The sequence below is a fragment of the Oryctolagus cuniculus genome, chromosome 7 (assembly GCF_051225735.1).
Source record: "Oryctolagus cuniculus isolate XC-2025 breed Fujian yellow rabbit chromosome 7, ASM5122573v1, whole genome shotgun sequence".
NCBI lineage: Eukaryota > Metazoa > Chordata > Mammalia > Lagomorpha > Leporidae > Oryctolagus > Oryctolagus cuniculus.
Window position 1 is genome coordinate 102,602,142 of NC_142873.1, and position 1,153,433 is coordinate 103,755,574.

At 37.4% G+C, this 1,153,433-nt stretch overlaps 4 protein-coding genes and 3 pseudogenes across 34 annotated transcripts; 3 read left to right on the forward strand and 4 right to left on the reverse strand.

Annotated features, from left to right (window-relative positions):
• The first annotated feature begins 939 nt into the window (after window positions 1-939).
• On the forward strand, window positions 940-133,184 carry ANKRD13C (ankyrin repeat domain 13C). Of its 7 annotated transcripts, XR_016237282.1 has the most exons (14): window positions 977-2,015; window positions 35,582-35,623; window positions 47,190-47,294; window positions 58,145-58,230; window positions 60,303-60,348; window positions 65,097-65,163; window positions 69,936-70,080; window positions 81,931-82,062; window positions 84,622-84,741; window positions 85,665-85,826; window positions 113,561-113,640; window positions 115,598-115,696; window positions 122,080-122,180; window positions 131,522-133,184. XR_016237282.1 is itself a non-coding variant. In XM_002715925.6 (13 exons), exons 1-13 carry the CDS (start codon window positions 1,565-1,567, stop codon window positions 131,650-131,652), a joined length of 1,647 nt encoding a protein of 548 aa, XP_002715971.2. In that variant the 5' UTR covers window positions 940-1,564; the 3' UTR covers window positions 131,653-132,939. The 7 variants fall into 7 exon arrangements, 5 of the variants coding, with proteins under 5 accessions (XP_002715971.2, XP_008263290.2, XP_069934382.1 ...); XM_002715925.6 differs by lacking the exon at window positions 84,622-84,741 and having other exon boundaries at window positions 940-2,015; window positions 131,522-132,939; XR_016237283.1 differs by lacking the exon at window positions 47,190-47,294.
• LOC149125665 (large ribosomal subunit protein eL38 pseudogene) lies at window positions 13,856-14,346 on the reverse strand (annotated as a pseudogene).
• A 7,111-nt stretch (window positions 133,185-140,295) lies between the features above and the next one.
• Window positions 140,296-188,442, reverse strand: SRSF11 (serine and arginine rich splicing factor 11). Of its 14 annotated transcripts, none has more exons than XM_070078285.2 (14): window positions 188,276-188,415; window positions 185,382-185,525; window positions 173,664-173,891; window positions 166,489-166,622; window positions 162,587-162,696; window positions 160,115-160,207; window positions 158,946-158,995; window positions 157,880-158,007; window positions 155,148-155,229; window positions 150,209-150,340; window positions 146,538-146,627; window positions 142,226-142,321; window positions 141,773-141,911; window positions 140,296-141,664 (listed from the first exon to the last, which is right to left on the reverse strand). In XM_070078285.2, exons 3-14 carry the CDS (start codon window positions 173,867-173,869, stop codon window positions 141,470-141,472), a joined length of 1,455 nt encoding a protein of 484 aa, XP_069934386.1. In that variant the 5' UTR covers window positions 173,870-173,891; window positions 185,382-185,525; window positions 188,276-188,415; the 3' UTR covers window positions 140,296-141,469. The 14 variants fall into 14 exon arrangements, with proteins under 14 accessions (XP_069934386.1, XP_051713591.1, XP_089193334.1 ...); XM_051857631.3 differs by having other exon boundaries at window positions 140,296-141,667; XM_089337208.1 differs by having other exon boundaries at window positions 140,296-141,667; window positions 173,664-173,894.
• A 73-nt stretch (window positions 188,443-188,515) lies between these two features.
• LRRC40 (leucine rich repeat containing 40) lies at window positions 188,516-243,801 on the forward strand. 6 transcript variants are annotated; one of them, XM_089337202.1, is made up of 14 exons: window positions 188,516-188,666; window positions 200,274-200,455; window positions 202,502-202,575; window positions 204,680-204,809; window positions 206,983-207,106; window positions 213,854-213,996; window positions 216,377-216,549; window positions 221,507-221,742; window positions 228,928-229,036; window positions 231,990-232,097; window positions 234,445-234,555; window positions 237,071-237,148; window positions 239,466-239,651; window positions 241,992-243,801. In XM_089337202.1, exons 1-14 carry the CDS (start codon window positions 188,516-188,518, stop codon window positions 242,095-242,097), a joined length of 1,911 nt encoding a protein of 636 aa, XP_089193328.1. In that variant the 3' UTR covers window positions 242,098-243,801. The 6 variants fall into 6 exon arrangements, with proteins under 6 accessions (XP_089193328.1, XP_089193329.1, XP_089193330.1 ...); XM_089337203.1 differs by lacking the exon at window positions 241,992-243,801 and adding an exon at window positions 240,327-240,934; XM_089337205.1 differs by lacking the exon at window positions 204,680-204,809 and having other exon boundaries at window positions 188,525-188,666.
• A 20,228-nt stretch (window positions 243,802-264,029) lies between these two features.
• Window positions 264,030-853,127, reverse strand: LRRC7 (leucine rich repeat containing 7). 7 transcript variants are annotated; one of them, XM_051857612.3, is made up of 28 exons: window positions 852,989-853,127; window positions 731,179-731,276; window positions 698,018-698,092; window positions 647,106-647,308; window positions 614,265-614,382; window positions 593,204-593,282; window positions 567,856-567,945; window positions 562,545-562,601; window positions 485,853-485,916; window positions 428,579-428,653; window positions 422,353-422,497; window positions 416,453-416,525; window positions 388,253-388,382; window positions 387,151-387,266; window positions 381,214-381,283; window positions 379,124-379,223; window positions 376,390-376,514; window positions 374,088-374,336; window positions 369,138-369,338; window positions 359,954-360,065; window positions 359,557-359,737; window positions 355,706-357,389; window positions 351,697-351,837; window positions 343,287-343,406; window positions 318,742-318,963; window positions 304,791-304,883; window positions 283,725-283,799; window positions 264,030-264,728 (listed from the first exon to the last, which is right to left on the reverse strand). In XM_051857612.3, coding segments are annotated over exons 3-28 (4,632 nt in total). In that variant the 5' UTR covers window positions 698,019-698,092; window positions 731,179-731,276; window positions 852,989-853,127; the 3' UTR covers window positions 264,030-264,620. The 7 variants fall into 7 exon arrangements, with proteins under 7 accessions (XP_051713572.2, XP_089193323.1, XP_089193324.1 ...); XM_089337197.1 differs by lacking the exon at window positions 698,018-698,092 and adding an exon at window positions 732,505-732,628 and having other exon boundaries at window positions 852,989-853,114; XM_089337198.1 differs by lacking the exon at window positions 852,989-853,127 and adding an exon at window positions 732,505-732,530.
• Window positions 853,128-869,338: 16,211 nt separating this feature from the next.
• LOC100348909 (eukaryotic translation initiation factor 3 subunit E pseudogene) lies at window positions 869,339-882,444 on the reverse strand (annotated as a pseudogene).
• Window positions 882,445-901,175: 18,731 nt separating this feature from the next.
• On the forward strand, window positions 901,176-1,035,034 carry LOC103350272 (cyclin-dependent kinase 17 pseudogene; annotated as a pseudogene).
• Window positions 1,035,035-1,153,433: the final 118,399 nt, after the last annotated feature.

Genomic DNA, 1,153,433 nt, shown 5'->3' on the forward strand with positions numbered 1-1,153,433 from the left:
AGTCCTACATCTAGTTCTCCAGGTTCCAGTTTCACCCTGGAAGGCAGCAGGTGACAGCTCAAGTAGTTGAATCCCTGTCGCCTATGGAGGAGATCCAACGTGAGTTCCTGGCTCAGCCCCGGCTGTTGCAGGCATTCGGAAGTTGAGCTAGCAGATAGGAGTTCTCTTTCTGTTTCTCTCCATGTCCACGCTCTGCTCCCTTCAAATACACAACATTTAAACCAACAAATCCCAGGGACCTGGGAGGATAAAGACAGGCCAGGCTTTCTTTGGTTTTGTCAGGGGTGGGAATAGATAGGGGTGATAATCAAATTTAACAAAGGAGAGATATAAGAGAAACAGCTGTCAGAGTAAAGGGGATTTGGAGAGGTAAATAGGTGATTGTTATACCCCCACCCCGTGCTCTGCAACTTTACTTACTTAGTCAAAACTTCGTGGTTATCAGGTTGACATTTCTTTAGAATTTGACATTGGCTTAAGGTTGGCCATGAACCAGTCCAGTAATCTTTCAGTTACACAATTATTCTTTGCTATGCGCCAAAGTCCGCAGTCCATACTTCAACTGACATCTGCCCCAAATTCATCCATCTCCAGGACATATCTTTGTAGCCTTCTCTCTTCCTGTCTGCTGAATGGGCCATTAATTTTTCAAAGTCAGCCCTAGACTCTTCCAGGATGAAGTTTTTTGACACCTCAACACTAGCCTTCTTCCCTTCCTTGTCTCTCTCTCTCTCTGTGTGTGTGTGTCGGCTTCAATTGCTGCACCAAACAAGGCACAATATATTGTACCCAGTGAACTTTTCCCTCCTCTACAGTGCTCCTGGGAGTCAGGCGTGGCGTCTTATAAATCTAAGGCGCTCAGGGCATGGCACGACGTAGATGCCCAGTCCATGTTTATTGAATGAGTGTCCTGTGCATCCCAGTGACATCACATCCTGCGAGCACCGGCGTCATCCTGCACTCCTCTGCGGGAGGCTCCGAGGTCGCAGGGTGGAAGTCATTGTTTATAACGTGCGCGGAAACATTGCCAGCGTAGGCCGAGGTTTCCGACTGCCCACAAAGAAGCGCGGCCCGCGAGGCAGCAAGGCCCGGGCCTCCTGGCTCTGGAACTCCAGCCACGGGGGCGGAAGCGCCGGGAAGCGCCGGCGCCCAGAGGCTGCCTGGGAATAGAAGGTGCGAGGGAGGGAGCGGGACAGCTCACTTATCGCGGTGTTTCCGCCCTCTTCCGGGGAGCTCTCACGAGAGAAGCCAGGGGAAGATGGCCGTGCCCTGTTCTTCGGTGTGAGGCAGCGGCGGCGACTGCGGCGGCGGGGACTGGGATTCCAGGGTCCAGGCCGGCTGAGCTCTAGCTCCCCCAAGCGAGCGCGGGTCCCGCGGTGCCTAGGCGGGAGCCGGCGCTGCTTTCTCCGGGAGATGCGTTTGTCCCGGGCTCGGGCGCGCTCTGGGAGTTCATGCTGCGCTGGAGGCTCCCGGCCGCCGCTCTAATCGCCTCGTGCCGCCGCTGCGCCAGCTCCGTCGCCCGCGGTGAGCCTCCCGGATCCCCGCCCTGCGCCTGGCGGCGGCGATGACCGGGGAGAAGATCCGCTCACTGCGGAGGGACCACAAGCCCAGCAAAGAAGAGGGGGACCTGCTGGAGCCCGGGGATGAGGAAGCGGCGGCTGCCCTCGGCGGCACCTTCACCGGAGGCAGGCTTGGCACGGGCGGCGGCGGCGGCGGCAAGGGCGGCAAAGGCTGTCATAAGATTTTCAGTAACCATCACCACCGGCTGCAGCTGAAGGCAGCCCCGGCCTCCTGCAATCCCCCCGGCGCCCCGACTCTGCCGTCGCACAATTCCTCCGTGACTACCACCTCCCAGTCCCCGGCCCTTGTGGCCGGCACCAACCCGGTCGCTGTCGTCGCTGACGGAGGCGCTTGCCCCGCGCACTACCCGGTGCACGAGTGCGTCTTCAAGGGGGACGTGAGGAGACTGTCCTCGCTCATCCGCACACACAATATCGGGCAGAAAGATAATCACGGTGAGGAGCCTCTCCTTCCCCGAGCCCAGGGTGCGCCTGCCCCGGGCCTGTGAAATCCCAGGCCCCCCTTCGGGAGTGCCTTCCTTCTCCCCCTTGCCCATCGCCCGGGCCAGATGCCCGTAAATCATGGCCATTCAGGAATAGCATGCCAGTGGTCAGGGGCTCGGTTCCTGTGGGTGCAAAGGAATGTTTCCTTCTTGTCCACTTCAAAGTTTCCTGTGAGAAGCAGTTTTGTTTATCTTTGAGACAGGCCTTCGATGTGCTCATTTTTGACTGAGAAATCTTAGATTGCCTCTGGTCCGGGCTGTTCTTCTTCCTGTGTTTATGGAACGATTTTTTTTTTTTTCCTTTAAACTTCTCCCTGCTCCACCTTGGGATCTTTACTTTTGAACACATAAATTGCCCATCCACCTCCCTGCATGACCCAGGTACCGATCCCAACTTGGTTACAACTGGCTGTGATTTCCACCTGCCATTAGATTTTCTGTTTCTTTTTTGTCTGCTCTCGGGTTTGTGAAAACCACACAGTAGGAATTCGTTCGCATTTGATACCTGCAGCAATTAAAGTGACTTCTCAGGAGCTAATTAAAAAAATTATTTTCCTTATTTTACCTATATAATTGCTAGTAGTAATAGCTCATCTTGATGGCTGTGACTAAAAATAGTACTGTGGTTCTTAATAGTAACTTCATCATACCCTATGTGAGAAATTACAGTATATTTGTTAATGAAAGGCTATATTTTTATTCCTTATCTTGGCTGAATTTTTTGTTTGTTTAGTTGTGAAAACTAATGCGATTGAGTTGGCCTTTAAGCAATATTATCTTTATTCATGAGCCCTGATGTAAAATACTGGTACTTTTTCAACATTTGACAGGCCATTTGAAAGTGGGTAATTGGCAAATATTGTTGCTAGGTCTGCTTTTAACTTAACATGGCTGTTATTGTATACATTTAGTTAGGACACACTCAACCTTGGGCTAAAATGATGTGGCACATTAATGAAATACTTGCCTGTGGAAAAAACTCCCTTAATTCTGTTGGAGTCTAGGCTTCTTATCTAAAATTAGGACAAAAAAGTGAGCCTTTGAAAGTGTGAGGTTTCTATTTGCGGTATAATTCTCTGCACTTATTTTCTGAATTTACAATATTGTAGTTGAAACTAATGTCTGTGCCTATCATTTAGTGTAAATCAAACTTTAAGTTACAAGGTCCTTAAAACAGTGCCCAGCTTTTATTCCTACATTTGATTTATTTCATTATTTTGCTGTTGTGACAAACTTAATGTTGTTTGTTGATGGTAATATATTCTAATCCTGTGGGGAAGAGTTAGCTGTTCATAGGAGGTGGATTGTAGCCTTGGTTTATTAGTCGGTTACTAGGAAGCTTTTCAAATTTGGTCTGCGTAGTAGCTGCATGTCTTACCTTGTGACGGTTGTTTCTAACGTAGAGTTACACTACCTGAAAATATCTCTGAAAACAGATAAAAGGATCCTTTTGGGAGTTAATTCCCTTTAAAAGAAGACATGGTTGAATATCACAGAAGGCACGGAATTGCAGGATTTTTGGACTCCCATATTCTTTCAGCCAACATTTACAAATACAGTTGTTAAAGTTCAAATTCTGTTCAAAGTAATTAGAATCCCATATACCCTTACACTCTGGTCCTTAGTCCACTAAAAATCACTTTTTATGTGAAATATTTATGTTGCTTTTATCTGACCCTTATTTGTTACTGTATGTAACCAGTGGTTTACATACCTGTGGAAAATGTAATTGTTTTTTCCCCCTGTAATATACATTCTTATCTCCTGCAAGTGAAGTCTTTTGGGAAGACTAGCTTCTTTTTTAATGTGCTCCTGTTTTAGTTCTTTTTTCCCCCTTTAGCTTCATAATTTCCTCATTACAGTATTACATTATTATTTTTGATATTTTACTTACTTGGATGCTTTATTCAGATTTTAGGATATTTTCCCTTACAAATTACAAATAATAAATGATTCTTAAAATGATCCAAATGAAAACAAGCTGTAGATTATATTTGGATTGTTACAGCATGATGGGTACATAGCAGAACCATCCACTCATAGATGCTTAATGATTGTGTAATTATACCACATATCACCTTGTTTTATATTCACCATAGGGATTCCATCCAGCACTTGATGGTGATGAAGATAATGATGATAATTATTATAGATATAATTTTTTGAACATGTCAGATTATGCTAAGTATTTACCTACAAAGAATCCTCACAACAGCTTTGCAGAGCAGATAGTTTTATCCTCATTTTAAAGATGAGAAAAGTGAAGTCTAGAGAGGGAAGGGAACGGTACTTATGTATAAGTTGCAAAGTTAGGAATGGAACTAATAGTTTGTTGATGCGGACCTACTGTATTGCATGGAACTAAATTCTTACACTGTGTATGTTGTGAGTAATAGCAAAGTTCGTCAGTATGTATTTTTCTCATTTAGTACTTAGTGAAGCCTTGTAGAGAGATTCTGCCTTTGGACAGCTCTCATGGTTTTTCTGTAGAACTCAAATCTTTTACTCTTGTTTGTTAATTTCTTAGTTATGTAATGGCAAAAATAAATGAGCTACTTTGTCCACATGATAGCCCTCTTTAGAAATTTGACAAGAACTACCACATTCTGTTTCTATTTATGTTAAATATTCCTAATTTCTATATCCAATCCTCATGTGATGTGATTATATGGGTGTGTTAAATAAGTATAAAATCATCATCATCTTCTTTTAGTATGGCTCTAGTTTGTTAATTCTTCACTTTGAGGACGGTACCTGGAACCAGCCTTAGTAATGGAGCTATAGTAGCCTCATAAGCAATGACAACATGACTGTATTACTCTAAAGCATCATACAGTTATACAATCATGAGAATGTGAATTTTTAAATTTTTTTGGTAAGAGATCTGCTTGCCTACTCTATCCCCTCTTACATTTATTTTTTCACCTCAACACAGGACCTTTTTTTTTTTTTTTAAAGTATTAATTTATTTACTTGAAAGTCAGAGTTACACAGAGAGAGAAAGAGAGGCAGAGAGAGAGGTCTTCCATCTGCTGGTTCACTCCCCAATTGACTGCAATGGCTGGAGCTGCAGATCCAAAGCCAGGAGTCAGGAGGTTCCTCTGGGTCTCCCATGTGGGTGCAGGGGCCCAGGGACTTGAACCATCTTCTACTGCTTTCCCAGGCCACAGCAGAGAGCTGGATCAGAAGTGGAGCAGCCGGGACTTGAATCAGCGCCCATATGGGATGCCAGCATTTCAGGTGGCGGCTTTACCCGCTACACCACAGCGCTGGCCCCAGGACCTTACATTCATTAGATTTTCTTTTGTTAGTTTTGATCCTTTGTTTTAGCTGGAGAGATTGTTAAATTCTAATTTGGTTGTTAGTTCATTATTAGCTCTTTCAGTTTTCACTAATCTCTGATAAACTTGATTTGGGGTATGTGTGTATGTTTGTAAATTATTGACTTACATGGAATAGGAGTAAAAATAGAGATTTTTCTTTTTGATAAAATGTTGAGTAGAAATTGCTTTTTTTGAGCTATGAACTATCATTTATTTTGAGAAATATGTATTCTGATTCCAACCTAGTCTCTTGAAAGATAAGTTAAATATAGTTATAGCTATAATATCATGCATATACAGTGTTCAGATATGCCAAATGATTGTTTAGTAACAGCTTTGTGGCTCAGGGAGGTAGAGAAAAGAAGTACTACATTAAAAGTACATAGAATTATTAAACTTTATATCTCTAGTATAGCATTAGTTGTATACTACTTTTTCTTGAGTGTAAAAGTATTGAGTCTAAGTCATTTTTCACATTCAGAATATGATGATTTTTCTTAATCACTTTTTATCATTGATAATTTGGCAGAGCACCCTGGTGATATGCCATTTTTTTTAAAATAAATGATAATGATTTTCTTCAATACTTGTAGAATTGAGAATGATATGAAACCCGTAGAAGACTTTCTTGGATTTGACTGCATTTCCTGTTAAACTTATAATTTTATTTTTTCCTTTAAGTTAAATATCCTTGAGAAGTTAAGCAGCTTCTCTTGGACATTAGAAGCTTTTAAGTGCCAGAGTGATGAAAGCTGTGGATATATGAATTGCTGAAACCAATATTTGCTAAATGTGAAAAATTTCTGATCTATTCTGAGAAATTTGGCTGTTTCTACTGCCTTTAATTACATTGCTTGGCACGTGACAAGCCATCTTCTCTATATACAGCTAATTTTTATTTTACTGAGTTGTAGTGTCTTCGTGGAACTGTTTCACACAATGATTAGAGATTTCAAATTTGTTAAAATTTAATTGGCAGCATTACTGGCAAATGCAACTAAATGAAGTAATAATGAAATGGTTAATATATGTAATATCTCTGCCTGGTGGCTGGCAGATTTCTTTATACTGAGATTTTAAAAAATCTTAATTTCAGAAAAATTAAAAATGTTCATTTGAGGATTGAGAAAATAGGATCATCTTTTTAGTGGTCATGTGGTTTGTTTATTTCATACAAATCCTTTTTCTTCCCTTTGATGTTTTCTCTGTGTCACTAAAATTTTCATGATGGGCAATGCAAAAGAATGATACAAGTGAAAAAAAATGGTGCTGGCATCTCAAGATAATCCAGTAAAGTGTGTTATACACCTTCTGTGGATGTGGTTGTGATTTGGTGGTAAAATCTGTGACTCCATTGGTTTATGAGGAGATTCACTTGGTCTTGATGATTAGATGAATATAACTTCCCTTCTTCGGCATGTGCATCTCCAACAGAGAAGGACTGTGTTTGGGTTAACTGGCTGTATTTCCTGATGCTGCTGTTAGTACTATAGAATTTGACCCTCCACTTAAATATTGTGATGTGAACACATCTGCAGAGCAACCTCATAGAAGGAGAGATGATCCTTTTTTCCCCTCTCTAACTCTGAGCTGCATTAGCAGTGGAAATTTTGACCTAATTTTGATACTAAAAGGCAACAGAAGTGCTCACTTTTTGGCAATATTTGATTCTGTTCACCTTTTTTTTTTTAAGATTTATTTATTTATTTGGAAGAGTTATAGACAGAGAGGGAGAGACTGAAGGTGGTCCTCTATTTGCTGGTTCATTCCCTGAGTGGCTGCAATGACCAGGACTGAACCAGGCCAGAGCCAGGAGCCAAGAGTTTCATCTGGTTCTCTCACTTGGTATCATAAGTACTTGGACTATCTTCTGCTGCTTTTCCTAGGCCGTTAGCAGGAAGCTATCAGAAGTGGAGCATCTGGGCCATAAATCAGTAGGTAAATGGGACGCTAGCATTGCAGGTGGTGGCTTTACCCGCTGTTCCACAATGATGGCCCTGATCCTGTTCATTTTTTAGGAGAGGAGAATTCATTGAAGAACTGAGTTCTAGGTAGTATGAGTTAATGTCATTCTTAAGTCATAGAAATCTATTTTGATGTAGAGTAAAATCTAATTGTCCTGTTGCTTGGGGTTCTAGAAAATATGTGCTTGTTCCTGTATCATGTATTGCCTTGAGGGAGAGATCAGAGATCAGTTTTTATTTATTTATTTTTTAAAGTTTTTTTATATATTTGAAAGAGTTACACAGAGAGAGAAGGAGAGACAGAGAGAGAGAGGTCTTCCATCTGATGGCTCACTCCCCAATTGGCTGCAACGGCCGGAGCTGCGCCAATCTGAAGCCAGGAGCCAGGAGCTTCTTTCAGGTCTCTTATGCAGGTGCAGGGGCCCAAGGGCTTGGGCCATCTTCTACTGCTTTCCCAGGCCATAGCAGAGAGCTAGATGGGAAGTGGAGCAGCCGGGACTAGAACTGGAGCCCATATGGGATGCCAGTGCTTCAGGCCATGGCGTTAACCTGCTGTGCCACAGCGCCGGCCCCCAGAGATCAGTTTTAGAGCAAGACTTAAATATAGAAAATGGGAGTGGGCAAAAATAAAACATTATTTTTTAAAAATTAATTAATTTGAGAAGCAGAAAGATAGCAAGATAGGGCCCGGCACTGTGGCATAGAAGGTTAAGCCTCCCCCTGCAGTGCCTTCATCCCATATAGGTGCCAGTTCAAGTCCCAGCTGCTCCACTTCTGATTCAGCTCCCTGCTAATGTACCTGGGACAGCAGGAGATGACCCAAGTGTTTGGGCTCCTGTGCCTACCCAGAAGAAGCTCCTGGCTCTTGGCTTCAGCCTGTCCTCTCCCTGCCATTTTGGCCATTTGGGGAGTGAACCAGCAGATGGAAGCTCTCTCACTCTCTTTCTCCTTTCTGTGTACCTCTGCCTTTCAAATAAATAAATAAATAAACTTTAAAAAATAAAAATAGGGGCCGGCGCTGTAGTGCTCTAGGTTAATCCTCCGTCTGTGGCGCCTGCATCCCATGTGGGCACTGGTTCTGGTCCTGGTTGCTCCTCTTCTGGTCCGGCTCTCTGCTATGGCCTGGGAGGACAGTGGAGGATGGCCTGGGTGTTTGGGCCCCTGCATCTGTGTGGGAGACCAGGAGGAGGCTCCTGGCTCCTGGCTTCGGATTGGCACAGCTCCGGTCTTTGCGGCCATTTGGGGAGTGAGCCAACGGATAGAAGACCTTTCTCTCTGTCTCTGTCTCTCACTGTCTGTAGCTCTGCCTGTCAAATAAATAAATAAAATCTTAAAAAAAAAAATGGCATGATAGAGCTCCCATTCTCTGATTCACTCCTTGGATGTGTACATTGACTGGTGATGGGGAGAGGTGCTGAAGCTGGGAGTTGGGAACATCAGTCCAGGTCTCCCATACAGGTAGCAGGAATCCAACCATTTGAGACATCATCACTGCCTCTCAAGATCTGCATTGGCAGGAAGCTGGAGTCAGGAACCAGAATCTGGCATTGAACCCAGATACTTGGAGGTGGGATGTGGCTGGTATAACCAATAGGCTGCTCACTTACCCCGCGTATGTGTTAAGTTTTAACTGTGTAACAGTCCAATTTCATCTATTCTAGAGCTTTTTTGTTTGTTTGTTACTGTTGTTGAAATCTCAGAGATTATCTGCAAAACTAGAATGCCATCTGTATGTTTGAATCAGACCCAAGTTTGAGACCATGCTTCCCTACTAACTTTTTTTTTTTTTTTTTAGAGATTTATTTATTTATTTGAAAGTCAGAGTTACAGAGAGGGGGAGAAAGAGAAAGGTCTTCCATCTGCTGATTTACTCCCCAGATGGCCGCAGCTGTCAGGACTGGGCCAAACTGAAGCCAGGAACTGGAAGCTTCATATGGGTCTCCCACATGGGTGTCAGGGCCTCAGACACTCAGGCTGTCCTCTGCTGCTTTACCCAGGCAATTAAAAGAGAGCTGAATAGGAAGTGGTGCATCCTGAATACAAACCAGCACCCATATAGGATGCTGGTGTGCAGGTAGTGGCTTTACCAGGTCTGCCACAATGCTGCCTCTCCCATCTCCCCTACTAACTACTAACTTTTTAATGATGCTATTTATTTAACTTACTAAGTAAGTGGATATAACACTGCCTCTTAGGGCATTACATTCTTAGGTGGGAGAAGGGACTTCAAAATATTTTAATCTGAAGGCTCATATAATAGACCAATTGATATCCATATCTCTTCTCACATTTGGTGTTAAGTATCTTCCAACAGAAGCCTCTCTCGTGTTTACATTTTAGATAGCCCTTTATTTGATGTTTTTGTCTTATGCTTGGATTCATATCCCTGTCAGTCTATTAAAGATTTAGGTTCAACTAAATCTCCAGTAAGTCACCTCTAGTGTTATACTGGTGTAGCTCAGATCAGTTTATTTGGATTCTTGGCTACAAATATCTGTCAGGTGGTTAGTGTCTGCTTTCTCTTTCTCAGCATTGTACTGAACTCTATAAAACCACCTGTGCTGTATACATTCTCTTATGCATGCATGTCCTTGGTTGGTTTTCATGGAGTCATGTGGAGACCTACATTGTCCTGGTATGAAATATTTTTTGGAAGCTAAAACAGATTTTGTTAGTGTCTTTTGGTTCTTTATTATTTCTTTTTTCTGTGTCCATTCATTCTATAGATGTAGACGGAGCTTCTGATATGTGATAGACATATCAGAATATAAGCTCCAGGAAGGAGAAACAGACATCAGATAAACTACTAGATATATGGTATGCCTGAAAATAAGTATAGTAGAGTAAAATAAGGAATGGTGAAGAGGACAGCACTGGGAGTATGCGGCATAGTAATTATTTCATTGAAGTCATGGGCAGGAAAGATATTAATGAAGTAAAAGAATTCCAAGCACTTACCTAACTGCTTGGCAGTAGAAAATTAGGGAGTTTCCAGCAGAAAATAACCAATGCAAAGATACTGCCAAAGCATAGGAAGAAGACCAGTGTGATTGGAACCAAGTGAGCAAAGGGAGATGGTAGAAGATGGGAGCTTTGAGAGTAGCTGGGGGTGTAAACACATACCCTTGTGTGACCATTGTTAAGGATTTTGGCTTTTACTGTGAGCAACGTGGCAAGTGGTTGTAGAGTTTTGGGCAGAGGAGTGACACCATCACTTTTTAAAGGCTCACTCTGACTATATATATGAAGCAGAATGGTCAAAGATCAGTGAAACAAGTTATTATAGTGAGTAGGAGTAACTGGAAGTGATGAGATGAAATGAGATGACAGAACTGATAAGAATTGATAGATTGGATGTAAGAGTGTGTGTGTGTAAGTTTTAGTAGTATAGTGCTATTTTTAGGGAAAATATAGTAATTTTCCTTTTCTATTGCTTGGTTGGATGGAACCTGAAGGTGTTTGTAGACTATACCTGCAGATATATTAGGTTTGGTACTAGTAATTTCCTGCTTTGCTGTATAATTAAAGCATGTGAAGTCAAAACTATTTTTATAGTCATAGCAAACCACTCTTTGCTTTTTTTCATTACACTGATATTTTCACTGCTGATCCAAAAGCAGTGGTGTGTAATTGTCAACACTAGCAGGAGGGCATCAAACCGTGTCAGCACTTAATGGTTTTGGTGAAGCTAATCGTAATAAGTGGTGAATTTTATTAAGTCTTTAATCTTGAGTGCTTTTTTTGGTAAACATGATGGGGGTTGTACATGATACTCCTCTGGTACCGAAGGACAAATAAACCAAAAATGTTAGAATTGTAAATCGAGTAGACACTTTTTTCATGGAACACAGTTTTTATTTGAAAGAACAGCTTAGAGACAAAGTAGTTATTACAGTTTGAATATTTGGCAGACATTTTCTGGAAAATGAATGAAATGAACCTGTGACCTCAAGAAAAACAACTGACAGTACTTGTTGATTTGAAAAAATTCAGGATTTCAGGTGAAAATTAGAATTTTTGAGAACTTGTCTCTACCACTCTGTTTGACAAGTTCCCAGTATGACTGTTATAATCAGATTGAAAGTGATATTACCAAATTTAATTTTTTATATTGTGTGGTGAAATGTATCAGTATTTGGAAGATTTTAATAACGTAGTCAACTGAAAATTTTCAGTTGTTCATTGCATGTTATATAATCATGCATCAGTAAAAGATCCATTCAAAGCCCAGGAGAGACAAATGTATTTCAGAGTAGCACAGTGCAAAAAACTTCTTAGTATGATTTTAGAATTCATATTGTAACTAACTTTTAAGAAGTGACCACTTAACTGAGTTTTGGTGTAATACCAAACAGTACCCTTAACTATCTGAAAAGGCTATTAAAATGTTCATATTTCTGTAAACTGTGAATCTGGGTGAGCTTGGATTTTCTTCTTATATTTCAAACAAAAACATTTTATGCCTCACGAAATTCAGAAATGTAAAAATTCAGCTGAATTCTATTAAGCCAGATATTAGGGAAATATTTTTATTTTTAATTAAGGAATTAAAAATAGTCCTACTCTTGTCATTTGGAAAAAGTACTTAATATTTTAATCCAAATTTTTATATTAATACATAATGGACTGATTGTATTTTAAATTAAATAAAAATTTTAGTTTCTAATATGACCATTATCAATAGATACATCCATATAAAAGGTTCTGGTATCTCAAAGAATTCTTTGGCATATAAAGGGATCCTAAATCCAAAAAATTTGAAAACTATTGGTATAAAAAGAATATTATTTTATTTTTAAAATTTATTAATTTTCATTTATTGAAAGGCAGCGTGGCAATGAGAGAGAGAGATAGAGAGATGTTTTCCATCTATCAGTTCAGTCCCCAAATACTCACAACAGCTGGGGCTGTAGCCCAAAGTCAGGAGCTTTTAATTCCATCTAGTCTCCCATGTGGACGGCAGGGTCCCAAGCACTTGAGCCATTATCTGCTGTTTCCCAGATGTATTGACAGAGTAATGGGGACTCAAATTGGCATCCCAGTTGGTGGCTTAACCCAGTATACCATATCCCTTCTCTCCAGAATATGGATTTTAAAGTCATGACTCTTCCACTCTCCAAATACGCAACTTTGGAAAATAACAAATATTGGTTTTAATTTTTAAAAATTTTTTTGTATCAAAATAAATTTTTTTTAAGATTTTATTTATTTATATTTGAGAGGTAGAGTTACAGAGAGAGGGAGAGACAAAGAGAAAGGTCTTCCATCTGTTGGTTCACTCTCCAGATGGTTGCAACGGCTGGAGCTGGACTGATCCAAAACCAGGAGCCAGGAGATTCTTCCAGATCTCCTACTCAGGTGCAGGGGCCCAAGGACTTGGGCTGTCCTGTACTGCTTTCCCAGGCCATGGCTGAGAGCTGGATCAGAAGTGGAGCAACCAAGACTCCAGTCGGCGTCCATATGGAATTCTGCACCACAGGCAGAGGCTTAGTTAGCCCACGACACCACAGCACCAGCCCGGCTTTAATTTTCTTACCTGTGAAATAGGAATTATATTTGTTTCAGGGTTATTGAGTGACTTAAATTAGATAAAACATGTGAAGTACATAGTGCCTGGCACATTTAATACACATCAAGCCAGCCATTCAGTTGAGTTTTTGCTTAGTTTAAGCTAGGTGGTCTTAATGTTGCTAAAATGTTATTCACTCATTTTGCAAAACAATTGTTTTGTTTACCTCCTTAGAACAAAGGCATTTGATTTCAAACTTGAAAACATACTGTGAAAAATTGAAAGCAAAGGCTACTTTAGGGTTTTGGTGTCTTTTGTGTAATAAGGGAGCCTATGAAGTAGATTGACAAGATAGAAAATGCAAATTAGCTAAGGCAACAGCAGGTTGAAGACGCTCACTTGGTTAATCTTCCACCTGCGGTGCCGGCATCCCATATGGGCACCGGGTTCTAGTCCCAGTTGCTCCTCTTCCAGTCCAGCTCTCTGCTGTGGCCTGGGAAAGCAGTGGAGGATGGCCCAAGTGCTTGGGTGTCTACACCCGCGTCGCGTCAGAGACCAGGAAGAAGTACCTGGCTCCTGGCTTTGTATCAGCGTAGCTCCAGCCATAGCGGCCATTTGTGGGGGTAAACCAATGGAAGGAAGACCTTTCTCTCTGTCTCTCTCTCTCACTAACTCTGTCAAAATTAAAATAAAGTAAAATAAAATAAAAAAGGGTGCTTCAGAAAGTTCATGGTTGAAGTCTGATTAGCATGGAGTTGGTCCTCTGTATGTATATAAAGTCATACTAAAAATGAATCATAATGAGGAAGCAGATGGGAGAGGGAGAGAGTGGTGGGATGGGAGCTGAGGGAGGGGGTGGGGGAAAAGAACCACTATGTTCCTAAAGTTGTATCTATGTAAAAATGCATTCATTAAATAAAAAAACAAAAAAGAAAGTTCTTGGAAAATGGAATTGAAAGATGTTTATTTTGATGCAAAACATTTTGAAACCCATTCATAGTTTTTCCATAATGTTCATTTTCCAGGAACTTCTTGAAGACACTCCTATGATTGGATTTAAATTTTTTTGCACCATAATAAACATTTACATTTAATTAGAATTTTTAAAAATATAGTTCAGATTGGTATATCTTGTTCATTTTAGCTCATCCACTGTCAGACCTGAGGGCAGTGACTGCTTCAGTTTCTTTGCCTTCTGTTTGTGTTGACCAGCGTATAAAGGTATCTACTGCGTTGAACTTTAAACTTCACATTATCCTTATTTTTTTTTGATTTTTGATAGATGTAGTATCCTTTTGCCTGGCTGTGAACAGAAAGTCCTCGATATTCTCTTATTTCCAAGGCATGGTGATGAGGCCATGAACTGGCACCTTCAGGACCAGTCTTTAGTGTTAGTAAGATGCAGAGGCTTGGAGACCCTGTTTTTTCTCCCTTGAGATCAATACATGTATAGTTTGATTCCATTTTCTAATAGCTTTTTAAGTACCCTCATAGAAAATTGAAGGGTTACTGGATGAAGGTAACTAGCACACTAGAGTACATAGTTTTCTGATATGCTTGTTTGATGAAGTAAATTTAGCTAGGTGATGATAATGACATTGATGATTTTTATTTTGCATTTAAAATATGGTCTTTGAGCATAGATTTTGGTATCTTTGTAGTAGATATTTCTGATTTTATTACCTGTAAAATAAGTGGTCTTGGATTGTTGAATTTATTAATTTCTGGTTCATAAATCTTTTGATAATGAGATTAATAATTTGAACTTGTAATGGAAAATTAACATGTAACTTGAATAGGTGCTTACACTTTTATGTCTGTGTCTATCTATCTTTATTTTTAATGTTCCTGAAGGATTTAAGAAACCGACGAGTAATTATCTAAGAGCCATAAGCACTGTATTTTATTGACCTATGTACCTGGTCTAGCCTCTGGTAGGCTATCAATTTAATTTTTGAATAGGTATTATGGTCATATGCTTTAAAATGCTTAAAAGGTACGGTAGTCCCCTCAAGTCCCTTCTTTACTGTTGGGGATGAAATTGGATATGACCCCTTAAAATTTACACTAAAATGTGGCCCCTTGAAGTTCCCCAGAAGTGCTTTCTGGGGTGCCACATATGCTACCGGAATTTGGGGTACCATACAATTTCTCCATGTGCTTACTAATAAATCCCCAATATTAGTAAGCCCAAGAGTGTTCTTGCCTAATATTTAGAGAAGAATTCTAAATACCGGCACAGATAAACAAGGCAGCACAGTACGTTTTAAGCTTTTGTTTAGTGAGAAAGATGCATAGGAGAGTGAGAGCTTTATTAAGAGAGAGAGGTGAATAGGGGTTCATACTGAGCACCAGGAACCAGCCACGTGGATGAGCATCTAGGCCAGGGAGCCTAGAGCACATGGCCTGGAGGTGCTGGGCTACAGCCAGGCCCTCCTGGCAAGAAGCCAGGGAAGAAGAGAAGGGGCCGGACACTCTGTGTCCTAGGCTTTTAACCCACTTCCAAAGGGGACTGGTTAATTACCCTGATTGGCTGGTTGGCATCCAGGTGTGGCCAGGTAGGGGGATGAGGTCACACAGGGGTGTGGCAAAGGTATGGGCATGAGGTCACACAGGGGCGTGGGGAAGGTGTGGTCTTCCAGCTCACTAAGCTAATCAATTTTAACCTGTATGCCTGCCTACTTCAGGGATACTTTCAAAGACTTGTCAGTGGATGCCTGAAACCAAAGATAGTATCAAACCCTATTTATACAATTAAAAAAAAAAAAGAAAGAAAAAAAAATTTCCCTTTCTTCCCTGGTTCTCCCTACTTTCCTTGGCATCAAGTGATGTTGGCCCTTCCTTTATGTTCTCATTTTCTTTGCCATTCAGGGCAAAGTACGTCTCTCTCTCTCTCTCTCTCTCTCTCTCTTTTTTCCCTCTTGAAAGAGAAGTAAGGAACAAGAACAATTATTACTACTTCTACTGTTCAGTACAAATGAGGAAATTCAGAAATTTATATTCTTGGTTGTCTATCTGTCTCTACTGTCAAATGTATATCTCTAGCCTAGACTTTTCTTTTGAGTTCCAGATTTTGTATTTATCTCCAGTTGGAAATTTCAAGATACTTCAACATTAAGTTGTCCAACATGGAGTTATTTTTTTCTAGCTCCTCCCCTTGCTCCTGGCTACCCACTCTTTTAAATGACTTAAGGATCCAATAGCTTAATCCCCAGTCATTGGGATCATTCTTTGTCTACTTCCTCCTCCTCCTCTTCCTCATGTACATCTAATTATCAAGTTATTTTGAATCAGTCAGTTCTGTCAGTATTGCCACCACTTTGGGGCCAACTAATTTTATTATCTTTTTCCTGAGTACTGCACCAGATTTGTAGCCATTTCCCTTTTTTGTCACCTTCTAATTCATTCTGTATGTGGTAACAAGAGGATCTTAAGTGTAATTTGTGTCAGGCTACTTCCCTACTGAAAACTCTTGAATGCCTTTCTCACTTAAAAAGAAGTTTGTATTTCTTTCTAGAGTTACAGAGCTCTGCGTGATCCAGATCTTGCCTACTTCTCCAGTTTAATCTTGGACAAATCTCTCCCTTTTTCTGTGTTCTGACCATTCTTGTTTTCTTTCAGTTCCTTGAATATGCCAAGTTCTTTGTGGCCTCTCTACAATGCTTTTCTTCTTGCTTTTTATTTCTCAACTTAGATTTTAGATCTCATCTGAAAAATTATCTCTTTAGAAAGATTCTCCAGACTAAAGTATCAAAAAATTGTGTTTCCCTCTATTATTTTCTAATTTAGCCTTTTATTAGTTTTCTTAACACTTAACACACTGTATTTTTGTCTCCTTTTATTTTACATGATTTTATTTTTCTCTTACATGCCTTGTTGAATTTAAGTTCCATAAGGGAAGGGATTATTTTTAACCGGAGTGTCTAGCACTATGCCTAGCACATGGTGATCCTCTGGAAATATTTATTGAATTAAAATTAATGGATTTATATCTAGGTAAGATGGAAGAGAATAACAGAACCCACAAACTCCTCACCTGACTTTGCATTAAAATACATTAATGATTCTAGAATCAAATAAACTAGATTATGAGAGAAATTTTTAATAATAATAATGTGATGTGATTATATTTAGAAATCATTTCAATGACTGACAGGTGTTTTGCCCTTACAACAAGACAGTATGAAGTAAAACTCCTACTGATTATGGGGTGCAAACATGTAATTAAAGAGAAAAGTAGTAAATATTTTAAGCTTACAGGCTATAACATCTGTTACATAAGAACAGCCATAAACAGTTCGCAGATGATCAGCATGTGGCTGTATTCCAATAAAACTTTATTTATGTTATGGGTTGACCCCTGATTTAGAGGAGGAGAAAGTTTCTAATGTGGCGAACAGATGGCAGGAATGACTTTGTGCCTTACATCAAACCTGCTCCCTCTTTTTCCCTTCATTTATTGGCATCATTGGGACTCATAAAAGTGAAAAGAATAAAGCTATTTTTAGTCCTTTATTTCAAGTAGAGATGTTAACACCAAAGAAACATGTGGACAAGAAAGCTTGTTATATAATTCAGAGCTAGACTAACCTGGGGGACAGTTATTGAGGCAAAATAAGAGGCCCAAGTAAAAAGGCCTTTGCATAGAACACAATACTTTTTAAATTGTCATGAGCATCGAAGAAATTTTGTTTTTTTGACAAGCGTAGTTAGACAGTGAGAAAGAGAGAGACAGAGAGAAAGGTCTTCCTTCCGTTGGTTCACCCCCCAAATGGCCACTGCAGCTGGCACGCTGCACCAATCCAAAGCCAGGAGCCAGGTGCTTCCTCCTGGTCTCCCATGCGGTACAGGGGACAAGCACTTGGGCTATCCTCCACTGCCTTCCTGGGTCACAGCAGAGAGCTGGACTGGAAGAGGAGCAACCGGGACAGAATCCGGCGCCCCAACCGGTACTAGAACCTGGGGTGCCGGTGCCACAGGCAGAGGATTAGCCAAGTGAGCCGCAGTGCCGGCCTGAAGAAATTTTTTTATATAGTTCTAGCAATCTTACCTACCCCTATTTTCTCTTACCTTTTATTTTTTAACAGTGTTATTGAGATATAATTTATACATCGTAAATTAATTATTTATGATAATATTAAATATTTTAATTAAGATTTACCAATTAATTGATAAAATTAAACTATTTAAGGTACAAAATTTGACAGTTTTAAAATATATTCACAGTCATACAACTATCAGTGCAATCAGTTTGAGAGTACAGTTGACCCTCCTCCTTATCTATGGATTGAAAATAAGTTCTGTCTTTATTGAACATGCAGATACTTCTTTTTTCTTGTCATTATTCCCTAAACAATACAATGTAACAACTATTTGCATAATATTTATATTGTATAAGGTAATTTTTAGGTGATTTGAAGTATTCAAGAGAATGTATGTGCATTACATGCAAATACTGTACCATTTTATATTAGGGACTTGAGCTTCATGGATTTCAGTACTGCAAGGGCTGCTGGAATCCATCCCTCACAGATACCAAATGGTGACTGTATTTTCATTATCCCCCAAAGAACTCCATACACTTTACTTGCACTTCCAGTCCTCCCATTTTCTCCAGCCCTAAACACCAATAATCTATTCTTTACCTCTATAGATTTGCCTATTCTGGACATTTCATATAATTGGAATCACACAATATGTGATCTTTTGTGACTGGCTTCTCTCACCTAGCACAGTGTTTTTAAGATTCAACCATGCTGTAGCATGTATCAGTACTTTTTTTTTTCCTTTTATGGCTGAATAACAATCCATTGCATGGACATACATTTTATTTATGCATTCATCAATTAATGGACATCTGGGTTGTTCCCACCTTTTGGCTATTATGAATAATACTGCTATAAACATTTGTATATAAGTTTTTGTGTGGCTGTGTTTTCATTCTTTTGGGTATATACCTATAGCTGGGTCATAAGGTGTTGGGGTCTTAAGCCTGAGGCTGACCCCTGACCAGCAGGGGACAGTGCAGACACTCCCCGACAAGGCGAATGGGAGAGAGAGGTAAGGTCTACGGGTCAAACAGACCGCAAGCACCCATGAATTCTGTCGAAGCAGGAACTACTTTATTGAGGAAGTGTACAGGCTTATAAAGCTTACAAAAGACATGCGCAGAAGGGAAGCCAATCAGCAAAAAGGTCATGCAGGTGTGGGTGGACGCACAGGGGCATCTTAAGCAAAGTATAGGGATCTTGCACTGTCCACGTTTCCAGAACTAAATCGGACCTATCCTTGCCGGTGGTCTGATCTTACGTAGCTTAACCGAAGCAGCCGCAGACATGCCCCTCGAACATCCGCCAGGCGCCATATTGTGATGGAGGTTTTAGGCAATGCCCAACAATAAGGTAACTCTGTGGTTAACCTTTTGAGGAATTGCCAAACCATTTTCTAAAATGGCTGCACTATTTTAGTTTCTCAACAAAGTGTGTGAGAGTTCCAATTTATCTTTCTTGCCAAGATGTGTTATTGTCTGTCTTTTAGGTTATACCCTTCATAGTGGTATAAAGTTGTAACTCAACTGTATTTATTTATTTAAGAGAGAGACAGTGACAGAGAGCTCCCATTTTCCTAGTTTCCCCGCCAGATGGCTTCCAAGCTGGTAGTGGTGGGGTGCTGAAGCTGGAGCTGGAAACTCAGTCCAAGCCTCCCATGTAGGGGACAAGTACCCAACTACTTGAATCACAACTACAGCCTTCCAGGGTCTGCTTTAGCAGGAGGCTGGAGCCAGGGATCAAATGTAGGCACTCTGATGTGGAATATGGGTGACTTACATCAGTGTTTTAACTGCTAGGCCAAAACATTGGCTCCTTAATGTGTTTTTTTCCCCCCTTATTGTTCATTATTTTGAGTATCTTTTTGTGTTTTTTTAAATTTCTTTTTTTTTTTTTTTTTGTATATCTTCTTTGGAAAAATGGCTTTTCAGATCCCTTCTCATTTATAAATTGGGTTATCTTTTTGTTATTGAGTTGTAAGAGTTCTTTAGATATAAGACTTAGGAAATAAAGGATTTGCAAAATAGTTTCTTCCAGACTGTCTTTTCACTTTTGTTGTGGTGTCCTTGCAGAACAAAACATTTGAATTCTTTTGAAGATTTATTTTATTTATTTAAAAGGCTGAGTAATACAGAAAGAGACAATGAGAGTAGGAGAAAGGGAGAGAGAGAGAGATCTTTCATCTGCTGGTTCACTCCCCAAATAGCTACAACAGCTCAGTCTGGGCCAGACTGGAGCAGGATCCCAGAACTCCAACCAAGTTTACATGGGTGGCAGAAACCCAAGTACTTGGGCCATCCTCTACTGCCTCTCACATTAGCAAGGCATTGGATCAGATGCAGAGCAGCTGGACATGAATTGGCACTCAAATATGGGATGGCGGCATGCTCTAACATTTCAATTTTGATAAAATCAAATTTGCTGTTTCTTACATTTCTATGCTTTTGGTGTCATAGCTAAGAAACCATTGCCTAATGCATGATCATGAAGATTTATTCCTTTATTTCTTTCTAGTTTTAATTCTTATATTTGAGCTTTTATCTGTTTTGAATTAATGTTTGTATATGCTGTAATTAATCCATTGATATGTCTCTTCTTATGCCTCTGCATACTGTATTGACTACTGTAAGTATTGAAATTGGGAAATGTAAGTCTTCCAACTTTGTTCTTGCTCTTCATGATTGTTTTGGACATTCTGGGTCTCTTGAATTTTAATATGAATTTTAGGATCAGTATGTCAGTTAATTTCTACAAAAATGCTAGTTTGCATTTTCATGGAGATTGCTGTGAATTTTTAGAGCAATTTGGGAACTATTATCATTTTTACAGTATTTAATCTGATCCATGAACTTGGGCTGTCTTTTATTTAGATATTTTTAAATTCTTTCAATAATGTTTTTTACAGTTTTCAGAATACAAGTTTTATACCATTGTGTTTTCTTTGATTTCTATGCAACAACTCTTCACTCTCTCAGTTGTGTGATTCTCTTTGTTTTGTCTGAAGCATTAAAATAAAGTTGCATGGCAAAGTGCTATAAAGATGAGCTTGTCCTCTTAGGTTCAGAATTTAAAGGAGTTTTTGCTATTCATCCTCTTGAATCAATTGAGAAGAAACTGAGGACAGTCTGCTGGTCATTTTCCTGTACTAGTCCTGGATAAATCTTCATTCCAGGATAGATAAGCAGACAGGAAAAAGTCTATTTGGGGATTTGTGAAAAATATTTATTGTAAGAGAAGGAACATAACTACCAAAGATAGTTATGAAGATAACGACTAAGAATAGTACAGAAAATAGAAGGAAAGTTCAGGAAATAATTGCTCTATTTTTTTTTCAGTGACTTGTAAAAGAAATTTGCTTCTCTAAAACTGTGATGTGTGATGATGTGAAAAAAATAGGCCTAAATAAAAGTTTATAGAATTTTTTTAAGTGTAGTTACTTCATTTAAAAGATCCAAATTAAATGCACTGTCTTCACAATATAGAAAAATCTATGAGTGATATAGAAAATGCGTTTGAAAGCAACACTGTAAAGGAAAAATGAAAAGAATGAAGAACAAATTTTAAATATAGAGTATTCTATAAATTTTATTTTATGGATAATATATATTTCTAGAGACTAAGAGCAAGTGGATCAGAGAAAATATCCAAAGACATAGAGGAAGAAGTTTTCTTTATCTAAAATTCAATATTATTCCAAAGATAGAGCTCATAATGTGTTCTGGGAAAAATTTAAAAAAGGAGATTATCAATAGTTGATATTTTAAAATTACTGACATGGGTGGGGCTGGTGCTGTGGTGCAATGGGCTAAAGCCCCTGCCTGCAGTGCCAGCATCCTTTTGGGCGTCCTGGCTGTTCCTCATCCTATCCAGCTCCCTGCTAATGCACCTGGGAAAGCAGTGGAAGATGTCTTAAGTCTTTGGGCCTCTGCACCCACATGGGAGACCCGGAAGAAGCTCCTGGTTCTTGGCTTCAGATCAGCTCGCTCTGGCTGTTGTGGCCATTTGGAAAGTGAACCAATGGATGTAAGACCTCTGTAACTCTTTCAAATAAATAAAATTAATCTTTAAAAATAAATAAAATTAATGAAAAATCCTACATACATAGAAGTAAAAAACACAGATTACTACTGAACAAAATGTTTTTTAAAGATTTATTTTTTATTTGAAAGAGTTACACAGAGAAAGGAGAGAGAGAGAGAGAGAGAGATCGAGAGATCGAGAGATCTTGCATCTACTGGTTCACTCCCCAGTTGGCCACAATAGCCAGAGCTGTGTCCATCTGAAGCCAGGAGCTAGGAGCTTCTGGGTCTCCCACATGGGTGCAGGGGCCCAAGGACTCGGGCCATCTTCTACTGCCTTCCCAGGCTACAGCAGAGAGCTTGATTGGAAGTAGAGCAGCTGGGACTTGAACCGGTGCCCATATGAGATGCCAGCACTGCAGGCGGAAGCTTTACCCGCTAAGCCACAATGCCAGCCCTATACTGAACAAATTAATATCAATTTGACCTCTGATCTCTCTGATGTTAGAACATACATGCTACAGCATCTTCTAACTGTAGAATTCATTATAGCCAGGAATTCATTTGTGAAAGCAATAGTAACATTCTAGAATTTGCGAAGTCTCTGAAATAGATTAAGCTTCATAATACTAACCCTGAAAAATGTTATTCAAAGAACTATCTCAGACCATAAGAAATGAATTCATGTATTTATTTTTAAAGATTTATTTATTTAAAAAGAAGAGTTAGAGATCTTCCATCCACTGGATTCGCTTCCCAAATGACCACAAATGCTGGAGCTGGGCAAATCTGAAGCCAGGAGCCAGGAGCTTCTGCATCTCCTGCATGGGTGCAGCCACCTAAGGACCTGGGCCATCCTCCACTGCTTTCTCAGGCACATTAGTAGGGAGCTGGATTGGACATGGAGCACCCATGTGGGATGACAGCACCACAAGCAGCAGCTTTATCCATTACACCACAGTGCTGGCCTCAAAAAATGCATTTAAATCATTTTGTGAAGAAAGGAAACATTGAGAGAAGGGCTAATAATGAGCACTGAATCAGTTAAATATACCAGAAATAAATCTAATATCTATAATGAGACATATTCTAAAAGTTTGTGGAAAATATAAACTACAAAAAAAAACACTTTGCATGGATTAAAAAAAAATTTAATTTACTTGAAAGGTGTATACACACACACACACACGGAGATCCTATCTTTTATGTGAAGTTTTACTCTTTACTGCTACAGTTGAGCTTTACTAATATGAGTTTTTCAGCCTATTTAGTTGGTGTTTTGTGCTTTATAATTTTTTGTTGTAGGAAGCATTCCATATTTACTTTGTATGGTGTTTAGCAGCATGTCTGGCTCTACCATCTAGTTGCTATTAATATTCCTACTCCCTGGATTTGACAAACAGAAATGTTCCAAACTTTGCCTAATATCTATTGGGGGCAAAATTATCTCACCTGGACAAACCACTAATTCTGGGTAGTGGAGAATATGCAGTCCTATACTCAAATTCTTACTATGAATTCCAGTGGCAAGAGATAGTCTTCTTCACAGGCTTAAATACCTTTTAAAAATGCAGAAAATGACTGTGGCAGGTAAAAAATTTTAGAAGTAATTTTCTGCCCAGGTATCAGACTGATTGGATTTGAGTAATATACTCTCCCTGGGTCAAAGTACTTGAGATAGGAGATTTGCTAATAAAGGAAAAAAGTAGGATGCATGGGACCAAAAATAATAACTATGACATTTATTGGAAAGGAAGAAAAGGACTTTTGCAGACATACTGAAGGAGAATGGTAAGAAATGAAATTTTTTTCTTGGGTCAAGTGTAGAGAAAAGTATATAAATGGCAAGATTATTGCTGATAAACTTGAATTTGAAGCAAAGATTATTTTAAAAAACACTGAGTAGAATTATAATTTGATAGAAGATATAGTCATTAGTGGTTTTTTATATCTTTATGCACTAACAATGTCAAAGAATAGAAAGCAGAGCTGTATAAATATTGAGAAAAATTTACAAAGTTGAATAGGATTTCTGCTCCTCATAGTGGTGGACTAGATAATTAAGACCAGTTTTCGTAGCAAATGAGAATAAGATACCCTGTTTGAAGGGCTTTGGAGAGCTGATGGGGTAGAATGGAATTCTTGGGCCAACATCTGGTAGAAAATGGAAGTCCAAAGATGCGAGCCTAGCGTTTTTAGTTACTTTTCTTTAATGGCTTTTGCAAATTCAATAGAAACACAGTGCCGTTTGGATTGGGAACTTGAGGAGCTGCTCCTGAGGAATAGGGCAAACTGAAGGTAAATCAGCTCTGGCACAGAGTAAAGCATAGCTTTGAATCATTTATGAGACCCAGAAGAACATGTCAGCCCCAGATTAGGTAATCCCAGCATTCAGTACCCTCAGTCACATGTTAGAAGCTAATGAAAATCTCACAGTATTTCTTAGGCTTCAAATTGTTTAATTTAAAACATATCCAGAATGTAATTAAAGGTGACCAGCATTATGAGGAAACTAGACAACATGCATGAGACTCAGAAACAATGAAAGAGCCTTTGGGGACTCCATTTATTGTAATTATTATTAGGAGCTATAAATAGCAATGTTTACTATATTTGAAGAATATAAGCTTGGTTGAATATTTTGGTTAAGAATTGTAAACTATTGCAATTATAGATGTGAAAAAGAACCAAATAGAAATTCTCAAATGACAAAATTTAATAACTGAAATTAAGAACCAAATAAATGGTTTTAGCAGCAATTTAAACTCTGCAAAAGATGGAATTCATGAGATAGGAGATATGTCATAAGAAAATATCCACTGTATAATGAAAAATGGAAAAGTAAAGGAATTTTTAAAAAATAGAGTAAGAGACTTTTTATATTAATTAAACCCCAGGAAAGAAGAGGAAATGGGGGTAAATAATATTTGGAAAGAGAATTGGTAAGGATTTCCTAAAATTCACGACATATCCAATAATTTTAAAAATTCAATCCAAGTAGAATAAGAAATGAAATCCATATCATTTAAGAGTGATAAGGCTGAAAATTAAAATCTTAAAAGCAGCCCCCAAATTGTATTATTTTCTAAGGAGTGGTGGAAGAACCTATCATTGACTTTTCAACAACAAAAGGTCTCCTCAAACCACACAGAATGTTTAAGAAAATACCTGCCAAGTAAAAATTGTATATTCAATGCACTTTCCTTTAAAATTAAAAGTTGAATAGATATTTACAAACAAAAGTCTGAGAATTTTAGAAAGGGTGAAGGATGTGTTTTGAGTAGAAAGAAAATGATTCTGATAGAAGGTAAGAGATTTAGGAAGAAATAAATAAAAGCAAAAATAATAAAGGAGTATCAATTCAATAAGGGTACTTGGAAAATAGAATGAAAGATAAGTTTATTTTGGTATAAAAATCTTGAAATGTATATGGAAGGTCATAAAATGTTCATGGTAAATGCATATTATGAAAAAACTATGCATGGGTTTCAATATTTTCTTCACTAAAATAAACCTTTTAATTCTATTTTTCAACAAACTTTTGAAGTTTAAAGCAAAAGCAAAAATTTATGGGACTAGGTACCAGTAACATTAAGTCTGGATAAAGGAAATGATTTTAGTATTCTAAAGCCATTGCATTGCTCTCAATAAGGATAGCAGACCACTGAATGTTAGACTTATATGTTGTAAACTCTAAGGTATCATGTCTAATAGAAATACAGTGTAAGCCATACATGTAATTGTTAATTCACTAGTAACCATATACAGAAGAAAAAAGTGAGTGGAAATAGCTTTAATAATACATATTATTTAATATATCTAAAATTTCATTTTAGCATTAAGATCAATGTTAAATATTGAGATATTTTGTTTTTGTTTTCCAAACGAAACAAAACAAAAGTTTTCAAAATCATAGCACATCTCAGTTTGAACTAAATAACTTTCAAATACTCAAAAACCATGTTGGATAGTGCAGCTTTAGTATAACTACTAGAAGAATGGTAACATAAAAAATGTATATCCTCCATCCATATGAAAAATGGTGTGGAGTAACAAAAATACTCTAGAATAAAGTAAGAAAGATGAGGAAAAGAAATAGAGAACCCATAGGACAAATAGAAAACAAAAGCAGGGTGATGAATTTAAACCGTTATATTAGTAGGTATAATACATGAAACTAGGTTGAATGCTTCATTTAAAAGATTTTGGGAGCCCGTGCTGTGGCATAGTGGGTGGGGCCCGCGTCTGCAGTGCCGGCATCCCATATGAGCACTGGTTTGAGACCCGGCTGCTCTGCTTCTGATCCAGCTCTCTGCTATGGCCTGGGAAACCAGTGGAGGATGGCCCAGATCCTTGGACCCCTGCATCCACATGGGAGCCCTGGAGGAGTTCCTGGCTCCTGGCTTCAGAGTGGCGCAGCTCCGGCCTTTGCACCCAGTTTGGGAGTGAATCAGCAGATGGAAGACCTCTCTCTGTCTCTCTCCCTCTCTCTCTTTCTTTCTGCTTCTCCTTTTCTCTCTGTATAACTCTTTCAAAATAAATAAATAAATCTTTTTTAAAAAAGATATTTTGTTAATTTGTAAAAAACACATACAATTGGAGACATTTTCTAAAACAATGTAGAAAACTTGAAAATAAGATGATTGAAAGTACATCCCATGCAAATACTAATAAAAATGGATATAATTGTATTAATATACATATTTTCAAAAATTTTATTATTAAATTTATTTGCAAAAATGAATATAAAAATGAATTAGAATATGTAAGTATTATTATATGGATGCCTCCTAAAATCCACTAAAAGAAAGCAACAAATAGACCAAACAAGGATATGTAAATGTGCTATAATTATTAGACGGTGAATACATAAAGGAAACTGGGTCCAGATGGTTTTACAAGTGTAATCTAAACATTAAGGAAAATATAATACCAAGAGTTTTCCAAATGTTTTTTTTTAACAGGCAGAGTGGATAGAGAGAGAGAGAGAGAGAGACAGAGAGAAAGGTCTTCCTTCTGCCGTTGGTTCACCCCCCAATGGCTGCCACGGCTGGCGCGCTGCAGCCAGTGCACCGTGCTGATCCAAAGGCAGGAGCCAGGTGCTTCTCCTGGTCTCCCATGAGGTGCAGGGCCCAAACACTTGGGCCATCCTCCACTGCCTTCCCGGGCCACAGCAGAGAGCTGGCCTGGAAGAGGGGCAACCAGGACAGACTCCGGCGCCCCAACCGGGACTAGAACCCGGTGTGCTGGTGCCGCTAGGTGGAGGATTAGCCTATTGAGCCGCGGTGCCGGCGAGTTTTCCAAATATTTTACCAAGTTATCGAAACATTTGAGCTCGCAACTCTTGCCTAAGGTGATAATCATTATATTTGAATGATCAGGATTCTGTAATAATTGATATCATTAAGGTTGGTTGCTGTGTGGTTTTTCCATATTCCTACACTCTCAAAATGCTTATTGACAGTCTAATGAATATCAGTGGCAGTTTGTGAGGCATTTGGTTTACATAGATGAAGGAAATATGTATCTGGTCATCCTGAGATTCACATCTGATGAAGGAGGTGCATGTTTGCCTATTAACGTACAAGTACAGTTCAATGAAAAGTGCTGCAGTAAGTAGATAGGACTAGATGGCTTTGGGAGCAGAGTAGAGGGACATTTATGTGATTGCTTAGGAAAGGCCAAGAACTGCTTCACCTATGAGGTGACGGTTGGAGCTGAACTGTGAGAGGTATTAATACATCAGGCAGATGGAGAAGGAACATTTAGGAAGAGTTAATAAAATGTGTAAAGGCAAGAGAACCTGGTTGTTAGAGAATTTATGGTATGTAGTTTAGATGAGAAAATGAGAAAGAGAATGGCAGGTAAGGGTTTATGATCAAAAACCTTTTTGATCTTTAACATGATATAAAAGGAGCATTTCTAATTTCTTAAGTGAAACTATAACATAGTCAGGTTTTTCTATTAAAATTATTCCAGTATATCTTTAGAGAGCTGATTAAAATGGAGCAATATTGGAGGCAGGGAGTCAACCAGAAGTTTGTTGCTATAGATATTTAGATAAGATTATAAGAACTTAAATTTGTAAGGAAGTATTAAAAGTGATAGCCTAAAATTAGGCATTGGTTTTGGCATAGTTGATTTTGAGTTTTTGTTTCTGGTAGTAATTTGTAAAGAAATTTGTTTACTTTTAAAGGTTATTTTTTTTTTTTATTTGAAAGGTAACAGAAAGAAAGAGAGCAAGAGAATGACAGAGAGATCTTTCATCTGTTAATTGACTCCCCAAATGGTTGTAATGGCTGAGGCTGGTCTGAGCTGAAGCCAGGAGCCAGGAACTCCTTCTGGGTCTCCCATGTGGGTGGCAGGGGTTCACACAGTTAGGCCATCATCTGTTGTCTTCCCAGGCATATTAGCAGGAAGCTGAATCGCAGAGCAGTCAAGAATTGAACTGTCACTTTGATAGGGGATGCTGGTGTCATATGTGGTAGCTTAACCTGGTGCACCACAACACTGACCCCTTGTTTACCTTTTAATGTTACATTTTGGTCTTACTAAATTGTCATAGACTAATTGCAAAAATGGGAATTTTAGTTCAATATTTGAAAAGGAGGAGGAAGACAGCTTTATTCTAATCTATCAAAATGAAAAATTGTACTTATTTTGATTTTTTTCTTACACTGTATTATGCTGAAGGCTTTGAATGAAACTGTTTATTAGAATGATCTACAGATGGTTCCTAATCTGCTACTAGTGGGTGGCTGGTTACAGATGTTCTAAAGCATTTCATTTAGTGTGTGAACTGACTATATCACTCAGTAGTAGAAAACTTTTGCTTTACTGAGTTCTTTTTCTTTCCCCAGAAACCTTTTATTTAAGGAATACAAACTTTGTACATTTCATAATTAGAGCATTAGGAACATGGTGATTCTTCCCACCATACCCTCCCTCCCACCCGCACTCCTAGCCCTCTTCCTCCTCCCTCTCTTAGTCCCATTCTTGTTTTTCACTAAGATCTATTTTCAGTTAACTTTATACACATGTGATTAACTCTATGTTAAGTAAAGTGTTCAACAAATAGTATCAAATGAAAAAAAACTTCCTCAGCAGTCAAGACAAGAGCTGTTCAGAGTCATTGCTTCTCAAAGTGTCAATTTCACTTCTATAGATTACATTTTAAGTGCTCTCTCTATTAGTTATCACAGGTCAGGGAGAACATATGATATCTGTCCTTTGGAGACTGGCTTATTCCCTCCATTTCAATTGTTTTGAAAAGCTTGAGAAGTATTGGAGTTAGTTCTTTAAATATCTGGTAGAATTCAGCAGTGAAGCCATCCGTTTCTGGGATTTTCTTTGTTGGATGGCTCTTTATTGCTGATTTAATTTCGATCTTGCTTATTGGTCTTTTTAGGTTTTGTATGCTTTCATGGCTCAATTTAGGAAGGTTGTATGTGTCCAGGAATCTATCCATTTTTTCTAGGTTTCCTGATTTGTTGGCATGCAGATCTTTGTAGTAATTTTTGATGATTCTTTTTATTTCTGTGGTATCTCTTCTTACACTTTCTTTTTAATCTCTAATTTCATTAATTTGGGTCTTCTCTTTTTTAAAAATTTTTTTTAGTTAGTTGGGCTAATGGTGTGTCAATTCTGTTTTTTCATAAAAGCCAGATCTTTGTTTTGCTGATATTTTGTTTTCTTTTTACAATTTTGTTTGTTTCTTTTCTAATTGTAACTATTTCTTTAATCCTACTAGTTTTTGGTTTATTTTGCTGTTGTTTCTCTAGGTCCTTGAGATGCAGTGATAGCTCATTTATTTCATGCCTTTACAATTTCTTGATGTAGGCATCAATTGCTATAAACTTTCTCTTAACAATGCTTTTGCTGATTCCCCTAAGTTTTGATATGTTGTATTCTTGTCTTCATTTGTTTCCATTAATTGTTTGATTTCTTTTTTTATTTCTTCTATGACCCACTGTTCATTCAGGACCGTGTTGTTCAGTCTCCATGTATTTGCATATGTTCTAGAGATTCCTGAGTTGCTGATTTCCAGTTTCATTCCTTTGTGGTCTGAGAAGACGCATGGTATGATTTTGACTTTTTTGAATTTGCTGAGATTTGCTTTGTGGCCTAGAATATGGTCTGTACTAGAGAAAATTCCATGCACTGCTGAGAAGAATGTGTATTCTTCAAGTGTAGGATGAAAAGTTCTGTAGATATCTGTTAGGTCCATTTGGTCTATAGTGTCAATTACATCTGTTGTTTTCTTCCTAATTTTCTGTCTGGTTGACACTGAATGTGGGGTACTGAAGTCCCACATTACTATTGTATTGGAGTCTATGTCTCCCTTTAGATGCATTAACATTTCTTTTAAATAGTCAGGTGCCCTGTAATTAGGTGCATATACATTTATAATAGTTACGTCTTTATGCTGAATTGATTTCTTGATCATTACACAGTGCCCTTCTTTGTCTCTTTTAACAGTTTTTTGTGTTGAAGTCTATTTTGTCTGATATTAGGATGGCTACACCAGCTCTTTTTTGTTAGCATGGAATATCTTTTTCCATTCTTTCACTTTCAGTCTGCATGTGTCTTTGTTGGTGAGATGTGTTTCTTGTAGGCAGCAAATAGATGGGTTTTCTTTTTCAATCCGTTCAGCCAGTCTGTGTCTTTTAACTGGAGAGTTGAGGCTATTTACACTCAAGGTGACTGTTGATTAGAAATGACTGTCTCTGCCATTTTTCCATAAGTGTTTCTATTGTTTACTTTGGATTTCCTTTTTACTTTTACTGATACATTTTTTGCTTTCATCTTCTTTTCATACTGATGATCATATTTCTGTGTGTAGCACATCCTTAAGCATCTTTTGTTAGGCTGGATTTGTGACAAATTCTTTCAATTTCCATTTGATATAGAAGGCCTTTATTTCACGTTCATTGATAAATGAGTGCTTTACAGGGTACAGTATTCTGAGTTGGTAGTTTTTTTTTTTTTCTCTTTAGACTTGGAATGTATCTCATCATTGTCTCCTAGCCTGTAAGGCTTTTGATGAGAAGTCAGCTGTGAGTCTAATTGGAGATCCTCTGAAAGTAAGATGGTGTTTCTCTCATGCACATTTTAGAATCTTTTCTTTATGTTTCACTGTGGAGAGTTTTACTGCCAATGTGTTTTTGTGAATATCTTTTCTGGTCATGTCTGTTAGGAGTTATATTTGCTTTCTGTACTTAGACGTCCCTTTTTTGGCTCCAAATTAGTGAACTTTTCTGTAATTATTTCACTAAAAGTGCCTTCTAATCCGTTCTCTCTTTCCACACCTTTGGGAACTCCTAAGGCTCATATGTTAGGTTGTTTGATAGTATCCTATAGATCTGTAACACTGTTTTTTAGCTTTCTAATTTCTTCTTCTTCTTCTTCTTCTTCTTCTTCTTCTTCTTCCTCTGCTTCTTCTTCTTCTTCTTCTTCTTCTTCTTCTTCTTCTTCTTCCTCTGCTTCTTCTTCTTCTTCTTCTTCTTCTTTTTTTGTCTGACTAAAATTTTCAGAGATCTGTCTTCTAACTTAGATATTCTTTATTCTGTTTCACAAAGTCTGTTGTTAAGCCTTTCAACCATGTTTTTTAAATTTGTTCTATTGAATTCTTTTTACCAGTATTTCATTTTGATTTCTCTTTAAGATCTCAACTTCATGGGAGTAATTTTCTGTCATGTCATGTATAGATTTTATTAGTTCATGGATTTGCTTCTAATTAGTTCTAGTAATCCTACAATCAATTTTTTGAATTCCATTTCTAGAGTTTCGGTAGTCCTTTCTTCTTCACATTCTAGTATTGAAGTGTTGTGTTCTTTTGGGAGCATCATGTTATCTCCTTTATTCTTTTTTCTTGAATTGCTGCATTTATTATTAGGTATTTTTGAAGATACTTGTTGGTTTCTTTGTTGTTTTGTTTTGTTTGGTGGCTTTTATCTTTGGACTATGCTTCTGTGGCCTAGTGGAGTGTCTTGTTTTTCACTGAATACCCCCAGGCGTGTGCTGGGTGTGGCTAGGGAGCTTTGCTCAGTGCTCCAGGGTAACAGGAGTGTCCAAGGCAACACCCAGGTTGGGCATGGTAAATCTCTCTCTCTTTTTTTAGTCAGAGGAAAGGTTTGTTCTGCTCTGTTGGTGTAGTCTCATGCTTACTTCCTCTCCTCAAAGGAGACCAGTGCCTGGGCATCAGCCCCAATGGGTACAGTATTTATCTGTGTTTCCACAAGAACCACACAAGGGATCTGTGCAGTCCTCCATATAAGCATGGATCCTGCAACAATGACCCTCACCAGGGAGTCAGGGAGCTCTGAGCATGTGTAGCCGCCTACAGTGTCTGCTCTCTCTCAGTCACACCCCATACCCTCCCATGCTGCTACAGTGTTTTCAAGTCCCAGCACACAAGCCTCCCACAGTCAAGAGCACCCAGCCCTCTAGCAAGTCCTCAGCCAGACTCAGGTGTCTCTGCTTAGCTGATTGCTGAGCTCGTACTCACGAACTGGCGCAGTTGTTACATATGCCCAAAATGGCACCCACCTTCTCTTGGCTTGTTTTAGGACACTAATGCAGGGTGGTTGTATACTCCCTGTTTTTCTCCTCTAGGTTGGCTGTTACACTATCCCCCACAGGGTTCCAAGCCAGACTAATGCCAGGCTCTTCCTGCAGCTTTATTGCCAGTGGCTTGGGCTGCTGCAGTCTGGTCTCACTTCACTCTCCAAAGCTGATTGCTGAAGCTCTTAGCTGCTGGGGTCCTGAGTTGTGGGTGTCCACACCCTCCACGTAGGTCCACAGTGTCCTTCTGATTTGCGTGGATTTTCCTCTGCAGTTTTCTCCCTAACTCTTTCCTGATACTGCCCTCTCTCTACTGTTTTTAAAACTAGACTAGAGCAGTAAGCTTCCTCCCCATTCTGCCATCTTTGATCTTACTTTACTGAGTGCCAAAAATTAAACTGATAGTACTAGCCTTAAAACCTTTGGGGGGGGGGGCAGGTATAGAAAAATTGCAGACATAGAGGTGTTTGGTTTTTTTCTTTTTAGAGTTGTGTTTCTTTAGTGTCTTTTTGGGATAAATAAGATATACATACCGATAGTTTCAACTTGGGAATAGATGGATATCACTTTACCAACTTTGTATATAAAAATATCTTCATTGAAAAATGTCTTTTTCATAGCATATTCCATATTAGCTAAAAATCAACAATGTTGTTTTAAAAAAATTTTTTTTTAATTTAGAAAGAGACAAAGAGAGCTCTCAAGAATTGGTTCCTTCCCAAATGCCTTCAGGGGCTGGGGCTGGGCCTAAGTGCTGGGGATATAATCCAGGTCTCCCACATGAGTGACAGGAATCCAATTACTTAAATCCTTGCTGCTGCCTTCTATGCTTTGGCAAGAAACTGGAGTCAGGAGCTGGAGCCAAAAACTGAACCCATCCCTACTGCTCAGCTAATTACTCACTTCAACAATACTCTTCTAAAATAAAAAATCTGTTTTTTATTTACCTTTCTGTTTTTATTCCTACTTGTGTAATTTTGTTAATGTTATATATTGGAATTTTTAGGAGATAGCTGGTTCACTAAAGGACTTGAAATTTGGGGAGGATTGAAATTTGTCTTTTTAGGAAGTAGCTTATGCCAATTGCTAGGAAGAGTTGCAGATTGGTGCCTCCTTACATGGGGCACCAAAATGTTAGGAAAAGAGTCGCAGAATAGAGAGGAGGCAGTGCACGAATTTACAGCCAGACCAAATTTATTCAGAGAAAATAAATCTGCAGAGTTGGATGATCAACTGCCTGCATGTACAAGATGGAGCATGTGCAGAAGGCCCTGACCCCCAGGTGCTGGTCCTTTTTAAGGAGGGCTAGGGCTGGGGGTGGGGCTAGGGAGCAGCAGCAGTGGAGGGGAATTCCAGGAACTGGGCGGGAGCCTTGGGAACCTGGAAAATAACGCAGGGTGTGGTATGAAGGCAGTCAGGTGTGAGACCCTATTGAGTTTCAAGGGCAAGGAATACATTCCAAATTTTATCTCCTTTGGACAATGAGGGAGAATGGCTAAGGCTTATGTCTTTGTTCCATCACCAATAATTTGGCCATTTTTGAGACTCACTTAAATATTATGAGAAAAACATTTTTAGGAGTTGTTTTTTAACTTCCTATGATTAGCAATGTGTGTTATAGTGGTGTCTTATCTCAACAAAGAAGAATTCTAAGGTATAAAATATAAGTCCCATAGAAGCAGGAGGTGTCATTTCCCAAGTCACTCATGAAATTTCAGCATGTGTGTCAAGCTTAACAATTGGAATAAATCATAGAGACGTTTCTTAGAAAACGTAATTAGGTATATTGCATCCTGCTGTGATCTCTTAATAATGTTTAGTTAATCTTATTTGTCAGAATTGTTGATGTGTTGACTTCTGTAAAATTACTAATATCTGGAAAATAGTGTACACAAAGTTTACTTACTAACTTTATTTTCAGATATAACTATTGATTTGCCTTTTTTCAAAGATTATTTGTTTGAAAGGTAGAGTTACAGAGAGAAAGAGACAGAGACCTTCTATCTGCTGATTTACTCCCCAAATGGCCACAATGACTGGGGCTGGGCCACGCTGAAGCCAGGACAGGCGCTTCTAGGTCTCCCATATGGGTGTGGGACGAAGCACTTGGGGTATCCTCCGCTCCTTCCCAAGGCACTTTAGGAGGGAACTAGATTGGAAGTGGCCAGGACTCGAACTGGTGACCAAATGGGATGCTGCAGACCATGGTTTAAACTTGCTGTGCCACAGTGTCAGCCTGATTTGCTTTCTTTCATAACCAAGAGATTTTTCAGTTGTGTGTCTTGGGGTATACTTTTGAAATTAATTAGTCATTTTATAATATCAACTTTAGGGTATAATCCAAATTCCATAAACAACGATTCAAGTCATGTTTGTTTTTCTAATCTTTCCAATTTAATTATTATTTTTTGCAAGCTTTTTACTCCTACTAGTCATAACAGTTTTCTCCCCAGTTTGTTTCCCAAATATAAACTGTTCTTGCACTTGAATGCGTTTTTCTTTTTCTTTTCTTCTCTTTTTAACCTAGACCCTAGTTAGAGTTGCTTTTGTTTGCCTTTACGATTTATGGCACTGGGGGCCATTTATATTTAATTCTGCACAGGCAAAATTAGGAGCTCTGCCTTTTGTTCTGTTGTCATACTATATCCCCATCTATTTTAATAAAAAATAATAATCATTTTCATGTTTTTCTCTAACAGAAGACTTGTGATCAACTTGACAACTAGTATTGGGTCTTAATGATTTCTACCCCTATTGAAGAATAGGTGTATAAATTATTTTCTAAGTGAGCAAAGAATAATATGCTAGAAAAATTAGTCACAAATGGAATCTGAAATCATTTTGGAAAAGAAATTTTCAAGAGCAAAATTGATATTCTTTTCTTTCCAGGGCAGAAAGCAAGTAGGGTACATTGTTCTTAGAAACCTCAGCATCCTTTGACTTTCAGTTTTCTATGTAAGCTTTATTAATTTGTAGTCACATTATTTTTGCTTAAAATCTGTCAGTGAAATTTCTGAAGGAACTTAAACCACTTTTAAGTAAAATTTCATGTGTTTTTATACCTTCTAATTTAATTTTTTGTTTTTATTTTAGGAAATACTCCTTTACATCTTGCTGTGATGTTAGGAAACAAAGGTTAGTAAATAATGTCTTCTTTATGTTTAACTTCACTCATGTGCAAGCATAATCAGCTTAAACATGTTAAGATCAATTTTGTCTTTTGAGTGTTTAAAAATTAGCCTTATTATATGATGCTGATCAAACAGGATTCAATATATTAAAATTAATAAAGATTATTTCATTTTCCATAGCCCTTTTTAAGAAGTTAGAGGAAATGCTGTATATTGTGTTTTTTGAAACCATATTTTTCCCCTTGATTATTTTATCAAGCTGATATTTATAATTTCAGAAAACTCTTCCATATATTAAGGTTTAATAATTATTGTGTACTTTTAATATTAAAACAGTTATATAAGATTTTTAATATGGAATATTTTATATCTGAACTCACAAGTCAAGCCTTTTTTTAAAAAAGATTTATTTATTTATTTATTTGGAAATCAGAGTTACACAGAGAGAGAAGGAGAGGCAGAGAGAGAGAGGTCTTCCATCTGCTGGTTCACTCCCCAATCAGCCACAACAGCCAGAGCTGCACCAATCCGAAGCCAGGAGCCAGAAGCCAGGAGCTTTGGATGCAGGGGCCCAAAGACTTGGCCCATCTTCTACTCTTTCCCAGACCATAGCAGAGAGCTGGATCAGAAGTGGAGCAGTCAAGACTCGAACTGGTGGTGCACATATGGGATGCTGGCACTGCATGCGGTGGCTCACCCCACAAATGGCCGCTACGGCTGGCCGTGCTGAGCTGATCCGAAGCGAGGAGCCAGGTGCCTTGTCCCAGTCTCCCATGCAGGTGCAGGGCCCAAGCACTTGGGCCATCCTCCACTGCCCTCCCAGACCACAGCAAAGAGCTGGACTGGAAGAGGAGCAACGGGGACAGAATCCGGTGCCCCAACCGGGACCAGAACCCGGGGCTCCGGCACCCCAACCGGGATCAGAATCCGGGGCGCTGGCCCCGAAGGCGGAGGATTAGCCTAGTGAGCCGCGGTGCCGGCCAAGTCAAGCCTTTTGTAATGGTAGATAGTTGTAAAATCTTGGTCTTGTTTATTCATTTAATTAAAAAAAAACACGCATAGGCAACTGATTTTAAACAAATCGATTTTTGTAGATTATTCCTAAATGTAATACAGTTTTGGTTGTCTGAATTCCCAGTTATTCTGAAAAGTAGATTTCAGATAGCTGATTTGCAACTCTTCGAGTACTGGATTTTTAAATTTTAAATCTGCTTGATAAAAATCTTTCCAAAATATATACTCTTATACTCTTTTTTTTAAAGATTGATTTTTAAATTTATTTGAAAGGCAGAGTTACAGAGAGAGGAGGATAGACAGATCTTCTATCTGCTGGCCCACTCCCCAAAATGGGCCCCATTGGCCAGAGCTAGGCCAGGCCAAAAACAGAAGCCCAGAGCTTTCTCTGGGTCTCCCACCTGAATACAGGGGCCTAAGAACTTGGGCCATCCTCCGCTGTTTTCCCAGGCACATTAGCAGGGAGCTGGAAGGAAAATGGAGCAGCCAGGTCTTAAACAAGAGCCCATATGGGATGCTGTCGTTTCAGGTGGAGGCTTAACTTGCTATGCCACAATGCCTACCCCTCATGTACTTTATGTTAAACAGGCTAGGCATTTCTGTTAACTTAACTCTTTCCTTCCCTTCCCTCCCCTCCCCTCCCCTCTTCTCCCCTGTCCTCCCCTTCCCTTCCCTTCTTCCTCTTTCTTTTTCTCCCTCTCCCTCCCCCTCTCTTTCTCTCTCTCTCTTTCTCTTTCTTTCTTTCTCTCTCTTTCTTTCTTTTCCTTCCTTCCTTCCTTCCTTCCTTCCTTCCTTCCTTCCTTCCTTCCTTCCTTCCTTCCTTCCTTCCTTCCTTCCTTCCTTCCTTCCTTCCTTCCTCCTTTTCTCCCTTAATCCCTTCTTCCCTCTTTCTTTCCCTCCCTTCCTTCCTTCCTCCCTTCCTTCCTTCCTTCCTTCCTTCCTCTTCTCCTTTCCTCTCCTCCCCTCTCCCCTCCTCTCCTCTCCTCTCCTCCCCTCTCTCCTCCCCTTTCCTCTCCCCTCCCCTCCTCCCCTTTCCTCTCCCCTCCCCTCCTCTCCTCCCCTTTCCTCTCCCCTCCTCCCCTCTCCCCTCCTCTCCTCCCCTCTCCCCTCCCCTCCCCTCCCCTCTCGTCTCCTCTCCTCTCTTCTCCTCTCCCCTCCTCTCCTCTCGTCTCCTCTCCTCTCCCCTCCCCTCCCCTCTCGTCTCCTCTCCTCTCCTCTCTTCTCCTCTCCCCTCCTCTCCTCCCCTCTCGTCTCCTCTCCTCTCCCCTCCCCTCCCTTCTCCTCCCCTATCCCCTCCTCTCTTCTCCCCTATCCTCCCCTCTCCTCCCCTCTCCCCTCCCCTCCCTTCTCCTCCCCTCTCCCCTCCTCTCCTCCCCCTCCCCTCCCCTCCCCTCTCGTCTCCTCTCCTCTCTTCTCCTCTCCCCTCCTCTCCTCCCCTCTCCTCTCCCCTCCCCTCCTCTCCTCCCCCTCCCCTCCCCTCCCCTCTCGTCTCCTCTCCTCTCTTCTCCTCTCCCCTCCTCTCCTCCCCTCTTCTCTCCCCTCCCCTCCTCTCCTCCCCTCTCCCCTCATCTCCTCCCCTCCCCTCTCCGCTCCCCTCCTCTCCTCCCCTCTCCCCTCCTCTCCCCTCCCCTCCTTTCCTCCCCTCTCCTCCCCCTCCCCTCCCCTCTCCTCCCCTCCCCTCTCCTCCCCTCTCCCCTCCCCTCCTCTCCTCTCCTCTCCTTTCTCTCTCTCTTTCTTTCTTTCTTCCTTTTTCTCTATTTCTTCTTTTCTCTCTCTCTCTTTCTTATTTTTCTTTTTCTTTCGTATTCAAGCCTCCTTTACCAGAATAGTTGTCTTTCTTTTTTCCTTAAGATTTATTTGCTTATTTGAAGTGCAAAGTTACTGAGAATGAGAGAGATAGAGATGTACAGAGATCTTCCATCCTCTGGTTCACTCCCCAAATGGTTTCAACCACCAGCACTGGGCCAGGGTGAAAGCAGGTGCCAGTATCTCCATCAAGGTCTCCCATGTGAATGGGCCCAAGCACTTGGGCCATCTTCTACTGCTTTCCCAGGTGCATTAGCAAGGAGCTAGATCCAAAGTGGAACAGCCAGGACTCAAACCGGAACCTCTATGGGATGTTGGCATTGCAAGAGGTGGCTTAACCTGCTGTGTCACAATGCCAGCCCCTCTGTTAATGTTTCTTTCCAATGATTTAGAAATATCACTATGTACAACTCTTATTGTATATAGTGTAGCAGAGTTGTCAGTTTAAACATTTTATCTGAATGTGTGATGACCCAGGGATGTTACTTAAACTTGTTTTGTTGTTCTGCTGTTTCAGTTTTTAAGTTTACACGCTTGAGTGACACATTTGCTCTGCAGGATACTTTGGTTTATATTTTAATTTTGTGTGACTAGTGACTCCAATCTTTATAGTTATGATTTTTTTACTCTTACAAGGTATAGACTTAATTTAGAGATTCTCAGAAAAGAGGAATTCATTAAGAGACTTCATATTGTAGAAACTTAAGAAATAATGACAACCAGCTCAGGAAGAGCAGAAATCCAAGATATTAGGCAGATAAGTTTTTTTCCTGTTTACCTATTAGTTGTCTTTTATGGTGTGTCTACTATCCTGTACATATCGTCCTTTTCTTTGTTGTCTTTTTCTGTTTGCTAAAGGTGAATATGACCTAAAATAACTCTTCTGATTCCATAAGCCTGACTTTCTTGTTTTAGTGTTCACCATCAATTGGCTCAGTTTCTTTCCTCTTCTCCTTTTCTTTCTCCTTCTCTTCCTCCTTCTTCTTTTTTTTAAGATTTATTTATTATTTTAAAGCAGTGCGACAGTGACAGAGAAAAGGAGAGACAGAGAAATCTTCCATCCACTGATTCATTTCCTAAATGACCAAAACAGCCAGGGCTGGGCCAAGTTAAGCCAGGAGTCTAGAACTCCATTCTGGTCTCCCATATAGGGACCAAGAGCATTAACAAGAAACTGGATTAGAAATTTAGAGTAGCCAGGACTGGTACCAGCATTCTGATATGGGATTCAGGCTTCCCAAATGGTGGCTTAACCTACTGTGTCACAGTCTCCTCATTCAGTTTCTTAAGTTTCCAAATTTCTGAACAAAGTGATTTATTGGCCCAGTTCATCTCTAAGAAAGCCACAAGTGTGAAGTGTTGGTAAGCCTATGAATTATATGATTTTGACAGATATTTGCCTCTGTGAAATTAACTTTGGCTAAGCTGATTTGGGGGTGAGAATTTGGGGTTGTAAAGGACTCAGGAGTGCAGAGAAAGTATGCTTAATTCAGCAGGAAGATGGGCAGGAAAGGCCATATACATCTCTAGTAAATCTACCTTATGCTTGGGTCTGCTTTTTTGCCTACTAGTTGAGATGACTGTGCCCCATATTGGAGTATGTTAGTTTGATTTCTGGCTCTGTTCCCAATTCCAGCTTCTTGAATTGCAGACCGTGGAGGGCAAGTGGTGGTGATGCAAGCAGTTGATTTCCTGCCCACTGATATGAGAGACCAAGAGTGTGATCCTGGCCCTGGCCTTAGCTGTTACAGACATCTGGGGACTGATCCCATTGTGAAAGCTCCCTTTCTGTCTATATCTCCTTCTCTGTCTCTCTGCCTCTCAAAAACAAAAACAAACAAACAAAAAACACAAACTTTTTTTTTTCATTTTTTTCAAAGAATACTGAATCAAAACTTTAGAAAATAATTAAAACATGATGATTATTTACAATGTGCTGGGCATCTTTCCTACTACTATATTTATATTTCTTCATTTAATCATTACAGTTACCATGTGAAGAAAATGCCATTTTTATTCTTCATTTAATGGGCCAAAAACATTACACTAAGAGATTATACAATTTATCCAGAGTAAAGTAGCACAGTTTTGACTTCATTTTGGAGTGTCTGGTTCCAGAACCTAGGTTTGTAGTGCATTACCTCACCACCTTTTCATGGAGAACCATTCAGAAGCCATGTTGAGGGGGACTGGCATTTCACCCAGCGGTTAAGATGTCACATAAAATGCTTGTGTCCCATATCAAGTGCTTGGGTTCCAGTCTCAGCTCCTCTTCTAATTCCAGGTTCAAGCTAATGCATACCCAGGGAGACTGCAGGTGATGACCCAAGCAGTTGGATCCTTGCCACTTGTGTGGGAGACCTGGATTATGTTCTTATCCCTGCCACTTGCTTAGGAGACTTGGATTATGTTTCTCCAGTTGTGTGCACTTTTTCCTTTTTATAGTTTTGATACTTAGTTGCACAAGAGTAAAATTTTAATACATAACAAAAGGTAAAACATCCTATACTTGGTTCTATAAATTGCTTTAACATTGTACCATTGTTGAATCTGCAACACTCTATTCTCTTTTATCTTCTCCTTTTGAGATGTTTTCATTGTTAAGGGACTTTGTGCTTCTCTATTGTTTGTAAACATGGTAAAAATTTCCCAGAGCATTCAAGTAATATTTGTTGATTGAGGAAATGAGAGATGCCTTAACACTTTTGCAGTTGATATCCCTTCTCTGTTCATTTTTGTTTAAAAGTTTTATTCATTTATTAATTTGAAAGGCAAGTGACAGATCAGGAGAGAGAGAAAAAAAGAGAGGGAAATGGAGATATCTTTTATTTATTCCATCCACCAAAGCCCACAACAGGCAGGGTTGGACCAGGCTGAAGTCAGAAGCTAGGAATTCCAGCTGGGTCTCCTACTTGGGTAGCAGGAACCAAGTACTTCAGCCATCATTGGTGGCCTCCCAGGTGCATTGGTGCATTAGCAGGAAGCTGGATCAGAAGTGGAGGTGGGACAGAATCGCAGGCACTCCAGTGTGGGTTGCAGTTGTACCAAGTCTGGCTTAATCTACTGCACCACAATGCAGAGAGAGAGAGAGAGAGGGGAAGAGAGATAGAGAGGTCCTCCATCCACTGGTTCACCCCCCAGATGGCCACAAGGGCCGGAATTGTGCTGATAAGAAGCCAGGAGCCAAGAGCTTCCTTCAGGTCTCCCACACGGGTGCAGGGGCCCAGGCTCTTTGCCCTTCTTCTGCTGCTTTCCAAGGCCATAGCAGAGAACTGGATCAGAAGTGGAGCAGCTGGAGCTTGAACCTGCACCCACGTGGGATGCCAGCACTGTAGGCAGCGGGTTTACCCGCTACGCCAAAGTGGCGGCCCCAGTGTGTGTGTGTTTTCTATTCTTCATATTTCAGTTTTTCTACACTTCTCAAGGCCTGACTTCTTCCTGGCACATTTATGAATTCTTTGGGCCTTAGTACCCAGGTGTTAACTACCTTTTCTTCTTCTTATTCATTGTTAACATTTCTGAGAGAAGACATGTGATTGAACCAGTTCTGTTTTTAAAAAGCTTTATTTATTTATTTGAAACACAAAGGGATAGGCAGTCAGAGCTGCTATTTGCTAGTTAATTTCCTAACTGCCTCCACAACAGCAATGTCTAGGCCAAGTCAAAGCTGGGGGTTGGGAACTCAGTCCAAGTCTCCCACATGGGTGTCAGGAGCCTCATTATTTGAGAAATGACTGCTGCCACCACAGGGTCTTCATTAGCAGGAAGTAGAGTCAGAAGCTAAAGCCAAGGGTCCAATCTAGGCATTCCCCTGTGGGATACTAAGGGGGACTAGGCCTGACCTTTCCATTTTTCTAACATAGATGAATATGACATAGTTCATTGAAGTATCTATGGTCACCTGTTTTTTGTTGTTGTTGTTGTTAGGTGCTCATCTCTACCTCATTTGAGTTGTGCCTAATGAGCAAAGGATATCCATTTTTCAGTGCTTAGGTATATCAGAAAACATTGGTGACAAGTCTAGCATAATATATGAATCTTCTATTTATCATATATCTTAGTATAATCATATACCTTAGTTTATATAGTTGCAATAGTGGTTTAGGTATTATGCATACCACTTTTTAATTAACTTTTAAATTAAGATGTTATTTCTTATTTTTTTATTATTAATGCTGACACAAATGTTGACAATTGAAATAATACAGTAAAAAGATGTATAAAAATTTCATCTCTTCTTTTTATGATGCAACTAACGTTTACAGTCTAGTGTGTATCCTTTCACACCTTATTTCTTATATAACACTTCTTATTCACCCCTTACTTCTTATAACACACAGGGGATTAGTTTGCATTCACTGAAGTAGAATCACTACATACGTACTTCACTATATTTTTCTCAAAAGAATTCATGAAGTAGCCCTTGAAGTCTGTATATATCTCCCATGTTTGCATTCATATAAAATTTGTATTTATATATATTACTAACATATTTACATAAAATGCATGGTAGATTTTTAGGGAGGAGGATCTGTTTGTTTTTTTTCTTTTTTCCTTAGTTATTTTCAAAGTAGCTATCATCCCTTCTACTTACTTTTTTTTTAAACTTTTATTTAATAAATATAAATTTCCAAAGTACAGCTTTGGATTACAGTGGCTCCCCCCCCCCCATAATCTCCCTCCCACCCACAACCCTCCCATCTCCCACTCCCTCTCCCATCCCTTTCACATCAAGATTCATTTTCAATTATCTTTATATACAGAAGATCAATTTAGTATATACTAAGTAAAGATTTCAACAGTTTGCACCCACACAGAAACACAAAGTAAAGTACTGTTTGGGTACTAGTTATACCATTAATTCCCATAGTACAGCACATTAAGGACAGAGATCCTACATGAGGAATAAGTGCACAGTGACTCCTGTTGTTGACTTAACAATTGACACTCTTGTTTATGGTGTCATTAATCACCCTAGGGCTCTTGTCATGAGTTGCCAAGGCTATGAAAGCCTTTTGAGTTCGCCGACTCTGATCAAATTTAGACAAGATCATAGTAAAAGTGGAAATTCTCTCCTCCCTTCAGAGAAAGGTACCTCCTTCTTTGATGGCCTGTTCTTTCTGCTGGGATCTCACTCACAGAGATCTTTCATTTAGGTGTTTTTTTTTTTTTTTTTTTTTTTTTTTTTTTGCCACAGTGTCTTGGCTTTCCATGCCTGAAATACTCTCATGGGCTTTTTATCTAGATTCAAATGCCTTAAGGGCTGATTCTGAGGCCAGAGTGCTGTTTAGGAGATCTGCCATTCTATGAGTCTGCTGTGTATCCCACTTCCCATGTTGGATCATTCTCTCCTTTTTAGTTCTGTCAGTTAGTATTAGCAGACACTAGTCTTGTTTGTGTGATCCCTTTGACTCTTAGTCCTATCATTATGATCAATTATAAACCGAAACTGATCACTTTGACTAGTGAGATGGCATTGGTACATGACACCTTGATGCATCCCTCTACTTACTAACCCCCTCTCCCAATAAATGTGGTAACTAATGCTATAAAATATGCTGGGTGTTCTTCCATATTTTTCTCCATGCTTATTATTATATATATAAATACTTATATATATGTATGTTTCAAACAAACCCATTTATATCGTTTTGTAGTCATTCCCTTAAAAAAAAAAAGGTGGGGGCTTTTAATATACCTCTGTGTTTAGTAGATAAATTGTATTAGAAATACTTTGTGAAAATTTCTTTAAGTCTGTTGGCTCTAAGTGGAATAGCCCTAATTCTTTTTCTTGAACATTTACAAATTTTTTTCTTCCCTTTTCAACATTTTATTATGAAAAATATTAAATATACAGAAAAACTGAAAGATTATTATAGTGAATACTTATAACTTCAAAGTTATTAACATTCTATGATATTTGTATTTCATATACTATTTTTTTATCTATCTTTGAAAATTAAATGTAGACATCATGACATTTAATCCTAAATCCTGTAGCACATAGCTCTATGAATAAGGAGATTCCTCTTTATATCCACATTATCATTATGACACTGAAGAAAGTATTACTGTTATGTCATCTCATACTCAGTGGATTATTCAACTTTGTTGATTCAAAAGCATCCTTTATAATTGTTTTATTTTGAAATAAGACCAAATTGAAGTTACTCCTTGCAAATACTTCTTTTTATGATAATTGGCAGCAGTTTGCCTACCCTTTTTATCTCTTTTGATCTGACTTCTTGAAAACTGTTGCCCATTAATTTGTAAAATGTCTTCCATCTAGGATTTGCCTGAGTTTCTTCTCATGATGTTATTTAACTTGTTCTTGTCCTCCACCTTTTCTGTGCATCAAAAATTAGCTATAGATCGTTGATTAGATTCAGATAAAACATTTCTGGAAAGAATATAGGAGATGCTATGAACTTTATATTGCATCACATCAGGAAACATAATGTTAAATTTTTCCACTATTCATGCAGCTAAGTTTGACCACTTCTTCCAGATCATGATTTCCAGGTATGTTCTCTATAAAGGAACATTCTTCTGCTTTTAATAGTAAATAATCTTGGGGTGATAACTTGGTATGATGTGAATATCTTATTTTCCAACACATAGCCTTGTACCCCATGAATTTAACATTCCTTACACACTTTTATATATGTCTTTTATTACTTTATGTGTTGTGATTTGCATATCTGCTAATTTTATTATGTTTTTTATATTTGTCATCTGGCATAACATTATTCTCTAGTGAAGAACTTTCACTTTTATCTTTTGAAATTTCAGAGTTTTCAATTACTTTTCATTGTGTTAATACCAACTAGTTATTATTCTTTTTTGATGCAGAGTTTCCAAGTTTGGCCAGTGGCTGACTAGTCAAGCTCTCTTCTCTGTTCTTTTGATGTGATTCTATTCTTTACACAATGGCTGTACATTAACCCAGTAATGAGCAACATGACTATTCTTACCCCATCATGGACATTTACTTTGTTTCCAGTATATTTACCACCACAAATAATACTAAACAAAACATCCATTCTTTTAAATAAACTTGTCCTTTAACTCCATTTTCCATGAAAAAATTTAATTTATTAATTTGAAAGGCAGTGTGACAGAGAGAGGAAGAAAGATCTTCCATTTGCTGGTTCATTTACCAAATGCTTGCAGTATCCTTGGCTGGGAGAGGCTAAAGGTAGAACCCAGGAAATCCACTTGGGTCTCCCACAAGGGTGTCAGGAACCCACACACTTAGGTCATCATCTGCTGCCTCCCAGGTACGTTATCAGGAAGCTGGATGAGAAGGAGTGGTAGAACTCAATCCTAGGCATTACCATATGGGATGCTGGTGTTCTAAGTCGTTGCTTAATATGCCGTAACACCCACCCCAAAATTCTTGTATATATATATTCTTATATGCAATTAGCAGACTTTTAAAAACATAATTATGATATAGCTGTGCTCATTTTACTTTTCTAATTAAGTTCCCTGCTCCTATAGGTTATCCTTTTTTTAAAATACTTATTTATTTCAAAAGCAGAGGAGAGACAGAGAATTAAAGAAATTTTCCATTCAGTGATTTACTCCCCAAAATGTCTGTAATGGCCAGGGCTGGGCCAGGCTGAAGCCAGGAGCCTGGAACTTCATCTGGGTTCCATGTGGGTGTCACTTGGGCCATTTTCCATTGCTTTCTCAGGCACATTAGCAGGGAGCTGGATGAGAAATCAAGTAGCCAGGACTTGAACTGGCACTCTGATATGGGGTGCCAGTGGTCAAAGGCAGCAGTTTAACCTGCTGAGCCACAATGCTGACTGATTTTCCTTCTAAAACTAGGAATAGTGCTGAAATAATGCCATTCTTACTTCACCTTAGTCTAGCCACATTACACTGCCATAATACCTTTGTTTCAAGAGCTTATTTTTCCTTTTTGCTTATTGGTTTACTTGTTGTCTCCCAACATACAATGTAAGTTAATAGCAAGACCATTGATTTATTTTTCATTGGTTGTATCTGGTACCTCATAGTCAGAAATTGTATATAGGTAAATATTTGCTGAATGATTGATTGATTGAATGGATGAATGGATAACTATCTAATTATATTTCTTGAGTCTCAGTTTAATTTTTGTTGCCTATTGTGCTTTGTATTTTTAATTTTTAAAAAAGTTAGCTTACAGAAGGGTCTGTGCTAAAAACATTTTTTGATAATTGGAGAAATAATCCCTTGTAATTGTAAGGAGGGTTTTGTCCTTTTTTTGGTGTTTTTCTGGGTTAAATGAATTCTAAAATTTGAAAAATAAAGGTTTACACAAACATTACTGATTGTTTTTGAAAACACTTTTTTTTTTTTTCCTGAAGGTTTTCTGCTTGACATTACTGGCATATAAAATTCTTATGGATCTTATTAGATGTTAGATGTTTGGAAGTAAATTACCCTTGAGGATCCTGGGTTGTCTTTAGACAACAGAAATGTTCTCAAAATACTCTTGGGAATAATTATTATGAAACATAATACATTCTTTGCAAAGAGATCTGGTTTATTTTAAGTAGTAGAATGGCTACTTCTTGAATCTGGGATCTGATATAGCCTGGTTAAATACATAGTAATTTGTTTAATAATATATAGTGCAGCATTTATTTTGCAGGTTTATTTATATTAATTCAATTTATTAAACTTTTACATGTATTTATACTTGGAGATTATAAAAATTGCATGATGTCTGAAATAATTACTACTTTGTATTGCAGAATGTGCCCATTTACTTTTGGCTCACAATGCTCCAGTAAAGGTGAAAAATGCTCAGGGATGGAGCCCTCTGGCGGAAGCCATCAGCTATGGAGATAGACAGATGAGTAAGCAATGTGAATTACTGTCATTGATATATGTTCTAAAAATATGAAGTGATGCATTTGAAATATTTTAATTTAGTTTTACTTTCTATACTATGAAACTTCACAGTTACCTATAAACTTGTTTATGAATTATTTATGGTTTAGGAATTTAAACATTGAATAGTACACAAAAAGAATTGAGGAATCTTGTTTAAAAGAATATGTTTTTTTTAAGTATTCTTTTTTTTTTAAAGATTTATTTATTTATTTGAAAGGCAGAGTTACAGAGAGACAGAGGCAGAGAGAGAGAGATAGAGAGAGGTCTTCCATCCACTAGTTCACTCCCCAAATGGCCACAATGGCCAGAGGTGCGCTATCTGAAGCCAGGAGCCAGGAGCTTCTTCCTTGCACACCAGTGCAGGGGCCCAAGGACTTGGGCCATCTTCTACTGCTTTTCCAAGCCATAGCAGAGAGCTGGATCAGAAGTGGAGAAGCTGAGACTTGAACCAACGCCCATATGAGATGCCAGCACTGTAGGCGGCGGCCTTTCCACCCTATACCGCAGTGCAGGTCCCCCGAACCATTCTATCTTACTGATATTCTTTGATTTTTTTTTTTAATTCATCCGAACTAAATGACTTTTTTAAATGTTGAGACCTAACTGTCCTTTCTGGCAACTGCTTAATTATTTGGATCATTAATTGGAACTAAAAATGATCATAGTGTTAGAACAGTTATCTGCTCTGGTTCCTGCATGTAGGCCTTGCTGGAAGTGAGCAGCAAGACTCCTCTATTTTGTTAGAATCTTTAAGCAAGTATTCTAAAACTTGTTCATGTATGTTTTTATAATATATGGAGTGTTCATTTATTACTCATCTCCGATAATTTTATTTTTCAGCTTTACATGAAAGGTCTTATTTTTGTCAAGTACATCTCAATCACTGAAATATTTCTACAACTTGAATCTAGATGAGTGGTGATTTTTATCTTCTTAGGACTATCTGTTTATGGTTTGATGTTAAAATTATCAATTAAATCTGGCTTTATAGAAGGAAATAGAAAATATTGGCAGTTTTATTAAAGAAATACGTAACATTGAGCACTTAGGAAATTGCATGGATTTAGTCTAATCTGATGCTAAGTTTTAGGCTCATCAGGATACTTTCTTATGGATTATCTTTATATATATTCCACATACTACATTTTTGTGGACGTTTGTACTCCTTGGACAACTTTTTTTTTTTTTTTTGACAGGCAGAGTGGACAGTGAGAGAGAGACAGAGAGAAAGGTCTTCCTTTGCCATTGGTTCACCCTCCAATGGCCGCCGCGGCCGGTGCGCTGCAGCCGGTGCACCGCGCTGATCCGATGGCAGGAGCCAGGTGCTTCTCCTGGTCTCCCATGGGGTGCAGGGCACAAGCACTTGGGCCATCCTCCACTGCCTTCCCGGGCCACAGCAGAGAGCTGGCCTGGAAGAGGGGCAACCGGGACAGAATCCGGCGCCCCGACCAGGACTAGAACCCCGTGTGCCAGCGCCGCAAGGCGGAGGATTAGCCTAGTGAGCCGCGGCGCCGGCTTCCTTGGCCAACTTTTAATGGTGAATTGTATTTAGGCCTAAGTATAATATGAAATAAAATTTTAATATTTTAACAACTAAAAATCTATGCTTTTTTTTATGTCCTTCCTAGAAAAACATCAAAAGACCCTTAGGAGAGTAAGAAATAATACTAATTGGAGAATTACTTCAGAGAAAAGATAAAAATGTACAAATCCAAAAGACACTGGGAATTAATTAAAAGTTGCAACAACTATCTTAAGAAACTTTCTTTGCTCTTTTCACTCAGTAGCAAGATGGAGAAGAAGGTAGATGGACTCCTGACTTTCTGAGCCTCAGTGAGATTTTTGTGACTTGTAAGGATTCTTTTATTCAAAATCAATGAATACCACTGAGGCCTTAGTATGAAGGCATGTGTGCTGTACTGTGTGTATTATGTGGAGATCAAAGTCATGATCTCTGCTGTTTAGGAATTTATAATGTACTGGGAAGGTAAAATAAAATTTCATGGAAATTTAGTTATAGGATACTTAGAAATAGATTTTAATGACAAAGACTAAAGCTCATATAGTTGAGTTCTAGTCTTAAAGTGATTTTTTTTTTTTTTTTTTTTTGGACAGGCAGAGTGGATAGTGAGAGAGAGAGAGACAGAGAGAAAGGTCTTCCTTTTGGTTCACCCTGCAGTGGCCGCCACGGCTGGCGCGCTGCACTGATCTGAAGGCAGGAGCCAGGTGCTTCTCCTGGTCTCCCATGGGGTGCAGAGCCCAAGCACTTGGGCCATCCTCCACTGCCTTCCCCGGGCCACAGCAGAGAGCTGGCCTGGAAGAGGGGCAACCGGGACAGAATCCGGCGCCACGACCGGGACTAGAACCCGATGTGCTGGCGCCGCTAGGTAAGGATTAGCCTATTGAGCTGCGGCGCTGGCCTTAAAGTGATTTTTTTAATAGAGATCTTGAATATCCATTCTGAATAGTATCACATTGTATATAATTATGTAATTAGATGCCCATAATTTTACTCAGTGCTTATATTTTTATAATTTCCTATCACATGAAATAGATATTCAATTGAACAACTTATATGCATATTTAGAAATATTAATGCAAATATATTTATAATGTTAAACATATGTCTATACTTTGAAGTTATTTTTAGTACTATGATTTGAGTTTTTGATCAATGTTACATTGAGATTTTCTGGGAAGAGAAAATTAGTTTTTTTGTTTGTTTGTTTGTTTTTTTTTTTAATCAATGATATTCGGGCTGGCACCGTGGCTCACTTGGCTAATCCTCTACCTGCGGCACTGGCATCCCATATGGTGCCAGGTTCTAGTCACGGTTGCTTCTCTTCCAGTCCAGCTCTCTGCTGTGACCCAGGAGGGCAGTGGAGGATGGCCCAAGTACTTGGGCCCCTGCACCTGCATGGGAGACCAGGAAGAAACACCTGGCTCCTGGCTTCGGATCCGTGCAGTGCCGGCTGTAGCGGCCATTTGGGGGAGTGAACCAATGGAAGGAAGACCTTTCTCTCTGTCTTTCTCTCTCACTGTCTATAACTCTACCTGTCAAAAAAAAAAAAAAAAAAGTCAATGATATTGTAATATTACTAGCAAGAACTTTTTGAGCTGTTTGGTTTTTTGTTCTGATGTCTGTTATTTTGGTGATATTCATGTGCTACAGAAACATCATACAATGTTAAACTTCTTGTCACAAATTTTAGTAGAATTTCAAGATTTTCTGCCTTATGAGGGTTTCTTGGTGAACAATCATCGGCCCGTGCCAGTATCAGGGAAAGAAGGCTACAACTTAAGTCTTTTCCCAATTTATCCCCATCTATGGTCCCCAGCATTCCTCTGAACTAGACAGCTCTGGTTTCTTGTGCTCACTGAGACCTACTTGTGTTTGTCTCTCCTGGAGTTGCTCATAGTTTGCACAGATTCATGTTACAATAGTTTTGGAAATTTTATCAGCCTCTGTATTTTTTTTTTGTGTGTGGCCTATCAGCAGTTAATGTAGAGGGAAAGAGACAGCTAGGTGTCCATGGTGGTTTGCAGTCTTGAAGTAGCAGTCTTCCTCATTTAGTTGGTGCTTTGTTTCTTTTCTAGAGAAGCCTTTCCCAGCTTCCGGACTAGATAAAGTTCTCCTTGTCATGCATTTACACAGTGGTATAGTAATTTCCTTTGCAGTAATCCACATGCTTCTGATTAATTGTGCAATGTCTGTTCCCTACCCTGTATCTGGATGATATAAGCTCTGTGAGAATCATGCATATGTTGCCTTACTCACTGCTTTATCTCTGACACAATATTTTTTGGAAGAGTTATTTTATTTATTTGAAAGGCAAAGTTAGAGAGAGGGAGAGAGTGTCGTGTGCCTACTGTCGCGTAGCTTAACAGTAGCAAGTGCAACGTACGACTTATCAGTCACGGGGAAGAAAGGAACACACGGACACAGACTGTTTTTTCCAATTTTATTGTTCACACACCGGGGACACACCAGGGGTTTTATATCACACTACTCATCAGCATGCTCACTGGGGTCAATACACTTATCAGTATCAATATATTTATCAATCTATACTATTTAATACACTTATCAATAAACTTAACAGTACTATTTAATGTGACTTAACTACTTAACTATTTAACCACTTAACTACTTAACCACTTAACTATTTAACTTAACTACTTAATTACTTAACTTAACCACTTAACTTAATACATCTACCCAATCTTAACAATATCACTTATCTGCCAGGAAATCAGTATTATTATACCACAAGTCACAACAAACACTGTCAAAATAGTCTTAGGTATATCACAATGAACAATACAAGCACTGCAAAAAGATTCAATACATAACATTGGTTTGCTATGTATCTAGGCTTGCATCACTGTCACGAATGTGTTTCTCCTGCGGGGAGTGTCCAGTGTCCAGAGTTCAATGTCCTAACAGGGACGGAACTCGGACCAGTCACTTACAGGCAGGAAGTCATGGGAAGGTTAGCACTCAGGGCAGTAGGCTCAAAGTTCCCAGGCGGATGGCCAGGCGAGAAGTTGGAGAGGTCCTTTGCTGAGAAGCCTGGTCCAGCTTTGTGGTCAGGTCTGGCAGTAAGCTGATAAGGACTCCAGGCAGGGCGGTGAGACGGCATCTTGGCTGGTCAGACATGGCGGCAGGATAGCAAGGCAGCAGCTCCAGATGGCCTCTTGATCCCGTAGTCGCTTTGTTCCACGTAGCAAAACCTAGCGGGCTGGCTCTTTGACTCCAAGTGCGAGGAGATCCAGAGGTTCGCTCGCACTGGGCCACACACACACACACACACAGACAGTGGGGTAGTATAGCTCAGGGACAGCTCTGCAGGTCGGCTTGTGCCGTTACCTGCTCCATGCAGAGTAGCGGGCTGCCTCTTCAGCTCCGGATGTGTGGAGATCCGGAGGTTCACACACACCGGGCCCTTTACTCGGCTGCAAGGCTGAAAGTGTTACAGCAACTTTTATTAGACAGGAACAAGACTGGAACGGGACAGCTCATGCGGCTAAGGCCACCCAGGAACAGCAGCTAAGGCCGCTCAGGAACAGGTGCAGCTCCGAGAGCTGTGGCTGGAACAGGTCAGGAACGGGTCAGGATCTCTTCAGTGACAGCTCGGTGACAGCTCAGTTCAGCTCCGCTCTTCTTTCTTCCACTCCCAGTGGTTTAAATGCACCAGGGCATGATCCTTGAAAGGATGGAGAGCGGCATTAGGGCTCCCTTTTTATCCTCATTTTTTGGCAGTCCTCCAATTTGCCATCATACAACTTGTGCAGTTTTTATTGGTTCTTACTTATGTTCGAATGGTCCAGTCAATACTGTTCCCGCCTTACTTATGTTGAATGGTCCAGTCAATACTGTTCCCGCCTTACTTATGTTTGAATGGTCCAGTCAATACTGTTCCCGCCTTACTTATGTTTGAATGGTCCAGTCAGCGTAGGTAGGAGGGTATTGCCCATAGCGCACTGTTATCTGACTGACTAGGGATGTCTGCTTGGTATGATTAGGAGCATCTCCCTAAAAGCCATTAGGTATTGCCTCAGCTCCTGACTTATAACAACTCACTTTACTTTTATTTTTGTGGCTAGTGGTAATTTCTTAACTCAATGTTTTACTGTGTTTCCACAGTTCATCTCCTTTTCAGGTAAGCAGTGATCCGTGACTGTTTCTGAGACTCCTGTGGGATTCTCCACGGAGAGACATTGATTTTTCCATCTACTGTTTTATACCCAAATGGCCTGTGCTGGGTCAAGCCAAAGCTAGGAGCCTGGAACTCTATCTGGGCTTCCTACATGGGTGGCAGAGGCACTTGGGCCCAGGTGCATTAGTGGGGAGCTGGCTGGGAAGTGGAACAGCTGGACCTAAAACCTGTGCACATATGGTGATACCAGCATCACAGATTGCAAGGCCTCTGTCTTTCCAATGAATTAATGAAGAAGTGATTAAAAACTACAAAGAAAATTTGAGACTACTTATCAAGAATCAAATTTTTTCTTAAAAGTATTGGACTTTAATTTTCCATAACTCTCTTGAGTGTTTAAAACTGTTTAATTTTTTGTATTATGTGAAAGTAATGATGTTTGTTGTAGAAAATTAGGAAATTATAGGGGAAAAAAGAAGAAAATAATTTAATACAAAGGTAGCCACTTAACAATTTGTTATATTTTGTTTTTTTTTTTTTTTTTTCTGGTCATATTACTCTCCTTTTTGTTTATTTATGAGAAAGAATGAGAGAGAGCAAGGGAGCGGGAAGAGAGAGTGAGCAGGCATTCCCACCTGCCAATTTACTCCTAGTTGCCTGCAATGTCTGGAGCTTGGCCAAGCTGAAGATGTGAGCTAGAAATTCAATCTGGGTATTCCATGTGAGTAGCAGGCATTCATACTCTACCTATCACCACTGTGTCCCAGGATCCACCCTTGCAGGAAGCTGGAGTCAGGAGCTAGAGCCAGGTTTTCCAGTGAGGAATGTGGGCACCTTTGTTGACATCTTTTTTTTTTTTTTAAGATTTATTTATTTATTTGAAAGGCAGAGTTACAGAAAGACAGAGAGAGACATAGAGACCATATGTTGGTTCACTTCCCAAAATGGCTGCAAAGGCTGAAATTTGGCCAATCTGAAGCTAGGAGCCAGGAACTTCTTCTAGGTCTCCCACATGGGTTCAAGGACCCAAGGACTTGGGCCATTTTCCACTGCTTTCCCAGGCACATTGGCAGAGAGCTGGATCAGAAGTGGAGCAGCTGGGACTCGAACTGATAGCCGTATTGTAGGCGGTGACTAAGCCATAGTGCCAGCCCCTTTAGTGACATCTTAACTGATGGGCTAAATGCCTGCCGCTACTCTCCAACTTTAAACTCCCTGTTCTTAGAATGAAGACCAAAATCTTTAACTTGGCTTGTATAAGGTCCAGTGTGATAGTGTCACTTTTTCGTCTCTTTTTTTTCCAACTGACTTTCTGTATCTTAGCTCAGCTGGCTTTTCAGTTTCCCCTACTCTTTATACCCCTGTATCCTCCCCTTGCTGTCCCAGTTCCTTGTAATTCTTCAGATCAAATACAAAAGTATAGGTAGTGACAAAAGGATTCAGAGTAACTCCAAAGTGTCTAGCATAGATTGATGGTGATCTCCTTTATTAATCGACACACAGAATATAGAAGGAAGTACAGTGTGGATTTAATGATTATGTTAGAATTGTTGAGTTTGAGTTCTCATGGTACATGCAGGAACAATTGCTTAACTAGGAAGTGGGGAATGGGAGTGCAGCCTTAGAAGGAAGTGCAAGATGAAAGACATAAATTTAAATACTACTTAGAGTAGTAGGCCAATTTCAAAACCTTTAGGTTAAACAAATTGAAAACTCAAGTGGGAGAAGGATGAGAGAAATAGGTAAGTTAGTTACAGTTTGTTGGAATTCTGCATTTGAATCTTCGAATTCTAATACCTCCTAAATCCTCTAAAGTGAATTTTATCCTCAGTATAAACAGTGTTAATAAGATTTTTACACTATAGGAGTACCAATACTGATTACTAAAAAGCATACTGGTTATTTTATGTAACAGCTTTCTGAATGTGCACCCATGAAAAATTTTTGAGTTGGTATTATTTTTAAATGTGAATTCTCATAGAACAGGTTATGTCTTTACATATACAAGGATGCTTCAGAGGGTTTGTGGAAAATAGAATTTGAAGTTGTTTATTTTGGTACAAAGAATAAAATCCATATATAATTTTTCATAGTATGCATTTTTATGAACTTTTTGAAGATCCTACTTAGGCACAAATTTTAAAAATGTGTGTGCATTAAAATAAACTTATTTTTTCCACAAATGTTTTAAGGCCCTCATATTACTATATTATATATAGTTGTTGCTACTACCTTTGTAATATTTTCTCATATTTTTCTGACACTTAACTAATTGCCTTCAAGTCAGATACAATTATGTTTAGTTGATGAAATCATATTAGGTTGATGGAATTTTTTGGCTTTTGTTTTATATTGAGATTCTCTCCCCTGTCCTCCTCCCCCAAATAGAATTCTTTCTGTTCTGCATAGTTCCATTTCAATTTGAAGGTAGATCATCACAAAGGCTGGATTTGTACAAATTTGAAACTGTAAAAGAGTATCTAGGTTATTGGCTTCTGCAGTTTCACAGATCAAAGATTTTATTTGAAGATTGATGTAGAGAACCAACCTTTTAATTTTAGCTTATAAGACCATCAACCAAAATAAAACAGAAAACTACTTTTCTTTTCTATGACCAACATTCATTTAAAAATAGATAATTTGTGAAGAAGAAAACATATTCCAGTTCCCAGTTTTTCTTATTTAGTTGCATATCAGTGGAAACTTGAATAATTGAACACTGAAAATGTAGATTAGTGTTTGGGAACTGCTTACTGATGTAGGTCACAAAGCTAGTTAATGGTATAACTGAAATTGGGGCTCGTGTTTCTTTGCTTTTATGTCTCAGCTTCTACTGTTTCCGGAGACCAGCAGTAATTTAAATACTGCTTTTTTATTCTGGGTTTTGAAAATATACTGGAGTTATAGTTAGACCTGTGGTTAAAAATAAGAATAGGTCCTACTATTTTTCATGTCCTTCCTGGAGTTTTTCCTAATTAGACCTATGTGGACAAAACAAATCTGATCTAAACTTTTACTTCCTTCTTCTTCTTTTTTTTTTTTAAATTTACCTTTTGCCTCTGTATTTTGTATTCCACATACAAAAATGATTTACAAGAATGCATATTGTAAAATAGTAAAAACAACAGCAAAAAGAAACCCTCAATATATGCGTGTGTGTGTATGTGTGTGTGGGTGTGGGTGTGTGTGTATACAAGGAAAAAAATATGTCAGGACCAGGAGGAAGTCAACATCCATGTCCTTACTTTTTGCTAGGTTTATTTCATTCAAATCTTATATTTTTTCCCTTACTTTGATAATGTTAAGGATGAATTGATTTTTGTCAGCTAATTTTAGATCTTCATTCTAACATAAAAATTATGTTTAATTTCAGGCACAATAGTAAACAATTTATATTCCATGTATATAATAACATTCATAGTAGCTTTTACATTTATTCTGATGTAACAAATGAAAAAGAAACTGACATTTAAGGAAATAAGTAACTTGTTCAAATTTACCCATAACTGATAAGTAGTAAAATTTGTAGTAAACTAGTAATGTGTCAGATGTCAGTCTCCTGACAGTTCAGAAAACACTTGCTAAGAAAAGCTGTATTTTTAGCTTTTTTAGATTCAGTTATTTTCACAGCTAAAATAGAGTTTATTTATAGATTTTTTTTAAAAAAGATTTATTTATTTATTTGAAAGTGAGAGTTACACAGAGAGGGGAGAGGTAGAGAGAGAGAGAGGTCTCCCATCCGATGGTTCACTCCCCAGTTGGCTGCAACGGCCAGAGTTGCACTGATCTGAAGCCAGGAGCCAGGAGCCTTTTCCAGGTCTCCTATGTGGGTGCAGGAGTCCAAATACTTGGGCCATCTTCTACTGTTTTCCCAGGCCATAGCAGAGAGCTGGATCGGAAGTGGAGCTTGGTCTCGAACCAGCTCCCATTTGGGATGCCGGTGCTTCAGGCCAGGGCATTAACCCACTGCGCCACAGTGTGGGCCTCTATTTATAAATTTTTATACTGTGTTGGTGGCTTACCCAGTGGGATATCCAATGAGATTCTTTTTTGCACCTTTAGATTTATTTGAAAGGCACAATGACAAAGAGTGCAGGAAAGACACAGAGAGAAAGAGACAGAGATTTTTCATTCACTGGTTCATTACCCAAAAGGCCACAATAGGTGAGGTTTGTCCAGCATGAATCTAGGAGCCAGGCCATGTCTCCCACATGGGTGACAGGTTGATGTTGAGTTCTCTCTTCTCATTATTCCTGGGGTTTAATATCAGTCATATTAACCTTAGTTACCATCCTATTCTGCAAATGTAACTCTGATGTACCCTGAATTCTATGTCTTGGCTTCTACAACTCCAGGAGACCTTCAGTTATTAAGACATTGCTTTTTTATTCTGGACTTTTAAAAATATATGGAGAGGGACTGGCGCTGTGGTATAGCAAGCAGGTAAAGCCGCCACCTGCAGTGCTGGCATCCCTCGTGGACACCGGTTCAAGTCCCAGCTGCTCAACTTCTGATCCAGTTCTCTGCTATGGCCTGGGAAAGCAGCAGAAGATGGCCCAGGTCCTTGAGCCCTTGCACCCACGTGGGAGACCTGGAAGAATCTCCTGGCTCCAGGCTTTGGGTTGGTTCAGCTCTAGCCATTGTGGCCATTTGGGGAGTGAACCAGCGGATGGAAGACCTCTCTCTCTTTCTCTTTCTCTCTCTCTCTGCCTCTCTGTAACTCTGCTTTTCAAATAAATAAATAAATAAATCTCAAAAAAAAAAAAAAAAACCACAAAAGTGCAGGTATTTGGTTTTGTGGTAAGATGCCAAGTTGGGATGTTTGAGTCTCAGTTCTGGCTCCCAATTCTGACTTCCTGCTATATAGATATTGGCTGGAAACAAGTGATGGCTCAAGTAGTTGGATTTCTGTCACCCAGGTAGGAGACCTGGATTGAGTTCTTGGTTCCTGGCTTTGGCCTTGCCAGTCTTGGAGATCGTGAGCATTCAGGGAGTGAACCAAAAGAAGGGGGCTTTCTCTGTCTTTCAAAAAAAATAAAATAGAATAAAACATATTGAGACATGTACATGTGTTTTATCTTTATATGTAGTAAGCTGTTTTCTAGCATGGAAAATTACATTAAATTGTTGTTTTTTTTTCTTTTAAACTTTAGTTACAGCTCTACTAAGGAAACTTAAGCAGCAGTCCAGGGAAAGTGTTGAAGAAAAACGACCTCGATTATTAAAAGCCCTGAAAGAGGTAGGCTATATTTCTTTGCTGATTTTACATCTAAGGGGTAATTGTAAAGGTAATTTTAGCAATGTCAAAAAATATACTCAAAATTCTCATGATTACTAAGGAGGGTCAGTAAGTGGTAAAAAATCATACTTAGGTTAAACAGTAATTGAAATCACAAAAATACTGTTGTTATAATATACAAGTGTAATCTTAGTAGAGCACCATTTACCTTGAACTAGGAAAATAATTTTTGACTTTGAGTATATTAGATAAGAGCTCTTGAGAAAAAGGAGCTAAGTCTTAGATTGTTTTCTGTTGTTCTCTTTCTTTGTATTTTTGACATCTGAAAGAACTGTGGGAGAAAGATCTGTGTTAGTGATATTTTCTTAGGGTTGCTGTTGCTTTTTCTGAGATATAAAGAGATATAAAAAGAGCTTAAAAATGCTTTACTTAGGTTGCAATAATATCTACATTTAAGTTCGCTTTTTTCATTGTTTAAAATAGGAAAAACTAACTTGTTGATGTTAGTATATTTGCAGGGCTTTACTTACATTCAAAATATATACAATTTTTTGAGAACATTTGATTGTTAATAGTATACGAAAGACTTAGTATTTTGTATCTAATTTACAAAATAAAAATTTTCTTCATGGATCTCATAGGATGACATGTTTCAGATTTATTGAACTTGTGTTTCACTACCCACAGAAAACTTTCTATCACAGTGGGCCATTTTTTTTAAAGATTTATTTTATTTATTTGAAAGACAGAGTGACAAAGAGAGGTAGAGACAGAAAGAGAGGTCTTCCATCTGCTGGTTCACTCCCCAGATGGCTGCAACGGCTGGAGCTGCGCCGATCCAAAGCCAGGAGCCAGGAGCTTCCTCCGGGTCTCCCACGTGGGTGCGGGGGCCCAAGTCCTTGGGCCATCCTCTACTGCTTTCCCAGGCCATAGCAGAGAGCTGGATCAGAGGAGGAGCAGCTGGGACTGGAACCAGTGCCCAAATAGGATGCTGACGCTTCAGGCCAGGGTTTTAACCTGCTGTGTCACAGTGCTGCCCCCATGGGCCATTTTTTGAAGACTTCTATGATCTATACAAGTAATCATTTTGCTGGTCATTTTAATTTTTATTTTTTTAAAGATTTATTTATTTATTGGAAAGGCAAAGTTACATAGAAGCAGAAGTAGAGAGAGAGATGTCTTCCATCCAATGGTTCACTCCCCAAATGGCTGCCAACAACCTGAGCTGAGTAATCCGAAGCCAGAAGCCAGGAGCTTCTTCCGGGTCTCCCACATGGATGCAGGAGCCCAAATACTTGGGCCGTCTTCTACTGCTTTCCCAGGCCATAACAGAGAGCTGGATTGCAAGTGGAGCAGCCTTCTAAAGTTAACTGTTTTTTAAAAATAATGCCTATTATTATCATCATTTTAATTATACTCAGAAATGGAGTATTTGCTATCATCTTAAATGTTTAACAGGTTCAGATATGTTCTTATTTGATGAATATGTTCTTGTAAAAAATTTTTTTTAGCTATTTGAAAGGCGTAATGAGACACAGAGAGAGAAATCTTCCATCTTCTGATTCACTCCTCAAATGGCTACAACAGCCAGGTCCAGATCAGTCTGCAGCCAGGAGCCTGGAAAATCCTTCCTGGTCTTCCATGTAGATTTCAGTGGCCCAAGTACTGGGGACATCTTCTGCTGCCTTTCTAGGCATGTTAGCAGAGAGCTAGACTGAAAGCAGAGTAGCCAGGGCTTAAATTGGTACTCTGCTATGGGATGCCCATGTTGCAAATGGTAGCTTATCCATGCTAGCTACAACACTGGCCTCTGTTCTTGTAAAAATTTTTAGTGATGCTTATTTTCCTTTGTAGTTAAGTATGATAATGTGCGCTATTATATTTTATTGTAAGCAATGACCATGTCTTTTTTAAAAATTTCTTCCTCAAACTCCAAATACTTAAATTAATTTTTTAACTTCTTTCTATAGAATTTGAGTGATACAATGGTTTTTAAAGCAAAATATTAAGCAGATATAAGAGCTGTTACTAAACAAGATATATTTAGTAATTACTTACATTTTATTTCTTAGCTAGGTGACTTTTATCTAGAACTTCACTGGGATTTTCAAAGCTGGGGTAAGCATATGCTATATTTTACTGTAATATATGTATTCATGCAGAAATGCAAATACAGAATTAACTTATATAGAATTGTTAGCATAACAAATTTTATACTTTAAGGAAAATTAAATGTTTTCATGATATTGAATATAACGGTTTTAAAGTCTTGTAGTGATAATAATTATCCTGTAGTTCCCTTGTTAGTAGTCTTTGACTAATACAATTCACAAGTTAGTACTAATGTTATTATCAGATATTACTGAAACTTTAATCTACTTTTTAATAGAGTAGTAACTGTAAAAGTTTTAGAACATCATGGAAAATTACCAAATATTTTTAAGTTTCCCATTACTGCAATCACTGTTATCATTTCATATGAATTCTTTAAAATACTTCTTAATGCTTTCAAATTTATGTATGTATACACACACACACATATATATATATTAGATATATTAATGTGTATTCACACACATACGTACATGTGCATATATTCACATTCCCTTAGATTAGATTTTATCCCCATGGGATCACAAAGATATTATACAGATTGACATTTTTACTCAATATTTTGTGGATATCTTACCATGTTAGTTCCTGTGGAAATACTTAACAAATGTGTAGTACTTTATGGCATGGATGGTTAAGGTTTCCCAATGTACTTAATCTTTAAACGTAGAATTTTTTTTTAAAGATTTATATTTATTTGAAAGACAGAATTACAGAGAGAGGGAGAGACAGAGAGAGAGGACTTCCATCTGCTGGTTCACTCCCTAAATGGCTGTAACAGCCAGAGTGGGACCGATCTGAAGCCAGGAGCCAGGAGCCAGGAGCCAGGAGCTTCTTATGGGTCTTCCACGTAGGTGTAGGGGCCCAAGGACCTGGGCCATCTTCTGCTGCTTTCCCAGGCCATAGCAGAGAGCTGGATCAGAAGAGGAGCAGCCGGGACACTGAACCAGTGCATATATTGGTTGCCGGCACTGCAGGCCGGGGCTTTAACCCACTGTGCCACAGCACCGGCCCCTAATTGTAGAGTTGTAAACTCCATGTGTAATTATTCTTTTCCTGCACTGTTACTCATCACTGTTATTTGAGCTCATCAGGCTAGTTTTGGCTTTGTTGATATAAAACGTGTTACTATGATAGTATATCTTGCCTTTGTGTCTTTTATGTCACCCAGAGTCCTGGTGTTCCAGAACACAGAAAGAAAAGATTTATAGGAGGCTTGTATAATAAAAGAGCCTGAAGTTAGATGACTGTAAAGCCTGGATACTATTTTTCATCCCATTTTTTCCCCCATGTGTAGAGACCCCAGTCCTTCTTCATGATCCTAAACTGGGTTGTCCCTTGAGTATGTTGGCTCTTTAACTGACTGTCTTAGTAATTTTTAGTGATCTGAATTATAAAATAATGAATTTATCTTCTTGAACAAAATGTTATAAAATATTTTTAATAACATTTCAGTTATGTGAAGGGATACAAGTACTTCTGAATTATATATAGATCTGCAGTTATAAATGCTACATTATAAATGTTACATAATCAAATTTTGATATAACTGGATAGAAGTATTCCTTTTTTGAGAATTTACCTTTGGTACAAAAACATAGCACATTTTTCTCACTGTTGATAAAGGCATTTAGTGACTTAAAGTCAAAACTGTTAGCATATGGACTACTGAGATTTTGATGTGGTAGACTGTATCTTTTCTGAGCAGTAGATTCTTCAAAAATTATGGCAAATTGTAACTGCCTCATATATTACAGTCCTATTCTCTGTGTATATGAAATGAAATCACTTTTTTAAGGAAGCCTTTTAACTTTAACATTACGATGTTAATTTATAATATTATGATAACTATTTCAAATTTAGCATTGTGTATTTAACACATATCAATGGAAAAGCCCATAGTTTTTTAAAATACTTTTTATCTTTTTGTCCACCGAATCTATCCATCTCGTATTTGGCAGTTATTCACATATTGTAGATGAAAAATGTTAGATTTAGAAACTTTTTGAAATCAAAGAATAAATGGTAACAAAATCAACCTTAAAATTTAAAAAGCTCTTCATTTTCAGTTTAGTGAATTATGCTACCTTTGAAGTACTGTGCTAGAGTCTCAGATTATACTAGATAACTTCAGATATAGAGAGGTTAATTGTTCAGTTTACTTGAGGGAGAAAAAGATCACTATAGAATGGGAAAATATAAGTTGCTCCATTTGTGGAATACATTAAAATCTAGCAATAATCTTTGCTTGATGAGTTTCCTTCTTTACTTTTTTTCTTAGCCTTTTCTCTCCATACCCAACTTGTTTTCTCATTGCATTCCCATCTTATTCTGACTTTTGACAAGTAGGTATTGGTATGATACTAAATTTTGTTTTGTAGATGATCATACTTCAAAATATGTAATAAATGAAATTAAGTTTTAGTGCTGTCTACTTCTAAGCATCTCTGGATCATGCTAGGCCATTACTTATGGATAAGAGCTCAGTTGGTGAGCATGAAGGTAGAGTTTTGATCCTTCATAGATTTATAAATATGTTACTGCTTTTCCCAACTTTTGTTTAAGAACAGTAGAAATTTTGTCAAAGAATGATGTCTTTCTTTGTTTCTTTCTTTCTTAAAAAAAAAAAAAAAGCTTTCTTACTTTCATTTAATTTAAAAGATTGAGACAAACAGAAAGACAGATGGAGAGCAATCTTCCATCTGGGGTTCACTCTCCAAATGCCCAAACAGCCAGGACTGGGCTAGACCAAGGCCAGGAACCTAGAACTCCATTCAGGTCTCCCATGTGGGTGGTAGGGACCAAATACTTGCAGCCTCATCTGCCACTGCCAAGGTTGCACGTGCGCAGGAAGGTGGATCCATGAGCAGAGTAAATGGGACTTGAGCTGGGCATTCTGACATGTGATACAGGCATCCCAAGCTGAGACTTATTTGATGCCCCAAATGTGTACCCCATGATAATGATTCTTATATTCTTTAACTTGGGTAACTATTAGAGCTATTCCCTTCAGACAGTAAACTTTCTTATCTATATAATAATAAAAAGTTCAAAAATCTGTCTTTCATACTGGAAATCATTTTGGATTAAATGACTTTTTAGGGTCTAGAAGAGACATTGATATATTAGGTATACCTTTAATGTTAATTAGAAAATACTCATTGATTATTTGAGAAAAATTTACTGAAAAGCTACTTCTAGTTTTTAAATCTTTTAAAAAATTAATTTATTGATCTGAAAGCCAGAGTTACAGGGAGAAAGAAATCTTCCATCTGCTGGTTCATCCCCCAGATGGCCACGACGGCCAGGGCTGGGCCAGGCTGAATCCAGGAGCTGGGAGCTTCAGCTGGGTATCCCACAAGGATGATAGGGGCCCAAACACTTGTTAGCGTCTTTGCTGCTTTTTCTGGGGCCATTAGCAGGGAACTGGATGGGAAGTGGAGCAGCTGGGACATGAACCAATCCTCATGTGCATTGATGACATCACAGGAGATGACTTTACGTGGTATGCCACAACTCTAGCCCCTAAATTTTTTATTTATTTATTTTTATTTATTTGAAAGGAAGACACACACACACACACACACACACACACACAGATTTTTTATTTACTGGTTTGCCCCCAAAATGCCAAATGTCTGCAAACGCTAAAGATAGGTAGGCTAAACTTAGGCCAGAAACTCAATCCAAATCTCCTACATGAGTGGCAGGGACCCATGTACTTGAGCCATCACCTGCTGCCTCCCAGGGTGTGCATTAGTAGGAACTGGAATTGGAAGCATAGCTGGTACTTGAATTTAGACACTCTGTTCAATATGGAATGCAGGTATCCCAAGTGATGTCTTAACTACTGTACCTAACACCTGGCCTTCTAGTCCTATTATTTTCTCTAAAATCTTTGCTTCCTTCTAACTTAGGTTAATTTATCTCCCAGTTTTAAAACACTGAATTTTGTACAATGTACATGTAATAGATGTTACACATATATATGTATACACATAGGCTCATACACATGTATATGCAATATGATCTTAATTTCAAGAATTTTGAACTTCACATTTTTCATTTTTTTTGTTTGATAGTTTATTACAGCTTGTTAGACACATTTATTTATACATGGGATAACTTCTATTTCTCAAAACAGAGCAGATAGTGAATAATAAAAAGCTGTCAGAATATAGTTTGTGATATGGATATGACATACAGATGGCAACATTGGAATGTAGAAATATATATGTGAACAGTATGATTCTCATTTTTCAGATTTTGAAACTGAAGTACAGTGAGCATATATTTGGTATTCAAACTCAAATTCAACTGTCTCCCTTCAGTGATGTCTCTTTTTATTATCTATATTATTATCCTTCTATTTTTCCAAATTATATTTACAGGATCTGATAGAATCCAGGTCTGTTTGGTTACCCATTTGAGTATTTTTAACTCTTCTGTAATCTTAGGCAATTTGTACCCAAGAGTGGTATTATATTGACTCTGCTACTCCTACATATGTTTGTGGGTGGAATAGGGGTTTAGTAAAGTGTACAGCGATTAAAATTAAAAGTCAAATGGTTGAAGTTTCTCAGAATCACTTTATGTATTTATTCATTTTTAAAATAGAAATGCTGTTTTACAGGAAAGTATTATAATTTGGTGAATTAGTGAAATGTTTACATTTAAATTTAAATCTTCTAATTTAAAAATTTGTAAATGTTTCATAATTTAATTAGTTTTATCTTTTGTTTTTAAAAATATAGTGCCTTTACTTTCCCGAATACTGCCTTCTGATGCATGTAAAATATACAAACAAGGTATCAATATCAGGTAAGGTGACTTGATTTTTTTATTCTGAGTGAAAAGCATTTGAGACTTAAAGGAAGCTTTTCTTCATGTAATCATAGCTTATTTGTGTTTTATAACTTAAAATGTTGCAATAGATTCACAATATTTTCATCTCATTTGAGTCATATTACAGATAAGGAACCAAAGATACAAGACCCTGACTAAAGGAAAAATCCATTTTTTCAACTACAGACTAACTAGAAGGCAAACAGAATAAAGGTTCTGATACAATACTCAAGATATGATATAGTCATCTCCCAGATCCTAGGTTGATTAAGGAAGAAGGGACACAAAAGGAAGACCCAGTTCTTGCCTTTTTCTCCATCTCCTACACATCCTTTTCTCCCTTGTTTACCTATCCTTATGTCCATCCATTCATCAGTTCTGCCAGCTGTCTGGTGGTGAACACTTTGTGGCTAATTCTAATTTTCTTCTGTTCCATTCCTTTTTTTTAAAAAAAAGATTATTTTTATTTAAAAAATAGATTTAGAGATAGAGGTAGAGCCAGGGAAAGAGTGAGTCTTCCATCCATTGTTTCATTCCCCAAATAGCCGAAACAGCCAGAGCTGAGCTGATCCGAAGCCGGGAGACAGGAGCTTCTTCCTGGTCTCCCATGTGGATGCAGTGCAGGGGCCCAAGCAATGGGCCGTCTTCTGCTTTTGCAAGCCACAGCAGAGAGCTGCATTGAAAGTAGAGCAGCTGGGATTTGAACCAGCGCCCATATGGCATGCTGGCGCTGCAGGCTGGGGCTTTGACCCACTGTGCCACAGTACCGACCCCTGTTCCTTTCTTTTTATAATGAAGATTGACATTTGGATCAAGATTGATATTTGGATTTATTGGAAATAAATCTACTTATTTTATTCAGTTCATAATTGTACTTTATTTAAGATTTGTTTGAAAGGTAGAATCACAGAGAGAGAGAGGGAAGGAGACAGAGAGAGAGATCTTCCATATGCTGGTTCACTCCCCAAATGGCCACAACAGCTGAGGCTGGCCAAGATGAAGCTAGGAGCTAGGAGCTTCCTCTGGGTCTCCCAAGTCGGTGCAAGGGCCTCAGGAGTTGGACTATCTTCCACTGCTCTCCCAGGCATTCCAGCAGGGAACTGGATCTAAAGTGGAGTAGCCAAGACTGGAATGAGTGCCCATATGGGATGCCGGCACTGCAGACTGTGGCTTAACCTACTGTGCCACCGTGTCAGTCCTTCAGAATTGCACTTTCGTCATTCTTTGTATCTTTAGCTTTATAATACTATGGACACACTTATAAATCATATAATACTAGTAAATAAGACAACTTGTATATTTATGCAAATATAGGTACATTTATAAATGATGTGTGTGTGTATATATATATAAATACAAATAATTTTGTCTATCTGTATCTCTATACATGTCCATAATACTAATTTGGATATGTAAGAGTCTAAACTAGAAATAACCTAAGGATTATCTCATAAACTCTCCATTTATAGATAAGAAACCTCAGAGAAGTTGTGTTTTTTAATAAGAACGTTTACAAATAATGGCTAAAATATGTCTTCTGACTTACTGCCATTGTTCTTCTTTCAAAAAATTTATTTTTTTTTATTTGAAAGGCAGAGAAAGAGATAAAGAGAGGTCTTCCATTCTTTGGTTTACTCCCCAGGTGCCCTCAATAGCCATGCCAGGGCCAGACTGAAGCAGGGAGCTTGGAACTCAACCCTAATTACCTGTGCATGTGGCATGGGGTGGGCAAACTTTTTTCTGCCAGGAGTCATTTGGATATTTATGACATCATTTGTGGGCCATACAAAATTATACTAGCTTGCTATAGATGTATTGAATTTCTAGTCCCACCTATGGTTGCCTTGGCAAGGCCAAACCACATGACTTTGTGGGCCTTATATGGCTTGTGGTCCAACATTCCCCACCCCTGTACCTGCTGCCTCTTGGAGAGCACATTAGCAGGAAGCTGGAATTTGGAATGGCAGCAGGGATTTGAACCCTGGCACTCTGATATGGGATGCAGATCTCCCAAGTGGCCTTAACCTTAACTCCAAGTCTTAGCCCCTGAACTAAACACATGCCCAAAGATTTATTTATTTACTTGAGAGTCAAAGTTACAGAGATGGAAAGAGAGACAGAGAGATCTTCTATCTGCTGATTTACTCCCCAGATCTCTGCAACAGCAGGAGCCAAGCTGATCTGAAGCCAGGAACCAGGGGCTTCCTCCAGGTCTCCCATCTGGGTACAGAGATCCAGGCACCAGGGCCATCCTTCACTGCCTTCCCAGGCCATCAGCAGGTAGCTGGATCGAAAGTGGAGCAGCTGGGACTCAAACCAGCACCCATGTGGGATGCTAGCACTGCTGGCAGCAGCTTTACCTGCTACTCCATAGTGCTGGCCCCAGTCTCCCTCTTTTGACATTTCCCCATGAGAGAGGGAGAAGGAAGCTGCAAGAATTTGTGTTTTGATGTTTAACCTAGTACGCCACTGCACCGATTGGAAGAAATTTTTAAAAATCAACAATCTATGAGAAAATTTATGTGTAACATTTTGACTGTTGATGAGATGACCTTTAATTGGAATAAATTCCAGTTACTTTTAAATTACTTTTAACTCAGAACAATTTTATAATAACTTGAAATATCCTAGATAAGTTTGGTGCTTAAGTAGCAATAGGAAATGTGAACAGCATTATCTTTGAGAATACTAATAAGCATCAACATTTTCACCATTAATGACAGGTAATCTGTAACCACTGAGTGAAAGGATAATTGGAATTACCTCATTTCAGGCTTTTCTTGTCTTAATGGGAGGCTTATTTCTTTTTTTTTTTTTTTTCAGTGTTATTTGTCATTTCTCAAGCTTTCATCTCAAAATCAATATTTTTTGTTCAAATCTTTGTATTTATTTGAAGATCTTTTTGTTCTTCATGCTAATTACATAGTAAACTTTAAATATTTAGGCTCATAGGCTTAATGTAGAAAACTAGTTAACACATTAAAGTAACTTTGTGATAAATTTATCGTTTGTAAAGCATATGTGGTACAGCTTGCTGGGCTGTCTAATATGTCAGGTATATTGTGGAGGATACATTAGTCGTCTTTCAGTTCTAAATTATAGAAATATAAAAATTGAGTGTATTTATATAATTGGGAAATTTTATGACTTCATTTAAATATTGCTACATCTAAGATCTCAAATGTCACCATGTCAGTCTGTCTGTGTCTTTCTGCTTCTGAATCTCCTCCCTTAACATTTATCATCCACACCTGGTCGCGCACTACCACCCTGACCTTGGATGAGCAAGATGGGATTGGAAGCAGAAGACTTCTGGTTCATATTTCTTGTATGTGGAACATAGAATTCCCTGGTAGCTAAAGGTTTTCACTCAAATAGTCCAGTTATATATAAAATGATTTGTTCCTTTTGCTATTGTTAGGAGCTCATATGTCAAAGAGTAGGGGATGAGCCCTATTTTAATAGCAGTGTTATCTCTTGGGCCATATACATAGGCAGTGACAGGACTTGTTTAACTGTATAAGTAGCAGACCTTTGGGAAAGGACCAGGAGGGAGAATTCAGCTATAAAGCAGTAGTCAGGGTTCACACCTAGAGGAGCTGGTGAACTGCTTATTTTAGGCTGTCTTCATTTCATCTGAGGGATGCATATATTGTATATGGCTCATGTGATATGTATATTTTATACATAGGGTAATCCCTGTTCTCATAATATTCTCAATAGTATCACCTTCATTCTTTTTTTTTTTTTAAGATTTATTTATTTACTTGAAAGTCAGAGTTACATAGAGAGAGAAGGAGAGACGGAGAAAGAGAGAAAGAGAGATTCTTCCATTGACTGGTTCACTCCCCAGTTGGCTGCAATGGCCAGAGCTGTTCCTATCCAAAGCCAGGAGCCAGGACTCCCATGCAGGTGCAGGGGCCCAAGGACTTAGGCCATCCTCCACTGCTTTCCCAGGCCATAGCAGAGAGCTGGATTCAAAGTAGAGCTGCCAGGACTGGAACTGGCACCCATGTGGGATGCCGGCATTGCAGGCGGTGGCTTTACCAACTACACCTTGGTGCCAGCCCTTCAACTTCATTCTTAAAAATTACTGGTTTTGATGATAAATTATATATAATCCTAGTTATTCTGTTTATGCAGCATCTGAGGTATATTTTATTTTTTAGCTTTTCCTGTGTAGAACAAAAAAGAATGCCAACTCACTTTGCTTTGTCCTTCAAAATTTAAAAAACAAACAAACCGTGAAGTGATAATTCTTATAATTGCCCTATAAGTTAGGTAGCCATGCTAGATCTTTCAAAATGACTTAAAGGAACTTCTTGGGTGAGTGTGATTAGCATATGTTAACAGCTAAACCAACCAGTTTCTTAAGCAACGTTTGATCCTGGATAGTTCCACATAAGTCATGGATGTAGATCAGAAGGGGAGTTCTGAATCCAAAAGTGTACTCCATTCACTGTTGTGCTCATCTTAAAAATTCTGCTGGACAAACAACATGGTCTTAAAGGGGTGAGACATATTAGAAACAGGTCTGCTTTCCTTTTCTGGCATCCATGTTGAAGCAATTTTTGTTGAGTATCTATAATGAGGAATGAGGGAACTACTTCAACAATGTGGAGTTTTTTTTTTTTTTCTGGATTGATGATGTATATATTCAGAAAAGCAAAATGTAAATAAAATGGAATGTATATTTAAATATTCTTTATTTTATTTATTAGAATTTCTTATCTACTCATCTTTTACAGGCTTGACACAACTCTCATAGACTTTACTGACATGAAGTGCCAACGAGGGGATTTAAGCTTCATTTTCAATGGGGATGCAGCACCCTCTGAATCTTTTGTAGTATTAGACAATGAACAAAAAGTTTATCAGAGAATACACCATGAGGTGAGCATATTATCTTATAACTAACTATTCTTCTAGATGGTTAAAAATGCTTATGTGTTTAGCTAGACCATAGTGTAATGGAGTTAAAAGCATAAGGTATAATTGAAGTAGTTTATTCCGTAAGATTTCATTTGTCTGTTTGCCATTAGCTTTTTTTTTTTTTTTTTTTTTCATTTCTCTTATCTAGAACCCATGGTGACCAATTCATTGAGTCTGTTTGTTTAGAATTCACTGGTTATCTCCAGTTATCTCCGGATCAATGCACTTTACCTTTTCTTATTTGTCACATGGTGCTGGCCATTTCACTATTTTTTATTACCTTAGTTTCTTTCAGTGTTGCTGACCTTCTTTGTTATGAAAGTGCTGTGTCTGCACACTTTTACTGTTCCTAATTCTTTGGCTTCCTTTTCTTTCTCTATTCTCTCTCATATTATACAATATTAGCTTCCTTTTGTCACATTTTTTCAGGTTGGTATTGCCTATCAAGGACCATTGGAAAACCTTTTGCACCATTATCTTTATCTTTTATTCTCTTTTCCTGATAAAACAAGGAAAAATCTATTCCAGCATCTATGGCAGTGCTGAACCCAGTTGTTTTAAGTGACTTTTTATTTATTTATTTTGCCACAGTTTGTGGGGAGCAACTGAGACTAGACTAAATTACTGGAACTAGGACTAATTCTATGCATCTGATCTCCCACAATATGGCGCAGAGAGAGCAAACAACTTCTACACAGCTGCCTCGCCAATTTGACTAACAAGTGGCAGGAGCTGATCCTGCTCCTGATTGGAGGAGAGCAGCATGCTCGGTGTGTGGGCAGCAGAGTTGGGATTGGTGGAAGAGGACTATAAAGGAGGAGAGAGACAACATGCACCAGGAACATCTGAGGAACATCTGAGCGGCCCCCGAGAGAGCCGGCCGGTGGTGTGCCGCTCCTCCGCAGAGGCAGGGGGGCCGGCAGCAAACCCGGGAAGGGCTGGCAGCAAACCCGGGAAGGGCCGGCAGCTAAGCCGGGACAGCGTCGTTCCTCCACGAGTGAGGGAATGGCAGCAAACCCGGGAAGAGCCAGGCAGAGAGAACAGTGCAGGGTCCGGTGTCGTTCCTCCACAAGAGGGGGAGCGACATAATGGTGCCGTGACTTGGATATGAAACCTAGGAGGGAAAAAGCAGGAAAATACCAGAGAGAGAGACTAGGGAAGAGCCTAGGGAAAAGCCGGACGGAAAAAGTGCCGGAAGAAGCTAATGAAAGCCTAGGCATAGACTCGGATATGGACTGCGGGGAGAAACTAGGAGAAATTTAAGATTGAAAGTGAAAGTGAAAGCTAGAAGAAACATAAACTCGGATACGGAATGCGGGGAGAAGCTAGGAGAAATCTAAGATTGAAAGCGAAAGTGAAAGCTAGAAAAAACTCAGATACAGACTGCGGGGAGAAGCTAGGAGAAATCAAAGATTAAAAGCAAAATTGAAAGCTAGAAGAAACTTAGACTCGGATACGGACTGTGGGGAGAAGCTAGGAGAAATGAGAGAGAAATATTGTTGGAAGAAAGCTAGGAAAAGTACCGGGGAGAGAAAAATATAAGCTAGGGAAAGTGAAGCCACGGGGGTAGGCCGAAGCTAGGTTGGGATTCGTCAAGTTAGCCCGGGGAGCAAAAGGCGAAAAACTAAACTGGAAGCGGAGACGTAAGCTAGGTTGGTATTTGTCAGATTAGCCCTGGGGAGCAAAAGACTGGAAGCCAAACCGGAAGCGGAGACGTAAGCTAGGTTGGAATTCGTCAGGTTAGCCCAGGGAACTTAGACTGAAAACTAAACCAGTAGCAGAAATGTGAGCTAGGCCATGATTCGCGGAAGCCGCCGAGCGCAGAGAGAGCGCGCGGGGGCACGATCAGATAGGAGAGCGCGGGGCAAGCACAAAAGGCGCATAGACCGCAGGGTGTGCGCGGAGCCAGGAAGCCACGCAGATAAGAGAAGCGCGGGCTGAAGCCGCACGGAACCGGGAGGCTGCTGCGGGGCGGGGCGCCAGCAACCTGCGGGGATAAGAGAAATAAGAATGCCCGGAGGTAGAAGTAAAATGAGAGGAATAAGAATGCTGGGAGATAGAAGTAAAATAAGAAAAGAATGCCCGGAGATAGAAATAGAGAAAAATAAAGGCCTCCCCACAACACGGCAATGAGAGGGCTCAGATTTGGTCTGCCTGATTAGTAAGGCCATAAGCACCTGCGGGCAGCTCGAGCAGAGTATGCGCCGCAGGTCACCGAAGATAGGCATGTATCAACACCAATAAAAGTCTCCCCACAACACGGCAATGAGAGGGCTCGGATTCAGTCTGCCTGATTAGTAAGGCGGTAAGCACCTGTGGGCAGCTCTAGCAGAGCAGAGCAGAGCATGCGCCGCAGGGCACCGAACACAGGCACGCATCAGCGCCTAAAAACCTCCCCATAACATGGTGATGAGAGGACCCGGATTCGGTTTGCCTGATTGGTAGGGCTATAAGCACCTGTGGGCAACTCGAGCAGAGCGGAGCAGAGTGTGCGCCACGGGGCACCGAAGACAGGTGCATATCAACGCCAAAGAATAAAAAGAAAGGGGGAACTGTGGGGAGCAACTGAGACTAGACTAAATTACTGGAACTAGGACTAATTCTATGCATCTGATCTCCCACAATATGGCGCTGAGAGAGAGCAAACAACTTCTACACAGCTGCCTCGCCAATTTGACTAACAAGTGGCAGGAGCTGATCCTGCTCCTGATTGGAGGAGAGCAGCGTGCTCGGCGTGTGGGCAGCAGAGTTGGGATTGGTGGAAGAGGACTATAAAGGAGGAGAGAGACAACATGCACCGGGGAAACATCTGAGGAACATCTGAGCGGCCCCCGAGAGAGCCGGCCGGCGGTGTGCCGCTCCTCCGCAGAAGCGGGGAAAGCGGCGGGGGTGCCGCCCCTCTGCAGAGGCAGGGGGGCCGGCAGCAAACCCGGGAAGGGCCGGCAGCTAAGCCGGGACAGCGTCGTTCCTCTGCAAGTGAGGGAATGGCAGCAAACCCGGGAAGAGCCGGGCAGAGAGAACAGTGCAGGGTCCGGTGTCGTTCCTCCGCGAGAGGGGGAGCGACAACAGTTGTTTTTACTTTCTTTATTTTTTATTGCTTCATTTTTTCATTTTGTCATTCACCGCATCTGTGGCTTCTTTCCTGTCCTAGATTAGACTTTTCTACTGCCATATCTGTTGAAAAGACCTTATTTACCTTACTATTAAAATACTTTCTTGGTGCTGGTGCTGTGGCTTAGCGGGTAAAGCCGCTACCTGCAGTGCTGGCATCCCACGTGGGTCCTGTTCGATTCCTAGCTGTTCCACTTCCAATCCAGCTCTCTGCTATGGCCTAGGAAAGCAATAGAAGATGGCCCAAGTGCTTGGGCCCCTGCACCTGTGTGGGAGACCTGGAAGAAGCTCCTGGCTTCGGATCAGCGCAGCTCTCCAGCCATTGTGGCCAATTAGGGAGTGAGCCAGCAGATGGAAGACCTCTCTCTCTCTCTCTCTCTCTCTCTCTGTTTTTGCTGCTCTGTAACTTTGCCTTTCAAATAAATGAATAAATCTTTTAAAAAATACTTTCTTAACTTTCACTGAGCCATAATGGTTTAGAATAGAAGAGAAAAGAAAAAAGAAACAACTATTCCCTGCAGGTGAATCAGGCTGAGTAAAGTCAGGGAGGGTGGAAGAGGAATGATCTGTTTTTGGAAACAGAAAGGATCCAAACAATAGTTTATGGAAGGCCTTCTTTTAATTAATTAATTAATGATTTATGTTATTTGAAAGGCAGAAAGAGAGAGAAAGGGATACAGATAGATAGAGAGTCCCCATTTTACTGGTTCACTCCTCAAATGCCTGTGATGGCCAGGGGTAGGCCAGACCAAAAGTAGGAGCCAGAAACTCAATCCAGGTCTCTAACTTGAATGGCAGGGATCCAAATATTTGAGCTATTACTTGCTGCTTCCCAGGCTTGTGTTAATAGGAGACTAGAATCAGCAGCAGAGCCAGGACTTGAACCCAGGTAATCTGATATGGGATTTGGGAGTCTTACTAGGATCTGAATCATTGGGTATGGAAGGCCATAAAAGCCAAATAGGAAAACTGAGGATCTATTGCAGTTGGCAATAGATACTCATGGATTCTTTTTTTTTTTTTTTAAGATTTTATTTATTTATTTGAGAGATAAGAGTTCAGACAGAGAGAGGGAGAGACAGAGAGAGAGAGATCTTCCATCTGCTGGCCCACTCCCCAAACGGCCACAACGGCTGGAGCTGGGCCAATCCAAAGCTAGGAGTCAGGAGCTTCCTCTGGGTCTCCCACACATGTGCAGGAACCAAAGCACTTGGGCCGTCTTCTACTGCTTTCCCAGGCCAGAGCAGAGAGCTGGATTGGAAGTGGAGCAGACAGAACTCAAGCCAGCCCCACACGGCACCCAGCAGGCACTGTAGGTGGCAGCTTTACCTGCCATGCCACAGTGCTGAGCCCCTCACGGATTCTTTCTTTCTTTCTTTTTTTTTTCATGTTAAGGGAAAGAAAGAGTTTATTGAGGGAAACCTGACAGATTGGAGGAAAGGGGCGAGGAAGGAAAAGAGGGAGAAGGAGAGCGTAAGAGAGAGATATAGGGAGAGACAGAGATCAGGAGATGGAGAGAAAGAGAACGAGATCCATGTGTTTAGGAACAGGTTCTCTCTCTCTCTTTTTTTTTTTTTTTTTTTTTTTTTTTTTTTTTTTTGACAGGCAGAGTGGACAGTGAGAGAGAGAGAGACAGAGAGAAAGGTCTTTCTTTGCTGTTGGTTCACCCTCCAATGGCCGCCGTGGCTGGCACGCTGCGGCCGGCGCACTGCACTGATCCGATGGCAAGAGCCAGGTACTTATCCTGGTCTCCCATGGGGTGCAGGGCCCAAGTACTTGGGCCATCCTCACTGCACTCCCTGGCCACAGCAGAGAGCTGGCCTGGAAGAGGGGCAACCGGGACAGAATCCGGCACCCCAACTGGGACTAGAACCCGGTGTGCCGGCGCCGCAAGGCGGAGGATTAGCCTAGTGAGCCGCGGCGCTGGCTAGGAACAGGTTCTTTTAAAACTTTTTCCAGGGGCAGGCAGGGAAGTAGGAGCAGGGAATCCCATTAGGATTGTTTGTGGCTGACACCAGTGGCTGGGCTGTGTGGCTACCTGGCTCTCAGCAATGGCGGCGGGGGCTAGAGCCTAGGATGGTGTCAGGACTGCGCCATTTTACTAAAATTCCCCCCTTTTGTTTTTATAAAGCAGGAGTTGTATGGGAATTCATTAGTCCCAAAAGTCCAGGAGGGGTAAAGGGACAATGATCTGTTTTTAGAGCTACTTCCTGCTGACACGGGGCGATGTCTCCCTTAGCAGCATTTGGTTGACCACCTGCTTACTGAAGGCCTTGGTTCATTCCACTATCAACTCCTGTAAACACTTAAACAGACATGGTAGTATAAAAGACAGGGTGAGAATAGCAACCAATGATCCTAAGAGTGGCATTAGCCAGGTAATGAGAGGATTTCATAGAGGAGAGGAAATCAGGGGGGGTCTTTGTACCCTTGTGAGGACTGTTTGATGGACGTGGTTTAAAGCTGAGCCCAACCAAGACTAGGAGAAAGGCCACTCAACTTTTGCCAGTAGAGGGGTTTGTCTGTAGAGAAATTCTGCATAATCATACAACATTAAGTGGGGGAGAGGATCATCAATACACACAGGTTGGGAGTGCAGCCATTGTTGTAAAAGTAGAGGGTATGATTACAAAGGAATGAGGCTCCAGGTGGGCTAGACAGGGTCTAACATAAAGGACAGTCATTAGAGGAGCTAAGAAAGGTGGTGTCTAAGCCACGAATAAGTTCTCCGATTGAGAGGCAAATAGAAACTAACAGAAGGGGCTTCATAATAATCTCGTGTGTTTTAAGGCCTTGTAAGTTATGAGGCCAAGACCTATCTATCTCTTCACATAGGGTGTATCTTAAGGGAGGTGTGAACTTCCTTGGGAAGGCACCCTGTTGACTTCCATTACCTAGCTGGCCTGGGAGGAGAGCTGGCCAGGTAAAGGCAGGTGGCATCTCTAACAGGAAATTTACAGCTCTGCCTGCGATGTCACTGACCCTACTTGGCCATCCCCTCAGCAGCGGTGGTCACTTTGAAAGCTGGGCTGAGTGAAGGGTTTTTCAGCTTAGGGTCAGCAAGGTCTGTGGCTCTTACCTGGGCGTCCTTCGACTCCAGGGCAATTCCATTTTCAGTGATCCAACTCTTGGCTGGCAGAGCTGCCAGGGCTCCTCATAAGCTAACTTCTGCTGAAGCCCAGGCTTACCACATCAAAAGCCACTGCAGTGGACTGGCCTGTTGGGTCTTTTTGAGGGCAGATCATGTACAGAGCAGCCCTTAATAGGCCTGCCACCTATCTTTACATTGCTTCTGATGCCTAGCTTTCTTTTCCTCCTGGTTTTGTTAAAGCAGACCAGAGGAGGCAAATGAAGGGGGTGCGTAAGTCCCATCTCTAATCTTTGTGGCTTAAACTAGAAGTCTGTAGTCACAGCTATGTTCTGATAGTGGCAGACAATGCCCATGTGGAAGGCTATGTCCTCACTTTAAAACTTTCCCTGTTTGGTCTGAAAGGGAGGTTTTGCCTGTTTACTGTGCCCATGGTGAAGGAAATCCAGCTGTGAAATTATAATTTAAGCTTTCATTTTGGCTATGCTATTACAGAAAAATGTTAGCCATCTCTTTTATAAGGTCTAAAGATTAAATTGTGCATCCTAGAGTCCTTCTGTACAGTCAGTTTCCTACCTCTAAGAGAATAGAGAAACCTCATGGATTCTTACGGTAATCACTTGATCAAAAAATAATTTGAGTTAATGTTAAATATTTCCCTTATTTTTTAATGGATTTATTTATTTAAAAGACAAAGTTGCAGAGAGAGAGGGAGAGAGAGAGAGAGATGTTCAATCCACTGGTTCAGTTCTCAAATGGCCACAATGGTGAGGGCTGGGCCATTCTAAAGCCAGAAGCCAGGAGCTTCATCTGGATCTCCCACATGGGTGGCAGAGACCTAAGTACTTAGGACATCTGCACTTATTTTCCTAGGTGCATTAGCAGAGAGCTGGATCGGAAGTAGCGCAGCCAGGACTGATCAGACACTTACATCAGATGCTGGCCGTCACAGATGGTGACGACTGTGCCCCTGTGCCAGCCCCTTCTCACTGTCCTATAATTTCCCTTTTTTATTCATGTTGCTGCTCTAATGTAGATATTCATTCTCTCCATTAGATTCTTGTAAAATCTCATGAAGGACCTTCTTGATTCATGTCTTGTCTGCTTTTAAGATATTCCATATATTGGTGATATATTAAACTTTAAAAACAAATTTATGAGCTTTTTTATTTAAAGACACCTTAAATTTCCCCCTGGCTTAGATAGTGAAATCCAAACTCCTTGCTACAGCATCGTTCTTGTATAACCTAGCCTATCTAACTTTGCCAGCCTTTTCCTTACCTTGCTATTTTAGATATACTCATACTCTGGAGGTTTCAGATGTGCCAGGCTATTTATATCCTTTTTTCATGTTGTTTCTACTTCCCAGAATGCCCTTTTAGAATTCTTGTACCCTGACACCTGAGGGCACCCACTTCCTTTTAATTCCTCCCTTAGCAGGCGACCATTATTTTCTTGGCCCACCAACTAAATCTGGAGTCATACATCTTCTAAAGCTGTATTTCTTTTTATGGCTTTCTCCTTCTGTTGGACTATGTGTCAGAGATGTGAGGTTCTTTTAGCTGCATTCTCTGGTACTAATACAACATCAGTGTATTCTACACTATAGATTGACAAATCCTTTTTATAAGGAAGAGATAGTAAATATTTTAGATATTTAGATATGTTTGTGAGTCAATAAAATCTCCATCACAGCTGCCTAACACTGCATTTACATAGATAATATGTAAGTAAATGAACAGGGTTATATTCTGATACCATTTTATTTATAAAAACAGGCAGTGAACTAGCTTTGACTTATTGCTTGTGGCTTGCTGATCTCTGTTCTAGACTCTCAGATGTTATTAAGTAGTTCAGCCTCTTGTGCATTAAATGACAACAGGAAAACCAACCAAACATCAGATGTACTGGAAATATAGTGCTAAAAGAGAAACCAGAGATTAAGGCTTATAGTCTATTAGTGATACTATTAGTGATATTAACAGTATTGATGAGATCACCAAAAGGATGGTAAAGTAGAGAATATGTCAGCCTTATGTGTCTGTGGTTTCTCATTCTTATATTGGGCCAGTTGAATATTGAAAGTATTCCCCCCAAAATTTTGTCTCCACTGAACATGTACCAATTTTTTTCTTGTGATTTTTGGTAAACAGTACAGTGTAACAACTGTGTACATAACATTTACCTATTGTATTGGATACTATAATCTAGAGATTAAAGTATATGGATGTAGATTATATAAAGTATATGTGTGTAGATTATATGTAATTACTATGCTGTTGTTTAGAAAGTTTATTTATTTACTTTTATTTTTTGAAAAGCATAATAGAGAGAGAGAGAATATCTTCCATCCACTGGTTTTCTCTGCAAATACCTGCAACATCTGGGGCCAAGACAGTAGTGCAGAACTCAAGGATCTGTCATATGGGTGACAGGGACTCAAGTACTTAAGCAATCACCTGCTGCCTCCTAAGGTGTGCGTAGCAGGAAGCTGAGCCGCAAGTAGAGGCTTGAACCCAGGCACTCCAATCTGGGATGTGAGTGTCCCAAGTAGCATTTCTAATGCCACTAAAATAGAGTATTTGAAATATAAAGCAGACTGGCACCACGGCTTACCAGGCTAATTCTCTGCCTTGTGGCACTGGCACACCGGGTTCTAGTCCCGGTCGGGGCGCCGGATTCTGTCCCGGTTGCCCCTTTTCCAGGCCAGCTCTCTGCTGTGGCCAGGGAGTGCAGTGGAGGATGGCCCAAGTACTTGGGCCCTGCACCCATGGGAGACCAGGATAAGTACCTGGCTCTTGCCATTGGATCAGCACGGTGCGCCAGCCGCAGCGCGCCGGCCTGCATTAACAGGAAGCTAGATTGGACACTGAGTTGGGACTTGAACCCAGACATTCTAGTAGGGAATGTAGACTTCCCAAGGACATCTTAACGGTTACACCAAATGCCTTTCCTTATTTTTTATTTTACAATTGGCTATATGGGGACTAGTGTTTCTTTCAGCAGGTAAGATGCCACTTGGATTACCTGCAGCCCATATTGGAGTTCCTGCTTCAAATCTTGGCCTCTTTGTTTCCAATCCAGCTTCCTGTTAATGTGCGCCTTGGGAAGCAGTGCTAGATAGTTCAGTACTTGTGTCCCTGTCACCCACATGGGAGACCTGAATTGAATTATAGACTCTTGGCTCTGGCTTGGTTCAGCTCTGGTTGTTATTGGCATTTGAAGAATGAACTACCAGCCGGCACCGCGGCTCACTAGGCTAATCCTCCGCCTTGCGGCGCCGGCACACCGGGTTCTAGTCCCGGTCAGGGCACCGGATTCTGTCCCGGTTGCCCCTCTTCCAGGCCAGCCCTCTGCTGTGGCCAGGGAATGCAGTGGAGGATGGCCCAGGTGCTTGGGCCCTGCACCCCATGGGAGACCAGGAAAAGCACCTGGCTCCTGGCTTCTGCCATTGGATCAGCGCGGTGCGCCGGCTGCAGCGCGGCGGCCATTGGAGGGTGAACCAACGGCAAAGGAAGACCTTTCTCTCTGTCTCTCTCTCTCACTGTCCACTCTGCCTGTCAAAAAAAAAAAAAAAAAAAAAAAAAAGAAAGAAATGTAAAGCAAATTTCTTTATAGACAACATGAGATAGGGAGTTCAGCTACTAAGCTAATATATAAAATTCTTCTTGACTCATAATACATTTGAAGTATAGTATTTAATAATTCTTTTCAAACCAACTAGATATTTTTATTTAAGGAAATTATGTCTGGAATACATTTTCACCTATTCTAGCCTTCGAAATGATGTCAAGATTTTTCATCCCTCATTTGTGAAGGTGGAAGGAATGATTCCAGCCTTGTCCCAAGTTATTGCTATTGTTTTTTTTTTTTTTTTAAGATTTATTTATTTACTTGAAAGTCAGAGTTATACAGAGAGAGAGAGGAGAGGCAGAGAGAAAGATCTTCCATCCAATGTTTCACTCCCCAGTTGGCCGCAATGGCGCTTCTTCCAGGTCTCTCACGCGGGTGCAGGGGCCCAAGGACTTGGGCCATCTTCTACTGCTTTCTCAGACCATAGCAGAGAGCTGGATTGGAAGTGGAGCAGCCAGGTCTTGAATTGGTGCTTATATGGGATGCCGGTGCTTCAGGCCAGGGCGTTAACCCCGCTGTGCTTCAACACCGTCCCCCCCCGCCCTTTTTTTTTTTTAGAGATTTTATTGTTTTCTATAGATGCAGTGATTCAGAAGAGGACAGTATCTAAGTGAAAGTTAAGTGGTAAAGAAAAGCAAATGGGCCTGTTGTGTATAAAGAGGTATGGGGAATAGCACTTTTAGCCATTGTAAACCCTGAGAACAGTTCTCATTCCCCAGAAAACTCACTAGTTTTTGCCTTTTTTCTCTGTTAAGGGAGTCTACATAGTAATTAGAATATCTTATGGGTATAGTAATTAGAATATCTTGGCCTGTTATGGACTAGAACCTCAACTATATATCTGGTCACTTACTCTCCTATACCAATCACCATTCCTTTTGTCCCTGAAGCAAGCACAAATCTTTCCTTTTTTTCTCATTTAAAAGGTTATTGATCAAATGTTATATACCAGTACTAAAGAATATGTGAAGGATAAAACTTGAAGCTCTGCTTATTATGTTTAGTTTCCATTTATTTAGTTTGTTTATATAGTTTAGATTGAGGATTGATATTTGTAGGTTCTTTTACTTTCTATAAGGAATATAAAAAATACCTCTTGCAATCTGCTATTCTTCTCTTCATCTCACTCTTTCTTCCTTCCTTTCACTTAGAATGTATCAGAATGAAAGGCTCAAATGATAGTAATGGGTTTTGAGATTAAAAAGAACTATGGGCCAGTGCTGTGACATAGCAGGTAACGCTGCTGCCTTCAGTGCCGGCATCCCATATGGACACTGGTTCGAGTCCTGTCTGCTCCACTTCTAATCCAGGTCTCTGCTATGGCCTGGGAAAGCAGTAGAAGAAGATGGCCCAAGCCCTTGGGCCCCTGTACCCACATGGGAGACCCAGAGGAAGCTGCTGGCTCCTGGCTTTGGATGGGCCCAGCTCCAGCCATTGTGGCCTTTTGGGGAATGAACCAGTGGATGAAAGATTCTCTCTCTCTCTCTCTCTCTCCTTTGCTCCCTCCCTCCCTCTGCCTCTCTGTAACTCTGCCTTTCAGATAAAAAAATCTTAAAAAAAAAAACTAAAGTAAGATTTAAAAGCAAAGCACATTATGTGCATTTTGTTCTCAGTCTGTTAACTTAATTCATAAATAATTTAAAAAATTTGTTTTATAGACTTTATTGTTTTAGTTCTAGACTTTATGAGTAATCTAGTTCTATGTCCATTACATATTTCTAACAGTATTAGAGTACTATGCTTTGTGTGCCTTGCTCCTAAAAACTGATAATTAGACATTATAACTTATTAGAGAAGATATAAGATAGTTGAGACTTACACATCTAATTGTTTTTTCAGAATAAGTAGAACTATTTAGAAACTGTCCTTTTTGTCTTCTGAAATGTATATTTTTAATTGTTGATATTTTTATATGTAACATTAGTAACTTTTGAAAAAAAAACTTAGATTTTTATATTTATCTTTGGCCTTTATTCCAGGAATCAGAAATGGAAACAGAAGAAGAGGTTGACATTTTAATGAGCAGCGATATTTACTCTGCAACTTTATCAACCAAATCAATTTCTTTCACGCGTGCCCAAACTGGATGGCTTTTTCGGGAAGATAAAACAGTATGTGTAAATCTAGATATTTAAACTTTTAAAATTAATATTACTTAGGTAATGTGATAATATTACTAAGTAATGTGATAGAAATGCAGGAAGAAGTAGCTTACTGAATTGTCTTCAAGTAGTTTATTTTCATTACCTTGAACCCAGATAGGTAATTACAATGGTTGGTTACAAAGTCAAAATATATCTTGGAAGAGCCAAGAGATCAAAGTTTAGCTTATTTGAATTCCATGCTGGGAAGTATTCCTGTTGTAAGCTCCCTTATTATTACTCAGGAAATAATATTTCCACTGGATTGCATTCTATTTCTAATGCTTCATTCCATTAGAAGGCCACATAGAGTGTTACAGTTGAATTTGTTTTGCTGGGTCTTTTTTTTTTTTTACCCACTTTAACATCTCTTAATAATTTACATACTCTACCTGTTTCTCAGTATTCTATCAATATTACTTAAATCAAATAAGCTTACATTTGTACAACACTGCCATGTATGAATTCTTTCCATAATTCCCATTGCATCTGTCAGCAGGAAGTTGTCTATTAAATATAGTCAGAAAATGTTGAAGAGGTGTATGAAGTAACATTTTTATAAAACTTAAATTCAAGAATGAGTAACCACATCAAGATTTACTGTGTTTGGGCCAGCGCTGTGGCGTAGTAGGTCAAACATCTTCCTGTGGTGCTGGCATCCTATATGGGTGCCAGTTCAAATCCCAGCTGTTCCACTTCAAATCCAGCTCCCTGCTGATGGTCTGGTAAAACAGTAGAAGATGGCCCAAGTCCTTGTGCCCTTGCACCTGTATGGGAGACCCAGAAGAAGCTCCTGGCTTTAGATTGGCCCAGCTCCAGCCATTATGGCCATTTAGGAAGTGAACCAGCAGATGGAAGACCTTTCTCTCTTTCTCTTCCTCTCTCTGTCTGTAACTGTGCCTCTCAAGTAAATAATTAAATCTTAAAGAAAAAAAAAAGATTTACTGCATCGAGGGAGAAGGCAAGGGTGAAGGAGAAGGAGAAAGAAGATAGGGAGGGAGAAATGGATTTCTTTTAAAGAACTGGCTCATAAGATTGTAGGAACTGGCAAGTCTGATATCTGTAGATCAGTGCAGCAGGATTCAAATTAACTGAAGAGCTGATATTGTAGTCTTGAGTCAGAAGTATGCAGGCCAGAAACTGAGGCAGGGTTTCTATGTTGCATGGTAGATGCATAAATTGCAATTTCTTCTGAAAATATTAGTCTTTGTTCCAAAGGTCTTTGACTGATTGGATGAGGTCCACCTATGTTATGGTGGGTAGTACATGCTTTATTCAGTCTACTGATGATCATTAATCTCATTAGAAAAATACCTGCACAGCAACATCGTGACCAACTATCTGTTACCACAGCCTACCCAAGCTTACATATAAGTAAGCATCATACAACTTTATACATAAAGCTAAAAGTCCCACTTGACCACTACCCACAATACCAGAGCCCTGTCTGCTTAACTGTGTCCTTCAGACATATTGTATGTCCTTCAGACCTTTTTTAACTGTCATAACATAAATACATACGCCCATAGTAATAAATAGCTTTTTGTTACTGATGTTTGCTTTATATAGAGTGTCATATTTTATCTATTATTTTGTAAGTTGGGTTTTTCAGTCTTTAGTGTGTCTTAGAAACCTTTTCTTACCAGTATTTACAGTGCTTCTTCATTCTTCTTAGCAACTGCATAGTATAACATACTATGAATATACTGAAACTTAATAACCCATTCTTATTTTTGGATATTTAGATGAATGGACACATTTGTATCCATTTTTGTGGAATTATAAATGTTATTGTATTTACCATCCTTTTACATCTTTTTGCATTGTCTATTATAAGTAGCAAAAGATGGAATGGTTGAATTATGGGGAGTAAACTTAAATTTTTTAATTGCTATGATAATTTATATTTTTTAGCCTTTAAAATGTGATAATAAATAATTTACATTTAATAAATGCTTTCTGATTGTAATTTCAAAAGCTGATAATTACCATATGAATATTTCTCAGCCACAGATAATCTGTGACTATAAGATCTAGACTGAGGCCAGCGCTGCGGCTCAACAGGCTAATCCTTCACCTGCGGCACCAGTACACCGGGTTCTAGTCCCAGTCAGGACACCGGATTCTGTCCCGGTTGCCCCTCTTCCAGGCCAGCTCTCTGCTGTGGCCCAGGAGTGCAGTGGAGGATGACCCAAGTCCTTGGGCCCTGCACCCGCATGGGAGACCAGGAGAAGCACTTGGCTCCTGGCTTCGGATCAGTGCCGTGCGCCGGCCGCAGTGTGCCAGCCACAGCGGCTATTGGAGGGTGAACCAACAGAAAAGGAAGACCTTTCTCTCTGTCTCTCTCTCTCTCTCTCACTGTCCACTCTGCCTGTCAAAAAAAAAAAAAAGATCTAGACTGATCAGTTTTTTTCTGTAAGTGTATTGGCAACAAATGGCATTATAGGATTCCAGGTTGTGAGATCCTACCTCGTAACCCATTTGTTGACTTTGAAGTCTTAATTGTTTGTACTCTATTCTTCTGGACAGCATTAGACGGATCACTTCAAGAGAAGATAAAAATTGAAACTGCTTATTCATCTAGTGCTACTGCTAAGCAGCTCAAAGCTCTTGAACAGCGTCTAGGTGATCTTCTTAAATCTTTGACAGGTAAGGAGGGAGTCAGTAATGCTTATGGTTCCCATTTTGTAGGTAGAAACCACCAGTATAGAATGTTTCACTTTCTGGTGATTGGAAAGGAGGCTGCCTGAAATAAGGTAGACCTGGCAATAACCTGAACACGTACTTTTGGAATGCTAGAAAACAGTAGTAAGGTCGACCAGTGATTTGCATGCAGGTAGAAATGGGAAGCTTGTTTTTAATAATTTAGGTTTTATTTATTTATTGAAGCAAAGTATTTTCAGCTATGACCACCTATTGGTCTGACAAAAGTGAAGGTTAATGTAACTTCATTGAAAGGAGTAACTGTTTTTCTGCTGTCCTTATGCCACTAGGGTTTCCCATCTCCAACCCATGATTTAACACTTAATTGTATTGGTGAGCAAGGCTACTCTGTTATTCTTTCTGCTTCACTGAAAGCAGCAATCAGCTGTAACTTGGAATTTGGTCCTGTTAGAGAATAGAGGATTATAACAGGTCATTAATTGTAGTTGTACTAGAGATTCTTCGTGTCTTAGACTATGTATTTCCTTTTATTCCACTTTTTTCTATCTATAAAATGGGAACAGTGTTATCCCTGACCCCTCCTTGTTACTCATGATATTTATCTGTTGGTTTAATAAAATTTTCAGATAGCTTTGTGCTACTTGGGAGTAGATCTAAAGGAATATTTCATGGCATTTTTATTTGGACTTGACTGCCATACGTTTTCGTGTGTTGTACATTTTCCTTTAGTAATTCAAAATGCATAATTTTATGAAGTTTTACCTTAACAGAATATATAAGATAGTTTGTTAATTTGCATATTTATCACCTTCATGTTTATTGAAATATATTAACTTGAAACATTTTTTTTAATCTAAGGCAAATTTACTTTAAATTTTATTATTTTGAAAAATTTGATTTTGTTTTAGGAAAGAGTGGGAAAATTTTTGGCAGACTTTTACCTGGTGAATGGACTTGTTTTAGAATCAAGGAAAAGAAGAGAACATCTCAGTGAAGAGGATATTCTTCGAAATAAGGCCATCATGGAGAGTTTGAGTAAAGGTGGAAACATAATGGAACAGAATTTTGAGGTATAGTTTTTACTTCTCCTAACAGTTTTTTCAGGGAAGAAGGAATGGACGTTATTCCTGACATTCAGTAAGTTTATATAAATGTACTCACAGGTTTTATTTACCATGTATTGCCTTTCATTTTTGTGACTCTCCACTTGGTTTTGAAGACTTCATTAATAAATGGATTAAAGTCATTTTATATGCATGAAATCCAATGTTAATTTTAATCCATCTCCCTGTGCCGTGTATTCTTCCTGCTGCACCAACCGTGATCTGCTGCTGTGAGGGATCCAGCTAATGATCCACTTACTTTATGAAGTCATCTCTAGCCTGTACTCCAGTTTTTTATTCATCATGTGTGTATTGCTAGTATGTTAGGCAAAAATTGTGTGATAGTAAGGAAAGGGGAGAGAAAATTAGGAAAATAAAGATACGTGAGACCCGGAAACTGCTCCTACTATCTAATTTGCTAATAGGATGAATCGGATGGATTCTTAAATTTATGTTTTTATTCTGGTAATTTTAGATTTATAAAAAAGTGCTACAATAGTACAGAGAATTCCTAGATACCCTTCATCAAGATCCCTCAAATGTTAACATTTTACTCCATTTACATTTGGATAGCACTCCTTAGTAGAATGTGAAATCAGTGTAGTGGGCTGAGGCTGTCTTTTTCTTTTTAATTTATAGCAAAATAAAAATGATAGAGAAGAAAACAGCACATTACACATAATAAAGGCATTACTACTTCATGTAACAAGGGTGTGTGTATTCTATAAATATGGATAAATGGAGTGGCAGATTGTAGGTTAAACTGTGAGTCTAGGTCAGAAAAAGATTAAAGGGTACTAAAAGGATAACCTCCTTTTAGTTTAATCATTATATTGTGCCAGACTATAAGTTTTAGAGATGAACAAACTTTCTAGACTAATATGTCAGATTCCAACTAATTCATGGTAAAACTATGTGTGCTGGAAGGTTTCAGACAGTTTATGTATTAAATGAGTCAGTCATAATTTAGTTAAGTTAAACTTGTGATCATGCCCGTTTAGTGTGGTACCACCCCTTTCCTGCCAGATTCTATTTATATTCTCTGTTTTTCTTCTAGCCATGGGATAGAACCTTACTAGACTTCATTTTCCAGAAACTTCCTTATATTTACTGATCTTTTACTCGGTGGGAGATGGAGGCCATGATGTGCTCAGGAAATAGCAATGGAGATAAATTGATAGAGGGTGTGGGAAGCAAACCGGACTAGACTGAGTTACTGGAATTAAGACTTATTCTATGCATCTGCTCTCCCACAATATGGCGCTGGGAGAGAAGTAAACAGCTTCCGCACAGCTGCCTCCAGTTCAACTAATAAACTGTAGGACTTGCTATTGATTGGAGGAGAGCAGCGTACTCGGCGTGTGGGCAGCTGAGTTAGGATTGGCGGAGGAGGACTATAAAGGAGGAGAGAGACGGCATGCACCAGGAACATCTATGGGGAACATCTAGCTGAAGGAACACCCGTGCAGCCCCCGAGAAGAGCCGGCCGGCGGTGTGCCGCTCCCCTGCGGAAGTGGGGAATGTGGCCAGGGGGAACTGCCCTTCCACGGAGGTGGAAGGGATAGTAGCCAACCCGGGAAGAACCAGCAGCAAACCCGGGGAGGGCCAAGCAGACGAAAGAACAGCGCAGGGTCCTGTGTCGTTCCTCCACGAAGAGGGGGAGCGACATAATGGTGCCGTGACTCGGATAAGGAAACTTAGGAGGGAAGAAATGACTCGGATAGGAAACCTAGGACGGATAGGAAACCTAGAACGGATAGCAAACTTAGGAGGGAAGAAACGGGAAGAACTGGGAAAATACCGGAGAGAGAGACTAGCAAACAGCCTAGGGAAAAGCCGGACGAAAAGGGTGCCGGAAGAAGCTATTGAAAGCCTAGGCATAGACTCAGATACGGACTACGGGGGGAAGCTGGGAGAAATCTCTAAGGTCGAAAGCGAAAGTGAAAGCTAGAACAAACAGACTCGGACGCGGACTGTGGGGAGAGGCCAGGAGAAATGAGGGAGGAATATCGTTGGAGGAAAGTTTGGGGAAACATACCGGGTAGAGAAAAATGTTAGGGAAATTGAAGCCGTGGGGGGCAGGCCAAGGCGGACACGAAAGCCACTTTGGGGTTCTCAAGTTAGCCCGGGAATAGGGGGCGAAAAGTTGAAACCAGAAGCTGAAACGTAAGCCAGATTGGGATCCGTCTGATTAGCCCGGGGAGCAAAGGACGGGAAGCCAAACCGTGGGGCGGAGACGTATGCTGGGTTGAATTCGCCAGGCTAGCCCGGGGATCTTAGATTGAATGCTAGTGGCGGACACGTAAGCTACGCTGTGTTACTCGCGGAAGCCGCCGCGTGCAGAGAGAGCACGGGGCGTGAATAGATAGGGAGCGGGGCTGGCGCGAGGCCGTGGTGCAGACGCGAAGGCGTGGAGACCGCGGAGCGCGCGAAGCCAAGCCGCGCAAAGCCGGGAAGCTGCGCAGATGAAAGAGGCGCGGGCTGAAGCGGCTCAGCCGGGAAGCCGCCGAGAAGTAGCCTCGGGGCGGGCAGCGGGAAGCTGCGGGGATAAGAGAAACAGAAGTTTGGAAGTGGAGTGAGAGAAATGGGAATGTTGGCAGACAGAAGTAAAATGGGAGAAATAGGAATGCCCGGAGATAGAGAAATAGAGAAATAGAAAGGCCTCCCTACAATACAACAATTAGAAGGCTTGGATTCGGTCTGCCCGATTAGTGAGGCGATGAGCACCTGGGCGGCTAGCAGCTTATGCGCCGCAGGTCACCGAAGACAGGCACGGATTAACATCAGTAAGGCCTCCCCACAAAAAGGCAATGAGAAGGCTTGGATTCGGTTTGCCTGATAGGGCTTGTAAGCCCCTGCAGGCTCGACCAGAGCATGCGCTGCAGGGCACCGAACACAGGCACGCATCAGCGCCTAAAAACCTCCTCACAACATGGCGAAGAGAGGACCCGGATTCGGTTTGCCTGATTGATAGGACTTGTAAGAGCCTGTGGCAACTCTAGCAAGTAGAGCAGAGTGTGTGCCGCGGGACACCGAAGACAGGCGCGTATCAACGCCAAAAATAAAAAGAAAGGGGGATCTGTGGGGAGCAAACCGGACTAGACTGAGTTACTGGAATTAAGACTTATTCTATGTATCTGCTCTCCCACAATATGGCGCTGGGAGAGAAGTAAACAGCTTCCGCACAGCTGCCTCCAGTTCAACTAATAAACTGTAGGACTTGCTATTGATTGGAGGAGAGCAGCGTACTCGGCGTGTGGGCAGCCGAGTTGGGATTGGCGGAGGAGGACTATAAAGGAGGAGAGAGACGGCATGCACCAGGAACATCTATGGGGAACATCTAGCTGAAGGAACACCCGTGCAGCCCCCGAGAAGAGCCGGCCGGCGGTGTGCCGCTCCCCTGCGGAAGTGGGGAATGTGGCCAGGGGGAACTGCCCTTCCACGGAGATGGAAGGGATAGTAGCCAACCCGGGAAGAACCAGCAGCAAACCCGGGGAGGGCCGAGCAGACGAAAGAACAGCGCAGGGTCCTGTGTCGTTCCTCCACGAAGAGGGGGAGCGACAGAGGGAACGCTGAGCTCAGTCTTTTGACAAAGTTACCTTTTCCTATTTTTGATCTAATAAAAGGCCATCTCTTTGCACTTGTGTTGTGACTTCAATTTTATTAGAGTTCTTTTGTTTTTCTTAAGATTTATTATTTGCTTGAAAGGCAGAGTTACACAGAGAGAGGAAGAGAGAGAGAGCAAGAGAGCGTGCACTTTCATCTGCTGGTTCACTCTCCAAATGGCTACAACTTCTGGGGCAGGGCCAGGCCAAAGCCAGGAGTCAGGAGTTCCTTTTAAAAACTAATTTTTGTTGTGGTTGTGATTATTGATACCTTTGTTTATTGTGGCAGCAAACCTTTTTGTGATAAGTACATGAAAACAAGATGTTACTGCTGCTCCTCCGCACGCGGAGGAGCCGCACCGGACCGGGCGCTTGTTGTTCCCCTTTTTTACAAGTCCTTTCTATAGTAAAGTAAGAATAAGTAAACAGCAAACTCCCAAAGCAAGAATGAGTAGAGAGAAATGAGAAAGAACGAAGTAACGAACTTCCCCGCGAACTCTCCAACGCACTCTCCAACCAACCCACACCACTATGCCGTCTCTCTCCTCCTATATAGTCCTCCTCCGCCAATCCCAACTCGGCTGCCCACACGCCGAGCACGCCGCTCTCCTCCAATCAGGAGCAGCTCCTGCAGCTTGTCAAGTTGGTGAGAGGCAGCTGGGTAGAAGCTGTTTACTCCTCTCCCAGCGCCATATTGTGGGAGAGCAGATGCATAGAATAAGTCTTAATTCCAGTAACAGTCTAGTCCGAGTTGCTCCCCACAGTTACAAAATAGCATTTTATGGACTATTTGCCAGATGATTTTGGTGGTCTGATTTATGCATATTGAAACTTAGCAATAGACAACTTGATTGACCCAAGAGCAGAAACAGTAACTGGATTTACTTGGATTGTTAAAAGGATCTCTAGCATTTTAAACAGCTATAGTTTTGCAAATTGAAATTAAATAGGTTAATGCCAAGTAGTTATATAAACAGAAAAACTAATATGAATTAAATAATTTATTTTTGAACTTCTAATCAGAAGTTAAAGGAACTGCTCCTGTGTGAAACATCCCTTAAGCTTTATAATTTCTAACAGATATTTAACTTCAATTTGTGGATATCCTCAAAAGACAACTTGGTTGGATTTTGATTAGGATTGTGTTGAATCTATAGATAAATCAATTTCTACTAAAAGCCTGCTTGGATTTTTTAAGATAAACTTTATATTTCGAGATAATTGTGAATTCATATGTAGTTATAAGAAATAATAGAGACATTGATTCTATGTGTGCCTCACTCAGATTTTCCCAATGGCAACATTTAGTAAAACTGTAGTACAAGATCACAACTAGGGTATTAGCATTTCTGTCAAGACACAGAACATTTTGGTAATCACAGGATTCCTCATGTTTTTCTTTTTTTAAAAAAGATTTATTTGAAAATCAGAGTTACAAAGAGAGGGGAGAGGCAGAGAGAGAGAGAGAGAGAGAGAAAGAGAGGGGTCTTCCATCCAATGGTCACTCCTCAATTGGCCGCAATGGCCAGAACTATGCTGATCCGAAGCCAGGAGCTAGGAGCTTCATCCTGGTCTCCCACGTGGGTGCAGGAGCCCAAGGACTTGGCCATCTTCTGCTGCTTTCTCAGGCCATAGCAGAGAGCTGGATTGGAAGTAGAGCAGCCAGGTCTTGAACCGGCGCCCATATGGGATGCCGGCACTGCAGGCCAGGGCATTAACCTGCTGTACCATGGCACTAGCCCCACATACTGCCCTTCCACCCTCTCTGTTCCTTATACCTGGCAACCATTCATCTCTTCCCCCATTATTTTAAATGCTGTTATTTTAATCAATGATACTATGTAAATAGAATCATATAGTATGTAACGTTTTCTTTCTTTTCTTTCCTTTTCTTTCTTTTCTTTTTTCTTTTTTTTTTTGGACAGGCAGAGTTAGTGAGAGAGAGGTTGGTTCACCCCCTAAATGGCTGCTAAGGCCTGCACTGCACCCATCCAAAGCCAGGAGCCAGGTGCTTCCTCCTGGTCTCCCATGCAGGTGCAGGGCCCAAGCACTCGGGCCATCCTCCACTGCCTTCCCGGGCCACAGCAGAGAGCTGGACTGGAAGAGGAGCAACCGGGACAGAATTCGGCGCTCCAACCGGGACTAGAACCCGGTGTGCCTGCGCCGTAGGCGGAGGATTAGCCTAGTGAGCCGCGGAGCCAGCCAGTATGTAACCTTTTGAAATTGGCTTCCATCACATATAAACATACTCAGCATAGTTCCTTGCTGATTCATCCAAGTTGTGTGTATCAATAGTTTGTTCCTGAGTGGTGTTTGTTGAGTAGTATTCTGTGGTACTAATATGAAACCAAGCCCCCAGCCCTATGCCTTTGATGTAGAATTTGTCAGGCCTTGATCTTTCTCCTTAGCTTGAAGTTTCTTCCTTTGTCTTCCCTGTGGTGATTACAAGTGAGTTCCTTATTAAAGATTCACTCACTAAATTAAGGAAGTGGTACAAAGGTCAAGCTAGCCCCGCAGGACTCTGGATTACAAGACTCAAATTCATTTATCATCTCTGTGGCTAACATCCTACCACTAGGCTCTATTTTGAGGTGTTTTGCAGGAACTTCAAGCTCTGACTAAACAAAGTAATAGCCAGTCTACCTGTAGATCCCAGATGGGCGGGAGCCTACTTTGCCATCACAGCATCTTGAGAAGATCATGCCAGTTTCCTGTTGCTGACCAATCCAAGGAAGATCACAAGCACTGTGGACTAACCAAAGGCTGATGGACTAACACATGAGCTGGTCACACACTGCTCAACCCCTAATTTAATCTATAAAGTTTACCACCCTTCATCTCTTGGGGAGTCCAGGAATTGAGTGATAATTGCCTGACTCCTTACTGTGTGCATTGCAAATAAACTTTCTTCTGACACCCCATGTCAGTAACTGGCTTGGTGTGCATCAGGCGAGTGGACCCAGTTTTGGTGTCCATGGCAATTCCTCCATCCATTTTGTGGGTGTTCTCTAACAGATGCACACAGTTTGCTCAACCATTCACCCGGTGAAGAATATCTCTGTTTTCAGTTTGGAGCCATTATGAATTAAACTGGCATAAATATTCATGTATAGTTTCTTTTTTGTGAACCTAAGTCTTAATTTCTCTGGAATAAATGTTGAATAATGCAGTTGTTATTTTATTTTATTATAAACATTTATTTATTTATTTATTTGGAAGGCAGAGTTATAGAGAGGCAGAGGCAGAGAGAGGGAAGGAGGGAGAGGGAGAGGGAGAAGAAGAGGGAGAGAGAGACAGAGAGAGTGAGAGAGAGAGAGAGAGAGAGAGAGAGAGAATGTCTTTCCTTTGCTAGTTCACTCCCCAAATGGCCAGAGCTGGGCTGATCTGAAGCCAGGAGTCAGGAACTTCTTCCAGGTTGCCCAGGCAGGTACAGGGTCCCAAGGACTTGGGTCATCTGCTGCTGCTTTCCCAGGCCATAGAAGAGAGCTGGAATGGAAGTAGAGCAGCAGGACTCCAACTGGTGCCCATATGGGATGCTGGCACTGCAGGTGGTGGCTTTACCCACTATACCACAGTGCCAGCCCCGCAGTTGTTATTTTATATGTAGTTGACTGTTTGCTTTTAGAAGAAAGCATCAGGCTAGTGTTGTGGTGTAATGGGGTAAACCTCCGCTTGTGGGGCCAGCATTGCATATGGGCATCGGTTTATGTCCTGGCTGCTCCTCTTTCTATCTGGCTCTCTGTTACGGCCTCCTGTGAGGTACAAGAGACCCGGATCGGCTTAGCTCCTGCAGTTGTGGCCATTTGGGGAGTGAACCAGCAAATGGAAGATCTCTCTCTCTCTCTCTGTCTCTCCCTTTTTCTGACTGTAACTCTTCCTCTCAAATAAATAAATAAGAATTTTTTTCAAAAAGAAAGAATGCATCAAAATGTTTTCCATTCTACATTGCCACCAGCAGTGTTTCAAGACCCAATTTTTCTGCATCCTTCCTAGCTGTTGGCATTATCAACATTCTTTCTTTCTTCCTCTCCCTCCCTCCCCACCCTTTCTCTCTCTCTCTCTCTTGAAGATTTTATTTATTTACTTGAGAGGTAGAGTTACAGACAATGAGAAGGAGAAACAGAGAGAAAGGTCTTCCATCCGCTGGTTCACTCCCCAAATGCCCACAACAGCTGGAGCTGTGCAGATCCAAAGCCAGGAGCCAGGAGCTTCCTCCTGGTCTCCCATGTGGGTGCAGGGGCCCAAGGACTTGGGCCATCTTCTGTTGCTTTCCCAGGCCATGGCAGAGAGCTGGATCAGAAGAGGAGCATCTGGGACTCGAACCGGCGCCTATATGGGATGTTGGCTCCACAGACAGAGGATTAACCTACTGTGCCACTGCGCTGGCTCTTTCTCTCTTTTGAAAGACTTATTTATTTTATTTGAAAGGCAGTGGCTGGAGGGGCTGACGCCGTGGCTCACTTGGTTAATCCTCTGCCTGCAGCGCTGGCATCCCATATGGGCCCGGGTTCTAGTCCCGGTTGCTCCTGTTCCAGTCCAGCTCTCTGCTTTGGCCCAGGAGGGCAGTGGAGAATGGCCCATGTACTTGGGTGCCTGCACCTGCATGAGAGACCAGGAAGAAGCACCTGGCTCCTGGCTTCGGATTGGCGCAGCTCCAGCCGTACCGGCCATTTGGGGAGTGAACCAATGGAAGGAAGACCTTTCTTTCTGTCTCTCTGTCTCTCTCTATCACTGTCTGTAATTCTACCTGTCAAAATAAATAAATTAAAAAAAAAAAAAAAGGAAAGAAAGGCAGAGGCGGGTAACAGACAGATCCTCCACCTGCTGGTTTACTCCCCAAATACCCACAACAGCTGAGGCTGGGCAGGCCAAAACCAGGAAGCTAGAACTCCATCCGGGTCTCCCACATGAGTGGCAGGAATGCAAGTACTTGGCCATCATTTGCTGCCTTCTCAGGTACATTAAATGGGAGCTGGATTGGAAGCAGAGCAACTGGGCTGGAACCAGTACTCCAATATAGGATGCAGGTGTACCAACTGGTGGCCTAAGTCTTCTCTTACCCATTATTATACTATTTCATTGTGATTTTAATTTTCCTAATAGCTAATGTTTGTCTTTCCTGTGCTTTTTTGTCATATTTCTCAGATTTCCTCCCGTTTTGTAGCTGTTATTTCATTGTCTCATACATGTTTTTCACAGATGAAACTCCTGTATTAGTCAGCTTTTCATTGCTTTAACTAAAATACTTGAGATGAGCTTCTTTGGAAAGGAAAGATTTATTTCAGCTCACAGTTTGAAGTTTCAGAATCAAGTGGCCATGTCATCTGGCATCTGATGGAGGCTTGCTAATGGCAGGTGTGGAGGCAGGATCACGTCATGAGGCAGGAGGCAGAGAGAGAGCCCAGGCTGAACTTGAACTTAAACAATCAAAGCTATTCCAAGAACCACCCTTCTAGGGCACACCCCCCATGATCCAAAGACCTCTCATCAGCCCCACCTCAACCATTAATGTTAAGACATTGGAGTTTAAGCAGCTACCTTAGTTTTGGGAACACAAATTCTACTTGATTCATAATAGGTCCAATTTATCATTCTTTTCTGTGTACTGTGTCAAGTCTAAGAACTCTTCACCTTGGAGCTGACTCTGTGGCACAGAGGGTAAAGCCACTGCCTGCAGTGCTGACATCCCATACAGGCACAGGTTTGAGTCCTGGCTGCTCCACTTCCGATCCAGCTCTCTGCTATGGCCCAGGAAAGCAGTAGAAGATGGAGCAAGTCCTTGGGCCCCTGCACCCACGTGGGAGATCTGGAAGAAGCTCCTGGCTCCTGGCTTCGGATTTGCCCAGTTCCGACCATTGTGGCCATTTGGGCAGTGAACCGGTAGATGCAAGACCTATCTCTGCTTTTCTGAAATCCTGCTTTTCAAATAAATATTTAAAAAACAAAACAAAACAAAACAACAACAACAAAAAAAACCTCTTCACCTAGCTTCAGGACCCTACAATTTTTTCCAATGGCTTTTCTAAGTTTTATATCATTTTTTAAAAAGATTTATTTATTTATTTGAAAGGCAGAGTTATAGAGAGAGAGGGAGAGACAGAGAGAGAGATCTTCCACTGCTGGTTCATTCCCCACATGTCCAAAAAGGGTGGAGCTGGGCTGATCTGAAGCCAGAAGCCAGAAGCTTCTTCTGGGTCTACCACATGAGTACTGGGACCAAGGACTTAGGCCATCTTCTTCTGCTTTCCCAGATGCATTAGCAGGGAGCTGGATTGGAAGTGCAGTAGCTGGGATTTGAATTGGTGCCCATATGGGATGCCGACACTGCAGGTGGTGGCTTTACTGGCTACACTACAGCACCACCAGCCCCAGGTTTTTTTGTTTGTTTGTTTGTTTTTGTTGTTGTTGTTTTTAAAGATTTATTATTTGAAAGGTAGAGGAAGAGAGAGAAAGAGAGGTCTTCCCTCTGCTGGTTCATTCCCCAGATGGTTGTAATGTCCAGAGCTGGGTCTATCCAAAGCCAGGAGGCAGGAGCCACATGAGTGCAGGGGCCCAAGCACTTGGGCTATCTTCTACTGCTTTCCCAAGCCTTAGAAGGAAACTGTATCCAAAGTAGAGCAACAGGACTTGAACTGGCACCCACAGCCAGCACCGCAGGTGGCGGCTTTACCCAGCACACCACAGGGCTGGCCCCACATGAAATATTTTTTAAAAGGTTTGTTTGGAAGGCAGTGACAGACAAAGAGGGAGAGACAGAGAGAGATCTTCCATCCACTGGTATACTTCTGAGATGGCCAGAACAGCCAGGGCTGGGCTATGCAGAAGCCAGTAGCCAGAACTCCATCCTGGTCTCCCACATGGGTGGCAGGAACCCAAGTACTTGGGCCATCATCTGCTGCCTTTCCTAGCACATTATCAAGAAGCTGAACTGGGAGCAGAGGAGCTAGGACTCAAAATAGCACTATGATATTGGATGCCAGTGTCCCAAAAGGCAGCTTAAACCACTGTGCAACAATGCCCACCCCATTACATGAACCATTTTGAGTCAATTTTTGTAGAATATGTGAGTTTTAAACAAGATTTTCTTTTTTTATAAAGATTTTTTAAAGTTTTATATTTTACTATTTTTTAAAGATTTATTTATTTATTTGAAAGTCAGAGTTAACACACAGAGGGAAGGAGAAGCAAAGAGAGAGGTCTTCCATCCACTGGTTTACTCCCCAATTGGCCGCAACAGCTGGAGCTGCACTGATCCAAAGCCAGGAGCCAGGAGTTTCTTCCTGGTCTTCCACATGGGTGCAGGGGCCCAAGGACTTGGGCCATCTTCTGCTGCTTTCCCAGGCCATAGCAGAGAGCTAGATCGGAAGTGGAGCAGCCAAAACTAGAACTGGTGCCCATATGGGATGCCGGCACTACAGGTGGCGGCTTTACCCATTATGTCACAGTGCCGGCCCCAAATCAGGATTTTATTTTTGCATTGGATGCCCAGTTGCTGCAACATCATTGTTTGAGGCTGTCTTTCCTTCATTGTATTACCTGCTAGGATTTTGAGGTGGTGTTGAATATGTAGGTAAGTTGGGAAGAATTGAGAATTATTGAATCTTTTGTTTCATGAAGGTGGTATATCTCTAGATTTTTAAATAACTTCTTTCACAAGTACCGTTCTTATATATATGTATAGTTCGTTCATACATGTGTTTTATTAAATTTATGTTTGCATTTAATTTTTAAATACTATCATAGAAGATATTTTAAAATTTCATTTCCCATTCGTTCATTCCTAATATACAAAGATACAGCAAAAAATTATAGATAATAGAATTAAAATATTTTATTTTGTTGTAAAAAATTTGGAATCCATACTAAGTCATAAAAATACATATATTTTGAAAAAACTGCCTGATTTCAAATGTTTTTAAAATGAAATGATCTTTTAAATCTATTTTCTCTTTGAAGTACCCTCATGTGTATCTATATATGATTTTTTATATTGTTGCATTTTTGTTCTATAGGATTATGTAGATTTCTTAGGATTTTCTATAAATGATCATGTAGTCAGTTAATAGTGCTACTTTTTTCTTTATACTCCCTAATCCTTTAATTTTATTTATTTTATTGCAGTGGGAAATAACTATGTTATAATGGCGAATAAAAATTGTAAGAGCAGGACATGCCTTTTTTGATCTTTGGGAGGTTTTTAAAAATATATATGAGTGTTAATTTTTGAAAAATTACATATTTTGGTGGGCTGGTGTTTTGGTGCCATAGGTTAAGCCTCCGTGTGCAGTACTGGCATCCCATATGAGCACTGGTTTCAGTTCTGGCTGCTCCACTTCCCATCCTTCCTAATGCACCTGGGAAGGCAGCAGAAGATGGCCCAAATGTTTGGGCCCCTGTCATCCACCTGGGAGACCTAGATGGAGTTTCAGGGTCCTGGCTTTGGCCTGTGCAGCCCTTTGAGGAAGTGAACCAGTAGATGGAAGATTTCTCGCTTTAAATGTCTCTCTCTCTCTCTCTCTCTAACCCTGCTTTTCAAATAAATAAATGATTTTTTTAAAAAAAGGAAAGTGTTATTAAAAAGTAAATAAAACATTATTTTAGCCTGACATAGTAATTTAAGAATTACTGAGAGCCATGATTTTGTTATTTGTCAGCTCTGTTAACCTTTTAAGATATTTTCATTGCTTTAGAATATAGGAAATATATGTCTCACTATGTATTGTTTGGACTTTTGATAGGGAAGAATTGAAGAATTACATTTGAGAGTCTTTTTGGAGTTCAATTAGTAAGTATTTAGAAGAAATTTAAAGGAAATAGTAATTCTATCAGAAATATATCAATTTGTTTTGGTGAATCAGAGAAGTTAAAAAATACAACAGCAGCAAAACAAATTGATAGTCTGGTTGTAATAAAAAGGATACCAATAAATGTATATTTTTTTTATCTTAGGCACATGGAAAGTAGCATGGAACAGATACAAGTTTACATATATTTAATGGCATTAAAAAGAAAAATATTTGCAATTTGTTGGTAATTTTAAGAATAGTTTTTTGAAACCTATATAATAAGCTTTTTAAGGAAAGATTTATACAAATTTAACATAAAAATTAGTAAGAGGTCAAAAAGAGTAGAATTCAAGAGACATTCCTGTTTTAATGTTGGGTTGGATTTAAAATCTTAACACTGTTAAGAGACATATATGTAAGAAAAGTAGCAGCTTCTGTGTCACAGTAGATAATATAGAAAAAAATAAGTAAATAGACATGTTCTGTTATCTCCCAAGTAGGTGTATAGTGGAAGATAGTTACTCAGATGTATGCATTTAATCAGTGACCATTGTTTGCAGAGCATTATATTTTACTGGTGAAGGGAAGGATTCCCCAATGGCATAATCTAATTTGAGTGACATTAACACAAATCCAAGCCGCTCCAGGTTAAATATTGAGTCCATATTCATCTTAACAAATTTTTCTTTCTTATTTTTGCTGGCTTAAGACATTGGAGTTGTTAGCTTCACCATTGTATCAAGTATCTTTCATATATTATCTTGTTTAATTTTTATCATGACCTGAAGAAATGAATGTCATTGCCCCATTTCATATGTAATTGAATGTAATTTGAGGTATAAATAAATTAATTTGTATGAGTTTACAAAGGTAGAGTAGGGAAAATGGATTTTGATATTGGGATCCTTGCTACAAGCCTGTTCTTGCTCTTAAGTATTTTTCTTCCCAGTCTTTATGATAGTCTCTCTTTCTGTATACACAGATTTTTAACATACCTTGGCAATTTTTTTGAAATATTGGAAAGGGGAAGTTGGGAAGGGTAAAAGAGGGACCTGAAGGAATAATCCTGGGAAGATGCTGTTGGTAAATATAGTAAAAACTAGTAGATCATATAGCAGTAAAAAACATTTTTTTTTATTTTGAAGCATAGCTAAAAGTTTCAAAACCTGAAAAATAATATGATTTCTTATTCTATCCTTGTTTTTTTTTTTTGTTTGTTTGTTTGTCTTTTGCCAGGCAGAGTTAGACAGTGAGAGAGAGAGAGAGACAGAGATAGAGTTATAGACAGTGAGAGAGAGACAGAGAGAAAGGTCTTCTTTCCATTGGTTCCTCCCCTAATGGCCACTACGGCCGGCATGCTGTGCCGATCCGAAGCTAGGAGCCTGGTCTTCCATGCAGGTGCAAGGACCCAAGCACTTGGGCCATCCTCTGCTGCCCTCCCGGGTCACAGCAGAGAGCTGGACTGGAAGAGGAGCAACTGGGACTAGTACCTGGCGCCCCAACCGGGACTAGAACCCAGGGTGCTGACACCACAGGCAGAGGATTAGCCATGTGAGCCATGGCGCCAGCCGATTTCTTATTCTTTTCAAAAACCATGGAAATACTACATTTTAAAACTATGTTTTAATACAATTTCAGCTTTTAACAATGAATGTCTAATCCATTGTAGAATGAATTTATATTCTTATAAATGAATAGCTTTTGTGTTTTTGCTTTTTTTTTTTCCCAGCCAAATATTTGTGTTAATTTCTATGAGATGGCTTGTAGATAGATTTTGGGAGGGAATAGTGCCCCATTTATACCTCAGAGTTATTGACAGAAGCATTTATTGTGTGCCAATTATATGTTCAGAGTATTGAATTAAGCCATATTAGCGATTATGGATGTTTTCCCTTTATATATAAAATCCAAATAGGAATACATATATATAAAATACAGTTGTCTCCTAGGGTCTGTGAGGAATTGATTCTAGAACTCTTGCAGGTACTAAAATCTGCTGCTGCTCAAGTTCCTTATACAAAATAGCATAATATTTACATATAATCTACACACATCCTCTCATATGCTTTTTTTAAAAATTTTATTTATTGGGGTTGATGCTGTGGCGTAGTGGGTAAAGTCACCTTTACGTGGTGCTGGCATTCATCACCTATGGGCGCTGGTTAGAGTCCCAGCTGCACTACCTCCGATCCAGCTCTCTGCTATGGCCTGGGAAAGAAGTAGAAGATGGTCCAAGTCCTTGGGTTCCTGTACCCGTGTGGGAGACCCAGAGGAAGCTCCTGGCTCCTGGCTTCAGATTGGCACAGCTCTGGCCATTGCAGCCTTCTGGGGAGTGAACCAGCAGATGGAAGACCTCTCTCTCTCTCTCTCTCTCTCTCTCTCTCTCTCTCTCTGCCTCTCTATAACTCTCTATAACTTTTTTTTAAAAAGATTTACTTTATTTATTTGAAAGGCAGAATGACAGATACAAAAGGAGACATGGAGAGAGCGAAATCTTTCATTTGTTCACTCATCAAGTGGCTGTAACATCCAGGACTGGGCCAGGCTGAAGCCAGGAGCTAGGAACTTCATCCAAGTCTTAGGCGTCAAAGGCTGAAGTACTTGGCCCATCTTCCTGTGTCTTCCCAGATGCATTACTAGGCAGCTGGATCAGCAGCAGAGAAGTCAAAATTGGCACTGTGGTATAGGATGTCAATGTTGCAAGTGGCAACCTAACTCACTGTTCTGCAATGCCAACCCCTCTCTCATATACTTTAAATCATTTCTAGGTTACTTATAATACTTAATGCAATGTAAAAAACTCTGTGGGGCTGACACTGTGGCGCAGCAGGTTAATGCCCTGGCTGGAAGTGCTGGCATCCCATATGTGCACCGGTTCAAGACCTGGCAGCTCCACTTCCCATCCAGCTCTCTGCTATGGCCTGGGAAAGCAGTAGAGGATGGCACAAATCCTTGGGCCCTTGCACCCAAGTGGGAGACCAGGAAGAAGCTCCTGGCTCCTGGCTTTGAATTGGCACAGCTCTGGCTGTTGCAGCCAATTGGGGAGTGAACCATCAGATGGAAGAACTCTCTCTCTCTCTCCTCTCTCTCTCTCTCTCTCTGCCTCTCCTCTCTCTATATAACTTTGAATTTCAAATAAATAAATAAATCTTTTAAAAAAAGCTAAATAGTGGCTATAATATATTGTTTAGGAAATAATGACAGGAAATAAAGGTCTATACATATTCAATAGATTCATTTTTTTTTCTGGATATTTTCTAAACATGGTCGATTGAGAGCAGAAGGACCTGAATATTTCAAACTTCCAGAAACCTTGAGCATAAAAGGTGTTACAGCAAACCTAGAAATAAGGCATGTGCTATATGCTTCAAGAACAATAGTCATCTGAATTTTTACATAAAATTATGTAGGAAAGACTTGAAGGCATTTCAGTTACAGAATTGATTGGCTTAGTGGAATAGCATTAGAAAGCTGTCTCTTGTCCTGTGGTAGCATTCATGTCCCTGTGTTTCATTAGACAGCCATGGCATCTGTATAGAGAGGACATTGAAGGATTCAGCTAGAAGTGTCATATAAAAAAGGATCAATTAGAATAAACATAAACTAGAAATTATTAGAATGTAATTGATGTTTACATTGATAAGGTAAACTACTTAAATGTTAAATTTTATTTATTACCATCTCTACTAAAATGGAGATTGTATAACATACCATTTAGATTCTATTGGAAATAACAGAAACTTATTTAAAGAAGTTTATTTCTTGAAATTATTCAATTATGTAGCAAATGTATCTGCATCATGAAGTGTAAATGTATAAACATAAATCATACATATTAACAGAGATTTGGGCTAGTGGTGGGATTAGTCTAGTTCTGGGTTTGAGCACTAACCTTAAATTTCTTCAGCTGTATTCCCTAAAATTGTAGGTTCTCTTGACGTGTATCATTTCATAGTGTGTCATTGGACACTATTTTGCCTAATGCACTTATGAGGTCACTAATTAGTTGTTCAGCCTGTTTGTCATTCTGATATGACATTTCCACATGCCATAGTATTGTGTGTACTATTCCACTGTATGTATTAGCTTCAGTATTGTTTGTGATATAAATCTATTTACAAATAAGAGATCCCAAAATAATAATAATAATTTATATAAATTGTCTCTCATGTAAAAAATCTGAATTTGTGTGTATTGTGGATGTTTGTGTGTCTTCCTTTTTGGGTTAATCTCAGACCTAGCTGTTTTGTTTTGTTTTGTCTTATTTCTCTGCCATGTCTAGAATAATGGTCCTTAGCCATGTTGTATAAGATAACGTTTCACTGGTTTCATTTTCCAGCCAGTAGAAATAGTAATTCCTAATAGTAATTAGGAAGGAGAAATCAGGCCTATGCTCTTTGCAAACCCAATCAGAAGTTGCATCAATTAGTCTGCTCTCTTACCATTGATTAGAATTTAGTCACATCTAACACCTATCTACAAGGATGGCTAGAAAATAAGTCTTTTTATTCTGGGAAGTCATGTGCTTATCTGAAAATTTGGAAGGGAAGTTCTTTTATCAAGAAGCCCGGGAGAAAGATACTGGGAGACAACTAGCTATTCGTGGTATCTCATCAGAAGATACACACTTGACACACATCACTTCATCTGATGACTCTGACCCAAACACATACCTTCCACTCTGAACTTTCTCCTGATTGCCAGACCTGTTGTGCTTTCGCCTACCTCTACTTGGATAAACACAGATGTCTAAAATTTAGTATGACTAAAACTGATTAAATGATCTTTCCTTCTTCTTCTTTTCCCTGCCTTGAGTAGTGGCACTGTTGTTTCCTGCATTACCCATGCTATCAACCTGAAATTTGTCCTTAAATTTATGAGATTTTTTCTGACTTGTACATCTGATCAACATGAAGTCCTAATATACACACTGCTGTCAGATTGATCACACTGAAATGCTCAATAATTAAAGTGTATAGAGTGATTACGATAAAAATTTTAAGTCGTTCAGGCACTTTTTAATTTTTTTTAATTTATTTGAGAGGTAGTACAGGCACTGTTTAAGCAGTTTACAATTAACAACCCATTCTTAACCTCATAATAATTTTATAAGGTTACATGGTTGACTAAAATGTCCAAGGTCAGCTAGTAATTGGTGATGCTGGTTCCAAAGTTTGTTTTTTAAATACTATATCACTCAAAATAGTTTTCATTGCTTCCTGAGTAATGTGCAATCTACTTAATACACAAAACCCTTTCAAACTACCTTTTTCTTTTCTGTCTTGCTGCTTAACCTTATATTTTTACTAAACGTCGTGTATGCCACCCACACTAAGTAGATACACCACACTGAGTGATTCCCAGTACAGTATGCTTTGTCTCACCATTAGGCTTTCCCTGATTTCTTTCAGCTGGTTATTTTGTTGTCTTTTTTTTTTTTAATAGGCTCCTCAGCCCAGAAATCCATAGGTCAGGTCTTTTTTCTACCTCAGTCTGAGTCAGAAATGCTTTTATGTGCTTTTATGTCATCCTCTGGATCCTTCTATCATAGCGCTTATCTCCCTGAATTAGGATGATCTACATTCTGTGTATCACCTTATAAGTTTCAATGATGTTCTTCATATTTTCTGATAATGAAAACCTGTTAGTTTCTTTCCTTCTTATATCCTTCTGCTGCAATGCAAAGATCGTCAAAGACTTAAACAGCAAAAAAATCTGTGGTCTTTTTTCAGGGTTCTTTCTCTTTAGTATGACACTGAAACAGTCTTGCTTTAACCTCCATGATACTGCAGAGGAGGGCAACCTTAGCTATTTATTGGATGGACTCCTGTAACAAAAGAAAGATTAATAAGAGAGGCAAAGCAGGTGTATGAATGTATGTAATGCACATCACAAAGGAGAAGCCAGAGTGAAAAAGTAAATCAAAATGGTGGCTTAAGTGTCCTGTGCTACTTAGATAGCATGAAGTTTAACCCTTTCTTAACCTTAGACAAGCAAAATCCACAGATCCCACCAATTCAGTGCCCCCGTGCACATGCACAGGGAGACCAAGTCATCCTGACTCTCCAAGGAGTTGCAGAGGAACTATTGTATCTGCTGCATGCCACCCACAAGGAGTGTGAGGTCCTGGTGGTTCTAGGGCATCACGAAAGTCAGCAGATTGGCAAGGTGGTCCAGGTGTGCAGAAAGAAAAGGGCGGCATGAGAAGGCAAACGGCAAAGCTGTCTGAGCGTTCACCGCCTGAGCAAGATAGACATCACTAGGCTCAAACTAGATGAAGATCAGAAAAGAAATTCAGAGCAGTTTTAAATTTGTAAAACAAAAATTGTAAAGTAGTGCCCAGAGTTCCCACATACCCTACTCCCAGCTTCTATTGCTAATATATTAGTATCTTTGTCACAATCTATAAATCACACTCAACTTCCCTTACTGTTTTTTTTTTAGATTTATTTATCTCTAATTTTATTTGAGGTTTTTTTTTGTTAATCTGGCTAAGGGTTTGTCTTTTCAAAACCAAACAGCTCTTTTGTTTTGTTTGTCTTGTCTATTTTTAAAGTTTCAATTTAATTTATTTCCGTTCTGATTTTTTTTTAATTTCTGATGTCTTGTTGATCTTGAGTTTGGTTTGTTCTTGGTTATCTAAGTCCTTGAGATGAATCATTAGATACTTGAGATCTTTCTATTTTTTTTTTAAGACAAGCACTTATTGACATAAACTTCCCTATTAATTTTGATTTTTGTGTAGCCCACAGGTTTTTTTTAAAGATTTATTTATATATTCGGGGGCCGGTGTTGTGGCACAATGGGTTAACACCCTGGCCTGAAGCTCCGGCATCCCATATGGGTGCCGGTTTGAGACCCGGCTGCTCCACTTCCAATCCAGCTCTCTGCTATGGCCTGGGAAAGCAGCAACAGATGGCCCCTGTACCCATGTGGGAGACCTGGAGGAAGCTCCTGGCTCCTGGCTTCGGGTTGGCACAGCTCCAGCTGTTGTGGCCATCTGTGGAGTGAACCATTAGATGGAAGACCTCTCTCTCTCTCTGCCTCTCTTTCTCTCTCTGGGTAACTCTGACTTTCAAATAAATAAATAAATAAATCTTTTAAAAAAATTTATTTATATATTCAAAAGTCTGTGTTACACAGAGAGAGAAAGAAAGGCAGAGAGAGAGAGAGAGGTCTTCCATCTCCAACTGGCTGCAATGGTCAGAGCTAGGCCAATCCAAAGCCAGGAGCCTGGGGCCTTTTCCAGGTCTCCCACATTGGTGCAGGGGGGCCCAAGCACTTGGGCCATCTTCTACTACTTTTCCAGGCTGTAGCAGAGTTGGACCGGAAGTAGAGTAGCCAGGACTCAAACCGGCACCCATATGGGATGCCAGCACTTCAGGCGGCAGCTTTACCTGCTATGCCACAGCACCAGCCCCAGCCCACAGGTTTTTTTTGTCTTTAATGTCCTGTTTTAATTTACATTTATTTCAAAAATTTTTTTATTTCCTTCAGTGATCCATTGGTCATTCAGTATGTAGTTGTTCAATTTCCATGTATTTGTAAATTTTCTATTCTTGTTGATTTCTGATTTTATTCCTGGTTGTCTGAAAAGATACCTGGTATGATTTCAGTTATAAAAAAGTTCTAGGGGTTGGCATTGTGGCATAGCAGCTAAAGCTGCCTGCAACACCAGCAACCCATATGGGTTGTTCCATTTCTTTTGTTGTTGTTTTGTTTGTTTGTTTTTGTTTTTAAAGATTTATCTATTTGCAAGGAAGATTTACAGAGAGGCAGAGGCAGAGAGAAAGAGGTCTTCCATCCACTGGTTCACTCCACAAATGGCTGCAACTGGGCCCAAAACCAGAAGACTGGAGCTTTTTCCAGGTCTCCCACATGGGTGCAGGCCCTTGGGCCATCATCTGCTGCTTTCCCAGGCACATTAGCAGGGAGCTAGATAGGAAGTGGGGGAGCTGAGACTCAATCTCGCACCCAAATGGGATGCTGCCACTGCAGGCTATGCTACAGCACCAGTCCCTGGGTACTCCACTTCTGATCCAACTCCCTGCTAAGGGGCCTGGGAAAGCAATGGAGGATGGTCTGAGTCCTTAGGCCCCTGCATCCATGTGGGAGGCTCAGAAGAAGCTCCTGGCTTCTGGCTTCAGTGTGGTCCAGTCCTGGCTGTTGCGGTCATTTGGGGAGTGAAACAATGGATAGAAAATATCTTTCTCTATGTCTCTCACTCTCTCTCTGTAACTCTGACCTTCAAATAAATAAATAATCTCAAAAGAATTTTTTTCTGAGATGTAATTGATGACCCAAATGGTCTATCCTTGAAAATTTTCCATGTGCTGATGAGAAAAATGTGTATTCTATAGCTGTTTAAACCATAAATGTTTCTCAGGTGCATTTGCTCTATCACATGGTTCAACTATAATCTTTCTTTATTTTCTGTCCATTGATGACAGTAGGGTGTTGAAGTCCCCCCCCCCATTATTGTATTGGAATATATCTCTTCCTTTAGGCCTAGTAATATTTGTTTTATATATCTGGGTGATCTTGTGCTGCATATATATTTATGATTGTTATATTTTTATCCTGAATAGATCCTTTAGTTACCATATAATGCGCTTGTCTCTTTTTATAGTTTTTGATTTAAAGTCTATCTTATTTGATATGAGTAGAGCTACTCCTGATTTTTGGTTTCCATTTGCATGGTATATCTTTTGTAACCCTTCACTTTCAGTCAATATATTTATCTTTATCTATTAAGTGAGTTTCTTGTAGGCAGTATATTGTTGGATCTTTTTTTTAATTAATTAATTTATTTGAAAGGCACAGTCACAGAGAGACAGAGGCTGAGGGAGAGAAAGAGGGGTCTTCCATCTGCTGATTTACTCCTCAAATGGCCACATTTCACTCCCCAAATTGGCTGGAGCTGTGCCAATCTGAAGCCAGGAGCCTGAAGCTTCTTCCAGATCTCCAACGTGGGTACAGGGGCCCAAAGACTTGGACCATCTTCTACTGCTTTTCCCGGCTATAACAGGGAGCTGGATCAGAAGTGGAGTAGCTGGGACTCGAACCAGCACCCATATGTGATGCCCACACTTCAGGCAGCAGCTTTACCAGCTATGCCACAGCACTGGCCACTGGGTCTTTTTTAAATCCACTCAGCTGACCTATATCTTTTGACTGGGGAATTTAGTCTATTGACATTCACAGTTAATATTGATAGAACTCCTGTTATTTTGTTAATTGGTATTATATTGGCTCTGTTACTAGATTTTTATACTGGCATGTATTTTCATGATAGTTACTTTTTGGGAAAAATAATCTAATATTTTTATTTATTTATTTGAGAGGTAGAGTTATAGACACAGAGAGAATGAGACAGAGAAAAAGTTCTTCCATCTCCTAGTTCACTCCCCAAAGGCTACAATGGCCAGAGCTGAGCCATTAAGGCAGGCCGTAAGTAGAGAGCTGGATCAGAAGAGGAGCAGCTGGGACATGAACCAACCTCCATGTGGGATGCCAGCACTGCAGATGGAGGCTTAGCCTACAGTGCTATAGCCCCAGCCCCATGTTGGGTAATTCTAATGTAGGATTCCCTTCCAAATTTTGTGAAAGGCTGATCTAGGGGTGATTAATTCTCTGGTTTTGCTTGTCTGGGAAGTACTTTATTTGTCCTTCACTTTTTTTTTTTTTTTTTTTGACAGGTAGAGTTAGACAGTGAGACAGAGAGAGAGAGAGAGAGAGAGAGAGAGAGAAAGGTTTTCCTTTTTCCATTGGTTCACCCCCCAATTGGCTGCTATGGCTGGCATGCTGCGGCCGGTGCACTGCGCCGATCCAAAGCCAGGAGCCAGGTACTTCCTCCTGGTCTCCCATGTGGGTGCAGGGCCCAAGGACCTAGGCCATCCTCCACTGCCTTCCTGGGCCACAGCAGAATGCTGGACTGGAAGAGCAGCAACCGGGACAGAATCCAGCGCCCCACCTGGGACTAGAACTCGGAGTGCTGGCGCCGCAGGCAGAGGATTAGCCTAGTGAGCCACGGCGCTGGCCTGTCCTTCACTTCTTTTTTTTTTTTTTTTTTTTTTTTTTTTTTTTTTTTTTTTGACAGGCAGAGTGGACAGTGAGAGAGAGAGACAGAGAGAAAGGTCTTCCTTTGCCGTTGGTTCACCCTCCAATGGCCGCCGCGGCCGGCGCGCTGCGGCCGGCGCACCGCGCTGATCCGATGGCAGGAGCCAGGAGCCAGGTGCTTTTCCTGGTCTCCCATGGGGTGCAGGGCCCAAGCACCTGGGCCATCCTCCACTGCACTCCCTGGCCACAGCAGAGGGCTGGCCTGGAAGAGGGGCAACCGGGACAGAATCCGGCGCCCCGACCGGGACTAGAACCCGGTGTGCCGGCGCCGCTAGGCGGAGGATTAGCCTAGTGAGCCGCGGCGCCGGCCTGGCCTGTCCTTCACTTCTAAAGGATAGCATAACTGGATATAATATCCTTAGGAGAAAGTCTTTTTCTTTCAAGACATTGAATATAGCATCCCACTCTCTTCTGTCCTGTAGGATTTCTACTGAGAAGTCTGCTATTAGTCTAAGGGAATATCCTTTATGTAACTTGACATTTTTCTTTGACAGTCTTTGGCATTATCTCCTTGTCCTTAATTTTTGACAATTTTGACTATTATATTCCTTAGAGAAGGTCATTTTTGGTTGAGTCTGGTTGGGGTCCTTTGGGATTCCTGTAAATGGATATCCATATCTCTTTTCGAGACTTGGGAAGTTTTCAACTGTTGAATTTAGTAGTTTCTCAATTCCTTTTTCCTTCTCTTCTCTTTCAGGTATCCCTATAATGCAAGTATTTGGTTGCTTAATGGTATCCCATATATCTCATGGGCTTTCTCCATTCTTTTCTCTTTATTTTTGTCTAAGTAGGTTATTTCAAAATCTTTGTTTCAAGGTCAGAAATTCTTTGTTCTTCTTGATCTGTGCTGTTGCTGCATTGCAGGCAGTGGCTTTACATGCTATGTCACAATGCTGGTCCCTTCCTCATTTCTTTGAACTGTGTGCATTTTCTTGCATCTTATTGAATTTCCTTAGGATCATTATTTTGAATTACTTTTTTAGGCATTTCATAGATTTTCCTCAAATCAGGATCTATTTTCTAGTGAACTGTTGTGTTCTTTTGGAGGTGTCATGCCTGCTTGTTTCTTTGTGTTCCCTGTGTCCCTGTGTTGATGTCTGCACATGTGATTTAACAGTTCATTTTTGCACAACTGATTTAATAGTTTGTTCTTTGTGGAATTAGGTTTTGTTTGAAAAGACTTGGTTTAGATGGAGTACAAGCTATCACTTGATTTGTTGTTTTGCCTTTGGATCTAGCTGAGCCCAGAAGTGTAACATCTGAGTGATTTCTTCAGCCATAGTCAATGTCAGTAGTGTCTATGAGTGTCAGAGTTGTCTAGTGTACAGCAGTTCATGGAAGTAGTGTAATGACTTTGAAGTGGATGTGGATTTCTTAAGGTATGTATCTTCAGTTCCGGAGAAATGTGTCAGTTAGAGTAGGCTTTGTGATCATTGTAATCACATTCTTGGTGCTATGAGACATAAAGGCAGTTGTCCTCTTGTCCTCTCAGGCAAACCTGAGTTATATTGGAGCTTGTGGTACCAGTGACTGTGATTTTGAGACTGTGATGTGGATGGAACATTCCCCAGATCTTGCTGAGTAGGTGTGACTGATGTTGGGACTTATGCACCAAAAGCTCTAGTCTCATCACTGGGAGAAAGGAAGGGGATTTGCCCCAGTCCAATAGGGTTGGGGTTATGCTGTGGTTTATGCACTGGCAGGAGTGGGTCTAGAGTGGTGGAAGCAGGTAGGTTCTTCCCTAGGCCCCACAGGGTAGATTCTAGTGACCCTGAGGAATCTAGTACTAATATTCACCCTGGAGCTGCCAGATGCAATGGGGTACTTACTCATGTCTCACAGAGAAAGGGAAAAGACACAGAAGAGATATCTTTCACCTATTGGCTCACTCTCCAGATGGTTGCAACAGCCAGGGCTGGGCTGGGCACAAGCTGGGAACCAGAAACTTTATCCAGTTCTCCCAAGTATGTGAGCCATCATCTGCTGCCTTCCCAGGCACATTGACAGGAAGCTGAATGAAAAGTGGAGAAGCTGGGACGTGACTGATGCTCTGATATGAAATGCCAGGGTCAGAACTCTCACAGGGTGAGTACCAGTTTTGCCAGGGATTGTGGAATTGTTGGCTAAACCAAGTCTTTTCAAACAAAACCTAATTCCACCAGCCTGAAGCAGAGGAGAACTTCATAGATCACATGGAGCCAGTGAGAATAGCTTCAGGACTTTTCTCAGAGCTCCTACAGCTACAGAATGGGAGGAGTCTGCTCCCTACCCTGGAAAGCACCTGTCTGTGACTCTGGGGGCTTCTAGTGGGAACAGAGCTTCTTCCTGTCTGGTAAGTCAGAACAGATTTTAGCAGTGACTGGATCTCAGCTCAGATCAGATGCTTTGGGGCTTGAGGGAGGCAGTAGGGATTCTTTTTTTGGAGCAAAGGAGCTACCTAAACTGATTGTAAAGTGGAGTTCTGTAGTTAGGGTTTCAGTCTGCAGCAATGGCATGGGTAGCAGTGCTGCCAGCTTACCTTCTTCTGGCAATATGGCTTCCCCCTGGCCGGGGTGTGACAGAGCAGGAACTGCTTTGTTTTTCTCTCGGCTTTAGAGTCTCTGTGCTGTTTGCAGTTTTGCCATTTCTTTACTGACATTTTCCCTCAGTTAGTCTCCTGGAAGCATAGTTCTTCCTTTGTTGTTCTGGTAATTTTCTGTGGCTAGGGTGAGTGAAGTTCCTGTCTATGCAGCCATCTTAATCCCTCACAGACTTTTCCAGAAAAAAAAAATGTTTTTCAAACGTAAAGCCAAGTCTCAACAAGTTGGAAAGGAGAAAGGCAAATATAAGGAAGAACTTATTGAGAAAGTACAGGAGTGAATATAATCTGTGTGCAGTCAGGGTTTAACTGTCAATTTCTAGCCTAGTATATGTTTCATTGTCACTTTTCAGGATGTTCCTGGAATATTTCATTTCCCTCTTGTGACGCTATGAATATATTTTTTAAGTTGTGGTTAATGTATGTTTAAAAATTGGAAATATTTCCTAATTCCATAGGGTATTTTTATTGTGTTATGAATAAAACCCATTTTATTATCTTTCAAAAATGGTTTAGAGCTCCACTTTTATAGTATCTTCAGCAAAAACCAATGAATTTATGGCGAAAGAACAAAAGAAATTGGTTTTAGGCTTTCAAGAGCTGGAAACTTTGGGAAGGTAAATATATGGGAGGAAACAGAGTAAGCTTTGTTTGCAGACTCTCTGATGTCATTTCTAGGCTGAGAATTTGGAGTTGTTTTCAGCACAGGTGCATGTATATGCTGTCTTTTGTCAGAAAATAGGAAGAGGATCATTATTGTGATGCAGTATGTTTAGCCACCACTTATGACCCTGGCATTTCATATCAGAGCACCAGTTACAGTCCCAGCTGCTCCACTTCTGATTCAGCTCCCTGTAAATGTGCCTGGCAGCAGATGATGGCTCATGTAGTTGGGTCCCTACCCATCCATTTAGGAGAACTGGATGAAGTTTCTGGTTCCTGGCTTGTGCCTGGCCCAGCCCTGGCTGTGTAGCCATTTGGAGAGTGAACCAGTAGACAGAAGATCTCTCTCTCTTTCTCTCTCTCTCTCTGTCACTTTCTTCTAAATAAATAAATAAATCTATCTTTAAAAATGGCAAGAGGAAGCTAGAGAAAGCTTGCCCTTTACTTGCTATTTTTATATGTCTTCATGTAAAAAATAATTTTTATATCAAAGAGGCATATTTTGGGGTGACATGTTCTATTTTCTTCAATGTCGTAATGCTTTCTCTTTTTTTCCTTTACTTATTTGTCTCCTTTCTTTTTTTCCCCTAACCCTGATGTTTTGGACTCAGTTATCAGGTCTCTGTTTTACTTATTTTTCTTCTATTCAGAGAATTCTTTTGCTTTCTGTGACTGTACTCTAGAAACTTCCCAATGTATAGTTAACTACTGTTTTCTGTGAGAGGCACTAAGCTTTTTATATGTGTTTTTCCTTTCATTTTAAATTAATATTTAAATGAAATGAAGTTTATACTTTACATTTAATATTAAATTAAAGAAGATCCGGAGACTGTTGTCCATACCCCCCTTCTGCAGGTGAGTTAAACTGACAGAGCCATTCAATTACGAAGTGTTGCAACTAGGATTCTAACTCAATTTTGTGCTTTAAAAATCTTTGATTTTAACATCTCTGACAGATTACCTATTAGAATCTTAACATTCATATCCCAAACTGCACTCCTGAGATCTTGTAATTTATATGACTCTTTCATTTATTGCCCTTTGTCAGTTTTCCCTTAGCGATTTTCAATTTCCACTACCACTTCCTAGATTAGTTCCTTACTACCTTTAAAATAGTTGTTAATTGTTTCTTTGTGTAAATATAAAGTCCAATCACATGGCTTGATTTATTATCCATAGGAAACTTATCTTCTCTGAACTCCTGTATTATTCTTCCTGGTCTGAGGCTTTTATTTTTGAAGTCTGAGGGATGTTGACTGGTGTAGTCCTGAAGCTCATCATTGTCATTTGTGATTGACATTTATTTGAGAGTTGCTATACCTTTGGACTCTCTGCACATGTGGTTTGGCTGAGCTCCCATTTTATTAGGACACTTTAATCATAAGGTTAGCCACAAAGTGGATGATCTTGGGTGAGCCCCCAGGAAAACAAGATCCTTGTGGCATTGTGGCCCCTCCCCTGTCACTCGTGTTTAATCATCTTCCTGATGAGACTATTTGGCTGGCATTTCTGGCTAATGTTTATTCTGGTTTTTTTTTTTTTTTTTTTTTAACTTATAACTGAATTGTAAGTTCCTTGAAGTCAGAGTTCATGCTTACACTTCTCTGCAGCTCCTGTATTCAGCATCTAGCATAATGCTGAGAACATTGTAGATGACTGAAACATTCAATGAATGGAGAGTATTACTTTGATGCTTGTCTTCTTATTAGGGTTTAGAAAAAATGATAATTGTGTTCTTATTAGGATTTAGAAAAAATAATTGATTTGGAGATTAAATCACATGTAACTGTCTTGGAAGGAACCTCTTCAACTATTATATTGAAGAGATTAGGCAGTTTGGAAGTTTAAACCATTTACTGTGTTTTTTAATTTTATATTTTAAAGAATGTGACATTTTCTTTCTTCCCAACCTTCTTTCTTTCTTTGTTTTTTGTTTTTTTTTTTTGGCAGCCGGTTCGAAGACAATCCCTTACCCCTCCTCCTCAGAACACTATTACGTGGGAAGAATATATATCTGCTGAAAATGGAAAGTAGGTGTTTTGATTTCTTTTCTTTTTTCTTTCTTTTTTTCTTTTTTGGGTTTATGTACTCTTTGGTTTTTAGGAAGAACGATTTAAAAAAAATGTGATATTTAAGTATAATAAGTACTTATGAGACAGAATTATTAGTATATTTTTGTCCAAAGTAATTCTTTTACCTTTTAAAAATATCAGTTAAGCATAATGATGGCGAAGTATCCCAAATTATATATACTCTTCGAATAGGGACATGGAGCCTTCTTTCTATATCCCTCCCTGCCAATTTACACACATACACCAAAACAAAGCAAACAAAACTACAGGACTTGTTCTAAGGAAATGTAATTTAGGGAATTGCCCAACACAAATGCATATTTGAGATTTTCTGTTGTATGATGAATTTTCTTATTTTCTGATTATCTTGATTCTTTAACATGACATGGCAGGTCATTCACTGTCTCCTCTTTGCTTTTCCAAGTTCATCTCTTGTCATCTTTTTGTTTCACCTATGCTAGATTACTTCTCATCATTCTTTCATAGAACCTTTTCTCGTTGTGATTTTACTAACAGTAAAGTAGCTAGCACATAGGTCATATTAAGTAGGTAGTTATTGACTAAAAGAATGATGAATAGATTTTAAAAATGTTGTATTTTGAATGAATGAATGAATGAATAAAATATTTAGTCTGTCCAAATACTATTTCCTTTTGGTATAGAATAAAATATTAGTTACTCATATATTTGAAAAGTTGTCATCATTTTCTTCTTATTGAAAGGCTTGTTATATTTTTTTATCTCCTTCACAATATTTCCACATTAATCTTCTATAGTGCTAAACAAATTCTATGGGAGGCCATTGTTTTGCTGTAGGCTCCAGCAAACCAGATCAAACCAGAATGTAATAATTTATGCTGGGTACCACAATTAATACTTTGTAACAGGGCAGTTTTGAAAACCCACATGTGATACCAGTCATACCCTGAGTTTGCATAGTAAGGAAATCCCCCTCCGTTTTACCCTATAAGGAAAATAGCTTTGAAGGGACTAGATGAGTCTGCTTTTTGTTTCTTCTTTATTTTTTCAGCCCTTTTCTTTGTATTAAAGCCAACCTCCTCTGCTCAGCTCATTGGAATACTAGTTCTATTTTATAGAATGAGAATTACAAATAAAAGCCAATTAAATCTTTAAACTAAATTTGCTAAAATTCTTTATTTTGACATAACATAGAATTCTGTATTCTTCATGATGCTCTTTATTGATCAATGCTGACATTATGGTAAACATTAAAAGAAACTAAATTGAGTAATTTTCAAGATATGCAGTGATACTTTTGCAGTGTTTTTCTAGTGATTTTCTTTGTTCTCTAGAGTAGTAATTATTAAAATTATATTCAAATTGGAATTAATTACGGTCTGATAATTATTTTCTAAACTTTTGCCGTCAGCTATTTTATTTTGTTACCCTCATTTCTTTTTTTATGGTTTTTAAAATTTTATTTAAGTTACACATGTTTAATGTATTTCATATGTACAGATTTAGGAACATAGTGATACTTCCCACCCCACTTTCCCTCCTGCCCACAATCCAACCCTTCTTCCTCCTCCCTCTCCTATTCTCACACATAATTTTTACAAAGATTTGCTTTCAGTTTATTTAAGGATCATGAAGTTAAACCTACACTAAGTAAAAGAGTTCAACACATAGGATGAAGAAAGAAAACACTGTTCCTCAACAGAAGAGACAAGGGCTGTAAACAATCATCGAATCTTAAAATGTCCATTTTACTCCACTAGATTACATTTCTTATATACTTAGTCTCTTTTAGCATAAGTATAATTTACTTCTATAGCAAGCTTAGGAAAATTGAAACATTAATTAATGCCATTAGAAGATGACAAATTATTCTTCTCAGGAAAGTGATAGCCTGTGGAAATTTTCTTAATAGTCTCTCTTTTTTTTTCCATTTCAGAGCTCCTCATCTGGGTAGAGAACTGGTGTGCAAAGAGAGTAAGAAAACCTTTAAAGCCACGATAGCAATGAGCCAGGAATTTCCCTTAGGGATTGAGTTGTAAGTTTTTTACTAACTATACATGTTTATGAAAAGCTCTTAAACCCCATATGCTATAATTATATTTGCATTTGAGGACTTTGAAATGTAAAAGCGTATGCCTGATAGTATGTGCACCCTGCTTCTAAAATTGTTTAGTTCACAAAAGTATTCATGTTTTTATAATTTTACCAGACATGTTTTTGAAGTTTTTTTTTTTTTTAATATAAAAGGAGTACATGAATACATGTCGTTGCTGAACAAAGTAGTTGGAGGCATTGCTGTAGAACCCCCAAACTGGATCCTCTTGCCAGATGCTCAGAAAGCCAATCACTGACATCAGGGTAGTAGGAGACAGTAGGCATTTATTGCAAAGTGCAGAGCAAGAAGCCAGGCAGCTGATGCTTAATTTCCAGATAGAAGTGAAGGCTCCTAAAGATGGAAATTGGGGCTGAGAGATGTTCATCAGCTCATGTCCAAGTTCGAGATACTCATTGGTGCTCCTGACCTTCCTTTGATTGATTAGTGATGCTGTGATCTTTAGAGAATTCATGATGGTCAGGTGGTCTCCAGTTGGTCTGGGGGTTACATGTAGGTGGGTTATCTTTTGCCCCAGACCTGGAATCTCCCAGCCTGGACCTGGAATTCCCCTAAACAGATCCCTCCAGACCATACTGACCATTGAGGTTTTATCTGTTAGAGAACCAGATGACTTCTTGAGTCCAGTTATTAGAACCTTGTGGGTGGTGGGCCAGCATTGTAGCGTAACAGGTAAATCTGCCTCCTGTGACACTGGCATCCCATGTAGACACTGGTTCTTTTTTTTTTTAATTTTTATTTATTTTAATAAAAAACTTATTTAATAAATACAAATTTTGAAAGTACATCTTTTGGATAAAAGCAGTTCTTCCCCCCATAATCACCCTCCACCTGCAAACCATCCCATCTCCTACTCCCTCTTCCATCCCATTCTTCATTAAAATTCATTTTTAATTATTTTTATATACAGAAGGTCAACTCTGTACTAAGTAAAGATTACAATAGTTTGCACCCACACAGACAAACCCTGACTGCTCCACTTCTGATCCAGCTCCCTGCTAATGGCCTGGGAAAAGCAGCAAAAATGGCCCAAGTACTTGGGCCCCTGCCACCCAAGTAGGTAATCTGGATGAAGCTTCTGGCTCCTGGCTTTGGCCTAGCCCAGCACTGGCTATTGCAGCCATCTGGGGAATGAACCAGCAGATGGAAGATCTCTCTCTGTATCCATCCCTCTCTCTGTAACTCTTTCAAAATAAATAAATAAATTTTAAAAAAAAAAAAAGAACATTGTTGGGCCAGCTATATCATTCTCTCAATTCAGTGAATTCCTTTTTTATTTTTTTTATTTTTGGACAGGCAGAGTGGACAGTGAGAGAGAGAAAGAGAGAAAGGTCTTCCTTTTGCTGTTGGTTCACCCTCCAATGGCCGCCGTGGCTGGCGCACCGCGGCTGGCGCACCGCGCTGATCCTAAGCCAGGAGCCAGGTGCTTCCTCCTGGTCTCTCATGGGGTGTAGGACTCAAGCACTTGGGCCATCCTCCACTGCACTCCTGGGCCACACAGCAGAGAGCTGGCCTGGAAGAGGGGCAACCAGGACAGAATCCGGCGCCCCGACCGGGACTAGAACCCGATGTGCCGGCGCCGCAAGGCAGAGGATTAGCCTAGTGAGCCGCGGCACCAGCAGTGAATTCCTTCTGATAAAGGGCGAATAAGGACACCTTGGGCTAAGCGAGACAGATGAGAGACTGGATGCCGCTTTTATATTTTAGAGGTTTGGTTTCAGTGCTTGCTGTAAAGTGTAAAAATAGGGAAGTTTATTGAGTAAAAAGTGATAGTTTTCTTTTACCACAATTTTGTGATCTTTTTGTGTTTTTGCATTTTTTATAAAAATGGGAACTATTTTATGTTTTGTTCTGTGACTTTCTTTTTTTTCTTTGTAAATCTTCCAAACCATAGAATTCTTACAGTAATTATATTTTTGTCTATATTTTTCCCTCAGTATATTGTAGTACTGTCATTTGTTTTATCATTTCCTTACTGGTAAACATTTTGATTGTTTGTAGTTTATTATCATTGTAAACAATGTTGCAGTGAACAACTTGCATGCAAAGTTTCAAATCTGTATTCACCAGATGTCCCTTCCCTCCCCCTCCCCCTCCCCATCCCTTCCCTTCTCTCTTTCCCGCTCTCTTTCTTCATTTGGCAGAGTGACAGAAAGTGAGAGAGACAGAGAATAAGAGAGAGATCTTCTCTCTGTTGGTTCACTCCCCAAATAGCTGCAACAGCCTGGGTTTGGTCAGGCTCAAGGCAGGAGCCAGGAACTCCATCTTAGTCTCCCATGTGGGTGGCAAGGACCCAAACACTGAGCCATCATTTGCTGCCTTCCACAGATGCATCAGTAGGAAGCTAGATCAGAAGGAGAGCAGCTGGGACTAAAACCGGCACTCTGATATGGGTTGCTGTGCAACAATGCTGGCCCCAGATGTTCCCTTTTTAAAAAAAATCCACTTTGGAGAGATGGATGAGAAGTGGGTAGCTAGAGCTGATTCAGAACTGCGGCTTTAGGTTCCTCCCTAAAGTAGTGGAGGGGTGAGTTGAAGTTCCAGACTATTTTCCCTTTGTCATTCTTTCTTCTTCCAATCTGGTGAAATAAATACATAGAAAAGTTCAAAGTCCAATTATGTATAGCACAATCCTTGACCTTGCCCTATACTCATACTTCAGACAATGGGATAGAATTTTATACCACCATCAAACTATAGGTCAGAGAAATGTCTCAGAAATGTGAGGAGTTAACCACACTTATAAATCTGCCATACTTCCTTTTATCTAGGAGCTGTTGATCCCAAGAAGCACCAATTTTAAATTTTATTTACTAATCAAGAAGAATATTGAGGCTAATTTAAGATACAATCAATTTTGGGAGTTATTCCAATTTTAGATATGTCATTATGTGAAAAAAAAAGATGTTAGAACTTATAGAATGTGACAGTTGTAACTAAGATTCTTGAAAAAAGGTAAAATAAGGAACAAAGCATGGAAAAGCCAAACAAAAAAGTCATTATAGAGCAAAAAATAGATAAAAGGAGAGAAAAAATTGCCTGTGATTGGTGTAGAAAAGCATAAAGAGAATATGAAAGCAACAAACTAGATCTCTTTAGGATGAGCTGGGATGATAGTAGAATAAAATGAAAAGGAGATTTAAGCCAAAGGAGATAAATTGAACATTAAACAATAGTATTATAAAACAAATAATAACAAAAACAAAAAGAGACGATGTTGCTGAAAATTAAATTATTTAAAAAATTTCTCTAGTTCTTACACTTTGCTTTTTTTTTTTTTTTAATTTCACAGATAGAGTTAAAACAGTGAGAGAGAGAGACAGAGAGAAAGGTCTTTCTTCCGTTGGTTCACTCCCAAATAGCCACTATAGCCAGAGCTACGCCCATCTGAAGCCAGGAGCCAGGTGCTTCCTCCTGGTCTCCCATGTGGGTGCAAGGGCCCAAGCACCTGGGTCATCCTCCACTGCACTCCCAGGCCACAGCAGAGAGCTGGACTGGAAGAGGAGCAACCGGGACTAGAACCCAGTGCCCATATGGGATGCCGGCGCCACTGGAAGAGGATTAACCAAGTGAGCCACGGTGCCGGCCCCACAATTTACTTTTGTTTTTAAATATTTCATTATTTACTTTGAAGAGATGGAGAGACACAGAGAGGGAGAGAGCACTGCCATCTACTGATTCAGTCCTAAATGTCCTCGGTGGTCCTGGGCCAGGCATGGGGCCAAAACTGTAAGCCAGGAACCCAACCCAGGTCTCCCACATGAATAACTGGAACCCAACTATTTGAGCCATCACCACTATCTCCCAGGGTCTGCATTAGCAGGAAACTGGAGTCAGAAGTAGTGCCAAGTGTCAAACTCAGGAGTTGAGGTGAGTGTCAAACTCAGGAACTCTAATATGGGGTGCTGGCATCTCAACTGGTTTCTTAACTGCTAGGCCAGATGCCTGTCTTTGAAAATTAAATTCTGACAGCTCAAAGTAAATACAGTGGACGAAGAGATTAAAGGAATTAAATAAACTGTAGGTATGGAGGATAAGTGTGATTCAACATAGGGATTTTGGTGTTTCATGTAAACAATGTCTCCAAATTATTACTGTAACAGAATTCAAAATATGATAGGGTCTGGTGCTGTAGCATAACACGTTAAGCTGCCACCTGCAATGCCAGCATCCCATATGGGCACCTGGGAAAGCAGCGGAAGATGGCCCAAGTCCTTGGGCTCTCGCACCCATGTGCAGGAGACCTGGAAGTAGCTCCTGGCTTCTGGATTTGGCTTGACCTGGCCCAGCCCCAACCATTGTAGCCTTCTGGGGAGTGAACCGGTGAATGGAAGATTTCTTTTTATCTCTTTATTTCTCCCTCTGTCTCTCTGTAACTCTGCCTTTCAAATAAATAAAATAAATCTTTAAACAAAAAAAGAAGAAAAATTCTCTCTAAAGCAGAACTGAATCTATAGAAGAAGAGTAGATTATAAGAAAAATTGATATAGAACAATCATTAACAAAAATCCTGATGAAACTTTTCAGCTTCAGTTTTTACTACATTTGAAGGCATCTGGGCAGAAAAGGGATGAAGTCAGCCTGGCTTTACATTATTTTCATGTATCTTGATATTTCTGAAGCAAAGAAAGCATGGGCTGATAATATGTCAGCATAGTAGTCATTCAGATACGAAGGCAGCTGAGGATATTCTCAGACATAAAAGAACTCAAGAAATATGACAGCAGTAGCATTTTTTTTTAAAGATTTATTTATTTTACTTGAAAGTCATAGTTACACACAGAGAGAGAGGGAGAAGCAGAGAGAGAGAGAGAGAGAAAATCTTCCATCTGCTGGTTCAGTCCCCAAATGGCCGCAAAGGCCGGAGCTGCACTGATCTGGAGCCAGGAGCCAGGAGCTTCTTCCAGGTCTCCCACATGGGTGCAGGGGCCCAAGGACTTGGGCCATCTCCCACTGCTTTCCCAGGCCATAGCAGAGAGCTGGATCAGAAGTGGAGCAGCTGGGTCTCGAACCGGCGCCCATATGGGATGCCGGCACTGCAGGCGGCAGCTTTACCTGCTACACCACAGCGCCGGCCCCAGTAGCATGTTTTTTTAAAAGATTTATTTATTTTTATTTCAAAGTCAGAGTTATACAGAAAGAGAAGGAGAGAGAGAGAGAGAGAGAGGTCTTCTATCTGCTGGTTCACTCCCAAGGTGGCTACAATGGCCGGAGCTGTGTCAATCTGAAGCCAGGAGCCAGGAGCTTCTTCTGGGTCTCCCATGTGGGTGCAGGGGCCCAAGGACTTGGGCCATCTTCCACTGCTTTCCCAGGCCACAGCAGAGAGCTGGATCAGAAGTGGAGCAGCCAGGACTCGAACCAGCACCCATATGGGATGCCAGCACTGCAGGCGGTGGCTTTACCAACTATGCCATAGCACCAGCCCCTAGCATCTTTTTGGAAGAAAAATATTACTTGAAAGTGAAATCCATTCAACAAAAGGATGAAAGGATAAATTGTACTATAATGACTAGTGTGTTACAGAATGCCAGGAAAAATTATGAATTTGTAGTTCAAATGGAAAAATAGTATATTCTGAAAGTTTATGCAAGCCAAATTTTCTTTTAAGAATAAAGACAAGTGGCAGGTATTGTTGTGTAGCATTTTAATCCACTACTTGGGATGCCTACATCCCACGCTGAAGTGCTGCTTCTGTTTCTCATCCACCTTCCTGATAATCATCCTGGAAGATAGCACAGGGCTCAAGTGCTTGGGCTCCTGCCACCCATGTGGGAGATCTGAATGAAGTTCTGGGCTTCAGCCTCACCCAGCCCTTGCTATTGCTGGCATTTGGGAAGTAAACCACTATGAGGGAAGAAATCTTTCTCTCCTGCTCTGCCTTTCAAATAAATGAAAATATAGGAGCATTAACTAAAAAGAATAAAGACAAGCAATGCTTACTTATCATATATTCATGGAGTGTTAAACACATAAGAACTCTTCAAACACATGATACATTGACAGTGAAATTCAGCCACCCAAATAGTAAGTATGCAGACTTCAGATAGAAGACAGGTGTAAGCCTTCCATCCGTTTAAATATATACCTAATATCAAACACCTAGGAAAATTGTGACAGCACAATTGAAAGTTATTAATCATAACAGAAAAAATAATAAACCAGGAGGCAGAAGGTATGTAATTTTTTTATCTAATATCTGGAAATCAGTACTACTATCTAAATTTAAAGCATATAGTTAAACAGCATACAGACACAAAGAAATCAACTTGAAAAAGTGAAATCTTTTTTCTTCTTTCATTTTTCAGATTATTGAATGTTTTAGAAGTAATAGCTCCCTTCAAGCACTTTAACAAGCTTAGAGAGTTTGTTCAGATGAAGCTGCCTCCAGGCTTTCCTGTAAAATTAGGTAAGAGAAAAAGAGAAAAATGTAAACTCATGTTTGTGTATATTATAAATATGTAGCTGTTTATTAACATTTAATAAGTCATATTTTAAGGGAAAATAGATTTCCTAGTTGCTTATATATTTGTAAAGTATTTCTAAAATTATATGCATTGATATTCATATTTTGTCAGATGTACAAAATGCCTGTTGAGGGTTCAAATTCCACTTGATCTAAAGTAAATATAAAGAGGGCTGCGCGCTGTGGCATGGTAGGTAAGCCTCCTCCTGCAGCACTAGCATCACATATGGGTGCTGGTTTATGTCTTATCTGCTCCTCTTCTGATCCAGCTCTCTGCTGATGGCCTGGGAAAGCAGTGGAAGAAGGCCCAAGTGCTTGGGCCCCTGCACCTGCATGGGTGACCTGGAAGAAGTTCTTGGTTCCTGGCTTTGGATTGGCCCAGCTCCAGCCATTATGGCCATTTGGGTTGTGAGCCAGTAGATGGAAGACCTCTGTCTCTCCTTTGCTCTCTCTGTAACTCTGCTTCTCAAATAAATAAATAAATAAATAAATCTTTAAAAAAATAAATGTAATAGATATGAAAATATTTCATAGATAAAGGTAAACCAATGATGTAATGTAATAATATTTTTAATAGGAAATAGGGAGACTGTAGTTTAGCCCAAATCTGTAGCATCCTGTGAGTTTCTGCATAGTGGGAATATTTCAAAATAGTAGTCATATTTTTTATTTGTTAGTCTTAAAGATTTTAACTTAATTTCATCTGAAGTCAAGAACTTTAGAAACAGTAAGATATCATTTTTTGCATATACTTATCTTTTTAACTTAGAAAACTGGTTACCGGAGACTAATAAAAGGTGCTTAATAGTTTAGGACTTTAGGCTTAGATTTGGTATGAATTTTAGGTTTAGGAGTGCCTTCAGTACCATGCACCGATCTAGCCAAGCAATATTTAATTAGTGGTTGTGCTGTGGTCGATATCCTTCTAGAGATGAGAGACAACAAAAGTTTCTGCTCCCTTGGTGTTCACATTCTAGTGGGAGAGAAAACTCAATAGAGCAACTATAATCTTTATATTATTCTTGGATATATTTCAATATTTTCAAAACTACGTCTCAGGATAAGTAGGCAAACATGTTTACTATCAGAAATAACATTTTCATTGTTAAAAATTAAGCCAGATGGTCTCAATTTTCCAAACTTGGGAGTAAGCATTAAAATGGATGATAAAATGATTTTGAAATGTCATTCTAGTTCCTCTTTACCATACAAAAAGCACGGGGAGCCCAGTGTCTACTTAAAGAAATGAAGCAGTGGAAAATGGTCCTTGGCCCTTGCCACTCACTTGGGAGACCTGGAAGAAGTGCTTGACTCCTGGCTTAGGCCTGGCCTAGCATTGACTGTTGTGGCCATTTAGGGAGGGAACCAGTGGATGGAAGACCTTTTTCTTTCTTTCCCTCTCTCTGTAACTCAGCCTTTCAAATTAATTAATAAAATTCTTAAAAAATTTCAAACCCAAATCAACATCATGGTACAGTATAGATTTTTATGCAAAATAGATATTTTTATTATATGGGAAGAAAAAATAATCTACAGTACTTTTTTGCAGAAATTTCTCTGATGAAAAGTTACATTCTTCTTCTTGTTGTTGTTATTATTATTATCTTGAGAGGCAGAAAGAGAAAATGCCAGTGAACTCTGGTCTATTGGTTCATTCTCCAAATGCCTGCAATGAGTGACTGGGGTTCGGTTGGAGCTAGAACTAGGAGCTCTGAACTCAGTCCAGGTCTCCTAAGTAGGGAGCAGGAAGCCAATTTCTTTAGCCATCAACTACTGCCTCCTAGTGCCTACACTGACGAGAAGTTGGAGTCTGGAACTGGGAATCAAACCCTGGAACTCCGATTTAGGATGAAGATGTCTTAACTGCTGGGCCAAACACCTACCACAGAACTACAGTCTTTTTCTTTCTTTTTTTTTTTTTTTTTAAGATTTATTTATTTTGTTTGAAAGACAGACTTACAGAGAGAGGTAGAGCTAGAGAGAGAGAGGTCTTCCATCCACTGGTTCACTCCCCAAATGACTGCAACAGCCAGAGCCGAGCTGCTCTGAAGTCAGGAGCTGGGAGCTTCTTCTGAGTCTCCCATGCGGGTACAGGGGCCCAAAGGCTTAGGCCATCTTCTACTGCTTTTCCAAGCCATAGCAGAGAGCTGGATTGGAAGTGGAGCAGCCGAGACTTGAACCAGCACCCATATGGGATGCCAGCACTGTAGGTGGCGGCTTTACCTGTTACACCACAGAGCTGGCCCCAGAACTACATTCTTAAAAAGGGGTGGATAATCTTGCTTGTATACTTAAAGTTATGAGGAATTTGTTCAGCTATTCTCTTATTTTCTTTTTGAACCAATCCTGTAAAATACCATTCCTGGGTTGGTTTAATTTTCCATCATTTCTGTTTCTATATTTAGGATAAGAATCATAATTAGGAGAAAATTATAAAAATTTGAAAATTGTCATTAACATAAGTTTTTAAAATCAACCAGAGCTTTAAATATTGATTAGATATGATCGTTTTCTGATTTGATTTTCTCATTCTTCTCAAAGGCTAAATTTGAACCTCTTTTATCAACTCTCCATACTCTCTTACTATTTCCTCTTACAGTCTAATCAGATCATTTTACTTCCTTCATTACAAAAACAGCAATCAGAAATGGGACCTCTCTCACTGTTCCCAAACATCCTATGTGGAATTTCCTGCACGAGGCCTTTCTTCTCCTCCATCTGTTCTCAGTAGAAGTGACGCCAGTCTTCATAGCTTGAATGATCTCTTCATTTGTACTATTAATCTATTGTCTTCCCAGCTATTTTAAAAGTTTGCTGGGGGTGGGAAGTGTTGTGGTACAGCAGGTTAAGCCATCATTTGGGATATCCACATTCTGTATCAGAGTTCCTTCAATTGAAACCCATCTGTGCTTCTGACCCTGCTTTCCAACCGGGCTTCCAGCTATTGTGCCTTGGAGGCAGCAGATGACCCAAGTATCGGATGCCTACCACCCATGTGGAAGACCCAAATGGAGCTCCCAGCCCCTGGCTTCAGCCTGGCCCAGTCCCTGCTGTTGCAGGAATTTAGGGAGTAAATCAGTGGATAGAAGATCTCTCTCTCCTCCTTTCAAATAAATAAAAAAATAAGCATTTAAAAATTAAAGCTTGCTGTGTCAGTTATGCCATATTCCTTTACATTTTACCTCCCTTTTCTACTATTGATGTTTCCTTCTTAATTGCTAGACTTTCTCATTTTAGATTCAACCAACTGAAAAAAAAATCTCAGTAATTTACCATATCCAAAACCTACTTTAATCTTTGCTTTCCAAAGCCAAGGTATTTTAAAGTTTACTAATCTCTCCAATCTTGCTTCCTATTTACAATTATATTTTAAATGGGTGAGGGATAAAGGGATATAAAGGGAAGCAAGATTTCTCTATTTCACTTGAATTGGTATTTCTGTATTTCACTTGAATTGGTAAAATGATGACACTATACCTAGGTAAACAGTAATGAAGCTGTACAAAGAGGTACACTCAGAAACACTATAAATAAAAATGAAGTTATAGGAGCTGGCTTGGGCAATCTTCTTCTACTGCTTTCCTGGGCCACAGCAGAGAACAGTGGAAGTGGAGCAGCCAAGATAAGAACCGCTGCCCATATGGGATGCCAGCACTGTAGGCAGCGGCATTACCCACTACCCCACAGCACCAGCCACATCATGGATTGATGATTTCATTATTACATAATATTCTTCCTTGTCTCTGATAATTTTTTTATCTGAAATCTTTATTTAATTTTATTATAATCAGTCCTGCTTTCCTTTGGTTAAATTTGCATTATATATTCTTTCATCCTTTTATTTTAATCTGCTTGTATCATTATAATTGATATGAGTTTCTTGCTGACAGAATTGAATCATAATTTTAAATCTTCTCATCAAAAACCCTTCAGGCTAGGAAAGAATGAGAGATATAGTCCATGTCTTAAACAAACAAAAAAAAAAACTGTCAACCCACAATAGTGTACCCTGAAAAGGTCTAATTTCTGAATGAAGGTGAAATAAAGACCTTTCATAACAAACAGAAATTGAAAGAACTTGTTACCACTTGTCCAGCCTTATAAATGATGCTTACAGATCTGCTACAGAGTTACTAACTTTTATACCAAAATCACAGTCCATAAAAGGAAAAATCAATAAATTGGATTTCATCAAAAGTTAAAAACATGGTTTGCTCTCAGAAAGAAAGACTTGGGTAAAAGTAACAAAACACAAGCTATGGAGGGGGAGAAGATATTTTCAAACCATATATCTTAACAAAAGTCCAATACCTAGAATAAACAAATAACTCTCATAAGTCATCAAAAGCCAATTAGAAAAGGGTAAAAGACACAAAGAAATATTTCATTAAGGCATATATAGATATGGAAAATAAGTACATGAAAATTATTCAGTATTATTAGCCTTTGGGGGTATGCAAGTTAAAACTATGAGGAGATACCATTATATATCTAATAGAATGGGTGAAATAAAGTATTGTGACAACAACATCTTAGTGAGTGAAGATGTGGAGAAACTTGATCACTTGTAGTATTATGATGGTTTACATTGGTACAGCCACTCTGGTAAGTGTTTTGGTTTCTTTTTTTTTTTTTTTTTTTTTTTTTTTAAGAAATTCTGGTGTTTTATTGCACATTAAAGTGACTATAGATAATGATAATGAACTTAAATTTTTTTTTATTTTTTTTTTTTATCAGTGTTTTGGTTTCTTAAAAACTAAAGGTACAACAACTACCATGTAACCAAGTAGTTGCACTCCTAAGCGTTTATTCCAGAAAATTAAAGATTATGTTCACACAAAGACCTGTACACAAATGTTCATTTCATAGCAGCTTTATTTGTAATAGCTGAAGAATTACAATTTTCAATAGATAAACTACAGTATATCTATAGCATGGACTACTCTTAAGCAATAAAAAAAGAATAAATTGTTGATACATGAGAAGCAGCCTAGATGAATAACCAGAAAATTATGATGGGAAAAGAAAGCCAGTCCCAGTGGTGACATCCTATATGATTCCATCTATGTAAAGCGCTTGAAGTAAAAAATATAACAAAACAAAAACTAGAGAAATGACGAGTTAACTGGGGTCCAGGAATTAAGGAATGGATGAGGCACAGGCATAATGGATGTAAATGTGAGGGATTTGACACGAGGCAGTGTGTGGTTCTGGGAATACTCTGAAACTTTTCTGTTTATTTTTTTAATTTGAATTCTTAGCAGATTCTTTGTGATTTATAGATACAGATCTATGAATGTAATGGTATTTTCTTCCTCCTCCTCTCTCCTGCTCACCCTTTTTCTCCCCCACCCTTTTTGTATTTTTGTTGTTGTTTTTAAAATGGAAAGATGGGGAATGTTGAACCAGTGGATGTGATCTCTTCCCTGTCTCGCCCTTCTGCCAATAAATAAACCAACAATTTTTAAAAATTAATACTGACTTTTGTTTTAAGCTTTCATTTTTGAAGCCCGGCCTCCAGGTGATCTGCAGGAAGGGTAGGGGGCGGGGTGAGAAAGGAGATGGCAGCTAGGGCAGTAGTGGTGAGGATGGCAAAGGCAGGAACCAGGAAGAGACTGGCAGAAGCAGCAACTCCAATGCAGCAATGGCCCCAGCAGCACAGGCCATCGTCAATACGAAGGACAAAATCTTAGAACCAATAAGAGTGCTTTAAGTTGGCTAGAAGAAAGAATGAGTTCTCAGAATTAGTATCTTTCGCTTGGGGCCAGTGCCGTGGCACAGTAGGTTAATCCTCCGCCTGCAGCACCAGCATCCTATATGGGCGCCGGTTCTAGTCCCGGCTGCTCCTCTTCCAATCCAGCTCTCTGCTGTGGCCTGGGAAAGCAGTAGAAGATGGCCCAAGTGCTTGGGCCCCTGTACCCCCATGGGAGACCAGGAGGAAGCTCCTGGCTTCTGGTTCCTGGCTTCGGATTGGCGCAGCTCTGGCTGTTGTGGCCATTTGGGGAGTGAACCAACGGAAGGAAGACATTTCTCTCTGTTTCTCCCTCTCACTGTCTGTAACTCTACCTCTCAAATAAATAAATAAAATCTTAAAAAAATTAGTATCTTTTCTGTAAGTCGTTAAGAAGTGCATTAAAGATTTATATATGTATTGGAAAGTCAGAGTTACACAGAAAGAGAAGAGGCAGAGAGAGGTCTTCCATCCGCTGGTTCACTCCCCAGTTGGCCTCAATGGCCAGGACTGCGCAGATCCAAAGCCAGAGCCAGGAACTTCCTCCAGGTCTCCCATGTGGGTGCAGGGGCCCAGGGACTTGGGCCATCCTCCACTGCTTTCCCAGGCCAATGCAGAGAGCAGGATTGGAAGTGGAACAGCTGGGATATGAACCTGTGCCTGTATGGATGCCGGCACTGCAGGTGGTGGCTTTACCCGCTATGCCACAGCGCTGGCCCCGAGATAACATATTTTAAAATTATATTACAGTAAAGTATGCTTAATACTTCATCAAATAATTAGTTTAACCAGTAAAAAGCAAAAAGACCCTAGTTTAATGAGAATATTGACAACAGCTATAAACAATAATTGAATGGAAAAATGGACATTTCACCCATATATAGTAAATTTTGAAGTAATCGCAGATCATTAAAACTATAGTAGTATAACATTCTTTTTTATTATTTAAAAAAATTTTTTTTTGACAGGCAGAGTGGACAGTGAGAGAGAGAGGCAGAGAGAAAGGTCTTCCTTTTGCCATTGGTTCACCCTCCAATGGCCGCGGCGGCCAGCGCATTGCGCTGATCTGAAGCCAGGAGCCAGGTGCTTCTCCTGGTATCCCATGCGGGTGCAGGGCCCAAGCACCTGGGCCATCCTTCACTGCACTCCCGGGCCACAGCAGAGAGCTGGCCTGGAAGAGGGGCAACTGGGACAGAATCTGGTGCCTCTACCGGGACTAGAACCCGGTGTGCTGGTGCCGGTGGAGGATTAGCCTACTGAGCCGCAGTGCCGGCAGTAGTATAACATTCTTAACATTGGTTTAACAAAGGCATAAAATTTTACAAAACTATATTTGCAACAGTACTGACAGACATAGACGTTTGTTTTTTGTTTGGTTTTTAAATTTTAGTTCCCACTTATAAGGGAGACCATGTGGTATTTGCCTTTTTGGTAATATTCTTAATCTTTTCCTGTATTGCCAATGTTCAGATTTTGATATTGTTTTGTTTATAAGAAGCTACTGTTGGGGGGAAATTGGATAAAATATTCAAGGGATCTTTCTGTATTATTTCTTACAGTGGCCTGTAAATCAATTATTATCTCAAAGTAAAAGGTTATCTCAAAGTAAAAAGTTTACTCACTCCTTTCTTAGTCCATTGTAGATTTTCTTTCTCTTCCACTCTTACATGCTTATTATTGATATTCGTATGGTTAAATCTAATGGAAACTTTCTGTTTTTCTCTTAACTTTTGGCAAGATTTGACTCTCTTGAGGGGTCGTCTTTCAATGAGTGATTCCTGGAGCATGTCTCCTTTTTTGCTTTTGTCAGTCTAGGAGACTTTCTCAGTACTTCTGCTAAAACTTGTTACATTCCTACTCCTGTCTCATCCCCAGTAGTTTTACATCTTCTCTATAGTAAAAGGCAAAGTCTTTTCATTGGCCTAAACCCCACCTTTAACTGCCTGTTTCCTGTTTGACCTCATCTCCTGCCAATTTCTCCCTCCTTCCCTTGGTTTCAGTGACACTGGCTTCCTTGCTGTTCCTAGAATAAACCAGGCATTTTCCTTTGGGGCCTTTTGTACTTGTTCCTTCTGTTTAGAATTTTCATCCTCTAGGCAACATCATGGTTGTTATCTCAGCTCATTGCTGGAAGATCATCTCACTGAGTTTTCTTTGGACCAGCAACTCTTACCCTATTCTCTATCATGCTTTACTTTTCTGTAGATGCTAATCACTGTTACTTTTTATGTATTTGTTAGCTGTCTCTCCCAACTAGACTTTAATCTCCATAAATATGTGAATTTCATTTTTTGTTTACTGACTTGTAGCCAATGCCCTTAACAGGGGTCAGCAGACTTTTTCAGGAAGTTAGTAAATGTTTTAGGCTTTGTAGTCCATGATTTCTGTAACAACCATTCAGCTCTTTTTGGAGAATGAAATTAACTATAAGCAGTAAGTAAATGAATGGATATGTTGTATTCCAAAACTATTTATGCACACTGAATTTTGACTTTCATGTAATTTCACTTCATGAATATTATTCATTTTTTTCTTCAACAACATGAAAATGTAAAAATTTTTCTTTGCTCACAGGCCAGGCTGTGGGCCTTGGTTTGTTGAATCCTGGATTAGAATCACACCTACATATAGAAGGCACAAATGAATGATTTTTTTTCTCCCAAGAAATAACTGGAAACCTATTAATTCTTATATTTATTTTTGTGTTTAATGTAGCTTTGTTCTTATACAAGAACATTATTTTCTGTAATAAGCAGTTGGCCTGTAGTAAACTGAATTTAAAATGTCCTTTCCCTACAAAGACACCTGAGACAGCATTCATACATTCCTTTCATAGTGTTTGGAGACTTTGAGAGTTCATTTTATAAATTAAATTCCTGAGGCTCTTAAGTAAAATGATTTGCAGAAAGCAGAACCCAGGTTTTATGATTTATGCTCTAATAATTCATATTAGCAATAAGACTAACCAGAAAGATTACTGTATCTGCTTATTTTTAATGTCAGATTTTAGTCAGAAATGTGTTTCACTTAGAACACTGTTTGGCTAGGGTGGTGTGGTATTGTTCCAACTCTGATGAGTCCATTTTTACCCCCACATATTTATGATAGATTGCTTTTAGTGTTTTAAAACAAAAATGATTAATTATTTCACTTGGATTACTAAAAATGAAAAATGAGCTCAAAGAGTCAGAGTAATATGTATACCATAATCTGAAGAAATATGTCAGGATGCAAAACTATAAAATATAGCTGTTCTTTTGTCCCAAGGGAAAAAAAATAGAGTGATGGAATTGGCATTACATTCTTAAGACTGGTGGAAGGGATTTGCTCTTGAATGTAATTCACATGACTCAGTGTCTGTACCTCCTCACTAGAACCCAAACCCTTCCCAAGAGCACATAAATACTTGATATGAGCCATAAGTTTGAATTTGTCTGGTCTCTGAGTAATTTTTTTTTTGAAATTTTAAAGCATATGTCGGACATATGATGCTTTTTAGTCTACAAATCGATTAACAATTGATTTTACAGTATTATCATTGTTCTCTCTGTAGATATACCTGTGTTTCCCACGATCACAGCCACTGTGACTTTTCAGGAGTTTCGATATGATGAATTTGATGGCTCCATCTTCACTATACCTGATGACTACAAGGAAGACCCCAGCCGTTTTCCTGATCTTTGACTGACTGGAAGATGATGCCACCTAACCCAGGAAGGAGAATGCAGGGACCCCAGAAGTGAATCCAAATAGAAGGGACAAGTGCTTTCCATGAAGAAAAGGGAATTACACATTGAATTGACACATCAGTAACATGATAATGAAATGGGCATCTAATAAGAATTTCAGCAAGTTTTCTGATGTGCCACTTTCAGTCTTTTTAAAAATATACTTACTATAAGTGTAATAGTTTGACACCTTAATGACCCTAAGACCTTCATATGTAAAGCAGCTATGAGTGCTGTGATTTGTTTTTAAAAATTTTTACACTTCTTTCTTGTTGAAATATATATGCATATAAATATATCTATATCTATATCTATATCTAAAACACTCCTGGACCATTAACATAAATTAAATGTCTTAAGAGATATGAAGCCCTTTTAAAGTTGTCATCTTATATTCAAGGTGACATTTATAAATAGTCCTTCAAACTTTGTTTTCATAAAATGTAAACTATGTAACATTATGTATAGTTCAGTAATTTGAATGTTTGTTCAGTATAATGAACTAGAAGGAATGCAATTTTCTGTAGACGAATGAACCAAATGGTAACCATTAAACAATTGCATTTATATGTTGCAATACATTTCAGAAGGAGCGTTCACTCTGCAGGGAATAAGGTACCTCCTTTAGCACCTTAGTGCAATTCATTGTGGTGCTATTTGTTTTTACCTGAATTCTTTCTTCAATGGAAAACGTTTGTTACTAATCTTCCTTTCATAGAACCTCTATTTTTTTCCTAAACTTGAGTTTCAGAGTCCTTGTTTTGTTCATGATAAGGTACGGTTAGCATGCTTAAACATAGTCCTCTTCCAAATCTCAGCACTTTAAAACAAAATCCAAATTTTTAAACTTGCTTCCTAGTAAGTGCACATCAGTCTGATTATTTTGTTTGTTTTTAGTGGAATATGGATGCACTGATGTCAGTTTTAAAAAACAGTCTACATGTTTTAGACAACCCTACACAACATATTTAAAGCTTTCAAAATATGATAGTAACATTTTATATGCTAACAGACTATATTTGTTACAAGTAAAAGTCCAAAAGCATATACAAGAATGGTGATTCCTATTGTTTATTTTTTTTTAAATCACAGGAAAATATTTATGGATTTTAATTGTCTCCAAAATGTCAAAATCATGTATTACTCACTTTTGCAACTTAAAATTTTTCATATTTATTCCAAGATGGTTGGACGGTCCAAGAATGAAAATAAATTAGGGAGAATAATGTGTAACAGTCATAAAGTGTCATGTTGTATTAAAGAGCTAAGCTAAATGTTTTTAAAATGTATCTTGATGAATGTGTCAAGAATGCATCTGTCAAGTTTTTTTTTTTTTAGAATGATCAGCAGTTTCAACTTTTTCCAGGGTTTTAGATAATTTCAAATGAATTTAGAGACCTTTATTGAAGAGATGATTTATTAAAAAAATCCAAACAATCAACCATAAGAAAATTTTTATAATAAACATCTTTAAAGCTGCATCACCCATACTGATACATACATTGCATTTGTTGACATTTGATTAAATATATTTTGTAAGGAAGAAAAAAGTCATAGTTAAAAATTCAAAGACTTCATTATTACCATATGTGGGCCTGTTGAATTTTGAGGAAAGAATTGGTAAACTCAGACTTGCCTTTCTGAATAGAAGTAGATCCCTATTATTTACAAAATGGTTAGATCAAGAGAGAGAATTTGAATCATTGTGTCGATCAGTGATTTTAGGAAGTTTGAGAATCTGAAAGACAGTGATGACAAATGTCTTTAGCTCCCATTATTTTGTTGGAATGTGGTATACTTTCAGGACTATGTTGCAGATTTTTTTCATAAGTGCAGACAACTTAGGGAGGAAAAGTAGTAAGTTGTAGCTTGGGATTTATCAATTTCCTAAAAGCTGTGACTATTTTACTGGAGTACAGTGGTGATAGGAAGACTTCTGAAAACTTTGCACTTAAGTTTTGTTTTTAAGACGTGTCTTTTTCTTTAAAGAGTAGTTGAAACAGATTATCCATTTCAAAATGTCTTTAATCACAAAGAACAAACAAGTGTCAGTATCTTGTAAGAATAATGATGGAGGGGTTGGTGCTGTGGAGTAGTGGGTAAAGCCGCCGCCTGCAGTGCCAGCATCCCATATGGGCACCAGTCCAAGTCCTGGCTGCTCCACTTCTGATCCAGCTCTCTGCTGTGGCCTGGGAAAGCAGTGTGGTGCTGTGGTGCAGTGGGTAAAGCTGCCGCCTGCAGTGCCAGCATCCCATATGGGCACCAGTCCAAGTCCTGGCTGCTCCACTTCCTATCCAGCTCTCTGCTATGGCCTGGGAAAGCAGTAGAAGATGGCTCCAGTTCTTGGGTGCCTGCACCCATGTGGGAGACCCAGAAGATGCTCCTGGCTCCTGGCTTCGTATTGGTGCAGCTCAAGCCATTGTGGCCAACTGGGGAGTGAACCAGCGGATGGAAGACCTCTTTCTCTCTGCCTCTCCTTTTCTCTCTGTGTATCGCTTTCAAATAAATAAATAAATTTTTTTTAAAAATGGTGGAAAAAGTCAATGCAAATAAACTTTTCACAATATCAGATTTTTCAAAATTACCTTTTAATCCAATTAATGAAGCTACATACAGTTATAAGTGAATAGATCACAATATGATATATTTCATATCAAGATTTGTGATATACGTACATAAAATTTTATAGGCCTTGCATTTGTGATTTTAGAACGTTTTCAAATTGGGGGAGGGTGATGACAGTAATTTTTCTTAAAAAAAAAAAAGGTTTTACTTATGTTGATTTGAAAGGCAGAATGAGAGAGAGAGGAGAGTGGAGAAAGAGCGAGGTCGCGCTCTTTCCATCCACTGGTTCATACCTCAAATGCCTGCAACAGCCAAGACTGAGCCAGGCTGAAGCCAGAAGACGAATTCTGTCTCCTATATGGGTGGCAGGAACTTTAGTACTTGCTATCACTCTGCCTCCCAGGGTGTGTTATTAGCTGGAAGCTGGATTGGTTGAGAAGGTGGGACTTGATCCTAGGCACTCCAGTATGGGATGCAGCATTTCCATTGTTTAACCACTGCACCAAATGCCTGCCCCAAGTTAGCCAGCCATCTTAAATGGCCGTTTAGAAATTTTCACTATTCCTGCCACTATTGTATTTCAAGAAAGTATGACTCTTGTCTAAGAAATTTTCTCTGACGAGACAATTTGTTCTCCATAGACATTCAAATACAGAGTTGTCAAGTTTTATAAAAAGGCAAGATTAAGCAGATGCACTGATTATTCTGAGTGTAAGTATGTAAGATGGATTGAAAATTGATACAGTCCATTGCTGATAAAAGCTGAAAATCTAGTTTCTTTCTCCTAGTGAGAACTGGTATTAAGCCCCACTTGTGCTAATAAAAATGGGTTTCTAGTGTTATTCACATAGAGTTTATTCACATCTTGTGGTAGAGTGGTGAATAATGACTGTTCCGTGAGGCCTTTCCCCACGCTTCACCAAGTATACAGCCAACAAAGGTCCTATTAGGAAAAGATGGAGTAGAAAACTTAGGTGAATTTTAAGTCCCGCATTTGGTATGCTAAATTTTAAAACTGAGTGAAAAAATTAATCAGCTTAGTATGGGATACAATATATTGTTAACTGCTGTTAACTCCAGCAAAAGGCTTCTTAGTCACATTTTCTAAGATTAACGAAACATACGTGTGCCAAAGTTGCTATATTTTGAAATTCTGGAAGCTTTCCAACAACTGGCAGTGAAACTTACCCTAGAGATAAAGGAATGGGAGATAATAAATCACCTGTAAGGACTACAAAACAATATTTTGGTGAAAGCCCTTGGTTTGTGCAATATAAATTAAAACCCATTTTTGTATGTATGTCAGAAGTTTGGGACAATAATATCTTTGCCATCTAAAAATCTGATACCATGTCAAGTATTATCCATTTTTTAAGTTGATGCCACTGTATTTTCAATGACTGCTTTGTGGTGAACTTTGTAACTGTTATAGCTCATTTTAGAACAGTAGTACTTTTAATAGTTTTAGTTATAATGGCACATGTGGTATAAAGAATTAAAATTTCACTTTGCCATAAACACACTTAAAAATTTTGAAGCAAAATTTCCTAAGTATATCCCAGAAAGTTACTAATCATTCCTCATTGTGATCATGTTTGGCAAGTGAAAAGAACTTTAATTAGTTTAGTTATACCATATGACATCACAAAACAAAAATATAAAACCCACCACTTATTTAGCTGTACTTCCCATAAATAGAGTTTTTCGTCACTAAAGAGGGCTGACAGTACTGGCTGGGATGTTTCTGGAACATAGAAAAGCGAATTTCGTAGTGCATACACATTGAGGTACATCTGCTGCTCCTTTGGCATTATGCAATATCTGGGCCACCTCCTTGGATTCTCCTTCAGCTTCTCAGACTTCTGGGCCAGATGTATGTTTAGGTCCATGATGAAGAGTCCTTGCTTTTGCAGAATGCTCACACCACCAAGGCCAGAAGCAATAATACCTGACTAGACTTTGAGTCCATCTTGTGGCTTCTCACGTGCACTTATGGTTGGTTCTAATGTATTCATATTGCCCCAACCACAATCATCCATCTTTCTGTCCCAATTGCTTGTGAGACATCAAACTTCAGCATTTGGCAGAAAGACAAAAGCCTTAAAAAGACTACTTAATCAGCTTGGATCCTGACCAATATATATTAATTTTGCATAAAGACATTCTTAATCTGATGCATGTCTCCCAAAGCTTGACATTTTAACCTTGTCAACTTAGTGAATGAAAAAGTCACTCTTAATATTTAATATGTTATATTCAGTGTATGAAACTAACATTCAGGAAGCTAAACCAATTCATATGTAGTATAGGAAAAAGATTCTTTAAAAATACATCTTGGGATAACTGGTAATTTTTGTTTAAGATTTATTTGAAAGGGAGAATTACAGAGAAAGGGAAGGACTAAAGGAGGGAGCGAGAGAGAGAGAGAGAGCGAAAGAGAATGAGAGAGATCCATTTGCTGGTTCACTCCCCAAATGGCCACAAGGCCAGGACTGGGCCAGACCAAAACCAGGAGCCAGGAGCTTCATGCATCGAGTCTCCCATGTAGGTGCAGGGGCCCAAGGACTTGGGCTGTCTTCGGCTGCTTTCCCAGGTGCATTAACAGAAAGTTGGATCGGAAGTGGATTCTTGATATGGGAACCCGGCTTTACCTGCTATACCACTGCGCCAACCTGCCCCCCGAATGGTAATCTATATCATTTGAAACATTCCATTTATGACCTTTGTCCTTCAATCTCTCAAGCTCTAAAACATTTTAGCTACTTTTTTCTTTTAACGGAAAATATTTTAAATTTTTTTTACTTATTTTCATTTTCTTTGAAATGCAGGGAATAATTGATCCTCCATCTGCGTGTACACTCCCCAAATGTCCACAACAGCACTAAGCCAGGCCAAAGCCAGGAGCAGATACTTCATCTGAGTCTCTCACATGGTATCAGGGAACCAAGTACTTGAGCTATCTGCGGCTGCTTTCCCAGGGTGCATATTAGCAGGAAGCTGGACTGGAAACAGAGCCAGACTTGAATCAAATAGGCAGGCACTCTGATACAAGGATGCAGGGGTCCCAAGCTGTGGGTAGCTCAACCACTGTACCAAACACCCTTCCTGACTAGCTTTCTTAAAAAACAAAACAAACAAACAAAAAAAAAACAGCTAAAGCCACCGCCTGCAGTGCCGCCAGCATCCCGTATGGGCAACAGTTCAAGACCTGGCTGCTCCACTTCCAATCCAGCTCTCTGCTATGGTCTGGGATAGCAGAAGATGGCCCAAGTCTTTGGGCCTTGCACTCGCATGGAGACCTGGAAGAAGCTTCTGGCTCCGGATAGGCACAGCTCCAGCTGTTGAGGCCAATTGGGGTGCGAACCAGCAGATGGAAGACCGACTTCTCTCTGCCTCTCCTCTGTGTAACTCTTTGAAATAAATAATTTTTTTTTTTGACAGAGTGGACAGTGAAAGAGATAAAGGTCTTTTTTGATTGGTTCACCCCGCAATGGCCGCTGCGGCCGGTGCACCGCGCTGATCCGAAGCCAGGAGCCAGGTGCTTCTCCTGGTCTCCCATGGGGTGCAGGGCCCCTCCACTGCACTCCCGGGCCATGCCGGAGAGCTGGACTGGAAGAGGAGCAACCGGGACAGAATCTGGCACCCTGACCGGGACTAGAACCCGGTGTGCAGGCACGGCAGGCAGAGGATTAGCCTATTGAGCCAAGGCGCCGGCAAAATAATCTTAAAAAAGTCTAACTGAATTTGATATACTTGGACATAAAAGTGAACAAAAATAAAGCCAAGTAGAATAGATCCAAATATCTGTAAATCCCAAAGTCTTATTTAGAAAAGTTTAATTACCACTTTTGCTAATAAAGTCTTAGTAGCAAGAGACTACGGATACTTTTAGTACAAAGTACTGGTAGCAATTACATCTATTTTGTCCCATTGTCCTACATACAGGCTGTTTGTAAAAACTTAAATTTTGTAAACATATCACTTTTACAGTAACCCTGAAATAGTTCCAGAATTGAAAACTTCCAACTTAATGGGCTAACTAGAACACAGGAACACATGTATTGGATTAGAAAAAAATTTTATACAGCAAAGATATGAAATGCATTTGCTTGTTTTGAAATGCACTAAATTTAAATCATGCTAATTTTATCAGTCTTCAACAGCATGGACTCTAAACCCTTCCCTTGGTACCCAACTGGAAGATAGTTTTGCCAGAGATGAAGATGGCTTAACACACAACAGAGCCTGTTTTAAGATGCTGCTCCAAGGTTAGCTTTTGTTACAAAGGCCTATTTTTGTTTTCTTAGTCCTAAATACTTACTTTTTTAAGGTTCCATATAGAGAATATAAGGAAATTAACCAAAACTCATTTTCACAAAATTGTAAATGGCAATTCATCTTAGTGGTCTTACCATTACCCTTACAAAAATTAAAAATCCCACAAATACTAACCATTCACTGACCTAAGCACATATTTACGTTTTTGAGAGGTAGAGGGTATAGTTAGAGATAGAAGTTTGTATTTGCTGGTACACTCCCCAAATACCTGCACTAGCTGGGTTGGGCCATGCTAAAGCACACAATGAGTATTAATCCATGTCTCTCATGTGGGTGGCAGAGACCCAACCACTTTGAGTCAATACTATGGCCTCCCAGGATCCATATTATATGCAGCTAGAATCAAAACAGGGGAACTAACACTTGAATCCAGGCAGTAGTGTGGTCTGTGGATATCTCAACTGCTAGGTCTAAGGCCTGCTCCTACACTTATCTAACCAATTTTGAAGGCAGTGATCACTTCGTTATGCATGGGGAAAAACAAACAAAAAGAACCCCACAGGGTTCCCTACCTTTAAGTAAAACCCAAACTCATGACTGGACTTTTAAAGCTTTTAATTTCATGATACATCCTCTACCTCTCATTCACTCCTTAATGATTTAAGTAAATAAATAAGGACAAACGTTTTTCTAACAAAACCGCTTTTATTTTAATAATTTTTACTGCTAAATACAGAACAAAACAGTGTGGAGGCAGTGTTCACTTGATTTCATCTAGTTATCTCTTAAAAGGCTTGTGGCTTAGTGCAACACTACCTTTGTATAGAAAATGTCTGCAGAAATACTACGGATTCCTGTCACCACACTATCTTAAGTCAGTGGCACTGTTTTAAAACCAAAAATGTTTCTTATCCTCGAGAAAAGTTAGCATATTTGTATTCAAAGATTAAAAGTGAGGAAACAGATTCTGAATATTAGAATTACCATGTGAGACTGTCAATGCTGTTTTTTTCTCCTCAAAAATGGCTAACCATCTATTAAAGGTTCAACTTTCATTTAGTAAAAAAAAAAAGTCTCTAAGTTCAAGTGTCATCTGTGTTTCACTTTTGTTTTTAAAAATGTAATGATTATTAGGGTCATCCCTAGAACTTCTTAGATACTCACTATAGACAAAATTCCTTATGATAAAATCTTTTAAAAGTTACTACAAACTGTAAAAACAATGCTGCTTTTCTATATGGCATTTCAATTTTAAAAGTTTTTTTTAAAAAAACAATTTTTACACAAAACTTGGATAAAAGCTACGAAGCTACAATTCCAAGTCTCATTTTTCCTTATTCCCAGTCACCCAAACACTACTCATTAATAAATGAATAAATATGCTATTTAGTACTATACAGTAGATACATATCATTGACAGCTTCTATACTATTCCAGAAAAGGCAAATATTTATATTTCACTGAAAATATAAATTTACTACATAAGGGTGGGATTACTATATAACCTAAACTTCACTGCATTATCCAACCCAAGTCTCACACCCCAAATGAGAAATTAAGATTACACTAAGCTAAGGACATTTCAGATAAAAATTATTTTTTACAATTCTAATGGCAACTATCAACTATGTGATGGATTTCATCTTCTTACTGTATTTAAACAGACAGAAAGAACTTAATTTGTAAAATGAATGAGGTAACTGTCATACATTCAATTGCATAAATAAATACAAATAGTTTTACAGAAACATGAACATAAGTTTAAGGGTTTTATTATCAAAGTCTTGTAAAACAATTTCAGAAACTGTACATCAACATGGCACAGACTGTAGCCTACTTTTGTATTTGCTGCACAAAAGTGAAGCTTGAAACTCCTGTAACTAGGAACAGTTGCCTAACTACTTTGCATATAACATGGAATCACTGTGTGCATATGATTACTACTGCAGTAATAGTTAACACAAATTTATTGGTTTTATACATCTTGAGATCAAATAAAAAGTACATTATCAAGTAGATTTGTCTTATTTTAAAAGCATATGAAGGTCAATTTAAAATGCACTACCCTCTTTTTCATCAATGAGTTTAAAACTTTGAAAATCAGAACAAGAGAGAACTTTATTTTACAGATGAACTCCGAATAGTTGGAGAGCTTTCACTGATGTAGACGTGGAATAAATTATTTCAGAAAAAAAAAAAAAATCCCCAAACACCTTATGAAAAAGTATACAACTCTACTTCAAAATAAGCTATTTACTCACTGCCAAAGACAGTTTTATTTGAAATCTTATTTCTGTAATTAAAGCCTAATTAGCCATCAAAAAAGGTTAGTGCATATACAGACAACCTTTCAAAGTTAAACGAAAGCCACAAAAATTTAGCCATAAGGCTCAAAGGATTATCTATCTCAAATGCTCATTTCCAGATGTAATCTAACAATGTTAATTTGTCATGTCAACAAACAAGACCATAAGTAGATCCATCATGTTGGAAGATTTTAATGACATTTAGGATATTCTTGCCACAGTAACATGCAATCAGTGCATTCCCTACATGGCTCTATTATGGCAATGAATCAAATTCTAGAAATACTCTAAGAGAACTTACTTAAGAAAGGAGATCATACAACATAAACAATCCATGCCTGCTGTAGATGCATGCAGCTTTTCATTTGTATTTAAGAAGCAGCACTAGAATAGTAAAACTGCTTACTCAGTCAGATTTCACCATGACAAGAATTGTTTACCCATGTACCATTTTTCTAAAAGCTTTTTGATGTAAATAACTAATATCAATGTCAGAAGCTTTATAACCATTTATAACTCAGCTGTATACATCTAGGTTTGAGATGAACAAATACAGCATTAAGAAATCACACAAAGGAATGACACTGATGCATGTACACAGTTGGAGTCCCAAAGAGGCAGCATTCAGTCACTCATATCCATGTCTTCTTCATGATGGTCATCCCCATTCACTTTGGATTCTCTTAGCGAATCACCAGCTCCCTTTTCCACAGAACATTCCTTAGTTTTAGGTGAACCAGCTTCAACTGGTTTCTTCTCCTCTTTTTTCTCTTTCTCGCTGTCATATCCCTGTTCCTCTTCATCATAATCCCGTGTAACCTGCTTTGCCAAGGAGAATAATAAAAGTAAACTTCTTCAAAGAAGAAACACTTCTTGTAAGTACCAACACCGCCCCAAATACCTAAATAAGTTAGTTTGTAAACATACTTTTACATCTTTATCACTCTCTGATTTTCTTTCCCGTTCCTTTTCCTTATCTTTACTTTTCTTCTTCTTGCTTGTTGATCGTTCCCTTTCGTCTCTGCTTCTTTCTTTGTCTTTATCTTTCTTCTTCTCCTTTTTATGTCTAAAATGACATTAAAATAAAATGTGCTCAAAATGATTCAAAGGAACTGCTCAAGGTTTCACCCTGAAGTATAGAAACATAACTTGTATAGATGGCGAGTCTGATCCAGCATTCTCAAGATGAATATAGGAAAGCAAAGGTCCAATTTCAAAACACTAAAATTCCCAATCCTACAGAGTGTGCATTCCTCCAAGACTCAAGTAAAAGACATTTTAAGCATTTTAATCCTAGAAAAGAAAAACTATGAGACAATTTAAAAAACTGAAAATTCCTGAAAAATACAAGGCTAGAGCTAAATGATAAGACATTTTTACCTCCTAGGGGATGGTGAGCGAGACAATTTTCGTTTAGGAGACCTGGGTTTTTTAGGAGATCTTGTTCCACTCCTGCTTCGTCGTCGTCGTCTATCTCTAAAATCACAAATGAACACACTATGCTTTAAAATACAGTATGATCTCAGCTTCACTAAGAATCCCTACAACATGCTTCTAATGAAACAACTGTTGTAAAATAGACACTTGCAAACTGAGCACTTTTCCATCTTTACTGCTCAAGAGCACCTATAATTTCTGGCAATTGTTCTTAAAGAAATTCTGACAAAATATTAAACTTGAAAAAAGACTTATTAACAAATATCCTAAACCAAAGAGGAAAAAGTCAGAAGTAACCCATTATTGAAGAAATCAGTTTCAGATTTAAACATTCAGTGGACAGAACAGGTATAACAGAGTAATTCAATAATGCTGTGATATAGAAAGTAGTCAGACAGCCTTAGTCTAACAAATGACACAAATCAGAATTTGCATTGTCAGGGGCCAGCGCTGTAGCATAGCGGATAAAGCTGCTGCCTGCAATGCTGGCATCCCCTATGGGTGCTGGTTTGAGTCCTGGCTGCTCCATTTCCAATTCAGCTCTCTGCTATGGCCTGGGAGAGCAGTGGAAGATGGCTCAAGTCCTGGGGCCCCTGCAGCTCCAGGCTTTGGATTGGCACAGCTCCAGCCATTGAGGTCAACTGCGGAGTGGACCAGTGGATGGAAGATTTCTCTCTCTCTCTGCCTCTCCTTTTCTGTGTAACTCTGACTTTCCAATAAATATTTTAAAAAAAGAATTTGCATTGTCTTCCAATTTATCAATGTAATTTAATGTAACAGTTCACTATCCTTTAATCATTAAAACTTAACTGGGTAAGATTAAAAAAAACTGACCTCTGTTGAACTCCATGTTATTTCAAATACACTCTACACATTGATATAAGGTAAAAACAAAGATGAACTTTAGGTTTTTCTTCATAAACTGACCTAGAAAAACTTCCAATAGAGACAGAGTCAAAGTATTTTCAACACTGAAATATTTAAGGTCTGGAAAACAGTTCACATTCACAGACTGATAATCTAATGAGCAAAGCTTAAAAAAAAAAGGGGGGGGGGAGGAATCTCAAAGAATGAATATATCCCCATTAACATAACACACAACCTACCAAGATTAAATCAAGACACAGAAACTGTAAGCGGACATGTAACAGATAAGGAGGTTGAAAAAGTAGTTAAAACTCTTCCATCAAAGAAAAATTCAGGACCTGATGGCTTTAAAGTTGAATTCTACAAAACTCCAATACCCTTCAAACCACAAAATATTGAAAATGATGGAACTCTGTTAATGAGGCCAGCATTACTCTGATATCAAATCCAAAGGTAAAATAAAATGACATAGCTGCTGAATACAGATGAAAAAATTCTTAACAAAATATTAGCAAACAAAATACAACACCACAGCAAAAAGATCATACATTATAGTCACACAGGATTTCTCAGAGACACAGTCATGTAACATTTCCAAATCATTAAATGCCCTAAATCATGTTAACACAAAAAACAAAAACCATTTGATCACCTGAACAGATGCAAAGAAACTATCTGATAAGATCGAACATCTCTTCATGATAAACAATCCTCAAAAAATTAGGTACAGAAGGAATTTACTTCAAAACGATAAAGGCAATCAATAAATGACAAACCAACAGCCAGTATCATACTGAATAGGAAAAGCTGAAAGCATTTTCCCCCTGAAATCTGGAACAAGATAAGGATATCCACTTTCACCAGCCTTATTCAATGTAGTATTGGGAATACTAACATCAAGAATTAGGCAAGGGAAAGAAATAAAGGGCATCAAAATTAGAAAAGAGACAATCAAAATATCCATTTTTCTTTTAAACATGGGATAACTTAAAAGACTCCACCAAAAAGCTGCTAGAAGAGATAAACTAATTCATTTAAGTCACAGGATACAAAATAAACATAAAAAACAGTAGCATTTTTACACACCATTTGCTAAAAAGAGAAGTCAAAAAAGAAATCACATTCACAATAACTAAAAAAAATTTAAACATAAAGAATAAACTTAACCAAAGAAGTAAAATCTCTACAATTAAAATTACAAAACATTGATAAAAGAAATCAACAAGGACACAGAGAAAATGGAAAGATATTCTCTACTCATGGATTGAAAGAATTTCATTAAAATGTACATCTTACTAAAAATTCCAGGCAATTCCTATAAAAATACCATTGATATTCTTTATAGAACTATAAAATAACAATGCCAAAATTGATATGGAACCATGAAAGACTCAGAATAGCAAGAGCAATCCTACTTACACACACACAAAAATCAAGCTGAAGGCATCAAATTATCTGATTTCTAAGGACACTATAAAATTGCAATAACACAGAGAGATCAATGGAATACACCGCTCTAAAGCTAACACATGTAAATAGAACCAAATGCTTTTTGACAAGAGTGCCAAGAACATACAATGGAAAAAAAGGCAGTTTTTTCAATAAATGTTGGCAACACTGGAAATACATATGTTGAAGAATCAAACTGGAACCCTACCTCTCAACACATACATAACTCAAGATGGTCAAAAACCTAATTATAAGACCTGAAACTACAAAAATATTAGAAGAAAACATAGGGGAAACAGTTCAAGACACTGGTGTAACTAATGATTTCTTGAGTAAGATACCAAAAGTGCAGGCAACAAAGCAAACCTAGATAAACAGGATTATATTAAATTCAGAAGCTTCTAAACATGGAAAAAATCAATAGTGAACAGGTATCCGGGAGAACATATTTTTGTGCTACTTATCTGACAAAAGGTTAATGTCCAGAATATACCAGGAACTCACAAACTGTACAACAAAACCACCAATCCAGCCAAGAAATGAGAAAAGGACCTGAACAGTTGCCGAAAGAAATATAAATAGCCAACAAATAGAAGAAATAGGCTCAATATCACTTGTCATCAGGGAAATGCAAATCCAAATCATGATGAGGTACCATCTCACCCCTGCTGGTGAGGATGTGGAGAAAGAAGAATTCTTAAAAAAATTTTATTATTTATTTGAAAATCAGAAAGATAGAGACAGATATCTTGCATCAGCTAGTTCACTCCCCAGATGGCCACAATGGCCAGGGCAGTGCTACACCAAAGCAGGAGCTTCATAAGGGTTTCCCATGTGGGTGATAGGGGCTCAAACACTGAGGACATTTTCTGCTACTTTTTCCCAGGCCTTTAGCCTGGAGCAGGATCAGAAGTGGAGCAGCTGGGACATGAGGCAATGACCATGTGGGATGCTGGCATTGCAGGTGGCAGCTTTACCCATTAAATCACGATGCCAGCCTGAAACAGGAACTCTCATTCACTGTTAGTGGGAATGTAAATTGGTTCAGTCATCTATTAACGGTATTTCTTTAGGGGCCGGTGCCATGGTATAGCAGGTTAAGCTGCCGCCTGCATCCCATATGGGCACCAGATCAATTCCTGGATGCTCCACTTCCAATCCTGCTCCCTGCTGATGGCCAGGGAAAGCAGTGAATATGGCCCAAGTGTTTGGGCCCTTGCACCCACATTGGAGACCCAGATTAAGCTCCTGGCTCCAGGCTTCGATCTGGCCCAGCTTCAGCTGATGTGGCCATTTGGGGAGTCAACCAGCAGATGGAAAATCTCTAACTCTGCTTTTCAGATAAAATAAATAACCTTAAAACTGTCATATGATCTAGCATTACAGGGTATATATCCAAAAGATATAAATCAGTGCATCAAAGAAATGCCTAATTCATCATTCATTCATCACAAGTCAATTTATGGAATTAACCAAGGTGTCTGTCATCACATGAATGGATAAAAAAAAGTAGTACATATAATGGAATATAATTTAGCCATAAAAATAGTGAAATTGTGATTTTTTTGTAAGTAGATGGATGAACAGGAGGGCATCATGTGAGTAAAATTAGCCAGACATAAAAGACATACATATTCTCCCTTATACTTAAAAGTTAAAACTGAGTAACAAAAAACTCAATTCAACCTGAACAGAGAATGTTGGCTAGGAAGGTTAAGAAGGATAGATGCAGTTTAGATAAAAACAAAACAGGGGAAGCTGTATGTGTGGGCTCATTAATTATGACAAACATGCTAATATGGAAAGTAAATAATAAGGGAAGTTTGGTTAGGGATATTTCAGAACCATTTACATTATTACTTCACAATTTTTATAAATTTAAAATTATTCTGAAATAAAACATTTTTCAAAAAGTGAAGAATGCATAATTCTGTCTTACCTGCTTGCACTTCTAGAACGTCTGGCTGTACTGTAACTTTTTGGTGGTGTTTTGGAACGTTTTTTTTCTTTGTCTTCTTTCTTTTTGTCTCTAATAAATCAACAAGCACAATTCAAGAAGGCATTACAAAGTTCTGTTAACTGCAATTTAAATAGTGCTACAAATCAAAACAAAAGCAAAATTATGTCTAATAACACCTGTAAAAGCATGATTTACAATTCTGATAGAAAGTATTTTTAGAGATACTAGTTCATGTGGCAAAGGTGGGGTTCAAAAAGTTATGAAAAAATTGAATTAAAGTTTTAGTTATTTTGGTGTAAAACTGTGAATCCATGCAGACAGATCTTCTAAGAGTTCATGGAAAATGTGCATTATGAAACAACTATGGAATTCAGCTTTTTGTTTATTTTAGAGGCAGAGAGAGAGAGAGAGAGAGAGCGAGCGAGCTTTAATCTGCTGGCTCACTTAACAAATGCTTGCATGTATTCAGGGCTGGGCCTGGAGCCAGAAAGTGAATCCAGAGTTACCTGAGCCATCACAGCTACCTCCCAGGGTATGCATTATCAGGAAATTGTAATCAGGAATGGAGCCAGGATATAAATCCAAGCACTCCAACACAGGGTATGTTTATCACAAGAAATGTATTCACTGCTAGGGCATCCATCCTTTAATTTTTTGCACCAAACAATCCTGTATTTCCTTTTGGCACCGGTTCAACCCGGCTGCTTCGCTTCTGATCCAGCTCTCTGCTGTGGCCTGGGAAAGCAGTAGAAGATGACCCAAGTCCTTGGGCCCCTGCACACACGTGGGAGACATGGAGGAGGCTCCTGGCTCCATATCGACACAGCTCTGGCCACTGTGGCAAACTGAGGAGTGAACCAGTGAATGGAAGACCTCTCCCTCTCTTTGCCTCTCCTCTTTCTGTGTAACTCTTTCAAAGAAATAAATAAATATTTTTTTTTAATTGACAGGCAGGCAGAGTGGACAGTGAGAGAGAGAGACAGAGAGAAAGGTCTTCCTTTTTCTGTTGGTTCACCCCGCAATGGCCGCTGTGGCCGGTGCACCGCACTGATCTGAAGATAGGAGCCAGGTGCTTCTCCTGGTCTCCCATGTGGGTGCAGGGCCCAAGGACTTGGGCCATCCTCCACTGCACTCCCAGGCCACAGCAGAGAGCTGGCCTGGAAGAGGGGCAACCGGGACACAACCTGGCGCCCTGACCGGGACTAGAACCCGGTGTGCTGGTGCCACAGGTGGAGGATTAGCCTATTAAGTCGCAGTGCCTGCCTATAAATAAATCTTAAAAAAATAAAATAAATAAAATTCCGTTTTCCTGGTGTTTTACTCAAGACATCTTTCCAATGTACAAATATACTGTATGTCTTGAGAAAGAAACTAGGATTTTGCCTAATTTCTTTGTGTTTTGATGCTAAACATCAACAGTTTTAATAATTGTCTTGAGGCTCTTTAACAGTCTCTTATTTTCTCAGATGACTTTACCATTTTCTCTAACCACCTCCACTATCAGTCCAAAACCCATAATGTATTACCAAAATCACTCACATCATCAATATTCTTGTAAAACATACAGCCCAAGTTAACTTCTGTCACAGATGAAGCCATTCTATCTTTGTGTTAGTTTTTTAAAGATCAATTTATTGGGGGCTGGCGCTGTGGCACAGTGGGTTAACGCCCTCGCCTAAAGTGGCGGCATCCCTCATGGGTGCCAATTCGAGTCCTGACTGCTCCTCTTTTGATGCAGCTCTCTGCTGTGGCCTGGGATAGCAGCAGAAGATGGCCCAAGTCCTTGGGCCCCTGCACGCACGTGGGAGACCCGGAGGAAGTTCCTGGCTCCTGGCTTCAGATCGGCACAGCTCTGGTGGTTGCGCCCATCTGGGGAGTGAACCTGCGGATGGAAGACACCTCTCTGTTTCTACCTCTCTCTGTAACTGTCTTTCAAATAAATAAAAATAAATCTTAAAAAACAAAACAAAACAAAACAAAACAAAACAAAACAGACCCTTGGCCGCTGTCCTAGCCCAATAGGCTAATCCTCCGCCTGCGGCGCCGGCACGCCAGGTTATAGTCCCGGTGGGAGCGCCAGATTCTGTCCCAGTTGCCCCTCTTTCAGGCCAGCTCTCTGCTGTGGCCAGGGAGGGCAGTGGAGGATGGCCCAAGTCCTTGGGCCCTGCACCTGCATGGCAGACCAGGAGAAGCTCCTGGCTCCTGGCTTCGGAGCAGCGCGGTGCGCAGGCGGCTGCGCGCCGCTGGAGCGTCCACTGGGGGGTGACCCATTGGGAAAAAAAAAAAAAAAGAACTGCTCAAAAGAAATAAACAGGTATTTCATAAAACAAGAAACATAATCACCCCCCAAAAAAGATAAATTTATTTATTTGAAAGGCAAAATGAGAAAGAAAAATCTCTTCCATCATCTAGTTCACTCCCCAAATGCCTTCAACAGATAGGGCTGAAACAGGTTGAGGCCAGAGCTGGGAATTTCATACAGGTTTCCCACATGGATCACAGGAACCCAAATACTTGGCCATAATCTGCTGCCTTCCCAGTGCACTGGCACGATGCTGGAGTGGAAGCAGAGTATCTGGAACTCAAATTGGCACATGATATTATTCCTTCTGTTACTTCACGCCATTCTTCCCACCCTATGTTCTCTGTTTCATTGCTTCCTCTACTGGCCATCCTGTTCAATGATCATTTCTGTTTTTCCAAGTACTTATCGCCTAATTTCAAGATACTCTGTTTATTCCCATTCCAGTTTCCTCCAGGATCACGTGCAAACACAGTCTGAAAACAACCCTTTCTATGATCTGTCTCCTTACACTGAATTTATTTACTGGTTCTCCTATATAGAAATATTCACCATTTCAAAAACTCATGCTAACATTGCAAACACCATTCTCTACCTGAAACTATGCACCCCACAGAATCTTTTTAAATGGATGCAAACTGAATACTCAGGAGTCACTTCTCAATTAAGCCCCTTCCAACAACATTAGCCAAGTGGCAACCATCACCTAACAGTGGTTCCTTTTTAATTTTATCACACTCTCCAAATAAACAATAAACAGAATATTCTTAAGGGAAAGAATGTTGAATTCTTTTTTTATGATAATCATTTCTTTAAGCAACTTCGTTTTGATTAGCCTAATGAGATTGACTAATATACAACGAAAAGCCTATTATAGGCTGAACATTCAGTAGTCATACTAATTAAAAACAACTGACTTTGTATAAAAGACTGGTTACTGGAAGTATGTTTTAAGTAAAAATCAAACATTAATGTGGGGGACCTGCTTTAATGAATCCTCATTTTAACCTTCTACTGGTCCCAAATTATGGGATAAGAGATATTCTAGTATGGTTCAGTTTCTGGCAAACAAAGATACTTAATAAATGCTTTGAACTCATTGATTACTGGGATATACAAGGACAAATATATTACATATGGTCATATAGAGTTTTTCTTCTGAGTATAATACAAGAAATGCATGGCAGCAATAAATCCTTTGCAGTAGTTGAATGGAATGGAAGAAATTCTTGTCTAGTTTTAACTTCCCAAAATTCCTTGCCTCTTTTGTAATTTAAGTAGCACAGTATTTGGGTTCTTGGCAATTCTAAAAGTTCTCTTCTTATCCAATGTCAAGAGTCTGTTATACCTGGTTTTTGATGTGCTCCTTGACCTTCTACCTCTCTCTCTGGAATGAGATCTTCTCCGTCTTGGACTTTTGGATCGTCGTCTACTCCTTGACTTAGAATGTGATCGCCTCCTTGATCTGCTTCTTGATCGCCTAAATGTGTAAAAGGAAGCCAACAGATATATTAAGTTATAAACATTTCACTTAGTCCCAGACATATGAATTAACTGCCAATTAAGTGGGAATATTCCCTTCCATATAAAAAACATGTTGGTGCTGGCATCCTATATGAACACTGGTTCGTGACCTGTATACTCTGCTTCCAATCCAGCTCCCTGCTGATGGCCTGGGAGAGCAGTGGACAATGGCTCAAGTGCTTGGATCCCTGCATACACATGGGAGACGCAGAAGAACCTTCTGGCTCTGGACTGGTTCAGCTCCAGCTGTTGCAGCCATTTAGGGATAGAAGCAGATGGAAGACCTGTCTCTCCCTCTGTCTGTAAATCTGCTTCTCAAATAAATAAATCTTAAACAACAACAACAACAACAACAAAAAACCTTGCAATCTCAATACTTTTTTTTTTAGAGATTTATTTATTTCAAAGTCAGAGTTAGAAACAGAGAGAGATTTTCCATCTGATGGTTCACTCTCCAGATGGTTGCAACAGCCAGGGCTGCACCAGGCCAAAACCAGGAGCCTGACCTGCTTCTGGGTCTCCTACGTGGATGGCAGGGGCCCAAGTACTTGGGTCATCCTCTGCTGCTTTTCCATTATCAGGAAGCTGGATGAGAAGTGCAGCAGCCAGGACACGATGTCTATGTGGGATGCTGGACTAGAAGGTGGTGGCTTTACCTGCTACACCACAATGCTAGCAGCAACAATACCTTTAAATACTTAGAATTTCTCCTCTTTTTTACTGTACTGGTCAACTTGTCAGACCAGTCCTCTCATACCCAATGAACCAAGAACTCCAAAGTTAAAACTACTACTATATGACACACACACACACACACAAAAGAAAGATATTGCACCATTTTCTATAACCGTACAATACTGAAAAACATCTTTTATTTATTATTACTGCAAGTTAAACCTTATTATTATTATTTTTTTTTGACAGGCAGAGTGGATAGTGAGAGATACAGAGAGAAAGGTCTTCCTTTGCCGTTGGTTCATCCTCCAATGGCCGCCGTGGCTGGCGCGCTGCAGCCGGCGCACCACGCTGATCCGAAGCTAGGAGCCAGGTGCTTCTCCTGGTCTCCCATGCGGGTGCAGGGCCCAAGCACTTGGGCCATCCTCCACTACCCTCCTGGGCCACAGCAGAGAGCTGGCCTGGAAGAGGGGCAACCGGGACAGATTCCGGTGCCCTGACCGGGACTAGAACCCGGTGTGCCGGCGCCGGCTCAAGTTAAACCTTATTTATCAAGTATCAAACGCTTACGCTTACTATGTGCTTGACAAATAGGCAATCATGAAGTCTAAAAAAAGTAAGTCCCATTATTATTCCTGTTTTATAGATGCAAACTACTTAGTATGTTATCATTTACTATTTCTAACTGTTGTTCTTTGAAATTCCACTTTTTATATCCATAGTCTAAAAAACTCTAATCATGTACAAATTGCCTCATTTACTCTCATTTTCTCATCAACATTACAGTCTCTATACCATCCTCTTTTCCATTACATCAAAGAAAGGAAATGTTTTTTTTAATCATCCTCATCCCCGGGGAACCATCCAATAAACACTTCTTGGTTTTCCAAGAACTTCAGTAGCACATTTAACCTATAGATGCTGTCACTGTTCTTCCCTACCCCCCACCTCCACCCCCTTTTAAAAGGTTTTATTTATTTGAAAGTCAAGAGTTACAGAGAGATTTTCCATCTACTGGTTCACTCCCCAAATGGCCTAAGAGCTGGGGCTGGGCAAGGCAAAAGTCACGAGCCAGAAACTTCTCTCTGGTCTCCTATGAAGGTACAGGGGCCAAAGCACTTGAAGGGAGCTAAATCAGAACTGGAGCAACTGAGATTCCAACCGGCACCCGTATGTGGTGCCAGTGCCACAACACCGGCCCTCCTCCTTCAAGTCTTTGTTATTCTCAATCTTTTGCTTAGTCTTGATATCTTAATTTTTAGTGACCATTCAAGTCCTTTCTGTGGAATATTTCAAATATACCTAAACTTTCTACATGTTTTCATTTTCAGGGTACTAGAGTCGAGAAGTTCTAGAAATGGAATTGTGTTCAACTTTTATTTATAAACCAAGTTACTTGGAGTATTATCTAATCTCTCTGATCCCGTTACTTCATTTATCTCTATTACATAAAAATAGCACCTTTCACTTGTACAGAGTACAACTCAGTGCCTTCATGCAGAAATGTATGACATTCAACACTCTCTTCCTCTTACTAATGCAGTAAAAGGCTTCAATTGCTGTAACTCTCTAAAACAACTGGCTCAAAGCCCATTGTACTGAACTAAATAAACTTTTTTTATCATCTCTTATTTTAGGGTATATTTGGAACTACTTATGACAAATTGTTAAGAAGAACCAAGATAGTAAAAGAAGTTATGAGAAAGCAGACAACTGATAGAAATATGTTTCAGATGAGATCAGCTAGGAGATGAAGAATACCCCAAAAAAAAAAAAAAAAAAAAAAAGTTTAAGAGTCAAATGGTGGGGGCTGCTGGCCTGCAGTGCCGGCATCCCTTCTGGGCGCTGGTTCGAGTCCCAACTACTCTCCTCTTCCAATCCAGCTCTCTGCTATGGCCTGGGAAAGCAGAAGATGGCCCAAGTCCTTGGGCCCCTGTACCCGTGTGGAAGACCCAGAAGAAGCTCCTGGATCCTGGCTTCAGATCAGCATAGCTCTGGCGTTGTGGCCATCTAGGGAGTGAATCAGCAGATGGAAGACCTCTCTCTCCTCCTCTCCCTCCATCCCTCTCCCTCTAATTCTGCCTTTCAAATAAATAAATCTTAAAAAGAAAAGTCAAATGGTGGAAATATGGAAAATGAATCTAAAACTAGTTGAAGTAACTGAGGTCAGCTGGAGTATTCTAGTTCTGAATGCCACTCTACAACTATAATGCAATTACAAGCAACCTGGATTGAGTTTAGAAATCAAGTAAAACAAGAAACCACTGCAACAGTTGGTGATGAATAACAGAGTAACGGTTATCAAATTGTGGCTAAGGAACTCTGACTACTCCAAGATTTTATGGGGTCTGTAAAGTCAAAATTATTTTAAAAATAGTGTATTATATGCTTTTGTCAGTGTGTTGACATCATTTTCACTAGTGATGCAAAAGAATGGTAGTTAAAAATGATGGCATCACCTCATCACAAATTAAGACTGTGGCAACAAAACTGTGCTAGTAGTCATCTGTGTTTCTGAATGCATTTGAGCTAGGAAAAAATCACTTTCACTAAAGGAGTGTTATGTATAAGATTTTGTCTATTTATTTAAAAGTCACAGTTGACAGAGAGAGAGAGAACTTCCATCTGCTTGTTTACTTCCCAGATGTCCACAATGGCCAGGGCTGGGCCAGGTGCTTCATGGAGGTCTTCCACATGGGTGGCAGGGCCCAAATACCATTTTTTTTTTTTCTCTAAGGTTTACTTATTTATTTGAGCGGCAAGGAAGAGACAGAAAGAGGTCTTCCACCTGCTGGTTCACTCCCCAAATGGCTTCAATGGCTGGAGGTGGGCCTATCCAAAGCCAGGAGCCAGGAGCTTTTTCTGGGTCTCCCATGTGGGTACAGGGGCCTAAACACTGGGCCATCTTCCACTGCTTTCCCAGGCGCATTAGCAGGGAGCTGGACTGGAAGTGGAGCAGCTGGGACACAAACTGGTGCTCATATGGGATGCTGGCATTCCTGCTATGCCACATCACCAGACCCTAAAGGTGGCTTTGATGAGGCAGTTAATTTCATTAAATCTAGTTCTTTGCATACTATTAAAGTAGTAGCAACATTAATGTTAGCCTTTTGAGTAACATCTCCAATAAAATGGAAATTATAGATCACTTTAGATGGCTCTATCAAGAAAGATATTTGTGTGATTAAGTTGTGAGTTGAATTAGTTGCTTTTTCATGAATACCACTTTCAAGAAACAACAAACTGGTTACTTAAACTTGGCTACTTAGCAGACATTTTCCTGAAAAATGAATGAGGTAAATTATATCAAGGAAAACAACCAAATTTGCTGCCAGTAATAAAAACTTGTGCTTTTATGACAAATTTATATTTAAAGTTTCCCAACACTTCAGTTTTTCTGAGATATGCAGTGCTATTATCAAGTACCATATTTTTTGCTACTGAGGAACAGATAAATGTAAGTATTTGGCAACTTTTATAATGCAATGAATCTCTTGTTTTCCAAATGACCAATGCTTGCTTTCAGAAATCCTGCCTGGGGAAAAAATACATTAAAATTTTTGCTTCAAAGCCCTATTATTTCAAATGAGTTCTAATTTCTATATGATCAACACGGACCGATGTGACTCACTGCTTGACACAGTTCTCATATATCTTTTTTACAACTCTAAAGAGCCTGTTGGCCAGAGAACCTTATTCACAAAGGGATGCCAATCTACTTCTACTCCAGATAAGTAAAAGAATGATACTGTAAGCTTGTCTGGTAATACTAAGTATAATCTTAAGAATTATTTGCAAATATTCTAAATTTGAACAAATCTCAATTTAACAGACTTAGATTGTCTAGAATTCAAGTCAAAATTCTTTTCATAGCACCAACTCATCATACCACCTATTTTTTTGGATTTAATTTATTTATTTAGTCTGCATCTTTTCCCCTTTTATGCCAACATAAATTCACACTGTTAACATCAACTGTTACTGAAGCATACTTTAACCAGGAAGTAGTGGCTTTACAGCAATTAAAGAAGGTGCATACAGAAATTATCTTTGTCTAAATTACAAGTGATTGTAAGAAACAATCTAACCTGTGCCTAGAAGATGAAGGAGTCCTCCTCCTCCTGGAACGTGATCTTGATCTTGAATGCCTTCTTTTTTCTTCTTTCTTATCTACATTTGAAAGAAAAGGAATCTGCACTTAAAAATCATCAAATAGGAACATTATTCCCTTCAGGAGTTATTCTAACAATTTCTTTACTATTTTAATTTATTTTCTAGATATGTCCTTGTATCTTAAAGTGATCACTTATAATCACAATGTTGAAGTCTACTGAAGTTATTAGGTTCTTTTGAGTTATCTCACTTTCCAGGTGTAGAAGCCTATGAAGTGTTTCTCGTAAAACAAGCTATGAAAAGGGTGTTGTTCTTATTCTTTTGCTTTTTTATTTACTTGTTAGATTTTTAAATGAGTCTCCTTTCCTTTCTTAGATTCTTCACAAATATAGTTATAATTCAGCCAAGTTAAAGCTTAATTTTCATGTATTTATAAAAAAAAATCTTACTAACCAGGACTTAAATATATTTAATAAAAACAATTATTGTAAATAAATAAAAATATTAGGCCGGCGCCACGGCTCACTAGGCTAATCCTCCGCCTAGCGGCGCCGGCACACCGGGTTCTAGTCCCGGTCGGGGTGCTGGATTCTGTCCCGGTTGCCCCTCTTGCAGGCCAGCTCTCTGCTGTGGCCAGGGAGTGCAGTGGAGGATGGCCCAGGTGCTTGGGCCCTGCACCCCATGGGAGACCAGGAAAAGCACCTGGCTCCTGCCATCGGATCAGCGCGGTGCGCTGGCCGCGGTGCGCTGGCCGCAGTGCGCCGGCCGCGGCAGCCATTGGAGGGTGAACCAACGGCAAAAAGGAAGACCTTTCTCTCTGTCTCTCTCTCTCACTGTCCACTCTGCCTGTCAAAAAAAAAAAAAAAAATTAACATACGGCAGTTCACACTCTAGTAACATGTTCCTTACCATTTATGCACCACAGGTTTGGCGTGTAGAGAACTTTCTCCACCAAATAACTTTATATTCCTTTGTTAACAAGCATGGTATGTATATTTAGGTCAAAGTGGATAACAGATTTCCTATTTGGCCCCCAAATCCAGAAAATCACAAATGATTTACTTTAATTTCACTGTACTACTGAATTAGATCTCAGCAACCCAGCTCTCTTCCTGAAACCTATTTAATCACTTGCCATCAATGTTCCATTGTGTACATGCAGGAAAAACTGATCTACAGTTGTTTTATTACCTAGATTTTAAATAACAAAAAAGTTCCTTTAACTTAGCACCTTAAGAAAATACAAAGCCATTTCATTTTTCATATATGAGCTACCATTCATGATCAATAAATATATAGTCTCAGGAAAAAACCTCAAACAAGCCCATAAATTTTCAATGAAAATAGAAGCAGTTAAGAGTATGGTGTGTAAGCTAGCTTTGGAATTGCACAGAATCAACTGTGTCTCATAAGCTTCCAACTTGGGCCTGTGGTGTGGTGTGTAAAGCCACTATGTACAATGCTGGAATCCTATACAGGCACTGGTTCAAGACCTGGTTGCTCCACTTCTAATCCAGCTCCCTGTTACAGCCTAGGAAAGCAGTAGAAGATGGTCCAACTATTTGGGCCACTGCCACCCATGTGGGAAACCTGAAAGAAGCTCCTGGTTTCAGCCTGTACCAGTGCTGGCCAGAGTGAATCAACAGATGAAGATCTCTATCTCTTCCTCTCTATGTAACTCTTCCTAAACAAAGAAAGCTTTAAAATAAATAAATAAATAAAGCTCCTATTTTCCATTTGACTACGGCCAATTATCTGACATTTTACTAATTAAATTATATAATACATGTAAAGTATTTGGTAACAGTTTATACAGTATTAGTCTTTAAAAATAAAATCATTTTCCTAATACTAAGAACATACCCATGATACTTTGAAGTAAACAGTAAAACCTGAATCAATGTGGAAGAACAAATCTAGGATCATGGACAAAAATACACAGCTGGACAATGGGAATACCATTTACTTTCAACTCAAAAAGGCAACCTGCAAAGAATGTTTAGTTTTCTTTAAATAAATGAGACTGGCATTTTTACCAGGTTCTTTCAATCAAAGTCTTAAAAACTAGCCTATCTCAACCGAGACATTTGACTAAAAACACCCAAATCTTACACCAAATATTACATAACACTGACATTTTGTACTATTTCAATCACTGCTGTGGTGGTTGCCCTGGACAACCAGCAACATTTCAGGTCCTCTCCTAAGATGTAGTTATTACTAGTGTAATAATCAGAAGTATCTCCAATTATTTACACATGTCTAGGTGGTATGTCACTAAATAATCCTTTTAAATATTTATTTGTTTCAAAGGCAGAGAGGCAGAGAGAGACAGAGTGCTTCTCTATCCAATGGTTCATTCTCCAAATGGCTGCAAAAGAGAGGAACAAGGAACATCATCAGGGTATTTCACATGGGTGGCAGGGACCTAGTTATTTGGGTCTTCTTCTGTTGCCTTCTCAGGCACATCAGCAGGAAGCTGGATGGGAACACAGCAGCCAGGACTAAAGCGGCACTCTGATAAGGGATGTTGGCATCATAAGCAGAAGCATAACCTGCTGTAACACAACAATGTCTCACACATAATCTTTTCAGAATTTGGGAAATTAGGAAAAAAACCATATTTAACATATTTCCAGATTTATATACTTACTTTGGACAATAATATAGAATTTAATGTTTCACAAAACTCTACAAACATATTCACCTGGTTCTATAGCAGCAGAAATCAGGGACTGTGCTTCTCGTACTCTTTTCATAGCCTCCTCTATTTCTTTACTAGAGGTATCAGATTTCAGACTTGGTGAAACAAGACCAGCAGCTACATGATTCAACCTGAAACAGACAAGAATTGAGATCTGAAATATTTTAAGTGTATCCCTGCATTTCAAATGCGTATGTTCCACATAACATTTTTGAAAAACACTCCTTATAAAAAAGGGTGAGGATTCCACAATTTAGGTTAACAATACATTGTAAAGTGTCATTTTGAATATTTACAGTGTGCACCTGCATTTTAATAACTCAGAGATATCTGGAATAAGGAAAATATTCATTTAATTTTGCCGACCATCTATTACCATAGACCTTTTAAGAAATGTTAGTACAAGGCAATGTATTGACACAAAAATTTAACTGACCTTTCCCTTACATGATTAACAACATCCTACTTTTGTTGGGTAGAAAGCACTACTTTTTATTTTGAAGTTGGGAAGAAACTGAGGCAGAGGAAAAATGTCCCAAAGTTACACATGAAATACTGACTGGAAACACTAAAATGTCCCTTAAGAGGTTTTACACATGAAAGAAAAATTATACATATTCAAATTGAGCATGCTAGTTATTTGTGGGAGAGTGGTAATGTAACTAAGAATGGATACACTGGGAGCTTCAACTGTGCTGGTGATATTTTGTCAGCTGGATGGTGGGATTATACTTGAATTTTAACTTTAAGGTAATTTTTAAGAAAACAGCCACTAACTAGTAAAGACATCTGTGGTCTGCAACTTATTGACAGTGACATTTACCAAATTTACCACTTAGCAAATTTTAACATACCAACAAATTACCAATTTAAAAAGTTCCATAAACTTGTTAAATGTCAAGCAGTTAACAATTTTAATTACAACATGAAGTGAGCTTACTAGCGTGTCAAAGTTATTGGCTAAAATTATTTACCTAACATGTTTTACTTCTTTGCTCTGGGACAGTTTTTCCCAAACCCTAGATAGTGAAATGCCAAATCACTAATGGAAACAGAGAAAAACCCTTACTTGGGATCAACAGTACTCATGAGCTTCAGCAACTGATCTGCGGCAAGAGACTGCAAAAACAAAAATATAAGAAAAATGAAAATACAAATAACAGTACATAACTGCTATTTTCTCAGTATGTTTATGTCTCAGTATGTCCTGGAACAATCTGCCAAACCTACAAAAAGCAACATGCTCTGGGCACAACACTAACCAACAGAAATATAAGGCAAGCTATATATCATAGAAAATCTTTTAGTAGCCAAAAGAAAATACCAAAAGAAAACAGGCAACCTTAATGGCCACAATACTGACAGAGGAGCTTTAGCAAGTTATCTAAGATAATGAGGCTGAATAGTCCAGATTTCACAGAATTATCTTTTGATAATTTAAGGCTCTGCCAGTAAAATAGTACTTTCAAGAAACACATAAAGCGAAATCCAAACTAAACTATTTAGCCAGTGTATCAGAAGATCTCCACAAAGTAAGGATTTCAGAAAAAAGTTTAGGCAATTATAATAAAAGAAAAAAAATTCCCATGATAGAAAAACAAATTATGAGCTCATGTTCCCATTCTTTCATGACTATTTACTCTTTTTTCCACAACACTGATGGTGTCCTGGCTTCCTGTGAACCTATTTTCCATTTTGAATTATATGAAAAAAAAAAAAAAAAAAATTTTTATGGGTAACAGGCTAATAATTTAGTGAGCATTAAAATAACTTTTTAACACATTTGACAACAACAACAAATCATTTTTATAATATGGCAGTTAACTCCTGATCTTCAACTGCAAACTATAAATTAATGAAATGAATTTTCGGGGCTGGCACTGCGGCGCAGCGGGTTAATGCCCTGGCCTTAAGCGCCGGCATTCCAAATGGGCGCCGGTTCTAGTCCTGGCTGCTCCTCTTCCAATCCAGCTCTCTGCTATGGCCTGGGAGAGCAACAGAAGATGGTCCAAGGCCTTGGGCCCCTACACCCAAATGGGAGACCTGGAGGAGGCTCCTGGTTCCTGATCGGTGCAGCTCCGACCGTTGCGGCCATATGGGGAGTGTACCTCTCTCTCTCTCTGCCTCTCCTCTCTGTAACTCTTTAAAATAAATAAATAAATCTAAAAAAAAAATAAATAAAAAAGAAATTTTCTATACAAAGTGACTCCAAATCTGAAGGGTAATAGTAAGTTGTACCTGAGAGTTCAAGTTTGCTCCAGGAAGCCCTAGTGCAGCAAGGGCAGGATCAAGAGTAGGAGCTCCCAAAGCAGCCAAAGGAACAGCGCCAATCTGAAAAACCAAATTTCATTTATTTAAAACTTCATTTCTGTGCCTTATGCTTCAGGTGAACTTTTTTCCCCTAAAAACAGAGTCTGTAGGCTCAAACTACTCAATTGTACACAAATCCATACAACTATTACCACTGTAGCTGAAAAAGGAACCAAAGACAATACACAAACCAACAGGCAGGCTGAATAAAAAGTATTAACAAAAACAGGCCTGATGCTGACACTGTGGCAAAGGCTGCTGCTTGTGACACTGGAATCCCAGCAGTGCCAACCAATTCAATACCTACCTGGCTCTGCTTCTAATTCAGCTCCCTGCTAATATACCTGGGAAGGCAGGAAGGATAGTCCAACTACTTAGGCCCCTGCCACCCACAAGGGAGACACTTTGTCTTGGCACAGCCCAGGCCATTGCTGCCACATACGAGTGAAATGGCAGATGGAAGACATCTGTCTCTCTGTAACTCTGTCAAACCACCCTACTTTGCCAACTCCTCTTTGTCTGAAGCCTTCCCTCCCATCATCTTTTAAGGATAACTGATTTAAAGGCAGAGTAACAGAAAGGGAGGGAGACAGGTAAAAAGGCAGATGAATCTTATATTTGATGGTTCACTCCCCAAATTCCTGCAATAGCTGGGGCTGGGTCAAGCCAAAGACAGGAAATTGGTTTTCCCTACAAGTAGCAGGAACTCAACTACTTGGGCCATCACCTGCTATCTCCCAGATGTATTAGCAGGATGCTGGATCAGAAATAATGGAAGATCTGGACTTGAACCAGAAACTCCAATATAGGATGAGTGTGTAAAAGGTAGCATCTAATCTACTGTACCATAAGGCCAATCCCATAATTTTTTTTATTCATTACAGAACATTCCTCCTTTAAAATCATGACTTGGAGAAGAAAAAACAAAAAACTAATTCACAATGTTAATATATTCTTGTGTGTGCAAATTATAAATATTTCTTAACTCCAAATCCACATTCTTTGTCCTACTTTGTAATACTTGAGGCCTGGCCCTTATAAAACACTTTGCCTTGATAGCTTCCATGATCGTAATAAGCTTCATCTGTGGAGTGCTGGCAGGACACTGAATAAGGAAACAGATTCTTCTCCTGGTCTTTGCATCTGCTGACTTTTCCCGTAAAACCATAAGGGACACCTAGGGGCCCTCACCTCTCACTGGTTTCCCAGGCACATTAGCAGGGAGCTGGATCGGAAGTGAAGCAGCCAGTACTCAAACTGGCCCCAACATGGGATGCCAGCTCTGCAGGTAGAGGCCCCACATATTCAGTCTTTTCCTCCAAAAATTTTTTTTGAGAGACAGAGTGACAAACAGAGAGATACATCTGCTGGTTCACTTCTACAACAGACACAGCCTGGCCCGGCAGAAGTCAAGAACCTGGAATTCCACACAGGCCTCCCACGTGGGTGGCAGGGGCCCAAGCAATCGGGCCATCTTCCAGTGCCTTTCTCCCAGATGCATTAGCAGGGCACTGGGTCAGAAGTGGAGCAGCTGAGACTTGAATGTATGCTCTGATATAGAATGCCAGCATCCACTGCAATCAGTGGCTTAATAACATTGTACCACAATGACAGCCCTTGCATGCTTCGGGTAACATTTAGTAAATAAAAAGTACAAAACTTTCTCAAAGTAACTTAACTGAGTACAGGTAAACCACTGTGTTAATGCTACTTTGAATTTCTGGTTAATATACTTAATACATAATCTTATGAGTCAAAAGGATCTAGAAATTGCCAGGATTTCATAGGTAAAGAACTAGAAGTTGAGTTTGATAAACTCATATCCCAAAAGCTTGGAAACTCCTGATTTTCCCACAATTCTGCATGCTGCAGTTCACTTCATAGTTATCAAACCAATTACTAAAACAGGCAAAATGATAAGAGAAAAAAGAAAGTTTTTATAGATTTCTAGTTGAGGCTCATCATTAACTACTATCTACAAAACCACTGACCATTTACAATCCTGAAATTCAGAATGGTACTGAAACTGCCTTTTAGTTCTAAAATAATGTTTCTTAAAAAAATGTTTCTCACAGTGTTATCAGTGTTACACTCTTTTAGCTTGCTATATTTCACCTTCTCCATTTCAAACACCCCCATGAAGAATCCATGTTTATTTTCAAGCAAATCCTTAGGTAACAGAAGACCAATATGCTTTGAAAAAGAAATCCTTAATGCAAATCTTTAAGAGATGATCAGTACTATTTAGGATTATAATATAGTTTTTTACAAGACTATGCACACATGTGACATTATTCTATGTGCTAGACTTTCAACAGCATTTAAAAAATTCAAATGCTTTCAATTTTATTCACAATTCTGAGTTCCTTCCCACCCTTCAAAAATTCAATCAAATATTACCTGGGTAAGAGGGTTAGGGGTAGGCAGGAGTCCACCACCAGGCAGAAGACCTGCCACTGCATTAGCTGGTGCCAACAGAGACAAAGCCTTAGTCTCATCAGGAATAACTCCTGCAGAGAAATATCTTAGCATTAGAACACATTCTTTTCTAAGACAGAAAACACACAAAAACACCCAGAAAATGTCTCCCTGAAACACCACCTGAGTTTGTTGAAAGTACTTATGTTCGCTAAAATATAAAGCTTGATTTCTATGATTATTTATCATTAATTTTATGTCAGAATGAAACTTCAATGTGTGAAAATTTGTTTCCTTTTTCTCTACAAATGGTTAAGTTTCTAGAGTAAAAAAAAAATAGCACAATACACACTACTTTTTTGTTAACACTGCCAAGATTTCATCACCTGTACTCGATTTTTAAGTCATGAACCAAACGTAAGCAAGCACAGTCGGTTCTCCAGGGGTGTGCTCTCAACTTTCAAAAGCTGTTTTATGAACAACGACTCGTGTCGGCTGCTTCACTATAAAGCACACAGAAAAATCAAGATACACAAGACAAAAAAAGTTTGATTTAGGGGTTAATAATATGGTACAGTTACTATGATTTTCTTTTACACCTACCACACAAATTTTGTAAAAATTAAGAGAAGAAAAGTATGTAAAGGAAATATTCTGTTGGAATCAAGAGTAGGGCTTTTGCTGGCTCATGAAAATGAGTATGAATGTTTCTGAAGGTCTCTGAATACACACAGGATGTGTGTGTGTGAGAGAGAGAAAGAGAGAATAGGTAAAACAACATGGCACATTCCTTACCTGTACAGTAAAATGCTTTATGGTCCAACATGTGCCATGCTAACCATACCAAAAGTGCTGCTATATAATGTCAGTTCAAAAGCTAACTTGGCCAAACTCCTTAAGAAAAAATTGACATGTATGTCTGTTTTTAAAGCCTAATCTGTGTATTCAGATAAAATCTAAGGGTCCTAAGACAAATATTTATGTAGACAATTTAAATTCTATCCAACAGCAAAAGCCCTATACAGATGGATTAATCTGTTAATGTGCCCAAGCCCCCAAAATGAGAGTTCAATAATACAATTAAACTACATATTTGCAAATACCAGTAGTATTTCTGTCATACATATTAAGAAACTGCATCTCATCATAAAACATACAATATGTACAGGGCACTTAAGAGAAACTGGATAAGCTGCAGAAGAAAACTGTTGGGTGGTATTTTCAGCAGGGCCTGGTATATAGTTCAGGCTGAACCAGGGAAAAGAACTGTAAAACACAACAACAAAAAAGAAAAACCACTGTTAAATAAAGGTAATGGTTCCTTCCACCTAAACTGAGAAGTGCCGATAATATAAACAAATGTATACTACACAGCACTGTTATCTTGCTTGTGTCAGAGCTGTCATCAATTTAGATACCAAGAGTCATGGAGGGGAGGGGAAAAGATCACTTAGATATAGGGCATTAATGCATCAATATTAACAAACCTATAAAGATTATGGGATAATTTTGCATGCAAAATTATGTCTCAAGAGGATATATTAAGTATCAACATCTTACTAAAATCAGTGCATTTGCAACATTTCTGGAAAACTAAAATCCTCTTGAATTTATTGTGAGACACCTGATAGAAGATCTGCATCCATTAAAAAAAAAGTCATGCATCTGATCCTCTGATTAAAAAAGGACTATTTAAAAAATAAAACTACAATTTAAAAATAGCAATGAGGCCCCTCACCAGTTAATTTTCATGCGTCAAGAGTATTTTTTTTACTGCTGCTTTGATAGAACCATGAAATACTGCATGAATGTGTAGAAATGAAAGAAAAAGAAACAGACAAAAGAAACAAACATTAACCAAGGAACCTAAATAACCCCCAAATCCATTACTATTAAGAGTTCCTTCCAAATCCGGCTCAGTTTTACTACTTAAAAACTATTCCTTACCGTACACTTTGTGTCTATTGCTCTAAAACACTGACCAAGAGCCAACCATTAAAGTGCAAGAGATACAACCGGAGTGAATGGCAACAAAGGGATCAATACATCAAGTTACTTACTGGAGGTAACATTAATACAGCATATCATACCAGAAAATTAAATACACCAAAATAGATTACTGAGCCAAACATTTCTATAATTCTCTACATATTTCTAAACACTTCCCTTTCAGAACTTATATATAAAAGAATTACTATGGTCTAAAAACATTAACAAAAGCTAGTTATATGATATACTGTATTATGTTCAGGGATTGGGAATGATAATACTTAGCCAATAAAAATTTTTTAAACTTAAAGGCTAACTAAAATATTTTGCACATTACTCACATGATTTGACCTTTGTTCCAAGAACTATCATCTATATTTTCTCATTCTGAATTTTAAATCTGTAAGTTTTCTGTTAGTGGTTAAGTCTTATCCTACAATAGGCACACTGAGATAAACGAAACTAACTCAAGGTCTATCAATCAATCAATCAAAACCTTAAAACTGGGCTTAAACACTTCAATATCATGGACACAGATGCACTGTTATTATATAGCATGCCTTAACCCATCTATGAATGCAAGTTCATTTCTTTAGAAAACCAGAGGTAATTTCTATGTTTTCAGGACTAGACATTTCACATCTTTTGTAAGGTATGGTGTAAATGTTCACACTTGCATTCTAAGATACAAGACAGCGTCTAAAATCAACAATATAAAGGTTCTGCTTCCAATGACCAGTTTATTAAAGAAAGGGCATTGAAGTCTTGGTCAGGATAGTTAATAAACTGTTAGCTTAAAATCAAGAATTTTTATATTCCAGTGATTTCTTTGATCAAAATTTAGTTACCAAAAACCAAATCAAGTAACAGTACACTGGGAACAACCTAGTTATAAAATATGCCTTAGAAAATTTTACAAAATGGCATTAAAATAGTGTTGTCTTGTCACAGTGGCTTTTTTTAGATCCAAAAATCTGCTCATTTTTTTCTGTCAAATTACTTTAACAGCCTAAAATGTAAAAAGAGAGAAAATGTAGTTAACAAATGGTTACACCAGGATAACACTTGGGGCACTTGAGCGCTTGCTGGCCTTTAGTTAATGTCTAGAATCCCCTGTAGCTGCAGAGGACCCACTGTTTTTCAGTCATCTGGAAGGGTTTTGCATTTGCCTTCTCCACTACAAAAATCACACACACAAATAACAGAGAGAAGAATTTATTATTTAGAGATATTCTAGAAAATATAGCAAGAATGAACAAGATAATCTGGCATAAAATCAAAACACCCAGTGCCCATCTGGCACCTAAGCTATAGGAAATCTTGCACTTTCACAAAATAAATAAATAAATAAAATAAAATAAATAAATAAATAAATACCAAACCAAAACAAAAAAATCAAAAACCATTGCAACCCTTGGTATACTGGAACTCAACGAGGGATTTTTCATTTCAAGTTATAAGTGCAAGAAGCACTAAGGAAATAAAAACTAAGCTAGTCATTTATTTTACACAGAAATAACATCATGCATTTATTTGAAGGTTTATGTGTAAATGTACACAGAGAGAATCATTCACCTTCAGAACTCTTCATAAAGCTTAACATCAAATTAACCCAATAGCTGTATCTCTGAGGGTTACAAATAGGGACATGGTTTTAATGAACTTAAAAAGATTTTAAAAGAAAGCAAAAAGTAAAATATCTTACAAAAACAGACCTGATTGCTTATTTTTAGAATTAAAAAAAGTTTCAACTAAAAATTATGACTGCAGTATAACAAGGGTTTCAAAACGTTAATAACTTCAATTTTATCATGCTCTAGTGCTCACTCTACAGCTACACTGAGGTAGATGGTCATCTTAGGATGCCCAGAGACATAGTTAAACAAAGCACAAACCTTCTGCATATGGTACGACTATCAAAGCTCTGTCAACGAATACAGTGTTTGTCAGATGCTGTGCCACAACTGCTGAGTCTGGATCATGGAATTTAACAAAGCACACACGAGATGAGACTGGCAGAGGTGAATCACTAAAAAATAAACAAATAACATAAAAGAAGAGAAGAAGAATATCAGCCAAACACAAATGTACAATTCAAAAATAACTGCACTCAAAAAGTAAAATATGCAGATAAAAATGATCACATAATTTATGCAGATCAAAGGAAAATACTTCCAGTAATGTATTATCTATTGAACTATTAGTAAATTGCAGTATAGATAAAAACTTAAGATCTCTATGTATGTAAATATATACTGTAGCAGGTTAAAAAGTTTGAAGGTACTCTCCCAGAGTAGGAGACCCCAAAATGTCAACATGATTTTTCTAATACCAGTACTATTTTGAAAAACAGGTATAAAGTTGGCTTACAAACTCTTCATTATGGCTAATTTCTCCAAGTGAAAACGATGAATCTCTATTTCAGGCATAATAGAATCACGGAAAAGTATACCTCTCTGATCATTGAGTTTTCCTGACCTGCACAATTAATTTTTTCCATGCCCTGCTCTCTTTCATCTACAGTAGTAAACAAGGCTGTAAACAAGGCACTGTAAACAAGGCTTTCTGGTTTAAAACATTTTCAAAGTAAAATTTTGAGCATACACAGGAACAGTACCCACCCAAGTACTATTACACATTTCAGTAAGTAAAATGAGCTACTTCATGGGGCCGACGTTGTGGCGCAGCAGGTGAAAGCCCTGGCCTGAGGTGCCGGCATCCCATATGGGCACAGGTTTGAGTCCTGGCTGCTCCACTTCCTATGCAACTCCCTGCTAATGTGCCTGGGAAAGCAGTGAAAGATGACCCAAATGCTTGGGCTCCTGCACCCACGTGGGAGACTCAGAAGAAGCTCCTGGCTTCAGATCAGCTCAGCTCTGGCCGTTGCAGCCATTTGGGAAGTGAATCAGTGGATAGAAGACCTCTCCCTTTGTCTTTCAAATAAATAAAATAAATCTTTAAAAATATTAATAAATACATAAAATGAGCTATTTCCTTCAGCAAATTATTTCTTTAGGGATGGGACAAACAAGTACTTAACTGCAAGTTATGTGTAATGGTAACATAGCTAACACAAAGAAAAGTTTTGCTTATTTGGAATACAAAGTAGTTTAAATTTCTGCCTTCCAACTCAGAAAGGGAAGGATTAAAGGTTATACCTTAAAATCATCTGTGAGGAAAAATATACCTAGACTCCAGACTTCGAATCACACTAAATAAGATCTTTATGAAGTACTGATCTCTTCTTCCTTTTTTAGTTTAACCCTGATAACTTTAATATGCATCTGCGACAAGAACTACGGCTTTATCATAATGACAATTATATCCTAAGATGTAATAATGAAAAGAGAAATTCTCTAATATACCATAATGCTTTTAAAACAAAGCTTCACTGTTAACTTTTCAAATGAATAACATTCTCAGGTGCAAGTAAAAATGTAATTACATCAGATGTGGTTACATTAGGTATGTGAGGAATGTTCATTAAGGAAAAGTTTCTCAGTTTGTGTATTAATCATAACTTGAAGTCTACACACTATATATATGTGACCCGAGGGCTCAAACCCATTAGCATTTCTGATGTTTCCCTACAGAGATCTCATAAGCACAGGCTAAACCAGATTCAAAGCAACACTGAGATATATACACAAGGAATTTAGAGACTTAATGTTAATTCTTGAAGGGATACAGTAGTTTCTTCTAAACGTGAAGCACTACTGATCTTCCTCCAAATTTTAAATAATTTAAAAGGCATAAAGATATCTCCCATTTCCTGGTTCACTCTTGAAATGCCAGCAACAGCCAGGGCTGAAGACAGGAACTCAATATGGGTCTCTCCCATGGGAGGCAAAGACCTAATTGCTTCCGCCATAACCTGCTACCTCCCAGGGTATTCATTAGCAGAAAGCTGGAATGAGGAACAGTACCAGTGTATATAAACCAAAGCACTCAGATATGGAATGCAGGCATCCAGACCACCTGCCTCCCAAACAAAATTTAACAAAGTTGCCCAGAAGTAGAAAAAAGAATGTTTTACCAAAGACACCTCTGACATTCATGTTTTACCAGCTAAATCAGAAAGCTCTTTTAATACTACCATGTTATGTTTCCTAATACAGTGCCTTAGGAACTAGCAGTCACTTACTTTTTGAAGTCCTTTCTTTTATAATGCATAGTTATTCTAGAACAAAAAAAGCACTGTGCACACTCTATTATAAAATGATCCCTATTTTCTCTAATCACTCACATCAGAGGAATGATACAAATATTATTTTAGTTATAATAAAGTTTAGTTATAATAAAACCTACCATAATAAGCACTAGTAAGGTAAAGCTCAAATAGTAATGTGACTACCGTCAAAAAACCAGTATAATCTTTTCCACTTCAAACTATCTTTTTCCCCCCCAGGATTTATTTATTTGAAAGGCAGTTACAGAGAAGCACAAGCAGAGAGCTCTTCCATTCAGTTGTACACTCCCCAGATGGCCAAACGGCCAGAGCTGTGCCAATCAGAAGCCAGGAGCCAGGAACAACTTCTGGGTCTTCCATGTGGGTGCAGTGACCCAAGGACTTGGGCCATCATCTACTGCCTTCCTAGGCCATAGCAGAGAGCTGCATTGGAAGTGAAGCAGCCACTTTAAGCAGTGCCCATATGGGATGCTAAGCCACAGCACTGGCATTGCTATGTTACACCACAATAACACTCTGTTAAAATTTTTGAGACACCTTTCAATATTAAAAGACTGATGCCTCAAATCAACCTTCATATCCTAGAATTGTTCACAAGTACTACCTCTAAAGATCTAAGTATCTTTAGTTTCTAAAAACTATTATAGATAAAGAAGAACTGTTGAAACAGGACAAGATGAGTGGTATATGATGCTCCTCCACTGAAGAGTGGTAGTACTGTTTCCAATGGTCCTCTGGCTGGGAAGTAGGAACACAATCCAGGTTTCCCACGGGGGTGGCAGTTACTCAATCACTTAAGCCATCACCACCATCTCCTAGGTCTGTAGCAGTAGGAAGCTGCAGAGAGGAGCCAGAGCAAGGAATCAAGTGACCCAGCTATTCAATGGGGATGTGGCAGTCTTAACCATTAGGGTAAATGGCCACCTTTAGGTCTATAATTCTTAACAATACTCTCAGTTGACACTCATGACCACTTATATTTAAGAGCCTGAGGTTCAGGACACTGCTACCAGTCTTAACTCCCATCTTAACACCGCACTAACCATTTCTAAGTGAGAATATTCAAATCATAAACAATCATATTTTAAATCCAAAAAAGTAGCTTGTGTGTGACAAAGGTGAGGTTTACCTGAAACCTTGATACTATTGGCCTCACAGAATCCCTCAGTAACATGTTACATTAGACAATTTTTTCTTAAAAGGTGAACTAGCTGGCACTGTTGAGTAGCAGGTTAAGCCTTCGCCTGCTACGCTGGCATCCCAAATGGGTGCCAGTTCGAGTCCCAGCTGTTTCACTTCTGATCCAGCTTCCTGCTAATGCACCTGGGAAAGCAACGGAAGATCACCCAGTTGCTTGGGCTCCTGCATCCACGTGGGAGACCTGAAAGCTCCTGTTCCAGATCGGCCCAGCTCCATCCACTGCAGCCATTTGGGGATTGAAATACAGATGGAAAGATCTGATCTGATCTCTCTTCTCTCCCTCCAAATCTGCCTTTCAAATAAATAAATCTTTTTTAAAAAAGTGAACTAAATTCTTTTCCTTACCTAACTACACAGTTATTTATACTTGTATGATCCTTATTTTTCCCGCTGAAATGTTACTAATGAACTTAGTGTTACAGTAGCTTTCAGTTATTACATAATTTTCACATGTTTCAGTGGGATGATTACCTGGTAAGTACTCCAGTTAGAATCTCCACTGTCAAACTCTACTAAAACATTTGAATACTTACTTAATGTAAAGCATGACAAAAGCCACCAACTGCCAGGCTAAATCAACCAATTCTGGATCAAATGATAAAGGAGAGTGATAAATTGGAATTCTACCAGCACTTCTGACATTCGCGGTGTGGTTTAGGCATACAAAACTATCTATGTGAATTTCAGTTTTCTCCTCTAAGACTGAAGAATATTGAAAGCATGTAACTTACAATGCACAGACTATGTTTAATTTCCATATGTATTTTAGGAATGACTATAATCAAGTCTTTAAAAAATATGGGGTCAGTGATCAATACTTTCAAATAATTGAAGGCTATCGTACTGAAAAGAAAGGTCAAAATATTATCTATTGTGAATACAGACATTCACATCTTGGTGAAAATATATGCCAGTAGTTTTTTGCTTAAAAAAAAGCCAAGAAGCAGACTGAAACAGACCAGGACACCTAGAGCAGGTGGTTACTGAAACCCTGGAAAATTTCCCCCAAACAAGCAGTTAGAATTGTGTGCATGGGGCTCAGCAACATTCTGGTTCATACTCTTAAAAAACGCCTTTCAGATGATGTTGTTGATGAACTCAAGAACTTTATATTCTATGAAGAAGTTAAACTCAACCTGTCTGGGACAGAGAAAAAACAAAAAGCAGGGTGCCATGTTTTCACATATAGTGGTAGGAGAAGGATTCTCTGATTAAATTGACATATGAAAAACAAAGGCAAGCACACCAAGGGCCTCTCAAGGGGAAAAAAGAGTTCCGGGGGTGTGAATGCCTGTTGGAGGAAATTAAAAACACAGGCACACACATATAATGCTCACCAAAGAATTTTACATAATCTCATTCAATTTTAACCTCCAAATTACAGAATACATATTTTTTTGAATGACGAATGACTTTGGATTGCTAGGAGTCCACGGTACATTACTCAGGGCAAGATACGAGGGACACAGCCAGCACTGTAGCATAGTGGGTAAAGCCGCTGCCTACAATGCCAGCATCTCAGATGGGTGCTGGTCCAAGAACTGGCTGCTCCATTTTCAATCTAGCTCTCTGCTAATGTCACTGGGAAAGCAGAAGATGGCCCAAGCACCTGGGGCCCTATACCCATGTGGGAGACCTGGAGGAAGCTCCAGGCTCCTGGCTTCAGCCTGGCCCAGCCCCAGCCTTTGTGGCCATTTGGGGAGTGAACCAGCAGATGGAAATCCTCTTTCTCTCTCTGTGGCTCTGCCTTTTAAATAAATAAATCTTTAAGCAAAAAAAAAAAAAAAAAAAAAAGTATTAGTGACAACTGCAGTGAGTTTACAGAAACTATCAAGAAAGTACAGCCAAGTTATGGTCTTATTAGCTATTCAGATAAATCAGTTAAAAACAACAATAAATAAAAATATACATTCACAGAGCTATTCAAATCTGGGAGATCACTAAAAGTAATGGAACATTCACTATATTGTAATCCTGTACATTTCCAAAAGAAAATGATCTCTATGTGGGAACATAAAGCAAAGAGCCAAAGAGCAAACATCTATCACTATCTTCTTGTAAAACAGGTAAAAGTGCCCACTCAATGCACTTACAGATTATGAAGATGGATAAAAAAATTCCCAAGCAAGTATCAGCTATGCACTTTATGATGGAACAAGTCATTGGACTACAAAGCCAAAAGCCAGACTCTGGTCCATCAGGACTTCCTCTAAATACTGTCCTCTCATTATGTAAAAAAATGAACCAGTAAAACGATTACATCTGTCTTTTCCTTTTTTAAATGCATAACAAAAATGTCTTTAGAGCATGAATACACCATTTCAGAGTTGGAATTTTTAATTTATGAGTCTGAGCATTTCAAATATCCTAGTAGTAAAATAGTACAATCACCAAATATAACACTTTAATTTTCTGCCATTTTACTGTTTTTACCAACAAGTTATAAACCATGTTGTGAGAAAACAGCAAAATACCTATTTCTGTAATTCACAGTATGCAAGTTATCTGTCCTTCATTACCAAAACAAACCAAGCTTGTTTAAAATCCTCTCCATGTAAAATTAATACCAATCTGAACTTAAATGAAACACACCGACTTGAAAATATCAGTAATGTGAAAATATTCCAAGCAGAAGTGAATATGCTAATATTTAACAGAATCAATTTTATCTATTATTTTATTGAGCAGAAATGTACAAAAATTAATGATGTATTAATGCAACAAAACAGATTTCTTGAGGATTCCAATCTCCTGTTTAGTATTTAAGTGACATCATAAAACTCTGGATATTAAGTGTTTACTGGCATTAGCATTTGAATTTTCACTTTCCATGAATAAATATTCCCAAAGAGCACAGGACTATTTTATTTCAAATGTTTGTTCTGATACTTACTATCTTTTCTTATTTTACGGGTTCTTTACATTACCTTTCTTTACAATTAATCCATTTACTTAATAACATCAAAGAATTTTCTTAATGACAATAGGTTAAAAACAAGTCATACACTCTAATTCAAAATTTCAACATTATATGAAATTCCTGCCCCCCAAAAATTGTTAAATAGCACAAATCTGTACATTTAAACAAAAGGAAAACCTCGAGTTTTAAACAAGTTCTCCTGAAAAAAATTAATCGTTCAAGCTCAGTGGATTTTCTGTTACAAAGGGTATACGATCTTTGAATTCTACTGGCTGGCCCAGAATAATTCAACAGCAATAATTAGCACTAAGTGAACAATAAGCCTACAAAGTTTAACATCAAATTAACTCGGTCATAAACAATTCTGTTACCTTTCTTCCAAGGGAAGCAAAGAAAAAAAAAATGCTTGATTTTTTAAAAGGACGTTTAACCTATGATAGAAATAGACTAATGTGTCTTGCTTCAAGCGCCCAAGGCAAAACGACCACGTTGGCACAACCGGAGAGAGGAGGAAAAATCCCGAGATTAAGAGGCTGCGTCTCTTCATCCCCGAATGCCCGGGCCTTGCCTCTCTGCCTAAAGCAGAAGTCTTCCCTTTCCCTGGGCCTGAAACGCACGATCTTTCCTAACTAAATGCAAGAGCCACCCCGAGCTGCAGCAGCCTAGCCCGAGGAAGCAGCGACAGGGCCTAAGGAAATGGTGTGGGGTAGGCCCACGCTGGGGCGGCGTTAGCAAGAACGGCGATGGTGGACGATACTCACTCTGGCGGGAAGAGGCGCAGTTCGTCGATCTTGCCTAGGAAACCGAAGAGAGTCCGCATCTGCTCAGAGCTAGCGCTCGGGGAGACATTAGTCACCTGGATTACCTCGGTGCCGCCGCCTCCGCCGCCGCCACCACCACCTCCGCCACCGGGCCCGCCGCTGGGGCCTGGGCCCGCAGTGCTGGGGACGACGGTAGTGTTGCTCATGGCGCTGCTCGCGTTCTCGCCCCTGCTTTAACACATCAAACACACAACAAACAGTGAGAGGGAGGGGGAAGAGGAACCGGTTCGCGGGAGAGGAGAGGGTATCCGCTGCTTCAGCCACTGCCGCCGCCGCCGCCGCCGTTTCTCCGCCCCGTCGCACGCCGGGGGGAGGGGAAGAGAGCGCGCGGGTTGGAGACCACGAGAAAACAAACGGCCGCCCCCACCTCGCCTCCAACCACCTCACTCCCAGCCCCCGCTCCCCACAATGCCTTGCGGCGCCCGGGCGCGTCACCGCTGGCTCCGCCCCGCGCAGGCCCAGCAGGCCGCACCCGCAGCCGAAACTACGAACTAGTGAGAAGGCAAAGCTCTAGTTTTTGATTTGTAAAGAGGCTCGCATTAACTTTTTTATTTTTTAGAGCAAGCATTCACTGTCCTGCAAAAAAACTGCACATTTTAGCAACTATTTTCATTAAACAGAGCCTGATGTTTCTTTCTGCACTGAGAATCATTTGTAGATCTGTCCAGTTCCGAACACTTCCTTCCATCCTAGCTACCAAGATTTTTATCCCTACCACTATAAATTTTCCTAGGATCTTCTTTTTAAAAGCATATCACACAGTAATTAAATATATCCAAGTATCTGATCCACATTTTCTAGAGAAAAACTTGTTCACCTGCGCATTCCTACTTAGTTTTGGAACTTTAGACAACCATCCCCTTCCCCCTTTTTAAAAAGACTGATTTCAAAGCCAGTGATCTTCCATTCACTGGTTCACTCCCCAAATGCCTATACAGCCAGGGCCAGACCAGGCCACAACCAGGAGCCAGAACTCCATCGGGGTTTCCGCTGTAGATGGCAGGGACTAAAGTACTTGAGCCACCCTCATCTTCCTACGTGTGTTATTAGCAGAGCTGAATCAGAAGCAGAGCAGCTAGACTCCAACCTGCATTCTGATTCTGGCTGTGGGCTCCCAAACAGTAGCCGCAATGCCTGCCTGCCTGCCTTTTTCAGCCTCATCTGAACCACTCTCTGAACTGCATCTAGTGTTATCCAGTGACTTGCTATTCTCCAAACCTGACAAAAACTCCATTGCTCTGGGCCTTTATGTAAGTTAGTAATGACCTCTCTCATTATATCTAATAGCTATCTTCTGTAGAGCCTTCCTCCCATTGCTGCTACAGTTTCTACTTAGGGTTTCCTTTTCTCTGCTTAGTAACAAGACATAGCTATATTTATTGTAGACATGTCGTCTACCAAAGTTGTGAGCTTTCTGAGCCATTCCAAACCTAGCACAGTATACGTGACAGTGCCCAACAGATGTGTTGAATACACTCACAAATATATATCTTTATGACATCCATTTATTCCAGGACAACTTGCTAAATAATGACTTGACTGAATATTTTGGAAGCTAAATAATGTACTTGACTATTTCTGAAAGCTAAAATAATGTATTTAACTGATGCTTTACAGAATATCTACATTAGTAAGTACCTCTTGGCATAAGGCAGTCAAAAGTGTAATTTGTGAGAGATCAGAGCACAAGCACAGTTATAGAGCCAACTGGCTAGGTTTACTTACTACCTTAGTATTGCTTAGCTCTTATAAAGGAAGGGAAGAGGATGACTGAACGTGAGCCTCAGCAAAATTACAAATTACAACAAACTGCTTGTCGCTTATAAATTTGTATCTTTGAATATAAATAATGCCAAGTAAGTTCTCATTTTGAATCAGCCATATACATGTATACACATATATATGTATATGAATTGCCAATTACAGATTATTGACAGTTCAATGAATATTAAAAGTGTCTGTTATATGCCAAGCATGCTAACAGTGTTCAATAATAAAAGGACGGGCACCATGTCTATAATATTTTTTTCCCTTAAACTTCAATTTTATATTCTCTCTGGTGAGTATACAGAATCTTTTATATCATTCTGTATCTCACTTTTTATTTGTTATGGTAAGCATAATAATTTGGGTGTCCCTCAAATGCCTGTATGTTATGGGCTTGATCCCCAAGTTCTATGTTAGTAATTAATAAATTAAGGGTTGAAAGTTAATCCAGTGTTGTTGGAAGTGATTAAATTGAACTAAGTCACTAGGGTAGAGCCCTCCAGGAATGAATTGTGATGGCTTTACAAGGAGACACACATGGACTGGAGGGTGAGCATGCTCTCTGTCCATCTGCTTCCAGCATTACCATCTGAACTTCCCTCCATTCTCTGGCCTCACCAGATGTCTGAATCAATGGGGTTGTGTGATCTTGAACTGTGAACCTCTAAAAACTGTGACCCATGGGGCCAGTAGCCTGGTGTGGTGAATAAAGCTGCAACCTGCAATGCTGGCATCCCATACAGGCACCAGTTCAAGTCCTGGCTGCTTCACTTCCGATCCAGCTCTCTGCTAGGGCCTGGGAAAGCAGTGGAAGATGGCCCAAGTCCTTGGGCCCCTGCACCCACGTGGGAGACCCAGAAGACGCTCCTGGCTTCTGAGAGGTGTAGCTCCAGCCCAAGTTGTGGCCACCTGGGGAGTAAACCAGCAGATGGAAGGCCCTCCCTTTGCCCCCACTTCTGCCTTTCTGTAACTCTGCCTTTCAAATAAACAAACAAATCTTTAAGACAAAAAACAAAAAACTGTGACCCAAAAGAAACTTTCTTCCTTCCTAAGTAGCTCCTCTCAGATATTTGAGTTACAGTGATAAAAAGCTATTACTGTATGTATTCATTTTTATTTATGTTAGACATATTTCATAAATAAAATGGCAAATTCAAACCAAAGAAAAGATTGCTCTAAGATAAACCCTAAACCACCAGAAGCTTATTGAACATACAAAAATGGGTGGTACTTTGATATGGAAAAAGAAACTGGCAAGAAATAATTTTATTCAAATAAAGAAGTTTTTAAAATATTTTAGTTTCAAATCATTTAGTAGCTAGAAAAATGTATATATACAGAACTTAAAGCCAGAAGACTGGCTTAATATCTAGCCTTCTCATTATGCATATGATGTGAGGAATTTTCACTTCACTTCTAAGTACTTACCTCAGCCTCCTTATGATCAAATGAGGAACAGAATAATAATTTTGAAGATTCTTGTAGGTCTAATCACAGATCAGATAATTAACATTGTGTTATTGTCTGCTTAATACAGAGATAAATATATACTAAAGGCAAATAAATATATTGAATTATACTAGTTTTAAATCACCGCCATTTTATTTTGCCTCCAATTATACAAGTCAATAAGAGGACAGAATCTGAATTAGACATCACACCTGTCTTATTCACTATTATCTACAATATCATAAGAGGCAGTCAAAAAACAGATTTCTTCAAATATTGTGTACATATATGTTCTGGGGGATTTTCCTAGCCATTAGAAATACAACAGGGAAAAGATACTCAATGTTCCTTATCTCACAGCACTTCTGATCTAGAATGAAACACTATAATAAACATAAAGATATAAAGAGTAACATGTTGTGATAAAATAAAACAGGACAGGACAGGAGATGAGAGAGAGGGCCTTTTCCCCTAAGACCTCATAAAGGAGGAGGCAAGCCATTTGAATTTCTAGGGGAAGAACATTCTACGCGGAGGAAAAATAACAAATTAGATAGTAAGAACTGGTTTGAAGCTTTCAAGAAGACTGCTCTTTGACAATGAATGATTTCCATAACATACACTATGTTTCAGGGACTTAGAAAGAGATCCTGCCACATGTAAAGTGAAGTGAAAAAGTATGGACTAAGTGACACTTATTTCATCTGTGGGGATAGGTTAGAGAAGGCTTCTGGTTCCATTTGAGTAATGAATATTATCAGTTTTACTAAAAGTTAATGCTATTTTGAATCCAAAGCAAAAAACAACTTGTCATACTGGCCTATAAAGTCATGTTACAGGAATGTGCATATGATTTCTGTAGGATTTTTAAACGTGGAAAACAACCTAGAAGTTCCCCATAATACACAGGGCCCTCCTGTTCATAGTTAGGGAAGCACTATTACCACAGTGCTAAGAAAATTACCAGGTTGTTGATACTGGCAGAAAAGTATGTCAAATATAAGAAAAATGCTTTACCTAAATACTCAAAATAGTAACAATCCAGTTAGCCATAATGATTAAGCTTCTGTACTTTCTAGTCTCAAGTTTCTAAAAAGATCTTGTATATTTAGATGGAATCCCATCAGGTAAGAGAGAATAGACACATGTATACACAATTTCTCTCTACCTGCCAGATAGCATGTTCACGCTGAACAGGTATGTCACTTTTGCTTTTGTTAGCCACCTTTGTTCACACTAGAAAAGATGGTAGAATCCTCTCAATTGACACAATTTTGCAAATCTGTACAAGCAACAGGTCTTTTATCAAATCAGTTGATAAGCAATTCTTCCCTCTAGCAAATGAACATTTTTGAGGGCAAGAAAAGCAATGTATCCTTGTGTTTATAATGTCCAATAATCCTAGACAAAGCCAGTATTTGACAAAAACTTTTTTTTAGTATCACATATACACTATAAACTTTAGAAATGTCTCATATAATCTCAATTTTTTTTTTCAAGATTCTATTTGTTTATTTGAGAGGCAGAGTTATACACGGAGAAAGAGGGAGACACAGGGAAAAAAGACTTGAATCCACTGGTTCATTCCCCAAACGGCTGCAATGGCCAGAGCTCAGCTGATCCAAAGCCAGGAGCCAGTAACTTCTTACGGGTCTCCCAAGCAGGTGCAGGGGCCCAAGCATTTGGGCCATCTTCTACTCCTTTCCCAGGTCATAGCAGAGAGCTGGATTGGAAGAGGAGCAGCTGGGACACGAACTGTTGCCCACATGGGATGTCAGCACTGCAGGTGGATGCTTAACCTACTATGTTACAGAGCGGCCCCATAATCTCAATTCTTCAAAAAAGGTAGTTTATCACTAAGGTACACATAAAGGTATGCATGTCACAGATAGGCTGAATGAAAATAGCAATGTACTTATTAGATTTTTTGTAGTACACTCAAAGTATTTGACTAAAGTTTTTTTCCTTATAAGTATAGAGAACAGTAAGAAACTTGCTGTTTGCAAATCTTAAGTTTTATATTTAAAGGAAACTTTTTTTGAAAGGCAGAGACACAGAGATCTTCCATCTGTTCATTTGCTCCTCAAATGTGCACAACAGCCAGGGCTGGCCCACGCCAAATTAGAAGCCCAGAACTCAATATGGATTTCTCATGCAAGTGGGGCAGGAACCCAAGTATCTAAGCCATCATCTGCTGCCTCTTAAGGTGCACATTATTAGCAGGGCATTTGAATTGGAAGTAGAGCTGAGACATGAATCCAGGCATTCTGATATGTGACGTGGCATCTTAACTGCTGCATAAAATGCCCACTCCATACATCTATACATTTAAAAAACAAGTCTCTACAGATCTATTTTAATTCTACATATTAGATAATTATACTTCTAATTCTGTAGATTTTCTTAATTTTTTTTTTAAGATTTATTTATTTATTTGAAAGTCAGAGTTACACAGAGAGAGGAGAGGTAGAGAAAGAGAGAGGTCTTCCATCCACTGGTTCATTCCCCAGTTGGCTGCAATGGCTGGAGCTGCGCCGATCTGAAGCCAGGAGCCAGGAGCTTCTTCCAGGTCTCCCACGTGGGTGCAGGGGCTCAAAGACTTAGGCCATCTTCTACTGCCTTCCCAGGCCGTAGCAGAGAGCTGGACTGGAAGTGGAGCAGCCTGGCCTTGAACTGGCGCGTCAGACCAGGGTGCTAACAGGCTGCGCCACAGCACCAGCCCCATATTTTTAATAGTGTCGAACATTTACATATTAGTTTCCCTAATCAAGGAATTAAAACATTTGTACAATTTGATCTTTATTTTTTCTATGTTGTAAAATTAACTCTTCATGAAGGACAGTTAAAGACCTATAAAACTAGAAAAAAATGAAAGTGTACTCAATTAAATAAGGTTGAATTGCATTAAAAACTGGTTTTTAATGCTCTGAATACATCGAAGTTGCCACAGTGATTAATAATGTAGGCACAGGATTGGCACTGTGGCGTAGCAAGTTGAGCCACTGCCTGCAGTGCCAGCATCCCATATGGGTGCCAGTTTGAGACCCAGCTGCTGCACTTCCAAGCCAACTCTCTGCTATGGTGTGAGAAAGCAAGTCCTTGGGCCCCTCCACCCACATGGGAGACCCAGAAGATGCTCCTGGTTCCTGGCTTCGGATCGGCGTAGCTCTGGCTATTGAAGCCAATTGGGGAGTGAACCAGCGGATGGAAGACCCCTCTCTCTCTCTCTCTGCCTCTCCTTCTCTCTCTGTGTTAACTCTTTCAAATTAATTTAAAAAAAAAAATAATGTAGGCCCTAGAGTCAAACTGAAGGGTCTCTACTACCCGTTAAGATAATCGGGTGACCTTTGGCTCATTACTTTGTGCTTTAATTTCCTTATCTGAATTAAAGAAATAATAATAATGTCCACCTCACTGGGGTGGTTGAGGAAAGGTGAGAATCCACAAATGCTTAGAAAAGACTAACCATTATAATCATGCTTATTGTACAAATAAAGAAATTAAGAATTAGGAAAGTCAGGTAAGTGATTTAAAGAAGTAATAATGAAGCAGGCTCAGATTAGAAAACAAACCCAATCAGGTTATCTCACATCCAAGCCTTCATTTCACTATGTTGTCTCCTACTATCTCTTATATGAAAAAAATGAAACTTGTAAAATTGGAATGGTAATGTTTAGTCTCAGGTTCTCTACTATTAACAAAAAACCTTTCATTTAAAAAAAAAAAAAAAGGTTGCCTTCAAGTGGGCTCCATTGTATTCTATCATTCTCTTTCAGCCTAGAACCCTCACTCACATGAAAGATATGAATCAGAAGAGTTAATTTTACATAGTGAGACTAGTTTCTAATTTTAGATTTCACACTTTAACACATTTTTATGGAATATTTAAAAACTATTATAAACTAAAAACAAATGCATGTTGAATATTCAAACTATATGAATGAAAACAAAGCAGAATCTTCCATTCTGTCCTTCATTCTACACCCATGCATGTTCTCAACTAATATACTAGGTACTGCCTCTGAATTAGCCTCATGAGTCCCTGTATTCTTATTGGAAAAAAAATTGGACTAATGATAGTGTCTGAGGTTTCTAAAATTATAAGTATTATGAATATGAAACATAGTTATCAGAGTGGCCAACATAAAGGCACCCAACAAATGTTTTATACCATTGTAGCAAAGTCAGTTTCCAACTCTCCATTTCTTCATCTTTTCATTTCTGTCCCACCAGCATTATTGTTAAAATGAATGCCTAAGAAATTATTTTGTACAGTTAAACACTAAAGATGTGAATAACACTATTAGATCCCTTTCTTCTTTATGAGCTTGTTACAATGTAAATATGAAATGAAAATAAACAAATTTCAAGTTTTCATTATCATTTTAAGCTTAAAGCAGCATACCACTAGATTATGGCTAATTAAAAAAATTCCTTTTTTGATAAACCACAATGTTTCCATTGAAAATTCTAGGATGGTTTCAATTACTTTTCCACATTTTAGAGCAAGAGTTCTATTATTGGCAAAAGATACAAACTGCACATAGCCCTGATTAATATTAAATTAAAAGTACTGCGACACAGGTCAGAACAACAATCAAATAACCAAAGAACAAATAAAAAAGGCAAAATATTACTCACTAAACACATGAAACAATCAAAATTCCTGACAAATAGTAAAGCATAGTAAGTAGTTTTTTAAAGGTCATAATGCTGTTTCCCCTCAGTTGCCACTGCAGTCACTTGAAACTATGATCTGCAATTACTTTCAAGCCACATTAGCTCAGGTTGGAGTCTAAAGCACTTGGAGACATGATCAAATAATTATTTTGAGGGAGAAAACAGATAACATTTCTGGGAAATGAGGAGTCAAAAAGGTCAGTATCTATAAGATGGAAAATAAACAAAGCTGTTCTAATGGTAAATTTAATGTTGAATGAAAAACATGTTCCTCTAGATAAAGAGCAATACTAGGTTCACATATTTACATTGTGGGTACCATGTATTTAAATGTTCTCTAGTATGTAATTCAACACCCAGTGATAGATACTTTTCAATTATTTTTTTTATCTTGACAGGCAGAGTTAGACAGTGAGAGAAAGAAAGGTCTTCCTTCCATTGGTTCACCCCCTAGATGGCTGCTGCAGCCGGCGCACAGCGCCAATCTGAAGCCAGGAGCCAGGAGCTTCTCCTGGTCTCCCATGCGGGTACAGGGCCCAAGCACTTAGGCCATCCTCCACTGCACTCCCTGGCCACAGCAGAGAGCTGGCCTGGAAGAGGGGCAACTAGGACAGAACCCGGTGCCCCAACCGGGACTAGAACCCGGGATGCCGGCGAGATACTTTTCAATTATTTAAGTATATATAATTTGCCATGTTAAAGAAGGGGGAAAAAAAGTCTAGCGGAAAAAATTTATGTGTAATCTTGAAGGCACCCAGGAAGTTAAAATAGAATTTACCACATTGCAATTTCTAGTATAAATATGCCACCTAAAAATCTGAGCATCAAATTTTAAACTAGGGCTGAGTGTATGGTGGTTTGGTGAAGTGGTGAGGAGCTGCTTGGAATATGGGAGTAACTGGGTTTGAGTCCTGGCTTCACTTGTACTTTCAGCTTCCTGCTAATGAGCACTCTGAGAGGCAGCAGATAATGCACAGTTCACGTAAGTGGGTCCCTGGCATCCACATAGGAGATCTGAGTTGAGTTTGGGCTCCTGGCTTTGGGTAAGCCCTGACCCAGCTATGCTATTGCATGCACCTGAGGAGTAAACCAGCAGATGAAAGATCTCTCTCAGTCTTTCTCTTTCAAAGAAAAAAAAATTTAAAAAATTTTAAATACTGTACTGATTGTGATCATCACATATCAAATTATTCAGATTTTCCCCCTTGTCAACATAGTTGACACTAAGGATAAACTCACAGGGACTATATTAGGTCTTACTCAAACTGCAGGGGAGCTTTGCCCTATAATGGCCATTTACAAAAATGTATGGCCTCTTTTTAAAATAAATGAAGTTGCAAGCAGAATCCAACTGAAAAAAAATTTTTATAGAGTGTGATAAACAAATTTTAAAATAATGGATTTTGACTAAAACTAACTTTTACATAAACTTATTCAGTTGTAGTTTTTTATCCGTTACCACAAGACAAAAGAATATTACAAGGGGCATTCTAGGATTTGGTGCCCAAATTTTACCTCTGTATTAGTTTATTAACACTAACTTAAAGTTAAAAAAGAAATTATAAAGCCCATATAAATAATATTAAAGTTGAGACCTTAAATTACAAAATATATTAATCTTAGAAAAAATAGCAAGAATATTACACTACCTATTAAAAGTTAAGAGTAATAATCACTGGAAATAATAAACATTTTCAACGATTTTAGAACAATCAATCAATAAATTTCAATAGCACAGTGGCTTTTTTAATGTGGTAAGGTTGATTTTCCACTGCCCTTCAGTTTCTTTTAATAGAATGACCATAAGTAAAAAAAAAAAAGCTAAAAGCAATCAATTTTTTCACTAGTTTCTCCATTTTCAAGTGAAAAATATAAACAGGTAAAAAGCCCTTTAACTATGATTTTTTTAAAGATTTTATTTATTTGACAGGTAGAGTTACAGACAGTGAGAGAGAGAGAGAGACAGAGAGAAAGGTCTTCCTTCCATTGGTTCACTCCCCGAATGGCCACTACGGCCGGAGCTGCGCCGATCCGAAGCCAGGAGCCAGGAGCTTCTTCCTGGTCTCCTACGTGGGTGCAGGGGCCCAAGCACTTGGGTCATCTTCCACTGCCCTCCCAGGCCAAAGCAGAGAGCTGGACTGGAGGAGGAGCAACCGGGACTAGAACCCAGCGTCCATATGGGATGCAGGCACCGCAGGTGGAGGATTAACCTAGTGCGCCACAACGTTGGCCCCATTAACTATGATTTTTTTTTTAAAAAAAGATCTTATTTATTTATTTGAGAGGCAGTTCCAGACAGAGAGAGGTCTTCCATCTGCTGGTTCACTTCCCAAATGGCTGCAAAGACCAGAGCTGGGCCAATCAGAAGCCAGGAGCTTCTTCTGGGTATCCCATGTAGGTACAGGGGCCCAAATACTTGGGCCATCTTTTACTGCTTTCCCAGGCCATCAGAGGGAGTTGGATTGGAAATGGAGCAGCCAGGACTCCAACCAGCACCCATATGGGATGCTGGCACCGCAGACAAAGGTTTAATCTACCATGCCACAGTGCCGGACCCAGCAATGAATTCTTTAAAAACTAATTTTCATTTACTTGAAAGGCAGAGCAACACACACAGCTATCTTCCATCCATTGGTTTACTCCCCAAATGTCTGCAACAGCCAAGGGCTGGGTCAGGCTGAAACCAAAGCCTGGAACTCAATCTGGGTTCCTGTGTGTGCATCAAGGGCCCAAGCATGTGAGCCATCATCTGCTGTCTTCCAGGGTGCATTAGCAGGAGGATGGATTGGAAGCAGAGGAGACCACACATCTGGCACTGATACGGGATGCTGACATTACAAGTCACAGCTATCACACTGTGTCAAACACCTGCCCCAAAAAGCGTTTTTAAAAATAAAAGGAAAACAAAACTATTTTCATTTTTAAGCATTTTGGGGGATGCTTGATAATGTAGCAGTCATCTGTTGATTGCAGATTATGTGGTTGTTCTATATGCAGTTATATCAAAGGTTTTTAAAAAATTGAGAGGCAGAGAGACAGAGATAGAGACAGACAGCATATGTATTGGTTCACTTCCCAAATGCCTGCAACAGCATGAACTGGCCAAAGCCAAGCTGATGCAACTCCATTCAAGTTTCCCACATGGGTGGCAGGAATTTAATTACTGGAACCCCACTGCTCTTCCCAGGATCTGCATTAGCAGGAAGCTGAAGCCAAGAGCTGGGGCCAGGTATTGAACCCAGTTACTTCAATGTGAAAAGTAGGTCTCTTCACTGCTAGGCTAAACGCCCACCTGGAACGTGACATTTTCTTAAAGCGGGGGCACTAAAAAAAATTCCGTTCAACTGACAATAGAGAGAAATTTAAGACCTAAAATTATAATCAAATAGTAAAAACTCATAGAGCACACTAAATGCTTCATGATTCAAATGTATGAAGAAAAGCAAAGGAACACAGAAAATAAAAAATGTATAATCCAGAGGAAAATACTCTAACAGAAAAAGTTACCACACACAGTTTCAATAAAAACAACAAATACAACATAAACCACATCTGAAATTATGAATAAAAAATGTAAAAAATATGTACTACCTTTAATGATAAAGTACAGTGGCCAATGTTGGGGTACAGAAGGTTATGTTGCCACCTGCAACACTGGTAACTCAGGTGAGTGCCGGCCACTCTACTTTTGACCCAGTTCTCTACTATGTGCTTGGGTAAGCAGTAGAAGATGCCCCAAGTGCTTGGGCCCCTGCCACCTACCTGGGAAGCTCAGATGCAGTTCCAGGCTCCTGGCTTTGCCCTGGCCCAGCTTAGCCCATTGCTACCATTTGGAGAGGGAGTCAGCAGATGGAAGATGTCTTTCTGTCTCTCCCTCTCTCTAAACTCTGCCTTTGAAATAAGCAACTACATTAAAAAAAGAAAAAAAAAAAAAAAAAACAGTGTCCATTACTACTTTTAAGCCTGAAAGGAATATAAATCTGAAACTGCAAACTGAAATTTTCAAAGAAAATCGAATTGTCCTCTTAGTAAGTAACTTTTACCATAGATAGCAGCTTTCAAAGATAAGGCAATATTCTGCAAGATCCAAGTTATAATGCCTCAAAATAGGGTGAGTCTATAACTTACACAAAAAGAAACTTCCTACGAATATCTGCAAAGTAAGTTCACTTTGTAAATAAATGTACTTGAAAAATCTACACAAATTAATCTCATTTTCCCTAATTACAATTCCAGACTTGCTTCAATAAATTCATCTTACCAACAGTACCTTTTGCCTTTGGGGGAAAAATATAACTTGAAGCAGTGTTGGTAAGAGAAATACAGATACATAAAGAACTATGTCATTAAATTTTAATGGCAGAGAGCAAGCTGTCTAACTTTGATAATAGTCTTACTTTCCATTATGAAACAGAACAGGATTCTTTGTCTGATATGTAATTCTTAGGCCTAAGATAGTTTTGGTTTTCTTATTTTCTTTTTTATTTAGCAAAGGAACCTGAAGAGGAAAACCTTCCATTACTTAAAGAAAATGAATATAATAAATTGTAGTTAGGCAATTCTGTTACAAAAGGTTATAGTGCAGTAGTCTCCAGCTTAAACATTGGACATTTCCATTCCATATTATTTTAATAATGTACATGAAGTCCATCAAAAAAAAGCAAATACTGTGACTTAAATGCCAGTGTTAAAAAAGGGTTTTTGTTTTTAATGCAGTTTCTTAAAGTAATAAAAGATATAAAAGCTAATTCCCACTAGTATAACTAACTAGTCTTTCATAAACAAACAGTTCAAATTGCCTTATTTTCAGTTTCCGTAATTTTGAGATAAAATACGTAATTTTTCCAAATGCACGAAGTGATAATTTTCACTGTTACTTGTTCAATCTGCACGTGCTACATTATTATAATACATTTTGATGAGTACTACCAATATATATTGGTAAAATTCTTACATATGTTAGTTTACATAGCTATTGAAGTATACCACAAATATGTGGACATTTGGACTTTTCAAAATTACTTTGCCATTAAACAGGACACGCTTATCTTATACAACATAACTAACATCAATAATTCAATAATGAAATATTTCAAGTAGAAGCACAATGAGTGAATGAGTGAAAAACTAAACCTCCTTTTTTTAGAAAAAAAAACTGAACTAAAGACAATCATTGCACTGGAAGGGATGCCAACTGTAAAATTTTATACTTGAGCAATTCATTCTCCAAATGTAGGCTGCTACTTCTGACAAAAAAGAAAAAGTTGTCTTCCATGTAACAAAGTTGTTTTGAAACAACTGAAATTTATTCCAGGATAAAAGCAAAATGGAAATTATCAAATGTCACAAGACCACATCATGGTGATTAACAAAGTTTTTGGAGACAGATCTAGGATCACACCCCTGGCCATGCCAATTTTAGTAACCTGTAACCTTGGGCAAATTTCATAACCCCTTTTAGTCTCAATTTCTGGCACTTAGGGCTCTAAATGATATCCATTATCATTTTTTTTTTCTTAAGACAAGCTCAACAGGGGGCTCATTAATGCAAAAGCAGCTAATGGTCCTTTTGCTTCACAAGCTATTGCTTTTTGCTTAGTAGGGTAACTACTAGTACCTTTCTGCTGTTTGCTTTTAGTGCGAGAAAGACTCTCCAGAACTAAGAAGAAAAAAGAGGTTTTAAAACCGAATGTCACAGGTAGCAAGAATTTGGATTCAGGTAAAACTGTGTGCTATGCATTTATAACTTAAGAAAGCCATCATCCTGGTTTTCAACTATCCTATCAACTCCCAAACTTGAGGGGGATATTTCAGGGCATATGCTTTTGAGACAAAAATCACTCCTGGCCAAAGAGAAACGTAGGAGAGTGCCACGCAGGATGAGTTCTTAATAATTACTTGCTGGATCAATCAATAAACTGCATGTTTCTGATGAAACAGTAACTTCTCATGAAACATCAGTTATTGAACAGTTTTTGTCTTCTATTCTCACATCTAGTCCCATCCTTCACACTCAAGATACACACTTTCTTCTTCACTTACATCCAACACCTTTAGGCAGGAATCAGTGTCCCTAAATAAATGAACAGAGAATAAGCTTTAAAAGTGTTACATAGTTTGTGAGCAGGTGAGATTCGAACTCGTTTTTCTCGGGCTCCAAAGTCCAATCTGCGCTACACTGAAGCTCCTAACACTACGTGTCTCCGCAAACCGTCCGGTACACAAAACGTTTACTATATTCCAAGCTTTTTTTTTCTTTCTTTCTTTTTTTCTACATTGCCAACTCTACCATTGCCCATTATTGCCATCGCTGGGCTACAAACTCAAAACACATCCGCAAGAATGATACACTAATTCCAGGAGTCGGGGTACAGGCCCGAGGAGTACGAAATCTGTTATTCCGTAAGCCGGGGGTCTGGCGCCACCAGCGCAGGCGACCAACACAGGCTGGGGTCCAGAGAAGCTGCAGACCGCGCCCAGGTCTCAAGTTTTAGTCCAGGCCCACGTTCAGACCAGGACAGGGGAGAGAGAGGAGAGGGTTGCCCTTTCCCTACACCTCGCAGCGGCAGAAGCACAGAGAAAGCTGGAGTCGCACGCAGTTAACAGTGCAAACAAAAAATCCGAACCCCCTTCTTAAACCCGTTAAACGCACTTACTTGAGCGAGGTAATTCCAGGACGCTAGGCCCGCACTGGCAACGGAAAAGACTCCTCTGTCCTCCAGCCCCAGGGGCTGACGGTGACGACATCTAGGCCGCGCCGTGGAAAGCCTAGGCCCAGCGCGAGGCCACGAGCTCGACACACAGAGCGCGCGCTCGCGAAAGGGGCGGGGCGGCCCGGCGGCGCCACCTTTAAGCGTCACGGGCGGGGCCGCGGTTTCTAGACCCGGGTTTTGAACATGTCGCGCCTGAAAGGAGCTGCCGGGCGAGATCCCCGGGCGGGTTTCAGAACCGAGACGAGAGACTGCAGTACCTCCGTACCCCAGGGGCTGTTAAAGGCGGCGAGGAAGAGCGGTCAGTTAAACTTATCGGGTAGGAACCTCAGTGAAGGTAAGACCTAGGGTTTCCCCCGATTGCTTGTTGTCTGGAAGGTGGTGGTCCTGGGCGCTTCCTCTCCCTCTGCCTGGCGTTAGCTCCCTTTGCCTCAGGTTCTTAGGATCCTTATTCTGTAATCTGGCACTTAATACATTTCCACTGGCTTGTCCTACTCATTTCGGTTCCTCCCCTAGCTCCCGGCAGTCTGTCATCAAAGAACTCTTGATGGGGATGTGGCCAAAATAGCAATGTGGCGTTTTCTAGAATCTCATGTTCTATGGCAGAAGTAACTTCGTGTGTGACAGAATTAGCTGTAAGATGATGGGTAAATATATATATATATATATATATTTGCTGTCGTTCCTTCCCCCTCTTTAGTTTGTTTTCTAAGGGCACTTGCCAAAGGTAGAATTCTGTCATATTTCATCTGGCCCTTTGTGAGCTTAGAGTGAATGCCACTGTTCCCTACCGTGACCTTGTCTGTACGCATTTGGGTAGAGTCCTGTTTACGAGTAGTAATGAAGGCGCAAATGTTCTAAGTTGAAGATGAGGTTCGGTCCCGCACAGGGTTTGAATTTGGGGCCATCCTGAGAAGCATGTTAAAGATCAGCAAGCACAATGAATAGCCAGGTGCTCTTTCATTATCTTGGTAAATGTGTGCAAGAGGGACAGAGGGAAATACAGCATTCTTCCTGTTACGTTTTCTCTCCTTTATGTATTCTAAGGCTGTGATGGAAAGCCTTCCATTTTCTTTTCAGTGGTTGTTTTCTTGTACCATATTTAGACTGGGCAAACAAATATTTGATGAATGAATGAAATTTCTGCCCTTCCTAGAAGAGTAGTTGATCAATGGAAACCTAAATATTTTCAAACTTAAGATTTTTCTATTTAGATTCCTTCTTCCTAAAACCTGGAACATTTTCCTTTATAACTGCAAAGGACTCACTCTTTGGCTTCCTTTAATACTGTGCTCAAAGGTTATCATTCAGAAAGTGACTTCCTAACTACCATTGCTAACCCTCTGTCCTGTTTGGTTTATTAATAGCATTTATCACTATCAGAATTTATATAATTTATTTGTTTACCATCGTTCCTACCCTACAACTAGAATGTTAATTTGATAAGGTCAGGGAGCTTCGTTATATCCCTAGCCTCCAGAATAATGCTTGGTTCTTAGTTTATTTTCATTAAGTATTGTGGAAGCAGTGAGTAAATGAACAAATATTCTCAAATGCTAAGTGAAGTACTGGAATGTTACTTATTGACTGGACCCAGATGGTTTAGTATATTAAACATTCAGGAAAAAGATTAATTTTGACAATTAGTTGTATGATGATATAGATCAGGACTGTTTAGGTTTTCATGGTATGAATAAAGCCTAACACAATACCTGCACATACAATGATGTTAAATGTGTGAATATGTCGTATTTCTTAGCAGGGAAAAGACGTAAATGGGAGAGTTGTGATACCTGTGGCTTACATGTCTAAAAAGAATCCTGGTTACCATTATGATATAGAAGGTCTTTCCCTATCTGTCTGTAGCCAGCTCCATCTCTTGTCACTCAACCTTTGATACCCAAGTGGCTATATTTCGAAAATCCCTTACGGGGCCATGCTCCCATTCTCAGTATCTTTGCTCTTATAACACTGAGTTCTTAATTGCTCTATGCTTTAATTTTTCATTTAAATGTGGAAGTAATAATAAGACCTATTAAGGTTTCAATGAGATAGGTAAAATGTCTGATATATAAAAAGTACAGGGTGGGGCTGGTGTTGTGAAGCTGTCATCTGGTATTGGAGTGCAGTTGCTTTGTTTCCTATCCAGCTTCCTGCTAATGTACCTTGGAAGGCAGTGGAGGATGGTCCTTGTACTTGGAACCCTGCCACCCATGTGGGAAGCCTGGATTAAGTTTGATGGCTCTGGCTTTGGCTTCACCTAGTCTAGGCCGTTGGCAGCCATTTGGGGAGTGAACCAGCAGATGGAATATCTCTCTGAATGTCTCTCTCTCTCTCTCTCTCTCCCAATAAATCCTTAAAAAAAAAAAGATAGTAAAAATTGACCATTGTTGTTAGGCAATAGCTTCCTAACTGGATTTCTTGTTCTAAATTTCACTCTCTGAATCTTAATGTCATTACCAAGAGTTATTTTTTCAAATCACATATTTTATTATAGCAATCAAAACATTAAAGGATGTCCCATAGCCTACAACATACAGTGTAAAGTCCATAGCACAACATGCAAAAGTTTTTAATGACTTGATAGCTCATTTCTTTTTATCGCTGAGTAATACTCCATTGGATAGCTGTAGCATTTTGTTTTTTCCATTCAGCTTTGGAAGGACATGTTGGTTGCTTCTACTCTTTGGCAGTTATAAATAAAGTAGCTGTAAACATGAATGTTCAGGTTTTTTTTTTTTTTTTGGCAGAAACCTTTTATTTAAGGTATACAAACTTAATGCATTTCATAAATACAACATTAGAAAGATGGTGATTCTCCCCACCATACTTGCTCTCCCACCTATACTTCCACTCTTACTACTCTTCCCTCTCCTATTCCAATTATTATTTTTTTACTAAGACCTATTTTCAATCAATTTTATACACATACGATTAACTCTGTACCAAGTAAAAAGTTCAACAAATAGTATGGATAAAAAAAAACCTGTTCCTGAATAGTGGAGATAAGGGCTGTTCAAAGTCATGGCATCTCAAAGTGTCAATTTCATTTCTGTAGATTACCTTTTAGGTATTCTGTTAGTTACCACAGATCAGGGAGAAGGTGTTTTATTTGTCCTTTTGGGACTGGCTTATTTTGCTAAGTATGATGTTTTCCAGTTTCATCTATTTTGTTGCAAACAACAGGATTTCTTTTTTTTTTTACTACTGTGTAGTATTCCATGATATACAAATCCCATAATTTCTTTATCCAATCTTCAATTGATGGACATTTGGGTTGATTCCATATCTTAGGTATTGTGAGTTGAGCTGCAATAAAATAAATACAGATAACTCTTTCATATGCTGATTTCAGTTCTCTTGGGTAAATTCCAAGGACTGGGATGGCTGGGTCATATGGTAGGTCTATATTCAGATTTCTGAGGTGTCCATACTGTCTTCTGCAGTGGCTGTACCAGGTTACATTCCCAACAACAGTGGATTCCCAGCATTTGTTGTTTGTTGATTTCTGTATCAAATCCATTCTAACTGGGGTGAGGTGAAACCACATTGTGGTTTTAATTTGCATTTTCCTGACAGCTAGTGATCCTGAGCATTTTTTCATGTGTCTGTTGGCCATTTGGATTTTCTCTTTTTTTATTTTTATTTTTATTTATTTATTTTTTGACAGGTAGAGTTAGTTGGTTCATCCCCCCAAATGTCTGCTTCTGCCGGCGCGCTGCGCTGATCCGAAGCCAGGAGCCAGGTACTTCCTCCTGGTATCCCATGCGAGTGCAGGACCCAAGCACTTGGGCCATCCTCCACTGCCTTCCCGGGCCACAGCAGAGAGCTGGGCTGGAAGAGGAGCAACCGGGACAGAATCTGGCACCCCAACCAGGACTAGAAACCGGGGTGCAAGTGCCGCAGGCGGAGGATTAGCCAAGTGAGCTGCGGCGCCGGCCTGGATTTCCTCTTTTGAAAAATGTTCAAGTCTTTTGCCCATTTCTTAACTGGGTTGTTCATTTTGTTGTTGAGTTTCTTGAACTTGTAATATATTCTGATTATTAATCCTTTATCAGTTGCATAGTTTGCACATAATTTCTCTCATTTCTGCTGGGCTTGAGAAAGCAGTAGAGGATGGCCCACGTCCTTGGGCCCCTGCACTCGCATGGGAGACATGGAAGAAGCTCCTGGCTCCTGGCTTCAGATTAGCTCAGATCTGGCCATTGCGGCCATTTGGGTATCAACCAGCAAATGGAAGACCTCTCTTTCTGGCTCTACTTCTCTCTGTAACTCTGTCTTTCAAATAAATAAATCTTAAAAAAAAAAAGTCTGGTAGAATTCAGCAGAGAAGCCATCAGTTCTGGGCTTTTCTTTGTTGGAAGGGTCTTTATTACTGATTCAATTTCGATCTTGGTTTATTGGTCTTTTTTAGGTTTTCTGTGCCTTAATGGCTCAATTAAGGTAGGTTGTATGCATCCAGGAATCTATCCATTTTTATAGGTTTCCTGAGTTGTTGGCATACAGCTCTTTGTAATAATTTCTGATGATTCTTTTTATTTTGTGGTATCTGTTGTTACATTTCCCCTTTTTCATCTCTAATTTTTTTTAGTTGGGCTTATGATGTGTCAATTTTGTTTATTTTTTAAAAAATAACAGCGCTTCATTACACTGAACTTTTGTATTTCTATGGTTTCAATTTTGATGATTTCTTATATCATTTTAATTATTCTACTAATTCTGGGTTTGGTATGTTCTTGTTTTTCTAGGTCCATGAGATGCATTGATATCTCATTTATTTGGTGCCTTCACAATTTCTTGATGTAGGCACCAATTGCTATAAGCTTCCCTCTTAACACTGCTTTTGCTGTATCCCATACATTTTGATATGTTGTTGTCTTCATTTGTTCTTAGCGATTTTTTGATTTCTCCTTGACCCACTGTTCATTCAGACACGTGTTGTTCAGTCTCCATGTGTTATCATGTTCTACAGATTCTTGAGTTGTTGACTTCCAGCTTCATTGTATTGTGGTCAGAAAGGATGCATGGTATGATTTTAATTTTTTTTGAATTTGCTGATACTTGCTTTATGGTCTAGCATGTGGTCTATCATACAGAAAGTTCCATGAACTGGTGAGAAGAATGTGTATTCTACAACTGTAGGAAGAAAAGTTCTGTAGATATCTGTTAGGGCCATTTTGTCTACAGTGTCGATTAATTTTGTTGTTTCCTTGCTGATTTTCTGTCTGGTTGATCTGTCCATTCCAGAAAGTGTGGTATTGAAATCCCCAGTTACTATTGTATGTGAGTGTATATCTCTCTTTACATCCCTGTATTTTCTTTTAAATAGCCAGGTGCCTTGTAATTAGGAGCATATACATTTATAATTGTTACATTTTCCTGTTGAATTGATCCCTTGATCATTACATAGTGCCCTTCTTTGTCACTTAACCACTTTTGTGTTAAAGTCTATTTTGTCTGATATTAGGATGGCTGCACCAGCTCTTTTTTGGTTTCTGTTGGCATGGAATATCTTTTCCCATCCTTTCGCTTTCAGTCTGTGTGTATCTCTGTTGGTGAGATGTGTTTCTTGTAGGCAGCAAATAGATGGGTTTTGTTTTTAATCCATTCAGCTAATTTGTATCTTTAACTGGAGAGTTGAGGCAATTTACATTGAAGGTGACTTTTTTTTTTTAGATTTATTTATTTTACTTGAAATAATTTATTTATTTATTTTACTTGAAAGTCACAGTTACACAGATAGGAGAGGCAGAGAGAGAGAGAGAGAGAGAGAGAGAGAGAGGTCTTCCATCCACTGATGCACTCCTCAGATGGCCACAACGACTGGAGCTGTGCTGATCTGAAGCCAGGAGCCAGGAGCTTCTTCCAGATCTCCCACGTGGATACAGGGGGCCAAGGACTTGGGCCATCTTTTACTGCTTCCCCAGGTCATAGCAGAGAGCTGGATTGGAAGAGGAGCAGCCACGACTAGAACTGGTGCCCATAGGGAATGCTAGTGCTGCAGGCAGAGGGTTAACCTACTGTGCCGCGGTGACAGCCCTGGGCCACCTTCTACTACTATCCCAGGCCATAGCAGAGAGCTGGATTGTAAGAGGAGCAGCCGGGACTAGAACTGGCGCCCGTATGGGATGCTGGTGCTTCAGGCCAGGGCTTTGACCCACTGCACCACAATGCCAGCCAGCCCCTCCAGGATGTTTTAAGTAACAAATTCAATTCTTTAATAGACACCCAGCTACTCAGTTTTTTTCTTGCTGTTGTGCTTCTTTTTCCTTTCAAGGAATTTGTCTATTTTTTAAGATGTTGGATATATTGGCCTAAATTTATTCATAATAATGTATACCCTAAATATGTAGTAGTGTTCCCTTTGTTTCTAGATTATGGTAATTTGTTTCTGCTCTTCTTCTTCTATCTAAAGATTTATCAATTTTACTGACCTTTTGAAGCAATTAAGTCTTAGTTTTTATTGCTTTTCCTTTGTTTTCTGTTTCATCCAATTCCACTTTTTATTTCCTTGATTCTGCTTCTTCAGATTTAATTTGTTTTTTTTCTACTCTAGATTATTTTTAATTGCTTATAAATTCTATTTAAGTTATACAAGTTTCATGTATTTCATTTATACAAATTTAAGCACATAGTGATACTTTCCACCCTAATGCCCCTCCCACCCATGCTTCCATCCTTCTTCCTCCTCCCTCTCCTATTCCCACTCTTAATTTTTTACATAAATCTATTTTCCATTTACTTTGTAAGATTTTCAGTTTATAAGATTCAGCGTACTTAATAAGATTGATCCTATACTAATTTGAGTTCAACAAATAGTATGTAGGAAAAAGTACTGTCCCTCACCAGTAGAAACAGAGAGCTAGATTGAAGGACAGCCAAAACATGAACCAGTGCCCAAATGGGATGCAGGCACCACAAGTGGAGATTCAGCGTACTATGTGACAGTGCTGGCCCGTCTGTAAACTATCATTGAACCTCGAAATGTCAACTTCACTACAATATATTACCTTTTAGGTACTCTGTTAGTTATCACAGATCAGGGAAGATATATGGTATTTGTCTTTATGGGACTGGCGTATTCACCAAGTATAATGGTTTCCAGTTGCATCCATTTTGTTGCAAAAGACAAGGTTTCTTTTTTTTTTTTTTTAAACCCCTGAGTAGTATTCCATAGTATATATTTTTCTTTATCCAGTCTTCAGCTGATGGACATCAGGGTTGATTCCATATCTTAGCTATTGTGAAATGAGCTGCAATATTATCATGGGGTTACAGAAAACTCTTTTATAAGCTGATTTCAGTTCCCTTGGGTGAATTCCCAAGAGTGGGATTGCTGGGTCATATGGTCCTTTTTTTTTTTTTTTTTTTTAAGATTTATTTATTTATTTGAAAGTCAGAGTTACACAGAGAGCGAAGGAGAGGAAGAGAGCGAGGTCTTCCATCCACTGGTTCACTCCCCAGTTGGCCACAATGGCTGGAGGTGCACCAATCTGAAGCCAGGAGCCAGGAGCTTCTTCCAGGTCTCCCACGTGGGTGTAGGGGCCCAAGGACTTGGGCTGTCTTCTACTGCTTTCCCAGGCCACAAGCGGAGAGCTGGATCAGAAGTGGAGCAGCCGGGTCTCGAACTGGTGCCCATATGGGATGCAGCACTGCAGGCTGCGGCCTTACCCACTGTTCCACAGTGCTGGCCCTGGTCTGTATTTCTGAAGTATCTCCATACTGTCTTCCACAGTGGCTGCACCAATTTACATTCCACCAACATTTCCCCACCTTCCTGCCAGCATTTATTAACTGCTCATTTCTTATCTGGATTGTTTGTTGTTGTTAAGTTTCTTGAGCTCTTCATAGATTCTGGATATTAATCCTTTATCAGTTGCATAATTTTCTAGGTGGTGGGTACATCAAGTTTTATTCATTATACTGTTTTTAAAATTTGTGTATTTGATGGTGAGGGGCCAGCGCTGTTACATAGTAGGCTGAACCTCCACTTGTGGTACCTGCATCCCATTTGGGCACTGGTTCATGTTCTGGTTGTCCTTCTTCAATCCAGCTCTCTGTTAATGGCATTGGAAAGCAGTGGAAGATGGCCCAAGTGCTTGGGCCCTCGCACCTTTGTCAGGGACCCAGAAGAAGCTCCTGGCTTCTGGTTTCGGATTGACCCAGTTCTGGCCATTTTGGCCATTTTGGGAGCAAACCAGCGGATGGAAGACCTTTCTTTCTGTCTATCCCTCTGTCTGACTAACTCTACCTTTCAAATAAATAAAAATAATCTTTTAAAAAATTTTGTGTGTTTGAAATTTACACAGTAGTTAGTCATATAAAATAACACACTTTTTAAATAATTTTTATTTAATGAATGCATTTTTACATAGATACAACTTTAGGAATATAGTGGTTCTTTTCCCCATTACCCCTCCCCCCAGCTCCCATCCCATCTCCCTCTCTCTCATCTCCTTGTTCTTTATGATTCATTTTTAGTATGACTTTATATACAGAGGACCAACTCTATGCTAATCATAGATGTCAACAATTTACACCCACACCCACACATAACATGTAGAGTACAGTTTAGGAAGAGAATTTGCAGTCAATTCTTATATTACAATTCAATAGGGACAGAGGTCCTACCTGGGGAGCAAGTGAACAGTGACTACTGTTGTTCCTTTAACAATTAACACTTGTTTTATGACGTCAGTGATCATCCGAGTCTCTTGCCATGGGCTGCCAAGGCTGTGGAAGCCTTTTGTGACCTTGGACTCCGTCAGTATTTGAACATGGCCATAAGCAAAGTGGATGTTCTCTTCTCTCTTCAGAGATGAGTGTCTCCTTCTTTGATGACCCTTTTCTTTCCTCTGAGGTCTCACAGAGAGCCTCTGAACAACATACACTTTTACACAACCAATTCCATAGTAATTTTTTTTTTACATCTGTGTTTTGTGTTTTGTTAATAAGGCAGAGGTACAGAGAGAAGGAGAGAGGGAGAGAGACAGAGAGAGAGATTGAGAGAAATCAGGATCTTATATCGCTGGTTCACTCCTCAGATGGCCGCAAGGCCTGGGCCTGGGCCAAAGACCAGGAACAGGAGCTTCTTCCAGATTGCTCATGTGGGTGCAGGGGCTCAAGCATTTGAGCCATCTTCCTCTGCTTTTCCAGGTGCATTATCAGGGAGATGAATTGGAAGTGGAACAACTGAGACTTGAACTGACGCCCATATGGGATGCTTACGCTGCAGGCAGAGGCTTAACCTTCTGTGTCACAGTGCTGGCTCCTACATCTGTGTTTTTAACCCTGATAATTTCTATTTTATACGTTGGTAAACTACCTTTTTTTTTTTTTTTTTTTTTTGACAGGCAGAGTTAGACAATGAGAGAGACAGAGAGAAAGGTCTTCCTTTCTTTGGTTCACTCCCGCGCCACTACGGCCGGCGCGCTGCCGATCCAAAGCCAGGAGCCAGGTGCTTTCTCCTGGTCTCCCATATGGGTGCAGGGCCCAAGCACTTGGGCCATCCTCCACTGCCTTCCCAGGCTACAGCAGAGAGCTTGACTGGAAGAAGAGCAACCAGGACAGAATCCGGTGCCCCAACCGGGACTAGAACCTGGAGTGCTGGCGCCGCAGGTGGAGTATTAGCCTAGTGACCCACTGCGCCGGCCGGTAAACTACTTTTAGCATAGCTCTACAGAATTCCTCAATAATAAGTATTATTTATATATACCTTTTAGTGGTAGTTCACATTTGGTCAGGGAGCAATAGTGACATGAGTTTTTGATGCTATAAGCCCTGGAAGAAATTGGAATATGTCATAAATAATTAATGGGGAAAAGAATTAACAATAATTGATACATGTTCAGTAACAATATGATATTAATAATTATATTTTCTTTCATAATTCCTGTGAGACAAGTTTTGTTAGTAAAGATGTCTGAAATAGACATGATAAAATGTGGGTTCTCATTTAGTGTAACAGGTACCTTTATTGTATACAAATTTCTTGTGCTTTCCACATGCCTCCATCCCAAAATATCAGCTTGTTATTACACTGATCTTTATGTATAATTGTTTTAATATACTTATGTATAGGTATTAGGAATAGAATTGTACATATCATGCAAATCATATAGCTTCTAAAATCTATCTTCTTTTTTAATGTTTTGTATTATTTTATCTTGCTTTTTTTATGTTTTCATTTTATTCTGGAGCTTTTTCGTTGGTGACCAACCCAAAATAGAATAATGTAGCTTTTTTTAATAAGTAATATTTATTTATTTTTAATCTAATATTTGTGTTCCTATTTCATTTGGCTCCTTGGAATAGATCAATTATCATTCTAGTTGCTGGCTGATGTGTGGTTCTTGTTCCTATTTGAACACCTATACCAACATATCAAAATAATAATAAAAGTAATAAGGATAAAATTTACAGTGATTTTACTCTCAATTGGGAAAAGTGATTTGTTTTTTACTTTTTTTAAACAATTTATTTATTTAAGAGGCAGAGTTAGAAAGAAAGGGAGAGACAGAGAGGTCTTCCATCTGCTGGTTCACTCCCCAAATGGCTGCAATGGTCAAGGCTGGCCTGATTTGAAGCCAGGAGCCAGGAGCTTCTTCTGGGTCTCCCACATGGGTGCAGGGGCGCAAGCACTTGAGCCATCTTGCACTGCTTTCCCAGGCCAATAGCTGGAAGCTGGATCGAAAGTGGAGCAGCCAGGTCTCAAACCGGTGCCCACAGGTATGCCAGCGCTGCAGGTGGAGGCTTAACCTACTATACCACAGCACTGGCCCCTTGTACTATGTTTTAAAAAGAAATGTCCAGCCACAAACAGAAACATATATGTTATTCACCTTTGCTGGAGAAGACCAGAGAAGCAGAGTATCAATTAGAAAAAAGGGAAAGAGGGAATTTGATAATTTATTTTAATATTAAATCATTATTTTGTTTGTTTGGAATGAGTACAAGTCTGGATTTCTGAGGCTTTGCTTGCTTCTATGATACCATTGTATCCCATTAATCATCCTGAATTGTGTTTCAGTGTCCTTAATGTAAACCTTTGACTATGCCTTTCCATTTAATTCTGTGATTTTAAAATGATAGTGACAGCAGGGCATAAACAGTATTTGCTTTAATCAATATCAGGTCTCTATATATAGTCTTACTTTTTTCAAGAATTGAAAGTCTGTACTTAAAATAGTTTGCCTATGACACTAATGTGATCTACCTTCTGGAGCTTTGTAATGAAAAAATGGACAGTCTTGTTATCTGCTTTAATAGAATAACACAATTTTGTGTGGCAGAGTAAGAAATAAAATAATATGTTAGGTAAAATAGGGAGTAGCTACCAGAGCTAGATATTCCTCTGAGATATTAATGGAATTCAAGACAACATAACTCTACAGGGGTTTGAATCACATCTGTGGTACTTATTAACTGTGGAATCCATGGTAAATTTTATATTCTCTTTGTGCCCCATTTCTCTCATGTATAAAACGGGAATAGAATAGCTCCTATGTCATAGAACTATGAAGTTTAAATGAGTTTATATGTAAAGAGATTGCCTAATAGCTGTAAGTGTTAGCTATTATTCTTACCAGCCTTTTCAGAGCTGTGGTGTATACCTTTGTTATAAAACTTACAATAGTCCATATAAATGTTGATTTCTGTGCCTTCACTGTTACTCTGTTGGGATAATGGTAGAGTCCATTCTTTGTCTTAGATATCTGCCAAAATATGGCAGTCATATACAATGACTAGTAAATATAGTGAATGACATTAAAGGGAGATCTAATATGTAAAATGTATATTACATAGTCAATTTTTGAATAAAATCATCTTTCATTCTGGTGATTTATTGTTCTAGAAATCATTTTCAGTAATTGAGCTAACTAGGTATTATAAGTCACTTACCTTTTTTTTTTTTTTTTTTTTGGTGTGGTGGTGGTGGAAATAGTGCCTCAATGTGTCTGGAGAATAAATGTGGATGTCCCCGAGGAAGCTAATCAGAATCTCTCATTCAGCACTTCTGAACGATGGTGGGAGCAGACAGATTTGACCAAATTAATTATATCGAACAACAAGCTTCAGTCACTTGCGGATGACCTCCGACTTCTACCTGCATTGACTGTTCTTGATGTAAGTTGACAGACTATAAATATGGGTTATTAGTTGAAGAGATATTCAAGCTTTGAGAAGCAGCAAACCTTTCAAGTTGAGTTGATAGAATACAGTTATAAATAACAAATTATTATGTTAGACACAGCATAATAGTTAAGAGCACAGCATTAGATCACTGGATTCTAATTCTGGCTGCCAATTATTATCTGTGTGTCTCCGGGAATGTTACATCTCTATGCCTTACTTCCACATTTATAAACAAGGATTAATTCTACCTATTTTTAAAAATTATTACTAGAATTAAATGAACTAATGCATACAAGCAGAATTACTATTTAACAAGTGGTTGCTTTTGCTCATCTTTATTTACTTTTTTGCAAACATCATTATTATTATGGATAGTAAAGCACATACAATATTTAGGACAGTTTTTTTTTTTATTTTTATAACTTGCCTGCAATGTCATTAGCTTAAATTATTGAATTTAGGGGCCAGCGCTGTAGCACAGCAGATTAACGCCCTGGCCTGAAGCGCTGGCATCCTTTATGGGTGCCGGTTCGAGACCTGGCTGCTCCACTTCTGATCCAGCTCTCTGCTGTGGCCTGGGAAAGCAGTAGAAAATGGCCCAAGTCCTTGGGCCCCTGCACCTGCGTGGGAGACCTGGAAGAAGCTCTTGGCTCCTGGCTCCTGGCTTTGCATCTGCATGGCCAATTGGGGAGTGAACCATCAGATGGAAGACCTCTCTCTCAAAGACCTCTCTCTCTCTCTGCCTCTCCTCTCTCTGTGTAACTCTTTTGACTTTCAAATAAACTTAAATTTCAGTGTTTTTATTGAGGGATTTTTTTTTTAAGATTTATGTATTTGTTTGAGAGGTCTTCCATCTGCTGGGTCACTCCTGAGATGGCCGCATCGGCTGGGGCTGCACTGATCTGAAGCCAGGAGCCAGGAGCTTCCTCCGGGCCTCCCACATGGGTGCAGGGGTCCAAGGACTTGGGCCTTCTTCTACTGCTTTCCCAGGCCACAGCAGAGAGCTGGATCAGAAGTGGAGCAGCCAGGACTCAAACCATTGCCCCTGTGAATGCCGGCACTGCAGGTGGCAGTCTTACCCATTATGCCACAGTCCAGTCCTGAGGGACTGTGTTTTTAATGTCTGGTTACTGTGTGTTGTGGTGAAGTGAATGAGTAGTAGTTCATTTCAGGATTTGCAGACTTTAAAAAATAATATTAAAAACCCTTCAACTCATGTATGAAAGGTTAGTTCTAAATAGTCGCATTTCTGGAGAAGTTTTTCTTTTCTTTATTTATAAAATGAATAGATTGGTTTTCTCAGAGGTTTTTTTTTTTTTTACCTTAAAGAACAGGAAGATTCTGTAAGCACATGCAAAAAGTCCCCCTTTCCCTTCTTGTGTCATTTTTTCATATGTTGACATACATCATATCATCAGAGGGCTGTTAGTTCCAGACTCCATGTCTCATTTAAATTCAAACTCTACTCATTGAGATAACATTTCTTTTTCTTTTTTTGTAATCTTTAAAATGTATGTTCTATCATTTTATAATTTCTGAAGAGCAATTTGGTTGATTTCAAACCATGTTTCTTTTTAAAATTTTCTTTAAAAATCTATTTTCATTTTATTTGAAAGACACACACACAGAGAAAGTTCATTTACTGGTTCACTCCCCAAATACCTGCAACACGCAGGGCTGAGCCAGGCCAGAGCCAGTCTCCCACATGGGTGGCAGGGACCCAAGTACTTGAACCAACATTCACCACTTCCCAGGATGTGCATTATCAGGAAGCTGGATCAGAAGCAGAGGTGGGACTCAGAATAGATGCCCCAATGTTACATGTAAGCATCTCAAGCAGTATTTTAACTACTACACCAAATGCCTGCCCCCACCCTTTCTTCTTTTAAACATTGAGCAAATTACTAACAGCCTAAATCATTGCTATTGAGTTAGAAGAATAGAGATTACTGGTGAATATTTTTGTATAATGGCAAAACAAATATATTGTTAATTATAAGCCTAAGAATATTGACTTCATTTTTTAAATAATTTTAGATACATGATAATCAGCTGACAACTCTTCCTTCTGCTATAAGAGAGTTAGAAAACCTTCAGAAACTTAATGTCAGGTAAGATGTAAACTTTTATTTTTAATGTTATTATGATATACATCTAATATTAAATTTTTTTCCAAAACATAAGAAATTATGTTTTCTCAAAACATAGTTATAGCAAAAGATTGTTTGTGTTATTTTATTACATTTTATTTTATTTGAAAGGCAGAGAGACCAAGAAAGAGACTGCTGATTCATCTATGCAATAGCCAGGGCTAGGCTGGGTGGAAGCCAATAGCTCAAAACTCAATGCTGTCTCTCATGAGAGTTGCAGTGACTCATTACCACTACTACCTCCCAGTTTCTGCATTAACAGGAAGCTAGATTGGACACTGAGTTGGGACTTGAACCCAGACATTCTAGTAGGGAATGTAGACTTCCCAAGGACATCTTAACGGTTACACCAAATGCCTTTCCTTATTTTTTATTTTACAATTGGCTATATGGGGACTAGTGTTTCTTTCAGCAGGTAAGATGCCACTTGGATTACCTGCAGCCCATATTGGAGTTCCTGCTTCAAATCTTGGCTTCTTTGTTTCCAATCCAGCTTCCTGTTAATGTGCGCCTTGGGAAGCAGTGCTAGATAGTTCAGTACTTGTGTCCCTGTCACCCACATGGGAGACCTGAATTGAATTATAGACTCTTGGCTCTGGCTTGGTTCAGCTCTGGTTGTTATTGGCATTTGAGGAATGAACTACCAGCCGGCACCGCGGCTCACTAGGCTAATCCTCCGCCTTGCGGCGCCGGCACACCGGGTTCTAGTCCCGGTCGGGGCACCGGATTCTGTCCCGGTTGCCCCTCTTCCAGGCCAGCCCTCTGCTGTGGCCAGGGAATGCAGTGTAGGATGGCCCAGGTGCTTGGGCCCTGCACCCCATGGGAGACCAGGAAAAGCACCTGGCTCCTGGCTCCTGCCATCGGATCAGCGCGGTGCGCCGGCCGCGGCGGCCATTGGAGGGTGAACCAACGGCAAAGGAAGACCTTTCTCTCTGTCTCTCTCTCTCACTGTCTACTCTGCCTGTCAAAAAAAAAAAAAAAAAAAAAAAGAATGAACTAGCAGTTGAAGCATCTCTCTGTCTGCTTTAAAAATAATAGGAAAATAAAAATTAAATTATGTTTTTCTGGTTTTATGAATTTAATGCCAGTTGATTTTTTAAAAATGCTTTCTGTTGTATGAAATAATTTTTAATGGTCCTAAATTTAGAAAATACCACCTTTTATGTTACCCAGATAATCTAAAAAGTACCTAGATTTTGAACAGTAAAGAAGAAATGGAAAATAATTCTTTGACTATTGATGAAATATTTCATAAATTTTAATATTAGTAATTTTTAAAGTTTTAAAGACTCCTGGAGTTCCATAGGTGTGTTTTTGGCATTACTATGGATAGGTATCTGTGAGGCTAGGTGGCTAAGGCAACACCTTTTGCCCCCTAGTACACGCCCAGACTTTTGAGCTAGAATAACTTTGTCTTGTTTGTGTTATGTAGACGCTGATTAGAAGAAAGGAGATTAGAGAAGGTTTCATTGAGAAGAAGAAATAAAAGATACTTAAAACATAGCTCGAAAAACTATTTTATAAAATAGATGTAGTTACAAAAATCTCTCTAACGTAATATATTTGTTTGTTTTCTGGAGGAAAGTTAGTTGGTTGTAGGGAATACAGTCCTTAAAAATAGCAGTCCTCATTTAGTGAATCAGCAAAAATAATAGCACAAAAAGAAATGCTAATTGTTTAGGACCACATTGGAGCTTCTTCTACACATATTTCTGAAAATTCTAAAACCTAGATGTAGTATAAAAAAAAAATGAGGGTCTGTTAAGTCCTTTTTTACATTACAAAGTAAAATCAAGAATTGATTATCAACACGCAATCAAAAACTCACAAATTACTTAAATTTAGTTGTTTCATTGTTGTTTTGCTTTGGAACTTCAATTTGCTTACTTTAGATTACTGTTATTTTAATGAAAGTATATTTTGGGATTTTAATTTTGAAATATACTTAAAATTAGTAACCATATTTCATTTTGTAGTGATTCTATGTATTTGGTTATCAAAAAAGTCTTTGAGGAATATTTATGTTGTCACCAACTTATTCAAAATTTATTTTTTCAATCAATAGCCATAACAAACTGAAAATACTTCCTGAAGAAATTACAAATCTAAGAAATCTGAAGAGTTTGTATCTTCAGCATAATGAACTAGCTGTCATACCAGAGGGATTTGAACAACTTTCCAGTCTAGAAGATTTAGTAAGCTGTCATTTCTTGTGTGTATTTTTGTACAATTTGTTGCTGGTAGGATTTTTCATCATGTTGAGGAATTGTATAGATAATGGAAACAGTGAGGATATGGACAACTTATTTTGTGACTAGATCAAGTCATTGTAGACTTGTTTCTCCTACATTAGTTAATCTACTTTATGTTTTAATTTCAGAGTAGAGGTTCGGAAAGGGTTAGTGAGGAAGACTTTGTTAGTCCAAGTTTCTTTATTTCTTGTCTTTAGTACTTTGACACCCATTCTAGTTTTCTCCTTCATATGTCACATATGGCCCTACTGTCCAGTTGAGTGTCCAGATAATCCTTTCAGTGCCTGCATTGTCTTCCCTATTTTTCAAATGGCCTCACTTCTTGGAAAATTTTTCATTCCATTTTTTTCAGTTATCCTAGAGATAACCATGCTGCAACACAAGTACTATTTTAATCATGCAATTAGGAACAAACAAAAAATCTGTAGGCACTTTGCTTTATTCTTTACATATGGCAAAGTGGGTAGTTTTATTCTCTAATACACAAATAAATTAAGGTTTACTTGAAAAAAAGGAAATTTGACAAAAATCATACAACTAATTATAGCAAAATCAGTGTTTGGATGTAAGTCAATCTGCCTACAAAGTACATCTCTCTCTTTTATTTTTTTTCCCACTTTGCCATCAGGGGATTAAGATTCCATTATAAGGTATACTTTTTTCTATAGTTACAAAATAAGGTTTGGAAAATATATTTACAAATATTTCTATTTTTTAAAATAAGGTTTGGCAAAGATAGATAAAATGAACCATGGAGGGAGGAGACATCATCTTTTTGTTCAAACATTCATTAAATTTTATAAAAATTAGAAAGCAGTGATTTATTTAAAAATAAAAAAGGTAGTCTAGTTAGTTGAAAACTGAAAGGAATCCTTGTAATAAACAGTTTCCTGTTTCCCCTGTAAGAGTTCCCAGAAAATTATTTGCATAATAAAAGGATGATTCATTTGAATTGTGTTCATAAAGGCACAGTATGACTTTTAAAAATCAGCTAATACAACATTTTTACATTTTTTATCTTTTCAATTACTTCAGAGTTTAATGTGTTTAATGTTAGACTAATTGAAAGTTTTCAGAGAACAATTCCTTAAAGCCACTTTTCTTTGTCATTATTGCCACTGCCTCTATCTAGCACTTTCTGATAGTAGAGCATTTTTTAAAAAAAGTTCTCTTATCACTGTTTAAGGGAAAAAAGGAAAGAACTGAAGATCAAAAGAAATGATGTATAAAGATTCATTAAGTAAGCTTGAATGAGTAAAAACAGCACACTTCTGATCTTAGTTAAAACAATCTTGCTGAGATTAGCAGAATCAGAGTATTTTTTTCTTCAAAAATTGAAATGGCCATTTTTTAGCTCTATTTTTATTCCAAGATTTTTTTTAGGATTTATTTATTTATTTGAAAGGTAGGGTGACATACAGAGAGAGGAAGAGATAAGGATTTTTCCATCCACTGGTCCAATCATCACATGCCTGTAACAGCCAGGGCTGAGCTAGGTGAAAGCCAAGAGCATGGAATTGCATACAGATCCTGGGTGTCAGGGGCTGAAGTATTTGGCCTATGTTCTGTGGCCTATGTTCTATGTTCCTCAGTGTAGGGAGTACCTGGAACTCAAACCAGCATTCTGATGCAGACTGTGGGTGCCACCAGTGGTGGCTTAATCTGCTACGCCACAGCTCCAGCCCCAGAAATTTTTCTTACAGATATTTTTCAACTCACATTATGGTTGCTCCTGTAATGTGCTTAATTTTATAGTAGGTGCTCAATAAGTATTAGATGAACAAATTATTTTATGCATTAAAAACATCATATATAATATTTCATGACTTAGTTTTAAAAGAAACTTTTAATTAAAACCATTTGAAGTTAGAATTCATTCCAATGCCTATGTATTACATTGGTGGACAATAGTAGGGCTTAAGATAATGAAAAATAATATTGACATGACTGATGCTCTGTGAAAATTTTGGTGTATGAAGGTTGCAAAGCTTCTCACCTGTGAAGTAATCTCTTTTATGTAAAATTTATTCAAAATTCTGAAATCCCCTTTAGTAATTATTTATTTCTTTTTCTATTCACTCATATACTTATTTATTCTGTCTTTCTCTTTTTGAAGGATCTTTCAAACAATCGTCTTACAACGATTTCCGCTGGATTTTCTTCTCTGTCCGGTCTGGTGCGAATCAATCTTTCCAGCAATCATTTGAAGAGTTTGCCAGCAGAAATCAGTAGAATGAAAAGTAAATCTCTATTTTGTTAACAACATAAAGTTGAATGTGGTGCAAATTGCATTTAGAATAATAGTTTTGAATATGGTTACATAAAAATAAAGGAATAAATAATTTTCGTGATAGTAAGTGCAGACAGTAGCAAGTAGTCATTGTTGTCTAACAATTCCCTAAAGAATTACCACTGAAGAAATGTTTAGGAATACAAAAAAGAGGAAAAGAAAATACAATTATGAATTGTAGTAAAATGATATACTTGAGAAATTAAGGTTTTGAGCTATGCTATATTTTTATTCATCCCTTAAATATTTACCAAGAGTTTATTTCCTTCTCAGGGGTGAATCTACCTGTAATATGTGGTTATATTATAGCTATACCCTCCTCATGGTCCCAAAGTAATAATGTTGAGAAATAATCTTGTTTTATCTGAGAGCTAAGATTGTTAATCCTTTTCCAAAAAACAAAGTGTCAAAAATTTATTTGTTCTTTTAAAATTTACCATTAAATAATCATATTTAAAGTATTGTAGAGCAACTATTAAGGGATAAAAATTAAGGTATATTTTTAAAAAGATTTATTAACTTTTTGAAAGGCAGAGAGAAAGAGGGAGACAGCACGTGAGCAAGCGAGCTTCCATCTGCTGGTTCACCCCAAAGATGACTGCAACAGCTGGACTGGGCCAGGCTAATGTCAGGAGCCAAGAGCTCCATCTAGTTTTCTACATGGGTGGCAGGAACTCCAGTACGTGGGCTATCACCCACTGCTTCTCAGGCACATGGGCAGGGAGCTGGATCAGAAGTGGAGTAGGCAGAACTCAGCCAACACTTTGATGTGGGATCTAGGGATCCCAAGAAGAGGCTTAATGCACTGCACCATAACATCTGCTCCCTTAAGGCACATTTTCATACCTTTTATTTACTTACTTAATTTTAATATAAATATTATCCCCTTTTACTATGCATTGATGCAACATTTACTTGAGTAATTGTGCTATATCAACAGATTTTAAAAATATTCATTTATTTATTTTGAAAGAGTTACAGAGAGAGAGAGAGAGAGAGTAAGAGCGAACATCCATCTGCTGGTTCACTCCCCAGTTGACTGAAATGACCAGCACTGGGCCAGGCCAAAGTTAGGAGCCAGAAGCTTCATCCAGGTCTCCCAAGTGGGTGGAGGGGCTGAAACACCTGGGCCATCTTCTGCTTTTCCTAGGCCATTAGCAGGAGCTGGAGTGGAATCAGAACAGCTGGGACTCAAACCAGCGCTATATGGGATGCAGGTGTCACAGGAGGCAGCTTTACCCACTATGCCACAATGCTGGCAGTACCTTTTAAATAAGCATATTTTGTCATCTCTCATCTTAGAATTCAGAGATTAAAATCTTACAGTTTTATGGCCGGCACCATGGCTCACTTGGTTAATCCTCCGCTTGCGGTGCCGGCATCCCATATGGGCACTGGGTTCTAGTCCCGGTTGCTCCTCTTCCATTCCAGCTCTCTGCTGTGGCCTGGGAAGGCAATGGAGGATGACCCAAGTACTTGGGCTGCTGCACCCGCATGGGAGACCAGGAAGAAGCACCTGGCTCCTGGCTTCAGATCAGTGCAGCTCCGGCCGTAGTGGCCATTTAGGGGTAAACCAACGCAAGGAAGACCTTTCTGTCTCTCTCTCACACTGTCTATAACTCTACCTGTCAAATAAATTTAAAAAAAAACTTATAGTTTTTTTTGTTGTTGTCGTTTGTTTTGGTTTGCCTTTTTTTTTTTATTTAAAGGTGAGCTATTACTATTTCTTGGTTGATGGCTGCACTGTGTTTCAGCTGTAGACTTATCTGGTCCTTTTTTCATAATTGTATGTAAGCTTTCTTCATTGTTTTAAACCTTTGTAACAGAAGCCATAGAAGTGATTTTCTACTGTTGTTCCAGATAATTTTGAGGTGAATTTGTAAAACTGTTTTACTTTAATGAATGTCATTTATAAAATGAATATACAAATTAAATCTGTAATAAATCAGTTTGGTACTTTAGGGGAACCTTTATACAGGATACAAGTATAAGGGGTCTTGAAAACGGTCACAGGGCTGCAAGCATTTGGTGCAGTGGTTAAGCTGCTGCTTGAGATAGCCACATCCTGCATTTTAGAATGCCTGCATTTGAGTACAGGCTCTGCTCTCCATCCCAGTTTCTTGCTAATGGAAATCCTGGGAAGCAGCAGGTAATGGCTGAAGTAACTGGGTACCTGCCACTCATGCACTCATATGAGACACAGATTGAGTTCCTGACTCCTGGGTTCAGCCTACCTAGCTTTGGCTGTTGTGGGCATTTGGGGAGTGAACCTATAGTGTGTGTGTGTGTCTTTCAAAGAAAAAGTTCTTTTTTTTTTTTTTTTTAAGATTTATTTTTTATTTATTTGAAAGAATTACAGAGAAAGGTAGAGACAGAGAAAGAGGTCTTTCATCTGCTGGTTCACTCTCCAGATGGCTGCAACAGCCAGAGCTCAGCTGATCCGAAGCCAGGAGCCAGGAGCTTCTTCCAAGTCTCCCATGTGGGTGCGGGGGCCCAAGGACTTGGGCCATCTTCTACTGCTATCCCAGGCCATAGCAGAGAGCTATGGAAGAGGAGCAGGGACTAGAACTGTTCCCCCTTTGGGATGCGGGCACTTCAGGCCAGGGCTTTTATGTTATGAAAATACTATTCAGATATCTCAAAAATATCTTTTTAAATTCATTTTTTATACAGTTTTTGAAGATTTATTTATTTGAGAGGCAGAGTTACAGACAGAGAAAGGGAGAGACAGAGAGAAAGGTCTTCCATCCACTGGTTCACTCCCCAAATGTCCACAATGGCCAGAGCTGGGCCAATCCTAAGCCAAGGAACCAGGAGCTTCTTCCAGATCTCCCATGTGGGTGCAGGGGCCCAGACTTGGGCCATCTTCCACTGCTTTCCCAGGCCATAGTAGAGAGCTGGATCAGAAGAGGAGCAGCCAGGATTAGAACTGGTTCCCTTTTTTTTTTTTTTTTTTTTTTGTAAAGATTTATTTATTTATTGAAAGTCAGTTACACTGAGAGAGGAGAGGCAGAGGCAGAAAGAGAGAGAGAGAGAGGTCTTCCATCACTGGTCACTCCCCAACTGGCCGCAACAGTTGCAGCTGTGCCAATCCGGAGCCAGGAGCTTCTTCAGGGGCCCCATGTGGGTGCAGGGGCCCAAGGACTTGGGTCATCTTCTACTGCTTTCCCAGGCCGTAGCAGAGAGCTGGATTGGAAGTGGAGCAGCTGGGATTAGAACCTGTGCCCATATGGGATGCTAGCACCATAGGCAGAGGCTTAGCCCACTATACCACAGCGCTGGCCCCCTACAATTCATTTAAGTGTAAGATTCTGCTTGTCAATGTCATTTTTCCATAAAGCTGTTATAATGAAGAACTAAACATAAAATATATCTGGAATGAGGATATAAGAAACATGGGTTCTTTTTCATTAATGTGGGTAGAAATACCTTGAGACGTTGGAACAAGCAGAGAAATTGATAGAAAAATACTGTTTATAGCCATTTTTCTAACACCCTGTATAATAAATGATCAGATGTCTTCTATTTCTTAGGAATGATAATGATGCTTTTAATCTATCATTAGAAGAATATATATAGATATTTGACTATTAATGATCATATCCCAAAACAATATTTTAGATTTATATGGTCCTGTGTAACCCAAAATACATTTGTGAACATCGAGTTAGAGCATTGGGAGTGAGTTTATAAATGGAAGAATCTATGATACAGATTAGGATAAAAATTGCTTATTAGTTTTAGGGAGGGAAAACCTTTATTTTTTTCCATTTTTGTTTTCTGTTCTGCCTTTTAAGAAAGAAGGAAAGGAATAAGAGAGATTCTATAATAAGCCATGCTTTGGGAGGCTGGTGTTGTGGCTTAGCACGTAAAGCTGCCTGCATCTCATATGGGCATTCATGTTCATGTCTCAGCTTCTCAACTTCAGATCCGGCTCCCTGCTAATGGCATGGGAAAAGCTGTGGAGGGTGGCCCAACTGTTTGGGCCTCTACCACCCACATGGGAGACTTGGATGAAGCTCCTGGCTCCTGGGCCTAGACCTGGCTGTTGGGGTCATTTGGCGACTGAGCCATAAGATGGAAGATCTCTCTGTCTCTCCCTCTTTTTCTTTGACTTTGACTCTCAAAATAAATAAATCTTTTTTTTTTTAAAGACATTCTTCTTGAGCTATAGTATACTTTCTTATTAGGAATGTTAGCTTAGGTGTTAGGAAAAGCGTTTAAGTCAAAAAGTAGAAAGGGAGGAAAGAATACAGGGAAAATGAAGAGGAGGCTATATGGATGAATGGAAGAATGGGAAGGAATATATAGAACTCCAAAACTTTTTCTCAAAAAATTAACTCACCTAAAATAGATGTGTCAAAGCTACCAGTAGCCAGTTACTTGGCATCATTTATACAACTAGAATGCAAGGGTTTTGTATGTGTTAAATTACATTAGGTATCTCTTTTTTTCTTTAAAAAAATTATTTATACCAGGGGATTCCAATTTAATCCCATCAAGGTGGCATGTACCAATGCCATCTCACTAGTCCAAGTGATCAATTTCAGTTCGCAATTGATCATAATGAAAGGACTAAGAGTCAAAGGGAGCACATAAGCAAGTCTAGTACCTGCTAACACTAACCGATAGAATAAATAAAGGGGAGAGTGATCCAACATGGGAAGTGAGATACTCAGCAGACTCATAGAATGGCAGATGCCCTAAATAGCACTCTGGCCTCAGAATCAGCCCTAAAGGCACTCGGATCTGGCTGAAAAGCCCATGAGAGTATTTCAGGCATGGAAAGCCAAGACACTCTGGCAAAAGATCTCTGTGAGTGAGATCTCAGTGGAAAGAACAGGTCTTCAAAGAAGGAGGTACCTTTCTCTGAAGGGAGGAGAGAACCTCCACTCTGACTATGACCTTGTCTAAACAAGATAAGAGTCGGAGAACTCAAGGGGCTTCCATAGCCTTGGAAACTCATGACTGGTGCATAGGGAGATTACTGATGCCATAGACAGGAGTGTCAATTGGTAAAGTCAACAACAGGAGTCACTGTGCACTTACTCCTCATGTAGGATCTCTGTCCTTAATGTGCTGTGCATTGAGATTTAATGCTATAATGAGTACTCAAATAATATATTTCACTTTGTGTTTCTATGGGGGTGCAAACTGTTGAAATCTTTACTTAATGCATACTAAACTGATCCTCTGTAAAAAAAAAAAAAAAAAAAAAAAAAAAAAGAAAAGAAAAGAAAAGAAACTATCAACTCCCAACTTGACTCTCACTGGGATTAAACATGACAATAGGTCTGATCTGATTTCATCATCATTAAAAAAAATCATCTATTATTTTTCACTTTATGTTTCTGTGTGGGAGCAAACTGTTGAAAGCCTTACTTAATGTATACTAAGCTGATCTTCTGTATATTAAGATAATCGAAAATGAATCTTGATGTGAATGGAAGGGGAGAGGGAGTGGGAAAGGGGAGGGTTGTGGGTGGGAGGGACGGTATGGGGGGTAAGCCATTGTAATCCATAAATCGTACTTTGGAAATTTATATTCATTATATAAAAGTTAAAAATAAATAAAAAATAAATAAAAAATTAAAAAAAAAAATTATTTATTTATTTATTTGAGTGGTAGAGTTACAGAGAGAGAGAGAGAGAGAGAGAGAGAGACAAAGAGAAAAAGATCTTCCATCCTTTAGTTCGCTCCCCAGGTGGAGGATAGCCTATTGAGCCACGGCGCTGGCTGAAAACTTTTTTTTTTTTTTAATCTATTACAAAGATAATCTGGGAAAGCAGATCTGGAGAAGCAGGTTAAGCTACCATTTTGCTATGCCTGCATCCCATGTGATCACTGGTTCAAGTCTCAGCTGTTCCACTTTCGATCCACCTCCCTGCTAATGCACCTGGAAAAGCAGCTTGAAGATGTCCGAGTGGTTGGGCCTCTGCTACCCATATCCACATGGGCAATTCGTATGGAGTTCCAGGCTCTTGGTTTCAAGCTGTTGTGTCCATTTGGGGATGAACCAGTGGATGGAAGATCTCTTTCTCTGTCTTTCCCCTTCTCTCTCTGTAACTCTTACCTTTCAAATAAGTAAATAACTCTTTTTTTGTTTGTTTTTGTTTTTGTTTTTTGACAAGCAGAGTGGACAGTGAGAGAGAGAGACAGAGAGAAAAGTCTTCCTTTGCCGTTGGTTCACCCTCCAATGGCTGCCACGGCCGGCGGACCGCGCTGATCCGATGGCAGGAGCCAGGTACTTACTTAGCCTGGTCTCCCATGGGGTGCAGGGCCCAAGCACTTGGGCCATCCTCCACTGCACTCCCCGGCCACAGCAGAGAGCTGGCCTGGAAGAGGGGCAACCGGGACAGAATCCGGCACCCCGACCGGGACTAGAACCCGGTGTGCTGGCGCTGCAAGGTGGAGGATTAGCCTAGTGAGCCGTGGCTCCAGCCAGTAAATAACTCTTTAAAAAAATAAAAATAATCTAGACTGTTTTTAAGTATTAACTTTGATATCATTATTTGTCTTTATAATTAAATGTAAAATACTAACTTTATTTGGTTCAACGATATTCAAGTATTCTTTATTGTATTGGTTTACAATGGCACAGATAATCATGTTGACTTCTTACACCTTCTTTATACTTGCATACAGTAATACAGTAATATTTTTTGTATTTTTGTTTTCATTGAATGTATATTACAGAATTAAGACATCTGGATTGTAGTTCTAATCTCTTGGAAAGTATACCTCCTGAATTGGCTGGCATGGAATCACTAGAATTGCTTTATTTGCGGAGGAATAAACTACGTTTTCTACCAGAATTTCCTTCTTGTAAACTATTAAAGGTATTATTTAGTTGAGTATTAAGTAATTGTATATTTTTCAAAACTTAATTTAAAAATGAACGTTTTAAAAAGGTATTAGCCTTGTTTTATATGGGCAACATATTCCTAATTGTTCTATGTACTGTGTTTTTCCTATGTTAATATTTTCAACAATTTTAATTTAGCTCCTAACACGTGGTAGTTAGTAGTGGTACTGTTAGTAATAGATTTTTTTACTTTTTTTTTTTAAGGTTTATTCATTTATTTGAAAGGTAGAGTTACATAGAAAAAGGAGAGGCAGAGAGAGGTCTTACATCTGCTGGTTCACTCCCCATTTTGCTGCAATGGCTGGAGCTGCACCGATCTGAAGCCAGGAGCCAGGAGCTTCTTCTGGGTCTCCCACATGGGTGCAGGGGCCCAAAGACTTCTACTGATTTCCCAGGCCATAGCAGAGAGCTGGATCAGAAGTGGAACAGCCAGGTCTCGAACCAACATCCATATGGGATGCCAGCACTTCAGGCCAGGGTGTTAACCCACTGTGCCACAGTGCTGGCCCCATATAATAGATTTTTTTTTAAAAAGAAATGATTAATTTGAAAAAATATTTGTCTAGGCCAGCGCCACGGCTCAATAGGCTAATCCTCCGCCATGTGGCGCCAGCACACCGGGTTCTAGTCCCAGTTGGGGCGCCGGATTCTGTCCCGGTTGCCCCTCTTCCAGGCCAGCTCTCTGCTGTGGCCCGGGAGTGCAGTGGAGGATGGCCCAAGTGCTTGAGCCCTGCACCTCATGGGAGACCAGGAGAAGCACCTGGCTCCTGCCTTCGGAACAGTGCGGTGCGCCGGCCGCAGTGCGCCGGCTGCGGCGGCCACTGGAGGGTGAACCAACGGTAAAGGAAGACCTTTCTCTCTGTCTCTCTCTCTCACTGTCCACTCTGCCTGTCAAAAAAATAAATAAAAAATTAAAAAAAAATTGTCTAATAGACAAATCTGTTAAGTAGTTTATAACTGGAGAACTAGTAGGTGGTGAGACCAAAATGGTAAATTGGGACCATACTGTAGGAGATCTAGAATACCAGTAAAGAATATGTAACTAATTCTGTAAACTGCCACCTCTCACATTTCCTGATCAATTAGGTCTATTTAAAATTAATTATTTTCTTTGAATTTTAACTATGTAACATTAATAATGTGTTTTAAATTTGACATGTATTACTGTTTGTCATATATACTTTTATGTGCTGGTGTTAAAAGATTTTCTTTTAGGCCGGCGCCATGGCTCACTTGGCTAATCCTCCCCCTGCGGTGCTGGCATCCCGGGTTCTAGTCTCGGTTGGGGCGCCGGATTCTGTCCCAGTTGCTCCTCTTCCAGGCCAGCTCTCTGCTGTGGCCTGGGAGTGCAGTAGAGGATGGCCCAAGTGCTTAGGCCCTGCACCCGCATGGGAGACCAGGAGGAAGCACCTGTCTCCTGGCTTCGGATCGGTGTAGTCGCCGGCCGCAGTGTACCAGCCATAGCGGCCATTTGTGGGGTGAACCAATGGAAAAGGAAGACCTTTCTCTCTGTCTCTCTCTCACTAACTCTGCCTGTCAAAAAAAAAGATTTTCTTTTAAACAGAATGGTGACTGATAACGAAAGAGTTTTCATTTAGTAAAATTAATTTTCTGATAATTATTGGTTCTCTTAATGAGAAATCAATATTTATAACAATCACTAATAAAAATATTAAATGAACTGATTATGATACAAGTAATGTTTTTAAACTGATATTGATTTGAAACTAATTTTTCATCAGTACAATTTTTGGATCTGTATTTTTATTAATTTTATAAATGCAACTACTAAAGCAATTTTTCTGGTTTTTTTTAAGATTTATTTTTATGTTATTCAAAATGCAAAGTGACAGAGTGAGAGAGAGAGAAAGAGAAAGAGATCTTCCATCTTCTGGTTCATTCTTCAAATGGCTACAACAGCCAGGGCTGGGCAAGGCTAATGCTAGTAACCAGGAATTCTCTCTGGGTCTCCCACATGGGTGTCAGGAGCCCAAGTACTTGGGCCATCTTCCATTGCCTTCCCATGTGCATTAGCAGGGAGCTAAATTGGAAGGAGAGCAGCCAGAACATGAATTGTTGGATACTGGTATCACAGGCAGCAGTTAATTCACTGTGCCACAATGCTGACCCCTCTGCCTTGGCTTTGTAAACTTAATATTTAAATTTCCTGAAGATTCTTGAGCATTTTTATTTTTCACATTTTTCTTTAGATGTAAGCCAGCTATAATGTAATTGAAATTTATGTTTTTTTTCTATGTGTTTTTCAATTATTTGAAATTACCAGACCCACAATTTTAGCTTCATTATCTAGTATATGAATATAGAAACACACATATATGACTTTGGTTTTTTAGGAACTGCATGTAGGTGAAAACCAGATTGAAATGTTAGCAGCAGACCATCTTAAACACCTGAGTTCTATCCTTGTGCTAGAACTGAGGGATAACAAGTTGAAATCTGTTCCAGATGAAATTTCACTGCTACAGTCTTTGGAAAGGCTTGACCTAAGCAACAATGATATTAGTAGGTAAGTTCAAAAACTAATGAATAGGAAGTGTGTCTGTGTTTGGTTATAATTCATAAGTTAGAATATTTGTAAGTCATAAGAAGTCAATATTTAAAAATTGAATTCACTCAGTATTTATGAGCAGCTATTATACACAAAGAAAAATGAGTTAAAATTTGTCCATGGCACAACTTAATAGAAGCTAATGCTAATAGAAGCAAATGAATTTCTAATTAATCTACTAGAATTGAACTCTAGGAGTGCTGAATTTTTATCTGTTTTGTTCACTGCTTTATTTTCAATTCCTAGATTGGTGCCTTGTCATATAGCAGGTCCCTGATAACTATTTGTTGAATTTGTTAAATGAATGTAAATCTGTAAGAGAGATATAACATGCTTTAGGGGCTTAAAACATTTACAGGAATCACAACTTATTGAGCGAAATAGGGCAGGCTTCTTAAAAGTCACTTTTTTAGATGATTGCCAGCATTGGGATTAGGGTGAATTGCTTAGAGCAAAAAATTTAAGACAACACTTACTTTCAGGTTCTTACCTTACCCTAGACCCACCATGTAATTTTAAAAGAAAGATTAGGATTTTTAACTTTATATGGAAGGTGGTAAAAATGATCTACTTGGCAGGTGGAAACAGCATCAATAAAGATAGGGAAATTCTAAGTGTACAGAGACTTTGTGAGGATTTAGGGCTTGCAAAGTAAGTTGAATCTATGATAATGAGTCATTTTCTGTGGGTGAGAGATAGGAAGCTATTATAAGATTTTAAACAGAACCAACTTAATCATAATACTATTAAAAACAATAAATTGTTCATAATAGAAGTGGCTTAAAGGTAGACAGTCTAAAGCTTTATTAGATAAGCTGTCTTTATAACTAAGGAGTACTTGCTATTTTCAATTTATTGTACTAAGAGCTGTGCAGAGTTCTCTTTTATGTAATGAGAATTTGAACTGGGGTGGCAATGGGAATAGGAAGAAGAGGACAGATAGTCTGGTTTTTTGTTTTTTTTTTGTTTGTTTGTTTTTGTTTTTGTTTTGTTTTTTTGACAGGCAGAGTGGACAGTGAGAGAGAGAGACAGAGCGAAAGGTCTTCCTTTGCCGTTGGTTCACCCTCCAATTCCTAGAAGACTTATGCATCTAGTCTTCCAATTAACAATTTGGAACCCCTGTTTTATAAGATAAAACCTAGACATTTTAGCAAAACACTCAGGGGTGTCTCACATCAGACTTCATTCATTTTCTATCATCTTCCACTCTTACAGGTATCCTGCTCTGACTACATTGAACTATAAGTATACCAAAGCTTTATTTTTTCCTTTACCCTAGAATGTCATTTTCCTGCTTCACTGCCTAATAGAATCTCATTATTGCTAAACCTAATCCAGGTTTTGTTATTCCCTCTCTCCCTACCCCAGCTAGTTTCTCTTTCTCTACTATCACAGCAACTTTACTTGTTTAGCATTTCTCTTATTATATCTGTAATGTTTTTTACTGTTTGAGACTCAGAGAAATAGCTCTCATTGGCTGGGGCTGGTTCACTCCCCAGACGTCCACAATGACTGGGGCTTGGCCAAGACCAGAGCTAGGAGGCAAGAATGCAATCCAAATCTCCCATGTCAGTGGCAGGAACCCAAATACTTGATGTATCACTGCTGCCTTTAAAGATCTGCATGAGCAGGAAGCTGGAATCAGGAACTAGAGTCTGAAACCAAAAACCAGGCACTCCCATGTGGGATGTGGGTGTCTTAATCACTAGACCAAAGGCCTTGCTTTTCCATCCCCCACCTTACCTCTGCCTTTTAAATTTATTTTTGGTAAATTTCATATCTTTTAATTTGAGAAGCAGGAAGATAATTTTTAAAAATATCTTTTTTTTTTTTTTTAATTTGAAAGGCAGAGTTAAGGAGAAAGGAGGAGGAGGAGGAGGAAGAGGAGGAGATAGAGATATCTTTCATCCAGTGATTCACTCCCTAAATGGTCACAATGGCTGATGCTGGGCCAGGCCAAAGCCAGGAGTCAGGAGCTTCTTCCAAGTCTCCCACATGAGTGCAGGGGCTCAAACACTTGGGCCGTCTTCTACTGCCTTCCCAGGTCATAGTAGAGAGCTTGATTGGAAGAGGAGCAGCTAGGACTAGACTCTGCTTCCATATGGGATGCCAACACTGCAGACGGCGGCTTAGCCCACTTCGCCACAGCGCCAGCCCTGCCATGTTTACTTCTTGACATCTAACTTATGCACAATAAAATTCACCAATTCAAACAGAACATTTGATGGCTCTTGGCAAATATGTATGTATTTGTGTAACCACTGTCACCATCATGTGAAACATTCCTGTCCTCTAAAACATTTCCTCATACCTTTTGCAGCAAATTCCCTTTCCATATCCTCCACACATGGCAATTTCTGAAGTGCTCTTACTGTAGTTTTGCCATTTTTAGAATATCATATAATGGAATACACAGTATATAGTTTTTCTTTCTAACTTCTTTCATATAGCATAGTGCTTTTGCAATTCATTTATGTGATTCTGTGTGTCATAGTTCATTCATTTTTATTTCTGAGTGTTCATCTATTGTATAGATACAAATACCACAATTTATTAGTCTCTGAACTAATTAAGTGATGGATGTTTGGGTTGTTTTTGGTTTTTGGCTCCTGTGAACATTTGTGTGCATCTCTGTGTATACATTGTTTTTTTTTTCCTTGGGTAAATATGAAGGAATGGTATTGCTTAGCTAACAATAAAGTGTATATTTAACTTTAAAAGACTGTTTTCCAAAGTTGCTGTACTATGTATGATGGCTTCTTACTAGCAAAGTAAGATAAGTCTTCATTATATTTTGCTTAGTTGTATATACTTGTATGTGGTGTTTTTTTTTTTTTTCTTTCTTCCACTGAGAACTTACTAGCAAGAATCTTGATATGTTTACAAGGACTTTGTGTTTTTTTTTTTTTTTTTGTGGGTAACAGAAAATGTTTATTTATATACAAGTACATGGGAAAGAAATTCCATTCAGCTTTTTTAAAAAATTGTTACAAATAAAAAGTTCTTTTTAATACATTCATCCTTTGCACACAAAATACATTCTTTTTACTTTTGCTCAGTGTGAATTATTTCTTAATAAAACTTAAGCTACAATGGACAGTCAGGCGGTTTGGCAATTTGACAATCTTTGTTCAAGAAAGAAAATTCAAACTTTAGAATATAGTCAATATATAAAAGAAACTGTATATTAAAAATGCTCCTTCATTGAATCCTAAGAGATTAGATATGAGATATGAGTAGACCTCTCTAGAATGATGTATAGCTGTCCCTAAAATAATGCAGAGGACTTAAGAAATGCTCTATGTGATGATAACTCAACTTCTACAAGACTGAAGCAATCTTCATGAAATTGATTATTTAAATGACAGGCTCATAGAAAAATTCTTATGAATATATTGGAGTGTTAGCCATTATTCAGGAGTCTCTTAATTGATCAGTTGAACTAAGATCAAAAATTACATTCTCCAAATAGGATTTTAAGAGGCTCTACATAAATCAACACAAATGACATGGTTGGTTAGACTAATTGCTTTTAGAGGGATGTGAAAACATATGCCCCCAGAAAAACTTTTTACATAAATGTTCATAGCAGCATTACTTATTACTTATCATAACCAAAAGCAGAAATAACCCAAATGCCCATCAACTGATGGACAAATGAAATGTGGTATACACATACAATGAGATATATTATTTGACCATGAAAAGAATGTACTGATTCATGCTACCACATAGATGAGTCTTGAAGACATTATATACTTAAGAGAAGCCAGACACAAAAGGCCACATATTGTCATATTAGATGACTTTATTTGGGTGACACAGCCAGGATAGGCAATAATAAATAAATAAATAATAAAAAATAATAAAAATAAATATAAAATAATATAAAAATAAAAATAATAATAAATAATTCACATACAATTTACCCTTTTAATGTGTAAAATTCATCTTTTTCATATATTCACTACATTGTTCAGTATCACCGATATCTATTTTCAGAACATTTCCTCACCTCCAGAAGAAACATATATCCATTAGCATTCACTCCTCCCTGTCCTTCCCAGCATCTGGCAACAACTAATATACTTTCTATCTCTATGGATTTGCCTATCCTGGCTGTGTTTTTTTTTTTTTTTTAACATATGTACTTATTTATTTGAAAGAGTTAGAGAGAGAGAGACTGAGAAAAAGATCTTCCATCTGCTGATTCACTCCGTAGATGGTCACAATGGCCAGTGGTAGGCCAGGTAGAAGTCAGGAGCCAGACAGTTCATCTGAATCTCCCAAGTAGGTGGCAGGGACCCACACACTTGGGCCATCTTCTGCTGCTTTTCCCAGGCCATTAGCAGCGAGCTGGAATGAAAGTGGAGCATCCATAACATGAACTTGTACCCATATGGGATGCTTGCATCACACGTGGTGGCTTTACTTTCTGCACCATGATGCTGGTACCTACAAGGACTTTTGCTTGCTGGGTGAAGTGCAAAATCAAAACACTTAGTATCAGGATAGCTATCATGTGCCATTAAAGTTTATATTTTTGACATTTTCTTTTTAGCACTGGATACAATTTAGCAAATGCTTTATAGCTCACATTCTTTTTTATCAATATGACTATTTTAGGAATAGATCTGGTTTTTCTTTTACACGTTCAGTATTCATTATGAGAAGAAATATTGTAGGCCTACATTACCTGAACCTTCTTTTTTAAATTTTTAATTAGTTTTTAATAGATTCAATGTGATTTGTAGATACAATTCTAATAAGAACATAATGATATTCCCTTCCTCCCTCCCTTCCTCTACTTGGACCTACTTGATAATATTATTTGATGATTGTTTGTCATTCTTTGTTTTATATTTATTGGATTATAGTTATGTTTAATGTTTTCCCTGAAATTAATCTTTTGTAGTCTTCCCTATTCATTGGGAAACCTTCATCTGAAATTCCTGGCCCTAGAAGGAAATCCTTTGAGAACGATTCGAAGAGAAATTATAAATGCAAGTATATTTAGAATTCAACTGTTTGTTCAAATATACATGTTGATTTGTAAAACTGTAAGGAGTGCCTCGGTGAATATGTCTTTGTCTCTGTCATTTCAGAAAGGAACCCAAGAAGTCCTAAAATATCTGCGGAGCAAGATCAAAGGTACTCCATTTTTTCCTATATTTCGAAGGGTTATAATGAAAGGGAGTGACGTATTAACTGTACGTAAGTTTAAGTGTACTTTGGATATAAGTACTTACAAGACATAATACCTGGCAGAATTAGTTCTTTTTTTTTTTTTTTAAGATTTATTTATTTATTTGAAAGTCATAGTTACACAGAGTGAGAAAGAGAAGCAGAGAGAGAGAGAGGTCTTCCATTCGGTGGTTTACTCTCCAATTGGCTGCAATGGCCGGAGCTGTGCCAAGCCAAAGCCAGGAGCCAGGAGATTCCTCCAGGTCATCCCACATGGGAACAGGGACCCAAGGACTTCGACTGTCTTTTATTGCTTTCCCAGGCCATAGCAGAGAGCTGGATTAGAGTCCTGGAGCTGCCAGGACTCGAACCGGCACCCATATGGGATACCGGCACTGCAGGCAGCGGCTTTAACCCACTACACTACAGCGCCAGCCCCCAGGATTAGTTCTAATTTTGACGCCTATAGGCTATAAATATGCTGAGGTTATGAAAACATGCTTAAACTCACAATAATAATCTGTCTTTAATATCTTTGTTCTATATAATGTTCTGTATTAATGTATATCAATTGGCAAATATTGTAACAAAGATTTAGTAAGCAGCTAGTACTGGAATTTTGAAAAAAAGTGCCACTTGATTGTCAGGAAATAATAAATGGATTCTGCTGACTGCTACGTATATTTACAGATATTTCAGTACCTATTTCCATGTATAGTATTGCTAAATTCTGACAAAACATAAGACAAAAGTAAAAATAATACAATAAATTTACTTTACAGCTCAGTTTTTATTTCATTTCTGTCATTATAGAATAAACTAGTACACTAAGAAAAAAATTAGTTGTACCAGCGTATTGCTGTGTAAGAAGCTACTCCACACTTTAATGACTAATTACAGCAGCTGTTAATTTAGCTTGCAACTGCATGAGTTAGCATGGTCTAGCCTAGCACTGCATTGCCAGGCAGCATTTCTTAAATCAATAAGATAATTGCATATTCCACATTGTTTTCTACTTTATCTGTCAAATAGATTATTGTTTTCTAAGATTCTTATTTTCTATAAGGTAAAGTTTTCTTTCTTTTCCAGAAATGCTCTCTTCTCCAGAAAAAAAAAATTTCATTTGTTCTGACATGAATCAGTTAATAGTCATGTCAGAATAATCAAGTTTTTATGGACAAAAAACTCAAGGTTAACCCCATACACGTTTCATTTCTGTACAAACATTTCTTTTTAACACTTCTATCTAAAGATGAGAGGGGAATCCATGCGTACAATTTGATTCTCTCCAGAAACCTGAAAAAAAAAATTGGTAATGGAAGTGTCTTTAAGATATATTTGTATATCCGGAGAAGGAAAATGGAGGCAAAAGTGATTGGAAAAAATTGAAAGTTGACTAGTCTGTTGGTTGATCTAAGAAAACACCTTAGACTAGATAATTTATAAACAACAAAATTCATTGCTCACAGTCCTGGAGGCTGATAAGTGCAACATCAGTGTGCCAGCACATTTGGTGTTTGTTGAGGAACTATTCCTCAAATATAGTGCCTTCTTTTGAGCTCCCTTTTGTTGAAGGGCAGCAAGAGGCTGACAGGCCTCTTTTATAAGGGCACTTATCCCACCTCGCAGAAGTTCCACTTCTTAACATCTTCACCTTGGGGACCAGTGAATTTTGGGAGGGGCACATACATTTAGACCATAGCATAAATGGACAAGTGGTGATTGAGTTGATAGACAAGGAAAAATCTCTGGGCTGTTATGGATAATAGTGTGATAAACATTCATGTACAGTTTCAACATGAGCATAGTTTTCATTTTTCTTCAGTATATACCTAGGAGTGAAATTTCTAGATCACATGATAATTATATATTTAAACATATATATTGAGTTGGCAGACTATTTTTCAAAATGCTGCACCAATTTATATTGTTCTGCTTCTTCCATGTCCTCAGCAAACACTAATTATATAACTGATTCTAGTCATCCTGGTAGTGTGAAGTGATGTCTCATGGTAGCTTTTTAAAGTTTTTATTTTGAAAGAGAGAAAAAGATCTTCCATCTACTGGTTCACTCCTAAATGTCCACAACAGCTGGGGCTGCTCTAGGCTGAAGTCAGGAGCTGGGAATTCAAGCTTGGTCTCCCATTTTGGTGGCAGGGATTCAACTACCTGAGTCATCACCTGTTACCTGTGAGGGTGCACATTGGCAGAAAGTTGGCATTGAGAGTGGAGCCAGGACTCAAACCTAGGCATTCTGGTATTGGACATGGGCATCCCAAGTATCATCTTGACCGCTTCACCCCTCACTTAAGCTTTGATTTGCATTTGCCAAATGAGTGATGATATCTAGCATCTTCATGCACTTATTAGCCATTTGTACACATTTGGAGAAACATCTGTAACAAAGTTATTTGTAAAAGCAGAGAGAGAAAGAATCTTCCATCACTGCTTCACTCCACAAATGGCCTCCAACAGCCAGGCCTGGGCCATGATGAAGCCAGGAGCCAGAAACTCCATCTAGGTCTCTTACATAGGTGGCATGGACTCAACTACTTGAGCTATCTTTTGCTGCTTTCCCAGGATGCAATAACAAAATGCTAAACTGGAAGTAGAGCAGCTGGGACTCAAACTGGCACTCTGATGCAGGATGCTGGCATCTCAAGCAGCAGCTTAAATCTCTGTACCACAATATTGGCCCTGGTTTGCTACTATTCTGTTGAGGATATTTATGTCCATATACAAAAGAGTTGTTGATCTGTTGTCTTCTTGTGATATTTTTGTGCTGTTTAGGTATCAGGGTAATACTGCCCTTGTAAAATGAATTGGGAAATCTTTCTACCTCTTCTGTTTTTTGGATGAGTTTTTAAAGAATTGGTATTAATTCTTTATTTTCTAGAATTCAGCAGTGAAGTCATCAATACCTGTGATTTTCCTTTGTGACTAGTTTTGAAAGGCAAAATGACAGAGAAAGAGGGAGTGAGAGAGAAAGAGTTCTGTCTGCTGGTTTATTCCCCGAATGGCTGCAGCAGCCCAGGCTGGGCCAGGCCAAAGGCAGGAGCCAGGAAATCCATCTTGAGTAGCCAGGACTCAAATACTTCAAACTATCATCTGCTGATTCCCAGGAACATTAACAGAGCTGGATTAGAAACAGAGCATCTGGGACTTGTACCGGCACTCTGATATGGCATATGGGCATCCCAAGTGGCCACTTATTCTGCTGTGCCACAACGCCCACCCCTGTGGCTAGTTGTTTGATTACTAATAAAATTTCCTCTTGTCATAGATATACTCAGATTATCTGTATAGATATACTCAGATGGTTTGTTTCTTCCTGATCACTTCTGATATCTTCTGTTTTTCTAGCAATTTATCCATTTCTTCTAAGTTATATATTTTACTGGCATTCAGTTGTTCAGAGTTCATCATTTTCATTATTATAAGATTAGTAATAATGTCACCTGTCTCATTTCTATTTCTAGTACTGTAGGTCTTCTCATTTTACCTTAGTCATCAAGGTTTGTACATTTTGTTGAGATTTCCAAAACATCAGCTTTTGGTTTCATTCTTTCTATTATTTTTCTATGCTCTGTCATTAGTTTTCATTATAATTATTACTTATTCTCTTTGCTTTAGAGTTAGTTTGCTCTTCTTTTTCCCTTATAGTGAGAGATTAATGATTTTAGATCTTTCTTGTTTCTTGATATAGGCTTAATTACTTTATTTGATTGCAAAATCTGCCATTGCGCAAGCTCTATCACCTGACTTTAGTATCTGTGTTCCAAGTTTAGTTTCTTGTGTTACTGGTACAATCCTGCTGTTCTACCTATGGTAGACAGAATAATGACTCCTCAGTGTTGTCCATATCTTAATCTATGTAGTTTGTGAATGTGTTACTTACATGGCAGAGGGTAATTAAGGTTGCTAATCAGTTGTCTTTAAGGATATTATTACTAATTAAATGGATGGGCCCAGTGTAATCACAAAGTTACATAGAGAAGCACAAGAGGAGGTCAGCGAGATAGGATATGTGATTCACCTATTATTGCTGGCTTGAAGATGAAGAAAGCCATGAACCAAGGAATGTGGGTAGCTTCTAGAAGGCAAAGAAAGAGATTGTTCCCTAGAAAAAGGAATGTAGACCTGCCAGTATTAGCACCCATATTGTTATTAGCCCAGGGAGACTCACTGCAGACTTCTGAACTACAAAACCGCCATATATTAAGTTTGTATGTTTTCAGAAATTTTGTTTATGGTGATTTGTTAAATCAACTATGGAAGATTGCCCAAACCTTCTGCATAAATTTCATAATTTAGGGCCATAAATTATATAGTGTCTTTTCAATCTTGTATTAATGAACAATCTTTGGACAATTATTTTCTGTGTTCTCAGGTTTAGGATGGACTATGCACAGCAGACCTGGCCAGTTTTTCACGCAGAATTATTTTTCATTTTTAAATCCCTAACACCAGTACAGGGACTATCACAGAGTGGAACCCCATTATAATTTGTGGAGTAAATGAATCAATTTGTTGTAATTAGATTTAGACCCAAGAATTGCTGCTAGTTATTTATAATCAATTTATGTTCAGTCATCTTCTGTGTGATAAAAGTAGTATGCTTGATTAGAGAAACAGGTTAAGACAGTGATTCTAAAATTTTTGTGTCCATTCTCTCTTGAACAACCTGGTAAAAACAGACTGCTGAGCCGCACTCAAAATGTCCAATTCAGTAGGTTTGGGGTGCATTCTGAAAATTTACATTCCTTATAATTTTCAAGTAAAGCTGATTTTGCTGTTCTGGGGATAACGTTTTGGGACATCCTCAGCCCAACATCGTGATCGAACTAGTGACACATGTTCTTTAAGAAATGTGCCTACTTTTCTCCTGTAGCTACCATTTCTGTCTTCAGGATTGAGAATAGGCAGTCCAAGTTTGGATAATACAGTTAAGTAGTTTCTCCAAGGTTTGTTCTTTTCTCCCAGCCCCAGCCTTGTTGCCTCAGAAAATAAACATTCATTTATTTTTATTCATTCATTCCTTTCATTTTAAGATTCATACTGTTTAATAAAATCAGTTTTTTTAAAATCTGGAAACTGATAAGGACTAGTTAAAACAAGCAACAGATTCTTTTAAATTTTTATCTTATTAATGCACCCTATATTTTCTTACTCCCTTCTGAAATTTACCTGGGCACTCCTCAGTTATACGGACCTTCTCACCCATCCTCAACATACATTGCTCCCATAAAAATACATTCATCATACTTCTTTCATTGCACTCATCGTATTGTTTTGTTATTTCTTGTTTATCTTGTCCACTAGACTGAGTTTGCATGTCTTTACTCCTTCTCAATGGGATTCATCTGATTTTCTAATAAAACTACTGGCAAGGCAGTGTGATTGGTGCCTGTTTGCCTCAAAGAGATAAATTGAATCTCTAAATTGGGTGCCTGATTGGGTGACACTCATTCAACTGAGTCACCCACAATGCGGCCTTAACTCACCAAATGAAAACATTTGAGAATCCTTTAAAAGCGTTTTTTTCTTCCTGCTTTATGTGACTGACTTCTTATTTGGTGTTTCTGTCAGTCACTTGTGCAATTAATAAGCAGCTTTTCTCTGGAAATTTACAGGGTATTCTCCTTGTTGCTTATTCTTTTGAAATTTCATGATAATGTACATCAGTATTGTCCCATTTTTATTCATTGTATTTGATGCTTAGTGGGTCCTGTTCAAATTGAAATTTTTAAAAATTATTTATGTATTTAAGTTAAAAAGGCAATAAATGCATATGCTAAAACAAAAATAAATCAATACACAAAGATATACAATGAGAAGTAAATTTTTCTTTCATACCAATACCTTCCCCAGAGAGAACAGTTCCTTCTGTACAGGCTCCTTGATGCTGATTATTATAGGTACGTCTTTGGAAATTGTTGATCATGGTAGTGTACATATAAATTTTTTTTAAAATTCAGGGTTTTTTGCTTGTTTAATGTTGTCTTGCTGGTTATGTAATTTTGGCAATATGTTATTTTTTCAAGTAACATAACCAAACTGCTTAGAAATGTCTATACTAAAGGATATACTTGATATTAATGTTTCCTTTAATATCTTTTATTTTGGTTTGATATTTCTATAACTTGTCCTGTGCTTCTTCTATGAATAAAGTATTACATGATGTATACATGGAAAAAAAATAGTTGAATCACTTTTTCAAGTTAGTTTTGAGATACAATAATTGTGCATATTATTTTCATCATTATTGATTAATGAATAGTGAGTTCAATTCAAGACAAATGATCTGGGTAATATTCAGCAAATGTTAATTGGATGCCTACTGGACTAAAGCAAGATCAGTGATACTACTAATTCCTAAGTATGATTTCTAGGATTATTTCACCTTTTGCCCCTGATTGAAAATTAAAAATTTTATTTTACTTCTCTATAGATTCAAGTCTTTCTTGCAAAAAAGGTCATAAAGCCATTTCTTTTAAATGTGAATATTTTATACCATATGATGGCAGTATTAAGCAGGTTCTGGAGATTAGCAAGGTGGTTAATGATAGTGATTGTGTGAGTATACATACCTGTTAGGATAATGTCTAGCAAAAATAAAATCTTGCTTTACTAAGAAAATATCTTAACAACAATGATAATGTACCAGAAGCTTACTTAATTATGCAGATTGCCATATTTTAAGTGACTGGAGACAATCAACTTCATTGTATACTAAACTGAAAAGATAGATATATGATTATTTGGGGGACATTTGAGGGAAATAATACTGGTATTTTCCCTTTGCTAAGAAATTCTTCCTAATGGACCATGTTATTTTGCTTAAAAGACTACTTGTCTTTGTTTTTTCTTAGACATCGTACTTTTTCTGTGAAAATTCTTTCTTACTCCTAAATGTCCTTACAGTAGGTTAATTAAAAGATTTTGAAGCCATACTATAGAACTTACCTATTTCCTAATAATTACATTTTATGTGCAGATTGATATTTATGTTATTAAGAATACATACATGCCACTAAATGTTTTCTCACTGATATATGTAGAAATAATATATACTCTTTTATGTATTATCAAGGATTTTAAAAATGACTTTGAAGTATAAATATGGGTTTTATGTAATGTTTCTTTTGCCAGATGATGGACCTAGCCAAAGTGACTCTGTTACTGAGACTGCTATGACACTACCCAGTGAATCCAAAGTCAATGTACATGCTATCGTCACATTAAAATTATTAGACTATAGGTATGTAATTATTTTTAAAAGCATACTACAAAACACATAAGAGATTTCTGAAGGAAAAAAACCTTCAGAAAAGGAAAATTTGTGAGAAAAAAACTCAGAGTACTTAGAATAATAACAATTGCAGAAAAAAGAAATATATTAAAAGTATAATGAACATTCCATTCCTTATGTGATTTGTGTTTATTATATTTGACAGGTGGCTTTATTAATAGTAATATTTTTACAATAAGAACATTGTATTATTATAAAGATGGAGTGATGGTATTGGTAATAAAGTTCTGTGTCTCAGAACCTGTATCTAGAGAGAATGTTATACTGGTGGAGGGGACAGGGGCGGGTGTTGCATAGTCTATGGGAGTCAATAAGAAACTATCTAGAATCTTTTGTTAATGAGAACCTTGTCTAACAGGCAGTTTGAGAAGCTGTACCCTGCTAATATATATTAAAAATAAGACAAATAATATATCATAGTTTTAATGTGCAGTGGCAGCATTTTTGTTAAAACTAAAAAAATTATAGTATTAACTATATAAGTTGAGATAAAAGCCTAAACATTTTTATATGTTATGGAAGTATATTAAGTTGAGAAAAGAAGATTCCTATGCATAGATTGAAGGTAGATGTCAAGTATGGTTTTTGTACTGTATAAAGCAACAATAATAAAAAATAAGTGATACTATCAAAGCTTTTGGTGACTGGGTCACATTTAGATATTGTAGTGAAAATACAAAAGAATACAGACTCAAGTCAGATAGTTACCTAGATTTATTCATGAATGTATACATCTAGCATCAGTGTTACTCTCTTATCCTTAATGTATCAGTAGGAACCAATTTCCCAGCGGTCAGGGTACAGTTCTAGTTTACATTTACTGTATTTCATTCACATTGTTCTTACCTCTTCTTATCACTCTTTGATAGATGTGGAAATCACTACTCTAAACCAAGTTCCTCTTACCACACTAGTACAGATAATGCTTCTCTCTGCTTATATTTATGTTCTTCTACTCAGATAATATACCTACTTATTCAGTAGCTTTTCTTGTGGTCTGCTAAGAATCAACTTCTATGCTGGGTACCATAAATACAGTGATGAGACAGATTTCATTCCTGCTTTAGAATTTCTTTTCTTAGGCCGGCGCCGCGGCTCACTAGGCTAATCCTCCGCCTTGCGGCGCCGGCACACCGGGTTCTAGTCCCGGTCGGGGCGCCGGATTCTGTCCCGGTTGCCCCTCTTCCAGGCCAGCCCTCTGCTGTGGCCAGGGAGTGCAGTGGAGGATGGCCCAGGTGCTTGGGCCCTGCACCCCATGGGAGACCAGGAAAAGCACCTGGCTCCTGGCTCCTGCCATCGGATCAGCGAGTTGCGCCGGCCGCAGCGCGCCGGCCGCGGCGGCCATTGGAGGGTGAACCAACGGCAAAAGGAAGACCTTTCTCTCTGTCTCTCTCTCTCACTGTCCACTCTGCCTGTCAAAAAAAAAATTATAAAAAAAAAAAAAATTTCTTTTCTTAGAATTTTTTTTTTAATCTCTGGTTCCTATTCCGTTCACCCTAAATGGATACCACTTATTGACTCCCTCTTCTATGAAGGCATAGTATCAAATATTTTACATATGCTGTTGCTTTTAATGATTCAGGCAATCCATAAAATTGTATTGGTCTTAGTTGTTTGGGATAACCATTCTTACTTTATAAAGGCATAGATATCACAAAAGCACAATGAAGATACATCTTTGTTGCCTTGTTTCTAAATTTATTGTAATTTGGCTTAGAGATTTTTAACCAGAAAGGAGTATCCTGTTTAAAATATTAATTTTCAATCTCAAGCATAAATATTATCAACTAAATTTTAAAATAGCATTAATCTTCAAGTTTTATTTGAATAAGTTCCCCAAGATTTTAGCATTTCTGATGAAACAAGGAAATGTCATTGTGCAAGCATTAATAATTGTAAAAAAATAATGTAAGGATAATGACTAGTTTAATTTCCACAAATTGATAAATCTACAAATGTCAGAGTTCTATCCTTTCACTTAAGATTAAATTTATATTTTATTGAAAATTTGAATAATATAGCAGCTATTTATATTTGCAAACGATGTAGCATTAGTAACAATGAATAGTTCTTCATATTGTAATTTCACAAAATGAAGTTCAAGGAAAGTAAATTACAAAGCTCATTTATGGTAGATCCAGGAATAGTTTATTCTCAATCTACTATTTTATTTATCTTGTCCATACCAAAAGAGGGAAATTAGTCAAGGATACTAGCCTAACTAGTTTAGTAAAATGGTGAATTTTTTTTAAAGATTTATTTATTATATTTGAAAGTCAGAACTAGAGAAAGAAGGAGAGAGAGAGAGAGAGAGAGAGGGAGAGAGAGAGAGAGAGATCTTCCATCCATGGGTTCACTCCTCAGATGGCCACAGGCTGGGCCAGGCTGAAGCCAGGAGCCAGGAGCTTCTTTCAGTTCTCCCACATGGGTGCAGGGGCTCAAGTACTTGTGCCATCATCTGCTGCTTTTAAATGTGATTAGCTTGCAGTAAATTATATGCCCAATGAGACTTGACAAATAACACCTCTTACAGACTCTTTTAAAAAGGTAAAGCAATTAGCTTTTAAATTTGCTTCTAGCTTTATAGAGTTATTTATGGTCAAAGGTAGAGGAATGGTATATGACTTTCAGGTTTCCTAGATTATGAAGATCTATCTCTGATTTGATTCAATTAAGTATGTGCATGCCTATTTATGCTACAATGTTTGTAACACAGTATGTTGTCTGAATTCCTGACAATGAGCATTTAATGTTTGGTAAATTTTTTTGGTATTCTTTACCAATAGCTGTCATAATCAGCTGCCTTGAAAAATTTCATAAGTCCCTGTAAAAATGAAGAGTAATAATCATTTCTTTCTGGACTGCTAAGAATGATTCATTTCTCAAAAAATTTTTCATTCAGTGATAAGCAAACAACTTTGATTCCTGATGAAGTGTTTGATGCAATAAAAAACAACATCATAATTTCTGTTAACTTCAGTAAGAATCAACTATCTGAGATTCCAAAAAGGTAAGAAGTGTTTATGATGCCATTTCTAGTAAAGTGTGACAGTTGTATTCACATCTTAGTTGCAAGAAAAACTATTTCTTGTGGTATTTTTTTTAAAGATTTATTTTATTTGAAAGAGAGAGAAGAGAGGCAGAGAGAGAGAGAATGTCTTCCATTCGATGGTTCACTCCCTAATTGGCTGCAATGGCTGGAGCTGTGCCATTCCGAAGCCAGGAGCCAGGAGCTTCTTCTAGGTCTCCCATGTGGATGCAGGGGCACAAGGACTTGGGCCATCTTCTACTGCTATCCCGGGCCATAGCAGAGAGCTGGATCAGAAGTGGAGCAGCCGGGTCTCGAACCGGCACCCATCTGGGATGCTGACGCTGCAGGCCAGTGCATTAACCCGCTGCACCACAGCGCTGGCCCCTCTCATGGATTTTTTAATTTGAAAGTATATGTAAAATTTATTTCATTATTAACATTAGAGGGATTAGCAAAATGAAATACTTTCATTTGTTGGCAGAGATACAGATTCTGTAAAACTGTTTCTTTTTCTTTTACATTTTATACTCTTAAACTAGGTATCAGAATTATTAAAAGTATTAAATTCTTTTACATGTATAATGAAATGTAGAAGAAAAGTGTTATGAGGTCATCATCCAATGCTGGGAGCCAGGAGCGAGGAGCCAGGAGCCTCTTTTGGGTCTCCCACGTGGGTGCAGGGGCCCAAGAACTCGGGCCATCCACTACTGCCCTCCCAGGCCATAGCAGAGAGCTGGATCAGAGGAGGAGCAGCTGGGACTGGAACCAGTGCCCAAATAGGATGCAATGGCCAGAGTTGTGCCAATCCAAAGCCAGGAGCCAGGAGCATCCTTTGGGTCTCCCACACAGGTGCAGGAGCCCAAGGACTCAGGCCATCTTCTACTGCTTTCACAGGCCACAGCAGAGAGTTGGATTGAAAGTGGAGCAGCTGGGACTCGAACCAGCACCCATATGGGATGCTGCTGGCACTGCAGGCAGCAGCTTTACACGCTATGCCACAGCACCAACCCCCCTCTCTAAGTCTTTAACTTCAGCTACTCAGTGGTGACACTTGCAAAACCTATAATTGCCTTAATAGTTTCTTGTAATCTTGATTGAATGTAATATTGATTTAAATAACAAGGATTATGAAAAAAGTTGACATACTACATTTAAAAACATCTTGTCCGGCGCCGCGGCTCAATAGGCTAATCCTCTGCCTGCGGCGCAGGCACATCGGGTTCTAGTCCCGGTCAGGGCACCGGAATCTGTCCTGGTTGCCCCTCTTCCAGGCCAGCTCTCTGCTGTGGCCCGGGAGTGCAGTGGAGGATGGCCCAAGTGCTTGGGTCCTGCACCCGCATGGCAGACCAGGAGAAGCACCTGGCTCCTGCCTTCGGATCAGCGCAGTGCGCCAGCTGCAGCATGCTGGCCACAGTGGCCATTGGAGGATGAACCAATGGCAAAAGGAAGACCTTTCTCTCTGCCTCTCTCTCTGTCTCACTGTCCACTCTGCCTGTCAAAAAAAAAAAAATCTTGAAGTATGTTTTTAATGTGCCAGAGGATTCCAATACAATCCCATCAAGGTGGCATGTACTAATGCCATCTCACTAGTCCAAGTGATCAATTTCAGTTCACAATTGATCACACTGATAGGTCTAAGAGTCAAAGGGATCACACAAACAAGACTAGTGTCTGCTAATACTGATAGGATCAAAAAGGGAGAGAACAATCCAACATGGGAAGTGGATACACAGCAGACTCATAGAATGGCAGATGTCTTAAACAGCACTCTGGCCTCAGAATCAGCCCTTAAGGCATTCGGATCTGGCTGAAGAGCCCATGAGAGTATTTTAGGCATGGAAAGCCAAGACACTCTGGAAAAAAAAAAGAGGACCTAAATGAAAGATCTCTGCGAGTGACATCCCAGTATTAAAAACGGCCCATCAAAGAAGGAGGTACCTTTCTCTGAAGGGAGGAGGGAACTTCCACTTTGACTATGACCCTGTCTAAATAAGATCAAAGTCGGCAAACTCAAAAGGCTTCCATAGCCTTGGCAACTCATGACTATAGCCTAGGGAGATTACTGACTCCATAAACAAGAGTGTCACATTGTTAAGTCAACAACAGGGTCACTGTGTACTTATTCCTCATGTGGGATCTCTGTCTTTCAGAAATTTATTTGTATTATTAATCCATCCATAGTCGAACATTTTATGAAAAACTGAAAGCTACAAAAAAATCCTAATTAACAGAAATAATATGGAACTTTTCCTTCTTCAGGATTTGTTTGTAGTTTTGAAGTTCTGGCTATAAATAAAAGTGCTAACGCTTAACATTTTTGTTTCAGGATAACAGAACTAAAGGAAATGGTTACTGAAGTCAACCTCAGTTTTAATAAGCTTTCCTGTATATCCTTGGAGTTATGTATGCTTCAAAAATTGACTTTTTTAGATCTCAGGTACTTATTGATACTACTGCTTGACTTATAACTTCTCTTACTTTCACCTAACTTTTGCCCTAAACATCATATTTTTGTGGGTAAGTATGGAAAATGCTCTTTAGTTCATTAATAGGAGTTTAGGAGATATCTAAGTATTCAGGAAATATGTTAATCAGACATCTATCATTTATAAGTAGTGTTTAAAGTAAGTGATAAGAGGCATGTATTCCTTTCACATCGGTCCTTTCCTGAAAGTAACTAAAATAAAACTGGCACAGCACTGTGCTGGCACAGGAGCTTGCATGCTTCTCTTCAAAGAACCGCTTTGGTTTTAAAGTACTATATTAAACAGATAAGGCCAGAAATAAAGTAGAAGATCATTATGAGTGGCAACACAAAGAAACTGTGTTTAAGGTTCTGCAGAGGTAATAGGAAATGTAATCTCAGTGTGTACAATTTGAAGTGGCAGAATCAGAAGTATGTCACAGTTCCTGAAGGATAATAATATATATGTCTCAACAACCTAAGCATTTCTTTGCTTGTGGTTTAAAATTTTATTTTTAAACTCTATTCCTACTACATGGTGCTCCTTGTACTTTTATATTGTTAACAGATATGTTTTTAGCTTGTTTAAAATTTGATAACGTAGTTAAAATTGTAAAACTTGATTAGGCTTACTTAGAAATATTTAATTTTTTCTGTTTCAGTCTTTACATTAATTAAGCTGTCATTTGAGACACCTTCCAAACCTAGGAATTGACTTAATGTTTCTTGTATTCATGATTAAATGTAATGAAAATTTAAATAACAAAACATATGATAAAAGGTAATATATTATGTTTTAAAACATTATAAAATGTCTAGAAGCAGTTATATTATGTAATTAAAGCAAAAAACTGCTTTTGTTACAGGATATAGGAGTAACAATTGATTTTATGGATTCAAGTCATTAATGAATGAAGTATAAAATTTGCCCAGATTTGATTTTTTCTTGATTGCTCAAGCAACAATCAAATAACAATAAGTTATTTCTCTGAGGATTTTTTTTCTTCAGGTAGATACAAATGTTTTTGCTTATTGGATTAAAGCCAATCTACTAATATCCTGCTCCTAGTAGATATGGAATTGCTTCTTTTTCCTGGTGGCATTACATTGCCAAAACTGTAAAACCACATTTTAGTTCATTATTCATGGAGCAGGGGAAGTGAATCCTTATCTCCATTCCTGCCACGCATTTCATTTTGTCCCAATCTTCCATATATATGCTTCCATAAATATGCTTCTGTCTGTAAGCATATTTGAAAGCTTTTAAATTAAGTGATCAACATGTGCTTTCATCTCATAGTCAGTAAGTTAAAATCTCTCTAGGAAAAAAAAATCAAACAACACAACAGACAATAACTGAAGAAAAGCGTAGAAGGGGAAAGAAAAAGGATGTAGATTACATTATAGAAAGTGTGACACTTGCATGTTAGGCTTGACTTCTGAATCCAAAGAATAGGTTAGAAGAAGATTATTCAGTTGTAATAGGTGTTTATCTAGTTGGAAATCATTTTTGCACACATACTTTCTGTTAGTAGTTCTACTGCCTTTGGAATCTTTGTATTCATTTGCAAGAGTTAGAGAGAAGGATTGGGGGGAGATCTCCCATGTTCTGGTTCACTCCCCAGATGGCCACAATGAACCAGGGCTGGGTCAAGCCTAAGGCAGGAAGGAGCCTGGAAATTCATCTGAGTCCTCCATGTGGGTGCAGGGGCCAAAGCACTTGGTCATCCTCTGCTGCCCTTCCAGGCACACTAGCAGGAAGCTAGATCAGAAGTGGAGCAGCCAGGACCCAAAACAGAATTCATATGGAATGCTGGTGTCATAGGAAGTGTCCTATCCTTCCACAATGCCAGCCCTAGAATATTTCTACTTTCTTGTTTACTTGTAATATACTCCTAGACCCTTTCAACACCAAATGAGATTCTGTTTACTGAATGTTTAATTATAAGATCTAAAATCATATGCATTCTAAATTTATATTCTAAACTTAAAATAGAAATGCAATTGCTTAATATCAAGTAGAAAGCTCCAAATTTCTAAACATGTTGAGTCTCTTTCCTATTTCATTCTTTTCATATTTCAACATTCTTCTTGGAGTTTCATGTCTGTGTGCAGGACATATGTAATACACGAATAGAAAATTTATTTCATGTGGCATTACAGATGTAATACAAAGGACCCTAACCGTGAGAAATACTGCTAAACTCAATTTAAAGGAGTTAGGGGATTAGTTGACACTGTTTACCTTCAAGGGTGTATAGTTATTTGCATTATTAATTGGTTGCATATTGGTATTGGGATTTGGTATGCTAACAAAATATTTAAGATAATTGACTGATTCAGAATTCTTAGGACTCAGCCAGAATGAGATTAGATCAAGGACTGACAAGCTGATCTATGTATCTTTTTTTTTCCTGCTCAACATTTTAAGTATAAATTATAAAAATATTCAGACTTTATTATTCATATATTTTGGTTTCCAATTTAGGAACAATTTTTTAAATTCTCTACCTGAAGAAATGAAATCATTGATAAGACTACAAGTGATCAATCTTTCCTTTAATAGGTAAGAAACTGAACAAACATTTTTAACAACTATCCTATGGGGGGAAAATGGTCTTTGTTACTAGAGAAAACTATCAAAAGCTAAATAAACAAAAAGGCTCCTAATTTTACTTTAATTTGATCTCCAGATTTTGTTTTTACTTAGTTTTACTTTGAATTGAAAATGATGCTGCTTGCTTTGAGTTCTTACTGTTGCTATCTAATAGTTTTTTTTTGTTGTTCTTTTTTGCAATTTTGAAAATCCTGTAGCCTGATAGACAGTTATGCACATGAGCAGTTTTGCTGTAATTGAAGAATAGGGCATAGGAAAACATGTCTTCTGTGATTACCTGAAAGTAGCATTGAAGACTAGTCTTGAAAAATACAGGCATTTTCTAGGCACAGGGAGAAGGCATCCCAGTTAGAGCAAACAGCATGTGCTAAGGCAGAAAGATGGGAGAACATGGTGTATTTGGTAAACTTCAGGAAGTTCAGTACTCCTTGGGCTGTAAAATGAGGAAGTAGAGGTATAAAAGTAATAGATGAAGCTGACTTATAAGCAGTTAGCCCTGTTAAATGAAACTTAGTTGTTTTTTTTTTTTTTCCCAACAACACTATCAATGTACTGCAGATAATTAAGAATTAACCAATATTTATGGAAGCTTATTATCTGCTGGTGCTGTGCTAAGTACCATACATGCATTATCTCATCCTTTTAAATCTCTATTTTGTAGATTTTGCTATTATGTTCATTTAAAAATAATCAAGGATTAGATATTAAATAATTCCCCTAAGCTATACCATAGTAAATTACAGAGTTGGGATTTAAATCCAGGTGGTTTGACTCTAAAAATTGAGCTCTTACCAGCTATGTTATATTGTTTCCTATAATGAAAATTTAATCTTGTGGATGCACTTTAATAAATGTCTTAAGGTCTTCAAATATATTGTCTTTATAAAAAGTTTATATGTGTGGTACTATACTATTCTTATATACAGTTGAAAAACTAATGCATGGTGACATTAAAATAAGTACTGTTTATTTTAATATTTGTTCTGTCTGTTCCATTATTTGTGCTCTCTCTTGAATTGATTATACCATCATCATTATTTTAAAATGTATATATTTCTCAGTCTCTCCTAATTTCTACTTGTGATTTGAACTATCAGTTACATTGTAATTTCTTTATGTGATTTGAGCTATCCGTTACATTGCAAGTAATGTCTTTGAGGAAGGAAGTGGCAAAAGCTACTCCTAACTTCTCTATTAATAGGTAGGCTACATCTTTAATAATACTCTTGTTCATGGATTGGGGAGAGGGAATAAGAGAAGTGGCTACCATTTGTATGCCTGCTTATTGGCTTTCCTGTTCCAGTGGAACATCAGAGTTGCTTCAAGTTTCTACTTTACTATTGCTTTTTTTGTATCAAGGTAGCAAAGAGAGGGTAGTATGACAAGTAAAAAGGTCATAGTTATAAAGCTCTTTTTTAGCCCATCCATGTCTTTTCTAGTCAAACTACAGTTTACCTCACACTAAAACTTTTCCAGCTTTTGTCCCCTAGGGTATCTTCAATAGTTTTTTATTAAGAGGTATCAGTCTTTCCAGCTCTCAGAGAGGAGCTGTGCTAGAAGGCCATTGAGAGAGAGAACAAGAGAGAGAGTGCTCTTCCATCTGTTAGGTCATTCCAAAATACCTACAACAGCTGGAGATGGGCCCCCTGAAGCTGGGAGCCCAGATCTCTATCCAAGTCTCCTGTATGGTGGCAGGGCTCCATGTACTTGATTCATCATCTGCTATCTCCCATGGTGCACATTAGCAGGAGACGAATTGGAAGCAGAGCTGGGACTCAAATCTAGACATTCTGACATAGAATGTGAGCATGCTAAGCCATGACTGAACCACTGTGCTAAATGACTGCACCAGATGCCATCTTTTTAAGCACCTGAAGTGCATTCATTTTAGAAACTCCTCATCAAAGCAAAATATGTCTCAAATTTACTTCAATATATTGCCAGTGATTCTATTTTATAAGGAATAAAGTGAACTAAAGAATACCAGCATAGCTACATGAATACAGAAGAACGTAGGCAAATAAATTCTGAACTTTTGTTTGACTATGTAAATAGTATCAGTTACAAGTCTGTTTAATATATATTTTAAGGTTTCTAAAATTAGTCTATTTTAATTATTTCCTGGAAAATTTAAATATAGCTCTTACACTAAATATAAAGAAATATATAATAAAAATATTATTTCATGATATCAAATGTAGATCATTTCTTTTAAGGAAAGATTTTGATCTTGAGTACATTTAGGTTTTCTGTTCATGTATTACAGGTTCAAAATATTGCCTGAAGTTCTGTATCATATCCCCACACTTGAAACAATTCTGATTAGTAACAATCAGGTTGGATCTGTGGATCCTCAGAAAATGAAGACAATGGAAAATCTGACTACGTTAGACCTTCAAAATAATGACCTTCTTCAAATTCCACCAGAGCTTGGTAATTGTGTCAACTTAAGGTAACCACTATTCTACTGAGTTCATCATTTATTTGATAGATTTGTTGAATCTTACAAGGAGTGAAGTAACAAATTTAGTATCCAGTTAAAATAAGTTAATAAAAGTTAGAATCTTAATTCTGTTTGTAAAATTTTATCAAATATATTTTAGCTTTGTTTATATGGTATTATATTACATATATATGGTGTTACATTACACACACACACACATATATATATACACACATATATATATAGGATGTGGGCATCCTAAGCCACGACTGAACCACTGTGCTAAATGACTGCACCAGATGCCATCTTTTTAAGAACCTGCAGTGCATTCATTTTAGAAACCTCACATCAAAGCAAAATATGTTAGATTGCTTCCAGAGATACCTTTTTTAACTACTACATAAAAATATCATTTAAATATAAATTCCTTGCTTTGCAAAAATGGTTTTTCAAGATCTGTTTATAGACAACCACCATTCCACTTCATGCTGGCATGGTCTTTCTCTTTACATTTACTATTGCCTCAGCGTTGGATGCCTTTGACCTGCATTCATTAATAATCAACCCAGACACTACATTTGAAAACCTTTCTCATTCTCCAGGCAGATTTAGTCTCTATTCTGATTTTCTATCATGCTTTGTTTGAGCTCATTTATCCATTTTTTGGTCTTTTTTTTTTTTAAGAAAACAGCTGTCTCAGTGCCTAGCACATGGTAAGCCCCCAATAAGTGCTTGTTATGTGAATATAAAAGGTGTTTGAAGTCAACAGAAAACCAGGTAGCTATCAGAATATGTCAAAATAATTTAATTATTGAAAACTGCATATTAGTGATTTGACATATTTTGCTTAATAGAGACAGCACCACCCTCTGTTCTGGTACTTCCTATTAGTAATTTATAGGAGATAACTATAGTTGAGTCTCATTATTTGTGATAGTTTTGTTCTATAAAGTCACTGTGAATACCAAATTATTAAATACTGAATCATTGCTCCAAGGAGAAGTACAATCTGATCACATTTTCATCAATCAAACAATACAGAATTTTGGTTTGAGTTTCTGGAATTTTAAAAATTATTTTATTATTGTTGATTTATTAATATTGAAATCATGGTGAAAGTCACTATAATTCATGCCTGAATGAAGCTTACCTAACACATGTATTTTCTCCATAAGGTCTATTTGTGCTTAGGAGACGTAGGCAGCCCCTCAGCACTACTCCCGGGGACCATTTTAGATAGAGAAATTGCCAATAAAAGTATGAAAATTCAAACAAAACAAAACAAAACAAAACAAAACAAAAAACAACGTGGTGCTCAATGTACCACAAAAAAGGACACTCATTTATGGTACGAGAGCTGAAATAAGAAGGCAAAGTATCACTGTGTTCGACCTTAGCTGGAAAGGTGGCCTCTGGGCATTTCAAAGTTTTTGCTGCTCTACATATCTGCAAATGACCTGGGAAGTACCACACATAATGTTTTGGGGGTTAAAAAATAAATTTTAATGAGTAGGCAAATTTGCAAATATGGTATGCACAAATAATGAGGTTTCACTGTAATTAATTCCATTTTCTAGAACTTACAAGTTTTTAGAAGAATTCCAAGAAACATAACTATTTGAACATGTAGTTTAGATTAACTATGTAATGTATGAGTCCTTTGAGTTTTGTTTATGTAAATACATTTTAGAATTAATATAGAAATCTCTTCTGATTCAGTACTTCACTAGGTAAAAAACTAAAGAATATACCCTTAAATATTAAATTGAACCTTATTTTGTAACATGAAAATAGCCTTATAAATGTGCATCTAGTCTAGGCGGGGAGGAAGGCTGACATGTATTAATGTTTTGGTGAAGATGGAGAGGGTGATATGAATTACATTATGATCCTTGGCGTGGATGCTTATCAGTCTGCTCATTTTGATATTTGTCAAAATATAATTCAACCATTTAGTGTATATGTTCATTATAAGATTGATGAGACTAAATAGAAGGCTTTCAAATCACAGCTCCACCATTTAGTAGCTGTTTTGTCTTAAACAAGTCTTAACTTGTCTAAATTTGTGTCTCCTCATTGATAAAATATGAGTATTAATGGTTTCTAAATCATTGAATTGTTAAGAAAATTGAATCAAGAATGTTAATTACTTCATGTAGTACCTTTCACATAATAAGTAATGTTTTGTTTATTATTATAGTTGTAAGTTCAATTGTTTAAATGCTCAGATTTGGAAAGGGACAAATAAGATAAAAACCACATTTTTATATACAAAATTAGAAATGAAATTAGAAAAAAAACCCTACTTAGGAAAGATGTTTACATTTTCAATTTCTCATATTTCTTTAGAACATTACTTCTAGATGGAAATCCATTCCGGGTTCCTCGAGCTGCCATATTAATGAAGGGAACAGCGGCTATACTGGAATATTTGAGAGACCGAATTCCTACTTAAATTAGAGTTGTTTTATAATCCTGGTCATGTTAACTGTTAAAAGGATATAACATTTTGTTTTAGTATCATCTGAAAGATGATTGCTGTACTTGATCTTAGAATTCCCTAATCTCAGCTAGGTATTGGGATAATTGACCTGAGCCATAATCACTGCCACTAACTATTTTTATACTAACAAAACAACAATTTAACATTTTGAAGATGTTGTTTACATTGCTAAAGGTGATAACCACATGTGTAGTGTTCATGCCTTGATTGAATGTTTTGCACATGAATTATCCTAATCACTTTCATTCCTCTATAATGTAGTAGGTACTTTCTTTAAAAATGAACTTTCATTTAATGTGGTTGAATATTTTTATAACAAAGATTTTTGTGGATCTGTTTTTTCTCTGCATTTTTTTTTTGTATTCCATATAACGTGACTAACTGACCTGAACGTGATTACCCAATTGTTACCTTTTTATTAACTATAAATTGAACTGAATTTTATTGAATATTGTTCTTTATCATTTAAAAAACTAAGACTTTTCCTACTTATACTAAGACTTTTGTGACGTGGACATTCTCAGTGTAAGTGTAAAGTTAACATTCACTGCCTTGTTCTTTAATTGAAATTTTTCTTTTCTACCTATTGGGTATATCTTTTTCCTCTGTTTTATGAAATCATTTTCCTAGGATCATTAATGTCACAGAACTGATACTGAAGATACAGTCTGGAGAAAATACTGAAAGTGTTGTTACAACTGCTGTCACAATTTTGAATTTAAAACTTACTGTTTTTTTTTTTCAGTGACATTATTTTCATAAGATAATTAAAGAGATTGGATCTACATATTTTCTCTTCAATGAGAATATTGAGCATTTAAAAGTACCTTTTGTTATTTTAAAAAAGCACTTAAGAGTGTAACTTATTAATTTTATATACAATAGCAACAGAAAACTACTAATAAGGTATACCACAAGAAATCTTAAAATGGAGCCAGGCGTGGTGCAGTGGGAAGCCTGCATCCTCTATCAGCCTGGAATCAATTCCACCTCTGCTTCTGCTTCTAGTCCCATTTCCTGCTCATGTCTTCATTCCTGCCACCCACCCATGTGGGAAACCAGGATGGAGTTCCTGGCTCCTGACTTTGGTCTGTTTCACTTTTTCTGTCTCTGTCTCTTCTTCCCCTCTCCCTGTCACTGTCTTTCAAATAAATAAACATATCTTGTTTTTAAAAGGCAAAAGGAAAAAGCTTCATATTAAAAAAATAAAGAAATAAAAATGTACTTTATTCAAACACTTAGTAGGCAGGTACTTGTATATTTAATCTACTCTTTGAATGTGTTTTAATCCAGCCTTGTGCATCTTGCCCATCTTTTCATTTCCAGCACTGTAATTTTAAAATTTGCATGCACCCTTGATAAGACTAAACTTGTAGTCATGCAGTAATGTTCTAAAAGGGAATTTGATATAGTTAAATTTGATTTAATAAAAAACAAATATAAACATTTTTGTTTACACCAAAATCATTGGAAATAGGTTGATCAGTCATTATAACACTTACCATATGATTCTATTAAGTAGCCAGTTCAATAGCATGTATATCCACTAATATAGATCAATAGTTAGCTTTTGGATGTTTGAGGCATGCTTATATGATGAAAAAAATCATTTGTAATAAACACTACATGTTCATAATAAAAGTTACATTTCTCAAATATTGATTGCAATGTCTTTGTTTTAAAAGAAACATGCCCTTCTCATATTACAACTCTATCACTGACTTGGAACTTTGCTTTGATAGTAAACAAAAGACACTTACAATAAGGTGACATTTTATTATTTATACAATAAAGAGACTTTTATGTTATTCAAAACACTTTTTTAAATACTGAAAAAGTTGAGTACACCAAAGCCGAAAAATGGCTCTGCTATACACTGCACAGCATTATTTTAGTCCCTGTATTTTTTATCTGTACAGAAAGCATCCTCAAAATGCATTCTAATCACATTGTACACCTTTACTGATTAGTGTCAATACATAAAATAAAACTGGAGAATACAGCTTGCATTTGCAAATTAACTGACATAGTAATTAATTTCACTGATTCAGTAAATTTAAAATATAGATTCATAGAACTTCTTTGCACATAAAATGAAGCAGCTTTCAAGGTCATTATGGTCTCATACTGCAAAAAAAACCATTAAGTACATTCACAATCTATGTTAATAAAGTAGTAAATATGTCTTCATTCAGTTTTATTTACATCAATATGTAATCCAACTAAAAAGTACTGTTAATCGTGATACAGTAGTCTTTTTAACACATACAAAAATGACAGTTTATATATAAGCTCAAAATCACAATTATCTCAAAATATTAATTACAATACAGCCATTTCAATTAAACATGTTGTGATTTAATTTCTTTATAAAATGGTAAAATTCTTTTTATTAAAGTAAGCAATTTGTTTTGAATTGGCTAGAGTATACCCAAGTAGAAAACCTTAAATGTTAAGAGGTGTTTCCTGCCCCCTCCCACCCAAATTTGTATACAGCCACCTAGGCTAGCAAAGAGACAGAAAAGGCCCCAATTTATAAAGATTAAGCCTCTTTTGCTATACTGCTGTGGCTTGTTGGTTCTTCCATAAAAGCTTTACAAGGGGAGTATCAATAAACTATTCAGTGAAATGCATGCATTAATATACAATATGTCTATGTAAAATGTGTTTACTAATGTACATTAAAATGTTCACAAAGACTGCAAAAGAAGTCATAAATAAAGAAGCACTTGATCTACCAATCGCATATTGTAAACTTGAAAACGATTTGATAATACAATGAAATTTCTTTGAAATCAAATCTCAAGTTCTTTCTCTGACTAAAGGAGCTCTGGTTACTTGGCCTTAAGATGTCACTGTTGTGCTGCACATATGGTAGTGAAGTAAGATGTCACAAAAGCATAGGAGACTAGAACCTGTCTTCATTTTATTAAAATAATGACCCAATATTGCATCATTGCTTAGAACTTTTTCTTAAACTTATAGAAGAGTGAAATATTTCACCAAGTAAATTATATGACCTCAAATGAAAATGGAAAATTTGTGTGTGTTTGGCATATTAAAAATGTTTTTATATGCAGAATTTCTTTATGCAGTAAGAAGAGGATTAAGCCCCCAGAAGAGGTCAAACATAATCAATTATCTAATAGTTCTGGAAACAAGAACATTTTCATGGATGTATTTTCAAAATACCTAAAAATATAACCTTTCTACTTATAATTGTTAACTACTACTGTCTTCCTTTAGAATGCTTCTATGTAATACTCATAATTCTTCTCTGAACAGAAAGAGCCTATAGTTCATCTTATCATTTACTTATATACTTCTGGGTAGGGGGTGCCCTTGAATAGTTATAAAATGGGAAAAATAAACTACAGTATTAGCAATAACCGAGAATAATCTTGAAATAACCTTTCTTTGGCACATTCACTTGTGGTGGTTGTTGAAATTCACAAATTCAGTAGGTTTACCTCTGGTCTCCCAATCAACCTGGAAAAAATCCTTCATATGAAGACAGTGTTGTAATCCTTAAGCTTCCTTTAGTCCTTTCTATATGCTAAGTACAAAGAAACTTGATTGGCTCTTCAAACAAAAAGTATTGGTTTATCTATCAGCTATCTTTTAATTCCAAACAAAAAATAATAAGGCTTGCATTTTTCAAGGAGGAAAATGTAGTTGAGGATGTTGAAGAAAAATGCCTAAATGTCATAAAGCAGAAATATTAAACACTTATTGCATTCCGTTGACACTAGGTGTCATCAAAGCTAAAACCAAATTTCCTAGAGTAAAACTGAACATAGAGTAGTCCTTTCTGACCTGAACTCTTGTGCCTTTTCCACATTCAAGACTAGTAAGAGTCCCCTGAGTGGAAAGATGCTACAAGTATTGGACATAAAATTTATTCCAACAATACATTCTGGAAATGAATCACCTTTATAGCAGATATGGGAACTGCTTTATGTTCTGTCTGCCTGAGAGTTCCATCTTATTTTTCCTACAGACTTTCCAAAAAATAACATAATATTCCCTGACTAAATAAGAGATATTCTTTAGTAGAGGGCTGGGAACATGTAAGAGGGATGGAGAGATACAAAGAAATACAATGTGATTTCTTTTGTCTATTTGTCAAATGCTTTCTTTAATCTACCTATCATCAAGGGCAGTTGACCTGCACACCTGGGCATTTAAACCTCATAACTTTAGCTGTGCAAAACAAATGTGCAAAGAAAAACACCTCCTATGTATATGTGTCTATACATAGACACAAAACCTGAGTCACAATGAAAGTTTTTAATACAAGAAAACTTTTCTTAATATAGGAAAATAACCTTTAAAGAGCCAAAAATACCTTTGTACAATATAAGCAGCTAACTTTAAAACTTCAGTGTGCTTAAGTATCACATATTTTATAAGACTCCGCAAAAAAGGGATAATTTACATTTGATAATTTTTGTAACCACATTTTTATTTCTAACATCTATTTTCATTCCCCTGAATTCAATTTTTCTAAAAAAAAAAAAAACACACATTCAAATAAGTCCTGTTTAATTTCAGAAAACATTTCCTGTGTTTTCTGAATATTGAGGACATAGGAGATTTGATGATGCTAGGCATACAACTAAGTACCAAGCTACGATGGAATTTTAAAATTCAAACAAATAAATCAAGAAAAATATTACTTGCAATAATATTTTGTAGACAGAGTTGGGTCAAAGTCCACATGAAGCTATTCTCTCATTTGCAGTCTCCTGATCTGCAGATTGTTAACTCAAAAACTCCTTGTTCCACACTGCATTGCCATAGCTTTTGGTAGGTTTGTTACCTTTTTCATTCGTGAATCCTGTCTTAACGTAAGGTTCCTTGCTCACATGCAGCCATCAGTTACAATGTTCTTTCTCTTCCTTTCTCTACCATTTTGCTCTGTCTTCCTTTTTAAAGAGCTCAGAACTTTGGGATGAGCCACCCTACTTCCTCCCCACCCCCCAATGCCACTTATCCACCCTCTGGGAGAAAATCTGCTGGAAAGTCCCCACTATCTTCATTTGACACTGAGTTAAGGTTCAGTTAAGGACATACTTAATCCCTGGGCTATACTGAAGAAATTTTTTACAGGTATAAGTGGAAATTGTTTTTCTTTGTTGTCCCAATTACTCATTAATGATGCATGTATGTCAGTTAAGTCAGTGACACATAGGGAAGGGGAAAGCCATCTAAACCAGAAGGCTCAGTCCTTGCACGTGTGGTTGGATAGGAGGGCCTTGGAATACTTTCATCAATAGTTGAAGTAATTCTGCGCAGGGTTCAGATGCTATTTTTTCTCTTTGCCTGTGAGCCTGGTTTGGGGCTAGGGTAGGAAATGCATGCAAGAAGGAAAGGAATTAGAGGCATTAGCCAAGGGAACTGTATTCTCTTCCTGCCTGTTTATATGACACTTGCCTGAGGATCACCAGAAGGAATTTGCATTGTACAGAAGGCCGAAAACAGAGGCATACATTGTCTGCTGGCAAGTTGTTGCCATGGGAACCATTGCAGAGAAATGAAAATATGACATGACGCTAAGGATTAAATTTGGAGAAAACTGATAGAGAGTAGGTTTCTACATGGTAATTTGAGCATTTGGGATTTTAAAAAACAGGACATTCTTCATGTGACCAGATTAATAAAGATGGGAAGGAAAATGCCTTCCCCTTAGTTGGTCTCAAGGGGCAGTGATGTGTGGAACGCAGGGAGAGAGTAGTACTCGGGTAAGGGGAACAAGTTCCCTCCCTTACATGTTTAAGCTCTTTAGCCCAAAGGTTAAATTAACTGTATGGTCAATTATGCCCTTTGGTAAAGGCATATCCATGCTTAGCTTAATCAACAAAAGCAGGCTGCTGTATCAATTCTCTTCTCACTTTCACAAAGCCAGCATGCTCTACCCGACAAGATTATTGCATGCCTAGTACATTATTGCTTGAAGCATGTTTCCAAACACACACACATACACACAACTCACACAAATACAAATCTATTGTTCTTCTCACCCAACGTGGCAGCTATTCTTAGTATCCCAAAACAAGTTCTCACCCAGGAAATAATTGTTTTACCTCACCCCATACAAAGCCTCCCTGCGGATCCACCTCTTTCCTTCTGTACTTGGTAATAAATGGATTAAATCAGCCTTCAGGATTCCAGGAAATCTTTAACTAGGACTCGGATTTTCAGCCTAATCTGAAAAAGACATCCACATGTGGTACTTCCATAGGCTCCACAGAGAATTTACCTGCGCTGTCCTTCAAGCTAAACAGAAGGCTAATTTCTGAAATCCTCCAATTAGTGCCCCATTCCTAAACTCCAGCTTCGGCCTGTACTGAAATGCAGTTGCCTTGCAGGGATGGGAAAAAGTCACAGGAGATGATTGATGCTTCCTGGAGAGCTGGTTTTCAGGGAGTAGTGACATTTTGACCTGATGTCATCCTCTTCCCTCAAACACAAAGAAGACGACTAGACATATGACATCCACCTGGCTGATGAGTAGGAATGGAGGCAGGGAGTAGGAGACAATCCATTATTGGACAGATGTCTGTAGGGACAATCCACTATTGGACAGATGTCTGTAGGATACATCTAACTGCAGATGGTTTGAATATAGTATGTTCTGTGCAGTAATACATTGGACTTTCTGATTTCACTAGGAATACTTTCAGAATGGCATTCTGATCTATTGGTTAGAGTTCCTTACTGATGCTTTTGACAGTTTCAACAATGAATCTTTGAAATATCAAAAAAACCCACTAGTTTCTCTTTTCCCAAGAATACTTAAAAGAATTCCAAAATTCAGTAAAACAGCTGAATTTTCTCCCACTGCTCTTTGGAGGCAAATTTGATAATATATGCAGGACCCTAAACAGAGGTTTGGGAACAGTGACTTACTTGTGCTAACAGAATTTCTTAAATCAATATTCCAGTAAATTTCAGGACTGAATACTTCAAATGCTTGGTTTTTGCAGGTAGGAAGTATTAGAATAACCTGATGCAGCGTTCATCTTTAAAGCCACATAAATCACTACTTTTTACTAAGGTCAAACAAGCAGATCTTCCTGAGATAGGCAAATAGAACATCATAGGGTCTTCACGGCAGCCATGCCTTTGAATTTGACATATAACAAATAAGAGACTGCTGCTTTTCTGATACAGTCTCCTCAAAATCAGGAAGATGGGGGCTGGTGGTGTGGCATAATGAGTTAAGCCACTGCCTGTAATGCCAGCATCCCATAGGGTGCTGGTTCTAGTCCCAACTGCCCACTTCCAATCCCGCTCCCTGCTAATGTTCCTAAGAAAGCAGCAGAAGGTGGCTCATGTAATTGGGCCCTTGCACCTATGTGGGAGACCTGGATGAAGCTCTGGCCAGGCTCAGCTATTGTGGCCATTTGAGGAGTGAACCAGCGGATAGAAGATCTTGTGCCCCCCGCCCCGCTCCCCGTCTCCCACTCTTTTCCTCTCCCTCTCTCCCACTCCTTCTCAGTAACTTTGGCTTTCAAATAAATAAAATAAAAAAAATTTTAATCACTCAGATCCTCCTCAGTTGATCAGGATTACACTGAAGAGTGACTTCGCACTGATCCTCTTGCTGGTAGATCCTATCTTGGACAAAGCAGATGGAGCTCCTGCACACTGACACCATCTGACACTACTATCACGGTTTAACAGTTTTACTACACTTGCTCATTCCTCAGTCTGGAACTTAAAACTTATTTAAAATTTTTATAAGGTACTGAAAATTTAAATTTGGTCTCTTTCAAAGTTTTTAAGCAATTGAATTCATCCTGGCAACTTTCTATGAGTTTGCATGAGTGATTCTCTATGCTACCATATACTTAGAGAGTTACAGACTTTCTTATACATAGTTTCTTCAGTTTATCATGTAGTTTAGTATACAGTTCATAAAAGGACCAATCTCTGTAAACTCAGTATATTTATTGCTTTTACTACAAGTATTTGGAAATTAGAAAAGCTGATTTATGAATGGAATGATGTCTATGTAGTAGGCATTATGCTTTACAGGTGGATTTATTGTATGATGTCTTTTCCATATATATACTGAATATACATATATTCAAGTTTTTTCCTCAATCAGAATCTCCAGCAATATGTCCAAAGTGGTACTGAAGGTCAAAAGTCCTTGGGCTAAGTATTTTAAAAGTAATGTTTTTCATAAATTCATATTTTCTAGGTTGATGCACAAAGACACAGAGTTGCTACAAAGTAAAACTCACTACTTCATAACCAAATGGCAGCTGATTTTCCAGATGATGGCTGAACCGGGACACTTTTTGAACCCATCTTCCTTACACAGTTGCTGTTATTACAACTCTAGCCTAATCTAAGCCAAGTAACATAATCATTGATTTAATCCTGAAAAAGCAAACAAAAGAAATTCTGGGGTTTTCTTAGCAATAAAACTGAACCAGAGGATAGAAGATTCTCTCTCTCTCCCTCCCCCTCTCTCTCTCTCCTTCTCCCTCTCACTCTGCCTCTTAAATTTTTTTTAAAAAGTTAATGGAAAGCATTATGAAAAGAAAAATAGTATTTTTTTAAAAAAAATTTCATCAAAATCATCATCTTTTAATTCATTTTTTCTGCATTTTTTGAAGTATCCTCATACATATCTAGCTTTATATCTTTATCAGGCTCTTTTTTTTTTTTTTTTTTACATTTCCACTTAATTCCCCAAAGTGGTAATTACTGTCCTTGTGAGCAAGGGACCCAGACAAGTACACACTATGTCTTCTTTGAAAAATTTTCCATAAATATCTCTAGCATATTCATCTATATCCTCACAATATAAGGGTATTTTAAAAAGTTTGTGGAAGATGGAAATAAAGCATACATTTATTTTGGTACAAAAACTGGAAATCCATGCCTAGTTTTTCATAATACACATTTTCAATGAACTTTGCAGACCTGTGTGTGTGAAGCCAGAGAGATGAATTCCTAACTTCAATTTCTTTTAGAAGTGGTCACATACATAGATCTGCAACGTTGTTATCAACATTCACGGTTTTATAAAGAACCTGTCAAAGTGACAGACTGCCTGGGACTCTGTCTTGACCATAATGAGGCTATGCAATCCTATCAAATGCAAAATACTTATTGCTAAGTTCAGTAATCTCACAAAGGATAGCCCAAGAATTATGTTCAAAAACTGGCTATCAACCACAGCTGGTTTAAAACAGGGCAGTCAGTAAAGATAAGTGTTACAAGTCTGCATACTGATAACATAGAGGACAAATCAAATTTGGAGTGTGAGGCTTGGCTACTACCTAGCTAGCTTTTTTTCTTCAGAATTTTGGCATAATGAACACCAATAAAAAACAAAGTCTTGAGTGTGTTGATCACTCACTTATTACTCAGCGATGCAACACTAAGTGACTATCAGCATCTTGGAGATGGGTCTGGGAGGGGTGCCAGGACTGTTTTAAAGGCTTCAAATGCATTTTAAGTAACAACTTTCCTCCTCTCTCCTCTTCTTGTGGCAACCAAGTGCCCTACACTCCAACCAATGTGATAGTCCCATTTGTTGTGCCTGAAAGAAGAGCTTCTTGACCTCTTGACTTTATGGCACAGATGAAAAATAATAATGCTTGTTATGCATTTTCAGGTACAGGCAGGCTCAAAGGGGACGGAATAAGCCAGAAGCCTGTTTGCTGTGAGGGGATCAGTGTCTCAGCACAACAGGGATTGTGTTGTTGAACAGGAAGCCCTGACCTACCAGCGCTTGCAGGAGTAAAATAAGATTAAGATTATCCATCTGTGACAGACAAAGCAAAGGCAAAAAATACTTCAGATCATAGCTGACACCAAAATTCGAAAGGCAATGCAGTACCAGCATTAACAAAGAACAAAAAATGAACAAAGCATACTATTGACATACAGAAATAGCAACTAGTTTTCTCATCAATCTCAATAAGATCCTTAATTTTCATTCTAGTATTTAGTTCTAGATTCTACAACTAAGTCTATTTTAAAGCTTATGGATTTCTGAGAGCAGATTAAAAAGCTGATGGAATAGTAAAAAGCCAAACCTGTATCCACAACAATAAAATAATGCTGTATTTGCCTTAAAATGAATTGTGGTGTGTTGTGTATAATTTAAACGTGGTCAGGTGTTCAACTTCCCTGAAGAGTGGAAGTATGCTTAGCAAGCAAGCCCCAGAGGCTGGGGGTCCTACAGAGGTTACAGAACACCAACTACATTTGCTAAGAAAGAGCTACTACTGTAGTAGCTGGCGATCACGTGGCAGGAAGAAAACTGCATCCTCTGGAGGAAAACACTAGAGGATTTACGTAGTTTTACCCAATGGAGAAAGGACACCTCGATTTCCATCTACTTCTGCTCTGAGTTGGAAGAAAAAAAAGACTAAATGGTTGACAGAGACACAGCAGGACTGCACACATGAGTAGGGCTTTGAAGGAATGAGCAAAGGTGGTGCCCAGGCAAGGGTGCTGGCTCAGCTGTGAGGTGGAGGCTATAATTAGCTTAGACGTAAACAGAAACATTTGGCTTTTTCAGCAATGATCCAGCCACCAGAGGCCCTGAAATTCCAGATATCTAACACCCAAAATAGCTTGAGGACACAAGTCTCCCAGGCTGCCAGGGTGTGCCTTTAACCCCAGGGGAGGGGTGGGCCGCCTGACAGAAGAGAGGCTGAGAGGGAGATTGTCAATTACCCCTGGACTCCAGTTATCACATTGTGAGACACATTTTGAAATACTTCCCTTGTTCACTTCACAGTCTGATAAACTCTTAGCAGAACATCATGCCAGTTACTTGTACACATAGTTTACAGCAGATGCCTTCTCACTACCAGATGCTAGCTAGAAATAAGAGCTATACACAGTTGCACGCATATTCAGATCGTTTAAGTTTTACCGAGGTCATTTAAAAATGCATTTTGGATAGTCTGTAGCAATTGTATTCCTACATACTTGGATGAAACATACCTAGATGAAAGGTGGTTCACATAACAGTACATAGGACAAAAAAATATAAGTAAGTTAGAGAAGAAGTATTAAACTGGTGGATATAATAATTGTACTAAACAATTAAGGACCATCAAAACCTTAAAGCACACACTCACAGCCTAGAGATGGAGACAGTCTCTGTCTCTGGGTTCTGCATGGTTGATCAAACCTGAGTCAAAAACATAGAAACTGCTGACAATGAGCTCAAAGCTAATTTCTTATATTGTTTACATTTTGGTCATTGTTTCCAATGAATTTTCTCAAAAGAATATTGTGGAATGGGGCATTTTTAACAATTGATCTGAGTTAGACAATTGCCAAGCTGCAGATATAAATATACTCGTAAATATAAGGTCGCCATCTAGTGGAAGCTTTTTTTAACTGCAGACACTTGTTCATTAAAAAGTATGAATGGGCCTGAGAATTCTATGTCATACTTGAATCCCAGTCATTTAAGCAGAGTGTTTCATTTTAATGAAAACCATAATTTATTGCTACTTCATGCTTATACAGGAAAGTGGTATCCCCTCCCCAGGAGGAATATTAAAATAGCATTAATTCTTCCTGCAAGTAGACAAATGAACCAGATCCTCTTAAGGTCCCTTTCTGTATGATAGAACAGTGATTTTCTTCATTTATTCACAGTACTTTTACCTACACCTACATTATTCAATATTGACCTTTATTTCAGAAAAGTACTCTAGTAAGTTTTTTTTAAATGAAATATCTTATTTTCCTTGTTCTGAGAAGTTTCTTGACTGAAAAAGTATCTACCAGTACTACACTGCAAAAACAGTTTCTGGAAATGAGTGGCAACTAAATTATTACACTTCTAATAGTATATGACTTTCTTTTCATTTTAATTACTTTTCAACATCTGAAAGAGCAAGAGGGAGTCCTGGCCTGAAGAGACAGCAGGGTTAGGAAGGGCATTCTGGGCTATCTAAAAAAGGGCCCAAGTCACCAGGGCCAGAGAATGGAGGGTATGCCTGATCTGATTTCTTCTGTACATTTTTTCTCTGGTGCTCCTTTTTTAAGAATTATTTATTTATTTATTTATTTACCTACCTACCTACTTACCTATCTATCTGAGTGGTAGAGTTACAGATAGAGAGAGGTAGAGACAGAGAATGGTCTTCCATCCACTGGTTCACTCCCCAAATGGCCTCAATGGCTGGAGCTGGGCCGATTCAAAGCCAGGATTGAGGAGTTTCTTCTGGGTCTTCCACATGGGTGCAGGGGCCCAAAAACACTTGGGCCATCTTCTACTGCTTTGCCAGAACATAGGAGAGAGCTGGATGGGAAGAGGAGCAGCCAGGACGAGAACCGGCGCCCATATAGGATGCCAGCACTTCAGGCCAGGGCTTTAACCCAAATGGGATTCCGGCACCACAAACAGAGGTTTAGCCCACTATTCCACAGCTGCGGCCCCCTCTGGTACTCTTTATCAGTCCTTTATCTCTCTTCTTTTCCCTTTATCATTCTTACTCCCTTAATAATTTAATTTCTCTCCTTCATCCAGCCCTACATTGCTATAGTTGTCACATACTAGTCTAAAATGCTATTGCCAGGGCAGGTGTTTGGCCCAGCAGTAAAGGTGCTGGTTAGGATGCCCACTACTCATATCGGAGTACCTGAGTTTGAGTCCCAGCCCTGTTTTGCGATGCAGCTTCCTGCTAATGCAGGCTGACCCTGGGAGGCAGCAGGTGATGGCTCAAGTAGTTGGGGCCAGGACTAAATTCCCAGTTCTGGTTTTGGCCTGATCCAGTTCCAGTGCAGGCCACTGTAGGCATTTGGGGAATGAACCAGTGGATGGAAGCTCTATCTCCCTGTTTTTGTGCCTCTTAATTAAAATAAATGAAATGCTCTTAATTAAAATACTTAAACAATTCTTACCATTCTTAAAGTATTTGTACCCACTCACTAAAATAATGTCACTCTCTTGAGTATTTCACATTTAAATTTCTGGTTTCATTTTTTTTCAGACATTTGCATTCTTTTCATGATATAAATCTACAGACACTGGGTTGTCAGATTGAACAGTTTGAGACACCATACTGTCAAAGAAAACAATGATGGAAGCTTCCTTCAAGGTACTCACTCATGAGCTATAAATCTTTATATATAAAATTTCATGAAGACATAATTCAACAAAATAGAGAGTTAACAATTCCTCCTGATGCAAAGAAATTAAAAAACAGAGTCAGAATGAGGGTAATTCGCATTGGTAGTATAAGCAAAATAGTTAATGACAAACGGTTTAAAATTGGGAATATTTCACTCAATTCTGGAGTCAACTTTCTATGAAAACTAAATAGGAAAATATGGCAAATATTTTTGAGATAAAGCTAAGACAGAAATGGCTTCCTGGCAAGGAAACCAAGATCTTATGGGTTAGTATAGGGAGTTGGGTAAGAGTTTATGAACCTTGAAGTCTATCCACATTGGTGTCATTTTTCTTGTAAAGGGGTAGGAATCCACTTTCTCTCCCTACAAGGGAAGGATCTAATGAAGTCAATACTCATCCAGTACAAATGGCATGTTCCCTCTCTACTTCTAGATCAAGAGGTCAGATTCTGACCTCTGTAACAATTTAGAAATGGGAAAATGATTATATATCACTGTTGACTTTGATTTTCTGTGGTCTATCTAAGTTCTTAATAATATCAATTCTTTAGCTTTTGCAGTAGCCTGAGCATTTTGGCTAGACTACATGACATGTTCACTTCAGGGAGATATGGGATGGGATCTATCCTCAAAATGAAGTCAAAATACAACTTGTCCACATTGTCATGCTGAACTGTGGCCAAAGGCCAGAGGTCAGACAATTCTATATGCACCAACAGGCAGCATGAAGCAGCAATTAATTACATTTTAGAGCTAAAATGAGGATTTTCCCCTACCAACTACCCAACCCTAGCCTCAATGCTCTCATGTCACCCTTCTCTTTCTCCCATAGCTTAGGCAGCATAAATATACCAAGTTACAATATACAGGTAGAAGAATCTATTAACTAAAGCCAGTCTCAACCATGACTATCATCTCCTTTGTCCAGTCATTACACCTCTGCCGGCCTTGGGGACCTCTGATACAATGAGGCTATCTCTAAGAAATCAAGACCCTGCCTGGATGGTATCAACTGTGTGATTGTGCTTCTCAGGCATTTCTGAGAACTGTAGGCATCACTTCTTCCCAGGAGAGAAATAAAATCCAAACAAATCAAAAGGATAATGTACTCCAATTAAAGGAACAAAAAGGCATTTCTTAAACTTTTTGGACAGTGTTAAGGCCCTTAGAACACATAAAAGGGAAATTAAACATAAGTGCTGAAACAGCACATGAGACCTAGGAGGTCTCAGGAGAAATGCTGAAGAGGGAAGGAAGATCATGTTAAAACATAGAATTTTTTTTTAAACTAGAATTGGTGAATGAACTGTCAAAAGATTAGCATTTTAAGATTACACAAATAGAACATCAACTTCCTATTTAATTCAGTATTAGGGGCCTTCATGTGCCAGGCCTGTCATTCATTTAATCATTACCGGATATTTAGTGAGTATCTACTGTGCTTCTGACATCAATACTAACAGGATATATGGTAAATAAACCTGTATGTGCCCTCTTGAAGATCATTTGTCCTGAAGACCTCTATTAAATAGTATCTGATGCTCTGTCTCAAGGAGCTTACAATTGAGAGCTGAGAAAGCACATATCAAATAGCCATGATTAGTCAGAATGTGAAAGACACTACAAAATATGCACAAATGTATTAAGATGGTACTGAGGAAATTCTTCCCCTAAGACTGGAGAAGAGTTCATGGTTGTAGTGTTTTTTTAAACTGGATCCTGAAGGCTGCATATGGTTTCTGGTAATTTAGAAAGGGAATGGGAAGAGAAAGGTATTCCAGTAGAAGGACTGGTGTGGGCAAAAGCTGAAATAGAGGCTGGAGTTGTGGCCAGCAGGTTGAGCCTGTGATGCCAGCATCCCATGTGGTGCCAGTTCAAGTCCCAGCTGCTCTACTTACCATCCAGCTCTCTGCTAATGTGCCTGAGAAAGCAGTGGAAGACAGCCCAACTGTTCAGGCCTCTGCCACCCATGTGGGAAACCTGGAAGAAGCTCCTTGTTCCTGGCTTTGGCCTGACCTAACCCTGGCTGTTGCAGCCATTTAAGGAGTGAACCAGTGGATGGAAGAGCTCTCTCTCTGTCTCTCCCTCTCTCTGTAACTTACCTTTCAAATAAATAAACCTTTTTTAAAAAAAAAAGTTTAAGTATAAAAGCACAAGGAGTATTCAGGGAAAGGCAAGGATTCCTACATATCTAAAACAGTATGAATGGGATGAGAAAAAAACTCAACAATTCCTAAATTCAGAAGCTTTAAACTTTCCTTGGAAGAATAAGTAAATAGGTGTTTATGTATGTGGATATGTATGATTCAACTTTATAAAGCAGAATTTTCATGGGATTGATTAATTGAATAGTATGCAGTAAAAATGTTCATCCCACAAGTGAAGTAAATATGAAATGAGCCAACTGAATGACTGCTCAACTCATTGCATTCTAATACTGGACTACATGAATTCCCAATCCCATGTTTCCTGATAGTCCCTGACAGGCAATGGTTATAGGAGCAACCTTTTGGGAGCACTCAACATAGAAGAATCTTTTAAATCAAACACCTCATAACTTTTATAAAGTACTGCCTTCCATCTTTTTCTTTCATCATGTCAGGGGCTCATAGATACAGTGCAGAACTAGGTTGAGGGGTACTGATCTTCATTTTATGACCTTTACTCTTTAGAACAAATAAACTGGACAAATTCTGACCTCTCATCCAGAGATCCAAGTGATTCTCATTACTAAATATATTGTCCAGTAACACATCAACTCTTACCAGTCTGGACTATCAAAGAGTGCCCTAAATCCAAGCAAACAATCATAATGACCTCCAAAGGGCCATAGATACAATAGAGAGACCTATCTACAGCTCCAAATGAACATCCCTTTTCAAATCCAAACAGATTTGCAAAGATAAAGATGCAATTTCCTTTGGCAACAGGATAGGTTGAGGGCAGGCACAAAATGACTCACCACATTGCCCTGTACTGTCTTTAATCTAGAATTTCTCTTATCTTTCCACTTGAGTGTGAAACTCCATGTACAGGAGAGCTTATTTTATCCCTTGCACTATCTGACATATACCTGATGCCTAACAAATATTTAATATTTATAACCATTGTATTTCATGTTTTAGTTACATTCTTTAATGAAATGTCTCTAAAATTTAGAATTTATGAATGAATACCCTAGCATCTGAGATTCAGCTACAGTAAATATTTTCCTATGGAGGAGGAAATATAGAAATTTGCTAATGAGAAGAAAAAGAATCTGTACTAAGATATTTTAGTTTCAGGATAGAAATACCTGCTATTTGTTAGGGTTTACTCATCACAGTATTTTAAAGAAGGAAAAAAACAGGCACAAACAATACAACATTTGTGCAACAGTTATAGAAAATAATATACTTTCACAACTAAAGAAAGATTGGATGATCCATTTAACGTTTTTCTCAACACCAAATCCTACACTTATTGATAATTATTAAAGAATGAAAAAAAGAACCTTTTTTTTTTTTAAGGAAGAAAGGGAAAGGAAAAAAAACAAGAGAGAGAAGAAAATAAAAGAAAAAGAAAGAAAGGAAGTTATGCTGGTTTTGAAAATCTCAGCTGTGAAAATTTGACTCATGACTTTTTTTTGGTCAGTCCTATACTGGTTCCAAAACCTGACTAGTGAGAGTCACACAATTTCAGTACTTCCCTCATGAATGCTGTCTGAATTTCACAGTCAGTCTTCTACTCCTTGAGGTTCTGCCATGAACAAAATTAAGTTTGTGTGTGTGTGTGTGTTTAAAGAGCATATTGGGAGCCAGCGCTGTGGTATAGCGGGTAAAGCCGCTGTCTGCAGTGCCAGCATCTCATATGGGCGCCTGCTTGAGTCCCAGCTGCTCTGCTGCTGATCCAGCTCCCTGCTAGTGGCCTGGGAAAGCAGTGGAAGATGGCCCAAGTGCTTGGGCCTCTGCACCCATGTGGGAGACCCAGAAGAAGCCCCTGGCTCCTGGTTTCAGCTGGGCCCAACCCTGGCATGTTTTGGCTTTTGGGAGTGAACCAATCGATGGACGATCTCTCTGTCTCTCCCTCTCTGTAGCTCTGACTTTCAAGCAAATAAATATTTTTTTAGAGAGTATACTGCAGAAAGTTTGGGCATAGGCTAACACAGCTGCAGTGACAGCCTTCTCATCTGTGCAGTCCTTACCTCTGGGCCCACTTCTTATCCTGATTGGTGCTTAATGTATTGTTACAAACAGCACGAACTGACTCCTGACTTCAGTTCAGCTAGGGAAATGCTTCCAGCTGAAGAAATGCCTCTCAAATTGGAACTAATGAACTATTTCCCTTCGCTTACTCTTTTCCTCTTGCTCTCAGGGAAGATTAAGAGAATCATGTAGCTAAAACCCCAGAGGATTCAATATCATATATGTTCAGTACATGTTTTTTAAAATATTTATTTATTTTATTTGAAAGGCAGAGTTACAGAGAGGCAGAGGCAGAGAGAGAGAGAGCGTGAGTGAGCGAGCGAGAGAGAGGTCCTCCATCCGCTTGATTACTCCCCAAATAGCCACAATGGCCAGAGTTGGGCCGATTTGAAGCCAGAAGCGTTCTCTGGGTCTCCCACACGGGTACAGGGCCCAAGGACTTGGGCCATATTCCACTGCTCTCCCAGGCCACAGCAGAGAGCTGGATAGGAAGTGGAGTAGCCGGAACTAGAACGGCCGCCCACATAGGATGCCAAAACTGCAGGTGGCAGCCCCACCCACTACGCCATAGTGCCGGCCCCTACTATATGTTTTTTAATTAAAAAAAAAAAAAAAAAAAGAGTGATTTTCCTCTCAGTTGTTCAAACATCTCAGAATTCTCCAAAGTAGAAATGGTGGTCATGGGAGAATGTTTCCAAAGCATTCTCTTGCAGACAGTGGAAAGATGAAGAAGATTAGAGCCTATCCCAACCATAAGCAGCAGAAGACTGAGAGAAAGTCCCTCGATAGGGCAAAATTCAACATTTAAAACACAGAATTGGAAACACGGTTCTATTAAGGCATTGCCACCCTCACCCTCACACATAAGCTTGGTTTGCTGTGGTTAGCAATGTGCAAGTGCCTCACCTCTGGGCCTTGCTTATGCTACTGCTGTAAGTTCCATGATTATCCAAGAAAGTCACTTCCAACCTGGAAGCTGGAACGGCTTGGTTCACAAGGGTCTCTGAAAAGCTAGAACTCTCAGGGGGTCTCTTATCCGTCTTCCATCAGGATGAGACCAGACATCCACTGCCTTTGGAATAGCATGAGGAGTTGGAGGGATGAATCTAAAGCAGTGGTAGCAGCAATGAAGGAACAGAAATGGCCCTAAAAAGTTTAGGAGCTAAAGTAATGCATATGGGAGAACTGACACCCAGGATCTCCTATACTATTAATGCACTTGCTTTCCAGTGTACACCCATTCCCCTACTGCCCACTTTCTATTTTCTTATACATGTATTCTTGAGACCCACTGGGTAGTGGGAAATATTCCGAGCCAAGTCAGGATGCTTTTCTTAATGGAAATCAGTTGTTTTCTAAGGAGAAAAGTTCATGCAAGTAATCTCAAATCCGGAGATTTCCCTTCAATTCCCAGATCAGGTAGCTGATCATAAGAGAGGGCACATCACTAGCCAGTGTTTGACATTTTATTAAGCCTCAAAAAGAATTAGCATTTCTGTGAAAGGAAGTTTATTGGAATCTTATTCCTGCTTTTCTTTTCTTAACTCACTGGACTTCATTATTTGCATAACTTTTTACTAACCAGCCTAGTGTTGCAAAACTTGCTGTTTGGTTAGTAAATCAGGAATCAATGAAAACATTGATCCTCTGATTGAATTTTTTTATCGGATTTAGTTAGTATGTCAGGAAACAATAAAACAAATTGTTTGAATTATCTGACAATTATCTAATTGGATTTACCAAAAACTTAAAGCATAGTTTCATACCACTGTGGCTTCTTGTCTGGCTTTATCATATTCTTGCTTTTTGATAAAAGTGTATTCAACAGAATAGATATTTTTGTTTTGTGTACCAAAAAGGGTAGAAATTAAGGAAAGCCTAAGAACCAGTGGAAAACCAAATTCACAGTACAGTTGTGTTCTCCAAAGCTTTAAGAAGATTTTATGATTAAAAATAAAGTGTTTTTCTGGTTTTCTTCATCTAATGATTTTGGCAAGATCAAATATTTTTCACTTAACATTTGAACATATAAATAGTTTTTTCAATATTTACTTCCCTCGAATCTTCCCTTTTGTTAGCATACTTGATAAGTTATAAGCAATTATATCAGTGATTATGTGTATAATCATCTTTAAGATGAAAGGTTGTTAATTTGTGATAGTATCCTCTATTTTAAACTGTTTTCCAACTTAAAGCTAGTAAACCAAGGCCCAGAAACAACCAAGATTACTTGATGTTTTGCAATTACAAATCTAACTGGGACACATGTCTTCTTTAGGTTTCAATGAGCAATTAGCATGATGTTAATATCTGTATGCTATACTGACTTTGACTATTCCTTACCAAAAACGCACTTATATTTGGACATTATTATGTGTGTTTAGGTGACCTGTGTTGTCTGGGAGGGTGGGAACTAACTTAAGAGAGATTTTACAATAAAGGCCTATAGGCCCTGTAAATAGTTTTGTAATTGTCCACTGAAGTCGATTTGTCTTGTTAAATCCATAGCCATTCTACTAATACTTTTCAGCTATTTTTCCTTCCATCTTTAATCTTTCTTAATGCCATCCATTACATCTTACTGGTCCATCACATTTCAATAGCTTCCTCAGCAGAAAGATTACAATAAAACTTAAAAGACCAAGAGGTAGAGTCTGTTGGAATCAGCATGAATTCCACCTTGTTTGTTGTTGTTAAAGGCATGCCCTTGACTTTTTGTTGCTGTTAACATGAACCAGATTCTAACTTCAGGCAGCTAAATCAGTTACTCAAAAGAAGTCAAAACTTAAAGATCAGTGGGTTTGGCTAGCTGAGAAACAATTAGATCCTCACCCTTGGCCTGGCCTCAAGTGGTTAGTGATTCTCTCTAGTCATGCTAAAAAAAAAAAAAAAGCATCTTTTCACTGTTGCCTGGTTCTCAGGTCTGTCCTGTTGACAATGAACGAGGTGCTTTGGCTTATCACATTTCTTTTCCTGCTGATCCTGGAACCTTTTTCTCTTCGCTTCACTTCTGAACTGCAGACTAGGAAGTTTTACAGCATTGGCCTAAGACCCTGTTGTCACTTCAGGAGTGCTAGCTCTGTTCACTAGGATTATGTTTCTCTCACCCATGTGCCATGGAAGCATCTCCTGAGGCACTGGGCTTTGTGTGCAAAGCAGGCATGAGAAACAGACAGGGAAATCCTCCATCTTGCCTTTTTCCCACCTCTCCCATACAAGACTTCACAAAACTAATGGAACTGTTCAAGATGTTTCATTGTCCCTAAACTACACTCATGAGTTTGTTTTGCCTTTTGAGTGATATTGTGAGACCAAAATGATGATCATTCTACAATATCTGTATACAGTGGTTGGAGTGAGTTTTTGACAATGACTCTGAAATTAGACTCTGAAAGACATTTGTCATCAGAAACTTTCAATGTATTAAAATGCATTTAAAAGTTACTTCTGGGAAACATACTAAATAGGCTAATCATTTAGTCATTAGCTAATTGCCAAACTCTATAAAATCATGGATGTCACCTTGACTTAAAGCAACATCAGAATTAGTGCATTATTTATAAAGAGAAGCATCATTTACCTTCAAGTGACAAGTTTCTATTGCCAAAAAATACTACTGTACTTCTAATAAGTGACACTCATTTTAATAGATCCTACAAAAATACAATATCTTCAATGTCCCCATAAAACAATTAACTTACAAATATTATTCTCAGAGCTTTGGTGACATCAATATTTGAAAATCCCATTAGAATACTTGAAAGAGTAGCACATAACATAAATTCATTATATAAAGAAGCTATGTGGAAATAAAAAGAAAATGCATGCAATGACTGAAAAATTATTATGGAATGTCAAATTAATATATTTTGATCAAACTTGTGACTAAAATAAAAAAATAGTTTAAATGTTTCAAAATGAATTTTCATCACTTAGAGAATAGTTTCAATGTCAGGTAAATAATCCTAAATTAACTAGATTTGTCTTTTTCTTCAAAATGATTGTATTCAGAATTTTATATACCTTGAAACTTTTCTGAGGAATAATATATTTTAATAATGCAGATAGACCACAGCTCTGAGAAATTATATTTGAAGTTTCATATTTAAATACCAAAGGTTTTTAATCACCGACCATAACTTTCTAGCAAGGCTTTCTTAATGATAAATTTTATCAATTCCCCAAACTCATTTTAAGTGATTTAAAAGTAGCAAATTAAATTAAGCCACACACAAAAAAATTCCACATTTACAAGTAAAGAAATCACTGGGGCTACAGTTTATAATCAACATAAATTTGAAAGAAATAAAGCAATATCTTTCATGCCACCCATCATTCACTGCTTGAGTTTGTGGTGAAAAATAGTTATCTACAATGGCCTTTAGTCTGTTTGTTAGCTCTGCATGTACTATAATTATCTAAAGGCATTGAACAAATTAGTTTGTCCTATTTTTATTCAGGTCCCAGAGATAAATGGCTAATTTATGAAATATTTCACTCTGTGTTATGAGAATTTAGCAAATGAATATGGAACCAAATATAAACACTTTATACCATATGTACAGTTACTTTCATAAGGCATTATCATGTAATTTTTATTGAAAAAGATTCAATATAGTAAAGTCTTATTTTAAGATATATTTTCTTTCTCAATCCGAGATGTTTAGTTTATGAAAATATTGTTTTTCTCTATATTCTTTTTGTATATATGCCAACATATACCTTGTGCTAGAAATATTTTATGGGAATTACAATTCTTCATATTTGTATTTTCTATATAAAGGCATATACAACTTTGAGGCAGTGTTTCTGATGGAGAGCAGAATTTGTTAAGAGCTTGTATGTGCTTCCGTGCTCCGAAATTATATGAAATCCACTTTGAGAAGAAACTTATTTGATTAAAAAACAAAACCAAAATAAAAACAAAACTGCACCAATGCACAGCCAGAGGCTGACAATTAAAACTAATACATAACCACATGAACATCATATTTATAGAGTTAACATTTTTAAGGATGATCAGTGCTAACATATAGCATTATACATTTGGCACTAATGTTTGCCATTGGTCCAGCAATTGGCAAAATTTGTTTCTATGTATAAATTTATTTTTGAACATTAGGTCTGGCTAGACGTATTTTTACTATTTATAAAAAATATTTAGACAGTAAGCTCACGTTGAATAACTAGGTCTACTGTGTTCTGGAAACTCTTCAGTAATAATACAGCTTTTTCATGTTCCATATGTACAAAACTGTGTCCATTTGCCTGTAAATACACAAAGAAAACAGGGAAATTATTGCAAACTGTTTACCATTGTATTAATCTTTTTTCTAATAATTAGATTCAAGGGAGCACTGAGCAACAAATTATCCATTTTTAAAATTCATAATAGAATCGCCACTACAAAAGCAACCAATTTCATCCTGATTCAACCCAATTTATTAATTCAACAAAAAATACCCATAACTACGTCCTTGTCACTGTTCTAATCGCAAAGGAACAGGGGTGAATAATAGATATACTTTGGAATAGTAGTTGTTCAGTTCTGTTGTTTTGAATCAATTTTGCAGGAGCTTATTTGAGATAGTTTGGAAGTGTGCACGTGGGCATTGATTTTGTGTTACACAATCACGGATACAATTAGCATGGTAAAAAGTTTATTCATGTCAAATATAACTATATACCAGTAGTACAATTTAATTCTGACTCACAGAAAAATTATATATGCATTTTTATGTTGAAGACTTTTTTATTTCTCTTATTGTTGAATGAAATTATATTCATTATCTGTATTGAAAGTTCTCAACACAACCCAATATACTTAAAGTTTCCATTCATTGCTCAGGGATAAAATAAACTGATAGCAATAAAAGAATATGACTTTTGTCTTCTTATTAAAAATCATTAATATAAGTAATCAAATTTCATTGTCAACATAATTAGCCTAAATTCACAATCTCAGGATTCCAGCTGGCTGTTATTTGACACTGATGTCACAAAACATACATTTTCTGTATTTGGCACTCACATTTCTATGGTTTGTCTACATCAAATTGCATACTATCTTGATTGGAATGATTTGTGTTAGTAATATAGAAAGAAGAGGATCTCTGAAGCCTTCACTGTTGTGAAGGCCAAAATAAAACAATCGTACTGAAAGTCGGTAGGAATAACTCTGCAACCCAGTGACTGACAGTTACATAACTGCTTCCATTGCAGCCTGAAACTCAGCTGATTGAGGAAAGAAGTCAAATTGGCTGATTGGCAAAGTACAGATAACAGATCCTGTTTTGTTTTTTTTTTTTTAATTTTTAATGAACTAGTACTTATTTTGGATAAACATTGCCTTTGTTATGTACTTTAAAATATGGTTTCTTAAAATGTGATTAACATTTCAAATAACCAATCATGCAAAAAATAAAATATTTCATTTGCCTTTAGCTTTTTCAAATTTAAAACAGCATTAAGTCTCTAGCAATACCATACAATCTTTATAACTTGGATAAAAATTATCTGCTACATCACATTTTAGCACTAGTTCATTAAAATTGGTTGGTTAATAATGTGATAAAGAAGGTTTTAAAATATTGTATTTTTAAACCACAGTACACATGCCTTTAAGAAAAAAATGTGGAAAACAAAATATAATCCCTTGAAAATCTATATATAACTATAAATTTCTTTTGAATTAGAGAAACTATGTATTTTTAATAATATTTAACTAATGAAAATTCCTGTCAAAGTTGGCATTGGCCATTTCAGTGATAGGGAAGAATAGCTGAGTAGAACTTCGCATGTGTTACATAGTCAAATTTCTCATCTGAAATTACAGTAAAAATCAGACAATGAATTTTCCATTTGATGTTACATCTGTTCAGATGACAATGGGGAGCAGAGAACACAGCACATGGTACATTCTTCTTTCTATCCTGATCTTGTTTCTGACATTAGTAAAATAGTAAACTTCCATTAAACATATATTTATTTCACTGTTATTCTAAGCGATATACCAACTTTAATGACTTCAATTTGACAAAAAGATATAGCTTAATTGTGAAAATAAGATTTAATTTTAATAATGGAAGTCTTCAATGTTAAAATTTATTGATGGCATTGTGAGTGCTCAGATTTCTCTATATGCAGATGTAAATCTAAGGTTGTAAGGAACCCAAAACTCACTGGGAATTTTCAGGGAATTGTTCAAAATCTTTCATCTTCAAGCTTAAGGGCTGAGGAATTCACTATGATTTGGAAACCAAGAATGGTATGTTGTCTATCATCAGACTTGACATAATATTAATATTAAAAAGATAGTAATGTCAGTGTTAAGGACATAAATGGTATAAAACTTACATAGCAAATTAATCAAAAACTGTTAGTTTAGAATGACACTTTTTTTTAAAGATTTATTTATTTCTTTGAAAGTCGGAGTTACACAGAGAGAGGAGAGGCAGAGAGAGAGAGAGGAAGAGAGAGGGAGAGAGAGAGTCTTCCATCTGATGGTTCACTCCCCAATTGACCACAATGGGCGGAGCTGTGCCAATTCGAAGCCAGAAGCCAGGAGCTTCTTCCGGGTCTCCCACGCAGGTGCAGGGGCCATCTTCTACTACTTTCTCAGGCCATAGCAGAGAGATGGATGGGAAGTGGAGCAGCTGGGTCTCGACCAGCACCCATACGGGATGCCAGTGCTTCAGGCCAGGGCGTTAACCCACTGCTGCACCACAGCACCGGCCCTCATAGAATGACACTTTTATCAAAGAATCTTCAAAGAAGCTTGGTCTACTACCACTATGACTACTTCTGCTTTGTTTCAATAAAAAGTATCTGTTGTGTGCTGACTGCCCAAGGTGTTTTGCTAGGCACTGGGGATAGAAAGTTAGAAAGAGATGAAGCAGAGAAGCTCCTATCAGATAAGTGGTCATCTAGATGGGGAAGCAAGGCAAGGACATAACTAGAAATAATGTGGAATATGTCTTTCATGAGTAAGCACTTACCAAATGCATGTTCATTGAGTTAACACCTGAAGAGATAAAATGCTAAGGTAGCTCAGAAGAGGGCAGAGTGAGGATGGGAAATTTCCAAGTGAGCTATTTCTCAGAACCACATAATGAAGTTTTCTCTTGCTCATATCTGGCAAAAATGTGATTAGTGAGGACAAGTCCTTCTCTTGTCTCATCCCCAAAGTCTCCTCCAGCCCGCAAATGAACAATCAGCTATTTTGTGGAAATTCTGCAATAGTATATGCAGGGGGAAGAGTTTTCACATGATTCACATATACAATCTTTTTTTGTGAGAATTAGAACAAATAGGGCAGCATTGTGGCATAGTGGGTAAAGCATCCACCTGCGACTCTGACATCCCATATGGGCTCTGGTTCAAATCCCAACTATTCCACTTCCTATCCAGCTCCATACTAATGCACCTGGGGAAGCAGCACTAGATGGCCCAAATATTTAGGCCCCTGCACCCATGTGAGATACCCTGATGAAGCTCCTGACCCCTGGCTTTGGCTTTGCTCAGCACTGGCTATTGTGGCTATCTGGGGAATAAACCAGAGGATGAAAGACTCATTCATTCGTTCATTCTCTCTCTCTCTAGCTCTTTCAAATAAATAAATAAATAAATAAATAAATAAATAAATAAATAAATAGCTAAATAACATAAATAGATGAATAAACAGAATTAAAACAAATAAATCTGTCAATTTAGACCCCAGACATTAGCATAGGAAACAATTGCAAAACTAGGCTAATGAGGAAGGGTTGTTTTTGTTTCGGTTTTTAGAAGGAGAGTTATTTCAAATAATCTTTTCTTCAAAAGGAGGAGAGATAGCCCAATATGGAAAACATTTAAACAGAACTTTCCTGGAGAGACAGAGACAGAGGTAGAGGTAGAGACAGAGCTAGAGCTAGAGATGAAAGAGCTAGAGCTAGAGCTAGAGCTAGAGATGGATTGCATTCAGAGACCAGCTTGCTTACTAATATCTTTCAATCTCAGAGTGCAAAAACACAGTGTGAAAACTGCTGGGCCAGGCTAATCCTGCTATTTGTAAGCAAAAAATCTACACCTCATACAGGTGACTTGTCTTACATCACATAGCCAGGAGAAGGATTGGGCTGAATCATATGATGCCATAATATTCTTTCTTATTATTTTTCTCATTATTTTATGGAAATAGTAAGACCACACTCTAAGTGCTTTAACTAACATTTCACTGACCATGATAAAAGAACAAGCATTTTAGCCGGCGCCGTGGCTCAATAGGCTAATCCTCCACCTTGCGGCGCCGGCACACCGGGTTCTAGTCCCGGTTGGGGCACCGGATTCTGTCCCGGTCGCCCCTCTTCCAGGCCAGCTCTCTGCTATGGCCAGGGAGTGCAGTGGAGGATGGCCCAGGTGCTTGGGCCCTGCACCCCATGGGAGACCAGGAAAAGCACCTGGATCCTGGCTCCTGCCAGGATCAGCGCGGTGCGCCGGCTGCAGCGGCGGCCATTGGAGGGTGAACCAACGGCAAAGGAAGACCTTTCTCTCTCTGTCTCTCTCTCACTGTCCACTCTGCCTGTCAAAAAAAAAAAAAAAAAAGAACACGCATTTTTTTCCCTTAAAGATTGTTGCTGTATCACCTATTTTACCTTCTAACATGATTATGCTCTTTCCAGTGGTTGTAGGACCATGATTCCCATTCAGAATGTTATCAAGTTTAATTGGACTCACTCTAAAAATACTAATGGAGATAGCACCTAGTCCCAAGTTAAAAGCTACACAAGTGCTGAATCTCTCATTCTTATTATAGTTTCAACTCTGGCTTAATTGGGTTGTTATGGCCATATGTGAGCCTTCTCTCCTAAAAGTAGACAGACAGACTATCTGCTACAGCAATTCTAGAAGACTTAATAGGAACTAGATTAAAAAGAAGGAAACTTTCTATAGGTAGATCTTATAAATTTGGCACCTGATTAGACAAAAGTACAAGAAATAAACAAGGATCAAATTGTAATGCCATTAACTGAAAATAGAGACCCTTGCAGAAATAGCAAACTAAGGTGACAAGACAATAATGGTGTATGTGGAATAGGCAACACATTCAAAGGAACTGTTGATCATATATTTTGGAATAAAAGAGTAGAATTCAGGAAGGAAGTCAGGTTGGCAGCATTAGCAACAGAGGTTAGGTTTTACTGCAGCCTGGTATTACCTTCAGGGAACGCTGAGAGATCTGTCAGAAAATATGCTTAAAGGGGAGCATTGTGGGGAAAAAAAAAAAAGGAAATCTAATCAAAGGAAGAGGATGGGAGTGTAGCTTTTTTTTTTTTTTTTAAAGATTTATTTCATTTATTTGAAAGACAGAGTTACAGAGAGAGGTCAAGACAGAGAGAGAGGTCTTCCATCTGCTGGTTCACTCCCCAGATGGCCGCAACAGCTGGAGCTGCGCCCATATGAAGCCAGGAGCCAGGTGCTTCTTCCCAGTCTCCCACATGGGTGTAGGGGCCCAAGGACGTGGGCCATCTTCTACTGCCTTCCCAGGCCATAGCAGAGAGCTGGATTGGAAGAGGAGCAGCAGGGACTAGAATTGGTGCCCAAATAGGATGCCAGCGCTTCAGGCCAGGGCTTTAACCCGTTGTGCCACAGTGCCGGCCCCAGGGGATTGTAGCTTTGGAAGTGCAGAGCAGAACTGAAAGATCGTGTTTGCCATGGACCAGAACATTCAGGAAAATCTTCTTGAAGTGAGCTGGGGAAAGGTGAAACAGTTTAATCCTTCCTACCAGAGGTGGTGGAAAGCTGGTTCCAGTGTGATAGCAGAGAGGGGTGAGGAAAGAAAGTTCTGGGTTCCTTAGAGGCCCAGGCAGGAGGATATCTGGGAAGGGTAATCTCCAAAAAGGACCAACAGAGAGTGCTCAGGAAGGTAACAAAATCCAAGACAATCAAATCTTTGCTAGTGGCCTCACTTAATGCTATTTTTCTGTAGCACAGAGGAAATAGCTGGGAAAAGGGGAGCTGTATTATTCTGGGCTCATCTGGATCTGTGTCTAATAAAGTAGGCTTCTAGATTGGTCAGAGCCACAGTCCAGGTGCTGATTCAGGGCCAGCAAGATGCTTTTAGAACTTGTCTTTGAACATAGCTTTGAAGCTCCAGCTTTTAGTTTTTAATGCTTGTAAGTACAAATGAGCGTTAGATCAGTGAAGAGACATAAATAGAGCTAACCTCCCAAAAGGAGCTAAGTAGATTGATAAATGAGATCATTCAGTCCAATGGACATTAGGACTTCACCTGTAATTCTAGTCACCAGAAATGTTTGGCTGTAAGTCAGAGCTTTGGCCAACCTCAAGAGGACTATTTAAAAGATCTTAACCGGTACCTGGGGATAGCTTGAAGATACCAGGAGGACTTGGGATGTTACTTTAGGAAGTTTATTAAAGATTATATGAGTCAATATATGTCAGGTCTTATGACAGGGCCTGGCATACTATAGACAATCAATAGCTCTCTAAGTGTTAGTTACCACTGCTAATATTACTTCGCTACTTTCTCGAGTTTAAGAAATAGAATTTTCATTCAGCTACAGGAATAGAAGAAAAATGTCAGAGGAAGGAACATTTTTCCTCACTTAGTTACCCCTGAGTTTTTGAAAGATGAAAATGTGAGGATCAGAGAGAGTACGTGAAACATCCAAGACCACACACTTAGTGGGAAGATGGGAATTTATGTCAGTTTTCAGCTCTCTGTATCTTGACACGGTATGTTCCTTTGGATGTTGTGAAGCTGTTATGAGTGTTTTGCACTCATAAAATGAATGTACTGTTTAGTTGTAATTGAGCCATTTCTTGATATGGAGCATTAATGTAGACCTGTTGCCAGAGGAAGTAATGACAGGGAATTAGAAATGGGGTTTGAATGGAAAGAGAAGATAGAATCTCAGTCCTAGAGAAACTTCTCCTTTCATCTTTGAGATAGAAGAGCAGCACAAATTTAAACTGCATTTGTTAACATGATAAATATGAGTATCTGCTTATATCTTGTATAGTTCAGACAGGGAATCAAAGTATTATGTTACTGGATTTTGTAAGTTTTTTTTCAGCAAAACTAAATACCAAAAGAATCACAGTACTAGCATAGTATTCCAACTAGTGGCATTTTGTGGTTGTTTTGTGTGTATGAATGGAGGAAGCTGAGGAAATAAAAACTGGTACTATACACTATTAATTACAGAGTGTTAATCCAATGATAATTTGAAAAACAAAGGCATATTAATATATTTATGAATATGATATTTCAAATGTGTATAATATAAATGCAAAAGGTGGTTTGAAGAATAATCCAATGAAAATTTAAAATACAACTATGCTGCCACATTTGGTACATATAGGCTCTACATAAAACACTATCATCAATCTGAATAAGATGTGTACAATTTTGAGAAAATTGCACCTAAATAAAAGTGAGAAATAAATGAGTGCTTATTAAGTTGAAAAGAGGTTAATAAGAAAACAATCTGGGAAAAGAAAAGATATTATAAAATTGTTATGCTTCAAGAATGTGTATTTGGTGCCGACACTGTGGGACAGCAGGTAAAACCATCATCTGTAGTGCCGGTATCCCATATGGGCAGCTGTTCAAGTCCTGGTTGCTCCACTTCTGATCCAGCTGCCTGTTAATGTGCTTGGGAAAGCAGCAGAAGCTTAGGTACTTGGGCCCCTGAACCCATGTGGGCGACCCAAATGAACCTCCTGGTTCCTGGTTTTGGATTGGCCCAACTCTGGATGTTGCAACATTTGGGAAGTGAACCAGTAGATGGAAGATTTCTCTCTCTTTGCCTCTGCTTCTTCCTCTCTGTAACTCTGCCTTTCAAACAAATAAATAAATCTTAAAGAAAGAATATATAATTGATGAGTTTCTAGTTTTAGTTGACTTGAAAGTATGCAGGAACATTTTACTGTAATCTGTTATTTCTAGAAGATAGCTCTCATTATTTCAATTCCATTTGACATGTGTCACAAAATGTTTTTAAACACCCTTTCTCATGATTTAGAACAAAAAACTGAGGGTTAATGAAAATAATAACAAAAAGTGGAGTTTTGCAAATATAGTTCAACAATTTACTGTAAAACACACTTTGTTTCTGGATTTCCTCCTCTTGTTCTTTTGGGATTTATCTTTCATTTCCTTCTGGCAAATGTTTTATTAAACAGATAAATTACGAATGTTTATACTACAGAAATTTTCCAGATGATGCTGTGATACTCCTAGGAATTCTGTTATATTCTTCTTATCCAAGGCTCTAAACTTAAAAATTGGCCATGGAGAAAGCTTGGCCACGGGTTGGTAGAATAATCCATTAAGAAGAACAGCATGGATCTTTACAGATTCCAAAAGGGAAATAAGACTATAGACACAGTTGTGTTAAAACATTTAAAGGGCCAACACACATATATTTTGTATTTGAATATACCATTTTGAATAACCACAACTCCTGGGATGAGAGAAAATAAAAAACATAGCAACTGAATTAGAGCTATAAGGGTAAACCTTCATGGCCTTATGAGAAACAGTAGGAATTTTATATAATCATCATTATGCTTCACATTAAATACCTGGAATTAGTTCCTACTTCAGAATTTTAATCTGATAGAGTACTCTAATTAGATATTGGGTTATATATATATAGTTCAGCATACTGCACAATCAATACTGCAATGACTATGCCAAGTCCTTTGAAACACTTTCCTATCAACAATCTGTAGACCTTCAACATTTGGATATAATATCTTGTTAAATGGGTAAATTACAGGTGTTTATACTGCAGAAATTTTCCAGACAATGCTGTAATTCCAAATTTCTTATTATATAAAACTCCAAACTTAAAAATTGGCCTTGGAGAAGCCTTGGACATAGGACTGGTGGAATAATTTATGTTGCTATTTATAAATGTGAGAAAGTTGTTTTTTAAAGATTTATTTATTTATTTATTTGACAGGTAGAGTTACAGACAGTGAGAGAGAGAGAGACAAAGGTCTTCCTTCCGTTGGTTCACTCCCCAAATGGCCACAATGGCCGGAACTACACCGATCTGAAGCCAGGAGCCAGGTGCCCCATCCCAGTCTCCCATGTGGGTGCAGGGGCCCAAGCACTTGGGCCATCCTCCACTGCCTCCTGGGCCACAGCAGAGAGCTGGACTGGAAGAGGGGCAAACAGGTCTTGAACCCGGCGCCCATATGGGATGCCGGTGCCACAGGTGGAGGATTAACCTAGTGTGCCACAGCGCTGGCCCCCTGTGAGAAAGTTTTAATTATTATTATTATTTTTTTTTTTTTGGACAGGCAGAGTTAGTGAGAGAGAGAGAGAGAGAAAGGTCTTCCTTCTGTTGGTTCACCCCCCAAATGGCCGCTACAGCCGGTGCACTGTGCCGATCCCAAGCCAGGAGCCAGGTGCTTCCTCCTGGTCTTCCATGCGGGTGCAGGGCCCAAGCACTTGGGCCATCCTCCACTGCACTCCCGGGCCACAGCAGAGAGCTGGACTGGAAGAGGGGCAACCGGGACAGAATCCGGCACCCCAACTGGGACTAGAACCTGGGATGCCTGCGCTGCAGGTGGAGGATTAGCTTAGTGAACTGCAGCACTGGCCAAGTTTTAAATCTTAATTGCTTTTAATGTAATATTAAAAAAATCTTTCACAAAATGAAATCCTTCACAAAATAAAACATAAGAATTTCTCTTCTGTCTTAAGTATACACATGTACTTTAGCTTGAATGCCTTATGAATTCAGGCGCAAAAGGGACATGGTGAAATAAGCATAGACTCAACTGAGGACTTTGGAAATTATTTGTATAGAAACTTAGGAACTTTCAAATATCAATTCTGAAGGAATTTACTTATCTGCTCTGATTTTATTTTGTTTAAATTATTTATGTTTCTTTTCATTTTATTTAAAGGTCACAAAGAGACAGAGACACATGCAGCGAGATCTTCCCTCTGCTGATTAACTCTCTAAATACCAGTAACAGCAGAGGCAGGACCAGGCTGAAGCTAATAGCCTAGACTCAATCTGGGCATCCCACATAGGTGTCAGGGACCCAGCTACTTGAGCTATCATCTATTGCAATCCCAGGGTACACATTAGCAGGAAACTAGAATCTGAAGCAGAGCTAGGATTTGAACCCAGGCGCTATGATATGGAATATCAGCATCCCAAGTAGAATCCTAACTGCTATGCCAAATGCCAATTTTCTTTCTATTAAACATGTCAAATGAACATCAACAAATGAATTTGCTACCTAAATCTGCAAGGCATTTTCCCAACAAGCCAAACTCTATTCCTTTTCCTTTATCTATGAAAGAAAAAAACTCTGCAAATCACCCCTTATTTGTAAGCAGCTTGGTCTCTGTTTTGGTGGACAGCATGCTCTTAAAAGGCAGACTGGAGTTCATTTTACTGAATGTTTGACAGTTAGCTATTTGGTTCTCCTTCATTTTCTGCTCTGTGTAATTCTGGGCATGTCTACTTCCTGGACTAGATTATATAAAGACAGGAACTTAGTTATATTCCTTATTATACTGTTCAGTTGTTTGATACAATACCTTGTACACAGTGGAGATTTGCTGCATGTTTTCCAAATAAATCACCAAAAAATAAATAAGAAAATGTAATATCCATGATGTTATCAGTAAAATTTGCTCTAGAGAATCAATATTGTATAATGAGAAGAGCTCAAAAAGGTTATATGATATCTGTTAACAACAGAAACCTTGCAGGGTTGTTATGTGATTTAAGTGACACAATAAAGAAGCTTAATGTTATTTTCATATTAGCCAAACTATGAAGGACACAGCCAGGCTAATAACTTTGTTTTCATGGGTTCTTATGTTGTACTTAACACTTAAAATACAATTTTTTGATTTGCAGCAAACAGTATTTTCAAAAATTTTAAATTAATTGTTCTAGTTTATATACTATGAGCAAAACAATTCATAATGATATGCAGTGGAACTCTGGCATATAAAACCACACATATTATATAAATCTATTTTTAACTGCATTCTAATCAAGGTGCATTTTTTAAAAAAATCTTATCCTACAAAATATTATATCATTCTAGGCAATAATTACTTTGAACATGTAGAATTCCATGATTACCATTTCCCTCCACCCACAAATCTCTGGTGTTTTTAATTTTCAACCAGCAAATAAGATATAAAAATACATTAAGTTCTTGGCATTCATGGAATTTGCTTTAGTGAAATTCCAAATACCTTACGTTTATTTTTTAAGGTTCCAACAGTTAACTTAAAAAAATTACTTACTTTTTTGGGGGGTAGAGAGAGAGAGAGAGAGAGAGAGATTTAGAGAGCTCCCACCCACTGGTTCACGGCTCAAATGCCTTCAAGGTTGAGTAGAAGTCAGGAGCCAGGAACTCGATCCAAGTGTCCTATGTGAATGACAGGAATCTAACTGGCCCATCACTTCTGCTTCCTAAGGTATGCACTGGCAGGAAGCTGGAGTCAGGAGCTGAAGCCAGGAATCAAACTCAAGTAATCCAATATAGAATGCAAGCATTTTCACCACTAGGCTAAATGCTTGCTCCCTCAACACTTAATTTTAATTGCGAAAAAAAATTTTCATTCTACTTTTTTACAGTTTTTTTTTAGGTAAAATTTCTAAAAATTCAGAAAAATAAACATAGTCTAACCTTTTTTTTTTTTTTTAATTCATTCTGGTCAGCTCTTTGGCACAGTGGGTTAAAGCCCTGGCCTGCAGCGTTGGTATCCCATATGGGTGGGGGTTCTAGTCCCATCTGCTCCACTTCCCATCCAGCTCTCTGCTATGGCCTGGGAAAGCAATGGAAGATGGTCCAAGTCCTCAGGCCCCTGCACCTACGTGGAAGACCTGGAAGAAAGCTCTTGGCTTCAGATCGGTGCAACTCCGGCCATTGCAGCCAACTGGGGAGTGAACCAGTGGATGGAAAAAAAATTATTTATTTATTTAAAAAGCAGAGCAACAGAAAGAGAGGAGGGTGAGGGCGAGGGCTCTTCCATTTGCTGGTTGACTCCCCAAATGGACTCAACTGTCAGCGCTGGGCCAGGCCGAAGCCAGGAGTAGGAGTTTCCTCCAGGTCTCTCACATGGGTCCAGGGGCCCAAACACTTGGGCTATCTTTGGCTGCTTTCCCAGGCCATTTGTAGGGATCTGGATTGGAAATTGAGTAGGCAGTACTCTAATCAGAGCCCGTATAGGATGCCGGTGCTGTAGAAAGCAGCTTAACTTGCTGGCCTCTGTCTTTTAAAGAGTGTTTTTCTCTCCCTTCCAGCCCAAATGAAGCTGTAGGCTATGACTTCTTGCTTCTGACAATGTACATGGATCAAAAGGTTGTCCCCTTGAGGGTCAAGAAACATAAGTAAAAGATCCAGTTGTGAAATACATCTTATGAGGAAAAGGCGTGACTTTATAGAATGGATTTTGTGGTTTCTTGGGATGGACCTCTAATGTCAACTATTACATTAGTAATGCCTGGGACACCCATACCCTATGTCACAGTGCCTGGTTTGAGTCCCAGCTCCTCTGCTGCAGATCCAGCTTCCTGCTAATTCACATCCTGGGAGGTGTGCTTGGGTCACTGACACCCATGTTGAAGACCTGGATTGAGTTCCCAGCTCCTGCTGTGGGCTGGTCTGAGCTTGGCTGTGGCAGACATCTGGGGAGTGAAGCAGTGGATGGGGACTTTTCTCTATCTCTCTGCCTTTCAAATGGAATGAAAATTAAAAAACAAATTATGATTTCTCAGAAGCATTTTGTTTGTTTCCTAGTTTATGGTTTTCTTTCTGATAGCTGAGGCTGTGGGGTAAATGAGCTCTACCTAAGTCAGATAATTCTGCTAGCAGCTAAACATACACCTACTGGCCATTAAAGGAGCCATGAAACTTCATTCAGACAAGGATGTCGGGAGCCACTGATTCAGTGATTGAATACTTGTGCAGCAGAACGAGCCATCCACGATGTATCATTTAGATGGCTGGGAATGTAGTCTTACCTCTCACAGTCTGAGCCTTGGAAGCTGTATCCCATCACCTCCTCTCACCCCCATGTTCCTCCTCTCTCCAAACCATCTCTGTATTCGAATTCAAGTCCTTGAGAAGCTTTTTTAAATCTTCAGTTTTCTTTCTTTTTTTTTTTTTACTTTTATTTAATGAATATAAATTTCCAAAGTACGGCTTATGGATTACAATGGCTTCCCCCCCATAACGTCCCTCCCACCCACAACCCTCCCCTTTCCCACTCCCTCTCCCCTTCCATTCACATGAGGCTTCATTTTCGATTCTCTTTATATACAGAAGATCAGTTTAGCATACATTAAGTAAAGATTTCAATAGTTTGCTCCCACACAGAAACATAAAGTGAAAATAATAGATGATTTTTTAAATGATGATGAAATCAGATCAGACAACCCGGGCTCTTCCTCTCCTATATAGGGCAGTCCCTCTCACAGGTGTTCTTTCTACCTGTTTACCGATTTACCCTCCTCTCTTCTCTGCTAAAGGAACTCCTGCCCCACTAGAGACCCACTCCCTTTTCTCTATTCCCTGTATCCTCAATCTCCATACTCCTTAGTGTTCCCTGCCACTCAAGATCTCCCCTTCCCCACTCACTTGCTGACTTGCTGGATGGGCTAAGAACAGAAGGGGCCAGCACCTTGCATTTTTTTTTTTTCTGGTGAATGACCACCTCCTCTGATGCCCAAGAAAAATCCTCTTATATCAACCATTTCATTCTCTTAACATCATCATAACACCCATTAATTGCATAACAAATCTGTTACTTTATTTGTTCTCTAATGGGTCTGGATAATTCATCTGTCTTCCAAAGCTATGAGCTTCCTGAGAGCACACGACTTCTGTCTCATCTATTATGAGGCTTCTGACACTAATGACACTATGACTCTAATCAAGATGTGCATGGAGTTGCCAGCAGGAATCAAACCTCATGATTCTGGTGGAAATAATGGTATTGGAGCCAAATAACAATTAACTAAACAAAAAAAGGCATGATAATAAGTCTGCTAACAGTTCATGTATTCTTTGATAGACTTATTTGTTGAGAGTGGTTTCTTGAACTTTCTGTATGAATTTCAAGATTCAGGTGAAAAAAAATCTGGCTTGTTGAATTATTTAATCTTATTGATTTTTCTAGTTTGCTGTTTTAGAGATACAGCCAGAGACCAGGAGTATGTTTTGAATTACAAATTTCTAAATACTTAAAATGATGGTACAGTAGAAGTGACTGTAAAAGTATCTTCAATTATTTTTATATCTACATGTCTCATATTAGAGAAACTCCATTTTGATAATTTATAAAATTTGGATATCATGAACTAATTCTCTATATGTGATTTAGTTATTCTTTTCCTGCCAAAGTTAGGCTTGTGCTTGAGGAAGGAAGTGGGTTAAAAAGGGAGGCAGGGCTGACTACCCTAACATAATGGAACACAATATACTTAGAAGTGAGCATTAGGCTATAACTATCAATCATGTTGTTATATTTCAAGTACAATATATTATTTTTGCCTGGTCTATTCATGTTTTCAGATGCATAACTATAATGAATAGCTTTTCTGTATTCAGATATATTTTGAATTATATGAAGTATAAGCAATTAGGATAGATTAAAAAGAAAAAAAAAAAAGAAACAGGACATAGCCAGCACTGCAGGTAAAGCTGCTGCCTGCAGTGGCTGCATCCCATATGGGTGCTAGTTCTAGTCCCGGCTGCTCCACTTCTGATCCAGCTTCCTGTTATGGCCTGGAAGAGCAATAAGAGATGGCCCAAGTCCCGGGGCCCCTGCACCAACATGGGAGACCTGGAAGAAGCTCAATGCTCCTGGCTTTGGATCAGCCCAACTGATCCAAAGTTGTGGCCATTTGGGGGAATGAAACAGTGGATGGAAGACCTCTCTCTCTCTCTCTGCCTCTGCCTCTCTGTAACTCTGCCTCTTAAATAAATAAATAAATAAATAAATCTTAAAAAAAAGCAGGACATAACATAAAAATGCAACTAATTGTTGTTAAACTAACTAAACAGCCATCTCAAAAATAGTTCAATATTGGCAAATTCAATCTAATATTAAAAATTATCCATGTGCTTTCAATTTTTTTCTTTCTATCATTCTACATAATGTAACATTAAAGAATCTGGTGAGGCCATGAAAGATCAGTTCTCCCAGCATCATGCTCTTTCCATGTGTCACACTGTCTTAAAACAAATTGGCACAGTAAGTCACTTGAATATGTTTATTAATTATAGTGTGTCCTGGGAAAATGAATAGTGAAATAACAGAAAAATCATGCGAGTGGGTTTTTTTTTTTTTTTTTTTTTGACAGGCAGAGTGGACAGTAAGAGAGAGACAGAGAGAAAGGTTTTCCTTTGCCGTTGGTTCACCCTCCAATGGCCGCCACGGCTGGCGCGCTGCGGCCGGTGCACCGCGTTGATCCGATGGCAGGAGCCAGGTGCTTCTCCTGGTCTCCCATGGGTGCAGGGCCCAAGCACTTGGGCCATCCTCCACTGCACTCCCTGGCCACAGCAGAGAGCTGGCCTGGAAGAGGGGCAACCGGGACAGAATCCGGCGCCCTGACCAGGACTAGAACCCGGTGTGCCGGTGCCACAAGGCGGAGGATTAGCCTAGTGAGCCACGGCGCCGGCCTGCGAGTGTGTTTTAATTATCATCATCCTAACTCAATGCACACATCTTCATGTAATTCAAATACCATTCTAATAACCAAAACAGAATAGAGAATAGTGGGTAAAAAGAGTTAGAGAAAAAACCATAGAACACTGGGGCCAGTGCTGTGGCATAGCAGGTAAAGCTGCCACCTGCAGTGCTGGCATCCCATACCCATTTTTTTTTCTTCCCTTTTCCTTTATTTTCCAGGTTGTACATTGCCATTAAGCTTTGTAAGTAAACATAGTCTAGTGAGAACACATAATACAGATCTATTAAATAATAGATCACTCAATGTAATTAACCCATTTTCCCCAGTGTTCTTTAAACTAAGAGCCTCAAGTGTTATAGAAAAAGTAAAAATGCATCCTGCTCTTTTAATATCTGACATTGCAAAAATTTCAGTTCAGAATTAGTCATTCTTATTTCTTTCAGGAAGTATAATTGCCCACCTGTATTTTTTTAACTAGTATGAATGATACCATAAATATAATATGTTACTTATGATCTTTGTGCTTTCCTGCTTTCCCCCTCTTTTTATCAAAAAATGGATGTTGACTTCATTGTACTAGATAAACATGAGTCTACAGCAAAAAAATAATATTCATTCTTGATGGCCATTCCTGGAGAGGAGAGACAACTGGGTGCAGCTCTTCTTTGGTATATTTGTTTTTTAACTGACTAGGCTTTAATTCCTTCCTCTTTTTGCATTAAGAATCCATTCCTCTGTATACTTTGCTATTGTAATCCCAGGGATAAGAAATCTAAACTCTTTTGACTCTATCCACAATGGTTTTAGAATTTCACAGCCAGAAAATAGCACTCTATTTTGTATCCAGTAAATAGACACTATTTCCTTATTTTCCCATTTTTAAGATATAGATTATATATATGTGTAATATATATATATATCGTTTTGTTATGTTGCTGATGTATATATTTCTTTTCTGCATCTGAGTAGTATGAAGGCAACCCCCAATCTTGTCTCAAGCTATGGGATACTTCTCTACCCAGGTTAGCATTCTAATCGGTGATTTGAGATTCCCTTACTATATATTTTTTCAGACTCTGAGATTCAAAATCATTTCTTTGCAATCCAGTACAGAAAAATTTAACTACCAGTTTCCTTTGCTAATGAGCAAAGGAATTATATTGTTATTAATTAATTATATGGAAATTATAATATTCCTGGCTATCTTTCATGACAATCCAAGAATTATCAAACAGTTGGAATTTTGAGCAGATATAATATAATATAAACTATATAATATAAACATAAATTTTACACATAATGAATTAGAGGCCCAAAGGCATGATGTAAAGGCTCAAGATTAAAGGGCTAGTTAGACTATCCAAAAATGTAGCTTTCATAATAAAGTGGTAAAGAATTTAATCTTGTTTCATTGTTCTGATTCAAAATACTAATTGCGGTCTTTGTCTCCTGTCTGCATGGAAAAACCTCAGGCCTGTCCTGCTGGATGATTTTTCTACTGTGATAGTGCCAGGGGTGGAGCAGAATTTTTTTTTTTTTTTTTTGGTAATAAACTGTTTGAAAACTTGAGTAGCTGACCATGATTTTTTTTTTTTTTTTTTGACAGGCAGAGTTAGACAGTGAGATAGAGAGACAGACAGACAGAAAGGTCTTCCTTCTGGTGGTTCACCTCCCAAATGGCCGCCACAGCTGGCGCACTGTGCCGATCTGAAGCCAGGAACCAGGCGCTTCCTCCTGGTCTCCCATGCGGGTGCAGGGCCCAAGCACTTGGGCCATCCTCCACTGCCTTCCCGGGCCACAGCAGAGAGCTGGACTGGAAGAGGAGCAACTGGGACAGAATGACAGAATCCGGCTTCCCAACCAGGACTAGAACCCGGGATGCCGGCGCTGCAGGTGGAGGATTAGCCTAGTGAGCCGCGGTGCCAGCCTACCATGATCTTAACAGTTACTTTACAACACTTCTGAGAAGAGAATGTGAAAGTGATTCTGTTAAATATGTATTTTGGGCTACACAGGATTTCTACTTTTTTAGGACTTTCTGAGAGTTCAGTAAATAGCAGATAGAAGCTCTCTCAGAGGGGCCTTTAGATTCTTAGAACTGCATTTGTATAGATGAACTAAGGTTTCTTTCCCAATGTTCTGCTTTCCCAGGGCCTCTAAATCTTCAATATATTATGTGAAGCCACTTATAACTACTAGAAATGGCCATATATTGGAAATTCCAGGTAGTCTTACCTTTTCATATAGTGGGACATTTCTAGGATCATTGATCCATAGAGCCATAGAAATTTCTAGGATCACAGGTCAAAATATTGAATCTTGACTATAATAACAATGGTGAAGAACCTTTCCCTGTAATGTAAGGAATGATCAAGGACCTCTTACTAGTAAATGGGAAGTGAATTTAAAGAGAGGAAGGACAAAGAAAGCAAAATGGATAAAGTTATGCTTAGCACTTTGGCGGGGGGGGAAGGAAGGGAGGAGAGGTGAGGGAACAGGGTAACAGGGATAAGGAGGGGGACTGGAGGGGTTTAGGGATGGGGCTGGGAGGGGTGAAGGAGTGTGGGGAGCTCCCAAGATTCTGCCGCGCACTTGCTTAACTGTTTACTGGAGTGATCCTTATGTGATATGCATAGCTTTAAGGTACAAAAGTCTTTTTTTTTTTCACCAGAAAATACATTTTGAAAAGTCTCCTTATATACAGCTCAACTTTTTCTTATCTGGGCAAAGTGAGAAGAAAGACATAACACATGTTTCACAGCATTCAAATGTATTGTTGAGAAATTAACTATGGATCCGCCTTTCTTTTTTTTTTTTTTTTTTTTTTTTTTTTTTTTTTTTTTTTGACAGGCAGAGTGGACAGTGAGAGAGAGAGACAGAGAGAGAAAGGTCTTCCTTTTTGCCGTTGGTTCACCCTCCAATGGCCGCCGCTGCAGCCGGCGCACCGCGCTGATCCTGGCAGGAGCCAGGAGCCAGGTGCTTTTCCTGGTCTCCCATGGGGTGCAGGGCCCAAGCACCTGGGCCATCCTCCACTGCACTCCCTGGCCATAGCAGAGAGCTGGCCTGGAAGAGGGGCAACCGGGACAGAATCCGGCGCCCCAACCGGGACTAGAACCCGGTGTGCCGGCGCCGCAAGGTGGAGGATTAGCCTATTGAGCCACGGCGCCGGCTCGCCTTTCTTCCTCATCTAAAGTTATGCAAATACTTTCTTGGGTACATTTTAATTATTACTTTTACTTGATAACTATGCACAGATACATACATACATACATATAAACACATATATAATCTCAGTTCTTCTTATATTATCAAGTTATTCCATGTAATTGAATAAAAGTATGCAGAACACGTATCATGTATCAAATACTGTGTCAGGTACTAGATATGGGATTCTATCAGAATGTATTGTTTCTAAGTTGCTTGTCAAACCCAGTACAATGAAGGCAAATAAACAAAATGTAAGAAGGGCTCATTTTCAATCACACAATTCAAGTCATTTAATATGATACCATGGTTACTGGTTCATGTCAGCGTTGGCAGTTGCATGCATTGCTTTTATCGGTCTTACCTGAAGGATCTTATCACCAGGCTGTAGCAGGTTGGATGCTGGCCCATCAGGCTGAACCCTAGTAACAAAGATACCCTATAGGTCAGAAGTAACAGAGGTTAGGATTCTATTACCAACAACTAGGTCTATTAATACAAAATTTCATTCATATTAAAATAATAAAAGATAGATTAAAAACAGTTTATACATGTAAGCTTCAAGATTACCATTATATTTTAAACAAGGCACCATTCTTCTAGACAGGTTTAAGAAAAGCAATGTGTTCTATTGTAAAAAAAAGAGCCCATTTTGTTTTTAAAGTGTTATGATTTACAAATGGATCTTGCAGCATAGTCAATTTTTTATAAATAATTTGAAATATGATATCGAATAATCTTCTGTATGAGTTCTAAATTTGTCCGAAGTTACTCTACATTAAAAATGTCTCCCATGGGACCAGCACCATGGTGTAGAGGGTAAAAGGTACTGCCTGTGATGCCAGCATCCTATACAGGCACCAGTTCTAGTCCTGCTGGTCTACTTCTGATCCAGTTCCCTCTAAGGCACCTGGGGAAGCAGAGATGGCCTAAGTGCTTGGGCCCTCCACCCATGATGAATCTCCTGGCTTCTGACTTTGGTCTGGCCCAACATTGCTGCTGCAACCATCTGGGGAGTTAACCAGTAGATGGAAGGTCTGTGACTTTGACTGTTAAATAAATAAGTAAATCTTTAAAAAGACTCTTATTTGAGGAGTTATAAATTCAATCTATACTTTAAAACCTTAACTAGAAATATATATATGTATTACTGAGATTTTTAATATTAAATATGTAAGAGAAAATTAAACATAAGAAAACTGCAACATATTTAAATAAAATTTATGTCTACATAGTTACAAAATCGCTGGGCAAATTAATCTAATTTATTAAAAAGTCATTAATTTTGTTAGTGATATATAAAATAGCAAACATTAATTGATTGCCAACCACATGTTGAGCCTGGATTTTATGATATACAGAGATATATAGAATATAGTTTTTGGTTTCAGTGAGCTCACAATCTAATGGAATAGAACTAAAGACAAACATTATAAAACAGTATGACAAATTTATGATCGATAGCAACTTGTAAAGAATTCGTACCAGTTTAAACTTGGTAAGAATGGAAAATATTTGGCAATAAAATATACTGAATCACTGATACTTGCTACAGCATGGATGAACCTTGAAAACATTATACTAAATGAAAGAAGCCAGTCACAAAAGGCTTCATATTCTATGAATCCATATATATGAAATGTCAAGAATAGGCAAATGCATAGAAGCAGTAAATAGATTAGTTTGCCTGAGGCTGGGGTATAACCATGTATATAAAGCTTCTTTTTGAAGTAATAAAAGTATTATGAAATTAGAGTAGCACAACTCTGTGAATATACAAAAACCACTCGATTGTACTCTTATGCTTTGAAAGGATGAATTTTAAAGTATGTGAATTAATGTCAACATAGCTGTTATTTTTTAAATTCCAAATAATTATTCATAAAATATAATATTTTAATATCCTTGCCTGATATTTAGAAAATCATGTTATTTTCTAATCTGTAAACTTAATGACTTTTACTTAAACCCATAGCTTTATGTATGTGTGCACATATGTATGTAAATGCCTTAGCAAACTGACCCAAATTAAACTACTTCTGCTCACATTTTTCTTCAGCATGTCAGATCTTTACGAAATTTATACACTTAGGATTTTTGAATTATTTTTATTCTGATTTTAATATTTTCTCTCCCATTTAAAATGAAGCCATGGATAGGCATTAGGATTTCTAAGTCATTGCCAACTTTTAACCTAGTAATTAGGTTTATAGAACTTAAGGAAATTATTGGACAGATTTGCAATGCACATGTACTAATGCCTTCATCATAGTATTTGTAATAACAAAAATTTAAAAGCTATACTTAAATGTTTAATAACAAGGCAGTGACTAAAGAAATTATGGTAAGGGGCCAGCACCGTAGCATGGTAAGTTAAGCCTCTGCCTCTAGCGCCAGCATCCCATGTAAATGCCAATTTGAGCCCTGGCTGCTCCACTTCTAATCCAGTTCCCTGCTGATGGCCTGGGAAAGCAGTGGAAGATGGCTTGGGTCCCTGCACCCTCATGGAAGACCCAGAAGAAGCTCCTGTCTCCTGGCTTTGGGTTGGCCCAGCTCCAGCCTTTGCGGCCATTTGGGGAGTGAACCAGTGATTGGAAGACCTCTCTCCGTGTCTCTCCCTCTGTCTCTCTGTAACTCTGCCTCTCAAATAAATAAATAAATCTTAATAAAAAAGAAATTGAGGTAAATCCATATAATATAATGATGTGCTGTTATTAAAGATGAAGTCCTAGATGATTGATATAGAAGTACATGAATGTTTAGTGACATGAGTGGGTTGTACATTACATGTGGTCTGATAATATTTTTGCTGAAATACATTTATATGTATATTTATGTGGGCAAATATATGGAAAGATATCATTTATACATTAACAGTGTAATACTAGGTAATGAGACATCAGATGTTTTTGGCTTATATGTGTTTTTATTATTTTCTACTATAATTATGCACTATCTTTAGCATTAAGAAAATTATTCAAACTTAAACAATTTTAGGTTAATGAAGGTAATGTTAGAAGTGGTGCTTTAATAGCTTGGGCCAATTCAGTTATACAGATGGTCAATTCAGAAAAAAAAAAAAAAGAAAATTGGTTTGGAAAAGGACTGATAAACAAGGCACAATTAATAATGTACCAGATCACTGAATGACACTGGTTGTGACAAAAAATAGAGCCTCCACAGTACTTTTCACACTGGACACATAGTTCTCAAACCACAGTAATTCAGGAGGCTCTGTATGTGACTAGTCCCTTGAGTAGTCCCCCTCTTTGCTATTATGGTTCTCTGTGCAGTAGGCAAATGATGCTATTACCCAACATAGGTGACTACATCTCTGGTTGCTGGAGGGGAACTTGTTTTGATTATATTATTTTGTCATAATGCTACTCAGTTAATTTTGCTTTCCCTTCTTCAATTCATTGTTAAGGAACACTTTTAATAATGTTTGTATGAACTCAGACCACAGGAGCTTAATTATGACCATCATATCTGCAATGCAGGGAAGAACTAGCAATACTCTACAACCTGACCACTGAAAGTATACACACGTGATATCTTGTGGCAGGTGTGTAATTTCATCCATTACATGGCTCTGCAGGATTCAACTGCTGTTCGGAAGACCTGTTCTGAAATTTACTCTTATGATAATCTGAGTCTCCCATAAACACTTCTTTTTTATTATTATATATTTTTATTATACATTTTCAATCAATACATTTCATTAACTAAGAAATTGCTACTGCCCATTCTGTAGATACCCTATCAGCCAGCATACTGCACATTCATGGAAGGAAACAGCAATGTTACATTTGATAATAGTCTGTGGCATTCATTCTGTGAAGGTAGAATGTTTCCCTAAGGAGTACCTACAAAGGAGAGTGCCCTATTTTTTTTTAATCATATCTTTGTACAAAACCACTGCTGTATGAAAGAAGCCAAACAAATCTGAATTCATTTTGGGGTCTTTGTTATGATGAATATCGATGAGAAATATGAAAACTTTAACACTGTTTTGAAAAAGTTCATTGTAGTCATGTGTTTCCCTTTCAGCAATTTATTTTATTCTTATTTTATTTTTTAAATTTTTTAAAATTTTTTGACAGGCAGAGTTAGACAGTGAGAGAGAAAGAGACAGAGAGAAAGGTCTTCCTTTTTCCGTTGGTTCACCCCCCAAGTGGCCACTACAGCCGGCGTGTTGTGGCCGGCGCGCTGCACTGATCCAAAGCCAGGAGCCAAGTGCTTCCTCCTGGTTTCCCAAGGGGTGCAGGGTCCAAACACTTGGGCCATCTTCCACTGCACTCCGGGGCCAGAGCAGAGAGCTGGATTGGAAGAGGAGCAACCAGGACAGAACTGGCGCCCCAACTGGGATTAGAACCCGGGGTGCTGGCGCCACAGGTGGAGGATTAGCCTAGTGAGCCACAGCACCGGCTTATTTTATTCTGAGAAGTAAAAGAGTACTTTGTCACTGATGATGGAATTTGGTAGGGATTCATCAGACTATTTTGCTCTGAAAATTAGAGCAGTAACTCCCTACTGTTTAGATAAAAGTTATCTCCAAACTTCCAGACAACAAGAAGGCATTTTCTGTGTATTAAAGATCCAAGTAATGACATTTTATCAATCTTAGAACTTTGCTGGGAAGATTTAAAATAGGTTCAGTTTCTTACAAGGTTTGGTAGAATTCTAAAAGTGGGACATGCTATTATGCAGTACATTCAAAACTAACGAAACAGCCTGTAGACCTCAGGTTGTAAATTATCTTGCTCAAGGATGGGCAACATATGAGTAACTCTTCTTCAGTGAGGCAGTATATATTAGTTTTCTACTGCTGTAACAAGTTATCACAGACTTGGCGTACTGACACATCACAAATGTATTATCCTATAATTTTGTAGGTTAGAAGTCCAGTGTAGGTCTCACTGGGCTAAAACAAATGTGTTGGCAGGGCTGCATTCTAGTGTGAAATCTCTAGGAGAGAATTGATTTCCCTCCTTTCCTACTTTCAAAGAAATATCCATATTCCTTGGTTCATGTTTCTCTTCTTCCACCTTCAAAGCCAGCAATGGTGCATCTCCCTGATCAGTTTTCTGTTGTTGTGTCTCCCCCTGACTATAGCTGGAAAAGTGTCTCCATTTATCAAGAAAAAATGATTTGAGAGGCAGAAAGACTGGAAAGGAGACCGAGAGAAGAAGAGCAAGCAAGCGCTCATCAGCTGGCCCACTCTCTTAAATGCCAGCAATAGCTAGGAAGTTGAAGCCAGGAGTTGGCAACTCAATCCTGTTCTCCCAGATCGGGGGCAGGGACACAATTTGAACTCTCATTAGTGTCTCCTAGGATCTGTATTAGCAGGAAGCTGGAATCAGGATCTGGATCAGGGAATTGAACCCAGGTTCTTTGATGTGAAATGTGGGTGTCACAACTGGTAATTTAATCTCTAGGCCAAATGCCTGCCTTGGATTCTCTGTTTTTAGGATTATGTGATTACTTTGGACCCACAGGATGATCTCCTTACAACAAGGTCTTTAAGTTCTTCATACTGCAAGGTCCCTTCTGCTGTGAAACGTGACAATCACAGATTCTGGGAATGAGGTATGGCCGTATTCAAGGAACCATTTTTCTTTTTTTTTTTTTTTTCTTTTCCTTTTTTTTTTTTTTTGACAGGCAGAGTGGACAGTGAGAGAGAGAGACAGAGAGAAAGGTCTTCCTTTGCCGTTGGTTCACCCTCCAATGATCCGAAGCCAGGAACCAGGTGCTTCTCCTGGTCTCCCATGGGGTGCAGGGCCTAAGCACTTGGGCCATCCTGCACTGCACTCCCGGGCCATAGCAGAGAGCTGGCCTGGAAGAGGGGCAACTGGGACAGAATCCAGCACCCCGACCGGGACTAGAATCCGGTGTGCTGGCGCTGCAAGGCAGAGGATTAGCCTAGTGAGCTGCAGTGCCAGCGGAACCATTTTTCTATCTACCACACCGTATAAGCAGTGGTTAAGAGCATAGCTCTAGAGTTAGTCTGTGTTTACCATTTATGAATTGATGACTGTACAAATTAATTTTTGTGTACTTAACTTTTCCTTATTCTTAAAATGGGTATAAAAATCAGACATACCAAACATGTTGGTTTAAGTCAGTAAATATCAGATACTTAGAATCATGAATAGCATTCAATATAGTGTCAATAAATGTTAATTTATTCATTGAAAGTCTGAAAGTTAAGTTACAATTCATGGTCTTTCACCCAGCGAGAGTTTTTGAGTCTCTAGCTGTCCCAGCTTTATTGTCAGGAAAGTATTCCTTCCTCTCAGTTTGGAGTATATGGAAAGGCCAACCCTGACCATCTTTCTCTTAAATTCCAAACAGCATCTCTTGTTGAGGGAAGGGGATGGATAGATGACTGGTAATCCCCTCCTGCCTCTTCTGTGATTTCCTGGTGGCCTGTTGCCATTTAATCTTTATGCTCAATTTTTTTTCTTTTTTTTAATTTAGTAAATATAAATTTTCAAAGTACAGTTTATGGATTACAATGGCTCCCCCCCCCCATAATTTTCCTCCCACTTGTAACCCTCCCATCTCCTGCTCCCTCTCCCATTCCATTCACATCAAGATTCATTTTTCAATTATCTTTATATACAGAAGATCAATTTAGTATATATTAAGTAAAGATTTCATCAGTTTGCACCCACACAGAAACACAAAGTGTAAAATACTGTTTCAGTACTAGTTACAGCATTACTTCACATTGGACAACACATTAAGGACAGATCCCACATGAGAAGTAAGTACACAGTGACTCCTGTTGTTGACTTAACAATTTGATGCTCTTGTTTATGGTGTCAGTAATCTCCCTAGGCTCTAGTCATGAGTTGCCAAGGCTATGGAAGCCTTTTGAGTTTGCCAACTTTGATCTTATTTAGACAGGGTCATAGTCAAAGTGGAAGCTCCCTCCTCCCTTCAGAGAAAGGTACCTCCTTCTTTGATGGCCCCATTCTTTCCACTGGGATCTCACTCGCAGAGATTTTTCATTTAGGTCGTCTTCTTTTTTTTTTCTCCAGAATGTCTTGGCTTTCCATGACTAAAATACTCTCATGGGCTCTTCAGCCATATCCGAATGCCTTAAGGGCTGATTCTGAGGCCAGAGTGCTATTTAGGACATCTGCCTTTCTATGAGTCTGCTGTGTATCCCGCTTCCCATGATGGATCATTCTCTCCCTTTTTGATCCTATCAGTTAGTATTAGCAGACACTAGTCTTGTTTGTGTGATCCCTTTGACTCTTAGACCTATCAGTGTGAACAATTGTGAACTGAAATTGATCACTTGGACTAGTGAGATGGCATTAATACATGCCACCTTGATGGGATTGTATTGGGATCCCCTGGCACGATTCTAACGCCACCATTTGGGGAAGTCCGATGAGCATGTCCCAAATTGTATACCTCCTCCCTCTCTTATTCCCACTCTTATATTTAACAGGGATCACTTTTCAGTTAAAATTTAAACACCTAAGAATAATTTTGTGTTCATTACAGAGTTCAACCAATAGTACTAGAACAAAAAAAATACTAAAAGGGATAAAGTATTACATTGTACATCAACAGTCAGGACAAGAGCTGATCAAGTCACTGTTTCTCATAGTGTCCATTTCACTTCAACAGGTTTCCCCTTTGGTGCTCAGTTAGTTGTCACCGATCAGAGAGAACATATGATATTTGTCCCTTTGAGACTGGCTTAATTCACTCAGCATAATGTTTTCCAGATTCCTCCATCTTGTTGCAAATGACCGGATTTCATTGTTTTTGACTGCTGTATAGTATTCTATAGAGTACATGTCCCATAATTTCTTTATCCAGTCTACTGTTGATGGGCATTTGGGTTGGTTCCAGGTCTTATATGCTCAATTTTAAAACCGGTGTTACGTAAACCATAGATGTTTACTCCAGGGGCTAATGTTGTGTTGCAGCAGGTTAAGCTGCTGCCTATGAAGCCAGCATCCCATATGGGCATTTGTTCAAGTCCTGGCTTCTCTACTTCCAATCCAATTCCCTGATAATATGCCTGGTAAAGCAGCAAAAGATGGCCCAAGTAGCTGGGCCCCTGTCACCTATATGGTAGATCAGGATGAGTTCTAGGCTCCTGGCTTTGGCCTGGCCAAGCCCCGACCATTGTGGTCATTTCGGGGAGTGAACCAGGTGACGGAAGATCTTCTCTCTTCCCCTACCTCTCTTCCTCTGTGTGTGTCTCCTTCTCTTTGTAATTCTGCCTTTTGAATAAATCAATAAATCTTTTAAAAAGATAATGTAAATGGATATTCTAAAAATATCCATAATGGGCTCAGAAAAAGTTTTGATTTTCTCAAGAATTTGAAAAAGGTTGAGTTTGGGAGGTTTCTCAAAGTATTAAGACCTGACCTGGCCCCACTGGCAGCCTAGCCTCTACACCTCCGGACATAAACCATGAGGGATTCAGAAAGTTCGTTTATGAGTCCAACATTTAACATTCTAACTTTACAGGAGAAACAAACTTTATATGGCTTTTTAATGATGAAGGTGAACAACTGTGACAGTCTCAGCTATTGTAAATGTATTCACAAAAATAGAACTTGTCTTAAGGGACCTGCAACTTCAATTTTGAAATACTCTTTTCTTTAAAATTCTGAGAAGTCTTGGCTCTAGCTGATGCTGAGAAATTGGTTTCTAGGGAGACTGCATCTCAAATAAAAATTGTATGCTCTTGCAATGACAATTCCAAATACATTGGTTAAATATTATGGAATACAGTATTTAATGCTTTCATATGATGACAAAGAAGGCCTCTAGAGGGGAAAACAACTCATGAAAACAACAAACAGAGCCATAGATTCAAAAGCTCTTGAGGGGAAATTCTTTTTCCCAGAAAATGTGCAAATATTAATTTTTTTAATAAAGTGGGCAAAATGAATATGAATCTGTACTATAGCTTATAGAAACACCATTAAATTTACCTAACAGACTGTGTTTACTTAGAGCCCATGAGTATTAGAAGATTTGACACATTGAGGATAAAGGTATTATCAATAGTGTTACTCTATGAATCAAGTGTGATGATAAAATATTTTAAGGCTACTTGCTATCCATCAAATAATAGCCTTTGAGTAATTTGCTATCCTAGCAACTGAAGAATTTACGAGCCGTAAGGCGAGATTTATTCTATGGTCATTAGAATCATCAAGAAGGGAAGGCTGTGAGAAAGGAGATAAAGGAGGGACACTGGCAGCTGAATGTGCTACTTCAATCTGCGACTGAATTTTTATTTATGAAACAGTATAATGTAAAAAAAATGAATAGAATGGAGAATTGATTTAGAAATGTAGAAAATCTGAGACATCAATATAAATTAAAATTTACAACTGACCAAGTCTTCTAAAGCTTTCAGCAAAATCTTACACTTTTAGGAATTTCAGGGTAGGCGTTTTGGCTCAGTGGATGAAGCTGCTCCTAGGGACGCCCATATCCCATATCAGAGTGCCTCGGTTTGAGTCATGCCTCTACTTTTACCATATTAGCTTCCTGCTAATGTGCACGCTGCGGTGCAGCAGGTCATGGCTCAAGTAGTTGGGTCCCTGCTACCCACAGGAGATGGAATTCCTAGCTCCTGGTTATGTCTTTGGTTTGGTTCAGGCCATACCATTGTTGGTGTTCGGGGGGTGAGCCAGTGGACAGCATCCAGATTCATATTCTCTCTCTCTCTCTCTCAAGGGCTTTCAAATAAATAAATATATTTTAAAAACCTTGAAACATTTATCTTTTAATAAAGTAAACACTAAAGTGGAAATCATTGCATTTGGAAAAGAAACTATTCACAATGCATTGGAACAACAAGGAGACTAATGAAATCTATAGAAATGGTTAAAAGATTACAAATATCTTAGTGGTAATACAATAGAATGCAATATCCCAGCCAAAGAAATACACATTGTTTAGTCTTGGGATTTACATAATTTTTTAAGTCACTATAAAAAGTTTTATAATTACCCTCAAATAGTTTTCAAGATACTGCTCCTACATGGTTTGTTAAAAATATCCCCACGTTAAGAAATTTATTCCCTTTTGTCTGAGATTGCTTTCAGAAATGATAGACTGACTACTAGAATATTTTTTTATAGTTTGATGCTGATCATTGTGGTTGTTCTTTTTGGAGAATTTGAATGTAAGTGCTAAAATTCTGTTTAGTTTAGATTACTTTGTAATTATATTTTAAATTTTACTAATTATTCCTGTGTCCCCATGATTATCTAACAATTGTTTAATCAGACATCTGTGAGAGTGACTGAAAGGACATTTGCATCCTGTTTTTTCTGAGTGAAATTCTTGAGCTTAAAAAGACTTTTCTTTTGCTTAATTACATTTTCTTTTAAAAGTCAATGATTGAGGCCAGAGTTGTGGCATAGCGAGTAAAGCTGCCGCCTGCAGTGCCAGCATCCCATATGGGCGCTGGTTCAAGTTCCGGCTGTTCCACTTCTGATCCAGCTTTATGCAATGGCCTGAGAAAGCAGTAGAAGATGGCCCAAGTCCTTGGGCCCCTGTACCTGCACGGGAGACCTGGAAGAAGCTCCTGGCTCCTGGCTTCAGATCAGCTCAGCTCTGGCCATTGTGGTCATTTGGGGAGTGAACAAGTGGATAGAAGACCTCTGTCTCTCTCTTTCTCTCTCTCTGCCTCTCCTTCTCTCTCTGTATAACTCTGACCTTCAAATAATTGAATAAATCTTTTAAAAAAAGTCAATAATCATACTTGTTCACTGACTGTCTTTCTGGTCTATTAGGGAAAAAGAAAAGAAATGTCTTCCAAGTATTTATTTTATGAATTATTTAAACTCTGTACTTAATTTGAGATCCAACTGGTGGTGAATATTTGGGTTGCTGAATCTTCTTTAGTTTACTGACTCTGTCAGAGCCCTAATGGTTTTCCCCTCAGCTTCAGAAATACCATAAAACGGTAGAAAGTATGAAAAACAGGAATAGGTAACTGTAGGTGGGCTGTGGATTCTCTTTCCTAGCTATTCCTAAAATAGTACTTGTAATCAAGTTTCTGATTATCATCCCTGCAGGCTCCCTCAAATTCCTTTAAAATGTATACATTTTGACATGATTTGCACGATTACAAAATTATTAATTGAAAAGTGAAGAATTTAAACTGTTTTTTGTCACTTTTGCTAACAATGATTCTGAAGTGAAATTGTTTTGTTGTAAACTATGCTCTAACTATGATTCTTACAGGTTCAGTAAGTTTTATTTGACAGTTAATACATTTTGGTCCAGGCAGACCATGTTGGAAATGTTTCTTAGATATGGTGGTAGAAGGTCAAAAAGTATGGGGACAAATGCCTAGGAGCCAGAATTCTTGTAAACACCTGATACACTGCCAAGAGTGACTCCTGGATCAAAGCTTTACATAGGCATTGTGGGGTAGAGTGAGGGAAGGAAGAGTTTAGTGTCTACATTTATTTGTAATTTTACAGTAATAGTTTTTTTAAAATTTATTTGTTACCAGTCTAATTTTTAGAAAAGATATAAAGTAATCACAGATCATTAAAATTATAGTAGTAGTACATAGGTGAAATGATCATCTTTCCACTGAATTATTGTTTACAGCCATTGTCCATATTCCCACTAAACTAAGGCCTTTCTGCTTTTCATTAAACCTCTAATTTGGTGAAGCAGTAATTCTTTTTTACAATAATAAAACTTTAAAATACGTATCTCAAAAACTAAAAAAAGAAAGAAAAGGAGAAGAAAGGAGGTGGAAGAGAGGGGAGAGGGAGGGAGGAAGGGAATATCATATTTTTAGGTTTTTACCTACAAACTATATTGGATATGTAAAAAATTAACAATTTTAAAAAATCTTAAACAAAAAAAGATGTATTTATTTATTTATTTGAAAGAAAGAATGACAGAGAAAGAGAAGGAGAGACTGAGAAGAGAGAGAGTCTATCTGCTGTTTCACTCCCTATATGCCCACAAAAGCTGGGGCTGAGCCAGGAATGTCACCTATGTCACTCATGTGGGTGGCAGGTACTTAGCGCATCATCTGCTGCCTCTCGGGTGCACTAACAGGAAGTTGGATCAGAAAAGGAGTAGCTGGGACTTGAACTAGCATTCTGATATGGGATGGAATCAATAAAAGTGTAGGCTTAAATTGCTGCATAACTTTTAAGAGTATAGGTTAAAAATGAAAGGATATTGCAGTTGTGAACATTTAAAACTAAGAACATATTTAAAGGATGGAGGATTATGTTGTTCAGGGTAAATGCATTGAGATTGCCATGTGGCTGATGAGTGAAGGGAAGCAGTTCACATCCAACGGAACCAGCAGAAGGAAAAGTGGTTCTTGATTCTCTCATTGTCTCTCTGACCACCCTCACTTTACAGCTCAAAGACACTTTCCTGGAACTGAAAGTACTTTAGATGGCGTTTGTAAGTCATACAAAACTGAACAGATCTTTCTGTGTCTCTTTTCCTGATTGTGATACATAGACTATACAAGATTATACTGTATATTTTGCTTTTTAGTGATTCTTGGGAAGCCGGTATCAAGAGCCCATCCTCTCTAGCCTAGGACAACTTTGGGGATAGAATGGGGAAAAAGTGGATAATGTTGACATTTTATATGCTTGTCTCAAATGTTATTATATAAATGAAAGCTAAATAATACTGCCATAGGCAAGGAGAGCTTTTAATTTATCTTTTTTTTTTTTTTTTTTTTTTTTTTTGACAGGCAGAGTGGACAGTGAGAGAGAGAGACAGAGAGAAAGGTCTTCCTTTGCCGTTGGTTCACCCTCCAATGGCCGCCGCGGCCGGCGTGCTGCGGCCAGCGCACCGCGCTGATCTGATAGCAGGAGCCAGGAGCCAGGTGCTTTTCCTGGTCTCCCATGGGGTGCAGGGCCCAAGCACCTGGGCCATCCTCCACTGCACTCCCTGGCCACAGCAGAGAGCTGGCCTGGAAGAGGGGCAACCGGGACAGAATCCGGCGCCCCGACCGGGACTAGAACCCGGTGTGCCGGCGCCGCTAGGCGGAGGATTAGCCTAGTGAGCCGCGGCGCCGGCCTAATTTATCTTTTTGTTTTAGGTTGGTTCTATTAATTTGATTTCATAAGATTTCCAAAAATTCTAACTCGTTATAAACTTTTCAAACAAGAACCTAGAATATTAGGTTTCTGGAATAACCTCAAACATGGTGGTAGTAACTTACAAATGGAATGTGAAAGATTATATTTACTTCCCAAAGGTCTAATTGGCCCTCTAATTCACTTTTTTGTTGATGGACCTGTCAATTCTTTTTAGTAATTACCTGTTATTTGTGACTTTCATTGCTTTTATATTTGAATTGAGAAGTATTCCCAATGAATACAAACAAATCTGAGAAATGTCCTTAAATCCTTTCCACATCAGTTTTTCCCTGCTTATTTTAAAAATGACACAGTAACAAGCAGAAATTACATATAACTAATCACTAATCTAGCTGGATATCTACCTGGGATTTAATTGTATTGAAAAAATATTTTATTGAATTTTACAAAATATCAAACATGATGCTCAATTTTAGGGATTTTCTAGATATATTTTTGAATTAAAATGTCCCAATTTCTATGCTTTAAAAATGGCACTTGTTAATCACCTTATTTTTTTCCCATTGTATGACTTAGTGTTATTTTCCTGAAATAATAAACCTGTGCTGAACAATACTTGACTATTTGATTTTGTAGGTCAAAATCCATGTTTGTCTTTATGTTATGAGGTCGAGATACTGACATTTTCCACTTTGCTAAAGCACATTACCATGTCTTTTAAAAAAGCTTTGTGTAAGTGGTCATACCTGTAGGAACCTTACTACTAGGAGGCTGTAAATACTTTCTACCAGTGTTTCTCAATAGATTGAGGATTTGTTGCCCCAATGTTGAGACAATGAACAGAACAAAAAACATTCACTTTTTTTTTTTGGTGAAAAACTTTTCCACTTGATTATTGTTTATTGCCCTTGCCTATATTCCCACTAAACTAGAATCATTTTGCTTTGTATTTGTTAACCTTAATATCTGGTGAAGCATTAAGTCTTGACTGTAATGTAAATCACAAATGTTATCTCAAAACCTTAAAAAAAAAAAAAAAGGAAGAGAGACAGCAAGCGAGAGAGAGAAAGAGGGAGGGTGGAAGAGAGAGTAGGAAAAGACGAGGGAATTTTATTATAGTCTTAGAATTGTATCTATAAACTATATTGAATCTGTTAAAAACTAACTAAAAATAAAGGAAGTAGAGAACAAAAAAAGGGACTGCTACTGTGGCATAGCAGGTAAAGCCACTGCCTGCAGTGCTGGCATCCCATTTGGGCGCCGGTTCAAGACCTGGCTGCTCCACTTCCCATCCAGCTCTCTGCTATGGCCTGGGAAAGCAGTAGAAAATGGCCCAAGTCCTTGGGCCCCTGCACCTGCATGGGAGACCCATAAGAAGCTCCTGGCTCTTGGCTTTGGATGGGTGCAGCTCCTGCTGTTGTGGCCAGTTGCAGGGTGAACCAGTGGATGGAAGACCTCTCTCTCTGCCTCTCCTTCTCTCTCTGTGTAACTCTGACTTTCCAATGAATAAATACATTTTTAAAAAAAAAAACAGAGAAATCCTCATATCTCATTTTTAACATCCTCAAACAACCAAGTGGCATTCTATACATCACACTGCAGAGTGTAGCTGAAGTAATCAGTTGTGCTCTAAAATAAATTGTGCTTGAAATTTATGTTTTAAAATTCAATTTTATATGTGAAATAAGATCTTTTTCAACCTCTTCCTACATTTAGTCAATAGTATAGTCTATAAACAATGTAATAGCAATCCCTTGCTCCTGAATACTATTTTCAAATAATTAATAGATTCTCCAAACTTCATTGTGTTATACTATTAAGATTGGACAAATATAGACATGTTATTACTTATAAAATGAATTAAAACCTATAAAGAAAATCATATTTGTCTAGCAGTTGTATAAAGTGACTGAAAGGTGCTACATGTATTTCAATATTTACATAGCAAATATAAATCATACGCTATGTGGAGTTCCAGACAAATGGGCTTGCCATTTTTGTTTCTAATATCTGTGGAGAATTCTTGACAGGAAATAGACATAGGATATGTGCCTTCTGCATAAGTCAAAATGCAGCCATTTGTTTATGAATCACCCAAGGTCATGAGACTGACAAAATTGTAAAATTATTCTTGAGCATTTTTGAACTTGCCATTACCATATATACCTATGGGAATTGTTATCCCTGGGGCAAGTTATCAAATAAAGGGCTTTGATTTTGCAAGTCTAACAATCCTTCTCTTCTTAATATTAATAATATAAAAGCTTTTATTGGGTGCAATGCTCATATTCACATAAAGCAAAAATGTCCTGCTGTTTCCTAGGGCTTTAAGGTGAGGTTAAAAGATTTAAGTCTTGTTGTAGGTCATTTGGTCTTCTGAAGGCGATAATTAAAAAGAAGGTAAAGAAGTTTTAATAATCTATTCTGAAATTCTAGGATTTTTATGTTTATTTTATTTATGTTTATTATGTTTTATGTAGCCATGCTTCCAATATTCTTTCTATGGCTTGGAATTTTGCCTGTATCATAGGCGAATTAAAGCATTTTAAAAAGAACATGAAAAAAGGAAGCTACCATTTTGGTGGCTCATTCAGATTTCTTAGGGGTGAGCTCTGTAGCATCAGCTGAGCTTAGGTGTTTAGGATAACACTGTAGAAAATAAACGTTTTTTTTAGCCCCAAGGCCCTGGTATGTATGCTTCCTGCTGTCAAGTCCCTTGAGGATACATTGGCTCCACAATACAATTTTCATCATGATTCTATGATTGCATAATTATTTGTGGGATGTTCTATGCAAAATTCTTTAGAGTATATAGAGAAAGGAATTATATGTCTTTTTCAAATGATTTTAAAATCCAGTTGCTTAGTTCTTTTTCCTCAAATGGTGCAAGCAAAGTGACTAGTGTCTCAATGAGGAGCTTTGTGAATGCATCATTAAAAATTCTTTCATTTGCAGAGTGCTGGGTTGCTTTTCTAAATATTGCAACAGCATTGTGTCAGTCATCTATTAATCTAGTTTTTTCTTTCTAAAACATCCTGTGAAGATTGTACTGGTAAATTCTTTGAATTTTACAGTCATGTATTTTATTTTATATTTAAATAGAGACAAAGAATATTGTGGCTTTCTCCCTTGGCTGAAACACTAGTGTAATGATACCTTAGTGCACAAGTTGTATAACTGCTTAGGAATCTGCTTTGTACAGTGTGCTACTAATTATCTAGGTTCAATAGAGAATACATGCTGACTTCCAAAGTCTTGTTCAAGCAAAAATCTGGACTATTACTAATTAGAGGACTGTGTAATACTTTAAATATTAGAATATCATATTACTCTCAACTCTACAGGGTATAAATTTGTCATGTGGCTCTTCTGCTAAGTGACATTTGCAGAGAGAGGCATGTATTATAGTGCTTATTAGGAGAGAAGGATTTGGAGTCAGATCAATTTGGTTTCAAATCTTCTCTGCCACAGATCTTCTATGTGACCTTGGGCAAGTTAATTAACACCTATGGGACTCAGTAAAATGGGGGAATAATAGCACTACTCAAGTAACAGAAGTTATGACAATCATATAAGTTTCTATAAAAAGCCTTATACATTTCCCAACACATTGTAGATACTCAACAAAAGGCTATTATTTTATTGCTTTATTATCAGATTCCTTGCATTAAAATCTTTGATTTCTCTGTGCCATTTTTCTATCTTGACAGCAATGTTTCTTTATCATAATAAGCCAGACGATGGCATTCATCCATTTCATTGAGAAAACAAAGGAAATCATTACATAGGGAAAGTTCCATCCAGTGTTCTACTGGTTTCTCTTTCCAAGTACATAAAAAATGGTTTTCACTTCGCAATGAACTCCAAGATAATTTCCTGCATGGTGAAGGAACTGTTTTTTCAACTATAGAATACTGTTCTGACAATATCAACTGCAGGGCTAATTACACTTTATTTGTTTAGCCCAAGGAAACCAAATATGATTAGCCTTCCTTGGGTCTGAGAAGGGAGTTAAGTTTGCTACCAGTTGCTCTTTTAAACTCTCCTAGTCTGTTACAAAATAGTCTTTCATATTCAAATCCTGAATCCTTCTCAATGCCTCAGTTAATTCTTCAGCTGTTATTGCAGTGTTTTTCTGCGAAACCCTCATACTACCACAGAATTTACATGGGAAATTCTCCCAGATTTAAAAACACAACTCACTTTTGCCAATGACCCTACGCTTAGCCTTTTGGGATGATGACCTCAGGCTTTCTCCGCCTGGCTATAATCACTTTGAATGCTGTTTCTACTGTGGTCTATGGCATTTGGCTGAAATAGTGTTGCCCATCAACAATAATGAAGAGAAGGAAACAAATTTATCGGTTACTTTAGTACAGAAAAAACTCAGTCTATGGCCATACCACCCTGAATGCGCCCGATCTCGTCTGATCTCGGAAGGTAAGCAGTGTTGGGCCTAGTTTGTACTTGGGTGGGAGAAAAAACTCAGTTTCTCTAAGGAGTTCCCATGTTTGTGGATACTTAGAATTTCAAGTGGCAAAACATTCAAACATCCATGAACAGTAAGAAAGATAATGAGAACATTTCTAATCTATGAGACTTGTTTACTGGAACAGACTATATATTATGTCGTATTACAGTTTAAACTTCTGCATGACTAAACTCTGTATAAAGCATCTGCCTCACATCAGGTAGTACCTGTTGAGTTTAACCATTTAATTCTGTAGGTTGTTATCACCTGAAGCTGTAAATTAGCCAAGTCATGAAAAATCAATCTCTTTTTCAGCATTGGAGAGAGGAGTGTTTTAGTTCATTTTCACTGTTTTACTGTTTTGTATTTTAGCATAGGTATAGGTCCTGAATTTTCCTCTAAATTTTATGCAACAACTGAAAGAATAGGGTACAAATGCTCAAGAAATGCAACTGAACTCACAAGAGATTAATCCCTTTCCGTGTGATGAATTAAATTCTTGTGTGAGTTGTCAAAGCCAATGTCTTTAGAGCCTCTGAACACTGTTAACCAAGTTTTTACCATGTTTGTTATATCACTAAAAGTGGTCGATAAATTAAGAGCAGTATCAACATTCTTCTGTAGAAACTTCTGTTTAATATCATCAATTTTGCAACAATAGGGACTCAGTTTTCAGAATGTGAAATGTTTTAGAGTATAATCAGCTAAGGAAAAGTGCTTTTGAGGGGATATTTCTCAATGAACACATTATACAATTCAATTCAAGCTCTGTATCTTTTACATTCAACCACAAAAGCAAATTATAAATTGATAGGCATAATTGGGTCTCACTGGTGTCATAAAAATGTTACAAATGAGAAATCAAATTAAGTTATAATATTAAGTATTCATCATAGTGGAAGAATTACAAATGTTTGAAAGCCTCAGATCTAGTCCCCAGCAGTTAAAACTAATAGAAATGCAACAGTATTCTGACATCTTGAATTTAGCAATCTGTTCATCCTTAATTTAAAAATATTTACTATCCTACACCTTCCAAAAATATAATGAAAAGATCTGTATACTAATGAGAAAGGAAGAGAAAGCATCTTGTTTCAGTTTCAACTATCTTAAAAGAGATAGTTATTAACTTTTAAATGAAAGGACTTGTAGAGGAGACATAAAACCAGAGACAAAAAGAGGTCAATATGAATAAGACATAAAAATTTGGAGTTAAAAAATTACTGTTGTCTATTTCTGAAAATTTGAACATTTAGATTCTTTAAGATTTATTTATTTATTTATTTTAATTTATGAAAATTAAGCAAATAGTTGGTCTGGCTACACCATCATTTTTAAAAAAAATTTTTTTTGAAAGGGAAGGAGAGAGAGATCTTCTATCTACAGGTTCCCTCTCTAAATGACCGCAATGCCAGGGCTGTGACAGGGCAGAGCCAGGAGGCAGGAATACCATCCTAGCCTCCCATGTGTGTAGCAGGGACCCAAGTACTTGGGCCATTATGTGCTGCCTTCTTAGGTGCATTAGCAGGAACTTGGATTGGAAGTGGAGAAGCTAGGACTCAAACCAGCACTGTGATATGGAATGCAAACATTCCAAGTGGCAACTTAACTCTATGCCACAATGCTGACACCCAAACATTTTAATTCTACTAAATTAGTAGTTACTCAATCATTTCAAAATGGAAGTAGTCATTGATACACAGATGTTTCTAACTGGCTTTTATTTATTTAGGGCTACTTCAAACCCATTCCTTATATATGAATAGTTGCTCCAGACTTGACCAAAGGAGTTCCCATCTGTGATTACTGGAGATTTTTATCTAGTCCCCACCTAATGTGTATGAGGGTACTTTGGGAAGTTCGGGTAAAATGGGGTTAAAAGATAAGTTTATACCAAAATTTTAAATCTGTGTATACTTTTTTTTTTTTAAATAATACATGTTTTCCGTGAACTTTTTGAAGACCTCTCATGAAATAGTGTGAAGAGTTTTTCCTTTTGGTCCAGTCTCTTCTACCTTCCAGAAAGGAAAGGGAAGAGTTTAAGAAAAATATTACTGGGAAGATGAAGAGGAAAATATGGGATTAAAGGTTGTGTTTCAGGCCACAGAAATCTCCAGGGGATACATTCAAGTTCAATCAGAAACAGATCTTATAATCAGACATTGATTTATGAACTTTTAAAAAATATAATACTGATGAGTTGAAAGGTTTATTTATTTATTTTTTTATAATAGTGGTTAGTTGAAAGGATTTAGTCCAGGTTGTGACTCAAAAGTATACTGAGAGGGGCCGGCGCTGTGATGTAGTGGGTAAAGCTGCTGCCTGCAATGCAGGCATCCCATATGGGCGCTGGTTCGAGTCCCAGCTGCTCCACTTCTGATCCATCTCTCTGCTATCACTTGGGAGATGAGTAGAAGATGGCCCAAGTCCTTGGGACCATGAACCCGTGTGGGAGACCCAGAAGTGGATCCTGGCTCCTGGTTCGGACTGGTGCAGCTGCAGCCATTGTGGCCAATTAGTGAGTGAACCAGTGGATGGAAGACCTCTCTCTCTCTCTGCCTCACCTTCTCTCTCTGTGTAGCTCTGACTTTCCAATAAATAAATAAATCTTTTTTTAAAAAAAGTATACTGAGAAGCTGGTCCGAGGTGCAGCAGGTTATGCCACTCTGCAGCACTGGCATTCCATATGGACACCAGTTTGAGTCCTGATGCTCCACTTCCAATCTAGCTCCTTGCTTAGCACCTGGGAAAGCAGCATAATACTGCTCAAGTGCTTGGGCCCCTGCACCCACATGAGAGATCCAGATGAAGCTCCTGACTCCTTACTGCAGCCTGGCCCTGCCCCAGTCATTGCAGCCATTTGGAGAGTAAACCAGCAGATGGAAGATCTCTCTCCTCTCTTCTCTGTCTTTCCCTCTCATGCTGTAAATCTGATTTTCAAACAAACAAATAAATATTTTTTAAGAAAGTACAATGGGAGATTTTGGAGGTTTTATCCACCAACATTTTCATATGTGATTTATTCATCATCATAAAATTTTATGGTAACATTGCAGTTAAACTTGATGAGATCAAAACTAGACAGTTTCAGTTATCATCAAATTATAATTGCTAATTGATTAAAAACTGAGAGTATTAAAAACTGATGATGGTAGGGAAAGTTTTATAGCTCTGATAAATCTTTAAAATCAAAAGGTCATATGGTCTACACCAGGAATCAGGCAGGCCTTAGATGGGTATGGTGAGCAAGTTGGATGTCCAGGCAATGGTTGAGCAACATTAGGGTTGAGGGGGTTGTGTACCTATTATCCTAATGTTTGACAAGCAAGACTAAGTGTGAGACAAGGACCTGATTTGCCTGCTGATTTTCTGACAGAAAATTTAGGTTTTTCATTTCTACCATTATATTAGTGAAATTCTTTACAACTCTGATGAGTTGAAGAGACATTAGTCAGTTTGACCCGGCATTGAGTCTGTTACTGTGAGGAAGCATTTTATTAAATAATAAATAGAGGATTTTCATGTAAATCTTTGAAAACAACTTGTTAGAAATGTCTTATGTCTTTCTTTAAAAATGTGTGTAACTGTGAAGCCAAAAACAAACAAAACCAAACTTGTTACAAAAATTTTTGAAATAAAGTTTTCCTTTCATATGAAATGCTTAAATATATGTTGTTTTTACTTGTAAAATTTGTTAATAATTTCAGTGAATTTTTTTATTCTGTGCTCAAAAAGTTTCTAACTGGTTTTAAAATTAACCAGCTCATTAAAGCATAGTAAAAATACTTATTTTCTTCTAGCAATTTTTATTGCAGAAGACAGTATTTTTCTAATTAAAATTGTTAATAAGCAATTCATTTCTTACCTTGTCAGAAGGTTTGAATGGATTTCCTTGTCCACTAATTCCACCACTGATACTAAATCCAAGGCCAGGATTCTTTTCTATTCTCACGCAAAACTATGTAGAAAACATATTAAAAGATAATGAAATAGCCATCAAAGGTAAATATGTATTTTCAAATAACTTCTCAGTAGAAAGGATATACATTCTCTCAAGTTCTTAGGGTTAGCCTATGTTGCCTTGGTACACAAATGATGGTATAAACTTTGAAAAAGTTTTTATAGGGGTCAGTTATAGTGACAACTAGCTTGAAATTACCTGAGCAAGCACACCTTAGTAAATACTTATTTGTTCTATGTACATGATTAGCAATTTTTTTAAAAAAAATTAAAAATCTTCTATGAGAAGAGAGAGATAGGGAAAGTTTGGGAACAGGTACTACTTACAGTTGGCTAGGAGAAAGAAGTTTTGGTCTATTGCACCAAATATTGTGACTATGACTACACACAGTGATAATGAACTGTGGTTGAAAAAGTTAAAGGAAATATTTTGAATGTTTTCATCATGAAGAAATGATAAATATTTTAGGCGTTGATAAGTTTATCTCAATTTGAATACTACACAATGTAAACATGTGGAAACATCCCACATTACCCTATATATATGTTCAATTTTTGTATGCCAACCAAAGAAAGTTTGTCTTATAAACATTTAAAAATTGTGCATTATCTTATCTATCGACTGTAAATATACATTTATTCAGACTGATTAGAACAGACTGTAAGAAAAAGTGAAAGAAAGCTTTTAAATGTAGAGAGAAAATAGGTCTATTTAAATAAGGAACTTCTGCTTTCTAGTAGAGTAATAAAACTGTCTGCTCAGTAAATCATTCTATTGTTTACAAATATCTAGCATTTTATTTGAGAAAGGGGCCTTAGCTCCAAAGAGGGTAAAAACAGGAAAAATAAAATATTCAGTGAAAAGAGTTTCAGGTCTGCAGTGGCTTCTAGAACAAGAGGTAGGAGTCTCATAAGAGTGAATACTGTGAAGAGGTCTAGTTAAAGAAAGAGGTCATGAATATGGAGAAACATTGTGACATGGAATGGCCAATAAATGTTCAGAACTGTGAGGGTTGACAGTTTGGTTCTAACATTCTGTGTTGTATTGTCTTCTCAATATCTCAAACTACCAATAAAAGCCACGGTTAATACAGAATACAGTTGCCAGCGCTGCGGCTCAATAGGCTAATCCTCTGCCTTGCGGCACCGGCACACCGGGTTCTAGTCCCAGTCGGGGAGCCAGATTCTGTCCCGGTTGCCCCTCTTCCAGGCCAGCTCTCTGCTGTGGCCAGGGAGTGCAGTGGAGGATGGCCCAAGTGCTTGGGCCCTGCACCCCATGGGAGACCAGGAAAAGCACCTGGCTCCTGCCTTCGGATCAGCGCGGTGCGCCGGTTGCAGCGCACTGGCCGCGGCGGCCATTGGAGGGTGAACCAACGGCAAAGGAAAACCTTTCTCTCTGTCTCTCTCTCTCACTGTCCACTCTGCCTGTCCAAAAAAAAAAAAAAAAAAAAAAACAGAATACAAAAAATGTATAGGAATGAAATGGACATTATGTGATATGACTGTCATTTTAGCTCTTGTTTATACTTCTGTGGAATTGTGGTCTTCTTACTTTTTACCTGTTGAATATTATGGCTAGTGGTGAATTAAGCCTGTGAATATAGAGTGGATTAAAATGCTGTCTTTGAAAAAACTGATGAAAGGAAGAGAGGATGAGGGGGAAGGAAGGGAAGTTTGGTTGTTTTCTTGGAGCTGTACCTATGTAATACATGAAATTTTTATATTAATAAAATAATTTAAAAGTCCATTAAACATAAGAGCTGTGCTTTATAGTACTAATAGGTAATGATTGCATTGGGAGTACAGTCCACTTTGGGTTAAGTCTGTTGTAAAGATTATAACAGGTATAAAACAAGGGGTATAAATTAAGGATTCATTAAGAGGGAAATCAGTGCTAGGGGTGACCTACTGAAATGATAACAAACCCAAGAATTCCTGGTGATCCTGAACTAGGGATGTGTGCAGAGCTGTGCTGCAAATGCTAATAATACATGTGAAGTGTGACAAGTTGCCCGCCAGGTGACTGAAAGACTTGGGAGCAATAGGCAGCATACTTTGGTTATATTAAGAAAAAACATTTTATAATTTTTAACCACAAAGCAAGTGCTGGAGCTAAGTGAATACAGTGTTAACACAGGTTAGTAGATAAACTATTAATAGAGTTATAAAAAAATCAAAAGGAAAACATGAGTATATCTTCTGTATTTATATAAATATATACTAGAAAAATTCTTAAAAATGATTGGAAACATTTTCTTTCTTAAATAGCTTAATATTTTTCTCCATAATTCTTGCTTAGCCCAGTAATTTGTACATGAAAAATGTAAATTACCAAAATACTCTCTACAATTTTATTTTCAAGGTGCTTTTAATTTCTACCTCTTAGAGAGTTCAAGACAAACTTAAATCTTATTCTTTACTTCCTCAGTTCATACTGTGAGTCACTGGAACTTAGATCACTGAGGTTTGTATCTTTAATGGGACGATCTTTAATTCACGGTCATATTTCATAGTAGTAAATACAATGTTTATTACCTGACTCAATTGCAATGCAAGAGCAAAAAATTATCCACTAATGTTATTTTTATGGTAGAGTCATTAATGGGTAGTTTCTAAATTATGGGTAAATGCAATTACCAATGTAGTTAGTCTACCATAATTCTATTTTAAAGATGCATTTAATTACAACTTCTTCAATTGAGCTAGATGTCTTAAAGCTAGTTTTTATTGGGTGGTAGAAATCCTGGTTTATGGCCGGTGCCGCGGCTCACTAGGCTAATCCTCCGCCTTGCGGCACCGGCACACCGGGTTCTAGTCCCAGTTGGGGCGCCGGATTCTGTCCCGGTTGCCCCTCTTCCAGGCCAGCCCTCTGCTGTGGCCAGGGAGTGCAGTGGAGGATGGCCCAAGTGCTTGGGCCCTGCACCCCATGGGAGACCAGGAGAAGCACCTGGCTCCTGTCATCGGATCAGCGTGGTGCGCCGGCCGTAGCACGCCGGCCGCAGCGGCCATTGGAGGGTGAACCAACAGCAAAGGAAAACCTTTCTCTCTTTCTCTCTCATTGTCCACTCTGCCTGTCAAAAAAAAAAAAAAAAAAAAAAAAAAAGAAAGAAATCCTGGTTTATAGTAGATTATATGTCACACAATCTATGGCTATGACCTTATAATAGCTTATGGAGCTGAAAGGAATATTTCAGCTTTTTTGAATATAATGTTATCATTTTGTTATTAATTAGAAAATAAGAGTAGTCAAGATGATTAAAATATTTTCTTTTGTGTATTCCCATTTATTTATACAATTCTGATTAAATTATTTAATGTCTGGGTTATATCTTTCTAAGTGTGAATGTCATATAGCACAATTCAATGTGTGGAAGACATATGCACTCCTGCCTCTCTCTAGACCAATATGAAACCTGAAAGGAAACAAATGTGACATATTTCATTTACAAAGAAAATTGCCAAGAGTAGTTTCTAGTTATTCTTTTTCAAGGTAGTGACTACATGAATTTTATGTTATTATCAATTTGGAGAGCACTAAAAATCTAAGGGAAATAAATTTCATATATGCCAAGTATATGAAGAACTCTCTCTCTCTCTCTCTCTCTCTCTCTATATATATATATTTGACAGGCAGAGTGGATAGTGAGAGAGAGGAACAGAGAGGAAGGTCTTCCTTTGCCGTTGGTTCACCCTCCAATGGCCGCCATGGTTGGTGCGCTGCCGCCGGCACACCACGCTGATCCGAAGGCAGGAGCCAGGTGCTTCTCCTGGTCTCCCATGAGGTGCAGGGCCCGAGCACTTGGGCCATCCTCCACTGCACTCCCTGGCCACAGCAGAGAGCTGGCCTGGAAGAGGGGCAACCAGGACAGAATCCGGCGCCCTGACCGGGACTAGAACCCGGTGTGCCGGCGCCGCTAGGTGGAGGATTAGCCTATTGAGCCGCGGCGCCGGCCAGAACTCTATATTTTTAATAGTTGAAATAATAAAGATAACATTGTGGCTTTATAAATATGACAAAAAAAATTAAAAAAAAATAAATATGACAAACAAATTCTGATCTGAAGCTAGATGATTCTCAGGCATGATAAGAAAGGGCTAATAGGCTGTGTTGTGACTATTGTGTCTCATAAAGCAAGTCAGAGTACTCATCTTACATATAAAGAGGTTCACCTGCCAAAGAAGCCATAACATGTAAGATGGGAGAACACTTCACCTTCAAGAAAATACCTATTTAGTCTGAAACTAACGAGGATTAGCAGAGAAATCACCTGTTCTAGCAAAAGGTCATGTTTAGGAGACTAATAAGTAGCTTATATAATGAGAATTAGCATTTTAATTTTCTTTTAAGGGAGTAATTGCAAACCATAACAATTTTGGCTGAAAACATAAGCAACAGTCTCACCAACGGTGCCTTTGCTTCTTTAGAGTCTGCTTCCATCATTTGACTCTACTTGATATTTCTTGTCTGTGTTAATCTTGCTCATTAAAGTACTGAGCCTCAAGAGAGACCTTTGTAAGAAAATGGATTGTTAAGCTGCAGCAAGACTCCTGGAGTTCATAATCTAAAATCTGCAGAAGGTGGTATTTTGACTTGTACCTACAATACTCTAAATTCTATAGCAGAAACAAAGGAAATGGCTGCCTATGTGTGTTGTGTGATGCTGTAATTCAGGATTTAGAAGTAGTATTACAGATAGATACCTAGTGTTGCTATAATGAATTGACTTCCTAGTGACCATTTGCTTTCCTAGCAGTATGTTATATAAAGCTTTTAGAGGGAACCTATTGTTTCCATTATCCAAGATCCATTTATTTATTTGGTAGTTACATGAGGAGGTCTTCAAAAATTTTATGGAGAGAAAATGCATTTTATTGAAAAACTATGTATGAATATAAAAATGTTTTTATACTAAAATAGACATCTTTAACTTTTTCCACAAACTTTTTGAAGTACCCTTTACCTTTAGTGTTCTTTGAAGAACCACCCTTAACCCTATCATAAACTTGTATGCTTCATTAAGTCATTTTGTGTGCACCTAAAACTAAGAGCAATACCTTCTAAAAAAACATGATTGTTTATAGGCTGGACAAGTAACTCAATCAAAAAGAAGTAATGAAATGTCTACTAGTATATCCAGGAAGGAAAATCTTGCTGTTCCTTCTTAGCTTTTTATCGAAGAAGATCTGGAGCTCATGTAACATCTTTCTGCCATAAGGAGAAAGCAATCCATGCAGAAACAAAGTCACAGTTTTCACTGTGCCTGCTATTGTTTTCTCTGAAGTCTTTACCATCCCTGGAGTTTAAACTTTATGAGTCAACACTTTTTCTTTTTTTTGCTTATATTCTACTAGACCGAATTGCTTATATTCAACTGTCTTGGTCAATAAAAAACTCTAGGAAAATATGGCTTATTTGAAAATATAAAGACTTTTCTTATTATCCTAATTTTAAAACAGAAAAAAAATATACATGTTTCAAAATACACTTGAAAAATGAATCTTCAAATATTCTATATTGTATATAATTCAAGGTAAAGTTTTGACCCATTGGAAGGTTGTTAGTTTCTGAAACATTTAGAAGGAAGCCTGCAACTAAGAATGTTTCACTTCTGAGACCATTTTCAGGCCTGGGCTCTGGGAGCATTATCAAAGAGGAGGTCTGTGAAGACATATTCATATCCACATGTAGTTTTATACAAGTAGGACATCTGAATCATCTCCTCATATCCATGTATTATCTCTTCATTTATTATGTAGAACAATGGCATGTAATTACCATTCAATTCACTTTTGATTAAATACATACAGAAATGGGAGAATATGCATGTGCAATCAAGGATACTTTGAAATATACATTGTCAAAACTATATGATAGGTACTTGTTAAAACACAGTTTGACTCTTTACAAGCAATGCTAGCTATTCAGTGTTTAAGTAATCAAGTATTTTGAAAAAAATTATAGCTTTGAAAATGAAAATTGTTACATATCATAATTCATGCTTAATTCCATAAATATTTACTGATTTTTCTACTAAGTTCCAGGCAGATGAAAAAATTGTTGGCCTCATATAACAGCTAATGTGGCTAGATAACATTAAAACACAAACAAAAAAAGTTTTAGATAGTGACATGAGCTATGAAAAAATGAAGCAGGAAAGGTATTGGAAGGGGAGTAAGGAGTGACTTTAGATAGCACAGACAAGACAGGCCTCCCTGAAGATCTTCCATCCACTGGTTCACTCTCCAGGTGCTCACGGCAGCCAGGGCTGAACAGTGCTGAAGCCGGGAGGTAGAAACCCAATCCAAGTCTACTATGTATGTGGTGGGGACCCAAGTGCCTGAGCCGTCACCACTCCCTCCTAGGTTGGGCATCAGCAGGAAGCTGGAATTACAAGCAGAGTGGGGACTTGAACCAGAAAACTCCTATATGAGATGAGGGTTTCCCAAGCAGTGTCTTAACCACTGGGACAACTGCTCACCTAAATGGTTATTTTTTTAAGCAAAGCACTTCTCTTAGGCTTATTTTAATCTTGATTAATAAAGTTATCCAAAAGTAACATATGTATGCAGTTTTTCCCCAAAAAAGACATAAATTCCTTTTATTGAGAATTGTTTCTGAGAATTTCTGTCCTAACTTAGACACTTTGGAAAATATGATTCTTTCATTCTCGTCCAATGTCTCTCATGACATTTGAGTCTCATTGAAGGAGACAGGTATTAAAGTTGGGGTTCAACAGAGACAGTGGTGGAAGGCAAGGTTCATGTGAAAGATGCAGAGTCACATGGACTTTGGGAGTCATGGGGAAGCAGGACCCAAAATAAAAGAAGCCTCAGAGTAGCAGGAGAAAGGCAATGGCTTCCAATAACCACTGGACTCTTTGCAAGGCTATACAACCCAGAGACACCAAGTAAAGACACTACCTTACAATGTTGGGGGGAAATGGAATTAAACCATACCAAAGTGCTTGATTTTGAGTCTGGGCTCTGCTTCTGATTCCAGCTCTCTGCTGTTGTGCACCTTGGGAGGCAACAAGTGATGGCTTGAGTCCCTGCTACCCGCATGGATGACCCAGCTGGGCTTTGGCCTGGCCCAGCCCTGGCTGTTGTGGGCATTTCAAATGTGATCTAGTGGGTGGAATATTGCTGTCTGTCTCTCTCTGTCTCTCTTTCAAAAAAGTAAAAATAAATACATTTTTTATAAAGACAGACCTCTCTGAGTATGTGACATTTGAGCAGAAACGTGCGTGTTGTAAAGAAGGATAAAGTGTTGGAAAATAAGAAAACAAAAGAATGACTCCAAGGAAAAAGAAAAGCCACTGTAAATCCTCTAAAAATGAATGGTTCTTTATGAAGTCAAAAAAGCAAGATGTCTTAGGGATATAAAAACATAGGGAGTAGAATGGAGAGTTCACAAATAAACCCTAACATTCATGTTCAAATAATTTTGATAAAGGGTTCAAGGTAACTCAATGGGAGAAAGAATAATTCTTCAATAAATGGTTCTGGAACAATGGGATAACCATATGCAAAGGAATTAATTTGTACCCATATCTCATATCACACATAAAAATGAACTCTAAGCAGATAAAAAAACTGAAACACAAGACCTAAAAACTATAAGCTTCTTAGAAGAAAATGCAGGATCAGTCAAACTTATGAATTATAAATTTAGAGTTGTACCATTTTCACGACTGGGTAACAAAATTCATGTAGAAAATATTTATAAATAGCAACACTTTAAGTGGGAATGACAAAGTTTGTGATGCCCCGAAATCATATGAGTAAAAAACATGTATTTAAAACCATTTTGCTTAAGTCCATTCTCTAACATGTCCGTTAAGTTATTTCCTTTTAATGTAAATACCTATAATTTAAGTAAAACAAAAATTCCCAAGTTTTTCTTCTTGTACCACTCAGCATAATGTAGTTTTCTTTATCTGCTCTAAGTAAACAAAGACCTTATCTGGAACTCTTGTATGCTCTCTGGGCTGCTGATCAAAGTATCTGAGCTAAAGCAATGTCTGAAATAATGTCTTTGAGCCAACTTTTTTTTTTTCATGTACTCCATGTATCATTAAGTTGATTAAATTATTAAAATTTTTTTCAGGGTAGACAGCAACATCTGCTGGGAAGGTTTAGGAGTTTTTGTTTTTTCCTTGAATATGATGGGTGTGTGTCAGTTTGTATAAAGCACTGAGGCTTATTCCAATGTGATCTTGCAAGTTCTCTTTCAGACACAAACTTTAGTTCACATATATCCTTGTAAGCTCAGCTATTCCTATTGGTTTATTCGTCCAATAGGAATTTACTTTTGATCTATATATGTGGGTAAAGTGTACCATGTAATGTGGTAGACTTGAAAGCGGGTTCCAGAAAGTTAATGGAAATGTGAAATTAAAAGTTAAGTTTATTTTAGCAAAAATTTTGTTGAAATCCCTGTATCTTTTTATTCTTTATCATACTTGTTTTCCATAAACTTGTTGATGAGCCTGTGTCAGACAAGGTTCTAACTTTAGCTCAGCTTCTAAATAGTCATGTAACCTAACAGTCTTAATTTTCTAATCAATAGAATGGAAATGCTCCACCTGTATCATACTATTACCAACTAAATTAAATCAGTTAATATATAAAAGGGCTTTCAGAGGTTTGAATCATCATGCTGATGTTTTTCTCCATTTCTGCTTTGGTATCCATATGTTCCTTATATGTAAACATACTCTGTCTTGGATCACACGTTTATAAAAAGGATAAAATGAGCTAATATTAGTGTCTTTTAAAAGTATTCAATGAGTCATGGAAAATTTATGCATGCTCATATTATGACAATATCAGCAAATTATTCAGCTGGTAAATTGTAAGTTGTTGAGCTACAAAATAATCTAGAGCAGAGGTTATCAACCTTAGTTACATAATAGAAGTTATGAAAATAACTTCTATTATATATTATATAACTTCTATTATATTACATATTATCAATAGTATTATATAATAACTATATATTATATAATAATATAATATTATTATATAATAATAGAGTTATGAAAATTCTCATTACCCAGGTTACATGCAAATTCATAAAATCAGTTTATTTGAGGAAAAGACCAAGGTATCAGTAGGATCTTTTAAGTGTCTTCACTTGGGCTGGGAAACATAGGGGATAGAAAATAGGATGGATATGATTGCTAAGAAGTTTTCATGTGGAATGGGAGTCAAGCCTTCTCTTTCTAATGAAATAAGATCCCATCAACTCTAATCCTCTGTTTGTCAATAATCTAAATGGCTTACGCATGAAAGCCCTCTTTCAAGAAAAATCCTCTGATAAAGAATGTCAGGTGACAAGCACATACATGGTTTTTGTGGCAGATTTCTTTGTTAAGAACATCTATAGAAAGGAGGAGAGAGGATGGGAAGTATCATTATGTTCTTAAAACTGTATATTTGACATACATAAAACCTGTTCCTTTTATAAGAAAAAGTAGCATCTATTAAAAGAAACTAGATTTACAGTATTCAGAAATTAATACCTCGAATCCCAAGAGCACTTATGGTTTAAAAGTTACTTCCAAAATTTTATTTTATTTAATCTTATCATTAAAAATAAGGTCAATACTCATTGTCATTAAACTCTTGTATTTGGAATTCTTGGATATTTTGCCCTGTTTTGTTGTGATGGGTGGTTTGAGTATTTAGATGGTTTTATTTCTGAGGAAGAACATCAAAGTTTACTAAGTGATTCTTTCTGTCTAAACAAAGTTAAATTCTTTGCCTAGGTCACAAATGATGTTTCTTCCTATTCTTTCAATGTTATCAGTGGTAGCATTGCTTTTATAGGGTCATAATTAAAAATACACTAGTTATTTAAGTCACAGTAAAGTATACAGAGATATGTTTTTGTTAATAATATAGCCTGGGAAAGCAGTAGAGGATGGACCAAGTGCTTGGGGCCATGCAGCCTTATAGGAGACCTGGAAGAAGCTCTTGGCTCCTGGCTTTAGATTGGCCCAGTTCTGGCCATTGCAGCCAATTGGGGAGTGAACCAGTGGATGGAAGACCTTTCTCTCTGTCTCTGCCTCTCTGTTTGTAACTCTGCCTCTCAAATAAATAAATGAATAAACATTAAAAAAAATTTCAGCTTGACCAATTTTACCTTCTAGAAACAACTTTTCTCTGTGCCTTCATTTCTTCATTTGTAAAAAAGGAGGTAAGATATTGTGAGGATTAAATGAAATCAAATGATTAAGCAGGACCAGTTATATATTTAATGGGGTCTGATGTAGCACAAAAATGTAAGGCTCCTCAATCAACAGCTATTAAGAATTGCAAAGCTGGGGGCAGTAGAGCATTAACACAGTGGGGGACCCTTTGAAACACAGAATCTTGTACAACTGCACAGGTGACTGGAAGCCAGGCCTGTGTGTGAGATACATAGTGCAAAACACACAGCAGGTACTCAATGAAACTGCTGTTTCTTCCTGTCCTATTCTCATTTGGACTTCCTTTCCTAAATCAACAAATGTTTTTTCATTGTACTTGGATTTTTTTTTTTTTTACCTTAAAGAGTCCAGCAAGTGATCATTTTTTTAAGCAAAATTTCCAAGCTTTACTGAAATAGAATAGAGGAGTTTCATTGTACTCAATAGACTTTGTTTGCACTGTTCATGGCATCTGCTTGCTCTTAAAAATGTTGAACAACTTAGGTTTTTTTTTTTTTTTTTGTATTATACTTGACTAAATCTAACATTGGTGCTAGGATCATTTCAGCAGAACTTTTTCTCTTTAATGCATCAATAGGAATGTCTTATTAAAATGGTGTGTTTGTTAAAACAAAATCCATGTCCAAAATCCACATTAGAAATTTATGTTACCTTTGCAGTTAAATCTCCACAGTTTTCATATAAAACTCTACATAGTTTTAAAATGTTTTTGAGTTTTTTTCTCCATTTTTTATGCCTTTCTAAATTTAGAGAAGTCTTGCTTTAACACACACACACATTAGTTTTCAAAAGAAATATAACTTAGGAAAGTAAAAAAAATACATAAAATATTTCCATTATGAAAATGAATTACATGACCTCTCTTGGCCTTTTATTTATTTATTTATTTTATTTTTGTTTTGTTTTTCTCCCTATACACTAAGAAAGTTGGAGCTGATAATCATTAAATTCCTTCCATTATTTGAATTCTCAAACTCTTATATTTCTATTCTTTTTTTTTCTATTTCTGCCTTCACATTGCCAGTATTTCTCACCTCTCTCTCCCTCTCCCTCTCCCTCTCCCTCTATCTCTCTGTATGTATGTATGTGTAACGAACGTTTTGGATGTTACTGGTTGTAATGCTCTCATGTTACAAGGAGTGAAACAGAACTTCAGAGAGTTAATGCCTTGATCAGGGTCACATGGCTAATAACAATAAAATGAAACTAGAGCTCCTAATTCTGTAGATCTAGTCCTAGTATTCTTGAACGTCACAGAGCTCAGTGAAGAAGTGGGGAGGTTACGAAAAGCAAAGGCAATGAAAGAAACCAGCACTGCAAAAAGTGGTGCACTGAAAGAGTTGAACATCTGGTGGCGATGGAACAGTGGCCTGATCTGAGGTGTTTGCAGATGTTCATGGTGCTCTTATTCCCATAAATTCAACCTATTCATGTGAAGTCAGTGAGAGTGGGGTCAGGAAGAGATGTGCATGATGATGAGTCAGCATGAGCAGACTCCAGCATGACACTGCTGTGGACAATGTTATCCTGAATCGTGAAAAATGCTTAAAGCAACTATCTTAAGATTTGTAGCTGGCAGGAGAGGATGTACTTTTGGGATTAGTGCTAGTTGCTAAAATGTTTTTTAGGTTTTCTCACAGTCACCCTGAAGTTTTTATTTCTGCATTTCCAGGCAGCAAAAACCATGAAGGCAATAGGAATTGTATTTAAGTTCTTAATATAACCATGGAATGCTTATAATATTCTCTCAGTTTGAGTGCCCCCTGGTGTTATCATAGCTGTGCATCAAAAACATTTGAAAGCTACTAAAATAGATTATTTGAGAGAATCATAACATTTTGCACTTAATAGGAATGGAAACTTTAAGTAATCTTTTCATTTGTCAAATTTCATAAAATTATGTATTATTTTGAGAAAGAGTATTCAGGTGGCCTTTAAATTTAGGATATTCAGACTAATCGCATGCTAATACTAAATCAACTGTTCAAAGTCAGTGAAAACAGAGGGCTTTGATTTCATTATATTTTTAAACACATCAATTCTGGTAAGAAAAAAAGAACACATAGTAGCCTAATAGAAATAACTAAATCAGAGAAGTGGGTTTGAGGTTTTATATCTGTGGTGTGGTGGATACGAATGATTTTCTAATCTCACAAAATTCCTTGGGAAAGCACAATTTAAAACTTTATTAACTTTTTAGAACCTCTTGGGGGAATTATAAACCTCACATCATTATCTGATTAAAGGCACCTGTCTAGTTCATTATCTTTTGAAATCCAACACTTGGCCTAGATCAAGGCAGGAAAGGAAGAAAATTATCTCAAAAAGTATATTATGGGCCGGCGCCGCAGCTCAATAGGTTATTCCTCTGCCCAGTGGTGCCGGCACACCGGGTTCTAGTCCCGGTCGGGGCGCTGGATTCTGTCCCGGTTGCCCCTCTTCCAGGCCAGCTCTCTGCTGTGGCCCAGGAGTGCAGTGGAGGATGGCCCAAGTGCTTGGGCCCTGCACCCCATGGGAGACCAGGAGAAGCACCTGGCTCCTGGCTCCTGCCTTTGGATAGGCGTGGTGCGCCGGCTGCAGCGGCGGCCATTGGAGGGTGAACCAACGGCAAAAGGAAGACCTTTCTCTCTCTCTCTCTCTTTCTCACTGTCCACTCTGCCTGTTAAAAAAAAAAAGTATACTATGATTTTGAAAATGATTAACACATAATTGCAGCTTTAAGAAGGGTACTGAGACATAGAGACAATGCTTAGAGCAGCTGGCGTCCAAATGATAAATGGCTTTTAATATGAAGCAAAAACTGGAGACTGAAATTAATCTTGTTCCATATGTTTACAAAATAAGGTGGGGTGACATATAAAGCTTTGAATAAGCAATAATAAAGTGGAACCTGCATAAACCATATTAAGGAGTTAAGAAGTCAGTGGGAGCCTTGCCTAATTATCTGAAGAATGAAATAATAATTTTGTGAGATGCTTAAGGTCTTAACATCTTCTTTTCTAAGCTTAACGTAATTCAATAGATGAGATCCCATTTAATTTTCTCATCCTAAGGGAGAAAAATAGATTCTACCATGGAGAAGCAAATCCTAATTTTAGGCAGGGTAAGAAGTACAGCAATTTGTTTATGCTACAAGGCTTTTATCAGTAACTTCTGGAGCATTTCAGAAATATTTCCCTTCTAACTGTTGGTAATTTTCCTCCTGGCAAAGCTTTATCTCTGTATACCATTCAATAACCAGAGGACAGAACTTTTAGAAAACGTCTTCCCACAAAAACAGGGGAATAATACCCTTTCCTTTTCACGCTGTTAGTTTCATCCGAGGCTTTGGTGAATATACTGAATCCATCTGAGCTCTTTCTAAGCACTCAAATTCTGTTCTATAGAGCCATCTTTAAGAGAAGGGTATAGAACAGTATCCGAAAAACTTCTGACTTGCTATTTTCTTTTATGTGAAATAGGCATTTACCAACCTGTAAATTCCTATATGTTAGTCCTTAACCAGTGAACATAATGATTTAATACCTACAAAGCATGTTCCACCCCAGCAGCATGTCTGTGGTACCGCATTAATGGGGGAAGGCAAACTAGATTCTTTGGATTTTCCTGAAAACTCATCAGTGATTACACAGCACTTCTCACCTGCTCTGGATAACCATCCATACTCCTTTGCCCTTTAGTTTGAATTAAGCACCGTCCAGGCTGAGGTCCCCGGGTGGCCTGTGAAGAGGGGATCTGAATAGGCAATGGTGACTGAAATTGCTGGATGGTCACTTTGTTTATATTTCCCTCATAAGGCTGCTGCTCCCGGCTGCGATGCTGAAGGCTTTGGGACCCCATCAAAGTCTGGATGTGGCTGCCTGCCTGTGGAGAAGATAATCTGTCAGGCAAAGACTCACGGTGCTGAAAGGTTGTGATCAAAGTAGCAAACATGTACAGAACACCTCTTGGGTAAAGTGGCATCATTTGGGCTTTCAGCCACAGCTGGAAAGGATAATGAAGAAACAGTAAGAGGCTGCCTACTGGGGTTTGTGAAAATGTTAATACTGGAGCAAGGTCACATTAAATACATTCATGGTTAGCTGGTGGCTTGCCAAAGATTATCTTAACCCCCATTTTAAAGGAACAAAATTCAGTAGGATAAAACTCAAGAAAAAGAATTAACAATTTAAAAGTAAAGTAAAGTGGAGCTCTATGCAAAATGCCAGAGGTGTAGAGGTGGAGAGGGGAGAGAGAGATTGAGAGATTGAGAGATTGAGAGATTGAGAGATTGAAATTGAGAAAGAGAGAGAGAGAGAGAGAGAGAGAGAGAGACACTAATCAACTTCACTTTGGGGAGAAAATGATAGAACCATTTCCAAATTTTGAAGCAAAAGAATTGGATCACTACTTTCCTTTTATGACATAGGTGCATGGTAAGCTTGTTCTGGTGAGTTTAACAAACATTTATTAGTTTTTTACACTAATAAATCAAGAGTATGCGTTTTGGGGCTGGAGCTGTGGTATAGTAGGTGAAGGCACATTCCATGTGCACACTGGTTCAAGTCCCAGCTGCTCCACTTTCATCCAACTCCCTGCTAATGTGCCTGGGAAAGCAGCAGAAGGTGGTCCAAGTCCTTGGGCCCCTGCACCCATATGAGAGACCCAGAAGAAGCTCCTGACTCCTGGCTTTGGATTGGCCCAGCTCTGGCCATTGCAGCTACTTGGGGAATGAACCAGCAGTTGGAAGATTCTCTCTCCCCTCCCCTCCCCTCCCCTCCCCTCCCCTCCCCTCCCCTCCCCTCCCCTCCCCTCCCCTCCCCTCCCCTCCTCTCCTCTCCTCTCCTCTCCTCTCCTCTCCTCTCCTCTCCTCTCCTCTTCTCTTCTCTTCTCTTCTCTTCTCTTCTCTTCTCTTCTCTTCTCTTCTCTTCTCTTCTCTCTCTCCTTTCTCTCTCTTACTCACTGCCTTTCAAATAAATAAATAAATCTTTTTTTTTAAAGTATGTCTTTTGGAATGTCAAAGTTACAAATTAATCATGTGGTAAGTGCTTGTGAGTATCTGTAGCCTGTGAAGGCAGTAGATACAGAATGTTTTTCAAAATGAATTTTGCAGAGAACACCATCTCATCATGAATTTTCAGAGAGATTTATCAGCACCTCCTATTGAAATGATGATGATCACCTGTTAATCCATAAAGTCAAAGGAGAGAGGGCAGGCTCACTGGAGTCTCCCATCTTCAATGATATGGCCACAGCTCTGCTTCATTATTCACTATTTTCTCACTTTCATGCTAGCATTAACTCCTTGAGTCATTTAATATGATGTCTTTTCTACTAAGCAAGCAGTACTCTTTGTGAGTTGGTAGCACAGAATATGCCTATTTAAGTTGAGAATTATTAGACCACCATGGGAATAAATATTAACAATTATACACATTTTTCTAGTACTGTACTTGGTACTTCACCCATTAGTACTGAAAGAGCTGAGGATTTACTTCTTGCATCCATTTCCTTTCTTGTCGATTTTTAAAAAGCATTTATTTATTTGAAAGGTAGAGTTTCAGAAAGAGACAACAGTGAGTAACCATGAGTGCGCTCATCTTCTGGTTCACTCTCCAAATCCCCTGGCTGAATGTTGGAGCTTGGAACTCCATCTGACCCAAGCATTTGGGTCATTTTCTGTTGTTTTCATGGGTGAATTAGCAGGGAGCTGGATAAGAAGTAGAGCATCGAGACTTGATTTGATGACTGTATGGGATGCTGATGTCACAGGCAGTAGCTTAATCCACTGCTCCACAAAATCAGCCCCATCTTGGGATTCTTTTAAGGACAGGTAATTTTGGAACTCAAAAATGAAGTTCATCTTAGAATTCATTAACTAGGAAAACTTCAAAATTTTCCTGATTAAGGTTTTTGATTATTATGAGAAAGGCTAGAGGAATAAAGGGATAATTATTAAATATTCAATAGAGTGATTATAATTATCTTTAAGTTCATAAAGTAGAGCAACATAACAAAGAAAATGTATTGACAATGGAAGATCACTTAAAGAAGAGAGACATTGTTGGATTACAAACCAGGTAATTTCAAAAGAAATTATTATTTGGTAATATAAAGCACAAAATAAACAAGCATTTGATGTTAGTTCATACGTCTAGCTGTCTGTTCTGGTATCATGTACAAAATATTACATTCAAAAACAGTAAAGATATTTCAGTCATGAGAAATTGGAGGAAAACATGCAGAAAAAGAATTTCAGTTATACTAGCACAAAGTAAAACTGATGACCAATCTAACACTGTCCAACACATTTCACCATTAATCACAGAGCTATAACATCATCAACACCACTCAGATAATCTCACAAATGAGTATCCTGGGTTGTATCCACTCCCTCCTCACAAATCTTAGTGAAAGGTGTCATTGCAACCTTTTCAGCCAGCCATACCAGAAGATTGTATGTCCTCTCTGGTCAAGTTTTTCCTTACTGCAAGTTCTGTCCTTCTATGGAATTTTGTGTCCCTTTTTTGGTAGGAGAGGGAAGCCATGATAAATAGGATCATATGTTGGTTACTGTATTTTGAATGAAATTGCTGTCATGCTCAGTTATATTGAAGAGAAAATAATTTTTTAGAGTTAGAGGAGGTGGGGATGGAGGCCTTCTGAGGTTGACTGACATGCCTATAAGCAAATAGATTCTTACATTTATAACTTTTTCTTCTCCACTGGTATAATAAACAAGAGGAAGACTGACAGTTTAATTGAAAGCAGTCACATAGATAAGCAAAGAATTTTTGAACTCAAACTTAGAAGGTTCCAGAACAAAGTTTTGTTTCCATGATGCATAATCTACATGAGAAAATCAGTAACAACTCCTTAACAATTATGCTGTTGATTAGGCTATTCTGGTTATAATTTATCCAAGGATAAAAACCTAATTCTACATATTACAGAAGTGTCATAGCATTTAGGCTTATTTTTCTGGTTTATATTTTTCTTCCAATGGAACAATTTGAGCTCAGAATTATGCTGATATTGAACTCTTTAAGCAGGGAGGGGAAACTTTTTTCTGCCGAGGGCCATTTAGTATTTATAACATCACTTGTGGGCAATATAAAATTATCAATTTAAAGATTAGCCTCTATAGACTTATTGAATTTTAAGTCCCATCTGTGTTTGCCTTAGCAGGGCCAGACCAATGATTTCATGGGCCTTGTAGGGCCTGCAGGGCCCACATTCCCCACCCCCGCTTTAAGGCAGTCATCATATCCTACTTACTGTTTTTAATGGCTGGCATAGTAAATGGCTTTAAATAAATAATAGGTACCATCCTAACACTTAGTGCCATAGAATGGGTTAAAACACCTTACACATTTAAAGAAGTTTAATCTTGAAAATAGCACAAGAGGTAATTATTATTACCCAATTTTCTAGGTCAGAAACTTCACTTGGGAGAAGTTAAGTAACTTTTCCAAGTACTTTCTACAACCGGTAGACTGGCAGGATTAGCAGTTGAACCAAAGCTGGCTGACTACGTAAGATCATGCCATTTAATATTACATTATATTGTAATTTTATTCCCCTTAAATTGTCAACATCTCCCTAATAATGTAACCATGTTTTGAATAGCAATGATGAAAAGGAGTGAAAAGATCAGGTTGTTGAGGGAGGACATATTCAATTTCTTTAGCAGCTCCTCAATTTGCCAAAAAGGAAGAGCCATTCCTTTGTTAGTGAATTAGATGTATCATCTACAGATACTATGCAAGTGTTTTGAATTTTATAGTTATGCAAATATGATGATACTTTTGCTTTTGATAATTTTTCCATTACTATGAAGCAATGAGGCTCATGTTCTCAGCGGGGTGGCTATAAGGGTACATGGAAAGATCATGTCATAAAGTGATCATAAAGATCATGCCATAGTCACAGCAGTTCTTTCACTCTTGTGCTACAGGTTGTGCTGATTGGCAATGAGGAATGATAGCTACAGAAAGCCAAGAATTAACACAAATTTTTAAAACTGTTAAACAAACATAAATGATGTAAGACATCTAGAGGGATAGTAGTACAGGAAGATTATAAAGAGGAAGTGTTTTGTTTCTATTTTTCTGCTTGGCACAAAGGCTTCAGAAAGGTAATAAAGACACTCATGATATAGTACAAAGGAGTGATGAAAACTCAGAAATGTCAAAGACTGGATTTGTCCAAGCAGAGGGTTAGCTATGAGAACACTGACTCATACCGAAAGGAAATTTGAACACGATGAATTTTGCAAAGTCTGTGCTACACATTTTGAATCATAAAAAGAAATAGAGTTGACATTTGTTAGGAACTTTCAAGGGGAGGTTGGAGAAAATAATATGTATTTGAGGAGGATAGTGATGGAAATGATATTTTCAAGTTATCCCAAAAACAAACTGTCTAAATTATAGGGGAAAATTCCAGCATCCATAGGACCCAAGGAAACATTTATTTCAAAATCACAGAAAAGAAATGCTGATTTGAAACCAAATGACACTGCTCATGCAAAACTCATCCCACAGATAATCAATCTTATTATGTGGGAATTGAAAAGGTTTGGAAGATTTTGTTTGAATAAAAGAAAGGACTTTATTACTCTGAAAATGCTTTAGTTAACACTGTTCTTTATAAAGGTGTTGAATAAAAAGTGTATTATTTTACCCGGTTTGGTCATCTGTTTTACAACTCATCTGGCTCTTGAATCATTTGGGCTTGCTTCCAAATACTGAGCACAACCTCAAAGATGACAACGTGTGCCACTGAGAAAGTTCAAGAGGATACGAGTCTTCTCTAAAATGAAATAATCTAAAAAAAAATCTAAAAATAAAATAATCTAAAAAAATAATTCAAATAATGTCTTGTGGCAGGGTCTATAATATAGAATCATCTCCTCAGGATAGCTAATTAACTGATTTAGAGAAATCAACTGTCATTTAAATGAATCAGTTTGAATAGTTTTGTAAAATAGCAATAACAAAACCCCAGCCCTATCACTTTTCTATTCGCAGCATTTATTCTGCAGTGTTCTTTTTTAAAAAAAGACTTTTTAAGATTTACTCATTTCTTTGAATGGCGGAGTGGCACTAAATGGGAAGAGAGAGATCTTCCATCACCTGGTTCACTCCCTGAATGGCCTCAACAGCCAGGCCTGGACCAGGACAAAGCCAGGAACCAGGAAATCCATACTGGTCTCCCACCTGGATTGCAGAGGCACAAACTCCTAGGTGCAGTAGCAGGGAGCTAGGTTGGAAGTGGAGCAGCCAGGACTTGAACCAATGCTCCAACATGGGATGCCACCTTGCAAGAGATGGCTTAACTGTGCCAAAATGCCAGATCATTATTTTGTTTTATGTTATAAACTGACAGTTTCTCTGAATTTATGTCTAATTTTCAGTGAGAACTAAAAAATAGTTGAGATAATTCTTTTTGTATTACAATTTAATACATTTTTTTTATCTATTAGTATAATTATCATTTTGCTGGATTTGTCCCTGAAAGCAGTTTCATCACTTTCACAAGTGGGTTTGCTGATAGGACTGAGGTTATTTTGTGGAAATGGAGAAAGCACTGAACAGGAAGAAATGATAGTAATCTTAGATGATAGGATTAGGAAGATCGATGTGCTAAATCATTGGGAAACAAAGTTAACAAACAGAACTAAATTCAATATACTGGAAGGATCTCTGCCATGTTTTGGTTGTGCTTAGGGCTCCTGATTCCACTTGTTTGAGATTCACAAAGATAAATAACTCAGAACTTTCAGATGAAAGAAAATGAAGGCTTCGGAAAATATGCATTTTAAAATCTCTAGTAATTTTTATTTGTGTTGGGTCAAGAACAACAAATTGAAGAGATCCAAAATATATTTCTAAATATATATCTGGTACAGGGTTTAATTCTCTTTTATGAAAATGGAATGGAAGAAATAATACTAAATTTGCCCAATGTACTAGCTAAATAAATGTCAAATATATTCCCAATATTGAGGGTCATTACATATTGTAACAGGAATATAATTTTATGAGATTTTCTTGGGTGAGGTGGATGGGATATAATACATAGGTAGCATAATATACTTGTTAAGAGGATGTTGTAGGATCTGAGCACTGAATTCCAATCCTGTATTTCTCAATTCCATGGCCTTAGCTCCCTGTCTCATAAAATTGTGAAGATGATATGAGTATTTATGTTAATTGTCAAACTGATTTGTCCCCCCTTCCTTTCTTTGTATTTTGATAGGCTAGTTTGATGCCAAAATCTATGTTGTCTCATTTGGGCATCAGATGATGAATTTGCAGAATGAAATTTAGAAGAGAGGAGGCGAGAAGATTTTTTTTTGTCCTGCCATGGACTTTTGATGACACTGGATTCTGCTGGCAAAAAGCAGTGTTTTGTAGGGGCATTCAAAATATGTGCTATTTTTGAGAAATTAAGAGTTAGCTACTGGAGATGTGGTGAAGCCATAGGGCCTTTTGTTTCAGCTCATGTGTGGAGGTAATATGTAAAGGCAGTCATATCCGACTTATTGAATAGCTATGAGTACATTCTTCCACGACTAATGAAACATAGTCTACCTACAAAACACAGCCATGGAATTGAAAACTATTAAGCAAAATGAAAAACAATGGAGCATAAATAATAACAGAATGATGAAGCTAGGACTAACTACACATTTTAACCTAGTCTTTGTTGATGATACTGGCATACATTCCCAAAATAAAATGAAAAATATTAGCAATAATGACAATAATTTAATAGTGATTTCTTTTATTATTAAGATTTCTGAGAGGATATGGGTAGTGAAGTAAAGTGGAGTAAAGTGGCAAGATGTACAATCTTATTTTGGCCTCTTTGATTTGATAACAATCCTTGATCATCTGTCTCCTGTTATCTAGATCTTCAAATTACACACTGAGTCATGGACATTTTTATTGCTTTGAATTAATTTTGCATTTTTTATATTTCTTACAAAACAAACATAGTATAAATATTCTAGGGTTATCTCAATTTTCTGAAAAAGAGTCATTAGTTTAAAAACACCTATGTCAAATATTGATGAAATAAGTATTTTAATCTGCCACTCTTAATTTTGCTTTAATCTGTGGCAAGTTTATTTACTACTTCTGATTTAGTAGCTATTTGATAGACATTCTTTTGGCTGCACTTTTTTTTTTTTTTTTTTTTTTTGACAGGCAGAGTGGACAGTGAGAGAGACAGAGAGAAAGGTCTTCCTTTGCCGTTGGTTCACCCTCCAATGGCCGCCGCGGCCGGCGTGCTGTGGCCGGCGCACCGCGCTGATCCGATGGCAGGAGCCAGGAGCCAGGTGCTTTTCCTGGTCTCCCATGGGGTGCAGGGCCCAAGCACCTGGGCCATCCTCCACTGCACTCCCGGGCCACAGCAGAGAGCTGGCCTGGAAGAGGGGCAACCGGGACAGAATCCGGCGCCCCGACCGGGGCTAGGCGGAGGATTAGCCTAGTGAGCTGCAGCACCGGCCCTTGGCTGCACTTTTTTAAAGGAGTAATTTAGAGTCAGTGTGGATGTGAAGAATCCCCCGATTTTGTGACAGCGATGGCCTTCACTACTAGAAGATAGTTGTATTGTTGCTCTGGTGTGAGAAGATAAAAGGGTGTGCTTTTAGAGTTACAGAATGACTTTGCATCAAGGAAGAAAAACCAACAGTGACTGTCAAACTAAAGAATATTTTATTCAGCTGTCATTTTTGCTTTAAGTTAGAGAATTTTTCCATTTATATTTCTACAAACTTTTATCCACACTATTTTTAAAAATATGTGAATAAAGGATGCCAAATCAATTGATTTAAAGAATACCATTGAGGTGCTGGTGCTGTGGTATAGTGGGTTAACACCCTGGCCTGAAGCACCAGCATCCCATATGGGTGCTGGTTCGAGACATGGCTGCTCCACTTCCTATCCAGCTCTCTGCTATGGCCTGGGAAAGCAGTAGAAAATGGGCCAAGTCCTTGGGCCCCTGCACCCATGTGGGAGATGCAGAAGAATCTCCTGGCTCCTGGCTTTGGATTGGCACAGCTCTGGCCATTGTGGCCAACTGGGGACTGAACCAGCAGATGGAAGACCTCTCTCTCTCCCTCTCTTTTTCCCTCTCCCTCTCCCTCTCCTCTCTCTGTGTTACTCTGACTTTCAAATAAATAAATAAATCTCAAAAAACATGAAGTATACCATGGAACAAAAACAAAAAAAAAACTTGGGGGGAGGGTTCCCATATGGCAGTATAGCAACAGGATGATCCAAGTCATGTGGGAAAAATAGATAGTTAAAAAGGAGAGAATACACTCAGGAGATAGAGCCATGGGAAATTCATGACAGGAAGCCCAGGAGACCAAGAGATACTGGGCAGATCCACACTGAAAGGGCAAGTAAGAATGGGAAACAGGGGAGGCATGGCAGAGGCACAGATGAGGGAGGCTGGCACCAGCCCCCAGCAGACCAGGTTAGACAGGAAATTTTGGGTCCATGGAGCTGCAAATAGCAGGGAGGGGGAGCTGGGTGAACTACTTTGAAGTTCCATGTGGAGAGGGGGAAGAGAAGGTATAGAAGAGCAAAGAGAGAGCTCAGGCAGCCCCCTGCCTATCTCCATTCTTCCCCCTCCCCACCTGGACCTGCAGCTGGCTGAGAGAAGCCATCCTGTTTGTTTACATTTTTAAACATAAGCAGGGAACTGATGCCTTTGCCTCCTGTGCACACACCCATCAATTGCAGGGGCTACCTCACCACACCTCCCACCCAGGAATGAGGACCATGACATTTCAGAAGAACCTCTTCCCCACTACACAAGCTGTACAACAAGGAGAAGTTCTGAGTATCGAAAACTTGAGCCCGTTCCATCTACCATTGAGATGCAGGCCAAGCCTCAGTAGAGGGGACTTTGCACATTGGAGCTCAAACATGCCTTTGCCGGTGCTGCGGCTCAATAGGTTAATCCTCTGCCTGTGGCGCCAGCACCCCGGGTTCTAGTCCCGGTCGGGGCGCCAGATTCTGTCCCGGTTGCTCCTCTTCCAGTCCAGCTCTCTGCTCTGGCCCGGGAGTGCAGTGGAGGATGGCCCAGGTCCTTGGGCCCTGCACCCCATGGGAGACCAGGAGGAAGGACCTGGCTCCTGGCTTCAGATCAGCGTGGTGCACCGGCCACAGCGCACTGGCCACATTGGCCATTGGAGGGTGAACCAATGGAAAAGGAAGACTTTTGTCTCTGTCTCTCTCTCTCACTGTCCACTCTGCCTGTCAAAAAAAAAATTAATTAAAAAAAAACCCACAGCACAATTGAAAAGTGAGCTGGGTTGCAGTAGGTGGGGCTCTGTGCTTCCTTTTGCAACACAGACACATAGCAGCTCATAACAGAGGGAAACTTCACCACGAGAGAATCTCCAAAGACAAAAAGAAAAAATGCACAAATGCTGACAAAGGAAGACCTAGAAAAGAATAAGGAAGACACTATGAGTCTCCTAAAGGAACACACAACTCTTCAATAATAGAAGGTGAAGATGAAGAGATCGAGGATATGCCAAAAAAGGAATTCAGAAAATTAATCATCCGATTACTTAGAAACAATCAGAAGCAAATTCTAAATCTAAATGAAAAGCACTCCCAAGAAATTGAGATATTAAAGAGAAGTTAGAATAAAATACTAGAAATGAAGAATTCAATAGATCAAATAAAAAATGCAGTAGAAAGCCTTAACAACAGAATAGGTGAGATAGAAGAATGAATATCAGAACTAGAAGACAAATTTCTAGAAATATTATAGTCAAACCAAAAAGAAAAAAAAAGAAGACAAAATTAGAAAACTAAAAAACACAGTTGGAGATCTACAAAATTCTATCAAATGACCCAACATAGGGATCCAAGGAGTTCCAGAAGGCATGGAAAGAGAGAAAGGATTAGAAGGCCTTCTTAATGAAATAACAGAAAACTTCCCCAGTCTGGAGAAAACAAGAGACATCCAAGTATAGGAAGCACACAGAACTCCCAATAGACATGACTAGAAAAGATCTTCACTACAACACATTGTAGTAAAACTCTCCACAGTAAACATAAAGAAAAGATTCTAAAATGTGCATGAGAAATGCCAAATCACATTCAGAGGTAATCCAATTAGACTCACTATAGACTTCTCATCAAAAACCCTACAGGCAAGGAGAGAATGGCAAGATATATCCCAAGTTTTAGAGGAAAAACTATCAATCTAGAATACTGCACCCTGCAAAGATTTCATTTACGAATGAAGGAAAAATAAAGATCCTCCATAACAAACAGAAATTCAAAGAATTTGTAACTACTCGCTCAGCCGTACAAAAGATGCTCAAGGGTGTGCTACACACAGAAACAGAAACATCACTATGAAAGAAGATGAATGCAGAAAATGATCCTTAAAAGTACAAAGGAAACCAAAATACAAATTTAGGAATATTTACAGAAACATGGCAGTGCAAAAAATCGGTACTTAACAATAGTCATCCTGAATGTAAATGGTCTCAGCTCTCCAGTTACAAGACAAAGACTGGCTGAAAGGATTGATTAAAAAAGAAAACCCATGCATTTGCTGCCTACAAGAAACAAATCTTACCAAAAAGATGCATGAAGACTGATAGTGAAAGGATGGAAAAAGATATTCCATGCCAAGAGAAACCAAAAAAAGAGCTGTTGTAGTCATCCTAATATCAGACAAAATAGACTATAACACAAAAACTATTAAAAGAGACAAAGAAGAGCATTATGTAATGATTAAAGGACCAATTCAACAGGAAGGTGTGACTATTAGAAATGATATGCACCTAATTACAGGGCATCTGGTTGTCTAAAAGAAATGTTTATGGATTCAAAGGGAGAGATAGACTCAACTAAATAGTAATGTGGGACTTCAAAACTCATTTTCAGCAATGGACAGACCAACCAGAGAGAAAATCAACAAGAAAACAACAGAGTTAATCAACACTATAGGCCAAATACACCTAGCAGATATCTACAGAACCTTCCACCCTACAGCCACAGAATACACATTTTTCTCACAAGTGCATGGAACTTTCTCTAAGATTGACCACATTCTAGGCCATAAAGCAACTCTCAGCAAATTCAAAAGAATTAAATTCATACCATGCATCTTTTCAGACCACAATGCAATGAAACTGGAAATAATTAAATCAGGAATCTCTAGAACATGTAGATACATGGAGACTGAACAACATGCATATATATATTATATTATATTATATTATATTATATTATATTATAATAACAATGAAATATGGTCATTTGCAACAAAATGGATGAATCTGGAAAATATCATACTTAGTGAAATAAGCCAGTTCCAAAGGGACAAATGCCATATGTTCTACCTGATTTATGATAACTAACAGAGAACTTAAAAGGAATCCGGTCTTGTGAAATTCACACTTTGAGAAGCAATGACTTGAGCAGCCCTTGTCTTGACTGTTGAGGAACAGTTTTTCTTTGTTTGTTTGTTTTTCCTTTTTAATGCCATTGGTTGAACTCTTTACCTAACATAGAATTAATTGTATGTGTATAAAGTCAATTGAAAATAAAAATAAGAGTAAAAAATAAGAGTGGGAATAAGACAGGGAAGAAGAAGTTTGTAACTGTAAAGCTTTATAGTTCTGCAAACATTCCTACAGACTTACTTCTAAAGGATACAGCTAAAAACTTGCCATGGGACTCCAAATACCATTAAGCTGAGTGGTAAAAATGCCATCTTATGTGCTAAAGTGATCATATTAAGTGTTAAATTGATCATATAGATAAGATTAAGTGTTAAAGGGATCATATAAATAAGATCAAGTGTCTGATAAAAACAGTAAATAGAATTAAAAAGGAGAGAATGTTCCAACATGGGAAGCAGCCCACAAAGTAGACTTATAGAACGACAATCACTCTAAATAGCATGTTGACCACAGAATCAGAACTTAAGGCATTCTGGACTGGCTGAAAAGCCCACTAGAGTATTTCAGGGATGGAAAGCCAAGACACTGTGGCAAAAAATGACCTACATGAAAGATCTCTGTGAGTAAGATCCTGGTGGAAAGAAGGGGCCATCAAAGAAGGAGGTATCTTTCTCTGAAGGGAAGAGAGAACTTCCACTTTGTTCACGGCTTGTCTAAACACTTCAGACACTGTGGATTCAAAAGGCTTCCATAGCCTTGGTGGCTCATGTTAACAGCCTCGGATGATCACTGGCATCATACATAAGAGTGTTAATTGTTAAATTAACAACAGGAGTCACTGTGCACTTACTCCCCATGCATGACCTCTGTCCTCAATGAGTTTTACTATGAGAATTAACTGTAAAACTTGTTCTCAAATCGTTTTTTATATTTTTTTGTGTGAATTGTTGCAATATTTATTTAGTATGGAGTTGGTCTTCCGTGTATAAAGTTAACTGAAAACAAATCTTAATGGAGAATGGGACTGGAAATGGGACAGGGAGGCAGAAGTAGGGTGGGAGTGGTGATAGGAGAACTGGTATGGTGGGAAGAATCACTATATTCTTCATGGTGTAATTATGAAATTTGTACTCATTAAATAAAAGGTTTCTAAAAAAATAAAGTATACCATCCTAGCTCTTGAGATTAATAAAATAAATGTTTGAAATGGCTCATTAAATAGAGGTAGTTATTTTATTGATTTCTTTATATGGTTCTCCCTGATTCAATTATTATTACCAAAGATATGGATTTGCCTCTTACCCATCTTTTCATAGAATTTTTTACTTCCTCAAGGTCACACACCCTTGTTTTAGCAAATAATTTTTGTCTAACAACTGAGTCATCATATTTGTAGATACAAGTCATCACAGGTGTCTATCAATTATTTTTCTTTTCTTTTTTTTTTTTTTGTGTTTTTTTTTTTATTTTTTTATTTTTTTTAAACTTTTATTTAATGAATATAAATTTCCAAAGTACGACTTATGGATTACAATGGCTTTCCCCCCATACCGTCCCTCCCACCCACAACCCTCCCCTTTCCCACTCCCCCTCTCCTTCCATTCACATCAAGATTCATTTTCGATTATCTTAATATACAGAAGATCAGCTTAGTATACATTAAGTATGGATTTCAACAGTTTGCTCCCACACAGAAACATAAAGTGAAAAATAATAGATGATTTTTTAAAATGATGATGAAATCAGAGCAGACCTATTGTCATGTTTAATCCCAGTGAGAGTCAAGTTGGGAATTGATAATTTCTTTTTTTTTTTTTTTTTTTTTACAGAGGATCAGTTTAGTATGCATTAAGTAAGGATTTCAACAGTTTGCACCCCCATAGAAACACAAAGTGAAATATATTGTTTGAGTACTCGTTATAGCATTAAATCTCAATGTACAGCACATTAAGGATAGAGATCCTACATGAGGAGTAAGTGCACAGTGACTCCTGTTGTTGACTTTACCAATTGACACTCCTGTCTATGGCATCAGTAATCTCCCTATGCTCCAGTCATGAGTTTCCAAGGCTATGGAAGCCCTCTGAGTTCTCCGATTCTTATCTTGTTTAGACAAGGTCATAGTCAAAGTGGAGGTTCTCTCCTCCCTTCAGAGAAAGGTACCTCCTTCTTTGATGACCTGTTCTTTCCACTGGGATCTCACTCGCAGAGATCTTTTGCCAGAGTGTCTTGGCTTTCCATGCCTGAAATACTCTCATGAACTTTTCAGCCAGCTCCGAATGCCTTTAGGGCTGATTCTGAGGCCAGAGTGCTATTTAGGACATCTGCTATTCTATGAGTCTGCTGAGATTCTCACTTCCCATGTTGGATCACTCTCCCCTTTATTTACTCCATCAGTTAGCGTTAGCAGGTACTAGACTTGTCTATGTGCTCCCTTTGACTCCCAGTCCCTTCACCATGACCAACTGTGAACTGAAACTGATCACCTGGAACAGTGAGATGGCATTGGTACATGCCACCTCGATGGGATTGAATTGGAATCCCCTGGTATGCTTCCAACTCCACCACTTGGGGCAAGTCAGCCTGAGCATGTCCCAAATTATACATCTCTTCCCTCTCCCATTCCCACCACCATGTTCAACAGGGATCACATTTCAGTTAATTTTCAACACTTAAGAATAACTGAGAAACTCCACAAAAACAAAACCAACAACCCACTTAAGAGATGGGCCAAGGACCTCAATAGACATTTTTCAAAAGAGGAAATCCAAATGGCCAACAGGCACATGAAAAATGTTCAAGGTCATTAGCAATCAGGGAAATGCAAATCAAAACCACAATGAGGTTTCACCTCACCCCGGTTAGAATGGCTCACATGCAGAAATCTACCAACAACAGATGCTGGCGAGGATGTGGGGAAAAAGGGACACTAACCCACTGTTGGTGGGAATGCAAGCTGGTCAAGCCACTATGGAAGTCAGTCTGGAGATTCCTCAGAAACCTGAAGATAACCCTACCGTTCGACCCAGCCATCCCACTCCTTGGAATTTACCCAAAGGAATTTAAATTGGCAAACAAAAAAGAGGTCTGCACCCTAATGTTTATTGCAGCTCAATTCACAATAGGTAAGACCTGGAACCAACCTAAATGCCCATCAACGATAGACTGGATAAAGAAATTATGGGATATGTACTCTTTAGAATACTATACCGCAGTAAGAAACAACGAAATCCAGTCATTTGCAACAAAATGGAGGAATCTGGAACACATCATGCTGAGTGAAATAAGCCAGTCCCAAAGGGACAAATACCATATGTTCTCCCTGATCGGTGACGACTGACTGAACACCAAGAGGGAAACCTGTTGGAGTGAGGTGGACACTATGGGAAATGGTGGCTTGATCAGCATAGCCCTGACTGTTAATGAACAACTAAATACATTATCCCTCTTAGTAGTTTTTTTTGTCTGTTCTACTTAATATGACTGGTTTAGATCTATCAATTATTTTTCTGTTATGGGGGACAGTGAATCTAATTAAATGTATTCATCCTTATTTCCCTAGTGCAGAAAATGACATAGCTCTATTTGTTTTCTGGGCAAGACAACAAGATGACCAATCAATTAAATTATGTTTTAAAAGAATAAATTTAAGTCATCTAAATCTTACTGAGTATAAAGGAGAAGAACTTGAACTCCTAGCTATTCATATAATTTTTCTGCATATTACACTTTATACAACCTCAAAGCATACATTTTATTATATTCCAGACAATAACTAATAATGCTGCCATAAAAACCATGGTGAGACAAGTTCTGTAGGAACTGAGGCATACATTTGTTAGGGAGCATGGAGTATCTTAATGTATCACTGATAGTTTGCTACACATAGTCATCAGAGTTCTCAAAGAGCCTCCTGTTGGCTTTTGATGGGTGCCTAACAATGTTATCAATAAGTGATCACTAGCCACCAAAGTCACATAAGAGATTCAGTTCTCTCCCTTTCCTGTCTCTACCCCACTCCCCTCTTAGTTAGGAGGGATATTTGTGTGAGAGGGGATAACAGTCACATCTGGGCAACTGTTAATGACTGAAACTACTGCTTGTAAGTTCCTTTCAACCAGGAGGTGAAACTCAGAAGTGGGTAATCATTAGTTGCACAAATATTCAGTTGTAGATTCCAAAACTGCAAGGAGAGTAAGGTTGAATTACTGCAGACCAATAGTTATTTTCCTAATCTGCCTACGATGAAAATTCCTTTCTATACAGACCCATTTCGGTATTTTCCCAGTATTCTACTGCCTTTTTATATTCTCGGAAAAATGTGGCTCTGGGTCAAGAGAAAAATTGTCTATATTTGGAAAAGAAATCTCTCTCTAGAGGTTATGAATCGGGTAAATTTTTTTAATTAAACCATATAATTGCATGATTTCATCAATGTTCAGTTTCACTGACTCATTTCTTGTTTCAGTCCAGCATTTAGAGATGTCAAAAACATTTAGCTGTTTCTTCCATCAGCAGCCTCAGGAGGGGATGTCACTTCTTCAGATATCAATGCAGTCTTCATGTTGTTCAATATACAGTTCTGTGTAGCACTACCGTGAGTAGGGCAGAAGGAAAAAATGAGGGAATCTTTTGATTTAAAAGGTTTCTTAATGTTTAAAAAAATGTTTGGATTTCAAAATGACTTGCTAAGGAATTCCGAACTGTTTTTGAGTTTTAGTGACTTTCTGGTAACCAGAAAGAAAATCTACTCTGATCCATGAAAAATTTGCTACTATCAGAGGAGAGAAAAAAAAAAAAAAAAAAAAAAAAACACAACTGGAAAAGAGGGATCTAGGACTGAGGCTGGCATTCCAGTGATAGAGCAGATTGCTCTCATTGGCTTGTGGACTGACAAAGCAAAGGCATCACTCCTGGGGGGTTTTCACAGTTAATAATGTATGTTTCTTTGAGAGAGAAAAATATACAAAGTCTAAAGCAAAACCTGTTCTACCTGACACATTTGCTTCTGAAGATAAGGAAAGTTTAGCTACAGTATTAACAGTCACTCAGGTTTTAGAACCATTTTTTCCAATTTCAATTTTACAGTATAGATACTTTTGAATTTAATGGAAATAAAAATATTTCTATTTCCCTGTGTCTTATCAGCTATAATTACTGGGTTGATGCTCATTTTTGTTCTTCTACATCTTGACTTGCTCTCTTAGACCCTCAAGATCTACTCTACTTGCTGCCATCCTTACTTTCTCACTATTTAAATCTTTATCTTTCTTATCTATTGTAGACTTTCCTCTATTTCCATGTAAATGAGCAACATTCCTTTCCACGCTTTCACAAGAGAGATTTCAGAAACACTAAGCCCAGTCTCAATAAAATTAGAAAAAGCAAGAACTACAGTTACTTTTATTCTATATCTACATAGAGTACTAATAGAAATATTTCTTTTTAGTGGAAAATAGTGTCTTAAAAAATAGTGGCACCAAAAAAAAAAAAAATCACTCTTTTGGTGCTGAAATCTCTCTCTGTTTCTCCCTCTTTCTCTATCACTCTACTTTCCAAAGAAATAAATATATTAAAAAATTACTTTTCAATGACTATAATCATTCTGTATTTTGCATAACATTTATAAAATAATAAAATGCTTTTATTTCAATTCCTAAATGCATAGATTAAGATGATTTTTCTTAAAATTTTAAATACCTACTTATTTTACATGAGAAGTTCTATAATAGACTGACTATTACAAAGTGAAAAGAAAAATCAAGCCCAGGAGAAATTTAATCTAGTTTTTAAAAACACAAATGATAAGTTGGTTATAGGTTCAGCAAAACAATTTATGATTTTCAAAATATATTTTAGTTCTTCCTTTTCCAAACTTAAGTACAAAGAAACACTGAAATTCATTCTGTCAAAAAACTCAACAAATGGAAAAATTTAAATAAGAAATGAATATTTTTCCCAGAAACTTAATTTAATAACTCTTTAAAAATATATTTCATATGGCTCTGACAAAGCAACAATTACAATTTTGGGATGGATGGGATGGAGAAAGGAAGGATGATAATATGAAGAAGACCATATACGCATAATTTCTTCTCGTTCTTCCTGACACCTCAGAGGTGGACAGTCCTGAAAATCCTCAAACCCTTAATGGGTGTGCTGAGCTTGTACATCTAAGAGGTAGCTTGATGAGCAAATGCTAACTTAGCAAAATTGTTACATCTTTTGCTTCATCTGTGTTGGTCCTGATATTGACTCCTGATATTCACAGTTTTTATTCCAACTGCCACCACAATGTGCACTTTGACAAGAACTCTCAGGGAAGAAACAGGTACTGATGGAAGAAAGAGACACTATTTTGAAAGGGGCCTTTGAATGCCTAGTTTTTACAGATTGAAGTGTTTTCAGATTTCATACTGCTAGAATGTGATAATCCTTTCTTTGGTTACCCACTGCAGAAGAGATATGTCTGAAACTGCATTTGCCTGCCACTGTATCTTTCTTATAGCTATGTTTTTTTGCTGCAACATTTTAACATATCCTCATAGGTCTTATGCTGTAATTTTAAATCTCTTCAGGGGTATTGAAACTATTTAAGATTTCTCATACTTTTAAAAGAGTCTGTCATTTTAGAATCAAGCAAATCAGTCTTGCCATTCCTATGGATTATACAACCAAATCAGAATATAACGTCTGAATATAAAATAACCTGTTTTTGCATTTATCTCTGACATTATGACCTCCAAATTACTGTAACATATTGTAGGGTAATCTAAAATATTTAGTTATATATGTGAGACTGGCAAGTAACATAAACTCTAAGCCTGAGTTTCTTATTTCCTAAAATGAATAAAACAGTAGTGCTTGCAACAGATGATTGAGGTGAAGATTAGATAAAGAAATACATTAAAGCATTCAGCATAGTACCTGTCATGGATTTATACATGGCACCTACTATTTTTATCACAATGACTACAGCATAATCCAACAGATTGCAAGAGTCAGAGAAGTGATATGATTGGACTTGTAAATACTTCTGAAATCACAGAGATTTTCAGAAATTGCAGAAGTTTAATGGTAATTCTTAAACAGCTCATATAGAACTGCCCGGAATTTAGGGGCAGGGAAGATCTACATTGCTGTGACACGTGTTTTAGCAGTGACTAAACTTTTGAATTAATAGACATCAGAATTAGGGATTTTGGTGGCTAACAACAACCAGAAGGAGTTTAAAAACTACCATCTCCTATTATACTATTAAAAATAATAATACAAGAATTAATACCCTCAGCATTTTGTTACCACTTAGCTACTCTAAGGTTTATTGGCCAGTGATACAGGAGCAAAATTCAAGGGAGGAGCTCTTTGTTTACTTATTTTATATATGCATGCCTTCAAGTCTACATCTTGTTCCCCCACAGTGCTTGGAGTACTGTGAGACAAGGTCATAAGGATTACCAGTGTTAATTCAACCAATTAGCTATAATAGTACTAAGAGCCACAAGTTCAAAGCCTTTCCCCCAAACTGATTTCTCACTAAATCTCCAAATCATCACAGTAGTTTCTGATGACTCATGCACAGAGGTAATTTAAAAAAAAAAAAAATGTCTTCAACAGAAGCTTTTAGAAATAGCCTTGGATGCCTTGAATAAGCTCTGGCTAAGATTTTTTTTTTTTTTTTTGTAATCACTGATTGTCTTTTGTTTCTCCAATCCATGGGTAGCTCAATTTCTAGTTTACCATTTTCATTGTCTGGCATAATAACAATCCATTGCATGACAACTGCAAAATTAACATTAAGAAATATTCATTGTAGAATAAAATGCAAACTAGAAAAACAGTATAATTATCATATTTATTTCAGTAAACCCTGTAGTCCAGGCTAATATTTTACCGTTTCCTTAGGTTGATTCTCGCTGCATATTAACTTGGCATACTCAGGTAATATATAATAAAAAAGTAAATTTGAATACCTAAAGCATTCTTTATTCTCTCTACTCTGTGGAGTAACAGGTAGGTATATAAATTTATAAATTAAAATTGCTGTAACATGGGATACTTTATGATAGTAGAAGGATAATACAAATGAATTTAAACTTTAAAGATGTGATAAAAATATAGATATTTCACATATGATAAGAAATATAAAAGTATAGTAAAATTTTCAAATAGATTAAATAATTATTTTGGAATTAATAATATTAACCAGTCCACAAATGTTCAAGCAATTTTAGGATTCTATGAAGTTCCTAAAGCAAGTAGCAAGGAAAGCAAATGGTTATCAAGATGTGTATTGGAGGTATGATTACATGTAAAATTATGGACTTTGAAAATAGACTTCATAGGAAATAGAGGTATGCATGATTAATATAATACCTGTTAGTTCCACTTAGAGTAATAAATAATAAGGCTTTTCCTTGTAAGGTACAATGATAGTAACCCCTTGCAAATAGTAAGTGAATATGTTTCCTTCCTTTGGTCAGGTAACCTACCTGTGGGTGTGGTAGGTACTCCCTCAATATCCTGGCAACACATTCCCTCTCTCTTCTTTCTTGATAAAGAAGCAGATTTTTAACATTTTCCTGTTCGAGATTTCCTATTTCTCTTCACTGATGGCTTTTTCCGTTCAGCCTTTAAATATGTTCAGGTGTCTACCAACTTAAGTAAGCTCTCTGATTTCCTTAAATTCCCTTTTAGAGCCCTCTATAATTCACTGTTTCCTTTCAAAATGAAACTCCTTTCCTGAATTTTCTAGTTTCTAAATTCAGGATTCTTTAGTCTTATTTATCTTGTATGATTTTGGGGGTAATCATTTGACATGATCACATCTTCCTTAAAACTCTTCCCATTGATTTCTAAGGTGCCACTTTTTTTTCCTTCTACATTTTTAGTAAATATTGGAGTCGAAAATCCTATATATTTTACTCTAACAGGTTGGTTAAGCAAATTTTTCCTCTTTCTAAGGATGGGAAATCCTTAGCTATTTTGGGTTAATGAGCTATAAGAAGAGAATTGTTGAGAAATTGGAGGAAAAAAAAGTTTTCCTTGTGAGAGACAGCTTCTGGAAGTCTAGTTCTCTCTCCTGTTGGATTTGAAAGAGGAAGTTTATCTCACCAAATGTCATTGATAGTCATCATTATGAGAGGAATCAGTTTTAGGATAAAGCCAACATTGTGGTAGCAAAGAGGAGAGGGAAAAAGAACATCTCTAATAATATAGAACTGAAGCCCAAATCTGAGATGTACCTTAGATCTTGACTAATCTTATATTACCTAAATATTTCCTTAATGTTCAAGGATTTTTCCCTTTAATTTTCTACAATTTGCAGTGGAAATCACCATGTTGAGAAAATCTTTGATTGTTCCTTCTCTGTCTCTTCTTCCTTTGGTACATTCCTTAAATGTTGGCATCCCATGGGCTTCTATGTCATCCCTTTGCTCACTGATGGCACAATTATGACACGTTCTGATGATTCTCAAATTTGTGGCCATATCTAAGATTTCTCTACTGAACTTCAGATAAATACAATCAAACACCCACTGTATCTTTCAACTCAGATGCCCTAAAGATACTTAAAATCAACATACTAAAATCTTCCTTCATTTCTACTATTACTTTGTTATTTCCCATTTTAGCAAATGAATTATCATCACACACTTGACAAAATTGGAAACGTTGATACCTACTTCAGAAATTTTAATCTGTCCCTTATGTCCAATCACAAGATCTTTTTGGCTCTGTTGCTTAAGACTATATTAGACCTATGTGTTTCTCTCCACCATTCATTGTTTCCATTTACTCTGCCCTGGAATACTATAAAAGCTTCTTGACTGGATCCATCGCCCCCAATTCTCTCCAGCTGAAGCTGTCAGAATGTTTTTAAAATGAAAATTTGATCATTTCTGTTCCCAGCTTAAACCACTTCAATGGGCCCTCTTCCATTTCTTACAGAATAAATACCAGCATGATCTGGCTTCTGCCTATCTTCTAGCATTGGAAAACTGCTAGTATTTCAAAAATAGTTTTTGTGTCCTATCCTCCAGAAATCCCACTAGTAAAATATATACCCAACAGAAGTATTTATTTATGCTCAGCTGAAGACCTATAAGAATGCAAGAATGCTTATGGAAACACTATCCAAAACTGAAGACAACCAAAACCCCCTTAACATGTGAATGGATAGCTAAATGGTGAAATTCAATATTTTCAGGAGGAATACTACTTAGCAATGAAAATATACCAACTGCTACACATATACAGTATGAGTGAACTACACAAAAACAACATTGAATGAATAAAATCAGGCATAAGATAATATATACGGCTGGGTCCCCATCTTCATAACATATATCATATTATATTATAATTACCTGCAATGCTAGTAATTACCCAACATACAAATTAATAATATACATCATGCCTGCAAATCAATAGCATTATTAATTCTTATGGATCATTAATTTGATATTTAATATATTTTAACAAAATGCTATAATCTATAAAATCATGTAATATAGATATGAAGCACAATTATAAAATGGATACTCATGAGGTTAAAAGCTAATGTATGAGAACCACAATTCAACTGAAGAATTAAAACAGAACCCATAATAACATCAGTCCCATTCATCTTATACCTTATACAAAAATCTATTCAAAATGGATCAAAGACTTAAATCTATGACCCAATACCATCAAATCATTAGAAAACATGAGGGAAACTCTCAAGACATTGGCATAGGCAAAGACTTCTTGGAAAAGACCCCAGAAGCACAGGCAATCAAAGCCAAAATTGACAGATGGGATTACATCAAGCTGAGAAGCTTCTGCACTGCAAAAGAAACACTCAGCAAAGTGAAAAGACAACTGACAGAATTGGAGAATATATTGCAAACTACACAACTGATAAAGGGTTAACATCCAGAATATATAAGAGCTCAAGAAATGCAACAACAACAAACCAAACAACCTAGTTAGAAACGGGCAAAGGACTTGAACAGGCATTTTTCAAAAGAGGAAACCCAATTGGCCAACAGACACTTGAGAAAATGCTCAGGATCACTAGGCATCAGGAAAACACAAATCAAAACCATGGTGAGGTTTTACCTCACTCCAGTTAGAACGGCTCATCTTCAGAAATCAACAAACTCTTTTGAGGATATAGGGAAAAATATACCCTGGTCCACTCTTGGTGGGAATGTAAACTGATACAACCATTGTGGAAGATAGTATAAAGATACCTCATATATCTGATCTGAGTATAGATCTACCATATAATTCAGCTATTCCACTCCTGTGAATTTTTCCAAACCCAAATCAATCAGTATATGAAAGAGTTATCTGCACCCCCATGTTCACTGCAACACAATTCACAATAGCAAAGATATAGAATTAACCCAGATGTCCTTCAACTAAAGACTGGATAAGGAAGTTATGGTATATATACAGTATGGAGTACTACTCAGCCATAAAAAATGAAATCCTGTGTTTTACAACAAGATGGTCACAACTGGAAGCCATTAACTTAGTGAAATAAGGCAGTCCCCAAAAGACAGATATCAAATGTTTTCTCTTATCTGAAATAACTAATAGAATACCTGAAATGTAATATATTAGAGTGAAGTAGACATTTTGAGAATTGATGAATTTTTTATAGCCCTTCCTCTTCCATTGAGGAAGAGTGCTTTGTTTTGCTTTTTCTCTCTTCATACTATTTGTTGAACTCCTTTATTTAGAGTTAAGTATACTGATAATAAATAATTGTAAAAATTAAGAATGAGAATCCAAGAGTGAGGAGGAGGAAAGGTTATAGCATGGGCAGAAGGAAGAGTTGGGGGGGAAGTCCCACTAAGTTCCTAAATCTGTATATATGAAATATATGAAACTTGTGTAACTTAAATAAAATTTAAAAAATTGAGCTAAATGTCATTTTTATAGATTTGTATGCATTTCAAAAGTATATTCTCAAATATAAGCAAACTTCAAAAAGTTCATGGAAAAATGGACTTCAAATATAAGCTTATTTTGGTACAAAAATTTAAAAATACATGCAAATTTTTTATACATTTTTTCATGATCTTTTTAAAGATACCTCAGACAAATACCTTGTTCTTCATATATGTTTCTAATATCTTCCCCCAGTTGTGGCTGTTACTTTTATGGTAACCTACCACATGGTGTTTTAATTACCTATTTATTACTCAATTTACTTCAATGGATTAGAAGATACTAGAGATAAGAAACCATATTATATTCATTTTTGTTTCCCTGGCCACTAGCAATTTTCAACACACAGTAGTGTATGAAGAGTTGCTTGTTAAATGCTGAATGAATTGTTATGAATTCAGGAATAATGAATCAATTCTTTTTTGCATTTTATGCACACTGGCTACAACACACTGCTGAAGCCAAGAGAGTCAGACATATATGTTACACACCTTTCTTAATGCACTTTAAAGGGGGGTAGTAAGTAAGAGTGCAAGACTATCTTCAGATTCTTTTCAGAGTGGTGGTATCAGTGGATAGGTGGCAGGATATTATTTATAAACATTAATTACCAACTCTTAACACTCGGTAGTGTTCAGTTTCCATTCTTTTCAATGTACTTACAGTTAGCCAAACTCCCTACAGTGGGGTAATATTTAGCTTAAAGTTAACACAGAATTAGAAATGATGTTAAGACACAGATATGGATTACATATCACAATGGATGTGTATGTTTCATGGTTTGTGTCATCAAATTGAAATTGGTTACCTTTTTAGTAATGGTGTCCGGAGGTACATCCCGCCTCCCAAGTGGATAAGGATTCCATTGGCCACTAGGAGATACATCTTCTTGTCCATTGTCTAAAATGTTGCTTTGCTGGGACGGGGTCTATTGCGAAAATGGCATGGCATTCTTTAGTGATGTAATAGAAGTTTACCATAGTTTTCTGAAAAGATTCCCTAATGATTATGTAAAATTAATATTGTTTAATTTCAGAAAAACATATATACTGACCTGAAAATATTATTATACACTATTTACTGGATAAGAATTTTAAAGTCACAGCTTTTTGGAAGGAGCGAGAAACACTGTTAAAATAACCATCCTGGAGTTATTTACTGAATTTTAAAGAAAAGTTTAGATCAGTTACAGTACCTGAATAAAAATAATCAGAATATAATTAACCAACTGTTAAAACCCATAACATTTAAAATTTGCTTAATTTGTAACTTTAGTATTATCTTACCATTTAAAATATAAATTAAAAACATATAATCCATAGTATATAATGTTTAATATTCCAAACCATAACCTAACCTAAATTTTATAAGGGTATATTAATTCTGGAAGAATATGCCTTGCACTGATCCAAACCAATGTTAACACTGGAATAGTGCAAGATATATGGTACTCTACCATCCTCTATACAGAGTTTTCAGAGGAAGATTAAAGCAATATAAAAATATTATGCTATTAGAATCACCATGTAAGTAAATAATGACTGTTTTGTCAAATTTATTTACTCCTATATATAATTTATATATTAACATAAAAACACTTCATGAGTATTTTATTTTTCTTGACTTTCCTGATCATTATTTTTAACAGATAATGATACCCCATCTTAATTATTACTAATATTAGGGTTTTTTTTGCAAGAGGGAGCCTCCATATTCTGACCCAAGTAATAGCAAGCAATCACACACCATCAGAAAGCTTCTAGCAGCAGGATATATGGTGGTGTACTTATATGTGAGTATATATATGTATATGTATATATAAATTTTTTTTCAGGTGGTCTCTTTTTTTCTTTACCTACAGGACATACACAAGTACTGCTTGGCTTCCTGACAAATTCATATGTGGTTGAGATCTTATGTCCTGATAATCTTTCATGTCATTTTCTGCACATATTCTGAAGGATGTCTACTGATAAATCCTGGTTGGAGGATGTATATACACCTGATACTTGTAAAGAATTGCCCTCCAAACCTAGAAAGGGCCTTCCTCTTCATAATATGTCACGGATATGTTGTTTTTTGGGCTTCATCCAACTCAGTTATACTGAGTTGTCCTAGTTTTTTCTCCTTTAAAAACAATTATCTAACCATCCTAACTGCATTATGACCACAGGCATGCTAAAAATATTGCTTGGAAATATTTTAAAGTTGGATTTATTATGACATTTGGTGAAATCTTCCTAGGGTCTAGTGGATATAGTGAAAAGGACATGACCCACATAACAGCAGTACTTTTACATTGACCTTGTAAATTACTCTTCTTGTTCTTTGGCCATGTGAATTATTTTTCCATAGACCTGTCAAAAAGTTTTAAAAACCAGGAAAAAGTTATTGAATTTGAGCTCTTAGTTGAGAATAAATGTATCTGTTTGAAAAAAATCAAACATAACATCAATAAGCTGGTAGCTATCCAGAGTCTGTCTCTCTGCAAGCACTGATTTTCTAGTCTTTACTTATTCCAAATTAATATGTTTTCAGATACCACAAATAATACTAGGTACTAAGATATGTTAAAAATATTAAAGTTAAGCAATTAAAATAGAATTATGCAGGTTAAGCACTACTAGGCAGTCACTTCTTTTTAAATTTTTAGTGCTCATGTTTTTTCTGGCTTGGTTTCTTTGTCAGTGAAGTAGGATAGCACAGGATAGTGGGGTCTGTGTAATGCATATTTTTGAAAAGTGTCCATAATTCAACATATTTTTCCCCTCTATACAACTCCCATCTCCATCTCTATTTCCTTTACCACACTTGCATCAGCTGCCCAGATATGGCTGCTAGTTGCTGTTAGAAAGCAATTGAAAACAATAAAATTATTTTTTAGCACTGACATAAAGGGACAAAATCTTGTTAGCCAAAAAATACTAATAACATCATGGTTTAGGCATTTTAGTAGTTAATAAACTAAGCTCTCTTTCTAGTTATTGTTAATGATCCTACCAATTCTTCCATATTACAGGGGCCAAAGGAAACACATATGCAGACACCTTACTAAGACTCTTTTCCTAGATAGCAAACATTAAAGGAACATCCTGAAAGTAATTTCCTTTGTTCATTTTAAGAATACTCTGGCCTTTTTCTTTTCTTAAATGAGGCATCCTAGGAGTGATTTAAGTATGCAGAAATAGGATGACTATGAAAACAATTTTCTGATGTGTTGTGACGGTGGGGGCGGTGGTGGAAGTGGTGGAGACTCAAGAGATTGATGCAGCACACTCACGTTCTTTCCCAAAGGATAACAGCTATTGTGTGTAAGTTCAGTCAGTTAGCTATTAAAACTCATACGTATTTAAAAGGAGCAACTGAAACTTATAAAAAGTGCTATTACTTTTGCGATTTATGATTTCAGAGAAAATAATGAAACTAAAGTTATTATTCATTCCATTTCTTCTCATACTAAATCCTTGATATTTTCTTTAATATTTTAAAGAGTAGGAATGACTATTTTAAAATACTAGAGAATGGCCAGTGTGATTTAGTGAAAAATCAGAAATTATTGTATTTCATAAGAAATATAGTAATTCTGAAAACACTTGCTGAACAAATAGATGTTATTCCCAAAGACTAGTAAGGACACTTGTAGATTGATCATTTGTCATTTTGACTACTATGAATGATCACAGGTATCTAATTGAAGAAGTATTTTCTAAGGCATATATGTACATGAGCATGTGTGTTATCTGTACATGCTAGAACATGTAAATGGTGGGTTTGTGCAGGTGTGTTTATATGTATATATGTATATGAACCTATCTGTGTATGAACAAGAATCACATAAATGGGTAAATGAGCTAAGCTGGGCCAGAAGCTCTGCTTTGTTTTTCTAACTGATGGGTTCACAGTATACTTGTGCAATTTTACTTACTGTATTTTACTGGAATATTGTATGCAAGTGGCATTAGAGGTTGGCATTCTGCAGAAGTTTTGGAATGTATCTTTTAAGAATACAAGGATATATTTTGTTTTTATTCTTTGGCATATAGTTCATAAAGGGTACCATAGATGTAAAAAGATGCGAAAAAAAACACAATTTTTTCTCAAAGTTTTTCCAGTGGAATCACCTCCTTTTTCAGCACACCATTTTAAATGAATAGGTATTACAATGGCAAATATATGCTGGGCTTGGGTCTAAATGACTGTGATCCTAAGGGGTTCAACCCGAAGGGGGAATGTGATGATCAAGTGATTCTTAAAGCAGCATTTCATTGTATGGGCAATGAAACATCCAAGTAAGCATCGATATTATTACATTGATAATATTAGCCATGGTTTATGAGGATTTATAGGCTTTTTCATAATTAGAAAGGTGAATGAATCTTTCCGGAGGGACAGGGAGCCAGTGACAATGCAACCAAATTGATGGAAATTATAGGCATGAGTTGCCCCTGGGTGCACATAAATCTTTCTTTCCTTTCAGCAGAAAAAAAAATAGAATGAAGTAAGTAACCCTTGGCACTAAAGTGAATAAATGCACATCAAATGTTGATACTATTGGGTCCTGAATCATTTGCATAGATCCAGTATGAAAGGCCATTAGAAATGTAAAACTGGTTTAGGTGCAAACATGCCTATATACATTTTTCTAACTGAAAAGTTGATGGGACAAGTATCAACTAATTGAACAACTAAGAAAACTAACAGTGAGGCCATTGTCTTCTAGGCAAAATTCTAGGAAAGATTATTTAATACATGGATTTCCATGATTTCATTTTCCCCTTCCCTGATATAATTATTTTAATTTGTGATTCAAAAGTCAAAAAGCAATAAATGATATGGTATGATATTGTGGCAGTAGAAGTTTTTAAAAAAGAACAAGAAGAGAAAATTATCAATTTCTGCAGCACAGAAGAGACCACACTATGTATATTTGCAGCCAGACACGAAGTCAGGAAAGGCCAATGATTTCTTCCCCAGATCTGCTTGGCTCTGGGGCTGTAGTAGCCTGAATAATTAATGTGTGATTTTCCTGGGTTCATAACCTTTAGTCTTTCAGTGCTACCAAATATATTTCTTGATGATATTGAGTGTTCAGGAAATTCAAGGGGATCTGAAAAAGCAAAGGCAATTACTAGCAGTCATTTAACTCAGCTAACTAAGAGAGCACTATACCCGAAGAACACAGGGAATTATACTTGGAGTCACTGTTTGGCATTAGTTAATATATCCTCTTTGTATATTCTTTTCTCCATCCCATAAGGTCCACTTTTCTAGATTGTTTAAATATAACAGGAGATAAGAATGCATAGAAAGGAGGTTTGTGAACTATTATGAGTCCTGCTCTACGAAAATGTCAGCATTACAAACATTCAAAATAGTATCATCAAATAGTACAAAGAACATATGCTAGGTCCAGAGAATACAATGGGAAAACAATAAAAATACAGGTGAGTTGTTTTGTGTGTCACGTGAACCTCAGCTTCCTCATTTATATAATGGAGATAAATACATCCTTTGAGGACTTTCTGAGTTATGAGAAAAAATATATTTAAGGTACCCCATGGCACCCAGGTACATATCAGATTTTCAGTAAGTCTGTATTTTTTCCTCAATGGAAATATTTATTCATTCCACTGTTCATTTAGACAATAAATGGTAGTTTGAACTGACATTTTACAATGTTATATCTCTCCCAGACAACATAAAATTTCAAGACAATAGGTAAACTTAATTACAATAAAACACATCTGAAGAAGCACATGGAGCCAGTAATAATGTTGTAGAAAGTTGCCTTAAATGCTTTTTGGAAAGGCAGTAAACAAATAAATGATGAATGAATGAATGAATGAATAAATAAATAAACAGAAAATACTAATAATTTAATAGCTCATTTATGTGACATACATATTGAAGCTCATAATTACTATAGTTTTTTTAGAAAATCAGCATAAGTATCAATACATGAAAATTTTAAAGAAAACTAAATTTATTAAAAAAGGATTGTTGTATTTGTTGGCATTTACTTAATATCTTTAAAGCTTCATTAAATTATCACAGGAAATATAATTTACTATTTAGAGCATGGAAAGACTATATTTAGTTTGTAACCCATAAAAATATATAACACTTGACATGGCATTTCAGACAAATGAAAAATTAGAAATAGTCAAAGTACAATAGCAAAATTTGGGAGGTCTCTGTTTTAATTCACACAAATATTCACCATGTAAATATTTTTGTCAAATGCAGAGTTTTTGATCCTCATCAATAAGCAGTTATATCTTTTAAATTGTTAACTACAAATTTGTTTAAAGATAGTCTTGGAAATACATAAAGGCGCTCCTTCCTCCTGGTTGCAAGAGACTAGACTTAGCAAGCAGAGAGTGTGGGATATGGTCAGGGGTTAAGCCATTGCATGGTCCCTGGGGAGGTCCCCACATGCATGTATGCTGCAGCTCCATTTTTACTGCTTAACTTGCATTAGGTGAAATGGTATTTTAGATTGTTAGGAAACCTCATTCATTCTTTCCAGGACATCTCAGAGTAATTTGCCACAGCACCTAAGTGGTGATGCCCAGGACTTCTAAGAATAAAAAACACAGTTTCTGAATTTCCCCAGGAGAATGAACAGTTTTGTCAATCTTAGTTACTGAAAATATGTATTTATACGTTGATCTCACTCCACGTTTTAGTGTGATTCTCATGACTAATGAGCATGTAGGAGTTGTAAATATATTTTAAGTACATTTAGTAAATACTAATTTTATTATGTTAAGTAGCATGACATAAGTGTTGAAATGATTTTGCCTACTTCCACTTCTGTCAAAAAGGATTCAGGGAAAGTTAGCCCCAGTCATGGGATCAATTAGCAATGGCTAGTGGAGCCAAGTAGGGATAATCTGAGAGACTGTGTTTTAAAAGAGGTTGGCTATAGCTTGGTAGAAAAATCAAGTAAATTTTCAAATCAAAGCTCTCTCTGGGCACAATGGGGAAGAGACAGAGACTCAGATTGGAAACCATGGGACCTGGTAGAACCTGGAACTATTTGTGAAGCTAATAAAGCACTCAGTGCCCGATATATTCCTGCCCTGCCTTGGTGATTGGTTGGGAAAGCTGTCTCAGATACCAAAATAAAATTTTGGAATATATATATATTAGGAAAGGGGAATATTTTTCTAGCCCATGTGTGCATTTTTCATCCATTGGCTTCTCTCTCTCTCTCTCTTTGGTGTGGATAATAAATTATTAGTGGTAATTTATTTTGACATGAAGTCTTTCAGCACTTGAACTATTTTTGATTTGAAATTTATTGTAATATTCAAAGAGAATTCTATAAAGTCATCTGAGTTCCCAAATGAGGATGGTTGAAAAGACCCTTAACATAGCTCTGCTTTATTTCTACTATGGATCATCTTAGAGCTATTAAAATAGATTATGAATTCATTCTCTAGGGTACTCTAAATGACATCAGAAAATTAACATGGCAATAGAGAGGTACTTAGTTTACATCTGGAGAATAATAAAAACATTGATAAATGCTATTTCAATGTATTATCATTTTTCAGGTTGTGTATCTATATTATTATAGATTGGTGAGTAAATAAGTCCAAAAATTAGAAGGAGTTTCCATTTGATAAAACTTCAGGGAATTCAGGAAACAGTTTTAATTTAAAGGTTTGATTTCAATTTAACCTACAAGTCTTCTAGAAGAGATGCTTATCTGAGTTGTCATATTTCATCTATTTCTTAGGGCAGAAAAGTGTCAAGAGCTTTCTGAAAACTGGCTTTCTTAGGGAGGAGGATGAGAGCCTTGTACATCTGAGAGGACATATTCAAACCCATTAAATAAGTGACTCAGGTAGGAGTGGTATGCTAACGGTATGCTGGAGTCAAATGTACACAAGTCTTTCTGATCTGGAGTCTAGGAACATTAAGTTGCTACCTTGAAATTGCCTAGAGCAGTGGGTATTTGTATGACTGACAATGGCAAATACTACAAACCACAGCCTTGTGTTTCTCTTTGAAAAGAAAGTTACTAGCATAATCTTGGTCCTACCACAAGAGATTGAGGACAAGAAAAGCCGCTTTCAAAAGTTCTTAATTTAGTTACCTTCTTTTTTAAGTGATAGTGAATCTAAATGTATGGAACCCTTTTTGATTTGTTTCCCTAATCACAGTGGGACAGACTATCCAGAATTAGAGAATGTTGCTAAAGGCTAATTTGACAATAAATTATGACTTTGAGATCTTCTGATCCTCATTTTGCTGGGGTGGGAGTTTGTTCCATATGTTCATTAATTTTATTAGGAAATAAAATGTTTAGAGGCCATTGTTATTCTGTTTTTTATCACTGTTTTGTTTTGCTTTTTCCATAAAAAACTAGTAGGCTAATGAATATATTAGTATACAACCCTAATGACATAGTGTATGAAAATGACTCCTTAGCTTCCACTGACATGTAACCAAGAAGGCATTGATCAATTTAAACAGATAAAATGTGCATTCTTGTCTGAATAAAACAAGAAGAAATATTCCTTTAACTATGCAAGTATTTCCTCTTAGAGTATAGTCAAAAAATTTTCTCTTACAGTATACTTCAAGTATGCCTTCATTTTCATGTAAAATGATGTGAACTGGTTACTTTTCCACAGACCTAAGAAGCGTTAACCATTGCTAGTTTAACTACAAACCTGTTTGTCATTTTATTTCTGTATTTTATTTCTCACAAAGAAAATGGCCTGCAGAGCATCAGAGGTGCCAACCACACACTTCCATGCTAATTTATGATTCTCATCTTTTCCAAAGAATCAACTGAAATTTGGTAATAATTTCCAATTCTGTTCTCAGAATGCATCATCAAATGGGGATAGGCCTATCTCCAAAAAAGTAAAAAATAAATATAAATAAAAACAAAGAAAAACAAAAGAAAGGCAAAAATGATTATGAAAAATGAGCCTAAAGCAACACAAAAAGCCATGTACCTGCCCAATCCAAAAAGCAAAGCTCAATCCAAAGAAAGCAGGAACTTGATAATCAGTCTAGCTACAAATACTCATTTAGCAGCTAAGAGTTCAGGCTCTACATTCTTTTCCCTTGTGCTTTTGGGACTCCTGAGAGTCTATAATAAGCAGGGTTGTATGTACAGCCTAAACACATTAAGTGAACAAACAAACATTAATTGGCTTTGGTATGCTGACACATGTAGGGCAGTCCATACTTACTTTCTGAAGAGGTAGTTCTTGATGATCAAATTTAGACTTAGTCTGCAAGTTTAAAGTCATGCTTCTGCCTGCATGCATTGCTGAAATACCTCCATAGGGCAGCATGCCAAGGTTAACTGTGTTGTGTTTGTAAGCAGCATTCTGAGTAGAGGAAATAATCATGTGACAGGGTGTGAACACATGCTCAACAAACTGATTATTACATGAACATGTTTAAATTTATAACATTTAACTTTAAGCAGGCAAACAGTAACTTTCTTTTTTAAACATGCACTTGTTCAGACAAAAGCATACAGTAAACAGTGTTAGTTATGCACGTAATGAATACCATCCAAAACTACAGAAAAGACACAAAGCAAAGATACATTCTGTTTCACATTTGGTGCTAACTCAAAGGCATAAAATCTATCTCTCCTATACACAAGAGTAGTGACTTTGGACAAATACTGTTTATCTGTGGTAGGGTATTAACTTTGAAAATTAAAACTGAAATCTTAATCAAATTTTACCAGTTGTAAATCACATGGCCTCTCATATCATGAGATCAATATCCATGAAAGACAAATATTAACTTCTAATTCTGTTTTAAACTAATGTGCTATTAGCACCAAAATTGGTCTCCTTTATTGCTAGCACAATCTATAGGTATAACGACAGCAATTCCCAAAAAAAAAAAAAAAAAAAGGAAAGAAAGAAATAGAAAAGTCTGTCCCAAATAAATTATTTAATCTAACAACTGGCTTAAATGGACTTACTTATAGGTTTAGCTAAGCAAATAAAATAAATTGTATGTAAATCCAAATATTTCTATTTTTTTAAATTACATTTTAAATGAGAAATTTCATAATGATATTAAAGAAATATGTGTGAATTATTAATGCTATTTATCTGATATACCTAAATGCCTCTGGAATACCTAAAGAACACTCTAGTTATATTTGCATTGTGACTAACTTTCAACAGGTATAACTAAAATTATTCTAGGTGGTTGATACGTAATTTTTCTATAGAATTTCATTTAGAAATTAAACATTTTATCAAATTGTTTCTGCCAAGACAATTTTCTTCTTTTACCTACACTGGAAAAGTAATTATTGATAGTATTTGTCTTCTTTAAGTAGTTTTATTATTTTGGAAAACAATCCACAGAAATTAACTTAGTACATGTTTTTTGTCTAGATATTGTTGAAATTAACAGCAGACAGCTATTATATTCTAAAGGTATTATTTGCAAGGTAATGATTGCTCACCTCCAGGTTTCATTGTGCTACACTGAATGATTATTTAATTATATACTCATTATTATTACACTGATGTTGTGCTTGTCTACCAGTCATATTTTTATGGATTCACGATTATTTTATATAGAGATTTTTTTTTTCATTGTTACCATGCCAAAACTGCAAAGGACACAGAACACCTTGATCTATCATTTGATCCTCCCAGAGGGTTAAATTACGCTTGTCTAGTGATATTCCAGCTCCCATTGAAAGTAGCAGTCTCGGAAATATGGGCTCATGTGTTAACTTCTCTGTCACAGCAGGGTTCTCTAGTAGAAACATGAGCGCTGCGGTTACACTAAGGGATTAAACAAACATCTTTTATCTGGGAGAGTATTCAGAGCTGCTGCTACAAGGTCAACACCAAGATCTCCACCAACAATATGTAAGACTGGTAAGATTATCCAACGTCCAGGCCTTAGGCAGTTGTCTTTAATGTGGAACTTGTCATTGCCTAGTATAACTATTTGATTTGCAGGGTTCAAAAAGCTCCACAAAATTTCCCTGGGAAAGAAGCATACCGTGTCTCTGGTGCAGTCTGACTTCGGACAGAATGTTAAGCAGCACAGCTATGTCAAAGTCAGTTTTACATAATAAGTCTGTGCTTCAGTACTCTGAATTCACCTTACTGAGCAGCTGGGAAGTTTTCAGTAAGCTATAGGCTGAATAGCTCAATAACTCAATTAAAGGAGGGAAAGAAACTTACTTGGAGAAAACAAAAGGAAGAGATTTCCAGCATAGGATGACTTGAGGCAATATGGTAAGGTAATTTAATTTCTAGGACTTAAATGAGAAGCTATTGAATATACATTGAAACTGCCCTGAAAAATGAAAGACAGACCTAGGAAGTTATAAACAAACCAGGGATACGTGGAGACTAAAAAGGGAAGTGTTATTACAGCCATGGAGAATATAAAGATTCACTTTTAGTTATCTGGGATAGAGTGCCTCAGGCTTCTGCTGATTCAAATCCTCCTCCCCCAGTCTTAAATGCCCTCGGGAAACTGCTTTATTTAAAGGATTCACCTACTTCCCAGTAGTCCAGATAAAAGGTGAGTAGCCAATTCATCTGGGACAAGAGTAAATAAATAAAGGAACCACGTGCTTGGAATTTTATCGTTTCCTTTTCATGCTTTTGTTTCTGCTCACGCCTCTGTGGCCTCAAATCATTAGTCATTGTACATATGCTTCAAAAAAGTTCTTACAACCTTTCTTGACTAGTTCATCTTACCCTGTATGTATGGTCGTGTCTACACGAGGCCAGAGTTCCCAAACTGTACTGTATTATTTGGCCCCAAATATTTTCGCCCTCCAAGAAATCTGTCTACATGGAGGGTGTAAGTTGAGGTAAGGCATGGTGACAACCGACCAGGTGTCTCCCACTTACAGCCAGTCATGAGGCTTTGATGAGGCTCCCCTCAGCGGGACTGAGCATACCTATTCGAGACAGACATTCTCATGAAATAATTTTGCAAGACAGAACCAATCTCCACAATGAGAAACTAACAGCCACCCCGCACATTTATCAGTTCATTCCTTTCCTAAAATGCCATTCTCTTGTCATGTAGACACGACCTACAAACAATATAATTATTTAAAAAGAGCAAACCTGAAAGCACAAAATTCAATATTAATGAAATAATCAATGTCGTGACCTGTGCTTTTAGCAGGACACCAAATAAAATAGTAAAGTGATTAGTGAAACATCCTGATAGTATGTTATTACCCAGATCTCCGATTTACACTGAACATTCAAACCTAGAAAATGAGGATAAAGGTTCCATTTTCACACAAAGGATCTTTAAGATTCTAATGTGAATGCAGATCACACAGAGCCCTCTACACCAAAGCCACAAAGTATACTGAATGATGATGGTCAATTGATAATAATTCTAGAAAATGAAATACTACATTTCTCTTAGAATTTTCTTAGATTTGAACAGGCAACAAAAACATTTTTTTAAACTCTCTCCAATTACTGTGCTTTTCATTCTGTGATTCAATTTTCGACTGAATCAGGATTTCTTGCCTTTTTTTCTTGCAATATACACACTAATTTGTACATTTGCACTCTTCATAAAGAGGTCCTGTTTTTGTTGTCTGTAGTATGATTTAAATTTAAACATTTGCTTCTATATAATAGCCAATATTCTAAATGGCAGGATTTTTATTAAATAAAATAATGTGTAGGAGGGCATTCAATCTCTGCTTATTTTATTTTTCTGTTCTTGCGGGGAAGATTATTGCTCATTAGAAGTAATAACTTCAGTAGTCCCACAGCAGTAACTATGTGCAAATTTTATAAACAAATTAGACCTGACTTTAATATGAGGGAATCTGAGCAGAAAAGGGTGAAATACTCACTTTTTATAGATTCAATTAAAATCGTATTCTCTAGGTCACTAGAGAACAATTTTGTGTCCTAGGAGAAGCATTTTGTCTTAATGGCTAGAAAGTGATTGAAGCAACATCCCATATCAATAGTCACATTTTTTTTTCTTTCTACCAATATTTAGGCTAGATTTGATAAATAACTCCCCTACAGGGTGCGGACTCTGCATAAGTAACACCCACAAAAAGCTCTTAGGATCAGTTTCCCCCACAACATAAATAAAATGCTGATCATCTATCCATTCATGTAGTTCATGCTTCACTACATGTGCTTAGAAATGCCAGGAAAGAAAACTAAAGGCAGGAGGGATATTCTTACAGAGAAATGCCAAACATACCCTGTCTAACCTTCTAGCTTCTATATGTCTAAGCAGCTGTTGTCTCCAGTCTGCAGGCATTTTACCACAGCTCTCCTCTCCCTTCACAGGAGTGGGCCTCGTCTTTATATCACTGTTATCTGATGGCTTGTCACCATAGTTACCCAAGTTATAGTCAGATGGTATTTTTTCCAAAAGAGCTGCCATAGTAGGCCTAGCTGAAACTGGCCTGGTTTGGGAGGCCCCGTAACTCTCTGTACTGTAGCTTCTTGCCGACAGTGGCCTCCTCTGGGTAAGGTTTTTAACTGGAAAACTTCCCGCCTGAGCTTTCACTTCTTGATATGAAGGGTGTTCATCTTCATACCTGCCATTCCTCTTCAGGAACTGGGATTCAGTCACTGAAACGCTGCTTTGGCGATCCAGGCCGCCCCTATACGGGGGCCGGCCGTACCTATCGCTCGGGGGCAGCTCGTGAGGCTCACTGACCCTCCGAAACATGGCCATTTCCGTAGAGCTGGCCAGGGAGTCGGCCCTCCTCAAGAAGCCCGCCCGGGCTCCCTGGCTGGCAAACTGGGCATTCACCACAGCATCCTCGTTCACAGACGGCTGCGAAAAGGAAAACATTTGCTCCACCGGTGGGTAGCCTCTGTAAGCCCTGGGACTAACCAGATCCTTGGCCAGGTTTTTGCCGGGCTGTTGCACATACTCGGAATTGTGTTGGAAAGGGGGTGGGATCCTCTTCTCGGCTTTCACTTCCACTGATCCTTGAGGGTTGAAGCTTTGGTCAAACTGATAGACTTTTTTGGTCATGGAAGCTTTTTGCTGTTGTGGTCCTTTGCTGCTGCCGTAAGTGAGCATCTCGTCATCCAGCATGGGGACTGACTGGCTTCGCGACATGCTGGACATGCCGTGCTCTGGTCCCAACATCTTATCGGGGCGTTCGTGGCTTCCCAAGTGATCACTCCCAGTGGCATAGTTTTCTAATGGTATATTATAAACCTTGTATGTGCCGATGTCAATCTCATCAATACTCTGTGACTTTTTGAATTTATTGGACTTGATATCTTTCATGAGTGGGGAGAGCCTCTCTGTGCTTTTGCTAATCCAAACAACACCTTTAGAAGATTCTGGGCGGCAGTGGATTTGAGAAAAGACATTACTAAGACTCCTGTTGGGATTGGAATCGTGGTACTCCCACGGCACTCCAGGAGAAAAAGGACTAGGTATTTCAGCAGGTTCTTTTATATGGTCTTTCCTTTCAGGCAATGGGCTGGTGGTGGGGGTTGACTCTAATTTGGAAGGAAAAGCGGTCCTGTCTTCAAAAGGACTAGGGGTTCTGGTCCAATTCTGCCAGGGATTGGAAGGAGGCACTTCTGATTCTGGGGTGTGTCTGTGTGTAGACTGCTCAAGTTCCAGGGGAACGCCAACAATCCTGTCCTGCCTGATCAAAGGCCGGCGTCCGTGCGAAGGTGCCGCGCTCCTGGATTTGGACCCTAGGAGAGGGTTATTATTGGCATTCTCCGCCGTGGTCTCCTCAGCAACAAACCCCGTGTTATCATAATGCGAGCCATCAGTCCAGTTGTCAGGGAAAGCATCACTCATGGGCAGCCGGTCAGGACGCTGCGGGAGATTCCCAGGGGGAACAGCCTCCCGCTGGCTGAGCAATGGCTTTGAATCAAGAGGCTGTGGGAAAGATTGTGCAATCCTGCAACACAATGAGAAGGAGAAATATGAAGATAAGGAAGATGTGGGTCTTTGCCAGAAAGAGAACAAGTAGCAAGGAAGATCACCATCCTTTGCTGAACTGATCATTCTTACCTCCCTTAGGATTAACATGGTGTCACTGTCTTGTGTCCAGAGACATAAAAAAACCCACCCCTTCTCCCTGCCTTTAGGTGTATTTCTTCCTAGAAACAATCACCTTCTAACACAACACATAATTTACTTACCTGTTATAGTTATCGTATGTTGTCTAGGGTTCTCTACTGGAATGTAAACTCACAAGGGCTAGAATAGTGCCTAGCACAAGGCAGAAATGACATATATATTTGTTGCAGGAGTGAATGAATGAACTATATATATATTATATATATATATATAGAAATGCAATAATGGCCCTGAAACCTGACTGATAACTATAATCACTTGATTGCTGTCACCCAACCATGCAGATTCTGACTCAGGACATTTCTGAGCTATTGGTTGAGAGTACCTTCTTCAGAAATGTATGCTATATCTAATTAATCCAAATTATTTTCAAGTTACGTTTAGTTGAATGCCAGGTCCTGACTACGCAAAATGCCTTTGTATGGAGAACACATTTCAGGTATCATTTTCTGGAATGTAAATTACATTAAGACTTTAGGATGTTAGCCTGTTTCAGTGCGTGACTGGGGTATCTCTAGCAGGTATTCATTTTTCTTAGTTTATTTGAAACCACATGCAGTGTATGGATTGTTCAGAACTTGGCTCCATACAGACATTTAAACCCCAAAATCTTAGGTTATAGCTAATGGATTAGTGTTAATGGTTGATGGAGTAGGGTGGAAACTGGATTTAATTATGGCAGCTGGGAGGGGCCAGTGGAAGGCCTTTAGGTTACTTGCCTCGAGAGGTAGTTCTTGCTAGAGGGTTGGTTATATAAGCCACAAGAACTTGCTCTGATTCTGCTTCCAGGCTCCCCATGAAGTCAGTTCTCCGTGTATGCTCTACCACTGCTAGCCTCCACCAGATGCCACACTCATGGGGACACTCAATTTTGAAAAGTGAGCTGCCAAACTACAAGTGAAAATAAATGTTTCCTTTTCCTCTCAGGTATTTTACTTGAAGTGATGAAATGGTGAGTAATACACATACTAATAATATTGAACTACATGTATTTTATCTGTGAGATAGACTTTTATATGCTTTTGCTAATTGGTAAGAAATGCGTTTTGAAGACATCTTCTCAAATTACCTAAATTATACTCAGCTCAAGTAACAAATAATGAATTTCTAAACTTAAGGAGCTGAGAATTTCAAAGTGGGTATCAATGAACAGATATAATTACTTGTGAACCAATAAAGTCCTTGCCAATAGTGGCAATATTTACCAGTAAAATATGAGTAAAAGTTACTAACTCCCAGTACCATGGAACAATTTTTATTTGCTGTTTTTAGGGTAAAACATAGCAATAAATTACAAAACAGGGAAATCAGAACTGGGGAAATACTACTTTAGTGAATCACTTTATTGTGCTTTTGTTTTATCATCTGTAAAAAGAGAGTAGTAAAAAGCAGGAGGCATTTTGGAATGATTAAGTATTTGAAATACATTCTAACTTTCCAGGTGGTAGTGAAATGATGATGATGATGATAACAATGAAAATTTATTGAATGTTTATTCTGTGCCAGGTACATATGTGCTGAACACCACCTTATTTTAATCCATAATACCATTTTGGATGTCAAATATCCAGAGGCCTTAGAAATAAATGTTGGGCAAACACTCAGGCATCTTCAAAAAGTTTGGAAAGTGCAGGTTTATGAAAAATTATGCATGCATTTCAATTTTTTGAATAAAAATTAACTTAATTACATTACCACAAACTTTTTGAAGTTCTCTTGTATGATTGATCTTTAAAATTATTTATCTTAATTATTGTCTCATTCTGTTTAACTCCTGCCGTCTCTCCCTAATCAATGGCCTCAGCCTGTCAGACAGATTCATTTGCCCTTGGAAGTCCCAGGTGAACTCCATTTTGCTTACCTGCCCCTTTTGTCTTCTGTGCCACTCATGTGTTGATTATAATTCCCAAATAAGGAGACTTTATTTTTTAACAGTTGCTGAAAATAAGCATTTGGCAACAGAAAAGAGGGCATTCTAAACACACCTGTTACCCCACAAAGAATTATGTACTGCATCTTTAGCTGTTGTCTGCAAGGACCCCACTTTAACCCGGGTGTTAGAGGATGCTGAGGAAGCCTGGGACGGCGAGTAGTCTGAGTAAGTGCCTGAGGAAACACTGTTATTCAGACAGTGAGTTTTGTCAACTTCAGACTCATCAGTTGATTCTGAAATTTAAAAGGGAAACATGTTATGCTACGAACACTGACAGTTGCAAAGCACAGAAAAGTAAATATGAAAAAACAGATTCCATACCGATTAATGTTAGAAAAGCATACTGGTAAACTATTTTTATGGGCTATGGCGTATCATAATTTACACGTGGTGATTCGTCATGCACATGCATTCACGGCACATGTTCCACATCAGGTGCACAGTGTTACCTTTTTTGTCCTTCCCTAGCAGAACAAGTTTGGGTGGGTACAGAGGGGTCTCAGCTAATGAAGGGTGAAGTTCCCCAATCCTCATTTCATTAGCTGGATGAACAAAAGAATCCTGAGAGATATAATAATACAGGACAGGAAAGTAAACATTTCGACAGTAGGTATCCAACGTGGCAATATCTCTATTTGGCTCAGATGCAAAGATGTGGCTTGAGAATTATTTCACTGTGAGGCATTGTGAGACATGAACCATAGATACATTGAGTTAAGCAGTATTTTCTTTTCTAATTTAAGTGAGTCCATTTATTTGTCAGACATATTTTGAATGCTATTTATATGCCTGGCACTGTGCAAAGAACTGTGGAGGTTCCAAAGAAAAACCAAATGTGGCCTGTGCCCTCTGAGAGTTTATAGTCTAGTTGGCAAGATGTGATATTAACTCATTATAAAACACAGGGTTGAGTTATGACCAACCATATATGATTAGCATGATCACACACAAACACACACATATATATGTACACACATACATATAAGAGTTCCAAAGAGTAAACTCTAAGGCAACAGTATATATTGACCAACTAGAGACTTGTTGTTTTGCATCCCTAGCCACGTTAATGCCACTGTTGGGGACTCTAAGTCCTGGTCTTTCTGTCACTCATCTTAATTCATACTTTTCTCAAATGATCACCTCCTCAATTTCTCTAGCTCTACTATGCCTTCTTCCTAAAGTTTCTAATTTTCTCATGACCAATTTATCTTACTAAATCTTCCTCTTACAGCCATTCACTGAGTGTCATGAGCAATGCTGCCACATGACTATAACTTCACAATGACAAACGAACATGTTAAAAAAAAAAAAAAACCAAATCCTCTTGAATGTTAAACTTCTGTTATTTATAGTAGTATTCCTAGTTGACTAGATAGTGAGAAAACATTAGGAAAGGCAAAATACCAAATTCTCACTGTCTGCCTTTTATATGACCATACATAGGTAATGATGTAAATTCATGCTTGGCAGCCACCATTATATCTTTTTTCCCATAAACTTTACATTAACTTGAATTCAAAGAAGAATTTTGTTTATTCATTTGTTTAAAATCTTATTAATTTGGAACATTTAATGTAACACATTTAGAAATACTTTAACTGAGAAATGATATACTTGAGGACAAAAACATAATAGATTTAAAAATTCCTGACTTAAAATTAATTGGTTGATGTACTGAACAGACAGAAACTCTTATTATAAATTTCATATATTGTCAAGGACCGCCCACAGAGACAGGCTTGCTCAGGCAGTGAAACATCAATTTCTTTGACTGTTGGCTTAAGTTCTATCTGTTTGCCTTTTTTTTTTTTTTTTTGGTTAGGCTTGCAAGGGTATATCTGATACTTGCTAATTTTTTTAGAAGAATACTTCTATAGAAGAAGATTCACTGTGTAGAAGAGATTCTGAGACTCAGCTCTGGCCTGGCTTCACACAGATAATTAGACAAAAATTGAGCCTTGATGCAGAATTCTCCTGGGTTCCAGTTCTGTGATATTCTTTCTGCTGAACTCAAATATGAGCTTATTAGGGGTTTAAAATGCAGAATCAGGTTTGAAGAAGATAGGAAAGTGAGTGAGATTGAAGAAAATTCTGGAGCTGAAGAGGGAAATTTCTATTTTAATGGATTTTGAAAATCATTTTGAATTTTAGCATAATAAACATGATAACATTTTAAAGTGACATCCTAGAGAATCAAAACCTTCTACATGTTTGGAGAAATTTATAAACAGAAGATGTAAGATTGAGAAACAGTATATAAAAGGCACAAAAATGTTTACTTGTCAAAAAATGTCAGTTACAAGATATTGTATTTTCATGTTATTTTTGCTTTATCATTTATTACTCAGGTTACCTTGGGTAAGTTAAAGTATCTTTCTGGGCCTTATTCAGTTGAAATGATATTATAAAGAGGAAATAGTCTTGTGAAACCTAATAAAATTATAGGAATCTTAGTGAAATATGAAGCAAAATGAAATAGAATTTAAAAAATAGTTGCATAAGCACAAAATGTAAATATAATTATGGGACTCACTTTTTGTTTTTCTCATTCCCTGTGCATTCCATACTAAAGTCACCTTATTTGTACAGATCAAGCTTTCAAACTTGTGACTGGAACTCTGCATAACAGCTATGGTCTACCTCAAGTACAAGTCTAATCCTGCTCAATAATTTCTATCGTGAATCAAAAGGAGCCTTAGTGACTGGAGAAGGACACCATTAAAGCCAGAACAATGAATCTGCACAGACCCAGGTAGACTCTCATCATCATGAGCAAAGTGATGCTGATGATAAAGATGGTGATGATGATGATGACCATCAGGAATGGAGCATTGATTATATGCTTGCTACTGTGCAACTATGCTAAACACTATGTTATTTCTGTTAATTGTGTAAAAGTTATACTTGGATATACTTGTTTTTTTTACTGTTTCATAAAAAATTTATTTACTTGTTTTTATTTTATTTGCGAGATAGAGAAGGGGGGGAGGAAGAAGAGAGAGATTGTTTCACAAATACTCATAATATCCGGGGCTGGGCTAGGCTAACGCCAGTATCCTAGAACTCAGTCCAGGTCTCCGATTTGGCTGGCAGGTATCCAACTACTTGAGCCATCACTGATGCCTCCCAAGGGAGAGCGTTAGTAGAAAATTGGGATGGAAGTGGAGCTGGCACTCCAACCAAGGTTCTTTGATATGGGATGTAGGCATACACAAGCCGTGTCTTAATTTCTGTGCCAAATGTCCACCTCTCATCTTCATTTTACAGGTAAGAAAATGGAGTTATGAGAGGTAAAGTAATAATTCCAAATCAGAAATTTAATAAGTAGCAAAGCCAGAATTCGAACTGGTGTCTGTTCTACTTGAAGGTCTTCTGCGTGATACTGTGTACACCATATTATCTGCCCTAAGAAAAGCTCATTTCTCAAAAGGGCTTCACAGAACAAAGTTAACTACCCAGTAAGTGAATTTAACCATTGACTTTGTCTTTATAAATTCTTTTTGGTAAAGATTTATGTATTTATTTGAAAGGCCGAGGGACAGTAGAAAGGGAGAGACAAAGATCTTCCATCCATTGGCTTTCTTGCCAAATGACCCCAAGAGCCAGAGCTCCGTCATTCCAAAGCTAGGAGCAAGGAATTTCAACTGGGTCTCCCACATGGGTGGTAGGGGCCCAAATACTTGGCTATCATCTGCTGCCTTCCCAGGTACATTAGCAGGAAGCTGGATCCAAAGCAGAGTAGCTGCTTGAAGTGTCACTCTGATGTGGGATTCTGGTGTCCCAAACGGCGGCTTAACCCACTGTGCCACAATACTTGTTCCTCTATAAATTCTGTTATGGAGGCTGGAGGAATTAAGTTCATGTTGAAAAGGTGGGCAAAAATTTGAGAATTACTGGTGAAAATGATTGTTAGGGAATGAAATTTGGTGAGAGTCCCATTATAGCACATTGAACCATATTTCATTCTGGTACAGCAGACAGAAATGGAAGGGACAGAAAAAGTAAGTTCTCTTTTTAGTCCATTGCCCTTCCACTTCCACTATTCAAGCTAAATCTTGGCTGGTACTGCCATAGAGAAAGAAACCTAAGTTTGAAGTTAAAATGAAAAAAAAAAAAAAAAAGTTTAGTCCAGATCTAGTATCACTAGAGGCACTTTAAAGAAATGTTTAGAGATAATTGATTATCCTCTATTATTGGACGATAGATGTGTTTCCTCTACAGAGAATTTGGAGTTCCTCAACAAAAGGAAAAGTTCAGAGCATGTTTGAACATGGTCAGCAGTATCCAGTTAGCCATCTGCACAGGCTTATAGGAGGATGTGGCTGTAGTTGGCATACCATCGTCTTGAAGAAAAGGAGGTAATTATTTACTACAGCTTTTTCTGTGCTAAAAGCTTGGAGATGTATATAAATATCTGTTACCATCTGATTTTATCTCCACAATATTCTGAAAATTATTATCTGTATTCTAAGAGATACAGAAACTATGTCTCAGAAAGATTTAATGATTTGTTTCTCAAGGTCATCCAGTTGGTAACAAGGTAGAGCTAAGATTTCAATTCATATCTGGTCCCTTGGTTCCCAAATTGCATGGGTGCTGTTGCTAATTCACAGAGACACCATGGCTCATATTAAATGTTCAAGGGAATCAAAGCAATATTTGACATCAGTCAGACACTGTAAAAAGTGCTAGTTCGAGGTAGTTCTCCATTTCAACATTGCATTGCATATTCTTTTGGATGACAGTTCTTGTGAAGCTGGGTTGGGTGGTTTCTCTGATCAAAATTTAGCAAGTGCTTCTTGAAAATCAGTGTGGAAGAGACAGTAGAGTTGTGGTGCCCTCTATACTTTGGTTTAAGAAGGGAGGCAGTGTCTAACAAGTGTAAATATCTCAACCTTTTTTGGCTTTGCTATTTAAGAATGAAATACAAATATTTTCTCTTTCAACTGACATGTATTATTTTTCAAATGGCCACTAGGTAGGGCATCAATATTTACCGAGCTGTGTCTAACTATCTAAAGGGAACTATTAGGTATTTCTTTGAACAAAATTACTTATATACTAAGCATTTGTATACAAAGAGGTTATTCAACTTAACAGATAATAAAGTGTGGATAGGTAAGGCAGCCAACAATCAATTGATAACTAGTATAACAATAACTCATGTGGTCTTTGACTTCAATAAATTTCCAATTGGATGGAGAGACACACAAGTTTACCAGAGTTACAATACTAGATTTTCAATCATTTCTTTATCTAGCACAACAGATTTTATTGTGTTTCTACTGTGCATAAGGAATTGTGCTAGACACTGGGGTTACAATGATGGACAAGAAAAGGACCTTGCTCCCTTGAAACTCAATGTGTAGGGTTGGTGCTGTGGTGTAGCGGGTAAAGCTGGCACCTGCAGTGCCAGCATCCCCTGTGGGCACTGGTCGAGTCCCGCTGCTCCACTTCCAATCCAGCTCTCTGCTATGGCCTGGGAAAGAAATAGAAGATGGCCCAAGTCTTTGGGCCCCTGCACCCACGTGGGAGACCTGGAAGAGGCTCCTGGCTCCTGGCTTTGGATTGGAGCAGCTCCACCATTGTGGCCAACTGAAGAGTGAACCACCAGATGGAAGACACCTCTCTCTCTCTCTCTGCCCTCCTTCTCTCTCTAACTCTTTCAAATAAATAAATAAATCTTAAAAAAAAAAAAGAAACTCACAATGCAAAGTCAATAAAAAATGTTTCCACTGTATTTACTGCAAAGAAACAGGATGATGTGATGGAGAAAATCAGAGGGTCTGACTGATGAGAGTAATCGGGGAAGACTTTTCTTTTGAGGTGACTTTAAACTGAAAGTCGAAGAATGAGGAAGTGCTAGCCCTATACAGAGCTATGGGAAAGGCAAATGCAAATATCATAAGGCATGACAAGGAAAATGGGAGGAGAGAGAGGATCGTCATATCTCTTTCTTGTTCTTATGGCTCTCTCAGCCTTACTCTTTGTCTAGCATAACACATGTTAAAACTCTTGGCAAAGAACTGGCAACTAGAAAGTAAAAAATAAATGTTGATTTACCTTTCTTTTTACATTTTACTTGGCTACATTTGTAATCTATTTTTTAAAATTTGTCCATTCATTTGAGAGAGAGAGAGAACTCCCATCTGCTGGTTCACTCCCAAAGTGCCTCCTTCAACAGTCAGGTCTGAGCCAGGCTGAAGCCAGGTACTGAGAAATCAGTCCTGGTCTCTCATGTGGTTGGCACAAACCCAATTACTTGAGCCATCATCTGCCATCACCTGGGGTATGTATTAACAAGAAGTTGGAATTGGGAGTAGAGCTGAGATTCCAACCCAGGCACTCTGATGTGGATGTGAGTACCTAACTAGAATATTAACTGCTATGCCAAATGCCTGACCCTGTACTCTGTTCACCTTGATTTTTTTTCTGCTTTCTTTTTATGATTTGGTTTGGCTCTGTTTTTTGTTGTTGTTGTTGTTGTTGCTTTCCATATGTAATCACATCAGTGATAAATATCCCATGCAATGTATCAAACTTTCTCTTATACTGCAGTGTGATCTAAATAATGACGACTAAGACATGGCACACATGTCCAAAATAGATAATGCTTACCATACATTGATCAGCAGAATCCTTGGGTTTCTGCATTTGTTAAATCTGGACTTTGGAATAATGGAGTGGGACCTTTTAATTTGGCTTCGGTAATTTGAGAAGAGAGGATTATAGTGAAAGCAACATCTTGATCTAGGGTGGCTAAGGTGTGGGAAAGAAGATCTAGAATCTCAATTTTAAAGTACTGAAATTACCAGTGAAATTTCAAGAAGAAAAAGAAGAAAAGCAAGAAAGGGGTGGGAAAAAATCACACAAATAAATATAAAGCCTAAAGTTGTCCTTTGATCGTATCCCTTTATAGCATAGCTACTCCAGCTAATTAAAACGTTCAGAATTTATGTGGATGAAAGGAAGCCATTGTAGCATTTTTTCAAAAGGGCAAGTATATGATTAGATACGTATTTCAGAAAGACCTTTGGCAAGGCAACAAGGAAGCTGCAAGCAAGACAGCCAAGAGACTGCCAGTTACTACAGTACTGCAGGACAGAGTTGAAGGCCCGAGAGAGAGGAGATGCACCAAGGTGAAAATGCACAGGTTTTGAAAATTATTTGAAAAGAACAGGGAGTGGACACAAAGAAGGAGAAAGAAATCAGGATACCGCCCAAATTTGGGGAATGAGTGAGCTAGTAGATAATGGTTCCAGCTGAGATCAAATTCAAGAATATAGAAGCAGGGGTTGCATTTGCATTGTTGTGTAGCATGTTAAACTGGCATCCTAAATGGGTGTTGGTTCGTGTCCCGGCTGCTCCACTTCTGATTCAGCTCCCTGCTAATGCACCTGGGAAAGCAGCGAAGGATGGCCCAGTGCTTGGGCACCTGTGACCCATGAAGAAGACCCTGATGGAGCTCTTGGCTTGTGGCTTTGACCTGGCCCAGCTCTGGCTGTTGTAGCCATTTAGGGAGTGTACCAGTGGATAGATCTCTCTCTCCATCTCCCTCTTTCTCTGTGACTCTATCTTTCAGATATAAAATTAATAAATCTTAAAAAAAAAAGAATATGGAGCAGGGGCTAGAATTGTGGTGTCCTGGGTGCAGGGGCCCAAGGACATGGGCCATCTTCTACTGCTTTCCCAGGCCATAGCAGAGAGCTGGATCAGAAGTGGAGCAGTCGGGTTTCGAACCAGCACCCATATGGGATGCCAGCGCTTCATGCCAGGGCGTTAACCTGCTGCACCACGGCGTTGGCCCTTGATTTTGGATTTGTTAAGCTTGAAGGACTATTTGAAAATTTATTGTTTCTACTATTGGATACTAGTAATTAATATAATAATAATTAAATTAATGACCAAAGTCATCTTCTCTGCCTTACCTATCCCATTCCTGAATTAAGCAATTTTAGGATTTTCTTAGTTTTACAGTAAAATGACTCAGTTTATAGGTTTTTATGTCTACACTGTTATTTTGATGATATACTATGATTACAGGAGATTTAAATATAAAATATATGTGTAGTCACACATATATTATATGTATTTGCTTTCCTTTTTATATTGTTATAATATCTTAATGACAAAAGTCTGGTGTTTTTGCCATTGTATATGTGTAATCTTTTGGAAAAGAGAAAGTATGACAACACTGATTTTATAAGAACAAGCAATGAAAATGAATATTTCAGAGATTTTCTTAGATACCCTGTTGTAATTCCTTTTCCTGGAGCTGACTGGCACCCTTTGCTGTCAGATGTGCACACTACATGTATCTTTGCTTAAAATCTTTCCCTTGCCTGGCACACACTCCTCCCTTTTTCACTTTAAAAGAATTACCCAGGGGCTTATGCAGTGAGTTAAGCTGCTTTCTGGTTTGCTGGCATTCCATGTGAGCATCTGTTTGAGTCCTGTCTGCAATGCTTGCAATACAGCTCTCTGCTAATACTCCTGGGAAAGCAGCAGTGGATGGGTCCAAGTGTTTGGGCTCCTAACACCCATGTGGGAAACCCAATTGGAGTTCCAGGCTTTGGCCTGGCAGAGCCCTGGCTGTTATAGCCATTTGGGCAGTGTACCAGCAGATGGAAGGTCTCTCTCTGCCTTTCAAATAATAAATCAATCTTTAAAGAAAAGAATCACTCAGGCAGTTAACCCTTCACCTAACGGTATTATATTCTCTGCTACACAAACAACCACATGATCATATTTTATGTGATACGTTCTCTAATCACTGCATATGTGTTAAATTTATCTGGTTAGGCTTTAAATTATTTGAAACTAAGGACACATTTATATTTCTTTTCTCTCACAGTGTTTAGCATAGTGCTACATATATAGTTGGTGTCTAATGCAACAAATTGATGGTTTGAAATGCAGATTTATAAGAGTTTCACTGAACTAGATTTTTGAGAAGATTTTTAAGAACTTCTAGACTTACTCATAGCAATTATGCTTTCAGTGAAGATAAAAGGATGATAAATAAGAGTTGATGAGATAATAGAGGTGGCATAAATGTAGTTGAATTCTTTTCAGACTGCACAAATAAACACATTCCTAACTCATTCAAAAATACACTTTTAATTGTCATATGAATAATTTCATAAGCTTAAATTTCAAAGTTATCTTCCTCTTTTGTTGTTAATAGCAGTGTTTCCTATAATTCTTGCAACCCCAAAACAAAAACATTTTAAAAAACTCAAAGACTGATTAGGGATTTTACTGTGAATTTCAGAACAAATAATCTTTGGTCAGTACTTCCTCATGACTGATACAATAAAAGTTTGGAGTAGCCTAAATAATAACTCTAATATAATGCACTCACTGAGCAGGTGTAGTTGGGTGACATAGGTCTAGTTGAGTGACAAATTATTTATTATGTGTGTATTGGAACTTTTGGAGCTGTTTTAGTGAGTATAAGCTATGAGGGTATCATTTGTGATTTTTAAAAGGCAACCCTCATACCTTGAAAGAATAGACATTATATTTTAGGGAAAATGCACATATCAAGGAAGGTCTATTCAGTAAAAAATGATCACTTATAATTCTAAAAAATCCAAACCACACTGTCAGTTACCAATAACCTTCAAATACCTCCACTGTAATTTCCTTTGGGGCTACCGGCCACTTGTGTTCATATTTTTCTTTCACAGTTTGCTCCGTGTTAGCAGTTGGATTTGAATTCTCAACACGCACTCCATGGCTTGGCTTACCCACCAGATTTTGAACAGATTTTACCATATTCTTTAAATCCTCTGGGTAAGGAGTTGGGTATCGTTTTAGGTTTATTTCAACCTAGAAGTTTATAAAAAGACATTTAACATAAAAATAACTTCAGCAAGCAGGTTCACAAAACTAGTCCATTTTATGTGCAGAAGTATAACCAAATGCAATACAGTGAGTGTTGAGTGGGCTGAGAAACTGTGCTATGGAGTAGAACAAAAAGTGTTCTTCTCACATACAGCCTCGTGGGACTTTATCCTATTCCTTCCCATCCTTCTAGATTATAAATAACTTTTGTATTATATTGTATCTTGAGACCTACCCTGAAATAACAGTAGGTCAAATAGTTAAGTGATTGGTAATCTCCAAAAAACTTAATTGTTATTATCAGAGGCTTTCATACTTCCCTATTTTAATATATTTGTAAGTAATAATTTTATATTAAGACTATCTTTGTAGTATCAATGAAAATAATGGGAATAGACCCCAAAAGATTTATTAGTAGGGTTGTGTATTAGAAATGGACAATCAACAATATCTGCTGCATAAATTGTACTAGCTCAAATATATAATTATCTTATTATATCAAAAATTAGAGTAGCTAATTTTTATTAATGACTTAAGAAAAAAAATGCTTCAGCATCATTTTTATATTTAGGTTTTTATCCTAGTCAAATAACATCCATTTTGAATAATCTTATACTAGTGGGAAATAAAAATTACAGATCATATTCTAAGATATTTTAGGTAAATGTGTAAATTTCAAATTGTATTATCCAGATATTTATTTCCATTCTTGAATTCATATTTGGGATGTCACTGTGACAGGTAAGAACACATATTAATGACTATTATTAGCACTGAACTTTGAGAGAGAAAGTATAAGACATTCCAAATAGAATATCTACTATCAGAGTACTTACTTTTATCTCAGATAGAATAAATACAAGTTGTCCATGTTGACTGAAAAGGAGTGGGAGGAAAAACAAGGGGTATATGTACTTGGCCTGGCTTGCTCCTATCATGCCATTTTACATCTGAGTAGAACCAACTTGACAAAATGGAATGATTTATGTGATTGTAGTGAGCATGTATTTGTGGGAAGTATGTGTGTGTGTATTGTGGGGGTCGGAGGTGGGAGGAGAAAAAGGAGAAGAAAAGCTGAAGGAGCAAGAGGAAGAGTGGGAAAAAGAAAGAAAGAGAGAAACAGGCAGACATGCACATATCCACCCATACACACCCGTGTAATTCATGGAAGGTAAGAAACTATGATCGTGGAATTGATCTGAAGATTATGAAGAGGAACTCAAGCACTTTTGCTCATCTGCAGTTTTAGCAAATCCACCAACTGCATTATTCTTCTTAGCATTTTGTCTTCCTTGTGGCTTATTGTCCTAATCAAATACTAGGATTAGACTTCATGGATGATTGCTAATATTTCTTTCGATTTACTAAAAATATAAAATTCAATTATTTTTCTAATACATATTAGGAAAGAGGATGAAGAGCCAGATAATTTTGTTGGTGTGTTGTTTTACTGTAGTTTAACCTCTTTAACACTCACAAATAAATAAGGATGCAGTTGATAATGTATAGAAATAAAATTATAAAAATATAACCAAAGTTAGACTTACAGAAAAAGTATAAATTGTTACAGTATCATAGAAATAGATTCCAGTGCATTTATAATGCATTCTTAAATAAATTTAAGAAAATGACATGCATGCTAGACAAAATGCACTGGAACTCATACATTCTTGCATCTGATGTATAAATTGGCATTAGAAGTGTAAATGACAAATTAAACCCAATTTAAGAAGGGTATTTTTGAAGTTGTTTAAGAATACTTGACACCAAAGGGCTAAATTAAAAAGCTTCATTTAAAAATGTAAATTGCAGAGTGTTATGAGTATCATGCCAGTTAAGAACATCTTTTTATTTTGAATAACCAGTGGTATATGAATGAAAAAAATCATTGGAAGCATGGCATGAAATTCAAATTCTAGGCAACACAATATCCTCAACCCTGAATTACATTTATTAAATGAATAGAAGGCCAAAGAAATGTGCAGTGTTCTTCCTGAATTGAATTAAATACTTCTTTTTGTAGCTGCTTTGTCCCATCTCACACAATTAGATGACTATGAACAACCACAGCACTAACCGTTTCTGATTACTTTTTAAGCAAGTCATTGTGATACTTGGGTTAATCACCAGAATATCTTTGGGAATTTATTTCTGTGAAAATAGTTTCATCTAGAAACAGGCTTGCTGTGAATCTAGTGAAGCCTAGGCTACAGGGCCTCTCACTTTTACATGCCTCCTTCCAGAACCTTGTGAGGGTTCCCATGTCTGTCTTTACATGATCACTTTGGATTTTATTTCTTCAAACAGATCCCTCTCCAAGTTGTGGAATCTGTAGGTCTCATAAAACTTGGATTTGTTTCACCTAGAAAAATCAGCATTTTGTTTCCCATTTATAAGTCTCCTAAAAGAATTTACTGGACTTAGAGTCAGATGTAAATTTAAGCCACATTTACCCCCAGTTAGCTACCAAACACTATTTTTGTCATTTCTACTCCCGTAAAATGAGAATGAGACTATCTTTCCCAGGTATTTGGGTTAACTTACAGCTAAATAAGGTAAATTGAAGGTACTTTAGAAATGTCTGAATTCTATATAGCGATTACTTTTTCAATTATCATAATTTATATGATATTTTTAAAGTCTGAGCTCCTTTGACAATCTGGATTCCATATGTCTACCCATACTACCTGTAACTGTGTGGGTTGTTTTTTCAGACTGTATGCCTGAAAAATGATAATTTATTACTAACTACCACATGTCAGGCACTATACTAAATGTTTTATGGAAATATTTAATTTATTATTAATTATTTATATAATAAACTTAGAATATTTATTATCAGTCCCAAAGGTTAAATATAAATTAATATTTATAAGTTAAAAATGCTATTAATTATAGAATTAATCATTATTTAAAATGTGATTTAAATTACATAGCCCATTACAGCAGTTATTCTCACTTAGCAAACAGAAAACTGAGACTCAGTGTAAATAAATTGCCTCAGGTCATATAGCAATGAACAGATTGAAACTCAACGCTTTTCGGACTTCAAGGCTTGTGTTATACTCATGTTACCTAGCTCAGAGTTAGTCCTTGTATGCTGCACATATTTGCATAATCTTTTGGAAGAAATTTGACAAGTCAAATATGTGAATTTTACTGAGTCAAAAAACAAGACAATTTCAGTTTTATAAAAAATAAAGCTAAATAATACTATTTTATGTATTTTTAAAAAATAGACCTGTGCTATTTTATCATTCTACTCCAAGTTCTATACAAGCACATTTATGGCTTTTATAAATTGTTTTGCCTTCCTTTTTTTTTGTCTTATGCATACAGTACTTCTGAAATAAATAGACATAATCATAAACTAGTTATATTAATAGTTTTGTAAAACCCAATACAAAATATTTTTATATTTCTAAATATATAGGCTAGAAATAATCCCTTGTAATAGTATGGGATTAAAAAAGATATAAATTTATTTATTATACAGATAGGTGGGAAGATCTGTCAATTATATTCTTACAAAAGTGTCTCATTTATCACTCACTATAAAGTATTTGCTCATGTCACATATACATTTAAAATGCAGGATTTTTATTGAAATATTACTTTAATTTTGGAAAATAGAAATATTTCACAACATTGTATGCATCTCAGATCTAAACAAAGTGCAGTAAATGCAAATAGTAGCTGCAAGATGTTGGAGACCCCCAAAATTTAGTATAATGAGGAAAGAATTAATGTTAATAGCTAGGGCATTTAGAAATGATATCTTGAATTCATGCAGAACTTTGTTTTTCATATATTATATTCATATAATATATTTCATATCATGATTGAATTCTAATTTGCTTTGATTGTGAATTCCAGTAAGAGAAACAATAATTCATGATTTGATCATTGGTTGCTAAGTGTTTTGTATGTTAGGAATTAATTGGAAAGCTTTACACACAAAGAAACCCTAGGGCAGTTTTAGCTAGGAAAATGCATTCTCAGTTTGCCTTATATTGTAGAAAGAATATAAGACACATATTGAGAATCTAGTACATTACATATAGACAGGATAGTTTATAAAACACAGTGTTATTTCATTTTCCATTATGACATGTTTTTCCCTCGTTAACCTCTTAAGTGATGAAGCAGCCCTATTTACCACAAATCCCAACTCAATCTTCTCTTATAGGAATTCATACCATCTGTATCTTCAAATGAAAGGAATTGATGCTTCTCAACAAATGTTTATCTTTGTGCTCAAAGTTCACTCTCAGTGAATCTCAATTTACATCTCATCTTATTTGAAGAATCAAATTTTAGCTACTTAATCTTCCCCAGAATTGACATTTTAAGAAATGTGCGTATGTGTGGAGGACAGAATTTAGATTGTATCAATAGAGTGTGTCATCAACATTCTGCCCGACTATTGGTATTCCCACACTTTAATAAAAAAAATCCTTAAAAATGAAAATGAAACACCCAACTCAAAAACCATGCCAGAAATCCCACCAATAAGCACCTCACATTGATGAACCCAATCCCCTGACTCAGTCCTCCCCAGCCCATTGCCAATGTGAATAAGGAACACAAATTAAATTGCATCAAACACTGGCAAATTCAGATCTCTGAGATCAGCATTTCTCATCCCAAATCATGCAGAACATACCCCATAAACCACTGTTCCAAGGTTGCCTCTACATGGGGGATTCTCCTACCCCAAACACCTAGGCCTACCTGTCTGCCACTTAGAGAGGGAAGAGTGGTGGACTGTGCTGCAACTGGCAATTGAGTACACATGCTCCTTTCCTGCTGGAGGCCACTTATACAACCCCATGCCAGCTGTGGGTCATTCTGGGGGACGGGCATATCTTGGATCTGCTGATCACACCTGGCCCATGGTGTGCAGCAATCGCCAGACAGTCTGGCAGGTTGGAGAGTAATCCCACGCTGGCCCCTTTCCCATGGGGCTTGGCAGGAGAGATCCTGTGGGAGAAGGAATCTCCATTTTCTGGGAGAAAGAGGAGCACTGTAGCAATACTACTTTCACTTTATCATTTTTCTACACTAGATTTTTTTTTTCTCTCTCTCACTCTGGGTAATGCATTTAAAACAACCATCCTAGATTTAATTTTAAATTCATGTAACAAAACAGTACCAATTTCTTCATACAATGTAGCTTTATACTACACTACACACACTATGAATAAGCACAGCATTATACTATAGTCCATTTGAAAGCTGATAGTATAAGGTCAATGATTTACTTTTACATTTTGTATAAATTAAAGGTAAAATGGTGCTAAACTTAATGTCCACATAAAGAACCAGAAATGATTCAATATAGAATTTCAGTATATTCCATTATTCATACTCTCCTTATGGTTTATTTAGAAGTTTGTTTGTGTTCTAATTTGTGCAATTCAATGGCATTGAAGGTTTCAGAAACACACATTTCACCAACTTATAAATAAATCAAATGCAAATAAGATTTAGAGAAAACTAAAGTATAACGAACCTAGTCTGTTTATAAGTAAACCTAATAATATAACACAAACAGGGCTTCTAAATAATTATATTTGCTATATTTTACATTTTCATTGACACATATACTACCATGTATTAAAGACACCTTTCTTTTAGTATCCTGTGAGTATAGCTTTTTAGAAAAAAATGTATGTAGTTTTGACAATTCACTGGAATATAATAAAGAATAAGAGTTCCAATACAGAATGCATCATCCATCAGTTCTACATTTAACATGAAATCCTTAGAAGAATAGACATTCTAAAGGTTTCTTTTTAGTTTAGTAATGTTTTTTTTCTAGGAATTCACAAGTTAAAAAAAATGTCTCTTTGGTTGTTAGATATCACTAATTAACAATCCAGAAACATTTTTTTAAAACCCAAATCTTTAACAAAACTACCATTTGGGATTTGGGAATCCATTTTGGGTTTTCCATGATATAGATAAGTTTTGTCAGTAAATGCCCAATTAGCTTACTGTGTGATTCTAGTAAGATTCGTTAATGTGTTGTTTTAAGAAATGAAGTTTAGAAAATGTGGGAAGGAGATACAGAGAAGAACATATCACAAATCTAGATTTATTAATAAGATGCACATACATTTACTTTGGTAATTAGTTACTAAGAGTGACAGCTGTTAGTATCCATGATGGAAAACATGCACAAATAATATTATAAAATATTATGGGAGATTCAAGATGTTGCTATGATGATATCATCAAAAGCTGTAACTGATAAAATCTACATAAGTTTTGATAATATTTGAAATTAGAGATGAAGGGAATATATGTTATTAGAATTGTGTCTATAAATCACATTGAATCTTAAAAACTAATTAAAAATTAAAATTAAAAATTATATAAAAATTAAAATAATGGAAAAATATAGATTTTTCAGATTCAAACTTCTTCTTTAAATTAATCCCAAAATGTTTTTATAAACATGCCCTTTGGTAAAAAAAATATGAATTTATTTTTCCTAAGCAACATCACCCACCATTAGGCATGGAGTCTCCTTTAAATTTTGTCATGCTTATGGAAATTCATAAATTCTTCTCAAATACTCTAGGGACATTAAACTTTTCAGAAATTTTAATGTTACTATAATGTGCTAGATAGCCAGCCATTCTATAAATGTGTGTTTTGGGCTCATATAGTTCACATGATGTTTTGCTCAGAAAACCATTACAGGATGTCAGAAATAAAATTCTTAGGTAATGTGTGATGTAGTGATGTAAACCACCAGGCCTTTTATTTTTTAATTTTCTCACAGCTTGAATCTCCCATTATTCTGGAGGATGGGTAGCATCTCAAATTTCTCAGGAGAAGGGTGGCACTTGTCTCATTCTGAACCATATCAGTACTTCAGGAACAACCAGCTGCAGTAATGAAAGGTATTGCCACAAGTCTTGCTATATCTGACTTTCTAGCAGAGATTACACAATTTGTTCCCAAATCTACAGTGGGACAGCAAAAGGAATAAGAAGAAAGAAGGAACAAAAGCTGAAAGGTTCACCTTAACTTTTCCAGCATTTTCATCGTCTTCTTTTTTTTCTTCGAATTCAAAGGCAACCGTCATACGTTGTTGTCTCTGCTCTTCCCATAGTGTAGGGTTAAAGCTGTCACTGTCTGACTGGAAATCTAGAGTCCAAAGTATTATTGCTTTTTTTTCACATAGAGTGTTATTAATGGAACTTAAAACAATATGCAAAAAATGGTGATAGGTACTACAAATGAATCCAAAAATAAGAAAGGGGAGAAAAAAGAGAAAGAGGGAAGAAAGAATAGTAGAAAAAAGAAGGAATAAAATTCCCTTGCTACTTATTACATGCTGTCTTCACATCTTAACTCAAATTCAGCCTTCCTAAGTATGTATTCATGTCATATAGGGATTGGGAAAAGTGTAGGGAATGGACTTTCCATGGATCGATAAAAGTAGTCCATAGAGCTAGACTAAGCACTTCGAAACAGTATCTCTTTTTAATCCTCACAACAGCATAATGGTAGTACTAATAGCTTCCTTATTATACCAATGAGTATACTACAGATGAGTTTTAAGACATTTGCTCATTCATGCATCTTCTCTGTGACTAACGTAGAATTGGTTCTATTCCATGTCTGTGTGAATTCAGAGTCCATGTTTGTAACTACTACATCCTATAGGATCTCTGATTAAAAAAAAGAACATAGCAATGATTTTGCTTTAAATTTACTAAAATAGCAACATTTTGTGAGTGTGGGGGAATCTAGGGGAGCTTGTTTTTATGGTAATCATGTAGGAAATTTAATCCTTAATGATAAGATCTCAATTAGTTTAAGTATGTCTCAAGTCAACAGGGGAATGTCTTATAAATATTTACTTTGCAACCAAATAGTGGTGGCTAATGGTAGTATCTTCTTTAAAATATTATTGTGAAGATCACATGAAAATGCAATAAAAGTACTTAGTTTTAGGATAAATTCTTTTCCAAAAGATAGCCTTTATTGTATATTTCTTTGTTATGTGGAATTCCTAAAATTCATTTATAACACTCCTGCCTAAAAAAAAAAAAAGGGATTTGCTTGAAACTTTTAAATAACCAACTCTTCTTTCCTCAAAGGAAACAAAACAAAACAAAACACCCAGTGACCAAGTAGACTAATTCTTTGGTGTCACACCTTGCCATCCCAGTTTCTCCTCAGGCTCTGGAACATGGTAGGGATTCAGTCTGTGAGACTGAATCTCAGAAAGAACTAGCAATTATGAGACACTTTTTATTTTTCTTCTAGATCCTTTTGAAATGAAATACTTTGATAATCTATGGATATTAAAAGGAAAACATAAGTAAAGCCTCCTGAATAAAACCATCTTTATTTAAGACTTTCCTTCTTTTATTTATTTATTTATTTATTTATTTATTTTATTTTTGACAGGCAGAGTGGACAGTGAGAGAGAGAGACAGAGAGAGAAAGGTCTTCCTTTGCCGTTGGTTCACCCTCCAATGGCCGCCGCTGCAGCCGGCACACCGCGCTGATCCGATGGCAGGAGCCAGGATCCAGGTGCTTTTCCTGGTCTCCCATGGGGTGCAGGGCCCAAGCACCTGGGCCATCCTCCACTGAACTCCCTGGCCATAGCAGAGAGCTGGCCTGGAAGAGGGGCAACCGGGACAGAATCCGGCGCCCCAACCGGGACTAGAACCCGGTGTGCCGGTGCCGCAAGGTGGAGGATTAGCCTATTGAGCCACGGCGCCGGCCAAGACTTTCCTTCTATGGTATGTAAACATGGTGACTTTTCTTTCATAAACTCAAAAGATCCATTTTATTGAAGTTTGGAAAATACACATCAGAGCAATTTTTCCTTTTCCTATTTTTGAAACTTGCAGTTTGAATAAAAACATTCCCAACTAATTCATTTACATTTAGAAGTCAAAGATTAAGACTATTTATTATAATTATCTCTGAAAATAAATACAGAAGCAAATAGTCTTCTTTACAAATTGACCTCAATTAAGTATATTGGGTGGATTTAATCCATGGCTGGATTAAAGTGGGTTTACTCTTCCAAGAATTTATGTTACTTGGAGAATGTAGAAAATATGAACATGCCAACTTGGGCTAAGGAGCCTCAGTGAAGTTTTAAATAGCAAAGACAGACCTGTGTTAATGTTTTGATGAATCATGTGATCATCTGATAAAAGATTTCGTTATTGGACAAGGTCAAGATTAAAAACACTTTTTCCATCATAGTGGCTGACATGGTTTACAGAAACTCAACTTGAAAAAGAAATTATGGTCATTATCTGTATGTCAATTCTTTATGGTTAACTCATAAAATGAAATAATTTGGGACCCCAAATCACTGGACTAAATGTTTAAATTGTGTTCACGGAAAAAGTGGACACACGAAATAAAATAGCTCACTGAATATTTTTTAGGATCTGACTGCTGTTACCACCTTTGAATTGATTGGTACCATGTTTGGTTAACTAGTCCTATGTCTTGTATCCATAAAAAGAAGTTCCTCCTAAAAGTCAACCTTATTTTCACATAAGATATACAGAAAAAGAGTTTTGTATGGGGAATTTTAATTAAAATATAGCACAAAATGTAAGACTCATGCTTAGTAAAATTCCAAATGATAGATGAATGTCATGGGATTTTCTTTATAGGCTTGTGCATGATCTAGTACTTTTGACAGAGATCAGAATAAAATCATACCTTTTAAATCCTAATCACTTTAAGTACAGAGGAAATTTCTACTGATAATTTACCTTCATCACCACGGGGCTGCTGGGGAAACATGTAGTTAGTTAAAACCCTTTGCTTTGTTTCTGGATGGGCTTCAGTTTGTAAAGGGATAAGTGCTTTGGACTGGAAGCAAAGAAAATATAAATTAGTTTAATAAACTTACTAATATAAATAATATTTATTTCATATGAGTTAGCAGTTTAATCTCACAGAAAAACATCAACCATTAAAGCAAAAGTGAGGGGAAAATGGAATAAGAAAGCATAATATAAAATTATTTCTAGGGAATGCTTTAAAGTTTCAAAATATTTATAATGAGGTTTTCCTCTTTTTTAACACCAGGTTACAAAATTTACCAAAAACTATGCAACTGAGCAATACCATTTTTTAATCTTGAAGAGATCAATTGTGAAAATGTTTGAATAAATAAACTTTTGGTACAATTCTATGTGCCTATTCATTTTCATGGACTATTGCCCTAGACAAATGGAATTTGCTATCCAATTCATATAATGAAACATCATCTATGAATTTAGTTATGTTAAAACATAAGCATTAATTTATTTTTAACCCAAGACAGAATCCACATACAGAGAAGCATCTATACTTGTATCTGATATATCCCTGTATATTTACTTAGGTTATATTTTATTCTCTGTTCTTAACTTGATTTCAGAAATATTTTGTAGCACATTGCCAATAAAATACCATGTTTTTCACTTTATTTCTCTGGAGTGTTTTATTTTTCTTGTTTAGAAGTTATGTATTGAAAATGCAATAATATTCTATTTTTAAAAAAGAAATACTATTTTTAATGTTTTTTAAAGAATTCTGATAGTATGTGTAAGAAATATACTGGGAATGATAATATTTAATGTATCAGAAATCTGCTTATTTCATGACACTTATTAATAAGAGTGAAGCACAAAGAGGATTTGAGATACCAGCTTGTGTCATGAAACAGTCTGAAACACATTAAACCAATTTCTAAATAAAAGTTAAATGATGCAGTCACTATTCTGTTCATTCTCCTGAAAGAATAATAAATCACGATAGGAAGGGATGTTTTCACAATGCGACATTATAGGATAGACTGACTGCTCTACTGGCACGGTTCACACTTATTCAAGAAATGATGCATTTAAAATGGAAATATTGATGGCTTGAAAATCTATAGTTTATTCATAAGAGTCAAGTTTGAATAGCAACCTAATTTTTCACTCAGCAGAAGGAAGCAAGCATGTGCTGTAGTGATTGTAGGAACACAAACATTCTTACATTTACATTTTCTAGAGAATATTTTTATTTTTTCACACAATTAACTCAATAACTAGAAATATAAACAACTCATTTACCAATTATACAACTTTTGTGTTCTGAAAATAATGTTAAACTAGATTCTAGATGCATTATTTTCATTTGACTATTTATACTTTGGGATAAGTATTTCATAATTTTAGGATCAAAAGAAAAAAGAGCAAGCTATGTCAAAATGTTCATCACGAGTTCTAGTGGAAAATCACATGTCTTCAACTGCTTCATACTTTTCCCAGTTAATGAAATTATTCATTAACACTCAATTATGTTAATGACTATACAGAATAATATAAAATAATTTCATAGAAAATATTATTACTACATACCAAAGGAAATTTGGAAATTTTTTGAATAAAGTTTTAGAATTATAATGGTTATAATTAAAAGCATGGAAATAAAAATGAACATAGAGGATAGTGATTCCCCTCTTGTGGGGATTGTGGTAATGATTTTCTATCCTTTACCTTAGAGATATAATTAAAGGGCATCTTCTAAGGACATATATGTACCACCTAAAGGTAAAAAGCTATAAAAATGATTATTTCATGTATTAGATCTTTGAGATTGAAGTAGATGTTAAATAGAAGCATTTGAAGAGAATGGTGATTACAGTATTGTTTTGTCCATGGCAATGTTTGAAATGTTACATTTATGAAAGTCTCTCCTCCAGGGAATAAAGAATCTATATCTGGTAGTAGCATTTTAAAGGTATCTATTAGGAAAAAGTTAGCAACTGAATGTTTCAATTACAGATAGCATTAATAAACAAAATAAATCTGGTAATAAAAGTTTTTACCTGATTGTCAGAAAGCCACAATGCAGCAAGCTCTTTAAGTTTGGTAAATGAGAATGGCAAATTCTTCAATCTGAAAAAAAAAAAAAAGAAAGAAAAAGAAAATTCTAATGGCATAGATGAAAACAGATAAAGTGAATTTCTAAGAAGAATTATTTAAAGTACTCTAATTGATTTTCATTCTTATCTCCAATCCTTTCTCCACTGAAAAGTCTGAATAACCTTAAAAAACAGACATATCTTACATTCTAAATGTTTCCCATTAGATGTGTATAAAATAAAAATATTAACATTCATTATTAGAATTTAAAAGATTCAGCCCCTAAAGTGCCTCAGGAAGCTTCTGCTATTTTTTTCCTGACTCAGAGTCATTATACCATAAGGCATCTCTGAGCCTACAACAAGATTAGCCACGCTCTTTCCTCTGTTTGGAACAGTCTTTCTCCCATACTTCACTTGACTGGATCCCAGTTTAAATACCATTTTTTCCAAGACACTTATCCTGACTCATTTAAACTGCTGTTCTTAATCTTCAAGCACCTGTATTTTCCTGTATGGTACACATTGCTATTTTTTTCTTTTTCTTTTTTTTTATTTAGTAAATATAAATTTCCAAAGTACAGTTTATGGATTACAATGGCTCCCCCTCCCCATAATTTCCCTCCCACTCGCACCCCTCCCATCTCCCTCTCCCTCTCCCATTCCATTCACATCAAGATTCATTTTCAGTTATCTTTATATACAGAAGATCTATTTAGTATATATTAAGTAAAGATTTCATCAGTTTCACATTGCTATTTTTTTAAAAGACTTAATTTCATTTATTTTGAAAGAGAAAGAAAGAGATAGATACAGAAATAGATACAGAGATAGAGATACAGATAGAGATAGGGAGATAGGGAGAGGGGGAGAGGGAGGGAGGGAGGGAGGGAGGGAGGGAGAGAGGGGGAGAGAGAGGGAGAGAGAGAGAGAGCGAGCGAGCTTCCATCTGCTGGTTCATTCCTCAAATGGCTACAACAGCTGGGACTGGGCCATGCGAAAGCCAGGAGCCTAGAACTCCATCTGGGTCTCCCACATGAGAGCAGGGGTCCAAGAACTTGGGCTATCATCTGCTGCTTTCCCAGGTGCATTAGCAGGAAGTCATTGGAACTGGAGCCACCAGGACACGAACCATGGCTTATATGGGATGATGGTGTAGCAGGTGGTGGCTTAACCCAGTGCCCCACAACACTGGTCCCACACTGTTGTGACTATCGCTGTTATACTGTTACCCCCACAAAACTGTGGCTTCTATGAAGGCAAGGTGTCATGTCACCATTAAATTAATGTACGGTTCCCACTGTTATATTGACCTTCAGAAAGCATTTCATTTTGTTCCCTCTCTTTCATATACTATATAGTAGATATTCCTAGAGGAGATCTTTCAAAATAACATTGTTGAGATATGTGAAGTTTGGGATCAGTCCCTTAGTTTTCAATCAAAATTTTATATTTAGCTTTGGCTCCAGCCTTTTGAGGGACAACTTGCCAAACGATTATTTCAGTGCAGTGTCTGTATGCTTGTAACTGTGCATGATCAACAAATTGTAATCAGACAGGTTAATATCATAGCTGCCCAGTAAAGCGAGCAGTACACATTGAATGCCAATGAAATTTATTGCTAATGTCTGTGTGTTCACTTTTGAATGCACATAAACATTTCAGGTATAACTTAGGTTGAAAATTTTCTTAAGTATTCAATATGTTGGAACTTTATCAGCTTGTTCATGAATAAATATTTTGATAATAGAAGTGAAAAATTCTTTAATAGTTAATAAACACTGTAGATGCAGTTAATTTCATGTGAAAAAGCAGTTAAATACTTTCAAATAATTTAGTAAATATGAAAAGTGATTGACAGCTAATACAAATATTAAGAGTGTGCTTTAGCTAGGTAATTCTTATGAAGAAAATACAAAAAAGAAAATAATACTTTCTGAACTACTAAATATTTGTAAAATGAAAATATAAAGAACATAATAAATTATATCACAATTCTCCTTTTATAGAATGATAGCTTTAAATAAAATTACTCATAAAAGTTTTTTATAACTTATAGCTATTCAAGTTCATTTATGCAAGAAATTATGAAGTAAGGTTTTTTGGAGGAATTTAGGGATAAATTATAAAGAGAATGCCAATTCTAATGTATCAACATTCCACGAGGGGAAACGTCTCTGAAATCATGTACAACAATGTCCAGGATATATTGTCATCAGTCCCATCATAAATGTAAAGTATGAAAGACAAGGCATCATTATTTTCCCTTGCTGTTCCAGTGACTTTTTTGAGGACAAGTCTGTATGAAATATCATAAATGTGCAGTAAACTGACCACAGGCACAATGCTGTGGCTGACAGGGCAGATGAATCAATTTTCCTAATGATAACAGCCAACTTTAAAGATCCATTATAATTTAAATATGCATTTGTAATAGTTATTATTCTGGGCTAACATTTATTTAATCTTTATTCAAACAATTCATTCTCTGATGATACTGTTTATCTTTGGCCTCAGCTTTAGCTCAATATTGAATTTTTACTCCTGATTATGATTCATTGATTAATTCATTAATTTAAAACATTAATTTGGCTTTGTACTGTGTTCCAGTCCCTATTACTAGGATTAATTATGCCTGCATTTCTAGCCTGATAAAGGTTTTTAAGCTTCTGATATTGTGAGTATCTCAATGCCTTATTTGTATATTTTACCATAGCACCATGTAGTCTGTCTGGATAATGTTAGGTACACATATCTGTTGTATTTGCTAATAACTCTAAAGTATTAATTTAAAATAGTCTATCTACATGTCATTTGTAGCATATAATTTAATCATACAGATTCTTAATGAAAAACTTCAAGCAAACCAAAAATTTAGGAGAGACATCTTGTATAATATGAAACCCATTTCTAGGTTGACAAATGGTTTCAGTAGGTATTGTAATAGAATCCAATAGGAGAAAGGGGTTCCAAGATGGCAGAAAAGTGATAGGAGAGTCTGAACCACAGAGGGAAAGATTAATATTTAAAAAGGGGAGAAACCACTGCCTAGATAAAGCCATGGGAAATTTGCAGCGGGAAACCCAGTGAAAACAACAGAGATGGTCCAGGTCTGCACCAAAGAGCAAAAACAACAACAACAACAACAAAAATACATGGGAGTTTTGGAGCCAGGGGAGATTCATGATAACTAATAGAGCCCCTAAAAGGCAACCTGTAGAAATGAAATTGACACTTTGAGAAGCAATGATTTTGAACAGCACTTCACTTGACTTTTGAGGAATAGCTTTTTATTTTATATTTTTGTTTATCTTTTCTTTTCCTTTATAATATTTTCCTTATCTTTTTTCTTTCATATGAATCATTGAACTCTTTACTTAACATAGAGTTAACCATATATGTATAAAGTTAATTGAAAACAGGTCTTTAATAAAGGATAAGAGTGAGAATAAGGAAAGGAAGAAGAAGGTGGGGTGGGAGTGTGGGTGGGAGGGAGGGCACAGTGGGAAGAATTACCAAGATCCTGAAGTTGTAATTGTGAAATATAGGAAGTTCATAACTGCAAAGCAGTATATTCCTGCATACATTCCCACAGACTTACTTCTAAGAGTACAGCTTAACAGCTTGCCATAGGACCCCAAATTCCCTTAAGCTGGCTGGTAGAAATAGCAGCTTAAGTGTTATAAAGATAAATGAATGGGATTAAGTGGTAAGTGACCATATAGATAGACTTAAGTGTTAAAGTGATAATATAAATAGGACCAAGTGTTTGGAAACAATAATAGACAGAATCAAAAAGGAGTAAAGGCTCCAGCATGGAAAGCAGTCCATACAGCAGACTCATAGAATGATAATCACTTTAACTAGCACTCCAACCTCAGACCTAGCCCTTAAGGCATTCCAGTCCAGGTTAAAAAGCTCAGGGGAAGCATTTCAGGCGTGGAAAGCCAAGATACTCTGGCAGAAAATGCCCTACACAAAGGACCCCTGTGAATGAGACCCCAGTGAAAAGACGTGGCCACCAAAGAAGGATACACTTTTCTCTGAAGGTAGGAGAGAACTTCCACTGTGCTTATAGCCTCCTCAAGCTAGTGGATACAAAAGACTTCCATAGCCAAGGCAGCTTATGTCAAGAGCCTTTGGTGATCACTGATGTCATATATAAGAGTGTTATTTATTAAGTAAACAACAAGAGTCACTGCGCACTAACTTCTCATGCAGTACTTCTGTCCCTAAATAGTTGTATCATGAGACTTAATATTAAAACTTATTCTCAAGAATCACCTCCTTTTAGTGTATTAATTGGAGGATATTATTATGTCTCATAAGTTATAGTTATGTCTAAGAGTTTGAAAAAGATGTATCATCCTTGGGTTCTTTAATTTCAATTAAGCTTCTAAAAAGAAAGAAGAGGGAGGAAGGAAGGAAAAAGAGAAGAGGGAAAAAAAAAAAGCGAAATCACTTCCTAGAAGCAATAACATTGTGAAACATTCTAGTTTTTTTTATTCCATTGTTTCTTGTTCTTTCTAGGACTAAACAGGAGAGGGAGAAGGAAGAAGATGGGGAGAGTAGGTGGGAGAGTGGTGGGAAGAATTATTATGTTCCTAATGTTGAATTTATGAGGTACATACAAATAAAAAGAAAAGAAAAGAAAAGAAAAAAATAAAGAGGATAAAGGAATTAAGGAAAAAAAAATAACTACCTAAAGGTTGCAAAAAAAAAAAAAAAGAATCCAATAGGATACACTTTTTAAGATATTACCATAAATTACCATATTTTGTGCTTAATTCCTAATAATATAATTAGAGATTTAAAAACAATGTCTCACTAAAAGTTAGATACAGTTCTCTGTGTGGTCTTCAACTTCTAGTCTGGTAATCCAGGTGGAAGAGGAAATGATGTTGATTTGACAGGACTTCCTTTTGAAGCACAAGTTTTGGTACTTCCTTGTTTCATAAATAGAATCTTCAATCTATTAATAAGATGTTTGATTCTCCTTTTTTGGAAATATTATAGAACTCTTAAGATAATAGTTTTTGACATTTACAATGTTTTCTAAATAAACTAGAAAACAAATGAGAACACCCAGGCTTATCCTGAAACTTTCAGAATCTGAGCATTCTTCAAGATTTCATAAAGCTCATCTCTGACAGTTTTATTATCTGACCTCTTATTCAGACTATCATTTGCCTAACTGAAAGTTATTAAAACATAAAGTTCATGCATTCAATTGTGTAATCACTTTATTGACTTAGTGTTTACCTCTAGTCAATATCTATTTTATTGTTTCCTATTTGAGGACAATTACTGTCTATTAACGAGGTAGAAACAAAGATTCATCAAAGTTTACCTTTTATTTTTCCCCATCCACCAATATAGTCCACTCTTGTTAAAAGAAGAGGACCCTTTTATGCTCCCCTTGCTCTGAACATAACTAGTTAATTGATTGTCTTTACTGCACTGTGTAAAACTTATGATTTTTGAAAATTAGCTATGGCAATATTCTTACCAGCACTCTGATGGAGTTTACATAAATACATGTCCAATTAATTAATTGAAGATGTGAATGTATACATGAAAACACACATATATTTGTTAATATGTTTTATAGCTATAAATTATAATTGCATTTCCACATCTTCATATTATGTGTTCTGCATATGAGTTGCTGGCACAGAACTTTGAGTTATAGATTTTATGTAACTCTAATATGTAAAAATGATTTTAATATATTCAAATAATGAAAGGTAGAGTTACTTGATTTAAAAATAATGTAGCTTCTGCTGTGTATATTTATATTTCAATTATGAAACAAGACATTGATGTTCCCAAAATTATAGACAAAGACATAATTTACTTTTAGAAAACAACCAATGTGATTTTGAAATGTTGCAAAAATACCTGTTGTCACTCAAATTTAAAACTCTTAGTTTCTGCATCTGTCCAATTTCTTCAGGAAGAAATTCTAGCTTATTGGAGCGTAGAGACATAACTGTTACATTTTTACAGCTTCCAATCTGTAGATAACAAAAGAATATAAGAAAGAAATCATAGTGTAATGTTACTTTTATTTTAATTTCTCCAATATATAAAACAATTTAACTCACAGATTTCATCATTTTAAACTTTCTACCAATAAATGTATTATCTTACTTTTTATAGACTTGCTCTTAAAAGTATGTGCATGTTATATACTTTTAGATATTAAAAATATTTCATATTCCTTTATATATTAAAAGCATGAATTATATTTATAATTTTATTGTTAAAATACTTGAGTTTATTTTTGCATATATTATTTTGTCTATCAAGTAAGACCTCTTGTATCTGTGTGTATACAGAAGAACATACATATTCAAAAAATGAATCATAGTTGACAGTTCCTAGGCAAAGCTAGTTTTATTTTGTGTGCAATTTTATTTATCATTTTCATAAATTTTGGCTTTGAAAGAATGATATATTGACTATTGTTCTATTGTTATGGAAGTGTTCAGAAGAAAATGTTAAATTGAAAATGTACTTCACATTCTAAACATTAGTAAACATAGGCCCATTTGGAGATAAAAATTAACAGAATTTCTTGGTGGATCCTGAAGTTAAAATATTATTATGCACATGAAATCATAAAAACATATTTATATTAGAAAGCTTATACTTCAAATATGGAAATGTAATGTATCCCAAAGTATTACTTATAGCTATTCCTGAGAACAAGATAAATTAAATGATTTAACATTGCATTTGTTGACATTTGTTAAATTATAATATTTTATTACTTTACATGAAATATTTAAATCAAATAAATTTTCCGGGTAAATATAAGGACTTGTCAGCAGTAATTTAAAATATGATCGCCAAGCAAATATATATGTAACTGATTCCCACACAGGTTCACAGCTCAACTCATGAATCTACTCGTGAATTTATTATTTCACTGGTTAAGAGTTTATCTCAAAACGTATTCATTAAAAGTTGATTGACAGAACACAAGTTTATTCCTTACTTCTCTGGGTAATTCTGGAAGGAAATTTTCATCGACTGCTAATGTTCGAAGACTATGAAGGTAACCAATAGTAGAAGGTAGTGACTCCAGTTCATTACAGCTACAATCAAATTCTTCTAATAAAGATAAACTAAAAGGAAAAGGCATTAGTCAGACATTTCAAGTTTAGGTGGCAATAAAGTTTTAAAAAGCTACATATTCAAATTCCTCAAACAAAACTTGTTCAAGTGATTATATATCATATTATATGGATTAATGTATTTCATCAGTTTGGTCAAATGATTCAATGTCATCAAATAAATAGTTACATTGTGTAAAGTAAGTAAGGTTTATTTTCTCCCTTTCCCAATTCATCATTGAATCGGGTCATGAAAAATGATAGGATGGTTTTTCGTTTGTTTATTTGTTTACAACTTGGGTGTTGTACCTAGGTGCTCATAATACATCTTCCTTGGAGTGAGTTTCTATAAAACTGGTATTGGAGAGGTAAAAGGGTACAGAGAGCAGACCCAAGAAAGGGCCATAAGTATGGGGAGCAATAAAAGCAGTGATGATTTGCTCAGTATTTTATTAAGCACTTTAGACATTAAAAAAAAAACCCACAAACCTCTTCCTTATAATAACTACTATATTATTTTAAAACTCATTTTACAGATAAAATTGAGACTCACTTACCCAAGTCCACTCACAGCTGAAAAGCTAGAACTTAAATGTAGACCACATGGATTTACTGTTATGCTGCCCCTTAGCCTATACAACTGCAGTATAGGTTATGGACAGGGCTCACCTCAGTCTGTAGATGCTCTATTTGGTTTACGTAGTATTATAAATGCTAATACATTTTTGATATAATGATCCAGAATTTTCATGCCCTGCAAAAGGTGACGATCTGGCAATATTGGGCCTGCATTCTCCATGACAAGTAATGAAACAGTAGTATCTACTGCCTTCAGATAAACACAGTTCTTCTGTTTATCTCCAGTTTGTCACAGTTCCCACCACTGTGTTCTTAGCTGGCCTTATCCCAGATCTTCAGAAAAGGAACTGAATGATGGTATATGGAAGTTGTCAAAAGGAAACAAGACACTGCTGAGAAACAAAGAGAGTCTGGCCTAGGGATGGCTCCAGCTATGCTGAAGTTGCTGTTGATGTTTTTAATATTATTAAGTGGAATATTATTATTATTATTATTGCTGTTGTAGGAAGGAACTCTGTGGTTGAAACTCTCTGCCAGTGGAGACATAGCAATGAATTCAGGTGAATTGGGATAGTAGAATGAGCTTCCTGTTTTATCTATTGAAACTAGCTAACTTGAATGCAATTTGCTCCTGCTATTTAGTCAACAAGTGAACACAAAAATTAAGCAGATGGATCAGTCAGAATGGATTTGTGTCCTGGCTCTGTCACTTACTAGATATATTATCTTGGGGATCAACAATTAAAACAAAGGCTGCCGCAACTCAAAAAATAAAGCTGATTTTATTTACCTGCCAGGCAAGCAAAGACACAGGGAAGAAATTCTGTGAGTAGTTAATGCTCCAGGGGGAATAGTCAGTGATGAAAGAAGGGTGGTGGTAGTGGATCCAGATGCTTACATGAAGGATGGAACACCTGCTTTATGGAATGGGTGCAATGGGTACATTAGTCTGTGCACAGTTAGGCAACTCAAGTCTCACTGTGCGTGGGTCAGGTAAAATAATACATCTAGCTATACGCTGACTCTTACCAGGGTCACTTAAGGTTCATGATATCAGCAGTTCAGCTGTTAGAACTAGTTGTGGAGAAACACAGCTTTCAATTTTGTGTGATAGCTCTTTAGCAAGTGCTGTCTAAATGGAAACTTTTCTTTTTTACATAGACAAGTCACATGACTTCTTCCCAAGTTTTAGTGTCTTTACATTTGCAATGAGGATAATAATAATTCCTGATTCACACAGTTGCTCTGAGTATTTCATGAAATGTAAGTAAAGAACTTAGTGCAGTACCTGTCAAAAATGCATGCTCATAAAGTGATTTTTTCTGATAATTAGTGAACCTGGTTAATGTTGTTTCCAAATCCTTTGAATCCCACATGCAGGGATGGCTACAGGTGCCAGGTGTGTATGATTGTGTGACTTTTCATAGGTATTTGTAGGGGCAGGAATCATGTAGGAAATGTGTAACAGATTTTGTTTATTAAAAAAAAAAGATAAGCCAAAATAACCCAACACTGTGTCTTACATATATAATGCAATTAATAACTTTTGAAGAATTGCATAAAAGAGTTTGCTATTAATAGTCTCAGATCATAGGCTCAGCAAGTTCACAAAAGCACCAGGGATTTTTTAAAGTAAACATTTCATAAATATGTTCAGAGGTAGAAGTCAATGAAGGTAGCGTAATAATTTAAAAAATATAATAAAGTGCTCTCATTCTTGAATTAAAAATACATTTTGAAGTTAGTTTTGAGTTACAGTAAGGGGTCTTACCCTGCATGATTTCAAAATGCACAGATTTCAGTTATCATATCTCATTAAATTTTATCACATTTTAACAATGTGATTCAAATGCTAATTATCTTGGTATTTAACTGTGTATAGTATCACCTGTACATTTTTTTGAAATATAGTATAATGTCAGCACATGTACAGCATAAACTGATCAAAAGTGTTGCAACGTATAGTCCACATGGCAGAATGTGAATCACAGACACATGCTTTTATCAGAAAGCATCACATAATTTCCTTCAAAGTCTGTTAATGATCAGTCACTGTGCATCTGTTATGCAGTTTACATATAGACAGCAAATCATGTGTTACCGTCTGTGTTCCAGCAGTGGACAAATGCGACAGGGAGAATGATTTAACCTTTAAAGAACTACTACCAAGAACTACCAAGAGGCACCAAGATGGCAGAAAAGGGACAGAGATTACTCTCTAGTTTAGGAGAAGATAGTTACAAAAAAAAAAAAAAAAAAAAACAAACCATGGAGAGAGTCCAACCTCAGAGAAAGTCCACACAAATTAGAGGGACTGTGGATCTGTATGCAGGGTGTGCAGGGTGAAGGCACGCACAACTCGGGACCCCAGCAGCTAAGAGCCTGAGCACCAGCTTTGGAGAGTGAGGTGAGACCAGACTGCAGCAGCCCATGCCACTGGTGACAAAGCTGTGGGAAAGCCTTGCAGGAGTCTGGATTGGAGTCCTGTGGGGGACAGTGTACTTGCCAATCTAGAGGAAAAAAGGGGTGACATGTTTCTCCCTCCCTGACCTTCCAGCACCAGAATTCTGTAACTAGCTGAGAGTGGGTGGAAGCCATTTTGGACATACATACATATCAGCTGTGCCAATGTGTCTGTAACCAGCCAGGAGGAGACACCTGCGTCTGGCTGGGAGAATTGACAGGGAGCTGGGTGCTCGTGACTTGGGCACCTTGTGTCTGGGATTGTATAAACACTGTGGCTGCGTGTGGGCAGCACATGCTTGGGGCTCCATGATTCCTGGGTGAGGGTCATTGCTGTGGGATCTGTGCTCACACCTAGGACTGCTTGGATCCTTTGTGTGGTTCTTGTGGCAGAGCTGATGAATACTGTACCCACTGGGGCTAGCATGCAATCATTGGTCTCCTTGGAGGAGAGGAGGTGAGTGAGAGACTATGCCAACCAAGCTGAACAAATTTCCCCTCTCAGAAAAACAAAAAAAAGCAGATTTATCCTGCCAATGCTGCTGAATTTGGGAGTCACCTTGGATCCTCTGATTAGAACACTGATTAGAGCTCCTTGGCCACACCCAGCATACACCTCAGGGTATTCACTGAAAGAGCAGACACTCCACTAATCCACAGAGGCATAGTCTAAAGATAAAACCCATCACAGTAGGAAAAAAAAAATAAACCAACAAGTATCTCCATAAATGCCTAAAAAAAAGCATAGCAATTCAAGAAACAAGAATAGGAAAGACAATATGATGCCCCCCAAAGGAACACACTTCAATACTAGAATGTGAAAACAAAGAGACTGAAGAAATGCCAGAAACTGAATTTGAAAAATTGATCATAAGATTAATTAGAAGTAATCAGAAGCAAATCCATGAATATGACACAAAATCTGTACATGACACAAAAGAAAATTTTCCTCATGAAATTCAGATTTTTAAAGAGAAATCAAAATGAAATATTGGAAATGAAGAATTCAACAGAACAAATAAAAAAAGTGTTGGAAAGCCTTAACAACAGAATTCGTGAGGCAGAAGAAAGAATATCCAAGTTAGAAGGCAAATCTCTAGAAATCTTACAGCAGACCAAAAAAAAAAAAAAAGGAAGAAGAAGTTAGAAAACTGAAAAAAAAAACAAAACCAAAAAACCAGTGTTGAAGATCTCCAGACTACTATCAAATGACCCAACAAATGAGTCCTAGGAGTTCCTGAAGGCATGGAAAGAGAGAATGGATTACAGAAAACTTCCCTAATTTGGAGAAATAAAGGGTCATCCAAGTACAAGAAGCACATAGAACTCCTAATAGACATGACCAGAAAAGATCTTCACCATGACACATTGTAGTAAAAATCTCCACCATAAAACAGAAAGAAAAGATTCTAAAATGTGCACAAGAGAAATGCCAGATCACATTCAGAGGATCTCCAATTAGACTCACAGTGGACTTCTTATCAGAAACCCTACAGGCCAGGAAGAATGGTGAGATATAGTCCAAGTCTTGAGAGAAAAAAAAAAATTTCAACCCAGAATACTGTACCCTGGAAAGCTCTCATTTATGAAGGAAGGTGAAATAAAGACCTCCTATAACAAACAGTAATTGAAAGAATTTGTTATCACTCTTCCAGTCTTACAAAAGATGCTTAAGGATGTGCTACACACAGAAACAGAAACATGGTCATCACTGTGAAAGAAGTTGAAGGCAGAATATCTCCCAGTAAAGGTACAAAGTAAACAATAGGCATATTTATGGAAAAATGGCAGGGCCAAGTCATTCTGTATGAATAGTCACTTTGAATATAAATGGCCTCAACTCTCCAGTTAAAAAATATAGACTGAGTGGGGAAAAAAAAGCAAAATCTTTCTATTTGCTGCCTACAAAAACACAACTCACCAACAAAGATACATGCAGACTGAAAGTGAAAGGATGGAAAAAGATATTCCATGCTAACAGAAACCAAAAAAGAGCTAGTATAGTATTCCTAATGTCATATAAAATAGACTTTAATACAAAAACTGTTAAACAAGGCAAGGGCACTGTGCAATGATTAAGGGATCAATGCAACAGGAAAACGTGACTAAAATAAATGTGTATGCACCTAATTACATTGCATCTAGCTATTTAAAAGAATTATTGATGGATGTAAAGAGAGATGTAGACTCTTGTATAATAGTAATGGGAGACTTCAATACCCCACTTTCAGCAATGGACAGATCAACCAGACAGAAAATCAGAAAGGAAACAACAGTCAATTGACACTGTAGACCAAATGGACCTAATGGGTATCTACAGAACTTTTCATCCTACAGTTGCAGAATACACATTCTTCTCAACACTGCCTGGAACTTTCTCTAGGACAGACCACAGGCCAGGCTATAAAGCAAGTCTCAGCAAATTCAAAAAAATCTAAATCATACCATACATCTTCTCTGACCACAATGGAATGAAGCTGGAGATCAACAACTCGAGTGTCTCTAGGACATATGCAAACACATGGAGACTGAACAGTGTGCTCCTGAATGAACAGTGGGTCATAGAAGAAATCAAAAGAGAAATTAAAAAAAACTGTTGAGGAACAGTTTTTTTTTTTCATAGTATTTGTTGAACTCTTAGTATAGAATTAATCTTATGTGTATAAAGTTAATTGAAAATAGATCTTCGTGAAAAGTAAGAAAGGGATAGGAGAGGGAAGAGGAAGAAGGGTGGGAATGGGGGTGGGAGGGTGGGTACTCTGGGAAGAATCACCATCACTGTGTTCCTAAAGTTGTATTTATGAAATGCATGAAATTTTTATACCTTAAATAAAAGGTTTCTTTTGAAAAAATAATAATGTAGGATAATGCTTTTGATCACCCTATATTTCTTGGAGATTTAAATGAAAGTGTAGAATTTTCCTTTGTATACCAATGACAACTTTATTAATCCAGCCAACAAACCAAGGAATTATTTCCATTTTTAAAGCTTGTTACTTTGTACAGACTTTTAAATAGGCTATTTCTGCTACACTCGGCCACACTGCAGTTGCTTTACCTGAATTCTGGATGAAATATAACATGACATATACAACTGAAAATGTTCAAGCACCATGGCAAGAAAACAACAAGCAATATGCGTGCAACATAATAGAAACTTGTAACATACTGTGTGAATGACTTTGCAGCATATGAACAGAACACAAATGGAGTTAGAGAAGAAAAAGCAGAGCTTTGGAGTGTTGACACTGCTACTATTACAGAGAAAGACTAGATAACCTGCCAGGGGAATTTAGTGAAGGCAAATTAATCCACATAAATGAGGGAAGTGATTGTGATGAAAAGCACGAATATGTCCCAGAGGAAGTGATGCTGACAATAATTTCACATAAAAGGAACTCTCAGATATATTCTATGATACTGAGAGCACAAAGGATAAAATTTGAAAGCTGATTTAAACTTTAAAAAGAGCATGACAATTCACTGAAACATAAAAAAAGATGTTCATTCTGTGTCATTACTTCTGCTATGAAAACAGGAAGGCAAGCACTATTCAAGCTAATCTTAACAAATTTTACCCCAAACTCTACTTTCATTCTCAATGTTCCTAGTGTTTAAAATGACAATGTACTAAATAGAAATAGAAATTTTACTATTTTTCTAATTCCCTATATATGTATAACCTACAATAACTGTTCAATGGGTTGGTAAAATATTTTAAAGATCTTTGTAAGAAAATCATAAATTTCCAATTGAGTAAGACTATTTTGCCTAGTTTCAGAATATATTGTCATTTTATAGTCTGAGATAATACAATTTATAATAAGAATCTATTTGGTCTTCACCCACTTGCTGGCACACAGATCCTAAAACCCTTGGAATCTCCAAAGTAATTAGTGCTCTTTTTATGCTAATGCTGAGGGCCTTGGGATGGTGGCTGTTTGCCTTAGGAAACAACCATCTGGTTAGAGGATAGAAACTTTCAGTTCCAACTCTGACCTCTAAGGGAAAGCAGACGGAAAGCTGCTGATCACCAATGGCAAATGACATAACCCTTCATTGCTTGCAGAATGAACCCTCCATAAAACCCCAAAAGCCAAGTTCTGAGAGCACTCCATGAAAATGCCAGGGTGGTGTTGCCTCCAGAGAAGGAATGGATGCTCCCTTATTCCTTCCCACATCTTTCCCTCTGTACATTTCCATGTGGTTACTCGTGTCCTCTGTCCTCTGTAAAATCTCTAATAGACTTGTTAATGTTTTTTCCTGATTCTGTGAGCCATTCTAGCATAAGATCAAACCTGAAGGAGTTACTGGAATCCCCAGTTTACAGGTGACTAGAGTGTCTTGACACCTGGACTTGTGACCAGCATCTAAATGGGGACAGTCTTGTGGGAGTAGACCCTTAACACTAGGGATCTGATTTTATCTTCAGGCAGATGTGTCAAGATACAGTTAAATTGGGGGACACCCTACTGGTGTCCACAGAGAATTGGGGAATTGTTTGGTTTGGGAAAACCCACACATTTCAGTCATCTGAAGTGCTCTGTGTTATGTTTTAAGAACACAGTAGGAAACAGAATCCATTTAGTTCTTCCTATAGTGTTCTGCACAAGTGTGTAAAGTAAGGACTTTCTGTATTAAAAAAGATAACATTCTTACTGAACCATAGGATATACCAAATCAATAATTTAGAGTCTGGAACTATTTTATGTCCTTGGGTTACAAAGAAAAATGAGTAGGTACAAAATACTCCTTTCTTGATGATTTCTGAAACTCCAGATTCAAATTCATACTGCACAATTCCAGCTGATTTTATTGATGGCTATCTTGATAAAACTCACTGATAATGTTTTAATACAAGATCCTATATGGAAATGATTATTATACTTAATTAGATTATCACTAGAATTTGTAATAATGAAGTAGAATATAGATCAAAGATGACCTTTTTTTCTTAAAGAATTTTTGTCTTTGGGGTGGGGGCACCCAGCCTAGTGGTTAGGATGCCTGCATCCCACACCAAAGTAGCTGTTTGATCCCCACTCCGCCCAGACTCCAGCTTCCTACTATGGTGGACCCTGCAAAGCAGCAGTGATGGCTCATGTACCTGAACTCCTGCCACCCACATGGGAGACCTCGACTGCTTTCTCATCTTCTGGCTTTGACCCAGCCCAGTCATTACTGTTGAAGCAGTTGGGAAGTGAATCATTGGATGGGAGCTGTCTCTCTTTCTTTCCTACCTTCCCTCCCAAATAAAAATTTTTTAAAAGAAGTTTTATATGTATAATTATACATATTAAGCATGAAAACAAGTTGCAAAGAAGTGCAAAATACTTTGAAGCAGTACTTCCCAAAATTTCTAGTGTATACACCAGTCACCAAGAGAGCTTATTAAAATGCAGATTCTGTATTTTTGGTTTGGAATGCAGCCCAGATCCTGCATTTGTAGATGTACCTGGTCCAGGGGCCACTGAGTTGTGAGGATTTAAATAAAGTGTTTGAAAATATTTTAAGAGTAACTTTGAAACACACAGTAGACATGTCAACAACAGCTGAAATACACACAAATATCACAAGAGTGGTGGTTAGGTCAAATATGTATCCGAATGGGTGATGCTACTGGTAGTAATAATGTTTGAAATCAAACACAACAATGTTGGCTTCATTTTCTAAAAATATTCTTTACATTTTTCTCTATTTTAGTCTTTATGAATTACTGTATGTTAGGAAGACATGACTCTACTATTAACCCAAGAGGGGTGGTGAATATTACATAGATTATCTATAATTTACCTGTAATATAATTTATGACCATTAGACACTATTAAATATAATATAAAGTAGATAATAATATACATAAAATAAATGGCTTTGGGCTTCTCCTTCTTTATCCACTTTTAATTCTTAGCAGAAGTAATATAATTCAGGGGGACATATTTAGACAGGTTTAGGCTCCAATTCTTATGTGCTCACTTAGGTTATTGACCTTTGCCTACTATTAACTCTTGTTTCCTCATCCATAAAACTGATTAAGAATGCCTAATAAATAGTTTTAGAGAGGATTAAATATATGCTAAACCCCTGGTATAAAGATGGCACTCCATTAAAATGAGTTGTTAAAGGTAGAGCATACCTGGACAAAAGTAAAGTTTGACCAATCTGTTTCTGAAATGTGGAAAAGTTATCCTGTGATACTACTTCATTAGAATGGGTTGTGTCATGCAATCAAACTGCCCTCCAGTTGATAAAATGTAAAAATACTAGCAATTGATTAGTAAAATGTGAGCAGTAGACAAATCTCAGATGATTCTGAAGAACTGTTACTACAGGTGTTGTTAGCAGATAATTTAGTAGAGAGGGATAAAATAAAGATGGATACATAAAAAAACTTGTTTGATATAAGCCAGCTGGTTAAATAGCTGTTACCTAAAATTGACAGTATAGGCCAAGGTGGAGACTGTACTGTACTAGTTAGACAGCTAGAATTGGAGTCTGGACCTTAGCAACTACTAGAGGGAATATTCTAGTCAAGTTACACTGGGCAAAGGAAGTGGTAACAGTACTTAACTATGTGTTTCAGGACCCAGGAATGCATGAAAGAATTAAAACACATAGAATGGGCAGGAAGTGAATACTAAAAATATTTTGCCACTATTTTATATCTTCAGAGATTATAAAATTAATTTCATTTAACATAGGTTAGGAATTAAATTTTAGTTTCCATCCTAAATTTTCTTATTAATAGTATGTAAAGTGTTCATCTGCTTCTAAATTTAAAAAATTTAGTCAATGACTTTTTTTCTGTACTGTTTACTAAACAAAACTCACTCAGTTTTAATTAGAAACGCCACAGTTTAAGCTGAATTCAGTAAAATTATGCTGGAGGCAGCATACTATAGAAATACAATAATTTAGAAACTTAACACTGAACATTTGACTGATTTTGCAAAGTTACCATGTTAGGGAGTTTATATTTTTCATTTGAACCAATTTTCTCATCTATTCAAAGCAATTAGAAAACTTTCCTTTCCTTTGCACTCTTTAGGAAAGTAACTAGATTGACTGAAAAGAAAATTTGTAAAACTTTCAGGTAATAGGAGAAAAACATCACTCAGAGGCAAAATACTGTATTAATGTATTATTTAGTGAACAGATATGTAACCTATAATTAGAAAATAACTTCACTCATTGCCAAAGACTACTAAAAAAGATTCTATAGGCTCTAAATTAGGATATGGATTCTTTGTAAAAAAATTTGTTATTTGAGAGAGAGAAGAGGGAGAGAGAGTGCAAGAGTGATTGCTTTTTCTCTTTTGTGGGTTCAGTCTCTAAATGCACCCAAAGGTTGGGGCTGATGTCCCAAGCATGGAATTCAAACCATTTCTCCCACAAAATTGGTGGGAACCTAATTACTTGAGCCATCACTGCTGCCTCCCAAGGTCTGCATTAGCAGGAAGTTAGAACAGAAATCAGAGCCAAAATTGAACCAAGGTAGCTACTCTGATGTGCGGTGCAGGCTTATTAGGTTAAATGCTCCCTGAAAGATTTCTTAACCACCCAAAAATACCGAATTATTTCAGTTGTGCTGTAGTGAATTTTGCAATTACAGCTTGACCACAGCCCATGAATGGTCACAATCCTAAAGTGCTAGGACAGGAAGAACAGAAAGACATAGGCGATGGAGAAGGATGGCTCTTAGTGTATATCTTTACTGGCTTTGAACTTTATCTTATACATCTTTAACAACCATCAGTGACATTCCATTTCACCATTTCTTTTTACCTTTTCAATAACTTTGTGTGTGTATATTTCTATTACTTTGGGAAATGCTTTAAGGTGTTTTTCTTTTGTGTTTTAAATCCCTCTCTCTAAGTCCTTGGACTTGATATCCAAATATTATGGTTCCAAGCAGTTTATTCTTGAGGACTCAGGCAAAAAAGCATGGAATAAATTTCAAATAGCTCATTTTTGGAGAGTAGAATTTATAAGTTTAAAATATGTAAGTTATGGACTGAATATTTGTTTTCCTCCAAAATTCATATGTTGATATCTTAAGCCCCAATGTGATAATGGGATGGGCCTTTGGGAGAAAACCAGGATTTGCTAAAGTCATGAGGGTGAGGTCCTCATGACGGGAAAGCCAGCTCTTGTAAGTAGAGACACCAGAGAGCTTCTCCCTCTGCCCCCCCCCCCACGCCTACAGCAGCATGGTGGCTGCCTGCAAGCCAAGAGAAGAAGCTTCAGATGATATCTGCCTTGCCCATGCCTTGGTCTTGGAAGCCCCAGGTTCCAGAACTGTGAGAAACAAATTCTTGCTATTTTAGCCACTCACTCTATGGCATTTTGTTCTGGTATCCCAAGCAGACGATGGCACTATACTATTATCACATTTTCAAATAAGTATAAAACATGTTTATTCTTAAGAATTAGATGTTTCAGTCATGTTATATCACCAATCCTTAACTAGATTTCCGTAAACAGTAATCAATCAATAAATATATTTTTGGTTGTCAATATTAATCATGAAATCACTTATTGAAAGGTATCTGGCACCAAGTGGCACAATGACCTCTTCTGAGTATTATTATTTCAGTTTTATCATTGAGAAAATTGTGGCTCTGAGATTTCCTCAAAGTCAATTAGTTAATGAGTGGAGAAGCCAGGAGTAAAACAGAAGTCTAGTTCTAAGACATACAAACGTTCCTCTGTGCCAAACTGCCTAAATGAATGGATTCATTAAATTACCAGATATGAAGAGCCATTTACTAACCAGGTGACTCAACCACCACATACTCTGAGAAGTGTCACATATTGTGCAGCAAAAACTTGTATTGAAATCTGGTAAACTCTCAGTTTGGCACATGCTCAATCGAACTTACCCATAATGGTAGAGTTAGAAACATGCCAGGGGATTCCAATTCAATCCCATCAAGGTGGCATGTACCAATGCCATCTCATTAGTCAAAGTGACCAGTTTCAGTTCATAATTGATCATAATGATAAGATTAAGAGTCAAAGGGATTATATAAACAAGATTAGTGTCTGCTAATACTAACTGATAGAATTAAAAAGGAGAGAACGATCCAACATGGGAAGCGGGATACACAGCCGACTCATAGAATGGCAGATGTCCTAAATAGCAGTCTGGCCTCAGAATCAGCCCTTAAGGCATGTGGATCCGGCTGAAAAGCCCATGAGAGTATTTCAGGCATGGATAGCCAAGACACTCTGGCAAAAAAACCCCAAAAAACAAAATACACCTAAATGAAAGATCTGTGTGAGTGAGATCCCAGTGGAAAGAACGGGCCATCAAAGAAGGAGGTACCTTTCTCTGAAGGGGGGAGAGAACTTCCACTCTGACTATGGTCTTGTCTAAACAAGATCTGAGTTGGCGAACTCAAGAGGCTTCCATAGCCTTGGCAGCTCATGACAAGAGCCTCGGGTGATTACTGATGCCATAAACAAGAGTGTCAATTTGTTAAGTCAATAACAGGAGTCACTGTGCACTTACTCCTCATGTGGGATTTCTTTCCTTAATGTGTTGTACATGTGAATTAACGGTATAACTAGTACTCAAACAATAATTTATACTTTGTGTTTCTTTGTGGGTGCAAACTGTTGAAATCTTTACTTAGTATATACTAAATTGATCTTCTGTATATAAAGATAATTGAAAATGAATCCTGATGTGAAAGGGATGGGAGGTGGAGCAGGAGATGGGATGGTTGTGGGTGGGAGGGAGGTTATGGGGTGAAAAAGCTGCTATAATCCAGAAGTTATACTTTGGAAATTTATATTTATTAAATAAGAGTTAAAAAAAAAAGAAATGTGGTGGTAACTCTGTCAGTCTCAGTTTCTCTATCTATTGATGGAGAGATGATACACAGCAAATAGAACTAATTTGTTATAACCAAATGAGGTAATTTCTGTAAAGAACCTAACATGGTGTCTGGAACACTCTGAGCACAATAACAATTTAATATTATTATTTTTACTTAACATTCAATTCTTAGAGTTGCTGAAATTCCTAGGTACTCATATAAGTTCAATAACAAAAATGATTAATTTTACAAGATATTAGCATGTAAATCCATGGACTCTATTTTTACTGTAAAAAATATTAAAAAAAGAGCTGTAAGACATTTAAAAGAAAGATCTTCAAGACTAGTCCAGAAATACTAACATATTCCACATGCAGAATATGAATATTTTTGGTCATTGAGGCTGATCTTGATATTTCTAGAATTACTATGCCCAGAGTTATAGGTAGAATGATTAAAAAATATGAATTATTTGACCTTTTAAATACTTTATATAATTTGGGGTACCATTTAACAGGATCATAATAAAATTTCATCTTTAGTCCTTGAAGGAAACCACTGATCTAGCAGTTCTGAGTTCTCTCAGGAAAACACAGTCATTATATTACTGCTATTTTTAAAACCACAGGTGTTTTTTAAGGTACATAATAAAACTTTAGAATAAATGTATATTTTTCACCATACATGCAAATCCAATATATTTGTTTGCAGATGATTGTCTTGAAGTTGAAGCATGCGTTATACAACAGCCATCATAAGTTTACTGTCCAAACAATGGTGTGATATGGAAAAAACTCTTCACCCTTTTTAGTCTTAGGACCCCTTCTGACTCTTAGAAATTCACTGATAGCTCCAAAGAATTGTTTAAATCACTTTTATCCATTAGTGTCTACAATATTATAAATTAAAACAGGAACACTGATTTCACTACACAATGTATACATGTTTTAAAATACCATACTGTACCCCAGAAAAATGTACAACTGCATGTCAAAAACAAAATTAAAAATTAAAGAATATTAATTTGTTCTTAAATAAGAATGAATCTGATAATTTAATTAACATGCATTTTATGCAAAGTAACTGTATTTTTCATAACAAAAACATCTATCTAGAAGAATGACATTGTCCTATTTTCCATATCCCTCTTATTGCTTTTTTTTAAACTTTTATTTAATGAATATAAATATCCAAAGTACAGCTTATGGATTACAATGGCTTCCCCCCCCATAACTTCCCTCCTACCACAACCCTCCCCTTTCCCGCTGCCTCCCCCCTTCCATTCACATCAAGATTCATTTTCGATTCTCTTTATATACAGAAGATCAGTTTAGCATACATTAAGTAAAGATTTCAACAGTTTGCTCCCACACAGAAACATAAAGTGAAAAATACTGTTTGAGTACTAGTTATACCATTAATTCACATGTACAACACATTAAAGACAGAGATCCTACATGAGGAGTAAGTGCACAGTGACTCCTGTTGTTGACTTAACAAATTGACACTCTTGTTTATGACATCAGTAATCACCCGAGGCTCTTGTCATGAGTTGCCAAGGCTATGGAAGCCTTTTGTGTTCAACGATTCTGATCATATTTAGACAAGGCCATAGTCAGAGTGGAAGTTTTCTCCCCCCTTCATAGAAAGGTACCTCCTTCTGTGATGACCTGTTCTTTCCACTGGGATCTCACTTGCGGAGATCTTTCATTTACGTCATTTTTTTTTTTTTCCAGAGTGTCTTGGCTTTCCATGCCATTCTATGAGTCTGCTGTGTATCCCGCTTCCTATGTTTGATCGTTCTCTCCCTTTTTTATTCTATCAGTTAGTATTAGCAGACACTAATCTTGTTTATGTGATCCCTTTGACTCTTAATCCCATCATTATGATCAATTTTGAACAGAAATTGATCACTTTGACTAATGAGATGGCATTGGTACATGTCACCTTGATGGGATTGAATTGGAATCCCCTAGTATGTTTCTAACTCTACCGTTTGGGGTAAGTCAGCTTGAGCATGTCCCAAATTGCACATCTCTTCCCTCTCTTATTCCCACTCTTATATTTAACAGCGATCACTTTTCAGTTAGGTTTCAACACTTAAGAATAACTGTGTATTGATTACAGTATTCAACCAAAAGTATTAAGTAGAACAAACAAACAAAAAAATACTAAGAGGGATAACATATCAAGTTGTTCATCAACAGTCAGGGCAAGGACTGATCAAGTCATCGTTTCTCATAGTGTTTATTTCACTTTAACAGGTTTCCTTTTTGATGCTTGGTTAGTTGTCACCGATCAGGGAGAACATATGATATTTGTCCCTTTGAGACTGGCTTATTTCACTCAGCATAATGTTTTCCAAATTCATAACAGGGATCACTTTTCAGTTAAAATTTAAACACCTAAGGATAATTGTGTGTTCATTACAGAGTTCAACCAATAGTACTAGAACAACAACAGCAACAAAATACTAAAAGCATAATGTCTTCCAGATTCCTCATTTTGTTGCAAATGACCAGATTTCATTGTTTTTGATTGCTGTATAGTATTTTATAGAGTACATGTCCCATAATTTCTTTATCCAGTCTACTGTTGATGGGCATTTGGGTTGCTTTCAGGTCTTATATGCTCAATTTTAAAACCGGTGTTACGTAAACCATAGATGTTTACTCCAGGGGCTAATGTTGTGTTGCAGCAGGTTAAGCTGCTGCCTATGAAGCCAGCATCCCATATGGGCATTTGTTCAAGTCCTGGCTTCTCTACTTCCAATCCAATTCCCTGATAATGTGCCTGGTAAAGCAGCAAAAGATGGCCCAAGTAGCTGGGCCCCTGTCACCTATATGTTAGATCAGGATGAGTTCTAGGCTCCTGGCTTTGGCCTGGCCAAGCCCCGACCATTGTGGTCATTTGGGGGAGTGAACCAGGTGACAGAACATCTTTTCTCTTCCCCCACCTCTCTTCCTCTGTGTGTGTCTCCTTCTCTTTGTAATTCTGCCTTTTGAATAAATCAATAAATCTTTTAAAAAGATAATGTAAATGGATATTCTAAAAATATCCATAATGGGCTCAGAAAAAGTTTTGATTTTCTCAAGAATTTGAAAAAGGATGAGTTTGGGAGGTTTCTCAAAGTATTAAGTGTGGGGAGCAACTCGGACTAGACTGTTACTGGAATTAAGACTTATTCTATGCATCTGCTCTCCCACAATATGGCGCTGGGAGAGGAGGAAACAGCTTCTACACAGCTGCCTCCAGTTCAACCAATAAACTGTAGGACCTGCTCCTGATTGGAGGAGAGCAGCGTACTCGGCGTGTGGGTAGCAGAGTTGGGATTGGTGGAAGAGGACTATAAAGGAGGAGAGAGACAACATGCACCAGGAACATCTAAGGGGAACATCTATCTGAAGGAACACCTGTGCAGCCCCCGAGAGAGCCAGCCGGCAGTATGCCACTCCCCCGCGGAAGTGGGGAAAGTGGCTAGGGGGAACCGCCCTTCCACGGAGGTGGAAGGGTCGGTAGCCAACCCGGGAAGAACCAGCAGCAAACCCGGGGAGGGCCAAGCAGACAAAAGAACAGCGCAGGGTCCTGTGTCGTTCCTCCATGAAGAGGGGGAGCGACAGGGAGAAATAGGAGTGCCCGGAGGTAGAGAAATAGAGAAAAATAAGGCCTCCCCACAACACGGCAATGAGAGAGCTTGGATTCGGTCTGCCTGATTAGTAAGATGATAAGCACCTGCTGGCGGCTAGCAGCTTACCCGCTGCAGGTCACCGAAGACAGGTACGTTATCAACACCAATAAGTCTCCCCACAAGACGGCAATGAGAGGGCTTGGATTCGGTTTGCCTGATTAGTAAGACGATAAGCACCTGCTGGCGGCTAGCAGCTTACCCGCTGCAGGTCACCGAAGACAGGTACGTTATCAACACCAATAAGTCTCCCCACAAGACGGCAATGAGAGGGCTTGGATTCGGTTTGCCTGATTGGTAGGGCTTGTAAGCACCTGCAGGCAGTTCTAGCAGAGTAGAGCATGCGCTGCAGGGCACCGAACACAGGCACGCATCAGCGCCTAAAAACCTCCTCACAACATGGTGAAGAGAGGACCCAGATTCGGTTTGCCTGATTGGTAGGGCTTGTAAGCACCTGTGGGCAACTCCAGCAAGCAGAGCAGAGTGTGCGCCGCGGGGCACCGAAGACAGGCGCGTATCAACGCCAAAAATAAAAAGAAAGGGGGATCTGTGGGGAGCAACTCGGCCTAGACTGTTACTGGAATTAAGACTTATTCTATGCATCTGCTCTCCCACAATATGGCGCTGAGAAGGGAGAAACAGCTTCTACGCAGCTGCCTCTTGCCAACTTGAGTGATGACCTGCAGGAGCTGATCCTGCTCCTGATTGGAGGAGAGCAGTGTACTCGGCGTGTGGGTAGCAGAGTTGGGATTGGTGGAAGAGGACTATAAAGGAGGAGAGAGACAACATGCACCAGGAACATCTATCTGAAGGAACACCTGTGCAGCCACCGAGAGAGCCGGCCGGCGGTGTGCCGCTCCCCCGCGGAAGTGGGGAAAGTGGCAGGGGGAACCGCCCTTCCACGGAGGTGGAAGGGTCGGTAGCCAACCCGGGAAGAACCAGCAGCAAACCCGGGGAGGGCCGAGCAGACGAAAGAACAGCGCAGGGTCCTGTGTCGTTCCTCCGCGAAGAGGGGGAGCGACAATTAAGACCTGACCTGATTATTTAATTTGTCCATTCATCTGATACTTCTCTTGTATTTTCCCTGAAACAATAATTAAAGGAAGAAAATGACAATGAAAATCTGTTAAACAATATATTTTACTAGGAGATTCTTAACACTTATCCTCTAATCTAGTAGTCAACCTTGGAATTAAATAGGTTTATTTATTTTTGATACTTTTAGGAGAATTATCTATTTTTTATTTAGTAAATATAAATTTCCAAAGTACAGTTAATGGATTACAATGGCTCCCCCCCCCATAATTTTCCTCCCACTTGTACTCCTCCCATCTCCTGCTCCCTCTCCCATTCCATTCACATCAAGATTCATTTTCAATTATCTTTATATACAGAAGATCGATTTATTATATATTAAGTAAAGATTTCATCAGTTTGCACCCACACAGAAACACAAAGTGTAAAATACTGTTTCAGTACTAGTTATAGCATTAATTCAGCTTGGACAACACATTAAGGACAGATCCCACATGAGAAGTAAGTACACAGTGACTCCTGTTGTTGACTTAACAATTTGACACTCTTGTTTATGGCATCAGTAATCTCCCTAGGCTCTAGTCATGAGTTGCCAGGCTATGGAAGCCTTTTGAGTTTGCCGATTTCGATCTTATTCCGACAGGGTCATAGTCAAAGTGGAAGATCTCTCTCCTCCCTTCAGAGAAATGTACCTCCTTCTTTGATGGCCCTGTTCTTTCCACTGGGATCTCACTTGCAGAGATCTTTCATTTAGGTCTTCTTCTTCTTCTTTTTTTTTCCAGTGTGTCTTGGCTTTCCATGCCTAAAATACTCTCATGGGCTCTTCAGCCATATCCTAATGCCTTAAGGGCTGATTCTGAGGCCAGACTGCTATTTAGGACATCTGCCATTCTATGAGTCGGCTGTGTATCCCGCTTCCCATGTTGGATCGTTCTCTCCCTTTTTGATTCTATCAGCTAGTATTAACGGACACTAGACTTGTTTGTGTGATTCCTTTGACTCTTAGACCTATCAGTGTGATCAATTGTGAACTGAAATTGATCACTTGGACTAGTGAGATGACATTGGTACATGCCACCTTGATGGGATTGAATTGGGATCCCCTGGCACAATTCTAACTCTACCATTTGGTGTAATCTAGTAGTCAACCTTGGAATTAAATAGGTTTATTTATTTTTGATACTTTTAGGAGAATTATCTATTTTTAAAAGTTAAAATGAAAACAAAACAGTCTTTGAATAATCTAGCATTCACTTACATAATTTTCTCATTTTTCATTTTGTATTTTAATTCTCAATCAAGGCATTCAGTGGAAAACCACTAAATATGAATCCATATTCATTAAAAACAATGCTTGAAATTCTCATCCTCTGCCTGAAAAACACTGATTAACTAAAACTATCTAGGTACCAGAACTGGATGTAAAGTAGGGATTAGTGTTCATATCATGCAGTTTTAGCACTGGGATATATATGTACAATCTTAACTGACATGTTTTATACACTTTTATGACATAATGAAAAAACAGGGTGGTATGTAAAATAAACAATTAAAAATTGTACGCGGTATAGTGAAGGAAACAAAACCAGGAGCAGGAACCGGGAAAATTTGCTTGTAATGTTGGTGAAGGGTTATTTAGAGAACGTATTACCTGGAACCTTGTGTCAGAAGAACCTCAGGCCGCTCTTGTTGCAGACCAACTGATTCAATTCTGCCTTTGAAACAGGATTCCCAGGTAATTAAAATGAACATTAAACTTTGAGAATGTGGGACTAGAAGATGAAGAGTAGCTTAATAAGTTGGGGAAAGGATTTTCTAGGTAGAGGCAGCAAATAAGAAATCCTTAAAACAGGAGACAAGCATGCCCTATTGGACGTGCCACAGAAATACCAGTGTGGCTGAAGCCTAATGAGCAAGAACAGTGATAGGCTTAATGAAGGATAGCTGTTATTACTACCATTACATCAGGTCAGTAGAAACTGTATATATACATTTTACAATTAATTTGTAAAGACTTATTTATTTATTTATTTGAAAGTCAGTGTTACAGAGAGAGCAGAAGAGACAAAGAGAAAGAGATCTTCCAAAAGCTGGTTCACTCCCTACGTAGCTCAATGGCCAGGGCTGAGCCAAGCTGAAGCCAGGACCCAGGAGTTCCACCATGGTCTTTAAAGTGCATGGTAGCTGGAGCCCTAATACTTGGGCCATCTTCTACTGCTCTTCCCAAGTCATTAGCAGGGAGCTGGACCAGAAGTAGAACAGCTGGGACTTGAACTGGTGTCCATATGGGATGCTGGCGTCTCAGGCAGCAGCTTAACCTGCTACACCACAATACTGACACCTGTAATTTAAGTTTCTTTACATTGTGCCATCAGTATTTTTGGTTACGTTTTGGCTATGTTTTCCTAGATATTAGCAGAAAAGGCACACTGCAAAGAAGTCTTATACACGTAGGGTGGTAACTAAAAATATTACCCTATTTTGAAGCCATTATTTGGATGAAGAGAAGGCTAGAGCTAGAGTGGGTGGTGGTGTCTTTCTGGGCTCCTGGCATCTGCAGTGAGGAGAGTATAATGTGGCAGTTAAGTTTGCGAAGTGGTACAGTGCCTGCACTTCATGAGGCTGCAGCCTCATGGAATGACTTTTAGACGTTCTACTTCTGTATTCCTATACTCTTAATTCAAGTGATTTTCTTTTTTTTTTTTTTAATTTATTTGACAGAGTTAGACAGTGAGAGAGACAGAGAGAAAGGTCTTCCTTCCATTGGTTCACCCCCCAAATGGCTGCTATGGCCGGAGCTACGCTGATCGAGGCCAGGAGCCAGGTGCTTCCTCCTGGCTTCCTATGTGGGTGCAGGGCCCAAGCACTTGGACCATCCTCCACTGCCCTCTCGGGCCACAGCAGAGAGCTGGACTGCAAGAGGAGCAACTGGGACCAGAACCGGCGCCCATATGGGATGCTGGCACTGCAGGCAGAGTGTTAATCAAGTGAGCCATGGCGCCAGGCCCATTTCAAGTGATTTTCTAACAACAAAGCAAATCAAATTATTCCTCTAAGACATGTACTCCTAATTTCTTCTACTGTTTCTCATGTGAATTAGAGATCCACATCTCTCATTAAGCTGGTCATCCTCTTGTCAACCCCTCTGTAGATGATGAACTGACAGAGTTCCAAGAGTCAGGGAACACCTGAACTATTAGTATCTATTGAGTTGTGAACACTTCTCCCTACACAACTAATGCATCAATGACTTTCTAGATACTGCATTATTGTATTGGCAAATGGTGATTATGGTTCATCAAATCACTGGTTTTCCCCTACTGCCCCATGAATCTCCATTAAATTCTACTGAATTTTTTATAATGCATCTGCCCCCTGTAGCTATTTTTAAATACTGTATCTGTCATCCAACATAACAATTTCTCAATGCTTTGTGGCATCCAAGATTTCAATAAGAATATGCAGCTTTCAACAGGAAGCCCCAGTATGCTGCTTTTCAGTGTCCACGGGTACTCTAATTCCCAGTCATTAACCCAGTTTTTCTGAAATAAATCTTTTGTTCAAGTAAGTGAAAGTTGCTGACAGCCAACTGATGTTCTGAAAATTGTTTCTTTTGAAAAGTGTAGTATAAAAACTTAAGTCACTATTTGATCAGTTCAGCTTTCACCATGTTTATAATTCATTTAACAGAAGATTGTAAAGGACATGACAGTACTAATGATGCCATAAGAATTAAGATGAACTCTAGATTAGGGTGTGTGTGCAGAGCCAAGCTGACAACACCCAATTTGGTTGCTGGGAAGGAGACAGACTAAGAACTGTAGGCTGCCTATCCTTGAGAGCGAGTCTGGTAGGAAGTACAGCTGGGGAAGGCAGAGGTAGGAAGTCATATGACATATGACAGGAGCTGAAGGCACACATGCCTCCATTGTTGGTTATGATCCTGGGAAAAGATTTTACCAGTTAAGTTTTAATCAAGAGTTCAATAGTTTAGCTGAATACCATCAGTTTAATAGCAAAAGCTAGTTCTCAGGACAGCCAATGTCAGAGAGCCATGTCCTACTGAAAGGGCATATTTTGTCAATTTTTAGGTTATCAAACCTTTTTAATTTGTCTTCAGAGAGCTAGTGTAATTCTTTTAAATAAGAAATGTAAACATAAATGGCAAAAATGCCATTCATATCCTTAATAGCAATAAATTAATTCAGTTTTCCCTGAGTATTGACCCAATGAAGAAAGATTAGTGCCTAAGAATATAATTAGATAAAAAGAGTATTTAAAACATATCAGACAGATAAAGACAATTACTTTTCTGTATTTCCAAAGAAAGTAAATTTTTCACCATATTGGAGAAAAGGATAGTAGACATATAATGTATGGTGTGAACATTGAAACATTAAAAATGATTGAGCATTTCACTACTCTCCAAAGCCTGGACACTGGAATTTGTAGTTCGTATATTTGTTTCACATTTAGAAGTGAAGATTTCCAGAGGGGAGGAAGGAAGTAGAGGGGAGGTACAGGTTCACCATCTGGGTTGTTGTGGTAATGATTTCAAGGTTTTACACACATCAAAACTTGTCAAATCACAGATTTTATGTGCAGTTAATTTTATGTCAATTATACCTAATAAATCAGTTATTCTTTTTCCTTAAAAAGCAAGACTTTCCACTCTTTGTTTTTTTTTTTTTTTTTTTAATTTTTGACAGGCAGAGTGGACAGTGAGAGAGAGAGACAGAGAGAAAGGTCTTCCTTTGCCGTTGGTTCACCCTCCAATGGCCGCCGCGGCCGGCGCGCTGCGGCCGGCGCACCGCGCTGATCCGATGGCAGGAGCCAGGAGCCAGGTGCTTTTCCTGGTCTCCCATGGGGTGCAGGGCCCAAGCACCTGGGCCATCCTCCACTGCACTCCCTGGCCACAGCAGAGGGCTGGCTTGGAAGAGGGACAACCGGGACAGAATCCGGCGCCCCGACCGGGACTAGAACCCGGTGTGCCGGCGCCGCTAGGCGGAGGATTAGCCTAGTGAGCTGCGGCGCCGGCCTCCACTCTTTGTTATATAAGTATTTACATAATTCACACTAAGATGAGGATAAGATCCTAATATCATGGCCTCACATATTTTCAGGGTAAAAACAGCCTTTGCTGATTTCTCACTTTCCAGTAATCATAAAGTATCTGGAGGATTTCATCAGTGAAACAATGATAATATATGTTTCATTAGGATCATGAGCTAGAATATGGGTGAATAATGAGAAACTGAACTCAACCTTGCCCACAGAAAAATACCAGAAAAAAAAGGAAGAATTGTGTTCTCAGGTAACTGAGAGAAATTTTCAGTAAAGTGACAGAAGAGCAACAAGACTCTGCAAAATTGCAAAAAGAGAGGACAGACACATGGCCCCTGTCAACCACCACTGTTGCCATCCATTGCCACAAGATTTGTGCTACTGTGGGACAGCATCTTGCCAGGAAAAGGTGAGAAGATGTGGTGGTTCCTGCTACTGGCAGACCTAACTGTGGGGGAATCCCACAGTCCTCACTGACTTCAAGTCCAGCCTGTGGAGCTGACTGAGGTCTGAGCGACCACTTTTCTCTGAAAAGGGAAGCCATATAGCTCCCTTCCAACAAAGCACTAGACTCAATTCATGGTGGTAGAATTGGTGCTGGACATTTTTCTGACTTAAGCAAACAATCCTTCTGTTATCAAAAGCCACCAGAACCAGAGACAAGATGCTTTTCAGGTATGAGAGCAGACTCTCTGTGCCCTGGAACTGTAGGAGTCCCAGGCATAAGCCTCAAAGCTGTGCTCATTCACTGTGCATGATCCAAGGAGGTCCTCTGATATTCTTGGAACTAGCACCAGCAGCAGTCCATAAAAATTCAAGAGGAACAGATGTAAGGAAGTTCCCTCTGTACCTCCTAGATCAAAATGCTTGGAGCCCAGGGTGTAAGCCTCAGCATCACTGTTGTATGCCAAATGGAAATTGGGGCAATTCCATCTGGGCCTTGCAAAGCTGGGATTGTTGAAATAACTTGCTGTCACTTGTGGTATTTGGATATTCTATCTGCATTGCCCTGCCTCAGGTAGGTGACTATTACCAATCCCATCACAACTGACTCTCACCCTTGAAGTCCTGGGTAATGACCTCACTGAATTCTGTAGCACCCGTATGGTAATAATTAGTAATAATTTCCTCAGACTCACTGGAATCAACCCTGTGAGACCCAGAAAAAAACCTGTCTGCATTCCTTCTCTCTGGTCACATGCCCGCCAGTGCAAAATCTCCTATATATCTAGTAGTCACTCTGTAGCACTGGAGCAGGGTCCCTTTGAAATCCTCCAGTTCTAGGACTAGGAATTTTGGTGCCATAAACCCTGGCACCAGCACACTCTTTCAACAGCTGTTGGTGCCACATGCCCCAGCATCACTCATGCCTGCTCAGTGGTACAAGAGAACAGTCTTCTCTGTGTCTCTCAGCTCCAAGACTAAGGCTCTGGCTATCACAAACGCTCGTGTGAGTGACAACCAACTCTCTGGGGACTAACAATACACATCCTAGAAAAAATTACTCAGAGGTTAAATTTTTTTGGCTCACCTAGAACCAAAGCCTCCCATACCCCTGTGGGGAGCAACTCGGACTAGACTAAGTTACTGGAATTAAGACTTATTCTATGCATCTGCTCTCCCACAATATGGCGCTGGGAGAGGAGTAAACAACTTCTACACAGCAGCCTCCAGTTCGACAAATAACCTGCAGGAGCTGATCCTGCTCCTGATTGGAGGAGAGCAGCGTGCTTGGCGTGTGGGTAGCAGAGTTGGGATTGGTGGAAGAGGACTATAAAGGAGGAGAGAGACAACATGCACCAGGAACATCTAAGGGGAACATCCGGATAACATCTGAGCAGCCCCCGAGAGAGCCAGCCGGCGGTGTGCCGCTCCCCTGCGGAAGTGGGGAAAGTGGCAGGGGGAGCCGCCCTTCCACGGAGGTGGAAGGATTGGCAGCCAACCCAGGAAGAACCAGCAGCAAACCCAGGAAGGGCCGAGCAGACAAAAGAACAGCACAGGGTCCAGTGTCGTTCCTCCACGAAGACGGGGAGTGACAACCCCCCCCCCCATAAGCCAAATGATACCTTGCATTGAATCTAAACAACAGCAAAAAACCCCTCTACTCAATACAACCTACTACATAAAAACAAGGAACTATCACACCCAATGCACAGATCTCAAATTAGGGACACAGGAAATATGAAGAAGTATGACACCTCCAAAAGAACAAAATAGTTTTGAAATAGAGCTGTCTGTGAAGGAATCCATGAAATGCCTGAAATAGAATTAAAAATAATGATTGTATGGAAACTCAGTGTGATGCAAGGGAATAAAGATAGACAGTTTAAAGGGGTGAGAAAACAATAGGTTATGTGAATGAGAAATTCCTTAAGGAGATACAAATCACTAAAAATAAATCAAAAGAAATTTTGGATTTTAAACTTTGAATAATGAAATAAAAAATACAACTCAGGGCTTCAATAACAGAATAGACCCAGTGAAAGAAACTATTTCTGATCTGGAGGAAAAGACTTGAAATAACCCAGTCAAGCCAAAATAAAGAGAAAAAAATTAGAAATAAAGAAAGCATACATGAAATATGGGATAGTATTAAGTGACCAAATATTCACATTATAGGGATTTCTGGAGGACAGGAGAAGGAAAACATCAGTGAGGACCTACTACATGAACTAGTAGTTGAAAAGTTTACAAGTCTTGAAAGAGATATAGAAATCCAGATTCAGGAAGCTCAAAGGACCCTAACCACATTGAACCAAAAAAAGACCTTTTCCAAGGTATATTATAGTCTAATTGTCAAAAGTTAAGGACAAGTTAAGAATCCTAAAAAATAGAGAAAAACATCAAGTTACGTATAAAGGGAAACCAATTAGACCAACAGCAGATTTCTCAGCAGAAACCCTATAAGTCAGAAGAGAGTGGATGATATAGTCAAGGTCTTAACAACAACAAAAAACTTCCAACCAAAAGTATATAAATGAAACCATCCTTTAAAAGTGAGACAGAAAAAAAGTATTTCCCAGTCAAGCAAGAACAGATAGAATGCATCACCAATAGATCAGCCTTTTAAGGGATTCTGAAAAGAGTCCTCCATTAGAAATAAACATCATAACACATGGTGACACCACCAAATTCACTAGTATATCAGTTACAATTAGTAACTTGTCAATAAAATGACAGGTGATTCTTTTTATCTATAAATACTAACCCCCTGAGTGTAAATGGATTTGCTTCCCCAGTCAAAAGATATAGGTTGGTTGAATGTATAAAAAAATCAGACCCAACTACCTGCTGCTTACAAGAAACTAACAATACACATAGACTGAAAGTGAACGGCAGGAAAGAGATTTAACAGGCTAGTGGAAACCAAAAAAAAGCAGGAATAGCAGGATAAGAGATAAAACTGAATTTAAATAAGAAAAAAAAACTGTAAAAAGAGAAAAAAAGACAGTATATAAAAGAATCAATTCAGCAATAAGATATAATAATCATAAATAAATATTCATCCAACACCAGACCATCCACATATATACAGAAAATACTCTTAGGCCTAATGGAAGACTGACCAATACAGTAATAATGGGGGACTTCAACACCCTTTGTGATCAGTGGACAGATCATGCAGGCATAAAATCAACAACGAATCGTCAGGGTTGACCCATAGTATTTAGCTAATAGATGTGACAAACATTTACAGAATGTTTCCCCAACAGCTACAGAATACACATTCTTCTCATCAGCACATGGTACATTTTTTAGGATATAGCATGTAATAGCCCACAAATCAAATCTCAGTAAATTTAAGATGATTGAAATCATATCATGTGTCTTCTCAGACTACAAAGGAATAAAACTAGAGATCAACAATAAGAAGGAAAAAAAATTCATGAATACATGGAGATTAAACATCATACTACTGAATGACCAGTGAGTCATTGAAGAAATTAATAGGAAAGCAAAAATCTTATTGAAACAAGTGAAAATGAACACAACATATAAAAAACTGTGGGTAGAGAGGTAGAGCAAAAGCAGTATTAAGAGGGGAGTGTATAGCAATAAGTGCTTATACTAAAAAAGTAAGATATCAAATACATGGTTTAATGATACATCTCAAGAACAAAACAAAAGAGAACAAACCAAGTTCCAAATTAGCAGGAGATGAGAATTAATAAGGATCAAAACAGAAATAAATAAAATGGAAACTGAAAGTTAATATACAAGATCAACAAAACAAAAAGGCTATTTTTTGATAATATACATAAACCTCTAGGCAGACTAAGAAACAGTTAAAAAACCCAAATAAATAAAATCAGAGATGATAATGGAGATACTACAACTAATACCACTGAAATAAAAAGGATCGTAACTATTAGTAGTACTAACAAACTGGAAGATCTCAAAAAAACAGACAAAAGAATGAAATTCTTTCATTTGCAGCAAAATGGTTGGAATTAGAGAACATCATTTTGAGTGAAATAAGTCAGATAAATAAAGAAATACAGAATGTTCTCCATTATATGTGGGAGCTAAAACTTAAAAAAAATGAGAGAAACAAAGAAATACATACTTGAGTGCATCAGTTTTGATACAGAGTTTTCTCAAACTTTGTTTTAAATAATTATCAAACAAATTGACACAGGAATTATATGCTACTATAACTTTAATGATTTTGTGACTATTTTAAAATTTGCTTTGTATGAGTAATGTTGAACATCTTTTCCTTTGCTCTTTGTGTATGGCTCTTGCCTATTTTCCTATTGGACTATGGTCTTTTTGTTTTCTATTTGTTGAACTCTTTATTTAGTGGAACCAAAAAGTCTTTGACTATAATGTAAATTAAAAGTATGTTATTTCAAAAAATTTTGAAAATCTGAACTAAATAAATGTTAGTCACAACATAAATTAGAAAAAATCATCAGATAAATATATTTTATTTTTAAAAAGCAGTGTTGAACTTTCATCTTGAAATTAAAAAATGCCAGCTAAAGCAGATATTTTTTTCTTTAGCTTCTTAAAATATATTAAGCCTCTGTAAATATCAAATATTATTAATAATATAATAGAAACATCCATATTGTAGAGCATTATAAAAATTGATTTAACTTTGCAAGAAAAAGTCAAGTGAACTTAAAGCTGAAACACTGTTAAAAGCGTCAAATTAATATTATCTAGAAAATACCAGCAAGAGTAAAATTGAAGGTCTCTATACTTTGCTTGTGAAGGATTCCTGGATAAATATTTCTTAAGGTATTATATAGTTGGATGTCAATACAACATTCAGATATAAAACCAAATTAAGGTATACCATAAAAACATTTATAACTAAATAAAATACAGTCTAAAATAAGTTGACCCATGAAGAAGATTATTGGTGTCTGAATATATCCTAGGTTTCTGTTTAGAGACTCTGACTGGTATGAAATGTTGGCACTTACTTTCCGATTGTATTGGGCAGCATTGTAAGTTGATTGTCATCTACTTTTAGAGTAGTTAGTTTTTTCAACAGTCCTAAAATAGAGAGGAAAATTTATTAATATATAAGAGCAGATTTAAGACGGAAATGTGATAAAGAAGAAATCAAAGGAGTCACTTGTGGTGATCCCTGGCATGCTAATTGGCTGAGTTTTCTTATATGAACCCCAAACTGATATTTTTATGTTACCTAAGTTTGACATTCTAGCTACAAAAAATTCACTGACATCGATGGGATTTCAAGAATACAATACAGACAAATACAAAATATAGGCATAGTAGAGAACTGAGTTGACCCTAATACTAACACATTTTCCCTTTTTATTCTTCAGCAAATGAAATTTTTCACACCAGCTGCCATTTAATATTTAATTAGCTCTTAAGCACTCTACTAAGATTCCTGTTTTGATACTAGTTGAAAATGAATCTGAATTAAGAATAATAATCAAGGAATGAATACTGAGGTATTACAATCAGTGGTTATAATTATGGACTTGGAAAACTACAACATAAGACCTTATACTCTTTTTGGTGCCACAATTCCTTGACTTTGATCAGCACTAAGCACAAAAACTTGTAATTATTAATATACTGAGTAGAACCACACAACAATTGAAATTATAATTATTTGTTTCTCCTTATCTGATTTATAACTTATGATTTATGCTCTCCTCTCATGGTTTAACTGAGTAATAGCCAGAGTAATTAAAGAACAGTTGCCTTTGGCATAATTAGCTTTCTCATCTATCTATAACACAACCAATAGTATTGACATGGTTTAAAGTGCCAAAATCCAAGGGAAGGCCTTAATATTTGGTTAGTTTCTACTTTACATTGTAATTATACATACACACTACTGATTACTATTTTCAGCAGAAAGTTTTTTCAGATGTAGTAAGTACAATGGTCAAATATGTTTTGAGAAATGCCAAATTAAGCAAAATCAAACTGCTTCCCTTAATGGAGTATTTCTAGGAGCTTTTATATGCTAATGTACCAATGTTGACTACAAAGTGATTGTGGAATTCTGTGTAGGTATGTGTGTGTGTGTATGCAGAGTATATTGCAAAGCTGGTACTTTGTGAATATATTTTGAGAGAACTGCAAAAGGTCATGCCCGCCTCCTCTAAAGTATTTTAAGGATTCTTTGAAGGCTTAGAGTAAGTCACAAGAAGTCCAGAATAAAGCTGTTGTTGCACCTTAAATTTCAGTATGCTTGGTAACCTTTTCTTCCAAACACTCAGAATCTCTACTCTGGTAGAGAGAAATATTATCACTATCTGACACTAGTGAGAAAATATCTACAAAATCTGGAGCTTCATACATCAGCCTGAAAACAACACCACCTGAGAAAGATAACAACTCCTCTTGTGACAATTTATCTCGGAAGTTTGGACATCCACGGCCATATTCATGTATGTTCAAGAGCTGATTGAATCATTTTAGCTTCTCTAGTGTATATGTTATCAATCTTGGAAATAGAAAAGCAAACCTGAGTTTATCAGTTACAGGAGGAAAACCGGGGGCTATGAGTTTCAGTTGAGGTTTTGATGCGGGCCCGAGTTGTGGCACAGTAGGTTAAGCCACAGCCTGTGATGCTGGCATCCCGTATGGGCGCCAGTGTGAGTCCCAGCTGCTCTGCTTCCCATCCACTTCTCCGCTAATTTGCCTGGGAAAGCAGTGGAAGACAGTCCCAGTACTTAGGTCCCTGCTATCCACATAGGAGAACCAGATGGAGTTCCAGGCTCCTAGTCCATTGTAACCATTTGGGGAATGAATCAGTAGACGGAAGATCTCTCTGTCTCTCTCTCTCTCCCTCTCTCTGTGTCACTCTGACTTTCAAATAAATAAATAATCTTCAAAAAAATTTTTATGACTTGGTAGTTCCTGCCCACCAGTGGAGTCAGAAGAAGGCTGATATCCTCAATATCAGTTAATTGAGTCACAAGAAGTTTTGGGCTGGGTTATTGATGGCTGAGCAAACATTATGATGGGAGGTAGCAAAGCAGTCTTTTAGAGGATCACAGTTCCAGTAATGATGAAGTAATGATGAGAAATCCTTGAGGTGGGCTGGGCTATGGCCAAATGTAGGGACAATAGATTTTTTTTTCTAAAGATTGACAAAATGCCTCTGATAATTTTCTGTTAAGTAGCTTCTTTGCCACTCATAAGGTAATAGTTTCTGTACAGCTGCTGGGGCTTTTGCAGGAATTTGATGGCCTCTGGAGTAGAATAAGGCCACTAGCCCCATCCTTGTAGCTCTTGTCTTCCTCCGGCAGACAATCCCTTTACTGCATTTCTAAGTCAATCTGCTTGGACTCTTTTCTTCTACCCTACAGGAAACAAAGATATTGTATTCTATTCCTTTGCTCTACTTGAGTACTTCCCCAACTTTCCATGTCTTTATCCTATACTCTCGATGAAGAGAAAGAAAAAGTCTTCTATTACTATGACTTTATATAATTAGAATCAATGTATTAACAGTAATATAATTTATTATTAAAGTAGCTAATATTCATATGGCATTTACACAAATGTAACAGAACTTTGAAAGCAAGAGGTTTGCATCACCAAATCTAAGATTACAATAATTATTATATTGTTTAACATTGATTGAGTACTTGGTATATGTCTGGGACTGTTCTATGTAACAATTACATATACTAATTAATTGCTCCAAATGACCCTATGATATACATACTATTACTACTCCCACTTAAGGATGATGAAACTGAGGCATAGAAAGATTAAGTCACTTATTTAAAGTCACAAAGATAGTAAGGCAGAAAAGCCAGAATCTGAATTCAGGCAATCTGTTTCCAAAGCATGTTTAAATACACTAAATTTTAATGTATCTATTCATTATATTTACTACAACTTCTAAAGTTATTTTAGTGTCTCTAGTCTCATCCTGAATAAGACAAGGTGCACTCTTAATGCTCTCTAGCAATCCTCTTCCATGCTTCATAGTTAAGGATTTTAAACAAAGAAGATTACTCTTTTATAGTCACTAGTTATTCAGGAATAACTTAATTTATCAGATTAGTTGCTTGCTACTATTTCCTTCCTTCTGGGTTTGTTTTTATTTTCTGAGCAAAGTACAATTTCAAGATTCTCTTAAAGATTCTTAGAATATGTTAAAATACCTTTTTTGGTTCTTCATGTATTTACTTTGGTATAAAAATCCAATCTCCCTGTTATTAGCTCCTTTGTCTTGAATCTACATCACTGGTGAAAATGATCAGTTCTGTTATTTTGTAGATGAGCTCTTTTTGCTCTGTGGCAGTTTAAGGCTTTTTCTTTATTTTTGCAGTTTCATGGTAATAAACCAGGATTAATTCATTATATTTATCTCTTTTAGCACTATGTGTATTTAATATAATAAATTACTAGTATCTTAATGCCACAAAAACATTATGAACTATTCTGCCTTTGAATAGTTCTCTTTGCCATTGCTTCTTTTCTGTATTTCTGGAATCCTGTATTTTCTGAGAATATAAATTTTTAAGAATACACATTTCATTGTATTTTCTTTGTCTCTTAACTAATCTTTAACATTTTCCATTAAAATATCTGCCTGTTCTATTCTTTAGTACTGTCTTCCAATGTACTAATTCTATATCTGTGTCATTCTAGTTTTATCATAGTTGATTTTTAAAATTCCAGTATTCAGTTCATTTCCAGTGATCTTTTAAAATAATTAACTTAATTTTTTTACAAACTATATTCATATCCTTATGAGTACAGTGACATGATATACATGTACAGTATGAAATTATGGGTCAAGTTAATTATCAGACCCACCACCGTAAATACTCATTATTTGTTCCTTCTGTCTAGCTGCCATTTTATACTCTTGGTCAATATCTCCCCATTCATATCAAGGATATTTTAAAAAATATTTACTCAGTTATTTGGAGGGCAGAGTAACAGAGAAGGACGGAGGGATACAGGGAGAGGGAGAGACAGATTGATCTTCCATCTGCTGGTCTTCTCCCCAAATGGCCCCAATGGACAAGGCTGATTCAGGCTGAAGACAGGAGTCCAGAGCCTCATCTGTATCCCATGTGAATGGCTGAGGCCCAAGCGCTGGGGTCATCTTCTGCTACTTTTCCAGGTGCATTAGCAGGGAGTTGGATTGGAAGTAGAGCAGCCAGGATTCAAACTGCAACTTATATGAGATGCTACTGGCCACAGCTTTATGAGATGGGCTATAACGCTGGCCTCTATTTCAAGGATTTTTAATTGGTACTTTTTCATAACCAATTATTCTTAGTCATATTTCTTAGCTTTGTTTTATAAGCAATTATTCTTATAAATGTTATTCTTTTTAAATCTATTTAAGGATCTACACATACTTCAGATCACTTTTGTATTGCTTAAAAACTTCTATTTCCCTGAGCTAACTTCTTTTCAGTTGAATTCCAGGTTATCATAATGACCTCAGTTTTGCTTTGAAGTTTTTGTGTGCAACCTCATTTGTAAGGGTGAATGAATTCTCTTTCATTGTACTCACCCCTTCCTATCTGGCAGTTTTTTGGTAACCTCCACGTGACCTCCAATTTCAGGAGTTCAGAACCAGCTTCAGATTTCCAGACTACCTCGATTCATCCATAAGAATGTCTAAATTATTTTATTTACCAATTATAAACTATGCCAGACATAGTTCTCAGCACTGATAGGTAGCAATGAGGAAAAATATGTACTTTAAATGTATGTATTTTAAGTGGCATGGAGGAATGCTTAAGTAGAAGTGCAGGATTATGTTTTAAGCTACTCTGTCATCTTTAACTTCCATGCTTCCTTCCCTGTTACACTCTCAGTTTTTCTTAAACTAAACTATCTGGCTTCATGTAAATCAGAGTTTTGACCATAGACTTACTGAATCAGAATTTCCAGAGAGAGGGTCTGGGATGTAACTTAATAAAGCTCCAAGCTGTCTTATGATTGAGAAAGCTGAAGAAATACTGTTATGAAATTTGTTATGTGAGTCAAAAATTTATAAAATCTAAAAGGAAGAAAAGCTAGGTAGCTATTTTGCTGAAACTAAACATTTGTTTTATCTCCCTGAAAGAATGGTAACAATGGAAGTAATAAAATACTGACGGAAAATCAGGAAGCTGTCTTGTCTTAGAGCTTCACTTCAGTTGGAATACCTAGGTTCTGACAACTTTTAGAAGTATCAAGTTCCAGAACACATGACACATTCAGTTCGAAGAAGTTAAAATTTATGTTCCAGAGTTCTTTCATAATGATAGAAACACATTTATATAAAAAGTTTACTTATTATTGTCTTTCATTATTTAACTCATATAATAATTTATAAACAAAAAGAATTGAATGCTTACTATATTCTAAAAGATAAATGATCTTCCCTCAAGAATCTTCATATGTTGAAGATAATGTATCTTTTAAAAAATAATAGAACTTAATAGAACTAAGATTACAGTTTATATATTTTTATGTAATTCCTAAATAAGGGTATGTTATAACATATTAAAAACAGAATATACCCAGATCTTACTGAAAGAAACTGCTGTGGTAATATGAGGAGAAACACATAGCTATCAAATTACTCTAAATCTAACTTATATATGCCTTACAATAACATTTTTAATAGGAGATCTAACAACTTTTAAAACATATCAATATAGTAGGATAATTTTAATAGGACAGCTTCCTGAATTTGAAAAATACAGTAAGATTTTGTTAAATACTACTTTATGATCTTGCATGGTGAATTTGCTAATTTAATAATATTAAGCTAAAAGTATATTACCTACATCTACAGACAAACCATACTGCCAAAAATGAAAATGGTACATTTGACATCAATATTCATGTCAAAATATTATATTCTCACCTATAGAGTCAGGCAACTGTTGCAACATATTAGATGATAGTAGGAGGTCCTCAAGGGCTTCACATCCAGAAATATCCATGTCAACTGTTTCTATTCTGTTTTTTGACATATCCAGGTATACCAACATCTTTAACTTCCCTATAGACTTGACATTGCATAAACTCAGGGTTAGTTGATAAACTTTCACAAGACATGTTAAAGCTGTAAAAACCAGAATACTGTAAAATTAATTTTAAAATAAACTACAACAAATGTTCACAAGAATATGGAGAAATTATATAGCTCATATTTTGAGAAATGTAAAATGGTAACCTACTATGGAAAACAGTTTGACAGTTTCTCAAAATGGTGAACATAGAGTTTCTATATGATGCAACAATCCCTAGATATGTGTCTGGTAATAAGAACATATGTACACATAAAAACTTGCACAAATGGTGACATTTGCATTATTCATAATCAAAAGTGATACAACCCAAATATCTGTCAATCGACAAATGGATAAATATAACTTGATCTATCCATATAATAGAATATTAGTTGGCAATAAAAAGGAATTTGACATATACTACAAAATGGGTAAAGTTATAAATATATGCAAAGGCAAAGTAGTCAGTCACAAAACTCTAGATATTTCATAATTTTATTCATATGAAATATCCACAATAGGCAAATCAATAGAGATAAAAAGGAGAATAGGGTTGTTAGGGTCTGTGTGGAGGGAGACAAAGGAATGCCTGCTCATGACTTAAGGTTTCCTTTAGGGGTGATGAAAATGCTTGAGAATTAGATTGTGGTATGGTTACATAACTATGTGAGTATGCTTAAAAGCCATTGAATTGTATATGATATGTGCCATATATTTCAATGCAAAAGATAAAAGATAAATTATATCACAACAGTAATTCCAAAGTTACTACTGAATAATACAACAAATTAAATAAGTAAAACTGCTACTGAAACTGCATATTGACCTGTTGGTTCTCAACAATTCAAATGCACCAGAAAGTTTCAAAGTTATTATTCTAGAGCATGTGCTTGTCTTAGTGGTTAAGATGCTCATGGGTTGTATCTGAGTACCTAGGTTCAATATTCAGCTCTATTCTTGATTCCAGCTTTCTACTAGTCCAGAACCTTGGAGGCAGTGGAGATAATTCAAGTGATTAGATTCCTGTTACCCATATGGGAGCCCTGGATGGAATTCCTGGCTCATAGCTTTGGCTCCAGTGAGGGGGCATTGGAGACATTTAGGAATAAAACATAAATGGGGTCTCTTTCTCTCTCTCTCTTCAATAAATAATTAAAAATTGCAATTTGCACTGCATCCTATTAATCATCTTCAATCTTTTGTTCCTTCAACATTCCTGTGGGGATCTACTATATATCAATAACTGTCTTATACTGGAGAATAATTATGGATCAGACAGCTAAGCATGGGGAGAGAGTTCTCATAAGGAAGATAGTCTATACCTTTACAGGGTTCATAGCAGTGAAGGAAACTTTCAAGTAAACAAAAAACTATAGTACCCTGTGGTTATCCAATAAAATGAGCATATAGGGAATGCCATAAAACAACACGGGAAGGACTGCAAATTGTCTGGCGGACACTGCTTATCAAGAAAGGAGAAGCTGTCCCTGGAAGACAGAACAGCACATGAATCACAGCGAAGTGTGAAAAATCATGGCAGGTCTGAGGGACAGTGAGAAATTAAAAAAAAAAAAAAAACTGAAATTAGTGTAGTTGGGATGATAGGAATGACTCAACAGTGCAAAGGTCCGATACGATTGTGAGGAGATGTGAACTCTATATTATGGGTAAGCAAAGCTGTCTGAAGGCTTGTAAGATGAGGAATGACATAACAGATCTGTACTTAGAAAAAATAAGCTCAGGAAAACTTCAAAGGCATATTCGTGACTGGAGTCAGGGAGACTCACTAGAAGGATATAGAAATAGTTTAGCTATGATTTAGTTAAGGCAGCAGATGTGAGGATGAAGAGGGGATGATTGAATTAGTAAGTGATGCTAAGGGCAGGAGAGGAATCAACTCATAGCTGGGAACAGTGATCACTTAGTTCAGCCATGAGTGCTGAAAGTCTTCATTTTCCTTTCTTTCAGGCATATTTTGATAAAATACTCACACACATTTTGGTTGCTTAATGGTTCACCTGCTTATGTGTTCTATCTATGTATGTCTTACAATGTCTCTACTTATTTTACAAAGCACAAATAAACAAGTAATACATTATTATATCCCTAAGCATATACTAGCATGGTGCTAAATATTTTCTTTTTATTACTTGATTTGATACTTTATATTCTTTTACTCAGCACTGACATCACCTGGGAGCTTGTTGGAAATGTAGAATCCCAGACTCACTCAATTGGAATCTGCATTTAAACATACATTAAAGCATGTAGGTTGAGTAATGGCATGCCTTTTTCTCTGCAATGCACAGGCAGAGATAAAAGTTCATAGAAGAGTGCTTTTAGGATCAACAGTATTGGAAAAGAAGGAATAGGGAAGGAAAGAAGCAAGATTGGGTACACAGAGAGGCTGGGCTGTGATGAGATCTTGAGAAAGTCCTCAACTAACTGTGCAAGGAACACTGAAGTTGGTATTGCTCTGTAGTTGGCCAGAGTAGGAGCAGAGGGACTGTCCCTTACTAGCAGTGCATTAACGAGTCATTGGTTGGAAGACTTCCAGGATGGGCATGTAACTGGGTGAGGAGGTTCTCCTCTCGTAAGGATACTCTGAAGAGGGTAGAGGGCTGTGAGCAGTATTTCCAGAAGCTGGAGGAATATAGTAAATTCTTCATTCCCAGAAGAAGTTGTGTAACATCATCTACTACAAGTACATTCTAAAGTTACTCCCTATAAGGGGTGGAGCTGAAATTGAAACACACCTTTGTCAGACTACAGACTACAAAACTCACTTGGTTATATTGGCAACTCCTGGACCCAAGTCCATAGTTAACTGAGAACATCTCTCCAGCCCTGTTCCCTCAGCTCCCCACAGTGACACAGTAGGAGCACAGTCCTGGAGCAGCTGAACAGTGGTTGGGTTAGGAACACAATGCTTTAAGTGAGTCAGGTTGGATGACTCAGTTTCTCCTCCTGCTTAGAAATATGCCCACTTGGGAAAACACTGTTAGTTTACTCTCAGTTTTCCACCCAGGAAACTGTTATGTTACCGTATCCCACAGTTCTCTTTCACTGAGCAATAAAAGAGTGATACATTTGTTTTTATGTGTGTGAGTCTTTTTCTGTCAGTTTAATGTACTGACATTTCTCGTGTTGTTGAAGCTTCCTTCATGATTATTCCTAGTATAACTCAATAGTTTGGTGTATAGTTTCTAAACACTCTTTCTGGAGGCAAAATAACACTTTGGTGCTTATTGGCAAGTCTTTCCAAACCTTTAATTCAAACTTCTTTTAAAGGCCTCTTTTAACAGCCTGGATGGTAAAGGCTTTTGAGGCAAATGTCTTAGAGTCCTTGAGGGTTCTGGGTGTTGCTCCAACAATCCTCTGGACATAGAGGGGTCTGTAGGTGAGCAGAGGACAGCAAATGAAGAAATTGCTTAAAAATAAATATAAAATCAATGTATTATTTAGTTATGCTTTGGTTAATTAACCTTAGATTGATGGTCACAATCTAGAGCCACATGAAACACTAAATATATCATTATCTGTCTGATTAAATTATAACAAACTATGGAAAATAATATCCTAGGTTTCTAAAAGTATTTAAAAAGTATATTACTTAATATATTAGGATATACAAGTCAAGAAAAAGTGAACTTATTTTTTTTCTATCTATGACACTAAATATTGAAGCTCATTCTGTGAAACTGACTGACATGGGCTACAGACCGCATTTAAGATGAGCCCTTCAAAGAAGAGTCTGGATAATTGTAAGACTATACTATTTGCAATCATTGGCTTTAAGAAAGCCTTGGCTATTTTTGTCAAGGAGGTGGGGGTGTTCTCACATAGAATATAACAAATGTGAAGTTTAAGTGTACTAAATCAGGTAAGGAATCTACTTAAAGCTAGCAAATTTTTAAACAAACAGCACTATATGTTTTACAGAAGATTTCAGCACCATATTTCTATCAAAGTAATAATTTTATCAAGAAATTTAGAGTGTGGGATGATTGACACAATTAGATTTGGGGAATGTACTGATTGGAAAAATAATGAACCTAATTCTCACTTGTACCATTTGAGATAGAATTTTGGAACAACACAGTGGATAGTAACCTTTGGAACTGGTTTGAATTACAACTCCAGCATTGACTGGCTACATGACCTTGCCATAGTCATCTCTTTCAGTGTTTCGATTTCCTCATCTGTAACACAGAGATGGCAACATAATCTACTTGATTGAGTTTAGGAGGATTCCATGAGTTAATATTTATAAAACATCTAGACAGTGCATAGCTCATGGTAAATACTATGTAAGTGTTTTTGAAAAGATATATACCTCAAAGAAGGTCTAAACTTCCACCTAGATATACATTCTGTTTCCTCAGGGAATTGGTAAGTGTCTTACCCATGTTGACCCAAGATTTGTAGACATAGTAGTCTCCCCTTTTGCATAGGCGATATATTCCAAGAAAACCTGGGGTGACTAAAGTGGTGGGTAGTATAAAAACCTGTGCTCATTATATGCTGTTTCTTTCCTATATATTCATAACTATGATAAAGTTCAATTCATAAATTAAGCAGCAATATAATAACAACAATAATAAGAAAGCACAGTTATAACAATATAGTATAATGGAAATTATTTAAAGCTTATGAATAGTTTATTTCTTAAATTTTCCATTGAATTTTTTGCCCATGGTTGATCACGAGTAACTGAAACCACAGGAAGTGAAAGCATGGATAAGAAGGGACTACTGTACCTTGAATATGGCACTATAGTACTACTGTGCACAGTGGAACGCAGGCTTGTTTTTCCTGCTATGCATGAGTTCATCAAACAAATTTATTCAAGGCCTTGAAACATACTAAATATGTTCAAGGATATTAGCTACATGGTCTTTGAAACTCTGAAATTATAATAGTTTCTGATTCATAGAGATGAATTGAGAAATTATTCTTAAACAAAACAATAAATGGAGGATTTTCATATTTTTCTTTTTTGTTTCTGTGATGACAGGAGAAATGTATCCTTTTGATGAAATAAAATATTTTTCCCTAACATTTTCTCATGTATCGCTCTTTATGTAATCTTATGTTTTTTTTTTTTTTTCAAAGACCAAATAGACTTCTTGTTTTGTTGCTTTTATAAACATTTTAAGAAATGTTATTTCAAAAGTGGAATGAAATTGGCTTTGGGAACACATCTAAACTTCTGTGTTGGCTGAAGAACTATTGCATCTCCACCTGTCTTGGCTACTTAGTATAACAATGTCAAGAGTTTGGAGCTGGCCAAGACAACTGGGGACTTATGTTTGCTCTGTGTATATGTGTATGCAAGTGTATGTACATACAGATGCTTATTTAAGTGCATGTGTTATGAGTGGCAAGGGGCAGTGTTATATTGGAAGCTATTTTTTCACTAGATGGAAAAAGCAGGACTAGTTACACGTTATGTATGATGAGAAGCCTACTACTCAAACAGATATTTCTAAATTTCCTTTTAGTGGAGGAAAATTTTTAATATAATGTAAATTTCCATTTTTAATGTTCTATGAGTTTTGTCATTTTCAAAGATTAATATAGGTTTTATTGGAAATCACCTAAAATAAGAAAGATTTTTTTTCTTTTTTGGGGGAATGGAAGATATCTAACAATATAAGCAGAAACCATTCTCTAGCTTATTACGTGAATTATTAAAATTACATGAATTATTAAAATTACATGAATAAAGTTAATTTTTTAAAATGTAACTTTATGTTACATATAATATTTCCTTTTAAAATTTAACTATTAAATTTTCAGCTTTAAAAATAATCAGTGTAGAAAGAGATGACAGATATACTCCCACAAAAAAGATAAGTCTTGCATACATTTCACATACCTATAATAATCACAGAAGATATGTGAAATATTCAAAAACAAATTAGTGAAAAGCCTTAGTGATTAAGCACTCCTAATAAGTGTTATTTTACTTTGAAAGGCAAACACTGAGATTTAAGATTTATGAGTAATTATTATCATATATAATCAATGTCTAACATACAAGTTATACAACAAAGCATGATAAAACTTACATACCCCAGGTAGCACTTGCAATGCATTATTATCCATCCACAACTCTCTTAAATTTTGTATTTGATCCAGAACTTCAGGCTAGGAGAAAGATAGGAATGAAGGAAAGAGGGGGAAAAACAAATTAGTCTTTCATTATCATAAGTATTACATGTAATTTTTTGGATATTGAGAATTTATTTAGGAATCTAGTGTTAATGCCTTAGAAAAATCCAAGATTAACAACCAACAAAAATGGCAATCCCAAAGGTAATGAACTTAGAATTAACTGGACTCAACAACAATAGTAATTAAAATAAAATCTATTACAAAGGTACATTCTCCCTTAATATCTTAGAATGATCTTTTGTAGCATTAACTAAAATGACCCAGTGTCTGTCTGCTTCAATAGAGTATAAGCCTTTAATTTTCAAGATTTTTTTTTATTTGAGAGGGAGAATTATGCACAGAGAGGGGGAGAGACAGAGAGATATCTTCCATCTGCTGGTTCACTCCCCAAATGGTCAAAATGGTCATTGCTGGGCTGATCTGAAGCTGGCAGCCAGGAGCTTCTTCCAGGTCTCTCAGGTGAGTACAGGGGCCCGACCACTTGGGCCATCTTTCACTGCTTTCCCAGGCCATTAGCAGAGAGCTGGATCAAAAGAGGAGCAGCTGAGACTTGAACTTGTGCCTATATGGGTTGCCAGCACCACAGGTGGAGGCTTAGCCTACTATGCCGCATTGCTGGCTCCTAAAGTATAAACTTTTGAAGGGAGGGAATGCTTGTTTTCAATCACTATATCCTCATATCCTTGTTGCTTGCTATTGCACCTGGCACATAGTAAGTTATGTGTGCATATTAGCACGTTATATACGCCCTCCTCTGACAAGCACTGCAGCAGTGATATGAGATAGTGGTATGAATGAAATCCTTTGACTTCTCGTCCCTTCATTTTGTCAACAAATAATTATTTGTTGAATTTTGATGCCTACTAATGTGTAACACACAATGTAGAATTCATAGTAATATCAAATACAGTTCTTGCCTTGAAGTAGCTGATGATTTAGATTTAGGGGAAACAAATGCTTAAAAATAACTCAAATGCAAGAAAACATGTGGAGAGTAATTTAGAGAAATTCAGAGAAATGAGAGAGAGAGAGAGAGAGAGAGAGAGAGAGAAAATAGGATCAAGATGCACCATGAAGGGCTCATGGAAACACCTTGATTCCCTAATTCAAAGTTGTCTCCTAATGCTTCCTCATGGGTAGCAGATTAGGCAGAAAAGACGGAGGTTGCCATTGCTGCCAGTGTCATTATCTTCCCTGCGGCAGTCATTTTCTGATTTCTCCCTAGAAATTATCTCCTTTCCCACTTTTAGATTATATGCTTTTGAAGCTTTAGATTGTTTTTAACACTCTAGGGGGAGTGACAGGCCCAAGCTGCTCAGTGCACTGTATTCACCAGGCCACAGGGACTGGTTCTGGGGTGGGAGCAAGACCCATTCAGAACTCATGCAAAGCAATGAGTCTTTGAGTGGGCACTCTGGGGAAAAGACTCTTGTACAATCCTGCTGGGTTTGAAACTGAAACAAATAGCCTTGGGGACTTCAGGCATGAGGAAACAGAAGATCCTGTCTGAGGAAGGAGTCTTCCCAAAGCAACTGTTGGTAAGAGATGAATCCTGATGACTTCATATTAGCCCAGACCAAAGACACAACTGTGGCCAGATTTTTTTTTTTAATCTTAAAGAATTATTAGGAGTGTAAGCGGGAGGAAGGGTAGGGAAGGAAGTGCCACTATGTTCCTAAATCTATATATATGAAACTTGTATAACTTAAATAAAATTTTAAAGAAAGGCAAAAACTCAATATTAAAAAAAGAATTAGTGAAATTTCAAAATGCAAATAAAGTTCAATAAAACTTGGGACATGATTAGGAAAGCCAGTCCCTTTTATAGAATACTTATATAAATAAATATAACTGTGTTAAAGTTTCCATCAAAATATTGCTAATTAAGGGTCAGTGGATGTTATACACATATTCCTGACACATTAGGAGTACTTTAGAGCCATGCAGACCTACATTGGAGATAATCTGATTTCTGATCTTCATAGCCTGCTATTGCAGTGTGATGTAGTATGATTCCTAGGAGAAGTTTCTTTTGTAATAAGCATTAAAATCTAAAGTTACATCCATGACATTCTACCTTGGAGTCACAGACATGTAAGAGTGAGTATGGGGGATTTTTTCTGGGTGTGTAGGTAAATATTCCCACTGCCACTTAGATCATAGGGAACAGGCTGTGAAGTACTTCATCCAGATGATAGGCTGGGCAAGGATGGAAATCATAAAATCAACTGTAGCAAACACATTCTGATATGCATAGGCTTTGTGGCAGGGGGTGGGGGTAGCAAGAAGTAGACCAGCGGGAAAATATCAGTTATGTGGTACAATTTCTCTAAACTTAGGCATTATTAAAACTTAAAGGGCAAATAAAGAGCTGCACACTGGTTAAGGTTCAACAAAACTTCTTATGCATGTACTAGGATAGGGATTAATGCATAAACTTGTGTGACAATAACCAATATTCAGGGTAGACTAGATTATCTGTGGTAACAAAATCAGTTCTAAACTTTCAGTGGCTTAACATGATGGATTCACTTCTCACTCCTACTAATCCATATCCAGCACTGGTTTCTGCCCCATGATCTTTTTTTTTTTTTTTTTTTTTTTTTTTTTTTTTTTTTTTTTAAGGTGTATCTGTTTATTGAAAGAGTTACACACTCACACACACACACAAATACACACACACACACAATCTTCCATCTGCTAGTACACTCCAAAAATGGCAGCAAAGGCCGTGATTAGGCCAGCCTGTCACAAGCCAGGAACTCCATCTTGGTCACCCACATGGGTGGCAGGGGCCTTGTACTACTTGAGCCATCCTCCACTGCTTTCCCAGGTATATTAATAGGGAGGTGGATCAGAAGTGGAGCAGCTAGGACTTGCACCCACACCCAAGTGGGACACTGGTGTTGTGGCAGCAGATAACCTATTGTGTCCAACCCCACCCCACCTCTATCATTTTGTGATTCAACTATCTCAAAAATTCTTGAGAAGGCAAAGCCTTCTGGAAAATTCACTGCACTCTTAAAGTATTGGAGTGGAAGTGACATGAATCACTTATGTTTACAGCTTATTGTCCAGAACTATTTGCATGTTTCCAAGCTAAGTATGAAGAAGAATCAGAGATGTAGGGGGAAATTCATGAGGTGTTTAGTGAATACAATTGTTTCTTCCACATAGTAAAACTGTATGAAAAAGAGAACAACAAAAGTAAATACAGAGCATATTTATATTTTATTCATGAAATTATTAAGTAAGAATTTATTAATTATCTTTCAAGTCCTAGCAAGAGACTCATGGAGTAAACTCAAGTTTTAGAGCAAACTCCAAAAGAGTAAATTTATGAAATTATTAGGAGTGTAAGTGGGAGGGAGGGTGGGGAAGGAAGTGCCACTATGTTCCTAAATCTGTATATATGAAACTTGTATAACTTAAATAAAATTTTTAAAAAAGCGGGATCCATATGTCTTAATAATGAAAGGGAGCCAATGATGGAGTCCTGGAATGAGATGAGATGGAACTGAACAGTAGAGCCAAGAGAGTAGAAAGTACATCTTAGCCAAAAGCAAAGTGGTAAGATACAGCTTTATGTATGAACAGGAATCACAGGCAGTGTGCTTTTCTAAAGTGTTAAGTTAGAGAGAAAGTGATAATAGGAAGTGAGCTCAACTAGTGAGGACAGGAGTCTATAAAGGCTTTTCATTTTTTTAGAGATAGGACTTTATTGTGTGTATGAAGGAATATCACTAAAATATTTTAATAGGAATTGATTTTGGTAGATAGATATTTCATATATATTATTTTAACCTGGTAGAAAAAAGAAATACAAAAACATAAAAACATGAAAAAAAAATGGATCAGGGATGGTCTTTAAAGAGGTAATAGGGAATAAAGAGAAGTTGGATTCAGGAAACCTTAGAAGATAAAAATGGGATATGATAAAAATAGGAAGATACTATCAAAGGGGGAAAGATTAAAAGCAGATAATTGGAATAAAAATAATGGAATAAATTCTAAGAGAAGATGAAGAAGATGGAATTGGTGGTACAAGGGGAAAGACTGACTTTTAACAGAAGCGAGAAGCCATTTGCTCAGATTTGAGAGAAGACGGAAAGGCTGGATGTGCGTAGATGGACATGCTGGAGGGAAGGCTGGAAGCTGAGGAAAAGCATGTCTTGAGTTCTCAAAGTTTCTTGATGAAATGGAGAACAGGTGGTCTGTTGGGACAGATGGGACAGAAATTTTGTATCCATAGAGCAGTTAGGGTGAATGGCACATACTGGAATTTTTGTAGGAGAATGCAGTAAGGAGCAAAAAGCAATAAAAAGAGCTTTATCAATAAGTTATTACAGGGGTGATTGACAGTCTAGGAGAAAATAGAAGAAACTGAAGACCAGGTTTCCAGTATATCAGAGAGGAATGCAATACTAGTGAGGGACAGACAGAACTAGAAAGAAGGAAAATCAGAATGACAGCACAGAATTTAATGATTCAAGATTTCTGAAGTGGTTAGAGGCAAGAAAAAAAATTAAGTTATAACTTGGGAGGGTTGATTAACGTACAAAGTTTGAAATCTCAGTGTGTGGGTAGTAGGCATGCTATGGAAAAATAAGGCCTTACATAATTTCTAAGGATCTGGGCAACTTCTGATAGACTGTGTAACTTGCTGCGGCAAAGTAGCAGATATAGTTGACCAGTAATACCTCTGGAATTTTTCTAACTCAGTTCCACTGGGGACCATAGGCATCTATGATGACCTGGAAAGGGACAACTGATGCTAACCTATATTTTTGCTTTGTTGTAAAAGATCTCATCTAATCTATTCATATGGAATATGAGCCCTACTTTATGGATAAAGAATCTGATAATCATTTCCTGGGGAAAAAGAGAATGATTTGATGAGGGTTACATAACCTCATCTGGGATTGTTACTCATGTCCTCTGGATCCAAAGACAACATCATGCTACAGCTTAAAATTGAAATTCCAAAATAATACGGTACATTGGTGATCACAAATGGCCAATAAAGAAAGTAAAGCATATGCTGGATTTCTAAATAAAAGATATTTTTATTACCAGATGCTATAATAAAATAGTCTACAGAGGAAACTGCAGAAACTTTCTATTAATAGCTGAGGCAAAAGATAGAGTTAGCAAATCAATACATAGCTGTGCTGTAAAGAAAACAAAAACCATGACATGCATATAAAAGAACAGCATTTCAAGATCAATAACAATTTTAAAGTGGATCATAGAACTAAACTAAATGACTTAGATCTAAATCAATGCATATATTACCTTTATTTATGCTACTTAATTTCATTCCAAAGTCAATTCTTCCCGTGAAAAACAAGTGAATTGCTCAAGAATGACATGGTATATTTAGTGATGATGCAGGTGCTATGAGATGAGCATCCTCACATAATGCTTTCTGGATTATAAACTGTGATGGTCTTTTTGGAAAATGTTTTCAAATTTGTATCTCGTGCCTCAAAAATGTTCATATCTGTTTCTAGGGATTTATCCTGTCCAAATAATCTGAAATATAGATGAATCTTAATATAGAAAAAATGTGACTGCAGAATTATTATTAAAAAGTTGGTCATGCTCTGAATAATAACAGAATAATCATATTATGATAAAAGTTTTATGTTGGTATAGTACACAGAATTGAGATTATCAATATTTTCATATAAAGTTGAATATACTTAATGAAGAATATTGAATTTAAAAAAGTTTGGAAAATTCATATAGCACAAATTGACTTTCATAAATTTAATAAACCATGACATATGCTTATGAATACACACATGTAGAGTAAAAATAGGAATATGGACTAGATTCACACCAAATTCAAAGAAGTAATTTCCCTGGAGAGGCAGTGTTTGAAGTAGGACTGTGGGGGGGGGGGCGAAGAAATAGAGAACACTTCCTACTTCATCTACAGTGTTTTGTCTTGTTTTTGAAAAAAAAAAAAAGGTCAAAGTCAAATACAAAACACAGTTGATATTTATTTTTAAAAGCTATTTGATGTGTTTATTTTTTAGATTTATTATCAGTTTTTAAAAGTAGAAAAGGGGGAGGTCTTAAGATGGCGGTATAGCAACAAGACAATCTGTCACACAAGGCAAAATTGTTAAAAAGGAGAGAGGATACACGCCAGAGAAAGAGCCATGGGAAACTCATGACAGGAAGCCGAGGAGACCAACAAAAACTTCAAGTCCATGCTGAAAGAGCAAATAAGAAAGGGAAGGAGTGGAGGCATGATAGAGGTGGCAGTGGGAATATTTACCTACACACCCAGAAAAAATCCCCCATACTCACTCATACATGTCTGTGACTCCAAGGTAGAATGTCATGGATGTAACTTTATATTTTAATGTTTGTTACAAAAGACCAGGTTAAATGGGATATTGCGCTTCCATGGAGCTGCAGATAGCAGTGGTAGGGGGAGCTTGGAAAACTGTTTGAAGTTCCACATGGGAGAAAAGAGAAGGTATAGAGGAACAAACAGAGAGGTTGGGCACCCCCCTGCCCATCTACATCCCTTCCCCCTCAACTGAACCTGCAGCCAGCTGGGAGAGGCAATATTGCTTGTTTACATTTTTAAACACAAGCAGGGGACTGCCACCTTTGCTTCCCGTGCACATGCCCATCATAGTGGGGGCCACCTCACCATACCCCCTACCCAGGAACGAGGACCACAACATTTTAGAGTAACTTCTTCCCCACCGAGCAAGCTGTATAACAAGAAGAAGTCCTGAATATCAAAAACATGAGTTCATTCCATCCACCAGTGAGAAGCAAGCCGGGCCCCAGTAGGCAGGGCTCCATGCACCAGAGCTCATACCTACCCCCACCATGATTGAGAAGTGAGTTGGGCTCCAGTAGGTGGGGCTGTGTGCTTCTACTTGCAATGCGCAGACACTTAGCAGCTCATATCAGAGGGAAACTTGAACACAAGCATAAAGACACAAATTAAAGAAAAAGCAACCAGACCAAAGAAAGAAAAAATACACAAATATTGAAAAACAGGAAAAACCCTAAATAAGAATAAAGAAGATACTATGAGCCCCCCAAAGCAACACTACAACTCTTCAATAATAGAAGATGAAACTGAAGAGATCAAGGATATGCCAGAAATGGAATTCAAAAAATTAGCCATCAGATTACTTGGAAGCAATCAGAAGCAAATTCTAAATCTAAATGAAAAGCACTCTCAAGAAATTGAGATATTAAAGAGAAGTCAGAATGAAATATTAGAAATGAATTCAATAGATCAAGTAAAAATTGCAGTGGAAAGCCTTAACAACAGAATAGGTGAGACAGAAAAAAGAATATCAGAACTAGAAGACAATTTCTGGAAATATTATAGTCAGTCCAAAAAAAGAAGAAGAAATTACAAAACTAAAAAAGCATGGTTGAAGATCTAAGAGATTCTATAAAACAACCTAACATATGGATCCTAGGAATTCCAGAAGATGTGGAAAGAGAGAAAGGATTAGAAGGTCTTATTAATGAAATAATAATGAAAACTTCCCCAAACTGGAGAAAGAAATAGACATCCAAGTACAAAAAGTACACAGAACTCACAATAGACATGACCAGAAAATATCTTCATCACAACACATTGTAGTAAAACTCCCCACAGTAAAACATAAAGAAAAGATTTTAAAATGTGCATAAGAGAAATGCCATATCACATTCAGAGGAAATCCAATTAGACTCACTGCAGACATCTCATCAGAAACTCTACAAGCAAGAAGAGAATGGTGAGATATATTCCAAGTCCTAAGAGAAAAAACTGTCCACCCAGAATAATGTACCCTGCAAAGCTCTCATTTCTGAATGAAGGAGAAATAAAGATTTTCCACAACTAGCAAAATTCAAAGAATTTGTAATCACTTGCCCAGCCTTACAAAAGATGCTCAAGGATGTACTACACACAGAAACACAGAAACAGGAACATTACTATGAAAGAAGATGAATGCAGAAAATGACCCAGCAAAAGTACAAAAGAAACCCAGATACAAAATCAGGACTATTTATAGAAACATGGCAGGGCAAAGTTGATACGTAACAATAGTCACCCTGAATGTAAATGGTTTCAACTACCCAGTTAAAAGATACAGACTGGTTGAATGGATTAAAAAAGAAAACCCATCTATTTGCTGCCTACAAGAAACACATCTAAACAACAAAGATGCATGCAGACTGAAAGTGAAAGGATGAAAAAAGATATTCCCTGCTAACAGAAACCAGAAAAGAGCTAGTGTAGCCATCTTAATATCAGACAAAATAGACTTTAACACAAAAACTGTTAAAAGAGACAAAGAGGGGGACTATATAACGATTAAGGGATAATTTCAACAGGAAGATATGACAATTATAAATGTATATGTTCCTAATTACAGGGCATCTGGCCACCTAAAAGAAATGTTAATGTATTTAAAGAGAGATATAGACTCAAATACAGTAGTAATGGGCACTTCAATGTTCCACTTTCAGCAATGGACAGATCAACCAGAGAAAAAATCAACAAGGAAACAACAGATTTAATTGACACCATAGACAATAGACCTAGCAGATATCTAAAGAGCCTTCCACCCTACAGCCACAGTGTACCCATTTTTCTCCCTAGTGCAGGGAACTTTCTCTAGGATTGACCACATGCTAGGTCATAAAATAAGACTCAGCAAATTAAAAAAAAAATCATAAAAGATAATTTTAAACTTTAACTGTATTAAAACTGTATGAAATTATCTAGGAAATACTATAATGATATAACCTTGTTATTTCCAGAAATTATGAATAACTAGAAGGAAACAGAATGAATTATTTCAAAGTTAAGATAAATAAAGATGAAAGTGTTTTCTCAAATCAATAAAAAAGGCAATGCAAAATTTAAAAGTATATTCTTTACTAAACTGAAAATAATTATATTTCACTGAAATATTTCCATTATTATATTTTTTTCCTAAAATTTGGATCATCAACACTTACAGGTATTATTTTTGTGTCTTTTTTACTGTTTTCCTCTTTGTTTAAAAATATTTAGAGTTTGCAATCTACCAAGGAAAGCATGACTTCATTTTAAGAAACTTTCTTCCATTTTTATTTAAATCTTTTATTTATCATTACAATTGTTTTATTGTCAGCCCTTTAGATCCCACAGCTGGGAAATAATTTAATCATGAATTTCTTAGGACATGGTTGAAATTCTTTCTGATACATAAAATTAGATAACTAAAATTGTTCAGTTTTTTTTTTTTAAGATTTTATTTATTTGAGAGGTAGAGTTATAGATAGTGAGAGGGACAGACAGAGAGAAAGGTCTTCCTTCTGTTGGTTCGCTCCTCAAATGGCTGCAACGGCTAGAGCTTCGCTGATCTGAAGCCAGGAGCCAGGTGTTTCTTCCTGGTCTCCCATGTGTGTGCAGAGGTGCAGGGACTTGGGCCATCTTCTACTAATTTCCCAGGCCACAGCAGAGAGCTGGATTGGAAGAGGAGCAGTCAGGACTAGAACCGATGCCCATATGGGATGCTGGCACCACAGGTGGAGGATTAACCTGCTGTGCCATGGTGCGGACCCAATTGTTCAGTTTTTAATGACTAACCTACTTGCTCATTGTCTTAATTGTAATGTACCACTTGCTTTGAGATTGCTTAACCACTACAGATAATTTCTTCAGAGATGAAAGGCTAGCTCAACAAGGCCTGCCTGAGCTTATTCTAGATTATATTAATTTTATGTTTCTCAACTTTATTTCTGAAGTCAATTTCACTAAAATATTCATGAAAATCTATGCCTTTGTGTTTACTTTAGATACTTCAATGGAGGTAATATTTAGGAAAATGATGTTCTTTTATTTGAGTAATTATGGAATGAATAAAGTAAAAGGTATTCTTAACCACAATTAATAAAATGCATTGCTGAGAAAATGTGATTGATCAATAATTAATCAAAATATAAAGTTATACATGTTGTGAATATTTTAATATGAAGATGACCATAATATATTCCATTTAAATACTCAAATGAGTATATTGATGGCACAGAGAAAAAGCCTACAGATGACATGATGTAGAGAAGAAGCAAGAATACACAAAATAATGAATATTCAAAATCATCTGTAATGTTGGAAGTCTCGATAGCAAAATGAAGTTTTATAGACTATTTTAAAGTCCAGCCATATGTTTCCCATACCAATTCCAGAGATCCATAAACAGAAGTACATGTAAACACTATTAGGGATTTAAGTCAAGAATAAGCTCATTATTAATGAACTTACTTTTATAAGGTCATTTATGCACTCAAGAAATACTATACACAGGGAAGACACTATAATGCTTTCTCAAAATATAATCCAGACTATGACAGGGCTATTCACAAATCTTTTCTCTCTACCTCCTCTTCTTTATGCCTCATTAGGCACATATGGAGTAAAGCATATTATGCAAATATAAATGTGTCTTCAGCAACTCTAGGTACATTCATAACATCTGAAACTGTGCCATAGGAGAAATGGTTAAAGGGGTTCCAGCTGTTTAGAATGGAGAATGGAAGATCCATGAGGGGGTGTTCAAAACATTCATAGAAGATGCACATTCTCTTCTAATTCTATCTTACTATGAAATTTCTGAAATATCCTTGTAGATTTCAAACATTCATTTGGAATGTATGAGCTTTGCTGTAAGGAAGAAAGTCTTATTATGTTGTTTTTTCACTCCCCAGCAGAACTAGAATGGGAACTTATAACATTGAGGAATTTGTGGGAAAGTAGGCATAAGTGATCATCATAGGAATTGTGGCTTTTTACCAATTAGATCTAAAGGAAATAATCTAATATCTTTTGAGAAACAGTGCTAACAAGTGAACACCAGCTCCTGAAGAAGGTATAAATTATAAAAGTCTAACAACAAAAGCTAACTTCTTTTGGACACTTACTACAGTAAGGTACTTTTCCAAGTGTTTCTACATAGACTATTGTCATTGAATTTTCATAGCTATCCAATGAAGAGGGCAGCATCATTGGACATGTGGTATTCATAATGGGTAATGGTTAAGAGCATGGTTTCAGGAGCTGGACTGAGGCAAAATCCAGCTGCTGTTATTTATTTGCTATATAATTTTGACTCAAGTTCCTCATTTCTAATAGGTGGATGACAGAACTATCACCTACATAGGACATTACTATGTTAAAATATTTAATGTTCTTAGCAAAGTTCCTGATTCTCTTAGTGCTCAATGCTCGCTGAGTGTTAGCTATTATCCCTGTTACCCACACATTACATGGGTGATTAAGGCATAATGAAACAAATGGATGTCCCCAAAGTCATGCATCTAGTATGTGGGAAAAACAACCATCTGATCTTAAAGTTTTGTAAGATAAGATGAGTACAGTTCAAAAGTAGAGGAATGTTCTGGGGGGAAATTGTAAATGGTTCATATCTGGCATGAGGTTGCTTAGGCTGAGGGCCTTGGAATGAAGGTGGCATAGAAGGAGAACTTAGGACACACAGACCTTAACTCATTCAATAGTCTTGTTCAATTAATACTTAAGGCCCTATTATTTTGCAGGCATTGGAGAAAAGTGGTTAAAAAACTATAAAGGGGCCAGCACTGTGGTATAGCACATTAACCCACCGGATGCAGCACCGGCATCCCATATGGGCACTGGTTCAAATCCCAGCTGCTCCACTTCTGATCCAGTTCCCTGCTAATTAGCTTGAGAAAGCGGCAGAAGATGGTCCCAGTGCTTGGGCCCCTGTACCCATGTGAGAGACCTAGATGAAGCTCCTGGGTCCTGGCTTCGGCCTGGCCCAGTCCCGACTGTTGTAGCCATTTCAGGAGTGAACCAGTGGATGGAAGATTTCTCTCTCTCTGTCTCTCCTCCTTGTGGGCAGCCACAGGTAGTCACTCCCTTTGTTTACACTTAAACATGTGAATGGAGAGACTTCCCGGCACAGACAATTGGGCTAGGGAGATTCCGGGAAGAGGCAGGAAGAACCTAAACCTTTCACAAGAGATGATACAGATAATCAGTCACACCTGTAACCTTCATTTATCACCTAAGAGTTTTTATTGTAACCTTAAGAGCCGTTTTGATATGTAAATCTTTTGTGCTCCTTCTTGTAAACAACTGGTCATGTTTAAATACTACTGGATTTATTCAATAAACGAGCCTTGATCAGGACTTGTCTTGGCTCCATTCTTTGCGTCCTTGTCCCCGCATTCCCACTCTCTGTTTCAGGAAGACCCAGTTCATTGTGCCGCAGGCCGGCACAAATGGCGCCCGAACGTGGGACCTGAGAATTAGAGAAGCAGTGAGGAACCTGGATTCACGGAGTCGCGACTATAGAGGTATACAATTTGTGGTGAGTACCCGACACCAAAATTGTGGAGATTTATTTTGAGCAGGCATTATGGGACAAGCATCGGGAAAAATCCCCCAGTAGTAAAGGCAGTGAAGGCATTATTGCAGACGCAAGGAATAGGGTTTAAAAAGAAAGTAATAGAGCAATTTATAGAAACCATAGAAATTGCATGTCGTTGGTTTATTGAAGAAGGCCTTGTAGATGAGATGCATCGGGAGGACATGAGAAAATTGAGGAAGCCAGAAGCTGTGATGGCGAGGATAATCGATCCTGCCGATCCTCTAGTTCTATGGAAAAGGTTACTCCCTCCGCCCCTCCCTTTAAATTATTTATAAAAAACAATGATAAAAAATTATCCCTTTGTCAAGAAGGGGAATGTTTGCCAAATATCTTAAAAAGAGTGTCACTCAAACCCTGAGAAAAGCAGCACAGCAAGGCCAGGAGGAAGCCAACATCTTTTGATGCTTTTCCAGTGAGTATATACAGAAGATGGCCAAGAAATGCCCATTACCATCCAGTCCCCTATAAAATGTTAAAGGATTTAAAATCTGCTCGTGATGCATATGGGCCCACTGCTCCCTATACCTCTGGCCAGGAGAAAGAGAGAGGAAAAATTCCACAGGTATCTTGACTTAGAGAAAAGTCTTAATTCGATAACTCTTTCCAACCTGATAAATGTTTTTCCATCTTCGCAGCTTGTGGTAGTTCTGGTATGTCTTGAAAAGCTTTTGTATGCTATCAACTATCTGTTTTAATTGAGTGGTTGCAGTAGCCCTGATTGGATCTGGCTCTGGTTGAAGATCTCAACTTGGTGGCTGTGTTAATTAGACTAGGCGCTATGGAGGTTCCCAGCACTCTTGGTGAAACAGCGCACCTACCCAACCCCATGGCCAGCCCTGCTAGGCCCTGGCGTGTGCAGTCTTCCCTGTAAATGAGGGACCACAGCCTTTCTCTACACTCTATTCCAGCCAATGTGGCCTGCCGCACCCAAGCAGGCTTAGCCAGATATCTCTTGGGAAAGGGCTCCCCAGGGCCGCTTTTTTAGTCTCCATTTCCAATTCAATAACCTCCTCACTAGGAGGGGGGCAGGAAAAATATCTCTGGCTACTGCTGGCCTTACCTAAGGGAGCAAGAACCTTAATCCATTAAAGCTTTCCAACTTGATGGGTTTTTCTCTTTACAGTTAATAAAAACTTAAAGCAATGGGCTCATACGCTGATAATCAACTCTTTTCTGTACTGCTGTAGCTAACTTATCTGAGAGTTTTCATGTGTCTTGAAGGTTTCGCATTTTTCTATTGCCAGTATGAGTCTTGATTGGAAAAACTACAATACGAAGCTGTTTACGTTATTTGCCTGTCTTTAATGTTTGAGTGATTACCTAACACTGATCAGATCTAGCCCACAGCCTTGGTTAAACGTACTAATTTTTGACTAAAATGGTTTGACTCACTGATAGTTAAAATTCTAAACCGAGTCTTTCAACTTTGGGGCTTCCAGTCGGATCCCTGGAACTCTCAAAGGATGAGACTAACTTTGTTAAAGTAACAGCTGTTTGAGTCAATTCAAATTATACAAAGTGTATTAAAATGTAGTAAATAGTAAATGATGTCATATCTATGTTGTATTCATGTTTTTGCTTTTCAGCTAGAGTAGTCTTATAAAAATGAGAGTAAAATCTTTGTATACAAGCCTTTATGTTGTTAACTAAAGTAAGCCAATGCAGATTGGTTCAGAAAATTGGGCTAATGCAAACGCCCTTTGGTTTGCTTACTCAGTTTTACATGTCTTTGATACGCTTTAAACTTGTTTCTCTTAAGGATGAAGATCTTTTCAAAGTTGTAAATATGCACTAGTGACTGTGTTTGCTGCTCAAGTGGTGTTATCCTTATGTTACTTAAAAGCATGGAAATGTAATTTTGACTTTTAATTCAGATATTGGTGTGGTATTCATTAATAACTCAGTGTCTTAAGTTATCTAGGCATCGGTGCTAAGTAAAACATGAAAAATGTATTATGTGTACTTTTAACATCTTAAATTTGATAAGAGAGACTGTTTAAGTTTGTCAGCATGTATTCTCATAGGTTGTCCACACATGACAATTCAAGACTGTAAAACTAACTACAGGTATAAAGTTTCAGAAGGTGTGAGCAAGTCATGAAAAGTTGTAAAAAGTTTACGATTTTAAAACATTGTTTACAGAGTTTTCTATAAGTTAAATGTTAATGCCAAAATTACACTAACCTAAAGTTGAAGTATGATCTTCTGTTATAACAATGGGATTTTTTAAAATGTGTACTAATGTTAGTAATTATTTGGAAATGGTCTCAATCGTAAATCTTAAAATCTGTTGTTGCAAAAACTGTAACGTCTCTTTTTAACAGTGTCTGCTTAATCAGTTACTCTGCCATTTCTAAAGTTAGGTCGTGTAAGCTCTTTTTAACTCTGTTAAATAGTTCTGAGTTATGTGATAATTTCGTGTGCTAATTCCTACATCCAAGGTTTTTATTTCCGGTTTATTCAACAAGAAACATAGAATCCATATTCTGCCAAAGTAATCTGTGTACTCTATTGTCTGTTAAGTTATGATTGATAAAAAGCATTAAGTCTTAAAAAGTTATGTTAAATAACATTATGATCAGATGTGGTCTAAAAGTGTTAAAATTGCCCTGACTAAATGTTAAGGAATTCTATTTTGACCAGATACTCTAAATTCTCTTGGCACCTTTAACAGACTTTCTGCAAATCAAAGTTTTAAATTTTCTGGACTTTTGATACCTCCAGAGGGCCCCTGGAGATGTCAAAAGATATATCTCTCATCTTGCAGAGATAATAACCAATTGGGGTGTTTAGATTAAAAGTGGTGCCAAGATGTGAAATGATGCTAAACTTCAGCTATAAACGTGTTTCTTTCTAGCTGCTCCAGTCTCTGGCTCAGTAGCCAGATCCTATAAAGAGGGACTGACAAAGTCTAAAAAGCGTCCCGTGGTCATGATTTGCATCACCTCAATGCCCAAACCTTACGATTAAGATATGGAATCACCCGGGAACAGGCAAGGCAAATTGTAAAATCCTGCCCTTCCTGTGTCACATTTCTCCCGGTCCCTCATTATGGTGTAAATCCTAGAGGTTTTATGCCTAATCAGCTTTGGCAGATGGATGTTACCCATTTTCCTGAATTTGGTAAACTAAAATACATGCATGTCTCTTTAGATACATGTTCAGGTTTTGTTTTTGCCACCCCGCAATGCGGCGAGGCTGCCAAACATCTCTCATTGCCTTCAGGCCTTTGCTGTTCTAGGAACCCCTATACAGATAAAAACTGATAATGGCCCAGCGTATACTTGCAACTCTTTTAAGCACTTCTGTACTAACTTCCACATCTCTCATCACCGGGATTCCTTATAATCCCCAGGGACAAGGTATTGTGGAACGAGCACATGCCACATTAAAAATTATTTATAAAAAATAAAAAAGGGGGAATACAGGACCATGGCATATTCCCCACAAAAATGGCTATCACATGCTCTTTCCATTTTAAATTTTTTAATACTGGATAATCAAGGGAAATCTGCAGCTGATCGTCACTGGCATCCTGAAACCAAAAGACAACAAGTCTATGTGAAGTGGAAAGACCCTCTAACTGCTCAATGGTATGGACCTGACCCTGTTTTAATATGGGGACGTGGACAAGTTTCTATTTTCTCGCAAAAAGACAATGAAGTACGATGGTTACCTGAGCGACTTGTGCAGCAGACAATGTCATGAAGCAACCCCTTGATCTTCATTATGATAACATTGCTGATCAGGATCCCCCTGAAGATGAATGAAGCTTGCCGGCTCACATCAAACCAAGCCTAGGCCATGGACTCTGTTGGTGCGCACCAGTAGTTCAAAATTGTTCATGCACTTATGATAATGGAATTAAAACAGCAGAATTTGTACAATGGGTAAGGAACAATCAAACCTTGTTCCTTACTGGGAGGGTTATAGTTGAAAACCAATGGCTTAATGTGACTGATCAATCGAAAAGGGAAAATACTGATTTTAGCATATCAAAACTGGTCACATTGACAGACTCGGGTATACCTTTGTCAATTCTAGAAAAGAAGCCTGGTGATGTATTGGTCAAAACTGTTGAAGTAACTCTTATGGTCAATTCCTCCTTCTCTGTTGAAAGTAGCAATTTCTGGCTACATTTAGCTGCCATTAACTACTTACTACTGAAAGATATAAGCTGATTCCTGGAAGTTGCTGCTTTAATATCTCAAATAATATCTGGTACAGCAGCTAAAAGGTGAACTTCAGCATATGTTTCTAAATAATCCCTTTTCTTTTGGTGGATCTCAATGGACCCACTGGCTTTTGATGTTGCTGGGTCCTTTATTGCTGCTCCTGCCTTTTTGTCTGTGCCTCCCCTGTATATTCCAAGGCCTCTCTGTGCCATTTGGTAGTGTTTGGTCTGAGATTTTAAAGTTGCAATCACAGCTTCACCCCCGAGCCAAAAAGGATGGCATTGAATTCCAATGACGGGTAAGACTCGGTCTCCTTGTACCAACCTAAGACAGGAGCCTCAGAGAATGTCTGGGGTGTCCAATGACGGGTAAGGACAAGAAGAGATACGGGCAACCTAAGACAGGAACAGTGCCTCAAAAAATAAAAAAGGGGGAAATGTGGGCAGCCACAGGTAGTCACTCCCTTTGTTTACACTTAAACATGTGAATGGAGAGACTTCCCGGCACAGACAATTGGGCTAGGGAGATTCCGGGAAGAGGCAGGAAGAACCTAAACCTTTCACAAGAGATGATACAGATAATCAGTCACACCTGTAACCTTCATTTATCACCTAAGAGTTTTTATTGTAACCTTAAGAGCCGTTTTGATATGTAAATCTTTTGTGCTCCTTCTTGTAAACAACTGGTCATGTTTAAATACTACTGGATTTATTCAATAAACGAGCCTTGATCAGGACTTGTCTTGGCTCCATTCTTTGCGTCCTTGTCCCCGCATTCCCACTCTCTGTTTCAGGAAGACCCAGTTCATTGTGCCGCAGGCCGGCACACCTCCTCTCTCTCTATTCTGACCTTCAAATAAATAAATACATCTTTAAAAAAATAAAAAAATTAGACACATCTTCATGAAGTTTACAGCTTCATGCTTTCTGGGCTGGATTCTACAAAATATTAACAATTAGACAAGGGAAGAAATTCTGGTTTCATGATCTCTATTCAATGTATTACTTTCTATTTTTTTATTTTATTTTATTTTTTTGACAGGCAGTAGACAGTGAGGGAGAGAGACAGAGAGAAAGGTCTTCCTTTGCCGTTGGTTCACCCTCCAATGGCCGCCGTGGCCAGCGTGCTCTGGCTGGTGCACCGCGCTGATCTGATGGCAGGAGCCAGGTGCTTATCCTGGTCTCCCATGGGGTGCAGGGCCCAAGGACTTGGCCATCCTCCACTGCACTCCCTGGCCATAGCAGAGAGCTGGCCTGGAAGAGGGGCAACCAGGACAGAATCCAGCATGCCGACCGGGACTAGAACCCGGTGTGCCGGCGTCGCAAGGTGGAGGATTAGCCTAGTGAGCCACAGCGCTGGCCCAATGTATTACTTTCCACCTAGAAGGCAAACTTGATAATCCTGGGTCAATACATATGTAAGGTTGCAAGCTGTGTAGCATATACCATCTGATTTCATAATTCAAACTTGTCTTTTTGCTTTCTTTCTCCAAAGTCTGTGGCCACTGACTTCCTCCACCCTTGGTCTATACTGTAGCCAGTGGCCATTTCAGCATGATCATTCTTGCTTAAACATCTCCCCATTAGGTAAAGAATACAAAGCCCAGATCCTTTATCACGCCATGTCAAGTGACCCTTACTTACTCCTCAGACAGTTCTTTCACTATATCCTCTGGCTACAGGGAAAGCCAGATTCTTTGCAGTTCTGAAAGACACCATGCTTCATATCTTGCCATCCAGCCTTTGGAAATGCTATTTAAACTTGTTCAACTGATTGGGTGGGTATCATTTCTGCTGTGTTGATGTCCCTACTGCAGATTATTCTGAGCTCCTTGAAGCAGGGAACTCAATCTTTTTTCTCCCTTGTCTTTACTTCTTTCCAAGGTAACATGTATATTAGTGCTCCAAAAACTCCATCTTCATAGAATAAAATAAGCAATCCATGTTTATAATCAATCTTTTTGTGTACTCCACTTCAGTAACCCACTCCCAAGATAAAAGACTATCAACACAATGATTTATATCACCTTTGACATCATTAGTGCAAATATACAATTGGATGATCATCACCTCCAATATTTTCAGTTCACTTATTACAGTATTCCAGAACTCCCCTGTGTCAGTTACTTATATGATATATAACTAATAAGCAGAATTTACTTTGTCTCTATTCATCTATCTTCCCTTAAGATGAGAGTCACTATATACGATCCATCATTAGGAGCAGTTTCTGGCAAACATCACTTAACAAACTTTTTCATCACATTCACCTAACTGAACTTAACATTGGCTGAATCCAACTTTCTGCCTTTACTGCTCCAAGATTTGTTGGAGAAAATCATAGTTAGCTCACTTATCTCATTTTAAATTGAGGATGAATGCCTGAAATGGGGGCTGAATATTGCTTGCAATCCTATTTCTCTGCCCTAAGAAGATGCTTTTCAACTCTTGATGGCTGTTTTACAGTTATTTAATCTTGTCAAAGTATACACCAGTTCACAACTTACTCTGTTGTTCATTGAGATACATATCCAGAGAATAAATTTCTCCAAAGGAAATCAAACTTGATTACCGGGTAATGCACAAGCATGATTAGAAAATGATACAAAGGAATCTAGGAACATATTTTTTAAAGATTTATTTATTTATTTGAAAGGCTTGTTGGTAAGAAGGGTTAAAAAGGAAAAAGCTTTTTTTTTTTTTTTTTTTTTTTTTTTTTGACAGGCAGAGTGGACAGTGCGAGAGAGAGAGAGAAAGGTCTTCCTTTGCCGTTGGTTCACCCTCCAATGGCCGCCGCTGCAGCCGGCGCACCGCGCTGATCCTGGCAGGAGCCAGGAGCCAGGTGCTTTTCCTGGTCTCCCATGGGGTGCAGGGCCCAAGCACCTGGGCCATCCTCCACTGCACTCCCTGGCCATAGCAGAGAGCTGGCCTGGAAGAGGGGCAACCGGGACAGAATCCGGCGCCCCAACCGGGACTAGAACCCGGTGTGCCGGCGCCGCAAGGTGGAGGATTAGCCTATTGAGCCACGGCGCCGGCTCGGAAAAAGCTTTTTAAATAAGGAAAGGACATGGTTTGTAAGAATCCTGATGGCTAGTTTACTCTAGACTGGAATGGAAATGATGGAATGTTTCAAGTAAGTTGAAGAAGGTGTGCGGAAGTCACAAAAGGTTATGAAAGAAAGAAATATTGGACATGCTAACTGCTGCTCCAGGAGGTATCTGTGCCATGTTCCAGGAAGAATGTTGTCTCTGGGTCAATCAGACTAGACAGGTACTGTCGCTCCCCCTCTTCGTGGAGGAACGACACAGGACCCTGCGCTGTTCTTTCGTCTGCTCGGCCCTCCCCGGGTTTGCTGCTGGTTCTTCCCGGGTTGGCTACTATCCCTTCCACCTCCGTGGAAGGGCGGTTCCCCCTGGCCACATTCCCCACTTCCGCAGGGGAGCGGCACACCGCCGGCCGGCTCTTCTCGGGGGCTGCACAGGTGTTCCTTCAGCTAGATGTTCCCCTTAGATGTTCCTGGTGCATGCCGTCTCTCTCCTCCTTTATAGTCCTCCTCTGCCAATCTCAACTCGGCTGCCCACACGCCGAGTACGCTGCTCTCCTCCAATCAGGAGCAAGTCCTACAGTTTATTGGTTGAACTGGAGGCAGCTGTGCAGAAGCTGTTTACTTCTCTCCCAGCGCCATATTGTGGGAGAGCAGATGCATAGAATAAGTCTTAATTCCAGTAACTCAGTCTAGTCCGGGTTGCTCCCCACAGATCCCCCTTTCTTTTTATTTTTGGCGTTGATACGCGCCTGTCTTTGGTGTCCCGCGGCACACACTCTGCTCTACTTGCTAGAGTTGCCACAGGTTCTTACAAGTCCTATCAATCAGGCAAACCAAATCCGGGTCCTCTCTTCGCCATGTTGTGAGGAGGTTTTTAGGCGCTGATGCGTGCCTGTGTTCGGTGCCCTGCAGCGCATGCTCTGCTCTGCCTGCAGGGGCTTACAAGCCCTATCAGGCAAACCGAATCCAAGCCTTCTAATTGTTGTATTGTGGGGGAAGCCTTACTGATGTTAATTCGTGCCTGTCTTCGGTGACCTGCGGCGCATAAGCTGCTAGCCGCCGCAGGTGCTCATCGCCTCACTTAATCAGGCAGACCGAATCCAAGCTTTCTTATTGCCATGTTGAGGGGAGGCCTTTCTATTTCTCTATTTCTCTATCTCCGGGCATTCCTATTTCTCCCATTCCACTTCTATCTTCCAGCATTCCTATTTCTCTCACTTTACTTCTAAAACTTCTGTTTCTCTTATCCCCGCAGCTTCCTGGTGCCTCGCCCTGCCGGCAGGCTCCGCCCCGAGGCTATTTCCCCGAGGCTATTTCTCCGCGGCTTTCCGGCTGAGCCGCTTCAGCCCGCTTTGCGCGCACACTCCGCAGTCTCGCACTTAACCCTTTCGCGTCTGAACCACGGCCTCGCGCCAGCCCCGTTCCCTATCTATTCACGCCCCGTGCTCTCTCTGCACGCGGCGGCTTCCGCGAGTCACACAGCGTAGCTTACGTGTCCGCCACTAGCATTCAATCTAAGTTCCCCGGGCTAGCCTGGCGAATTCAACCCAGCTTACGTCTCCGCCCCACGGTTTGGCTTCCCGTCCTTTGCTCCCCGGGCTAATCAGACGGATCCCAACCTGGCTTACGTTTCAGCTTCTGGTTTCAACTTTTCGCCCCCTATTCCCGGGCTAACTTGAGAATCCCAAAGTGGCTTTCGTATCCGCCTCGGCCTGCCCCCCGCGGCTTCAATTTCCCTAACATTTTTCTCTACCCGGTATGTTTCCCCAAGCTTTCCTCCAACAATACTCCTCCCTCATTTCTCCTGGCCTCTCCCCACAGTCCGCATCCGAGTCTGTTTGTTCTAGCTTTCACTTTCGCTTTTGACCTTAGAGATTTCTCCCAGCTTCCCCCCGTAGTCCGTATCTGAGTCTATGCCTAGGCTTTCAATAGCTTCTTCCGGCACCTTTCTCGTCCGGCTTTTCCCTAGGCTGTTTGCTAGTCTCTCTCTCCGATATTTCCCCATTTCTTCCCGTTTCTTCCCTCCTAAGTTTCATATCCGTCCTAAGTTTCCTATCCGAGTCAGGTTTCCTATCCGAGCTAGGTTTCCTATCCGAGTCAGGTTTCCTATCCGAGCTAGGTTTCCTATCCGAGTCAGGTTTCCTATCCGAGTCACGGCACCATTATGTCGCTCCCCCTCTTCGTGGAGGAACGACACAGGACCCTGCGCTGTTCTTTCGTCTGCTCGGCCCTCCCCGGGTTTGCTGCTGGTTCTTCCCGGGTTGGCTACTATCCCTTCCACCTCCGTGGAAGGGCGGTTCCCCCTGGCCACATTCCCCACTTCCGCAGGGGAGCGGCACACCGCCGGCCGGCTCTTCTCGGGGGCTGCACAGGTGTTCCTTCAGCTAGATGTTCCCCTTAGATGTTCCTGGTGCATGCCGTCTCTCTCCTCCTTTATAGTCCTCCTCTGCCAATCCCAACTCAGCTGCCCACACGCCGAGTACGCTGCTCTCCTCCAATCAGGAGCAAGTCCTACAGTTTATTGGTTGAACTGGAGGCAGCTGTGCAGAAGCTGTTTACTTCTCTCCCAGCGCCATATTGTGGGAGAGCAGATGCATAGAATAAGTCTTAATTCCAGTAACTCAGTCTAGTCCGGGTTGCTCCCCACAAGGTACAAATCCAAATTCATACTTTTCCTGGACAAAGCCAAACAGCTCCAGGACCAGGCCAAGCAGGGCTGGGATTTCTGGCCTGACATCTGGTCATGGAAATCCTGGTTATTTCCCCTCTTTGACCCAATAACTTCTGTAATCTTGATGCTTCTCTTTGCACTGAGTGTTTTTAATGCCCTTGTTCATTTTGTCTCTAACAGACTAAAAGCTGTCGAACTCCAAATGGTTGTTAGACAAGGCTTCCAGCCCATTCCATTGGACGACCTGAGCAGCCCTCTGGCCCGAGCAATGCAGTCTTTCCAAGGCCACTGTTGCACACCATAAGACAGATAGCAAGAGGAAATACCCAAATCCTCCTCGATGCCCATATGCCAGCTTTGAAGAAGTTACAGAAAACAGAACTCCATCCAAAATCCCAAAGAAGAATTTTGGGTATTGCCTCTTGAGGGGAGAATGTTAGGTAGGAAGTCAGTTATGAGCTTATGTGTGTGTGACATAAAGGCCTAAAGAGAAGACTATGTCCAGCATATGCTGCATCTCAAAGTCATCCTGATGGTGTTTCAGGGGCAGCCCGGTATTCACATCCTGCCCTGCCCTGCCCCCTTCTACCTGATAACCTGCCAGGTGGGGGGTCCCCACCCCTTCTGCCTGACAAATCTTCCACAATCTCCCAGGTGCAGCCCAGTATCTGCATCTCAAACACCCTGCTCCCTTCCTCCTGTCTGATAACATTTGCATCCATAGAGTCCTTTGTTTCAGGAGGAGGGAAAACTCAGGGAGGAGCTTCTTAACATTTGCATCCATGAAGTCCTTTGTTTCAGACCTTCAAGAGAAAACTCAGGGAGAAGCTTCTTAACATTTGCATCCATAAAATCCTTTGTTTCAGCCATTAAAGCCCTTTGTTCCAAGAGGAGCAGAGGTGGAGAAGCAAGACCCATCTCCTTAAAAACCCCCGGCCTCAACTGGACTGCGCGCTCAGCCCTCTGCCTCTCTCCTGAGCCACCTGCCTGGTCTGGCCAGGTGTACTCTCTCCACTCAACCATGTAACCTCGCTCTTCCCTCCCCCCACCCAGTCCGAGCAACTGGGCACCCTCTCAGGCTCTGTCTGGAAAGGTGCCCATCCATCCTTATGGATGTCCCTTACCTAATAAACCTTGCTATTTTACCCCCCCCCCCAAAAAAAAAAGGCAAAGTTATATAGAGGCAGAGGAGCAGCTAGGTCAGGACCTGGTGCCCATATGGGACGCAAGCACCACAGGCAGAGGCTTAGTCTACTATGCCACAGTGCCCACCCCTCCCATTCACTCCTACACTCACTCTAGCACGCCACTGAAAATTGCTTTTGTGGAAGACTTCATGACATTTTGGACCTGGGACTGGTGAAATTTGGCTACATAAGTAGGACACAGTCAGAGTTAGTATTTAACTACTAAAGTCAGACAATACATGAAAAATAGGGGAAGAAAAAACAATTATAAATATATAAATGCAAAATTTACATTAAATCCAATTGGCCAAATCACATTTTATGACTTTATTTTCAAGGCAGAAAATTTTCAGTTACCAACAAAATTTTTATTCTAGAATCTTCAGATAAATGTATTGGTGTTCATCTATGTAAATTGCAATTAGAGTAAATTATATAATTTCTATTATACCTATTTTTCATCCCTTATAGTTGTTTGAAATGTAGAAAAAATCACGTTTAATATTTTATGTGTAAAATTTTATTATTATACATTCCTATGAGGTAAATTCTGACAATATCTAAGACTTTTAGTTTTTCTGGATAAGACAAATACCTTTTCCAATTTAGATTTTTCATTGAATGAGAAATAAATCTGAGTCATTATTTTCTATTTGTAAAGTAACACCCTGAAATCTTGTAAATGATAGTTCTACACTCACTATTTTATCCGGAACAGGTCTTGCATCTCCACATCCCTGGCACTTAGCAATGGACCTGCTGCAAAAGATCCTGGCAATGATGCTTGAAGGTCATAATGATGTCCTGAAAATTGGAATACTTTCTGAATCACAAAAGACTACTTTTGTTCAAAGTGACTTGGATATGATTCAAAATTTGAGTTCTTTGGAAGCCAGTAATTCATATCTGGTATATAAGGTCATTCATTTTCTATTAAACTGTATAATGCACAAATACTTAAACTGAAAATAACAGAAATTAGACCACACATCTGCTAAAGAATAAGCATTTCCTCAAATAAAAGATTAAACCGACAAATGTGTATTGCCTTTTCCACCAGAAAGCCAGTAAAAATCAAGCTGCTGCTTATGTCGACACCTTCAATTTGTTGAGTGGAAGTAAGAATGAACCTTTATTAAAAATTGTTTAAGTCTTTTCATGTGAAGACCATTTAGTTATGTGTTTGCTAGCAAGAATAACTCATTGGAGACAGGCAAGAATTGAGTCATGACAAACTCCATATTTGGGTTCCAAAATAACCCTATCTTCAATTGGTGGTAGAAAGGAAAGGCTAAACTGAGTCATTACCTAGCCTAGAGGAAGTACAATGAAAGCTTAATAAATATTTGTAAAATTTAAAAAAAAGATTTTATGCTATCAATATAAGTCTTTAATCTTGCTCTGCTTAAAGTTCCCTATTAAAGAAGTGTTACACTACTTAGTAGTGTTATGAGCTGATATCATGTGTTTTATACAGTGTAGACTTCAAGCTGTATTGTAAGGACTGTAAATATTTTAAAACACTATGAGAGGGGCCATTGCTGTGGCATAGTAACCTAAGGCTGTGCTGGTTGGTGTATTTGCTGTTCCACTTCTGATCCAGCTCTCTGTTACGGCCTGGGAAAGCAGTAGAAGATGGCCCAAGTGCTTGGGCCCCTGCACTCACATAGAAGCTCCTGGCTCCTGGCTTCAGAGCAGCCCAGCTCCAGCCATTGTGGCCATTTGGGAAGTACCAGTGGATGGAAGATCTTTCTCTCTGTCGCTCCCTTTCTCTGTCTGTAACTCTGTCTCTCAAATAAATAAATAAATAAATTAGGAAAAAGAAACTATTAGAGTTCTATAGGTTGTTTCAAGTGATTTTGAGTTATTTACTTTTCATATTTGTTTATCAATCTTCAGTATATTAGTTGTACTACTTTTGAATATACTACATTCTATTTTTACAATGTATTCTTTTTAAGATTTTATTTATTCATTTGAGAGGTAGAGTTACAGACAGTGAGAGGGAGAGACAGAGAGAAAAGTCTTCCTTCTGTTACTTCACTCCCCAAATGGCTGCAACGGCCGGAGTTGTGCCGATCCGAAGCCAGGAGCCAGAAGCTTCTTCTGGGTCTCCCATGCTGGTGCAGGGGCCCAAAAACTTGGGCCATCTTCTACTGCTTTCCTAAGCCATATCAGAGAGCTGGATTGGAAGAGGAGTAGCCGGAACTAGAACCAGTGCCTATATGGGATGTGGGTGCCACAGGTGGAGGATTAACCTACTGCACCATGGCCCCGGCCCCCAAAATATATTCTTATCTTTATACTTCAGTTATGAATTTATTTTCAATATGATCAGACTAGAATACAAATGGTATGAATATTGCTAGATATTTACTACGACTTCTATATTTCACAGAAACAATATAAACTGGCAAGAGATAATTTGTAGCATCCTAAATCTGTCCCTAAATCTGACTATACAAAAAATAATTATGGAGTGGGATGCAGTGGCATAGCTGGTAAAGCCACCGCTTGCAGTGCTGGTATCCCATATGGGCAATGGTTCAAGTTCTGGCTGCCCCACTTCTGATCAAACCCCTGACTAATTCACCTGGGGAAGCAGCAGAAGATGGTACAAGTAGTTGGGCCCCTGCACTCATACGGATGAAGCTCCATGCTCCTGGCCAACCTCCATGGCTAAGTCCAGCCATGGCTACTGTGGCCATTTGGGGAGTGAAACAGCAGAGAGAAGATCTCTCTTTCTCTATCTCCCTCTCTCTTTCTAACTCTGCCTTTCAAATAAATAAATAAAATCTTAAATATATAAATTAAATAGATAATAATATATATTCATATATAAGTATATATAAATATATAATATAAATAAATCTTAAATATATAATTATACTGGGGCGGCCATTGGAGGGTGAACCAACGGCAAAGGAAGACCTTTCTCTCTGTCTCTGTCTCACTGTCCACTCTGCCTGCTAAAAAATAATAAAAAAAATTAAAATAAAATATATAATTATAAACCAAAACTAAGAAATTCTAATATGTCTCATTATTAGTGTTAAAATTTGTAAGATTTAATTAAAAATATCTTACTTGGCTCTTCTGAGTATCTAAGTACTTACTAAGCACCAAACTTATGTCTAGCCCTGAGTTATGGGATATATGTGCAATGCGCATGTGCATATGGAAAAAGGGAAAATTATCATAGGACCTTAGGCTAAATGTAGATACAGGTTAATGGAGAGAGGTATGTAATCTAGGGCCAAATCCCATGGTAAACATCGTAATAGTATGCAGGGACAAATGAAACAGTAAATTGATTGAATAAAATAACCTCAGTATACCTGACCAAACACTTTGTAACCAGTGAAAGAATAAAGGCAGCTATTTCTTTATTCATATTTTCACATATCATTTTTTCTCCTTTCCATAATTGCTTTTTAAATGTCTTTTATTTTTTGTGCAGGGATTCTATCATGCAAACTAGAGCAATAAATTATATCTTTTATTCTTTTTATATAACAGATGAATGAGCTATTTGCCAAGGTATAATAATTTGTCAATACAGTTCCACATCAGCACACCCAAATTATTCTTATGGTACTGTGTTGATTCCTTATTAACCCCTATTTCAGGGATAATTACTGCCATGTAATTTAGGAAAGTTATAATATTTGTTGGTACAATCTACAAGGGTCAAAGTTATATAATTTGAAATTACATGCTCTATTGTTTTGCTCACTGCTGAAAAAATTCACATTGTTTATCACAACATTTTAGTTACATTAAAAATGAGTTTTGAATTTTGAGCTTATATCTTTTTTTTTAATTTTTTTTTTTTTTTTTTTTTTTGACAGGCAGAGTGGACAGTGAGAGAGAGAGACAGGGAGAAAGGTCTTCCTTTGCTGTTGGTTCACCCTCCAATAGCCTCTGCGGCCGGTGCACTGTGGCCGGCGCACTGTGCCTATCCAAAGGCAGGAGCCAGGTGCTTCTCCTGGTCTCCGATGGGGTGCAGGGCCCAAGCACTTGGGCCATCCTCCACTGCACTCCCTGGCCACAGCAGAGAGCTGGCCTGGAAGAGGGGCAACTGGGACAGAATCCGGCGCCCCGACCGGGACTAGAACCCGGTGTGCCAGTGCCGCAAGGCGGAGGATTAGCCTACTGAGCTGCGGCAAAGGCCCAAGCTTACATCTTTAACCAAACTATTTCTTGCAAACATGTGAAACCTATTGTCAAATCAGTTTCCACTGTAGCAACTGTAAATGAAATGTTTCCTTATCTATATTTATGATTATCTGATATTTATGATTCTAGAACTCCCTAAGAATTGTTATATACCTTCAACTTACTTACTCGCCTTCCCTATCATATTATTGTGACTTCCTCTCAATCCCCATTAAACTCACTGTGCATTCATTGGGCTACTTCTAGCTCTCTCTTTTGCCTAAAGGGCTTTTCCTCCTCTGGTTAATTTCCACTCATCCTATAGATTTCAGCTCAAGATTACTTCTTAAGCAAAGCCTTTGTATGCTCTGCTAAAAGCTCCTCAATCTTGGTCAATGTTGAAATTCTACATTCCAGACCATATTTGATTCATATTTGTCTCTTTCCCTAAACTATGAGTAGTGAACAAAGGCTATCAGAGTTTTCACTTTATTTTGTATCCTGACAACTTGAAAGAATGATCAATAAGTTTGTTTTTCCAACAAATATTTGTTGAGCACTTATTATATACCAGGCACTATGCTAAGAACACAAGAGACAACAAACCAAAGTCATGGACCTAAATCCATGAATCCATGAGTTGTTGAATGTATGTATGAATGATAATTTGTTGATTCTAATTACTCCATATCAGTCTTCCATCCATGTAAGAACAAATCTTCAGGTGCTACGCACATGGTGCTTTGCCATGAACATTTCATGTTCAGTGCTTGGCACTTAGTGGATAGCTGATAACTGCTTGCCAGTTTAGTGAATGAGTAAGTGCCCAAGTCAGTTCTTTGTAGATGTGTGGGCTGATGGTGGTTATGTCATAAGCCCAAAGAAATATAATTTAACTACAAATTGATTATACTTTTCTTAATGTTAACTTTTCTTTATGTGTGAAAAGACTATTATAAAGATCTTTGCTTCATTATTGTTATGGTTATTTAATATTTGAATCCATATTAGCTAGTCAATAAGGGATTTTGTTAAAAATGTGAATTTCTACCAAACATGATATAAAAAAAATTTGCCCAGACTTCAGCTTGTAGCATATGCCTTTGTCTATTTTTTCTTTTGCATATGGGATTGTGAACAGATGCTTGGGCAGGTTAATTCTGTACTCAATCTGTATTTGTACATGTGCCATAAAGGTGGATGCTTGCCAGGTCAGCACTGTAGATCCCTTGTTGGTCATTAATCACATCAAAACCACTTATTTTGCTCTTATTAAATTAAAATGAAAATGAGAGTTCTGCTAACATACACTTATTTTATACAGTGGGGAGGCAGCCTCAACTCTCATTCCTCTGCCAAGATATCATTTTGTTCTGTTAAACTAATCTAATCATCAGCCTGCTGGATGCCTGTGTTTCTCAACTCCTTTCTTTGGTTGCGTCAATCTTATGATCTGTCCCCTCCCCACCTATTTAAATCTAACTCATCGTTTAGGGCCAGGAAAGTTCTTTGTCTTAGGAAGAGCTTTCCTTAATTACCCGAATCATAAGTCACCCTGTTAATAGACACAGACTTCACAGCGTTTGTGAATCTATTATATTGAAATTATATATAACTAGGACATATAGTTATGGGAAATACAAAAATTAGGCAATCACTTATCTCTCCATTAAGACATTTATGGCTTGAGAGAGGGGGAAAAAAAGGAAACATTAGATATGATTTGAATATGATTTGGCTGCGGAGCTCATGGCATATTTTAAATTCAGAAATTAATGGTATTAAGAGGGATAAAACTTTTCAGTCATGATAATTAGGAGGTGAGCCTGGTGGGAAGTTCTCAGGTCACTGAGGTTGTGTGCTTGGAAAATAATACTCATGAGAGGGCCGTAATAATGGCAGCTAACTCAGGTATTTCCTTGTGGTAACTAAAAGCTGATTAGTATCTCATTCATTCTACAGACACCTATTAACTGGTGACCAGTTTCAAATTTACAGTGAGGAAACAGTCATCTAGGGAGTTTGGAATGCAGATTCCTGGTTCCATGTGAAACTAAACTGAGTGGAATTTCTGATTGTAGTGTAACAATCTAAATCTTGAATAGGCACCATAGGATAGAGGGGCTGACAAAAGAAGTTCACAGATTCCCTGCCCTGAAGGAGTTCACATCCTAGCTGAGTTGGGTGGCTAATTACAATGTAAATGCAATTATGACATGTAAAAAATGTAACAATTTGGCTTGTGAGATGGTTTCAGGGACCACATGTGATGGAAAGAATCAACAGTACTGGATGCACTGAAAGCACACCTTTAGCCTCACTAGGTTCCCAGGAATCAGCATCCCTTTATCAACAATATTTATCAAAAAACAGGGGAAGGAAAAGGGATGGCGGTGTGTTATAATCATGCCCCTACATGGATAGGGAAAATGTGACATAAGGTGAAAATAATGGAATTATCACAGGTTTAGTTAAAGAGCAGAATAGAGGAGGGAAAGATTATGTGTAGCTGGTAAAAAAGTTATTGTACTTGAGCTGAACCTTGAGGAAAGGTTGAGACTTACAACTATAATTTATAATTGAAGATAATGAGTACAAGCAAGGTCACAGAGCAGAAAGCATCCAAAGACAACAAGCAGTTCAATGTGGCATAGTGAAGAGTATGAGGATAATTTTTCTTATAGTAGTGGATTTAGGGAAACACTGTAGAAAGATAAACTGTGCCAGATGCTGGAACATCTTGAGTATTAGACCCCAGAAGAGCATTTATTCCTTGGGAAATTCATCTGATACATAATCTATAGTACTTTTTGTGCCTTGTCTCTCCCCAAAACTTTTCTTGAAGGCAGAAACATATTTCATGCTTCTTTATAAGTATCTCTGAATATATTACAATGCTTGCCACAGGGCAGGAATTAAAAAGAAATTCTGTCAGCTAGTATTTGCAGACACTATTCTTGTTTATGTGATCCCTTTGGTTCTTAGTCCTATCGTTACGATCAATTGTGAACAGAAATTGATCACTGGGACTAGTGAGATGGCATTGGTACATGCCACCTCGATGGAATTGAATTCGAATCCCCTGGTATGTTTCTAACTCTACCGTTTGAGGTAAGTCAGCTTGAGCATGTCCCGAATTGCACATCTCTTCCCTCTCTTATTCCCACTCTTATATTTAACAGCGAACACTTTTCAGTTAAGTTTCAGCACTTAAGAAGAATTGTGTATTGATTACAGTATTCAACCAAAAGTATTAAGTAGAACAAACAAAAAAAAAATACTAAGAGCGATAACATATTAAGCTGCTCATCAACAGTCAGGGTGAGGGCTGATCAAGTCACCGTTTCTCATAGTGTTCATTTCACTTTAACAGGTTTCCTTTTTGGTGCTCAGTTAGTTGTCACCTATCAAGGAGAACAAGTGGTATTTGTCCCTTTGGGATTGGCTTATTTCATTCAACATAATGTTTTCCAAATTCCTAACAGGGATCACTTTTCAGTTAAAATTTAAACACCTAAGAATAATTGTGTGTTAATTACAGAGTTCAACCAATGGTACTAGAACAAAAAAAAAAATACTAAAATTGATAAAGTATTACATTGTACATCAACTGTCAGGACAAGAGCTGAGAGAATGATCCAACATGGGAAGTGAGATACACAGCAGACCCATATAATGGCAAATGTCCTAACTGCACTCTGGCCTCATAATCAGCCCTTAAGGCATGCGGATCCGGCTGAAAAGCCCATGAGAGTATTTCAGGCATGGAAAGCCAAGACACTCTGGGGGAAAAAAAAAAACACCTAAATGAAAGATCTCTGTGAGTGAGATCCCAGTGGAAAGAATGGGTCATCAAAGAAGGAGGTACCTTTCTCTGAAGGGAGGAGAGAACTTCCACTTTGACCATGGCCTTGTCTAAATATGATCAGAGTCAGTGAACTCAGGGGGCTTCCATAGCCTTGGCAGCTCATGACAAGAGCCTAGGGTGATTACTGATGCCATAAACAAGAGTGTCAATTTGTTAAGTCAACAACAGGAGTCACTGTGCACTTACTCCTCATGTAGGATCTTTGTCCTTAGTGTCCTGTACATTGAGATTTAATGCTATAACTAGTACTCAAACAGTATTTTTCACCTTATGTTTCTGTGTGGGAGCAAACTGTTGAAATCTATACTTAATGTATGCTAAACTGATCTTCTGTATATAAAGAGAATCGAAAATGAATCTTGATGTGAATGGAAGGGGAGAGGGAGTGGATAAGGGGAGGGTTGCAGGTTGGAGGGACGTTATGGGGGGGAAGCCATTGTAATCCATATTCTGTACTTCGGAAATTTATATTCATTAAATAAAAGTTAAAAAAAAATTTTAATTAAAAAAAATAAAAAGAAATTCTGTTGACTGATTAAGAAATAATGCTTTGTTTCTCAAAAAGAGTACTCCCATAGCATTTAAGAGGACAATGTACCCCTGGGGTTTTCTCTGTTCTGTTGGCATTAGTTAAGTTTATGAGAAGATAGTCACTGTTACCAATCACTGAGGTCATACTCTGATGTTAGAGTTCTCCGAAAATGAGTCATGCAGTTGTAGCTCTTTGAGATGCTTTCTACAAACTCATGCTTCTTTTCATTGCTTCCCCATGAACTGTAATACTAAATTAGTATTTTTACTTTACAAGCATAAAATAAAAATGTGCAACTGAGTGGAAATAAATGGGAACTACCCTAATAAATCAACTGTTTGAATATTTAAGATGTAATAACCAATTGTTTTAATTTTATGTGGACTATAAATTTGAAGACTAAACCGTTTTCTTTTTCCCCCCCAGAGTTAAAGGACTAGCTTTACAAATACAATAATGTGACTGTTGAAGATGATTGTTAGGAGTTTTCATTAGGAAAAGTCCTGTCCCCTAATGTACTGCTATAACAAATACACATGTTCAAGACATTCAATAAATACATACGGAGGAAGAAAAACTATTTGTTGAAAACCTATCACATATTTGACAATGTTCTAGGTTCTGGAAATTTTTTTTGTGAAAATTAGATAATAAGACCTAGTAGCTTGTTTCAGATGTTCAATAACAGCAATAGTAATTAGTTATACTGCATAGCATCTTAAAGCTGGCAAAATATTCATATGTTTGCTATGTTATTTTCCACAGTCCCCTTTCTTCAGATTCTATTCACTTTTCCTCTGCTTTTGTTTTTTCATTTACAAAAGGTCACCAGTGATACTCAAATTTTTTCTAGCTCAGACACACACTTAATAAGTCGCAGATCTATATTCTAATGATTTTTTAAACATTTCTGCCTGTATGTTGTTTTTCATCTTCTACTCAACTTTCTCCTCCTCATCTATTCTTATTTCAATTACAACAGCATTGCCCACTAAATCACCCAAATTATGACTAAAAGTAACACACCTGATGCCTTCCTGCCTTTTATCTACCTCTCTCATGCTCCTTCCATTTTTTAATTCTTGAATCCATCCTTCTGTTCTATATTTCCTATCTTTAACTTAGTTCTGGCAATACATTGTTTCCTAAATTAACATAGTATAACTTCAGTTTCTATTTTGTTCATATTAAAGTTATAGTCCTTATCATAACTGTGGGCACATAGTAAGATATCAATAAAAATTATTGATTGGATGATTAATTCATTCTTCATGTCAGAGGCAAATTTTAAGAGGTAGATTTGAATATATTGTTTTCCTGGTTACAATTTTTGAGACTGCCTGTCATTCATGGAGAAAATATCAAACTCTGAGCATGGCCTTCAAAGACTCTGATACTTTACCTTAGCTTATTTTTCTCATCTTAACCTTCCTTATTTTACAAAATAATCTGTACTCCAGGGTATGTGATTACTTTAAGCTAGCCAAGCCTACTTTCTGTTTCACCCCAAATACCTTCCATGAGCTGTTCTCTCTCCCTTGTTTACTTTTCAGTCTAGTTTTTCTTTACCTTGATCCTGTCTTTTCCCTTGAAAGATACCTTTCTCTTCTTTTATTCGTTACTCATGTATCTATACATCCACATTTATCTGCTAATTGTGGTGCTCTCATTCATATAATGCCCTCTTAGACTTGAATTTCCAAAGGGAAAAATTTATATCCATCAATTATTGCATAATACATGCATAAACATAGACTGAATGTATGGTGAATGAATAAATAAAAATAAGTTGACTCAGATATAAAAGGAGGCTTATATCCCATCATATTCAAAGTTTCACTGAAATGACAAAAAGGGAGACAAAGCTGAAAGAAAAATTAATGTAAAAAATGTTGCTGCAGATGAACAGAGAAGGATAAAATCTAGAAGCCAAAAACTTAGACAATTCTGTAGAAGCAACAACATAAACATAACTAGATTTTAAAAATCCAATGTCAATCACCTGTGACTTAATGTAAACCAGAATGGCAACCTCTCGAAAGTCAGAATTGCTTGGTGTCTCCAATGAGTTCCAAAATTTGTGTACGCTGCTAATACCTTTAGGATGGAAATTTCACAATATCTTTTAAAATAAAATATGCATACATAGTGTTTCTATCTTTAAAAATTATTATTTGGGGCCAGCACCATTGCACAGTAGGTTGATCCTCCGCCTGCAGTGCCAGCATCCTATATGGGCGCTGGTTCTAGTCCCAGCTGCTCCTCTTCTAATCCAGCTCTCTGCTGTGGCCTGGGAAAGCAGTAGAAGATGGACCAAGTCCTTGGGCCCCCGAACCTGCGTGGGAGACAGGGAAGAAGCACCGGGTTCCTGCCTTCGGATCAGTGCAGCTCCAGCCTGTGTGGCTTTTGGGGAGTGAACCAATGGATGGAAGACCTTTCTCTCTGTCTATCCCTCTCACTGTCTGTAACTATACCTCTCAAATAAATAAATAAAAAATAAAAATTGATTATTTGTAAATTTTGCATAGATACATAAAAAGTTGTTCATTTCACCATGAAAACATCAAAGCACAGGAACCACACAGATGTCCATCAGTAGGTTGTAGGCTAAATAATGGGATGCCCACTTATAAGTATTAAAAAAAGAATAAAAGTTTTATAATGTTCATGATATAGCCTTGAAGTACACATTAAAGTACACATACGTGTGCCAATTCTTAAATATGTAGAAAAGAAGTCACATGATTGGATTTAAACTTTGCTTATTTCTAGGGACTGTACTGGGAGACTGGCGAGGAGAGTTTGTTCTTATTTCTCCTTGTATTACAATCACTTCTGTATCTAAAGAACAATACAATCAGCTTATTAATTTAAACAAAGAAAATCTCTAGACTTGGAAGAGCAGAGACTGGGAGTACAAAGTCCATGTTGAAGGATTTCTAGACAGTCAGGGTTTACTCCTCAGAGTTCTCTAGTTTGGATTGCTCAATAATGATTTGCCTTGTTGGCTTCAAATATGAGTAGTAAGATCCAGTAGAGGAGGGAGTGCTCCCACTAATATCATATTAGTACAATCAAAACAGCAGGAAAAGTCTGCAATGTGTTTGTCCTCATCAGTCATCTTGCTAGAAAATATATCTTTAGCCTGTATGAATCATCTAACACAGGCTAGAAGAGATGGTGGGTTGAAGAGCTCTTGGAAGACTTTGGAACTCAACCAGAATGCCAAAAACACCAACCATACTATTGATAGAAGACTGAATTGGGAATTTGTCTGTCAAAGAGAGGCATTCTGCTGACATTCAGCTTTTCTTAAAGGTACCCAATAATATGTGCTTATTTGTGTTTATGCTTGTTCACTCATCATAGCCAATCTTTAGCAACCTGTATGTGAATACAGGAAGAATAGGGTAGGGTAAAATCAACCAGAGGAAATAGATCTATGTAGCCCAGAATTTACACATAGAATGGCTCAGAGTATATAACCACTAGACTGCCTTACAAGAAAAACCACAGGGAGTCCTTTAAGTGGCTGGCAGGTTCCCTTCCTTAGAGATCTAAGTACTAGCTTTGAATTTGGATCACACTTCCTTCCTTGTTCTGCATGCTAGCAGAGTTAGCTGCTTTCTACCGCATTACCTCTGTGATATTTTGATGTCTTTTTTAAAAATAAATACTTATTTATTTGAAAGTTAGTTATAGCAAGAGAGAGAAAGACATACAGATGTTGCTGTGGATTCGTTTCTGAGAGGAGGAGCGTGGTGGAAGCAAGAGGCACGGAGTCACCACACAGACCCGGGGAGTTGGGTGAAAGCAGGCCTGAGGCAAGCAGCCTGCAGACTCATTTATTTCAGTTGCTACAGCTGCTTATATAGCCAAGGCAGCCAATCAGGTCAAGGGGCGGTCTATGCCCTAACCAATCACAGCATGTTGCCAGGCAGTTTCCAAAGCCATCCAATCACGATCTGTCATCAGTCAGGCACTGTTGTCATGTGGTTTCCGAAACCATCCAATCACGGCCTGTTGTTAGTCAGGCTCTGTTGTCGTGTGGTTTCCGAAGCCATCCAATCACAGCCTGTTGCCAGGCAGTTTCTGTTGTCAGTGGCCATCTTGGCATGACCTTTTCACCTTCTCATTCCACTGGGTCACTCCCTAGATGGCTACAATGGCTGAGACTGGGCCAGGCTGAAGCCAGGAGCTGGAGCTTCATTTGGGTCACCCACATGGGTGCAGGGGTCCAAGCACTTGGGCCATCTTCCACTGCTCTTCCAGGCTATTAGTAAAAAGCTGGATCAGAAGTAAAGCAGCTGGGACTTGAACTGGCACTCATATGGGATGCCAGTGTTGCAGATGGTAACTTTACTTGCTATGCTACAAAGCCAATCTCTCAGTGTCCTCTTTTTGTTCTTTTGTTTCCCTATTACAGGATTAACTATTTTTTTTTTGTATTAAACTTTCTTGGCTTATAATTGGTACAGTTTCTGTTTCCTGACAGGATCTTTAAGGTTGATGAAATTGATATGCCTTCAATAATTTAAAAAATTTTTTATTTTTCAAGTTTTTCTTGATATATTAATATATATCTCATATATTTATATATTTATGTTTAAGTATATTTTATAGCATATATTTGATATGTTACATATCATAAAATATCATAAAGTATATGTGATATATATGTGTAATATATATGTAATATATTAAATTATAAGATATAAAATATAAAATTTATAATTATATTATATGATATATACTTATATTTTTATTCATATATATATCTCATATATGTTGTATATAAAATAGTATATTTAATATGTCAGTTACTAACCAAAATATATCTAAATGATAGACTACTCAACTAATATATATATATATATGTATAAATCTATGGCTTTAGACCTTAGTAATTTAACAAATTCAGGAAAATAGAGAAGTGAATGGGGTGGCTAGCTATGTGGTGACAAATTTTATTTTATTACTTTTTTGTTTTTTATTATAAGCTTTACTTGATGACTAAATGACAAAATTGGATTAGTAGATGTGGCAAACCCATGTGGCAATTACTTAAAAAGGAAATGTTCTGGATATGTAAATACACTGCTTGCCTCAGGTATACATGCATCTTAGGTAATTAAAAATCAGAAGAACTTGGATGAACTTGGGAGCTAAAATCAGTCACTGCTATGCTTTTAATAACATGACTTTAATTCTAATCAATTTCAACTACAAATTAAAACATTAGCATAAATACCCAACTGTTTCAAATTTCTATGAAAACACATTTGTATTACACATATAACCCAAACAGAGAGGTATGCAATTGGCATTTCTTTTCAATTCTATGGATCAGAGTGTTTATTCCCACAGTTTTTATTTAATTAATCTCTTTGACAGTTTTACTTGACTGTGAAAAAAGCCAGAAGAAATAAAATACTGACATTGAAAATTCTTGTTTAATGCAATCTATAGCCTTTCTAAATATTTAAAATTATGAATTGTAGACTACAAAGTATTTTCTAAACTTTTCTATGAGGAAATTTTATAGAATATAAGTCTAACATAATTTCTGGATGTCAGAACTTAGAAAAAATTTTTGTAAAGACTGCCTGATATAAAATCTCAAATATTTACTCACCTTCTGATTCTCTTAATATTTTTTTTGAGAGATAGAGAAAGAGAGAGAGAGAAAGAAGCTCACTTCTCAAAATGACCACAATAGTGGGATCTGACCCAGGCCAAAGGCAGAAGTTAGGAATTCCATTAGGGTCTCCCATGCGGGTGGCAGGGGCCTGTGCACTTGGGGCATTATTGGCTACCTCTCTGGTGCATTAGCAGTAAGCTGGATTAGAAGCAGAGCAGCTGGCACTCCAACTGGCACTTCAATATGGAACGCTATTGTCATAAGCAATGGCTTAATACACTACATCACAATGCCAGCCCCATCTCTGAATTTCTAAATTTTTTTAAAAAATTATTATTTTACCTTATTTGAATGCCAGAGATACAGTTGGGGCTGGGTCAGGCCAAAGTCAAGAGCCTGGAACTCAAACCAGGTCTTCTACATGTGTATCAGGAACCCAAATATTTAGCTATCATCTGTTGCCTCCCACGGTATCCATCATCAGTAAACTGGATAGAAAGTGGAGTTACTCTGACAGGGGATGTTGGCATCTCAGGCAGACATATGCTGTGATGAATGCTTGTCTCTCTTTTAAATTCAACCCATCTTTGTATTTTGTTTTAAAAATTAGATGTTCTATTATTTTTCACATAAACTATTTTTTCTTGTTTTTTAAATATTTGTTTCATGTTGTTGTTTAGGTATTTTATCTTTAAAATCATGTTTGATCTTTAATCCATACGTTGAGTAGCCTATCATTTAGAAATATTTTGGTTAGTAATTAGCATATTAAATAATTCAAAAAATTGAAAATAGTCAAAATTATTGAAAATTTTAGGTTAAGATCCATAAAGATTCTCTTTAACAATATAAAATAAATGTTAAAAATAACACCTTATCTGGTTAGTTTTTCAGAAAATGACATACAATAATAAAAGCAGCTAGTGTTTCCTAACTACTTATGATATCATACTCATCTTCACATTTAATTAAAATTCCAGCGAGAGAAAGAATAAATAAGCAAGAGACAACAATTGAAGAGATAAGGACTGGTAATTTTCCCAAAATGATGATTAACAGGAACTCACAAATAAAGAACACAAGAACAACACATATAACTCTCACTCATGAACACAGATTTTTTTCAAGTCCCAAACAAGATTGAACTGAAGGCTTCCTCCAAAATTCCTGTTGAATCTTTATTCTCATTGTGGTGGTATTAAGAGACGGGGCCTTTTCAGGAAGTTATTAAGTCATGAAGGCTCCACCCTCATTAATGGATTAATGCCCTCTGCTATATAAGAAAGGCTTCAAGAGGAGGCTGCTTCTCCTTCTCTTCTGACTTCTACCAGGGAAGGGCACAGCAATAAGGCACCAGGCTGGAAGCAGAAACACCAGATCTGCCAGTTCCTTATCTTGCACATCCAGCCTCCTGAACTAAGTGAAATAGATTTCTTTTGTTTATAAATTACTTAGTGACTGGTATTTTGATATATCAGCCCAGATGTGACCGTTCATATATATGATGCCATAATATATTTAATTCAGATATAAAAGTAGTTTTGCAGTAGAAATTCCCCATATATAATTCATAGCATTTACATTAAAACAGAAAAAAGTTATCTTAATAAATGCGGAGAAAGCATTTCATAGATTTTAGTATTTCTTCATGGTAAGTCATCTTAGTAATCTAGAAATGGGAAAGTATGTTATGATCCAGATAAACAAAACCTTTTTTGGAAGAAAATTATAACAATTAGCATGAAGATAAAAATGGAAATAAAAGTATATGTAACATAAATGAATAAAAAGAGTTAATACCATTAAAATGTCCATCCTCCATTGTTAGCCCAATCAAAAATTGCATTAAGAGCCAATGAATTAAAAAAAAAAAAGAGCCAGTGAATTGGTGTTAATGTTCTCGTATAGCACGTTAAGCCTCTGCCTGCAATGCCAGTATTCCACATGTATGCTGGTTCAAGACCTGGCTGCCTCACTTCGATCTAGCTCCCTGCTTATTCACCCGGGAAAGCAGCATAAGAAGCTCAAGTGCTTGGCCCCTGCACTCATGTGGGAGACCTGGAAGAAGCACCTGGCTCCTGGCATCAGCCCGGCCCAGCCCCAGCCATTGTGGCCATTGGGATGTGAACCAGCAGATGGAAGATCTCTCTGTCTCTCCTACTCAGTTTGCAACTCTGCCTTTCAAATAAAAAAAACCTGAAAAAGAGCCAATTAATTCATAACCAAATGCAAACTACATTTTTTCTTGATGAGAAACTTTACCAATAAATTGTAAAATTCATATGAAAAGTAAGTATCCAGGCATCCAAGTTGGAAAGGCTTGTCCTAACAGTTATCAAAACATAACTTTCCTATGTATATTAAAACAGTGGTGTTGGTACCCAGAGGGTAAACTAGCCAATGAAGAAAAGTAATATTTGAATGCATAGGAATTAAATTTTATGAAGAAGTGATATCAACAGTCAGATGCAAAAGAAGATATACTTTATAAATGTTGCTTGGGGAGCTGATAATCTGTTTAGGAAAAAATATATGGAATACAAAAAATTATATCCTGACAATAATACATTTCACTATGAAAATGAAAGCTTCAAACATTTAGAAGAAAATATAATAAAATTTTTTGGCTATGGAGATGGAAGACTTCTTAAACAATATACCAAATGCAAAAGAATTCCACATTTTGTCATATTACAATTAAGAAAACTTTTGTTTATGAGAAGATATTATATAGAAAGTAATAACATTGGGAGGGGAAATCTGTAGTACAGATAGCCAACACAGTGTTGATAAGTAGAATCACTAAAAGATCCCTATAGACAAGAAAGGGACAACCAGTAGAGCAAAAATATTAATAAAAGTTATTTCAAAGAAGAGGAACCACGAACTGCCATAAACATACAGAGAAATGGAAATCAGGGATATAAATTGATGAGATGCCATTTTGCAGCTATCATGGTGGTGAAGAATAAGAAGCCTGAAAAAACCAAGTGTTGGTGAAGATGTGAAACATGACAATTCATTCACAATACTGGTCTGTAAGTATAATTATTTTGTAGAGAACCAAAGATGGCAGAATAGGGAGGGAGCTTACTGTTCTAGTCCAGGGAAAAATAGTTAAAAAAAAAAAATGGAGCAAGTGCAATCTCAGGGAAGAGTTAGGAAGAGAACCGCAATGGAAACTCCATGGAAGTTAGAGGGATGTTGTGTAACTACATGGAGGGTGTGGATGCACAGCACAAGCATGGACAAACAGAGGACCCCAGTAGCAGAAAGCATCAGCACCAGCTTTGAAGAGTAAGGTGAGAACAGAATGCAGCAGCCCAAGCCACTGGCAATAAAGCTGCAGGGAAAGCGTAGTGTGACTGTGGCCCGGATCTTTGTGGGAGACAGTGTACCTGCCAACCTAGAGAATAAAAGGGGCATGTTTCTCTCTCCTTCTTCCTGACAGTGATACCCTATAACTAGCTGAGGGCATGTGTCATTTTGGACATAAGTGACAGCCGTACCTGCTTGTGTCCATGTGTCCAGCATCCAGCCAGAGGAGATACCTGAGGCAGTCTGAGGACTGAAATGGGGCTGAGCATCCATGTAAGACTGTAAGGTGCCCCCACATTCCTAGAACATCACAGATTCAGAGGCTTAGGCTGCCTGGGTAGAGTACACACAAGTGGTTGGCTCTGGGAATGTCTTTGCCTCTCAGTGGGCGGGATGGACTGGCAGGGCAGAGTGGATCCTCATGGCCTCGTGACTGTGGGAGCCTTATGTGCTGTGGCTTTGGAAACACTGTGGCTGTGTGGGAGGGCATAGGGTCTGGATGGATCTCTGGGCAGTCATTATGGGGAGCTCTATATGATTGGGGCTCCCTGATTGTCTGGTGTGGGTCATTGCTGCAGGATTCAGGCTCACATTGAGGACTGAATGGATCCTTTATGTGGTCCTTGATGAAGCATGGATGAATATTGCACCCACTTGGGCTAGCACCTGGACATTGGTACCTTGGAGCAGAGAAGGTGAGGATGAAATTATGTCAACAGAATTTATCCAACCCTCCCCTCTGATAAAAAAAAAAAAGAGGAGATCTACCATGTCCAACTTGTGTGTAACCGTGGATACTCCCCTGGCCCTGGAGCACTGAACAGAGCTCCCTGGACATACCCAACATATGCCTCAGGGTAATCACTGAAAGAGTAGATACTCCACTAAGCCACAGAGGCATAGTCCAAAGATAAAAGTCATCAGAAGAAAAAAAAACCCAACAAGTATCCCCACAAATGCCTAAAAATAGATGCAACAATTCAAGAAACAAGAATAAGGTAGACACCATGATGCCACCAAAGGAACACAACAATATGTAATATTAGAATGTGTAGACAAAGGGATTGATGAAATGTCAGAAATGGAATTCAAAAAATTAATCATAGGATTACTCAGAAGTAATCAGAAGCAAATCCATGAATTAAAGAAATCCATAAGTGATAAATGAAAATTTTTCATATGTAATTGAGATTTTAAAGAGAAATCAAAACAAAATATTAGAAATTAAGAATTCAATAGATCAAATAAAGCATACAGTAGAAAGCCTTAACAAAAGAATTGGTGAGGCAGAAGAAAGAATATCTGAGTTAGAAGACAGATTTGGAAATCTTACAATCAAACCAAGAAAAAAGAATAAGATATTAGAAAATTAAAAACATTATTGGAGATTATGGGCTACTATCAAACGACTCTACATATGTCTTAGGAGCTTCTGTAGGTATGGAAAGGGAATGGATTAGAAGGCTTCTTTAGTGAAATAACTACAGAAAACTTCCATGATTTGGAGAAAGAATGGGACATCCAAGTACAGGAAGCACATGGAATTCCTAATAGACATGACCAGAAAAGATCTTTGCCACGACATTGTAGTCCAACTTTCATTAGCAAAACATAAAGAAAAGATTCTAAAATGTGCATAAGAGAAATGCCCAATTTCTTTCAGAGGATCTCCAATTAGATTCATAGCTGACTTTTCAGAGTGCAGAGTGCTAACCATTACACAATGGGTCCTCACAGCTGACTTTTCATCAGAAACCTAAAAGGCCAGGAGAGAATGGTGATACATAATTCAAATCTTAAGAGAAACAAAAACTGTCAACCCAGAATACTGTACCCTCCACAGGTCTCATTTATTAATGAAAATAGAACAAAGAACCTCCATAATAAATAGAAATTGAAAATTTTTTCACCACTAGTCCAGTCTTACAAAAATGCTTAAGGATGTGCTACAAACAGAAACACAAAAACATGGTCATCACTATAAAAGAATGTGAAGGCAGAAAATCTCCCAGTAAAGGTACAAAGAAAATCCAGTAAATAATAAGAATACTTATGGAAAAATGGCAAGGCCAAGCCATCACTTATCAATAGTCATCTTGAATGCAAATGGCCTCAACTCTCCAGTTAAAAGATACAGACTAACTGAACGGATTAAAAACCAAAGGCTATCTATTTACTGTCTACAGAAACACAGCTTACCAACAAAGACGCACACAGATTGAAAGTGAAAGATTGGGAAAAGATAGTTCATGCTAACAAAAACCAAAAAAAGCTGGTGTAACCAACCTAAGACAAAATATATTTTAATACAAAAACTGCTTAAAGGGATGAATAAAGGCACTATTTAATGATTAAAGGATCAATTCAAGATGTAACTATAATTAATGTATATACATCCAATTACAGGGCACCTGGCTATTTAAAGGAAATGTTAATCGATCTCAAGAAAGGCACAGACTCCAATATAATAATAATGGGGAACTTCAATAACCCATTTTCAGCAATGGACAGATAAACCAGACAGCAAATCAGCAAGGGAACAACGGAGTCAATTGACACTATAGACCAAATGGATCTACTGGATAACTAGAGAACTTTTCATCCTACAGTTACAGAATAAATATTCTTCTCACCAGTGCATAGAACTTTCTACAGGATAGACCACATGCTAGGCCATAAAGAAGTCTCAGCAAATTAAAAAAAAAAATTGAAATCATACTATGCATCTTCTTTGACCAAGTGGAATGACAGAGACTGAATCAGCAATAAAGACACTCCCTCAAAGAAAAGCCCAGGACCAAAGAGCTTCAGTGCTGAATTCTACAAGACATTTAAAGAAGAACTAATTTCAACTCTTCTCAAGTTATTCAAAATAATGGAAAGGGAAGGAATCCTCTCAAACTATTTATATGAAGCCAGCATCACCTTAATTAATAAACCTGAAAAAGATACAACAGAGAAAGAGAACTAAACATCAACAACCCTGATGAATTTACACAAAAATCTTCAACAAAATACTGGCTAATAAACTTCAACAACACATCAGAAATATCATTCTCCCAGACCAGGTGGGACTCATTTCTGGTATGTAGGATTGGGTCAACATTTGAAAATCAATAAATGTGATACATCACATTAACAAATTGAAGGAAAAAATCCACATGATTATGTCAGTAGATGCAGAGATAGCATTTGGTATTTCACAACATCCTTTCATGATGAAAACTTTAAGCAAATTTGGTATAGAAAGAATATTCCTAAATAGAAACAAGGCAATTTGTGACAAACCCATGGCTAGCATTCTATTGAATGGAGAAAAGTTGGAAGCATTCCCACCAAGATCTGGAACCAGACAAGGATGCCTATTCTCACCATTGCTATTCAATATAGTCCTAGAAGTTTTATCTAGAGCCATTTGGCAAGAAAAAGAAATCAAAGGGATACAAATTGAGAAGGAAAAAGTCAAACTACCCCTATTTGAGAATGACATATTATATATAGGGGATCCAAAAGGATCTACTAGGAGACTATCGGAACTCATGAAAATGAATTTGGTAAGTGGCAGGGCATAAATTTAACACACAAAATTAATAGTCTTTGTATACATAGACAATGCCATGGTACAGAAAGAACTTGTAAGATCAATCCCATTTGCAATAGTTACAAAGAATTAAATACCTTGGAATAAATTTAAGCAAGAATATCAAATATGTCTACCATGAACATTATAAAACATTAAAGAAAGAAATAGAAGATGACACAAAGAAATGAAAAAATATGTCATGTTCCTGGAATGGAAAAATCAGTATCATCAAAATATTCATACTACTGAAAGCAATTTATAGATCAATGCAATCCCAATCAAAATACCAACAGCATTCTTCTCAGATCTAGCAAAAACAATGCTGAAATACATATGGCAACACAGGAGACCCCAATTAGCTATAGCAATATTATACAACAAAAACAAAGCCAGAGGTATCACAATATCAGATTTCAAGACATACTACAGGGCAGTTATAACCATAGCAGCCTGGTACTGACTGGCACAAAAACAGTACCAGGCTGGAACGGAATAGAAAGTCATCAATTCATGCATGTACAACCAACTTATCTTTGGCAAGGTGCTAAAATCAATCTCTAGAGCAAGAACAGTCTCTTCAACAAATGGTGCTGGGAAAACTGGATCTCCACATGCAGATGTATACAGCAAGACCCATGCCTTACACCTTTCACAAAAATCCACTCAAAATGGATCAAAGACCTAAATCTATGATCCAATACCATCAAATTATTAGAGAATGTTGGGAAAACCCTTCAAGACATTGGCACAGGCAAAGAATTCTTGGAAAAGACCACAGAGGAACACATAATCAAAGCCAAAATAAACAAATGGGATTACATCAAATTGAGAAATTTCTGCACTGTAAAAGAAACACTCAGTGAAGTGACGAGGCAACAGACATAATGGGAGAAAACCTCTGCAAACTATGCAACTGATAAAGGATTAATATCCAGACCTAGAGCTCAAGAAACTAAACAAAAAAATGATGGATTCAGTTAAGAAATGGGCAAAGAACCTGAACAGAAACTTTTGAAAAGAGGAAATCCAAATAGTATACAAACACATGAAAAAATGCTCAGGATCACTAGCCATCAGGGAAATGCAAATTAAAACCACAATGAAGTTTCACCTCATCCCAGTTAAAATGTATTTTATATAGAAATCAATAAATAACAAATGCTGGTGAGGATGTGGGGGAAAAAGTACCCTAACCCACTGTAATTGAGAATGTAAACTGGTATAGTCACTGTGGAAGACAGTATAGAGATACCTCAGAAATTTGAATATAGACCTACAAAATGACTCAGCCATCCCATTCCTGGGAATTTACCCAGTAGAAATGAAGCAACACATAATAGAATTATCTGTACCCCTATGTTTATTGCAGCTCAATTCACAATAGGTATGATATGCAATCAACCCCGATGTCCATCAGCTGAAGATTGGATAAAGAAATTATTGTCCATGTACAACATGGGATACTGCACAGCAATAAAAATGTGAAATTCTGTCATTTGCAACAAAACGGATGCAATTGGAAAACATTATACTTAGTGAAATAAGCCATTCCCCAAAAGACAAATACCATATATTTTCCCTGATCTGAGGTAACTAATAGAGTACATGAGATGTAAGGTATTGGAGTGAAATTGACACTTTGAGATGTGATGACTTCAAACAGCCCTTGTCTGGACTGTTGAAGAACAATGTTCTTTTTCATACTATTTGTTGAACTCTTTATTTAGTATAGGGTTAACCTTATGTGTATAAAGTTAATTGAAATTGGATCTTAGTAAAAAATAATTGGAACAGGAGAGGGAGGAAAAAGGAGTGAGAGTATGCGTAGGATAGAAGGTAGGTTTGGAAGAATCACTATGTTCCTAAATTTTATATATGAAAAATTCATGAAGTTTATATAACTTAAATAAAAGATTTCTAGATAAAATGTAAAATAAAATATTAAAAAATTATTTTGTAAAAAATATTTATTTTTAGAGAATAGGTACATAACTTACAACCAAAAAAATCCCACTTCTAAATACATGCCTTACATAAACTCTTACACATGTACACTTATAAGAATATCCATAGCAATAATGAAATAAAAATAACAACCATTCAAAATAATTCTCTATAAGAAAATAGAAATAAACTGTGATAGAGTTACATTTTTAGATATGAGAAGAAACCAAAGCAAAATATAACAATATAATACTGAAGATGCATCCAAATGGGATAAAACTACAGCAAATGGTTGTTAAACCAAATTCAGGATGATGGTTACCTCTGTAAATAGATACAATTTTTTTATAAGATTAGTGAAGAACATGCAGGTAGCTACAACCAGCAAGTAGGAATGTGGTTTTGGGGTCACAGGGCACACTTTATTATACATCATAAAATTTATTTCTAGTACATATTTAATATATGTAAAATTTACTATAACAAAATATTAAGCCACTTCGATTTTTTTCCTTAAATTTAAGTTTCAATTCACTTTCATTTTGTAACTATTATTTCTCAATCTTCCTAATTCAGCTACAAAAGAGCTTATAAATTATAATGCCTGTAAGAATTTTAATTATTTTAACTCGTTATCTATATATTAAAGCAAAATAGATTTCACACTATAATTCCAACTGGATATATAGGAAATAATCAGTAGTACAAGTATGTTTATTTAAAATTTTCTTGCAAGAATTTCTCCCATAAAATATGGGAAATAGCTGAGATTGATACTTCCATTTTATTTATGAGGAAGCTGAGGTTGAAGTGAGCTACAAACCCAAAGCTACCAAGTGAGGGTGTGATGGATATGAGAGTCAGACTTAGTTTGTTTAAATCCATTGTCCACATTCTTTCAACTACCTGGCCAAACTACATGTCCTAATGACAGTATGGGAAGATCTCAGATCCCTAACAAGTGACTTTAACACTACAGTATGCAGGGCTGGTGCTGTGCGACAGAGTTAAGCTGCCACCAATGGTGCTGGCATCTCATATGGCCACCAGTTCTGAGTCCTGGCTGCTCCCTCTCGAACCCAGCTCCCTGTTAATACAAACTGGGAAAGCAGAGAATGAAGGACCGGGTTGCTTGGGCCCCTGCAGTCATGTGGGAGACCTAGAAGAAGCTCCTGGCTCCTTTCTTTGGCCTGGCATAGACCACTGTGGCCATCTGGGGAATCTCTTTGTCTCTCCCTCTCTATGTAACCTGCCTTTCAAATAAACAAAATAAATCTTTAAAAAATCCTATCAGTATGTAACTACCAATTTTGCTACTATCTGTTATTTACCTCTGCCAACAATCTCTCTACGTACATTAATGAATATCTCCTTTAAAAATATCAGAGATGGAAGAAAAGTGGATCCAAGATGGCTGAATAGGGACAATATATGCTGATATTTTCTACAGGAAGATAATAGAAGAAAAGAAGAAAATGCATCAATAGGGAACAGTTGGGGAGAAGTTTGCAGTGGAAATTCTACAGAAAGAAAAGAGACACTGTGGAGCAGTGGAGATGAGACAATCACACTGGGAGCGACCAGGACACTGTTGGCAATTACCACAGCCAATGGCTGCAGGGTACACCATATTCTTGGATCCAGATGAGAGGACCCTGTGGTAGCCCAAGCCACTGGTGATACTGCCAGAGGGAAAGCCTTGTGGACCCCACTGACTTTGAGTCTTGCCAGAAGAGCTAACAGAAGGCTCAGTGCCCACCTAACCCCATGAAGGGAGAGCATATTGTTTTCCTCTCCTCCCTAACATAGGCACCTAAAGACTAGCAGGAGAGAAGAGCCATCTTAATGAGACAAGCAGAGGCTGCTGCAGCTGAATACATTTGGGGGATTTTATCGGAGGGATAAATCCTCAGTACCCACTGACTTTAAGTCTGGCCTGAAGGTGTGTTGGGGGTGGCTCTGTGAATGCTTCAGCTCTCTCTGTGGGTGGGGGAGGCTTGTGGGGCTGAGTGGATCCTCTACTCTCAGTGACTATGAGAGCTCTGCTTGCAATTGCTATGTCCAGCTTCAGAGGCTCAGAGTTTCCTGAGAACCTGGGATGGACCATAGCAGAAGGTACTATACCCACACTGAGAGGCACACAGATCCTTTGTGTATACCTGCCAAGTGTCTATCTCTGGGCACTTGGTTCACTTTGGCAGAGGGGCTGAGACCGTCATCACCACAGTTGATGGAATCATAGTGTCCACTGTGATGATAATAGAGATCTCCCATGGCAAACTTGGGTGTCATTCTGTACTCTTTCCACGTTGGTACCTGGGCCAGACCTCCTTGGTCCCACACAGTACATACATTTGGATATCTGCTGAAGGAGAAGATACTACACTAAGCCATAGAGGTATATTTCAAAGTTAAAAGCCCTCAGAGGAGGAAATAAGCAAGCATTTTCGCAAAAGTCTAAAAATAAACATAGAAGCACAAGAAACATGAACAAGGAAGGCAATATGGTACTCCCCAAAAGTATCACACAACACTTCAATATTGGAATGTGAAGATGAAGAGGTTGAGAAATGCCTGAAAAGGAATTCAAAAGAATGATCATAAGATTACTCAAAAACAGAGAGAAACAAATACATGAGATAAAGAGATTAATACATGAAATGGATGAGAAATTCTGGCTAGGAGATAGAGCTATTGAAGAGAAATCAAACTGAAATATTAGAAATGAAGATTTTGGGCCGGCGCCGCGGCTCACTAGGCTAATCCTCCGCCTAGCGGCGCCGGCACACCGGGTTCTAGTCCCGGTCGGGGCGCCGGATTCTGTCCCGGTTGCCCCTCTTCCAGGCCAGCTCTCTGCTGTGGCCAGAGAGTGCAGTGGAGGATGGCCCAGGTGCTTGGGCCCTGCACCCCATGGGAGACCAGGAAAAGCACCTGGCTCCTGGCTCCTGCCATCGGATCAGCGCGCTGCGCCGGCCATTGGAGGGTGAACCAACGGCAAAGGAAGACCTTTCTCTCTGTCTCTCTCTCTCACTGTCCACTCTGCCTGTCAAAATAAAAAAAAAAAAAATAAAAAATAAAAAAAAAAATAAAAAAAAAAAAAAGAAATGAAGATTTTGGGGCTGGTACTGTGGCATAATAGGCTAAGCCATTGCCTGTGGTGCCAGCATCCCAAATGGACACTGTTTCTTGTCCCAGCTGCTCCTCTTCTAATACAGCTCTCTGCTATAGCCTTGGAAAGCAGTAGAAGATGGTTCAAGTGCTTGAGCCCCTGCACCCGTGTGGGAGATCTGGAATAAATTCCTGGCTCCTGTCTTTGGATCAGTTCATCTCTATCCGTTCAGTACATTTAGGGAGTAACCAGTGGGTGGGAGACCTTTCTCTCTATCTCTTCCTCTCACTGTCTGTAACCCTACCTCTCAAATAAATAAAATCTTTAAAAAAAGAAATGAAGAATTTAATATGTCACATAAAAAACACAGTGGAAAGCCTTAACAACAGAGTTCGTGAGGCAGAAGCAAGAATACCCAAGCTAGAAGATAAATATTTGAAAATCTCAGACAAAACAAAAAATAAATAAAAGAATAAAAATTTGAAAAATCTAAAATAGTGTTTGAGATCTATGGAATACTATCAAATGATCAAACATACATGTCTTAGGATTTCCTGAAGGTATGGAAAGAGAGAATTGATTAGAAGACCTATTCAGCAAAATAATCGAACAAAACTTCCCTAATTTGGAGAAAGGAAGGGACATACAAGTACAGGAAGCACATAGAACTCTTAATACACATGGTCAGAAAAGATCTGCACTATGACACATTAAAGTAGAATGTTCAATAGAAAAATATAAAGAAAAGATTTTAAAATACATGTGAGAGAAATGCCAGATTACCTTCAGAGAATTCTCAATTAGACTAACAGCCTATTTCTCATCAGAAACCATATAGCTTAGGAGAGAATGGAGATACAGAATCCAAGTCATAAAAGAAAAAAACAGAATACTACACCCTGCAAAGCTTTCATTTATAAATGAAGGTGAAAAAAAGACCTTCCAAAACAGAACGTGAAAGAATTTGTCACCACTTTACAGCCTTACAAATGATACTTGAGGATGTGCTGAACACACAGAAACAGAGAAAGACAGTCACCATCATGAAAGAATATGAAGGCAGAAAATCTCCTAGTAAAAATACAAAGGAAATCCAAAACAAACAATAGGAATATTTATGGGAAATGGCACCAGGTTGTTACTTATCAATAGTGACCTTCAATATAAATGATCTAAATTGTCCAATTAAAATATATAGACAGGATGAATGGATTAAAAAACAAGATTCATCTATTGGTTGCCTATAAGAAACACACCTCACCAGCAAAGATACACACAGACTGAAAGTTAAAGGGTGGAAAAAGATTTTCCATGCTAATGAAAAACAACAACAATAAAAAAGCAGGAGTAGTAATTCTAATTTCAGACAAAATAGACTTTAACACATAAACTATAAAAAAAGATGATGGAAGCTGTGACTTTATTAAACGTATATGCACCCAAGGTTAGGGTGCTTGGCTATTTAAAACAAATATTGATGGATCCAAAGGGAGACATTGACTCTAATTCAATAATAATGGGAAACTTCACCCCACTTTCATCAATGAATGGGTCAGCCAGACAAAAAAAAATCATCATCAACAACAAAAAACCAATAGCTAATTTACACTAGTGATCAAATGTTCCTAATTGATATCTACAGAACATTTGATCCCACAGTTTCAGAATATACATTCTTTTCATCAGTATATGGAGCTTTATCTAGGATAGATCACATGTTAGACCCTAAGGCAAGTCTTAACAAATTCAAAAAAATTCAGATCATCCATGTATCTTTTCTCATCATAGTAGAATGAAGCTGGAAATTAACCACTTAAGAAACTGGAAAATATGCAAACATATGGAGACTGAAAAACACGCTCCTGAATGAACAGTGGGTCATTCATAGAAGAAATCAAAAGGGAAATAAAAAAATTCCTAGAAATGAATGAAGATGACAACACAACATATCAAAACTTACGAGATACAGCAAAAGTAGTGTTAAAAAGAAAGTTTATAACAGTTAGTGCCTACATCAAGAAATTAGAAAGGCATCAGCTAAGTGATCTAACAGTGTATCTCAAGGGTCTAGAAAAACCAGAACAAACCAACCCTAGATGAGGAGAAGGAAAGAAATAATAAACTAAGGAAGAAATAAACAAAACAAAGAAACAAAAAAGATACAAGTGATCAATGAAATGAAGAGCTGTTTTTCTGAAAAAATAAACAAATTTGATACACCACTGGATCGACTAACATAGAAAAGGAGAATACTCAGATCAATAAAACCAAGGTTGAAAAGCAGATGTTATAATGGATACAGAAATAAAAATAGTAATCAAAAATTACTACAAATAGCTATTTGCCAACAATTTAGAAAATCCAGAAGAAATAGATTTTTGGAATATAAAATCTATCAAAATTGAGTCAAGAAGACATGAAAAACCTAAACAGACTAATAACCAAGATGGAGATTCAGTCAGTAATAAAAACCCTCCCAAAAAATAAAAGCCCAAGGCTGGATGGTTTCTCTGCTGAATTCTACCAAACTTCTTTTTACAATAAAATATGTTTATTGAAAAAATTATTCTGCTCACAAGTATTGGATGGATTAGAATTAAAGTATAAATGATAACTATAAATGTACACAAATGAGATGTGAAAAAACCATTGACTCTAAAATTGGAGGTACTTGCTAGATAGTTGTTTTGAAAGAAGATACTTCAACTTTCTACACAATTGATTTATCATTTATAATTTTGTGTTGAAAATTAGTTTATAATTCTGCAAATATCTTTTATTTCTCCTACTGGACTACAAGGCTAGGATGGGTATCATATTTTTAAACCCTGAATTCTTTATAATATGTACTCTAGTAATTTATAAATGCTGGACATTGAAAAATACTGTTACATTTATACAAAATTTAGTGTTTTTAACTGAGTAGATTGAAGAAGAACTAAATCCAATACTTCTCAAATTATTCAAAACAAATTAAAGAGAAGGAATTCTCCTAAACTCCTTCTATAAGGTCAGCATCAATTTAATTACAAAATCTGAAAAAGGTACAACAAGAAAGACAATTGTAAACCAATATCCCTGATGAACATAGATACAAAAGTCTTCAACAAAATACTAGCCAATCAAATCCAACAACAAATCAGAAAGATCATTTATCTGGAATAAGTGAGTTTATCACTGGTATGCAAGGGGTGGTTCCACATTTCAAATCAATAAATCTGATTCATGACATTAACACATCAAAGAATAAAACCATGTAATTACCTCAATAGATTCAAAGAAAAAAAGGATGTTGAGAAAATACAACATCTTTTAATAATGTAAACCTTAAGCAAATTGGCTATAGAAGGATATATAAGAAACATACCTCAACACAATCAAGGCAACATATAACAAACAGCTAATATTATATTGAATGGAGAGAGGCTGGAAGCATTTCCATTAAGATGAAGACCAGGCAAGGATGCCAACTCTCACCATTACTGTTCAATATAGTTCTGGAAGTTTTAGCCAGAGCCATTAAACAAGAAAAAGAAATCAAATGGATACAAATTGGAAAGGAGGAAGTCAAATTATCCCTGCTTGTAAGATGATATGATCCTATACATAAGGTAACTAAATGACTGCACTAAGAGATTATTGGAACTCATAAGGTTTTGGCAAAGTTGCAGGGTATAAAGTCAACATATAAAAGTTAATAGCCCTTGTATACACAAATAATACCATAAGCTGAGAAAGAACTTGTAAGATCAGTTGCATTAACAATAGCTAAAAAAATAAAAATATCTTGGTATAAAGTTAATTAAGGCTTTGAAAGATCTCTAGAATGAAAATTATAAAGCATAAAGGAAGAAATAGAATAAGACTCAAAAAATGGAAAAATCTTTCACGTTAATGGATTAGAAGAATTAATATCATCAAAGTGTCCATATTATGCAAAGCAACTAAGAGATTCAATGCCTTCCTAATTAAAATGGCAAAGACATTCTCTGATCCAGATAAATAACCCTAAGATTAATGTAGACTCGCAAAAGACCCTGAATAGCTAAAGCAATTCTAAAGAATAAAAATAAACTTGGAGTCACCTCAAGCCCTTCAAGAAATACTGCAAGGTAGTTATAATCAAAACAGCCTGGTACTGGCACAGGAATAGACATGTTGATCAATGGAACATACTATAGACCCAGAAATTAATCCATGCAGCTACAACTAACTAATCATCAACAAACAAACTAAAATCATTCTCTGTAAAAAGGATGGTCTCTTCAACAAATGGTTTTGGGAAAATTGGATCTCTGCATGCAGAAGTATGAAACAAGACTCCTACCTTACATTCTATAAAAAAGTCAACTCACAGAGGATAATGGATCTAAATCTAAGACCTAAAACTGTCAAATTACTAGAGGAAAACATAGGGGAAAGATTGTAAGAAATTTGCCTATGCAAAGACTTCTTGAATAAGATCCCAGAAGCACAGACAATAAAGACAAAAATAAACAAACGAGATTATATCGAGCTAAGAAGCTACTGCACAGCAAGGAAAAAACACTCAACAAAGTGAAGAGCCAACTGAATATGAAAAAATGTTTTTAATATATATATATATGTTAAAGGATTAAAATCCAGGATATATAAGTAGCTCAAAAAACTCAACAATGAAACAAGTAATCCAGTTAAGAAATGGGCTAAGGATATGAATAGGCAATTTTCAAAACATGAAACAAAATGGCCAACAGACACATGAAAAAACTCTTAGTATCACTAGCCTTCAGGGAAATGCAAATAAAAACCACAATGAAGTTTCACCTCACCTAAGTTATAATGGTTATAATCCAAAAATCAAAAAATAATAAATGCTGGTGAGGATGGGGGGAAATGTACTCTAGTACACTATTGGTGGGAATGTAAACTAGTATAACCATTATGGAAGACAGTATGGAGATTCCTCAGAAATCTGAAAACAGATCTAACATATGACCTAGTCATCCTATCTTGAGAAATTTACCCAAAGAAAATGAAATCAGCATATGAAAATTTAACACCCATGTTTATAGAAGCTCAACCCACAATAGCTAAGATATGGAATCAGGCCAGAAGTCCATCAACAGATGACTGCATAAAGAAAATGTGGTGTAAATATACATAATGGAATACTACTCAGCCATAAAAAAGAATAAAATCATGTCTTTTGCAACAAAATGGGTGTAACTGGAGACCCTTATGCTTAGTGATATGAGCTGGTCTCTAAAAAGACAAATTTTATATGTTCTCTTTTATTCACGCTAACTATTTTTTTTTCTACTTACTACTTGTTGAATTATTTATTTAGTGGAGAGTTAAGCTTGTGATTATAAAGTAAATTTAAAGTATGTCAATGTAAACATAAAAAGAAAAATAACAAAAGAAGGAAGAAAGAGGGTGGGAGTATATGAGGGAGGGATGGTAGGATGGGAAGTAATATGCTCTTAAAACTGTAGGGCTGGCGCCGTGGCTCAATAGGCTAATCCTCTGCCTGTGGCACCACTACACCGGGTTCTAGTCCCAGTTGGGGCACCGGATTCTGTCCCGGTTGCTCCTCTTCCAGGCCAGCTCTCTGCTGTGGTCCGGGAGTGCAGTGGAGGATGGCCCAAGTGCTTGGGTCCTGCACCCGCATGGGAGACCAGGAGGAAGTACCTGGCTCCTGGCTTCGGATCAGCGCCATTGTTGGGTGAACTAACGGAAAAGGAAGACCTTTCTCTCTGTCTCTCTCTCTCTCACTATCCACTCTGCCTGTCAAAAAAAAAAAAAACAAAACAAACAAACCTGTAGTTATGAAATACATGAAATTTGTTCACCTTATATAAATAAAAAAGTAAAAAAAAATCAGACGTACATAAGACTATTTACGAGGTACTGTTGCCCTAATATAAGTACTGAGGCCATCTGGAAAGGTGCTTTGCAACAACTCTGAGGGCATTGAAATCAGAGAAAACTTGGCACTGTCTTGCAGCAGGCAGGGGAGGCCCTGAAATTTATCTGTACTTAGCAGACTGGCTACGGGGTCAACACGGATTGTGGCTGAAGAGACATCTTCACAACAGAAACTACGTTGGACTACCCAGCCTAGTTCTGTTGAGGACAGGCAGAGAAAGATGCACACATCTAGGGCCAGTGGGAGCTGAGTGCAAAGCATGAAAATGGAATGGCCTGTGCTCCCAGGGAGGTCTGCCTGAGCTCAAAGAACTGAACCATGGGTTCAAAATTGTTGTTCTAACACAGGAGGCAACTTCAGTTGCAGACTGATTTGTACTTGGTAACAGAATGGCAGCACACTTCTGAACACCAACCTGAGGCCATAAAGACATAAGGCATGCTTTTTTTCATATACCCAAATTCCATCTTAGGAAGAGAAGCAGAGAATGGAAAGAGAATACATGAAGACTGAGAATCTATTAGGCAAAGAAGAACATAACCTAAAGGGACTGTGTACTTCTTAAAGCAGATTTAATCTCAGAAGAACAAAAGTCGGATTTATCTTTAATAAATAGTGGATAGAGGCTGGGATAAGGACCTGATTGGCTGTAGTCAAAGTAAAACAAGTGAATTTTCTTTGTGCATTCAAAACAGAGTGTGAGTTAAACCCTGTCCCTACTTTCCCCTGGCATTTTCTGAGAGTCTCTGTTTACTGGTACTTGTATTGTTTCCTTTAATTCTCACATTAGTCCTATAAAGAAGGAGCCATTAGAATCCCCAGTTTCCAGATCAGGAAATAACGTCACACAGTTATCAAGAGAGTGAGGACAAAAAAACCCTGATTACTTATTTAAATATCTGAATTTAAAACTAGTTAATATATATTTAGACAAATCGAATTTTTGAAATTTAAAGACATTCCAGTAGAAGGCTTCTGAAGACATAAATCTGAGTCTTCTTATTAAAGAGTACTTGCTCTCTAATTTGCATTTTAGATTTTGGCCTCCATGGAAATTTCAAGAAAACTGAATTTTAAAGGAGCAAGCATAATTCTGCCAATCTTGCTGGAGTAACATTTGTGTTCACTAGAAAGACACTCAGGTACAATTAGTGACTCATTTCTCTCATGCTATGCTATCCTGCAGCCTTGTAGGTTGAAGTCTTCAAGGTACTTAGGAGTTAATTCTTAGTTTAATCTCTATTTGGCCATGTATGTCTGCACATATTTTTAGCTAATTTTCATAGTTAAAACAACAACATATCAAATTATAATTAAATAAGACAACACACATAACACACTTAATGTGATGCCTGCCATATAGTTGGTGTTCAACCCTCCCAATGGCATTTGCCTCAATCCATTTTTTTAATGAATCCCAATATTATCTAGTTCTCTGTGGCTACAAGTTAATAAACTACTTTAAATCCTAGAATTTTATTTTTTATATTTAGCAAATGAAAACACAGTCAGAGAATTCATACCTGGGGTTGTAAAAATAGCAAAAGAAACTCTCCTGGAATGTACTTATCAAATTTAGAAAATACATTTGCTTACCAGCTCACTGAATTCATTATTGCCTAGGTCAAGTCTTTCCAACTGGGCCAGTTTGTGCATTGACCTGCAACAGATGGAGAAAAATGTTATTGTGAGGCAGTGGATGACACATTACTCTGAAAGACATTCCACCCAATTACAGCCCCCATCAGATTTCCTTGATTGTACAGTGCACAGAATAGGAGGTATTCTTCAGAAAGAAGTAAATTTAAAATACACAGAAATGTAGGAAAACTGCCATCTGAAAACATTAATATCCTATTCCATCTTCAGAATTGATACCCAAATGCCAGTGTATGGTTAGAGTAGAGGCCTGTCCACTTAACAGGAATTTAATACCTGAGAATTTGTTAAATAACTACAACAGTAGAATGGAGTCCCACTATCTATATTTTTAAGAATTACCACAGTTTTGAGAACCAATGAACCAAGCAAATTTTGCAGCAAAGCAATGTAAATCCCCATGCCATGGCACACTTTCATCATTTGTCAAGTGAATTTCTACTCCCCTAAATGCTCCTCTGTTACAGATAGATTGTTGTGTTCATTATCTATCTCCCAAATATATCAGCTTGAATGATGCTGTAACTCTGAATAATTGGAAAACTTTGGGCAAAGCTGGTGTCAATGGTTGGGGTAATCCAGCACATCCCATACACAGTCAGCATTTCTCAAAGCACTCTTAAATAAACATATAAGACAAAACTAACACTTTTCTGGAAGGTGTTGTTATCTATCTAGTAACCAGAATGCTATCCTTAGGTTCTGCATGGTCAGAGAGAGAGATATTCTTGAATAATCATCCATTCAAATACTGGATTTTTTTCAGTTTTAAAATGTAAAAATAATCTCATAGGATTTAATGAATAATAAACATCATAGGTATAGTTTAGACAGTGTTAGGTACTCAGCAATAAATACAACAGGTGAACACAGTGTCCAAAATGTCTTTACATTGGGTAGTGGTTGGTGGTGGTAGTGTGGGAGATGGCAGTAAGTGAAGTAATTGTGTAAAATAAGAAGGTTATAAATGCTATGGAAAAAAGTTCAGCAGATGAGGGAAGGAGATAAAATCCCTAGAGGAATTAAATTTTAGTAGCACGATCAGGTAAGGTTCAATGAGAACTGACCACTTGATGTAACAACAAGGTGGTTTTGAGATCAGTTTTCTAAGCTTTAAACCACTGATAATGCTCTTTCTTCCATTCAATATTCCTTTACTCTTGTATTTTTCAATATTACTTATAAAGTTACATCAATATTTGGATTTCTTATTTTCCCAAGATTTAGCATCATAAGAATAAAAAATTATTCTCATTGTTATGCAACTTATAATCTTGAGGGAAATAACTGAGAGAAAGGACAATTTCTACTCAACAGGGTAAATGCCACAGAAAATATTATGTGTAAAGAAGTTGCTAGAGAACACAGGGGAGAGGGACATTTTTAGCTCTGAAGCTTAGGAATAGAAAATAGAGGGCTTTATTGAGGTTTATATTTGCAATAATTCATGGGACTGCAGTTGGGGAAATGGCCATTTGAGGAGGAAATGTCACAGAAGTGGGTTAAAAGAGACCATGGAGTATTCAAGGAATTACAAGTTAGTAAGACTGATAAGAAACAAGAAATAGCAAGGAATAATAAAAATAGTGAGAAATGAGAAATCATATGCAAACAAAGGTCAGGTCATGAGATCTTCTTATATGTCAGACCAAGGAATTTGAGTTTTGGCTTGGGTCCAATGTTAGCATTTAAGATTCAGGTAGAGGTATCACATTTGTATTTTAGAAAGCACACTTTGGCAATGAGGTCAGATCAAAGACTGTTCTTAAAACCACATAGGATATAATCACAGCCAGAAATAAAATAAAAGCAATATGGATAACATGGTGGTATAGATATGAGATACTTTGGAGAAACACATGACTTGGTTCATGATGATGATTGATACAATGTGGGACAAAAAGCTGCAGGAGAAGTAGTAGTTTATGGATTGAGTAGCAGAGAGAATATTGGAATGGAATAAATCTAAGGCAGAAATAGGTTGGATGTAATGAATTATGGACTTTGAGAGAAGGATGAGACAATTATATTACAAAAATGTGTGCACATAGATATGTACCTAGGTTTGGAATGCAGGTAAAAGAAAGCTTTGAATGTAAATATATATTTGAAAGTTTAAAAAAATGGCAGGCCGGCGCCGCAGCTCACTAGACTAATCCTCCGCCTAGCGGCGCCGGCACACCAGGTTCTAGTCCTGGTCGGGGCGCCGGATTCTGTCCCGGTTGCCCCTCTTCCAGGCCAGCTCTCTGCTGTGGCCAGGGAGTGCAGTGGAGGATGGCCCAAGTGCTTGGGCCCTGCACCCCATGGGAGACCAGGATAAGTACCTGGCTCCTGCCATCGGATCAGCGTGGTGTGCTGGCCGCAGCACGCCAGCCGCGGCGGCCATTGGAAGGTGAACCAACGGTAAAAGGAAGACCTTTCTCTCTGTCTCTCTCTCTCACTGTCCACTCTGCCTGTCCAAAAAAAAAAAAAAAAAAAAAAAAAGGCATTTATCTGTTCTGCCTGAAAATGATATTTCCTTTTAAACTCAGATACCAATATCTTTCTTTTCTATGATTTAAATAGATTTTACCACATTTTAAAAAAAAATTGTTATTTTTATCAAATGAATTTGCATGATTTCTACAATTAGGTTTTAATATGCCCAGAAGGACTTAGTGGGATGATTGGCATTTCAAAGATGGTTGGGAAATGTTGTCAGTCTTCAGGCTTCTAAGGAGGACTTCTGTTTTACTCCTAACCAAATCCATACCACTGAATAGGAGCTTCTACGGACAGTGCAGAGGGAAAGTAGCTGGTCGCTATGAACAGAAAATTACATTTTCTCCTGAGCCCAGGAATTTTGAGGAGTGACAGCATCTCCCAAACCTTGATTTGGGAACACAAACCTTGATTTGGACAAACACAAAGGTGAAGGATCAAGTGGCCATGAATGTCAAGAGAGTCACAATTGATCACAGGAAAGGGGTCACTTGCAGCTGATTTGATCATGTTGTCTTAGGCAACAGACACTAGTGAGAATCACAATTAGGTGAAGATCAGAAGTTCTTTTGCATTTCTGGGGTTATATGAACTCCATACATAGTTCTCACTGATGCCCAAGGAGCACATAATATGAAACTGAGGATAGATTTTTTTTCTTTCTTTTTGGCCAACCTCTGTGATTGAAAAGCAAGACAAAATCACCTTTATTAAATGAAGAACTGGGTGCCCTAAGGCATTATAGGGTTTATCTTTTTTTAGACTAAATATTACTGATCACTTAAATAATTCCTTGTATGATATGATGTCTAGACCTGCAAACACACCAATTGTTCTAATTTAGACCACCTAAAATTTGTCAATATTTAGTTTCTAAAACAGAGCCAGTTCCGAATCCAGCATACCTGTTTTTGTAAATAAAGCTTTATTGGAATGGTGTCATGACCATTTGTTAACACTATGTATGGCAGTTTCTGCACCACATTCACAGAACTGGGTGGCTGAAACTGACACCGTATGGACTGTAGAGCTGAGACTTCTGTCACTGAGTGAAGGGTAGCACTATTCTCTAGATGTGGTCTAACCAAGACAATGTATCAAGAAACTAATATTTCCCATGCTTCTGTTTTTCAAATTCATGACATAGCTTCCTAATATTCCTTTGAGTGGATAACACTTAAAACTTTGCTTATTCTGGGTCAAAAAGAGAAAACTTTTCCAAAGGGGTTTTCTCAACTCTCTCCTCACACACACTTCAGTTATTTTAATTAAACTATTATTCAATTTTAATTTTATCTCAATTTCTATGATCCTAGTTTCCACAAATTTGTAATTATTACTAGTTTTACTGCTTCATTATATTCTTCATTTTTGAAGTTGTCTACAACATGTCTATTTTTTCATTTTTAAAATTTTATTTCAGTTATACAAGTTTCATATATTTCATATATATACATTTAGGAAAATAGTGATAATTCCCATCCTACCCTCCCTCTCTAGTCTATTGCTTTTCTTGTTAATGTGAAAGTTACTAAATGCAAATTATTCTAATTGCCCAAAAAAAAGTGTTTCTTTCACATGAATGTATGTGTAAAAGTTTTACATTGTAGGAGGATACAAACAAGTAAGATTTATCACAAGCATGAAGTGGAACTCACAGTATTTTCATGTAGGTAGTGTTCTTTGTGAGACTTGTTCATCCATTTAAATAGTTTCTGCTTCTTTGCGATGGGCTCCATGAGGATACTAGGTCTACAAAGATTTCTGAGATGCAAAGTTTCTCAACCTTGGCACTGTTGACATTTTAATATGGTTAATTATGTGTTATAGGGAGCTATTGTGTACATTATAGGATATTTAGCACATTCTATACAGACTCCACTCCAAAGGGCTTCTTTGTTAAATGAGAATGACCTTTACATGAATAATTACTTCAAAGGGTGATAAGTGCTGTAAGAAAGATATGTATAGATTGCCCTAAAAGGCAAAGAAGGAACAAAGAACAGTTCAGGTAATTATGGAAAATTTCAAGATGAGGTAAATTTTGTTGAAGTTTGTTATATGAACCACATATATTTGCAAATGTGGAAAAAATAATGAAGATACTGAAAGAGTCCATCTGAAATTGAGGTATACTCAACTGATTAATCTGAGATTATAGTGTAAGATAACAATATATATTTAATATATGTGTTATATTAATGTGTATTTTCAATGGATCTAATAATTTTGGATCAAATGAATAAACTTTAATTCCCCTAAGAGTTTGTGGCAGGTAATTATATTTTCTTACTCTCGTGATTAGAAAAGGGAACGTCAGGCCGGCGCCACCATAGCTCAATAGGCGAATCCTCTGCCTGCGGCTCCGGCACACTGGGTTCTAGTCCCGGTCAGGGCGCCAGATTCTGTCCCGGTTGCTCCTCTTCCAGTCCAGCTCTCTGCTGTGGCCTGGGAAGGAAGTGGAGGATGGCCCAAGTGCTTGGGCCCTGCACCTGCATGGGAGACCAGGAGAAGCACCTGGCCCCTGGCTTCGGATCAGTGCGGTGCGCCGGCCGTAGCGGCCATTGGGGGGTGAACCAACAGAAATAAAGGAAGACCTTTCTCTCTGTCTCTCTCTCTCACTGCCACTCTGCCTGTCAAAAAAAGAAAAAAAAAAAAGAAAAAAAAAAGAAAAGGGAACGTCTACAAATGGATACAACTGGAGACCATTATGGTTAATGAAATAAACCACTTCCCAAAAGACAAATATCTTATTTTCCTGATTCATGGTAACTAATATACAGAGTACAAAAAAGTAATATAAATGAGTGAAATTGACATTTTGAGATTTGATTATTTTTATAGCCCTTGTCTGTACTGTTGAGGAACAGTGGTTTCTCTACTTACTACTTGTTGAATTCTGTATTTAATAGAGGATTAAGCTTGTGATTATAAAGCAAATTGAAAGTATGTCACTATGAAAATTGCAAGAAAAATAAGAAAAGAAGGAGGAGGGAGGGTGGAAATAAGGGAAGACAGACTGGGGAGTATCATTATGCTCTTAAACTGTATATATGAATTACATGAAGTTTGTTTCCTTTATATAAGTAAAAGTTGAAAAATTTAAAAATGGGAACTTCTGGGCCGGCGCCGTGGCTCAATAGGCTAATCCTCCACCTTGCGGCGCCGGCACACCGGGTTCTAGTCCCGGTCGGGGCGCCGGATTCTGTCCCGGTTGCCCCTCTTCCAGTCCAGCTCTCTGCTATGGCCAGGGAGTGCAGTGGAGGATGGCCCAGGTGCTTGGGCCCTGCACCCCATGGGAGACCAGGAAAAGCACCTGGATCCTGGCTCCTGCCATCGGATCAGCGCGGTGCGCCGGCTGCAGCGGCGGCCATTGGAGGGTGAACCAACGGCAAAAGGAAGACCTTTCTCTCTCTGTCTCTCTCTCTCACTGTCCACTCTGCCTGTCAAAAACAAAACAAAACAAAAAAAAAAAAAAAAAAAAGGGAACTTCTAAGACAGCATTTATTGCTCTTGGCATGGTTGACATTTATAATGGGATAATTGTTTATTGTGGGGGATTATATTTTGTTGGATAAGATATTTGGCAGTGTGACATCTGTGTCATCTGTGTGGCATGCCTTTTGGCATCCAAAAAACTCTTCTTACCAGATGTCAGTATACTCCACACAATTGTCACAACCTAAATGTCGTTTCCATTTACTGATTAGTAGGAGAGTTACTATTGTATCTTTGTTCTCTACCTCCTTGCTCTACCAGATGGGTTTCTATATGTCATGTCCTTATGCTATTCAAGTCACCTGTCTGAAAGACGCATTCATTGGCTCTACTCTCTTTTTTTTTCCAATAAGAATATGGGGGAAAGGGGTCTCAAGAAATTTCAACTGGTGTAATTTCCCTTTACAAGTGAATGGCCTTGAAGACATTTTGCCACCATAAGTCATGGAGCAAATATTGGGACTTGGTAATAAGCTTGGGACATATCTCCACCAGTAATGCTTTTAATTTGATCTTCACTGTCTGAAACATCTTAATGATTATTTGGATTCCTTTCTATGTTAACTCAGTTATCTTAAGAAGCATGTTTTAATGAAATTGGTTGTGTTAAATAATGTTGTTATAGTTTGAATAATAATTTGGATGTCTTCCAAAGGAGAAATCCTTTGGGATGCAAAACTTGGCCCCCAAAGTCTTTAGTCAATGGCTAATGGATTAATGTTAGTAGTTGATGGGGTAAAGGTGAAATCTTGATCCAATTATGTGTTTGAGAGTTGGGCATGATGAAAGATTATTAGGTCTTCAGGGGCTTTTTCTCAGAAGATTCATGTCAAGAGAGGATTGATTATAAGAGCCAAGTTCAGCATAGCTTTACTTTTTGCTCCTCAGCCCAATGTGTGAATTTGTTTCTGCACAAATTTGCCTCATCAGACATCAGATGAATGGGTCAACCTTTCCTGGGACTGTGAATCTCCAAAACCGAAAGCTAAAATAAACCTTCCTTCCTAGGAAGCTCCTCTCAGGTATTTCAGTTGTAGTAATGAAAAACTGACTAATATAAATATTTACCAACATATAGGCATACATATAAAAATTGTAGAAGTATACAAATTTTCTGATTATTACTCTTTTAATTACTGTTGCTCCTGTGTGTGATGTTCTTCCTGTGAATCTTCTCATAGCCAGCACCTTTTCCTCATCTCACTCAAATGTTTCTTCCTCAGATAAATCATCCTCCAATCTAAATAAAGTATCACTCCTGCCTTCACTTTATACCTTACCCTGTGCTATTTTTTTCTTAACACTTACTCTGAAAATTTTGTTTGCTTGTTAAAGTCCATGAGAGCAAGTAATTTGCCAATTTTGTTGGCAACAATAACGTCTCAATCTGTGTTTGTTAAATGAAGACATTTGCACACGCATGAATGAATGATTCTTTACCAGTGAGATATTTGAATTCCAGAATATTTACAATGATAAGCCATGCAACATAAATCAGGTATCTGCAATTATTAACATTTGCCAAGAAGATATTCTCATAGTGCTTCTTGAACAAATGCTGTAATGAACATATGAAATATAAATGATGGACGAAGGCAGATAAGATGGAAGCTCACCAGTACAAGGATATCTAAATCTTGGGTTAACTTCTGACATTTCCAATAATAAGTTCTTTAGAATTTTGATTCTGTCTCAGCAATAGCATTGTTTGTTTATACAAACGCTATTGATTTTTATGTGTTGATTTTATATCCTGCAACTTTGCCAAACTCTCTTATGAGTTCCAGTAGTCTCTTAGTGGAATGTTTTGGTTCCCCTGTGTATGGGATTATATCATCTGCAAACAGGAATAATTTGACTTCCTCCTTTCCCATTGTATCTCTCTGGTTTCTTTCTCTTTCCTAATGGCTTGGAACTTCCAGAACTATACTGAATAGTAATGGTGAGAGTGGATGTCTTTGATTCTGCATCTTAGTGGAATTGCTTCCAGCTTTTCCCCATTCAGTATGATGCCAGCTGTGAGTGTCATATATTGCCTTGATTGTGTTGAGCTATGTTTCTTCTATACCCAGTTTGCTTAACGTTTCTATTGTGAAAGGACGCTGTATGTTATTGAATGATTTCGCTGCATCTATTGAGATAATAATGTTTTTTATTTTTCAATTTGTTAGTTTGATATATCACATTCATTGATTTGCATATGTTGAAAAGAATGAAATTCTGTCTTTTGCAACAAAATAAATGCAATTAGAGGTCATTTATGCTTAGTGAAATAAAACCATTCCCAAAAGGACAAATATTGCATGTTTCCTCTGGTTTGTGGTTCTCATATAAAGTGCAAAAAATCTAAAGTATATAAGTGAAATTGACATTTTGAAATTTGATTATTGTTTATAGCCCTTGTCTATACTCCTGAGGAACAGTGGTTTCTTTACTTACTACTTGTTGAATTCTTTACTCAGTGTCAAGTTAAGCTTTTTTATTATAAAGTAAATTGAAAGTACGTCATTGCAAAAATTAAAAGAAAAAAAAGGATGGAAGAGGGAGAATAAGAGCGATAGAGAGAGGGATGGAAGGTAAGGAGGATCACTGTGTTCTTAAAATTGTATATATGAAATACATGAAATTTGTTCCATTTATATAAATAAATTTTTTAAAAAAGGAAAAAAAAGCACATTTTGCTAGAAATTTCCCTACAAAAATTTCCTTTTGTAGAATTATAAAACTGGTTTCTTCTTCAATCTCAGCCTGTGAAATTATAGACATACACAGGCCATATAACCTTGGGCCTTGGTGTATTTAAGTGCGCAATTATGGGTATCTTACACTGATTAGATCATCCTCATTTGTGTGCTTCAAACTCTGACCTATTAAGCTCTAGACCTCAGCTCCCAATAATCATGACAGCTTTCTTGAATTTATAATTGTTTTGGAGGTAGTTCCCTGTCTTGACTTTCACAATCTCCTTAAATATCATGTAGTTTTGTCATTTGGCCTTATGGACTGGGTAAATGGAAATGCTTACTACTTACCAGAGGAGAACTGATGACTTCCTCAATATCACCCAAAAATTTAGTGACAGGGTTGGCAGATTATTCCTCTTTTTCCCCAGAACTGAAAGTCATCTGAATCTGGCCTATTTTGTTTGACTTGACCATTGTTTAAATATTCATTTTTTTAAATAAAAGTATGTGCTCTACAGTTGACTACAGTTACTCCAGGAATCAACAAATTTTCTGTGTAAGAAGCCAGATAGAAAATATTTCAGGCTTTAGGGTTCATACGCTCTTATCTCAACTATTCAATTCTGTTATTGTGGTACAAAGTTATCTGTAGATAACATTTTAACAAATAGACATGGTAGTATTCCAACAAAGCCTTATTTATAAAAACATGCATGCTGGGGCTGGTGCTGTGGCTTGGTATTTGAGTTTCTGCCTGTGGAGCCAGCAGCCCATATGAGTGCTGGTTGAGTCCCAGCTGCTCTGCTTCTGATCTAGCTCTCTGCTAATAGCCTGGAGAAGCAGTGGAACACTGTTCAAGTGCTTGGGTCTCTGCACCTATGTGAGAGACCCAGAAGAAGCTCCTGGTGGATCAGCACAGCTCTGTTTATTGTGGCAATTCGGGGAGTGAAACAGTGGATGGAAGAATTCTCTGTCTCTCCTTCTCTGTAACTCTGCCTCTCAAATAAATAAAATAAATCTTTTTTTTAAAAAGCATGTCAGATTTAAGTGGCAAACCATAATTTTCCAATCTCTGTTTGCAGACAGGTGACTTTATGAGTTTTTCATATAAGTTTATACCTTATGAATATTTATATATTAAAACCCAGATAAAGTATATGCTATGGTTTGAAAACCCCCCTTCTAAAACTCATGTTGAAATTTAATTTCTATTGTAGTAGGGATGAGTGAGACCTTTAAGATATATTTAAGTTATAAAGACTTTTTTGGTAAAATTATTGTAATTCAGGGATGCTTACTCTCAATGCTGTCATTTTGATTGCACTTATTAAAAATTAAGTCCTTACTGTCATGCTGTTATTTTAAGCATTTATCCAATTGCAAACCTGGAAAAAAATTCTAATTGGCAAAGTTGATGGAAAATAATGCAATGTCTTGGTGCATCTGCCATTTTGATAAAATTGAACAATCTACAAATTTCTTTTTATCATATTCAGAGATTTTGTCTTTTTAAATGTACAATTATCCTGAAACCACATACTATTGATAGAATCATTGTTTTCTCATAAATTCCAGTGCGGTTACTTGTGTTTGCTGACTTGCAGAATTCTGCAAATTTTTGGCAGAGCTGATGTGTTCCAGCCTCTAGCTTGTCTTTCAGATGTGCTCAAACACTTTCTCCAATTAGTGGCTATTCATGGCACCAGGACAGGAAAACCCCCAACATCCCTCTGTTGTTGCTAATGTCTGGCTCTATTTGAAACTTAGAGAAAGGACTTTTTTCATTTTGTTTGTTAGTGTCCTATGTTTAATGGACATTTGTATTTTATAATTTAGATCTGCTAATTTTTACAACATGATCACATTCTTCTGTTTTGAATAATTTTAAAATAAAGTCATATTATAGTTTGTTTTTGAAATAAGCTGTTCTTTCCAGCAAGGGTCCTAAAAACTAGCAGGCTTAGGAATTAGTATTCTTTTATTTTAATATCTATTTATTTGAAAGTCATAATTACAGAGAGAGGGGGAGAGATGAGAGAGAGAGAGAGATCTTCTATCTGCTGGTTCATTCTCCAGATGGCTGCAATTGCTGTGGCTAGGAGCCAGGAGCTTCTTCCAGGTCACTTACATGGATAGCAGGGCCCCACGCACTTGGGTCATCCTCTGCTACTTTGCCCAAGCCATTAGCAGAGACCTAGATTGGAAGTGGAGCAGCTGGGACAAACCTGGCACCCATATAGGGTGCTGCCATTGCAGGTGGCAGCTTTACCTGCTATGCCATGATGTCAGCTCCCCAAATTAGTATTATTTAAGAATACATATACTGGCATACTTTATTATTCAGAGATGTAACTATTTTTAAAGCTTTATTTATTATTTATTTGAAAGTCAGAGTTACACACACATAGAGAAGGAAAGACGGAGAGAGAGAGAAGCCTTCCTTCTGCTGGTTCACTCCCCAATTCACTGCAATGGCCAAAGCTGAGCAGATCCAAAGCCAGGAGCCAGGAGTTTCCTCCAGGTCTCCCACACAGGTGCAGGGGCCCAAGGATGTAGGCCATCCTCCACTGCCCAGGACATAGCAGGGAGCTGGATTGGAAGTGGAGCAGCTGGGACTCGAACCAGGGCCCACATGGGATGCCAGCACTGCAGGCAGCAGCTTTACCTGCTATGCCACAGCAGTGGCCCTTAACTATTTTGTGACAACCAGGAAATAATAAAAAAAAAACAGTGCTGGATGGGATATAAGCTATGATTTCCATGATCAAATATTATTTATGTGTACACACATATTCCCTTGATTATTATTACATGTTTTTTAAAGATTTATTTTTATTCATTTGAAGAGAGACACAGAGATAGTGGTAGAATCAGAAAGACAGCAATCTCCTATCTGCTGATTTATACTCAAATGCCTGCAATGGTCAGGGCTAAGCCATGTTAAAGCTGGGAGCTGAAGATTCATGACAGGGGCCCAGGTACTTAACCCATCACCTGATGCTTGCAGGGTGCACATTAGCAGGAAGCTAGAATGGGAAGTGGAAAACTTGAACACAGGAAGTCTGATATGGGGTTCAGTTATACCAAGCAGTATCTAAACTGCTGTGCCAAATGTGTTCCCCTCCAACTACATCTTAGGCCCACTGATGTTTCATAGCTATGAACTTTGTGTATGTTAATACATCTTCTAAGAACGACAAAAAAACAAACAAACAAACAAACAAAAAACTGGTTTTCCAGAAGGATATGTGACCAATCTAAACATCTATTATTTGTCTAATGAATATTGAAACCTGATTTTTTTAGATCAGCTTCTTTAGTGCTTATCAATTAAGATATTCTTTACTGGTATTTAAATGATTAACATCTAAACTATATAATTTGCATCAAGCTGTTACATATTTTGTGAAGCATTTTCTCATGAACTATTTTTTCCTTTTAAACACTCTATGTTTAAGAATTCAGGCTAATTTTGTGATGTCTTATTGGAAAATTTTTCTTTTCTGTAATTATCTCTATCGCAAAAATGATTTTATGTGAAGAAATAGATTCACAATTAACTTTTCAATTCAACTTTTGTAGTAAGGTATATTTATTGAATGGCTGTTTGAAGAGATATATTTGTTAACCTTGATTTACCTTGAACATTACACAATGTATAATGTATGAATGCATCACAGGGTACCTACAATATGCAAAAATTTTGTGTACCTGGTGTACCTGTTAAAAATGAAAGTAAAAATAGGAAGATTATATTGCAAAATTGTATCTGGAACTAGTGCTGTGGCTTAGTAGGCTAAGCCTCTGCCCGCGGCACCAACATCCCCTATGGGCACCAGTTCATGTCCTGGTTGTTCCTCTTCCCATCCAGCTCTCTGATAATGCCCTGGGAAAGCAGTGGAAGATGGCCCAAATCCCTGGGCTCCTGCATCCACATCAGAGACCTGGAAGAAGATCCTGGCTTTGGATCAGCCCAGCTCTGGCCGTTGAGGCCATTTGGGAAGTAAAACAGCAGATGGAAGACCTTTCTCTCTGTCTGTAACTCTAACTCTCAAATAAATAAAATCTTTAAAAAATTCCAAAATTATATCTTAAGATCAGAAAGAGGCTATTGGACAAATTCTGCACTACTCTTCTTAATAAGAAGTCTAATCAGAGGAGGAGAAGCCTGAATTCCATTATTAATAGTTTTCATGAGTTTATAACTGGAACTGATTATTCATTCACCAAGACATGAGTTTTCCTACTGAACACAAATTACTGTGCAGTTTTACTTCATAAGAATATACATAATAGTGCCTGTAAGGCCTTTTGAGCTCTCTGTGTAGAAATGAGTGCCATATAAGCAGGCACTATAATAATGACCATAGGAGCTCAAGCTCCTAACCTGCACTGCAGCAGTCTGAAAGGTTATGAGAGACATCATCAGCTATGGAAATGCTCATTTTTACTAGAACATACTGCAAACTACATCATATGCTCATGAAGAGATTTTAAAACTATTTGATCAATGTTAAGCTGTTTCAGAACCTCTATAGATAACTGGGCAACAGAGAAGAACAATGAGAGAAAGAGTTCTTTTCCTGTGAGACTCCTTTAATATATATAAATGCATGCATGCACACATATTCATACCTGCACAGAGGTACAGTAGAACAATTACATCCTGACTAAAAGTCATAGAAAAATCTATTACTTGAGTTACAATGTTGGTTATTCTGAATATTAATCTTCATGTTCAGTTACTACTTGACCCGAAGGTATTGTATCCCAATATACCTATTGTTATGGATTAAACAGAATTTGGCTTACAAAAGCTCATGCAGAAGTTCCTAAATGTGTATCTATTTGTTTTTTTTTTTTTAACTTTTATTTAATGAATATAAATTTCCAAAGTACAGCTTATGGACTACAATGACTTCCCCCCCATAACGTCCCTCCCACCCGCAACCCTCCCCTCTCCCACTCCCTCTCCCCTTCCATTCACATCAAGATTCATTTTCGATTCTCTTTATCTACAGAAGATCAGTTTAGCATACATTAAGTAAAGATTTCAACAGTTTGCTCCCACACAGAAACATAAAGTGAAAAATAATAGATGATTTTTTTAAATGATGGTGAAATCAGATCAGACCTATTATCATGTTTAATCCCAGTGAGAGTCAAGTTGGGAATTGATAATTTCTTTTTTTTTTCTTTTATTTTTTTACAGAAGATCAGTTTAGTATACATTAAGTAAAGCTTTCAACAGTTTGCACCCCCATAGAAACACAAAGTGAAATATACTGTTTGAGTACTTGTTATAGCATTAAGTCTCAATGTACAGCACATTAAGGACAGAGATCCTACATGAGGAGTAAGTGCACAGTGACTCCTGTTGTTGACTTTACAAATTGACACTCCTGTTTACGGCCTCAGTAATCTCCCCATGCTCCAGTCATGAGTTTCCAAGGCTATGGAAGCCCCTTGAGTTCCCCGACTCTTATCTTGTTTAGACAAGGTCATAGTCAAAGTGGAGGTTCTCTCCTCCCTTCAGAGAAAGGTACCTCCTTCTTTGAAGACCTGTATCTATTTGTTTTTATGTATTTGAGAGGGAGGGAGACACAAAGAGATAGGCAGAGATACACACGCGCACACACACACACACACACACACAAAAGGAGATCTTCCATTTGTTGGTTCACTACTCAAATGTGTGTAACAGCCAGAGCTGGGCCAGGCTGAACCTAGGATCCCAGACCTCAATCCAGGTCTCCCATAAGGGTGGCAGGGCCCTACCTAATTGAGTCATCATCTGCTGCTTCCCAGAGCACGCATTAGCAGGAAAGTAGACCAGAAATGGGAAGGGACTCAAATCCAGGGACTCTGATGATATAGGATGCAGTTGTTCTGAGTGGCATTTTAACTCTTCTGATAAACACCTACCCCATCATGCAGATGTTTAAACCCAAAGTCTTATGTTAATGGGTTAAAGTTAATGGCTTATGGGGTAGGATAGAAGAAATGCAAGCTTGTCCAAACTACATTCATAAAAGTGAAGCCTGGGAAGTGACTACCTTGGATTAACTTGCTGGGGTGGAGTCCCGTGAGCAAATCAGAATAGCTTTATAAATGGAGACACATGCACATGAAAGAACAGCAGCGTTCCTCTGTCTCTGCTTCCTGGCTCATGAGATCATTCCTCCACACATGCTTCACTACTGCCTGCTTTCTCCAGTTGCTAGACTAATGGGGCTATCTGATCTTGAACTGTGAACCTGCAAACTGTCCTTGAAAATAAATCTCTTCCTTCCTAATTTGCTCCTCTCAGCTATTTTAGCTGAAGTAATTAAAGCTAATATACCCACCACACAGTGAAAATATCATGTCAAAATTTAATACACTTAACCTATTGAACACTCCAGCTTAGCAATAATGCACCATGGAGAATTGGTTGTTTCCTCTCATGATTGTGTTGCTCACTGGAAGAGGGTCACTGTATCACACAAGGTTAGGTTAGGAAAAGATCAAAACTCTATATTAGGCATAGAGTTTCTGCTCAATGTGTATTACTTTTGTACCATTATAAAGCTGAAAAACCATTAAGGCCAACTGTTTTCAGTTGGGGTCTGTCTGTACTTTTACATAGATTTGGCCTTAGATTGTGGATACCCTGACTAATGTATGACACAATCTTGTGACTAAGTTGTGAGAGAATTTGAACTTCAGAAGATAAGGAACTTTGAAAATAAACTGGCAAGGTAGCCATACCTGTTTCCCATGCAACTGCAATTTCCTTCCCTTTTCTTCCTTGCTAGCAGAGCCTGGTCTAAATCAGAGACTGGAGATATTAGATAGTTACTGTACAACCGCTGTACCAAGGACAAGCACCTGAGACCCTGGCTACTGAACAGAAGAGGAATCTGCCAGGACAGACTCTGAGAAAGATTTTCCTCTTTGAGTTAAAAGGCTAGGGGAAGCATGAGAACTTTTTTCTTCCATCTTTTCTTCTTCCTCTTTTGATGGTTGGGTGGGAACATGATATCTGGAGTGGCAGCAGACATTGTAATCCGGAGGTGAGCCAAGGCGAAAGGCACCAGGCTGGAGACAGAGATACAGAAAATGGAAAAAGGCCCAGGTTTCTGATAAAATTATTGGCTACTGAACCAATTTTGGGAATGCTTACCTTGAAACTTTGCTATAGGGAATAATTTACATGCTATGTAAAAGTCACCTTGATTAAGAATCCAACATACATAGCTGCAAACATATTACCTAGCATACTTGCTTCATTGGATTGTTAGGTGCCATAAAATTGTCACTTTTCTTTTTGGGTGGCAGAGCTAAAGCAAAAACAGAGGTCATTTAAGGCCCTGAATTTGATGTACCACAAATCATTAAATAATCCTGATTTAATAATTTTAATTATAGTAGATATAATGCAAAAAAAGAAAATAATGAAAGAAAATAATTCTAAAATTCTTGTTCTTGTTTAGAAAAAATATTTTGATAATACCAAAATTAAAACACTATACATGGGGCTGGCACTGTGGCGCAGAGGGTTAAAGCCCTGGCCTGCAGTGCTGGCATCTCATGTGGGCACCGGTTTGAGTCGTGGCTGCTCCACTTTTGATCCAGCTTCTTTCTAATGCTCCTGGGAGAGCAGGGAAGATGGGCCAAGTCCTTGGGCCCAAGCACCCATGTGAGAGACCCAGAAGAAACTCCTGCTGACTCCTGGTTTCAGATTGGCCCAGCTCTGGCTGCTGTGTCCATTTCAGGTGTGAAGCAATGGATGAAAGGCCTCTCTCTCTGTGTCTCTACCTCTCTAACTCTTTCAAATAAATGAAATAAATCTTTTAAATGAAACACTATATACAAAGTTTAACTAAATTAACAAAGAAATGAGTCACTTACTACTGAACTAAGTATATAGGTGCTTTTGGGATCATGAAAATAGAGAATGAAATTTAGCCATTAATTTTTGAGAAATAGAAAATATATAGAAAAGTATTAACATAACTTTTTATGTTAATCCCAAGGTTAAAATAAAAACACCTGTATATATCATTTAGGATTCAGAGTATTGTTCTAATTTTTCTTACCTGTATTTGACTTTTCAATATATCTAGTTATACAATAATTTCATTTTCATAAATTATTCCGTGAATTTCAGTGTGATTTCTATTCAGAAACCATGTGTCATTCTGTATATATTTTATTTGCCTTTTTTATTATGTAATACTTTTAGTAATGAAGATGTTAATACTTTTCAAAACTATCCCTGTTCTCTTTTGTTTTCATCATATCTTTAAAGAAAATTGCTCCCTAAGTTTTTTTCTTTAAAGTTGTTTCTCCTTAAAACACCATTTGCTTGAACACTCCCCTCTCTGACATCTTAAAGGCTGCCTCTGTGGTCTAGTTTAACAGACCAGGAGGAAGAGGAGTGAGCTAGGCAGCAGAAGTAATGTAAGGTGGGCAGGCTAATTAATACAGCTTTTCACAATGATCTGCCCTCAGTGAGACCCAACAAGGCCAGTCCACTCTACATGGCATTGGTTTTCAATGTGGGAAGCACAGGGCTTTGAACAAACAGTAGTCATGACAGATGCCATCCTCTGAAGAGTGCTGGGCCACTGGAAATAGAACTGCTCTGGGGTAGATGGACTCCCAGCTCACTGCTGCAGATCCTGTTGGGCCTCCCTAAGCTGAAAAAGCCCTTCACTCTGCCCAGACTCCAAAGTTTCCACTGCTGTTGAGAGAATGGCTGCCGGTCAGTAACACTGCAGGCAGGACTGTTAATTTCCTTGTAAGGATGCTGTCTATTCAGTACTAACTTCCTTTTCAGGCCAGATCTCCTAAAATGGAAATCAGCAGGGTGTCTTCCCTAAGGAGGTTCACACCTCCCTGATGATGCCTCTCGCAGTACCCCATGTGAGGAGATAGATAGCTCTGGGCCTCACAAACACCTGGCCAGGTATTTTTATCAAATTAGTAGTAGCAAATCCCTCCTGTCAGTTTCTATTTGCCTCTCAATGGGAAACTCCCTCCTGGTTTGGACAGCACCTTTCCTAGGTCCTCTAATAATGATCCATCTTTGTTTTAGACTGTGTATTTAATCAGCTTTTTAGATTTCTTTCCTCCAGACTTAAAGCAGTGAAATTTTAGTTAGCCATACATACAAAACCTCAGATGGAAACAGTGCCTGCATGATGGTACCAAGGGCCCCTGTTAGGGCCACTCTCTGCTGGAACCCAGGTCTGACCATGGGTCATCTATCTGACCCTACTCAGCTTGAAGAAGCCAGAGTAGTCGTTGCCCTAACTCCTGACAGCAGCCAGGGTTTCCATAAACTGTGGGGGGAAATGAGGGAGCCCAGGCTTAGAAATAGGCCAGACTGGCTCCATCCTGCAGCTCCTTCCCAGCAAGTACACACTAAACAAATCCGGATGGAAGCCCCTCATAACAAATATTTACCAATGATGACAAGATCTAGGCTTCAAGGTCAAGGTATCAATAGAGACTGCCCCCACTCACTGGCCTTCACAGTAACTAATATACAACCACTACCTTTGCTCCTTGGAGATAACATGATAAAGACATACAAATACCCCTAGACTGCAAGACCTCAGCAGCTAGGTCTCTCTTTACTAGCCCTTCTGATCATACTGTTTATAGACTCTCTTTTTTTACATAATCAAAACTTCACTTCCTCTACTCTCAAAAAAAAAAAAAAACCCACAATATTCGCATCAAACTCAACTAGATTTTACTCAACTCAGTAATTTCTTCTATTTAGAGGTATTCCTAGAGATTCTCCCTTATCATTTGAATGGTAAAACTTATAATTGGCATATTTGCTAATAGTGTCCATTAACACACAGGAATAAAATTATATTTTTCTTAATAATTGAAATGATTCATGTTTTAAACTTCCTATATCCACATATAAGAGAAATTTAAGGGAAAATTCCACTTAGAAAAACTTTCAGATTGTCCTTATCTAGACCTAATTTCTTTCCATGGACAGTATTTGGCATATAGATTATCATGCAAAAATACAATTATAACTATCAGCACTTAGAAACTGTGAAATATACAGAAATACTGAAGTATACAATAAAAATAACAATGGGTAAAATCTACTCTAAATGAAACCATTGTGAAATGTGCATTGTAATAAAAATTCATTCAATCAAAGAATTGTAAAAGATTCTGAAGTCTAATTGCATTATTTTTATGAGTACTTATATTTATATAAAGTGAATCTTTATTTAAAATACTCATAAGAAAAGCACTGATTTTCAACATAGGCTCAAGAAAAACTACATTTCTGAATCTAAATTTTATTGAGAAAAGTTTAATTTTTTGTGAATGTGACAAAACACTTGGGTAACTGCCCAAAGAGGAAAAAAGATCTGATTTCTCAAATCATTGTTGCCATTATGGACAAAACAACAAGTTGATTACCTAAACTCTCTGGTATTACACTCATATTTCACTTTATAAATCCTCTATTAAAGAAGCCTATTTAATTAATTAACACAATAATTTACTTTTCCATTTCCACAGTCATCTTTTAACCACATGTTAGGTGCTATGATGTGGTTGTTGCTTTCAGGTACTTCACAGCCTAGTGGAGTGTTCACAGAAGCTCCCAACTACTACCACCAATGGCTCCTGTTGAAACCTTATAATGTGTGTCATAGCAATTCAAGGTTAACAGGACAGAATCCCTTCCCAGATAGAGTTTACATTCTATCAAAAAGGTAAAAAAAAAATGACAATGAAATTAATGCCTTAGTTTACCACAAATGGGGTTCATGCTACTCGGAAGTCAGTGTGATATGAGAAATTAGAATTCAGGGCATGATGTAGAGACAGTCTTGTAAGATAACATTGCAATCAATTCTTAAGGGAGAAAGTTCAGCAGATGGAGAAGATAGAAAGGAAAGTTCAAGCAAAGAAAATGATGTTAGCATAAGATTCATTCACCCAGGTGTTAAAGTATTTGGCATGGTTTAGGAATAGCAAAGTATTTTCTTGGTAAAGCTCTCTGTAACATGGAAGGATTGAAGGAGTTTCACTGTTTCCTTAACATTTTTGTCCATTTAAGAGACAGAGGATTCTTTGGAGAAGGATGATTTAGAGAATTATTTCCCTATCAGGCTCCAATAGGTCATATGCTCAGGGTCATGTCCCATTGGCCTTCACACCATGGGCAGGGCCTTAGTGGAGGATGGCCCAAGTGCTTGGGCCCCTGCACATGTATGGGAGACCAGGAGGAAGCACCTGGCTCCTGGCTTCAGATCGGCATAGCTCCGGCTGTAGTGGCCATTTGGGGGGTGAACCAACGGAAGGAAGACCACTGTCTCTCTCTCTCTCACTGCTAACTCTATCTGTGAAATTAAAACAAAAAAAAGAAATGAATCTCTGTGAGTGAGATCCCAGTGGAAAGAACAGGTCTTCAAAGAAGGAGGTACCTTTCTCTGAAGGGAGGAGAGAACTTCCACTTTGACTATGACCTTGTCTAAATAAGATAAGAGTCGGAGAACTCAAGGGGCTTCCATAGCCTTGGCAACTCATGACTGGTGCATAGGGAGATTACTGATGCCATAAACAGGAGTGTCAATTTGCAAAGTCAACAACAGGAGTCACTGTGCACTTACTCCTCATGTAGGATCTCTGTCCTTAATGTGCTGTACATTGAGACTTAATGCTATAACGAGTACTCAAACAGTATATTTCACTTTGTGTTTCTATGGGGGTGCAAACTGTTGAAATCTTTACTTAATGTATACTAAACTGATCTTCTGTAAAAAAAAAAAAAAGAAGAAGAAGAAGAAGAAATTATCAATTCCCAACTTGACTCTCACTGGGATTAAACATGACAATAGGTCTGATCTGATTTCATCATCATTTAAAAAATCATCTATTATTTTTCACTTTATGTTTCTGTGTGGGAGCAAACTGTTGAAATCTTTACTTAATGTATGCTAAACTGATCTTCTGTAGATAAAGAGAATCGAAAATGAATCTTGATGTGAATGGAAGGGAAGAGGGAGTGGGAGAGGGGAGGGTTGCGGGTGGGAGGGACGTTATGGGGGGGAAGCCATTGTAATCCATAAGCCGTACTTTGGAAATTTATATTCATTAAATAAAAGTTTTAAAAAAAAGAAATGAAGACCACTCATCAGCACCAAAGCTAAAAGATGAAGCCCACTTCCCCTTCAAGGAAGGAAGGACTGAGTCTCCCAATGAAGCAATGGCAGAAAGAACCTTTTCCCATTTTGATGATGGTGACCATTATCTTCCTAATAGTCTAAAACAACAGAAACCTGAAAATCACTCTAACCACTTTTTCTCTATTGCCTCAAAATTAGTCAGGTTCAAAGACCTATGAATTTTACCACCATTATATCTTTTTTGTTAAAAAATTATCTAAGGGGAACACAGTTCATGTATTTCATATATACAGTTTTAAGAGCATAATGATACTTCCTACCATCCCTCCTCTGTCCTTTCTTGTTTTTCTTTTAATTTTTGCAATGACATACTTCCATTTGCTTTATAATTATAAGTTTAGTCCTCCACTAAATAAAGAATTCAACAAGCAGTAAGTAGAAAAAACATTTTTCCTCAGGAATATAGACAAGAGTTATAAACAATAATCAAATCTCAAAATGTCAGTTTCACTCATATGTATATTACATTTTGAATATATGTCCTCTTTCTATCTCTTCTGCCACTGTTTTCCTTTAGCTCTTCCCACTCCCTGGACTTTGGTAACCCAGGCATATGTATCAGCATCAGCACTAGTCTCTTGCCTCCACTTTCTGCTCCTTCCAATCCATATATCAAAGTAAAACTCCAAAATAATTTGCTCATGTCATGTCTGGGCTCAGAAAGCTAATTATTTCAGGAAAATTTCCAAGCTCCTCAACATTGCATTCAAAGTATCTTATACTTTGATACTGGTTTGCTTTTCTGGTTTCAAAGCATGGGGCTGATGTTGTGGCACAGTGTATAAAGCTACTGCCTGACACAGGCATCCCGCATGAGTGCTGATTCGGGTCCTGGCTGCTCCACTTCCATATAGAACAAAAGGAAAAAGGCTCTTGGCTTGTGTGCAACTAATAAGAGGGCTCTCGTGTGAAACTGACCACTAGACAACTCCCAAATATCTGTGTAATGAAATTTGTCCTAGAACATCTGTAAAGAAAAATGAATTTATAGGTAAAATCAATCAGAATTTCCTAACTTAAATGTTATTAAAGCAGATATCGATTCTTAGTTTTACAATAAAGAACTACACTGAATGGAGATTCTATTATGTTGATTGTCTTGTAACGCCCATAATGTGTTCTTCTGAACCAACTGCGAAAGCAGCAGCAGCAGATTACACAAGTACCCAAGCTTCTACACCCAAGAGGGAAGCCCAGATGAAGCTCCCGGCTCCTGGCTTTGGTCTGGCTCAGTATTGGCTGTTGTTACCATCTGAGGACTGAATCAGCAGATGGAAGATCTTTCTCTCTTTCTCCCTCTATGTCTCTGTCTCTCCCTCTAGCTCTATGGTACTGGCTTTTAAATAAATAAATTTTTAAGTAAAACTTTTCCACATATTTCGATCTGTAGCTATACTGAGCCATTTGTAGTTCCCAAATGAGCCAGATTTTCTTATGGGAACAATTCTCTGGTAAATATAATTTTGGAGAGCATGAGATTTAATCTAACATTTTAAAATAGAGACTCAGAGGACTGCTAAGATGAAAATAAGAGCATAATTGAAATAATCGCACTTTATAAGGAATAGTTGGAGAAAATATTTATTATGTTTTGGCCTTTTGGAATAATATTGTATGTTACATAAAAGAGAAGGTCATGATACATATAGAACAAAAGGAAAAAGGCTCTTGGCTTGTGTGCAACTAATAAGAGGGCTCTCGTGTGAAACTGACCACTAGACAACTCCCAAATATCTGTGTAATGAAATTTGTCCTAGAACATCTGTAAAGAAAAATGAATTTATAGGTAAAATCAATCAGAATTTCCTAACTTAAATGTTATTAAAGCAGATATCGATTCTTAGTTTTACAATAAAGAACTACACTGAATGGAGATTCTATTATGTTGATTGTCTTGTAACGCCCATAATGTGTTCTTCTGAACCAACTAATGCCAGTCATGGAGCAGCAGACTCCTACTGGTAACATGGTTTGTTAGTTAGAGCAGAGGGCTGCAACTGCAGCCCACTGGCCAAACCTCATCCACTGCCCCTTCTTTATGTAGTCTGCCAATTAGGAATTTTTAAAGAGTTGAAAAAATCAATAGAAGACTATTGCATGTCAGAGGAAAACAGTATAAAGTTTACATTTCAGTATTCATAAAATTATATTAGAACCTAGCTGCTTTATCCTTTTTTTTTTTTTTCTGCACTTGCAGAATATCAGAGACTGGATGACTTATAAAGAGTGGAAGTTTATGAGTGTTTTCTCACAGTTTGGGAGGTGAGGGAGGTTAAAACTAAGGCATTGGCATCTATGCCAGAGGAGAATACTGCTGAGACTTCACATGGTAGAAGAGCTAGCCAAATGCTGCTGGATGAAGCCTTTATTTTTCATTAAATGGAAAAAAATGGGGCCAGTGCTGTGGTATAATAAGTGAAGCCACTGTCTGCAGTGCTGGCATCCCATGTGGTCGCCAGCTTGAGTCTACCTGCTCCATTTCTGATCCAGCTCCCTGCTAATGTGCCTGAAAAGCAGAAGATGGCCCAAGTGCTTGGGCCCTGCACCCACATGGGAGATGAGGATGAAGCTCCAGCTCCTGGCTTCAACCTGGCTCAGCCCTGTGGCTGTTGCTTCCAGTTGGGGAGTGAACCAGTGGATGGAAGACTTTTCTCTCTGCCCCTACTTCTCCCTCTCTGTAACTTCACCTTTCAAATAAACAAGTAAATCTTTTAAAAACAAGAAAAAAACTATTTGAGAAGCAGAGAAACAGGGAGATAAATAGAGAAAGAAAGAGAGGCATAGTTCCTATCTACTGGTTCATTCCACAAATGCCAGCAATGGCTTGGGTGGGGCTAGGTCAGGCCAAACCAGAAACTGAGAACCCAGTACAAGTTTCCAAAATGGGTGGCAGGGATACAACTACTTGATCCATCATCTGCTGTTTTCCAGGGTCTACATTAGCAGGAAGCAGGAATCTGGAACCAGAAGTAGGCCTTGAACTCAGGCATATCTGATATGGGGTGTGTGTGTGCTAACCCCTAGGCCAAATGCTCCATGCAGTCTCCTAAAAGAGTCTTCATCTGATTAAGGAAGGGGGAGCCTTAATTGCCTATTCAGCTACTTAAGGCCCTGCCTCTTCATAATATCACGTTGGCAATACCTGAATTTTGGAGAGGATGCATTCAAGTAATACCAATGGTTTTGTAGGAACATAACCATGCCACTTGTTTGCATATTGTCTGTGACTGAGTTGAGTACAGATGTTTCTTAACTTATGATAAGTTAACATCCCAATAAACTCATAATAATAGAAAATAGCATAGGTAAAAAATGTATTTAATCCACCTAACATATCAAACTTCATAGCTTAACTTAAATTTAGAAAATCTACATCATCCTAAACTGGGCAAAATCATTTAAACCAAAGCCTGTTTTAAAATAAAGCATTGGGGATCTCTTGTAACTTATGACTACTCTGTAGAGGGCAGTGGTTTCCCCTTGTGATTGTTTGGCTGACTGGGAGCTGTGCTTGCTGCCACCATTGAGATGATTCTTCCTAAGTCTAGCCTGGGGAATGATTAAAATGCAAACTCAACATACAGTTTCTTCTGAGTAGGTATCACTTCTTCCAGGCCTCCCATTCAAGTGCAGGGGCCCAAGGACTTCAGCCATCTTCCCCTGCTTTCCCAGGCCATAGTAGAGAGCTGGATCAGAAGAGGAGCAGCCAGGACTCAAACTGGCACCCATATGGGATGGCGGTACGGCAGGCGGTTGCTTTACCTGCTATGCCACAGTGCCGGCCTCACCTTTAAATTTTTAATTTCAGGCTTTAAAAGAGAAGGGGAGAGTGAGTGGGGAGGTAACTCTGGGCCAATTGTGCCTGCCACATGAATATTTGCAACGTACTAGACAGGAACTTTTTCTAGGATACCCCATGGCCAGCAAGGTCCTGTCCTTTGTTGGCCATGCTAAACCAGTAGTGCTTATGGGTGAAGCACAGAAGAGATATGGAGAGGTGGAGTAATGCTTTCATATGGTTTGTGACCTGCTTGAAATAGTGATTCTAGTTCATACTTGATCACACTGATACGTCTAAGAGTCAAAGGGATCACACAAACAAGATTAGTGTCTGCTAATACTAACTGATAGAATAAAAAAGGGAGAGAATGATCCAACATAGGAAGCGGGATACACAGCAGACTCATAGAATGGCAGATGTCCTAAATAGCACTCTGGCCTCAGAATCATCCCTTAAGGCATTCGGATCTGGCTGAAGAGCCCACGAGAGCATTTTAGGCATGGAAAGCCAAGACACTCTGGGAAAAAAAAAAAAAAAACACAACAAACAAACAAACAAAAAAACCTAAATGAAAGATCTCTGTGAGTGATCCCAGTAGAAAGAACGGGGCCATCAAAGAAGGAGGTACCTTTCTCTGAAGGGAGGAGAGAACTTCCACTTTGACTATGACCTTGTCTGAATAAGATCGAAGTCGACAAACTCAAAAGGCTTCCATAGTCTTGGCAACTCATGACTAGAGCCTAGGGAGATTACTGATGCCATAAACAAGAGTGTCAAATTGTTAAGTCAACAACAGGAGTCACTGTGCACTTACTCCTCATGTAGGATCTCTGTCCTTAATGTGTTGTCCAATGTGAATTAATGCCATAACTAGTACTCAAACAGTACTTTATACTTTATGTTCTGTGTGGGTGCAAACTGTTGAAATCTTTACTTAATATATACTAAATCGATCTTCTGTATATAAAGATAATTGAAAATGAATCTTGATGTGAATGGAATGGGAGAGGGAGCGGGAGATGGGAGGGGTGTGAGTGGGAGGGAAGTTATGGGGGGGAAGCCATTGTAATCCATAAACTGTACTTTGGAAATTTATATTTACTAAATAAAAGTTAAAAATTAAAAGAAAAAAAAAAGAAAAATCCTAAATCAAACCATGAGAACTCAGGAGTCATCTGTACATATAAGGGAGACCCTATGTCCTAAAAAGCCAGAAATATTTGAGGACTACTGAGATAAAGCAATACTCAATAGGAAATGATAGGAATGATATATATATATATATATATATATATACTGTTTCCTATCATTATATATATTATATATATATTCATTTTATATATATATATATATATATATATATATATATATATTTAGTGAGCTGCCTATCAGCTGGCTTTTTGGTAATTCCTTACTTTATAGGTCTTGGTAGAATACGAAGCTTACCTACCCAGAAAGGAGACTGTAGCCATGACAGCTGATGGCTGGTACCTGGCTCGATTACTCTCACTTAGATCACAGTATTTCCCTCATGTTTATAAGCCATCCCACAAAACATCACAGTGGTTGAGAGCTTTGTGTGACCACAATGAAACAAAATAAAAACAAGACAACTACACAGTTATGCCTAAGCAGAGATAAAAATACAGGACTCCTACTAACATGAGGGAGCACTGCCTCTTTTCAACAATAAGTTCAGTTCCTCTGCATTCTCCTGCCTCATGCATTAAAATACTAAAATCTCTCATAACCAAGTGCACCACTTTCAGAGGCTTCGCACTCCTAAAATGACAACCATTTTTTGAAACCTCTCCTAAATAACCCACAGGTTGTCCCCTCTAACAAACTCTCGCTGAGATGCTCCACTATTCTCTGTAATATGCAACATCCCCCACAATAGCAACTGATAGCCTAATGTTGGCAAGTAGACAAATTTGGTGGTCTTTGCCTGGTGCCTATCAACTCTTCCTCCTTTGGCAAAAAAGCTTTGAGATTTCTATGGTGTGTGGGAATAGAACACCAGGGCTGCAGAAGTCAGATACATGCTCCATACTCTATACAGACATGTTCTACAGAAGCTACTGGCTGCAGAGACTTGATGTTGGCTTGCTCAGCAGCAGCAGTGGCAATGACAACAGGGACTGTGGACTAGCCATGTAGCAGCAGTGGTCGGTATCCAGTGCTGGTAGGGTAACAGTGCAGCCTGGGGCTTTTTGTGTTCAGTGCTGGTGACAATGGTATCATGCTGTGTTGTTCTTTCAATGTTGCCCTTGCTTGATTTCTAAGTTTTCTTGTTTACTGCCATTTCTTTTGTGTATTCTATGTGCTCTCATCATTAAAGTATTTTAGCATAAGTCATACAGAGTTGGCTGTTGTGTGATTAGCTATGAACCCATTAATAGTAGAGCAATATTCTATAAAATCTCCCTCTGCAACTTCCTGCATTTGATGACTTTGAAATACTACTCTCCAGTCACTGATGCTCTTCTATGATCTGGGCTTAAATCTCTTAGTGTTTACTGAACAGCTCTGTTGGCACAGGCCACACACATTATAGTTTATCACATTGTAAGCAATGTTAGTCATCTCCCTAGTCCTTCCCTATTTCTTGTCCATGTCATTACTTTTATCTAAAACAGAAACTTGGGATTATTCCTTTCTTCAAGATTCTAGGAAAGACTCTTCACCAAAACTCATGAATTCTATTCTCTGAAATCCATCTCTTCTCATCTCTATATCCACCTTCGTGGATCTAGTTCAAAGCTTCAATCATTTTCTCCATGGATTACTTCCATGGCTTTGTGAATTGGTTACCATCTATTCCATTGTTGCCTTTAAAATCCACTGGACATAGCAGCCATTAAAATATTTTTAAAATGTAAATCATAAAAAGCAAGTCATATAAAAACTCTCTTATATCTCCAGTTGCCAGAAGATAGTTTCCCCCAGAATAAAAACTTTCATGAAACTGGACTTCCCAGGAATGCTCAGAATTGCTCTTAAGAATGCCAGGGCACTGTGCTACATGAAAGGTATGTTCATATCTGTTTCTATCTAATAGAGATCCTATTTGGTTTCTAAAATAAGCAGGAAGTGATACTGCTAAAAAAGATTTCTAAAACCCTTGCCATCTTGTAGCATAAAATATCACAGCATAAATTTATTTCATAAAACATTTACTCAACAAATCTTTATGAAATATCTACTATATATCAGGCCTTATTTGAAGAGATAGGATTATGCCCAAAAGTAGAACAATTCTCAGCCCTCAGAGAACAACCATTCTAGTGTGGAGCAATGCACAGAAAGGAGTAAAAATACATATTCAACATGACCTGTGGTTGTAGATGCTATTTAGAAAATAAAGTAGAGTGAGGATGATAGACTATTTGGAGGATTTCAATTTTGTATAAAGTGCCCAGGGAAATTCACTTTGAAAAGTGAAATTTTATCCAAATTCTGGGGACATGAGGAAACATGATCTAACATAGCATATAAAAACACCTAAGACTATACTGCATTCAAAGTATGGGTTCTGTAATCAGATTGTCTTGGGTCAAATTTGAGCGTGTCATTTACCAGTTATCTGATCTTGGGTAAGATATTCAACTTCTTTGTGCTATGGTTTCCCTGTTTGTAAAATGGGAATATTATTGAGTTGTGCATCTTAAATGAATTAGTAGATGTAAAGTGCTCAAAAAGAGCACATATTAAGTATTCAAATGTATCTCATTATTCTGAAAAACTTCCAATCTCACACAATCTAATCAACAATTTTATGATGAGAAAAATAAGCCAATCTCCAAAAGACAAAGATCATGTTTTCTCTGATATGTGGCAGTTAATACAGAATACAAAAAGTGTATAGGAATGAAATGGGCATCTTGTGATATGACTGTCATTTTTAGCCCTTGTTTATACTCCTGTGGAACTGTGGTCTTCCTACTTTTCACTTGTTGAATATTATGCTTAGTGGCGAAATAATCCTATTTGTTGAGTGGGTTGAAATTATGTGTTTGCAAAAATTAAAGAAAAAAAAGAAAGGAGGAAGGAGAGGGGATTAAGGAAGGGAGATTGGGAGGGAAGGAAGCATGGTTATCTTAGAACTGTACCTATGATATACATGAAATCTGTTGTCTTTATATTAATAAAAATTTTAAAAGTCAGCAATTTCTAGTCTATATGAGAATCAAAACTGTTTTTAGAAGTCAAATGATAAACTCCCAGAGGCTAAAATTTGAACAGATGCATTAACAACTACCAAAGAAGACTTTATGACACTCATTCAAGTATTCACTGAAAACAGAGTATGTACCAAACACCACATCACAGAATGGACACAAAGGTGAGAATTTGAGCATAATATTTTTTCCAGAAAGTTTAGACATACAGGAAAACAATTATCATAAAAGGTATAATGTTAACAGTACAGGAAATATAGGGTGGGCCCATGGCAATGTGCAACTAAAAAATTATTAATAAGGCTATGAAATAAGCAGCAGATACTTTATCAGCAGCATACAGAAAATCATCTAGACTATGATCATTTTCATTACTCACTTTTATTTCACCTTTAAATAATGTGTAAGATATCTATAAAGTATAAATATCAGAAACACAAAGCTCACTGAATATATTTAATGTGTACTGGAAGAAACAAAATATTATCATAGTCCTTTTGTAGCCTCCCTCAGATTCCCTTCTAGCCACCACCCAATCTCTCAAACGGTAACCACTAATATAACTTCTTAGTAGCACAGAATGTTTGCCTCATGTTGTGTTCTTTATAAATGAAAAACTCTATAAGAGATCTTCAAAGGGTTCATGGAAAATGTATATCATGAAAAACTATTGAGAAATTTCATATCTTCCAACAAAATAAACATCTTTTAATTCAATTTTCCATAAGTTTTTTAAAGTGTACCTGCGCAATGTGTGTGTGTTCCTTGTGCTTGGTTTCTCTCAATATCTTTATAAAGACTTGTACATGATTATTCACAGTACAGACTATTTGTAATAGCCAAAACCTTGAGAAAAGCAATCCAAAATGATAAACAACTGTGATATTTATATGACAGAATACTATTCAGCCTTAAAATTGATAAAATTTACAATATGGATGAATCTCAAAATAATGCTTAGGTGAATGAAACCAGATTTAAAGAAAAAGAAAACTATAATCGTGTTTATATAAAATTCTATAAAATTCAAACTAATCAATAATGATGGAAAGCTGAACAGTCCTTGGGTGGGCAGTGGGGTAAGTAGTGCCATAACACTTCTGGGGATGATGATTTGTTAATTAACTTGATTCTGATGATACTTTCACTGTGCATACATTCAAAAACCTATAAAATTACACAATTTACCCAACTTTATTTGAGATTACTCAATATACAAAGACCATATATAATGAATGTATACAAACTGGTGATTGTGTAGATAAGTACACACTCATGCTACTAGCACCACAATCTGAATAATAAATATATCCGTCTCATTCTAATGGTTCCTTGCATCCCTCTGTTTTAATATTTAATTTTTTGTAGTAAGAATACTTTACATGAAATTTACCTTCTTAACAAATTTTAAGTACATAAGATTTTTTTTTTTTGACAGGCAGAGTGGATAGTGAGAGAGAGAGACAGAGAGAAAGGTCTTCCTTTGCCGTTGGTTCACCCTCCAATGGCCACCACGGCTGGCGCACTGAGGCTGGCACATCGCGCTGATCCGAAGGCAGGAGCCAGGTGCTTTTCCTGGTCTCCCATGGGGTGCAGGGCCCAAGCACTTGGGCCATCCTCCACTGCACTCCTGGGCCACAGCAGAGAGCTGGACTGGAAGAGGGGCAACCGGGAAAGAATCCGGCGCCCTGACCAGGATTAGAACCCGGTGTGCCGGCACCGCTAGGTGGAGAATTAGCCTATTGAGCCGCGGTGCTGGCCAGTACATAAGATCTTACTGCTAACTATAGACTCTGTTGTATAGCAGATCTCTGGAACTCATTCATCTTATAGAACTCCAACTTTATGCCCGTTGAACAGCTTCCCATCTCCCTCTCCTGCCCATCCTCTAGGAATCATCATTCTATTGTCTATTTCTATAACTTTGACTACTTTAGGTACCTATATAAAAGGAATTATGCAGCATTTGTCCTCCGACAGACTTTTTAAATATTGGCATACTGTCTTTCAGGTCCACCCATGCTGTCATGATGGTAGGATTTTCTTCTTTTTGAAGGCTGAATACTTTTCCATTATATGCACATGCCACATTTTTTTTCAACTATTCATCTGTTAATGGATATTTGGGTTATTTTTATATTTTAATTAATGTAAATATGTATATTTTCAGTATGTGAAGTTTTTTATATGTCAATTATACTTCAATAAAAGTGTTTACCAGAAAAGAGGTGCTTTGGGCATTTTAATATCAAAGGCTAGCAACATTTTTCTGAATTCAACATGTATTCAATCTTATAAAAAAAAATATATATATATATCATCCTAGATCACACAAGCTGTGCTGTGACAAAAAGAACAAAGCTCCAGAGTCAGGCTTCACTGGGTCAAATCCCTCTTCTCCACAAGCCCAGCTTGGTGGGTTTTGTTGCTTCTTTGAATTTCAGTTTCCTTACAAAATGGGAATAATAACAGTACTGACATCAAAGATTTACTGTAAGAAACAGAGAAGTGAATATACCTAAAGAATTTAGAACTCAATTATAATATTAGCAACTATGTTACCACCAGAATTAATATTCTGGTGCCTAGATTAGACAAAATCAAAGAGGCAGCATGTCTTGCTAAATCAACTGAAACAGCCTTATTTCTCTTTTTGATCTATTACAGTGGCATCCAAAACCAAACTTGAATAGGCTTTCTTGTTCACAAACCTCATCTCTGACGTTCACTATCAAATACCCTTCAGGAATCTCCTGGTGTCTTATATAATCCACTAATTTCTTATTCATGCCTCTGCTTTTGCACATGACTTTCCTTGATCTACAATCCCTCTTTTATGCATCAGGAGTTCATTGGAAGGATTGAAAAAATGTTTTGTAAGTCTGAGAAATTTCTATTAAAAAGTAAATCTGGCCGGCGCCGTGGCTCAATAGGCTAATCCTCCACCTTGCGGCGCCGGCACACCGGGTTCTAGTCCCGGTCGGGGCGCCGGATTCTGTCCCGGTTGCCCCTCTTCCAGGCCAGCTCTCTGCTATGGCCAGGGAGTGCAGTGGAGGATGGCCCAGGTGCTTGGGCCCTGCACCCCATGGGAGACCAGGAAAAGCACCTGGCTCCTGGCTCCTGCCATCGGATCAGCGCGGTGCGCCGGCTGCAGCGGCGGCCATTGGAAGGTGAACCAATGGCAAAAGGAAGACCTTTCTCTCTCTGTCTCTCTCTCTCACTGTCCACTCTGCCTGTCAAAAAAACAAAAAACAAAACAAAACAAAACAAAAAAAAAGTAAATCTGGCCGATGCCGCGGCTCAATAGGCTAATCCTCTGCCTTGTGGCGCCGGCACACCGGGTTCTAGTCCCGGTCGGGGTGCCGGATTCTGTCCCGGTTGCCCCTCTTCCAGGCCAGCTCTCTGCTGTGGCCTGGCAGTGCAGTGGAGGATGGTCCAGGTCCTTGGGCCCTGCACCCCATGGGAGACCAGGATAAGTACCTGGCTCCTGCCATCGGATCAGCGCGGTGCGCCAGCTACAGCGCACCGGTGGAGGTGGCCATTGGAGGGTGAACCAACGGCAAAGGAAGACCTTTCTCTCTGTCTCTCTCTCTCACTCTCCACTCTGCCTGTCCAAAAAAAAAAAAAAAAAAGTAAATCTAAAAATCTCTTGGAAGATCAAATGTCTTTATACTAAAAGCTACATATTTTCTATATCCACTTTTATCAAAGAATACTGAAACTACAGTATTCAATAATTTCTACATAGAAGCATTCTGAACTGCTTAATCATATCTATGGTAATTATTATATAAACATTTTATATTTCACAATTTAACCAGGTTATGTGAAATATTTCTGTAAAGCATCTACTTATTTTGAGAATTACAATTCTGAACATTTGTCCTCAAAGAAAAATATAACATAATATAAGAATCGGAGAACTCAGAGGGCTTCCATAGCCTTGGAAACTCATGACTGGAGCATAGGGAGACTACTGATGCCATAGACAGGAGTGTCAATTGGTAAAGTCAACAACAGGAGTCACTGTGCACTTACTCCTCATGTAGGATCTCTGTCCTTAATGTGCTGTGCATTGAGATTTAATGCTATAACGAGTACTCAAACAATATATTTCACTTTGTGTTTCTATGGGGGTGCAAACTGTTGAAATCTTTACTTAATGCATACTAAACTGATCCTCTGTAAAAAAAAAAAAAAAAAAAAATTATCAACTCCCAACTTGACTCTCACTGGCATTAAACATGACAATAGGTCTGATCTGATTTCATCATCATTTAAAAAAATCATCTATTATTTTTCACTTTATGTTTCTGTGTGGGAGCAAACTGTTGAAATCCTTACTTAAGGTATACTAAGCTGATCTTCTGTATATTAAGATAATCAAAAATGAATCTTGATGTGAATGGAAGGGGAGAGGGAGTGGGAAAGGGGAGGGTAGTGGGTGGGAGGGACGGTATGTGGGGGAAGCCATTGTAATCCATAAATCGTACTTTGGAAATTTATATTCATTAAATAAAAGTTAAAAAATATACATTAATAAATAGCATAAGGTGGCACAAAAATTAGTGCATTGCTACTAGCACCAAGGATATATTTCAGTAAAACATTCAAGTTCTTATTAGCTGAATCAAAAAATTTTTAATGCTTTCTTTACCAGTTCACACGCTTATCAAAAAACACGCTGTTCAGAGGACTTTTTTGAAGGGCTCTGAAAAATTTAATGCAGATTAACTGTGTGAAGGTTGGCACTCTTTCAACCTCATATTTTAGAAAACAAAAGGAAAATATACAACTTTTATTTGAAAATGTTGGAAAACATAAAATTGATAAAGAGTGATTGGGGGAGGCATTTGGTGCATGCAGTGGTTAGGGTGCTGCTTGGGATGTTTGCATCTCACCTTGATTAGAGTGCCTGGGTTTGAGTTTCAGCTCCATTTCTGATTGAGACTACTGCTAATGTGCACCCTGAGAGTGAGCAGATGTTGATTTAAGCATGGGGTCTCTGCAGTCGTGTGTGAGACCCAGATCGAGTGTCTGTCTCCTGTATTCAGACTGACTGAACCCTAGCTGTTGCAGGCATTTGGGATGTGAACCATGGAAGGTCTCTGTCTCCTCCAAACCTCTCCCCACTCTTTCTCTCTGCCTTTCAAGTAAATAAGCTCTCTCTCTCTCTCTCTCTCTCTATATATATATATATATATATATACACACACACACATATATATATGTTAAAAAACACAGTGGATCACAAACTATGGGAAACATTATGTTATTAAATTAACAGTCTTATAATGTTATGAAACTCACTGATCATCTCCTTAGTCGCTAATTATGAGGACTGAATGGTTAATTGGTGATTCCAGAACCCAATATCTTGATGTATTTTGAAATGAAAAATATCTCAAGAGAATAAGGAATTCTTGTCATGTGTGACAAATACCTATAATCCACAAGTATCTTTAATATAATTTGATCCTAATAGAGTGCCTAGGAAGTAAATCACTTAAACAATATCAGCATAAATTGAAATTCTTAAATAAAATTTAAGCAAAACTATAGTATATAGGCAAAACAATTTAGTTAATACATTTTGAAGTACTGGAGGGATAAGTGAGTTTGAAGTCAGTTTCTGCCATTATCAGAGTGATATTTTGCATATCATTTAGTTTAATTGTTTAGTTTCTTTAGAGACTCAGTTTTTAATTTGTAAAACAGTGGGAATACATACCTTATTCATTTGTTATAAGGTTTAAAGAAATAACTCATGTGAGTAAGAAGCTGGTCTATTTACTGGGATACTAGTCCCACTTCATTTTTAAGAGATAACAGACCACTTCAATCAGTTTTTTTTCTCAATTATTGTTTTATTATTGGGGATAGCAAAGTTTGAGATATAATGTATAATGACTCCATCTGCAGGCTTTTAACAATACCTGAAGGGATCTTAAAAACCAACAGTGCAGAGTGGGCATTTGGCATAGCAGTTATGATGCTTTTGTTCCACATCAGTATATCTAAGTTCAAGTCCGAGCTCTAGTTCCTGACTTCAGGTTCCTGCTAATGTGGATTGTGTGAGGCAGTGGTGATGGCTCAGTAGATGTGGTTCTGCCACTCACTTGGAAGATCTGGATTGAGTTCCCAGATCCTGGCTTTGACCTTGGCCCACCCAAGTCTATTACTGGCATTTGGGGAGTGAACCAGTGTATGGAAACTCTCTGCTTCTCAAATAAACAGAAGAAAATCTTCATGCAAAATAATACATCAAAAATGTGGATTATACTGTTTTTCAATACATCATGGGCTTTGTTTATGGGATGTTACTCCAAAATGCTCTTTCATTTAACTCTTACATGAATATCTACTGTACTCTTGTTACAAACACCCCAACTACTTTTTACTTTATGTTTAATTTTTTAACTTTATTGATGTATACATATATATAGTGAAATTCTTGCTCCAGTCAAGTAAATTAACATATCATCCTACATTTACGTTTTTTTCTTTTTTTGGGGGTGAAAATACTTAAGATCTACTCTTTCAGCATATTTCAAGTATATAACACATTATTATTAGCTGTAATCACCATGCTGTACATCACATATCCAGAATTTATTCATTTTAAAACTATAAAGTTGTACCCTTTCCTAAATGTCCCCATTTCCCCTTTCCCCCACCCCCAGAAAACCACTATTTTATTCCCATTCACAATCCTCAACAGTTTTTCAATAACACAACTTTTTTTAAATGTTCACATTTAGTCCTTTATATTTTAACTGCACAATTCTATCATGATTTAAGTGCACTCTTGACTTTCTCTAAGACAAGGCATTATCTGAAGATGGGATCTTACCCAAAGAAGCAAAGAAAGCATGTGATGCCTCTAGAATAGTAACCAAAACAGGATTGTGATAATTATACAAGTCTATACATTTACAACAAATATTGAATTATACACTTAAAATGGTGAATTTTCTATGATGTACTACACATTTCAATAAAGGGATTTATTAATCATCATTTGTTCCGTGTTTCCTTAGCAAGGAGGATTCCTGTGAATTTTTAATAAATTTTACTCACCACTAACATTTGTCATTCCTCTGTTTAAAACTCTCTCACTTGGGCTGGTGCTATGGTGTAGTTGGTAAAGCCAGTGTCTGCAATACTGGCATCCCCAATGGGTGCTGGTTTGAGTCCCATCTGCTTTACTTTCCATCCAGCTCTCTGCTAATGTGCCTGAGAAGCAGTAGACAATGGCCCAAGTGTTAGGGCCCCTGCACCCATGTGGGACACCTGGTAAAAGCTCTGGCTCCTTACATTGCACTGGCCCTGCTCTGGCCATTGTGGCCATTTGGGGAGTGAACCTGTGGATGGAAAACCTTTCTCTCTGTCTCTTTCTCTCTCTGTCTGCCTTTCAAATAAATGAAATAAAAAAAAAAAAAACTGCTTTCATTAAAGCCTTACTATTACCCCTACCCACAGCATATGAGCCCCTATATGATCTCTCTATTGCCTACCTCATGGTGACTCCTTCCTTACACTTACTTACACATTCAATGTTCCTTCCCTCTGTCCACGTTCAAACTCCAAGTTATTGTTTGGGAGACTCCACAGGCTTCACCTGGTTTGTAAATCCTTCCCCAGACTTCACAGAGAGGGTGAAGTACTTCTCTGTGCTATTGCTTACACTCAACAGACTGCTGCAATCCTATTTCCCATGCCGTCCTGCATGTAATGCTTGGTCTGTATCCCTTCTCAGACCTGTAGCCTCAAGAGGCCTATCTGCAGGGGCTCTATAGTCACAGTGCATGACACACAGCCAGTCCTCAGCGAATGCTCATGGAACTATATGGAATTAAATGTTTACATTTTCTCCCAAATTTGCCCAAGCAGTAGACATGATTAAGTGGTGACAAGGGATGCAGGGGGTGGGAGAAGAGGGGAGGGGAGTATGGATGGGCAGGGGAATTAGTGGTTCCATGAAAGATTTCTACCTCAATGAGAATTTGAGGAGCTATCCACATCCTTAAGCCATTCTAACCCCTTCTGCCTGAAGTTATTTTTCTGTATTCAACATTCAAATGCTAGTTATCTTCACTCTACTAAATAAACATCAGTTACTTATTATAGAATATTTTATTATTTTATGCTAACAAATAAATATGAACATTCTTTATCCAATTTACATTGATTACTAGTGGTGGAAACAAATGATATAAAATAAAATTGACTCGGTAAAAATTGGTAGAATAGTCACTGTTTTTGGTAATAAAATTTAAATTTTCCAGTTTGCTCTAGGAAAATCTGATGTGATTTAAAAGAAAATACAAAATGGAAGAAACCTTAATTGGTAAAATTTGATCTGCACAAAAATATGAATGGGAGAACATATGTATTAAATTCCTAATAAATTTACAGGAACCTGTAATTTTTTAGAAATAGAAGGGAACCAATACAGGGAACAAATACAATATAATACAATATTCTCAGAGGCACTAGGAAGAGATAAAAATTGACTTCTTGGGCCAGCGCTGTGATGTAGAGGGGAAAGCCACCGCCTGCAGTGCCAGTATTCCATATGGGTGCCAGTTTGTGTCCTGGCTGCTCCACTCTGATCCAGCTCTCTGCTATGGCCTGAGAAAGCAGTAGAAGATGGCCCACGTGCTTGGGCCCCGGCACCTGTGTGGAAGACCCATAAGAGGCTCCTGGCTCCTTGCTTCAGATCAGCTCAGCTCTGGCCACTGTGGCCAATTGGGGAGTGAACCAGCAGATGGAAGACACCTCTCTCTCTCTCTTTCTCTGCTTCTCTGCCTCTCTGCCTCTCCTTATCTCTGTGTATAACTCTGACTTTCAAATAAATAAATAAATAAATCCTTTAAAAAATTTACTGCTCTTCATGAGATGTCCATAAGGTGCTAAAAGGCAGTGCAGCATGTAGTTGACATTGTGCCTGGCTTCCTGGGAATTAGACTAACTGCATGAGTGAAGAAAGGGCTCTATTTTGCTTCCTATCCTGTAGAGGAGTATCACATTTTGTATTGCCTTCTTCTTAAGGGGTACTTTTTCTTTCTTTCTTGAGCATTTTTGATCAAGTCTTGGTTTAATATACAGTCTACTACTAATGAATATATACTCAATAGAATACATTTCTAGAAGATAGTTCAGTAACCATTACAATTTAATAAAGTAAAAATGCATATTAACACATTTCATCTTTTTTTTTTTTTTTTTTTTTTTTGGACAGGCAGAGTGGACAGTGAGAGAGAGAAACAGAGAGAAAGTTCTTCTTTTTGCCGTTGGTTCACCCTCCAATGGCCGCCGCGGCTGGCGTGCTGCGGCTGGCGCACCATGCTGATCTGATGTCAGGAGCCAGGTACTTATCCTGGTCTCCCATGGGGTGCAGAGCCCAAGGACTTGGGCCATCCTCCACTGCACTCCCTGGCCACAGCAGAGAGCTGGCCTGGAAGAGGGGCAACCGGGACAGAATCCCGTGCCCCGACCAGGACTAGAACCTGGTGTGCCGGCGCCACATTTCATCTTATTAGTATTTTATCTAGCTTTTAAAAATACATCTAGAGATTAAAATATGTAACTTTTAAAAATAAATGCATTCGATACTTTGTTAAAATGCTATTTGTGTAAATACAAAATAAACACATTTAATACTTTGTTAGAATGGTATGTGTGACTCTTCTTAGAATGAAATAGTAACAAACATTATGAATAGATATACAATCTTTTATGCTTATTAGAACACTAACAGCGAGATATAGCATAGACAGTGGGCAAAAATGAATAAAGTATCATACTCAATGGTATTTAGATTAATTTTTACTTGTTAATCACTTCTATGATGCAGTTTTGAACTACTTCAGCTTTGACAACAGTTATTCAAGCCATTTATTAATTTCTTTCCATTAAGGAAAACTCACTTTATCCTATATACTACAAGTTTGCAATTATTCATTATTATAAAAGCAGAAAGGCCACATGGCTTAAAACAAGTAAAGCCATGCCAACACAATAATTACCTGCACATTGTCTGCAGACTTTAATTGCAACTGTATAAACTTTTTAAGCTTTAACAACAGAAGCCCATTTTTATACTTAGAAAATCACAGAGGCAGAACAGCAACATTCCTTTAATCTTTAGAGCGAGTTTCATATAGAATGCATTAAACAATCTCAAAAATAAATTTTTGAGACTAAGTAAATTTGTGTTATTTGAAGAATATTGAGAATTCATAAGAATATATTATGAAACCACACTAAGGTAGTATAATTTATTTTTAAGCAATAACAGAGATTTATCTTTTGTATTCTTAGAATAGCAATATCCCTTTCAGCATGGAGTTTCTGAGAGGTATATTCCAATTAATTTTATAATAACAGTCAATTGGCATATGGTACACATAACAAAAAACAAGGTTGTCCAAAGTATATTTATACATTTTTACATACTGATCTTCATAAATACACATGGAAAAATCAGCAGTTGTATAAATCAAACTGAAAAATCAACATCCACCTTCATATGTACGTGTTTTATACAAAGTGCTATGCATTCTAGGACATAATTTTCTATTTTCTATTCTTCACATATATATACTACACAGAACAGAAATATTCAGAAGGATACATTTTGTCTCTGAAACAGGTTATGCACAGAATTTATGGTTTGTTCTTTCTTAGATAGTAAAATGAAATAGAAACAAAAATATAAAAGTTATGAAGTTCAATGCAGCGTTCTCATATCTGTTTTATAAAAATAGTTTTCAAATGATATTTGATTATGCAATAGCTCTAATAAAACTATTAAGATTCTTTGCATATTGCCTTGTGCCAAAAAGGAATTTAAATGGAGTGAAGCTGAGTATGCTATGCTGCAGTAGGCATTAGTAAGATGACGACCTCTGCATGTTGAATTTCAAGCATTCAAAATTTTAATTCAAAATATATTCTACTTCTAAATTGTAGAATGTTAAAATATATGCACCAATTAAGTGGACTGTTATTTATTTTGCAAACGCATCTTTACAGAGACTCATTTTACATGCAAATTGAAATGCTATAAGCCATTGAACTGTACAAATAAAGCCAATGTGTTCAATTAACAAGTCTGCTAGAGCTGCAAAATGAGTATTTCACATTAAATTACAAAATATTTAAAAAATACATAAAATCAACCAGTCACTGGCATTTCTTATTTTGACTTAGGGCCATTAAGGAGGAATCTTGCACTCAACAAAAATAACTTCAAAAAGGAATCTCATCAGGAAGAATAACAGAAAAACTGGGCAACCATATTCAGTCTCTGAAGAATTTAAGTGATTAAAAAAATCCTTTATTCACTACATCAGGATGACTTTTAAATGATGCCTTATTTTGATGTATTTAAAATACTTAAACAAAGATTATGTGTAACAGCAGCTTTACATAACTAAGTGAAATAAATTTGATAAAATATTGGTATTGATGACTTTCTGATACTCATAAAATTTCATGTTCATTGAAAATCATGGCAACTAAACATACTTTGCAAAAAAAAAAAAAAAACAGATCTTTCCATATAAGTAAGAAATTTAGTGTTAAGCTTTAACAAAGACCAAACATTTTGTATTACATTAAGCAGTAAGGAGGCAGCCCCCATCAGCAGGTAGCACACCAAAAATGTTTGGTTTCATAATATAGTTTAGGAGAACTACCTCTCCAAAGTCTATTCGTGCTGATGCTCCTGATGCTGCCATTTCTGCATTTCTGGTGACCGAAAAGCTGCTGCCTCCACATCCTCTGCTGTAGGTGTCACTGTATAGCCTCAGGCGATTGGGCAAGGGGCACACTCTGGATCTTCAGACGCTAAGATGAGAAAAATCAATTTCAATGCCCAAAAGATGGAACTCCTAATTCAGAAGGTGACTAAAATAATTACCAATTGGTCTACAGTACTGGAGGCAGAAAGTTTATGTGTCTTAATGTTAACTGCATAGAAATAGATTTTAAACAAGATTTTTGTAGAAAGGGACATCTCCAGGATTTGGAAAAATAGATAAAATGGAAATACAAAATTGAACTCAAGGTGGAATGGACCAGATGATGAAAAACATGCGTTCTTCCTGGCAAAGGCAAGTAAAATTACATATGATGGTGATCAAGTGAGGTAAGTCATATCAGGACAATAACTTCTTCAAAGGATCACTTCCAAGGTTACTTCAGTTCATTTAAATTAACCGCTTGCAACAATAGATTTACTGATGCCCACTGTTAAGGAAGAACAGGAATGGATCCATTGATAGTTTATGAGTTTCAATATTCCTTTTTTGCCATGAAAGTGGAAATATTTATGAATTTACCATGTTCAATAAAAGTTTCTTCTCAGGAATATCAGTTCCCATTATATGTAGTATAATTCAGTTTAATTTCTATAGCACTTGAAAAGAGTTCTTACATGAAAAACATCACCCAGAGATACCAGTGAGAGATGTATATGTAAAAGAACATCATGTAGAAAAGTATATGTAATTACTTTAAAATAATTTTGGTTAGAACAATATTTTAGGCTGTAAATAATCATTCTTCCTACTTATTTCTATTAGATATTTAAATAGCAAGTTTTGTCAGACATACCCATGTTCTAATAATAATATCTTTAATTTTTATGTTGAAAAAAGTTTTTAATCATTGGCTTGAATATAAAATGAGAAATGTATATATTAGAAGAAAAATCTGTTATAAAAATATTTATCACTTCTGGAAAAATCACACTAACTCAAATGAATATGCCATGGGTATTTGGAACTAAATCAGTTAATAAACAGCTTCTATATTTAAAAATTGATATTTTAAAAGTCACTTTTACAGTTGTTTGCACCTGAATCCATTATATTTGATATACTACATAATGACAAATGATCAGCAATTATGACAAATTTGTATCGAATTTAATTTTCCATCAGGAGCCATCCCACATCAATTAATCATCCTATTACTCTGAATTCCTTTCCTTTTTTTTCCAGAAAAGCCACCAATTACATATTTCAATTAATGATCGATACAGATTTTCTTTACTATTTTTATTATACTATATCTTATTCAGTTTAATTAAATGCTATGATTTTACTAATGTGCAATAATTTAAAAATTGGATATGCTAAAATACAATACAAATTACATTTTCACAATCACATGCAGTTATGGTTATACATAATGATAAATGAGAATTAAATATCTCAGTACATGAGAAATTTCTCCTTACATCATCTGAAATTATTTTTCTACTGAAAAGTGAAAACATTATTTCATTACATTGTTTTTGTATATAATTGAAATTAGCATATATTAATCTTTATTTTCACAATAGAAGCAAGATGTATAGTTGTCAAATTCATAGGATCATTAAATACATTAAAAGAACTTGGCAAACACTCTAGAAGTTGAATACTCCCATTTATACAATAGGTAGGCACTGCTAATGCACATAGAGTATTTGGAAAAAAATTACCTATATGCATGTTTAACTGACAAGCAATATATAGATTCTTTGTGAGGATTTTTTTTCTCATAGCTTTTGCTAGCAGTTTGGATTTATTTATTTATTTATTTTTGGATATAGTCTAAATAATTTTTAAAATAAATGTTTTGTTTCAGATTGATACAGCTATTCCACATGATTACCTTAACTATCCCAATGTATGTTTCTTAAGTTCACATTCTTATTTTGATTATATAAGGAAAGTAACAAATTGCAAAATATTACAAAAGATATTTTCATATTTTAAGTATCTGACTTTATTTAATAGATTAGTAGTAATGCTAGATAGCTCAAATTCAAATTCAAGTTGAATATAATTCTATGTTTTTTCAATTTTTCATATACAATTTTGAAATATACAAACATCAAAATAATTAAATTTTGGTGTTTTTTTCTCAGATCTGTCTTATCATTTGACTTTTTCCTCAGAGAACCATAATAAAAAAGTCAGTACTCTTGTCTCACATTGAACTATCTAAAATTCAAGAGTAGTAGAAAGTTTAAAGTATTATAACATAAATAGTTCAGTTTTGATTACAGGAAACAAACATAAATCATTTTCTTTCAGGGTGATCAACAGATAAATCCTTATAATGGCAAGCAACATTTTATTCTTTAAATAGACTGTATAAATTTTCCCAATCTATGAGTCATTGATAGTATGAGATTATTTTTTTTTTTTTTGACAGGCAGAGTGGATAGTGAGAGAGAGAGACAGAGAGAAAGGTCTTCCTTTGCCGTTGGTTCACCCTCCAATGGCCGCCGCTGCAGCCGGCGCACCGCGCTGATCCGATGGCAGGAGCCAGGATCCAGGTGCTTTTCCTGGTCTCCCATGGGGTGCAGGGCCCAAGCACCTGGGCCATCCTCCACTGCACTCCCTGGCCATAGCAGAGAGCTGGCCTGGAAGAGGGGCAACCGGGACAGAATCCGGCGCCCTGACCGGGACTAGAACCCGGTGTGCTGGCGCCGCAAGGTGGAGGATTAGCCTAGTGAGCCACGGCGCCGGCTGATAGTATGAGATTATTAAAACTCAATGGATTAAGAGTATGTTTTCATTACAAAGTGTAGTCATCTACTAGGGAAGTCTTTAACAAATTAGTATACACACACACACACACACATACACACATATACGGCTGAACAAAGTAAATGCAACTATGTCCAAGCTAAATTAAATTTGAAATATCTTTAGTTTAAAACATATTTTATTACATTTTGAAATATTTTACAGACATGCTAAATTATTTTAAAAGAGTTTAATAAATAAATGAGCTTTTATTCATGGATTCTAAGTCTAAAGAAAAAAGAATGACTGTGTAGAGGTATAAAAATGAGGGAGTGATGTCATCTGTTTTGGTAATTCAGAAATAATTCCAAGAGATAACCGGTTACCTGGGTCTTTAATTTTTTTATATAATTTTACATAAAGGCTTACTATACAAAGAAAATTATAGGCATAGAGAGTTTCATGTAATGATTTATAAAAACTTTAAAGCAAATAACTTACTGGAGGTGGTGAGATATTCTGAAATACAGAGCTTAATATAGAGAGGGGCATTGTTGGGAGATGAAGCCACTTCCCATTTGTTCTTCCATATTAATTTCTATACATCACTCTTATTTTTAATTGTTTGAGAGGGAGTTAGGAAGGGTGGGGTAAGGGAGGGAGGAAGGGAGAGGGAGAGGGAGAGGGAGAGAGATCGATTGATTCCCATCCACTAGTTCATTTCCCAAATGTCCCTCAATAGCCTGAACTGGGCCAGCCAAAAGTCTGGAACTGGGAACTCAACCTAGTTCCCCCAGTTGGGTTGCACTTGAGCCATCACAGTCACTTCTCAAGGTCTGCATTAGCAAGAAGCTGGAGTCAGGAGCTAGAAACAGGTGTTGAACCCAGGCACTCTGACATAGACATGAATGTCTTAACTGCCAGACCATCAATGCCTGCCCTTATACTTCATTCCCTTGGTTAAGTTAAAAAAAAAAAAAAAAAAAAAAAAAAACGTTTCCCCACCTATTTTGGTTGAATTCTTACTTATGCATTGGATCCTCTTTCCCTTCAACCTACTATAGGAAGGACCAGATTTTCCAAGATTTCTTCTCTTTTTCCTTTAGCAGAATACTTTCTACTGTCTTCTTACTCTTGGGACTCTGTGCAATATAAAGCTCTACCACATCCTCTTCTGCCCCTAACATTTATACATAATGAGCACAAATTAACATCTAACTCTTGTGCACTGAACTAAAGGTTATTGGGTTATTGAGCATTTACTGTGTGCAGGAAATGTACCAAATATTAGGATAACAAAGGGGAGCAAGAGCAGTTGGTCCCTGTCCCTATCTCTTCCCTTCTGAGAGGGGTAATCTCATTTATTTTCTAAGTATTCACTCATAAACTCATTACTCTGAATTTCTAATGTCTACATTTTTCACACCTGCCTTAAAAATATAGAAGAAAATCTAGAACTGACTTCCACATTTGCTGCACTCTGGTTGACCTTGGTCAATGTATTTGAGTTTCATGAGCCATGGTCTTCTGACTCTGTAAAATGGACACAGTGCCACTTTCTTCCATCTAATGTGATAAAATCCTGAGGGAAAAATAATACATGATATGCTCTACCCAGTGCCTAGCACATAAGTGCTCAAGACCTTGCTTTTAGGTACCAATGTCAAAAAACCCTTTTCATTCCAAATCCAATGAACATTTCTCAGTCTTTGTCTTTGATATCTCTCTTTTGTTTTAGTATAAATTATTCCCCCTATTAAAGCTCTCCAATCCTTTGAATTCTATGACATGTGTGTGTCTTGATTCACTTCACACTTTATTTACAGTCTCCTTCATGGACTCATTCTCTGATTGTCTCATATACTTTGGTTTTCTCTTTTAAGTCTGTTAGTCTAATTACTCCCCCATATCCCCCCATAGTTTCAAATGATGTAAGCACTAATGAGATAAACATCTCAACTTTTGCCCAATTATCTCTTTTGAGCTTTAGATTCTCTCTCTCACTCTCTTTCACACACACATACACACACACACATAAAACTTTTTATATATAAAATTATTTTAGATGACTAATGGCATCTCTCCTGATTTAATTATTTCTTCATCTTGATCACCTCGTTACTTAGGATTTTGTTCCTTAACCTTCATTTACATTATTGCCATTCATCCAAACTAGAAGTCTAGAGACTTTCTTTTCTAATATACAAGAAACCTTAAGTCTTGCCCAATTTTATTTCTTAAAAATTTCAATAGTTAGTCCTTTTCTCTACAACTCAGTTAACAGTTTTATAAGAGTTTTTTTTTTTGCCAAATTATTAAAAAATCTATCACTCCATCACTTCTTTCTCACTCCAAACACTATGTAATCATGAAAAAAAGTTTCACTTTATCATTCCAGGCTATGGCTGATTTCTGTAACCCTACAATTAATATGTTGAAGTCTCAGTACCTAAGAATGTGACTGGACAATGTGTTTGGAGAAAGCATCTTTAAAACATTAAGCTAAGGGGCTGGCATTGTGGTACAGTGGGTAAAGCCACTTCTTGCAATGCCAGCATCCCAGTTGTGCTCTGGTTTGTGTCCCCCCTGTTCCACTTCCCATCCAGATACCTGCTAATGGCCTTGGAAAAGCAGTGTAAGATGGCCCAAGTATTTGGGCCCCTGACACTTTGTGGGAGACCTGGATGAAGCTTTGTCTCCCAGCTTCTGGCTGGTCCAGTCTTAGCATTGCAGCCATCTGGGGAGTTAACCTGTAGATGGAAATTTTCTCTTCTCTCATTGCTCCCTCTCTCTCTGTAACTCTAACTTTGGAATAAATCAATCTTAAAAAAGAATTAAGTTAAATAATTTTAAAGATCAGTGATTATTTTAATATTTATTCTATACACATGAAATGGTCATTTTTTCATTATATTATTTTTTTTCTTTGGCTATTTTCTTATCATTAAAATATTCTTAGATTTATAATATATTATACTACAGTGCCTTACTTCAATAAATCTAAACATTTTTCCATAGACAGAAATTCAGAAAATGCCTTTGATTATTTGGGGCTTAATAATGAAATATGTGGGATGATTTCCAGGCCTCTAATTCCAGACCACTCTTTGGTCTTTAAAGACATCTTTTGGTTCTCTCCACCAGGGCATATCAGTACCAGTCAAAATGGAACTTATTCTTTTTACCTAGTTCTTGCTATACCCCTCCAATCTTTCTCCATCCTTCTCTGTATATGTTTGTAGCACAGTAATTCACCTATGCACCAATCACCAAGTCTCTCAATATAGCAACTAGTGGTCTCTTCTTTCTTTTCCTTTAGCCATTCCCAACTGAATTCAACCACTTATTTTAGTGTTTTGACTCTACCTCCTAAGTGTATCTGTGTCTTTCCTCTCATTTCCACTGGTATTGATTTAAATTGCTTCTCATGATTTCTAAACTATTGAAATGTTCTATACATTCATGTCTCCAGACATCTAAATTTTATCTTCCTCAGATTTGTTCACAGTTGTTAGTCACTTTCATAAAACGTAAATCGTAGCAGGTCACTCCTTAGTTTTAATGTCCTTTGATGGATCAATGGATCCTTAAAAATCAGGTTTTAACCCTTTCTTATTGCTGTCTACTAGCTGTTTATTATCGACTGCGATATTAAATCTTTTTGATAACTCCCTGAGACAATCAGTCTGATTTTTCTACTTTATATCTGTGCTTCTTAAAAAGCTATATTGTTCTTGTTATTTATGTTTCTATTTGATTTCATCCGCATATTGGAAATATGGAAGAACAAGCTATAAAAACTAAAAATTCATCAAATGTGTAAAAATCTATTTTGGCAAAATCACATCATGTAGTTCCAACACAGGAAGAATATTAAAAGAGAAGAGATCAAAGAATACAAAACTTGTAATAAAATCGTAATCAGAACTGAAGTATTTTTTGCATTTCTGAATTCGGTATAGTATTATAGTTTGTAAAGTTCTTTGTAATACAGTTTTTGTGAAACTAGTTTACTTTTATCATGTCTCAAAGAGTCTGAAGAAAAGTGATTAATACTCCCACTGTGAGCTTACTGTATTTAAACTTTTTGAGGCTTAGTCAATTAACTGTAGGAAAAAAATAAAAACATTGCTAAAACCACTATTAGTCTAAGAATACCTCATGAAATAATAAGTAGTCAATAGAGGTACACATTCATCATTTCAAACATGGAAAATTAATGGAGCCTCAACAGTAAGCAGTAATTAGCAAAGGAGTACTAATGTAGAATTGATATTCAGTGCTAACATTCATTTTGAAGCTAATTGAAAAGAAAATTTTAAAGTAATACTAATATGAGGCCCTATTGTTATTGTGATTTTTTATTATTATGATTTTTAAGAATGTTCTGATACTTTCATTGTATGGGACATCTGGTAATATATATCCTCTTAAGGCAGAATTACAGTACTAAGTTTTGTGAATAGAGAAGTAGATGTATTGCTAAACAGTTAAAACACTGGTTGGGGGGGGGGCAGAGCTGTGGCATAGTGGATAAAGCCACAGTCTGCAGTGCTGGCATCCCATATGGGTACTGGTTCGAGTCCTGGTTGCTTCACTTCTGATCTAGCTTCCTGCTAATGCACCTAAGAAAGCAGCAGCAGATGTCCCAAGTATTTTGGCCCCGGCACCCATGTGGAAGACCCGGAAGAAGCTCCTGGCTCCTGGCAGATCAACCCAGTTCTAGCCATTGTGGGGAGTGAACCAGCAGATGGAAGATTCTCTCTCTCTCTCCTCTCTCTCTTTCTGTAAAACTCTACCTTTCAAATAAATAAATAAACCTTAACAACAAACAAAAACCAAACACTTGTTGGGAAGCCTGCATCCCATAACAAAGTTTGAGTACCAACTCTGCTTCTGAGTCTAGCTACCTGCTAACATTGCAGCATTGATAGGTCAAGTACTTGGGTCACTGACACCCACACAGGAGACCCTGAAAAAGTTCTGGACTCCTGGTTTTGACCTTGCCCAACCCTGGCTGTTGCAGGCATTTGCGGGAATAACCATGGATAGTAGCCCTTTCTGTCTGTCAATGCCTCTCAATAAATAAATACATAAAAGCAAAAAAAAAATTGTGAATAAAAATGATAAACAATTCTCAGAATCAGTTCTGTGTCTGAAAAGTTTGGATGCAATTGGGTTCTAACCACTGATAAGTCTTCAAGTTCACTTTCTGAGGGGTAAAAGAAGACACTTTTCCATCATCTTATCTGCCTTGGTGTGTCACTCATCACTGGCTGCTCACACTCTCCCCAGTTACTGCTCCCTTGTAGACCTTACAACTCTCTCATTTTGGGCACAGCAACTTTATCTCCTTTGAAAATCACAGATCCTGTAAGGGACTCCTAGCTGAATGGATAGAAATCAGGGAGAAATTCTGCATTTTCTTGTTTTTGCCATTTATGCCTTCATTTCAGATTTCATGACTTGAGACACAGAAAAGCTTTGTCATGGGAGTATCAGATTAAGAAGCTTCTACAAGAGCAAACAAAACAATCAATAGAGTGAACAGACAACTGTTGACAGCATGGAACAACATATTTCCAAACTATACTCTGATAAAGAATGAATATCCAGGAAATATAAGGGGCTTTAAAAATCAATAACAAAACAATTGAGTAAAGAAATGGGCAAAAGGTTTGAATAGAAATTTTTTATATGAAGAAATACAAATGGTCAACAAGCAGGGAAATGCAAAGAAAAACCACAGCAAGGGATCCTCTGACTCCAGTTCGAATTGCCATTATCAGAAATTTAAAAAATAGCCAATGCTACAGAAGCTTTGCAGCAAAGGGAAACATAATATGCTCTTTGCAAGAATGTAAAATAGTAAAGCTACTATCGAAAACAATATGGAGGCTTCTCAAAAACCTAAGAATGTATACACCATATGACACAGCTATTCTACTGCAAGGTATATATCTTAAGGAAATAAAGTCACATCTGAAAGAGTTACCTGTATTCCCATGTTTACTGCAGCACTATTCACATTAGCCTAGATATGAAATCAACCTACGTGGATGATCGGATGAAGAAAACAGGTGTATATATGCACAATGGAATATTACTCAGCCTAAGAAGAAATGAAATTCTGACATTTGCAACAAAATGTATGGAATTAGAGATCATTATGCTAAGTGAACTAAGCCAGACATAAGAAAAATATTACATGTTTTGTTTCATTTGTGGAGTTTGGATATACATATACTTATATATAAGTATATGTATGTATATGTATATATACTTATATATAAGTGTATATATATAGATTTAAGTATATACTTATATATGTATATATAAGTATACATATGTATATGTATATATGTATATATGTGTGTGTATATACTTATAAATGTAGATGCCATATTATGTTAGATATTTATACATGTTTTCTCCATTGAATTATCTACCTATAAATAATAATATACCATTCTGTTTTCCAAATAGAATACATAACACAAATCAAGGAATTTTGTTGGGAAAAAAGTCTCACCTTTCTGAGCTCTTCCATTCCAACAGTGGAGGCTTGAAAATAATAATAAAACTAAAGCAAAAGCATCCTGTTTTTTATGTTCTTTTGCCATTTGACAATTGTTCATCTTTCTCAGTGCAAATTGACCCATCACTTCACAGTCGCTTCTTTCCAAACTCTCCATCTATCATAAAATATTATTTTCCACTTGGGAGTAACACCTGACTGTTACTCTGTCTCATTCATTACTGTTGGTAAATTTGAAGTTATCCTAGGTACAGGCTGATTCCCAGGTAACTTTGAAGTGAATGGTATTTTTCTCAGCAGTTCTTTTCTTTGCCATATATAAAAAAGGAACCATCTTCAGTGAATTGCTTATTCTGATGTTCTGAAGGGCTTTAGAATTCCTTGACTATAGGAATTTGGTGGCTATCAATGTTGACTCCTAAAAGCTCATCTTGGCTTCATTCTGTCAGCTACCCTAGACCTTCCCATTGAAAATCAGGCTTGGCCGGTGCTGCGGCTCACTAGGCTAATCCTCCACCTTGCGGCGCCGGCACACAGGGTTCTAGTCCCGATCGGGGCACCGGATTCTGTCCCGGTTGCCCCTCTTCCAGGCCAGCTCTCTGCTGTGGCCAGGGAGTGCAGTGGAGGATGGCCCAAGTGCTTGGGCCCTGCACCCCATGGGAGACCAGGATAAGTACCTGGCTCCTGCCTTCGGATCAGCTCGATGCGCCGGCCATTGGAGGGTGAACCAGCGGCAAAAGGAAGACCTTTCTCTCTGTCTTTCTCTCTCACTGTCCACTCTGCCTGTCAAAAAAATAAATAAATAAATAAAAATCAGGCTTAATGGATCCTAGTGCCTGATGCATAGTATATATTTAAAGAATATTTCCCAAGGATTGGACACACATTCTGCACAGGATCAACTGAAGTCCCCACTGGAACCATAGCTGATGTATGTACTTGCACAGGTACTTAGGTAACCCTTTTCAGGCCAGGAACATTGTCCCCTCTGGGTTTTCTGAGTGTGGAGTGGGAAGTTTCCTGTGCTAGGATATTCTCAGGCAAACTAAGTAGAGGCACCTTATTTTTATAGCTTTGGTATATAATCAGTCTGTTCCTTATGGCAAAGAGCATTCTGACTGCAAATGGATGCAGAGACTTTTTCAAGGATCAGATTATCTTTGTGCCTCCATGCTCTGATTCCCTAGAAATCACAGCCAACTTTCCTTCGGCATTCATGGCTACCCTATTTTCCCAGTAACCACAGTAAGTCAAATCCTGTATCGTATTTTCTCTAATGTTCTACATATCCAAGTATTTCTACAACATGGCATGTATGTGTCAGCAATTCCTTGTATTCAGGGATAGAAACATTGGAATGATGCCTTTTCTTCTTCAGTTAACAAAGTCCCTCACTGAAAATGAGATGTTGTAATATCCTTTGTTTTAAGCAGTGTTTCATCTGTGGTAGAAATCTGGCAAATTTTCTTTTGATGATGTAATTGGCATGCTGCACTATCTTCTGACACTTCAAACACAGGGCTATGATAGTTGATGTTCTTTTCTTATACCAAAAAACATGGAATAAATTTAGTCACCAAATTACTTAATGTTAACTGTTTCAATCCTTGGAAGATCTAACATGAACATTCATTAGCCTTAAACACACATTTGTAACAATATATTTTTGAAATTGAGTTGCTGAATATCACTATAGACTTTTATTTTCAATTTTTTCAAACAAAGCCATCCATAGAATTATCCATCCATCTATTTTCCCATTTATTCTACATCTTGCTACTGCTCTAGGTAATGGAGAAAGGAATATGAAAGACATTCTTCCATAAAGGAACTTATAAGTCTGCAAAGGAAGTGAATCAATAAACAACTGTAGCACAATAATTATTTTCGCTAAGAGAGCACAAAAGAGGGATGTCTGAGCCTGTCTAAGTGCATTCAGAAATGGATTTCAGGAGAAGCTTAGCTCTACAAGTCACAAAGGATAAGTAAATAAGTTAATCAAATAGTAGGGAAAGATGTATCAGGCAGAAGGAACAATACATAAAAAGGCCCAAGGAAGAGTGACATTTAGGGAAATTGGAATACACAGTTTGAGAAGAAAATAGTAGCAAGGAGAGGAAGGGGAGATGGATGAGGAGCAGGTTATGAAGGTCCACTGTCTTAAGGAGTATAGATATATTTTTCTTGAAAGTTATTGACATTGTTAAGATTTGAATTTGGATTTGCTTTTTTGCTTTGGAAAAACAGGTGAAGGATGGCAAAAGTGAAGCCAAGAAATAAGTGATTAAAATACCTGAGGCATGAAATAGTGATAACCTGAAATACAGCAATGATAACAGAGATTCGGAGATGGAAAAATAGATTGGAAAGTAGCTTCTCATAAGTGACAATTTCACACTTGTTTCTGAAAATATTTGAGTAATTCTGGTCCCTTTGATGAAATATAAATCTCATAAGGATAAAAATAGGGCTTATTTTTGCCCATTATATTTCCTATGCTTGACCCAATGCCTGACACAAAATTGTCTACTAAATATTTCTTGAGTGAATGCTATACAATGAATGGGTTTAGAAAGGACATTCACATGAATGAATGCTACACATTGGACATATATTAGGCAATGAGGACACAGTGATGAAAAAATCAGGAGGGATTCATGTTTTCAAAGAGAATGTTTAGAAAGGTGAGAGAAAAGTAATAAACAAGAGAATTTATATGTGGAAACTAAAATAAGTCTTTGGAACGTACCTGGGGTGTGAGTGGTTATTTTAGATTGGAGGATCACCAAAGACTGTAGTGAGATTTGATTTGAGATTTGGATGGCAAAAAAAGGAGCCAGCTTTTGGGGGTTGACTTCCAGACAGAAGGAAATGAATAATCGAATTAGGCAGATTTGACAGAACTTGACTGATTGGATGTGGGTGTAAGAAATAGGCCTAAGATGATTCACAGGATCTAGAAAATGTTATTTCTATTAACTGTGCTTAGGGATACTGGAAAAAGTACAGATAGTGACGTCAACGGTGAGTTCAGCACCAGAACTGTTAACTCTAAGATACTTTGATGCACTGAAATAACTGAGTATAATTCACTTCCAAAATGTACTCTCTTGCTAAGAACAGGAAGACTACAGAATACACAGCTGAAGGAGTATTACAATAATGTTCGCTTTAGGGTAGGCATTTAACCTAGTAGATAAAATGCCAGCTAAGACACCTGTGTCCCACACTGGAGTACCTGGGTTTGATACTGAGCTCCAGCTTCTGATTAAAGCTTCCTGCTAATGCATACCTGAGGGTGCTAAGTGATTAACTTCTAGCTCTTTATGTCCTGGACAAGTCCTAGCCACTGGGAGCATTTGGGGAGTGAATTAGCAGATGGTAATTCTCATTTTGGTCTGTCTCTCTGTCTCTTGTGCTCTCTCTTGGTCTCTGTCCTTTCTGTTGAATTAATAATAATAATAAATGAATCCATAAGCTGTACTTTGGAAATTTATATTCATTAAATAAAAGTTTGAAAGCAAAAAAAATATTAATAAATGATAAAATGATCTCCTTAACTGGTGACATTTTCAGTTGACTATATTTGCTGAAAGTCTTCCAAATACTTGCTACTATTCAGAGTTAGTAGATTCTGCCATGACTCTTTTCTGATGATGCAAATTTTTCTGTTAATGTAGACACCCCAAGGTAACAAAACTGTTGGTTATTTATAAGATTTATCCAGGACTAACTACTTCCAGGCAGAAATCTGTACTCTTCTACTGTATCTTCTCACTACAACACTCAACACAAATATTCATTTTAATTTTTAATTTTTTTCATGAAAGATTCTTTTGAAGTTATGACCACACTTTTTGCCCAGCAAAATAATTTATTTTCATGTATAAAAATGTATTACCAATTTTTTATGTTCAACCTACACATTTGGATCTGGCTTGCAGCTGTTCCACTTACTGTAAATAGATTTCAATACTGCCTTGGTCCACTGACTGTTTCCTTTATGACATAAATGATAAGGGTGATAACTAGACTTCTTTATTAAGGCAATTTTGTAGTTAATTTCACAAGGTGGTATGGTGACTAATGGCCCTCTGAGGTAGAAAGTGCCCTTTGTGTACAGACATGCCAGAGATTGCCCTGCTACCTAGGTACACAGCTATTGTGACTTCACAGTGAAACATTATCTCACTAGAAAGGGCTAAACTACAAGGAATTTGACCTGATAAACCTTCACTGCTTGTCAGATAGCTTTGAAAAAGTGCCAGCAAGCTAGACTTTATCAACTCATTTTATCAAGTTTGGGTAGGACCTAGATAGCCACTTGTTTATGTTGGAACTGCAAGAATATCATGATTTCCAGTTTCTCCACACACAAACTCATGGGATACAGGCATATATAAGAATTTTAAACACACCAAGGAAATGAATCTCTGGTCTAGAATTAAGAATCTTCATTAGCTTCTTCTGTCATGCTACATTACCTGAATACTTCAATTGACAGCTGGATCCTGTCTGCATTTTTAGTTCTATGGCATATGCTGAACACTAAATTCCCTGACAGATGTCCTTGAACTTGATTTTTTGCTTCTTTGCACATACTGCACATACTCAACTTTTATCAGGTCTCTTTGCCAGGCTCATACTCTTGAGTTTAATTTATCTTCCCAGTTCTCTGTAAGTTGGAATGTTAAATTGCTTATCATGTCCAGTAGGACTCAAAATGTTGAGTGAATATGTCATATTTTACAAGTAGGATTCATTAAAACAGTGTTGCAATTCTTAAGTCACCATAGCTAGATTTTTACTGAATACTCATTTTTTAAATCCATAATTGACACAGGGTCATATTAAGTTGTGCCCATTGAATATTATTTAAGAATGTCATTTATTAAATTTAACTAAAAAGATTTGCCTATGAACATAAAGTAGAAAAATATCAACACTGTTGGGGCCGGCGCCGTGGCTTACTTGGTTAGTCCTCTGCCTGCGGTGCCGGCATCCCATATGGGCGCCAGTTCTAGTCCCAGCTGCTCCTCTTCCAGTCCAGCTCTCTGCTGTGGCCTGGGAGGGCAGTGGAGGATGGCCCAAGTGCTTGGGCCCCTGCACCTGCATGGGATACCAGGAGGAAGCACCTAGCTCCTGGCTTTGGATCAGTGTAGCACTGGCTTTTGTGGCCATTTGGGGAGTGAACCAACAGAAGGAAGATGACCTTTCTCTCTGTCTCTCTCTCACTGTCTGTAACTCTATCTGTCGAATAAATAAAATCTTAAAAAGAAAAAAAAATCAACACATTGAAGATGGATTACAATGCAAAAATTCATAAATTGCTGGTATTAATTGAGGTCAATGTCCTATTAACTTTTCTGTTTCAAAATAATTTGCTCTATGAAATTAAAATACAAATTTTATAAATGTGTAAATGTGACCATGTTATATTCCTTTTGGTGTAGTTTTTATCTAAAAGTAATTATTTATTTATTTTCATTTTTATTTGAAAGTTGAGGAAGGAGGGAGAGAGATAGGAGGGGAGGGGGAGGGAGAGAGGGAGAGAGGGAGAGAGGGAGAGAGCGAGAGAGTGAGAGAGTGAGAGAGCGAGAGAGCAAGAGAGGATCTTGCATCTACTTGTTCACACCCAAATGCTTGTAACAGCCAGGGCTGGTCAGGCTGAAACCAGGAGCCTGGAACTGCATCTTGGTTTCCCACAGAGGTGGCAGAGATCCAAACATTTTTACTATTATCTACAGCTCCCAGGATGTGTATTAGCAGGAAGATGGATTGGAAGCAGAGGAGCTGGGACTCCAAACAGGTACTCTGACTTAAGATGTGGGCATCTCAAGTAGCAACTTGACCACTGCCCCAAATAACTGTCTCTCAGTATAAACTTTTAAAATTCCATTTATTGGCCGGAGCTATGGCTCACTAGGCTAATCCTCTGCCTGTGGCGCCAGCAACCCGGGTTCTAGTCCCGGTCGGGGGCGCTGGATTCTGTCCCAGTTGCTCCTCTTCTAGTCCAGCTCTCTGCTGTGGCCCAGGAAGGCAATGGAGGATGGCCCAAGTGCTTGGGCCTTCCACCTGCATGGGAGACCAGGAGAAGCACCTGGCTCCTGGCTTCAGATCGGCGCAGCGTGACGGCTATAGCGGTCATTTGAGGGGTGAACCAATGGAAGGAAGATCTTTCTCTCTGTCTCTCTCTCTCTCTCTTTCTCTCCCTCACTAATTCTGCCTGTCAAAAAAAATTCCATTTATTCATAGTTTTATTCTCTTCCTCTCCCACCCACTTATTCAGCCACTTATCATTTTGACCCCAGCCTGAACTGACTCAAATACATAACTAGGAACATAGCCTATCATATTTTTCTGTGCTCTATAATCACATTTTTATAATCATTTTTTATAATTGGACTAAGAAAAGGCTTCTCAAAGTGATTAAATTACACTTGTCACAAATACACACAAATATATGGGGTTGCAGAGTCATCTGTTTTGTAAAAATTAATTCTACACACTTTTCTGAATCTTTCCTCTGTCCTTCAACAATAACTTATAGAAATAATAATTTTGATGGGTTTAAGGAAATCTGTGCCATTATTTATTCAGCCTTTCCTTTGTTGATGGATTTTTCTTAGTCTTTTTTTTTAATTCCAAACAATGCTACAATAAACTGTGATGCAATTTAAGTAATAAATACACCTGACAGCTTTCTGTGTGTGTGGCATAAGCCAGATAGTCTAATTCCATTTTATTTCAAATGGATTGCAAACTGTATCAGTACATCTATTAAATAATTCTCCCTCTACACTGATTTAAAATGCCAACCTTGTCATGCTATAAATTCTTATAAATACTGAGGTCTACTTCTAATTTATATTTTTTCCATTGCAGTTTTTAAAATTTATGACAATATTTATTTGCTAAGAATACAAATAATACATTTTAATATCTCAGTTTTACACCAATAATTTTTACAATTCTTGATATTTATTATTTCATGTATTTTTCTCATATAAACTATAAGATTATTTAATCCAATTAAAATGCTTTGGAATGCTAAGGACAGTTGGGTTAAGTGAATAGTGAATTTATTAATGAGTAATTTGGGTACAATAACATTTTAATGATATTAAATCTTCCCTTAGAAGAAATGATGTATCTTTTAAGTTATTCAGATCTCCTTGTATGCCTTTAATAATAATTTATAGTTTTTTATATATGCATTATATCTTTCAGATTAATTTTTTCCTATGTATTATTTAGTTTTGTTGCTCTGGGAAATGGAATATTTATATCAGTTTTTTATCAGCATTTTTTTCTAGAATGGAAAAAATATTAATTTATTTTGTTCTCAGCCATTTTGTAAAATACATTTATTCAGTTTAATAGTATATTAGGGCTCATATTTTCTAAGTGTACATAGTATGATTAAATGGGTGGCAAAGAACATAACTGTTACTATTAGTTTTATCTACACAGATCCATAAATCAGACAGATGGATCTTTAAATTTCTGGTCCATTTTTAAGAGTTGTGCATCACTGGCAAGTTGCTCAGTTCCACTAAGTCTCATTTTCCTCACCTATAAAATGTGAATTGAAATGGTACCCATCAGATAAAGATATCATGTGAATTAAATACATTGACAGAGTACAATAGTACAGTGTGTGGCAAGTATAAAACACTGAGAAATGATGAGGTTAAGGTATTCTCTAGCTAACATGGAATAAAAATGAGCCAAAGAAAAAATATGACAGCTGAGTCTTTCACAAATAGAATACAACAAATAATATGTATTTCACTTCATCAACTAAAAATATTTTAAAAAGGAAAAACTCTAATTAAAGAACTGATATGTACATAAAAAAAGAAAACAAAAGGAAAATAGAATGTTTAATTTTATCTATTGTGGGAAAAACTGGAAAAAAAAAAGCTTGAGTCATAACGTGGTTGCAGTTGAATTGGATGTAATCAGTATAAATGCTTGCATCATTTAGTTCAATTTCACTTATTAATAATGAGATCAATACAATTTCTCCAAATAGTAACACAAGTTGTTTATAAAGTATAAATTAACTTGAGTAGGCTCAGTAGAGTATTTTTTGTTGGTTTAAAATTGGATCAGAGAAGCACTTATTAGTTGAAAGAAACTTTTCCTCACTATTTTGAAGTTCTAGTTCCTTTTTCAACTTTGAAAGCTCTTTATAAAAGCATTACATTAAGACAAAGTTTGACATTTAACATTTTTTATAATTTGACTAAGAAAAGGCTCCTCAAAGTGATTAATTTACACTTGTCACAAGAAAAAGACTTAAATAATATCAGAATCCATTAACCCTAATTATCACTAGAGCAAAATAAAAGGAATAAAAATCCTTGGCTCAACTTATAATAAAAGGCTTTTACTAACTGACAACTAAAGACAGAATATTCAGATTATCTATCTGTCAATAGCACACTGGATTTGAGCATTATAACTGAAGGTAATACTTATAGTTTGGGTAAATACAGTAAATACAGTTTGGGTAAGTACAGAAACCAAAATGATACATTAGAAAAGCTGTTGAATAAACTTCAGGAATCACAATGCATGTACTAATTGTTTGAAACGTAAAATTATTTAAGCTTGTTTTCATTGTAGATGCTTAAAATTATGTAGACTCTCAATTATGGTATAATTATCAATACAATCTTTATTTGTAGATAATACATATAGAGCCACTCTCAGTAGAAACATGCAATATTGTGAGTTGTATATGGAAGAGTAAATTTGGGATTGGGTTGATTAAGAAAACATTTTCTGAAAGGGGCAGGAGAGCTTTATTTCTGTTTATTAATAGTGACATTCATTTCTTGATCAGTTACCTAGCATTATGGGGTAACATTAATTGTATTTTTTTCAGTTTCTTCTTTCGACTCTGTATTTGCTTTATATAATTAGGTGCTCTGATGTTGTGGCATATATATTTATATTCTTTATATTTTGATATATTAGTATATTATAGTTTATATTACTATAAATAATATAATTAATATGTTAGTTCCTCAATAATTAGAGATCAAATAACTCAGGAAATGCAAAGCAGGTATCTGTGCCACCGATAATTTAGTGCAAATGTTTTATGACTCATGGTTTAGTAGTTAACAACAGGAGATTCTAATATCAGTGCTTTGGCTCCTGAGCCTTTGTTATCTGGACTATGCTGTGTAACTACTCCTGTAACGTGCAGTAGGCAGAATAGGAACAGAATTGGAAACTCTGAACCCAGAGACCCTGGCAAAATTCCCAAATCAAAGGATTAAAGGGAAGGGAGAAAAGAAAATGACAGGGCCCTCTAAAATGGTAATAGTGATGTGGTTTGAATGCTCCCATCCCCCTGAATTTATTTTTATGTTAGTGAGAACCACTACATTATTTGAGTCCCTCTGAGAAGCTTCTCTTGGCTTCTTTTTGTTTCCTCCCTCTGAAACATAACCATTTATTTTTATCATGCATCAATCATGTATAAGGTAAAACTGGGTGTGATATAGCTGTTATGTTACACATAATGCCAAAATATCTGATGCCTGTGGGAAACTGAAGTCCGAGAGGCTGAACGACTTACTCTAAGGCACAAAGTTACTAACGGGTTTAAGTGATTAGAAATAACCTTTGCTTCCCTTGAAAGGCAAAACCCCTTCTAGTTGATCACGATTCTCTTGCAGTAGCTGGGGAACCATAGACTGAATTCACAGAAAGGATATCAGATTGCATTTTGTGAGCTCAAAAATGAATTACCAGAATTTTTAAAATAAAATATAATATTTAAAACAATACTGGATCTACATATCCAGAATTTAAAACAAGGCCCCTATCTTACTCTTTATACAAAAATCAACTCAAAATGGATCAAGGATCTAAATGTAGGATCTGATATTATCAAATTACTACAGGAAAACATCAGGGAAACTCTGCAAGATATTGACATAGGCAAAGACTTCATGGAAAAGACCTCAGAAGCACAGACAATAAAAGCAAAAACAGATAATTGGGATTATATCAAGCTGAGATGCTTCTGCACTGCATAGGAAACACTCAACAAAGTGAAGAGGCACCTGACAGAATGCGAGAAAATATTTGCAAATTATGCAACTAATAAAAGATTAATAACCAGAATCTATACAGATCTGAAGAAACTCAACAAGAACAAAACAACCCTATTGCTTCTCGGCTTTTTGCCTGAGATGAAGTGTAATAACAAACAAGAATGGGCAAAGGACATGAACAGGCATTTTTGAAAGGATGTAATTCAAATGGCCATCAGACAAATGAAAAAATGCTCAGAATCACTAGCCATCAGGGAAATGCAAATAAAAACCACAATGAGGTTTCACCTCACCCCAGTTAGAATGTCTATCATCCAAATCTTAACAAACAGTAAGTTTTGGCAAGAATGTGGGTAAAAGGTACACTAATACACTGTCAGAGGGAATGTAAACTAGTACAAACATTATGGAAGGCAGTATGGACATTCCTCAGGAATTTGAAAGTAGGTGTACCATGTGACCCAGCCATCCCACTCGTGGAAATTACTCAAATGAAATGAAAACAGTATGTGAAAGAGTTATCTGTAGCCTCATGTTTACTGCAGCTCAATTCATAATAACTGATATGGAATCAACCCAGATGTTCATCAACTGATGACCAGATAAAGTAAATGTGCTTTATACACATGAAATAATACTACTTAATAATAAAAAGAATGAAATCATGTTGTTAACAACAGACTGGATGCAATTAGATACCATTAAACTTAGTGAAATAAGCCAGTCCCTTGAAGACATGTACTCATATTTTTTCTGATATGTGGCAGTTAATATGGAATATGAAAAATGTATAGGAGTGAAATAGACATCTTCTGATATGATTTTTGTTTTAATACTCCGTGGAACTATAGTCTTCCTACTTTTTACTCATTGACTATTATGGTTAGTGATGAACTAAGCCTGTGATTGTAGAGTGGACTGAAAGTCGGTGAACTCAGGGGGCTTCCATAGCCTTGGCAGCTCATGACAAGAGCCTAGGGTGATTACTGAGGCCATAAACAAGACTGTCAATTTGTGAAGTCAACAACAGGAGTCACTGTGCACTTACTCCTCATGTAGGATCTCTGTCCTTAGTGTGCTGTACATTGAGATTTAATGCTATAACTAGTACTCGAACAGTATTTTTCACTTTATGTTTCTGTGTGGGAGCAAACTGTTGAAATCTTTACTTAATGTATGCTAAACTGATCTTCTGTATATAAAAGAGAATCAAAAATGAATCTTGATGTGAATGGAAGGGGAGAGGGAGTGGGAAAGGGGAGGGTTGCGGGTGGGAGGGATGTTATGGGGGGGAAGCCATTGTAATCCATAAGCTGTACTTTGGAAATTTATATTCATTAAATAAATGTTAAAAAAAAAGTAAAAAAAAAAGAAAGTGCATCTTTGCAAAAATTAAGAAAAAAAGGAAGGAAGGAGAGAGATTGTGTGAGGAAGAAGGTAGGAAAGTATGGTTATCTCCTTAGAACAGTAGCTATGAAATGCATGAAATCTCTTTTCATTATATAATAGAAATAAATAGGTGGTATCTGTTGAAAATGTTTATTGGATTTTAATAGGATACTTTTTATTTTGTTATTAATCCACTGAAACATCTCATGTAACACTTTCTACCTCTCTCCCCAATAACATTCAAGTTTTCCAGAAGTAGCTTCGATGTATATGAGATTATAAGAAATCTAGATTCCCATTTAATTTGGCCACCCAAAATAAGTTGGTTTAAATATAGTTTATGGTATATCAAAAAGGTGATAATCTTGTTTTGTCTTACTTGTTCAACAATCCCAGAGGGAAAAATTCTATGTGTATTTCTGTTAGAAACAATACATGAAATATGTGACAGAAAACAATAGATAAATTTTAGGGAAATTATTTATCCTTGTTTCAATTATATCTAAAAATCTTTAACTTAAAAGCAAGCCACAATTAAAATAGAACTTTTCTGATTTATTTATTTAATATTTATTTTATAAGTAGAATAGGAACAACAAACAATCATATTTTAATGAGTGCTAGCATCATCTATTAAAAACCTGCCAATACAAATATAAGGTTGGCCTGATTTTACAAGGCAGCAAATTTTCTCATGAACTAACAGTGAAAGTTAATCTTTATATTTGATTAAAAATATAAAATATTATGTAAAAGACTGAATTATGGCTGAAGCAAGAATTTCAGGTTTCTCACTGTTATTATAAAAGAAAATAATCATCAATGGAACTATAGTGAGTTCATATTTCTCATCCATTTTGTATCACAATTTGCAGAGGGTCACCTCCGCCTTTATCTTGGGTTAAATTCTTTCAACATACTTCTTCATATGGTAGCCTGAAAACTTTATACAAAGGTAAAATTTTCTGGGGCTGGCGCTGTGGCGCAGCAGGTTAAAGCCCTGGCCTGAAGCTCTGGCATCCCATATGGGTGCTGGTTCTAGTCCCAGCTACTCCTCTTCCAATCCAGCTCTCTGCTATGGCCTGGGATAGCAGTAGAAGATGGCCCAAATCCTTGGGACCCTGCACCATGTGGGAGACCTAGAAGAAGCTCCTTGTTTCTGGCTCCTCTGGCTGTTGCAGCTAATTGGGGAATGAACCAGCGGATGAAAGATCTCTCTCTGTGTCTCTACCTCTCTCTGTAACTCTTTCAAATAAATAAAATAAATCTTAAAAAAAAGGTAAAATTTCTAACAAGAATTATTTCTAAATAAAATAATGAAAGATGTTACTTTCTTATTAAGAATTCAAATAGAAGAGAATTCATTAGAATATGGCTTATTTTACAATTTTAGGTAGACCACCAATCAAATAATAATTCCTTATATATACCAAGTATATTATTTATTAGTGTTTTTTCCTATGATATCAGCCTTATTAGAGGATTGTGCAGTAGCTGCTGGTGGGCATCAGGGATAATGTAAAGATTTTGTAAGTATTTCCAAGTACAATGTATTTTGTAATCAACACTTTGATAAATGGTATATATAGAAAATTATACTTGCATTATGGATATTCTATTACAGAATGTTTTCCATAGTTTAATTCCCAGGCAACAACATTTGGCATCCTAGGAGAGGCCATATTGCCTTGTAACACATTGTACCTTCATAATTTCTTTCTTTAGAACACATTTTCATTTTATATAATGTTATGCAAATTCACTCAATCTGAAATGTACTTTAGTAACTTTTCTAATAAGGAAATATAATCTAAGAATGTATCAAAGTTGATACTTTTTCAATTAAAACATATTTAATTAATTTAAGAAATTAAATAAAGCCAATAATGACTCAATAATGTCAATTTAAGCCATGTTGTTAACAGAAAAACAAAAGATACTAGTAACTACAATTTGACATGTGTAATGTACTCTCTTCTCAACTAATGTGAGTGGATTGGCTAAAGTAATGAAAGGGAAATGAAAAAAAACATACATGATTCTTGAGTTATCAATATATAATCAACAAGCAATTGTAGTAGATTATCTAGTGAAAAACAATAGAGCTTAACTCCTTATTCATTTTAGGTCCTTACAATGAAGTACTCACCAGGTGCCCACCAAAGTGCTTGGCAATATTTTAAGCACTGATGCACTTCCTTCCATACGCACCACCTACCTTTAGTTAGAGAGTGTTCTTTGAGAACCTTCCTTTGTGCCCCATATCATTGCCAACATAAAAATAACTGGATAGCATACAATCTTCCTTTAAACGTTTACAGTATTCTTGGGATATGCTCATAGATCACAAATCCATCATAACATGATAAATACTGTCATAGAGAACTGTACAAAATTCTCTCTGATAAACACTGAGGAACAGTTAATGTCAGGAGCCTGCAGAGAGCGGCATTTGGATCACAATATAGATTCATAATGTATCATAAAGGAGAGCAGGACAAATACGACATTTCTTCTGGACTCTTTCATGTCTCCATTTACCTTTTACTTCATCATAGATTTTTGTAGTCCTAAATCCCAAGCACCATTCTGCAAGCAACTCAAATTCCCTTGCTCTCTCCTCCCTGATTTGACTTGTTTGGCAAAACCTGCCCTGCTATTTCCTGCTATGTCCATCAGGTCTCTGACTTTCTGAATAAGACAGATCAACTTTGCCAACTGAATTTTCTTCAAATACAACCATAAATAATTCTAGGACATTACCCTATTATATTCACTTTCTCATCCTCTAAGAGTGCTATTCTTTCATACTTTCCCTTGTTTCCTCAAATCTCTAATATTTTCTACTCACTCTTAGGTGATGCCCCTTCATGCTTCAAAGAGGAAGTCAAGGCAAATGGTTGAGAAATTCTAGTCTTTTCACTGCCAGACTATGTTTCCATGTTTAAGGAACCCTGCTTTTATGGTCCCATCCTCCACTTTTGCCCTGCATCACAGCCTCCCTCCCCCACCTCAAGCATTTATTATAATTGGTTCCCTTCTCTCCTATATCATTAATTTCATTCTTTTACTGGATCTTTTCCAACAGCTTGCAGGTATGCTCTACTATAATCCATCCTTGAAAGTCCTCTCCATCATGCTCTTGCCTATGGGACCTTTATCTGCTTCAAGTTTCAGTTAAAATTGAAGGAATTACTTGTATTTGAGGTTTTCTCTTTGTTAATTCGTGTTCTCAGCTACTTCAATGAATCTTCACATAATACACTTGTGAAATAGCATTTTCAAGTTCCTATCATTGACCTACTATGTTTTATTAACACAGTGTTTAGTTTTCTGCTCCCATATTACTTTACCTGTCAGTAACATTTGGTACACTGAATCCTCCCTCCCTTCAATTTTGTTAAAAAAAGCATCTAATTACTTGAAAGGCAGAGTTACAGAGTGTGTGGCAGAGTTGGGGAGAGAGAGAGAGAGAGAGAGAGGGGGAGAGAGAGAGAGGGAGGGAGGGAGAGGGGGAGGGGGAGAGAGGCAGAGGGAGAGGGGGAGAGGGAGGGGGAGGGAGAGGGAGAGGGAGAGGGAGAGGGAGAGGGAGAGGGAGAGAGAGAGAGAGGTCCTTTATCTGCTGATTCTCTCCCCAAATGGTTATCACTGTTGGAGACAGTTCAGGCTGAAACTAGGAGGCTGGAACTCATCCAGATCTCCCTTGTGCATGCAAGGATCCAAGTATTTCAGCTATTCTCTACTGTCTTCCCAGGTCCATTAGCAGGAAACTGGATTGCAAGTGGAGCAGCCAGGACATGAACTGGTGCCCATATGGGATGCTGGCATCACAGGCAACAGCTTAATATGCTGTGCCACAACATGGATCCTGACCTCCAGCATTTTTTCTAGACTTCTCAGACATTATCTGACGTAACTGCTATAAAGTCTACAAAATGATTTCTAACTTGCAGAATCTTTTGTAGGCTCCTCCAATCATGCTAAAATCATAAACATTAAAGTGTTCCAAGCTTAATTCTGAGTCCATATTTCTTCTCTATTCATACTCTCTCCCTTGAAAACTTCAATAACTGTCAGAACTTAAAATATTATCTATATACTGACATCACTTATCCTAGATGATTCATGTATCCATCTCAAAAATTCCATTGCCAACATGAAATTTCAAATCCCCTACATCTTCTCCCTTTTAAATTTTCTTTATATCAAGAAATTGTGCCACCATACATCAGGTACCCAACCCCAAACTTTGGGGATATTCTTTGATTCCTATTTTTCCATTTGCCATGCATCTTGTCTATCAGTGAGGCTTTGCCTCCAAAAGAGATCTCAAATATTCCCATTTGTCATTTCCATAACCATTACCCTATGCAAAGCCACTACTGTTTAGCCATACTGATCCTTGTAAAGGTTATATTACATCATATTTCTGTCTTGCTCAGAACTTCAATGCTTCTCATTACAATAAGAATATAACCCTAACTCCCATGCATGGCTCACAAGGCACTTAACTTTGCTTCATCTGCGTCACATCAGACTGCTTCATCTGCTTCATTCCACATTTACCGTGTTCGAGTCACTCCAGTTTTTTGCCCCACTGAAACATCTAATTTGTTCCCATAACGTGATTTACACCGTGTTTGACTGCTGTTTGTGTTTGTTTTGACTTTTCTCTAGAATGTCGCTATTCTCATCATTCACCTCTCAATGCCAACTTTACTTCTCACAAAAATCTTCCCTGACCAGTCTAGCAAAAATAAAACACAAAAAGAATCAGCCAACCTTTCCTGAAAATTTGAAGAAGCCAAATTGTTCCCATAACATCATTCTGTAGTTTTTATAGCAGTTACCTATTTCATTCAGTTGTTTGTTTATATTTTATTTCATGTCTCCATCCATCACATTTGAAAACCATTAAAGAATTGCTTTATCTCACAGGACCTAGAGAGTGTCTGAAACATATTAGGTACATGGTTGGCCAAAATTATTTTTAACTGGCTTGTTCTTTATATGAAGTGAGAATTTTTCAATATTAGGCATAAATTTACAAATCATATTTAGATGGGGACAGCACTGTGGCGCAGCGGGTTAATGCCCTGTCCTGAAGGGCCAGCATTCCCTATGGGCCCCGGTTCTAGTCCTGGCTGCTCCTCTTCCAGTCCAGCTCTCTGCTATGGCCTGGGAAACAGTACAAGATGGCCCAAGACCTTGGGCCCCTGCATCCATGTGGGAGACCAGGTAGAAGCTCCTGGCTCCTGGCTCCTGGCTTTGGATCGGCGCAGCTCCAGCCGGCCATTGCGGCCATCTGAGGAGTGAACCAGCAGATGGAAGACCTCTCTCTCTGTCTCTGCCTCTCTCTGTAACTCTGTCTTTCAAATAAATAAAGTAAATCTTAAAAAAAATCATATTTAGAGAATTAAGTGTGAAGTTAGTGACTATAAAATGTCTTAATTGCCATATTTAATTTAGCTACTATTGAATGAACATTGAGAGGCCAAAAATATTTCAATTTACATTCTTTCTTAAATAGAACCCTTAGATATTAGATCTCCTTTTTATAAAAACTAAAATATATAAGTATAGTTTAAAATGTATATCCATTTAGATGGATGCAATCAATTAAGAAATGCCTTTTAAGATTATATTAAAAAAGATTATATTTAGTGTAAGGAATGCTGTTATTTTTACTTTTAGAAATTACATGAAACATTTAAATAAAATGAATTTTATTCTTAGTAATATGTTTAATATAGAAATGCTTCATTAGATTGAAAATAGCCAAAAGATAGCCTTACAACAGGATCCACTTATCTACAGTGCCATAGAAAGGTTATTCTTACTTTTTAAACAATTCATTTAGTATAATATAGTTTATTCCACCTTATTGTAATGAACATTAATCTATAGAACTAATGCTGGATGAGAATCATAGTTTTCTAATATGATTAATTTGGAATTAATCTTGTTCATAAAATTATTGGACAGTTATAACTAGCAAAGATTGGTATTGTGCAGCAAATGGAACAGAAATTCTATTAAAGTTATGAATAAATTTTAAACTTAAATAGAATGGAATGAAATACAATGTAGTCAGGTTAAAGTCTGGTGTCCTTTTGAGCATAATAATGTAAAACTAAATATAATAGATTAAGAAATTTGACAAATAAGAAATCATAGATTTAAAAAGCCACTAAAAGACAAAATAAAATCTCAAGTTCCCAAAAGAAATTGCAAAATACACATCCAAAGAAATTAAAATCATGAAGTCAATAATGATTGAATTTTTATTTTTTAATATTTCTTAGGCACTGACCTTAAATGTCATAGAACTTTGGAAAACTATAGCAATTCAGAAATATTCCCCTCGCATCTGTTCAAGAAAAATCAAGCTTTTTAAAGATGCACTTTGCATACTGAAAGACCTGAAAAAACCCTGACTTCAGTAGAGAGGAAAGCAGAGACAAAGGAAGATGCAAATGCATGGAGCATTAGATACATTTCATCTTTTTGGTGTGCCTTTTATTAAACCCACTACCCAGCTATCAGTAGTAGGATACTTGTATATTGCTTACTTATCAAGAGTCCTGTTTGGAAGTAGAAGGCAAAGTATGAGTGCTAGGGAAATCTTGCAAAATACTAGGATAGAACATTTCTGTTTAAATTTGTTTTTTTTTCCCCTAACTACTAAAATATCATAGAAGGGGTCTGGTGAAAATCAGTTTGCAAACACCTGTTGAATGTCTACTATTGCTGAGATTGTGTCATTACAAAATTTGTAATTGGAAAGGCAGAGTGCACTGCACATTAACTGCCTACTTGACAGTTGGATTATGGAGTCAGACTTTCAGATAATGTAGTTAAGACAAAAAAAAAATTAAGGTTGTTAAATTTATGACTAAAACTCAAAGGAGAATAAAATTCCTATGGAAACAACAAAACTCTATAGCAGAATTTCTAAACTATCACTCTACATGCAGAATCTTGGTTAATTTCATGGGGAAAGTGATAGGAAAGTTAAGAAATGATTTAGAGTTTTTAAGACAAATAGTAGGAAAGTCTTCAGGAAAATGCTTTGAGATATAAAGCTGAGTTATATGTTGGATAGAGCAGACAGTCCCCGTTGCATGGCAAAAACGTTGGGAGGCAGTAAAGTTAGAAATGCTGAGTCCCAACTAAGATTGGTCTTGCCATGTTGCTCTTTTGAAAGCTGTGTGTAGTTGTGAGTTTTTAAGTTGACACATGTCATGGTGTGGTCTAGTAAGAAAGATTCCACAACAAGGTGGATGGACTCCAAAGACAGAGATGGGGGGAGGGGCACGTTGATTGATAATAGTAGGAAAGGACATGAGTAGATGGTCATTGATTTGGAGGTAGTTATAGAGATAAAAAGGATTGATGTTTCTAACTTCTGTGCTAAAGTGGATGGTACTATTTTTCAGCAGCAGTATATAATAAGAAGCCCAAGTTTTCCTTTTCTTTTTTTTGGATTTGTTTTTGTTGCAGGTTGTGGATAGAGGGCGGAAAGGCAGATAATTTGCATTTTGAATATTGTATTGGAGATCTGCATTGGAACATGGAGTAGGAATTCAGATAAAAGTTCAAGTTTGAAACAAATATTGGTAATTCACCAGCACAGAGATAGTATCTGAGACACAGGAGCAGATCTGTTGGATAGATTGTGTATTTTTCGAGCCCAGGACATAGGAACAAAGACAGCATCATAAATATGTTTTATAACATGCCTTCAGGAAAGATATCATGTTTATATACAGACCATAAAAAAGAGAGTAATAATACACATTAAATTACTTGAATTTGCAAATTTGCAGTGAATAAATTTATAAAATAGCACAAAGACACAATTGATGGAAATTTACTTTTTCTGATACTGATTGAACATTTTTGTTAATGTTTACAATATCTTTTAGTATCTAAGTTCAATATTTACTCAAAGAAGCTACTAATTTCAAAAGAAAAAGCCTTTAAGAACAAATAACTAGATAGTTAAACTTTTGGTATATTTTGTTGGGGATTAGAAACAATTATTAGTATAGGAGTTCTTATTAAGTACTGCTAGGAAAATAAGAAAGATACTTTAGTGTCGCACAATATTATTAAAACTTTTACTATAAGAAAAAACTTAAAAATAACATACTATTCCACTTATGATAAAGAATTTTTTATGACATAAAATTTAAAAATATATAATGTGTGTCAATATTTTCTTGCATATCTTACTCTGTTTAACATTTTTTCCTTGGTTTAAAAACAAATCTTCTTTTCATCAAATGTTAATAACCTCTTTTTCCAGCCTAGTAGAGATAATGACTCACAAAACTTATCATAAATAAGGCCACTGATGTTTAGAGAAGATAAATAAAACATAAACCACAAGGACCAGATCACAAAGCCAGGATTGTCCGAGAGCAAAGCAATACCCATTCAAGTACATTTTGGCTCCTTTCAGGTGAAAAGAAACCCATGGTACAGGCTAATTGTTCTGTGAGAGACTAAGCTTTGAGATCAAATGAAACTGCAAGCTATCAATGCTTTCAGCTTGACTACTGTATCAAGCAGTTTTCATCTTTTTGTCAGTGTGATCATCAGAGGTCAGAGCAATTGACTGAAAAGATGTTATCTGGCTTTTGTGCACTCTCTCTGGTTCTTCACTGGACTTGATGCAAACTTAGCGATCCATAATATTTTCAATCTTCATTTCATGGTGAAAATATAAAGTTAAATATATCATACAATTAGTTCATTAGTCAGGGAGCCCACAGTCTTTTATTTTGTGAAACTATTGAAAGTGTGTCTTCTGTACTTTAACTTTCTGGTAATTACATTATTATTATGCATTACAATTTAGATTTTTGAAATATAGAATGTGATGAATTGAAAATACACCACCACGTGAGAAGAAGTAAACAAAATATTTTGTTCTAAATATAATTATCAAAAACCAGAGGATACTGAAAGGGTTAGTTATATGTTTAATTTTGAGGAAGATTATCCAAGCCAAGATGATACCATGGACTCCACAAAAGCACTATGTCTTATAAATTGGTAAAAGTTATATAAAGGAGTATGACATTAAAAACACAGTATCTAATTATGTATTATGGCTATAAAACAGAATTAATAGAAACATCAGGAAGACATTCTGCAAGCTGTGCCTGACAATGAAATTCTTGTTACAACAGCACTGAGGAACCTATTAATGTATTTCATTGAAATAATTAGTAGAATGCAAATGAGATAAGTTCATTAATAGGACACTGAAATGAGAACTGAATATGACTTAGTCTCACCTGTCTATTCAGAATGCATTTTAATTCATGAACTTTTCTTCATTATGTTGGCAATGAGAAATGGTAGTAAAATAGATGGCAACAGAAGGGAAGAGTTTTTTTTAAAGAAAACATAGCAAATATATTATAGTCCACAAAAGTCCATCAAAGAACAATCTTATTAAAGAATAAATGAACTTACCTAAAAATAAATATATTATTTGGAAAGGAATACTTTAGAAAGGCAAGTGATACTTATGAATATGGTATATCCATTGTCATTCAAGCTAAGAAAATTCATTTGTTTAGAAATTTTGTCATTGAGGTGTGATTTTTAAAATATGTAATCATTTTAGTTTGTAAATGTAAACTGTCCCTCTGTCTCCATATCTACAGTTGTTTCAGAAACAAAGCTGATAATTTTCTTGGGGTTGATAATACTATTATTTTTATTTTTTATTTTTTGACAGGCAGAGTTAGTAAGAGAGAGAGAGAGAGAAAGGTCTTCCTTCCATTAGTTCACCCCCAAAATGGCCGCTATGGCTGGCGCACTGCGCCGATACAAAAGTCAGGAGCCAGGTGCTTCCTCCTGGTCTCCCATGCAGGTGCAGGGCCCAAGCATTGGCCCATCCTCCACTGCCTTCCCAGGCCACAGCAGAGAGCTGGACTGGAAGAGGAGCAACCGGGACAGAATCCGGTGCCCCAACCGGGACTAGAACCCAGAATACTGGTGCCACAGGCGGAGGATTAGCCTAGTGAGCCGTGGTGCCAGCCTATTATTTTTATTTTTTAGATTTTGTCTTTGAAAATAGCTTTTAAGAATGCTTTTATGGTCCCTCTGGTAGACTGTAAAATGGTGCAGATGTTATGGGAATGTATGATAAATGATGAACAGTTTCCTCAGGAATAAAAAAAAAAAAGAACCACCATATGATTCAGCAATTCTATCTGAGCATACGTCCAAAATAATTGAAATCATGATCTCAAAGGATATCTGTACTCCCACATTCGCTGCATCATTATTCACAATAGTCAGGATATAGGAAGCAAACTAAATGTCTAAAGATAGATGAATGAATAAAAAGAAACGTGGTATATGCACAAAATAGAATACTGTTCAGCCTTGAAAAGGAAGGAAATCTTGCCTTTTACGACAGCCTGGATAAGCCTGCCAAGTGATGTAAGCCAGTCACAGATGGCCAAATAAGGCACAATCTGACTCTTATGAGGCATCTAAAATGGTCAGATTCATAGAATTAGAATAGAATGCCTGTCAGGGACTAGATAGACAGGAGATAAGGGAGAATTGTTGTACAACAGGTACTAAGTTTCAGTTATGAAGCTGAATATGCTTTAGAAATCTGCAGTGCAACTTGTGCTATCATTAAGAATTTCACAGGGCAAATCTCAAGTCAACTATTCTTATCACAGTAAAAAATAACACATAAAAGAACAATGATGAAAGTGAATTTTATGATGAAACAATCATAAAATTACAGAAATTTGAAAACATTGTTAAAATTATGTTTTTAATAAAGCTATAGTATAGTAAATTGCCAAATTTTTGCCAAAATGCACGATCATTTCTAAATATTATATGGTATATTCACACAAAGACATTTTCCTACACATTCAGAAAGCAGCTATCCAAATTAGGAAATTAACAGTAATAAATTGTTACCATATAATCCTCAGACTCTTGCTAAACTGTTGCCAGTTGTCCTAATAACAGCGTTTAAAATAAAAGATTCATTTAAAATAAAAGAACCAGTTTAGAATTATCTTTTTGAAAAAATAGTTATAATGTCCCTTTTGTCTTCTCAAATCTGGACTAATCCCTCAGTCTTTTCTTGATGTTCATGATCTAATGTATTTTATTAATAGTACTTCAAGTCACTCTGGTTTTAATTTATACCTATAACTGGAAGTAAATCTTTTTTCTTAGAGTTTGTCCAGTTAAGTTACAATGTATTGGTGCTTACTGTGAGTATGTGTTGCGTTGAAGTCCTTATGAATTCACAGAGAGAAAATTGTAGAGTTTCTGAATCTTTTTTTTTTTTTTTGTGGGAAAATCAATGAATAAAAGCAATGCTGTATATGGAAGGGAGTAATATAAATGATGAACATACCACTTTCTAGATTTGCAGCATAGATAATGTAGAAGTTTCAGGTTCTCATTCATGCTTATCTGGAAAATTTTCCTTTAAATTATTCCTTAGTAATTTTTACCAAGGCAAGTTCAAAACTTTATAGATGATAATAAAATATAATCTTATTAAGAACCCTCCCCAAAACTGTGCAATAAAAATTTCTTTTCTTATATGAATATACTAGAAATAGTTATATAATTATCCTTTTGACAAATTTGGTCCTCTAATATTGGGAGGGTCTTATTTTTGGTACTGTTTTATAGTATAGTATATATTTTGGTGTGACTTACTTTATGTAAAAGCAAATAACCTATTTCTAGCTAAAAATATTCAAAATGGATATAATTAGAATTTTAGAATTCACATTTTTCTGGATTCCATAGCTTCTCTCAGATTCTCAGAAGAGTCCATGACCAAAAATATGTTGTCACTACTGCAGACTTTGGAACCCTTCTTACAACAACTCTCAAAGTTCCTCATCCACAAAAGCCATCCACTTTTTCTCATTGTGGATATGTTTATTGGGTTTTACTCTGTTCACCTTTGCAGGAGGTGAGGATTTCTGGAAACTAAGTAGTGCTGTGCTTGTCAGCCTCCTGCATCTGATGCATTGTGTATACTTGAACTTTAAAGATTGAGCTTCCAGATGAGCGATGCTGAATACCAGATCTGGTGTGGAAGGAATTTCTAATGCATCACTCAACAACCCCTGCCTAATAGTTAACTCTTATGCAAATCTCCTTCACTCTCGAAAGAATTTGATTTCTCTGACCAAAAGCAATGGCACAAGGGAGAAAATGTCACTTCTGAGATTATCAAAGGATCAAGGCTTTTGTTTGGATCTCTCTCTTCCTTTTCCCTCTCCTTCCTTCCCTCCCTTTTCTTCTCCCTCTCTCACCTTATTTCCTCTGAAGGAAAGCAAGCTGCCAAACTTAGAGCAACGCTACAAAGAAGCCCATGTGGCAAAGACATGAAATCTGAAATTCACCTGCTACCCATCACCTGAGTCAGATTAGATGCATACTGCTGAGCCCACTCAAGCCTTCAATGACTGGTGCTCAGTTCTAGCTTGACTACAGCCTTGTGAGAAATCCTGACATAGCATCACCTACAAAGCAGCCTCTCCTAGTTTCCTGACCCATAGACTTTTTTACACAAACAGACAAATGAAATAAGAAATAAACAAAGTAATGAAAGAAATAGGCAAAGGCTGGGTTTTCACTTGACATGTAATATTCATTTTAAATCTACCAACCTCATAATTTCCTGAACACCCTGCAAATAACAGAACACTCTGCTACGAGGAGAAGTTGTATTAGGAAAGCTAAAGGAATGCTGCTGGATTATCTAGGGTTTTTTCCCCCAGATATCTAATATCCTCAATTACTAAGCATAATCAGGACCTGACTAATTCAATGACTTTTAAGTAAATACCTATCAGAGAAATTTATCACTTTTTGCAATATCTGGGGAAATTATCATAAAGGAATATTGTGAGAAAAATTTAAAATAATAACTTCTATTTTCATTGTGAAAAATTGGTTTCAGAATCCACACATATCAAAATGTCCATATTAGTTTGCTTACGAGATACACATTTTAATGATATTATATCATAATTCTTACATACTTCTACTGTTTGCACAGATTTCCAGGCATATGAACTTTAAACAATGCAAATAAGTGAAAAATTACTGAGGACCCACTAAAGACCCTATTTGTATTGTGTTGTATTCTGTTTGTGTTCCTGAGGAAACTACAAGTTATCTCTTATTGAGTAGTCATAAAACTAAAATTGTTTTTCTTAAAACCACATTTTTACCTTTATTTGAATTGGAAATGCAAAATAAAGAATAGTAGGTAGTTCTCCCATAGCTCTAAATTACAACACTTGATTGGTGATCAAAAGCTACAATATATAGAGAAAAGCTTATTTTTATTTTTTTTTCTTTCTGCAATTCTTATTCCACAAACACCAAATCTAAAATAAAGTTCTCCATAGTTCATATCTGCATTTGTTTTAAGATGTTTTTCTCTGTAAGTTATAAAATGAACACACTAGATCACAAATGAATTCGAAAATGTTTCTTACTATGTAAAATCTGTAGCAGTTACACTACATTAGCATAGCAGTCTGCTAAGAAAGGAAAAGAACCACCACTGTCATTTCTAACATTTCTTTATAAAATTTTTCTATGCCAACAATATTTTAAGTATATTACTCTACTTATTTTAATTCTATTTAATACTGGTCCACTGTCTTAAGCCTACAGAATCCCAATGCACCAATTGTCAGTATTTCTACTCATTACCCAGAATGATCTACACAGTAATTTCATCCAAAGCTCACATTAACAATCTACTCAGGTTTTAACTTACTTAAAGTTTATATTTAAAAAAAATGTATTTTAAAACCCTACAACCTATGTCAGGTTTCTTTTATATTTCAAATGAAAGCCATTATTTGAGAGCAGAGAGGAAAGGCTTCCTTCACTCACAGTATTTTCTCCGTGATTCAAACATACATATACACACAATCTTGCTTTTATTTTGGGTTTATCTTCACTTAGCCATATTTCCATTCTACTTGAAATGTAGCACACACACACACAAAAGGCATTATTGATGGAAACCAGCTGCCTTTGCAGGAGGTTGATCCTTGAACAAGTAACACTCTCAACCTTATTTCCTTTGTTTAAGTCCCCAACCTGAGAAACGAGTTGTGTTAGGCCCATGCATAATACTTTATTAGAGAAAGATATTATTTGAAAAGTGCAGGTATGAATACTTTTCCTACTTACCAGACTCTCTTATCCTCCAATAATGGAAGAATGAATAGGAGTATCTGCTCTACATATAATTTTAAATGGAATCATTATTGAAAACTATTATAACTATGTCATTATATAATGAGCTGCCAAATTTTTCATATATAATATCAAATAAAATTCACTTGGAGAAATCTTACTGATATATTAACTGAACAAATGATGAAACAGTTTCGTTTGCTTAGGGGAAGGATTTAAAAGTAAAAAATAAGATTAAGTTTTAGTTCAGTAAAAGAATTAAAACACTTGAAAAATTAATTTCTATACTCAATATTTTCTGTAATACTGTAGAAAAAGAAAAATAGCAGCATCAATATCTTAATCATAAAATACATAGGTCAGTTTATTTATGTGTGTAAAAAACTGTTTTTAAAAAATTATTTTTGGTTTTCAAAAGTAAGAATTTCTTTTAACATGAAAAAGGAAAAGTAGGATGATACAAAGCATTTTTTTAACACTGAATAAAATTGTGAGGATTAGTTTTTACTTTCAAATGTCTTACATTTAAAACAAATCAAATTTTAGATTATTAAAAAATAACAGTTTGCAATTTTATAAATATAATTTTTGATAAACCACTTTGATTCCTGGAAAGTTTTAAATCTTTTCTGAGTGTTTCTGGCACATTCCTGATTGAAAACCTGAAAAATATCACTATCTATAAGTTAACTCGAAGAATTAAGAATAATTTTAGTTTAGGAAATCATTGTTTTCACAATTTGCATCTTAACCAGGAAAAGAACCTTAAACAGACTCTTCTCACCTTTACTTGTAATTATGCAGCTTAAAAAGACAGGATACCTTCTCATTTAATATGAATCTCAGGCATTATACTGCACTTCCCAGCCTTCAGGAAAAATTTATAGAACAATTAAGTCTATCAAAAGGGTAAAACTCAGCTAAAAATGAAATAAGTAGTCATTTTTCCCATTAGTGATAAATCGTAATTCAAAATTTATAAAACACACAGTCACTTACTTTGGCAGAGTTTTCAAGTGATTTTCTCTTAACTCCAAGATCCGTAATTTGGCAAGTCTATAAGAAAGAATTTTTTAAAATTACATATTACTATTTCTGCATAAAATTATTATAATTATCCAAATAATTATACCAAATACTTTTGTATAGATATAGACTTTAAATGAGTATGTAAATTGATTATGAGTGGAGTTTCATTAAAGATATCAGTGAATCCTCTAAATTTCAATTTTTTAAAGATTTATTTATTTGAGAGGCAGAGGCACAGAGGGAGAGACAGACATGGTTGCAGGGGCCCAAGCACTTGGGCCATACTCTACTGCTTTCAAAGGCACATTAGCAGGAAGCTGGATTGGAACTCCAACCAGTACCCATATGGGATACTGGTGCTGAAGGCAGAGGCTTAACCTTCTTTGTCACAGTGCTGGCCCCTAAATTTCGATTTTAAAAAATACATTCAGGGGCCAGTGTTGTGGTGTAGTGGGTAAAGCTGCCTCCTGTGATGTGGACATCCCTCATGGGGTGCTCGTTCATGTCTTTGCTGCTTCACTTCTGATCCAGCTCCCTGTTAATGGCTTGAGAATAACAGTGGCCCAGGTGTTTGGCCCCTGCCACCCACATCGGAGACCCGGATGAATCTCCATGCTTTGGCCTGACCCAGGGCTGCCTGATGTAGCCAACTGGGCAGTGAATCAGCAGATAGAAGATCACTCTGTCTCTGTCTCTGTCTCTCCTTCTCTGTAACTCTGACTTTAGTAATAAATAAATAAATCTTCTAGAAATACATTGTGTCATTCAACTTTATATATACAGAATAGATTATCAATGAAATTACTTTAGAATGGTTGTTAATTGTGCTTTTTGAATTATTAATGATTGGAGAATATTTTACTATTTGAACTACTATAATATTCTACATTCTCTTTCCCTTTCACTTTGGGTTTATCTTGTATCAATTTTCTGACTCAACTTTAACATAATTCTTACTCTCAATATTAATTAAATAAGTGATCCCATTCTTCAGAACTCGGTGTGTATATTGCTAGTAAAAAAAAGTTTTTTTGACATTCATATGTCTCAGATATTCTCAACACTACAGCAGTATGATGATGTTTTGTGACTGATTTTGGCTTTTAGGAGCACAGAATTTTAGATTTTTGGAAAAGATGCTAGAGGTGCTTTTCTTAAACCACTCAGTTGAAGGTTAAAAAGGTTAGAGATTATAAAATAAAGCATATTTTTTGCAAAAACTTATGCAAATTGAAATTCAAATTTCAAGTGGTTTTGGTATTGGTCTTATGTTTTCTGTTTGTCCAATTCCCTTCCTTTTATTAGGACTACTTAAACAGAATTGACAAAGATCCAAGAAAAAAAAGTATCTTAGGGTCATAATTCAATATTTTCTGATTTGCTAAATACAAAGAATACTGTATTCTGTGGTTAGTACCAGAAGGACAAAACTGGTTTATATGTACATATGGTGATGTACCAATACATTTAGAAGCCAGGCATATGCTCTTGTTTCCTTAAGACTTACTCATTTATTCAAAAAAGTTAGAGAGAGAGGTGAAGAGCAGAGACCCATTTGTTTACTCCCCCCATATGGTTGCAAATGCCTGGGCTGGGCCAGACAAAAGCCAGGAGCCAGACCTTTATCTGAGTCTCTCATATGGGTGACCATGGCCCAAATACTTGGTCCATCTTCTGTTGCTTTTTCCAGACCATTAGCAGGAGCTGGATCAGAAGTGGAACAGCTAAGACTTGAGCCATCACCCATATCCGGTGCTGGTGTCACAGGCTATAGCTTTACCTGCTATGCCACAACACCATCCTCAGATATATGCTGAGGAGATATGAATTTTAAAACTTGCCCAAGTATATGTGTTCACAGTTGTGATTTTAGGATCTACAACAGTAAGGAACTATGGGAAATGTTGATATACTTTCAGTATTTAATTGGAGGCAGCTAGACAGTATGTGACCATAATTCTTTTTTTTTTTTTTAACTTTTATTTAATGAATCTAAATTTCCAAAGTACAGCTTATGGATTACAATGGCTCCCCCCCCATAACATCCCTCCCACCTGCAACCCTCCCCTTTCCCACTCCCTCTCCCCTTCCATTCACATCAAGATTCATTTTCGATTCTGACCATAATTCTAATGTGATATAATGTCATGTACTTGTCCACAAACAGATAGGTGTTTAGTTATGCTGAGTCTATTTGAGCAATCTCAAAGTTGATCATATAGAAAAAATGCAGTGGAAAATATATCTAAAATGTCCTAGCTTTTAAGATACACTTTTAATACAAAAACTCTCTTAGGGTCCAGTGTTGTAGCATAGAGGATAAAGCTGCCCTGCAGTCCCGGCATAATATATGGGCACCGTTCAAGTCCTGACTGCTCCACTTCTGATCTAGCTCTCTGCTTTGGCCTGGGAAAGCAGTGGGAGGTGGCCCAAGGTTTTGGGCCCCTGCCACCTGCATGGAAGACCTGGAAGAAGCTCCTGGCTTCTGGCTTTGGATTGGTATGATTTTGGCCATTGTGGCCATTTGGGGAGTGAACCAGCAGATGGAGGACCTCTTTCTCTTTCTCTCTGCCTTTGCGTCTCTGTAACTCTGCATTTAAAATAAATAAATAAATCTTAAAAAAAAAAACTCTTCTTGCAGAGCATACTGAAAAAATTTTTAAAAAACAATGTTGAAATTAGTTTCTCATAAGTTTACTTCTAGATAACCAGCCTTTTTTCTCATGCATATTCATATTGAAAACAGTTTATATATTTTCCTATAATGAACTGTTAGATTTAACTAAGCACAGAATTTTATTTTTTATTTATTTATTTTGACAGGCAGAGTGGACAGTGAGAGAGAGAGAGAGACAGAAAGGTCTTCCTTTGTCGTTGGTTCACTCTCCAATGGCCGCTGCGGCTGGCGCACCACGATGATCCGAAGCCAGGAGCCAGGTGCTTCTCCTAGTCTCCCATGCAGGTGCAGGACCCAAGAACTTGGACCATCCTCCACTGCACTCCCGGGCCACAGCAGAGAGGTGGCCTGGAAGAGGGGCAACCAGGACAGTACCCGGTGCCCCGACTGGGACTAGAACCTGGGGTGCTGGCGCCGCAGGCAGAGGATTAGCCTATTGAGCCGTGGTGCTGGCCTAAGCACAGACTTTTAAAAATTTTCTGGGGCATGCATTGGAACTAGCAGTTAGGACACCTCTATTTGATGCTGGAGTGTCTGGGTTTGATACCTGCCTGCTGCTTTTGACTCTAGTTTCCTGCTAATGCAGACCATGATACACGGTAATGAGGAGTAAATGTTGGGTTCAATGCACTCATGTGAGAGACCTGAATTGAGTTGTTGGCTTTGATTTTAGTTCCAGGAGCAAGCATTTGGAAAGTGAATCAGCAGATGAGGAGATATTTTCTCTCTCTCTCTTTCTCAGGAAAAAAAAAATTAAAGAAAAGGAAAAAATTCTCTAAAAACAACTATTGATGCCTACATAAAACGGTCTTATGGATAGACCATAATATTTTCCTTCTTTTTAAAAAGATTTATTTATTTATTTGAAAGCAGAGTTACACGGGGGCAGGGAGGAGAGAAAGAGAGAGGTCCTCCATCTGCTGGTTCACTCCCCAAATGGCCTGAATGGCCAGGGCTGGGCCAGGCTGAAGCCAAGAGCCAGGAGCTTCTTCTGGGTCTCCCCGGTGGGTGCAGGGGCCCAAGCACTTGAACCATCTTCCTCTGCTTTCCCAGGCATGTTAGCAGGGAGCAAGATCAGAAGTAGAGCAGTGGGCACTTGAACCAGCGCCCACATGAGATGCCAGCACCACATGCGGTGGTTTTACCTGTTGCACCACAGCAATGGCCAGGTAGCCAATGTAAGGCCGCCACAAAACACATCAAACACCAGAGTAAGGGAAAGAGTTTATTGGGGGAAATCTGACATACTGGAAGGAAGGGGCAAAGACGGAAAAGAGGGAGAAGTGCGTAAGAGAGAGAGAGAGAGAGAGAGACAGAGACAGAGACAGCGGTCAGGAGACAGAAAAAGAGAGAGTGAGCCACGTGCTCAAGAACAGGTAATTTTAAAACTTTGCCAGGGGGCGGGCAGGGAAGTAGGAACAGCGAATCCCATTAGGATGGGGTTAGGGCTGACACCGGTGGTTGGGCCATGTAGCCACCTGGCTTCCAGCAATGGTGGCTGGGGCTAGAGCCTAGGATGGTGTTAGGGTGTAGATTGAGCCATAGATAAAACTGTGCCATTTTACTAACACTCCCCCCTTTTGTTTTTTATAAAGCAGGAGCTATATGTGATTACATTAGTCCCAAAAATCCAGGAGGGGTAGAGGGACGATGATTTGTCTTTAGAGCTACTTTCTGCTGACATGGGGAGGTACTCTTCGCTGGCAGACTATAATATTTTTAACAGTTTTCTATATGGATGTGTGATTTCATTTTTTCCACATTGTAAATTATAAATATACTTGTCCATAAATCCTAGTGTGACCCTATGAGAATATGAGGCATTTCTAGAAATAAACTGCAAAGGCCACTGTTGTAAATATTTTCAAAGCTTTTAAAGCATACAGCCATGCACAAAATTCATAATATTCTGTATCCCCACTAGTACTGTGAAGTTACCTCATCCTCATATTCCAGCAACAATTTATACAATCTTAGAACACTGCACCCTTCATTGTCATTGTCATTGTTGAATTTGCATTATATTCTTTATTTGTGAAGAATGCCAGCTCTCCTGTGTTCACTGGCCATTGGTAGTCTTTATTATGAATTGCCTGCGCATATCATTCACCCATTTCTCCTTAAATCTGTCTTTATGTTCATTTCTAAGAATTCTTTGTATTTCAAATATATACTCTATTTTCCATAAAGTGAAAACTTTTCTCAGATAATTTCTTCACCTTAATTTGTTCTGATATTAATTTATCTTAGAAGTATTTTAGGTCATCATATCCATCTATCCAATTATGGTATTTTTTTTTGTTTTTAAGACTATAAAGATATTTCCGAATCTAAGACCAAAGTTCATTTATCTTTTCTTCCAGATAATTTCCAGAGGATTTTTTAAATTAATCATAATATTACTATCATTTATTTGATTACTAAAGTCACATAAAGATCTAATTTTCCTTTATTTTTTGCAGAAAGCTTTATTCATTAATAGTCTCCTTTACTAAATAATAATGTGGCCTAGCTAAATCACAACTGGAAAACTCATCTGCTGATGCTGATAGAGCACTTTCAAAGTTGAAATAAAATTGTATAATTTTAATTTCTTATTCTTACCTTCCAAAATTGGCAGGAAGAAATTCAAGGAAGGCGTCATTCAGGTAAAGTTGGGTCAGATTTAGAAGCTGTGTGAAGCCATCGGGGAGTCTAAAAAGGAGTTAAAGTTTTAGTCATTGCATCAATGTTGCTATAGAAACAGAACAAAAATATATCTCTAAGGAGAAAAAATAGAAGAGTAATACATTTTTCAACTCTCCTTTGGTATCACAGTAATGGAAGAATTTATTGAGCATGTTGTTACAGCTTGAAAATTTTGCCTGTTATTAAAATAAATGGCATTCACCCACCTCCACACTGCTCTCCTAAACTGAGATTTATGTCACCGCTGAAGTCATAACAGCATCTCTTATTGCTGGTCTAAGCTTTTGCATGCCAGTCAAGATATTTTCTATGGAACTCTCAAAGAGTATAACATGATTTGTAATTTAAAAATTAATGTTTCTTTCTGGATTTAGTATTCACATATATTGTCAAGTAAGAATATCTACATATTGAACTGTTTCACTCAATCACTTAAGTTTGTATATAAATTGTTACAGTGCTTGACTAAAGCTACCTGATATGAAAGGGGAAGGGAGTACCCTCTCCCCTGAACTGATAATTTCTGTCATGCAGTCTCAACATGCATATACAGGATAATTTAAACTGGTCTAATTATTGTTTACTAAAAATGAGAAAGAACATTGAAAGGATGAGTAGACAAAATCAGAAAGGCCACATGAAGCATTAAAAATTGAGAAAATATCATTTAGGGGAATTTAAGATAATAGATAAAATGACTACTTGAAATATTAATTCTTAATTTAGTAACTTCCCGGGGGGATTTTCATAGAACACTGAATTTTTTTCCCATAAGTTAATTTGTACTTAAACACTTTAATGCCTTTATCTGTAGTTCAATACAGACTATGTTCTGTTATAAAATAGGCATCACTTTTGTTTTTTCATCAATTGATAACTTATACCCTTTCTTGCTTTTACTGCCGAAATTATTTAAAGATCTGCCTATAGTCAATGTTTTATACTACTCAAGTCATGGTTTTCTGGCATCTACCTCAACTCTATTACTGCAACAGCACTCACCAAGGACACCAATGGCCTCTTATAGCACAATACCCTTAAATTCATTTCATTGTGGATCCCATACTGCCTAGCAACAATTGCCATCACCAGCTATTTCTACTTCCTGTCTTCAAATACACTTCTCTTCCCACTGCCGGGACCTTATATATTGAGTTATATATATTGATCTCTACCTTTCTCCCTCTCTCCATCTCTTCTCTCTACAGAAGAAAGAGATAGAATGTATGTGCAGCCACAACATAAAGAAAAACAAAATTAGTACTTTTGATCCTCCAGGTGTCTTTCCCTGGTCCCATTTTCATATTTGCCCACAAATTCCTAAATGATGCTTAATATTCAACTATTTAAAGGGCTTTACTAAAACTATTTAATTCCTTAGAAAACAATGTAACGATAGTTTTGCATATTTTGAACGCCATACAAATTAAGTAATACTATACACATTTTTTATTAAATTTTTATTTAATAAATATAAATTTCCAAAGTACAGTGTAGGGATTACAATGGCTCCCTCGCCCATAATTTCCCCCCAACTCGCACCCTCCCATCTCCCGCTCCCTCTCCCATTCCATTCACATCAAGATTCATTTTCAATTATCTTTATATACAGAAGATCGATTCACTATATATTAAGATTTCATCAGTTTGCACCAACACAGAAACACAAAGTGTAAAATACTGTTTCAGTACTAGTTATAGCATTATTTCACATTGGACACCACATTAAGGACAGATCCCACATGAGAAGCAAGTACACAGTGACCCCTGTTGTTGACTTAACAATGTGACACTCTTGTTTATGGCGTCAGTAATCTCCCTAGGCTCTAGTCATGAGTTGCCAAGACTATGGAAGCCTTTTGAGTTCGCCAACTTTGATCTTATTTAGACAGGGTCATAGTCAAAGTGGAAGTTCTCTCCTCCCTTCAGAGAAAGGTACCTCCTTCTTTGATGGCCCCGTGCTTTCCACTGGGATCTCACTCGCAGATATCTTTCATTTAGGTCTTCTTCTTTTTTCTTTTTTACAGAGTGTTTGGCTTTCCATGCCTAAAATACTCCCATGGGCTCTTCAGCCAGATCCGAATGCCTTAAGGGATGATTCTGAGGCCAGAGTGCTATTTAGGACATTGCCATTCTATGAGTCAGCAGTGTATTCCGCTTCCCATGATGGATCGTTCTCTCCCTTTTTGATTCTATCAGTTAGTATTAGCAGACACTAGTCTTGTTTGTGTGATCTCTTTGACTTTAGACCTATCAGTATGATCAATCGTGAACTGAGATTGATCACTTGGACTAGTGAGATGGCATTGGTACATGCCACCTTAATGGGATTGTATTAGAATCCCGTGGATTGTTTCTAACTCCACCATTTGGAGCAAGTCAGGTTGAGCATGTCCCTAATTGTACATCTCTTCCCTTTCTTATTCCCAGTCTTATATTAAACAGGGATCACTTTTCAGTTAAAATTTAAACACCGAAGAATAATTGTGTGTTCATTACAGAGTTCAACCAATAGTACTAGAACAAAAAAAACATACTAAAATGGATAAAGTATTACATTATACGTCAACAGTCAAGACAAGAGCTGATCAAGTCACTGTTTCTCATAGTGTCCATTTCACTTCAACAAGTTTCCCCTTTGGTGCTCAGTTAGTTGTCATCGATCAGGGAGAACATACAATATTTGTTCCTTTGGGACTGGCTTAATTCACTCAGCATAACGTTTTCCAGATTCCGCCATCTTGTTGCAAATGACCGGGTCTCATTGTTTTTGACTACTGTATAGTATTCTATAGAGTACATGTCCCATAATTTCTTTATCCAGTCTACTGTTGATGGGCATTTAGGTTGGTTCCAGGTCTTAGCTATTGTGAATTGAGCTGCAAAAAACATTAATGTGCAGACAGCTTGTTTGTTTGCCAATTTAATTTCCTTTGGGTAAATTCCAAGGAGTGGTATGGCTGGGTTGTATGGTAGGGTTATCTTCAGATTTCTGAGAAATCTCCAGACTGACTTCCACAGTGGCTTAACCAGTTTGCATTCCTTCCAACAGTGGGTTAGTGTCCCTTTTTCCCCACATCCTCTCCAGCATCTACTGTTGGTAGATTTCTGAATGTGAGCCATTCTAACTGGGGTGAGGTGAAACCTCATTGTGGTTTTGATTTGCATTTCCCTGATTGCTAGTGATCTTGAACATTTTTTCACGTGTCTGTTGGCCATTTGGATTTCCTCTTTTGAAAAATGTCTATTGAGGTCCTTGGCCCATCTCTTAAGTGGGTTGTTTGTTTTGATGTTGTGGAGTTTCTTGACTTCTTTGAAGATTCTGGTTATCAACCCTTTATCTGTTGCATAGTTTGCAAATATTTTTTCCCATTCTGTCGGTTGCCTCTTCACTTTCCTATTTCTTTTGAAGTACAGAAACTTCTCAATTTGATGCAATCCCAAATGTTCATTTTGGCTTTGACTGCTTGTGCTTCCGGGGCCTTTTTAAGAAGTCATTGCCAGTACCTATATCTTGCAGGGTTTCTCCAATGCTCTCTAGTAATTTGATGGTGTCATGTCGTAGATTTAAGTCTTTAATCCATGTTGAGTGAATTTTTGTGTAAGGTGAAAGGTAGGGGTCTTGCTTCATGATTCTGCATGTGGAAATCCAATTTTCCCAGCACCATTTATTGAATAGACTGTACTTACTCCAGGGATTTGTTTTGGATCTTTGATCAAATAGAAGTTGGCTGTAGATGTTTCAATTGATTTCTGGTGTTTCTATTCTGTTCCATTGGTCTATCCATCTGTTTCTGTACCAGTACCATGCTGTTTTGATAACAACTGCCCTGTAGTATGTCCTGAAATCTGGTATTCTGATGCCCCCGACTTTGTTTTTGTTGTACAATATTGCTTTAGCTATTCGAGGTCTCCTGTGTCTCCATATGAATTTCAGCATCATTTTTTCCAGATCTGAGAAGGTGGTCTTCGGTATTTTGATTGGTATTGCATTGAATCTATAAATTGCTTTTGGGAGAATGGACATTTTGATGATATTGATTCTTCCAATCCATGAGCTTGGAAGATTTTTCCATTTTTTGGTATCCTCTTCTATTTCTTTCTTAAAGGTTTTGTAATTTTTTTAACTTTTATTTAATGAATATAAATTTCCAAAGTACAGCTTATGGATTACAATGGCTTCCCCCCCATAACGTCCCTCCCACCCGCAACCCTCCCCTTTCCCACTCCCTCTCCCCTTCCATTCACATCATGATTCATTTTCATTTCTCTTTATATACAGAAGATCAGTTTAGCATACATTAAGTAAAGATTTCAACAGTTTGCTCCCACACAGAAACATAAAATGAAAAATACTGTTTGAGTACTAGTTATAGCATTACATCTCAATGTACAGCACACTAAGGACAAAGATCCTACATGAGGAATAAGTGCATAGTGACTCCTGTTGTTGACTTCACAAATTGACACTCTTGTTTATGGCCTCAGTAATCACCCTAGGCTCTTGTCATGAGCTGCCAAGGCTATGGAAGCCCCCTGAGTTCACTGACTCTGATCATATTTAGACAAGGCCATGGTCAAAGTGGAAGTTCTTTCCTCCCTTCAGAGAAAGGTACCTCCTTCTTTGATGACCCATTCTTTCCACTGGGATCTCACTCGCGGAGATCTTTCATTTAGGTTTTTTTTTCCCCCAGAGTGTCTTGGCTTTCCATGCCTGAAATACTCTCATGGGCTTTTCAGCCGGATCCGCTTGCCTTAAGGGCTGATTCTGAAACCAGAGTGCTGTTTAGGACATCTGCCATTCTATGGGTCTGCTGTGTATCTCACTTCGCATGTTGGATTGTTCTCTCCCTTTTTTATTCTATCAGCTAGTATTTGCGGACAATATTCTTGTTTATGTGAACCCTTTGGTTTTTAGTTCTATCATTATGATCAATTGTGAACAGAAATTGATCACTGGGACTAGTGAGATGGCATTGGTACATGCCACCTTGATGGGATTGAATTGGAATCCCCTGGTATGTTTCTAAGTCTACTGTTTGAGGTAAGTCAGCTTGAGCATGTCCCGAATTGCACATCTCTTCCCTCTCTTATTCCCACTCTTATATTTAACAGCGATCACTTTTCAGTTAGGTTTCAGCACTTAAGAAGAATTGTGTATTGATTACAGTATTCAACCAAAAGTATTAAGTAGAACAAACAAAAAAAAGGTTTTGTAATTTTCATCGTAGAGATCTTTAATGTCCTTGGTTAAGCTTATTCCAAGGTATTTGATTGTTTTTGTAGCTATTGTGAATGGGATTGATCTTAGAAGTTTTTCCTCAGCCATGGCATTGTCTGTGTATACAAAGGCTGTTGATTTTCGTGTATTGATTTTATATCCTGCTACTTTGCCAAACTCTTCTGAGTTCCAATAGTCTCTTAGTAGAGTTCTTTGGATCCCCTAAATAAAGAATCACATCATTTGCAAAGAGGGATAGTTTGAGTTATTTCTTCCCAATTTGTACCCCTTTAATTTCTTTTTCTTGCCTAATATCTCTTGCTAAAACTTCCAGAACTATATTGAATAGCAGTGGTGAGAGTGGGCATCTCTGTCTGGTACCAGATCTCAGTGGAAATGCTTCCAACTTTTCCCCATTCAATAGGATGTTGGCTGTGGGTTTTTCATAAATTGCTTTGATTGTATTGAGGAATGTTCCTTCCAAACCCAGTTTGCTTAGAGTTTTCATCATGAACGGGTGTTGTATTTTATCAAATGCTTTCTCGGCATCTATTGAGATAATCATATGGTTTTTCTTCTGCAGTCTGTTACTGTGGTGTATCACATTGATTGTTTTACGCACATTAAACCATCCCTGCATACCAGGGATAAATCCCACTTGGTCTGGGTGGATGATCTTTCTGATGTGTTGTTGCAATCCATTGGCGAGAATTTTATTGAGGATTTTTGCATGTATGTTCATCAGGGATAATGGTCTGTAATTCTCGTTCAATGCGGCATCTTTCTCTGGCTTAGGAATTAAGGTGATGCTGGCTTCATAGAAAGAATTTGGGAGGACTCCCTCTTTTTCAATTGTTCTGAATAGGTTGAAAAAATTGGAGTTAGTTCTTCTTTAAATGTCTGGTAGAATTCAGCAGTGAATCCATCTGGTCCTGGGCTTTTCTTTGTTGGGAGGGCCTTTATTACTGTTTCAATTTCTGTCTCAGTTATTGGTCTGTTTAAGTTTTCTGTGTCTTCATGGTTCAGTTTAGGTAGGTTGCATGTGTCCAGGAATCTATCCATTTCTGATAGGTTTCCCTGTTTGCTGGCTTACAAGTCCTTGTAGTGATTTCTGATGATTCTTTTTATTTCTGTGGTGTCTGTTGTTACGTTTCCTTTTTCATATCTGATTTTATTGATTTGGGTCTTTTCTCTTCTTTTTTTTTAGTTAGTTGGGCCAACGGGGTGTCAATTTTGTTTATTTTTTCAAAAAACCAGCTCCTCGTTTGGCTGATTTTTTGTAATGTTTTTCTTGATTCAATCCTGTTGATTTCTTCTCTGTTTTTAATTATTTCTCTTCTTCTACTAGATTTGGGTCTGGTTTGCTACAGATTTTCTAGATCCTTGAGATGCATTGAAAGCTCATTTATTTGGTGCCTTTCCAGTTTCTTGATGTAGGCACCTATTGCTATAAACTTTCCTCTTAACACTGCTTTTGCTGTATCCCATAAGTTTTGGTATGTTGTGCTGTTATCCTCATTTACTTCCAGAAAATTTTTGATTTCTTTTGATTTCTTCTATGACCCAGTGTTCATTCAGGAGCATGATGTTCAATCTCCATGTGTGTGCATATGCTCTAGGGATTCCTGAGTTGCTAATTTCCAACTTCATCCCTTTATGGTCTGACAAACCGCATGGTATGATTCTAATTTTTTTGAATTTGCTGAGACTTGCTTTATGGCCTAGTATGTGGTCAATCCTAGAGAAGGTTCCATGTACTGCTGAGAAGAATGAAATGCTTTATGTGTAGGATGAAAAGTTCTGTAGATATCTGTTAGATCCATTTGGGCTATAGTGTCATTTAAATCTACTGTCTCCTTGTTGATCTTCTGTCCTGTTGATCTGTCTATTTCTGAGAGTGGAGTATTGAAGTCCCCCAGTACTATTGTACTTGAATCTAAGTTTCCCTTTAAGTCCCTTAACAAATCTTTTAAATAAACTGGAGAGATTAAATAAACTGGAGAAATTATGGTCTAATGGCCTATAAAAGTAAATAGCTTGATAGAACTGCTTTCAGTACTATTTCCCGAGATTACCTACTAAATATACTACTTGTATTCATTCCTAAACATCTGCTTTTGAGGAATGTAATCCATACACAATCAATATTTCTATACTTATAAGTAGCAATACTTCCCAGGTTCTCAGGGTTTAATCTTATATTGGTTGTTTTGCTACAAATATCTTGTTCTAATTTGTATTTTCAAGCAGCATTGTTTGGATATGGCTTTCTAGAAGATGTTTCCATTAAGTTTGCTCTTTATAGAGACAGCAGTCATGGAAGTAGAAAAGACAGAGAAAGGAGGCAGGAAAAGAGTGAGGGTTTTTGTAATGTTGCAGTAAGGAGATACCCAAGAAAAATAACAAAGAAAAGATGAGATTGCTACATGTATGAGAGTAGTGACAGTCAGATTACAGAATATCTGTAGGGGACAGGATTTTGAAGTTCTTGAATTCTCAACTCAAAGGCTTGAATTTGATTCTATAGGGGTAAAAATCAGTCTATGGTAGATCATTATTTTTCTGTTTTTTATTATTGTAATAGACTAGAGCTCATATAGTTTTTTCAAAAGGTTTATTTACTTATTTGAAAGAGTTACACAGAGAAGGAGAAGCAGAGAGATAGAGAGAGAGGTCCTCCCTCCATCGGTTCATTCTCCAATGGGCTGTAACGGCCAGAGGTGTGCCATGCTAAAGCCAGGAGCCAGGAGCTTCTGGGTCTCCCATGTGGGTGCAAGGACCCAAGGACCTTCTTCCCATGGGCCATCTTCCACTGGTCTCCCAAGCTGCAATGGAGAGCTGGATTGGAAGTGGAGCAGCTGGGTCTTGAATCGGCACCCACATGGGATGCCGGCACTGCAGGCAGTGGCTTTACCCACTATGCTACAACACTGGCCCTTCTCATATAGTTTTTTTTTTTTTTTGACAGGCAGAGTGGACAGTGAGAGAGAGAGAGAGAAAGGTTTTCCTTTGCTGTTGGTTCATCCTCCAATAGCTGCCGCGACCTGTGTGCTGCAGCCGGCGCACTGTGCTGATCCGAAGCCAGGAGCCAGGTGCTTCTCCTGGTCTCCCATGGGGTGCAGGGCCCAGGCACTTGGGATATCATCTGATGCACTCCTGGGCCATAGCAGAGAGCTGGACTGGAAGAGGGGCAACCGGGACAGAATCTGGCGCCCCAACCGGGACTAGAACCTGGTGTGCCGGCGCTGCAGGCAGAGGATTAGCCTATTGAGCTGCTGCGCCGGCCCCCGCTCATATAGTTTTATCCATAATGGCATGCAAGCTAAATAGGGTTCTACTGTAATTTAATTATTATCTTACTTTGATATCTTTGAGTTCCTTTAGTTAGTCACAGGAGAAACTATTTGTGACTTCCCAAAATAACACTATACAAGTAAAAGAAGAGTTGTTAAAACCCTTAATCTGGCAATTTTCATTAAAAGCATCACTACTAATAGTGTAAAAAGACATTACAAACAATTATTCTCTAGTTATGGAAACAGTTTGAATTATCTTCTCTCAGTCTGCCATTCTGTATACATATGCACAGAGAGGTATGGTACTATTTCTTTGTTCAAAAATCCATTTGTTTGTTGCTGCTTCACTCATAATTCTTCCTGGTTTATCATAGAAGTATCTAGCTTATTATAAAGAATACTTTGGAGCCTGGAATTGTGGCACAGTATCTGCTCCACTTACTATCTAGCTCCCTGATAATGCACCAAGAGAAACAGTAGAAGATGGACCATGTAGTTGGGTGCCTGCCATCCATGCGGGAGACCCTGATGGAGGTCCTGTCTCCTGGCTTGGACCTTGCCCAGCCCTGGTCAATGCGGACATTTGGGGAGAGAACAAGTGGATGGAATATGTCTCAGTCTCTCCCTCTCTCTCAGTCACTCTTTCAAGTAAATAAATAAAATTTTTAAAAAGAATATTTCTTTATGATCCAAGAAATGACCATATGTGTTGATTCAAACTGCAAAACTGAACTACCAATAAGAAGCTGATGAAAAATATCAAAATACAAAGCAAGGTAGTTTTTATAGCCTGGTTATAAACAAAGATGTGTTAAAATTTCATATTAAACCTTTCTTTAAGATGTGTGCAGTTAGGGCCTGCATTGCAGCATACTTCTGATTCAGCTCCCTGCAAATGCACCTGGGAAAACAGCGGAAGATGGCTCAAGTCCTTGGGTCCCTGTTACCCATCTGGGAGACCTAAAAGTTCCTGGATCCTGGCTTTGGCCTGGCTGAGCCCTGCCAATAGGGGCCATTTGAGGAGCGATCCAGTGGATGCAAGATCTTTCTCTCCTTCTCTTTCTGTAACTCTGCCTTTCAAATACATACATACATACATGCATAAATCTAAAAAAAGGAGTGTCTGGAGTTAAGGGTATACTTGGTATGTCTTATTGAATAGCTTCTATATATTTTATTTCAATTAACAACAAGAATTTATTGAATGATTATTGTGTAATTAGATTCAAACTTAATAACTTCTTCCTTCCTAATTTTCCTTATAGGATTCTGTTCACAGATGTAGTAGAATGCTTATATCAATTATGCCCCATACTAGTAATCAGATATTTCGAATCTTGGACATATGATAAATTATTTAAATTATTTAAGAATAAGGAATTTTTATATTTACTAATAATCTGATACTATACTATGAAATAACAGGTAAGAAAAATGGATTAGATGTTATTTGAAAAATGTATAGAGTCAGTAAGTGTACTAAAGAAGATTTTAGTTTTGTTTTTTGCTTTCCTTCTAATTTAATGGCAGAAATTTTCAGTTTCCAAAGGGATAGAGCCTTACTTGTCATCATCACCATTTCCAGAGGAATAGATGAGAACTGAGAGGAAGATCTTCCCAGTAAACTGGATGCACTTGATAAGGATGATGATCATGTGTTGTCTTTATTCTCTTCCAAATTATTCAATGAAATCCAATGTTCTACACTAAGGAACTCCCAATAAAATTATTTTATTTTTCTAAAACAACTTAATAGTTTTCCACATTTGATTGATTTATTAAATTTAAAGTTTATATGCCTGTTTTTAAAATTTATAGATAAATCTCTCTACCAAATAGTTTCCTCTTACCTAATGCTTAAATTTAGAGATTTAAAGTTATATATTCAAACTATAATAGACAAAGTTTAACACAAGTACCAAGCACCCATTTTTTTTTTTTTTTTACAGGCAGAGTTAGACAGTGAGAGAGAGAGAGACAGACAGACAGAATGGTCTTCCTCCCATTGGTTCACCCCTCAAGGGGCCACTACGGCTGGCGCATTGCGGCTGGTGCGCTGTGCCAATCCGAAGCCAGGAGCCAGGTGCTTCCTCCTGGTCTTCCATGCGGGTACAGGGCCCAAGCACTTGGGTCATCCTCCACTGCCTTCCTGGGCCACAGCAGAGAGCTGGACTGGAAGAGGAGCAACCGGGACAGAATCCAGTGTCCCAACCGGGACTAGAACCTGGGGTGCCGGCGCCGCAAGTGGAGGATTAGCCTAGTGAGCCGCGGCGCTGGCCTCCAAGCACTCATTTGGTTTGGCAGTTGAGCACAAAGGATGGAGAAAAATATGGGTTTGAATCACAGTTATTTACATTGTTATTTATGTTGTATGACTGTCATATAACTGTGCGATTCAGTTTTCTTATTTATGAATGATAATACCGATACACAATTTTTAGATTTGCTCTAATGATTAAATGATTACTGGTCCCAGGTTAACAATCCATAAATGGAAGCAATTATACTACTTTTCTTGGTATTGTTTTTATTTTGATCTTTCTATATTAACCCAAAATATTTTATAATGGCTATTTTTCATTATTTGAAATTTAGGCAAATTAAGATGGTTACAGATACCTTTCTATTAACATTTTCTTTTCTAATTTTTGTATTAACAATTTCTAATCTCTGTATTAACAATTTCTTTTCTAATTTTCAAAGTTAAGTGAAACCTATTACTGGTATCTGACTTCTAACAGAATATTTAGGCCAAATGATATTACAAGTTTTATATGCTGTGATTGAGAATTCAATATAAAAGTTTCTGCTCAAATGGGAAAGGCATTTTACATCTAAAATTTCTCATTTATACAGATTAAAATTAGAAAATATAACAATGCAAAAAACAGAAAAATAAAAAGTATTACTTGTAATTTCAGTTTCTTTTTTTATTCAAAAATATTTATTGAGCTCATTCTGTATGCCAACATTATGCTGTACAAAAAGATAGAGGTATAACTTCTTTTTTATTTTTTTTAAATTTTATATTTTAAAATTTTTAAGGTGAACAAATTTCACCTACATCATAAATACAAATTTAGGAGCATGGTGATACTTCTCATCCTATTTTCCCTCGGCACACACTCCTACATTTTCTCTTCCTTCCTGATTATCTCTTTTAATTTTTACAATGATCTACTTTGTTTATTTTATTCTCATAATATTTACCGTATTCTAATAATGAAATCAACAAATAATAATAAGAAAAAAAAAAGCTGTTCCTCAACAGTAGAAACAAGGGCTGTAAACAATCACAGAATCTCAAAATGTTAATTTTCCTGATATACATTACATTTTTTTACTCTATTAGTTACCACAGATTAGGGAAAACACATTATATTTGTCTTTTGTGGGCTGGCTTAAGTATAATAGTTCCAGTTGCATCCATTGTGTTGCAAAAGACAAGAGTTCTTTTTTTTTAAATTACAACTGACTAGTATTCCATACTATGTATAAAAACCACAGTTTCTTTATCAAGTCATCAGCTGATGGACATCTGGCTTGATTCCATATCTTAGCTGTTGTGAACTGAGCTTCAAAAAACACAGGGTTACAGATAATTATTTCATATGTTGATTTCATTTCTTTTGGGTAAATTCTCAGAAGCTGGATGGCTGGGTCACATGGCAGATCTACTTTCAGATTTCTGAGGTATCTCTACACTGTCTTACACAAAGGCTTTACTAGTTTACATTCCTACCAACAAAAGATTAGGGTGCTTTTTTTTAAAAAAAAAAAATTATTTAGTTATTTGAAAGTCAGAGTTACACAGAGAGAGGAGAGGCAGAGAGAGAGGTCTTGCATCCAATGGTTCACTCCCCAATTGGCTTCAATGCCCAGAGCTGCACCAATCTGAAGCTAGGAGCCAGGAGCTTCTTTGGATCTCCCACATGGGGGAAGGGGCCTAAGGACTTGGGACATCTTCCACGGCTTTCCCAGGCCATAGCAGAGAGCTGGACTGGAAGTGGAGCAGCCGGGTCTCAATCCAGTGCCCACATGGGATGCCGGCACTTCAGACCAGGGCGTCAACCCACTGTGCCACAGTGCTGACCCTGAGGTACCTTTTTCCCACATCCTCGCCAGCATTTTTAAAAAAGATTTATTTATTTATTTGAAAGTTGGAGTTACACAGAAAGAGGAGAGGCAGAAAGAGAGATGTCTTCCATCTGCTGGTTCACTCCCCAGTTGGCCGTGATGGCCAGAGCTGCACCAATCCGAAGACAGTGCCACAGGCAGAGGCTTAACCTCAATGCTGGCCCTGCATCTTCACTTTGCTGAGCGCTTCCTAGCAGCGCTGAAACTTCTCAGCTTAATGTAATCCCATTTGTTTATTTTGGCTTTGATTGCCTGTGCTTCCTGGCTCACTTCCTGTCTTGCAGAGTTCTCCAATGTTCTCCTCCAGTAATTTGATGGCATTAGTCATAGATTTAGATCCTTGAAACATTTTGAGTTGATTTTTGTATAAAGGGTAAGGTAGGGGTCTTGTTTCACACTTCTGCACATAGAAATTCAGATTTCCCAGCAGCACTGTTGAAGAAACTGTTCTTTCTCCAAGGATTGATTTTAGCTCCTTTCTCAGTGATAAGTTGGCTGTAGATGTATGGATTGACTTTTGGGGACCAGGCTGTTTTGATTATAACTTCCCTGTGACATATCTTTTCTTTTTTTAAAAGATTTATTTATTTATTTGAAGTCAAAGTTACACAGAGAGAGGAGAGGCAGGGAGGCAGAGAAAGATCTTCCATGCACTGGTTCACTCCCCAACTGGCCACAATAGCTGTTAACTGCATTGATCGAAAGCCAGGAGCCAGGAGCTTCTTCCAAGTCTCCCACGAGAGTATAGGGGCCCAAGGACTTGGGCCATCTTCCATTTTCTTTCCCAGGTCATAGCAGAGAGCTGGATTGGAAGTAAAGCAGCCAGGACTTGAACTGGTGTCCATATGGGATGCTGGCACTGCAGGCAGCAGCTTTACCCACTAAGCCATAGCACCGGGTCCTTGTAGAATGTCTTGAAATATGGCATTGTGATGCCTCTGGATCTATTCTTGTGATGTAAGACTGCTTTCACAAGTCGGGATCATCTGTGTTTCCACATGAATTTTAGCATAGTTTTTTCTGGATCAGAACAAGGTCATTGGTATTTTGATTGGGATTGCATTGAATCTATGAATTGCTTTCTACGTAGTTTGGACATTTTGATGACATTAATTCTTCCAATCCATGTACATGCAAGACTTTTCCATTTTTTGTGTCTTTTTCTATTTTGTTCTTTAATATTTTGCAATTTTCATTGTAGAGATCTTTCACCTCCTTGGTTAAATTTATTCCAAGGTATTTAAATTTTTTTGTAGCTAATGTGAATGGGATTCATCTTACAAGTTATTTATTGGCCATGGCATTGTCTGTGTATACAAAGGCTATTTTTTTAAAAAGATTTTATTTATTTGAGAGATAGAGTTACAGTCAGTGAGAAGGAGAAACAGAGAGAAAGGTCTTCCTTCTGTTGGTTCACTCCCCAGTGGCCGCAATGGTTGGAGCTGTGCCGATCTGAAACCAGGAGCCAGGTGCTTCTTCCCAGTCTCCCATGTGGGTGCAGGGGTCCACGGACTTGGGCCATTTTCTACTGCTTTCCCAGGCCACAGCAGAGAGCTGGATTTGAAGAGGAGCAGCCGGGTCTCAATCCAGCACCCATATGGGATGCCGGTGCCGTAGGCAGAGGATTAACCTGTGCCACAGTGCTGGCCTCTGGCTATTGATTTTTGTGTGTTAATTTTATATCCTGCCACTTTACCAAGCTCTTATATGAGTCCCAATAGTCTCTCATTAGAGTCTTTAAGATCCTTTATATATAGAATCAGGTCATCTGCAGGCAGGGATAATTTGACTTCCTTCTTTCCAATTTGTATCGCTGTGATTTCTGCATCTGTCTAGTCACTATGGCTATGGCTTTCAAGCTATATTAGATAGAAACTGCAAAACTGGGCATTGATGTATGGTTCAGATTTTAGTGGAAATGTTACCAATTTTTCCCATTGTTGGCTGTGAGTTTGTCATAAATTGCTTTGATTGTATTGAGCAATGTTCCTTCTATACCCAAACTGCTTAAGGTTTCATCATGAAAAGATGTGGTATTTTACCAAACGCTTAATTTACTGATAATATCAAATATTTTAATTTACTGATAATATCAAATATTTTAATTTACTGAGGTAATCCTACGGTTTTTATTTTTTCAATTTGTTAATGTGATGCATGTATCATGTTTGTTGATTTGGGAATGTTGAACCATCCCTATATACCAGGGATAAATTTCACTTGGTCCTTGTGAATGATCTCTGTTGTGTTGTTGGATTTAATTAGCTAGTAATATCCTGAGGATTTTTGCATCTATGTTCATCAAGGACATTGGTCTATTGTTGTCTGTCTTTATTATATCTTTTTCTGGTTTTGGGATCAAGGTGATGTTGGCCTCATAGAAGCAGTTTGGGAGTACTCCCTTCATTTCAGTTGTTTTGAATAATTTGAGAAGTATTGGAGTTAGTTCGTCTTTAAAAGTCTTAAAATTGGCCGGCGCCGCGGCTCACTAGGCTAATCCTCCGCCTAGCGGCGCCGGCACACCGGGTTCTAGTCCCGGTCAGGGCGCCGGATTCTGTCCCGGTTGCCCCTCTTCCAGGCCAGCCCTCTGCTGTGGCCAGGGAGTGCAGTGGAGGATGGCCCAGGTGCTTGGGCCCTGCACCCCATGGGAGACCAGGAAAAGCACCTGGCTCCTGGCTCCTGCCATCGGATCAGCGCGGTGCGCCGGCCGCAGCGCGCCGGCCGCGGCGGCCATTGGAGGGTGAACCAACGGCAAAAGGAAGACCTTTCTCTCTGTCTCTCTCTCTCACTGTCCACTCTGCCTGTCAAAAAAAAAAAAAAAAAAAAAAAAGTCTTAAAATTCAGCAGCAAAGCCATCTGGTCTGGGTTTTTCTTTTTTTTTTAAATTTTAATTTAAGTTATACAAGTTTCATGCATTTCATATACACAGATTTGGAAACATTGTGATACTTCCCACTCTACCCTCCCTCCCGCCCACACTCCAAATTTTCTTCCTCTTCCTTCTCCCATTTGCACACTAAATTTTTAAAAAGATCCAATTGTCAAATTACTTAATGATCATAAAGTTAACCCTACACTAACTAAAAGATTTCACCAAATAGTATGAAGAAAAAAAAACCTGCTCCTCAATAGAAGAGACAAGGGCTAGAAACAATCATCCAATCTCAAAATGTCCACTTCACTCCAATACATTACATTTTAGGTACTTTATTAGTTACCTTGAGTCATATGGTATATGTGTTTTTGGGACTGGCTTATTTCTCTAAGCATCTTTTCTGGTTGCATCCATTTAGTTGCAAAAGAGGATTTCATTTTTTTGTTACAGTTGAGTTGTACTCCATAGTGTATATAATTTATCTAGTTAACAGTTGATGGACATCTGGGTTGATTCAATATATTTATTATTGTAAGTTGAGCTTCAAAGATCATGGAGTACAGGTAGTTTTTTCATATACTGATTTTATTTCTTTTGGGTAAATTACCAGGAGTGGAATGGCTGGGTCATATGGCAGGTCTATATTCAGATTTTTGAAATATTTCTATACTGTTTTCCTTAATGGCCATACCAGTTTACATTCCCAAAACAGTGGACTAGGGTACCATTTTCCCCACATCCTCACCAGCATTTGTTGTTTATTGACTTCTGTATGAGAGCTATTCTAACTGGAGTGAGGTAAAACCACATTGTGGGTTTGATTTGTATTTCCCTGATGACTAGTAATCCTGAGCATTTTCTCAACTGCCTGTTGTACAACTGAATTTCCTCTCTTGAAAAATGTATGTTCAAGTCCTTTGCCCATTTCTTAACTGGATTGTTTATTTTGTTATTGTTGAATTTCTTGAGCTCTTTATAGATTCTGCATATTAACCCTTTATCAGTTGTGTAATTTGCAAATATTTTCTCTCATTCTATCGGTTGCCTCTTCACTTTGCTAAGTGATGCTTCTGCACTGCAGAAGTTTCTCAGATTGATGTATTTCCGTTTGTCAATTTTGGCTTTGACTGCTTGTGGTTCTAGGGTCTTCTCCAAAAATTCTTTGCCTAGGCCAATGTCTTGTCGAGTTTTTCCACTGTTTTCTAGTAATTTCAACATATCAGGTTGTAGATTTAGGTATTTGATCCATTTTGAATGGATTTTTGTGTAAGGTGTAAGGTAGGGTTCTAGTTTCATACTTCTGAATGCAGAGATAAGAGTTTTCCCAGCACCATTTGCAGAAGAGACTGTCCTTGGTCTAGGGATTGATTTTAGCTCCTTTGTCAAAGATAAGTTGGTAGTAAATGCATGTATTGATTTCTGGAGTTTCCATTCTGTTCCATTGGTCTATATAACTGTTTTTGTGCCAGTATCAGGCTGCCCTGTAGTATGTCTTGAAATCTGGTATTGTGATGCCTCCCATTTTGTTTTTGTTGTATAAGATTGCTTAAGCTATTCAGGATCTCTTGTGTTTCCATGCGACTTTTAGTATCATTTTTTAATCTGAGAAGAATATCATTAGTATTTTCATTGGGATCACATTGAATCTGTAAATTGATTTTGGAAGTATGGACATTTTGATGATATTGTTTCTTCCAATCCATGAACATGGAAAATTTTTCCATTTTTAATGTCTTTTTCTCTTTCTTAATGTTTTGTAATTTTCATCATAGTAATCTTTGACATCCTTGGTTAAATTTATTCCAAAGTATTTGATTCTTTTTGGAGCTATTATGCATGGGTTTGATCTTAGATGTTCTTTCTCAGCCATGACATTATCTATGTATAGAAAAGCTATTGACTTTTGTGTGTTAATTTTATACCCTGCCACTTTACAAAATACTTTTATGAATTCCAATAGTCTCTCATTGGAGTCTTTTTGGATCTCCTATATATAGAATCATGTCATCTGCAAATATGGATACTTTGACTTCCTCCTTCTCAATTTGTGTCACTTCAATTAGTTTTCTTGCCTAATGGCTATGGCTAAAACTTCCAGGACAATATTAAATAGCAAAGGTAAGAGTGGGTATCCTTGTCTGGCTCTGGATCTTAGAGGAATGCTTCTAGTTTTTCCCATTCAATAGGATGCTTGCCATGAGATTGTTATAATTGCTTTGACTTCATTAGGAATGTTCATTCTATATCCAATTTGTGTAAGATTTTCATGAAAGGATGTTGTATTTTATCAACTGCTTTTTCTGCATCTATTGAGATAACCATATGGTTTGTGTTCTTCAGTTTGTTAAAGTGATGTATCACATTGATTGATTTGCAAATGTTGAATCATCCCTGTACACCAGGGATAAATCCTACTTAATCTAGGTGAACGATCTTTCTGATGTGTTGCTGGATTCAATAACCTAATATTTTTTGAGGATTTTTGCATTTAGGTTTATCATTGAGGGAGGGATATTGGTCTATCATTCTTTTTCTTTGTTGTATCTCTTTCTGGTTTAGGAATTAAGGTGATGCAGGTTTCAAAGAAGGAGTTTGGGAGAATTCTTTCTATTTGAATTGTTTTTGAAAAGCTGGAGAGGAATTGAAATTAGTTCTTCTTTAAATGTATGGTAGAATTCAGCAGTGAAGCCATCCATTCCTGGGCTTTTCTTTGTTGGGATGATCTTCATTACTGATTCAATCTCCATCTTGGTTATTGGTTTGTTTAGGTTATTTATGTCTTCATGAGTCAATTAATGTAGATTTTATGTTTCTAAGAATCTATCCATTTCTTTTAGCCTTTCCAATTTGTTGGCATACTGCTGCTTGTAGTAATTCCTCTGATTTTACTGGACCAATGGTCTATCAACTTTGTTGAATTTTTTTTCCAAAAAAGGGTTATTTATTTCAGTGATCTTTTATATCATTTTTGGTTTGAATTTTGCTTATTTCTCCTCTAATTGCAGTTATTTCTTTCCTCCTACTAATTTTTGGTTTGTTTTGTTTTGTTTTTTTCCCTAGGTCCTTAAAATGCAGTGATAGCTCATTTATTTGGTGCTTTTCAATCTTGATGTAAGCACTAATTGCTATAAATTTCCCTCTTAACACTGTTTTTCCTGTATCTCATGAGTTTTGATATATTGGACTGTCATCTTCATTTGTTTCCAGGAATTTTTTAATTTCCCTTTTGATTTCCTCTTTCACCCACTGTTTATTCAGGAACATGTTGCTAGTATCAATGTGACTCTTTTAACAATTTTTGTGATAAATCTATTTTGTCTGATATTAGGATGGTTATACCTGCTTGCTTTTGCATTCTATTAGTACAGAATATTTTTTCCATCTTTCCATTTTCAGTCTGCATGTACCTATGTTGGTGAGGTGTTTTTATTGTAGGCAGCAAATAGATGGGTCTTATTTTTTAATCCATTGAGTCTGCATCATTTAATTGGAGAATTCAGGCCATTTAAATTCAATGTTCCTATTGATAAGTAATGTCTTGGCCCTGCCACTTTCCATAAATATTCCCACTGCTTACTCTGGATTTCCTTTGTACTTCTTCCAGAAGTGTGGGTGATCCTGTGCCTGGCTAGGAGACTGCCTGCCTAGCCCATGCAGGAGGTTTAGAGGATATGGCACACCAAGCCTTCCGGGAAAGATCCTGGTAGGGAGCTCAGCACACTGATATCCCCACATATGACCTGGCTACTGTCAGGCGGCAGGGACCCCAGGCATACACCCCTCCCACTTCTTATTGAAGGGCCTTGTAATTATCAACTAGGTAAATAGCTCCCAGGTGTGGCCCAGACCCATAAAGACTACATAAAAGGCTATGTAGGCTATGTAACTTTCAAACTGATTGGAGAAGCATAGAGATGCAGTATCTGCTTTATCCTATAGAATTAGTGTTGCTACCCTGAGCTAGCTACTCTCCTTTGTCTGATCCATAAAGGCTTGTGCCTAATTGTTAATAAACAGACATGTTCACTGAAACTTGTCCCTGGTGCTTCTTGTTGAAAAATGCTGTTGTCCTACCATCCTGACAGTGTGGGCATTGCAGGACGAGTCCACAGAGGAGATTTTCTGCCTTCACATTCTTTTATGATGATGGGTATCTTCTAGTGTTTATTTTTTTAAGATTTATTTATTTATTATTATTTTTTAATGAATATAAATTTCCAAAGTACAGCTTATGGATTACAATGCCTTCCCCCCCAATAACGTCTCTCCCACCTGCAACCCTCCCCTTTCCCACTCCCTCTCCCCTAATCAAAGTTACACAGAGAGAGGAGAGGCAGAGAGAGAGAGAGGTCTTCCATCCAATGGTTCACTCCCCAATTGGCTGCAATGGCTAGAGCTGCACTGATCTGAAGCCAGGAGCCAGGAGCTTCTTTTGGGTCTCCCATATGGGTTCTGGGGTCCAAGGACTTGAGCCATCTTCTACTATTTTCCCAGGCCATAGCAGAGAGCTGGATCAGAAGTGGAGCAGCCGAGTCTTGAACTGGAACCCATATGGATGTCGGTGCTTCAGGCCAGAGTGTTAACCTGCTGCACCACAGCACGGACCCCTCTTGTGTTTCTGTGTGTAGCACATCCTTAAGCATCATTTGTAAGGCTGTACGAGTGGTGACAAATTCTTTCAATTTGTGTTTGTTATAGAAGGCCTTTATTTCACCTTCATTCATAAATGAGAGCTTTGCAAGGTACACTATTCTGGGTTGACAGTTATTTTAAGACTTGAGCTATGTCTAGTTCCTTAACACAATCACAATGGTCATTTCACAGATTTCTTTCTAATTTCCAATAAATTATATCTTTTTTCTAATTTACTATCAGCAGTTCTCCCTCTATTTTATAATTATGTTACAATTTTACTGTACAGAATGACTACCTAATATATAATTCAAACTAGAACATTTTGAGAGCTAAAAGTGTGTTACTATTATATATTCTATATTGGGCTGGGTGTTTAGCCTAGCAATTAAATTGCTGGTTAAGATTTTTATGTCCTGCATCAGGTACCTGGATTCCATACCTGGCTCTGGATCCTGTCTCGAGCTTCCCCAATTGTGGACCCTGGAAAGCAGTGGTAATGGCTCAAGTAACTGGATTTTTACTACAAATATGGGAGACCTAGGCGGAGTTCCTTGTTCCCAACTTAAGCCCCTGCACTCCTTCTGTTGTGTGCAGCTGTGGAGTGAAATAGTGGATGGAAGCTGTCTGTCATATGGTAGCTCTCTGTTTCCTCCTACTCTGTCTTCTTGACTCCCTAAAAAGCATTTAAATATGCTACATTAAGAAGTTAAACATCAGATGATTCAGGTAAATAGAGGCATATTGTCATTCAATGTATAACTTTCATATCTACCCAGAATACAATATTTTATTACTAATTTACTCATAATTAAAAAGAATACTTTAATATTTTCAAATTGTATCTTTTACATTATTTCAAATTAAAAATGCTTCCTCAGATACAGTGAATCATAATGAAATGAACCCAGGAACTTAATTACTGGCTTTAGGCATTTATGCCTGTAAAAAATATGTAATAACCATATGTATCTACATAATGAGATTGCTGTGGAAATTAAAATGAAATAATTTATCTAAAAGCTGAAGACATGGTAGTAGGTTCTCAGTAAATGTTGGCCCTTATTTTTCTCATTGAGCAGTTATGTTCAGTTTTATTGTGATAACTTTTACCAGTGATTTAGTTAAGGTATTCAAGTGATATTAAAGTTCATATTCAGAGGCAAAGCTACAACAATAACCCTCAAAACTGGAATTTTTATGTTCTAGGATTTTCACGGCTTAAACTGTAGATTTTTTAGGTCAATGACAGCAACAGAAAATCAATGCTACCCAAACATGGTTTTTTGAAAAAGATCAATCAAATTGATATATCTCTAGTATATTAATCAAGAAAAAAATAAATTTGAGAACTTTTATGAAGTATACAAATTCTTGAAAAGCAAAAACCATAAGCCACTAAAGATAACTCAGGTAGAAGTATGCAGTTTGAATAACTCCATTGCTACCAAAGAAATTCAATTTGTAATCAAAAAATTTCCCATAACAGAAACTCCAGGACCTGATGACTGTACAGATTCTGCCAATATTTAAGGAAGAAATAATACAAATTCTGTACAAGCTCATATAAAATAGAAGAAAACATTTCTGAACTCATTGTTTGAAGTCAGTTTTACTCTGATGCCAAAACCAAGGAAATTGCAAGAAAAGAAACTTTAGACTAAACGCCTAGCTAAAAATGCCTCATGAATTTATATGGTAAATATTAACAATATTAGCAAATCAGAGCCATGAGTATATAAAAAACAGCAGAACTTCATGATGAAGTAGGGTATACTCCTGGAATTCAAAATTGGATGACATTCAAAACTCAATAGATATTATTCAACAAACGATGAGACTGAAGAAGGAAAACCATAAGGTCATTTCAAAAGACACTAAAAAAAAAAAAAAACACTTCGACAACATTCAACATGCACTGATACTAAACACTGTCAGCAAACATACGTCAGACCCTTCATGATCCTTAACCTCCTGATGCTCATGCCCTTGTATTATATTCTCCCTTTGATTTCTGATTTGATCTACTACAAATAGAATGTGGTAAATATGATGGGAGGACAATTCCACAGCTATATGACATTACATTATTTCTTCTTGCTAGGAGCCTCACTCTCACTCAGCTGCTGGCATTGAAGAAGCAAACTTAAAATCTAGAAAAGGACACAAATGTATATGATCAATTGATTTATAACAAAAGAACCAACAATTCTATGAAAAAAGGATACTTTAAAAAAATGATATTGGATCAATGGGATATCTATACAAAAAAAAAGTCTATGATGCTTAAACTTTGCATATACATAAAAATCAACTTAAAATGAATCATAGACTTTATGTGTAAATCCTAAACTATAAAAGTTCCAGAAGGTGGATGGGTAAAACTATTGTGATCATGAATTTAGAAAAGCTCTCTTGGAGCAACATAAACAACAAAAATATTACTAGATAGGATTTCATTAAAACTGAAAATTTCTCTTTTAGAGGGTTTCTTATGAAAATGAAAAGATTGGAGACATAGAATAGCCTTTTTTTAAAGAAAATACCTGCTAAAATACTTTTATTCATAATATATAATTTTTAATGAAAAGATAAATCAATAAAAATAGACAAGAGATCAGAATTACCAAAGGAATAATACAGATTTTAAAATAAATACATAGCTCTCTCTGTCCTCTCTCTCTCTCTAACTCTGACTTTCAAATCAATAAAAGCTTAAAAAAATACATGGCAAGATGATAGACATTAAAAATGTTAAAATGATTGGTTATCGAATTATTGATTATTAAATTATTGGTTATTAAGTGTTAAATGTTAAATGGTCAAAATAGAAAAAATAAAACTGATATTAGCAAATTCTGACAAAGATGAGAAACAATTGAAATTCTAATTTATTGCTGCTGTGAATGTACAATTGAATACCTAATTTGGAAAATAGTTTGAAAATTTTTATGCACATACTATACTATCCAGAAAAATATTCATAAGTGTTTAATCCTAGGTATTTACACAATAGAAATAAAAGCATGCTTATACAAACTCCTTAAATAATTTGTATCAGCCTTGTTCATAGAAGTCGAAATAGTAAACAACTCAAATATCTATCAGCTGATAAGTAGTTAAACAAATAATGTTATCTATGCAATGGCATTCTGCCCAGTAAAAAACGGTAATGAAGTACCAATTACCGAAACAACATGGAAAAATATAAAGTTATTATACTTTGTATGACACACACACAAAAGTATGACATATTTATATTATATTCAGGAAAGACAAAACTATGTGGATAGTAACAGATCAATGAATAGTTGAGCTAAAATAATTATATTAAGGCAAATAATCTATAGCATCACTATGGTGATGGTTACATGACTACATATTTATTAAAGTAACCTGAACCATACATCTAAATGAGTTAATTCTGCTGCATCTACATTATGTATTTTAAATGTGACTTTAAAATTAAGGTATTATTTAAACTGACTTTCTATTAATTTTTGTGAATTCCAAGACTGATGTTTATAGTGTTAATCTTTTTTATTAAATAGGTTTTTTACTTTTAAAAATATAAAAACATGAAAGACTTGAATGACATAATAAAATTAGATTTTAAACTTCTTGAAGATTTATTTAACATCTGGTTTTCACTACAAGATCTACCATGATTCATAAGTAAGATGAACAAATAGAATTAAATAATTACAAAACAATCCAATTTATCAACTGTCCTGGGTAATATGACCAAAATCAAGGAATATTTTCCTGCTAAGAGAGGTTAGTAACAGCTTTTTCATTGATACATTGAGAAAATTACATTTGATCTATGTGATGGAATAGCTTTTTAGCATTTTGTCTTTGCTTTGGATTTTTCCCCTTGATAGTTCACTTTTAAGGTAGAAAAATTCCAACTTTCAAACACGTTTTACTACTTGGTGTTGCACACTTTCTACTTTATAAAGGCCTCAAATTATTTTATAAACCAATTACTGTACAGATCTCCATCTAAATGTATTTTATTTCATTCCCTGTCTCATCTAACCCCGTTTCCATGAGCCACAGAAAACCTTCCTCAATATTCTCTCCTCAACAATACCGACATAAAATTTTCCATCAACTTCCCTTTGACAAACTTCTTCGTAACTTCTGAAAATACCATTTTACATCACTTTTCATAAATTTCAGATTATTTCAACCTCCCCAACTTCATGTGGACAAAGGTCTAAAGGACTTTTCTCAAATTCTACCATCAGCTTTACATAATTAAAATGCCATCTTACGATGAAACCTGTTATCTGCATTCTATTGCCATTGATTTTTTTCAAACTCTTCCAAATACTGCTACTGCTGTAGGCAGCCTCTGAAGAACTTTTTACTTCCATTGTTAATAACTTATTCAATGCATTCACTTTATTGTTTCTTGACATAGTTGACTCCACTGCTTTCTGACACTACAACATACTCACAACACAGTCACATGCTGTCTTATTTTTCCATGCCATTTTTAGATTAGGAGATCTTAAATCACACACACACACACACACACATATACACACGCACACACACAAACACACACCCTTCTAATCAGCTCCTCTTTATTGTTCATGTATTTCACGTTGCTATCTTCTCAATATTATCTCTTGCTCTTGTGACAATCTCTGGTACCCAAGCACTGTGTATTTCAGTTATACTTAATTTATTCAGACTACACAATAAGCTATTTTCATTTTACCTTTATCAATTCTTTAAACCTTTCCACTATTTTGAATTTCCTTTATGCTAATTTCCCACTACAACCATAATTAATAACTATTCTCTTAGTTTTGACTCTCATCTATGAAACAGTTTCTGAGAGCTATGGAAAATGATGACATAATTTGCTTTACAGTAATGCCATCTTATGTCAAATGGACCTTCATTTTTTCTCAGCAACACTTTTATTTATTTTTTTCAAACTCTTGATTTGGTTATTTCTTTCCCACCATTCTACTGAATGCTGCACCAATGCTACATTTAAGTTTCAATTATTATGTGAGTTTTATCAATCTTAGTACATTATTAGCCTATGGAAACATAAATATAAGTAAAATCATTTATACTCACTTAGATATAGGATTGACACTGGCTTCAATAATTGTTAAACACTTACAGCACTTTATATTTTCTGGAAATTCTTGTACACCTAAAATGTGAAAAAAAATTACATGAAAATATTCCAGAAAACATTCTCTAAAATTCTATAAGATTAATTAAAACTGTGAGTCAGCATACAGCATAATATTTATAATAATCTTTAAGTAAGGAAAAATTTATTGTCCTATAATATATACATTTTTCCTATTAAAAGTTGAATGTTAAGTAATATGATAGCAATAGCAGGAAACAGGAAATAAAATTGAGGACAAGTGTATTTTGTATAAGATTGATTCTGGATCTTTACTAACCTAAAAAACAAAATCACATACATTATTTAGGTTTATAGTGCTACTATTGGATGAAGGGAGAATCAGCAGATTTAAATGTACAAAAAGATATAAGATTGAGATATTTGAATACATATTTGTGAAGAATGCTTATGTACACATCACAAAATGATACATATTCCCAAATTAATATGGGAAAGGTTTTTTTGGTAATTTTTCCTTGTTGGCTACATGGTATAGATCTGCCTCTGCCTGAAAATATGAAGGCATAAGTAGCCCTGCCTTAGGTATTTCCTGGAGTCTCTGAGATAGGTGTCCTGGATAACTGTCCTTAGAGAATTGCTCATCTGTTGTCAAAGCTGTACTACTCGCTATGTTACACCAAAATAGATTTTTCTATGAAACTTAAAATCAGTAAGCCACATTCCTAATCCATAAATGTGAGGATCAGAAGAATAAAAGATATGAGGAGATACTTAATTGATTGGTATAAACAAATCAAATATAGCAGGCCCTACAAAAGTTAGAAGACAGCTCTGTGAAACTGTCACTATATGCCTGCAGTGCCATTTTTTTCTCAATTTTAGAAACTACGATTAAGTATGTAAAATTTTCCATAAAATACTGGTCTTTCCCAGTATTCCATATGTGATAGGACAGGGAACATCTTGTGGCAGGATATTGCTAAACATTTTGATGATGGATACTCAAAAAACAAAATATTCCTATTAGTAAAATCCCTTTCATCTAGACCACCATATCTTCAGAAACTCAAAACCCAGTGAAGAAGCAGAGAAGGAAAATCCAACAAGGGTAATTTATCACCACAAAGTAAGGGCCCAAGGGAGGCATGCAGTTTGCAGGCCAGATCATAGCCAGGAGCCAAGAACTTTTTCTTGGTCTCCTTCATGGGTGCCAGGGGCTCAGTATTGGGGCCATCTCCTGCTGACTTATGAGACACTTCAGTAGGAAGCTGGATCAGAAGTGGAGCAGCTGGGACTCAGATCAGCTCTTTGATATGGGTTGTCAGAGACAAGCAGCAGATCAACTCACAGTGCCACATTACCAGCCCCCAAGGAATTTATCAATGCTTTTGTATATACAACATTTTTGTGATTAGCTCTAGAAACATTTTTAAGAAGGAGTGAATCCCACCTCACCACAATTTTAAAGCATAAAGTTTTCTTCAAGAGATGAAATCATTATAGTTGTTCATTTTTTGGAACAACTAGAAAATAGTGCAATGTTGAATTATGGTGGCTTGGGTTATCTCGACTCTCATTTTAACATATCATATTAGGCATAGTTTTTATATCCTATAATACTAAGCATACTAAATGGCAATTTGGAGTCACAATTATACATTTAATATGACTTGAACATTTTCAATTACTTCTGCGCCCATGTTGCTATTTAATAAAATTGTTTCCTAAAGAAAACCATTCCATGATTGTCACTCTGTCAGATTTGTGTACACACTCTAACATCTTTAGTTGTAGTACAGTTATTCTAATAATTATGTTACTTTGTTATGAAATATTGGAAATTTGATATGTGGTGTACATTATGACATATTATAAATTCATGGGACTTTCATAAAAACTTATGAAGCATTTGAAAATGTTGGCATTTGATATACCCTTAAGGAAAATGTAACAGCAGATTTGAAGCTGAACTAACTCAAAAAATCAACACATGGTGTTCTAGACATTTGGCACATATGATAAAGATTGGATACAATGAAAACATGTGTGCATTGATTCTCAACATAACCAATAAAATCTCAACTATAAGAATGAAAGTAAAAAGATTTAAAATAAGCAAACTAACAATGAAACTCAAGGAACAAGAAGATAAAGAATAAACTAAATGCCAAATCAGTAGAAGGAAGGAAATAACAATCATCAGAACAAAAATAAATAAATTGAGACTAAAGAAAGGATAAATAAAACAAAAAGTCATTTTAAAAAAAAACAAAACTGACAAACCCATTGTTAGACTAAGTAAAAAGAAATGCTTTTTTAAAAAAATTACAATTAGACTTGCAATATAATCCAGCAATCCCATATATATTATTGGCTATACACCTGAAAGTCATGAACACATCATATCAAAGAGATAACTGCACCATCATGTTTATAGCAAACCATTCACAATAGCCAAAATATGGAATTAACCAAGGTGTCCATTATCAGATAAGTGGATAAAAAATGTGGTATATATACACAATGGAATATTATTTAGCTATAAAAAATTCTATGACATTTAATCCTATCTATATGATCAGTTACACACTTAATACAGTCACTTTAACATGTAAAATGGCATTAGGATTAAGTGTCAAAGGGATCACATAAATAAGACCAAAATCTAGTAATAGCAATAGATATCATTAGAAAGGAGAGAATGATCCAACATGGGAAACAGGATACACAGCAGACTCATAGAATGACAAATGCTCTAAACTGCACTCTGACCTTAGAATCAGAGCTTAAGGCATTCAGATCTGGCTGAAAAGCCCATGAGAGTATTTCAGGCATGGAAAGCCAAAACACGGTTGCAAAAAAGGATCTACATGAAAGATCTCCTTGAGTGACATCCCAGTGGAAAGAAGGGGCCATCAAAGAAGGATGTACTTTTCTCTGAAGGGAGGAGAGAATTTCCACTTTGCCCTGTCTAAATATTGATGGAGTTTGTGGACTCAAAAGGCTTCCATAGCCTTGGCAGCTCATGACAAGAGCCTCGGGTGATCACTGACATCATAAATAAGAGTGTCAATTGTTAAATAAACAACAGGAATCACTGTGCAATTACTCCCTATGTAGGACCTCTGTCCTCAATGAGTTGTACTATAAATTATTTTTCTATACAATAACTTACTGTAAAGAAGGTTAAGAAAACAACCCATTTGCAAATGTATCCAAAGGAATACAGCACTTAGGAAAAAGAAAACCAAAGAAGTGAATGATCTGTATCTTAAAAACTGTGAAGTATATAAAAAAGAAATTGAAGATGACACAAACAAATGCAAAAAATATCATATTATGGGTAGGAAGAATTAAGATTATTAAATTGTACATGCCACCCAAATGATTACAGATTTAATGGAATACCTAAAAAATCTTTTGGGTATTTTTTACCTAAAATCTAAATTTTTTTTTAATTTTTTTACCTAAAATCTTTTAGGTATTTTTGCTTCCACAAAAGCTGATAGATACACAAATGGTACAGAATAGAGAACCAATAAATAAACCTACGTATCTGTTAATCAATTAAATCGTCAACAAATGTGCCAGAATGTACAGTATGGGAAAAGGACAGGCTCTACAAAAACTGGTACTAGGAAAACTGGATATCCACATGCAAAAGAATGAAGTCAGATCCTTGTTTTAGACACAGAAATCAATTCAAAAACTTATACATTAACCTCACAGAAGAAATAAGTGTAAAGATCCTTAATGCTGGACTTAGCAATAATTTTTTGGGTATGACATCAAAAGCACAGGAACTAAAAACAAATAAATAAGTAGGACTGTATCAAATTTAAAAGTTTCTACGTAGTAAATAATCAATAAAAAAGGGAACCTTTGAAGTGGGAGAAAATATTATAAACCATATATCTGCTAAGGGGATAATATCAAAAAGATACAAGAAATTCATAAATTCAATAACAAAAATAAGACAAAATAAAATGACTAAATTAAAAAAATAGGAAAAAAGGTCAGATGTTGTTGCCACTTAAGCAGCAGCTTAGAATGCCTGTATCTCACAACAAAGCAATGGTTCAAGTCCAAGCTACTCCACTTTCAATGTAGCTCCCTGCTAATGTGCCTGGGAAGCATCCAGGTTCCTGGCTTCTGCTGGTTTTTGCAGCCATTTGGATACTGAACTAGCAGATGGAAGATTTCTCTCTCTCTCTCTCTCTGTTGCTCTTTGTCTTTTTCTGTCTCTGTCTATCTCTTTTACTTTGCCTTCCAAATAAATGAATATTTTGGTTTTTACTCTTACAGTGAACTAAAAAAATTTCCAAGTAACAGTAAAATGAAATGAGTTTTATTGGCATTGTTTTTTATACGCAAATGAAACCTTTTTGATTTATTGTCCTTTCAAAAATAAATATAGACAAAGGACATGTGTAAACATTTTCCCAAAGAACACAAACAAGGTACAAATGGTCAGTAGGCATATGAAAAGGCGCTCAATATCACTAACCATCGGAGTAACACAAATCAAAATTACAATTACAATAAGATTTCAATTCATACTGTTACAGGAAAATAGCGAGGGAGAAATTATTATTACTATTATCTTAATTCTTTGTCTCACATGGAAGAAGAATTTCCAAGTGGACAAACAGAGAGATTTAAAAAGATTTATTAGATTCAAAGACTTCCAGACTTCCAGCAGGCAGGAGGGCTTCCAAGAGAGGAAAAAACCCAAAGGGGCTGGTGGTAGTGGGGTTTTTAAGTACAATTTCAAAGGAAAAACAAACTTGACAATCAGACTGGCATTCAGTTACCAGGTGGGGACAAAATCCATCAAAAGACCTGATTTATAATTCTTCATCCTGTCTGGCCTGCTCATGATAAAACAAAAAACCATCCAGAAGTGTGGGATAGGTAATTTGTTTTCACAATAAGCTGTAAGTTCAGGAAGAGCTCCCTTGCTATTCTCAGGGTAAACTTGTTGATTCTGAAGGAAGAAAGTCAGGCTGTTTGCTCTTGCTAAAGAAACCATTTTGGGGAAGGAAGCAAACATTTTACACCACAAATTCTATTGGGACCACCCTGACTACCTATTAACTCATGTGACTCCTCACAATACCACTTAGGATGGCCAGTATCAAAAAGTCAAAAGATGAGGGGATGGAGAGACTGCCTTGTGGTTCACTGGGTTAAGCCTCTCCTTGATGCCAGCATCCCATATTGGAGTGCTAGTTTGGGTTCTGCCTTCTCTGCTTTAGGTCCAGTGTTCTACTCATGTGTTGGGAAGACAGAGAGGGATGATCCCTGTGCTTAGTCCCTGCTGTTAGTAAAATGGCACAGTCAGACACCATCCTAGGCTCTAGCCCCTGCCACCATTGATGGAAGCCAGGTAACCACATGGCCCATCCACTGGGCCTTACACCTGCCACTTACATGAGAGACCCTGATGGAGTTCCAGGTTCCTGGTTACAGCATAGTCTAGCCCTGGATGTTATGGCCACTTGGGAAGTAAACCAGTTGGTGGAAGATTTCTCTCTCCGTCTTTTCTCTATTACTCTGCTTTTCAAATTAATAAAATAAATCTTCTTTAAACAAGATGACAAGCATGGGTGAGAAAGGAGAACTCCCCCCCATACTCTGGTAAATTTACACAGTCATTATAAACAATGTGAAAGATTTGCAAACAATTAAAAATTAAACTACCATATGGTACTGAAATTCCACTTTTGGATATCTACCCAAAGGAAATAAAATATCTGTCTCAAAGGGATTTCTGCACTTTTATATTTATTGCCACATTACAATAGCCAAGCTCTGGAGCATGGAAATAAAAAAGTAAAACATACATGAATACTGTACTGAGTGAAATAATCTTCACACAAAAAGATAATTTTTGTATCACATCACTGATACAGAAAATCAAAAAAGTCAAACTTACATAAAGAGTAGAAAGATGATTATCAGGCACTTGGTGGGGGTGGTTTTGGAAGGGAATTGAGAAGTAGGTCAAAGGATAAGCCCAGTTCTCCTAACATTCTTCTGAGGGAGGAAATGGGAGGAGTCAGATGGGTTAAGAGGCAGTCAGGTAGTCCTGGTGGAAATTTAGGGTACAAAATGCTTGTTTTCCCCTTTAGTCAGGTCAACAGTATCATCCCCATTCCTTAGGCATTCCCAATTTTCCCATGAGAATAGCAAGGGGGTGGTGATTCCATCCTCCTGAGCTCACAGTTCATTGTAAAAACAAGTTATCCACCCCACCATTCTGCATGGCTTTTTTGTTTTATGAGCAAGCCAGACAGGGCAAATAAAATTTTAAATCAGATCTTTTGATGTTTTTTCCCCCATCTTGTAACTGAATATCAAGCTGATAATTTTTTACTCTTGCCCAAATTGTGCTTAAAAACCTCACTACCACCAGCCCTTTTGGGTTTTGTCTCTCCTGGAGCCCCTCTCCATGCCACTGTGGCTGGAGGTCTCTAATTCAAATAAATCTCACTTTTAAATACTTTAATAAAACAAATTCTGGAGATCTAATATATACTATGGTGACTACAATTATCAAGTATCATATACTTGGAAAAATATCAGATTTAAAAATTTTTTAACACACAAGTTTAATAAAAGTAAATTTGTGTAAGTTCTACCTTCCAATTAAAGAAAATCAAACTTCAACTCGAAAACAAGAACACTAACACTGTCCAAGATATTTAAAATCTTTTTAATTAGGAAATTTCAGGTCTCCAATTAATATCTACATAAAGCAATTCCTTTAAAACCACACTACTGCACAAAACAACATTTGGAGAAGAAGTACTGACTGGAAACAGAGTTCAGATTGTACCAGTTATGGTCTGAACACATGTGTTTCCACCAAATTCATATGTTGGAGCCCTATTGCCTAAGATGATGGTAGTAGGAGGTGGTGCCGTTTGGAGATGATGAAGTTACCAGGACACAGCTATCATGGATAAGATTCATGCTCTTTTAAAAGGCCCCAGAGAGCTGTGCTGCCCTTTCTATCAAGTAAAGACACAGGGAGAAGGGGAAAGGCACCTCCTCTTGCTTCCTTTATAAGGGCATTGAGGGCTTACATTATGTGAGGTGCTGTCTATGCAGACCAGCCCCCACCAGACACATCTGTTGGACCCTTGATCTTGGACTTCTCAGTCTCCAGAATTGTGAGAAATAAATGTTTGTTGTTTTTTTTAATGCCATCTGGTCTTTGTAGTATTTTCTTCAAGAGGCCTGAGCAGAGCAAGACAGAGCCAAAAAACATCTCTAAGTTCAGATAAATGAATCACTGTCATTGTGTAAAATCAGAATCAAAATGGAGTGAGTGTGGCTAAAAGTTAATTGCAGATCTCTTGCTTCTGCACATATTAGCCTTGCTTGCTAACGTCTAAGTGTGTATCTTGTGAAACTATGTGGGCCCAAATTCCCAGGAACTAGGTTGACAGAAATGTGTCCTTCACTGTTATCTTACCACCATATCTTGGATCTGCTATTGGGTTTGTTGTTGTTAACTGTTATCTTACAACCATATTCTGGTTTTCCTCTTTATTGTTCACTGCATACCAGGGGTCCGGTTCGAAATTGTGAGCCCTAGTGGACAGAATACTATAAAAAGCTGTTTAACTCGCTGCTGGGGGCCGTACTCTGGTAAGGAATGTCGGTCCTGATCAGTGGCCAGTCCCGATCGTTTAACTTGCCTCTCATTTTTCTCTCATTTGCTTCTGATTTTCAATAAAATTCATGTGTAATTGTCACTGGTTTTTGTAACATTTTGTCTTAGCTGATGAGTGGATGCAACAACTGAAACAGCCTCCTGGTGTCAGGTCTGGTTATTTGCGGGACTGTAAAGGAGGATGAAGCTGTGCTGCACATTGGGAACCCTGCCAAATGACGGATATTTCGTTAGAACACAGGTAAAATTATAAGAGATTGCCTTGTCTTTCTTAAACCATTGAGTTAAAGAGTGTTTAAAAAGAAAAGGACAATGTGAAACTGCTGGGGATACTAGAGAGCAAAGCTAACGAACCTTAAACTTTACTGAGCTGAAAATCAGCTGTATTGTTGGGGGTAATGAATTGCTAGACTGGGAAAATATGCTTTCAGATATTCATATTTTCAATATTTTCACTTTATGTGCACCACTTTTCATGAACCTTCAGTAGGATATTTGCTACCAAAATGGTAAAGAAACAAACATGGTAACCAGCATCCTGAGTGCCTAAGGTAAGAGAGGTAAAGGGACTCCCAAGTGTTGCAAGAGAACAGCTCATAGCAGTCCTGGAGAGCAAGCCGTGCACCCTGGATCACATCAGAAAGCTCTTAGAGCATATTTCTGCATAATACATAAATGATAGAGCAACAATGTGCTTGAACATATTGATAGGAAATTCATAAAACTTAGGGAGATTCATGGGTTGGGCTGATGAAAAATATACAAAAAGCTAAGCAATAAATAAATAAAGAAAATTATTAAATCTAAAATAAAACATGACAGAAATTCAGAATGAAATGTGGTTCATGTATATCGTCAATGGAATTTATGCTCAGTAATATTTTTGCTGAAGGTTTCTTAGTTATTTTAATATATGTCAGAATATATTTGGAAAAAGCATTTACTTGGAGAACTTTACAATGCATAATAAAATGGGGAATGTACAGTTTAGGAAAAGCTCTTAGAGTATATCTTTTTTTAAAAAAAGATTTATTTATTTATTTGGAAGTCAGAGTTACACAGAGAGAGGAGAGGCAGAGAGAGAGAGAGAGAGAAAGAGGGGGAGAGAGAGAGGTATTCCATCTGATGGTTCACTCCCTAGATGGCTGCAACAGCCAGAGCTGTGCCAATCCGAAGCCAGGAGCCAGGAGCTTCTTCCGGGTCTCCCACATGGGTGCAGAGGCCCAAGGACTTGGGCCATCGTCTACTGCTTTCCCGGGCCACAGCAGAGAGCTGGACAGGAAGTGGAGCAGCTGGGTCTCAAATCAGCACCCATGTAGGATGCCGGTGCTTTAAGCCAGGGCATTAACCCATTGGCCACAGTGCCGGCCCCTAGAGTATATCTTTACCTCCTTGTTCAACTCAAACACAGAAGGTAGTCTAGCATGGTAGTTAAAAGCTCTGGTTGGAAGGGTTATTGAGCCTCGGTTTTGTCACCAAACTAAGCATGCAGTCTTAAGCAGACATTATGCTATTTGAGAGTTATTCACTTCTTGCCTAATTCAAAGGGGTGTTCTGAGTATTTAATGGTATGAAATCATTTCTGGCACTTAGTAAGAGTCCAACAAATAAAGATAAAATTCAACGTGCTTTTGACAGGTAAGATAACTTAATACTTCTCTATGCCACTGTGTAAAATCCCTGAATTATTTCAGTAAATCTGAGGGTGATATATTAGACAATATTATTTTTATTTTATGAATGAAGTATCACACATTAACCAAGATTGAAGTATTTATTCAAATATCTATTGAGTGCTTAAGATTGAAGCATAGGTGGCAGTGCTGTGGCTTAGTAGGCTAATCCTCTGCCTGTGGCTCCAGCATCCCACATGGGTGACAGTTCCTGTCCTGGCTGCTCTACTTCCACCCAGCTCTATGCTAATGACTTGTGTTGCGGCCGGTGTGCTGCGCGGACCTGGGCCATCCTCCACTATACTCCCAGGCCACAGCAGAGAGCTGGAATGGAAGAGGGGCAACCAGGACAGAATCCGGTGCCCCGACCGGGAATAAAACCCGGGGTGCCGGTGCCGCAGGCAGAGGATTAGCCTATTGAGCCGCAGCGCTGGCCTATGATAGAATTCTATAAAGGATGTTCTGGAAAGATAGGAGTATGGGATATAGAATGGAATTCTCTGTTGACAATTTCCTGATTTTCCTGACAATACCTAGGTTAAAGCTAGGAAAACAATGGGAACTCACTAAGTGCTTATATTAACTGGTATGTTATTATGTTTTCACCTCAATGGCTTGAAACAATGAATAAAAATGCTTTTCAAATATGGAATTAATGTGTTTTAAAGACAGAGGCCATGGATTCTAATTATCTATTTGAAGATAAAAAAAAAGGTAACCATCTTGTTCCATACAAACCCAATATAACAAACTGTTTCACAAATGTCAAATTTGTAATTTGTAATTTGATTAGTGTTCTCACAAATGCATAAAATTATTTTTACTTATAAATTTTTACATAAATCAATACAGATGCTATGGATAGTACATATGGATACTTTTGTGTTTTGAATTTCATACATATCAGCCCAAATGGTTGCCTATATGATATAAATATCTTATGGTGGTAAAGTTCTTTTCAAAAAGAAGAATCATAGGATTCTAACAAAATTCAGCCTATTTCAGTAGCATTATAAAGTAAAACACCAAATGTTGTTAAAGTAGTCAAAAATTAGAGTTAATCGGATGACTGGTTCTAAGGACCATAACTGGGCATAATTCTGAGTATTTATGACGTGAACTAATAATGAGTTCTCAAAGGAATGAATTTGACTTAGTCTAAATGAGTTAATTTAAGCAGCATGTCATTCCCTGCCCACTCATGCTTCAACCACAGACATTTTGAGTCACTATTACGTGAAGTAGACTTTTTTAATAATCTAAGTTCATATTTGACTAAAGGAGTTTTTCCTTTATTATCAATCAGTCACTTCATTGAGTGCTCACTATGCTAGTACATGTGGATGAGGGTCCATTACCAGTCCCATTTAATGGGATACAGAGAGCAGGTTAATCAGCTCAGAAAAGCTATGCAATGATGTTGTGAAAATTGATCAGTTTAGAAGAAAGAGCTCAACATAAATGCAGAAGGGTCAAAAGGTGGAGATTGTTTCTTTCTTCCTTGCACTCAGTCACATAACCAGACTGTAAGTGCCATCTCCCATGGAGTAAGTACTGGTAACACACAGAGACATTATTTTTCATTTTCTGTCCTGATGAATACATTAGAAAGAGTTAAAAGCCCTTGTATTAGGATGAGAAGGTGGCAGGAAAAGAGACTTAGTTTGTGTTGCCATAATTTTCTATTTTGTTGCTTGTTTGTTTGGTTGTTTTTTTGTAACAGAAACAGAGGAAATAAATCCTGTTTATTTTAACACTATAGCCCTAAGAAGAAGTAGATTTTATAGAAAGGGAAGGTTGTCTTTAAAGTGAGGGCAGAGTTAGTGATTTTTAGAATATGTGACATTTAATAGGCAAAAAATGAGTTTTACACTAAATAACTGGTTGAATGCTTTGCCAAACACCAAACATATTCATTGTTTATTGAGAGCAACTGCATAATAACATTTTCTCTGCAACCCACAGAAAGCATACCATAGTAGACTCAACCATAAGTATATCATATATTCACTACCAGAGACTCTGTTCTCTTAATATGATCAAATGCTTAAGGATATTTTTATCATTCAACTGGCTACTCCTATCTTCTTTCTCTAGTATGTATGAGAGAGAAAAACCTCCTCACTTCCTTATAAGCAGAGGATATGATTTATCTTCAGTATTTTGTATGCATTTGGGGGAGGGGGAAGAGGAGGGGGGAAGGGGCATAATATTTGGCAAGTCAGTAAACACATTATAATGCCTTCAATGCTGATTGCCTTTCATTATATCTAACAATAGTGATTATGCCAACTGTGATGCTGTTCAAATGCATTCATGTATAGAAATAAGTTTTAGAAGATGAGAGGAAAAACATCAACTGTAGCAGAATTAAGAAAAGCTTTCAAATTAATTCATTTTCATTAAAGTCCTTAAATTATAGTATCATAGCCTACATAAAACTATGACAAATCAACAATATGACTAGAAATGGGGTCACTGCCTAATTAAACCTTATCAATCATTATCATATCATTCATTTACCATATAAAACAATTTACTCCTTTATGATTATGTATTAACTCTACAAATAGGCATGGACTATTCAAACTGAAATATGAAATACATTTTTATCACTGATACATAAAGTATTTTTACTTTATTACTGAATTAATATAGAATGATGGATAAGAAAAAAACCATTGGCCCAAAAAGAGATGCATTTACTCACAAATTACTACATGTAATAAGGTAATAAAGAGAGTTAAGAAAAGGAGATGATTTTTATGCAGCATAAAGATATATATATATATATAAATTTCTCTCTAGTTAGATAACCACATTTAACAAAACATTGAAATTACTTTAGATAAAACAAGATTAATAGTCATTTCTTATTTTTAGGATAAAGAAGATTATCTCTATCAAACACAGGAAGTTGAACACTCATTTTCCAGTATGTTGCTCTATGGTTTATTAGGTGATTAGAATAGCCAAGTTAGTACATATTTCAGGTACTGATATTTTTATATTCTAAGTATTTAAAAATAATGAAAATGTGGTATTTGTCCCAGAGAAGCTTAAAATATATTGGAAAATAGTGTATAACACCAGCAGAACCCTAGTTTATGCCCAGAAGAGAATGTATATTTTTATCATAAGCAACAAGGAATATTTTGAAAACTGACCATATATGTGGCTACAAGGTATAAAGGAATAAAAGAGAAATCAGTATCATCCAGGCCATGTAGTCTCCAAAATATTTCAATAAAATAATATGATGACTAAAAGGACTCAAGTATAATAAAAACCAAAAGCAACTGAGTAGAACCTATGAAAGTAGATGGAGAATTAGACAATAGCTGCAAAAGCAAAGATGAAAAGTAGAAATTAATGAAATGTAAAATAAAACCAACAAACCAACCAAACACTAGAAGAGACCAAGAAGCCAAAATGGTATTATACGAAAAATTATATAAATAATTCAGTCCCAAGAAGACAAAAACCATATATTTCTCCTGTTCTGTGGTAATGAATATGGTTCCAAAAATGTAATGTAAATGAGAGAAATTGACATTTTGAGAACTGATTATCATTTACAGTCCTTGTATCCACTATTGTGGAACAGTGTTTTTTCCTTCTCACTATTTGTTTAATTCTTTATCTAGTGGAGGGTTAATTGTATAATTATAAAATAAACTGAAAGTAGATCATTGTAAAAATTAGAAGAAAGAATAAGAAAGGAAGGGGGAGGGTAGAGTGGGAAATATCACTATGCTCATAAATCCTTGTATATGAACATGAAATTTGTTCACCTTATATTAAAAAATTATAAAAATAAATAAATAAAATAAAGAAATAAGTAGAGAAAAACTTCTAACAAGGCTAATAAAAAGAATACAAGAGGTACTGCACAATTAAACAATGTTAGAAATACAAATGAGAAAATACAGATATGGCAGAGGCTTACAAAAAATATGACATTGTGGATCATAACTGAAAATAATATTGAAAATATGAGTAAACAAATGGGTTATATACTAAATTAATTGGATTATAATCTATGCAAACATAATTTAAGAAAATATAAAGATTTAAGTTCTAGAAATAAAATGTCATATGTGGCCGGCGCCGCGGCTCACTAGGCTAATCCTCCGCCTTGAGGCACCAGCACACCAGGTTCTAGTCCAAGTCGGGGCGCCGGATTCTGTCCAGGTTGCCCCTCCCAGGCCAGCTCTCTGCTGTGGCCAGGGAATACAGTGGAGGATGGCCCAAGCCCTTGGGCCCTGCACCCGCATGGGAGACCAGGATAAGTACCTGGCTCTTGGCTTCGGATCAGCGCAGTGTGCTGGCCGCAGAGCACCGGCCGCGGTGGCCATTGGAGAGTGAACCAATGGCAAAGGAAGACCTTTCTCTCTGTCTCTCTCTCACTATCCACTCTGCCTGTCAAAAAAAAAAAATGTCATATGTAGATGACATTATTGTATGCATAAAATAAAAAGAATTTAATGGTTATATTTAGGAATATATACTCAGTGCTGTGTCTGAATGTGAGAGTAACATGTGTATATTAGTAATGTTTCTATATAATAAAATCAATAAAATTAGAAGAGGCATTTTAACATTTTAAAAACTTATTATTTTTATTTATTTAAAAGTAATCTAGTTTAATCCCTAAATGCCTAAGATAGATGGGGTTGGGCCAGGCTGAAGTTGGGAGCTAGGAACTCAATTTGCATCTCCCACATGGGTGTCAGGGTTCTAACAGCTTGAGCCATCACCTGCTACCTCACAGGGTGCACATTAGCAGGAAGCTAGATCAGGAGCAGAGCTCAGGTCAAACTGATAGAAAATGACAGCATCCCAAGTAGCATCTTATTTGCTATGCCAAAGTCTGCCCTAATAAAAGTGCTTTTAAAATCATAAAATATATAAAACTGAGGTATTTAATTCTTAAAAAAATCTGCAACACCATATGAAAAAAATAAAAATTTTATTGAAAGAAACAAAATAAGACCTAATATAGGGAAATACCATATTCCTGGACTATAATATTTACTATAGCAAAGATGTCAATTCCTCACAAATTATCTTTAAATTCAAACTAATTTTAAAAGTTTATATAGGTTGTACATCTCCACAAAAATTTCTATGGAAGAAATGATAACCAAGAATAGGAAACTAAATTTGAAAATGAAAAAAAAGACTACTATTTTCAGATATTAAAATTTAATATCAAGCCATCGTAATTAGAAAAAATGTGGCATTGACACAGCAATAGTCAAGTAAGCTGATGGAATGCAACAGAGTTTGGGAAGAGGCTTTTTACAGACAAGAGAGGTAGGGAAACAAATGATGATTAAGTAAATATAACTGGAATAACTATTCATCTATCTGTAGAAAAAGATAAATTTTTATCATACATAGCACAAAAAATAACTTGAAAATGAATTAAAGAGTTAAGACTGAAAAAACACAATGCTTTAGAAAAATTATAGAAAAATCTTTATGATTTTGGCCTAAGGCAGAATTTGTTAAATAATTTACAAAAATGCAAGCTACAAAGAAAAGAAGGATAACATTTGATACATTAAAATTAGAAACTCCTTTATGACAAATATCATACCAATGTATAAAGACAAACTAAGAAGCCAGAAAATAATACTTGTAGCCCACACAACTGAGAATTGAGTAGTGTTCAGATTATATAAATCATCCAAGTCACCAAGAACCTGAAAGACAAATCAAAATAAATAAATAAAAATAAAAAATAATAAGATGATTTATAGGGAGAGGTAGTCTGAATTGAACAATAAAAAATGAAAAAAAATGCCAACTTCATTCATATAATAATATTAAAGCATTAAACTATGGTTCAATTCCATCTGATTGAATGGAATTGAATCTATCTAATAACCCAAAATATGGGCAAGGATATATGGCAGGGGGAAATTTGATACGTTGTGGGTGCAATTAGAATCATATCCATTATCAAGGGTGAATTTCAAAAAGACATTATTTAAGGCAAAGCTTGAAGAATAATATACATAATGTGTTAGTAATGTGTTAGCACTTCATTGACATTTTAAACACATTCACTCAGGAACAAGTGGGAAGCTTTGGAATGAATATTTACAAATTTCTAAAAAAGGTTTTATTTATGCTAAAATGTGAAGTCTATTATTTAATATTAACATGTTAATCTCTGTGGTGGGCACATTGGTGGCTCATTTACTTCATACTTAAAATGTTTAATTGTATCCTTCATAATTGAAACCATTTGAAATTAAAGTCACATAAATTTTAATACAAGCCCAGTGTTTTTATATAGTATTAAGTGTTAGGTAGGAGAATATACAGAGTGTTCCAGTACAAAGGAGGGACTTTTGACTTAATTTTCAAGTGGAGAAGCCACATGGATTTGAACTGAATTCCAAATCATGACTATACTGAATTTCAAATAATTAGTAAGATTAGGCCTGGTTAAAAGAGGTGTGAAAACTGATGTAGGCAAAAGAAAGCAAAGAAACAGAATCATAGAGATGCTACAAAAATATTAAATTTTGAGAAAACTCTTTAGTATCTCTAGATCACACAGTTAAAAGGTGCAAATAGTTCTTGCTGGAAATGGCAGACGGAATGAAATGCAGTTCATGTCAATTCTGGAGACTTCTCATTTTGCATTAGGGAAACTACATTCTGTCCTAGATGAATTCAAATATTTTAGTTGGGGAGTAACACGGTCATATCAGCAACCAAAAAACTGTCAAAAATACTTTCTGGAGGATGGGTTTGGTAATGTGGTGACAATAACAGAAATGAGGTGGCCAACTGGAAGGGTATTGAAGTAGTATTCCAAAGAGACAAAGGAGTAAACTTAGCAATGTAAATGGTGAAAAAGAAACAGAATTGCTTTACATTCATAAAGTATATTCATTAGGATTTGGCAAATGAAAGGATATGGGAGTTAGAAGAGAGATTGGATTTTTACATTGAGTGATTGTGGGGATCATAGTGGCAATAAAAGAGAACCAGATAATGAGGAAAAAGCAAGTTGGGCTGGTTAATGGGTTGGGTTTAGAATACCTTATGTTTGGGTTATCTGTTAGAAATACTGTAGCAATACCCAGCATTCAGTTGGCTACATGGGTGTGAAGCTCAGCAGAGTGGTCCATCCATGCTTGTCATGTAGTGGAAAATTATCCCCACTAACAAGGAGATTAGATATAATATTACTATATGGTAGGTTAGAAATTATTTAAGTGATTAGTCATTATTTATTACAGTTTGTGTCTATCTTTTCCAGCACTCAGTTAAAACATTTAGTGGGTTTCCAATGTAATAGGTGGGGCTCCTTTCCTATGTTGGGTCTCTATTATAAATAAATAATTATTTTTATAAAAAGAATTCTGGATAATGCTTAATTACGTGCCATTTATTGAGCACCTACCATGTATGCAGGATATTGGGCTAATAGCTGCCAACAGAAAAATGAATAAGATAGTCCTTGATTTATTACATTCCAGTCGCATATATAAAATTTATTTTAAAAGTACAAATTTTGGAGCCGATATTTTGGTACAGTGGGTTAAGCCAGTACTTGCAATACTGGCATCCCATATGAGTGCTGGTTCAAGTCCTGGATGCTCCACTTCTGACCCAGCTCCCTGCTAACACACTTGGGACAGCACTGGAAGATGGTTCAAGTTTTTGGGCCTTTGCCACTCATATGGGAGACCTGGATAGAGTTCCTTGTTGTAGCCACTTGGAGAATCACCCAGTGCATTGAAGATCTCTTCCTCTCTGTGTCTCTCCCTCTCTCTGTAATTCTACATTTCAAATAAAATAAATCTTAAAAAGATAATTTCAAAAATTTCAACATAAAAATGTATCAAGAAGAAGCATCAATTATTTCTCTTTGTACAGTGTCAGGAATAAATGATATCTGAAATATATTTTTTAAAGGTAGAAAAGGCTATGTCTGGCTGATGGGATACAGAAGTAGGGAGAAGGGGCTGGCATTGTGGCACAGTGGATTAAGCATCCACTTGTGTTACCAGCCTTCTATGTCAGAGAACTGGTTCAAGCCCTGGCTCACCCACTCCGGATCTGGCTCCCTGCTGAAGTACCCAGGAAAGCAGTGGATAATGGCCCAAATACTTGCAGCCCCTGCCACCTATATGGTAGACCAGAAATGAGTTCCTGGCTCCTGGCTTCAGCATCGCTTACGACCTGGCTGTTGCAGCCATTTGGGGAGTAAACTGGTGGATGGAAGACCTGCCTCTATCTCTTTCTCTGACACTCTCCTTTTCTCTCTGTTGCTCTGCCTTTTAAATAAAATAACATTTTAAGAAAAAGAAGTAGGGAGAAAGGAGTCTTTGGGATGGAGAAAAGTACAGTGCCCAGGGTTACAAAGAACCACCCCAGTGCAACTGGGAATGTCAATCTGGCATAACCTGAAGGTAAAATAGAAGGAAGATGGCTGGCTGACATGTGGTTAAGGATGTAGATGAAAGCTATTCACTCAAACTGTGAAAACATAGTAGCTCACTTATCCTAAGATTTTCATACAAAAAAGTATTTTTGAATAATGCAGAGGAAAAAAATGTCAAATCGGGATGACAAGCAGAAGAATTAGACATCAAAGTAAGGAATATTGGAGGCCACATGGACAACTCAGATCTGATTTAAACTCAGCCTTGGTGTACATTACTTTTATTATGGGATCAGACATCTACTGCAAGCTTGTTTCAGGCATGCCTCTTACTAGATTGACCAGTGTGTGCATGAGTCTCTTTCTCAAAATAATCATTCTAGGTTCTGTCCCTCAATATCAATACTGCTGTGTTCTCTCACGCTGCTCTTTTCCACTGGGGCTTTTCCAACCTTGTCACTTGTGGCGCTGATGCTGCATTTATTTCTGTCTGCTCTTTCTTCACTTGACAGATTCCCAAAGGATGTTTTATGCTACTTAAGTAACTCACTGTCTAGGTCTCTGTCACAGAATTCAGTGACAGCTTTTTTTTATGTATGATTTTCTGAAAGGGCTGATGTGATAAAATTTTTTACTGCTTATATAACTTCCAGCAATGGCTGACAGATCACCATACACATCAGGCCTTTAGGACTGCACTAGTGTTGCTCAGTGGTTCTCCATCTCTTGAATGTCTTTTTGCATAAATAATTCTAGAATATAAGGAATCATGAACATAAGTAAAAGCCTCTATATTAACAGTTGCAAGGACTTCAAAGCATGCTCACAGGCGTACTTCTGTGTTGAAGACTTGTAACTGGGGATTCATTCACTAACAGCAAAAATTCCTTGAATGTAAGAGAGCTACCAAGAATAATTATGTGCTTATAAATTATCATATTTCTCTGGAGTTAATGTGTATACTTGGTGATAAACTATTTTCCGATTCTCTTTAAAAATGAGATGGATTTTTATTTACTGGGATTATTGAGCTAGTCCTACCTAAAAGCCAAGGCATGCGGGATTTGGCCATATGATATTTATTAGATGCTGTAATGTAAAAAAATAGAATTTCATGCATGAATGTATATAAATATATGAGTAGTGGTAATAATTATTAAAGTATAGAAAAACTAATCCATAAAAGTAAATGATGATAGATCCAAAGTCACCTTAAACGGATCTAAGTCTAGTTCCTAATCTAACATCTTCATATGGTTCCTTCAGTATTATCTTTCAGAAAACCCTCCAAGTGGTAAGTCAAACTGATGTAGAAAGATGTTTTTGTTCCTTGTTTATATTCCTACTGTCTCCTACAAATGAAGTGCTACCCTTTATTCAGTTGTTACTGTTTCTTGGAAATATTCTAGTTATAGTCTTTATTTGGTCACTTCCCGAGTAATACAGAGGTCCTAATTAATATTTCTATTCCCTAAGAATTTATAATTGCAATTTATATCACATAATGTTTCACTATATTTATGGGATTCCCTGATTTTTTATGTATATTAAACTTATATCTCCATGGACAATGTCAACTTCTCAATGCCTTTTACAGATTTTAAGAAAATCACTAACAATTCACACTGACACATTTCAATAAGCTTTCCATACTCTAGTGCCCTTAATTCATGAATTCATTCAGTAAATATTAATTGAACTCCTACAATCCATATCATATACAAATAATGTAAATGCATGGTATATCAGTTTCTAATAAACAAATAACAGGAAAGAGGAATAGAACGTGTTTCTGGCATATAAACAACAGTGTCTTAATTTTAAATAGGATGATCCTGGAAGGATTTATTTCGAGTAAATTTGAGCAAAAATCTGAAGGTGACAAGAGAACAAGTAATGTAGTCATATGAGGAGAGGTGTTCTGGCAGAATGAAATAAAAAGACTCCTGAGATATTGTCATCAAATTTCTTAAGGATGTTATATTTACAAGTGACCAAGAGATTTTTCAATTTTCTTTAACAAAACAGATCCTTATCTACCTCCAGTCAAGCCAATCTTACCTAACTTCAAGGGATCCTATCTAGTTCTGGTTATCATTTCCCAGGGAAACCTTCCCTAATCACATAATCTAGATAGCATCTTTCTCATATGTACTTTCTTCACTTTAAATGCATCATCACACACAATTGTTTATTTACGCAACTACAGCTGCTTGTTTAATGTCTAAATCATCCACTACAATGTAAGTTTCATGAGAGCAGGCCTGACCCCTTAGCACTAAGTGTATTGAGGGAAATAACCAAAGCAATGCTCTTTTGCCTACACACACAAACACACACACACAATTTAACCGGTTATCTTAATGATAGAGGGACCGTAGTTTATATCCTCAATAAATATAAACTAGATATAACACTTGGTGACTGATTTTGGCTTTGTACTAGTAAAATGTCCTGATGAAACCATTCAGAAGGAAATGATTAACGCATAAATGATCCTGCAGCAGATTTTCTGAAGAACTGTCACTTCAACAATCACTTAAAGTAAAATACCATCAACATAAATATTAACATCAGCTTCATTATCAACAAAATATCAGATATACAGGTTTGGCCAGAAATATGTAGATATAACTGAATGTCACTTATTTGTGAGTACCAGGCACTAGTCTCGATTTTTGGCATATATCAGTGACCAAAACCGAAAAATCACTGCCGTCATATTTGAATTCTGGGTCAAGAAAAGATACACATTAACCATAGTCATTCATTAGATTATATAATTTTGTAGACAGTTAAAGCTAGGAGAAAATAGAACCCAGGAAAAAGGACTGAGTCTCATTTCAAATAGGTTGTAAAGGCAGGCCTTGTTGAGCAGGTGGGATTTTGAAAACCTCAGAATTTGTAGAATAAGCACATGAATGGAAATAAGGACTGAGGGACTTAGTCACATTAACAGAGGAGGAGAGAGGCTTTTCTGTCTTTATGAAAGGACTTCAAGAAGCTCTTGGGAAACTGGAATTAAAAGATGAGCTTATTTGGGGGCAAAATTTTTTGACATAAACATGTACATTTTTCATAATATACATTTTCCATTAACTTTTTGAAGAGTCTCATATAATTTAGGATTTAACTGTTCACCAAAATCAATTTACAATTGAAACAAAATCAAAGAGAAAGTCATTTTATATCATTTGCTAAGAAAAAAATTAAAGCTTATTTCCAAAAAAAATTTAAAATATTTAGAGATATAATGAGTACCTTACCATTTTTACTGATGTCGAGTTCTTTAAGATTAACTAAGCTAGCAATAGTGGTTGGTAGATTTGAAAGGTCGTTATCAGGAATACTTAGTTTTCGTAGAGCTTGACAGTTAAACAATTGCTGTAATAGAAAATAATTGTTAATTAGATCACAATTTGGTTAAACCTATTCACAAATAAACTCAGTAACAAAATTCAAACCAATGTCTTTATAACTACGGTAATAAAACACCAGCTATAAAAGCTTCTCTTTCCTCCACATCTGTATTCTCAATTGTTTTCAGAATGATTTCACATCCTGCCCCCATGTTAATGTTTCACAACTGTCTGCTACTCAGATTCAAAATCCAAAGGATTCTACTTTTTTTTCCCACTACTTTTTAAAATATACATTTGGCCTTAGAAAAAACAATTTCATTTATTTTCATTGTATTAAAAGGCAGGGAAACAGAGATCTTCCATCTACTGGTTCACTCTCCAAATGCCCATAACCGCTAGTTCTGGACCAGGCTGAAGCTGGGAGCCAGGAACTCAATCTGTACTTCCCTCGTAAGTGGCAGGGACTGAAGCACATCAGCCATCACCTGCTGCTCCCAGAGCATACATTCTTAGGAAGCTGGATATGAAGTAGAGGAGTCAAGATTCAAACCAGGCACTCTGAAACTGGATGTGGGCATGCCGAGTGGTGTCCTAACTGCTGTGCCAAATGCTTGCCGCATCCCCGTGCTGTTTACTATTGTTCCATTTGCCACTGAATTCTACAATTGCTTTCTCTTTGAAATGACTTTTCTTTGTCCCTTTCTCTTCCTACTTTGTCCCTTTCTTGACAGGCAGAGTGGACAGTGAGAGAGAGAGACAGAGAGAAAGGTCTTCCTCTTTGCCGTTGGTTCACCCTCCAATGGCCGCCGCGGCTGCTGTGCTGCAGCCGGCGCACCGCGCTGATCCGAAGGCAGGAGCCAGGTGCTTCTCCTGGTCTCCCATGGGGTGCAGGGCCCAAGCACTTGGGCCATCCTCCACTGCACTCCCGGGCCACAGCAGAGAGCTGGCCTGGAAGAGGGGCAACCGGGACAGAATCCAGTGCCCCGACGGGGACTAGAACCCAGTGTGCCGGCGCCGCAAGGCAGAGGATTAGCCTAGTGAGCCGCGGCGCCGGCCCTGTCCCTTTCTCTTCCTACTTTTTGTCTACTTTGTCTGTAACCCCATTTGATTTCATAAATTGTAACTTCCATCTTATCATATTGAAAAGGTCTTTACATTGTAAGAATTACCGTGCACTGAAATACAAGAGCTCACATTTCCTTTGTTTTCTTCCTGCACTGCTTGATGAGTTATCTAGTGAGTGAAACATTTAACTTCTGATACTTGGTGGAAGAAGTCCCTAGTGATTGGCTCATTTCTGTCTTCAGTCCAAAGTCATAGGTGGGGAAGAGTCAAGTACTAAAACAATGGTTCTCAAATATGGCTCATAATCATGGTCAGGTATAGGTACTTGCTTAAAATATGGTTTCATGGGCTCTACCCAAGTACATCTGATAAGGTGGTAAAAAAACCTGCCTATTTAATAAGCACACCATTGACCTGGATCTTGATGTCGGTGTTTATAGTGTCACACTTTGAAAAACAATATATTTCACTTTTTAGCTCTGTCCAACTCATCTTGACTACAGTAAAGATATGAAAATCCGGAGTAGATTTTTTTATTCATTTCTGGAAGAATTATCTTAATGAGATCTTTTCTGTTTGACATTTCTAATTCTGTTTGGTTGAATTTCCACAGATGAATTCTCTGGTATCTAGGACTATGAAGTTGGCCCACAGTACTACATTTAACTAACATTTATTCTTACATGTAATTCATTTCATATAGAAAAAAAACAAGGTAGGGCCGGCGCTGTGGCTCACTAGGCTAATCCTCCGCCTTGCGGCACTGGCACACTGGGTTCTAGTCCCGGTTGGGGCGCCGGATTCTGTCCCGGTTGCCCCTCTTCCAGGCCAGCTCTCTGCTGTGGCCCAGGAGTGCAGTGGAGGATGGCCCAAGTGCTTGGGCCCTGCACCCCATGGGAGACCAGGAGAAGCACCTGGCTCCTGCCTTCGGATCAGCACGGTGCGACGGCCGCACAGCGCGCCGGCCGCTGTGGCCATTGGAGGGTGAACCAACGGCAAAAGGAAGACCTTTCTCTCTGTCTCTCTCTCTCACTGTCCACTCTGCCTGTCAAACAAACAAACAAACAAACAAACAAGGTAGGCCAGGGCCGTGGCTCACTAGGCTAATCCTCTGCCTGCGGCGCCGGCACCCCAGGTTCTAGTCCCAGTTGGAGCACTGGATTCTGTCCCGGTTGCTCTTTTCCACTCCAGCTCTCTGCTGTGGCCCGGGAGTGCAGTGGAGGATGACCCAAGTGCTTGGGCCCTGCACCCACATGGGAGACCAAGAGGAAGCACCTGGCTCCTGGCTTCGGATTGGCGCAGCGCAGCGGCCATAGTGGCCATTTTGGGGGTGAACCAACGTAAACAAAGACCTTTCTCTCTATCTCTCTCTCTAACTTTGCCTGTTAAAAAAAAAGAAAAAGAAAAAAACAATGTAGTCCATGGTTATTATTTCTTAACTCATTAGCTTTTTAAAAAAATAGATTGTGATGCCTGCTATTTTGTGCTGTTTGCTCCTTAAGAATGCAATATGAAGTTTCTTACTTTGGGCTAAGCATTTAGGTTCTTCACAAAGATAATTTGCAATGCTTCATTTCATGCTAGAATTAATTTTCATCTTATACAGAAAGGTTCCTATTTCTTTTTATAAACCTCAAAAAAGAGACCTTTGATGGATACTTTAATGAATAGTTTCTACTGTAACTGCTAATTTTCTCTCTAAGGAATAAGACAGCAGTTGTCTACACTTATGGTAAAAGTTAATTTAGATTTATTTCCAGCCTCTATCATTTAGTTGGGACTACTACATTTACATGTATATGCAATATGGACTAAAAATATCTCATGGCTGACTTGGGTATGATTTACCAACTTCTCTTATTACTATAACCATTTTAAATAATGTTCATGCTAATGATTTTCAAAATATGTATCGCTTTTACTCTTTAAATTTGTCTTATCATCTCAAGAAAATTCTCAAAAACTCTTAAGAATCAGTGGAGTATCCAGTATTCTTCCATTTTAAATGAGACAATATCAGGAACAAAAAAATATAGAAGCTCATAAATGCCTTGAAACAGAATCCAAGAATTCTCTGAAATAGAGCTACCCACCTGGCATTTGCAATCAGACTGAGGTGTGTTTAATATCCTTTCACCTATTAATTTACTCGTTGTGCAATTTTGGGCAAGTTGCTTAATATCTCTGAACATGCCAGTATACTTGCAAATAAAATTGGAACCATAAGTTACATTACTTGGAGAGTTGCTGAGAGGCTTAAAAGTTAATTTCTTAAATCCTAAGTCCCATTTTTTTCACATATTAACAACTTTGATATTTAGAATGCATGTTACAATCAAGAGCAAGTTATTTTTAAGAAATATCTTTCTTTTTAAAAGATATTTATTTATTTATTTATTTGAGTCAAGAGTTACAGAGAGGCAGAGGCAGAGACAGCAAGAGAGAGAGGTTTTCCATCTGCTGGTTCACAGCCCAAATAGCTGCAAAGGCTGGAGTCGGGCCAACCTGAAGCCAGGAGCCTAGAGCTTCTTCTGGGTCTCCCATAAGGGTGCAGAGGCCCAAAGACCTGGGCCATCTTCCACTGCTTTCTCAGGCTATAGCAGAGAGCTGAATCAGAAATGGAGCAATCAGGACTTGAACTGGCAACCATATAGGGATGCTGGCACTGTAGGAGGCAGGTTTACCTGTGATGCCACAGCACCAGCCTCAGAAATATCTTTCTATTTCTTACTGCTATTATAATAAAGACCTGCCTTTTTTGAAGATTTATTTTATTTATTTGAAAGAGTTACAGAGAGAGGTAGAGACAGAGAGAAAGGTCTTGCATCCGCTGGTCCACTCCCCAGATGGCCACAATGGCCAGAGCTGAGCCGATCCAAAGCCAGGAGCCAGAAGCTTCTTCCAGGTCTCCCACATGGGCGCAGGGGTCCAAGGACTGGGGCCATCTTCCACTACTTTCCCAGGCAATAGCAGAGAGCTGGATCAGAAGTGGAGCAGCCGGGACTAGAACCGGCATCCAGGGTTTTAACCCACTGCGCCACAGCACCGGCCCCAATGATTTGTCTTATAATCATGTCTTTGGCTTTGATGAAATGGGGTGCTTATGAAAATATAAAACTGTGAACTGCACTTGGCACATAGTAAAGCTTGGTAACTGTTAGCCACTGTTAATATTTATAAACACAGCTATAAAGGCATTCCTTTAAACTCCCTATTTCTTACTTTTCCATATGAGGAGGCTTTTGAAAGCAGCTGTCTCGTATGATTCATCTTGGTATCAACCATTTTCTCCTTTCCATATACCAAAGTGGCTGGCAAAGTAACATAGATAATTAAAGAGAAAATGAAGAGAGTGCTAATTTCCAGCCAAGAATGGTAGCTACTGGCAAGGTAAACATTCTCACTGGAGTCTGAATTTCATAAACAAAGCAGAAAACTTCTTAGGATGAGTCATGATGTTTACAAATTGGCCAAAAAATATGATGGCATTTTAATGGCTCTTTTAGGATTCAAGCTTTGATTGAAAATGAAATGAAGAATGATCAGAAAACAGCTGTAATTCTTGAATATAGGCAAACGTAATAAATATCTAATTAGAGTAAAACTGCTAATGGTCATGGTTATCTTTATTTTAATTTGCTAATGATATTTCACATTTCAAAAATAAAAAAAAATATTTTAAAGCTCAAAATATTTGGGTACTAAAGTGTTCTTTTTCTTCAGCTAAAGGAAGCAGTTTAACTCTGAAGAAATCAGTTGGAGAAGAGTATGCAAGTTAATTTACTTGCTCCAAAGTAAACATTTAGAACTGAAGCACAAACAGGTGTTTTCTGAGAACAGACATAAAAATGAAAGGCTCAAAAGTGGGAAATAAAAATGTATTTGAGGCTAATAATATATATTCTAAAGGTTATTTCTTCATTAATTCATGAATGGAAAACCTCTTATTGACACCTACAAGCTAGATACTATGCTGAGTGCACAGGATACAGTGTAAGACATAGCCTAGAGATTAAGACAACCATGTCTCACATCAGAATGCCTGGTTTCCATGCTCATCTCTGACTCCAAAATCCAGCTTCATATCAATGCAGACCCTGGAGGGAACAATGATGGTTCACATAATTGCAATACCACTACCCACAGGGGAGACCTAAATTGTATTCCTCTCCAAGCTTCAGCTTGGCCCAGCCTCAGTCAATGCAGACGCTGAGGAGAGAATCGATCAATGGGAGCTCTCCCTGCATCTGTCTGTCTCTTTCTGTTCTCTCAAATAAGCTTTAAAAATAAACTAAATAATAAAAAAGGACAGCTTATTTCTCAACAATGAGAATTTAAAAAGGGCTTCCATTAGATGTTGCTTCTAAAGTGCTCAGTATGAGTAACCTCATATTTACAGTTATCTTTTGAGAAAAAAGCAAAATAATGTTTCATACAAAGACAACTGAATTTACCACCAAGAGACTTTCACTAGAGGTGCTGTCATAAGACAAAGTTTATAAAAATAAAAATGATCCCAGAAGAGACATCCTGAGCAGTTAAAAGGAATAAAGTCAAAAATTCTTAAAAAAGAAAAATTGGGTTAAATCTAAAGAAACATTGATAATACAACAAAGATTCATATTTTTAAATCCCTTTGAAGAAAGCTCTTTCTATTGTGTCCTTCTGTTGTACTCATTCCCTTACTTTTCTCTGTGGCTTTAATATAAGTCTAGTAATCATAATTCATATGTTTTGGGCTCATTTCAAATTTTTTTCTCTTTTCCAGTTTTCTTCAAACATTATGCCACTAGGATTATTCTCATACGCCTTTGCTAGTGTACATACACAATACAGTTTCTCTGGGAAGGTACATACACAGTCAAATTTACCAAATAATAGAAACTGTTTTTCAGGCTGTTCTAAAAATTTAAATTCCTATTAATAAAGAAAAGAACTTTTACTTTCCATACCAGTTCCAACTTTTGATATTTTCAGATGATTTAATTATTTTTAATCTGTCTGTGATATGTAAAATGATGATACATTTTGCCTAGTTACTAATACAGTTAAAGATCTTTTCTTGCTTAATTGATTTGAAACAGTCACATATTCTGGATATTAATTCTATGACAGTTCTCCCAATATAGGACTAGTCATTTCACTTTTTTTTAGAGCATCTTTTGATAAAAAAAAATTTTACAGAAGCCAAATTTATCTTTTTGCAGGAATGCTTCTATTTTTTTCTTATTTTAAATGCTTCATCCGGAATTTATTTTTGTGAATGATGTGAAGTAGGGATCCATTCTTTTGCCCTTAAACATTATTGTTCCAGCACCATTTTTATTTTTCCAATGATTAACAAAGCACGTCTGTTATATATCCGATTTCCACATAAGTATGGGTCAGTTTCCAGACTTTCTATTTTTGGTCAGCTGGTTTATTTGTCTCTCTCTCTCTCATTCTTGCTGGGTCACCAGTATTCCATGACTCATTTGTACTTGTGTTAGAGAAGAATGGGGAAGAAATGTGACTGACTAGAGAACGGGGAAATAGCTCAACCAGGTTTTGAGGGAAGCTGATTTTCTGAACTGAAAATAGGACATGGAGGCAGGGTAGACTGGGCAGACAGGTGTCCTTAGGGAAGCTGTTCTAGGTGGAAACCTCAGGGACCTTTCCATTAAAAATTGCAAGGAATACCAAGTGGCTATATTCCAAACTGTGGGCAGGGGAATGGGAAGGTTTTAGCCAGAATGTGAAAACCTGTGTGAATCAGACTTTATCCTTCTGGAAATGTTGGATAGTATTTTATTTAATTTTTTGATTGACTCACGGATTAATTTGAAAGGCAGAGTGACAGAGAGGGAAGTAGAAAAGAAAAGGAGAGGGAATGGGTAAGAGAGATATTTTTCATCTGTGGGTTTACTGACACTCTTTTCAACCTAACCCTACTCTGTATCCCTCTTACCCCTTTCTCAGACTCAGATCAAGAGTGTACATGCTCAGGCCGGCACCATAGCTCACTTGGTTAATCCTCCACCTGCAGCGCCAGCATCCCATATGGGTGGTGGGTTCTAGTCCCTGTTGCTCCTCTTCCAGCCAGCTCTCTGCTGTGGCCCAGGAGGGTAGTGGAGGATGGCCCAAGTGCTTGGGCCCCTGCACCCGCATGGGAGACCAGGAAGAAGCATCTGGCACAGCATCGGCCATAGAGGCCATTTGGGAAGTGAACCAACGGAAGGAAGACCTTTCTGTCTCTCTCTCTCTCTCACTAACTCTGCCAAATAAAAAACATTAAAAAAGATCTCTATCTATCTCTGTCTGTAACTCTGCCTTTCAAATAAGATAAATAAATCCTTTAAAAAAAAAGAGTGTACACACTCCACATGTACACTTTTAGAACTCTCTTTATTTATCCCTACTGAAGCATGAATGTCAAGTTTTGTGATTACTAGACTATAGGCTTCTCTAGTTCCTGTAACATTGATAGTGTGTAACACATTGATTGGCACACTGTTCCTTCTCAGTAAATATGATTGTTCATAAATATTATTATTCAAGGAAATGACATAATAGCAAGAAGCCATGATTTCTTGAGTGTCCATTACACTTTAAAACATATTATCTCAGAGAGGGTATCTAGTCTATTATGACACCAGTTAAGATGACAACAACCAGAGCCAGCACTGTGGCATAGTAAGTTAAGCCTCCACCTGCAGCGTCAACATCCCATAGGGGCTTGGGTTCGAGTCCTGGCTGCTCTATTTCCAACCCAGCTCCCTGCTCATGGCTTGGGAAAAGTAGCCAATAATTTTGATTCAGCTTCATTGTTTGTAGGCATTTGGAGGATAGCTTCCTAATATACCTATTAAACTTAACAGAAGGAATGTGAGGGGCTGGTATTGTGATGTAGCAGGAAAAGTCACCCACCTGCAGCAACCGCATCCTATATGGACAGGTTTAAGTCCTGGCAGCTCCACTTCTGATCTAATACACCTGCTAATACACCTGATAAAGCAGAGGATGATGGTTCACATCCTTGGACCCCTGCACCCATGTAGGAGACCTGGAGGAAGCTCCTGGCTCCTGGCTTTGGATTGGCTCAGCTCCAGCCACTGTGACAGAATCCCTCTCTTGTTTCTCTCTCTTTATCTTCCACCCTCCTTCCCTCCCTCCCTCCCTCTCTGTAATTCTGCCTTTCAAATAAATAAATAATTTAAAAAAAGAGAGAGATAAGGGATGTACGCACATGTGGGTGGGTGAGTACAACTGTGCCAAGGGAGTTTCTTTACATTGTTTTGTTAGTACCTACTGATTGATGAAATTATTGGTTAATTGGCATTAAGAAAATTGCCTTTGCAATATACAGTAATCAGTGTGGTACAAACTAGTCGGTTGAATGCCATCTACACTTTAATCGTAGTATAAACTGATTTTGTATATATAAATATGTGTGTGTGTACATATATATATATATATAAGCTTTCACCTTTCTAAGCACTGACCAGTTTTGTATAACTAAAGGCTTAGCTTTGTGTATTCCACCTGAGAAAGTCACTGAATCAGAAAGAAAATGGCTCCTGGCATAAAATGGATTTCTTCTCCACTGGGATAATAATGGATAAGTTACATGCTTTGGAATTAGGTAAATCTGCGTTTCAATTCTGACTCTACCCTTAAACAGCCATGTTGGGCAAAACATTTTCTTTAAGGCTCAATTTCTCATTTAAAAACCCAACCAGATGTTCTACTAATCTTTCTTCAGCAATGCACGTCTGCCAGGCAGACTTTCCTGGCCACCCAAGGAAGCAGGATTAGTTGTGTCTCTACTGTGTTTTTATATAATCTTGTGTACATATTCCTATAATTGACTTTTATAAAGTCATTTTACAATTTATTTGTGCAGTAAATTTGTAGTGAGAACCTAGCTTTGTACTAAATGCCGTGCTAGTTCCTGTTGAAAGATATTAAATAGACATAATCCCCTATTCAAGAGGGGGAGGAAGACATATTGCAGTGTCTTTCTTCCTCACCTCTGTTTCCCTGGAATAGAACAGACACTCAATAAATATGGATTAAATGAATCACCATAGGGTTGGTGAGTACAATTGTAGGACTGTGCATGTGGTAATATGGAGGAACAGAAGAGAGTTAAATAACTGTGCCAGTGACTGAAGAATGACAGCTATGGGAGGAAGTGACAGTTGAGATGAATCGTCCTGTGAAAGCAGAAGCAGCAATGGAATGCAGAGGAGGGCTGTGGACAGACAATGGTGCCTCTTAGCATTCCATGCTACAACTGACAGTGTTCTCCTGAAGATAGAGAACCGACAAGTGACTGCCTTACCTTAGCTTGGGGCCTGGTCATATTTACATTTGAAATACAACACTGTTGGTTGTACAAAGAACAAAATGGGGTGGTGGTGGGGGGAGGCTGGTTCAAGGGCTATGAATCCAGAGACTATTTCATTAGTTTGCCAGGAGATGATGAAGGTCTGACAAGGGCTCTGACTATAGGGTAAAGATTTTAAGGGGTAACATTGGCAAGATTTGGCTGTTGAATTGAAGTGGAAGGTGAGTGAGAAGGGAGACTAAAGGATGATAGGGTCCTGGTAATAAGACCTAACCAACTACAACAGGAAATATAGGACGGAGGTAGTTTTCACAGGGCTAATTAGACCCACTTAATGTGAATTACCAAGTAAAGTCAGAAAGTAGGTTTAAGCATGATGATTGAGAGAGAGGGCTGAGCTGGGATAACAGATCTGTGAGTCTTCAGTGTGAGAATGGATGAGAGTGATAACCCCATAAAGATGAAGATCAAGGATTTCTCTCCTGATGCTGGTACAGTAAAAACCACAAATGAAATCTCCCTTGGGCTAATGCATGATCCAGCTCTTGCATTACTTGACCTTCTTATTCCGTTTGACAGTGTCATCCTTAGAACTCTGCTCCCCTGTTTTCTGTGACTTTGCTTTTCTCAATAGAGTTCCTACTTCTGTCCGTGAGCACCCCCCAGGGATGTTCTTTACCCTCTCCATTTCTCCAAGTGTCGCAGTTTCTCTACAAGCTGGTGGCAGTGCTTCTCCATGGATGACAGAAGCAATTATCATTAATGTTAATGAGTAAAATCATGTGATAAATGTATTTTACAAGCTTTTATGTAGTCAACTCTTAATTATTTAGAACAAAGAAAAAGAAGCCTTTTTCCAATTAAAGGCCACTGCCACACAGAAAAGACTCCTCAGAGGGTCATAGGAATTAAATTCAACATAATTAACCTTTACTGCCAACCTCAAAAAGAGGAAACAAACCTTTACTTCAACCACTTAAAGTTTAAAGAAAACAGAGAACTCGCTATACAGTAAATATTGTATGTGTACACACATACACACACACACACAAACTTGTCAAAATGAAAAATCAACAAAGTTACATTGTTACCAGGAAAGCAAGAAACACTAAAATGGTTGTAAAGAGTAAAATAGAATATTTCTATTTCCTCTAATCTTTGCACAATCAAGACTTAACTCATTAATGCTCCCTGGAAGAATAAGCTTCTGCAAAAGGTTTTCTCTCCTTTAAAATCACTCGTACTTTGGAAAGAATATAACTTCCTTTCCTAGGCTGGCGCCGCGGCTCACTAGGCTAATCCTCCACCTTGCGGCGCCGGCACAACAGGTTCTAGTCCCGGTCAGGGCGCCGGATTCTGTCCCAGTTGCCCCTCTTCCAGGCCAGCTCTCTGCTGTGGCCAGGGAGTGCAGCGGAGGATGGCCCAAGTCCTTGGGCCCTGCACCCCCTGGGAGACCAGGATAAGTACCTGGCTCCTGCCTTCGGATCAATGCGGTGCGCCGGCCGCAACTCGCTGGCCGCAGTGGCCATTGGAGGGTGAACCAATGGCAAAGGAAGACCTTTCTCTCTCTCTCTCTCTCTCTCACTGTCCACTCTGCCTGTCAAAAAAAAATTAAATAAAAATAACTTCCTTTCTGGAAAGGGGGGCTATCATCTCATTTCAGAAAAAAAAATCAACTTGTGTGTGTACTTTCTGGAACTGCAGCCCATGACAACCATGGATGACTATAGAAGGTTTACAATTTGCTCCATTCTCACACTTCACATATAACAATCTATAACAGTGAAAAAGAATTATAACATGGTCAAGATGTGAAAAAAATTACAAGCAGGTAAAATAATCCTGCAAAATAAATGTTATTTTCTCCATTTCATGTAGGTGAGACACTGAGGCCTAGAAACTTCTCGCAGGTGAGACTAAATTGAGGTCTACTTGGCTCCAAAGCCTTAGTGCTTTCTGCCATGCCACACATTCCATGTCAAGAGGCTGTTGCAGAATTCTGGAGCTGACTTTTGAAATTAAACAGCACTAACTAGTTGGCAATATGTGTGGACTGACATTACTCATGTCCTTTGCTTCTCTTCTTATTGTTTCTCAGACCCTGAGGAGATGATCATACATCAGAGTGTAATCCAGGGTCTCTTAAAATTTCCCACCACATGATATTTGTCCCTTTGGGACTGGCTTATTTCACTCAGCATAATGTTTTCCAAATTCCTAACAGGGATAACTTTTCAGTTAATATTTAAACACCGAAGAATAATTGTGTGTTAAATACAGAGTTCAACCAATAGTACTAGAACAAAAAAAAATACTAAAATGGAAAAAGTATTACATTGTACATCAACAGTCAGGACAAGAGCTGATTAAGTCACTATTTCTCGTAGTGTCCATTTCATTTCAACAAGTTTCCCTTTGGTGCTCAGGTGGCTGTCGTGATCAGGGAGACATGATATTTGTCCCTTTGGGACTGGCTTAATTCACTCAGCATAATGTTTTCCAGATTCCTCCATCTTGTTGCAAATGACCGGGTTTCGTTGTTTTTGACTGCTGTATAGTATTCTATAGAGTACATGTCCCATAATTTCTTTATCCAGTCTACTGTTGATGGGCATTTAGGTTGGTTCCAGGTCTTAGCTATTGTGAATTGAGCTGCAATAAACATTAATGTGCAGACAGCTTGTTTGTTTGCCAATTTAATTTCCTTTGGGTAAATTCCAAGGAGTGGGATGGCTGGGTTGAATGGTAGGGTTATCTTCAGGTTTCTGAGGAATCTCCAAACTGGCTTCCATAGTGGCTTGACCAGTTTGCATTCCCAAAATAGTGGGTTAGTGTCCCTGTTTACCCACATCCTCTCAAGCATCTGTTGTTGGTAGATTTCTGTATGTGAGCCATTCTAACTGGGGTGAGATGAAACCTCATTGTGGTTTTGATTTGCATTTCCCTGATTGCTAGTGACCTTGAACATTTTTTCATGTGCTTGTTGGCCATTTGGATTTCCTCTTTTGAAAAATGTCTATTGAGGTCCTTGTCCCATCTCTTAAGTGGGTTGTTTGTTTTGATGTTGTGGAGTTTCTTGATTTCTTTGTAGATTCTGGTTATCAACCCTTTATCTGTTGCATAGTTTGCAAATATTTTTTCCCATTCTGTCGGTTGCCTCTTCACTTTCCTGACTGTTTCTTTTGAAGTACAGAAACTTCTCAATTTGATGCAATCCCAAATGTTCATTTTGGCTTTGACTGCCTGTGCTTCTTGGGTGTTTTCCAAGAAGTCTTTGCCAGTACCTATATCTTGCAGGGTTTCTCCAATGCTCTCTAATAATTTGATGGTGTCATGTCGTAGATTTAAGTCTTTAATCCATGTTGAGTGAATTTTTGTTTAAGGTGAAAGGTAGGGGTCTTGTTTCATGATGATTCCTGATCCGTGACAACTAACCGAGCATCAAAAAGGAAACCCGTTAAAGTGAAATGAACACTATGAGAAACGGTGACTTGATCAGGCCTTGCCCTGACTGTTGATGAACAACTTAATACATTATCCCTCTTAGTATTTTTTTTGTTTGTTCTACTTAATACTTTTGGTTGAATACTGTAATCAATACACAGTTATTCTTAAGTGTTGAAACTTAACTGAAAAGTGATCCCTGTTAAATATAAGAGTGGGAATAAGAAAGGGAAGAAATGTGCAACTTGGGACATGCTCAAGCTGACTTGCCCAAAATGGTAGACTTAGAAACATACCAGGGGATTCCAATTCAATCCCATCAAGGTGGCATGTACCAATGCCATCTCACTAGTCCAAGTGATCAATTTCTGTTCACAATTGATCAGAATGATAGGACTAAGAGTCAAAGGGATCACAAAAACAAGAATAGTGTCTGCAAATTCTAACCGATAGAATAAAAAAGGGAGAGAATGATCCAACATGGGAAGTGGGATACACAGCAGACTCATAGAATGGCAGATGTCCTAAACAGCACTCTGGCCTCAGAATCAGCCCTTAAGGCATTCGGATCTGGCTGAAAAGCCCATGAGAGTATTTCAGGCATGGAAAGCCAAGACATTCTGGCAAAAAAAAAAAAAAACAAAAAAAACAAAAAAAACCCACACACACACAAAAAAACAAACAAACCTAAATGAAAGATCTCTGTGAGTGAGATCCCAGTGAAAAGAACAGGTCATCAAAGAAGGAGGTACCTTTCTCTGAAGGGAGGAGAGAACTTTCACTTTGACTATGACCTTGTCTAAATACGATCAGAGTCAGTGAACTCAAAAGGCTTCCATAGCTTTGGCAACTCATGACAAGAGCCTAGGGTGATTACTGATGCCATAAAAAAAGAGTGTCAATTTGTGAAGTCAACAATAGGAGTCACTGTGCACTTACTCCTCATGTAGGATCTCTGTCCTTAATGTGCTGTACATTGTGATTTAATGCTATAAGTAGTACTCAAACAGTATTTTTCACTTTGTGATTCTATGTGGGTGCAAACTGTTGAAATCTTTACTTAATATATGCTAAACTGATCTTCTGTATATAAAGAGAATCAAAAATGAATCTTGATGTGCATGGAAGGGGAGAGGGAGTGGGAAAGGGGAGTGTTGCAGGTGGGAGGGAAGTTATGGGGGGGGGAAGCCATTGTAACCTATAAGCTGTACTTTGGAAATTTATATTCATTAAATAAAAGTTAGAAAAAAATTCCCACCACAGCACCTCTAACAACATAAAAAGTATGATTTTTTTCCCTTCCCAATTCAGAGAAATTTTTCATTCAATTCTATAACATATTCATGTTTCTTTCTTAGAAATCTTGATTAATTGTTACTATAGAAAGGAATAATGCATGCACTTGTGTGCTTTAGCAGATACTGACTTATGGCTTCATATAGCTCTATTAGTTTTAGGGAGCAAATGTTCAGACATGATTTCTGCATATGATTAGAGGCCAATTCCATGGAAGGCTAGCTTCCTAATCACTGTGAGGTAATCCCATGCTCCTGTAACAAGTTGAGAAAAGTCTGACTCCTCAGGAGTTCTTGGTCAAGAACTGGGTCGCAATGTGGTTCTAGTCAGAGGATTATCTACTAATGCAATGATTTGGGCTCACGTCTATAATGAAATCAGACTTCTGGGAATTTTATGGAGAATTATTTCTCTAAAGTACAACTGTCAAGTTATATACTAAGGGCTGAGTAAAGAAATGAATAATATGACAAAATGTGATAATTAGGTAGTAACTATAAGAACTAGTGAAAAGGACAGATAACAAACACTTTGATGAAGTTACATATTTACTTTCTGTGTCATGTGGGCTTCCCAAATGATACTTTATAGTTCACTTAAGCATTGGATATTTATTTTTTTATCATTGCATTATATGAATAATTTTCAAAAGAAGTACCATAACATGATCAGATTTGGTCAGATCTATCAAAAATATCAATACTTGATACTCTTCTTCTCTAGCTCAATTGTGTAATTGCTTTTAAAAATTATTTTTAATTTTCAGTTTTTTGTTATCTCATTCATATCCCATAATCCTTCTTCCAGAAATTGCTGCTTTAAATGTTTTTAGCTATTACTTCCTATATTTTCCTCCATTTTCTGAGGAATGTTCCTATATTTCTACTTGTTTTATTAATAGTGGACACTATCTACTTACATCATATTATGGCAGTTAGAAAATCTGGTCATTGCTCACCACCACAACCACTATCTCTCTTTTGTCCTCATCCTTTTAATACATTCACTCCAAATGTTGGGTTCAATCAATAGTCAGTGCCAACCTTCATAATGTGTACTTGCATGTTTGCATTTTTACTCATAACACTTCTTCAAACAAAATTTTGTGCATAGTTAAGGTATAAAACATGATGCTATGGCATACATATGATAGTAAAAATTTTTACTATAGTGAAGAATATTAACATATCTATATCTCACACAATAACACTTTTTTTTGTATTTATGACAGGAACAGCTACAATGTATGCATCTATCATGAATGCAGTACACTTTTATTGCCTATATCTTCATGTTGTACATTTGGTCTCCAGACTTGTTCTTCCTACTTATCTGTTACTCATCAGTCACTGCATTTTTGTGACTAAAATCACCTCCTTAGTTTCTATACATTATCCTTCATTTTTTCTAAATGCTAAAACAGCTCTATCAAAAGCTCAGCAATTAGACTTCCAAACCAAGACACATCAGATAAATTTCTGGGACAAACTATATTCTAAAGAAGCTCATTTCTTTTCCTAGGTAGCTGGCTGCAGTCTGGGGAGATTTCACCCGCTGTGATGCACACCTGGCTTCCATGGATAGCCCTGCACTATTCTCTTGAACTTGGCTGTGGCTACCTGATTCTACGTCTTTCTATGTCTTCCTTCTTTTGATTTATTCCCAGTCTCTATGGGTAGTCACCTTGGACCTACTTCAATCTTGCTCCTACATCTAGGCACCAAACAGATGGCCAAATCCAGTAAATTTACCTCCTATTTGCTTATGCAAACTGTGTCCTTTGTTTCATGTACAGTGTCAGACCATCAATTAGCTCTTACAGGTACTACAAGCTCTGTGTAACTGGTTTCCTTGCCTATGTGTTTACTCTTCTATGATTTATTCTTAGAGCAGCCAGTGCTGTTTCTAAAATACATATCTACTTCTTAGTGCTACTCAGATAAAGCTTTAAGTGAATTTGCACAGATTTTAGGATAAAATTCAAACTCCTCTATCTTACCACAGAGGGCCTTTATAGTTTCTCCAACTTCATTTCTTCCATTCTATCTTTTGCATTATATATTAAATAATACTCAACAAATTCATTTTCTAAAACATGAGAGTACTTCAAAAATTCTTGAAAATATAGAATAAGATATTTTCATGTGTAAAATTTTTTTGAAATCCAAGCTTAGTTTTTTCATAATATAAGCTTTTCACAAACTTTTTGAACAGCCCTGTTATGCCTCACACTCTTGAAGTATTGTTCATTCTTCTGGTGAACTCTTACTCATCCTGAAGTCTTAGTTTCAGTGAAATTCCCCAAAGAGGATGCTCTGTTGAATGTTTTCAAAGCATCATTGTGTCCTCATTCATCATAATAGGAACTTACTTGATTGTAATTATTTGTTCATGGCTTGTTTTCCTGCTAAACAGCCCCTAAATATATTTCATTACTGTTTTCCCAGTATCTAGAAAAGTACCTGGCATCCAGTAAATATTATTTTTTCACAAAAATGTAATGAATATCTATTTGGGGTTGCAAGTTTTTTTCCCCTTTTCTTTTTTTTAATTTTTAATTTAGTAAATATAAATTTCCAAAGTACAGTTAATGGATTACAATGGCTTCCCCCCCATAATTTCCCTCCCACTCACACCCCTCCCATCTCCCGCTCCCTCTCCCATTCCATTCACATCAAGATTCATTTTCAATTCTCTTTATATACAGAAGGGGTTGTAAATTTAATTTCCTGCAGGAGATATATAGCTAATGTCAATTACAGAGCTAGCTTGGGTGGGATCTCTCACAAAGTAGATATGCTACATCTACAGGGCCAGCCATATTACTCAGACTAACTTGTTAACAATTTGGAATATGGATTTTACTAGATCTTTCAATTTTTAGAGAGAAGCCAGGAATATGAATTTTCTTTTAAAGTTGGCTACTAAGTCATTTAAAAAGAAATAGGCAGGTCACATAAAACATGGCTTCTTGTTTCTGATTTTTGGATGGTACTAGATTTATACTGCCAGTTCTGATAAGATGAGGCTCAGTCCCAGATCTCTAACTGTCCTTTAGAATCTTTAGGAATAGCCGGCGCCGCGGCTCACTGGGCTAATCCTCCGCCTAGCGCGCCAGCACACTGGGTTCTAGTCCCGGTTGGGGCGCCGGATTCTGTCCCGGTTGCCCCTCTTCCAGGCCAGCTCTCTGCTGTGGCCAGGGAGTGCAGTGGAGGATGGCCCAAGTGCTTGGGCCCTGCACCCCATGGGAGACCAGGAAAAGCACCTGGCTCCTGGCTCCTGCCATGGGATCAGCGCGGTGCGCCGGCCGCGGCGGCCATTGGAGGGTGAACCAATGGCAAAGGAAGACCTTTCTCTCTGTCTCTCTCTCTCACTGTCCACTCTGCCTGTCAAAAAAAAAAAAAAAAAAATCTTTAGGAAGATGCTGGGCTGACATCTCAGATTTTATGTCTAAAACACATTTGTTGTCCTTCTCTGCACAATATCCTCTTTCCATATTTATTTTAATAGTATCATTTTCCCAGTTCTGCAGGACAAAAATGTTGTCATCCTTGATTCTGCCTTCTTGTTCATTTATATGTCTAGTGAAGTGCTGACTTCTAGAAGGTCTTTCCTCAGGTTCATAAAGTGAAAGCATTGGATTTTGAGTAACATGGGATTAAATTTGAAGTATAAGGATAGTGCAATTTTGCAGGTGTATAATCTTTGTTAAAATCTTTAAAATCATTGTGTTTCAGTATCCTTAAATTGAAGGTAAAGATCATGGTTATTCTAATTTATGCTGAATGATCAATAAATATTTGCTCAATTTTCTGTCTTCCCCTATGAACTAAGCTTTTTGAAGAAGGCAGGCACACAGGTTAAAATCAATTAGGTTTGTGAGCTGGAAGACCATGCCTTCACCATGCCCTTGTGTGACCTCATGCCCTACCAGATACCTTCACCATGCCCCTATGTGACATCATGCCCTATCAGGCCACACCTGAGCGCCTATCTGCCCAAAGCTACTTCCTTGAGAGAAATATATAAAAGGCAAGGAGCTTCCCAAAAGGCGCTCTGCCTCTGCTTTGCTGCCAGTGATAAGCAGTGGATAGCAGCTCAAAGCGCTTGCTGCACGTGGCTTTTGGCCTGCTCTCTGCTTGGTATGGACGCTACTCTAGTTTCCAGATTTTCCCTTCTCTTTAAACTGAACTGAAACCCTCACTTTCCTATGCACCTTCCACACTAAATAAAAGCCTAACATGTTCCATGCTGCCTCGTTTATTGATGCTGGTATTTAGAATTCTTCTCTGAATATTAGGCAAGAACCCTATCAGGTTTTTAATATTGGGGATTTATTAATAAGCATATGGTGATATCATATGACACCCAAATTCCAGTAACATAAAGTGACATCCAAGATGACGCTTTTAGGGAACTTCAAGGAGCCACATTTTGATATAGATTTTAGGGGGTCATTTCTGATATCATTTTTACCTGTCTTCTTTTCAATTTCTATTGCCAACATACTGCTCCAGACATATAAGCCAATATAACTTTAGAAGAATTTGCCTCTGGTATCTGTTTCTTAACCACCTACCATTTCAATGAGAAACTATAAAATATAGCTAGCATTTACATTTAAGCCCTTCACTTCCTTTATAAATGATATTCCCCTGTAACCATAAACTTCATGTACTCAGTCTCCCATTTTCTCAGTTCTTTGAAAAGCTGCCACTTCCCATTCTTCTAATTCTAGTAGTTTTTGTTTTGTTTTACATGTTAATACTTAAGTCATTTGAATTAGTTTCCATACCCAGTAAGTCCCTCAAGGCCTACCAATCATGGTCAGCAGCACCCTTATTGTCTCCTCTCTCTCATAAAAATGGATGAAGTGTTCCTGTGTCTCTGAAAGGTAACCCCTATCTGCATTCTGTGACTTTTCTGTCATTTTAACTTCAGGACTCAGATCCTATAAGTATTGCATCAATTTATTGCATCTAGTTTTTTTCCTCTTCTCATATATTCTTATGAGTGTATAAACAGGCTTTGCTGTTATTGATCTTAAAAAAAAAAAGGAACAACAAGAAAGTATTTTATTTTCAAACTGTCCTCTAGCTTGCTATAGTTCTCTGCTTTTCCTTATAACAATCTGATCAGAGAGATTTCTGTGGTCACCAGTCTCCTCAATCTACCTCAACTGGGTTTAAATAGTACTACTCTTATCCAAGTCATCAGCTACTCCTATGCCAGCAAATAAAATGGTCCCTCTTCTGTCATCTGAATCAGTCTCTCTCAGTTTACTCTCCTTACTTCTGTTCTATTCTTGATTCCCATGACAAAATATGCTTTCTCCAGTATCCTCAACAATACTTTCTCTTTGTTTTTCTCCTCTTATCATTAGCAAGTCTTTATAAATCTCCTTTCAGATCCTTAACTTCTGTCTCCCAACCCATTCTGTTAACTTGACCTACAAAACACAGTCTGCAACACTTCTCTTTTTCTTCACTAATGTTGAGCAAGTTGACGCTACCATTGTCCCACTTGAATAACTGGGATAGCCTCTAATCATTTTGTCCCTACTCTGGACATGTAATTACATAATTTAATGTCACTATTTTTCTTAAAATTCTTCAATGGCCCTCATGACACTTTGAATAAAATCTTAATGTCTTTCTTAACTTATTTGAACTTATATGATTTAGACTTACCACCTTTCCAACGAAAATTTTCCACACACTTGGCATTACTTTTGTTCTTTGAATAATCCACATTTGTTCCTACAGCAAATGGTTCCCTGTGCCTCAAATGTTCCCTTCTAGATCTTGTGTGAATGGTTTGACTTTCAAAACACAACATAAAAGATCACTCCTTCGAGAGGAATTCTCGGTTTTTTCATCCTAAAGTAGCCTCCTAGCTATTCCCCTGCTTTATTTTTCATCATGACATTCATTTCTACATAACATTTCCTTTTTAAATTGTTTGCTTATCTACAATCTCCTTTTGCAACAAAGTGGATTTTGTGAGAAGAAGGATTTGTTGTTTTTGCTCATCAATGTGTCTCTGGCACCTAGAACAGTGTCTGTATATAGTTGATACTCAAAAATTGTTTGCTGAATAAACAAATTAATTGATATATTTTCCCTCAAAATTTGGGGTTTTTATATCACTCCCACCAAACTGGCAGTAAGAGTGAGCAAACACATTATTTAATCAGATTTCAATGAAATTTGATATTTGAGTAAAGGTTAGAAATAAGTCACAACTTGAGTGAACTCTTCAGTCAAAAGATTGGTAAATAGCTCAAAAAGTGACTAGAGATACCCCAGTTTCTTACTGATATACATATTTAAGAGTTTCTGATATAAACTTTTAAAATCATAAAATCTTGCCAAGCAAAAATAAGACTCTGAGTACTGAAACTGGGCCTTTAAGCAGTGCCGTGATGCAGAGGCAACTTACTTTCAGGTGCTAGTACGCATGGACTCCAATTCCCCCTCCCTTAGTTAGCTTAAAGCTTCCTTGCCCTGCCTTTATGATTGAAAAACCAAATCTCTTAAAAATTAACATATAGAATTCAAGGAATTCAGTTGACCTTCAGTGTCCCTTGATCACAAAACCCATGAGGTTGTTTATCTCTCCACAGATAACCTTTTTAGGTCTGGGTCTAATCTTGAGAGTTTTCCTAGAAATCCTCCTCCGCCATTAACAAGGAGTTTCTACCACCTGACTGACTGAAGCCTACTTTGACATCATCAGAATTCCCAGAAAAACACAAAATTACTGAACAATTGAAGGTGGGCCATATGCTCTGCAACAAACCAGGAACTTGCACACCAGCTGAACATATAGCACTCAAATTCAACTTCAATCAAATTTATCTCAAGAAGCCTAGAATTAAGTGATAGCCGCATGGCTTCTTGCTCTGCACACTGCAAAAATGAACTGCTACATTCTTCTATTATCCAAAGTCAGTGATTGGCTTGCTGAGCAAAGATTATTAAAAAAAAACCCAAACCTCTGATTGATTACATTTATATCTATCTAAATATGTAGATAGATATACATAGATATAGTGAGAGAGATGAAAAAGGGCTTTTTTTTTTCACCTTTATTAAAACTCAAGATGTTTGGAGAGTGTCTCATAGATATATTTAGGCCTACTTATATAAAATGTCAAGGTTAAAGGCAATTCCATGTTTATAGATGATAGACATTTAAGGGAATTATTGTCAACATGAGATTTAAATTGAGACAACTTTACTAAACAAGTAGCAGCTTTTATATTCTACATTTGAAAGTTTAGGTCATGTTTAAATGGTAACGTAAGATAAAGGGTAAATTCCTCAGGTGATGCTTGAGCAGGGATATGAAGTTAATGAAGGTGCAGTCTACAGTAACAGCAAACCTGGCAGATGGAAGACTCAGGGCACTGTCTCTGAGGAGTGAGCTGGCTCGGCATTTGCATGTATGTTCGGCCCAATCAGCTTCCACTCAGTTGTCATAGACCATTTGCTGTTATAAACTTGGAGCTCTATTTTATTTGCTGGCTGCTGGCCTGATTCAGATGTGTTTTTGTTATCTATTTATTTTCTGAAGAGTTGGTGAGGATTTCTGCTATTTCATGGGCCAATGACTAGAGCCAGACCATGAAAAAATTTTGATCAGTCTACTACATCCCTTTTTGATAAATCCCTGACTGCTGTATATTGGATGATCAATACTTTAGCTACACACCCTGGCCAACACACTTGTGTGTGCTATTGCAATTGTGTCCCTGTGGCTTTCTCCTAGAATTGGTTTTCCAATGTTTATTTTATTCCTAGAAAAAGCAACTGTGTATATACAGGCTGTCTGTTGTCTGTTACCTCTCAGCTTACCAATAATATTCTATATTGAATGTAATATTGTTAAAGCTTACTTTAATTTTTACTACATACCTTTATGAACGTGGGTTTCAACAACCTCTCAATAACAACAAAGCACTGGAAGAAGTTGTATAATGGAATTCAACTTCATGTATACTATAAAGCCCTAAAATGATGGGCTTAAGAAAAAACATACTCATATATATGTTTAATGTTATGTTAAATAACTTTTAATAATAACATAATATGTTTAAAAAAGATGTTATACTTTTTTTTTTTTTTGACAGGCAGAGTGGACAGTGAGAGAGACAGAGAGAAAGGCCTTCCTTTCCCGTTGGTTCACCCTCCAACGGCCTCTGTGGCCGGCGCACCGCACTGATCTGATGGCAGGAGCCAGGTGCTTCTCCTGGTCTCCCATGGGGTGCAGGGCCCAAGCACTTGGGCCATACTCCATTGCACTCCCTGGCCACAGCAGAGAGCTGGCTTGGAAGGGGGCAACCAGGACAGAATCCAGTGCCCTGATTGGGACTAGAACCCAGTGTGCCGGCGCCGCAAGGCGGAGGATTAGCCTAGTGAGCCGCGGCGCCAGCCATACTTTATTTTTGAAAGTATATATGAGGATCAAGCATTTGGCCTAGGGGTTAAGATGCCAGTTAACACAAATGTGTTCCCTATCAGAGCACCTGGGTTTAAGTACCAGCTCTGATTTCTGATTCTATCTTCCTGCTAATGAAGATGCTGGGAGGCAGCAGGTGATGGTTCAAGCAGTTGGGTCCTTGCCACCAAATGAGAGACATCCATTCCGTTTCTGGTTCCTTGCTTTAACATGACACTGCGCATTGCTAACCTTTATGGTCATTTGGGTAGTGAAGCAGCGGAGTTCATTCATATTCTCTCTCTCTGTCTGTCTATCTGTCTCTCTCTCTCTCAGCATGTTAAGGTAGCACTTGTGGCACTGGCATCAATATTGCAGTTCTGTTCTGTTTCTGATACAGCTTCTGGCTAATGCACCTGGGAAGGCAGCAGATGGTGGCCCAAGTGCTTAGATTCCTGTCACCCACGTTGGTGGACCTAGATAGAATTCTTGACTCCTTCCTAGACAAAGTCATGGTACCCATTTGGAGAGTAAACTAGTGGATGAAATGTCTATCTCTCTGTCTCTGTCACTCTGCCATTCAAATAAATAAATAACTCTTTCAAAAAATTCATGGAGAATTAGGTTGACATGAATGTACAGTAACTATTAATAAAGATTTTGGAGTGGCAAGGGGAGTGGTGGGAATGTTCTAGAATCAGATACCTGTAATGGCTGTGCAATTCTGTGAATATAATAAAAAACATTAAGTTATACATTTTGTAAAGGTAAATTTAATGATGCATAAATTTATCGCAATAAAATTTATATTTAAAAAGAGTTTGCTGTCACATCTTTTGTTGTGATGGAATACTATTTTTCTGAATTTGTGAACTTTTCCATATTTAGCTATTAAAGCATTATTATTAAAATAATAAAAAATTATATGTGAAACTATTAAAATGTTTACTTAGCAGAAGAATATCAATTTCAACATTTTGCTGGATTTTGAGGCCCAGTGGTATGTAGTTGACTGATCTTGGTCATGCTAAGGCAAAACCAACCTCAAATGATGACAACGTGCTTCGAGAAAATGAGCAAGATTGAAAGACACATACCTTTATATCCTAATTAGTATTTGCTTCTTTAGTTTTCCTGCTAATTATTAATCTGTAGGATTTCCTTACATTTCACAAGATTTTTGTCCACTTTGAGTATTTCATGGCTCTCTGGTTAGAAGTTAGAGCCTTGTCTTGTTTATATACAAAACTCAAGAGATTAAATTTGAAATGTTTCAATGATTGAAAATATTCAGAATTTGATTTTTGAAAGTGATACATAGAAGAGAGGTCAGAGTTAAAGATGGTTATTTAAAAGCCTTTCTCCTACAGATAAGAATTAAAAGTAAAAGACAAAAATGCCTTAGAGATAAAGGAACCACAGATATTTCATATAAACAGAATCATATATCATAGTTTTAGTTTTTTTTTTTTTTTTGACAGGTGGAGTTATAGACAGAGAGAGAGAGAGAGAGAGAGAGAGAGAGAGAGAGAAAGGTCCTACTTCCATTGGTTCACTCCATAGGGTTTTTTTGACTGGTTTCCTCATTGAGCATTTCATTTCAAAGTTCTCTCACGCTGTAGCATATATCGGCACTTCATTCCTTTTAATTGCTAAACAATATTCTCTTGTCTCCTGGTTTTAACTTTTACCTCTAGGAGAGTAACTGAAATATCCACCTCTAACTCTGACCTCTCTTCTGAGTTCCTTTTACATTTTGTTCATTGCATTGTTGGATACTTCCATCTGGATAAATATTTCTATTTGATAAATCAATACCTCCAAATAAACTCATAAATATGTGCTCAAAGGAAAGTAATCAATTTGGTTAAGAGTTTAGAAAGTATGTCCTTGAAAAATACTCAAAGAAACTTGGAAGCTTGTCTTAGGAAAAAGAACTGTAAGTCAAAGTCATGGATTCCTTTAAAATGTGAAACATCAGGAAAGTAGTACCAAGAAGTACATGGAAGGCTTTCTTATACTAATTTTTGTGTCATCCCGAATTTCTAGCCAAGTGTTGTTTGGATATATAAATGACGGATATCAGGAAGCATCATCAACATACTGTGGAACTTTCTAAAAATTAAACTTTTTAATAGTACATTAATGGTGTGCCTCTTCAGTTAGTTTATTCTCCCATTAATAGAAATATTCATGAAGAGTTTTGGTGGCTTTTATAAAAGAAATAATAAGTAGACATATCTACATATCTACATTGGGTGGAAAGTTGGACTGGTTTTTAGCTATGGGTTCCTGAGGAGCAGTGGTCCCTACAAACATTTACATGACACAAAGTAAAACTTCAGTTCAGTTATCCACTGAAATTTTGATTTATTGTTACTGTAGCATAATCTCTTCTCCCTTGACTAATAGTCTCTACTGATAGTTTTGATTAGGACTTTAACTTGCTATGTGGTCTAAGGGAAATCAACTAACTTGTCTAGTCTTCACTTATTTATTAATAATAATTGAAGGCTGAATTAAATAATGATCAAGTTGCATCTTATCAAAGCTGATACAATATTGTGTTTATGTGAGTCAAGGAAATTCTCTAGGGAAGCAATGGTATTATGGGTGTGCTGATAGAGCTGTGTATGATCAAAAATCTATCACTTACTACAAAGAGGGAACTATTTTCCTAAAGCTATCTTTGGAGAGAGGAGTTTATCCCACAGCATTTTTCATTGTACAGCAAATACTAGAACTATCCTAAGATGGTACAAAGTCTTACTTTTGTTAATTCTGGGTACCTAACATTACAATCTTACTTCAGCTGTGATAGGGTAGTAAATACCCATTACTGAATGTTTATTTTATTTTTATTCCAGTTACTCTACATGTATTACCCAACCCAATTTTGTCTTTATTCCCTCATTCCTTCTCTCTTTCCTTCATCTGTCTACAGAAGCAGGTACTATTATTTTCCTAATTCCATTTATTAAGAAACTGAGTCTGGGGTAGGCTTTGTGGTGCAGCAAGTAAAGTTGCCTCCTGCAATGCCAGCATCCCAAATCAGAGAACTGGTTCTAGTTCTGGCTGCTCTGCTTCTGATTCAGCTCCTTGCTGATGTGCCTGGGAAGGCAGTAGATGGCCCAAATAGTTGGACCCTGCCACTGATGTGGGAGACTTGGATGGGGTCCCTGGCTTCTGGTTCAGCTAGTACTAGCCTCAACCATCATGGTCATTTGGTGGGAGAACTAACAGATGTTGTTTAGATGCTTTCTTTCTTTCTGTCTCTCCCTCTCACTCTGTTACTCTTTCAAATAAATAAAATAAACTTAAAAAAAAAAAAAAAAACGAAAAGAAATGGAAGCTTTTCAAAGATAAAATGTTATCCCAACCTAATGGCAAGCTAAGATCTAATCCCAGGTGTATCTAGGCCAAAAGCTCAAGTTCTTAACCTGAAAACTATTTTCATGGTAGGTTGTGAACTTTTAAATGGAGAAAACTTTAAAATTAAACCCACTCCTTTTTACATAGGTTTAAAATGATTTCATCTACCACATTTATTCAATATTTTATTTTAATCACATATGGACTTTTCTAAAATTATTCATACATTTTTTAAAAGTTTCTCTTCAATTTCAAGAAGTCCCTTCGTAGTTTTCCTCTTTATTGCTTTTTTTACATTTATTTTCCTGTACTACTTCATAGATAATATATGCTTTTTATGGTCTACTACTCTGTCTATAATTTTAAGTTCTTAATTCAAAATAACAAACAAAAACAGTACTGAATTATAAGCTTTGTGGGTTTCTGTCAATGCATGAAAGGCATGTAATTATGTATTTTTACCTTTTACTACAGAAAATTGCACAAAATACATTGAACTATTTCTAATCAAAATACTTTCCATTCTTTCATATCTATTTTTCTGAAGCACTCTTGACATGTATTTGCTTTTGCTATGAAGCTCGATTTTTTTGTTCTCTGTTGTATGACAACTTAGAGATTCATGACCAGTTGGAAAATTCTTTAAAAAATACCAGAGAGCAAAAAGTAAAAATATTTATAAAAAGTATATCTTATCATAATGTAGTATCAGGAATCTAAATGACAATCCTATTATGCAACAAATTTGAAATCACAGTGGTAACAAGACCAGAATAATACAAAGAAAACAAGAACAAGATAAAAATAAGATGGTAGACAAAATATTTAATCTAACTTTCAAGATTTAAAGTCTCAAAAACTCAATACTTTGTCTACAAGGCTTTAAAACCTTTATGCATCATCTTTGATGAAGAGCACTTGTTCCTCGGGAAATCGTCATTTGTCAGCAGCTTATGGCTCACACTGGGGTAATCTCTTCACCAGTCCTTTCACCCCTAATCCTGGACTGCCGCCAGCAATCACAGCTTCACAGAGCTGTCCTGTCACTATATAACCCAATGAGCATAATCCCAACCTTCTTGCCATAGCTGCTCATCTAGGGGTGAGGAACCATTTTTCTCTAAGGATGATTTGGAAGTTTATAATATCACACAAAATTATCAACTTAAACATTAGCTTGTAGTAGATTTATTGAATTTTGAGTCCCACCTTTGGTTGCCTTAACAGGGCCAAACCAAATGATTTCAAAGGCCTTATATGGTCCATGGGTCAGACCCTCCCCCTTCCCCTAATTAGCAAAGGAATTGAACTAGCAATGAATTTGCTGTACAAGGAGGCTAATGAGATGGAAGGGCAAGTTAGTTGAGAAATTGTGGGTGACACTTTTTCCTTGTCAGAAAGACAGTGGTAAGCTATTTTTCTTTCTGGATGCTGTAGAACTATTTTAGAACTCGTTCTGGATGCTCTAGAACTGTTGCAGTAATTCACCTACTGTGAGAGAAGCCACCCTAAGAATAAAGTTGATTAACATACAAGGCAAATAAAAGATAACCAATTGTGTCCTGAGAAATAGGTCCCACTTATGAAAGCCAAACATGTCTATTTTTAAAGTAGTTTTTTTGTCTGTTCTACTTAATATGACTGGTTTAATTCTGTAATTAATACACAGTTATTATAAAGTGTTTAAATTAACTGAAATGTGATCCCTGTTAAACATAAGAGTGGGAATAAGAGAGGGAAGAGATGTATAATTTGGGACATGCTCAAGCTGACTTGCCCCAAATGGTAGAGTTAGAAACATACCAGGGGATTCCAATTCAATCCCATCAAGGTGGCATGTACCAATGCCATCTCACTATTCCAAGTGATCAATTTCAGTTCACAATTGATCATAATGATAGGACTAAGAGTCAAAGGGAGCACATAAACATGTCTAGTACCTGCTAACACTAACCGATAGAATAAATAAAGGGGAGAGTGATCCAACATGGGAAGTGAGATACTCAGCAGACTCATAGAATGGCAGATGTCCTAAATAGCACTCTGGTCTCAGAATCAGCCCTTAAGGCATTCGGATCTGGCTGAAAAGCCCATGAGAGTATTTCAGGCATGGAAAGCCAAGACACTCTGGCAAAAGATCTCTGCGAGTGAGATGCCAGTGGAAAGAACAGGTCATCAAAGAAGGAGGTACCTTTCTCTGAAGGGAGGAGAGAACCTCCACTTTGACTATGACCTTGTCTAAACAAGATAAGAATCGGAGAACTCAGAGGGCTTCCATAGCCTTGGAAACTCATGACTGGAGCCTAGGGAGATTACTGATGCCATAGACAGGAGTGTCAATTGGTAAAGTCAACAACAGGAGTCACTGTGCACTTACTCCTCATGTAGGATCTCTGTCCTTAATGTGCTGTACATTGAGATTTAATGCTATAACGAGTACTCAAACAATATATTTCACTTTGTGTTTCTATGGGGGTGCAAACTGTTGAAATCTTTACTTAATGCATACTAAACTGATCCTCTGTATAAAAAAAAAAAAAAGAAAGAAATTATCAACTCCCAACTTGACTCTCACTGGGATTAAACATGACAATAGGTCTGATCTGATTTCATCATCATTTAAAAAAAATCATCTATTATTTTTCACTTTATGTTTCTGTGTGGGAGCAAACTGTTGAAATCCTTACTTAATGTATACTAAGCTGATCTTCTGTATATAAAGAGAATCGAAAATGAATCTTGACGTGAATGGAAGGGGAGAGGGAGTGGGAAAGGGGAGGGTTGTGGGTGGGAGGGACGGTATGGGGGGGAAGCCATTGTAATCCACAAATCGTACTTTGGAAATTTATATTCATTAAATAAAAGTTAAAAAAAAAAAGAATCCTGGAAAAAAAAAAAGTAAGTTTTCATTGAATTTTCTCTTACTCAAGACAAACGTTGTGAGCCCTGATCCTTTGGCTTCTTAAATATCTATTTTTCTAACAATACCCAAATATATCTATGCACTATGACAATCCTATCTCAATACATTTTCGGTAGCTTGGAAGGAACTAACTTACAGGGCTGCTTTATGAATGCAAAACAACTGATTTTGGGAACTTACAGCAACTTTCACAGATTATGTGAAAGATCCTGGAACCATATAAAACACAATAATAGAAGATAGTAATTCTTCTTAATTCTAATCAATCAGGAAAGAATAATTACATTTTTGGTGCCTATATATTCTTTGTATTTATTGTTATTCCATTGTTTTAGCTAAACAAACAGACAAAATAGCTTAAGATTTCTCATCTAGGGGCCAGTGCCATGGCTTACTTGGTTGATCCTCCACCTGAGGCACCGGCTTCCCATATGGGCACCAGGTTCTAGTCCTGGTTGCTCCTCTTCCAGTCCAACTCTCTGCTGTGGCCCGGGAGGACAGTGGAGGATGGCCCAGGTCCTTGGGCTCTGCACCCATATGGGAGACCAGGAAGAAGCACCTGGCTCCTGACTTCAGATCAGTGCAGCGCAGGCCGTAGCAGCCATTTGGGGGGTGAATCAACGGAAGGAAGACCTTTCTCTCTCTTTCTCTCTAATAAAAATTTTGAAAAAATCAAAAAATTTAAAAAAGAGAAAAGAAGGTGTGACTTTGTGACCCATCATCTTCCCATCATGCCTCATTCCATGTTTAATTACACCTTGATTATTTAAAAAAAAAAAAAAAGATTTCTCATCTAAGTCTACTTAGGCTCCTACTGAGTATATAAGACTCCCCAGTGGTATTTTCAGATCAATGAACTGAGTCAAATAGTATATGATTTTTCAAGACCCTTCATGGTCTGGTTCTTCCCTCCCATCTCCACATATTGCCCTCCTCACATGTATCTGCAGCTCCAGACTCTTCAGGGCTCTGCTCCCTCTCCTGCACTCCACAACAATACCATCTTAATTTCCCTATGTGAGCTCTTCGGTCAAAGTCTTTGCTCACCTCTTCAAGAAAGGATGTCTTCTCTATACATAAGCCTCACAACAGTATTTGGCTCTTTGGCTCTAATTAAACACTACTGAGCATGAACTGTTCACATTTCAGTTTTTCTCTGTAATTAGGTTGTCAGATCCTTACAAGTAGGGATTATTTATTTCTCCTGTATGTCCCTGCAGGCCTCAAGTACTATGTAGAAGAGCAGATAGTAAGTAAATAATTGATTTATTCATTAACCATGTTTTTACTATTTATTCTACAAAATCTGTTTCATGTATCTAGGAAAAGATTTTAAATGACTACATTGGCCTTGGGTTGTTAGATTTAGTATATAAAAAGAAGATGCCCAGTGAAATTTGAATTTCATATAGAAAGAAAACCATTTTTAATATAAATGTATTCTATGCAATATTTGGGACAAAATTATATTATAAAATTGTCAATTTTTATATAAAATTCATATTTAACTGGATGTTCTCTGTTCTTTTTTTAAAGATTTATCTACTTTATTTGAAAGGCAGAGCTACAGAGAGAGGCAGAGATAGAGAGAGAAAGGTCTTCCATCTGCTGTTTCACTCCCCAAACAGTCACAATGGCCATAACTGTGCCAGATCTGAAACCAGGAGCTGCTTCCAGGTTTCCCACATGGGTGCAGGAGCCCAAGGCCTTTGGCCATCCTCCACTGCTTTTCCAGGACATAGCAGAGAGCTAGATTGGAAGTGAAGCAGCCAGGACTCAAACCAGTGCCCATATAGGATGCTGGCACTGCAGGCGGAGGCTTTACCTTCTATGCTACAGTGCTGGCCCCTGTTCTCTGTTTTATCTGTCAATCTGAGAATGGCCTGAACTAAACAATAAACACCTGTGTTTATTTTTCTCCATTAGAGTGAAATATCACATTTATGACTTATTTGTAAAACCTTATGTAGTTTTGCTGATCAAGCCCTACAATACATGAAATTTTCTGCATTGTTGCACTAGTCAGTTGACAAAAAATGGACTGTGTATCCAGTCTGTGAAAGTCACTATGCACGTAGGCAAAGATGAATCAGGTACCACCCCTACCCTCAAGTAGTTCCTAGTCTGGTGGCAGAGACATGCCATTTCAACCTGGCCTCTAATTGATGTGCAATCCTGTGCTAAACCATCGGATCAAATATCTTTGATGGTGTGACCCAGCCACCCTGAGGAAAGATCTAAGAGGAAATGACAAACTTAGGTTATCAAAAATGAAGTATCTTGCTTTTGAGTCACATATTAAATTGGCCATAAATTTGAAGTGCTAGGTAAATGACTTTAATTCATAATATTAAATGAAAACAATTGCATCTAATTGTTTTTTATCAGAACATTAAAAACTCACATTTTGATGATAAAATAAGTTTTTATTGCAAAGATTCTTTTTCTGCTTGTTGGATATTTAATATCCTTTTTTAAGCAAAGCAATGACAATTTTGCAGGACAATTTTTCAGCCACGTAAGTCTTTCACAGGTAAATCCTATGCTGACTACTTAATCTGAGCTAATTATTTAGGTGATTCTTAGGATCCACTGATTTACATTTTAAACCTCTGTGTTAGATGTCTTTCATATGCTTTAGTTAATACCTATTTTCAGTGACAGACAACAAAAATATAGAAAATCTGGTTTTCTTTGCGTAGTACAATACTGGAATGGAAGTGCGTATGTACCTGTGTGTGCTGTTTTATTACCTTTTTTTTTTTTTTTAAAGATTTATTTACTGGGGCTGGCACTGTGGCATAGCGGGTAAAGCCACCACCTGCAGTGCCAGCATCCCTTATGTGTGCCGGTTCGAGTCCCAGCTGCTCCACTTCCAATCCAGGTCTCTGCTATGGCCTGGGAAAACAGAAGATGGCCTATGAGCTTGGGCCCCTGCACTCGCATGGGAGACCTGGAATAGGCTTCTGGTTCCTTGTTTTGGATTGGCTCAGCCGCTGTGGCCAACTGGGGAATGAACCAGCGGATAGGAGACTCTGTCTCTGCCGCTCTATAAGTCTGACTTTCAAATAAATAAACCACATAAAATAAGATTGATTTATTTATTTGAAAGTCAGAGTTACACAGAGACAGAGAGAGAGAGAGATAGGTCTTCCAGCCCTGGTTCACTCCCCAAATGGCCGCAATGGCCGGAGTTGGACAGATCCGAAGCCAGGAGCCAGGAGCTTCTTCCTGGTCTCCCACATGGGGGTAGGGGCCCAAGGACTTGGCAATCTTCTACTGCTTTCCCAGGCCATAGCAGAGAGCTGGATGGGAAGTGGAGCAGCCAGGACTTGAACCACCACCCATATGGGATGCTGGCACTGCAGGTGGCAGCTTTACTCATTATACCATAGCGCCAGCCCGTTTCATAAACTTTTGAACCAACTCTTTACTAGCTACCTGCCAGTGATAGTTATAATAATCTAATACTTAAACTATAAGAACAAAATTATATTTTTCATAATAGGATTAACTGCAGGTAAAAAAACAGCCTTTCTTATATTTGGAACATATTCAAAGTTTTAAAACAGTACCATCCTAACATATAACACTGATTTTTAGTTCTAGAATATATAATGTCATATCTTTTCCTTTCCCTCCAATCTGTATCTTTTAAATTAACAAAACCAGGTATAATCTAGAAAATGCTCATTCCAATAGAGCTCAATGTGTTACTAACATATAAAGGTACAAATGAAGCACTATTAAAAGGTAATGAGAATATTGGGAAAAATTGTATCAGCTTTAATGATTTGTCAATTACCGAAATAAAAGGCTACAGTTAGTATTATCATAATCATTACAGTGTATATTCTAGGTTGTCACAAATTACCTTGGGTAGTTCTTCAATTTGATTGGCATCTAGATAAAGCTCTTCTAATGTCCGTTCGAAGTTAAAGACCTCCTTTGGCACCTGCTGCAGGCTGCAGTGGGAGTAATCTAAAACAGAGATGATTTCTTCTTCACCTCGGAAACATCGGCACGGCACCAGACGGCCGATGATTTTCCGTTTGGTGGTCATCTCCAGGCACTGCACTAGAAAGAAAAAGAAGGAAAAAGTGTTTAATTGACTGCCTTTGGAAAGAATTACAATTTAAAGCTTTGAAATTTAATTTTGGTACACATTTTATAATTCTCTAATGCTTTAACTTATATACAGGATACACACAAGCATTCTATCACCAAATTGTTAAACAGATCTGCAAGAATGTTAAATAAATTTTATTCCAATTTATCAAATAAAAAGATTCAAAGAGGTTAACAGAGTTTCACCATCACACAGCTTCGGAAGCGCAGAACTGGCCTAAAATACAATATTGACTCAGTTCAGTGCTATCATGTTTATGCTCTACGTTGAAACAAGTGTCTAGAATATATTTTTAATGTAACAAAATTCACAGAATAGAACATAAATCTTCAGAATTTATTGGAAAATATATTTCTTCCATTTATTCAAATTTCACCCTCAAGTTTAAAATTTCTTTTTATTTAAAAAATATTTATTTATTTATTTTGAAAGTCAGAGTTACAGAGAGGAAGGAAGAGACACAGTGAGATCTTCTATCTACTCTCCAGATAGCTGCAATGGCAAGACTGGGCCAGGGCAAAGCCAGATGCCAGAAGTTTCATCTGGGTCTCCCACATGGACGGCAGGGCTCAAGCATTTGGGTCATGTTCCAATGACCTTCTCAGGCACATTTGTAAGGAGCTGGACTGGAATTGGAGCAGCCAGGATTCGAATCAGTGCCCATAGAAGATGCTGGTACTACAGGTGGAGGCTTAACCTGTTACACAATACTAGCTGCCCTATATTGCCTTCTTTTTGGCTCACTGATCCATTCCAAAAGTAAAAAAGTATTTATTTTGTAATCACTATATTCCAGGCACTAGTCTAGGTATTGAGGATAGAGAGATGAATTAAATGAAGTTCCTCTTTTCACAGAGCTTCCATTCTTTTTTTTTTTTAAGGTTTTTTATTTATTTATTTTGAGAGGTAGAGTTACAGACAGTGAGAGGGAGAGACAGAGAAAGGTCTTCCATCCACTGGTTCACTCCCTAATGGCTGCAACAGCCAGAGCTGCGCTGATCCGAAGCCAGGAGTCAGGAGCTTCTTCCCAGTCTCCCATGCAGGTGCAGGGGCCCAAGGACTTGGGCCATCTTCTACTGTTTTCCCAGGGCATAGCAGAGAGCTGGATCGGAAGAGAAGCAGCCAGGACTAGAACCGGTGTCCATATGGTATGCCAGCACCTCAGGTGGAGGATTAACCTACTGTGCCATGGCACGGGCCCTCAGAGTTTCCATTTGAATATAGCTACAGATTAGAACTGAGTTACTCACTTCAGAATGCCAATTTATCTTTATTAATCCTATGATTTTGATAGGGCAAAGAAACTTATAATCATGGTAGAAATTCCTATGACAGCCCTGACATGACAGTCCTCTAGATTAAAGTGATCAAGTACCATGAAATCTTGCAATGAATTCTACTGTGGTATTTTCAATATTTCATCCAAGCTAACACTTTTTAAAGAAATGTTTTAAATTATTTTTAACAGAATATATTTCATAGATACAATTCTAAGAATATAATATTCCCTTCCTTCCTGTTCCTCCCCTGCACTTCTCCCCCTCTGTCATTTTCTTCTAGGCTATTAGGCCTCCTGAAGGTAGGGACTGTACTTGATTCATCTTTGGATTTGTCACGGTGTATACTATATAACAAATACTCAGTAACTATAGAATGAAAAAAATGCATTCATGTCTGAAGGAATACGTCTGAAACTCTCTTCTTTTTTTAAGATTTATTTATTTATTTGAAAGTCAGAGTTACACAAAGAGGGAAGGAAAGGCAGAGAGAGAGAGAGAGAGAGAGCGAGCGAGCGAGCGAGTGAGAGGGAGGGAGGGCGGGAGGGAGGGAAATCTTCATCCGTTGGTTCACTCCCCAGTTGGCCACAAGGGACAGAGCTGCACTGATCCGGAGCCAGGAGCTCTCACGCAGGTGCGGGGGCCCAAGAACTTGGGCCATCTTCCATTGCTTTCCCAAGTCATAGCAGAGAGCTGGACTGGAGTGGAGCAGCCAGATGCGGACACTGCAGGCAGCAACTTTACCTGCTACGCCACAGTGCCAGCCTCTGAAACTCTCTTCTAAACCATCATCAGCTACTGATAAATTGCTTGGAATAACTTCATTCTAACTACAAGGTACCTATCTCAGTGAACATATTTCCAGGAAGAAGGAAGGGCACTTTCCTCTGAGTTCCCAGAACACTAATCACAGCACTTCCTAATTGTGTGCTACTTCCCCACGTCCTAGACAAGTTCTTTGAGGAGACTTTGTCTTAGTTATTCTCAAATTCACAGCATGCAGTATAGTTTGCAAAAAACAGAATTAGGATTGAATGAACATTAATTTGAAACTTGCATTTAATCTATTAATTTATTTTTACATAGAATGGAAATGTATAACTAAAATAGAAATTAGAGAATTTCTAAAAACAATGTAGCATTTTGGTTTTCAAATTGCTTTTGTTAAGTCAAATTTGAGGCAATCAAAATAACATGCCCAAAAGCTTTTTGCTGTTCCACTGTAAGCCATTATGATTCCTCCTTTAACTTCTGAAATTAATACAAAGATATTTCAGGGATGGTTTTATGATTAAATATTTACAGATGACTGTTCCCACATGATAATCTGTAGAGGGTTGCTTAACACATTAAAAGATGACCTTTCTTCTTAGTTACTTTATGCCTCTGAAACTCCTACACTTCTTATTTCAGGGAGCCTGAATCACAAGGTTTAGTAACTACTGTTTTATTTGGTCTTACTTGAAATTCTTGAATGTAAATTGGTGCCCTTCAGGTTTTTGCTTGGTATCTAGGCTATATTTGGCACCCAATAGATGCAGCTAGGAAATATATGACATATATTAGGCACCTACTAAGTGTTTGCTGATGTTATTAAAATTCTTAAGGTAAGTGATTATTAGATTAGACTATGGAGGTAGCAGTGAGGATGGAGAGAAGTAATAGATTGGGAAGATAGTTAAGTACAATCCAGAGTTGGTGACCATTAAAAAGGAGGTAGAGGGGAAGGTTGTAGGGGAAAGGGTGGATGTGCACTGAAAGATTCATAGGTTTTCAATTTGAATAAACAATAGGCACAATGATGAGCCAGCAGTGTTGCCACAGAGCTGATCCATGCTGGTAATTTATGCTTTTACAACACATGCATGAGTGATGAATCAATTATTCATGTTTCTTGTTGTCCCCAGTCCTTCCCTATCCTTTTGTACTGGACCATGTTAGTATTTTTTGGTATCAATTTGTTGCTGCCACTGTATTTTTTTTTAAAATTATGAATCAAGAGGAACAAGAATATTCAGACCTCCACCTGGAGTATTTGGCTTGTGTCCACTAGCAAACAAACTTTTCAAATTTAATTCACTTCGATTCCTGCTTTCTCTTTCATTAACCCAAAATGTAATTTTTTCTAGTCATCTTTTCTATTTCATTGCTCATCACCATAAAGTGTTGAATTATTCCCAAGGCCCAAGCCCTCTCTCCTGCACTCCCTCTGATCTCTTAGACTGCACCAGCCCTTTCACTGAAGGCTCCCTACTCTCTTCCTTACAGACTTAGCTAAAACTTGATTCTCTCCTAATGTCTTCATTCATCTGACAGCCTTTACAAAGGTTTTCACATCACATGTTTACTAATGAACTCCTGGGTTGTAAGGCAGGATTGCTGCTACCTTGTTCTCAAAAATCTATTACTCTCCTTTCATCTTTTTTTCATCTCTTATCTGTTCCTTTGACAGCTTCATGACCAGGTAATGTCTTTCTATTGTTCCTCATCCATTCATTTACTAATCTTTTGAATACCCCTATTCTTTCACTAATGACGTTGGTATCTAGTTCATGGACTATCACTTGATGTCAACCTCTTTCATTCCTGATTTATGTTCTTGAACATAACATCTTTCAACATTTTAGAGTTTTTTTTTTTTTTTCTAAATAAAACAATAGTGTCATGCCTTGATTTTTGAATACAGATTTTCAGTATGTAACAGGGGGCTGGGTGAAGATATTATTTTTCTACTAATAGTCTCTCACTTCTAGACAACCAAAATGCAGAAAAATTTTTGTTTTAAATTAATACTATCTATTTTATTTTGAATATAGAGTTTGAGCATCCCTAGTCTTAAAATCTGAAATGGGAAAGACTCCACAATACAAAACATTTTTAACACCGCCATTACTTGAGCAGAAAATTTCATGCACCAAACTATTAAAAATATGCTGTAAGATTACCTTCAGGCTATGTGTATAAGGTATATATAAAACACAAATGAATTTCACGCTTAAACTTGGTCCCATCCCCAAGATATTTCACATTGTGTATAAAGTATTCCAAAATCTGGAAAAAAATGGAAATTTAAGACACTCTGGTCCCAAGCTATTAGCTAACAGTTACTGCACCTGTATACCACTGTAATTGCATCACATTTAATTTCTTGGGAACCTTTTTGTTTCCCTGGAGTTAAAAAATGCCTTGTTGTTTTCTGCACTTGGCTTTTCTGTGTACCTTTCACTAATTCGGTTTCCTGACCATTTCCTCTTGTAATCTCTCTCCCCATCCTTTTCTTAGTAGCAATCTGTTAGAAACGTGGACCTCCCTACTCCAGCCGGGAGTAGTTGCTTCTTGAGACTAGATATTTCACTGTCATGGTGGATTTTCTCGTCGCTATCATCCTGCGAATTTTACATTTGTTTACTGTTTTATATGTCCTATTTTCTGTATCCAATGTCTTTTTCTAACTTTATTCCTTCAGTTTGGCGGCAATGAATATCCATTCACTAGTTGTCAAAGGATTTATGACAGGTACATATTTTGAGGACTTGCATTTCTGAAAATGGCTTTGTTCTATCCACAAATGAATACCTTTCCTTCATAAATCTGAACTTTTTATTAATTATATTTTTTAGTTTTTAAAACATACTGAGCTCCATTCCTATACAAAATCCTGCTTCAGACCATCCCTCCCTTTCACTTGAAAATTTTAGAATGTGCTTTGTTGTTTTTAATCCATTATACTGGGTACTTGATAGCCCTTTCACTCTGGAAACAATTAACCTGCAATCCTGTTAACTTTTCTGTTATTTAATTAATAATTTCTTCTTCACTTCAAAAAATCTCTCTTTTCTGCAGTACCATTAGCTGAATGAGGGACCTGTGTCAGATTTGTGCTATATTTCAATTATACTTTCCTCTGTAATTTTTAGGTAAGTTTCTTTTTATTTCATTTTTGGGAGGTTTTCTCAACTTTATCTCCTAAATGCATGTACTCAATTATCTGGGATCATACATATGTGTGGTTTCTTGAATGCGTGTTTTTAATAATATCCTTTTTTTCAAGGTATCATGTCAATTTCATTTCTCTCACAAGATAATTAACTAAAGACATTTTGTAATTTACCCCCATTGCCTGTAATATCTTTGGGGTCTGTTTTCTGTTTGTTTCTTTTTGTCTATTTTTCATGATAGAGGTTTTCCATCAATATCTGGTAGACACTGGCTGTCATCCAATACTGAAGAATGAAACTCTCAAAAGTTAATTGGAAGCTTTGTATGCATGACAAGGAACTAGCAGCAAGGCAACAAAGATTCAAAAAGAATATATTATAGAGAATAGTCTGGTTTTCTGCCTGGGGTGGAGTCATGTTACTTTTTATAGGGAGATTTCCAGTCAATTTTCCTATTTTCAGGATTAAAGTCTTATCAGTTCCTTATCTGGTACCTGGTGTCTCCGAGAGTCTAAGGGTTCTGCGGGGTAAATCAAGGCATATTATCCCATCTTGGATGCTTCTTAATGTAGCTAACATTTTAGTTTGCAATGTTGAAGTCCATAGACAAAATCGTCTTTCCCTGTCTTCTAAAAATGTGTCGGTTTCTTATCTGCTGATGTCTCTTCTATCTTTTCTATGTTTGAGAATATGTATGTGTGTGAGGTTGTGTATGTGTATTTAAATTACTCTTTAATGGATCTTGGCTGAAGAATAAAAAAGCCGAAAGATGGGAAATTAACTTCTACATTTGAGAGAATTTTGTTCTTCTTTTCCCTTTCATTCTTTTAACCCCTTCTTGGATGCCCTGTTAGCCAGTTGTCCTCTCTAGTCCTGAGTACAGAGCTACATGTTCCTTTTGGAAACACTTGCTTCCGCTGGCTCACTGATATCACTCTCTTGACATTTATGCTTCCATTTTGGTTCTTCCCTTGCAATATTTTGAGGAGGACTCTCCTTCCCCACCCAGCTACTGAGATTCAGAGTGTTAAGAGTTTCTGCACACTCTTTTCCTTTAAAGTCTCATTTGCCTTTATAACTCTGACTCATTTACCTTAAATTAAATGGTAAGTGGATGAATGTGCCTTTTTTTATGTCTATCTTATATTTATTTACCTCATCATTCTCATTTTATGTTTTACAAGCATCTCAAATGTAACACATTCAATGCTGAAGTGACACTCTTGAGATGTCGGTGGCACACATCATCAAATGGTTGGACTCTGGAGTCAACTGCCTGGTTGTGTGATCCCATGCACTTTTTTTTTCTCTATCGGTTTCCTTATCTACAAAATAATAAAGTTAAATAAAGCACTTAGAATTATATCTCTAAAATGTAAGCACTCACTAAATGTTAACAATTTTAGTTTTCCATCCAAACTCTTTCTTCTGATGTCTGTAACCTTAGGGAATAGTAGCACCATTCATCTAGCTTCTCTAGACAGAAACCTTGGCATGGATTTAGACTCTTCAAATTCCTTCACTTCTCAAGTGTAACAATCAGTAGTTAAAACTGTCATCAATTTTGCATTGTATCTCTGTCTCTTATTCTCTCTCCAAGCTGCAGCTGGAGTGGCCTTTAGAAAATACAAACCTGATTACATCATTCTTGCTGTAATACTTCATAGACTCCTCTCTATCCTCAAGACAAAGTCAAAATTTTACCTACTGGCTCTTAACTATGATATTGTCCTACCATCTGATTCCTTTCCCATCTTTCCTTTCCATACCCAATCCGGCTCCCTGCCCTGCATGACCAGGCACCACTGTTCTCATGGTTTCTGTGCTCTTTGTCTTCAAGGCTTCCTTTGCATTTCTAAGATCACATGTATTTCTCACACTAGGGCTCTCAGAACGGCAACTGCAGCGGCTCCTGAATAAAGCAGGAGGGTACATGTTTCTTGTTCTAAAAAAAAAAATAGGGAGAACAGCTTCTGTCTCTGCTTCAAGTTAGATTATGATCCTTGGGGATATGTTAGAACCATATGTAATAATTTGCTTAGAATACATTTTAATTGAGTAATTAAAATAATTCAATATAAATAATGTTCACTAGATTGAAAGTTCTGTGAGGATAGGGGCCATGTCTAGCCTGTAGTTTTTTTTTTTTTTTTTTTTTTTTAAAGATTTATTTATTTATTTGAAAAGCAGACTCAGAGAGAAAGAAAGTAAGGGGGAGAAAACAAAAGAAACAGTTCTTCCATCTGCTGGTTCACTTCCAAAGCCAGGTGCCAAGAAACCATCCTGGTATCCCATAGGGGTGTTAGCCTCAAACACTTGGGCTGTCAACAGCTGCTTTTCCAGGTGCATTAGCAGAGAGCTGTATCAGAGAGCAACTGCGACTTGAATTGGTGCTCTGGTATGGTATGCCAGTGTCACAAGCATCAGCTTAACCCATTGTACCACCACACTTCCCTCTGTGCCCCCTTTAAAGATTTATTTTTTTGAAAGGCAGGGTGACACCAACAGATAGTAGCTATTTAAAACATATACTTTTGATAATATGTCTAGTATCTATTTCAAAGTATATACATTAAAATATTAACTGTATAAGTAACTATAGAAGCTAAAAAATGATAACTACTTTATTTCTACAGTCTGTGCAAAATTTCAAACCAATTTACAAACTATTACCTTATGTTTTTTCAAGAAAAAGAGCTATTCAAATATTATTCTCCATATTTTCATGATAAACTAATTAAGATTCAGTGAGCCTGTCATGTGCATAAAGTTACAGAGAATAATGAGTAGACCTAGGTTTGGATCTCATACCTATGTCTTCCAAATCAATTGATTTATTTTTTGCATTTTGCAGACTCTGAAGTACATGGACAGTGACAGATATAGATCAACATATGCAAATTTACAAAGATGTTAATTTGTCAGCAGTTCTCTCTCAAACATATTTGATAGTAATTTACACATAGCATATTTTACAGGTACAAAACTTAATGGGGAGTAGCAATGAGGTAAACAGGGTTGTTCTCTTATACAGTGATCAGTTGTAAAGAATTTTGTGAATGTCAAAAGGGTGGAAATGCAGAGGTAAAAAGGTAAAAGTGTTTCAGGACGGGGCAGAGGACAATAAATAAGAAAGCATAAATACATTACATACATGACATCTAGACGTTCATTAGAGACATGTAGTTTCATATTCAGGGTTTGAAGATTTATTTATTTATTTGAAAGAAATTGTGACAGAGAAAAATGGAGACAGAGATAGAGAGACAGACATAGAGATGGAGGAAGGGAGAGAGAGTGTGGGTAAGAGAGAGGGTGGGAGAGAGAGAGAGACATCTTCCATCTGCTGATACATCCCCCTATATGCCCACAAGAGCTTGAGTTGAGCCAGGCTGAAGCCAGGAGCCAGGAATTCCATATGGGTCTCCTATGTAAGTAGCAATAACCCAAGTATCTGGGCTTTCATCTGCTGCTTCCCAAGCACAGTAGCAGGAAAATGGAGATGAGGCAGAAAGGCCATGACTCAAAGTAGCACTCTGATAAAGGTTACCGGCATCTCAGATAGTGACTTGACTCATGTGTCATAATGCCCCCCTCTTATAACCAGGGATTAGAATTTGCATTGGTGGCAACCTGATTTTCAGGGCTACCACATATATTAATCAACCAAAAGAAAAATTCTTAGGTTCTCAGTTTTTCAAGAAACCAAGAGGAAAACAAATATTCATTTCTTTCTGTTAAATGTTTCCCAATAAATTCCTTACAATTAAAGGTAAATTTCCTTTTCTGGATTCTCACAATACTGCATGGACCCCTTCTCTCTCGAGCCACAGTGTTTTTCTTTTTTTCTACCTAAACTGAATATCTAAAGGGAATTTTTACTTTTCTACAACTACAGTATATACTCAACAACATCCTCTTCAATATACTCCCAAAAAGTCAAATGCATTTGAACAGCAGGGCTTGCTAGCATGGCCTAACTTGGGTGAAGGGACAGAAAGACATTCCTGCTACCCTTTTCAAATCCTTCCCTAGGATAATGTATTTTTTTCTTCTCTTTTTTATACTTTTATTTAATAAATATAAATTTCCAAAGTACAACTTTTGAATTATAGTGGTTCCCCTCCCATATCCTCCCTCCCCCCCCGCAACCATTCCATCTCCCATTCCCTCTCCCTTCCCATTCTTCATCAAGATTCATTTTCAATTATCTTTATATACAGAAGATCAACTTAGTATATACTAAGTAAAGCTTTCAACAGACTGCACCCACACAGACACACAAAGTATAGAGTACACTGTTTGGGTAGCAGTTTTACCATTAATTCGCATAGTACAACACATTAAGGACAGAGGTCCTACATGGGGAGCAGGTGCACAGTTGTTGATTTAACAATTGACACTCTTACTTACGACGTCAGTAATCACCCGAGGCTCTTGTCATGAGCTGCCAAGGCTATGGAAGCCTCTTGAGTTCACCAATCCGATCTAGTTTAGACAAGGCCATATTCAAAGTAGAAGTTCTCTCCTCCCTTCAGAGAAAGGTACTGCCTTCTTTGATGGCCTGTTCTTTCCTTAGGATAATTTAAGCCAAAGAGAACTTCAACCACTTGAGAACTATGCCTGTAGCAGTAACTCAAACAATAATATATGTAACAAAATATTTTACTTCCAATATCTTTACACTCTCTTGAATTTTAGACCTCATACCTACCTAATATTCCAGACCTGGAAGTACTATAAAGGGACAAAGGGAAGTTGATTCTTTCTAAGATTTTTCAAGACAAACATTCTGATTGTCCTCATTAGTTGGCATAGTCTTGAATTTTTCAAATGACAAATGTTTTTAAGTTATTTGCTGAGAAATCTTTTACCTCACCAAGTGTGCCACAGGGATATGGAAGCCTGCCAAGCTCTTTCCATGCTCTACTTCAAGAAACATCTTTAAAAACCATTACCTAACCTCAAGTATACCTCTGAAACCCCCTCATCAAGGCACTATACATGGTGATTGATTCTGGGACTTCAAGTGGAACATCGAAAGCTTGCTTTGGCTTTCTTTCATTTGATTTTGTTTTTGTTTTTGACTGCTGAAATGATCACATTTCAAACCTACTCAGATTTCATAGATTTGTTTTCATTTTATCCAAATATCCGAAAACTCACAATCACTGGATGTGATTTGATTTGCTGTCAATACAAGAAAAACTGTCTTCACCAGTATCAATGCATTTTATTAAGGGAAATCTTCTTGTGGTTTTTTAACGATAATATTATCATTTGAGCAATAAAAACAAGAAATCAAGATGGAATGCGGGGTGCGTAATAGCAAGAAGGAGCTTACTGGATACTTCTCAGATCTGCTTTGGGAAACTTAAAGAACATCAAGGCTGTGGTTCTCTCTCTAGACAGTCTCCCTAGGAATTTTCAAATGCTGACTTCAAAGAATCTCTTTCCATGAACTGTTACCGACATAAACCATAATCCCCAGATTCATTTCTAATTGCTTAATGAGACGACAAATTCATTTAGTCTAAATATTCACCAAGTTCTTACTCTGTGTAAAGCAATGTGCTTTCCCTCCTGATTTCTGGTTTGATTAGTTAGCTGTGCTTTGATTCTCTTGGAGTCACTTTTAATGTTCCTTCTATCTTTCCTTCTATGGAAAATATTTTATATCCTCCTCTTTCTTTCTTTGCCTTCTATTTAATCTAGCTCAGACCCTTACCATTTATTGCTAGTACTGATGAAAGTACACTATATCTAGGTATCTTCCTATGTAATCATTTATTTACCAAATATTTATTAAATTACTATATGCCAGGATCTGGGTTATACAATGGGGAACACCTATGGGTAAAAAGCTTATGATTTCTGTTCAAATTAATGAATATTGAATTAAAAGTTATTCAAGCAAATCCATAATTGCATACTATGTTAGTGCTATAGAAGAAAATATTAGAGTTTAGCCCTTTTTGTATATTGACACTGATATTTACTATATTGATTAATCTCCTAAAATTCACGCCTACTCCCTAGTTCTACAAGCTTCACTGAGCCAGCTTTGTGTGTCCTTTATCCATTTTCTTTGTCTACATCAGTCCTTCTGATGGTAAAAACATTATGTCTTTAAAACCATGTTGAATTACTTTACTTGTTATTATCAGTGGTTTTAGTTATGTGTCTTGAAGAATTTGACTTCTGGCATGCACATTTTTTTCAAAAGCTGTGAAGAAGTAAATTTCTAAGCATTAGAATAGTGTAAAAGATCTAAATTTCATAAGTGGATAACCTAAAGTATTAAGTTTCTGGAATAGTATCTGAAGGCTTGCTCATAAAGAGATACAGAATAAAAGAATGGAATAGTATGCAGATGAGTGTGTTTAATTAATAGAATGCTTGATTCGGAGACACCCAGTCAAACCACTTATATGATCTTCAAATAAATTACTCAGATAATGTTCTTATGCCTTAATATTTGCTGAGAACTTTTTGTACTATAGTACAACATAATGATTTATAATCTTTTTTTTTTTTTTTTAACGCAGGCAGAGTGGACAGTGAGAGAGAGAGAGAGAGAAAGGTCTTCCTTTTGCCGTTGGTTCACCCTCCAATGGCCTCCTCCGCGGCCGGCACGCTGCAGCTGGCGCACCGCGCTGATCCGAAGGCAAGAGCCAGGAGCCAGGTGCTTCTCCTGGTCTCCCATGGGGTGCAGGGCCCAAGCACTTGGGCCATCCTCCACTGCACTCCCTGGCCACAGCAGAGAGCTGGCCTGGAAGAGGGGCAACTGGGACAGAATCCGGTGCCCTGACCGGGACTAGAACCCGGTGTGCTGGTGCCGCTAGGCGGAGGATTAGCCTATTGAGCCGCGGCGCCGGCCATGATTTATAATCTTAATGATGAGTAAGTTATCAAGGAAAAGATAAGTGATTCAGCAGAATCTATTAAGAAGTCAGTGATTTGAGATATATATATATGTGGGTTAATCAAATACTCTATTTAATGAATACTTGGATATACAGTTAATAATTATTTTTATAAAATGCACACTTTTTGTGAATCATTTCATGCCAGAAAGATTTGAGAAGGAGCTGTAGTTGGCACTAGCAAGAAAGCATTTTCTTTGCATTTATTTTATCTCCAAGATTCCTTGCCTTTAGGGATGTGACACAATGCCAATATGGTGCCCTTCACAAAGACATGATGACATATCTCTCTCTCCAATCTGATATAAACAACCTAAAAAGGCATTGTAATGACATTTCATGCTGCTTTATACTCATTCTTCTATCATAAATACAGATAACTTCTGATTTTATCTATGCTTATTAGTATTTTAATTAATGTTACTGATGGTTATCCTTGTGCCTTCAGGATAGTCAGAGAAAATGTTTCAACACTGAAACTCAACTAAAAAGCAGGGTTTTTAGCGATGATCTTTTAAAAAACTAGGAAACTTCGGGTATAAATCTAGGCAGTTACTTTATAATTGGGAAAATGTTAAGAGATTCATGAAACATACAAGCTTGTTTGATATCACCCTCAGGCTGAGAGAAGAGTTGAAATAAAATAAAAAAATTCATTTAAGAAGCTTTCTGGAAGAAGTTAAAGGCATGTGAGAACGCATTAACAGACTGAACAACTGTTAAATAAAAGATTCACAAAGCTTAAAGTGGCAGAATCAGAGATTCATTTTAAAATTAAATGATTTTTGTTATGATTTGGAAATTTTTCCATTGCTAGCCTATTATATGAAATTAAACTTACAATTTCAAATGGCAATTATAGTATTCTGAATATTTTATTACTTATCTTGATTCATTTTGTAAGTAATGAATGCAATGCATGGAACTTGTTAATTTCTTCTTGGTTGAAAGTAAACTGTTACTGAAATAATTATATAAAAGATGATCAAATGCAATAGAATTTGAGAGAATTAAGAAAATAAACCCATCTACGGCCATACCACCCTGAATGCGCCTCATCTCAGAAGAAAACAAACCCAGGGGTTAGAATTGTGTAGCTAGTAAAGCTGTCGTCTGTGACACTGGCATCCCGTATGGGCGCCAGTTCAAGTCCTGGCTGCTCCACTTACAATCCAGTGCCCTACCAATGGCCTGGGAATAGCAGCAGAAAATGCTCCAAGTGCTTAGGCCCCTGCCACCCATGGGAGACCCAGATGAAGCTTCTGGTTCCTGGCTTCGACCTAGCCCAGTCCTGGCTGTTGCGGCCATCTGGACAGTAAATCAACAGCTAGAAGAACTCTCTCTCTCTCTTTCTCTCTCCCACCCCACTCCCCCCTCTTCTGCCTCTGCCTCTCTTAAACTCTTTCAAATATATAAACAAAGCTTTTTTTAAAAAAAGGTAAAAGAAAAAAAATGGATTAAAAGGTCAGAGAAGAACACAACAAAAAGGTGGCCATCTGCAAGCAAAAAGAGAGGCCTAAGGGAAAACTGAACCTGCTGACACTTAAACTTGGACTTTCAGAGCTATGAAAAAATAAGACTCTGATGTTGGGGCCAGCACTGTGGCATAGCAGGTAAAGCCACTGCCTGCAGGGCCAACGTCCCATATGGAGTCCCAGCTGCTCCACTTCTGATCCAGTTCTCTGATATGGCCTGGGAAAGCAGTAGAGGATGGCCCAAGTGCTTGGGGCCCTGCAGCCTTATAGGAGACCTGGAAGAAGCTACTGGCTTTTGGCTTTGGATAGACACAACGTCAGACATTGCGGGCGTCTGGTGAGTGAACCAGTGGATGGAAGACCTCTCTCTCTTTCTCTCTGCCTCTTTGTAACTCTGCCTTTCAAATAAAATAAATCTTTGATAAAAATAGACACTCTGATGTTTAAGACATGAAGTCTTGTTACAGTAGTCTTGGCTAATACAGTGTTCTGTTTTCTAATCATAGTCAAATTTCCCCCTAAACAAGCTTGTTGGATTACACAGCACCAGCGTGGTTAGAGTGCAATGTTAATGATTTTATAGCTAAGGACTCAGAAATTCCCAAACTTCGTCTTGCCTAACTCTGCTTCCATTACAGTTCCTGAGGCAGTTGCTCACAAAAGAAACAATAAACAAAATCAAAGTACCACAGTATTACTAGTTGTACATAAGCTTAACACCTGAAAGCAATTCCTTAGTAAAGGTTACCCTGGGGCCTGCTGCCCAACATGTCCATCTATATATCTTACTACATTAGCTAAACATAAGCAGGAAGATAGAAAAGAGAGAAGCTGACCTGAATGGGGAAGTATTAACTAAGAAGGCTGTATTGATCATTATCAACAATTACATATACATTTTTTTAAGATTCGTGGTTTTAATGAAAATACTACTAAAGATACTGTTAGAATACACTGATTCTGACAGCAGAAATCCCAATTTCATTTTTTTTTTTTTTAAGATTTTTGTGTTTGTCTTGAAAGAGTTAGAGAAAGGGAGAAAGACAGAGACACCAATTCTTCGTCATTCCACAGACTCTGTTGGATTGTACTCCTGATACCTGGCACACATTTCTCTGCAGACATACAGCATGCTCTCAGTGAAACTCTTTTGTGCTGACTAATGAATAAATACATGAAGCAAAGATGGAAATTTTGTTTGGTTTTAAATTCCCCAACTTCTTGAAGAAGATTTAGAATTATAATTTTGACGCAGGTGAAAAAAATTACTAACAGAGCTAAAAAAAAAAGAAAGAAAAAAGAAATGTTCGTGTGAATTCAGTTTTGCTGCAAGTACAGTTGTGTGAAAATTTCTTGTTAAACCAATGGTTAATAATGTTATACTACTAAAGTTTTATTTTTAAAAGATTTATTTTTTATTTGAAAGTCAAGAGTTACACAGAGAAGGAGAAGCAGATAGAGGTCTTCTATTTGCTGGTTTACTCCCCAGATGGCTGCAACAGCTGGAGCTGCACCCATCTGAAGCCAGGAGCAAGGAGCTTCTTCCCAGTTTCCCATGCAGGTTTGGGGGCCCAAGGACTTGGGCCACCTTCCACTGCCTTCTCAGGCCACAGCAGAGAGCTGGATCAGAAGTGGAGCAGCTGGGACTTGAACCAGTGGGATGCCAGTGCTATAGACAGTGGTCTCATCAGCTTTGCCACAGTGCCAGCCCCTACTACAGTTATAATGATCTGTGATTACTTTAAAATTTATTGTATGTGAGTGAAATGGTCATTTTTCCATTCAAGTTGTTTATAATCACTGTATATATTCCCACTAAACTAGGATCTTCTTGCTTTTTACTGATTAAACTTCTTACTCATAAAGTATTAAGCCTTTTTAACATAAATTTAAAATATGCTATCACAAAAACTAAAAAAAAAAAAAGAAAGGGAGAAGGAAAGAGAGTGAAGGGAGAGCGAGGGAGGGAAGGAGGAAAGAATATCATTTAAAAAATCTTGGGATTGAAAAATAAGAGTGTAAAACAAAATATGCTGATTAAGATGTGTGACATCATAGAAAATACAAAGTTGACAGAGTTTGCCCCTTCATTCTCGGGAATGGACATCCAGGAAAAGAAACGACTCTTAATGTCCAGAAGCAGCACACGCGGGGATGACAATGAACTACTTGAATATAAATATTTGAGTCAAAGGGCTGGCGTTGTGGTGTGAGCAGGCCAGGCATCCCAAAAGAGCACTGGTTTGAGTCCCAGTTGCTCCACTTCTGATCCAGATCCCTTCTAATGCATCTGGGAAAGCAGTAGATGATGGCCCAAATGCTTGGGTCCTTGGACCCACATGGGAGACACGGATAAGGCTCCTGGCTCCTGGTTTTGGCTTGGCCCAGCAGCAGCCATTGTAGCAATTTGGGGAGTGGGCCAGGGGATGGAAGATATTTCTCTCTGAAAGTCTCTTTTCCACTCTCTAACTCTGCCTTTCAAATAAATAAAGTAAATGTATATAAAAATAAAAATTTAGTCGAGTTAAATAAGAATTTCATAAATATGAAAAATTGACCAGATAGGTATCATATGGAAATATAATGATAGATATATCTTGTTCTAGTGGAAAAGGAAGAGCACTATATATCAATATGGACATCTTAAACTAAAATGGAGATAAACTGTGGAACTTTTGAGATAAAAATAGAAAGTATATTATCTTAGAAAACACACTATTAACATCAGATTATGTGAAAGATATCTGAGTGTTTATTTCCTAGGGAACATTTTCATACTCTCAGAAAGACAAGAAATAGAAATAATAAGGGAAGAACTATTTGGGTATTTTGGACATGTAATTCTGTTCAATCAAAATTTTTATATTTAAAATTCCATTTGTCATTTCTTTAAAATATAAAAATAATTTATGTTTACTGTTAAGAATATAAGGGCTGGTGTTTGGACTAGCAGTTAAGATGCCTGTGCAGATTCGCAGATTCAGAGTATCTGAGCCCAAGTTCCAGCTCTGGATTCTGATTTGAGCTTCTTGCCGCTGTACACCCTGGGGAGCAGCTACACTGGTTCAGGAAACTGGGTTCTTGTCACTCACATTGGAGATTTGGACTGAGTTTCCAGCTCCTCACTCTGGCCCCCTTGGTCAATGAAGGTCTTTAAGGATTGAACCAGCATATGGGAGCACTTTCTGTCTGTTTTTCTCTTTTTCTGTCCCTCTACCTCTCAAATACATAATAATAAATAATTTGAAAAATATAGTAAATAAGTAAAAAATTAAATTTCACCATACTCCTATTATCCAGAGATAAAGCACTATGAATAGAAGTATTTCCTATCATTCAAGATATACTGTAAATACATATGTATATAGTACACATTAAATTAGTGTTTTGTGTTATAGTTTTTACTTAACATTGTATTGTGAACATTTTTTAATACCATTAAACATCCCTTTAAACATTATTGAAGACTATGAAATATTCTGTTATGAGTATATCTAATTTATTTGACAAAACATTCTTATACTGAGAATTTATGTAGTTTATCATTTTCCCAAATTATAATTAATTTCTTGCTAAACAATTTCAAATATGAATTGTTATTCACGTAAGAAGTTAAAAAAATTTGAGGGACCGGTACTGTGGCGCAGCAAGTTAATGCCCTGGCCTGAAGCGCCGGCATCCCATATGGGCACCGGTTTGAGACCTGGCTGTCCTATCCAGCTCTCTGCTATGGCCTCGGAAAGCAGTAGAAGATGGCCCAAGTCCCTGGGCCCCTGCACCTGCATGGGAGACCCGGAAGAAGCTCCTGGCTCCTGTCTTCAGATCGGCACAGCTCTGGCTGTTGCAGCCAACTGGGGAGTGAACCAGCGGATGGAAGACATCTCTCTCTCTTTCTCTCTCCCTCTCTCTCTCTCTTTATTTCTCTGCCTCTCCTCTCTCTGTGTAACTGATTTTCAAATAAATAAAAAAAATCTTAAAAAAAAGAATTTGAAAACCTTACTCTGCCTGATAAATATTATAAATTTGCTCGGTTATTTTCACAATTCATCTCCCCCAGGATATTGTACATAAATACTCATTTCCTTGCCAGCAGATGCTATCAGTTTATTTAAATATTTATTCATATTAGGTCTTCCATTAATTTGTGCTCATAAAATCAGTTGCTAACTGGGTCTAACTTGGTGGAGCACAGATGAGAAACACCATTTTTCACCAATCACTGCCTTAAAAGAGCGTATCTGGGAATTCCCTCTGCTCTGGACAATATCTGCTGTCAGTTTTATGGGTTTCTAATTTTTCAGTTACAGAAATAGTCTCATTCTACTAAATAGGCTCATTTCAGATATAGTTCAACACAATGTATGGATATTCCTGATGATATTTTTGGAAATGTGCTATTTGTTATCATTGCTGAGTATTGGATTAATTATAAGAGAACAATGTATATGATTTAATAAAGGGTACATCTTCATATGTGGAAGATTAATAGAATTTATGGCATTTACTATGTAAGCTCTTATTCGGTTGTGTGCTTTTATGAAGGTGTATTTACAACAGCATGAATAAATGGGAAGAAAAATATTTACAAGACTTTGTTCTCCACTGTCATTAACAACCCCTTTCAAATGGAAATGTCTGTACATAACATTTCTCTTGACTGACCTTGGAATTTTGCACTAAGACTTACATCAAGAATATTTATGTTTCTAACTAACACAATGCTATGGACCAAATAATTCTTTTTAGTAGTACAAATTCAATGTTTTGCTTTCTTTCATGCACCCAGTTAGAACCCAATCCACTTCTAGCAATTATTGTGAGATTAACATATGAATGCTGTCAGAACAGATCTTCTTTCTATTTCACATTTTCTAGCTATATAGAGAACAAAACAAGATACAGAAATGAACATCAATGGAGACAAAATGCACCAGGTTTCTCATTAAGTCGCACTGACTATCTTCCCCTACACTGGCTCTGAACCAAGAGCCAAATCTAATCTGAAGCAGAAAAGCCACAAAATGTCATCATTTTCTTGGACCATTTGCTTATTTTTTAAAGATGGTAGACAAGAAATATTAAATGAGTTTATAGGTTTTGTGCTTGTATGTGTGTTATGTGAGTGCTGAAGATGAAAACACAGTATAGAAGCAGGAAAAAAAGTGGATATTTTGAAATAAGCGAATCTGCTAGATAATGTAGAATAATATTTTCACCTTCTTAGATTGTTTCACTTACACTTCAAAAATAGGTTTTCCTTAGTAACAGTTAAGGGAATATAATAAATATTTCTTTCACTTTTCTCTGAGTTACCATGAATACTAGATTGTTTTATAAAGATTATAATAGATTATAATTGGCTAGTGTATAGAAATAAAGGATATTTATCACTTTTCCCTCCCAAATAAAGAGTAAACATGAACAATCATACAATCTAAATATCAGAGAAAAGAAAAAAGATTTATTTTTCTTGTTAAAAGTTTATATTTCAGGTTAAGTCTCACAAGGTTGTCTTCCCTAATAAATTTCTCTATCTGTATAGACTTGCATCCACTGTCACCCTCACTATCCTTTAAACTGACAACAATGTCTAATTACTCTCTTCCCCAATATGATATTCTTAAGGAATCTATACTCTTGCATCTCCTATCACTCTTCCATACTGTTGCAAATGTTTTCCTTGCCAGTTTTTCTTAACTTGGAGAAATCTTAATCATCCATCCTCAAGATATCCTCAAAGGCCTCTCTCTGCAATTTTTTCCCAACTTCCTCAGGGTCTAAGTTACTTTCTTCTTTTATTTTCAGAGCACTTCCAGCATTTATTGTGGCAAATTGTCAAAGCTCTGTCTGAGGACTTGGCAAGACTGCAATCTTATCCCTGATCAAGTCAGACAACTCCAGAATTCTTCACTTTGAATGTATCCATCCACAGCCAGTTGATGATTCAAATTTCTTTTTTGGTTTCAACACAAAGAAAAGTTCAAGTGCATCCACAATTTACTAGACATGGCATATGGGTGACATCTAAATGATGAATCCCCTTTCTCATGAAATGTATTCCATAGTAACATTTATGTTCTAAATAACACCATGACAATTATAATAAACATGACCAGACACCAGCTCTGCTTTCATAAATAAGAGAAATCTCGTTCATAGTAAGTCTAAAAGTCAGAAATGCTTTTCCATTTCAGAGACAAAAAGAACAGTAATAATTTTTAAAATTCTTGGTTATTTAGCATTATAATGCTCTGAAAATAATATTAGAATATGTGTGACAAAGCTGAAGCCATTAATAGAATTACATTTTCAGAATCAAATATTTAAGCAAATGAAGATCTATGGTATATCCCTTTGAACTAACAGTCACCTTATTTTTCTTCTTTAATCTGAAAATGGTTGACTGTGCTAGTGCAGAATTTGGTATTATCAAATAAATGAGTCTCATATCCCCAGATTATTAATGTCTGGTTACTGAAATATCTCAAAATATATCTATACATGGCCCCCTCACATACAAATATCTTCCAATGACTATCAAACCTCAAAACATTATACACACCAAAATAAAATATATAAGATGACATGAAATAATTTTGTACAGAAATACATTTTAGTTTTAAAATTATTGTTTTAGAAATATATTTTCACAGACAATATTTTGTTAATTATATATAACTTGTATCAAGCACCATGGTTATAAATATATGCCATATTAAGATGTCAGGAAACCAGCACTTTAATCCTGATGCAAACCAGTAAGTGCCTTAAACTATTTAACGTTTAGTTTTTCATAGGTGAAATAATTTTTGACTGGAATTATTCATATATTTATCAGAAGTGATTCATATGATTCTAATTATTTTGCATACTTAGTTCTGCTTCTAATTTAGAATCTGTCAAGATTTTAAACAGTTCTCCTTCTGAGTTTTTATGTCACATACCATGAAGAAACACACACATATACATATGGTTGTACATTAGTCTAGTTGGAAAAAGTCTTATTTATTTCAAAGGCAGACACACACACGCACACACGTACACACGGGGAGGCAGGGGAGAGAGAGGGAGGGAGAATGAATCTATCACCCACTGCCTCATTCCCCAAATGCCCTGGCCAAAGGCAGGAGGCTGGAACTCAATCTAGGTCTCCTGTATGGATGGACGGAACCCCAGTACCTGGACCATTCTATGCTGCCTTCCAGCATGCAGGAAGCTGGATTCAGAGGTAGAACCAGAACTGAAACCAAGGCACTCTGATACAGGAGACTGGCACCCCAAGCAGCAGCTTAACCATCGTGCCAATCACCTGTTCCTGTATTTGTGATCTTATTCTTTCAGTATTATGTTAAAAACTCCATTGGCTTTTCAAATGTGTGTTGACTTAAACCAGATGAAGTGGGGGAAGGATCTAATCAGATATGAATTTGAATCTTGCTGTTCTGTGGAGAAGAGTTTGAAAAAGGTTGGGAAACCCATATGGTGCCTCCTGAGGGTCACAGGGAGTGAAGAGAAAAGTGAGTTTATTAAAGAACCAACTAACTAACGAACTAACTAAATGGCTAAGGGCTACAATTAGCAAGATTCAAGGATTGACTGGTCAGAGCTCATCAATCTCCTTTACTTGCTCAGAGTTGGTAGTTCTTTCCTTCATCTCCAGGCATGTCTCTGCTCTGTTTCTGCAGCTAATCCTTGGCAAGTGTTCAATTTATATCATTGGCACTCATCTATACTGTTTTTTGGTAATCCCTTCCTTCACTATTGATCTCTAGCTTTTCTCTTTTGCCCACCATTTTTTTTTTTGTTTTCTTCCAGTTCCTTTTTGTTTTCCTGCTTTTACTCCCCTAGTTCTCAGGTTACACCTCTGTGCAGCTTTCCTGACGTTCCAGGACTGGATTTTATGATTTCCAGATTTAATAAATAATAAACACATAAAAATAATAAAACCTCAAACAAATCAAGCAACAAAACTCCAAGGATAGTCAGTTAGATTTGAATTTGAGATAAACAGTGAGTTGTATAAGTAGGCTCCATACAATATTTGGGACATGCCTATATTGAAAAATTATCTTGATATTTGAAATGTGAACGCAACTGGGTAATCTGTGTTTTATCTGGCAATAGATTGAGAGCACCTGCTAAATGCTCCTGCATCACTCATGTCTAAATGATTCCCTTCCCACTAACCTGCAGAATGATGTCCAAGTCTGCCTTTTATTAAGGCAGCTCTTCTCCTGCCTGGTGCAGCATATGACACATGGTTGATACCTGATAAATGTTTGCTGTGTAAATGACTACTTCGACTAGTCTCCTCTTTTTTTGGCCATTGGCAATTGTTATAGATCAAATTATGTGCGCACTAAAATTCACATATTGAAGCCTAATTCCCATGTGACTCTATTTGGAAATGGGGCCTTTATAGAGGGAATTAAATGAGTTCATTAGAGTAGGGCCCCAAACCAATAGGAAGTGTCTTTATATGAGAAGATGGGACATCAATGATGTGCATGCACAGAGTAAAGACCATGTGAGCACAGAATGAGAAGGGAGCATCCACAAGCCAAGTTGAGAGGTCTCAGCAGAAAACCATGCTGTCACCTTGATCTTCCACTCTCAGCCTCCAGAGGTATGAGAAAATACATTTCTATTATTTAACCCACCTCATCTGCTTTCTCTTGTTATGGCAAGCTGTCTTATCCTGCTTTCTGTTGCTGTAATAGAGTACTCAAGATTTGGTAATTCATAGAGATAAGAGATTTATATGGAATCATGATTCTGGAAGTCCAAGACGATGGCACTAGCATCTTCTTGGCTTCTGCTGATGGTCTCATGCTGCTCCATGCATGATGGAAAGACAGAAAAAGCAAGCAGGAAATGTATGAAACAGAAGTCACATGTTGACAGAAGCAGCAAGACAACAACCCAAGAAAGTCAAATTTGTTTTATAACAACCAGCTCTTGTGGAGCTAATTCAGGCCTTTGAGAGCAAGAACTCAGTCTTAAGAGAAAGGCATTAATCTTTTAATTTTCTCTCAATGGCCCTGCCACCTCTCAACAGTTTTACACTGGGTATCAAATTTCAGCATGAGTTTTGAAGGGAACAAGCTCCATACAAAAGATAGCAGCAGCCATAGCAGGCTAGTACAAAAATCCTTGGTCTGCTTGGCCACCATAAGTCAATGAACTCCTTTTCCTCTTTGTAGAAAACCAACCAAATCTACAGTAGAGCCTATAACTTCTTATCTCTTGCTTCTTTCTTCCATTTGGTTGCTCTCTGCATTACAATCTTTGATGCTGCTCATATCTTTGAACCATGGCTAGTGATGAAAACAGATTCTAACTAGATGACAAGGATATTTTTACTATAAATCTGTCAAGTATATCTAATGATAATTCTTTGTTGACTAGAAAAAACTATCAATTGGTGTCTTTGCTAACTGACATCTTAAAAAATTTACATGTGAGCATATAGCCACTATTGTACACATATTAAACTTGTTTTAGTAAAAATATGACTTTATATCTTTAATAATCTCTGCACTAAATTAAATGAGATGTAAATTACCTAGCACAATTAACCAGTAAATTGCCCAGTCAATCCACTAAATAGCCAACTTCTCCTTTAATAATAAAAATGTAAATACTATTCAGAGTAGTTGGAAAAAATGCACCCAAAGGCCTAGAGTCAAATCAATTAATTTTCTAAATGTGAGCTCCCAATCTTTCTACAATCTTGTGCTCTTTGATGCTGTATCTTTTCTGAGATTGTAAAGTTTAAATCTTCCTGTAGCTGCTAAGCAGGCTTAGCGGGAGAACGATGGCTGCAAGCTGTTCTGATCCTTGGTTGGTGGGAAGCTTTTCTTCTCCTGCATTCCTGGGCTTACAGTGGGCCTGCTGAAAGCCCCATGGCTGTTCTGTTCTCTCTACGACTAATTCCTTTAATTATTGTGCTTACCCTTATCTTGGCCTGCCTTCTGCCATCTGCCATCAAGGCCAGGGAAAACTATATGATATATATTATGGTATTTCCTAGCTGGTGCCTATCTTTCTATCTTTCCTTTTCCAAGTTAGAAAAGAATATATGGAAAAAGCAACTTGATTTTCTTTCTCTATGGCCTTTATATACAAATCTGACCTTTATCTCAACAGTGTTCTTTCCCATCAGCATCTTTTCACCTCTGGTTGCCATGGTGACCAGCTACCACTATCATGCTCTTAGTCAAGTCCCTTAATCTCTTTTTATTGTTCAAAACAGAAATTTTATATTAGATACAGATTCTAAAAACTGCTACATTTGCCATAACAACTGCATGGGTTTCATCTCTAAGGGGTTTCTCACTTGGTCATTTCTTCCTAGGTCCTGTTTGTCTCCAAGCTCTTAAGAGTCCTTCAAGAACTTCTTACTGCATATCTACATTTTTCAGAGTCTCCAGGGTCCACTTAAGTTTTTTTCTCCTCAAGCTGCCAAGACTCAAATTTGTAACTCCTGGCAGTTTATTAAGTAAAGCAGTCCAGATCTTTCTGTGTCTTATTTCTCATGTAAACCACTCCTGGGAGGCCTTGCCTTTACAATGGACAGACCCATCAGTGTGCTGTTTTCAAACAAAAATAACTATTTTTCTTCTTTCTCTTTCACAGAAATGCTATTCATTCTCCATAAACAACTGGTTCAAACAGCAGCACTCTGAAAAAACTAACACTTCTTACAATAAGCAAAAACACAGAAAGACAATTTAAGGTAAGCTTTTTGTTTTAAAGAATTCCAGATTTCAATTATATAAGATATTCATTGAATTCACAATTGGAAAATAAAGCAAAATATAAAACTTTGCAGAAAAAGTATTCTTATGAAAAGAAAGCAATCTTGTAACATCATCAGAATAAATACTCAGTTGCAGATGAATACCAGCCTTGGAGCAGATGAAGCAGAATGATGAGAAGACAAAGGATGGCCTACGGAATTACACAATCAGGGTTCTGATACCAGCTTCCCCCTGCGAGTTGGTCACTAGTTCTATTAGCCTTATTTTGGCTTTCCAATAAATAGGAATATTTTATTATGATTGAGTGAAGTAACCAATGCAAAATTCCTTATCAGAAATCAAAATATTTTTCTTTTCCTGTTGTATCAGTGAGACATAGATGAAATTGTCATCTAGCATCCAGAATAGTTCCCAGAAAATCCAGACAAGATAGGTCATTCTCTGGAATAACATAGGGCAGTTTATTCCAATCAAATTTCCTACTGGACAAGTCCAAGGGAGCGCACAACCAACCTTCCTACAAAGGGATGTAAAATAAACGTAGACCAAAGCCCTTTTTCCCTCTTAACACTTCCCTTAAAAAAGAAAGAAAATAAACTCTAGGTCCAGTTTATTAAAAGAATCTCAGTTTCTTGATCTTTGATTCAAAACTGCAGACTGTGGTGAATTCAAGGATTTTGAAGATGGCCAAAAAAATATAACCACAAGATGGCAGTATTGCATAATGAGCTTTATTGGATGGCACTTGGATGGGTTTGCAAGAGTTCTGGGAAGTCCCTCACACTGGCAGACCTTCAGAGCCCACCATACAGAAGGAGGAACTTTAGAGGAACAGGGAGTCAGATGCTTGTGCCTAGGGGACACTGCTCAGCATCAGTGGAGGGAGTTTGTATCAGAAAGCAACAAGGGTAGTAGTCTCTTGAGGTTTTTTGTAGCCACAGGGCTCATCTTATCTGTGGCTAGCAGATGTTGGGTAAAGTTTTGTGGAGCATGCACAGCAGGTAGTCTGTAGGTGGTTTAAAGATGCTCATTTGGGCTATATTTAAGGTAATGGGATTGTGTAAGAATTCCAGCTTTACACAGGTAGTCTTTGTAATAGCAGTCCTAGTCGACTGCAAAGAAGTGAACATCAGACACCATGGTCCCTCCCCAGGAAAACATAGCTTTGGCTGATCTGTAACACTCTGCCCCACCATTCCTGAGTCCCTATTGCCACTGTACTTGGCTTACAGACTCCATTGGCTGCTAGGTCCCATTACTCCAGGGTCCAGAGTAACTAGCTTCTTTTGTAGTACCCAAGCTGCACAGGTCCTATGGGCTCTGGAACTTGACTGATAGCTGTGTCCAACCACCGTGCCCTGGGCTTAAACATCTGTAGCATCCCTTCATCCTCAGAGACACTCCAATGCTACACCCCAACCTGGAGTGTCACAGTAACCGTCATATCATTTCCCTCTGGGACCCAGTTGTTGGGGAATGCCTCGGAATCACAGTACTTAGATTAATGGGAGAACTACATTCACCGTGCCTAAAAAAGTAAACCCATGTCCATTGTAGTTCAGCAAGACACTGAGCTCAAGACCTCAGGCCCACATCTACTCTAAGCACCTTTGCTCTGAAATACAATGCTTCTGTGACTCACATGGCCTGGGTCAGTCCCAATACCAATAAAGATTCCATAAGCTAAGTTTTCCAACTGTGTAGGAAATGAGGACACAGTGATTTTCTAAAGCCCTTGCCATAAAAAATTCTAAAAATTTACCCATACCAACACCACTACCACAAGCTCCTAATGTCTAGGCTACTGAGGCACCCAGTAGCATCACTGACATTGAACAGATGAAAAAGCTGTACAGGCTGGTGCTGCGGCTCAATAGGCTAATCCTCTGCCTGCGGCGCCGGCACACCTGGTTCTAGTCCCAGTCAGGGTGCCAGATTCTGTGCCCGGTTGCCCCTCTTCCAGTCCAGCTCTCTGCTGTGGCCCAGGAAGGCAGTGGAGGATGGCCCAAGTGCTTGGGCCCTGCACCCGCATGGGAGACCAGGAGAAGCACCTAGCTCCTGGCTTCGGATCAGTGCGGTGTGTCGGCCACGGTGCATCGGCCGCAGTGCACCGGCCACAGCGGCCATTGGAGGGTGAACCAACAGTAAAGGAAAAGCTTTCTCTCTGCTCTGTCTCTCTCTCTCACTGTCCACTCTGCCTGTCAGAAAAAAAAAAAAAAAAAAAGCTGTATGCACACTATACTGCAACACCAGCATATTCTACCCGACTGACATGGATGACTCATATGCCAGTGAAAGCCTTCCTATGAAAACCACTCTATGAAACTGTAAGAGGCAACTATCCCACCAGATGAGCAGATAGTAACATAAGGGAGCACATACATACACAGACACACACACAAAAGTAACAAAAGTGCTTTCACCAGAAAGCTACTGAACTCAATGGAAAAGAACTGAAAATAATGGTCTTGAGAAAATTCAGCAAGATACAAGAGATTCTAGGTAGACAATTCAGTGAAAAGTAAAAACAGATCTAAATGAGAAATTCAAAGAGACAGATGCTTCATTCAGTGAATGAAACAAATAACACAATCCATAAATTCAATAGCAGACTAGATCAAGGAGAAGAAAGAACATATGAATTTGAATACATGCCTTTTGAACAAGCCTAGTGAGTGAGAAAACATTTTAAAAAGCATGGAAAAAGCTTATGGGATTCGGGACACTATTAACAGAATATTTGCAGTATGGGAGGTCTAGAGGGAGAAGAGAAGGAGAAAGTAACAGAAAGATTACTTAATGAAATAATTGAAATTTTTCCAGGTTTGAGCAAGATATGGGCATACCAATCCATGCAGCTCAAAGTATTCCAAAGAGGCTCCATCCAAAGAGCGTAAGCACATCACAGTCAAGTCAATGAGAAAGAGATGATTCTAAAGCACCAAAAACAAAGCATCAAATCACAAATGAAGGAATGCTCATTTGACTCTCTATGGATTTCTCTTGCAAGCCATCAGAGAATAATGTGTTCAAAGTATTGAAGGATCCATTCAAGAACACTATGCCTAAAAGAATATCTTTCAAAATGACAGTCTTTCCTAGATAAGCAAAAGCTGAAGAAAGTCATTACTGCTACATAAACTTTATGAGCAATGCTTAAGGAAGTGCCTCAACTGGAAGCAAAAGGATTATTAATACTATCATGAAAACATATGAGGTATAAAACTCACTGGTAGAAGTCAATGTGTAATTAAATTCAGAATGCTCAATATTGCAAGTGTGGTGGTGTAAATCTTTCACATCTTTAGAATGAAGGGTAAGTCTAAAAATAGCTACAGGTACAATAAGTTGTTAAGAAATATGCATTATAGGCAGGCGCCGCGGCTCACTAGGCTAATCCTCCGCCTTGTGGTGCCGGCACACCAGGTTCTAGTCCCGGTCGGGAAGCCGGATTCTGTCCCGGTTGCCCCTCTTCCAGGCCAGCTCTCTGCTGTGGCCAGGGAGTGCAGTGGAGGATGGCCCAAGTACTTGGGCCCTGCACCCCATGGGAGACCAGGATAAGTACCTGGCTCCTGCCATCGGATCAGCGCAGTGCGCCGGCCGCAGCACGCTGGCCGTGGCGGCCATTGGAGAGTGAACCAACGGCAAAGGATGACCTTTCTCTCTGTCTCTCTCTCTTACTGTCCACTCTATCAAAAAAAAAAAAAAAAAGAAATATGCATTATAAAAAGATTTAAATTGTGGCAACAAAAGTACTCATAAATTGTGGGGAGGAGAGTAAATGTCTAGAGCATTTGAATGTGAACAAAACTGCCATCAGCTTAAAACAGTCTAGAAGGACTATAAAACTTTTATGTTGGTCCTAGCGTTGTGTTGTAGCAGATTAAACCACTGCCTGTGACACAAGCAGAGCATATGGGTAGCAGTTCCAGTCCTGCCTTCTCTACTTGAGACCAAGGTCCCTGCTAGTGACCCTAGGAAAGCAGAAGATGGCCCAAGTTGTGCCTCTGCCACTCATGTGGGAGACCCAGAAGCTCTTGGCTTTAGCTTGGCCCAACCCTGGCCTCTCTCTTTCTCTGTCTCTCATCTGTTTATAATTCTGCCTTTCAAATAAAATAAATAAATCTTTCTTTAAAAAAGATTGCTTATGTAAGCCCATGGAAACAAAAATTAAAACATTTCAGCAGATAACACTAACAAGAAAGGAAAGAAGAATCAAAGCTTAGCAATATAAATACACACACACACACACACACATATATATATATGTAGAGAGAGAGAGAGAGAGAGAGAGAATTTTCTATCCAACAAAGCAAAGCTCAGTACCAGAGGACTTCATGGCTGAAATCCACCAAACATTTAAAGAAGATTTATTACTAATATTTGTTACTTTTCTCAAAAACAGAGCTAAAGGGAATACTTCCAGATACATTGTATAAGGCAAGCATTAGCTTTCCACATAAACCAAATAAAGACACCACAATTATAGAAAAATATAAACTTCTTTTTCTGATGAACATCTATGTAAAAATACTCAATAAAATATTAGCATACAAATTCAACTACACATAAAAAAATTATATATGATATATGATGACTGAGTGGGATATATTTTTAAAGATTTGTTTATTTACTTGAAGCAGGGATAGAGTGAGAGAGAGAGAGAGAGAGAGAATCTTTCATCTGATGGTTCGCTCCCCAAAAGGCAGGAACAGCTGTGACTGATCCAGGTTGAAGCCAGGAGCCTGGAGATCTGGGTCTGACATGTGGTTGGCAAAGGCCAAAGTACTTAGGTCACCCTCACCTGCTTACCCAGTTGGACAGGAAACAGAGTCTCTAGGACTTGAACTTGTAAATACGATGAATGCTGGCATTGCATACAGCAGCTTTGCTTGCTGTGCTGGCCCCAGGTGACCAAGTAGGGTTTATCCCTGGCATGCCAGGCTGATTGAATATATGAAAATCAATCAGTTTGTTACATCACATTAACAGAAGGAGGAACATAATCTCATGATCGTCTCAATTAATGCAGAACAAGTATCTGAGTTCAGTGTTATTTCCTGATAAAAATTCTTAGCATTTTTGGTATGAGGTGCCTTTAAAAACTTCAAGGAAAACATATATTGTGAAAAAATACACATATTTCAAAATTTCTTTACACCAAAATAAACTTATTTTCAATTAAAATTTCTCACAAACTTTAAAAAAATATTTATTTATTTGAAAGGCAATGTGCCAGAGCAAGAAGGAGAAACAGAGAGAGAGAGGGAGAGAGCTGGGGGGAAGGAAAGGCAGGAGGGTGAGAGAGAGAGAGAGAGAAAAAAAGATCTTCTACTGATTGGTTCACTCCCCAAATGCCCTTAACAGCTGGAGCTGGGTCATGTTGTAGTCACGGGACAGGAGCTTCATCCAGGTCTTCTATGCAGGTAGCAGGGACTCAAAACCTTGAGCCATCATCTGCTTTTCCCCCATGTGCATTAGCAGGGAGCTGGATCAAAAGCAGAGTAGCCTGTATTTGACCTTGCACTCTGAAATGGGATACTGGCATCCCAAATGGTGGCTTAACTATTGGACCACAATGTCTACCCCCAAGATTTTTGAGGTATCCTCATATAAGAGGAAAGTTCTTAGCATAATAAAGGGCATTTATGAAAACCCACAGTTAAATTAATCAACAGAAAACACCCAGAAACTTTCCACTGAAATCTGGGACAAAACAGGGATGCCTACTTTCACTAGTTCTATTCAACATAGTACTGGAAATACCAGCAAGAGTAATCAGACAAGAAAAAAATATAAAATGTATCCAAATTGAGAAGGAAGAATTAAAACAATCTCAATTTTAAGATGAATGATTCTATATGTAGAAAAACCTCAAAGACTTCACAAAAAGAACTGCTGAAACAAAGAAATGAATTAAATAAAGTTGTAGGATACAGACTCAACCTACGAAAATCATTAGTGTTTCTTTATGCCAATAATGACCTACCAAAAAAAGTCAAGAAAACAATCCCACTATGAAAGCATAAAAAATACTTAAGAATAAAATTATCCGAGGAGGTTAAGGATTTGTACACTGAAAACTATGAAGCACTGATGAAAAATTAAAGATGATACAAATAAATGGAAATACACTGTACTCTAGGAAGAGAATAATTAATATTGTTAAGATGTCTCTACTATTGAAACCAATACACAGACTTAAGGAGTTCTTATCAAAATCCCAGTGACAGTCTTCACAGAAATAGAAGCAAAGTTCCTAAAATTCATATGGAAACTATGTACACACACACACACACACACACACACACCCCAATAGTCAAAGGAATATGGAGAATAAAGTTGAAACATTATCCATTCCAACAAAATTAAATTAAAAAGCCATTATGTGGTACTAACACAAAGAGAAATACAGACCAATGGAATAGAGAGCCAAGATATGAATCCAAACTTACATGATCAAAGAAATTTTGACAAGGGCACAAAGAGGACACAGTTGGGAACATATTGTCTCTCCAATATATGATACTGGAAAAACTGGTTTTCTACATGCAAAAACATGAATTTGAACCTTTATCTTACACCCTAAACAAAAGTGTACTACAAATGGATAAAAGACTCCTGATCATGAAACTCCTAAAAGAGAATTTAGGGGAAGGCCTTCTTGACATTGGCCTTGGTAAGGGTTTTTGGCTATCATACTAAAATCTTAGGCTATAAAATAAAAAATAAATTGATTACATCAAGCTAAGAATTTCTGAGCAGCAAAGGAAATTATGAGCAAAATGAAAAAAAAAAAACAATCTATTAACTAGGAGAAAAGACTTGAAAATCACATACCTAATAAGAAGTTAACAGCTAAAATTCATAAAGTACTCTTAGAATTCAACAGCAGAACAGTAAGTCATATGATTTTAAAATGAGCAAAGGACCCAAACATACCTTTCTCCAGAGAAGATATACAAATGTGTGGCATGCATTTGGAAAAATGCTCAACATTAGGAATCAACACAGAAATGCAAATGAAAACCACCGTAAAATAAAATGTCTCTTCATATCCTTTAGGAAGCCTAGTATCAAAGGACAGTAGATAACAAATAGTGAGAAGGGTATAAAGAAAAAGAAACCCACTATATTGTTGGTAGCAATGTAAATCGGTTTATCCATTATGGAAAATATTATGTAGGCTCAAAGCAATTTAAAATAAAACTTCAATATGATGTAGTAATTCGTCTTTCAGGTACATATCCAAAAGAAGTAAACTTATTACCTCATAAAGATATCTGCATTCCTACACAGGGTGCAGCATTATTCACATTAGGCAGGGTATAGAAACAAGTAATGACTCGTCAACAGGTGAACAGTAAAGAAAGTGTGAAGTGTGTGTGTGTGTATTTATGTGTGTGTAAAAAGAAAGTTATTCAACCTTACAAAAGGAGATCCTGTCATTTGCCAAAACATGAACAGACTTACAGGACATTATGCTAAGTGAAATAAGCCAGATGTGAAAGGAAAAGTATTGCACAATCTCATTTATATGTGAAATCCCTCTTATATGCTCAAATACACAGAGATTCAGAATTTAAGGGGTTACCACACACAGAGGGTGGCAGAGTGAAAACAGGGAGATTCAGGTTAAGTATACAAAACAGCTACTATGTGAAAATAAGTTCAGAGATCTAATGTAGAACATGAAGACTACAGTTAAAAATAATACATTCAGGGCCGGCGCCATGGCTCACTTGGTTAATCCTCTGCCTGTGGCACTGGCATCTCATATGGGTGCAGGGTTCTAGTCCCAGTTGCTCCTCTTCCACTCCAGCTCTCTGCTGTGGCCCAGGAAGGCAGTGGAGGATGGCTCAAGTGCTTGGGCATCTGCACCCATGTGAGAGACCAGGAAGAAGCACCTGGCTCCTGGTTTTGGATCGCCACAGCTCCAGCCAAAGCAGCCATTTGGGGAGTGAACCAATGGAAGGATGACCTTTCTCTCTGTCTCTCTCTATCTCACTGACTAACTCTACCTGTAAAATAAAAAAAAAATACATTCAGAATTTTTGCTAAGTGAGTGGATTTACTGGTCTTGCCATGGGAGGGGTAGGTTGGGCAGGAACTATCTAAGATGATGGCTATGTTCATTTCTTTCACCACAGTAACCATTTCACTTTATATTTATCTTAATATATATGACTTAAATATAGAAATAAAATTTATTTTAGAAGTTTTATGTTTCCATTATTTATATTAATTCTAATCTAGTTTATACAGAACTGATTTATTCAAAGATAATATTCCGATAACATCAATATATTACTATTTTTAAATTATAACTGATTATTTTTAATTATAAAAAGTATCATGCTTAATAAGAGGTAAAAAATCTTAAACAAATTGCATATTCAGATTGATCCCTTCTCATATGTGAATATGTGTGTATAACAGGTATAAAAAGTGTTCATACAGAGGTAATTGTACTTGAATAGGGGTTGCTATGAGGTTTAATATTGCTCATGGGTACTTTCAGTTTTCTTTATCTTGACTACAGTCAGTGCTTCATAACAATGTTTGAGCCAATAGACCATTTACAATGGTTGTTCATAAGATAACATTATCTAGTGACATTGCAAATCTTTGTGTCAGCACAAGTGCTCAAAAGAAACTAAGAATGTATTTCTCAGAATACATTCTTGTCATAGAGGATGCATAAGTGTTTATATTTTTCTAACTTTTCTACAATGATTGCATTTGGATTAGTAATAAGATAAAAAATTAATAGAAACAAAGAAAATTTAAACAGGAACTTAGATTCTTGATAAACATGAGTGGCATTCCCAATCTTAATCTCCCGAAATTTATACCATTTTACATGCAGCTCCAACTTTTACAATATCTTTTATTACAAAGAAGAGTACCACTTGACCGACTCAAACTCATTTTTATGATCACCTAAACACTGTGACAAGAGATCCTAATCCTAGCTGAAATGCTTTGTATATTTCAGTGTAATTAACAATAATAAGAAAGCATGATGGGCTGATTTCTGAGACACAAACCATCTTCTCTAAATGCATAATCTGATACGTAAAAGCTAAATACCTTAGAACAAGATGACAATTTTAGCAAAGACACTGCTTTCCTGTATAAAAACAGGTGTAATGTGGAGAAATAAATGGAAAACTTCTCAGTGTTAGCAAAGAATTGATAATTTATAGAACAGTAGTACTGTGCATGATATATTAACACTAAAATTCAGACTAAACCTGAAATTATTACCAGAAGAGGCCCCCATTTACAACAAGTTTTCTATCATTCTTCAAAAATAAATGCAAATTGGGAGGCATTTGTACCTAACATCTATAAATCAGATGCTCAGTTAATGCAATAAGGGAACATGAGCTGAAAATAACAAATAGTCAAATCATATTACTATCCTTGTTTTATGCACAACTTAAATAAAATTACTTTCTTGCATTAATTTCACACTCTCTTCTTTGTCCCTAGGTGAATAATGTACCATTTCACAGAATCTGAAGAAAGTCATGTTCACAGAGAAGTGGAACAAGGACCAATTATAAGCTTAATTGCATGTCTAACAGGGAACATCAAGTATCATCAGGAAACTTGCCAGAGTGCCATTCAAGGGCTTGGATTAGCCAACAGGAGACCTGAATTCCTGTCTCAGTCCTGCCACTTAACAGCCACATGATCTGAGTCAAATCACCTTTTTTTCTTTTTTTGTAATGTCCTCATCTGGAAATGGAATACATTGGTCTCCATTTCTGTGATTCTCTAATTTCATATCTTAAATAGATAAAATAACAACAACAAAAGATGTTCAATTTTTTCCTTTAAATTATCTATTCTACAAAAATACATCTAGGTCACCTTCTCTATTGGAATCTTCCCTGGGAATTACATAGTCTTTTTACCATTTAGCTGCTAGAGAGCCTCTTGATTACTTTCTGATCCATTGACTAGGTCTCGTTTCTTCATAATTGTATGGAATCCTTGTCAACCATACAAACGTTTTATGTTTTATATCTAAAGTATTAAATTGGTTTGCTGTGTGGAAGAATATCTTATATGTTAGTAAACACATATCTTCAAATGAGCATGTTTATTACAGCCCAATCTTCTTCATCCATATCATTCTTCATCCATTTAATATTTTATAAATATATTAAATATATTTATAAATAAATAAAATATATATAACACATATTATATATCATATATTATGTATATTAAATATATTTATATATTATGTTAAATATATAGTTGATACATATTATATGTTAAATATAATTTTAATATATTTTATATTTAATATAAATATTATATATATATAACTTGAAAAGGAGGAAGGGAGGGAGGAAGGGAGGGAAGGAGGGAGGGAGGGAGGAAGAGGGAGGGAGAGAGAGAACTCTTCCCTCTGGTTCAGTAGTCAAATGGATGCAATAGCCAGGATTGGGACAGGCCAAAGCCAGGAGCCATGGACTTCATCTGAATCTCCCACATGGTGGTAGAAATCCATTGGGTCATCATCTGCTGCCTCTCAGGTGCATTATAGGAAGCAAGATTGGAAGCAGATGGGGGACTCAATCCCAGGCACTCTGAAATGACATGTGTGTCTTGAATGGTGACTTAACTGCACATCAACTGCCCATTTTCCCTTGAAGTTATGCTCCAGACCTTTTAAAATAACATCAGTATCTTAAAAATTTGATTACTATTATTAGTATTGAGTTGGAATTATTCTTGCAGATTATATTTTTTATTGTGAGACTGTTTGCTATTTTACTACATTTTCTAAGCACTAAATGGCTGGAAGAATAGTGTCATAGCCAATATATGGTAGCTCAAACAAGTTGCTTTTGTCTACTGCTTTAAATACATAAGCTAGTCAGTAATAAAAATCTTATTTTTTTCTATATAAAGTGAGAAAACTTAGTTACAACAGAAAGGACATTTTCATGTTTTACCTGAAATTATTAAATAACTTCTTGCTACCAAGTAAGATCTTTTACTAATGTAGCTTGTATTTTGTAAATGCTTATAAACTGCTCAGATCATCTGATGTTATTTTCTTTCTTAAAATGCATCAACAGACAATTTTTGGATAGATTTGCTAAGATTCCCAGATGGAACCACTTTCAATAAAAGTGACATTGAACATTTTGTCCCAGATAACATTTTTCCAATTTGTTATTTGACAGCAAACTGAATACCTTTCAAAAGTACAAACCAAGCAAAAAACTACCTTTGTAAGGATGTCTAAATTTCCTTTATCATGTCTTTCTTCAGAGGGCTAAGTAAGGAGAAGTTTATTTTCTGTCAGCATCCTCTAAAGGAGTCCTATTTTTCTGTGCTGCTTTTAAATTTTGGTAAAACATTAGTGAGCTTATATAATTGACATTATCCAGTTTATCAGCCAACCCTTTTGTCATTTATTTCTCTTCCCGTGAGCATAGCTGCACAACTTTTTGTCAAGGTTCACTTCTTTCATTGCCAAATTGATAAGAATATTAATGGAGTTTCAGGCTCCTTGATTGTAACTAAGTTGTGGTTTTTCTTTTCCTAATAGGAAAAGATGATGTGTTCTCTTAAAATGAAATGTAATTAATTTTCACATTTCCTTGGCTAATGCTCATGGAGGGATCTGGTATTTGGGTCCAGTATTCTCTTTCCAATTCTCTTACTCTCCACAATAGCAGATATTTTGATGTAGCGATAACTACACAATCTGTCCTGTTCACAGGGAGTATACTGCACAGTAGGTGCATTCAATGAACTGCAGGGTGGCTTTATTCATTCTTCCCTTGCTGCATATTTTGTGGCCTTTAATGTAGCTCCATTTCTTGTTAAATACATTCTCCAGGCAATTGGACAGATGGGATTTTTTTTTTTTTGGTGTTTATATGATATTTCCAAAGCAAGAACAGAGCTGCCTCTTTCTAAACAGTCTCCAATAAAGCTGTTACATGCTTCTGCTTTTATTTATTTATTTGTTGTTTTTGATTAAATGGGGATTTAGTATAGAACTTCAATGCTTACCAAACACCTGACACCAATACATCATAAATACTATTTTATTCAGAATTTAAGAGAGAAATTAAAATGTGGTCCTATATATTTTGAGTAAAAGTAATGAAACTACCAGTAAACCCATATCCCCAGTGATTCTCAAAGCTGGTTGATGTTATATTAAGAACCTACATGGACTATGAAGATCAAGGGTGGTAAACATGGCTGATCTGATGATGTAAGTGCATGTTGACTCAAATTCTTCCTGGGAATTATTTTTACAGCATTTCACACATAGAGTAGCCATAACTTAATAATTTCCAAAATGACCAACAGCTTTTGTTTAACCTATTTCTATATAAATACCATGAGACTGTGGTAAGATTTCATATTTATAATTACAGCCTATTTGTTGAGTGTTATCTTCTAAAGGAATATAAAGATTCATATAAAATATGTGGAACTAGACTCTTCAATTCAGTCAGAGCCTTGAATGATATCTCAAGTCTTGGTTTGTAATTTCTAAATTCTTTTACTTAGAGATTCCATAGAAAACTTTATTTTTAATGATGATTGATTTAGGACCATTCATTCCATAAGATATAGTTATTGTTCACATAGTACATGTTAACAAGGACTGTAGGAATCCCCTCAGACTTACATTGTCCCTTGTGGTACAAATAAGCTGAGAGGAATAACTCAAAAAGAACAGTATAAGATAAGAAAACTAGTTAATTGGAGAATACAAAGCATCTAATTAGAAAAATTTGTCAGTACAGGAACTGAACTGGCAAGAAGATGGTGGTGGGGAAGAATTCCGGAGAGAAAATCAGTGGCTGCAACAATAAAAGTCCCCTACAGCAAAGTATTTAAAATAGCAGCCTAGCTTTCACATTCATTTTCTCCACTCTTTCCTGGGATGCAGTGAAGTGCTGACTGGACTAGATCACCTTGTGAGATGGAAATACTCTTTCTCCCAACAGTGGCTGGGAGGCTCACAGGTGCATCCTTCTCTTGGTACTGCTTTTTGTTGAAGGGATTATCTCACCCAGGACACATACTTTAAATTACTGACTCATGCTGGTTTAAAGGCCCAGCTGCCTTGCCTCATTTTGGCATGTTTTTTTGTTTGTTTGTTTGTTGTTGTTTTTTTTTAATTTAAAAGGCAGAGTCACAGAGAGGCAGAGGCAGAGAGAGAAAGTCTTCCATCCACTGGTTTACTTGTCAGATGGCTGCAATGGCCGGAGCTGCACCAACTGGAAGCCAGGAGCTTCTTCAGGGTCTCCCATGTGGGTGCGGGGGCCCAAGGACTTGGGGCAACTTCTATTGCTTTCCCAAGCCATAGTCCAGAGCTGGATCAGAAGTGGAGCAGCCAGGACTCGAACCAGCACACACAGGAGATGCTGGCACTGCAGGTAGCAGCTTTACCCACTTCACCACACCACTGTCCCCTTGGCATGATTCTGAAGGGTTTCCCCAGCTTCAGTGCTACTCCTAGGCTCCGTTGAGGCCTTTGTTATCAAGAAGTGTAGTTCAATTTTTCTGTACCCAGTGCTACACAATAATCCTCCTACATACATCTTCAGCTCAGTCTGTTTCCAAGGAACCCAGCCTAAGACATACTCAGTTCCTTAAGTAACATGATAAAGCTCTCCCACAGACTCCTGAAATATCTTAACTGCCAGATTCTATGAACTCTTGAATTTCCTTGCAGCTGTTATTTAATGTGACCATTTTTCCTTAGCAATCATCCCTCCTTCTAGTTTTGTGGATTTGATTTATGGTGGTCCTCTTCCTACTGCTTTAGATTTTTAAGAATTTTAACTCAAGTTTTATTCTCAATCACCTCATTTGCATTTTTTCTTGGACAATCTCATTCACACCTTTGCTCTTAGTTCCATCTTAGTACTGTGGTAAAACCCTTTGAATTCACATTGTTGATGTAGGTATCTGTCCTATGTTTCAGAAATCCCTAGTTATTGCTCCTTGGATATCCTCGAGTGCTACAGGTATCCTTGCCCCTATGCTACACCATGATTCCCATCAATCTACTTTTTCACTATAACCACGGGTGCCACATTCAATGACAACAGTCCTGTTATTGTGTCATTCTTGTTATTTTAAGGAGTTTTTCCATTTCTATTTCTTAAGCCTAGGAATACAGAGATTTACTAGGCTGATAAACATTTATGATGGTTTCTTCTTTCAATTTCTATCCATCAAACTTGTCCTTCTAGACAACAGAGTAGAAATGGAATGGCCCTTCCAGTTACATAGATAATGACTGTAACATTGATTTTCTTTTTAATAACTGTAGTGACATGGAAGAGTCAGTTCTCTACACCTGTTTCTTATCTTTTACTTTGGTGCCTATATAGGGTTCATGATGGTTAAGAAAAAATGTGCATAAATGCAACTGAACAACACAGAAGTTAGTCAAACGTCAATTTTCCTGTCTTCTGCCCTTCCTTCTCTCTCTACATTTATGGTTCCACCTAGAGTTGAAACAACTAAACTCCATTCCTCGACTCCAGCTAGAAAGTAGGGACCTGCTTCTTCATTCAGCAAGGATAATTTAGGAGAACAGTTAGACATGTCACCATCAGGAATTTGTCTGCCTGGCACTGGAGCACCTGAAGACACAGAAGCCAGCTTGTTGCCTCATGCAGAGATCCTAAAGTAGCACAGGTCTGGCTGGGAGCCTGTAGTATGCAGCTCATAGGGTCTCTCAGCTCATCATGGCCTTGAGAGTCAATTACAGTTTGCGTCAACTTTTCTGCTTGCCTCCAGCTTCTCAGCTTCTCTCTCCTGCGCTGTCTACTTTGTGGCTCACTATAAAATTCCCATGGGTTTTTTCTTTCTCATAATACTCACCACCATGTAGGTATATGAGTTGCATGTTGATATTTTGGTGCCTATATAGAAACAAGGAATTTTGTCATCAATTTTATTCTTTATTTATTTGAGGGGAGGAATAGAAGGAAGGGAAGGAGGGGGGAAGAGAGGGAAGAAAGAACTGCCATCTACTAATTCATTGCCCTAGTGTAGTCAATGACCTGTATGAAGTCAGGAGTTGGGATCTTAATCCAGGTCTCCACATGGGTGCCAAAAGGCTTGCCTCCCAGGGTCTGCATTAGCACAAAGCTGGATTCAGGAAGTGAAGCTGGACATTGAACTCAAGAATTCCAATATAGGATGAGGGTGCCTAAACTTCCAATTTCATTCTTTATATTCTGTCCTTATAAACGCAACCTTCAATCTATAATTATTATTTTTTGATTTTAGATTATTTTTCACAAATAATTTTAAATTATTTTAAGTTTCTCTCTGACCACCAAATACAATCACTGCTGTACTCTCAATAGGATATATTCTTGGAGGCAGTTTGGTATTAGCACTTTTTGAGAAAATACTGACAGTTTAGGAAACTAAATATATAAATCAAACAAATATTTAACTGTTTGAAGTAACTTCTCATGAGGATTTATTCAAAAATAGCAAGTTCTTACAGTACAATGAAATTATTTATAAAAATTCAGTTGTTAAACAATTCTTGTAGTTCTCTCTGCCACACAAGTGTGGATCTTTGAATTTTCATCTCAAAAGAGGAACAGCCTCCTGACTGATTTCTGCATCTTCCATTTCTCTTCTTTCCAATCTATTTCTCATTTGACTGTTAGGATTAGCCTTTCAATTTCATAGCTCTAAACTATTACTTCCTTGTACAAAATTTAAGCCTTCCTAAGAGTATGGAGTTTATCTGTTTACTTCTATATCTCCAGTACTTAAAACATTTTCTGGTCTGTGCCGCGGCTCACTAGGCTAATCCTCTGCCTGCGGTGCCGGCACCCTGGCTTCTAGTCCCGGTTGGGGCGCCGGATTCTGTCCTGGTTGCCCCTCTTCCAGTCCAGCTCTCTTCTGTGGCCTGGGCGTGCAGTGGAGGATGGCCCAAGTGCTTGGGATCTGCACCAGCATGGGAGACCAGGAGAAGCACCTGGCTCCTGGCTTCGGATCAGCGCAGCGCGCCTGCTGCAAGCACTGGCTGTAGCGGCCACCTGGGGGGTGAACCAATGGAAAAAGGAAGACCCTTTCTCTCTGCTCTGTCTCTCTCTCTGTCTAACTCTGCCTGTCAAAAAAAAAAAAAAAACAACAACAAAAAACAAAAAAACAAAAAAACAAAACAAAACACACACACAACCATTTTCCACTATATAACAGATGCTCAATCAGCACTGGTTGGATAAATAAGTTCTAGTGTAAATAAAGCATAAATTTGTCCTGTGTCATATAACTCTACTATTGTTTATTTTCTTTCACAAGCTATTAACAAGATTTTTTTTCAAGGAAAAAAAAACACTTAAAATGGGTTTATAAGTTCCAAATACAAATTCTGCTCTAAAAGTACTTTCTTTGGAAATAAATTTGTCCAATTGAATTTGTATTTTTGATTCTTAGGTTTAGATGTTCCCCCTTAAAATGGCTTGATTTATGAGCTTTCAACTTTGTACTAATTCAGAAGTGATGCACATTTTACAGAAATAATACTTTAATTTTGGAATGCAGATCTTTTTCCAGCTAGCAATACCTGCTGGGAAGCTCTAATTCAGTCACGTGACAACAAGGGAAAACCACTAACACTCTGGTGAGCTCTGTTACTCAGCTATGAAGTTTAGGAGCTTAGGTGTATTAAATGAAATTTTGATTTACAATATTTTCAACTTTCTGTGGGTATATGAAGATATAACCCTATAGTAATTTGAGAAGCATTTGGTGATTATTATAAGTAATATTTATTGCTATATGCTATGTGCCTTGTTTCTTATTACAATCTGTTTTTCATATATACTGTTCTGACATTCATAATTCATGAGTAGCTCAAAATACCTCATTCACAATGACATTAATTTTATCATTTTTATCATGAGGCAAGTATAATGACAGGTTGAACATCCCTAATCCAAAAATCTAAAATTTAAAGAGCCTAAATCTGAAACTTATTAAGCACAGACATAATGCCACAAGTGGAAAATTCCACATGGCCTCCTCATGTGACAGGTCACAGTTATAATATAGGTACACTAAAAATATTGTGTGGCTATGTGCCTAAGGCACATATGAAACATAAATTAATTTCATGTTTAGATTTGGTTTCTAATATCAAGATATCTCATTTATTCCAAACTTCAAAAAAAATTCCAAAAATCAAAAACACTTCTGGCCCTAAGCATTTTGGATAAGGAATATTCAAACTGTTATTTTTATCGATGAGGTAAACTTTTACAGATAAGGAAACACAAGGAATGAAAGTCAAAGGTAAATGCTTCCTTTTTTTCCCAACCATAAATAGTTGGTTGTATTTTAAACTAGACATTGCAATTCTAGAACTTGGATTTTTAACCACTAGGCCCTGCCATTCCCATGACTTACATATTTTTCCTACCCCTGACTTCTATTTGGAATGGACTTAATGTTTATGTCTCCCCCTCCCCCTGGAATCCATGTCAAAATCATAACCCTAAAAATAAAGTATTAGGAGGTGAGCCCTTTTGGAATTGGTTAGGTCACAAATGCTACCTCTATAACAGAGAGCTGAGAGAGTCTCTTACTTCTTCTATCATGTGAGGTGACAATGAGAAAACAGCTCTCTGAGGGGAAGGGTCTCTTGCCAGCTGCTGAATATGTCAGCAGCCTAATTATGGAATTTTGTCTCCAGAAATGCAAGAAATAATCTTATTTATAAGTCCCTAGTGGATGCTATTTTGTTAAGCAACCTGAGTGGACTAAGACATATCCTTACACTGTAACTTACACAAAATAGGGGTGGTGGATCTTGAACTATCATATAAGCTGAATAGTGATACAAAAAAAAGGTTTTAATTTTCAAATATTCTTAATACTTTATGGGAAATATACCATAAAACGTAGAGGAGAGGAAGCAATATAATTGAAGGGGACTCTGGAAACGTATTTGGTATTGGAATGATGAAAACAGCTGTATTCCTCTCTCATTTTTGGCATTATTCTAATGCAGTAAGTCTCAAATGAGGTTGTACTACCTTTTGTTTATCTGAGAAATAATGTTTTCAGGACAACTGTGTGGAATTAAGAAGTAATCTATGAATATCATGTTAAAAACAAAATATTTCCTAATTAGAAAAATTGCCTTTTCAACAACCATAGGTGAATTATCATAATCTCTGAGAATCACTTAACTGTTTTGAGAGAATTAATAGCAATATAAAATACCCTTAGAATAAGTATAGAAATAGGTATAGAAAAAAAGCTAGTTAATTGCATTATAAAAATAAAAGATGCATTTTGCCTCAAAAAATTTTTAAAAATAATGGCAAAAACAAATAAAAATTAAATTTTTCCTGGGGAAAATATTTGCAATGCATTGCTAATAAAAAAGGGCTGGCATATATCACATATAAGCAGCAGTTAGAAAGTGATAAGAAAAATACAACACAGTAAAAATGTCAAAGGATATCATAAGAAACTGCTGAATCTGAAACAGTCAGGAAAATGCAACCTGACATAATTCACACATTATTTTATAGCCACAGAATAAGAAAAATGAGAAACAAGTGATTAAAACTACTCTGGGTTAGTAATATGGCAAAAGGATACTTATATATGTAATCCTGTGGAAATAAACAACCATAGGACTTTTGAGTTCAATATCTACCTATTAAATTTGAGATGTCATACTTACCACATTATGGATAATTGTAAGAAGTGGAACAAATTCTATACAGGAGAAATTTACAAAATCTAAAAAAATTGCCAAAAGGTATGGTATTGTATTCAGAAATTCCATTTTTCCTGTATGTTTACAATGATGCAAAACAATAGAATATGACCATTTAGAGCAGTATTTTGATAGGAAGAGGCTGGAAATGAGATAAGTCCATAAAATGTGCTAGTAAGTAGCATAAAAAATGAAATTACAGTAAGACGTACTTCACAAAGAGATGGGATTGTTAATATTTTCTATGAAGTGAAAAAGTGGGGTATTAAGTTGTACCTAGAAATGCTATGATTTCTATTAAAAGGAAGAAAAATATATGTGCATATTTTATAATTATACATTTGAGAAATAGCTCTAGAAAACTGTATAAGAAACTGATAATACCAGTTAACTCCATCTACAAAGGGAAACTAGTTAAGTGGGGACAGAATTTGGAAAAAAACTTTTTCAGTTTATATCATTTAGAAGTTGAGAAGTTTGAGTGAGGGAGACAGAGAGAGAAAGAGAGCTTCCATTCACAAGTTCATTACCCAAATGGCCATAACAGCTGGGGCTGGCCCAGGCCAAAGTCAGGAGCCCAGTATTCCATCAGAGTATCCTGCATGTGTGGCAGGGGCCCACGTACTTAGGCCATCATCTGCTTCTTTCCCAGGTGCCTTAAGAGGAAGCTGGATCAGAAGTAGAGCAGTTGGGACTTCAACATATGCTCTGATATAGAATGTTGACATTGCAAGTAATATCATAATCCTCTTTGCCACAACCCTGATTCTTAAAAAGGATTTTTTGCACAGTTATATGAATGAAAGTAATGCCACTGAACTAACTATACACTTAAAAATGGCTAAAATGATACATTAATCTTACATATATTTTGTGCACAAAAAAGTCAGTTTATTTTTTCAAAAGTATTCTATGTCTCAACAAGTCTGTACACGTATATATATTCCTATGGAAACAAAAAATAAATAAATAAGGATATATTCAAATTAGTGTAAATATTATTTGCAGTAGCAAATAATTTGATTCAGTAAATTGTCCCCAGCAAAGGGATTGTTTAACAAATATTAATCAGTAACAGTCAAATGTAGCCATTAAGAAAAACACTGTGGTACGTCCACACAACAGCTTATTATTCAGTAGTTTTTAAAAAAACAAGCTTTCAATTATAAATAGAAAGGGAGGAAACTTTAAATGCTGGTGGGGAACACCCAGCCCAGGATAGGATAAGGCAGTGAAATATTTGATTTGCCCCTGCTAAGGAAAATGCAGCCAGGACTCAAAATTCAATAAATACATAGCAGGGTAATTTTTAAATTGATAATTCTGTATGGCCCATAGATGATATTATAAATATCCAAATGATCCATGGCAGAAAGTTTCCCCATTCCTGTAAGAGAAAAAAGCCATTCTGAACAGGACATTGATTCCAACTATATGAAATCTGGAAAATAAAAAAAATTATGGAAATAATAAAAAGATTAGTGGTTGCCAGGGATTAGGGAGATGGAGCACAGAGGACTTTTTAGGACAGTGAAACTATTTTGTATTGCATATTTGGGAATACCTGTCATTATACACTTGTCAAAACCCATAGAAGATACAACACCAAAAGCCAAGTTTAATGTAAACTATGGACTTTTAGTGATACTGACTGATATATATCTAGATAGATATAGATATTTAGATATTTAGATAGATAGATAGATAGATAGGAAGGAAGGAAGGAAGGAAGGGAGGAAGGAAGGAAGGAAGGAAGAAAGCAAGCAAGCAAGCAAGCAAGAAGCAAATATTCTAGATGCAGATAGTAGGCTACACAAGTATAGGGCCTAGTGCCTCTGTACTTTCTATTCAATTTTTGCCATGAATTTTAAAATGCACTAAAACAAAAGTCTGTTTAAAAAAAGAATTTTGATAGTCCAAAGAAACAAAGAATCTGGGGATCTCAGCTTTGGCCTTGCCCAGTCCCCACTATTGTGGGCATTTGGGGAGTGAAGGAGCAGATGGAAGATTGATCTATTTCTTTCTTGCTGCCTTTCAAGTAGATGAAAATAAATAATTTTAAAATAGATGAAATAAGGCCATAATGATCAAAATTTAAGGTAATAAACACATATTAAAAATAGATGTGCACACTACTAAAATACTGGAATTGGGACTGGTGCTGTGGTGCAGTGCCCGTATCTCATATGAGCACCTGTTTGAGTCCTGGTTGCTTCACTTCCAATATAGCTCTCTGCTAAAGCACCTGGGAAAGCAGCAGAAGATGCCCAAGTGCTTGGGCCCCTGCACTCATGTAGGAGACCTGGAAGAAGCTGCTGGCTCCTGGCTTCGGATTGACCTAGCTCTGGCTGTTGAAGCCATTTGGGAGAGTGAATCAGTGGATGAAAGATCTCTCTCTCTTTCTTCTTTCTCTCTGTAAATAAATAAATCTTTCAAAAAAAGATACTTGAGTTATTGGACAATAACTTTGACTATGATTGGTGTGTTCAAGAAATAACGGAAAAGGTGGGCAAAATAGATGAAATGAAAGGAAACAGAATTTCATCAGAGAATTGTAACATTAGAAAATGGACCAAAGGACCAAGTGATTGTCATGTTCTTCACCATACTTTCATGTAGTTTAACAGTTTTACAATGCGTTTGGATTATTTATAAGAGCCTGAAATAATATAATAAAGCTATTTTTATTGTGGCAAGATAAAGGAAAAAAGCAATATGAAGATATGAGAGTAACCTCTTACTAAATAAAAAGTCTAAAATGATTAGGTGGCTGTTATACCCTGGGTACAACTCTGAAAATTAAGTCTATGGTGCCAGGGCAAAAAAATAAAAGAAAAAGAAAAACAAGACTGATGAGAATCAGGTGGAAAATCTCACATAAAGTGTAACAAAATTTTATTCTCAGTTCTATTTGTTTATTTAGGGATTCAACGATAGTCAAATAATTATGAGTATTTTCTTCAAGCAGATGACATTGGACTTGAAAACAATGTGAGAATGATCTAAAGAGGGAAAACTACTAGTACACTCAATAATGACTTATAAATACCTATTGGGTGCTAAGTACTGATTAAAAATATTATTTGTGAGGCAAATAGAGTACTTGTAAGCCTACAGTTAGGAATAATTTTTGAGATTATGAAATGGAATAACAAAAGTCCATCTATATTTGATAAGTACTTAATAAGATTTCCTTGATGAATATACATTAATTGAATTAGCTATTCAAATTATGGGAAGTAAATCTGGTATAAAAAATGAAAATATCCATAGGTAAATCTGAAGAACATGATTTTATTATTGGGGTTGGTGGGGGAAAGAGATAAAGAATAAGGACACTATACTGAAAGAGTCATGAAACCGCCCCAAAGTGGATCAGTCCCCCAACTACTGAGTACAGGCAAAGGCTAAAATCTTTTTCTCCCTCAATCTTCCTCCTCCCAGACTTTTCAGGAGAATTGAACACTGTTGATCTCTTTGAATCTTGCTGCTTCTTTGGTCTCTTTAGAAGAAAGGAAAGAAAGGAAAGAAAGGAAAGAAAGGAAAGAAAGGAAAGAAAGGAAAGAAAGGAAAGAAAGGAAAGGAAAGGAAAGGAAAGGAAAGGAAAGGAAAGGAAAGGAAAGGAAAGGAAAGGAAAGAAGGAAGACAGACACTGGAAGTGTTTTCTTCTTATCTCTGAGTATTCCATTTCTGTGGCTAATTCTTCTCCCTCAAATTTTTGATGACTGACTACTGATGATCTTCAGAATCCTACCTGTGAAAATGTTACCCATTTATACCCTATATGCTTTTTTGTCTCACTAAATTCTGGTAGCTTCAACTGTCAGCCTCTCAGAAAAACCAGCTATGAGTCTTCCAACCACCTCCCGCTCCAGTTATTTCTATCATCTCTCTGATCACCCTTACACTGGCTATGTGAGAGAAACATGCATTTCAGGTTTCTAATGAAAGTTATCGTCTTAACATCCTCTATTGAAAGCTAATTGCTCTTCGTTTACTGTTCCAGATTTCTAATACTAGAGTCATCATTCACCCAAACTCCTTTACTATGGAATCTAATGATACTTCTTCCAGCAAAGGTCTTCTACTGCTATCTCTATGGCTACCACTGTAGTTTGGACTCCTAAATCTCCCACTTGGATTACTGCAAGTGTCAATTTCCTTTTCTCCCCTCACCCGACTCACTCCCAGCAGTCCAGCTGCATACTGCTATTGAATGTTACTCCTTCTTGACTAACTCTGCTCTTATGGTCCCCAATGTCTTTCCAATTATAAGTGTGATTTTCTGTTGAGCTAAAACTAATATTGACTATTAACAAAGTGTTTCTTTTTAAAAAAGATTTATTTATTCATTCATATTTGAAACTCAGAGTGGCAGAGGCAGAGAGAGAAAGGGGGAGGGAAGGGAGGGAGAGAGGGAGAGAAAAAGAGAGATAGAGAGGGAGGGAGGGAGGGAGAGGGAGAGAGGAAGAATGTCTTCCATCTGCTGGATCATTCCACAAATGGCCAAAATGGCCAGGGTGGGCCAGGCAGAAGCCACCAGAAGCTTCATCCAGGTCTCCTATGTCAGTGCAGTGGCCCAAGCACTTGGGCCATCTCCACTGCTTTCCCAGGTGTGTTAACAGGGAGCTGGATTGGAAATGAAGTATTTAGGACTCAAACTGCTGTCCAAGTGGGATGCCAGTGCCTCTACACCACAACGCTGGTCCCTAACAAAGTATTTCTAAACATGTTTTCACAATTTTCTCTCCTTCACTATGATGATAGCACACCTGAGCTATTTGAAAAGCTTTTGAATTGGGAAGATACTTTCTTTTACACTCCCTCACAGTGTGAGCATATGCCACAAGGCATTTTTTTTTTTTTTTTTTTTTTTTTTTTTTTTTTTTGACAGGCAGAGTGGACAGTGAGAGAGAGAGACAGAGAGAAAGGTCTTCCTTTGCCGTTGGTTCACCCTCCAATGGCCGCCGCTGCAGCCGGCGCACCGCGCTGATCCTGGCAGGAGCCAGGAGCCAGGTGCTTTTCCTGGTCTCCCATGGGGTGCAGGGCCCAAGCACCTGGGCCATCCTCCACTGCACTCCCTGGCCATAGCAGAGAGCTGGCCTGGAAGAGGGGCAACCGGGACAGAATCCGGCGCCCCAACCGGGACTAGAACCCGGTGTGCCGGCGCCGCAAGGTGGCCACAAGGCATTTTAAGAAAAAGTCTAGGCCGGCGCTGCGGCTCAATAGGCTGGTCCTCCACCTAGCGGCGCCGGCACACCGGGTTCTAGTCCCGGTTGGGTCGCTGGATTCTATCCCTGTTGCCCCTCTTCCAGGCCAGCTCTCTGCTGTGGCCCGGGAAGGCAGTGGAAGATGGCCCAAGTGCTTGGGCCCTGCACCCCATGGGAGACCAGGAGAAGCACCTGGCTCCTGCCTTCGGATCAGCGAGGTGCGCCGGCTGCAGCGTGCCAGCCGTGGCAGCCATTGGAGGGTGAACCAACGGCAAAAGGAAGACCTTTCTCTCTCTCTCTCACTATCCACTCTGCCTGTCAAAAAAAAAAAAAAAAAGAAAAAGAAAAAAGTCTAAATTTATAAATCAAATTCATCAATGGCTAATAATTTATCTTATAAAAGTGCTTTGGGCTGGGATGAGCTACCGCTTGGGATGCTCACATGGCATATTGGAGTGCCTGGTTCAAGTTTCCACTCCTCTTCTGATCCAACTTCCTGCTAATGCACACCCTGGAAGGCAGCAGGTGATGGCTCCAAGTACTTGGTGCCCTGCCACTGATCTGGGAGACACATTACAGAAAGATTGAGATCTGGGTTCCCAGCTTCTACCTGGCCAAGCCCAGGATGTTGCAGGCATCTCTCTCACTCTGCCTTTCAAATGAATAAACATTTAAAAAAAGAAAGTGTTTTTCCTCTTTACTGTCATTACTTCGTATTCTATTTATCAAAATATGAGGCTTCAATCATATAAATATTTGATAGTCTACATGTGAGGTATTTATCATCCATGACTTGTCATTCATAAAGCTATCAAAAACACTGAAAAGGAAAAAAACTCTGTTGGCTTATATAATTCTTTAAGAATCTCTAGTATTAAGCAATTGAAATACAATCACATATTTTAGATAATAAAATATCTACTAAGATATGATATTAAGTATAAAATCGTTTATGCACAATTTCTAATATATTTTGATGGTGGCTACTGGCATCATTTCTCAAATTTCTGTTTGCAAATATGTTTTAATCATTATTACCAATGAAAAATATCTGTTATATTTGTTAAATTAAAAACTTACCGCAGGGGCTGGTGCTGTGGCTTAGTGAGTAAAACCGCCACCTGCACTGCCGGCACCCTATATGGATGCTGGTTTGAGCCCTGGCTGCCCCCAACTTCCAATCAAGCTCTCTGCTATGGCCTGGGAAAGCAGTAGAAGATGGCCCAAGTCCTTGGGACCGTGAAACCACATGGGAGACCCAGAGGAAGCTCCTGGCTATTGGCTTCAGATAGGCGTAGCTCTGCCCATTGCTGCCAACTGGGGAGTGAACCAGTGGATGGAAGATCTCTCTCTCTCTCTCTGCCTCTCCTTCTCTGTCTGTGTAACTCTGCCTTTCAAATAAATAAATAAATCTTAAAAGAAAACTACATTAATTTTTATCTTGAAAAAATGTTGTATATATTTGTATATGTGTGTGAACACTAATTTTAACATATAAAATCGGTTTCTAATTTTAAGTTTGCTTCTCTTATCCATGTCAATGAAATTTTTGATGTAAATATTTTTAAAAATCCTTTTAGCTTTAATATTTTCTGATTCTATGTATCTTCAAGATGTATTTAAGGAGAAATAATCATCTCTGACCACTTTAATATGAAGCAATGAGATTTTCAAAGATTCTTCTTGTCATTCAAACACTCTTATATATCCTTCCCACATTCTTAAGTCCTTTTTTATCCATTCACTCAAACATTGCATGTTTTTATCATTGAACCTCCAATTTCATTTCTTGAAAATGTCAGAGAGCACTGATAAATGGAAACCTTCTGCTTTGTGCCTGGATTTCATTTGATATCACCTTGTAATTCTGAAATGTGACCTTCAAAAGTGAATGTAAGTGCACTCTATTTCTTAAAAGTATGATATAAAATAATTTCTATTCTTAACTTATAATAGGAATTAATGTGCTTACATAATACTTAAATATATCACAAGACAAAAGGAGATTAATTTGTTCTTTTTATGAAGAAATAAGTGTAGGAATAGGACTTTCCAAATAAGACTTGAAAGAGGATATAATAAACTCATATTTCTGATCAAAATAATTTCATTCTTACTTATAGAAGATGTTTCCTAAAATTTATAGTTACCATTTTTCTCCCTAATTATTTTTGTGATACAGCACAAATACTGCTAAGTTTAAAATTACAGAATTCTTTGGTCATTTTAGAGTAAAGTTCCCCAAACACTAGTGGATTCTGTATAGTTAAGCATAATAGAATAACGCGGTATCTACTTGCTAGTTATCCTGTCTCTGCAGACTTCTAGGTTGTGACCACTTTGACTTGCATTTTTTTCATGTAGCGGGCTCCTTAAAAAAAAAAAAAGAAAATTTGAAAAATTTTAATTAACTGCACTTAAAAATTGACAAATGCATCTAAACCAACATATTAAGCAAGAATGGAATGTGAAGAGTTTAATCAGATGCTTTTCTAATTGTCAAATTACACCACTACCAGAATAATTGCACAAACGCTACCACTTCAAGCATTTGAACTGTGGGTCTATAAACTTAGTGTGAAATAGGATACTTTTGTCCAAAATTCTTTCTTAAAACAACATATCAATACCTGCAAGGTAAATGCTTTGTACAATGATTTTTTTCCTGCTTCTTTTAACAGTTAAATAGTAAATGTGAAATGTATGGCTTCTTGTTTTGAAATTACAAACCAATTTTTTTTTTTTTGAGAGACACAGAGAAGCAGAGACAGAGATATCAACAGAAACAGGGAGATCTTCCTTCTGCTAGTTCACTATCAAATGCCTACAACTGTTAGTGCTGGACCAGGCAAAAGCCAGGATCCTGGAACTCAACTTGAGTCTCCCATGTGGGTAGGAGGGGCCCAAGGAATTGAGGCCTTCTGCCTTCCAAGAGTGCATATTAGCAGGAAGCTTGAATAGGAAACAGAACTGGAACTTGAACTCAGTTACTTCTATATAGGATGGAAGTATCCCAAATGGCATCTTAATCATTACACAAAACGCTGGCTCCCAAACCTAATGTCTTTTGAAAGATTTCATAATTTAGGTTCTTACAAGCCACAGTTACTTTCTCTAAGTATTCTTAAAAATAAAGATTTATAGTCTTACTATTATATCTTACAACAATTTGGTAATTCCCAGTGATCTATCATTAAAACAAAGTGCTTTGACATTTTCAGTTATTATATGTGCATGTAGTCATAGCTTAATATATTCAATGTACTACAATTTAAGTAATTGAACCAAAATATCCACATATGTTTTAATAATCCAATTTATTTTAGAAAAGTAACTTCCATGAGATTAAAGCAGATATACATGCTAATTATATAATGCAATTCATACTGTATACAGTCTATACATTTATTACCCCATGGTTGGTATGGGAAATAAATTAAAAAATATATCTTAAAATTACTGCATTGAATACTCAATGTAAAGCCTTTATATTTCCATCTATAAACCCAAGAATTCCTATAGAACTGTTAAATATGAAAGTAAGGACTATGGGGAGTCTATTTGTCAAAGGAACAGAGAAGCATCAAGTTTAGGGACAGGATTAGGAAGAGCCTGTTGTTACTACTCAGTGCAATGCTCCAATCAAACTCTTTAAAAGGGAGAGAAAAGACTAAGACAATATTTAAGATCTGCTTAATAAAGTCAATTGGACACAGCTGTACCTACATAATAAAAATTCTTCTTGAAAGTTACAGTAATTAAAACAGCTTGATGCTGGCATAAAAACCAATACATAAATCAATGAAACAGAATAAAGAGCCTAGAAATCAATGTAGGTATATACAGCCAACTGATTTTTGACAAAAGTGCTCAAACCATGAAGTGGAATAAGGATAATGTCTTCAACAAACAGTGCTGGCAAAACTGGGTGCATAAATATAGAAGAATGAAATTAGATTCATATCTCTATATACAAAAATCAACTCAAGATGGATCAAATACCTAAATTTAAGTCATTGAGACTGTGAAGTTGCTGAAAGAAAACATAAGGGAAACACTTTAAGACATTGGTGTAAAGGACTACTGTTTGGACAAGACCCCCAAAGCCCAGACAATAAAGGCAAAACTAAATAGATGGGATTATACCAAGCTCAGAAGCTTTTGCACAGCAGAGGATACGATCTATAAATGAAGAGTCATCCAACACAAGGGGAAAACATATTTGCAAACCACCAATCTGACAATATCCTAAATATATCAGCAAATTTAAAAACTCAACAGCAAAACAAAACAAAGCAAAGCAAAGCAAAACAAAACAAAACAAAACAAAAATACCCAGAGCTAATTCAGCTAAGAAATGGGCAAAGGACTTCAATAAACAGTTCTCAAAGAAGAAATACAGATGGCCAACAAATTTATGAAAAAATGTTCAGCATCACTAGCCATCAGGGAAATGCAAACCTAAACCACAATGAGGTATCACATCACCCTTGTCAGAATGGTTAAAATCTAAAACAGAGAGAGCAACAAATGCTGGTGAGGATGTGGACAAAGGGAAACACTTTACACTGTTGGTGGGAATGTAAATTAGTGCTGCCACTGTGGAAAACAGTCTGAAGATTTCTTGAGAAACTAGAAATAGACTTGCCATAGGATAGAGCAATCCCACTACTGGGTAAATACCCAAAGGACATGGACACATTATAACAAAGAGATACCTGCACCACCATGTTGATTGCAGCACTGTTCACAATAGTCAAAATTTGAAATCAACCAAGGTGTCCATCATCAGATGAATGGATAAAGAAAATGTGGTATATTTACACAATGGACTATTATTCAGCTATACAAAATAATGAATCTACCATTTACAACAAAATGGATACAAATGGAGGATATTATGTTCAGTAAAATAAGCCAGACATAGAAAGACAAATACCATATGTTCTACCTTATATGTGGGAGTTAAAATTTAAAAAAAAAAAAAAAAGGAAGGAAAAAAAAAAGAATTGCCTCTATCAGTATTGCTGCAAATATAGTTTTGTAAAACTTTGTTTTATAACTTTGTCAAACCAATGGTTAAGAATGATCTTTGGGAGCCAGCACTCTGGCGCAGCAGGTTAACACTCTGGCCTGAACGCCAGCATCCCATGTGGGCACCGGTTCTAGTCCCAGCTGCTCCTCTTCTGATCTAGCTCTCTGCTATGGCTTGGGAAAGCAGTAGAAGATGGCCCAAGTCCTTGGGACCCTGCACCCATGAGAGAGACCTGGAAGAAGCTCCTGGCTCCTGGCTTTGGATTGGTGCAGCTCCAGCCATTGTGGCCATCTGGGGAGTGAACCAGCAGATAGAAGATCTCTCTCCCTCTCTGTCTCTCTGTAACTCTGACTTTCGAATAAATAAATAAATCTTTATAAAAAAAGGATGATATGTGATTACTGTAAAATTTACTGTATATGGATGAAACGGTCATTTTTCCATTTAATTATATTTTATAGTCATTGTCTATATTCCTACTAAACTCAAGTCTCTTTGCTTTTTACTTGTTAAACTTCTTATGTGGTGAAGTATTACAACTTTTTATTGTAACGTAATTTTAAAGTATGCTATCTCAAACACTGAAAAGAAAGGGAGAAGGAAAGATGGTGGGAGGGAAGAAGGGAATATTGCTGTGTTCTTAGACTTGCATCTACAAGTCACATTGAATCTGTTAAAAACTAAAAATTAAAACAGGGGCCAGCGCCATGGCTCACTTGGTTAATCCTCTGCCTGCAGCGCCGGCATCCCATATGGGTGCCGGTTCTAGTCCCAGTTGCTCCTCTTCCAGTCCAGCTCTCTGCTGTGGCCCGGGTGAGCAGTGGAGGATGTCCCAAGTGCGTGGGCCCCTGCACTTGCATGGGAGACCAGGAGAAGCACCTGGCTCCTGGCTTCTCCACCGGCCGTGGAGGCCATCTGGGGAGTGAACCAATGGAAGGAAGACCTTTTTCTCTGTCTCTCACTCACTGTCTATAACTCTACCTGTTATATAATAACATATATATGTTATTATATATATAACATATATATTATATAATAACATATATAATAACATAAATAAAAGGAAAACAAAACAAAAATAAATAACTTTAAAAAGCATAATGGTCAAAAAAAGAAACAACTCTAAAGGATATTTTGGTAAATAAAAACTACAGTGACAATTCATAAGTAGCAGTTAAAATGATTAAGACTATTTAAATTCATGCAATTCTATATTTGTATAAAATATATAGTCAGAATAAATAAGGCCTAGAAAATAGTGTTTAGGCTCAGTATTGTTTCTGCTTACAAATGAATGATAAAAGTGAGATCAAAATTATGTTTTTAATGTGGATAAATATCCTTCTAGTCTTATCACCATTTACAAAAAAAAAAATCTACTTTTCTTATTATGGCATGCAAGTTAAATATTTTCACTCTGGCCTCAACTTTATCCCCCATAGTTTTTCTATAGACACTTTAAAGGCCAGATAGACTGAAACAGTTGCTGTATTCCTCCACACCCAGGCCCCTGCTTTGCCTTTGTTCATATTTTATTTACTTGGATTGTGTTGCTTCTGGTTTCTCCTTGTCTAGTCTCACCGCTTCCTTCCAAGTACAAGTGATGGTCTTCCACTTCAAGTAAGCCTTTCCTGATTCTCCTCAATTGTACACAATCTCTTTTATGTCTGAATTTCTATTACTCTTTCTCTCTCATAATATTTTAATAGATTATAGTTATTTATACTTCACTCCATCAAATGGTTAAAATGTAACTTACTAGGCTGCTTTCCTCTGACATATCTTTATATTTCTATAAAATATAGGCAAATATTTTCCAGACTGTAAGCATTTCATGCTTTTTTTTCTTTTGATGGAAGGAAAACCACTTAAATTTTAAGCTATAGAAAATTTTCTTGGTAAGAATATTCTTCCACGATAAAGACCAGATTTTGATGGGAAAATTCCTCAGTGTGCCTCATGGTGTAGAAGCACAAACTCAGAGAAGCTGACCATGTCTGGGACTGAAAAGATGAAAGACTGGCAAACAATGATCTGGCAAAGGCTGTGGCTTCTTTGTATAACACAAGTCTCTGCATATTTTTTTTCCTGTAAATGCTACAAAAATTCTGCAGTGACAGTGCTGAGCTTAGCACTGCAGTTGACAAAGGGAAAGAATAACATGAGCCAGTGAAAGTTTCAGGAATTAGCAAGATTACTGGGGAGATTATCCAAGCAAAGCTCTTAAAGTAGCACCTACCACACAGTAAGAATTCAGCTACTATTATTGTTATTAACATTTTGCCATGGAGACCTCTCATTTGGTCTAAAATGTTGAACTAATGTTTAATAATTCCATCTACTCCCTAGAATTCAAAACTTTGATCAGTTTCGTACTAGATCCCACACTGATTCCAATTACATGTAATTCAAATAATTAAGGTTTAGGTGCAATGATCATGAACAATACCTGAACTTCATGAAAGAACCATTCCACAGTCTGATGAAAAAAAAAATCACTTCATATAGCCTACATCTATAGGTTAGAAAATAGTATTTGGCAATTTCAACTTCTATTTCTGTAAAATGTGAATTAATAATTGACCTTAACTCATTATTGTTTTTAATAATATAAAGAAAATGCTCAAAAGCTGAGTACTCTCCTTAGGAAAAAGGTATTTGTTATTTTATTATAACAACTCAAATTATAAGCCTAAAATACAATATGCCAGTATCAAGAAATATACTTAAAAATAAATTACTGCATTCTCATTTTCTGTAAACTGTTAGCTTTCTGAAAATAGATTGTTCTTCCCTGTTCAGGAAGATTCACCATTCAACATGAAAGGAAAATATGTCTGAATTTAGAATAGTAAATATTCATGTTTTGTGTAATTTTAAAGATAAACAGGTGGAAGTGGGCACTTAGCCTCATGGTTAAAAAGTCAAGTCCCACTGATTACCTGGGTCCAGTTCCCAACTCTGGCTCCTGACTCCATCTTGATAATGTAGACCCTGGAAGGGAGCAGTGATGGCTCAAATCATTGGGTTCCTACCACTTATATTGGAGACCTGGATTGAGTTCCTGGCTAGAACTAGCCCAGTCCCAGCTTTTGTGGGCATTTAGGTTATGAATCAGTAGATGTAAGGTGTTTTTCTCCTTCTTCCAACACCCCTCCCAAGTAAATACATACTTAAAAATAAAAGAATAGATAAGTAGGTTTTCTTTTGTCTTTTATAAATTACTAAAATTGAGTCCTACCAGCAAAGTCCCATGTGTACAACATCACCCTTACCCCTTCAGGGAAGGGAGGTACAATTAGGAAGATATACATATTTTTAAACACAGAATTTTATTTATTTTTTTAAACAGGAAACCTAACTCATCTTACCCATATCAACCCATTTTTAAAGACAGCATTGAAGGGTAAAAAAGCATCTTAGGTTCTAATAGAGACCAGCATATTAGTTTTAATGCCAGCCTTTTTCTAACTAAAAATAGAATGATTCAAAGAAAATTAAATTTGTGTGTGTGAGTGTGTGTGTGTTTCAGTGCTATCATTATTCTGGTTGGTCCAGGGTATACTTCCCTAAGTGGCTAAGCCTGCAGGTTAAAGTGTATTTTAGAGACTCACTGGGAGAGCTTATATGTGGAAGTATTGTTTGTAAGCCTTTTGAAAGTTTTCTTGCTTTGGGCCATAACTCCTGCTTTATGGCATTTCTGGTTTCCATTTTTGTAGTCAACATTCTTGAAATAGAACCTCCTTATTCAGTGCCTTAATTATATGTAAATGATGATACAAAAGGAGCCATTCATTGTTTTCCTTCCTGTATTTTCTATATGTTTCTGTCCTCAGCCTGAAATTGACCCCAGTTTGACTTGCCTCTTTACAGCACCATTCAAAAGTAGAAATTACATGTTTAACATCCTTTAGGGTATAAGTTTCTATTTAAAACACGGTCTCCTTGGAGCAAGGACCTTGTTCAGTTAGGCTTCTAATCAGTGTTTATGACTCTGTAGATACTGCAATATTAGCAAGTGTTGCTATAGCAGTCGAGCTATATAGGCCAGATATGGATGTCAAGCATTACCACTACCCACTACATGTTTCAATTATATTTTATTTGGTGGCTTTAATCTTATTTGATTGCTTAATGTAAGTGTTTAAACATTCATTAAAATTAACCTTTTAAACCCAGAGGGCACAGAGGACACTTTTGACAATATTGAAGTTTTAGATTCAACTTTTCAACTGCTGAACAGTTAAAAAAAGTTGGGGGATTTGAAATGTCAAGAATTCTTTGAAGTAGATATTGAATTGGATAAGAATTTTAACTCTCTCTGTATTCTGTGACATGATTACTAATGGTCATTGACTATTTAATGCCAATAATGTTTGAAGAAATAATGAAGTATGATGTTGCATATCAATGAGGTTTGATAAGTGCTACCTCAAACCAGAATTATGGTATGAGAGCATATGTAAGTTGAATTGCAGTCTTAAAAGACATTTAAAATAAACATAGCTATTATTTTAGAAAAAAAAATACACCATATGCCTCTTCAGCAAGCGAGAATCTACTTAATATTCTGAAGTGTCATTGGTATCCTCAGAAGATCTGTTAGGATTTCTTATCACATCTACACGTATCCAACCTCTTATAATCAAAGAGACAAGCTGAGTGCTCTGAACTGGAACATTGAAGAGACCTATTATAGACTGCATCATTGCTCAGGAAAATTCACCTCCTTCCCCCTACATTCCCATAAGAGGAATATACCAGTGATGGTGGCTAACAAACCAGGTATAAGCAATAGCAGTCTATTCTGAACCTACATCTCAAAGATCTTTTATGTTTCTGTTGCAATCTTGACACATGTAAGGGCTAAGAAATAAACATATTCAGTTTGGTCCATTGATCCTAAGTGATGAGAGGGATAAGGAGCACAGCTATACTAGTAGAGACACCTTAGATGAGCTGACCTCCACCTAACCTCTATACAAGAACAAGCCTCATTGAGATCAGCAGGGCCACTGAGTGAAATACAGCTTCTATCAGTGGTCCCCTGACCAACTCCTAGACAGAAGGGAGAGCAGGGATACCTGACTTGCAAATACATCTATATGACAAACACATTGTTTTTTTTTTTTTTTTCTTAGATTTTATGTGCTATATTTACAAATAGTGGCTTTGAAGACATTGATGGAGCTCAGAGGTCCTTCCACATCCGTTTCTGATACTGTTCCTCATTATCATGGTTAGGAACAAGAGGCCTGGGAGGCTATGGCTAATTTTATATGAACTTTGTTGATTCTCAGCCTATTTTCATGGGCTAGTAGTTTGCACAGTTTCTCTTACCCAGGGCTATCTTCACAGAACCACTAATGTCTTATACTGCCCCAGAGAAGCATGTGGTCCAGCAAATTATATGGTGTGAAGTAAGGGATCCAGAAGAGTCATGAACTGACCATTATAACTAAATTTCTCTATTATCTCTTATTGGCCTGCCTAGATCTTTATTACATTTTGTCAGTTCTTAAGCAATAATTCATTTCTTCACAAGTCTGTATGATTCTGGCTTTACCAACCTCTAACACTATAATTCAGTCAAGAAGACTTTAAAACATTTTTGTCATGCACCTTTGACTAGGGGCTGGGGAAGGGTAAGGAAAAGGAAAAGTAACATTTATTGTGCAATTTTATCCTAAATATTTTCCTAGATTATTAGAGATGACGCATACTTAGGTTTGCTTCCCCTGTACTATACTCTACTTCTGATGAAGATTTGATAATAATTTATTTAGATTATAATCCCTATAAGCTCCAACAGAAGAGTAGAGAAATGAAACAGGAAATCAAAGGAAGCCAAGAAGTCAGGAATTAATTTGTAATTAGGCAGATCACCAGATTGAGCAACTGAGGTTGAATTCTGCTGGGGGCCTCTGGGAGACAGTGGGATATACGGTGACCCATCAGAATGATGAAGGTGGGCTAGTTATTCTCCCACTCCCACCTGTCAATGTTTGAAGGCTGCACCTGGGGGCTTTCACATCTTTGAACTTCCAAGTTACACTGAACACAAGTTGAATGCTCTGGTGCAGCACCAAGATGCGCTGGGTACAACTGGAATATTAAGGGTCAAGGGGCATGACAGGATCTTAAAAATTACAGACATTTTTTCAATTCTCATGTATTTCTCATTAATTGTCACAATTGTAGAGCCTCAATTCCCTGACCACTGAATTTAATTACACAAACCACCACTGTTCTCTATTATTTGTTCATCTCCTCCTGAGCTTCTACCATCATTCTGAACTAATGATTTGCTTCTTTTCTTTCGTTTCTATTCCAGAGCTGAATTTGTTTTGTTCACAAACATCTAGTGCAAAAGAGGAACCTGATATTTATTGAATCAATGAAAGAATGAAATCTCTATGAGGTAGGTTGTGTGACCTTTAATAAGTAGGAATATTAAGTAGTGACAAGATTCAAATTCAAAATGATCTAACTTGAAATCCCATATGCTTAACCGTAGTGTGATAATGATGCTATGCTATTTTCCTATTTCTTGCCTCAGAAAACTCAATTATTTCCTATTTCCTACATCATTAAATTTAATTTTTTCTGCCTACTTTCAAATCCCTCTATAATTTAGTTAGTCTTGGAGCTTTTAAATTTGGTGTAAAAATATGTTATAGGATGTTAGAAATGTTGCTCAAAGTCATACATGAAAATAACTTGCAGGTTGCTTATTGTCAATAACTGACAATTGTCAACTGTCAATATTGTCTCACAATAGTTTATTGTGACAGTGTAACCTAGTCTCTAATAAGTCCAGTAGAAAAAGAATGTACATATAATTTATAGAGCAGTCAGAGGGGTGGATGTGAGTGATGGTGAATGTGAGACTGTTTTGCTGAAGCTAATGTGATTGCAACACACAGTCACCAATGTTCCTTTTATCCATGCCTAGGTGAGTGGATTTCACTTTAAATGATTGGGCCTGAACAAAGCACACAGCTGTACAAGCAAATGGGAACCATTAAAGATGAAGCCAGAAATAAGAAACAATGCATTCCTACTTGTATTTGCTAAGGATGTATATGAACTTTGATTTACATGATCTCATTTAAGCCTTAAGACAAAGTCATTGGCATGACTGTAGAGCCTGACAAGAGATTGAAAAGTATTCAGTCATGCAGCACAGAAATTATTCAAAGAAGAGAGCTGCAGCTTGAATATTAGGTTGCAAATTCACATAAGAAACAATGAGGTAAGAGCTGATCATGTGGTTTTTGGAGGGAAAACATGGTAGAATATTGATTGGTCAAAAATATTTGAAACATTTCTCTATTCTATGGGTGCTCCTTCTCCTAGGAAGATCATACTTCCTAATCCCAGTGATATTGGCCTAGGCCAAGTGACTCACCTTGACTAGTGGAACACAAGCCACAGAGAAGTTTTAAGAGGCATTCTGGGCTTCTGTAAATGCTCTTTCCACTCTTTGGCAAGCCCTAGCCATGGGCTACATTTTCTTTATAGAGTCTGGAACAAAGAGAACTGGGTAACAGAGCTAGCCTACAAGCAATGGCAGTGAAAAAATAAACAATTGTTGTGAACACTTGGGCTTGGTGTTGTTTGCCATTAGGGTAAATATTATATAAGAAGTGGATTTTTTTTAATTCTGTGGAGGTTTTCAAATTAAAAGTTGAGATGACAAAAACCACTTTATAGGAATAATTTTTTATTTTATGTAGGAAAAACATTTATAGGATGGTTAAAGTCTTTATAATAGTCAAAAGAATTTAATATGTTAAGGCCTGAGAGAATGTGATTACAAGTGAAATGAGAGATGAATTATTTGCTTATGATTTTTAATAGACATTCATAGGAGAGTTTTATTTAGTGGTTTAAAATTAGTATTGCAATGCTTAAGAGAATTTGAAATCTACTAAATTTATGTCTAATTAATTAAATTTGCAACATGAGTTTTAGTCATTGGAGCAGTTTTGCTTATTAAACTACAGCTTGAAGTACTTAATAAATACAATGTACTAAATTTCTGATTAAAATATTTTAAATGTAATACAGTCCATAAATAATAAAGTGACTATTAAGCTTATTAGTTGAAATACAATAATGATTTGTATGTCAACTTGAAAAAATTTTGATAAAGGTAGGTTTAAGTTTAAAATTATAACTTTTATAAAATGTAAATTAACTAAATTTACAAATAGCCATAAGTAATCCTAACTTTGTACAAACGCCATTTCAGAAAATTAAAAACACATGAAAAAACTCACTATGAAGTAGTAATATGTTCCCATTCTACAGCTGAGGAAAGAAAGGAACAGAGAAATTAAGCAGTTGCCAGAGCTAAAATTAGTAACATAATTAATTTAGTAGTTTTATATTTCATAAATTGCTTTCAAATGTTTCTTGAAGTATACTTTATTCTTTCACTTTTGCCCTTAACTGTTAATGCACATTTATTTATAAGAGCTTTCTAGATTATCAAATATAAAATCCTAGCTATTAGATATTTTTACATTGGAGAAAAATTATTCACAGATTGATTTTTTTTGAAAATTCTTTGACTCCTCAATGAAATGGATTATTCCTTAAGATCAGGAGGGATTTAGTGTACTACAGCACCTAATAAAAAACAGTGCAAATAATCAGTGCTCAGTAACTGTTCACTGAACTAATAAATTGCACAAAATATTAGCATTTTATTATCACTTTATTTCCTTTCCTTTACTTGCTTCAAAAAAGAATGAGCATTTTAGCAGACACAATAAAAATAGATATAAACTAGGGTTAAATAAAAAACACAAAAAGAAATAGACAGACTTTAGTATAAGACTAATATGTTCATTGTGACTTAGCACTGAGTGTATCTTTTTGGTTGCTAGTAGATAGGCAAGAATGGGTTAGTACAGCTTAATTTTTTTGTGATATTTTATAAGAAGAATATCAGTTTCTGTACAAATTCTTAATGGATTTTACCTGTTGATTTGTGTATCTTGTAATCTAGAACACTTATAAACATGAACACTGACTTAGTGCTTTCCTCCTTCAAGTTTGGGAGGCAATGAAAAATATTTAGAATAAAGAATAGTAATTTGTTATGCTATTTTCTACATATATCATATTTGTCTAGCTATAATTTTATGTTGATAGTTTTTTACTACAAAGCGTTTTTTCCAGCTTATTTATTTATCTGAAATAGAGAGAGAGAGAGAGAGAGGTCTTCCATGCTCTAGTTCACCACCCATAGTACTGCAATAGCCTGTGATGGGCCAGACTAAAGCCAGGAGTCTGGAACCCCATCCAGGTCTTCCCTGTGGGCAGCAAAGGATCCAGGAATGAGAGTTCTGATCTGCTACCTCACAGGGTGTGCATTAGCAGGAAGCTGGACTGGGACAAGGGTTGAACAAGGTCTTAAACTCAGACACTCAGACATGGGATGTTGACAACAAAGTGGCATCTTAACTGCTGGGCCACAAGGCTCACTCCAGTATGAAGAATTCTTATGTTAACTCAAGGTCAAAACAACATTAATCTATCATGTACATTACATACATATTCTATCCCTCTGCCTTCCACGTAGATGACAAATAAACATTTTAAAAGATGCTATATTTGTAAATACAAGCATATTTACTTAATTTTGTGAATGGGAGGCAACAATTACATAGTCTCTTAAAAGATTCCTACAGATCATAAATTGAGTTTGTTCATAGGATAGACATGTGGCAAATTGTAAAGGACTGTAAAATTATGTCCCCCCTGAACAAATGAGCCACCAAGAATGGTTTAAGATATAAATTACCTCCTTCCTCAATTGTTAGTCTTATCACTATGAATAAAAATATCAAAGTAAGTAAAATTTTGCTAAATCCTAGAGTAAATAGTTGTGGGAAATCTCAAATTTATTTAAAACCCATAGATATGTCTCTGAAATAGTAAAATATAGCACCAAGTTTACGGAACTAAGTAAAATAATATTTTGAAGTCTGTTTTAAAAAGCATGAAATGATTACAGGAAGTAAATAACATATATTTTCAAGCCATATATAATAAAACATGGTGCCAGGGAGGTTCACTCAGGCACGATGAAAGAAATCAGGACAAGGGAAAAGTGAACCGTGTTTCTGAGATAATGTTCACACAAAATCATTACTGCTTATCTTCCTACTGTTCTTGGATTGCCTAAGAACTAAACTCATCAAGTAATTAAAGGTTGACCTTGAGGCAGCTGGATCAGTGAGCCAGGCAGCAAGCCACCTCAGGAACTTTGTTTAATGATGGGGGAGATAATTTTTAACACCAGAAATATAAATTATATCTGTGTAATAAACATTGCAATTGATCCTAGGAGACAAAAACATATCTGGTTAACGGCTAGTCATAAAACTGCTCACCCTTTTCTGACTGCCATTGATTAAAACACACACATACACACATATAGAAAGATATTACATACTGTACTAAGCTTAGGGTACTGTTTCTATTTCACATCTCATTTCTATAATAAATTTGTAAAAAACTGTATTCAATTTTTTTCTTTTCCTTTAAGTTTTTTTCTTTTAAGCTTACATATCCATCATATTCACTCTTCACTATGTCCTTCCAGACACAGGTAAGTAGCCTCTCTGTAAAGAATTAAAGACTTATCCTTTAATGCTCTGGTGTTTTTCCCTTTACAGTTAATTCCATTTTATTTGATTTTTAAGATATTTATTTACTTAATTTACTTACTTGAAAGTCACAGTTACAGAGAGAGAGAGAGAAACAAACATAGAAATCTTCCATCTGCTGGTTCATTCCCCAGATAGGACAGAGAGAGAGAGAAAGAGAGAGAGAGAGAGAGAGAAACATAAAGAAAAATCTTCCATCCGCTGGTTGCCATGGCCAGCGCTGGGTCACGCAGAAACCAGGAGTTCTATCCTGGTTTCCAATATGGGTGGCAGGGGCCTAAGCACTTGGGCCATCTTCTGCTGCTTTTCCCAGGCACATTAGCAGGGAGCTGGATCAGAAGTGGAGCAGCTGGGACATGAACTGGGCCCCTGTGGGATGCTGGTGTTGCAGGCAGTAGCTTCACCTGCTACACCAGTATGCACTATGCCAGCCTCTCCAGTTAATTTTATAGTAAGATTAGTAAAGAATTTTGGCTAAGAGAAGTAACAAAAGATATCTTTTTCTGAAAAAGGAAAAGCCCTTAAAAAAAGCTTAAAAATCATTTTGTAGCCAATGATGGAAGAATGATTGTTTTACCACGGATTATCCCAGGAAAGACTGTCTAGCAAAGTATTATTAATAACTAGGTGCCAGCAAAAATGTTGCTGATCACAAAAGCTGTCAGGTTTCCTGTCATTTATAGTGCTTGGCTCCAAAGGAGAGCAATAAGAACTGATGCACTTTATGATGTATTCTATCTTGCTTGACAGTAAACTGATAGGCATATGACATGTCAAATACTATGGTTGACAATAAGTTGTTGATTAAATATGGTATATGATAACCCATAAGCAGATAGGTAAAATAAGTAACTCTTTGGGCATGCAACTAAATGGCAAAAAAGTCACATATATTTTCCCTTTGTAAATTAAAAAAAAAAAAAACTTGATTTGTTATTGAGTATAGGATCTTCACAGATGCATAATACAAAACACAATACCTGGTTTTTGGACATCTATTGAAAACATGTAAATGAACTTACAAACAGAATTTAGGAAGTATTAAGGCAAAACTTACTGAACTGTGTACCTGTGGACTCATGATCAATTTAAACAATTAAAATCTGTAAAAAAGAATTGTTACTTTGGCGTATATAATACTGGCGATAACATTTTAAAATCATTAAGTACAAATATCTTTCATCCACTACTATGAAAGCAAATTACGTCAACTCTTTCTGAAATAGTATGCTCCAATTAGTTTTTAAATTTAATAAAACCAGAAAACCTTACAAATAAGCTAGAATGTATTGTATTCAGAACTTTGATTTGAGGGAACACTTAAAAAATAGCCTTCTGGGGATCAGAGTTTTAGTTGTTTATGAATGCATCAGTAAATTCCAAGGAACACAAATTCATAAATATATAATTGGCTTTAAAATGCTATCAGCTTAATGCCTTTCCTTTTTATTTGAGAGCTAACTGAACACAAGTGGGAAGTGTATACATTTTTTTTAAATGAAGATGTCTTCTGCCATTCATCAATTAATTCATTCAGTGAACAAATAATTACCAAACACCTCCAAGTGCCAAGCACTAGGCTTAGTGTTGGTGACACACTTGGAAGCAACAAAGGCACAATCACTGGTCTTCACAAAGATAAGAGTCTATGAAAGGCTGGCCCTGAGGCTCATTAGGCTAATCCTCCGCCTGAGGCGCCAGCACCCCGGGTTCTGTCCTGGTTGCTCCTCTTCCAGTCCAGCTCTCTGCTGTGGCCTGGGAGTTCAGTGGAGGATAGCCCAAGTCCTTGGGCCCTGCACCCGCATGGGAGACCAGAAGGAAGCACCTGGCTCCTGGCTTCGGATTAGCCGGAGCACGCCGGCCGCAAGGCACAGGCCATAGCGGCCACCTGGGGGGTGAACCAACAGAAAAAGGAAGACCTTTCTCTCTCTCTCTCACTCTCTAACTCTGCCTGTCAAAAAATAAATAAATAAATAAAAATATAAAATAGTCTATGAAAGAAAAAAAAATAACAGTATAACATTCTATTAATAGTATTTCTGCAGTGGGGAGTAAGCTGACATTTATTTACTCCAATGAGCCTGAAACACTTTAAAATGTATTAATTTACTTAATGATACTTCATTCTTCTAATGCACTCCTTAGTCTCTTATAAGTAATATTGGACTTGACATTTTATAATAGAAGTTTCTTGAGGCTTTGTCTGTACCATTTATCTACCATTTTAAAGCCACAATTACAGTTTTATCTAGTACAATTTATAGAATTTCTTGAGCCTAATGCAAATGACTTGTGGTTTTGCAGCTAGGGCTGTAGTGGATCAGATAACAAGAGAGGGGACCTCTACACTACAGTGGACTCCTCCTGGGGAGCTGTCTCACATGCAGATTTCTTCTTTCTGGAAATGACCATTTAACAAAGGGCAACATCAGCCCAATCCTGGGGTGGTCAAAATCTCTCTCTGCTAAGGAGTATAGTTTGATATGGGAAGGTTGTGATTTCAAATCTATGGAACTGAGTTCCTCAGTGGTGGCACATAAGGTAAAATATCCATGAACTTCTACTACTCAGTTCCCTAGAATTTTCTAGATCTCTCTCCTCTCCTTCCTCTTTTACACCTCTCTTTATCCTTGGCCTGAGGTAGGAGGATGTATTGCTATGCACCTACTTCTTAAGTTTTCAGAAGGAGTGAAAACAGCTTCACAGTAGGTAGAAATCTCTCATAGCTTCCCTGGTTTACTCTGGTTTCCTTTCTGATGCTTGGGTGAAGGACATGAAGGTGCCAGGTTAATGTGGGTTTCTACCAATACAGCAAAAGTACTGAATGTACTCACAAGCATAACAGGATATTGAAATACAAACTTTAATAGAGGCAGCCAGATCTGATAGATGTAATATTACAAAGCAAGATCAATGTATGCCAAATTTATGAGGGAATAATAATATATTATATATTATTTCCCATATGCCAGGATTTGTTCTCAGTATACTGCATATATTAGCTCATTTAATCTTCATCCTTGTCCCATGAGGAAACTGAAGCACAGAATTTATGTGACTGCCTGTTTTACAAAGTTAGTAATCAGTAAAGCTGTTATTCAAATGCAAGTAGACTGGAGCCAGAATCTATAATCTGAACTACTCCTGACTGGTCTGTGCTGGCTAAATTCAGGTTCTACACCTTTCATATTCCCAAGGCAGATCAATTATTTAAAAGGGATCAGAGTGTTAGGTAGAAGTCAGAAATTGAGCCTATATGTGTATGAGAAAGGCCTGAAGACCAGCACCCACTGAGGAAGCTCCAGAGGCCCAGCATCTTACACTTCAAGGTCCTGCCCCAAACCTGATGACCTTCCAGGTGCAGCCTAGTATCTGCACTTCAAAGCCCTGCCCAGATCCTGATGACCTTCCAGGGGGTCCTGTCCTTTTTACCTGGCCTGATAAACATCCTTCCTCTAAGGCAGGGCGATGCCAGCCAGAATTCCCCTGTCTGATAACTTTGGGGGAAAAATTCAGAAAGGAATTTTTCTCTTATTTACACCCAACAAGTCCTTTGTTTGGGAGGAGAAGGAGGAAAGGGGGAGGGAATGCAAGACCCATCCCCTTAAAAGCCCCAGTCTAAATGTGCACTAGGCACTCTCTCTCAGGTCCTGTCTGGAGAGGTGCCCATCTGTTCTTATGGATGTCCCTACCCTAATAAACCTTGCTACTATGCTTTCCACTACTCTCTGTCTCACACCTGAATTCTTTCTTGCGCAAAGACAAGGACCCTTTGCTTCTCCAGTAACAAGAGTACAGAAAGACAGGAATTTGTGAAGGGCCTTCTTTGGAGAAGTTACTACCCTGCATGAGGACCCTTCCCAGCAGGGGTGGAATAGATGATGCAGTCCTCTTACACTTGACGGTTGGTGACAGAGGTTTCCGTGGGACTCTATAGAGAGCTTGAAATACATTCTCTGAAGTTGAAAACAGAGAAGACTGGTGTTTGACTCATGCTTAGATAGTAAATGAGCACATGTGGCTGGTTATGGGAAGCTACACAGCTGCATTGGGATCTGTCTGTATGCCCAAAGATTCTTTCAACAAAAGATGTATTGGTGTTCTTGTCCATCAGAAGTAGGCCTCACAGAGGAGAAAACTCATGTGGGATTGTTAGGTAGGAAGTTAGAAATTGGCCCATGTGTGTGAGAGGGGCCTAAAGAAACCAGCACATCTGCAGAAGCCCCAGAAGCCCCGCATTTTACATTTCAAAGTCCTGCTCAGACCCTGATAACCTTCCAGGTGGTCCCAGCCCTTCCCCCAAGGAAAGCTCCCAGAATTCTCTCTCCTCAGGACCAAATGGGTTATCTGATAACATGGGGCAATAAAGCCTTCACAGATGCCCTAGGGGGAAGCTCCTTTGCTAGGCACCAGGGCTCCCCAAACCTCTGAAGAATTTGCTAATTTATTCTCCACAGACTCTGTCCTACAGGAGAAGGAGGGGAAGGAAAAATCTGGACATCTTTTCCTTTATAAGCTCCAGCATCAACAAAGGCTGCATGCTCAGCCCTCTGCTCTCTGCTGAGCCACCTGCCAGGCCTGCCCAGGAGTATTCTCTCCATTCAACCATGTAACTTTGCTTTCCCCAGTCTGAGTGACTAGGCACTCTCCCTCTATCCTTTCCATTCTGACAGATGCCCTATCCCCAATAAAACTTTATTATTTTGCTCTCTGTCTCATGCCTGAATTCTTTCTTGCGTGAAGACAAGAACCCCAAGACTTCTCTATGATGACAGGATCATCTTTGGTCCTATGTAACAAGGCTTCTTGGAGGAAGAGGTGAACCTCACAAAAAAGAATCTGGAGGCAAATGCTAGATTCCCTGATGCTGGTAAAGGATTTGCAAGTGTGTCCACCAAACAGATGGCTCTACAGAAGCCAGAGGAGAAGTTTTGCCAGTGGGGCAGTTTACAATAGCTATCTTGAACCATCTTTCAGGGGAAGTAAAGTCTACAAGCCAAGTCAGAGCCTTCTGTCTCTCCAAAGCTTCACTAAGTCCTTCTTTAATCAAGAGGGGCTCAGACATAGTCAGCGTGAAGGTAAAGGGGTTGGGAGTTAAAAAGACTCTGACTTAAATTTCTTGTCCAAAGTCAGACAAGCAAACATTTGTAGATGAGTTGGGGAATAAGGAAGGAAAAGTCTTCAATTTGAATAAAGATTAAGGCATTGATCAATAATTTGGAGTAACATAGTCTAATCACAAAATTGAGGTTGTATTTTGTGAATTAAATCAACTACAGACTTCTTATCTAAAGGTGGGTCATTAGGGCAGGAGAAAATTTACGCCCTTTAAATGCACAAGAGATGAAACCATAGTTATTTCTCTTTGTGTTATGAAATATGATTGTTAAACATCTCTATGACTGGGGTGTCTAGAATAGAAGTAGAATATAATGAGCTTCACTGTAGGGATAAGAAAAGGTACTAAGAGATTTTGTTCAGTTTTCTTCATGTTTCTGGGGAGCAAAAATAAAAGAGTCAGATGCAATTCTGCAATTCTGGGAGCTTTCTTGTTCATTTTGTTAACTGAAACTTTGGATAGAGACTTTGCTTGCTGGGGCATGATTTAGAAAACATTCTGGACCATGCATTTTGGTAGGATGTCATTTTTGCTAGGCAACAAAGATACTGACATTTAAAGGAGTAATAGAGATTAAAAACTAAATTCAACTTGAATAGGACAATCTATCCAGTGTTAAGTTTCCTTGAGTATATCCAAGTTTCATCAGGAGAACCACTGTGCATTGTTCATCCCAGAGTAGGTATCCTAGGTACTGATGTGCACATGTGTCATGGCAGATTGACTCCACAAAAACTCACATACCTGTGGACAGTTATAAGTGCCATAAGAGTGTTGCTGGAGGGGACAGACTTATTCTTTTCCCTGGTTTCAAGGGAATCATTTTTCTAAGCTTCCTGGACTCCCTCCAACAAAAATCATCATCCATACAAAGCTCAAACACTTCCTTACTCTTCCTTCTACAGTGTACGTGATAGCACTGGTTTTTCAATCCAAGCCTTCAGCACTAGGCTCTGTGGGATGAGGACAAGATGTACCAGTTCTTAAAATGATCATTGTTGTCCTGCACTTAAGCCACATCCTCAATATTAGTTTTATCAGGAATAGACATAAATAAAAAGTAATTTGGTATCTCAAATAATACTTAGAGAAGTTTTTGATGTGGCTACAGACTTTCTGCTTTAGTAAGTAGGTTATTCAGAATTTTTACTTCGATGTTTATTGTAGATGTGGCAAGTTATTATTTTAGTGTAGATGATAATATTTTATTGCCAACATCTTGGCCTTGCTGGCCTTAGTAGGTGCTGATTAATGTCTGAGAGACTGTAGTTTGATCTTGGGCTTTACTATATAATCACACAAGCACTGTCAACACCTTTATCATTTGGAGAATGCTTAGTCTGGATTCACCTTAGCAGAGTAATTAATTTGATTAAAAGACAAATGAAAAGTGACCTTTATTGTAAGGAGAATCTGCCTGTCCTAGGTGGAATTGAAAAAGATAACAAAGAACTTATTGAAATGGTTGCTTACTGAAAGGCCAATAATTGAAATATTAAAGCTGTTGTTTGGAGCACTTGGCCTTTAAGAAATGATTTTGTGTGATGGAAGAATATCTAGAAGGAATTGGGGGTGGTGTGAATAGAAGAAAGCTTGAGTTTTATTCCTGGAATAGAAGCAGTGGAAACAGAAAAATAAAGGAAAACCAGCTGTTTAATAGCAGGAAAAGAGAAAAATCTTTAGTAAAAACACTGAGATTTTATGGCATAGAAAAGACAGCTATGAAATAGAAAAATGGGATCCTGAAGACTGGGAGAAGCAGATATTAAAAGGAAGTGGATGTGGGGAGCAAACCGGACTAGACTGAGTTACTGGAATTAAGACTTATTCTATGCATCTGCTCTCCCACAATATGGCGCTGGGAGAGAAGTAAACAGCTTCCGCACAGCTGCCTCCAGTTCAACTAATAAACTGTAGGACTTGCTCCTGATTGGAGGAGAGCAGCGTACTCGGCATGTGGGCAGCCGAGTTAGGATTGGCGGAGGAGGACTATAAAGGAGGAGAGAGACGGCATGCACCAAGAACATCTATGGGGAACATCTAAGGGAACCCGTGCAGCCCCCGAGAGAGCCGGCCGGCGGTGTGCCGCTCCCCTGCGGAAGTGGGGAATGTGGCCAGGGGGAACTGCCCTTCCACGGAGGTGGAAGGGATAGTAGCCAACCCGGGAAGAACCAGCAGCAAACCCGGGGAGGGCCGAGCAGACGAAAGAACAGCGCAGGGTCCTGTGTCGTTCCTCCACGAAGAGGGGGAGCGACAGTGGATACACTGAGATCTGAACAGTGTTCAAAAAAGGAAAGTAGAAAAGCAAAAGATTTTATTTTGCTATTGTAACTGAAGCAAAAAAGAAACATAAGCAAAGGTTAAAAATGAATTTCAGAGAGCAGACTGGATGTCTGAAATGTTTCCCCAAGAGCAGGCAAGATCAGAGAAACTACTGCAAATATGGCCCTTCAGACTATAGATAAAAGAGTTCAGCATGACAGCAGTTGGGAAATGGGAACACCACACCAAGTATACAGAAAATTTTGGCAGACTTAAGAGGGAGAAAATAAAAAGTCAACGAAAAATATTTTACACACTCTTAGGTGACTTTCAAAGTGATAAAATTACTAGAGGTGAAGGTGCATGCATTGCTCGGAGTAGAGGATGCAGTAGAAATTCATGAAACTAGGGAAGATGCTGCAAGGTGCCAGCTTGAGTTTGATGCTGACTTCACTGGAAATTTCCTCCTGGATGGGAATATCTTACCCAGGAAGGTAGGATCAATATGTTTTCTTGAATGATGAAGGCTTTTGGAACATTCAGAAATTTCATATCTACCATATGGGAGAACTCACAAGACAATATTTAGGGAAATACAGTGAAAAATGTGTTTTTGGGCTTTGAAATCCCTGAGCAACTGAAAAACTAAGGATTAATAAATTGCACTAGTTTACTTGGTCAAAGAAAAATCAACTACAGGAGCTATTTGAGCTCTTAGAAACCCAGTTCAAACTCCACTGTAATAGGATTGCCAGGTTTAGGAATTAAAAACAAAGCACACCTGTGATGGCTAAATTTGTCAAGTTTGGCTGGGCTTTATCTGTGAGAATGGTTTTTGAATGAGATTAACATTTAGATCAGTGGATTTGATGTTACACAGATTGCCTTCCATAATGTGGGTGGACCTAATCCAATAAACAGAAGCTATTCAAAGGAAGACTGACCTCTTTCCCTAGAAAGAAGGAATTCAGCTAGCAGACAGGCTTTGAACAGAATCAGCATGCGCTCCTCTCTGGGTCTCCATCCTACCAGTCACCTCTGCAGATCTTGGATGTACTGGCCTCCAAAACCATGCGAGCCAATTCTCTCCCTCTCTCTACTCCCCACCCCCTTTCCTCCACAATTAGTTTTCTTTCTCTTAGGAATCTTGGCTAACACAGACACCAAGTCAGAGCTGAATTTCTGGTAAACAATGAGCACTTTTCAGTATAAATTGCTTTAAATATCATAGTAAAAAATCATTGCTTGTATGAAGTTCAATTTTAAGTGGATATATTGTAATTTATATAGCAACCCTCTTCTGAAAGCAGTGCATTTAAAGGAGAAAGATGGGACACTATGTGTCTGTTTCACTTCTGTGAAATAGATATAGCAGAAAGAGATTCTACGGTTGAGGAAAACAAGTTTCTTGAAAGAGCAGCCTCTTAAGCTCATCAGGTCTCCAGAGGCACATATTTCTGAAATGAGGACAGCTGCTTTAGGTCAGGGACAGGCTGAGTTTAATTCTCCAGATGAAACAGATAAGAATGACAGAATCATACTGGCCTCAGCCGTTCCACAGCAGTGCACAACTCAACAGCCACTGAAACTTCAGGATCCAAGACAGCTGCTTGCCAGACTTTGTAGAAATCACACCATTAGACAAACTCACAGTCAGCCCATCCCTAGTGCTCATGAGGAAAGATCAAATTTTAAAGTTTTGAAAATATTTCATGGGAAAGGAAAACACAGCAAACACTCTGATGATTTGGGTGTTCACCGATGCAAGTTTCTAAACTTTGCAAAAAGCAAAAGCATCTTACCAGAGAGAAAGGATATAGTATGTTTAGGTGACTGTTTCTTTAGATATGGCAATTACATTAGGTCAAAACTAACCTCAAGATGGGAGGGTGCTTCCCCTTGAATTTCAAATGTAGAACTTATGGATTCAACATGACCACTATACTGACATCCTCTTCATCTCCTTGCTCACACATCACCCCAAGAGGCCTGCTCTATTCACACTCCTTAAAATCGCCCTCACCCACAAATACTGCAACTTTGCTCTATTTTAAACCATAGTGTAACTTGCCAGGTTAGTCACTTTGTCTAATGTCTGCTTTCTCCAACTAGAACATCTCTGTTGAGAATCATGCTGTTTTTCTTTTTGGTGTTTTAAATTTGTTAATGTATGTATCAGAGTGCCCCAGAGAAACAGAAGTAATAACAAATCACACACACACAATACATTTGTGTGTGTTTGTATATGAATATAATGAGATTTATTATTAGGAATTGGTTTATACTACTATGGGGGCTGAGATGTTTCCCAGTCTTCCATTTGCAAGTCGGAGACCCAGAAGAGCCCGTGTGCAGTGGGAAGATCTGAGAGAGAACCCATGGTGTATATTCCATCAAGACTTGGAGCCTAACAATCAGGAATGCCCAGCGCAGGAGCAGATTGATATTCTAGCTCATGCAGTCAGACAGACAGGGAATTCAACTTGCCTCAAGCATTTTGTTCAGTTAATACCCTCCTGGACTGGATGGCATCCACCTATGCTGTGTGAGCATATTGGGAGGGGTAGGTTATCTGGTTTCCTCAGTCTATCAATTCAAATACTAACCTCTTCTGGCCCAGTCAAGCATATCACAGTCATACATATCACAGTATGTATCACAAATACCTTGACAAGAGGGGGACAAGGCAGGAATGCGATAAGCATTTGTTGAATAAATTGATGTAATTTGATCATTATTTGAGATGTCAAGATTTGGTTCAGAGTACTCTTGAAGTTGAATTAACACTGATCCTTCTTTCTGCCTTCAATGATCCAAGAAGAACCCATGATAGAAGAGAGATTGATATCTTAGTAGATGCTGTCCTTATAAATGCCTCCTTATTGTCTAAGGGCTTGATGTTTAAGCCCAATGTTTTAAGAGACAACAATTCTAGGGAATATTGGAAGTGGAGATTTTTCTTTTGTCGTCATCTACTTGTATTTTTCATGTGCAGGAATTTCACCAACACCCTTGACTTTTTATTTCTAATTCCTGTTAGGAAGTAGAGATTTACCTGACTCACACATTTGGAGAACTGGACAAGTAATACCCAGTCCCTTTACCCATCTTTCTTTGAGATGGACTTGCTTCAGGAATGAAGCACTACATTAATTCGGTCTTTAATGCTGTAAGCCTTGTAGGAGAGATTCTCCACAAGAGGCGGCTTAAGGTTTTTCTGCATTGCTATGGCTAGTGGATAAGTAATGTCCAATTTTGGAGGATAGTATGAAGAGCCCATTGTTGCCAACCATCTTGACTATGTCCTCCAAACTAGCTTTCATAAAAAACATAGATGATATTTGCTTTCTAAATGCTTGACATCTTGCAAATACCTCAATTATTTCCAAAATTACTCTGGAATACAGAAGTTATGTACTAGATGACTTTAAATACAATCTTAATTTCAACTATATTGTGGCACAAATCAAACTGTACTTTTTATGTCATTCCTTTTTTTTTTTTTTTTTTTGGTAAACCTTCATTAGATGAATGACTACCAAATGTTATTAATGCCAGAGGTAAACACATAAATAACATGATTGGCCTGCCCTTAAAAAAATTTAAAACCCAATGCTGAGGAAACTGACACGCAGACAACAGCATAAAACACAGTGTGGAAACTACTCTTGACATTCTGTCCTGCTCTCTGCGAAGGAGAGGAAGAGAGGCATCTAGGAAAACTTTGATCCACAAGGGATAAATAACAAGGTAGTTACAACCAAAACTAGAGGAAAGATGTGGAAAGGCCTAAAATCTAATTTGACAAAGTCTTTCATAAAATCATAAATCTAAACCTTGGCAAAAACATGCAACAGGTAAAATTTGCTTTTAAATTCCACCCCCTCCTCTTTCTTTCTTTCTCTCTCCCTCCCTCCCTCCCTCCCTCCCTCCCTCCCTCTCTCTCTCTCTCTCTCTGTTTGTGTAACTCTTTGCAATAAATAAATAAGTCTTAAAAATAAAGAAGAACTAGGTAGGAATGTTCAATTCAGCATTTCTGATATTGCAACATGTGAGTATTAACTTATACTTTCTATTTCTTTGAAAAGTGTGTGTGTGTGTGTGTGTGTGAGAGAGAGAGAGAGAGAGAGAGAGAGCGCGCGCGCAAGAGAGAAAGAGAAAGTGCTGATGATTTCACTCCCTAAACACCTTCAACAGCTGGAGCTGGGTAGGCAGAAGCCAAGAGCCAGGAACTCAATCCAGGTTCCCCATTGAATTCAGGGACCCAAATACTTGAGCCATTATCTGCTACCTCCCAGGGTATGAGTTAGCAGGAGGCATGACTGAAAGCAGAGGTGTGACTTGAACCAGTCAACTCCATTTCAATATAGGATGTGAGCTTCTGAAAGAGTGCTTCAGTCTGCTGCACCAGATGTCCACTCTGAATTTTAAAACTATACATAGATATTATATGCATTTACTTGTATATATTTTACATTTCAAAAGGATTATGTACATTGTAAAAGCATTTAATAATTCTACATGTTTATGGGGTACAGTGTGAAATTTCAAGCTATTTACAGAATGCATACCAGTAAAACAATGACATTTAAAATTTCCATATCCTTATCATTTCTTTATAGTTGGTGCCTTTGAGCTCCTTCCTTATAGTTTTTCAAAAAATGTGTAATGGGTTGTTTCCCAGTATTTGGGATCTTATTGATTCTTAATCCCTGATTCATTGACACATACTATATTCAATTCCTGGCGAGAATGGCTTATCAGATTTCTCACCTCCAAGATAGTAAAACTAAAATGAAAACAAAAAACTAAAAGACAGGGTAGTTAAAAAAATAACAGGTTTTATCAGCTGACAACCTGATAAAGAGGAAAGAACTGGCTACATCAGCTGACAACCTGATACAGAGGGAAGTACTTCAGCAGAATTCTATTTTCACACTTCACAACAATGAGAGTTTATAAAACTGTCCTTGAGTCATCAGGAAAAAGGTAAATCATGTTCATTGGTTTCTAAAATTAAGGCAGGACTATGACTGATCAAAAGGATTTTTTACCAAACTGGCTAATATCTGAATATTGTGCCATTTGGAAAGGTAACACTCAATTATATGAAAACAAAATAAGTGTTATCTTTTGAAAATATTAATTGGTTTAGATCAAGTAAAATGTAATACCAGTGCCATAAGGGTAGAATTATATTATTAAAAATTTAAATTTTATAAGGAGTTAAAAAATTCTTCAACTTTTGTTATTATTCAGAGATACTATAGACAGATTTTGTACATATTTGGTCTCCATACTTTTGATTCATGTTAATTCCAAAGAAAAAATTACACCTTTATAAATATTTCTCTATATAAAAAATACATTTTTCTAAATGGTTCATAATCACAATTCTTTAAGGATGAGGATTTGAGGGAGGAAGGGAGACAAGTGTGGCTGTCTTCTTAGAACTGCATCTATGAAATACATGAAATATATTATCTTTAAATCTAAATTGGGGCCGGCGCCGCGGCTCAATAGGCTAATCCTCCGCCTTGCGGCGCCAGCACACCAGGTTCTAGTCCCAGTCGGGGCGCCAGATTCTGTCCCGGTCGCCCCTCTTCCAGGCCAGCCCTCTGCTATGGCCTGGGAGTGCAGTGGAGGATAGCCCAAGTGCTTGCACCCTGCACCCCATGGGAGACCAGGAGAAGCACCTGGCTCCTGCCATCGGATCAGCGCGGTGCGGCCGGCCGCAACTCGCTGGCCGCGGTGGCCATTGGAGGGTGAACCAACAGCAAAGGAAGACCTTTGTCTCTCTCTCTCTCACTGTCCACTCTGCCTGTCAAAACAAAACAAAACAAAACAAAACAAAAAAAACTAAATTGGACTGAATAAAAACTAAATGAAGAGATACCACAATAAAGTTAACGAAAGAAAGAAAGTCTAATAAAAAACATATTTATGAAGATAAATTGAAGGAATATACATTTAGGATGGTATCCTCTAAATGAATTGTTCTCTTCATTGTGAAATGAACTTATTTGTTCCTTGTAACTTTATTCCTGACATTAATAAGTCACTCTAGCTTTCATTTAAATAGTGTTAGCATACTGTATTCATTTTCATTCTTTTGTATTTAACTTTTTTGTGTCTTTGCAGCTAAAGAGCACTTTTATAGGCACTACAGAGTTGGATCTTGTTGTTTCATCCAATCTGCCAAGTTTTGTCTTTTAACTATGACATTTATATCACTTATACTAAATATAATTATTGGTATATTAGGACTTAGGTCTGTAATCTTATTTTTTGTTTTTCTATTTTTTCCCTCAGTTTCTCTCATTTATTTATTTGCCTACCTACAGGTTACTTGAATATGATTTAGTTCAACTTTGATTTATCTGTAATCTTTCTGGGTATACTGTTTTATATAGTTTTCTTAGTGTTGCTGTAAAAAACACCTATGTACCTCAGTACAATCTTCTGGTATTAATGTCATATCATTTCAGGTAAAGCAGAAAACATTACTTTCCAATAAGTCCTTTATTCTCTCTACTTTTAAAATATAATTGTCTGGGGGCCGGCACTGTGGCACAGTGGGTTAATGCCCTAGCCTGAAGCGCCCACATCCCATATGGGCACCGGTTCCAGACCTGGCAGCTCCATTTCAGATCCAGCTCTCTGCTATGGCCTGAGAAAGCAGTAGAAGATGGCCCAAGACCTTGGGTCCCTGCACCCATGTGGGAGACCCAGAAAAAGTTCCTGGCTCCTGGCTTCGGATCAGCGCAGTTCGAGCTGTTGTGGCCAGTTGGGGAATGAACCTTTGGATGGAAGACAATTCTCTTTCTCTCTGCCTTTCCTCTCTGTGTAACTCTTTCAAATAAATAAATAAATCTTTAAAAATATAATTGTCTTATTTTTCTCTATATACATTGTACACTACATTAGATGCTCTTAATGTTTTTGCTTCAATCATCAAAAACTAAGAAAAAGCCTATGAAACTTTCTTTGATTTTTATCCATTCTATTGTTGTTCTTTCCTCACTGAAGGCATGAGTCTTCTGTTATCATTTTCTTGTGTTTGCAGAGTTTTGTTCAGCCATTGATTTGGAGAAGTTTTGTTAGCAACAGATTAATAGTTTTCTTTCATTTGAAAATGATTTTTCTTCTTTTCGATTGTTAAAGTTTGGTTTTGTTGGTACCATGGCTTGGCTATATTCAGTTTCAGTGGTCCCCAGGGTTTCATGTGTTGAAATTTTATCCTCATCATGAGTTATGAAGTAAGGTAGGGACAATCTGACTATAGTAGGTAGAGTGGAACCCTGGGGAAGTGATTACAACCAGATAAGGTAATGAGACTGGACTCTAAGGTTGAATCCAGGTGGCTTTACAGAGAGACACACCCAGAAATACCAACGGGTGTGCGGGTGTGCTTCCTGTTTCTTACTGTGGGATGCTCTGTGTCATCTTGGGAATCTGCCAGCAAGAGGTTGACTTCCTTAGACTTTACATCTTCAGAAATGTGAACCAGAATAAAACTCTTTTATACATAAAGTATCTTCCTTCACATATTTAATTAATGGAAAGCAAGCTAATTCAGTTAAATACAAGATTCAGGATTGACAGGTCTTTTATTTCTTGAAAACTGTGTCATTTTCATCTGACCTCTATGGTTTCTGATGAAAAATCCAGTCATTTGAATTAGCATTTCTTTATAGGCATTGTGTTATTTCTGTCTGGCTGCTTTAAAGATTTTTCTTTATCTTTAATTCTCAGAAATCTAATTATGAAATGTCATGGGATGGTTTCTTCCTTTTTTTTTCTTAGTTTACCTTTGTAGTTCACCCAGGTTATTGAATATCTAGATTTATGTCTTTTGCCAAACTGAGGAAATTTATAATCATTTCTTCTTAAATGGTTTTTTTCAGTCCCAAAGTCTATCTCTTCTCCTGCTATGAATCTGATATTTTATTGTCTTCCCACAAATTTCTCAAACTGTTCTTTTTTGCTTAGTTTATATTCTATTTATTTTTTCAAATTAACTAAACTTTGTGAATTTTCATGTTCATGTAGTCTATCCTCTGCCATTTCACTCTACTAGTGAGCCCATTCCATGGAATTTTAAATTTTGTAATTGGTTTTCAGTTACATAATTTCCTTGTTTTTTTTTTTTTTAATAACTTCTTTTTTCTTAACTTGTCATAAGGGATTATATAATTGTTGAAGCTGGTTCAATTTCTTTGTTAGGTAATTCCAACATCTGATTCATCTTCTATTTGGTTCAGAGGTTTTCTTTCTTAAGATTGTGCTTTTTCTGGCTGGGGTATGATGAGCAATATTCAATTATATCCTAGATATTTTGATTATGTTAAGGAAACTCAATCCTGTTGAGATCTTTTATTCTGACAAACATTTATCCTGTTTAGGTTTAGCATATGAGTTCTGGCCTTTATTGCCAATTACAGTGAGTTTTCTGGTCCCTTGTCATGTGAATGGTGTTCTGGTCTACTTTGCTCTGGTGTCATCTGTCAGGGTTGAAAGTGCTCTTCTCTGGGCTCCTTAACATTGCTGGGTAAGCTACTGGGAAGGCACAGAAGCCCTTTAGCATGGATCTTCTTATGCCACTGGGTAGAGGGTAAGGAGACACATGGTTTAGCTGTTGCCACCATTACCACAAAATAGGTGTCCCCACCAGGTAGTGCAGGGCTGGGACAGCTTGGGGCCTTACTATTATGGTGGTGCAGGTGAATTGAATTTTATGTCAATGAGGATTTTTGAATGGAGGTTAGGCTCTTGATTAGGTCTCTCTTCCCCTTTCCTGGTCTTTTGGACAAACAGAGCAAGCTTCTTTTGATTTCTTTTTCTTTATGCCTATTGACAATGCCAGCCTGCAGGACTTTCTAATGCCTAATCCAGGGATACATGGGAGACAAAAACACAAAATCCAAGAAACATACCTATTATCTTTCTAAAGTCCCAACCTGTCTACCTTCTTTATTCAAGGGTTTTTTAAAATTATTAATTATAGGGGCTGGTGCTGTGGCAAGGCTGTTTAAACTGCCTGCAGTGCCGGGCATCCCATTTGGACCCGGCTTCTCTACTTCGAATCCAGCTCCCTGCTAATATGGGTGCGAAAGCAGTGGAGAACGGTCCATGTGCTTGGGCGCCTGAGCCCACATGGGAGACCTGGAACAAGCTTCTGGTTTCTGGTTTCAGATTGGCCCAGCCTCAGCTGGGCCCTTTTCCCCCTCTTTATCATTACATCTTTCAAATGTTCAAATGTTCAGAGCTTCCTTTTTTTTTTTTTTTTTAAATCATGGCCTGTTGGATAGTTTCCAGAGGATTTAGTTGCTCTTGGGAGAGAACAGCAAGGAAAGGTGAATCTATTTAATCTGTTGCAGATTTGGAAATTTGACCTTTTATCCTTCCCATTCATCCTCCTTTCCTTTCTCTTCCATTCTCCTCTATCAGATTATTATGGTATAATTTCAATTTTGAAGTAATTAACTCCTTCACTCATTTCTCATTCATTATGAAATATTTATAAATACCTCCTCAGTGTCAGCAATACTGCTATGACTTGTTTATGTAGTAGTAAACAAAACAGAGTTCTTGCTTCTCAAAAAGCTGATGATTCCAAAATATTTATATGGGTATATCTCATTTAACTGATTTTGTATGGTATACCAGAGACATCTTACCTAAAATTGACTAAAATGTGTACCAAATACTTAAAAAAATCTTCCTAATTCTCAAAAGAAATTGATAAGATAGTCTCGAGTCTTTTACGAAAAAAATGAATGTCCATGGTCCTGCAGCTGGTCACATTAAATGTCACATTAGAGCATAAAGTCTTTTATGTGTCTCTAGAGTTAATAGTGCTAACTACCATGCTATGTTGCTTCCATTATGGAATACATAGTGGGTTTTCTCCTCAGGGAATTCACATTGGTCTGTAAGAGGGAAAGGAGTAGTGCTTATTATACTAACATGGGATAATGACTACCGCTCAGGAAGAGAATAAAATTGTGGAGATTTTGTGTTTCAATTAATGAAAGCTAGTAACATAAGTAACCATTACATTATGTACACTACTAGGTACATATTATTACTTTAATGTATTTACCTTACATTAGACAACAATAAGACTTGACTATGGAATATGCCTATTGTTAGTCTTTTGTAGAGAAGATGATTTAGTATCATTCTGCAGCAACTCCTATGATGTATGCTTGTGGTTTTCAAACTTGCATTTGCATCAAAATCCCCTGTAGGGTCCTGTTCTAAGAGTTATTGATTCAATATTTGCGCATTGCAGCCCAAGAATTTGCATTTCTAAGTTTCCAGGGACTGCTACTGGTGATCTGGAGACTACATTATGAGAAGCAGTTGCTCCGATCAGAATTCAGAAATCTTTGTCCATAAGGTACTAGGTAAATAATTCTGGCTTTGTGGGCTGTGTGATTTCTATCACAAAGTCTCTACTCAGTACAAAGGCATTTGTATGCAATGCCTAAATAAGTGATTACTATTTCTGTGGTTTGAGGATGTCCCTAAAAGTTCCTGTACTGGAATTTTAATTATTCACTATAGTAGTGCTGGGCAGTGGAGTCTAAGAGGGGTGTTTGGTTCATGAGTTGGGGATCTCTTATAAATGGATTAATGCCTTTTTTATGGGAGTGGGTTCTTGCTCTCACAGGACTGGATTAGAGAAAGTTCACCCCTCTGTGTTCTCACTTCCAAATGCATCTACCTACCTTTGTGCTTTGCACCATGGAAGAAGCAACACCAACCCTTAGCAGATGAAGCTGCTCAATCTTGAACTTTTCAACCTCTAGAATTCTTAACCATAATAAGGGTGTTCCCCTTATAGACTACCCAGTCTCAAGTATTCTTTAATAGCAATATAAAGTGAACTATAACAGCCATGTTATAAAACCTTATTTTTAGAAATAGGCATCAGGATGGATTTTATCAATAAACCATATTGGCCAATCCTTGGCCTAGAACAACTCACTAATAAAAGTCTGAAAAGTCACTTTGTTTATTTTAAATAGCCACTATTTTGTAACCACCTGCAAATATAGTCCCCCAAAATCCTTTCTAAGTTGTAAAATAAAATCTGTAAAACTATAACAGAAACCAAGGTGATTGTGCTAAACCAGCATAGAGGAGAAACCACAGAGTTTCCAATGAACCCAATGAAAGAAGATACCTTTTTTCATGCATTTGTGACTTATAATGGTTTTTGGTTTAAAACCCCATTAACTTTGTATTCATTTTCAAATTTTAGTTTTAATTGGATATTGTTTCAGTTTTGGAGGATATAGAGATACTAATTAAAAGAAGGCTAATATTATGTTGAAATGGCATAGATGTTATAACTTAAGGGTATCTATCGACTTTACAATAACACAGAACAAAATGAATACACTTTGCTTGCCATGAGTGTACCCAGATATAATGTATTTTGTCTTTACCCAGAACTGTGTACTTGAACTAATTTAAAATATCAATATAATCTTAAACATCCAGTAAACCATATAGTTCAGTGAACCTATTAAATTAGGCTTATCCTTAAAAAAAAAAATAAATTCCTATTGATGGACAAAATTAAGATAAATTTTTGTCATAATGGATTGTGATTTAGTTCTCTGAAAATAATCAGATGCAAACACTATGAGGAAAGTTAGTATTGCAATTCCTCTTATACAGTGTGAATATTAAAAGTTTCCAAAAATCTACAATGTCACAGACTATGAATATGCAAATACAGTGTTTACAGAAAATTATATATTCTCACATATAGTAATTTAAGGATGAACTAAAACAAATTTATGGTCAGATACATCACATCCACGTTTCAAGACTCTTAAATTTGTTTAAATCAAGTGTTTCAATTTGAAAGACAAGTACAAATTTTACCCAGATAACTATTCTATAGTCTAATAAAATAGTTTACAGGAGTCCTCTGTCTGAAAAAATGCTAAAGGAGCATTGTGGTCAAATGGAAAATCTTGATTTTAAACACATTTCAAAAGTTTCTTTATTTCAGGCCTTCTTAGAACTATTAATATACACACACACACCATGTGGTGAATTGTGTAGCCAAGTTTCTCATCTCATTTGAACATAGAACCCAAATATCTTTACAGCATCTGGAAGTACAAGTAGAATCTTCTGTAAAAAAAAAAGTGTTCTAAACACTCACATTCAGGCAATATAAATTAATTTACTTCTAAAAACCAGCTGAATTAAACACATTTATTGAATATCTCTATTGTTTGACTAAACATGTACATGTTAACACTTTCAGTTCACTATGCTACTCACCCAAAGCTCACTAGAACACAGTTAACCCTATTAAACATACTTACACTCCTCCTCAGGCCTCTTCCGAAGTGCTGCACGAACCTCCTTACAGGGACTTCTCTGATATTGGGGGGGATTTCTTCCCCTTATTAGGTTCTCCATCCTGTAAAACAAAATGAAAAGAGTACTTTAAAACAAAAACCTTGATGAAGTCATCAAGTTAAATGGTCTAAATATGGGGTCACAAATTCAAGTACCTACAAAAGTTTGACAGATATCGCCATTAGGATTATCGGACAAGGAGTAAAATGACAGGAGTGGGTGTCAGATCAAGCTTGGAATCCTGGTTTGGGACTGGCTCAGCCTGGTTATTGCATGCGGTTTGGGAGTGAACCAGAAGATGAAAAATCTTTCTCTTTCTCTCTGTCTCTCCTTTGTTTTCTATTACTCTGGCTTTCAAATGAATATATCTTAAAAAAAAAAGATTTATTCATTTATTTGAAAGGCAGAATTACAGAGAGGCAGAGGCAGAAAGAGAGAGAGAGAGAGGTCTTCCATCCACTGGTTCACTCCCCAGATGGCTGCAACGGCTGGAGCTGTGCTGATCTGAAGCCAGGAGCCAGGAGCTTCTTCTGGGTCTCCTTCATGCATGCAGGGGCCCAAGCACTTGGGCCATCTTGTACTGTTTTCCCAGGCTATAGCAGAGAGCTGGATTGGAAGTCAAGCAGCCACAACTAAAACTGGCGTCCATGTGGGATGCCGGCACTGCAGGGAGCAGCTTTACCAGCTATACCACAACACTGGCCCCTGGAATAAACAAATCTTAAAAAAGAAAATAAAATATGACAGGGAGTAACAGAGACTATGGTTCATTGGAGAGAGCTTGACTTTTCCAAAACATTCCAAATTTAAATTTTAAAAACCCCATTTAAGCAAAACTCAAGAGCATTCTCCAATTAGAAACTGTTGTGGACTAAATGCTTGTGTCATCCTCAAATTCATATACTGAAGCCTTCCACTGCGGAGGAATTTGAAGGTGACACCTTGGAAAGGAATTAGGTTAGGAGGAAATCATGAGGATGGGATCCCTCAGGATGGGATTAGTGTCCTTATAAGAAGGAGAAAGACCAGAGCTCACGCTATTCTCCACGTGAGGACTCAGCAGGAAGGAAGTTAAATGCAAGACAGAAAGGGAGCCTCCACAAGGAGCCAAATCGGCCAGCACAGGGTCTTAGACGTCACAACCTTCAGAACATAAGCAACAACTGTCTGCTACTTTTCCGCACAGTCCATTGTACTTCACTGTAAAGCCCAAGCTGGCTGAAATAGGGACCTATTAACTGAACAGTAATTACTTGCAAAATAAACACATGTATAAAGAATAAGCTCACCCTTTAGAAAGGAAGAACACAGCTTTTAACCAACACTCCAAAAACCAATTTTCAAGAGTAGAATTGCTGCTTCTTTTTAAGCTCTGGCTGAGAAGGGGTTTCTAATTCTAATAATGGTGGCTTCCTGAAAAAAAAAAGTGGCTATATAAACTCTATCAGATACTAGGGAAATTATTCTTTTAACCAGAGATAACAATAAAGTAACCAAGCACAAACTTGAATGAAAATCTTTAGCAGTATGTTTTCTGTGGTTAATGTTTTAACCATCAACGGCACATTCTACTGATTTATATAACGCAAAAAAAGCTATTGAATTTTTGAGATTTAAAAATTCACAACAAAATCATGGCATTTATTTATCATTTTGACAATACAGATTTGGCTAAAGCAGGGATAACACTTGTCTGGATAATTGTTCTGGTTCCTAGCATGTATTCCATTGAATACAGCATGGTTGTTTAGGGTATCATGGTGGAAGGTGTCCTAAGATTAGTGGCACAAAAGATTGTGTTTCTGGTGTCTGGAGAGAAAATTGCTAAAGGATAATCCCATAAAAGTAGAATTTAAAATGGTATGAAATACAAGATGTAAAAACTTCGTACTGGGATGGTTACCTAATGTTATTGTAATGAGAACCTATCATTGGTGCTTTAAAAAAATGTAATGTACATGAGGGATTAAAACAATGACAATTTAAGGGAACTTATAATTGTTTATTAATGCTTACAAGCTCAAAAAGCAGTAAATATAGCTTGAAAATGCAAATATCTATAGAAAATTGTGTTGTAAATTTTTAAAAGATTTATTTATTTGAAAGGCAGAGCTAGAGAGAGACAGAGACACAGAGAGATCTTCCATCTGCTAGTTCACTCCCCAAAAGGCGCAACGATCAGAGTTGAGCTGATCCAAAGCCAGGAGCCAGGAGCTTCCTCTGGGTCTCCCATGAGAGTGCAGTGGCCCAAGCACTTGGGCCATCTTCCACTGCTTTCCAAGGCCACAGCAAGAGAGCTGGATCGGAAGTGGAGCAGCTGGGACTTGAACCAGCACCCATATGAGTTGCCGGCACTGCAGGTGGTGGCTTTACCTGCTATGCCACAGCACCAGCCCCATATGCTTTATATTCTGTCCAAGAGCTCAGCAAATGTAACTATTAGTGATCATAATTACCACAAATAAAAATGTAACCACATACTAGTATTTTAAATGTCCAATATGTTAGGAAAAATATAAAATTTAATCTTTGTTCCATAAAGAAGATGGACAGGACTATTAAGTAAAAACTTCTCGCTAAACAAATGTCTGGTTATTAGAGAAGCACAATACATTCCTGTATATGAATCATCAATTTTCAGGGATGATAATAACAAACTATTTCATTTTTATCAATGAAGTTTAAAGAATTGCTAATGATAATCAGTAATCCAATCCAAGGATACTAAAATGGATAAAAGTAGGTCTTAAACCTTTTGAATTAAATAAAATACTATTTTACTGTTCCTTAGAGAATTTAGAGGATATTTCAAAATTTTATAGTGACCTTTGGCTTAGCAAAATGAAAACACTTTATAATGTCACATTACCCTTTACCATTTATTTCATTTATTCTTTGAACAACCGTCTCAAAGAACATTTTAAAGATAAGCAAATTAAGGCTCACAAATGCTCAGTACTCATGGCCACACAGGAAGTAAAAGGCTCAACCCAGGCTTATTCAATCTTCTCTGACTTTTGATAACTTTCTAGTTGCTTCATGTTTTGAAAGGTAAATATTTATTTTTATTTATCTGAAAGGTAGAGCGAGAGAATGTGTGAGAGAGGTAACTTGCATCTGCTGGTTCTCAACCCAAATGCCTGCAAAAGCTGGGGCTGGGGCAGGCTGAAGTTGGGAGCCAAAAACTCAGTTTAGGTCTCTCACTTGAATGGCAGAGACCCAGTCAGCTGATCCATTACCTGCTGCTTCCCAGCATGTGCTTTCGTGCAAGCTGGAATCCGGAGCAGAGCCAGTATTAACCCAGGCGCTGTGATAAGAAATGCAGGTGTCTTAAGTGCTAAGCTGAACACCCACCCCTTCCAGTTGCTACTTAATTGATTATCTCCATGAGCCCACAGTTATTTAGAATTCTACTAGAAGACAAAATACCTGAGAAGCTACTATGTCCTGCAAATTTAATTAGTATAAAATTCTTTCTAACCATGATTTTAATATATTAATATACATTTATATGTAAATGTTACATGTATAAGATATATAAATATAATATGATACCAATATACACATTTTTATATGTAATTGTATGTAAATATGGGTTTTTTATTATTTTGCTATTGTCATGGCTTCCATCAATGACATTTTACATTTTTGAAAACTGCCAAAAAAAACTTGGACCCAAAGAAATTCACTATAAATTGTAACAATTATATACTAATAAAAACAAGATAAACATTAAAATTCCTTTTATTTTTTGAAATTCTAAATGTTGTGTCCATAGCAAAACACCCTTAGGATGCAATGCTCATAACCAAATTATTATATAATTTTGGGACTTCCATGTTCTTGAGATTACACTTCTGTCTACTTGAATTTTTCCACCACTGTCATCTATGATCTACAGTTTGCATTCAATGGTCAGACAAAATGATCAAGAATGAAAACTTGGAGCACAGCCAGAATACTGCAACAGAGCTGTCCTGGCTGTTCTCAAGGTTGGCAAGCCACCAGTGGGAGTATTAACAGTTCCAGCAAGGAGAGATTAAGTGTGATGACCACAGGCAAGACAGATGCTCTAACAACTCATTGAAGAGTCTGCAAAGTGCAGCCTACATGTTCAACTGCTGGGAAGAAATAAGGGCAGCCAGATGAATATCAAACAGCATGAACCAGCAATCAGAGGGTGTGAGCAAAATTTAGCTAGGTCTCAAAATCACCTGAAAAGCTGTTAACAATTCCAGACGTTCATTCTCAGCACTAAATGTTTTCTTTCAATAGAATGAGGTAAAGTCCTGATTGATGTATATTTTTTTTAACTTTAATCAGACTTTTTTAAAGAAGCCAGCCTCCTAGTGGCTATGCTGCTGCCTGGGATGCTTGCATACCATATCGGAGTGCCTGCATTTTAATCTTTCTCTGCTCCCAATTCCAGCTTCCTGCTAATGCAAACTGTGGGAGGTAGCAGGTGATGGCTCAGGAGGTTGAGTCGCTGCCACTCAAACTTCTGACTTCAGTCTGGCTCAGCCCCAGTGGTGGGCATTTGGGGAATGAACTAGCAGATGGGATTGATTTCTCTCTCTCTCTCTCAAATGAAATAAGTGTTAGTTGTACACTTGTCCATATACTGGCCTTTGAAAACCAATACAAATTTTAAAAAATATACTGGAAATGTATAGGAGGCAAGTTCAATGTTTGTATTCATTTATGTAATAAAGTTGTCTACAGAGGTAGGTGAGGAGACCATAGTTTAGATTGGCACTAATAAAATGAAAAGAGTAGATAAGGAGGTACAATCAAAGGTTTGCCAAGCAGCCTGAAGGTCAATTAAAGGTGCCTGAAAGTTGCTCATTTTTAATACTAAAATCTCAGTAGTGAAAGGATTTCATCAAGAAATCTTGGCAGACTCAGCTGAATCAGAGAACAAATTTAGATTGATCTAGATTGGTGTTCTGGTATACTTGTGTGGCTATTAAATGAAGAATGTGAAGCTTGTATGAAAATCTGGTTGAAATGAATATACAGGGGATAGAGAATGATGAAGAGTGACTCAATCATTTGAAGACAGGAGAGTCTTGTAAGTTTGAATTACACTATTGGTGTAAGTACATTAAAAATACTTGTTATTTTCCAGGTCCTACGCGAGGTTATCTGTATGCATATTCTTGGTATTATCCATGGTTATCCCAAACCTCCAGAGATGTGAAGTGACTTGTTTAGGATCACACAGAGGATACAAAAATTAGGATTTAAATCCATATTTGTCTGATTCTGGAGCTATGAACTACAATGTAAGCTATGAAATACAATTGGCTTCAATGACGAAAATTTTTAAGTTCTGTTCTGTCCAATAGAGTATCTGCCACCCATCTACAACTTTTGAGAACTTGAAACATGGTTACTGTGACTGAGAAACTAAACTTGTGATTTTAAAATTTTTATGGAATTTTAATTATTTAAATTTCATTTTCAATAACCACATGTGATTAATATATGAGATAATGTAACACGTCTAGAAGCTCCTACTGAGAATATGGCTAGTGCAAATGTTTCTGTTAGTCTATGAAGGATGGATTCATCCAGCCAGTAGGCCACTTAAGACCCACAAAATCATGTGGTCTGGACCCGCTAAGGCAACCACAGGCAGGACTCAAATTTCAATAAATCTAGAGCAGTATAACTTTTAAGTTGATAATTTTTTATGGCCTGGTGAATGATGTTAAAAATACCCAAATGTCCCTTGGCAGAATAAAGGTTCCCCACCCTTATAAACACTTGATGGAAATAATTCTTAGAAAGATAAGAAATACAGATTAAAATTGAAAGTAGTGTCAGTGCATGTGTATAGAAAAGGAAGAATAGAATTGCTATATTATTGTTGGAAATAATAATCAGTAATTTGTTCTGTCCTGTTCAGGAAAGGGAAGAATGTAGAAACAGCAAGCTGTGATCATCCATCTTCAAAAAGCCCTAAATTCAAGTGACCTTTCCAGGGTTCTAGATTCCCTTATTTGCTATGAATTCAAGAAAAGTAGGAAGAAATTGAAGAAGCAGAGGAAAATGCATTGCTTTATCAGTGGGGTGTTGGCTTTTTTTTTTTTTTTTAAGAAAGTCCAGGCTGAAAAACAGTGAGTCACACCCCAGACTAGGACTTTGCTGAAAGCATGCACATTAAGCACACAATGATCATTGAGAAGAGTCCCTCAAGTGCTTGTAAATATCCAATTTGAACTGCAAATAACACTGCAAAAATAATCAATACCCAATTATCTTAGCCAAATATCTTGAGTCGACCACTAAAAAGGACAAACTGAAGTTAAGCAGCAAGATGATTTTAAAAAGAAACCACATCTTAACCTACCTGCTTAGATTGAGACTGAAATACTTAACAGAACAGAAAGACAGGTGAAGTCATCAAGTTGGAAAAGAGTAAGAATTCCTGATTTGTAAAATTAGCAATGATTTACCACAAAAACAAGGATTAGAAATCATTTCAGAAAGGAGAAACACATTTTTACTTCACTATACATTTAGAGAAATAAATAGGAAACATGATAGTATAGTATTTACCATTTCCTTTTCAATGAAATAGAACTTAAAATGGGTGAGTATCATTAAGGAGCTCTTGAAAAATCTAGATTCTATTCTATAAAAAACAAATCAGAACTGGAATGTGAATGGAATTTACTCTATAGATCTTACAGTAAAAAAAAAAAAATCCATGAAAAATCTATGAAACTAACCACAAGAACATGCATAAAAATTAGGGGTGAAATCAAGCTGCTGAGTTATTCAGGAAGAATACTATTCACACAATTTTAGTTTTCTTAAACTGATTTTCTTCCTTCCTACTTAAAAATTATTCTTTTACTCATGCACAAAATAATATTGTCATAAATCACAAATACTTATGAAAGTATATTATTAACATTGAGCCAGCACAAGGAATATCAAGCTTCCCTTAGTGCTGGTCTTTACAAAATCTTTTCCATTGCCTATAAAAAGGAACACCAATCAAGTTCATTAAACTCAGAATTATTTAAAAAGCTAATAAATTACATAAATTAACAATAAATTACTAGAAACATTATACAAAAACAAATTAATTTTCCTAAAGATGGCAAAGGTGTAACAAAAGCATAATAAAAGCAGGTCACTATATTCAAAATTTTCAAAAGATTTTTATTTTACTTCCAAGGGAAAAAAAAAGAGAGCTGGCAATATAAAAACTTAAATATTAAAGAATGGTAAGAATTTTTTAAAAGGACCTAATGGTTAACCAACTTAATTATGCAAGATAAGATTTATAATGACAATACAGAAACATATAAATGTTACTTTAGTAAGATTACTAACACTCAGTTTATGATGTGATTACTTTAAAATTTATTGTATATGAGTGAAATAGACATCTTTTACTTGATTATAGCTTTTACTTGATTTTTACTTGATAGCTTTTATGTATAACCCACTAAACTATAATCTTTTTATTTTTTACTTGTTAAACTATTTATTATTTAGTGGAGTTTTAAGCCTTTGACTACAAGGTAAATTAAAAATATCTCAAAAATTCAAAAGAAGAGGAAAAAAGGAAGGACAGGAAGGGGGGAAGAACGATGTAAGTGAAATCGGAGATGACCCCCTAAAATCTATACAAAAAATGTGGCCCTTTAAAGTTCCCCAGAGGTGCCATCCAAGATGCCACATATGCTACCGGAATTTGGGGTGCCATAAAATATCACCATATGCTTATTAACAAATCCCTAATATTAATAAGCTCGAGAGGGTTCTTGCCTGATATTTAAAGAAGAATTCTAAATACCGGCACCCATAAATGAGGCAGCATGGTACATTTTAAGCCTTTATTTAGTGAGAAAGATGCACAGAAGAGTGAAAGCATTATCTAAGAGAGAGAGAGGTAAATCTGGGTTCATATGGAGGACCAGCGACCAGCCATGGGAAGCCTAGGGCAGGTAACCCAAAGGCCACGTGCCCTGGAGGTGCAGGGCTACAGTAAGCTCCCTACTGGCAAGAGACCAGGGCAAAGAGAGAAGCCTGGACACACTGTGTCCTAGGCTTTTAACCCACTTCCAAAGGGGAGTGGTTAATTAAACTGATTGGCTGGTGGGCACCCAGGTGTGGCCAGGTAGGGGCATGAGGTCACACAGGGGCATGGTGAAGGTATCAGGGCGTGAGGTCACACAGGAGCATGGCGAAGGCATGGTCTTCCAGCTCACAAACCTAATCAGTTTTAGTCTGTATGCCTGCCTACTTCCTAAGAATCAGAATTATATCTAGGAACTACATTGAATCTGTTCTCTTTATATGAATATTACATTAACATGATAATTGTGTTGTAGTAATTATCACATTTTCTGTACCCTACAAACTTAATGTATTAATAAATTCCTTTAAAAAAATAAAATAGAGAGTTAGAAAAAAACTTTAATTTTTAAGTTAAAAAATAAAAAACATAAAAATTGCACATGAACTACCCATTTTTCAAAAATTTAATGTCATATGAAAAGTGTTTATTTTAAAATTTTATATTTAGAATAGGTTGATATATGAGGTGTCTTTAAAACATCCATGAAAAATGTCTGTTATAAGAAAAACTGTGCATGGATTTAAAAATTTTTCTGCACCAAAATAAACTTGACTAACTTCTTTTGACATGTCTGACCAGAATCTAGTTTGAAAAGACAAGGACAAATTTGAAAAGAAACCTTGTCAGAGCAACATGAATTCCAGTAAAATTGAAGCAAGAACAAACAGCAAATTTGTGGTGAATCTTGGGTGGAAAAATGGTGAAATCACTAATGTTTTACAAAAAGTTCATGGTAGTAATGCCCAAAAGAAATTAGCAGTTTATAATTGGATAACTTGTTTTAACAAGGATTGAAAAGATGTTAAAGATTAAACACATACTGGTCAATCATTCATATAAATTTGCTTGGAAAAATTAATCTTGTTTGCATTCTGTTGAGAGGACTGATGACTATCAGAAGAAACAGTAGCCAGCACCTCAGACATCCTAGTTGGTTCAGCTTACCCAATTTTGACTGAAAAACTAAAGTTAAGCAAACTTTCTGCTCAATGGGTGCCAGAACTACTGTGTTTAAATCAGGTACAAAGAAGACCAGAATTTTCAAAGTAAATTATAAATAAATGGGTTCAAGAGTCTAAAGAATTTCTTCAAAGAACTCTATTGGAGATAAAACATGACTTCATCTGAACTATACTGTAGATAATATAAATGTCTTATTTTTATATTTTAATTCCATTTTCCATGAATATTTGAAATTCTCAGTCATATAATACGTGGATACCTATAAATCAATAAAATTTAATGGAGTTACAGGCAAAGTTTGGTTCCTATTATCCATTCTTTCCTCACCTATTTTGACCCTAAGAAGACAGGTGTATGAATATAGGGATTTCATGCTTTTCAGTGGTGTTCTTTATGAGATGAGATGATGCTGTCAATACACTGAATAGTCTCTCCTCTAAAACAGCCTTTTATGATTTCGCCTACCTTCTCAATTATTCTTGGAATCTCTGTTTTATCATGGGTTCTTACACCCGTATCTTCTTACCCTGGATTTTGGCAGAAGTTGTATCATTCTATATGACCTAGCATAATCCACTGAATATGCTAGAGATTAAGTATGTATTTTTAAATAAACGAATGAATTAAATACATTTATGCTCTATACAGCACTAAAATGGATAAATGGCCTTAAAACATACTGATGTGCAATATTTATCTTCATAAATAATCTGTGACCTTAGTCTTTTGAAGATGAAGAAACTAAGGTCAACAACAAAGCCAGACTCAATTCATACTTTCTGGTTCCTGCTCATCTTACTACCTGAACACAACTGGCCAAAAACTGCTCTTCTCATGCCCAGATTATTTCACTTTTCCTTGGAGCCTTATTATATCTCAAAGAAGGTAAAACCGTCATATACCATAGCTGTTTTGATGCAAGAAAATACATGCATCAAAAAAAAATAGTGATTTTGCAAGGAAAGCATGCATTCCTTTCTCTATGTGAACTGGGGAGAATAGCTGAATATGAATAAATGTCATTAATTTAAATCATGTAAACACATATGATAATCTAGAATATGTAAGTTACATCACATTGTTTATAACTCTAGGATGTAAAGGCCAGGTGCTTTCCTGGAATTATACCTTCGGTCTACTTTTCTTTCATTCTTATGCTTAATAAATTGCTTAAACAATAGCTGTGGCCCATGAACCAATGGTTTTAAGACACTAAGAACTTTTTGAGTGCTGCCACAGTGTTCTCTGGTGAATTCTCTAGATTTTGCCTTTAGTGCTGACCACTAAGAGCAAGAAACACTCAGCATTTTTTAAAAAGTAAATGAACTGTTATGTTAATCAAGTCAGTAGTGTTTAATGGCTGTGACTCATTGATGAGAAAAAGAAAACACCATGACCACAAGTGTATCTGTAATTTTAGGACTTTTAAATGCATAAAATACTTTTAATCTTTTTTTTTTTAACTAAGATAAGAAAATGGAACATGCTGTATCTTTTACTTGGGAAAGAAGAATCAACATGACCAATTCACTTAGGAAGATGAGTTTCAGGAACAAACACAGTTATGTTCCTATTTGAAAATAAGGCTGGGGCTGGCACCATGGCTCACTTGGTTAATCCTCTGCCTGTGGCGCCAGCATCCCATATGGGCGCCAGGTTCTAGTCCCGGTTGCTCCTCTTCCAGTCCAGCTCTCTGCTGTGGCCCGGGAAGGCACTGGAGGATGGCCCAGGTGCTTGGGCCCCTGCACCCATATGGGAGACCAGGAAGAAGCACCTGGCTCCTGGCTTCGGATCAGCATAGCTCTGGCCATAGTGGCCATTTTGGGGGTGAATCAATGGAAGGAAGACCTTTCTGTCTCTCTCCCTCACTGTCTAACTCTGTCAAATAATATATAAATAAAAAAAAAAAAGAGAGAGAAGGCTGGAATCCTCACATGGGTATCGTTTAAGTCTGTTCCAGTTCTGGGAGCATTAAAGAAACCTTTTTGCTTTTCCTTAACAAAATTGTAGGGTCACAGGATTGTATCTATAAATCACATTGAATCTGTTAAAACTAATTAAAATTAAAATTAAAAAGATGTGATTTCCTTTAAAAAAAAGTCTAAGTTGAAGCAGCAAGTGCTGATGTAGAAGCTTCAGCAAATTATCCAGAAGTTCTACCTAAGATAACTGATGGAGGTGTTTACAATAAGCACGATATTCATTGTAGACAAAACTGTCTTCTATTGGAAAAAGCAGCCACCTAGGACTTACATAAGCATGAGAGAAGTCAAAGCCTGGCTTTAGAGGTTTAACGATTGACTGACTTGTTAGGAGCTAATGCACCTGATGACTTTAAGGTGAAGCCAATGCTCATTCTTCTTCTGAAAATCCTAGAGTCCTTAAGAATTACACAAATTTTACTCTGCCTGTGCTCTATATATGGAGCAATATACCTTGGATGAGAGCACATCTGTTTATAACACATTTCAGAAAATATTTTAAGTCACTGTTGAGACCAACTGCTCTGAAAAACTGATTTATTTAGAAATACTACTGCTCACTGACAATGCAAGAAGTCTGATAGAAGTATACCATGAAATTACTGTTGTCTTCACACCTACTATCATCATATCTATTCTGTAGCCCATGGATCAAGGAACAATTTTAACTTCTAAGTGCTTATTTAAAAAATACATTTTTTAAAAGCTAAAGCTGCCATTCTATGGTGGATCTTGGCAAAGCAAATTAAACCTTATGGAGAAAATTCACCATGGAAGATGCCAGTGAGAACATTCATGATTCAATGGCAAATATCAACATTAACAGGTATTTGGGAAAAGTTTATTTCATATCTCTTACTGTAATCAATACACAATTATTCTCAAGTATTGAAACTTAACTGAAAAGTGATTGCTGTTAAATATAAGAGTGGGAATAAGAGAGGGAAGAGATGTGCAATTTGGGACATGCTCAAGCTGACTTACCTCAAACGGTAGAGTTAGAAACATACCAGGGGATTCCAATTCAATCCCATCAAGGTGGCATGTACCAATGCCATCTCACTAGTACCGGTGATCGATTTCTGTTCACAATTGATCATAATGATAGGACTAAGAACCAAAGGGAGCACATAAACAAGAATAGTGTCTGCAAATACTAGCTGATAGAATCAAAAAGGGAGAGAATGATCCAACACGGGAAGCAAGATTCACAGCAGACCCATAGAATGGAAAATGTCCTAAACAGCACTCTGGCCTCAGAATCAGGCACGCGGATCTGGCTGAAAAGCCCATGAGAGTATTTCAGGCATGGAAAGCCAAAACACTCTGGCAAAAAACAAAAAAACAAACAAACAAAAAAACAAAAACAAAACAAAAAAAAACAAACCTAAATGAAAGATCTCTGCAAGTGAGATCCCAGTGGAAAGAACAGGTCATCAAAGAAGGAGGTATCTTTCTCTGAAGGGAGAAAAGAACTTCCACTTTGACCATGGCCTTGTCTAAAAATTATCAGAGACAGTGAACTCAAAAGGCTTCCATAGCCTTGGCAACTCATGACAAGAGCCTAGGGTGATTACTGAGGCCATAAACAAGAGTGTCAATTTGTTAAGTCAACAACAGGAGTCACTGTGCACTTACTCCTCATGTAGGATCTCTGTCCTTAATGTGCTGTACATTGTGATTTAATGCTATAACTAGTACTCAAACAGTATTTTTCACTTTATGTTTCTGTGTGGGAGCAAACTGTTGAAATCTTTGCTTAATATATGCTACACTGATCTTCTGTATATAAAGAGAATTGAAAATGAATCTTGATGTGAATGGAAGGGAGGAGGGAGCGGGAAAGGGGAGGGTTGTGGGTGGGAGGGACATTATGGAGGGGGGAAGTCATTGTAATCCATAAGCTGTACTTTGGAAATTTATATTCATTAAATAAAAGTTTAAAAAAAAAAGAAAAGTTTATTTCATACCTCATGGATGACTCTAAGGGGTTCAAAACCTCAGTGAAGGAAGTAAATGCAGATGTGGTAGAGATAGCAAGAGAACTAGAATAGGAAGTAGAACCTGAAGATGCGACTAAATTGAATTGCTATAATCTCATATAAAAACTTCAAAAGGTGAGGTGCTGCATCTTATGGATGATTAAGGAAGGAATGTGATTTCTTGAGATGCAATCACTTGGTAAAGATTCTGTGAACATTATTGAAATGACAAATATGGATTTATAATGCAGTATCAAGCAAGTTGATAAAGCAGCATTATGGTTTCAGAGGCTTTACTCCAATTTTGAAAGAGATCTTTAGTGGGTAAAACTCAATCAAACAGCATCACCTGCTATTGAGAAATCTTCTATGCAAAGAAAAGTGCACTGAGGAAGCAATTTTCATTGTTGTCGTATTTTAAGAAATTGCCAACCTTCAATAGCTACTAGTCTGATCAGTCAGCAGACACCCATATCAATGCAAGATCCCCTGTCAGCAAAAAGATTAAAATTCACTGCAGTCAGATGACCACTGGCACTTTTTAGAAATTAATTTTTTAAAATTAAAGCATGATATTTCTGTAGACATGATTGCACTGAACAGTTAATAGACTATGGTATGGTATAACCGTAACTTATATGCAGTGGGAAATCAAAAAGTCCTTGTACTTCATTTTATTGATGTATTTGCTTTATTATAGTGATCCAGAGTTAAATTTGAAACATCTACAAAGTATGACTATATTAACATGACTTTCCTTTCTTGGAAGATGAATTTTTTTTCCTCTTTGGCTAATTTTTAAAATCTTTTGTCTTTGGTGTTCTTCAGTTTCACTATGATATTATCTATTTTTGAGTTTCTTTCTATACTGAGTTTAGTTTTTGGATCTCAGATGAATTACATTCAGCAATTCTGAAATATCATTAATTTTTCCATTGATTATCTTTGCTTTTCGTTTCAAAACTCTGTCTTCTGCCCTTTTCTCCCTATTCTCATTGACACTTCATCTCCTGTGCTGGGAATTCTCTTTTAATCCCTATTGTTCCTCCAGTCTCCATTTTGCCCTGTATTCTGGTAGGGTAATCCCTATGTCATGAATCAACAAAATTCCCTTGCCTCTGGTTTCCAGCAGTACATGTCCAATGAAGATTAGCAGCAGGACATTAGAGTACGGAAGGAGAAAGGTAGCAGAATTTATTTTCCCACGTAACCCCTTAATAGGCTGTGGGTCAGTAAGCCGCATTCTTCTATCAGTTTGCAATTACTCCTGGATGACCCTTTGCTATCGCTACAATTGCAGCTCTCTCCAGTTTCTAGTAACCTCTCCTTCTCCATACTCCTTTGAACATAGGGGTGAAAATGGCTTCCTGTTTTTGTTAACCTCAGGATGCATCCTCATACTTTACAGGTGTCTAATTCTGCCTATTCTATTTGTAAAAATTTACCTAGATATTATATACTTTTATAGATCCTTGCTCTTTTCCCAAATAGCCTTTCCTTATTTTTTGAGATGCATGTATTTTGGAAAACTCCACTATCTGAAAATTTGTGATATGATTATTCTGGGTTTCTTTGTGTGATTTTGAATTTATATAATGAATTTATATTTCTTAGACAGTATTTTTTTTTTTTTTTGACAGGCAGAGTGGACAGTGAGAGAGAGAGACAGAGAGAAAGGTCTTCCTTTGCTGATGGTTCACCCTCCAATGGCCGCCGCGGCTGGCGCGCTGCTGCCGGCGCACCGCGCTGATCCGATAGCAGGAGCCAGGCGCTTCTCCTGGTCTCCCATGGGGTGCAGGGCCCAAGCACTTGGGCCATCCTCCACTGCACTCTCGGGCCACAGCAGAGGGCTGGCCTGGAAGGGGGCAACCGGGACAGAATCCAGCGCCCTGACCAGGACTAGAACCCGGTGTGCTGGGTCCGCTAGGCGGAGGATTAGCCTAGTGAGCCGCGGCACCGGCATTAGACAGTATTTTTGAGGATTCTTGGGGATGTGTTTTACTCCAAAGAATATCTAAGTTTTATTTTCTGACTGCAGGGCTACTTATAGCCACTAAAATGGGAGCTCAAGATCCCTAAGGATTTGGCAGATGTTTTTAAGGTAAAATTGACTTTTTACCTACCTTCTAGGGGTTTCACCTTGATTTAGCTTTTGGTTATTTCCTCATTTTCTAGCCGATGAAGAAACTCAGTTAAAGAAACTTAATTAATGACTAACATATATATGAAAAAATGTTCAATAGCACTAGCCACTAGGGAAATGCAAATCAAAAACACAATATCACCTCACTCCTGCCAGAATGGCTATTATCCAAAAGACGGAGAGCAACAAATGCTGGCGAGGATATGGAGAAAGTGGAATTGTTATACACTGTTGTGGAATGCAAATTAGTGCAACCACTATGAAAAACAGCATGGAAATTTCTTTAAAAATTAAAAATAGGCCTGCCTTATGATCAGGCAGTCTCACTACGGGGTATATGCCCCAAAGACAAGAACTCATTGTGTCAGAGATACCTGCTCAACCATGTTTGTAACAGCACTGTTCACAGCAGCCTAAATGTAGAATCAACCAAGGTGTCCATAATTTGCAACAAAATGGTTGGAACTGGGGGACATCATGTTCTGTGAAATTAGCCATACACAGAAAGACAAATACCACATGTTTTCCCTTATTTTTGGAAGCTAAAATTAAAAAAGTAATGCCTGTGTGTATCAATTTTGCTGCCAGTATTATGTCAATTTAAAAAAAAATCTTAGTCAAAAAATTGATAAGAATTATATAGTTCCATCAATTTAATGATTTTTGTGACTATTTTAAACTTCATATGAGTGAAGTTGAACATCTTTGCATTTGATTATTGTTGATAGCCCTTGCTAAATTTCCTGGACTATATGGCCTTTTTACTTTTCTATTTGTTGAACTCTTTATTTAGCAGGGACATTGCCTTTGATTATGATGTAAAATAAAAATACATTATCTCAAAAAATAAAGAAAATGAAGAATTTAATTTACATTGCATTCAGACTTTTTAGTTGTTTTCATGGGAAGACACTTTCAGGATATTTAGTACTTCATGCTAACAATAATGGAAGTTTTTTTTTTAAAGTTAAATTCAGTTGCTATGACAATATATATTTTGAAGGGAAAAAAAAGCTAACATAAAATTTTAAAAACATTAACATTGTATTCAAATGCTAAGTATGTAAGTAGGATACCAGCAATATCATAGGTAGGATTTCGGAAAGATAAGATTCACATTTCATTGACTCCCAAATCCTCTATTAACACTGGTTGTTTTGTATTATATTGCAATAATATTACTAAGAATTTACATTATTTCCCTAGGCTCAATTCAGAGCCATTAAATCTCCATTTTAATAATATAAAGGTGATGAGTTAAAAAAACACTGCTATGAAGGACAATAAGACAGTTTACATATTTTAAACAATAGTTTCTTATCATTTTCAATATTAATAAATTAAAGGAATTTATTCCATTGGGCAGAAATGTCTGATAACAGCACAAAGGATAAGTCAGGTTGTGACACTGCTGAAGATTCCAAAATAAATGAACAGTGAGAATGATAACATCACAAAATCCGGTTATTTTAACAGCACTAATCCCAGACAAGATTGTTAAATAGAAAGAAAATCCATCTGCATGACCCCTCCAGTTTCCTTTTGCTAACTTTCTCTGTCCTTTTATCCTATCCATTTTCTGTGCAGACCCAGAAAAATCAATAGCATCTTGTGGTGAAATAATGCAGTATCACCTTTTATAATATTTTTATGTAGCAGATGCATCAAGGAAAAAATACTCTGTGTGCATTTTACTTACAGATGTTCAGATGCAAACAACCTGTAAAAGGGAGCACTGGAGAGCTTTACAATACTTTCATTTATAGAATCTAGGTAACTTTCCAATTTGATTTCATATCAGATTGTATATACTATTCTGAAAGAATTCTTGTTACACAAAATCATCTATAAAAGGATAGTGCAGTGCAGGTGTTGTGACAAAGCAGGTAAAGCTGACACCAGGGATGCTGACATCATATATGGGCACCGGTTCGAGACCTGGCTGCTCCACTTCTGATACAGCCCCCTGTTAATTATCCCTGAGAAGGCAACAGAAGTTGTCCCAAGTGCTTGGGCCCCTGAACCCACATGGGAGATCCAGAGGAAGCTCCTGACTCCTCGCTTTGGCCTGGCCCAGCCCCAGCTATTGCTGCCATTTGGAGAGTGAACTAGCAGATTAAAGATTCTCTCTCTCTCTCTCTCTCTCTCTGTAACTCTTTCTAATAAATAAATAAATATTTCTTCAAAAAAAGATGAAATTCTAATAAATTATTGTCATAAAGAATTATAATGTTCTTGATTAATCATTATGCTTTAAAATGTTATTGTGCTTTTAGTCTTTCAGATTAATCATAGAGTAATAATATTTAAGGAAGATTTATCACTATTAGTAACACAGAAGCGGTGGTGAAAAATTAGGTCACTGGGAATTTAGGTCATAAACTAGCAGTACACACAGAGACATAATATGAGTATTTAACTGGCATTTCATAACTGACTGTGGACTTTCATAACATAATCATATCTTGTTCTGTCCTTTCCTTCTTTCCTTTTCTTCCATGTTTTAAGTAACTGAAATGTAGTAAAGGTTTAAGTTGGTTATTTCCTGATGCTTTCTTTTATATTTTCACTAAATTTATTTTTACTATTATTAATGTTATAGAAATGTGTCAATATTTAACCAGACTTGAGGACCTAAGATAATCTCTAATAAAATATTCTTTTGAAATGCTGTTTTTTTACTGTGAGAAATATGTTTGTATTAAAAATTATGCTAAATAATCTAGGAGTCTTGGTAAGAGAATAAAGCCAAAAAGTAGATGACTTCAAAATTTTTAAAATGAATATTATTTACCATTTGTCTAAAATATATTAAGCTAAATGCCATTTTTGGAAATATTACCTAGTGACTTTAATGTTTTAATTAGAAAATCACTAACATGGTGAGAAAGAATGCATTATTCTATTCGTGTATCTTTATTAGTATCCCTGGAATTTACTGTTTTTCCTTTCCCTCTGTTCTGTTTCCTAGATAAGTGGTTTCCAAAGTTTGGACTATAGGCTATATTAAGTGTAATTAATAGTATTCTGGAGTTTTCCTTAAACTGTGTTTTTACTATAAAAAAGTTTTTTCTTATAAAATGATGATAATAATAAATTTACCAATATTATTCTAATACAATCACATTCCAATCATTAAAAACAGATCATTGCTCTGCAAAATCTTTGGGGACGTGCAAATTGCATGATATTGGGAAGAAGCTATTATTGGTGAAGACTGGCATTATTCATCAATTTGGTAAGCTGAGGTGATGGTTAGATATATAAATCCTTCCTTAGGCAAATGATGTAAAGAAAAAAGTACTGTTTCTAATGCATAGTAGGCATTCAAAAATAGTATCTGGGTGAATACTAAATGAATGAAAATTCTATTGTAAATGCAGGTGGATGTATTTGGATGTTTGTTGCTCAATCAGAAGATTTACACAATGAATTGAACTTGAGGGCTATGTTCTTGGCAGCACCATAATGATAAGCACCACAATGCACATCAAAGAACACTGATCACAAAATAAATGCTAATAACCAATACACATTATGAATACTCATATAACTGAAATCTAAATGACTGCAAATAAACACTTGTTTCTTGAATGTTTTCCTTTACACAAAAATTTATTTTCTTCTCCTTTTACCAGTACTATTTTACAAAGAAGACTCTAAAAATCATCAAACAGCAGCCATTTTGCTAGTTTTGAATAGAAGTCATGTTAGCTAACACTGCATGATATAATTCTTAAACCTAAAAGTAAATTTTCTACACTGGCTTGCAGTGTATGCATAGGTAAGTTAGAACATTAGAAAAATAGATACAATAAGATATTATATATCAATTTAACGGTATAAGCTGAAATATCTCTTATTCCTGAAGCTTTTATCAGTCTTTGTACTAAATATGTTGCCTTATGTATATGTTAAAATGAGTAGGTTCTTGGAGCTGGCACTGAAGCATAGTCCACAAAGCTGCCGCCTGCAGTACTAGCATCCCAAATGGGCACCTATTCAAGTCCCGGCTGCTCCACTTTCAATCCGGCTCTCTTGCTATGGCCTGGGAAAGCAGTGGAAGATGGCCCAAGTGCTTGGGCCCCTGTATACCTGGAAGAAACTCCTGGTTACTGGCTTCAGATCAGCTCATCTCTGGTTGTTGTGGCCATTTGGGAAGTGAACTAACGGATAAAGTGCTCGGTCGCTCTCTCTCTCTAGCCCTGCCTTTCAAATAAATAAATAAATCTTAAATAAAAAAAGTAAGTTCTTGATCATAAAGTCTTGAAAGACATCACATTTCATACTACTGCTTGCTTTGTATTAATGCTATTCTTTTTTTTTTTTAATTAATTTATTTGAAAGGCAGAATTATACAGAGGCAGAGGAAGAGGCAGAGAGAAGTCTTCCATCTGCTGGTTGACTGTCCAGATGGCCACAATGGCCAGAGCAACACCAATTCAAAGCCAGGAACCAGGAGCTTCTCCAGGTCTTCCACACGGGTGCAGGAGCCCCAAGAACTTGGGCCATTTTGTAGTGTTTTCCTAGGCCATAGAAGATAGCTGGATCGGAAGTGGAGCAGCCAGGACTCAAACCGTTGCCCATATGGGATGTTGGCTGGCATTGCAGGAGGTGGCTTTACTCGCTAAGCCACAGTGCTGGTAATCAGGGGATGTGGATGAAAAGTTCTGCAAAATCCTTATGTTGAAATTGTACTTCTCATCCCCAATGACTCAGAATTTGGCTTTATATTGAGATAAGGATTCTAAAGTGGAGATTAAGTTAAATCAGGATGTTGGGAGAGGCTGTAACCCAATTTCATTGGTGTACTTATAAGCAGAGGAAGTTTGGACAAAAGAGATACCAGGAGTATGGAAGTAAACAGAGGAAATAGTATTCAAGGCTACAGTGCAAGCCAGAGAGAGGCCTCAGAAGAAACCCAACCTGCTATACATTATCTTGGATTTCTTCACTCAAGAACTGTGAGAAAAAATACTTTGTGTTTCTTAAGTCACCCAGTCCATGGTGTTTTGTTATGGTAGTCCTAAAAAGTAAGATACAATTTGCATATCTACTAGGCTTTTGTGAAAAAGCTTAATTGACTATTTCATTAACAAAAATTTTCTTACCGGATACTGCCAAGACAAAGAACACTGTTCTGAGCTCATCTTTTTAATTTTAGATTGAAATAGGAGAGCGATTGACTCTATAGTGTGAATACAGGATAAGATTTAAAATAAAAATCCTGCTTTAATACAAAAGCTTAACTCTTAATCTCTCCCATAACTTTGGGATTTTATATTGATTTTAAATGATTTTCCATATCTGGGTTTTCTTTAAGTATTTCATTGGTCAATCCTTTTTGTCTACACACAAAGTACTGAATCTATTCATGTTACTTATCTTGTATCCAGTTATTGAGAATCCTCACATCTAAATTATAGCTAAGACTATGCAAGGAAGAAAATAACAATTCAAAAATAAAACCTCTAAATCCCACAGTGGCAAACTTTGTTCTGAGAAGTACATGATTTCTTTAAGTATATGCATAAAATATTCACAGGATTAGTTAGTGCCCAGTAAACACTCAATAAATGTGTTCTAATTTTACTGTAGTATAATATGAATATTTAAACAATGATATTTAAAAATAAATGGAATTTTCAATTACATTTACTATATTTTACTAATAAATGCACGGAAAGATGCATAAAATGCTTAGAAAAACATGTATTAAATACTATCTGATAAAATGGACACTAAATTTAATAATTCCATTTAAATTAATGTTAATAATCAAAATTTGACCTGCTCCGTCTCCAACCTGGGCTGGTTCACCCATCCTTAGGCAACCTGGTGGTCCCCCGCTCCCAGGAAGTCACCATACTGATGCCGAACTTAGTGCAGACACCTGATCGGCATAGCACACAACAGCCCAGAACTCCTGGACTCACGCGATCCCCCAGCCTCAGCCTCCTGAGTAGCTGGGCCCGCGCACCCAAATTTATTCAGAGTGTATGATTAGATTATTTCATGAATTAAATACTTTAGTAACTTCAGTAACCACATGTGGTAGGCATTTCACAGGACTGGAAATCTCTTCTCAAAGTCACGTACAGTTAGAAAGCAGTGGAGCTGTAATTTGAATTCAGGCCGTAAGACTCTGGAGTCCGCACACTTACCCAAGTGAATGGGAAAACATCTCTTTTTGAACTGAAATGTATTGTGCATATATGATGCCTATATGTTATCTTATTTAATCCTCAAAATGACATTATGAGATAGTATATGTCTATTGGAAAAAAATCTAATTTTCCAATTACGGTGGGAAAGTAAATGCTATAATACACAGATGTTCAACCCAGAACCTTCTCATTATAACATAGGTGAGGTATCTTTCACTCAGAATGCAATGTAATGATTAACTCTAGAACTGTAGATCCTGGCAGTCATAGGTTACCACTGGCATTCACTAGATCATACCATCAACTCCTTGAGTGCAGAAACTGAACCACATTCACTACTATTATAATATCAATATCTATCAAAGTGGCTCAGACAGTCAGTATTCAATTTGATGAATGTTAAATAAACAGAAACCAGCACAAGTCTGGAAAACATAAGAGCTGTAAATACACCTTAAGTTTAGGTGTATTTCAGAAGTAGTGTTAATTGGAAATATGGTAGTCAACACAGTTACCATGCCAAATACGTAACCTGAATCAATTACTACATTGTTCCAAAGAGCATTAGCCTGCCTTAGTGCTATAAACTCAAGTAAAAAAGGTTAAATATTTTCTATTTGCAGCATAGTTTATCAGGCCTTGCTTACATTATTTAAACACTTTAATTTTTATTCATGCTTTTATATAGATCACTATCATTACAAAAGCCAGTAGAGCTACCTGGCAGCTAATATCCATTTCATAAATTGAAGAAACTAATTTTTAGTAATCCCTAGAGTAATGTTCATAGATAAAATTTCAAAACTTGACTAGCCACTTACTATTTCTTTGCAAATAATTAGTGTCATTTACTTGTCAAACACCATTAAAAGTAACTGAGAATTTTGGTAGTTCATAGGATTAGTTATCTGGAAAGCTGTTACTATGAAGCACTAATCTCGATTTCTATTCTAATTCAGAAAGTATTAATGTTAGGTACAAACTATAGTTTAACTTATTTACATGTAGTGTGAGATAATCCCAGTATATTTAATTTACAAAATAAAGGATAGATGTTTTAAATCAATTAATATGCAAGTCAATGTCCATGTATTTTTATCCAAGTACCATAATGCTCTGAAAGACCCAAGTAGCTGCCTTATATACATTCTTTCCTTCTTTACTAATTGAACTCCAATTTTTCCCAAGGTAATAATGTGCCTAAATGTTAAAATTTTTATTTCTCAATCTTCTGTGAATCTAGGAGTAGCAATAGAACCTGATCCAGGTTAAAATGCTATTAGCAAAAGTCAATATGAATTTCTGGGAAAACTCCTTAAATGGGTCAGGCTCAGCTTCTCTTTGTCTCCTGCCATGCTCCTTCTTGCTGCTTATAATATGGATATATTGGTAGAGGTTGTAAATGTAACATACAGAAAATACCAGGTGGATAAAAGCCAAACTGCGTGGCAGAAAGCTACAAGTTATGGAGTTTTTGGTGGCATCTCTGAAAGCCCTCACAGGCCCCTAAATCATATAGCAGATATAAGTATACAGAAATAAAACACACTCTGGCTTGAGACGGTTTGGGGTGATGTATATTGCTAGCACTTGGGTATAATCCATAACTTATGCAAATGTCTTAGTAGTAAATGAATTCAAGTGTATGTATTTTTTATTACCACTCATTAATTATTTATAAAATAGTAATTTATCATAGAAAGCTGAGCAAGTACATAGTTATCTCCAAATACCTAACTTGCTCTAGGGATTAATTTGCTTACATGCTAGATGAGACCATTTAGCTACGAGATATAGAATCCTGCATTATCTTAGAAGAAAACATCAATAATGATGAACAGCAATAGTATACCAAGTTGAAGTCAATCTATCTGAGAAACTGACCAACACATCTGACATGGGTAATTTCCACAGTATATCATCAAAATGTATATTTTATCTATTTGTTTATATTCTATTGAAAGAAAGATGGAAGGAGAATGAGAAAGAAAAGAGAGAGAGAGAGAGAGAGGGAGAGAATCATCTGCATTCTAATGTAGGATGCTGGCTACTTAACTGCTAGGAAACATCTGCTCCAAAATTTCATATTTTAACTTAATTTCATTTCTCAGGGTGTAGCCAATTTGCTATTAAAACAATTTATCACTTATTAATGAGGAATAAATACCAGGCAATTTGCCACATTCACTATCGTCTCAACTTTTCTTTCACTTGTTCACAGAAAGATAATGTGTGTCTCTTCTGTTTAGGACTATTGGTGGTTATCAGCTTTGTGGAGACCCAGGTGAAACCTGTGTTTCCTGGCTTCGGCCTGGTCCAGCCCTGACTATTGCAGCCATTTGGAGAGTGAAACAGCAGATGAAAGATATCTCTCTCTCTCTCCTCTATAACTCTCAAGTAAGTAAATCTTTTAAAAAGAAGGTTCGTCCATGTTGTCACATGCGACAGTATTCCTTCCTTTTTATGGCTTAGTGATAGAATTGATGTATATATCATAGCTTTGTTATCTGTTTACTTGTTAATGGACATTCAAGATTTTTCTACCTTCTGGCTATTGTGAATAATGCTGCAATGAACTTGCAAGTCTAAATAGCTCTCTTCAAAAATCAAGATTTTTAAAGTTTTGAGTAAATATCCAGAAGTGGAATTGATGGGTTATATTAGAATTCTATTTTTAATATTTTGAGAAAGCTTCATAGTGCTTTTTACGGAAGTAGGTTCCAATTTCTCCACATGCTTGTCAACACTTGTTATTTCCTGTTTAATTTTTTTTTTTTTTTGCTACGGGCCATCCTAAGTAGGATGAGCTGATATCTCACAGGTTTTGATTTGCATTCCTCTGATGATTATTGCAATCAAGCAGCTTTTTTATGTCTTCTTTGCAGAAATGTCAATTCAAATCTTGACCCATTTTTTAATTGGATAATTTATGTATTTTTTGCTATTTAGTTGTAGGCATTTATAATATATTTTGAATATTAACCCCTTATCAGATATTTAGCAGGAAAATATTTCCTCTCCTTCTCCTTGTGTTCTTACTCTGTTGATTGCTTCTTTTGATGTGCAGAACATTTCATATTGATTTAATACTATTTTTCTATTTTTGATTTTGTTGCCCCTACTTTTGATGTCATATCCAAGAAATCATTGCCAAAATCAAAGTCAAATGTTTTCTCCAATGTCTCTGTTTAGGGTTTCATAGTTCAAATCTTACATTTAGGTCTTTTATCTATTTTGAGTTAATTTTTGTCTATGGTGTAAGGGTTCAATTTTATTCATTTATATGTGGGTATTCAGTTTTACCAGTAATATTTGTTTGAGAGACTGAACAAGGGGTATTAGTATCGACACTCTTGTCAAAGATCATTTGACTGTACATGCAAGGGTTACTTTCAGGTCTTAAGGACCATCCTATAAACTCCCAATACCACAATTTAACTTTTTTTTTTTTTGCAATGAAGAGTGTAAAGCCTCTAATTTGGCTCTTTTTCCACAAGACTGTGACAGCTATGTGATGTCCTTTGTGTTTCCATGTGAATTATAAAATCCTATAATTTACACTTTAAATACTAAAGTAATTTTGATAGAGTTTATGTTGAATCTGTAGATTGCCTTGAGTAGTATGGACATTTTAACAATATTAACTCCTCGAATCTGTGAACACAGGAGTCTTTTATTTTTGTCTTCTTTAATTTCTTTCATCATTGTTTTACAGTCTCTAGTACACAGTCTTTAGTTTCCTTGATTAGTTTATTCCTAAGTATTTTATTCCCATTGATGCTATTGTAAATGGAATTGTTTTCTCAATTTTCTTTTCAGATAATTCATTGTTAGTGTAATGAAATCCTATTGGGTTTTGAACTTTCACATCTTTAAATTGATGCATTCCTTTATTTTCACAATTGTGTGTGTAATCTTTTTTTTTTTTTATTTTGAAGTCATCTATGTCTTTTCCTTTCCTAATTGCCTTGCACAATAATTCCAGTCCTATGTTGGGTGGAAATAGCAACTTTGTGTTTCCTACTCTTAGTAGAAGTTCTTTTATTTGTTTGCCATGGAGTGTGCTGTTGGCTGTGGGCTTCTCCCACATTCTTATTTCTGCTGAGTTAATTTATTCCATTTCTAGTCTGTTGAAGGGTTTTTTATTTTTATCATGAAATGGTGTGGAATTTTATCAAATGCTCTTTGTGTTTCTATTGATATCTTGGCAATTAATCTTTTATTCTGCAAATGTGGTATATCTCATTGACTGATTTTCATATGTTCAACAATCCTTACATCCTGGGATAAATCTCACAGACCATAGTGTATGTTTCTTTTCTTGTGTTACTGAATTCAGTTTGCTAATACTTTGTTGGAGATTTTTTTCATCAGGTAATTGGCCTGTGCTTTTCCTCCAGTATCTTTTCCTGGCTGGTAATGCTGATCTCATAATAAAATGAATTTAGAAGTGTCCCCTTCTTCTCAATTTTTTTGAAGTATTTTAAGTATTTGAATATTTTGAAAAGAATTTTATGTTAATTCTTCTATAAATGTTTGGTAAAATTCTTTAGTGAACCATGTGGTGTTGAGGGCTTTTCTTTGTTGGGAGATTTTTTTAACTTTCATTTAATAAATATAAATTTCCAAAGTACAGCTTTTGGATTACAATAGCCTTTTCCTCCCCATAACTTCCCTCCCACCTGCAACCCCCCCATCTCCCGCTCCCTCTCCCATTCCATTCACATCAAGATTCATTTTCAGTTATCCTTATAAACAGAACTTAGTATATACTAACTAAGACTTCAACAGTTGCACCCACACAGAAGCACAAAGTGTAAAGCACTGTTTGAGTACTAGTTATAGCATTAATTTACATTGTACAACACATTAAGGACAGAGAACCTACATGGTGAGTAAGTGCACAATGACTCCTGTTATTGATTTAACAATTGATACTCTTGTTTATGGTGTCAGTAATCACTCTAGGTTCTTGTCATGAGCTGCCAAGGCTATGGAAGCCTCTTGAGTTCACTAGCTCCGATCTTACTTAGACAAGGTCATAGTCAGAGTGGAAGTTCTCTCCTCCCTTCAGAGAAAGGTACCTCCTTCTTTGATGACTTGTTCTTTCTGCTGGGATCTCACTCCAGAGATCTTTCATTTAGGTTGTTTGTTTGTTTGTTTATTTATTGCCACAGTGTCTTGGCTTCCCTTGCCTGAAATACTCTAATGGGCTTTTTAGCCAGATATGAATGCCTTAAGGGCTGAATCTGAGGCTGGAGTACTGTGCAGCACATCTGCCATTTTATGAGTCTGCTGTGTACCCCGATTCCCATGTTGGATCATTCTCTCCTTTTTAATTCTCTCAATTAGTATTAGCAGACATTAGTCTTGTTTATGTGATCCCTTTGACTCTTAAGCCTATCATTATGATCAATTGTGAACTGAAACTGATAACTTTGACTAGTGAGATAGCATTGGTAGATGCCACCTTGATGGAATTGAGTTGGAATCCCCCGACATGTTTCTAACTCTATCGTTTAGGGCAAGTCCAGTTGAGCGTGTGCCAAACTGTACATCTCCTCCCTCTTTTATTCCCACTCTTATATTTAACAGGGATCACTTTTAAGTTAAATTTAAATACCTAAGAGTAATTGTGTGTTAATTAAAGAGTTCAACCAAAAGTATTAAGTAGAGCAAAAAAAAATACTAAAAGGGATAAAGTATTAAGTTGTTCATCAACAGCCAGGCCAAGGGCTGATCAAGTCATTGTTTCTCATAGTGTCCATTTCACTTCAACAGGTTTCCTTTTTGGTGCATGGTTAGTTGTCATTGATCAGGGAGAACATATGATATCATCATGATGTTTTCCAGATTCTTCCACTTGGTTGCAAATGACCAGATTGCATTTTTTTTTTACTGCTGTATAGTATTCTCTAGAGTAAATTATCCCATAATTTTTTTATCCAGTCAACTGTTAATGGGCATTTAGGTTCATTCCAGGTCTTAGCTTTTGTGATCTGAGCTGCAATAAACATTGAGGTGCAGACAGCTCTTTTATTTGCCTATTTAATATCCTTTGGGTAAATTCCAAGGAGTGGGATGGCTGGGTTGTATGGTAGGGTTATATTCAGGTTTCTGAGGAATCTCCAAACTGACTTCCATAGTGGCTTCCATATGTTGGGAGATTTTTAATATTGATTCAAACTCCTTTCTAGTTATAAGACCATTCAGATTTTTTTTTTATTTCTTCATATTCTTTATCTCATTAGTTCTGGTACTTGCATATTTCTAGCAATTTAGCCATTTCTACTAGGTTATTCAATTTGTTGGTGTATAATTATTGACAAGTCTCTTGTAATCCTTCATCTTTCTGTGGTATCAGTTGTAACGTTTCCTATTTCTATGTATTTGAGTCTTCACTGTTTTTATCAATTAATCTAGATAAATTTTGTTCATTTTGTTGATCTTTTTAAAAAAACTATTAACTTAGATGATTTTTAAATTTATTTTCTATTTCACTTATTTCTGCTTTAATCTTATTTCTTTTTGCTAACTGCTTTTTTTAAGTCTTTTTTTTTTTGGTCTGCTTTTTTTTAAGTCTTGGAGGTGTAAAATTAGGTTTTTGAGATATTTTATTTTTATGTACTTATAGCTTTCTTTTTAATTTTTCAACTGTCAGGTTTATTTTCAAACACTCATTTATTTATTTGTGAGGCAAAGAGAAAGAGAGATACGGCAGACAGAGAGGGCTTCTATCCACTGATTCATTATCTGCAATTGCTTACAACTGTCAGGCTGAGTTGGGGCTGAAGCCAGGAGCCAAGAAATCAATGCAGATCTCTCTTGTGGGTGGCAGGAACCTAATTATCTGAGCCAACACAACTGTCCCTCAGGGTCTGAATTAGTAGGTGTGAGTCCAGAATTCATGTCCAGAACAAGAACATTTGGATTTGGACAGGCCAGAAAGCAAGTTCAGAGCCTTTTGGAGATTCATACCTCTTTGTATTCTCAGTTGTGATAAAACTAAACACGGGAAATATATCCACTTTGCTTCTGGTGGTGGGCAAGCATGCAAAAGAGGTCCATACCCTGCTCTGCCCTCAGTTTCTTATATGTGCTTTACAGACAACAGTGGCAGGCAGCCAAGGAGTTACATAGCAAAACTGAATCAGTTTATGGGCCAGCTGACTAGCAGAAAATGTATGAGTTACTGGGGCTTGCCTGGTTGCCATGACAGCTAGGGTGTCTGATTAACTCCATTGTTCCAACAGTGGATAACTGAGTCAGGAGCAAGAGCCAAGAATCTAACTCCGGGTACTCTGATGTTAGATGCAGGTTTTTCAACTTCCTTTTTGATTTCTTTTTTGAATCATTGGTGAATAAAGAGTGGGATTAATTTCCAAACATTTTTGTATTTTCCAATTTTCATTTTGCCACTTCTAGTTTTATTCCATTGTAGTCAGAAAAAACACTGGTGTAATTTAAATCTTAAATTAGCTCAACCTTGTTCCTGAACTTGTATGTAATTTTTCTTAAAAAATGTTATTTGTGCACTTGAGAATAATGTGATTCCTACAGCTTTTGGGCTAAACATTCTGTATGTATCTGTTAGGTTCTTTTCTAACATATAGTATTATTAAACCAGTAATTCGCTTACTTATTGACCTTTTGCTTTCATGTTCTAATCATTATTGGAAATAGAGTACTGAGATTTTTTTTTTTTTTTGACAGGCAGAGTGGACAGCGAGAGAGAGAGAGAGAGAAAGGTCTTCCTTTGCCGTTGGTTCACCCTCCAATGGCTGCTGCGGCTGGCGTGCTGCAGCCGGCACATCACGCTGATCCGAAGCCAGGAGCCAGGTGCTTCTCCTGGTCTCCCATGAGGTGCAGGGCCCAAGCACTTGGGCCATCCTCCACTGCACTCCCTGGCCATAGCAGAGAGCTGGCCTGGAAGAGGGGCAACTGGGACAGAATCCGGTGCCCCGACCAGGACTAGAACCTGGTGTGCCGGCGCCGCAGGCAGAGGATTAGCCTATTGAGCCACAGTGCCAGCTGACCTTGAGATCTTTATTGTGTTTCTGTTTATTTCTTTCAATGATCATTTCATGTATCAGGTACTTCAAAACTTCATTGAAAATGGAGGTGAAAGATAAGTATTGTGGTGAAAACAATTTTTCAAATCCTTGCATAGTCATATTTGGGTGCTTTGATATTAGGTGTGTATTTATTTGTAACTTTTATCTTTTTGGGGAGTTGACATCTTATAATTACATACTGTACTTTTTACTGAGAATTTTTAAACTCTTTTGTGTAACATATGCATAGCCACTCCTGCTTTGTTTTTGTTACCATTTTTAATATATATAATTTTCTACTCTTTTTAAGATTTATTTATTTATTTGAAATGCAGAGTTACAAAGAGGGAGAGGCAGAGTCAGAGAGAGAGAAGGCTTCCATCTGCTGCTTCAATCCCCAAGTTGCCTCCATGGCCAAGAGCTTCATCTCAGTCTTCCACGTCTGTACAGGGGCCCAAGCACTTAGGCTGTCTTCTGCTTTAAGTCCTTCTCATTTTCTTTCTGTAACTTGTGTATATGTATTTATTTGTGCATACCACGTGCTTTATATAGTTATTACAATCTATTTTAAACTTATAGCAATTTACCTTCAATTGCATATTCTATATTTTAATTTCTTCCTCCTCGACATTTTATTTTTTAATCTCACAACGTACATATCATATTGTGTATTTGTTAATATATATTTAATTGAAACTATTAAACTCTTGACTTACAAAATTCTTTATTAGAATTGATAATGATTTATTAATATAAGTATAAAAACATAAAAATCAAAGTTATTTATTTCCAACACAGTATTACAGTATTCTGTATTTCTTTCTACATTTACCTTTATCAGGAGGTCTTTAACCTTTCTCACGTTTTTCTATGTTGCTGTTCAGCATATTTTAATTTAAATTTGAAAGAAGCTTGTTAGCTATTTTAAGCAAATTCTAGTTGTGATGAAATTTCTTAATTTGTATTATTTACCTGGAGAAGTCTTATTGTTCCTTTATGTTTTTAAGGATATTTCTTATGGATATGGTATTCTTTATTTCCAGGATTTTTTTTTCCTTTCCCATTAAACACTCTGATATGTCATCCCACTCCATTCTGGCTTGCAATACTTTTGCTAAGACAACTGCCTGAATTATTATAGAGATTCTCTTAGCTGTGATAAGCCACTATTCTCTTGCTGCTTTCAAAATTATCTATTTTTTACTTTTGACATTTTTATCATTGTGTCACAGAATGGATTCTTTAAGTATATCCTAATTGGAGTCCACTATCTTTCTTGAACCTGGATTTTGGATTCTGTACTATTTCATTAATTTTTTTTCCTTTTCATTCTCTCTTCCAGAATGACTATAACACATATATTGGTCCATTTTATAGAGTTGCCCAAATCTCTTAGTCTTTCTTCAATCTCTTACATTCATTTTTCTTTTTGTCCTCTGACAACATAATTTTAAATGACCTGTCTTTTGAGTTCTTTGATTTTTTTTTTGCTTGATAAAATTTTTGTGGATCCCTTCTGGTAAGTTTTTGAATTCAGTTATTTTATTCTTCAACTCCAAATTCCCTGCTCTTTTTTAAATTTTCTATTTATTTGTTTATAACTGAGTCTTATTTATGCATTTTTAAGCCCATAGGGCATTTTTATGATGATTATTTCAAATCCTGTTTCAGTTAATTCATATAGCACCTTTCATTTATCAGTTACTGGAGATTTGTTACTTGGTTAGGGTCCTCTTTCCTTGTATCCTCATGTATTTGGCAACTCATATTGGCTCCATACCTTTGAAAAAATAACCAGGTCTGTCATTCTTCACAAACTCACTTCATATAGGGGAATACCCTTACCTGTAAGTCTGCCTTGAGATTATGGGAAATCTAAAACTTCTTTGAGAGATGCAACTTCCTTTAGCCTGTGCATGTAATTTCTCAATGAATTAAAATTACCAGTTTCTTTTTCAGGAATTTTTAGTTTCTTGCTTCCTCTGGTGACTCTGCAACATTGCAAATTCTTTGGTTCTCCAGCAACAAATAGTCATGCTTCCCTCTGTTCTCTGAAGCCAAATGGTAACAGCTACCTTTCGGTCCACCAGGTTAGAAATATCAGTTCCTTGGAAGCCATCCAAAAAGATGAAACACAGGATACGCCTCCACTCCTCTCTCTTCCTCTTGAGGAATTATGCTCATGTCAATACAAGCTGGCTATAGCCAGCCACCTCACTCACAGCCCCCTAACAATTCAGACTGTGCCTGGTTGATCAGTATTCTGGATGTTGCAAGATGGAAACCCGTCTCTCGGGTTGCCCTCCAAAATGCTAGATGTTTGGATGCATGTTCCACTCTTTCCTCTTGACAGAGAAGTAGTGAGTCAGAGCTTTCTCTCCTGGTGCTGATATATGCTGGTTTATGGAATGATTAAAGTAAGCTGAAATTGATCTTCTTACCTGTTTCAGTGCAAGTATTCTCGGCTTTGTGCTAAGCTCAGATGCTACAATTCTTAACTGGATTATGGAATTCATATAAATGTATTTTTTTCTATTCACTGTTGCTAAATCAGTGTTTCTGTAGGCAGGCACAGTTTAAGACTTCCTCTTCTGCCATCTTGCTGATATCAGCCCACCTCACAGAGCTTTTAACTTTTAAATGAATTATTCAGTTAATTTTATCTGCTGACACATTTTAAAGTAACTTTGGTAGACACAGTAATGCAAAATAAATAATCTTTTACCTCACAGATGAAATTGGATTTTACAAGTTCCATTTTGTCCAAAAATGATAATTTTCATTTCAATTATAGTTAGTTACTTTTTTCCTAACATAATGAGTTTTTTTTCTAATCAGTATCATTGGTTGATCTGTAAAATAGGTTAAACTTGCCTTGAAAAACAACTTTGCTAAGTAGATTTAAATATACATGTACATTTGAAATTATAGATGAAAAAAATAAGATGCTAAAAAGTTACCATTATTTTTGCCTCTGTACCATTATATTTTGTCTCTATTAGCTATATTAAAGTGATACATCCAGTTTGTCAACTCTTTCGAAAAGAGTTGACATTCATCACTTATTTTCATGAATCTCCACATGCCAGACTGTCTCAGGGGTTAACTTAGCTGGAGGCTTTGATGCATAATTCTTGAATTGACATCTATACTTGTCACCACTGCTGTAACTTGTATATGAAGAGAGCATTCCCATCAGTGGCAGCTATAATCGAATGAATAACGTGCTTAAATATAACCATTAAATTAGGTAAGCTACCAACAGTGCCAAACTAATGATGCTTGCAATGTGCTCCCAAATTCTACTAGAGTATTTGTAAATTTGAAACACTGGGTACATTTAATAAGAATTAAAATGTTCTGATTATAGGAAACTGCACGCTATGTTTTATTCAAAAACTATGGTTAAAAACATGAATTAAACACAAAGCTTAAAAACCTGCATGTGTCATACACAAAGACTCCACAGGCCATCCACAATGCATGCTTCTTAATATGTTATTCCTGTAAAATAATGTATTTCTGTGTAACAAATGAGAATTATGCTTGGCTTTTTATGAGAACATTTTTTGAGAATACTCTAAAACACTTTTTAAAAACTTGCTTTCTGGGGCCAGGTCTGTGGCACAGCAGGTAAAGCCACTACCTGCAGTGTTGGCATCTCATATGGGCGCCAGTTCGAGTCCTGGGTGCTCAATTTCCCATCCAGCTCTCTGCTACGGCCTGGCAAAGCACTGGCAGATGTCCCAAGTCCTTGGGCCCCTGAACCGTGTATGAGACCCGGAGGAAGCTCCTGGCCTGACTTCAGACGGGCACAGATCCAGCTGTTGTGGCCATCTGGGGAGTGAACCAGTGGATGGAAGACCTCTCTCTGTCTCTCTCTCTCTCTCCCTCTCTTTGCCTCTGCTCTCTGTGACTCTGCCTTTCAAATAAATAAATGAATCTTTACCAAAAAAAAAAGTTGCTTTCTTTTGGTGAGAAAGAATTACAATTCATATTGTGGTATCAAGCACCAGGGAAAGAATTTTCCTTGAAGAAAAAAATTCAAAAAATTTGTAATTAATTAGTATTATAACTGTTTCTATGTCCTTCAGGCTCATTAGCAGAGAGAAACATGCAGGTTTTCTACTACTATTTGTTTTGGAAAGTAGTGAAAGATTCTTTAAATATGTTATAATCACTTATTGCATGCTCACCTGTCATTCATGAAATGTTCATGTCTGCTAAGCCTCCTTTAGGGATAAGCCTAATCTTCATGTGGCTACAATTAAAGGCCAAGGATTATGCAGTGAGGTAGCCTTTTTTGTAATCTATCTTATTCCTTATGTCATGATTGCTAGCCTAGTCAGGCCCTGGTAAACTCTAAGGATGCTGTCTGTGTGGGTTGGAAGCAGACTCTTAACTATACAACGATATTGTGCTTAGAGGTCTGTCCAAACAATATGCCTTTGCCTGGATATGAATCTGCATGGAGGAAGGGGGAGACTGTTTTAAGTTAACTCAAAAGTATAATGGGCTAGTGGTGTGCTTATTGACATCCATCCTGATGGGCCAGAGCTTTCTAAATTCCTTCTGTTCTCCACCATCGCCTAATCTCAATTCCATTGTTCAAAACCACCACAGAATGTTACCTAAAATGCATGAGAAAATTTACCCGCTATTCCCTTTAGCTAAGAACACTTATGGTTATCCATATTCTATATTTTATATGTCATACACAGATGTTCCAAATCTGAAACCTATCAACATTTACAGCATTAATTTTCTGGCCTCTTTAGGATCTTGAATAGGCAAAGCTGAAACAATGTTCCTCATTTACCAGACTAAAGAGCACTTTTTCTTCCTTCACAATTGAGGAAATAATAAGGACTTCAAAGATTAACAATTTTAGAGGATGTATTGTTTATTAAACATCATTTTAGTTATTAGGTAAGATAGTTACCAATATTTCCATTTTACAGATGAGTAAACTGAAGTACAAAAAAATAACTTCCACATAAACACACACCTAGTAAGTGCTGAAGCTACTACTGAATGAAGTGTACAAAAAACAAAAGAGAATTCAAATATCTCTGGACTCATATTCCAATAGTACAACATGTTAGAAATTAGAAATCGGGAAATCTTAACAAACTGCAACATAAGATCAATAATTGTGGGGAGCAACTCGGACTAGACTGTTACTGGAATTAAGACTTATTCTATGCATCTGCTTTCCCACAATATGGCGCTGAGAAGGGAGTAACAACTTCTACACAGCTGCCTTTCACCAACTTGACAAGCTGCAGGAGCTGCTCCTGATTGGAGGAGAGCAGCGTACTCGGCATGTGGGTAGCAGAGTTGGGATTGGTGGAAGAGGACTATAAAGGAGGAGAGAGACAACATGCACCAGGAACATCTAAGGGGAACACCTGAGCAGCCCCCAAGAGAGCCGGCCGGTGGTGTGCCGCTCCCCCGCGGAAGTGGGGAAAGTGGCAGGGGGAACCGCCCTTCCACAGAGGTGGAAGGGTCGGTAGCCAACCCGGGAAGAACCAGCAGCAAACACGGGAAGGGCCGAGCAGACAAAAGAACAGTGCAGGGTCCTGTGTCGTTCCTCCACGAAGAGGGGGAGCGACAAATAATAAATCATTAAATCTGTGTCAGTATACTAATTTTTTTTTTAAGAATTACACTTTCTCCACATTTTCTGGTGGCTTTCTAGAATGTATAAAAACCCCATCCCATGGACCTGTCTCAAAAAGAGACCTTCAAATACACCCAGAACATACACCATCACCTCTTTTTACCTGGTGTCTCAGAGTGTTACTAAAAATCCCAAACCCCTTCGAATACTTATTACAGAGTGATCTGAGTGGACACTGATCACTGAAGTTGGAATCGCTGAGAAGCCCAACAGGGAGCAGAGCCAGCACCGATCTGCAGCCACTGTGAATCCAGAGGAAAGGAGTGTTTCTGAAATCCGGTGCATTACTTGTAACTGGTAGAGGTGGAACCACAGTAGGCTTGTCTGGCTGGTGCCAGAATTATTATGGAGGAGATCTAGCTGATATTAGCTGACTTTTCCCTTTCCTCTTCTCTCTTCTCCAGTCAGTGTCTCCCTCTTGTTAGTCCCAGCCAGAAACCAGCTGACAGGTCTCTCCTGGGGACATGGTGCAAGGCAAAGGATGGAAAAGGTGTGGTTCTTAGAACAAAAAGGTTTTGGCCCTCTTCACCTGCTGAACGTCTCATCTCCCTCCTCCTCTATATTCTCCCACAGAAACATACCTTTCATTTTTATAACACCTCAATTATTATATTCTAAGAAAATTAATACTAGTTAATTTGGAAGAAATTATCAATGGGATGGATGCTAGACATTACAGACATTCTCACTGAAATCTAACAATCAACAAACTGAATCAGTGGTTTTCTTCTGGAAACTAAGTTTACTGGGAACAGGGTCCATGTTCATCTTGTTCTCTTTCGGCAATATAGCATTTAATCTGCACTCTAACATGTAGTGGGAGCCACAAATTGTTTTGTTGATTCACTCAAGTTCCTTAAACTAATATGAAAAAATGCAGGATAAGCTTTTCAGTAATTTTCAATGTAGCTAAAGACATTTTCATTTCTATTTAGAGAGATCTACTTTAAGAATCACTAAGTTTTGTGTGTATTTTTTGAGAATACATCTAGCTACTTGGTTAGCTATCTCAGATGAATTTGCAGAAGCAGCAAGTAGAAATTAAGTATATACGAATAAATAAAATATCAATGGAAATATTACACAGAATAAAAACAATTTAAGAGAAAAGTAGTATGTTAGAAGATGGGTTTGAAAATTCACTTCATATACAGCGTGAATAGAAAATATAGATAGAAAATATCTAAATAATTCGGCAGATAGAAAAAGACTCTTGTGATGTCAAATCATTTAGTAGAGTATCCATAGATATATTCATGCAGCCAGAATAAAAATATGAGAGGAAATGCAAGTATTAAGAAATATGTATGATTGCTTATATATAGTTAATATACATGCGATGGGATTTTGAAAAGGAGAAAATAAAGTAGTAGAGTTCATAAAAATCTCTCCAAAGTAAAGAAAATTCTAAACTTCACATTGAAGAGGACTGCAGGCTCCAGGAAAAATAAATAAAAACAAATACATAACTAAATAAATCACAGTGAGAAACAAAAACATTTAACAAAAAGATATTCTTAAAAGTTACAGAATCTGTAGAGAACCAACCTTTGGAGTGATGGTAGACATCCCATCAGGAAACATAGTAAAAAAGTTGAAAATATCTTGTGTTGAAGAAAGTGAAAAGTAGAATGTTACATCAATGTGTTCTATCAATCAACACTGATAGAAAAATAAAGGTATTTTAAGGTTTCTATATGCTACTGCTTCACAAAAATTAAAAAGAATGCACTGTAAGAAGAAAGTTAAATATGATAGATAGGAGAAGAACATGTGAACAACCATGGAAATCAAGAAATGAGTAAAATATATTGGTGACAGTTGATTAAAATTAATTAAGATCAAATGGGTATTCTTTAAAATTAATAGGATTAAAAATTCTAGATAACAATAAAATAGAGGTTTAGATGATGATTTTATCTTTTCATTTCATACTAATCCCATCCTATGGCTTTCTACTTCTGTTCTCACAGGTCATAACTTCTCATTTAATATTTGACAACCAATTTCCACAGTAAGTCATTGTCAGAGATAATGCTTTCTTTCTTATTTTCTGAAGTATCTCCTTCAACTCCACCTAATGGACCTTATCCAGACCTAGTACTAGCTCATAGATAAACTATGTAGCCATATCTTGCCCCATTTGCTGCTCAGTTGAATATAAACCCACGTTTAGGGCTGGTGCTGTGGCATAGTAAGTTAAGCTTCTGCCTGCAGTGCCATGTAGATGGCAGTTCATGTCCCAGCTGTTCCTCTTCTGACTCAGCTCCCTGCTAATGGCCCAAGTGCTTAGTCCTCTGCACCTGCATGGGCGACCCAGAAGAATCTCCTGTCTTTGGATTGGCTCAGTTCCAACCCTTGCAGCCATTTGGGGAGCGAACCAGTGGATGGAACACCTCTCTGTTTTTCCATCTCTGCCCCTCAAATAAATAAATCTTAAAAAAAAATTCACTGAAGACCTATGTTAGAGGAGGTAGCATTTTTTCTCTTACTCCAAAGACTGTTCCTCAAATAACTAGAACAAGTAGAGGACCTGAAATTTTACTAGTTAATTGTTTTTAAGCATTGATAACAGAGGTCTTTCGGTCCATGCCTATCATATCTTACTTGGTGGAGACATATCCTCTAGGATTCTGTTTGCTACTATGACACTTCTTCACAAGATTTTTTTCTGTGGAGGTTAATGCCTTTAAATTGATGGAGACAGACTGAGATTTGTAACTGGTAGACACATTTCAGGTTGCCTCCAAAAGTAGTACCCATAATATATAGTTCTTTTTTATTTTAAGATTTTATTTATTTATCTGAGAGATAGATCAGAAAGCAGTTGAGACAAAAAGATCCTCCATCCACCGGTTCACTCCCCAAATGGCCACAATGGTTGGAGCTGCGCCACCTGAAGCCAGGAGCTAGGAGCCTTCTTTGGGTCTCCAATGTGGGCGCAGGGGCCCAAGCACCTAGGCCATCTTCCACTGCTTTTCCTGGCCACAGCAGGGAGCTGGATTGGAAGAGGGGCAGCCAGGACTAAAACCGGCACCCATATGGGATTTTAGTGCCACAGATGGAGGCCTAGCCCACTACACCACAGCGCTGGTCCCTGTCTCACTGCCTAGGGCACTTCTTAGAATAGACATACTTGAGCTTCGGTTTAGACACACAAACAAGACTCTTGGCAGTGTCAAATCATTTAGAAGAGTATCTACAGATATATTCATGCAGCCAAAATCGATAAACTCTACTATACTGGTTCAGTTGTAGTATTTTTAATTTTTTCCAAACTAAGGACTAGATCAGCAGGATCAGGGGATGCATACTGTAGGAAAGCCAAAGACATGCTGTTTTAGAAAGCTATTTATTTATGAGGCAGACAAACAAAGATCTCCCATTGCCTGACTCATTTTTCACAAATACTCTCAACAGTAGGGGCTCGAATCAGGAGCCTGGAATTCAATCCAGGTCTTCCATGTGAGTGGCAGGGAACCAACTACTTGAGTCATCACCTCCTGCTTCCCAAGATCTGTGTTAGCAGGAATACTGAAATTGGAAGTCAAACTGGGACTCTGACATGGGATGCAGATGTTCCAAGAGGTATTTTAATGGCTGTGCCAAACTCCCACCCATATTCTTGCTTTTGACTACAGCAGTTTCTCTCTTTATGTCAGCACAGCATAAACAGGCAATGAGAATGCCTGTCTTCAGAGAACGGGTTTGTTTTTGATGTCATTCTTTCAATCGTTTCTTTGTCTCCATGGCTAATTTGAAATATGCTTAAGGAGGGAGCATCAAGGAATATTCAGTAGATTAAAACACATTGACTTTCAAATTGGATGTCAACATTTAACTTTCTTATTCCAAGAAATCATCTTGATGGGTGATTTCCTAATATCCCTTTTTATATTAGTGTTGTTCTAAATGTATATAAGTACCATATGTTGTATTGTAATTGTTTGAAATATAATTGGTTTGCTATACACAGTATTTTTTTGCTTTACTCAAAAAGATGAAGAAATATGTAAAACAATGGCTAAGTAGAAATTTATGGAAAAATACTCATCAGATCCTCATATATTTTTTAAAAACTTCCTGGCAGATGGGAAAAAGAATAAAATAACATAAATATGAGGGTCTTTACAATGTAAAAGCAATTCTAAGTTAATTTTATGGCTACAAATGTGGAATTAAAAGCACATGCTATGTATTATTCGAATTTTTGTTTCAAAAAAGGGAATGAAACTATCAATATATATATATATATCCAACTGGCCATTGTGTATATCTTTTTAATCTTTCATATATATTACATGACTTCCAAAATCTTACGTCAATTATAAGTCACATATAACAAACTGTTATAAATTGTCCAATCTGAAGTCCAAAACAATATAATGTTGCTTCTGACATGGAGGATTTTACAATCTGAGACAAGAAAAATATTGAATTCAATCTTATTTGAAATGTTTACTGGGAAAATCAGTTTAACAGATTTATCATAGTTATAAACCAGAACCAGTTGAGGTCTTTAATAGCATAATTTCCATGAAATTCAATTGTTACTTCATTATATTCTGTGATGACATAGCGATATCTTTTTGTAGTCTCTCTTTTTTATGAGATATTTATTCATTAAACACTACAACAAATGTGTGTGTTTTTTTTTTAATTTGACAGAGTTATAGACAGTGAGAGAGAGAGAAAGGTCTTTGGCTGCTATGGCCAGCGCTGTGCCAATCCGAAGCCAGGAGCCAAGCACTTCTTCCTGGTCTCCAATGCGGGTGCAGGGGCCGAAGCACTTGAGCCATCCTCCACTGCCCTCCTATGCCACAGCAGAGAGCTGGACTGGAAGAGGGGCAACAGGGACTAGAACCCCATATGGGATACTGGCACTGCAGGCGGAGTAATAACCAAGTGAGCCACAGTGCTGGCCCCCAAAAAAGTATTTTCTAAAAGAGACAGGATTGTGAAGTGGCTGATATTCTGTGTTCTGGGGTCAGACTGCCTGTTTTCAGAGAGCAGTTCAAATATTCGTCTGTCAACAGATTCAGGACAATTGCTTATACTCTCTATGTGCCTCATTTTTCTAATAAGTATTAAGTAAAAAAAAATAATGAATGGGGGCTGGCACTGTGGCATAGTGGGCAAAGCCTCCAACTGTCATGCAGTTATCCCATATGGGCACTAGTTCTAGTCCCAGATGCTCCTTTTCTGAACCAGTTCTCTTTTATGGCCTGGGAAAGCAGTAGAAGGTGGCTCAAGTGCTTGGGCCCCTGCACCCGTGTGGGAGACCCTGAGGAAGCTTCTGGCTCCTGGCTTCAGATCTGCCCTGCTCTGGCCATTCAATAGGCACTGAAAAAGTGGACGGAAGACCTTTCTCTTAGTCTCTCCCTCTATCTGTAATGCTGCCTGTCAAATAAATAAATAAATCTTTCAAAAAAATGAACACTACAGAAAAAGTTTCCTGATATTGGAACAAAAAGAGAAAAGAAATTTGTGTAATTAAGAGGTCAAGTATCTTGACTAACTGCAATAAAATTAAAAATTACACAAAATGGAGAAATATTATGGATTAACAAGGTAACTTTCTAGAACTGAAGAATCTCTATGGTGTGAAAACCCATTATATGACTAAGTATTTTATGATTTTGATGCACAGTAAATGCAATTTTTAAAAGTTTCATTTTGGAAATATTTATTACTATTATACTGAAATAGAATCAAGTTCTGTATATTGAGGTTACATATTTTTTATTTTACTAACTTTACTTATTTCTAGGGGCTGTTTTATAGATTTCTTTGACCTGTCTATACAATTAATGTCATCTGTGAATAAAGAGTTTACTTCTTCTTTTCCAATCTTGCCTTTTTTGTTACTTTACTACAAAGTCTAGATCCTCCAACACAATGTAGAATATAAGCTATAAGGGTGGAAATTCTTGCTATGTTCCCTGTTTTAGAAAAAAGCATTCAGTTAATTATTAAGTGTAATGTTATCTGTGAATTTTTGAAGATACCCTTGGTAAATGAAGGGAATTATTTTCTGTTCCGTATTTTCTAAGGGGTTTTATGACTAAACTTTTGTGATTATTGAATTTTACCAAATATCTTTTCTCTGCACCTACTGTGGTCATTATTTTTTCTTTTTTTTTAAATAGTAAATTTAGGTGAATTAAATTGATCAATTTTAAAATGTTATTCCTTAGATGTATCACATCTGTTCATGGTGCATTCTTTTTATATTTTCATACATTCAATTTGCTAACATTTTGTTAAGATTTTTTTGTGTGTCTATTCCCTACTGCAATATTGGTCTCTAATTTTCTTATAATATTAGACTCAGGCATCAGAGTTATTTGGGAAATATTCCATTCTATAGTAATTTTTCAAAGATTCTGTTTAACATCAGTGCTGTTTTTTCCATTTTAATACCTTATGGAATTTGCCAGTGAAAACATTTCATTATAAAGACAAGGTTTAATTATATTTATAAAAGACATCTTTTAAATATAAAGACACATGTACATTGAAAGTAAAAGGATAGATAATAATCTATCATGCAAATTGTAAGCATAAGAAAACTGGTGAGACTAGCATCAAAAAATGTAAAATATAAGACAAATAATATAATCAGAGTCAAAGAGAGACTTTGATAACCATTAATTGGGTAAATGCTGAGGAAGGCATAATAACCCAATGTGCATGAACCAAATAAGAAAGATTCAAAATATGAAAGCAAAAACTGACAGAATAAAAGAGAAAAATACAAAAATCTGCCGTCATATTTGGAAATACCAATACCTTTTGTAGGAACCGAGTAAGTTTAGAGGAAATCAGCAATAATATAGAAGACTGAAGCATCAATACCATTCACCTTGTTCTCCTGACATTTAGGGATACTATTCCAGAAAATTGCAGAGTAGACATTCTTTCCAAGTACATATGGAACATGTTCTAAGATAGGTCATATACAGGACAATAAAATAATAAAATCTCTTAAGAGTAAACATTTTTCTCTGTTGTTTTGGTTGCATGCCATAAATTCTGATATATCTCTTTTTTCTCATTAATTTTGAAATAGGTTCTAATCTTTGTGGTTTTTTTTCTTCAACCTGTGAGCTATTTATATTTTTAATAGATAAATTTATTTATATGAAAGGCAGGGGACAGGATGTAAAGAGAGAGAGAGGAGAGAGGAGTAGAGGGGAAGTAAAGGGGGTGGATGAGAGGGAGGGAACCAAGGAGGAAGAGGGAGAGGAATAAGGAGGGAGGGGAAGGGAGGCAGGATGAGAATCTCATATAGTAGTTCACTCCCTAAATGACTGCAACAGCTGAGGCTGGGGGAGACAAAAGTCAGGATCCAGGAACTTCACCTGGATCTCCCAAGTGGGTGGCAGGGACTCAAGTACCTGAGCCATCAACTTCTGCTTCCAGGTACATTAGCATAGAGCTGGATTGGAAGCAGAGGATCCAGGACTTAAACCAACACTCTGATTTGAGATGTCTGTGTAGAGGTTTAAACTCTATGCCACAATTCTCAGTCCTCATTGGCTATTTTAAAATGCATTGCTTAACTTGAAACATTTGGGGGATATTTCTTTTTTAAATTTATAATTTAATTCTTCTGTAGTCAGAGAATATATTCTGAAGGTCAACAGAGGAGTTACTTAGCCTTCCCAAACCAAACAAGGGATTATGGGAATGCTTTTCAACAATCACACAATTTTGGGATTTCTAGCAACTGTTTGTACTAATATGACCTTAATCTCTCAGCCTGTTCAGTAAAGGGAACAAAGAATTTGAAAGTACCAGTAAAACAGAGGCTGGGCTTTATTACAGTGTGGGCATCCACTATGTCGATAAGGATGAAGAGTTTCCTATGCTAATGAATCATAAAACATACTGCTCACTATTGTGAAAGAGGATTTGAGAAGCAAAAGAATGTGAATGGATCTTTAGGAAAATGGCTGAAGGGAGACTGAGGACAATGAGTTGGAGAGGAATTTGTATTACCTGAGAATAGAAGAGCTAAGCACCTACTTCCACCGGTGCCTCTGAAGGAGTTATACTTAATCCCCGAAAGCCAGCAACTGAGCACCCTCCTTCTAAAGGACATTGATGAAAGATCTCTATGGTACTGTCAACTCATGGGAGCCAGATCAGTAAGAGGCACTTGCTCTTTTTATCTCCCTTCCATGACCTAATGCACAAGATAATAAACTAGCTCAGAAGAGGAGGAGGAACAAAGCAGCAGATCATTCTAGTCAGGTATTGAGGAGTGGTTACAGAAGAAGGGAGAGAAGGATGTGGCCCTGTGGTTAAGGTTTAAACTATTTAAAAATCCTTAAATATCAGAAATGGACCAGGAAAGTATTCAATATGCCTCAATTCTTGTTAAAGGTCAGGAAAGGATGAGTGTTGTTGGAGACAATGATTAACAGAAACAAAATAAATGTTGAATCCCACTGAGGTATATCAATTGAACAAGTGAATTCACTAAAAAGCAAATTTAAGAGAAAACTATGAACACATGTAATAAGATGATATACAAAGAAAAATCAATTTCTATTCTGATACAGTGGAAAATAGTAAATATGATTATAAGCACAGAATCACAAGGTCATTGAAGACAGGAAATCTGCTTTTACAAGGCATTTCATGGAATTTTATATGTTCTGTCCCATGTAATTTTCAGCAACCCTGTTTTACTCATTTAACAGATGAGAAAAAGAAAACGCAGAAAGTTGAAATAAATAATCTTTAAGTTGGAAATGGCAAAACTGGCATTTGAACCCTCATGTGGCATATTTTAACCTGTATCCCTTGTCATTATATATGATTTCTATACATAGTTTAGAAAGACATGTTCCAAATTATGTTCTTATGTTAAGATACTATATTAGTTCTTTGGTTTGTGGACCTTGCGTCTCTTACAAATAAGAGGTTTTTTTTTTGTTTGTTTGTTTGTTTTTTCTTATAGAGATTATATCCAATACACAGCCCTCTATCTTAAGGGTTCATCTTAGTGGCCTTAAGTCCATCAGGTGAATAGAAATTCTGCCATTTAAGGACTGTACTAGAATTAACACTCAAAAGTCATTATAATGAAATTTCTGAGGACTCATTGTACAGTGGTGCAAGAGGCGCAGGAGTAGCCCTCTAATGGAGGTACTGCTGGCATGACGTTTCTATTACTGACAGACTGCTAAGCCACTAAGCTTATCAAACAGTGCAGTCAGTTTTTATTACAACCATTGACAAAAGAAATCCAGTGTGATTTGCTACAAAAGGGATCACATTGTTTATCACCCAATCGGCCAGATCCAAAATCTTGATTCATAGCTAAGACTTGCCACTTAAAATCTGCATTTTTTAAAAATCTTCATTTTAAATAGAGAATATCTTAAGTACTATTTTCACACCATGTTGAACTTACAGAAAATATTTTTTCTCTCAACAAGTACATAATTTATGTGATAATGAGTAATTCTTGCTAACAGAAGACAGCCATGACACAGATAATTCAACAGTCATTAATTCAAATTCAGATTAAACACTCTTTTTACAGATTTGTCTCCTAATGTATCCATACATACATACACACACACAGAGTAATGCTAATAATGGAAATCAACATCATTTTCTATCTCTCTGTTTAATAATACCAGATGACTTCTTACCTTTCTGATCCTACTTTGAACAATACAGAAAACAACCAACAATTTGCTACAGGAAACAGCTGACATTGGAAGATGAGAGTCTGAACTAACTAAAAAGAGTTTACTCAATTAAATACTAAACTAAAATAATTTATATAGCAATAAACTGCCTATCATCCCATTTATCAAGATAGAGCAAAGATACTTTTCTTTCTAAAAAGATTTATTTGAAAGTCAGAGTTACAAAGAGAGAAGAGAGGCAGAGAGAGAAAGAGATCTTCCACCCGCAGGTTCACTCCCCAATTGGCCACAATGGCCAGAGTTGTGCCAATCTGAAGCCAGGAGCCAGGAGCTTCTTCCAGGTCTCCCATGTGGGTGAAGGGGCCCAAGGAATTGGGCCATCTTCTGCTGCTTTCCCAAGCCATAGCAGAGAGTTGAATTGGAAAGTGGAGCAGCTGGATCTGTAACTGGCGCCTATATGGGATCCCAGCACTGCAGGTAGTGGCTTTACCTGGTAAGCCACAACGCTGGCCCCCAAGATATTTTCTAGCTGTGCTTAACCATTCAAACCTATTATGTCATATTCTGAACAGACTCAACCAGTTCCTCACTTTGCAAGACCTGCCTAAAACTCATCTCGCCCAGGACCTAAAACTTTAAAAATAAATTTCAAGCCGGCGCCGTGGCTCAATAGGCTAATCCTCCACCTTGCGGCGCCGGCACACCGGGTTCTAGTCCCGGTTGGGGCGCCGGGTTCTGTCCCGGTTGCCCCTCTTCCAGGCCAGCTCTCTGCTATGGCCAGGGAGTGCAGTGGAGGATGGCCCAGGTGCTTGGGCCCTGCACCCCATGGGAGACCAGGAAAAGCACCTGGATCCTGGCTCCTGCCATCGGATCAGCGCGGTGCGCCGGCTGCAGCGGCGGCCATTGGAGGGTGAACCAACGGCAAAGGAAGACCTTTCTCTCTCTGTCTCTCTCTCTCACTGTCCACTCTGCCTGTCAAAAAAACAAACAAACAAACAAAAAAAAAAAACAAAACAAAAAAATAAATTTCAATGAACTCCATATTCTACCTCACCAAGACTCAATCAAGACGATTTTTCTTTCAGCACTATGTTGGATATTCTTAGCTTTGTTTGATTATTAAGTCTGTGAAGTGCTCCTTTGGGAAGCTGACAGTAAAAACTTTCTGGAAGCCTCAGTCTTACTGTAGTACCCTAACGACTATGGTTAAAGCCCCTAACATAGGAGAGGTCCTTCCTTGCATTCCCGTGGGTGTTCCATTCAGGGAAACCCCCAACTGTGATGGTCAGGTGGGTTCTTCATTGGGTTCAAATCTGACTCATTTTTAATAAGATTTGGAGAACTAAATTATTCTAGGAGACTGTTGATTATCAGAACAGACTAAAGAATGATTGTCTATTTGAAAACTAATACCAAAAATGTTGCTCTCTATGTATTCTTTTCATTTACAAATCAGTCTATTAAAAATAGGTCTATTGAAAGAAAACAGGCATAGGCTCAATGTCCATTCTAGAGCCCAAGAATAGATGAATTCAGAGATATTGTCAGACTGGCATTTTTTGGAATAACTCCATCTTGGTTCACTTTTGAAAAATGTGTTAAACCTCTGTTAGTCTTATTTTCTTGAGCGTTCTTTTATTTGGTTTTATCAGCCTTCTGCTTAGGATTTTATTGGGAACTCATTTAGTGTGACTGATGTTTGGCCAAGTTCTGGAAACAACATTTATACAGCCCTATTTTTACTAACTGGAATATTTAACTTTATATGTCAACTTGACTGTACTGAGGGATGCCCATATACCAGGTAAAACATTATTTCTGGGTGTATCTGTGAAGGTTTTTCCTGAAAACAAAAGTATTTAAGGAGCAGATGTTTGGCATAGAGGTTAAGATGCTGCTTGGGACACCTGCATCCTGAATTAGAGCCTGGCAAGTCCCCTTTCTGCTCCTGATTGCAGCTTTGTGCTGATGCACACACGTGGGAGGTAGCAGGTGATGATGGCTGAAGTACGTGGGTCCCTGCTGCCCCTGTGGAAGAGCTGTATTGAGTCCTAGTTTTCAGTTCAGCCTGGACCAGCCCTGATTTGTGGGCATTTGGGGAGGAAAACAGATGTGGGCAATCTCTCTCTGAATCAATCACTTTCTCTCCCTCTCCCTTCCAAGTAAAATAACTTTCACAGAAGCCTATAAAAAGAATAGCATTTGAATCAGTAGCCTGAGTAAAAAAAAGCACCTATGTGCATTGACATCATCCAATCCATTTATAACCTAAATAGAAGAAAAAGGCAGAGGAAATATGAATTCTCTATTTTCTCTAGAGCTGGGACATTCATCTTTTCCTGCCCTCACACACCACAGCCCCTGGTTTGCAGGCCTTAGGGCTTAGGGAGTTACACCAATGGCCTGAGCATTGCACTGTTGGTTCCCAGGCCTTCCCTTCACACTCAGACTGGAGAACTCTTACCAGCACTGCAGTACACTGACTACTGCAGTTCTCTGGGTTTATTTGGTTCTCCACCTAATCACATAGCATATTAGTCTCCATGTTGTAAGCCACATGCATGTGGTTCTAACAGACTTTCATCAAAGAAAGCCTGAGGTTTCAGCAGGTATTTTGAGGAAATTCTTACATTAACTAGAGTGTTTATTTGAGAAACAGAATAGAAAAAAGAAAAGAAAGAAACTCCTCCTGAATATATAATCTGTCTCGTCTGCCTAAAAATATATATCCTTACAGTTATTGTAGATTCCTTTTGTTTGAAGGCAATCCCCCTCACAAGAATACTTCAAAAAGGTCATGCAAAACAGTTAAAATATGTTTCTTTGATTTTCATAATTTACATGAAAATCCATGCATCATTTCTTCATAATATGATTTCTATGAACTTTTGAAGACTCTTCACATTTCTATTTTTGATTCCTATTGTCACCTTTCCTTTTCTGTGAGCATTTTTTGAGATTTATTCATAACATTTTTTATCATTTGACTATAATGGTTTATATAAAAACAATTTATATATTGGATATGTTAGAGGGATTTAACTTAAGTTGCAAAACAACTCTAAATTTTCTGATTTAGTCCTTGTGTAAAAATAGCATTAGCATAATGTTTTGCTAAAATAAAACTTGACTTTAATATTTTATGATTTACATTTTATAACATTCTTGTACAAATAATGGGCTCTGTAAATACCTATTTCCACAAAGGCTTTACAATTATGAAAATGTAAAAGTGTACTCAGCTGAATGAAGCAATAATGTTAGTTATCAGTTAAAATAGCTAGTGTCATGAATTCTAAATGCTAACATGCTACCATCCATGAAACCCTAGTGAATGGCTTAAATTACAAATTACAGATCCTTGGTAACTTAAAACTTTTCATTACTATTAAAAAACTTGTTAACATATGATTTTTGACTATTTGAACAATTTTGTCAGAATAAGATAAATCATACACCACTCTAGAATTTTAAACTCTCATATGCATAACAAATGCCTTAATGATTATGTTTATTTTTCTCCTCATACTTTGTTAAATATCTAAAAAAATGAATTGTGCTCAAAGAAAATTTCTTGATTTCCTATCTTCTAGTGTTCTTTCATTCAGAAAACTCAAGTGATTATTTTAGCTAAATGTAGTAATATAATGAATTGAAATAATGCAAGCTATAATACCTGTTATAAATAAATATATGTATAAGATAAATACTTTTTCCAATTTTAAGGCAAGCTGTAAAGTTCATTAGCACAATAAATTCATAACCATACATATTTAATGTGGTGATTAATATGCTTATCTTTTAAAGCTAACAGTAAAAGTTTTCATTTTACAAAATATTTCCATGTATACATTAGTCCATTTATCTGTTGCCGTAACAAAGTACCCAAAACTGGTTAATTTATAAAGACAAGTAGCTTATTTGGCTTATGTTTCTGGAGGCTGGAAAGTCCAGTAACACGGTGTCAGCTTGTGCTTGTTGCCAGTTGAGGGCCTTCCAGCTGCAGCACAGAACGGCTGAGGGCATCACATGTTGAGATGGAGCAAGGTGGCAAGTTGGAGTCTCTCAGCCACTAATACAATGATGGGGCCTCATCCCCATGACCTCATCTAATACTAGTTACTTCCCAAAGGTCTCATCTTCAAATACCATTAATAGGTGAATTTTGGGATTAAACTTCCAACTCATAAACTTTTGGGGGAAACATTTAATCATATTTGTGTTAATCTATACACATACACACAAAAGTATCTTAAGGTTAGTTGAAAAGTTTATTACTAACGAAAATAACAAAAGGCAAATTTAAAAACATACTATCCATGCAAAAGTTGGAGATAAGCACTCTGTCTAAGCCTTTAGTGGTTAGGGGTAGCAATGTAAAGGAATACATATATCGATTGCCTTTCAACATATTTTTGGAAGTGTTTTCCAATGTTAGTGGATTTATTCCTAATGTAAAAAGTCTAAATTGTTTACTGCAATTTACTACATGAAAAATATAGAGGAATAAATTTCCAATTTGAATTTTCTTTGCATAAAATATCCAAGTTCTCTACTCAGTAAAATAATTTCCTTTTTCAACAAAATTATTTTTTGATTCTGTGGACTTTTTTGATTCTTGAATCATTTTGAAAAAAATTCCTTATTTTTGAAAGAAAATTTAATTTGTAATAAATTTACATATTGTTATTTAAAAATATTACCTATAAATACCTTGCAGATAATATGACTTACATTAGTTTTTTACTCTAACACCTTTAGTAATTTTGTCTTTTCCAAATTCAAATTTCAATTCAACATTTAAAAACTACTCAGTTCATTTAAATCTAAATCATTTTGCCCCTTCAATAAAAAGATAAGTTTGTGATTAATTCTCCAAATTTGAATCCACCTATAATTATAGCTATGTCTTTTACCAAATATATAATTTTTAAAGATATTTATTATTTGAAAATCAGAGTTACACAGAGAGAGGAGAGGAGAGGCAGAGAAAGAGAGAGAGGTTTTCCATCTGCTGTTCACTCCCCAGATAGCCACAACAGCTAGAGTTGCGCCAGGAACCAGAAGCTTCCTCTGGGTCTCCCAGTAGGTGCAGGGGCCCAAGGACCTGGACCATCTTCTATTGCTTTCCCAAGCCATAGCAGAGAGCTGGATCGGAAGTGGATCATCCGGGACTCAAACAAACGCGCATATGAGATGCTGGCACTGCAGGCGGAGGCTTTAACTGTTATGCCACAGAACCGGCCCCATCAAACATATAATTTTTAAAATATGACAAGTCAAAAATGAAATTCAGCCCTCTTAAATTAATTACATATAGGGGCCAGCACTGTGGCATAGAAGGTTAAGCCTCTGCCTGCAGGTGTCGGCATTCCACATGGGAGCCAGTTCACGTCCTGGCTGCTCCTCTTCTGATGCAGCTCCATGCTAACTACGTGGGAAACCAGTGGAAAATGACCCAAATGCTTGGGACCTTGCACCCACATGAGAGACCTGGAAGAACCTCATGGCTCCTAGCTTCAGATTGAATTGAATGATGGTTCACAACACAGTGGTTTTTGATATAAAATATTAGTCCCCACCCTCTTTATCCAAAATTTTTATTTCCAAGTTTCATTTCCCCATGGTAAACAACCATCCAAAATATTAAATGGAAAATTTCCAAAGTAATCGATGTGTTAAATTTTGTACCATTCTGAGTAGCATGATGAAATCCCATGCCATCCTGCTCTTTCTCAACTGAGTTTAAGAATCATTCTTTTGTCTACCATATTCACCATGATCAACTGTAGAGGTATCACAGTGCTTGCGTTCAAATAACTCTGATGTAGTAATCTAATGATAAGTCACAAAACATGCATCATTCACCTCACTTCATCTCATGCATACAGTGTATCATCTCAGATAACCATTAGTCTAGAAAAAAGAAATCAAAGAAAAAGAAATCAAAGAGATACAAATTAGAAAAGAGGAAGTCAAATTACTCTATATGCAGATGACGTGATTCTGTGTATAGGGGAACCAAATGACACCACGAAGAGACATTTGGAACTCATAAGAAAGTCTATTGAAGTTGCAGGATATAAAAACAACACATAAAAATCAATAGCCCATGTATACACAAACAATGCCATGGCTGAGAAAGAACTTATAAGATCAATACCATTCACAATAGCTACAGAAAAGCTTAAATACTGTGGAATAAATTTAACCAAGGATGTGAAACATCTCCACAATGAAAATTACAAAACATTAAAGAAAGGAATAGAAAAAGACGCAAAAAAGTGGAAAAACCTTCCACGTTAGTGGATTGAACAAATTACCATCATCAAAATGCCCACACAACCCCAAACAACTTATAGATTCAGTGCAACAACAATCAAAATACCAAGGACATTTTTCTCAATTCTTGGAAAAAACAATGCTAAAATACATATGAAAATACAAGAGACTATGAATAGCTAAAACAACCTTAAACAACAAAAACAAAGCTGGAGGCATAATATCAGATTTCAGGACATACGACAGGGCAGCTGTTATCAAAACAGCAGCGTATTGGCACAAAAAAGACATGTAGACCAATGGAACAAAATAGAACCCCCAGAAATCAAACCACACATCTACAACCAACTAATCTTTGACAAAGGAGCTAGAATAAATCCCTGGAGAAAGCACAGTCTCTTCAACAAATGTGCTGGGAAAATTGGATCTCAGCATGCAGAAGTACAAAACAAGACCTTACCTTACACCTTTTACACAAATCAACTCAAAATGGATCAAGGATCTAAATCTACAACCTGATACCATCAAATTACTAAAAGAAAACATCAGGGAAACTCTGCAAGACATTGGAATAGCAAAAACTTCTTGTAAATGACCCCAGAAGCACAGGCAATCAAAGCAAAAATAGACAAATGGGATTATATCAAGGTAAGAAGCTTTGGCACTGCAAAGGAAACACTCAACAAAATTAAGAGGCAACCAAGAGAATGGGAGAAAATATTTCCAAGCTCTGCAACTGATAACGGATTAATATCCAAGATCTATAAAGAGAATAAGAAACTCAACAACAGCAAAAAACACAATCCAGGTAAAAAATGGGCAAACAATATGAAAAGGTATTTTTGAAAGGATGAAATTCAAATGGCCATCAGACACATGAAAAAATGCTCAGATCACTAGCTATCAGATAAATGCAAATCAAAACCACAATGAGGTTTCACCTCACCCTAGTAAGAATCGCTATCATCCAAAAATCAAAAACAATAAATGCTTGTGAGGATGTTGGGAAAATGGTGCCTTAATACACTGTTGGTGGGAATGTAAACTAGTACAGCCATTATCAAAAACAGTATGGAGATTCCTCAGAAATCTGAAAATAGATCTGCTATGTGACCCAGAATCCTACTCCTGGGAATCTACCTAAACAAAATGAAATCAGAAAATGAAAGAGTTATCTGTACTAACATGTTTATTGCAGCTCAATTCACAATAGCTAAGATATGGAATCAAGCCAGATGTCCATCAACTGATGACTAGATAAAGAAATGTGGTATGCTTAGTGAAATAAACCAGTAACAATAGGACAAACATAATGTTTCCCCTGATATGTGGCAGTTAATATATAAAAAAAATGTATAGGAATGAAATTAACATCTTATTATATGATTATCATTTTTAGCCCTTGTTTATACTCCTGTGAACAGTGGTCTTCTATTTTTTACTTGCTGAACATTATGGTTAGTGGTGAATTAAACCTGTAATTACAGAGTGGATTAAAATTATGCCTTTGCAAAAATTAAAAAAAAGAAAGGAAGGAAGGAAGATATTGAGGGGGGAGGGGAGGAGGAGGTACAAACGATTATCTTCTTAGAACTATACCTATGAAATACATAAAACTTTTCCTTTGTTAATAAAGATTAAGGAAAAAGGGTGAGTACAGTACAATAATTTGAGAAATAGACTATATTCATATAACTTTTATTATAATATATTGCATACTTATTTATTATTAGCCAATTTTGTTCATCTCTTATATGCCTAATTTATAAATTAGACTCTATTATTGTTAAGCATGAACAGAAAAAACAGTATTTTAGGATTTGACATGGTTTTGCTTCAGATACCTAATTATGTCTCAGAACACATCCCCTTCAGATAAGGGCATACATAGTACTGACATCTTGAGGTAGGAGGAATATGTTATGTTAAGTGAAGAATATTTTGCTCTTATTTCTATTATTCTAGAAAAAAAATCCATAAAAGGAAGAAATAGTAAAATTAGATAATTTCTTTAATTTCTCCATATCTAGTTATGCAGATTGTTCAGCCTGGGCATTGATGCTGGTTTGTTGGTCTAATTCACACATTGTTTATTTCTGTCTTGGAACTAAAAACTTAGATTACAATATTTCCTAGGTTATATTTGTTGCAGAGATCAAGTTTATGGTCTCCAGCATGTTAAATATTGCTGCATATTGTTCCGACATCAAATGATATTCCTACAAAAACAAAAGAATGCATACCACTTGGATAAATTGGAATCACTACCATTTGAAACTATTCATAATCATGACATGTTCTGAGATAACAAATGTCTATAAGTCAATCTGAGTGAATGAGAGAGAGAGAGAGAGAGAGAGAGAGAAGGAATATAAATGAACATATCTTTCTTTGCTGGTGTACTTTCCAAATGGTCACAACAGCCAGGTCTGAGTCAGGCTGAAGCCAGGAGCCAGGAACCCCATCCTAGTCTCCCACATATGTGGTAGGAGCCCAAGTACTTGAACCAAATTTCTTTTTTTATTATTTATTTATTTATTTATTTTTTTGACAGGCAGAGTGGACAGAGAGAGAAAGGTTTCCTTTTGCCGTTGGTTCACCCTCCAATGGCCGCCGCCGCCTGCACGCTGCAGCCGGTGCACTGCGCTGATCCTATGGCAGGAGCCAGGTACTTATCCTGGTCTCCCATGGGGTGCAGGGCCCAAGCACTTGGGCCATCCTCCACTGCACTCCCTGGCCACAGCAGAGAGCTGGCCTGGAAGAGGGGCAACCGGGACAGAATCCGGCGCCCCGACCGGGACTAGAACCTGGTGTGCCGGCGCCGCAAGGCGGAGGATTAGCTTAGTGAGCCGCGGTGCCAGCTCCAAATTTCTTGAACGTTGAACATGCACTTAAACATCATATGCTAATGTTACAAGTTCTGGCTTAATGCACTGCACCACAATGCTAACCTCTGAATGTAAATTTTTAAAACTATTAAACGCTTGTTTGAGTCAGTTCACTTTTCTTTACATAAATTAAATAATGCTGTGGCCAGCGCCTCGGCTCACCAGGCTAATCATCTGTCTGCGGTGCCGGCACTCCGGGTTCTAGTCCTGGTTGCTCCTCTTCCAGTCCAGCTCTCTGCTGTGGCCCAGGAAGGCAGTGGAGGATGGCCCAAGTGCTTGGGCCCTGCACTTGCATGGGAGACCAGGAGGAAGTACCTGGCTCCTGGCTTCAGATTGGCACAGTGTGCAGGCCATGGCGGCCATTTGGGGGGTGAACCAACAGGAGGAAGAACTTTCTGTCTCTCTCTCTCACTAACTCTGCTTGTCAAAAAATAAAATAAAATAAAATAAATAAATAAAGCTGTGACAGTACATGCTTTTTTGTCCTTAAGTTAATATTGACAACAAGCAAAATATACTTGGTCATTGTTCTAATGAATATTCACTTCTGAAAGCTAATTCTAGAAACTCACTAAAATTTTTATTTGTTGAGGCTAATATATATAGCTTATAAAGATTCACTTCATTCTGCTCTCTTACCCAACTTATTTCTCGCCCTGCAAAACCTGCAGTGCACTCTTCACCTAGGTTCTTAAATCCTAAAATTTCCTCCTCTGACTTCCCTATTCTGGGATATTGATAAGAGTGCCTCACATAATAATTTTTCTTCCAAAATTAGGCTAGGGAAAAAAAATCCAACCTTCCTTGATCAACAAATCTATTTGCTTATCTTTCAAAAACATTTTTCTTTTAGAAAACTAACAACCATTATATTAAAATTATTTTTATAGTTAAAGGAATCACTAAAGATAATCCATGGAAGAATTATCTCTAAGTAGTAACAAAAAGAAAGGGAAAGAGAACTAGTGTGTATTTGGTAAATACTTTCTGAGAAGACTACATTGATTTTCAAAATAAATTCTATCACTTAACTCTCCAAAAATCTTATTCTAGGTAAGGAAATAGAATTGATGAAATTAAATGTCCTGTCCAAATCTGATAAGAAACTAGGTTTTATAATTATAGTTCTATGCTGATATTCCCTGTCTACTTCTGAAATGCTCAACTATTTCTTTAGAAAGCATTTCAAGACTATGAATGGTATTATTCTTTTAAATTTGAAAATATACAGTAAATTGCATTTTTATGGAAAATATTAACAACTGAAATGGACTCAAAGAAGTATTGGAAAATATGAATTTACTTAGAACTATACATATATTCAGTTCAAAATTGACCCCCATACCAAACAAATGCCAACACAAAAGCTTCACCAATACTAATTTCTTTGTATAATCCACCTTACAGAAACTGTTCCAGAGAAAGAAACAAGAATGCAAAAAAAAAAAAAAAAATTAGAGGGAAGAGAGTGAAGGATGTTGGAAGTGAAAGAAGGAGGGAAGAGAGACTATCATCCCCTCCCTACAGCTAATATGAAATCACTGTAACTGATCTAAACAAGAAGACAAGGGTACTCTGAGAGAAAAAAATGAGAGTCTTATTTCTTTCATAAACATACTTGAGGTTTCATGAGTAAAACATTAGCAAACTAAATCCAGTCAGGTATGAACATTTACATATTTATAGTTAATATAAATTTATTCCAAGAATGCATGGTTGGTTTAACTTAGTCTATTATTATAATTTCCCCAATGAATGTACTAAAGGCCAAAAATATACAACAACTTAATTATATGTAAAATGTTTTAGATAAATTTTAATTCTGAGTGGTTGGTGTTGTGGTATATTGGTTAAACCACCACTTCAGATGCTGGCATCCTATATCACAGTGATGGCTGAAGTCCCAGCTATGATCCAAGGTCCTTCTAATGTACCCACAAAGGCAACAGATCATGGTGCAAGTGCTTGGGGTTCCTGTGACATATGTGGGAGACTAGGATGGAGTTCCTGGCTCTTGGCTTCAGTCTGGCCTAAACCTAGCTATTATGGCCATTTGGGGAGTAAACCCATGGACAGAAGATTTCTCTCTATCTCTGTCTCTTTCTGTCATTCTTTCAAATAAATGAACAAGCCTTTAAAAATATTAAACTCTGAGATTTTTGTCAACAAAGTAGTAATACTAAAATATCTTTAACCTGAGAAAATTATCCATCCAGTGCCTTCAGCAAATATACTTAGAAATATTTCCTTTATAGGGGCCAGTGCCATGGCTCACTTGGTTAATCCTCTGCCTGTGGCACCAGCATCCCATATGGGCACAGGGTTCTAGTCCCGGTTGCTCCTCTTCCAGTCCAGCTCTCTGCTGTGGCACAGGAGGGCAGTGGAGGATGGCCCAAGTGCTTCGGCCCCTGCACTCGCATGGGAGACCAGGAAGAAGCGCTTGGCTCCTGGCTTCAGATTGGCACAGGGCCGGCCATGGCAGCCATTTGGGCAGTGAACCAATGGAAGGAAGACCTTTCTGTCTGTCTCTCTCTCTCTCTCTCACTGACTATAACTCTATCTGTCAAATAAATAAATAAAAAAAAGAAATATTTCTTTTATAGATCAATAAAAGCTAAATCTGTCTACTAACAACATTTGAATTTGACATTCTACTAGAAAATTTAAAGAGTCACATAAGGAAACGAGTGTTTAAAAGAATACAGAAAGTCTTGAGGTAACCAGTCTTTACCCTGTCTACTTCCTAACCAAAAAGTTTATCTGGTGTGTGTGTGTGTGTATGTGTGTGTGTCTATGTGTGTGTATGTAAGTGGGTGTGTTGGTATGTGCTGTGTGCAAAATTCTCTATCTCTGGTGACATTAGTTTTCATTTTATTTATTTATTGCTGAGGAGAATGTATTCAAAAATTTAACTGGACTTTGCACTCTCCTTTTGTTAAGAAGAATGCCTGATGGCCAAACTATGCCATAAACAAGGAATAGAAAAAGTACTCAGTAGATTTTGCAATGTACAGAACTGAATAGAAAATCATGTATGTAGTTGCATAGCCTGAAAACATGAATCTTATCATTCCTTTCTCAAGAAACACCTAATTTTGGACTTATTTATTACTGAATTAATGCACAGTGGGTTCTTTCAAGTCAGCAATTATATAGAATATTCATTGTTCTATTCATTCAATGAACATGTCCCAAAGTTTGAGTTATCTAATATTTTATCTACCAACTTAAAAAAGATGAATTCATTCAACTTATTAAGGAAAGATGTTATAAGCTATTGGTTAATATATGTGTGGCTTGGCCAGCGCCATGGCACACTAGGCTAATCCTCCGCCTGTGGTGCCAGCAACCCGGGTTCTAGTCCCAGTTGGGGTGCTGGATTCTGTCCCAGTTGCTCCTCTTCCAATCCAGCTCTCTGCTGTGGCCCGGGAAGGCAGTGGAGGATGGCCCAACTGCTTGGTCTCCTGCACCCGCATGGGAGACCAGGAGGAAGAACCTGGCTCCTGGCTTCGGATTGGCACAGCGTGCCCGCCGTGGCGGCCATTTGGGGGGTGAACCAAGGGAAGGAAGACCTTTCTCTCTGTCTGTCTGTCTCTCTCTCTCTCTCTAACTCTGCCTGTCTAAAAACAAACAAACAAATATATGTGTGGCTTGTGATTAAAATTTATATGTGTTGTGCTGATTTTCACTAATGTAAAACTCTCAATTGGACTGTTTAGTTAATACCAACTTTGTTTTTAAAACATGAGTAACGTATCATGTCTCCCTTATTTTTGATGCATCTTTATTTAATTTTCATAGGTATTTTATGCATATTGCTAACTTGTACACATACAAGACTAATTTTTGGCATTATAGTGCAGGTAAATGCTACTCCATTTTATCTGGATTGTAGCCGATTAATAAATTCCAGTGGAAACATTCCAATTATTTTCATTACATAAGTATTTTGGATGGATGAAATAAAAAATTCAGTAAATACAAAGTTGCTTTGCTTGGTTATTGCATTATTTTAAGGATTTGGATTTCCAGCACATGCAGATGTTTAAGTCCTAAAGTCATGGATTGATGGTACTTCCAGGATGAAGGCTTCATCCCATTGTGATGTCTGGAGGTGAAGCCTTTGAGAAGTGACTGGATTGGATCAGGTTGCTCACATCAAGCCCCATGATCAAACTGTGATAGCTTTTAAAGGAGAGATCAGATAGCCTCCCAGGATCTCTGTTTCCTGGATATGATCATTTCCCCATCATCCTCTACCAGCCTTCTCAGCAGACACCTGAATCAACGTGGTTCCCCAACGCATACTGTAAATTTCCTAAAATGAACTTTCTTCCCCCATAAGAAGCTCCTCCCAGATGTTCATCACAGTGACATAAAACTAATTAGCACAGTTACCCACACTATTTAGACTATTATTACCGACTTCAGTTTTCCTTTAATCTTTTTATTATGTATTTTAGATTCTTATAATGACTATTTGACCCTTCTGAATTCCATGCCAAAATAATTACTATCATAAAAGACAGAGTTTAATATCATTTTTTCCTTTTAGTCTTTTCATAATTAGAGATTATTCAAATTCATTAAACTTAAAGCAGACACTAAAGGAATTTTAAATATTTGAATGTCAGACACTTCCTGTTTTCCACTCCTTAATTTTTCTCCTCAGATTTTTTTTTTTTGCTATCTACTTCAATCTGTGGCCACGTCTGCTTACACTGTTAGGACTACTGCCTCTCATGAAAAATACAGCCCTCATATTCCTGGAGGCTGAAACAACAGTGGCTGCATTTTATCATTTCCAAAGTACCTTAAGAAGGGCAGTAAGGGAATTCTGACTATACAACCAGGAAGTGAAGAGTAAAAAGTAATTTGAATTCCTTAGAAACAGAAGAACAAGATTCTAATGGAATTCCTCAATTGGTAGAGTGAATCTTCCTTATCCTGCATCCAGAAAACAAAACAGAATAAAAAGAATGTTTCAGTATGACCATAAATGATGGAAGAGTACTACAATACTTTTAGGAATCAGAACATAGATTTTTTTTAATGTAGCCAAACAGCTCATGGAGAAAGGAATTTTTTAAAATTCTGTTTGTGACACCTTCAAAGACTATTTCAAAGAATTTGCAGAATAATTATGAGTATATAATCTGCTATATAAAGTTTTCAAAATCTCCGAAAGATTAGGTGGCAATACAGCTTATTGGGTAAATCAAGTTCTAGACATGTGAATCAATGGGGCCAAACTACTTAAGTACACCTCATGGCTCTTCCACAATGTCTCTTTCAATCTTAGCAAATCATTTATGACTTTGTGTTTCATTTTACACTACTGGCTGCAGAGAAACAATGGGTGCCATGGGCACACCCAAGAGTGGCCACTCCCCACGAGAGGACATACACAGTGGTCTTGACTAAGGGGACAGTTTGCACAAAGTCTCTAAGGTTAGAAAAAATACATATTTTATTAGATAATCTAAAAGTTCAGACTGGTTGGTGCAGAGAAAGGAAAAAAATATGTAAAAGAGGTTCCACTGGAATCAGAGGTCAATCTGAGGTCAATCAAAAAGCCTTGTAAGACATGGTAAAGGTTTTAGGTCAACAGGAAAGCCCTTGGAGTGATTTAGGGAGGAAACAGACATGATCATATATATATATATATATTTTTTTTTTTTTTGACAGGCAGAGTAGACAGTGAGAGAGAGAGACAGAGAGAAAGCTCTTCCTTTGCCGTTGGTTCACCCTCCAATGGCCACCGTGGCCGGCGCGCTGCGGCCAGCGCACCGCGCTGATCCGATGGCAGGAGCCAGGTACTTATCCTGGTCTCCCATGGGGTGCAGGGCCCAAGTACTTGGGCCATCCTCCACTGCACTCCCTGGCCACAGCAGAGAGCTGGCCTGGAAGAGGGGCAACCGGGACAGAATCCGGCGCCCCGACCGGGACTAGAACCCGGTGTGCCGGCGCCACAAGGCAGAGGATTAGCCTAGTGAGCAGCGGCGCCCGGCCTTTTTTTTTTTTTTTTTTTTTTTTGACAGGCAGAGTTAGACAGTGAGAGAGACAGAGAGAAAGGTCTTCCTTCCCTTGGTTCACCCTCCAAATGGCCGCTATGGCTGGCGCCCTTCGCTGATCCAAAGCCAGGAGCCAGGTGCTTCCTCCTGGTCTCCCATGCAGGTGTAGGGCCCAAGCACTTGGGCCATCCTCCACTGCCTTCCCAGGCCACAGCAGAGAGCTGGCCTGGAAGAGGAGCAACCAGGACTGAATCCGGCGCCCCAACTAGGACTAGAACCCGGGGTGCCGGCCCCGCAGGTGGAAGATTAGCCTAGTGAGCCATGGCGCCAGCCGACATGATCATATTTAAGATTAAGATGAAGATGCTGGCTAGAGAATTGAAAATAAATTGTGAATACACTGAGCAGACTGATTACAAGTTTGAGTTTCTTTGTCAGGCAGAGAGCTAGAATGCAGCATGACCTGTTGTCAGAGACTGAGGTTTTAGAGGAAAGTGGCAGAAGTTTAAACAGTAGACTATTATCTTAACAGAGTGCTGCATTCAAGGTTATTAATATCAAGATTAAGGTGCCAAGCGTAGGTAAATGAAACTGTTGATGGGTTGCTAATTGTTACTGACACTTTTACAAGGCAATTTTGTGGGAAATACCAAGCCTTTAAACACTCAACTCCCAGGACTCATTAATAGAAATCCATATATCTGATCTATAGAGACACATGCTAATATCACTGTTATTTGGAATAGCACAATATTGAAAAGAGTCCATCAACAGGAAAGAGGACAACTCTTTCAAGAAGGCTTGCAATCAAGAACAGAGGGATAGACATTAGCTAACGAGGGCAGGTTGGTTGTAGTGGAAGATGCCTGCCTGTGGAAGTTAAAATGAGAAAGTAAGAAATGAGCAAAGATAGAGATAGAGAAGACAAAAATAATAGATGCATAGAGGCAGAAGACAATGTATTCTGAAGCACAGGCAGAGGAATTGCTTTTAGAAAATTGTTGACTCCTTTGGACAGTGTTTAGGGGTCAAAAATAAGATGAGGGTTCTCTAGCAAGATGTTCTTACGGGGTACATCTTAGGAGTAAGGGAGAAGCAGACATATCAAAACAAAATCAACTTTTGTGTAACTAACAATAAAGCTTCATGTAAGATAAGAAAAATTTACAGGACTAAAGCAAATGTAGATAATCTGCAGTCACAATGGCAGATTTTCATACAACTCTCTCAGTACTTGCTGGAGTAGCAACCAAAAATTAGTCAAAAGATTTGAACAGTATGATTTTAAAATGATTTTATTTATATCTACATAACACTGGATCAATGGCAAACTATGTACTATATTCAAATACACAAATAATATTTACAAATTCCTTCAAATTTCAAAAGATTAAAATCTACTACTCCTGGGGGAATATAGCAAGAATTCATTAACTGAAAGGCAATTGGAAAATTCCAATTGTGTATAAGTTCATTAGAAGTATTTAAATGTAATCCATGGGTCGCGGCCAGCGCTGAGGCTCTGCAAGTTAATGCCCTGGCCTGAAGTGCTAGCATCCTATTTGGGTGCTGGTTCAAGAGACCTGGCTGCTCCACTTCCGATTCAGCTCTCTGTTGTGGCCTGAAAAAGCAGTAAAAGATGGCCCAAGTCCTTGGGCCGCTGCACCTCCATGGGAGACCTGGAAGAAGTGCCAGGCTTCTGGCTTCGGACCAGCGCAGCTCCGGCCATTGCAGCCAATTGAGGAGTGAACCAGCAGGTGGAAGATCTCTCTCTCTGTCTCTCTGTCTCTCTCTCTCCCTCTGCCTCTCTTTCTGTGTAACTCTTTCAAATACATAAATAAATCTTTAAAAAAAAATCCATGTGTCAAAAAAGGAAAAAATAGAAATCAAAAAAATTTCTGAAACAATATTAAAACTTGTGAGAAATTTGTAGTTACATTTGTTTATAGCTAAAGCTTATTTATACCAAATTTATGGGAGGTTTACAGCCACAAGCGAACATATTAACTAAAAAGAAATACTCAAAATCAATAATTAAAAAATGCACTAATAGAAGTTAGAAAAAGTGAAAGCAAATAATAAATTAAGGCTTTAAAATATAGATGAAAAATAGAAGAAATTAATGATATTTGCAGCAAAATGGACAGAACTTGATATCATTAGATTCAATACTATGAGCCAAACACAGACCATTATTGCAAGTTCTCTTTTTTATGTAGAAATTTTCAAAAAAAGCTGATATAAACTTAGGATAGTGATTTCTAGGGGCTGGGAAGAATGAGGGGAGGAGGAATAGAAGGAAATTGGATAAAGGGTTAAAAAAAAACCACAGTGAGATGGAAATAACATGTTCTAGTGTTCACGGCAGTATGGGGCAATGTAGATCACAATAATACATTATATACTATATCATGAACCAGTGCAGAGGAGTTGGTAGGCTTCTGACATGGAGAAAAGGCAGGGAAGTGAGGATGCTGCTTGCCTGATTTGATCAGTTTATACTGTATGCATGGTATAAAATGTTGCACTATTGCATGATGTGCTATAAAGATCTTTTTTTGGGGGGTGGGGAAGGGACCATGTTTCCTTTAGCAAAGCTTCATATCTTTGAAGTCTGAATAGAAATATTAGCTGATTCTCAGTAGATTGAGAATATTTTATGCAAAGAGATAATTACTGCATTTCCACATTATTGAGGACTGTAAAGAAGTTAATTGTTTGCTTTGTGATGCCATTCAAAAATATACAACCCCCAAAGTCTTGATTTAATTATCTGAAGTTTGATATAGTTTGATTGTTATTCAGAATATTTTCTAAGATAATGTCCCTTTAATTGGGGCTGGATTTTCCCTAAAGGAGCACCCGTCTCCACTGTCAGTTGCACGGGTAAGAATTTCATCCTCAAATACAATCAAAGGGGTAAAAAGCTCTTCTTTCTTCCTCCAAGATCCAAGTGGTGGCAAACTCTGACTCTGATTTACAGAGATGTTCTGAGCATTCCCAGTGGTGTACATGATGGCTTCTGCCCAGAGGAAGCAGAAAAAGAACCAGAAGCTCTTTAGAAGTGTAGCTCTGAGAAAGACCTGAGGTCATCTGAGCCTGTCTCCTCTTAAGAGTAGCCATCACCAATAGAGTGCAAAGCTTCTTATCCTTGTGTATATGTAACATCTTTAGTTTTCATTTCCTAAACTGAATTATAGTATGGTTAAAGGAAATTATAGGAAAGATCTTTACTGAGAAAAGAAACTCATAATCAGAGCTCTGTTCTTTCCCCTGCAACTTTACACCTCTTAAAAATCTATTATTTTTCCAATACAATCCCATCAAGGTGGCATGTACCAATGCCATCTCACTAGTCCAAGTTATCAACTTCAGTTCACAATTGATCACACCGATAGGTCTAAGAGTCAAAGGGATCACACAAACAAGATTAGTGTCTGCTAATACTAATTGAAAGAATCAAAAAGGGAGAGAACGATCCATCATGGGAATTGGGATACACAGCAGACTCATAGAATGGCAGATGTCCTAAACAGCACTCTGGCCACAGAATCAGCCCTTAAGGCATTTGGATCTGGCTGAAGAGCCCATGAGAGTAGTTCAGGCATGGAAAGCCAAGACACTCTGGAGAAAAAAAAAAAAAAAAAGAAGACCTAAATGAAAGATCTCCACGAGTGAGATCCCAGTGGAAAGAAAGGGCCATCAAAGAAGGAGGTACCTTTCTCCGAAGGGAGGAGAGAACTTCCACTTCGACTATGACCCTGTCGGAATAAGATCGAAGTCGGCGAAATCAAAAGGCTTCCATAGCCCTGGCAACTCATGACAAGAGCCTAGGGAGATTACTGACACCATAAACAAGAGTGTCACATTGTTAAGTCAACAATAGGAGTCACTGTGTACTTACTCCTCATATAGGATCTCTGTCCTCAATGTGTTGTCCAATGTGAAGTAATGCTATAACTAGTACTGAAACACTATTTTACACTTTGTGTTTCTGTGCGGGTGCAAACTGATGAAATCTTTGCTTAATATATACTAAATCGATCTTCTGTATATAAAGATAATTGAAAATGAATCTTGATGTGAATGGAATGGGAGAGGGAGCAGGAGATGGGAGGGGTGCGAGTGGGAGGGAAATTATGGGGGGGGGATGCCATTGTAATCCATCAACTGTACTTTGAAAATTTATATTTACTAAATAAAAAAATAATAAAATCTATTATTTTTCTTTTGCTACCTCCATTTCAGGCTTAGTTACTGTATACTCTCCAGAATGTCTTCACTCTCAAGAAGGGCAGTACATTTCAGTAGTTTCACATCTTTGGATACTTATGTATACAGTATATCACGTCTGATTCCAGTTATGGAAACTTTGAGTTGTTCTAAAGTTCATATCAGAGATGTTAGGGCTAAAATAATGACTGATATTAGGCTCTCAGAAAAGAGAAAATTTTTGTCTTTTCATGACCTCCCAAATAGACTGACACATAGGAAATGGTCCTGAACTAATTGAAGACAAAGTCATTTAGAGAATAATTATGATGAAAGTATGGACCACAAGTGGACAGGAAAATCTTTGTTCCAAGACTAGTGCCAAAAGAATAATGGTTTGGAAAAACAAATGATAAATACGATTCAAATAATAAGTACTTTCTTTGAGTTCAATCACCTATTATTGGATAATGAATAGACTGAGGAGGAAAATATTCTCCAACAGTCATATAAAATGGCAACAGGTATATAAGAAATATCAAGACAGAAGATGAATAAGACTGCATTTCTTTATTGAAGGGAGTTATTTTTCTAATTTCAGGGTAAGCAAGTACAGAAAAGGACAAGTAAAACATGATTGATTCAGAGGTTCTTAGAAAGACACAAGTAGAAACATGGGAATTCAGAAAAGGAAAAGATTATATGTAATAAACTGCTAAAATTATTGTAAAAGGTCATGATCCAGAGATGCACAGAAGAATCAAAAGCATTTAAAGCATGAAAAATAGGATGAAGAGGACAATACTGATCAAAGAAAAGGCATATGCAGATAGATAGCTCAAAGTGCAATGCAAATTAGAAAAGGAGGGGTTCAGCCCAGTTAGGGTCCAGAAAAGTGCATGGCAGAAAGGAAAGAAATGCCTTGGTACTGGAAGAGTCTCTGAATACAATTCCAACTCAGAAATGTCATATAATTCTATGTACACTCAAAGGGCAATGATCTATGGGAGTGGTCCCATTCAGTAAGTGTTGTGTAGGAAGAATTGTGCTGAAGCAGTTGGAGGGAAAGATGAAAATCAGGAGAGTCAGCTAGAATGTTCCAACAGTTCCAAGGGATAGCAATGAGATCCCCAAGAGGCAGAATGACAACAATTAAAGGGAAGGTGGTGGGAAATGTATCTCTTAGTATGTTCATTACAGATACATCTTCACCAACAAAAATGGTAGACCCTGACAAGGCCATTTATAAGGCAACACCAGGACAGTTGCTGTGGCATAGAAGGCTAAGCCTCCACCTGTGGAGCCTGCATCCCATATGGGTGCCAGTTCATGTCCTGGCCCATTCGTGTCTAGGCTGCCCCTTTTCTGATCCAGTTCTGGAAACCAGTGAAAGCAGTGAAAGGTGGCCTACGTGCTTGAGCCCCTACACCCACCTGGAAGACCCAGCAGCTCCTGGCTGCTGATGGGCCCAGCTTCAGCCACTGCAGTCATTTGGGGAGTGAACCAGCAGATGCAAGACCTTTCTCTCTGTCTCTCCCTCACTCTGTCTGTAACTCTGTCTCTCAAATAAATAAAATCTTAAAAAAAGTTAATATTCTGAGAGTAGAAAAACGAACACTTAATTCTAGTAAGTGTGATTATTCAACAACTATGATATTTCAGTCAGGAATTTCTTAGTGCAAGAAACTCGTTTATGTATCAGATTCAATGCATGATGTAAATTCATTTATGAAGACCTGCTAAAGTCCTAAGATTCCAAACCATCTAAATTAGATTAGAGAACCTATGAGAACTAATGGGATGTTATATAATTTTACAGTCATTTACTACAAAGTTGAATAAGGAAATAAGAGAACTGAGAGAATGGAACCAGATAAATCTAGTTCAAATGCTGGTTCTATAAGATATTGAGTAAATTACATCACCATCTTCCATGTAGATTTCAACTTCTGTAAAATGAGAATACTAATACTATCTCAGGAGATTTTTGTGAGTATTATTTGGAATAATTACAGGTAAAGTACCCTGTCAAGGCCAACTAATAGTTAGGGTTTTCAATGAAAAGAACACAGATTTCCATGGCAGACAAACATCAATAAAAAATTGAAAAATAATGAGAACAATTTCCTGCGAGTGTAGGAATACTATCAAGAACTTTCCAATCGCAGTCATGTGAAAAGTATAGTCATTACAAGTTTTCATCGCTGTAACACAGACTGCCTGTACTGACTCATCTTCTCTTCTTTTTTGGGCACACAGTTAGCCACTGTCCAGTTCCTTTGAGACTAGATATGTTAGCATAAGTGACATGCAGCTAACACAATATCAATGGGTGTGAAGTGCGTCACTTTGAGGCCAAACTGTCCAAAACTGTACTTGTCATTCTTACTGTTCTTCTACATCACCAAAGGAGCAGGATTCTAGAGCTTCAAACTTCTTTGGTCTCAGACTTTCAAAAATAATTGATCATCTAAGGATCCATAAGAGCTTTATTTATATATAATCTACATTAGTAATGATATATGTACATATATGATATATACAATGAAATTATATAAAAGTATATATAATTTAAAAATGAGAATATATATTAATCCATTTAAAGTAACAATAATAAATTAATTACTGGTACCATATTCAAACTGGATATAATTTACATGGAAAGAAATAGTGGGAAGAATTCATTATTTTGCACTATTTGTAAATTTCTTTAACCTTGATTTAATAAAAATGGCTGACTTCTCATATCTGCTTCTGCATATGAAAAATCAGCCACATCCAAATCAACAGTTGGAGGAAGAAAGAATATTTTAAGATCATTTTGGATTTTTTTTGATATTACATAAAAGCTCATTGTTTCTTAATATCTCTTTGCAATACAAAATCTGGATTCACATGAATGAATGTTTCATATCATGTAACATTAAAATCTATGCCTTTATATTACATTTTAAATGATGGATTTACCAGTACATGATTTTGCAATATTATTCATTGGTCATTTGGAAAATATTGTTTCACCTAGTTATACATATGCTTCAAATGTTGACACATCTAATATACAGTATCACTACAAATATCATTGTTAAAGTCTTTAAATTTTCAGAACATTTCAAACTCAGAGTATCAGTTATTTTTTCAAAAATTTTAATTTTCATTTGAAACCTTGAACTTCACAATTTGCTACAAATACTGTCAGTTGTTGTCCTGGAAATAATCAGCTCACTCTTAATTTCTGAGGCAATTTATGCCAAATACCAACATCCTAATGGTCTATTTTTTAAGCACAAAATGGTATTTTGGGGTGAGATGGTATGGAGAAGACATATTCAGATTGAAATGCAAATAGTAGCACAAGGACTTTCTCCTGGGACAACGATTGTACTTTGGTGTGTAGCACAGTTGCTTTATGCCTACCTCCCATTTCCTCATGCAGAAAATAAAAAAGTTTTGCACTTAAAAGTCAAAATATACTAAAATATTTAATTATTCATCTTCATCAGTGACATTATTAAGAGAAACTAGTGGTATTTTAACTGAAAGTGAATGGCAGTAAAGAATACTTCAATGAGTATTACAGTTTGACAACACTGCTTTGATTTGTACTAAGACAACAGCAATTTTACTCATTAATGCCTTTTACCATCAGTGCAAATGTGAACATACTGAAAATGATAAATAATTTTCAAATATTGGTAAAAATAATTTGGATATTACAGGTCACCTCCTCCCTCTGATTCATAGGCCACATTTTGAGAACTGCTGATTCAGAGGAAGTGGAGTCATGGGTGAATGGGACATGAATTTTTGAAGACTTGAGGCACAGTTTTTCATGCCAACACAATTACCAAACACAGACCTACACTAGGCTGTGACATAATATAGAAATGAATTTTTATTGGTTAAGCTACCATGGTTGAGTTTGTTTATTCCAAGTATACACCTCTCAACACAGAAATAAATACTTGGAAGTCAGGCACTACTATGACACAAAATTAAAGATGGAGCATTAAGTCAACTTGGTGTTTGGGCAGAAAGGTGGCAAGAAGACTGAAGCTATAAATATGTAAAGCCCAGTTTAAATTTTTAAAATATTTGATAAAACTATCATAAATGATAACTGAGAAAGCAGGCATCTGCTCATTCAGCTTACAGCTCTAGGGGAAATGATGAGAAAGAATCAATACGATCACGTGTGTCAGAAGCTACTCCTGTTTTCCTTACAATATTAGAAGAAAGAGATGAGCTCAAACAAGAATTCTCAGTTTGTTAGGAGAAATAATAGGCATGAGAAAGTCCATAAATTTTAAATCTTGAAGGAATGTTAAAGATAACTACTTCTGAACTCCAAACAATAGAAAGACAAAAAAATCTTTAAGTCAAAGGTTTTATTAAGATTAATCTCATAAAAATAGATTAAGTAAATCACTTCCCTAACCATATCTTAGTCTCAATATAGCAGCCATTGAGTAGAGCAACCATTGACTGGCATGTATAAGCAAGAGCAATACATATACTGAGACACAAATAAAAATAAATAAATTAATTAAAAAGATACAAAACAGATAGAAAAAACTTACTAGGTTTTCAAGGAAATTATGTAGTCAAAGACTAGGAGACTGAAAAATGTTTAGCATTTAAAATAACTCTCTGGCCCTCACATTGCACAAAGTAGGCCTTGAAAGTTGGGCAGCCCCCAAGAAAACCATATCCCCCACTGATCACATTAGGTCTGAGAATGGAGTACAATGGAAAAGGAAGAACTTCCAAGAACCTAGATCCAGTCATGATGGGAAAATAATGGATAATCATGTTCCCCTTAGATAGGAGTATTAGAGTCTAACTAAGCAATACTCCTCACCTATCAACACTGCATCTACTTAATCAGATTTCATAATTGGTTATGGGTCAGGGTCCTTCTTTCTTTCTCTGAGAGTTCCTATTGTAATTTTTCTGATAATATTTCATCACCATATGTTGTTTATATATGTACTGTGGATTATTTTCTTTTTAGTCATAAGGCTACTGTTCCACAGATCCCACAAAGAGGACTACCTATTACCCAAGTCTTAGTATTTTTACCTGGATCCAGTAACTGATGTCATTTTGGGGTACCTTTCTAGAGGAGGAGTATGTCCTACATATGAACCAGCTACATAACGTCAGGTCAAGTGAATTGTGCTTATAATGACTGACTACCATAGGAGTTCAAATGCTGAATCCTGCAGACAAAATCATTTCTACAACATGTAGACTCAAGCTCCCACAAGGTCTCAGAGTAGTTCTGATTTTTTTACACTACACATATCTACATAACAACCATCAAATTGCAAAGTTTTTTACAGCACATTTTGTCTTTGTGAAGCTGAAGAAGATTCTGATTTTATTCAATTGAAGATTCAGTAATTATTAATTGGGAAACCACTATATGCTAGGCATTAGAGTAGACACTAGTGATATGATGGTAAGCAAATGAGACACAGTCCCTACTCCTGCAAATTATATGCTGCTTTTGTTGACTTATTTGTATATATTCCGATTTGTGGTAGATGCCATCCTAGTCTTGCTTAGCTATGAACTCCAAACTCTGGCTGCTGCCACTCATATTCCAACTTAATTGACATAGCTACTCAATATTTATATCTGTGAGTAAAATGTTTAAAAAAAGAGGGACATGGGACCAGCATTGTGGCACAGTGGGTAAAGCTGCTGCCTGTGACACTAGCATTCCATTTGGCTGCCAGTTAGAGTCCCTACTGCTCCTCTTCCAATCCAGTTCCCTGCTAATGTGCCTGGGGAAGCAGTAGAAGATAGCTCAAGTGCTTGGGCCCCTGTACCCAGGTGAGACACCTGGAAGAATCTCCTAGATCTGGCATGGTCCAGCCCCAGAGGTTCTAACCATTTGAGGAATGAAACAGCGGATGGAAGACCTCCCCCCTCCTCTGTCTCTCCATCTCTCTAACTGCCTTTCAAGTAAATAAAATGAATCTTAAAAAAAAAAGACAGAGGCACTGATAATGAAGCTGACCACTGCATTTCCAGTCATGTTAGTAGTTAGAAATTGATCTTTGGAAGGGATAAATGGATATGTAATTAGAATGCAAACCAAATATGGAAATTAAATATTCTAAAAAGACAGTTACCTTAGCTTCCAACATTTAAATATTATCTCATTACTCAAATTTAGGCTCATGTTCTGGCAGTTTCTTCAAGAATAGATGTTCCCCTCATTTTCCAGCAGTTTGCATGTGAAGTGGTTCATTATGGGACAATTCCCAAGTTACACTCGTTGCCTCTACTCTGGCCTACCCCCTCTTATTTTAAGTACGTCTTTTCTCTTTTGGGATATAAGCGATTTCACTTTTCTGAAACCCAAGTCAACATTTTTGATAATATATCTTTAAGGTAGAACCAAAACTAAGCATTATCAGTTACTCACCAGCAATGAAGAATATTTTAAGGGAAATTCATTTTTAATTGGTCTTTGGGCTTTACATTATTATTTCCCCTTATAAATTCCATGAACATATTAAGCTATCAAGCCTTTCAAGAAAGACATTTCCATAAAGATTTCTGTATTATAATAACAAATTTAGATAAAAGATTACTAAATTAATTGAGAAAGCAAACTCATATAGGAATGAAGGCTTCTCTATGTTATTTGATAGGCTGCTTTTGTTTTACCAAACATTGGATTATGAGGGCACAACTGTGTTTATAGCTAGTTTATTATAACTAAAGATTTTATTTTAACAGAATAAGTCATCTATTGATAATTTTTGAAAGTAATTTTTCTAATAAACAGCACAGATTTTACTAATGAAAATTCATTTGACAGGTATCTAAAATTAGCATTAAATTTAATTTATTGCACTATGAATGTAATCTTTAGGTTACTTTAAATACATGCAATTTCTGTGTATATGGACACACATATATATTTAAATATATGTCAGCTCATCAAAGGAAGATATTAAGAATTGTATTGGTAGAGGGCCATACTTTGAGTTGCTAACACAGAATCATCTTCATAGATGATGCTTGAGAAATATTTGCTGAATTCCTTTGATAATCACATTTAAATATAGTCTTGTCATTTTTATTACAGTATAAATTAATAGTTTCATTAATAGGAGCCTGAGTAATACATAATTGGTGAATAAATCTCATCCTCTGACCAGCGCTCAGGTAGTTAAAATTCTTGTTTTCTCTGCAGTTGAGTGTGATTGTAAGTTAAAGTACTTGGAATTAGTTGCTGCCACTTTTTTTTTTTTTTTAGATTTATTTACTTACTTGGAAAGAATTACAGAGAGGAGAGACAGAGAGGGAGATCTTGTATCCAGTGCTTAAATCCCCAAATAGCTACAATTGGTGCTTGGTCAGGCCAAAACCAGCAGCCTGGAACTCAAACTAGGTCTACCAGGTGGGTGCAAGAGGCCCAATACTTGGGCCACCTTTACTGCTTTCCCAGGCCATAAATAGGCAGTGGCTTAGCCTACTGTATCCCTACCACTGTCCCTACCACATATAACTTTTCTGTTTTTAAAAAAGAAATGATTTTTTTTGACCATTTGGGATTTTTACCACCCAATGTATGGTGAAGAGCAAACAGTATAAATTTTTATTTATTTATTTATTTATTTTTATTTTTTTTTTTTATTTTTGACAGGCAGAGTGGACAGTGAGAGAGAGAGACAGAGAGAAAGGTCTTCCTTTGCCGTTGGTTCACCCTCCAATGGCCGGTGCGGCCGGCGCGCTGCGGCCGGCACACCGCGCTGATCCGATGGCAGGAGCCAGGAGCCAGGTGCTTTTCCTGGTCTCCCATGGGGTGCAGGGCCCAAGCACCTGGGCCATCCTCCACTGCACTCCCTGGCCACAGCAGAGAGCTGGCCTGGAAGAGGGGCAACCGGGACAGAATCCGACGCCCCAACCGGGACTAGAACCCGGTGTGCCAGCGCCACTAGGCGGAGGATTAGCCTAGTGAGCCGCGGCGCCGGCTAAATTTTTATTTTTACAACTACACTAGTTATGTTGAAATTGTGATTTTCTTTTTTTTAAACTTTTATTTAGTAAATATAAATTTCCAAAGTACAGCTTTTGGATTACAATGGCTTTTTCCCCTCCATAACTTCCCTCCCACCTACACCCCTCCCATCTCCCGCTCCCTCTCCCATTCCATTCACATCAAGATTCATTTTCAATTATCTTTATATACAGAAGATCAATTTAGTATATATTAAGCAAAGATTTCATCAGTTTGCACCCACACAGAACATAAAGTATAAAATACTGTTTCAGTACTAGTTATAGCATTAATTCACATTGGACAACACATTAAGGACAGAGATCCTATATGAAGAGTAAGTACACAGTGACTCCTGTTGTTGACTTAACAATTTGACACTCTTATTTATGGCGTCAGTAATCTCCCTAGGCTCTTGTCATGAGTTGCCAGGACTATGGAAGCCTTTTGAGTTCACCAACTTCGATCTTACTTAGACAAGGTCATAGTCAAAGTGGAGGTTCTCTCCTCCCTTCAGAGAAAGGTCCTCCTCTTTTATGGCCCGTTCTTTCCACTGGGATCTCACTCACAGAGATCTTTCATTTAGGTTTTTTTTTGTTTTTGTTTGTTTGTTTGTTTTTGCCAGAGTGTCTTGGCTTTCCATGCCTGAACTACTCTCATGGGCTCTTCAGACAGATCCAAATGCCTTAAGGGCTGATTCTGAGGCCAGAGTGCTATTTAGGACATCTGCCATTCTATGAGTCTGCTGTGCACCCCGATTCCCATGTTGGATCGTTCTCTCCCTTTTTGATTCTATCAGTTAGTATTAGCAGACACTAGTCTTGTTTGTGTGATCCTTTAACCTCAAAGTAACATGAACCTGTATTTCCTGCAACTGAATTTTTGGACCTCACATTTGTTGTGTCATTAACAATTATATACATATGGGGGCCAGCACTATGGTATAGCAGGTAAAGCCCCCACCTGCAGTGCTGGCATCCCATATGGGCACTCGTTCGAGTCCCAGCTGCTCCACTTCTAATCCAGCTCTCTGCTATGGCCTGAGAAAGCAGTAGATGACGGCCCAAGTCTTAGGCCCCTGCAACTAAATGGAGACCTGGAAGAAGCTCCTGGCTTCCAGTTTCAGATCGGTGCAGCTCCAGCCATTGCAGTCATCTTGGGGAATAAACCATCGAGTGGAAGACTCTCTCTGCATCTGCCTCTCTGTAACTCTGCCTTTCAAATAAACAAATAAATTAAAAAAAAAAAACAATTATATGCATATAACGTATGTATGTGTGTGTGTGTATTTGTACTCCATTATCTTCCTTCCAGAATGTATATAGCTTACAGTAAACCCACCTTTAGCACCTTAAATATAAAAAGAAAAGGTTTATTTTTTCATGCTCTTAAACTTCAGAAAGTAACATGGTTTTGGTATTGACTTAGTAGCTGCACAATGTAAGATACATGTTCTGTGCTACTTGCTGATCTTTTCATCAAGATGGCTACTGCAGCTTTCTATCATCGTGAGAAGGGAGAAGGAACAGCTGGCGGTGCCTCAGGAGAATAAATCCATTCTTCCAACTCTGCTAAAGTTTTTTTTGCCTACAACTACTAGGCCAACCCTAGCAGCAAGAGAGCCTGTGAACATGAGAAATGAATTTTTAGCCCCTATAGATGCAAATGGCAAGGGAGAAAGGAACAAAGAAAGTTCACTTCAAAAGTTTTTACTTATTCTTGAATATGGATCCTTGGTGATAAGACTGAAATGATTTTACTTCAAGAAGTCATTATATGGATCTAGAATTCAGCGCTATTTACATTTGATCTAACTCACAGTAGGGAAACAATAGAAGAAAACCACACAGGATCTTTTAAAGACACAAATATAATAAACCTCAGCTAGTTTTCTGCAGCTTGGCAAGACAGGCTGTGGAAGTATCTATGTCATATTAAGACACTTTTCATATAACCCATGTCAAGCCCCCCAATTTGTAGCAAATTGTTTCTAGTCAGCCAAGTAATTAGAGTTGCCTGATGTTATTAGGAATTCCACATGTTGCCTGGGTAAGTAGATTAGTTGCATTTTACAAATAAGACAGATTACACAATTTGTTAAATTTCTTTATCCTCTAGTCACAGGGAAGTTAATAGGAGAGCCAAGATAAGCAATCAGTGCCAAGAGAGGGAACATGAATGAAGACAATGAAGGTTGCCTAAGGGTGATTTTTAAATTGCTCCTGTTCCTTCTTGCACTAAGGAACACAGTCCAAATTGGTGTTTGGTCAGTGACATCAACATGCCACAGCAGCCAGGACAAATGAGAGCTTTATCTGCCTACACTGCTAATAGGTAAAAAATGAACACATTCCCCACCTGATTTAAATTTCATTTTAGTGGCTTAGAAAAGTAATAACAAACCATAGGGTTGTTTTCCAATTTTCTTTAATATTACTTGAAATAAGTTGACAATAGGATTGGGTTTGGGAATTGTCATAATGTACAGTTTATTCTTCTTCTTCTTGGTATTTGTCTTTAAAATAAAGTCTGAAAAGAGGATTTTTGTCACATTTGTTTCTATTGGTATCCCATTCAGCCCCTTCAAGCACAAATTTGATTAGTAAGTGTTCATGACAACGTAAGTAAAGTAATAAAATTTCTCAATGTAAACTCTGTGTGTGGTTGTGTAACCACGTATATATTTTACTAGCAAATAGTGAACAAATTTGTCAAGAACAGCTATTTTAGATGAATGTTTTCTAATTTTGGAAACTTTATGGATTATAATTATCATGTTCTCACAATTACATGCTAGGTAAATATTATAATGGTTTTCTCATTAGTCCTTACCATTTTACAGACTTTGAATTAAAATTCTTAATTTTCTTTCATTATTCCCTCATCTTGGATATACATTTTTGGATATACATTTTTTTCTGCCAGTTATATGGCAGGAATTCATGTAAATTCATGAAGCCAGACTGACACATTTCCAGAATAATTTCTCCTTTTCAGCTTCCTTTCATATGTCAGTTTTATTTTATTTATTTATTTATTATTTGCCAGATAGAGTTAGACAGTGAGAGAGAGAGACAGATCTTCCTTCCGTTGGTTCACCCCCCAAAATGGCTGCTATGGAACTCTGTCAATCTGAAGCCAGGAGAGCCAGGTGCTTCCTCCAGGTCTCCCATGAGGCTGCAGGAGCCCAAGCACTTGGGTCATCCTCAACTGCCCTCCCAGGCCACAGCAGAGAGCGTGACTGGAAGAGGAACAACCGGGACTAGAACCCTATGCCCACATGGGATGCCGGTGTTGCAGGCAGAGGATTAACCAAGTGAGCCATGGCACCGGCCCCCTCATATGTCAATTTTAATGGTTCCAGGCAACCAACCAGAAGTGATTCAAATGCTTCCATTCTCAAATCTAGAAACCCGTCACATTGCTCAACATTTGGAAATACACATTCACTTACGCAGCAAATATTTCAGGTCAAATGTGTCCACTGTATGTCAGTCAGTGCCTTAGGTACTGGAGATGCATTAGGGAACAAGGTATACTCTCCAACACCTCACCTACTGGAAATACAAGCAAAGAAAGCAGCTTACACCAGACCATGGTAAAGAACAACAGGTATGTACTGTATTCAGTGCTGCATTTGAAAGACTACTCCAACAGAATGGAAGATGACGCTTAGGGTTAAAACTGAAGGGTAAGTGCTATGGACTGAATGCTTGCATCCCCCCCTCCAGACCCCAATTCATATGCTAAACTAATTCCCAATGCAATGGAATTTGGAAGAATTTCTCCTTTGGGAGAAATTAGGTCATGGGAGTGGAGTCCTTGTGAATGAAATTAGTGCCTTTAGAAAAAGAGAGACAAGAGGGCTTGCCTCCTGTCTTTCTGATCCCTGACATGTGAGGATACAATGAGAAGACGGCCATCGACACACCAGGAAGTGGGCCCTCAATGGACACTGAAACTGCTGGCACCTTTGTCAGGGACTTCCCAGCCTCCCAGTACTGTGAGAAATGTTCGCTGTTTAAGCCACTCAGTCTATGGTATATTTGTTAAAGCAGCCCAAACTAGAGAAGAGTGTAAGTGGCAGTTCATTAAGTGAAGATGGATGAGGTAGGTAAGATTCTTTGAAACTGTTTCCAGAAGATGACCTGCCATATAGAAATGCCAAGAAGAAAGACAATGTCATATTAGAGAAACTGAAGCTGTTTCATGTACTAGAACTTATAATGTAATAACATGGAAAGACTGTCTTGGATTTACATGTATCTGTTGTGATCTTGGGAAAGTTACTTGTCTTAAATAAGTTATTTAAACTCCTGAGCTTCAGTCTCATTTGTAAAGCAGAGATAATTTCTTCAATATACAGTGGTTTTATGTATCTATATGGGTATGTGTTTGATTTATAAAAATAAGTTAAATATTAGAAATGTTGTAGCTAAATTACATTATAGCTATAAAATGCATAAACTAATTTTTAGAAAAAATTCCTCAAATCAACATAAGATACTGGAAATGTTCCTTTACCATTACAGGTATTACCTTATGTTAAAATTCCATAACAAGAACACCACAGTAAACCAAATCTTTCTTCTAAGGACATTTTATATGGCTTTATTTAAGCCAGTCTTTGGCCTTTTTCTAGTAATTAAACACTGTTTATTAAAGCATGTAGCAGAATGTCCAATAACTTAATGCTTAAATTTACAAGTACTTAATTTACTAGTACTCAAATATTTTTGTTATTAGAATATTAACTATAGCAAAGTAACACAGAAAATTATATAAAAGATAACTTGTTATGGATTAGAACAAGAGACAATTATTTAAACATATCAAATCAAGGTGTGAATACAATATAGAATAGAAAATATACAGTATATTATTTTATTATAGAAAATACAAGTTTGGTATGCTATCTTAATTTCAGCTAGCTGAAATAAGCTTATTTACTTTCAATGAATTATAAATTGATGGCATTAGAGTAGTACAGGAATTATTATAAGACATCATTAAATGTGGGTAACATACACAAAAAAAGGTGAAAGAAAAATCACAAAGGAAAGCTTAATTGATGCTCGTTATTAACAGATTTAGAAATTACAAAGCTGCCTATGTGTGAAAACATATGTGTAACCCCCAACACAAGGCTTAAGACACTGTAGCAATCATTTGTGGACGGACATGTGCAAACTCAGAGCAGCAAACGATCTGAGTCACTCAATGCACACATTCCCAGCGGAGGTAGGCTAAGGCAATGCTTTGCTTTCTTGCTCATCTTTCACATTGTAAACAAATGTCTTCTTGTGGTCTTTAGTAGTACATTTTCACTTTCCTGCATTTGTGACCTCATTGTTTAAAATGGCCCTCAAGCACAGTACTGAAGTCTGAAACACAGGAAGCCTATGAGATGTGCCTTATGGAGAAAATGGGTATTATGTAAGCTTCATTCAGGCATAACTTACCCTGCTGTTGCTACGAACTCAATGCTAATGAATAAACAGTGTATATTAAATGAGACATTTTAAATAAAAACATACATAAAGTGAGGTTATGTGTTGATCAGTTAATGTGTCACAAGAACATAAACATGCATTTCCATTAGGAGTAATGACTCACTAGTTCAGTGTTGGCATTAGCCAATTGTAGGACAAAACTACCACAAATGACAAGAATTGACTGTGTTGACACATTTTACCTCAAATAAACTACAAATTACCATAAATCCAAAAGTTGGGAAATAATGTAAAATGAAAATAACCTAGGAAAAATATTTATAGTGCTTAGAACAGCAAAGGTTTATTATTGGTAATAGGTAGAAAAAATAAAATGATAAGGAAAAGTTGTGAAAATATATTAAAAAGACAAGTAACTTTAATTATCTTGTGTTAATTTAGTTAAAATAATAAAATTTTCCAAATTATTACTAGAAAATCTGAAGTTAAGAAAAAAAAGTGTTGACTTAAATGTTTCAAAATTACCATGTTACTACTCATCTTTTGAAGTAAATTTAATAAACGTTCACATGTATTTTCCATAAAAACATTAATATTTCTTATAACAATCAAAAATCAAGGACAAATGATTTGCAATTATGAGTCTGATGATATTTGTTATAGGAAATCATATTTGTTAAAACATTTGCTGTAGGAAACTCTTTCTTTAAATTTGGGAAATGTTTTTTTCCCTTGGAGATTGAATTACTTGTCAGTATTTTAACCATTAACCATTGACTACATAATTCATTAAGCCAGAGTGTAAGAAACATGATTCATTGTTAATTAGAAATAGTTTTAGAGTGTTAAAAATGTTCTATGTAGAAAATTAAATGTCATTGATATAACTACATTAAAATAGAATAAAAATTCTTCATTTTCCTACATTCTCCTACAATGAATAAAAGACCAAGAGGCAAATTCAATGAGGCCAATAAGTATGTTAATAAATAAACAGCATTAATAATCACATAAAGAAAACAAGTTACAAATTTCAGCCTATGGGAGGGAGGGCAGCGCTGTGATGCAGTGGGTTAATTCTCTGGCCTGAAGCACCGGCATTCCATATGGGTGCAGGTTCAAGACCTGGTTGCCCCACTTCCAATCCAGCTCTCCGCTATGGCCTGGGAAAGCAGTAGAAGATGGCCCAAGTCCTTGGGCCTCTGCACCTGTGTGGGGACCTGGAAGAAGCTCCTGGCTCCGGGTTGGCACAGCTTTAGCAGTTGCGGCCAATTGGGGAGTGAACCATTGGATGGAAGACCTCTCTCTCCCTCTCTCTCTCTCTGCCTCTCCTCTCTCTGTGTTACTCTTTCAAGTAAATATATAAATCTTTAAAAAAAAATTTCACCCTATGGAGAGAGCAGTGGGGAAGGGAAGGATATGGAGAGACACAAACTGTGCCTAACCCAGTGAGCAAGTCTGTCATCATTGAAAATGGTGTAACCTGAAATTAAATATTCCTGATATGGCACATGGTATCATTGGTGAAATATTCTTGCCTCCCAAGAAATTGAATCTGAATCTCATCAAGCCTTTAGATTTCATCATCAGTTTATAGGAGAAAATGAGGGATAAGGAACAAGTCAAACAGCACCACAAAGAATTAGACTAATTATTAAATCTACATAATTAAAAAATGTTGAAGGAAAATGAGCTTGCTTCTTCAAAAATAAAAGAAAGGGGAGGGTGTTGTGAAACGAGCTGCTGCTTAAGACATCTGCATCCCACATCAGAGTACTTCCAATACAGCTTCCTGCTAATACACCTGGGAGGCAGTAGGTGCTTCCAAATACTTGGGTTCCTGCGACCAATGTGGGAGAATCAAATGGAATTCTTGTAGCCCATCCCCAAGATACGGCCTTTGGGAGTGAATCAGAAAATGGAAGCAGTCTTGCTCTCTCCTATTCTTTCTTTCTCTCTCTCTCTGCCATTCTGCCATTCCAATATTAGTTACTTTCAAGCAAGAAAGAAACAGGAAGCCATTACAGAATTCAGTTCTTACCTATTGGGGAAACACAGTGTAATACTTCTGGGTGAAATTCTATATTATCAAGATTTTCTTTAAAATACAGTGAAAAACAAAATAATCACCAGCATAGAGTAAACAAGAATACAAAAATTATATCCACTGTTGAAGCTGGTATGTGGGATATATGGATCCATTTTAACATTCAACTTTTTTAATCAAAAATTTTGGAAAATAATTCTGGAAGGCAGTTTTAAAAATGCTACATGTATGCCGTGGCTCACTTGGTTAATCCTCTGCCTGCAACACCGGCATCCCATATGGGCATAGGGTTCTAGTCCCGGTTGTTCCTCTTCCAGTCCCGCTCTCTGCTGTGGCCCGGGAAGGCGGTGGAGGATGGCCTAAGTGCTTGGGCTCCTGCAGCCTCATGGGAGACCAGGAGGAAGCTCTTGGCTCCTGGCTTTGGATCATCATAGCTCTGGCTGTAGTGGCCATTTTGGAGGGTGAACCAATGGAAAGAAGACCCTTCTGTCTGTCTGTCTCTCTCATTGCCTAACTCTGTCAATAAAAAAAAAGAAAAAAGAAAAAAAAAGAAAAAATGCTACATGTATGAGTTATCTCATTGCTGGTATTATTCTATATAAATAGTGGAAATGAATGTTCAATATTCACTGTGGCATTCTATAAGGAAAAAGGAAACCTCACTATCTAAAAAAACTATAAATATGATAGCTTTACAGCACCCATCAGAAATCATAACTTAAGAGTTAATAACACTGGTTAACATAGAACTTAGAAGTTAAGCAGTTTCCAGGAACACCTATTGTCGCTCCCCCTCTTCGTGGAGGAACGACACAAGACCCTGCGCTGTTCTTTTGTCTGCTCGGCCCTCCCCGGGTTTGCTGCTGGTTCTTCCCGGGTTGGCTACCGTCCCTTCCACCTCCGTGGAAGGGCGGTTCCCCCTGCCACTTTTCCCCACTTCCGTGGGGGAGCGGCACACTGCCGGCCGGCTCTCTCGGGGGCTGCACAGGTGTCCCTTCAGATAGATGTTTCCCTTAGATGTTCCTCGTGCATGTTGTCTCTCTCCTCCTTTATAGTCCTCTTCCACCAATCCCAACTCTGCTACCCACCGAGTACGCTGCTCTCCTCCAATCAGGAGCAGGTCCTACAGTCTATTGGTTGAACTGGAGGCAGCTGTGTAGAAGCTGTTACTCCCTTCTCAGCGCCATATTGTGGGAGAGCAGATGCATAGAATAAGTCTTAATTCGAGTAACTTAGTCTAGTCCGAGTTGCTCCCCACACCTATGCTACTTATCAGGTGAGAATCATCGTATATGTTATGTAATATATTTAAATATCAACTTTTTCTTTTATAAGATGATAATTATAATAATATACATATTAACAAGATATTTTTAGGGTTTAGTGTTAATAATATTTATTTTGGGTGGTGGAATCATTCATGATTTTTCCTTTCTTCCTTACAGTTTTAGCATCTTTCTCTCTATATACAGGAAAAATTAAGATAGTCTAAGAAATTAATTTTTCATTTCATACACAAAACTTCCATCAGTTGAGACTGCAATAGTACAAAGAGTAACATAATGAATAATTTTCTACTGTTGTTTTAACTACTAAGTAATCCTTAAGAACATATAAAAGTGAATCAGATTTGAATAACAAGAGATTAAAATATCATACTGTTTGACTAAAAGTACCAACTAAGCAGCAACATTCTAAGAACTTCCCCAGTATCAAATCGTGACGTCCACAGTTAGTCTCCCTATCTCTTCTGTCCCATTCAAGCTGCTTCTGCTCATCCTTCAGATGTTGCCTTATCTGAACACTTCTTGTGGTCAAATGCTAATTTTATAAAATCATATTTTATTCAATTACATGAGCAAGTTGCCTGTTAAGTTTATCATTTTTATGTGTAAATTTAGATCAATGTGACAACTTGGAGGAGAGGCCAGTTCTTATTTTAAAGCTACTTAAACATATTTACTAGAATAAATGATCTTTGAGGACAGAGTTCTTACATGTCATGTAAGCATTTAACAAATATTTGCTGAATTTGTTGAATAAGCTGATAGGAAACTCCATTATGGACTGATTATGGCTAGGTGACTGGTCTGTAATTTTTTTTAGGTTTATTTATTTTACTTGAAAGTCACAGTTACACAGAGAGAGGAGAGGCAGAGAGAGAGAGAGAGAGAGAGTGTGAGAGTGTCTTCCCGTCCACTGGTTCACTCCCCAATTGTCCACCAACGGCCAGAGCTGTGCTGATCAGAAGCCACAAGCCAGGAGCTTCTTCTGGGTCTCCCACGTGGTTGCAGGGGCCCAAGGGCTTGGGCCATCTTCTACTGCTTTCCCAGGCCATAGCAGAGCTGGATCAGAAGTAGAGCAGCCAGGTCTCAAGCACATGGGATGCTGGCACTGCAGGCGGCGGCTTTACCCACTATGCCACAGTGCCGGCCCCATAATACTTTCTTTTAAACAATTTTACAATGTTATGGGTTGGTCACTACTTGGTTAATCTGAGCTCTACTTGTGCAGTTGACAATATGGTTGTATCACATGACTGCTTCCTAGCTAGCCAGTGGGAAAGCACAGTGTGCATAACTTCAAATGTGAGTACTGAATTCACAGGTGACATGGGATGCTACTACACCGGGGGCCCAGGGCCACAACAATAACCTGTGGGGCCTTGAAATAGGAGGAGGAGTGCTGAGGTAAGGGGGTTGCCAAAGCAGAAGGCCGTCAAGGAAAATCCTTCAAGAGTTATTTCAGATTAGCCTTGAAGACAAAAAGAAACAAAAGAGCAGTTTCCTTTAAGGAAACTGACAAATGCCAAGTCTTTTGTAGTTGTGCCACACCTAAATGATTACCAATACTTGTATGCTGTTCAAAACTTAACTGGACAAAGTACAATGTTAATTTTAGATTTGCAAAAATAAAAAAATTCAAAGTGAGAAAAGCCGCAGATACCATCTACAGCTGAGCAAAGGATGTTACTACCCTCCCATGTCAGCTATTCTCTTTGTAAGAAAAACATATTTTAGAACAAAGAGAAGAACCTGCTTAAAACCTGTAGTGTGTCCCTTTGGAAAAGATTCCAACAGTAAAGAACTCCAAGGACTTATTTGTGAAGGCTCAACACAAGTTCCCCTTCAGAAAGCTGATGTTCCAGGAGAAAGAGGATCAATCCCAACAGAAGAGCCCATACTTTGTATGCTTGAACACTGACTGGCAACTGACCTTGAATTTATAGTTCAGGTTATAAACTTGGATGACTTTGAAACAGTCACTTGGCATGGAGTCATTTTTAAGGGAAAAAAATCAGATTTGCAGGCCCTCTAGTGAATACATATATACCTGAATATATACGGAGCAAGAATAAAATAGACTTATTACTTAGATTGATTCACCTAGAAAGACTTCCCGAATAAAAAAGTCATTTTTAAGTCTGAAACTGAACAAGTTAAAGATCAAGCTTAAATATTCAGAAGGAAGAAAAAGAGAAGAGTTATCAGAAGGAGAAAACTGAAGTGAAAATCAAAGCATAAATGGAGTGGAAATAAAAGTGCAAAATATCCATCTTATTTCTAGAAAATATTTAGATACCACTGTCAGTTTCAGTAATGCTTACAATTTAAGAAAAATAAAGATTATTTATTTGGAAAGCAGAGTTACAGATGGTGTGTAGAGGAAGGAAGGGAGAGAGAGAGGAGAGAGAGAAAAAGTTAGATCTTCTATTTGCTGGTTCACTCCCCAAATGGCTGCAACAGCCAAGGCAGGAACAGGCTAAAGACAGGAACTTGCAGCTTCATCTGGGTCTCCCATGTGGGTGCAGGAGTGCAAGTACTTGGGTCATCTTCTGTTGTTTTCCCAGACACATTAGCAGAGAGTTGGATAGGAACTGGAGCAGCTGTGACTAGAGCCAGTGCCCATATGGGATGCTGGCATCACATGTGGCAGCTTAATTCCCTATGCCACAAGGCTGGCCCCAACAACTTAATTCGGTGTTACATAATTTCTCCCTGACAAAATAAAGTGAGAAATGACCATACACAAGAAAAAAGTAGTAATGAGTTTGAAAACAAAGATTAGTGAATTCAATACAAGAGCTGATTATAAGGATTTCATTTGGTTTCCCAAAACACCTGGAAGCACACTGAAAACCTTGCCAATAAATCAGACAGGAGCCCAATTCCAGGCCTCCACTGAGAAGACAACTAAAATAGACCAATCAAAAATAGACTGAAGAGTCCAAACCAACAACAACTCTTATCACAGAACCACCTGAAATACCTCAGACACCTTAATTATTCTGCAGGATATCACCAATATCCATCTGTCTCCTGTTGTCAAATTCAGAAAATAACTCTTTCTGAAAAATAGTAAGGTCTGAAGGACCATACACTATAAGTAACTCAAACTTCCCTTGAAATCAAAAACTGGGGTTCTTTTAAAATTTGAGTTTCTTCAAAGCTCCTGCTTTAAGTAAATCAACACTAAAAGGGCAGAGACGCTATGTTGGATGTTGAAATTTGTCCTCTATCTGTCCTCTTCCCCGACAAAGACCGAATCTGTAAGATAGGACATAAATCGATCAAACTGCCGTGGACTTTATCAATCATGAACATTTGGTCAAAAATATACCTAAAATATGATTCTTTCTCTTAAGATTTTAATAAATTTAGTTTTTTGTGTAAATAGCAGAAGTTTAGCATTATTATACTACAGATTTCCGACACTTTAAAACTTAGTTCTTCATAAAAATGTGTATTGCGCTAACTATTGGAGATCAATAAGATGTACTTATCAGCTTTTGGCATTATTATTATTTTTTCTTAAGTAGGAGATAGATGAGTCAATAATTTTTGAAGACAGGTAGAAGAGTTTGTTATCTCTGAATGAAGTAAATCTTTGATATTTAGGGTAGGATATATTCTAAGTTTCTTGTGAATCCCTTATATCATTGTTACACTTCTGAGATAAAATGTATGAGATAGTGATTTGAAAATTGATGGCTTTTCAGAATCAAGAACTAGGTAAGTAATTATCTTTGAACTAGCTGTAAATATACATTGTATAAAGTGATTCCTCAGCAGAATCACCAATCACTACATCATGGACTTTCAGATAGCTTCTTACTTAGTAAATAGTCTCATACATTAAATTTTCAAATGCTAAGGACATTTTTTACTTATTTTGTAGAAAGCTTTGCATTGGGGGCTGGTATTGTGATGCAGTAGGTTAAGTCACTGCCTGCAACATTATATAAGCACTGGTTCCAGTCCAGGCTGCTCCACTTTTCACCCAGCTCCCTGTTAATGTGCTTGGGAAAGCAGACGAACATGGCCCAAATACATGTGTTCCTCCACTCACATGGGAGACCCTGATAGAGTTCCAGCCTCCTGGCTTTGGCTCTCTCCCCCTTCTCATTCCCTCTAAAAATCTGCCTTTTAATTAAATAAAATACACTTTACTTTAAAAAAAATTTATTAAACCATGGGAAAGAATTAGTTTAGTTCAAAAAGTTTGAGACATATCCATGGACATATTGTATTTTAAATGGATAAGCTGCAGCAACCAAATTACTTGTAAGATAAAAAATGCTTTAAATTCTTAGAGTTTATTACTCTACCTCTAAGGTCCAGCATTGGAATTATCCCCTAAAACTGGCATATTTATTCTACCAGCCATAACTCTCATTGACCCTGGAGTAAGCGTACATTCTAGCCAAGGTAAATTTTAATTATGTACAATAGATGCTCAAGTCTTCCTACTTGTGTGTGTGTATTATACTATCCTTACCTCCTTTCAGTCTATTGAAATATTTTCCATTTTTTTAAACAAATAAGTTTTATAGAGGAGAATACAGAGAGGGAAAAAGAGAGAGCTCTATCTACTAGTTACCTGCCCAAAGGCTGGGAACCAGAAATTCAATCTAGGTTTCCCACATGGGTGGCCATACCCATCAGCAGGACACTGGAATCAATGGCAGAGCATGGATTCAAACAAAGGAATTGGGGGTCATAGCCACCATCTCAAAAACACTAAGCCAAGTACTAACCCTACTTTCTAGTTTTGAAGACTCAGATGAAATGCTCTCTATTCTTGGAACTATCCTCCAACACCTGTCAGCAGTTGTGTCCTTTTGATGAAAACCACAGTCATGTAACACTTCCCACTCACCTCAGTTGTGATGATCAGTGTACACACCGCATGTTTTCTATAGGACTGTCTACCTCCAAGACAGAGATTATGTCTTAATGATTTTCACATCCTCTATGGAATACAGTCAAGTGTCTTGCACAAAATAAGTTCCTCATAGTTGTGCTGAATGCATTCTATGTCCCTAATAGAATCATCCAGTTCAATCATAATAATCATTTTAAGGCTAGGATGTACTTTCATAGTCAAATGCCCCACCCAGTCACTCTGATGTTCAATTGGCTGCCATACCCAAAATCAGATTGCTCTCACACATTTGTTGAATGACTTAATTTTAATATATCATTACATGTGTAGGAAATGTCTTTGCTACTTTATGTAATGTTATTAGCAGTAAGTAGTTTAACTTTCTTTTGCAGAGTAGACACTTTTTAATTTATATTATCTTATCTCACAAATCCTAAAGTGGCAGAAAGTTCCTTAAAGCCATCCTAAAACATGCTATCAGCCATACTCTAATGCAGGCAAACCCAGGGGATCATGATAAGAATGTTGGCAGATTTCGAATTACTTATAAATAATTGCAGCAAAACCCATAAAACAATAAAAATGATGCCAAAAGCATCATAATCCTTCATCAAAACCTAATCTATCATGTGTGATATTCTCTTGGGGTCCTGTTCTCTGCTAGAACTAATCCAATAAAACAAATCACTAAATCAAGTTAAGGTACTAATGACTTAATGTATTTCTAGTTCCACATTTGAATCTTAACAGAGGACTACCATAACTCATCTCCTTCTCACCAATTGAAAGGATTATTTGGGAGTTTAACAAGCTGTAAATTCTTTTAAAGGGCCAATATAGAACATCAAATTATTTTTTACTGACACTTACTTAAAATGAAAAATTATTTTGTTTTGAAGACCAAAATAAGATGGCAATATTTTACACTGTGGGCTAAGAGTGAATCCAAAATGATTCAGACAGATAAATAAAATTAGTAGATGGCATAATTTTTGAGAGGTTTGGGGTTTTGGGTTTTGCATTTGGAAAGATGTGTCCACCAGCATAAAAATCTCAGAAACAGCACAGAAGCAATAATTTGCCTCTTTAAATAGTACTCAATACACAATTTCTTCTCTAGGTTCAAAGAAAAGAAAAATCTTAAAATAGCCAAGAGTTAAAAAGGCAAAAAAAAAACTTATAAAACTGATATTTAAATCTCTGTGCTATTCTTTTGCTTGAAAAATTATTTTTACATGTTTTCTAACCAAATTTTCAGAAATGAAAAATAGAATCATCTTTTATCACAAATGTATCATATTATTAAGGGCAGAAAGAAAAAGGCAAAAGTAAAGTGACTAAAAAGGAGAGTGGTCATAATGCTTCCTAATTGATCATGTACAGTCTGATATGCCCAATATTATACAATAAATTTTAAATTAAAATAATTTTAAAGTTCAAAAAATTATTACAATGACTAAGATGATTTTGGAGCTAAAGGGTACCAAACAGCAATAAATGAAGCAAGAATTTCTACTTATTATTTTCTTGAAAATTTAAGTTTCCATTAATCTTCTGGATTAAGATATTAGTCAAGTAGGTTATAATGTATGGAAATAAAACAGATCACCACTTCAGTAATGAAACAATTAATATGAATTAATACATGCAGGAATTATGTTTTCATATAACCAAAAACTTTAAAATATAATTACACCAACAGAGTGAATTACTTGTAACAAAATTTATAAACGTTATCTCTGCATCTACTGAATTCTGCTATCTAAACTATATATCTGTACTGGACTGAAGAGTTGCCTAAAAAAATAAGTACAAGTCCTACCCTTTGGTACCTATGAATATGCCCTTGTTTGGATATAAAATCTTTGGATTTTGGGATAAGATAAAGCTGAATTTAGGGTTGATTAACATAACCCTAATAATGCATTAATTCTGACAAAAGTATCATACTCAATGCAAGTGTATAATCTTTGCAATTTTCCTAGAAATATATTTTAAAATTAAAAGTATAATAAAAACAAGGAATATTGTTTTAATCTGCCATATAAGTTAAAGTCAAGATGTAAAGTGACTCTAAACATAGTCTAATCAATATCTCACAGTATCACAATGAACAAGGTAGCTTCCATATTCCCATTCTGCCCAAAACGGCAGTTTATTTTCTATGTGTCTTCTTAGAAATGAGCAAACATTCTTTAAGATCTCAGCTACTGGCACAGAAATTGGTATGGCTGTGGCTGGGCTAGACCAATCATGATTTACTTAGGAACTGGATATTGATATATTCCTCCCAAAGACTTGGAGAGGGCAGCTAGCCAATAAAATCAGAGCTCTGCAAATAAGCAAGAAAAAGGGATTATATGTCAAGTAGATATTCAGCCAGGTCTGCTAATTTGTCAGTCTGACTGCCTGAAGAATGAAATAGTATTTTCTAAAGTTTATTTAATCAATACTCTTATTATAGGTATTATTGTACTGAATTAAAAAAAAAAACTGGCAAATAACTTACACCATGGTTTAAGACATGAATACTAGTGTTCTTTCTATAGTTTGTCTAGTCCCATGTTATAAATTACACAAATTATCTTGAGAATAGAAGGTATCAAGCAATGCAATAAAGCTCCCAATTAAATTTTAGTTTCTATGCTCACAGTTTAAAGAATGCATGAGCCTAGCACCATTATATGAATACCTGGGGAAGCTAACTTTGAACAGGTTTATTTAGTTCAGTTTTGGAGGTTCAAGTCCAAGATTGGGTGGCCCCATTTGTTTGGCCTCTGTAGAGGGTGGCAGATGGCAATGGAGGAACATGTACAGAGGAAAGATCACTTGGGGGTGGGGGGAGAGGGAGGGAGGTGAGGGTGAGAGAGAGAGAAATTGAGAGAGATTGTACCCAAACTCGGGCTTTTATAAAAACTCTCTCATGAGAATGACATTCCAAGGGCATGCTCTCAATGACCTAAGGGTCCCCCCTCCCTCAATAAGTAAGTTTCTTCAACTTCCCCAAAATATCACCCTGAAAACCAAGCATTTAACATATGGGTATTTTGGGTGGGATATCTGAATTCCAAATTGGCATCCAAATCATGGCAAAGTACTGCAAAAAGAAAAATGACCAAGAAAGTTGCCAGACTGCTTCTTCAGGAATGTGCAAGAATTTTGGCAAAGAAAATGTGAAGAATATATACACCAAAAAAAAAAAAAGTGAGTGTGAACTCCAACTATCCCTCACTCACTTTGTGTTTATTCTAGACCTATTATGTACTCTCTGTGGTCTTGTGTTGCTTCATTTATAAAACTGTATATGTAAACCAAAAATGTCTTTTTTCTTTTTTATCTAAATAGATACTTCCTAGAACTACAGGTCCATTTGAAGCAATTATTATGCTTCATTTGTCATGTCAGGTCAGCTAAGAAATGTGTGAACAAAGCCAAAGAATTTTATGATGATTTCAAATAGTCTGAAGAATGTGGATATAAACGAATGGGTTCAAATGGAACTAATGTTAAAATTGTTCATGAAGTCAGCAGAATATGGGATCATTGGATGTTAATGGCATCCTTGATTTAACTAATCACATCCAACATCCCTTTGTATATTTTGGCCGGCGACACTTTGGGATGTGTGATACTTAAATTTGTGTGTCAACTGGCTGGACTACAGTACCTGCATTTTTGGTCAAACATAATCCTGTGAAGATGTTTTTTAATGAGATTATCTGTAAAATCAGTGAACTGTGAGTATAGCAGATTACTCTACATACTGTTGGTACGAATCATCCCATCAGTTGAAGGTCTTATTAGAAAAACACTGATCTCCTCCTAGCAAGAAGGAATTCTGCCAGTAGACTGCCTTTGGACTCAAAATGCAACTCTTCCCTCAGTCACCAGCCTAGCAACCTACTCCCTCAGATTTTCAACTTCCCAAATAGCCACAGTCACTTGAGTCAAATCCTTAAAATCCATGCCTACCACTGTATATATGTGTGTGCATGTGAGTGTGTGTGGGTGCAGGATATATACTCACACATACCCAGACCCTTTTCATTCTATTTATCAGGAGAACCTTGGTGATTCCCTACAGTCAGGCACCGAATAACAATGTTTTAACCTTCAGGTCAGCAATGGGCTCCCTACAATTATACCACAGTCTTAGATTATTTCACCTAGTGATGCTGGAGCTATGATAGTTGGTGTAAGTATACTCCATGATATTCACAAAACAATGAAAATTTCTAATGACACACTTCTCTGAAAGCATTCCTATCACAAAGCAATGCATGACTAATGTATCCTAGCACTTTCCACATTTCATAACATAATGTAAAGGTACATATAAGGAGTGAAAAACACTTGATTTCAATTCAAGCTTTATCATTTCCTAATTCTTGGCAAATTTCCTTCGTTGCTTCTTAGCTGCTTTGTTCCTACAGACTTTTTCTCCCCTGGATTTAGTATATGGGTTTGAGGTGGGGTATAGTGGCATTACCATATATACCTCACATGAAATCTATGCATACTACTGTTTATGGAAGGCACTTTCTAATTGCAAAGTAGAATATTAATAAGCATAATTGTTTTTACTACAGTACATATCATTATAAACAGAGTATACCAAAAGAAGATTATTCGAGAAAAGATGATTTTCCTTAGAGAAGCACAGCCTATGACTCAAAAATCAAAGCTTGTTTTTTGGAACTTCTGAAAAAAATATTCTAATATGACAAAATAACATCCATAACTGCTGAGAATAATCATGAACGTGCCCTCATGCCTATCATGCATCAAGTTATCAATTGAAATTTTTGCACAGATCATCAACCCATAATTGTTCCATGTTTTTCCCAAACTGTTATCATCACTACATGTTCTAGTTTCTGTATACCACATTAAAATATGCTTTCTGGTATTTTACCATCATCTATATTCCTGAAGTTTTAGTCTCAAGACTGCAGGTAAATGAAGGTTAGCAACCTATCACTCTATAGCAACAGACAAGGAAAATCTCACACTTCATTAAGAAACTATTGATTTAACTGCGACTAAACACACTTTTCTAGGTATGCATTAGTAGATAGGAGGATCATATATTCAGATAAATTTGCTGAAGTTATATATTAACAGAATTTTGTTCCACAAGTCAATTTACATAATCTATTACAGGGGTGGATATTCGGCACTTCAGTCAAGATGCTGCTTGGACATCTGTATCCCACATCCAGAGTGCCAGGATTCAAGTCCTGGCTGTGGTTTGGATTCTAGCATCCTGTTAATGAACAGTCTGGGAGGTAGCAGGTAAAGGCTCAAGTACATGAGTTGCTGCTACTCACATTAGAGACCCATACTGAATTCCTGGCTCCTAGTTTTGACTTGACCCAATTCTGACTGTTGTGGGCATTGAGGGTGTGGAGTGAATCAGTGGATAGAAGATGTCTCTCTGTCTCCGTCACTCTGCCTTTGAAATAAAAACATTAGAGGCCAGCGCCGTGGTGCAGTAGGTTAATCCTTTGCCTGCGGTGACAGCATCCCATATGGGTGCCGGTTCTAGTCCTGGCTGCTCCAGCTCTCTGCTATGGCCTGGGAAAGCAGTGGAAGATGACCTAAGTGTTTGGGCCCCTGCACCCACATGGGAGATCCAGAAGAAGCTGCTCTCTCCTGGCTCCTGATTGGTTCAGCTCTGGCCGAGGTGCCCACCTGGGGAGTGAACCCAATGGAACGAAGACCTTTCTCTCTGTCTCTCCCTCTCACTGTCTGTAGGTCTACCTCTCAAATAAATAAATAAAATATTTTTTTTAAAAAAGAAATAAAAAATAAAGAAAATAGCAAGAAAGTAATAACAACACTGAGTTGGTTTTAAAAAATCTACTTGGGAGATGTGAGCAGTTCCTCTTAGAAATTCTCCAATGATTATTGAGGGGAAGGCAGTCTTCCTTGTTTGCCCTCTCACTATTTTTATGGTGTTTTACCTTTTTTAAAAAAGATTAATTTTACTTAGTTTTTAGAAGGCAGAGTGACAGAAAGAGAGGGAGAAACAGAGGGAGACATCTTGAATCTGTTGGTTAACTTCCCAAATTCCTGCAACATCCATGGCTGGGCCAGGCCAAAGCCAGGAGCCAGAACCGCTCTGAGGTACCTGATGTGGGTGACAGGGACTCTGCTAATGCTGCTTCCCATGCACATTAGCAGGGAGTCTGATCAGAAGCAGAGTAGCTGGGTTTTGAGCTGGCACTCTGATATGGTGTGCAGGTATCTCAAACAGCAACTTAATGCTGAGCTTAACTGAGCTGCACCTCAGTGTCTTCCTGGATGACTGCATTTTAAATGAGCTTAGCATGTCACAACTGTATTTGAAAAGGTGAGACCTGCAAAGAAAGTGATGATAGTGCGGCATGCTACTGCATCAGGTTCACTTGAATTATATCTTAATTATTTTGAGGTTAAGGATAAGTGGGCATCATGTGAAATAGCTACATCAGTCTAAGATGGCTGGCTCTCAGATAGCTGTACTTTGTGCTTTCTCTGCACTTATTCTGAAGTCTGGCCACTTAGGAATTTCAAATCAATAAACATTTTCAGCCCACAACAATTTATTGAGCATTTATTATGAGCCAGGCATTTTCTTAGGTTCTGGGGACACTGCTTGATGCTGGGATTCAAATTCAGTTTGCATGATATATTTCTCAAATTATAGCTAGTTAGACAAGTCTCATTTAATGGGATTTTTTTTTATTTATAGCATGTAGCAGAAGACAAAGGCTAGAGGAGATGGGAAAGACAGTAAATTATAGTGGATACTGTTTATTTCCTATTTTGTTTTAGTCAGTATATTAAGTTCTGCACATATATTATCTCTAATTCATGTACTAATTCTTCAGGGAGAGATTCCTGTCTATAGACAAAGAAATTGAGATTCAGCAAAAGTAAATGATTCCTCCAAAGTTAGCTAAAAGTAGTGAAATAAAATGACTGCTCAGGCCTGTTATCTTCCACTACTTCTCTTGCTAGAGACTATTTTAAAAATTGGAAAACAAACTTAGAAGCAAATGTGATTAAAACCACAAATAAACTTTTATTTTTATTTAATTATTCATCTGAATTCTACTCCAATAAAAGCGGTAAGATACTAAAAAATGGAAATTTAGAAATTATTTTTTTTCATTTTTTTTAAGATATTCAGTGAAAATTTGAGTTTCTGAAGGTAGTCCTTCTCTCCTTGCCTCACCACACAGGAGCCACCAGCCCATTATCAATCCTTATGCTATAACTAGCTCTTCATTGAGCGTGTGCAACTCTTACACTGGCAAAAGAGGATAGAAGAGAGGAGCACTCACCTTACAACTATACATCCTGTAATGAACTCAAGGTGCTATTGGGAGTGGATTTGTGGAAATCTATTTGATATCTTCATCTATCCATTTCTGTTCTTGAAATAGTCACAAAGAAATGTTTACAAGTGAGTTTTAATTCCAAACGAGACTATACATGATCCAACTTTTAGCCAAACCTACTGACAAATTTTCCACAAATCCAAATTATTGACTTCATGCTCACTTAAGATGAAAAAAAGCTTATTCTGATGAAAGCTGAAGGGCTGGTGCTGTGGCGCGGGTTAGAGCCCCAGCCTGCAGGGCCGGCGTCCCTTATAGGCACCCGTTCAAGTCCTGGCTGCTCCTCTTCCAATCCAGCTCTCTGCTGTGGCCTGGGAAAGCAGTGGAAGATGGCCCAACTCTTTGGGCCCCTGTACCCACGTGGGAGACCTGGAGAAAGCTCTCCTGGCTCCTGGCTTCTGATCAGCTCAGCTCTGGCCATTGCAGTCATTTGGGGAGTGAACCAGCAGAATGGAAGACCTCTCTCTCTCTCTGGCTCTCCTTCTCTCTCTGTGTAACTCTGACTTTCAAATAAATAAAATCAATCTTAAAAAAGAAAGCTGAGAATATATTTATAATCATCATTTCATTATAAAACAGGCTTCTTTTTTGAAATATGTCAATGTATATGATAGTTTACATCAATTACTTTAACTCTGAAAAGGTTTTCAAGCATCTCATTTTGTGCCAGTTTGCTTGTGCCTCCATGGACTTTCAAGAAATGGTATTATTCCATTTATATGCAGGAATCCAGGCTCAGGGACACCACCTGAGAGGGCTATTGCCCACGTGACAACTTCAGATCCCGAAGTGTTAACCACTAAACATATCCAGGGTTTTTATTCTGGTTTTACCACCTAATGTGCTATATGGATTTAAATAACTGACCTTACCTTCTGGCTTTTTAACTTTCCATCCCAAAACTGTACTAACCATTTGTTGCTGTGAAAAGCAAAGATAATCTTAATAAGTACTTTGAATAATGCTTGGCACAAATTAAGTGCTCTTGTTTCTAAGGACTTGCCTGAGAACAGAAAATAAGAAGTCTTGTGCCCTAAGGTACCCAGATGCAGTCTGCAGACACAGACTCACAAGTATCATTGTCCATTTGTGCATGATTAAGGATACTTACAGAAAAGACCTACATAATAGATAATTAAGTCCTCACATCAAGTCACACAATCTACTCTATACGAGGTACTTCCTTGATGTAAGAGTAGGCTATCACTTACTGAAAATATCATTAAATCCTGTCTTTAAAATAAAAATGTGCTTCATTATAAAAGCCAAGAAATTTAAAGGAAAACTACTGATGACTTTAATGGTATAATTGTAGTTAAATATTTTCAAATAATTGGATATCTGTACAAATTCATAACATACCATTATATCTTTCAAAGTGCCATCTAGCAAGGTTTAATTGTTGTTGGATTAAGTGATGCTATACATCATTTGACCATATCAAACCTTCACAAAGTCAATACAGATTGAACTTCACTATGTGTGGTATGTCTATTGCACAATTACAGCAGGAAAGCCAAGGTAAAGAACAAAAAGTTAGTAGTTGCAGTAAATACTATTGAAAATTATGAGTTACCAGGAAGCTGTTGATTCAGTAGTGGTTAAAAGTCAGACTTTCAACTTTGAAAACTGGGCCCTGTCAGTTACTAGCTATAGTCTTTGGACACATTATTTAAACTTCTTCTGCTTAACATTCTTACCTTGAGAAACTGACATAATAATAGTGGTAATCTCATAAGGTACTTTGTGAGGTTTAAATGAGTTAGTCCATGTGAAATGTTTGAAGCAATGTCTGATATGCGATAATCACTCAAATGAAGTAACAATGGTCACTTTTACAAAACTCTCTTTGTATACAGTGACATCATTGCTAAGTATATTGATAATAAGGGGACTGATGAAAGACTTCTTCTCATCCTTTAGGAAGTTCAAGTAATATTGCTTCCAGAAAAAAAAGAAAGAGTTAACCAAGCACAGAGGTAGCAAAGAATCTAAGGAGAGAGCATAATGAGTGAATGAAATATAGAATTAGGGTTAGGGTATGGAAACATCTAGGCTTTCGAAAGATAGCATTAGCATTAGAGATTGTGATTTGTAAGAAGAATATATGGCTGTCAGAAAAAGCACTTAAGATGCTGTGGTGTTCTTTAGGCCCAAGATTATGACGATCTACACTAAGGCTTGCTAATAAATTGAGAAAAGCAAAAGTGAGCATGAAAGTTAGTGTGGACAGAGGATGGACAGGACTTAACCATGGATAAGACACAGGTGTAGAAGTAGAGGCAGAATTTCATATCAAGACTCAAGAAACAGCTGCAGAGAAAGTAATTCCGAGGTGCTGCAGAACAGTCTGGAATCGAGAATTGTTAGCAACAGTGCAGAGACTTCCTAGGGGCTACTTTGAAGAAGAGAGCATGAGCACACTAATGTGACTTTATATTCCAGGATGCTTGCCCAATAAAACTGATCACAGTCAATGCTAAAAATATAATCCTTTTGGAAATTTATGGTATACATAAAAAGCCATAAAACTGTTCATAATATATCAAATCCTGGTTTTACTTCTAATAAATTATCTCAGTGAGTTCAGTCGGTAGAGATATAAAAATTTGTGTACACAAAGATGTAATTTAGACAATATTGATAATAGGGAAAATTAATAGTATGGATATCTGTATAGTTTGAATGGTTATGCATTGTATTATCTTCAAAGAATATTATGTAGAAAGTAAGGATTATACATTTTAATAGTTCATACCATTCCTGAGTTAACTACCTTAAACATTTAACAGATATTTTCCTTTAATCATCACAATCTTCAACAGGAAGAATTGTTATCTTTGTTTTAGGAGGAAAAAAATAGAGTCAGAGAAAATTTCTCAAGTTCACTCAGCTAATCAATAGCAAAGAGCCTGCAGATACTGCCTGGGCATAGGTGATATTAGGGGATTTGAGGTCGGTTGTGTTTGTTCGTGGCTTTAAGATATTCTCAGCCTCTGCTTCCACAGATGGGACATAACATCACAGATTCAAACTCAGTTCAGGTTTATCTGACTCAGCAGCTTGTGTGCTGAATGCCGGTTTGCAAAATAATGTTTAAATGAGAAAAGATGAGAATCATGCCTAATCTCAGGCTTCAACTGTAAATGTTGAAGGTAAATAAATAAGGTAAATAAACATATGTGAGAAATGAAATCTTTTGTGTTTTGTTTGCTTTAACAATTTCCCTAGATATAGTTGAAATGTTTTCACAAAAAAAGGCATTTCAATACAAATGGATATTAACAAAACATGTTACTTTTTTTTTTAAAAAAAGTTCAATTTATTTGAAACATACACACACACAAAGAGGGAAGGGGGTCGGGAGAGAGGGAGAGGAGAGAGATGGGGAGAAGGAGACAGGGAAAAGGAGAGGGGGAGAGGGGAAGGGGGAAGAGGGAGAGAGGGAGAGAGGGAGAGACTGAGGGGGAGGGGGAGGGAGGAAAAGGGAGGAGAGACAGAAAGAGAGGGAGAGAGAATGAGAGAAAGAGAGATCTATCTGCTGATTCACTCACCGAATGACTGCAATAGCCAGGGCTTGCCCATGCTGTAGCCAGGAAATGGAACTCAATCTAAGTCTCCCATGTAGGTGACAAGAACTATAGTACTTGAGGCAGGTGCTGTTTCTCACTTGGCTAATCCTCCGCCTGCGGCAACAGCACCTCAGGTTCTAGTCCTGGCTGGGGTGCTGGGTACTAGTCCCAGTTGCTCCTCTTCCAGTCCAGCTCTCTGCTGTGACCCAGGAGGGCAGTGGAGGATGGCCCAAGTGCTTGGGTCCCTGCACCCACATGGGAGACCGGAAGTGCCCAGCTCCTGGCTTCGGATCGGCACAGCGCTGGCCATGGTGGCCATTGGGGGAGTGAACCAACGGAAGGAAGACCTTTCTCTCGTCTCACTGTCTATAACTATCTGTCTTTAACTTTGCTTGTCAAAAAAAAAAAAAAAAACAACATAGTACTTGAGCTATTATCTGCTGTCTCCCAGAGTGCCCTTTATCGGGCAGTTGAACTGGAGGTGAAGGAGAGGGAACTCTCTGTTATGGATGCTGATACGTGCCCTAAGCAGTGACTTAACCACAGAGCCAAACGCCTACACCCAGAGAGAAATTTTTTTTTTATTTTATTTTTTTTTATTTTTTTGACAGGCAGAGTGGACAGTGAGAGAGAGAGACAGAGAGAAAGGTCTTCCTTTGCCATTGGTTCACCCTCCAATGGCCACCGCGCAGATCTGATGGCAGGAGCCAGGAGCCAGGTGCTTTTCCTGGTCTCCCATGGGGTGCAGGGTCCAAGCACTTGGGCCATCTTCCACTGCACTCCCTGGCCACAGCAGAGAGCTGGCCTGGAAGAGGGGCAACCGCGACAGAATCTGGCGCTCCAACCGGGACTAGAACCCGGTGTGCTGGCGCCGCAAGGTGGAGGATTAGCCTGTTGAGCCACGGCGCCGGCCCAGAGAGAAATTTTTTATCTCTTAGATCTTACATACTGTAGTCTGTTGCTGATACATTAAACTGTTAGTTTGTTTTTGAAAATCAAGGAATAATTATAGATTGTCTACTATTTGCTTAAGAATAAATCTTAACTATTCCTTCAGCTATATTTTTGAATTGGTTCTAAAAGCAAAATAATATGAAAATAGTATAAACCAACAGAAAGAATGATTAAAACCAGTTGGATTGTACTGTGGGCTTTTACTGATCTTACTTTATATTTCATTAATGTGCTTGTGATAAAATATGATTATTTCTTAATTAATCAAATTCTAAGAATGATCAACTTTCTAAATAATCCAAATTAGTGATTCTAATGCTTTATTGCTCACTTGTCATCTGTATAGCTACAATGTCAAATAAATTTAATTATCTAAACAAATGGTTGCTTCGAAAAACCTGTATATAGTATCAAACAACATACTAATTAGAAATCGTTGTTTGGAGGCAAGCTGCCGGGCCAGCATTAGCTATACTTAACTCTAAGGATGAGTGAGAGATATACTTATAACATATATATTTTAAAAATAGGTATGTAAAAAGAAAAAAAGCCAGAATCCCTGTGAGGCTCTAAAGTGTCAGGAATCCTAGGTTTGGATTCCCAATCACTTATCTTCACTTTCTTCATTTGTAAAATTGGGAATATACTTTCTTCCAGGGACGTGAAGCTTAAATATTTCAGGCATTCTTAAGTTTGCCTGATAAAAGAAAATATTAACAATTATTAAATCTAAAAGTAAGATGCATGGTATTTCTATTCCTAAGATAAATTTTAAATTTCTACAGTGGCTCCTTAATGTTCAGCTGTGTGTTAGCCAAAATCTTAGTAGACAGAAAACTGCCATAAATTTAGTTCTGCACTCAAATCAAGCAATCTTCACCCTCTAGATAGGAAATTTACAGTGGTATTTGGCTAGCATTAGGTATTTATAATGTAATGACTTAAAGCTCAAAGTTATGAAAATGTACAAGGATTTTTGAAAAGTCAGCTTTTATGAGCATGAAAAAAGTATTTGACCCTCTCTTTTTCATTCTTTTTTCTGGAATAAACTAATCTCCCGAATTACAATATCATCTCTCTCAATTTTTGAATTTCTATCAGGTAGTGTTCTTAAATTCTTTTGAAATAACAGATTTAATGTAATTAAAGTTTTTCATTAAACTAGAACATCTGCTCCTTTTTACCACTGAATACACATGGTACTTGTATGCTGCTGTGGTGCTGGTGCCAGCAATGCGGTAGTGAGGTACTGTGTGTGTGAGGGGAGAGAGTCAAGACAACCTATAGGATCCTACTGCATGTGATACAAAGTAATGTAATTGTGTTTATTCCCCTGTAGGCTACAAAGTGAGTGAGTTTAGGAATTAAGTCCACCCCCAGCACTTGACATAGTGCCTTGCACAAAGGGAATGGGATTAGATTGATATATTTTTGATTAAATGTTTACAAAGCAAGAAGGATAATAAAAGAAGGAATGAGAATAGAAAGAGGGGAAATTTTGTATAACTAAGATAAGATGAAAGAGGATCCTAAGAGCTATTTCATAGGTAGATTTGTAAACTAGTTGATGCATTCTTAATAAGAATGAAAAATGGTCATTCCCTGCTTCACCAGATTGCCATTTATTCAAACTGGATGGAGAAATGGATAGGTAAATTCTCACGTGTTTGTCAACTCTGAATCTCAGATTAGATTTCTGCTGAATTTCCAGATAATATAGAAAAATAAAAATATTTATCTTTATGATACTGGGCTATGAAAAAGTGGTGCACCATAGTGAGCTGTCAAAATACTAAAAATCAGATTTACAAATGCCCTTAGAGTAAATCCTCAAGGAAGTTATTGTTTTTATTATGCTTTTCTATAGGGAGATTATTTAAGGATCATATGGCCTTGCTTCAAAGCCTGTGTGATTTATGTTTGCTGAGCAGAAAGATTTTTCCTCTTGACATCTATGAGAAAATCACTGTTTTACCAAATAGCTTCTTATCCCTCACCCATTTTATGAGGTGACTATGTAAAATTTTCTCAGAAGTCATGGATATTGATGTGAACTAATAGAACTATAAAACAGAAGCGCTTCCATTGTATTTGAGCATCTCTTCTCTGTTTGATATTGATAATCACTGTTTTTGTTTCTGCCTTATTATTTGGAGGAAACCTTTATTAAGTTTCAAGGGATAAAGAAAATGAACTCTTATAACTGACAGGGCACGGCATCTTACCCTGGTACAGCATCCAAAATCAATGATCAATGATTAAATCTTGTTGTTTTCATAGGAATTTTAAAATTTATTTTTCCATTTAATTCATCATTATCATACTCATCTACTGAAATTAAACATCGGTTTATGTATGTTTCCTACATTTAAGCAATACTGTTATGATTTCTAGCCACCACTTCTTAATGTAGTAATTATCTTTAATATCTATAAAACATGGTATTTCTATTTATTTTTCCTTAATAGTTATATCTCTATAAGATTAACAGAATTGAGAGACTAAATTTCTACAAAGATCACATCTTTTATGTATTTTTTATGTCAAGAGCTCACAATTGATATTAAGACTAGACTAAGAAGCTAGATAGAGCAGGACATGAAATACCTTAACAAAACAATATAGGCAGATGTAGTTAATCCATGGCTGGCATTGTCACTTAGTTGGACCCACCAAGTTGGAAACTCAGAACATGGTACTTATGATCTCCTAAATGCCCTAAAGATATTAAAAACTACCTTCAAATGACATTACAGTCTATTTTATATTTGTATGTTTGTTATTGTAGTGATTTATAGGAAAGGCTTTCCAAATCCATTGATACTGACAATTTTTTGTATATAGCAGAGCTTTCTTAGCACATAAAACATATTTTTAGGCTTCTGTAAAAGTTGAAAAAGTGTATCACATTTGGCTAGTAAATCAACAATTGTTAGCTGCTAAATGTATTGTTAATTTTAGTCAACTGTTAATTCTGCTTATCCATCTAAAATTCCATGCCCAAATAAATTATGAATCAAGAATGAAGAAAACAGAGACCAGTTAACAGGTTAAACTGCTGCCTGTGACATCAGCCTCCCATACTGGCCCTGGTTCATGTTTGGGCTGCTCCACTTCCAATCCAGCTCTTGTTAATGGCCTGGAAAAGTAGAGAAGATGGCCTAGTGCTTGGTTCCCTGCATCCACATGACAGAGACCAGGATGAGGCTCCTGGCTCCTGCCTGTAGTCTGGCCCAGCGCTGGTCACTGTTGCCATCAGGAGAGTGAAACAGTGAATGGAAGATCTCTCTCTCTTTCTGTCTCTCTCCTTCTCTCTCTTTGTATCTGTGACTTTAAAATAAATAAATAAATCTTAAAAAAAAAAAAAAAAGCTGGGCATTAAGCATTAAACTAGGAGAAACGAACAAATATGTGATTATCAGCCACATAATACAAAACAAGATGTCACTTACTATCTGGCTTCTTTCCTCAAAGGAAGAAGCTGTTTAATCACATAGGAAGAGGGAACAATTCAGAGCGAAATAAACTTAAGTATAGATATCAATGGTGGATCCATTATTAAGATCAGAAACTAAGAATGGGTGCTACAGAAACATCAAAATAGATTTAACTGTATACCTTATGGAGTAGTCTTGTGCTTCTCCAAATACAACTGCATATCTACAAGCCTCTTAGAACACCTTGAATCCACAATGGTGTCTGAACCAGTTAAAAGGCTGAGCAAAGGCTCCACAGACATGGACGCAAGGTCCTACATCCCAGTAGACTTTTCATCCCCAAGTGAGGTGAGAAAACTTCCCGACTGTGTTTCTGAGATGAGCACAAAGTTCTGAAAGGGTGGATGGAAAGCTGACATAAGGAGAACACTTAATATGAAGACACTTTAAAAAGTTCATGGAAAATTAGATTAAGCTAATTTTTATCTTGGTGCCAAAAACATTGAAACTTATGCACTATTTTTCATAATATGCATTCTATGAACTCTTTGAAGATGTCTTATGTATGGATTTGAGGTTTTCTTTTTCCACCAAAATAAATGTACCTTTTAATTCCATTTGAACATTTTGAAGTAACCTTGCACACGTACTCTGTAAACAGTTCTAAGCAGATGTTCAGAGATTCTGAAGATAGCTGCAGGGAGGGCAGTTAACCCAGTGGCGGTTAGACACTCAGCAGAGGCCAAAGAGGAAGAGGATGGCATGGGGAGCAGGTGCCTTTTCCACAGTGTGTTACAGTTCTCTCACATACCACTCACCACCACCAACAGCTGCAGTAGCAGCAAAATATGGAGAACAAGGATAGACGAAGGAGATAATGTTTTAGACCACAGTCACTTGATAAATTTGTTAGGAAAATATAAACTTAATGGGTACAAAAATGAGGCCTTTCAAATACTTTGATAGCGATTACAGATTTTAAAAGTTCTATTTTAGTGCATTAGAGTGTGAGGCTGTTACTATAAATTTAAACCTACTAAAATATCACATTAAAAACACCTAATATTTAATAGTTTATAAACTATTTTCACCTATTTACCTCATTTAATTCTCATGACCAAATGATGAGGCATATATTATTATTTTCTTTATAATGATGGAAAAAAACAGGGCTAACAAAAAATATGCAGCTCATTTCAAGTTTCCTGTTGGTATCTCTAGAACCTAAATCCAGGTTTTCCCAGGTCAAAACTTCATCAATATTTTATGCTGGTTTTATTTAATATTTATATATTCCATTTAGAAAACTAAGTGTATATTCTTTCAACAAGAAGAAACAGGCCTGATAGAGTATAAACAGGTTATTAACTTCTTATTGAATCCGTTCATTCTTTTCTTATTCCTTTATTTCTCAAATATTTACTGAATGAATATCATGTTTCAAGAGCTGGGTATACAGAAGGAATATTTATGATATATAATTCTCATTCTAGTGGAAAAGAATTACTTTTAAAATATAAAGGGAAAAAAAACAGTAACTTTCCCTTTGATGAAAGGAGAAAGGTATAAAAAGGTTTTATGTAGAAAATGCCACTTGGAAACTACAATCTAAAGTATGAGTAGAAGGAGTCTGCCAGTATTTCTGGCGGATAACAAGGTCAGGGAAAACAGGACATATTTTTATAACTTCTAACATCTCAGTATAGCCAGAACACTGAATGCATAAAGAAAAGGGTTAGAGGGTAAGTCATAGAGTGTTACACAAACCCACATCAAAGACTTTAAAGGCAGGGAGTCAGTAATAGTTGAATCAGAAGATGGGTACCAGGTAAACCTCTATTTCCCAGAATCTCAAGGATGGAGAGCCCCACAGAGGTAGAAATCGCAAGAGAGGTCCAGAGCAAGTGAGGGATCACCCAGGGTTGGTCCAGGGTATTGGAGTAGGGCAGAAGAGACATAACGAAGTTCTGAACTGGAGAAGCAACAGTGAGGACAATAAGAAAAAGGATTTTGAAAACTATTTAGGAATTAAAGAGCATAAAACTAGAATAAAATGTAAGTAAGAATAAGGGATAAAAGAAGTAGGAGATTTAAACAATAACCTGAGTAATTTAAGATGGAAGACAATTATACTCAGTGAAATAAGCGATTACCCAAAAGACAAACATCATGTGTTTTTCCTGATCTGTGGTAATTAAGAGTACAAAAAATGTAATGTGTATGATCAAAATTGACATTTTGAGATTTGATTATTGTTTAGGGGAGTGAACCAGCATAATGAAGGTCAATCCCTTTCTTTCTCTATTTCTGTCAGTGTCTTTCAAATAGTAAAAGCAAATAAATAAAAATTTGAAAACAACTCCCAGTTTACCAATAAGTAGTAGAATGTAAATCCATAGAACTCCACTATCCTGACGACATAGTTTAAATAGAGTGGAATATTTGTATAAAGGAAAGAATAAATTGAATGTTGTTAAGTGATAATTGAAGGCTTGTAAGCATCAACTTAAGTAGTTCAGGCTTTCCTAAGTGGAGGGAACTATTGAGGACTTATGAAAAGGAAAATTGATTTTGCAAAGAAGACATTCACAAAGAATAATCTGACAGATAAGTGAGGGAGACTGAGGCCAGAAAAGGCCAATAGCATTTAAGTTCTTAAATGTATGCACAAAGAAGAAGAGGGGAAAAAGAGAAAATCTTTTGAGTAGGTCAATATTTTAAACCGACAAAAATTTAAATTAATTTTATTTTATAATTCTGATTTATCCTCTAATAATTAGAGATGGTAACACTGGCTGACTGTTGGAGTAGCTCTTAGCAGCTCTACCACTTAACAATAATAGATTTAAATCTACAGGAATCTCCATTTTTTCAGAGTCACAGAAGAATCTGCTATCCTTTCATTTTAATAATAATTTCTGTGAGTGAAGATTTTTAAGAGGTGAAATTCAGTTATGATATAAAGGAACCAAACACTTTATCCTGCAAAATATTTAAGACAGACAATGTAACAGTTTGCAAATTAAAAGCTTAGAAGCATATATATTTCTAGACAACAGTTTATGTAGTTGTTTTTGAACTCACCGGTGGCTGGCTATGTCATTCTGACAAGGTCAGTGGCCCTCATTGAACTCACTGAAAGTGTTTTATCACATATTATACTCCCAAGAAATGTTTATTTTGTCAGTTCACAACTTAGTCTTGATCTGTGGGCTGATTCAAAACTTCTCTTTTTGTGTTCATGGTACAAATGAGTACTGGCATCAGGGACACTTCCATATGTGATGGGAATTATTTTCAGAAGTGTGACTCAATTTATAAGCATATTACACTACATGAAAAGTATCTACTTATCAAATTAAAAGATTTAAATTTCATCTAGCCTTATACAAATTATGGTTATGTTTTGAAGAAGAAATGAGTATTTATTTCATAAAACTTCCTTATAATTCCCTAGCTTTCAAACAAGAGTAAATTACCTTTTTAATCTATAAGTTGTACTTGCTTTCCATTCTCCCCTTAAATTGTTACAAAGACCTTCAATGCTTATATATTTTTTCTTTTCCTAAAAATCATACTTGCTGGGGCCGGCACTGTGGCACAATGGGGTAAAGCCCTGGCCTGAAGTGCCGGCATCCCATAGAGGCACTGGTTCTAGTCCTGGCTGCTCCTCTTCCAATCCAGCTCTCTGCTATGGCCTGGAATAGCAGTAGAAAATGGCCCAAGTCTTGGGCCCCTGCACCCACGTGGGAGACCAGGAAGAAGCTCCTGGCTCCTGGCTTCAGATCGGCGCAGCTCTGGCTGTTGTGGCTATCTGGGGAGTGAACCAGCAGATGGGAGATCTCTCTCTCGGTCTCTACCTCTCTCTGTAACTCTGTCTTTCAAATAAATAAAATAAATCTGTAAAAAATATTAAAAAAATCATACTTTCTTATAGAATTGGTGAGGATTATATGAGGGAAAATATATATATGCATATCATGCCAAATCAGTTTCTAAAATGATAGGGGATCCCCAATATTACTTTGTCCTCTTTTATTCCATGTACATATAGATTTATTTTGAAGCAGTTTTGTAAATGCTTGAGATATAGCATTTAATAGGATCAGAAAGATATAACTGTGGATCAGTGTAGTTCATGTTTAGTGAACAGGTGTGGCATATCCTGAATAGCATTCTGCATTATGTACAGTACTAAAAGTGAATATGATGGCAGAGGCTCTCCTCAAGAAGTAATCACTTGATAGAAATGTGAAGATAAAAAAAGTGATGACCGCAAAAAGAGAGCAATTAGACTGAAGGGCATGTGTGAAGGCCCTGAGGCTATAGAAAACAGGGCCTTTATAAAACTGAAATAACAATATTTTTAGATATAAAGGAAGTCAAGCTGCAATGTAGATAGAAGTTGGACTGAGACTTGTAGATAAAAATTTAAATTTTTGTTTTTATCTCAAAAGAAATATCAATAAATTGTTTTAATCAAGCTGGGCATAAGATGATCAATTTGTATGTCCAAAGCATGATTAAAGTGATAGTTTACAAGATTATTTAATCATTGCTAACATTTATGTGATATGGGTATTATTATGTTCAGTAATTTATGATTTGAAAAGTTATAATAATTTTCCTAAGGTCAGCTAGCTAGGAAGTAACAATGAAAAAATTAAACATATATATTTGATCTGACTGAAATTCACTATGAAAGCACTAACTACAGATGCCAGGAAAATATAATTTTGACATATTTGGTAAAATAAAAATTTCAAGGCTAGGGTAGCAGATGGCAAGAGAGTAACAGAGGTTATACAACAGGAGTAAAAAGAATTCCATGTCTTCTCAAATAGAAGATCCCCGAAAGACCCTCAAATACTTTTGCCTTGTGAAATAGCAGAGAAATGAAATTCTGAGAAAATAATTATTGTATCCACCTTTTCCTCTGACGCTAAATTTTGCTGATCAGCCTGGAACCCACTTTCATAAAAATGGCAATCAATTTTAACAGGATAATTAATGAGGGAAGTAAGCTATCACAAGCTGTGACAAGTTCAAAAACCAAAGCCATCTGAATGAGCCCTATTCATCAAAATGAGTGAGTCCTTTGGAATTGTGCTTTCTCTGCCATTTTGCTTATTTAGCCAGGCACAGAGGATATTTATTAAGAGACAGAACTGGCAGTCCCAATCCTTCTCTTTCTTGGAGAGGTCTTGCATACACACTGATAATTGGCAAGATATGGTCAACCTCTCTAAGAGTCTTTGTGTGGATAATATCACTATTTGTCAATCAAAGAAAAAAAAATGAGAGCTAAGGCAATGCAACCCTATTTGCACTCATAGGACAATTCAAATGACTTTGCTCAAATAGCTGAAAATAACAAATTATGATTACATTTCTATATAATTTCTCAATTGGAGGGTAAGATATCTTCTGTTAAATTAGGAAGTGAGAAATCAAGAAACAATTATAGCTTGACATGACAATTCTTGAACATAAAACATAGTCATTTTAAACACAGCAGTCTTATTTGTCTCTGTTTTATGCATTGGAGTTCTTTGTAATATTTTGTTTGATAAAAACACAAGTATAAAAACATTGGAAAACCACTGATTTAGGTCCATCACATTACCCTTCAAAGTAGGAATCCAATTTAGGAGAACACCTAATGAAAGAGAAACACAAGTGATCTAATCTATTGACTTCTAAAGAATCCTGTTATTGGCCAGCGCCGCAGCTCACTAGGCTAATTCTCCACCTTGCGGCGCGGCGCCGGCACACTGGGTTCTAGTCCCGGTCGGGGCGCCAGATGCTGTCCCGGTTGCCCCTCTTCCAGGCCAGCTCTCTGCTGTGGCCCGGGAGTGCAGTGGAGGATGGCCCAAGTGCTTGGGCCCTGCACCCCATGGGAGACCAGGAAAAGCACCTGGCTCCTGGCTCCTGCCATCGGATCAGCGAGAGTGAACCAATGGCAAAAGGAAGACCTTTCTCTCTGTCTCTCTCTCTCACTGTCCACTCTGCCTGTCAAAAAAAAAAAATAATAATAATAACCCTGTTATTAGATACATTCCCAATTTTAATTATTCCATCTATTATCAAAATAAAACATTTACATTAAGAAAATATGGATCATGAAGTAAACAGTTTTGAAGATTAAAGGAGCTTTATGAATGTTTATCTCAAAAGTTCCAAATTACACCCATTCCTAAAATCTAAAAATTCAAAAGCACACGCAGATTTTGATAAGAAAACAAAAGTTTACTTCATCATTAAACTTCAGTGGTTGAGAGCCGGCGCCGTGGCTCAATAGGCTAATCCTCCACCTTGCGGCGCCGGCACACCGGGTTCTAGTCCCGGTTGGGGCGCCGGATTCTGTCCCGGTTGCCCCTCTTCCAGGCCAGCTCTCTGCTATGGCCAGGGAGTGCAGTGGAGGATGGCCCAGGTGCTTGGGCCCTGCACCCCATGGGAGACCAGGAAAAGCACCTGGCTCCTGGCTCCTGCCAGGATCAGCGCGGTGCGCCGGCTGCAGCGGCGGCCATTGGAGGGTGAACCAACGGCAAAGGAAGACCTTTCTCTCTCTGTCTCTCTCTCTCACTGTCCACTCTGCCTGTCAAAAAAAAAAAAAAAAAAAAAAAAAAAAAAAACTTCAGTGGTTGAAAGGATAAGAAATTCTGTTTCCCCAAGGTAAAACTGAATTGCTATTAATCTAAATTTCAAGACTTTTTTTTCCAATGTCCTATAACCCAGGGAAATAGCAAAACAGAACAAAGGTAAATTAACTTAAGAATCTAGTAAAATAATTTCAACTCAATCAGAGAAGAAAAATATCAAAGATATATTCTTAAAGACAACTGCATTAAACAGACTGCATGCTGGCTGGATACAGAAGTCAAGGAAGAGACCTAGGACCTCAACAGCTGGTATCCACTACTATTACGTCCAATGCCAGTCTACTTGGAGACAGTTAAGATGGGAAAATGATTTTTCAAAGTATAAATGCTAAGAGGTAGTAAAGATTTGGAAAGATCAAGAATTTTCAATGGGCATTACTGAGTCATTATGACAGTGCGGATGCTTTATCACTTGTTTCTTTGCCATACTAGGTATGGTTATGTGACTTGCTTTGGCCATTTAAAATTTAAAATTGAATGGCCACAAAATATGGTATGTGTGAGCTGAAGCTGTTCTGTCCATCTCAGGAACCAAGAATAAAAGGACCAGGAGTAAAAAATTCTTTGTGAACTATAAATTATAATGTAAAAAGGTGGAAGAAATTAGTATTCAGAAGGAATGGGCATGCATTCATGCTTTCTTTTCATGCCAAGGAGTAATTAAAAGGAAACCAAGATAGTAATATAAAACGAGTCACTCTAGTGCATGCCCAATTTTAATTTATTTGAAAACTCTTTTTCTTGAAAAAAGCCTTTGATTATTTTCCTCACAGAAGTATTTAATACACTTTCAGTAATTTTATATGTGGGTAACTGTTTATTTTTATAAATTGGTCCTCTGAATCATGTTTCTTCAACATATCAGCCAGTTATTCAATTCTTTCATAATAGCATCAATGTTCTAGTTACATCTGAACAGATTAACTACCTGAGATTTTCCAGTCAATAAGTTGTACCTCCACATATCTATTTTTTCATGTCAGAGATCTTGAAATAATCCTTGGTACCACACTTTTTCCCTCACTAGCCATTCCTCCATTATAAATTCAACAGTGAATCCGATGGTTTCTGGAAAGCATATCTTTGTTCCCTATACCTCTTTCTATTCCCAGTATGAAAATTCTAGCCCAATATACCTTTATCCTTGCCCAATCTACTGTAAACATTTCCCTAATTTATGAATCCCTATTTCTGTTCTGGCCTTTGTCTAACAGGTTTTAAACATAACAGCACATGAGATCATTTTAAACTATCAAGCAGTTCACCCTACTTTTCTGCTAAAAAAATATTCAATAGCTTTGAATGCAAGATGGAAATCTTAAATTCTTGACCTGCTTATTAGGTCCTGGAGAAAGCACAATAAATATTTAGAATGAATAAATGCATGCATGAACTTTGGTAAAATATATAAACAGATTAAAAAGTGGCAGTTCCTGTAGATATTATAGCTTTTTATTAAACATTTTATTGCAAACTATCCAAACTATGCATAATAAGAAAATACATGTCAGTGTCACTTCTTAGATTTTACTACAATTCAAAGGAGGGGTTACAGAGTAGAACAGTTTCCGAGTTCTTGAACTTCTCTGGCTTATAAAATATACTAGTGCACAAAATTACAATTTGAGAAAATCAGAGTACCTAGAGCCTACAAAGTTTTCTCAAATGAGCTGATCTTTATATCTTTTAAATATTTATTAATTCACATAACTAATCAGTGATAAAATGTGACATGTCACATGTCACATGTGACAACATAATATGTTGCTCATAGTACATGTGGAATGCCTGTGTACAGGCAGGTCTTCATTCAGGGCAACTGTTCAGGGACCAGGGTGACACAAGTTTTATCACAATACATGCTTCTACATCAGGGGAAGAGTAAACATTGCACTGGGTCATAAATATTTCAATTCAGAAGAGACAGCTTCATTTTTTGTTTCTGTTTCATTGGCCAGAGCAAGTCACATTGGCAGGCATAACTTCAAAGAGGGCCTAAAGAGCAGGATCCTGTGATGTTCTCAGGGAGATGGAAGAAACCCACAGGAACCACACTAACGTTACAGGGGTCACTTAGTGCAATCACAAATTCATTCAATTATTCATTCACACAAGATGTGTATTTTTCTGCACTAGGCCCTGTATATGTACTGGTTTTGGAGACAGTCATTTAAATGATTATTTAAACAACAAAGCTAGGAATTAATGACCTATATATATTGAAGCATCCTTAGAAAACCAACTCAAAATGATCTTCAGGTGATCACACAATTTAAAGATTTGATCACATTATAGGAATAGTGTAATCAAGGAATTCTGAAGTTTCATTATATTGCATTCATATTCAGTTTTTTATTCAGTTAAGCACTCTATATAATTTACTAACAGTGATCTTTACTCAGCTTAATGGTAAATTTCTTACTTAACAGAGGAGAGAGTAACAAAATCTTTAGCATCCTAGAGTATTTTATTCTCTTCCATTTCAATGTAAATATGAGAAAATAATCTTATTTTTATAATGTAGGCTCATCAGATTATAAATTCTCACTCCCAATAAAATCTCCATACTAAAAATATTCTATTTTATCTATTGTTGAACAATAATATTAAAAACTATCAAATGCAATTTAAAACAAGAAAATTTTATATATTCCCAGAAGCCAAGTACACAACTTTCATTTTTCTGTATTTCCATTTATTCTCTCCCACATGATCATATAAAGAAAACCCTACTGGGGAGAAAAGGGGGAAGACTATTTAAAACATATTACTTTCTATAAATGATGGACAACTTTACACGTACAAGGAAGAGGTGTACTCTTGTCTTGGTCACACGCAGAAGCAAGAGGAGTAACAGCTACATCCTAGGACTAAGTGCAGAGACACTGTTATGACAATGGTCCCCACCATCACTTAGGTTGAAATTCAATTCCCCGTCAAGGAATTAAAAGGCAGCACCAGGCAGCATCCTGAAGAGGTGATTAGGTCACTCACAGATTAACAGGTTAACTGGTTATACCAACCACAGGACTGAGAGCCAGTTTGGTTCTGACTCTCAGATGTGTTCCTCTCATCATGTGATGCTTTGGGACAATACAGAGTCACTGCTAACAAGGAGGCTTTTAACAGACCTCGTAGGCCCCCCGAACCATGAGTTGAATAATCCTTTATGTTATATAAATTACCCTCTTATATTCAGCTATAGAATATACTAACACATTAATACATTGACATGTTATTCACATATTTGTCACCACTGCACCATTTCTTTAGGGGCTCAATTTACAGTGAATTATTAACAGCAGAGAAGATATAACACCTTGCCAACTGTTAGAGAAAGCAAATGCCTTTGGTCTGGATCAGGGAGGGCATTTAGGGTGGGAAACATAGCATTATTGTAACTAAGAGGTTGACATGCATACCAGGGCACTTAAAAAAGTTTATGAGGAAAAAATGAATAAAAAAGATTATTTTTGGGTAAAACATGTTTGCAGTCCATGAACAATTTTTCACAATATGAATTTACAGGGACTTTGGAAGTACTCTCATACATTTATATTTAAGTAAAGCAGACATTAAAATACTTACTCCAGTCTTTTTTTTTTTTTTTTTTTTTTTTTTTTTGACAGGCAGAGTTAGACAGTGAGAGAGAGAGAGACAGAGAGAAAGGTCTTCCTTCCTTTGGTTCACCCTCAAATGGCAGCTATGGCCAGTGCCATGCGCTGATCCAAAGCCAGGAGCCAGGTGCTTCTCCTGGTCTCCCATGCGGGTGCAGGGCCCAAGCACTTGGGCCATCCTCCACTGCCTTCCCAGGCCACAGCAGAGCACTGGACTGGAAAAGGAGCAACCAGGACAGAACCAGCACCCCAACCGGGACTAGACCTGGGGTGCCGGTGCCTCAGGCTGAGGATTAGCCTAGTGAGCCGCGGCACCAGCCTACTCCAGTCTTCTTAATTTTACAATAAGGTAAATGCATCTGCAATTATCTTCCCAGTTTTTCCAGTTTTCAGTGTTTTCTCAAATGAGCACATACTACTCTCCATATAGAATGATTTTGTTAATCCATATATTAATTCATCATAAAGTATATTTTATATGAAAAATAAACATGTATAGAATTTCTAGTATTTTCTCCCTGTAAGGCAGTTCAAAAGTATACATTTTTTTTTGCACCAAGCCCTCCTGAGTGTCTGCTGTGTATGTTTGTGTGTTGCATGCATTTTGTCTGTAGGAAGCAAACTTCAGATAAGTGGGGTAGAAAAAGCAACCAACCAATAAACACAAAACATTTCTTCCTATCTTACATGTCTAAATAACATCTCATGAAATAAAATTAGAGATTTGAAATGACAAAACAGGTATTATTATAAGGGTTAATTTAAACTCTGGACTGGTAGAAGTTGACATCCTGGCTTACTGTTAACATCTAGTTTTAGGACTTTCAGACTCTGTCATGTAAAATGGTGTGTGGGATTATATTCACAGATGCAGGAATATGTTCTGTTCTGTTACACCCACAAGTTTCAGAACAGTACACTGAAAGCTGGCATGAGTAAGAACCCTTCCACAAATGAAAATCACAGCTAATGGGCTGATATGTGATGGCTAATTTAGTCATTATGATGTATTTTCAATTTTAAATATTATTTCTGTACTAAGTTTTAATTTTCTTCTTTAAGAGAGTTACTAGGTGAGACTGCACAGGTATCACTTGCTTGATCAATGCTTTGTAAACATTACTATATTTTATTGTTTTTAATACAAGTATATGTTTTGAGACATTTATAAAATTATTTCAAAAATGCATTCTAATTATTGCTAATATGTTTTGTTGGTAGGTTAAAAACAACTTTCTTTAAGTTTCCCAGCAACTAAATTTTCTAGACAATGTAAAGTCTCAAAGGGATAAAGATCACATGTTCTCCTTGATCTGTGATAACTAATAGAGGACATGACAGGCAATCTGTGGAAGTGAAATTGATGCTTTGAGAAGCAATGACTTGAACAGCCCTTGTCTTGACTGTTCAGGAATTTTTTTTAATATACTATTTGTTGAACGCGTATCATAAACATATGTGTATAAAGTCAACTGAAAATAGATCTCAGTAAAAAATAAGAGTGGGAATAAGAGAGGGAAGAGGAAGAGGGGTTGGGAGTGTGAGTGGGAAGGTGGACACAGTGGGAAGAATCACCATGTTCCTAAAGTTGTAATTATGAAGTCTGTAACTGTAAAGCTACACAGTTCTGCATACATTCCTATGAACTTACTTCTAAAGGTACAGTTAGAAACTTGCTACAGGACCCCAAGTCCCCTTAAGCTGGGTGGTAAAAATACCATCTTAAGTTTTAAAGTGATCATATGGATAGGATGAAAGGTCTGGTAATAAAAATAGATAAAATTAAAAAGGAGTAAATGCTTCAACATGGGAAGCAGTCCACATGGTAGACTCATAGAAGGGCAATTGTTTTAAATAGCACTCTGACCTCAGAATCAGCCCTCAAAGCATTCCGGTCTGGCTACAAAGCCCACAAGAACATGTCAGGCTTGGAAAGCCAAGAGAGTGTGGGAAAAATGTCCTACATAAAGGACCTCAGTGGGTGAGACCCCAGTAGAAAGAAGTTGTCATCAAAACTCCCACCTTGCTTATGGCCTTGTCTAAATATTTACAGAATTTGTGGATTCAAAGGCTTCCATAGCCTAGGCAGCTCATGTTAAAAGCCTCAGGTGATCACCGATGTCATACACAACAATGTTAATCCTTAGATTAACAATAACAGTCACTGTGCACTAATTTCCCATGCAGGACCTCTATCCTGAAAGAGTTGTATTAGAACTATGTTTAAGTGCTCACAAAAGATGTATCATTCTTGGGTGCTTCTTCAAAGTTAATTAAGTTTCTAAAAAACAAAGTGAAATTAACTTCAAGATGTAATGACTTTGAACAGCTCGTCTCAACTGTTGAGTAATAGTATTTTTTTGTTTGTTTTTGCTTTTCTTTTTCCACGAAAACTGTTGAACTATTTACTTAGTATAGAGTTGGTCTTCTGTGTATAAAGTTAATCGAAAAGTGGATAATGGGACTGGGGATGGAAGAGGGAGGGGGGAGGAGGGATGGAAGGGCAGTATGGTAGAAAGAATCACTATATTCCTAAAGTTGTACTTATGATATGCATGAAGTTTGTATTCCTTAAATAAGTAAAATGCTTCTTTGGGGGGGGGGAATAAAACAATAAAAATTAAAAAAAATTAAATGAAAAATAATCCAAACTTGTTTTGTGATAGAAAAACTATGTCACAGTACATATATAAACTGATTTAGAAGTGAGAGGGGGCTTGATATTTCTAAGGACCCTTAAAAATGTAACTTTGTAATTGGAGAATATTCACAGAAATGAACCTGTTTAACAAATTCCAACAGTATCATATTTTATCATCCTGAATAGAATACTTTCCTAATCAGTACTTAAGATAATGTTTTATAGAAAGATCCAATGCTAAATCTTAATTAATTTTGGTAGGAAAGCTCATTGATCAGCCCTTAACAAAATTAGAAAACTCAGAGAAATAATTTACTGAAAAAAATGAACATTTTTCTGCCATCCAATATTCATTTAGCAGGAATTATCCTTAAAAAGACTAATAATTTAAATGAACATTTTAATTTACATTAAGAAAGATTTAGTACTCAAATATAGAGTGCTTTAATATTAGTAAAAATTAATTCCATATTTCTCAAATAAAGGCATCTTGGTAAAAATAGAATTTTAAATAGATGCTAAAATTATAGCATTATAGTCTGCCTAGAAGTCAAATCAAAGTGGAAAGCTAAGGCAGCTGTCCAGAAAACTTAAGCCAAATAAAAACTATAGGCAAAATGCAGGCCAAAAAAGAAATGAAAAAAGAAATGTATTTTGGATGGTGTCATCATAGTGGCTTGCAACATTAATTGGATGTATCAGATTATAGTTCCTTTATCCCTATTCCTTTGCTTAAAGAAGGACTCCAACAGTTTCAAGAGGGAAGTTTTACTGGCAGAGGTTGGGAGCTCAAAGATCTGTTTATTTTGCCGTTTCTTCCAGTAACAGTTGTGTGATCTTGAACACGAAAGCAAATTTAGCTGGACCTTGGTTTCCGTTTATACAAGGAGGCTCTCTAAAGCCTTATCTGGTTAAGAAGCATTATGGGCAGGTGTCGTGGCTCACTAGGCGAATCCTCTGCCTGTGGTGCCTGCACTCCAGGTTCTAGTCCTGGTTGGGGTGCTGGTTCTGTCCCAGTTGCTCCTCTTCCAGTCCAGCTCTCTGCTGTGGCCTGGGAGTGCAGCGGAGGATGACCCAAGTGCTTGGGCCCTGCATCCGCATGGGAGACCAGGAGAAGCACCTGGCTCCTGGCTTCGGATCAGCACAGTGTGCTAGCCGTGGCTGCCATTTGAGGGGTGAACCAACGGAAGGAAGACCTTTCTCTCTGTCTCTCTCACACTAACTCTGCCTGTCAAAAAAATAAATAAATAAAAATAAAAAGAAGCATTATGAACTTAATGAAATGGTAAGATTATGGGTTTGTGTGTGTGTGTATGTGTGTATGTATTTTGTGAAGGAGAACAATTAAAGTTATATGTGCAGTGTGCTCAGTGTTCAACAATATGCTATTACCCTAAGGACATCACTAATATTTAACACTCAAAGTTTAACTAGGTATTTGACTTAATTACAATAGCTTTTATAATTGTCTTAAAAATTAATCACACTTGAAATAGGCAAGCTTTTATCATATGTTAAATTACACTGACTCAGAATATCACTGGACAGTAAATATTCAATGTGCTATGAGTGTTTAGCATATGTGGTCCCAGGTATACATGTCACCATCTGACATGACTTGGTAAGGTGCCTGCTGGTGACAAGAACTACAGTGGAGAATGCATTAAATACAGAACACTTAACTAATTACTACCCAAGAAGTCTAATTATGTGCAATTTTAAATTATTTTCATTATACCATCTGTGTCATATTAATTCTTTAAATTCAGCTAGTATATTTTAGCTTTTTATCCATCACTAACCCTTTAAGTGCAACAAATGTCTTCATAACCCTTAGCACTATTTAAGTAAGGTCCATTACTTGTCTTTCCTTCTACTGTCAAGAACTTGACAATGCAGATAGGCTTCTGTAAAATATTTTACACTACATAAAAGTATCTTTTTATTTTATTTTTATTTTTTGACAGGCAGAGTGGACAGAAAGAGAGACAGAGAGAAAGGTCTTCCTTTGCCGTTGGTTCACCCTCCAATGGCCGGCGCGGCCAGCGCACTGTGGCCAGCGCACAGCGCTGATCCGATGGCAGGAGCCAGGTGCTTCTCCTGGTCTCCCATGGGGTGCAGGGCCTAAGCACTTGGGCCATCCTCCACTGCACTCCCTGGCCACAGCAGAGAGCTGGCCTGGAAGAGGGGCAACCGGGACAGAATCCAGCGCCCCGACCGGGACTAGAACCTGGTGTGCTGGCGCCGCAAGGCGGAGGATTAGCCTAGTGAGCCGCAGCGCTGGCTTAAAAGTATCTTTATCTCTTTCCATATAGTATAGAATTCCTGTATTTTTTTTCTGGGTGAATTAAGTAAAATAGCTCTTATCCAACTGTATTTCCAACTGGTATTTTCCTCTATTGGTTCTGTTCTGCTGTTTTTCCCAGGGCCATCTTCTCTTTCTCCCTGTGAAAATCTCAAAATGATAATGGCAGTACTTATGTATCAGTATGCTTGTTTGTTTGTTCAGGTCAGCCTCATTTTATCTGTAATTGAAACTAGCAGCTTCTCACTTGTCCTCTTACAACTTTATCTCTTGAACACCAGAAATTCTAATTCTGTTTTAAAAATTAGACAGCCATACAGGTATTTTGTTGTTGCCTTGTTTTACTTAACGAATTTGTCATAACGCTCTCTGGGGCATAGTAATACCATCTCCTTGCATTAAATATGCTTTCAGCCTTACAGGATTTCATTAAAAGTAAAAATACCTGCTTCAACTGAAGAAACTGAATCTTTAAGAAGTCAATAAATGCATTCTTTAAACAACGAAAACTTCTACTTCATTGTTAAAATGACAAATTATGTCAATGCTAATATACATTTCAATATTTCATTCCTAGTAACTATTATTCCTCTTATGTGTTTTAAAGTAAAATAATATCTTGTATAGAGATTTTAAGTGTATCAGGCTTTGAACAATGTAACAAAAATGAGTGTACACAGGAAATCACTTGGGTTATTAAATTTATTTAATAATTCCCATATGCCTTTGTGTGACAAATGATACTTTTTCTACTGTGATTAATAATTTAAATAGCATATGGCACTTTTCCAGAAGTTTGTAAACTGTATCATGTTTTAAAGTAGACATGACAGCTATTGATTCAAAATTTGCTATATTAAAAACTTACCTAATGTACTTTTATATGAAAGACTCTAATGTAGTATTAAATGGTTCTGTTATGAATTAATTATGCTTAGAAAATAAATAATAGCATTTTCTGTACCAATATTATCTGTTGATCACAAAAGTAATATTATTGTCAAGTATGTAGCTCACTCTTGGAAAGCTGGTCCAACATTTTAATTTCTCATTATATATCAGGGAAAAGAACTGTATGAACTACAGATGTCCATTGTTTAATAACCCCCAATTTTTGTATATGGAGAAAAGTACAAGATATGGAGAAAAAGGCACAGGAATCAAATCTGATTTTAAATATTGGTCCATCACTTTCTCACTATGTGGTATGGACATATCATTTCCTGTCTTTAAACTTCAATTTTCTAATCAGTAAAATGGTGAGAATAATGTATATTATAAGATAATTTTGAAGTAAGGTAGGTGACATTATGATTACAGTTCAGGCACTATGGTAAAAGATGTAAGATAATCAGTGATGCTTACCAATTTCTGAGCATATTAACTTAATTTTAAGTTACAAAATAGAGATATTTGATGGCTTAAGTGACATAATTTTAAAAGATACTCTGCTATCACTATTCACAATACAGATTTACAATTATTTAAAAAGCTCATTTGTATGTCCCCACAAAAATATGCTGCATTTATTCAAAATATTCAAGCTACCTTTCATGTAGGACTTTGCCATGTTATTAGATGTGCATTAATGTTATAATTTAGCAGTCATGTCTAACTGTGTCATTTTAAAGAGACTGATGTAAATTACCTAAGATTACATTCTGGAAGTACCTAAGGTTTTCTTACTCTTCTTTCACTATTTCAGAATAATATCCTGTAGTCATGAATATTTCTAAGGATTCAAATCTTATTCACAGAAAATGTTTAAAAGCTTCATAGAGGAAAATTTTTATAAACTTGTGGTCACTATCTTCTAAAAATTGTTGATTTGCATGACAACTTTTGAGTTTCTACTGAGAATTCACAATTTAGGATTTTAAGACACATACAGAGCTCATCTATGAAACTCTTCTGCTTCCTCATTATAGGTTATAACTGTTACACTCTAGTATAAACCACTATCTTAATATTATCATTACATTTAAAATATTGAAATACTCAACATCTCCCACTGATTAACTAGACTCACAAAAATAATGTGGATAATACTCTACCAACCTGTCATTGCTACTAGAACAATAAATTACATAATGTCTTTTATGAATGGTTGTTATAATTGACAGGTTGAATGAGTAGCATATATTTTCAAAATTCAGAATTTTGAAAAATATTAAATAATTTGTTAATATGGAAAATTTAATGAGAATCCATAAATAATTCCAATGATAATTTATCAATAGTTGTTTACTCTTTGTGTACTTGGTTGACTCTGGAATGCAATTATAATATTATAGAATGTGTGATCCCCTTTAAAATGAGAACAAAGTCTTTCAGAAAATAGAATTGTAATATCAATAGATATAATTTTGATATATCTATTAAAATCTAATGTGTCTGAAGTTTCCAAGTGTTGTTAAAAAGTATATGCTTTAAGTCATGGTTAAAGATATTAGGTTTTTACATCAAATAGTATCATACAATATTATGTATTGAAAGAAGGGCTGAGAAATATCCCGAAAAATTAACACCAGGTAGATAATATGGTTAATAACTCTATTAAGAAATAAGGATTCATATTAATTTGTATCTTTCCATTTTTAAAAAAAATCCAAAGCATAAATTCAAACACAACAATACTTTAGGTCTATGTTCTATATTTTACAGAGGAATTAAAAAAATTAAAAGCTCGTGAAAGAAAGTAGAATTAGATTTTAATTAAGAAAATGTTAATGTCAGCCTAAAGCTATGCTAAAATTCTGAATAAAACATGGCTACTGTAATTGGACCAGATCTGTTTCCTTAGGAAGTTGTTTCTAATTCTGAAGCTGCATATGTGCAAGCATAAGTGATGGAGAACGTAACGGTTGCCATGGTTAAGTACGCATCTTTTCTTGGACAGTCAAATGTTTAAAAAATGTATAAGGAGTTCTCATGATATGTTATGGAAATTGATTCTGCTTTCCTTACCACACAAGTTAGTATGATGCAATGAAGTAGGAGACAGAAATAGCCCACAGTTTAAAAAACTTCAGCCCATTAAGATGGCTTATAAAAAGTGGAGTAAAGATGATACAAGAAATCTCCAAGTCAGGTCACTCTAAATTAGTGTTGGGTAGGCAGTAGGTTCTAACTCCACTAAATTAATGAATAACCAGACCGTAGGACATTTCACAGCCCTCAGATAACACAGGAGTCCAAATGCAGTCCTTGCTAAACACACCTCCAGTATGCTTTTGTCTTGATATTCCTAAGGAAAAATAAACATTCCTACATCCCTACTTTCTCATTCTTTCCTAGCTGGGATCAGGGGTTTCCAGGAGGCAGGGACTTGAGTATCATACTGTCTTTTGCAAAAAAGATCTCCTGGTGGTTCCCTTAGAATCCGGAAGTCAGATTAATGAAGCCCAGGATAGAGGCGTGACACTGGGACTGGAGAGGTGGTAAGTTCTGTTTGGAATCCAGGCAGGTTCTGAGGCGCTGAAGAGCCCACGTGTGAAGGGGCTGGAGAACTTTTCCACCGCTTTCCCATTGGAAATGCCTGATTTTTAAATAGGGGGCCGGCTGGGGGGAGGGGTTAGACAGAAGGTGGGCAGTAAAAAAGAAATGGCAGAGGAGGTTTCAAGCCCTTCACAGCTTATCGATTTACGCATGATCTTTTCCCCCTTTATTCTCACCTCTGGCCAACTTGACTATTTTGCCCTTTTATAGAACGACTTAAGCAGCCGGGATGCTAAGCATCTCATAGGCTCAGCCTGGAACAAAGAAAACCGAGTTCCTAACACTGTATCTCTCCCGTTGGAGGGATCACGTGTCCTGCTTTCGCTGGAATGCACTCTTCTCGCCCACGCTATAAAATCTCTATTGTGCTTAGAAATTTTGCTCACACACAAACTGCTTTTCATCCATCACGAGGGCTACATTTCAACGTATACAGGTACGTATATTTACCTGCTGACCCAGTTACCCCTGCAAGTAAATTCGGTATGTCCAAGGTGTATTGGGAAAGTAACCGAAAAGAGCAGGTGGAAGACCCCCGTGTGTCACCCATCCCACCCCACCCCCCTCGCTTTTGGAAGGAGAACTCCGAAAGGAACGTGGGAGTCGCAGATGGTTCCTTTCTGAAGCCCATTCCCGGGAGTTGTGAAAGTGACCCCTTCCCTTCTCCGCCTCCCGCTGCGCGCTCCCGCCCCCGCCCCCCCTCCCCAATTCGTTCCCTTTGTGCCTTGGTGGGGAGGAGGCTGCGAGAGAGGAAAGGGAGGAGAGGGCGGAGGCGGGTCCTTTATTCAGCCCTGATGGCCGAGAAGTAGTGTAATGAAGCAATTTTGCAGCCATCTCGTCTATTATGAAGTCACACTGTCTTTAAAAGCAATCCATGCACCCCCTACCCGCCGCCCCTGTTCTTGACTCCGCAAACAGTAAAACTGCAGACCGCCAGTAGCCAATCTAACTGCCCGCGAGCCAGGGTGCCAGGATCACCTTAATGCTAATGTGCTTCCCTTCTTCTTTCCTCGTAGGATCCGAACCAAGTCCTGCATCCTAAACGCCTCAGAAAGGAGGATGCAAAATGCTGAAGGGGGCCCCGGCTGGATGGGGAATAGTGCAGGTTCACCAGCTTCTCAGTGCAACACAAAGGAGATGTGCAGGCAGGAGTTGTGTAGCTCAGCGGAGGGGGCCATCATTCTCCCTGACTCCCAGGGAAAGCGTTCACCCTACCGCCACCCCACTTCTCTCTGTCCCCCAGCCTGTCATGGTCCTTCCTCCACTCCATCCCCACAAACCCCACCCTTTCCCACCGAACCCCAATGGCATAAAGATCTCCTAACTGCATTTGTCAAATCCATACGAATTAAGACAGTCATCCAACACCTTCCACAATAAAGGGACAAGTGCAACCTGCCACAAGTGTGTGTGTGTGTGTGTGTGTGTGAGAGAGAGAGAGAGAGAGAGAGAGAGAGATTAAACACGCGCTTCATCCCTCAGACACCTCCTGGCAAAAGCAAACCGAGATGCCCAAGATAACGAAGAGGAGCTTTAGCCAAACCTCAGCTGGAGCAGTGGTCCCAGCACCAGCTCCCAACGTTCGCTCTTTACCTCTCCTTTTCGCAGTATGTAACCCTTTAGGGTCTCTCGCCAGCCCAGACCACTCGGTGTTCCCGTGCACCCGCCCAGTTAGCACCCAATTTCCAAAAGCCCTGAAACCTACCACATCCCCGCCGCCGCCTCCGCGGCCACCGTGCGAGCTACTCGGAACGAGCGCCCCAGCCTCGCGCCCTCCCGCCCCCGCCCCCCCCGGGGGGGAGGGAGACCCTCACCTCCGGGGAGACCCCCGCAGTCCCCTCAGTCACCGAGAGAAAGTGCCTTACTCACATGGCCGGTGGGAGAAACTGCCCATGAGGTTCCGGAGAGCGAGAGAGGTGCAGCTGCCAAGGATTATTCCTTAAAGTGCTCGGTGGTCCGCAGTGGAGTGGGCGCGAGGGTCCTCGCAGGAGGAGGAGGAGAGGGGAGGAGGAGGACGAGGAGGAGAAAGAGGGGATTCCAGGCAGGTGCCACGTTAGACCATGGTGCCGGTGCCCTTCAGGTGGACGGCTGGAGAGGTTCCCGCGGGAAGCGCCGAGGGGAAGCCCGAAGCGCCGGCGGGGGAGGCAGGAGCGCGTCCACTCCCCAGCCTCCGCCTGCCCTGCGCGCCGCGCTAGCGACCGCAGCAGCAGCGGCAGCGGCGGCGGCGGCGGTGGCGGTGGCGGAGGCGCAGCTCCTTCCCCACCCCCAGAAGGCTCCACAGACAATAAATCCTGGGCGGAGAAGAGACGAGCAGGCGAGGCGAATCGGGCACCCAACTCCGTACCACGCTCTGCCCGCAGCTGCGCCTCCGCGGGGCGAGGATCCCCGGGGGCCGGAGCGCAGTGGGCAGCTCTGAGGGGGCTGTGCGCTCCCGCCGCTGCAGGCTACTGCGGTGGTCCGAGTGGGCAGCTGCAGCCCCCGCCTGCGCGAACCCGCGGCCGGGAGGCTGGGTGTCCGTGGCTTCAAGCCCGGGGTTCGCCCGGAGTGGGGTCTTCCTCAGTGCAGCGGCTCGGCGCACAGGTGCCAGGATTGGCAGGCGAGGAGGCGCTGCTCGTGGCTCTCGCCTCCCCGCTCTCCCCGCCCCCTCTTTTCCCACCCCCTTTTCCGACGACACCAGCTGCAGCTGCTTCAAAGTGTGAAAAATGTCAAGGAGATTTTAGAATGATAGGCGCAGGTGACCATATTCACAGCTCTCGGCCGCTTCTGAGGAAATCCTCGCTTGCCCCCCTGACCTCTACTCGGGCTTCCTCAAATTATGAGGAGAAAAAGCCCAGTCTGGCAGAGAATGGAAATGCTCGCCTGCTCCCGGCTCCGTCCACACAGCCAGCTTTTTGAGAAACGGGACCACAAACCGAGCTCTCTGGGGTCCTCCCGCTGACCACGGCGCGCGAGGCAAGGTGGCACGAGGCACCGGGCCCAGCAGCGCGCGGCTGCGGACTCCCCTCGCTCGCGGTCCAGCTCCGGAAGCCGGGCGGCGCGGCGTCTCCGTGCCGCGGACGACTGGGCAGGAGCGATTCCCGGCCTGAGCGCCTGCCTGCGCGCCTGGGCGCCCGCACCGGCTTGGTGACGCCGCGCCCGTGGCTCCGCAGGCTGCTGCTCCTGCTCCTGCTATCTCAGCAAACAAGCGGCCAGGAGCACCGCCTCGGGGGTTCCGCCCCCGCCCGCCTGCCTTGCCTGCTGCAGGTTGTTGGCTGCCAGGGAGAAAAGTCTCTGCTAGAGAGTCGGGTCGCTTCACCTCAGTAGTAGCAGGGACCCTTGCCTCTGCTCTCATGTCCGGTTCTCATTCTGAGTCCAGGGTTACAGCTCTGAGTGTGCATGGAAAAGAGAAAGGGGTTTCCCAAGTTCCTCTCATGTATTCCCTGCCCCTCCTCCTACCAAAAGCACGCGCCGCGCGCGCGCACACACACACACAGACACACACACACACACACACATTCTCACACTTTAAAGTCTCAACAGCAGCAACCTGTTCAAGCATATTGATAAAGCTAATTTTGTATTGAGATTTTTATTCTCTGGTCACATCTGATGAATTCTATCTTTTCAATTGGAAGCAAAATTCCGGAATCATTCTTTTTGTGGAATGAAGGCTTTAGGTTTTACGTTTCATCAATACAAGGGCAAAATAATTTTTCCTTGAGTTCTGTGATCGCTAATATAATCAGACTTTGCAAATGCCACTCTGGAGTGTATGTAAGTTCGCATTTTACTAAAATGAATATGCACCGACTTGCTAACATCTTCAAGGTCAAAAATCTCTTTCCTGGCTGGTAGCACTCTTTTAGAAAGAGATTTTGGAGACAAGCACCTCATGTACAAAGAAAAAGATTGTTCTCTCACTTTATCTGGGTTACAAAGGTGGGCTTTTAAGGACAACTTCCCAGTATATCGTTTTATTTACATGTAGGAGGGAAAAGAAATGAGAGTGTGTCTCAAAAGCTGCGTAATTTTTAAAGTGTTACAAAGCTCCATGAGAAAGGGTTCTGAAATATGCAAAAAAAGTTAAAAGACCTTTTTTTTTTTTTGACAGGCAGAGAGAGAGAGAGAGACAGAGGGAAAGGTCTTCCCTCCATTGGTTCACCCCTATTGCCACACGCTGCACAGATCCAAAGCCTGAAGCCAGGCGTCTCCCCCTAGTCTCCCATGCGGGCTTGGGCCATCCTCCACTGCCCTCCTGGGCCACAGCAGAGAGCTGGACTGGAAGAGGAGCAACCGGGACAGAATCCGGCGCCCCAACCGGTACTAGAATCCCGGGTGCTGGCGCCACAGGCTGAGGATTAGCCTAGTGAGCCAAGGCAACAAGACTGTTTTTTTTTTTTTTAATCTGACCTCTGTTGACCTCTAGTTTTCATCCTTAGTTTTGTCCTTGTGAAAGGTTCGCTCATTTCAATGCCTCAGTTTGATGGAGTGATAAAAAATTTAAGGTACCAATTGGCATTCTGCTGAAGAAAGACAAAACAAATCATGCAATGACAGCAGATCTTTGTACATTTTCAACTATTTTGAATAAAATTCACACAATAATTTTGCAATAAATTTAATTCAATCATTTCCTAAGTCTATGTAATAGACAATGCTTGGAAGGGCTCAGAAGCTCATCTCAGAAAAGTCTTTGGTTGCTGTGCATTTGAACTAAGAATCTCTTATTTTATCCCCAGGATCCATTCACTTGTACCAAAACATTTGACATAACTTCTATTTAAAATCATAGGCAATTATGAATAACTGCAGATCCCTCTCAGCAATACCCACCAATATAGTTTCCTCCTGTCTTTTAAGTATATTATACCAAAGTGAGTATGAACTTGTCCCCTTCCAATTGAAAAAAGATTATTGTTAGGAACTCTGACTTATGGTGCTGCTGTAATATATTTAGACCATTGGCCTCCTTTCCCCTTTTCTTATCCTGGAGTCTCAATTTGGGCCATAGAAATCCAAGTGGATAAGAGATTTAAAATATGTTCAAATGTGATATAGTGACTCTGAGTTTTAAGAAATGATATTAATAATAATGATGCATTAATTTTTATTGAATTTTTAAAACAACACATTTGTAAGTGATTTATCTTGATCTATGTCACTAAGGTCCATTAATGTTTATTTCTGCATGATAGCTGACTGTAGGAACTTATCTTATTCATATATTGATGATAATAGTGCTATTACAAGTAATGCTGTTATGAGGATGTTTGTTTATCTCTTTCTCTCTCTCCTTTTTTTTTTTTTTTTTTTGACAGGCAGAGTTAGACAGTGAGAGAGAGAGACAGAGAGAAAGGTCTTCCTTCCGTTGGTTCACCCCCCAAATGGCTGCTATGGCCGGCACGCTGCGCCGATCCGAAGCCAGGAGCCAGGTGCTTCTCCTGGTCTCCCATGCGGGTGCAGGGCCCAAACACTTGGGCCATCCTCCACTTCCTTCCTGGGCCACAGCAGAGAGCTGGACGGGAAGAGGGGCAACCGGGACAGAATCCGGCACCCCAACCAGGACTAGAACCCTGGGTACCAGTGCCTCAGGCAGAGGATTAGCTAAGTGAGCCGCAGCGCCACCCTGTTTATATCTCTTTACATATGTGCACATGAGTTTTCCTATTTGATATATGATCTTGGATTGTATTTCTGCGTTATAGGATAGAATATATTCAATAAAAATTAATTTAAAAACCATTTCCACTCATACTAATATGTATAAAGCTTTTCTTGTTCCCACCTGGTACTTTGTATTATCAGGGATTTCATATTGTTCTGAAAGATGTGAAGTGATACTTCATTATGATTTAAATTCGTATTTTCTTGCTTACTTAAGAGCACATTTTACTAAGTTTATTTACCATCCACATTTATATTATGAAGTTTATTTACATTTGTTTATTTTCAGTTGCGTTTTCTTGATTTATATGCATACATGTGTGTGTATTTTTTACTCTAATACTTTGTCAGTTATATAATCTTTGATTTTGGCTGGTACTATGGTGTATTTTTATGAAAAGCAATTTTAATCTGTTAGAGTCAACTTTATCAATATTTTATGGTATGTTGTTTATGTCTACTTAAGAAAACCTTCCTCCACTAAGATTATAAATATATTTTTCTCTATTGTATTTCAAAATGTCTATTCTTTATCTTTCAGACTGTACCATGTAAAATAGGTTCTCTGATGTGAGGTGGGATTAATTCTATTTTTTTTTTTATTTTTCCCCATGGGGTAAGTAATTATACTGCTATATAGTGGTCATATGTCAGTTCATTGGCCTATATTGAAGCTGTAATTTGGTCTTGTTTGTCTCTTTGTACAGTACAAGTGGAAAACTATAATTACTACTATCACTTCATAATTGATATTGATGTGTGGCAAGAACAATAAAGCTATTGTTCTTCAGAATGTTTTTGACTTTCTTCATCCTTTCTTTTTGTGCAATTAAATCTCAAGTATAGTACACATCTGAGCTAGCTTATTTAATTTTTATCAGTTTTCAGATCACTTAAAAATGGATTGTGATTTCACAAGACTTTGTTCTGTGTAGTGCTATGTGAAATTGTCAATTTCCTCTCACAAGAACTTCAGACTAAATTTATCATGCCAGAGCACCAATAGACATGTCGTCTCAGATAAAATCTAAGTAAAAAGACCAACAAAGAAGAATGAAATATCTTTTTTAAAAGTGCAGAAAGTTTACTAAGATGTTGCAGTATAAAAATTTCCTGAGAATGACTTCATCATCTTTAGGTAGTTTATTAATTACAGAAAATATTTTAAATACATTTTGTCATTTTAAAATTAATATTGTATAGTTAAAACAACCTAAAGGTTCTCTAGGCCTGTATTAATCTAGATACTTTTTTAAAGATTTATTTATTTGAAAGGCATATATATATACATGTGTGTATATTCACTCCAGTATCCAGGGCTGGGCCAGACTGAAGCCAGTAATCTAGAACTGTCTGGGTCTCCCATGTAGGTACAGGGGCTTGTGCACTAGGGCCATCTTCCATTTCTTTCACAGATGCATTAGCATGGAGGTGGATCAGAAGTGGCGCAGCTGGGACTCAAACTGTCACACATATGTGATACTGGCATTATAGGAGTAGTCTTAACCTGCTGTGCCACAACACTTGTACCTAATCTATGTCTTAAAATTAATACAAGTCATTATTATTAATTTTAAGAACCAAGTGATATAAAAACAGATAAAGAATTGATTTTTTCTAGCAAAGCTTTTTTATTGACACTTATAAATTACTTAAGAAATTCCAGTAGTCTGAAAATATATAAATCCAAATTGTATGACTGATCAGAGTTCAGATTACACATCCACACAATCTAAAGCATATTCAGCAGACATCTGAAATGGAAAGTGCAATCCTTTAATCCAATAATCTGTACATTGTTAATATTAAATTGTTGCTGTGCTAAACAAGTGAGTTTAGGCACAGCAATTATTTTACCTTGAAAGTTAGGTCAAAAAAAGCTGCTGCTTTTTGTCTGCTTTGTGCTTATCATACCTCTAGATATAAAATGGAAAAATTAGCTACAATTAAATTCTTATATTAGTTCCTTTTAAAATCCCTGCTAGAGTGGTACCTTGTTATCAAACCCATCATTGTATCACATTTGGCACATTCTTACATAACTCAAGTCTCAGAACTTCAATTACCGTATTAGAAATTTGCTTGACTTCAGAAAAGACAAATCCTAGGAAATATTGCCTCTCCATTCAACAATAAGGGACTAGAAGAAGCCAGAGCAACATTAGGATCTTTTTGTTATAATATAATATCACATCTAACTGACATGACAAGTATGGAGGTGAATGTCAGTAAATTAAATCCTAATCTGTGGCATAATATTGTTTTTATTTTTTAAAGATTTACTTATTTTATTTGAAGGATAGAGTTATATATATAGAGAGAGAGACAGAGAAATCTTCCATCCACTGGTTCACTCCCTAGTGGCTTCCAGTGACCAGGCTGGGCCAGGCAGAAACCAGGGGTCAGGAGCCAGGAGCATCTTCTAGATATCCCACGTGGGTGCAGGGGCACAAAGACTTGGCCATCCTCTGCTGCTTTCCCCAGTACAGTACCAGGGAGCTGAATTGGAAGTGGAGTGGCCAGAATTCGAAATGGTGCCCATATGGGATGCTGTCACAGCAGATTGTGGCTTTCTTTAATCCATTGTGTCACAACGCCAGTCCCTGTGGCAAAATATTCTATGCCATGATAATTTTGTTTTGCATTTTTTCTTTTCTAGTCGTTTTGTAGTCTTCTGTACTTACATAAACTTGTCAGTGTATTTTCCAGAGAGAACATAGTCAAATAGTGATGGCAAATACAGTAAATTCAGAAACCTGATTGCATCATTAAATCAGCTATATAAACTATTTACTTTCATTTTACTTTTTGAGGCAGAAAAACAGAGAGACTGACAGATATCTGTCAGTCCACTCTCAAAGCCCTGTAACAGCTGGGGCTGCGTCAATCCAGGTCTCCAATGTGTATGACATGGGTCCAAGTACTTGAGGCATTATCTACTGTTTCCCAGATTGTTCGTTAGGAGGAAGTTGGATCATAAGTGGAGGAGCTGGAACTTCAACCAGGCACTCTGATATGAGATGCAAGCATCTTATCCACTGCTCCAAATGCCTGCTCCTAAATCATATATTTTCAGTGAAAGCAGGATAAATGTAGCTTTATTGGGTCTTACTGCTTCGTTTTTGTCAAGGCCAAAGAAGCAACTTTTAGTATGTAAAATCTTCTAGGATTTTTCAGTATGTTACATATTTAGGCATTGGATATCCTTTCCTTTATTTCCTTTCTTTCTTTTTGGTTTGTTGCTGTTAGGATTTTAAAATCCTTTTTGGTAAAGATTCTGTATATTCATGTGTTGTCTCTGCAGCCTGTTCTCCATAACGTCTCCTCATTTTATCTCCCACATCTCTTAATGTCTGTTTCATATTTTTCTGTCTCTCTGAGCTACATTTTATGTTAATTTGTAGTTTTCATTCTCTGATTTACTAATTCATTATCTCTCAATTATGTTATATTTAGCCCATCATTGTATTTTAACTGTCACTAATTTTATTTATAGTTTCAATAAATTCTATTAATTGTATATTGAAATCTTCTCATCCTTTCTGAGAGCATCATACATCTTGCTTTTATTTGTGATTAATTCCTCTGTATTACATGCTGTATCTAATAATTTCAATACGTGAAGTCCAGGGGATCCAATTTTTGGGTTGCTGCTTTATTTTCTCCTAACTTTTCTTATGGAACAATACTTAGTTGGAATGTGGGCTTATTTTCAGTTGAAATTTACTGTGGGAATTGTGTGAACCCTTGGTTGTTTCTCACTGATAAGAATTTAAATTTGTTTCTTCCAGGTGTTTCAGAGAGCTGGCTGCCTAAATCATTTCGATTTTTAACTTTGGATTTCCCAGATCACACAAATAAGCTCCAAATGCTGAAAACAGGCATGCCTGTGGTTATAAATTCTTAGAAAAGGACTTATCCCCACTCACAGCCAAGGCTGAAAGCTAATAATATAATGTGCAGTGTTTATTTTCTAGGGGTTATTTTCTAAATTAACCACTTAGTGAAAATAGAAGCTTTGAGAGTATCAAATTTAAGTAGACGTTTATATTCATTTTTAGATTCTGTAAGCTAGTGGTCTAATAACCTGTTCAGTTGCCTGTTAATAATTCTAGACTACAGAAATTTGAAAAAGTCTTCAGGGAGTTGTATAAGTAATGCTTCTAACCATGGTACTTTCCTGTGTTCTCTTAATTTTTGGCCTTCAAGGATTTCTCTTCTTTCTTGGAAATTCACTGCCCATAAAACAGCAAAATACACACACACACAAACAAAAGTCAGTTTATTTTTATCCAGCATTTCTAGATGTTTTATTCTGGAGGTATTTCTATGATTTTTAGCCTGTCATATTTTCAAAGTGGGCAACCTTATCTGTTTATATTACAGTTTTTGATGTGATTTTTTTGGTGCCAAATGTTAGTTAAGTAATTTCTATAGTTCTTTGCTATAAAGCATATTATAAGATAGATTTGTTTATTTATTTAACAGGCAGAGTAACAGAGAAAGAAATCTTCCATCCACTGTTTCACTCCCCAAACAATGGCAAAGGCTGGTGTTGGCCCAGGCTGAAGCCAGCAATCTGGAATTCCACCTGGGTCTCCCACATGGGTGGCAGGGGCCAAGTCCTTGGGTCACCCTCTGCTGCCTTCCCAGGAACATCAGCAGGGAGTTGGATCTGGTAGAAGCAGAGCAGCTGGGAGTGTAAATAGCTTTCCAATATGGAATACCTGGTGTTGCAAGTGACAGCTTAACCTTCTGTGCCACAATACTGGCTCCTATGGAGCCCAGTATAGGAGGTGACAGTGGAAATGAGCCTTGTCATCACAATGTTGTAACAAAGCATATAATCTAACTTTACTGCCTAATTACTTCTAAGTGGAACAAAAACATATTTTTGGTTATTACTTTTATGTTCCTAATACATTTTCAGGGTCTGTTAAAGAAAAATGTTTTTCAAGTACCCATTATGTCCATAGTCAGATAATAAACACCAAATGAATTATTTTTAATTATAGTACACACCAATGAATAGTATTAATGATTACTATTTGACTACAGTCTTCTCTCCAGGTTGGAATGGTAGTGTACATGAGTAACTTGAATGGAGTTTGTGAATGGTGTTCTGAACATCTTCTAACAGCTAGGACTTTAAAATCTAAGATAATGGCAGATGTTTTGCCTAGTGATTAAGATGCCAGTTAGCATACCTGAATCCCACATTGAAGTGTCTGGAATTTAATTCCCAAATCTAGTTCTTGATTCCATCTCTATGCTAATGAAGACTCTGGAAGACAGTGTTGATGACTCAAGTTGGTCCCTGCCACCCTTTTGGGAGACCTGGATTAAGTTTCCTATCCCCATCAAATGCCAGTCATTGCAGACATTTGGGGAATGAAACAGATGATGGGAACTCTCTGTCTCTCTCTCCCTGCCTTTCAAATAAATAAATTAAGTGAATCTAAGACAAAAAGTTAGGACACCAAGGGAATTTAGCCCATTTTTGATCCCCAAAACACATAAAAGAGAATTCAATAAGCTAGGAAATGCTGGAAGCAAAAAACCTGATAGCAAATAGCACTGTTAAAGACTATAATGAAACCTATTCTCTGATGAACTTATTTTTTTCTAAACATAGAACTAATAAATGTTTATTGTGAAGATTCCAAACAATGAAGAAATTTTTAACATGAAATATGAAAATTGTCTATAATCTTTTCCCTTGAGATAGCCACGGTTAATAATGTGGTGCACTTTTCTGAATTTTTCTCAATATAGTTTTTAATTAATTTATCCCCAGAAATGTATTCTTACTATGTATACTACCTTATAACTTGCTTTTTGCTGAATTATATGTTATTAAATATCCTTCTATTTTAGAATTGTTGTGGTGGTACCTCATTCTTTTTACAGGCTTCAGAGAATTCCACTACATGGATATATCATATTTTATGTAGTTTATTTCCTGTTAGTGGCTATTAGAGTCTAAAATGTTCACCACTGCAATAATTTTGCAAATAATATCCTTGTATAAATAAATGTCTGTGTTATTGTGTTGATTTGTCTAGTATATATTTTTAGAAATATCATTGACAGTTCAAAAACTACATTTACAAAATATTTATGGATAGTGTTGCCCCCCCCCAAATGTTAAACTAGCTAATGTTCTCACAAAGTGTGTATCAGAATTCCTATTTGCTTACTAATATTGACCCTGGGTACCAGTTATCACTCAAGTCTTTCCAACCTGACAGACATATTTCACTTATTTTATCTCTGTGTCTACAGTAATGAAAGTTTGCAATGTAGAATCATGATTATAAAAGTTTGAAATGCAGAGAATTTACCTTATCTTTTATAAATTGAAAAATTTGTTTCTCTGTATTTTCAATCTATATCAAAAAGTAAGCAGAAATGAAGTGCTCACATAGATATTAAAAAATCAGTTTTTAGTTAAGTCCCTGGAGATTTTAGTTGGGAAAAAGAAAAAGTGTTGAGTTTTCTCAGTTCATTATGAATCCTTACTATCCCAGCATCCAGTTCTGTCTCCACATTTCGTCCACGAAAAGGTCACAGATCTGAGAATCTCTGATATCTCCCAGGATTTAAACCACATCAATAAACTAACCTTCACCCAGTTTAGTTAAAGGGATGCTTTAGTGTTTAGACAGAAATTTAGCATTACATAGATACAGCCAAAGGGTTTTTGATAACCTTATTCTTCCCATAAGACACTGACAGTTCACAGTGTGTCATCTTCAACTCCATTACATTTTCTTAGTTCTTTGCTGGAAAATGTCACAGAACAATATCTCTAAGCTTGGGTTATTTAATGTATTTGTTCTTGAAAAAGTAAAATAAAATTAAAAACAGTTCACTGTCAGGCATTTAAGGTTAATATTTAATTTTAATCAAAAATGAATAGTATTTACTTCTGTACATTAACTTCTCCACATAGCACAATGCATATTAAAATAAATAAGAATCTTGGGGCTGGCACTGTGGGACAGTGATTTAAGCTGCTGCCTGTAATGCCTGCATCCCATATGAGCACATGTTCTACTCCTGGTTGCTACACTTTCAGTCCGACTTCCTGCTAATGTGCCTAAAAAAGCAAAAGAAGAGGGTACAAGTATTCGAACCCCTGCCACTCATGTGGGAGACCCGGATGAAGTTCCAGGCTCCTGACTTTGTCCGTTTGGGGAGTGGTTGGAAAACTTTTCCCTTTCCCCGTCTTTCGTCTTTCCATCTATCTATATAACTCTGCCTTTTAAATAAATGAATGAATCTTTTTTTAAATAAGACTCTTGTAGCTTTGAGACTGAATAGATAATATGAAAATCATAATGAACACAGTTTCTTTGCAGCATTAAACCAGTGAAAGTGTTTTTTCTTAAATGATTTACTTAAATATAATTTCATTATATAAACAGATACTGGATCAGGATGCAGACAATATCTTTTAAAGTCTAATAAGGTATAATGTTAAATGCATATCTAAAAAGACTAGAGAGATTTTACTATTTATATTTAACTTCCAAATATTCTGTTTCTAAATATATCTATATAAATTCCTGTTTCTCTTTAGTATACATCTGGTTAAATTAAGATTGCCATTTACAGAGATTATTTCTCTTACTTGGAAATAAATCAAAATTTTATATAGGTAGCAGAATTATCACATTAAAAACTCCTTAATTCAAAATTTAACTACCTGCTTATGTTACCCACCATGTGTGTTCAAATATCTTCGTAGCTATAATCGCATACCAAAATTATTTGAGTAAAATTCATTTTATTTATATTTTCACTATTTTTCTATGCTTATTAACATGCCTAATTATTTTATTGAAATTATATGCTGTTATCTGATTTCTATAAAAATGGCTATTAAATTTAAGTCTTTTTGAGCTCTATTTTTAAATTCTACTTCTACTGGCTATACAGTTGATGGCATAAATGGTATAAGATGTCATTTAATTCATTTAGTGAAGGTCAGATATGTGCGAACACCTGATGTGCAATGCAGAATGTATGATACTAACTGATTGGCAATGATTGGCTTGGGCATTTGACTCTCTTAGAAACAGGAAGGTCAAAATCTCCAGCTACGTGATAAGGTTTATCCAATCATATATGCAGTTGATGTAAATATCTAGTACCTTGCTCCAGTGTGATACTGCGAACTTCTTTCCACAGAAGTTAGACTCCATTTTAAATGTGTTTTTCCCCCAAGAAGGAGTTGATTATTTCCACCTCCACCCAGCTGCTCTCTGATGTACCACCTCCAGACAGCTGTTCCCTGATAATGTTATCACAAGAGCACAAAACATTTTCATCTCAAACTAGCATAACTTATAAATCAAAGTGCAATGTAGATCAGCTCTTAAACGTAGAAACATGTGCATATTCCCTGCTACTACTGTTAATCCACCCTCTTCCTACTGTCCTCACAACATAGCAGAGCAGTCATACATGACTGCTTCTCTTATCTTAACCTTCACAGACCATTAATTATTTTCTATTATTCCTGCTTCTCAATTCCCACAACCTTTCATAGTCAAGATGAAATAGTCATAGATCAAGTCTCTGGACTCCAGGAACTTAAAATCCAGTGAGTTCTCATCAATGTTTGAAAAACCACTGAAAAAAATGAGATACTGGATCCTCTATTTTCAGTAACTTAAGTCCAATGTTAAATGCCACTTCTAGGAGCATCAGAGATAAGGAAATTGTCTTTCTATCTTACTTTCAGAGATGATTTATTTTTATAAAATGAAGCAAAGAGCATAGTAGAATGTTTACCTAGTACAAAGAATTATGAATATAAACAAGTATAATGCAAGCCCTTGCAATATGTTCAAACCAGTAAGGGGAGTAAAATATATACAAATCTTTGAAGATCACCTCTTAAATAGATCATTTTATTCTTTGTGATAATTCATGGTAGCTGAAATTATTTTTATGTCTTGAAGATTAGAATGGGCATGAATATGAGAACTGAGAGTAGAAGATGATACTGGATACTTTTTTCTGTAAAATAAAATGGGTCAGTGGTAGTACTGACAATTGACATGAAAAGAAAACCAAGCATAAAGTTCAGGCTTGGCTACTGGCATTATTTGGTGCAAAGAATAAGATAGTTTGAGAAAGAATATTACATTGATTTCATGGAAGTCAAACAACAAAATGTGATTCTGCCCTATGACTCCACTGAATCTTGGCTAAAAGGACTAAAATGAGGAAACACTGATCATGTTCAGACTTTTTATTGCAAGCAATAAAGGCTCCAAAGAATATATGCTGACTTTTGGAGGAGTGTGAAAAATCAGCATAGGAAGATGATTCTGAATGAATACCTTAACAGGAAATATTTTATGAGTTCAAAGTGGAGTGGGGTTGCTAGGAAATATTATTCATAAATGAGGGTACATTTCTAAGTCCTTGATAATTTGTGTTTAAAATGGTTCACTGTCAATAGCCCTATATATCTCACAGAGTACAGGAGCTCCTAAAATCCCAGGAAGAGCATGCAGAGGCGCAGCTGTGGAGAATACTCCTATCAGAAAATAACTCAAAGAGTGTTTTCCAGAGAATATGATAATGTGTTCTGACTCTATGATGAGAATTACAAAATCTTAAAGAAAGAAATAGAAGAGGATACCAACAAATGGAAAAATCTTCCATGCTCATGGATTGAAAGAATCAGTATCATCAAAACGTCCATTCTCCCAAAAGCAATTTATAGATTCAATGCGATACAGAGTTCAGGAGTTCTTAAAATCCTAGGAAGAGCATGCAGAGGTGCACCTATGGAGAATACTCCTATCAGAAAATGACTCAAAGAGTGTGTTCCAGAGAATATGATAATGTTTCCTGACTGTGTTTGCAGCCCTATCAGTGGAGATTAGTTCATAAAATTTTAAGTGGGGACAAAGTATTAATCAGATAAATCATTATTAACCTCCCCATAAAACTCAAATATAATATATTTCCTTTAAAGTCTTTGGCATTTAGCTCTCTATTTCATAGAAAAAGGAACAAATCAAACTGTTTTGAAATTTTCAAAGATATATGTTAACAAATTATGACATGATATCATAAATTGCATTCTCAAAATTCATCTAAGCAAGTGTTTATAAAGTAATATCTAAACACTACTGAAATAACAGTTAATTAGAAAGTCTTTGAGTAGTCCTAAATTCTTTCTACGATCTTCATTGCCCTTTTTAACTATGGTCATCCGCATTCTCAATTTCAATAATATGTCAAGTAACAAATCATCACTTGGATGTTGTAAGGCCATTTACTGTCCTCAGACATGGTAGGGTAACTGATATGGAGAAACATTGAACCATACTTCTGTCTGTCGTATTTAGCCATGCAGAATTACTGAGTAAATATATGACTTTAGATGATTCCCTAGAGGTAACAGGTTAGAAACTGTTTATGGGGTTAAGAATAAAAAATTGAAGAAAGGAAGATATGGTTTCAAATTCTGGTTCTACTAAAGTGTCCAAATTTTGCATCTGTAAGTTCCTAAGTATTTCTATTTATTCAATAGTAATGATACATACCTCTCTGGGTTGTATGAATATTGAGGAAAATAATACCTATAAAGTGCTTCACATGTGTTTGGCATGTAGTAAGGGCACTATCAATTACATTATTTACTATTAACCTTCATATTTACATGTTAGTCTAGAATCATAAGCATAACAACCACAAATAATGATTTCCTTCTCCATTAGGCTATTAGTTTTATGTGGATAGTGATAATGTCTATCATATTCATCACCACATCTCCATAATGCTTGCCAAGACACTTGTTGAATTTTTGTTGTTGTTGATTTATTGAATGGATATGTATCACCTGGGAACTTTTTGAAATCCTTTTTACAAAAGTTTTATGGGGTCAGCATTGTGACATTGCAGGTAAAGCCACTGCTGTGATGCCAGCATCCTATACGTGTCTTTGTTCAAGGCCTGTTTTCTCCAGTTCCTATCCATTTCCCTGCTAATGGCCTGGGAAAAAAACAGCAGAAGATACCCCAAGTACTTGCACCCCTGTACCCAAGTGGGTTGAAACTCTTGGCTCTTGGCTTCAGCCTGGCCCAACCCCAGTCTTTGTGGCCATTTGGGGAGTGAACCAGCAGATGGGAAATTCTCTCTAACTCTTTCAAATAAATAATAAATGAATCATTTAAAAAGTTTTATTGATTTAGTGAAAGAGAGAAAAAGAAAGCATGCCCATATACTGGTTGACTCCTCAAATGTCCACAACAGCCATGTCTTGGCTGGCCTGAAGCCAGGAGCCAGAAGCTTCATCTGGGTCTCACTTGTGGGTGGTAGGAACCCAATTACTTTGGCCATCTCGGAGTTCTTACTCCCACTGCTGCCTCCGAGGGTCTTCATTGGCAGAAAATTGGAGTCAGGAGCTGGGAGTTGAACACAAGTCCTCGAAGAAAATGGCTATTTTAACTATTAGGCTAAATGTTTGATACTATCTGGGGGACATTTACAGAACACAGTGGTCTTAAACAAAACTTTGTTAGGTATTTATGTACATAGGGTAAAGAATCAGGTGTTTGTATTACATCTAAATAAAACTTGCAAAATATTGCAGAATCCTACTTTGGCTGATGTGAGGAGGAGCCAAGTTTGTGATCATTTGTCTATGATGAAAACACCAGTAAAGATCAATTTAGTGATTTAAGTTGTAGTCTTTCTAATCAACCACAGCTGATGTTATTCAAATTGTCCAAAAGTTATACTTAATGTATTGTCTCTAAAATATGTCACTTAATAAAATGTTTTTATTATTTCTTTTTCTTTTTTTTTTTGACAGGGTAGTCAAATTTATTTCCAAACAGAAGCTTTGTTGGGCTGCATCAAATGCAGGAGAAAAGGGATACCTAGGGGCATGGTTAAATCACCAGTGTACATAACAGTGAGGTGTGCCTCAAAGAAGCCTGGAAAACTTCAAAAACTGAACTATAACATACCTATGCAGTAATATTTTTTCAGTGCTACTAATGAAAAATTAAAGCTTGTACTGGGAATTTACAGTGTGGCAGAAAGTTTATCGCTCCTGCCTTTGATCCTAACGTACCGACTTCATGACAGGGTCTGTGTTAAAAACCTAAACATTTCCACAGATTTTAAAAATGTTTTTATTATTTCATCTTTCTTCCTATAGTTTTTTTTTTTACAGTTGCCATTTCTTTAAGATTTATTTATTTATTTGAAAGTCAGAGTTACACAGAGAGAGGAGAGGCAGTCTAGCGAGAGAGGTCTTCCTTCCGCTTGTTCACTCCTCAATTGGCTGCAACGGCCGGTGCTGTGCAGATCCAAAGCCAACAGCCAGAAGCTTCTTCCCAGCTTCCCACATGAGTACAAGGGTCCGAGGACTTGGGCCATCTTCTACTGCTTGCTCAGGCCATAGCAGAGAATGGTATCGGAAGTGGAGCAGCCTGAGACTTGAACCCTCACCTAAACGGGACGCTGGCACTGCAGGCTGCTGCAGTACGCTACAGCACCGGCCCCCTATAGATTTTTCCTTCTTTTCTTTGCCATTCTTCAGTAGAAGCCAAAGTCTTGAGTTGCCCAACTAGGAGCCTCTGACTTACTATTCTGATAAAGTTTCTTAATACTAATGGTTAACATTTGGCTTCTGAAAGAAAGGCTTTTTGTCTTTTCAATCAATTGCTGATAGGTTGAGACTGCATTGTTGCCCATAAACACATGACCCAATTTGGAATAAAAAAAATCTTGGCATCAAGTCTTGCATTCCTAACCAAATTCATAACCTACATTTCAACTTCTTCTGAAGTCATGTTCAGTGTGTCTGCCAATATGTTAATGCTGATATACTGGTGGATATGACGAAAAGTCTCAAAAAGGAAGAGACTGGAATTTTCAATGACATCCTCAAGACAAGGCACCAAAAGGAAGTCATTCATAAGAACTGAGTCACAGTCCCTCAGCTCTATCTGAGCCTCATCAAAGTCAAAGTTAACATAGGAGTATTCAACAAATTCTTTAATTGGGACTTTGAAGGTGTAAGACACCTGTTGAATGAAATTGACATCTTGGGATTTGATTATTGTTTATAGCCTTTGTCTATATTCCTTCCAAACAATGGTATTCCTACTTTTTACTTGTTGAACTAATTATTTAGTGGCACATTAAGCCTGTGATTATAAATTAAATTAAACATACATATCAAAAAATGAAAAAGAAAAAAGAAAGTAGGAGGAGTAAGAGAGGGAAGTATTAAAATATTTTTAGAATTCTATGAAATTCATGAAACCAATTATATTTATATTAATAAAAATATGTTATCTCAAAAATCATAAGTAAATTATTAAGTTGGAAGGGAAAAGAGACTCTTTGTGAATAACTTGCCGTAGATCTTTTAGCTTCTGCCAGTGTTTTCAAGCATCTTTACTTGTTATGACTGCAGTGGTCAATTAATGTGGAATATGTAGACACGTCTGAATTGCATTGAGATACTATGGCTTGTAAAGGTAGAAATCCATAATATTATTGAGATCCTTGGAGTGAATTGAAGAAAACAGACCAATGAATGAGCCATATTTGCTGATGAAGAAACTAGTGTGAAGAACTTATAGTTATTAACTATTGTCTTTTTTCAGCAGGTAAGGTCTTCTATGGCTGCAGCCTAATTCTGCATGAAAATTTCAAAAGCCAGTTTCCCCCAGAGTGAATTTAAAGCATTTGTCTCTGTTGTTGGAACCAACCCTATAAACACTCAACATTTTGCTGCTCCTGAGTAATTCACACATTGATACTGGAATTTGGCGTAACTATAAAGCATATATAAATATTCCTGTCTCAAACAATGTTTGTCTACCAGATTGTCAACAGGATCTGACCATCTATGGTTGACTGCATTTGCCTTGTAGTTCTGATCTTCAAACATCTTCATGATTGATTCTGTTTCTGCCTGAAGCTATTTCAATTGTGCAACAAGTATGGTTCTTTATTCTATAAAAAAACTGAGGAATATCTTCAGAATAAAGGTTTTTCTATACATCCACAGTGAAGTCTAACATGGTAAGAAGATTCAATTTCATTTGTAATCATTCTTTTGCATTGTTTATTTCCTTTATGGAGAGAAACTAAAGGAGCAGAAAGACCAGATGCCAGTTCAAAAAGTGTGTGATACAAATAGTCAAGTTGTACTGTACATATTGCCAAGGAAATACTACTCTTTTGTTTTTATGGTGGACAATTTGCTTAGTGTAATGTAAGGAACAAAATTATTAATTTGAGTTAATCTTATGACCTAATAAAGAAGAAAAGCTATGATCCCATGCGAAGAACAATAATGACCACTAAGAAAGTGACCTTAGAGTGTTCTGTGAGTGTTCAAATACAGAAATATTTCTGCATTGTTTACTGTAAAAACTAATCAATGACAGATACATTTAACAAATAAGTCCTTGCATGATCTACATGTATATTCTTCCTTGATCTGTTGATATCATTCTCTACTTTTTACCTTCACTCATTTGCTCCATCATTACTCATTCTTCCAACATTCTAAACACATTTCCTTTACAGGAACTTTTGTATTTTCACTTCCCTCTACATGGATTGCTTTTTAACCAAATTTCCAAGGAGTTCATCTTGTTACTTCTAGATTGCTAATCAAAAATCATTTCTCAATGAGATCTTTCACAGTCATCCTATATAAATTTTAACCACTGTGGGGAACAGGGTCTGTCTCCCGCAACATGGCGGGGCACCCGGGAGACAAATAAGTACTGAGACTGTGGACTGAAACTAACTCTATGCATCTGATCTCCCACCATATGGTGCTGAGAGAGAGGAAACAAATCTTACACAGCTGCTTCGTTAATTAGCTGATTCCTGACCAAACCCCTGTTTGGAAGAAAGCGGCGTGCTCAGCACACGGGCAGCGGAGCACGGATTGGTGGGAGAGGACTATAAAAGGGGGAGAGAGACAACATCCAGGGCCCCCCTGAGAGAGTCGGTTGGAGAGCTCATTGGTGCCGCTCCTCCACGGAGGCGGGGGAGCGGCAGCAAATCCGGGAAGGACCGGGGAAAGAAAACAGTGTCCGGTGTCGTTCCTCCGCGAGTTGGGGAGCGACAAGTGGTTCCATGACTTGGATTCGGACGGGAGGAGGAAAGCTGGGAAAATACCGGAGGGAAACTACAGAGACAAAGAGACAGAGACAGTGTCCGGTCCGGTGTCGTTCTCCCGCAAGCCCGCGGAGGAGCGACAAACCACATATACAAATGTTATATAACTTCTTTTTTATTTATCCTCCTGAGCACTTAATTCTAGGTACATTTTATTTATCATGTTCATTGTTGGTTTCTCCAACAATAAAGTGAACTGCATGAAAGATTTTTGTCTTCCTGATGACTAGTATATGTCTAGTACCCTGAGGGACTCTTGTACATGTAGGAGGTCAGGAAATATTTGTTGAATACATGAGCTAATTTTTTAAAAAATATTTTCAGTTAAGAAAGTGTTCTTTCATCATTTATTGTTCTTTGTAAGAATTCAGCTAAGTAGACAGAATTACTTTTAGCTAAATAAATCATGGAAGACTTCTTAGAAGAAATGGAACTTGAAACGTAGGAGGATAAGTGGAAAATAATGTCAACACTAAATTTTTAAATTTTAAATATAATTTAGGAATTCATATGGATCCCACTTTTTAAAAACTGATTGATTGATGATTGTATTTAGCTGAAAGCGACAGAGAAAGAAATAGAAGGGGGAGTAGGTGGAGGAGGGGGAGGAGGAAGAGAAGAAAGAGAGGAAGGGATTTTCATTCACTTTCCAAATACCTGCAACAGTTGGACCAAGCTGAAACCAGGAGCTGGGAACTCAATGAAGGCCTTAATCCAGGGCAGAGACATAACCACATGAGCCATCACCTGCTGCCTCCAAGTGTGCATATTAACTGGAAGCTGGAATTGAGAGCACAGCTGAGACTTGAATTCAGGCATTCTCATGTGGGATATAGGTGCCCCAAGTGGCGTCTTAACTACTACCCCAAATGCCACTCCCAGACCCCACACTTTGAGTAGAAGTAAATATTATCTATGTAACTGTGATTATTGTTTCTATAGTTCAGATGTGTTTTTCATGTGCATGTGCTTTCAATTCCTCAACCTCCATTTCATGCACTTTTGACGTCATAATGGCCCAGAAAGCCCTTTGAATGAATAGTTCCTCTTTCCAACCTTTCCCTTTAGCTTCTTTATTCTTTGCCTGACTTCTTTACAGGAAAATAGTAAAAAGCCTTCAAAATGATAGGAAAATAATTTGTACAAATAGATTTCTATTTTTAAAATTTTACTCCTATGCCTTAGTTTGTTTAGATATTGCTTCTAATGTGTAATTGCCTCGCACTATTGGGATGAAGATAAGTACTGGACCAGAGGGACTTTAAAACATAAAATGTTACACTTATCTACCATTTCTCCATTAGTTATCACAGGAGGTTTACAGCTGTGTTACTCTTCACTAAAAGTACCTTTCCTTTTGAGATTATGTCATTCCTAATATTATGCTAAAATGTCATTCTTTTAAGAAATATGCACTATTTGTTAAATCACACTCACCCTGTCCATTAGACAGAGTTGACTGATTTGTGAAGATACTGATTCTTTTCTAATAACAGTCCTTCTCATTCCCCTTGGTTTGTGCTAACATTTGTCTTATCTTTGGAAGTTGATGAAAACATTGCTCATTACCACAATGGTGAGTGATGGATTCCACTTAGATAAAGTCAAGTTATTTAGGAGAAACAAAGGTAAATTACAGTTCATATTAAAAATGGTAAGGAGGAGGTATTTCTTGTTGTCAGTGTTCAGGCTTTTCCCCGTCTTACCAACAGGAATCCGATTTTGTTCATATTCTGAGCATTAACATTATAAGGAAAGGATATGGAGACCATCGTGATAACCCCATGACACTTTCCTAATGCTTGCTTTGGGTTTGCCATATGGCAGGAGGAGTAGCTTGCCATGGTTTTCTGTGGGAATATTTTTTTTTTCTGATAAAGAAAAAAAAGAGGATGTAAAAAAGACTTGTGCCCTCCCTTGCATAAGACTGTGACTTGTGTAAATCGAGGAGGTCAAGTGGAGCTGTAGCAGTCTGCAGATCATGAAGAGAAGGGAGAAAATCACTGGTAACCGGACCCAGAATCCTGGCATTCTTGTCCTGTTGAATCAATCCTGGGATTACCCACCTTCAGGCATTTTTCATTATAGAAAAATTAGTGATCTTAGGCCACTTTTAGTTATGCGGTTTCTTACATGAAAGCAAAGCATAATTTATGGGAAGATTTTGAGGTTCTAGGTAAAGGAAATGAACTTTGTGGTTAGCTTACATTTCAGTCTATTGATTTTTTTTTCACATGGAGAACATGTTATACAAGGCATCAATAGTGTACTTTTTTTTTTTTTAAAGATTTATTCATTTGTTTGAAAGTTGGAGTTACAGAGAGAGAGAGAGAGAGAGAGAGAGAGAGGTCTTCCATCCGCTGGTTCACTCTCCAATTGACCACGATGGCCAGAGCTGTGCTGATCTGAAGCCAGGAGCCAGGAGATTCTTCTGGGTCCCATACAGGTGCAGGAGCTCAAGGACTTAGGCCATCATCTACAGCTGTCCCAGGCCATAGCAGAGAGCTGGATTGGAAGTGGAGCTGCTGGGACTCAAACTGGTGCCCATATGGGATGCTGGCACTGTAGGCAGTGACTTTATTGCTACGCCACAATACTGGTCCCAGTAGTGTGAATTTTGAATAGAAGTAAAATCCAAGGCCTATGCTGCAGCATAATGGGTAAAGCCGCCACCTGCAGGGCTGGCATCCCAAATGGGTGCTGGTTCAAGTCCCAGATGTTCCACTTCGGATACAGCTCTCTGCTATGACCTTGGAAAGCAGTAGAAGATGGCCCAAGTCCTTGGGCCCCTGCACCTGTGTGGAAGACCTGGAAGAAGCTTCTGGCTCTTGGCTTCAGATCTGCCCAGCTTTGGCTGTTGCACTCATCTGGGGAGTGAACCAGCAGATGGAAGACAACTCTCTCTGTCTCCTCTCTATGCCTCTGACTCTCTGTAACTCTGACTTTCAAATAAAATAAATAAATCTTGAAAAACAGAGTAAAATCATTGGATAGCCATTAAGATAATATTTGAGTTAGTATAATAATACTCTCAAATTTAGCTCTCAAAAGTGTGAAAAGAATGCACTTAAGACACCAGTAATTGTAGTTAAACAGCCTGTTAGTACAGTATCATAAATCCTTATTACTATGAAAAATATAAAGCCAAAGATTCAAAAGACTTTACCTGGGGGCTGAATCAGTCAGCCAAATGGGCAGAGGGTGTTCTAGACAAATGGAATAACTTTGACATCGGTTTCCCTGTAAATTATTCCCTATGGCAAGAAAGCAACAATTGAGGGTAAAAAAAAAAGTCTATAAAATTATTTTTATGAGAAATTTGATAATAAAAAATACATTTCTTATGGCTAAGGATGCCTTTTGCTACACAGATTAAAAATATGATTCAAATTAGTTTAATAATAAGACAAATCATTGGCTCAAATAATGTGAACTCCAAATGGAGAGAAAATCTCAAAGTCAGTGGACATAATATCAAAACAGTGTTGTCATGTCCTTTCTATATCCTTACCCACAGGTACCTGCCTGATAGTGTAGTTACTATTTTCAACTTAAATCATATAGAGACATTTGAAGTGATATGGTTAGTGGTGAATTGTCAGTGAATATAGAGTGCATTAAAATTGGGTCTTTGCAAAAATTGATGAAACAAAATGGGGAGGAAGTATAGGGGTGGGCTGGGAGGGGAGCAGGGAAGATTGTGTGGTTGTCTTATTGGAACTGCATTTATGGAATGTGTGAAATCTATTCTCTTTATGTTAATAAAAATATGTGATTAAAACATAAAAAGATACTTCACAGTTTTTTTTAAATGTTATGAATAATTCTTTATACACTTTTGCCAAACTTTTCTCTGATTTTTATTGGTTAGAATTGGATCACTTGTGGCAGTGTTTTAAATATTTGTGTGCCCTCTAAAATTCATATATTCAATTCTAACCTTCATTGTGATATTAAGAGGTTGTACCTCTGGGAGATAATTTGGTCATGAAGGCAGAATTCTCATGAACTGGACTAATACCCTTATCAAAGAGACCCCAGAGAGCTCTCTCACCCTGTTTCACCATGAGAGGATACAATAAAAGGACTGTAGGATGCAAGTAGACACCCAATGATGGCTGAGGTACTTGAGTCCCTGACACTCATATAGGAAACTCAGATATTGTAGGAATTTGGGAAGTGAACCAGTGGCTAGAAGATATCTTCCTTTCTTTATCTCTCTATGTCTCTCTTCCTCCCTTTTTTCCTCTTAAATACATATTTTTTAAAAATAAAATTTTTAAATTAGAAATATTTAATGTTAGAAATCAGTAATAAAAATGTTTGTCAGTTGTTTGCAGCTTACAGTAAGTATCAGTGTAAGGATAGTTTGCAAAACTTTGATCTCAGGATCCTTGTTATACTCTTAAAACATGTTGAGGACCTTAAGAGGTTTATTTATTTATTTATTTATTTGAAAGTCAGAGTTACAGAGAGGCAGTGGCAAAGAGAGAGAGAGAGGTCTTCCCTCTGCTGCTTCGCTCCCCATATTGCTCCAACAGTCAGAGCTGCACCCATCCAAAGCTAGGAACCAAGAGATTCTCCTATGTCTCCCACAAGGATGCTTTCCCAGGCCATAGCAGAGAGCTAGATTGGAAATGGGGCAGCTGGGACTCAAACAGGCACCCATATAGGATGCTGGCACTGGAGAAGGCGGCTTTATCTGCCAGGCCACAGCACCGGGTTCCCTAAAGAGTTTTTATAACATGATGTATGCCTATTTGTATTTACCATGTTAGAAACTAAAGCTGAAAGATTCTAATTTATGTATTAATTCTCTTTCAAATACCATCAGTAAGATTTCCACATGTTAACATAAATAGCATTATTAAAGCTTAAATTATTTTTATTAAAATAGTTATATATTTCAAATTTTAAAATTCAGTAAGAATAGAGACACCATTTTACATTATTTTAGATTTCTTGATTAATGGAAGATAGGTTATTACATCTGCTATATATGCACCATATGTTTTTTTGGTTGACATATATGAGAAGTCTTCAAAAAATCATGGACAATACATAATATGAACAAACACTATGTATGGATTTCAAAAATTTTTGCACCAAAATAAGCATCTTTTAATTCCATTTTCCATGAACCTTTTCAAGAAGCCTTATATAGATATGCAGATAGAAACTGGAGTATTTTAACATAATTTTGTGTATTCTTTTATGCTACACTAAAGCTGGATTAGTGATAGTTTTATAAAAGGTAGTGTAATACAAGTGTTTGGCAGAGCACTTAAGATGCTACTTGGGATGCCCACTTCACACATTAGGGGGCCTGGATTCAAGTCCCAAATCTGCTTCTGGTTTGAGCTTCCCGATAATATGTAAATGAAGAGGAGCAGAAAGACAGCTCCTGTAGTTTAGACCGTGCCACCAATATGGGAGACCTGCATTGAATTCTTGGTTCCTGGACATTTATGCAGTGAACCAATAGATAGGATGACTGGTTGCCTCCCACGCTGTGTCTCTCTGCCTTTCAGATAAAAATAGAATACAAGGAATCAAACAATGCCAATAAACTTTCTGTATCCTGTTACAGGAAATGACATTGATCTCAGTTACATTTTGAATGGATCTTCTACCCATGCGTGATTTTGTACCATCATGCTTGTTCATTAAATCACTAATTAATACAGCTCTCCCAAAGGTTAACCTTTTATTATACAGTTAAAAGATAGCATCAGCTAATCAGAAAAGGCTTGTGGTACTGGGAAGCTGTCAATCTCATGTTGGCAAACCTACGTTTTCCCAAATTCTAAATTTGCTTGAAAGCTTAAATGTTTTCACTGGCAACAATATTGTAAATTGTTTTCTTTGAGATGTCAGACTAGTTTTGTTCAGTATTGAGGAAATATATGCCAAATATCCATGTATGAATAACTATGATTTGTCTTTTTGTCATTCTTTCATCTTAAAATATTATTTTGTGAAAAATTATTTCAGTTTGCAATTCTAATCACTTAAGAGCTTTTTTGGATACCATTATGGTTTTTTGCTATGCAGGTTAAATGTTTTAGCACATTTCTCATTTTTGTCACACAAATGTATTAAAAGGAAAAATATTCAATTTAATTAATTAAAATTATTTTTCAAGAACAATCTAAAGTGAAATTGACATTCTGTTTTTGCTTAATTTTTTTTTAAAGATTCATTTATTTATTGGAAAGGCAGAGTTACAGAGAGGTAGACGCAGAGAGAGAAAGGTCTTCCACCTGCTGGTTCACTCCCCAAGTGGTCGATCCAAAGCCAGGAGCCTGGAATGTTTTCTTGCTCTCCCACATGGGTGCAGGGGCCCAACTACTTAGACTATTTTCTGCTGCTTTCCCAGGTGCATTAGCATGGAGCTGAATCAGAAGTGGAGCAGTTAGGGTTCCACAGACCAGAGCCTCAGAACTATTGCTATATAGAAGCCTTGTAAAGTTAACCAGTTTAACTTAGAAAATTCAACTGAGTCTGAAAACAAAATTGTTTCAGCTTTGTTTTCTTCTTGACACTGTGCTATATAGTCCAGTATCTCAAAAGTTGAAGTCAGTGTCAGGAAAATGTGGGCAACCTTGGATCACTTAGTACTTTGTGTGCCCAGCTAAGTATCAAGACCTCAAAAGACTAAGATTAAACCACCAAGATTAGGGATAAATTAGGCATAGAAGGAATGTCCAGTTAGGGTTTGTAGGGATTTAAGTAGTGTCTATGTTATGCTGAAAGGTTACTGTGAATATTGAAATATATACATTTAAAGCTTAAAGGTAAGATCATGAGTGAGATGGATTTGCATCATTGGAGTATAGGCAGCAATTGAAATCCTGAGACTGAGGTGGGCATTATGGTCCAGTCATGGCTTGGGAGTACTGTTAAGAATCCTGGAACCTTTGCCTCTGATTCAGCTTGCTGCAAATATATCCTGCGAGGCAGCAGATGCTGGCTCACTGCTTGGGTCCTAACACCTACATGGAACACCTGGATGGAATTCTGGAATCCTGGCTGTGCAGGAATTTGGAGAGTCAACCAGATGGAGGCATGCACTCTCTCTCTCTTTCTGTGTCTCTGTCTCTGTTGCTCTGCCCATGAAGCAGATGAAATGAAGTCAATAAATATTTTTTTAAATCATGTGGCTGGATGAAGTTGTAGACTGGAGAAAAAGCAGGGGGCTAAGCAAGGGGAAAAAAGACCCATAAAGAACACTACAAGTGAAAAGGCAGAAGGATGGGCTGGAAACTATTTTGGGTGCTATTACATGTGAATCAGTAGACTCTGAATAAATAGATTGCCCATAATGGGGATGGGCCTCAGCAATCATTTTAAAGCCTAAAAAGAAAAGAGACAAGACCAGCAAGAGGAATTTCGTCAACCCACCACTCTTAGACTTCATGTGTGCCATTGGCTATCTTGATGCTAAAAGCTTAGGATAGACATTTGGACTTAAAATTCATATATTCTCTCTCTCTCTGTCTCTCCCCCCACCCTGTCTCTCCCTCTCCCTCTCCCTCTCTCTCTCCCTCTCCCTCTCTCCCTCTCCCTCCTCCTCCCCCTCCACCTTCCCATCTCCTTCTCCCTCTCTCCCTCTCAACCTCTCTCTCTCTCTCTCTCTCTCTCACACACACACACACACACACACACTTCCTAATGGTTCTCTTTCTCAGGAGTAACCTGAATAATTCAGAAACACTGAAAGCATATTATGGTGAAAGTAAATAGGTAGACCAGAAAATAAGCAAATATGTTTCTCAGAACATCTCTTTCATCACATGCTAATGGGTACTAAAAGAAAGATGGAGGGAGTGAAGACAGAGAAAAACAGAGGTTGGCTGTAATTATATCTGAGAATTTCTTGGTTTCATCTTGCAAATGTTTATAGTACAGCTGATGAAAGTGTAAAATATATAAATTTTTAATATTTGTGAATCTAATCTTTCTCATTACTCTCACTCTTATGGATAGTTTGAAAAAAACTTTTTTATTAAATGATTTTAACTTTTCAAAATTATCTAATTATAATGGTTTTCAGTTTAAATTAGTCCCATATAAGTCAATACTCAGGTTTTCATATTTCTGTAATTTTCTTCTCTTCCCCTAAATGGTGTTTGGATTTCTCCAGCAGATTTATGTGTTCTTCTGGTGCTAGGGACAGTAAAAAGGGTGCTTCATATTCAGATGTTCTTTTTTGGGATTTGTACTGGTTATTTCCTGTCTACTTGGTTGATGCTTTTTTTTGCAGATTTCAGTGTCAAGGTTCGGAGCTGATGAGTTTAGAATATGCTTATTTTTTCTTTTTTTAAAAAAAATTATGATATTAAAATTTCATTCTTGCCTCAGTTTTTTTTTAAGATTTGGTTATTTATTTTAAAATCAGAGTGATACACAGAGAAAGACATCTTCAATCTGCCATTCCACTCCTCCAGTGCCTCCAATAACCAGAACTGGATCAGGTCAAAACCAGGAGGATGTAATTCCACCTGGGTTTCTCACATGGGAGGCAGGAATCCAAGTATATGGGCCATCCTCTCCTGCCTCCAAGATGCATTAAAAGGAAGCTAGATCAGAAGCAGAGGTAGGACATGATCCCAGGCACTGCAATAGAGAACGCAAGCATGCCATATGGTGGCTTAACCTGATATTCCAATATGTCTACCCTAGGATATGTTTTTTGTGAAGTTGGTCAGATACTCCCTGATAAGTCTTCTCTGGCACTTGAAGTCGAGATATTGCTAGGGCTGAGTACTAATCTATAACTTCAGCATTATTTTTCACTTTCAGTGACTCTGTACTAAGCTCACTAGTCAGATGCTCTCTGTGCCACTTGGGAACTTAAAGATACCCCCTATATCACAGGGAAAACTGGAATTTGCACTCTGATCAGGTGAGTCTGGTTAGTGTCTGTCTGTACACACTATGAAACTGACTTAATCATATTTTTGTGTGATTGCCTTTGGTTGTGCAGAATCATTTTACAGCGTGTTCTCAGTAAAACTACCCAGAGAATAGCCTTCCTGCCCCTGAATTGCCATGGCAAAGTAATGTTCTCTAGACTGGATATGAAAGATCGGGACACACACATCCCAATTCCTTTACTTCAAGATTTCTTTCCAATTTACATCAGCAATCCAAAAAGAAGAAATTTTCTCTTTCCGGGAATTTGACCAAAACTTCATTAAATTGTAATACACTCCTTCTATTCTCCTTCTCCAAGCCTATTATAGTGAAAAAAAAAATGCAATAGACATGATTTACATGATAGAGGAGTAAAATGGTATGCAACTTTGTTAACTAATTAATTTTCATAAAAAGACACATTTATTCAGTGTCATGATCACTCTATTACATTTAATAATCAACATCATGGGTGCAAAAAAAGAAGAAAAAAGAAAAAACTTCATTAAAACCCTTTGTCAGAATGCTTTGCACTTTTCACAGAACAGAATCTGTTATACGGTTAATCATGAATACAGTCTTCAAGACATGAGTATTACCTAAAACATGTTCTTTGTTCAACTTTTATTTAATAAATATAAATTTCCAAAGTACAACTTTTGAATTATAGCAGCTTCCCCCCATAACCTCCCTCCCACCCGCAGCCATCCCATCTCCCTCTCCCTCTCCCATCCCATTCTTCATCCCGACTCATTTTCAATTATTTTTATATACAAAAGATCAACTTAGTATATACTAAGTAAAGATTTCAACAGACTGCACCCACACAGACACACAAAGTATAGAGTACTGTTTCTTTGTAGCACTTAGGCCCTGCCACTACTTTGCTCATCTGAGTTTACAAATCTGTCACTTCTCTGACTTTCCCCTCCTGCTAGACTTTGTTTCCTAGCAGTCTTTAAAAAACTTCTGCCACTGGGACTGGCGCCTTGGCTCACTTGGTTAATCCTCCACCTGCAGCGCCGGCATCCCATATGGGCACCGTGTTCTAGTCCTGGTTGCTCCTCTTCCAGTCCAGCTTTCTGCTGTGGCCAGGGAGGGCAGTGGAGGATGGCCCAAGTGCTTGGGCCCCTGCATCCGCATGGGAGACCAGGAAGAAGCACCCAGCTCCTGGCTTCGGACTGTAGCGGCCATTTGGGGAGTGAACCAATGGACAGAAGACCTTGCTCTCTGTCTCTCTCTCTCACTGTCTAACTATCTATCAAATAGAAAAACAAACAAACAAACAAAACTTCTGCCACTGCCATAGCTACTGATGATGATAGAACTGCCATAGTCACCTTAATTTCATAGTTTGACAAAATATTGGCTGCCACCACAACAGCTGCCAGAGATTCTACCTCCAAAGTATTCTCCCTTCATTGAGGGTTCAAAATTTGAAGATTGATCGTTGTAATGCCAAAGTCAACTGTCGTCTCCACTGCCTCCAAAATTACTTCCATCATTACCAAATTCATTGTAGCTGCAGTTTCCTTCTGAATCAGAGTTGTTATTACCACCAAATCTGCTTCCATGACCACCACCAAAGTTTCCAGAACCACTTTTGAAGTAGGCAGGCATACAGGTGAAAATTGATAAGGTTTGTGAGCTGGAAGACCATGCCTTCACCACGCCCCTGTGTGACCTCACGCCCTACCTGATACCTTCACCATGCCCCAGTGGGCACACCTGGGTGCCCACCAGCCAATCAGGTTAATTAACCACTCTGTCGCTCCCTTGCCCGCAAAGGAACAACGCTGCTCACAGCTAATCAGTCTTCTGTAGACTTTTATTAAGAAAATAACAACGACAGAGAAAGAATGGAGGGAGGAAAAGAGGAGATGAAAAAAAGGCCCCCTCCTTCCTGGGCACACAGCTTATATACAAAATCTGGCCAATTGCAAGCGGGCTCAAGTCCATGCACAGAACACTCCAATCTGCTGTTTGTTCACACGGTGTGCACGCGTCCTTGGGCTAATCAGATGAGGTTTCACGCAGCAGGCAGGCTCACTGCATAGTCCTCAGTGCCATCTTGTTGTTTACGAGACAGGCTCAGTTCCTCTGGAAAGTCCCGACTGTTGGAAAGCATTGCCCTAACCGAAACTAGCAACATCCGCCTTGTGATAGAAACACAGCAACAGCTATCAGACTGACCTTGACATGGGGGCCCCATGGCTGGCCAGCCCATGGGGCCCCACACCACTCCCCTTCGGAAGTGGGTTAAAAGGCTGGGACATGGTGTGTCAGTCTTCTCTTCTTTGCCCTGGCTTCTAGCCAGGAGGGGGCTTGCTGTAGCCCTGTGCCTCCAGGGCACGTGGCCTTTGGGCCACCTGCTCTAATCTTCCTGGCCTAGATGCTCCTCCACGTGGCTGAACCCAAATTTCTCTCTCTCTTAGATAAAGCTTTCACTCTCCTATGCATCTTTCGCACTAAACAAAAGCTTGAAATGTACCATGCTACCTCATTTATTTATGCAGGTATTTAGAATTCTTCTCTAAATATTAGGCAAGAACCCTCTCGGGCTTATTAATATTGGGGATTTATTAATAAGCATATGGTGATATCGTATGGCACCCCAAACTCCAGTAACATATGTGGCATCCCAGATGGCGTTTCTGGGGAACTTTAAGGGGTAACATTTTCATATTGATTTTACGGGGTCATTTCCGTTATCACTTTGACCTCCTGGGGTAGATGAAGCACTAGACATCTCCTGCTTGGACAGGGCTGTCCTTCATAATTCTGACATTCACAATATGATATTTCTGAATTACTCTCTTATCTACAGAGTCATGGTAATCAAAGTTCACAAAAGCAGAATCCCTCCTGCTGTGACTGCCTGGGTCGATCAGTCACTATTTCAATCATTTTGATTTTTCCCTGCTCTTTGAGAATCTTCTCTTGAGACAAATCTACCACCACTTTTTGTGACCTTGCATTCAGAGCTGCAACCATTTCCTCCCCAGTGGCAGAGGTGATGAACTGAAAGCCGCTGGAGCCCTCGGTGTGTGGGATCACCCACCACTACACTGTCAACAAGCTTTCCTCATTGTTCACCATGACTCCCGTTTGTTGTTTCAAAGCTCAGCCTCCCAATGAAAACCTTCTGTAGCTCTTCTGGCGCTTTTGGAGACTCTGACTTAGACATAGTGGCGGTGGGAAGAGAAAATTTGATGATGCTTCCTCAGCGGCATCCAAGGGTAGAAAGCTATGCTAACATGTTAAAGTCATAATGTATTTAAAGATCTTCAAGAAAGATATCTACCTATCTTTTTCCTTCTTAGACTGGGTCCCAGAAACCTTTTGTAAAAAGAGTATTTCAAGAGACTAATTTTCTTAAAATTTTTGGAAACACTAGAGACTTTCCAAAAGGAATAAGTGAAACACAAGCTTAAATGTAGAAGAAAAGCTCCAAAAAATAAGGACTTAGAATGCATCCTAAATGGTTAATGGAGAATTTCCTGGAGATGAAAAGAAGTTGTTATTTGTTTGCTTGTTTTAGGAGATTGAAGAGGGTTGAGAAATAAAAGCAGGAAAAGAATATGGAAATAGTGTGTGCCTTTAATTTTTTCCTAGGTGCTTGATTAAGAAGTGAGTGAAATAGAGGAGTGACTAGACAGGAGACGCTTGTGGGAAAATACTCACTCTCCATTGAGAGAAATGTGTTAGTGGAAATTATTGGAGATATGGGAAGTGAACTAGGCACCATTTCAAGGGCCATGAATGTGGGTCAGTTCAAGGCAACAACTGGAGGGCTCAATGGAAGAATAAGATGAGGGTCACCTTTATCCCTGAGATAGGAAGGAAGTGTGCATTAGCTCAAATATCTAAATGAATCTAGGTGGAGAGAAGAAAAGATGAGGTAGATCAGACCAGACTGCATTAGATTTTTGTTAAAGTAGAAACCAAAGATATTTGCTGAAAGTAACTAGGATAGGGGGTTGTAGAAAACCATGAGAAAGTGATGAGCATTTGGTTCAGTGGTTAAGTTACTGCTTGGGATGCCCACATTCCACACTGGAGTACCTGGATAGAGTCTTGGCTACTCTGCTTCCAATCCAGGTTCCTGTAAATGCACAACCCGAGATGCAGCAGATAATGGCTGAAGTACTTGGATCCCTGCCACTTATGTGAGAGATGTAGATGGAATTTTGATCTCCTGGCTTCAGGTCTGTTTCAGCCCTGGGTATTGTAGGCATTTGGAGAGTGCAACAGCAAGTGAAAGATCTCCTTTATCTCAGTATCATTCTCTCTCTCTTTCTGTCTCTCTGCCTTTAAAAATACAATGAAAATAAGTAAAAGTTAAGAAGAAGCAAGCAGTGTAGATCTGAGAAGTCTGATGAAAATGGCTATAATACTAATTAAATATAAATAGTGATCAAGTTCTGAGACTGAAACTCATGAATTTGAATGAATAATGAAACCAAAGTGTCTGGTTATATAATTATGGTTGTATAATTTTTATAAAGCAGTACTCTCTGGCCTAGATCAGGGACGGTAAACAGTGGAATTGGTAAAGAATTGGAGGAAATGAATCTGAAGGATCTGAGGCTATTGGTGACAGTGGTTTGTGTCGTCAACCAAGAAATCCAGGGATGAAATTTAGGTCAGGAAAGAATAAGTGAAGTGGATAACATAAATAGAAGGATTGACACTCTTATTCTATTCAGAAAGATGTGTATTGGGAAACAAAAGAAATTCGAATTGAAGAAGTACTAAGTGATGAAAATATTTAGAATATTTAGAGTATACCATGGGTGAGAGTGTCTTTAGTTTGTTTGAAGTGTTTTCCTGGAAATGAGACAGAGCTAGAAATAGTTCATTGTTATTTCATATAATAGATGAATTTTCCCACGCTATATATTGCCTTCTTAGTCTTTTCCTTTCTGATTTCCAATACTTATTATGAACAGTGTTGCTCCACATTTGTGGGTCCATTTCTGTTATACTCTTACAAGTGACTCTAGGGCAAAGGAATCTATAATAAAATAAGTATGAGTTATATCTATTTCTTTCATTATACTTCAAAATATTTTTGGGTACTATTCTTTGAAGACATCTGGTCTTTAAAAAAATTATGCTTGGAATCTGATCTTTCTTTGAATTTTTTATTTATGTAAACTAAATCATATCTTTTATTATTTAAGACAGTTTAAGTTGAACTGTCTTCTTTGAAAATTAATGCATTTTAACTGACACAGTGATTAAATATTTAATGGACATATGGACTTGCTGGAAGCCAACCTTGAGGCAAGGATTCACATGGAACTGATTTACTAAGAAATACTTCATTCTGTATTGGATTTTACCCCCAATTCCACCTAAAGATGTTGAAGTACTAGCTGCCTGGAACTCTGAACGTGACTGTATTTGGAAATAAGGTCACTGCAGATGTGATTAGTGAAAACTAGGTGTTCTTAATCCAGTGTGGCTGATGTACTTATAAAAGGGGAATATTTGTACACAGACATGAATACCACAAGCATGCTCTGTGAATACAAAGGTCAAGATCAGAGAGATGCTCCTTCAAGTCAGGGGACATTGAAGATTGCCATCAAACCACCAGAAACTAATGGAAAGGCATGGACAGAATCACTACCACAGCGATCCAAAGGAAGCAACTCTAGAGATCTCTTGAATAGCTGGCTTTCAGAAATAAGAGTCAACAAATTTGTGGCGCTTTGTTATGGCAGCCCTAGCAAATTACCTCATACTGATAGGGGATTCAGAAACTGGGGGTGGTCAACAAAACATATTAAGCAAAGGCGCAAAATGTAACCCTGGCTCAATATTACAATAGAACTCTTTGAACAATGTAAGTACCGTCTTTGAGTTGTTCTAAATCAGGAGCAAGACCGTGGGAGATTCTCAACTCCTGTACACAGTGTTCACTGGGTAGTGTTACACACTGGACTGTGTTCTATATGGAGACATTTCTGACCTTCCTTGTTCTCAGATAAAGCTGGTTCTAGTAGTCAGAGATGCTAATTTCAGCTCTTTGGAGGTAATGCATATCAAAAATATTATGTGGGCAGAGAACTCACAGCATCTACCACAATGGATTAGAAAACAATTAAAGCACCAGCGCCACGGCTCAATAGGCTAATCCTCTGCCTTGCGGCACTGGCACACCGGGTTCTAGTCCCGGTCCGGGCGCCAGATTCTGTCCTGGTTGCCTCTCTTCCAGGCCAGGGAGTGCAGTGGAGGCTGGCCCAAGTGCTTGGGTCCTGCACCCCATGGGAGAACAGGAGAAGTACCTGGCTCCTGGCTTCGGATCAGCGCGGTGTGCTGCCGCAGCGTGCTGGCCGCGGCGGCCATTGGAGGGTGAACCACAGCAAAGGAAGACCTTTCTCTCAGTCTCTCTCTCTCACTGTCCACTCTGCCTGTAAAAAAAAAAAAAAAAAAAAAAATTAAAGCAATGATTGGAGAAAAGGAGGAAATCATCAGACATGAGTACTATCCATTCCCTTTCTGTCTGGGGAGGTTATGATGATTATATTTATTTATGTTATTCAAAGTAATAAAATTGAAAAAGCTATTATAAACACAAGATGTATGTAAGTATCTATAAATAACTCCCTGATGTTTAAACTAATTGTATGTTATTTGAGTATCACTGAAGAAAAAAATGAGAGCAAATGAGAAAGTAAAATATTAAAAGATATAGCAATAAAACATTTATGAAGGATACACCTACCTTTTAAAATGGGTGCCTGTGCATGTGTAAATTGAAGAAATACAGGATTAAATTGTCTCCATTGCCTTAGAAACATAGGGAAAGAAAAGAAGGACTTAAAACTGATACTCCGAGTTGATCAAGCATATATATTGTTGGCTCATGGCTGCAAAGGCAGTTTCATTTTTTGATATTTTGTTGCCTCCTGCAACTAAGAGAGTGAGAGTTAGGCTTATAAAGGATATATAAGAATTTCTTGATTTCATTGCTTATTAAGGAGATTTTTTTCATTGTGTACTCAATTCCAACAGTGTTAAAGATTTGTAATCTAACCAAAAATCTGGTTGATATTTTCTGAATAAGAATTTGCCTTCTTTCCATACTGTACTTAGGTCAAAATTATGCTTTAACTTTCATTCAGAACTTCTTAAGGGGCTTTTCATGTCTTGCAAGTCTTCATTTTATTAAAATTAAGATTTATGTATTATGATACATTAACTATTTGACTCAGGATTCTGATCTAATATTTACACAAAGAGAAGTTATACAGTCACAGATTTTTGCATTGTCTTATTTCCTTGTGTTACTTAATAGAGCATTTTAAATATAAAGGCTACTCCGTATTGGGACTTAATACAGAGTTACTGATTTTGTTTTAATAAATTAGAATTAATAATCTTAAAGTCAGTTACATAATACCATGAGAAAGCAATTCACCCATGTAGTAGCATGGATGCATACACACATTGTGCAAGGAAATCTGTAGTCTAGAAGTGGCCTACATGCTAGATCTGGCTGACAGACAAGTTTGTCATCAAAATGCCTCAAATGATTTTAATAAGTTTGCCAAAGTGTTTTTAAAAAAGGGATTCCCAAAATTAGATATTTAGAACCACTTTATGCTAATCAACCAACATTGAGGATGGTTGCCAACTGTAGACTGTGCAGACTCTCAAAATCTCCACCACTCTTCCCCTTCTTTCTGACACTGGTTGCTTTCACTTGGCACACACCACTTTCATTCTTGTTAAAACTGATGTTTTCTTAAATAATTATCTGCTACCAAGTGGGTGTCCAGCCATTTGATTCAATTCTGATATAAATGATGTGGAGCTAGCATCAGAGTACACAGGTTTAAAAGTTTAATTGCACAGGACTGCCTCCACTGGAGATGCCAGTCACAATTCCCAGGCCACTCGTGGTGGTTCTTACCACTTGCTGTAAGTAGAGGTTTCCATGACCCCCCCACACCACACCTCAGAGTTCTTCTTTCTCAACAGAGTGATCTTACCCCATTTGTCAAAGATTAGTAGGTTTTAGATGCATGGATTAATTTCTGTGGTTTCTATTCTGCACCATAGGTCCACAAGTTTATTCCTTTGCCAATACCAGACTGTTTTAACTATAACTGTTATGTAATGTGTCTTCAAATCTGGTATTGTGATGCTGCCAGCTTTATTTTTATTGTCTAAGATTGCATTAGCTATTTGGGTTCTCTTGTGTTTTCACATGACTTTAAGGGTCTATTTTTCAAGATCTGAAAAGAATGACTTTGGTATTTTGATGGGAATTGCATTGAATCTCTAAATTGCTTTGGGTATTAGGTACAATTTGATGATATTAATTCTTCCAATACATGAACATTGATGATTTTTCCACTGTTGGTATCTTCTATTTCTTTCCCTTCTCTTCTCTTCTCTTCTCTTCTCTTCTCTTCTCTTCTCTTCTCTTCTCTTCTTTTCTTTTCTTTTCTTTTCTTTTCTTTTCTTTTCTTGACAGGCAGGGTTTGCTGTATATTGCCTAGATTGTGTTGAGGAATGCTCCTTCTATACCCAATTTGCTTAAGGTTTTTATCATGAAAGGATATTGTATTTTATCAAATGCTTTCTCTGCATCTATTTAGATAACCATATGGTTTCTGTTCTTCAGGTTGTTAATATGATTTATTACATTTATTGACTTGCTTATGTTGAACTATCCCTGAATACCAAGGATAAATCTTACTTGGTCCAGGTGAATGATGTTTTTAATGTTTCTTGAATTCTATTAGCTAGTATTTTATTGAGTGTTTTTGCATCTATTTTATCACAGATATTCATCTATAGTTGTCTTTATTTTAATTTTATTCTTTTGGAATTAAGGTGATGCTGGTCTCAGAAGAGGAGTTTGGGAAGATTTCCTCCCTTTCAATTGTTTTGAATAGTTTAAGAATTGGCTTAGTGTTTAAAAGTTTGGTAAAATTCAGCAGCGAAGCCATCCAGTCCTGGGCTTTTCTTTGTTGGAAGGGTCTTTATTACTGATTGAAACTCCATCTTAGTTATTGGTCTTTGTAGGTTCTATGTCTTCATGACTAAAGTTTGGTAAGTTGTATATGTACAAAAGTCTATCCATTTCTTTAAATTTTAAATTTGTTGGCATATAGCTGTTTGTAGTAAGTCCTGATGTTTCATTTTATTTCTGTGGCATCAATTGTAGCATCTCCTTCTTCATCTCTGTTTTTATTAATTTAGATCTTCATCCCCTCTCCCTGTTTTTTTTTTTTTTTTGAGGGAGGGCGATGATTTATCAATTTTGTTTATTTTTTTAAAAAATCAGCTCTTCATTTCACTGATCTATTATCTGTCAAACACTTTGCAGTAGTATTTCAAATACTGTGAAAACAACAAACAAACTATCATTTCCATGCTCTTATTTATCTTCCTTTCCTTCCAACCTCTCAGTCTTCCTTCACATACTGGGTTGTTTTTTTGCTCCAATTTGGACTCATTTTTTTCTCAGCCTTTGATTAACTGTCACTCAGAAATTTCCTTTACCTTCCTCTCAGAAATTCCCTTCATCTATCTTTTTTGTTGCCAATCTTCCTCATTTTTTATTTCCTTGTTTTGCTGAAGTACATTGTTTTAGTCTACTTTATTTTGCTAAAACAAAATACCTTTATATATGTATTTTATATAGAGGCTTATTTGACTATGATTCTTATGACTGGAAAATTCAAACTGAATGATATTATAACCCAGTTTAGTCCCCTTGGATGCACTATAAGAGAGTAGACAATGATAACAGGTATGTGAGGAAGAGTCCAGGCTCATGGAGTGTCCTGATTTTATAACAACATGTGCAAACTAACTCTGCCCTGCCAGAACTACCTTAATCCATTCTGAGGGGGTGGGGGTGGTGGGTAGAATGCTCTTGTGACCTAATCATGCTCTCTCAGTATGAATAGCTTTTTTTTAAGATTTATTTATTTATTTGAAAGTCACAGTTACACAGAGAGAGAAGGAGAGGCAGAGAGAGAGAGGTCTTCCATCCACTGGCCCACCCCCTCGTTGACTGCAATTGTAGATAACTCCAATAACCAGGACTGCACCAGTCTGAATCCAGGAACCAGAGGCATCTTCCAGGTCTTTCACATGGGAGTCAGGGGGCTCAAACACTTTGGCCCTCCTCTGCTGCTTTTCCCAGGCTATTAGTAGGGAGCTGGATCAGCAGTCTATCAGCCAGGACACAAACTTGAGCTCATATGTGATGTTACAGGTAGCATTTTTACCTGCTAAGCCACAAAGCTGTCCCCAGTAACTATGTTATTTCATTCTCCATTAAGTGAGGTTATTTCCCAAAACATTCAACTATGTTTCCACTGTCTTTTGTAAGTGTAATTCTTTATTTTTCTTATGAATTTAATTGTAGTTTTCTATTTATTTTTTCAAAATATACTGGTCAGGGTGATTTGGAAATTAGAATGATTTCCATTTCTTTTTTTTTTTTTAACTTTTATTTAATGAATATAAATTTCCAAAGTACAGCTTATGGATTACAATGGCTTCCCCCCCATAACGTCCCTCCTACCTGCAACCCTCCCCTTTCCCACTCCCTCTCCCCTTTCATTCACATCAAGATTCATTTTGATTCTCTTTATATACAGATCAGTTTTTAGTATATTCAAATTTAACGCCTTTTTTATTTTTTTGCTAGTATAGATATTTTATTTTTCTTTTCAACTTTTATTTAATAAATTTAAATTTCCAAAGTGCAACTTTTGAATTATAGCAGCTTTTTCCACCCATAACTTCCCTACCACCTGCAACCATCCCATCTGCCACTCCCTCTCCCATACCATTCTTCATCCTGATTAATTTTCATTATCTTCATACACAGAAGATCAATTAGTATATACTAAGTAAAAATTTCAACAGACTACACCCACAAAGACACACAAAATATAGAGTACTCTTTGAGTAGTAGTTTTACCACTAATTCTCATAGTAAAACACATTAAGGGCAGAGGTCCTACAAGGGGAGCAGTTACACAGTGACCCTTTTTGTTGATTTAACAATTGAAACTCTTATTTATGACGTCAGTAATCACCCTACACTCTTGTCATGAGCTGCCAAGGCTATGGAAGCCTCTTGAGTTCAACTCCAATCTTGTTTAGATAAGGCCATATTCAAAGTGGAAGTTCTCTCCTCCCTTCAGAGAAAGGTACCTCCTTCTTTGATGGCCCATTCTTTCCTCTGGGATCTCACTCACAGAGATCTTTCATTTAGTTTTTTTTTTTTTTTTTTTTTTTTTTTTTTTTGCCACAGTGTCTTGGCTTTCCATGTCTGCGAAACTTTCATGGGCTCTTCAGCCAGATCCAAATGCCTTAAGGGCTGATTCTGAGACCAGAGTGATGTTTAGGACATTTGCCATTCTATGAGTCTGCTGTGTATCCCGATTCCCATGTTGGATCATTCTCTCCTTTTTAATTCTATCAATTATTTGCAGATACTGGTCTTATTTATGTAATCCCTTTGACACTAAATCCTATCTTTTTAATCAATTATGAACTTAAACTGATCACTTTAAAAAGTAAGATGGCATTGGTAAATGCCACCTTGATGGGATTGAATTGGAATCCCCTGGCATGTTTCTAGTTCTACCATTAGGGGTAAGTCGAGTGAGCATGTGCTGAACTGTACATCTCCTTCCTCTCTTATTCCCACTCATATTTAACAAGGATCACTTTTCAGTTAAATTTAAAAACCTAAGAGTAATTGTTTGTTAATTACAGAGTTCAACCAAAAGTATTAAGTAGACCAAAAAATATACTAAAAGGGATAAAGTATTAAGTTGTTCATTGACAGTCAGGACAAGGCTGATCAAGTCATTGTTTCTCATAGTGTCCATTTCACTTCAACAGGTTTTCTTTTTGGTGCACGGTTAGTTGTCACCAATCAGGGAGAACATATGATATTTGTCCTTTGGGAATGGCTTATTTCACTCAGCATGATGTTTTCCAGATTCCTCCATTTGGTTGTAAATGACTAGATTTCATTGCTTTTTACTGCTTATAGTATTCTATAGAGTACATGTCCCATAATTTCTTTATCCAGTCTACTGTTGATGGGCATTTAGGTTGATTCCAGGCCTTAGCTATTGAGAATTGAGCTGCAATAAGCACTGATGTGCAGACAGCTCTTTTATTTGCTAATTTAATTTCCTTTGGGTAAATTCCAAGGAGTGGGATGGCTGGGTTGTATGGTAGGGTTATATTTAGGTTTCTGAGGAATCTCCAGACTGACTTCCACAGTGGTTTCACCAGTTTGCATTCCCACCAACAGTGGGTTAGTTTCCCTTTTCCCCCACATCTTCACCAGCATCTATTGTTGGTAGATTTCTGAATGTGAGCCATTCTAAGCGGGGTGAGTTGAAACCTCATTGTGGTTTTGATTTGCATTTCCCTGATTGCTAGTGATCCTGAACAGGATCCTGTTGCAGGATATAAAATCAATGCACAAAAATCAACAGCCTTTGTATACACAGGCAATGCCATGGCTGAGAAAGAACTGCTTTGATCAATCCCATTCACAATAGCCACAAAAACAATCAAATACCTTGGAATAAACTTATCCAAGGACGTTAAAAATCCCTACAATGAGAATTACAAGATCTTGAAGAAAGAAATAGAAAAGAATACCAAAAAATGAAAAAATCTTCCATGCTCATGGATTGGAAGAATCAATATCATCAAAATGTCCATTCTCCCAAAAGTAATTTATAGATTCAATGTGATACCAATCAAAATACCAAAGAAATTCTTCTCAGATCTAGAAAAAATGATGCTGAAATTCATATGGAGACACAGGAGACCTCGAATAGCTAAAGCAATCTTGTACAACAAAAACAAAGCTAGAGGCATCACAATATCAACAAAAACAAAGCTAGAGGCATCACAATATCAGATTTCAGGACATACTACAGGGCAGTTATAATCAAAACAGCATGGTACTTGTACAGAAACAGATGGATTGACCAATGGAACAGAACAGAAACACCAGAAATCAATCCAAACATCTACAGCCAACTTCTATTTGATCAATGATCTAAAACCAATTCCTGGAGCAAGGACACTCTATTCAACAAATGGTACAGGGAAAACTGTATTTCCACATGCAGAATCATGAAGCAAGACCCCTACCTAACACATTACACAAAAATCCACTGAACATGGATTAAAGATCTAAATTTATGACCCGGCACCATCAAATTATTAGAGAACATTGGAGAACCCTGCAAGGTACAGGCACAGGCAAAGACTTCTTGGAAAAGACCCTAGAGGCACAGGCAATCAAAGCCAAAATTAAAAACCGAGATTACATCAAATTGAGAAGTTTCCGTACTGCAAAAGAAACAGTTAGGAAAGCGAAGAGGCAACAAAGAGAATGTGAAAAAATACTTGCAAGCTATGCAACCAATAAAGGATTAATAACCAGAATCTACAAAGAGATCAAGAAACTCCACAACAAAAAAAAAATAACCCAGTTAGTGCTTTTATTTTTAAAAATATCTATTTCCCTCATTCTATTATTTTTACTAAACTGTGGAACTATTTATTATATAGACAATATAACTAATAGAAAATAACATTTGTTTTGTCATTTAATAAACTAGAAATTATTTCTTCCATTTGCATTTAGATTATGACTTGTTTTTAGATAATATTTGTATTTTGGTTACACAAATACTATTTTATTCCATTGAAATTGACTTTTGCATCTCATTCAGAATCTGCAGTTTGAGATTATAGTTAGCATAGGATAAAAACCTTTTTTACCTATTAACATTTGTATAGAATTACTAAAACTAACCTAGAAAATAACAATTACTGAGATACTTGGGTTTGTGTTTTGTTGCAGTAGACATTAATTTGGGGACTGTACTCTCACAAAAATATGCAGCATTTTCCCCTTGGAGCAAAGAGCAGTATATATTTGCCATTTGCTGCAGTCTGCTGAGAGTCTGCAGCAGTTTGTGCCAAATGCAATGCAGATGCTGCAGTAGCAATAATGTATTCATGATGTGTACAACTACATTTTGACAGGAGCAGTTTCTAGATGTGTTTAGTCAACTTCTGGCCTTTGCAAGGAACATAAATATAGATTGCTTCATATTCTATGCATATCCATCAAATTTGAAATAGAAGAGACCCTTACAAATGGTTATATAAGAATCCATGAGGGTGATGGGAAATAAGGTAATAAAAATTTTATTCAATGAAATTTGGAACCTGACAGGTAACCTATGAAATATTTGTTGTTTGGCTGTAGAATATCTACCTAATTTAAAGAGCTTATGCTGCAATCTATTAGTACAATAATTCAAAAAGTCAAATAATGTTCCACACAATATCTAAATCTCAATATAATAAAAAATGTACTTAGTACCCCACCAAGGTGAATGTGATGTTTTAAATGGTTAATGGAACTGAAGCGTATATAGAGGTAGACATTTAATCATGCTTAAAATTGAAATATTTTGATTATTGGAATTATGAAGATTTTCTTTTTGACACATGTGATGTAGACTATCAAGTTTCCCTTATATCTTCCCTTTTCCAAAGTGATAGATATACTGGCTGAGTAGAATAGCATGTACCATGAAGTCTGTACTTTCCAATCTCCATTTATAGTGGGTTTAGCTATGAGACTACATTTTTTGCTTCATAGAATGTATCTAGAAATAATGTGCATGAATTTCAAGTCCCATTCTTATGAGGAGGGGGCAAAACCTGCCATTTCCATTTCTTCTTTTTGTTGACTACAATACCATTTTATAGCATTCAGACAAAAGCAGTACTTTACAATAAGGGAATCCAGATCTTGCTGCAAGGTCAACAAAGTCACACTTTTTTTCCTAAGATTTATTTACTTATTTGAAAGACAGAGTTACAGAGAGAGGAGAGGCAGAGAGAGAGAGGTCCTCCATCTGATGGGTCACTCCTCAATTGGCTGTAAGGGCCAGAGCTGTGTCTATCAGAAGCCAGAAACCAGGAGCCAAGAGCTTCTTCCGGGTCTCCCACTTGGGTGCAGGGGCCCAAGGACTTGGGAAATCTACTGTTTTCCCATAGCAGAGAGCTGAATTAGAAGTGGAGCTGCTGGGTCTTGAACCAGCACCCATATGGGATGCCAGCGCTTCAGACCAGGGCATTAACCTGCTGCACCACAGTGCTAGACCGCAAAGTCACACTTTTACATTAATGAGAATTAAATTCATTCCTTAAGGCTGGCACTGTGGCTCAATAGACTAATTCTTGGCCATGCGGCGCCGGCACCCCGGGTTCTAGTCCCAGTTGGGGTGCCGGATTCTGTCCCGGTTGCCCCTCTTCCAGGCCAGCTCTCTGCTATGGCCCAGGAGTGCAGTGAGGAGGGCCCAATCCTGGGGCCTTACACCTGCATGGGAGACCAGGAGAAGCACTTGACTCCTGGCTTCGGATCAGTGTGATGCGCCGGCCGCAGTGTGCCGACGCAGCGGCCATTGGAGGGTGAACCAACGGCAAAAAGGAAGACCTTTCTCTCTGTCTCTCTCTCTCACTGTCCACTCTGCCTGTCAAAAAAAAAAAAAAATTTATTTCTTTAAGTCCAGCTCATTTTCTGGGTCTTCTTCAAAAACCTTGCATTCTCTATCTTGTCAGGATTAATTTCTCCCATTCTGACATTTTTCATATATAAACCTTTTTTTTTCTCTTTAAATTTTCAAGCACTGACTCATATATCAGTTCTTTTATTTTTTTATAGACACACAGAGAGACAGAGAGAAAGGTCTTCCTTCTGTTGGTTCACTCCTCAAATGGCTGCTATGGCCGGTGCTGTGCCGACCAAAGCCAGGAGCCAGGTGCTTTTTCCTGGTCTCCCATGCAAGTGCAGGAGCCCAAGCACTTGGGCCATCCTCCAGTGCCTTCCTGGGCCACATCAGAGGCTGGACTGGAAGAGGAGCAACTGGGACTAGAACTGGGACCCATATGGGATGCCGGAACTGCAGGCAGAGGATTAACCAAGTGAGTCATGGCACCAACCCCCATATATAAAACTTAATTAACTGTGAACTGAAACTGATCACTTGGACTAGTGAGATGGCATTGGTAAATGCCACCTTGATGGGATTGAATTGCAATCCCCTAGTACGTTTCTAACTCTACCATTTGTGGCAAGTCCAAGTGAGCATGTGCTGAACTGTACATCTCCTCCCTCTCTTATTCCCACTCATATTTAACAAGGATCACTTTTCAGTTAAATTTAAAAACCTAAGAGTAATTGTTTGTTAATTACAGAGTTCAACCAAAAGTATTAAGTAGACCAAAAAATATACTAAAAGGGATAAAGTATTAAGTTGTTCATTGACAGTCAGGACAAGGGCTGATCAAGTCATTGTTTCTCATAGTGTCCATTTCACTTCAACAGGTTTCCTTTTTGGTGCACAGTTAGTTGTCACCAATCAGGGAGAACATATGATATTTGTCCTTTGGGAATGGCTTATTTCACTCAGCATGATGTTTTCCAGATTCCTCCATTTGGTTGTAAATGACTAGATTTCATTGCTTTTTACTGCTTATAGTATTCTATAGAGTACATGTCCCATAATTTCTTTATCCAGTCTACTGTTGATGGGCATTTAGGTTGATTCCAGGCCTTAGCTATTGAGAATTGAGCTGCAATAAGCACTGATGTGCAGACAGCTCTTTTATTTGCTAATTTAATTTCCTTTGGGTAAATTCCAAGGAGTGGGATGGCTGGGTTGTATGGTAGGGTTATATTTAGGTTTCTGAGGAATCTCCAGACTGACTTCCACAGTGGTTTCACCAGTTTGCATTCCCACCAACAGTGGGTTAGTTTCCCTTTTCCCCCACATCTTCACCAGCATCTATTGTTGGTAGATTTCTGAATGTGAGCCATTCTAAGCGGGGTGAGTTGAAACCTCATTGTGGTTTTGATTTGCATTTCCCTGATTGCTAGTGATCCTGAACATTTTTTCATGTGTGTGTTGGCCATTTGGATTTCCTCTTTTGAAAAATATCTATTGAGGTCCTTGGGCCATCTCTTAAGTGGGTTGTTTGTTTTGATGTTGTGGAGTTCTTGATCTCTTTGTAGATTCTGGTTATTAATCCTTTATTTGTTGCATAGTTTGCAAATCATAATGAAAGTATTAAGAGTCAAAGGGATCACATAAACAAGACTAGTGTCTGCTAATATTAACTGATAGAATTAAAAAGGAGAGAACGATCCAACAAGGGAATCGGGATACACAGCAAACTCATAGAATGGCAGATATCCTAAACAGCAGTCTGGCCTCAGAATCAACCCTTAAGGCATTTGTATCTGGTTTAAAAACCCATGAGAGTATTTCAGGCATGGAAAGCCAAGACACTCTGGCAAAAAAACAAAAACAAAAACAAAAACAAAAACAAAAAACATAAATGAAAGGTCTCTGCCAGTGAGATCTCAGTGGAAAGAATGGGCCATCAAAGAAGGAGGTGCCTTTCTCTGAAGGGAGGAGAGAACTTCCACTTTGACTATGACCTTGTCTAAATAAGATCAGAGTAGGCAAACTCAAAATGCTTCAGTAGCCTTGGCAACTCATTACAAGAGCATAGGGTGATTACTGACATCATAAATAAGAGTGTCAATTGTTAAATCAACAACAGGAGTCACTGTGCACTTATTCCCCATGTAGGATCTCTGTCCTTAATGTGTTGTACTATGTAAATTAATGCTATAACTAGTACGCAAACAGTACTTTACACTTTGTGTGTCTATGTGGGTGCAAACTGTTAAATCTTTATTTAATATATACTAAATTGATCTTATGTATATAAATATAATTGAAAATGAATCTTCATGTGAATGGGATGGGAGAGGGAGCAGGAGATGTGAGGGTTGCGGGTGGGAGGGAAGTTATGGGGGGGGAAGCCACTGTATTCCATAAGCTGTACTTTGGAAATTTATATTTATTAAATAAAAGTTAAAAAAACTTATTAAGATATTAGAGATTAATTAATTATTAAAGGTAATGTTAATTTATTATTATCCTTTTCATAGTTTTTTCTTAATGCCATTTGAGTTGCTTTTACATGTATTTGCATTTGGCACCCTCATTGCACTGTGAGCCTTTTGTGGTCATATCTTCATCACTTCTACCAAGAGACAGTTATTATTTTGCATTCCGGGTCCACTGGGTTCCTTCAGCAAGTGGAGCATATTCTTATATCTGGACTTTTCTACTTGTTATTCCCACCTTATGGAAGTCTAGCCTCCCAGATAAACAATTAGATTAGATTAGATATTATTATCAATTAATTTAGGTCTCTTAAATGCCATTTCATCAAAAAGTGGTTTCTTACCCCTATTTCATGTTAGCTGCCTATTTCTGTTTAGGTACAATCAAGAAGGACTAGAAGTTTTAAGACATTGTTGAAATAGAAAGTAGAGAATATCAGGAAAGGAGTCTTGAGGTAACGGGAGTGATTTTGGGAAAGGCACCTCAGAGCACAGGGATGGAAGTGGAGGGAAAGACAATGACAGGGTTATTTCTTGATGAGCTATGCTTGCAGCAGCTGGGTTATTGTCCATTTCTTTCCCTATAGTTGGCTGAATAGAGAGCAGCTGGGGTCTTTTCCCTCAGGTTTAAAGGAGGAGATGTGTACATTGAAACTGGGGAGTGCAGATTGTCCCATGTGGGTTGATAACTCCAGCAGGGATGAGTGGTACCCAAACTCCAAAGGCAAGTTAGTAGCTCACACTTCCAGTCATTTTTCATGAGTACCACAATCAGTCCCGGAGGAAATGTCAACACAAACATGGAAAGATAGCCCAGCATTTCTGATTGTTGAAGAAAAATAGATACCACAATAGAGAAAATCAAATGAAAGATCAATATTACAAAAACAGAAAAAGAAATAATATGTATGAGGCTATCATAAATACCGGCGCCGTGGCTCATTAGGCTAATCCTCCGCCTTGCGGCGCCGGCACACCGGGTTCTAGTCCCGGTCGGGGCGCCGGATTCTGTCCCGGTTGCCCCTCTTCCAGGCCAGCTCTCTGCTGTGGCCAGGGAGTGCAGTGGAGGATGGCCCAAGTGCTTGGGCCCTGCACCCCATGGGAGACCAGGATAAGTACCTGGCTCCTGCCTTCGGATCAGCGTGGTGCGCTGGCCGCAGCGCACTGGCTGCAGTGGCCATTGGAGGGTGAACCAACGGCAAAGGAAGACCTTTCTCTCTATATATCTCTCTCTCACTATCCACTCTGCCTGTCAAAATAAATAAATAAATAAATAAATAAATAAATAAATTGTGAGATATAATAGAGAGAATTTCTCAGGATAGTATGTGTAATTTAAAATCTAGATGTACTGGAAATGACAATGCTGATTATCTAAGGGGAAAAAAAAGCACAATGACTTGAGGAATCAAATTCAACAGAATTATAAGCATAACAATTGAGCCAAAAAATTTCCCCACTTGAGGTAAGTTATTTGAAAACTGTAAACAAAATTTTCTTTTTTTTTCACAAAGTCTTTTCTTGTTTCTGGGCTGCTTAACTTTCAACTCTTTCATTGCATTAGAAAGAAGGCAAACTTTGACTAGAACAAGGAATTCATTCAGCTTTGCGTTTCAAAATAAAGATTATAAAGTCCAAGAGTAAGACTTACTTTTTCTCCCTATTTGATTTTTTTCACTCATTTTTCATTTGACCAGAATACCTAAAAGTACATTTTGAAGAATACCACATAGGTGATGCTTCCACAGTCCTGGTGTATTGGAGAATGTTTCTACTGCCAATACAAGTAAATCACAATCTGGATGAATAAAGGTCTTTAACTGTACCCTTTTTGCTCAGATTTTGACATTGCTCCAATGTTTCTTAAGAGAAATCTGATGATAGCCTATATGCTTTTTCCTATATAGTAAATCTAGTTCTTGTAGCTAAATCCTTTCTAGATGAGAATTCTGGCTGAGAGCCCCAGCAGGAGGCAGGCTGCCCCCAGTACAGAGAACGAAAGTCACATTCTTTGTCCCCATTCCCCGATGAGAGCACCCAGCAACCAGAGGGGAGAAGGTGCCATCTTGACACAAGTGGAGGCTGCGGCAGCTCTCAGACACACAACCAGATTTTAGCAGAGAGCAAAACATGGATTTCCCATTGCCCTGAAGTCTGGCTGGGAGGGTTGACAGGAGACTGGGTACCTAGGACTGTGAGGTTTCTGTATCCTCTCAACTCAACACGGGCTCTGCGGCTCAAGCTGCCAAGGCAGAGCACCCACTGGCAGCTGGCTCTGGAATGACTGTGCTCCCTCTGTGGATGGGACAGGCTCATGGTGTGGAGAAGGGGTCCTCTATAAACTGTGACTGTGGGAACCCTGTGAGTGCACAACAGGATGTGGGGTGTAGCTGGATCTTGCAGCAGTCAGTATATCTGGTGTCACACCCCCAGAGCTCCCTGACTGATGTGGGTCATGGCACAGGAGTCTATGCTCTCACTGAGAACTGCACAGATCCTTTGTGTGGTTCATGCACCAACACGGGTGAAGGCTGTACCCACTGGGGATTAACCCTGGGCATTGAGCACCTTGGAAGAGAGGAGATAAGGTTAGAATTATGCCAACACGTGTGCTCATACCCTCCCCTCTACTGACAATAGAGGCCATCTACCAAGCAGAACTGAGGTGTCACCCTGGATTCTCGCTCCACCCTGAGCACTGACCAGAGCTTCCTGGCCACACCCAGCACACCCCTCTGGGTACTCACCGTAGGAACAAATACTCCACCAAGATACAGAGGCATAGGTCAAAGATAAAATTTAACAGTGGAGAACACCAACAAATATTTCCACAAATGCCTAAAAATAAATGCAGAAATATAAGAAACAAGAACAAGGAAGACAACATGACTCCCCCAAAGGAACACAACAACACTTCAATATTTGAATGTGAAGATGAAGAGATTGATGAAATGCCTGAAAAGGAATTCAAAAGAATTATCATAGGATTACTCAGAAGCAATGAGAAGCAAATCCATGAGTTAAAGAAATCCACACATGACACGGATGAAAAGATTTAGTGGAAATGCAGATTTATATCATATTTCATTTAAGAAAGTTTTCTCTCATTTATATTCTGAATTTTTTGTTTCTCTATTAGACCAGCTATCTTTTCAAGGAATGTCAATTATCTTTGTATTGAATATCTGCTGTCTTTCTTAGATATTGCCTTTATGAAAAATGGTTTCCAGTGTGTTATTTGTAATTTTTCTGAGTTTCAACTCTTTGTAATTGGTTTGGTCTTATGAAAACTTGCCTGTGTCCTTTCTTTCCGGCTTGTGTGAGTTCTCCGCTATCATTATTGCTCTATCTAATTTACTTGTTAGCCTTTATTGTATTTTAATTTATTTAATTTATTTCATTGTCATGTCTTCTATTCCATAAAATCCTCTTTGTCCACCAAAATTTTCCTGAAGTACATTTTCTTTCTGTTTACTTAAGTTTAACTAGGGAAAATTCAACTTATTTATTTATTATTAAAGATTTATCTATTTTGTTTCTTTGAAAACCAGAGCAATAAAGAAATAGGTATGGGGAAGAGAAAGAGAGAGAGAGAGATCTCCCATCAGCTGATTTACTCTCCATACAGATTTGACAGCCAGGGTTTGGCAAGGTCAAATCCAGGACTCCAACATGGGTGGCAGCAGCCCAAGGAATTGGGACATCTTCAGCTGCTTTTACAGGTACACTAACAGGAAGCTGGGTTAGATGCTGAGCTGCCAGGACTCAAACAAGCCCTCCAAAAAAGGATGCTGACATTGTAAGCTGAGGGATAACCTGCTGTACCACATCACCACAATATCAGCCTGTCAAATTCAATTTAAATTCACTTGTTAAAAAAATATTACAGGTAGAATTTCCTCGACTCTCCTTTATGTTCATCTGTGAAGTCAATGAACTTATATTTATTTAATTTCAACTATGTGCCAGACATTAACTTTGGCTCTGGAGTTAAAAAGATTAAAAAAGCAGACAATTGGTCATCCTTCAAGGAGATTATCTTTTAATGTGGGAATTAAGACAATAAGATGGATACATGGGGAAATTTTAAATGTCAACAAGCAATATGGAGGAGACAGCAGGTAGAAATAAAGTGCAACTATTTAGCTAGTATTAGGTAAGGCTTTCTTGAGGATTCTATAAAATAATGTTATAAATTCAATATTTATCACCATACCCCAGTTAGAATAGCACACATACAGAAATCTACCAAAAACATGCTGGTGAGGATGTAGGGAAAAAGGGACTCTAACCGACTTTTGATGGGAATGCAAATTGGTAAAGCTACTATGGAAGTTATTCTGGAGATTCCTCAGAAACCTAAATACAACCCAACCATACAACCCAGCCATCCCACTCCTTGGAATTTACCCAAAGGAAATTAAATTGGCAAACAAAAAGCTGTCTGCACCTCAAGGTTTATTGCAGCTCAATTCACAACAGCTAAGGCCTGGAATCAACCTAAATGCCCATCAACAGTAGACTGGATAAAGAAATTATGGGACATGTACTCTATAGAATGCTATAAGCAGTAAAAAGCAATGAAATCTAGTCATTTACAACCAAATGGAGGAATCTGGAAAACATCATGCTGAGTGAAATAAGCCATTCCCAAAGGGACAAATATCATATGTTCTCCCTGATTGGTGACAACTAACCGTGCACCAAAAAGGAAACCTGTTGAAGTGAAATGGACACTATGAGAAACAATGACTTGATCAGCCCTTGTCCTGACTGTTGATGAACAATTTCATACTTTATCCCTTTTAGTATTTTTTTTTTTGCTCTACTTAATACTTTTGGTTGAACTCTGTAATTAACAATTATTCTTAGGTGTTTAAATTTAACTGAAAAGTGATCTCTGTTAAATATAAGAGCAGGAATAAGAGAGGGAGGAGATGTACAATTTGGGACATGCTCACTTGGACTTGCCCCAAACGGTAGAGTTAGAAATGTGCTAGGGGATTTCAATTCAATCCCATCAAGGTAGCATGTACCAATGCCATCTCACTAGTCCAAGTGATCAATTTCAGTTCAAAATTGATCATAATGATAAGATTAAGAGTCAAAGAGATCACATAAACAAGACTAGTGTCTGCTAATACTATCTGAAAGAATTAAAAAGGAGAGAATGATCCAACATGGGAATCGGGATACACAGCAGACTCATAGAATGGCAGATATCCTAAACAGCACTCTGGCCTCAGAATCAGCCCTTAAGGCATTCAGATCTGGCTGAAGAGCCCATGAGAATATTTCAGGCATGGAAAGCCAAGACACTCTGGAAAAAAAAAGACCTAAATGAAAGATCTCTGTGAGTGAGATCCCAGAGGAAAGAACGGGCCATCAAAGAAGGAGGTACCTTTCTCTGAAGGGAGGAAAGAACTTCCACTTTGACTACGACCTTGTCTAAATAAGATCAGAGTTTGTGAACTCAAAATGCTTCAGTAGCCTTGGCAACCCATGACAAGAGCCTAGGGGGATTACTGACGTCATAAATAACAGTGTCAAATTGTTAAGTCAACAACAGGAGTCACTGTGCACTTATTCCCCATGTAGGATCTCTTCCTTAATGTGTTGTACAATGTGAATTCATGCTATAACTAGCACTCAAACAGTACTTTACACTTTGTGTGTCTGTGTGGGTGTAAACTGTTGAAATCTTTATTTAATATATACTAAATTGATCTTATGTATATAAAGATAATTGAAAATAAATCTTGATGTGAATGGGATTTGAGAGGGACCTATAACAAAACTGAGAAAAGTAAAATAAGAAAATATATTAATAACTAGTTTTACAATTAAACTAGCAGTATTACTACACAAATGGGAATCATTAAAAGATAATAAGGGGGATTTGAGTGTTTGGAGTGGTGGTTTAACTTACAATTGGCATGCCCACAATCCATATCACAGTGCCTTTGTTTGACTCCCAGCTCCACTCCCAATTCCAGCTTCTTGCTAAAGTGCACCCTAGTAGGCAGGAGGTTATGGCTCAAATAGCTGAGTCTCTGCCACCCCTGTGGGAATCTCCTATTAAGTTCCTGATTCCTGACTTCAACTTTGCCCAGCCCATGATGTTGTGGGCAATTGCAGAGTAAACAAGCATGTAGGGGTCCTCTTTCTCTCTCTAAATTTACCTGTAAGCTTAATGTTATTACACCTTTAAAAAGACTAATAAATTCCAAGGAGTGGTATGGCTGGGTTGTATGGTAGGGTTATATTCAGGTTTCTGAGGAATCTCCAGACTGACTTCCATAGTGGCTTAACCAGTTGGCATTCCCACCAACAGTGGGTTAGTGTCCCTTTTTCCCCCACATCCTCTCCAGCATCTATTGTTGGTAGATTTCTGAATGTGAGCCATTCTAACTGGGGTAAGGTGAAACCTCATTGTGGTTTTGATTTGCATTTCCCTGATTGCTAGTGATCTTGAGCATTTTTTCATGTGTCTGTTGGCCATTTGGATTTCCTCTTTTGAAAAATGTCTGTTGAGGTCCTTGGCCCATCTCTTAAGTGGGTTGTTTGTTTTGATGTTGTGGAGTTCTTGATTTCTTTGTAGATTCTGGTTATCAACCCTTCATCTGTTGCATAGTTTGCAAATATTTTTTCCCATTCTGTCGGGTGCCTCTTCACTTTCCTGACTGTATCTTTTGAAGTACAGAAACTTCTCCAGGACACTGCTGATGCTGTCCTTATTATTTTAGGTCCAAGATTTTCCAATTATCAATTGAAGGCCCTGAGAGAAAAGGGGTACTCCTTTTCTGGTAGAACCAGAAGCCCCAGCATCCCAATTTGAGCTTCTCTACTCTTGAACATCCTTTAAGGTAACACTGTCATGTTTATCTTGTTAACCCAATCAATAGCTACTACTTGTCCTTCAAGGATCCTCATAAATAAATCTCTCAGCTGAGGTATATATGGACTTCTTTATGTATTGTCCAAGCCTTGTTCACACTTTGTTGTGTTTTTTTTTTCGGTCATGAGGCATTAAACATATTATATATGTTTATATTATCATGTTTCCACTTAGGCTGAGATTCTTAGTGGTTTTAGTCTTATTTATCTTCATATCTCTAATGACTGGCAAATAGAGAATGTCTGGTCAAAGTGTGTTGCATGTGCAAAATAATCCTTGCTACTAAAAGGCTTTACAGTTCTACAAAATACCTTACTATCTCACTTGCTTTCTCAATAATTTCTCCACTCCTGCATTAATTCTGAGAATTAGAGTGTTTTATTCTGATTTTGTAAATAAGAGACCTGAAGATAACATTTGTTAAGTATGTTAATTTTCACAAAATTTGCAATGATGTCTGGTTTTCTAATCAGAGGCAATACAATTTCATATTGTGGAAGACAAATATATTGGAATTTTATGGTTTTTCAAAAAAGAAATAGGTGGAAAGAATTATTATATAAATTAGCTTATTCATATTATTTGAAGGCATCCTTGACTTCTTTGTGGACAATGAGATCTATGGCAAATTGAGCTAATACCACCATAGCAAAATTGTTTTTCTGTTCCCAACACAGTAGAATTAAAAATAGAAGTGTTCTTCTGATAGAAAAAAGAAATGATGTTTTCATTAATGTTATGTTGCTTTGCCTAAGATATGTCAATAGAATGTCACCAAACAAAATTAAAAAAATATATTTCATTTTTATCCATTATTGAAATCTCCCATCTGAATTGTAGTAAAGAGTGGGATGAATAAAAATACCTGAATGGTTAGTGTCCTGAAATATGAGAAATCAGAGTCAAATCATTTTCTTTGATGAAAGTGCACTAAAATTGAATTGTTGATTTCAGGTGACATTTTCAGTGATTTGGGCTCATCCAGATTAACTGAACTTTTATCCTCAATCTGGATGCTTGGCATAGACTAAGAAGTGTGAATGACGTTTAGTTATGATGAGCTCAAAGCAATGATATAAGGAATTTAAAAAAATCCTTTTTGAGCAACATTTATCTAAAACAAATATAAACCAATATATAATATATAAGACTGTAGGTCTAAATGTTCCAGCAATAATCAAACTTAATTCTATTTGTAATGGATCAGAGAACCCTAGATGAAAGCCAAGTAAATCTTTGAATAAAGATAAAAACATTAGGGTAGTTTTAACATTTTCAATTAAATTTCTTCAAAATACACATTTTCACCTGTTAAGTCACAATAATACCTCTAAATGATGCTTGAAGGTAACTATCCTGAAGCACATAGTAGGTGTTTGTATAGTTTTTAAATGATTGATTAAGTTTAAGGTAAAAAATTATTAAACATTTTTTACTGTGTGTAGTTTACTTTCATCTAAATGACTTTTATGATCACGTAACTTTTAAAACTCAACTTGTTCCTGATTTATTTTTTACCTTTCTTTTAAAATCCTGTTCACTTGTCATTAAAGCTTATATCCAAGCTTTGTTCCAAGGTTGTTCTGTAATTTTCCTGCTTAACATCTAAATATTAATCTAATGTTTTGTTTATAAGAATTTTATCACCACATCATCATTTAATTCAGTTTCTCATCTTCTGTCACCCAGAGCATCACATTTTTTTCTCATTTTGTCACCAAAAATCATATTCCCCATCCAACAAACCAATAAAATTGCTTCCAACAGTGGATCCATGTGTCCTAATAGCACTGAAATCTTACAGAGCTTTTTCACCTACGTTCACAAAATGATATGTATAAAAATGGAACATCCTTGGCAAAATTTATCCCTCAGACAAATAACAGGAATTCCCTGTGAATTAAAAAACAAAGCACCAAGCCTTAGAAGTAACTCAATTAAGTTATATATATACACACTCACATATGAGGGGACATCAAAAAGCTTATGGAATGGAATTATTTTTGATGTGAAAGTATTTTAAGTCCAAATTTTTGGCAGATCTCCAAGAAATTTATGGAAAACAGTGTATTGTGAAAAAATTGCATCGATTCTATTTCCATGAACTTTTCAGGTATTTTACACACACACACACACATGTTATATATATATTATATATACATATATACATATACATATGCATATACATATACATATATAATAATAGTATTGCAAATTGATTCCCAAAAGACAGAATGGACAGCAAAGTGTAGCTTAGTGACTCAGAATGATAACTCGTGACCTTGACATTTGTATGTCCTTTCTTTGATATCAGAACTTTTTCATTAAAATCTTTACTTGGTGTACCACATACAGTTTTTGAATTCTTATACTGGTTCTCAGAGGGTAGCTAGTTTTATTTCTCTCAGGAAGCAACAGCATGTAGTACAGTAAATATGCTGGCTCTGAGTCCTGCAGAATCTAATCAATGCCTAGTGATGGAACAAAGACATAAGTCTCAGCCCTTCTCCCTCATTGCCCAAAAGATAGATAAGCACTGGAATTTATTCCTTGGCCTTGAGTCTCAATTGGGTCTCACACCCTATTGCTTTCTTAGCCCACCCCCTAAAGCCACCTGAAAGACCAATTGCTGGAATACCTGAAAGATCAGTTTTAGGAATTCCCCTCTGCCTGCTATCCCCACCACCAACCCCATCGCTAGCTCTCCTCAAATATAAAAAGGCCCAGCCCCCAACACCATGTGTTATGTCAATGTACATGCGGGCAGTTGGTCACCCACCTCTATGAATTGATTTTCTCTGAATAAATTTGGTCTGGCTGTAAATTTGTACACTGCTTCCTCTCTATTTTGTGCCTCTTTTCCTAACACCGAGTTCCTTCACTGTCCACTGTCTGAACAATTAGCTTTTGATTTGACTCATATAGGTTTCTTCTGTATCCTCTACCTTCCCTTAATGCCACAGAGAAGTGAGGCAGCTGGTTTTGAAGAACAAAAGCTGTGTAGAATCCAAAAACAATGGTCTATCATATGAAAAACCAACAGGATCCAAAATGTATCAGGTAGCAATTATTATCTTTCTACTTCAACCCACTCATGATACAGAAACCATTGAGTCTCTACCTAGAAACTGGTTTGCTGTTTGGAACAATTGTCCTGTAAACAACACTGTTAAGGTGTTGGTAGAGACAAAGATACAAAAAGCAAAGAAAGAAAGAAGAAGGAGAAGAGGGAGGAGGAGGAGGGAAGGAGAAAGAAAGAAAGAAAGAAAGAAAGAAAGAAAGAAAGAAAGAAAGAAAGAAAGAAAGAAAGAAAGAAAGAAAGAGGAAGGAAGGAAGGAAGGAAGGAAGGAAGGAAGGAAGGAAGGAAGGAAGGAAGGAAGGAAGGAAGGAAGGGGAAAGAAAACACAATACATTTGGATTTAATAAAGGTTTGAATTCCAGATCTTAGATTCCACACATGTTTTCATGGTTATCTAAAATATTTGAACTTGGGGGCCGGCGCCGTAGCTCACTTGGTTAATCCTCTGCCTGCGGCACCGGCATCCCATATGGGTGCTGGTTTCTATTCCTGGTTGCTCATCTTACAGTCCAGCTCTCTGCTGTGGTCCAGGAGTGCAGTGGAGGATGGCCCAAGTGCTTGGGCCCCTGCACCCACATGGGAGACCAGGGAGAAGCACCTGGCTCCTGGCTTCGGATCAGCGCAGCACTGGCTGTGGTGGCCATTTGGGGAGTGAACCAACAGAAGGAAGACCTTTCTCTCTGTCTCTCTCTCTCTCACTGTCTTTAACTCTACCTGTCAAATAAAATAAAATAAAATAAAATAAAATAAAATAAAATATTTGGTCTTGATTTTTTCTGCCTATACTGTCAGGCTTATAAGAACTGTTGTTACCGGAGAAGCAAAGGATCCTTGTCTTCGAGCAAGAAATAATTCAAGCATGAGACAGAGAGCAGTGGAAAGCAAAATAGCAAGGTTTATTAGGGTAGGGACATCCGTAAGAACAGATGGCCACCTCTCCAGACAGGACCTGGGAGAGAGTGCCTAGTGCACATTTAGGCTGGGGCTTTTAAGGGGATGGGTCTTGCCTTTCTGCCCTTTCTCTCCCCTTCTCATTCTTCTCCTCCCGCACAAGGACTTGTAGGGTGTAAATACGAAAAATTCCTTTCTGATTTTTTCCCACTGAAGTTATCAGACAGGGGGAAGCCTGGCTGGCATCACCCCTTCTTAGAGGAAGGATGTTTACCAGGCCAGGTAGAAGGGATAGGATCCCCTGGAAGGTCATCAGGATCTGGGCAGGACTTTGAAGTGCTTACACTAGTCTGCACCTGGACGTTTATCGGGATGACTTTGAGATGCTGATGCTGGACCGCTGTAGATGTCAGTTCCTTAGGCCCTTGTCCACACACACACACACACACACACACACACGTAAGCTCATTTCTGACTTCCTGCCTAACACTATGGTTTTGAAGTAGACAGGCAGGGCTGGCGTTGTGGCGCAGCAGGTTAAAGCCCTGGCCTGAAGCGCCGGCATCCTATAGAGGCGCCGGTTCTGGTCCCGGCTGCTCCTCTTCCATTCCAGCTCTCTGCTATAGCCAGGGAAAGCAGTGGAAGATGGCCCAGGAACTTGGGCCCCTGCACTCACATGGGAGACACAGAAGAAGCTCCTGGCTTCAGATCGGCCCAGCTCCTGCCATTGCGGCCATCTGGGGAGTGAACCAGCAGATGGAAGACATCTCTGTCTCTACCTCTCTCTTTAACTCTGTCTTTCGAATAAATAGAATAAATCTTTTAAAAAAACTGCTTTATTTCTTTTAGGTTTTTTTTTGTTCTACTTAATACCATTGGTTGAACTCTTTAATTAACACTCAATTATACTTGGGTGTTTAAATTTAACTGAAAATTGATCCCTGTTAAATATAAGAGTGGGAATTAGAGAGGGAGGAGATGTACAGTTTAGCACATGTTCAATCAGACTTACCTCTAATGGTAGAGTTAGAAACGTGCCAGGGGATTCCAATTCAATCCCATCAAGGTGGCATGTACCAATGCCATCTCACTAGTCCAAGTGATCAATTTCAGTTCACAATTGATCATAATGATAAGATTAAGTGTCAAAGGGATCATATAAACCAGACTAGTGTCTGCTAATACTATCTGATAGAATTAAAAAGGAGCGAACAATCCAGCATGGGAAGCGGGATACACAGCCCATGAGAGTATTTCAGGCATGGAAAGCCAAGACACTGAGGCAAAAAAAAAAAAAAAAAAAAAAAAAATGACCTAAATGAAAGATCTCTGCGAGTGAGATCCCAGTGGAAAGAACAGGTCATCAAAGAAGGAGGTAACTTTCTCTGATGGGAGGAGAGAACTTCCACTTTGACCATGGCCTTGTCTAAATAAGATCAGAGTTGGTGAACTCAGAAGGCTTCCATGGCCTTGGCAGCTCATGACAAGAGCTTAGGGTGATTACTGACGTCATAAATAAGAGTGTCAATTCTTAAATCAATAACAGGAGTCACTGTGCACTTACTCCCCATGTAGGATCTCTGTCCTTAATGTGTTGTACTAAGTGAATTAACGGTATAACTAGTACTCAAACAGTACTTTATACTTTGTGTTTCTGTGTGGGTGCAAATTATTGAAATCTTTACTTAGTATATACTAAATTGATCTTCTGTGTATAAAGATAACTGAAAATGAATCAGGATGAAGAATGGATGGGAGAGGGAGCGGGAGATGGGATGGTTGCAGGTGGGAAGGTGGTTATGGGGGGAAAAGCTGCTATAATCCAAAAGTTGTGCTTTGGAAATTTATATTTATTAAACAAAAGTTTAAAAAAAAAAAAAAAGAAGTAGACAGGCATACAGGTTAAAATTGATTAAGTTTGTGAGCTGGAAGACCATGTCTTCACCACACCCCTGTGTGACCTCATGCCCCTACCTGGCCACATCTTAGTGCCCAATCAGGTTAATTAACCACTCCCCTATGAGAGTGTATTAAAAGCCTTTCCTCCCTCCCTTGCCCTGACCTCTTGCTAGGAGGGGGCTGGCTGTAGCCCTGTGCCTCCAGGGCATGTGGCCTTTGGGCCACCCATCCTAGGCTTCCTAGCCTACTCGCCCCATGCTTCTGGCCTAGATGGTCTTCTATGTGGCTGGTTCCTGGTACTCCGTATGAACTCATATTTACCTCTCCCTCTTAGATAAAGCTCTCACTCTCCTATGCATCTTTCACACTAAATAAAAGCTTAAAATGTGCCATGCTGCCTCGTTCATTTATGCTGGTATTTAGAATTCTTCTCTAAATACTAGGCAAGAACCCACTTGGGCTTATTAATATTGAGGATTTATTAATAAGCATATGGTGATATCGTATGGCACCCCAAATATTGATAACATGTTTTCCTTCTGGGGAACTTTATCTGGCCAAATTTCTTATATATTTTAGCGGGCTAAATTCCAATATCAGTTTCAGAATTAGTTTTTGATAACAACAACCCTAGCAAGTGTTTACTTAAACTTGATTTCATATCAGGATAACCTAGGTGCTTTATACACATTCTTATATTTTATTTTTCAGCAACATTGCAAGATAAGTTCTGTAATGATTAAACTGAGAAAATTGAGGCCTACCTTGGAAAAGCTTACTTAAGCAACAACTGGCAAGCAGGTATATCATATCTAGGACTATGTGATTATGGAACATTACTTTTTAATCATCATACAACTTTGCATTAAATGAAAATATGTATATGAATGAAACTGATGTATATCATGTGCTAAGTATGCCAGTTTTATTTTCTCTGCCTGTATTTATGTTTTAATGTTAGTAACTAAGCAATGAGTCATAATAATATTGTTTGGTTTTACAGACTTAGATATGAAAGGGTCTAAAGAGCTTTAAAATTTTAAAGTGTTTAAAGTGTTAAAAACAGAACACAGGAGTACAGAAAATAATGAAGGAAAACTTTCTTGAAAAAGTGAGATGTAGAAGAACCTTAAAGGAGATGATGCATATTACCCAAACAAGGAAAGTGGGATGGTGCTTTGTCCTGCCCATAGCTCCACAGTTGAAAAAGTTATTACTTTTTAAAAAAATAAGTCATATTTTTCATTGATTTTATAGAGTCATTTTTACAAGATTCGTTATTCGCTGAGAGAAGCTAAATGTCTTATTTCCCCCAATAAAATCGACTTCGAGTTGTAATGACCTATTTCAGGTCTATGAGCCATATTCCTGGGAAGTCTTTAAATTTGAAAGCATTCATTTCTTCATTAACATCCTGATTTACATGTCCCTAGTGCTGCTACAGCTGCTTTATTTAGCATAGGCTCATTACTGGAAATGCTTTGGTGGAATCAGAGGCAAATGTTCTCTTGCTTCGGTGGACATATGCTGAATGACCCACGGTATTCATAAGGGAAAAATGCTTAGTAAGTGAAACAGAGGAAACAAAACTAGGCAATCATAAATATTTTTGGCAGAGATAATGTATTACTGAAAGGTCATTTACCAAATTAAGTGAATGGTATTTGATTTATGGTTATTTTATTAACTTGCACGTGTGAGTAGCTGTACCTGGCTAGGTTTACATACATAAATCTGTTGCATGTAGACACATAATAGATTCATCTCCACTTATATCCAGACATAACAAATGTCTTTGTGGGGAGTCTATATAAAAATTCTCCATACACTAAACTGCACAGTGTTCCATCATTTTGTTATGAGAATAGGCTCAGCAAAACAACAGATTAAATACAAGCACATACTTGTACAGATGTTCTTCGGATTATGATGGAGTCGTGTCCTGATAAACCCAATGTTATGTGAAAACACTGGAAGTGGAAAATGTATTTAATAGAGCTTTACAACACAGCACACTGTGGAATATCAGTTGCTTGCCACTGTGACTGCTGAGCAGAGCCACAGCTTGCTGCCATTTCCCAGCATCACAAGGGCATCATATGGCTTGTTTCTCACCTAGTGTCTGCTGTCAAATGCTGTGACAGGATATTTGAGACTGAGTAATTATAAGGAAATTATATTTATTTTAGCTTATGATTCTGTAGGCTGAGAAGTCCAAGAGTGAGGTGCAGGTGTCTTTTTAGCTTCTGATGAGAGCCTTGTGCTGCTTCAACTCAAGTCAGAAGGGTGAACACATATGTGGGACAAACAAAGCACAAGGGGCAGTTGTGTTTTCTAACAACTCACTCTCACAGGAAAGAACCCACTCAATGGAAAAAGGTGATAATCTCTCTTGGTGACCTAATAATCACTTAAAGGCCCTACTGCTCAATATTCTTACTGTGAAATCAAGTTTCATCATGAGTCTTATAGGGAACAACCGATAGCATGTGAGAAAAGATCAAAATTTAAAATACAGTGTTTATTGAATCTGCATCATTTTGCACTATTATAAAGTTGAGAAATCCAAAGTAAAACCATCATAAATCAGGATCATGTCTATAATGTTCCTGAAAGGGTGTTAGGTCTTATTAATATATTTATGAATAAAAATTCAATGCATTGTCACTTAAATGTCTATAACATATATAATAATGAATAAAGAAATTTCTGAAAAGTCTAGTTAATGATGCTATTAAATAGAAATAGTATCAATCAAATATTGTTAATGGTACTATTGTAGAGACTGAAACCCTCTCCCAGAGTTTCTTTTTCTCTTATTTCCTTTTGTAATAGACCCCTTAACTCACCAAATTAAGGCTGAAAACATGATTGGCCTGTTGGAGACCCTACTAGCCTTGTGAATAAGTTTCCATCAGTGGGATGCAAACAAAAGTAATGTGTACAGCATATTCCAACTTCCTGAAGAAAATCTGTCTTCCCTGCCCTTCACTCTTTCATGTCTCCCAAAACAGGAATGCAGACACCAAGGTCAGTCAGTTTCAACTCTGAGAACCATGCCATAAGCTATGGCAGGGTGGGATGAATTTGAGTCCTTGAATGGCCTTGCGAAGCAAGGCTCACCCTATCTACCAAGTTCTTTAAGTGGCAGAGAAATAAATGTCCTCTTGAGTCACTATTTACATTTAGAAGTAACTATAATTTTAGATCTTTTGTTGCAAAACCCATGAATATCCTAAATAATAAATGGTCTATGCATATTTTCTTTCATTTAATTTTTACAATTATTGGATGTCCAGGGTCATATCTCCATTTTACTTCTTATTCAAGATACTGGACTATGTAATGATCACAATTTCCAGCTCGTAAATAATGGAGGAGCTATTTGAATACATAATTCATCCCTTTTAACAATCACATGACTTTTTTTCAAAATGTATTTCCTCTTTTCTATTCACATGTAATGCTTTGGCTTTCAAATGTCTTTCTCTCTTCTGCTCTTAGGTGTCTAGCTCTTTTGTGACCTTCTTGGTTTTGTCTGGGTATCTTAGTTACTGTCCTCAACATTTCTGTATTCAGCATTTCCCAGAACTGAAGTGATTAGGTGTTCTGGTTTGCAATGCATAAATTTTCAGAATATATAATTGAAAAAAGTGGAATTTAAATGTTTCACTTTTCATGAGATCATATAAACCAAAGAGAAATAAATCTAATTGCTAAAGAGACCAACTCGATAAAATGAATATGCTCCATTCCTAGTCAATTTAATAACTGGAATGTGGCTTATTGCAGACCTTGAAGACCCCTGTTACTGGCTTCCACCATTTCCTCCCCACATTCTCAGTGACTTTCATATCTCTGATGTCTACCGGAACTTGAATCTCAGTCCTTTACTTCTACCCCTACAACGAGTATTTCTTCCACCCCATCTCAGCCAGCTGCTCCCCTCAATGCTCAATGGGACTTGCCGTCATCAGAATTGAAGCCTTCTCTTACATTTGGATTTCAAACATTCCAGTATCTAACAGTTTTCTATACTACTCAGCTATTTATTCTAGATCCACAACTTTAAGTCATCAATGTCATTGATACCTAAAGCATGTACTCCATCATCCTTTCTCATTATCTTTTTCCTCTTCTCTTCCTCCAACTTTATTGTATTCCATGTTCAGGTTAAATTCCCTAGTCTTTAACTATAGTCATATCTTAGCAAATACCCTTAGCTCATTTGCCCCTCAATCCCTCTTTTTTTATGACCCAATATATCCCAACCTTAGAAAAAATATTTTCTCATCTACACTTGTACCTAAAATAAAGAATATTTCCAAAGAAAATTACCAGTACTGGATTCACTTTAAATTTATAATTACAAATCTCAAAAAGGTCCCTTATTATCACATTAGTTCTGCTGTGTTTTACTGTAAAATTTTTTTCTCATTCTCTGAAATAATCATTTCATACCTTGTCCCATGTGTACCCATTTAGAATGTATCCTTTCCTATTGTTCTATTTTCTTGATTCCATCCTTCTCATATTCGTTTAAAGAAAGATTTATACAAAGAGATCAAGAAACTCCACAGTAACAAAACAAACAACACAGTTAAGAGATGGGCCAAGGATTTTAGCAGGCATTTTTCAAAAGAGGAAATCTAAATAGCCAACAGATACATGAAAAAATGTTCAGGATCTCTAGCCATCAGGGAAATGCAAATCAAAACCACAGTGAGGTTTCATTTCACCCCAGTTAGAGTGGCTTTATACAGAAATCAACAAACAGCAAATGCTGGAGAGGATGTGGGGAAAAGGCACCCTAACCCACTGTTGGTGGGAATGTAAACTGGTAAAAAAGCCACTATGGAAAACAGTATGGAGATACCTTAAAATCTGAATATAGACCTACCATATGACCCAGCCATCCCAGTCCTGGGAATTTACCAAAGGGAAATGAAATCAGTAAACAAAAGAACTATCTGCACCTCCATGTTTATTGCAGCTCAATTCACAATAGTTAAGACATGGAACCAACCTAAATACCCATCAATCAAAGACCGGATAAAGAAATTGAGGGATATGTGCACTATGGAATACTACATGGCAATAGAAAAGGATGAAATCTGGTCATTTGCAACAAAATGGAGCTAGCTGAAAAACTTAATACTTAGTGAAATAACCCAGTCCCAAAAAGACAAATACCATATGTTCTCCCTGATTTGGGAGAATTATTAGCATGCTTAAAATGAAAGCTATACAAGAGAAATCATCACTTTTAGAATCAATGACTTGAACAGTCCTTGACCTGACTGATGAGGGGCAGTTTATCATTGTTGCTTTTTATTTTGTATATATTTTTTTGTTTTGATTTGTTTTCTCTCTTTCTTTTTCTTTTCTCTTTTTCATACTATATGCTGAACTCTTTATGTAACACAGAATTAATCATATGTGTTTTAAGTCCATTGGAAAAAGATCCCAGTTAAAAATAAGAGGGTGGATAAGAGATGGAGGAGGTAGTCTATAACTGTAAAGCAGTATAGCTCTGCATACAGTCCTACAGACTTACCTCTAAGGGTACAGCCTAAGAACTTGTCACGGGTCTCCAGACCCATAAAAATCGGTGGTATAAATGCCATCTTAACTGTTAAAATGATCATATTAAATGTTAAAGTCAACATATAGATTGGTTTAATTATAAAAGTGGTCATATAAATAACATCAAGTGCCCAGTAATAATAATAGAATTAAAAAGGAAGGAAAGTCAATATGGGAAGCAGTCCACACAGCAGACTCCTATGAAATTTGCTGTAAATAACACTCTGACCTCAGAATCAACCTTTAAGGCTTCCTGGTCTGGCTGAAAGGCCTGTGAGAGCATTTCAGATATGGAAAGCCAAGACTCTGTGGCAAAAATCCGACACAGAGGATCTCTGTGAGACCTCAGTGGAAAAAAAGGGTCATCAAAGAAGGATGTACTCTTCTCTGAAGGGAGGAGAAAACATCCACTTTGCTTATGTCCAAATACTGATAGATTCTATGGTCACAAAAGGCTTCCATAGCCTTGGCAGCCCATGGCAAGAGCCTTTGGTGATGACTAACATCATAAATAAGAGTGTTAATTGTTAAAGGAACAACAGAAGCCACTGTTCACTTACTCTCCAAATAGGACCACCATCCCTAATGAGTTGCACTTGAGAATCGACTGCAAATTTTGTTCCAAAACTGTACTTTATATTGTGTGTGTGTGTGAGTGCCAACTGTTGAAATCTATGCTTAACATGCAGTTGGTCCTCTGCATATAAAATCAAACTAAAAATGAACCATATGAAGAAGGAGATGGGAGAGGCAGAGGGAGGTGGGATGGGAGTTGGTGGGGGAGGATGGGTATGGGGGAAAGAACCACTATATTTCTAAAGTTGTGTCTATGAAAAAATGTATTCATTAAATAAAAACTTAAAAATAAAAAAATCATATTTAAGTTGTCAACCCCCATATTTATTACTACAGCATGGTTATTTTTCCATGATACTCTTATTTATTAATTTACTCATTTACATTTCTCATAAACATTTCAGACTTAATATGTCTCAAAATAAAAATTTTCTCTAATCCTGGTTTTCCCCAGTCTTCCCCCCCATCCCGTTAAATGATGTGAAAATCATACCAGTTACTTTATTCAGAAACTTTGTAGTCTTCCTCAATATTTCTGTATCTTGGAGATCCCACATTCAATCCATCACTAGTTCCGTTAGTTGGATATAACACATTTCAAGCATGTTCACTCCAATCCTTTATCATTTTTCTACTCTAGTTTAAGTAAATATCTTCCCTAACTTTGATGGACTTATATCTTAATTTGTCTCCACAGTTGCATTTTGCACCCTTATAATCTATTCATGAAACCTGGATAGCAAGGACCCAACTAATTGCACTATCTGCTGCCTTCCTGGGTATGCAACAGCAGGAATTTGCAATCAGAAGCAGAACTGGGCCCCAAATCCAGGCACTTTGACATGGGATGGGGGCATCTCAAGTGTTGACTTAACTATTGTGATAAACACCTATCCCACATATTTTGATTTTAAACATCACCCCAAAAGAATTTTTCTATTTATTGCTTTCTTTAAAAAAAAAAAAAAAAACTATTTGAGAGGAAGAGAGAGAGATATAGCAAAACTTCTCCTGATTTACTCCCCAAATGCCTGAAATCACTGAAACTTGGCCAGGCTGAAGTCAGGAGATGGAAATTCAGTCTAGGTCTTCCAATGGGTGGCAGAGACTCAGCTACTTGGGCTATCACATCCTGCCTCCTTGGGTGTGCATTAGCAGGAAGCTGGAGTTGGGAACTGGAGGAAGGTATTAAACCCCGGCACACTGATACGGAATATGAAAGTCTCAACCAGTGTCTTAAATTGCTGGGCCAAACGCTCCCCTCTTACTGCTCTCTGGTAATAAATTTATCAAGACACTTTTTCCCCCCTGTGAATGGCTATCATGTTTCATAGTGTACAAGTTACCTTCATTGTGTATGGCATATACATACAACGAGCTATTATAATCTTTGCTCTATTTTCAAGATAATTCCCTAGAAGTGTTAATGAACTTTATGAAAAATTTCTTTGATAAATAAAGCTTCAGCATAACCATTCAAGGTGAAAATTAATGCAAGTTATTTTTCTGATTATTCAGGTCACTGTAAGGTTGTTAACAGTTTGTGTTTAGCTGTGAAATAGGAACAAAATCCAATCTGTGCTATGATTTGCATACTGCCATTAGATACTGTTCTGAACTGTTCTGTTTTTCTATTTATTAAAATTTCTCACTTCAGATAATGCTGCAAGAAACCCTAGGACACAGGGTTAAAGCCAATATAGATTAAGGTTCTTAGGAAACAATTCATGACACAGAAAATATAATCAAGTGTGTATTTTGCACAAAGAGGTCTTAAAAATTCAATTTGATTGGTGATATATATTACTGAATGTTATATTTGAATGGCATGCTCTTGTAATAATAATTAAATATCTGTGTTGCTTTTATAAAACCTTTATAAATTGGTTGAAATGGTTTATATAAAGGTGAAACTGGACTCAGTAGGATTGCAATTGTATTTTGGTACCTTTTGAAAAGTACAGTGAGCCCTTTGTTAAAAAGTGTGAACAACATAGACATTAACACTTCAAGTGCTGTTTTTTTTAAAGAATTATTTTATTTATTTGAAAGACAGAGACAGGTAGAGCCAGAGAGAGAGAGGGAGAGAGACAGGCCTTCCATTCTGCTGGTTCACTCCCCAAATGACTACAATGGCCAGAGCTGGGCTGATCTGAAAAAAGGAGCCAGGAGCTTCTTCCGAGTCTCCCACAGGGGTGCAGTTGCCCAAGGAGTTGAGACATCTACTGCCTTCCCTAAAGCTTTTTCAGAAATGCTTTTTCCAAAGCCATAGCAGACAGCTGGATCAGATCTGGACTCAAACCGGTGCCTATCCAGGATGCTGGTGCTGCAGGCTAGGGCGGCCCCTCAAGTGCTGTTTTTAATTGAAGGAGTTTTGCTCAAACTATTTAGAGTGTATTTTTGTGTAACAGTGTAAAAAACAAAATGGAATTACACATTCCTAGTATTGTTGGTTCTGAGTAAATCATATGTTAGAAGATACCTAGAAATATCATGAACCTTTTTCTTAGCAGTCCTCTTATTTCTCTACCTTTTAAGGTACTAAAATCCTTGAAAGTAATACATGAATTCCATTCTTTAATAGACATACTATGTACCTCTATTAATTTAAATATTAATGGTTTTATATCATTAGAGGCTTTACAGTCTCCAGTTACTAAAGACTCATTTTTACAAAGTTATTTTGAAAAGGTAACTTCCATGATGTGATTTTCTCCTTTTGGAAGGGCAACACTTACATCTCCCACCTTAAGTAACATAATGTTACTTTTGTGTATTTTAATGTGTATTTTAACTGGAACCACAAATGAAAACAGCTTCTATTCCCTTTATTTGTGATTGTACTAATATATGTAAAATTTCTAAAATGTTGTAGCATGTACTGATGCCAAATAATACTTTAAAAAAATAAACCCAAAGTCCATTCATTCTTTGAATCTGTATTTGGTTGATGCTTATGGCATTCCAAATATTGTTCTAAGTAAGTTATTCACATGATCGTCATAACAATCACGTCAGAGTTTAGACTCACAAATTCTTTGATATTTCCTTGATGAAGTGTTCAGGCGATAATGATGCTGTATCAATCTCTATACACAGAATTGAAAACTGACCCAGTCACTTGTATCTCTTCCTGTGACTTGGCTTTGTTGTCTTGAGACAGAGCCATCATTCTGTAAGGAAGCCCAAGCAGTCTTATGTAGGGGGAAACATTAGTAATAGGCAATATCAATATGACATTTGTGTTAACTGACCAGCCTTTCAAGTGGCCCCAAATTATCCCTGTCTTCTAGCATTCATGGCCATCTACAATGTTCTCATATATTGACTAGGATTTTACTGGGTGACCAATAAGATAGTGTTGAAATAAAGGCATGTGATTTCTTATGCTAAGTTTTGAAAGCTGTTGAGCTTATTTCTATGTTTCAGATCACACAGAGGAATGCCAATTGCCATACCATGAGGTCAGTCAAGCAGCCTTGTGCAGAGGTTCACATGGTGAGGAACTGATCTTTTTTTGTTTATGTTTCTCAATACCAACTCATATCCCTATGAATGAGCTCTCTTGGAAACAATTTGCTAGTCTCATTAAAGCCTTAGGAAATCGCAGCCCTAGAGAAAGTCTCGGCTTTTTAGTGAAAGTCATAACAAACCCAACCAGTTTTCCTCAAATGATCTACTCACAGAAACTGTGTGGAAAATAAGTGTTTATTGTCTTATTAAACTTCTAAATCTGAGTTATGCAACACTACAAATATGTTTCAAATAGTTCATGGAAATAATGTTAAAAGATTTTATTTTGATGCCAAAAACCGCTTATAATCCACACATAGAGGGGTCTTCAAAAAGTTCATGGAAAATGCATAGTATGAATAGAGTGCATATGTTTCTTTTTTTCCCCCAAAGAAATCGTTTATTTAAGGAATACAAGCTTCATGCATTTTATAAGTACAACTTTAGGAATATAGTGATTCTTCTCACCATACCCTTCCTCCCATCCACACTCCCATCCTCCTCCTCTTCCCTCTCCCATTCCCAGTCCCACTCTCAACTAACATCCATTTTTGATTAACTTTATACACAGAAGACCAACTCTATAGTAAGTAAAGAGTTCAACAATTTGCATGGAAAAAAAAAACCTGTTCTTTAACAGTAGAGACAATGGCTATTCAAAGTCATTGCATCATGAAGGTAATTTCACTTCTTCTTCTTCTTTTTTTTTTTTTTGGAAACTTAATTAACTTAAAGAAGCACCCAAGAATGATACATCTTTTGGGAGCATTTAGACATAGTTCTAATACAACTCTTTGAGGACAGAGGGCCTGCATGGGAAGTTAGTGCACAGTGACTCCTGTTGTTAATTTAACAGTTAACACTCTTACATATGACATGAGTGATCACCCAAGGCTCTTAACATAAGCTGCTTAGGCTATGGAAGACTTTTAAATCTGCAGACTCTGTCAGTATTTAGACAAGGCCATAAGGAAAGTAGAAGTTCTCTCCTCCCTTCAGAGAAAAGTACCTCCTTCTTTGATGACCATTTCTTTCCACTGAGGTCTCATCCACTGAGGTCCTTCATGTAGGACATTTTTTGCCATAGTGTCTTGGCTTTCCATGCTTGAAATGCTCTTGTGGGCTTTTAGCCAGACCAGAATACCTTAAGGGTTGATTCTGGGTCAGAGTTCTTCTTAAAGCAATTGTCATTTTATGAATCCTCTGTGTGGACTGCTCCCCTGTTGGAGCATTCATTCCTTAATTGTATCTATTATTATTACCAGACCCTTCATCTTATCTATATTATCACTTTAACAAAAATGTTTTTCCATTCAAATAAACTTATCTTTTAATTCTATTTTCCATGAAGTTTTTAAAATACTCTCAAAGATAAAAATACATTAGCCCTTCAAAAGTCCCATTTTGTAAGTGGTTTTTCAACCCTAAATTTAACCACCTCACTATCATTGTGTTGTAAGAAAGACAGGACTTCATTGTTGAGTCCCATCTAAATGCAGATTTGAAATAGAAAAAGAAAAAAAATAAACAAACAAACAAAAAAACAAAAATGGATTCTTCTTTTTTTAAGCCACAAACTTTAGGAGCTATTTGTTATGTAGTAATCAATAACTTGAACATGTGCTGATCAAGTAATATATATGTTCCCAATATCAGAAATTTTACTTTATAAAGGCAGAATAGTAATTTACAAAAATGTTACAAGGAGGTGTTAAGTTTTGTTATTGGAGCACAGAGGAGGAAGACCTCCTATAAATTCAAGAGTAAGAATTCTGAGATTTCTCAGAGTGAAAACTACCTGTGTCTTTTGAGAAATGAAACTCTTATTGTTATTTGGAAATGTAACAAGTGTCTGTGAGTGAGTATTATTTACTTCTTTATTCATCACTGTCTTTGAGAATCTATTTTACATAGTGATGACTATGTTTAACAAATACAATTCTATAATGATCATTATTATTATCATACCAAAAATATAGCCAATATTTGATAGGAATAAACACATCTATTGTCTTTAAGATTTCTATTCCAACTTTGATGAACCATCACCATAGATGTGAAGACACTTCATCAAAACAGGCACTTTATGTTGATTACAGATGGGACTTGAGAACATTTGGTTTCGGAATTTTTCTTAAACTTCTAAGATTAACACAGATTCTTCTCCCTCTATCTCTTCCTCCCACTGCCCCCTCAAGGCCATTCCAATCTGCCTGGTTAGTAGTGATAAATGCAAGGAAAAGAATCTAAGAAGCAAGCTTCTACAAGCACCCTGATCACAAAGCAGTGACACGGGTCACCAAGAAAAAGAGCTTAACATCATTTCTTAAGGAACTCTTCAAGTCAGTAAGGTCAGTAGCTAAAACTGGTGAGACTATGTGGGTCTGCAGCTACCTACCTATTATATATGCAACATGTAGCACAGCCATAAGGAAGAACAAGTATGCTATTCACAGAATATTTTTCAAGCATAGTTTCTAATTAGATTTTTTTATATAACAGAAATTTTTTCACTCATGGCCCTTAGTTTGTGTTGATAACATAAATACCTGAACCTCCTTTGGATGTGATGTTGCCTGATATATGAATTGTTCCAGCTTTATCTATATGTATTATTAGTTACCTTAATGATATTAACACAGAGAAGGGGCCCTCCTCTCATGGCAATCAGGAAGATGTTTGCAATATTCAGCCTTAACTACTATCCTAAGTATATTCAGTGAAACATCTGCTCCCTTCATTTTTACTCAGTTTTTGTGGTTTTGAGAATGACTTTTATGCAGATTTCATTCTTCTTGTCTACTTTCTTCAACATCTTCATGAACTACGTGTTTGTCACTAAATTCAAAAACTCAATCATCTTATTTCATCTAGTTACCTTTGATTCTTTTCCTTCATTCTAGTAACAGAATTTAATTTTCATGTATGTTAAGCTATCTCTTTGGTTACTCTAAAAAGGAAAAAATAACATTGGCTTAAATAGCATAGACATTTTGTGCAAAATTACAAGAAACAAGAGTGCAGATTTTAAATGGAGGGTCTTTAATATTGGAGATGACTATCATGAGCTAAGATAGTCTTAGGATGATTGCTACAATATTGGCTGCCTTCTAGCCAATGGGAAAGGAATAAGACAGTGTAAGCAGCATGTTCCTATCTTTCACATTCTAAAGTAGAAGTCGCATATATCACTTCCATTCCCAGATAGAACCTACTTAAATAACCTTTCCTACCTTCAAGGGGTTGTCAGAGAAACAGAACATTGTGGGCACACGTCACATGCTATGATTTGGGGGTTCTATTACAAAAGGGAAACAAAAGAAAGAAGAAAGAAAGAAGGAAGGGAAAGGGAAGAGAGAAAAGGTAGTGGGAGATATTCAAGTTTATTAAGACAAAATACAATACTTCTATATACTAGTTCTGATTCCCAGGGAGGCAGAAGCTGAGGAAAGATTGAACAACTGTGTAGAGTATGTAATTTAAGGATATAATACCATTAAAAATCACAATCGCAATTCTTCTTTCTTGTGAGGTAGAGACTCTTGACACTCTCAAGACTTTTACGGGGCCTGCACTGCTGTGTAGTGGGTTAAGTTTCCACCTGTGGCGCCAGTATCCCATATGGATGCTGGTTCGTGTCGTTGCTGATCCTCTTCTGATTCGGCTCTCTGCTGCTATGGTCTGGGAAATCAGCAGAAGATGGTCCAAGTGCTTGGGCCCCTGCAACCATGTGAGAGACCTGGAAGAAGCTCCTGGCTGCTAGTTTCAGATAGCCTCAGCTCCAGCTGTTGTGGCTATTTGGGGAGTGAAGACCTTTCTCTCTGTCTCTCCTCGCTCTGTAATTCTGCCTCTCAAGTAAATAAAAAAATTTTAAAAACAAGACTCTTATGATATAAAGAAACAGAAAACACCTCAGGAATATTAGAAATCATAGAGAAAAAGGAAATAGAATCGGAAATTTCAAGTGGAAAATTAGTTTGCTTGCATCTCTCAGACACTATGTAGTTCCTCAACTTTGTTACTCTCCTGAGCTGGTTGTGTTTATCTTCACTACTGAGATCCACTAATGCTCTGACTTTAATCTATTAAGATACATGGATATATTCAGATAATGACCACTAGCATCAGCTTTTATCACTACCTCTTAGCACATACTCTTTTTTTTTTTGTTTGTTTTTTTTTTTGTTTTTTGACAGGCAGAGTGGACAGTGAGAGAGAGAGAGACAGAGAGAAAGGTCTTCCTTTGCCGTTGGTTCACCCTCCAATGGCCGGTGAGGCCGGCGCGCTGCAGCCGGTGCACCGCACTGATCCGATGGCAGGAGCCAGGTACTTATCCTGGTCTCCCATGGGGTGCAGGGCCCAAGCACTTGGGCCATCCTTCACTGCACTCCCTGGCCACAGCAGAGAGCTGGCCTGGAAGAGGGGCAACTGGGACAGAATCCGGCGCCCCGACTGGGACTAGAACCCTGTGTGCCGGCGCCACAAGGCGGAGGATTAGCCTAGTGAGCCGTGGCGCCGGCCTTAGCACATACTCTTAATGAAGACTTCAGGTTTCAGTCCTTGAGTTGGAATCTTAAGAGGCAACTTCTCTTTTTCATAAATTATAAGTCATGGACCGGTTTGGTCTTCATTTAACCAGCATTGCTAGGTGTCATTTTGTTTGATTGCCTCACTTAGGAGAAAAATTTTTTCTAAATGCCACATTTGTCAAAGGTCATTTATTCTACCAAAATGAGAAGTTATAATAGAGGATGATAAATACTAATAATCCATACTGCAAGTCATTTGCCAGCACCATTGCTATCATCACTGTCACCATCGTCATCATCATTCTATCAGTCATTATCATCTTTATAATATCTTTCATTAAATTTAAACTTTGTACAGGACCTTATGACATAGAGGTCTAAATTTATCAATGCAAAGAGCAAAATGATTGATTTGGAGACCACTGAAGACCTGAAAAACTGCCTGGTTTAGGTTAGTCTGGAAGGACTAAACAATACCGAAGTGTTGAGGAGGGCACTATTAAGCCTAAGGCCCTGTAAAGAAGAAAATAAATGAGAAACACAAAACAGAAGGATGGTAAGGGTAAAGAAAGGAGTCAAATGAAGAAAAAAGTAATAAAAAAGACATGCATGTATTTATGTTGAGTGCTCAGTACAAGCATGTATAAAAAATTTATAAAGCTTTTTCAGAAATTACTTGGAACACTACTTAATGAGCAGAAAGAGAGTCCAAAATGAATGGACTTTTTTAAATTGAGAGAATATTTATGTGATATAAGGTGGTTATACTTTTATTTATGTTATCTCAAAAGCAAGAAGGAATGCATGCTATTCACAGATAATTTCTATTCTTGCTGATCATGCACATTTATTGAATGCCTCGATGTGTCAAACACTATTGGCCTTCAAGTTGAGCTTCTTATTAGCAGTTCTTTCTGTGAACTGACCTTATATATTTCTGATCTCTTAGTGTTTTTGCAACTTTGAGTATAAAGTGACTTAGAGAAAGTGAGATATTTTTCTGGAAATAGTGGCCTGTCATATTCCTTTTCTGTGATTGTTAAGCAGAAGATAATTCTGTGGCAGAATCTAATTTACTGAGCATTGAGAAAATGCCAGTTATATCCACACTTAAAGTACTGCTATAAATAGGAACTGTGACAGTTTCTTATTCATTACATATTGTAGACCACTAATGAAATATTTTATATTTAAGAGGTCTTCTCTGGCAACATGTTTATAATTTGGGGAAGAAAGACTGAAATTTTAAAAATGAATATGTTATGTAGATACTCTGATGGTTAATGTTATGCATCTGGGAAGCACTGGCTGGGAAACAGTGCCCAGATATGACGTCAAACATTATTCTGGATGTTTCTGTGAGAGTGTTTATTTGGATGAGATTAGCATTTATATATCAGTGGACTTTGAATAAAGCAAATTTTCTCCCATGATGCAGGTGGGTTTTATCCAATCAACTTAAGGCTTGAAAAGACCACAGAAGGGAATTTTGCTAGCAGCAGGCTTTCAGACTTGGAACTAAACATTGATCCTGTGTGGTTCTCCAATCTGGCAGCTTTGGGATTTGAAGTGTAGTATCAATGCTTCCTGAGTCCCCAGCCTGCTAGTCTACTTGGCATCTTTTATGTTTGCCAATTTTCATAATCTCAAGAGTCAATTATTTTTTAAAGATTTATTTACTTATTTGAAAGGCAGAGTTAGTGAGAAAGAAGGAACATGTCCCCTGGTACAGTCCAAAGCCAAAAGCCTGGAACTGCATCCAAGTCTCCTATGTTGCTGGAAGGGGCCCAAGTGCTTGGGCAATCTTCTGCTGCTTTCTCAGGCACATTAATAGGGAGTTGGATTGGAAGTGAAACGGACAGGACTTGAATCAGCCCTCTGATATGGGGTGCCAGCTTTGCAGGTGAGAGCTTAACCTGTTGTACCAAAGGGCCAGCCCCAGGTCTATTACTTAAAGTAAAACTCTGCACATGCACACACACACACACACAATTGCTAACACTTATGACGTTAACCCTGACAATACAAATGCAAACAGACCTCTACTAATATTTTCACCTTTTTTCATATTTCATATATTTGAAAAAAAATGGTATTTTAAGTTTGAAACACACATTTCAAAGGTTCATGTCTAGGGCATTCTTTTAAGTGTCTAAAAAATTTATTTCTGACACCATCTCCAAAATCAGGCATTTTGTTTTTGAATTGAATATCACACAAATACTTGCATGATAACAAAAGGTGACTGACAAAACCCGGAGGAGAAAGTATTGGTGTCTTCATGTATCTTTTTCAAAAGTAGACAGTCTTGGCAAAATTCCTCTGAAACAGAATGATCTCAGGAAGAGACTGATCTACAGGTTAGACTTAGCACTTGAAACTGATTGTTTTTTATATTTTGCTGTGAGAAGTAATACAATGTTGTGTTAACAGACTCATAAATCTTTTTTGAAGATCTATATATTTTCATTTTCCTTTGCTTTTATCCTCACTGTTAATTTCTTTCTTTGAGACATAATTTCAGCCTACACCCACTACTGGTTAGTTTTTAGATGTGTTTATTTGTGTCCTTGCATTCTTGAGCCATACTTAACTAATAGGAATTCTTCCTCTCTCCTTCCCTCCCTCCCTCCCTCGCTCGCTCCCTCCCTCTCCCCCCCTCTCTCTTTCTTTCTTTCCCTTCCTTCCTTCCTTCCTTCCTACCTTCCTTCCTTCCTTCCTTCCTTCCTTCCTTCCGATTTAAAAGTATTTCTTAGCGTCAAAGGCCTCCAGCCAGAGCAGTGTAGAGGGGGCGTCCAAGAGAGGAAAAATACCCCAGAATGGTTTCAAAAGTACATTTGACCCTGAACTCAGCTGATTTGGAAAATCTGAGACTCAAGTCTTCATTTTTAAATTTTTTTTTATTTTTTAATTTTTAATATTTTATTTTTTAGACAGGCCGAGTTAGACAGTGAGACAGAGAGAGGCAGAGAGAAAGGTCTTCAGGTCTTCCTTCTGTTGGTTCACCCACCAAAGGGCCGCTACAGCCGGCCGGCGCTGCGCCGATCCGAAGCCAGGACCCAGGTGCTTCCTCCTGGTCTCCCATGCGGGTGCAGGGCCCAAGCTCTTGGGCCATCCTCCACTGCACTCCCGGGCCACAGCAGAGAGCTGGACTGGAATAGGGGCAACCGGGAAAGAATCCGGTGCCCCGACCGGGACTAGAACCCAGTGTGCCAGCGCTGCAGGCGGAGGATTAGCCAAGAGAGCCGCGGCGCCGGCCAAGACTCAAGTTTTCATAATTTGTCAGTGTCTGCCTGTCCACCTCGTCTGCTGCAGTTGTTCATAGTCTTGTCCTCTTCATCCTCAGGAGCGAGCTGTATTACTATTCCTTGAGACTGAAATGGTCTCCTGTGAATCTAATTCTTCTCAAAATTCTACCTTTGCTCATTCTCCTTCATTATTATGCTCTTTCAAATTTGATCTCTCTACGTCAATATTTTGTCATATCATCATATCTTCTAGTACAGTCTCTGCCCTTAGACCTCTGATTTCTCCCAGCTTGTTCACCTTGTGCAAAGGGAAAACTCCAAGGAAGCTAAAACAAAGTACATTTGTGGGACATTACCGAGTTTCTCACCAATAAGTGCCCCAGTGGGGGCCAGTGTTATGGTGTCATGGATTAAGCCGTATCCTGAAATGTCAGCATCCCATAAGGGATTTAGTTTGTGTCCCATCTGCTCCATTTCTGATCCAGTCTGGGAAAGGCAGTGGAAGATGGCTCAAGTGCTTGGGCCCCTGCTACCAATGGGGGAGATCTGGAAGAATCTCTTGGTTCTTGGCTTCAGCTTGTCCAGCCCTGGCTGTTACAGTCACCTGGGGAGTGAACCAACAGATGGAAGATTTCTTGCTCTGTCTCTCCCTCTCTCTCTCTAACTCTGAGTTTCAAATAAATAAATAAATCTTTAAAAAGTGTGTCCTGTGCTAAGACAACACTTACGATGTACTCAAGTGTGTTCAATTTCTGGTGTTTAGATAAACGTCCATAAACACATTTTGGAAGTGAATCTTTTTTTCCATTTTTGGAGAGTTTTAAGTCTGATGTCCTGCAGCCCAATGTTTTTATTACTTGAAATCTTTTTCAAAACAAAAATGTAGCTGTGGTTGTTGGATTCCTATAGAGACAGAAAGATATATTCAATTAGCTTTATTCTTGATTTCATTAGTCCAGTAACAGGTGTTTTGTTGCTCATGTGCTTTGTTAACATCAAAACTTTGATGTCTTACAGGGACTTTCATGGTCTCAGAACACAACACTCCCACAACTAAGAAAAATTTTTCCAGTCCTTAATCCCTATTCTCCTTATCATTCTACTTAATATTATGGCTCAGTAATATTTTGCTTGTACAATTACAGCAACTTCAAAGTAATTATTGATAGAGTTGAATTAATATCTACTGTATTTGTTAATGATTTTTGTCATTCTTGTCTTTGTTCAATCTTTGTCTTTTGTGTTTTCTCTGCCTTTTGCATTTTAATTGGCATGTCAATTATACCTTTAAAGGGCATTTTATTTGTTGCCCTAGCATTTATTTACAACTAATCCAACTCCCTTTTCAAATAGCACTATACTACTTATCTGAAAGATTAACAAGAATAAGAACTTTACTGTATTTTCTTTTACCTTGACTTTTGAAGAATAATTTTACATGGTATAGAATTCTGTTTGCAGAGTTTTGTTTTCCAACACCTTAAATATTTCACTTCATTCTGTTATGGTTTGCATGGCTTTTGATGAGAAGTACATGAAGTTTTTATCTTTATTTATCTATAGGGAATAAGTTTTTCTCCTTTGGCTCTAGATTTTTCTCCTTATCTTTCATGCTCTGAAGTTTAAATATAATAAGTAGGTTTTTTGGTACAGCTTTGTAGCATTTATTCAGTTTGGAGTTTTCTGAGCTTCCTGAATCTGTGATTTGATGTATGACATAATTTAGAGGAAATTTTCAGTCATTATTACCTTAGATATTGCTTCTGTTTCTTTCCCCTTTCTCTTTCCAGCAACCCATTTTGCATAAGTCACATCTTTTGTACTATTCCCATGGTTCTTGAGTAAACTTTTCTATTTGTTCTAATCTTTTTAAACTATTTTCTTTGTTCTAATCTTTTTTGTTCTTTACTCCTCAATTTTAGAAGTCTCTATTGTCATATCCTCAATTTCACAGACTCTTTCTTCGGCTTTGTGCAGTCTACAAACAAGCTCATCAAATGATGTTTATTTCTGATATATTGTTTTGATCTCTAGTTTTTCTTTAGATTATTCATCACAAATTTTATGTCTCTGCTAACATTGTCCATCTGATTTTGTGTATTGCTTACTTCTTTTCCATTCCATTTTTAGCATATTAGTCATATTTTTCAAAAAAATTATTTTCTGACAATGCAAACATTTCTTTTATATCTGTTACACACTAATGATTGTTCTGTCTCTCTTCTTTTTAATATATCTTATATTTTTTTCTTGGGGGATGGGCATAATGAAGCAGGTAAAAAGAATGCTGGTAATTAAGGCTTTGAAAACACAGCATTTTTTAAAATGTGAGTGGAGTGGAAGCATAGCCTGCGATTAGGTCTTGGTCTTTTGACAAGTCTGTGCCCCTAAGCTGCAGAATTCACCAGTGCATCTCAGCCCCCTACTTCCTGCCTTCTTAAGTGGAACAGCGTGGCTGGAGGATCTAGAATTGGGTATTCCCTCTACACAGTACAGAAGGCTAGTGGGAACTGGAATTGAGCATTTCCTTGTCTCCAGGTATGTTAGGCTCAGATAACCCCAGCAGGTTTGGTCCTGGTTGAATAGTGTTTTCTGATGGCACCTGTGAAGAAAAGACTGCTGTAATGTACTTGAAAATGAATATGTTTCTCCTCTCCCTGCCACAGCCCTGGGAGACTTCCCTCTGACATTTACTGGTAGGTTTCCTTGGGGAAAATTCAAAAGTGTGGAAATCTGCTTTAAAACTTGTCCACAATGAGCCTTCATCAAGTTGCCAAATACAGTTTAGGTTTTCGCAACTTGGCATGGTTTCTGTGGAGAGTTCTGCTTGTGGATCTTTGCTTCAATAACTTGTGATTCTGTTTCTGTGTGTCTCTCCAATTTTGGCAGAAGCACTTTTCCATGTGGCTGTATTTCTCTGATATACAGTAGAATTATTGATTTTTCAGACTGTTTGCCTTTTTGCTTGTTGTTAGGATTGGGGGGTGACTTCTATACTTCTTACATATCAGACAACAAACTCTGAGTCTGTGGTTTGTGTTTTGTAATAAAGAGAAAATTGTCTCTCTCCCAAAGCTATAATTTATTTTCCTTTTAACTTGAAGAAACTAAGGTCATTTCAGATGCACTGGTAATAGAATGAGATCATTAAGGTAACATTTTAAACTTCATTGATCTTTAATCAAGGAAATCATGTTTGTTGGTTTGATTTTTTAAAAGGCCAAGGCATATGGACATGAGATTGTATGAGGCATCTTCAAAACACCATGGAAAATATGTAGTGAAAACTATGCATGAGTTTCAAAAATTTTTTGCACTCAATTAAACTTATTTTTTTCCATTTTAAGACAAAATTTTTTAAAAATTTATTAATTTTATTTTTATTTGGAAAGGATGTAGGGAGAGAGAGAAGAAATCCACAGACTTTTTGAAGTACTATTATTTATCACAAAGAGCAGAGATCAGGCACAGACTGCTTCCTGATAAGCTAAAGCAAAGCAACCCAGCCCCTGGTTTCGCTTATATTTGGAAGATATCTGTGTGGGTTCATAAGTTAATTTTACATCTAATGCACCCTTGAGACAGTATCTGGTCAATGAAGGCCATTGCCCAGGCTCCAAGAAAATGTCAGTTAGGAAAATCTACTTTGGTAGAGTGCCTCAGAAGATTTTCAGTAAGTGTTCATGGTTCCAATAGAAAGAAAAATGTAGAAGATAATTAAGCAACACCTCAGAATCTTCTGTGAAGTTTTCAAATCCACAGATACGTGTTTTCTGTCCATGAAAATGTCTGCTTATATATTTTAAGAAATGGGGACAAATGGTGCTGAAGCAGATGATCTAGGTTGATTTGGTGGTCACCTACTGCTGCTCCTGAGCTCTTCCCTACTCTACTCAGTGTTCATGTAGACTACATGAAGATGTGACTGTAAGTGCAGCCTCCTTGACAATGTGAAACCAGCATCATAGTAGGGGCTAGGAACTCATATGATACCAAAATAAAGACCTGGATTTGAATCCTGGGTTGACTGTTGAATTGATCCAGTTTCCTCCTTTGCAAAAAGACATAAAACTACCCATAATTTTTTAAAGATTAAATAATCATATAATAAAGCTGAACTAATAGCTAGCTTGAACAAATAACTCTCAAAAAATATCTCACCTTTGATTATGTCACACTCACAATTGAGTATATGATTGCATACAGCTGACATTGGTGGACTCACTACACACACAGATGTGATAATTAAACTGGTCATATCTATAGCAAAAGATTTGCACAGAGTTACAAAGAGATATTGTCTGGATTAGTGTAATTAAAATGACCAGTCACCAGATTACTTTTAATGCATTAACCTTAAGAAAAAATAGCACTCTTTGCTTTCAGGATTCTCTGTTAGCAGCATTTGTTATTTTACTGCACTCAGAAGGATTAATGTATATGTATGTGTCTGGACAAAGGTGGAATGCTCTCATGCAGAGTCTTGAGTTTTCTCCCTAATGTAAATGGGAGAAATAATGTAAATACATTCAGTAATCATTTTTACTCCTTTTTTTTTTATTTTCTGAACTTCATTCTATCTTAAACCAAGTTGTGATAGTTTGCTAAATTTTCTCCGTGAGAAAATGATTTTGAGCTTCTCAACCCATCAGGCATGATGGCTGGGAAATATTTGAAAGAAGATATAAAATGTACTTACCAGGAAACTAAAAGTATAAAGCAGTGTTTCCTGCTTCTCACTATAAAACAGCATGACAAATTCATTGTTATCCTGACTTCACAGTTGTCATCTGTTCTACATACAGTGGCCACATAAGCACTATGGTTGTCACTAGCAGTAGAATTTGATGTATCTTTACAAAAACAGCGAGGATCACTGCACCACCAGAAAGGAAAATGCCTATTATTTGTAGTGAGACATGGATATCACAAGGCTCATGACATGTTCACTATATGGTTGGGTAATTTTTTTCAGTGAGGCTAAATGTGTTGTTTTGTTATGTATTAGGGGAGTGTAGATTTCTTTCATTTTCATCCCAACTTCTACTCAGTTTCCCTTCAAATGTGTGCAGTTGGTCATAAAATGAATTGTATTAAAGAACATTTATCAACTATCAAACTGGAAAACTGGAAAAGCAAACTCTCCAAGGAGACTACCAAATGCTAGGCACTGTTCAAAGTATCAGGGATAGAAGGGATATGATAAGGTCCTCATCTTTAAGGTGATTGCAGTCTAATGGAGGTTAACATAAAAGCTCCATTACAATTTTTGCTGTGCTGGAATAGAGCTGTATATATAGTGCTATGCTAGCAAGAAGGTATGCAAATTTAGGAGAATCATATTTGATGAGGTGATAACTATTGGTAAATATAATCCAAAAGAGATATTGGGGGATAGAACATTTTAAACTATTTTTTAAATTATTTATTTATTTGAGAAGCAGAGAGACGCACAGAGGGAGGTCAAAGCAGAGTAAGAGAGACAGGGAGAGATCCCACCTCCTGTTTCACTCTCCAAATACCCACAAGAACTTGGGCTAAGTTGGGACTGAAGTCAGGAGCTAGAAACTCAGTTCAGTTTTCCCAAATATGTGACAGGGCCCAACTACTTCAGCCATCACTTGGTGTCTCCCAGAGTGAGCATTAGCAGAACCTAAAATCAGGAGTGGAGCCAGGACTGAAGTCTTAGCAGGCACTCTGATACAGGATGTGGGCATCTTAACTGTCATGCCTCAGTGGAGGGTATTTTAGGAAAAGGGAGCACTCAACAGAAAGCCACTGAGAAAAGAATCTTTTTTAGGCATTGAAGTGCTGCTAGTTCAATATCCTTGTAGTTTTGAATCAGGTCAGTCCTATCAAAAGATGATGCAGATAAAGCAGGAAGGGTCAGGTCAGGAAGGATCTCCAATTCATGTAGAAGATCCTGTATTTTACTCTGAAAATGACATTTTGCCACTATGAAAGTGATGACGACATTTGTAGAAAGTTTTGTAGTAACATGGAAAATGGGATGGGACTAATGTTCGAATTAAAGCCCTTTGAATAAATGCCATAATTCTATTACTCAGCTTTTACTCAATCCAGAGTGATTTTGATGAATGTTGAAATAGAAGGATGCTAAATTATGCAGGAATACATCATCATGATTTCTATAACCAAAGACAAACAACATAATTCTGAAAAGCAAGTAAGATCCATGTCTGCCACCAGGGACACTTCTCATTAGATAAATGCCCATTATGGTATTTGTGGGATAGAACACCATGCTTCACATAAGGACTTATGGAAAGGCATTTCTGAAAGTCAGAAGATGAAATGAAGCTCCAGCATTTGATACTGGAATTGAATCCCACATTCAACAGAGAAAGCAATCTGGCACTCTTTGGGCAGAAAATCTGATTCTGGCTTACTACTTATTTCAAAAGTATCATTTATTATCTGAAGCTCACATACCTGCTTGAAGTCTCACAAAATAAATGAATTAGCCCATTAAATTGTAGAAAGTTGTCCTCAATCAGTTCAAAGCTTTAGGTTTCAGAAGACCCTGAAAATAATTAAAGCTGATATGAAGACATTTAGAACAACTAATGTGATTCCAGTCTTTTTCCCCCGCCCCCACTAATTGTTTAATACTTAATGGGATGTGTTACAGAAAAGAATAGCCTTATTCCAAATGATCTAGAAGATAAATCTAGAGTGTATGGGAGAACATTGTAAGGGAGTAGATTTTAATTTAAAAGAATTAAAATACTTCTAAAAGCTGGAGTGTCTTAATTTTTAAAAGCACTAATATTTTTGTAGTGGGTACATAGATTAGATAATTAGATAATTCAATCTAATCTGTGATAAAGTTTTTGTTTTTAACTTTAAAAATGTTTGTGTTTTGAGGCAAAGTGAATATAATCATCTAACTAACAATTGTTCCTCAAAATAATAGATAAATATAGAAATTAAAAATGATAAAAAATGAAACTACAATTTTTCTAGAAAGCTAAATGTATTCAATAAAAAGCTTATCTTTATCCTAAGTCTATGTCTTACTATTTTTTTTATTTTTGGTGTTAAAATATTCTTTATAATGGGACACAGTTGAGATGTCAGGCTTTCTTAGTTACTGGTTTATTGTATAAGCCCAACAAAATTATGAGACCTCAAAACAACTTTGGATTCCATGGATCATTCCTATAATGAATGTTTCACCAACTATGAAATTCCAGAGTGTAGGTAACTATCTATGAGAGAAGATGGAAGGAATGTTTATTTATGGTGTAGATGAGAAACATAATAGAGTTGAAGGGCTTTTTTTTTAATTAGGAAATAAAACCAAATAAATATTCTTTCCCTGTATTTGGAGGTTCAATTTATTTTTTTTCACTTTTTAATTTACATTGCTTATTTATGTAAGGTGAACTAATTTCATATATACAAACATAAGAGCATAGTGATACTTCCCATGCTGCCTTCCCTCCTCTTTCTTTTCTTATTCTTATAATTTTTACAATGATATACTTAATTTAAAAATTACTGTTTTTCTGTTTGTCTCTCTGGGAAGCAGTAGATCAAAAGCATGTATTTATTTATATTTAACAAATGAATAGTCTTCCTTTTCAAAATTTTAGTTTGCTTCATACAGAAAAGGTGTTATAATGTTTAATATTAAGTACTTTATGGCTTTGTTATAAAAAACTACAAGGAAATTAAATTATAACATTGCTAATTTGTTGTTTAGCTAAACTAAACTATATTAAACTTGGCTAAACTAAACCATAACTATTTACAAATGTATTTGTTTCATGTGAAAAGGTGCCCATAATACATTTTATCCTTCTAAATGATTTTGAATCTCTAAAGAATTTTTGAAGAATTATTTAAATGTATAAGTAATTCTTAATATTGTACATTTTAAGAGGACTTTTTTTCTGAAAATGACATTAACGATAATAAACTTCTTTGCCATGATTCCAACTTATTGAGACATTTTATCAAATAAGAAGGATCATTGCAAATGAATACTAGTCTTGGAAAATCAACTCAGCACCACATTAGTGATGACAAGTTAGCCACATTATCTTTGCTTACAGAATGATAGGACTTTATATAATGATTGGGCAAAACTAACTGTTTTCCAATCAAAAACTCTGACATGGCTTATCTGGCAGCCTTGAATAATGTCCTCATTTTTCAAACCTTTGTTATTATGTGCCTGCTCAAGCCCAGGAATATAGCTGAGTCCTCTTTGTCAGTTTGCTACAGATAAGAAGAAATCCTACCAATATAAGTCTAGATAACAGACATATAACTTATGAATCTATTATTTCTTATAATGGTAAAATACATCAGAAAGAGGTATTTTGGAAAAGAACATATTGGACATAGGGTAAATGATTTGAACAGATAAACTACAATTTTATACCATGTGCAACTAAAGCCTTTGAAATGTTCAAAGACTAAAGTCACTGAAAAAAATGAAAGAACAAATGGTAATCAATGTAATAAATGCTTACTGAGTGAGGTCTATGTCTTGAGTATTATGCAAAATTCTGAAAATAGAAGGAAATGTATATCACAAACAACTGGGGAAATGAACTCATATTGTTACGATTATGGAAATTTCCCCAGTAGCTCTACTGCCATGCAATCTTTGAAATTATTCCCAATTTCCTCCTAATAACAGAATTTTTAACTTTGTAAGTGATCAAAGAAAAAGAAGATATATTATTTATAATTATTAAATCATCTAGAGTTAAACGCTGTAAAATGCTTCAATGGGGGAGCATTTGAAATATAATTCTAGGTGATGTGATAGATTGCTACATCTTTTTGAAAGGTTATCAAGAAATTACTTTAATGAACAAAACATTGTTCATATTCTTTGAAACATTAAAAGGTCTCTTGCTCTTGGTAATTTATTCTGAAAAATGTGTGTGTGTGTTAATTAATTAAGGTAGTTGTTGCAAAAAAATTCTGAGATCATTGTAAATATAGTAAAATAGAAGGGTATTAAGGAAGATATAGTACAGCAGTTTGATGGAATATAGTATGATCATATACATTTTTTGCTATGAAATCACTTTAGCAAATATCTACAGAGACTTATTATAGGTATTTTGCCTTACCATAATGGAATATTATCACACATTTACTTACAATGACTTTTTAGAGTTGGAAAAATACTGTGTAAAAGCCTGGATGAAGATACTAAATAATTTCTAAAGTACGAGAATATGAGTATCAGATCAAAGGAGAAATGAAGTTCATCAAGGTGTGTCCAGGTTACTTTCCTCTCAAAGCATCCCCCATTTCAGACCAGATTAGATAATGATAGAAAAATCAGAGGAGTTTCAGTGCAACTTCCTCAGTACAGGAAAGTAAATTTTGAGTTTGAGTTTGCCAGAATTTGAAAGACTATTATCTCTACAAGAAAAAAGGCCAAATAAAGCCACCTTTGCATTGGGCAAATTTTAACCACCAAAGCATTTTCCATTTCAGCCTTGTAAATAGCATGATAAGGATTATGCAGACTGTAAAGCAGAATAAAAGTTTTAGCAGTCTTCTGGTCTTGAAAAAGTAATGGATTTTAGAAGCCACTAAGAAGAAAGCCTCTAAATTACAAGAAGACTGCCAATCCAGAATTCTGGGGTCTGACTCTGTGGCCCAACAGATTAAAGGCCATGTCTGCAGTGTCAGCATCCTTATGGGTGCCAGTTTGAGTCCCAGCTGCTCCACTTCCAATCCACCTCCCTAATAACATGCCTGGAAAAGTAGCAGAGGATGGCCAAAGTGCTTGGGTCACTGCACCCACGTGGGAGACCTGGAAGAAACTCCTGACTCCTGATTTCAGCCTGGCGGGGTCCTGACTTTTTCAGCCATTTGGGGAGTGAATAAACAGATGTAAGATGATAGCTTTCTCTCCTTCTCTCTCTCTCTCTCCCTCCCTCCCTCCCTCCCCCCCTTCTCTTTCTCTGTTGCACTATCTTTCAAAATAAAATTTAAAATAAGTCAAGTTTCTCCTTTAAAAGAGAATCCTGGAGGCCTATATTCTGGTAACATGTATACAAAAAATAGTTTTAAACAGAGGCTTCAAGCTAACATTCTGTCAGTTGCACTTATGGTTATATTGAGGTGATCTGTTCCTATCCAGAGAGTAGGGTAATTATCCATATAGGGAGATATCATTATCCAGAATCTATAAATAAAAGATATACTTTTGCAATACCAAGAATCAGGATGAAGTGAAATTAAACAAGTAGTAGAAGCAAATTCAGACTCCTCAAAGAACTATCCTATGATTCAGTTACAAATATAACATTCATAATGTACAAACTTAAAAAATGACAAAAAACAAGCAAAGCTACAACAAAAAGTAACAGGAGAATGTGACCCATGCTCAACAGAAAAAAGTGAAATTCAAGAAGATTCAGAAATTGGATCTAGTCTTCAAGGATTCTATACTAGTTATTATAACTGTACCTAATGATAAACAAAGAAATGCTCCTGACTTCTGATTAGAAACTATGGAATCCAGAAGACAAGAGAGTAAGATTTTCAAAGCATTAGAAAAAATATTCAGCAGAAAATTCTACATGCAATGAGCACACTCTTCAAAATCAAGACACTTTTTTTTTTTAACTTTTATTTAATGCATATAAATTTCCAAAGTACGACTTATGGATTACAATGGCTTCCCCCCCATACCGTCCCTCCCACCCACAACCCTCCCCTTTCCCACTCCCTCTCCCCTTCCATTCACATCAAGATTCATTTTTGATTATCTTAATATACAGAAGATCAGCTTAGTATACATCAAGTATGGATTTCAACAGTTTGCTCCCACACAGAAACATAAAGTGAAAAATAATAGATGATTTTTTTTTAAATGATGATGAAATCAGAGCAGACCTATTGTCATGTTTAATCCCAGTGAGAGTCAAGTTGGGAATTGATAATTTCTTTTTTTTTTTTTTTTTTTAAAGAGGATCAGTTTAGTATGCATTAAGTAAGGATTTCAACAGTTTGCACCCCCATAGAAACACAAAGTGAAATATATTGTTTGAGTACTCGTTATAGCATTAAATCTTAATGTACAGCACATTAAGGATAGAGATCCTACATGAGGAGTAAGTGCACAGTGACTCCTGTTGTTGACTTTACCAATTGACACTCCTGTCTATGGCATCAGTAATCTCCCTATGCTCCAGTCATGAGTTTCCAAGGCTATGGAAGCCCTCTGAGTTCTCCGACTCTTATCTTGTTTAGACAAGGTCATAGTCAAAGTGGAGGTTCTCTCCTCCCTTCAGAGAAAGGTACCTCCTTCTTTGATGGCCTGTTCTTTCCACTGGGATCTCACTCACAGAGATCTTTTGCCAGAGTGTCTTGGCTTTCCATGCCTGAAATACTCTCATGAGCTTTTCAGCCAGCTCCGAATGCCTTTAGGGCTGATTCTGAGGCCAGAGTGCTATTTAGGACATCTGCCATTCTATGAGTCTGCTGAGTATCTCACTTCCCATGTTGGATCACTCTCCCCTTTATTTACTCCATCGGTTAGCGTTAGCAGGTACTAGACTTGTCTATGTGCTCCCTTTGACTCCCAGTCCCTCCACCATGACCAACTGTGAACTGAAACTGATCACCTGGAACAGTGAGATGGCATTGGTACATGCCACCTCGATGGGATTGAATTGGAATCCCCTGGTATGCTTCCAACTCCACCTCTTGGGGCAAGTCAGCCTGAGCATGTCCCAAATTATACATCTCTTCCCTCTCCCATTCCCACCACCATGTTCAACAGGGATCACATTTCAGTTAATTTTCAACACTTAAGAATAACTGTGCATCAATTACAGATCTAAACCAGTCATATTAAGTAGAACAGATAAAAAAACTACTAAGAGGGATAATGTATTAAGTTGTTCATTAACAGTCAGGGCTATGCTGATCTAGCCACCGTTTCCCATAGTGTCCACCTCACTCCAACAGGTTTCCCTCTTGGTGTTCAGTCAGTCATCACCAATCAGGGAGAACATATGGTATTTGTCCCTTTGGGAATGGCTTATTTCACTCAGCATGATGTGTTCGAGATTCCTCCATTTTGTTGCAAATGACTGGATTTCGTTGTTTCTTACTGCGGTATAGTATTCTAAAGAGTACATATCCCATAATTTCTTTATCCAGTCTATCGTTGATGGGCATTTAGGTTGGTTCCAGGTCTTAGCTATTGTGAATTGAGCTGCAATAAACATTAGGGTGCAGACCGCTTTTTTGTTTGCCAATTTAAATTCCTTTGGGTAAATTCCAAGGAGTGGGATGGCTGGGTCGAACGGTAGGGTTATCTTCAGGTTTCTGAGGAATCTCCAGACTGACTTCCATAGTGGCTTGACCAGTTTGCATTCCCACCAACAGTGGGTTAGTGTCCCTTTTTCCCCACATCCTCGCCAGCATCTGTTGTTGGTAGATTTCTGTATGTGAGCCATTCTAACCGGGGTGAGGTGAAACCTCATTGTGGTTTTGATTTGCATTTCCCTGATTGCTAATGACCTTGAACATTTTTTCATGTGTCTGTTGGCCATTTGGATTTCCTCTTTTGAAAAATGTCTATTGAGGTCCTTGGCCCATCTCTTAAGTGGGTTGTTGGTTTTGATCTTGTGGAGTTTATTGATCTCTTTGTAGATTCTGGTTATTAACCCTTTATCTGTTGCATAGTTTGCAAATATTTTTTCCCATTCTGTCGGTTGTCTCTTCACTCTCCTGACTGTTTCTTTTGCAGTACAGAAACTTCTCAATTTGATGCAATCCCTATTGCTAATTTTGGCTTTGACTGCCTGTGCCTCCCGGGTCTTTTCCAGAAATTCTTTGCCTGTGCCAATATCTTGAAGGGTTTCTCCAATGTTCTCTAGTAACTTGATGGTGTCAGGTCGTAGATTTAGGTCTTTAATCCATGTTGAGTGGATTTTTGTGTAAGGTGTAAGGTAGGGGTCTTGCTTCATGATTCTGCACGTGGAAATCCAATTTTCCCAGCACCATTCATTGAATAGACTGTCCTTGCTCCAGGAATTAGTTTTAGATCCTTGATCAAATATAAGTTGGCTGTAGATGTTTGGGTTGATTTCTGGTGTTTCAATTCTGTTCCATTGGTCTATCCATCTGTTTCTGTACCAGTACCATGCTGTTTTGATTACAACTGCCCTGTAGTATGTCCTGAAGTCTGGTATTGTGATGCCTCCGGCTTTGTTTTTGTTGTACAAGATTGCTTTAGCTATTCGAGGTCTCTTGTGCCTCCATATAAATTTCAGCACCATTTTTTCCAGATCTGAGAAGAAGGTCTTTGGTATCTTGATTGGTATTGCATTGAATCTGTAAATTGCTTTTGGGAGAATGGACATTTTGATGATATTGATTCTTCCAATCCATGAGCATGGAAGATTTTTCCATTTCTTGGTATCCTCTTCTATTTCTTTCTTTAAGGTTTTGTAATTTTCATCGTAGAGATCTTTAACATCCTTGGTTAAGTTTATTCCAAGGTATTTGCTTGTTTTTGTAGCTATTGTGAATGGGATTGATCTTAGAAGTTCTTCCTCAGCCATGGCATTGTCTGTGTATACAAAGGCTGTTGATTTTTGTGCATTGATTTTATACCCTGCTACTTTGCCAAACTCTTCTATGAGTTCCAATAGTCTCTTAGTAGAGTTCTTTGGGTCCCCTAAATACAGAATCATGTCATCTGCAAAGAGGGATAGTTTGAGTTCTTCCTTCCCAATTTGTATCCCTTTAATTTCTTTTTCTTGCCTAATAGCTCTGGCTAGAACCTCCAGAACTATATTGAATAGCAGTGGTGAGAGCGGGCATCCCTGTCTGGTTCCAGATCTCAGTGGAAATGCTTCCAACTTTTCCCCATTCAATAGGATGTTGGCTGTGGGTTTTTCATAGATTGCTTTTTTGTATTGAGGAATGTTCCTTCCAAACCCAGTTTGCTTAGAGTTTTCATCATGAACGGGTGTTGTATTTTATCAAATGCTTTCTCGGCATCTATTGAGATAATCATATGGTTTTTCTTCTGCAGTCTGTTAATGTGGTGTATCACATTGATTGTCTTGTGCACATTAAACCATCCCTGCATACCAGGGATAAATCAAGACACTTTAAAATATAAAATGAACTTAAATAACTTATTACTGGCAGATCTACTCACAAAGAACATTGAAAGAAGTCTTCATGTCGAAGGGACATGACACCAGATGGGATGGGAATTAGGCTTACTAGGAGGAAATAAACAGCATCAAAATGTATTAAGTAATTGTGTAATTGTATATATATTTTCTGATAACTTCAAAATACATGTACTATTGAAAGAAAAATCATTATATTTTCTTTTGCAGTTTTATAATGTATGCTGATATGTTTGATAATTATAGCATGGGTTGGATGATGAAAAATTGATCTACTTGATGGCTGATTCACTAAAATTTTGTGTGAAATAGTAGAATATTAACTCTTATTAGGCTATAAAACTTAATGGACAACACTCTGAAATTCTTTGAGAAATGACCACACTTATCAATATTTATCAATAAAAAATAGAAACTAAAATTAATTCAAGTAATATAAAATATGGCAGCACTGGAGGAACAGAGAATAATAATTCAGGATAGAGGCAGTGTCCAGCAGCAAACAAATAAAATATTCTGCCACGTTACAAATTATATTCAATTTTAATGTTACTAACATTTAATTTAAAATTGAGAGATTATAAGTGTGGATAAAAAAGGGATAACCAATTGTCACAAGAGATATACTATGAATATACATACAGAGAGAATTTGAAAATAGATGAAAGGTATCTATCAGGTAAACATCAAGCAGAAATATAGAATCACTACGTGAATATTAGACTAAACATATTTTGACAAAGACGCTACCAGAAATAATGAATACTATTTCATAATGACAATACAGTGAATACATTAGGACTAAATAAAAATCAAAGATGATGGTGGGCATTTGGTGCAACATATTAATCTATCACTTTAGACATCTGATTTCCATAAGGAAGTTTTTGACATTGAGTCCTGTCTCCGCACTCTTTTCCTTAACATGTTTGTTGGTAAGGCTTATCATGGAGGGATGTAGGTGATGGCTCAGTATTTGAATACCTGGCAGCCACATAAAATATTCAGATTGCGTTTTAGACTCCTGAAGTAAGTCAGTCTGGATATTCCTCAGTATGTGCTTCCTGTACTTGGATGTCTCTTTCCTTCTCTAAACCCGGGAAGTTTTCTGCTAGTATCTCACTAAAAAGGCCTTCTAATCCTTTCTCTCTCTCCATGCCTTCAGGAACTCCTAGATCCCAAATGTTGGGTTTGTTAATAGTATTTTTGTAGATTCCCAACAATAATTTTTAGACTTCTAATTTCCTATTCTTTTCTTTGGTTTGAATGTACTTTCCCATGCTCTGTCTTCTAAGTCTGATATTCTCTCTTCTACCTCACTGATTCTGTTTTTAAGGCTCTCAATGTGCTTTTTATTTGTTCTATTGAATTCTTCATTTCATTTTAATTTCTTATCAATATCTCAATTTAATGTTCTACTAAATTCCTCAGTCTTGTACAACAAAAATAAAGCTGGAGGCATCACAATACCAGATTTCAGGAGATACTACAGGGCAGTTGTTATCAAAACAGCATGGTACTGGTACGGAAACAGATGGATAGACCAATGGAACAGAATAGAAACACCAGAAATCAACCCAAACATCTACAGCCAACTTCTATTTGATCAAGGATCTAAAACCAATGCCTGGAACAAGGACAGTCTATTCAACAAATGGTGCTGGGAAAACTGGATTTTCACATGCAGAAGCATGAAGCAAGACCCCTACCTAACACCTTACACAAAAATCCACTTAACATGGATTAAAGATCTAAATCCAAGACCTCACACCATCAAATTATTAGAGAACAACGGAGAAACCCTGCAAGATATAGGCACAGGCTAAGACTTCTTGGAAAAGACCCTGGAGGCACAGGCAGTCAAAGCCAAAATTAGCAATAGGGATTGCATCAAATTGAGAAGTTTCTGTACTGCAAAAAAACAGTCAGGAGAGTGAAGAGGCCACCAACAGAATGGGAAAAAATATTTGCAAACTATGCAACAGATAAAGGGTTAATAACCAGAATCTACAAAGAGATCAAGAAACTCCACAACAATAAAACAACTCACTTAAGAGATGGGCCAAGGACCTCAACAGACATTTTTCAAAAGAGGAAATCCACATGGCCAACAGACACATGAAAAAAATGCTCAGGATCAGTAGCCATCAGGGAAATGCAAAGCAAACCACAATGAGGTTTCACCTCACCCCGGTTAGAATGGCTCACATACAGAAATCTACCAACAATAGATGCTGGTGAAGATGTGGGGGAAAAGGGAAACTAACCCACTGTTGGTGGGAATGCAAACTGGTCAAGCCACTATGGAAGTCAGTCTGGAGATTCCTCAGAAACTTGAATCTAACCCTACCATACAACCCAGCCATCCTACTCCTTGGAATTGACCCAAAGAAAGTAAATTGACAAATAAAAGAACTGTCTGCACCCTAATGTTTATTGCAGCTCAATTCACAATAGCTAAGACCTGGAACCAACCCAAATGTCCATCAACAGTAGACTGGATAAAGAAATTATGGGACATGTACTCTATAGAATACTATACAGCATTAAAAAATGAACTCTGGTCATTTTCAACAAAATGAGGAATCTGGAATACAAATAAGCCAGTCTCAAAGGGAAAAATATCATATGTTCTCCCTGATCAGTGACAACTAACGGAGCACCAAAAAGGAAACCTGTTGAAGTGAAATGGACACTATGAGAAACAGTGACTTGATCAGCCCTTTGCCTGACTGTCGAGGAACAATTTACTATTTTATTGTTTTTGTATTTTTTGTTCTACTTAATACCATTGGTTGAATTCTAATTAACGCACAATTATTCTTAGGTGTTTAAATTTAACTGAAAAGTGATCCCTGTTAAATATAAGAGTGGGAATAAGAGAGGGAGGAGATGTACAGTTCAGCACATGCTCACTCAGACTTACCCCTTAATGGTAGAGTTGGAAACGTGCCAAGGAATTCCAATTCAATCCTATCAAGATGGCATGTACCTCCCTAGGTTATCTACTAGTCATAGTGATGAGTTTTAGCTCATAATTGATCATAATGATAGGATTTAGTGTCAAAGGGATCACATAAACAAGACTAGTGTCTGCTAATACTAACTGATAGAATTAAAAAGGAGGGAATGATCCAACATGGTAAGTGACTCACACATGGTAAGCAGACTCACAGAATGGCAGATGTCTTAAACAGCACTTGGACCTAAGAATCAGCCTTAAAGCATTCGGATCTGGCTAAAAAGCCCATTAGAGTTTTCATGAATGGAAGCCAAGACATTGTGGCAAAAAAATGACCTAAATGAAAGATCTCTGTGAGTGAGATCCCAGTGGAAAGAACGGGCCAGCAAAGAAGGAGGTACTTTTCTCTGAAGGGAGGAGAGAACTTCATTTTGTTATGGCCTTGTCTAAATAAGATCAGAGTTGGTGTACTCAAGAGGCTTCCATAGTCTTGGCAGCTCATGACAAGAGTCTCGGGTGATTACTGACGTCATAAATTAGAGTGTCAGTTGTTAAATCAACAACAGGAGTCACTGTGCACTTACTCCCCATGGAGGATATCTGTCCTTAATGTGTTGCACTATGATATTTAACAGTAAAACTACTTGTAAAACAGTACTCTATACTTTGTGTTTCTGTGTGGTTGCAAACTGTTGAAATCTTTACTTAGTAAATACTATATAGATCTTCTATATATAAAAATAATTGAAAATGAATCTTGATGGAGAATGGGATGGGAGAGGGATTGGGAGATGGGATGGTCGCAGGTGGGAGGAAGGTTATGGGGGGAAAAAGCTGCTATAATCCAAAAGTTGTACTTTGGAAATTTATATTTATTAAATAAAAGTTAAAAAAAAAACCAGTATGTGTGGTCCTCAAAAAACTAGAAATAGGGGCTGGTGCTGTGGTATAGTGGGTTAAAAAGCCCCAGCCTGCAGCGCCGGCATCCCATGTGGGTGCCTGTTTGAGTCCTGGCTGCTCCTCTTCAAATCCAGCTCTCTGTTATGGCCTGGGATAGCATTAGAAGATGGCCCATGTCCTTGGGCCCCTGCACCCATGTGGGAGACTGGGAGGAAACGCCTGGCTCTTGGCTTTGGATCAGCTCAGCTCTGGCCATTGCAGTCTTTTTGGGGAATGAACCACACTATTGGAAGACCCCTTTCTCTCTGTCTCTGCTTTTTTGCGTAACTCTGACTTTTAAATAAATAAAATAATTCTTAAAAAAAAAAACAACTAGGAATAGACCTACCATGTGATCTAGCAACCCCATTGCTGGGTATACATCCAAGGTAATTAAAATCAGTATGTTGAGGAGACCTCTGTACATGTATATCTATGAAGGAGTACTATTTATGACAGCCAATTGATACAATCAGCCTACAGATACACTGATGTATGAATTGATAAATAATTGTGATGTATACAAAATAGAACATTATTCTGTCATAAAAATAATAAAATTCTGTCATTTACTGCAACACAAATGAAATTTGAAGGTATTACATCAAGTGAAATAAGTCAGTTTCAGAAAGACAGTGTTCAAATAGTTTCATTACAGAGGCTAAAAATGCTTTCAAAGAAAAAATGGTGGCTGCCAGAGCCTTGGTAAGGCATGGGAGAGAGAGAGGAACGGAGAGGAGATGACTAATGGGTATCAATTGCAGAAAAATTGGAAGATAAACTTCTAACATATAGCATAGTAGGATAACTATGGTTGATAGCATTAACTGAGTCTTGAAAATAGTTAATAGAGAGGATTTTGAATATTGTTAATACAATGAAATGATATGTCTGAGGCTTTGGATTTGCCAGTTATCCGGATATGTTCATTATACTTTGTAACTGTTAAATTGCTACACTATAACCTGTAAGTAATTAAAATTACTATGGATCATCTAAAATATATATAAGCATAAAACTAAATTTTTAAAAATTGGAGGCAGCATTGTTGTACCACTTCCAACCCAGCTTCCTACTAATGTGTCTGGGAAAACACTGGAACACGGCCAAAGTACATGGCCCCTGTGTCGCACGTCAGGGATCTGGAGTTCCAAACTCCTGGCTGCAGCCTGAACAAGCCCTTGGCATTGCCATCATTTGGGTAGTGAACCACCAGATGAAAGATCTTTTTGTCTTTCCCTATCTCTTTTGCTTGACTTTCAAATAAATAAATAATTTTCATACAAATTTAAAAATCAATTATCTCCAAATTTTTATAAAGTTTACTGCAATTCCAGTTCAAATTACTATAGGATTTTATTTTTTGTGTGAAAATGGTAATTCTAAAAAAAAATAAATGTATGGAAACAGAAATAGAACAATAGCAAGACAATCTTCATGACGACAAAGATTGAGTCCTTATATGGGCACTAATGAAGATTTAATAGAACAGTTACAATGATATTTGGAGTGCTTCATTTGCATAAGGATAGACCAACAGATCAATGGAGGAAAGCCCAAAACAGAGTGAGACTTACATATTCATAAAGATGACACTAATGTGGTGGTGAAATAATGGTTATTTAGTAAATGGTATTAGGTCACTTGTATGGAAAAGAGTGTGGCTCAAACTACCTCAAATCACACACAATAATTAATTCATAATGCACTATTGATATAAATGTAAAGAATATAACTTCCATGTGATAACATGGGAAAATATATTTAAGACCTTGGGATAAGGACTAGTGAGTGCTGTGGTGTAGCAGGTAAAGCTGCTGCATGTAGTGTGACATCCCATATGGACACCAGTTTGTGTCCTGGCCGCTCCACTTCCGATCCAGCTCCTTGCTAATGTGTCTCAAAAGCAGAGGAGGATGGCCCAATTGCATGAGTCCCTGCATCCATGAAGGGATGCTAAAAAAAGCTAATGGCTCTTGGCTTTTGATAAGCCCAGCTCTGGCAATTGTGGCTATTTGGGGAGTGAATCAGCAAATGGAAGATCTCTCTCTCTCTCTCTCTCTCTCTCTCCTCTCTCTCTGTCTGTTACTCTGCCTTTTAAATAAATAAATAAATAAATAAATAAATTTCATTTAAAAAATTAAATATGCTAACATAACACAGAATTAGGTTTCTGCAACATAAAAAAAGACATTGGGATAAACAGATTTATTAAGAAGATTGCAAAAGACAAGAAAGGAAAAGACTGATAAATTAAATGGCATTAAAATGAATGTCTGGTTTTTTTAAATATCATTAGGGGAAACAGAATGGAAACAGAATTTGTAATGCATATATCTGACAAAAGACTTCAACCTAGGATTGAAACAAAACAAGAGAAAAGTAAAAGATAAAAATATTTCCCTCACCCTGACTGTTGATGAGCAACTTGATATGTTATCCCTCTTAGTATTTTTTTCGTTTGTTCTACTTAATACTTTTGGTTGAATACTGTAATCAATACACAATTCTTCTTAAGTGCTGAAACTTAACTGAAAAGTGATCACTGTTAAATATAAGAGTGGGAATAAGAGAGGGAAGAGATGTGCAATTCGGGACATGCTCAGGCTGACTCACCTCAAACAGTAGAGTTAGAAACATACCAGGGGATTCCAACTCAATCCCATCAAGGTGGCATGTACCAATGCCATCTCACTAGTCCCAGTGATCAATTTCTGTTCACAATTGATCATAAGGATAGGACTAAGAACCAAAGGGATCACAGAAACAAGACTAGTGTATGCAAATACTAGTTGATAGAATAAAAAGGGAGAGAATGATCCAATATGGGAAGTGAGATACACAGCAGACCCATAGAATGGCAAATGTCCTAAACAGCACTCTGGCCTCAGAATCAGCCCTTAAGGCATGCGGATCTGGCTGACAAGCCCATGAAAGTATTTCAGGCATGGACAGCCAAGACACTCTGGGGAAAAAAAAAAAAACTAAATGAAAGATCTCCACAAGTGAGATCCCAGTGGAAAGAACGGGTTATCAAAGAAGGAGGTACCTTTCTCTGAAGGGAGGAGAGAACTTCCACTTTGACCATGGCCTTGTCTAAATAGGATCAGAGTCAGTGAACTCAGGGGACTTCCATAGCCTTGGCAGCTCATGACAAGAGCCTAGGGTGATTACTGAGGCCATAAACAAGAGTGTCAATTTGTTAAGTCAACAACAGGAGTCACTGCACTTACTCCTCATGTAGGATCTCTGTCCTTAATATGCTGTACATTGAGATTTAATGCTATAACTAGTACAACAGTATTTTTCACTTTATGTTTCTGTGTGGGAGCAAACTGTTGAAATCTTTACTTAATGTATGCTAAACTGATCTTCTGTATATAAAGAGAATTGAAAATGAATCTTGATGTGAATGGAAGGGGAGAGGCAGTGGGAAAGGGGAGAGTTGCGGGTGGGAGGGACGTTATGGGGGGGGAAGCCATTATAATCCATTAGCTGTACTTTGGAAATTTATATTCATTAAATAAAAGTTAAAAAAAAAATGATCTGCAGCTTAGTGCCACACCCCTTTACAGATGGCTACCAGAATGCGAATCACTAAGGAGCCAAGGTACTGCATGGTACCCAAAATAGAAGTATACATTTACTTGAATTTATGCCACTAGTAAATATTGGGTCCAGTTTCAATTGACCCAAAAATTCTGTAACTAAATTGGACCATCACCTTCTACTTATTCTTCTTCTCCTATACACTTCCTTACAAACTTCTCCTATTCTGTTCATTCTTCCAATTTCTCCTCTCATCTAGCTCATTGCTTTTTTTTTTCAAAATAGATTACTTTGCTTATGATTTCATATAGACAGCTTAAAAACTTGGGCATGATCTTTTTCAACTTCTTATTCCAATATGTATGACCTCCTATATCAGTTTAAATGTTGATTTTTCTATTCAAATATAGAAGCACCATTTTGGTCTTTCATAGCAGCTGTATTTACATGGATATGGAATTCACACTAATAATTCTTCATTTTCATGTTACATGTTACATACTTCACATTGACCCTATTCAAAAAATGAAACTTAAAATGCCCAACATTCTTGACTCTCTGTCTTCAACCAGCAGTTAATTTCTTTTTCTATTACAATTTTTCATTGCTAAGGTCTTCAAAAATTTATACTTATGGTTTCTTTCTTTTTTTATTATAAAAACTTTTGTTTAGTAAATATAAGTTTCCAAAGTACAGTTTATGGATTACAATGGCTTCTCCGCCATAACTTCCCTCCCACCCGGACCCCTCCCATCTCCCACTCCTCTCCCATTCCACTCACCTCAAGATTCATTTTCAATTATCTTTATATACAGAAGATCGATTTAGTATATATTAAGTAAAGATTTCATCAGTTTGCACCACACAGAACATAAAGTGTAAAATACTGTTTCAGTACTAGTTATAGCATTAATTCACATTGGACAACACATTAAGGACAGAGATCACACATGAGGAGTAAGTCCACAGTGACTCCTGTTGTTGACTTAACAAATTGACACTCTTGTTTATGGCGTCAGAAATCTCCTTAGGCTCTAGTCATGAGTTTCGAACGCTATGGAAGCCTCTTTAGTTTGCTGACTTTGATACTTATGGTTTCTTTTCTTTGGCTTCTTAACTATTTATTATAGCTGTGTAAAATATGACTACAAATGTAGTGGCTTATAGCATCTAGAATATTTAACCTAGAACTTGAAAAGGGCTGAATGGGGATAACTCATTTCTACTTCAGATGTATGGGATGGAGCAGCTAAAAGGTTAGGGAGCAAAATCATTCAAGTGATTGCTTACTGAACCAGTAGTGCTGGTGCTGCAATTAAGACACAACTGTCTCTGATGACCATAAGAAATACAAACTGACTTTTCACGTACCCTGGTTTACTCACAACTTGTTTGAGAGGTTTTAAGAACCAGAGAAGGATAATAAATTTATTTTCTTCTATAATCTAAACTAAGAGGTCACACAGCATGACTTCTGCTACAATGTTTGTTGAGGCAATCACAAAGTCCTACCATGTTGAAGGAAGTAAGTTCCACCTATCATGAGAGTGGCAGGATTTTGGAAGAAGAGCTGATAACAGAAACATTGCTGAACTTACTTTAGAACAAGATAAATGTATCAAAACTTGTCGTTTTACTTCATCCTCTGCAATATAATTACAGTCTCCACTGTAGCTATGAAACTTCTTTGCAAACATCACAAGTAAAACAATAATTGCCAAATCTCGTGGTATTTCTTTCATCTTAATCTTATTTTATTGTGGCCTGTAACATTTGACATGGCTTTCTATTTCCTTATCCTTACCACTCTTCCAAGTTGTCTTTATTGACATTAGTATCTCCTGATTCCCTTGTACTACCTAGCTGTGTCTTCTGTTTCTATTTTAAGTGCTATGTCTTCTACCAAAACATTTTACATATTGAAGTTTCCCAATATTATTGAATCCTAGCTCTCTTTTCATTATCTACTCTCTATGGACAGTCATATGAATATAATCCCATAATTTTCTATTATTATATTTAGGTGACCCATGAATCATTGAACTTAAAGTTGAAAGCAATGTAACCAACTGCATAATAGACGACTGTGATATCCTGTCTTACTGACTTCTCAGACTCTACTTATTCAACACCAACTTTATCTTTTTCACTTAATCCTTCCTGTTCTTATGCCTAGTGGGCCCCTTCACCAGACTCTGACTAATGCTTCCTCTTGGATTTGCTATCTTTCTAAAACCATCCTTCTGCAGCTGGGTGCCATGCTTGATTTCTCCCTTTCCCATGATGCAACAGTATTTTAGTAGCTATGCTTCAGCGTTTGCAGCTCTCATACATTCTTATTATTCTTTTATTTCCATCGCTTCTGCAGTTGGTTTTGCTCAAGTCTTTATCACTTCTCATTCATGGAATATTGCAACTATACAACCCATCCTCCATGCAGCAGACCAAAGTATTTTTTTTAGAAAGGCTCAATAGGCTAATCTTCCAACTGTGGTGCCAGCACACCAGGTTCTAGTCCTGGTCGGGGCGCCAGATTCTGTCCTGGTTGCCCCTCTTCCAGGCCAGCTCTCTGCTGTGGCCCAGGAGGGCAGTGGAGGATGGCCCAAGTACTTGGGCCCTGCACCTGCATGGGAGACCAGGAGAAGCACCTGGCTCCTGCCTTTGGATCAGTGCGGTGCGCTGGCCACAGCACACCGGCCGTAGTGGCCATTGGAGGGTGAACCAACGGCAAAGGAAGACCTTTCTCTCTGTCTCTCTCTCTCACTGTCCACTCTGCCTGTCAGAAAAAATTAAATTTTAAAAAGAAGAAATGCTCTTCTGGATACCATTTTCAGTGACTTTCCATTTGTTTATCACAGTTTGAAATCAAAAGTTCTTGGATGACGTAAAAGACATTTTGTGCTATAGCTTTGATTCCTCCAGTTTAAATGTGATATTTTTAACTAGTTAATGCAATAAAGTACTTACATTTTCATTGCATAAATTGTAGGCTGCATGTATTTCCTCACTTAAGCTTTATAATATCCCTTTACTTGGGAATTAACGTACATTATGTAAGTATATAATATATAATTATAATTCATCTTTCATGATTAGTTAATTAATCATAATAATTAGTATAATTTTAATGGAGAAGAAATCAAGGTTAAGAGAAGTAAAATTACTAGGTCACAATCACACAGCCAGTTACAGCACTGATGAGTGGGGTTCAAACACTAGTCAGCCTGCTGTTAAAGCTCAGGATGCTAATCTCCACATTAGGGCCACAATGAAGTACTTGAAACTCTTTGAATATGATTTGAATTTTCATCCATGCATATGTATATCTAGATTGTAAAAGAGAATCAAGTCACATTTACTTAGTTTCCATACCTTTTATTCAGAGAAATTTTGTCACACAGTATTTTATCATGCTTTAGTCAGTAGATCTAAATATTACAATGTGTGAAGGGAACTGAAAGTTCTTCTTCGCATTTTCAGGATATTTGATGATGGAAAATTTGAATGTAAAATGAGAATTTTCCTGACAATTAGCTGATTATTTTCAAACTTTGCAATAAAAAGAAACCTAGTCTACTTCAGTGTACAGATTTTTTTAAAAATAACTAAGTGGCAAAGTTTTCAAAATGACAGTTAAAAAGTCAGGAAAATCATCTATTTTGTTCCTAGAGGAGACAGATCCGTAGCTAACAGGGAAATAAATGCACTCTTTGTTGAGACTGAAGGTGCTGTGGTGATTTCACAATATGCATATAGCTAAGAGATATATTTTCATGCCCTTTGGAGGATGCTTGATGTCATTTTGTCAGGGAAACCAGGTACACAAAGACACAATGAGCGATTGCTGTGAATTTGCTCCTGACCTTTCCAATAATTGAAACAGTGGCTCAAATGCCTATGTTCAGTTTGGAGATGTGCATGTACCTGCGTGGAAATATCCATTTCCCTTTTGTCCAACTTAAGACAGAAAATGACTGCTAAGTGTTTTGTTCTTGATGAGATAAATTAATCCATGATTAGCCTTTGCACAGTGAGTAAGCAGTAAGAAAAATTTCTCACTAAAGCTTGATCTGAATGGTATTCTGCTTTTCTAGTTTAGCACTGGAGCTATGTTTGATAATATTTTGCATATGTACCTGTGCTGTTACATTTCTTTTTTTAACATTATTGATGAAAATCTGAGCGTTGTATGTTCAAAAAGTTTAGGTCATTTTTTAAAAAGAGAGAAGTGAATCATTTTCATTGTAAATACAGACAGCGTCAACTAATCTCACTGAACTTCAATTTGCTTTCTCTGCAACATGCAGTAATGACAGCAACCACGCGGGTTTTGGTGAACATTAAAGAAATGCCCCTCCTACTTGGTTATGGATACATTGTGAACATCCAGCACCTGTAGGATATAATTACTCTCCCCGGCTTCTCCCATGTTTAGAATTATATTTTTAATAACTATTTTGCATGCTAAAAGAACTGAAAATATTTCTAATATTTTTGAAAGTTCTGAGCATCTAAGTTTGTGTAATAATATTTTCCATTATTATCTCATCTATCAAAAGACAATATTAATGATATCTAACTCACAGGATTGTTGTACAGGTTAATTGAAAATATTATGTTCAAATCCTGAAGAATAGCACAGGGCATATGGCAAGTACTCAGTAAGTACACTGTTATTAACATTGCATAACCAAGTCCACAGGAAGCATTTAGAGGCAACAGGGACTAACACAGAACATAATCTGCTGTTCTCATTTCATGAGATTGGCTGGTTTTCTCCAGTGAACTTGTCTCAAGGTACTGAATATGAACATGGACTGAAATTAAGGCCAGTATAAATGACATTTCCTTTTTGTCCATTCACTATATAAGCACATTTTGTAATTTGCCACATATAGTTGATGATGTACCCCATTGTGCTTGCATTTGTAGGAAAAAGAGGAATTTTCCAAATAGAGGAAGAAAATCCATCAATTAAGATACCTTATAAAGACAAATAACTATAAATAACTATAAGAAATATTTACTTACTAAACTTAAGAGCTGTTACTTATGTGCTAATCATTGTTCTAAATGTTTTAATAATATTAGATAATTTGCTAATCATAATATGAGATTTTGATAGGCTGTATTACCATTTCTATTTTTTTTTTTTTTTTGACAGGCAGAGTGGACAGTGAGAGAGAGAGAGACAGAGAGAAAGGTCTTCCTTTGCCGCTGGTTCACCCTCCAATGGCAGCCGTGGCCAGTGTACTGCGCTGATCTGATGGCAGGAGCCAGGTGCTTCTCCTGGTCTCCCATGGGGTGCAGGGACCCAAGTACTCAGGCCATCCTCCACTGCACTCCCTGGCCACAGCAGAGAGCTGGCCTGGAAGAGGGGCAACCGGGACAGAATCCGGCACCCCGACCGGGACTAGAACCCAGTGTGCCAGCGCCGCAAGGCGGAGGATTAGCCTAGTGAGCTGCGGCGCCGGCCACCATTTCTATTTTAAACATGGAAAAACTGAGGAACATAAAGGATAAGCATTTTTAAGGTCATATTGCTAATATATCTGAAGTAAATTTGAACAGGAGGAGTTTGGCTGCAAAATCCATTGCTGCTAACCTAGGCTTTTTCTTGAAACTTTGATGTTTTCTCCAATATGGATTTCTTTTATAAAATTTTAAAATTTTAATTTTTAATTAGTTTTTATCAGGTGGTTTGCAAATATTTTTTCCCATTCTATTGGATGTCTCTTCAATCTATTGATCACTTCCTTTGCTGTGCGAAAGTTTCAGTGTTTGATATAGTCCATTTGTTTAGTTTTTCATTTGTTGCCTATGCTTTGGGGATCTTATCCTAGAAGTCATACCCTACATCAATGTCTTTAGGTATTTCCCCTAAGTTTTCTTCCAGCAACTTTATAGTCTCAGGTCTTAAATTTAAAATGTTTATCTATCTTTTTTTCTTTTTTTTAACTTTTATTTAGTAAATATAAATCTCCAAAGTACAGTTGATGGATTACAATGGCTTCCCCCCCTCCATAACTTCCCTCCCACTCGCACTCCTCCCATCTCCCACTCCCTCTCCCATTCCATTCACATCAAGATTCATTTTCATTTCTCTTTATATACAGAAGATCAATTTAGTATAGATTAAGTAAAGATTTCATCAGTTTGCACCTACACAGAAACACAAAGTGAAAAATACTGTTTGAGTACTAGTTATAGCATTACTTCACATTGGACAACACACTAAGGACAGATCCCACATGAGAAGTAAGTCCACAGTGACTCCTGTTGTTGACTTAACAATTGACACTCTTGTTTATGGCGTCAGAAATCTCCCTAGGCTCTAGTCATGAGTTGCCAAGGCTATGGAAGCCTTTTGAGTTCACTGACTTTGATCTTATTCCGACAGGTCATAGTGAAAGTGGAAGCTCTCTCCTCCATTCAGAAAGGTACCTCCTTTGATGGCCCCATTCTTTCCACTGGGATCTCACTTGCAGATATCTTCCATTTAGGTCTTCTTTTTTTTTTTTTTCCCAGGGTGTCTTGGCTTTCCATGCCTGAACTACTCTCATGGGCTCTTCAGCCAGATCCAAATGCCTTAAGGGCTGATTCTGAGGCCAGAGTGCTATTTAGGACATCTGGACATCTGCCATTCTATGAGTCTGCTGTGTATCCCGCTTCCCATGATGGATCGTTCTCTCCCGTTTTTATTCTATCAACTAGTATTTGCAGACACTAGTCTTGTTTGTGTGATCCTTTTGACTCTTAGACCTTTCAGTGTGATCAATTGTGGACTGAAATTGATCATTGGAACTAGTGAGATGGCATTGGTACATGCCACCTTGATGGGATTGTATTGGAATCTCCTGGTATGTTTCTAACTCCACCATTTGGGGCAAGTCAGCTTGAGCATGTCCCAAATTGTACATCTCCTCTCCCTCTTATTCCCACTCTTATATTTAACAGGGATCACTTTTCAGTTAAATTTAAACACCTAAGAATAATTGTGATGAATTACAGAGTTCAACCAACAGTACTAGAACAAAATAAAAAAAAAATACTAAAATGGATAAAGTATTACATTGTATATCAATAGTCAGGACAAGAGCTGATCAAGTCACTGTTTCTCATAGTGTCCATTTCACTTCAACAGGATTCCTCTTTGGTGCTCAGTTAGTTGTCACCGATCAGGGAGAACATATGATATTTGTCCCTTTGGGACTGCCTTAATTCACTCACCATAATGTTTTCCAGATTCCTCCATCTTGTTGCAAATGACCGGGTTTCATTGTTTTTGACTGCTGTATAGTATTCTATAGAGTACATGTCCCATAATTTCTTTATCCAGTCTACTGTTGATGGGCATTTGGGTTGGTTCCAGGTCTTAGTTATTGTGAATTGAGCTGCAATAAACATTAATGTGCAGACAGCTTGTTTGTTTGCCAATTTCATTTCCTTTGGGTAAATTCCAAGGAGTGGGATGGCTGGGTTGTATGATAGGGTTATATTCAGGTTTTTGAGGAATCTTCACACTGACTTCCACAGTGGCTTAACCAGTTTGCATTCCTACCAACAGTGGGTTAGTGTCCCTTTTTCCCCACATCCTCGCCAGCATCTGTTGTTGGTAGATTTCTGTATGTGAGCCATTCTAACCGGGGTGAGGTGAAACCTCATTGTGGTTTTGATTTGCATTTCCTTACTAAACTTAAGAGTTGCTAGTGATCTTGAACATTTTTTCATGTGTGTGTTGGCCATTTGGATTTCCTCTTTTGAAAAATGTTTGTTGAGGTCTTTGGCCCATCTCTTAAGTGGGTTGTTTGTTTTGATGTTGTGGAGTTCTTGTTTTCTTTGTAGATTCTGGTTATCAACCCTTTATCTGTTGTGTAGTTTGCAAATATTTTTTCCCATTCTCTCAGTTGCCTCTTCACTCTCCTGATTGTGTCTTTTGCAGTACGGAAACTTCTCAATTTGATGTAATCCCAATTTTGGCTTTGACTGCCTGCACCTACAGGGTCTTTTCTAGGAAGTCTTTGCCAGTACCTATATCTTGCAAGATTTCTCCAATGCTCTCTAATAATTTGATGGTATCATGTCATAGATTTAAGTCTTTAATCCATGTTGAGTGAATTTTTGTGTAAGGTGAAAGGTAGGGGTCTTGCTTCATGATTCTGCATGTGGAAATCCAGTTTTCCCAGCACCATTTATTGAATAGACTGTCCTTACTCCAGGGATTGGTTTTAGATGCTTGATATTTATCTTGAGTTTATTTTTGTACATGGTGAGGGGTGTCGATCTAATTTCATTCTTCAACATATATAAATCTGTTTCTGCCAACACTATTTATAGAAAGAGACTAGCCTTACTCCACTATAAGATCTGAGCCTTTTTGTCAAAAATCAGTTGGCTGTATGTATGTGGATTAATTTCATGCCTTTCTATTCTGTTCCACTGATCTTTGTATTGGTTTTTATTCAAGTACTATGCTGTTTTAATAACTATAGCTTTATAGAATGTTTTGAAATCAGATAAGATATTTTGATGTCTCCAGCTTGATTTTTTCTTATTCTGGATTGCTTTGGCAATTCTGGGTCTTTTGTTATTTTTTATGAATTTCAGGATGCTTTTTCTAGTTTTGTAAAGAATGTTGTTAGTATATTGATAGGGATTGCCTTGAGTCTGTGGCTTGTACTAGACAATATAGACATTTTAATGATATTGATTCTTCTGACCCATGAGCAAGGAATATCTTTCCATTTTCTTGTGTCCTTGATGATTTCTTTCATCATTATTTTATAATTTTTATTGTAGAGATTTCACTTCTTTGGTTAAATTTATTCCTAAATTTTTGAATTTTTGTGGCTATTGTGAATAGCATTTCTTTCTTCATTTATCTCTCTGTGAGTTAATCACTAGCATTCAAAAAAGCTAATGCTTTTTGTATATTTACTTTATAACCTACAAATTTACTTAATTGATTTATCAATTCTAGCAGTTTTTTAGTAGAGTGTGTAGATTTTTCCATGTACAACATCATATAATCGGCAAAATGGATAATTTGACTTTATTTTTTCCCATTTTGATGCCCTTTATCTTTCTCCTCCCTCATTGTTCTTGCTAAAATTTCCAGTAGTATATTGAATAAGTGTGCCAAAAGTGTACATCCTTGTCTTATTCCAGACCTGAGGACAATTCTTTTTAGCATTTCCTCATTCAGTATAATCTTGGCTGTTGGCTTGTACTATATAACCTTCATAATTTTGAGGAATGTTTTTTCTACACCTAATTTGTGGAGGCATTTTATCCTGAAGGAGTGTTGAATTTTATCCAATGCTTTTTCTCATCTATTAAGCTGACCATATGGTTTTTGTTCTTCATTCTATTGATATGATTTATGAATGTTGAACCATCCTTGTCTTTCCAGGATAAATGCCACTTCATTGTGATGTATGATCTCTTTGATATGTTTTTGGATTTGATTTGTTAGTATTTTGTCGAGGGTCTTTGCACCTATGTTGATTAAGGATACAGGTCAGTAGTTTCATGTCATGTCTTTGGTTTTGCCATGAAGTCCCAGACTTTTCCTTGATGTTAGACTTGGTTATTGCTTCATTCTCATTGTTTGTTATGGCTCTGTTTAGACTGTCTGTATGTTCTTGATTTAAACTTGATAGATTTTATGAATCCAGGAATTTATCCATTTCTTTGCATTTTTCCAGTTTATTAGCCTATAGTTCTTTTTTTAAAAAAATTATTTTATTTGAAAGGCAGAGTTACAAAGAGGCAGAGGCAGAGAGAGAGAGAGAGAGAGAGAGAGATCTTTCATCTGCTGGTTCACTCCCCAGAAGGCTGCAATTGCCACAGCTGTACAGATCCAAACCCAGGAGCCAGGAATTTCTTCCAGGTTTCCCACGCAGGTGTAGGGGACCAAGCACTTGGGCCATCTTCTACTACTTTCCCAGACCATAGCAGAGAGGTGAATCAGAAATGGAGTGGCCAGGGCTCAATGCTGGCAGTGCAGGCTGTGGCTTTACGTACTATGCCACAGTGCCAGCCATTAGCCTATAATTCTTCATCATAGCTTCTTATGATCCTTTGTATTTCATTGGTGTTGGTTGTAATGTCTCCTTTTCATCACAAAATTTATTTATTTGAGTATTTTCTCTTTTTTTCTTTGTTAGTCTGGCTAGAGATTTATCTGTTTTGTTTATCTCCCTGAAAAACCACCATTTTGGTGTGTTCTAATCAACATCCCACCTTGTGGATTCTTGTCTTAACAAAACTCATGCCATGGGCTGAATCACAATGTGAGGACCCTAACTTTACTATGTTTTTTTATTTACAATTTATAGATTTGAAAGTCAGAGTTATAGCAAGGGATCAAACACACACACACACACATCACACACAGATTTTCCAACCACTGGTTCTCTCCTGAGATGACCACAATGGCCAATGCTTGGGCCGACTGAAGTCAGAAGCCAGGAGCATCATCCTGGTATCCCATGTTGTTTGCAGGGGCCCATCAGTAGGGAGCTGTTTTGAAAGCAGAGTTGCTAGGACTTGAACCTATGTCCATCTGGGATGCTGGTGTTGCAGGAAGTAGCTTTATCTATTATGCCACAATGTTGGCCCTTAACTTTGCCTTCTTTTCATTACTTGGCCTGGCAGGAGTAGATAGTGGAAAGCCCCATGCTTGAAAATAGATATTTCAGTATTATTTACTTTGCTGGGGATACTCTGGTTATTTCACAATTTTCTAATGTATTTTTTGGGATTCTGCAGGTACTTCAAAAAGTCTGTGGAAAATGCCTAAAATGAAACAGTTTTTCATGGATTTAAAAATGTTTTGTACCTAAATAAACTTATTATTAAACTCCATTTTCTCACAAACTTTGATGATATCTTTATATTATAAAGCAGTCTCTGTGGCTTAAGTTTGAGAAAAATAAATTAAAGTTACTAGACTTTTTAAATTAGAAGAATTCTCAAATATTTTTATATGCTCTGTGTGTTGGGATTGTCTACTTTAGAAGTTAATAAGCATTATTTTATAAAATTATTTGGATTAGAATTTTTTTAATCCAGAAAATCTCACACAACCGATGCTTTGAAGAAAAGATTTTAAAAATGGTCTGTAAGTTACTTTATCTCTGGGTCACATTTTCTTGTATTTATGAAGAAAGAGGTTATCTTTACTCCTTTAACTGGACAAAAACTCTGTAAATATTAAAAATGAGGAAGCAAAGTTAGGTATTTATATTTATTTTGACTAATTACTCTGTTTGACCCATAATCTCATGAGATATCTAAAAATTCCATTCCTGTGAAGCTGAAAGGGAAGTTAGAAAGCCTGACATCCATATGTAAACTAAATCAGCAGATCCTCCTGCAGGTTTGTGTCTCTTCTCTTCCTGGCAGAGACTAGTGCTCATCTTTTCTCTCTGTGCCTGGTACACTTTCTTGAATAGAATAAGTTGGGTGGAGTGAAACTAACACAGCAAGCTTCAACAGTGAAATATCAAATGGTAGTGCCCACTTAGGGTGCCATTAAGATTTTTCCCCCAGAAACATTGCAATACTTTTGTTTAATACTAAATATATAATTCTTAAATTCAGTCAAAGCTTGATTGTTGATAAAACACATAAAACAAATTGAGTGGTAGATAGAATACAGCATCTGAAGATCTGAATAGAAATACTTAAAATGCAGTGTTTTGGCTTTGTCATTTTCCTGTGTTTTCCTAAAAATACCATTTCTATTCTGAAATGATAATTTAAAAAGTAAACAATTACCTAATTATAGGGTAATGATTTTTGTGATTGAGATGTCTTGAAATCCATTCATTTAGGTCCATGGAGCAGAAAGAAGGCTTTGTATACAATTTCAATAAGCAATACTTAAGATTGTTTAACAAGTCATACTGAGTGTCTCTCATGTAATCATCTACTTTTCCTTTCTCTCACCAAAGTTTAACATTTTTTAAGTCCTAAAGCTAGCAATCAACTATCTCATACCCAATCGTAATTGCACCTGTCATGGACATAATCTTAGATTTACTGAAAAGCAGGTCAGGCATCTACTGGACATATGAAGAGACAGATATCATTGCATAATGAACAGAATTGCCACTGTCATAGTCTACTATAACCAATAACATATGGATCAAAGCCCAGTGTTTGAAAACTGAGATATCTGGGGCAGCTCTTACTCTATAGGTTATTATAGAAATAGTTAAATTGCTAGATCACAGAAGAGAGGGTGGGTGGCAAAAACTTACATCAGTGTAAATAAACTTTCTTGTATGTTATGTTATACATGTATAAATATTGTATGTCTGCATGGAAACATTTATTAAGAGCTCTGTTTTAACTATTTCTATTCTTACAGGTAAAATATTGTTCAGAAATTTAAAATGACAAATTAACTTTTTGGTTCAAATGACCTAAATAAATCTCTGTATCAGATGTTTTAAATTTATTGATAGAAAGAAACTAAAAATGTTTAAGTCATTGACATGTTTGTACTTGGGTTTGCAAGTCAAACAAGTTACACACTGCATTAGATATTTAAGAGATGTTTTCAAATACATGTATTCTTGTCTTGAAATTTATATAAGGCATTAGACCTTATGATAAATGTTTTTGTAATTTGTTATTTAACAGTTAGGATTGTTTGTTAAATTTTCACTTGCTATTAAGTTACTGACAGTAAGTGATCTGGTAAGCCTGACTTGCCCCCTAGTTTCTCTACACTCCTCGAAGTGGGAAACTGATTCTCTTCTGAATGACTCTCCACTGTGATGCAGTTTGATCTTTAGACCTTATAAAATGGATGATATTATAAAAGGGATGCTATTTCTATGATAATAGCATAGCCAAAATGAGTGCTTAAATTACAATTTCGCAGCTAGATTTACTTTGGCATGGGCACAGTAAACAGACAAAACCTCTTTTTTCAAACTAAATGAAGGGAGAAAAAGTTTTAAAGTGAAGATATAGCTTTCCTCATGGGCACTGTCTACCTCACAGAAAAACCACTGTCAGAACATGCCTGTGACTATAGATTTCTAGCTTGGGCCACCAAAGATTAGAGATGGGATGGAGTAGCCCCTTGACTTGTATCCTCTTAAAGGTTTCCTCTGGTCTGCTTTAACAGAAATCAAGAGGAAGAGAAAGCTTTGCAGCAGATGCAATGTAAAGATAGGTGTCAGGCCACTTAATGGCTGCTCTACACAGTGATCCGCCATCAAGGAGACCCAGCAGGCTAGTCCACTGCAAATGGCATTAGTTTTCTATGTGGAAAACCAGGGCTTCAGTGGAAGTAAGCTTATGAAGAGCCCTAGCAGCTCTACCAGCCAAGAGTTGGGTCAGTGGAAACAGAACTTCCGTTGACAGACTCCTGGGTCAGAGCCACAGACTGTGTTGGCTTTGAGCTGCAAAAAGCACTTCACTCAGCCCAACTTCCAAAGTAACCACCACTGCTGAAGGGATGGCCAACTAGGGTCAGAACTGCAAATTTCTTTTTAGGGAGGCCACCTACTTTCTATTCAGGCCACTCTCCTCCCAGGCCAGCTAGGTAATGGTGCCTTCCATAAGAAGGTTCACCCCTCCTTAGGATTTCTCTTCTGGTACCTCATTTGAAGAGATAGATAGGTCTGGATCTCATACCTGGCTAGGCCTGAAAGCCCAACTGATTATTATCAAGTCCATTCTGTCAGTTTCTATTTGCCTCCCAATGAGCAATCTTCCTCATGGTTTATACAGCTCCTTTCTTTGGTCCTCTACTAATGACTCTGCCCTTTGTTTCAGATCCTGGGAGTTTAATCTTCTTGCTGGATTTGTTTTCTCAGACTTGAAACACTGGAATCGTAGATGGCCATGCACACAAAACCTGGGATGGAAGCAGTTTCTGCAAGCTGGCACCACATCCCGTATCTGCTGCTGGAACCTTATCTGACTGCTCCTCTGCTCCTCCTCAGCTTGAAGAAGCCAGAGTGGTCATCATCCTATGCTCCCTAAAGGAAGTTAGGGCCCATTCTTCTGGGGTGTAGGGAATGTGAGGAGTCACATGGGTTAATAGGCAGTCAGGGTGGTCCTGGTGGAAATTGAGGATGCAAAATGCTTTCTTCCCCCAAAATGTTATCTTTATCAAGTTAAAAGTCCCTACCCCACTCCTTGGTCAACTTCCAATCTTATCATGAGAATAGCACGGGAGTGGTAATGCCACTCTTCTGAGTTTCCAGTTTACTGTAAAATAAATTAGGTATCCACCATTCTGATGGCTCTTTTGTTTTATCATAATCAAGCCAGACAGGGTAAAAGATTGCAAATCTGGTCTTTTGATAAGTTTTGTTCCTACCTTTTAACTGAATGTCAATGCGATTGTCAAGTTTTTTTTTCTCCAATATCGTGCTTTAAAACTCCACTACCACCAGTCTCTTCGGGTTTTGCCTCTCCTGGAGCACCCCCCCTTCATGCCACTCTATTATTATTTGACTCTAATAAATCTTGCTTTTAAATCTCAATAAATAAACAAATAAATAAACTTTTAATAAATGGAATAGGTATTATCCAGTAACAGATTTGGCCAGTGCTTGGGATGCCTGTTTTATATATCAAGGTGCCTGTATTCAAACCTTACTTCTGCTTTTGATCCAGCTTCCTGCTAGTGTGCATCCAGTACAGCAGATGATAGTTCAAGTACTTGGGACACTACCAGTGTGGGAGACCCAAATAGAGTTCCTAGTTCCTAGCTTCAGTCTCAGTCAGCTCTGTCTGTTGCAGGCATTGGAGAATGAACCAGCCAACTCTTTCTCTCTTTCTTTCTCTGTCTCTCCAACAACAAAAATCATAAATAAACTTAAAAATCCTGCAGCAGTGGTGCTAGCTGAATTAACCTAGGCAGACAGCATTATTTATAAAATGTGCTACTTATTAACACTCACAAGAGGTGTACACATATAACTAGAACACAGGAAGAAAACACCTTCTTCCAGACTGAAACTTGAAGTCTTTCTTGTTGCCTGCTAACTTCATGCCCTGGTGTTGCTATTTTAATTTTTGTTCTTTTAATTTTAATTAAATTTAATTAAATTGTAATTTAATTTTTAATTTTTCTTTGTAATTTTAATTACAATCAGCATACTTATTTATTCTGTTTTATTTAGAGAAAGCTGACTAAATATAATTCTCCCACAATAGTAGAATATAAAATTTATTGGAAAATTACCTTTTGTTATGTACTCTCTTTCTTTCCCTCTCTAACTCTGTCTCTGTCTCTTTCTCTCTCCCTCATTCTCTCTCTCCTTCTTCTAATACTTCTGTTTTTTTCCACAGTCATGTGGCTATACTATTGTTTAAAGATTTTTTTCTCCACAAGTGTTTTTTGCAATATGTAGTTCTTTGGCTTTAAGACATTAAGTGCTGGAGACATATTCCTAGACTTTAAATACCTTGCTGTGACCTGCATGTTACTGACTTAACAAGGTCTATAAAAATTTAAATTGTTTGGCAGACTTTTCATTTTAATAACAACTGTTAGTTTTTAGAAATAATTATGTGTTCTATATTTATATCATGAGTGCCTCAGGACAAAACAGCTCTCTTCCAAATGCAATTGACTCCATCAATAAACATAGTATTTACTGGAGATTTATTTCTACAATCTTTCCAAAAATATTTCCCATGCACTCTTATATAGAAAGGTTTTAGAAGATGTCAAAATAAATTGAAAAACCCAGTAGTGAATATGTAGTGAATTATTATAGTGAATTTAGTTATACATTGGATTCTAGAATTACTGCTTATAAAGAAACACACAAACAGAAAAACAAATATCAGAGTAAATTTTGTTAGATATAAAATTTCTGCTTTATTATGAAGATAATAAAACTTTAGAAATTAAAACAAAAAATAGATACTTTAATGATTTTATAAATCTCCTGATGTTGAATCAATAATTAGCAAGCATTTCAGAAAGCAAGACTAAATTGTCAAGAAATTTTATAATAGAATTAGACCCACATATGATCCAGATTTTGGAATTATAAGATCAAACATTATAACAGAAGTTGTTTTTTTTTTATTTTTAAAGTTTATTTATTTATTTGAGAGAGACAAAGAGCTCCCAACCTATGTTTCACTCTCCAAATGTCAACAACAACTACAGCTAAAACAGACCAAAGTTGAGAACTGGGGACTCAATCCTGGTGTCCCAGGTGTCCAACTACTTGAATGTGCTGCCTTCCAGAAGCTGGAATCTTGAGCAAAGCTAGGACTGGACCCAGGTGTTCTAACAGTCTTAACATCTTACCAAAGTCTTAACAACTCGGCTAATTACCCAGCCCTGACCTAAATATTTCTGAAGCTGGACTGGAAGAGGAGCAACTGGGACAGAATCCGGCGCCCCAACTGGGACTAGAACCCGGGGTGCCGGCGCTACAGGTGGAGGATTAGCCTAGTGAGCCACAGCACCAGCCAGTATTGCGGATTTATTAATAAGCATATGGTGATATTGAATGGCACCCCAAATTCTGGTAACACATGTGGCATCCCAGATGGCACTTCTGGGGAACTCTAAGCGGCCACATTTTGATATATATTTTAGGGGCTCATTTCTGGTATCAAATGCCTTTCCCTTAATAACAGGAATAAGGAATGGGTGTCTCTTTTTGTTGTGGGAAAATGGCGGCAGAGAAATTATTGTTACCTCGGTTCTTTGTCTTACATGAAAGAAGAATTTCCAAGCATACAGTAAAGAAATTTAAAAGTATTTATTAGAATCAAGGACCTCTAGCCAGAGTGGCTTCCAAGAGAGCAAAACCCAAAGAAGCAGAGTGGGGGGAATGTAATTCTCCCCAGTAAAACTCCTCCGAGTTAGCTGACAGTGGGTACCTAAAAGGGCAGACTGGAGAAGGAAGGTGGGGGTACCAGAGACGTGCTGAGACTCGTTTATGCCACGTGGGGACTGCAGCTAATGGCAGTCTAGATCGATAGACTGCCTGTATGCAAATGTGATAGTTAGACTTTAATCCAGAACTAACAAACAAAATATCTAGGAAATACGCACTAATGAGACCAGCAAATAGAGTTTGTAGAAATTGTGGAGACTTGATGGGTTATAGAAAGCATTTAGAGAAGCAGAGAGAAAGGGGGGAGGGGGAGAGAGAGAGAGAGAGAGAGATCTGTGGAGATCTGAGGTAAAGGAAAATCTCACTGAGGCATGGAGCCCGGAGCCCATGGCCACACTCCAGACTGCGCCCAGTCTCACCAACAGATTAATCTCTGGGAAGGAAGAACAGAATGCAGTTTTCAGCCAACATCCTAATAGGCCATTGGATCTAGTGTCCAGTCAGGGAGTCCTTGAAAAATGCCAGGGAGGGGACCTGGCCTGAATTTCAAGGTTACACTAAACCTTTCTCCCAGTCCATATGTCGGGCTGATTCCCACGAAAGGAACTTGAGTTGGGCCATGACCAACATTCCCAGAGCTGAGATGAGAAGCAAGAGGAGTGGAGTCTCTGGCTTTCCAGCCGCTGAGGGCTCCGAAATTGCAGGGGACTGGCTCCCTGCTGGAAACTGTGTAGCCCCAGCCAGAATCTATCAGTTGTCTCAAGGCCTTCTTCCAGGCCCACACGAAGGGCCAATGCACGCAAGAGGGAGGGGAGGTGTTTCACAGCCCAACACCATTCCAACAATCAGAGCCTGGTGCCCAGCCAGGAGACCTGAAAATACTGGAGAGTAGCCCCAGCCAGAATCCATCAATTGTCTCTAGGCCTTCTTCCAGTCCCATGCGAAGGGCTGATCCATGCAAGAGGGAGGGGAGGGGTTAGGATAGAAGCCCAGTTCCAAGGGATTGATCTGGCCTTAGTCAGCTAGCCTTGCCCCTGAGTCTTAAGACCGGCAGCTGTGCCAATCACTTTTTACTGGCTGACATGGACTCGGTGTTTTGAGAAAAATGTGAGTTACTATGAAGGAGAGAAAGGCTCTTATAACAGAAGTTATTAATGTACTCATGGACATAGAGGAAAACCTGGAGAGCAAATACAGGTCTCTGTAGAAAATAGGATCTTATGGAAATAATGTGTGGTATAAAGAACATAATGGAAGAAATAAAACCTGGTAGATTTGTATAGCAACAAATTAAAACAGGCGTAAGAGAGCAATAATAAATTAAAAGACAAGTTAACAAGAATTTTCGAACTGATGCACAGAGAGGAATAAAAAAATATGAAAACACAAATGAGTAAAAGGGCACGATGAAAAGATTTAAAGTAAAAATAATTGATATCACAGAAACAAGAAACAAATGAGTGTGGGGCACAAGTAATATTTTTAAAGTGGCTAAGAACTTTCTAAAGCCCATAAGTAACATTGAGTCCATATGATTTCTATAAACTCTGAGTGAATATCATTCATAGTCATGTAATAGTAATATCTTTAAAATACAAAGAAAATTAAAATCCTTAAAAGCAAAAGGCAAAAAAGCACATTACCTTCAAAAAATCACTGAGATTGGCAGCTGACTCATCAAAAGAAACCAAATTTTAAAGATGTATTGTTTAAGTGCTGAAAACAAATAACTGTCAAATCAGATTCCACATAGTACAAAATTATTCACTAGTAAGTAATGCAAAATAAATTCATTTTAGATAACGATTTAGATAATTTATTGTTTGCAGACAAGGAGTTCAAAAAATCCTGAAGCATGCTCTTTAGACAGAAAGAAAATTATCTCAGATGGAATCAAAGAAATGTAAAAATGAAAAGAGAGCATCAGGAATGATGAAAATGGAAAACACTCCTTGAATTTTAAGTATATTAGCTGGCATCCAGTCAGCAGTCAGATACCAAACCAGTTATTAGTTCAGGGAAAATATAACATAAAAATTGCTCATTTATAAGTGATAGCTAACTACTAACAGAATATTGAGGGATCCGTACAAGGAAGTGGCACACAAAACAATCATACAACATCTGATGTTTCAAGATTTATTGGAGAATAGAAAATAATGGAACTGAAGACTCGAGTGACGGCTTCCTAATTCCAAAGCTGAGCTTCAGACTTCTTCAGAGAGGGCAACAGGAACATGCTGTCCCACAGCTGTGAAGAGATGTTTAAAGGAACAGGGTAGAACTTGATTTAGAAATGTTGTCCCATTGCAAGAAAATGTAGACAGACTAATCTGACATATACAGAGAAAAGATCATTAGGAAATGTGTCCAGTGTTGCTGTGTAAACATTACATTGGATCTTCTCAGAAGCAGCCACTGGGGTGGGAGAAAGGGTTAAGAGAGAAAACTACATCTGAAGACTTTAGAACTGGCTGTTGAGGGGTTGGCATTGTGGTGTAGTGGGTAATGCCACTATCTGTGACATCCCAGGTGGGTACCATTCCGTGTCCTGGCTGTTCCACTTCAGATCCAGCTTCCTGTTAATGGTCTGGAAAAGCAGCAGCAGATGGCTGAACAACTTGGGCTCCTGGTACCCATGTGAGAGACCTGGAGGAAACTCCTAGTATCTGGCTTCAACCTGGCCCAGTAATTGCAGCCGTCTTGGGAGTGAACTGGGGGATGCAGAATCTCTCTCTCTCTCTCTCTCTCTCGATAACTCCAATTTTCAAATAAATAAATACATCTTTTGTTAAAAATCAAAAAGAAAAGAAATGACCTTTGAGTGAAGAGAGCAAGGTCTGAAGGTGTGGTTGAAACTGACCTGTGAAGTTTGCAGGGCTCCCATACGAAACAAAATCTTAAACATTTAACTTTTCTTTGTTGTCATTGTCTTCCACTATCACTACAATGTCTTCTATTGACAAAGTTGAACATTGCTCTTAGGGTGGGGGAAACATTCGGAGGGTACAACTTGAGTATGACAAAGCAAGCAAAAAGGGATGGATTTGGAGCTGGAAAACAATAATTAGATAATTGGATAACAGATACCACATTTGTGTAAGTTAATAATAGGAATAACTGCAATGTATGCTTATAATAATGTAAAAGCTGGGAGTGAGGTGAAACAGTTATTATTCTGAAGTCTTTGTTTTGTCTACAAAATGGAAAATGGACTAAAGCAGGGTGCACCAAGTCAAGCATACTTATTGTTTATTTGTAAGAAAATCACTAGAACCATAAAAAAAAAGCCCCGTATGGGAACAATTAATGAAACATACTTGACATAACAAATAGAAGAAAAGAAAAAGAATAGAGAAGAGATGAAGCAAAGAAAAACAGTTTACTACATTTGGTAAATGAAATGTGAATAAGTTAATATTTTCCTTGTCTGTATAAAATGTCCAGTTATAATGAAAAATTTTACTACTGGAATAAAAGCAGATTAAGATCAAAAGTAAAATGATGAAAAAGATATGCTGTAAAACCTGCAACTGGCAAGAAGTTATTACTAGGATGAAAGAGAGTTTTCATAATAAAAGGGTTAACTCAATAAAAAGATAATATTCCATAAATTATGCACAATTAACAAAATGGATCTAAACTATCTATAGGAAAAGTTGGCAGAATTATGAAAGAAATAAGAAAACCTATGATTATAACTAGAAATTTTTATCATACCTCTGTCATAAATGTGGTAGCTTTGGAATCCGCAAGGAGAGAAGGCCTATACTTCTGGGAATGGAGAGTCCCTACCTGCACTTCCGGGGAAGAAAAGTCCTTGTCAAGGTCCCCACGGGTGCCTAAAGGTCAACCAATGAGGATCAGACCTGCCCCAAACTTTAACCCCCACACCCTGTATCTATAAAAGGAGCCCTCCCAACCTTTAACGCGCGACTTCCACTCTGTTGGGACCGGTGAACCTCCCCTGAGAGCAGAATCCCAATAAAAGCTTGTGAATTAATTGATTCGTCTGCCTGGGAAGATTTGTTACATGCCAGACACCTTGCAAATGGAGAGAAAAATACACTGAAGAAATTAATAAGGGATAGAAGATTCAGATACCATAATTAGCAAAATATCCTAATTTACATGTTAAAAGCACAGCATCAACAAAAACATGAAAAACAATATATTCAAATATGCATGGAACATTTACCAAAAGTGACCAATTATTATGTTCACAGAAAGTCTTATGATAATTCAAAGAATTCGCTGACAACAGAAAAATTAAACTAGTACCTAATAATAAAAGAGAGCAAGAAAATCCCCATGTACTTTGAAGTTAAATCAGACTTATAAATAACTCATAGGTTATTTCAAAATGAAAATTAGAATTATTTTGAATAAATTATATTAAAATGTCACTCATCAAAATATGTGAAGGGCAATTAAAGGAAAGTATTTAGATATAAATCTATGAATTGGGCAATAAAGAGCTGGAATTAAATTTATACCATCTCAAAGGCTGCAGAAGAAAACCAAAATATTCACAAAATATGGTAAAAAAAGGATATAGTGACAACATGAGAATTATCAATGAAATAAAAACTAACATACAACAAAGGAGGTCACAAAAGTTAATTCATTATTAAAATAAATAAAATGTTCATTTATTAGCAAGACTGATCAAGAAAAAAAGAAAGAGCATCAGTTTCAGGAGTAATTGGGATGATCATATATACTTTTATTTCCCCAAGTTGTTTTATGAGACCAATAGTACATCGAAAACAAAAGTTGTGAAGGGCATGATAAGATAAATTACAGACCAGTTGACATTGATCTCTAATTCACATATATAAGTATAATTGGTATATTATTTATATATCTGAATATGAGGTTTAAAATAATAAATTCTCCTAATATATGAAGCCTTGAGATAGGCAAATATTTTCAAAATAAAAAATGAAAAGCATTCATCATAAGGGAAATGATAGAAAATTGGATTCCATTTTAATTTTGAAACCTATTCATCAAAAATTGGCATTGATGGCATGACAATCACAACCACAGAACACATAACCACATTTGCAGTACACATATTTTACAAAAGATTGAGATTCAGAATATATACAAAATCTGAATTAAAACATAAAAAATAGAGTACAATGGAAATATTAGTGAAAAATTTGAACAAACGGAACATGAGATTGGCTATATTAGACTGGCTATAAGCATTCTGAATGGAGTTCAATGCAAATTTATTTCTACCCTCGAAAGCTCCACAGTCTCTTAGAATGGCTTAAAAATTGACAATACAAATTGTGTAGATGGGGAACAATTCCAACTCTCATAAATTGCTAGTGGAGGTGTAAATTAGACCAACTACTTTGGGAAAATGTTTTGTAGTGTCTACTAAAGCTGAAAATATGCATTTTATGGCCCTGCAATTCTAGAGCAGATATAAAACTAAAAACAATGACAACAAAAGACATAAGTGATATACATAGTAGCATTATTCATCATAATCCCAAACCAGAAATGAATGCTATCATTTAATGGTAGAATGACTATCAACAAAAGAATGAATAAAACATTTTATTTTGATGCAACTCGGAAACAAAATGAACAAATTGCTGCTGTAGGCAGAAACAAGAAGGAATCACAATCTAATATGGGGAAAAGGAAGCCAGACATAAATGAGTACATATAACTTTATTCTATACCTGAAAATTACAAACACACATAAGTTAATTTAGGGTAATATGAGTGAAATATTAATTCCTTAAAGTAGCTAGTGATTCAATGGGGGCATGAACAAGATTTTATTGTGCTGAAATCTTGACCTTAGTGTCTGCTCTATACCAAAGGGTTTTTGAAGTTTTCTTGATTAAAACATTAAAAAAAATAGTGATAGCAATAATAACAAGTATAATAATCATTTTTGATCGCACATTCTAAATTAAGGACTGAGTAGTTTTTTATATCACTGTTTAATTCTCACTTCAGTCTCATAGGTATAAGACTCATATACATTATACAAGTAACAAATTGCTACTAGAAAGGTTAAACAAAGTTCTTTTCAATGGAAGGGCTGGAATTAAAGTCAGGCCAGCTGATATCAGAATGCATGCACTAAATCACTTTCTAATGCTGTTCCCTAATGCTGTTTTGTACAGCACAAACTGAAGAGAGCAAATGTACGTTGAAGGTCTAAGTGCCTTAGCAGAGAAGGTGTAAGAGAACTGTGATATGCCATATGCTACAATGATTGGATGTCACTCAAGATATAATTTCTAAGATAAAATTATGAAAGAAAACTGAGAATGTTGACATAATTACTGGTCACTACTGAGTATTAACTCAGATGAACTAAAGTCCAAAAGAGTGTGCCATTGTCAACTGTCAGCTGATCACATACACCATCCAAGACAATTTACAGATCCCAACAAGTAGGTTAATCCAAGATGTGGGGGAAAATGACAAGGAAGGTTTAGAGAATGGAGCATTCCCAGGAAACACAAAAATGGAGTACTGTTAAGCTGTCATCTTCTTGGAGAGCCCACTCTCCCATTTGGTCTTAGAGTCCTGAGAGCTTTGAATGTTTTACAGTTGCATGTTGGAAGGACAAGAAGTAGAAATATAAAATACCTACCTTATACCATGAAATCATCATAATGTAAAATTAATAAAAATGTTTATTTAATAAACATAAAATGAATTATGTGTTAATGCCTTAAGTGCCGCTATGGCAAAGTAGAGTGAAAGAAAACTCACAAGGTTCTAGATGAGCAGTTCAAACAAGCTGACCCAAACCTGACATTTGAAACTTGATGTTTCATCTTAAAATTCCATGCCTATTCTTCAGTCTACTCCGTAATACACCTATATTTGCCTTTATATGAAATAATGTTTTCAATTTCCAAAAACAGAAAAACTGATGATGCAGGAAGCAGTGCCAACCACCTGCAATGCTACGGTCTATGGCCGCATAGCTCAAAGTCAAAGCCTCTAATACTATTCACTGTAAAAGAGCATGAGGACATGGGAGTATTATTTTTCATCATTGCTATTTTTACCAGTAGGCCACTACTTTGATAAGGAAGTTAGTGTGGGAGCCAATATACATCTATGCTTTCTCTGGGATATCTACTTTTATGGTTGGCACATTGAGATGAGGGCTGGCTCCTTGCTTCAGAGCCAGGCCAGCCTGAAGTTTCAATTCTCTTTCCCTTCTGGGGAATTAGAATCACTTCCTGTATTTACCATACCTCTTATTGCTGGACAATGTGAGGCTTTTGCTCATTAAAACTTTAGTTGTGGGCCAGTGCTGTGGTGCCATGAGTTAATCCACTATCTGTAGTGCCAGCATTCCATGTGGGCATCGGTTCACGTCCAGGCCCCTCTCTCTACTTCTGATCCAGCTCTCTGCTATTGCACCTGGGAAAGCAGCAGAGGATGGTTCAAGTGCTTGGGCCCTGAACCTATGGGAGACTTGGAAAAAGCTCCTGGCTCCTGGCTTTGGCCTGTCCCAGCCCTGGTCATTTTGGCCATTTGGTGACTGAACTAGTGGATGGATTTCTTTCAATCTGTCTCTCCCTTTCTCTCAATAATTCTGTCTGTAACATAAATTAATTAAAAAGAAGCAACAAAATGACTTTAGTCTGTGTCAGCAAATAACCGAACACAGGATTTCTACCAAAACCAAGAATGTAAGACATTAATTGAGAATTTGAGTGGATATACCTGTTATGAGTTATTTTTCTGTTTACCTATAAACTTAAGCATAAACATTATTGTAAGAGAGGGAAAACAATTAAAAATAAGCTCCAATATGGATCAATAATCTTTACATAAATGATTCTTTTAAAGGTAATTAGATGACTAAAAAATAAATCAGATATCAGTTTTAGATATTTCTTCAATACTGGGACTCAAAAAATAAGAAATTATTTAGCAGGATGAAATGGATGATGCATTGTGGCTTAGGGGCATTTCTTTTTTTTTTTTTTAAGATTTATTTATTTGAAAGGCAGAGGGCAAAGGAGAAGCAGAGACAGATAGAAAAGTCTTCCATCCACTGGTTCACTCCCCAATTGGCCGCAACAGCCGGAGCTGTGCTGATCTGAAGCCAGGAGCCAGGAGCTTCTTCTAGGTCTCCCACGGGGGTGCAGAGGCCCAAGGACTTGGGCCATCTTCTACTTCTTTTTCAGGCCATAGCAGAGAGCTGGATTGGAAGTGGAGCAGCTGAGACTTGAACCAGTGCACACATGGAATGCTGACACTGCAGGCGGCAGCTTTACTGGCTCCGCCACAGCACCAGCCCCTTAGGGGCATTTCATGTCCTGTACCTTCCAGAGGAAAGCATCTTATGTATCTGATGTCCCTGTTACAACTTGCCTTCACCCTCCAAATAATTCATACCTCCAAAAGAAAAAAGAACAGAAACACCTATACACAAGTCAGTTTATAGTTTAATGTTAAAATGGACATGAAATAATCCTGGTTCAAATTTCAGCTCTACCAGTTACTGATTTTGTGCATTTTTGAAAAATTAATTTGTCAGGATATTGGTTTCCTGATACATTAAATATGATTTATAATATGAGGGTATTTAAAAATAGTACATAGGGGGCTGGTGCTGTGGCGAGGTAGGTTAATCCTCTGCCTGTGGTGCCCACATCCCTATGGATGCTGGTTCTGGTCTAGGCTGCTCCTCTTCCCATCCAACTCTCTGCTATGGCCTGGAAAAGCAGTAGAAGATGACCCAGGTCCTTGGGCCCCTTCCCCCGCATGGGAGACCAGGAAGAAGCTCCTGGCTCCTGACTTCGGATGGCGCAGCTCTGGCCATTGTGGCCAACTGGGGAGTGAACCATCAGATAGAAGAACTTTCTCTCTGTCTCTCCCAGTCACTGTCTGTAACTCTACCTATCAAGTAAATAAATAAAATCTTAAGAAAAATAGTACGTAGAACACTGAATTAAAATATTTGTTGCACATATTTTGAAACACGCACTTTTTTGGTAATACATACTTTCTTCTTTTCTCTTTTCACTTTTTTTTTAAACATTTTTAAAAAGTATTTAAAAGCAAAGTTTATTAGACTCAGAGGCCTCCAGAGTGGCATGGATGGGGGCTCCAAGAGAGGTAAATCCCAAAGGGCTGGTGGTAGTGTTTTTTTTGTTTGTTTTTGTTTTTGTTTTTGTTTTTGTTTATGTTTTGACAGGCAGATTTAGATAGTGAGAGAGAGGAGAGAGAAAGACAGAGAGAAAGGTCTTCCTTCTGTTGGTTCATCCCCCAAATAGCCACTACGGCCAGCGTGCTGCACCGATCCTAAGCCAGGAGCCAGGTGCTTCCTCCTGGTCTCCCATGCGGGTGCAGGGCCCAAGCACTTGGGCCATCCTCCACTGCACTCCCTGGCCACAGCAGAGAGCTGGACTGGAAGAGGAGCAACTGGGACAGAACCAGCGCCCCATCCGGGACTAGAACCCTGGGTGCCGGCGCCGCAGGTGGAGGATTAGCCTAGTGAGCCATGGCACCAGCCCAGTAGTGGGGTTTTTAAGCACAATTTTGGGGAAGAAAAAACTTAACCGTTTGCATTCAGTTTCAAAGCAGAGACAAAACCATCAAAAACCTGATTTGCAATCTTTTATCCTGCATAGCTCGCTCATGATGAAACAAAAAGATTCATCAGGAGGGTGGGATGCCTAATTTCTCATAGAGTAAACTGGGAGCTCAGAAGGAATCTGCACTCCATTACCCTTCTCATGATAAGACTGGAGACTCCTAAGGAAACAGGGCAGGCACTTTTGATCTTGCTTACTATAACTTTTGGGGAAAGTAAGCATTTTGCACCCTCAATTTCCACTAGAACCATCCTGACTATGGATCAATCCACCTGACTCCTCATATTTCCTCTCTCCCAGAGGAAAGGATCCTAACTTCTATTAGGGGAACTGGGTGATGACAGTTCTGACTACTTCTTGCTGAAAAGGGGCAGAGTAGGGAATGGCAGTCAAGACCAGCTTCTAGCAGGTGGCTTCTCAATGGGGACGTACTGCCAGCTTGCAGAAACTGCTTCTATCTCAAATCTCATGTGCGTGGCCATCTAGAATTTCACTGTTGTAAATCTGGAGAAGATTAAATTCACAAAAGCAGATTAAATTCACAAAATCTGAAACAAAGGACAGAGTCATTATTAGAGAATCTAAGCAAAGTGCTGTTTAAATCATCTTGAAGTTTAAATCATCTTGAATAGTAACTAAAAGGAGGGGCCTGATAACAATCAGGTGGCCTAAGGCCTGGCCAGGTATATAGAAAGCCAGATCTATCTCTTCACATGGGGTACTGGAAGAGACATCATGAAGGAGGTTTGAACCTTCTCCTGGAAGGCACCCTGTTGACTTCCATTACCTAGCAGACCTGGGAGGAGAGCTGGCTTGAAGAGAAGGCAGGTGGCATCTCTAACAGGAAATTGACAGTTCTGCCTGCACCATACTTTCTATGAACATTTTGAAAATCCCTTGCACATATTTCAGTGTTGTTCTAAGGATCAAACATGATACATATATATATATATATATGTGGATTTATGATGCTTATATTTCCCATTTTATAAAAAAAGGAAAATACAGCTTCATAGTATGCATATACAGTAGATCAACTAGAATTTAACTCTAGGCTCTTCTGTTTCCTAGATGTGTGAGTTTAGGCATGTTTCTTAAGCTTTCTAGCCTTGTTATCCTTATTTCTAACAAAAAAAAGTATTAAATGCTGGAGAGGACATGGGGAAAAGAGAACCTTGCATACTGTTGGTGGGAGCATAAATCAGTAGTTTTGTGGAAAATGGCATTGAGTTTTCTAAAAAAATCTGAAAATAGTACTGCCATATGATCTGTCAATTCTGCTTCAGAGTATAAATGAAATCCATCTATCTCAGAGATTTCTGTATTACATTTATTGCACTACTATTCACAATAGCTAAGAAGTGAAAACAGTATGTTTCCACTCTCTGACAAATGCAGTAGGGTATATGAACATATTGGAACCCTATTCAATCATCAAAAAAGATGAAATATTGTCATTTGCAACATCATAGATGGAACTGGAGCTCATTATATTAAATAAGCTAAACACAGGAAGAAATGTATTACATAATAATACACATATGTAGATTCTAAAACACAGGCTATGTCATAGAAGTTAAAAGTATAATGGTGGTTACCAGGGATTAGGGATGGAAGAGGTAAGGAGGTGACTAATGGGCACTAGGTTATAGCTAGAGAAGAAAAAGAAGCTTTGGAATTCTATTGCACAGTAGGAAAACTTAGATAACATTCAAGTGCTATTGATTTCTCCATTAGAAACAAAGTAGAAGATAGGATTATGGATGTAAGAACCATAAAGAAATATTGAATGTCTGAAATGGGAGCTAGTGTTGTGGCATAGCAGGTTAAGCCACCACCTGCCACACCAGAATCCCCTATGTGCATTGATTCAGGTTCCAGCTGCTCTACTTCTCATCCAGCTCCATGGTAATGTCCTATGAAAAGTAGTGCAAGATGGCCCAAGTGTTTGAGCCTCTGTCACCCACATGGGGGAGCTGGAAGAAGCTCCTGTCTCCTGGCTTCAATCTGGCCCAGCCTTGGTCATTGAGCCATCTGGGGAGTGAACCAGTAGATGAAAGATCTCTCTTTCTCTAAATCTGATTTTCAGATAAATAATTAAATCTTTTTAAAAAAGTTTGAAGAGACAGATACATTTACCCTGATTGGACATTACACAATGTATACATTTATCTAAATATCACATAATAACCAATAAATATGTACAATTTTTACACATCTGTCAAATTTGTTTTAAGACACTAAAAGAATTTAAAATAAAATATGTATAATAAAATCTACAGTAGTATATCAAGCACTAGGAGAAGTAACATACCATAAGTACTTAGAAAATGGTAGCCACTTGTATTACTTTCTGGTTTCATTTTTCCAAGTTTTCTGAATAATACAATATAATAGCAACAGATATTTATTCTATTGTTGATTATACCTTAATCATTATTGATTCATAAAATGTATGTGCCAATAATTATATAGCAATGAATAAGAATGTGCACCAGAATACTGCTCTACTATGTCAGTATGTATTAATTGTTTGAGGACAATTCTCAAGGAAAAATGCTTTGGGGAAATGGTATGGAAAATGCAGAGATAAATAGGTGTCTGCCTTCATGGAGCAACTGATGCATGGTTATATATACACGTGAGAGAAAGTTGAAAATAATGAGTGGTCAGAAGATAACAATTTAAACTTGATCTGATTTAGGCAAAAAAGGACAATTTAATTCATTGGTGGTAGCATTTGAGGAGCATTGAAAGCTCAATAGAATTTCAGAGAATAATGAAAATTAGGTAAATTCTTGGTGGAGAAGACAGTATGATCAACAACACAAAAGCAGGAAACTACAGGACGTGTATGCAGCATGGTGAATGTGCCTTCAGACAAACTGCTCTGGAGCTTTCAAGTCATCCCAGTTTAGTTTTCCTGGAGCAAAATGTGATGTGTGCGCTTTATTTCGATGTGTGCTTTTATTTGTGTTTAAGCACAAACGAGGGCTGGGGGGAAAGCTACTGGCAAATTAAGGAGCACTTACTGCATTGCTGAAGGAATTTTAAGCTTTTTGTTTGAGTAGACAGTATGGAGTTTTTGAAAAATTTTTAAGGCGAGGGAATGGCAAAGTGGATTTTACTTAAGCATGACAAATATCTATAATGTGTTTACTGTGTTCCAGGAACATTGCTGGGTGATAGGAGTATAAAGACAAATGAAATCGAAACCTTGTCTTCATTTCATGTATTATATGTTAGCAGAAGTAGAGATAGACATATAAATATTAATTAAATTGATAGAAGTCTGTACAAGCATCAAAGACGTCATTGATTTAAAAGAAGCAGTAATTTTATTTAGAATATATGTGAGGGATTTAAAAGATAGAAGAGGTTTTCTCCAGGGTAATGTGGTAAGTTGAGGCATTCTAGGGAAGAGTTTGAGTAGAAGAATGCAAGTAGAAAACAATGTGTTTGTGTTGTGAGAACTACCAGAAGTTCACCAGTATTAAAGATGAGAGTGTGGGCCGGCGCCGCGGCTCACTAGGCTAATCCTCCACCTTGCGGCGCCAGCACACCGGGTTCTAGTCCCGGTCGAGGCTCCGGATTCTGTCCCGGTTGCCCCTCTTCCAGGCCAGCTCTCTGCTGTGGCCAGGGAGTGCAGTGGAGGATGGCCCAAGTGCTTGGGCCCTGCACCCCATGGGAGACCAGGAGAAGCACCTGGCTCCTGCCTTCGGATCAGCACGGTGCGTCGGCTGCAGCGCACTGGCTGCAGTGCACGGGCCGCGGCGGCCATTGGAGGGTGAACCAATGGCAAAAGGAAGACCTTTCTCTCTGTCTCTCTCTCTCACTGTCCACTCTGCCTTTCAAAAAAAAAAAAAAAATGAGAGTGTGATGTGTGCTCACACATTGGGGAAGGGGTTTCAGCAAATGTGAGACAGGAAAAAGACTGGAGAGTAGTTGGAAATGCATACTATGAAATATTAAAAATATGTAATTCATTATAGAATCACAAAACATTCCGACTCCATGAACCACATAACATCTTGGTTTATAGTGTGGCCTCTGGAGTCAACAGTGTAGGCTGATAATCCTAGCTCTGCCATTAATATTTCTGTGACCTTCAACAAACTGCTCAATCTTTGTTTACCTCAACTCTCATCTGTAGAGTGGAGGTCATCCTACTACCAGTTGCATGAAATTCATATGAAGATTAATGTATTGAAATAATACTTCCTAAATAAAAACATTAACTAAATGATATTTGAACATAGAAGGTCTAGTATATTTGGGTTGATAGGATTTGTAGCTTAAAGTGTGATATTGATTTATATTCTAAAAATAAATAGAGACAAAAGAGGTAGCCAGCAAAGACACACTAAGTCTAGAAAAGAGATGAGAGTTGGCCTTCATTGGCTGTTGAAGTTGGCAGAATTCCAGTAAGAGAAGGATTTTTGCAGCCACAGCCAGCAGACGTCTGTGCTTTGATATTTTGGTAAACTTCCCTATACTCTTACTTCCTCAAACATATCTATAGATTATAAAAATCCTGTGGAAAAAGCATATAAAATAATAAATGCTGAGGATTATTATTTAGAGACTCTGAAAGGTATTCAATTGAGATCAGAAGGTGGGAAAAAGGTGAAAATGATTTTGCTTTTGGAAATAGCAGCAGCATTAGCTCCAACAATTCCAATTTCGAGCAGTGGCTCCACAAATGGCCATAGTGAGTGAGAGCCACTCACCTACCGCTAAATAGCAGAGATGGCAGCTTGAAGAATTATCAGCTCTGTGTGAGCTCTTGGGCTCCTATGGAGTGGTGATGACTTCCCATAGTTTTTAAAACTAAGGATAATAACATAAACCCCTTTAGTTTCTCTAGCCCTTTCAACATTTTATCTAATATCCTGAATTAACTTCCTGCCTACTTTAAGACTCGAGTGGTTTCTGTTTTTTGAAGCTTTAGTCTGAAACTAGTATTTCTAGATTTGGGGTAGTGTTATATATCTTTATGTCACTCTTTTAAGCAGTGGCCATGATGAAGGGCTTCTGAAGATACTGAACAACTATAGCATTGAGACACTAAATTATTTAATTTAGTGTAAGTTTCAGAATTATAATGTGATTTGAACTCAGCTTTGCCATGTCTCTGATGTTAACACATGATTGTGAAGGAGTAGGACCCTGAGGATGTAAATAATTATGTCTAAATGAATTTGGGTGAATTAAGGAATGATGAACCCTCGTATTATACAGCTCCGTTGACAGTAGTAAAAGCCCTTTCTTTTCTATTTCAGGAATCTAAACAACCCTTGTAGAGCATCAGTTACTTTATCTAACATTTCCTTTCTCAAACTTCATCCCACTACCCTCCATTTCTATTGAACTAGAGTCGAATACCTCAGATAGTCTCCAGTGGAACAAAATAAAGTCTCAATAGGGAGAATGTAACCTGCTCACTGAAGGTATGGCTAGAATTTGACCACTTGTATTACCAACTACCGAGAAAGGCATATAATACTGTACTCTTTGTTAGCTTAAGAAGGACAAAATTGGGATAATTTTACGGACATTACTGCACTGACCTGACAGTTACGAAACAACTTAGGCCCCTATCCTTCATACGTTAGACTCTCAACCTAGTGCCCAGGATGTAATTGTATTTGGAAATAGGCCTTTAAAAGGTAATAAAATTAATTAGGATTAAATGTGAGACAGAGACATAGTGGTGAAGAAGCCAGTTAAGATGCCCACATCCCACATTTCAGTACCTAGGTTTGATATATGATTTCAACTCATGTCTCAAGCTTCTTGCAATGCAGGCTCTGGGAGTTGGCAATGATATCTCAAGTAGTTATATCCTGCCACTCATACGGGAGACTGGGATTGTGTTCCTGGCTCCTAAACTGGCATTTTTGGGAATAAACAAGTGGATATACATACTCTCTCTCTCTCTCTCTCTCTCTCTCTCTGTGTGTGTGTGTGTGTGTCTCACTGCCCTCTCTCTCAAATAAATAAATAAAAATGTTAAATCATTAGATGAGGTAATATGAGTAGGCCCTAATCTATGTGATGTATTTGAGATAGGGTTTTTATAGAACAAGTCCAAATAGCTGGTGTCTTGGTAATAAGATGGGGAGACTCCAGGGATGCTCATCAACTGTAGGTAAGGCCATCTGAGAACACGGAGAAAAGACAACAAACTACAAACCAAGCAGAAAGTCTTCAGGAGAAACCAAAACTGTTGACACCTTGACATAAGACTTCCACACTCTAGCAGGGCAAAAGACCAAATTTTGTTGTTTTAGTCATATGATCTGTGATATTTTCTTATGGTAGCACTAGCAAATTAATATAGTGACATTCAGTTTTAATGTCATTAAAAGTATCTGGGATGGAATCAAATAATTTATTTGATTGAAAAGAATGCTTTGAGTTCATTTGAAACCACAACTGAGTGCTGATTAAAATTTGATACCAAAACTTTGATATAGAAGAGTGGTCAGTTGTGGAATTAGAAACATCTAGAAGATTTATTAAAACACAGATTGCTGGACCCTGTCTCCAAGGTTTTTGATTCAGTAGGCCTGGATTGAGCTTTGAACATTTTAATTTCCTTTTCAAAGATTTATTTATTTGCTGGAAAGGATGAGCAAAAGAGAAACAGAGGTAAAAAGAAATAGAGATAGTTAGACACAAATATGGAAGAGAGACAGACAGAGACACAGACAGATAGAAAGGTCTTCCACCTACTCATTCATTTCCAAATACCTGCAACCACCAGAGTTGGACCAGGTTAAAGCTAGGAGCTAATATTTCCATGTAAGACTTCCACTTGGGTTGAAGTTTTGGTGGGTTTCCTTTACAATCAAATAATGATAGCTGGGAGGTACCATGGTTGAAATGGGTTTCTGAGTTTCTGGGGGGATAATAGGATCCTGGGGTAATGGAAGCTAAAATATAGTATACAACATGGGATATAGTTAACATAGTGGCAGCCATCAGGAGGCAACCAAAGAATTCTGGCAATGGCTATGTAATCTCAGCAATCAGAGCAATGGCAGGGATAGACAATCTATGTGATCTAAATAACATAAAAAGAAAAATGTAGGCATGCTGGTCAAAATTCTCTTTTAAAAAAGTTTATTTATTTTTTTGAAATGCAAAATGAGAGAGAGACATAGAGCTTCCATCCGCTGATTCATTTTCCAAATGCCTGCAACAGTCAGATCTGGACCAGACCAAAACCAGGAGCCAGAAACTCCATCTAGATCTCTCATATGGGTGGTAGGGACCCAAGTACTTGAGACATCACTGCTGCTTGCAAGAGTGCACATCAGTAGGAAGCTGCAATTGGGAACAGAGGCAGGACTGAATCCTTAAACCTCCAATATGGGATGCCGGTATCCCAAGTGGTAGCTTGACCTATTGTACTATAACACCTGCCCCTGGAGGCAAGAATTTCAACTTAAATTACAATAATGTGCTTTTTCTAGTCTCAGTACCCAAGATACCCAGATCCTGAGTCACTTGGTTGAAAGGGAGGTCAAAGTCCCTTGCAGTACTGTGATAAGTAATATTGTAAGACTTTAATTCTTTGCTAAAGCAATTGAGGAAATGGAGGGAAATACATAGAAAGTGTGGGGAAATACATAGAAAGTGAGAGGATTATGATAAAATGGCTCTGATATGACATTAATTCCCAGGAACTGAGATAAAACTGTGGTTCAATAGTCCCATTAATGACTTATGGGAATCAGGTGTTGAATTGAATTTTGGTCTAAGATCTTCTCAAAGTAAGCCCAGTGGTTATGTAGACATAATACATTCCTGAATATAGTATTGAAATAGAACTTTTTGGCAACAAGTAAAATCCCTACATTGGTCCATTATTATAAAAGGCCAAGTAGAAGTTACTGAAGTATCAGCACCTTCCAAAATACAAAATCAAATGTAGTGCTGCATACTTGGAGCATGTAGGAAACATTGCTACCATCAAAGATTTGAAAGATGCAAGGTAGTGATTCTTATAATTTCTCCATGTAATTTACTTGTTGACTTATGAAAAGGCCCATGTGTCCTGGAGAATGTGAATTATCATAAACCTAACCAAATGGGTACTCCAATTGTAGCTTCTGTTCCAGATTGAGCTCTTAATTGGAACAAATCAACACAGCCTCTGGCATTTGGTACAGAGTTATTGAGATGAAAAATGCTTTTCTTATGCTGTTGAGCAAGGTCCATGAAAAATAATTTGGTTTCATCTGGCAGTGACAATTGTATAACTTTACTGTGTTTGCTTTTTGAGTCACTGTTATGATCTAGACCAAAGGAATGTTAATCATTTGCTTCTACAAAAACATCACACTGGTCCCCTACATTGATAACATAATTGACACATTGCAAGAAGTGTCCTAAATTACTTGAAAAAAAAAAAACACAAAAATCCCAATGTGAAAGATGTAATTATGAAAACAAAAGGGATTTAGTGATGCTTGAGTAGTGATGTGGGACACGGACACATTAGAGAAGAATTTCACTCTTTCTTTAATCTACTACTATGAAAAAGACAGAATGACTAGTGGATTTTAGCAACGACATAGATTTATATGTGCTTTTCTGATTCAACTAATAAATAATCTGTAAGCTTAACAGTCTTGAGACATACCTAAGGTCAGAGGTAAATGTGTAAGAGATTCAGTATGTGATGCAAGCTTCCTGCCACCTTATCCAGATGATCTTAAAGATTAGACGATGCTGAAAGTAAAAGTGGTGTTCAATAAGTCATTATGAAACTATTCTCCATGGATTTCCAAAATTTTTGCACCAAAATAAACATTGATTAATTGCATTTTTCATGATCTTTTTTAAGTACCCTTGTATATATGATACAAAATGATGCTATTGAGTCAATTTCAGATAAAATTTACAGAATTTGTGAAACAAACTGGTATACTCTTTAGGAAATAACTATTCTTTTCTAGAACAATACCTTACTTGCTATAGACCAAAAATGATATCTGGTTCCCTGACTATGGGATACCAAAATCTAGCTTATCTGATCCAAGATCTCAGTGAGTATGCCAGCACATCATCATGACATCAAAATAGACATACAAAATTGAACTTGAGTAGGTCTTGATGACCCAATAAAATTGTAAGATCTGATAATATTATAGTAACTATATTGTTTAATCTCTTTCAATCCACTTCTATGAGAGCAGCCCACTTTCATAGAGCAGAGGTTGAGAAACTCTTTTTGTAAAGGGCTGAATAATAAATATATTTATGTTTGTGTTTTCTTCTACTTGTCTACTATGTGTTAAGCTTACCAACAAATAAGGCTCCTATGGAGCCCAGAAGAAAGTGTAATTTCCTGTGAGAGATCAGGTTAATCATCTAGTAATAAACTGTTTCTATTAGACTTCTTTCCCTCATTGTGCATACAGTGGTTCATTTCAATTGGTAAGGCACTTATTTCTGTTTCAAATCTGTTTCCACAGATGGATTCATAACATGCCTGTCAGGGTATAATGTGTGCCAAAACATTATTCCTGACCTAATTAATTTTACATTAAAAAATGGCAATGTCAGGGCTGTGGCATAGGGGGAAAACTGCCACCTGCAGTGCCGGCATCCCATATGGACGCCGGTTCTAGTCCTGGCTGCTCCTTTTCCGATTCAGCTCTCTGCTATGGCCTGGAATAGCAGTAGAAGATGGCCCAAGTCCTTGGGTCCCTGCACCTACATGGGAGACTCCGAAGAAGCTCCTGTTCCTGGCTTCAGATTGGCACAATTCTGGCTGTGGTGGCCATTTGGGGAGTGAACCAGTGGATGGAAGACCTCTCTGCCTCTCATTCTCTCTCTGTGTAACTCACTTTTAAATAAATAAATAAATCTCTAAAAAAATGGCAATGACTTAAAATAATATTCACTATTCTTGATTTCCCTGTGGACGCTGGCTAAAAAGAAGTAGGAATTATTATCTAATTTGTCATGGTGTCATGTGGAAGGCAAAATCTTGGGATATCTTTCAATATTAATAGTTGTATGAAAGTAACAGGCTGCTCTGTTTTAGTCAAGCAATGAGTGTTTGGAAAAAATATTACATTACACATCACATGTGCCACTGAAGGCTTTTCAGAATTCGAATCCCCACCATAGTACCTCTGTTCTTTTATACTTGAATTTCAGTTATTTATAGTTTTCTATTCCTTTCCCTTGGTATTTATATTTTTTATGTAACTTCACTAAAATAATGTTGGAATTTGGGAAATTTTATTTGCTAGCTTTATTTTTAGTCTTTTATTGTATACTCTGTCCTCATTAGGATACAAGTGTAGCTACTTCCATTCTTTAAGCGAATACTAGCTCAGATAAAGAATGATGAAGCACACGTATTACCAGCCATAAATATCACTTTTAAAAGCCATTGTGATACACAGAATATCAGAGTGTTTCTAATCGCACCTATATATCTTAGGAATGTGATTAGACTATGTAAGACCAAAATAATGATTTCTGTAATATGACTAGAATTAGAACATAATAAGACATTCAATTTGTGAACTTACAGAAGCTAAACACTCTAGCATTATATTACAGAATTTCCAGTCAAGGGAAAATTTCATTTTTTAAAATGAAGCTCTTAAGGTGAATATATTGCATTCTGTCTCATACAATAATACCTCAATTAATAAATACCCTAGGAAAAGAACTTTTTATCAAGAATCATGTAACTGAGGTTTTAAAACCATAAATCATGCCAAGTTTATGCCTAAAATTCTACCCACCACACAGGAACCTCTCAGTACTCCACATCTGTATGTTACGGTCCATTGGAGGGTAACTGGAACAATTTTTAAAAACTAAATGTGACATTTGTTTTAGACAATTCTCCTTTATGAATTTATGCATAACCCTTCTTTAATTTCTGGAGACTTCTACCCAAAATTGAAGTGCTTAATGCCTTTTAAAACTGTAACCCAATCTGTTACAATTAAAAAAGATCTAATTGGCAATCTCCTGTTTTTTATTGACTGCCTCCCATAATTAAACACCAATCATAATGAATAAATTATATCAAGTAGAATTAGTTAATTTAAAATAGTTACCTTTCAACTTGAATTTATTTCAGTAAAATTATTTATTTACTTTATTTTATTTGGAAAGAAGACAGACCAACAGATGGAGAGAGACCTTCTTTTCTTGGTTCATTTCCCAAAGGTCTACAATATACAAGGCTGGACAAGGCTATTGCCAGGAGCCCTGTACTCAGTCTGGGTCTTTCATGTGGCTGTCAGGGACTCAGTACTTGGGCCATCATCTTATGTCTCTGAGGATGCATACTAGCAAGAAGATGGATAGGAGGCAGAGTAGCCAGGGCTCTAATGGGGCACTCAAACTTGGGGTCTGGGCATCCCAAGCAGAGACTAACCACTGCACCAAATGTTCACCCCACTTTCAATTATAAGAAGTAAGATTTGAACACATTATGTGATCCATAGTAGAAACCTTACTCAATGAATGATAGGCAATTTGTTCATTACTCTTTTTATTTCCATATTCTTAATAAATTGCCTGTGGTGTTTCTGAAAAAGAAACCATTACAGTAAATACATATAGGGAAGAAGAAAATCAAAATTTATGTGTCTCTTTGTTTAATATTATGCTTTGGCGAATGGGTATGGAGAGCGCATTAAGCAGGTAGGAATGAATGGTAGTTGAGCAGGAAATGTCTAAATTTTGGAAGGGCCTATTGAGTGGGAATTATTTCATGCTCCAATTCCTGTTTAAGCTCCCAGTCCTTACTTGAGCTCAGTGGTGGGACAAATTCAGGGGCCCAAAGGACATGGAAAATCTTGCATATAGTATACATAAGTCAAATTGCAGGCATTTTTGCCCAGATTGATGAGTAGGAGTGAATAGTTTGGCTAATTATTTATAATACAAATAATGAGTATTTGGAAGATTTGCATCTGGCTTTGTCACAGGAGAAATAAAAATTCATCTAGTAGACTTATCTAAGTAATAGTGATAGGATGGTTTTTGGTTTGTTTTGTGGTTTCTTTTCAGTAAACAATTTCTTGGAATACAAAAGAGTGACGTATTTTTTAAAACCTCCTTTTCTTTTCCAGGAGCTTAAGGCTCCAGTATACTCAATACCATCTAATCTTAATTCTTCCTTTGTATGCTATATTAAAATGTTGGAAGGGTACTAGTCCCTCTTTGAATTCATTCTATTGTGCAATAAGAGTTTGGTCAAAGACCTCCTGTAAACCTCTGGGTCATTCACTCCCATGATCAAATGAATCACACAAGTTGCCACACCTGGGGACCCTCTGGGATGGTTAGTGAATTACATTTTCAAAAATCATCAACAGTTAAGCTGTGTCTAGATTGTTCTGGACACTGTATTTAATAGTGATTAAAGAAAAAGTAAAACACCTTTTATATTTTCTTTCCTTTCAGTATCTTATGTTTTCTTTGTCATTGAAATCAACTAAACAAATAAAAAATCAGTCTCAATTTTGTTAGGTATTAATAATATTTATCTCTTAATGAATGCTATCCAAAACATAGTAGTACAGAAAAGAGTAAAAGGCCTGTAAAGGAAATATTTTGTCACATAAAGGAAGCCCTAATCTATAAATAGTCTCAGGTAAGGGACTTTCTAGCAATTATTAGTTTCTTCAATCTACCAATAAATATTTACTCAGGAGTGGGCATTTAGCTTAGCAGTTAAATGACTCAGTTTCACATCAGAGTACCTGGGATCGAGTTCTAGCCCTATCTCCTCATTCCAGCTTCCTGCTAATGCAGAACCTTGGAGGTAGAGTGATGGCTCAAGTCATTGGGATCTTACTGCCAACATGGGAGACCTGGATTGCATACATGTTTGCTGGCTTCTGACCAGTTCAGCCCTAACCATTGCTGACATTTGCAGAGTAAAACAGTGGATAGGAGCACTCTCTTTCTTTCTCTCTCTTTGAATCACTCTCTCTTATTCTGTGTCTCTCTGTATGCTTCTCAAATGAATAATTAAATAAAGAAGAAAAGAAGAAAAAGAAAACCCATGTATTTATTGTGTACTTAACATGTACCAGGCACATGATAAAGACAACAGAAGAATGAGTGGGTACATTCTCTGCCTGCTGTGATTTTATGCTCTAGTTGAGAGAGCTAACAAACGTGTAATCCAATGCAACAAGAACAAGTCGAAGTTAGTACAGGAACTCACTGAAACGTCAAAGAACATATAACTAAAAGCCCCCCTGAGAGAACTAGAGACTGTCTTGTTTAGAAGTGATATTTGAATGAAATGCTGCAAGATGAATGGAAATTGACTGTTCTGAAAGGGTAGGAGGATCTTCCAGGAAGTAAGAACAGCAGCTGTAAAGCAGGGCGGCATATAAAGCTTGGTATATTTGAAGATCCACTGGCCACACAGAGTGGACAAATGTGTGTGAACAAATGGTTGGCCATGAGGCTATAGAGCAGAACATTTCCCACAGGATGATGTCAGAAACCCTGCTTCAGAACTTTTGGACTGAGAGATAAAAATTCAGTTTAAAGTCTTTAATTGAAATCTACCATATGAGACTGTCCATGGAGTAGAAATCTAAGATCTGCAGTTTTTATAAACATCCCAGGTAAAGCTGACCCACTCTGAAGTTTGATACTGCAGTATCCGTGGCTGACAAATTTGGGTGACGAGGTTTTTCTCTACAAAACTGCAGGATTAAACTTTGCTCGGTAGGTGATACTGGACAGCCAGCAACCCCACGTGGGCCACCACAGCCTCGGGTGGGGTCTTGGCTTCAGAGAAAGATTGAAGTCAGTAGTGAGCCAGAGAAGTTGAAAGAAAAATATTTGGTTAGAGGCAGTGGAAGAGAACAGGCTAGTCCACAGACAGTAAAGCCCCTATGGGTTGTTTTCAATCCTCTTTTTTTGTGAGGTTTGTTAAACATATGCTAATATTTGGGCAGAATACTTATTTTCTTTTTGAGATAAAGGTGGAAATTTCTGGGAATCAGGAATCTATCCCTTTTCTACTCTTACAGGGCTAATTCTGCACATTGTCATGGCAATTGTAAATTATAATGTAATATGTAAATATTGTGAAGAAAGTGAGTTTTGTTAATGCATTTATGCTAATGTATTACAATGAGGATACAATGAGTCTGGCAAGTGGGTAATGGTTAATCTGGATACCATGTTGGAACCCACCAGTTTGTGCCAGTCTTTAGTCCACTTGCTGCTATTGTGCAGTCAAGATCTTGATTTTGCTTTCTGGTGGGGGCTGGAACTTGCCACATACTACCTCTCAGGTATTTGGAAAACAATGATGATTTTAAATTTGGAGTTATATATATATATATATATATATATTTGACAGATAGTGTTAGATAGTGAGAAAGAGAGAGAGACAGAGAGAAACGTCTTCCTTCTATTGGTTCACTCCCCAAATGGGTGCCAGGGCCGGCACTGCACCGATCTGAAGCCAGGAGCCAGGTGCTTCCTCCTGGTCTCCCATGTGGGTGCAGGGCCCAAGCACTTGGGCCATCCTCCACTGCCCTCCTGGGCCACAGCAGAGAGCTGGACTGGAATAGGAGCAACTGGGACTAGAACCCGGTGCCCATATGGGATGCTGGCGCCTGGTGCCGCAGGCAGAGGATTAACCAAATGAGCCACGGTGCCAGTCCCCAAACTTGGAGTTAGACTGCTCACATTTTTCCTACAGTAAGATCACTGACTGCAGTGTAGGCAATAAATTGGTAAGGTAGGAGATGAGACAATAATGATAAAAAAAAAAATGAGTCAAGATGTGATTGCCACAACACAAATAGATGTTGTTGAGGGTTTAAGCTACAGTTGGGTGGGAAAAGATTTGGAAAATATTTAAAAGGCATAACTGGTAAAATTTTGTGAGCAAATGGATATTCAAACTCAAGTGCAGGTAAGAGTCTGGAATGTTTGTTTTGGTGACTAGTACTTCATTAAAGTGTGTGTGTATTAATGTACACATTTTATGTAATGCTTCACACTGGCACCTTGTTTATTACTGTCAGTGACTATGAGGGAAGAGCAGTATTTGTCTTTTTTATTTCTCTTTCACTTGATGCAGTCTTGGATATGGTAACAAAGTTGTTTAAGAACTAAGAACCAGTGATGAGATTCTAGTGCAGGCAGGGGGAATCCAGATTCTGCACCTTTTTCCACTACACGCATGAGTTCTCCACAGAGTTAATCATCACATTGTGGAGGAAGAAGGATTGCTATCATTCTAGTCCTGTACACATCACTGAAACCTTTACTATGGAAGCCTGAGCTGCCCTGATTTCTGCACCAGGTTATCAAACTAGCTCTTTTCTCTGAATAATCTAGTTTGTAGCATGTCTTTGTGTTAAATACATAGTCATCCCTTTTGTGAACTTAAGAACTAAATATTAGGAGTGAACGTTTGGCCTAGTAATTACAACACTGAGCTGCTGACATGCCATAATGGAGGGCTTGTGTGTGAGCCTTTGCTTGGCTCCCAACTGGCTTCCTGCTAATGCATGCTCTACGAGGCTGAGGTGATGAATCAAGTACCTGGAAGCTGCCACACACGGAAGACCTAAACTGAATTTCCTACTCCTGTCTTCAACCTGGCCCAAACTTGGCTGTTATAGATATTTGGGGGAGATAACCACGAGATAGGAGATCTCTGTCTGTCTCCTTCTCTCTCTGTGTCTTTCAAGTAAATAATTTTTTTAAAAATTAGAGAATAGGTCTGGTTAAAGAAAATCCTAAACAACATTCTGCATAGAAAATAAGAGATTTTGGGAACTGGAAAGAATGGAAGGAAATGGTATGATTAGATGGGACAGGAGAGTCAAGTGAGGATATGAGGAAAACATTATCAGTGGTATAAGTGGCCAAAGAAAGAAACACGGGGAATGTCCAATTTTATCCTTTCTATGTGGTGCTGTACCCTGTCAGAACAGTGTTGCCATTACTAATAGTGAACTTCAAGAATCCGGTGGTGAGTAAGCAAAGGGCAAGAGACCATCTCCCATAAAAGAATCCGTGTGGATTAGGGATTTGGTGTTTCTCTACAAAAGGTGACCATGAGCTCATAAAACCTAAGAACTTAACATTTTAAAAAATTGAGTGATATAGGGAATTTACATAAAAACTGCTTGAAGCCCAATTCTCACACCATGTAACAGATCCAAAGTTTGCTAATTTTTTTTTTCAACTGAGAAACAGAATAAAATAATGGAGAGAAGGGGATAGGCAAAAGAGGAAAAGAAGGGGGGTCAGGAAAGGTATTTGAGGGCAAGGTAACTGAGAGGCGATGGAGCAGCATGGAGAGGTATGGAGAGGCAAATGAATACATATGATAAACCTTGCTAGGCACATACATTAAATCTTTCCAACATTTTTAGTAACAGAATAAAACTTAGCGTGCTAATATAGTTTAATGTGGTAAGCAGTAAAACCCCTCTAGGATTTCTTTTATTTTGTTGGGGCTGTGGACTTGGGAGCTTCATGTTCCAGATTCTCTTGACTCAAGGGCTTGGAATACAATTTATGCTGTACCAATGAGGCGCATTTGAGCATGATTTGGATTTGAAATGTGGAAGGAGACAGGGACATACTGATTTTTTCTTTGGCAATGGCAGCAGCATGGGCTTCAACAGATTTCATTTTTAAAAATGCTTTTGTTGTGATCATCAAAATATAGCTTCTTGCAGTTGTTTCCTGGTAGGTGGAATGTGGTGGCCACCTGGTTCTCCATACTAAACCTGTGATTGTGAACCTGAAAGCTACTGGAAGTTTCCCCCAATGTTTGCAGCTATAGGCCTTTGAATGTTTCAACTACTGTTGTCCTCACATATTCCAAGATAACTCCCCCTTCCCTCCTTTCTCCTGGTATCTCTAAGACTGTGGATGGATGACTCTTTGGTTTAGTTCCTCTAGAACTTTATCGTGGTCCTCCTTAGACACATTGGTTCAAAAAATTTCCTACCATGCCAAATCTCATAATGGGTGAAAACAATAATATTACTAAAAGTTTTAAGCAATGTACTGTAGGATGAATTCTGCTTCTGATCTTAAATAGATAATTCTTATGTTAAATGGCTTCTAAGCCATCACAAAGCATTCCAAACCTAAGTGAGTAAGTCATATTATTTTCAAATTTCTATTGCTTATGTTTGTGTTGTAGAACAAGTCACTTGTGACAAAAACTTAGATGCTCTATAAAATAAAATGATTCCTTATAAATTTTTAAAAACTTGTTAAAAATTCATTGAAATTTTGGATAATGTATGACAAATGCAGCATATCTTTAGAAAGGTATATTAATGCATCTGCATATTGATATAAATTTCATTCTTGAGCATTTCTCATCTAATAAAAATCAGACTTAATTTTAGCATAGAAATTTTACCTTTATAGTCAGCCTAAAATAGAAATTTTTTATTACTTACATTCATTAATTTGTCCTTTATAAATAATTCCCCAAATAAAGAAGAAATGTCCATTTAAATTTGAGACAACAGTATGAAATTCAAGGCCTTCTACACGTAAAGTTAAATTCTTTACTTCTTTTCTAAAGGCATTCATCTTTATATCCCCATATTTTAACCAAGTAAACCTAGCTTCATATCCAATTCATAAAAGTAAATGTTTCCCATCAGTGATTCTATCTTCTTTTGACACATACATAACTTTTGGCTGCTGTTCTAAGCAGTAGATGACAAGAAGTGTGATACAAAGACTAGTGAGAAATGAAAAACTATAGTGACTTTGTGTTATTAAACATCTTCAGGCGGCCGGCGCTGCAGCTCACTAGGCTAATCCTCTGCCTTGCGGCGCCAGCACACTGGGTTCTAGTCCCGGTCGGGGAGCCAGATTCTGTCCCGGTTGCCCCTCTTCCAGGCCAGCTCTCTGCTATGGCCAGGGAGTGCAGTGGAGGATGGCCCAAGTGCTTGGGCCCTGCACCCCATGGGAGACCAGGAGAAGCACATGGCTCCTACCATCGGATCAGCGCGGTGCGGATCAGCACGGTGCGCCGGCCGCAGCACGCTGGCGGCCATTGGAGGGTGAACCAACGGCAAAGGAAGACCGTTCTCTCTGTCTCTCTCACTGTCCACTCTGCCTGTCCAAAAACAAAAACAAACAAACAAAAAATCTTCAGGCTTTGTAGATCAAAAAGAATATAAGGTTACCATCCATTAAAATAGGTTGGGTGATACTATTGTAACAAATTTCAATTCTCAATGGGCTTAAAGCATATGATTCTATTTCTGTTCGTGTTACATGACTATTGCAAATCAGCAAAGATCTCTCTTCATCACAGTGTCTCAGGGACTCAGAGTGTTTAGCCCCAGCATCTCAAATTCAGCAAGTCATTATGCCAGAATGAAGGATGGTTCTGAGGCTGACATGAGCAATTAAGTGTTGTGACTGTGGATTAGCAGGGGTCACTTTCACTGTCACTCATTGAGCAAGGATTGTCACTTGCATGCACCCAATTCCAGATTATGCCTGGAGGGTAGATGGAGAAAATCAGAAGTATTTGGCACATATACTGGCTATCACAGCCAGGGAAGTGGTCCATTTTGTAAGGTTTTTATGAATGATATTATTTGAATGTAACAAGCTTTTGGATAATACTCAAATGTAATATTTCTATTATACCTAATATGAGGTAATTTAGAGAACTCAGCATCTTTTATTTTTGAGATGATGAATATCCCCAGGCAGTCTTTAATATAACGACTTTTACAGCTATTGCATTCTGTGTTCCTCTCACTATCAAATAATCCATATGTTTATGGAATGCCCCATATATAATGTATTCAGAGAATATTAAAATGAATCTGTAATACATGAAACCCTCAGGGAACTTATACTAAAAAGAGATAAGACATACATGATTATTACAGAAGTTACAAAATAATAAATATGAGAGTTTGAAGGAAGAAAAATTACTTTGGGCCGAACAAGAAAGTCATACCAGGAGATACAATATTTTTGTTGGATCTTGAAGAATGAGTAGTATTTGAAGATTTGTGAAGAAAGAAGTGAACATTGAGTGGGAAGCAATAATATAAATAAAACTATGTGGTAGAATATGGTGGTATGAATTAGAAATGGAGTAAATCAGCAAAGAATATGTGAAGATAAAGAGAGAGGATAGTTGGATGCATAGTAAAATATATGGCAGTAATACAAATGAGCTTAATTGCAAGCATCCACTAAGAATTTCATCTGATATTGTATCAACACTATAAATTCTGAAACACAACTTCAAGAATCTCAGGTGGGCCAAAAGATAAAATAACATATCTGTTTTCTGACACTAAATTGAGGAAATTAGGACATTTAGCTATGAATAAATTTCGAAACCAGTATTTGAAGGATAAAAATTCAAAATTACATAGCAAAGTTAACTCTTAAAACATGAAACTATCATGTTAGACATAAGTCTTTACTAGTCGCAAACAGATCTACAGAGAAATAATATAATTCATTCATCATTCACTAACACATTCATTATTTTAGCAAGTATTTAAGAAATACTTTACAATTCTTCTTCAAAGAGTTCATGGAAAATGGAATTAGAAATAAGTTTGTTTTGACACAAAATATCTTAAATATATACACAGTTTTTTCATAGAATGCATTTCCATGAACTCTTTGAAGGGCCCTCGTATGCATGGACTTCAATTTTTTCTGCACTAAAATAACCTTTGGTTTCATTTTCCACAAATTTTTGAAGTCCTTTTATGTACCAGATGTTCGTTCAAAAGCTGATGAAATCTGTGACTAAGGGAGACTTTGAGTGTAGCAGGGAACACTTTAGAAAATAATGACAGTAGGTGCAATAACTGGTATGACAGGCACATGCTACAAAAACATGTAACTGAAGTACTTAACATAATCGATAAGTCAGAGGCCTTTCTAGAGAGAAATATGATTATTTTACATCTGTTCCAATGCTGTTTATAAACAAGTTAATGATTGTCTCTATTGTCTACAGTACAGGGAAGCAGGAGAAGTGTATTTGAGCAGGCTAGAATCCTAGAAAACAATTTTGATTTTCCTAAGTGTAACAGTCAGGATTCTTGATTATACACAATAGAAAGCAAGTCTAGCTGATTAAAGCATAAAATGGATTTATTGGAAAGTTTTCAGGTAGCTCACAAAATCACCAGGAAGGATGAATAAATAGATGAATAAAATAATCAGTAATAAGGGATATTTGTAGCCCAAATCACAGCTGAAGTCATGCTGTGGATTAGTCTGATGACATCACCACTACCCCTGGCAATAAATTGTCTCAACAGCGCCCTCTGGAAACCTGGAAACCTGCCAGAACTGGTCCTGGAGAGTGCCACTGAAAAGGCTTCCACTGAAAGCCTGATACTGATTATGTTACCTAAGATGTAATACCCACTCTCTTGAGCGACAGATTCCTTGGTAGCTTTGAGGAAACAGAAAGCCAGATGGGAAAGGCCTGGGAAGGTGGAAAAGGGTGGTCTCCTGGTGACAGCTAGCAAGAAACTAAAGTCCTCAGTCCAGCAATCCTTCAGGAACCGCTTGCTGTCAATAACCACATACACAGGAGAGGATATTCTGCCTCTGTTGAGCCTCAGATGAGACTGCCGTCCTGGCTAGAACCGGAGTCCCAGTGCACCCGGGTAAGTGCTGTCTAGACCAGCCACTCAGAAATGGTGAAATAACAAATGTGTGCTGTTTGAACCCACTAAATAGATAACTACTACAGGGTGTGAGTCTAGACCTATTTTTCTTGGCTTTGGGAGAATTGACATCTAGATTTTCAGATGTTCAAATATAGGATGAAGAATCAGGGACTGTGTATCCAGTTGTCTCTTTTCTAGGACTGCCACAACCAACTCCCACAAACTTGAAAACCAAAATTACAGAACTTTGCTCTCTAATTAGCTGTTGGGTCCAGAAGTCCAAGATGAGTGTTGGGAGGCACACACACACCTTCTAAAGGCTGTGGGAATGGTTTGTCTTCATCGTTTTTAGCTTACGGTTGCTCCTGACCTGTGCTGGATTCTTATATCATAACTCCAATGTCTGCATCTATCTTCAGCTCACCATCATTTCTGTGTCTCTGTGTATCCTTTTCTGTTTCTTCTAAAGTCACTTTTGTTGAATTTAAGGTCCACCCTAATCTAATATATCATCCCAGTCATAACCTTGATTATCTTTATGCTAAATGTTCATAACTTGTTTTTAAGCCATAAAGAGAAACCTTAATCATCAGTGCCATTGTGGATAACTATCTTAATTTACCTGGAAAATTTTGACCTATTAAAACTAAAATTTTCAGTATGATTTCAACCATTTGTTTTGTACTCAATCCAAATATATTTTGGGAAACTTTGAGAACAATTTAGCTTTATAGATGAAAAACATTTAAAATCTGATACCAAGTCCATGATTTCACTGAACCTTTGAGCCACACTATACTTATTTAAGAATGAAAAGAGAGTCCAATTAAAGTCCACTGAAAAAAGAGAGTAAAATTAAATGTTCACTATTGACATGAAGACCCTGAAAAAAGGTTCTTAGTGGAAGAAGGAATGGAAAATTTTTCTATGGAAATGAAGTATTTGAGCCTTGACAGTACTTCCATTTGGCTTTTACTAAACTTCAAAAGCAGAAAGTTTTGCCAAAACTCTTTGAAGTCAAGTGATTCTTTCACAGATGATATCATGTCCAGCAAGGCTTTGCTTACTATTTTTAAACTGCAATCTAGTTCCTGAAAGGGAGACACGATAAAGAACACTCCATAGATTTTCTTCAAAATTTTTCTTATGTTCAGCAGAATTTGAGTTCTGGGAGGAAAAGTTTATAAAGGAAAATAATATTGGATGTGACTAAATATAAAACAATAGCCAATTTTTATGATTGTTACTAAAATCAGTTTAGAAATTCCACATGCTATTTGGTAAGGATCTCAGTACAAATCCAATGGTCATGCTAAACTGACATTACAAGACAGTGAAGACTGATATCGGCAGATCTCAAACTGCCAGTTGCATAAGCTCCCAGCTCTTTTGATCTGACTTTGTTTTCTTTTTTTTTTAAAGATTATTTATTTATTTATTTGACAAGTAGAGTTACAGACAGTGAGAGAGAGAGAGAAAGAGAGAGAGAGAGAGAAAGAGAGAGAGAGAGAGAAAGAGAGAGAGAAAGGTCTTCCTTCCGTTGGTTCACCCCCCCAAATGGCCGCTGCAGCTGGCACTGTGCCGATCCGAAGCCAGGAGCCAGGTGCTTCCTCTTGGTCTCCCATGCGGGTGCAGGGCCCAAGCACTTGGGCTATCCTCCACTGCCCTCCTGGGCCACAGCAGAGAGCTGGACTGGAACAGGAGCAACCGGGACTAGAACCCAGTGCCCATACGGGATGCTGGCGCCGTAGGCAGAGGATTAGCTAAGTGAGCCACGGTTCCAGGTTCTGACTTTGTTTTCTATACCTCCTATTCATCTGGAAGTCAAGTATTATCTTCTGCCTATATAACAAACTCCTGATGGTAATACTGTTTTTGGGGTGATTTTATGTCAATCTCCCCTTCATGTGATGCTTTTTAAGCATTACATTGAGAATTATTTTATAGTATAAGTTAATATCATATTGATGCTCCATTGTATTGAATGGAATAGTTACATAAGGGAGGGCTACATATAGGAGCTAAACCCTTTTTTTAAATTTCCTTTACAATATAGAGAATTGATAGTTTACCCCATTATCTATCTAGCAAGGTCATAAGCAATTCAAAAATAGAGAAAAAATATAATTTTGACTCATAGAAGTCAAAAATTCATTAGTAATCTCCCAAACATTGCATAATCATATCAGCATTAAATTTGAATAAATTTGTTACCTGTTAATAACTAAGGTTGATTTAGTATCAAAGTATAGCTGAAGGTAGAGAAAGCAAACCCAAGATGCTATCTTAATCATTTAGTTTAAATATACACATGATACTGACCTTCAAATCTATAATTGAACTGCTGTCAAACTATCTTTAATAGTACGTATTTCTAACAGTAAGAAAAGACCTCTAAAATTATTGTTCATGGATCCATCCAAACAGTAAACCACACAAGAGCTTAATATCATTCAAATGAGCTTCTTATAAGTGTGAAAGTCTTACTCATTCACCCATTGATTTATTTTGAAATATTTACTTAACTGTTGCTATGGGTCAGACCATGGATAGGTCATCGTTTATCCTGAATTAGGTATTTTATTTCTCTATGTCTTCATAATTCTTCAGGGTCAGAGGTTTTTTTAATCATTTTATAGATGAAAAATGTGAGACTCAGAGAGGATACATTTAATTTGGTAGATAAAAATTTTGACTTTACTTAAACATATTCTACAGATTTATGTAAAGTCAAGATTTGCATAATGTAAATAAATGTATAATAGTGTGGAATTATTTTTGCCAGCAAGTGAACTAACATCAGATTAAAGAATTTGGGATTTAGAAATCTATTAGTTTAATAGCACAGATATTAAAATCAGCATTTTTGAAATTCTCTTCATCTCTCCCTACAACCTTCAGGTTCCAGCATCATGTCTATATTCCGGGGAGAAGAAAGAGGAAGGAAATGATGCCAGTGATTCTGATCCAATTACTTTAACCTGGAAATCGAATGTTTTCCCAGAAACTTTAGCAGTATATTTTAAAAATGTATTTATTTGAAAGCAGAGAGATAGGGAGACAGACAGACAGACAGAAAGAATTCCCATCTGCTGATTCACTCCCCAAATGCCAGCACTGACCTAGCTGAGCCTGATGGAAGCTGGAAGCAAGAAATGCTACCCAGGTCTTCCACATGGGTGGAGGAAAATAAAATTGATTGGTCCATAATTCTGACATTCTGGATCTGAATTAGCAGAAAGATGGAATCAGAAGCCAAATCCCAGTACTCTGATGTGGGATGTGGGTGTCTTAATTGGTGTCTTAACTGCTGGGTCGAACTCCTTCTCCCTAAAATGTTTCTATTTACACACAAAAATCTGTACCTTCTAACCATTTGCCACTTGAAACAGAATCCAGGAAAAGAAGAATTTATCCTTTCATCCTCTTTGATAGAAACAGCAAAAGGAAAAAGGGTAGGAAATGAGGTTGGGTTTCCTACCCAAGGCAACCAGAAATCATATAAATGTTTTTCTAAAATTATTGTCTCTATTTTTAGGGTGGAGAATATACACACATAGGTCATAAATAAACAACAAAAAGGAAGTCACTCTGGAAAAAAAAATTATCAGATTGTGTATTCACATGGTAGTTGGAGGCAGGGGCAAGCGGATTGCAAGGACTGACATCTGAAGCTTAGATAAGATATTGAACCGATAAAGAGGACCAAGAAAGAACAATAAGAGTTAGTTTTTATATTTAAGATCTTATTTATAATCCAGAAAAAGTTTTGGAAAACACACTTTCCCTCTGTAGCCTCACATTGCCTAGCAATTTTGATAAGCACTCTTAGTTTGACATGTGGGCCCTTCAGTATCTGGCTTCAGACATGTTTTTAGTTTAGCCTGTATCTTTAATGTACTTATGCTCAAATTGCAGAGGTCAAAACTATTTCTTGTATATACCTCATAGTTCTCATACAGTTCTCCATCCTAATGAAGTTTATATTTTCTTTTATTTACTCTTAATGTCTCTTATTCAAAGTCTTAGATCTCTTCTAAGATTGTCTAAGATGACAAGTTCTCCATGCAGAGTTTTGAAAACTCTTGAGTATGAACACTTAAATAAGTGACTTTTCATAACACCTTAAAATAATTATCTTTGAATGAAGCTTATCATTCATTTTAAAATTTAATTCTGAACTTGCTAGTTTTATTTTAGTATATTTATTCTAATCAGAGAAAATATTTTTGTTGTGATCCAAGAGAAGTCTGTTTTAGAAGAATCCTTCAGCTTAATGAATTACTATAGGTCAATTTCTTTTACTATTGATGCATCATGAGCACAGGATCTACAGGATTCACTGTTCTATATTGGTGTTGCAGAAAATACAGCTAATGTCCTTTAGTCCAAGACTGAGACAATTATCATTTACTTAATAAATATATTACTAGCCTGCAAGATAATGTTGGCATCTGCACTATGTTCAATAGGATAGTCAATTACTATAATATTCTTGAGTCACCATCCTTGACCATTTCTGGACAACAATGAATCAAATTGGATCTCATCCTACTAAACTGGCTTATTCTTCGATCTCTACTGATTGCTTGGCATTAAGCATGTCAATATTATTTCAGAGATTATCATATGCTTTTGAAGTTCATACAATTTTCAGCATAGTTTTATTACATGATTATTTTTATTGGGCTACCAAAGCCAATAGAGTAGAAATGTAGCAGAGTGGAGAATGTTTGATGACATAGCTCAGTATGAGTTATTTCATCTATATTTTTCCCAATGGGGAAGCCACTAATGTCATAAACAGAAAATTAAAAATCAGCTCTTTCGTAGAAACAGTAACATTCCCTCCTGTTGCTACAATTTGTGTAGAAGACAGAAGTAACTAGAGGAGAAATACACATAGAAAACAGTGCCGGAAGGCACAGTAGGATATGTGTAGAGTATTTTAAAAGAAAGTAAATACAAAGGTAAGTATTTGAAATATTTACCAAGGATTTTTTTCTCTCAGCTTTTCTTATAACCTTTGCACTTACCCTTTGGGGAAGGGGGATTAAACTGTTTAGAATTGCACAAAATTCAGGTACTCTGGTTTCCAAAAGAGTTTACTCTTAGGAACCCAGAAATAATATTCCACAGATGGTAACTTTGAAAGTAAAAATGAAGAAGTAGCCTGCCCACCTTACGTGTCTCCCCAGTCTAGATAGAGTTTCTCTGCAACGAAATGATAAAAAGATTTTCTGTGGCATTTCCTCAGGAAGTAGAATTGTACCTCACCCTTGCACTACCAACATATAGAGTTGCTGAGGAAGAAAATAGGAGAATATTCTGGATATACTAAGAGACCAAGAATAGAGGGGGCTTGTAATCTTGTCCCTAGAGTAGATCCTAGAGTAATTACACACCAAGCGTGTTCATAGAGTGAAAGAAATATGAAAATTAAGACAAGGGTTTCTAAAGGTGAGGGACAAAAGATAATAGTCTGATGGGTTTTCAGTGTAGGAAAACATCTCTGCACATGGAGACCAGTGTGGCATGGAGTGGATCAGTGTCCTGTATTTGAACAAGGAGAATGAACAGAAGCTTGGGTGAATCTGTGACCACTGGTCAGATGGAAACAAGTATGTGTCAACAGTTGCCAAAACAGACGAATGATAATGTGAACATCTTTGTACTACCATACTCCTAACATGGCAAGAATAGACTGCCACATATTCTCTCCATCCTCTAGAATTTCATAAATTCCTCTGAATTTGTGTGTATTTAAATGAATTATAGCCATTGAATTCACTCCAATACATATAAGATACCAGTGATAAGGATTTAAAGATAGATAACATACTTTGTTTCATGTCTTAGCTGCTCTACTTCTTATCTAGCTCACTGCTAATGGCCAGAGAAAGCAGTGGAGGATGGCCTAAGTGTTTGGGCCTCTCCACCTACATGGGAGACACAGATGGAGCTCTTGGCTCCTGACTTCAGCTTGACCCAGCCTTGGCCATTGTGAACATCTGGGGAGTGAATGAACCGATGGAAGATCTCTCTCTGTGTCTCTCCTTCTCTGTAATTCTGACTTTCAAATAAATAATCTTTTAAAATAATAAAATATAAAAAATGAACATATTTTTCTGACTTTTTGTTGAATTCTTTACTCAGTGGAGGATTAATTTTAGGATTATAAAATTAACTGAAAGTGTGTCATTGTAAAATTTAGAAGAATAAGAAAGGAAAAAGGAGGGAGAGTGGGAGCGTGGGTGGGAGGGAGGGAAGGGTAGGAAGTATCACTGCACTCCTAAATCTGTGTATATGAAATTATTCACCTTACATAAATTTAAAAAAACTTTAAAAAGGGAAAAAAGACAACATACTTTCTGTACTTACAAATTATAGCCAAATAAAATGTGTTGACATTCTAACACAAGTGAGTTAAAGGAGAGCGTGCTGTGACTCAGGATAAACCACATAGGCAGCCAAGGACAGGGAGAAGAGGCTCAGACTATACACTTGGTCTTGAAAACACGGAAATTTGCTTTGTTATTTCCTTAAAAAGAAAAATTTATGTTTTTCATTGTAACCGTAATACATATGTTATTTAGAGGAACCAGTATTTAATTATAGATACTGATATAAATTAATTGTTATTTTCATATCAAGTGTTTGGCCATTCTTTATAATTCATGTTGTTTTTACATGTCCTGAAATTCAGAGTATCTTTACACATTGTTACAAATAAATATTTAATCAAACTGCCTCCCATCTGCACTGTTTTTTCCAAAACAGAGTCACATAGACAGAAGAGACACACAGAGAGAGGTAGAGATATCTTCCATCTAGTGGTTCACTCCTTAGATGGCTGTACTGACTGGGGCTGTACCAGGCTGAGGCCAGGAGACCAAATTCTTTCTAGGTCTTCCACATGGGTGGCAGGGCCACAACCACTTGAGTCATCATCTACTGCTTTCTCAGGTGTGTTAGAAGGGAGCTAGATCAGAACTGGTGGTCATCTGGGAAGCTGGCATCTCAGGTGGTGGCTGACCCCTTCCATTTACATTTTACAATCAGAAGTGCCCTGACTGCACAAAACAGATTAGCAATACACCTTAGTAAGAGTCCGGTATTAAGAATTCTTTCATTCCAGGTTTATTAAACACTGCATATCATTCTGAATTGTCGTACTTGTTTACCAAAATTTTATAGTACCCTGATCTCCCAGTGATGTGTGGATAATTACAATTTCCCATAAATCTTTTTCAAGTACATATGTGAAAGCATGTGATGTTCATAGGTCATTGAAAATACCATTAATACCCCATCTCCCCATTAATTCTTTCCTAACCATACCCTATCGAAAAAAGAACTATTTGAGAATTAACATACAATCCCCATAAGAAAGCCTGACGTTTTCACAAAAATATCCAACGTGCAAACAAGGAGTAGGGGGAAGGAAAACAATGTTTACTTAGTGCACTTAGAACACGAAATACATATCAATTGAAAGGAATGAAATTTCAAAATGAAAAATTAATTATAGGAATTCACTGAACCATTGCCTGCGTTTAAATACCCAAAACAAAATTATCTCAGAATAAGCATAATAGCATTCTACCCAGCACATGATAGACACATTTAAACCACAAATATATTAATCCATGACCAGGGGTGGTCAGTAAGGTTAGCTGATGTACAGATGGCCAGCTAAAATAGACTTCTCTTTTTATTCTAAATTCTAAGTTTCCATTTTCAGACAGAGATAAAGCATTTTAAGCTAATTTTACATTCAATGTTTAAGTTATCTTCGGAGAACCTTTCAAAAAACTTCAGACCCACTGGACACAGGAGAATAGCAACTTGACATTTGTTGTTCCCACGTAAGTCTACAGTTTCAAAGAAGGCTAGATACCTGCAGAAAATGTGTTTCTCTTTGAAAGTTTGGTTTCAGTATTTGTTAACACTGACTGTAGTATAGGGCCACTAACTGAGTCTCTTGAGTTATATGAGTAAGCTAAGAGCTTCAGTAGGTCAAAGCAGGCAAGTAGTCTGTCCTCATCATTTCCCACCTTGTTCATTCCTAGAAACCTTAATCCCGGGTCTCCTACACAAAAACTTTTTAAAAATGTATTTTTATTTCAGAAAGAGGAATTTTGTGTGTGTGTGTGTGTGTGTGTGTGTGTTAGAGAGACAGCGAGAGAGAGAGAGAGAGAGAGAGAGAGAGAAAGAGAGAGAGAGAGAACTCCTATGAGCTAGTTCACACCCTAAATGCCCATAATAGCCAGGTCTAGGCCAGGCTGAAGATAGGATGCAGGAACTCAATTCAGGTCATTCACATGTTGGAGGGGTGTGGGCAGAAACTCAATCATTTGAATTATTACCATTGCCTTCAGGGATCTGCATTGCAAGAAAGTTGGAATCAAGAGCCAGAACCAAGAATCAGGCCCAAATACTTAAACATAGGACATGAGTATCTTACTTAACTGGTGTCTTAACCATTAGGCTAAATGCCCATCCTTCAATTGGTTATGTTTCCTTTAAAGATCTCCCTCATTTTTTTGTTCATTGTTGACTTTAAGCTTTGGATCAGCGTTTTTGATCTTTGACAATAATAATTAACAGATTTTTCCCCTGTTAGTATTGGTTTCTATGCCCTAAGATCTAAGCTCCACTCTGCTTTAGAAGAGACAGACGTTTCTCCTACTATTTCACTGAAGAGGTAGATGGGGCTTGTGAGTGCTTAGTATGAGGTTGCAGGTGATGCTAAGGGACAAGAAAGAGAAGTAGAAAATTATTTTGTCAATTTACTACATGGATGACAGAGAAAAATTGAGGAAAGACATACTGCCCCTTAAGGATTATTCAAAAGGGAATAAATAAAAAAGAGAGCTGCAATTGTAAACTGGCCTAATGCTATGCTAAAAGCTACAAGGTAACTACCCAGAACCTGAGGCTTATTTGCCTACATGTGGGAGTGTGACTTTGCTATGATCTCCAGCAGGTTGCATCAAGTCTCTTGGCCTGTTTCCTCATTAGTTAGAGAAATTTGGGCCAGATTAATTCCAGGATTGTTGGCCCATCTTTCTGAAATAAGACACTTCTGTTTTTGCTTTGAATTCCATCAGGGAAAGTTTCTATTTCAAGAAAGATGTAGGTTACCCTTATTCATGTTTTCTTGCTCTATCTCTCACTTCTTTTGAATCAGCTGAGCTGGGTTTGTTTACATCAGATCCTGCCAGATAGAATTCTAGACTCAGTTGTACAGGAGTTTAGGTTGTATAGTCCATTTTACCCAGGTCAGCCTGCACAAACAGTGCAGTTGTCAGTGTTCAGTGGAGTCTTGATAAACTACACTCACAAGTTATTTAGAAGAATAACTTATTTTGTGGAATAAAAATCAATGTCTTAGTCTTGTCTTTCAGAAGTGGTCTGTATTTAATTTCTTCCAATTGCTATCAGACCTTTTGGTGAACACTTTATTTCCACCTGATTTCTCCAGTCATTTCTCATATGACACAGTTTCTAGACCTCTTGGGACTATGCCAAAATTCCTGTAAGAATGTGGTTCTTGAAACTGATTTCCACTTAATTGGGAAGTCTGTGGTTGAGTGCTTACACTAAAATTCAGGAAACTCCACATGCACAGGATAGCCTAGGAGATTCATTCACACCATAAATCTAGAACAAACTGTCAGTTCCAGCTCTGGAGACCATCATCTGCTAGAGAAACTGTGACAAGAAACCATGATGGGGGTTATGAAGCATACAACTCTGGAATTTGTGAAACAAAGGAAAAAGTATCCTCTTTATCGTTGAATATATGATGCAATAAAACTATGGGAGAAATGACATTCTTTACAGTTAAAGTAAAGAATAATAGGGGGAAATTCTAACTTATATTTTGTAATCTAATCACATACAATGCTGATAAGACTCTTGTCTTACATTTCCTGGCATGAATAAACACAAAACTGAGACCATTTACAAATTCATTCTTGGCATAAAGAGCGGAAAGCTTATAATTTCTAAAATGTCCAGGAGTTCTTAACAAATATTTCTAACCAAAATGCAAATTTCAAAATGATTAATGGAAAAAAATCTTTAAATCCTATTTTGTAGAAGCCTTTAAATCTATAGATCTTCCCCGACAAGACACTAAATCTCTTTGAGAATATCAAGCCTCTTTTATTGTGAGTTTTTAAGAATTTTCTGAAGGATGCCTCATTTCACACACAAATAGAAAAAAAATAGATCTTGCATTATAGAGGTAGAGGCTTTTCCTTTAGGCATTTCTTGAACTTTGTCATTTTTTAAAATTCATGAGTTCTTTGGATTCCCTATTGCATATGGAATATTTGACTTCTTAGCCTATCTTAAGGTGCTGTACACTTACATTCTGCCCTGTTCCTTCCCCTCACACCTCCTAGGGTGAGTGAAGATCTCATCTCATTACAGCCTCGGTTCAACATGCCAGATTTAATCACCTAAATCAGGTGTCACTGAGTAATTCATTAAATGATGCTTCTGAGCACCATTCTGCTACGTTTTTTGATTTTCATAACTACAGACACAAGTTATCTGGCCGCAGAACTCACAGTGTAACGTCATGGGGCAAGTATTGGATAAAAATTATAGGCTTTTATGTCCAAAACCCAAAACGTGTAGGGTGAATGTTTGGCATAAAAGTTAACGTGCTTGTTGGGACACCTGAGTCTCCTATCAGGGTGCTTAGGCTTGTGTCCCAGCTCTTATTCCTAATTCCAGCTTCTATGCCTGAAATACTCTCATGAGCTTTTCAGCCAGCTCCGAATGCCTTTAGGGCTGATTCTGAGGCCAGAGTGCTATTTAGGACATCTGCCATTCTATGAGTCTGCTGAGTATCTCACTTCCCATGTTGGATCACTCTCCCCTTTATTTACTCCATCAGTTAGCTTTAGCAGGTACTAGACTTGTCTATGTGCTCCCTTTGACTCCCGTTTGGCATAAAAATTCTGTTAGTGCACACTCTGGAAGCTTTCTGGTGATGGCTCAAGTAGTTGGGTTGCTGCCACACACCTGGACTGAGATCCTTGCTCCCAGCTTCAATTTAGTCTAGACCTTGCCATGTGGACATCTGAGCAGTGAACCAGACCATGGGAACTCTCCGTCTCTCTCCTTATGTTTCTCAAATAAAAATATGCAAATAAATAAAATGTTATTGAAAAATATAGAAAAAAGGTAGAAAATTAAACTAGAATACATTGTCTAAAGTAATTTTGAAATCCACCTGGGCAAAATTCAGCCAGACTTCCTCGGTTAAGTGCCTAAGCCTGGAATTAGCAATTTGTGGCTTTTCATTCTTTCTTCTGGGCACTTCTGGTTCTTGACTCTACTTGTTCATCCTCGTTTATCTTGAAAAGTAGTTTAAAACTATTTACAGCTGATTATTTTTATTATTTTTATCAGCTTGCTAATAGAATTTTAAGGGTTTGAAAGCAATTTTTAATTTCGCACTCTAAGTGTATCTTGAATAAACTAGAAGAGTTTTTACTGACGTAATTCTCTCAAGAACTGTATGGATCCCACGTGGATTTCATGGAGAATTCATTTCATTAGACAAAAACTTCATCCAGAGCTTTCTAAGATAATGGCTTTTCTATTCTGGCCGCTAGTTGAGGGACCTAAGAAACAACACTGAAGCTTTATGGAGGCTGTCTGGTTTGATTGAGAGGATCTACAAGGCACATTGTTAATCTCTTGTGAATGACTACTCTGACCCTTTGATAATTTCAGATTCTAGCAATTGACTATAGAGTCATCCAACAAGAATATGCCTCTAGATAGTGAACATCTTATTTTGATAGTTTTTCCCAAAATTTCTCTCTGTGTCTCTGTACTAGTGAGCTTTTCATTACTGGAGCTAATACCTGGGACTAGTGACTCATGAAGAAAAGAGAGCTGTATTTTAACTTTCACTTCTGGAGTGTCATAGTCTAAAATCAAGTAGGCCCTGGTGATGAAATCTTTCTGGTAGAGTACTAAGGCAGTACAAAGTATCATGTAGGGAGAGGGAGTGAGTGTGTCTGTCATTTCCCTCTTTACAAGGTCTGCCATGATTCAATAATGGGACTCACTATAAATATATGATCTGATCTAATCATTCCCAAAGGCTCCACCTCTGAACACCACAACTGTATTATATTTCCACCACCTTAACATATTAACATAAGATTTTGGATTTAACACACATATTTTGTGGATACACCAGGCCAACATCCAAACTATCGCCCTCTCTACTCTCATTTTTCTATCACCAGTCAAGAAGAAACTGGGGTGCATCTTTGTATCTTTGCTAGGGCATTTCCATAGCTCTTTATCCAGATTCTGTAAATTCCGCTGTCCATATAACCATAGGGCACAATTTCTGCCACTGTATAACTAAAATCCATCTCCTTTTTCCTAGTTTCCAATAACACATTTTTCATTTCCTTCCGAACGGTCAACAGCAGCATTTTCAGCACCCATGCTTTTATAGCCAATTGAAAACAATTTTGATTTTCTCTAGCACACTTCTTGACATTCTCAGAGTTCCAGTTTATTCTCACAGCTCAGTTCCAAAGCATCCACATTTTAAGTATTTGTTACAGCTGTACCCCATTCTGAATACCAAAATATACATTAGGTTTTTACTGCAATGTAAAAACTTTACATAATGTTTAAGACAACAGCAGTTAATAGTTTATGGTTGTGTACACAGATGTCTGGATGTGGCACAGCTGAATTCCCCACTCTGGGTATCAAAAATCTGATGTCATGGTGTTGGTTGGGGCTATAGTTCTCATCTGTGGCCTAGGGTCACCTTCCACACTCACATGTTGTTGGAAGAAACAACTTCCTAGCAGCTGTGTGGCCGAGGTGACCCTTGCATTGGTGTCAGAACAAACTCTTCAAGTGCCTGTAGTGATGCAGGTTCATATCAATGCAAAGTCAGGAGTCAATTTTTCAATTTAGAACTCCCACGTGGTGGCAGGAGTCCAAATACCGGAGCCATCAACTGCCTCCCGGGGTCTGCATTAGTGAGAAGCTGGAATCAGGAGATAGATCTGGAAATGGAACCCAGATTTCTGGATGTAGGATGTGAGCAAGCTAATTAGTATTTTTACCACTAAGACTAATTCCCACCCTTCATATGATCATGTCAGTTCCACCTAGATGATCTCATATTCCAAAAGTCAACCATGCCTCTTGACATAACATAACCACAGGAGTAAAATCTATTATCTTCCTTAACCTGGGATTATACAGAACATCCACATAAGAAAAGTAGGAAATCTTGGGGAACATCTTGGAATTTTGTCTACCGTTAAAATTATATTGTATGTTAAAAATTTTTGAATGACATAATCTAGCTCAATGTTTTTCTCCAATGGCATACTTAAACAAGGTTCAATTCTTCTTTCTTACTCAGAAATAATATCAAGAAGACAATAATAGTCATAATGTTCCAAGAATTGTTATGTTCTGAATTTTACTCTTTTAGCTAATGCTTAATGAATTTCACTGAAATCTAAAATGAGAAATCATAACTCAGTTTACTAAATGTAACAGGAATCAGGCCGGCGCCGTGGCTCACTAGGCTAATCCTCCACCTTGCGGCGCCGGCACACCGGGTTCTAGTCCCGGTCGGGGCGCCGGATTCTGTCCCGGTTGCCCCTCTTCCAGGCCAGCTCTCTGCTATGGCCAGGGAGTGCAGTGGAGGATGGCCCAGGTGCTTGGGCCCTGCACCCCATGGGAGACCAGGAAAAGCACCTGGATCCTGGCTCCTGCCATCGGATCAGCACGGTGCGCCGGCTGCAGCGGCGGCCATTGGAGGGTGAACCAACGGCAAAGGAAGACCTTTCTCTCTCTGTCTCTCTCTCTCACTGTCCACTCTGCCTGTCAAAAATAAAAAATAAATAAATAAATAAATGTAACAGGAATCTAAGTTTTATATATAATAATTTAAGAGGCAAAATCCTTTTAAATCCAAATAATTCTATTGTATCCAAAGCTCAGTTATCATCTTTTATTGAAAATTGAACCTACAGAAATCTTTATTGAATATATATATGTATATATATATATATATATTTATGATAAGGCTATAAGAAGTTCAAGGAAAATATTTATCTTATATCCATTTTCCATAAACTTTTGAAGTCTTCTTTTATGTCTTCACCTTATATACATTTATGTATTAACAATTATACATACAACCATTAAATAACAAATAAAAAAATCTTTGTGTGCATAAGTACAACTGAAGCTGATTTGATGCCCCAGAGAAATGGATCTCAAGCCTCAGATTAAAAAAGCAGCTAGAGACATTGAAAAACAGAACAAAACAAAAGAAAAAATGGACAAACCTCTGAGTCACATTCCTAAAAGTCCTAATTAAATTGCAGGTCATGGTCATAGTTAATCTTTAAAATGGCATCAACCAATGTCCTCAGGAAATTTATACTTTAAAGGGAGAAAAATAAAGCTTCAAAAACAAGATGTGTGATCCAAATATTTCACTTTATTTTCTTTTAATTTTTTAATATAATTAGACCAGATTTTTTATATTTCATAAGTACATTTCTAAGAAGGAAACCATACTTCTCTCCTTCCCTATAGCTCTCCCTCAACCTCCCTTCTTCCCCCCTTGCTTTTTTTCTTTAATCTTTGCAAAAACATAATTGCAATCCACTGTATAATCAGACTGACTGCACCACTAATCATAATATTCAGCAAGTAAAAAGTAGAAAGACCACAGTTCCACAAGAGTGTAAACAAGGACTATAAACAAGAATCAAATGACAAGATAGATATCCATTTCATTCCAAAACATTTTTTGTATTCTATATTAACTACCACATATCAGAGAAAATATATATTTATCTTTTGAGAACTGGTTTATGGTTTCCAATTGCATCCAATTTGTTGCAAAAGACAGGATTTTATTCTTTCTTATGGCTGAGTAATATTCTATAAATACACCACATTTTCTTTATCTAGTCATCAGTTGAGGGACATCTGGATTGATTCCATATCTTAGTTATTGCAAATTGTGCTGCAATGAACATGGTGGTACCTATAACTCTTTCATATGCTGATTTAATTTTGTTTGGGTAAATTCCCAGGATTTGGATGGCTGGGACACATTAGTAGATCTATTTTCAGATTTCTGAGGAATCTCCATGCTGTCTTCCATAATCTACCAGTTAACATTTCCAACAACAGTGTATCAGGATACATTTTTCCCACATCTTCATTAGTATTTATTATTTTTTATTTTGGATAATAGCCTTTCTAACTGGGGTAAGGTGAAACCTCATTGTGCTTTCTATTTGCATTTCCCTAATAGCTATTAATCCTGAACATTTTTCTTGTGTCTGTTGGCCATGTGAATTTCATCCTTTGAAAAATGACTGTCTGTGCCCTTTGCTCATTTCCTAACTGCTTTATTTGTTTTGTTGTTTTTGTGTTTTTTGAGCTCTTTATAGATCCTGGATATTGATCCATATCGCAGTTCGCAAATATTTTCTCCAATCCTGTTGGTAGCCTCTTCCCTTTGTTGAATGATTCCTTTGCTGTGCAGAAGCTTCTTAGCTTGATGTAATCCTGCTTGTCTGTTTTATGCTTTTATTGCCAGTGCTTCTGGGATCTTTCCCAAGAACTCTTTCCCTATGCCAATGTCTTGTGGAGTTCTCTGATGTTTTCCTCTAGTAATCTGATGATAGCGAGTTATAGATTTAGATCCTGGATCGATTGTGAGTTGATTTTTCTATAATGTAGGGATTTTATTCTATACTTCCACATGTGTAGGTCTAATTTTCCCAACATCATTTGTTGACTAGACTGTTCTTTCTACAGGGGTTAATTTTAGCTTCTTTATCTAACATTAGCTGGTTTTAGCTGCATGGTTTACTTTCTGGAATTTTTATTCTGTTGCATTGCTCTACATGTCTGTTTTTGGCTAGTACTAGGCTGTTTTGTAATAACTGTTCTGTAATATGCCTTGAAATCAGTTATTCTAATGCTTTCCTTTTTTGTTGTTGTTGCTGCTTAAAATTGCTTTAGCTATTTCATGCTCTCTTGTATTTCCATTTTAATTTTAGGATTTTTAAATATATCTGAGAAGGATGTCCTTGGTGTTTTTATTGGAATCACTTTTAACCTGTACATTTCTTTGGGTAGTATGGAAATTTTGATTATAGCGATTATTCCAATTCATGAACACAGAAGACTGATTAACCTGTTCTGGAATGAACAGTAGTTCAAAGGAAAATCAAAAGGTAAATAAAAAACACTTCCTAGAATTAATGGAGATGACAACACAACATAGCAAAACTTATGCAATACAGCAAAAATAGTGTTAAGAGGAATATTTATTGCAATTATTGCCTATATAAAGAAATAATTGGAAATGTATCAAATAACTAATCTAAAAAATGTAACTAAAGGACCTAGAAGAAAACAGAACAAACCAAATCCAAAATTAGTAGGATAAAAGAAATAATTAAAATTAGAGAGAAACTAAACAAAATTGAAACCAGAAAAAGATACAAAAGATCAACGAAATGAAGCATTGGGTTTCTGAAAATATAAGCAACATTGAGTCACCATGGGCACAATTATCCACAAAAAAGTGGGTGGGGGTGAGAGAAGGCCCAGATTTATAAAATCAGATATGAAAGAAAAGATGTTATAATAGATGCCACATAAATATAAAGAATCATCAGTAATTACTACACACAGCTATTTTGCCAACAACATATACAATCTACTAAAAAGAAGTCATGAAGATATAGGAAAATCTAAATAGACCTATAACAGGGATTGAATAAAGACCCTTTCAACAAAGAAAAGCCCAGGACCAGATGGATTCACTGCTGAATTCTACCAAATAGAACTAATTCCAATTCTTCTCAAAACATTCAAAACAATTGAACGCCTTCTATGAGGCCAATATCACCTTAATTCCAAAATCAGAAAAGGATGCAACAAAGAAAGAGAACTGTAGACCAATGTCCCTGATGAACATAGATGGAAAAATCCTCAACAAAATACTAGCTAATCGTATTCAATGACACATCAGAAAGATCATTCTCCTAGATCAAGTAGGATTTATCCCTAGTGTGTAGGGATGGATCAACATATGTGAATCAATAAATGCGCTGTATTGCATTAACAGATTGAAGAATAAACACCACATCATCATCTCAATAGGTGCATAGAGACCACTTGATAAATGCAAAATACTCTCATGATAAAAAAAAAAAACTTAAGCAAATTGTGTGTAGAAGAAAAGAAGAAACATTCTTTAACACAATCAAGGCAATATATGACCATCCCACAGCAAGCACCATATTGAATGGGAGAAACTTGGAAGCATTTCCAATAAGATCCAGAACCAGACAAGGATGCCCACTTTCATCATTGCTATTCATTATACTTCCAGAAGTCTTAGACTATTAGGCAAGAAAAAGAAATCAAAGGGACACAAATAAAAAAGGAGGAAATCAATTTATACCTGTTTGTAGATGAAATGATCCTAGGTGTAGGGGAACAAAAGACTCCACTAAGAGACTATTAGAAGTCATAAGAGTTTAGCAAAGTTGAACATAAAATCAACATGCAAAAATCAATAGCCTTTGTATATACAACAATGTCATGGCTGAGAAAAAAACTAGTGAGAACAATACCATTCACAATAGCTACAAAAATTTTAAATACCTCCAATAAATTTAACAGAGGATGTCAAAGATCTGTATGATGAAAACATTAAAGGCAGAAATAGAAGAATACACAAAGACTCTTAACTTTTAAAATTGATGCTTACTATAGATAGAAAAAAATACAAAGTTACAGGGACCAGAAAGAAGCATACCCATGTGACACTACCTGATGTCCAGAAATGGAATAACAGCAGCAAGCAGTGTCCCTCTCATGCTCCTTCTAAAGTCTTAAAACATTCCCTTCCCAAAGGGAAATTGTTCTGAAATTTTTATACTGAAGATAAGTTTTACCTATTTTGAATACCATATTAATAAAATACCAGGGTACTTCAAAAGGTGGAAATATGGAATCAGAAGATATGAACACTCAGTGCAAAAGACCTCTGAAATCCATGCAAGTGTTTTCATAACATGCAATTTCCATGAACTTTTGAAGAATCTTCATAATTAATTAAAGTATGGATTCTTTCAGTAACTATTATGTTGGTAAACTTAACACACTGTTTTATGTAGAAGAGGTTTGTTTCTTTTCGTGTTTTATAATTCCATAATTATATAAATATGTTACAATTTTATGGACATTTTGGCTGTTTCTCAGTTTGGACCAATCATAAACAATGCTGCTGTAAAAATTATTGACTTACATTTGTCTATTGGTATACTTGCATACACATGCTAGGGTTGGTATTTCTGATTACCTATTTGTTCTTTTTAATAGTTATTTTCAGATATTTTCTTAGGGTGATTGTACCGATTTATACTGCTATCTACAGTGTGTGTTAGTTCTCATTGCTCCACATGTTTGCCGACACAATTGTTAATCTTCTAGATGTTTTAGCTATTATAGTGGCTGTACAAGAAGACTCATTATAATTTTTCTTTTTACTTCATCTTATTTTTTGATGATGGAAATGTGGATGTCCTCCCTTTGGACACTGTTCAAGTATGTTGTTCATTTTTCTGTTGGGCTCTCTGACTTTGAATTGATTTATACAAACTCCTTATATAGTTTAGCCATAAGTTCTACTGAGTATATGTTTTGCAAATGTCATATCTTAGTAAGTTGTCTTTACCCGCTTTTATGGATTTCTTTTATTTAAGGAAAATTTTAATTTTAATGTAGAAAATGTTTTTCTTGGTAGTTACTGCTTCTATGATGTGTTCAATAAGTTGTATTGGTTTGCCAGTCAGTTTTGATTTTGTTAAATATCTGTGTGTGTGTGTGTGTGTGTTTGTGATGTGAAGCACTAACTGATCTTTGTTCTTCAGTACCACTGACTGGAAATAGTGGGTAAATATTTCTAGTGATGATTGCAGTTCTGTATAACATTATCTTACTGCAGTAAGGTTGTGGATTTGCTTCTATCAGACAGCCAGGTTAAGGGCATGTTACTGTAATAGAAACAGGGACTGGGAGGATTTGAAGCCCCAGAAGGGCTGTATGTCGTGGGTTGATCATTCTCAGTATACAAACTTTTGGTGTCCTAATATGGGACCTCTTGATGGTCCCTGATCTCTAACTTTCATTTCCTCAACTGATGAATCTGCCAAAAGTTTTATTAAGTTCTGCAGTCTCTCAGCTACGATGTTAAAATCAGCAAATACGTTGAAGGGAAAAATTGTTCCAAGTATCACTTACAGGTTTCTGTGTTTCCTTCATCTTTGTAATGTAGGTCTCATGAACTTTATATTCTTGGGAGCTTAGAAACCATGCTTTCAGACAGATTTTATTTATTACATAGTTTATAATTTCTAGTTGTTCTAAGCAGGGTTTTTTTTTTTCCAAAATAAACAAGTCTATATTGTTTTAAACAAAACTTTCAGATTTAAGACCTCCAATGGCTATTTAAATTTTAAGAGTTAGGAACACTGTGTATAATAGAGGCTATCTGGAATCAGCCAGTGACAGATTATTGGAAGAAATATTTTGGCCAGAGAAGGGAGCCTTTTATGCAGCTTTCAAATGGTATCACAGAGTTAAACTTTGACCCTGTGTCTGCAAATGGCTGTCATTTGGGTGGGGTCATCTGTGTTCGTAATAGTGGTGTCTATAAACTAATCACAACACTTGTTTCCAGAGTATAAATTGCATAAAGGCAACCATGGCTCAGAGCCCAGTTTGAGAGGGTGGAAGAACCATGATATCCTTTCAGATACTGATTCTAACCCCCCGTCCCATTTATTACACTGTTCAAGGCTTTCCTATTAAGAAAAGATTTTTGAGGCAATAACTGCAACACTGAAACACCTATTCAAGTGAAAACAAAGATTCATTTGGAAATATTACACTATGTTTTCTTTCTCAGTTTTTTTTTTGTATACATTCAAGCTGTAAGTATCTTTAGGCATAAGATAGTAGGATGGGTAGAGCCTTACAATCTGTCTTTGCTTATTGGTTACATTAATGCCTTGTTCCCTTTCTAATTTTAGATAAGAATTATCACACTGAAAATAGTGCAGAAGACAGGGACATTCTGAAATCTTTTATTTTTCTTATGGATTTTCATATTTCATATTTTAACATTACAGAAAGGAATTTGGTGCATTTCCTTCTTTTATGTCCAATAACAATACTGAATAAGTAAAAAGTATGCAATATGCAAAAATTATAATTGTCTGAAAGTGTTGTGTACAGAAACTTTCAGAAAGTCCATAGAATGCATAATCAACATTGAGATTTATAGGTTTCGCACCAAAACTGGCTGGAATCTCTGGAAGAAGACCTATGAATTAGTATATTAATAAGTTTTCAATGCAAACATGATTCAAGTACATATTTTAAAATATTTAAAGTAGAAACTGTGTCACATAGGAAGGCAAATCAAAACATTTCTGGAAAAATAAAATTAAAAGATAAACCTATTGGGGTGCAAAAATTTTACATTGAAGAATTCGTCTTTCATAAACTTTTTGAAGGCCTCTTGTATGCACAATTTCAAAAGTTTTTTATCCAAATAAATTTATATTTTAATTCCATTTCCCATGAGTTTTTGGAAATGCCCTCATGCATTCCCTCACAGAGACTTCAGGAGTCTGTATGAAGAATGTAATTTCCCTATAAGGAAACTCAGACACAGAGAGGTCAACCACTGGGGCAGAGTCATCTGTAAATTGAGTTGGAATGCCAACTAGTTCTCTCGGTGTCAAGTTCAAGTTTATTTCACTGTATCAGTCTTATTTTGTACTAAGAATCTCTTTTAGAAAAAACGAGTTTGTCCACTTAGAGCTTTCTCAGCAGCATACTTAAGCACCCTAAGATTCATTAGCTGGTAGCAATTATTAAGATCATGTATTCTAACAACTTCCAGCACACACTGTGTGCTTCTTTCCAGAGTACCTAATTTTGTCACAACACTTTAAACTCACTTGGAGGCTTTGTATTTAAAAGGGATGCGATGGGAAAAGAGCCTTTAACACCCGTGAGTGACAGCACAACAAGAGGGTCACGAGAAGCAGAGATATTGCCACTGTTAGTGCAGATACAGGTGGCTTTCAACAGCCTTTGAGGAATGACTCAGTCCCAGCTCCACAGAAGTGAAGCTCATTGAATCCACTCTAGAATCATTTTCCTTTGTAAAAAAATGGTGTAATTTTCCTGAAGTCATCTGCCTTCTGTTGGGCAGCAAATAAGTTACTAATAATGACTTGTCTTCATCTAACTTACTAAGTTGATTATTTGGGGTATTTTTGGTAGTGGTTTTTATCCCCTCAAGCAAACATGTGAAGATAACATCCACAGTCAGGAATGATTTGGAAGCCACAAACTGTCTACAGCTTTATAACACATGACATATTAGTTGATATTATTAGTTGATATCATCTGAGAAGTATAATTTACCGAACATCACCTTGACTGCTAAATCCTTACCTATCTGAATCTAGAATCCATTAACCTAACCACTTGACTAAATGTTTTTCTCAATATATAGAGAATAAATATTTGAAGATATAGGTGTATCATAATTTAAAACAAATAAAAGGGCAGGCATTGTGGCACAGCAGGATAGTTTGTTGTTTGGAAGTCCCGCACACTATATCAGAGTGCCAGTTTTGAGTCCCAGCTACCCCAAGGCTTCCAGTCTAGCTTTCTGGTAATGCATATCCTAGATAGCAGTTAATGGATCTAACTACTTGGCTCCCTGCACCCATGGAGGAGCCTGGGATGGAATTCCAAGCTCCTGGCTTCAGCCTCATCCAGTCCCACTTGTGACAGGTATTTAGGAAGTGAACCAATGTATGGGATATGTCTCCACTCTTCTCTTCTTCTCCTCCCCTCTCCTCCAATCCTCTCCCCTCCTCTCCTCTTTCTTGCTCTGCCTTTTTTTATTTTTTTAAAAAATTATTTTTTATTTGAAAGTTCGATTTACACAGAGAGAGGAGATGCAGAAGAGAGATAGAGGTCTTCCATCCCCTGGTTCACTCCCCAATTGGCCACAATGGCAGCAGCTGTACCAATCCAAAGCCAGGAACCAGGGGCTTCTTCTGCTCTCCCCTGCAGATGCAGGGGCCCAAGGACTTGGGCCATCTTCTACTGCTTTCCTAGGCCATAACAGAGAGCTGGATCAGAAGTGGAGCAGCCAGGACTCGAACTCCAATCAGCGCCCATATGGGATGCCGGCACTGCAGACTGCAATTTTACCTGCTAAGCCACAGTGCCAGCCCCTCTTGCTCATTAAAAAAATTGGAAAAAGAAAAAGATTACAGAAGCATTCATTCCTTTGTTCTCGTTGGGTAAGACTCTTTCTAGTAATACAGTCATTCCTTGATATTCACAGGAATTGCTTCTAGGATCTCTGGCAGCTACCAAAATATGTTGGTGCTTAAATCTCTCCTATAAAATCTCATTGCATCTAACCTAATGTTCATCCTTCCCTATAGTTTGTCAATCAAGATTACTTATAGTACCTAAGAAAACATAGTATAGTTACATGGTATTTTTTAGAAAATAATGACCAGAAAAGAAAATCTACACAAGTTCCATACAGATGCAACCATCAGCTTAAATACATTGTAAGCAAATGAGATTCAAGGTGAGCCAAGGTCAACAAGTGAGTGCTGGAGAGAGATCGAGGATTTGTGAAAAAGCAGGAGGCTATATCAGGGTGCATTCAGCATAGTGCTCAGTGTGTGAAAAATTCAACTTTTTTTATGGTTGGTTTTTCCATATTTTGATCTAAAGTTGGTTGATTTGTGGTTGCAGAACCTTCATATGGGGAGGAATCACTGTTCAGCATAAAAAATATAGTTCTCACCTTAAAATGGGTTGAAGGTGGAAGGAGGGGGCTTGAGTATCATTTCTGCACATTTTGCATTCCTGAAAGTTTGATAGTTTGAAATCAGATTAACTGATTCATTAATCTAGTGATATGGTTGCCAAGAATTGGCCTGTACATCTATTAAGCCAGCTGGCCAGTAGGATAACATAGTTATTAATACAGTGGAAAAGGGACATTAGAGATAAACAGAAAGTACAGGTTTGAGAGTTCATCAATAAATTTTGGACAGAAAAGAACATGGGGAAATGGAGCTCTGAATAGCTGAATTTAACTCTCAGCTGTGCAGAATGCAAAGAGACAGAAATGTGATGCAGGTGGCCCTAACAACAAATTCAGAAACAGCAGTAGCAGAAGCAAAAGTATTCTCCTGGGAGTTTTCCAACTCTGTATTACTAGGCAGAACAACTTCTTCAGAGGGAATTAGTAGTAATTTAGGCACCATATCCCTTGAGTGACTCTGACTCAAAGACTCAGAGCAACTTTGCAGCCCTACTGGGAAGCAAGATGTTTTATTCTTTCATATTATTGTCCTCTGAAGTTATATAAAATGGTCTGTCTGGTGATGTTATTGTTATGTACACCTTCTTTCTTAGTCCTCAATGACTACTATTTCACTTATTCTCATGTAGTTGTTTTGTGTAATTACATTTATTTTTATCCTTTCTTCACATGAGGAATTACAGCAAAGAAGTGTATATTCTAACTATTATAAATCTAAGTGACTGAATAACCTAGAGAATAACATTTCTTAAAACAAACACAAATAAAACATTACATTTTGACATTCTATTATTGCTAATGGGGACTATGGTCTCCAGATATCGCATTATCAAAAAACACCAATGTATAGTTAGTTGTATCCAACCGAGAATTTAGTAGATATTAAAATATAGCATTTCATTTGTTCTATTTTGTAGATTGGCTGGGTAGCATTTTTGGTGTGGGTTCACTCATTTGACTGTATTCATTCTTTGCCAGTGTCAAAGTGGAAGGGGATCACATAAGGGTGTGATACTACAGACAATTCAATGGGAACACTTAGTATAACAATCTACCGCATTCAATGCCTCCCTTCTCTCTGACTTTATGTGAAGCATTTTAACCTAGCAATTAAATCTCAGAGAAATATGGAGTAAATTGTGCATAAGGACTTGCTACAATCTCAATAGAAACAAGTCCATGGCTGAGGCAAATGATATTTTATTTATCAAGGTGTCAACTTATTTATTTTTTTTTTTTGCCTTTAATTCATTCTCCTATTCCCATCCCCACTTCCGCCTTACCATTAGCTTATTATTTGCTATAGACATACTTTCCCTTGTCTTTACTTTTAGTACTTGTATCAGTTAGGAATAAGCTGGAATAGAGGAACCAGTGGAAGACATCAAATTTATTACAAGACTCATGTTGGTTGTGAGGTTTGGCTAGGCAAGTCCAAAACATATATGGCAGGCTAGTGGGAAGGACAGACTGAAATTCTGGGATATGAACTGAAGCTGCTGTCCACTAGTAGAATTCCTTCTTCTTTGGGTAAAGTTCAGCTCTGTTGGTGTGCTTTATCAAGTGATTTGATAAGATACATCCAGAATATCTAGGATAGTTTCTTTTCAAATCAATGACTACAGATTTTTTTTGGATAGTCAGAGCAAGAAAGTGACAGAGCAAGCTCCTGTCATATTCTGGTTCACTCTCAAATGCTAACAATGGCCAGAGAGCTGAATTTAAGAGCTAGGAAGTCAATCCAATTCTCTCATGTGGATCAGAGACACTACCCTTATGCCATAACCTCCTGTCTCCCAAGAATGTATGTCAGCAGAAAGCTAGAATTAGGTGTGGAGCTGTGGCTTGAACACTGGCCTCCACTATAGATGTAGGTTTCCCAACCAGGAGTTTAACAGTTAGGTCAAACTCCCACCTGCAATTAATAGACTTTAACCCTTTCACAGAATCATTATTTGATTTAACAGCTGAAGTGTAGCTACATTGACACATTCAAAATGTTGCACAGCCCTTTTCAATACTTTAACTTTATCATAGCTAATTTTAAACCTATTAAATCCTATCTACCTAACTATTCACAACTGCTTATTGCAGAAAACTGTATGTTGACTTCTATAAATTCTGGCCTGGCTACCAAGTTCCTAACAACTGTGGTTGCAACTATGTAATTGATTCTCAACATAAAATATCCCCTGTTTAAACACTTGACATAGTTTTTGTTTTCCCTAACTGAACTTCAACTATTGCAATAAATAAAAACATAGTATAATGCCGAGTTCATTGTAACAACTGAGCTGCATATTAATTATTTTAAAATATATATATGAGAGCTGGGTTTGAGGGCAGCTCTGGTGATATGCATATTTTTCCAATTTTCTTTTACACATAAACATCTTTCTATCCATTCATCCATCCATCTTTTTATCATTTACCCTTCCCACATGCTAGATATGCTCATTACTATCTCTTTTAATAGCCACTCCAGTTTTTCAGCTACTTAGGTCAAAATCCAAAGATTAATATTGATTCCTTCATTACTCTCACAACCCTATCCAGTATATCAATAAATCTCATTGACTCTCACTTCAAATGTTTACACTTCTCAACACCATCAGCTGTATGCTCACTTTGGCATAACACATCTTTATTTTAACTCTTGACTTGACATTGTTAACAATATTCATGATAATATTTCAGAAATATGAAAATTATCCAGCCCACTGGAAAAACGGTGCATATTTTTGTCAGTGCCTCTGGCTCTTGCTTTTCTCTTTGCTGAGTATTCTTTCCTGGAATCCACTTGGCTTGTTTCCACAACTCCTTCAGATCATCACTCAAGACCAACATCCTGGTTCAGCCTCACTTGGCCAGCATATCTTATATTTTAACTTCCATCTATTTCCTACTTTATTTTTTCCCTTTATCATTTTTCTTGGTTATTCTTTGTGTTCCCACCATACAGGAAATCAGCTTCATAGGGCAGTATTTTTATATATTTTGCTTCTGTTATATTCCTGATGCCTGAAATAGTGTCTCATATGGATTAGATACTCAAATATATGTGTTAAATGAGTGGATGAATATGTTTAGTTGATAAAACATCTATGGAGGTATGAAAAACAACCAATAATTACCCTAGTAAAAGTACACCAGAGTAGATATGAAATAGCACTGAGTTTAATGAAAAATTCAAAATGTTTTTTTTTTTCATTGAAAATAACCACTATAAAAACATTGCAAGGCCTCAGGTAAAAGTGAAATAAAATGCAGAAATAGAAAATAAAATAATTTTTAAATAATAGAGACAAATAATTTTACAGGGACATTAAATTTAAACACACACTTTGCTAGTTAACTAAAGGAATGATTTTCAGTATTCATGTAATACTTAAGATCCTTTCTCTTCACAGAATTCAAGGAGGCTTGAGAGGTCTCAGACGAGGAAGAAAATTAGGATGGCTTCATCCTAAATTGCATCAAGAGGGATCTTCATGTTCTTATACAAACTTTGATTGTTATATATATGCAGGTCATGTTATAGGCTTGGAAACTTCACTAGAAGTAGGGTGTGAGCCAAGGGCTGACATCAACATGCTCTCAGAGAGGAGCTAAGAGTCTCAACAAGGGCCCATTATTTCACAATTTTAAAGCTCAGGGATCAGATTCAGACTGTATGAACTCAAGTGTCATTTGGGCTAATGTTATTTTCTGAAGGATGTGATAAATGGGATGCATTGTTATATTATCTAAGTCTTCCAGATAAATGGTATTTGAAGTATCAGGGAGTCACTGTTTAGGGAGAGAGTGCTAAGACAATATAATGCATACTAGAACCAGGATGGAGCTCTAGAAATTGGAACCGGCAGCCTCTAGTCGGCTAGTCAAGGAATCTGATATTCAGGTTTGAATTTAGAATTAATGCAGATAAAATTTAGAAAGAGATTACAGAGTAAGATCAGGCAGGTAAAATTGCCACAAATAGCGAAGAAGTTCTAGGTTGGTGTTTTCTTGGGCAAGTCAATAATTACCTGTACCAGTGACTTAGCACAGTAGACCTAGAAGAACAAGAATAGATACACATTCATAAAACAGACAGAGAATGTGTTGAACACCTGGGGTCTCATGGTCTCCCTTTTACTGTTTCAATGAATGGATGGAATTCCACTCTGTAGCTATTACTGGAGCCCAGGGGTGAAGGTCAGGATGGAGTGAGTGACTCTAGCATCTGACTTCCTTATTTATGGCTGAATTTTGGTTTTATGGTGAAAATAAAGTGAACGTCTCAAAAAAATTAAAGTAAAAAATTAACAATGTTTGGAATATAATTATGTTTTTGTGAACTGTTTATCTAGAAGATGTGAAGAAGAAATTCATGAAATGTTTTGTAAAATGTGGCTGGATTTGTATCTTGTACTTCATTTACCCTTTGGTCTTTACTATTTCATATGTTTATATATGTTCCTTTGAAAGTTGAATTTGAACTTAAGTCTAGTAGAGTCACAATGTCATAATTTATTTATTGAAAGTAGATATTTTATTGTAGATCATAAATTACTCATATTTAATGTGAGATTCACTGAAAGCCCAGAACACTGTAAAGTACTCGTGATCAGTGGTTCTTTTTCTTTTTTTTCATGTTTAATCCCAGTGAGAGTCAAGTTGGGAATTGATAATTTCTTTTTCTTTTTTTTTTTTACAGAAGTTCAGTTTAGTATACATTAAGTAAAGATTTCAACAGTTTGCACCCCCATAGAAACACAAAGTGAAATATACTGTTTGAGTACTCATTATAGCATCAAATTTCAATGTACAGCACATTAAGGACAGAGATCCTACATGAGGAGTAAGTGCACAGTGACTCCTGTTGTTGACTTTACAAATTGACACTCCTGTTTATGGCATCAGTAATCTGCCTATGCTCCAGTCATGAGTTTCCAAGGCTATGGAAGCCTTTTGAGTTCTCCGACTCTTATCTTGTTTAGAAAAGGTCATAGTCAAAGTGATCAGTGGTTCTTAATCTAAAAAGGATTAACTTTAAACATTTTGTAAAAACAACTTTGGGCATTTTCCTTTGTAAAAATGTGCATTTTTAAAATTATATAGTATTTTGCATGAAATTTATGGGAGCTTACAAGTCTGTGAAATAAAACTGGGACCATTCTGTACACTCCAGGTTGAAATCTCTCTTTGAAGTTTTGGAAAGGAATGAAAAACCGTATGCCTCTTCTAAAGTTTTGATCTAACTATGGAAACTGGTCATAAAGCCATGAAAAGTTAGCAGTAATGCATGAGCAAATGAATGCAGGTGAATGAATAAATAAGTAAATGATTGCATGTATTACACACACTAATATCTATGCAATATTTCTACAAAGAAATACATGGCTATTACCTAAATGAGAGAAACATATACTAACTATTGACACATTAGATAACAAATACACAAAATAGAAAAGTTATCTGTCATGTAGGTTGAGCTATAAAATCAATTATTAAACTCTAAAAGGAATTACCCCAAACAATTATAGTCTACCCTAATTGAAATTCTAACTACAATAATGGTCCTTTGTTATTATTGTTACTATATGTGAAATATAGTAGAAGTGGTATAACAAGTAAATTTCTTGTTCAGTATGCTACTTGATTTTGAGGTAGAAGTTAATAATGAAAAGAAATTAAAGTAAAAGTGAATCAGCTTTAGGATTTTCTATTATTTTAAAAACATGCTTTCTTCAGAAATCTTACTGTTTCTGATTGTTTCCTCATAAAATGAGGATAGTTCTTCTGTTTATTTATTTAAGCTACTCTAAAAGCAATTACTTAAAGCGATATTCATTAACTATTTTCTTATAACTCATGCTTTTGTGAACCATAAATTGAGGCTGGGCCCAGCTGGAATCTCTAATCCAAGAAGTGCTGACTAATATAATTCAATAATATTAATTAGGAGATGTTCTGGTCTGAATTATCCTGGATGAGTACACTACTTTTCCACCTGTGCATGGACTATTTGGGCTCAGCCGGGGGGAATTGATGGGAGCACCTACGTATGTCCTCTTTAGTATGATACTGTTAGGGTAATTGGACTTCCCTGTAGCTCTAGACTCCTGGAGAGAATTTCTCAAGATAAAAGAAATGGAAGTTGTCAGTCTCATAAGACTTCTGCCCAGAAACCGATACAACATTGCTTCTGCTCTGAGCTTTTCATTATAGGAACCACAGTGATGACCCTTATTCAAGGAAAGGACACATGAACTCCTACTCTTGATGGAGCAAATATCAACAATTTATGGCTATCCTTTATCTGTCTCAGGCAATAATGTTTCTTATCTCATTGAAGTTATTATGAGAATTAAATAAAATGTATTGTATCTGGACCAAGTTTATTGAAATTATTAAATAACCTAAATAAGAGGCAAGCATACTTGATTATCTCCCAACAACTAACTGGCTGGTCATCTTTTCTAGAGATTATTAATCTCTAAATCTGCATAAAATTTCTGGAGATGTTATGGAACATTTAACTTTTATCAGTCACTTGAAGAATATTTCTTCAGGTTTTAATAAAATATTTGTCCATGAGCATTTAAAATACTGAATTCTAATTCAGTTAAAATATTTTCTTTACTCTCATTCTCTAGTGGAGATGGGATTCAACTTTTGTTTTCACCTGACATCTTTGACTCTCAGAGGCTTATTTAGTGACACAATGGAAGGTAGAAAAGTTGTAGAACAAAGGACATCTTACTTCTAATCTTACAGTGACACCTTTAAGGTGTGGTAGATGTCTAAGACATTTATTGATTTCCTGTCTTCCCTATGGATCTTTGACTTCAGCTCCTTGGCGCAAATGACAATTTCCAGGTGGTCACATCCAACTCCCTTTAGCTTTTTCCTCTTTCTAGCTTCTTTTTGCCAAGGTCAAAAGCTTAGCCTTTGAAGGAAGGAAATTAGCAAGAAGTCATTACAAGTCACAGCTATATCCTTTTTGGTACATGGAATTCACATGAGTGTGCTTACCTAGGCAAACACAGGAAGGGTGGTTGCCATCAATGAAGACTTTTTATTCTTTATTGTAGGCTACTTATTTCATCTTTGCGCCAGATGGCAGCCATAGTATTCTTTGACTTTCAAGAGATATGTACCGAATCAGATGATCCAAAGTCTTAGAGCATCTCTTTCTCTCATGTGACAGCAAAGTAAACTCCTCCCATCCCCTGTCTTTTCCAGTGGGTGACACACTTAGCAATGAAACACAGGATACACTGGTAATTTTTCCAAAGTAATTGCCGTATCTTCTTCCTGTAGCTTTAGAAATTGTTAAATTTTTTTGAAGTGGGTGATGAGTAATACAGTTTTTTCTTTGGAATTGAAAGATGTTTATTTTGTTGCAAAAATTTTGACATACATACAGAAATTTTTCATACTAAATATTTTCCATCAACAACCAATACAACTTTTAAAGTATGTTCTCTGATATGGACTGAAGATTTCTGACCCCTTGAAATTCACATGTTGAAACCCAAGCCCCAGTATGATATTTCTAGAAGGTGGGGCCTTTTAGAGAAAAGTAGATCATGAATGGAACCTCATTAATGATTATATTTAAAACATGTCCTGTAGAGACTAACACTGACATCTTGAGATTTGGTGATTTTTTTTTTTTTTTTACAGGCAGAGTAGATAGTGAGAGAGAGAGAGAGAGAGAGAGAGAGAGAGAAAGGTCTTCCTTTTGCCGTTGGTTCACCCTCCAATGGCCGCCGAGGCCGGTGCACCGCACTGATCCAAAGTCAGGAGCCAGTTGCTTCTCCTGGTCTCCCATGGGGTGCAGGGCCCAAGCACTTGGGCCATCCTCCACTGCACTCCCGGGCCACCGCAGAGAGCTGGCCTGGAAGAAGGGCAACCGAGACAGAATCCGGCGCCCCAACCGGGACTAGCACCTGGTGTGCTGGCGCCGCAGGCAGAGGATTAGCCTAGTGAGCTGCGGCGCTGGCCAGATTTGGTGACTGTTTATAGCCCTGGTCTCCACTCCTGTGGAAGAGTGGTCTTTCTTACTGTCTACTGGTTAAATTCTTTAATGGAATGTTAAGCCTTTGATTATCAATTTAAAATATGTTCTTGAAAAAATTAAAAGAAAAAAAAGGAAGGAAGGAGGAGGGAGGGAAGCTGGGGTGTATCATTATGTGCTTAAATTATACATATAAAATACATGATGCTTGTTCTCTTTACAAAAATTAAGAAAAAAAATAGGGAGTGAGCGCTGGAGCCAGTGTTGTGGTACAGCAGGTTAAGCTGACTCCTGTGATGCCAGCATCCCATATGAGCATGAGTTTGAGTATCACCGCCTCACTTCTGATCCAGCTCTCTGCCAAAGGGCATGGAAAAGCCGCAGAAGATGGCCCAAGTGATTTGGACCCTGCTACCCATTTGGGAGTCCTGGTTAGAGTTCCAGGCTCCTGGCTTTAGCCTAGCCCAACCCCGACTGTTGCAGCCATTTGGAGAGTGAACCATCAGATGGAAGCTCTCTCTCTCTCTGTGTGTGTGTGTGTGTGTGTGTGTAACTCTGCCTTTCAAATAAAATAAATAAATTAAAAAAGTGAGATCTCAACTCTGCTATCCAAGAAAAACTGGGCAATCTATAACCTAGAATATTTGCTAGCACCTGATCTCAGAGTGTACAGCATCTAAAAGTGTAAAAACAAAAAGATTCATTCATTCACTCATTCATTCATTTATTTAAAAGGCAGAGTTACACAGAAAGGGAGAGTGAAGGAAAGATCTTTTATCCACCGGTTCACGACCCCAAATGGCCTCAACAAGATGGGAACCTGGAACTCCATTGAGGCTCCTATGTGGGTGGCAGAAACCCAAGAATTTGAGCCATTTTCTGCAGCTTTCAGGTACACTGGCCCGGAGTTGAACCAGAAGTGGAGCAGCCAGTGCTCAAATTGGTGCTCATATGGTATGCCTGCATCACAGCTAGCAGCTTAGCCAGCTGAGTTACAACACTGGCCTCCATGACCCCTGCTCTCCTCTCCCAGGCCCATGTGATTTTCTCATCCCATTTCAGCTTAGATGTAAGTTATTTGGAAGTCACTCTTGGTCTTTCTCATCAGACTTAAGTTTCCCTCAATATGCTCACATTTCCAGTATATCTATTATTATATAACATATTTCACCACATTGCAGTGTATCTTCTGTAAGGGTTTAAGCTCCTGAAGGCATAACACAGGCTCCTAGATCTGCCTTTTTGAAATGTTTCTCATTCTCAACGCCTTTTTGTTTTTCCTTCTTTCTGGCAAAACTCAACAATTTTATATCCTATTCCTTCATATTGTTCTTGGGACAAGCACTCATGGAAAAAAATAGCACATTAGCCATCCTCAGCATGCCAATAAGTTCCAAGTAAGCTCATGTGCATAGCAAAAATGAATTTCTGGAGGAAATGCCTTAATCAAAGAAATATGGCTTACATCATAAGAAATTCATTCAGAGAAAGCTTAGTTGGAAACTAATGGTTTTAATCAAATATGATCTATAACTCACATCACATAATTAACTGCCCATTCTCCTCTTTCATTGAATCAATCTGAACTTTATATACAATAATTATCAATTGGAGATTACATACATAAGGAGAAAATCCATCAATTATGGTTAGTTTTTGAACTCATCAGAATTATTACCTAATGAGATGATCAAGCATAAGAATATGCAATGTAAATATTCTTGAGGGCAATAGATAACACAGCTTAAATCTTCCTACCATTTGGATCCTATCCCATTTATTGAATTGTTACTTCTCCTTGATACTCTGTAGATGCTATACTCAATGAAGTATGGGATTTGGAAAGAGATAGTCAATAAAATTTATTATACTTCACTGAAGAAATATGAATGGTTGGGGCCGGTGCTGTAACTTAGTGGGTAAAGCTACTGTCTGCAGTGCTGGCATCCCATATGGGCACCAGTTCAAGTCCTGGCTGCTCTACTTCCAATCCAGCTCTCTAGTATGACCTGGGAAAGCAGTAGAAGATGGCCCAAGTCTGTGGGCCCCTACACCCATGTGGAGACTCAGAAGAAGCTCCTGGCCCCTGGCTTCGCATGGGTCCAGCTCCAGCCATTGTGGTCGTCTGGGGAGTGAACCAGCGGATGGAAGACCTCTCTCTCTCTCTCTCTATCTCTTATCTCTCTGTCTCTTTGCAACTCTGCCTTTGAAATAAATAATAAATCTTAAAACAAGAATTGTGATTAGTTGTCAAAACTTTCACTTTCAGAATAGGATATATTCTTGAATCTACTAAGCTCCTCAAAAAATTTTTTTGATGGATTTTTAAGTTATGTCTGCTGCATGCATACTCTTTTACAACACTTTATTATTTTGTTTTATAATTTTCTTTTTCTGTTCATGTACCCAATGGAAACATTAAATAACCAACAATAGGGTCTTGGTTCCATTGATTTCATATTCACATTGTCTGCTACTTTTTATGTACTCAATAAGGCTTAAAGGGAAGAAAAGAAAATACGTTCTACACATTATTATTCATATGGATGCTTTAATGGTATGTAAAGAAAGTGTAGAAGCCAAATGATCTTTTATAATTCCCCTTAAATTGTTTTCTTCTGAAGATGTCATGGCATATTAACCAGTGTTATGTTATATGCTATCCAGGAAGGAATGAGTATTCAAGTCTCATTTGTTTATGATGAAAAGCAAAGCAAATTAGTGTGACTTTCCTTATTTCTATCCATGTGTGATTATGCTTACTTCTGTAATTTTGTTTTTTTTCTCTATCAGTTTCCTGGAGACCACTATTCATGATTGTGGACCATCAGATGGAATGTTTAACTCAGGATAATACCTCTGCAAGATTCAAAAGTGTCAAATCCTTATGCCAGTTTAAAATTTAAAATTCTGGAAAAATTGTTAACCTGCTTTAATCCAATCCTCCTCTAAGCACTGTGTTTTTCTGTTGCTATTGTCATATTCCTTATGTTATGTTCTTTAAATTTTCCTTTGTTTTTAGGTAGTTGTTTTGGATATGAATCATTAAATAGATTAGTTGCTATAATTTCTTAAGAATTATATTTCACAGATATATTTTCTTTTTTTTTAACTTTTATTTAATGAATATAAATTTCCAAAGTACGACTTATGGATTACAATGGCCCCCCATACCGTCCCTCCCACCCACAACCCTCCCCTTTCCCACTCCCTCTCCCCTTCCATTCACATCAAGATTCATTTTCGATTATCTTAATATACAGAAGATCAGCTTAGTATATATTAAGTAAGGATTTCAACAGTTTGCTCCCACACAGAAACATAAAGTGAAAACTAATAGATGATTTTTTTAAATGATGATGAAATCAGATCAGACCTATTGTCATGTTTAATCCCAGTGAGAGTCAAGTTGGGAATTGATAATTTCTTTTTTTTTTTTTTTTACAGAGGATCAGTTTAGTATGCATTAAGTAAAGAACTCAAACTATTCCTCTTTGCAGATGATATGATTCTTTATTTAGGGGACCCAAAGAACTCTACTAAGAGATTACTGGAACTCATAGAAGATTTTCACAGATATATTTTCTACTCATTCATTTCTTCTTTCACTCCAGAAGCATTTTTTAAATATTTGTTTTGTAGAGGGTTAAGTGTTAGGGATATAAAGACCTAAAAAAGCCGGCGCCGCGGCTCACTAGGCTAATCCTCCGCCTAGCGGCGCCGGCACACCGGGTTCTAGTCCCGGTCGGGGCGCCGGATTCTGTCCCGGTTGCCCCTCTTCCAGGCCAGGCCTCTGCTGTGGCCAGGGAGTGCAGTGGAGGATGGCCCAGGTGCTTGGGCCCTGCACCCCATGGGAGACCAGGAAAAGCACCTGGCTCCTGGCTCCTGCCATCGGATCAGCGCGGTGCGCTGGCCGCAGCGCGCCGGCCGCGGCGGCCATTGGAGGGTGAACCAACGGCAAAGGAAGACCTTTCTCTCTGTCTCTCTCTCTCACTGTCCACTCTGCCTGTCAAAAAAAAAAAAAAAAAAAAAAAAAAAAAAAAAAAAAGACCTAAAAAGGCAGTCGAGATAAATTGATACAGATTTGAAAATACAAATAAAAGTATTTCAATGTTTAAAACTTCAGGAGTGCCTTTAGTCACAAATAACAAAAATTCAACTTTAGGTAGACTAAGATGACAGAGGGAACTTACTGGCCTTGGGTAATCTATGGCATTTCACATACCCACCAGGAAACAAAGGGCTGCATTTTGAATTATTGCACATCAATTGACTGTGGCCATTGGATAGTGTCAAAGCTGTATAAAGTATCTTCTCCAAAGGTAGTCGTATAACTAGGAAGAAATAATTACGAGAAAACAAGCATTTTCAGAATTTTTTTTTCCTTGCACAATGTTTCAGTGATAACAGAAGGTACTACACAGAGTTCAAGGGAAAATAGAACCAAAAGCTTTCCCTCAGCACTTCGCCCGGGGTGATTCCTGCACTTGCTGGCCCTAGGTTTACAGTTCTGATCCCTTGAAAGAACACATCATAAGAGTGGAGACAAAGCAGAGATAGACCTCTCTTTATTGTGTCAAAATCTAGTCTCAAATCATCCCAGTCCCTGATGGAATTGATTTGATCTGCTTCGCTTCTGCTAGGGAAAAAAAATCCTTTCTGGGGGAGGGATATTTCAAGTCACTTTCAATTGACAGGATGAAAAACTTAACAGAAAACTCTCCCTCAGACTTCAAGAAAGCCAGACTATTGATGAGTCCCTATGTGAACTGGCTGAACAGATGACTATTAAAGAAAACTGCAACAACGATAATGTACACAGGGTATTTCAAGAAGCTCTCATTGTGGAGATGACACAGTGATAATGAGGAAACCTTGGATACTTCATGGAAAGGCCTATAAATGGAAGTAGATTAGATATTGTTCATGAAAATCTAAAAACTGGGTCAGATGGTGAGTATGACCAAAATTATGGGGCATCATATGATGAAGTCCAGTCCTACCAGCCTCAAATTTGTATATATAGATGGATCTCAATGAGGATTTAAATAAAGATTTATAACTGCCTGTAGACATCAGAATACCTGATGGATATCCTGAAAAGTTGCAAATCAACTGTCCACCATTTGATCAACCAATGAGCTGAAGATCTCAAAAGCCTTCCTTATCAGAAATTGGGTTTAGGAAAATGGAAGCCTATATAAAATTGGAAAAGCTTGGAGATGGTACATATGCAGCGGTATGGAAAGAAAGAAGTAAATCAACAGAAAATTTGGTGGTAATAAAAGGATCCTATTGGAATATGAAGAAGGTGTGCTGTGCACAACTATAAGAGAAGCTCACTATTAAAAGATTTAAAACATGCAAATATGGTAACCTCAAACAGATAAATCCTTGTTTCTGGTCTTTGAGTATCTAGATCAAGACCTAAGGCTGTATTTGGAAATATCATGAGTATGCACAATGTAAAAGTTTTCTATACCAAATTCTACATGGTCTGGCATATTGCCATGGAAGAAAGCTGTTTCATCAAGATTTGAAACCAGAGAACCTCCTCAATAATGAACAAGGAGAATTAAAGATTGCAGATTTTGGATTAGCCAGAAACAAGTCAGTTCCCACAAAGACCAACTCAGATGAAGTTGTCATACTGTGGCACTGGCCACCTGATGTGCTTTGGGTTCCTCAGGGTACTCAACTAAGATTGCTATGTGGGGCATTGGTTGTGCTTTATTTTCAATGGTTCTGGAAGACCTTTATTTCCAGGATCAATATGGAAAATGAACTCCAATTAATTTCCCGACTGTTAGGAACTCCATCTCAGGAATCTTGATGAGGTGTTTTTTCAAATTACGAGTTCAAGAACTACAACTATCCAAAATATAAACCACAGCTCTATTTAGTAATGCACCTGGTTGGACTCTGATGGAATTGAGTTGATAACAAAATTACTTCAGTATGAATACAATTAAAGGATCTAAGCAGAAAATGCCATAAAACATGTATTCTTTCAAAGTCTGAGAAAAAGAATACAGGCTTTACCACAAAGTGTATCAATATTCACTCTGAAAGAAATTCAGCTTTAGAAGGACCTAAGTTTTCAAACTTCTTGTTATCTAGACAGGTGTCTTTGTCATAAACCATTTCACATGTCAATCTTGAATTTTTGCATGGAACCAAGCTTTTGGTTTATAAATTGATAAACCAATGAACAGAGCATTCCACAACTGTGTATGTTTAGCATTCCACATAGTCACATTTCTGCATGATGTGAGCAGGTCAGTAAATCTTCAGAGAGGGATCTAATTCACTCAAGTCAGGGATCCCGAGAGCTGTAGATGGCAAAACGACCTTTTACAAGTCTTCCAGCTTGACCACTACCTGTGCCATCTATGGTACCTGAGGGAGAAGATGCATCTTGTGCTTCCCTAGTCATCAGATTTATTACTTTGCAGCATAGAATCTCTAGACTGACTCCATCTCCAAAGGGCCCTTTAAAAAATGCTGATCACACTTACCGTGGAATATCAGCTTTTGCTGGTGAAAACAATAGCTTCCCAGAGTCACCAAATACTATATGTGGGATAAAACAAGTGAACTTTGAACTACCTCATAAAATAACTTTATATTTTAGGACGTGGGAATAACAGAAGACTGAGCATGCTCTTATAAGTCTGATAACATGGTTTTAAGCCCAGCCCCTGGCCTTTCTTATCAATCAAGGACTCAGATCTGAAGGCAATTATTTCTTTTGGTGAACTTGGATCTCCATTTGTCTACACTGTCCTCTTCACAGAGGAGTATTTATTTCAGACCTACAGATTGTTTTTATATTTGTTGTCACAGTGTGACAATGTTCTTGTGCAATCATTTTAGGATATTCTCTGCCATTTGAATTCATAGGTTAAGCCATTGATGTAACTGTAGTTGCAATTTTTGTGCAGGCCTGAAAACACAGTGCACTATTTATTGTGGAATTGTTGCTGCTAAATTACTATCATTTAATACAATAGTTGGATGCCTGAAGTTTCAGTGGCTTTATTATATTTAAAGCATCTGTTCAGACTCATGAATTGGGTTGCTCCTATGTTTTTTTGTTTGTTTGCTTAAGATTAAACTTCAGTGTATCCTGGAATGTAAATTAACTTTGTTTAACTGTAAAATAAGTGAGCCATCTAGAACACTCTGCATTCATGCTGTATAATTCTTATTGAACATTAATAAAGAGAGTAGCTAAAAGATTGACAAACCTTTTATGTTTAGGAAAGATGTGATGCAGAAGTTCATTCAGGAAAATGGATATCTGACAATTTGGAGATCTCAAATTAGACATTCATAAATTAAAATGCTAAAACTTCACTTTTGTCTATTTGTCATTTCAGAAAAATCTGCTGCATATCACTGGGTATTTATATACTAATACACTCACATATATTACATTGTCCTTTGTTAAAACTTAGCCATATATGTCCATTCAAGCATAAAAGCCCTTATTTTTAAATATTTTATTTATTGTCACCTTGATTCCTAAGCAAGAAAAAAGTATAACAGAGAGAGAACTATAGAACAATATCCCTGATGAGCATACATGCAAAAACCCTCAAAAATATTAGCAAATTGAATCCAACAATATACCAGAAGGATCATTCACACTGAAAAAGTGGGATTCATCCCAGGTATGCAGGGATGGTTCAGTATTTGCAAATCAATTAATGTGATACTTCACATTAACAAATTGAAGAACAAAAACAACATGATTATCTCAATAGATGCAGAGAAAGCATTTCATAAAATACAACTTCCTTTCATGATGAAAACCTTAAGCAAGTTGGGTAAAGAAGGAACATTTTTTTTTCTTCAGCACAATCAAAGCAATTTATGACAAACACACAGCCAACATCCTATTGAATGGAGAAAAGCTGGAAGTGATCCCTCTAAGATCTGGAACCAGACATGGATGCCACTAACATAATTACCATTCAATATTGTCCTGGAAGTTTCAACCAGAGCCAATAGGCAAGAAAAAGAAATCAAAGGGATACAAATCAGGAAGGAGGAAGTCAAGCTATCCCTATTTGCAGATGACATGACTATATATAAGGGATCTCAGAGACACATGGAGAGACAAATCATAACTCATAAAAGGGTTTGGTAAAGTGGCAGGATACAAAATTAACTCAGAAATCAATAGCTCTTGTATACAAAGACAATGCCATAGCTGATCAAGAAATTTTCAGATCAATCCAATTCATAATAACTATAAAAGAAACTAAATACCTTGGAATAAATTTAACCATGGATGTCAAAGATCTCTAAGATGAAAATTACAAACATTAAAGAAAGAAATAGAAGACATAAAAAATGGAAAAATTTTCCATGTTCATCCATTGGAAGAATCAATGCCATCAAAATGTCCATACTAGTGAAAGCAATTCACAGATTAAATGCAATCCCAATCAAAATACAAATGACATTCTTCTTAGATCTTGAAAGAAATGTGCTAAAATTCATATAGAAACACAAGAGATCCCGAATAGCTAAACTAATTTTATACAACAAAAACAAAGCTGGAGGCAACACAATACCAGTGTTCATGACATACTAAAGGGCAGTTATCATCAAAAAATCCTGGAACTGGCACTAAAGTAGACTTATAGACAAATGAAACAGAATAGAAACTCCAGAAATCAATCCACATGTCTACAACCAATTTATTTTTGATAAAGGAGCTAAAACCAATCCCGGGAACATGGGCAGTCTCTTCTACAAATGGTGCTGGGGAAAACTGGATCTCTACATGCAAAAGTATAAAGCTAAATCCCTACCTTACAGCTTACACAAAAATCTACTCAAAATGGATCAAAGACCTAAATCTGTGGCCTGATGAAATCAAATTACTAGATAACATTGGGAAATTCTTCAAGACAGTGACTTAGGTCAAGATTTTTTGGGAAAGCCCCCAGAAGTACAGGCAATCAAGCCAAAAATTGGCAAATGGGATTACATCAAGCTAAGAAGCTTCTGCACTGCAAAAGAAACACTCAGCAAAGTGAGGGGCAACCAACAGAATTAGAGAAAATATTTGCAAACTATACAACTGATAAATAGTTAATATCCAGAATCTATAAGGAATTTACAAAATTCAACAACAAATCCAACAATCCAGTTAAAAATTGATCAAAGGGCTTGGACAGGCATTTTTCAAAAGAGGAAATTCAAATGGCCAAAAGACATTTGAGAAAATGCTCATGATCACCAGCCATCAGGAAATGCAACTCAAACCACAATGTGGTTTCATGTCACCTCAGATGAAATGGCTGTGGTACATAAATCAACAAACAACAAATGCTGGTGAGGATGTGGGGAAAAAGGTTCCCTAATCCACTGATAGGGGAATGTAAACTGTTCCAGCCACTATGGAAGACAGTATGGAAATACCTTAGAATTCTGAATATAGACATACCCTATCTTCCAGCCATCCTACTCCTGGGAATTTACCCAAACCAAAAGAAATCAGTGTATGAATGAGTTATCTGTACCCCATGTGCATTAGCTCAATTCACAATAGCTAAGATATGGAATCAACCCAGACGTCCATCAACTGAAGACTGGATAAAGAAATTATGATATATGTATACACTATGGAGTACTATTGAGATAAAAAAAAAGAAATCCTGTCTTTTGCAACAAAATGGATGCACCTGGTAACCATTATATTTAGTGAAATAAACCAGTCCCCAAAAGACGGATTTCACATGTTTTCACTGATATTTGGTGACTAATAGAGCACATAAAATGTAGTGTATATGAGTTAAATGGATATTTTGAGATTTGATGATTGTCTCTTCTGTTGAAGAACAGTTTTTTTTTCTTTATACATTTGTTTAACTCTTTACTTACTCTACGGTTAACCTAATAATCATTAAGTAAACTGAAAGTAGATTTTTGTAAAAATTAAGAATAGGAATATGAGAGAGAAGAGGAAGTAGGGTTGGAGTGTGGGCAAGAGGGAGTATATGGTGGAAAGTATCATTATGTTCCTAAATCTGTATATATGAAGTACAAGAAACTTGTTTAACTTAAATAAAATTAAAACTGATTTTGTTTTATTTGTTTTAAATACTTTTTTTATTAGAAAGGACTATACTTCATTGGGGAACAATTTCTTTCATTTGGGGTATTTGTGTCTTTCTGTAACATTCATTTGGAGTCAGCTGAAAGCTGTAATATGTATATGAATGAGCCATGATAAATTATAAATGAAAGAAAGAAAACTTAGAGGACTGATTTAAAGTATCATAGGTATCATCTGTTTACCAAAAATTAAATATTAGTTTTGAGAGAACATCATAAACACTTTAGTGTTGGAAATAGTGTTTTAATAGCATCTGTATTCACTTTTAAGGACTGTTATTTGTTTAGAGCATCTTATAAACTATAACTCTTACTTGATATATTTTGAAATGGCCATGCCAAATTTTGCCTCATATCACAAAATTATTCATAAATTAATTTTTTTTCTGACATTCACTGTGAAACATTCAGGCATCCTCCCATCTCTGTTCACAAAATCTTATATTTCATTATATTTGTGAATAGTGATTTTGGCATGTTTGTGGATATTTTAATATTTCATGATACTAAAGTTTTAATTTATAAAAAGGTCTGGAAAAACAGACTTATGTTGTGACAGTAAATGTTGGACCACTGCTGCTTTTCACATTTGTAAGTTGGTTTATGCTAAACCCTGTTATGTAACAAACTGCTGTAATTTCTGACAGACATGTATTAATGTTGCACTTAGAAGGCTATAAATATTATGTGAAAATTCTTCCATTTCATTTTGAAATTTATATTAGCAAAATCTCCATATTATTAAAATAAAAAAGGAGTGAAAAGAAAAGCTTATTTTGCTGAAAAATTTTGAAATCTGTGCATAGTTTTTTCATAATACGTGTTTTCCATAAACTCTTTGAAAAATTCTTCTCAATTTTCAAGGAAGATTAGAGCCATCATGGGAAGCTGTTATGTGTACAATGGCAGTAAAAAATTCATAAATAAAGTGAATTTAGATCTTGAAGTCACCAGTGACGAATCTGTGTTTGCTAAAAGGGTAAATACTGAGGGCAGAAAACCTCTGCAGGCAAATGATGCAGCTGGGGAAGACTCCAGAATGCAATATCCTGATGAGCCACAGGTGAGAGCACTGTTTGTAATTTTGATTGTGAGGGAAATGGTTAAAGGAGGGTGCTTTAGAAAAGACACAGAGGGGAAAGCCCTCTGGTACAGTGAATTAAGCCATAGCCTGCAGTCCTGGCAACCCATATTTTGGCCAGTTCAAGACCCGGCTGCTCCACTTCCAATCCAGCTCCCTGCTGATATGTCGGGGAAAGCATTTTAAGGTGGCCCAAAATGTTGGGCCTCTGAACCCACAGGGGAGACCCAGAAGTGGTCCTGGCTACTGGCTTCAACCTGGCCCAGTCCCGGTTGTTGTTGCCATTGGAGAATGGACCAGAAGATGGAAGCTTGCTTGCTGTCTCTTTCTCTCTTTCTCTTCTCTCTCTCTCTCCTTCACCCTCTCTCTCTCCTTCCTTCTCTCTGTAACTGCCTTTAAAATAAATAAATACCTCTTAAAATAAAAGATGAGGCACAAATGAGAAGGTCAGTCTGCGGCTAGAAAATGGATTTGTTCTGTAGATAGATATTAATAAGTTTTAAAGAACTTTTTCTGCCATTAAAATTTTCCATAGATGTTGCATCTCTAAAATAGACATTGGCTTGCTCTGGTGAAAGCAGAAAGGTGAATCTATAGGCAGGGCTTGTCCAACTTGCTTTTGTCACCATACCATATTTCAATGGAACACTTTTTGTTATTTTTGTTATTGATATTTGTTTATTTGTTTGAAAGGCAGAGTTGCAGAAACAGAGGGAAAAAAGGCACACAGACAGAAAGAGAGCTCTTCCATCCTCTGATTCACTCACTAAATGGCTGAGACTGGGCCGGGCCGAAATCAGAAGCCAGGAACTCCCACATGTGTGACAGGTGCCCAAGAACTTGGTCATTCTTTCCCTGACTTTCCAGTGCATTAGCAAGGAACTGGATTGAAAGTGGAGCAGCCAGGTCTCACACCAACACGTACATTGGATGATGGCATTTCAGTGGTAGCTTAACATGCTGTGCCACAATGTTGTCCCCAAATCGAGTACTGTGCAAACTACTTCTGTAGGCAATGTGATGTTAGGAAAGAGGTGATGGTGTTGTATTTTTGAAAGGATTCTTAAACATTACACCTGATAGTGTTGAGACTCAAAATGAGATTAATTACAAGAAAATTTTAGTAGTCCAATAAAATAAAAACTAAAATTGTTTAAAGCTGGAAGGGAGAGAAAAAAGTATGCAACAAAGTACCTTGTAAATAACAATTACCTACGATTAAACAATCTGAGTTCCATATGTATACATAACAGCATGAATGAGTGAAATACATACTCAGCAATGAGCTAGACACAATAATGCATATATTGTTTTATTTCATTTATATAAAATTTTAGAAAAGCAAAACAAATCTCTGTGAACATAAAACAGTGATGGTGATGGGGACAGTCACTCTAAATAGACACAGGAAACTTGTTGAATTTATTTAAATTTGTAAATTCTGATTGTAGCTGTGGTTTCATGCGTATATGAAATTTTCAAAAACCATCAAATTGAATATTTCAAAAGAGTAAAATGTGTAGTTTATAACTTATAACTCAATAATGCTGATTTTAGAAAAGAAAAACCTTTTGTTTAGACTTGGGTCTACTACCAAGTAACAAGGTGACAAGTAAGCCAGTACTCCCTTTGAACTCCATTTTCTACAACCACTTGGTGGAAAGAATGAAAAACATTTACCTGTTCTGCCAATCAAGTTTGCTCATAAGCCATAATCATGTAGTTGATGGATATAAAAGTACTATTTAAAATTCAAAGCACTATAGAATAAGTTATGAGATATTTACTATTGGATCAAAAGTTTATAGAATTGGGTGGTATTTTGCTTTTATAATAGGATTGGGTATATTTTGAAGAGCAGGGAACTGTTTGCTACACACCCTACATTACAATTCCCTGCTCTTCATTCAAAATTGAGTAAAATTCTCCTATTCTTTAAAGAGATAAAGAAATTAAGTGGTAAAAAAGTTATCTATTCATTTTCTTCAAATTCAGCCATTGGATAAAATTATGAAAAGGTACAATTCATACACTATTCATGTTCATACAACCATATTTCATTATTAGCAAGAAATATTTATAAGCCTCAGGGTTTTTATGAAGCCCTTGGTGGTAAAAAAGTGAGCATAACACACTTAAAGTTAAATTAAATTTCAGTTTAAAGTATTAATGACTTGGGGTGGGCATTTGATTTAGAAGACCAGACATTGCTTGTGATACCTGCATGCAATATAGGTGCCGGGGGAGCAGCCCAAGGAGGCCCCGCCCCCACTCGCGGCCCCCCAGCCACCCAGCACCGCCGAGGACGAAATGCCACCGTACGACGAGCAGACACAGGCCTTGATTGACACTGCCCAGGAGGCCCGGGGCAAGTTCGAGGAGGCCGAGTGGTCCTTGAAGGACATGGAGGAGTCCATCAGGAACCTGGAGCAGGAGATCTCCTTCGACTTTGGACCCCGACCACGGACCACGACAAGTTCAGCGCCATGAAGTACGAGCAGGGCACGGGCTGCTGGCAGGGCCCCGACCGCTCCACCACCGTGTGGCTGCTGTGCGGGAAGGAGCCGGCAGTGACCAGCACCACGGAGCCCAGCCGCTGCGAGTACCTCATGGAGCTGGCGACGCCGGCTGCCTGCCCGGAGCCGCCCCCGGAAGCCCCCGCCGACGGCGACCACGACGAGCTCTAGCCAGCGCGGAGAGCCGCCAGGTGTGAAACCAGCCCCCGCAGGCCTGCTCCTCTGCGGTCCGGCGCCCTCCCGCGCAGGGCCAGGAGCTGCGTGGGACCCGGTTGGGGCCGAACTATGCCCCCAGGCCCCAGCGGCCTCCCAGGACAGGATGAAGCAGCTGCCCGCTGGCTGTCCAAGGCCCCAGGCCGGCCGCCCCTGTCCCCCCACCCTCCACCCCCCGTGGAGATGAGTGACAAACTTGACCAGTGACCTTGAAACAATAAATGTGATCGTCTCCGCAAAAAAAAACAAAACAAAACAAAAAAAAAACCTCAAACTTAGTCCAGTTTTGGCTGTTGTGGGCATTTTGAGAGTGACCCAGCAGATAGAGGATCTCTCTCTCCCTCTCTTTCTCTCAGTCTCTCTGACTTCCAGAAAGTGAAAATAAATAAATAAAAAGGAATACTTGAACATGGCAATGTTGATAACTGCTTTTTAAAAAAACTTTAGGGGGCTGGCGCTGTGGTTCAGTAGGTTAATTCTCCACCTGCGGCGCCAGCATTCCATATGGGCACCAGTTCTAGTCCCAGCTGCTCCTCTTCCAGTCCAGTTCTCTTCTGTGGCCTGGGAGAGCAGTGGAGGATGACCCAAGTCCTTGGGCCCCTGCATCCACATGGGGAAACTGGAGGAAGCTCCTGGCTCCTGGCTTCAGATCGACCCAGCGCCAGCCGTTGCAGCCATTTGGGGAGTAAACCAGCGGATGGAAGACCTTTCCCTCTGTCTCTCTCTCTCGCTGTCTGTAACTCTACCTTTCAAATAAATAAATACAATCTTTAAAAAAGTTTAAAAATAAAGTATTCATATTTTAATGACAAGGTCACTATATGGAAACATCAGGAGCCTAAAGAAATGTTGAACATTTTATATATTCCAAAAGTTATAGTCAGATGTTACCTTAGAAATTATCTAGAATAATGAATGATACAGCAAATATTATTATTATTTTAACAATCTAGAGTATAGCATGATGTCCTATCTTAGCATAGCATGGATTATTTGTATTAGATTTTAATGTATCTGTACAGGAAATGAAAGGAATTTGACCATAACTTTAGAAATTTGGGAAGTTTAGATAAAATGGATGAACAAGTAGAACTCGAATTCCAGGAATCATTATTTTATGCATCTAGAGTAGTAAAACTTTTTGTAAGAAAAAAAAAAAACCCTTTAATTCTATTTGTTCTCTTGTAATGTCTGCTTTGTGTTTGTTTACTATGAGAATGTGCATTTGTTGTCTGAGAAGAGCAGCATAAGCTATAAATGGTAAATTTTCCTTGGCAGCAAACTTCAGCTTTTATAATATCAAAAAAAAATTATAAAACTGTTGAAAAGTAATATATTTTCTAGCAACAAAAGTGAATTAAAGAGAGATGAATGAAGCAAGACTATCCACATCATAGCTCAGTGTGAGGTGTATAACCTCTGTACCAAAACAGAAGAGCTGAACATTGTCAATGCACTTTCTCCAAAATATAATTAGAATATCACTTGGTTGCATGGTAATAGAATAAAGGGCATCGGAGGAACTGGAAATACAGTGGTATAAAGTTAAAATAATTGGATTTGTTCATGTCATGGTGAGAATGGTCTATACCCTAGGGTAGGAACTGTGACTATCCAAGGCCCGTGAGTAACACTCCTTTAATTGGGACAGTGCCCAAATGACTGTTTTGCCTCTTTGATTCTCTTTTGTCATTCTCTTTTATCATTTCTCTGTGTTGCACCAATCCCTCTTTCTAATTGATGAACTCCTTCTTTATAGTTACTAATATCTTCTTGTTAGGTAACATTGGATATGAATGTCTTTATTCATATGTGTTCAATCTTCCCAATTCTCTCTGCCTTCTTTGAGGGCAGCCTTATTTCAGTCAGATCAAGTTGACAATAATTGAAGCATCTTTATAGACGTTTTCTCATATAATTTTTTTAAGATTCATTCATTTATTTGAAAGTCAGAGTTACACAGAGATAGAAAGAGAGAGAGAGAGAAAGAGAGAGAGAGAGAGAGGGAGGTCTTCCATCTGCTGGTTCACTCCTCAACTGGCTGCAATGGCCAGAGCTGTGCTGATCCAAAGCCAGGTGACAGGAGCTTCTTCTGTGTCTCCATGTGGGTGCAGGGGCCCAAGAGCCTGGGCCATCCTCTACTGCCTTCCTAGGACATAGCAGAGAGCTGGATTGGAAGTGGAGCTGCTAGGACTCGAACCAACACCCACATGGGACACCGGCACTGCAGGCAGCAGCTCCACCCACTACTTCACAGTGCCAGCCCCTGTTATATTATTCTGTCTTGTGTTTCACATTCTCTAGAGAGGACTTCTAGTGATGTAATTAATACAGATTTATTGTTTGATTTATCTACCTGATGCAAAGTGAATTTCCTCCTTGTTAATCTAAACAAGTATCCATATGCTTAGTATTATGAGGAATAATTAAAAATGGGGTCTGGTGTTGTGGCATATTCATTTATTTCACCTTTATTTCAGTCTTTCTTTTCTCAATAGATTAAAAAGCTTATTCTTTGTTATCAGTCAAGCCTCTACTATATGTACTAGAAAGGAAATAATACACTGAAAAATTGTTCTAAGGGCTGAAATGCCAGCTATAGGCTGAGCATCTAAGATTACCTGCAGAATACCGTCACAGACAATGACACTAGGGAAGCTCCTGCCTGTCTGATCAGGACGCTTGAGTTAGGGAAATGTTATTCTAGTTTCTGGCTCCAGGATCTTCCCAGCTCTGCTGAAGCCGTGAGGGGAAGATGTTACCATGGAACTTTTGGCTCTAAAATTTCATCACCTGGGTAAGACACCCAAGATGCTCATTCTCAATTGTCAAGTCTGTACTTACATGAAACTGAAAGTAAGTCCCTCCTTAAATTTGGGGGGATGGGCATCTCACTTGCCTTATCCTACTCCAGCCATGCTAACATGCTAAAATTCCCAATTTTACAGCTTTCCCAGTGGAAATGATTGGAAGGAATTTGTTAAACCAATCTAAAGAATGGGCTACAATATGCATTTTGTCTGCACAATACCCATCCAATCCTTACTCCTGAAGTAAGACTATCAACACCACCAATGCCACAATGTGTGTCTATAAATTACTTCACAAATAAATAAAAAAAATGACTATTTTTCACTTTGTATAAAGGACAATTAATGTTACCTTTAAGATAACAACAACAAAAAAACAAACAAAAAACACAAAATGCAGTGAGACCATATCAAGCAATCTGCTTGCTATTTTGTCTCTTGTTAAAGAATCCTAGTAACTATAGAAACATGATTCTGATCAATGTGTTTCATGTTAAAAATAATTGTTTATCACTCTGTATAACATTTCTTTAACTAGGAAAGTAACTATATTCTTTTATAAGTAAGTCACTGTCTTGTAGAAAAAAAATATGGAAAAAGAAAAACCTATAACAACAATTCAGCCTGTGTACTTAGAATATGATCAATGGAAGAAGTTGCAACGAAGTTCCATAAAAAAATAATTGTAGATATTTATATGTTACTGGAAGCTTCTTGCTATTTTTCCTATTTGACCAAAACCTCTCCGCTCACCTAGAATGGTGGTAAGCTTTTAATGGAGAAAAAGAATCAAAAAGCTATTTGACGCTAAAGCAATTTCTCAGTTAATTTATTTGGAAAAGCAGAGATGCATACTAATAAGGTAAATTTTCCTAATGGGACATGACCAAGATAAAAATATACTTATCATACTACTAACAGGTTCTAATGGCAAAGAAAAAGTTTGGAAAGTAAACAGGCCGGCGCCGCGGCTCACTAGGCTAATCCTCCACCTTGCGGCGCCAGCACACCGGGTTCTAGTCCCGGTCAGGGTGCTGGATTCTGTCCCGGTTGCCCCTCTTCCAGGCCAGCTCTCTGCTATGGCCTGGGAGTGCAGTGGAGGATGGCCCAAGTGCTTGGACCCTGCACCCCATGGGAGACCAGGAGAAGCACCTGGCTCCTGGCTTCGGATCAGCGTGATGCGCCGGCCGCGGCGGCCATTGGAGGGTGAACCAATGGGAAAGGAAGACCTTTCTCTCTGTCTCTCTCTCTCACTGTCCACTCTGCCTGTAAAAAAAAAAAAAAAAAAAAAAGAAAAAGAAAGAAAGTAAACAGAAGTATCAGGATGAGGGTGGGAATTGCAACATCAGGCATGGTACCCCAGAAATGCGAGGAGACCATCAAGTAATAACCCAAAGATGGAAGGAGGAAGGGGTAACACACCCAGATAGCTTCATGAAAACACAGAAGATACAAGAATAAGAGAAACAAGACTATGAGACAGAAGCTTGTCAGGTATAGCGGAGGAGTCCAAAGGGTCCTATTTGGAGTTGTGGACAAGGCTGGCATAGGAAAAGAGATGGAAGAGATATTGGGGACCCTGTTAGTGAAAGGCTTTCACTTTAGCATTTGTACTGACTTGTCATTTTACAAGAATACCTTTTCAAGAGGGCAGCATTGTGGTACAGTAGATAAAGCTGCCACCTGCAATCTGAAATCCCATATAGGTGCCAGTTCATGTCCTGGCTGCTCTAATTCCAATCCAGCTCCCTCCAATGGCTTCAGGGAAGCAGCAGAAGATGCTGCAAGTACTCGGGCCTCTGCCACCCATGTGGGAGAACTGAAAGAAGCTCCTGACTCCTGCCTTCAGCCCAGCCCAGCCCTGGCCACTGCAGCCATCTGAAGAGTGAACCTTGGATGGAAGAACCCCTTCTCTCTTTCTCCCTCTCTCTCTCCAAGTCTTTCAAATAAATAAGCAAATGAATAAATCTTTTTAAAAAATATCTATTCAAGACTTAAAAGCAAACATAAATCAAAAAGGATAGGAACTTCTTTAAGCTGATATAGGACACCTACAAAAATATCTAGAATAAGTATTATATATAAAGGTGCAGTAATGAAATTATTATTTTTAAATATCAGACAGAAGCCAAAGATATTCCTTACTTCTTAACATTGCACTAAAGGTCTTGGCTAGCACAGTCAGAACACAAACAACAACAAATAAGCCATAGTTATTAAAAAGGAAAAAAAATCCTGGCAAAATTGCAGATGATATGATTGCTATTAAAATTCACCAATGACTGTACAGATGGTACATTATAATTAATAAAACAGCTTAGCAAGTATAGCTGATAACAACTCAATATGTAAAAGGAAAGTAATGACAGATCAGATAATGTAATACAAAGTGAGTCATTTTCTATATACAGAAAAGAAAAAATGACATGTAGGAATAGAGCTTTAAAATATCTTAGGAATTTTGTGGAACAATTTATAACATTTATTTGAAGATATTACAGAAGATAAAAACATGGAAAGGTGTCCATGTCTTAAGTTAGAAATATACACCATGATAAAATTGTATTTCTTCCTAGACCAGTTCTAATGGACATTTCTATAGGAACTTTGCAGAAATTTTGAAACTAGTTTTTTAAAGTTAGTTAGGGGAATATATGGACAAAAAGTAGTCCAATGTTTTATTTACTACAATAAAAGTGACCATGATGTAATAATTTTAATATCATGGTATTGATTCAAATACAGAATTCCACACAAGTGGAACAGAATAAACAATCCAGAAATTTTAATAATCACAAATGAAAAGTAATTTAATTTAATTTATGATTGTTATGGTAGCATAGAGCAGTTGAAAGGAGTAGGATTTTCAATAAATGGTGATGGGATCATTGTTTACTCACTTTGGGGGAAAATGTCAAATTAACATTCTACATCGTTGAAAGAATTAACTGCAGATTAATAAAAATGTAAATTGGAATGAAAACTTCTATTCATTTGAGTATAATTTATGACTTCAAGGCAGGGAAAGTTTATTAAACATGAATCAAAATGTAATTCATGAAGGGAAATAGTAATAAAAATACATTACTAGATAAAATTACAAATTCCAGTCATCACAAGACACCATAAATGCCACAAATACAAGCTAAGAAAAATTTCACAACATATATAGCCAACCAAGAATTATAATCTTACCATCAAATCAATAAGAATAAAAGGAAGCGGCCAATTGAAATTGAGCTAAAAAACCGAACAAGCATTTCAGGAGGAGATACATGAATGACCTTCAAGTACATGAAAAGCTGTCGAAACTCATTAGTAATGCTGGAAGCATATATTGATATGTCAGGTGGATGTCTCTCACAACACAGACTATTGGTGAGCAGGTAGAGCAATGGCAACATTCATCCTCCGCTCTTGAAGTGGAACTTATTGCAAGCCCTCTGTAAGAGAATTTGCCAATGTGTCATACAGTATGCACAATTCTACTCTCAGGTATACACACTGAGGAAAATCCTGCACATGTGCATAAGGCGATTTATGAAACAGCAGTACCTGCAATAAAAAAAAAATAAAGTGAACAATAAAGTGCCAGCCAATTGTATGCAATTATATATAATTTTGCTATAGTTAGAAAATTTAATAATATTCAATAATCACAATAAATTAACTCCGTTTATGAACTGGATTAATCCAGTTTTCGAAAGCGTAAAGTTGGGAGGAATGGCTCATGAAACCATACGCACTATATTCCATCATTAAAAAATTTTAAATGAGAATTACTAATGCTTTGAGTCATTGATAAATTGCTAATCCCTTTGAGTCATTGATAAAAAGAAAACAAAACAATAGGAAATTCAATGGACCAATTAGCACACAAATCAGAATGGTGGTTTCCTCCTGAGGTGAAATTAATTTTGTGTTGAAGAGTTTTAGGCAAGAGGTATGAAGCAGTTCACTCCCTCCAGCTTTCTTCTAAAGAGGATGCTCCAGGAAAACTGATCTTGCAATATTTTAACCAGAGTGGGCTAGACCACCACTGAACAAGGAAAGCTACAGGAGGCCAGTTGGAATCAGATTTTTTAATGCAGATGTGTGTTTCTTGAGGAAGAAGGGCACTCCTGCTCCCCCTTTTCTACACCCTGATCGCATGTCATAATCAGGAAGAGCCCTGCTGCTCTCCCTTTTCTACATCCTGGATGTATATTACAAGTAGAAAGGACTTCCTTGTCCTTTTCTACATCTTGGAGACCCCCCTTACAACCCTGCCATAAATGCCCCAGAAAACTACCTCTCTGAGTAGCAGTGTCTTTAAGAAACCATATACTCTCACTGTCTCCGGTACTTGTCACACATAAGGAAAGATTTTCTTATTTTTTTTTATTTTTTTTATTTTATTTTTTTTGACAGGCAGAGTGGACAGTGAGAGAGAGAGACAGAGAGAAAGGTCTTCCTTTGCCGTTGGTTCACCCTCCAATGGCTGCCGCGGCCGGCGCACTGCGGCCGGCGCACCGCGCTGATCCGATGGCAGGAGCCAGGAGCCAGGTGCTTTTTTCCTGGTCTCCCATGGGGTGCAGGGCCCAAGCACCTGGGCCATCCTCCACTGCACTCCCTGGCCACAGCAGAGGGCTGGCCTGGAAGAGGGGCAACCGGGACAGAATCCGGTGCCCCGACCGGGACTAGAACCCGGTGTGCCGGCGCCGCTAGGCGGAGGATTAGCCTATTGAGCCGCGGCGCCGGCAGGAAAGATTTTCTTTAAGTGATTTGTACCAGACACCGATTATTTGACAAAATTTCAAGCAAACAGACCTCTGTGTTTGCTAACAGTATTATTAAGGAAGTATGCACAGGAGTCATAGAAGGTTCTAAATTACTAGTTGTGTTGCATCTTAACTTGGATTGTGGGTTTTTAGTTATTCCTTTAACTAATTTTCCTGAAATTCAAATGTATGTTTAAAAACTCCCTAAAGCTAAGCCAGCGCCGCGGCTCACTAGGCTAATCCTCCACCTTGCGGCGCCGGCACACCGGGTTCTAGTCCCAATCGGGGCGCCGGATTCTGTCCCAGTTGCGCCCCTTCCAGGCCAGCTCTCTGCTGTGGCCAGGGAGTGCAGTGGAGGATGGCCCAGGTGCTTGGGCCCTACACCCCATGGGAGACCAGGAAAAGCACCTGGCTCCTGGCTCCTGCCATTGGATCAGCGCGGTGCGCCGGCCGCAGCGCGCCGGCCGCGGCGGCCATTGGAAGGTGAACCAACGGCAAAGGAAGACCTTTCTCTCTGTCTCTCTCTCACTGTCCACTCTGCCTGTCAAAAAAAAAAAAAAAAAAAAAAAAAACAAACAAACAAAAAAAACCAACTCCCTAAAGCTAAGATACAGTATTGGTCAAGGTTCCCCAGAGAAACAGAACAAAGATAGATAGATAGATAAATTACGTTATGGGATTATGGGGTTATGGAGGTCGAGCACTCCAATTTATGCCATCTGCAAGCCAGAGGAACAGTAATGCCAGCAGTTAGACTCAGAAGGCCAGAAAAGTAGAAGAGATAATGATGTAAGTTCCGTGGTCTAAAAGCTAGAACCAGGAGCTCCAATGTCTGTGCACAGGAGAAGATGGATGTCCTATCTCAAGAAGAAAAAGCAAATTCACTAATCTTCCCTCTACTCTTTGTTTCATTGACACCTTCAGCATTTCATGATCCTAACCCACACTGGTCATAGCAGATTTTCCTTAATCAGTCTACTTGTTCAGAGGTGAATCTCTTCTGGAAACACTCTCAAAGACATGCTCAGAATCATTGTTTACCCAGCTCCCTGGACATCTCATACTTCAGCAAATAAACACATAAAGTTAACCAGTGCAATATATTCAACAATTAAGAATATAAGCAAAAGAATGGCATTTTAATTTTTTATCATTGTAAAACAAACACTTTGAGGTTTCTAAATGATTTAGGCATGTACCTTTACATAAAGTGTTTTGATGGTTATATTCACATCTCCAGCTTTATTTGATTAAATTTCCCAGCAAAATTTTTAAGATTTCTACAAGAATTTCCATGAACTTACAGAGTTGAACTTTTGAGCACCTTTAACACTTATCATCTTGCAGAGGGAAAGTCAAATGAGAGGAATTTTGTTGACTTGTAAATATCTTTAATTTTACCAATTGCAGCACGAAAGTCCCAGTAACTGCATAATTCTAGATCAGATGCTCTGCTAGATGACGTCTAATGTCTCCATTAATGCTCATGAACTCATGACGCTTCTGTTATCACTCTTATTTTAGAGAAGAAACAATGTTAGGATGATTAAGATATCTATGCATAGCTACCGCACTAACAAAAAGAAGTAAATGAGAGAATTAATACCTGCACTACAGTTGCCAAGGCCAAACCTCTTCCCATAACAACCTAGCCACTTGCACAAGGAGACTGAGATCATTAGGCACCAGACACCAGACACGCCAAACACAATGTACTCAATGGAATAAGAGCTTAATGAATATTTACTGATTCAAGGAATGAATAAATGAATTTCCAAAAAAAAAAATAAAACCTAAACATTGTTTTCATTATGTTTCAGGTATTTGATAATTTTTCCCACTTCAGTTATTTTTCTGAATAGCTATGGAATTATAAAATTTTTATACTTAATAATTGGAAAGCACACTTTCTCATACATGGAAAATTTTACACAACATGCTAAAAATCAGTTTTACCATAATCCAATTTTTGTAATTCCATGTTTTTCTCATGATATTGTATTACACTTAAGACAACAGAGATTTGATGATTCACTTTGAAAGGAGTGATAACTATTGATACCTATGCTTTGAAAATTTCAAGAGATACAGTTTTAAAGGTACAAAAATTCGGCCCTTATGTTACACATTCTGTAACTCATAAGGCTACACAGTATTTGTGAATATAAAAGCCATATTGTGCTACAAGAAGAAAACATCTACTTTTCAAAATGAGATTTCCTCAAGCTCAAACTACACCCAATTCGAGTCTAAACACCATCTCTCCTTTTCCATTGAAGGAGATATGCATGTTAAATAATTACTATGCTTCAACAACTTGTTAATTTATAAGCAAGATAATTGTATAAGCAAGCATCAGCATCAGTATTATTCTTCCCAAGACCTCTATTCACTTGCTGATAGAATCACAAGGTTTTTATTGTAGAATTAGTAAACTGGAGAAGAACATGTCATACATGTAGTATATTTTAGGACTATAAATAATGAAATAAAGTACTTAGATTTTATCTCAAAATAATGTCTAGGTGAGATGAGAGAATCAGTCCTGAGAAAGAGCCTGCTCGAGAGCTAGCTGCTGGTTTTCATGGAAGTTTTTACAAACAACGACAGATTAGCTAACTTCTGTTCGAAAGAGTGAAGAGAAGACAGAGTTTCCATTCTCTGGGTGACTTATATTTAATATAGAAGAAACAATATGTCTGCATAATTTCACAATGGTCCCTCCCACCCTGCTTCTCTCCTTCTCTCTTTCTCATCGTTCTTCATTGATTTTTACTTTCCGTCCATTTCTTCTTCCAATTCCAAGAGAAGAAAGACAACTATGCAGATGTTTTTATTTCAAATGTTTTTATATTTCAAATGTTTTTATTGCAATAAGAAAATTAACCTCTCGGGTTTGAATAGTGCAGTAAATTTCTAGCACTGGAAATATCTTTGTTGACTGATTAGGAGCCAGTGGGCACCTCTGCCACATAGAACCAGAACAACAAAGACCGCATTTTGAGGAGATTGACAGAGAGGAAATTTCAGTAAAGAAGTGAAGGGAACTCTAAACAGCACAGAGATTTGAAGGCCAGCAGAGAGAGGGGAACAAAACACACTGCAGCTCCTAACTGGTTCATCAGCCAGGGTGACACCATTTCCCAGGGGAAAGGTAAGACAATAGCTCCACAACACCCGCCATTGCCACAGATTAAAACTATGAGAATTCCACACTATTTATTGGCTTTAAATAAAGTCTGGGAAACTGACTCGGGTCTCAGCAAGTACATTACTCCAAAAAAGGAACACACATTGGCTCCCAGACCTGAGCTGTTTTGTACAGCTTCTCCTAAACTACTTTCTATGTTAGAAGGCACCAAGCAATCCCATTACTACCAGAAACCTCCAGAACCAGATAAAGGGCACTTGACTTGCAGGGCAGAGAGCAGGTCCCTCTGAAACCTGCAGTTGTGGAGTTGCTAGGCATAAGCCCTGGAACCATGCTCTCTGGCTCTGTACCATCTAGGGCAGTTCCCCTGTGTTTCTTGGAGCTCGGTGCCAGCAGAAGCCCATACACCAGCACAGAGCATAAGGCCTGAGAAGTGCCCTTCTGCATCTTGTAGCACATGGTGCTTGGTGGCCGGGGTATAGTCCAAGTGTCACCCTTGCCTGGCCTATGGGAATTTAGCGCAATACTTTCTGTATCTTGCAGCTCTGTTACTGTTGATTGACTCATTGTTGGAACTGTCACTATCCTTTCTGCATTCCTCTGCTTCAAGCTTTGGATACAAGATCCAGAGTCCACTGACTAACCAGCATTTGACCTGTGAGATCTGGATAAGGACCCCGCTGCATCCTTCAGCTCTGGGACTAGGACTGTTGTTTATAAAAGTCTGAGTGACTTCTGTACTCCACTTTGGGGCCTGAGAAAGACCATATCTACATCCAGGTTATCCAGGTATGCACCTGCTAGTGCACAATTCCCAGAATAATCTATGATCTACCTATGGGGTATGAATAAACTACGCTCTAGCCCTGCAGTTCTGGGATGAAAACTGTGGGAGCTATAATGTACAGTCATGTGTATTTTCCCTATGGAACCAGGGGAGAAACCAATCTGCATTTTATTGCCCCATACCTGTGCATTCTACTGTACAATCTCCAGCATAACCTGGATGTAAAACACAAGACCTGGGCAACGTCTCCATTGCATGCTGTAGCTCTGGGATTATGGCTACTGGCTTATTGGCTCTGTAAGTCCCAGGAACACCTGAGCTTCCTCAGTGGGACTTGGAGAAGATTTTATCTCTATTCTACTATTACAAGCTCACAGTTGACAGTGGAAAATCTCCAGAACAACCTGTTTTCACACTACTGGACAAGAGGAAGATCCTCTTCACATCCCTGTGCAGGGACTACTATCTTTAGTGCTATAAGTGCCTGTATTACCCATGCCCATGCAATAGGAACTGTGGAAGGTTCAAACCATATTATGTAGTTCCAGAGCCAGAAGTATTTGTGCCACAGTCCCCAGAATCACTCTAGCTTGTCTAGTAGGACAGGGAGACACTTTCCTCTGTATCCCACAGCACTAAGATTATAGTTCCTGTCACCACAAACTGGAGTGTTATTAACACCCAAATCTCTAGGGCCTAAAGATACACAACTTGGGAACCATGTGCATTTCAAAATCTTACTATTACCTTCACAAACTGCTGGTACAGATTACCACAGAAGAAATCAAACAGAGGTTAGACTTCTGGAATCACCTAGAGCCAGAGCCGAAGCAACTACTTAACTATACTTTACCTTCCATCTAAACATTGAAATCTACTCCATAGAGAAGGAACTGGTATACCAGGTGTGCAGATTTCAATGTAGGAACACAGGGAATATGAAAAAGCAAGGCAACACAACATCTCCAACAGAACACAATAGTGTTCCAATTACACATCCTGTTTATAGGAAATCAGGGAAATGCCGAAAAAAGGATTCAAAGTGATCATCTTAAGAAAGTTGGAATGTAAAATAATACTGATATACAAATCAAAGGAGCAAGGAAAAATGCATTCATGAATGAGAAATTCAACAGAGACAGAAACGATTAAAAATCCATTAGACATTCTGAAGTTAAAAAAATTCAATGTAAAAATAGCATCAATAATTCAATAAAAGAATAGACCACATAGAACTTTTTTAAAAAATATTTATTGATTTATTGGAAAGTCAGTGTTAGGGAGATAGAGACAGAGACAGAGAGATCAATCTTGCATCCAATGGTTCACTCCCTAGATGGTCACAATCGCCAGTACTGGGCCAGACCAAAGCCAGGAGCCAGGAATTTCATTCTGGTCTCCCACATGAGTTGCAGGGACCCAAATACTTGTGCCATCTTCCACTGCTTTTCCTAGGGCATAATCAGGAAGCTGGATTATAAATTGAGCAGCCAGACACACATGAATCAGACTGGAAGTGGAGCAACTAAGACACGAAATGTTGCACATATGGCACGTTGGCTTTGCAAGCAGCAGCCTTATCCGCTACACAAAATATTTCCCTAACAAACAAAAACTGATAATTCATCTCAGCAGACCAACCCTATAGGAAATCCTGATGGGGGTCCTAACTTAGATGTAAAAGGATAGAGACTACATGATGATGCGACCCTGCAACAGATGATGGCTGAGACTGAGACGCTGACGCTGCCACCGCACCCACACCCACTGCACACACACACAGCAACCCTCTCGTGGGGGATCCCTTCAGGATACTGCTCAGAAACCCTCCCCTGACAGCTCTGGATGGGGAAAATTTGACTCCCTCACAAAGACACAAAGTGCTACTGTTGACACAGAAGTTATATGGATGGGTGTATGCACATATTCAAATTGAATATATACACTTGTGAAGAAAAAAAAAAAGGATAGGGACTGGTGTGTGGCATGGCAGATTAAGCCTCCACCTGCAAAACCAGCATCCCATATAGGAGTGCTGGTTCAAGTTCCTGTTGCTGTGCTTCTGATCCAATGACCTGCTAATATGCTTGGGAAAGCGGCAGATGTAGATCCTGGTATGTAGGTCCCTACCACCTATGTGGAAGAGCTGTTGGAATTCCAAGATCCCAGCTTTGACCTGGACCAGCCCAGGACACTGAACATTATGGCCATTTGGGGAGTGAACAAGTGGATGAAAGTCTCTATCTCCTTTTCTCTCTCTCCCTACACCCTGTCACTCCCTCTTCCTCTCCTTCTGCCTTTCAAATAAATGAATAATTTAAAAAAAAAAAAGAAGTGAAAAGACTATGAGGAACATAATGAAAACACATGGCAATTCAAAATTCTCTAACAGAGGAGAAACAGAAGAGAAATAGAAGAGAATCCAACTTTATCATTACAGAAAGTTACTAAAACACAAAGATAAGTAATGAGAGAGGCAGAAAGAAACAGAGTTAAACAATCAGTAAGCAAGTCACAGTAAACAAGCAGCAAAATTACAGAAGCTAGTTCTTATCTATCAGTATTAACCATGAATGCAAATAGGCTAGGCCCCCCTGTCAAAATATAACTTAACTGAATCGATAGAAACCCAGTACTCTCATGGGCTTTTCAGCCGGATCCGCATGCCTTAATGCTGATTCTGAGGCCAGAGTGCTGTTAAGGACTTCAGGCATGGAAAGCCAAGACACTCTGGGGGGGGGGGGGGAACACCTAAATGAAAGATCTCCGCGAGTGAGATCCCAGTGGAAAGAACGGGTCATCAAAGAAGGAGGTACCTTTCTCTGAAGGGAGGAGAGAACTTCCACTTTGACCATGGCCTTGTCTAAATATGATCAGAGTTGGTGAACTCAGGGGGCTTCCATAGCCTTGGCAGCTCATGACAAGAGCCTAGGGTGATTACTGATGCCATAAACAAGAGTGTCAATTTGTTAAGGAGCCGGCGCCGTGGCTCACTAGGCTAATCCTCCGCCTAGCGGCGCCGGCACACCGGGTTCTAGTCCCGGTCGGGGCGCCGGATTCTGTCCCGGTTGCCCCTCTTCCAGGCCAGCCCTCTGCTGTGGCCAGGGAGTGCAGTGGAGGATGGCCCAGGTGCTTGGGCCCTGCACCCCATGGGAGACCAGGAAAAGCACCTGGCTCCTGGCTCCTGCCATCGGATCAACGCGGTGCGCCGGCTGCAGCGCGCTGGCCGCGGCGGCCATTGGAGGGTGAACCAACGGCAAAAGGAAGACCTTTCTCTCTGTCTCTCTCTCTCACTGTCCACTCTGTCAAAAAAATAAAAATAAAAAAAAAAATTGTTAAGGCAACAACAGGAGTCACTGTGCACTTATTCCTCATGTAGGATCTTTGTCCTTAGTGTGCTGTACATTGAGATTTAATGCTATAACTAGTACTCAAACAGTATTTTTCACTTTATGTTTCTGTGTGGGAGCAAACTGTTGAAATCTTTACTTAATGTATGCTAAACTGATCTTCTGTATACAAAGAGAATCGAAAATGAATCTTGATGTGAATGGAAGGTGAGAGGGAGTGGGAAAGGGGAGGGCTGCGGGTAGGAGGGACGTTATGGGGGGAAGCCATTGTAATCCATAAGCTGTACTTTGGAAATTTATATTCATTAAATAAAAGTTAAAAAAATAAATAAATGCAAAATTGGATATTAGTAATAGTTTTGGTTATGTAAAACCCTTGCAGGCACCCAAGAGATAGGATGAGAAATCTAACTTCTTGCTGTTTGTACTTTTTAGGGTGTTGTTATGAGTAACATCTAATTAAATGATGTTTTATTGTTTATCAATGTTTACTGTTGAACAAAGGCTAGTATGCATTTTGGATCATCAATAAAAAAATAAAGAGCCATCAATAAACAAATAAAAAAAAGAAAAGAAACCCAGTACTCAACTCTATGCTGCCAACAATAAACCAACTTCACAGGTAAAAGTATACAGAGACTAAAACCAAATATTTGGAGAAAGCTAGATCATGCAAAAGGAAGTCAAAAATAAGTTGTTGTATCCATACTGATATGTCAGATAAAACAAATGTCAAATTGAAATCTCTAAAAAGAAATAAGGCATTATTCATTGATAAAAGGATTGATTCAGCAAAAAATATATAATAATTATATATATTCACAGTCAATGCAAGATAACCCAAATATATACAAATAAATATTATTAAACATACAGGAAGAGATAGGCTCCAATAAAATGTTAGTAGGGAACATCAACACCTCACTGTTGTCAATGGACAGGTCATTCAGACATAAACAAAGATAAATAGGAGTTGAATCATATTACTGAGCAAATGTATTTAACAGATATTTACAGATCATTTCATCAAATAGCTACAGAATATACACATTCTTCTAAATACTGCATGAATTTTCTAGGACAAATCATATGTTAGGCCAAAAATCAAGACAGTAAATTTTAAAAAGGTGAAATCATGTCATTTATCTTATCAGATGGCAAAACATTAAAACTGGAAATCAGCAAAGAACAAGAATAATAGAAAATTTGCAAATATATGGAAATTGAACAGTAATTATTGAATAACCAATAGACTATAACCAATAACCAGTAACTATAACCAATGAAGAAATTTAAAAAGAAATTTTGAAATTTCATGAGCAAATGTAAATAAAAATGCAACATACCAAAGTCAGTAAGGTACACCAATAGCAATATTAAGAGAGAAATTTATGTCAAAAAGAATATATTAAAAATAGAGAACAAATTCAAATAAATGATCTAATCATTCATCTCCAGGAGTTGGAAAACCAAGAACATGTTAAACCCCAACAGTAGGAGGCAAGAAATAATAAGAATCAGAATAGAAATAAGTGAATTTAAGCTAAAGAAAAAAGTACAAAATATTGACAAAACAAAAACCTGGCTTTTTCAAAAGATGAACAAAGTAAAGAAAGCTCTAGCTAGATTAGCAAAGCAACGAGAAAAAAATCAAATAAATAAAATAAGTGATGAAAAAGAAAAATATTACAACTGATATCACAGGTATGAAGAATCATAAGAAACTACTATGAATAAGCATATACTAACAAATTAGAAAACCTCAAATAAATGAATATATTCCTGGATACATACAACTTACTAACAAAAATCAAGACGATAAAGACAACCTAAACAGATTCATAGCAAATAATGACCTTGAAGCAGTAATTAAAATTCTCTCATCAAAGAAAACTTCAGAACTCAGATGGCTTCGTAACTGAATTCTGCAAAACATTTAAAAGGAACTAACTCCAATACAGTTGAAGGGCAAATCACCAGGCCGTTGCTGTTCATTGCTTGCATAGCCAATTCACCAGAAATAAGTGTTTGACAGAGGAAAGAGTTTGTTTCAAGATACCTGCAGTCTTGGGGACAAAGAGATGTCTTGAACTAAAATGTGCTCTTTCCACCAAACAAGCCAGCAAGAACACTTTTAAAACAGAAAGCGGTAGTTGGAAAGAAAGTTATTTAAAAAAATGAGTCCAGTCAGTTGATAATTAGGCAGTTTCTAGGCTTTGTTCTGATGATTCTATCTGGGAAATCCTAAGTGTCAATCAAGTGGAGGTTTGCTGGAGGTTACCATTAGTCAGGTCATGCAGGTAGAAGCTTTCTTCTTAATAGGGTGTGACGTCTGCCATTCCAGTCATCCCCTTTTAGTATGCCCTTGATACTTATGCAAACATTTATTACTCACAAGAATAGTCAAGGATAAATCAAAATGTTAGCAGTTGTTTTTTGTTAGCTAAAATATGAAAAAGGAAATAGAAGGTCCTATTATTACTGTTATACTACTTCTCAAATAATTCCAAAATATTAGAAAGTAAGGTTGCATAACACAAAATAAACATGCAAAAGAGAGTAGCATTGCTTCTCGCCCTTTTAGCGAAAGTCAAGTGTAAAACAGAGTAGCATGTTTATGCACAATAATGATCTTTCTGAAGTGACATTAAAAACAAAACTTCATTGTAATAGCTGCCAAAAATTAACTCTATAGGAATAAAATTAACTGAAGACATGAAATATTTCTACAGTGAAAATTATAATGTTGACAAAAGAAATAATCAAGGGCACAAAAAATGAAAAGATAATCCTGTTTATGGACTGGAGGAATTAATATAATTAAAATATCTAAATACAGATTTCAGTGAAATCTCTATCAAAGTACCATTCTTTATAGAATTACAAAAAAAATACAGTCCCCAAATTCATCCACAATAGCCAAAGTGATTCTGAGAAAAAAAAATTAAACTGGAGAAATCATCATACCTGATTTCAAAACATGCTACAAAACAATAATAATTTACACAACATAGTAGGACACATGTACCAACATACAGATTTGTGGAATAAAATAGAGATCCCAGAAATTAATCTTGCAGCCAAATGATTTTTTTATAAAACTGCAAAGAACATACACTGGATAAAAAATATTCTAAAGTGCAGACAACAAAAGCAAAACTAGACAAATAGGAAAATAAATTCACAAGCTCCTGCATCGTCACTAGAGTGAAGAGACATCTTACAGAAGGGGATAAGTATTTGCAAGGTATTTATCCGACAAAGGATTAACATCAAGAATATATAAGAAAGTCTGGCCGACGCTGCGTCTCACTAGGCTAATCCTCCGCCTGCGGCACCGGCACACCGGGTTCTAGTCCGGTCGGGGCGCCGGATTCTGTCCTGGTTGCTCTTCTTCCAGTCTAGCTCTCTGCTGTAGCCCGGGAGCCAGGAGGGCAGTGGAGGATGGCCCAAGTGCTTGGGCCCTGCACCTGCATGGGAGACGAGGAGAAGGCGCCTGGCTCCTGGCTTCGGATTGGTGCGGTGCGCTGGCCGCAGCGGCCATTGGAGGGTGAACCAATGGAAAAGGAAGATCTTTCTCTCTGTTTCTCTCTCTCACTTTCTATTCTGCCTGTCCAAATAAAATAAAATAAAATAGAAATAGAAATAAAAATATATATATAAGAAAGTAAAAAACTCAACATAAACAACAACAACAAAAAAATCCAGTTCGGAAATCGGCAAAGATGCTTAATACACAATTCTGAAAAGAGAAAATGCTAGGGGCCAGTGCTATGGTGCAATGGGTTAATGCCCTAGCCTGAAGCGCTGGCATCCCATATGGGTGCCAGTTCTAGTCCCACCTGCTCTTCTTCTGATCCAGCTCTCTGCTATGGCCTGGGAAAGCAGTAGAAGATGGTCCAAGTCCTTGGGCCCCTGCACCCTTGTGGGAGACCTGGAAGAAGCTTGTGGCTCCTGGTTTCGGATCAGCGCAGCTCCAGCCGTTGCGGCCAATTGGGGAGTGAACCATCGGATGGAAGATCTCTCTCTCTCTCTCTCTCTCTCTCTCTCTGCCTCTCCTCTCTCTGTGTAACTCTGACTTTCAGATAAGTAAATAAATACATAAATCTTTAAAAAAAGAGAAAATGCTAGTCACCAACAAATATATGAAAATATGCTCAGCATCACTAGCTATCAGGAAAATGCAGATAAAAATCCCAAAATGATGTGACCTCACCCGTTAGAGGGGTTATTAAAAAAATAAAAACAGAGGCCGGCGGCGCAGCTCACTAGGCTAATCCTCCGCCTTGCGGCGCCGGCACACCGGGGTCTAGTCCCGGTCGGGGTGCCAGATTCTGTCCCGGTTGCCCCTCTTCCAGGCCAGCTCTCTGCTGTGGCCTGGGAGTGCAGTGGAGGATGGGCCAAGTGCTTGGGCCCTGCACCCCATGGGAGACCAGGAGAAGCACTTGGCTCCTGCCTTCAGATCAGCGTGGTGCGCTGGCCGCAGCTCGCCAGCCGTGGCGGCCATTGGAGGGTGAACCAATGGCAAAAGGAAGACCTTTCTCTCTGTCTCTCTCTCTCTCACTGTCCACTCTGCCTGTCAAAGCATTAAAATAAATAAATAAATAAATAAACCAAAAACTAAAAATGCTGGTGATGTAGTAGAGAATGGGGAATAGGAATAGAACTGCCATATGATCCGTACATCACACTACAGGAAATATATCCCAAAGACATATTATCAATGTGTCTATCATAAGAAGAATGCATAAATTAAATGTGATATGCATCTACACGTGTAGGTGCATATATGTATATGTACATATGTGTATATGCATATAATGGAATAATATTCAGTGATAGAAAGAATGAAATCTTGTTTGCTGCAAAATGGATAGAACTGGAGAGCATCATGTTGGGTAAGTTGAGCCAGACACTGAAAGACAAATATTGTATGATTTTCCTCACACATGGGAGCTAAAAACAATCCTGCAAAAACACATCAATCTGAACACAAAACATTGATTATTAAAGGCTTGGGGGGTGGGAAGGATAGAAAAAGTCTGGATACACTAAAATGGGAGAAGCTGGGTGTGGCTCATAAATAGTGACAAATGAAGCAATATCAGATGTTAATAATAGAAGTTGGATGTGGGTTATATGGAAATGTGTAGTAGAATCTCAAATTTTTATTTTATAGATTTAAAAGTATTCTGAAGTAAGGCCAAGGAAGGGGAATTGTGGATAGCTGTTCTGTTTTTATCAGTACACATAGTGTGCTTATATTGTAATACCACACTGTAGCCCATATTATTTGTACAATGACTGCTAATAAAAAATGCTTAAAACTAGTGACAACAAGTTGTTCTAACTTATAAATCACAAATAAATTTCACTGAGAAAATTGTAGAAGGTTGGTGTAGCAGAGGACCTAACCTGGGGAATAGAATAGGAAACTGCTGCTAGTCCTGTTCTGATCCCATGCTGGTTGTCTAATTTTAGCAGCTGGTTCAGTTACAAAATGGAATGCATATTGAAGGAAACTAAAATTAGATTGTTTAAGTCAAAGAAAGTTAAAAATGGTAGCCTTTCATGTCCATGAATGGCATTATTATGACATTGTTATTTGAGAGCAAGAGAATGCTTCTTTTCTATACTCTAATGCTTAGTATTACAATGGCTGTAATATTTTCTGGATTTACCAGAATTCTATTTGGCTATTTGGAAAAGAAGAGTAATTTGAAAATGGAAGTCTTCTATATTGTCCTTTTGACAAGAAGTTAATATATTCGTGGTTGAGGGACACATACAAGAATATCATTTTACCTGAGGCAAATCAGCAGAACACTTTCCCTTACAGCAGTAATGCTATTCAGTATGCAACTTGCCAGTGATGGTGCAATCGAGACTATTTTAGACTGATTTTACATTAAATTCAAGTGCATAATGCACAGTATATAAATATTTATCCAAGCTATCAAATGAACCAAATTCTCTGACAGGAAATATGTGTGTATATATTTTAAAATATTAAACCTATGCTGGCTTCATTTTGACTATGTCTGCAAAATGTCTTTTCATTTTACTTGGTTTGATGACCTACATTCCCAGGTAACTGTAGGGGCTTTTAGTCTTTGGTCTACCTCCCTCTTTTGCTCTCTTCCGGTGTGAGATCAAGACATTAAAGACAAATAAACACCTGCCTGATTCTGTTTGTTTGTTTGTTTTTTTAACCCAATGGCAAGAAAGTAAAAGTATTGAGCCTAGAACTGATTATGTCAAAGACACCAGGATCTCCATTTGACACCTTTTATTTGCTAAATTAAGCATTTAGGGAGCAGGACAAGATAAGAGGAGTGAGTACTTAGCCCAGCAGTTCAGGCATTTGTGTACCCCATTGGAGTACCTGGTTTAAATTCCTGTCCCTAGCTCTTTACTTCACCTTCCTCTGAAAGCAAACCTTGTAAACAGTGATGACTCAAATAATTGGGTTCCTGCCACCCACATGAGAGACCTGGACTGCATTCTTGGCTCCCAGCTTTGGCTCCAACCCAGCTCCGGTCTTTGTGCGCCTTTGGGGAATGAACCAGCAGGTGAGAGCTCTGTCTATCATTTTCTGTCTCTCTGACTCTCAAATAAATACATAAATACAGAAATTCTTTAAAAGGTCAGAGAAGAGTTTCAAATAGGATTAAAGAATTTTGGAGAATTTAAATGCTTTATTAAGTTAAATTTCACTAATTAATTGTAGAATATTGTTTCCCATTTTTTCCACTACAGTGTTTGCATTGATTAACATGTCAAAACCTCATGTTCTTCCCTGACGACTTGTGAAGTCTTCTGAAGACTCTTGTTTTGAGCTTTAATTTTATTACTTATTCCCCTAAAACTTATACTCTCTGGAATTCATCAATAAAGTCATAATAACACTAGCAACGGAATGATGAGATTTCCATTGTCACCTATGAAAATACACATTGAGAGTTAAATGGATGAATAATTTGTAGCTCCATATATCTGTTTATTCATATGAACTGGCTTTGCTTCCTGGGAACCACCAGAAACTACTTCATTCACACATTCCACTGCACAACTTTTCACACTCCTTATAGCTTTAGCACAGTGTGTTTATAGTCTTTGACCTATCCTATAGACACAATACAGTGGCAAGGCAATAATCCCGCTAGTGCTCTTAGCAGGCATTGATTAAGATTCTTGTGTTTCTGAATTAAGTTAAACAGAATATCTGGTGTTATGACAGCTTGTTCTGCCTTTGGGAAAACAATGAGAACATTGACTCCACCCATTCTCGGAAGAGGTTTCAGTCATGATGTGAATCATCCCCTCTTTAGGGGGTGGTCAACCAGAAATACTACATTTGCATTGGTTGAATCTGTCAATGAAGTTTATAAATGGGACCTCTTATAGATAAAACAGACTTTCTTAAGCAGGCCATCAAAAAATGACTCATCGAAGCTTCAGAGACATATTCTCATATCTGAGAGAAAACAGGAGATTCAGATTGGCATTAAGATTGAAAAGTTATGCTCACAGAAAGGTACTTGTAATTGTAATATTCTGTTTGTCATACTATGCAGCTTTATTTTCATATCAGGTATATGCAAATTTCTTTGAATGAGCAAAATTAAATTATTAAACACAGAAGGTCTAAACTGCTCACATCAAAGTTTTCTAGTTACATGGGAAGATAAAAGAGTATCCACTAGAAAGGAGACACAGGAAGCTTGTTATTCTAATTTAGAAGATATTCCTACAACATCTTGAGGTGCATAGGAGGAAGAGAAAGATCTAGAGTCCACATCACAGTTAGGTAGCATTTTGTCAGTGTTGCAATCCCTGCCTACAAACCAGTGTCTTAAACTTTATTATTTAAGAGGGATTATCTAGTTTATGCTTCAAATATATTCCTGGATTGCCTTTGGGAAGGGAAGGAAGGAAGCTTGATCTTCTCTAAGGCAATTCTTCTCTCCAAATAAATGTCTTTCTTGTATATTCCCACCCAAAATTCTAGAAGATATCTCTATCTCTATTTTCTCTAACTGATTTTATTAGTCTCTTGGTCTTAAGTCTCGCCTTTATAACATTATAATTTTAGCCTATATATCTTGCTTAAATTATAAACTTGCATATCCTACTTCCCATATTTGCAGTAGGATATTTACCATCACATCTAAAGGAGAAAACAATAGGATTACCACCCTCATTATCTAGACTTCCACTCAAGCCAACTTTCTGTACACAGCCACAGGAGAGCATTTTTTCAAATATGTGTAATCTAGCAGCAATAAAGAATATCCCTTTCCAATATGTGGAAACTTTTTGCCTGGATTTTCAAACTCCCTTCCCAGTTCATGGATTGCAGGATTCCAACCCGTGCTTTTGCACAGAAGCAGGTTCTCTTCTCTGAATTGACTCTGAAAACCTTGCAAAGGAGCTGCCTTCTGTCGTTGCCAAGGAATCTTCTGCAGAAGTCTATTAGAAGTCTATTTTCACTTGGATTCTAACAATATAAAACATTGTTTTTTTTCCTCTCTTCCTTACTAGACTATGCAGACTCCAGAGCCCAGGATTCTTTATTTTTTATATTATTTATCTTTCAATCAATCAGAGTAGCACAAACTCTGGCAATGGTTGCTTTTCTGTCAATATTTTGTGAATTATTATTACAATGAAAAGAATGACTTTATCCACTCAAGAAACACCATAAGAATTACTTTAAAGTATTAAGTAATATATTAGGTATTATATTCTCTTATCAGCACTATCTTCACCCTTGAGTAAACAATAAATATGTCTACAACCTAGAGTACTTTCTTATCCTTTATTGTGAAAAATTCATATAAAATGTCATTTAAAAAGAGAATTGTTAAAGCTCTGGTATAGTTTTATTGTTTGATCCTTCATCTGTGAGTTGAGGTTTCAGGCATTTTCATCAGAGATTCTAAGGCTGAGTTTACAGAGGTGTTACAAAGGGCATCCCTACAAGTAGTGAGATGTTTTAATCATCTGCAGGTAAAAAAGAAGGCCCAAGGGTGAAGAAAACTAGATGAAAAAGCCAGGCTTCAGATATATAGAGTTCATGATCGTTGTACAAAATTAAAGCTGATAAATCTAAACCAAGAAGAGGTAGACATCCTAAGAAAACACTGTAAAGCATTTTTGAGAGAAAGGAAAATGTAATCTAGAAACTAGAACATCAGGCTGGAGGTCAGCAGATCCTTACTCTGTACTTTGCTTATTGGCAGACCTGCAAATACCCTGCTGCCCCAACACAACTGTTACAGTGAGATGTGTGCCCTCACTTTATATGTCATAATGAAAAAGGGTAAGGTAAGAAAATAAATGATGAAACAGTTTTAAGAAATGATGACGTTCTCTAAAGCAACCATTATGATTGTTACTAATATTATCAATGATAGTAATAATAGAACAATTGTATAGAAAAGCAGTATTATTACTAAATCAAGAAAACTTGGAACAAGTAAGTTGGTTAGGACACCTGGTAAGATGCCTAAACTCCATACCAGGGTAAACTGCTTTGATACTAACCTCTGGCTCCTGACAACAGCTTTCTGCTAATGCAGAAAGTGAGAGGCAAAAGTGGTGGCTTAAGTATTTGAATTTCAGACACCCATATGGGATACCTGGATTGATATCTTATCTCCTGGTTTAAGCCCAGCCTAGTCTCAACTAGGGCGTTTGGAGAGTGACCCAGTGTACTGGAGCTCTCTGCTGCACTTGCTCTTCCTCTCTCTCTCTCTCTCTTTTTTTCTTTCTCTCCCTCTCTCCTTCTCTCCCTCTGTCAAATAATTAAAACTATTTTAAAAACATATAGAATAATAAAATTATGACTGGTTATTATTGCTTAGTTTAAGGAGAGTTTGCCAATGTATGCTAACTTTGAAAGTTAATTTGCCTGCCTCTAAAATTATCTTCCTCATCTTTAACAATTTACATTGTGTCACTTTTTTCAAACCCAGATTGCATAAGAGAATTTTTAAAATGTTACGTATTTTGGAAGTCATTAAGCCATGTGTGCCTATATTTCATATCAGAGGAAGTATGCAAATACCCACAAAGTCTGCATAATTGACTGCAAATCACACTACCTGGGAATGGTAGTGATAACAGAGTACCCATTTGCTAATCACCACTTCAATTTCTTTCTGCCCTGTGGATTTCCCTATTTATCTCTAGGATGAAACCTGGCCACATGAGTTCACACAGCAGATGGCTGCAGGTTAGAATTAAATCTCATTTCAGCCATCGACTATCGAGTTGGGCATTGGTTTCTTTTTTCTGTTACCTGTCCTGAAGATAGAGATTTGAATGACACACAGACCATGTTACTGAACACTTTACAACTTCTCAGTGCAACACTGTCTAAACTGTGTTCTGGGATACTCTGGAACTGCAACCAGGTAACTATATTTGGATGGAAGTATGGTAAATAATTAGCTTTATATCATCTTCTGAAGACATTTACTGTACTTTAACAAATTGAAGGCTTTCATGAATTTTGGTTTAAAATAGTTTACTAAATGAAAATCTTATATTACATTTATAAAACTGCTTTCTTAAGTATAAAATACTTGGAGAAGCTAGATGCAACTTTCACCATAACAATCTCCAAATTACTATTACTTAGAATTTGAAATACTTGGCCGGCGCCACGGCTCACTAGGCTAATCCTCCTCCTTGCGGCGCCGGCACACCGGGTTCCAGTCCCGGTCGGGGTGCTGGATTCTGTCCCGGTTGCCCCTCTTCCAGGCCATCTCTCTGCTGTGGCCAGGGAGTGCAGTGGAGGATGGCCCAAGTGCTTGGGCCCTGCACCCCATGGGAGACCAGGATAAGCACCTGGCTCCTGCCATCGGATCAGCACTGTGCGCCCGCCGCAGTGCGCCAGCCGCAGTGCGCCAGCCGCGGCGGCCATTGGAGGATGAACCAACGGCAAAGGAAGACCTTTCTGTCGGTCTCTCTCTCTCACTGTCCACTCTGCCTGTCAAAAAATAAAAGAAAAAGAATTTGAAATACTTTGTCCTTTTAGTTTATTATCTTATTTTTGTATCCTCAGTTTTTTCTCCTAAAATGTTGGTCTAGTTTTGAGGCATTCATTCACCTAAATGTTAGCTTGTATTCAGCTATCATCATTTGCCAGGCACTGAGCTAAGAAAATTCTCTATGCTTTCTTGGTAATTATATACTGTTTAATGTAAAAATATTGACTGTAGCTCTGTAGATAACATTGGATTGTTGTTCATGAACTAGAGGCTAGTGTCCGCAATATCCTAGGTAAATCATAACAGTTGTCTTCAACAACTCTCAGATTAAACTGCCCCTCACTCTTCTCATCAATGCCTTGAGTTGATCCTTGATTTAATCTATGCTTTATTTGGAAATTCATATTAAAAACAAAAAGAAATTGCTTTGGAATATCTAGTAACATTGTTAACTTACATTAGTAACTGCTAACGTTGATCCAGCATTTTCATATACGCAGCTCTATACAGTAACACTAACCCTATATACACTTTATTGTGTGTATATTTGTGTGTGTATACTCTGTATTATATATACATATAATATACTCTGTATTACTAAATACACAACATACTCTGTATTACTATGTACACAATATATTCTATATTTCTATATGTATGTGTGTGTCTGTATATTTTCCACGATCTATCTAATTACGTGTCTCTGTGTGAATAGGTGTGTGTATGTTTGTGTATAGTACAGAATGCAGACAAAATTAAAGGAATTGAGGAAATTGAGTCTTGAGTCTGTCAAGCAAGTGCCTCAATGTTATATATGAAGTAAACAATATAGTGAATATTCAGGTTCAATTCTATGTAACTACATATTGAGTTTTTCTTCTTCTATTTTTTTTTTTTACAGGTAGAGTGGACAGTGAGAGAGAGAGAGAGACAGAGAGAAAGGTCTTCCTTTTTGCCATTGGTTCACCCTCCAATGGCCGTCGTGGCCAGGAGCCAGGTGCTTCTCCTGGTCTCCCATGTGGGTGCAGGGCCCAAGCACTTGGGCCATCCTCCACTGCACTCCCAGGCCACACCAGAGAGCTGGCCTGGAAGAGGGGCAACTAGGACAGAATCCGGCACCCCAACTGGGACTAGGTGTGCTGGCTCCGCAGGTGGAGGATTAGCCTAGTGAGCCACGGTGCTGGCTGAGTTTTTCTGTTTTTAAAGAGTTATTTATTTATTATTTATTTGAAAGGCAAAAATACAGAAGAGAGGGAGATACAGAGAGAGAGAGAGAGAGGGAGAGAGAGGGAGAGAGAGGGAGACAGAGAGAGAGAGAGAATCTTCCATCTATGGCATCCATGGTTTACTACTCAAAATGCAGCAAGGGCTACGGATGTGCCAGGCTGAAGCCAGGAGCCAGGCATTTCATCCAGGTCTCCCGCAAGTGTGACAGGAGTACAAACACTTGGGACATCTTGTGCTGCCTTCCCAGATGCATTAGCAGGGAACTGAGTTAGATGTGGAGAAACAAAGCCCAAACTGGGTCCATTGGGATGCCAGCATAACAGGAGGCAGCTTAAACCTATGTATCACAATGCTGGCTCCACAAACTGACTATTTGAAACTCTGGAAATATTATTCTAACAATTCTGCTGTAAATATTAATAAGAATAAACCACTATATGAATAAATAACAGTTGTTGCAACAAGATAAAGGCTCATTTTTCTGCCACCATCAGAAGTAGAATGTTCAGTATGGAATTGGTAAGGTATAAGTCACAATGTAGGAACCTGGATATCTTGTCACTTTAATAAATGTGGGTTCCAGTCACAAGATAATCTCCTGGATTAGAAGGTCTATTCAATGAAATACTAGAGGGAGCTTGCCTGATTTGTAGAAAGAAAGGGACATCTAAATATAGGGAGCACATACAACTCCTAGTACACTTGAACAGAAGAGATCCTCACCACAACACATTATAGTTCAAACTTTCAATGGTAAAACATAAAGAAAAGATTCCAAAATGTGCACTAGAGAATTACCAAATTACCTTCAGAGGCTCTTCAATTAGACTTGCAGTTGATTTCTCATCAAATCCTACAGGCTAGGAGAGAATGTAGAAATACAATCCAAGTCCTAAAAGAAAAAAAAAACTGTCAATCCAGAATACTGTACCCTGCAAAGCTCTTATTTATGAATGAAAATGAAGTAAAGATCTTCCAAAACAATCAGAAATTGAAAGAATTTGAAAATTTATCACCATTAATCCAGCCTTAGAAATGATATTTCAGGAAATGCTACACAGAGAAATAGTCATAATGAAAGAATGTGAAGGCAGAAAATCTAGTAAAAATGAAATCAATAAGAATATTTATGGAAAAATGGAAGGATCTAGTCCTTATTAACCAATAATCACCTTAAATGAAAATGGTCTAAATTATCCAATTAGAAGATAAAGACTGGCTGAATGGATTGTAAAACAAGACCCATCTATTTGTTGCCTAAAACACTTCACCAACAGAATACACACAGACTAAAAGTGAATATTTGGAAAACAACATTCCATGATAACTGAAAATAAAAAAAGAACAGGGATAGCTATCCTATTACCAGACAAACTAGGTTTAAACCCAAAAGTTTTAAGAGATAAAGAAGGGTAATATGTAATGATTAAGGGATTAATTCACCAGAAAGATATGACTACAGCAAATGTATATGCACCTAATAACAGGGCTCCTGGCTATTTAAAGCAAATGTCAATGGATCCAAAAGGAGACACAGACTCCAATACAAAAATAAGAATGCCACTTCCTATCCAGCTCTCTGCCATGACCTGGGAAATCAGTGGAGAATAGCCCAAATCCTTCAGCCTGCATGCCTGCATGGCAGACCCAGAAGAAGCTCCTGGTTCCTAGCTTCAGATTGGCTCAGCTCCAGCTATTTTGGCCATTTTGGGAGTGAACCAACAGATGGAAGATCTCTCTCTGTCTTTCTATGTCTCTCTCTCTTTCTCTCTCTGCCTCTGGTTCTCTTATTTATTTTTATTTTTATTTTTTTGACAAGTGGAGTGGACAGTGAGAGAGAGAGACAGAGAGAAAGGTCTTCCTTTTGCTGTTGGTTCACCCTCCAATGGCCGCTGTGGCCGGCGCATCATGCTGATCCGAAGCCAGGAACCAGGTGCTTCTCCTGATCTCCCATGCGGGTGCAGGGCCCAAGGACTTGGGCCATCCTCCACTGCACTCCCTGGCCATAGCAGAGAGCTAACCTGGAAGAGGCCCGACCGGGACTAGAACCCGGTGTGCAGGTGCCGCAGGCAGAGGATTAGCCTAGCGAGCTGTGGCGCTGGCCTCTGGTTCTCTTAAACATTATTCTTTTTTTATTAGTGGGGTGATGTTTGCTGCAATAGACATGGTATTAATTGAAAAGCCTTAGCTATTTTCTATTAATATACGTTGGTAAGAGAAAAAAAAAAAAAAAAAAAAAAAAACCTCTGGCAAGGGGCCTTGATTTGACCATGACAAGTTTGATAGGAATCATTTAGACAGGGCAAATCTAGTGTTCCAAGGCCAATTGTCAGAAATGTGGGAGTCAAGAAGAGGAGCCAATTTTTAAGAACAGAGAGGAGGATGGAGATAATTGAACATTCATTGAGTGTGGTACAGATGTTTTACAGACATTAAATATAAGCACTTGAACTTTAGCAATAGTTTGGAAATGGTTCATTATGATCATTATTTTGAATTACAATTTACACATAATTAAATGCAAAAATTATAGGGGTATATAAATCAATTCATTCTAACAAAACTGTAGGAAACACTGTAATTAATATTTACAATTTGTCATGATCTCAGAAACATCCCCTGTTATTTCTTATAATTACTGAGTCTACCAAACACCCGTCCTCTTCCCCCTCCTCTGACCCTTGGTATAGGTGACCTCTCATCTCATTTCTATCCACATCTGTTAGTGTTGTATCTTTCTTGGACTTCATACAACATGGGAGGAGCTCAAAAAGTTAGTGGTAAATGGAATTAAATGATGTTTACAAGTATGTATTTAGACAGTAATTAAGATTTCTGCCTTCTACACTGGGATGCCTGTGTTTGCTATTCAGCTCTGGCTTCTGACTCCAGCTTCCTGCCTGTTCTGACTCTGAGAGAAAGCCAATGATTGCTCAAGTTAACTGATTCCTGCTACCCAGGTGGAAGACCTAGATTGTGTATACAATCCTAAATCCTGCCCCAGTTCAGACTACTCTGTATAGGCAATTGAATAGTGAATTATTGTATGGTTTTGTCTCTCTCTCTCTCTCTGCTGCTCATATAAAAAAATTAAAAATGTTTTACAGATATTTGTCTTGATGAAAAAAATCTGAAATTCATTCATATGAGAAGTCTGAAAATGCATATATATAAAACTATGTGCTTATTTCAAAATGTTTTGTGCCAAAAAACTTATCATTTTAAAAATTACATACATATAATAAGTTATTTATTTGAGGGCAGAGAGAGAGAGAGAATCACACTAACAAAAAGAGATAATGCTTCCATCCTCTAGTTCACTTTAAATGCCTACAATGGGTGGGACTGGATTGAAACAAGGCCAGGAGTCAGGAACTCAATCCAGATCTCTCGTATAAGTACAGGGACCAAATTACTTGAAACATTATTTCTGTACCTATGATCCTGCATTAGCAAGAAGCTAAAGTCAGAAACCAGAGCAAGTCAAACTCAGGTCCACTGATGCGGGTTTGGGGCATGTTAATCATTATCTTAACTGCTAATAAATGTCTGCCCCTAAACTTACCTTTTAAACCTTTTAATATTGCTTTACATGAACCTTTTTAGGTAACTACGTGCAATCCTATGGTAATACACAAATACACACACACACACACATATATATGTATAGTCTATGAATAGTTTTTTATTTAAATCAATGAGTACCTTTGTATGACTATCCAATAATTTTGTATTCAATCTCTTATTGATAAAAATGTGCTTTATTTCCAGTTTTTGATTATTATGAATAACACTGCTATAATCATTCTTGTATTAGATTTTTTGTAGCTATGTCTCATTTCTCCTGAGGAAACACCAAGTAGATCCAAGTTTTCATTTTACCTACTCATTTCATTCAATAAATGCCTTAGGGTATTACTAATCATTGTGTAGCTTATTTCAACATCATGAGAAACTGCTAAATGGGGCATGTGTTTGGCTTAGTAATTAAATCACCACTTGGGATGTCCACATCCCACACAAAGTATCTTGTTTGAATCCGAGCTTCTCCACTTCCAATCTAATTTCTGGCTCATACAGATCCTTGGAAGCAGCAGGTGAAGGTCTAAGTAGTTGGGTCCCTGCCTCCCATGGTGGGAGACCATGATTGAGTTCCTGGCTTCCAACTTCAGTCTGGGCCAGCCCCAATTGTTCCAGGCATTTTGAGGATTGACCCAGTAAAAGGAAGATTTCTCTTTTTTTTTTCAAAAGGAAGAGAAAAGAAAGAATGGAAGGAGGGCCGGCGCCGCGGCTCACTAGGCTAATCCTCCGCCTAGCGGCGCCGGCACACCGGGTTCTAGTCCCGGTCGGGGCGCCGGATTCTGTCCCGGTTGCCCATCTTCCAGGCCAGCTCTCTGCTGTGGCCAGGGAGTGCAGTGGAGGATGGCCCAGGTGCTTGGGCCCTGCACCCCATGGGAGACCAGGAAAAGCACCTGGCTCCTGGCTCCTGCCATCGGATCAGCGCGGTGCACCGGCCGCAGCGCGCTGGCCGCGGCGGCCATTGGAGGGTGAACCAACGGCAAAGGAAGACCTTTCTCTCTGTCTCTCTCTCTCACTGTCCACTCTGTCTGTCAAAAAAAAAAAGAATGGAAGGAAGGAAGGAAAGAAGGGCAGAAGGGAGGGGGGGAGGGAGGGAGGGAAGGAGAGAGAGAGGAGAAAAAAAGCAAAGCAAAGCAAAGCAATGCAAAGCTGCTAAAGAGTTTTTCAAAGTGGTTATACTATATTATATTCTCTTCTACCTGACAGCAAGGCATGAGTTATAAGTGCTGACTTATGTGATAAGAACCAGAAATTCAAAATAGCTCTTCACTGCCCCCACACCTCCATATTCTATAAGCAAACTGATAAAAGTACTCAGTTGTAAACACTTGACACTTTTCATGAAAAATAAGGATGATCTCAGAGTAGAACCAATAATTCGTATGTACATCTACATACCCAGAAGAAAGAATGGAGAGCTGTGGAACATTGCTGTGTTTGATAGAATTCACAAAAATATCTTCTGGGTCTCAACATTTTTAAAATTATTTTGTCTTTGTTTAAGTAGGTGAAACAAAAAGAAATGGAAAGGAATGGAAGCGAAGAGAAGGCAAGGGAAGGAAGGAAAGAAGGAAGGGATAGGAAAACAATTGTTTTCCAAAGTGGTTATACAGTTTTTACTCCCTTACTACTTGACAGCAAAGTGTAAGAGTTCTAGTTGCTCCACAAGCTCCCAACATATTTCTTAATTTTACCCATTCTTGCATGAGCGAATGACTCAATTTGTTAATAATATATTTTTATTTATTTTTTGAATGTCAACAATGAATATTTATTAAGCAAGATTACAACAATATCTATGAAAGATATTGGTTTGTAGTTTTCTTCTCATAATGTTTGTGCTAGTGTTTATAATTTGAGATATGCTGGCTTATAAAATGGGTTATGTTTCTGTATTTTCTAAAACGATCTTTGAAGTTTTTAAATATTTGATAGAATTGACAAGAATATTTTCTGGGCATGAATGTTATTTTGGGAAGATTTTGACAATGAATTATTTAAACAGGCTATTCATATTTTCTTTCATTGTCTTGTGTTAGTTTTCTGAATTGTGTGGCTCAAGAATATCCTCACTTCATCTAAATTATCAAATTAATAGGCTTTAAATTGCTCATAATATTTCCTTGTGGTAGTTTCCGTATCTGTAAGATATATAGAGATATCACAGCTTTTAATTTTAATATTTAATATTAATATATTTTAAATGTAATATATTTATACCTTTAGATCTTTATTAGTGTAATTAAAGTTTTACAAATTGTGTGTATTGATTTTTGCCAAGTATTTACTTCTATTCTTTCCCACTACTAAATTTTTCTATTTCATTCATTCCTGTTATTACTTATATTTTTCAAATTTATACTTAATTTAACCTAAATTTTTCTTGCTTTTCCTATTATTTCATGCTTGAACATAAAAACATGGAATTTAATTTTTCTTGTTTTACAAATATAAGCTATTTATACTAGCAGTTACCCTTTAAGCACTGCTTTATTTTTTTCCCACAAATTTTGATGTGCTGTATATGTGTTGTCATTCAGTGTGCTATAATATCTAATGCCCTTTGCCATTGCTTTACTGACCTTTGATGCATGTAAAAATGACATATGAAGATGAAGGCGGAGATCAAACAAAGCTTTGACTAGGCAGGGGACACAAAATAATTCCAGAAAAACACTAGAATCTAAGAAAGAGGCATGGGACATATTTTCCTTCACAGTTCTCAGAATCAGAAGGTGCCAACTCTGCCAATTCTTGGATTTCAGACAATAAGTTTCTGTTGTTTAAGAGCACCCTCCCTACCCCTGCCAACTGTGGAGAGGGGAGTGGAGGGTTAAACTATTACTTGTTACTGAAGACGAAGTAAAACAACATGTCACTCTTAGATTCAGGCTTTTTTTCTAGTATCATTTCTTTCACCTAAAAGATTTTTCTTGGACAATTCTGATAGTGTTGGCTTGCTGAGAGAGAAGTCCCTTCCCTTTTTGCTAAAAGTACCTTAATTTCACTAGATACAGAATTTGTGTGGATGACTTGCTGAGGGATGGAGAGTCTGGATGTCTATGCATTGCTTTAATTGATACTGACTTTTATTCTGACAGATAAACTGATGAGATGCTTTTGGCTCCATAAGGCTTGATGGTATCTTTATTAGAAACAATCTCTTTCTCTTTTTATTTGAAAAGCAGAGTTACAGGAAGAGAGAGAGAGACAGAGATATTTTCCTTCTGCTGGTTCACTCCCCACATGGCTCCATGACCAGGGCTAGGACAGGCTGAAGTCAGGAACCAGGATCTTCTTCTGGGTCTTTCACATGGTTGGCAGGGACCCAGGAACTAACTCTGGATTGGAAGTGGAGCATTCGGGACCTAAATCTGTGTCCAACTAGGATGCTGGCACCACAGATGGTGGCTTAACCCGCTATGCCACAGGGCTTACCCAAGAAACAACTTATTTCATTGCTTTAATTTGGTTCTAGAATATAGCCAATTACTAGGATTTAGTCCTTCCTTCTTCCTACTTACTGAATATTGGAATTGCCCCTTTAAGTGAAGTCTTTCCCCACTTGCTAGAGCCACAATGCCTCACAGCATTGTACACCTTCTGGTATCTCTCACCTCTCAAGCCCACAACGTTTGCTCTCTGTAAGGCATTGATAATCTTACCATATGATGTTCAGTACTGTCCTTGGCAATAGATTACTTTATTCCCTCTTCTGATGTCTGATAGTTTCCATCACAGTTAACTTTTCTCTAGATTCCTGCCATGCACATTTCTAGTGGTTCAGAGCCTTGATTTCCTCACTCTGCCTCTCACCTTGCTCTCCTGGGGGTAGACCTTCTAGTGCCATATCCAAGAACATGCCTCAAGATCGAGAGGTGAGATGAACAGGAAGCTCATCACCTGATGTGTTAACTTCTCTCAAAAATGTGCTTCTGCATTGGATGCTTTTTTATGCCTGAAATCAGTACAACACAATGTTAATTACAGTCCAATTAGTCTATTACTTCCTAAAATAGGAAGGAACTGCAAGTAGAGGGTCCAGTGTTCATTTATGTTTTGCTTCTCTAAGTAATAATATTTAAAATTAATTTTCAAAAAGTCTAAAGTAACAGCATAGGCAAAGTAGACTATCCTATTTTCCACTCTGGCAGCTAATTAGAAAATCCAAATAATTCCTAATTTGTCCAGTTTATATCACTAACAGGAGAAGAAAACTTTTGAATTAACTGTTGGACATTTTGACAATGAACATATTTTTAAAAATAGATGTTTTAAATATGAAGTTGTACATACAGGCACAAGCTGTCTTTAATAACTACACTATAGATGTCAACTACTTTTCTTAAACTAAATATTCTTACCATAGAATTTTACTGTATGACTTGACTGACAATGTTTTCATCAAAACATCTATAATTTTATACCTACATTTCTCATTAAATCTATCTTTCCTCCTTCCTTTTTTTTTCTTTTTTTAACTTTTATTTAGTACATATAAATTTCGAAAGTACAGTTTATGGATTACAAAGGCTTTCCCCCCCATAACTTCCCTCCCACTCGCACCCCTCCCATCTCCCACTCCCTCTCCCATTCCATTCACATCAAGATTCATTTTCAATTCTCTTGATATACAGAAGATCGATTCAGTACATATTAAGGAAAGATTTCATCAGTTTGCACCCACGCAGAAACACAAGTGTAAAATACTGTTTCAGTACTAGTTATAGCATTACTTCACATTGGACAACACATTAAGGACAGATCCCACATGAGAAGTAAGTACACAGTGATTCCTGTGGTTGACTTAACAATTTGACACTCTTGTTTGTGGCGTCAGTAATCTCCCTAGGCTATAGTCATGAGTTGCCAAGGTTATGGAAGCCTTTTGGGTTCACCGACTTCAATCTTATTCCAACAGGGTCATAGGCAAAGGGGAAGTTCTCTCTTCCCTTCAGAGAAAGGTACCTCCTTCTTTGATGGTCTTGTTCTTTCCACTGGAATCTCATTCGCAGAGATCTTTCATGTAGGTCTTCTTTTTTTCCAGAGTGTCTTGGCTTTCCATGCCTAAAATACTCTCATGGGCTCTTTAGCCAAATCCACATGCCTTAAGGGCTGATTCTGAGGCCAGAGTGCTATTTAGGCCAGAATTTTATTGAGGATTTTTGCATCTATGTTCATCAGGGATATTGGTCTGTAATTTTCTTTCAATGTTGCATCTTTTTCTGGCTTAGGAATTAAGGTGATGCTGGCTTCATAGAAAGAATTTGGGAGGATTCCCTCTTCTTCGATTGTTCTGAATAGTTTGAGAATTTTGGAGTTAGTTCTTCTTTAAATGTCTGGTAAAATTCAGCAGTGAATCCATCTGGTCCTGGGCTTTTCTTTGTTGGGATGGCCTTTATTACTGTCTCAATTTCTGTCTCAGTTAGGGGTCTGTTTAGGTTTTCTATGTCTTCATGGTTCAATTTACGTAGGTTGCATGTGTCCAGGAATCTATCCATTTCTGATAGATTTTCCTGCTTGCTGGCATACAAGTCCTTGCAGTAATTTCTGATGATTCTTTTCATTTCTGTGGTGTCTGTTGTTACGTTTCCTTTTTCATCTCTGATTTTACTGAATTGGGTCTTTTCTCTTCTTTTTTTAGTTAGTTGGGCCAATGGGGTGTCAATTTTGTTTATTTTTTCAAAAAACCAGCTCCTCGTTTGGCTGATTTTTTGTAATGATTTTTTGGATTCAATCCTGCTGATTTCTTCTCTGATTTTAATTATTTCTCTTCTTCTACTAGATTTGGGTCTGGTTTGCTGCAGATTTTCTAGATCCTTGAGATGCATTGAAAGCTCATTTATTTTGGTGCCTTTCCAATTTCTTGATGTAGGCAGCTATTGCTATAAACTTTCCTCTTAACACTGCTTTTGCTGTATCCCATAAGTTTTGGTATGTTGTGCTGTTATCCTCATTTACTTCCAGAAAGATTTTGATTTCTCTTTTGATTTCTTCTATGACCCAGTGTTCATTCAGGAGCATGTTGTTCAGTCCCCATGTGTTTGCATATGCTCTAGGGATTCCTGATTTGCTAATGTCCTGATTTGCTTCGTTCCTCTGTGGTCTGAGAAGCTGCATCGTATGATTCTAATTCTTTTGAATTTGCTGAGACTTGCTTTATGGCCTAGTATGTGGTCAATCCTAGAGTAGGTTCCATGTACTGCTGAGCAGAATGTAATTTCTTTAAGTGTAGGATGAAAAGTTCTGTAGATATCTGTTAGATCCATTTGGGCTATAGTGTCATTTAAATCTACTGTCTTCTTGTTGATCTTCAGTCCAATTGATCTGTCTATTTCTGAGAGTGGAGTATTGAAGTCCCCCAGTACTATTGTATTGGAGTCTAAGTCTCCCTTTAAGTCCCTTAACATATCTTTTAAATAAACCGGTGTCCTGTAACTAGGTGCATATACAATGATAATCATTATATCTTCCTGTTCAATTGATCCCTTAATCATTATATAGTGCCCCTCTTTGTCTCTCTTTACAGTTTTTGTGGTAAAGTTTATGTTGTCTGATATTAAGATGGCTACGCCTGCTCTTTTTTCATTTCTGTTGGCAAGGTATATCTTTTTCCAGCTTTTCACTTTCAGTCTGCATGCATTTTGTTGGAAAGATGTGTTTCTTGTAAGCAGCAAATAGATGGGTTTTGTTCATTAACCCAATCAGCCGATCTGTGTCTTTTAACTGGGCAGTTCAGGCCATTAACGTTCAATGTGACTATTGATAAGTAATAACTTTGCCCTGCCATTTTCCCAAAGATATTTTCTAATATATGCTTTGAACTTCCGGTGATCTTTTACTGTGAGGATTTCTTTCTCTACCTTCTTTCATATTGATGCCATGTTTCTGTGTGTAACACATCTTTAAGTATCTTTTGCACAGCTGGATGAGTGGCATCAAATTCTTTCAATTTCTTTTTGCTATGAAAGGTCTTCATTTCACCTTCATTCACAAATGAGAGCTTTGCAGGATATAATATTCTGAGCTGGCAGTTTTTCTCTCTTAGTACCTGGGCTATATCTTGCCATTCCCTCCTAGCCTGTAGGGTTTCTGATGAGAAGTCAGCTGTGAGTCTAATTGGAGATCCTCTGAGAGTAATCTGATGTTTTTCTCTTGCACATTTTAGAATCTTTTCTTTATGTTTCACTGTGATGAGTTTGATTACAATGTGTTGTGGTGAGGATCTCTTTTGGTCATGTTTACTAGGGGTTCTATGAGCTTCCTGTACTAGGATATCTCTGTCCTTCTCCAAACCCAGGAAGTTCTCTGCTAGTATCTCACTAAAAAGGCCTTCTAATCCTTTCTCTCTCTCTCTCTCCATGCCTTCAAGTACTCCTAGAACCCAAATGTTGTTTTTTTTTAAAATAGTATCCTGTAGATTCCTGACAATATTTTTTAGATTTCTAATTTCCTCTTCTTTTCTTTGGTTAGACTGTATACTTTCCTTTGCTCTGTCTTCTAAGTCTGATATTCTCTCTTCTGCTTCACTGACTCTGTTTTTAAGGCTTAATTTTTTCCATAATATAAATTTCTATGAAATTTTCAAAGAATTCTCATACATATAGATTTATCTTTTTTGACCCAAAATAAATGTATCTTTTAATTTTATTTCCCATGACTTTTTTGAAGTACTTACACCCCTGTCAAATAGTTTGTTGCTACATTTTGTTTTGGCAATAACCCTGGGAACTTGATAATAATGTAAAAAGAAGCAGAATATGATCTAACAGACTTGGCCATCAAGATTATTATGTATAAATACTTTCACTGAATGTTGTTTTGATCATTAATGACAAAGAATTCTTGACTCTATTCTTTTTCCACTTCCATAACACTTTGAGTTTGCCATGACTACATTTAAGGTACCAGAACTGCTTCTCAGCCATATAATGTACTGGGCAGATAGGGGTTGATGATTTTTCTGAAATATGAAACTAAGAGTTCTGGAATAAGTAGAGACAGCTATGTGCTGATGCAGTGTTAATATTTTGATGTTGCCCCATGAGTTTTGAGTCATCAGTTTTCAAAATAATTTTGAGTTTCATCCAAATTAAAACCACCATTAAATTTGTGATGATACCATGATTATTTTTTCCTATTTGAATCTCTTTACAACTCAAAATGATGACTGATTTTGCACTCTTATCATTTGCAAATGTCAATGATATGAAAATAGAAATATACTCACCTCATTTTATAACTTAAAATATTTAATCCTGGGGCCAGTGTTGTGGTGCATCAGGTAAAGCTGCCACGTACAATGCCAGCATCCCTTATAGCTCTGGTTCAAGTACCGGCTGCACTACTTCTGATCTAGCTCCCTACAAATGTGCCTGGGAAAGCAGCAGAGGATGGCTCCTGCACCCATGTGGAAGACCCAGATGAAACTCCTGGCTCCTGTCTTCATTCTGGCTCAGTCCTGGTCATTACAGCCATTTGGGGAGTGAACCTGTGGATGGAAGACCTCTCTCTGTGTGTCTTTCCCTCTCTCTCTGTGCAACTCTGCCTTTCAAGCAAGCAAAATAAATATTTTAAAGTATTTAATCCTGTTTTGTCAAGCTCCTAGCCATCCATTTGGAAATGAAGAGCTTGAAAAATTTTAAAACCATTGGAATAGACAACTATTATAGCTTCTACCAGTTTTGAATTTCAGGTGTCACTGCCTTGATGAATCTATAGGTGCTTTACCATATCCATAACTGACTTATAGTGATTGATGTAGTTTTATGATTGTTTTAATGAAATTGAATGGATTAAGAATAGAATATTTGACTCTGAATTTTAAAAATTATTGAAATTACAGTTTGGAATCCAGTGCCTAACTAATATCAGTTTGAAATGGGATATTACATGAGTTGGTGAGCCAAACATTTCCAAATGAATGATGCAAGATTCTGGAAAGAATTAATACAGAGGAAGATGATTCAAATGCTGGCGCAGAATGAAATAAATTGATTATAGGTAATTCAGTTACATATAACACATTATTTATAAAATATACAATATAATGTAATGTAACACATTGCATTTTAATGTGCATACTTGAATATAGAGTAAGGCCCTTGCAATTTATTTCTCTATTTCTGTAGTCTCAATTGCCTAATCCAGGACCTAAATAATTTAGAAAGTATTTGATAAAGTATTTTTGAGGAGACCAATGAATCAATAAGTGTAAAAGAGTACTAGTCTATTAACATTTTAATAATTTTTTTCAAGGAAATGAGTACAAATGTTCTCTGCACACAAATAAAGACACATAATAATGTCTTTATATTTGTGTCATCCTTTATTATGAGTAATCAAGTAATAGTTGCTTCCATAAAGTGTCTAATATCCACCAATAATTAGCTACCTAAAAAGTTTGCATGTTAAACTTCTCAAACTAACAGTTTATTTTAAAATTTTTATCCTCTTTGAATCTAAAAGTGTTTCTTGACTTTATTAGAGAGAAAATGTGTTTAAGTTAACCTGTTTTCATTTGTAATTATTTTCTCAACATTAATATTGCTACAAGTTTTATGAATTTGATTTTACATATTCCTACACTCATAGTCATAATCTATTTGATCTTCCCTGGGCATAAAATTATTTTGTGTTCAATGAAACAAACCTGAAAATGACAGAAAAGCATGAAGGAAAAAATAACCTATATGTACTTACTGCCCTTTTTAAGAAGTAAAATGGGACTACTGTCCCTCTCTTTCCAGCCTATTTTTGCCTCTAAATTTCTTGGATGGCTATTCCTACTATTTTTTTTTTGATTGACTTTATTCATCCAAGTTTTACCCATTGGTTTGCTGGAACATGAGGGATGATAGAAAGAGGAAGAAGCTAAGGTGGTAGCTGTTAATGCCAAAAATAACTTGTATAGTGTCTCAATGAGCATGAATTGGAACTGAAGAGTTTTTGATGTGACCTGGCCAAAGATAGAAAGCTTCCTCCTGGTCATGGGATGTTGACAGGTACATGATACTATAGCCAGGAGCCAAAAACTCTATCAGAGTCTCACATGTGGTTGACAGTGGCCAAGGTACTTGGGCCATATTCTGTTGATTTCCCAGGTATGTTAGCAGCGAACTTGATCAGAAGCAGAGCAGCCAGAACTCAAACCAGTACAGAAGTGGTGACCTAATCCACTGTGCCACTCACCAAACCTGCTGGTTGCCGTTCTGTTTCCTTTTACCTAAATGTAATTTCTAATCATGTCTTCACATTTCTTTGCTTATGATTCCCACACCCTTGTCTTGACCATGGCTCCTGTTCCTACTGTTTAAAACCATTATGTAAACTCTCTTTTGAATCCTTGTTCCCCATTTCCAACTTTTGATTGATAGCTCTGTATGAACATACCACATGATTTCTCCATTTCAATGTATCTATGATTCATCTCGTTATCTTATGCCAAAACATGAGCTTTCTTTTATGATCCCTATCATCACTAACGGTATCTATATTACCCCCAACATTCAGACCCAGAAGCTTAGACAGAAATTCTCAACAGGAGAAATTATGAATTGTTAATAACACTTAGTATGTAGGAGGTACATATACTGCACATCCTATAGATCAGGCTGCTCAAGCCCAAAAAGAATTGTTCCACATCTTTGAAAACTTAAATGCCTCCCAGACATTCAAATAGGAATAGCACATACACAGAGGCACACACTCACATACACAGGCATTTTGTTAATTCCCTCAGCTTAGAATATGACTCTGTTTTACATTACACATAAAGAAATTTTGCCAACATTTTAATGTATATTGAATTTTCATAAATTCATGCACTATGGAAATTGTCCTTTTTTCCCCAAACAGTGCCAAGAATTTTTCACCATTACAGAAAATCATCTCACTGTTGGCAGCACAACTCGTGGTGTTTGAGTCACCAATACACAAGCATAGCATATATTTAAATTTGCAGCTCTTACAGTCATGGTGATTATTTATTTGTGTGCAGACGTGAAGAATCAGTTCATCATTCATTCCTTCACTCTAGACATATCAACTTCACTGTGCCCTTCCAGAGCAGAGTATTTCTGCTAAGAATTTATATTTGGCAGAACATATTACACTAAATTATTTTTCTTTAATTTCTCTTTTATATATCATATTTAAATTGTATCTAGAAATTATTTTTCAGGACAAACAAGAAAGGCTTTGATCATTGTTTACATATAAAGGGAGTTTTGAGTTGGGTACAACTGAGAAAGATTGCCAAGAGTCCTCTCTAAATTCTCTCTTTCTCCATCTACTAACAAATTCTATAAATTTTACTTTCATGAATATTCTTACAATTTTTTTCAAACATTATCACTACCTATGTTTCAACAGACATGTCTTTAATCTGAATGCTCAATGGCTTCCTAATTGATCTTCAATCTTTGAAAGTTAAGGTTATGTTGGTTTTAAAAATATGGACTTTGGAATCAGACCAACTTAGATTCACATTGAATCTTTAAATTTACTAATTATATCTTAATATTTTTATATTAAAAAGTGACTAGTAATTTCTGCATGTTTATGATTGTTGTTTGAAATTAAGAAAGCAACAGATAATATTTCTAATGTAAAATATTAAACATATAATTAACACCAGATTTTTCTATAAGTGTGATATGTACATTATGATGATCATAACACTATCTCTCCAAGAATCTTGATTGCAATATTGAATACTGTTTTCTAACAATGTGCTATGTTAGTTTTAGAAAATCTGTTCAACATAATTAAAAATTATTTTTGGTTTAGTCACTAAAGGTCCAATTGTCTATATATGCACAGCAGAAGTAATTGAGAACTCATTTAGTAACAGGAATTGCATTACCTAAGCAGATAAATTTTCATTAATTCTCCAATAATCTTTCAGATAAATTTGATATTGTGTATAAACCACATTTTCTTCTCCCAGCCAAGCTGCCATTTCTACTGAATGTCAGGAGCTTACTTATTTTCAGCTTACACTTTTTATTAACTGTTTTCAATTCAATTTCTCTTCACCTGAAATGGAAATATGAAGTACTTATAAGGGAGCATGACTTATCCTGTCTTCTTATAAATGAAACATTTCTGAAAATTAATGTGGTACCTTAGGTTAACAGCAGTAATTTTAATGCTTGCATGGATGCTACATAAAGAAATAGGAAACCTAAGTTATTTTTTGTTGTTTTCATTGTTACTTGAGAAGCTCATTTTAGAAGATTGCTTATTTCTTCCAGTTTGAACTTCCTACTTTAAATACACATTTGTAAAATAAATAGAATGTTAGCTTAAAATTACAGATCTGGCCAACTTTCTGAGTTGACTGTCTTGATTTCTCATGAATTATCTCATTCATGTCAGGAATATTCCCAGACGGAACAGAGAGAGATAACAACAGAAAAAAAAAAAGAAATGAGTCAATTTTGGGGCTTAAGAACAGTGAGAAAACTTGCCTTTAACTAATTTTAAAAGGCTGAACATCTATATCAAAAATACAGAAACAAAGTTTAGAGCATTTTGATCCAGATGGAAGTTCTTGGTGAGGTGTGATTTGTAGGCAGAGAGGAGAAAATCATTACAAAAAGTTGACTGTACACACAATTGTTGAAAATAGAAAGAATCAGAATGTTTGATGGTAAAAAAGTTCCACACAGGGTTAGGAAATAGGGGGATATAAAACTAGTTATTTTGAAAGAGTGATTTTGAAAAAAGGAAGGAGGAGGAGACTGGCAAGATGGCAGAATAGGAAGGGAGCACACTGGTAGTCCGGGAAGAGACAGTTTAATAAAAGTGGAGACACTGCAGGTTCAAGGAAGAGTAGGGGAAGAAACAGCAGAGGAAACTCTTCCAGAACTAGTGATTCACAGTGGACCTGTGTGGAGAGCGTGGGAGCCCACAGTTCGGGACACCAGCGGCAAAATCAACGAACCAGCGCTGGAACGCAAGGTGAGCCGAACCTCAATAGCCTGAGACACTGGCAGGCAAGTGGAAAGAGGAGACTAGAGGGAACAAGACGTGAAACCCCATGGGGGAAAAGTTCACCAGGCTAACTAGAAGAGAGAGGAAAAAAAAAAAAGTGACTGATACAGACACGAGTTTCTCTCTCTCTGCTCACCTCTCAAAGGCAAGAAAGACAAAGAGCAGGCACCATTTTGGATATACGTCATAAGCAGGGAGACCTCAGGGCTGCACTCGCCCTCAGCCATGCAGAAAAACCTGACCGGGGGGGTGGGGTGGGGGGGAGTGTCAAATAGCAGGAAAATAGGGACCTAGTGAATGTGTGGTGCTAATGAACTGAGACTCTGAAAAAAGAGACAGTGGGTGAGAGAACTCATGGAATTCACATGAGTACTGGACAGAGACGCTACAACTCGGTAACCTTGGCAACCCAGTGGGAGACTGCAGGAGAATTTGAGGCCACACTGAGGGCAGGACAGATTCCCTGTGTGGTCTTTGGGAAAGAGCTTCCGATCTCTGGCTCCTGTGGGTTTATCATTCGCCTGATAACCACCTTCAATTCCACTCAGCTGTGTGGAATTACTTCCCTTTTGAATCAAAAAAAGAAAGAAAGAGAGAGAGAGAAATTTACCACGCCTAACCTGAGAGTGTCACCTTTAACACACCCTTAACCCTGAGGAACCAAACAGAGCTCTCAGGCCACACCCATCTCAAGCCTCTAAAGCTCCACCAAAAGCAGACAGGCCACTTAATACAGTCATAGTATAACAAGAAAAAACACCACAGCGAGGGAAGAAGAATCCAAAGAAGATCTCCACAATGCCAAGCAACAAATGCAGAAACCAAGGAAATAAGAACAAGGAAGATATTATGACACCCCCAAATGAACAAGACACCCCAACCAAGATTATGAAGATGATGAAATGGAAGAAATTCAAGATACCTATTTCAAAAAAATTTATGATAAGAACAATTAGAAGTTTTCAAAAACAAATGCGTGAGCTATGGAAGTCCTTACTGGACAGGATAGAAAATCTTTCTCGCGACAATGAAATAGTAAGGAAGAATCAAAATGAAACACAGAAACCAGTAGAACAGGAAAGTCTGATAGTGAAGAGAAATCAAAATGAAATGAAGAACTCAATAGATCAAATGACAAAAACATTAGAGAGCCTTAAAAACAGAGTCAGTGAAACAGAAGAGAGAATATCAGACTTAGAAGACAGAGCACAGGAAAGTATATAGTCAAACCAAAGAAAAGAAGAGGAAATTAGAAATCTAAAAAATATTGTTGGGAATCTACAGGATACTATTAAAAAACCCAACATTTGGGTTCTAGGAATTCCTGAAGGCGTGGAGAGAGAGAGAGAAAGGATTAGAAGGCCTTTTTAGTGAGATACTAGCAGAGAACTTCCTGGGTTTGGAGAAGGACAGAGATATCCTAGTACAGGAAGCTCATAGAAGCCCTAGTAAACATGACTAAAAGAGATCCTCACCACGACACATTGTAATCAAACTCACCACAGTGAAACATAAAGAAAAGATTCTAAAATGTGCAAGAGAAAAACATCAGATTACTCTCAGAGGATCTCCAATTAGACTCACAGCTGACTTCTCATCAGAAACCCTACAGGCTAGGAGGGAATGGCCAGTCATAGCCCAGATACTAAGAGAGAAAAACTGCCAGCCCAGAATATTATATCCTGCAAAGCTCTCATTTGTGAATGAAGGTGAAATGAAGACCTTTCATAGCAAAAAGAAATTGAAAGAATTTGATGCCACTCATCCAGCTGTGCAAAAGATACTTAAAGATGTGTTACACACAAAACACAGAAACATGGCCATCAATAAGAAAGAAGGTAAAGGAAGGAAACCTCACAACAAAAGATCACAGGAAGTTCAAAGCATATGTTAGAAAATATCTTTGGGAAAATGGCAGGGCAAAGTTATTACTTATCAATAGTCACATTGAACGTTAATGGCCTGAACTGCCCAGTTAAAAGACACAGATCGGCTGATTGGGTTAATGAACAAAACCCATCTATTTGCTGCTTACAAGAAACACATCTTTCCAACAAAATGCATGCAGACTGAAAGTGAAAAGCTGGAAAAAGATATACCTTGCCAACAGAAATGAAAAAAGAGCAGGCGTAGCCATCTTAATATCAGACAACATAAACTTTACCACAAAAACTGTAAAGAGAGACAAAGAGGGGCACTATATAATGATTAAGGGATCACTTGAACAGGAAGATATAATGATTATCATTGTATATGCACCTAGTTACAGGACACCGGTTTATTTAAAAGATATGTTAAGGGACTTAAAGGGAGACTTAGACTCCAATACAATAGTACTGGGGGACTTCAATACTCCACTCTCAGAAATAGACAGATCAATTGGACTGAAGATCAACAAGAAGACAGTAGATTTAAATGACACTATAGCCCAAATGGATCTAACAGATATCTACAGAACTTTTCATCCTACACTTAAAGAAATTACATTCTGCTCAGCAGTACATGGAACCTACTCTAGGATTGACCACATACTAGGCCATAAAGCAAGTCTCAGCAAATTCAAAAGAATTAGAATCATACGATGCAGCTTCTCAGACCACAGAGGAACGAAGCAAATCAGGACATTAGCAAATCAGGAATCCCTAGAGCATATGCAAACACATGGGGACTGAACAACATGCTCCTGAATGAACACTGGGTCATAGAAGAAATCAAAAGAGAAATCAAAATCTTTCTGGAAGTAAATGAGGATAACAGCACAACATACCAAAACTTATGGGATACAGCAAAAGCAGTGTTAAGAGGAAAGTTTATAGCAATAGCTGCCTACATCAAGAAATTGGAAAGGCACCAAAATAAATGAGCTTTCAATGCATCTCAAGGATCTAGAAAATCTGCAGCAAACCAGACCCAAATCTAGTAGAAGAAGAGAAATAATTAAAATCAGAGAAGAAATCAGCAGGATTGAATCCAAAAAATCATTACAAAAAATCAGCCAAACGAGGAGCTGGTTTTTTGAAAAAATAAACAAAATTGACACCCCATTGGCCCAACTAACTAAAAAAAGAAGAGAAAAGACCCAATTCAGTAAAATCAGAGATGAAAAAGGAAACGTAACAACAGACACCACAGAAATGAAAAGAATCATCAGAAATTACTGCAAGGACTTGTATGCCAGCAAGCAGGAAAATCTATCAGAAATGGATAGATTCCTGGACACATGCAACCTACGTAAATTGAACCATGAAGACATAGAAAACCTAAACAGACCTCTAACTGAGACAGAAATTGAGACAGTAATAAAGGCCATCCCAACAAAGAAAAGCCCAGGACCAGATGGATTCACTGCTGAATTATATCAGACATTTAAAGAAAAACTAACTCCAATTCTTCTAAAACTATTCAGAACAATCGAAGAAGAGGGAATCCTCCCAAATTCTTTCTATGAAGCCAGCATCACCTTAATTCCTAAGCCAGAAAAAGATGCAACATTGAAAGAAAATTACAGACCAATATCCCTGATGAACATAGATGCAAAAATCCTCAATAAAATTCTGGCCAATAGAATGCAACAACACATCAGAAAGATCATCCATCCAGTTCACAACTGATCATAATGATAGGATTAAGAGTCAAAGCATCAGAAAAGAAGACTAATGTCTGCTAATACAATCTGATAGAATTAAAAAGGGAGAGAATGATCCAACAAAGGAAGCAGGAGACACAGCGGACTAATAGAATGGCAGATGTGCTAAAGAGCACTCTGGCCTCATAATCAGCCCTTAAGGCATTCAGATCCGGCTGAAAAGCCCATGAGAGTATTTCAGGCATGGAAAGCCAAAACACTCTCGCAAAAAAAAAAAAAAAAACCTAAATGAAAGATCTCTGCGAATGAGATTCCAGTGGAAAGAATGGGCCCTCAAAGAAGGAGGTACCTTTCTCTGAAGGGAGGAGAGAACTTCCACTTTGACTATGACCTTGTCTAAATAAGATCAGATTTGGCGAACTCAAGAGGCTTCCATAACCTTGGCAGCTCATGACAAGAGCCTCGGGTGATTACTGAAGCCATAAACAAGAGTGTCAAATTGTTAAGTCAACAACAGGAATCATTGTTCCCTTACTCCCCATGTAGGATCTCTGTCCTTAATGTGTTGTACAATGTGAATTAATGCTATAACTAGTACTCAAACAGTACTTCACACTTTTTGTTTCTGTGTGGATGCAAACTGTTGAAATTGTTACTTAATATGTACTGAATCGATCTTCTGTATATAAAGATAATTGAAAATTAATCTTGATGTGAATGGGATGGGAGAGGGAGTGGGTGATGGGAGGGTTCTGGGTGGGAGAGAAGTTTGGGGGGGGGGTGAACCACTGTAATCCAAAAGCTGTACTTTGGAAATTTATATTTATTAAATAAAAGTTAAAAAATAATGGATTTCAAAAATATTTGCATTAAGATAGATATCTTTTGCTTTCATTGTTCCACGAAATTTTTGTAGTACTCAGATATATAAAAATCCACTAAACAAACTTATTGGGAAAAAATAATGACTTAATGAACTAAAGTTTATCCTCAAGTAAGAAAATTCTGTTTTCCTGGCTACACAGAAGGCTGGAGATGAGAGAAAGAAAAGGTGGAGGCAGATGAAGAGGAAGACTAAGAGGAGGATGAGGCAGAGAAAAACACAACTATATATATCTCATTGGTTGAATATGCTTTAACATTTATTCCTCCAAAGGAACTCCTGTTATATTAGTACTATTTTTATCCTTTTACAGATGTGAAAACTGAAGTTACTCCAGGCAAATTATCTTGCCCAGGCACATACAGCTAATAAGTAATGGAGCAAGGATGCCACCTTGGCAGTCTATTCTATGTCTAGGCTTTGAAAGTCATTATTTAAGCACTAGTGACTATTGACTGAGTGAACGGATAGATAACAACAAAATTTTCTCAAGACCAAAGCATAAAAATTATATTTGCATGCACAATGAAAACACTGCAATTCTTGTCCTTGTGTTTCGTAAGTCTAGACACTGATAAACAATTTGTGACCCAGTGGTTCCACAAAATCTAATTTTAAAAGCAAGACAGCAAAAACATAAATGTGAACATTGCAACATGGTATCCACAGATATGTGACAGCTATAATAGCTGGAGGCTTTTAATTATCCATCCCTCCTAATTCTTAATTCTCCAGGAAACAAAACCCTCATCAGTGTTGGTTCCTCACTATGTGACACTGCTGAAAACTCTGCTTAGCTTCTCCTCTGCACAGCCCTGCATTTTCAGCCTCTCTGCAGCTGCCTATGAATCAGCCAATGCCCAATGCGGAGAAGTAGTAAGTACCCAGGGCATCACCCTTCTGGATTTCCTTTTGTGCTGAAATCCTTGACTCAGGATTTGTGTCTCAGTAGCTCTCTATTTTTATTTATTTATTTATTTGACAGGCAGAGATAGAGAGGGAGAGAGAGAGACAGAGAGAAAGGTCTTCCTTTCCATTGGTTCACCCCCCAAAATGGCCACTATGGCCGGCACTGAGCTGAACCGAAGCCAGGAGCCAGGTACTTCCTCTTGGTCTCCCATGCTGGTGCAGGGCCCAAGTACTTGGGCCATCCTCCACTGCCTTCCCGGGCCACAGCAGAGAGCTGGACTGGAAGAGGAGCAACCAGGACAGAAGCCGGTGCCCCAACCGGGACTAGAACCCGGGGTGCCGACGCCGCAGGCAGAGGATTAGCCTAGTGAGCCGCAGCGCCGACCTCTATTTGTAGTTTTAAGGGATATATTCTTCCAAGACATGAAATGGTTATCTGTAATTCTTTGACCATCATGGCAAAAGTTTACCAACCCATCTTGGGGACCTGATATGATGTAACCTTGCAAACCCCTCCATATTATTTCCTTTTCTTCTTTTTCAAAGAAGCATTTATATGGCAGTTATCCTTCAATGTTTTAGATTATGTTAAGTGTTGCTTAGATTTATTTATTTATCTCTTCATCATGAGTTTTGGAACACAATGTTCTGTATCAGGATCTTACCTGTGTAATGCACATCTTTCAGTGAGACAAATTTAGAATAATAAGCAGCACTGCTTGAGTTTTTGGTTAAATACTTATGGACAGGAATGCATTTCTGATTATAGGAGAAATAGTTGCACTGTATTGTTTATATTTGTATTGTTTAAATTATAGATATGAGACCAAAAAATCCACATATTAGTGCATAATTAACAGCCAAGAAGCTAGTTTTTTTCTGAATTATTTACTTATTTATTTGAAAGGCAGAGTTGTGTGTGTGTGTGTGTGTATGTGTGATAGAGAGAGAGAGAAAGTGAGAGAGAGAGAGAGAGAAAGAGAGAGAGAGAGATTGAAATCTTCCATCTGCTGGTTCACTTCCAAATGTCCCAAGTTGTCAGAGCTGGGCCAATCTGAAGCCAGGAGCCAGGAGCTTCTTCTAGGTCTCCCACGTGGGCATAGGGATACAAGCACTTAGTCCATCTTCCACCACTTTCCCAAGCATACCAACGGGGAGCTGGATTGGAAGTGGAGTAGCTGGCTTTACCCACTATGCCACAGTGCTAGCCCCAAAAGGCTATGTTTTACAGTTGTTGCTTTTGCAACCTATCTTCTGGGCTTCCTTTTATTAACTGAAAATGCAATTTTATTTGAATATATCTTTTCCCTTTGTTCAAGTAATAATGGTAGTTCTAATCTGCTTTCATACTGTAAAGTAAGACATCAGAAGTATAAAATTCCATGCAGAATGCAGAAGCTCAGAAAAAAAAGGAGTAATCATCCCTCAAACCTGTTGCAAACAGGGCTTAGGGACCCACAAGACAGGAGACAGGTTGAATAAGGCTATTTTCAGTGAGCTGAAAACATTGTACTTTAATTATAAAGTTACAGGTTAAATAAGCTAACAAAAAGGAGGACAGGAAATTAAGACAGAGGCGGTTTTGCATCCAAGGGATTTCTCCAGTCACGGTGGCAGCTGCTGGATTTCCTGCCATGTTCCCTCAGAGAGATGTCTGTATTTTCTGCAGTCAGATATATTCAATAAGTTCAGGAATTCCATCATAAGAGTTTTTTTAGAGGCATGCTAGCACATATTATGGTTTAAGTACATTCTAGAAAAACAAATGTGGGCAGTTAAGTCTGTGGTCTATAAAATACCGGACAGACAGTTTGACTGATGAACAACAAAATAGAACTATTTCCATTTGCTTTTGTCTGTGTGTCATGCTATGGCTCATATAGTAAATTCCTGAGACAAAGTAATTCACTGAACAAGCAAAAAGTAAAAATATCTCACAATCTCCATACCAAATCTCAATATGCATACTTCATCAAATATGTTATTGACTTTATAGAATCAGCTAAGAGAAGTTTTATTCAGTCAGTTTGTGTTAAACTAGCTAATTGTTAATGTGAATGACATCGTATAATACCAAAACTAAGGACAATAGGAATTTTCCTGGAAAAGAAAATACCAAAAAATACCTTCTACTAACTGCCTCTATTTCATGATGCAAAGATTGAAAACAGTTTGGATTATGACGGTAATATAGATCAGAAAGTATTTATTTCCATTCCATATAAATTATTACCCTTGAATTTCACAAAACCTATCACAGTTTTAAAACACTGGTTGAGATGCCACTTTTAGAACTTGCCAATAGAGCCACTTTGCATCCTTCAGACCCTCTTTGCTCTTTGAAGTCTGCACAGTGGCCATATCAACTGCCCACAGCATTATGCCTGAAGTCTGCTTTCTCTGACCCCTAGGAACTTTTGTAACAATGATGTTGTCCCTTTGATGTGTACTCTCAAATTTTCTCATCTTAAAAGTAGAAAATAAACATCTGCTCAATTCTAAAGCCATTTTCACAGATAAAATCTGTATTCATCTGTGATTTTTTTCCTTGAATGGTTTTGTTTTCTATTGCATCCTTTCTATTCACAAAATAGAATAGAATAGAACAAGTGTGTTATGATATCCTGCATTTCCTTTCATACCACAGTTAATTGGCTGCAGGCAACAGCAAGGTGTTTATGCAGTCGGGGCTAGAGGTCCATGGAGTAAAATCAAAGGGCCTGCTTAGGCAAGAAATGTTAAGAAAATAGTATTCAGATAGTGTCCACATGGAAAGTGGTGGAAAGAGGCAGCCTGATACCTCATTAATACTCATCTAGTTCAAGCCTTCAAGGACATGTCAGATAATTACTCTCATCCTATTCTAAATAGAAGGCTCCTCTGCCAGGAAGCACCGGAAATCAGATTAAATTAATGCCTAAGCTTAAGCCTTCACAGAAGAGATCTTCCTTTTCTGATTTTCAGAATTCTTTTAATTTCATCAACTGTGGAGAATTAATGAGTTAAATTTGCAGAAACACTTGTCACAGAGGCTTAACATTCATTGCAAAAGAGACAGAGAACTCAAGTACAATTCCAAAAGGTGCAATCACAACCCTTATACAAGTATAAAATGAACAAGATTTACACTGCTCACAAATTAATGAGGAAATGAGTATGATAGTCAAGGTTGTTGAAAGGATATTTTAGGGCCTGGGTAATTTTAAAGGCAGTTGGTAAAATAATGTAGGGCAAAGAGCACTAGAGTGACTTTAAAAACTGGGAAATGCCCTACAGTTAACCTTCAGGGTAACTTTTTTACAACAGAAATTATTTTTATGTGTACCAGATAAAAATCTCCAAGTTCAGCTGCATTTTCACAACACAGTCTGAATTCATAACAAATAATAAGCAACGGCCGGCGCCGAGGCTCACTAGGCTAATCCTCTGCCTGTGGCTCCGGCACCCTGGGTTCTAGTCCCGGCTGGGGCACCAGATTCTGTCCCGGTTGCTCCTCTTCCAGTCCAGCTCTCTGCTATGGCCCGGGAGTGCAATGGAGGATGGCCCAAGTGCTTGGGCCCTGCACCCCATGGGAGACCAGGAGAAGCACCTGGCTCCTGGCTTCAGATCAGCGCAGCGCGCTGGCCGCAAGGCGCTGGCCTTAGCGGCCACTTGGGGGGTGAACCAATGGAAAGGAAGAGCTTTCTCTCTGCCTCTCTCTCTCTCTCATTGTCTAACTTTGCCTGTCAAAAAAAAATAATAAGCAACACAAATAATGGTGCATTATTCTACTTAATTAACCATTACCTCAGTGATTCTGTTAAACAGTGCTTCAGTGTGGACATTGAAAAGATAAACAAACATCTGTTGACAAGTTTTGAGAGCTTTTCCTGACAGTGCTAAGTGGACAGACAAGAAATGTTATTCCGTGTTTTTATATCAAGATGAACCATTAATTTCTCAAATTGTAAAAGCCACAAGTGATTAACATCATTTTTCCTGCTCTGTCATTTGTTTTAAATATTACTGTAATTTCTTATATTATTTTATAATAATAAACTTTGGAATAACTCAGACATCTCAATTTATATATTTAAAATCTTCAAAGACACATGACTAAGCTTAATGTTAGGATTCAAAATAGTTGTCAGGAAACTTCAGAAAAATACAAGGACTGGATAGGCATTGTTTATCCTCCTGCTCTGATAACTGTGATAGGAGGAAAAAGAATCAAAAGCCTACTGGAAACTCCAGTTTTGAAACTCAAAGAACTTGAATTCCTTTTATGTGAATTAGATTTGGAATAGGATGTTCTGATTTCTAATAGCTCAAATATTTCCCAAGTGCCTAAGAGCCAATCAGTCTCTGCTTTCTCTAATTTTTGTTTATGTCCTTTGAGGCCCTGGCTAGTACAGAGGGAAAACAGGGACCAATTATATCCAGATGCTGTGTGGTAATGCAGTCTTGTGTAGTTGATCAGTTTTGAGATTTGTGTCAAGAAATTATCAATTCCCAACTTGAATCTCACTGGGATTAAACATGACAATAGGTCTGATCTGATTTCATCATCATTTAAAAAATCATCTATTAGCCTATCCCCTTGTTATTGAAAGCAACATAAGTAGACATTGTTTACGCCCTTATAAAATTCAACTTTGGTAGCCAAGGGCACGAGCAAAGAATTTCATGGTATTCAACAAATAAAAGTTTAGAAAATACTGAACTGCATCTATATAAATAATAGACACATTAGAATTATACACAATTATTGTGTAAAAGTGACTGACTTTAAAACATTTAAAAACACTTTAATCATTCACACACATGGAATAACGTTTCATGTCCTAGAAGCAGTTTACCAATATCTAGTCTCTTATGATAATCTATGCAATTGTGTGTTAATGTCAGTACAAGAGAGATGGAAAAACTGATTTTTGATTTGGAAAAGAAAAATCCACTTTGGTAAGGTAAGATAATAGTCAGGAAATTAATATTTCAAAGTATATGTGAGCCCTAAGGTCCCTCATCTATGTATGACCTAGAGGCTGGTGTCAGACAGGGTACTGTGTGACTGAGAGAGGGAGGGTAGGTTGCATCATTATGATGTTAAAACTGTATGTATGGAATACATGTAATCTGTTCAATTTTATAAATAAAAATAAGATAAAAGTAAATTTTACATGGAAATGTGGATTATTGAGACACAGATGTGAAGAATATTAAGAAGAAACTGGGGTTTAAGGTAGCTTGATTTTGCAGGGAAACTGGGTTCAGCAGAGTATGCAGGGTACCAAATCTAAATGTTCAGAAACAAAACAATGATCAAGATAGTAGAATACTTTTGGGTGAACTGTTTTTGCACATGAAGTGGGAGACTTTTAAAAATGCCAAAGTGGTGGCCGGTGCTGTAGCAGGTGAGGCCACCGCCTACAGTGCCAGCATCCCATATGGGTGCTTGTTCAGGTCCCGGCTGCTCCTCTTCCCATCCAGCTCTCTGCTGTGGCCTGGGAAAGCAGTAGAAGATGGCCCAAATCCTTGGGCCCCTGCACCTGTGTAGGAGACCCAGAAGAAGCTCCTGGCTCCTGGCTTCAGATCAGCACAGATAAGGACATTGAGGCCATCTGAGGAATGAACCAGTGGATGGAAGACCTCTCTCTCTCTCTTTCTCTCTCTCTCTCTGCCTCTGCCTCTTTGTAACTCTGCCTTTCAAATAAATAAAAAAAAATCTTAAAAACAATTTTAAAAATTTAAAAACGCCAAAGCACTCTGAGGGATGGCTATAGCAAGAATCACTGTACAATCTTTACAGCCAACCTTGTGGTTATACTCAGGATTAGGGTGGTTTGGGGGTTATTCTAAATAGATCATCATCAAAGATGACACATACCTGAAAGGAAAACAAGCCAAGCAGATGACAAGGATGGTTCAATAGCAGAAAAAGAAAGTTGGAGTATCATGGTGTAGAAAGAGCACATGAAGGAATTGGAACAGCAGGTAAAAACATTGGGATGGATCTGAGTAGACTTAACAAGTGAACTATGCAGAAGGCCAAAGAGCGAAATCTTAAATGTCAGGCTGATCATAAACTGAGGCATTAGAATAATTCTGGGGAGACAGTGATCAAAGGTGGAGCTGAATGTTCAAGTTTTGAAAGGTATTAGTACTTCACAAGGTTAAGTGGAGGAATTGTGACAAAGTAACTGTTTAAATCTTTTTAAAGCAAATTTCAAATTGTGAAAGCAATGAACTTGACAAATTAAAAATAAAACATAGAAGAGAAAGAATAAAGTAGAAAATAAGAGCTTTTTAAAAAAATTCTATTCTACATTTCTTTGCTCTTATTAAGTTACAACTTGTAACAGCCCAGAAACTAAGTCTATTGTACTTGGATGTCCTTCCAAATGAGGACACTTTTCAAATGCCAAAAACAGTTCTCTAATCCGATTGCCATATGTGTCATGAATAACAAAAAGGAAGGTAAAGTCTAATAAAACATGAGAAAAATAAAAAGAGACTCAGATTTGATGTAAATGATGATTCTAAGCATTGATTTCCCAACTGAGTCTGATCACAACGGGCAGTCTAGATTGGGGCATCTTAGTTGCTATTAGAGGTATTTTCATTTTCAAGATTATTTCAGGCCTGGAAGAACTCTGATAGCAACAATGATGGTGAATGGATTTTTTAAAATTTCTTTTAAGATTGAGGCAATTGTTCAGCAAAGCTATGGCAAATCTAATTGTTTGGATTTTAGGGGTGGGATTTCATTTTACTTCAGTGAAAACATTAATAAAAAGTTCAAATCTATTATGTTGACCAAATTGGTGGGAGAACAAATTAATGAAATAGTAGTTAAGATTTTGAATATTGAAAATTAAGGTTCACTCAATAAATTCTAATCCCTTAAATTACACACATATCAATGACAAAAGGATGTAAATAAACACAAATAGTTTATGACTCATATACTTGTACAACCATTTTATGCCTAGGAACTTCAGATCAAATAGACTGAAGAAATAATGACACTTTTGGGGAAATAAGGGATTCTTTTTGTCCATTAATTATCTTTTAAATTTCATGGTTGTTCAATCAGAACAAATGATAGTCTATTTAAAGCTTTATAAAAATGGTATCAGATGAAATTAAAATCATAGAAAACTACGTGATATAGACAATAGCATGTTATAATATTATAATATAAACAAATTCACAAAAGGAACATAGTTGCTGTGGGTTTTTATATATTACATCATCAATATACTGAAAGTCAAATCTTCACATGAGAGATAAATAATAATCAGTGCAGGAATGTATCTTTTTTAACCTGTGTTATAGTGCATAGAAAAAAAAAATCTAAGTAAGAGCAAAATGGATTTAATAAAAAAGCTTTCTGATTTATAGATACATGTAGTTAAAAAAAGGAACTCATTCATGGAAGTTATGTAAATGGACTAGATTGTACTTCAACGTAAAATATATTTAATTCTAAATTTGAAATAGTAGAATATGCATTATAATAATACCATTCAACAGGAAAGGTCAAATAGAAACCAAAGAAAATTTCCAAATGAGTTAGGCTTTGAAGAGGCCACCTTTCTAGGGAATGTTCAGCATTAATTAACCTTACTTCTGTGAATGCGGATTTGGTGGCCCAGGGATTTCTTTAGCACTGGGCAGATATTTTTTGCAACATATTTTCCTAAAATTCTAGAAGACATGAAGATTATTGGATTCTGTCATTCCCATAAAAGAATAAACTGTATCTCGGCCATTGTGGTAGCATAGCAGGTTAAGCCTCTGCCTGTGATGCCAGCATCCCAAATGGATGCCCGTTGGAGACCTATCTGCTCCACTACGTTTCAGCTCTCTGCTAACGTGCCTGGAAAGCAGCGGAGGATGGTCCATGTGCTTGGGCCCCTGCACCCATGTAAGAGACCCAGAAGAAGCTCCTGTTTTCGGCTTGACCCAGCCCTGGCCGTTGAAGCCATTTGGAAAGTGAACCAGCGCATAAAAAATCTCTCTCTCTCTCTTCCTCTGTCTCCTCCAATCTCTGGATTTCTGCCTTTCAAATTAAAAAAAAAAATGTATCAGAGGAAAGGATTTGAAACTTGAAAAATTTAATCTGTTGACTGCTGGTCTTTTCCTCTAAGGGTCTGTCAATTTTAAAAACAGCTCCATGCAATAAATACCACCCTTGTTCCAGCCCTTGCTTGTTGAGGCACAAATGTTAAACAGAGAATGCTTAAAAAGAAGTTTTGTAGAAATCCACAGAAATAGCCGGCGCCGTGGCTCAATAGGCTAATCCTCCACCTTGCGGCGCCGGCACACCGGGTTCTAGTCCCGGTCGGGGCGCCGGATTCTGTCCCGGTTGCCCCTCTTCCAGGCCAGCTCTCTGCTATGGCCAGGGAGTGCAGTGGAGGATGGCCCAGGTGCTTGGGCCCTGCACCCCATGGGAGACCAGGAAAAGCACCTGGCTCCTGGCTCCTGCCATCGGATCAGCGCGGTGCGCCGGCTGCAGCGGCGGCCATTGGAGGGTGAACCAACGGCAAAGGAAGACCTTTCTCTCTCTGTCTCTCTCTCTCACTGTCCACTCTGCCTGTCAAAAAAAATAAATAAATAAAAAAAATAAAAAAAAAAAAGAAATCCACAGAAATTCAATGTTATCAATCTCATGCTTGATAATTTTATTGCTTAACTGCTCTATAGGGCAGGTTAACATAGGTCTGATAGAAATATTCTAACTAGGTTAGATAAAAAGAAATTTAACAGAGATAACTTGGTATTTACACAATCAGTTAGAGAGCTTGAGTTCCCTCTGTAGGTTTTAGCCTGAAGTTCTAGGATGACTTAGAGAACAGGACTGCAGAACTGGTCCACCAAGAGCTGCTACTTCTTCAGATAGGATGCTGCAGCCACCATCACAGGTCTAACAGGTCGGCTGCCCTTTCTGCAAACCCAGGCCAGCCTTAAGTAACTACTCTCCTCTCAACATGAAGGAAGAGGCTCACTAAGTAAAATACCACCATCCAAGGTTTTGGTAAGTAGTTGTTGTACTCCAAATTAAGCATCTCCATCCCCATGACCATAAAATTTCTTTCTAAATAATCCTTACCAAATATCAATGAAAGTTCTAATAATCAGCAAGAAAATTAAGAGCACCACTCGTTTGATTTATCTACTTTGCTTTCTTCCACACAAGGCTTTGTTGTCAGATTTCCTGGGTTAGAACTCTAATAGTCACTAAATGTGAAAGCCTGGGTGAAATTAATCATGCTAAGTTAATTTCGTCACCAGTGAGATGGACATGCTAATAATAGATCATTAGTATAACTGGTTGCAAAAGTGCCCTGAAAGTGCTTAAAGCACATCAGAAGCCTTCTATGACAGGGGGACAGATTTTACTATCAGCACTTACTACTTATTGTCTCTCCTTTACTTCAAGTGCAGCATCTCTTTAAGTCAGAACCTTATATCTGCCACCAACACTGTACAGGCAACGACTGACTCCTGGGTACCACAATCCAGTGATCTTTCCTCAGCCCACAGTGACCTGGATATTGACTAGGTCATCACTTTCATCAATTCTTGCCATCATTAATGCTGATGGAACATACTAGCTTTTCTCGTTCCCTCAGTTCTACCCTACATGCTCAGAGTAATTATGGCAGTATTTGTGGTTACCTTTTTCTTTTCCATTTATCATCCTAGTGTTAACCCTCCTTATCTTAAGTCTGTGCTGCTTTTTTTTAAATTTTTTTTTTGACAGGCAGAATTAGACAGTGAGAGAGAGACAGAGAGAGAGTTATGAACAGTGACAGAGAGACAGAGAGAAAGGTCTTCCTTCCGTTGTTTCACTCCACTAATGGCCACCATGGCCGGCACTGCGCTGATCTGAAGCCAGGAGCCAGGTGCTTCCTCCCGGTCTCCCATGTGGGTACAGGAACCCAAGCACTTGGGCCATCCTCTGGTTCCCTCCTGGGGCACAGCAGAGAGCTGGACTGGCAGAGGAGCAACCGGGACTAGTACCCAGCACCCCAACCGGGACTAGAACCCCGGGATGCCGACGCCACAGGTGGAGGATTAGGCAAGTGAGCCACGGCACTGGCCTAGTCTGTGCTGCTTTTTAAATCACTAATGACTGTATTCTTTTCATTATCGCTTTACTTCAATTCATTTTTCACACTTTGCCAAATGAATACCTTTGAAATATTAATTATTTCATTATGCTCAGAAATTTCTGGTAAATTTCTATTGCAAATCAAGTGAAGTTCAACCACATTGGCATTCAAAACACGTGTCAATTTATTTCCTATCATGCTGCCAGGCTGTATCCAAACAAGTGTGGAGATTTCCACCTGCCATGCTTCTATTGAACCGAACCCTTTCTTCCTAGAAAGCTCTGCCAGTAATTCGCTTCCCCAATCACTTTGGTCTCCTGAATTATTTGTCAGGTGTAATTCAAATGTTTTCTTCCTAGAAAATATTTCTCTGATAACCTCAGTCTGGAGGAATCTGTCCTTTTTCACAATACAATTGATTGTTATCCATCACTTATCCATCATTGGATAAAACATAATAGATCTAATATTTGGTAAACATGACTTCCCTCGCTCATTAGCTCAGGGGTGAGAAAACTTCTTTAAAGGCCATATAATAAATATATATAAAATATATATATATATAAAATATAATAAATATTTTACTTGGGAACAATTCAGTTGCCCATAAATCTCTTTGTAGCAAGAAAGCAGCTGTAGATATGTAAAAAAAAATGACTGTTTTCCAATAAAATTTTATTTATAATAACACTTTATTTAAAAACTAAAACAAAAACAGTTGGCCAGACTCAGGAGTGAAGATTGATCAGTATATTAGATCATTGACTACTGAAATGCTGAAAACATCTAATACATTATTTAGTTAAATACCCTATAATCATTGAAATAACATTAGAAAGGAGGTATATTTCATTTGCAGATGACAAAATTGAGGAGTTTATTAAAACTAAAATTTTTATTTTGATGTATTATTTGCTTGCAGTCATCTCCTCTAAAAAGTAATTTCTGGGAAAACAAAGAAGAGATCTACTTCACTTGCCATTGCAGGGAATAGATATTAATAAAGGGTTTGTTTAATACGTGAATGAATGATTCAGCAGTAATATCCTAAACCCCCTTTTTTCCTTTTCAGAATTCTTTATTTTTACTGAGCAAATATTTTTTGAGAATGTATCATGTTGCATCTACTCCTCAGCTAAAACAAAATGTTACAAAAACAAGTTACAGTCACGCATGAAATTTATTGAAAATGAGAAGCAAATGAGAGACAAATGAGAGGTAAGGTAACCGATCAGAACTGGCCACCAATTGGGACCAACACTCCTTACCAGAGTGCGGTCCCCAACAGCGGGTTACACAGCTTTTTATAGTATTCTATCCACTAGGGCTCATAATTTCGAACCAGACCCCTGGTATGCAGTGAACAATAAAGAGGAAAACCAGAATATGGTTGTAACATAACAGTTAACAACAACAAACTCTATAACAGATCCAAGATATGGTGGTAAGATAACAGTGAAGGACACATTTCGGTCAACCTAGTTCCTGGGAATTTTGGGTCCACATAGTTTCACAAGATACACACTCAGCCGTTAGCAAGCAAGGCTAATATGTACAGAAGCAAGAGATCTGCAATTAGCTTTTAGCCACACTCACTCCATTTTGATTCTGATTTTACAACCATGTGTCATGGGATATGAGCTTTCCCCTCACACAAAACTGCCTGTAATACTGTATGAGATAACAGACAACAATTACAGAGCCTTTACTATGTGTTATCATGTTTTCTTGGCTTTATACAAATTAACAACTCCATATGATGGATATTATAGATAAATAACTAAGGCGTAGAAAGAAAGCTTATGTAACTCACTGAAGATCAAAAGTCTGTGAAGCCACACTTTATTAACTGTTGATAAGTGGTTACTAAATTCTTATGATATTTGTCTTCTCCTATCTCTACTTTTGCCCTCATTAGTCGCTAGTTCTACAATAATGCTGCCTTCAAAGAACTAAGACCCTTGTTTCCTAAAAACTATACCTCCCTAAAACTTCAACCTTAATTCTGGTCATGCAGGTTATCTCATTTTTACCTAAAGGGCCATATTGGTGTCAGATAATGCTGTTTTCTTTACATATCATCTGTTCATTGACAGAGAATCAGGCATGGTGACTGGGAAAAATGTCCAAGGTTAGGATAGTCTAGCTACACCCAAGGAATGCTAACCAGATTGCAAATTTTACTGAGGGAAATGCATACTCATCTATTCTCTAGGCACCAATGTGCTATATTAAGCTGAATTCACAACATTCTGTTAAACATGTTAACAGTTGTGTCTGGAGACATGGGGCAAATTCTGATTTGTTGCTTTTATTTTCTTCTGTAGCATATTCTAGAACCATATAACTTAATGCAGAGTTATAGAAGGGTCTCAGTGTATCACTACTTCTAAATACTTTTACTTCAATCATGAATGCTTATAATTTATTAAAATATAGTTATAATAATAATTAAGGTACAGTGAAACAAAGAGTACTTCCTTACTATTCGCAAAGTACTACTATACAAGTTCTTTATCCACTGTATTTGCATTAATACTCATATATTTATTCTTCCTAGTCTTTTTTTAATTATGAAAATACTTGTATTTATGAGATATTATGAGTTTCTTAAAAAGATAAAAAATCAATTATTCATTGAACAAATATTTTTTTTTCAACTATGTGAATTCTCTGTCCCCACAGAGTAGACATTCTATATATTCAAACTGAGAAAACTTTGATTTAATAAGCTTCTCTTAGGATTCCCTGTAGTCATGTCAACTTCCTAATTGTCTTCCCAGTAGACCCTTGTGTCTTATGTGTGTTCTTGTGCCATATTTGTTATCTGCAAACTCACATGAAATTTAATATTTATACAAATATTTACAGATAAATAGTCTATATTCAAAATGAAGTAAACTTTCCAGTAGAAACCAGATCTTGTTGTTCTATATTTTTAATATAGTTGAAAGATTTTTTGATTTCTCAGTAATTTTCATACCTCCTGTGGCTTCTAGTTCTTTCTTATCTCCTGTTGTGTCCTTAATATTTCCTATTGTGTCTTCAGAATAAATTGGCTATCTATGAGGCCACAGCTAACTTCATACTCACTGATGAGAAACTAAACATTTCCTCTGACATCAAGAACAAGGCAGGGATGCCCACTCTTGCCCACTCCATTTCTCTTCAACATAGTATCAGAAGTCCCAGCCAGAGCAAAAGGAAGAAGTAAAATTACTACTATCTGCAGATGATAGATAGGGAAAGAGAAAGGAGGGAAGGAAGGAAGGAAGGGTATAAGGAAGAAAGGAAGGGAGGAAGACAGAATAGATAGATAGATAGATAGATAGAGAAAATATTCCATACAAGATTCCATTAAAAACTGTTAAACTTATAAAGGTATCCCATAAAGTTGCATAATTCAAAGTCAACATATAAAATGCATTACATTTTTATACGTTAAGGACAGGCTGAGAATGAGATTAAGAAAAGAAAATCATTTTTATAACAATATCAAAAATAATAAAACCTGCCTAAGGAGACAAAAGACTTGGTACAATATTGAGAACTACAAAATATTGATGGGGGCCAGTGTTGCGGTGCAGTGGGTTAAGTTGCTGCCTGTGATGCCTGTATCCCATATCAGAGGACCAGCTTGACTCTTGGCTGCATCATTTTTGATCCAGTTCCCTGCTAATGTGTATGGGCAAGCAGCAGAAATGGCACCCCTGACACCTCTATAGCGGACCAGAAAGAAGCTCCTGGTTCCTGGCTTCAAATCAGACAAACCCCAGTTGTTCTATCCATTTATAGAGTGAGCCAGGGCATGGAAGACCTATCTCTGTTTCTTCTTCTCTATGTCACTCTGCCTTTCAAATAAATAAATTAATGAATCCATAAAAATAAAATATTGATGAAAATTGAAGAAGACACAATTGGAAAGAGACTGTGCATATGGCTAGGAAAAGTTGATATTACTTGTCCCGTCCCACGGGACGTCAACTAGGGCCAAGCACCTATAAGGAGGAATGAAGGGACAGGAGACACAAGGAAGGCAGCAAGACAAGAGTTCTGATCAAGCTGCAAAGTTTATTTTTTACACAGGGGTTTATATACTTCTTAGGGGAAGCAGTAGGAGGTGGGAAAGAGGAGCTGTTTCAGGATCTGTTAAAGGTTGAAGGTCAGGTGGCAGGACATAGTTATCGCAAGCAGGCACATGTTATCTTAACCACAGGGTGTTCTTTAGTTATTGCAGAATGTTTCAGTCCTCAGGGCAAGAGGCTATGCAGGCACCTTTCCACGCCCAGAGCTATTAGGTAGGGGGAGAGTGTCCCCAACAATTACTAGAATCTCTATATTATCCAAAATAAACTTTAGATTCAGTGCTAGTCCCATCAATATCCCAATGGTATTTTTTACCACACATGGGGGCCAGCACTGTGGCACAGTGGCATAAAGCCCTAGCCTGAAGTGCCGGCACCCCATATGGGTGCAGTTCAAGTTCTGACTACTCTACTTCCAATCTAGCTCTCTGCTATAGCCTGGGAAAGCAGTGGAAGATGCCCCAACTCCTTGGTTCCCTGCACCCACATGGGAGACCTGGAAGAAGCTCCTGGTTCCTGGCTTCAGATTGGCACAGCTCTGGCCATGGTGGCCATCTGGGGAGTGACCAGAGGATGGAAGACCTCTCTCTCTGTCTCTACTTCTCTCTGTAACTCTGTCTTTCAAATAAATAAAATAAATCTTTAATAAAAAAAAATACATGACCAAATCCACTTTGAGAAAGAAGAATAGAGCTGGAGACACCACATTCCCTGATTTCTAGATGTTGGAGGAATAAAAGGTTTTTAGATAAAACAATTGGGGGAAACTTTGTATTGTTCATTAATTTTGACAAGGATACTGATATAAAATATTAAAAGGGGACCTTAGGTGAGGGCTTATGGGCACTTTTTGTGTTACTACCGCACAACTTTTGTTTCATAAATTTCAAATCATCCTGAAATAAAATGCTAAAAAATAAATAATATTTCTCTCTGTCTCTCTCTCTCTCACTTTCTAACTCTGCCTGTCAAAAAAATCTTTTAAAATAAATAATAAAAATGGAAATCAAGATCACTGAAGCAGAATAAAGAACATGGAAATAAACCCATGTATATCTGGTCAACAGATCTTTGCGTAAGGTGCCAAGAATATGCAAGATGGAAGGAATAGTTTCCTGAGCAAACTGTACTGGGAAAACTTGCTGTTCACTTACAAAAACATACAATTATATCTTTATCTTATACCACACATAAAAAACAACTGAAAAGGTATTAATGACTTAAATGTAAGGCCTGAACCTATAAACTCTTAGAAGAAAACAAAAAATTAGAGATGATTTCATGTATATGACACCAAAAGGACAAACGCTACAAAAATAAATAAATAAATGGGACTACACGAAACAAAAACAACCAAACAAAAACCACCAAAACCAAAACAAAACTTCAACAAGACAAAAAAACGGCCAGCAGACTTGCAACAACCTATAGAATGAAAAAAATACTTTTCAAGTCATACATCTGAGAAGTGATTGATGTCCAAGATGCATATGGAACTCAAATAAAATAAGTAACACAGTTAAAAAAAGATGAATGACCTCTATAGTCTTAAAATGAGTCCTCTTAAAAGAAGACATATAGGTGGCCAACATGTATATGAAAAGATGTTCAACATCACTAATCTTAAGAAATGAAAATCAAAACCACCGTGAGATATCACCCTATATTTGTCTGGATGACTATTATAAAAGAAAGTAAAGACATACATATTTAACAAGTGCTAGTGGAGATGCAGAAAAAATGAAATATTACATACAAACTGGTGAAAAATGTGCATCTACTATGATGAACAATGTAGAGTTTCCTCATAAATTTGAAAATACAATTACTATATAATCCAGCAATCCTACTTCTAGGTATTTATCCAGAAGAATTGACATCAGGATCTAGAAGAGATATTACTATTTGTGTATTCATCGTAGACTAGCCACAATACCAAGACATGGGAAAACAAAAAACCTAGATGTTCTTTAATGGAGGAATAGTTAATTAAATGTGGTACATATGTGTAATTAAACATATTCACCTTTTAAAGAGAAGTAAATTTTGCAAATACATTCATTGAAAATGTCCATATATGTTTTAAATTAGAAAAATGAGGCCAGTGCTGTGGCTCACTTGGCTAATCTTCCTCCGCCTGTGGCGCCAGCAACCCAGGTTCTAGTCCCAGTTGGAGCGCCAGATTCTGTCACGGTTGCTCCTCTTCTAGTCCAGCTCTCTGCTGTGGCCTGGGAGAGCAGTGCTTGGGACCCTGCAAGCAAGTGCTTGGCTCCTGGCTTCAGATCTGCACAGTGCCGGCCATAGTGGCCATTAGGGGATTGAACCACCGGAAGGAAGACCTTTCTCTCTGTCTCTCTCTCACTGTCTATAACTCTCTCTCTGTCTCTCTCTCTCTCACTGTCTAACACTGCCTGGCCAAAAATAAAAATAAAAATAAATAAATAAATGAAACAATGGATTTTTCGTAAAGTGCTTAAGATTACAGACACATTATCTCCATTTCTATAATTCTGAAATAGGAAAAGGTTATTAAACCCAGGAATATAAGCAAAAGGAAATGTTAGAATTAAAGTGTTTCTGACTTTTCTTTTATACATAAAATATTCTGTAAACATAGGCACTTACAAAGAGCATGTCTCTGCAGTATTTCATTTAAATTATGAAAACAGAAATTCTGGAAAACAGAAAGGCAAGTATAAATTGACTGTTAGCTAATCTATTTTCTTTCCAATTCAAAGAATAAAGAAGTTGACATGATCTTAAATTGACAATGACACAGTCCAATAAATACATCCACAAGGGTATACAATATCCCATTAAACAGGAACTATAAAACTGCCTTCTCTGAATGTCTTCAACAATTTATTGAATTGCACACTTAATAATATAAGGTGTAACTTTAGAATACTTGCTACTGCATTGGTATAGTATCCAGGTAAGAAATTCACTTTCCTTTATAGTTACAACAATTCTGGGGTAAAATGTATTTATTTTCAGTCAATTCCAAGATGTTGGAACAGGGAAAAGAATACTGCTTTAGTCTCGGGGAAAATAGTAGCAAAAAAGTGGAGGAAGTGCATTCCCAGGGAAGACTTGGAATGAAATCTGCAGTGGAAATTCTACAGAAGGAAGAGCACGATGTGAATCAGTGTGGAAGTTGTAGACATGCAGCAATGAGTACAGACACAACACGTGATCCCTGCAGCAAAGAGATGGAGGAAATACCAGTTTTGGAGGGTGAGGTGAGAGCAGACCACGGCAGCCTGTGCTACTGGTGATAGTGCTGGAGGGAGAGCCTTGTTGAGCACACTGTCTTTGAGTCTAGGCTGGAGCCTTAAGGGAGATAGGATATCAACCTAACCTAGTAAAGAAAGGGTAAGCTTCTCCCTCCCCATTCCCACACAATGGCACCCAGCAACCAACTGGGAGAGGGTGCCATTTTGACACCAGTACTAGCTGTAGCAGCTCTTGTACATGCCTGGCAACTGGCAGGAAAAAGGCTCCATTCTGACACCAGCAACAGCTGCAGCAGCTCATGTATGTGCACCCAGCTACCAGTGGGGAGAAGGAAGCATCTTGAGCTGGCTCTAGTAACACATGTGATCTGGGGATTTTACCTGAGGGAAAAAACTTCTCATTCCCCACTGACTATGAGTCTGGCTGGACAAATTGACAGGTGGATGGGCACGAATGTAAGACTGTGAGGTGCCCCCAACTTCTCAACATATCACAGGCTCTGGGGCTAAAATCACCAAGGGAGAGCATGCACAGGCCGCTGGCTCTGGAAACATCTCTACCTCTCCAAGGATGGGACAGGCTAGAGGGAGAGAGTGGGTCCTCTATGCACCATGACTTTTGGTACATAGACTTGTATGACTACAAGATAGGTGCAAAGTGTAGCTGGGTCTCTGGGCAATCACTATGCTAGGCACTATAGGGTCAGAGGTCCTGACTGCATGGAGTGGGTCATTGTAGCACAATCTGTGCTCACATGTAGATTTCACAGATCCTTTGTGTGGTTTATGTGGCACTTCAGGTGATTGGTGAACCCACTGTGGGCAAATGCTAGGCATTGATCACCTTGGAAGAGAGGATGTAGGGGTGTGATTATGCCAATAGAGGTGACCAGACCCTCTCCCCTGCTGACAATAGAGGAAACATCCAACTTGCATGTCAACCTGGATACTGACCTATCCTTGAGCACTGATCAGAACTCCTGGCTATACCCAGCACACACCATTGGGTATTCACTGAAAGAGCAGATACTCCACTAAGCCACAGAGATGTAGTTCAAACATAAAAGCCAGCAGAGGTGGAAATCAATAATTATTTCCACAAATGCCTAACACTAAATGCAGAAATTCATGAAATAAGAATAAGGAAGACAACATGACTCCCCCAAAGTAACACAACAACACTTCAATATTAGAATGTGAAGACAAAGATTCATGAAATGCTTGAAAAAGAACTCAAAAGATTAATCATAGAATTACTCAGGAGCAATGAGAAAAAAAGTTCTGAGTTAAAGAAATCCCATACATGAAATGGAAGAAAAATTATCCCATGAGATTGATATTTTCAAAAGAAATCAAACTGAAATACTAGAAATGAAGAACTCAATAAGTCAAATAAAAAATACAGTGGAAAGACTTAACAACAGACTTGATGAGCCAGAAGAAAGAATATCTGATGTAAAAGACAAATTTTTGAAACTGTCTTATACCAAAAGAAAAAAAATAAGGAAGAAGGAATGAGAAAAATTTTAACAAGTGTTGGAAATTTATGGGATACTATCAGTTGAGGAAACATACAGGTTTTAGGAGTTCTTGAAGATGTGGAAAGAGAAAATGAATTAGAAGGCCTATTCAGTGAAATAAATAAAGGGAACTTCTATAATTTGGAGGAAGAACGGGAAGCCCAAGTACTGAATGTAAATGGCCTAACTCTTCAATTAATAGATACAAACTGGCTGAATGGAATAAAAAACAAGACCTATCAATTTGCTCCCTGCAAGAAAAATACCTCAACAATAAAGATATGCATACAGGCTGAAGTGAAAGGATAATAAAAGATATCCCATGCTAATGGAAAGCAAAAACATCATAATATCAGACAAAATAGACTTGAACACAAAATCTGTTAAAAGAGATAAAGAAGGGCATTATGTAATGATTAAGGGATTAATGCACCACAAAGATGTCACACCATAATAAATGTATATGCACCCAATTCCAGGGCACCTGGTTATTTAAAACAAATGTTAATAGAAAGCAATTTACATATTTAATGAGATCCCAACCATAATATCAAGAAATTCTTCTCAGATTTTGAAAAAATAATGCTAAAATTCATATGGAAACACAAGAGACCCCGAATAGCTAAAGCAATCATATGCAACAAAATCAAAACTGGACACATCATAATACCAGTTTTCAAGACATACTACAGGGCAGTTATAATCAAAACAGTCTGATATTGGCACAAAAATAGACTTATAGACCAATGGAACAGAGTGATAACTCCAGAAATCAATCCACACATCTACAATCAACTAAGCTTTAACAAAGGACCTAAAATAAATCCCTGGAGAAAGAACATGCTCTTATATAAATGGTACTGAGAAAATTTGATCTCCACATGCAGAAGTAGGAAGCAAGAACACTGCCTTACACCTTATATAAAAATCAACTAAAAATGGATCAATGATCTAAATATATGACCTGATACAATCAAAGCAATAGAGGAGAATATTGGGAAACACTACAGGATATTGGCATAGGCAAAGACTTCTTGGAAAGATCCCCAGAAGCACAGGAATCAGTGTCAAAATAGATAAATGTGATTAATCAAGCTTAGAAGTTTAAATACTGCAAAATAAATACACAACAAAGCAAAGACACAACCAACAGAATGTCATAAAATATTTGTAAACTCTACAATTGAAAAAGGATTAATATCCAGAATCTATAAAGAGCTCAAGAAACTCAAAAACAAGACAAACAATCCAATTAGAAATGACCAAAGAACTTGAACAAGCATTTTTCGAAACACACAAATCAAATGGCCAACAGACACATGAAAAAATGCTCAGGATCACAGTCATCAGGGAAATGCAATCAAAACCACAATGAGCTTTCACCTCATCCCAGTTAGAATGGATATCATTCTAAAAATCGAATAATAACAAATGCTAGTGAGCATGTGGAGAGAAAGCTACCCTGACCCACTGTTGATAGGAATGTAAACTAGTATAGCCATTATATAAAACAGTATGCAGATACCTCAGAAAACTGAAAACAGAGCTACTATATAACCCAGCAATTCCACTCCTGGGAATTTACTCAAACCAAAAGAAATCAGTTCATGAAAGAGTTATCTGTACCACAATGTTGATTGCAGATCAATTGATCTGGAATTAACCCAGATGTCCATAAACTGATAACTAGATATACAAATTAATGTTTATATATACTATGGAATAGTATTCTGCTGTAAAAAGAAAATCCTGTCTTTTGCAACAAAATGGATGCAACTAGAAACCATTATACTAAGTGAAATAAGCCAGTCCTAAAAAGACAAATACCATATATTTTCCATGATCTGTGGTAACTAATAGAGTACCAATATGTGATGTATAGGTCTGAAACTGACATTTTGAGATTCAGTGATGTTTTACAGCTCTTGTCCTGACTATTGAGGAACAGTGTTTTGTTTTTCTTCTTATTTATTTAATTCTTTACTGAGTGTAGGTTTAATCTTATGAGTGTAAAGTAAACTGAAAGTAGACCATCATAAAAATTAAGAGGGGAGTAAGAGAGAAAGGAGGAGGAATGGTGGGAAAATCAGCATGAGTGTAGGGTAGAAGTATCACTATGTTCCTAAATCTGTATTTATGAAATTTATATATCTTAAATTGAAAAGAAAAACAAAAGAAACACCAGGAGGTAGCTAACACAGGTTGTGCAAAGTAGAATAAGTTGTTTCTACTTTACCTTTGTCCTGTCTGCAATAAAACAATATAAACTACTTATACATCTGAAAATTTCTGGTAACCATATTAAAGGCTTAAAAAGAAAAAAAAAATATTTTCCTGCCTAGTGAAATACTTTGGTTCATTTCAATGTACATTTTGTTTGTTTTTTGAATAGATGATCCATTTACCTATTCAAAAACCGTAAGGGATACAGAGGAAGTCTTCCTGCCAATACTAGGATCAGCTGTTTATTACCCATCTCCCTGGAAGCATTCAGTATTATCATTTTATTATCCCTACTTACCTACTTATGAGCTAATACTCGTCTTTTTTTTTTTTTTTTGGACAGGCAAGGTGGACAGTGAGAGAGAGAGTCAGAGAGAAAGGTCTTCCTTTTCCATTGGTTCACCCCCCAATGGCTGCTGCGGCCAGCATGCTGCAGCCGGTGCAACACGTTGATCCAAAGCCAGGAGCCAGGTGCTTCCTCCTGGTCCCCCATGCGGGTGCAGGGTCCAAGGACCTGGGCCATCCTCCACTGCATTCCTGGGCCACAACAGAGAGCTAGACTGGAAGAGGAGTAGAGGAGTGACCAGGACAGAATCTGGCGCCACAACCGGGACTAGAATCCAGGGTACCAACACCACAGGTGGAGGATTAGCCAAGTGAGCCACAGCGCTGGCCACTAATACTCTTTTTTTTTATGGCATAAATATTGGTTTGTAATATCATAATTATGTTTTTTTATTTTTATTTTTTTAACTTTTATTTAATGAATATAAATTTCCAAAGTACAGCTTATGGATTACAATGGCTTCCCCCCCATAATGTCCCTCCCACCTGCAACCCTCCCCTTTCCCACTCCCTCTCACCTTCCATTCACATCATGATTCATTTTTGATTCTCTTTATATACAGAAGATCAGTTTCGTATACATTAAGCAAAGATTTCAACAGTTTGCTCCCACACAGAAACATAAAGTGAAAAATACTGTTTGAGTACTAGTTATAGCATTAAATCACAATGTACAGCACACTAAGGACAGAGATCCTACATGAGGAGTAAGTGCACAGTGACTCCTGTTGTTGACTTAACAAATTGACACTCTTGTTTATGGCATCAGTAATCACCCTAGGCTCTTGTCATGAGCTGCCAACGCTATGGAAGCCCCCTGAGTTCACTGACTCTGATCATATTTAGACAAGGCCATGGTCAAAGTGGAAGTTCTCTCCTCCCTTCAGAGAAAGGTGCCTCCTTCTTTGATGACCTGTTCTTTCCACTGGGATCTCACTCGTGGAGATCTTTCATTTAAGTTGTTTTTTTTTTTTTTTTTTTTTTTTTTTTTTTTCCCCCCAGAGTGTCTTGGCTTTCCATGCCTGAAATATATTCCTGGGCTTTTCAGCTGGATCTGCATGCCTTAAGGGCTGATTCTGAGGCCAGAGTGCTTTTTAGGACATCTGCCATTCTATGGGTCTGCTGTGTATCTCACTTCCCATGTTGGATCGTTCTCTCCCTTTTTGATTCTATCAGCTAGTATTTGCAGACACTAGTCTTGTTTCTGTGATCCCTTTGGTTCTTAGTGCTATCATTATGATCAATTGTGAACAGAAATTGATCACTGGGACTAGTGAGATGGCATTGGTACATGCCACCTTGATGGGATTGAATTGGAATCCCCTGGTATGTTTCTAACTCTACCGTTTGAGGTGAGTCAGCTTGAGCATGTCCCGAATTGCACATCTCTTCCCTCTCTTATTCCCACTCTTATATTTAACAGCAATCACTTTTCAGTTAAGTTTCAGCACTTAAGAAAAATTGTGTATTGATTACAGTATTCAACCAAAAGTATTAAGTAGAACAAACAAATAAAAATACTAAGAGGGATAACATATTAAGTTGTTCATCAACAGTGAGGGCGAGGGCTGATCAAGTCACGCTAATACTCTTTTAAAGTATGCAGGAGGGTACAATTCAGGCCTCTACCTCTATTTATTTATTTTTTTTTTCAATTACTCTGTTTTAGTATGTATTTCCCTCATTATTCACAGAAGAATAAACACAAATCTCTCCGAATGTTTGAGGAATTTTATATAAATATTTTCATGATATATCCTAGACAGTTATGTAACCATACTCAAAGATATATATCATTTGTGATATTCTTGATTATCATTTATCAAGGAAAGCACAAATTTAACAAGCTCCAGCTATTCGTATTACTATAATTCGCTCACATTAGGAATCCTCTTTATTTTATATTTTTAAAAATGTTATTGAATGTATACAAATTTTATGTATTTCATTGTACAGATTTAGGAATGTAGTGATACTTCCACCCTATCCTCCCTCCTGCCAATGCTTCCACACTTCTCCTCTTTCCTCTCCTATTCCCTCTCCTAATTTTTACAATGATCTACTTTTACTTTACTTTATACACCTAAGATTAGCCATACCTAAGTAAAGAGTTAAACAAAAAGTAAGAAGAAAAAAGCACTGTTTCTCAACACAGAGACAAGGGTTGCAACCTATGATCAAAGCTCAGAGTGTCAATTTTACTCCCATGCATTATGCGTTATATTTTTGGTATTCAGTTACCACAGATGAAAGCAAACATAGGACACTTGTCTTTTGAGACTGACTTATTTCACTAAGAATAATGGTTTTCAGTTGCATTCATTTTGTTGCAAAAGACAGTATTTCTTTCTTTTTTATGGCAGAGTAGTAGTCGATGGTAGATTAATTACTTTATCTAGTTAACAGTTGATGGACATCTGGGTTGATTCCATATCTTAGCTATTGTGAATTGATCTGCAATGAATTTGGGGGTACAGATAATTCTCTCAAATGCTGATTCATTTCAATTGCTTAAATTACCAGGAGTGGGATGGTTGTATCATATGGTAGGTGCATATTCAGATTTCTGAGGAATCTATAATATCTTCTATAATGGCTGTACAAGTTTACATTCCAGAAATCAACAAATAATAAATGCTGGTGAGGATGTGGGAAAAAATGTACCCTAATCCACTGTTGGTGGGAATGTAAACTAACACACCTTTCCCTTTAAAAAAAATTAATGTTATCCAGATAGTTATTCCTTACCTGTGCATAATTTCTTCCTTATGTTTGTTTCATAACTCCATAATTTTCCATTGATGAAATCTTGTCATAACTTATTTAAACATGCCTCCATTGATGGTCTTTAGGATTTTTTCAGTTTCTTGCTAATATAAACAATGTTTCGATAAATAACTTTGAGCATCTATCATAAAATTCATTTGGGAAAGTATCTGAGAAATATATTCTCAGGAGTAAATTAAATGGGGAAAAATGAACAAGTGCATTTGTATATATGGTTAAACCTGTCTTTGGGGGAAGCCATTTGGTCTTGTTGTTGAAGACATTCCATATCTGAGTACCTGGTTCCAGGTTCCTGCTCTTGACTCTAGCTTCCTGGGAGATAGCAGTGAGGTTCAAGTAATTTGGTTCCTGCCACCTATGCGGGAGACTGGTATTGTGTTTTCAGTTCAGAGCTTGAGCCCTGGCCCAGCTCTAGTCATTGGGGACACTTGTGGGATAAAGCAACTATGAGCACTCTTTCATTGTGTGGAGCGTGTGTGTGTGTGTATGTGTGTGTGCGCACGTGCCTTCCAAATAAATAAATATACAAAAAAAATTGCTTCCCATAGAAGTTGCACTAATTTATACTCATGCCACTACTGCAAGAAAACATTTTTCTTTCCATTCCCTAGCCAAAATACTTTTTTTATATTTCTGCCATTCTCATAACTGAAAAGCACTGCATTCATTTTTTAAAGTGAAATATAACAGAGGGAAAACTAAACAATCACGAATGAATCAATAAATTTTCATGAGCTGAACAATCCCATGTGACTTTCACTCAGATCAAGAAATGGTGAATTAGTGTGATCCTAGTAGCTCTTATTTTATCCTCAGGAATAGTCACCAACCCCTATCCAATGATGTTCTCCATATGACTTTTTTTTTTTTTTTTGACAGGCAGAGTGGACAGTGAGAGAGAGAGAGACAGAGAGAAGGGTCTTCTTTTTACCGCTGGTTCACCCTCCAATGGCCGCTGTGGCCGGCGCACTGCAGCCGGCGCACCACGCTGATCCGATGGCAGGAGCCAGGTACTTATCCTGGTCTCCCACGCGGGTGCAGGGCCCAAGGACTTGGGCCATCCTCCACTGCACTCCCGGGCTACAGCCGAGAGCTGGCCTGGAAGAGGGGCAACCGGGACAGCATCCGGCGCCCCGACCGGGACTAGAACCCTGTGTGCTGGCGCTGCAAGGCGGGGGATTAGCCTAGTGAGCCATGGTGCCAGCCCTCCATAAGATTTATAACGTGGTAGATTAGTTTACCTGCTTTTGACCATTATTTGAAATTCTTTCACTCAACATTTTATGTGGGACTTGTCCATATTTTTTAACGTAGGTATCATTTGTTCATTCCCATTCCTATATCGTTTTCCATTGAGTGACTATTCTGCAATTTATATTCAATTGCTGATAAACCCCGGGAAGTTTTCAGTTTTGAGCTTGTTAGAATAGTTATCCTAGGAAGATTCTTATGCATGTCCTCCAGTGGGACTATACACACAGCTCTTTGGGTTTATGCATAGAAATAAAATTATTGGGTCCCAGAGTGTACATAGGTTCAGCTTTAGTAGGTTGAGCTAAACTGTTTTCCAAAGAAGTCATAGCAATTTACACTCTTACCAACAGTATATCCAAGTCCTCATTAACACTTAGGATTATCTCTCTTTTCCATTTTTTTTCTGGAAGAGTCATCTTACTATAATTTTCATTAAAAATTCAATATGAAGAAGGAAGAGCTTTTAATGTATGAATAATTGTTTGCCTTTTTTTCTGAAATATATTGACTGTCCTTTCAAAGCACAGAAGTGTATATCCATTTCTTAGCAACCGTGCCACTACCGTACTACAGATCCACTGACATTCCTGACATGGTCAATTGGAGGCCCTTTAGCCATGGCTTCATTGCTCCTATTCTTCCTCTTATACCACATAATCTTCATGTAGCAGGGTGATCTTATTAGGCAGTTATTCAGATTGTGTATCAACTCTGCACAACTCCTCCCATGCTCACATTACCTGCACTTCAAATTCTCTCAGAAATTGTTCCCCATTCATTCTTATACTTAATTACAATTAATCACCATTACTCCCCCCTTCCTCTCTCTCTATAAATATATATTATATATATATATATAATCTCTGTGTATTCTCTGTTTTACAGAATCACATTGTTTATTAAACGTCATTTAGATTTAGGTTTCGTATTAGGATGGAGTCACTATGTGTTATATTTGCACTGTTTTTGACTCTTGCATCTTCTGTTATTTTGGAAGGTTTCCTTATTGTAATAATGACTAACTTTAAACATATACTTCCATATAGTACCTCTATTCTCTCTGTTTTCATATTGTATCTATTGATTTCACACATTAACAAGTGATGAAAAGATTTTTACTTCCTTTCCTTCCCTCTCCCTTCCCTTTCCTTCTCTTCCTTTTCCTCTTTACAGACTATATTATGTTTTTTAGTGTTTTTCTTAAATCGCTTTGTATTGAATATGCTCTTCCTGTTTTTCAAAAACTACTCTAATTTTTTCTTCTAGTCTGTGCCCTGAAAATTTGACTGCCTGGGCTCTAGCAGAATGTTCTAATAGAGGTGGCCATTTGACACAACAGTTAAGATGGTGCTTGAGACACATGCATTCAGAGTGCCCAGCCTGAGTCCTGGCTGCACTCCCTGCTAGTTAGGCGCATGCTGGTACACACAGCAGCTGATGGGTCAAGTACTCGAGTCTCTCCCACTCACATGAGAGACCCACACTTGACCTCCCAGCTTACAGCTTGAGCCTAAGCCAGCCTTAGATCTTGTGGACATTTGGGAAGTGAGACAGCCACAGATTTACGATTTCTCTCTATCTTCCTTTCCTTCCAAATCAATAATAAATATATATTTTAAAAGTTTCTGTTACTTTCGGGCTTCCATTATTCAATAGAAGTTTTCATTGAATGACCTTTTAAGTGAAGTAATTGCTCTCCACTGCTGCTAGTTCCTAGGAACTTCATTATTGCTTGCTGGTTCCTTTAAACTTGGCAACATTAAGAAAAGTCCCTTCATTAAACTCATCTTGATTATCTTATTCAAGTATGTCATTTGCACCCTGCTGAAACTCTGATATTAGCACTATTTATTGATATACCAACTCCCACAAGTATCTTTTGACCTTTTGTTAGTAAGTATGAAGAAATCAGCAGAATGACATTCCTCCCATCATTTCTATTCCTTCCCATCTTTGTCTCTCCTTTTAAATGATGTCATTTCTGTATTATCTCAGTTTAAACCATTTACAATATTTTCTATAAGAATACTTCTTTTTTTAATTTAACCTTAGAGTCATTAACAAATAAATTCACCATTAACAACTAGTTCTTCTGCTATAATGTTCCAAGCAAACTTGATAATTGATATTTAATTTTCATCCTCCTTTATTTTTGTTAAGAAAGAATAATGGGGCCAATATCCTCTAATTCCTAGCATGTTGGAAAGTATCTACCTGTACCTTTACAGTTTAATGATCCAATGAATACAAAATTCCTGGGTCACAGGTTCTTTTCACGAAGGCATTTTAGGCCCTCTTTTCACCATCCAAGCCCCCACTACATCTCTATTTGCACACTGAAACTAGTGAAAAATACTAAATATTTCCATTTTATAACGTCTCTATTTTCTATCTTGAGCATTTTTAAAGAGGAATATTTATATTTGATGTCTGTAGAATCAACAGACTCAAGTCCGGAGCCGCAGCTCACTAGGCTAATCCTCCGCCTGCGCTGCTGGCACCCTGGGTTCTAGTCCTGGTTGGGGCGCCGGATTCTGTACCAGTTGCTCCTCTTCCAGTCCAGCTCTCTACTGTGGCCTGGGAGTGCAGTGGAGGATGGCCCAAGTGCCTGGGCCCTGCACCTGCTTATGGCAGACCAAGAGGAGGCACCTGGCTCCTGGCTTCGGATCGGCACAGCGCTGGCCATGGCGGCCATTTGGGAGGTGAACCAACGGAAGGAAGACCTTTCTCTGTCTCTCTCACTGTCTAACTCTGCCTGTAAAAAAGAAAAAAAAATCAACAGACTCGACTTTTTGGTACCAAAGGCAGATTCTTTGAATTGTTTGCTTGTTTTTTTAACTTCCAAGTTTATTTTTTTTTCTGTTCGGTATTTTGCTTTTGTGTGGAATCCTGTAGTTCATATTTCAGATCTCTTGTTTATTTCCTGTGTCTATCATTTTCTCTGAAGTCTTTCTCAGTGTTTACCTCCATTTTATTTTGATCAGTTTCTCTCTTTTTATAGCTTTTACTTTATTTTTATTTTTAATTATTCTTGAGCTGTTCCTAAATATGGCTGTAATATTTCCTATAGTTCTGTCCATCTGTTCTCTGAAATTTTATATCACACCTTTGATGCACATACACATCTATATTTAAGAATAATTTTAATCTATTCCATAATAATGTCTTTTGGTTGGTTACTTTAATGTGTGATTTATTTGTACTGTCCCTTTCATTGTTATTTCTTTCCTTCACAATTAAACTTTGTTACCCTTTGGCCCCATCCCAAGTAGTTCTTCCCAGAAAAGGTATGCTGGAAGGACCATGTTTTAGGTTCATGGAAAATTTTCCTCAGATTTAGCAAATTCATTTAGACTTCACTTCTTTCATGTTAGCAGGTTTAATCCACTTTAAGCTCACTTATAATGTGGACTCTGTTTCCTAACTTGGTAATTAGAACCAAACAGGACACAGCAAAGTCTTCATTGCTGATCCGATGCATTACATTGCCTATATTGTAAATATGAGACTTTGATTTCGCACTTGAGGGTGTTTTATTTACCTGGGAGAGCATTTCTTTGCATTTTTCAGGGATTTGAAGCCACTGGTATTCTCACTCTCATTTTTCTATTGGTATAAATTATATACAACATAAGATTTATCATTTAATCATTTATGTATACAATTTATTGGCATTGAATATTTTCAGAATGTTATGCAAGCATTGCCATTATTCTCTCCTAGAACTTTCTGTTATCAAAACATCAATTTATACCAATGAGAGAATAATTTTCTACTCCCTCTCACTCAGCTCCAGATAACATTTAGTCTACTACCTTTATAAGTTGGCCTATTCTAGATAACTCAAGTCAGTGGAATCATACACTATTTTTCATTTTCTTCTAGTTTATTTGAGCATAAAGTTTTCAACTTTAATCTGTGCTGTAGAATATGAAAGACTTATTATTTTGGCTGAGTAATGGCAATTGCTTGTGTATACCACATGTTCTATATCCATTCAAATGGTAATGTACACCTGAGTTCTGTCAACCTTTTGGCTATTGTAAATAATTTGTTCTATATATATCAGTGCTTAAATATCTGTTTCCAATATGACAGTGAAAATTTATTAGTATGGATATAGTGTCAGGAGGATTGGGTGTATCTCCTTATTGAGGAGTATGCTTGAAGTATAATAGTGAAACATTACTGAAGTTGTATGTCTATATTTTTGTCTATACAATGTGAGAAATAATAAGCCTGTTGCATGAAAATGTTTATTATGGCATCATGATAAACTAGTTTGTTTGTAAACTAAAGTTTGTTTCTCCTTCTCATATGTAAACACTGGTGTTGAAGTTTAATATTTAAAGACAAAACATGAATGATCATGAGTACCTACTGTCTTCGGGGCTGGGTGCTTTGTGCTTTAAAATTCCATATAGTTATTTAGTTTAACAATTAGTATAAACTCCAGCAAATTAGTTAGTTTTACTCCTATTAAATAGATAAAACACAAGATACACAATTTGAAAAAAGTTTTAAAATTATACATAAAGAATACTACCCAATGAAGAGGTGACTCCATATTCCATTCTTTTCTATATACCAAACTACTTTTTAAAAATGTTATTTAAGGTAAACAAATTTCAAGTATTTCATATATACAGATTAAGGAACATAGTGATACTTCCCATACTACTCTCCCTGCTGCCATATTTCTTCCTCCTTCCTCTCTTATTACAACTCTCAATTTTTATTAAGATTTTATTAAGATATATATATATATACATTGCTTTTAGGCACCCTATTAGTTACAACAGATCAGAGAAATCATATAGTATTTGTCCTTTTGGTACTGGGTTATTTCATAAACTATAATGGTTTCAAGTTGCATCCATTTTGTTGCAAAATAATGGACTTCATTTTTTTAACCACAGTAGTATTACAGATTGTGTGTGTGTATCATAATCTCTTTATCCGCTCATCAGTTGATGGAAATCAGGATTGATTCCATATCTTAGCCATTGTGAATTGAGCTTCAGTGAAAACGGGGGTACAGATAACACTTTAATACACTGATTTCATTTCATGCAGGTAAATTCCAAGAGTGGAATTGCTGGGTCATATGATTGATCTACTTTCAGCTTTCTGAGGTACTGTATTCCACAGTGGCTGCAACAGTTTACATTCTCACCAACAGTTGGTTAAGGTACCTTTCCACCCCATCTTCATTAGCATTTGTTGTTTGTTTATTTCTCTATAATGGCCATTCTAACTGTGGTGAGGTGAAACCTCATTGTGTTTTATATTTGCATTTCCCTGTTGGCTGCTGATCCTGAGCATTTTTTCATGTGTCCGTTAGCCATCTGAGATTCATCTTTTGAAAAAATGCCTGTTCAAGCCCTTTGCAAATTTCTTAATTAGATTGTTTGTTTCATTGTTGTTGAATTTCTTTATAAATTATGGATATTAACCTTTTATCAGTTTCATAGTTTGCAAATATTTTCTCTCATTCTTTGTGTTTCCACTTCACTTTGCTGAGTGTTCTTTTTGCAGTGCAGATGCTTCTCAATTTGATGTAATCCCATTTGTCAATTTTGGTTTAGATTGCCTGTGCTTCTGGGGCCTTTTCCAAAAGTGTTTACCTATGCCAATGTCTTGCAGAATTTCCCTAAAGTTCTTTATTATTTGATGGTATTGAGTCATAGGTGTAGATCCTTGATCCATTTTGAGTGGATTTTTGTGTAAGGTGTAAGTTTGGGGTATTGTTTCTTGCTTATGCATGCAGGGATCCATTTTTCACAGCACCATTTGTTGAAGACACTGTCCTGACTCCAGTGTTGATTTTAGCTCCTATGTGAAACATCAGTTGATTGTAAATGTGTAGATGGATTCCTGGAGTTTCTGCTCTGTTCTATTTGTATACAAACCTTTTTTTTATCCAGTACCAACTATTTTAATTACAACTATTGTGTAGTATGTCTTGAAATATAGTATTATGGTGCCTCTGGCTTTGTTTTTGTTGTATAAGATTGCTTTACCTATTCAGGATCTCGTGTGTTTTCATATGAATTTCAGCATCATTTTGTCCTTGGTATAATTGGAATAGGATTACATTGAATCTGTAGATTGCTTTCGGTACAATGGAGACTTTGATGACATTAATTATTCCAATCCATGATCATGGAAGATATTTTCATTTTCTTATATCTTCTTCTATTTCTTTTTTTTTTTGATGTTTTGTAATTTTCATCACAGAAATCTTTATATGCTTGGTTAAATTTATTCCAAATTATTTAATTTTTTGTAGCTATTGTGAATGGGATTGAACTTAGAAGCTGTTTCTCAGCCATGGCAGTGTTGCCGTATATTAAGGCTGTTGAGTTTTGTATGTTAACTTTTATCTTGCCATTTTACCCAATTCTTTTATGTGTTCCAATAGTCTGTTAGTGTAGTCTTTTGATACCCCTATATATGGAATCGTGACATCTTTAAATAATGATAATTTGACCTCCAATTTCCACCCATTTGATTTATTTTTCTTACCTAATAGCTCTGGCTAAAACTCCAGGATTATATTGAATAGCAATGCTGAGAGTGGGTATCCTTGTCTGGTCCTGGATCTTAGAGGGAATGCTTCCATCTTTTCCCCATTTAATAAGATGCTAGCTATGGGATTGTCATAAATTGCCTTGATTGTGTTGAGGAATGTTTCTTCTATACACAATTTGCTTAAGATTTTCATCATGTATTTTGTCACATGCGTCTCTGCATCTATTGAAATAATCATATGGTATTTACTTTTCAGTTCATTAATGTGATGTATGACATTTAGTAATTTGCCAATGCTGAACCATCCCTGCATACCAGGGATTAGTTAACATGATCTGCTTGAATGATATTTCTGATGCATTTGTGGATTCTATTAGCTACTATTTTGCATCTAGATTCATCAAGGATATTGGTCTATCATTCTCATCCTCTGTTGTATGTTTTCTGGTCTAGGAATTAAGATGCTGCTGGCCTCACAGAAGGAGGTTGGGAGGATTTCCCCCCTCTTTTACTTGTTTTGAATAGCTTAAAGAGTTAGAATCAGTTCTTTTAATGTCTGGTAGAATTCAGGAGTGAAGCAATCTGGTCCTGGGATTTTCTTTGTTGGGAGGGTCCTTATTACTGAATCAATCTCTTATTTATGGGTGTGTTTAGGTTTTCTGTCTTCATAACTCAGTTTTGGTAGATTGTATGTGTCCAGAATCTATCCATTCCTCCCAGATTTTCTGATTTGTTGGCATGCAGCTCTTTATAGTAAGTCCCAATGATTCTTTTTATTTCTGTGGTATCTGTTGTTATATTTGCTTTTTCATCTCTGATTTTATTGATTTTATTGATTGAGTCTTCTCTCTCCCTTTTTTTGGTTAGGCTACTCTGGCCAATGGTATATCAAGTTTTCTTATTTTTTCAAAGAAACCATTTCTTCAATTCACTGAGCTTTTAATTTATGGCGGGGGGGGTAATTTCTTCTCTAAGTTTAATTATTTCTTTTCTCCTTTTAATTTTGTGTTTGATTTGTTGGTGTTTTCTGTGTCCTTGAGATCCTCTAGTAGCTCTTTTATTTGGTGCCTTTCTAATTTTGTGAGGCACCAATAGCTTTGAACTTTCTTCTTAAAACTGATTTTCCAGTATTCCATAAGTATTGATATGTTGTGTTGTAGTCTTCATTCATTTCCAGAAATTCTTTTATTTCTCTTTTGATTTCTTCTGTGACCCACTGTTCATTCAGGAGTGTGTTTTTAAGACTCCATATGTTTTGTCTGATATTAGAATGGCTACACCTGCTTTTTTGAGTTATTAATTTCCAGCTTCATTACATTGCAGTCAGAGAAGATGCATAGTATGTTTTCATTTTTTTTTTTAATTTGATGAGACTTGTTTTACGGCCTAGCCTGAGGTTTATACTAGATAAAGTTTCATGCACTGATGAAAACAATGTATAATCTGCAAATGTAGGATGAAAAGTTCTGTGATATCAGTTAGGTTCATCTGGTCTGTAGTATCAATTAGCTCAGTTGTTTCTTTGTTGATTGTCTGTCTAGTTGATCTATCCATTGTGATAATCAGGTGTCAAAGTCCCCCATAACTATTGTATTTGGGGTCTAAATCTCTTTTTAGATATATTAACATTTGTTTTAAATAGCCACATGCTCTGGCATTGGGTACATGTACACTTTTTATAGTCTTATATTCTTCTTGAATTGGCACCTTAATTGTTATCAAGTGGCCTTATTTGTCTCTTTTAACAGTTTTTGTGTTAAAGTCTATTTTGTCTGATAATAAAATGGTCACACCTGCTCGTTTTGCTTTCCATTAGCATGGAACATACTTTTAGTATCCTCTTACAGTCATTTTGTGTTTGACTTTGTTGATGAGTTGTGTTTCTTTTTTCTTTTCTTTTCTTTTTTTGACAGGCAGAGTTAGATAGTGAGAGAGAAAGAGAGAGACAGAGAGAAGGGTCTTTCTTTTCCATTGGTTCACCCCCAAGTGGACGCTACAGCGCACGTGTCGTGGCCAGCGCGCTGCGCCCATCCAAAGCCAGGAGCCAGGTGCTTCCTCCTGGTCTCCCATGCTGGTGCAGAGTCCAAGGACCTTGGCCATCCTCCATTGCATTCCTGGGCCACAGTAGAGAGCTACACTGGAAGAGAAGCAACTGGGAAAGAATCCGGGGCCCCAACCAGGACTAGAGCCCAGGGTGCCGGCACCACAGGTGGAGGATTAGCTTAGTGAGCCATGGCGCTGGCTGAGTTGTGTTTCTTGTAGGCAACAAATTGATGGGTCTTGTTTACTGGATGCCTGCAAAAGAGCTGTCGCAGCTGCTGCTTATGTCCAAAATGCTGCCCGCCTTCTCTCAGCTGCTTTCTGGGCGCCGATGTGGGTTGTGATGGGGAGAGAAACATGCCCCTCTTTTCCTCTGAGTTGACAGGTACCCTGTCCTCTTAGGGCTCCAGCCCAGACTCAAAGACAGTGTAGTCCATCAGGCTCTCCCTCCAGCTATGACACCAATGTCACAGGTTGCTTCAGTCTGATGTCATCTCACTTTCCAAAGCTGGCACTTCCCCTGGCTCTCAGCTGCTGGGGTCACGTGTTATGTCTGTGCATCCACACCTTCCACACTGAACCTCAGCAGTCTTCTTCTTTCCGGAGAGTTTCCATTGCAGTCTTCTCTCCAACGCTCCCCTGTGGACGCACTTCCTCAACTTTTTAAAAGCTGTTTTCCCCTAGTCTAAAACAGTACAACCCTTTATTCTACCATCTCAGAAATTCTTATACCAAATTTCTGCCCTATATAATCATTAAGGTATTTTTCAGTAAAATCAAATACTTCAACTCAGCACCAAACATTGTAAATGTATATATTAAGCAATTTTATATGTAAATATTGGGCAATTTGGTTCAATTCAGGGTATATCTAAAAACTACTGATTAGGTGGAAACAAACTGTTTGACTTGTCCATTGCATGCTTTTGTGTGTCCTCTGAAGAGATTAAACTTCTACTTGAAGTAAGCATGATGGCGCTGAGCAGCATTCTAGAAATCTTTCCACAGAGATACCAATTTGAACAGCTATTCAAGTATCAAATCACCCTCACAAGAGCCAAAAAAGCCAGGAGACAGACCACTGTGCCTAGTTTAATATTAAAAGAAGAAAGACAATTTGAAGAAGACAATAAGGAGAATTGCCATGTTATTCTTACCCCTGCTCCTGGTATTGTAGCATTAAGAGTCGCTCCTGGCTTGGGGAAGGAAAAATGAATAAATGTCAAACTAAATGTGTAAAACTCAGTGCCAGGCCACTAGACCTGCGACAGTGAAATCTGGAGTCAGACACAGCTCCAATGTATCCGCCCCTGGACCAGTATCCTCAGACTAAAATTTTGGTCAAGCGTTGACCCCAAATTCCCGCAGACTGCATAAGAGAAGTTTAACCTTGGGGTGTTGCTTAGGAAAGTGATAGGACATTGCCTTCAAGTTCAGAATTAGGCCTGTCACTGTGATATGCAATATCAGATAACTCTAAGGCCTTTATTTGTGGGACAGTACTCAAGGACACAGCATCGGGATTGGCCACAGCTTTAGTTAGAAACCTGAGCACTAGCAGGATGAATTCATTTTGACTTGGACCACTCTCTGCCTGGTGCAGGGTAAGCATGGACCCATGTGGCTGTGAAAGGCCCAGGGTCTGTGAGACCCAGATATGACCCCATGTATTGTCAGCCTGAGTGATCAAAGAACTGCTTGTGCTACCTCTTCCCCTAACTCTGCAGACAGGAAAGGGAAACTCCAGTATCTGGAGAGTAACAAAGGGACTGATGTTATGGCTTCCACTTTATGTTCACAGTCAGGCATGCAGTGAGACCCAGCACCAGATAAAACCACATTGCAGACTGGCACTGTGGTGTAGCAAGTAAAGCCACTGTCCATAGTGCCGGCATCCCATCTGAGTGCTGGTTCGAGTCCCAGCTACTCCACTTCCAATCCAGCTCTCTGCTAATGCACCTGGAAAAGCTGTGGAAGATACCCCAAGTCCTTGGGCCACTGCACCCACCTGGGATGAATGGAAGAAGCTCCTGGCTCCTGGCTTCAGATTGGCCCAGCTCCGGCCATTGCCGCCATCTGGGGAGTGAACCAGTGGATGGAAAATTTCTCTCTCTGCCTCTACTTCTCTGTAACTCTGCCTTTCAAATAAATAAATAAAATCTTTAAAAAAGTAGGGAAATACTTCAGGGCATTGGCTTAGGCATGATTTTTGTACATAAGCCTCCAAAAGCACCAGCAAAAAAGAAAAATAGATGATGGGAATTATACTAAACAAAGAAGTTTCTGTATAGCAAAACAACAGAGTGAAGAGGCAACTTGAAGAATGGAGGGAAAAATTTGCAACTTTGCTTCTGATAAAGGATGAATATTCAGAATATGAAAAGGACTCATGAAATTCAACAGGATAACAACAATAAAAACACAGTTGAGAAATGGGCAAAGATCTGAATAGACAGTTCTCAGGAGAAGAAGTGCAAATGTTCAACTAACACATGAAAAAATATTCAATATCATTAGTCATCAGGGAAATGCAAACCAAAATCACAAGGAGGTATCATCTCATTACAATTAGAATGGCTATTATCAAAAAGCAACAAAATAACGAATGTTTCCCAGTTTGTGGAGAAAAGGAAATCCTACAGGCTGCTAGTAAAAATACAAATTAGTATAGCCATTATGGAGATGAGATAAGAGTTCCTCAAAAAACTAAAAACAGATCTATTACCCAAATATCCCATTTCTGGGTGTATAGCCAAAGGAAATGAAATCAGTAGACCACAGAAATAACTCTACTTCCACATTTGTTGCAGAATTAGTCACGATAGCCAAGATAGGGAATCAACCTAAATGTACTTCCAAGGATGAATGGATAAAGAAAATGGGAAGGGGGCTAGCTCTGTGATGTAACAGGTTAAGCCTCTGCCTGTCATTGTCAGCATCCCATATGGGTGCAGGTTTGAGTTCTGGCTGCTCCATTTCCAATACAGCTCTCTGCTAATGGCCTGGGAAAGCTGTGGAAGATGGCCCAGGTTCTTGGGCTCTTGCATCTGCACTGGAGACCCAGAAGAGTCACCTGGCTCCTGGCTTCAGCCTGGCCCAGCCCCAGCCATTGGAGCCATTTGGGGAGTGAATCAGCAAATGGAAGATTTCTCTTTCTTGCTCTCTCTCTGTTTCTCTCCTTCCCTTCTTCCCTCCCTCTCTCCTTCTCTCTCTGTGTCTCTGCCTTTCAAATAAATATAAACAAAATAGAATATTATTCAGTAATAAAAAAGAATGGGATTCTGAGATTTTCTGCAAAACGGATAGGAATGAAGATTGTTATGTTAAGTGAAATAAATCAGTCACATAAAGAAAATTCTGCATATTTTCTCATATGAAAGTTAAAAATAATTTATTTCAATTTAAAATATAGTTATTACTAGAAGTTGAGAAGAGTAGGTTGAAGGGAATATTTGAGTTGTTTAATCAGAAAACACAGTAGGAAGAACGAACAAGTTCTAGTGACCCATAGTACAGAGAAATGAGTATAGTTCAAGGTAATGTGTTACCTACAACATGAAGAATTGGCAGAGAAGAGCTGGTAGTCTCTGAGCACACACACAAAAAAGAAATATCAAGGCAAGTTGCCTGCTTTCATTGGTTCACACTATGTAAATCTGTTGAAATACTGCATTGTACTCCAGAAAAATGTACATGTATTACATCTTAAACTTTTTTTAAAAAGTTTATTTTTAAAAAGGTTAAACTTGCCTTTAAAATTAGAAGAATAACTTCATTATCTGGTCACTGCCAAATAAAATGTTGTCTCAATTTGCTGTTCTTTAATTAATGTTTTCCTTTTCCCCTGTGTTTCTTATGCACATCACAGCAAACCACAGAATACTGACTACTGACTACTCTCTACAATAAAGAATTGCAAAAACACATTTATGAGTTCCACCTTTGCTAAAAAGATAATGCTTTTCTGGGCTTAAATAAGATTTTGTCACTCCCTTTTGAAGACCATTAATTAGTATGACTAAGATGTCTAAGTCAAATATGCTTTCAATTCTAAAATTATAATAGAATGTATTTGCCTTAATTATTACAATATGTGCCTTCAACTCATGAAACATGATTCTTACAATCAAGTTATAAGGCACTAAGTCAATATTTACTGAAAATTACAAGGTGAATTCTAATTTAAAAGATGCTCATTGATATTTACTATACATTATTATTCATATTTCAATGTTTATTAAGAATTGCATATTTATATACCTATATACCTTTTGCCATAAATAATTTAAAACAGTATATAAAATAAATAAGATGAAAATAAAATAAAAGTATCAGGGTCCTAAAGAAAGAAGATATAACACAATGTCCTCATTAATCAAACAGCCCAGGGTACTCCATAAATATGTCAATTTTTAAAAAGTTAAATAGACAAAAGATTCTCCAAATGTTTGTGGAAAATGTATATCATGAAAAACTATGCATAAATTTTGTTTTTTTTTTAACCCAAATAATCTTTATCTCTATTTTCTTTTTTTTGTTGTTGTTAAGATTTATTTACTTATTTGAGAGACAGAGTTAAAGACAGACATGGAGAGACATTGAGATCTGCTATCTACTGGTTCACTCCCCAGACAGCCACAACAGGCTGAGCTGGGCTGATCTGAAGCCAAGAGCTAGGAGCTTCCTCTGGGTCTCCCATGAGTGTGCATGGGATCAAGCTCTTGGGCCATTCTCTACTGCTTTCCCAGGCACATTAGCAGGGAGCTGAATGGAAAGTGGTGCAGCCAGGAGATCACATGGGATGCCTGCACCACAGGTGGAGGCTTAACCTACTACCCCACAGAGCTGGCCTGGACCTTTTAATTCCTTTTTCTACGAACTTTGGAAGGCCCGCAAGTATGACCGCAAGTATGAGTGTGTGCGTATGTGTGTGCTTTATGGTGAAGTACTTTGCAAAGATTATAACTGAAGGTATAAATATACAAAATATTCTTGTGGGTTGAAATATATTACAGAAATAATTAAAACAATAAATAAAATAAATAAAAACAAGTTGAAAACATTGCAATTCATCCTATATCAAGCCATACAAACACCTAGGAACAAATATTTAAATAAGGTAGTGTCAGAAATTCTTATGTAACTGGATCAATTTCCAGTTCTTAATATGCTAATCTTATTTCAATTTATAGCACACTTTTCCATGACACAGACTGAAAGACTGAAAAATTTTAAAAACTACATTATTGATGGCAAGGCAATGAACAACAACAAAAAAGAACCCAGTACAAAAGTGAAGCTATTCATTGATAAAATATTTAATAAGGGAAAATTTGAGTCATGTATGAGGGCTAAATTTGGAGGGAACATAGTTGTCTGAAAATAAATAACTCAAATAAATCATAGTACTTACTGAGGATAAGCTGTTATATAACCTCTAAAATATTGCTACCAAGCAATACTTAAAGATAACTAAAGGCATTTGTGGTATACTGACAATTAAATGACCAGTTAAAATGTAGTGTAGTTCAATTTAAAATATATATCATTATCTATTTATATTTTAGAATACAGATGGAGAAGTTCCATCAGCTGATTCACTCCCCCAGATGGTCACAAGCACCAGGACTGAGCCAAGAGCCAGGAACTTCCTCTGGGTCTGCCCCATGGGTGGCAGTGGCCCAAATACTTGGGCCAAATTCTACTGCTTTTCCTAGGCCATTAGCAGGGAGCTGGATCAGAAGTATAGCAGCCAATACATGAACTGTTGCTCATAAGGGATACTGTTATCACAGGTGGCTTGATATCACCACTATGCCACATCACTGACTGGTCCTATTCATCTATATTCTTATTTAAAATTGTTTTGAGCTTATTTTGGGGTGATTTTTTTTTCATCTTGGCCTTTTTGTTTATATTGCTGTTTTCAATTTTTTTGCAACCAGAAAGATCATTTCCATGAAATAATCTAGTTTTCAAGTGAAAGAAAAGAAACAGTAGTGACATAGTGGGTCCCAGTAGCTAGGCAAACCATGGAACCCATGATGACTTCACCACTTCAACAGAACCCTTAGAAGCCAGTGAGTAGTTTAACTACATCCACGAGAAGAAAAAAAGAAGTGTTCAAGAGGAAAGCAAAGAGTCATGAAACCAACCCAAACATAAATTACTCTTACGGCTGCTTCTAGTAAGGCTAAAAGGGAATTCTTCATATGGTGTCTTTATGTCAGAGTGCTATTTTTGGAATTAAAAAAATAGACAATATTCTTAAGACCAAAGAACATTTAATGGTGCACAACATTGTCCTTTTTCTTGGCTCCTTCTTCCTCATCAGGCTATTACTTTATTACTTCGCTTATCATTATCTTATTATTTTGTCAGTGAGGCTATGACATTCTCTGGTAAGCCTTTCTGAAGTACCACGCTGGGTTCCATCTTGGCTCCCAGGATGCCATGCAAGATTTCCACTATGGTATTCACCGCCATGCTGTAAGGACTTACACACTTCTTCCGGCTTCATCTAAGCTGAGAATACACTGGTTTTGTTCACTTTTGTATCAACCTTACCACATTAGTCACCGCATGATAATGGCCCCACAATTTATTGTAGTGAACTGGATTTCACAAGACTATCACTTATCATCAATGTTCACGAAGACTGAAGATATTATTATGTCAGAAGACAATTCAGAACAATTAGTTTGTTGAAGGACATATAGCCTGCAAGATAGAGCATGACTGTTTACCTTCCTATTGATCTGTCTTGATATTTTAGGATATCTGGGACGGTGAATGGACAGCTCAATCTACATGTAGTTCTTCCTGTATGTTTTACGTCTCAAATGAGCATATGAAAAATAATGGGTTACAGTGATCTCTAATTTACTTACTCATTGAACACTTCATGTTGTCAATTATTTAAAGGCTCATGTGGCAAAAGAGATTAGGAGAGATAATGATAAATGTTCCTTTTGAAAGTTGTCTGAAAATGGATCAGCAGGATCAACTCTTTTCTTGGAAAGATATTTTGATTTCATTGTTTCATATAAGTAAACAGACAATTGTAATCCAATTTCTGTTCCTTTTGGTACTGCTACACTAATTCTATCTTAAAATAAAAGTTAACAGATACAAATTCACAGATGCCCCTACCATAGTTAAAAAGGTACTCGAAAGTTTTCTTTCTTCCTTCCCTTCCTTTTTACTTCTTTGTTTTCTTTCTCTAATGTAGCTTGATTTATAGTATTGGTCTTGATAGGCAGTTGAAACTGAAACCACTTACCTAAAATGTTAATCTATCTATAAAATAATTTACTTTAGCTCTGATTTTTGGTCACAATATATACCAGAGCAGTCGAATGCTCTAGTCTGGATTTTATCATATTTTGTATACCTGTTAGACTTGATTCAGATCAATATTAGCCTCCTAACATTAATATTAGTCAGATGATAAATGTCCCCAAGTATGTGATTTTCTTGTTTATTAGTAAATCAGAAACAATAACTCACATTTGGACTGTTAATAAGATTGACATTAGCAATTCAGATAACAATAATAATTTAAATATTTCAAAATTCCATCAAAAATAGCCAGATAGTGAATACAACAGTTAAGAATGGCATACACCATTCATATTAAAGTACTTGGTTTATAGATTTTAGGTTCCATTGATTGAACTTATTTTTCTTTAAAGAGATTATTTTATTTACTTGAAAACAGAGTTATGGAGAGAGAAAGGGAAAGACGCACACACACAGAGAGAAAGAGACAGAGAGAGAAAGAGAGCAAGAGAGAGTGAATTGTTTCATCAGCTGGTTCGTGCCCCAAAGGCAAAAAAGCCACTAAATATTTTCTCCAAGATTTTTCAACTGATTTAATGGAATTTCTGAAAAATTTTACATCATCTATCTGGAAAAAACAGCATTGGATAAGTCATCTTTAACTAAAGGCAAAATGTAATTTACTAGTCGCTAGGATGCAGGCACTAAATTCTATGCACAGCAGCTGCTGGATCTTTTCCAACAATCCGAATTTACTTACTTAGCTTAAAAAAAATTCCCTATATTCCTAACCACAGCTTTTCACAATGAAAACTGCCATATTCCTCACATAATTACATCTAAGCACATCACTAACCCTCCAACAATTGTTTCCACGCTGTTTCTTTTAAATTCTTACTGTTGAAACCCATAACTTAACTCTAAATTTTTCTTTGTGCTCTGACATTTAAAAAGCAACATGCTGTATTTACCATTCTCCATTAGCTTCCTTGACTTTGTGAATTCTCTCCATGTGTTTTTTCTTCTCTCCGTGTTCCAGAGTTACTTTGTCTTCTGCGCCAATTAGTTTGTGCTGAGAACATCCCATTAATTTTCTTGTCTTTTTCTATCCATAATAGCTTGTGTCTTGTTTCATTGATCGGTTCCTCTTCTGGCTGATTTGATACCTGAAAACAAGGATTTCCTCTTCTGACATATGCTTAAGACCCAGAGAAGAAAGCGATCGGTGGCAGCAACTTCCCCTTCTTCAGCCTCCCTCTGACAACCATTTGTTTGCTGAACAAGCACCCATCCAACTAGAGGGTAAATTATGAGGTTACTAGCCTATGTGTGTGTGTACACATGTATATGTGTGTGTGTTTATGTATTTTGTATATTTGTGTTTAGTATAGGAAAAACAGTTATAAATAACTAAGCAAAACAGTATCAACTCTTCCACGTCTCTGATTGACAGTCTACATAAAAGATGGTAGAACCCAAAATAAACATGATCCTTTCCCTTACAGAATTTATATTTCAATGAGGAGATAGAAACTGAATGTAGTCATTTAAATAGCACTTGGGGCACTACTCATTTATCACCTCTGTTTTTAAGTGCCAGAATAGCATTCTCATACTTCATGTTCTGAAGATAAATATGGCATTAGCAAGAAGCTTTGACCTACATTTTATGCATATCACGTAATAATGGACTGGACTCACAATGAGCAGCATGACTTTGCTATTATTTACTTCAGCTGCTTCTGCGAGCGGAGCTGGGTCACTGGGAGGCCTCCAGCTGTAAAGCCATTGGGAGCTGTGATTTATCTTCACTGTGCATGGTAATATTTCATCTTGCCAATATCCCAAGATTGACAAAGCTTACAAGGACTGCTTTTTTATTATTATTTACTACCAAATCTCCTGGCACTAGATATATTGAAGGGGATTCTTATGATCAATAGGTATCACAATTTGCCAAAGACAATCAGAGATGATGACAAAGTCTGGTTTCTCAGAGGAAAGAAATTCTAATAGCTTCAAGCAATATTGCTTTATGAAAAGACTATACAATCAATCACACAACCCACAGTAAATTAAATAATTTTATGTGTATTTTCTCCTTCTGTTTTAACATCAGCTCCTTGGGAAAAATACAGGTGTTATGGTCTGTACTTCATATGAAGGAATCTGAACAACAAAAATCATTGGCAGTAAGGTTCCATTGGATTCCAAGGTGAGGTTGCCTCATTACATCAGGAGAGGGAGTTGGGAATGTGTCTGGAGAAGGGAGAGTGCCTACTTTTTGTCAGGAACTGTGGTAGAGAATGATGTGGCATTTAAGTGCATCAGTTAAGAGAGATGTAAATGACTCTGAAACTGCTAGCTGAAACTTACAGAATATGAATATAAAAATGCTTAAAGAAGGTACAAGTGGTAGATCTATCTGGTCCTGTGTTTATATTCCACTATGGTAGTTAGAGGCATCCTATCTGTGACTGAACCTCAAAGTTTTTCTTTATATCCTACTTTAGTGGTAACAGTGAGCAAAATATACATATAGAAGATGTAGAAGACGTAAGACTGGCTTAAAGACCTAGGTTCTTGCTGTAGCTCTACACACAGACACACACACACACACACACACACAAACTACTAACCTTGTAACTTTGAGTAACTCAACTAATATTGGATTGACTTTAGACTGAGTAGTCATAAGAAACTTAAAGCCACTGACTCATTGGGTTCACTCCCTTCTAAAAATAGATGAGCTGGCAATGGATAGAGGTTTGCTGGGGGGTGAAAAATAATCTACAATGTAAAGACAATGCTCTTTATTTTGTTCTCATCCCTGTGTTCCTTTGAAGACATACAGGCAGCTTCTGATCCCCATGAATTAAAAGTGGCGGCGAAATAATTCTCTGATGCCAACTCTTGTTGCTGGATTTGCAATCCCTGTAATTATGTGCATGATTTTCCTTTTTGTTAGCAATAAAGTTAATGACTAGGTTGGCTTATCTGTGGACATTCCAGCAGCCTTCTAGGACTGCTGTTGCTCTTTACTCCTACAGAATTCTTTTTTTTTTTTTTTTTTTGACAGGCAAGGTGGACAGTGATAGAGAGAGAGAGATAAAGAGAAAGGTCTTCCTTTGCCATTGGTTCACCCTCCAATGACCGCTGCGGCTGGTGCGCTTTGACCAGCGCACTGTGCTGATCTGAAACCAGGAGCCAGGTGCTTCTCCTGGTCTCCCATGGGGTGCAGGGCCCAAGCACTTGGGCCATCCTCCACTGCACTCCAGGGCCACAGCAGAGAGCTGGCCTGGAAGAGGGGCAACTGGGACAGAATCTGGTGCCCCAACCGGGACTAGAACCTGGTGTGCCGGCGCCGCAAGGCGGAGGATTAGCCTAGTGAGCCACGGCTCAGGCCTCCTACAGAATTCTGTGTAAGCATCAGACCAGCTACATTAGCTGGGTACACTGAGCTAGTGATGGATGGGGCTAACGAAATGCCTTTCAATTAAATACCATTTCAAAAGTATTTTACTAATGCAGCATAAACTATAAGATGTTTTGGCTTTATGATACTTGTTGATCAGAACCTCATTATTGTTTACTGTGCAGAATTTTTAAACTGACATTGATCTTGTTGTCAGTGACACCCCACAGAACGTCTTCCTCTGAGATGAAAAGAGCATGTAGGGTGGTGAATAGACGCCATTGCAGGCTCTTCATGTGGTGGAGTCACATTGATATTTAAGCCTTAGCACCCATGCAACATCCTTGTAACTTTTCTCCTTTCCTATTGGCTTTGCTTTTGTGGTATCTTTGATGCAAAACAAGAGGATACTTTTTCAAAGAACTAGGTATACTGGAGTTGTAACATTCTTTACACAGCAGGGAAACCAAATAAATACAAGTTTTCTTTTTAAATATTGTGCCTAACTGTGCTCTTAGGAATGTTAATTAATGGAGAACCACTGCCAGAAAGAGAGGCACAGGCATTAGACTTTGTAAATGAACCTAGAGTCACATATGTGTTTGTTAACAGATAAAAGAAGAAAAGCACTTTCAGGAGGGAATGCTGAGTTTTTAGAAGGTGTTTTTAAGAGAGTTTGGATATAAAAGGTTGATATCTACTGGGTACATTTTTCTTAGTTCTTGTTCAAAACAGCAGTTTTTAGAATGAATGACACCAGCCTAAGATATTACATAATGTGATATCCTAAAAATAAAATGTCTGAACATCAAATTTCCTCAGTGTCCTGAGGTTCACAAGATGAGTGGAAAAAAAGGCTCTGAAATAGGGCACAGGATTGAGAGCTGTGGAAAGGAAGTTAAAGCACACAAAACAAGGACAGGGAGCTTAGAAAGCACCTTATGTACTTACTTCATCTACTTTTTTGCTAGACGTAGAGAATCAATTACCTAATCAATCTTGTTTCTCTTTGATCTCATAATGCAGTTGTCACATCTTTTAAAATTTCATTTAAAATATTGGTTTCCCTGCATTTTGTATTTCATCTCTGGATAGCACTTGCAAGCTCACAAGTAGCTTGTACTTTCACATCCTGTTGAGGAGAGATTCTGAAGCCAGACATCTAGGTCTGGCAATTTCTCCTTGGTCCAAGGAACTGAGGTCACGGGTATTTAAGCTAGGATGTGAACACATTCTAATTACTTCATTCCACCTGAAGTGTCAATGTCGACTCCACCCTATGCCCCCATATCCGTGCCTCAATTACTTTCTTCATTGGTGTAGCTTAAATATGTCAGTCTACAATCCTGCGGTAATGCAGATTATATTTTTCCTTTTGCATATCAATTGGATTTAACAAATATGAAAAAGTAGAAGAAAACGAGTATAATCTTTCTTGATGATTCTAGGAAGCAAAATTTAATTGTGAACTTTCTTTTTTCTTTTACTCATATTAGCTATTTACTCATATTAGCTATTTCTTTAATAATTCCTTCAAAATACCCTGTATTTCAATGATAGCCCACAATGAAATATATGAATTCTATTCACTTCCATATAGAATATTGTGTTTGTTTGTTTTGGCTGCCATTACCACCAGTCCTGAATACCTATAAGGAATCCTTACTGTAGGTAGTAGAAGACGGAAAGTAAATGAGAAAACATATGTTCATCTACAAAGATAATTTTATAATTTGCCTCTCCTGTGTCCTTAGCAGGGACTGGCCTTAGAAACAAAGGCTGATGTTCTGTTCATAGTGCTTTGTGATCAGATTTCTCCTGTTATTGCCTCTCACATCCACTTTTTACTTTCGTTCCTAATGCTTTTCACAATTTCTAAACCTATTGGAAATGAGATGAAGAGACAATTCTTCAGAGAAGACTGAATCAACTGTAGATGTTCCTCCCTTGAGGAGATGAAGACAACGTTTTCTCCCCATCAGTGTGGCCGGACACAGCAACTCCTTTCTAGTGAATAGAGTATGAAAAGTAAAAATAGCAACTTAAGGTTTACACGTCCAGAAACATGTTGATGGCATGTGTTCTCTAATGTGATGTGAGGAAGAAGCACTTCCCATTTGTGGTAGTCGTTCCTCAAACCCCTAACTGCAGCCTAATCACAAGAAAAATATCAGAGAGACCCAAATTGTTGAACTTTGACAAAATGCCTTGTTAATATTTCCATAAAGAATCAAAGTCATGAAAAGGAAGGCAAAGCAGAGGAATGCTCACAGATTGAAGAAACTGTCACAGATGGACTAGGTAGGCATAATGATTAAATTTAATCTGGTACCTAGAGCAGATTTTGAAACAGAGAAAGGATAATAAGAAAAAAACAGGATAAATTCAAATAGAGTCTCTAATTTTAGTTAATGGTATTTACCATTGTCCATGTCTTGGTTTTGACTAATATTTCATTGGTATGTATGAGGAAAACATTAGGGGAAACAAGGTGAAGAATGTGCAGGAACTCTGTGCTATCTCTGCATCTATGCTGTAGACAAAATTTCCTTCAGAATAAAAAGTTTAAAAAAAATGAACATGCTTATTTGGTGTAGACTCATTTAATGTCAGTTTTCTCCATGACTGTAGAAGCTTCCAAGAGGCTGATACACATAGCTACATACCTCTTTATTCCTGGGGCCTAGAATTGAGAGAACTGGTAAGATTCAGGAAATAATTTGTTGGTTGGTTAAGTGTAGCTGCATGTTGAAGACTAATACCTGTTGTCTGTTGATTGTAACAGAATTTAGACCCACACAGGGTTAACTCAAGACACCATGGGTGGCTGGTGCCACGGCTCAATACGCTAATCCTCTGGCACACCAGGTTCTAGTCCCGGTCGGGGTGCCAGATTCTGTCCCAGTTGCCCCTTTTCCAGGCCCGCTCTTCTGTGGCCCGGGAGTGCTTGGGCCCTGCACCCCATGGGAGACCAGGAGAAGCACGTGGCTCCTGCCTTCAGATCAGCGCAGCGCACCAGCCGCGGCAGCCATTGGAGGATGAACCAACGGCAAAGGAAGACCTTTCTCTCTGTCTCTCTCTCTCTCACTGTCCACTCTGCCTGAATAAAAAAAAATTTAATTAAAAAAATAAAAATAAAAAAGACACCATGGGTACCATGTGAGTTGACACTAGTTCATTAACATATTAGAAATATATGTATATACCTTTTCCTATGGTTTCCATTGACCACATTCATTCTTTTCTACCTCTTAGATGAATTCCTTCTGACACATCTGAATCCAGTACTAACAGGAAGATATGGCAAGTAAGACAGCCATTTGGAATGATGGAATAGCAGGGGCACACTTGGCACAGAAGTTGCACGCGGGACACCTGCAACTCATCAGAGTGACTGGGTTCAAGTTCCAGCTGCTCTTCTTCAAATTTCAACTTCCTCCTAATGTGTGTGTTGTGAGGCAGCAGATGATGGCTCAAATACTTGGGTCTTTGTCACCTACATGAGAGACCCAGACTGAGTTAGAGACTCTTGATTTGAATTGGCTCAGCCCTGGCTATTTTAGGCACTCGGAGAGTGAACCAGTAAATGGAAACTCTCTCCTTTCGTCTATCTCTTTGTACCTCTGATTTTCAAATAAATAGAAGTGCATTCAGATAATCAGGGCTTACTATATTTTTTAGTAGTGAACGCTAATTTTAAACAAAACCATAAGTGAAATTCATCAAAGATTTGAAAACAAAGCTGCTCTATTTTTCTTGAAGTCCCACCATGTTGATATCCCCTTGTTCACCCAGACCTCCAAGGCGAAGCCCGCAGCACTGTAGAAATCAGATTGAAGAACATAGAGTCATCTTTTAATTCTGTTGACAATGAGCACAAAAGCCCTAAGAGGTGAAATGATGACCAGACATCTATTACAGGATATCTGACAAGAGCAGGAGAGTCAAAATTTCTTGAGGATCTTTCCTAATGAGTTGGGTATGACTTCCTTATTTGCAAATTATGCATTCCATCACATTAAAATTCTAATTTATTCTCCCTAAATCAGAAAGTATTTTTGACTGTATAAGAAAAGAAAAGCTATTCTCTCCATCTCCCCGCCCTCCTTAGTGTTTTTCTCTTTGTTTGCTGAGAATGTTTTCTCTTTTATAGGACACCAGCATGTCCTAAGAAGACAGTGAAGATGAAGCTGATTGTCTGAACCTCATAAGCTCTATTTCTCAAAAACTAGTTTTCATGATCACTGTCATATTTATGTAAAAAACTACATCAATCTCATATATATAACAAAGTGAAATGATGACATTTGGTTAAAAGTATGTGAATCTGACACTAGATTTATCCATTATATAATGAAGTGTAATGTTGAGAATGAAACAATTAATTTACAGCATAGAAAAAAATAAATCTCATTAAGGCATATGTTATATGAATTAAAATAACAACAGATAAGGGAAGAAATTAGATACAGTAGAAAACTCACATGAGTGGACCACCAGGAAATCTGATCCCTTTTTCTGAGTGAGTAATAAACTCTACTTATTAGTTTTTTAGTTCTAAGATTTCAGAAGTGCACATAACATGTTTTCAAAAAGAGATGAGTCCCAGTTCAAAATTGTGTCTAGATGAGAATTTATAATGCCTTTTGTTGAGGGAACCAGAAGATCAAAAGGAAGACTGCTTTTAGAAAGGCATTTCCAGGTCTAGCATTGTGGCTCATCAGGTTAGTCCTCTGCTTGCTGGTTGGAGTGGAGGCTGCACCACTACCTGCTAAAGCCAATCAGCAATATCCTGCTAATGCAGTTGGGGAAGTAGCAGAGAATGGCCCAAATGCCTGAGCCCCTGCACCCATGTGGGAGACCCAGATGGACTTCCAGGCACCTGCTTTGGCCTATTCCAGTCCCTGCCATTGTGGCCATTTTGGGAATGAACCAGTACATGGAAGATCTCCCTTTCCTCTCTCCCTCTCTCTTCCTCTCTCTGTAAATCTGCCTTTCAAATAAATAAAACAAATCTTTAAAAACACACAAAAAATAAAGTAAAAGACATTTCCTCTGCTCTTTGGGGAAATACAGGGGATCGTTCATACATGTCTAAAAAGTTCTGATATCTGATTATATCTCTATACATTTCCCATGCTAGCAGACCTGCCCTGTATTAATGATGGTTTTCAGTTAAGTTATTTCCAGCTAAAAATTGAAGACCAAGAGATGAGCAGATCAATAACTTCCATTATAGTCTCTTTGTAGAGACTCTTCTAAATTTCTGTCCTATCATGTGACCTCCAGTTTGCATAAGAGAGTTATAACTTAAACTACCAGGACTGAACCTGCCAAAGGTGCGGAGGAAAATACCTAACTTCCAACAGATCCAAAAGATAGTGAAATGATTAAGAACTATAATATAGGCCGGCGCTGCAGCTCACTGGGCTAATCCTCCGCCTGAGGCGCCGGATTCTGTCCAGGTTGCTCCTCTTCCAGTCCAGCTCTCTGCTGTGGCCTGGGAAGGCAGAGGAAGATGGCCCAAGGGCTTGGGCCCTGCACCCGTATGGGAGACCAGGAGGAAGCACCTGGCTCCTGGCTTCAGATCGGCGCAGCGCTCCGAGCCGTAGCGGCCATTTGGGGGTTGAACTAACAGCAGGAAGACCTTTCTCTCTGTCTCTCTCTCTCACTGTCTAACTCTGCCTGTCAAAAAAAAAATAATAATAATAACGAACTATAATATACATACATTCATAATCCTTTTTTCTGATAGTACTTAAAATTAACCCCCTGAGTACATGCATTTCACTTCAATCAGGGATTAAATACCAATCAAATAATTTGGATCAAAGGGCACTGATCCAGGCAGCAGGGATTTCAGGTACTGGTAGCATTATCAAAATTTTATTTTGTGCTTTATAACACCTGCACCAGCTCATTCTTACTAAATTTCTGGTTAATTGTTTCAATGTGATAGTTAGTCTCAAAGATCCCACCACCCCATTCACTTTCAGCTATTTCTTTGTTTTTAGATCATTCTTCTAACAGTTTTTGCTGGCTAGGGACACATTACCTCTTTTTTTCTTGGTGACTCTTCTTTCCACATAATTCTGTGACCCAGATCTCTTTTTATGGAGCATGTGTGTTTTACAGCCTCGTTACTGATACAATCAGAAGATCTTATCTCAATTTTCCTATTCTATTTCTTTTTATCAATTGCTCCTCCTGATAAAATAGAAACTTTAGGCCAATTAATTTAGCAGACTTTGAGCAAAGAATGATTCCTGAATCCAATGGCTTACTGCATTGGAAGAGGTCAAGTTCTGCCTCACAACATGAGGAGGCAATATTTATAGACAAAATATCTAAGTATAGGAACAAATTGATTGGATATAGCTCAATGTTTGCATTAGTTGGCAGCTTGGCCTTTGTGATTGGCTGAGACTCAGCTAATTGTTAGAAAAGTAACTCTTAGGTTAGACTTTTCATTAAGGTTCATGTACTGATATATTCCAATTTGTTACATAAGGACTCAGGTATGGAGGCATCCTCAGGCTAAATGTGGTTTAATATAACACTATTACTATTACTTAGCAAAGATTCAAGTACACATGTAAACAGAGCAGCATTAAATTTATATTGAAAATAATAGCTAATATACTGGGTACTTCAGCCTGGCATTGGGTCAAACATGTTACATTAAGTCAGCTGGCATGATTCTCACAATACTCCTATTAAAGAACACCCAATTTGCCCCTATGTGGAAAATAATGCTTAAGGTGGGTTTATTAATGAGGTTTTTGTCCAGGAAAAAGAAAGTACTTCAGGCAGTTTCTGCATAGATAGACTTTACATGTGGACTTAAGTACCTACAAAGCTCACTGAACAGGAAGAGTGGCTCTAGGCTGAGCCCACAGGAACCATACCCAAAAATCTTAGGGGGCAGCACTGATTTCCCAGGGAAAAGGTGGGGATTCAGGAGATCCCTACCGACCTACTGACTGTTAGAACACGCAGCTGTAGCTGCATATTATGGAACTGGAAGACAAGACCAGGAAGCTCTCAAAACCATCACAATTTTTATAGAGCTAGACTCTAGGCCAGTGCTTCACAAAAGTCCTTGTTTCCATAGTATTTTTACTGGGGAGAGGGAGGAGACTAACTATTAGGGAATATGATCTATATAATGTCCCCTCTACCTTTCAAAACTTTGGGAAGTATATCAAATTGATAAATCTAATTTGCCTCCAGAATCCAGAGTGCAAGGGAATCAGGAAAGTGTAGTGTTCAGCCTTTTAGCCTCTACAGTAAAGGAAAGCATCCTACAAGCGGGTGGATTAGCTATTGATAGCCAACTATATAAGTTGTATCTGACACAGACAACAAGTGTGACATAACAACTCTAGTTATCAGTTGACAGTACAACTCAGGTTGATGTGTCTGCAAAGTTTTGGCATTCAGTACCTGTGCTGCATTGCGTCCACACCACAGGTGATTCATATTTACAAATACACCTTTTTTTAAAAAATATAATCTGCATTTTGAGCAGAATAAAAATCTTAACAAGAAAGGACTAGAAGTAGGAAAATAACAGACATAATCTTTCCTTTCTTCCAAGTTATTAGACAATGACAGAAATTGATAAGCTATACATTTTTGATGTGTATAAAAATAAGAGTTGCTAACACTTACTTCTTGTAAAGCATGTCAAATCAAAGGACACTACTCCTTTGAAATATTCTGTGTTCAAATCCCATAACACTGTGACCTGGAGGGAGGCTGATTCTTTTGAAATAATTGTTATGATTTTCTAGCTTTTGCCATCTATAATTTAAGAGACTCAGTACTTATTTCAGGAACTTTTTCATGAGTTTCTAGGTATCACCCACAGTTGTCAAAATGTATCTGACTTCGTACTCCTGTTATCCAGCATCATGCTGAGCTGACAACATTCTTCTGCCAATGGAAGTACAGGGAACAGAAAAATGACAACAGGAGTTCTCTCTGCTGTGCCCTACATGTTGAAAGTGGAGGGACAGGTATTGCTGATACTATTCTACCCACTTAATTTCTGTAAGATATTTATATGCCTTATGTTCTTTGGTACGTTAAGATTCACAAAGTTATTTCTCCTTAGCCTTTCAAAAATGTTATTGTTGCTGTTATTATTATTATGAGATACACTGACTTTTCCCTTATATTGCTATGTCTAGTCAAGATTTGAAAGCTCTGTACTTGGCATGTAGACAAGAGTGGGGCACATGATAATCAGAATATTTGATTTCTCCATCTTTGTCTTAATGAGTGAACATGACATTGTCACTCACTTCTCCAACTTACCAACTAAAAAAAAAAGACAAAATATTTGAAATCAATCATTACTCCAAAAGATCCCTTTTCCCATATCTGCCCAATTCCATATTTTATTAAAATAATAAAGTAAATGGATTAGTCTTTTTATATAGCTTTCTATCATGAGTTTAAGAATAGAGTGTTAATGAACCATTTGTAATATTATTCATTTTTTTTCATGGGAATACTCTTTGCCAAAAATTTTTTAAGTTATTTATTGGAAGATACCTACAACTTCTGATAAAACATAAGCTTGCATTTTCTGAAGAAATAAGGAAAGTCATTTGAATGACAGAAGCTAGTAACTCTGATGGAAAGAAACACAATTTGCTTGTATCTCTAAAAACTGTCCTTTAAAAAAAGAGGGGGAGGTTTCCCATTGCTAGCTGTTATTTCGTTGTGATTTGCACAGTTACAGTGACAAGATAAAAATGATCTGCCAGAGCACATGTAAACATACCCTTTGACAAGTATTATGAAATGGTGGCAATTATTTAATAGTAATATTTAAGCTTCTATTATGTGTATAAAAATCAAAAATTTCCTGGAGTCTTGTGGTCTCTTCTCTTTGACATACATTTTCTGAAGCAAGATGAGTGAAATCTTTGTACCCATCTGCTACAAAAGGCACCAGGTACCTTACCTTTCCTTTGTGTAGCTCATGACTTTTATTCTTTCAATGAGTGGGTACCCAAGAAAAATTGACAAAAAAGAAGGAACTAACAGCAGAAAACTTCTGTTGTTTACTTAGCAATTATACAAGTTCACTTTGTTAAAAGATAAATTTAAGCATATTTGAGTGTTGCAGAGCTTTTTGAACATTCGTTAATGAATGGGGGCACCAGATCACAAGCGCTCTAGGCTCCATCAAAAGGGCACATGTGGATAACCTTTATAGTAAGGTGTTCCTGGAAACAAGATAAAGAAAAAATTTTTTTTTTCAAAATAAAAAGTCCATATTAGAGGTTAGTTAGTGGGTTGTATTTGAGCAAGCTTGAGTTTTCTTTTCTTAGATTATGATCATTCATCCTCAATTTGGTTTAAGTTTACTTAGGTGGGAACTCAAGGTACTCAGCCTAATGACCTCCTAGTTAACCAGTTCTATCTAATTATCAATTAAGCTGGAATACTGTGCAAATTGTTTTCAACGGATGTGAACGCTTGAAGCTTGGACTCCTCAAATTTGCAGGATTAGCAAGAATCTTTTTTCATTCATCTTCTTTGAAGCCAGTTTAACTTATTTGTATCTCTTTCATGTCAGCTGAACGGTTCTGCCTTCTTCTTGTGGCTACTGGGAAGGATATGCTTCTGAGGAAAACTACCACTCCGGTTGACAGAGCTGATTGGGCTTATCTGCTAGCAAGTCAGATTTTCTCTTTCTCTGTTGCATTTCTCTGTTTGGTTCTTCCCTCCAAAAGCTGCCTAAAAGGGGAACCTTTGCTGCCAGAAGAAGCCTGTCTATTCTTTGTCCAAATGTATTTCTTCTCTTTAATATCTTCTAGTGTTTAGATTCCCTGAAGTGTGGAACAAACACTCTGTCTTACTTATCTTATTATTTACCATGGTATTAACCAAAGTGCCTCACCTACTTATGTGATGAGACTGCAATAATCAGTCACATTTATCAAATCCATTTTTTTAAGTATGACATCTTTGTTGCTAGGGCTTCTGCCAAGCAACTTAAGGAAACATGACATTTCCCTTCTTCAAGTCTATTTCCAAAATAGACAGCACAATAAAATAACCCTGGGCATTTTTCATGATATTTTCATCATTGTTTCATAATTATTTTAAAAAATTTATTTTATTGATTTGAAAGGCAAAGTGAGGGAGAGAGAGATAGAGAGATAGAGAGAGAGAGAGAGAGAGAGAGAGAGAGAAATCTTCTAATCCCTGGTTCACTTCCCTAATGGTTGCAAATGAACGAGGCTAGGCCAGGCCAAGGCCAGGAGCCAGGAAATCCATCTGGATAAACCACCTGGGTGGCAGATACCCAAGTACTTTCTTTTGCTGCTTTCCAGGCAGGTTAGCAGGGAGCTGGATCCCGGCAGAGGAGTCAGGATTCTGATGGCACTCTGTTATATGATGCTGGAGTTGCAGGTCACAGCTTAATCTTCTGTGCAGTACTCCAAGCCACTGTTTAATCATTTTTGCTATTGTATTTCTCATGGTATTTGTCCAATTGTGATCATACTTGTTTGTGTCTGTTTCCCTCATTAGATTAAACTCTTGGCAGTGGGACCACATTGTGTTCTGCTCTATGTTCTGTAACCTATATTGCACCTGTTGATTTTGAATATACTATATCAATTAAACCTCAAAAGCAGCCTGTGATTAGGAACTACTACCTTCCCTTTACAGATAGGAAAACTAAGGCTCAGTATGTTTAACACTCTGGAAAGTTACCCACTAGTGAGTGGCAAGCAAGAAATTGCTATGCAGAGATCTGTGACTCTTAAATGAATGTTCATGCTACTGTATCTTGATGCTGTTGGAATTCTACAAGAGTAGGAAATGTTTTTTGTGTACGACACAAGACTCTAGTCCATCTGTAATTCTTTTCCTCTGTATTCTTGTCATTCTGCACAAATAGTTTCTTACCTAATTATGCATTGTCAACAGGTAGGCCACCAGATTTCATTCAGTCTAGAGAACACAATATTTAGATTATTATTTAAAGATATCCAAACATTATCATTGAAATACATAACATACCAACATTAATGGGTAGCATTAATTAACTATTTAAAGAGCATCATTCTTCATTTGGTAAGTATCTCCAATGCAAAACTTTACTGCATTAAATGACATGTTGGGATATTCACTGCTATATCCTTTCACACAGGAGACTGAAGTGTGCAGAATGCCAGACTGTAGCAGAGTGAAATGACACATCTCAAGTTTATTTCTTTGGCAAGTTTCTACTTGACTATTCAGAGAAACTGCAGACCTTTGCAGACAAATGAGTGGCTATGAAAGGCTCTCCTTTTGTAAAAGAAATTTATCTCTCTCCACTGTCAATTCATTTATTTCTTCAAAACTGCTTGGCATCATCGAAATACACATATTCAGCTCATGCCTGTGTTCCTGGTTGGCCTGCACTGCTCAAGGCCCTCCTTCAACTGGTCAATGACATAATGTTCTTTAGGAAAATTTGATGGGCTCCAGTTGCAGCCTAGGCAGGGACTTAGTGAGGGAAAAGGAGCTAAGAGGCTTCCAGCAGTCTCTGTGTCATAACCCTATGCCACAAAATCTTCACCCACTTCTATGCCAGTTTGGTACACCAACTTTTCATAATGAACCTGAGCTTCCTCCATCTTGAAGATCCATGATGAACATGAGTAAGTGAAACTCCATGTTGGGACGTATTGAAAGATTTTCAAGGGTCATCACACACACTGAACCCTGCCAGAATTCCACTCATTTTGTACATTCAGTTAGGGTGAAGCCAAACTGAAGTGGATGAGATTCTCTTCATGAGACTGCCTGCATTCACTTGTGTGTGTACTATATCTTTAATCTCTTTAAATAAATTATTTTCCCACTCTTTCACTTTATCTATGTCTTTGCCTTACATTCATTGCTTATGCTGAGGCAAGAACCTGAAATAAATCCAGCTGGGAACCCCTACAGAACCCTGACAACATAGTCTAGGAGGTGCATGCAGGTGGTAGTTACATTTTGCTTGAGTGTGGGGTCACTGGAAAAAAAAAAAAAAAAACCTCTCAAGAAAAGATGAAACATCAGGAAGATATCTGTAGGGTAGATAAATGACCTCATGAGCCTGTGTTCTGGGACCTACAGTACTAGCTGTACCACTCCCTCAAGTCAGTGAGCTAATTATAGTAAGAGGGTATTTTAAATTTAATTTTATTTAAGGCATGCAAATCTCATGTATTTCATATATACAGATTCAGGAACATAGAGATACTTTTTTTGCAATTTTTAAAGCAGAGCAATAAAAGTTTAAGCTAAAGGAGGAAGGCTGGGAGACTGTGGGAGATCTGAACCAGAAGATATCTAGCATAATCCAAGGCACTTACAGGAGCTTCATTTAAATCTTCCCTATTTCTTGTTACTCCTCTACTCTGAAGGAAATGAGAAGAAATGGGAACTATGGTAGGATTTCTAGATAAATGAATTTTATCGTATGATATTAAAGTTCACATGTGAGGACATGACTTTTCCTAAATGTGTAGAAAATACCACATGTGTATCCAAGCATAGCAGTTAACTTTCTCTCACAAATAATAATGAAGCACATACATTAGAATCACATGTTAGACACTGCAAAGTACTGATAACCTGCACAGTCTCAGAGCTGAGTGGGATTTGGGGGAAAGGGAGCTATCTTTCTAATTGTGACATGATGCACCATGACAGAATTTTCTTTAAAAAAAAAAAAAAAAAAAAAAAAAAAACAGAGCCGGCGCCGCGGCTCACTAGGCTAATCCTCCGCCTAGCGGCGCCGGCACACGGGGTTCTAGTCCCGGTTGGGGCGCCGAATTCTGTCCCGGTTGCCCCTCTTCCAGGCCAGCTCTCTGCTGTGGCCAGGGAGTGCAGTGGAGGATGGCCCAGGTGCTTGGGCCCTGCACCCCATGGGAGACCAGGAAAAGCTCCTGGCTCCTGGCTCCTGCCATCGGATCAGCGCGGTGCGCCGGCTGCAGCGGCGGCCATTGGAGGGTGAACCAACGGCAAAGGAAGACCTTTCTCTCTGTCTCTCTCTCTCTCACTGTCCACTCTGCCTGTCAAAAAAAAAACAAAAAACAAAAAACAAAAAAACAAAAAAAAAACAAAAAACAAACAATGAGTTTAAACAACGAAAGTCAAAGACAAGGCTAAAAATATGTTTTTTAAAAAAGAAAAGAAAATGTTGTACCCAGCATGTCTGTCTCCAGCAACCTCATAGAATCAGAAGTGAAAAATGACTGAGCATAAGAATCCACTACAGGGGAGTGAGGTCCACTTTCAGTCATGAGAGAGGAGGTGAGGGCAGCTTGGAGGAGGAGGATAAGGCTGAGCTTGTTTATGAATTGCTCTGAAAATGAGAGTTCTTGAAAGCTAAACATATTCATAAACAAGAAAGCATTTACTGGAAATTGTGCTTATTTTCAAATTTGAGACTTCTGACATCAACTATCTTCAGCACTAGCTAATTTTTGATTAATTTGTTAAAGGCAAAACAGACAAGTTTTATAACACTCCTAACGCATTCTTTTCACCTATTCCCTTTTTGAGAAATACAAAGAGGAATTCTTACTTTCATTTCCTAGGTGCTTTCTCTCATTTGATCTTTTCAATAGTGTTGAATGGCAAGAGCATGTGATGTATGCATTAATTTCTTTTTTTTCCAGGCTGTAAAAGCAAAAACAGAGAGAGTAACTGAAATGGCTAAGGTTGCAGAATTTGGAAGTAGCAGATCTGGGACTTATACCTGAAACTTCTAAAGTAGGCCTTAAAAAAATGTATTGGAATGTTGTATGTTTCCTAGGGGGATCAGTGGACTGCATTCTTCTCTAAGGTCAAAATCTCTACCCCTGCTCCTGTACTGCAAACAGAAGGAAAATTGTGCCTGAGATCTCTTGTCAACAGGTTGATAGATTGGTGCATTTATTCACATATGATCTACTTCAGACTACGCACTGTAGTACTTGAAGGGTGTCTATGAGGGGTAATAGGATGTTCTCATTCTTTAAAAAGCTCATTAGTTTCTTATCTGTGGTATGGAAATGTTTCCAATATTATGAAAATGAACTGAAATCTGAAGAGATCAGCAGAGGGGATTGGAAAAGTTGCCGCCTTTGCCGGTGCCACGGCTCACTTGGCTAATCCTCCGCCTGCGGTGCCAGCACCCGGAATTCTAGTCCCAGTTGGGGCGTTGGATTCTGTCCCGGTTGCTCCTCTTCCAGGCCAGCTCTCTGCTGTGGCCCTGGAGTGCAGTGGAGGATGACCCAGGTCCTTGGCCCTGCACTTGCATGGGAGACCAGGAGGAAGCACCTGGCTCCTGGATTTGGATCGGCGCAGTGCGCCGGCTGGAGCAGCCATTTGGTGGGTGAACCAATGGAAAAGGAAGACTTTTCAGTCTGTCTCTCTCTCTCACTGTCTAACTCGACCTGTCAAAAAAAAAAAAAAAAAAAAAAAAAAAAAGAACACAGGCCCTGAAGCTGATCTGTGGTTGTTCCAATCCCACATCTATAGCTTACAAGCTCTGTGACTTTACCAAAGTGGTTGGAACTCCCTGTGCTTCAGTTTCCTCACCTGTGAAAATGTGTCTAAACTTACCTGGTAGTTAATGTGAGTTTGATCAGTTAGCTGTCACAGATTACGGAGAACATATGATATTTGTCCCTTTGGGACTGGCTTATTTCACTCAGCATGATGTTTTTCAGATTCCTGCATTTTGCTGCAAATGACTGAATTTCATTTTTTTTTTTTTACTAATGTATATATAGTATTCTTTAAAGTACACATACCATAATTTTTTTATCTGGTCTTCTGTTGATGTGCTTTTAGGTTGATTCCATGTCTTAGCTATTGTGAATTGAGCTGCAATAAACCTTGAGGCGCTGAGAGCTTTTTTGTTTGCCAATTTAATTTCCTTTGGGTAAATTCCAAGGAGTGGGCTGGCTGGGTTGTATGGTAGAGTTATATTCAGGTTTCTGAGGAATCTCCAAACTGACTTCCATAGTGGCTTTAGCAGTTTGCATTCCCACCAACAGTGGGTTAGTGTTCCTGTTTCCCCACATCCTCACCAGCATCTGTTGTTAGTTGATTTCTGTATGTAAGCTATTCTACTTGGGGTGAGATGAAACCTCACTGTGGTTTGCTTTGCATTTCCCTGATTGCTAGTGATCCTGAACATTTTTTTCATGTGTCTGTTATTCACTTGGATTTCCTCTTTTGAAAAATGTCTATTGAGGTCCTTGGCGCATTTCTTAAGTGGGTTGTTTGTTTTGTTGTTGTGGAGTTTCTTGATCACTTTGTAGATTCTGGTCATTAAACCTTTATCTGTTACATAGTTTGCAAATTTTTTTTGCATTCTGTTGGTTGCCTCTTCACTTTCCTGACTGTTATTTTGCAGTGCAGAAACTTCTCAATTTGATGTAATCCCAATTGTTAATTTTGGCTTTGACTGTCTATGCCTTCGGGCTCTTTTCCAAAAAGTCTTTGCCTGTGCCTATATCTTGCAGGGTTTCTCCATTGTTCTCTAATAATTTGATGGTGTCGGGTCATACATTTGGATCTTACACCATATTGAGTGGATTTTTGTGTAAGGTTTAAGGTAGGGGTCTTGCTTCATGCTTCTGCACGTGGAAATCCAGTTTTCCCGGCACCATTTGTTGAATAGCTTATCCTTGCTCCAGGAATTGGTTTTAGATACTTGATCAAATAGAAGTTGGATTTCAATATTCGGATTGATTTCTGGTGTTTCTATTAAATTCCATTGATCTATCCATCTGTTTCTGTACCAGTACAATGCTGTTTTGATTATAACTGCCCTGTAGTATGTCCTGAAACCTGGTATTGTGATGCCTCTGGCTTTGTTTTTGTTGTACAAAATTGCTTTAGCTATTCGAGGTCTCCTCTGCCTCCATATGAATTTCAGCATCATTTTTTCTAGATCTCAGAAGAATGTCTATGCTATTTTTATTGGTATGGCATTGATCTATAAATTGCTTTTGGGAGAATGGACATTTTGATGATATTGATTCTTCCAATCCATGAGCATGGAAGATTTTTCCATTTTTTGGTATCCTCTTTTTTTTCTTGCTTTAAGATTTTGTAATTCTCATTGTAGAGATCTTTAACATCCTTTTTAAAGTTTATTCCAAGGTATTTGATTGTTTTTGTAGCTATTGTGAATGGGGTTGATCTTAGAAGTTCTTTCTCAGCTGTGGCATTGCCTGTGTTTATAAAGGCTTTTGATTTTTGTACATTGATTTTATATCCTGCTACTTTGCCAAACTCTTCTATGAGTTCCAATAGTCTCTTAGTAGAGTTCTTTGGGTCCCCTAAGTAAAGAATCATATCATCTGCAAAGAGGGATAGTTTGACTTCTTCCTTCCCAATTTGTATCCCTTTAATTTCTTTTTCTTATCTAATGGCTCTGGCTGTAACTTCCAGTACCATATTGAATAGCAATGGTGAGAGTGGGCATCCCTGTCTCGTACCAGATTCAGTGGAAATGCTTCCAACTTTACCCCATTCAATAGGATGCTGGCCCTGGTTAGTTTACGTTCACAGTTGATAGGATTAAGTGTCAAAGGGATCACATAAACAAAACTAGTGTCTGCTAATAATAACTGATAGAATTAAAAAGGAGAGAATGATCTAACATGAGAAGCGGGATACACAGCAGACTCATAGAATGGCAGATGTGCTAAACAGCACTCTGGCCTCAGAATCAGCCCTTAAGGCATTT

Bases quoted from the DNA above. Each gene is read 5' to 3' on its own strand.
- ANKRD13C (XM_002715925.6), top strand. From the start codon at position 1,565: ATGACCGGGGAGAAGATCCGCTCACTGCGGAGGGACCACAAGCCCAGC. The intron at 47,295-58,144 runs GTAAGCAATGTG...TTTAAACTTTAG, and splicing joins CTATGGAGATAGACAGATGA to TTACAGCTCTACTAAGGAAA. The intron at 122,181-131,521 runs GTAAGAGAAAAA...TTCTCTCTGTAG, and splicing joins AGGCTTTCCTGTAAAATTAG to ATATACCTGTGTTTCCCACG.
- LRRC40 (XM_089337202.1), top strand. From the start codon at position 188,516: ATGTCGCGCCTGAAAGGAGCTGCCGGGCGAGATCCCCGGGCGGGTTTC. The intron at 200,456-202,501 runs GTAAGTTGACAG...AAATAATTTTAG, and splicing joins CTGCATTGACTGTTCTTGAT to ATACATGATAATCAGCTGAC. The intron at 207,107-213,853 runs GTAAATCTCTAT...TGTATATTACAG, and splicing joins AGAAATCAGTAGAATGAAAA to AATTAAGACATCTGGATTGT.
- LRRC7 (XM_051857607.3), bottom strand. The intron at 416,526-422,352 runs GTGAGAATATAA...TCTCTATTTTAG, and splicing joins ACAGTTGCCTGACTCTATAG to GACTGTTGAAAAAACTAACT. The intron at 369,339-374,087 runs GTAGGCCTAGGT...ATAAACTTCTAG, and splicing joins CCTCTCTAAGTGGCAGACAG to GTTGAAATAAACCTAAAACG.
- SRSF11 (XM_017346178.4), bottom strand. From the start codon at position 173,869: ATGAGCAACACTACCGTCGTCCCCAGCACTGCGGGCCCAGGCCCCAGC. The intron at 162,697-166,488 runs GTTTGTGCTTTG...ATTTCTCTGCAG, and splicing joins AGTCGTACCATATGCAGAAG to GAGTTATTCCTGATGAGACT. The intron at 158,008-158,945 runs GTAAGGGTTTTT...TGTCTGTTTCAG, and splicing joins ATGAGTACTGTTGATCCCAA to GTTGAATCATGTAGCTGCTG.